We start from the raw sequence: 984,023 nt of genomic DNA on the forward strand, positions 1-984,023 counted from the left end.
AAAGCATAAAAATCAATTCATTTTTCAAAGGAAAAACCTATGTCATCATTGTTTTTATATTAAATTTCTTAGAAGTAGATATTTTGGGGGGGGAACACGGTGGCGCAGTGGTTAGCACTGCTGCCTCATGGCACTGAGGACCCGGGTTCGATTCCGGCCCCAGGTCACTGTCCTTGCGTAGTTTTCCCGTGTCTGCGTAGGTCTCACTCCCAAAGATGTGCAGGCTAGGTGGATTGGCCACGCTAAATTGCCCCTTAATTGGAAAATAAATAATTGGGTATTCTAAATTTATTTTAAACATTAAAAAAAAAAAGAAGTAGGTATTTGAGGGTCTATAAAATAGAATAGTACAGCACAGAATGAGGCCATTTGGCCCTTCAAACCTATGTGACAACACTGTGCCCTTTGCTAGTGTTAATCCATGCAGCTTCTCAGCATGTGGTGATATTGCAGGAATAGCTGTTAGCTCACCTTGTATCGCTCTAGAAACCCCTTCCTCTGATCCACCTTGCACCTCTCCAATTCCAATCATCCCTTTTGAATAAAGTATCTTTTCAACCTGGCTTTTGGCTGCCGCTACTGAATTTAACATTTATAATTAACGCTTTCACCTGGTAGAATAGAAATTATTTGCAAAAGAGTGAAACTATTGATACGATAACAAGTTAATGGAGTTATTTGGAAAAATAATTCCAAGTAAGGAAAGTTAATGTTATTGGTCAGAGCCAAGCTCATTAAAAATTTAATACTACCTTTGTGTAGTCAAACAATTCAGAAACATTTGAATTCAGGAGTATAAGGAAGCGTAATGTGGTTGCAGGAATGGATCTGTAGGTCCGACCAACCTGTAGACAGGGCTCAGAGCTGTGACACGCTCGAGTCTTTCAGTGAACCCACCAGCTCCAGTGTAAGCTCTGTCTTAAATGTTTGTTACTTCTATTTTATGTTATTGTCGTTTCACTTCCTGCACCTAATGGTTCACAGGAAGACTTTCATCTGATTCCACGGCGAGTTTTAGCTGGAACAGGTCACTAGTCTGTTGCCAGAGGTTAAAAGAAGCACTTCACGCGAGGCACTGTTGGCCAGGAGTCTCCCCCAATCTTACTGCGTGGATTTTGAAGGTTTCTATTTGATCTGTTTGATCGCGTTATGAACACACCTTCCTTGATCAAGGCCTGGGATAGGGCATCTGGCTCGCCGTCAGGGATGCTCACCACAAGATCTCCATCTAGTTTATGTACTGTTGACTGAATAAATCTGTTGCACTTGCTGTTCAATGTAATGAGAATCTTTCTGCTCTGAAGGGTAAGTTATGAATATGAACACGTTGCTAACAGTACAGCTCCATGTACCAAAATGTGAAATCAACTATTTTTGTAATAAAAATATGGAAAGAAAACTTGACTCCCATGGGGTAAGATTATAAATCTTTAATTCTGTATCTAGATCAAGGAGATAATGTTGAGCTTGTACAAGTTTTGTGCATTCCTTTTACAGGAAGAATATCAATTCAATTGAAAAGTTGCATCCTAAACTCACTGTGATGTTAGCGCGGGGAGCGATTTTACCATTATGATGAGACACTTGAGTAGTTGCAGCTTTTCTTTTAAATTAGAGCTTAGGTTAAAGGGTGACATGTTGCAATATCTGATCGTGAAAGTTCTCAAAAGGAAATATTTTTCCACTGGATAGGGAGGCACTAACAAGAGGCCTCACGTGTAAGATTATCTCACACAATTCAAAAGGAGAACAAAGGGTGGCGCAGTGGTTAGCACTGCAGCCTCAGGGCGCCGAGGACCCGGGTTCGAATCCTGGCTCTGGGTCACTGTCCGTGTGGAGTTTGCACATTCTCCCCGTGTCTGCGTGGGTCTCACCCCCACAACCCAAAGATGTGCAGGCTAGGTGGATTGGCCACGCTAAATTGCCCCTTAATTGGAAAAAATGAATTGGGTATTCTAAATTTTTTTTAATAGGGAGAACAGGACTATTTCTTTACACAGGGAGTGATGACAATGCAGAATTCACTGCCATGAATAAGTCTATAGATTATTATAAAGAGGAACTATGTAACTGCTTGGGGAAAATGGGTTATTAACTGTTACAATGAGCAACAAGTAGGATGGATTTGGATTTGATGATCCAGACATAATGGGCTGGATGCTTTGTTTCTGTGCTCTGTGCTGGAACAGTCTATGAACAGACAGACACAATCCCAGTTTAACACCTCCCAGTCCCGCAGTGACCGAGTACATTTGGATGTTGAGTTGAAAGCCACTTTCCCCTGAATGAGGAGAGAGCTGTCTGAACCTGTTCCTGTCACGATTAGATGGCCGAGGAAATGCTCAGATTGCATAGTTGAGGGGAATATGAGCCTGTCCAAAACACTGGGCCTGAAAATCCAATCCTCAATCGAGATGTGCCAACATAGAACATAGAAGAGTACAGCACAGAACAGGCCCTTCAGCCCTCGATGTTGTGCCGACCTTTGTCCGAAACCAAGATCAAGCTATCCCACTCCCTGTCATTCTGGTGTGCTCCATGTGCCTATCCAATAACCGCTTGAAAGTTCCTAAAGTGTCCGACTCCACTATCACAGCAGGCAGTCCATTCCACACCCTAACCACTCTCTGAGTAAAGAACCTACCTCGGACATCCCTCCTATATCTCCCACCCTGAACCTTATAGTTATGCCCCCTTGTAACAGCTACATCCACCCGAGGAAATAGTCTCTGAACATCCACTCTATCTATCCCCCTCATCATTTATAAACCTCTATTAAATCGCCTCTCATCCTCCTTCGCTCCAATGAGAAAAGCCCTAGCTCCCTCAACCTTTCCTCATAAGACCTACCCTCCAATCCAGGCAGCATCCTGGTAAATCTCCTTTGCACCCTTTCCAATGCTTCCACACCCTTCCTATAATGAGGTGACCAGAACTGCACACAATACTCCAAATGTGGTCTCACCAGGGTCCTGTACAGTTGCAGCATAACCCCGCGGCTCGGAAACTCAAGCATGCAGCTCAAAATGGCCCCGGCCCCTTGCGTTCAGAGGACAAATTGCGAAGCAGGTGCAGTGTGAGTTACAAATGAAGGGATCAGTGTCATTGAGGCTTTTGAACGAGTAAGAGAAAGTGATTTGGAAGAAAATGTGGCAGGGAGGGAGAGAAGTCTAATGTTAAACTCCCGAGCTGGCTCCATGGTTTCTTTCCTGTAAAGAGGAATGGATTGAACCATTTTTGTAGAAAAATCATGGTAGATGAGGAATGAAATGGTCAGCGGCGATGAGTTCCCACTGAGGGCTCATCAGACGTCCCTTACATCGACACAGAGAAGTTTAAAAAAAAATCGAACCTGGGACCTCAGGGTCATGAGGCAGCAGTGCTAACCACTGCGCCACCGCGCTGCCCGACATAGAGACGTTGGTGCCCCTGAGAGCAACAGAGAACCAGGGAGGATTCCAAAGGCCATGGTGCAGGTGTCCTCTGGTTGGGGTGAACTCTGCTGTTCCCCTCCTTCCTCTGCAATGCGGCAGTGCTTCGGCGGGGTGTCAACACCTGGCAGGCCCCTGATTGAGCTTGGTCACGCTCATCCCCCTGATGCTGGGATATGAGAGTGTCCAGAGGGGTGGCCAGGATGGGCTCCCAGGCGACCAGAAGCTCTCTGAACATTCACAGGACACAGACAGCTCTCAGCAGCTTGAACAGCCGGAGCCTGTAAGGAGCACCAAAGGGGTGGGTTTAAAATACGGACAGCAGCAATGGCGATCGGAGCTAGGCCAGCCCCACCCCGAGGGGGACACTCCAAGTCCACAGATTTAGCACCAAGTCACTACCCAGTACTGCTCCCAGCCCAGACCGCCACACCCCAGCAAGCCCATCAGTTTTCAATGGTTTCTCAGTGATTTCTTAGCCTCCTCCACTCCCCCTCTCCAGCCCCGGCACCCAATTCACATCTGTAAACACTTGTTGTAATTCCCCCCCCCCCCCAAGACATCCGCCTGAGTGGAGACGACGGAGTGTCCAACCCGCTAATCACATTTAAATGAATGTAAATGCCAGTTTCCCATGCTGCCGGGGGGCAGAGCACAGACCCCGTTACTTCCAACAGCGAGGCACCAGAACCAGTGTCCGAATCCATCGGGCACGGACCTCGATTTTGGCCGGACGCCCGATCGCAGTGTCGTGAGACGGAGAAATTTGCCCATTGTTTTTGTTCATTGACGTGATGGATGCTGCCGTTCAATGACTATTCTTTACTGTCTTTGAGAAACGCACGCCGAGCCACCTACTTGTACATTTAAGTGGTTTGTTAAGAGTCAATCACATTGCTGGGGAGCTGGTAACACATGTAAGATACAAAAACAGGAAATACTGGACAATCTCAGCAGGTCTGACAGCATCTGTGAAGAGAGAAGGGAGCGGACGTTTTGAATCTGGATGACTCTTTGATAGGTTGGGTAGGGGCAGCAGAATTTCCCCCCTCCCCCAAAAGGGCATGAATGAATTGGATGGCTTTGAATGACAATCTGATATTTTCATGGTTGCCAATACTAATACTAGCTTTTTATTCCAGATTAATTGCATTTAAATTCCCTCTGCTGCCAGGTTCGGTTTGAACTCAATCCTACCTCCGGATTATAGTACAGAAACATAACCACTATGCTACCATACTCAATGTAATTCCATGTGCGTCTGCTGCTTGAAGCTCCATGGGGAATGGTGAGGACACAGCAGTGATTGTACATTGAGCTCTGAGCAGAATGTGATTCTTGAAAAGCAATAAGAGCCGACTATAGTTATAACCACTTCAGGCCCCAGACCCCCTCACTGCCTCTCTCAGCCCAGTCAGCGACAGCTTTGCATTGAGAGACTACCTGCTTGTGTTTCCCTGCCTGTCTGACTGAACACACTGTAGCTTCGAGGGAGCATGAAGACCAGGATTGTTTTGTAGCAAATTGAACTCTCAAAGCAGCAGTAAACTTTTCTTTTACCTTTGACTTGATCATAATGACAGAAAATGCAGTGAGAGAAAATATGAGCTAAGGCAAATTTTATAATGAAAATAATTTTTTTAGCCAAACATATTAGCCAGAGAAAGCTCTGGGTGATGTGTGAATGTGGGAGCTGCCCACCTGGATATCATTGCACTGTTCATTCTGAGAACAACATCCACCCAATAAACAAAAGCAAATTTATTTCTGGAAAGAACCATTCCTGTTTCTGCAATATCCCCAGTAACTCCAAATTAAACTATATCAGAATGAAAATCTGGATTATGTTGTAGATCGTCCATGGTCTCATTCTGGTGAAGTGTGTCACAACACTCTTGGATCTGAAGGCTGTTGTTTTGAGACCCACTACAGAATTTAAGGCTGACGTTTCAGTATGGTATGAGGGAATGCTGCACTGTCGGAAATGCCCCTTCCAGATGAGATGGTATCTGCCCTTTTATAGCATTCTCCAAGGCGACAATGCAGAATCGCTGAGCAGAAACTGCTAGCACACATGAGTGCGGCGTCAACCGGGACCTGGAATTCATGTCGCATTACATTCATCCCCCACCATCTGGCCTGAGCTTGCGAAACCCTACCAACTGTCCTGGTTTTAGACAATTCACACCTCTTTAACCTGCGATTATCCCTCTCTCCAGTCACTCCGTTTGTAAAGACTTAATTACCCGCAAAGACTCACATTCAAGTATCATCTTGCATCATTAAATTTGTCCATATAGGTGTTTCTGGAACCCACCTCTTCATTCACCTGAGGAAGGAGCAGTGCTCCGAAAGCTAGTGATTCAAAACAAACCTGTTGGACTTTAACCTGGTGTTGTCAGACTTCTTACTGTCCCCTCAAAAAGTGTAAGAACTGTTAAGCTTGAGTCTACTTATTTATTGGAGGAAACAGGAAGCTGATTTGGGAATTCCATTATTTAATCTATTTGCTACTGTGGATGGTCCACGCATTTCCAAACTCCTGAATTATCCCGTCGTCTCATTCCTATTGCTTCCACCCCTCACATTTAGATGCTGTTGGGTGACACATTACAAAGGAATGAAACCATGCGGACCACCCGGCAATGACCGAGTCACTGGAAATGACAACAGCCAAACCAGCCCCGTCGAGCCTGCAAAGCCTCCTGACTAACATCCGGGCCAGCACGCCGAACCTGGAGAGCTGTCTCGGAGACTGGTCGAGCAACAGCCTGACAAAGTCACACTCACAGGATAATACCTTTCAAAGGGGGAGGGGGTTTCAGTGACCCACCCCCCCGCACTCCCCGCCCCCCCCCCGAACTCCCACCCCCTGCACTCCCCCCGCATCCCCCCCCCCCCCCCCCCCCCCACTGGCGGCAACAGCTGGAAAATCCCCCTCAATGTCCCTGGCACCACCATCGCCGTCCCTGCACAGAGACAGCACAATGACAGCACAATGACAGCACAGTGTCAGCACAGTGACAGCACAGAGACAGCACAGTGACAGCACAGAGACAGCACAGTGACAGCACAGTGACAGCACAGAGACAGCACAGAGACAGCACAGTGACAGCACAGTGACAGCACAGAGACAGCACAGTGTCAGCACAGTGACAGCACAGAGACAGCACAGTGACAGCACAGAGACAGCACAGTGACAGCACAGTGACAGCACAGAGACAGCACAGAGACAGCACAGTGAGAGCACAGAGACAGCACAGGGACAGCACAGAGACAGCACAGTGTCAGCACAGTGACAGCACAGAGACAGCACAGTGTCAGCACAGTGACAGCACAGAGACAGCACAGTGACAGCACAGCGACAGCACAGAGACAGCACAGAGACAGCACAGTGACAGCACAGAGACAGCACAGGGACAGCACAGAGACAGCACAGGGACAGCACAGAGACAGCACAGTGACAGCACAGAGACAGCACAGTGACAGCACAGAGACAGCACAGTGACAGCACAGAGACAGCACAGAGACAGCACAGAGATAGCACAGTGACAGCACAGAGACAGCACAGAGACAGCACAGTGGCAGCACAGTGACAGCACAGAGACAGCACAGAGATAGCACAGTGACAGCACAGAGACAGCACAGAGACAGCACAGTGGCAGCACAGTGACAGCACATGGACAGCACAGTGACAGCACAGAGACAGCACAGAGACAGCACAGAGACAGCACAGTGACAGCACAGAGACAGCACAGTGACAGCACAGAGACAGCACAGTGGCAGCACAGTGACAGCACAGAGACAGCGCAGAGATAGCACAGAGACAGCACAGTGACAGCAAAGTGGCAGCACAGTGACAGCACAGAGACAGCACAGAGACAGCACAGAGACAGAACAGTGACAGCACAGAGACAGCACAGTGACAGCACAGAGACAGCACAGTGACAGCACAGAGACAGCACAGTGGCAGCACAGTGACAGCACAGTGACAGCACAGAGACAGCACAGAGACAGCACAGTGACAGCACAGTGGCAGCACAGTGACAGCACAGAGACAGCACAGAGACAGCACAGTGACAGCCAAGAGACAGCACAGAGACAGCACAGAGACAGCACAGTGACAGCACAGAGACAGCACAGTGACAGCACAGAGACAGCACAGTGACAGCACAGTGACAGCACAGAGACAGCACAGAGACAGCACAGTGACAGCACAGAGACAGCACAGCGACAGCACAGAGACAGCACAGTGACAGCACAGAGACAGCACAGTGACAGCACAGAGACAGCACAGTGACAGCACAGAGACAGCACAGTGGCAGCACAGTGACAGCACAGAGACAGCACAGAGACAGCACAGTGACAGCACAGGGACAGCACGGAGACAGCACGGAGACAGCACAGTGACAGCACAGTGACAGCACAGAGACAGCACAGTGACAGCACAGAGACAGCACAGTGACAGCACAGTGACAGCACAGAGACAGCACAGTGACAGCACAGAGACAGCACAGAGATAGCACAGAGACAGCACAGTGATCGCACAGAGACAGCACAGTGGCAGCACAGAGACAGCACAGTGACAGCACAGTGACAGCACAGAGACAGCACAGTGACAGCACAGTGACAGCACAGAGACAGCACAGAGACAGCACAGTGACAGCACAGTGGCAGCACAGAGACAGCACAGTGACAGCACAGAGACAGCACAGTGAGAGCACAGAGACAGCACAGTGACAGCACAGAGAAAGCACAGTGGCAGCACAGTGACAGCACATTGACAGCACAGTGACAGCACAGTGACAGCACAGAGACAGCACAGTGACAGCACAGTGACAGCACAGAGATAGCACAGTGACAGCACAGAGACAGCACAGAGACAGCACAGTGACAGCACGGAGACAGCACGGAGACAGCACAGAGACAGCACAGTGACAGCACGGAGACAGCACGGAGACAGCACACTGGCAGCACAGTGGCAGGACAGTGACAGCACAGTGACAGCACGGAGACAGCACGGAGAAAGCACAGTGACAGCACAGAGACAGCACAGTGACAGCACGGAGACAGCACGGAGACAGCACAGTGAGAGCACAGAGACAGCACAGTGGCAGCACAGAGACAGCACAGAGACAGCACAGTGACAGCACAGTGACAGCACAGGGACAGCACGGAGACAGCACGGAGACAGCACAGTGAGAGCACAGAGACAGCACAGTGACAGCACAGAGACAGCACAGTGGCAGCACAGAGACAGCACAGAGACAGCACAGTGACAGCACAGTGACAGCACAGAGACAGCACAGTGACAGCACAGTGACAGCACAGAGACAGCACAGAGACAACACAGTGACAGCACAGTGACAGCACAGTGGCAGCACAGTGACAGCACAGAGACAGCACAGTGACAGCACAGTGACAGCACAGAGACAGCACAGTGACAGCACAGTGACAGCACAGAGACAGCACAGTGGCAGCACAGAGACAGCACAGAGACAGCACAGTGGCAGCACAGTGACAGCACAGAGACAGCACAGAGACAGCACAGTGACAGCACGGAGACAGCACGGAGACAGCACGGAGACAGCACGGAGACAGCACAGTGACAGCACAGTGACAGCACGGAGACAGCACAGTGACAGCACAGTGACAGCACGGAGACAGCACAGAGACAGCACAGAGCCAGCACAGAGACAGCACAGAGACAGCACAGTGACAGCACAGAGACAGCACAGTGGCAGCACAGTGACAGCACAGAGACAGCACAGAGACAGCACAGAGACAGCACAGTGAAAGCACAGAGACAGCACAGAGACAACACAGTGACAGCACAGTGACAGCACAGTGACAGCACGGAGACAGCACAGAGACAGCACAGAGCCAGCACAGAGACAGCACAGTGACAGCACAGTGACAGCACAGTGACAGCACGGAGACAGCACAGAGACAGCAAAGAGCCAGCACAGAGACAGCACAGTGACAGCACAGAGCCAGCACAGAGACAGCACAGAGACAGCACAGTGACAGCACAGAGACAGCACAGCGACAGCACAGAGACAGCACAGTGACAGCACAGAGACAGCACAGTGACAGCACAGAGACAGCACAGTGACAGCACAGAGACAGCACAGTGGCAGCACAGTGACAGCACAGAGACAGCACAGAGACAGCACAGTGACAGCACAGGGACAGCACGGAGACAGCACGGAGACAGCACAGTGACAGCACAGTGACAGCACAGAGACAGCACAGTGACAGCACAGAGACAGCACAGTGACAGCACAGTGACAGCACAGAGACAGCACAGTGACAGCACAGAGACAGCACAGAGATAGCACAGAGACAGCACAGTGATCGCACAGAGACAGCACAGTGGCAGCACAGAGACAGCACAGTGACAGCACAGTGACAGCACAGAGACAGCACAGTGACAGCACAGTGACAGCACAGAGACAGCACAGAGACAGCACAGTGACAGCACAGTGGCAGCACAGAGACAGCACAGTGACAGCACAGAGACAGCACAGTGAGAGCACAGAGACAGCACAGTGACAGCACAGAGAAAGCACAGTGGCAGCACAGTGACAGCACATTGACAGCACAGTGACAGCACAGTGACAGCACAGAGACAGCACAGTGACAGCACAGTGACAGCACAGAGATAGCACAGTGACAGCACAGAGACAGCACAGAGACAGCACAGTGACAGCACGGAGACAGCACGGAGACAGCACAGAGACAGCACAGTGACAGCACGGAGACAGCACGGAGACAGCACACTGGCAGCACAGTGGCAGGACAGTGACAGCACAGTGACAGCACGGAGACAGCACGGAGAAAGCACAGTGACAGCACAGAGACAGCACAGTGACAGCACGGAGACAGCACGGAGACAGCACAGTGAGAGCACAGAGACAGCACAGTGGCAGCACAGAGACAGCACAGAGACAGCACAGTGACAGCACAGTGACAGCACAGGGACAGCACGGAGACAGCACGGAGACAGCACAGTGAGAGCACAGAGACAGCACAGTGACAGCACAGAGACAGCACAGTGGCAGCACAGAGACAGCACAGAGACAGCACAGTGACAGCACAGTGACAGCACAGAGACAGCACAGTGACAGCACAGTGACAGCACAGAGACAGCACAGAGACAACACAGTGACAGCACAGTGACAGCACAGTGGCAGCACAGTGACAGCACAGAGACAGCACAGTGACAGCACAGTGACAGCACAGAGACAGCACAGTGACAGCACAGTGACAGCACAGAGACAGCACAGTGGCAGCACAGAGACAGCACAGAGACAGCACAGTGGCAGCACAGTGACAGCACAGAGACAGCACAGAGACAGCACAGTGACAGCACGGAGACAGCACGGAGACAGCACGGAGACAGCACGGAGACAGCACAGTGACAGCACAGTGACAGCACGGAGACAGCACAGTGACAGCACAGTGACAGCACGGAGACAGCACAGAGACAGCACAGAGCCAGCACAGAGACAGCACAGAGACAGCACAGTGACAGCACAGAGACAGCACAGTGGCAGCACAGTGACAGCACAGAGACAGCACAGAGACAGCACAGAGACAGCACAGTGAAAGCACAGAGACAGCACAGAGACAACACAGTGACAGCACAGTGACAGCACAGTGACAGCACGGAGACAGCACAGAGACAGCACAGAGCCAGCACAGAGACAGCACAGTGACAGCACAGTGACAGCACAGTGACAGCACGGAGACAGCACAGAGACAGCAAAGAGCCAGCACAGAGACAGCACAGTGACAGCACAGAGCCAGCACAGAGACAGCACAGAGACAGCACAGTGTCAGCACAGTGACAGCACAGTGACAGCACAGAGACAGAACAGAGACAGCACAGAGACAGCACAGAGACAGCACAGTGACAGAACAGAGACAGCACAGAGACAGCACAGTGGCAGCACAGTGACAGCACAGAGACAGCACAGAGACAGCACAGTGACAGCACAGAGACAGCACAGAGACAGCACAGTGACAGCACAGTGGCAGCACAGTGACAGCACAGAGACAGCACAGAGACAGCACAGTGGCAGCACAGTGACAGCACAGAGACAGCACAGTGACAGCACAGAGACAGCACAGAGACAGCACAGTGACAGCACAGTGACAGCACAGAGACAGCACAGAGACAGCACAGTGGCAGCACAGTGACAGCACAGTGACAGCACAGAGACAGCACAGTGGCAGCACAGTGGCAGCACAGTGACAGCACAGAGACAGCACAGAGACAGCACAGTGACAGCACAGTGGCAGCACAGTGACAGCACAGAGACAGCACAGAGACAGCACAGTGGCAGCACAGAGACAGCACAGAGACAGCACAGAGACAGCACAGTGACAGCACAGAGACAGCACAGTGGCAGCACAGTGGCAGCACAGTGACAGCACAGAGACAGCACAGAGACAGCACAGAGACAGCACAGTGACAGCACAGTGACAGCACAGTGACAGCACAGAGACAGAACAGAGACAGCACAGAGACAGCACAGAGACAGCACAGTGACAGCACAGAGACAGCACAGTGACAGCACAGAGACAGAACAGAGACAGCACAGAGACAGCACAGTGACAGCACAGTGACAGCACAGTGACAGCACAGACACAGCACAGTGACAGCACAGAGACAGCACAGAGACAGCACAGTGACAGCACAGAGACAGCACAGTGACAGCACGGAGACAGCACAGTGACAGCACAGAGACAGAACAGAGACAGCACAGAGACAGCACAGTGACAGCACGGTGACAGCACAGTGACAGCACAGACACAGCACAGTGACAGCACAGAGACAGCACAGAGACAGCACAGTGACAGCACAGAGACAGCACAGTGGCAGCACAGAGACAGCACAGTGACAGCACAGCGACAGCACAGCGACAGCACAGACACAGCACAGACACAGCACAGTGACAGCACAGTGACAGCACAGTGACAGCACAGAGACAGCACAGTGACAGCACAGAGACAGCACAGTGACAGCACAGAGACAGCCCAGTGACAGCACAGAGACAGCACAGTGACAGCACAGTGACAGCACAGTGACAGCACAGAGACAGCACAGAGACAGCACAGTGACAGCACAGTGACAGCACAGTGACAGCACAGTGACAGCACAGACACAGCACAGTGACAGCACAGAGACAGCACAGAGACAGCACAGTGACAGCACAGAGACAGCCCAGTGACAGCACAGAGACAGCACAGTGACAGCACAGTGACAGCACAGTGACAGCACAGTGACAGCACAGTGACAGCACAGAGACAGCACAGAGACAGCACAGTGACAGCACAGTGACAGCACAGAGACAGCACAGAGACAGCACAGTGACAGCACAGTGACAGCACAGTGACAGCACAGACACAGCACAGTGACAGCACAGAGACAGCACGGCGACAGCACATTGACAGCACAGCGACAGAACAGAGACAGCACATTGACAGCACAGAGACAGCACAGAGACAGCACGGCGACAGCACATTGACAGCACAGAGACAGCACAGTGACAGCACAGAGACAGCACGGCGACAGCACATTGACAGCACAGAGACAGCACGGCGACAGCACATTGACAGCACAGAGACAGCACAGTGACAGCACAGAGACAGCACAGTGACAGCACAGAGACAACACAGTGACAGCACAGTGACAGCACGGAGACAGCACATTGACAGCACAGAGACAGCACAGTGACAGCACAGAGACAGCACAGTGACAGCACAGAGACAGCACAGTGGCAGCACAGAGGCAGCACAGCGACAGAACAGAGACAGAACAGAGACAGCACAGAGACAGCACAGAGACAGCACAGTGACAGCACAGTGACAGCACAGAGACAGCACAGAGACAGCACAGTGAGAGCACAGTGACAGAACAGAGACAGCACAGTGACAGCACAGAGACAGCACGCAGACAGCACATTGACAGCACAGAGACAGCACAGAGGCAGCACAGCGACAGAACAGAGACAGCACAGTGACAGCACAGTGAGAGCACAGTGACAGAACAGAGACAGCACAGTGACAGCACAGAGACAGCACAGAGACAGCACAGAGACAGCACAGTGACAGCACAGAGACAGCACAGTGACAGCACAGTGAGAGCACAGTGACAGAACAGAGACAGCACAGTGACAGCACAGAGACAGCACGCAGACAGCACATTGACAGCACAGAGACAGCACAGAGGCAGCACAGCGACAGAACAGAGACAGCACAGTGACAGCACAGAGACAGCACAGAGACAGCACAGTGACAGCACAGAGACAGCACAGTGACAGAACAGAGACAGCACAGAGACAGCACAGTGGCAGCACAGTGACAGCACAGAGACAGCACAGAGACAGCACAGTGACAGCACAGAGACAGCACAGAGACAGCACAGTGACAGCACAGTGGCAGCACAGTGACAGCACAGAGACAGCACAGAGACAGCACAGTGGCAGCACAGTGACAGCACAGAGACAGCACAGTGACAGCACAGAGACAGCACAGAGACAGCACAGTGACAGCACAGAGACAGCACAGTGACAGCACAGAGACAGCACAGAGACAGCACAGTGGCAGCACAGTGACAGCACAGTGACAGCACAGAGACAGCACAGTGGCAGCACAGTGGCAGCACAGTGACAGCACAGAGACAGAACAGTGACAGCACAGAGACAGCACAGTGACAGCACAGAGACAGCACAGTGACAGCACAGAGACAGCACAGTGGCAGCACAGTGACAGCACAGTGACAGCACAGAGACAGCACAGAGACAGCACAGTGACAGCACAGTGGCAGCACAGTGACAGCACAGAGACAGCACAGTGACAGCACAGAGACAGCACAGAGACAGCACAGAGACAGCACAGTGACAGCACAGAGACAGCACAGTGACAGCACAGAGACAGCACAGTGACAGCACAGTGACAGCACAGAGACAGCACAGAGACAGCACAGTGACAGCACAGAGACAGCACAGCGACAGCACAGAGACAGCACAGTGACAGCACAGAGACAGCACAGTGACAGCACAGAGACAGCACAGTGACAGCACAGAGACAGCACAGTGGCAGCACAGTGACAGCACAGAGACAGCACAGAGACAGCACAGGGACAGCACGGAGACAGCACGGAGACAGCACAGTGACAGCACAGTGACAGCACAGAGACAGCACAGTGACAGCACAGTGACAGCACAGAGACAGCACAGAGACAGCACAGTGACAGCACAGAGACAGCACAGAGATAGCACAGAGACAGCACAGTGATCGCACAGAGACAGCACAGTGGCAGCACAGAGACAGCACAGTGACAGCACAGTGACAGCACAGAGACAGCACAGTGACAGCACAGTGACAGCACAGAGACAGCACAGTGACAGCACAGAGACAGCACAGTGACAGCACAGTGGCAGCACAGAGACAGCACAGTGACAGCACAGAGACAGCACAGTGAGAGCACAGAGACAGCACAGTGACAGCACAGAGAAAGCACAGTGGCAGCACAGTGACAGCACATTGACAGCACAGTGACAGCACAGTGACAGCACAGAGACAGCACAGTGACAGCACAGTGACAGCACAGAGATAGCACAGTGACAGCACAGAGACAGCACAGAGACAGCACAGTGACAGCACGGAGACAGCACGGAGACAGCACAGAGACAGCACAGTGACAGCACGGAGACAGCACGGAGACAGCACACTGGCAGCACAGTGGCAGGACAGTGACAGCACAGTGACAGCACGGAGACAGCACGGAGAAAGCACAGTGACAGCACAGAGACAGCACAGTGACAGCACGGAGACAGCACGGAGACAGCACAGTGAGAGCACAGAGACAGCACAGTGGCAGCACAGAGACAGCACAGAGACAGCACAGTGACAGCACAGTGACAGCACAGGGACAGCACGGAGACAGCACGGAGACAGCACAGTGAGAGCACAGAGACAGCACAGTGACAGCACAGAGACAGCACAGTGGCAGCACAGAGACAGCACAGAGACAGCACAGTGACAGCACAGTGACAGCACAGAGACAGCACAGTGACAGCACAGTGACAGCACAGAGACAGCACAGAGACAACACAGTGACAGCACAGTGACAGCACAGAGACAGCACAGAGACAGCACAGAGACAGCACAGTGAAAGCACAGAGACAGCACAGAGACAACACAGTGACAGCACAGTGACAGCACAGTGACAGCACGGAGACAGCACAGAGACAGCACAGAGCCAGCACAGAGACAGCACAGTGACAGCACAGTGACAGCACAGTGACAGCACGGAGACAGCACAGAGACAGCAAAGAGCCAGCACAGAGACAGCACAGTGACAGCACAGAGCCAGCACAGAGACAGCACAGTGTCAGCACAGTGACAGCACAGTGACAGCACAGAGACAGAACAGAGACAGCACAGAGACAGCACAGAGACAGCACAGTGACAGAACAGAGACAGCACAGAGACAGCACAGTGGCAGCACAGTGACAGCACAGAGACAGCACAGAGACAGCACAGTGACAGCACAGAGACAGCACAGAGACAGCACAGTGACAGCACAGTGGCAGCACAGTGACAGCACAGAGACAGCACAGAGACAGCACAGTGGCAGCACAGTGACAGCACAGAGACAGCACAGTGACAGCACAGAGACAGCACAGAGACAGCACAGTGACAGCACAGTGACAGCACAGAGACAGCACAGAGACAGCACAGTGGCAGCACAGTGACAGCACAGTGACAGCACAGAGACAGCACAGTGGCAGCACAGTGGCAGCACAGTGACAGCACAGAGACAGCACAGAGACAGCACAGTGACAGCACAGTGGCAGCACAGTGACAGCACAGAGACAGCACAGAGACAGCACAGTGGCAGCACAGAGACAGCACAGAGACAGCACAGAGACAGCACAGTGACAGCACAGAGACAGCACAGTGGCAGCACAGTGGCAGCACAGTGACAGCACAGAGACAGCACAGAGACAGCACAGAGACAGCACAGTGACAGCACAGTGACAGCACAGTGACAGCACAGAGACAGAACAGAGACAGCACAGAGACAGCACAGAGACAGCACAGTGACAGCACAGAGACAGCACAGTGACAGCACAGAGACAGAACAGAGACAGCACAGAGACAGCACAGTGACAGCACAGTGACAGCACAGTGACAGCACAGACACAGCACAGTGACAGCACAGAGACAGCACAGAGACAGCACAGTGACAGCACAGAGACAGCACAGTGACAGCACGGAGACAGCACAGTGACAGCACAGAGACAGAACAGAGACAGCACAGAGACAGCACAGTGACAGCACGGTGACAGCACAGTGACAGCACAGACACAGCACAGTGACAGCACAGAGACAGCACAGAGACAGCACAGTGACAGCACAGAGACAGCACAGTGGCAGCACAGAGACAGCACAGTGACAGCACAGCGACAGCACAGCGACAGCACAGACACAGCACAGACACAGCACAGTGACAGCACAGTGACAGCACAGTGACAGCACAGAGACAGCACAGTGACAGCACAGAGACAGCACAGTGACAGCACAGAGACAGCCCAGTGACAGCACAGAGACAGCACAGTGACAGCACAGTGACAGCACAGTGACAGCACAGAGACAGCACAGAGACAGCACAGTGACAGCACAGTGACAGCACAGTGACAGCACAGTGACAGCACAGACACAGCACAGTGACAGCACAGAGACAGCACAGAGACAGCACAGTGACAGCACAGAGACAGCCCAGTGACAGCACAGAGACAGCACAGTGACAGCACAGTGACAGCACAGTGACAGCACAGTGACAGCACAGTGACAGCACAGAGACAGCACAGAGACAGCACAGTGACAGCACAGTGACAGCACAGAGACAGCACAGAGACAGCACAGTGACAGCACAGTGACAGCACAGTGACAGCACAGACACAGCACAGTGACAGCACAGAGACAGCACGGCGACAGCACATTGACAGCACAGCGACAGAACAGAGACAGCACATTGACAGCACAGAGACAGCACAGAGACAGCACGGCGACAGCACATTGACAGCACAGAGACAGCACAGTGACAGCACAGAGACAGCACGGCGACAGCACATTGACAGCACAGAGACAGCACGGCGACAGCACATTGACAGCACAGAGACAGCACAGTGACAGCACAGAGACAGCACAGTGACAGCACAGAGACAACACAGTGACAGCACAGTGACAGCACGGAGACAGCACATTGACAGCACAGAGACAGCACAGTGACAGCACAGAGACAGCACAGTGACAGCACAGAGACAGCACAGTGGCAGCACAGAGGCAGCACAGCGACAGAACAGAGACAGAACAGAGACAGCACAGAGACAGCACAGAGACAGCACAGTGACAGCACAGTGACAGCACAGAGACAGCACAGAGACAGCACAGTGAGAGCACAGTGACAGAACAGAGACAGCACAGTGACAGCACAGAGACAGCACGCAGACAGCACATTGACAGCACAGAGACAGCACAGAGGCAGCACAGCGACAGAACAGAGACAGCACAGTGACAGCACAGTGAGAGCACAGTGACAGAACAGAGACAGCACAGTGACAGCACAGAGACAGCACAGAGACAGCACAGAGACAGCACAGTGACAGCACAGAGACAGCACAGTGACAGCACAGTGAGAGCACAGTGACAGAACAGAGACAGCACAGTGACAGCACAGAGACAGCACGCAGACAGCACATTGACAGCACAGAGACAGCACAGAGGCAGCACAGCGACAGAACAGAGACAGCACAGTGACAGCACAGAGACAGCACAGAGACAGCACAGTGACAGCACAGAGACAGCACAGTGACAGAACAGAGACAGCACAGAGACAGCACAGTGGCAGCACAGTGACAGCACAGAGACAGCACAGAGACAGCACAGTGACAGCACAGAGACAGCACAGAGACAGCACAGTGACAGCACAGTGGCAGCACAGTGACAGCACAGAGACAGCACAGAGACAGCACAGTGGCAGCACAGTGACAGCACAGAGACAGCACAGTGACAGCACAGAGACAGCACAGAGACAGCACAGTGACAGCACAGAGACAGCACAGTGACAGCACAGAGACAGCACAGAGACAGCACAGTGGCAGCACAGTGACAGCACAGTGACAGCACAGAGACAGCACAGTGGCAGCACAGTGGCAGCACAGTGACAGCACAGAGACAGAACAGTGACAGCACAGAGACAGCACAGTGACAGCACAGAGACAGCACAGTGACAGCACAGAGACAGCACAGTGGCAGCACAGTGACAGCACAGTGACAGCACAGAGACAGCACAGAGACAGCACAGTGACAGCACAGTGGCAGCACAGTGACAGCACAGAGACAGCACAGTGACAGCACAGAGACAGCACAGAGACAGCACAGAGACAGCACAGTGACAGCACAGAGACAGCACAGTGACAGCACAGAGACAGCACAGTGACAGCACAGAGACAGCACAGAGACAGCACAGTGACAGCACAGAGACAGCACAGCGACAGCACAGAGACAGCACAGTGACAGCACAGAGACAGCACAGTGACAGCACAGAGACAGCACAGTGACAGCACAGAGACAGCACAGTGGCAGCACAGTGACAGCACAGAGACAGCACAGAGACAGCACAGGGACAGCACGGAGACAGCACGGAGACAGCACAGTGACAGCACAGTGACAGCACAGAGACAGCACAGTGACAGCACAGTGACAGCACAGAGACAGCACAGAGACAGCACAGTGACAGCACAGAGACAGCACAGAGATAGCACAGAGACAGCACAGTGATCGCACAGAGACAGCACAGTGGCAGCACAGAGACAGCACAGTGACAGCACAGTGACAGCACAGAGACAGCACAGTGACAGCACAGTGACAGCACAGAGACAGCACAGTGACAGCACAGAGACAGCACAGTGACAGCACAGTGGCAGCACAGAGACAGCACAGTGACAGCACAGAGACAGCACAGTGAGAGCACAGAGACAGCACAGTGACAGCACAGAGAAAGCACAGTGGCAGCACAGTGACAGCACATTGACAGCACAGTGACAGCACAGTGACAGCACAGAGACAGCACAGTGACAGCACAGTGACAGCACAGAGATAGCACAGTGACAGCACAGAGACAGCACAGAGACAGCACAGTGACAGCACGGAGACAGCACGGAGACAGCACAGAGACAGCACAGTGACAGCACGGAGACAGCACGGAGACAGCACACTGGCAGCACAGTGGCAGGACAGTGACAGCACAGTGACAGCACGGAGACAGCACGGAGAAAGCACAGTGACAGCACAGAGACAGCACAGTGACAGCACGGAGACAGCACGGAGACAGCACAGTGAGAGCACAGAGACAGCACAGTGGCAGCACAGAGACAGCACAGAGACAGCACAGTGACAGCACAGTGACAGCACAGGGACAGCACGGAGACAGCACGGAGACAGCACAGTGAGAGCACAGAGACAGCACAGTGACAGCACAGAGACAGCACAGTGGCAGCACAGAGACAGCACAGAGACAGCACAGTGACAGCACAGTGACAGCACAGAGACAGCACAGTGACAGCACAGTGACAGCACAGAGACAGCACAGAGACAACACAGTGACAGCACAGTGACAGCACAGTGGCAGCACAGTGACAGCACAGAGACAGCACAGTGACAGCACAGTGACAGCACAGAGACAGCACAGTGACAGCACAGTGACAGCACGGAGACAGCACAGTGACAGCACAGTGACAGCACAGAGACAGCACAGTGGCAGCACAGAGACAGCACAGAGACAGCACAGTGGCAGCACAGTGACAGCACAGAGACAGCACAGAGACAGCACAGAGACAGCACAGTGACAGCACAGTGACAGCACGGAGACAGCACGGAGACAGCACGGAGACAGCACAGTGACAGCACAGTGACAGCACGGAGACAGCACAGTGACAGCACAGTGACAGCACGGAGACAGCACAGAGACAGCACAGAGCCAGCACAGAGACAGCACAGTGACAGCACAGAGACAGCACAGTGGCAGCACAGTGACAGCACAGAGACAGCACAGAGACAGCACAGTGAAAGCACAGAGACAGCACAGAGACAACACAGTGACAGCACAGAGACAGCACAGTGACAGCACGGAGACAGCACAGAGACAGCACAGAGCCAGCACAGAGACAGCACAGTGACAGCACAGTGACAGCACGGAGACAGCACAGAGACAGCAAAGAGCCAGCACAGAGACAGCACAGTGACAGCACAGAGCCAGCACAGAGACAGCACAGAGACAGCACAGTGTCAGCACAGTGACAGCACAGTGACAGCACAGAGACAGAACAGAGACAGCACAGAGACAGCACAGAGACAGCACAGTGACAGAACAGAGACAGCACAGAGACAGCACAGTGGCAGCACAGTGACAGCACAGAGACAGCACAGAGACAGCACAGTGACAGCACAGAGACAGCACAGAGACAGCACAGTGACAGCACAGTGGCAGCACAGTGACAGCACAGAGACAGCACAGAGACAGCACAGTGGCAGCACAGTGACAGCACAGAGACAGCCCAGTGACAGCACAGAGACAGCACAGAGACAGCACAGTGACAGCACAGAGACAGCACAGTGACAGCACAGAGACAGCACAGAGACAGCACAGTGGCAGCACAGTGACAGCACAGTGACAGCACAGAGACAGCACAGTGGCAGCACAGTGGCAGCACAGTGACAGCACAGAGACAGCACAGAGACAGCACAGAGACAGCACAGTGACAGCACAGTGGCAGCACAGTGACAGCACAGAGACAGCACAGAGACAGCACAGTGGCAGCACAGAGACAGCACAGAGACAGCACAGAGACAGCACAGTGACAGCACAGAGACAGCACAGTGACAGCACAGTGGCAGCACAGTGACAGCACAGAGACAGCACAGAGACAGCACAGAGACAGCACAGTGACAGCACAGTGACAGCACAGTGACAGCACAGAGACAGAACAGAGACAGCACAGAGACAGCACAGTGACAGCACAGAGACAGCACAGTGACAGCACAGAGACAGAACAGAGACAGCACAGAGACAGCACAGTGACAGCACAGTGACAGCACAGTGACAGCACAGACACAGCACAGTGACAGCACAGAGACAGCACAGAGACAGCACAGTGACAGCACAGAGACAGCACAGTGACAGCACGGAGACAGCACAGTGACAGCACAGAGACAGAACAGAGACAGCACAGAGACAGCACAGTGACAGCACGGTGACAGCACAGTGACAGCACAGACACAGCACAGTGACAGCACAGAGACAGCACAGAGACAGCACAGTGACAGCACAGAGACAGCACAGTGGCAGCACAGAGACAGCACAGTGACAGCACAGCGACAGCACAGCGACAGCACAGACACAGCACAGACACAGCACAGTGACAGCACAGTGACAGCACAGTGACAGCACAGAGACAGCACAGTGACAGCACAGAGACAGCACAGTGACAGCACAGAGACAGCCCAGTGACAGCACAGAGACAGCACAGTGACAGCACAGTGACAGCACAGTGACAGCACAGAGACAGCACAGAGACAGCACAGTGACAGCACAGTGACAGCACAGTGACAGCACAGTGACAGCACAGACACAGCACAGTGACAGCACAGAGACAGCACAGAGACAGCACAGTGACAGCACAGAGACAGCCCAGTGACAGCACAGAGACAGCACAGTGACAGCACAGTGACAGCACAGTGACAGCACAGTGACAGCACAGTGACAGCACAGAGACAGCACAGAGACAGCACAGTGACAGCACAGTGACAGCACAGAGACAGCACAGAGACAGCACAGTGACAGCACAGTGACAGCACAGACACAGCACAGTGACAGCACAGAGACAGCACAGAGACAGCACGGCGACAGCACATTGACAGCACAGCGACAGAACAGAGACAGCACATTGACAGCACAGAGACAGCACAGAGACAGCACGGCGACAGCACATTGACAGCACAGAGACAGCACAGTGACAGCACAGAGACAGCACGGCGACAGCACATTGACAGCACAGAGACAGCACGGCGACAGCACATTGACAGCACAGAGACAGCACAGTGACAGCACAGAGACAGCACAGTGACAGCACAGAGACAGCACAGTGACAGCACAGAGACAGCACAGTGACAGCACAGAGACAGCACAGTGGCAGCACAGAGGCAGCACAGCGACAGAACAGAGACAGAACAGAGACAGCACAGAGACAGCACAGAGACAGCACAGTGACAGCACAGAGACAGCACAGAGACAGCACAGTGAGAGCACAGTGACAGAACAGAGACAGCACAGTGACAGCACAGAGACAGCACGCAGACAGCACATTGACAGCACAGAGACAGCACAGAGGCAGCACAGCGACAGAACAGAGACAGCACAGTGACAGCACAGTGAGAGCACAGTGACAGAACAGAGACAGCACAGTGACAGCACAGAGACAGCACAGTGACAGCACAGAGACAGCACAGTGACAGCACAGTGAGAGCACAGTGACAGAACAGAGACAGCACAGTGACAGCACAGAGACAGCACGCAGACAGCACATTGACAGCACAGAGACAGCACAGAGGCAGCACAGCGACAGAACAGAGACAGCACAGTGACAGCACAGAGACAGCACAGTGACAGCACAGAGACAGCACAGAGACAGCACAGTGACAGCACAGAGACAGCACAGTGGCAGCACAGAGACAGCACAGAGACAGCACAGTGACAGCACAGAGACAGCACAGAGACAGCACAGTGACAGCACAGTGGCAGCACAGTGGCAGCACAGAGACAGCACAGTGACAGCACAGAGACAGCACAGTGACAGCACAGAGACAGCACAGTGACAGCACAGAGACAGCACAGTGACAGCACAGAGACAGCCCAGTGACAGCACAGAGACAGCACAGTGACAGCACAGTGGCAGCACAGAGACAGCACAGTGACAGCACAGAGACAGCACAGTGACAGCACAGAGGCAGCACAGAGACAGCACAGTGACAGCACAGAGACAGCACAGAGACAGCACAGTGACAGCACAGAGACAGCACAGTGACAGCACAGAGACAGCACAGAGACAGCACAGTGACAGCACAGAGACAGCACAGAGACAGCACAGTGACAGCACAGTGACAGCACAGAGACAGCACAGAGACAGCACAGTGACAGCACAGAGACAGCACAGTGACAGCACAGAGACAGCACAGAGACAGCACAGTGGCAGCACAGTGACAGCACAGTGACAGCACAGAGACAGCACAGTGACAGCACAGTGACAGCACAGTGGCAGCACAGAGACAGCACAGAGACAGCACAGTGACAGCACAGAGACAGCACAGAGATAGCACAGTGACAGCACAGTGACAGCACAGTGACAGCACAGAGACAGCACAGTGGCAGCACAGAGACAGCACAGTGACAGCACAGAGACAGCACAGAGACAGCACAGTGACAGCACAGTGACAGCACAGAGACAGCACAGAGACAGCACAGTGACAGCAGAGACAGCACACTGGCAGCACAGAGACAGCACAGTGACAGCACAGTGGCAGCACAGAGACAGCACAGTGACAGCACAGAGACAGCACAGAGACAGCACAGAGATAGCACAGCGACAGCACAGAGACAGCACAGTGACAGCACAGAGACAGCACAGAGACAGCGCAGAGACAGCGCAGTGGCAGCACAGTGACAGCACAGAGACAGCACAGAGACAGCACAGTGGCAGCACAGTGACAGCACAGAGACAGCACAGTGACAGCACAGAGACAGCACAGAGACAGCACAGTGACAGCACAGAGACAGCACAGTGGCAGCACAGTGACTGCACAGAGACAGCAGAGAGACAGCACAGTGACAGCACAGAGACAGCACAGTGACAGCACAGAGACAGCACATTGACAGCACAGTGACAGCACAGTGACAGCACAGAGACAGCACAGTGACAGCACAGAGACAGCACAGTGACAGCACAGTGACAGCACAGTGACAGCAAAGAGCCAGCACAGTGGCAGCACAGTGACTGCACAGAGACAGCAGAGAGACAGCACAGTGACAGCACAGAGACAGCACATTGACAGCACAGTGACAGCACAGAGACAGCACAGTGACAGCACAGTGACAGCACAGAGACAGCACAGAGACAGCACAGTGACAACACAGTGACAGCACAGAGACAGCACAGTGACAGCACAGTGACAGCACAGAGACAGCACAGTGACAGCACAGTGACAGCACAGAGACAGCACAGAGACAGCACAGTGACAGCACAGAGACAGCACAGTGACAGCACAGAGACAGCACAGTGGCAGCACAGTGACAGCACAGAGACAGCAGAGAGACAGCACAGTGACAGCACAGTGACAGCACAGAGACAGCACAGAGACAGCACAGTGGCAGCACAGTGACAGCACAGTGACAGCACAGAGACAGCACAGAGACAGCACAGTGTCAGCACAGAGACAGCACAGTGGCAGCACAGAGACAGCACAGTGACAGCACAGTGACAGCACAGTGACAGCACAGAGACAGCACAGTGACAGCACAGTGGCAGCACAGTGACAGCACAGTGACAGCACGGAGACCGCACATTGACAGCACAGAGACAGCACAGTGACAGCACAGAGGCAGCACAGCGACAGAACAGAGACAGCACAGTGACAGCACAGAGAAAGCACAGTGACAGCACAGAGACAGCACAGAGACAGCACAGTGACAGCACAGTGACAGCACAGTGACAGCACAGTGACAGCACGGAGACAGCACATTGACAGCACAGAGACAGCAAAGTGACAGCACAGTGACAGCACAGTGACAGCACAGGGGCAGCACAGCGACAGAACAGAGACAGCACAGAGACAGCACAGTGGCAGCACAGTGACAGCACAGAGACAGCACAGAGACAGCACAGTGACAGCACAGAGACAGCACAGAGACAGCACAGTGACAGCACAGTGGCAGCACAGTGACAGCACAGTGACAGCACAGTGACAGCACAGAGACAGCACAGAGACAGCACAGTGGCAGGACAGTGGCAGCACAGAGACAGCACAGTGACAGCACAGTGACAGCACAGAGACAGCACAGAGACAGCACAGTGACAGCACAGAGACAGCACAGTGACAGCACAGAGACAGCACAGTGACAGCACAGAGACAGCCCAGTGACAGCACAGAGACAGCACAGTGACAGCACAGAGACAGCACAGTGACAGCACAGAGACAGCACGGTGACAGCACAGAGACAGCACAGTGACAGCACAGAGACAGCACAGAGACAGCACAGTGACAGCACAGAGACAGCACAGAGACAGCACAGAGACAGCACGGTGACAGCACAGAGACAGCACAGTGACAGCACAGAGACAGCACAGTGACAGCACAGAGACAGCACAGTGACAGCACAGAGACAGCACAGTGACAGCACAGTGGCAGCACAGTGACAGCACAGAGACAGCACAGTGACAGCACAGTGGCAGCACAGAGACAGCACAGAGACAGCACAGTGACAGCACAGAGACAGCACAGAGATAGCACAGTGACAGCACAGTGACAGCACAGAGACAGCACAGTGGCAGCACAGAGACAGCACAGTGACAGCACAGAGACAGCACAGTGACAGCACAGAGAAAGCACAGTGACAGCACAGTGGCAGCACAGTGACAGCACAGAGACAGCACAGAGACAGCACAGTGGCAGCACAGTGACAGCACAGAGACAGCACAGTGACAGCACAGAGACAGCACAGAGACAGCACAGTGACAGCACAGAGACAGCACAGTGACAGCACAGAGACAGCACAGAGACAGCACAGTGGCAGCACAGTGACAGCACAGTGACAGCACAGAGACAGCACAGTGGCAGCACAGTGGCAGCACAGTGACAGCACAGAGACAGCACAGAGACAGCACAGTGACAGCACAGTGGCAGCACAGTGACAGCACAGAGACAGCACAGAGACAGCACAGAGACAGCACAGTGACAGCACAGAGACAGCACAGTGACAGCACAGTGGCAGCACAGTGACAGCACAGAGACAGCACAGAGACAGCACAGTGACAGCACAGAGACAGCACAGTGACAGCACAGAGACAGCACAGTGGCAGCACAGAGACAGCACAGAGACAGCACAGTGACAGCACAGTGACAGAGACAGCACAGTGACAGCACAGTGGCAGCACAGTGGCAGCACAGAGACAGCACAGTGACAGCACAGTGACAGCACAGAGACAGCACAGTGACAGCACAGTGACAGCACAGTGACAGCACAGAGACAGCACAGTGACAGCACAGAGACAGCACAGTGACAGCACAGAGACAGCCCAGTGACAGCACAGAGACAGCACAGTGGCAGCACAGTGGCAGCACAGAGACAGCACAGTGACAGCACAGAGACAGCACAGTGACAGCACAGAGACAGCACAGAGACAGCACAGTGACAGCACAGAGACAGCACAGAGACAGCACAGTGACAGCACAGAGACAGCACAGTGACAGCACAGAGACAGCACAGAGACAGCACAGTGACAGCACAGAGACAGCACAGAGACAGCACAGTGACAGCACAGTGACAGCACAGAGACAGCACAGAGACAGCACAGTGACAGCACAGAGACAGCACAGTGACAGCACAGAGACAGCACAGAGACAGCACAGTGACAGCACAGTGGCAGCACAGTGACAGCACAGTGACAGCACAGAGACAGCACAGTGACAGCACAGTGGCAGCACAGAGACAGCACAGAGACAGCACAGAGATAGCACAGTGACAGCACAGTGACAGCACAGTGGCAGCACAGAGACAGCACAGTGACAGCACAGAGACAGCACAGAGACAGCACAGTGACAGCACAGTGACAGCACAGAGACAGCACAGAGACAGCACAGTGACAGCAGAGACAGCACACTGGCAGCACAGAGACAGCACAGTGACAGCACAGTGGCAGCACAGAGACAGCACAGTGACAGCACAGAGACAGCACAGAGACAGCACAGAGATAGCACAGCGACAGCACAGAGACAGCACAGTGACAGCACAGAGACAGCACAGAGACAGCGCAGAGACAGCGCAGTGGCAGCACAGTGACAGCACAGAGACAGCACAGAGACAGCACAGTGGCAGCACAGTGACAGCACAGAGACAGCACAGTGACAGCACAGAGACAGCACAGAGACAGCACAGTGACAGCACAGAGACAGCACAGTGGCAGCACAGTGACTGCACAGAGACAGCAGAGAGACAGCACAGTGACAGCACAGAGACAGCACAGTGACAGCACAGAGACAGCACATTGACAGCACAGTGACAGCACAGAGACAGCACAGTGACAGCACAGAGACAGCACAGTGACAGCACAGTGACAGCACAGTGACAGCACAGAGACAGCACAGTGGCAGCACAGTGACTGCACAGAGACAGCAGAGAGACAGCACAGTGACAGCACAGAGACAGCACATTGACAGCACAGTGACAGCACAGAGACAGCACAGTGACAGCACAGTGACAGCACAGAGACAGCACAGAGACAGCACAGTGACAACACAGTGACAGCACAGAGACAGCACAGTGACAGCACAGTGACAGCACAGAGACAGCACAGTGACAGCACAGTGACAGCACAGAGACAGCACAGTGACAGCACAGTGACAGCACAGAGACAGCACAGAGACAGCACAGTGACAGCACAGAGACAGCACAGTGACAGCACAGAGACAGCACAGTGGCAGCACAGTGACAGCACAGAGACAGCAGAGAGACAGCACAGTGACAGCACAGTGACAGCACAGAGACAGCACAGAGACAGCACAGTGGCAGCACAGTGACAGCACAGTGACAGCACAGAGACAGCACAGAGACAGCACAGTGTCAGCACAGAGACAGCACAGTGGCAGCACAGTGACAGCACAGTGACAGCACAGTGACAGCACAGAGACAGCACAGTGACAGCACAGTGGCAGCACAGTGACAGCACAGAGACAGCACAGTGACAGCACGGAGACCGCACATTGACAGCACAGAGACAGCACAGTGACAGCACAGAGGCAGCACAGCGACAGAACAGAGACAGCACAGTGACAGCACAGTGACAGCACGGAGACAGCACATTGACAGCACAGAGACAGCAAAGTGACAGCACAGTGACAGCACAGTGACAGCACAGGGGCAGCACAGCGACAGAACAGAGACAGCACAGAGACAGCACAGTGGCAGCACAGTGACAGCACAGAGACAGCACAGAGACAGCACAGTGACAGCACAGAGACAGCACAGTGACAGCACAGTGGCAGCACAGTGACAGCACAGTGACAGCACAGTGACAGCACAGAGAGAGCACAGTGGCAGCACAGTGGCAGCACAGAGACAGCACAGTGACAGCACAGTGACAGCACAGAGACAGCACAGAGACAGCACAGTGACAGCACAGTGACAGCACAGAGACAGCACAGTGACAGCACAGTGACAGCACAGAGACAGCACAGTGACAGCACAGAGACAGCACAGTGACAGCACAGAGACAGCCCAGTGACAGCACAGAGACAGCACAGTGACAGCACAGAGACAGCACAGTGACAGCACAGAGACAGCACAGTGACAGCACAGAGACAGCACAGAGACAGCACAGTGACAGCACAGAGACAGCACAGTGACAGCACAGAGACAGCACAGAGACAGCACAGTGACAGCACAGTGACAGCACAGAGACAGCACAGAGACAGCACAGAGACAGCACAGTGACAGCACAGAGACAGCACAGTGACAGCACAGAGACAGCACAGTGACAGCACAGTGGCAGCACAGTGACAGCACAGTGACAGCACAGAGACAGCACAGAGACAGCACAGTGACAGCACAGTGGCAGCACAGAGACAGCACAGAGACAGCACAGTGACAGCACAGAGACAGCACAGAGATAGCACAGTGACAGCACAGTGACAGCACAGAGACAGCACAGTGGCAGCACAGAGACAGCACAGTGACAGCACAGAGACAGCACAGTGACAGCACAGTGACAGCACAGTGACAGCACAGAGACAGCACAGAGACAGCACAGTGACAGCACAGAGACAGCACACCGGCAGCACAGAGACAGCACAGTGACAGCACAGTGGCAGCACAGAGACAGCACAGAGACAGCACAGTGACAGCACAGAGACAGCACAGAGACAGCACAGAGATAGCACAGCGACAGCACAGAGACAGCACAGAGACAGCGCAGAGACAGCGCAGTGGCAGCACAGTGACAGCACAGAGACAGCACAGTGGCAGCACAGAGACAGCACAGAGACAGCACAGTGACAGCACAGAGACAGCACAGAGATAGCACAGTGACAGCACAGTGACAGCACAGTGACAGCACAGAGACAGCACAGTGGCAGCACAGAGACAGCACAGTGACAGCACAGAGACAGCACAGTGGCAGCACAGTGACAGCACAGTGACAGCACAGAGACAGCACAGAGACAGCACAGTGACAGCACAGAGACAGCACACCGGCAGCACAGAGACAGCACAGTGACAGCACAGTGGCAGCACAGAGACAGCACAGAGACATCACAGTGACAGCACAGAGACAGCACAGAGATAGCACAGCGACAGCACAGAGACAGCACAGAGACAGCACAGTGACAGCACAGAGACAGCACAGAGACAGCGCAGAGACAGCGCAGTGGCAGCACAGTGACAGCACAGAGACAGCACAGAGACAGCACAGTGGCAGCACAGTGACAGCACAGAGACAGCACAGTGACAGCACAGAGACAGCACAGAGACAGCACAGTGACAGCACAGAGACAGCACAGTGGCAGCACAGTGACTGCACAGAGACAGCAGAGAGACAGCACAGTGACAGCACAGAGACAGCACATTGACAGCACAGTGACAGCACAGAGACAGCACAGAGACAGCACAGTGACAGCACAGTGACAGAACAGAGACAGCACAGTGACAGCACAGTGACAGCACAGAGACAGCACAGTGACAGCACAGTGACAGCACAGAGACAGCACAGTGACAGCACAGTGACAGCACAGAGACAGCACAGTGACAGCACAGTGACAGCACAGTGACAGCACAGAGACAGCAGAGAGACAGCACAGTGACAGCACAGAGACAGCACAGTGACAGCACAGTGACAGCACAGAGACAGCACAGAGACAGCACAGTGACAGCACAGTGACAGCACAGAGACAGCACAGTGACAGCACAGAGACAGCACAGTGACAGCACAGAGACAGCACAGTGACAGCACAGAGACAGCACAGTGACAGCACAGTGACAGCACAGAGACAGCACAGTGACAGCACAGTGACAGCACAGTGACAGCACAGAGACAGCAGAGAGACAGCACAGTGACAGCACAGAGACAGCACACCGGCAGCACAGAGACAGCACAGAGACAGCACAGTGACAGCACAGTGACAGCACAGAGACAGCAGAGAGACAGCACAGTGACAGCACAGAGACAGCACACCGGCAGCACAGAGACAGCACAGTGACAGCACAGAGACAGCACAGTGACAGCACAGTGACAGCACAGAGACAGCACAGAGACAGCACAGTGACAGCACAGTGACAGCACAGTGACAGCACAGTGACAGCACAGAGACAGCACAGTGACAGCACAGAGACAGCACAGAGACAGCACAGTGACAGCACAGTGACAGCACAGAGACAGCACAGTGACAGCACAGTGACAGCACAGAGACAGCACAGTGACAGCACAGTGACAGCACAGAGACAGCACAGAGACAGCGCAGTGACAGCACAGAGACAGCACAGTGGCAGCACAGAGACAGCACAGAGACAGCACACCGGCAGCACAGAGACAGCACAGTGACAGCACAGTGGCAGCACAGAGGCAGCACAGAGACAGCACAGTGACAGCACAGAGACAGCACAGAGGCAGCACAGAGACAGCACAGTGACAGCACAGAGACAGCACAGAGACAGCACAGTGGCAGCACAGTGACAGCACAGTGACAGCACAGAGGCAGCACAGAGACAGCACAGTGACAGCACAGTGACAGCACAGAGACAGCACAGTGACAGCACAGTGACAGCACAGTGACAGCACAGAGACAGCACAGTGACAGCACAGAGACAGCACAGTGACAGCACAGTGACAGCACAGTGGCAGCACAGAGGCAGCACAGTGACAGCACAGAGACAGCACAGTGGCAGCACAGTGGCAGCACAGTGACAGCACAGAGAAAGCACGGTGGCAGCACAGTGGCAGCACAGTGACAGCACAGAGACAGCACAGAGGCAGCACAGAGACAGCACAGCGACAGCACAGTGACAGCACAGAGAAAGCACAGTGACAGCACAGTGGCAGCACAGTGGCAGCACAGTGACAGCACAGAGATAGCACAGAGACAGCACAGTGACAGCACAGTGACAGCACAGAGGTAGCACAGAGACAGCACAGAGGCAGCACAGAGACAGCACAGTGGCAGCACAGAGCCAGCACACTGGCAGCACAGAGACAGCACAGTGACAGCACAGAGGTAGCACAGAGACAGCACAGAGGCAGCACAGAGACAGCACAGTGGCAGCACAGAGCCAGCACACTGGCAGCACAGAGACAGCACAGAGACAGCACAGTGACAGCACAGAGACAGCACAGTGACAGCACAGTGACAGCACAGAGACAGCACAGAGGCAGCACAGAGACAGCACAGAGACAGCACAGTGACAGCACAGAGACAGCACAGTGGCAGCACAGAGCCAGCAGACTGGCAGCACAGAGACAGCACAGAGACAGCACAGTGACAGCACAGAGACAGCACAGCGACAGCACAGAGACAGCACAGAGACAGCACAGTGGCAGCACAGAGACAGCACAGTGACAGCACAGTGACAGCACAGTGGTATACAGTGGCAGCACAGAGACAGCACAGAGACAGCACAGTGACAGCACAGAGACAGCACAGTGACAGCACAGAGACAGCACAGAGACAGCACAGAGACAGCACAGCGACAGCACAGAGACAGCACAGAGACAGCACAGTGGCAGCACAGTGGCAGCACAGTGGCAGCACAGGGGTATACAGTGGCAGCACAGTGGTATACAGTGGCAGAACACAGATATACAGTGACAGGGCAGTGATTTCCAGTGGCAGCACAGTGGCAGCACAGTAGCAGCACAGTGGTATACAGTGGCAGCACAGTGGTATACAGTGGCAGCACAGTGGCAGCACAGTGACAGCACAGTGGTATACAGTGACAGCACAGTGGCAGCACAGTGACAGCACAGAGACAGCACAGTGACAGCACAGAGACAGCACAGTGACAGCACAGTGACAGCACAGTGGCAGCACAGAGACAGCACAGTGACAGCACAGAGACAGCACAGTGACAGCACAGAGACAGCACAGTGGCAGCACAGAGACAGCACAGTGACAGCACAGTGAGAGCACAGACAGCACAGTGGCAGCACAGAGACAGCACAGTGACAGCACAGTGATAGCACAGTGACAGCACAGAGATAGCACAGTGACAGCACAGAGACAGCACAGTGGCAGCACAGAGACAGCACAGTGGCAGCACAGAGACAGCACAGAGGCAGCACAGTGACTGCACAGTGGCAGCACAGTGACTGCACAGTGACAGCACATTGACAGCACAGAGACAGCACAGAGACAGCACAGTGACAGCACAGAGACAGCACAGTGGCAGCACAGAGACAGCACAGTGACAGCACAGTGACAGCACAGAGACAGCACAGTGACAGCACAGTGACTGCACAGTGACAGCACAGAGACAGCACAGTGACAGCACAGAGACAGCACAGAGGCAGCACAGTGACTGCACAGTGACAGCACAGTGACAGCACAGAGGCAGCACAGAGACAGCACAGTGACAGCACAGTGGCAGCACAGAGACAGCACAGTGGCAGCACAGAGACAGCACAGAGACAGCACAATGACAGCACAGAGACAGCACAGTGACAGCACAGAGACAGCACAGTGACAGCACAGTGGCAGCACAGAGACAGCACAGACGCAGCACAGTGACAGCACAGAGACAGCACAGTGACAGCACAGAGACAGCACAGTGGCAGCACAGAGACAGCACAGAGGCAGCACAGTGACTGCACAGTGACAGCACAGTGACAGCACAGAGGCAGCACAGAGACAGCACTGTGACAGCACAGTGGCAGCACAGAGACAGCACAGTGGCAGCACAGAGACAGCACAGTGACAGCACAGTGGCAGCACAGAGACAGCACAGAGACAGCACAGTGACAGCACAGTGACAGCACATTGACAGCACAGAGAGAGCACAGAGACAGCACAGTGACAGCACAGAGACAGCACAGTGGCAGCACAGAGACAGCACAGTGACAGCACAGAGACAGCACAGTGACAGCGCAGTGGCAGCGCAGTGACAGCACAGAGGCAGCACAGTGACAGCACAGTGACAGCACAGTGACAGCACAGTGACAGCGCAGTGGCAGCGCAGTGACAGCACAGAGGCAGCACAGTGAGAGCACAGTGACAGCACAGACAGCACAGTGGCAGCACAGAGACAGCACAGTGGCAGCACAGTGACAGCACAGAGACAGCACAGTGACTGCACAGTGACAGCACTGTGACAGCACAGTGGCAGCACAGAGACAGCACAGTGGCAGCACAGTGACTGCACAGTGACAGCACTGTGAAAGCACAGTGGCAGCACAGCGACAGCACAGAGACAGCACAGAGACAGCACAGTGACAGCACAGTGACAGCACAGAGGCAGCACAGTGACAGCACAGTGACAGCAAAGTGACAGCACAGTGACAGCGCAGTGGCAGCGCAGTGACAGCACAGTGACAGCACAGAGACAGCACAGTGACAGCACAGAGACAGCACAGTGACAGCACAGAGGCAGCACAGTGAGAGCACAGTGACAGCACAGACAGCACAGTGGCAGCACAGAGACAGCACAGAGACAGCACAGTGACAGCACAGAGACAGCACAGTGGCAGCACAGTGACAGCACAGAGACAGCACAGTGACTGCACAGTGACAGCACTGTGACAGCACAGTGGCAGCACAGAGACAGCACAGTGGCAGCACAGAGACAGCACAGTGACAGCACAGAGACAGCACAGTGGCAGCACAGAGACAGCACAGTGACAGCACAGAGACAGCACAGAGACAGCACAGTGACAGCACAGAGACAGCACAGAGACAGCACAGTGGGAGAACAGTGGCAGCACAGTGACAGCACAGTGACAGCACAGAGACAGCACAGTGACAGCACAGTGGCAGCACAGAGACAGCACAGTGACAGCACAGAGACAGCACAGTGACAGCACAGAGACAGCACAGTGACAGCACAGTGACAGCACAGAGACAGCACAGTGACAGCACAGTGACAGCACAGAGACAGCACAGTGACAGCACAGAGACAGCACAGTGAGAGCACAGTGACAGCACAGTGACAGCACAGAGACAGCACAGTGACAGCACAGAGACAGCACAGTGACAGCACAGAGACAGCACAGAGACAGCACAGTGACAGCACAGAGACAGCACAGTGACAGCACAGTGACAGCACAGAGACAGCACAGTGACAGCAAAGAGACAGCACATTGACAGCACAGAGACAGCACAGAGACAGCACAGTGACAGCACAGAGACAGCACAGTGACAGCACAGTGACAGCACACTGACAGCACAGTGACAGCACAGTGACAGCACAGACACAGCACAGAGACAGCACAGTGGCAGCACAGTGACAGCACAGTCACAGCACAGAGACAGCACAGTGACAGCACAGTGACAGCACAGAGACAGCACAGTGACAGCACAGAGACAACACACTGACAGCACAGAGACAGCACAGAGACAGCACAGAGACAGCACACTGACAGCACAGTGACAGCACAGAGACAGCACTTAGACAGCACAGTGACAGCACAGAGACAGCACAGTGGCAGCACAGAGACAGCACAGAGGCAGCACAGTGACAGCACAGTGACAGCACAGAGACAGCACAGTGACAGCACAGTGACAGCACAGAGACAGCACAGTGACAGCACAGAGACAGCACAGTGACAGCACAGAGACAGCACAGTGACAGCACAGTGACAGCACAGAGACAGCACAGTGGCAGCACAGAGACAGCACAGAGACAGCACAGTTACAGCACAGTGACAGCACAGAGACAGTACAGTGACAGCACAGAGACAGCACAGTGACAGCACAGAGACAGCACAGTGGCAGCACAGAGACAGCACAGAGGCAGCACAGTGACTGCACAGTGACAGCACAGTGACAGCACAGAGACAGCACAGAGACAGCACAGTGACAGCACAGTGACAGCACAGAGGCAGCACAGTGACTGCACAGTGACAGCACAGAGGCAGCACAGTGACAGCACAGAGACAGCACAGAGGCAGCACAGTGACTGCACAGTGGCAGCACAGTGACTGCACAGTGACAGCACATTGACAGCACAGAGACAGCACAGAGACAGCACAGTGACAGCACAGAGACAGCACAGTGGCAGCACAGAGACAGCACAGTGACAGCACAGTGACAGCACAGAGACAGCACAGTGACAGCACAGTGACTGCACAGTGACAGCACAGAGACAGCACAGTGACAGCACAGAGACAGCACAGAGGCAGCACAGTGACTGCACAGTGACAGCACAGAGACAGCACAGAGGCAGCACAGAGACAGCACAGTGACAGCACAGTGGCAGCACAGAGACAGCACAGTGGCAGCACAGAGACAGCACAGAGACAGCACAATGACAGCACAGAGACAGCACAGTGACAGCACAGAGACAGCACAGTGACAGCACAGTGGCAGCACAGAGACAGCACAGACGCAGCACAGTGACAGCACAGAGACAGCACAGTGACAGCACAGAGACAGCACAGTGGCAGCACAGAGACAGCACAGAGACAGCACAGTGACAGCACATTGACAGCACAGAGAGAGCACAATGACAGCACAGAGACAGCACAGTGACAGCACAGAGACAGCACAGTGACAGCACAGTGGCAGCACAGAGACAGCACAGACGCAGCACAGTGACAGCACAGTGACAGCACAGTGGCAGCACAGAGACAGCACAGAGACAGCACAGTGACAGCACAGAGACAGCACAGTGACAGCACATTGACAGCACAGAGAGAGCACAGAGACAGCACAGTGACAGCACAGAGACAGCACAGTGGCAGCACAGAGACAGCACAGTGACAGCACAGAGACAGCACAGTGACAGCGCAGTGGCAGCGCAGTGACAGCACAGAGGCAGCACAGTGACAGCACAGTGACAGCACAGTGACAGCACAGTGACAGCGCAGTGGCAGCACAGTGACAGCACAGAGACAGCACAGTGACAGCACAGAGACAGCACAGAGACAGCACAGTGACAGCACAGAGACAGCACAGTGGCAGCACAGTGACTGCACAGAGACAGCAGAGAGACAGCACAGTGACAGCACAGAGACAGCACATTGACAGCACAGTGACAGCACAGAGACAGCACAGAGACAGCACAGTGACAGCACAGTGACAGAACAGAGACAGCACAGTGACAGCACAGTGACAGCACAGAGACAGCACAGTGACAGCACAGTGACAGCACAGAGACAGCACAGTGACAGCACAGTGACAGCACAGAGACAGCACAGTGACAGCACAGTGACAGCACAGTGACAGCACAGAGACAGCAGAGAGACAGCACAGTGACAGCACAGAGACAGCACACCGGCAGCACAGAGACAGCACAGTGACAGCACAGAGACAGCACAGTGACAGCACAGTGACAGCACAGAGACAGCACAGAGACAGCACAGTGACAGCACCGTTGACAGCACAGTGACAGCACAGTGACAGCACAGAGACAGCACAGTGACAGCACAGAGACAGCACAGAGACAGCACAGTGACAGCACAGTGACAGCACAGTGACAGCACAGAGACAGCACAGTGACAGCACAGTGACAGCACAGAGACAGCACAGAGACAGCACAGTGACAGCACAGTGACAGCACAGAGACAGCACAGTGACAGCACAGAGACAGCACAGTGACAGCACAGAGACAGCACAGTGACAGCACAGTGACAGCACAGAGACAGCACAGTGACAGCACAGTGACAGCACAGTGACAGCACAGTGACAGCACAGAGACAGCAGAGAGACAGCACAGTGACAGCACAGAGACAGCACACCGGCAGCACAGAGACAGCACAGTGACAGCACAGAGACAGCACAGTGACAGCACAGTGAGAGAACAGTGGCAGCACAGTGACAGCACAGTGACAGCACAGAGACAGCACAGTGACAGCACAGTGGCAGCACAGAGACAGCACAGTGACAGCACAGAGACAGCACAGTGACAGCACAGAGACAGCACAGTGACAGCACAGTGACAGCACAGAGACAGCACAGTGACAGCACAGTGACAGCACAGAGACAGCACAGTGACAGCACAGAGACAGCACAGTGAGAGCACAGTGACAGCACAGTGACAGCACAGAGACAGCACAGTGACAGCACAGAGACAGCACAGTGACAGCACAGAGACAGCACAGAGACAGCACAGTGACAGCACAGAGACAGCACAGTGACAGCACAGTGACAGCACAGAGACAGCACAGTGACAGCACAGAGACAGCACATTGACAGCACAGAGACAGCACAGAGACAGCACAGTGACAGCACAGAGACAGCACAGAGACAGCACAGTGACAGCACAGTGACAGCACACTGACAGCACAGTGACAGCACAGTGACAGCACAGACACAGCACAGAGACAGCACAGTGGCAGCACAGTGACAGCACAGTCACAGCACAGAGACAGCACAGTGACAGCACAGTGACAGCACAGAGACAGCACAGTGACAGCACAGAGACAACACACTGACAGCACAGAGACAGCACAGAGACAGCACAGAGACAGCACACTGACAGCACAGTGACAGCACAGAGACAGCACTTAGACAGCACAGTGACAGCACAGAGACAGCACAGTGGCAGCACAGAGACAGCACAGAGGCAGCACAGTGACAGCACAGTGACAGCACAGAGACAGCACAGTTACAGCACAGTGACAGCACAGAGACAGTACAGTGACAGCACAGAGACAGCACAGTGACAGCACAGTGACAGCACAGTGACAGCACAGAGACAGCACAGTGACAGCACAGAGACAGCACAGAGACAGCACAGTGACAGCACAGAGACAGCACAGTGGCAGCACAGTGACAGCACAGAGACAGCACAGTGACAGCACAGTGACAGCACAGAGACAGCACAGTGACAGCACAGAGACAGCACAGAGACAGCACAGTTACAGCACAGTGACAGCACAGAGACAGTACAGTGACAGCACAGAGACAGCACAGTGACAGCACAGAGACAGCACAGTGGCAGCACAGAGACAGCACAGAGGCAGCACAGTGACTGCACAGTGACAGCACAGTGACAGCACAGAGACAGCACAGAGACAGCACAGTGACAGCACAGTGACAGCACAGAGGCAGCACAGTGACTGCACAGTGACAGCACAGAGGCAGCACAGTGACAGCACAGAGACAGCACAGAGGCAGCACAGTGACTGCACAGTGGCAGCACAGTGACTGCACAGTGACAGCACATTGACAGCACAGAGACAGCACAGAGACAGCACAGTGACAGCACAGAGACAGCACAGTGGCAGCACAGAGACAGCACAGTGACAGCACAGTGACAGCACAGAGACAGCACAGTGACAGCACAGTGACTGCACAGTGACAGCACAGAGACAGCACAGTGACAGCACAGAGACAGCACAGAGGCAGCACAGTGACTGCACAGTGACAGCACAGAGGCAGCACAGAGACAGCACAGTGACAGCACAGTGGCAGCACAGAGACAGCACAGTGGCAGCAGAGAGACAGCACAGAGACAGCACAATGACAGCACAGAGACAGCACAGTGACAGCACAGAGACAGCACAGTGACAGCACAGTGGCAGCACAGAGACAGCACAGACGCAGCACAGTGACAGCACAGAGACAGCACAGTGACAGCACAGAGACAGCACAGTGGCAGCACAGAGACAGCACAGAGACAGCACAGTGACAGCACATTGACAGCACAGAGAGAGCACAATGACAGCACAGAGACAGCACAGTGACAGCACAGAGACAGCACAGTGACAGCACAGTGGCAGCACAGAGACAGCACAGACGCAGCACAGTGACAGCACAGTGACAGCACAGTGGCAGCACAGAGACAGCACAGAGACAGCACAGTGACAGCACAGAGACAGCACAGTGACAGCACATTGACAGCACAGAGAGAGCACAGAGACAGCACAGTGACAGCACAGAGACAGCACAGTGGCAGCACAGAGACAGCACAGTGACAGCACAGAGACAGCACAGTGACAGCGCAGTGGCAGCGCAGTGACAGCACAGAGGCAGCACAGTGACAGCACAGTGACAGCACAGTGACAGCACAGTGACAGCGCAGTGGCAGCACAGTGACAGCACAGAGACAGCACAGTGACAGCACAGAGACAGCACAGAGACAGCACAGTGACAGCACAGAGACAGCACAGTGGCAGCACAGTGACTGCACAGAGACAGCAGAGAGACAGCACAGTGACAGCACAGAGACAGCACATTGACAGCACAGTGACAGCACAGAGACAGCACAGAGACAGCACAGTGACAGCACAGTGACAGAACAGAGACAGCACAGTGACAGCACAGTGACAGCACAGAGACAGCACAGTGACAGCACAGTGACAGCACAGAGACAGCACAGTGACAGCACAGTGACAGCACAGAGACAGCACAGTGACAGCACAGTGACAGCACAGTGACAGCACAGAGACAGCAGAGAGACAGCACAGTGACAGCACAGAGACAGCACACCGGCAGCACAGAGACAGCACAGTGACAGCACAGAGACAGCACAGTGACAGCACAGTGACAGCACAGAGACAGCACAGAGACAGCACAGTGACAGCACAGTGACAGCACAGTGACAGCACAGTGACAGCACAGAGACAGCACAGTGACAGCACAGAGACAGCACAGAGACAGCACAGTGACAGCACAGTGACAGCACAGTGACAGCACAGAGACAGCACAGTGACAGCACAGTGACAGCACAGAGACAGCACAGAGACAGCACAGTGACAGCACAGTGACAGCACAGAGACAGCACAGTGACAGCACAGAGACAGCACAGTGACAGCACAGAGACAGCACAGAGACAGCACAGTGACAGCACAGTGACAGCACAGTGACAGCACAGAGACAGCAGAGAGACAGCACAGTGACAGCACAGAGACAGCACACCGGCAGCACAGAGACAGCACAGTGACAGCACAGAGACAGCACAGTGACAGCACAGTGACAGCACAGAGACAGCACAGAGACAGCACAGTGACAGCACAGTGACAGCACAGTGACAGCACAGTGACAGCACAGAGACAGCACAGTGACAGCACAGTGACAGCACAGAGACAGCACAGAGACAGCACAGTGACAGCACAGAGACAGCACAGTGACAGCACAGAGACAGCACAGTGACAGCACAGAGACAGCACAGTGGCAGCACAGAGACAGCACAGAGACAGCACAGTGACAGCACAGAGACAGCACAGTGACAGCACAGAGACAGCACAGTGAGAGCACAGTGACAGCACAGTGACAGCACAGAGACAGCACAGTGACAGCACAGAGACAGCACAGTGACAGCACAGAGACAGCACAGAGACAGCACAGTGACAGCACAGAGACAGCACAGTGACAGCACAGTGACAGCACAGAGACAGCACAGTGACAGCACAGAGACAGCACATTGACAGCACAGAGACAGCACAGAGACAGCACAGTGACAGCACAGAGACAGCACAGAGACAGCACAGTGACAGCACAGTGACAGCACACTGACAGCACAGTGACAGCACAGTGACAGCACAGACACAGCACAGAGACAGCACAGTGGCAGCACAGTGACAGCACAGTCACAGCACAGAGACAGCACAGTGACAGCACAGTGACAGCACAGAGACAGCACAGTGACAGCACAGAGACAACACACTGACAGCACAGAGACAGCACAGAGACAGCACACTGACAGCACAGTGACAGCACAGAGACAGCACTTAGACAGCACAGTGACAGCACAGAGACAGCACAGTGGCAGCACAGAGACAGCACAGAGGCAGCACAGTGACAGCACAGTGACAGCACAGAGACAGCACAGTGACAGCACAGTGACAGCACAGAGACAGCACAGTGACAGCACAGAGACAGCACAGTGACAGCACAGAGACAGCACAGTGACAGCACAGTGACAGCACAGAGACAGCACAGTGACAGCACAGAGACAGCACAGAGACAGCACAGTTACAGCACAGTGACAGCACAGAGACAGTACAGTGACAGCACAGATACAGCACAGTGACAGCACAGAGACAGCACAGTGGCAGCACAGAGACAGCACAGAGGCAGCACAGTGACTGCACAGTGACAGCACAGTGACAGCACAGAGACAGCACAGAGACAGCACAGTGACAGCACAGTGACAGCACAGAGGCAGCACAGTGACTGCACAGTGACAGCACAGAGGCAGCACAGTGACAGCACAGAGACAGCACAGAGGCAGCACAGTGACTGCACAGTGGCAGCACAGTGACTGCACAGTGACAGCACATTGACAGCACAGAGACAGCACAGAGACAGCACAGTGACAGCACAGAGACAGCACAGTGGCAGCACAGAGACAGCACAGTGACAGCACAGTGACAGCACAGAGACAGCACAGTGACAGCACAGTGACTGCACAGTGACAGCACAGAGACAGCACAGTGACAGCACAGAGACAGCACAGAGGCAGCACAGTGACTGCACAGTGACAGCACAGTGACAGCACAGAGGCAGCACAGAGACAGCACAGTGACAGCACAGTGGCAGCACAGAGACAGCACAGTGGCAGCACAGAGACAGCACAGAGACAGCACAATGACAGCACAGAGACAGCACAGTGACAGCACAGAGACAGCACAGTGACAGCACAGTGGCAGCACAGAGACAGCACAGACGCAGCACAGTGACAGCACAGAGACAGCACAGTGACAGCACAGAGACAGCACAGTGGCAGCACAGAGACAGCACAGAGACAGCACAGTGACAGCACATTGACAGCACAGAGAGAGCACAATGACAGCACAGAGACAGCACAGTGACAGCACAGAGACAGCACAGTGACAGCACAGTGGCAGCACAGAGACAGCACAGACGCAGCACAGTGACAGCACAGTGACAGCACAGTGGCAGCACAGAGACAGCACAGAGACAGCACAGTGACAGCACAGAGACAGCACAGTGACAGCACATTGACAGCACAGAGAGAGCACAGAGACAGCACAGTGACAGCACAGAGACAGCACAGTGGCAGCACAGAGACAGCACAGTGACAGCACAGAGACAGCACAGTGACAGCGCAGTGGCAGCGCAGTGACAGCACAGAGGCAGCACAGTGACAGCACAGTGACAGCACAGTGACAGCACAGTGACAGCGCAGTGGCAGCACAGTGACAGCACAGAGACAGCACAGTGACAGCACAGAGACAGCACAGTGACAGCACAGAGAAAGCACAGTGGCAGCACAGTGACTGCACAGAGACAGCAGAGAGACAGCACAGTGACAGCACAGAGACAGCACATTGACAGCACAGTGACAGCACAGAGACAGCACAGAGACAGCACAGTGACAGCACAGTGACAGCACAGTGACAGCACAGAGACAGCACAGTGACAGCACAGTGACAGCACAGAGACAGCACAGTGACAGCACAGTGACAGCACAGTGACAGCACAGAGACAGCAGAGAGACAGCACAGTGACAGCACAGTGACAGCACAGAGACAGCACAGTGACAGCACAGTGACAGCACAGAGACAGCACAGTGACAGCACAGTGACAGCACAGTGACAGCACAGAGACAGCAGAGAGACAGCACAGTGACAGCACAGAGACAGCACACCGGCAGCACAGAGACAGCACAGTGACAGCACAGAGACAGCACAGTGACAGCACAGTGACAGCACAGAGACAGCACAGAGACAGCACAGTGACAGCACAGTGACAGCACAGTGACAGCACAGTGACAGTACAGTGACAGCACAGAGACAGCACAGTGACAGCACAGAGACAGCACAGTGACAGCACAGTGACAGCACAGTGACAGCACAGAGACAGCACAGTGACAGCACAGTGACAGCACAGAGACAGCACAGAGACAGCACAGTGACAGCACAGTGACAGCACAGAGACAGCACAGTGACAGCACAGAGACAGCACAGTGACAGCACAGAGACAGCACAGTGACAGCACAGTGACAGCACAGAGACAGCACAGTGACAGCACAGTGACAGCACAGTGACAGCACAGAGACAGCAGAGAGACAGCACAGTGACAGCACAGAGACAGCACACCGGCAGCACAGAGACAGCACAGTGACAGCACAGAGACAGCACAGTGACAGCACAGTGACAGCACAGAGACAGCACAGAGACAGCACAGTGACAGCACAGTGACAGCACAGTGACAGCACAGTGACAGCACAGAGACAGCACAGTGACAGCACAGTGACAGCACAGAGACAGCACAGAGACAGCACAGTGACAGCACAGTGACAGCACAGAGACAGCACAGTGACAGCACAGAGACAGCACAGTGACAGCACAGAGACAGCACAGTGGCAGCACAGAGACAGCACAGAGACAGCACAGTGACAGCACAGTGACAGCACAGTGACAGCACAGAGACAGCACAGTGACAGCACAGAGACAGCACAGTGACAGCGCAGTGGCAGCGCAGTGACAGCACAGAGGCAGCACAGTGACAGCACAGTGACAGCACAGTGACAGCACGTTGACAGCGCAGTGGCAGCGCAGTGACAGCACAGAGGCAGCACAGTGAGAGCACAGTGACAGCACAGACAGCACAGTGGCAGCACAGAGACAGCACAGAGACAGCACAGTGACAGCACAGAGACAGCACAGTGGCAGCACAGTGACAGCACAGAGACTGCACAGTGACTGCACAGTGACAGCACTGTGACAGCACAGTGGCAGCACAGAGACAGCACAGTGGCAGCACAGAGACAGCACAGTGGCAGCACAGTGACAGCACAGAGACAGCACAGTGGCAGCACAGAGACAGCACAGTGACAGCACAGAGACAGCACAGAGACAGCACAGTGACAGCACAGAGACAGCACAGAGACAGCACAGTGAGAGAACAGTGGCAACACAGTGACAGCACTGTGACAGCACAGAGACAGCACAGTGACAGCACAGTGGCAGCACAGAGACAGCACAGTGACAGCACAGAGACAGCACAGTGACAGCACAGAGACAGCACAGTGACAGCACAGTGACAGCACAGAGACAGCACAGTGACAGCACAGTGACAGCACAGAGACAGCACAGTGACAGCACAGAGACAGCACAGTGAGAGCACAGTGACAGCACAGTGACAGCACAGAGACAGCACAGTGACAGCACAGAGACAACACAGTGACAGCACAGAGACAGCACAGAGACAGCACAGTGACAGCACAGAGACAGCACAGTGACAGCACAGTGACAGCACAGAGACAGCACAGTGACAGCACAGAGACAGCACATTGACAGCACAGAGACAGCACAGAGACAGCACAGTGACAGCACAGAGACAGCACAGAGACAGCACAGTGACAGCACAGTGACAGCACACTGACAGCACAGTGACAGCACAGTGACAGCACAGAGACAGCACAGTGGCAGCACAGTGACAGCACAGTGACAGCACAGAGACAGCACAGTGACAGCACAGAGACAGAACAGTGACAGCACAGATACAACACACTGACAGCACAGAGACAGCACACTGACAGCACAGAGACAGCACAGTGACAGCACAGAGACAGCACAGTGACAGCACAGTGACAGCACAGTGACAGCACAGAGACAGCACACTGACAGCACAGAGACAGCACAGTGACAGCACAGAGACAGCACAGTGGCAGCACAGAGACAGCACAGAGACAGCACAGTGACAGCACAGTGACAGCACAGAGACAGCACAGTGACAGCACAGAGACAGCACAGTGACAGCACAGAGACAGCACACTGACAGCACAGAGACAGCACAGTGACAGCACAGAGACAGCACAGAGACAGCACAGTGACAGCACAGAGACAGCACAGAGACAGCACAGTGACAGCACAGAGACAGCACAGTGACAGCACAGAGACAGCACACTGACAGCACAGAGACAGCACAGTGACAGCACAGAGACAGCACAGTGACAGCACGGAGACAGCACGGAGACAGCACAGTGACAGCACAGAGACAGCACAGAGACAGCACACTGGCAGCACAGTGACAGCACAGAGACAGCACAGTGACAGCACAGTGACAGCACAGAGACAGCACAGAGACAGCACAGTGACAGCACAGAGAGAGCACAGAGACAGCACAGTGACAGCACAGAGACAGCACAGTGACAGCACAGAGACAGCACAGAGACAGCACAGTGACAGCACAGAGACAGCACACTGACAGCACAGAGATAGCACAGAGACAGCACAGTGACAGCACAGAGACAGCACAGTGACAGCACAGTGACAGCACAGAGACAGCACAGAGACAGCACAGTGGCAGCACATTGACAGCACAGAGACAGCACAGAGACAGCACAGTGACAGCACAGAGACAGCACAGAGATAGCACAGAGACAGCACAGTGGCAGCACAGTGACAGCACAGTGACAGCACAGAGACAGCACAGAGACAGCACAGAGACAGCACAGTGACAGCACAGTGACAGCACAGAGACAGCACAGTGACAGCACAGTGACAGCACAGAGACAGCACAGAGACAGCACAGTGACAGCACAGTGACAGCACAGAGACAGCACAGAGACAGCACAGTGACAGCACAGAGACAGCACAGTGACAGAACAGAGACAGCACAGAGACAGCTCAGTGACAGCACAGTGACAGCACAGAGACAGCACAGTGACAGCACAGAGACAGCACAGTGACAGCACAGAGACAGCACAATGACAGCACAGAGACAGCACAGTGACAGCACAGAGACAGCACAGTGACAGCACAGAGACAGCACAGTGACAGCACAGAGACAGCACAGAGACAGCACAGTGACAGCACAGAGACAGCACAGAGACAGCACAGTGACAGCACAGAGACAGCACAGTGACAGCACAGAGACAGCACAGTGACAGCACAGAGACAGCACAGTGACAGCACAGAGACAGCACAGTGACAGCACAGAGACAGCACCGTGACAGCACAGTGGCAGCACAGTGACAGCACAGAGACAGCACAGTGACAGCGCAGAGACAGCACAGTGACAGCACAGAGACAGCACAGTGACAGCACAGAGACAGCACAGTGACAGCACAGAGACAGCACAGTGACAGCACAGAGACAGCACAGTGACAGCACAGTGACAGCACAGAGACAGCACCGTGACAGCACAGAGACAGCACACTGGCAGCACAGTGACAGCACAGAGACAGCACAGTTACAGCACAGAGACAGCACAGTGACAGCACAGAGGCAGCACAGAGACAGCACAGAGACAGCACAGTGACAGCACAGAGACAGCACAGTGACAGCACAGAGACAGCACAGTGACAGCACAGAGACAGCACACTGGCAGCACAGTGACAGCACAGAGACAGCACAGTGACAGCACAGTGACAGCACAGAGACAGCACAGTGACAGCACAGAGACAGCACAGTGACAGCACAGAGACAGCACAGTGACAGCACAGAGACAGCACACTGGCAGCACAGTGACAGCACAGAGACAGCACAGTGACAGCACAGTGACAGCACAGAGACAGCACAGTGACAGCACAGAGACAGCACACTGGCAGCACAGTGACAGCACAGAGAGAGCACAGAGACAGCACAGTGACAGCACAGTGACAGCACAGAGACAGCACAGTGACAGCACAGAGACAGCACAGAGACAGCACAGTGACAGCACAGAGACAGCACAGAGACAGCACAGTGACAGCACAGTGACAGCACAGAGACAGCACAGTGACAGCACAGAGACAGCACAGTGACAGCACAGTGGCAGCACAGTGGCAGCACAGAGACAGCACAGTGACAGCACAGTGACAGCACAGAGACAGCACAGAGACAGCACAGTGACAGCACAGTGACAGCACAGAGACAGCACAGTGACAGCACAGAGACAGCACAGTGACAGCACAGAGACAGCACAGTGACAGCACAGAGACAGCACAGAGACAGCACAGTGACAGCACAGAGACAGCACAGAGACAGCACAGTGACAGCACAGTGACAGCAGAGAGACAGCACAGTGACAGCACAGTGATAGCACAGAGAGAGCACAGTGGCAGCACAGTGACAGCACAGTGACAGCACAGAGACAGCACAGTGACAGCACAGTGACAGCACAGAGACAGCACAGTGACAGCACAGTGATAGCACAGAGAGAGCACAGTGGCAGCACAGTGACAGCACAGTGACAGCACAGAGACAGCACAGTGATAGCACAGAGAGAGCACAGTGGCAGCACAGTGATAGCACAGAGAGAGCACAGTGGCAGCACAGTGACAGCATAGTGACAGCACAGAGACAGCACAGTGACAGCACACTGGCAGCACAGTGACAGCACAGTGATATACAGTGTCAGCACAGTTGCAGCACACTGGCAGCACAGTGGCAGCACACTGGCAGCACAGTGACAGCACACTGGCAGCACAGTAACAGCACACTGGCAGCACAGTGACAGCACACTGGCAGCACACTGGCAGCACAGAGACAGCACAGTGGCAGCACACTGGCAGCACAGTGACTGCACACTGGCAGCACAGTGACAGCACACTGGCAGCACAGTGGTATACAGTAACAGCACAGAGACAGCACAGTGGTATACAGTAACAGCACACTGGCAGCACAGTGACAGCACACTGGCAGCACACTGGCAGCACAGTGACAGCACAGTGATATACAGTGTCAGCACAGTGGCAGCACACTCGCAGCACAGTGACAGCACACTGGCAGCACACTGGCAGCACAGTGACAGCACAGTGATATACAGTGTCAGCACAGTGACAGCACACTGGCAGCACAGTGGCAGCACAGTGGTATACAGTGACAGCACACTGGCAGCACAGTGGCAGCACATTGGTATACAGTGGCAGCACAGTGGCAGTAGTGGTATACAGTGGCAGCATTGGGGTATACAGTGACAGCACAGTGGTATACAGTGGCAGCACACTGATATACAGTGACAGGACAGTGATTTCCAGTGACAGCACAGTGGTATACAGTGGCAGCAGTGGCAGCACAGTGGCAGCACAGTGACAGCACACTGGCAGCACACTGGCAGCACAGAGACAGCACAGTGATATACAGTGACAGCACACTGGCAGCACACTGGCAGCACAGTGGCAGCACAGTGGTATTGAGTAACAGCACACTGGCAGCACAGTGACAGCACAGTGATATACAGTGTCAGCACAGTGACAGAACAGTGGCAGCACAGTGGTATACAGTGACAGCACAGTGGTATACAGTGGCAGCACAGTGGTATACAGTGACAGCACGGTGGTATACTGTGACAGCACAGTGGCAGCACAGTGGTATACAGTGACAGCACAGTGGTATACTGTGGCAGCACACTGGCAGCACAGTGGCAGCACAGTGGTATACAGTGACAGCACAGTGGTATACAGTGACAGCACACTGGCAGCACAGTGGAAGCACAGTGGTATACAGTGGCAGCACAGTGGCAGTAGTGGTATACAGTGGCAGCACAGGGGTATACAGTGGCAGCACAGTGATATACAGTGACAGGACAGTGGCAGCACAGTGGCGGCACAGTGGCAGCACAGTGGTATACAGTTGCAGCACAGTGATATACAGTGACAGCACAGTGGCAGCACACTGGCAGCACAGTGGTATACAGTGGCAGCACAGTGGTATACAGTGACAGCACAGTGGTACACAGTGGCAGCACAGTGGTATACAGTGGCAGCACAGTGGCAGCACAGTGGTATACAGTGACATCACAGTGGTATACAGTGACAGCACAGTGGTATACAGTGACATCACAGTGGTATACAGTGGCAGCACAGTGATATACAGTGACAGCACAGTGGTATACAGTGACATCACAGTGGCAGCACAGTGGTATACAGTGGCAGCACAGTGATATACAGTGACATCACAGTGATATACAGTGACAGCACAGTGGTATACAGTGACATCACAGTGGTATACAGTGACATCACAGTGGTATACATTGACTGCACAGTGGTATACAGTGACATCACAGTGGTATACAGTGACAGCACAGTGGCAGCACACTGGCAGCACAGTGGCAGCACAGTGGTATACAGTGGCAGCACAGTGGTATACAGTGACAGCACAGTGGTACACAGTGGCAGCACAGTGGTATACAGTGGCAGCACAGTGGCAGCACAGTGGTATACAGTGGCAGCACAGTGATATACAGTGACAGCACAGTGGTATACAGTGACATCACAGTGGTATACAGTGACAGCACAGTGGTATACAGTGACATCACAGTGGTATACAGTGGCAGCACAGTGATATACAGTGACAGGACAGTGGCAGCACAGTGGTATACAGTGACAGCACAGTGGTATACAGTGACAGCACAGTGGTATACAGTGACATCACAGTGGTATACAGTGGCAGCACAGTGGCAGCACAGTGGTATACAGTTGCCCTGGCTTTACAGCTTTATAAACAAGAATGAAGTAAATGATCATATAATCTATGGGCCTTGACAATATTCCGTCAATACCCCTGAAGACTTCCGCTCCAGAACTTTCTGCACCCCTTGCCAAGCTGTTCCAGTACAGCTGCAACACTGGCATCTTGTCCAGGTGTGTCCTGTACACAAAATCCAACCTGACCAACTAAAGCCCCATCAGTCTACTTTCCATCATCAGCAAAGTGATGGAAGGAGTCATCAACAGTGCTCTCAAGCGGCACTTACTCAGCAATAACCTGCTCACGGACACTCAGTTTGGGTTCCGCCAGGGTCACTCAGCTCCTGACCTCATTGCAGTTTTGGTTCAAAGAGCTGAATGCCAGAGGTGAGGTGTGAGTGACTACCCTCGACATCAAGGCAGCATTTGACCGAGTGTGGCATCAAGGAGCCCAAGCTAAACTGGAGTCAATGGGAATCAGGGGGGAAACTCTCCACTGGTTGGAGTCATGGTTGGCACAGAGGCATTTGTTTGTGGCGACTGGAGGTCAAAGAGACCAGCTCCAGGACATCACCACAGGAGTTCCTCAGGGTAGTGTCCTAGGCCCAACCATCTCCAGTTGCTTCGTCAATAACCTTCCTTCCATCATAAGGTCAGAATTGGGGATGTTTGCGGAGGCCTGCACAATGTTCTGTTGCTAATTTGTTGCTCTCTTTGGTTGGCTCTGAATATGGCGGTCAATATGGTCGCCTTCCTTAATTCTAATCACGTTTTGCTCTAGAATCGCCAGGTATCTCTCGATACCGCCACAAGGTTCAAACCGAATACTGATCAAAGATCCGATACACCAGTTAGTTAATTCAAAGTCAATGCTTATTTATTTACACACACAGCAAAATCTACTCATGAACAAACTCTACAGACTAAACTATCACTACTGCTAAAGCCTAAGCTTAGCTTCGGGCGCCCATTCAGTCAGAGGAACAATGGCCGTTGTTCGGTTCTGAGGTTGCTGGGTTCGAAGTGGTGAAGGGGAACAGCTAAGGTCGTCTGTCTGGTAGCGAGCGTTGACCTTGGACTTACTTGTTTCTGGTGCAGCTGGTGGACGAGTCTCTCCTCGGTGAGAGCCGGAGCCAAGAGAACGATTCTCTCTTGGGGGATCCTTCTTATACCCAAAAGGGGCTTCAAGTAATTGGCTGTTTCTCAATCGTTCCTATCGATTTCCTCCAATAAAGGGGTGGGTGCCCTGATGGCTGGGCGTGTCCTAGGTGGCCGTTGGCCTGCTTTGTTCCGGTCTCCTCTGGCTCCGGGGTGTCTGCCTTAATATCGGTTACTCAAATGTTACTCTTTTGCCCCCGGAGATGGGCCATTAGTATGGTAATGGGTTTGCAGTTTCAGTCTTGTCTGGGAGCTGCGGCTCCAATCAACAGACAAACCCTGAACCTGCTTGCTTTCTCAGTATTGTCCATTTTCCCTCCAATCTTTGCAAAGTGTCCATTTTGTAATCGGGAAGTGGCCATCCCAGATGGCTACATGCCGTCCTTGTGATCCTCAACTCTACGGGGCGCTATGACATTCAGGCATGCATTACAAAATAAAGAAAACTGGAATCTCTAACTATAAACTATCCTCACTCAAACAGGCAACAATAATCTACAACCATTTAAAATGTACAAATAGCAGCAACACAAGTTTCTGTGGCTTGGCAGTCACTCACAGAGGTGTAGAACAAAGAACAAAGAAAATTACAGCACAGGAACAGGCCCTTCGGCCCTCCCAGTCTGCGCCGATCCAGATCCTTTATCTAAACCTGTCACCTATTTTCCAAGGATCTACTTCCCTCTGTTCCCCGCCCGTTCATATATCTGTCTAGATGCATCTTAAATGATGCTATCGTGCCTGCCTCTACCACCTCCGCTGGCAAAGCGTTCCAGGCACCCACCACCCTCTGCGTAAAAAACTTTCCACGCACATCTCCCTTAACCTTTCCCCCTCTCACCTTGAAATCGCGACCCCTTGTAATTGACACCCCCATTCTTGGAAAAAGCTTGTTGCTATCCACCCTGTCCATACCTCTCATAATTTTGTAGACCCCAATCAGGTCCCCCCTCAACCTCCGTCTTTCCAATGAAAATAATCCTAATCTACTGAACCTTTCTTCATAACTAGCACCCTCCATTCAGGCAACATCCTGGTGAACCTCCTCTGCACCCTCTCTAAAGCATCCACATCCTTCTGGTAATGTGGCGACCAGAACTGCACGCGGTATTCCAAATGTGGCCTAACCAAAGTCCTATACAACTGTAACATGACCTGCCGACTCTTGTACTCAATACCCCGCCCAATGAAGGCAAGCATGCTGTATGCCTTCTTGACCACTCTATCGACCTGCGTTGCCACCTTCAGGGTACAATGGACCTGAACTCCCAGATCTCTCTGTACATCAATTTTCCCCAGGACTCTTCCATTGACCGTATAGTCCGCTCTTGAATTAAATCTTCCAAAATGCATCACCTCGCATTTGCCTGGATTGAACTCCATCTGCCATTTCTCTGCCCAACTCTCCAATCTATTTATATTTTGCTGTATTCTCTGACAGTCCGCTATCTGCAACTCCACCAATCTTAGTATCATCTGCAAACTTGCTGATCAGACCTTCGTCCCGATCATTTATGTATATCACAAACAACAGTGGTCCGAGCACGGATCCCTGTGGAACACCACTAGTCACCTTTCTCCATTTTGAGACGCTCCCTTCCACCACTACTCTCTGTCTCCTGTTGCCCAGCCAGTTCTTTATCCATCTAGCTAGTACACCCTGAACCCCATACAAATTCACTTTTTCCATCAACCTGCCATGGGAAACTTTATCAAATGCCTTACTGAAGTCCATGTATATGACATCTACAGCCCTTTCCTCATCAATTAACTTTGTCACTTCCTCAAAGAATTCTATTAGGTTTGTAAGACATGACCTTCCCTGCACAAAACCATGCTGCCTATCACTGATAAGTCTATTTTCTTCCAAATGTGAATAGATCCTATCCCTCAGTATCTTCTCCAACAGTTTGCCTACCACTGATGTCAAGCTCACAGGTCTATAATTCCCTGGATTATCCCTGCTACCCTTCTTAAACAAAGGGACAACATTAGCAATTCGCCAGTCCTCCGGGACCACACCCGTGCTCAAGGATGCTGCAAAGATATCTGTTAAGGCCCCAGCTGTTTCGTCCCTCGCTTCCCTCAGAAACCTGGGATAGATCCCATCCGGACCTGGGGAGTTGTCCACCTTAATGCCTTTTAGAATACCCAAAACTTCCCCCTTCCTTATGCCGACTTGACATAGCGTATTTAAACATCCATCCCTAGCCTCAATATCCGTCATGTCCCTCTGCTTGGTGAATACCGATGCAAAGTACTCATTAAGAATCTCACCCATTTCCGCTGACTCCACGCATAAATTCCCTCTTTTGTCTTTGAGTGGGCCAATCCTTTCTCGAGTTACCCTCTTGCTCCTTATATACGAATAAAAGGCTTTGGGATTTTCCTTAACCCTGTTAGCCAAAGATATTTCATGACCCCTTTTAGCCCTCTTTATTGCGCGTTTGAGATTTGTCCTACTTTCCCACTATTCCTCCAAAGCTTCATCAGTTTTAAGTCGCCTAGATCTTGGGCGAGATTCTCCGACCCCCCGCCGGGTCGGAGAATCGCCGGGGGCTGGCGTGAATCCCGCCCCCGCCGGTTGCCGAAGTCTACGGCACCGGATATTCGGCGGAGACGGGAATCGCACCGCGCCGGTTGGCGGGTCCCCCCGCGCGATTCTCCGGCCCGGATGGGCTGAAGTCCCGCCGCTAAAATGCCTGTCCCGCCGGCGTAGATTAAACCACCTACCTTACCGGCGGGACAAGGCGGCGCGGGCAGGCTCCGGGGTCCTGGGGGGGCGCGGGCGATCTGGCCCCGGGGGGTGCCCCCACGGTGGCCTGGCCCGTGATCGGGGCCCACCGATCCGCGGGCGGGCCTGTGCTGTGGGGGCGCTCTTTCCCTTCCGCCTCCGCCACGGTCTCCACCATGGTGGAGGCAGAAGAGACTCCCTCCACCGCGCATGCGCGGGGATGCCGTCAGCGGCCGCTAACGCTCCCGCGCATGCGCCGCCCGGAGATGTCATTTCCGCACCAGCTGGCGGGGCACCAAAGGCCTTTTCCGCCAGCTGGCGGGGCGGAAATTCATCCGGCGCCGACCTAGCCCCTTAAGGTTGGGGCTCGGCCCCCAAAGATGCGGAGCATTCCGCACCTTTGGGGCGGCGCGATGCCCGACTGATTTGCGCCGTTTTGGGCGCCAGTCGGCGGACATCGCGCCGTTTCCGGAGAATTTCGCCCCTGATGTATGCTTCCTTTTTCATCTTAGCTAGTCTCACAATTCCATCCGTCATCCATGGTTCCCTAATCTTGCCATTTCTATCCCTCATTTTCACAGGGACATGTCTGTCCTGCACTCTAATCAACCTTTCCTTCAAAGACTCCCACATTTCAAATGTGGATTTGCCCTTAAACAGCTGCCCCCAATCCACATTCCCTAGCTCCTGCCGAATTTTGTTATACTTGTCCTTTCCCCAATTTAACACTCTTCCTTTAGGACCACTCTCTTTGTCCATGAGTATTCTAAAACTTACGGAATTGTGATCGCTATTCCCAAAGTAATCACCGACTGAAACTTCAACCACCTGGCCGGGATCATTCCCCAATACCAGGTCCAGTATGGCCCCTTCCCGAGTTGGACTATTTACATACTGCTCTAAAAAACTCTCCTGGATGCTCCTTAGAAATTCTGCTCCATCTATGCCTCCAACACTACATGAGTCCCATTCAATGTTGGGGAAGTTAAAATCTCCCATCACGACCACCCTATTGCTCCTACATTTTTCTATAATCTGTCTACATATTTGTAACTACTTCACGCTCGCTTTTCGGAGGCCTGTAGTAAAGTCCCAACAATGTTACTGCACCCTTCCTATTTCTTAGCTCTACCCATATTGCCTCAGTGTTCGAATCCTCTATTGTGCCCTCCTTAATCACAGCTGTGATATCATCTCTGACCAGTAATGCAACTCCTCCACCCCTTTTACCTCCCTCTCTACCCCTCCTGAAGCATTTATACCCTGGGATATTTAGTTGCCAGTCTTGCCCTTCCCTCAACCAAGTCTCAGTAATACCAATAACATCATATTCCCAGGTACTAATCCAAGCCCTAAAGTCATCTGCCTTACCTGCTACACTTCTCGCATTGAAACAAATGCACCTCAGACCACCTGTCCCTTTGCGTTCATCATCTCTTCCCTGTCTACTCTTCCCCTTAGTCACAATGAGTTTATTATCTAGTACCTTACTGGCTTTAGTTGCTGCCTCTTTACTGACTTCTAACTTCCTAATCTGGTTCCCATCCCCCTGCCACATTAGTTTAAAATCTCCCCAACAGTGTTAGCAAAAGCACCCCCAGGACATTGGTTCCTGTCCTGCCCAGGTGTAGATCATCCGATTTGTAATGGTCCCACTGCCCCCAGAACCGGTTCCAATGTCCCAAAAATCTGAACCCCTCCCTCCTGCACCATCTCTCAAGCCACGTATTCATTCTGACTATTCTTGAGTTTCTACTCTGACTGTCTCGTGGCACTGGTAGCAATCCTGAGATTACTATCTTTGAGGTCCTACTTTTTAACTTATCTCCCAACTCCCTAAATTCTGATTGTAGGACCTCATCCCGTTTTTTACCTATATCGTTGGTGCCTATATGCACCATGACAACTGGCTGTTCACCCTCCCCCTTCAGTATGTCCTGCAGCCGATCTGAGACATCCCTGACCCGTGCACCCGGGAGGCAACATACCATTTGGGAGTCTCGTTTTCGACCACAGAAACGCCTGTCTACTCCCCTTACGATTGAATCCCCTATGACTATAGCCCTGCCAGTCTTTTTCCCGCCCTTCTGTGCAGCAGAGCCAGCCACGGTGCCATGAGCCTGGCTACTACTGCCTTCCCCTGGTGAGTCATCTCCCCCAACAGTGTCCAAAACGGTATACCTGTTTTGGAGGGAGATGACCGCAGGGGACACCTGCACTGCCTTCCTGCTCTTTCTCTGCCTGTTGGTCACCCATTCCCTGTCTCCCTCACCAATCCTAATCTGTGGTGTGACCAACTCACTGAACGTGCTATCCACGACCTCCTCAGCATCGCGGATGCTCCAAAGTGAGTCCATCCGCAGCTCCAGAGCCATCATGCGGTCTAACAGGAACTGCAGCTGGACACACTTCCCGCACATGAAGGAGTCAGTGGCATCGGCCGCGTCCCTGAACTCCCACATTGAGCACGAGGAGCATAACACGGGTCTGGGATCTCCTGCCATTTTTACACTTTACCTTAACTGATTACAAATATATCAAATAATGAAGATGTGAAAGGAATAAAGATTTTACTTACCAATCACAATAGTTACCAACACACGAAGAGTTAAATTTCTCCCAGCTACTGCTAATTGGAGCACTTTCCTTACCAGCCAATCAGGTCACTGCTTTGCTGTGATGTCACTCTTCAAGGTAAGTTTTTAAAGAGGAAAACCTACCTTCCCGACAGACCCCTGGCCACTGCCCCCGCCGAAAATCTGAAGGCCGCTTCTCCGGCAGCTGTGTCCCCGCTGCTCTCCTCGCGCTCTTTTATCCTGTGTCCCTGCCGCTCTCCTCGCGCTCTTTTATCCTGTGTCCCCGCCGCTCTCCTCGCGCTCTTTCACTGAGTCTCCTCCGCTCTCCTCGCGCTCTTTCACTGAGTCTCCGCCGCTCTCCTCGCGCTCTTTCACTGTGTCCCCGCCGCTCTCCTCGCGCTCTTTCACTGAGTCTCCGCCGCTCTCCTCGCGCTCTTTCACTGTGTCCCCGCCGCTCTCCTCGGTCTCTTTCACAGTGTCCCTGCCGCTCTCCTCGCGCTCTTTCACTGTGTCCCCGCCGCTCTCCTCGCGCTCTTTCACTGAGTCTCCTCCGCTCTCCTCGCGCTCTTTCACTGAGTCTCCGCCGCTCTCCTCGCACTCTTTCACTGTGTCTCCGCCGCTCTCCTCGCGCTCTTTCATTGAGTCTCCTCCGCTCTCCTCACGCTCTTTCACTGTGTCCCCGCCGCTCTCCTCGCGCTCTGTCACTGAGTCCCCGCCGCTCTCCTCGTGCTCTTTCACTGTGTCTCTGCCGCTCTCCTCGCGCTCTTTCACTGAGTCTCCGCCGCTCTCCTCGCGCTCTTTCACTGTGTCCCCGCCGCTCTCCTCGCGCTCTTTCACTGTGTCCCCGCCGCTCTCCTCGCGCTCTTTCACTGTGTCCCCGCCGCTCTCCTCGCGCTCTGTCACTGAGTCCCCGCCGCTCTCCTCGTGCTCTTTCACTGTGTCCATGCCGCTCTCCTTGCGCTCTTTCACTGTGTCTCCGACCCTCTCCTCGCGCTCTTTCACTGTGTCTCCGCCGCTCTCCTCGCGCTCTTTCACTGTGTCCACGCCGCTCTCCTCACGCTCTTTTATCCTGTGTCCCCGCCGCTCTCCTCACGCTCTTTTATCCTGTGTCCCCGCCGCTCTCCTCGCGCTCTTTCACTGAGTCTCCACCGCTCTCCTCGCGCTCTTTCATCCTGTGTCCCCGCCGCTCTCCTCGCACTCTTTCACTGAGTCTCCACCGCTCTCCTCGCGCTCTTTCACTGTGTCCCCGCCGCTCTCCTCGCACTCTTTCACTGAGTCTCCACCGCTCTCCTCGCGCTCTTTCACTGAGTCTCCGCCGCTCTCCTCGCGCTCTTTCACTGTGTCTCCGCCGCTCTCCTCGCGCTCTTTCACTGTGCCCCCGCCGCTCTCCTCGCGCTCTTTCACTGAGTCTCCGCCGCTCTCCTCGCGCTCTTTCACTGTGTCTCCGCCGCTCTCCTCGCGCTCTTTCACTGAGTCCCCGCCGCTCTCCTCGTGCACTTTCACTGTGTCCCCGCCGCTCTCCTCGCGCTCTTTCACTGAGTCTCCGCCGCTCTCCTCGCGCTCTTTCACTGTGTCCCCGCCGCTCTCCTCGCGCTCTTTCACTGAGTCTCTGCCACTCTCCTCGCGCTCTTTCACTGTGTCTCCGCCGCTCTCCTCGCGCTCTTTCACTGTGTCTCCGCTGCTCCCCTCGCGCTCTTTCACTGTGCCCCCGGCGCTCTCCTCGCGCTCTTTCACTGAGTCTCCGCCGCTCTCCTCGCACTCTTTCACTGTGTCTCCGCCGCTCTCCTCGCGCTCTTTCACTGAGTCTCCGCCACTCTCCTCGCGCTCTTTCACTGAGTCTCCGCCGCTCTCCTCGCGCTCTTTCACTGTGTCTCCGCCGCCCTCCTCGCGCTCTTTCACTGTGTCTCCGCCGCTCTCCTCGCGCTCTTTCACTGAGTCTCCGCCGCTCTCGCGCTCTTTCACTGAGTCTCCACCGCTCTCCTCGCGCTCTTTCATTGTGTCTCCGCCGCTCTCCTCGCGCTCTTTCATTGTGTCTCCGCCGCTCTCCTCGCGCTCTTTCACTGAGTCTCCACCGCTCTCCTCACGCTCTTTCACTGTGTCCCCGCCGCTCTCCTCGCGCTCTTTCACTGAGTCTCCGCCGCTCTCCTCGCACTCTTTCACTGAGTCTCCACCGCTCTCCTCGCGCTCTTTCACTGAGTCTCCGCCGCTCTCCTCGCGCTCTTTCACTGTGTCTCCGCCGCTCTCCTCGCGCTCTTTCACTGAGTCTCCGCCGCTCTCCTCGCGCTTTTTCACTGTGTCCCCGCCGCTCTCCTCGCACTCTTTCACTGAGTCTCCACCGCTCTCCTCGCGCTCTTTCACTGAGTCTCCTCCGCTCTCCTCGCGCTCTTTCACTGTGTCCCCGCCGCTCTCCTCGCGCTCTTTCACTGTGCCCCCGCCGCTCTCCTCGCGCTCTTTCACTGAGTCTCCGCCGCTCTCCTCGCGCTCTTTCACTGTGTCTCCGCCGCTCTCCTCGCGCTCTTTCACTGAGTCCCCGCCGCTCTCCTCGTGCACTTTCACTGTGTCCCCGCCGCTCTCCTCGCGCTCTTTCACTGAGTCTCCGCCGCTCTCCTCGCGCTCTTTCACTGTGTCCCCGCCGCTCTCCTCGCGCTCTTTCACTGAGTCTCCGCCACTCTCCTCGCGCTCTTTCACTGTGTCTCCGCCGCTCTCCTCGCGCTCTTCACTGTGTCTCCGCTGCTCCCCTCGCGCTCTTTCACTGTGCCCCCGGCGCTCTCCTCGCACTCTTTCACTGAGTCTCCGCCGCTCTCCTCGCACTCTTTCACTGTGTCTCCGCCGCTCTCCTCGCGCTCTTTCACTGAGTCTCCGCCACTCTCCTCGCGCTCTTTCACTGAGTCTCCGCCGCTCTCCTCGCGCTCTTTCACTGTGTCTCCGCCACTCTCCTCGCGCTCTTTCACTGTGTCTCCGCCGCTCTCCTCGCACTCTTTCACTGTGTCTCCGTCGCTCTCCTCGCGCTCTTTCACTGTATCTCCGCTGCCCTCCTCGCGCTCTTTCACTGTGTCTCCGCCGCTCTCCTCGCGCTCTTTCACTGAGTCTCCGCCGCTCTCGCGCTCTTTCACTGAGTCTCCACCGCTCTCCTCGCGCTCTTTCATTGTGTCTCCGCCGCTCTCCTCGCGCTCTTTCACTGAGTCTCCACCGCTCTCCTCACGCTCTTTCACTGTTTCCCCGCCGCTCTCCTCGCGCTCTTTCACTGAGTCTCCGCCGCTCTCCTCACGCTCTTTCACTGAGTCTACGCCGCTCTCCTCGCGCTCTTTCACTGTGTCTCCGCCGCTCTCCTCTCGCTCTTTTATCCTGTGTCCCCGCCGCTCTCCATACGCTCTTTTATCCTGTGTCCCCGCCGCTCTCCTCACGATCTTTCATCCTGTGTCCCCGCCGCTCTCCTCGCGCTCTTTCACTGAGTCTCCGCCGCTCTCCTCGCGCTCTTTTATCCTGTGTCCCCGCAGCTCTCCTCACGCTCTTTCACTGAGTCTCCGCCGCTCTCCTCGCACTCTTTTATCCTGTGTCCCCGCCGCTCTCCTCACTCTCTTTTATCCTGTGTCCCCGCCGCTCTCCTCACGCTCTTTTATCCTGTGTCCCCGCCGCTCTCCTCACGCTCTTTCACTGAGTCTCCGCCGCTCTCCTCGCGCTCTTTTATCCTGTGTCCCCGCCGCTCTCCTCGCGCTCTTTCACTGAGTCTCCGCCGCTCTCCTCGCGCTCTTTTATCCTGTGTCCCCGCCGCTCTCCTCGCGCTCTTTCATTGTGTCCCCGCCGCTCTCCTCGTGCTCTTTCACTGTGTCTCCGCCGCTCTCCTCACGCTCTTTTATCCTGTGTCCCCGCCGCTCTCCTCACGCTCTTTCACTGTGTCCCCGCCGCTCTCCTCGCGCTCTTTCACTGAGTCTCCGTCGCTCTCCTCGCACTCTTTCACTGTGTCTCCGCCGCTCTCCTCGCGCTCTTTCACTGAGTCTCCGCCACTCTCCTCGCGCTCTTTCACTGAGTCTCCGCCGCTCTCCTCGCGCTCTTTCACTGTGTCTCCGCCACTCTCCTCGCGCTCTTTCACTGTGTCTCCGCCGCTCTCCTCGCACTCTTTCACTGTGTCTCCGTCGCTCTCCTCGCGCTCTTTCACTGTGTCTCCGCCGCCCTCCTCGCGTTCTTTCACTGTGTCTCCGCCACTCCTCGCGCTCTTTCACTGAGTCTCCGCCGCTCTCGCGCTCTTTCACTGAGTCTCCACCGCTCTCCTCGCGCTCTTTCACAGTGTCCCCGCCGCTCTCCTCACGCTCTTTCACTGAGTCTCCGCCGCTCTCCTCACGCTCTTTCACTGATTCTACGCCGCTCTCCTCGCGCTCTTTCACTGTGTCTCCGCCGCTCTCCTCTCGCTCTTTTATCCTGTGTCCCCGCCGCTCTCCATACGCTCTTTTATCCTGTGTCCCTGCCGCTCTCCTCACGCTCTTTCATCCTGTGTCCCCGCCGCTCTCCTCGCGCTCTTTCACTGAGTCTCCGCCGCTCTCCTCGCGCTCTTTTATCCTGTGTCCCCGCAGCTCTCCTCACGCTCTTTCACTGAGTCTCCGCCGCTCTCCTCGCACTCTTTTATCCTGTGTCCCCGCCGCTCTCCTCACTCTCTTTTATCCTGTGTCCCCGCCGCTCTCCTCACGCTCTTTTATCCTGTGTCCCCGCCGCTCTCCTCACGCTCTTTCACTGAGTCTCCGCCGCTCTCCTCGCGCTCTTTTATCCTGTGTCCCCGCCGCTCTCCTCGCGCTCTTTCACTGAGTCTCCGCCGCTCTCCTCGCGCTCTTTTATCCTGTGTCCCCGCCGCTCTCCTCGCGCTCTTTCATTGTGTCCCCGCCGCTCTCCTCGTGCTCTTTCACTGTGTCCCCGCCGCTCTCCTCACGCTCTTTTATCCTGTGTCCCCGCCGCTCTCCTCACGCTCTTTCACTGTGTCCCCGCCGCTCTCCTCGTGCTCTTTCACTGTGTCCCCGCCGCTCTCCTCACGCTCTTTTATCCTGTGTCCCCGCCGCTCTCCTCACGCTCTTTCACTGTGTCCCCGCCGCTCTCCTCGCGCTCTCTTATCCTGTGTCCCCGCCGCTCTCCTCGCGCTCTTTTATCCTGTGTCCCCGCCGCTCTCCTCGCGCTCTTTCACTGAGTCTCCACCGCTCTCCTTGCGCTCGTTCACTGTGTCCCCGCCGCTCTCCTCGCACTCTTTCACTGAGTCTCCACCGCTCTCCTCGCGCTCTTTCATCCTGTGTCCCCGCCGCTCTGCTCGCGCTCTTTCACTGAGTCTCCACCGCTCTCCTCGCGCTCTTTCACTGAGTCTCCGCCGCTCTCCTCGCGCTCTTTCACTGTGTCCCCGCCGCTCTCCTCGCGCTCTTTCACTGAGTCTCCGCCGCTCTCCTCGCGCTCTTTCACTGAGTCTCCGCCGCTCTCCTCACGCTCTTTTATCCTGTGTCCCCGCCGCTCTCCTCACGCTCTTTCACTGTGTCCCCGCCGCTCTCCTCGCGCTCTCTTATCCTGTGTCCCCGCCGCTCTCCTCGCGCTCTTTTATCCTGTGTCCCCGCCGCTCTCCTCGCGCTCTTTCACTGAGTCTCCACCGCTCTCCTCGCGCTCTTTCACTGTGTCCCCGCCGCTCTCCTCGCACTCTTTCACTGAGTCTCCACCGCTCTCCTCGCGCTCTTTCATCCTGTGTCCCCGCCGCTCTCCTCACGCTCTTTCACTGAGTCCCCGCCGCTCTCCTCGCGCTCTTTCACTGAGTCTCCACCACTCTCCTCGCGCTCTTTCACTGAGTCTCCGCCGCTCTCCTCGCGCTCTTTCACTGTGTCCCCGCCGCTCTCCTCGCGCTCTGTCACTGAGTCTCCGCCGCTCTCCTCGCACTCTTTTATCCTGTGTCCCCGCCGCTCTCCTCGCACTCTTTTATCCTGTGTCCCCGCCGCTCTCCTCTCGCTCTTTTATCCTGTGTCCCCGCCGCTCTCCTCGCGCTCTTTCACTGAGTCTCCGCCGCTCTCCTCGCGCTCTTTCACTGAGTCTCTGCCGCTCTCCTCACGCTCTTTCACTGTGTCCCCGCCATTCTCCTCGCGCTCTTTCACTGTGTCTCCTCCGCTCTCCTCGCGCTCTTTTATCCTGTGTCCCCGCCGCTCTCCTCACGCTCTTTTACTGAGTCTCCGCCGCTCTCCTCGCACTCTTTCACTGAGTCTCTGCCGCTCTCCTCGCACTCTTTCACTGAGTCTCTGCCGCTCTCCTCGCACTCTTTCACTGAGTCTCTGCCGCTCTCCTCACGCTCTTTCACTGTGTCCCCGCCGCTCTCCTCACGCTCTTTCACTGAGTCTCCGCCACTCTCCTCGCGCTCTTTCACTGTGTCTCCGCCGCTCTCCTCGCGCTCTTTCACTGTGTCTCCGCCACTCTCCTCGTGCTCTTTCACTGTGTCTCCGCCGCTCTCCTCGCACTCTTTCACTGTGTCTCCGTCGCTCTCCTCGCGCTCTTTCACTGTGTCTCCGCCGCCCTCCTCGCGCTCTTTCACTGTGTCTCCGCCGCTCTCCTCGCGCACTTTCACTGAGTCTCCACCGCTCTCCTCGCGCTCTTTCACTGTGTCCCCGCCGCTCTCCTCGCGCTCTTTCACTGAGTCTCCGCCGCTCTCCTCGCGCTCTTTCACTGAGTCTCCGCCGCTCTCCTCACGCTCTTTTATCCTGTGTCCCCGCCGCTCTCCTCACGCTCTTTCACTGTGTCCCCGCCGCTCTCCTCGCGCTCTCTTATCCTGTGTCCCCGCCGCTCTCCTCGCGCTCTTTTATCCTGTGTCCCCGCCGCTCTCCTCGCGCTCTTTCACTGAGTCTCCACCGCTCTCCTCGCGCTCTTTCACTGTGTCCCCGCCGCTCTCCTCGCACTCTTTCACTGAGTCTCCACCGCTCTCCTCGCGCTCTTTCATCCTGTGTCCCCGCCGCTCTCCTCACGCTCTTTCACTGAGTCTCCACCGCTCTCCTCGCGCTCTTTCATCCTGTGTCCCCGCCGCTCTCCTCACGCTCTTTCACTGAGTCCCCGCCGCTCTCCTCGCGCTCTTTCACTGAGTCTCCACCGCTCTCCTCGCGCTCTTTCACTGAGTCTCCGCCGCTCTCCTCGCGCTCTTTCACTGTGTCCCCGCCGCTCTCCTCGCGCTCTGTCACTGAGTCTCCGCCGCTCTCCTCGCACTCTTTTATCCTGTGTCCCCGCCGCTCTCCTCGCAGTCTTTTATCCTGTGTCCCCGCCGCTCTCCTCTCGCTCTTTTATCCTGTGTCCCCGCCGCTCTCCTCGCGCTCTTTCACTGAGTCTCCGCCGCTCTCCTCGCGCTCTTTCACTGAGTCTCTGCCGCTCTCCTCACGCTCTTTCACTGTGTCCCCGCCATTCTCCTCGCGCTCTTTCACTGTGTCTCCTCCGCTCTCCTCGCGCTCTTTTATCCTGTGTCCCCGCCGCTCTCCTCACGCTCTTTTACTGAGTCTCCGCCGCTCTCCTCGCACTCTTTCACTGAGTCTCTGCCGCTCTCCTCGCACTCTTTCACTGAGTCTCTGCCGCTCTCCTCGCACTCTTTCACTGAGTCTCTGCCGCTCTCCTCACGCTCTTTCACTGTGTCCCCGCCGCTCTCCTCACGCTCTTTCACTGAGTCTCCGCCACTCTCCTCGCGCTCTTTCACTGTGTCTCCGCCGCTCTCCTCGCGCTCTTTCACTGTGTCTCCGCCACTCTCCTCGTGCTCTTTCACTGTGTCTCCGCCGCTCTCCTCGCACTCTTTCACTGTGTCTCCGTCGCTCTCCTCGCGCTCTTTCACTGTGTCTCCGCCGCCCTCCTCGCGCTCTTTCACTGTGTCTCCGCCGCTCTCCTCGCGCACTTTCACTGAGTCTCCGCCGCTCTCCTCGCGCTCTTTCACTGTGTCCCCGCCGCTCTCCTCGCGCTCTTTCACTGAGTCTCCGCCGCTCTCCTCGCGCTCTTTCACTGAGTCTCCGCCGCTCTCCTCACGCTCTTTTATCCTGTGTCCCCGCCGCTCTCCTCACGCTCTTTCACTGTGTCCCCGCCGCTCTCCTCGCGCTCTCTTATCCTGTGTCCCCGCCGCTCTCCTCGCGCTCTTTTATCCTGTGTCCCCGCCGCTCTCCTCGCGCTCTTTCACCGAGTCTCCACCGCTCTCCTCGCGCTCTTTCACTGTGTCCCCGCCGCTCTCCTCGCACTCTTTCACTGAGTCTCCACCGCTCTCCTCGCGCTCTTTCATCCTGTGTCCCCGCCGCTCTCCTCACGCTCTTTCACTGAGTCTCCACCGCTCTCCTCGCGCTCTTTCATCCTGTGTCCCCGCCGCTCTCCTCACGCTCTTTCACTGAGTCCCCGCCGCTCTCCTCGCGCTCTTTCACTGAGTCTCCACCGCTCTCCTCGCGCTCTTTCACTGAGTCTCCGCCGCTCTCCTCGCGCTCTTTCACTGTGTCCCCGCCGCTCTCCTCGCGCTCTGTCACTGAGTCTCCGCCGCTCTCCTCGCACTCTTTTATCCTGTGTCCCCGCCGCTCTCCTCGCAGTCTTTTATCCTGTGTCCCCGCCGCTCTCCTCTCGCTCTTTTATCCTGTGTCCCCGCCGCTCTCCTCGCGCTCTTTCACTGAGTCTCCGCCGCTCTCCTCGCGCTCTTTCACTGAGTCTCTGCCGCTCTCCTCACGCTCTTTCACTGTGTCCCCGCCGTTCTCCTCGCGCTCTTTCACTGTGTCTCCTCCGCTCTCCTCGCGCTCTTTTATCCTGTGTCCCCGCCGCTCTCCTCACGCTCTTTTACTGAGTCTCCGCCGCTCTCCTCGCACTCTTTCACTGAGTCTCTGCCGCTCTCCTCGCACTCTTTCACTGAGTCTCTGCCGCTCTCCTCGCACTCTTTCACTGAGTCTCTGCCGCTCTCCTCACGCTCTTTCACTGTGTCCCCGCCGCTCTCCTCACGCTCTTTCACTGAGTCTCTGCCACTCTCCTCGCGCTCTTTCACTGTGTCTCCGCCGCTCTCCTCGCGCTCTTTCACTGTGTCTCCGCCACTCTCCTCGTGCTCTTTCACTGTGTCTCCGCCGCTCTCCTCGCACTCTTTCACTGTGTCTCCGTCGCTCTCCTCGCGCTCTTTCACTGTGTCTCCGCCGCTCTCCTCGCGCTCTCTTATCCTGTGTCCCCGCCGCTCTCCTCGCGCTCTTTTACTGAGTCTCCGCCGCTCTCCTCGCGCTCTCTTATCCTGTGTCCCCGCCGCTCTCCTCACGCTCTTTCACTGAGTCTCTGCCGCTCTCCTCACGCTCTTTCACTGTGTCTCCTCCGCTCTCCTCGTGCTCTTTTATCCTGTGTCTCCGCCGCTCTCCTCGCGCTCTTTTACTGAGTCCCCGCCACTCTCCTCACGCTTTTTTATCCTGTGTCCCCGCCGCTCTCCTCTCGCTCTTTTATCCTGTGACCCCGCCGCTCTCCTCACGCTCTTTCACTGAGTCTCCGCCGCTCTCCTCGCGCTCTTTTACTGAGTCTCCGCCGCTCTCCTTGCGCTCTCTTATCCTGTGTCCCCGCCACTCTCCTCACGCTCTTTTATCCTGTGTCCCCGCCGCTCTCCTCTCGCTCTTTTATCCTGTGTCCCCACCGCTCTCCTCGCGCTCTTTCACTGAGTCTCCGCCGCTCTCCTCGCGCTCTTTCACTGTGTCCCCGCCACTCTCCTTGCGCTCTTTCACTGAGTCTCCGCCGCTCTCCTCGCACTCTTTCACTGTGTCCCCGCCGCTCTCCTTGCACTCTTTCACTGTGTCCCCGCCACTCTCCTTGCGCTCTTTCACTGAGTCTCCGCCGCTCTCCTCGCACTCTTTCACTGTGTCCCCGCCGCTCTCCTTGCACTCTTTCACTGTGTCCCCGCCGCTCTCCTTGCGCTCTTTCACTGAGTCTCCGCCGCTCTCCTCGCGCTCTTTCACTGAGTCTCCGCCGATCTCCTCGCACTCTTTCACTGTGTCCCCGCCGCACTCCTTGCGCTCTTTCACTGAGTCTCCGCCGCTCTCCTCGCGCTCTTTCACTGTGTCCCCGCCGCTCTCCTTGTGCTCTTTCACTGAGTCCCCGCCACTCTCCTCGCGCTCTTTCACTGTGTCCCCGTCGCTCTCCTCGCGCTCTTTCACTGAGTCTCCGTCGCTCTCCTCGCGCTCTTTCACTGTATCTCCGCCGCTCTCCTAGCGCTCTTTCACTGAGTCTCCGCCGCTCTCCTCGCGCTCTTTCACTGAGTCTCCGCCGCTCTCCTCGCGCTCTTTCACTGAGTCTCCGCCGCTCTCCTCGCACTCTTTCACTGTGTCCCCGCCGCTCTCCTTGCGCTCTTTCACTGAGTCTCCGCCGCTCTCCTCGCGCTCTTTCACTGAGTCTCCGCCGATCTCCTCGCACTCTTTCACTGTGTCCCCGCCGCACTCCTTGCGCTCTTTCACTGAGTCTCCGCCGCTCTCCTCGCGCTCTTTCACTGTGTCCCCGCCGCTCTCCTTGTGCTCTTTCACTGAGTCCCCGCCACTCTCCTCGCGCTCTTTCACTGTGTCCCCGTCGCTCTCCTCGCGCTCTTTCACTGAGTCTCCGCCGCTCTCCTCGCGCTCTTTCACTGAGTCTCCGCCGCTCTCCTCGCGCTCTTTCACTGAGTCTCCGCCGCTCTCCTCGCACTCTTTCACTGTGTCCCCGCCGCTCTCCTTGCGCTCTTTCACTGAGTCTCCGCCGCTCTCCTCGCGCTCTTTCACTGAGTCTCCGCCGATCTCCTCGCACTCTTTCACTGTGTCCCCGCCGCACTCCTTGCGCTCTTTCACTGAGTCTCCGCCGCTCTCCTCGCGCTCTTTCACTGTGTCCCCGCCGCTCTCCTTGTGCTCTTTCACTGAGTCCCCGCCACTCTCCTCGCGCTCTTTCACTGTGTCCCCGTCGCTCTCCTCGCGCTCTTTCACTGAGTCTCCGTCGCTCTCCTCGCGCTCTTTCACTGTATCTCCGCCGCTCTCCTAGCGCTCTTTCACTGAGTCTCCGCCGCTCTCCTCGCGCTCTTTCACTGAGTCTCCGCCGCTCTCCTCGCGCTCTTTCACTGAGTCTCCGCCGCTCTCCTCGCACTCTTTCACTGTGTCCCCGCCGCTCTCCTTGCGCTCTTTCACTGAGTCTCCGCCGCTCTCCTCGCACTCTTTCACTGTGTCCCCGCCGCTCTCCTCGCGCTCTTTCACTGAGTCCCCGCCACTCTCCTCGCGCTCTTTCACTGAGTCTCCGTCGCTCTCCTCGCGCTCTTTCACTGTGTCTCCGCCGCTCTCCTCGCGCTCTTTCACTGAGTCTCCGCCGCTCTCCTCGCGCTCTTTCACTGAGTCTCCGCCGCTCTCCTCGTGCTCTTTCACTGAGTCTCTGCCGCTCTCCTCGCACTCTTTCACTGTGTCCCCGCCGCTCTCCTAGCGCTCTTTCACAGCTGCTGCGAGCTGGCCTGCCTTTATGTTCTCAATAAGCTGCTGTACAGCATTTTCACTGAGTCTCCGTCGCTCTCCTCGCGCTCTTTCACTGTATCTCCGCCGCTCTCCTAGCGCTCTTTCACTGAGTCTCCGCCGCTCTCCTCGCGCTCTTTCACTGAGTCTCCGCCGCTCTCCTCGCGCTCTTTCACTGAGTCTCCGCCGCTCTCCTCGCACTCTTTCACTGTGTCCCCGCCGCTCTCCTTGCGCTCTTTCACTGAGTCTCCGCCGCTCTCCTCGCACTCTTTCACTGTGTCCCCGCCGCTCTCCTCGCGCTCTTTCACTGAGTCCCCGCCACTCTCCTCGCGCTCTTTCACTGAGTCTCCGTCGCTCTCCTTGCGCTCTTTCACTGCGGGCTGTGACGTCCATCACGGTTCAACTTCTTTCTACTTCTACCTGCCCTCGAGTCTCCTTCTTGATCTTTACTCGGCTGGGATCCTTACAGAGCTTGTCTTTTTTATTTGCTTAAAGGAGGAGGTAGGGAGGGAAACACTGAAGAAGTGTTTTGGGTTTAACTGTCACTTGACAACAGCTCCTCCACAGACCACCTTCAAGATACGGTGACCGCAATGCACTGATTCAAATTTTCCCCGCAACAGCAAATCAGCAGCTCTGCTCTACTGCCCTCTGCTGGATGCTTGCCTTGATTTGGACACCTAGGGTGTCTTGCTCAGGTACACTTTCTGGATGCAGTGACTGCAAGGCACTTATGCAAATTTATAAACTTGTCACACCAGATCGGGGTGTCGGTAACTGTCTCGGGGGTAACTATCTCAGGGTACAGTGTATGGCAGGGGTGGGAATCATTCACGGCCTGTGTGGTAGGGGTCAGGGGGGTAGCGTCCGTGCGCAACTGAAGGGATCCCGCTAAGATCCAGGTGAAAAACGTGAAGGTTGTCTTCATCTTTCCTTTTGTCGGTCTTCTTCTTTTTCTTCCTCTGGGGTTCCTGAGGTTCCGGAGTTCTATGAACACAAGCATAATATCTGTTATTATCTTGCTTAAGATCTCGTATGCCTGTCTGTCTGTCCTTTATTGCCAATTACCCATTATAACTGCTCACCATCTGTGACTCCCTCATTTTTTTTTTAAACCACATATTTGGGACAAGACATCCGAGAAAAATACTGACACAGCGCGAGCCATCTCACAACTTGTGCAATCTACCATCCCAGTGTTTGAGGATGTAAATAGCATATGGAAGCAACCTAAGGGTTGCCAAAAACAAACATAAGAATTTCGGACTGAAAGTGCCAGAATGGGGTGTGTATGGGCCGCGGCGGGTAAGAAATGGGTGGAATCCCCGGGTAGGACGGTGATCAGTGCCATTTGTGCTCTACCCGAGTGTAGCTGACCAGAAGGGGATCCTCAGGCAGGGTGGGGACCAGTGCCGTTTCTCCACTGCCTAAGCGACCGGCAAGAATGGGTAAGAATGTGGTCGTCGTGGGGGGCTGCCTCTCGTGATCAAATCATGAGAGTAGCTATGAGTGGTGTCTGCCGACAAACTAGTTCCTCTGAACGGTTGTCTGTGGACAAACTTCTTCCATTAACAGCCATTGGGCATCACAGGGGTGGTGGCGTGGGGCCATGAAAATCTTTCAAATTCACAAACAACAGATGTGTACATTAAACGAGCAAACATACAACAAACATGGTGCAGGTTCCATCAGAAAGGACACCGTATCTCTCCATTGGTTCCTTTTTTCCATCATGTGGATACCTCATTGCTCAGTAGCGAACAGAGTCGCAAAGGGATTAGTTTGGTGGGAGTCAGACTCTATGTCATCATCTTCTCCCGGCTGCCATACTTTTGACTGGAGTAGTTTGGCTAAAGCTGCTTGGGGCGAATTGGGGTCCATCTCATCATTCCGGATGAGCCTGAACGAATTGTCTCGGTGCCAGAATTGTGTGTCGAGGTTGGAGCTACTGTGCTTCAATCCGTAATCGTCGGGCGGTGGGTCTGGGTCAGGGGCTTTGATGTGTGTGATTTTGAAGGGGTCACTGGAATCATGATTGGATTCGCTGGGAGTGGGGCCTGGTGCAGGGGTATAATAACGGGTGTGCTGTGGCTGGCGTCATTGCTATCGCTATCACTGTCGCTGTCGCTGCTGGTTGAAGGAAGGGAGAGTCATGCCTCTGGGGGTGGAGTTGAAGATGTGTCTGAGGACAGACTGGACAGGCTGGGGGAGGGCAGGAATACATCATCTGTGGGCGGGGCGTGCTCGTCTGTTGCCGCGAGCGAGATGTGGTGCTCATGGTTGTTCTGCGAGCCATAAGCCTTGAGCTGGTTTATGTGAAACCCGCAGACTTGCCATTGGGATATGTGATCTTGTATACAGAGGGGCTGACTTTGTCCGAAATGGAGTATGATCCGGAGAATTTGGGGGAAAGGAATGAACTGGGGTTGTATAGGGAAAGCATCACTTGCTGCCCTACTACAAACTCGGTGGCGTGTACCTTTTTATCGAAACGAGCCTTGCTTTGTTTCCTCCTGGTCCCAAGTCTCACAGCTGCTGCGAGCTGGCCTGCCTTTATGTTCTCAATAAGCTGCTGTACAGCATTTTCACGCGTGAGGGCGGTGACTGCGGGGCTGGCCAAATCCAGTCCTAATAAATACTCTGTCCCGGGGCGTCCGGTCATGAGGGTGTGGGGGGTGTATCCTGTGGACGTGGATACCGTGTTTCATAAGAACATTAAAGCAAATGGGAGAACTGAATCCCAGGTGCTGTTGTTCTGTTGCACCATTTTCCTGAGAGTGGCTTTTAAAGTCCTATTCATCCTCGCTACACTGCCGCTTGACTGGGGGTGGTAGGCTATGTGAAACTTCTGCCTAATTCCGAAAATTGTGAGGACGTTCTTCATTACTCGTCCTGTAAAATGGGAGCCTTGATCGGACTCTATACTGCGTGAGAGGCCCCATCTTGTAAAGATGTGCTGTGTTAGGATTTTAGCTGTTGTCTTGGCCGTATTCGTTCTCGATGGAAAAGCTTCCACCCATTTTGTGAAGGTGTCAATGACCACCAACACATACTTATAACCATTTCTGCAGGGGGGTAGGGGTCCTATGTAATCTATCTGCAAATTCGTCCAGGGGCCATTAACGGGGCGGGTGTGACTAAGCTGAGCCTTTCTTGCATATCTGTCTGGATTGTTCTGGGCACAGATTAAGCAATTTTCGATGTAGTGCGTAACATCGGCTTTTAAATCAGGCCATCAGCAGAGAGGTCTGAGGTGGGTTAGGGTGGGTTCAATGCCTTGGTGTTCATGATTGTCATGGAACTGACAAATAATCTGGTTCCTGTTCTGGCTGGGAACTACATAAATGCCGTCTTTCAAAATCACACCGTCATGTGTGGTGATTGTGTTCTTAAACTTGTCGTACGGGGCTGGGAAGGTGCCTTTTAAAACTTCCCTGAGTTTTTCATCTTCCTTCTGGGCCTTTGCTAGATCCTGAATGTTGGTCTGTGAGACCTGAACCACGTGTACTGGGGTGCTCTCGGGGGGGTTCCAAAAGTAACCATGCCTGGAACCTGCCTTCGCTAGGGCGTCTGCTTTAACGTTACCGGGGGGGGAAGAACGGTGATGACTGCGAACCTTAATTATGCCGTATTTCCTGTCTTTAGCTGTCTCGAGGATATGTCGGAGTAATGGGGCTGAGGGTAGGGGCTTTCCATCTGCGGAAACAAATCCTCTACTTTCCCACAGGGGTAGGAATTCCGTTAAACTATTACAGACACATAAACTGTCCGAATAGATGACTGCTGGGGTCGGAAACGGGTCAGGGTGGTCGACAATGTACGCTCTGGCTGCCAGTTCTGCTGCCTGCGAGCCTAGATGTCCTGGCAACTTTAGTGAAATCTCATCCAGGGCGCGTCCCTGCATGTCCTCTATGTAAATGCCGCAACCGGTGATTCTCTTTGCGTTCAAAACTGTGGAGGAGCCATCCACATAAATCTTCAGGGGTGCGCACGTGTCTGTGGGCTGGGATCTCTGGGGTGTAGTACCTGCTTTCCTGGGAGCTGACTTCAGTATAAATGGGCCTGTGTTGTGTTTTGTGGTGATGACCTCACACTCATGTGGGTACCTGCATATTGCAAATTACCGGCTAGGAAAGTATGGGTGTTGGTTCTTTTAACTGTAATGTCCCATCCCTGTAAAAGAAGGGTCCAACGGGCTGCGCGGATGTGGCTGACTGTGCCATCTTTAAGTCGACGGTCTAACAATAGCTGTGTCGGGGTGTGTTCGGTGAGAATGGTGATGGGGTTGAGCCCTGTAATGTAGGCGAAGTACTGTACTGCCCAAAAAACTGCGAGCAGGTGCCTTTCGCAGGCAGAAAATCCTTGCTCGACAGGATCTAACACACGTGAGGCGTACGCCACGGGGCGCAATTGGTCATGGCGTTCCTGGAGGAGTACGGCCGAAAGGGTTCGGTCGGTGCTTGCTACTTCGATTGCGTACGGGGAAAGTGGATCTGGGACCTGTAATGCGGGGGCTGTGCTGAGGGCTCTTTTTAAAGCATCCACGGCATCCGTGTGCTGTGGAAGCCATTCCCAAGGTGCCTGCTTCTTGAGAAGGTCGGATAGGGGCTGCTTTTGTGGCGAAATCGTCAATATGGTTTCTGGAGTAGCCAACCAGTCCTAGAAATGACCGGAGGGCTGAGACATTATGGGGAAGGGGCAATTTGACGATCGAGTCAATTCTCTTTTGCTCGATCTCACGTTTACCATGAGTGATTACTGTACCCAAGTAAATCACTTTTTCCTGCAAAATCTGGGCCTTCTTGGGGTTGACTTTACATCCAATCTGTTTTCAGAGTCCTTGGAGTTCGGCGAGAAGCAAAATGTGCTCTCCCTTTGTGTCTGTCTGTAGTAGCAAGTCGTCTACATACTGGACCAGCCAATCAGGTCGGGAAAATTTTGCTAGTCCGTTTGCCAGCTGTCGGTGGAAAATGGAGGGGGAGTTGTGGAAGCCTTGTGGAAGGCACAACCACGTATATTGTTGTCCCTGGAATGTAAAGGCGAATTTATATTGGCACCCTTTATCCAATGGAATGGACCAAATGCCGTTGCTAATGTCCAAAACGGAATTTTTTTTTGACTGTAGTCCCTGTTTGAGCATGGTCTGGGGACTCGTGGCTATGGTGGGGGCTGCTACTGGGGTCACTTTGTTCTGTTCCCGATAATCAATGGTCAGTCGCCATGATCCATCCGGTTTCCTGACGGGCCAAATCGGTGCGTTGTTTGTGGAGGCAACTGATCTGAGTACGCCTTGATCAAGCAAACTCTCTATTACTTTGGAGATTTCTCCCTCTGCTTCCTGGGGAAAACCATCCTGCTTTTGGGGTCTGGGGTCGGGACCTGTAATGTTTACCAAGCCAGCTATTTTGCCACAGTCGTGCTTGTGCTGTGCAAGTGCTGCTTTGTGTTGCTGCAGGACTTCCCTAACCTGTCTGTCCTGACTAATGGCTAGAGGGTCGAACCAGAAATCTCCTACTGTGCTAATCCTGTTTTCATAGTCTCCAACTGTGAGCGTGGCTCGTGCTGCCTTTGCCATTCTCCAAACACATTTATTCACTGGATCAAAAGAGAGGTTGTGGGAACTCATAAAATCGATTCTTAGGATGTGTTCAGCTGTCTGGGGTAGATCGACTAAAACTACGGGGTGTTTAGTCGTAATGTTCCCTATTTGTATCGTTACAGGGGCTGTGATGTGTCCCTGTTGTAACTGCCCTGTAAAACCGCTGAGTGTGATGGTGTCTGTTGTGGGCCACGTGTCTCGCTGAAACATCGTGGAGAAATTGAGTGGTGCGGGACCCTCCTGTGTCCCAAAGAAATTCTACGGGGTGTCCCCAGACTTTGCCTGCTACGACCGGTCTGCTGGACTTGTCCCAAAGGGTGTCGCAGACCCAAGTTGGGGAGTCCGAACACCATCAGTCGGTGCCGTTCATGTCTGTGTTCTCTGAACGGGTGCTAACACTATGGATTGGCTTTGCCCTATTCTTATTTAGGGTGCCTGTCCTAATTGTCCTCAGTTGTAGCATTCCTGGGATTTGGGTTGCGGTGGGCTGTTCCTGCCCTCATTTACCCATGCGGGGTTCTGGTGCATCCTAACTGGATGCATGTCTGCCTGCTCTTCCTCGGGTTTTGCAAATGTGGTTTTGCCTTGGACGGATTGTTCCCAAGCGCGGGACAATCTCTTCAAAACCCATTTCTCGTTGTGGGCCTCGTCTGAGGGGTCATAATTTGCGCAAGTTCTCTGTCCTGCCTCTGTCGCATGAGAGACTAGGATTCGAGTCCATTTGGCCATATTATCCGCGGACAAATGGGCGCGGCTAATTCTCCGAAAACTGCTGTAAACTGTATCCACAAGCGTCCAGCAAACGCTGTGGGGTGCTCTGTTTTCTTTTGTTTACACTTGTTAGGCCTTCTACGGGGTCTCCTCTGTTGTAGCCGATCGCATCTAGGATCGCTGTGTGCATCTCTTGGAGTGTGCCTCCTCCTACATTCTGTGGGTCGGGAAGGGCTGCCACGACTGAAGGGTCGAGGCTTAAAACTGTGAGTGTCACTTGCTCCTTTTTGTCCAGGCCGTACATGGTCGCCTGCTGTTTAACTCTAGCGAAAAACTGGTGGGGATAATATGGGAAGGAACGGTGTAATTTTTCCACACGCGTCCCGTAATTGGGTCACGGTTAACGGGTTGTATATAGGAAATCTGCGTTTCCTTCTGCTGCGGCCCTGCGGTGTGTGGTTACAGGGTTCATAGGGGTGTGTTCTGCCTGTTCAGTCGGGGGTTGGGGTGCTTTCCTCTTTTGGGGTTTTTCCTGGGTACATGTCCCATGTACGTATCTGTGGGCAGTCTCATTTAACTCCTGCCAATCGGGGCCGTTTTCCTGGTCTAATTGGGGTCCAAACGTACTTTGAAACCCATTCTGGACAGAAAGCAGAGATTGTAATTCTGCAATTTGCTTCTGGCACTTTGCGTGATCTACCGAGCTCTGCCTTTGTTCCGTCGTGGAAGTGTGGAGTGCTCGTAGGGCTGCTTTCAAATCATTGCACTGTTTCTGCAATTTCTCTACCTGTTGCTCGGTTTCTTGTCTTACCAAGACTGCACATTGCGTGTCCTGGTAGGCCTTATCATACTGGGTCTGAAAACTACTCAAATGGGCGAGACAGGACTGGTGTGCCCTCTTGGCATCATTCACCTCTCTGTCCCTCGCAGCTAACTGTTCTCTCAAATCCTATTCTCCTTTTCAAACTCGCTCACATCTTCCTCACTATTTCTGTCTCTCTCCTCTATCTCTCTACGGAGCATCCTAACGACCTCCTCTGTGCCTCGCAATTGTGCCAAGCTGGACACGATTGCCATCGGCTTGCGAGCTTTCCCTAAGTTCTTCTTGTGTATCTCTGACAGGTTCTCCCACCAAGTATGTCCTATACTCCCAGGACTTGTTTCGTCATTCGCGCAGAATTCGCTCCAAAGGGGCCATCCTGTCCCATTGAGGTATTTTCTGATCTCTTCTTCTATACAGGACACTGTCCTACTCTACTGGTCGCTGCGACCTCAAATTCATGAGGCGTTCATAAGGCGTTCCATTGCCTTCATTGCCATTTTCTCTATCTCTGGGTTCTCTACTGAATTTGGAACAGGGGGTGATAAAGTGGTGATGTAAACACAGGTACGGCTTACGCTAATTTCCGGCCGACAAAACCCCCGACAGTTTTACGCAACAAAATCTCTCAGGTTTACCTTATAACCCTGTTAGTACGCATGCATTAACACACTTCCGAATCTTGGAGGTTTGATCAGTATCGTTCTTACACTTGTGGTTTTCCTGTTTCCAATTGGATTCCAATTCAAATTTGGGTTCTCTCGGAGTGACTAGGCCACTTCTAGGTCGAGTCCCACCAGAGTTCGCCAGTAAATGTTGCTAATTTGTTGTTCTCTTTATTTGGCTCTGAATATGGCGGTCAATATGGTCGCCTTCCTTAATTCTAATCACGTTTTGCTCAAGAATCGCCAGGTATCTTTCGATACCGCCACAAGGTTCAAACCGAATATCGATCAAAGATCCAATACACCAGTTAGTTAGTTCAAAGTCAATGCTTATTTATTTACACACACAGTTAAATATAATAATGCACAAACTCTACAGACTAAACTATCACTACTGCTAAAGTCTATACTTCGCTTCGGGCGCCCACTCAGTCAGAGGAACAATGGCCGTTGTTCGGTTCTGAGGCTGCTGGGGTGGAACTGGTACGGGATAACAACTAAGGACGTCTGTCTGGTAGCGTGTGTTGACCTTGGACTTACTTGTTCTGGTGCAGCTGTTGGGCAGGTCTCTCCTCAGTGAGAGCCGGAGCTAAGAGCACAATTGCTTCACAGCTCCAGGGTCCCAGGTTCGATTCCGGCTTGGGTCACTGTCTGTGCGGAGTCTGCACATCCTCCCCATGTGTGCGTGGGTTTCCTCCGGGTGCTCCGGTTTCCTCCCACAGTCCAAAGATGTGCAGGTTAGGTGGATTGGCCATGATAAATTGCCCTTAGTGTCCAAAAATTGCCCTTAGTATTGGGTACGGTTACTGGGTTATGGGGATAGGGTGGAGGTGTTGACCTTGAGTAGGATGCTCTTTCTAAGAGCCGGTGCAGACTCGATGGGCTGAATGGCCTCCTTCTGCACTGCAAATCCTATGATAAGAGAGCGATTCTCTCTTGGGGGATCCTTCTTATACCCAAAGGGGCTTCGCACGCTTTTGGGCGGGCCTTGAACTTGGCCCCAATTAATTGGGCCGTTTCTCAATCGTTCCTATCGATTTCCTCCAATAAAGGGGTGGGTGCCCTGATGGCTGGGCGTGTCCTAGGTGGCCGTTGGCCTGCTTTGTTTCGGTCTCCTCTGGCGCCGGGGTGTCTGCCTTAATATCGGTTACTCAAATGTTACTCTTTTGTCCCTAGAGATGGGCCATTAGTATGGTAATGGCTTTGCAGTTTCAGTCTTGTCTGGGAGCTGCGGCTCCAATATGCAGACAAACTCTGAACCTGCTTGCTTTCTCAGTATTGTCCATTTTCCCTGCAATCTTTGCAAAGTGTTCATTTTGTAATCAGGAAGTGACCGTCCCAGATGGCTACAGTTCAGCACTATTCGTAACTCCTCAGATACTGAAGCAGCCCATGTCCCAATGTGGGCATTATCTGGGCTTGGGTTGGCAAGTGGCAAGTATCATTCATACAACACAAGTGCCAGGCAATGACCATATCCAACAAGACAGAATCTAATCATCGTCCCTTGTATTCAATGGCATTACTTTCACTTAATCCCCACTATCAATATCCTGAGGGTTACTGTTGACCAGAAGCTGAACTGGACTAGCCATATAAATACCATGGCTGGAAGGTGTGGAGCTGGGTCAGAGGGGTTGACTCCCAATGGGTTAGAATGGAGAAGAGTTTAGGTAGGGGGGGCGGGATGCAAGGCGCTAGCGACAGTGCCGCTCCCAAAGGCCCCGGGGAGATACTCAGGGAGTCCGGTAGTAATAGCTTAACATCTGGGAACTTGGAAGGTAGAGAAGTTTTTAAGTTTTAAATTAGCTAATTTGATTGTAGTTGGAGATACATAGTGAGAGAATACAACTCTCACAGCTCTGCTAGAAGCAGTTGGTTTTAGAAGGCTAAAGAGGGAACATTTCTCTCAGTCTTGCTAGACGAAAAGCCATGCTATTAAGTAATGGTTAAGAAAAGAGATGCCAGAAATCTAAGGTCCAGTTAGTTAAGAAAACTAGAGAAATGAAGAGAAGTTTCCAAGAAGTTTGTATTTAACAGAACAGAGGAAACTGGGAATCAGAACATTTTACTGTTCAATAAAGTCACAAAGAGTTGAAATGATATTGGACTGTGAGAGGCCAGAAAGATATCTACGATAGTGCTAAGATTTGTGAGAAATAACTACAGTTTGGGCGACAGTAGTTGAAATAATTGTGGAAATCGGTGGCTGGCCTGAGAGTTTTTATGAAAGCCTTTAAGAAACAAGATACCTGAAGGGAGAGGGTGTTAAACCTGATGGAAGCAGCGGAGGGAAAGCATAATTTAAAAGAAGATTTGAAAGCATGACTTTTAAAAGCTTAGTTTGCAATTATTTGTGTGGAAGGAGGAATTCAGTGAGATAGGTTGGCTTACAGTAAGAGAAGCATCTGGGGGACTTTCAGGTGAAATCCACAGACATTCACTTGGGTTCAGAGAGGAGTGCATTTACCACAGTCATCCTGTGTGCTTAAAAGGGACTTGGTGTGTTAATGAGACCATTGTACCTTAAAATGTATTTTGCAATCTGTGCTAATCCTAAAACCTATGTGTAATTGTTAAACCAAAGGGGCAGTAAAGGAGTATTGTATTATAGTCCAATCTTTTCAGTTTTAATAAGTGTTTTTTTCTTGTTGTTAAACCCAATTGGCAGTCATGTTGAGCAAGGGATCCAATTTGGGATCTTCCTGTCCAGTTATAGCATCAACTGGGATCGTAACAATACCACCACCTGGCGGTTCCCCTCCAAATCACTCACCATCCTGACTTGGAAATATATCACTGAACTTCCTCCCTCAGGGCACTGTGGATGTACCAACACCTCCTGGGCTGTAGCGGCTCAAGATGGCAGCTCACCCCCACCTTCTGAAGGGCAATTAGGGAAGGGCAATAAATGCTGGCCTAACCAGCGACGCCCACATCCCTTAAATCAATAAGAAAAAATATTTCTTGCCCTCCTACACTGCAAATTGTGGAGAGTAGGTCTGGCAACCCATCGGGCTGCCTTTACAGGGACCAACCAGGAACATCAATTAATTTTTTTAAATAATAAATTTAGAGTACCCAATTCATTTTTTCCAATTAAGGGGCAATTTATCGTGGCCAATCCACCTACCCTGCACATCTTTGGGTTGTGGGGGCGAAACCCACGCAAACACGGGGAGAATGTGCAAACTCCACACGGACAGTGACCCAGAGCCGGGATTGAACCTGGCACCTCGGCGCCGTGAGGCAACAGGGCTAACCCACTGCGCCACCGTGCTGCCCCAGGTACATCAATTAATTGGGACTTTCAGCCAACATCATCACTCAGGTGAAACAGACGTCCCTTCCCTTACCCTCCTGCTCCCACTGCCTGTCTAGTATATGGCACGTATGAAAACCACTCCCAACATTTCAACCTCAATGTTTATTGAAAACAAACTTAATTGTTTCATCCATCTATCCTATTGATTTCCTGACTGGTAGGGTGACCATTCTAAGATATATCTTAGAATGGTTTCCCTAACACAGAAAAAAATATACATATAAATTCCTTGGAATCTAATTCAAGCCATTTTTGTTTTTGAACTTTTCTGCCTTGCTGTGTCTTTTGTCGTCTCTATCATTTAACCTGTAAACAAATGGGCCAAATAGCTTTAGCCTGTAGTCATTGGTCCTGCAGTGTAGACTTTTCCCTTTCTTAGGGAGGAATTGGAAAATTTGGTTCGTGCCCCCAGTGACTGGGGATCTATTGTTAATCCTGAACACACTAATCTATACCGAGTTTGTGTAAAGAAGCATAAAAGCAGAAAATGCTGGAAATATTGAACGGTTATTTTTAGAATTATTTGACTCGAAATGTTAACTCTCTCCACAAAGAGTCTGCTGAATATTTCAAGAATTTTCAGTTTTTTTATACCAGATTTGGATTTGTTTATTGTCATGTGTACTGAGGTACTGTGAAACGTATTTCTCTTGCGTGCAGCTTAAACAGATCATTTAGTACATGAAAAGAAAATATGTAATAGGGCAACACAAGGTACACAATATAAATGCATAGACCAAAAGAGAAAATGCTGGAAAATCTCAGCAGGTCTGGCAGCATCTGTAAGGTGAGAAAAGAGCTAACGTTTCGACTCCAGATGACCCTTTGTCAAAGCTAAAAGACATAGAATGTGAGAGATATTTATACTGTGGGGTGAGGGAATGAAAGATGTGTCATAGCCACAGAAACCAAGGGCAAAGAGTGCTAATGACTGTCCCCAGGGAGAATAAAAGGCCAAACAGCAGAGAAACTAAAATCAAAGGGTAAGCAGTGACAGATGTAGATGTGGGGGGAGGGGGGACATGGGTAGAAGGGAGAAGCAAAAGGGAGAAAATGTAAGGGAAAGGGGGATGAGATGGGGGGGGGAAATATATGTATATGTAGATCTGAGGCGTTCAAGGCAGACGACCCTGACCTATACAAGAAATCCAGGTACGATCTCCGCAAAGCCATCAGAGATGCCAAGAGAGAATATCAAACCAAGCTTGAGTCACAGACAGACTCTCGGCAGTTGTGCCAAGGACTAAACAACATAACGTGCTACAAAGCAAAGCCGAACAGTATCTCTGGCAGCAGCGCACCCCGATGAACTCAATGCATTCTATGCTCGGTTCGAGCAGGTAACCAACAATCCGCTGGCGAGTGCCCCAGCTGCCCATAATTCACCCATACCCACCATCACAGCTTCCGAAGTCAGATTGGCCTTCCTGAAAGTGAACCCTCGGAAGGCGACGGGCCCGGACGGGATCCCTGGACGTGCACTCAGAGCCTGCGCGGACCAGCTGGCAGAGGTATTCGCGGACATCTTTAACCTGTCCCTACTCCACTCCGAGGTCCCCACCTGCTTCAAGAAGACCACCATCATACCGGTACCAAAGACGAACCAGGCAACGTGCCTCAATGACTACCGACCAGTGGTCCTGACTTCAGTCGTAATGAAGTGCTTCGAGAGGTTGATCATGAAGCGCATCACCACCATACTCCCAGAACGCCTTGATCAACTGCAATTCGCATACCGCTGCAACCGGTCCACATCAGACACTATTTCCCTGGCGCTACACTCATCCCTAGAGCATCTCGAAAACAAGGACTCCTACATCAGACTCCTATTTATTGACTACAGCTCCGCCTTCAACACCATAATTCCAGCCAAGCTCATATCAAAGCTCCAAAACCTAGGACTTGGCTCCCCACTCTGCAACTGGATCCTCGATTTTCTGACCAACAGACCACAATCAGTAAGAATGAACAACAACACCTCCTCCACAATAGTCCTCAACACCGGTGCCCCGCAAGGCTGCGTACTTAGCCCCCTACTCTACACCCTGTACACACACGACTGCGTGGCAAAACTTGGTTCCAACTCCATCTACAAGTTTGCTGACGATACGACCATAGTGGGCCGGATCTCGAATAACGACGATTCCGAATACAGGAGGGAGATAGAGAATCTCCCTCAATGCCAGCAAAACGAAAGAGCTGGTAATTGACTTCAGGAAGCAAAGTACTGTACACACTCCTATCAGCATCAACGGGGCCGAGGTGGAGATGGTTAGCAGTTTCAAATTCCTAGGGGTGCACATCTCCAAAAATCTGTCCTGGTCCACCCACGTCAACGCTACCACCAAGAAAGCACAACAGCGCCTATACTTCCTCAGGAAACTAAGGAAACTCGGCATGTCCACATTAACCCTTGCCAACTTTTACAGATGCACCATAGAAAGCATCCTATTGGACTACATTACAGCCCTCTGCTCGGCCCAGGACCGCAAGAAACTTCAGAGTCGTGAACACCGCCCAGTCCATCACACAAACCTGCCTCCCATCCATTGACTCCATCTACACCTCCCGCTGCCTGGGGAAAGCGGGCAGCATAATCAAAGATCCCTCCCACCCGGCTTACTCACTCTTCCAACTTCTTCCATCGGGCAGGAGATACAGAAGTCTGAGAACACGCACGAACAGACTCAAAAACAGCTTCTTCCCCACTGTCACCAGACTCCTAAATGACCCTCTTATGGACTGACCTCGTTAACACTACACCCTGTATGCTTCATCCGATGCCAGTGCTTATGTAGTTACATTGTATATGTTGTGTTGCCCTATTATGTATACTTTTCAAAAATATTTGGATCCTCGCTGTCTTCAGGGGATGTCCCGGAGGACTGGAGAATAGCAAATGTTGTTCCTCTGTTTAAGAAGGGTAGCAAGGATAATCCCGGGAACTACAGGCCGGTGAGCCTTACTTCAGTGGTAGGGAAATTACTGGAGAGAATTCTTCGAGACAGGATCTACTCCCATTTGGAAGCAAATGGACGTATTAGTGAGAGGCAGCACGGTTTTGTGAAGGGGAGGTCGTGTCTCACTAACTTGATAGAGTTTTTCGAGGAGGTCACTAAGATGATTGATGCAGGTAGGGCAGTAGATGTTGTCTATATGGACTTCAGTAAGGCCTTTGACAAGGTCCCTCATGGTAGACTAGTACAAAAGGTGAAGTCACACGGGATCAGGGGTGAACTGGCAAGGTGGATACAGAACTGGCTAGGCCATAGAAGGCAGAGGGTAGCAATGGAGGGATGCTTTTCTAATTGGAGGGCTGTGACCAGTGGTGTTCCACAGGGATCAGTGCTGGGACCTTTGCTCTTTGTAGTATATATAAATGATTTGGAGGAAAATGTAACTGGTCTGATTAGTAAGTTTGCAGACGACACAAAGGTTGGTGGAATTGCGGATAGCGATGAGGACTGTCTGAGGATACAGCAGGATTTAGGTTGTCTGGAGACTTGGGCGGAGAGATGGCAGATGGAGTTTAATCCGGACAAATGTGAGGTAATGCATTTTGGAAGGGCTAATGCAGGTAGGGAATATACAGTGAATGGTAGAACCCTCAAGAGTATTGAAAGTCAAAGAGATCTAGGAGTACAGGTCCACAGGTCATTGAAAGGGGCAACACAGGTGGAGAAGGTAGTCAAGAAGGCATACGGCATGCTTGCCTTCATTGGCCGGGGCATTGAGTATAAGAATTGGCAAGTCATGTTGCAGCTGTATAGAACCTTAGTTAGGCCACACTTGGAGTATAGTGTTCAATTCTGGTCGCCACACTACCAGAAGGATGTGGAGGCTTTAGAGAGGGTGCAGAAGAGATTTACCAGAATGTTGCCTGGTATGGAGGGCATAAGCTATGAGGAGCGATTGAATAAACTCGGTTTGTTCTCACTGGAACGAAGGAGGTTGAGGGGCGACCTGATAGAGGTATACAAAATTATGAGGGGCATAGACAGAGTGGATAGTCAGAGGCTTTTCCCCAGGGTAGAGGGGTCAATTACTAGGGGGCATAGGTTTAAGGTGAGAGGGGCAAGGTTTAGAGTAGATGTACGAGGCAAGTTTTTTACGCAGAGGGTAGTGGGTGCCTGGAACTCACTACCGGAGGAGGTAGTGGAAGCAGGGACGGTAGTGACATTTAAGGGGCATCTTGACAAATATATGAATAGGATGGGAATAGAAGGATACGGACCCAGGAAGTGTAGAAGATTGTAGTTTAGTCGGGCAGTATGGTCGGCACGGGCTTGGAGGGCCGAAGGGCCTGTTCCTGTGCTGTACATTTCTTTGTTCTTTGTTCTTTTCACTGTACCTCGGTACACGTGACAATAAACAAATCCAATCCAATGTAAAGAAAGGCAATAAATAAATAAATGGTAAACGACAGTTAAAATGAAATGGAATAAAAACAAATGGGTCGGGGTGGGGTAGAGCTAATTATCTGAAGTTGTTGAATTCGATGTTGAGACCGGAAGGCTGTAGCGTGCCTAACCGGAAGATGAGATGTTGTTCCTCCAGTTTGCGTTGAGCTTCACTGGAACATTGCAGCAGGCCAAGGACAGACATGTGGCCATGGGAGCAGGGTCTCACTTGATGAAGGAGCTGCGCTCCAAAAGCTAGTGATTTGAAACAAACCCGTTGGACTTTAACTTGGTGTTGTAAGACTTCTTATTGTGTTAAAATGGCAAGAAACGGGAAGGTCAGGGTCCTGAATGCGCACAGACCGAAGGTGCTCAGCAAAGTGATCACCCAGTCTGCGTTTGGTCTCTCCGATAGAGAGGAGACCACATTGGGATCAGCGAATGTAATAGACCAATTGAAAGAGGTGCAAGTGAAACGCTGTTTAACCTGGAATGAGTGTTTTGGGCCTGGGATGTTAAGCATGGAAGAGGTAAAGGGGCAGGTGTTACACCTTCTGCGATTGCATGGGAAGGTGCCATGGGTGATTTCCAAGATCCGTTATATTTTACTCTATAAAGAGACTCAGTTTACTATAGAGATTGCTCGTCGGTCTGTGAACACAGGTAAAGTGTTGCGAATAGAGGTTCACATTCGAACAAGACATTAGATTGTCTTTTTGCTGGTGGTGTTTTTGTTTTATTGGGATGACAATAGGAGCAGCTGCAATAGCTCCAGGATTTTGAGATTGTTGCAGCATTTTAACTCGGAATGAACAGAAATGCAATTGTTCTGAAAGAGCAAATCTATTTTTGTATTTTGACAGATCTGATTTAGTTGATTATCCCAAATTCACAAACCTGATTCATGTATTTGTATTCCCCTGGGTTTGGTTTGTTTAATTTTGTTTATGTCCCTCCAGGTGATTTATTTCCTGTAGTATATACTCATATCTGTAATTGTGCCTTACAAAAACTTTATTCCTTTATATCGGTGAACACTATCTTTCCCACTGAATGAATGTTTAAATTTCAACCAAGCCTCTGATTGGGCTTCCTAAATATTATTTTAATCTACAGAATTGTGGCGCTACCTCTAACCTGATCTCTCCTGTTCTCACAAAACTCTTACTTAGGGAACGGCTCCTGCAACCATTCTTCATTTTCGGGGAGAATGTGTAGCTTGATTCTAACCAGTGTCACAATCATGATTCAGGAAATTGAGGTGATGAATCTCTGAATCTGCAAACACCATGAAGCTGTCACCAGAGATCTGGTTGTCTAGGGGGCCCAACAAAGCCGATGGTTACAGCAAGTGGAGTCTCGGTGTTTGTTCTAAACCCAGCTCCTCTGCATTATTGAAGCCCCTTCTGTCAGTTATCCAGATACTTTGCAGCGAAAAACATACCTGAAATTTTGGAATGGCCGTAACTCAGAAACAACAGATTAATTACAGCACAGGAAGCAGCCATTCGACCCATCAACATAATACTACAATAGAATATTTTTTGAAATGTTTTCATACATATTTCTATTTAAAACAGTCAAGATCCTCCACTCGCAAATAAATTATAAATGAGGCAGATCTTTCTACCTCATCTTAATTCATCCCAAAAGTTCAAGATGGAAAGCTAGGCAACTAGCGACGCCTTTGGTTAACTTTCAACAGCAAATGTTGGGAGTTTCCATCTTTAATTATATCTCAACTAAAGAAACAGATAATACAAAAACACGAGGCATTTTAGTTTCATACAGTGAAAGAGATCTCACTAGACCAGCACTAAATGTACAGTATAACTGGGTATGTGTCTGGAGATTATCCTAATCACTTTCATTAACTTTGAAAACAAGGAAAATGTATGATCTATTTACTGCCTTTAAAATAAATAGCCTTCTTTCCACACTTAATATTTTAGTTAAACGTAAGAAATGATTACTGCCTTTAAAATAAATAGCCTTCTTTCCACACTTAATATTTTAGTTAAACGTAAGAAATGAGCGATCGAAATCCTGAACAGGGTTGTACACAGAATCATTTTAATTTCTCCACTTCAAGTTGAAATCTAGCCCACCACTCACTTTCCTGTAGAACAGAAGAGTATTAACTCCTTGCTTTGAAAATACAAGGGTCTTTTATAGAAAAGTAGATCATGTTTTCAGTTGATGGTATACATAAGTTAATGCAAAAGAAAAATCTTGCTTCAGTTAATGTGAACTTAATATAGAACAAATTCCAAATAAGATATATTTCTCTTTTCCAAAGAGTCTACATAACAAATGTGAAGAAAAGTTCAGTGTGCTAAATTATTTGGCAAGTCAATACTTGGTATTGAACTTGAGATGCAGTCTTCTGAGCACAGAATGAGTCGGTGACTGATTTAGGTGCTCTTGGACCCTCATTTCTGGCCACAGTTATTGAAGGAATGTTACTTTTCTGCCTTCGGGTATTGTGGTAACACCACTCTCTACACAGTGTAAATCTCCAAGGTGGGTGGCCCATTCCAAATCACTGATTCATTGCTTCTTTGGGAAATCCATTACAACTATCCAGGTGAATTCTAAGTTATGATTTGGAATTTTGGAAGCTGCCTATTTCCAGTTGGGATCATATGAGTATATCCCATGGCACTTGTCTATCGCCAATGTCATAGAAATTAAACTGCCCAGTAACACACAATCCTAGAAGTTGAGAAGCTTGCCTTCTAACCTCAGGAATGGAATTGACAGGGGCAGCATGTGGTGCAGTGGTTAGCACTGGGACTACAGCGCTGAGGACCCGGGTTCGACTCCCGGCCCTGGGTCACTCCACGTGGAGTTTGCACATTCTTCCCATGTCTGCGTGGGTTTCACCCCCACAACCCAAAGATGTGCAGGGTAGGTGGATTGGCCACGCTAAATTGCCCCTTAATTGGAAAAAATGAATTGGGTACTCTAAATCTATTTTTTAAAAAGGAATGGAATTGACACTGGTCTTATTCAGACTCTCGGCTGGAACCTGTCCTTTCTCAGTTCACCTGAACACAGGATAGTTCCCCAGGAACTCTCAGGCCTTTGCACAGGTTTTCTGACAATACAAAGACATTTCTTCTCCTGAAAGATTCCCTGAAAAAACTGTTCCCTCTCTCCCATTGAGATGCTGACTTACCTGCTGTGTATTGAGTTCTTTAGAATGCTTTACTTTCCTTACATTTCCAATATTGGCCACATGCACAACACCCCTCATTCAACCTTGATACATGTTATCACTTTCCTGCCAATTGTTATCAACCTACTGTCTCGGCAAATCTTACATCACCAAGCAAATGACATTTTTGTCTCCTAAGAAGGAAGAGCCGCAAAAGATAAAGAGTTAATTATCAGCACTACATCCCGCAGCCCACAATTCCTTTCCTGGATTAAGTACTGAAGGGCTAACAGTGACCTAGAGGTGGACAGTGGAGTTTGGGGTGATTGGCGAGTGAAAGGAGAGAGGGGAAGGTCTCCTATTCTGGCCTGAGAATTCTGTCCAAGTTCTACATGATAAATGCGCTAAATTAATTCAAGTTATTGTTAGGTCACAGAAAATGAGTGTCCAGCGAATTGAGTAATCCCACTATGGAGGAGGCAGCAGGAAATCATGAAGAGGAAATCATGAAATAGACAATTTGCCAATCTTGGGATAAGCTTTGACAAAGGGTCATCGGACTCGAAACGTTAGCTATTTTCTCTCCCTACAGATGCTGCCAGACCTGCTCAGATTTTCCAGCATTTTCTCTTTGGCTTGGGATAAGGAATGTCTGCAACAGAAAGACGTGTTGCTTGATGAGGTTAAACTTGAGGAAGAGCGGTAGTGATTGGTCCAACATATCTTGAAGAGGTATTGAAGTGGAAGAACTGCCCAATCAGCTGAATATCACGACTCAGGGATAGGAGAACATGAGTTTGAAGGTAGAAAGGGTGAGAGAGGATTCAGGAATAAGATCTGGTTAGGGCAGCATGGTGGTACAGTGGTTAGCACTGCTGCCTCATGGCGCCGAGGTCTCAGGTTCAATCTCGGCTCTGGGTCATTGTCCGTGTGGAGTCTTATTGTGTCTGCGTGGGTTTCGCCCCCACAGCCCAAAGATGTGCCGTGTAGAATAAAGAACAAAAAACAAAGAAAATTACAGAATAGGAACAGGCCCTTCGGCCCTCCCAGCCTGCGCCGATCCAGATCCTTTACCTAAACCTGTCGCCTATTTTCCAAGGATCTACTTCCCTCTGTTCCCCGCCTGTTCATATATCTGTCTGGATGCATCTTAAATGATGCTATTGTGCCCGCCTCTACCACCTCCGCTGGCAAAGCGTTCCAGGCACCCACCACCCTCTGCGTAAAAAACTTTCCACGCACATCTCCCTTAAACTTTCCCCCTCTCACCTTGAAATCGTGACCCCTTGTAATTGACGCCCCCACTCTTGGAAAAAGCTTGTTGCTATCCACCCTGACAATACCTCTCATAATTTTGTAGACCTCAATCAGGTCCCCACTCAACCTCTGTCTTTCCAATGAAAACAATCCTAATCTACTGAACCTTTCTTCATAGCTAACACCCTCCATACCAGGCAACATCCTGGTGAACCTCCTCTACACCCTCTCTAAAGCATCCACATCTTTCTGGTAATGTGGTGATCAGAACTGCACGCAGTATTCCAAATGTGGCCTAACCAAAGTCCTATACAACTGTAACATGACCTGCTGACTCTTGTACTCAATACCCCGTCCGATGAAGGCAAGCATGCTGTATGCCTTCTTGACCACTCTATCGACCTGCGTTGCCGCCTTCAGAATACAATGGACCTGAACTCCCAGATCTCTCTGTGCACCAATTTTCCCCAGGACTCTTCCATTGACCGTATAGTCCGCTCTTGAATTGGATCTTCCAATCTGCCATTTCTCTCCCGAACTCTCCAATCTATTTATATTTTGCTGTATTCTCTGACAGTCCCCCTCACTATCTGCAACTCCACCAATCTTAGTATCATCTGCAAACTTGCTAATCAGACCACCCATACCTTCGTCCAGATCATTTATGTATATCACAAACAACAGTGGTCCCAGCACGGATCCCTGTGGAACACCACTAGTCACCTTTCTCCATTTTGAGACACTCCTTTCCACCACTACTCTCTGGCTCCTGTTGCCCAGCCAGTTCTTTATCCATCTAGCTAGTACACCCTGAACCCCATACAACTTCACTTTTTCCATCAACCTGCCATGGGAAACTTTATCAAACGCCTTACTGAAGTCCATGTATATGACATCTACAGCCCTTCCCTCGTCAATTAACTTTGTCACTTCCTCAAAGAATTCTATTAGGTTTGTAAAACATGACCTTCCCTGCACAAAACCATGCTGCCTATCACTGATAAGTCTATTTTCTTCCAAATGTGAATAGATCCTATCCCTCAGTATCTTCTCCAACAGTTTGCCTACCACTGACGTCAAGCTCACAGGTCTATAATTCCCTGGATTAACCCTGTTACCCTTCTTAAACAAAGGGACAACATTAGCAATTCTCCAGTCCTCAAGGATGCTGCAAAGATATCTGTTAAGGCCCCAGCTATTTCGTCCCTCGCTTCCCTCAGCAACCTGGGATAGATCCCATCCGGACCTGGGAACTTGTCCACCTTAATGCTTTTTAGAATACCCAAAACCTCCCCCTTCCTTATGCCGACTTGACCTAGAGTATTTAAACATCCATCCCTAACCTCAACATCCGTCATGTCCCTCTCCTTGGTGAATATCGATGCAAAGTACTCATTAAGAATCTCACCCATTTCCTCTGACTCCACGCATAAATTCCCTCTTTGTCTTTGAGTGGGCCAATCCTTTCTCTAGTTACCCTGTTGCTCCTCATATACGAATAAAAGGCTTTGGGATTTTCCTTAACCCTGTTAGCCAAAGATATTTCATGGCCCCTTTTAGCCCTCTTTATTGCGCGTTTGAGATTTGTCCTACTTTCCTGATATTCCTCCAAAGCTTCATCAGTTTTAAGTAGCCTAGATCTTATGTATGCTTCCTTTTTCATCTTAGCTAGTCTCTCAATTCCACCCGTCAACCATGGTTCCCTAATCTTGCCATTTCTATCCCTCATTTTCACAGGGACATGTTTGTCCTGCACTCTAATCAACCTTTCCTTAAAAGACTCCCAGATTTCCCAGGGTCCCAGGTTCGATTCCCGACTTGGGTCACTGTCTGTGCGGAGTCTGCACATTCTCCCCGTGCCTGCGTGGGTTTCCTCCGGGTGCTCCGGTTTCCTCCCACAGTCCAAAGATGTGCGGGTTAGGTGGATTGACCGTGCTAAATTGCCCTTAGTGTCCAAAAGATGTTAGGTGTGGGTTGCGGGAATAAGGTGGATACGTGGGTTTCAGTGGGGTGCTCTTTGTAGGGGCCGGTTCAGACTCGATGGGACAGGTGGCCTCCTTCTGCGCTGTAAATTCTATGACTGGTGAAAATGTCGTACGAGGAGCGTTTGAGGACTCTGGGTCTGTACTCGTTGGAGTTTAGAAGGTTGAGGGGGGATCTTATTGAAACTTACAGGATACTGCGAGGCCTGGATAGAGTGGATGTCGAGAGGATGTTTCCACTTGTAGGAAAAACTAGAACTCGAGGACACCATCTCAGACTAAAGGGACGATCCTTTAAAACTGAGATGAGGAGGAATTTCTTCAGCCAGAGGGTAGTGAATCTGTGGAACTCTTTGCCGCAGAAGGCTGTGGAGGCCAATTCACTGAGTATCCTTAAGACAGAGATAGATAGGTTCTTGATTAATAAGGGGATCAGGGGTTATGGGGAGAAGGCAGGAGAATGGGGATGAGAAAATATCAGCCATGATTGAATGGCGGAGCAGACGCGATGGGCCGAGTGGCCTAATTCTGCTCCTATGTCTTATGGTCTAAAACTGGGATGTTGGAAAATTCATACTCAGTATAGGTCAGGATATGGGCAACTAATGTTTGGACACATTATAGTCTATCGAAGGTAGAGAAGGTGAATACCGTGTGGTTGACCTTAAAGGTGAAAAAAGGTGGATAAGACTTTTACTGGAGTTTTGAGGCAGCAAGATGGAAGAGGGCGATGTGATAGGAGGTCAGCAGTTTTGGTGCAAGATGTTGGGTCTGAAATAGATACTGGTGAATATGCACTGGATCTGACTTGATGGGCAAGAGTGGAACTACCTATAGAGAGCTGAACAACAGAGGAGAGAGACCAGAGGAATGGGGTGGGTCCACAATGTTTGAACTGTACAGAGAAGTCTAGATAAATAACGCACAATGACTGCAATCAGCGAGGATGCCGTCTCAGCTTCAGCCAAGCGTTCTCCGTGCTGGGAGAAGGGAAGAAACTGGACTTGAGGGGATTTCACTCAATTGTTTGGGGAGGTGTTGGAATGGAGTAGTGAGGTGATGATGATGAAAGGCAGCTTCAAGACAGGGCAGGGAGTTGGACAGATCAAAGTGATTTCTCCACCACCTTGAGTCTTGTGTATGGTTCCAGGTATTGAAATATAGGGAGGAGAGGGTCCAGGTCTTGAAATGAGTGGAAGGAAGGGCAACCGAGTTTGTAAATGTGATTCAGCATTTGTGATTCAAGGGGAAATGTACAAGCACGTGGGATTCTGCATAAAGGATTGAGAGTTTATTTTTCCTGTAGGGGAAGTGATTAACTGGATATGACAAACATGTATATTTATACAAATTGTAGAACAAATGGACATAGATTCAGTTTAGGCAAAACATAGAGTTTAGATAAAACTTAGTCACAGGCAGGATGATAAATATACATTTATATTTATATAAATATTTAAAAATCCAGCAGTGGAATTTGGGATTAGAATAGGTAGGTTCTTCATAGCTAGCACAGACATGATGGATCATAGGTCCTAATTTTGTGCAGTAAAGTTTTATGGAAATGGAGCAAGTTTTACATGGCAAGAGTGATCATTTTTGTCAGACAGTTATTGAAAGACAAAAGTGGAGCTTTGGGATCAGCCTAAAGTGTGAAAAAATGGGATGTCCTTGTCCTCTTAGCCCTTTCACATTAACTGGCACTGGGTAGCTGATTGGTTGAAGAGTATTACACTGAACACTGGGGTATTCGTTTATTGGATTCATGTGCGCAGATTATTCAAATCATGAAGCTTGAAAGTGCGAATTTCAATTGGTTTGGCTTCTTCTGACAATGACTAAGTGTGAATATTGGCTCACTCTGGAGGTGGAGCTGAAACTGAATATCCACCATGAACGAATTGAATAAATGGGACAGATTTGATGGGTTGTTTCCTTTCCTCCTGCTCCTATTGCTTATGTCGTTATGCTCCACTAGTGGCAGGAATGAGGATGGGTGGATGGTGGGTTTGGAGCTGTTTCTACCAGATGAAGATTAGAGGAAATCCAGGCTTCTTTATTGCTGCATGATGTCATCACAAGGAGACACTTCAGATCATCAGACTGAGGAACTCCTGAATCAAGTGTTTATCAGAACAAAACATGACTTCATGTGAAAGTAATCCAGTACATACACGCAGAAGCAAGGCTTCCAATCATATCAATAATGCCATATTTAATATAACCTGTGAGTGTTTATCTCAGCTGAAATATTCTGTCAATAAGATCACCCACACATGCCCTTTACACAAAATAGTTTTCTCCGGATAGTATCCATTGGTCACTTACACATCTATGTGACAGACATCTCACATTCAATCAGCGGAAATAATTAACATGACTCCAGTATTAAATCACCCCATAGCCCTGTCTCAGTCCCAAACTAATCGCAGTCCCAAAAAACTGCCCCACACTCTCCCCAGGGTCCTAACCCTATCTACTTCAATTATTTATCCATTTTTATTTTTAATATGCAATGATATCTCCTTCAACCACTCCCCACTGCAACGCACATTCCCTGCTTCATCGACCCTCTGTGTAAAGAGTTTTTGGGGGGTAATCATGTTTTTCAATGTTTAGTGATGAGAAGCCGTGAATATAAAATTCTCACTAACACTCCAACTAGGGGAAACAGTCATTCTCTCTAATTTATATGTCGGTCCTTGCTCAGTCGGTAGCTCTCCTGCTTCTGAATCAAAAGATTCTAGGGTCAAGTACCGCTCCAGGGTTGAGCACGAAAATTGAATTGAACAGCCCAGTGCAATGCTGAAGGGGCACTGCACTGTCGGAGATGCTGTCCGTCAGCTGAGACATTAAACTGAGACTCTGTCTGCTCAGGAGGGTGTAAAAGACCCCTTGGCACTGTTGTGAAACATAACAGGGGAGTTATTCTCCTGTGTCCTGGTCAATGTTTATCCCTCAATCGACATCACAAAAACAGATTATCATTGCTCCTTGCTGGATCTTGCTCTGCACATATTGGCTGCTGTGTTTCCCACATCCCAACAGGTCAAACGTGCATCAATAGCTGGAAAGTCATTTGCGTGTCCGGTGGTCGTGAAAAGTGCAAAGTCTTTCCTCATTTTAAAAAAAACCTCAATGAAAGATTTTCCGTGTCAATGAAACAGTTCACGATGTTCAGCCTCTGCATCGTTAGCTTCTCGCCTCCGGCACCATCCTGGAGAATCGACATCCTCATTGGCTTCAATATCCTTTGTGCCTCATGTACACTGTCTCCAACTGCCTCCGAACAAATACTTTGTACAATATAGCATTATTGCTTTACTCTTAATGTCCCAGCATTTTTAAAACCCCAAAATATTGTTTCAGAATCTTTAGCTGCCTCCACTCTGCTTCAAGACATTTGACCAACAGAGATCTCTCTGCTTCTGTCCTCTGTGTTTTCTCACTGAGATCACATCTTCACTGTCACAGTTTTAGTGAGGAGCTGGTTTACGGAGCTGGTTTTCTGGGAAGATTTTCCTGTCTCTGCCGTCAGTGCCGATCACTTGTCTCCGACCAGATTATCCTTCTTTCTCCCAGTATTGGGTTTTAATATTTGATAGCATCAGCGTGATAGTGCAACACTTTTAGCTGGGTCAGAACCACGCTTGGCCAAATGGTCTGACCTTCTCTGTGGAATTAGCAGCCAGGGAGGTGGTGGGGTAGTGGTGTTTTCATTGACCGAGTAATCCAGAGACCGAGAGTACTCTGCGGTCCCAGGGTCAAATCCTGCAGATGGTGAAATTTGAATTCAATAAAAATCTGGAATTAAAAATCTAGTGATGACCATTGCTGATTGTCATTAAAACCCAGCTGGTTCACTCATGTCCTTTAACGAAGGAAATATGTCGTCCTTACCTGGTTGACTATTAACTGCTCCCTCAAGGGAAATTAAGGATAGGCATTTTGCAGGCACAGCCTGCAATGCCCACACCCCGTGAATGAATAAAAAATATATAATAGACTGGCAGAAAGACCAACAGTACCAAAGCTGTCAAGACATTGGCAGAATGGCTTGGACTATGGTCACAGAGAATTTGTATTTCTGTAGCGCCTTTCATGACCTCAGCATTGTCCCCAAGGCTGCCCAGCCAATGAAGTACTTTAGAAGTGCAGTCACATTGGTTCCAGGGGACCCGAGAGAACAGGACGGATTCGGTGTCAGTATAATTACAGTTGGTCGCTGCATACAAATGATAGCAATTTGGAGAGACACCAGAGGCTCACTGTTCACGTCGCATTGATGGATCAGACACACAGGGACAGCGTTTACCCAGTACACAGGAACAGTGTGTACCCAGTACACTGGGACGGTGTGCACCCAGTACACCGGGACAGTGGGACAGTGTGTACCCAGTACACAGGAACAGCGTGTACCCAGTACACTGGGACAGTGTGTATCCAGTATACGGGGAAAGTGTGTACCCAGTACATGGGATAGTGTGCACCCAGTGCACTGGGACAGTGTGTACCCAGTACACGGGAACAGTGTGTTCAGAGATAGTCTGTACACAGTACACAGCGTGTACCCAGTACACGGGGACAGTGTGTACCCACTACACGGGATAGTGAGCACCCAGTACACTGGGACAGTGTGTCCCCAGTACATGGGGCAGTCTGTACCCAGTACACTGGGACAGTGTGTACCCAGTACATGGGACAATCTGTACCCAGTACACTGGGACAGTGTGTACCCAGTACACGGGACAGTCTGTACCCAGTGCAGTGGGACAGTGTGTACCCAGTACACAGGAAAAGTGTGTACCCAGTACACTGGGACAGTGTGTACCCAATACACTGGGACATTGTGTACCAAGTACCCGGGGACAGTGTGTACCCAGTACACATGAACAGTGTGTACCCGGTACACGGGGACAGTCTGTACCCAGTACACGGGGACAATGTGTACCCAGTACATGGGATCGTGTGCACCCAGTACACTGGGACAGTGTGTACCCAGTACATGGGACAGTCTGTACACAGTGCACTGGGACAGTGTGTACCCAGTACACGGGGACAATGTGTACCCAGTACACGGTACAGTGTGCACCCAGTACACTGGGACAGTGTGTACCCAGTACACGGGACAGTCTGTACCCAGTGCAGTGGGACAGTGTGTACCCAGTACACAGGAACAGTGTGCACCCAGTACACTGGGACAGTGTGTACCCAATACACTGGGACATTGTGTACCAAGTACCCGGGGACAGTGTGTACCCAGTATACATGAACAGTGTGTACCCGGTACACGGGGACAGTCTGTACCCAGTACACGGAGACAATGTGTACCCAGTACATGGGATAGTGTGCACCCAGTACACTGGGACAGTGTGTACCCAGTACATGGGACAGTCTGTACACAGTGCACTGGGACAGTGTGTACCCAGTACATGGGACAGTCTGTACACAGTGCACTGGGACAGTGTGTAACCAGTACACGGGGACAATGTGTACCCAGTACACGGTACAGTGTGCACTCAGTACACTGGGACAGTGTGTACCCAGTACACGGGACCGTCTGTACCCAGTGCCCTGTGACAGTGGGACAGTGTGTCACCAGTACACAGGAACAGTATGTACCCAGTACACTGGGACAGTGTGTACCCAGTACGCTGGGACATTGTGTACCCAGTACCTGGGGACAGTGTGTACCCAGTACACATGAACAGTGTGTACCCGGTACACGGGGACAGTCTGTACCCAGTACACTGGGACAGTTTGTAGCCAGTACACAGGGACAGTGTGTACCCAGTACAGAGGGACAGTGTGTACCCAGTACACGGGGACAGTATGTATCCAGTGCACAGGGCAGTGTGTACCCAGTATGCAGGTTAGTGTGTACCCAGTACACAGGGACAGTGTGCATCCAGTAGACGGGGGCAGTATGTATCCAGTGCACAGGGCAGTGTGTACCAAGTATGCAGGTTAGTGTGTACCCAGTACACAGGGACAGTGTGCATCCAGTACACGGGGACACTCTGCACCCAGTGGTCAGTATAATTACAGTTGGTCGCTGCATACAAATGATAGCAATTTGGAGAGACACCAGAGGCTCACTGTTCACGTCGCATTGATGGATCAGACACACAGGGACAGCGTTTACCCAGTACACAGGAACAGTGTGTACCCAGTACACTGGGACGGTGTGCACCCAGTACACCGGGACAGTGGGACAGTGTGTACCCAGTACACAGGAACAGCGTGTACCCAGTACACTGGGACAGTGTGTATCCAGTATACGGGGAAAGTGTGTACCCAGTACATGGGATAGTGTGCACCCAGTGCACTGGGACAGTGTGTACCCAGTACACGGGAACAGTGTGTTCAGAGATAGTCTGTACACAGTACACAGCGTGTACCCAGTACACGGGGACAGTGTGTACCCACTACACGGGATAGTGAGCACCCAGTACACTGGGACAGTGTGTCCCCAGTACATGGGGCAGTCTGTACCCAGTACACGGGACAGTCTGTACCCAGTGCAGTGGGACAGTGTGTACCCAGTACACAGGAACAGTGTGTACCCAGTACACTGGGACAGTGTGTACCCAATACACTGGGACATTGTGTACCAAGTACCCGGGGAAAGTGTGTACCCAATACACAGGGACAGTGTGTACCCTGTACAGAGGGACAGTGTGTACCCCGTACAAGGGGACAGTGTGCATCCAGTACATGGGGGCAGTCTGTACCCAGTACATGGGGACAGTGTGTACCCAGTACACGGGGACAGTGTGCACCCAGTACACCGGGACAGTGTGTTCCCAGTACACGGGGACAATCTGTACCCAGTACACAGAGACAGTGTGCATCCAGTACACAGGGACAGTGTGCATCCAGTACACGGGGGCAGTCTGTACCCAGTACATGGGGACAGTGTGCACCCAGTACACGGGGACAGTGTGTACCCAGTACACCGGGACAGTGTGTTCCCAGTACATGGGGACAGCCTGTACCTAGTACACGGGGACAGTGTGTACCCAGTACACGGGGACAGTGTGTTCCCAGTACACGGGACAGCATGTACCCAGTGGAAATACCAATACTGTACTACATTATTGAGCAATTTTACATCGGTGTAACTTTTCTTCAATTGATTTGTGGACAGTTATCTCCAGTCGGTTGATGGCAGCACAATCTCTGTTGCTTCACTTCTTATGAAGGAGATGTCATTAATCCGAAGCTCCAGAGTTGTCCTTTGTGAGAGGAGTTCCTATCTGTTCCCAATTGTTGATAACACGCGGCCTGGTCCATCAGTCTGGAGCTTTTTGGCTTCCCCCTGATAATGGCGCCTCACAAAAGCAGCAACAACAGTGAACTGCTGTCAAAATGGGATTGAAGAGTAAGTTTTGCAGGAACAAACTGGGCCAGTTTGTCCTGACCATTTCTGACCTCACAAAGCTCACTTTATGCTCTGAGAGCCATAAATAATAACGGTGGATGTTTTCAGAAACCCACTTACTTATGAATGGATTTAAATATAGTCAGCGAGGGGAGTGCTGGCCAGGGGAATACTGAAATGGGGATTCTTGTTTTTAATGTATTTATTTATTAGAATCCATTGGATTGATAGTAAAACGCTGCGAACTCTCTTGGTGGGAAGTCTGGTGATGTCTTGGTCAGGTGGGGGTGTGGAGCAGAGAGGGGACAGCTCCACACTCTGAAAGGCGCTATATGAATGCAGGCTCGTGTCTCTGGAAGAGACTTTGTGCAGTTTGGTGAACATTTTGCCCAGTTCTGAATCCCGAGCCTGAACGGGAACTTTTCGATTTGGGAATCCGGGTGGTGAAGCCCGGGGGAAACCCTCCAGAATCAAAGGGAAATGAACTGACTTTGGGAATAATTAGGGTTCGGATTCCCAACGCTGCCTGGTCCTGACTCTGCTCAGGAAGCGGTGTTCCAAGTTTGGGAATATTTTCCTGCCCAGGTCCAGAGCAGCGGCGCCTGTTTATTGTCGGAATGTTGTGAATTTTCACATCGCTCCACAATCTCCCCTCCCAGCACAATGTGGCCATAAAACCCCCCCAGCAAACCCACTGCCTCCAGTCCCTGCCCTACCCTGCCTGAGGGGCCGGAGCTGTGTGTGTGCTGTGTGTCCTGCTCCCTGCCGGTGTGTCCGGAGCTCTGTCCCCTGCTGTGTGTGGGTGTGTGTCCGGAGCTCTGTCCCCTGCTGTGTGTGGGGGTGTGTCCGGAGCTCTGTCCCCTGCTGTGTGTGGGTGTGTGTCCTCCCCGGTCTGTCTCTGCCTCTCTCCGGGATGGCCCCTCGCTCTCACCCACACCTCCTCCTGCTCAGGGCGGCTGCCCTGCTTCTCCTCGGTGTCCAGGTTCCGGCTCACGGTCAGTCCTCACTCAGCCTGTCTCAGTCATTGCAAACTGTTTCTCCGCGGGATTTGTGTCAATTTAAATTGTTTTCCAAAGTGTTTTTCTGAGAAGTTGCACAGACGGATGCAGATTGGTGGCCGGTAATCTTGCTGCATTCTTCATGGATGGGGAAACTGTTTTCTTTTGAAGTATTTATCCAATTCATGTTTTTAAATTATTCTGCAATCTGCTTTCAGATTAACTCACAGCTAAAATCAATTGTGCTCATTCTCTCCTCTGGCCCTCTCGCCTGGTTAGCGACCCTCCCGCCACTGGAAACAGCTCCTCACTCTTTCAAAACTCTACATAGTTTTAATGGACCAAATCTTCCCTGATCTCTCTCTGCTGCAAGGGAATAATCCCAGTTTCTCCAGACTCCGCATTAACTCAGTCTCTCAACCCTGGGTCATTCTGGATGTCTCCAAGCTCTGTATTTATTTTTTACCAACCTAATCTATGAAATGGTAGAGATTATTTGAACAGGAGGAAGCTATTCACCCACCAGCCTGTTCTGCAGCCATTCAACTCGATCCTGGCTGTGTGCACCTGCCTCCATTAATACTCTAACTGAACAAAAATCTATCCATCATTTTTTAAAATAGAATTTGCAGTGCAAAAGGAGGCCATTCGGCCCATCGAGTATGCACCAGCTCTTGGAAAGAGCACCCTACCCAAGCCCACACACTATCCCTGTAACCCAGTAACCCGCCCCAACACTAAGGGCAATTTTGGACTCGAAGGGCAATTTATCACGGCCAATCCACCTAACCTGCACATCTTTGGACTGTGGGAGGAAACCGGAGCACCCGGAGGAAACCCACGCACACACGGGGAGGACGTGCAGACTCCGCACAGACAGTGACCCAAGCCGGAATCGAACCTGGGACCCTGGAGCTGTGAAGCAATTGTGCTAACCACTGTGCTACCGTGCTGCCCAATCTATTTTGAAATTTTCAATTGGTCCCCCAACATCAACACATTTTTGGGAAAGGGATTTCTATTATCCTTTGTGGAGAGGTGCTTCCTGGGACCGGAATAGTGGCTCTAAATTTAAGGTAATGCCCCCTCGTTCTGGACTCAACCCATCAGAGGAAAGAGTTTTCTCTCGAGCCCAGTTTATACAACCTGTCCTCATAAATTACTCCTTTTTAACCCAGTTGTGCAAAACCATCTTTCTGAAGAAATTTATATTGTCATAAATTTGCTGTACTTTAATGTAATTTTAAAATTTATTTTAGTTACTAAGTACAAGTACATCCTCTGATCAGAACCAAATCATGTTGTACAAAGTCCCAAGTTTTTATTGCTTTCTGGAAGTTTGAGGTCAAAATCTGTTATCCTGGAAAGTGTGAAGGTGACTCTGGGAGGAGTAACAAAGCTAGGATGTGCTCAATGAATGGCAAGAAACTGGGAAGCCCAGAGGAGCAGTGGGATCTTGGGCTACTTGTCCACAGATCCCTGAAGGCAGCATGGCAGGTTAACAGGGTAGTTAAGCAGGCATATAGGACACTTGCCCCTATCTGTTGTGGCATAGGTTTTAAGAGTGGGGAGGTTATGTTGGAGTTGTGCAAGACTTTGGTTAGGCCACGGCTGGAGCACTGTGTTCAGTTCTGGTTGCCGCACTACAGGAAGGATGTGATTACATTGGAGAAGGTGTAGAGGAGATTCACCAGGATATGCTGGGGATGGAGCATTTGAGCAATGTAGAGAGGCTGGATAAGCTCAGGTTGTTATTGTTGGAGCAGAGAAGGTTGAGGGGGATCTGATTGAGGTGTAAAAGATTATGAGGGACATGGGCTGGGCGAATAGGAAGCAGCTGTTCCCCTTAGTTGAAGAGTCAATAACGAGGGGGCATAATTTTAAGGTGAGGGGCAGGAGGTTTTGAGGAGATTTGAGGAGAGATTTTTTCACCCAGTCTGGTGGGAGTGTGGAACTCACTGCCTGGGAGTCGGGAAACCTCACAACATTTAAAAAGTACCAGGATGAGCACTTTGCTCATCATAACATTCAAGGCTATGGGCCAGGTGCTGGAAAGTGGGCTCTGGGTCACTGTCCCTGTGGAGTTTGCACCATCTCCCCATGTCTGCGTGGGTCTCACCCCCACAACACAAAGATGTGCAGGGTAGGTGGATTGGCCGAGCTAAATTGCTCCTTAAGTGGAAAAAGAAATAATTGGATACTCTAAATGTATTTAAAAATGAATAATTATCATTAATAGTGACAGATAAAGGATCATCAAAAGGGAGTAATTCAAAGAAGCAACCCCATAACGGCTAAGAGTGATGGAATTAGTTCAATCGTTATAAAAATAGAGACTTTACACCAGAAACTGAGAAGGGTTGAAAATAAATCGAAAGTCAATGCTTCTCAGGTTGACTGAAGAGCTGGACACCTAATTTGAGGAGTTTATTGTCTGACTGATCAGCTAAAGCACTCAGGGATTTAAGACAATGCTTTGCGTTAATTATCTGATGGATAGTCTGTGAGATTTTAGTCTGTTGCATTTTAAGAAGCACTCTTACTGGATTCTTTATTAGAACTAAAATTATATTTTCCATCACTTTATAATCTTTAAAGTTTTAATGTCCTTATTCACCTAAAAAGGTGTATTGAATGTCATGGTTCTTTAATTAACTTGTAAATAATTTAGTAAAATATAACATCTTAAATAGTATTCTGTATGCAACTTTAAGGAGCCCCTCTCTTTTATAGCTCTAAAGAGAGGATATACATTCTTTGAAGATAGACCTCCAGACCCTTATAATATCTGGGTATTTATAAGCTAATTTAAAAAAAAAAAATTTAGAATACCCAATTCTTTTTTTCCAATTAAGGGGCAATTTAGCGTGGCCAACCCACCTATCCTGTACATCCTTGGGTTGTGGGGGTGAAACCCACGCAGACACAGGGAGAGTGTGCAAACTCCACACAGACAGTGACCCAGAGCCGGGATCGAACCTGGGTCCTCGGCGCCTTGAGGCAGCTGTGCTAACCACTGTGCCACCGTGCCACCCCAGTTATTAACTAATTGATAATTATTTTAAAAGACTACCTGGAAGAATGTAACATTGGTTATCTTCCTTGGGGGACAGATGGCTCACTTGCTCAGGCCCAAGATCGGTGTCTGCAGGAAGTGACTATTCTAAACTCAGGCCAGGTGATTCTCAAGGGAGTGCCCCTGATCTGAATGACTCCAAAAGAGATTAGGGATACAATTAATGTCCTAAAACACTTTACAACCAGTGAAATGTTTAAATGTTTTTATTGATGTGTTGTCACTGTTCTAATGTAGAACAGCAGAAGCCAAATGGAAATCTCCCACAATCAACATAGTGATAATGATCAGGAAGACAATCTGTTTTAATTATCTTGGTTGAGGGATACATAATGGTGGGAACACTGGCAGGAAACCCCTGCTCCTTTTTGTGTAATATCCTGGGATCTTTTAGATCTATCTGACAGGTCAGAGTCAGTCTCCATTTAAGATCACATCAGAAAGATAGCACCTCTGACAGTGCAGCACTCCCTCGCTACTGCACTGGAATCTCAGCCTGGTCTTGTCCAGGGACTGTGTCTTATTGCATTGCCTTGTCCAGGGGCTGTGTCTTATTGCACTGTCTTGTCCAGGGACTGTGTCTTATTGCACTGCCTTGTCCAGGGGCTGTGTCTTATTGCAATGTCTTGTCCAGGGACTGTGTCTTATTGCATTGCCTTGTCCAGGGGCTGTGTCTTATTGCAATGTCTTGTCCAGGGACTGTGTCTTATTGCATTGTCTTGTCCAGGGGCTGTGTCTTTTTGCATTGTCTTGTACAGGGGCTGTGTCTTATTACAATGTCCTGTCCAGGGACTGTGTCTTTTTGCATTGATTTGTCCAGGGACTGTGTCTTATTGCAATGTTTTGTCCAGGGGCTGTGTCTTATTGCAATGTCTTGTCCAGGGACTGTGTCTTTTTGCATTGTCTTGTCCAGGGACTGTGTCTTATTGCATTGCCTTGTCCAGGGGCTGTGTCTTTTTGCAATGTCTTGTCCAGGGACTGTGTCTTATTGCACTGTCTTGTCCAGGGGCTGTGTCTTATTGCAATGTCTTGTCCAGGGGCTGTGTCTTATTGCAATGTCTTGTACAGGGACTGTGTCTTATTGCAATGTCTTGTCCAGGGACTGTGTCTTATTGCAATGTCTTGCCCAGGGGCTGTGTCTTATTGCAATGTCTTGTACAGGGACTGTGTCTTATTGCAATGTCTTGTCCAGGGACTGTGTCTTATTGCAATGTCTTGTCCAGGGACTGTGTCTTATTGCAATGTCCTGTCCAGGGACTGTGTCTTATTGCAATGTCTTGTCCAGGGACTGTGTCTTTTTGCATTGTCTTGTCCAGGGGCTGTGTCTTATTGCATTGTCTTGTCCAGGGGCTGTGTCTTATTGCATTGCCTTGTCCAGGGGCTGTGTCTTATTGCAATGTCTTGTACAGGGACTGTGTCTTATTGCAATGTCTTGTCCAGGGGCTGTGTCTTATTGCAATGTCTTGTCCAGTGACTGTGTCTTATTGCAATGTCTTGTCCAGTGACTGTGTCTTATTGCAATGTCCTGTCCAGGGACTGTGTCTTATTGCAATGTCTTGTCCAGGGGCTGTGTCTTATTGCAATGTCTTGTCCAGTGACTGTGTCTTATTGCAATGTCCTGTCCAGGGACTGTGTCTTATTGCATTGTCCTGTCCAGGGGCTGTGTCTTATTGCATTGTCTTGTCCAGGGACTGTGTCTTTTTGCATTGTCCTGTCCAGGGGCTGTGTCTTATTGCATTGTCCTGTCCAGGGACTGTGTCTTATTGCATTGTCTTGTCCAGGAACTGTGGGCGGGATTCTCCGAAATGGAGACAGAGTGTTCGCGCCGTCGTGAACACTGTCGAGGCTCACGACGGCACGAAACGGCAAATATCCCAACCAATTAAGGGCCCGATAATGGGCTAGGAGCGGTGCCGCGTCATTTACACGCACCAGGCCTTGGTGCTGCGTAAAGGCGGTGCCGCATAGATGACGCGGCCGGCGCCGCATAACTGGCGTCACCCGCGCATGCGTGGTTGCCGTCCTCTCTGAGTCCGCCCCGCAAGAAGATGTCAGACGGATCTTGTGGGGCTGCGGGAGAAAGGAGGTCCTCCTTCAGAGAGGACTGCCCGACGATCGGTGGATACCGATTGCGGGCCACACCGCGGGCATCATTCTCCGACCACCCAGAGGGTCGGAGAATGCCCGTTGGCCGCCGTGAATCCCGCCCCCGCCGGTTGCCGAAGTCTCCGAAGGGAGAAAAGTCGGCGGGGCGTTAATGGCGCCGCTGCCGCGGAGAATGTCACGGGTCTGCGCAAGGCAGCCGATTTTCGGCCTGCCGATATTCTCCCTTCCGGATGGGCCGAAGTCCCGTCGACGTGATGACCGTTCACGTCGACGTGAATCAAACCTCCTTTTCATCGGCGTGACCCGGTGCTCCAGGCTCACGCCGACCAGCGAGGAGGTGAGTGACGGCCTGGAGGGTTGGCTCTGGGCAGGCGATGGCGTGGCCGCAGTCTGAATGCGTGAGGAGAGGTGTGTCTCGGGTTGTGTGTGTGTGTGCGGCGGGGGCGGGGGGGGGGGGGGGTTAGAATAGGCTGGGCTCCGGGGGAGTGCCGGGAGGGGGTCCGTGCCGGGGAGGGGGATGGGGGGGGGTCCGTGCCAGGGTGGAGGTTGGGGGGGGGTCCGTGCCGGGGTGGAGGTTGGGGGGGGGGTCCGTGCCGGGGTGGAGGTTGGGGGTGGGTCTGTGCCGGGGAGGGGGATGGGGGGTCCGTGCCGGGGTGGAGGTTGGGGGGGGGGGTCCGTGCCGGGGTGGAGGTTGGGGGTGGGTCCGTGCCGGGGAGGGGGATGGGGGGTCCGTGCCGGGGTGGAGGTTGGGGGGGGGGGTCCGTGCCGGGGGTGGAGGTTGGGGGGGGGGGTCCGTGCCGGGGGTGGAGTTTGGGGGGATCCGTGCCAGGGAGGGGGATGGGGGGTCCGTGCCGGGGTGGAGGTTGGGGGGGGTCCGTGCTGGGGTGGAGGTTGGGGGGGGTCCGTGCCGGGGAGGGGGATGGGGGGAGTCCATGCCGAGGTGGAGGTTGGGGGGGGGTCCGTGCCGGGGTGGAGGTGGGGTGGGGGGTCCGTGCCGGGGAGGGGGATGGGGTGTCCGTGCCGGGGTGGAGGTTGGGGGGGGGTCCGTGCCGGGGTGGAGGTTGGGGGTGGGTCCGTGCCGGGTAGGGGGATGGGGGGGGGGTCCGAGACGGGGTGGAGGTTGGGGGGGGGGTCCGTGCCGGGAAGGAGGTTGGGGGGGGGGGGTCCGTGCCGGGGAGGGAGATGGGGGGGCCCGTGCCGGGGTGGAGGTTGTGTGGGGGGTCCGTGCCGGGGTGGAGGTTAGGGGGGGGTCCGTGCCGGGGAGGGGGATGGGGGTTCCGTGCTGGGGTGGAGGTTGGGGGGGGTCCGTGCCGGGGTGGAGGTTGGGGGGGGATCCGTGCCGGGGAGGGTGATGGGGGGTCCGTGCCAGGGTGGAGGATGGGGGGGGGGGGGGTCTGTGCCATGGAGGGGGATGGGGGGGTCCGTGCCGGGGTGGAGGTTGGGGGGGTCCGTGCCGGGGTGGTGGTTGGAGGGGGGTCCGTGCCGGGGAGGGGGATGGGGGGTCCGTGCCGGGGTGGAGGTTGGGGGGGGGTCCGTGCCGGGGTGGAGGTTAGGGGGGGGTCCGTGCCGGGGAGGGGGATGGGGGTTCCGTGCTGGGGTGGAGGTTGGGGGGGGGGTCCGTGCCGGGGTGGAGGTTGGGGGGGATCCGTGCCGGGGAGGGGGATGGGGATCCGTGGCGGGATGGAGGTTGGGGTGGGGTCCGTGCCGGGGAGGGGGATGGGGGGGGTCCGTGCCAGGGTGGAGGTTGGGGGGGTTCCGTGCCGGGAGGGGGATGGGGGGTCCGTGCCGGGGAGGGGGGTGGGGGGTCCGTGCCGGGGAGGGGGATGGGGGGTCCGTGCCGGGGAGGGGGATGCGAGGGCAAGTGAGTTGGTCCACCTGGCCAGGTGCCAGCCTCCAACAGTTGGACCCATGCGGTCCATGCCACCTGGCTGGGGGGAGGAGGGGATATGGGCAATGATGACATGTCGTCGTTCCCCTCCCCCCCACCAGGCCGTCATGTTTTCCGATCATCCAGCGATGTTGGCCGCCGTGGCGGCAGCCGCTCATGTCTATGTTGCCCTGGATGAGGAGGAGGAGGAGGACGAGGAGGAGGAGCGTGCCAGAGAGGCGGCGCAGGCTGCCGCAGAGGGACAGGCGGCAGCCGCCCAGGCTGGAGGGACACCTGACCGACAGGACGAGGAGGGGGAGGAGGACGTCGCGGCCCCACGGCAACGGAGGCACCCGAGGGCGCCCCGTGTGTACCGGCCCCGGCAGTCATACCAGGACCTCACGGACCGGGAATGCAGGAGGAGACTCCGGATGAGCCGGGAAACCGTGGCACACATCTGCCACCTGCTGGCACACCTGTCACCGCGTGGCACTGGCGGGGGACACCCTCTCCCCGTGTCCGTCAAGGTTACGGTGGCCCTGAACTTTTATGCAACGGGGTCATTCCAGGCACTGAGTGGGGACCTGTCCGGCATATCGCAGACATCAGTGCATCGGTGCATCCGGGCAGTGACAGATGCCCTATATGCCATGGCGCACCGCTACATCCGCTTCCCCGTGGACCGGGCCAGCCAAGGTGCCCGGGCCGTGGGCTTCTCTGCCGTGGCCGGGTTCCCCATGGTCCAGGGCGCGATCGATGGGATGCACGTCGCCGTGCGGCCACCTGCAGATAACAGGGCCGTGTTCACCAATAGGAAGGGGACCTATTCGATGAACATACAGGTGGTCTGCGACCACCGCATGATGATCCTGCACGTCTGCGCCCGTTACCCAGGCAGTGTACACGACTCATACGTGTTGTCGCGGTCATCCATCCCCGGCATGTACGAGGGACGCCATCCCCGGCTGAGGGGCTGGTTGCTGGGCGACAGGGGCTACCCATTGTGATCGTGGCTGATGACGCCTATACGGAGGCCACGCAATGAGGCAGAGAACCGCTACAATGATGCCCATGTAGCGACAAGGGGAGTGATCGAGAGGTGCTTTGGCGTGCTGAAGATGCGTTTCAGGTGCCTGGACCTCTCTGGGGGCGCCCTCCAGTATCGGTCAGATAGGGTCGGCCGCATCATTGTGGTGTGCTGCGTCCTGCACAACATAGCCCAGCAGAGGGGCGATGTGCCGCAGGCAGAGGAGGGCAGAGTGGAGGAGCAGCAGGAAGAGGCACAGTCCTCCCCAGATGAGGGGGATGGGGGTAATGGTCAGGGCAGACGGGGTAGACACAGACGGGTGGCTGTCCACCGTTACCGGCTGGCCCAGTGGGCACGGGACAGACTGATAGACGCCCGCTTCACTGACTAGATGGGCGTGGGAATCGGGTAGTATGGCCACAGGCCGCACACCATGGCAACAGCCGACCACCCACACCCCCCACCCATCCACCCACCCAGCACCCTCACCCCCCTCCCCAACTCCACCCACCCCACCCGCATGCACACCACACACCCCCATTGCCGATCCACCTGCGGCACAACGGGCCGGGCTCACACAGTTGCTGGTGGACGCGTGTCTATCGCAGGCCATGGAGGATGATGACAACCCGCCCTGCGGTGAGCTCCTGGCTCTACATCGTTGGACTATGTCTGACCCATGGCCACAGTACCACCATCCACCCGGACCATCCCTGCATGCGGCTGTGACACTGCAGCGCACGGTCCCCGTCCTCTGCCCGGTGGATGTGATGGCGGCCCAGGGGGAAGGGGGCAGACTCACCTGGGGCTGAGGTAAGACCACCCCTCACACACACCCTTGCGCTCAACGTACATGACACCCCCGCACGCTTTGGACAGAGCACAAAGGCACCTTCTGTCGGTGTAACATTGACTTTAATAACCAAAGGAGTTCATGCACGTGCCCTAGCCCCTAAAACTCATCTGTGCCTGCACCCGTGCCAACTTACTCAGTGTCTAATTGTTTGGCCTTACGGGCCCTTTGACTACGTCTACGTTGGTTCCCCAGACGGTACAGCAGAACTGGAGGTGGACTCCTGTGATTCCTGCCCTCTGACACTGGATCCCTTTGGCGGCCGTTTCCTGGGGCGTCCTGGCCTAGATGGGCCAGGCTGCGGCCCGGGCGACTGGGATGGTGAGCTGCCAGCCTGTCCTGCCCGTTGCCCACCCGATGCACCTGGGACGGAAGGGGGGGAGTCCGAGGTGTCGCGGTGTACCGGGACCTCCCCTACAGGGGTAGCCGGGACGGACCACACCACCTCCTTCTCCCCTGGGTGCCCGATGGCCCCCAGGCCTCTATATGGGTGGGGGATGCGAACGGACTGGCCATCCGACACCCCCCCGACATCTGGCGCTGCCCAGTCCTGGAGGCCCGTGCTGGTATCGACAGGGGTCTGCAGGTTTGCAGCCATGGAGCCCCGGGGGTTGGCAAACCCTGTCTGTGACTGTGCGACGCCGGCTCGCACATGGCCACTGGCGCCGATGCCCTCAGCGATGGCCTGCAGAGACTGGGCCATGGCCTGCTGAGACTGGGCCATGGCGTTGAGCGCCTCTGCCATCTGGCGCTGGCACTGGCTCATGGCCTCCTGTGAGAGGGCAGCCATTTCCTGGGCCACAGACGCCGCCTGCACGGAAAGCCCCAGGCCTCGCAAACCGTTCCCCATGTCTAACACCGTCGCACCCATTGCCTCCACCGCGGACGCTACCCGTGCGGTGTCAGCTTGGGTGGCACGCAGGACCGGCACCACTCCCAGCTCCTGGACGCGGGTGGACTCCTCCACCTGCGACTGCAGCCGCCGCAAGCCACCCGTCACCCTCTTCGCTCGTCTCCGGGTCGGTGGGTTGCATCGGATCTATGTGTGGGGTGTGGTAACTCCAGGAACCCGGGATCCATCTGGGCGGCAGATGTTCGCTTGGGCTGGGCTGCCCTCCGACCGGCCCGGTCCCTCTGCTGCTCCTACCTCCACCTGCTGTACCGGGACGGCTGTGTTGTGCGCACCAGTGAGTGTACGAGACGCCTCATCACTAAAGTGCCCAACCGTGGTGAGTGTTTCTGCGATGGTGGAGGGTGTTGGTGACAGCAGTGGCGTTGTGTCGTGCTCTTCGTCCCACTCTGAGTCCATGGCACTTTGGGGTGGGGGTTCGTCTCCACCCATCCACTCTGAGTCACTGATCGGTATTTCGTCTTCCTGGGTAGTGCTGTCCCGGGGTAGTGGTGTCCCGGGGTAGTGGTGTCCCGGGTAGTGGTGTCCCGGGTAGTGCTGTCCCGGGTAGTGCTGTCCCGGGTAGTGCTGTCCGGGTAGTGGTGTCCCGGGTAGTGCTGTCCCGGGTAGTGCTGTCCCGGGTAGTGCTGTCCGGGGAGTGCTGTCCCGGGTAGTGCTGTCCCGGGTAGTGCTGTCCTGGGTAGTGGTGTCCTGGGTAGTGGTGTCCTGGGTAGTGGTGTCCTGGGTAGTGGTGTCCTGGGTAGTGCTGTCCCGGGTAGGGGTGTGTCCCGGGTAGTGGCGTCCCGGGTAGTGGCGTCCTGGGTAGTGGCGTCCTGGGTAGTGGTGTCCTGGGTAGTGGTGTCCTGGCTCGGATGTGACGGGGGCCTGTGGCTGCCCCCCTCGTCGCTGGGTGGTCGCTCCCTCACGTGACGGGGGTGTCGTCTCCCTGTTGCTCCAGGTCTCTCCGTCTCCCGTGGTGTGCGAGGGGCATCCTGCGGGCGTCGCATGCTGGAGGGTGCGGGTCTCTCCGTCTCCCGTGGTGTGCGAGGGGCATCCTGCGGGCGTCGCATGCTGGGGGGTCCGGGTCTCTCCGTCTCCCGTGACCTCCGAGGGGCATCCTGCGGGCGGTCTGCATCTGCGGGGATGGGTGCCTGGACGTTTGTCCTGCGATACACAATGAAGCATGCATGGTTAGACATCAGGCAGTGATCAGGTGATATGGGGGAGGGGGATATAGGGGAGGGGGATATGGGGACGGGCTGTCGGTGGCTCACTTGCTACTACGCCCCCGACCTCTGCATCAGCAACCTCCCCGGGTCCTCAGGTCCGCCAGCCAGTTCCAGGGCCCTTTCCTCGTGTTTCGGTCAGTGGCCTCTCATCAGCGGGGCCTCCTCCAGTCCTCACATGCTCCTATTGTTGTGTGCGCGTTTCTCCGGTGGGGGGGGGGGGCAGGGGTAAAAGGCAACAGTGTTAGGCAGGTATATGAATGCACGCCATCGGTTGCGCGTGCATTGCAGAGGTTAAGGTTAGGGCTGGATTCACTTGGAGATATGGGGGATATGGGGAGGGGGGATATGGGGGGAGGGGGGGATATGGGGAGGGGGGATATGGGGGGGATAGTGGGGGAGGGGGGATATGGGGAGGGGGAATATGGGGGAGGGGGGATGTGGGGGATATGGGGGAGGGGGGACATGGGGGAGGGGGGACATGGGGGAGGGGGGACATGGGGGAGGGGGGACATGGGGGAGGGGGACATGGGGGGAGGGGGACATGGGGGAGGGGGGATATAGGGAGGGGGGATATGGGGGAGGGGGGATATGGGGGATATGGGGGAGGGGGGGGATATGGGGGAGGGGGGATATGGGGGAGGGGGGATATGGGGGAGGGGAGGATATGGGGGAGGGGGATATGGGGAGGGGGATATGGGGGAGGGGGGATATGGGGGAGGGGGGATATGGGGGAGGGGGGGATAGGGGGGATATGGGGAGGGGGGATATGGGGGAGGGGGGATATGGGGGATATGGGGAGGGGGGATATGGGGGAGGAGGGGATATGGGGAGGCCTCACTCCCTGCCTGCTCTGACGAGGTCGTTCACCTTCTTGTGGCACTTGGGTGCCTGTCCGTGGTGTTAGGGCCACAGCGGTGACGGCCTCTGCCAGCTCCCTCCAACAGACGCCGGCTGTGGCGTGGGGCAACTCTGCGGCCGTGCCCGGGATACAGGGCGTCCCTCCTCTGCTCCACCGCGTCCCAGGAGCGCCTCCACATCGCGTGACTCGAACCTCGGGGCTGAGCGACGGCCAGCCATCCAGTCGGGTGTTGCGGTCGGGTGTTCCGGTTGGGTGGGGGGGGAGCAGCGCGGCCTTATGAGCCGTCACGCAGTGCGGCGGGTATGACAGCGTGAACCACTGCTCAAGCGCGGATCCCGTTACGTCGCTGCTAGCCCATTTCGGGCCGGAGACTTTTGACCCATTTTTCCGACGTGACGCAAGTCGGATTTGCGCCGTTTTTTGCGCCCGCCGATAACGGAGAATTGCGCCCCGCGTTCGCGGTCCCCCGGTGCAGGTTCCCCCCCCCCCCCCCGCAGGCCCGCCCCCCCCCCCCCCCCCCGCGTTCACGCGCTGTTCCCGCCGGCAGCGACCAGGTGTGGACGGCGCTGGGGGGGAACCCACCATTTTGAGCTGGCCGCTCGGCCATCCGGGCCTGAGAACAGCAGGGGTGCTGGAGAATCGCCATTTTGGGTGTCTCGGCGATTCTCCGGCCTGCGCCACGCGGAACTCGACGGGGCCGTTTGCTTGGGTGAATCGCAGGAGGGCGTCGGACTGGCGTCGCGGGAAAATTTGGCGACACAGGCGATTCTCCCGACCGGCGCGGGGAGCGGAGAATCGCGCCCCGTGTCTTGGTCCATTGTCTTGTCCAGAGACTGTCTTATTGCATTGTCTTGCCCAGGAACTGTGTCTTGTTGCATTGTCTTATCCCGGGGACTGTGTCTCAGTTGGCGCACCAGCCTTCCTGGTGGACAGTCGGTCGAAGCTCGCCTGTAGTTCCTTCCTCTTTTTCCAGCTTCGCTAGGTCCCCATCCTCTGCGTACCTCCTATCTACCTCCAACATCTCATCTATTACCCTCTGCCGCTCCAACCTCTCCTCCTTATCCACCCTGGCCTTAAACAAAATTACCTCACCCCTCACCACCCGCCTTTAGAGCCTCCCAGACGACTGCCTTCGACACCTCACCCGTACAATTGAAACCTACACATTCTTTAATTACCTTTTCAATTTTCTCACAGAACACTTGGTTCCCCAAAAGCCCCACATCCAGTTTCCACCCCGGCCTCTGCGCTAACCCTTCTCCAACACCATATCCACCCAATGTGGAGCGTGATCTGACACTGCAATTGCAGAGTGTTCCGACCCCTTGACTCCAGCCAGCAAAGCCTTTCCCACCACAAAAAAAGTTGATCCGCGAGTATACCTTATGGACCGCTGAGAAAAACGAGTACTCCCGTTCCCCTTGGGTGCAGGAACCTCCAAGTGTCCACCCCTCCCATTTCCACCATTAGCCCAGCCAGCGCCTTCGCCCCCCCCCCCCCCGATGGGACCAGCGAGCGCGGCTGTGATCTGTCCAACCTTGGCTCCTGCACCAAGTTCCAGTCCCCCCCCCACAATCAGCTCATGCGTGTCCAAGTCGGGAATGGCCCCAAACACCTTCCTCGTGAATCCCACATCGTCCCAATTGGGACCGTAGACACTTAACAGCGCCACTAATCCCCCCCCCCCATTGCCCCTGTCACAATCACATATCTACCCCCCTGATCTGCCACCACCTTCTCCATCTGGAAGCATACCCTTTTGCTGACCAGCACCGCTACCCCGCCTCGAGCCCTTCCATCAAATCCGGAATGGAAACACTTGGCTCAACCCAGCCCTTTTTAAGTCTCACCTGGTCCTTCACCCCTCAAGTGAGTCTCCTGCAGCATTGCTACATCGGCTTTCAAACTTTTAAGATGTGCAAGCACCCTTGACCTCTTGACCGGACCTCCTAGCCCTCTCACGTTCCACGTGATTATCCTAACTGGGGGTCTCTCACCCCCCCGCACCTTTCATATCCACCATCACCATACCACCGGGCCCCTGCCCCATAAGCCTGACCCGCCTCTGTCCATTGTTAACATCGAACCCCTTCCCCCACTCTCCCAAGAACCCTTTCCCCCCCCCCGCTCTCGCTCGCCTCGTAGGCCCATTGAAGCCTGCTATCCAGGCTCCAACATCCGCAGTCCTCCTCTCACCTCTCACCCCCGTTCACTAACTGACTCTGGTTAGCTAGCGCGGGTGGCTCCCCCCGCGAAGCCCTCTCGCCCCCTTCCGCCCAGTCCCAGAGAAAGAAACAACAAAACAAACCACCAATCCAACCCCTACAATTCACTAACATAACATTTAACCGTCGCAACACAGAACGCCAATCAACCCAACCATTAACGTGAACTCTGTAACAATGCAAAGAGAAGTAAATTACAATACAAATCAGTAAAAAGAAAGTTATAACATTTATACATTTTCCAGCGCTCAAACAGTCCACATCTCTCTTCCAGTTCCGCTCTTCACGTCTGTCCCAAGACTTCTGCCCTCACGAATGCCTCAGCCGCCTCCGCTGTCTCAAAATAAAGGTCTTTGGCTTTATATGTTACTCTCAACTTCGCCGGGTACACCACACCAAATCGCACCCCCTTCTTGTACAAAGCCGCCTTCACTCGCCCAAACGCCGCTCGTCTTTTTGCCAACTCCACCGTCCAGTCCTGGTAGATCCGAACCGCAGTACCATCCCCACAGCACCTCACACTCCTGCTTCGCCCAGCTTAATACTTTCTCCTTCATGCAAAACTTATGGAAGCAGATAATTACTGCCCTTGGCGGCTCGTTCACTTTGGGCTTCGGCCTTAATGACCGATGAGCTCGGTCTAGCTCGTACAGGGTGGGGCTCTCCCCCTCCCCCATCAGCTCCGCCAACTTCTCAGCGAAGTATTCTGTTGGCCTTGGGCCCTCTGTCCCTTCGGGCAAGCCCACAATTCTCAAATTGTGCCGCCTTGAGCGGTTTTCCAAGTCTTCCAGCTTTGCTCGGAGCCCTCTGTCAACCTCCACCACGCTCCACAGCTCGTTCCCCCATCGAGGTGACCTGGTCGCTGTGTCGTGTCACGGCCTCCTCCACCTCCTTCATCTTCTCGCCCTGCTCTCTCACCTCGGCCGATGCCTTTGCCACCTCCACCCCCATCGGGCAGATTGCCTCCTCCAACAATGACCTCACCACGACCGCCGTCTCCTTCCACAAGGCCTCTATGTGCCTCACAAACTGTTTTTCCAGCTCCACCGCAGCCACCTTCTCCACGGTGAGTAGTGCGGCCCCGCCTCGCAGCTCGGCTTCCGCCATCCTGTCAACACTTTTGCTCGTCTTCTCCTTCGGCGGCGAACCCGCGTTTCCTCCTTTCTTCGACGCTGCTCTTCGCATCCTTTAGCGTCTTATTGTTTTTTATCTTCTTTCTTTTCTCCTCTCTCCCCCTTCACATCCTGTCGTTCATCAATCTTATTCTTCTTCTTTTGAAAAAAAAGGGGGAGAGAAAAAAACAACTTTCTTTCGTTCTCCTCTGCATTCACCCAGAGATCCCCTGGGACCAGGCTTCTGCCTTCTTTCTTCCTCCTAGGTGGGAGCCATCCGACGTGGAGCACCCTCCCTACATAGTGCCCTGGCCTCAGGCCTGCCGCCTCGGCCTCCTCGTAGCTCCGCCCCGCTGCTCTGACCTCGACGCCGCGCTGGGCCCAGCGCCTCAGCCCCCGCCGCCCGACACCCGCGCGGGGTTCTTCGCCGGTTTTTAAACAGGCCCCGCTGGCTGCTCATGACGGCCCCAAAGGCCGACGATAGTCGGGGGGTACGTGACGACTCGGGGATTTCCCCGAAATCGCCGTGAATCGTGGCCACCGGCGGGAGCTCTTGTTGCAGCGGCCGCCCTGCTCGCCCACGCCAACGGAAGTCCAGGGACTGTGTCTTATTGCATTGTCTTGTCCAGGGACGGTGTCTTATTGCATTGTCCTGTCCAGGGACTGTGTCTTATTGCATTGTCTTGTCCAGGGGCTGTGTCTTATTGCACTGACTTGTCCAGGGGCTGTGTCTTATTGCAATGATGTGTCCAGGGACTGTGTCTTATTGCATTGTCTTGTCCAGGGGCTGTGTCTTATTGCACTGCCTTGTCCAGGGACTGTGTCTTATTGCAATGACTTGTCCAGGAACTGTGTCTTATTGCACTGCCTTGTCCAGGGACTGTGTCTTATTGCATTGTCCTGTCCAGGGATTGTGTCTTATTGCACTGTCTTGTCCAGGGACTGTGTCTTATTGCAATGATGTGTCCAGGGACTGTGTCTTATTGCACTGCCTTGTCCAGGGACTGTGTCTTATTGCAATGACTTGTCCAGGGACTGTGTCTTATTGCACTGCCTTGTCCAGGGACTGTGTCTTATTGCATTGTCCTGTCCAGGGATTGTGTCTTATTGCACTGACTTGTACAGGGACTGTGTCTTATTGCATTGTCTTGTCCAGGGACTGTGTCTTATTGCACTGACTTGTCCAGGGACTGTGTCTTATTGCATTGTCTTGTCCAGGGACTGTGTCTTTTTGCACTGTCTTGTCCAGGGACTGTGTCTTATTGCATTGTCTTGTCCAGGGACTGTGTCTTTTTGCATTGCCTTGTCCAGGGACTGTGTCTTATTGCACTGTCTTGTCCAGGGGCTGTGTCTCATTGCATTGTCTTGTCCAGGGGCTGTGTCTTTTTTTAAAAACGCATTTTATTCAAACTTGTGTCAAAGTAGGTTACAGCAAATAAACACCCCGGGAAACATTCTTCCCAACAATCAACTATACAGTTTGTACAGATTTTCCTCCTTTTTCATCCCCCCCCTCCCCATCAAACCGCCCCCCCCTCACCCCCCGCGACGAACAGCTCCTCAAACACCGGTCATAAACATCCCCCCACCTTTTCTCAAACTCTCCTGCTGAGCCCCTGAGCTCATACTTTATCTTCTCTAACCGCAGGAAGTCGCACAGGTCACCCAGTCCAGGAACTGTGTCTTATTGCATTGTCTTCCCAGGGGCTGTGTCTTATTGCAATGTCTTGTCCAGGGGCTGTGTCTTATTGCAATGATGTGTCCAGGGACTGTGTCTTATTGCATTGTCTTGTCCAGGGACTGTGTCTTATTGCAATGATGTGTCCAGGGACTGTGTCTTATTGCACTGCCTTGTCCAGGGACTGTGTCTTATTGCAATGACTTGTCCAGGGACTGTGTCTTATTGCACTGCCTTGTCCAGGGACTGTGTCTTATTGCATTGTCCTGTCCAGGGATTGTGTCTTATTGCACTGACTTGTACAGGGACTGTGTCTTATTGCATTGTCTTGTCCAGGGACTGTGTCTTATTGCACTGACTTGTCCAGGGACTGTGTCTTATTGCATTGTCTTGTCCAGGGACTGTGCCTTTTTGCACTGTCTTGTCCAGGGACTGTGTCTTATTGCATTGTCTTGTCCAGGGACTGTGTCTTTTTGCATTGCCTTGTCCAGGGACTGTGTCTTATTGCACTGTCTTGTCCAGGGGCTGTGTCTCATTGCATTGTCTTGTCCAGGGGCTGTGTCTTTTTTTAAAAACGCATTTTATTCAAACTTGTGTCAAAGTAGGTTACAGCAAATAAACACCCCGGGAAACATTCTTCCCAACAATCAACTATACAGTTTGTACAGATTTTCCTCCTTATTCATCCCCCCCCTCCCCATCAAACCGCCCCCCCCTCACCCCCCGCGACGAACAGCTCCTCAAACACCGGTCATAAACATCCCCCCACCTTTTCTCAAACTCTCCTGCTGAGCCCCTGAGCTCATACTTTATCTTCTCTAACCGCAGGAAGTCGCACAGGTCACCCAGTCCAGGAACTGTGTCTTATTGCATTGTCTTCCCAGGGGCTGTGTCTTATTGCAATGTCTTGTCCAGGGGCTGTGTCTTATTGCAATGATGTGTCCAGGGACTGTGTCTTATTGCATTGTCTTGTCCAGGGACTGTGTCTTATTGCATTGTCTTGTCCAGGGACTGTGTCTTATTGCACTGTCTTGTCCAGGGACTGTGTCTCATTGCATTGTCTTGTCCAGGGACTGTGTCTTATTGCACTGTCTTGTCCAGGGACTGTGTCTTATAGCATTGTCTTGTCCAGCGGCTGTGTCTTATTGCACTGTCTTGTCCAGGGACTGTGTCTTATTGCATTGTCTTGTCCAGGGACTGTGTCTTATTGCACTGTCTTGTCCAGGGACTGTGTCTTATTGCAATGTCTTGTCCAGGGACTGTGTCTTATTGCACTGTCTTGTCCAGGGACTGTGTCTTATTGCACTGTCTTGTCCAGGGGCTGTGTCTTTTTTTAAAAACGCATTTTATTCAAACTTGTGTCATAGTAGGTTACAGCAAATAAACACCCCTGGAAACATTCTTCCCAACAATCAACGATACAGTTTGTACAGATTTTCCTCCTTTTTCATCCCCCCCTCCCCATCAAACCGCCCCCCCCCCCCCCCCACCCCTCACTCCCCCGCGACGAACAGCTCCTCAAACACCGGTCATAAACATCCCCCCACCTTTTCTCAAACTCTCCTGCTGAGCCCCTGAGCTCATACTTTATCTTCTCTAACCGCAGGAAGTCGCACAGTTCACCCAGTCCAGGAACTGTGTCTTATTGCATTGTCTTCCCAGGGGCTGTGTCTTATTGCAATGATGTGTCCAGGGACTGTGTCTTATTGCAATGTCTTGTCCAGGGGCTGTGTCTTATTGCAATGATGTGTCCAGGGACTGTGTCTTATTGCATTGTCTTGTCCAGGGACTGTGTCTTATTGCAATGTCTTGTCCAGGGACTGTCTTATTGCATTGTCTTGTCCAGGGACTGTGTCTTATTGCAATGTCTTGTCCAGGGACTGTCTTATTGCACTGTCTTGTCCAGGGGCTGTGTCTTATTGCACTGTCTTGTCCAGGGGCTGTGTCTTATTGCACTGTCTTGTCCAGGGACTGTGTCTTATTGCATTGTCTTGTCCAGGGACTGTGTCTTTTTGCATTGCCTTGTCCAGGGACTGTGTCTTATTGCATTGTCTTGTCCAGGGACTGTGTCTTATTGCACTGCCTTGTCCAGGGACTGTGTCTTTTTGCATTGCCTTGTCCAGGGATTGTGTCTTATTGCACTGTCTTGTCCAGTGACTGTGTCTTATTGCATTGTCTTGTCCAGGGACTGTGTCTTATTGCATTGTCTTGTCCAGGGACTGTGTCTTATTGCACTGATGTGTCCAGGGACTGTGTCTTATTACAATGTCTTGTCCAGGGACTGTGTCTTTTTGCATTGCCTTGTCCAGGGACTGTGTCTTATTGCAATTATGTGTCCAGGGACTGTGTCTTATTGCACTGTCTTGTCCAGGGGCTGTGTCTTATTGCACTGTCTTGTCCAGGGGCTGTGTCTTATTGCACTGTCTTGTCCAGGGACTGTGTCTTATTGCATTGTCTTGTCCAGGGACTGTGTCTTTTTGCATTGCCTTGTCCAGGGACTGTGTCTTATTGCATTGTCTTGTCCAGGGACTGTGTCTTATTGCACTGATGTGTCCAGGGGCTGTGTCTTATTGCAATGATGTGTCCAGGGACTGTGTCTTATTGCATTGTCTTGTCCAGGGGCTGCGTCTTATTGCATTGTCTTGTCCAGGGACTGTGTCTTATTGCAATGTCTTGTCCAGGGACTGTGTCTTATTGCAATGTCTTGTCCAGGGACTGTGTCTTATTACAATGTCTTGTCCAGGGACTGTGTCTTAATGCAATGTCTTGTCCAGGGACTGTGTCTTATTGCATTGTCTTGTCCAGGGACTGTGCCTTATTGCATTGCCTTGTCCAGGGACTGTGTCTTATTGCACTGTCTTGTCCAGGGACTGTGTCTTATTGCACTGTCTTGTCCAGGGACTGTGTCTTATTGCAATGTCTTGTCCAGGGACTGTGTCTTATTGCATTGTCTTGTCCAGGGACTGTGTCTTATTGCATTGTCTTGTCCAGGGACTGTGTCTTATTGCATTGTCTTGTCCAGGGACTGTGTCTTATTGCAATGTCTTGTCCAGGGACTGTGTCTTATTGCATTGTCTTGTCCAGGGACTGTGTCTTATTGCAATGTCTTGTCCAGGGACTGTGTCTTATTGCAATGTCTTGTCCAGGGACTGTGTCTTATTGCAATGTCCTGTCCAGGGACTGTGTCTTATTGCATTGTCCTGTCCAGGGGCTGTGTCGTATTGCATTGTCCTGTCCAGGGACTGTGTCTTATTGCAATGTCTTGTACAGGGGCTGTGTCTTATTGCATTGTCTTGTCCCAGGGAAGATGTTCGTGCTGCGGACAGAGAATGGGACCGCGCAAAGGGACCTGCCTGCGGCACTGTGCAGAGAGCAGGGAGCGCGCCTGGCCACGGCGGGAGAGCTCAGGCGAGCGGTGGAGGAGTGCGCTGTCTTGATCAGGGGCTGTATCTTATTGCATTGTCTTGTCCAGGGGCTGTGTCTTATTGCACTGTCTTGTCCAGGGACTGTGTCTTATTGCACTGACTTGTCCAGGGGCTGTGTCTTATTGCACTGTCTTGTCCAGGGGCTGTGTCTTATTGCACTGTCTTGTCCAGGGACTGTGTCTTATTGCATTGTCTTGTCCAGGGACTGTGTCTTATTGCACTGATGTGTCCAGGGGCTGTGTCTTATTGCATTGTCTTGTCCAGGGACTGTGTCTTATTGCATTGTCTTGTCCAGGGACTGTGTCTTATTGCAATGTCTTGTCCAGGGACTGTGTCTTATTGCAATGTCTTGTCCAGGGACTGTGTCTTATTACAATGTCTTGTCCAGGGACTGTGTCTTATTGCAATGTCTTGTCCAGGGACTGTGTCTTATTGCATTGTCTTGTCCAGGGACTGTGCCTTATTGCATTGCCTTGTCCAGGGACTGTGTCTTATTGCACTGTCTTGTCCAGGGACTGTGTCTTATTGCACTCTCTTGTCCAGGGAGTGTGTCTTATTGCAATGTCTTGTCCAAGGACTGTGTCTTATTGCATTGTCTTGTCCAGGGACTGTGTCTTATTGCATTGTCTTGTCCAGGGACTGTGTCTTATTGCATTGTCTTGTCCAGGGACTGTGTCTTATTGCAATGCCTTGTCCAGGGACTGTGTCTTATTGCATTGTCTTGTCCAGGGACTGTGTCTTATTGCAATGTCTTGTCCAGGGACTGTGTCTTATTGCAATGTCTTGTCCAGGGACTGTGTCTTATTGCAATGTCCTGTCCAGGGACTGTGTCTTATTGCATTGTCCTGTCCAGGGGCTGTGTCGTATTGCATTGTCCTGTCCAGGGACTGTGTCTTATTGCAATGTCTTGTACAGGGGCTGTGTCTTATTGCATTGTCTTGTCCCAGGGAAGATGTTCGTGCTGCGGACAGAGAATGGGACCGCGCAAAGGGACCTGCCTGCGGCACTGTGCAGAGAGCAGGGAGCACGCCTGGCCACGGCGGGAGAGCTCAGGCGAGCGGTGGAGGAGTGCGCTGTCTTGATCAGGGGCTGTATCTTATTGCATTGTCTTGTCCAGGGGCTGTGTCTTATTGCACTGACTTGTACAGGGACTGTGTCTTATTGCACTGTCTTGTCCAGGGGCTGTGTCTTATTGCACTGTCTTGTCCAGGGGCTGTGTCTTATTGCACTGTCTTGTCCAGGGACTGTGTCTTATTGCAATGTCTTGTCCAGGGGCTGTGTCTTATTGCACTGTCTTGTACAGGGGCTGTGTCTTTTTGCACTGTCTTGTCCAGGGACTGTGTCTTATTGCATTGTCTTGTCCAGGGACTGTGTCTTTTTGCACTGTCTTGTCCAGGGGCTGTGTCTTATTGCATTGTCTTGTCCAGGGGCTGTGTCTTATTGCACTGATGTGTCCAGGGGCTGTGTCTTATTGCAATGATGTGTCCAGGGACTGTGTCTTATTGCAATGTCTTGTCCAGGGACTGTGTCTTTTTGCACTGTCTTGTCCAGGGACTGTGTCTTATTGCAATGTCTTGTCCAGGGACTGTGTCTTATTGCATTGTCTTGTCCAGGGACTGTGTCTTATTGCATTGTCTTGTCCAGGGGCTGTGTCTTATTGCAATGTCCTGTCCAGGGACTGTGTCTTATTGCACTGACTTGTCGAGGGGCTGTGTCTTATTGCACTGTCTTGTCCAGGGACTGTGTCTTATTGCACTGTCTTGTCCAGGGGCTGTGTCTTATTGCACTGTCTTGTCCAGGGACTGTGTCTTATTGCAATGTCTTGTCCAGGGACTGTGTCTTATTGCACTGTCTTGTCCAGGGGCTGTGTCTTATTGCACTGTCTTGTCCAGGGGCTGTGTCTTATTGCACTGTCTTGTACAGGGGCTGTGTCTTATTGCACTGTCTTGTCCAGGGGCTGTGTCTTATTGCACTGTCTTGTCCAGGGGCTGTGTCTTATTGCACTGTCTTGTACAGGGGCTGTGTCTTATTGCAATGTCTTGTACAAGGGCTGTGTCTTTTTGCATTGTCTTGTCCAGGGGCTGTGTCTTATTGCACTGTCTTGTCCAGGGGCTGTGTCTTATTGCACTGTCTTGTCCAGGGGCTGTGTCTTATTGCACTGTCTTGTCCAGGGGCTGTGTCTTATTGCACTGTCTTGTCCAGGGGCTGTGTCTTATTGCACTGTCTTGTCCAGGGGCTGTGTCTTATTGCACTGTCTTGTACAGGGGCTGTGTCTTATTGCACTGTCTTGTCCAGGGGCTGTGTCTTATTGCACTGTCTTGTCCAGGGGCTGTGTCTTATTGCACTGTCTTGTACAGGGGCTGTGTCTTATTGCACTGTCTTGTACAGGGGCTGTGTCTTATTGCAATGTCTTGTACAAGGGCTGTGTCTTTTTGCATTGTCTTGTCCAGGGGCTGTGTCTTATTGCACTGTCTTGTCCAGGGACTGTCTTTTTGCACTGTCTTGTCCAGGGACTGTGTCTTATTGCAGTGTCTTGTCCAGGGGCTGTGTCTTATTGCACTGACTTGTCGAGGGGCTGTGTCTTATTGCACTGTCTTGTCCAGGGGCTGTGTCTTTTTGCATTGTCTTGTCCAGGGGCTGTGTCTTATTGCACTGACTTGTCCAGGGGCTACATAGAACATAGAACATAGAACATAGAAAATGCAGCACAGAACATGCCCTTCGGCCCACGATGTTGTGCCGAACCTTTGTCCTAGATTAATCATAGCTTATCATTGAATTTACAGTGCAGAAGGAGGCCATTCGGCCCTTTGAGTCTGCACCGGCTCTTGGAAAGAGCACCATACCCAAACTCAACACCTCCACCCAACACCAAGGGCAATTTGGACATTAAGGGCAATTTATCATTGGCCAATTCACCTAACCCGCACATCTTTGGACTGTGGGAGGAAACCGGAGCACCCGGAGAAAACCCACGCAGACACGGGGAGGACGTGCAGACTCCGCACAGACAATGACCCAAGCCGGAATCGAACCTGGGACCATGGAGCTGTGAAGCAATTGCGCTATCCACAATGCTACCATGCTGCCCTTAAGAACAAATAAATCTACACTATATCATTTTACCGTCATCCATGTACCTGTCCAATAGCTGCTTGGAGGTCCCTAATGTTTCCGACTCAACTACTTCCACAGGCAGTGCATTCCATGCCCCCACTACTCTCTGGGTAAAGAACCTACCTCTGATATCCCTCCTATATCTTCCACCTTTCACCTTAAATTTATGTCCCCTTGTAATGGTGTGTTCCACCCGGGGAAAAAGTCTCTGACTGTCTATCTATTCCCCTGATCATCTTATAAACCTCTATCAAGTCGCCCCTCATCCTTCTCCGCTCTGATGAGAAAAGGCCTAGCACCCTCAACCTTTCCTCGTAAGACCTACTCTCCATTCCAGGCAACATTCTGGTAAATTTTCTTTGCACCTTTTCCAGAGCTTCCACATCCTTCCTAAAATGAGGCGACCAGAACTGTACACAGTACTCCAAATGTGGCCTTACCAAAGTTTTGTACAGCTGCATCATCACCTCACAGCTCTTAAATTCAATCCCTCTGTTAATGAACGCGAGCACACCATAGGCCTTCTTCACAGCTCTATCCACTTGAGTGGCAACTTTCAAAGATGTATGAACATAGACCCCAAGATCTCTCTGCTCCTCCACATTGCCAAGAACTCTACCGTTAACCCTGTATTCCGCATTCATATTTGTCCTTCCAAAATGGACAACCTCACACTTTTCAGGGTAAACTCCATCTGCCACTTCTCAGCCCAGCTCTGCATCCTATCTATGTCTCTTTGCAGCCGACAACAGCCCTCCTTACTATCCACAACTCCACCAATCTTCGTATCGTCTGCAAATTTACTGACCCACCCTTCAACTCCCTCATCCAAGTCATTAATGAAAATCACAAACAGCAGAGGACCCAGAACTGATCCCTGCGGTACGCCACTGGTAACTGGGATCCAGGCTGAATATTTGCCATCCACCACCACTCTCTGACTTCTATCGGTTAGCCAGTTCATTATCCAACTGGCCAAATTTCCCACTATCCCATGCCTCCTTACTTTCTGCATAAGCCTACCATGGGGAACTTTATCAAATGCCTTACTAAAATCCATGTACACTACATCCACTGCTTTACCTTCATCCACATGCTTGGTCACCTCCTCAAAGAATTCAATAAGATTTGTAAGGCAAGACCTACCCCTCACAAATCCGTGCTGACTATCCCTAATCAAGCAGTGTCTTTCCAGATGCTCAGAAATCCTATCCTTCAGTACCCTTTCCATTACTTTGCCTACCACCGAAGTAAGACTAACTGGCCTGTAATTCCCAGGGTTATCCCTAGTGCCTTTTTTGAACAGGGGCACGACATTCGCCACTCTCCAATCCCCTGGTACCACCCCTGTTGACAGTGAGGACGAAAAGATCATTGCCAGCGGCTCTGCAATTTCATCTCTTGCTTCCCATAGAATCCTTGGATATATCCCGTCAGGCCCGGGGGACTTGTCTATCCTCAAGTTTTTCAAAATGCCCAACACATCTTCCTTCCTGACAAGTATTTCCTCGAGCTTACCAATCTGTTTCACACTGTCCTCTCCAACAATATCGCCCCTCTCATTTGTAAATACAGAAGAAAAATACTCATTCAAGACCTCTCCTATCTCTTCAGACTCCATACACAATCTCCCGCTACTGTCCTTGATCGGACCTACCCTCGCTCTAGTCATTCTCATATTTCTCACATATGTGTAAAAGGCCTTGGGGTTTTCCTTGATCCTACCCGCCAAAGATTGTTCATGCCCTCTCTTAGCTCTCCTAATCCCTTTCTTCAGTTCCCTCCTGGCTATCTTGTATCCCTCCAATGCCCTGTCTGAACCTTGTTTCCTCAGCCTTACATAAGTCACCTTTTTCCTCTTAACAAGACATTCAACCTCTCTTGTCAACCATGGTTCCCTCACTCGACCATCTCTTCCCTGCCTGACAGGGACATACATACCAAGGACACGTAGCACCTGTTCCTTGAACAAGTTCCACATTTCACTTGTGTCCTTCCCTGCCAGCCTATGTTCCCAACTGTCCAGGGGCTGTGTCTTATTGCACTGTCTTGTCCAGGGACTGTCTTGTCCAGGGGCTGTGTCTTATTGCACTGTCTTGTCCAGGGGCTGTGTCTTATTGCATTGTCTTGTACAGGGGCTGTGTCTTCTTGCACTGTCTTGTACAGGGGCTGGTACTTATTGCACTGTCTTGTACATGGGGCTGTGTCTTATTGCACTGTCTTGTACAGGGGCTGTGTCTTATTGCACTGACTTGTCCAGGGTCTGTGTCTTATTGCATTGTCTTGTCCAGGGGCTGTGTCTTATTGCACAGTCTTGTACAGGGACTGTGTCTTATTGCACTGTCTTGTCCTGGGGCTGTGTCTTATTGCACTGTCTTGTCCAGGGGCTGTGTCTTATTGCACTGTCTTGTCCAGGGGCTGTGTCTTATTGCATTGTCTTGTACAGGGGCTGTGTCTTCTTGCACTGTCTTGTACAGGGGCTGGTACTTATTGCACTGTCTTGTACATGGGGCTGTGTCTTATTGCACTGTCTTGTACAGGGGCTGTGTCTTATTGCACTGACTTGTCCAGGGTCTGTGTCTTATTGCATTGTCTTGTCCAGGGGCTGTGTCTTATTGCACAGTCTTGTACAGGGACTGTGTCTTATTGCACTGTCTTGTCCTGGGGCTGTGTCTTATTGCACTGTCTTGTCCAGGGGCTGTGTCTTATTGCACTGTCTTGTCCAGGGGCTGTGTCTTATTGCAGTGTCTTGTACAGGGGCTGTGTCTTATTGCAATGTCTTGTCCAGGGGCTGTGTCTTATTGCAATGTCTTGTCCAGGGGCTGTGTCTTATTGCAATGGCTTGTCCAGGGGCTGTGTCTTATTACAATGTCTTGTACAGGGGCTGTGTCTTATTGCAATGTCTTGTCCAGGGGCTGTGTCTTATTGCAATGTCTTGTCCAGGGGCTGTGTCTTATTGCAATGTCTTGTCCAGGGACTGTGTCTTATTGCATTGTCTTGTCCCAGGGAAGATGTTCGTGCTGCGGACAGAGAATGGGACCGCGCAAAGGGACCTGCCTGCGGCACTGTGCAGAGAGCAGGGAGCGCGCCTGGCCACGGCGGAAGAGCTAAGGCGAGCGGTGGAGGAGTGCGCGTTCACGGAGTGCACCACTGGCTGGATCACAGGCAGCCGGATAGGGTAAGCCCCCCCCCCCCCCCGGGTTGACCGGTATTGCCCAGCAGACACCCAGACCTCAAGGGCCCAGATAGGAGGTGAATGTGGAGCCCATCCCGGATCTGGTCAGATTGTCAAAGATCCGGAACAGACTCAGGAACTGGGAACTCTTAAATGTTTCTTACCCCCTGCTTCTCAAACCCCTACTGCCACCCCAAACCCCCACTGCCACCCCAAACCCCCACTGCCACCCCAAACCCCCACTGCCACCCCCAAACCCCCACTGCCACTCCCAAACCCCCACTGCCACTCCCAAACCCCCACTGCCACTCCCAAACCCCTACTGCCACCCCAAACCCCCACTGCCACCCCAAACCCCCACTGCCACCCCCAAACCCCCACTGCCACCCCCAAACCCCCACTGCCACTCCCAAACCCCCACTGCCACTCCCAAACCCCCACTGCCACTCCCAAGCCCCCACTGCCACCCCCAAACCCCCACTGCCACCCCCAAACCCCCACTGCCACTCCCAAACCCCCACTGCCATCCCAAACCCCCACTGCCACTCCCAAACCCCCACTGCCACTCCCAAACCCCCACTGCCACTCCCAAACCCCCACTGCCACTCCCAAACCCCCACTGCCAGTCCCATACCCCCACTGCCACTCCCAAACCCCCACTGCCACTCCCAAACCCCCACTGCCACTCCCAAACCCCCACTGCCACTCCCAAACCCCCACTGCCACTCCCAAACCCCCACTGCCACTCCCAAACCCCCACTGCCACTCCCAAACCCCCACTGCCACTCCCAAACCCCTACTGCCACCCCAAACCCCCACTGCCGCCCCCAAACCCCCACTGCCACTCCCAAACCCCTACTGCCACTCCCAAACCCCTACTGCCACTCCCAAACCCCCACTGCCACTCCCAAACCCCAACTGCCACCCCAAACCCCCACTGCCACCCCCAAACCCCCACTGCCACCCCCAAACCCCCACTGCCACCCCCAAACCCCCACTGCCACTCCCAAACCCCCACTGCCACTCCCAAACCCCCACTGCCACTCCCAAACCCCCACTGCCACTCCCAAACCCCTACTGCCAGCCCAAACCCCCACTGCCACCCCCAAACCCCCACTGCCACTCCCAAACCCCTACTGCCACCCCAAACCCCACTGCCACCCCCAAACCCCCACTGCCACTCCCAAACCCCCACTGCCACTCCCAAACCCCCACTGCCACTCCCAACCCCCACTGCCACTCCCAAACCCCCACTGCCACTCCCAAACCCCCACTGCCACTCCCAAACCCCTACTGCCACCCCCAAACCCCCACTGCCACCCCCAAACCCCCACTGCCACCCCCAAACCCCCACTGCCACTCCCAAACCCGCTCTGCCACTCCCAAACCCCTACTGCCACCCCAAACCCCCACTGCCACTCCCAAACCCCCACTGCCACCCCAAACCCCCACTGCCACTCCCAAACCCCCACTGCCACTCCCAAACCCGCACTGCCACTCCCAAACCCCCACTGCCACTACCAAACCCCCACTGCCACTCCCAAACCCCCACTGCCACTCCCAAACCCCTACTGCCACCCCAAACCCCCACTGCCACTCTCAAACCCCCACTGCCACCCCCAAACCCCCACTGCCACCCCCAAACCCCCACTGCCACCCCCAAACCCCCACTGCCACTCCCAAACCCCCACTGCCACTCTCAAACCCCCACTGCCATCCCAAACCCCCACTGCCACTCCCAATAGAATTGAGTGAAACCGCAATCGGAAAAAAACCCATTACCTCCTGGAAAGATTTGGTTTTCCACAGGGCTAAATAAGTGGATTGATTCCCTCTCCCAGTGCCTGGGACCTCGGCCCAATATCAAAACCTTCTCCAAGTCAATATCTATCCATATTAAACTGTTTAATAACCTTGTCTACACACCAATTCAAAGGCATCTTTCAACTTTCCTCAAGGTCTGACCTTTATTCCTGGGTTTTCCCACATCGCCTTCTATTCAACACTTGTATCCCCGGAGTTTTCAATTTGTCTGTCAGTTTCTGATGCTCACATTCTGATCTTTGAGTCTCTCTCACTCTCACCTTGTGGTAGATTCAGCAATTGTATCTTCACATTTTCAACACAACCTGCCTATTTACCAGAATGGTCCTAGCCACCAGAGATTTTGTTAGAAGATTAGGTTCGAGAAGTAGGGCTTGTTTAAGGAATCTGAGTGGAGATTTGATAGAGGTTTACAACATTATGACAGATTTAGAAAAACAGTTTCCATTTGATGATATCACCGGGACTGGGGGATGCAGATTAAGGTTGGGCGAGAGGCACAGGGCGGAGGGGGGACTGAGGAAAAACTTTCTACACAGCAAATGCTAACGACCTCTGCCAGCGAGGACTGCAAGTGGAGACATTGAATGATTTCAAAAGGGAATTTGAATCTTGAGGGGATAAGCTTCCAGCACTTTGGGGAAAGAGAGGACGAGTGGAACTGATTGGAACGCACAACTGAGAGTCACCATGGATTAGACGGGTCGAATGGCTTCCTTTTGTGACTATATATCACCGTCAAATAACTCCTGTGCAGCCTCCAGTCTTTACACGTTTTCACTCACACGCACTTTTCACTTGCTCCAGATTGCAGTTACTAATTCCTGGATGTTACATTTTGCCATTATTAATTTGCTCAAAACAATCTAACATCAGAGTGTGTGAAATCTCAGTGAGATGACACAGATCAGTATCCGTCACTGATGATACCCTTCAAAAGTACTGAAGTGCAGCGAGACTGCAGACGCATCCTGCTGATTGTTGGACCCAGCAATCCGTGCACGCAACATGGATTATACACGGGCTCCAATCTCCCATTCACAGTGAGACAGACTCCAATCTCCCATTCACAGTGAGATACAGACTCCAATCTCCCATTCACAGTGAGAGAGACTCCAATCTCCCATTCACAGTGAGAGAGAGACTCCAATCCCCCATTCACAGAGAGAGAGACTCCAATCTCCCATTCACAGAGACTCCAATCTCCCATTCACAGAGAGAGAGACTCCAATCTCCCATTCACAGTGAGACAGACTCCAATCTCCCATTCACAGAGAGACAGACTCCAATCTCCCATTCACAGTGAGAGAGACTCCAATCTCCCATTCACAGAGAGAGAGAGACTCCAATCTCCCATTCACAGTGAGAGAGACTCCAATCTCCCATTCACAGAGAGAGAGACTCCAATCTCCCATTCACAGTGAGAGAGACTCCAATCTCCCATTCACAGTGAGAGAGACAGACTCCAATCTCCCATTCACAGAGAGAGACAGACTCCAATCCCCCATTCACAGTGAGAGACAGACCCCAATCTCCCATTCACAGTGAGAGACAGACCCCAATCTCCCATTCACAGTGAGACAGACTCCAATCTCCCATTCACAGTGAGAGACAGACTCCAATCTCCCATTCACAGTGAGAGACAGACTCCAATCTCCCATTCACAGTGAGAGAGACTCCAATCTCCCATTCACAGTGAGAGAGAGACTCCAATCTCCCATTCACAGTGAGAGACAGACCCCAATCTCCCATTCACAGTGAGAGAGACTCCAATCTCCCATTCACAGAGAGAGACAGACTCCAATCTCCCATTCACAGTGAGAGACAGACTCCAATCTCCCATTCACAGTGAGAGAGAGTCCAATCTCCCATTCACAGAGAGAGAGAGACTCCAATCTCCCATTCACAGTGAGAGAGACTCCAATCTCCCATTCACAGAGAGAGAGAGACTCCAATCCCCCATTCACAGTGAGAGACAGACCCCAATCTCCCATTCACAGTGAGAGAGACTCCAATCTCCCATTCACAGTGAGAGACAGACCCCAATCTCCCATTCACAGTGAGAGACAGACTCCAATCTCCCATTCACAGTGAGAGAGACTCCAATCTCCCATTCACAGAGAGAGACTCCAATCTCCCATTCACAGTGCGACAGACTCCAATCTCCCATTCACAGTGAGAGACAGACTCCAATCTCCCATTCACAGAGAGAGACTCCAATCTCCCATTCACAGAGAGAGACTCCAATCTCCCATTCACAGAGAGAGACTCCAATCTCCCATTCACAGTGAGAGAATGACTCCAATCTCCCATTCACAGTGAGAGACAGACTCCAATCCCCCATTCACAGAGAGACAGACTCCAATCTCCCATTCACAGAGAGAGACTCCAATCTCCCATTCACAGTGAGAGACAGACTCCAATCTCCCATTCACAGTGAGAGAGACTCCAATCTCCCATTCACAGTGAGAGAGAGACTCCAATCTCCCATTCACAGTGAGAGAGACTCCAATCTCCCATTCACAGTGAGAGACAGACTCCAATCTCCCATTCACAGTGAGAGACAGACTCCAATCTCCCATTCACAGAGAGAGACTCCAATCTCCCATTCACAGTGAGAGAGACTCCAATCTCCCATTCACAGTGAGAGACAGACTCCAATCTCCCATTCACAGTGAGAGACAGACTCCAATCTCCCATTCACAGTGAGAGAGACTCCAATCTCCCATTCACAGTGAGAGAGACTCCAATCTCCCATTCACAGTGAGAGACAGACTCCAATCTCCCATTCACAGAGAGAGACAGACTCCAATCTCCCATTCACAGTGAGAGAGACTCCAATCTCCCATTCACAGAGAGAGAGACTCCAATCTCCCATTCACAGTGAGAGACAGACTCCAATCTCCCATTCACAGTGAGAGAGACTCCAATCTCCCATTCACAGTGAGAGAGAGACTCCAATCTCCCATTCACAGTGAGAGACAGACTCCAATCTCCCATTCACAGTGAGAGAGACTCCAATCTCCCATTCACAGTGAGAGACAGACCCCAATCTCCCATTCACAGTGAGAGACAGACCCCAATCTCCCATTCACAGTGAGAGAGACTCCAATCTCCCATTCACAGAGAGAGACAGACTCCAATCTCCCATTCACAGTGAGAGACAGACTCCAATCTCCCATTCACAGTGAGAGAGACTCCAATCTCCCATTCACAGAGAGAGAGAGACTCCAATCTCCCATTCACAGTGAGAGATACTCCAATCTCCCATTCACAGAGAGAGAGAGACTCAAATCCCCCATTCACAGTGAGAGACAGACCCCAATCTCCCATTCACAGTGAGAGAGACTCCAATCTCCCATTCACAGTGAGAGACAGACCCCAATCTCCCATTCACAGTGAGAGACAGACTCCAATCTCCCATTCACAGTGAGAGAGACTCCAATCTCCCATTCACAGAGAGAGACTCCAATCTCCCATTCACAGAGAGAGACTCCAATCTCCCATTCACAGTGAGAGAGACTCCAATCTCCCATTCACAGTGAGAGACAGACTCCAATCTCCCATTCACAGAGAGAGGCAGACTCCAATCTCCCATTCACAGTGAGAGAGACTCCAATCTCCCATTCACAGAGAGAGAGACTCCAATCTCCCATTCACAGTGAGAGACAGACTCCAATCTCCCATTCACAGTGAGAGAGACTCCAATCTCCCATTCACAGTGAGAGAGAGACTCCAATCTCCCATTCACAGTGAGAGACAGACTCCAATCTCCCATTCACAGTGAGAGAGACTCCAATCTCCCATTCACAGTGAGAGACAGACTCCAATCTCCCATTCACAGTGAGAGACAGACTCCAATCTCCCATTCACAGAGAGAGACTCCAATCTCCCATTCACAGTGAGAGAGACTCCAATCTCCCATTCACAGTGAGAGAGACTCCAATCTCCCATTCACAGTGAGAGACAGACTCCAATCTCCCATTCACAGTGAGAGAGACTCCAATCTCCCATTCACAGAGAGAGAGACTCCAATCTCCCATTCACAGAGAGAGAGACTCCAATCTCCCATTCACAGAGAGAGACTCCAATCTCCCATTCACAGTGAGAGAGACTCCAATCTCCCATTCACAGTGAGAGAGACTCCAATCTCCCATTCACAGTAAGAGACAGACTCCAATCTCCCATTCACAGTGGGAGACAGACTCCAATCTCCCATTCACAGTGAGAGACAGACTCCAATCTCCCATTCACAGAGAGAGAGACTCCAATCTCCCATTCACAGAGAGAGAGAGACTCCAATCTCCCATTCACAGTGAGAGAGACTCCAATCTCCCATTCACAGTGAGAGACAGACTCCAATCTCCCATTCACAGTGAGAGAGACTCCAATCTATCATTCACAGTGAGAGACAGACTCCAATCTCCCATTCACAGTGGGAGACAGACTCCAATCTCCCATTCACAGAGAGAGAGAGATTCCAATCTCCCATTCACAGTGAGAGAGACTCCAATCTCCCATTCACAGTGAGAGAGAGACTCCAATCCCCCATTCACAGAGAGAGAGAGACTCCAATCTCCCATTCACAGTGAGAGAGACTCCAATCTCCCATTCACAGTGAGAGAGAGACTCCAATCCCCCATTCACAGTGAGAGACAGACCCCAATCTCCCATTCACAGTGAGAGAGACTCCAATCTCCCATTCACAGTGAGAGACAGACTCCAATCTCCCATTCACAGTGAGAGAGACTCCAATCTCCCATTCACAGAGAGACAGACTCCAATCTCCCATTCACAGTGAGAGAGACTCCAATCCCCCATTCACAGAGAGACAGACTCCAATCTCCCATTCACAGTGAGAGACAGACTCCAATCTCCCATTCACAGAGAGAGAGACTCCAATCTCCCATTCACAGTGAGAGACAGACTCCAATCTCCCATTCACAGTGAGAGAGAGACTCCAATCTCCCATTCACAGAGAGACAGACTCCAATCTCCCATTCACAGAGAGAGACAGACTCCAATCTCCCATTCACAGAGAGAGACAGACTCCAATCTCCCATTCACAGAGAGAGACAGACTCCAATCTCCCATTCACAGAGAGAGACAGACTCCAATCTCCCATTCACAGTGAGAGAGACTCCAATCTCCCATTCACAGAGAGACAGACCCCAATCTCCCATTCACAGAGAGAGACAGACTCCAATCTCCCATTCACAGTGAGAGCAAAAATAGCAGCTTTTAGGTACTGGATTGAAAAACTAAGTTATCTTGAAATAAGCCTGAAATTAAGTTTAATTACTGCTCCCCCCTTAAAACCTGTCCCTCAAACCCCTTGTTTTCACCCAACTCCAAAAGCACTCTTGTTTCCCCATCGCAGCAGTGAGAGTGCCAGTCGAGATGCTTATGTGCTGTTAACATTTTTCTGTGGTGGAAATGAATCTCATGAATGGAGGGGAAACAGTTTCACTATTCATATTGCCTCAGATGTCTGTGGACAAAACTGGTTGACGAGAGAAAGTTGAGTTTAGCAATGGAGAGACCTGTATTATTTAGTATTCAGCACATTGACTGGTGCAGCATGATTCACTCTTTACAATACACAGTGAATATCAGAAAAGTGTCAATGTCGTAATCAGTAATTAGAACTATCTGAAGATGTTCTCTGAGAACAGCATTAAACATCATTGACATTTTTATCACCCCGAGTGTGTCTGTTACAATGAATCATCAACATTGCATGCTGCAGTCAATTCAATCTCTTACTGTATTGTGTCACTCCATCACCGGTTAGGTAAACAGCCCAGGAATGTTCTTTAAATAGTGAGAAATTAACCCACTTTAGATTTCTACCCTAGCCGGACGACACAGACTGACATCATGTTTAACAGTTCTGCTCTTCCAAGTCACAGGTTCAGTTTAAAATGGAATAAATTCCATGAGAGACCATAAATTTAGTCTGAAATATTTTTTGCCAACTGTGAGCACATCTGAAATGGGCAAGTCTTGTTTTGGCAATAACAGTTCTGCATTCCTGTTAGCTTCTGTGCAATGGTCCATCTTTAGCTTAACAACAAAAATGTTACTTAATTTAATTTACAAAGATTGAATACACGGTTCAGGAATCAAACATTGTCCCGTTTTCCTTTTGCTTGTTCCACTGAACATCAAGTAATCCCAGGATATCTGAGTAAAGGAATTTCTTCTTCATTCCCAATCACTCAAAGGCATCGCATCCAGTTTTCACTCACACATCTGACATTTCTTTTTTAAAATAATTTTAGAGTACCCAATTATTTTTTTCCAATTAAGGGACAATTTAGCGTGACCAGTCCACCTAACCTGCACATCTTTGGGTTGTGGGGGTGAAACCCATGCAGGCACGGGGAGAATGGGCAAACTCCACACGGACTGTGACCCATGGCCGGGATTCGAACCTGGATCCTCAGCGCTGTAGGCAGCAGTGCTAACCACTGTGCCACATGCCGCCCTAGACATCTGACATTTCAAATACCTTCTGGATCATTGCTGGTGCCCACGTGCCAGAATGTGAGCAGTTTTGTACTGCATGCCCAGTCTGATCCAAGCTCTGATCACTCAAACACATCACACTGAATCCTTTACAAACTGCAGGAAGAGACTTCCATCTCAGGAATCTGACTCAGGCAACCTGCTCATCTCTGTTCTGGTTCTTTTGCTTAAATCTGTGCCCTCTAGCTACTGTTCCTCCTACCAATGGAAACAACTTCTCCTTATTTACCCCATCAAAGCCGTTCAAAATTCTGATTGGGTTGAACAAAGTTAAGATATTACAGAATTAATATCTTATTTGGAGAACTAAGTGTCACAATGACTTAACTCCGTGTCCCTTCACTTCTGACTATCAGTCTAGCTGTAAAGTGAGTTCTGTGAAAAATCAGTGAACGAAAAACATTTATCTACTCAAACTTTATCAACTTGTGTTTGACCAAGTTTCCCATGGCAGGTTGATGGAAAAAGTGAAGTTGTATGGGGTTCAGGGTGTACTAGCTAGATGGATAAAGAACTGGCTGGGCAACAGGAGACAGAGAGTAGTGGTGGAAGGGAGTGTCTCAAAATGGAGAAAGGTGACTAGTGGTGTTCCACAGGGATCCGTGCTCGGACCACTGTTGTTTGTGATATACATAAATGATCTGGTCGAAGGTATAGGTGGTCTGATTAGCAAGTTTGCAGATGATACTAAGATTGGTGGAGTTGCAGATCGCGAGGAGGACTGTCAGAGAATACAGCAAAATATAGATAGATTGGAGAGTTGGGCAGAGAAGTGGCAGATGGAGTTCAATCCAGGCAAATGCGAGGTGATGCATTTTGGAAGATCTAATTCAAGAGCGGACTATACGGTCAATGGAAGAGTCCTGGGGAGAATTGATGTACAGAGAGATCTGGGAGTTCAGGTCCATTGTACCCTGAAGGTGGCAACGCAGGTCGATAGAGTGGTCAAGAAGGCATACAGCATGCTTGCCTTCATTGGACGGGGTATTGAGTACAAGAGTCGGCAGGTCATGTTACAGTTGTATAGGACTTTGGTTAGGCCACATTTGGAATACTGCGTGCAGTTCTGGTCGCCAGATTACCAGAAGAATGTGGATGCTTCAGAGAGGGTGCAGAGGAGGTTCACCAGGATGTTGCCTGGTATGGAGGGTGCTAGCTATGAAGAAAGGTTGAGTAGATTAGGATTGTTTTCGTTGGAAAGACAGAAGTTGAGGGGGGACCTGATTGAGGTCTACAAAATTATGAGAGGTATGGACAGGGTGGATAGCAACAAGCTTTTTCCAAGAGTGGGGGTGTCAATTACAAGGGGTCACGATTTCAAGGTGAGAGGGGGAAAGTTTAAGGGAGATGTGCGTGGAAAGTTTTTTACGCAGAGGGTGGTGGGTGCCTGGAACGCTTTGCCAGCGGAGGTGGTAGAGGCGGGCACAATAGCATCATTTAAGATGCATCTAGACAGACATATGAACGGGCGGGGAACAGAGGGAAGTAAATCCTTGGAAAATAGGTGACAGGTTTAGATAAAGGATCTGGATCGGCGCAGGCTGGGAGGGCCGAAGGGCCTGTTCCTGTGCTGTAATTTTCTTTGTTCTTTGTTCAAATTTGAGTATTGGTATTCCTACTCTGAGAGGGCAAATAATTGGTTCAGCCCTCTCTGTTTCTCTGAGCCTGCCACAGAGGACATGGAGAAGTAGTTTTGCCCCCGTTGCACAGAAACATGAAAAACAATTCAAAAGATGATTTGCACTTCTACAGCCAGCTCCATCTTTAGAAAACACTTTACAGCAATGTAGGAAATTCACATACATGACACTGTTCTGCTATTCAATTAGATTTTGGCCAAACTGTGTCTCAAATTCCATCCATTTGCCTTGGTTCTACAAACTATAATCCCCATACCCAATAAAACCCAAAATGTCAGTTTTGAAACTTCCAATTAACCCCTCACCTCAATAGCTTTTTAAGGGAGAGAGTTATAGATTTACACCACCCTCTGTATGATTAAATGATTCCTAATTTTGCCCCTGCGTGGCCTGGCTCTTCATTTTAAGTTTATGCCTCCTTGTTTTGGACTCATCTATCAGAGGAAATGTGGATAGTTTCTCTCTATCTTTCCTATCAACCCCTATAGTTATCTTCAAACATGAGCTACAAATGATCCAAAACTGACTCTCTTCAGTTTCCGCACAAACTTTTTCTCATAAATTGCAGCAATGACATGGATAGAATTTCTCCAGGGTTCCCCTGACTTCATTCTGCACTGCAGCGGGAGACCAGGAAACTTCTCCCAGCTCCACTGATATGCTGCAATAAACTCTGGTGGGAAAATCATGCTATGCCTCAGGAAAGCGAGAGTTGCCAATCCTGAGACTACCCAGGAACCTTCAGGAATCAAAGGATAATCTCTTGGGTCGTGCTGTGAACAACCTGGAGACATATTATACAGGAGTTGCAAAAAGGCATTGAGTTGGCTGTTTAGCTTAAATGCTAACAGCATGGCGTTGATAATGCCAACATTATGGGGATGGTCCCTGTAGACCAGAGTGTCTGCTCTAACCAGAATTCCACCAAATTTTCATGCCAAATTAGTTTGAAGGAGTAAAGTGGCTATAAGTGGTAATGTCACAAGACGAGTAACCCAGGGATACGACAGCTGGTGGAATTTGAATTCAATTAATGATTCTGGAATAAAGCCAGACTCAGCAATAGTGATCATGACACTATCACTGATTATTGCAAAGGTTCATCTGGTTCACTAATGTACTTTTCGGGAAAGAAATCTGTCAACCTTACCCAGTCTGGCCTCCATGTGTGTGACTCCAGATCCACAACAATGTGATTGACTCTTAACTGCCCTCTGAAGTGGTCGAACAAGCCATTCAGCCCAAGGGCAATTGGGGATCGGTACCAAATGCTGGCCTTCGCAACGGCAACCACATCCCATGAAAGAATAAGGAAAGAAAATGTATTTTTCCATGTTTGAACAATTGTGTTCATTAGTTCGAATCCCGGCCCTGGGTCACTGTCCGTGTGGAGTTTGCACATTCTCCTCGTGTCTGTGTGGGTTTCACCCCCACAACCCAAACATGTGCAGGTTAGGTGGATTGGCCACGCTAAATTATTATTGGGAAAAAATAATAATTGGGTACTCTAAATTTTTTTAAAAACGAATCATGCAATCAGATAGCAAAGCACCTGTTCATGGGTGACCAATGGCAGGCAAAAAGGAGCAGGGATGGCTGAATGTGAGAGGTCATGTGATGAAATTTCCCACAATATGTCCACCAATATGTTGGTGTCAGTAACTGGAACGCTGATCCTCATTTACGGATTCTCACACTAATAATAATCTTTATTGTCACAAGTCTCCTTACATTAACACTGCAATGAAGTTGCTGTGAAAAGCCCCCAGTCGCCACATTCGGTGCCTGTTCGGATGTGGTAATAAGAACAGGTTTGTTCTTATTTCTTGCCACAACGTAGACTTTAGCGGTTCCCCCCAGAAAACAATTTACACTATTTCTCCAGGAATGTTGTCAATCTCCAACTGGCCAATCACCACCAGAATCCCCAAACATCAGCAAGGTCTTTGCCCATATCAACGTGTCGGCAATTGCAGAGTCCCCACAAGTACAATAGCTGAGTAAGGAATGCACGTGGTAATCCTGGAACAGTTGATATGCTTGAGTTCTGGGTCTGAAATGGTGCAGAATGAAGATTTGGAGCCTCCTTAAAGACGGGTTAAAATAAGAGTGAAACAGCATGTGCGAGAAATTGAATGTAAATTAACAAACGGTTCCCAACACAGAATATAACTGATAAAATGTGTTTCTGTTTACATACAGGATAACGATGTGTAATAACATAGGCTTTGGCCAACAGGACCATCAAACAGTCCGTGTAAAAATTAAAGCAGCTTCTTCAACTGGTCACTATGATTCTTTCTGCATTAAAGATCAAGGTTAGTGCGTAAGTCAACACAGTCAACATGCTAACCCTATATAATAGTAACAATATCTGTGTGTACACCCACAGTGCTGTTAGGGCGGGAGTTCCAGGATTTTGACCCAGTGACAGTGAAGGAACGGCCGATATATTTCCAAGTCAGGTTAGTGTGTGGCTTGGGGGGCAAACTTCCCAGTGGTGGTGTTCCTGGGTAGCTGCTGTCCTTGTCCTTTGAGGTGGTACTGGTAGCGGGTTTTGAATGTGTTGTTGAAAGAGCCTTGGTGAGTTGTTATCAAGGAAGGCAAATAAATTCTGAGGTGAAATTGCATAAACTTGTCTTGTATTCCTTTGGATTTAGAAAGTTGAGGAATGACCTGATTAGGGTGTTTAAAATGTTAAAAAGATTTGATAGGTTAGATACGGAAAAACTATTTTCTCTGGTGAAGAAATCAAAAAACTAGGGAACTCGATCTTAAAATTAGAGCCTGATTCGAAAGAGTCAAAATCAAGAAGCACTATTTTATACCAGGTGTGGGTATCGGGAATCTCTCCCACAAAGACCATCATTGCTGAGGGTTAATTGGAGCTTTCAAGTTGAGATTGAAAGATTTTTGTTGGGTTAAGGAACCAAAGGTTATGGTACAAAGTTGTGTAAATGTGGTTGGGTTGTGGATCTAATTGGATGGTGGAGCAGATTGATGGGCTGAATGACTTCCTCCTGTTCCGACAAGTTTATAATTGGTTGTTGTGGAGATTCCCTTCAGATCTTAGTCTGGATCACAACCCCCACATTCCTCACTGCACATCAGTGGTACCATCAATCCCCTTAAAGGGGGAAGTGGGTTTTGTTACTTAAGTTGAGAGTAAATTGGAAACTCAAGGCTGAAGCAAAGAAAACAATAAATGTTATCTGTGATTTCTCCCTTCGATGATATCCCTTCTGTTCCACCCGGTTGTGTTTGAATACTCAAACACAATTCCATGGGTGTCAGACATTTGTCTCAGTGTGATCCTAGATATGGTTCAGTAAGTATCACAGTCCAATCAGGTGTCCTCACTCACCTGAACCATTTGGGGATGATTCTCAGGCTGATGGCCAGGAGTGGGTAGCATTGCCAATATTTCTCCCCCTAATCTAAGGATTCTTCATGAACTGGAGAACACGTGGTACAGTATTGTCCTGGACGAGAAAGGTTAATGCAGTACAGATCAGGATTATAAATTGTAACCCTCTTTGTCTTTGTGGTTCAATATTATGGACATTTTCTTTTTCCACTGATTCATTGTAGGATAGTTGCTAATTCTGTGTACTTGCCTGGGAGAGACAGTGGGCGAGATTCTCCACTCCCGCGCCGAAGTGCCCACGCCGTCGTGAACACCGTCGATGTTCACGACGGCGCGAAACGGCCCCGATCCTGACCGATTCAGGCCCCGACAATGGGCCAGGATCGGGGCCGCGTCATCTACACGCGCCAGGCCTTGTCGCCGTGTAAAGGCGGCGCCGCATAGATGACGCGGCCGGCGCCGCATAACTGGCGTCACCCGCGCATGCGTGGCTGCCGTCCTCTCTGAGTCCGCCCCGCAAGAGGATGGTGAACGGATCTTGCGGGGCCGCGGAAGGAAGGAGGTCCTCCTTCAGAGAGGACGGCCCGACGATCGGTGGGCACCGATCGCGGGCCATGCCACATTTGAGGTACCCCCCAGTGCAGGATCCCCCCCCCCCCCCCAGCGTTCCTGCGCTGTTCCCGATGGCAGCGACCAGGTGTGGACGGTGCCGGGGGGAACCCGCCATTTTGGCCTGGCCGCTCGGCCCATCCGGGCCTGAGAACAGCGGGGGTGCCGGAGAATCGCCATTATGGGTGTCTCGGGCGATTCTCCGGCCTGCGGAACTCGACGGGGCCATTCCTGTCGCTTGGGAGAATCGCGGGAGGGCGTCGGACCGGCGTCCCGGGAAATTTTGGCGGCCCAGGCGATTCTCCCAACCGGCGTGGGAGTGGAGAATCTCGCCCAGTGTCTTTTAATGACTAAATCTTAATATTCAAAGTATTATTCCTGCTGGTAAAGGACAGTCTGTGTAAATCTTTGAATATGGATAATAGTTTAATAGGTAATTGAGTGCGTGGCCACGGTTGCATAGGTCCAGCTTCATATTTAAAAGGCACTGGAATACCATTCCAAAACTGTTACATGTCTCTTGTCCAGCCCCATCTGTCCCTTTTTTTCCAATTAAGGGGCAATTTAGCATGGCCAATCCACCTGCCCTGCACATCTTTGGGCTGTGGGGGCGAAACCCAGACAGACATGGGGAGAATGTGCAAACTCCACACGGACAGTGACCCAGAGCGGGAATCGAACCTGGGACCTCGGCGCCATGAGGCAGCAGTGCTAACCCACGGCGCCACAGTGCTGCCCTGTCCTTTCTTTTAATCACTCCACCATTGACGGCTGTGCCTTCCTGGACCCTAAGTTCTGGAATTTCCTGATGCACTATCAATTACGACGAGGCGAGATTAGAAAGTAACCAAGGCTTTATTAAGCAGAGATGTGTGGCCTCCTGCAGCTGCTACCAGAATGGGAGCAGCTCGATGTGCACACTGGGCGGAGCCAGCAGGCACGGATGTACCCCCATACCTGTAGTACGCCTTACCGTATGGCGCCGGGGCAATCGGGGGGGGCGTGGGTGTGGATCCAGCTGACGCCCTGTTTCCTTCTGACATCTCTCCACCTCATTTATCTTCCTTAAGATGCTCCTGAATAACTACCTCCGTGAACCAGCTTTTCATCATTCGTCATAATATTGCTATATGTAGCTTGATGTGTACTTTTGATTGATTTATTTTTTATAAATTTAGAGTATCCAATTATTTTTTTTCCAATTAAGCGGCAATTTAGCGTGGCCAATCCACCTACCCTGTACATGTTTGGATTGTGGGGGTGAGACCCACGCAGACACGGGGAGAATGTGCAAACTCCACACAGACAGTGACCCAGAGCCGGGATCGAACCCGAGTCCTCGGCGTACTTTTGATGTATAACGCTGTTGTGAAGGGCCTTGAGACATTTTGTTATCTATCAATTATTCTGAAAACCGGTTTTATATTCTCTGTTATTACTTTCTTTTGTGGAGACTTGGTCTGGTGGTCAGCTGTGAATAGTTTGGGATTAATATTTAACTCCTCTCTGGTTGATCGTGTAGCCATTTAACGGAAAACCCAGTAAACAATGTCATCCCAAACACCAATTAACTGGTTAATCCTTTGTCCGTTCCAAATGGTTTGTTTAATACAATTCATGTAGCAAACTTATTTCACTTAATTCCATACTTTTCCAAGCTAAATGCTTGTTCCAGTGGTTAGTCAGCTCAACTGTGACTTTGTCGTTTATTTTGAGGGGATGATTGAATGTTAAAACAATAAAATTCAATTGAATTTAATGGAAAAAATTACCATTTATAACTCATCTTGTTTTTCCTATATTGAATTGTAGTCAGTCAGTCAGTCAGTCTGTACATCAGATCACGGCACCATTTAACCTGGGACACGATTCTGTTCCTTTATCGAGGAAAGTTATTAAAACACAGCTGTGCAATAATCTTTAAAAACTGATTTCCAGCTCCATTTAATAGTTATTGGCAGTTACCCCTGGTGTGTTTTTAGTAATGTTGGTGCCATACGACGATAAGGCTGAGAGTTGTGAATTACAGAGGTGTTGTCAGGACATCCTAAGGTGAACGTTTCTGACAGATGTTCAGCGTCTCCCTCTACATCTGTCCTGGGACTCCTCTCCTGACTGTGTGAGGGGTCCACTCCCCTGAGAATCGTCCACCATTCTCTGAATAGCTGAGGTAGCTGAGCAGAGCGGGATTCAGCAGCTCTCACTGTCTGGCTCCTGCTTCTGGCTAAAGAAAAAACTATCATCCAAACAGAGAACAGACAAAGCTTTCTGTCCCTGACTGGGCTCACTGTTTACCATGAAGCTGGTATTCTGATTGTTAATGAATGAATGATGAAGGATTCTCAGCATGACGCCAGTGTAGATAATGATGAGTCTCCACAGCGCAGTGAGGCTCTGCACAAAATCCTGGGTTGTAATGAAATAAAGTTCACAGGCTAGGGACTGTAATGAAATATAGATTACAGGTTCGAGATTGTAATGGGGCTGTAATTAAATAAAGATCTCCATCAGACATCGGAGCAGGATTAGGCCACTCGGCCCATCGAGTCTGCTCCGGCATTCAATCATGGCTGATATTTTCTCATCCCCATTCTCCTGCCTTCTCCCCATAACCCCTGATCCCTTATTAATCAAGAACCTATCCATCTCTGTCTTAAAGACACTCAGTGATTTGGCCTCCACAGCCTTCTGCGGCAAAGAGTTCCACAGATTCACCTCCCTCTGGCTGAAGAAATTCCTTCTCATCTCTGTTTTAAAGGATCATCCCTTTAGTCTGAGATTGTGTCCTCTGCTTCTAGTTTTTCCTACAAGTGGAAACATTCTCTCCAATTCCACTCTATCCAGGCCTCGCAGTATCCTGTAAGTTTCAATAAGATCCGCCCTCATCCTTCTAAACTCCAACGAGTACAGACCCAGAGTCCTCAACCGTTCCTCATACGGCAAGTTCTTCATTCCACGGATCATTCTTGTGAACCTCCTCTGGACCCTTTCCAAGGCCAGCACATCCTTCCTTAGATACGGGGCCCAAAACTGCTTACAATACTCCAAATGGGGTCTGACCAGAGCCTTATACAGCCTCAGAAGTACATCCTGGGCCTTGTATTCTAGCCCTCTCGACATGAATGCTAACATTGCATTTGCCTTCCTAACTGCCGACCGAACCTGCACATTAACCTTAAGAGAATCTTGAACAAAGTCCCTTTGTGCTTCTGATTTCCTGAGCATTTCCCCATTTAGAAAATAGTCTATGCCTCCATTTCTCCTTCCAAAGTGCATAACCTCACACTTTTCCACATTGTATCCCATCTGCCACTTCTTTGCCCACTCTCCTAGCCTGTCCAAGTCCTTCTGCAGCCTGCCTACTTCCTCAATACTCCCTGTCCCTCTACAGACCTTTGTATCATCTGCAAACTTAGCAACAGTGCCTTCAGTTCCTTCTTCCAGATCATTAATGTATATTGTGAAAAGTTGTGGTCCCAGCACAGACCCCTGAGGTACACCACTAGTCACCGGCTGCCATCCTGAAAAGGACCCCTTTATCCCCACTCTCTGCCTTCGGCCAGTCAGCCAATCCTCTATCCATGCCAGGATCTTACCCTGAACACCATGGGCTCTTAACTTATTTAACAGTCTCCTATGCGGCACTTTGTCAAAGGCCTTCTGGAAATCCAAATAAATCAGGTCCACTGGTTCTCCTTTGTCTAACTTCCTTGTTACTTCCTCAAAGAACTTGGAGATTCTTGGAGGGGCAGCACGGTAGCACAGTGGTTAGCACAATTGCTTCACAGCTCCAGGGTCGCAGGTTCAATTCCGGCTTGGGTCACTGTCTGTGCGGAGTCTGCACGTTCTCCCCGTGTCTGCGTGGGTTTCCTCCGGGTGCTCCGGTTTCCTCCCACAGTCCAAAGATGTGCAGGTTAGGTGGATTGGCTGTGATAAATTGCCCTTAGTGTCCAAAATTGCCCTTAGTGTTGGGTGGGGTTACTGGGTTATGGGGATAGGGTGGAGGTGTTCACCTTGGGTAGGGTGCTCTTTCCAAGAGCCGGTGCAGACTCGATGGGCCGAATGGCCTCCTTCTGCACTGTAAATTCTATGAAATCTATGAGATGGTTATGGGCTCTAATTAAACAAAGTTTACAGGCTAGAATGTAATGGGCTGTAATGAAATAATGTTCACAGACTAGAGATTGTATTGGGATGTAATGAAATAATATTTCACAGTCTAGAGTCTGTAATGGGCTATAACAAAATAAAGTCCACAGGCGAGAGACTGTAATGGGCCTGTAATTAAATAAGAATAGCAGGTTAGAGATTGTAATGGGATTGAAATGGAATAAAGATCACAGGCTAGAACATACAGTGCAGAAGGAGGCCATTCGGCCCATCGAGTCTGCACCACCCCACTTAAACCCTCACTTCCACCCTATCCCCATAAGTCAGTAACCCCACTTAACCATTTTGGACACTAAGGGCAATTTATCACGGCCAATCCACCTAACCTGCACATCTTTGGACTGTGGGAGGAAACCGGAGCACCCGGAGGAAACCCACGCACACACGGGGAGAACTTGCGGATTCCGCACAGACAGTGACCCAGCGGGGAATCGAACCTGGGACCCAGGAGCTGTGAAGCCACAGTGCTATCCACTTGTGCAACCGTGCTGCCCAGCATGGTAGAGACTGTAATAGGTCTGTAATGAAATAAAGATCACAGGTTAGAGACTGGACACTATTTTTTCATCCTGGATCCTGGGGTTGGATTGAGAGCTCATCGTCACCCTTGGTGTCAGTTGTACAAATCTCGGGATTTGACTGTGACCAGGAATCAAAGTGCTTTGTGGGGTGGATTAAATGAATTAATTCTGTGTTGTGTGAGAACTGAGTGAACCGTGTTTAACTCTGCCATTGGGAATGTAGGTCTCTGAGAGAACATTTCTTCTAAAGTGCTGCCCTCCGCACAGAACCCACACCAACAAACAAATAACCAAACAAACAAAGTTGCCAATTCTAAACATTTCTACTTGTTTCTAGTGCTCACCAATTTGAGCCGTTACTTTAATCATGGAATAAACACTAAAAATATTCTGGGTTCACATTCTACTCCACACACTTCAACACATTTAGGCTGATGCTTCCCATGCAGTACTGACCGAGTGCTGCACTGTCAGAGGGTCAGTACTGAGGGAGTGCTGCACTGTCAGAGGGTCAGTACTGAGGGAGTGCTGCGCTGTCAGAGGGTCAGTACTGAGGGAGTGCCGCACTGTCAGAGGGTCAGTACTGACCGAGTGCTGCACTGTCAGAGGGTCAGTACTGAGGGAGTGCTGCACTGTCAGAAGGTCAGTACTGAGGGAGTGCTGCACTGTCAGAGGGTCAGTACTGAGGGAGTGCTGCACTGTCAGAGGGTCAGTACTGAGGGAGTGCTGCACTGTCAGAGGGTCAGTACTGAGGGAGTGCTGCACTGTCAGAGGGTCAGTACTGAGGCAGTGCTGCACTGTCAGAGGGTCAGTACTGAGGGAGTGCTGCACTGTCAGATGGTCAGTACTGAGGGAGTGCTGCACTGTCAGAGGGTCAGTACTGAGGCAGTGCTGCACTGTCAGAGGGTCAGTACTGAGGGAGTGCTGCACTGTCAGGGGGTCAGTACTGAGGGAGTGCTGCACTGTCAGAGGGTCAGTACTGAGGGAGTGCTGCACTGTCAGAGGGTCAGTACTGAGGGAGTGCTGCACTGTCAGCGGTGATACATTTTTGGACATTAAACTGAGGCCCATGTCTCCACACAAGTGGATGGAAAAGATCCCATGTCACTATTTGAAACAAGAGCAGGGGAATTATCCCCAGCGTCATGGACAATATTTACCCCCAAATCAACATCATAATCAGATTATCTGGACATTTTCACATTGTTATTATGGGAGCTTGCTGTGTTTCCGGTAACAGTGGCAATACTTCAAGAGTACTCAAGTGGCTTCGCAGTATTTTGGGACATCCGAATGTCATAAAAGGTGCTATATAAATGTAGATTTCCGATTAGGTACGTTGTAACTCTCGGGATTCGACATTAAGTTCAACAACGTTGGACTCTGACCTTTCCCCTCCATCTTGACCTCTTTTATCCAAAAAGGCTTCTGTCCCAACACAAATGACCCCCCACCCCCACCCCCACACACACAAACCGGGCCATCTGTCACTTGTTTTTCAGTTGTGTTTTCACTGAGCACTGACCTTTTTTGTCCGATTAACACATTCTGCTCACTTACCTTTATGCCACTATTAGCACCTTCTATAGCCCTTCATACTGCCTTTGACAATCTCTCCTATCACCCAAAAATCACTGCCCTTCTATAATCCTTCACATTTCTCCCTCGCCTTAGCCCTGAAGAGTCATATTGACTCGAAAAGTTAACTCTGTTTCTCTCTGCACAGACGCTGCCAGACCTGCTGAGTGTATCCAGCACTTTCTGTTTTTATTTCCGATTTCCAGTATCTGCAGCATTTTGCTTTTATCCCATATAAATGCCAGTCTTTTTCTGTTTAAGATGGTTTTCTATCTTGTGTTTCAGCTTTATTATATATGTACAGCATCTTACAAATATATATCCTTTCATAGAGAATAAGCTTCCTTAGGGCAGCCTCTAATACAGTAAGCCTCTGATCTAAATTATAATCGAATAAATCTGTCACTCACTCACAGTGAAATATCTCCAACCTCTTCAGTAATGACAGAAATCTGCATTGCCAGAGACAACCTCACACAGAGGGTAAAATCTACAGAGGGAATGCTTGAGTGACTGTTTGAGAAATTGGTGTAGCTTTCAGTATCTCTTTCCTTTTTTGTTGTTGCAGGAAAGCCTTGTGGAGACCCGCCCTCCTTCCCCAACACCATTCTCCAGGGTCACACCGGAACCGAAATGGGGGATGAGCTGCTTTATATCTGTGCCCAAGGTTATGTCATGGCCAACGGGGAGAATGCCTTCAGCCTGTTGTGTGATAGCTGTGGAGAGTGGTATGGATTTGTCCAGGCCTGTGTAAAAGGTGAGAGAAAATGCACAATCTTAACATCCAATAGGATCAGTGTTCAGAAGCATTGAAATATGGACTTTGGGATTATCATAGAATTTACAGTGCAGAAGGAGGCCTTTCGGCCCATCGAGTTTGCACCAGCTCTTGAAAAGAGCACCCTATGTTCTATGTTGACTACGTAGTCCTAAAGTCATCTTGAAAGATTACAGATTGACTTGTAAAATAAATGTATTTGCTTCCCTCACATCGGTTTCTGTCTGAGTGAGGTAGGGCTGTTGTGTCCTTTCAGTGATGCTGGGCAACATCATCAGAACACCTTAACTTCAGAGAGCGTGTGCTCAGGGAATGAAACATTTTGTGTATCTTATGGCCCTGCTATCAGCTCCATGCATTCCTTGGGTGGGTGCTACATTGAGAAACTCTCCCCCTAACTGAAACTCCCATCAATTCAGGGTCTTCCAGGAACTGGGTTGCGATGGTTTTAATTTTAGAAACCAACGGATGTTTATTTTAACCCACGATCTGCTTGGATTTGAGCTCTGATCTGGGAAGGTGAAGGCGGGTGTGCAAACTCATTCCCACCCTCAATCATGTTAAAGGTTCCCACCCTGCTTGAACCTAATTCTTATTCTATCCCATGTGATCAAAACTAGTCATCGGGGAAAGTGGTTCGTTACCAATGATTTTAGTGCCCTTAATTCAGAGTGGTTATTTATCTGAGACCCCTGTTCAATTAGACTATAGGACAATTTACCTAACAGCGAGAGATCAGTCTCTAGTGGGTTTATGATTCACCTGTCCCTGTATAGTTATATGAATTTGTTAAGAGCTTATGGCTAACTGTACGTGACTATGAAAGGAAACTGAGGGATTATGAAATAGCGCTCGCAGCCATGTGTGTTTATTTACCAGGATATGAACCAACTCAAGATACCCAAAAATAAAATTGTGGGTCTCCCACAGACTTTAAATATAGGAACAGGCGCCTGCCAACTCAACATTCTGCGCAGTGGTGCCACACTTCAATTTGCACAGTAGATAAATCACATGAATTGTAACAATTTGATTTAACAGTGACCCAAATTCATCTTCTGTGACTAATTCACCGCTAAGATGTCCCTGTGCAATAATGATTATTTACCGAGACAAACACAGATTTAAACAGATAGTTATAAGTATACAGACCGACCTCGCAAATTAACAAAACTTGATGCAGGCCTAGAAAATCGTTACTTCTGATGAAGAGTCTTGAGTAGAAACTTTATGACACATTTTAGAATAAGGGGCTGCACTGTAAGTGTAGAAGGAATGGAAGGGTAATAGGTTAATCTTCAGATGGGCCCAGATGTTGTTCGCCTTTATAGGAGATTGACCAAAGCACATCTGGGGAGTTGGTGGATTCAGAGGGATGTGAACCCTGACAGCAGGATGCTTGTTTTCAAGAGGCTCCCTCCCCTCAGTAGGTTTTAATTTTGATAATTTTGTTACAGATGTTTTAAATATGGAAATAAAAGTATTTGTCATGGACTTCAATCCAACTTCAAAATAAATTAAAACAAGTGCGGCTAACAGCAAGATGGGGGTCAAGTTTCACATTTCTCCAGTGCTATCACCAGAGCTAACTGATGACCTTGTGTCACTCTTTAAAAAAAATATTTATTTCTCTTCTATATATCAAAAAATACTCACTAATGGGCAGCACGGTGGCGCAGTGGTTAGCACTGGGACTACGGCGCCGAGGTCCCAGGTTCGAATCCCGGCTCTGGGTCACTGTCCGTGTGGAGTTTGCACATTCTCCCCGTGTCTGCGTGGGTCTCACCCCCACAACCCAAAGATGTGCAGGGCAGGTGGATTGGCCACACTAAATTGCCCCTGAATTGGAAAAAAATAATTGGGTGCTCTAAATTTAAAAAAAAAAAATTAAAAGAAAATACTCACTAATTCTGGGAAGTCACCTTGTTGTGCAATTTTAAGAGCACGTGAGGAACTGATTTGTGCTTCGAGATGAATCTGACTGACTGTCCCCAGGCTGAGGGTATAGAATCATTATAGTGCAAAGGAAGCCATTCAGCCCATTGAGTCTGCACCGATCCCCTGAAAGGGGATCCCCACTCCATGTCCTTAACCCAGTAACCCCTTCTAAACTAGCATTATGGACACTAAGGGGCAGTTGATCATATCCAATCCACCTAACCTACACATCTTTGGACTATAGGAGGAAACCGGAGCACCCGGAGGAAACCCACGCAGACACGGAGAGAAAGTTAAAACTCCACACAGACAGTGACCCGAGGCCAGAATTGAACCCGAGTCCCTGGATCTGTGAGGCAGCAGTGCTAACCACTCTGCCACTGTGTTGCCCATCACTCTGTTGTTATCTGACTATTAATGACCTAGATCTTGTGGTCAGCGGTGGAGCAGAACATGAAGAAAACCGTTCACAAAGATCTAGTGATCCCTGAGGTGGGATTTCTCCTTTTCTGTCTTCTAGTCACATTGGAGCATTCTTGTACAAACCAGCAAGTTAAAACAACTTATTATCCTTAACTTTTCATAAACATTTTCAGATAACAACATAATGATTATGGTTTGATTAAAATATAACCTAAAATTAAAATAAACTTCAAATTCTGGATTTTTTTTGTGGTGAAATTTGACATTCTCCAAATATAAATCTAGTTTTCAACATCAGGGAGGGTGGTTATTAGTGATTATGAAGTTCATACACAATTCAAAACTGAGTCACACCTCATTCAACAAGGTGTAACTTTTCTTTTTAAAAAAATATTTTATTCAGGTATTTTCATAAAAAACAAACTGAAGAAGCAGCAAAATTGTACAACATTATAAATAACCAACACCCACTCCCCCCCGCTCCTACTCCCGCCCCCCTCCTCCCATCCTGCCTTCCCCATTTTAACCCCCTTACCCCCCTCCCCCTCTGCTGACACCTCAATCCTCCTTAAAGAAGTCAATGAACGGCTTCCACCTCCGATCGAACCCATCAACCCACCCCCTCAGGACGAACTTGACTTTCTCCAGCCTCAGGAATTCCGTCAAGTCACTCACCCACACCCCCGCTTTTCAACAGTTAATTAACAGTTAACTGCCAAGTTTTGGTTTAATTTCAAACCAGGCAGGTTGACTCTGATTGATCAAGATATTGCCCTGGGAAATGAACAGAGAATGGCTGTCACCTATTTTGTTTGCTGTTCGCAATGGGAAGGGCACCAAATGTCCACTTGCTGAACAATCCTGAGTTTGAGAATTACACTGAAGATTATCAGTGGCTCACTTACAAGTGCTAGAAGCCACATAGTTTAATACACAAGGCTCTGTTCTTTTCAGACAGAAAGAACATGTACACACACTGCACCTGTTTCAACTGAACAAAACAGACCATTCTCTAGTTAATTCGGCAGGGAAATGTCTTGATCAATCAGAATCAACCTTCCTCGATTGAATTTAAACAAAACTTGGTAGTTAACTGGTGCATTCTCAATGGCAACATCTCTACCAATCACAGTCCCCTTGTCAACCAATCAGCATTTTCTTCCCATGAAGTACAAATGTTTCCTTTACATTTGGTATTCTTGCGAGTTGTCCTGAGAGGGCAAGACCAAAGGCTACAACAACATGCCTTTGTTCAACAATATTCAAGTTCTGCACTACCAAATGATTATTTGTATACAAATTAGCCCAACAACAACTCTATCAGATTATGTCATAAACGTGAAGTAATAGGAGGTAATGAGAACACAAAGACAAAGATCAATACAGCACATGAACAGGCCCTTCAGCCCTCCAAGCCTTTACCGGTCATGATATCACCCTTGGCCAAAACCCTCAGCACTTCCTTGTGCCATATCCCTCTATACCCATCCTATCCATGTGTTTGTCAAGATGCCTTTTGAACGCCGTTAATGTATCTGCTTCCACAACCTCCCCTGGCAACGCGTTCCAGGCACTCACCACCCTCTGTGTAAAAAACCTGCCTCGCACATCTCCTGCAAAACAGTTCACCACAGTTGAACCATGAAGTGAGGTTAGTGTTGAGGAGACATGAGATCATGCTTTCTTTCATAGAATTTACAGTGCAGAAGGAGGCCATTCGGCCCATCGAGTCTGCACCGGTTCTTGATAAGAGCACCTACCCAAGATCCACACCTCCACCCTATCCCTATAACCCAGTAACCCCACCCAACACTAAGGGCAATTTTGGACACTAGGGACAATTTATCAGGGCCAATCCACCTAACCTGCACATCTTTGGGCTGTGGGAGGAAACGGGAGCACCCGGAGGAAAACCACGCACACACGGGGAGGACGTGCAGACTCCGCACAGACAGTGACCCAAGCCGGAATCGAACCTGGGACCCTGGAGCTGTGAAGCAATTGTGCTATCCACCATGCTACCGTGCTGCTATTGCCGATCCTTATTCTCACACATATCCTCTGGCATTTTGATGGAGACATACACAGGAAGATAGAGGCAGAGGGAGAGTGAGACGGACGGAGAGGCAGGCACAGGGAGAGACAACCAGGGTGACAAAGGTCGCTGGAGGATTTTGTGTTTTTCTTCTGTGCAGTTTTCTGCACTGATTTTGAAACAGGGAGTTTGTCTCTAAATCCCTGTAGGTTGGTTTGATGATGATGCCTGTTCAGAACAGAAACTGTTTTTTTTTTTAAAAACCAAGAACATTACACATGCTTGATTACTTAAGGTGGAGTTGAATTCTGTCCAATTTCACATTCATGCAATTAAAAATAATTCAGACAGTGGTAGCAGTGGAAATGAAATACCTTTCATTTGAAGCATTTGCAGCTGCTAAATATAACCAGCATCACATTTCCTCGCTAAACGCCAACACTGGGGCTGGGTCACTTTCTACAAAGGTAACCTCAAGCCAGACAGAAATTATTACCCAATATTGAACACACCCATTAGTGTCATTCTGGGAAAGGAAACGTGAACCTCAGGATAGGGGAAACAGAGTTTGTTTTCTTTGATGTTAGAATGATGAATAGAAGCCTCTATACCCTTGGTATCTCACTGGGTTGCCTGTGCCAGAACTAACTTTCTGCAGTTGGACTGGTTCAAGTGAGGAAAATAAATCCTTTCCCATTTATTCCAAAGGGGAAGCAGCGTTTCATTTAGATAATTTGATAACTACATTCATGTTAATCTCATCAATTAGCTAAAAATGACTTTGTGTTGTGAAGTCCCAACCTGTTGAATATGTGAGAACTCTACCTTTACATTTCTGCAGGACAAGAATTAAAATGTTTATTTTTTCTGTTAATTAAAAAGCAAAATCATTTTTACGGATTGTAAGCTTTGCTGGCTAGGCCAGCATTTAGTGCCCATCCCTAATGGTCCTTGACAAGCTGGTAGTGAGCTGCCTTCTTGAACTGTTGCCATCCATGTGGTGTTAGGGCGGGAGTTCCAGGATTCTGACCTAGCGCCAGTGAAGGAATGGTGATATATTTCCAAATCAGCACGGTAAGTGACTTGGAGAGGAATTTCCAGGTGGTGGGGTTCCCAGGTATCTGCTGTCCTTGATCTGCTAGACGGTAGGGGGCGTGGTTTTGGAAGGTGCTGCCTAAGCAATCTTGGTGAGTTCCTGCAGTGCATCTTGTAGATGGTACACACGGCTGTCACTGTGTGCCAGTGGAGAAGGGAATGTTTGTGGAAGGGGTGCCAATCAAGTGGACTGCCTTGTACTAGATAGTGTTGAGCTTCTTGAGTGTTGTTGGAGCTGCACTCATCCAGGAAAGTGGGGAGTATTCCATCACACTCCTGACATCATCTGTCAGGTGGCTTTGGGGAGTCGAGAAGTGAGTTACTCACCACAGGATTCCCAGCCTCTGACCTGCTCATGTGGGTAGACCAGTTGAGTTTCTGGCCAATGGTAACTCCCAGGATGCTGATAGTGGGAGATTCAGCAATGGTAATGCCATTCAATGTCCAGGGACGATGGTTAGATTCTCTCTTATTGGAGATGGTCATTGCCTGGCACCTGGTGGCACGAATGTAATTTGCCACTTGTCAGCCCGAGCCTGGATATTGTCCGGGTCTTGCTGCATTTGGACATGGACTGCTTCATTATCTGACAAGTCTCAAACGGCGCTGAATATTGTTCAGTCATCTGCAAACATCCCCAATTCTGACCTTATGATGGAAGGGAGGTCATTGATGAAGCAGCTGAAGATGGTTGGGCCGAGGTCACTACCCTGAGGAACTCCTGCAGTGATGTCCTGGAGCTGAGAGGATTGACCTCCAACCACCACAACCATCTTCCTTTGTGCCAGGTATGCCTCCCAAAAAGTGGAGAATTTTCCCCCTGATTCCTATTGACTCCAGTTTAGCTAGGACTCCTTGATCAAATGCTGCCTTGACGTCAAGCGCAGTCACTCTCACCTCAGGCATTCAGCTCTTTGGACCATGTTTGAACCAAGGCTGTAATGAGGTCAGGAGCTGGGTGACCCTGGCGGAACCCAAACTGAGCGTCCGTGAGCAGGTTATTGCTGAATAAGTGCCACTTGTGTTGATGACCCTTTCCATCGCTTTGCTGATGATTGAGAGTAGTCTGATAGAGCTTTGACAAAGAGTCATCCAGACTCGAAACATCAGCTCCCTTCTCTCTCCACAGAGGCTGTCACACCTGCTGCGATTGTCCGGTATTTTCTGATTTTATTTCAGATTCCAGCATCTGCAGTAATTCGCTTTTATCTGATAAGGTGGTAATTGGCCAGGTTGGATTTGTCCAGGACACACCTGGGCAATTTTCCACATTGCCGGGTAGATGCCAGTGTTGTAGCTAATTTGGAACAGCCTAGCCAAGTTCTGGAGCACAAGTCTTCTGGACGATTGCCGGAATATTGTCAGAACCCATACCCTTTGCAGTATCCAGTGCCTTCAACCATTTCTTGATATCATGTGGAGTAAATCAAATTGGCTGAAAACTGGCATCTGTGATGCTGGGACCTCCGGAGGCGACCGCGATGGATCATCCACTCGGCACTTCTGGCTGAAGATTGTTGCGAATGACTCAGCCTTGTCTTGTGCACATATGTGCTGGGTTCCATCATTGAGCTTGGGGATATTTGTGGAGCCTCCCCCAGTGAGTTGTTTAATTGTCCACCACCATTCACAGCTGGATGTGGCAGGACTACAGAGCTTAGATCTGATGCATTGGTTGTGGAATCACTTAACTTTGTCCATTACTCGTTGCTTATGCTGTTTGGCAAACAAGTAGTCCTGTGTTGTAGCTTCACCAGGTTGCCACCTCATTTTTCGGTCTGCCTGATGTTGCTCCTGGCTCCTGGCTCTCCTGCTCTCTTCATTGAACCAGGGTTGATCATTGCCAGGCCATGAGGTTGCAGATTGTGGTTGATTTCAGAGAGCATTTTCCCACATTCCTGTGGCTCTGGAGTCACATGTAGGCCAGACTAGGTAAGGATGGCAGATTTCCTTCCCTTAAGGACATCAGTGAACCAGATGGTTTTTTTACATCAATCGATTCAAGGTCATCATTAGATTTTTAATTCCAGATATTTATTGGATTCAATGGGCGGCACGATAGCACAGTGGTTAGCACTGTTGCTTCACAGCGCCAGGGTCCCGGATTCGATTCCCGGCTTGGGTCACTGTCTGTGCGGAGTCTGCATGGGTTTCCTCCGGGTGCTCCAGTTTCCTCCCACGAGTCCCGAAAGACGTGCTTGTTAGGTGAATTGGACATTCTGAATTCTCCCTCTGTGTACCCGAACAGGCGCCTGAATGTGGCGACTAGGACATTTTCACAGTAACTTCATTGCAGTGTTAATGTAAGCCTACTTGTGACAATAAAGATGATTATTATTATTTCCACCGCCTGCTGTGGCAGAAATCGAACCCGGTCCCTGGGTGTGTGGATCACCAGTCCAGTGACAATACCATTACATCATCACCTCCCCAATATCCAGTGGAGCATCGATATGAAACTGACTGGACTAGCCCTTGCATTTGGTGTTTTCTGGTGTAATATTAAGATATGTAACAGAGTCAGTGCTGTAAACACACTCAACTGAAGCAAGCCTTGTGCCGTATCTCCAAAACAGCAGGAACGTCCCATATGTTAATTTTGTGACAGATTGGGAATTAGTAAATAGTCATTGGTTATGTAATCTCAATAATTACAGGGTGAATTCTAACCTCTTCACCCGTGTTGGTAAAGTGTTAAGACCAGGAGCAGAGTCGGTCAGTGCGTTTTGAGCCAGTGATTTACTTCTTTGGTTGCGAATAGTTGCTGATGCTTGTTCAATAAATATAAACCTGTGTAGATCAGTTGGAGACTGGCAAATGGAGCTTAATCCGGACAAATGTGAGGCAAGGCATTTTGGAAGATCTAATACAGGTGGGAATTAAACAGTAAATGGCAGAACCCTTACGGGTATTGACAGAGGGATCTGGGTGTACAAGTCCACAGGTCACTGGCAACGCAGATGGAGAAGGCAATCAAGAAGGCATATGGCCTGCTTGCCTTCATCAGCCGGGTCATTGAGTATAAAAATTGGCAAGCTGCAGCTGTATAGAACCTTAATTTGGCCTCATTTGGAATATAGTGTTCAATTCTAGTCGTCACACCACCGGAAGGATGTGGAGGCTTTGGAGAGAGTACAGAAGAGGTTTACCAGGATGTTGCCTGGCATGGAGGGCATTAACTATGAGGAGAGGTTGAATAAACTCAGTATGTTCTCATTGGAATGATGATGCTTGAGGAGCAACCTGATAGAAGTCTATAAAATTATGAGGTGCATGGATAGAGTGGATAGTCATTAGCTTTTTCCCAGGGTGGAAGAGTCAATTACTAGGGGATATAGGTTTAAGGTGAGAGGGGCAAAGTTTGGAGATGCGCAGGGGCGATCCTTTACACAGAGGGCAGTGGGTGCCTGGAAATCGCTTCTGGAGGGTGTTAGTGGAAGCAGGGACGATAGTGACATTTCAGGGGCATCGTGACAAATGCATGAATAGAATGGGAATAGAGGGATACGGACCCAGGAAGTGTAGAATGTTTTAGGTTAGACGGCAGCATGGTCGGCGCAGGCTTGGAGGGCCGAAAGGCCTGTTCCTGTGTTGTTCTTTATTTGATTTATTGTCACATGTGCCAAAGTAGTGAAAAGTATTTTTCCTGCAGCCGAGGGAACGTGCACAGTACGTACAAAGTAGACAAAAAGAATAATCAACAGAGAACATTGGCAAATGGTGTAATTATATAAGAGGAAAATAGTATTAGTCAGTCAGAACGCTGATAGGAGATAAAAGAAAAGGGACAAGGGGAGAGAGCTCGCAGAGTCGCCATGCTCCTGCGCCATATTGAATAATATTTCTCTTTGTAAACTGAACACAATGGGCTGGATTCTTCGCAGCACCGCGCAAAAATTGTGCATCTTGGTCCACGGTCTGAGTCCGCCATCAAGAGGCCACCACTGTGCACATGTGCGGACTCGGAACCGGAAGTACGGGACCCCATATCCGCAGCCAAAGCTGCGTGAAGCTCCCTGGGTCCCTGCTAGCCCCCAGAAAGTAAGTGAATCGATCTTTATTTTTTGCAGGAAACTGGAGAATCTTTACGCCGGCGTGGGGGACATAGCCCCATTTTTGGAGAATCCAGCCCAATGTCTCTGCTTAATTACTCTGCAGAGAACCCTCTTAATCTAAATAAAAGTCCATTAGCCCAAACTTTTATGATGCTTTAATTGGACCAGACTCCAAAAAACCTAGCTGTCTTGAAAACTAGGATTTAAAAAAACACAACCGCAGCAGTCACACACACAACCCAGGATTATAACCCTTACTGCACCAAAGACATATAATACAATATACCCCTCCATTCATCAGAGGCAAGCTGGGAGATTCTAGCCTAAGCTACTGAGCTCCGGGAGTTCTAATTATTTTACTCTGCTAGTGTAAACATATGTTTAGATCTTGCCCCTTCCCACTGGCAAGGAATGGACTCGGTGACTGGGGAGGAAAAGGCCAGCTTATCCTCCCAGTACATTTGGTGCCCGTCAAATTTTACCCACTCCCTATGTCCCAGCAATGTAAACGTTTCTTGTATTCTAATGGATTGGAATGGGGTTGATATGATTTGAGGGAGAAGGGGTTGAGAAGTTGTGTGTGGGGCTTCAACAAAGGGCAGGAAGCCTAGCCTTCTCCTGTCGATAGAGGGATAGAACACTGCACTTCAGCAGAGCGAGAGCTGAATCCAAAGTTGCAAATGAACCCTCACCTCATTCGGCCACTCCTGATAAATATATTTCAGCGACTACCAGCTTGAAAATACTAACACATTGCTACCCATAAGTATGAGAAAATACCTTGATTTTCACACGTCTAAAATTGTAGAATTAGTACTTTTAATGCAGTCTTCTTTATTGCATGAAAATCCCACCTGGATTAATACTGAATCCAAGATAATTCAGTCAGACGCTTGTTTATTTTTTTTAGATGAAACGGAGGGACATGTTGACTACGAAGACAAGTTCCCTGATGAAGAATCAATGTCATTTTCAGATGCCAACGAGCAAGGCAGAGTCACTGTGTTTGAGGATGGTAGGAAAGGCGTGGATGATGACAATGGTTCAATAGGAGAGGACAGCCGAGAAACTCTCAAGCCAACTGAATCTCCAGTTTCGTTACTCAGCCAGAAACATCTATTTTGGTTCCCCTCAGAGGCATTTCCCAACACCAACCAGCCTGATACCAAGGAACCAGACATGGAATCTGAAATCCAAATTACTTCAAGTGATAATCAAATTGGAGTGAAGACTGATGCTACCAAAGGGATCCAAACAGCTGAAGACTTGCCTGAACCATCCATTGTGCACAATGAAACTAAAGTTACCAAGGCAACAGTTGCCAGTACAAATGAATCATGGGTAGATGGGTATCCCATTGTACCAGAAACCGAAGAGGAAGGCAAGAAGGTTGATGGATCAATGGAAATAGAGGATGAAACAACTGTCACCTCAGATCATTCCAACCATATTGAGATTAGCAGGCCGGACACTCCAGGCACAACCTCTGTCACGCACTACACACAGATTATAAGTGTACCAACTGAACTGCCTGACCAAGGAGTTAAACAGGTGGACCTAGGTCTAACACCAACTACAGATCCTGAAACCGTCAGTGCCAGTAAAGCAATTGAAGATGACAATTTCTACATAACTACCATCTCAAATATAGGCACTGATGGATCCTGGAAATCCTCGGATGAAATTACTGAACCTTCACCATCCCCAACGAGCACTGTAGAAACTGTAAGTGAAGGTTTATATCCTGTAGATCATGTCCCAATACCCACAAAAACAGATGAGATTTCAACCCATCATACTTTGACTTTAGGCACACTTGAAGCAAGTACTGGGACTTTGATAGATTTTACAGAAATAGACATGTATGATGGCTTCACTGAAAGGGAGAATTTCAGGGACGGCACGGAGGCCAAACTGCTCCCCACCATTGAAAGCTGCAGAGGGGAGGGGTGCACACACTCGAGCAAAGGCCCAATAATTGCTGTCATCGTCACGGTGATTGGTCTGCTGGTACTGGCAGTGATACTCGCTGTGTGGTGCTACAGACGCAGACATCAGAAAACATCTGTGTACCAGATGAATGGAAGGGGGCAGGTGAGGTGCAGTGAGCACATCGAGATGCAACATAAAGTGTAAGTGAAAAATCTGCTTAGTGAGGGAGGCTCCAAAATCAAGATGGGGCCATCAGAACTGACCCTCTTAAAAATGGGAAGCATTGCAATACAGCACGAGGTATCTTAATTCTACTATGCTTTAAAATAATCATTGTTACAGTTTCAAATAGCTGGAATAAGCAGAATGAACAATGAGTCTGTTCAGTCAGTTAAGTACACACACACCACGGATTGGGAGTAAAATTCTTTTCGATTAGAATTATTGAAGTACAATTGACCTTCTTGGTAGAGAGACAGCCTCACTGCATTTGTGATATTGTCAATTCACCTGGACAACCACACCAGAATCTTGCAAAATGGAGGGTGGGAACTTTAATTGGCTCCTGTCAGAAAAATGTAAAGATTTGTAAATAATTTCTATTTAGTTTCTGTGTCAGTTTGCATGTATTTAACTAATATAATCCATATTGTAATTCATTGAACTTTATTTCTAGACAATATGCAATGTATTTATTCTCCTCGTGTATTTATTCCATTTTTATATGCACCTACCTTTTGCTACATGACCACACTGCTTTGGAAAATAGCCGAGAGCGAATGTTATCTGCCATAAAATGGGGCGGGTTTATGTGGAGGTACTGAACAAAATATCAATGTAGTCTCTCCAGAAAAGGGTAAAAAGATTTTTAATAGTTTAAGGCACCCAGTCAGTTGTACAGATTCTTATCCTTTTTTTTAAAAAAAAACATTTGAACACAATGGCTGTAGTGTATAAAGAAAGATTAATACTGTTACATTAATATGATTCACGAAACAAAAACATGATTACCGCAAAAATGTTGCAGTTCACAGTCCAGACAGGGCGAGCAGAGACACAGGAAGACTTAGTACCGTATCATGGGGAGGGAAGGGGTTCGGGGGAGGGTTACTATGCGGGGGATGGAGGGTGGGCGATCAGTGAGTAATTGACTGTCCGATTCATACTGTCTGACAATTTGCTTTAAATAATCAAAAATAAATCTTTAAGTTAAATATATTTGGTGTTATTTCTTTTCTGTTTGTTTAAGGAATTTGCATTATACATAAAAAGATAGCTTGTGACCCCAGGTAAACATGGAAAGAATTTAAGGGCAAGCTTTGAGGGTTATTTTTTTGAGACGGCTGCAAATGACCAACAAAGATTTGCATTATGCAATTCTCAGTAATGCACACCACCCTGCAATTTAAAATGCCCACCAATTTACTTTCTTCTTAAAAACACTTTGGGCCCCACAAAGATTGCAGATTATTCAGGTTATCAAAGCAGCAGTTGTTTTGGGAGAATCTCTAATTGTACAGTGAATTTACACTATGTTATTCAATCCACCAGTGGCTGTGGAAAAGGGGTTTGCTGTTTAAAGCATGGCTCACAACCAAATGTCCAGGCACAGGGCAGCTGCACTGAAGGATTACTTGTGGGTTTTTCACACTGACTCGCTAAGAACAGCATCAAGGGTCTATGTTCAAACATTAATAAATGAGTCAATGTTTTCTCTGGCATCGAGGCAGTGGAACTAGTGGAGGCCTGAGGCAAAGTACGAAACAAATTTGGTTTCAGTTTTCGCAGTGGAATTATAATCAGCACACTGAATTTCCCATCTTTATAATTCTTAGTTGCATATTTAAATAAAAATTATACCCTAAACTTTGCTCAACACTTTACAGAAAAATATTCTTCCTATTGGTGGTTATGAATCACACAAGATCCCATTCTGAACATGGGTATTTCCCCAATATTATTGCACGAGGTTTCTGCCAATCAGCATCTCCATGGTTTCCGCTGCCTCAACATTGGCAACTGGTAATGCAGACAGATGTGAAGGATAATTAAACATGAACAGCAATCGCTGACTGATGCCTCTATTCAGTGTGAACTCAGACAGCAGATTTGTCCGATTGATTCCACACCCAAAAAAGGTTCCCCCCCCCATTGCCAAGCGCAACGTAATCTTGGGACTGATTCAGGACAACATTCAACCGTCAAACCAACCAAGTTGGTACAGAAACAGAATGTTAGTTAAAGCGATTACATACAGTCCGTGTGCCAAATGTATTTAAACATCATTTTAGGTTTTGTAGGAAAGAAAGTAAACATCCTTTTAAGGAAAGACTCTACATTCTACCATTACAAACACAGGCACAATACTCCAATCATGGCAGGATAGCAACCGAGAAGAACTACGAAGTAGACAGAGGTAGTTATGAGGTAATAGGTTTCAGCCAGAGAGACTATTTCTGATGCCGTTCGGAGAAGAATGAAAATAAGCAGAGTGGAATTCAAATGTAAAATTGGACAAAAGCTCAAAGCTGAAGGGTTTCTATTAAATAATAAGAGGCAGATCTGAGAAAGACCGTTTACAGGGCTGCCACTCGGAAACATCGACAAACTACACACAGGCCAGTTTTTTAAAAATCCAAGACTTTAAGCAGCTATGGGAAGAGTTCCGGGTTTGGGGAAATTGTCCTGAGCTGAGGCAGCTGGAAATGGAATCATTTTGGGGTTTTCACCATTTTTAATCAAATGTTCAGAATGGAGTTCAGTTACAAGTGGAGTACCACAAGGATCTGTTCTGGGGCCGTTGCTGTTTGTCATTTTTATCAATGACCTAGAGGAAGGCGCAGAAGGGTGGGTAAGTAAATTTGCAGACGATACTAAAGTCGGTGGTGTTGTCGATAGTGTGGAAGGATGTAGCAGGTTACAGAGGGATATAGATAAGCTGCAGAGCTGGGCTGAGAGGTGGCAAATGGAGTTTAATGTAGAGAAGTGTGAGGTGATTCACTTTGGAAGGAATAACAGGAATGCGGAATATTTGGCTAATGGTAAAGTTCTTGGAAGTGTGGATGAGCAGAGGGATCTAGGTGTCCATGTACATAGATCCCTGAAAGTTGCCACCCAGGTTGATAGGGTTGTGAAGAAGGCCTATGGAGTGTTGGCCTTTATTGGTAGAGGGATTGAGTTCCGGAGTCAGGAGGTCATGTTGCAGCTGTACAGAACTCTGGTACGGCCGCATTTGGAGTATTGCGTACAGTTCTGGTCACCGCATTATAGGAAGGACGTGGAGGCTTTGGAGAGGGTGCACAGGAGATTTGCCAGGATGTTGCCTGGTATGGAGGGAAAATCTTATGAGGAAAGGCTGATGGACTTGAGGTTGTTTTCGTTGGAGAGAAGAAGGTTAAGAGGAGACTTAATAGAGGCATACAAAATGATCAGGGGGTTAGATAGGGTGGACAGTGAGAGCCTTCTCCCGCAGATGGAAATGGCTGGCACGAGGGGACATAGCTTTAAACTGAGGGGTAATAGATATAGGACAGAGGTCAGAGGTAGGTTCTTTACGTAAAGAGTAGTGAGGCCGTGGAATGCCCTACCTGCTACAGTAGTGAACCCGCCAACATTGAGGGCATTTAAAAGTTTACTGGATAAACATATGGATGATAATGGCATAGTGTAGGTTAGATGGCTTTTGTTTTGGTGCAACATCGTGGGCCGAAGGGCCTGTACTGCGCTGTATCGTTCTATGTTCTATCTCTTGCACAGACTTTGTTCTCGCGCTGAGATTAACTGTCCGCTTTTTCCAGTAGATCGTCACTATATTCCAGTACTTCACCCTGCACAGGAAGAACAAAGATCAGTTCTCAGGCCACAACCGGATTTACTCTATAACTTTAGGCTCACTCACTGTTAGCACTATTGTAAAACGACACGTGCGCGCGCAGCCACACACGCCCGCACAGACACACGTACACAGACGAGTGTGCACACACACTAAAGCGAGCAGACACACGCAAGCACAGACACACGCAAGTGCACAGACACACAAACACTGACAAGATGCGTGTGCACGTGTGTACACACACACACACACACACACACACACACAGAGGCGCGCACACAAACAGATTTGTTCTTCCTGTGAAATAATTGCTTTGGTTTTAAAATAAATCATTACAAACTCTAACAATAAAACATATTTCTTATATTTAATCTTAGTGACATTTATTTGTAATGAATACAGACTCTAGTCACTTACAGGACTGAACAAGCACCAGGTTGGCGCACAGTTCAAGTGCTGAGTCTCGTCACTTCCCACTGAAAGCAATTTGTTACAACTTACACCCTCCATCCCAACAATTATAAAGGATTGTAGTTTACAAGTGATGTTTTAATTTTAGATCACACGGGCGTGCAGGTCCACAGATCCTTCAAAGTGGCAGCACAGGTGGAAATGGTGGTAAAGAAAGCATACGGCATGCTTGCCTTCATAGGACGGGGCATTGAGTATAAAAGCTCAAAAATTATGTTACAATTATATAGAATGTTGATTAGGCCACATTTGGAATACTGTGTCCAATTCTGGTCACCACACTACCAGAAGGACGAGGAGGCTTTGGAGAGAGTACAGAAAATATTTACCAGGATGTTGCCTGGTATGGAGGGTATTAGCTTTGAGGAAAGATTGAATAAATTGGGATTGTTCTCCCTAGAGAGGCGGAGGCTGAGGGGCGACCTGATAGAAGTTTATAAAATTATTAGGGGTATAGATAGGGTGAACAGTTGGAGGCTTTTTCCCAGGGCGGAAATGACAATTACAAGGGGGCACAAGTTCAAGCTGGGGGGAGGAACGGTTCAGTGGAGATGTGCGGGGAAGTTTTTTTACACAGAGAGTGGTGGTGGCCTGGAATGCACGGCCCAGTGAGGTGGTTGAGGCAGATAAGTTAGCGACCTTTAAAACTTATCTGGATAGGCACATGACCAGACGGGGTATAGGATACAGGCGGTTGGTCTAGACACGACACGTGATCGGCGCAGGCTTGGAGGGCCGAAGGGCCTGTTCCTGTGCTGTATCGTTCTTTGTTCTTATGGTTTAACCACATGCCTTAGAACCCAACTATCAAAACAATTGAAATATTGAATTAAAATTTACATTCTGTAATTATATATTATATGCTGTCTGAAGATTGTGTGGTTGGATTGATTTGTCTACATCATTAACACAAATTAGGACAGCTGAGAGAGATTAAACACAAAATAGCAACAACTGCACCGAGCCGACACAAGGCACGTGAGAACTTCAGATATTGTGTTTCTGCATACAAAACACACAACACCTATATTTATCAATGACACGGATCATCAATACAGGTATTAAATAAAGGTCATAGTATATTAAAAATAAACAAATATAAAAAGGATAATGCGATTACAATCCAATTTTCTACGTCATTCATTAAATGATGAAAGTGATCAAATTTGAAATTTGTTGATGTTCTAGTGGAAGGTGACCCACTGCTCTGTCCCAGAGCTCTAGACCCACACGGCTCTGTCCCAGAGCTCCCGACCCATATTGCTCTGTCCCAGAGCTCTTGATCCACACTGCTCTGTCCCAGAGCTCTAGACCAACACTGCTCTGTCCCAGAGCTCTCGACCCACACTGCTCTGTCCCAGAGCTCTGGACTCACACTGCTCTGTCCCAGATCTCTCGACACACACTGCTGTGTCCCAGAGCTCCAGACACACACTGCTCTGTTCCACGACCCACACTGCTCTGTCCCAGTACTCTCGACCCACACTGCTCTGTCCCAGAGCTCTAGACCCACACTGCTCTGTCCCAGAGCTCTAGACCCACACTGCTCTGCCCCAGAGCTCTCGACCCACACTGCTCTGTTCCAGAGCTCTGGACTCACACTGCTCTGTCCCAGAGCTCTCGACACACACTGCTGTGTCCCAGAGCTCCAGACACACACTGCTCTGTTCCACGACCCACACTGCTCTGTCCCAGTACTCTCGACCCACACTGCTCTGTCCCAGAGCTCTAGACCCACACTGCTCTGTACCAGAGCTCTAGACCCACACTGCTCTGTCCCAGAGCTCTAGACCCACACTGCTCTGTCCCAGGGCTCTAGACCCACACTGCTCTGTCTGAGCTCTCGACCCACATTGTTCTGTCCCAGAGCTTTAGCCCCACACGGCTCTAATCCAGAGCTCTCGCCCCACAACTCCAGACCCACACTGCTCTGTCCCAGAGCTCTCGACCCATTGTTCTGTCCCAGAGCTCTCGACCCACACTGCTCTGTCCCAGAACTCTCGACTCACACTGCTCTGTCTGAGCTCTCGACCCACATTGTTCTGTCCCAGAGCTTTAGACCCACACGGCTCTAATCCAGAGCTCTCGCCCCACACTGCTCTGTCTGAGCTCTCGGCCCACATTGTTCTGTCCCAGAGCTTTAGACCCACGTTGCTCTGTTCCAGAGCTCTCGACCCACACTGCTCTGTCCCAGAACTCTCGACCCACACTGCTCTGTCTGAGCTCTCGACCGACATTGTTCTGTCCCAGAGCTTTAGACCCACACGGCTCTAATCCAGAGCTCTCGCCCCACACTGCTCTGTCCCATAACTCCAGACCCACACTGCTCTGTCCCTGAGCTCTCGACCCATTGTTCTGTCCCAGAGCTCTCGACCCACACTGCTCTGTCCCAGAACTCTCGACCCACATTGTTCTGTTCCAGAGCTCTAGACCCACGTTGCTCTGTTCCAGAGCTCTAGACCCACACTGCTCTGTCCCAGAGCTCCAGACCTAAAATCTGAGTCGACACAAGTGAGAAGTGGAAAGTGTTTTTGCACCAACATTAAACCTCAAGTTTAACTGTATGTGCAACAGGTTGTGCAATGCCACACAGACATGATGTTGATTTAGCCTGATACAAAGTGATTTCAGCTTCACATCATAGCTTCAACTTGTGCAGTGCAAATCAGGTACAATGAGGCTCAAACTGGCTGAAGCAAAGCAAATTAGTCTCCATCTTGAAAGAGCCTCAGTCCGGTTGGCTCTGAATTCAGGCTGCAGTCAGTGTACCTAGCAAGCAGCAAACCACTCTTTATGATGCTAGTTTGAACAGAGCCTACATTGATGATCTTCCACTTTACATTCAGATTAAATTGCAGGTCCTGCTCAGTAACAAATACCCTCCCACTGGTCACCAGTTAAATCCATGAGCAGTTACTCCAAAATATTCCAATTAAATCCAAGACTGTACCTTTTTTAAAAGCAGAAATATGTCATATAGAACATATCCTGGGACCCACCTGAATATGGTCCACTCTCCACTGATGTTTTCTCTTAGTTTAAGATGGTAATTGTATACTCTACGTTTAGAGTTTATATTGGTAGCTTCATGTTACTGTTAAAAGTTCAGTTCTTCTTGCAAGCAAACAGGGATATCTTCACACACACGAGAAATATGTGCTCAATATACCTGCTGTGGGTTAGATGTTTTAAGTACATTTTGTCATGCTATTATTAGACACATTTACCACACCAGCTGAAGTGGAAGGTTTCTCATTTTAGCAAACTACATAAAGATATTAAATGTTGCACCTCTATACTCTGTGGCAACATTACTTTTAAACATGGATGAGATACAAATCCCTGGATTACAACAAACTGAATCTCTGAAAAGTTCCTGACACCTTCAATCTGAACTCATTTGTGCTCAGTAACCATCCAGGGAATTGCAACAAATACCAGTGTTCTCTTTCACTGAGAAATCAATCTCATGTATACCACTGTTTAACTTGGAAATTAACCTTATATCCAACAGCACGAAACTCAGGAAATTGTACATCATGTCCATTTGGGGCACTAATCCATGCTCTCGCTGAGAAATTTCTGTCACAAAATAATTTCCAGGCAAACAAAAAAGGGTCAAGGGCTGCAGATACATGGGAACACCTCCACCTGCAAGTTCCGCTCCAAGGGGGGGAAATTTGCTAATGCACTTCGGGAGGGTTTAAACTAGTTCAGCAGGGGCTTGGGAACCTGAATTGTAGCTCCAGTATACAGGAGGTTGAGAGTAGTGAGGTCATGAGTAGGGTTTCAAAGTTGCAGGAATGTACCGGCAGGCAGGAAGGTGGTTTAAAGTGGGTCTTCTTCAATGCCAGGAGCATCCGGAATAAGGTGGGTGAACTTGCGGCATGGGTTGGTACCTGGGACTTCGATGTGGTGGCCATTTTGGAGACATGGATAGAGCAGGGACAGGAATGGTTGTTGCAGGTGCCAGGATTTAGATATTTCAGTAAGCTCAGGGAAGGTGGTAAAAGAGGGGGAGGGGTGGCATTGTTAGTCAAGGACAGTATTACGGTGGCAGAAAGGACGTTTGATGAGGACTCATCTACTGAGGTAGTATAGGCTGAGGTTAGAAACAGGAAAGGAGAGGTCACCCTGTTAGGGGTTTTCTATAGGCCTCTGAAAAGTTCCAGAGATGTAGAGGAAAGGATTGCAAAGACGATTCTGGATAGGAGCGAAAGCAACAGGGTAGTTGTCATGGGGGATTTTAACTTTCCAAATATTGACTGGAAACGCTATAGTTCGAGTACATTAGATGGGTCCGTTTTTGTCCAATGTGTGCAGGAGGGTTTCCTGACACGGTATGTAGATAGGCCAACGAGAGGCGAGGCCATATTGGATTTGGTACTGGGTAATGAACCAGGACAGGTGTTAGATTTGGAGGTAGGTGAGCACTTTGGTGATGGTGACCACAATTCCATTACGTTTACTTTAGTGATGGAAAGGGATAGGTATATACCGCAGGGCAAGAGTTATATCTGGGGGAACGGCAATTATGATGCGATGAGGCAAGACCTAGGATGCATCGGATGGAGAGGAAAACTGCAGGGGATGGGCACAATGGAAATGTGGAGCTTGTTCAAGGAACAGCTACTGCATGTCCTTGATAAGTATGTACCTGTCAGGCAGGGAGGAAGTGGTCGAGTGAGGGAACCGTGGTTTACTAAGGCAGTCGAAACACTTGTCAAGAGGAAGAAGGAGGCTTATGTAAAGTTGAGACATGAAGGTTCAGTTAGAGTGCTCGAGAGTTACAAGTTAGCTAGGAAGGACCTAAAGAGAGAGCTAAGAAGAGCCAGGAGGGGACATGAGAAGTCTTTGGCAGGTAGGATCAAGGATAACCCTAAAGCTTTCTATAGATATGTCAGGAATAAAAGAATGACTAGGGTAAGAGTAGGGCCAGTCAAGGACAGTAGTGGGAAGTTGTGCTTGGAGTCCAAGGAGATAGGAGAGGTGCTAAATGAATATTTTTCGTCAGTATTCACACAGGAAAAAGACAATGTTGTCGAGGAGAGTACTGAGATTCAGGCTACTAGACTAGAAGGGCTTGAGGTTCATAAGGAGGAGATGTTAGCAATTCTGGAAAGTGTGAAAATAGATAAGTCACCTGGGCCGGATGGGATTATCCTAGGATTCTCTGGGAAGCTAGGGAGGAGATTGCTGAGCCTTTGGCCTTGATCTTGAAGTCATCTTTGTCTACAGGAATAGTGCCAGAAGACTGGAGGATAGCAAATGTTGTTCCCTTGTTCAAGAAGGGGAGTAGAGATAACGCCGGTAACTATAGACCAGTGAGCCTTACATTTGTTGTGGGAAAAATCTTGGAAAGGTTTATAAGAGATAGGATGTATAATCATCTGGAAAGGAATAATTTGATTAGAGATAGTCAACACGGTTTTGTGAAGGGTAGGTCGTGCCTCACAAACCTTACATAGAGTTCTTTGAGAAGGTGACCAAACAGGTGGATGAGGGTAAAGCAGTTGATGTGGTGTATATGGATTTCAGTAAAGCGTTTGCTAAGGTTCCCCATGGTAGGCTACTGCAGAAAATACGGAGGCATGGGATTCAGGGTGATTTAGCAGTTTGGATCAGAAATTGGCTAGCTGGAAGAAGACAAAGGGTGGTGGTTGATGGGAAATGTTCAGACTGGAGTCCAGTTACTAGTGGTGTACCACAAGGATCTGTTTTGGGGCCACTGCTGTTTGTCATTTTTATAAATGACCTGGAGGGCGTAGAAGGATGGGTGAGTAAATTTGCAGATGACACTAAAGTCGGTGGAGTTGTGGACAGTGCAGAAGGATGTTACAAGTCACAGAGGGACATAGATAAGCTGCAGCGCTGGGCTGAGAGGTGGCAAATGGAGTTTAATGCAGAAAAGTGTGAGGTGATTCATTTTGGAAGGAATAACAGGAAGACTGAGTACTGGGCTAATGGTAAGATTGTTGGCAGTGTGGATGAGCAGAGAGATCTCAGTGTCCACGTACATAGATCCCTGAAAGTTGTCACCCAGGTTGAGAGGGTTGTTAAGAAGGCGTATGGTGTGTTAGCTTTTATTGGTAGAGGGATTGAGTTTTGGAGCCATGAGGTCATGTTGCAGCTATACAACACTCTGGTGCGGCCGCATTTGGGAGTATTGCGTGCAATTCTGGTCGCCGCATTATAGGAAGGGTGTGGAAGCATTGGAAAGGGTGCAGAGGAGATTTCCCAGAATGTTGCCTGGTTTGGAGGGAAGATCTTATGAGGAAAGGCTGAGGGACTTGAGGCTGTTTTCGTTAGAGAGAAGAAGGTTAAGAGGTGACTTAATTGAGGCATACAAGATGATCAGAGGATTGGATAGGGTGGACAGGGAGAGCCTTTTTCCTCGGATGGTGATGTCTAGCACGAGGGGACATAGCTTTAAATTGAGGGGAGATAGATATAGGACAGATGTCAGAGGTAGGTTCTTTACTCAGAGAGTAGTAAGGGTGTGGAATGCCCTGCCTGCAACAGTAGTGGACTCGCCAACACTCAGGGTATTCAAATGGTCATTGGATAGACATATAGACGATAAGGGAATAGTGTAGATGGGCTTTAGAGTGGTTTCACAGGTCGGCGCAACATCGAGGGCTGAAGGGCCTGTACTGCGCTGTAATGTTCTATGTTCTAAGTCACACGCCATCCTGACCAGGAACGATGTCGCCATTCTTTCACTGTCACTGGGTCAAGAATCGGCAACTCCCTCCCGAACATCACTGTGGGTGTACCTACACCGCATGGACTGCAGCGGTTCAAGACAGCAGCTCACCATCACCTTCTCAAGGGCAACTGAGATGCACAATAACTGCTGGCCTAGCCAATGAAGCCCACATTGTGAAAAATGAATGAGATATTCTAATTCACAGCCTGAATTATTCTTCCAAAGCACAAAGCTCAGAATTTCTATAAATAACTACAATTTATACACTGTACTGTTCATTATTTATTGCATGGTAGTCCTTTGGTATGGATTGCTCCCACCTTGATAGGAAAGTTTACAGCACCAGAAAACACACTTAGAATTCCTCCAATGGATTGGTTACTCCTGTAGTTTGACTAACCAAGAAATGTATATGGAGGGCGCAGGAAAGTGAGATTAGACTGGGTGGGATATTAATGGGTAAACGGAGTGAGCAGGACAATGGGGTGAGACTGGGAGCCCAAATTGGGGGGAAATAACAGCATAGAGCTGATGGGCTGAACAGCTCCTTACTGTGTTGTAACAACTTTTGATTCAGTGATTTACTTTTGAATCAGTTTTTAAATTATTACTAATTAATAGAAACCGTTTGTATTCTCTTTATAAAGCAGCATGCATATGACCAGATTAAAAAATATATATCTGGAGGTTAAGTCTGACATTGTGTGCAATAAATGGTATCCAAACTGCAAATCCTATTTTTAAAAGACAGTTTAAATTTATTTATTGATGATTCACTGGGAATTTAATATAACTAAAGATCAATAATATCATTTTTGTCATAGATACCAGCGAGATGAGATAGCAGTGCTGTAATATTCCAAATTTATATTTGGGGAATATTTGCAGTCCCATTAAATTTCTGGATTGAGAGATTAAAACTGGCAGAGAAACTGTTGCAGAATCAGATGGCTCAGCCTCATGCGAGGACAGCCCAGCCTCAACATATCTGAACAAACGTGGAGCAGCAAACTCAGTCCAAGAACTTGCATCAAACACGTCCTTCAATATCGACACAGGTTTTCACAAACAGGCAATTCTAAGGGTTCTCTGCATAATACTTAAAGCGCCTCATTATCACAGGGTCCTATACATATAGCCCAGCGTGCGAGGGAAGAGGGTTAACAAAGTACTGCCTGCTCATCTTGCCCTCATTAATCTGTGATTCCTTATTTACTGTAGCAGCAATGAGGTGTCAAAGGAATGTCTGCCATTTCTCTACACTTTTGAGATCTTCTTCTGTTGCTTACAAGAAATTCCTATTTTCTTTTTCAATGAACAATGTGACCAGGGAAAGAATAGATGAGCTGGTATCCCAGTACCTTCCTTGTGTTTAAATGAAACACAAATGCTCGTTCCCAAAAATCCACCACCTGGAGTCAGCTCTTGTCCCCCAGGTTCTCGGCTCGCCCTGCTATATTGTGTTTAAAGTGGTATCTGAACTGTGAAATCTACAGACTTCATTCAGAATGGCCTTCCAAGCCCAATCATTTCTCTGAGCAGTGTTTTCAAAATGGAAGCAGCACCAACAGATGAAGAATGTTGTCTGAAACCTTTGTAAATTAAGTCTCACTTGGTTAAGCCAAAGTGCAGTGTTTGCCACCACCTGGTGGTGATGTTGTGTAAATGACCTGCTGGAGTCCGACAGAAATCACAGAGTGATCAGGACGCAAAGTTTGAAAAACATCTAGGAGTAATAAAATTGTAAATAATATTCACTTTTACTGGTATTTACTGTTAGGAGTAAAAACTCAGAAAACATTCACATTTTTATTTATTCCTTCTTGGGATGTGGGCGTCGCTGGGCTGGGCCAGCATTTGTTGCCCATCCCGAGTCACCCTTGAACGGAGTGGTTTGGTGGCCGTTTCAGTGGGGGACAGTTAAGAGTCAGCCGCATCGCTGTGTGGGTCTGGAGTCGCATGTAGGCCAGACTGGGTAAGGTCAGCAGATTTCCTTCCCTGAAGGACATTAGTGAACCAGGTGGGTTTCACGGTCTCATTGGAGTTTTAATTCCAGATTCTTGTATTGAATTCAAATTTCACCATTTGCCGTGGTGAGATTTGAACCCAGGGCCCCAGAAAACTACCCTGGGTATCTGTATTTCCAGTGACAATACCGCTAACTCCACTGCTTCCCAATATAGATTGATTAATTTGTCTCGGGGATTGTGTGAATAACAGTCAGAGACTTTCCCCCCGGGTGGAACAAACCATTACAAGGGGACATAAATTTAAGGTGAATGGTGGAAGATATACGGGGGGGATGTCAGAGGTAGGTTCTTTACCCAGAGAGTAGTGGGGGCATGGAATGCACTGCCTGTGGAAGTAGTTGAGTCGGAAACATTAGTGACCTTCAAGCAGCTGTTGGATAGGTACATGGATTACGGTAGAATGATATAGTGGAGATTTATTTGTTCTTAAGGGCAGCAAGGTAGCATTGTGGATAGCACAATTGCTTCACAGCTCCAGGATCCCAGGTTTGATTCCGGCTTGGGTCTCTGTCTGTGCGGAGTCTGCACGTCTTCCCCATGTGTGCGTGGGTTTCCTCCGGGTGCTCTGGTTTCCTCCCACGGTCCGGGGATGTGCAGGTTGGGTGGATTGCTCTGGGACAAAGGTTCGGCACAATATCGTGGGCTGAAGTGCCTGTTTTGTGCTGTATTTTTCTATGTAACGTTGTCCGCGTTCAGATACCTTTAGCAAGTAAACTTTCACCAGTGTAAATTGAAGTCTACCTGGATAAATCTGGCCCATTTCTTACACATTCTTCCTGTTAGTCTGTGAGATAATGGCTTCCTCAGCCTCATACAGAGTGAATGCGCAGTGCACACTCCTGAGAGCAGACAGGTGGTGAACAGGAAGAGATTTTCAATCAGAAAGCACCAAATTCTATTCCTCTCCCTTCTCAAGACGCACAATTTGACAGGTAGGAACTTTCAACTGTAAACAGTCACTGGCACGCTGGGATACAAGCCTGTCAAACTGCCACAAATAGTGAGCACCTTCTGAAACGTTCCTTTGATTTGATTGATAATGTAGATAGGAAGCAACAACCCGTGGTGAAGTCTGTAACACACCATTCCCTGCACAGGGACCACGTGACACTTCTCTCATGGAGGGGGCTGGAGAAGATCTTGGGCGGGATCTCGCTCACGGGACTAAGTGCCCGCGCCGTCGTGAACGCCGTCGCGTTTCACAAGGGCGCGAACAGGGCCCGGACACGACCTATTCTGGCCCCCACGGGGGGGGGGGGGGGGGGGGGTTCACGTCGCTCCAGCCTCCTTACCCGTTGCCAAATGGGCAATGTGCCAACCCGCGCATGCGCAGTTGGGGCAGCTCATTCCTGTGCATGCGCGGGGAACTTCTTACGCGCGCCGGCCCCTCACCAACATGGCGCCGGGGTTCTGGGGCCAGCCGCGGAAGGAAGTAGGCCGGGGGGGGGGGGGGGGGGGGGGCCAGCCCGCCAATTGGTGGGCCCCGATCGCGGGCCAGACCCCATCGGAGGCACCCCCTCCCCCCCACACAGCCCGCCCCCCCCCCACCGTTCCCGCACAGTTCCCGCCGGCAGCGACCAGGGGTGAACGGCACTGGTGGGACTGTCATTTTTTTTGCCGGCCGCTCGGCCCATCCGGGCCGGAGAATCGCCGCTCGCCGTTTGCGGCGATTCTCGCGCCGCTGGTTTTTTTTGGGGGGGGGGGGATCGCGTGCGGGTGTCAGGGCAGTGGCGCGACTCACGCGGCGCCCCGGCGATTCTCCCACCCGACGGAGGGGGGGAAATACCGCCCCTTGTATGGAGCAATATCAGGGGTGGTTGTGTAGCTGCTGCCCCCTCACTGAAACATTGCATCAAATCCACACATTGTTTCCCATCAAAGCTCATCTAGTTGATCAAAAATTCTTACAATGGTTCTGATTACTTACTTCATCGTCAGCTTGTAGATGCTGTTTAGCAAATTCATACATCTGCAACTGAAACGTGGTCTGGTTGTAATATCGCAAAGCTTCCTGAAATTAAAAACGGAATCAGAGAACACTCACATTTAACAGCATTGCCCAGTGATTAAATTGTGTAATCACAAATCTGGCCAACAAAATGACAGTGCGCTCCAGAAGTTAATTCAGTGCATGGTGTGCTTTGAGAAGTTTTAATAACACCATTAAACATTAGATTTGCAAATGTTTGATATTTTCTTGGCCTCCTAGCTTATCTCTTAACTCAAGGGGATACAAGAAATCATTGCCCTATTAAAAGCCCATGAACAACATTCAGTGCAGGTTATCTGCACATTAATAACATACTGGTCTGGGCAGGAAATCTTCCTCTGTCAGGCCCCATTTCTCTTTATGGTATTGGTAATACACCAAATTCTGCTTCATCACAGAATCTTCAGGATCAAACAGCAAGTAGGTCACTACACATGGAGCTGCATTCTTCATATTGTCAACTGCAAAACATAGACACAGTATGGTCAAAAACAACAGTAGCAGGTTTACTGAGTGAGTATTCAATGTTGCAGTGTCACATCAAGTCTCAACTCAATTTCCATTCGGCATAATAGCGGCGCTCACAAAAATGAGCGTCTGGTCAACATGCCTCCTTCAACTGACAATGCTACAATCAGAGCATTGCCTTGCTGTGTGGGATCTTACCATGCAAAATGTCTGCTGAACTGCAGGAGGGGCAGTATCGAGGGAGTCCCCCTCAGCGCTGCCTCCCCCAGCATCACGGCACCCCTCCCAGCACTGCCCCCCACGCCCCGGCATCACTCCAATACTGCCCCTCCGGCAGCACGGCGCCCCTTCAGTACTGCCCCTCCAGGATCCCCCCCCTCAGCACTGCCCCTCCGGCAACACCCCCCCCCCCCCCCCCCCCCTCAGTACTGCACCTCCTGCATCACGGCACCCCCCTTAGTACTGCCCCTCTGGCATCAACCCCCCCCCCCCCCAGCAGCACAGCGCCCCTCTCAGCACTGCCCCCTACGCCCCGGCATCACTCCAATACTGCCCCTCCGGCAGCACGGCATCCCTTCAGTACTGCCCCTCCAGCATCCCCCCCCCCCCCCCCCCGCCTCAGTACTGCACCTCCTGCATCACGGCACCCTCTCAGCGCTGCCCCTCCGGCATCAGCCCCCGCCAGTACTGCCCCTCCGGAATCACGGCGCCCCCTCAGTGCTGCCCTCTTCCCCCCCCCCCCCCACCACAATACCATAGTGATACATCAATTTGGACTATGTGGATTGAACCATGACCTTATGAGGTCAGAGAGCCAAGCCTGATATAGAGGGTGGCTCCTTTTTGATGTGCAAAACCCTGTAATTGAATGCCTTCATTCACTTTGAGATTCACTGGTCTCAATATATTGAGTCCCACACGAGGGACTGCAGACGTGGAGTTAGATACACGGGTACAACCTCAGTCTCTGTTCTGTGAACTTTACAGTGTCAACTTCACCATCAACCAGAGAAGCAACTGATCAGCTGACACGTCCACGTTCACTTGTATGAATGTTGCTGACAATTCTGTTTGTTTAATGATTTTAAACTCCTCCATTCCTCAAGCATGGTTTATTAGTTACAAATTACTCACGTTTATAATAAGCGAACTGCAAATAGTGGTACATTGTAGCTACAAATTTCTCCACAAAAAACCCTCCAATGACTGGAGTTAATTCCGATTCACACTTCACTTTGCATTGCAGAACTTCAGCGTAATGTTCTGAAAATTAAAAGAACATTGTTTGTAATTCAGACACAAACTGACATCAGGCAGTTCCATTCACCAGGCTCTCATTGCAAAACAGCAACAAACAGAAAAACCAAAGAGAGCACAATAATTCACCTGGCTTTAAAATAAATTGTGTTTGTGATGAAAATCACATTTCTATTATCGGTAAGTAACTACACCGTGAAGTTGAGAGATTTATCCTGCCCCAACTGGGGCAGAGTGTGTGGGGGCAGTAAGGAGATAGACGGGGTGGGGATTAGACACAGGGGAAAGCAGAAGGATTTCAGCTAAAGTGTAGTTCACATCTGGAGTATCTGCACCAACCTGCTATTGAAGGATAGAAATCTTTAAACTCCTTCACCTCTCGTGAACCCTCACAGGCAGCAATGCACTCATCGTATGTTTTGAGGTATTCAGGGATTGCTAGCTCCATGTCTGTGATAGATGTCGGGTAGTTCTCACCATTGTAAGCTTTCACAGCTCGGATAAATAGATTCTAAAATCCAACAACATTCAGGTTAGCAATGACTGTGGCTGGTGCGTGCCCTGCATGTTATGATGGGCATCGAGTTTATAATCACAACCTCCTAATGTGCTGGGACCCCAGTCACTATCAGCTGACCCCAGTCACTATCAGCTGACCCCAGTCACTATCAGCTGACCCCAGTCACTATCAGCTGACCCCAGTCACTATCAGCTGACCCCAGTCACTATCAGCTGAGGATGCAAAACTGTGCCTCCCGATGCCATAATCTGACAAGAGTTTTAAAAGAAGTAACTTTACTCAACCACCCTAACACTGCAATAGACCAACCGCGAGTCAGAAAAGGTCCGGGGGTTGTCTAACCTTTGAACTTCTTATTCTTCAATTAAACAAAATATGCCATTCAAATAAAGATCTATAGCAGAGGATGAGAATGAAAATCTTCTCTTTAACAATTTAATGTTTGTCCTGACAGCAGCACTAAGCTGGGACTGAGTTATGTTCTGTTAATTAAACGCTACCATTAAGAATGCTTCTGGACAATTCCCAATTAATCCCAAATTCAGGCTCTTCAGTCCCACAACGACCTTCATCGTCTACCCCAGCGAGCTACAAACGCTCAGTTATAGAGCACATTCAAGACTGAGATGGTTAGATTTTTGGACACTATGGGAATGAAGGGACAGGGGAATATTGTTGAAGTTCAGCTGGGAGGTTGATGGAGGAGTAGGATTGAAAGGTGAAATAATGGGCTCCTGCTATCCCATTGCCTAGCCACTGTTTGAGGCGGAACAGGATTAATTTTACTCAATATTCTCTCCAACACCAATACCAACTATTCCATAAATCATCCAACTTCACTGCTGCCTTAGCACAAGTCCTGCTGAAATCCTCACCTGTATCTTTGTTATCTTCAGATTTGACTATTTCAATAAATCTCTGGATAGATTCTCATCCTCCAAACTGGAGCACATCCAAATTCTGTCAGCACCTGGCCTCACACCAAGTCCCGGAGTTACTCACGGCAGGATTCCCAGCACCTGGCCTCACACCAAGTCCCGGAGTTACTCACGGCAGGATTCCCAGCACCCGACCTCACACCAAGTCCCAGTTACTCACGGCAGGATTCCCAGCACCTGGCCTCACACCAAGTCCCGGAGTTACTCACGGCAGGATTCCCAGCACCTGGCCTCACACCAAGTCCCGGAGTTACTCACGGCAGGATTCCCAGCACCTGGCCTCACACCAAGTCCCGGAGTTACTCACGGCAGGATTCCCAGCACCTGACCTCACACCAAGTCCCGGAGTTACTCACGGCAGGATTCCCAGCACCTGACCTCACACCAAGTCCCAGTTACTCACGGCAGGATTCCCAGCACCCGACCTCACACCAAGTCCCGGAGTTACTCACGGCAGGATTCCCAGCACCTGAACTCACACCAAGTCCCAGAGTTACTCACGGCAGGATTCCCAGCACCTGACCTCACACCAAGTCCCGGAGTTACTCACGGCAGGATTCCCAGCACCCGACCTCACACCAAGTCCCGGAGTTACTCACGGCAGGATTCCCAGCACCTGAACTCACACCAAGTCCTGGAGTTACACACGGCAGGATTCCCAGCACCTGACCTCACACCAAGTCCCGGAGTTACTCACGGCAGGATTCCCAGCCTCTGACCTCACACCAAGTCCCGGAGTTACTCACGGCAGGATTCCCAGCACCTGACCTCACACCAAGTCCCGGAGTTACACACGGCAGGATTCCCAGCACCTGAACTCACACCAAGTCCCGGAGTTACACACGGCAGGATTCCCAGCACCTGACCTCACACCAAGTCCCGGAGTTACTCACGGCAGGATTCCCAGCACCCGACCTCACACCAAGTCCCGGAGTTACTCACAGCAGGATTCCCAGCACCTGACCTCACACCAAGTCCCGGAGTTACTCACGGCAGGATTCCCAGCACCTGAACTCACACCAAGTCCCGGAGTTACTCACGGCAGGATTCCCAGCACCTGACCTCACACCAAGTCCCGGAGTTACTCACGGCAGGATTCCCAGCACCTGAACTCACACCAAGTCCCGGAGTTACTCACGGCAGGATTCCCAGCACCCGACCTCACACCAAGTCCCGGAGTTACTCACGGCAGGATTCCCAGCACCTGACCTCACACCAAGTCCCGGAGTTACTCACGGCAGGATTCCCAGCACCCGACCTCACACCAAGTCCCAGTTACTCACGGCAGGATTCCCAGCACCTGACCTCACACCAAGTCCCAGTTACTCACGGCAGGATTCCCAGCACCTGACCTCACACCAAGTCCCGGAGTTACACACGGCAGGATTCCCAGCCTCTGACCTCACACCAAGTCCCGGAGTTACTCACGGCAGGATTCCCAGCACCCGACCTCACACCAAGTCCCAGTTACTCACGGCAGGATTCCCAGCACCTGACCTCACACCAAGTCCCGGAGTTACACACGGCAGGATTCCCAGCCTCTGACCTCACACCAAGTCCCAGTTACTCACGGCAGGATTCCCAGCACCTGACCTCACACCAAGTCCCGGGGTTACTCACGGCAGGATTCCCAGCACCTGACCTCACACCAAGTCCCGGAGTTACACACGGCAGGATTCCCAGCACCTGACCTCACACCAAGTCCCAGTTACTCACGGCAGGATTCCCAGCACCTGACCTCACACCAAGTCCCGGAGTTACTCACGGCAGGATTCCCAGCACCTGACCTCACACCAAGTCCCAGTTACTCACGGCAGGATTCCCAGCACCCGACCTCACACCAAGTCCCAGTTACTCACGGCAGGATTCCCAGCACCCGACCTCACACCAAGTCCCAGTTACTCACGGCAGGATTCCCAGCACCTGACCTCACACCAAGTCCCGGAGTTACTCACGGCAGGATTCCCAGCACCCGACCTCACACCAAGTCCCAGTTACTCACGGCAGGATTCCCAGCACCCGACCTCACACAAAGTCCCAGTTACTCACGGCAGGATTCCCAGCACCCGACCTCACACCAAGTCCCAGTTACTCACGGCAGGACTCCCAGCACCCGACCTCACACCAAGTCCCAGTTACTCAAGGCAGGATTCCCAGCACCCGACCTCACACCAAGTCCCAGTTACTCACGGCAGGACTCCCAGCACCCGACCTCACACCAAGTCCCAGTTACTCACGGCAGGATTCCCAGCACCCGACCTCACACCAAGTCCCAGTTACTCACGGCAGGATTCCCAGCACCTGACCTGCTCTTGTAGCCACACTGTTAATGTGGATAGTCCAGTTCGGTTTTTGATCAATAGCAACCTCCAGGATGTTGGGGGATTCAGTGAGGGTAATGTCACTGAATGTCAAGACGAGGTGGTCAGATGGTCATTGGCACTTGTGCTGCTTTTGCTGCATTTGGACATGGACTGCTTCAGTGTCTGAGAAATCGCAAATGGTGCTGAAGTCATCCGCAAACATCACCACTTCTCACCTTCTGGAGGGAGGGAAGGTTATTGATGAAGCTGCTAAAAATGGGTCCAGGACACTACCCTGAAGAACTCCTGCAGTGATGTTCTGGAGCTGAGATGATTGACTTTCAACCACCACAACCATTTTCCTTGTGCCGGGAATGACTCCAATCAGCGGACGGTTTTTCTCCAGATTCCCATTGACTCAGGTTTTGCTAAGGATTCTTGATGCCACACTCGATCAAATGGTGCCTTGATGTCAAGGAAGTCACGCTTACCTCACCTCAGGAGTTCAGCTCAGTTGGTAGCACAGTGGTTAGCAGGGGCCCAGGTTTAATTCCCAGCTTGGATCACTGTCTGCACGTTCTCCCTGTGTCTGCGTGGGTTTCCTCCGGGTGCTCCGGTTTCCACCCACAAGTCATGAAAGACGTGCTGTTAGATGAATTGGACATTCTGAATTCTTCCTCCGTGTACCCGAATAGGTGCCAGAATGTGGCGACTAGGAGTTTTTCACAGTAATTTCATTGCAGTGTTAATGTGAGCCTACTTGTGACAATAAAGATTATTAAACTATTATTGCAAAAGGACTGGAGTATAAAAGTAGAGAGATGTTGTTGCAATTGTATAGGGTGTTGGTGAGACCACATCTGGCGTATTGTGTCCAGTTTTGGTCTCCTTCTTTGAGGAAGGATGTGGTGGCATTGGAGACAGTTCAGAGGAGATTCACCAGATTGATTCCGGGGATGAAAGGGTTGAGGTATGAGGAGAGATTGAACAGTTTGGGCTTCTACTCACTGGAGTTTAGAAGGATGAGGGGGGATCTGATCGAGATATATAAAATACTAAATGGGATTGATAAAGTAAACATAGACCAAATGTTCCCCCTTGTGGGGCAATCTAGAACGAGAGGTCACAGATGTAGGTTGAGAGGCGATAGATTTAGAACTGAGATGAGGAGGAACTACTCGCAGAGGGTGGTGAATTTGTGGAACTCGCTGCTCCATAGTGCGGTGAAATCTGAGTCACTAAATGGTTTCAAGAGGGAGATAGATATATTTCCGATTTAAGAAACAGGTTAAATGGGATAAGGGGAAGAGGTGGGCTAGAAGGGCTGAATTGCCGACTTCTGCTCGTAATTCCTGTGTTCCTGTATGTTTCAGTCAATGTTGTAATGAAGTCAGGCGATGAATGAACCTGGTGGAACCCAAACGGAGCATCAGTGGACAGGTTATTGCTGAATAAGTGCCGTTTGAAAGCACCGTCAATGACAGCTTCCATTGCTTTGTTAATGATTAGGAGCAGACTGATGGGGCAGTATTGGCTGGGTTGGGTTTATCCTGTTTTGCAAGTAAAGGACATACCTGGGCAATTTCCACACGTCTGGTTAGAAGCTGATATTGTTGCTGTGCTGGAGGTCGAAATGGATTATTCATTTGGCATTGCTGGCTAAAGTTGGTTTCAATAAATTTCTGGCTGGCCTCGTCTGTTGCACTGATGGGCTGGGCTCCCCATTCATTGAGGATAGGGAGATTTGTGGAGCCTCCTCCTACAGCGAGTTGCTTCATTGTCCACCACCATTCATGACTGGGTGTGGCAGGACTGCAGAGCTTAGATCTGATCCGTTGATTGTGGGATTGTTTCCTTCCCCATGTTTGACCTGATGCAAGAGACTTCACGTGGACACGAGTCAAGGTTGGGGACTCCCAGGGAAACTCCCTTCCCATTGTATACCAATGTGCCACCATCTCTGCGGACTCTGTCCTGCCGGTGGCACAGGACGCATCAGCAATAGTGATGCCTGGGACATTGTCTGTAAGGTGTGATTCCATGGGCATAACTATGTCAGGCTGTTGCCTGAATAGTCTGAGAGACAACTCTCCCAATTTTGGCACAGGCGCTCAGATGTTACTGAGGAGGACTTTGCAGTGTTGACAGGGCTGGGTTTACCGTTGTTGTTTCTCATTCCTAGGTAGATGCTGGGTGTTCCATCTCATTTCATCCCTTATTGACTTTTCAATAGTGATTTGATATAATGGAGTGGATTGGTAGACCGTTGTGGAGGTCATTTAAGAATCAACCATACTGTTGTGGGTCTGGAGTCACACGTAGGCCAGACCAGGTCAGCATGGCAGATTTCCTTCCTTAAAGGACATGGGTGAAGCAAATCGGTCTTAAAAAAATTAGTTGACAATGGTTTCAACCGACTAGATTTGAACCCTTGTCCGCAGAACATTAGCCTGGGCCTCTGGATTACTAATCCAGAGACATTACCATTGCGTTTTCTACTCATTTCACCAACTTTAATGACCTTTGTATCTGCACACAAAACTCGCTGTTCCTCTTAGTAAAACTAAATTAAAACTACACCATGACAACAGCAGAAGAAATACAAATGGAAGTGCTTCAACAAACAACAACCAATTTTCACCCAATCATTAGCCCATTTCTGACTGCAGCACCAATAGATTTAAACAAGGCTGGGAATGTCTGCTAGCTCAGAATAAACCCCTGTTCAATTACTACTTTCTGCACCCACCAAAGGACCAAGAATAACTCGACTCTGTCAATTTCCAAAGTCTGCAAATAATTGCATCTACTTGCCTCGTAATGTTTCATCTCCAGGTCATTCATGAACTCATCAGAATCCGGCAGAGACTTGTAGTAAGCCATGTTCTGCTGCATCATCGCATCATCAGGATGCCTCTGAAGGAAGGTATGAGCTGCTGATATGGCTTTAGGGACATTCTGGACCTAAGTGCAAAAGAATAGAAACTTGTGGGGAATAGAATATTATTACAAACTACCACATTTGCAAATGAGAAAACATGCATTTACGCCCCAAGTTTTAGACACAAATACAAAAACTAAATACGACAGATGCTGAAAATCTGGAATAAAAACAGAAAATACTGGACATACTCAACAGGTCTGACAGTATCTGTGGAGAGAAACAGAGTTTTGGGGTTAAATTTCCTGGTCATGGGAATGGTTGCGATGGGACGGAAGATTTGACGGGCCGTTGGCCTCAGGAGGGGCCGGAAACTCCACCCAATGTTTCAGCTGTGATAACCCTTTTTCTGTTTGAGTACGTTAACCACGTCAGCTTGGGGCATACAAAACTTTCCAAATCGGATCCTTCAGTGGCGAGCACCAGGTTGTCTGCTCCCGTACTTTAAATATGTCAGCGCAACCATTGAAAAACACTGGAGACAGGCATGGCTGGAATGAGACTGAAGGCTGCAGAAAGAGCACTGGATAAAAGTCCTTCGGGACACAATGAATGAAAATGAAATGAAAATCGCTTGTCACAAGTAGGCTTCAAATGAAGTTACTGTGAAAAGCCCCTAGTCGCCACATTCCGGCGCCTGTTCGGGGAGGCGGTTACGGGAAGGCAGTTCCATCACTATGGAGCCATCACTGGAGGATAGCAAGCAATTTAAATGGGCAGAGTGGCCTTCCTCTTCTGTAACCATCTTATCTTCTGGTTTTCATATTTTGCCTAATTACCGTTGGAGTGTCAGAAGGAACTATTTCAGAACGTCCCTGCAGGAGATTAATAAGGGAGATTATACAAATATCCATTATGGGTTCAGAGGTCGAAAACCTTTCACATTCCAAGCTCTAAATGCTCGATTTTTATTCTGGAGTTTTTTTTTTTAAAAAACAGGCTGATTCCACTCAGTGATCAGTTACAGTGTGTGAGCGCGTACAGTGAGCTTGGCAGGCTGTTAGACAGTGTCAAGTATCACAGACAAACCGGTCTCAATCTGCACACATTCCAGCACAAAAAGGAGTTGCTGAGCACAGTACGGAGTCGACATTTAACCAGTTGCACATTACTCGGGCTCAGGTTTTACAATGGAAAATTACAGAGGACGAATTAAAGCTCCTACTGAAGCAGATGAAAGACCAAAAATAAATGGGTGGTGAACTTGTCTGAGAGACACTGCTAAAATAGCCTTAGAATAACTACAAAAACCGACATCTAGTGGAGCTCTTGCCAAAACACTAATGTACAAACTGGATGTCTGAAAGTTTCTGCAATGTGATTTGCCTTATAATTATTCAAAGTTCAGCTGCTCCTCTTCCTCCTATCGGATGTCTGCCCATGAACGACAATGAAGATGGAAAACAGCGATGATGATTTGCCAAAAACACCCACTCAAATAGTCTGGCTGCATAACTCTGGAGTCTGAGGAATGAGCAATTGACAGTGGAGACCGGAGGGGGGACACTGTAGCTTAATGCTTATAATACAAAATCCATCACCCCAGAGCTTGAGAGTTCAAAATCCACCATTGCAAAATAGGGTATTATCTCAATAAATTAACCTATAGGGAAAAAAAATTGCTGCTGGATTGTAATGAAAAACTCAACTGGTTCACAAACATCCTTCAGGTAAGGGGGCGGCATGGCGGTTAGCACTGCTGCCTCACGGTGTCAGGACCCGGATTCCATACTGGCCCCGGGTCACTGTCCGTGTGGAGTTTGCACATTCTCACTGTGTCTGCGTGGGTTTCACCCCCACAACCGAACAAGATGTGCCGGGTAGGTGGATTGGCCACGCTAAATTGCTCCTTAATTGGGGGAAAAAAAGAATTGGGTACTCTAAATTTATAACAAAAAAAGATAAGGTACCAATTCTGCCTAGATCCCAGTCTCCCTATACTGTGTGGTCGACTAATGCCCTTCAAGATCCTCAGGGATAGGCAATAAATCCAAATATATAAACACAAAGAAATGGTTTAACACCAGTATTTTGGGCCAATTGCTACATTAACCTGCAACGAGCGTTTGCCTTAAAAACTTTTATTAGCTTCCTTATCGCACATCACACAGCTTCCTAGTCTCAAGTTTATCATGATTCAGGTCATCCTAGCTCTCATTTGATGGCAACATGTGAAGCTGATTTTTGAGGTGGAGGTAAATGGTGGAGAAGGCTGGATGGCCTCCTTCTGTTCCTGTGACAAACACAACGGAATTGAAACAGCAATCCTTACCACACATGGAAGTCTCCACCTCTTCAAATTTACCATTAGTCATGGCACAAATCACTCAATCAAGGGTTAGAATTAAAGTAACCTCAATTTTCTTTGTTCCACTCTAAATATTGAAAGCTCCTCATATTAAAGCACATCTCAAAAGCTGTAACAGGTTGTTGCGATTGGAGAAAAATAGTGAACTAGAATGAGATGAATTCATGAAAGTATTTGAAACGGAGGACATGAATCTTGACATTAAAAGTTGGGCACAGGAGCTAATCCAGCTCAGGCAGGTTGACAGCGACAATTGCGCACGGTTGTGCACGCATATACAGAAGACGTTATGATCGCAGTTGATCTTATAACTGGAGGGGAAGATCCCAGAATGGAACCCTGGCTCAAACTTTTATTATCAAACGCAGTGCAACAGAGTCACAGGACCCCCAATTAGTTATAACAAAAAAGATTTATTAGACATGAAAAACTTGGATGATACAATACACCTTTACTTCCCCCCCCCAGATTTAAATATTTTCATGGATTACAAAGTACAACTTAAGCTGCAATGGTCTCATCAGCACATAAAGTCCCTCTTAAACACAGAGGATGACTGTGGTCAAATACATACTGCTCTGAATTAATGTTAGTGTCTGTGGTTTTCTCCTCAGAATCCCCCCCAGATGATCATCACGAGAGTTTCCAAACTCCACCCCAAAAAACATGTTTTAAATTCTTCTCTCATCATAATGCTTTCCTTTGGCGGTTTGCATTCTGAAATCCAGTCCAGGTTTTACAAATGATCACTTTCAAACAAAGCTTCTGCTCTAATTTTAACAGCGAAACCAGCCCAGAATTTCACACCAATCCCGTTAGGATTTCATTGTTTTGACTGCTGTGTAAACTGCTCACAATGCTTTAACATTTGATTTCACCCTTCTAGGCACAGAAGAAACTCAGCAACTCGTGACAACTACAACATGTCTGGCTTCTTCAGCGCAACTAAAGCCATCTACGACCAGAGTATCCGGAGACACACTCCACTGAGAGCCAAAAACAGAAGTGCTCACCAAAGACAGAGAGGCAGTCAGGCTTGCTGGACAGAGCATTGAGGACCTCCTCAACCATGCAGCCCTCGATGCCACCCTGTATCACACTACCCAGCACCATCTCTGCACCACCCCAGCTCACCGCGAGGTTGGAAAAGCCATCAGTTGAAAAACAACAAGGTCGCCAGCACAGATGGAATCCCCGCTGAAGTACTAAAATATGGCAGAGAAGCGCTCGAATACACAACCTCATCACCCTTGCCTGGAAGGAAGAGAGCATGCCGGAAGATCTCAGAGATGCCGTAATTGTGTCCATCTTCAAGAAAGGAGACAGGTCCGACTGCGGAAATTACAGAGGAAACTCCCTACTCTCCGCCACGGGAAATAATCTTTCTCCAGCACCTCCTTTCATGGGCTGGAGAGCTGCTCCCAGAGCCTCCAAGGATTGTGGAACATCTTCCTCAGATTCGGCTGCCCGCAGAAATTCAACACCATTCTCTGCCTGATCCACGATGGCATGCAAGCAAAGATCCTCACCATCAAAACTACCACAGACCCAATAAGAGTGCAAACGAGGGTCAAGCAGCGCTGCGTCATTGCACCGACGCTCTTCTCATCTTCCTCATAACAACACTCAACCCCATCGCCATGAAGCTCCCTGCTGGAAACTGTTGAACTTCCAATGTCACTAGGCCAGAAACCACCACCCCAACTTCTGACATCAAGCTGCACAATGCAGGTGACACCTGCTTCTACGCATGCTCAGAGGCTGAGCTACAATCCATCATTGGCACATTCACTGTGGCGTATGGGAGAATGGGCCGAAGACTAAACATCCAGAAAACAAAGGTTCTCTACCAGCCAGCTACAGCCACACAACACTGCCGCTGACCATCAAGATCCTGGCTTGTTCATGGACAATGTGGACCATTGCCCATACCGCAGGAACCTCCTCGTGGTGTGATCAGACATCGACAATGAAATCTAACAACGACTCCAATGCGCCACAAATCCCTGGAGATATCACCAATGTTTTCTCCGCAAAATCCTGTAAATCTACTGGCATTATGGCGTACCAATGAGTGTGTCCTCTCCCAGGCCAATTTCCCCAGTATCGAGGCACTGGTCACGCTCAACCTGCTGCGATGGGCGGGTCACATTGTCAGAATTCCCGACACAAGACTCCCAAAACAAGTGCTCTACTCCAAGCTCCGCAATGGCAAGCGATCACCAGGAGGGCAGAGGAAACACGACAAGGACACTCCAAAAGCCTTGTTAAATAAAAACAACAACACCATTGACACGAGAATAGTTTGCCCTAGAACACCCAAATTGAAGAAACATCTGCAAAAGCATCAGTCATCTCGAGTATCACTGAAGGGAACTCGCAAAGGACAAGCATAAATAGTGGAATGGGCACCCAGAATCCAAAGCTTCCCACCCACTGGCTTCATCGATCACCACCTGCCCACCTGTGGCAGAGTCTGCGGCTCCAGGATTGGTCTATTCAGCCACAGCAGAACCCCCTCCCCAAAAGAGTGGAAGCGAGTCATCCTCGAACCTGAGGGACTGCCAAAGAAGAAGGCAATTTGTATTGTCCAGGCCTCACTACTATAGAGGAGTGCACTCTGGATGCAGGCTTGGTAGACGCAGTTAGGGTGCTGTCATTCCATTCTCTCTTACTCAGATTGGACATAACAGCTGCAGCTTTTGTGATCTGTATGTTTTCAACATTAAGTGAGATTGCTGGTGACTTTTGAGCCTAGATATAGAACATTACAGCGCAGTACAGGCCCTTCGGCCCTCGATGTTGCGCCAACCTGTGAAACCACTCTATGTGAAGTTATTAACAACCTACAGTGCCACACTGTGAATTTTGGAAGGGGAGGTCATCACTAATTGCAATAAACAGTTGGAGGGATAGGTGGAACTACCATCAGCTGTACTAATGAAGAACAATGCCAGCAGCGCGGGTTCAATTCCCGTACCGGCCTCCCCGAACAGGCACCGGAATGTGGCAACTAGGGTTTTTTTTCACAGTAACTTAATTGAAGCCTACTTGCGACAATAAGCGATTATTATTATAGGGAGAATATTGTCGCCAAGTCAGCTCTGTACACCACAGAAATCCTGCCCGTCATGACAGAGCTGGATATCAAACTCAGAGTGGAGGAGCTCAGCAAAGTTATTGACTTGCTTGCCATGAGCAAAGCTCCAGGTTCTGATGCTATACCACTCAACTCATCAAGCACTCCTTCGGCATCTGCATGAACCTTTCTGTCTATGCTGGTGGGAGGGGGCACCGCCCCAGGATGTGTGTGATACAAAGATCGAGATCCCGTATACAAACTAGCTTGACCCCAGCAAAATTGCAACAATTATAATAATCTTTATTGTCACAAGTAGACTTCCACTAATACCGCAGTGAAGTTACTGTGAAAATCCCCTAGTCGCCACATTCCGGCACCTGTTCGGGTGCACAGAGGGAGAATTCAGAATGTCCAATCCACCCAACAGCACGTCTTTCGGGACTTGTGGGAGGAAACCGGAGCACCCGGAGGAAACCCACACAGACATGGTGAGAACGTGTCACACCCCACACAGACAGTGACCCAAGCCGGGAATCGAACCTGGGACCTTAGAGCTGTGAGGCAAGTGCTAACCACTGTGCTACCATGGCTCCCGTAGAGTGGGCCGGTGGGAAACGCCAGTGTTGACCTGGTCAGACCGCAAATCCTGGACCATCTTCTCAACCCAGCAGCTGTGAGTGAAAAGGGCGACCACAGTAAGAAGTCTTACAACACCAGGTTAAAGTCCAACAGGTTTGTTTCAAACACTAGCTTTTGGAGCACAGCTCCTTCCTCAGGTGAATGGTTCAGGTTGATGGGATCAGAGTTAGGAGCAGGAGCTGGGCATTCGGCCCCTCAGCCCTACTACCCCATTCAATAACCCCAAGGCTGGGGATTGTGATCCCTGCCCCCCCCCGGCCATTCGGCCCCTCAGCCCTACTACCCCATTCAATAACCCCAAGGCTGGGGATTGTGATCCCTGCCCCCCCCCCCGGCCATTCGGCCCCTCAGCCCTACTACCCCATTCAATAACCCGAAGGCTGGGGATTGTGATCCCTGCCCGCCCCGGCCATTCGGCCCCTCAGCCCTACTACCCCATTCAATAACCCCAAGGCTGGGGATTGTGATACTTGCGCCCCCACCCCCCCCCCCCCCGGCCGGCCATTCGGCCCCTCAGCCCTACTACCCTATTCAATAACCCCAAGGCTGGTGATTGTGATCCCTGCCCCCCCCGGTCATTCGGCCCCTCAGCCCTACTACCCCATTCAATAACCCCAAGGCTGGTGATTGTGATCCCTGCCCCCCCCGGCCATTCGGCCCCTCAGCCCTACTTCCCTATTCAATAACCCCAAGACTGGTGATTGTGATCCCTGCCCACCCCGGCCATTCGGCCCCTCAGCCCTACTACCCTATTCAATAACCCCAAGGCTGGGGATTGTGATCCCTGCCCCTCCCGGCCATTCGGCCCCTCAGCCCTACTACCCCATTCAATAACCCCAAGGCTGGGGATTGTGATACTTGCGCCCCCCCCCCCCGGCCATTCGGCCCCTCAGCCCTACTACCCCATTCAATAACCCCAAGGCTGGGGATTGTGATCCCTGCCCCCCCGGCCATCCGGCCCCTCAGCCCTACTACCCCATTCAATAACCCCAAGGCTGGGGATGGTGATCCCTGCCCCCCACCCGGCCATTCGGCCCCTCAGCCCTACTACCCCATTCAATAACCCCAAGGCTGGGGATTATGATCCTTGCGCCCCCACCCCACCCCCCCCCGGCCATTCGGCCCCTCAGCCCTACTACCCCATTCAATAACCCCAAGGCTGGGGATTGTGATCCCTGCCCCCCCCCTGGCTATTCGGCCCCTCAGCCCTACTACCCCATTCAATAACCCCAAGGCTGGGGATTGTGATCCCTGCCCCCCCCCGGCCATTCGGCCCCTCAGCCCTACTACCCCATTCAATAACCCCAAGGCTGGGGATTATGATCCCTGCCCCCCCCGGCCATTCGGCCCCTCAGCCCTACTACCCCATTCAATAACCCCAAGGCTGGGGATTGTGATCCCTGCCCCCCCCGGCCATTCGGCCCCTCAGCCCTACTACCCTATTCAATAACCCCAAGGCTGGTGATTGTGATCCCTGCCCCCCCGGCCATTCGGCCCCTCAGCCCTACTACCCTATTCAATAACCCCAAGGCTGGGGATTGTGATCCCTGCCCCCCCCCCGGCCATTCGGCCCCTCAGCCCTACTACCCCATTCAATAAGCCCAAGGCTGGGGATTGTGATCCCTGCCCCCCCCGGCCATTCGGCCCCTCAGCCCTACTACCCCATTCAATAACCCCAAGGCTGGGGATGGTGATCCCTGCCCCCCACCCGGCCATTCGGCCCCTCAGCCCTACTACCCCATTCAATAACCCCAAGGCTGGGGATTATGATCCTTGCGCCCCCACCCCACCCCCCCCCCCCCGGCCATTCGGCCCCTCAGCCCTACTACCCCATTCAATAACCCCAAGGCTGGGGATTGTGATCCCTGCCCCCCCCCCTGGCTATTCGGCCCCTCAGCCCTACTACCCCATTCAATAACCCCAAGGCTGGGGATTGTGATCCCTGCCCCCCCCCGGCCATTCGGCCCCTCAGCCCTACTACCCCATTCAATAACCCCAAGGCTGGGGATTGTGATCCCTGCCCCCCCCCGGCCCACAATCGCGGCTGTTTGATGCTCTCACCTTGAAGTAGGCGAACTGCAGGTAGCGGTACACCTCCCTGGTCTCGAAGTCGTGCAGCACCTGCCGGCTGGCCTGTGCCTGGCGGAAGGCGGGCAGGCCCTGCTTACAGCGGCGCAGGCAGCGGGCCCTCTGCAGGATGCTGCTGAAGAGCTGGAGCTCGGGGAAGGCAGCGAAGCGGCGGGCGGGCTGGGGCGGCAGCGTGCTGCAGTTCAGGTTGCAGAAGGCCTCGCTGTCCCGGAGCAGGCGGTGCAGCCGGAGGCTCATCTCCAGGTAGTCCACACTCTCCTGCCACTTCTCCGCCGTGTACTGGTCCAGCGCGAAGCGGTAGGCCGACTCCAGCGGCATCAGCTCATCCCGGGGGAAGCTGCGGAAACTGTACCTCTCATACTGGGCCCGGCCCGGCCCGCAGCACAGCAGCAGCACCGAGAGGCCGGCCAGGCCCCGCGCTGCCGCCAGACTCCGCGCCCCGGCCCCGCTCCGATCCCGGCTCTCCCACATCGCGCTCCGCCACCTCAGCGCCGCCGCTCCTACTGCGCAGCCGCCATTCCCGGCTGCCTGACGGGTGATTGACACTGACACCGGCCAATCGCAGCGGGGAGCCTCTTTTCCCATTCAATATTGTGTCCAATGGCGAAGCGGTGTCGCCATGCCCACCCGTTAGCCCCGCCCACCCGTTCGCCCCTCCCAACATTCGCCCCTCCCCAGTGAACCTCGCCCCGCCCCCACAATCATCACTGGCGCACCGCCCGATCGCCCCGCCCACACCCCACCCACAGAGCCGGGGCTCCGCCCACAACCCGCACAGATACTTGACCCCGCCGAAGCCGACCTCCATACTCAGGACCCACGACCCGCCCACAGATTACTGACCCCGCCCTCTGTCCCCGCCCCCAAATCAAGCCCCGCACCGGGCCCCGCTCCCAGCACCCCGGCCACGTCCCAGGTCCCAAGCCCCGCCCCTGCCCCGCCCCCAGGCCCCAGCCCCGCCCCTGGTCCCGGCCCCGCCCCAGGTCCCCTGCCCCGCCCCTGCCCCGCCCCCAGGTCCCCAGCCCCGGCCCCGGCCCCGCCCCAGGCCCCCAGCCCCGCCCCTGGTCCCTCCCCCAGCCCCGCCCCTGCCCCGCCCCCAGGTCCCCAGCCCCGCCCCTGGTCCCGCCCCCGGCCCCGCCCCAGGTCCCCAACCCCGCCCCTGGTCCCGCCCCAGGTCCCCAGCCCCGCCCCCAGGTCCCCAGCCCCGCCCCCGCCCCAGGTCCCGCCCCCGGCCCCGCCCCCGGCCAGTTGGCGGTTTGGAGCGGAGCAGACGCAATGCCTTTCTCGCTGTCCCGTCTGGTTGTCGCTGTCGTGCTGGCGGCCGTGGTGAGGGGCAACCCGCCGCCTGTGGCCTTGGACGATGTTGCGGTGGAGACCAAGTTCATGCCCAAGGAGTGTGTGCGGGCGGCCCAACCCGGGGACTTCATCCGCTATCACTATGTGGGCAGCTTCCCCGGGGGAGAGCGCTTCGACTCCAGGTAGAGGTGGCGGGGTGCAGGGGGGAGGGGTGCAGGGGGGAGGGGTGCAGGGGGGAGGGGTGGGAGGGGGAGGGGGGAGGGGTGCAGGGGGGAGGGGTGCAGGGGGGAGGGGGAGGGGTGCAGGGGGTGGGGGAGGGGGGGAGGGGTGGGAGGGGGAGGGGTGCAGGGGGTGGGGGAGCGGGGGAGGGGTCTGAGGGATGGGTCTGTGGGTGGGGGGTCTGGGTGGGGGATGGGTCTGGGGGTGGGGGGGAGGGGTCTGTGTGTGGGGGATGGGTCAGTGTGTGGGGGTGCGGGGTCTGTGGGGGAGGGGTCTGTGGGGGAGGGGTCTGTGTGGGGGGGCGGGGTCTGTGGGGGAGGGGTCTGTGTGGGGGGGCGGGGTCTGTGGGTGAGGGGTCTGGGTGGGGGAGTTTGGGGTGTGAGGGAGTGTTGGGGAAGGATGTCTGGATGCACAAACGTCCATCTTCACCAACTCTAGCACCAAATGTACCAAGGAGCCACCACAGACTCAGCTCCTCGGATATCAGATCCATCAACATCCATGTAGGAGCCAAGCATGGAGTTTATAAACTCACCCTTGTAAAAGCAAAGATAATAGGCGAAAACTCCATTCTGTGGGATGTTACCACACAACACAACTTCACCCCAAACTAAGGACCAGTGCAGAACCAACGTCATTCTATATTATTACGCACAGAGAACCGGCAGCCATGTGTTCGGATTATGATTAAACCTTTCGAGGCACCCAAAAAAGGAAGAAAAAGCTAAAACTACCACAACTAACCCACAGGATAACAAGGGATCAACACCCATCCCAGGTTCCCTATTTCCCTGGCACACACTGAACAGCCAACAGTGAAGAGGAGAACAGGTCAATCAATCCACCAGAAAGGCTCCCTCCCAGGGCTGGGCAACAGGATGTCCATCAAGCATACGGCTTGGCTCATCCCCATGAAGAAGTAAAACCCTAACTTCCTGGATGCCCCCCCCCTCCAACAGTCACCCTTGAGAAGGGACATTCCAAGCCCTTTTAGGGGTGATAGCCACAGTGCTGCATCTGCCATAGCCCAACACATCCTGACACACAGGAAGCTGTCTCCCCAGGTCCCCCAGCACATGCACAAATCTGCACCTCAGCCAAACCCATGCCTCTGCCATCCCATCTGGGGCAGTACACCATCCCACTTATACTAAGAAGATGGGACCCTAACCCAAGAAGAAGAACCTCTCAAGACACAACAATTGGATATCCTCGGACATCCTCGTGCTCAAATCACGGACTACCTTGTAGGAGAATGGACAATGATAAAAAATCAACAACATAATCATGAGGGACTAACGTCCAGGATTATAGAAGAATTGCAGGATAAAGACACCATCCAAATTGCATGAGGAGGTAAAGGATAAGCCAGTGAGTACGTTTCAAGATCTCTCAAGGATTCCCACCATGGAAGCATGCAGCACCATCACTAGGCCCTGGCCGGGGGTGGGGGGCCGGCTCAACCCGTGCAACCACCTCCAACCCCACATGGCATCGAGAATAGGACAATATAGGACCAGTCATCCACGGCCTCGAAGATCGGATTTGTTGTGCTTTATTGAATCTGATGCACCCAGCCTCCAAACCAAGGTTACCGAAACATGGGAGCCAATTCTCAACCTCAATTCGGAACGCTCCTCTCACCAGGGTCTGGACCCACGGCCGCACCTGCCCGGGCCCTACCTCCTGATCACGTCAGGATAAACGACACACCATACAGCAGAATCTTGGCACCACGAAGGCGGGCCCTCAGCAGGGAAAGTGCTCTTTCGAGTGCAAGAACCCTCATGCGCTTCCACCATTCTCCTAAAAGTACCCCACAGTTCTTCAAAGTGAGCTGTAACGACCTGCACTGCAGCTACAAGGTCTTCAACCAAGACAACATTTTCAATGGCGGCCATCATCTGGATATATACAGCACTGCCGAAACGAGAGCCTGATCAGCAACGCCACTGCGAGCTGGGCCCCACCCCAGATCCCTCCGACCGCCCAACAAACGAGGATTTTTACTATTTATCTCAGCTCCACAATGAACTCAATGCATTCTATGCTCGGTTCGAGCAGGTAACCAACAATCCCCAGTCGAGTGCCCCAGCAGCCCATAATTCACTCATACCCACCATCACAGCTTCCAAAGTCAGATTGGCCTTCCTGAAAATGAACCCTCGGAAGGCGCGGACCAGCTGGCAGAGGTATTCGCGGACATCTTTAACCTGTCCCTACTCCACTCCAAGGTCCCCACCTGCTTCAAGAAGACCACCATCATACCGGTACAAAGAAGAACCAGGCAACGTGCCTCAATGACTACCGACCAGTGGTCCTGACTTCAGTCATAATGAAGTGCTTTGAGAGGTTGATCATGAAGCGCATCACCTCCATACTCCCAGAATGCCTTGATCCACTGCAATTCGCATACCGCTGCAACCTGTCCACATCAGACACCATTTCCCTGGCCCTACACTCATCCCGAGAGCATCTCGAAAACAAGGACTCCTACATTAGACTCCTATTTATTGACTACAGCTCCGCCTTCAACACCATAATTCCAGCCAAGCTCGTATCAAAGCTCCAAAATTTAGGACTTGGTTCCCCACTCTGCAACTGGATCCTCGATTTTCTGACCAACAGACCACAATCAGTAAGAATGAACAACAGCACCTCCTCCACAATAGTCCTCAACACCGGCGCCCCGCAAGGCAGCGTACTTAGCCCCCTACTCTACTCCCTGTACACACACGACTGCGTGGCAAAACTTGGTTCCAACTCCATCTACAAGTTTGCTGACGATACAACCATAGTGGGCCGGATCTCGAATAACGACGAGTCCGAATACAGGAGGGAGATAGAGAACCTGGTGGAGTGGTGTAGCGACAACGATCTCTCCCTCAATGCCAGCAAAACGAAAGAGCTGGTAATTGACTTCAGGAAGCAAAGTACTGTACACACCCCTGTCAGCATCAACGGGGCCGAGGTGGAGATGATTAGCAGTTTCAAATTCCTAGGGGTGCACATCTCCAAAAATCTGTCCTGGTCCACCCACGTCAACGCTACCACCAAGAAAGCACAACAGCGCCTATACTTCCTCAGGAAACTAAGGAAACTCGGCATGTCCACATTAACCCTTGCCAACTTTTACAGATGCACCATAGAAAACATCCTATCGGGCTGCATCACTGCCTGGTATGGCAACTGCTCGGCCCAGGACCGCAAGAAACTTCAGAGTCGTGAACACCGCCCAGTCCATCACACAAACCTGCCTCCCATCCATTGACTCCATCTACACCTCCCGCTGCCTGGGGAAAGTGGGCAGCATAATCAAAGATCCCTCCCACCCGGCTTACTCACTCTTCCAACTTCTTCCATTGGGCAGGAGATACAGAAGTCTGAGAACACGCACAAACAGACTCAATAACAGCTTCCCCACTGTCACCAGACTCCTAAATGATCCTCTTATGGACTGACCTCATTAACACTACACCCTGTATGCTTCATCCGATGCCAGTGCTTTTGTAGTTGCATTGTATATGTTGTGTTGCCCTATTATGTCTTTTCTTTTATTCCCTTCTCATGTACTTAATGATCTGTTGAGCTGCTCGCAGAAAAATACTTTTCACTGTACCTCGGTACACGTGACAATAAACAAATCCAATCCAATCTTCTTCACAAAACACCAATCTAGAACCCCCACGTAACCCAAGAGAAAACAAATATGAAATGTACATCCGGATAAAATAAAGGGTTAGACCGCTTCTGTGCTGACAGAATGACCCCCTCCCCCCCCCAGTTTTTAGTCACAGTGCATCTTTACTCCAGTGTTTAATCTCTGTAATTGTGTCGGGTTGTATAACATTTTGAAATCTGTTGTTACAATTGAGGTGTTTCACTGACTCTATCACTCTCTTTCAGCTATGATCGTGGCTCCACTTACAATGTGTTTGTGGGTAAAGGGCGACTGATTGCTGGGATGGATAAAGCTCTGATTGGGATGTGTGTGAATGAAAGACGTTTTATAAAAGTGCCACCTCACCTGGCCTATGGCGAAGAAGGAATGTGTAAGAAAGATTCTGGCTGATGTCCTTATCTTTGTCTTTATTTAGTAATTGAAGTAGTCCTTGTTTTGATTCTTAAAGAAATCTACCTCCTTTAGAACAGGAGACCAGTCAGCCCCTCAAATTTGTTCCGCCATTCAACAAAATCATGGCTGAGCTGTACTTCACCACCTTTAGTCCACTTCCCCTGATTGATGCTTGAGAGCTCCAATTGGCCCCAGTTTGTGGCTTTTTGCTGGAGTGCATTTCAGGTTTTGATTACCCTTTGTGTGACACTGTGCTTCCCTGAATAACCTGGCTCTCACTTTAAAATGAATATCCCCTTCGTTCTGGACTCACCACCCAGGGGAACTAGCTCCTTCGTATCTGCCCTCACAAATTCTTCGGACATTGTATACACCTTGATCAGATAACCCTTCAGGTTCCTATACTCAAGGGAATACAAGCCCAGCATATGCAACATGTTCTTGTAATTTACCCCTTTATATCCTAGTATCATCCTGGTGAATCTGTACTCTACCCTCTTAAGGGTATTTTATCCTTACAGAGTTTAGTGCCCAGAATTGAATGTAATACTCCACATGATTTCTGATATTTTTAATGTACAGCTGATATAATCCCACCTGGTGCCACCTTGTTTTTTGACGTATTGATGCTCGATATCTGGAACCCTGAAGATAAAGTGAAAATCGATGTTCACTCTAAACCTGGAAACTGCAGTCGCACAGTGCAGGTATCTGATTTTGTCCGTTACCACTACAATGGCACTCTCCTGGACGGTACCCTCTTTGACTCCAGGTATGAGAATTTCATTTCATTTTTCACTTGCTCTCCATGCATTGTTATTTGATTATTAATCTTTCCAGTGTTGATTTGCGAAAGCTGTCGTTTGAACAGCCCCTTGCTCACTGCTATTTGTCATGTCCTTACAGCCACACTCAGCAGCAAACCTATGACACCTATATTGGAATTGGCTGGTTGATCGCAGGCATGGATGAGGGGCTGCTGGGTATGTGCATGGGAGAGAAGAGGACGATCACTATGCCACCATTCCTGGGCTATGGAGACAAAGGAGATGGTAAGACTACCAGTAAAATTGTAGCTCGGTTGACCGACTGATTGAAATATGTTGCATATCAGCTCGGGGCAGAATCTGTCTGAATTCCTACCCATGGTTTAGTTGGTGAGCCTGTTACTCATCAAAGTTAATTGTGGGGGCGGCAGTGCCATAGCGTATTGTCACTGGACTAGTAATCTAGAGACCCAGGGCAGAATCTGGGCACCCAGGTCCAAATCCCACCACGGCAAATGGTGAAATTTGAAACCATTGTCATAAAAATCCACTTGGTTCTCCGTTTCTGATTAAATCTGCTGTAGGATTAGGTGCTCTACTACATTGAAGCATACTAATTTCAGGGATATTGGCCGGTAGTTTGATGGTAATTTTGATTCTTTGCCTGGTTCTGGGAAGCTGTTGATTTTAGACATGTGCCAAGGTTTTGGCAGTTTTTCCCCTCATTTGATCCTTGAAAAGAATTGGGTCAACCAGCAGCAGGCCTGAGGGCCAAGGTGATTTAGGAACTCGGGGAGGATATTGTCATAACCAGCAGCAGTGCCCAGCTTGACGGTTTGTCGAACTTTGTCCAACTCGGGAGTGGTGCTGGGTTTCCGATCGGGAGTTGTGCTGCCTGTGGAAGAGTTTTCACTCTCTCTGGGTTTGCTTCTTCACTTTTTTCCAGCAGTGATTTTCCCCATGTGAAGGCGAAAACTTGCTACCCGATTGGTATTTGCAGATGGGTGGCTTGGCGTTAATGGCTGCAGGGCTGCTTTGAGTTGGTGAAGGATTCTCCAACATTTCTGACTAGAGTGTGAAGTTCCGGTTTGTCATCTCTTCCAATCTGGCCTGGAGGACACTGTCCAGGCATTCAGTCAGTTGGTCTGTCACATCTGGGTCACTGGAGGACTGATATTGTTGGAGTGGGAAGGCAGACTTCTCTTCCAGGCAAGTATATACACAGCACGGTATCCCCTTGGGAAAATTCTGGTGGCTGCTTGACAGGTGACTGTCATGGTGTACCACAGGGATCTGTGTTGGGCCCTCAATTATTCATTAATGAGTTGGACTAAGGCATAGCAAGTCATATATCCAAATTTGCAAGTGATACAAAGTTAGGTGTCATTGTAGGCAGCCTAGATGATAGCAAAAATTGCAAGGAGATATTGACAGACTAGGTGAAGGGGAAGAATTGTGGCAGATGGAATTTAATGTAAGCGAGTGTGAAGTTATCCATGTTGGAACAGAAAAAGGAAAAAGCAGAATACTATCTATAAATGGAAATAGGTTAGGTGCAGTGGATGTCCAAAGAGACTTGGGGGTTCAGGTGCATGGATCCTGAAAATTCTAGGAAGTGCAGAAAATGATCAAAAAGGCTAATGGAATGCCAGCCTTTATATCTAGACGATTGGAATTTAAAGACACAGGAATTATGCTGCAGCTGTACAAAGCTCTGGTTAGACCCCACTTGGAGTCACTGTGAGCCGTTCTTGGCACCACACCCAAGGAAGGATATTTTGGCCTTGGAGGGAGGGCGACGTAGGTTTACAAAAATGATACCTGGATTACAGGGGTTGAGTTACGAGGAGAGATTACTCAAATTCAACCTGGTTTCGCTAGAATTTAGACGGTTAAGGGGTAATCTGTTTGAAGTATTCAAGATATTAACAGGGAGAGACAGGGTAGATAAAGATGAACTATTTTCATTGGTTGGAGATTCTAAAACTAGGGGGACATAGTCTAAAAATTAGGGCTAAGCCATTCGGGAGAGATGTTAGCAAGAACGTCTTCACTGAAAGGGTGGTAGAGATTTGGAACTCTCCCACAAACAGCAGTTGAAGCTAGAACAGTTCATTTTGAATCTGAGATAGATAGATTTTTATTAAGCAAAGATATTAAGGGATATGGGCAGGAATATAGAGTCAGGTCACAGATCAGCCGTGATATCATTTATGACGGGACAGGCTTGAGGGATTGAATGGCCTACTCCTGTTCCAATGCTGCTATGAATGTGTGGCGATATTTTAACATAGTATCATAGAATTTCATAGAATTTACAGTGCAGAAGGAGGCCATTCGGCCCATCGAGTCTGCACCGGCTCTTGGAAAGAGCACCCTACCCAAACCCACACCACCCTATCCCCATAACCCAGTAACCCCACTCAACCAACACTAAGGGCAATTTTGGACACTAAGGGCAATTTAGCATGGCCAATCCACCTAACCTGCACATCTTTGGACTGTGGGAGGAAACCGGACCACCCGGAGGAAACCCACGCACACACGGGGAGAACGTGCAGACTCCGCACAGACAGTGACCCAGCCGGGAATCGAACCTGGGACCCTGGAGCTGTGAAGCAATTGCACTAACCGCTATGCTACCGTGCTGCCCAAAATTTAGAATACCCAATTCATTTTTTTCCAATTAAGGGGCAATTTAGTGTGGCCAATCCACCTACCCTGCACATCTTTGGGTTGTGGGGGCGAAACCCACGCAAACACAGGGAGAATGTGCAAACTCCACACGGACAGTGACCCAGAGCCAGGATCGAACCTGGTACCTCAGCGCCGTGAGGCAGCAATGCTAACCTACTGCGCCACCGTGCTGCCCCATTTCATTATAACACTTTGTTCCAATATCTTGCTGTATTTCTCCCAATTGCTGAGTGTTTTGGCAAAGATTGGTATCATGACCAGTATAGGCTTGGAGGGCCGAAGAGCCTGTTCCTGTGCTGCATTCTTCTTTGTTCTTTGGCTTTTTGTGTGTTGCAAACCATTGCCGCTTTACGTTAATGAAGATCAGGAGTCAAATATGGAGCAGGGAGGGTCTATGCTGGATGTGTGAGACGTTGCGCAGGATTTGAGATGATGGAGGAAGTGGATTATTGTTGTGGAGCGAAGGTCCCTAACCAGGAGTGTCCTGGCTGCAGATAGCCCCTCAGCATTGAGTTGCAGGATGTAAAGTGCGGGTCCAATGGGATGGGAGCCACAGGTTTTCATACTGCTGGCGGTTTCTTGATTCAGTGATACCAGTGCAAACTTGTTGAATTTGCTTTGTGAGGAGGATCATTGGGTTCCCTAGCTAAAGGCCTGATACTGATGGGTGCCGCATTGAGAACGCTGATCCATTGCCACCTAATGAACAAATGAAAATACAACTCCTGGTTTAATAGAATAGCATTGGTGGATTAAAGTGGGGGAGGCAAGAGCTTCTGGGGAAGGAATGAACTCTGCTTTCTCCTTGCCCTGTGAACATACTTTACTGAAGAATTGTTGGAAACTGCTTTACTTTGTAAAGTTTCTGTGCATTAGCAACAGATGAAGTAACCAACACTGGTGTAAAATACAGGAAATTTGGGATGGGAGCTTTACTAACTGAGTGTACGCCTTGCAAATGATTTGAAGAACAGTGCAAGTAGGTGTTGCTAGATGTTGTTGTTTGTCCTTAGCTAACTTGTGTTTTCTCCTTTAATATTACAGGGAAGGATGTTGCCTCACAAGCCACTTTAGTCTTTCATGTAACTTTGGTGGATTTCCACAATCCTAAAGACAGCATTGCCATTGAACGGGAATTTGTTCCTGATCCCTGTTCCCGGAAAACAAAAGTGGGAGATTTTGTGAGATATCATTACAATGGCACTCTAATGGACGGCACTTTGTTTGACTCAAGGTATCTTTAAGCTTCATTCTCATTGATGTTGACTTCCAGTTATCTCACAGCTTTGTGGCCTTTATTGTCATTAGTTCTGCGGCTGTGCATAGACATGGCTGCGTCTGTACTGCCATGAGAAGGTGATCGTGGGTCTTCTCCTTAAACTTTATGGTGATGGTCCACACCATGACAAGGACTAGGAAACTCCCAGGATATTGCCTCTGACGAATACCTGAACCAGGTTCATGTGTCACATGGAGGGGAATCTGAACATGTTTGGGTTTCCTCTGTGTGGCGTGTTACCCTATTCTAGTTCACAGAAGTGTTACGGTGCAGAAGGAGGTGATTGGCTCATTGCGTCTGCATTAGCTCTCCAAATGAGCGTCATGACTTCGTGCCATTCCCTTGCCTTTTCCCTGTACCCTGCGCATTATTTCTATCCAAATAATCATCGAATGCCCTCTTTAAAGCCTTGATTGAACCTCCCTTCACCACACTTCCAGCTGTATTCCAGACCCCAAATACACAGTGAAAGTTTTTTTCTCACATTGCACTTGCTTCCTTTACAAATCACTTTAAACCTGTGCCCTCTCGTTCTTAATCCTTCTACGAGTGGGAACAGTTTCACCATATCTATTCTGTCCAGCCCCCTCATGATTTTAAACATCTCTATCAAATCTCCTCATAGTCTTCTCTCCAAGGAGAGCATTCCTAACTTCTTCAATCTATCCTCACAACTGAAGTAGCTCACCCCTGGAACCATTTTTGTAAACCTCTTTCTGCATTCTCTTGAATGCATTCACATCCTTACTACAATGTGGCACCCAAACTGTACACACTACTCCAGCTGAGGTTGAATTAGTGTGCTGTACAGGATCAGCATAACCTTGCTCTTGTGCTCTGTGTGGTGATATACATCACTGTGTACACAAAGGGTTAATGTACATACACTATACCTAGCTAGACACTAGAGGGAACACCAGAGACATGACACACAGTCAACCAATAGGTCGGTAAGATAGGACACGATCAATGGGCATTCACGAGACACACAGAGGTGACACTACCACAGGAGGGCATTACACCAACCCATATATAAGGACACATCGCACATGCTCAGGCTCTTTCCAGTGGAGACACTCAGTGAGTACAGACACAGGGTTGATTGAATATCACTCCCAGCACGTGGATTGTAGCAGACTGGTTCGTCAGTCTGAGTAGCTATAGCAGGATTAACAGTAGCGTCAAATCCAAGTAGGAGAATTGTTCATAGTTTAATAAACGTGTTAAAGTTATCTCCAAGTCTGAACCTTCCTTTGTCAGAGTGCACATCAAGGAAGCAGCTTATGCTACGACAAGAGCAGAACAAAACATGGTTCCAGGAGTGAACTGTTTCAATCCATATAGTTAAAACTCAGCAAACAGTGACAACCAGCAACAGCAGCCAGGCAAAATGATGTTCGAGATTCCGGTTCCACAGCAGCTGATGTACGAAGGCAATCTCTGTGAAAACTGGTGTTGGTTCAGGCAGAGATTCGAGATCTACCTGGTCGCGTCCGACCTAGATGGCTTGGCGGATGCAGAGAAAATAAAGCTTCTACTTACCATCGCGGGTCCAGAAGCAGCTGAAATCTTCCAGACCTTCAAATACTCAAAGGGGCAAAACAAGAGTGATTTCCAGGCAGTCCTGGACAAATTTCAACAATTCTGCGAGGAACATACAAGAAGAAAAGGTAAAAGAGGCGCCAAAACTCACCGCGAGGTAGGCTTGCAGCAACGAATGGCAGTTTTGAATTGCAGCCATCTTGGAAAAGGTGCTGCACGTGCGCAGTTGCGCGAAGAGCGCACAGAACGGGAAGGTCCATTTACGCATGCGCGAGAAGCCGCACATACGCAATTGCGAAAAAGGCCCCAAGTAAAGGAACAGCGATCTGCACATTCGCAATCGCTTCCTACGCACTACGACACACGCGTCGTGAAATCAGAGGCCCGGACCACGCCCACTTAAAGGAGAAATGTCCCAAAACACGGGGGGGAAAATTAACGCCTCAAAACCAGACTCTTTCACCTGGAACGACAGCAGTGCCTGAAATTCGACCAGTAGCTGAAAGTAACCTCCGCAGAACCCTGCAACAAGCAGTAAGCACCGCCCAAAGAGATGGTACAGTCCTTGAAGACTATGACTCAGACCTTGAATTCTTCTTTGGACATCGCGAGCCCAACGCCAGCTCCGACACAAAACGTGATATGGTCTTGGAAGACAACGACTCAGACGAAGCTTTCACCTTGGGAGGTGGCTACCCCAGTGCCAAATCCGAACCGCAACTAGACCTGTTGTACATTGACGACCCCGACGACGAGTTCTTCGGATTTGAGGATATTCAGCCCAGCAGATATGACATCCCGACTCGGGAGTGCAGGATTATGCTGCGGCCTGACACCAAGAGACAGAGAGTGGTACAAGCCCACAGAGAGCGGCCTGCTGCCTCACAGAGAGTGGTCCACGCACCGTGAAGGGTCTCCGACTCCACACAGAGAGTGGGCCATGCACTGCGAAGGGTCCCAGCCTCCACACAGAAAGCGATGAAAGCCTCCACAGCAAGCTCGTGGACAGACTCCACGATAGAAGCAACGCAAGGCTCCAGAGCGCAGTCCGTGCATGAACAAGAAGTGATGACAGTTTCCACAGAGAGACCAATGCACGATTCCACACAAGGAACGCTGCAAGAATCCACAGAGGAAGTGACACAAGCCTCCACAGCGAGCTCGTGGACAGCCTCCACGATAGAAGCAATGCAAGACTCCAAAGTGCAGTCCTTGCATGAACAAGACCATGAAGGTCTAGCAACCTCCTCTGAGCAACTAGCAGCAGACAATGCAAGTCTGCCACGCTCAAGTGAACAACAGAAAGACTATGACAGTCTGCCATGCTCAAGTGTACAGCAAGCAGACTATGACAGTCTACCACCCTCCAGTGAACAAGAAGAAGACTCTGACAGTCTACCCAGCTCAAGTGAAGGACAAGAACACACTGAGGCTCTACCCAATGTATGTGAGACAGGTGACGACGGCATCCCTCTTCCCCTACCAGATATGCAACGTGACAGACCTAAGCTAGAATGTACCGAGGCACTCGACAATCACAGTGAGACTGCTGGTGACTCCGGTGACACCACGTTACTTCAAACCTCATTCGCTCGAGCCTCTCCACAAGCATATGCATTCCTGAATGTTTTGACTCCGGATTGGGAGCACAACGAAACTTCAGAAGATTCAAGTGACCCTGAAATCACTCCGGATGGGGAGCATCAAGAAACCTCAGCTGACTCAAGTGAACCTGCAATGACTCCAGACGGGGAGCATCGACAAGCCAAAACTGACGCAGGTGAAACAGACCAGACTCCAGACGGGGAGCATCCACAAGCCAAAACTGACTCAGGAGAAACAGACCAGACTCCAGATGGGGAGCATCCACAAGCCAAAACTGACGCAGGTGAAACAGACCAGACTCCAGATGGGGAGCATCCACAAGCCAAAACTGACTCAGGAGAAACAGACCAGACTCCAGATGGGGAGCATCCACAAGCTAAAAAGTAAGCCGGACATGACTCCAGACGGGGAGCATCCACAAGCCAAAACTGACTCTGGTGAAACAGACCAGACTCCAGACGGGGAGCATCGACAAGCCAAAGCTGATTCAACACGGCACGCTCAAGGAGACAGCAGATGCCACAAATCACGCTGACACGAGTAACTGTGTGAAGGACTCGTATTATCACAGAGTGTGGTCCTTGAGCGCAGCAAACACGGCAACAAAACCAACCACCACAACAACATCAAAGACAATAGCAAGAAGCGTACCAAAGGCAACAACGTCGACAACGAGCGCGACAAAAACAACACCAATGGAATTACGACTGGAACAACATGGTACAACTGCAAATGAGGGACACTGTTACTGCTCAGCTCAGTACAATGACATGCCATGGCAGGACGATGCATCTTACCAATTCACGTTTGCTGCACTACCAACCGGCAACCTGGCTTTCAGGACAGATGCCATCAAGAATTACCACCACAAGCAACGCAAGAAAAAAAGAGTCCAAATCCGACAACGAAGTGGTTTGACCACTTCTTGGTTCCTTCAGCACAGAGACACTGATGGCGTTTACAATGCAATGCCACCATCAACATCACCAACTCACCAACCAAACAAGAAAGCCACTCAACCATAATAATTCATGAACTTTGGACTCATGCATATGATTTGGACTCATTGTTTAATGATCGCTTGTACAGAGTATCACTCATCTACCTAGTTTGTTCAATTTTCTTTAACACTGTACAGAAAATATGTAACATGAAAAAATGGGGGATGTGGTGATCTACATCACTAAGTACACAAAGGGTTAATGTACATACACTACACCTAGCTAGACACTAGAGGGAACACCAGAGACAATACACACAGACAGTCAACCAATAGGTCAGTAAGAAAGGACACGACCAATGGGCAGTCACGATACACACACAGGTGACACTATCACAGGAGGGCATTACACCAACCCATATAAAAGGACACATCACTCATGCTCAGGCTCTTTCTAGTGGAGACACTCAGTGAGTACAGACACAGGGTTGATTGAACATCTCTCCCACCACGTGGATTGTAGCAGACTGGTTCGTCAGTCTGAGTAGCTATAGCAGGATTAACAGTAGCGTTGAATCCAAGTCAGAGAATTGTTAATAGTTTAATAAACGTGTTAAAGCTATCTCCAAGTCTGAACCTTTCTTTGTCAGAGTGCACATCAAGGAAGCAGCTTATGTTACGACAAGAGCATAACAAAACAGTGCCCCTATTAATAAAACCCAGAATACTGTATAGCGGGATCAGGGTATTGAACGCGACGATCATAATGAATGGCGGAGCAATGACGAAGGCCCTCCTGCTATTTTCAATGTTGTTCTCTTTTCTTTGGAGAAGTCTGAAACGAGAAAATTGCCATGTCCTCAAATGTTTGATTTCTTTTTCAGCTATTCCCGGAATCACACTTACAACACATACATAGGGAAGGGCTATGTTATTGCAGGGATGGAGGAAGGATTACTGGGCGTGTGTGTTGGCGAGAAAAGAACAATTATGATCCCACCTCACCTGGGATATGGTGAAGAAGGGATAAGTAAGTTGGTGTCTGTGTAATTGTATTACTCCTTCTGAATTTCTGATTTTAAATTGAGGAAATGTAATAGTGAAATAAAGGGGCAACACGGTGGCACAGTGGTTAGAACATACAGTGCAGAAGGAGGCCATTCGGCCCATCGAGTCTGCGCCAACCCACTTCAGCCCTCACTTCCACCCCATCCCTGGAACCCAATAACTCCTCCTAATCTTTTTTGGACACTATGGGTAATTTAGCATGGCCAATCCACCTAACCTGCACATCTTTGGACTGTGGGAGGAAACCGGAGCACCCGGAGAAAACCCACGCAGGCACGGGGACCCTGGCTCTGTGAAGCCACAGTGCTATCCGCTTGTGCTACCGTGCTGCGGCATCACAGCTCCAGGGACCTCGATTCAATTCCAGCCTTGGGAGACTCTGTGTGGAGTTTGCATTTTCTCCCCGTGTCTGTGTGGGTTTCCTCGGGTGTTCCGCTTTCCTCCTACAGCCCAAAGATGTGCAGGTTAGGGTGGATTGGCCATGCTAAATTGCCCCTTCGTGACCAAAGGTTAAGTGGGTGAAGTAAATGGCAAAGGGGAGTCCAAGGAGTTCCTAAGAAAGACATTTATTTAGCACGGGGGCAGCAGGTTAGCACAGTCGTTAGTACTGTTGCTTCACAGTGCCAGGGTTCAATTCCCGCTTGGGTCACTGCGTAGAGTCTGCACGTTCTCCCCTCGTCTGTGTGGTTTTTTTTTCCCTGAGTGCTCCCACACACACAAATATACATATAAATATCTATATCTTGAGAAGTGATTGTGACCAGCAATCATATCCACGATTAAGGAATTTGAAGCATTTACCTTGTTTCAAATTACACTTTTAATCCAACTCAGCTACCATTTGATTTTAAACTCTGTATTCAAACTACTATTGCAAAGTCATAAAATCTGGAAAATAAAACATTAAAGCTAGCAGCACAACAAAGAAAATCCACACAAATGCATTATTAAACACACACTCATTCATTGGAGCTTCTCCACAACATTTTGCTCTCATTCAATATTAATAATTAGAACTGATTTAGAATATTCAGAGAAAACAAATGAAATGGATTAAGACAGTCTTCTTTATTTGAAAACTAATTAAAATTCAACGGTAAATTCTCAAGAATTATACATAAAGGTAAGTTTAATAATCTTTTCACAGCCGCAGATAGCTTTTGAAACAACCCATTTTATTGCCCCAGAATTCCCACTCTCCCACCAGAACAAAGCAATTGCTTTAACAACTCCTCTATCATTTTATCACAGCTTATTCTTCTCACTTGATCAAATTCAAAATACAACTACAGAACACAATAAACAAACAATTTTAAACCACAGAGGGTAAACTCAATCACACAGGCACTAGATACAAACTCACAGAGAAGGAAAATCACACCGACACTAACACACAGGAAAAACAAAGCTTTCCTTTTCTACTGAGCTGCCAGCAGTTCTGAATGAGTTAATCAAAGCCTGAAAAATACCTTTAACCTTGTATGCAATAAAACCAATCATTTCCCAGAATCGGACGTCTTGTTTCAAATGTGCTTTCAGAATGCAGTGATTCAAACTGTTTCAAATTGTTAATTTAGCTTTTTGGAAAAACCCATGTGTCACATTTCCCCGATCTTTATTTCCATCATCCTCATTCATCTCCCGGTACCCAAAAGCGCACATCATTCCCCTTTGGACTGAGAGTAGAGACTTTAACTTGTCCATCTCCCTCCAACACTTCTGTTCATTTAAGGCACACCCGGGGCACCAATACCCACACTGCCTTCTTGTAAAACCCATAACACACACCAACACCCGTGTCTTTCTTTTCCCCGGGAATGATCCTTGACTATCCCAATATCACCTGCTCAATTTCAACAATCTCTCACATATCGTAACCCGCTTTGACACAAAAGGGTCCTTCCAGCAGCCATTTGTCACTGGGCACCTTCCACAAGGTAGTTCAAATTGCCTTTCCCTACTTGTTTTCTTTCTTCTTTGGGTCCGTGACCCCTGCTTAGGCACTCCCAAAGTATTAAAATCGACATCCGGAGCGCTTTATGGCTCAGCCCGGTCTAAGTATCACTTAGTCAACCTTGTTGATTGCCAAATGTTGCATCTCCGAACCCTGCTGTTTATGTTGCTTATGCTGATACAGGGTGAGCCTTTTTAACCATCAGGCAATGCTGGTATCTTCAATTTACTGGTGTCGTTACGAATACCCATCAGATGGCACAGTTGTTAGCATTGCTGCACCACAGCGCCAGGGACACGGGTTCGATTCCCACCTTGGGTGACTGTGTGGAGTTTGCACGTTCTCCCCATGTCTGCATGGGTTTCCTCTGGGTGGTCCGGTTTCCTCCCACAGTCCAAAGATGTGCAGGTTAGGTGGGTTGGGCATGCTATATTGACCCTGAGGGTGAGGTTATACGGCCTAGGACGAATGGTCTTTCAAAGAGTTATAGCTGGGGGAAGGGCAATTATGATGCCATTAAACATGACTTGGGAGGGGTAGGTTGGAGAAGTAGGCTGCAAGTGTTGGGCACACTGGATATGTGGAGCTTGTTCAAGGAACAGCTACTGCGTGTTCTTGATAAGTACGTACCGGTCAGGCAGGGAGGAAGGCGTTGAGCGAGGGAACCGTGGTTTACCAAAGAAGTGGAATCTCTTTGTGAAGAGGAAGAAGGAGGCCTATGTGAAGGTGAGGTGTGAAGTTTCAGTTGGGGCGCTTGATAGTTACAAGGTAGCGAGGAAGGATCTAAAGAGAGAGCTAAGACGAGCAAGGAGGGGACATGAGAAGTATTTGGTAGGTAGGATCAAGGAAAACCCAAAAGCTTTCTATAGGTATGTCAGGAATAAAAGAATGACTAGGGTAAGAGTAGGGCCAGTCAAGGACAGGGATGGGAAGTTGTGTGTGGAGTCTGAAGAGATGGGCGAGATACTAAATGAATATTTTTCGTCAGTATTCACTCAGGAAAAAGATAATGTTGTGGAGGAGAATGCTGAGACCCAGGCTATTAGAATAGATGGCATTGAGGTACGTAGGGAAGAGGTGTTGGCAATTCTGGACAGGCTGAAAATAGATAAGTCCCCGGGACCTGATGGGATTTATCCTAGGATTCTCTGGGAAGCCAGGGAAGAGATTGCTGAGCCTTTGGCTTTGATTTTTATGTCATCATTGGCTACAGGAATAGTGCCAGAGGACTGGAGGATAGCAAATGTGGTCCCTTTGTTCAAGAAGGGGAGTAGAGACAACCCCGGCAACTATAGACTGGTGAGCCTCACGTCTGTTGTGGGTAAAGTCTTGGAGGGGATTATAAGAGACAAGATTTATAATCATCTAGATAGGAATAATATGATTAGGGCTAGTCAGCATGGCTTTGTGAAGGGTAGGTCATGCCTCACAAACCTTATCGAGTTCTTTGAGAAGGTGACTGAACAGGTAGACTAGGGTAGAGCAGTTGATGTGTATATGGATTTCAGTAAAGCGTTTGATAAGGTTCCCCACGGTAGGCTATTGCAGAAAATACGGAGGCTGGGATTGAGGGTTATTTAGAGATGTGGATCAGAAATTGGCTAGCTGAAAGAAGACAGAGGGTGGTGGTTGATGGGAAATGTTCAGAATGGAGTTCAGTTACAAGTGGCGTACCACAAGGATCTGTTCTGGGGCCGTTGCTGTTGGTCATTTTTATAAATGACCTAGAGGAGGGCGCAGAAGGGTGGGTGAGTAAATTTGCAGACGACACTAAAGTCGGTGGTGTTGTCGACAGTGCGGAAGGATGTTGCAGGTTACAGAGGGATATAGATAAGCTGCAGAGCTGGGCTGAGAGGTGGCAAATGGAGTTTAATGTAGAGAAGTGTGAGGTGATTCACTTTGGAAGGAATAACAGGAATGCGGAATATTTGGCTAATGGTAAAATTCTTGGAAGTGTGGATGAGCAGAGGGATCTCGGTGTCCATGTACATAGATCCCTGAAAGTTGCCACCCAGGTTGATAGGGTTGTGAAGAAGGCCTATGGTTTGTTGGCCTTTATTGGTAGAGGGATTGAGTTCCGGAGTCATGAGGTCATGTTGCAGCTGTACAAAACTCTGGTACGGCCGCATTTGGAGTATTGCGTACAGTTCTGGTCACCTCATTATAGGAAGGACGTGGAAGCTTTGGAACGGGTGTAGAGGAGATTTACCAGGATGTTGCCTGGTATGGAGGGAAAATCTTATGAGGAAAGGCTGATGGACTTGAGGTTGTTTTCGTTGGAGAGAAGAAGGTTAAGAGGAGACTTAATAGAGGCATACAAAATGATCAGAGGGTTAGATGGGGTGGACAGCGAGAGCCTTCTCCCGCAGATGGAAATGGCTAGCACGAGGGGACATAGCCTTTAGCTGAGGGGTAATAGATATAGGACAGAGGTCAGAGGGGTAGGTTCTTTATGCAAAGAGTGGTGAGGCCGTGGAATGCCCTACCTGCAATAGTAGTGAACTCGCCAACATTGAGGGCATTTAAAAGTTTATTGGATAAGTATATGGATGATAATGGCATAGTGTAGGTTAGATGGCTTTTGTTTTTTGACTTCCCATGTCGGTGCAACATCGTGGGCCGAAGGGCCTGTACTGCGCTGTATCGTTCTATGTTCTAAAAGGAAGGTGCAGACTTGATGGGCCGAATGGTCTCTTTCTTTACTGTCGAGATTCTATTCTGTTTTACACTGGGCTTAGAACATAGAACAGTACAACACAGTTCAGGCCCTTCAGCCCACGATGTTGTGCCGACCATTTATCCTAATCTAAGATCAACCTAACCTACACCCCTTCAATTTACTGCTGTCCATGTGTCTGTCTAAGAGTCGCTTAAATGTCCCAAATGACTGACTCCACCACCTCTGTTGGCAGTGCATTCCACACACCCACCACTCTTCTTGTGTAGTGTCCTGATGAGTGCAAGATAAAAAGTTTCAACATGTCTCTTTTTTTCAGTAATGAATTTTAGTTAAAGATATAAACTTCTTTCTTGGAGACCCTTGAATTAGATTCCTTACTTTGCGAATGCAATCTTGTTAAAGTGAAAAATCAATGTCATTTGCATCTGTAATTATATAAGTGTGCACTTTACATAATCCATAAACTGGTAAAAGTATAATTGCTCCAGCTTTTTGTGCTGAGTTCCCGTCTCTTTGACGTATGCACTTTCACCACTTTGAATCGATAATCTGTTATTTTTAAAGAGGTGATTCGATTCTTGACCTGAATTTGCAGACGCCCAGAATTTTGTGCTGAGTTGATTTTCTCCCAGACATTAACCAGTGTTGCTCTGACCTGCCTTTTCATATTTGACATAGGTGGAACCATCCCAGGCTCTGCTGTCCTAGTTTTCCATATCCAAATGATAGATGTCCACAACCCATCCGATGAAATTGAGATCAAGACCTACCACAAACCCAGTAACTGCACCATCCGGAGCAAGAAAGGAGACTATGTTAAATATCACTACAATGCAACACTGATGGACGGAACAAAGTTAGATTCCACGTAAGTTTTGCTGTTGAGCTATGCTTCTGATGATACTGGTGTGGACTGAATACCTCTACCATAGTTCAGATAAAATGAGCTGTTGCTAATTCTCAACAGTATTATGGAGGTAGAATGGCTTTTGTACTACTTATTCTGGTTGAGCAAGCATTTATTTCCCAGCGGGGAGCTGGCAGGCAAAGTCACTGAATTACTGTTAGACTATGGGGAATGGGACTTGAGACCATAAGAAATAGGAACAGGACATTCGGCCCCTCGAGCCTGCTCTGTCATTCAGCAGGATCATGGCTGATCCGACATTTTACCATCTCGCCTTCTATCGCCACCAGCAGCATTCCCCCCCCCTTCTAGGCACCATCTCCCCCGCACTGCCCTTTCCCCCTATTCACCGCCGCCCCTTCTACCATCCAGCGCTGCTCCTCCCCCACCTGACACCAATGAGCCTTGATGCTCAATGTTGACTGGTTATTCAACTGCAGAGGCATCATTGTGGCTATTGCCTGCTTCCGGATCAGGGATCTGTTTGAGAGTGGCAGATCTTCCTTTCTTCAAATGAAGGATGCTGGTGGCCCTGCGAAGTGTCAACCAGTTGAAAAAGACTTTCAGCATCTTTGTTTCTGAATGTTAATGATGTTGGGTTTTAAAGCTTTGCGTAAGAAATCATTCTGTTGATGGTTTATTGATGGTTAACAGTTGACGACAAGCTGGGCGAGTGCACCCATATTGGAGGTTGATTCTTATCAATTAGCTATCTTGAACCAAATACAGACACACACACCGGCGGCTCCTCTGTGACTTGCGTCTGAAGAGTAAGGCCCTAGTAAACCAGGCACCATTGAGGGAATTACAATGTGGCTAAAGAATGCCCTGTGACTAATTCTGTCCTGTCTGGAAGATGCAGAGAATTGGTTGTCTGGCTGGCTGGGGTATATTTCGGGGGGGGAAAGAGGATGTGGGGGGGGAGGGGCGCTGACTTGTATACGTGGTAATTTACAGCTGAGTCTGGTTAGAAGTGAGAATTTTAGAGTGGGGGTTGGGGAGAAATTTTTGTTGTTCACAATTATAAACGTACAGCATAAAATTCCTGCCTCTTTCACGAGCTAGTCTTTCAAAACCAATATCCCTACAGCTTCCTTATCTAGTGTTCAAAAGAAAAGATGAGATTCTTTGGGAAGAGGGGAGAAAGATTTAAGCTCCCTTTTTGTTAACAATATTTTTCCTGTTTAACAGGCAACTCTGTATTATTCCCTGAATGAGAATCAAGCTAAGTACAGCTTGTTGAGTCAGCTGTGACTCACTGAGTAGCACTCTCGCCTCAGAGTCAAAAGGTTGTGGGTTCAAGCCTCACTCTAAAGACCTGAGCACAAATTCTAGGCTGGTAACACCTTCACGAGGTGTTAAAAATTAAAAATGGAAACAAATGCTGGCTTAGCCAGTGAAACCCACATCCTGTGGAAAAAAAATCTTAATTCATTGCAGAACTGAAGAGTGCAGGGTGTCCTCTTTCAACAGAGATGTTCAACCGAGACCGTGCCTGCTCACTCAGATTGCCTGCTCACTCAGATTGCCTGCTCACTCAGATTGCCTGCTCACTCAGATTGCCTGCTCACTCAGATTGCCTGCTCACTCAGATTGCCTGCTCACTCAGATTGCCTGCTCACTCAGATTGCCTGCTCACTCAGATTGCCTGCTCACTCATATGGATGTAAAAGGAAAGCCAAGAGGCTGTTTCTACAAAGAGCAAGAGGATTGCTCTCTGGTGTCCACAGGCCAATCTTTATCCTGCAATCAAGCCCTAAAATAGATTATTTTGTAATTTCTGGGAGCTTGCTGTGCACAAATGGGTTACCGTGTTTCCAAAAACGCTACCGTTGAAAAATAATGGAATTTCCTGAGTTCTCTTTTCCCAAGCTGGAAATATCCGGTCAAGTACAAGTTGTGTTTTCTGTGAGTTTCCTGTTGTGTGGCAATCAATTTCCTTCCCTCTCCTGGCTGTCAATCATACTTTCTCAATGTAATTTTAAAATAAATGACCAACAGGGCAGCACGCTGGCGCAGTGGGTAGCACTGCAGTCTCACGGCGCCGAGATCCCAGGTTCGATCCCGGCTCTGGGTCACTGTCCGAGTGGAGTTTGCAAATTCTCCCCGTGTTTGCGTGGGTTTCGCCCCCACAACCCAAAGATGTGCAAGGTAGGTGGAATCAACACGCTAAATTGCCCCTTAATTGGAAAAAATTAATTGGGTACTCTAAATTTTTAAAAAAGAAGAAAAAAAATAGATGACCAACAAGGTGTAAACTTGACATGATGCTGGGCCCCTTAACTGCAGATCCCAATAACCTGTCTCTGGGACAGAGGGAGGATCCAGGGTCTGTGCTCATGGGTCCATCAGGAATTAATGCTGGCTCCCATTCTTTCTCCAACTCTAGTTTTGTTTTACAGTCACATAAACCTGTGTTCTGGACAGGACCAAATGAATGCGTTCTCCTTTCACCATCAGTGCCAGAATCAACTAAAGCCTCGGGCTGTGTGTCCAGTCACCGACTGCTGTAAGCAAGGCACAGAAGGGCACATGGTGGCTTGAAAGTCTAAGATCTATATAGGCGCACATTCCGACTTCATTAATTTAGTTTGGGGAAAAACTTTTAAATGCCAATGCAGGTTCTAACTGAGGTTTTCTTTCCCACTGCTGCTGTTGATAAGCCATTCCTGTTGGGAGTACTGAGTTGTGTTTGACTTTGTTGTATTCTTCTGCCAAGTATCATAAATGAGAGGTTGAATAAACTCGGTTTGTTCTCACTGGAACGACTGAGGTTGAGGGGCGACCTGATAGAGGTCTACAAAATTATGAGGGGCATAGACACAGTGGATAGTCAGAGGCTTTTTCCCAGGGCAGAGGGGTCATAGATTTACGGTGTGAGGGGCAAGGTTGAGAGGACATGTACGAGGCAAGTTTTTTACACAGAGGGTAGTGGGTGCCTGGAACTCGCTGCCGGAGGAGGTGGTGGAAGCAGGGACGATAGTGAGATTTAAAGGGCATCTTGACAAATACATGAATAGGATGGGAATAGAGGGATACGGACCCTGGAAGTGCAGAAGATTTTAGTTTAGACGGGCAGCATGGTCGGCACAGGCTTGGAGGGCGGAAGAGCCTGTTCCTGTGCTGTACTTTTCTTTGTTCTTTGAATCCAGGTGAAGTGGGGTTAATAAGTGGCGTTCAATCCGAAGCAAGGATCTTTAATCTAAACAAAGGAAACTACAAAGAACAAAGATACGAGGGGCAGTTTGGCTGGAGAACCACATTAAATGGTACGATGGTAGGCGGGAAATGGTTAGCTTTCAATGAATAGGGTTGTGCAGTGCCCAGCACTGCTGCTTCACAGCGCCAGGAACCCAGGTTCAATTCCGACCTTGGGTGACTGTCTGTTTGGAGTTTGCAGTTTCTCCCCGTGTCTAAGTGGGTTTCCTCCGGATCCTCCGGTTTCCTTCCACAGTCCAAAGATGTGGAGGTTGGGTGGATTGGCCATGCTAAATTGCCCTCCAAAGGTTAAATAGGGTTGCAGGGTTAGGGCAGGGGAGAGGGCCTAGGTAGGGTGCTCTTTCAAATTGGCGGTGCGGTCTAGGTGGGCCGAGCAGCCTCCTGCACTGTAGGGAGTCTATGATTCTAATTAATACACGGTTTGCAACAAATTTACATTTCTTTAAGACACACATAGCCAGCAGGAAATGTGATGCATGGCTAACAAGAGAAGTTAAGGATTCTAACAGATTAAAGGAAGAGGTTTATAAAGTTAGCAAAAGGGTGGAAACCTGAGGGAATCAGTTGATGTGATTTATTTGGATTTGCAGAGGGCTTTCGATAAGTCACGTGCAAGAGCTGAGTAAACAAAATGAGTACACATGGGATTAGGGGAAATATATTGGCATGGATTGAGGATTAGTTAACGGACAGAAAATAGGGAGTAGGAATAAATGGATCATTCTCATATTAGCAAGTTGTGATCGGTGGGGCAACATTAGGAGCAGTGCTTGAGACCCCAGCTGTTCACCATCTATGTCAATGATTTGGATGTAGCAACCAAATGTAATATTTTCAAATGTGCTGCTAACAGAACAAGGTGGAAGGTGAGTTGTGAGGACTGTGCAAAGAGGTTTCATGGAGATTTAGACAGCCCAGTGAATGGGCAAGAACATGATGCAATGTAATGTGGATAAACGGGAGGTTATTCTCTTTGGTCGAAAAAACGGAAATGCAGGAAGAGTACTTCTTAAATGAGGAGAGAATTAGGTGACCTTGTTCATAAGTCACTGAAAACTAACATGCATGTTCAGCAAGCAATTAGGAAGGCAAATGATATGTTAGCCTTTATTGCAGAGGATTTGAGTAAAGGAGTTTTGCTGCATTTGTGGAACCTTGGTGAGACCGCACCTGGGGTATTGTGGGCTGTTTTGGTTTCTTTAAATAAGGAAGGATAGAAAATAGGAGCAGAAAGTAGGCCATTCAGCCCTTCAGGCCTGCTCTGCCATTCATTATGATCATGGCTGATCATCCACGTCCCACTGCTCCCCCCCCCCCCCCCCCCCCCCCCCCCCCCAATATTCTTTGATCACTTTTGCCACAAGAGATAAATCTAACTCTTTGGAAACATACAATGTTTTGGCCTGAACTGCTTTCCTGTTTTTGCTACCAAAGTGAATAAACTCACATTTATCCACAGTATGCTACATCTGCCATTCATTTGCCAACTCGCTCAACTTGTCCAAATCACACTGAAGTATCTCTGCATCCTCCTCACAGCTCACTCTCCCACCCAACTTTGAGTCATCTGCAAATTTGGAGAAATTGAATTTAGTTCCCTCATCTAAATCATTAATATATATATTGTGAATAGTTGGGTCCCAGCATGCTTGCCTTATCCCTCTAGTCGCCTCCTGTCATTTGGAAAAAGGCCTGTTTATTCCTACTCTCTATTTCCTGCCAACCAGTTCTCTACCAATCTCAATACAATCCCCCCAATTCCAAGTGCTTTAATTTTACATGCTAATCTCTTATGTGGGATATTGTCAAAAGTCTTCTAAAAGTTCAAATAAACCACATCCACTTGGTCCCCCTCATCAACTCTACTAGTCAAATCCTTGAAGAATTGCAGTAGAGTTGTCTACAGTTTATACTGGCCATAAAAGGAGTACAACGAACATTCACCATTTTTTTAATTCTTCCATGGGAGTGGATGTTGCTGGCAAGGCTAGAATTTGTTACATTAATGTCCTTGAGGGTGAACATAGAACATAGAACATAGAACAATACAGCGCAGTACAGGCCCTTCGGCCCACGATGTTGCACCGAAACAAAAGCCATCTAACCTACACTATGCCATTATCATCCATATGTTTATCCAATAAACTTTTAAATGCCCTCAATGTTGGCGAGTTCACTACTGTAGCAGGTAGGGCATTCCACGGCCTCACTACTCTTTGCGTAAAGAACCTACCTCTGACCTCTGTCCTATATCTATTACCCCTCAGTTTAAAGCTATGTCCCCTCGTGCCAGCCATTTCCATCCGCGGGAGAAGGCTCTCACTGTCCACCCTATCCAACCCCCTGATCATTTTGTATGCCTCTATTAAGTCTCCTCTTAACCTTCTTCTCCAACGAAAACAACCTCAAGTCCGTCAGCCTTTCCTCATAAGATTTTCCCTCCATACCAGGCAACATCCTGGTAAATCTCCTCTGCACCCGCTCCAAAGCCTCCACGTCCTTCCTATAATGCGGTGACCAGAACTGTACGCAATACTCCAAATGCGGCCGGACCAGAGTTCTGTACAGCTGCAACATGACCTCCCGACTCCGGAACTCAATCCCTCTACCAATAAAGGCCAACACTCCATAGGCCTTCTTCACAACCCTATCAACCTGGGTGGCAACTTTCAGGGATCTATGTACATGGACACCTAGATCCCTCTGCTCATCCACACTTCCAAGAACTTTACCATTAGCCAAATATTCCGCATTCCTGTTATTCCTTCCAAAGTGAATCACCTCACACTTCTCTACATTAAACTCCATTTGCCACCTCTCAGCCCAGCTCTGCAGCTTATCTATATCCCTCTGTAACCTGCTACATCCTTCCACACTATCGACAACACCACCGACTTTAGTATCGTCTGCAAATTTACTCACCCACCCTTCTGCGCCTTCCTCTAGGTCATTGATAAAAATGACAAACAGCAACGGCCCCAGAACAGATCCTTGTGGTACTCCACTTGTGACTGTACTCCATTCTGAACATTTCCCATCAACCACCACCCTCTGTCTTCTTTCAGCTAGCCAATTTCTGATCCACATCTCTAAATCACCCTCAATCCCCAGCCTCCGTATTTTTTGCAATAGCCTACCGTGGGGAACCTTATCAAACGCTTTGCTGAAATCCATATACACCACATCAACTGCTCTACCCTCGTCTACCTGTTCAGTCACCTTCTCAAAGAACTCAATAAGGTTTGTGAGGCATGACCTACCCTTCACAAAGCCATGCTGACTATCCCTGATCATATTATTCCTATCTAGATGATTATAAATCTTGTCCCTTATAATCCCCTCCAAGACTTTACCCACTACAGACGTGAGGCTCACCGGTCTATAGTTGCCGGGGTTGTCTCTGCTCCCCTTTTAGAACAAAGGGACCACATTTGCTGACCTCCAGTCCTCTGGCACTATTCCTGTAGCCAATGATGACATAAAAATCAAAGCCAAAGGTCCAGCAATCTCTTCCCTGGCCTCCCATAGAATCCTAGGATAAATCCCATCAGGTCCCGGGGACTTATCTATTTTGATCTGCCACCCTTACCTGGTCTGGCCTACATGTGACTCCAGATCCACAGCAATGTGGTTGACTTTTCACTGCCCTCTAAAATGGCAATTTATATCAGGACAATTTGGGATGGGTAACAAATTCTGGCCTTACCAGCAACAACCACATCCCATGGATGAACTAAGAAATGTATAGACACTTCGGTATGTATGTATATATATATATATATATATATATATAATATACACACACACACAACCACACACACAAAGTTAACATACAAGTACAGCAAGCAATTAGGAAAGCAAAAGGCATGTTGGTCTTTATTGAGCACCAATAATAAAAGTCTTGCTACAGTCGTTTGATGAGATCACACCTGAAATACTATGCATTTTTGGTCTCCATATTTAAGGAATGATATACTTGCATTGATGGCAATACAGTGAAAGTTCATTAGATTGGTCCCTGGGCTGAGACGGTTGTCCTATGATGAGATGCTGAGTAATTTGGGTCTATGTTCTCTGGAGTTTATAAGAATGTGATCTCACTGAAGATTATGAAGATACTTGATAGGTTAGATGCTGAGAGATTGTTTCTGCTGGTTGGGGAATCTAGATTACAGGGGGCCCAGTCTCAGGATGGGGTGGTGGGGGGCTGTTATTTAGGACTGAGTTGAGGAGAAATGTCTTTACTCAAAATGTTGTGAATCTTTGGAATCCTTTACCCCCCAGGTGGTTATGGCTGTGACATCATTGAATATACTTAACGCTGGGAAAGATAGAATTTGGTGTCTTGGGAGAATGAATGGATCTGGGGAGTTGGCGGGAAAATGGATTGAAGCCAAGATCAGCCTTGATTGTATTACATTGTGGAGCAACATTGATGAGCTTATGGACTTCTCTCACTCCCATTTCTTGTATTCTTAAATCACCCTGGACTCTCATCTGTTATAATGAGTTCAACCCCAATTCATGTTTGTTATATTTATATAACCTCAGTAAGCAACGGTCCAATGATTTGCACTCTATCCAACTAATCACCTCCGCGTGCTCCCTGTAGTTTGGAGGAGTCTAAAGTGCTTTAATTCTGAACTTGGTGAAGGTTTTTAATAGGATTAGCATCACATCTCCACTTTTCGTCAATGCATCTTACTATAAAATGAATATAAAGCGATATGGGAAGAGGTGGGTATATGTGATTATGGATACTGCCTATGTGGAGAGTGAAGACCAGCACGGACTGGTTGTGGGGAGTGAAGACCAGCACGGGGCTGGTTGTGGGAAGTGAACCCCAGCACGGACTGGTTGTGGGAAGTGAACCCCAGCACGGACTGGTTGTGGAGAGTGAAGACCAGCACGGGGCTGGTTGTGGAGAGTGAAGACCAGCACGGGCTGGTTGTGGAGAGTGAAGACCAGCACGGGCTGGTTGTGGGGAGTGAAGACCAGCACGGGCTGGTTGTGGAGAGTGAAGACCAGCACGGACTGGTTGTGGGGAGTGAAGACCAGCACGGACTGGTTGTGGAGAGTGAAGACCAGCACGGACTGGTTGTGGGGAGTGAACCCCAGCACGGACTGGTTGAGGAGAGTGAAGACCAGCACGGACTGGTTGTGGAGAGTGAAGACCAGCACGGACTGGTTGAGGAGAGTGAAGACCAGCACGGACTGGTTGTGGAGAGTGAAGACCAGCACGGACTGGTTGTGGAGAGTGAAGACCAGCACGGACTGGTTTGTGGGGAGTGAAGACCAGCACTGACTGGTTGTGGAGAGTGAAGACCAGCACGGACTGGTTGAGGAGAGTGAAGACCAGCACGGGGCTGGTTGTGGAGAGTGAAGACCAGCACGGACTGGTTGTGGAGAGTGAAGACCAGCACGGACTGGTTGTGGAGAGTGAAGACCAGCACGGGCTGGTTGTGGGGAGTGAAGACCAGCACGGGGCTGGTTGTGGAGAGTGAAGACCAGCGGCTGGTTGTGGAGAGTGAAGACCAGCACGGACTGGTTGTGGGGAGTGAAGACCAGCACGGACTGGTTGTGGAGAGTGAAGACCAGCGGCTGGTTGTGGAGAGTGAAGACCAGCACGGACTGGTTGTGGGGAGTGAAGACCAGCACGGGCTGGTTGTGGAGAGTGAAGACCAGCACGGGCTGGTTGTGGGGAGTGAAGACCAGCACGGGCTGGTTGTGGAGAGTGAAGACCAGCACGGGCTGGTTGTGGGGAGTGAAGACCAGCACGGGGCTGGTTGTGGAGAGTGAACCCCAGCACGGACTGGTTGTGGGGAGTGAAGACCAGCACGGACTGGTTGTGGAGAGTGAAGACCAGCACGGACTGGCTGTGGAGAGTGAAGACCAGCACGGGCTGGTTGTGGAGAGTGAAGACCAGCACGGACTGGTTGTGGAGAGTGAAGACCAGCACGGACTGGTTGTGGAGAGTGAAGACCAGCACGGACTGGTTGTGGAGAGTGAAGACCAGCAGGGGCTGGTTGTGGGGAGTGAAGACCAGCACGGACTGGTTGTGGAGAGTGAAGACCAGCACGGACTGGTTGTGGGGAGTGAAGACCAGCACGGGGCTGGTTGTGGGAAGTGAAGACCAGCACGGGGCTGGTTGTGGAGAGTGAAGACCAGCACGGACTGGTTGTGGGGAGTGAAGATCAGCACGGACTGGTTGTGGAGAGTGAAGACCAGCGGCTGGTTGTGGAGAGTGAAGACCAGCACGGACTGGTTGTGGAGAGTGAACCCAGCACGGGGCTGGTTGTGGAGAGTGAAGACCAGCACGGACTGGTTGTGGGGAGTGAAGATCAGCACGGACTGGTTGTGCTGAGTAGCTTGTTTCCATGTTGTAATTCTTGATACTGCTATTTTCTCCGGGAGACTGGCTGTAAATTATTCAGATTCTCTGTTGATCCTTTGCATTTTTGAAACTAGTGCACACTTGCTGTGACTGAATCACTGTTTAGATAAAGAGTAAAAACGTCACAGGCAGGAGTTTCTGTTCCAACACATTCCCCTTGGCGAACAGCTTCATGTTAATGTGGTATCTGCTGATGTGGACAGGGCGGCAGTGAATGGAAGTCTTAATGTCATTTAAAAAACAGATGTTCTCAAAAAGAATCCGGAATGTCAGCATTTGAGCACTTTACAATCTGGATTAAAATTTTGTTTAACCCTGTGTTGGCTTTTCTTGTGAAATTTCTAACAGTGATTTCATCTCTTGAATAGAGGCATTTCCTCCCTCTCACCCTCTGTAGCACCCCCTGCCTCCATCCACTCTCAGATTAGAAGACCACTGATGACATAAGAACTAGGAGCAGGAGTAGGCCATCTGGCCCCTCGAGCCTGCTCCGCCATTCAATGAGATCATGGCTGATCTTTGTGGACTCAGCTCCACTCTCCGGCCCGTACACCATATCCCCGAATCCCTTTATTCGTTAGAAAGGTATCTATCTTTTTCTTAAAAACGTTTAAAGAAGGAGCCTCAACTGCTTCACTGGGCAAGGAATTCCAGAGATTCACAATCCTTTGGGTGAAGAAGTTCCTCCTACACTCTGTCCTAAATCTGCTTCCCCTTATTTTGAGGCTATGCCCCCTAGTTCTGCTTTCCCTGAGCAGTGGAAACAACCTGCCTGCATCTATCCTATCTATTCCCTTCATAATTTTATATGTTTCAATAAGATCCCCCCGCATCCTTCTAAACTCCAATGAGTACAGTCCCAGTCTACTCAACCTCTCGTCATAATCTAATCCCCTCAACTCTGGGATCAACCTAATGAATCTCCTCTGCACTCCCTCCAGTGCCAATATGTCCTTTCTCAGGTAAGGAGACCAAAACTGAACACAATACTCCAGATGCGGCCTCACCAACACCCTATACAATTGCAGCATAACCTCACTAGTCTTGAACTCCAGCCCTCTAGCAATGAAAGACAAAACTCGTTTAGCCTTCTTAATCACCTGTTGCACCTGCACACCAACTTTTTGCGACTTGTGCACCAGCACACCCAGGTCCCTCTGCACAGCAGCATGTTTTAACATCTTACCGTTTAAATAATAATCCATTCTGCTGTTATTCCTCCCAAAATGGACAGCCTCACACTTGGCAACATTGAATTCCATCTGCCAGACCCTAGCCCATTCACCTAACCTATCCAAATCCTTCTGCAGACTTCCGGTATCCTCTGCACTTTTTGCTTTACCACTCATCTTAGTGTCGTCTGCAAACTTTGACACATTGCACTTGGTCCCCAACTCCAAATCGTCTATGTAAATTGTGAACAACTGCGGGCCCAACACTGATCCTTGAGCGACCCCACTAGTTACAGGTTGCCAACCAGAGAAACACCCATTTATCCCCACTCTCTGCTTTCTGTTAGTTAACCAATCCTCTACCCATGCTACCACTTTACCCTCAATGCCATGCATCTTTAGTTTATGCAGCAACCTTTTGTGTGGCACGTTGTCAAAAGCTTTCTGGAAATCCAGATATACCACATCTATTGGCTCCCCGTTATCTACTGCACTGGTAACGTCCTCAAAAAATTCTACCAAATTAGTCAGACACAACCTACCCTTTGTGAACCCATGCTGCGTCTGCCCAATGGGACAATTTCCCTCCAGGTGCCCCGCTATTTCCTCCTTAATGATAGATTCCAGCATTTTTCCTACAACCGAAGTTAAGCTCACCGGCCTATAATTACCCGCTTTCTGCCGACCTCCTTTTTTAAACCGTGGTGTCACGTTTGCTACTTTCCAATCCTCTGGGACCACCCCAGAGTCTAGTGAATTTTGATAAATTATCACTAGTGCGTTTACAATTTCCCTAGCCACCTCTTTTAACACTCTGGGATGCATCCCATCAGGGCCAGGAGACTCGTCTACTTTTAGCCCCATTAGCTTGCCCAATACGGCAACCTTAGTGATTACAATCATCTGAAGGTCCTCACCTATCATATCTTTATTTCCATCAGTCACTGGCATGTTATTTGTGTCTTCCACTGTGAAGACTGACCCAAAAAACCTGTTCAGCTCCTCAGCCATTTCCCCGTCTCCTATTATTAAATCTCCCTTCTCATCTTCCAAAGGACCAATATTTACCTTAGCCACTCTTTTTTGTCTTATATATTTGTAGAAGCTTTTACTATCTGCTTTTATGTTCTGAGCCAGTTTACTTTCATAGTCTACCTTACTCTTCTTTATAGCTTTTTTAGTAGCTTTCTGTTGTCCCCTAAAGACTTCCCAGTCCTCCAGTCTCCCACTACTTTTTGCCACTTTGTATGTTTTTTCCTTCAATTTGATACTCTCCCTCACCTCCTTAGATATCCACGGTCGATTTTCCCCCTTTCTACTGTCTTTCTTTTTTGTCGGTATGAACCTTTCCTGAACACAGTGGAAGATCGCTCGGAAGGTTCTCCACTGTTCCTCAACTGCTTCACCATGAAGTCTTTGCTCCCAGTCTACCTTAGCTAGTTCTTCCCTCATCCCATTGTAATCGCCTTTGCTTAAGCACAAAACACTAGTGTTTGATTTTACCTTGTCATCCTCCAACTGTATTTTAAATTCCACCATGTTGTGGTCGCTCCTTCCAAGAGGATCCTGAACTATGAGATCATTAATCTATCCTGCCTCGTTACACAGTACCAGATCTAGGACCGCTTGTTCACTTGTAGGTTCCATTACATACTGTTCCAGGAAATTATCCCGGGCACATTCTATAAACTCCTCCTCAAGGCTGCCTTTACCAACCTGGTTAAACCAATCGATATGCAGATTAAAATCTCCCATGATAACCGCTGTACCATTTCTACATGCATCCGTTATTTCTTTGCTTATTGCCTGCCCTACCATCCTGTTACTATTTGGTGGCCTAAAGACTACTCCTATCAGTGACCTTTTCGCCTTACTATTCCTGATTTCCACCCAAATTGATTCAACCTTGTCCTCCATAGCACCAATATCATCCCTTACTCTTGCCCGGATGCCATCCTTAAACAAAGCTACACCACCGCCCTTACTGTCCATTCTATCCTTTCGTATGGTCTGATACCCTAGGATATTTAACTCCCAGTCGTGACCACCTTTTAACCATGTTTCAGTAATGGCCACTAAATCATAGTCATTCACGATGATTTGCACCATCAACTCATTTACCTTATTTCGTATACTACGAGCATTCAGGTAAAGTACACTTATGCTGTTTTTTATGTCTTTGTTATGAATCCTAACACCTTGATCAGTAACTTCTCGCAATTTATTTTTCCTCTTACCCTTTCTCCAAATTTTCCGTGTCTTTGAACCCATATCTCTACATAATAACCTGTCACGTAACCTGCTGCCTTGATCTCCATTAACCATTATACTGTCCATAGCTTTACACTTCCCTTCCCCCCCCCCCCAACTTGCTAGTTTAAAGTCCTTGTGAACAACCTATTTATCCTATTCGCTAGAACACTGGTCCCAGAATGGTTCAGGTGAAGACCGTCCCAACGGTACAGGTCCCTCCTGCCCCAGTACTGATGCCAATGCCCCATGAAATGGAATCCCTCTTTCCCGCACCACTCCTTTAGCCACGTGTTAACTTCCCTAATTTTCTCGACCCTATGCCAATTGGCACGTGGCTCGGGTAGTAATCCTGTACCACGGTGCAGTGGTCAGTCAACGCATCCTCCTTACAACCCTCTTCCTCATCCACACAGGGAGCAAGTACCTCATACCTGTTGGACAAGGTCAAGGGCTGAGGCTCCTCCACTCCTAAACTCAGGATCCCCCTACCTGCCTCCCTTGCAGTCACACCACTCTGTCCCTGACCACTGTCCGAATTAACAGTACTTATTCTACCGGGTGTGACTGCCTCCTGAAACAAAGCGTCCAGGTAATTTTCCCCCTCCCTGATGTGCCGCAGTGTGTGCAGCTCGGTCTCCAGCTCATCAATTCTGAGCCGAAGTTCCTCGAGCAGCCAACACTTGCTGCAGATGTGGTCACTGACGGTCTCAATGGGATCCACCAGTTCCATCATCATACAGCAACAGCACATCACCTGTCCAGCCATATTCAATTATTTTCATTTTTTATTTTTAAATTTTTTTTAATAGAACCTCAAAAATAAACCCGAACACCAACAAAAACACAGCCCTCTCTCGCCACTCGCCCGAACTCAGTCACTCACCTAAACTCAGATGCACTCTGTTCCAATCAGCACTCCGTGACTAAAGGCACTCCTGCCACACCTTTTGTGCACTCACCTCTCCCAGCACTGACCCGGCTCTCTCTCTTTCCGCGCTTTTTAAATCTCCCGGCTCTCTCCTCCCGCGCTGTTTTCGCTGTCCCGGCTCTCTCCTCCCGCGCTGTTTTCGCTGTCCCGGCTCTCTCTCCTCTTGCGCTGTTTTCGCTGTCCCGGCTCTCTCTCCGCCTCAACTTTTAAAATCTCCCGGCTCTCTCCTCCCGCGCTGTTTTCGCTGTCCCAGCTCTCTCTCCTCCCGCGCTGTTTTCGCTGTCCCGGCTCGCTCTCCTCTCGCGCTGTTTTCGCTGTCCCAGCTCTCTCTCCTCTCGCGCTATTTTCGCTGTCCCGGCTCTCTCTCCTCCCGCGCTTTTAAAATCCCCCGGCTCTCCTCCCGCGCTGTTTTCGCTGTCCCGGCTCCCTCTCCTCTCGCGCTGTTTTCGCTGTCCCGGCTCTCCTCCCGCGTTTTTAAAATCTCCCGGCTCTCTCCTCCAGCGCTGTTTTCGCTGTCCCGGCTCTCTCTCCTCTCGCGCTGTTTTCGCTGTCCCGGCTCTCTCTCTCCTCCGCTTTTTAAAACTCCCGGCTCTCTCCTCCCGCGCTGTTTTCGCTCTCCCGGCTCTCTCCTCCCGCGCTGTTTTCGCTGTCCCGGCTCTCTCTCCTCTCGCGCTGTTTTCGCTGACATTTGAGAGCAGGTTATTTGTCCCACCTCAGCTAAGGAATAGTGCGCGCTACACAGGTACACGGGATAAATATCTTGGCAGCTAGCAACATAACCAGATTCAGCTTTGTCATTGCTTTAATCTGTTTAGCTGCTATTTGTCCTTGGATATTAAACACGGGCAGTACGCATGGGTGACTGTTTATATGAACAAAATTGGAAAGTTACATATTTCTTTCAGTCACAACTATGGAAAAACATACAACATCGTCCTGGGTTCTGGTCAAGTGGTCATAGGGATGGACATGGGCCTCACTAATATGTGCGTTGAAGAGAAACGAACCATCATTATCCCACCTCACCTGGGCTATGGAGAGAGCGGAGTTGGTATGTAACAACCTACTGCTATTCTTGGGTTTAGAAACTTGAAGTATAAATAAGAACAGGAGTCATGGATTTTACCTGTTATTTTGGATGAAGAAAGAGTGAACTCAATTAAAACTCCCAGCTGTAACTGACTTTATTTGTGGGTCTGTGCTGTCACTCCCAGTACTGTGAGCAAACTGGGAGAATTGGGATAACAACTGTGATGGTCATTTTCAGATGAACAAAACTGAGTTATGATTTGTGGATAAGTTGTATGGACACACGTTGAGTGCTAGTTTTCTCCGATAGTATGACCACATCAAAATTAAAATCTTACTGACAAATTAGAGAACAGTGATGATTGGCATACTCCCATACAGAATTGCCCATTTCTGATATTTTCCTTTCCCCATTACTACTGCATTAACACTCCTTCCTAAAATAGCAAAAAACGCTGGACTGCATGTGTCTCTGTCTTGCGTTTCCCAGTGAATCCTACCGTGGCTACAGGTTGAAGCAGCTGTTTTCTGGCCAACATGAAGTGGTGTTCGGACTTAAATGATACTTTGGAGAATGAAGTGTAAAGAATGGTAATGCTTGTTGGTGACACTGCTGGATTAAACATTGTGATTCTATCTTTCAGTGGGAGAGGTACCAGGCAGCGCTGTGCTTATTTTTGACGTTGAGATGGTAGAAGTTGTCACAGGTCTCCCAGAGGGTTATATGTTCGTTTGGACTTCTGAGGTATCATCGCCTGATCTCTTCCAAGAGATTGACAAGGACGAAAACAAGGAAGTCAGCCCAGAGGAGGTAAAACTAATGAATTTTAATAGTGAAACACCATCGACTCGAGGAGTGTGTGTGCGCATTCAGGGACAAGAGGAAAGTGTTAGGGGAAGGCGGGCAGAGTACGTCTGTGGGTGGAGGATGGATTTGGGAGGGGGTGTGGGTGAGGGGTTGTGATGGTATGGCTGGTAAAACTTTCACAATCAGTGGAAACCAAGAAGAAATATGTAAATTAATTTTGGTCAATTGATGTCAAGGATTTGTTATGTTTGCTACAAAGAATCTTTGTTACCGAAGTTACCCATAGAAGGGGCGGCACGGTGGCGCAGTGGTTAGCATTGCTGCCTCACATCACCGAGGACCCGGGTTCAATCCCGGCTCTGGGTCACTGTCCGTGTGGAGTTTGCACATTCTCCCCATTTCTGCGTGGGTCTCACCCCCATAATCCAAAGATGTGCAGGGTAGGTGGATTGGCCGCGCTAAATTACCCCTTAATTGGGGGGAAAAATTAATTGGATACTCTTAATCTATTTTTTTTTAAAGAAATTACCCAGAGCACGATATTGGCGTTAAAATGATGGAAGACATGGGTTGTCTGAGTAGTTACAATTGATGGTTATACTGTCTTTGTGCTTATTCACTGAAACTCAGTTAATGATATTGGCAAATGTTAATGCAATCTTGCCAAAGATGATACGTGGCAGGATGCGGCGAATCTAACTTTTATTCAACTGAAAACAAACCATCCTCTCAACTGAGACACCGAAAAGGAAAATTCCAGTGGGAGTGTTTTAAATTCCTGGTTTTTCTCTTTCCATTTGTTTCTTTTATTGTTTATTAAGGAGAGACTGTAACGTTTAAAAGTGGAACACACTATGTTGATGCTCAGTGTTGGCATTGGGCATTCCTGGGCCTGATAGAGCAACATTACATATTAAGTAAATTGTGAGAGGGGGAACAAGATTAGACACCCTGTGCCCTTTATCATGGGCTCAGCATAGTAAACCAATGAATAATTTACTATACTGATCAGAAAGAGGTTAGGTTATTAATATTCTGAGCTGAGTTGAGTGATGGGGTAACAGTACAGAAAGAAGTTGCATTAATATGGAGCCATTCACAAACTCAGGAAATCCCAAAGTGCTTTAGAACCAGTCATTGAATCCTACAGCATTGCTTGTACCAGTCCTTTGAAAGAGCTCCACTTCCCTTCTTTCCCCATAGCTCGGCATTTTTTATTCCCTCTTTCAAGTATTTAAAACCGATTAGAAAATGAAAATATTAGAGAGGCATAAAGTGCAGCATTTGAGCACCTTCTTTATCTCGTGTTTCCTTCACCAAATACACATTTTCAGAATTTATTAACCAACGTGACCCTAAAATATTATTGACTCATCCGCTGTGCTTCTCTTTTTTTAAATCCTCGATAAATTGAAATTTCCTTCAGCTAAATATTGGGAAGACTGAAGCCATTGGCCAGGATTTCACTGGCACCAGGGGGCAGGCTGGGAGGCATGGGGGCCGTTAAAATTGGGGTTGGGGAGCTGTGTTGTATCAGCTATCTAATGCAATATGGGATGCAAGAGGCTGCATTCAGCAAGGAGGCCAGCAGCTGATTTATGTATGTAATTGTCCTATCAATGGTCATTTTACGTTGTCGGCATTTGGCCAGGGGCAGGGTGATCCCCACCAGCTCAATGGAGGCAGATTACCAGCAGCAGCCCAAGGGGATAAATCACACGGACCAAAGAAGGAACTGTGGACAGGGAAGGCAACACGTATGGCTTCCCAGACACCTCCCTAACAGGGTTTCCACCCAACACTAGGCACAATGATTTATATATTTTTAACTTGCATATGATTAGGGCCGATGGTCAAAAGCTTGATCAAAGACATGTGGTTTAAAGAGCATCTTAAAGGAAAAGAAGGAAGACAATTTTAGGGAGGTAATTTCAAGCTTAAAGGCAGTTGTCGGAAAAGCCACTAATGGAGCGATTGCAATCTGGTCTAACTACCATGGTTTCCTGTGTTCCTCAAGCAACAGCAAGTACCCCAAATTCCATCTGTTCCTCTGAGCTTCGTAGTGTCCTGCCATTCATTGGATTGGATTGGAATTTTTTATTGTCACGTGTACCGAGGTACATGAAAAGTATGGTTCTGCATACAGTCCAGACTGATCGTTCCGTACATTTAAAAAAAACATAGGACATACATAAATACACAATGTGAATACATAGACACAGACATTGGGTGAAGCATATAGGAGTGTAGCACTGCTCAGTGGAGAAGATGTGTGAAAAGATCAGTTCAGTCCATAAGAGGGTTAGTCAGGAGTCATTCAGGTCTTAATTACATACTCCTTTGTCCTGTTTCTTCTTCCAAAGTGTACCACCTCAAACTTATCAGGGTTAAATACCATCTGCCACTGCTCTGACCAACCCAACATAAAAGAGCTTGCATTCCTTATTGCCTGAATGATGTGAGAAACAGCTCTGGTCAGCTCTTTTTCGAGTTTCAAACTTGTTTAAAACTATTTTCCTTCTTACAGTTTTCCAAATACATCCTGGCCCAAGTGGAAAGTGGTCAGGGGAGACTAGCCCCTGGTTTTTCTCCCGATAAAATCATCGAGAACATGTTCTCCAATCAGGATCGGAATGGAGATGGCAAGATTAGTGCTGAAGAGTTCAGGCTGAAGAATGAGGAGAAGACCAGCCATGATGAACTATAAGGCTACGGTCGACATCAGTTCTGTTATTGAGTGGAAAAGTAAAGAGTTAACCTGTGGGTTGTTGATTGGGAGCTGGGTCTTATCCATGTTTCTATTCTACAGCTTTGGTATAAAACATATCACTGACATTGGAAACCTGGATGCTCAGACAGAATTAGGAATCATGTTCATTTGCTGCTGAGCACGGTTGATTCACAAAATTATTTTATAGTGTTTTTTACATTTGAATTTTAGTTTTTATTAAGAGGGAGAGTAATCCTTTCCCCAGCCCCAGGCTATACGCTCCAAATTAGTTTTACTTTGAGTCCAATTTTACATGCAGTTAAATATCATCAAGTCACAGCTCTTGTGCCAAAAAATGTAAATATTTCATTGATATTTGAAAGCATATCTTGCAACTTATTATCTTCTACTTTTTTTTGTTGGTCAATCTTTTATTCAATGAGAAGCAGTCAGATTTCTGTTTGAATTCATATTTTGGGTGACTAGGACTGATTGCCAGTATGCAACACTAGAATAGAAAGTAGAGGTTCAATGTCTTGTCACCCTACGTGTTACTGACGAGGATCTACGCAGCATCCATGAATAAAGTGAAACGGGGAGGAAATGAATTGAACCAGTTGCTATGGATCTTGTTCTCTGTGAGACATTTTCTCCTAAATAGGGTATGCGCTTATACTCAATTTTCTAATATTGCTAGTTTGTTAATGGATATCTAAATTATGGTTCACACTTCCTCTGGATAACCCCCACTGCCTGTTGTAATGTACAACTGTCACCTAAAGATCAACCAGGCCAGTGACAGCATTGAGGAGACTGTTGCTCAGGTTGTAATTAAAACTATTTGTAAGGCTCCAAAGTCATGGAGAATTTTACATTCTCTGCACAGACTCTGGACTGTGATCCCTCACTGCAGTCCGATGCAACCTGATTACAAAAAGAGTGGAATGATTCAATGATACTTGCTTTGAATAATATGAACACTAATAATTTCCTAATTTTGTATAAGAAGGAGATTGATGTGAAATGCATGGTTGTGGAAAACTCGTCACTGGTGCCCTGGCTTGGCTGATGGAACGTACTTGTGAATTGGATGTTATTGCTACAGGAGAAGTGATAGGGAGTAGGGCCGATGGCATAGCTGTTTGAAAGAACCAGTATAGCTGCAAAGGGGCTGAATGGTCCCCTGTCCCATAAGATTCCATTTTTCATAAACCACATTTACTTGTCACGTTAATATTATTTTTCACTTTCCTGGGCTACTTTGAAATAAATGCACAAATTAAACTGACACTGAACTCTTAGCGTGCTGTAGTGTAACCATGGTAATGGTTAATCACACCCAATTGTAGCTGACCATGACATCACTGGGAGCCAAGAGTTTGAAGGAGCTGGATTGAGAAAGCTTGGCTGTCACTTATACAAAGTTGACATCATCTTTGGTAATAAAAACCAAGAGCTGGAAAAGCTCAGGTCTGGCAGTATCTGTGGCGAGAGTAGCAGGTAGGACTGTTGTTTATGTACCAGGGTCTACCCTTCCCAATAAGCAAAGACCTGGCCAAATTGTCAGTGCAGCAATATTGGTGCAGCCCTTAAACCAGGCCAGAGAGGAGCTGCTCCGATGCACCTGAATATTCATTATCAACCTGAGATAGCCACATAGCTTTGCCTGACTGTGGTACACACTACACAATTGTCTGAACAATGCCTCTTGTATGCAGGAGTCCAAATACACCACTTACTGGACCAGAAGTATTCGACTACAAGTCTTGCTACCAGAATGTTACACACACACTACACCCTCTAGATTCTGTGAACAAGGCCTCCTCAATTGATGCTCTGATCCTGTAAATAAAATGATAGGGATGATGGCTGTTAAGCCTCTCGGGCCTGCTGCATCGTTCAGTTAGTTCATGGCTGATTTGCTCTGTAAATCCTAGAAATCATTACCTGAAAGCCCAATGCCCACAGCCTTTTGAAGAAGAAACTTGCATAGTTCCACTAACTTGTGTGTGAAGCGCCTGCCGATTCTACCTGAGCTGCCTTGTTCTACTTCTTGAGAGTTCCACCAGAGCAAATAGTTTCTCGATCTACCCGAACAATTTCTATCATTTGATCAACCCTGAATCTTCTAAACTTGGCAGGGCAAGATTAGACAATCTGTCATCATACTTGAACCAGGTTGTTATTATTCTGGTGTAAGATTTGGTATCTTTCTGATGGAGTGTTCAGTTGCTTCCACAGTCGAGGTAAGCTTCCTGAAGTGAGCTACCCAAAATTGAACACAATTATTCCAGATGGAATCTAACCGAGGCTCTGCACAACTTAAGTATTACTTCTTCCCCTTTGAATTCAAAGCTGCCTTTGGGGCAAACGCCAACATTTTTCATAGCTTTCTGACTTCAAAGCATTCCGAAGGCTCTCCCAAGTGTGGAGGAATCAGGATTTACGACCTTCAGTAAGGGTAATTGCTGATCCTTGTGTTTTGCAGTGGGAAAATGCCCACAGTCCTCTGTAATTAGCACTACACCTCCAAAGCTCATTGATGGAGAATCAGGCTTGTATTTGAAAATAACTTTTTCTTGGTCTATCACTAAACAATTTCACTTTGAAACGATTTACTTTCAATAAAAGAGCTTGTATTTTGACAACAAAGTGTGTGGAAATCTCATCTTTAAACAGAGAACATTTTCATACAATTTATATATTTGGGCTGAATTATTGCCTTTGTGTATTAGTTTTTGCAGCGACATTTATACGTCTTGGAATCTTTTCGTGAATACGGTAGTATTTAATTTGCTTGAAAGATACCAAGATCAGCTCAATCCTTAAATTCTGAAAAATCCAGTAAATTACTCCATGTAGTAGTGTGTACACATGTTGCAGTGAATAAATGGAACCCATGTGGATAATTTTTATGCATTTTGGTGTTTAGGATCTACTGCATTTACACTTATTTCTGACTGGCATGGCATATATTCCATTTCTAAAAAAACACACAGAGCATTAAGTTCACAATGGGTGTACCTACACCTCAGGGATTGCAATGGTTCAAGAAGGCAACTCCCAACACCTGACGGGCAACTAGTGATGGGCAGTGAATGCTGGTCTAACCAGCGACAGCCACATCCTGTAAATGATTTTTTACAAAATACCAAGCTTACCTTTGGATAACAAGGAGCTGAATGCATACTTGCTGATAGAAATGTACTATCAAGGCACAATAAAAATGCCTTGCCTTCCTCAGCCTGTTTCTGATACAGTAAGTGGGTAATGTCCTTTGAATAGATATACAGCTCAGTGAATGAGCTGTTTTACTCTGTACATGACCAAATTATCATTATGTAACCTGCAAAACACCAATTTCAAGAAAAACCACTCCACACACAGAATGTAAGAGAACTTTATTGTTATTTCTCTTCCATTTCCACCACCCTTCCCCTGTTCTTTGTGTGGAGAGTGGGCGAGTTGTTTGGGGGTGGGGGCGCAGGTGGTGTGTGTTAGGAATCAGACAATACGGACAGCCAGTATATAATTTGGCCTATTTAATTATAATTACTTGTGTTTAAACTTATAATTACTTGTGTTTAAACTTGCACAAACCTGGTGACTGATCAGTTTAACACACGTATTAATATAAAATCTAATTTCACCTGTGCTGCAACTTGGGTCAAGTGGGGCTGGAATTGACCGCACACGAGGCCAGGGTGTCGAGACACAAGTAAGTGAGGATCAATGGAACGCTCCGAATTTAAGGAAGCTGCTGGAAGCAGATCTGCAACAAAGTGGGTTTGCGAGAAGTGGAGATGGCCAAAGGTTGGTGACTCCTTACTATGGGCCTGTGAAGTAGTGGCATGATTGAATACCTGAGAGTGTGTTGATTGTTGTTTTTCTGCAGCTTCAAAAGGCATTTGATAAAGTGCCACATCGGAGGTGTAATTTTTTTATTTTTAATTTAGAGTACCCAATTCATTTTTTCCAATTAAGGTGGCCAATCCACCTAGCTTGCATATTTTTGGGTTGTGGGGGTGAAACCCACGCAAACATGGGGAGAATGTGCAAACTCCACACGGACAGTGACCCAGAGCCGGGATCGAACCTGGGACCTCAGTGCCGTGAGGCTGCAGTGCTAACCACTGCGCCGCCATGCTGCCACTCGGAGGTGTAGTAAAATTAAGGGTTACAGTATTAAAGGGAGAGGGTATCACAGATAGAGTAGTAGTTAATTGATGGTTTTCTGACTGGAAAGATAGAAGTAGTGCCCCTTGCAGGGAATATTGGCTCATATTTTCACATTTATTATTGGAGTGTGAGCATTTCTGGAAAGGCTAGCATTTACTGCTCACCAGAATGCCCTTGAGAAGGTGCTGGTGAGTTACCTCCTTGAGCCACTGCAGTCCATCTGGTGGAGGGACACTCGGAGCTGCTAGGAAGAGAGTTCCAGATTTTGATCGAGCAACAGTCTAAGAAGAGTGATACTGTGCTTGCTTAGACAGCACATATACTAAAAAGAATGATATTACTCCAAGTCAGAGTGGTATGTTGTGTGTGTGTGTGGGGGGGGGGGGGGGGGGGACTTGCAGGTCATGACGTTTCCAAGTGCCTGCTGCCTTGTTCTAGGCGGTAGAGGTGCTGTTGAAGAAACCTTGGTGAGTTGCTGCAGTTGAGCAGCGGAGTTTTAAATGAGCCCAACCTTATGGTTGGAAGATGGGAGAGAAAACTTGAATAATTAAATATAAAGGGAACCAAGACAGGTTGTGGGTTCAAGCCCTAATCCAGAACAGCACTAACAGTGATGCCATCTTCAGATGATGTTAAACTGAGACTCCAAGCACCTTCTGAGGTGGACACAAAAGTAGCTCATGCCAATATTTCTACAACTGGGGAGTTGTACAATTGGACTTGCATAAGAACGTAACAAATAGGAGCAGTTGGCCATTGGGGCTCTCGGGCCTGCTCTGCCATTCAATAAATCATCATAATAATAATCGTTGTCATAGGTAGGCTTACATTAACACTGCAATGAAGTTAATGTGAAAAGCCCCTAGTCGCCACACTCCGGCGCCTGTTCAGATACACTGAGGGAGAATTCAGAATGTCCAATTCATCTAACAAGCACATTTTTTGGAACTTGTGGGAGGAACCCGGAGGAAACCCACACAGACACGGGGAGAACATGCAGACTCCGCACAGACAGTGACCCAAGCCAGGAATCGAACCCGGGTCCCTGACACTGAAGCAACTGTGCTAACCACTGTGCTACCGTGCGTTGTTCTGATTCCTGTTTGGCCCCATAACCCTCGACTCTAAAAATCTGTCTGATTCTGCTCTGAGTAGATTCAATGACACAACCTCCATCCACTATTCTCCCGAGAAGAAAATGTCAAATATTAACCCTCAGCGAGGAAATTCTTCCTCATCTCTGTTGAAGTGGAAGACCCCTTACTTTGAAACTATGCCTCCCAGCACTAGATCATCCTTTCAACGTCTACCCTGTCAAGCTCCTTCGAATCTAATGCTCCAATAAGATCACCTCATTCTTCTTAAACTCCAATGAGTACAGGTCCAACCTTTCCTCAAGACAACCCCTCAACCCAGGAATCGGCCTCATGAACTTTCTCTGAACTGCTTCCAATGCAAGTCTATCCCACCTTAAGGTGACCAAATCTGCAGACAATATTTTTGGTGTGGTTTCACAATGTTCTGTATCGTCGGAGAAAAATATCCCTACTTTTATATTCCACACCCCTAGCAATAAAAGCCAGCATTCGATGTTCCTTTTTAATTACTTGCTGTCTCTGCAAGCTTACATTTTGTGTACAAGGACACCCACATCCCTCTGTTGAAAAACCTATTGTCTGTCCTGTGTGTCCCTTTTTATCCCCATCCTACTGCCTGCTTTGATCTACAAGCCTCTTTAAATAATATTGTATTTTTCTATTCCTACCAATCCCACGTGTTCCAATTTTTTGCTCACCCACTAAACCGTTGAAGATTCTGTATCCTCCTCACAACTTGCTTTCCTTCCTACCTTCAGCAAATTTGGCTGCAATACAGTTGGCCCCTTCACTAATATACATAATTAATGCCCTAGCACTGATCCAAGCATCACTCCACTAACTAGTTTGCTATCCTAAAAACAATTGCTCCAGCTCTGTTTCCTGTTAATGAGCCAGTCCTGTACCCATACTAATATATTGCCCCAAAGATCTTGCCTTCTGCAGTAACCTTTGATGTGGCACCTTACCAAATGCCTTTGGTAATCCAAATACACCACATCTACTTGTTCCCCTTCATCCACCCTGTTTGATAATGCCTCAAAAAATTAATACATTTGTCAAAGATTCCCTTTCACAAAACTATGTTGACTCTGCCTGATTGCATTATAATTTTCTAAATTTCCATCTACTATCTCCAATAATGGATTCTAGCATTGTCCCAATGACAGGCTATAATTACCTGCTTTCTATCTTCCTCCTTTATTGAACAGGGATGACATTGCAGTTTTCCAATCTGCTAGGACCTTCCCAAAATCTAAGGAATTTTGGAAGATTATAACCAATGCATCCACAATCTCTGCAGCCACCTTTTAAGACCCATCGATAAAGGCCAAATCCCATGAGTATTCCATCAATTTTTCCTCTAGTGATGGTGACAATTTTAAGTTTCTCTTTCCATTTTGCCTCTTGGTTTCAGTTCTTGGGATGCTTTTTAACCTCATCAATTGTGAAGAATGATACAAAATACTTACTCAAAGCTTCTGCCATTCCCTCATTTGTAATTCCATAGTCTCACTTCCTGGGGACCAATATACTTGAAGCATTTGCTGTTTATTCCTCTTGCTAATTTTCTCTCATCCTCCCCTCTTTTTTTTCATCCTTTGATTTCTAAAACTTTCCTAATCATCTGCCCTATCACTGATCTTTGCAGCATTGTAAATCTTTTCTTTCAATTTAATACAATTTAATTTCCTTAGTTAGCCACAGAGGGTTCATCCTCCTTTCCTCAATATGAAATATCTCCTTACATTGCTTCTTACTGTTTAAGCACAAGATCACTTTTAGAATCTAAATGCAGCACAAGATCTACACTTTTAAAATAACTTTACTAAAACCCCCCAAAATGTATGCGAGCATAACACTCACCTATTCTTAATGTGACACCTGTGCTTGCACATTATCTGTGAATGTTGCAAAGTCTGGGTCGACGGTTGAGATGAAGAGGCTGTTGGGATATTGGTGAAAAACCTATTGTCTGTCCTGTGTGTCCCTTTTTATGCCCATCCTACTGCCTGCTTTGATCTACAGTCTTCTGGTTAGCTGCTACATTATTACTGCACCCTTTGGGATTTCTGTTGAAATTACAGTTTTTGGACACTGGAACACCCATGTCCTGTTGGACCAGGCCAAGATATCCCCTCTAAGTTCTGTGATGTTAGTCACAGACTAACATGATGTTGATTTGATAGACTTGGCAAGCAGCCAATCATTGTATGTAGCATTCACAGCCAGCTCCCATTGTTGCCTATGATTTGTGGAGCCAGTCAGAAACTTACCGAAAAGGTAGCAGGTTTTCTGCAGAGTTCCATCTTTTGTTCAGTTCTGAGGTTTCTGACAGCTGGAAGGCACCCTCTCTCTCTCTGCTGCTCTTTCTCCCTTTGGGCCAGGCGACATCTAAAAACCTCCAAGTCAGTTCTGCAAAGCCTCTGTTAGTGAGCAGGTAGACAAGCGGAAGGCTTCTGGAGTAAGAATACAAGCAGTCACTCACCAGGTCTGTAACCTTTTAATCCTCTCTCTGAAAGGCTGGGAAGAGCTCGAACTGGGAGCATTCTTTAAAATACTGCTGGCATTTGTGCACAGAAATCATGCAAATGAAAGACCTCAAAACTCTCAAATTTAAAGCCCAGTAATGTCTCAAGGAGGCAGGAGCTCCACCTGGTGGGAGAAGGGCAGTGGCGCAGCAACCTGAATCCTGTGTAAAGCTCCAACTGGTGGTGGAAGGGTGGAATTGCGCCAACCTGGAACTCTTGGGTAAAACATCACCTGGTGGTCAGAGGACGGAATTGTGCCAACCTGAGCCTCGAGCAAATCCATTCCCCAGAGGCTACAGCAGCAAGGAATCATCTCAAACCTTCCCTGTTAATCCACATTTTAAAAATACTCTCTTACCCTTACAGTGTGTCTGTCTTGTGTGGGTCTGGCTGGAGGGTGGGACGGGGATTTGGGAATAGATAATGAATTGAAATGAAAATCGCTTATTGTCACAAGTAGGCTTTAATGAAGTTACTGTGAAAAGCCCTTAGTCGCCACATTCCGGCGCTGTTCGGGGAGGCTGGTACAGGAATTGAACCATGCTCCAGGCCTGCCTTGGTCTGCTTTAAAAGCCAGCGATTTAGCCCAGTGTGCTTAACCAGTACAAAGAACAATCGAGCACAGGAACAGGCCCTTCGGCCCTCCAAGCTACCGGTCATGATATCACCCTTGGCCAAAACCCTCAGCACTTCCTGGTGCCGTATCCCTCTATACCCATCCTATCCATGTATTTGTCAAGATGCCTTTTCAACGCCGTTAATGTACCTGCTTCCACAACCTCCCCTGGCAACGCATTGAAGGCACTCATCACCCTCTGTGTAAAAAAAACCTGCCTCGCACGTCTCCTCTAAACTTTGCCCCACGGGCCTTAAACCTATGCTCCCTGGTGACTGACCCCTCCACCCTGGAAAAGAGTGCCTGCCCATCCACTCTATCCATGCCCCTCATAATCTTGTAGACCTCTATCAGGTCGCCCCTCAACCTCCGTCTTTCTAATGAAAACAGTCCGAGTCTATTCAGCCTCTCCACATAGCTAACGCCCTCCGGACCAGGCAACATCCCCGGTAAACCTCCTCTGCACCCTCTCCAAAACCTCCACATCCTTCTGGTAGTGTGGCGACCAGAATTGTGCGCAATATTCCAAGTGCGGCCGTGCCAAGGTTCTATACAAGGTTCCATAGGTAGATTGCTACTGGTTTGGATTGGATTGGGTTTGTTTCTTGTCACGTGTACCGAGGTACATTGAAAAGTGTTATTCTGCGTGCGGCTCAGACAGATCATTCCATACATGAAAAGAAAATACATAATAGGGCAAACATAAAATCCACAATGTAAATACATAGGCACTGGCATCGGGTGAAGCATAACGGAGTGTAGTACTACACAGTGGAGAAAATGTGTGAAGGGATCAGATCAGTCCATAAGAGGGTCATTCAGGAGTCAGGTAACTGGGGATAAAACTGTTTCTGAATCTGTTGGTACGTTCTCAGACATTTGTATCTCCTGCCCGATGGAAGAAGTTGGAAGAGTGAGTAACCCGGGTGGGAGGGGTCTTTGATTATGCTGCCCACTTTCCCCAGGCAGCGGGAGGTATAGACAGAGTCAATGGATGGGAGGTGGGTTTGTGTGATGGACTGGGCTGTGTTCACGACTCTGTAGTTTCTTACGGTCCTGGGCCGAGCAGTTGCCATACCAGGCTGTGAGGCAGCCCGATAGGATGCTTTCTATGGTGCATCTGTAAAAGTTGGTCAGAGTCAATGTGGACATGCCACATTTCCTTAGTTTCTTGAGAAAGTATAGGCGCTGTTGTGTTTTCTTGGTAGTGGAGTTAATGTAGGTGGACCAGGACAGGTTTTTGGAGATGTGTACCCCTAGGAATTTGAAGCTGTCAAACATCTCCACCTCGGTTCCATTGATGCTGACAGGGGTGTGTACTGTGGTTCAGAAGATTGAGATGTAGAATACTTTGCTTCCTGAGGTCGATGACCAGTTCTTTAGTTTTGCAGAGATTGAGGGAGAGATTGTTTCGTTACACCACTCCACTAGGTTCTCTGTCTCCCTACTGTGTTCTGACTCATCGTTGCTCGGGATCTGACCCACTACGGTCATGTCATCAGCAAACGTTTAGATGGAGTTGGAACCAAATTCTGCCACACAGTCTTGTGTATAGGGAGTATAGTCGGTGGCTAAGTACGCAGCCTTGTGGGGCCCCAGTATTGAGGACTATCGTGGAGGAGATGGTGTTGTTTATCCTCACTAATTGTGGTCTACGGGTCAGAAAGTCGAGGATCCAGTTGCAGAGCGAGGAGCCAAGTCCTAGGTTTTGGAGCTTGGAGTCTGCACGTTCTCCCTGTGTCTGGGTGGGTTTCCTCCGGGTGCTCCGGTTTCCTCCCACAAGTCCCGGAAGACGTGCTGTCAGGTGAACTGGACATTCTGAATTCTCCCTCGGTGTACCCGAACAGGCGCCGGAATGTGGCGACAAGGGGATTTTCACAGTAACTTCATTGCAGTGTTAATGTAAGCTTACTTGTGACAATAAAGAATATCATTATATGAGCTTGGCTGGGATTATGGTGTTGAAGGCGGAGCTGTAGTCAATAAATAGGAGTATGATGTAGGAATCCTTGTTGTCGAGATGCTCCAGGGATGAGTGTAGTGCCAGGGAGATGGCATCTGCTGTGGGCCGGTTGTTGTGGTATGCAAATTGTAGTGGATCTAGGCATTCTGGGAGTATGGAGTTGATGTACCTCATGACCAACCTCTCGAAGCACTTCATAATGATAGATGCCAAAGCCACCAGACGATAGTCATTGAGGCACGTTGCCTGGCTCTTCTTTGGCACTGGTATGATAGAGGTCTTCTTGAAACAGGTGGAGACCTCGGAACAGAGTAGGGACTGGTTGAAGACGTCTGCGAACACATCTGCCAGCTGGTCTGTGCAGGATCTGAGTGCACAACCAGGGACCCCTGTCAGGATCTGTCATCTTCCGAGGGTTCACTTTCAAGAAGAACGATCTGACTTTGGAAGCTGTGACAGTGGGTATGGATGTGTCCGGGGCTGCTGGGGCAGTTTGATGGTTTTCCGCTGTTATTTTTTTATATATATATTCATCTTTTCCTCTTATTATTAATAAACAGTTTGTTAATGTTTTACTTAGAAATCCGGTGTTTGTAGCTCAATGGAGCAGCCGAGAGTTAAAGCTCTCAGGAAAATACAAATTATTGGTTAATTCACTTATGTTGGGACTCTGGGGTCTGTGGGGCTGAAATTGACCATGCCGCGCCCATGGTGTCGTTACAAGGCTCATACAGTTCATCAGATGGGCATCTGTGAGACAAGTGCGATACTTGGACTTGACAATTTCCGTCTGGGGGAAACCATTTCACAGAGGTATGTGGAACGAAAATAGCTGTTCACCATGAGCCTGCAGGATGTCAGAAGAGAAAACCTCTGTCTAATAGTCCTTAAACGCCTTTGTCCCTTGACCTAGCTTCTGCTGTCATTTTGCATGGTGATGGTTTCCACTGCTTTTTTCAAACACCTGCTGAAATTGTGCTTTCAGTTCTCCAATGTCCACTTGAAGAAAATAATTTGAAGCAGAGAATGATTTCTTCCATCTTGTCTACCTCCTGAAATCATCCGTTGAATTCTTTTTCCAATTAGTTCAGAATTTGTTTTGATGGGGCCCTTTCTGCATGACCTGTTGTTGGAATTTCTCCAGACTTGGGTGAGTGCAGTGAGTGCGTTTCAACTTGAACGCATTCACTGTACTGATCGTGACTGATTATGACCGGAATTCTCCTGTTGTTGGCAGAACAACCCCACCAGTGGGTTTTGCAGTGGCGTGGGGTGGTTTCAATGGGAAATACCATTGACAAGTGGCGGGAAGATAGAATCCCATTGACAAGTGAACAGCTCGCTGCCGAGAAACATGCGGCTGGGGGACTGGAGAAACTCGCCCCATGTGTGACAAGTCTCACTCCCTCCCTTGCAGTTCACTATTCAGCTTGTTCAAGTTTGCACTTATGTCCGTAAGAAACTCCAAGTCTAGCAACCACGCATTATCCGACAGCTCGCAGTACATCTCAGTTCTTGATTTAAGATAGCTGATAATTTCAAGGAGCAGATCTAAAAATCTTTGGAGGACTTTTCCGCCTCGCATCTACATGATGGTAGGTGGCATCAAGCTCAACTAATAACGATTGGAACAAGCAATGTTGCAGAGCTCTGGCACAAATTGAGTTGACTATGTTGACAACAAATGTTATTACATGAGAAAAGTCAATAACCTTGCTGGCTGGCTCTTGTTGGTGGATGAGACAGTGGTAATTGACAAAGGAGGGGAATTCAGCATAATCTCTGCAAAATGCAACAAAACCTGCATTGACACCCAGCGCTGACGGTGCATCATCGGTTGTGATTGAAGACAGTTTCTTGATTGGAATGTTTTTCTCAATCACATCCTATTTGAATTCGTTCTTGACATCTCACCTCTTGTCTTCTCTTTGAGTAGCAGAGTGAGAATGTCCTTTGTTTTTGCATGGCGTTCAAAGACTCAAAAACAATCAGCTGATCGTATCTGTCATATCTACTGAACTCCAGTGAATAACATTCATTGCCTGATACGTCTTGGTGTATTTACTGAGACATCCTCGGACAACAATTCCACCCTCTGGTTACTGCTAAAGCACCATTCTCTTGATAGCTGTCATAATTTCATCCTTGTTTTACCAAGTCTTTGAACAAGGAGTCTACAGCAACTCATTGCCTCCTTGATAAGAAACCATTCACCAATGGAGGTTATGTTTGCCAGCAGATGGCTAAAACACCTCTTTGCTCACCTTGCCTTGAGCCATGGGTGTTGAAGAGTGACTGCTGAGCTTTCAAAATTCCCTTTAATTCCCCAACTTTCTGGCAAATCGTGCCATTTCAGATTTTCTGGGGGCAGCACGGAGGCACAGTGGTTAGCACTGCTGCCTCACGACGCCGAGGTCCCAGGTTCGATCCCGGCTCTGGGTCACTGTCCGTGTGGAACTTGCACATTCTCCCTGTGTTTGCGTGGGTTTCGCCCCCATAATCCAAAGATGTGCAGTCGGTGGATTGGCCACACTAAATTGCCCCTTAGTTGGAAAAAATTTATTGGGTACTCTAAATTTAAAAAAATATATAAATTTCAGATTTTCTTGAAATTTTGCATGCATTGTCTTGTGATCTCGTTCCAAATTAACTCTTTTACTCAAGTTTACACTGTTGACAAATGGTCTTGCCGTTGACATTCATAAAAATAAATTTGTTTTCGTATTCCTGATGGAAATGGTAGGTTTTTGCGGTCTTGGAGATCCCTGGCTCCTCGTTCGTCATTTGGTCTTCAATTATGCTATTTTTATCTCCACCCAAACTGATTCTGCATCTCGATCTTCTGAACCAAGACCATTTCTCACAAATATAGTGATCTTATCCTTTCTTAACAGAGTTCCCCATCTTATTTTCCTTTCCTTCTATAATGTCAAATACCCTTGAATATTAAGGTCCCAGCCTTGATCACCTTGCAACCATGGTCATGTCATACTCATTAATTTCTATTTGTGGTAGCAATTAATTTATCGTTACAAATGCTGCAGGCATTCAGATAGTCTTTAGGTTTATTCTTTTTACCTACTCTGACCTTATTTACTGATGCACTCATGTTTGTACACTCCCTTCCTGTCACATTGTTTATTATCCTGCATTATTGCCTTGTCCTTTCCCAAACTTTCCAAATCTTCCCTCTTGTGAACCTGCTTACACTCCCCCCACAATCATTTAGTTCAGAGCCCACTCTCCAGCCCTAGTTTTATAATACACCAGGACACTGGTGCCGGATAGATTCAGGTGAAGGCCACCCAAACGGTAGTTTTTAAAATTAAAAAAATAAATTTAGAGTACCCAATTCATTTTTCCAATTAAGGGGCAATTTTAGTGTGGCCAATACACCTCGCCTGCACATCTTTGGGTTGTGGGGGCGAAACCCACGCAAACACGGGGAGAATGTGGAAACTCAACACGGGACAGTGACCCAGAGCCGAGATAGAACCTGCTACCTCGGCGCCGTGCTAAACATTGCGCCACTGTGCTGCCCTAAACGGTACAGATCCCTCTTTGTACTAGCACCAGTGCTCCATGAATCAAAACCTATTTCTCCCACACCAATCTTTGAGCCACAGTCAACTGTAGGATGGGAATAGAGGGATACGGACCCAGGAAGTGTAGAAGATTGTAGTTTAGTCGGGCAGCATGGTCGGCACGGGCTTGGAGGGCCGAAGGGCCTGTTCCTGTGCTGTACATTTCTTTGTAACTCTTTGATTTTATGGCTCAGGTAGTAATCCAGAGAATATCACCTTTGTGGTTTGCTTTATAATTTAGCCCATAGCTACTCATACTCCCTTAGCAGAACTTTTCTTAATCACACCCACGTTGTTGGATCACATCAACTGGATCCTTCCCCTCCAGCCCCCAGATGTCCTTAACCCTGGTATCAGGCAGGCAGTACTTGCTCTCTGCTCGAGAAATGTATTTATCTCAAGTATAATGTCCTTACTACTACATTCCTATTAAGTACCCCTCCTTGAATGACCCCCAACACCACAATATTGTCAGTTTGCTCATTCTCCCCCCAGTTCCAGTTCTCTACATGGACTGCAAGAACCTCAAAGCTGTTGGACAATTAATTGCAAGGGCTGAGACTCCTCAGTGCTGCCACATGGATTCTCATGCCTGCCTCACTCACAGTTACACCTTCCCGTCGATGATCATTGACCAAATACAAGGTACCTAGCTTAAAGGGCATAACTGCCTACTGAAACAAAGCGTCAATGTAACTTTCCCCTTCCTTGATTCATCGGTGCCCAAAATTGACTCCAGCTCAACTGAACCAATGTTCAAGTTACAAACACTTATCGTAGGTATAGTTGTTGTGGATCAGAATAAAAGGCAGGGCTGAGACGAGGAGGAATTTAGTCATTCAGCAGGTAGGAAATCTTCGGAATACTCTACTCCAGTGGACTGTGGAGTCTGTCATTGAGTATATTCAAGGCAGTGACTGATACATTTCCAGATATCAAGGGATATTAGGACAGTGAGAAAATGTTGGAGGTAGATGATCAACCATGATCTAGGTGAATGGCAGAGCAGGCTCAATGAGTCAAGTGACCTATGCCCTGCTCCTTTTTCCTGTCCCTATGAGCACACATATGCACCAGTGCCAATATGCTACAGCTGCAACATCTGCCCTGCTATCATTACTGGTTTATGTCAATTAGGTTTAGAAATAATATTGATATCTGCAGTTAGATCAAATGGTTGGACTAATTGAGCTATAAATTTCATGCAATATTTGAATCTCCCCATCATTACCAGTTTAACCTACTGCTCTCCCATTTATAGCGAGAAAAATAACACTGACCTGCTCAGCTAATTAATGCTTCTAAGCTTCAGCTCGAACGTTCCACTGCTAGTCTCTGGTTCCCTTTCTCAGACCATTTCATTTTGTAAAAAAAACAGAAACTCCTTGCTGGGAAAGTTATAGAACAGAGATCTAGGAGTACAGGTTCATAACTCCTTGAAAGTGGAGTCACAGGTGGTGAAGAAGGCATTTGTCATGCTTGGTTTTATTGGTCAGAATATTGAATACAGGAGTTAGGACGTCTTGTTGAAGTTGTACAAGACATTGGTAAGGCCACATTTGGAATACTATGTACAGTTCAGGTCACCCTATTATAGAAAGGATATTGTTAAACTGGAAAGAGTGCAGAAACGATTTACGAGGATGATACCAGGACTTGATGGTTTGAGTTATAAGGAGAGGCTGGATAGACTGGGACTTTTTCCCTGGAGCGCAGGTTAGGGGCGATCTTATAGAGGTCTATAAAATAATGAGGGGTGTAGACAGTCAACATTGTTTCCCAAAGGTAGGGGAGTCTAAAACGAGAGGGCATAGGTTAAAGGTGAGAGATACAAAAGAGACCAGAGGGGCAATTTTTTTCCACGGAGTGGTGAGTGTCTGGAACGAGCTGCCAGTTGCAGAGGGGGGTACAGTTTTGTCTTTTAAAAAACATTTAGACAGTTAAATGGGTATAGAGGGATATGGGCCAAACGTGGGCAATTGGGACTTAGTGTTAAAAACTGGGCAGCATGGACAAGTTGGGCCAAAGGGCCTGTTTCCATGCTGCAAATATCTAGGAGTCTAAGACACTGAACCAAATTCTAAAGCTGTCTCACGTTGCACTCTGCCATGTGCTTCTCCCTTTGTGATTGCTTGATGTGCTCAGTGTGACTGCCTTATGGCAGGGTCAGGGGGAGGTGGTGACAGTAATAATGTCACTGTATTAGTAATCCAGAGGCCCAGGGTGATGCGCTGGAGATAAGAGTCAGAGTCGTACAGTGCAGAAAAGGCCCATTGTGTCTGCGCCGGTCAAAAACAACCACCTATTCTAATCCCATTTGCTCGCACATGGCCCAGGGCCTCGTCTGCCCCGGGGTCATGTGTGCACACCTAAATACCTATTAAATGTTATGAGGGTCTTTGCCTCCCCCACCCTTTCAGCAGCGAGTTCCAGATTCCCACCCCTCTCTGGGTGAAAAGGTTTCTCCTCACATCCCCTCCGAACCTCCTGAGGATCTAGAATTGAATCCCACCAGGGTAGAGAGTGAAATTTGAATTCAATAAAAATCTGGAATTACAAGCCTAATGATGACCATGAAACAATCGTAGATTGTTGCAAAAATCTATCTGGATCACTAATGTCCTTCAGGGAAGGAAATCTGCCATCCTTAATTGGTCTGGCCAACAAGTGACTCCAGACCCACAGCAATGTGGTTGACTTTAAAATGCCCTCTGTAATGCCTCTTCGTTCAAGGGCAATTAGGGATGGACAATAAATGCTGGGCCAGCCAGCAATGATTTTTTAAAAGCTGAATTCTACAGAGCTCAGTCAGGCACCGGTGGCTACAGAAGCCAGTTCTCACGAGCTACCGCAGCTGGCCCGTCACAAGGAACTTAGTTCAGGCCTAAAACTGAAATAAACTTACATTTTAACAGACTGTAGTTAAATGCAAACAAAATTTTAGAAAGTGACCAAACTTGAACTCTGTCTCAAATTGCACTGAAGAGGGGCTCCATCTGCCTTGAGATGAGAAACTTTAGAAGGTCGTTCCCATTCAAGAGATCGAGGATATTTTGTTCTGAAGTTCAAAGCAAATCGTTTCACTGTTAGATCAAATGGCTGACAGATAATTAAATTTGTGATACCTTCATAAATGAGTTCTCATAAATTGATTGGATCAGGTGAACTGCACTGAGCCCTGCTCACAAACGTTTTTTTTTAAATAAAATAATAATTTTGCTAATTGTATTGATGAATACGGCCTCATCTGATTACCTTATTTCAAACAGACCGAAGATTATGTAGGCAATATCAAATGTATCGCTGAATAGTTTCAGCAAGATTAATCTGGTCCAACAATATTGAAGCGTCGGAAACAAAGAGCATGAGAATAAAGTTCTCATTAAATAGAGTGGGAGAGTTTATTGCGGTAAATTGAGGGCTTTAAGACCCAATGTTAAAAAACTCTCCACCAATTTAATGCACTGTTCAACTATTTCTTTCATGTACATTATTCATTTTAAAATATACAGATGACAATGTTCAACAGGCAACACAAGCTGTATCCAGATACACCAAAAGTATCCTCAGAATTATCCATAACCACAGAAGGTTTGCGAAAGATTAAAATTCTGCCTCAGTGCTCATTTCTCGGATAGAACTGGTTATATATTGGCAATCTGCCCACTCAACACACCAAGCGTACAATATTCAAAATCCTATTAAACAGCATATACGGCACCAACACACATGGAAACGCTTTGAAACTTTAAAGCCAGAATTTAAACTATTACATCTAGAGGTAGTTTAAATCTAGTTATCTAACTGCCTATTTTCATAAAGAACCAGCAACGTTTCCGTTATTCACTGAGGACACATCATTGTTACTTTTGTGCAAGTTTTAAGAATACATATTTTCTTCAGCATCAGGTATTGAAGAATGTGCAGTATTTTCAATAAATGGAGTTGTTCATTTACACAAGAGGGTAGAAGAGTATTTCAGCTTCAAGCTTCCACAGGCCTGGACGTCTTCAGTTTCTCATCACAGAATCTTCTGGAGAATAGCATTGGTCAGATCTAATGTCTCTTCTTTCACCAATACTATATCATAGGAGTCAATGTACTTTTCCAAACATTCTTCCACCTAATGCACATTAAAAACAGATACTGAAGTTTAGAATGATGTACATTTGATTCTGGGATGGTAGATGTGATGTAGCACACAGTGAATAGAGTTAATCTTGAGAAAAAACATAGCTTTGTTTGCCATGTAATTACAACATTATAATTCAGGCTCTAGTACAATGCACCTTAGACAGACTGTAGTGTGTTGCTGGATAATTAATTAATTGACGGTGACACAGTGGTTGGCACGGCTGCATCACAGCACCAGGGATCCGGCTTCAAATCCAATTTTGGGTCACTGTCTGTGTGGAGTTTGCACGTCCTCCCAGTGTGTGTGTGGATTTCCTCCGGGTGCTCTGGTTTCCTCCCACAGTCCAAAGACATGCAGGTTAGGTGGATTGGCCATGATCAATTGCCTCTTAGTGTCTAACGGTCAGGTGGGGTTACGGGGATAGGGCAGGGAGTTGGGCCTACGTAGAGTGCTCTTTCGGAGGATTGGTGCAGACTCGATGGGCTGAATGGCCTCCTTCAGCAATGTAAGGATTCTATGAAATACCCAGCAACAAAATAGAGAATGGCTGACAAACAGAAATCTGAAACTTATGTACATTAATCTTAATTTTCAATAAAGCACACCAATGAAATACATGCAATTCTTCAAGTTTGTAATTCTCTTGCTGCAGATTGCCCTGCATATTGAACTAATGTCAGATTGTATCAGCACAACTTCACACTGGCCATATTTAGAACAAGCCACCCAAACAGTATTGGCTAGTAGGTTAAAATAGTTCTGTGGCCAAAGTAAACAGTGCGGCGTACAGCCACTGAATAATGCTGATGCACAACTGAATGTTACATTAAATCATGCCTAGCATTGCCACTTCAACATTACTAAAATACTGCAGAATAAACCAAGAGGTTCAATCTCAAGACGGAAATGTTGATAAATGTGATGGTTCAGAGGCTCTGCTGGTTTATTCCGATTGGGAATGCTCCTGTCTGCTTACTTAATGAAAATAACACGAGCACAGAATGCTCCATGGACCCTAGTTAGAATTGAAAACTTAATGACCAGTCATAAAATTTCTTACTTTATCATTTAAGAATCCAATCTTGAGAATATTGTCGACATTTTGAACGTCATGTGCCATATTCAAATCTCCCAACGAATCACCCAGAAGAATGATGTTACAATTCTCCTTCAGTTGGTTGAAGTACTCAGAGCTCCTTAAGGCTCCATCATGTTTATTGTAAACATGGATGAGTTCACCTTTAAAGCCTTTTAGAACACCCTGAAATAAAAAAATTACATTAATTACTTTGATCATAAACTGTTTTTCACCTAATAAAAATAACTGACTGTTTAAAAACCTGGACCAAAGATCAAAGTTGGACATCTTTCACAGGGGCTATATAAAAAAAGATATTTTTAAGTGTAGTCACAGTGTAATACAATAATCTACAAGAAATTACAGTTCTTTTATGGTCCTTGGCCAAACCCTTGTTGGCAAGATCCAGTTAGGGATTGATAATGGTTTGGTTACAGCAGGCAAAATTGAGATTTAAGACTTGCTCAGTGACCAAAGGCACAAGATTCTATGGATTATGAACTAATAAAAATTTTAACAGTTCTGAAAGATAAAAACAATTTACAATATCTATCTTATGCACGAACATTCAGGGTTAATATGATATATCGTGAATTAACAAGCAAACTCTGGTCAAACACACCAGACTACACAATAAATGGCAGATGCGACCAAGACAGAGTCCATGGATTTCTCAACAACCCATGCACTTGAGCTCCCTTTCTCATGAGGGATTCCATTCTCTTCACCCTGGAAGATCTTTCCTGGGAATTCTCTTCAAAAGTCACTCCAACTTGGGACTGTACCAAGAATGGCCCGGGGATGCTTGCAGGAATTCAATCTCACCCCCCGAGAGTCTGTTCTCCTGGATTCCCGAGTCCACATTCAATCACCAACTCACAAACACAACGTCTGCTCTTTAGTTGTGCCAAGCAGAATACTACTGCTTCAAAAGGGGTACCTTTGCCTCAACAGCCCACAGCATCTAGTCACCAACCTTCTGCTGCCTTCTTGGATCTTAAGGGCTTCTTCAGAACCCTTGACTAGGAAAGTGGCAACAACGGCCAAACTTGCAGTGTTTCAATTTTATCTCTTGAGATTCTTTCCCCCTGGATTCCACAGTGCGCATTTAGACACCAACTCAGCAGCACAACTTCAGATCTTTGGCCGCACTGAGATTGTTGCTCCAGAGGGGAACCTTTGTCCCAATGGCCCAAAATACAATACCTAATGGAAGCCTCTTTCTCTTGCTCCACTATTTTATTAATACTGAACTGGGACCTTTTCCTGTCCTTGTCCCCTCACTGGGACTCTTCTTTTGGGATCTTCCTAACCCCTGCCTGAGACACTAGTCTTCGAACGGTACTCCACTCCGTCACATGACCCAATTTCCATGCCATTTTTCTTCTTGCAAGGCACACTGTGCCCAAAGAACAAAATAAATGAAGAGCTGTGCATGCACAGAAGTTCCAAAATCCGTCGGGAGTTGAAGATCCCAACTTTTGCTCTCACCGATAAGGCAAGTTTGACTTTCATGGCCATTCCTAATGTTGCAAATAATTCTACAACACACAGAATTAAACATCAAGGCAGTTAACTCACCTTCTCATCAAAATCCATGAAGTTGGAAACTACTTTCACATTCGAGTGAAATACACCGGCCTGAGAAATAATCTCCTCCAGTACGTCACCAATCCCAGCAGAGAATATGAATACTGGGATGTTGTGTTCATTCAGCTTATCGAAGAACAGCTCATAGCCATCTCTGGAGTTGGACAACACATTTCAAGTTACAAAATTCAACTAAATTTGGATTATTTTCCCCCGCCAGAAACCACAGTATCGTAACTAACCACGATTTTCACACAACCTCTGAAAGTAATTATGCGCTGAGTTCTGGTTTCTCTCATTAATAATCACGCAAATACTTTTCACGCAGCCTCTTTCCTCCGTATCTGGGCATAACTTTCTTTTTACCATTCTGCTTTTCATATAAGATCATGAACTTGGGCTATCTGGAGGTCTATTTGATTAAACACTGAACCTAGGTTCGACAATGGATGATAACGAGCAGCACAACACTGCAGTAACATTCCAATCAAATCCAGTAGCTGGTATATACGAATAGCTTCAACTGAAGGTCACTACCCAATTATACAGAATGGAGATAAATATTCCAAATTTAATATTTAAGTAATCTTAAAAGAGTATTGGGTGAGGTAACAAACTCTAAATGCAGGCATAGGAAATACTCTTACAAATGTGTGAATATAAAGTGCTGACACTGTCACACCAGCTGACGCACCTGAACTGTTCAAGTATGCATGTTTCTAAGTTATAAGCTCGCTTCACACATTTCTATACACAAATCTCAAGAATACCTGTACGGAATATCTAAAAGAACATAATGCTGCAGAGCTCTGCTGAGTATTAATGTATTTGTTATTGTATAATAAAACATTAAGATGTAAATGTTTGAATTAATTGCTCATGCAGTTCTATATTTCTGTGGCGATCGTGGACTGCACCCTGCCCCTCATCTGAAACGCGGCAGTTACTGGACGGCACGGTAGCACAGTGGTCAGCACGGCTGCTTCACAGCGCCAGGGACCCGGGTTCGATTCCCAGCTTGGGTCACTGTCTGTGCGGAGTCTGAACATTCTCCCAGTGTCTGTGTGGGTTTCTTCCGGGTGCTCCGGTTTCCTCGCACAAGTCCCGAAAGACGTGCTTGTTAGGCGAATTGGACATTCTCCCTCAGTGTATCCAACAGGCGCTGGAATGTGGCGACTAGGGGATTTTCACAGTAACTTCATTGCAGTGTTAATGCAAGCCTGCTTGTGACACTAAGATCATTATTAATCATTACAAAGTAATCATTATTAGTAGTAGTACCTCAGCATCACGTCAGATTCCCTCACCGCCTCGGCCAATTTCCCTTTCTCAATACCTTGTTCAATCAGTAAATTGTGAGCTTTTGTCCACCTGTACAAGAGAATTTTTATCTTGAAAGTTGTTGGTGCAAATACGGAGAACTTAGGAGGAATTATTTTGATCTCATGGTCAAGAAAGTTATCAAAAACTGAATTATTAAATAATGAAACAGTTGGCTGGCTCGTCTTGAAAACCAGTATTAAAAAAATGTTCTTTATAATTGGACTTCACCCTTCATTCCATAAAGAGTTGTTCAAGGAACTTGCAATGTCATTGATTTGGAGAATACAAGTTATAGGTCCAATGACAAGGGTACATCGACAACATAGATTTCAAATCAGGATGTATCATGGAGGTTCTCAGAGTTAAAGGGCACAAGAATATCTATAAACAGAACGGAAGGGATTTCCATCCCTAACAAAATCAAAATAAACCATTTAGGTTTTAAACAAATTATAAAGCTTCAGTACAGAAAAAGGCCGGCACGGAAAAAGGCCGATTCACCCAGCGTGAAAAATGAGCTACCCAACCAATTGACACTTGCCCGCCCCATTCTCACGCCCCCCCCCCCATCTACCCCGGACTGATCCGCCCTCTATATAAAAACTCTATATTTCTGGTTCTCTCGTACTCCAATGTTTCCCTTCTTATTAATCTTTAAGTCATCCTTTGCTGTGGCTTATATTTTGTCCAATCTTCTGAGTTGCCACCTCTGTCTTTATACAATTGTGTGCTTTATCTTTGTCTTTGATACTATCTTTTACCTTTCCAGTTAGCCACAAATGTTGTGTCCATCCTTTGGACTTTTTCTTACTCCTTACTCCTTTTTCTTACTTCACAATGAACTCAACTAGGCCTTCCTTGCCCAGCTGATTTTTCCAGTCTATTTGTAGATTAAAATCGCCGATGATTATCACCGTGCCTTTCTGACAAGCTCCAATGATTTCTTCCTTTGTGCCCCACCCTATCGTATGATTACTGGTAGGGAGTCTGTACATGACTCCCATAAATGACTTCTTGCCGTTACCATTTCTCAACTCCACCCAAATCACTTCCGCATCCTGGTTTCAATAATTTTGGTCACCTCTCTCTATTGTGCTAATACTATCTTTAATTAACAGAACTCCTTTCTGCATGTTTCCCTCGCTTCCTGCCCTTCCTAAACAACCTGTAGCCTTCAATATTCAGGTCCCAATCCATGTCCTTCTGCAGCCATGATTCTACAACTGCTATCAAATCGTACTTATTTGTTTATATGCATGCTCTCATCCTTGTGCAGGGCACCTACAGGTGAACACATTTTTCAGATTCAACATTTATCTAAAAGGATAAGTTAAGGACTTACCATTCAACCATGAAGGGGTACTTCTCCTCAGCACTAATGGCTGGATCAATTTCAATTGGATAATACTTATTCCTAATCTGGAACAACTATAAGAAAGAAAAATACAAATGAAAATTGAAAACATGACACTAAAGAAAATAAATGTTTACTGTTGAAACAAATACCTTTTTCCTACAGTCCTCAGAGATTAACTTGCAGTTGTCAATGATATCTGTCAAAATAAAAAGGAATAAAATTAATGTTCAAGCATATATGTACCGGAAATCAATTGTGTAGTTTTAGTCCAGTTGTTTGGTTTAGCTGTATTGGATTAATGCTTCCAAAGAAGTCACATTGGACTTGAAACGTTAACTGTTTCTCTCTCTCCACAGATGCTGCCAGACCTGCCGAGGTTTTGTTTTTATTTGCAGCAGCCAGTATTGTGCTTTCATTTAAGGGTTGATGCTTGTTTAGTGATATTCTATTCTGCATACATGGTTAGGAAAATCAGTTACCAGTGCTTGCAGGCAACCAATATTGTTGTAACCTTATACATATAAATCATATCAATATGCCCAGTCATTCAGGCCAAGAAGCTTTGTGACAACTTGTGTTCAGTTTGCTGGTCTTGGCAGAATCGTAGGACCACTACAACAGGCAAACTCAGAATGAACAATTATAGGAAGGTGCTAAATCTGCCCAACAATGCCGTCAGTCATAAACTGTCACACAGACAGCAAAATCTCATTCAAAGCAAAATGGGATAAACATCAAGTGGAAACTCAATGTCGAACATTTGCAGAGAAGGATGAAAAAGGACCATCAATCTGATGAGTTAAATCGATGGTCAAACCCTCCTGATGCACAACAGCTAACTGACAACTGTTAAACTGCAGCTTACTTTGCAGGTTGGCCCCATGATGGCATAGCCAATCCACGCAGCAACTTAAAAATCCCAATGAAACCAGGGTACCAGTAAACACATTTTGAAAATGAAACAAACATTTGGCAGGAATGAACAAAACAGTTTCGTAAAGTTCAGAATTTATGTGACAGGTTTTAGCTTTATGGGCACAAATCTTCTGTTTCTCAGCAATGTGAAGGCACAGTTCATTGGATCACAGTGTTGGCGTTCCAAAATACCTACTGTGACAGGTGGGACATCTTTTCCCATTGTGGAAGAACTTGCTTAGTGTCATATCAAAATCTGTGATTATCTGCCAAACATGAAGAGCATAAGCCAATTAGTACTGGAAATTACTGCAAACATACATTTTTCAAATCAAAGCACAGTCACAAAGCGTTAAAAACAGGTTACAACTTATGACAAGTTATTGATTTTCCAATTGGTCACATTACAAAAAAAGTATAGCACTTTTCATGATACTATCAATGTGTCAAAGTGCCTTATAGCCAATGAAGCACATTTTGAAGTATAGAAACTTTTGTAATCTAAAATGTACTGGATATTGGGCGGCACGGTAGCGCAGTGGTTAGCACTGTTGCTTCACAGCTCCAGGGTCCCAGATTCAATTCCCGGCTTGGGTCACTGTCTGTGTGGCGTCTGCACGCTCTCCCCGTGTCTGCGTGGGTTTCCTCCGGGTGCTCCGGTTTCCTCCAAGTCCTGAAAGACGTGCTGTTGGGTGAATTGGACATTCTGAATTCTCCCTCGGTGTACCCGAACAGGCGCCAGAGTGCGGTGACTAGGGGATTTTCACAGTAACTTCATTGCAGTGTTAATGTAAGCCTACTTGTGACAATAAAGATTATTATAATATTCTAATGTATTAGATCACGGTGTTCAAATGACACTGTCCTAGGCCTTTGACTATTTCTTCATGGGATGTGGGTGTTGCTGGCTAGAACAGCATTTATTACCCATCCCGAATTGCCCTCGAGAAGGTGGTGGGGAGCTGCCTTCTTTGAACCACTGCAGTTCATGTGGTGCAGGTACACACGCAGTGCTGTTAGGGAGGGAGTGCAGACCGAGCTACAGCGAAGGACTTGAACCCAAGTACTTCAGTTTTATTTCAGTATCTTTATGTTTTAAGATACTCAACTGGAGGAAGAGTTGCTCTTCGCAGTTTTGTCTCATTGGCTAAACTGTGAATCAGAACACCAGAATCAACAGCTTGTTTTATCTGTAAATGAATCACTAATTGGTTATTTATATCTGGTCCCCATATGAACTTAAATGGCATAAAGACAAAAAGGAGGAATGTGTCCACACAAAATACATGTGCTGTAATTCTGCAAATGTTTTCGGGAAACCAAATATATAATTAAAACTCTAGCAGGCTACAGAACACCAAAATATACATTTAGAAACAAAGTGTACTTTGGTAAGTGGTGCTTCTATAATCTAATTTAATAAATATGTATTTGTAACACACACAGACATTTGGTCCATTGTACAGTTGCCAGCTTTTCTCTTATCGCCCTCTAAATTTCTTATTTTCAAGTATTAACAAATTCACGTTTAAAGTTACGACTGAAGCTGCTTCCACTGCCCTTTTAGGCAGTGCATTCCAGATCATGGCTCAATAAATTCTCATTTACCCTCTGGCTATTTTACCAATTATGTTAAGTCTGTGTTCTCTGCTGATCAACCTTCCAGCCAGAGTGATGTTTGTCTGTATTAAAGTCCCACAGCCTTCTCCAGCTGGCTCCAATCTACTCCCTTTGATCTCTCTCTGCTGCTGGTCTCTTCCAGAAACTGCTCCCCTTCACTCCACTACCGGTTACAGAATCTTACTCACCTTGGTCACACTCCCTGAAACTTCTTCCTCACCCCCAACTTCTTCAGCCATCCCCCCCCCCCTCCCCCCCCCAAAAAATCCCTCTTTCTCACACGTCTGTTTGATTATAGAACATAGAAAATACAGCACAGAACAGGCCCTTCGGCCCACGATGTTGTGCCGAACCTTTGTCCTAGATTAATCATAGATTATCATTGAATTTACAGTGCAGAAGGAGGCCATTCGGCCCTCTGAGTCTGCACCGGCTCCTGGAAAGAGCACCCCACCCAAACTCAACACCTCCACCCAACACCAAGGGCAATTCGGACACCAAGGGCAATTCATCATTGGCCAATTCACCCAACCCGCACATCCCTGGACTGTGGGAGGAAACCGGAGCACCCGGAGGAAACCCACGCAGACACGGGGAGGACGTGCAGACTCCGCACACACAGCGACCCAAGCCGGAATCGAACCTGGGACCCTGGAGCTGTGAAGCAACTGTGCTATCCACAATGCTACCGTGCTGCCCTTAAGAACAAATAAATCTACACTATATCATTTTACCGTAATCCATGTACCTATCCAATAGCTGCTTGAAGGTCCCTAATGTTTCCGACTCAACTATTTCCACAGGCAGTATGTTCCTAATTCTCTTAATACTCAACATCTGATCCATGTCTGTGAGTACCAAGGGGTGTATTGTACATGAAAGTGTCCACGTGAATGCACATTGTTGTATTGAACCCGTCACTAACACTTTACCCACTGAAGTCTTACAACACCAGGTTAAAGTGCGACACGTTTGTTTCAAACACTAGCTTTCGGAGCACTGCTCCTTCCTCAGGTCACTGAAGCAGGGTTGATCCTCTGCTTGGTGGTAATGGTGGAGTGGGGATTATGTCGGGCCAAGACATTGTGGCTAAGTACAATTCTACTGCTGCTGACAGCCTATAGCGCCTCATGGATGTCCAGTCTTGAGTTGCTGGATCTGTTTGAACTTGATCCCATTTAACACAGTGGCAGTGCCACAAACACTGGAGGATATCCTCAAAGTGAAGGCGGGACTTTATCTCCATTAGGACCATGCGGTGGTCACTCCTGGTAAATATCGCCATGGACTGATACCTCGACAACAGGTAGATTGGTGAGGACGAGGCCAAGTAGGTTTGTCCCTCTAATCAAAAATAAATGCTCAAAAACTCAGCATGTTTGGCAGCATCAGTGTAGAGAGAAAGTTCCAGATCATATAACTCTTCTTCAGCACTCGGTTTGCCGTTGTTGCTTCCTGTGCCTCAGAAACGGAGACATTTGGCCCTTCAAACCTGCTCTGCCATTCAGCATGACAATGTCTGATTCTCTATCTCCCCATTTGCTTCTTAAATGTATTCAGTGATTTGGCCTCCAGTCTTCTGTGGAAGGGAATTCCACAGGTTCACCACCCTCAGCAAAGAAATGCACCTCATCGCAGTCCAAAATGGCCTAACCCGTATTGTAGTACTGTGATCCCACTTACAACTATACCTTATTTCTAATGTTTACCAATAGAAATGTAAAGCCCTTACAATGACCTTGTTTTCCTAACACTGGGGATTTATGGGCTTTCAGTCCCATTAATTTCTTCAGCATTATTTTTTGGGTAATACCAATTTCCTTCAATTCCTCCTTCCCACCCCTTGATTCCTTCGCATTTCTGGAAGTTATTGGTGTCTTCCTCCATGAAGACAGAAGTAATACTTGTTTAATTGTTCAGCCACTTCCTTGTTCTCCATTATAAATTCTCCAGTTTCAGACGGTAAAGGACTTGCATTTGTTATCACTAATCTACACACACACACACACACACACACACATATGCACGCAGCACAGCACGCACAGGTTTGAATCCAACCAAGGCAGATGATGGAATGCTACTTCATAAAAATCTGCAATTAAAAGTCCAATATGACTAAGAAACCATTGTCATTACAGTCCATGTGGTTCACTAATGTTTTGAGGTATTTAGGGACATTTCCTTCCTTTAGGAAAGGAAATCTGCCACCTTCACATTTTGGCAGACAGACGACTCTCGATCTGCAGTAACATGGTTGACTCTTAAATTCCCTCTGACATTCCCGTACCAGGCGCCGGAATGTGGCGACTAAGGGCTTTTCACAGTAACTTAATTTGAAGCCTACTTGTGACAATAAGCGATTTTCATTCATTTCATTTCACGTGTCCGAGCAAAGCGCTCAGTTGTATCAAACCATTTTAAAAAATCAAAAAGGATTGAAACTGGCCAGACCACCTGGCATTGACCTAGGCACTGGAAACAACAACAAACCCAGTCTGTCAACCTCCTTGCTATCATCTGGGAGCCTGTGCCAAAATTGGGAGAGCTTTCTCTCAGACTAGTCAAGCAACAGCTCGCCAGCCATATTCTCAAGAATCATACCTTACCGGTAATGTTCCAGACACCATCATCATCCCTGGGTATGTCCTGCCCCACTGGCACAGGTGGCAGGCGGCACAGTGGTATACAGTCAGGAGAGGGATTCGCCGTCCCCAGGAAGTCTTATGGCATCCAGTCAAACATGGACAAGAAACCTCCTGCTGATCACCACATACCACCGCCCCCCCCCTCTCCGCTGCTGAATCTGCCCTCCTCCATGTTGTACGCCACTTGGAGGAAGCATGGCAAGAATGCATCACAGGACGAGCAGGTCAAGTCCTGAAGGACGTAGCTGCTAGACTGAGTCTGTGGCAGGTGCTGAGGGAACCAAAATAGGGAAAAACATACTTGGCCTCATCCTCACCAACCTGTCTGCTGCAGTCGCATTTGTTCATGACAGGATCGGTGGGAGTGACCACAGCAGTCCTCGTAGAAAAGAGGCCCCATCTTTATATTGAGGATACCCTCCATAGTGTTGTGTGGCACTACCACTGTGAAAAACGGGAGATTTTTAAGATTTAGCAACTAGAGGCCAGTCATCCAGGAGGTGCTATGGGCCATTAGCAGCAGCAGAATCGTACTTAACCACAATCTGTAACCTCATGGCTCAACATATCCCCCACTCTACCACTACTATCAAATCAGGGGATCAACCGTGGTTCAATGGAGAGTGCAGGAAAGCGTGCCAGGAGCAGCATCAGGCAGACTGCAAAATGAGCTATCAACCTGGTGAAGCTTCGACACAGGACTACGTGTGCCAAACAGCATAAGCAGCAAGTAATAGGCAGAGCTAAGCGATTCCACAACCAACGGATCAGATCTAAGCTCTGCAGTCCTGCTGCATTCAGCCCTGAATGGTGGTTGCCAATTAAACAATTCATTTGAGAAGGAGGTTCCACAAATGTCCCCATTCTCAATGATGGAGGAACCCAGCACATAGGTGCAAAAGGTAAAGCTGAGGCATTCGCAACAATCTTCATCCTGAAGTGCCGAGTGGATGATCCATCGCCCCCTCCTCCAGAGGTCCTCAGCATCACAGATGTCTCCTCAACCAATTCGAATCACTCCGCGGGATATCAAGAAATGGCTGAAGGTACTGGAGACTGCAATGTCAATAGGCCCTGACAATATTCCTGCAGACTACTGAAGGCTTGTTCCAGAACCTGCTGCGCCCCGAGACAAGCTGTTCCAGTACAGCTACAACACTGACGTCTACACAGCATGTGGAAAATTGCCCATGTATATCCTGTACACAAAAAGACAAATCCAACCCAGCCAATTGCTGCTCCATTAGTTCACTCTTGATCGTTAGCAAAGTGATGGAAAGGGCATCAATAGTGCTATCATCGGGCAGCTAGGTGGCGCAGTGGGTAGCACTGCAGTCTCAGGGCGCTGGGGTCCCAGGTTCGATTCCGGCTCTGGGTCACTGTCCGTGTGGAGTTCGCACATTCTCCCCGTGTCTGCGTGGGTTTCGCCCCCACAACCCAAAGATGTGCAGGGTAGATGAATTGGACACGCTAAATTGCCCCTTAATTGGAAAAATTGAATTGGATACTCTAATTTATATATTTTTTAAAGTGCTATCATTACAGCCTTGGTTCTAACATGGACAAAAGAGCTGAAATCTAGTGGTGAGGTGAGAGTGACTGCCTGGGACATCAAGGCAGCATTTGACCAAGTGTGGAAACAAGGAGACTTAGCAAAACTGGCGTCAGAGAATCAGGTGGAAAACTCTCTACTGGTTGGAGTCCCACCTCGTACAAAGGAAAGTGGCTGTTGGAGATCAATCGTCTCCTTTCAGGGCATCCCTGCAGAAGATCCTCAGGATCCTGTCCTAGGCCCAGTCATCTTCAGCTGCTTTATTAATGATCTTCCTTCCATCATAAAGGTCAGAAATGGGATGTTCACTGATGGTTGTACAATGTTCAGCACCATTCATGGCTTCTCAGATGCTGAAGCAGTCCAGTCCCAATAGGCGAGGTGAATAGGCCATGCTAAATTGCCCCTTAGTGACCAACGGTTAGGAGGGTTGGGCCACGGTAGGGTGCTCTTTCGGAGGGTCGTGCAGACTCGATGGGCCGAATGGCCTCCTTCTGCACTGCAGGAATTCTATGATTCTAATCTGCACATCTTTAAACTGTGGGAGGAAACTGGAGCACCTGGAGAAAACGTACGCAGACATGGAGGGAACGTACTAACTCCACAGTCACCAACGGTCAGAATTGTTCCTGGCGCTGCGAGGCAGCAGTACTAACCACTGTTTCCTGTGCCACCCTAGGAGTTGGCATTACCCTAGCTGAACCCCCACTATTAACCTCTGCAGGTTACAAATGATCAGAAACTGAACTGGGCTCACTATATAAATATTGTGGTTACAAGAACAGGTCAGAGGCTAGGAATCCTGTAGCAATAACCAATTTCCTGATTCCCCAAAGCCTGTTCATCATCTATACAGCATAAGTCAGAAATGTGATGGAATACTCTCCATTTGCCTGGATGAGTACAGCTCTAACAACATTCAAGAAGCTCGACACCATCCAAAACAGCCCGCTTGATTGGTACCACTTCCACAATCATTCGCCCCCTCCAACACTGACAGACTGGCAGCCGTGTGTACCATCTACAAGATGAACAGCAACTCACCAAGGCTCCTTAGGCAGCACCTTCCAAATCCTTGACCACTACCATCTAGAAGGACAAAGGGCAGCAGATACCTGGGAACATCGACGTTGGGAGTTTTCCTCCAAGTCACTCATCATCCTGACTTGGAAATAGATTGCTGTTCCGTCACTGTCGCTGGGTCAAAATCCTGGAACTCCCTCCCTAATAGCACTGTAGGTATACCTACAGCACAGTGAGTGCAGGAACTAAAGGAGGTTTCTCACCACTGGGCAATGAATGCTGGTCTAGTCAGCAACACCCACATCCTGTAAATTAATCAAGGAAAGTTGAAATCTTTACAGTGTACATCAGTGTTCTTCACCCCCCCCCCACACCGAGGACCCATTTTTACCAACTGGCCAACCTTCGGGACCCAACCCGGCTGACCCTCGTGACCCACGCCGGCCGACCTTTGCGACCCACCATTTTTTCTTACCGTTAATGCGTGAGGTGAGCCTGCTTGGTCCTCACGATCTCACTTCAATCAGGTTCACAGGAAGAGAGGGCCATGTGCGTATCAGGTGAAGGATTCAGCCGGTTCCTTTGTGGCGTCTTCATCTTTGTGACAACGGAAAATCCAACCTCACATGTAGGTCGTTGTGAAGGGCAAGAGCAACAAAATGCTTGTTTTACTCAGCTCCGGATACTCCTCAGAGGTGCTACTCCAGAATGCTGACGGCCTCATTGACTTGTGCCGTGTTTTTAATATGCTGTCACAGCTGAGACACATAAGCTCCATTTCTTCTTTTGGAGTCAGCTGCAAGTTAAGAACTGATTCTGGGGTCTCAAACTCAAAAGGGATTTTTCACTCACCTCCTCTCTCTCAATCTTAAACTTCTCCTCTGGAAAGTAGCGACCAAAATTGTCGATCAGAGCAGCCAGATGCAACTCAATAAGGCTTGCCAATCCATTTACAGTTTCCTTGCTAATGCTGTTTTCTTCAATGTGTCGTAGCAGTGTGGGAAACATGTAGTCGTTTTGGCTTCACACTCGCAATTGCCAAACTTTCAATATCTTTTGGAAAGCTTCGATTTTTTCAGAGTGCCGAAAACAATCATCATCCTTCCCTTGCAATTGGAGGTTCAGTTCATTTAGAATTGAAAAGATGTCTGCAAGGTAAGGCATTGCTCGCATCCAAGGTTCATCAGCAAACTAATCAGCCAGAGGGGACAATTTCTCGAGGAGGAAAGCGTGGATTTCATACCTCAGTTCGTAAACTCGGAGTAGCACCCGACCCCTTGACAGCCAACGTACTTCTGTGTGGAACAATAAATGTGTGCGCTCAGCCCCCATATCGGAACAGTGTCAAAAAGTCTGGTATTGAGTGGGCCGCGTTTTGTGAAATTCACAACTTTCACTATTCCTTTCAACACCACTTCAAGATTGGATGGAATTCTTTTCAATGCCAGTGCCTCACGGTGAATGATTCCAAACAATGTCCTGACCAGCTGCCTCCTTAATCCTTACGATAACTCCGCTGTTTTTCCCAGTCATGTTGGCTGCTCCATCACTTGTGATTCCTCTGCAATTACCCCAGTCGAGGCCGCACTTTCCAACCACAAAACTATTCAAAACTTCACAAATTTCTGCGCCAGTCGTGTGGGTTGCTAAAGTCAGGTAGCACAGCAAATCTTCAACAAATTCATTGTGCCAAACATACCTAACGTATACTAGCAAGGTTGCACAATCTGAAATGTCTGTACTTTCATCCAGTTGTATTGAGAATGCCTGCGCTGATTTTAAATGAGAAATAAGCTGGGCTTCTAAATTCTCAGCAATATCGGAAATTCGGCAAGCCACTGTGCTGTCACTAAGTGGGATGCATTTCACTTTTTCAACGAACCTCTCAACTATGACCGTACGAACTATATCTAATGCTGCAGGGAGAATTATCTCTCTGCTATAGTGTGGGGCATTTTCTCTTTAGCCACACGGTAAGCATCATGTAAGAGGCTAATTGTACTTTGTCGTTCAATGTAACATTTCTGCTGAGGACTTCAGCCGACGATTTAAGTTCTCGTTGCTTCCTTTGAAAAAAATCAAGAGGTTTGTCCTCGAACTCGCCATGCTTAGTCTTCAAATGCCTTTGAAGTTTTGAGGCTTTAAAACTTTCATTTGCCAGCACTTCCCTGCATATAACACACATGGGCCTTGCATCCTGATTTGCATTGGCACAATTCATAAATCCATACCTTAAAAAATCGTCTTTATACTGCTTTGTGCCTGATTTCAGTTTCTTCTTAATGGGCTGTTCACCAGAGGCCCTGGAGCTCACACCAACACTGCTTTGTCCTGGTGTGGACCCTCCTGAACAGCTCACACCAACACTGCTTTGTCCTGGTGTGGACCCTCCTGAACAGCTCACACCAACACTGCTTTGTCCTGGTGTGGACCCTCCTGAACAGCTCACACCAACACTGCTTTGTCCTGGTGTGGACCCTCCTGAACAGCTCACACCAACACTGCTTTGTCCTGGTGTGGACCCTCCTGAACAGCTCACACCAACACTGCTTTGTCCTGGTGTGGACCCTCCTGAACAGCTCACACCAACACTGCTTTGTCCTGGTGTGGACCCTCCTGAACAGCTCACACCAACACTGCTTTGTCCTGGTGTGGACCCTCCTGAACAGCTCACACCAACACTGCTTTGTCCTGGTGTGGACCCTCCTGAACAGCTCACACCAACACTGCTTTGTCCTGGTGTGGACCCTCCTGAACAGCTCACACCAACACTGCTTTGTCCTGGTGTGGACCCTCTTGAACAGCTCACACCAACACTGCTTTGTCCTGGTGTGGACCCTCCTGGAGCTCACACCAGCACTGCTTTGTCCTGTTGTTGACTCTCCTGAACAGCTCACACCAACACTGCTTTGTCCTGGTGTGGACCCTCCTGAACAGCTCACACCAACACTGCTTTGTCCTGGTGTGGACCCTCCTGAACAGCTCACACCAACACTGCTTTGTCCTGGTGTGGACCCTCCTGAACAGCTCACACCAACACTGCTTTGTCCTGGTGTGGACCCTCCTGAACAGCTCACACCAACACTGCTTTGTCCTGGTGTGGACCCTCCTGAACAGCTCACACCCCCACTGCTTTGTCCTGGTGTGGACCCTCTTGAACAGCTCACACCAACACTGCTTTGTCCTGGTGTGGACCCTCCTGGAGCTCACACCACCACTGCTTTGTCCTGGTGTGGACCCTCCTGGAGCTCACACCCCCACTGCTTTGTCCTGCTGTGGATCGTCCTGAGCCACTCTCTCCAGCAGGTTTAGTTGTGAGATCCTGTCCTGTTTGTGTCTCTGGACCTCTCTTCCTTATAACAAAATGATCTATTTTAAATGTTACTGTCCTGTTACTAGTTTGCTAACAAAATCACAATCGCGCCCAAAGCACGTGACGGCGACGTTCAGGGGGCGTGACCTGCCCTCTGCCTCCCTTTAGGCAGAAATATTAGATAGATTAGGTAAAAAAAATCTTGTGTCTCTGCAGCAGCCGGCTTTTAATAACGCCGGCTGCAAGCGGCCTTCAAAATGGCCGCGAACACTAAAAAATGTTTTTTAAAAATATAAATCGGCCGCATTGCGCATGCGTGCCCGATCATTGGTGCACATACGCAAAACGATATAGTTTTGCACATGCGCACCAATGATCGGACCCACATGCGCAATGTGGCCGATTAAAAAAAATATGCTCGCGGCCATTTTGAAGGCCGCTTGCAGCCGGCGTTATTAAAAGCCGGCTGCTGTGACTGATTCGCGCGATCGGGAGCGCCGCGAAGGACGGCTCCGTGACCCTCCCGACACCCGCCCGCAGGTCGAGTCCCCGAGTTTGAAGAACACTGGTGTACATGATAGATGAGGAAATCTGGAAGCAGGGTGAGGCGTGATTAAGATAAACTTTCTTGTGTTGAGGTCTGACGAGCACTAGCAGGACCAATTAAAAGGAAAGACTTGCATTAAGATATGTATTTATAGTATTTCATGACCACCAAACACCTCAAAGCATTTTACAGCCACTTAAGCAGTTTAAGTGTGGTCAGTATTGTAATGTGGGAAACACAGCTGTCAATTTGTGCACAGCAAACTCCCATAAACAGCAGAATGATAATGTGCAGGTAATTTATATGTAACACGTGTAGGGAACAGCCACTCAAGAGACAATCCAAAGGCAACTGGGTCAAGGGCAGGTACAATGCTTGACCAACAGATATACGAAAGGGTTTCCGAGGTATCCAGCTGCTTGATATGCTCGTCTTTGTGTAGGATATGACTCTCTCCACGTGGCACTAATACTTATTCAAAATGTACTAAAATCTGAAAAATACCACTCAAATTTAATTTCCAGTCTGAAAAGAGAGATTGAACTTTGCAGATTTCCCTTCAAACTCTTTCGATATCACCCGATATTGTAGACGGTGCCTACCTGAAGTTTGGAAGCTCCTCCTTTGATAAGACCACATATGATTTCTTCCACTCTCTCAGGGTCCTTAATGTGGACATTTTTTTTCTGGAATTCTGGCATCTGTGAGATAGAGGAATATTTATCATGAGTACTGTGATCACTCAACAGAACACAGCTTATGCAAATACCACAGACAACTTCATTCTTTGTATACAGTAAACCTTTAGAATCCATTCATTTCAGGTTAAGGAGCAATGAAATGAGGCAGCAGCAGTGGGAAGTCAACGTTAGTTATTCAGGAACACGGCTTATAAAGCAGATGTGACAATTTACAGCAGCAGACCCACTTTGAATGCACAGCAATCAAAATGAATCGATTCATGTGGTTAAATATCAGTCGTAGTTGACTCAGTTCCATAAACACAGAAATTTGGCATGCTAACCAATATTGAAATTTACTTGTATCTTTTACTTTCAGCTCACTTGGCTAGACAGCTGGTTTGTGATGCAAAGCGAGGCCATCAGCACGGGTTCAATTCACGTACTGACTGAGGTTATTCATGAAGGCCCTACCTTCTCAATCTTTCCCCTTGTCCGAGGTGTGCTGACCCTTGGGTTAAATCACCAACAGTCAGTTCTCCCCCTCTAAAGGGATCTGGGAGTATGGCGACTTTACTTCATTTGAAATTCATTACACTGCACATCCGACTAGCATTCACTCAGGTTGCTGAGCACGTTCAAAATTGATTCCAGCCCCTTCTAATGCAGGGAAACAGTTTTGTTAAGATCCCACCCAACAGAGTAAATTACCATTGCCAAACTCCTGAAGGTAAAAGCAGATTATAGTGTATTTCCCATCTAGGTTTAAAATGAAGATTTGACAAATTAAAGATTCTGCAAGGCGAGGCTGGGAATTATAATCTATTTCCTGCCATATTTCCATACCTAAATCGCCTCCCAAGTCACATTAATTAATTCTAGGTTTAAACGTAGAGACAATTTGGTTACATTACAAATTCCCCATCACAGTATGTTTCCACAGAGTGGAGTACAGGACACCATCTGTTTTGCGTTCCCAAGTGTGCTCACATTTTCCTGTCACCAGATGCTCTGTTAAAATTATTTGCAGGAGCTACAGGGAAGAACTTGATATTTAGTACTGGAGGCCAGTCTACTTCAGTTAGTAGCATCTTGCCTGTGGCAGCTGATCATGGGTTCAATCCCCTCTGGGACCTCGAGTGGTGTGTGCCACAGGGATCAGTGCTGGGGTTTCAGCTGTTTACAATTTATGTCAATGATTGGATGAATGGATTGAAGATATGGTGGCTATATTTGCTGATAACACAAAGAAAAGTAGAATACTAAAATGGGAGGAAGACACAAGGAGGCTAAAAGGGAAATAGACAGGTTAAAAGGGCAGCATGGCAGCACAGTGGTTAGCACTGTTGCTTCACAGCTCCAGGGTCCCAGGTTCGATTCCCGGCTTGGGTCACTGTCTGTGTGGAGTCCGCACGTTCCCCCCGTGTGTGCGTGGGTTTCCTCCGGGTGCTCCGGTTTCCTCCCACAGCCCAAAGATATGCAGGTTAGGTGGATTGGCTTTGCTAAATTGCCCTGAAGTTTCCAAAAAGGTTAGGTGGGGTTACTGGGATAGGGTGGAGGTGCGGGCTTAAGTAGGGTGCTCTTTCCAAGGGCCGATGGGCCAAATGGCCTCCTTCTTCGCTGTAAATTCTATGATTCTATGAATGGGCAAAGATCTGGTAATTGGAATATAATGTGGGAAAGTGGGAAATTGTCCATTTTGGCAAGAAAACTTTTAAAAAGGAGATTATCTAACCGACTGCAGAGGTCCGAGACGTGGAGGGATTTGGGTGTCCTTGTGCATGAATCGCAAAAGGTTAGTATACAAGTACTGCAAGTTAATAGAATGTTACCATTTATTGCGAGAGGACATGAATACACAAGTAGGAAGATTATGTTTCAGTGATACATGGCATTGGTGAGGCCACACTTGGAGAGCGCACAATATTGGTTACCTTATTTAAGAAGATTGTAAATACATTGGAAGAAGTGCAGAGAAGGTTTGCTGAACTAATACCTGGATTGGACGGTTGTGTTATGAAAGAAAGTTGGAGAAGCTAGGCTTGCATCACCTGGAGTTTAGAAGAGTAAGAGGTGACTTAATTGAAACATACAAGATCCTGAGGGATCTTGACAGGGTCGATGTGAAGAGGATGTTTCCTCTTGTGGGAGAATCCAGAACTAGGGCCTACTTAAGAGGGAGCCCATTTAGGACAGAGATGAGGACGATTTTTCTTCTGAGGGTTGAGGGTTTTTGAAACTCTTCCTCAAAAGGCAGTGGAAGCAGAGCAGCGGGATATTTTCAAGGCAGAGGTGGATGGACTCTTGGATAAGCAAGGGGCTGAAAGGTTATCAGGGTAGGCAGGAATGTGGAGTTGCAGTTACAATCAGATCGACCACAAACTTATTGAATGATGGAGCAGGGTTAATGAGCCAAGTGGCCTAACTCTTGCTTGTAATTCGTGTGTGCATGTTAAGCACAAAATCTAGGCTGACCTTGTTACATTGAAAGAGTTTTACATTGCTGAAATGCCATCTTTCTTACGAGATGATAACTGAGGCGCCTACCAGCTGTTCAACATGTTAATGTTTCATAGTACTATGAGAAGCTGCAAGTTTCCCCTCTGCTTTCGCTGACACTGCTCTCTCAATTAACATCTAAAAAGCCTCAATTAGCTCACTTATCTCACTGCTGTTTTGGAACATCACTCTTTCCATTTACTGCACACGATACCCCAGACTGCGTGTGATATTACAAAGCAATTCACTGGTGGTGACCCAAGTCTTGCAATCAAACTGAGATACGGACGACTGGGCTCGATTTAAGCCACTGTTTTATCTCCTGCACAGGTCATATTACAAAGCAACTGACAAACCATGGCACATAAAGTATAAAGAGAACTGGAATCCGACAACTTTAACCAACGGTACAGTGGTTAGCACTACTGCCTCACAGCGTCGAGGGCTTGGGTTCGATCCCGGCCCCGGCCCCGTGAGGAGTTTGCACATTCTGCCCGTGTCTGCATGGGTCTCACCCCCACAACCCAAAGATGTGCAGGGTAGGTGGATTGGCCACGCTAAATTGCTCAATTGTAAAACAAAAAGAATCGGGGACTCTAAATTTATTTTTAAAAAAGAAACACAAACAACATTAACCACATCGGTGAGTGGAAGTCTTCCTAGTTACATTCTAGATATCTGCTATATAATAAAGGAAACAGAAAAAAATATGGAAGCAATTGACAATCAGAATTTGCAGAGAAAACAGACAGCGGATATTTCAGAGTGGTGTCTTCAGAACAGAAAAAAAGCAAAAAACCAGATAAGGGGAGAAAGGAGAGGCAGAAACAAAAGAATTGAACAAATAGTAGAAACAATAAATAAAACAGAGTCAAACAATGTGTGAAAAGCAAAGACAACAGGAAACAGAAGAGAGATGACACCACGCAAGCGATGGAAACATGGGGACCAGGTCCAAAACCATAGCAGAGCTGGAGAAATACAGAGGATCCCCCGCTCCGAAATCAGAGGGGGCAAGGACACGGAATGCAGCCTTGCCTGCTGGCACCGTGTTTTGATGATGGGCCTCTCTTCACCCAACAATCCTATTTCCAGACACTAGCAGATCCACACTGCTGCAATGGAATTGGAGGATATTCACCAAATCCTCAAATCAATGTTTAGACGGCAGACCTGCAGATAATGAGATATTGCCCACAAAGCACACAATAGATTATATCCAAATATATGTTTCATTTCTACCAGACATCACTTATTTTTTAAGTTATATCCTTGTGGAGAAGTTTAATATACTTGTTGCAAACATTCTAAAATTATATCTATTTCTGGGTAACAGTAACAATTACAACAGCAATTCCACTGTAAGCCGACACCAACAGGGCAGGTTTTTCCACTGCCACCATTTCGCTTTGTCAATATTTCTAAAACAGCTTTCATACATTTCAGATACGGAAGGAAAACCGTTCATCTCAGCTCATCATTGTGACCACAGGTTTTAGAACTGGGTTACGGATTTTCATAAAATGGTGCGGAGTAGTTACTTTTATAGGAAAATGTGCAACTTGAAAAGCTAATTATCTATTTGCAACTAAATTAGTTAACCGACAGGTCGAATAATCTCTGCATGTTAATACAACACTCGAGACAGTGTGTGACTGGTTGCATTTTTTCAGACAGTTATTCAAGCTGAAATTTCCAGAAAGCATAGCTCTAACATCTGCAAACTGTTTATCCGTCTACTGTGCTCTGGGATGGGAAGCCAAGGGCAGTAAGATGATCCATGTTGAGCACAGGGATCTTTCGTAATGTCTGTACTATTCAGCTGCTCAGGTAGTTATGGGTGTCTGTCAACCCACAACCGAGTACAAGAAGGTACCACAAAAAGATAATATAAACATCTTTTAGAAAACTGACTTCGTACCATATTCTCACAAAAGGTGTTTTTAGACATTACTGAAGGACTGCTGCACGTAAGCAGAGGCAGCCCTGCGCGGTGAATATGGATTTTGCTCTGTTTTGTAGATACCTGTGTGTGCAGTGCAGTACAGCTTCTCCTCATCAACCTTTGATTCGGTCCTGCAGTCACGGCAGCCGTGCCCAGAAACATCCAGAGCCACAGTACTTGCATACAATAGCTAGCAAAGAAACAGCCTATTAAACTACTTTTTAAAAACCTTCCAGGTCTGAGCTCAAATTTCAGAAATCTCACATTGTGCGCAAAAACCCCATAGACCTGCAATTGATTCACCTGCAGATGGTTTGCAACACAAGCTGAGCGCAGGTTTCTATCAGGCCATCCTTGCTGCAATCTGAAGCAGTGATAGGAAAAATGTCGCAGATCATCATAAAGACACAGCCCAAAATAGCTGGAACGCAGTGCCTGATACAACAAATAGCAGTGCAAAGGCCAGCAAGAATTCCAGTCTATCAGTTTGGGTCTGGATAAAACTTGTGGCCTTTTAGGTGCATAAAACGGAGTGAACTGGGATAGACAAAATTCAAAACATTCGATAATAAAACATGTTATGTTTGTGTATAACGTGGAAGTGTTGCATAAACTGCAAAGATATAAACAGCACCTAGTAAAGCTGCTCGTATCTTGTGCAATCAATACAGCACCAGTCGCATTTTACATGGAACTAAAATAAAGTTTGTTTTGTTTTTCTACACCTCTCTTTCAGAAAGCTATTTTCTCACGGTTGGAAAATTTCAGAAGATTCTAACATTTTGTGTTGAGTATTTGATTCAATCTTGCTGCTCTGGCGATTCTGGTCATTTTAATTGCAATCAAAAACTAAATGAATGCATAAGTTAATTGATTAATGCTTATTATTAAACTCCAAACCTTTGTATCAGTGCTAAAGATATTGAGAATATAAAAAGACAAATTTTATTTCGACCGTTTGTGATGATTTCTAAAAATGACCTGAGTCACATGCAAATTGGCATAGCATACATAAAATAAGAGAGATGAATTCATGGCTCAAAGGCTGGCGTGGGAAAAGTGGCTTCTGGTTTGTGGGGCACCAGAACTGGGGTAATATAATAATAATAATAATAATAATAATAATTGCTTATTGTCACAAGTAGGCTTCAATGAAGTTACTGTGAAAAGCCCCTGGTCGCGACATTCCGGCGCCTGTTCGGGGAGACCGGTACGGGAATCGAACCGTGCTACCGGTCTTGTTCTGCGTTACAAGCCAGCTGTTTTAGCCCACTGTGTTAAACCAAAAGTGGAGACTATACTGTCGGGGTGGTCTACACCTCAATCCCCTGGGACCAGTGTTCTTGCGAATCGCATTAACTAGGGCAGGTTTAAAACTAAATAGTGGGGCAAGGGGTCAAATCTCCATAGATGTGACGCATCATAGAGTAGAGATAAGGCAAGAGGGGAAAATAGTAATGTTGGAAACGAAGGTCAGAGAAAAGGACAGAGAAAAAATACTCCAAGAATCAATTGATTGATATTTGTCACATGTACCGAAGTACAGTGAAAAGTATTTTTCTGCGGGCCAAGGGAACGTTCACAGTAAGTACATAGTAGACAAAAGAATAATAGACAGAGTACATTGACAGTGGTGCATCAACAAATAGTGATTGTTTACAGTGCGGAACAAGGCCAAACAAGAGCAGCATAGGGCGTCGTGAATAGTGTTCTTACAGGGAACAGATCACTCCGAGGGAGGAGTCATTGAGGGGTAACTGTGGGGAAGAAGCTGTTCCTATGTCTGGATGTGCGGGTCTTCAGACTTCTGTACCTTCTGCCTGATGGAAGAGTCTGGAAGAAGGCAAAGCCTGGGTGGGAGGGGTCTCTGATAATGCTGTCTGCCTTCCTGAGGCAGCGGGAGGTGTAGACAGAATCAATGTGCGGGTGGCAATCTTGTGTGATGCGTTGGGCTGAGTTCACCACTCTGCAGTTTCTTGCGATCTTGGACTGAGCAGTTTCCATACCAGGCAGTGATGCAGCCGGATTGGATGCTCTCTATGGCACATCTATAGAAGTTTCTGAGTCGATGTAGACATGCCAAATTTCTTTAGCTTCCGTAGGAAGTAGAGACGTTGTTGGGCTTTCTTGACTGTTGCATCAACGCGAGTGGACCAGGACAGACTGTTGGTGATGGTGACCCCCAGGAACTTAAAGCTATCGACCATCTCCACTTCGGAGCCATTGATGCAAGGCGGGGGGGGGTCGTCCTGCGCTTCCTGAAGTGAATGATCAGTTCTTTGGTCTTTCCAGCATTTAGAGAGAGGTTGTTTTCGGTACACCATGCAACCAAGTGATCTATCTCCCTTTTGTAGTCTGATTCGTTGTTGTTTGAGATACGACCCACCACAGTCGTATCGTCCACAAACATATAGATTGAGTTGGAGTTCAATCTTGCCACACAGTCATGGGTGTATAGGGAGTACAGTAGAGGACTGAGCACACATCCTTGCGAGGCCCCGGTGTTGAGGATTATTGTAGAAGAGGTGCTGTTGCCTATCCTGACAGATTGCGGTCTGTTGGTGAGGAAGTCGAGGATCCAGCTGCACAGGGAGGGGTCAAGTCCAAGGTTGCGGAGTTTGGTTATTAGTCTTGTTGGATCAAGACAAAATGTTACAAACATCACAAAAAGACAAAACTAAAGGCCCTGTATCTGAATGTGAACATTCAGAACAAAATAAACCAATTGATGGTGCACACCGAAGTAAATAAATCTGATCATTATGGACACGTAGCTGCAGGAAGACAACGGTTAGGTCCTGAATATCGAGGGGTATATGACATTCAAAAACAATAGGAAGCTAGATAAAGGTGGCGGGGGGGGGGGGGGGGTTCTCAGGGTGTAGAACTGGTTTGGGAGGAGATGAGGAATAGAAGGGGAAAGAAGTCATTGGTTGGAGTGGTCTCAGGGGTTATGGGGAGAAGGCAGGAGAATGGGGATGAGAAAAATATCAGCCATGATTGAATGGCGGAGCAGACTCGATGGGCCGAGTGGCCTAATTCTGCTCCTATGTCTTATGGTCTGCTGGCCCTCAACAGTAACTATAATGTAGGACAAAGTATACAAGGAGGAAAACATTGGGTGCTTGTGATAAAGGGGCAGCAATAATCATGGGAGATTTTAACCTACATATAAACTAGAGAAATCAGATTAGCAGCAGTAGCCTGGATGAGTTTAGCGAATGCTTTTGAGGTAGTTTGTCAGAGTAGCACATTCTGGCACCAACCATAGAACAGATGTTAGATTTGGCATTATGGAATGTGACCGGATTAATTAATGACCCCAGAGTAAAGGCACCCCAGGTAGCAGCAACCACATGATATAATTTAATATCCAGTCTGAAAGGAAGACTGGGTCTAAGACTAATATTTTGAACTTAAATAAGGGCAACTGTGTGGGCATGAAAGCGGAGGTGGCTGAAGTGAACTGGGATACTGGGCTAGTGGATAGATCAACAGAGAAGCAGTTGCTGACATTTATGGGGATACTTCAGAATAAGTATATTGCTCCGACACAGAAACTTTTATAGGGAGGATCCACCATCTGTGATTAACAAAAGAAGTTGAGGAACGCATCAAACATGAGGAAAAGGCATATAATGAATAATAACTTTTAACCAAAGAGACCACTGCTCTTCCTGAGCTATATTAAGGATCTATCCTTAGGTGTACAATAATAATAATCTTTATTATTGTCACAAGTAGGCTTACATTAACACTGCAATAAAGTTACTGTGAAAAGCCCGTAGTTGCCAGACTCAGGCGCCTATTCGGGTACAGAGGGAGAATTCAAAATGTCCAATTCACCTAACAAGCACGTCTTTCAGGACTGTGGGAGGAAACCCACGCACACACAGGGAGAACGTGCAGACTCCACACAGACAGTGACCCAAGCGGGAATCGAACACGGGTCCCTGAGACTGTAAAGCAAGTGCTAACCACTGTGCTACCATGTCACCGGGGTATAAGGAGAAGCGCACGAAAAATGAAAACACAGATAGAGTTTCTACAGATATTTGAAAAAAAGTAAAATGAGCGTTGGTCCTCCAGAGTGAGAATGAGGAATTAATGGTAGATAATAAGGAAATGCAGAATAAAGGAACAAATATTTGGCCGGTCCTCAGAGTCACAGAGGAAAAGTCAGCATGGTTGCGAAAGGGAAATAGCGTTCAACCAATTTATTGGAGATTTTTGAAGGAATCAAATATACTGTAGACAAAGGGGAGCCAGAAGTCGTTCCGTATTTGGGTTTTCCAGAAGGCACTTGATAAGATGAACCATCAAAGGTGATTTTGGAAATTAAACTCATGGCGTAAGGGGCAACATATTGGCATCAAAGATGATTGGCTGGTTGGCAGAAAACAGTTTAATAAAAATTTATTTACAGGATGTGGGCATTGCTGGCTAGGTCAGCATTTATTTCCTATCCCTAGTTGTCCTCCAGAAGATGGCGGTGAGCTGCCTTCTGGAACCTCTGCAGTTCCTGAGGTGTAGGTACACCCACTATGCTGTTAGGAAGATATTCCAGGATTTTGAACCAGCGCAAGTGAAGGAACGGCGATATTTTTCCAAGTCAGGGTGTTGAGTGACTTGGAGGGGAACCTCCAGGTAGTCGTGTTCCCAGGTATCTGCTGCACCCGTCCTTCTAGATGGTACTGGCCGTGGGTATGGAAGGTGCAGCCTAAGGAACCTTGGTAATTTCCTGCAGTGCATCTTGATGGTACAATGCTGCCACTGTTCCGTCAGTGGTGGAGGGATTGAATGCGGAAGGTGGACCAAAATGGGCTGCTTTGTCCCGGATGGTGTTGAGCTTCTTAAGTGTTGTTGGAGCTGCACTCATCCAGGCAAGTGGAGAGTATTCCATTACACTCCTGATTTCTGCTGAGTGGATGCTGGGCAGGCTTTGGGGGAACATAAGACGAGTTCCTCGCTGTAGGCTTCCTAGCCTTTGACCTGCCCTGGTAGCCACAGTATTAATATGGCTAGTCCAGTTCAGTTTCTGATCAATGGTAACCCTCCTCAGGATGTTGATTGTGGGGGATTCAGCGATGGTAATGCCATTGAAGGTCAAGGGGCAATGTTTAGATCCTCTTGTGTATGGGGATAGTCATTGCCTGGCACTTACGAGACATGAAAGTAACTTGCCACTTGTCAGCCCGAGCCTGGATATTGTCCAGGTCTTGCTGCATTTGGACATGGACTGCTTCATTATCTGAGGAGTGCAAATGGTGCTGAACATTGTGCAGTCATCCGCAAACATCCCCACTTCTGACCTTATGATGGAAGGCAGGTCATTGATGAAGCAGCTGAAGATGGTTGGGGCCGAGGACACGACCCTGAGGAACTCCTGCAGTGATGTCCTGGAGCTGAGAGGATTGACCTCCAACCACCATAACTATCTTCTTTTGTGCCAGGTACGACTCCAACCAGCGGAGAGTTTTCCCCCTGATTCCCATCAACTCCAGGTTTAGCTAGGACTCCTTGATCAAATGCTGCCTTGACGGCAAGGGCAGTCACTCTCACCTCAGGCATTCAGCTCTTTTGTCCACGTTTGAACCGAGGCTGTAATGAGGTCAGGAGCTGAGTGACCCTGGACGGAACCCAAACTGAGCATCTGTGAGCAGGTTATTGCTGAGTAAGTGCCGCTTGATAGCACTGTTGATGACATCTTCCATCAGTTTGCTGTTGACGGAGAGCAGACTGATAAGGCGGGAACTGGCTGGGTTGGATTTCTCTTGTTTCTCATGTACAGGACACACCTGGGCAATTTTCCACATTGCTGGGGATGCCAGTGTTGTAGCTGTATTGGAACAGCTTGGCTAGGGGTGCGACAAGTCTGGAGCACAAGTCTTCAGTACTACTGCCAGAATATTGTCAGAACCTATAGCTGTTGCAGTATCCAGTGTCTTCAGCCATTTCTTGATATCACATGGAGTGAATTGTATTGGCTGAGGACCTCGCATCTGTGTCCGGAGATCATGATCGATCATTCACCCAGCACTCTGGCTGATGATTGTTGTGAATACTTCAGCCTCATCTTTTGCACATAGTCAGAATACAGGAGGGAGATAGAGAACCAGTGGAGTGGCGCAGCAACAACAATCTATCCCTCAATGCCAGCAAAACTAAAGAACTAGTCATTGACTTCAGGAAGCAAAGTACTGTAACACACACCTGTCTGCATCAACAGATTGACAGCTTCAAATTCCTAGATGCACACGTCACAAAAATTTGTCCTGGTCCACCCACGTCGCGCTACAACCAAGAAAGCACAACAGCGCCTATACTTCCTCAGGAAACTAAGGAAATACGGCATGTATTAATAATAATAATAATAATAATAATAATAATAATAATAATAATAATAATAATAATAATCGCTTGTTGTCACAAGTAGGCTTCAATAAAGTTACTGTGAAAAGCCCTTAGTCGCCACAATCAGGCACCTGTTCGGGGAGGCCGGTACGGGAATTGAACCCGCGCTTCTGGCATTGCTCTGCATTACAAGCCAGTTGTTTAGCTCACTGTGCTAAACCAGCCCCCTGTCCACACGGACTCTGACCAACTTTTACAGGTGCACCATAGAAAGCATCCTATCAGGCTGCATCACAGCCTGGTATGGCAACTGCTCGGCCCAAGGCCGCAAGAAACTTCAGAGAGTCGTGAACACCACCCAGTCCATCACACAAACCTGCCTCCCAGCCACTAACTCTATCTACACCACCCGCTGCCTGGGGAAAGCGGGCAGCGTAATAAAGATCCCTCCCACCCGTCTTTCTCACTCTTCCATCGGGCAGAAGATACAAAAGTCTGAGAACACGCACAAACAGATTCAAAAGCAGCTTCTTCCCCATTGTTACCTGACTCCTAAACGACCCGCTTATGGACTGACCTGATTAATACTATACTCCTGTATGCTTCACCCGATGCCTATGCATCTACATTGTGTATCTCATGTTGCCCTATTATATATTTTCTTTTTATTTACTTTTCATGTACTTAATGATCCGTTGAGCTGCCCACAGAAAAATACTTTTCACTGTACTTCGGTACATGTGACAATAAACAAAAATTCAAATCCATATCTGCTGGGCTCCTCTATCATTGAGGATGGGGATATTTGTGGAGCAACTTCCTCCAGCGAGTTGTTTAATTGTCCACCACCATTGATGGGTGGATGTGGCAGGGCTTCAGAGCTTCGATCTGGTGCGTTTGTTGTGGAATCGCTTAGCTCTGTCTATTGCTTGCTGATTATGCGGTTTGGCACACGGGTAGTCCTGTGTTGTAGCTTCACAGGTTGACACTGCCTTTTTAGATATGTTTGGTGTTGCTCCTGGCATGCTTTCCTGCAGACTTCATTGAACCAGGGTTGATCCCCTGGCTGGGTGGTAATGATAAAGTGGGGGATATGCCGGGCCATGAGGTTGCAGATTGTGGTTGAGTACAATTCTGCTGCTGCTGATGGTACACAGCACCTCATGGCTGCCCAGTCTTGCGATGCTACATCTGTTGAAAGTCTATTCCACTTCGCACGGGGTAATGCCATACAACACGCTGGAGGGTATACTCAATGTGAAGACAGGACTTCCTTTCCACAATGATAGTGAGCACTTCTACTGATACAAGACCACAGGAGAATAATTACGCCATTTGGCCCATCGAGTCTGCTTCGCCATTTAATCATGGCTGATACGTTTCTCAACCCCTTTCTCCTGCCTTCGCCCCATAACCCCAAATTCCCTTATTAATCAACAACCTCTCTACCTCTGTCTTAAAGACGCTCAGTGACTTGGCCTGGGTGAAGAAATTCCTCCTCCTCAATTTTAAAGGATTGTCCTTTCAGTCGGAGGCTGTGCCTTCAGGTTCTAGTTTTTCCTACAAGTGGAAATATCCTCTCTACGTCCACTCTATCCAAGCCTCGCAGTATCCTTTAAGTTTCAATACGATCCCCCCTCATCCTTCTAAACTCTATCGAGGACAGACAGACCCAGAGTCCTCAACCACTTCTCATACCACAAGCTCTTCATTCCCGGGATCATTCTCGTGAACCTCCTCTGGACCGTTTCCAAGGCCACCACATCCTTCCTTAGATACAGAGCCCAAAACTGTTCACAATACTCCAAATGGGGTCTGACTAGAGCCTTATATTGCCTCCGCAATACACCTCTGTTCCTGTATTCTAGCCCTCTCGACATGAATGCTAACATTGCATTTGCTTCCTAACTGCCGACTGAACCTGCACATTAACCTCAAGAGAATCTTGAACTAGAACTCTGAAATCCCTTTGCGCTTCTGATTTCCTAAGCGTTTTCCCATTTAGAAAATAGTCTCCGCCTCCATTCTTCCTACCAAAATGCACAACCATCCACATGTATTCCATCTGCCACTACTTTGCCCACTCTCCTAGCCTGTCCAAGCCCTTCTGCAGACCTCTGCTTCCTCAATACTACCCGTTACTCTGCATATCTTTGTATTATCTGCAAATTTACAACAGTGCCTTCAAGTCCTTCCTTCCTGTTATGGGCAGATGCAACTGCAGCAGACAGGTTGTTGAGGATGAGTTCAAGTTGTTTTTCTCTCTTCTCTGCATAAATGGGTCTTTTTTGGATTGGCAAGATGTGATGTGTGGTGCCCTGCAGGGATCTGTGCTCAGGTCTCAACATTTTACAATTCATGAATTAGATAAGGGGAGTGAAGGCAGGGTAGCTAAATTTGCAGACATAGAACATAACAGCGCAGTACAAGCCCTTCGGCCCTCGATGTTGTGCCGACCTGTGAAACAACTCTAAAGCCCATCTACACTATTCCCTTATCAGCCAAATGTTTATCCAATGACCATTCGGCATAAAGATAGGTAGGAAAGTATGTTGCGAAGACATAGGAGGTTGCAGACAAGTATAGATAGGTTGAATGATTGAAACAGTGGGTAAAGATCTGACAGATGGAGTCTAACGTAGGAAAGTATAAAGTTGTTCACTTGGACAGGAAGATTTTTAAAAAGTATCACTTAAACAGAGAACAACTGCAGAATGCTGAGGTGCAGAGGGGTCTATGTGTTCTAGCATGAGTCACAAAAAATTAGTACGCATATCCGGCACATAATCAAGGCAGCGGCTAATGGAAAGCTATCCTTTATTCTGAGAGGAATTGAACATAAAAGTAAGGGCACTATGATTATGTTATACAGAGCATTGGTGAGACCACGTCTCAAATACTGTGTGCAGTTTTGGTCTCCTTATTTAAGGAAGAATGTAAATGTGTTGCAGGCGGTTCAAAGGGTTACTCGATCGATTCCTGGAATAAACAGATTTTCTTATAAGGAAAGGTTTGACAGGCTGAGCTTGTTTCCACTGGAGTTTACAAGAGTCGGGGCTGACTTGATCGAAGTGTAGAAGATTTTGAATGTTCTGGACAAGGTGGGACATGGAAAGGACATTTCCTCCTGTGGGCAAGTCCAGAACGAGGGATCACTCTTACAGGACAGAGAATTTTTTTCTCCGGGGTTTGTGCGACTTTGGAAGTTTGCCTCAGAAGACGGTGGCAGCAGGGTCACTGAATATTTTTAAGGCAGAGGTAGATTGATTCCTGTGCCTAACAGGAATTAGAAATCAGGGATAGAGGGGCGGATGTGGTGCAGTGGATAGCACGAGGACTGCGGCGCTGAGGGCCCACGTTCGAATCCCGGCCCTGGGTCACTGTCCGTGTGGAGTTTGCATTCTCCCCATGTCTGCGTGGGATTCACCCCCACAGCCTAAAGATGTGCAGGTTAGGTGGATTGGCCACGCTAAATTGCCCCTTAATTGGAAAAAATTAAATAATTGGGTACTCTAAATTAAAAAAAACAAATCAGGGATAGATGGCAATGTGGAACTTGAAACATAAACAGATCAGCCATGATCTTATTGAATGATGGAGCAGGCTCGAGGGGCTGAATGGCCTACTCTTGCTCCTGTTTCATATGTCTCTGTTCTGCTTTTATTGAAAAAGTACAACAGAAGTTGCATTAAACCATAATTCTCAAACAAGGTTAGGAATTCAATTCATGGTATTGGGGATGATGCACAATCAATTACTCTCGAGTCAAGGTGAGTCATAACTAATAGGCTTTAATCAGCTAGAACTGTACCCAGCAGCTTCTTATACCCCGCCTCTCAGGGCAGAGCTATGTACGTTAACCAATGGTAGACTCCTATGTCTAGCCAATGGTCATCCACCTCTCAGGTACTGCAATACCTGGTATTACCACAGGGGACAAAAGCATCCGCTTTGAAACAGATAGTATTTGCATACTCGGTGAAGATTAACAGCCAATATCTTGGTGAGCTGCTCCTACAAAGCAGCCAACTGCTCTGGAGTATTTCACTGCTAGGACTTTGGAAAACAACAGCACATTGAGCATTCTTTGCCTCGGATGAGTTTTGCAATGTCACGATAGGCACGAATTGGAGAACATAGGTGATGCAAAGGGCAAAGATCAAACCTCCCAAATTACAACACCTATGTTTCATCAATCACTTTTTAAAAGCATGTGTCATCTTTCAAAAATCTACACAGCAATAAAATTGTAATTTAAAACTTGTTTAAAAGAAACAAACTTTGTCATAAACTGCAGCTTATTTCATTCTCAACGTCACAACCACAATTAGGAAATGCAACACCCTCAGAGAGAACGTTTCATCCCCAAAGAATAAACATCAGACAGGTGGGGGCAGCTCAAACGTTCATTGATATAGCATCTTTCCTGACCTCAGGGTGTGCTAAAATTCTTCACAAAGCTTATATGCAGCAAGATTCCACAAAAGTTGTAACACGAACTATAAAATAATCTGCTTTTATTACACTGATGGAGGAATAAATATCAGCCAAAACAAAGGGGAGAAGTCCCCAGCTCTTCCAATATTGCCTCGAGATCTTTTACCCGAGAAGGAAGACAGGGCCTTGGTTTTACATCCCACCTGAAAGACAGCACATTTGACAATGCGGCACTCCAATAGTGCACTGGAGCCCAACTCTAATCTCACGAGTGGAACTTGAGCCCACAAGTTACTGACTCAAGATGCAAGAGTGCTGCCCACTGAGATAAGGCTGACACCCAATTATCCACAAATTGAAATAACTAAATATGTAGAATTAAAGTCTCCACAATACAATATTGAATGCAAGAGATCATAAAAATGAGGCATTTAGAGCCACAGTGAAGTGACCATACTGTTTGCATTAGGCAACTGACAATGATGCAGAATAGATAACTATTATTGGCAAGGTGGTTCAAAGGCTGACGCTGGTTTGAAACAAAGTATTTACAGAGTCACAGAGGCTTACAGCATGGAAACAGGCCCTTCGGCCCAACTTGGCCATGCCGCCCAGTTTTTACCACTAAGCTCGTCCCAATTGCTTGCATTTGACCCATATCCCGTACCGACCTCCCCGAACAGGCGCCGGAATGTGACGACTAGGGGCTTTTCACAGTAACTTCATTGAAGCCTACTTGTGACAATAAGTGATTATTATCCGGCTATACCCATCGTTAACATAAATGCTTTTTAAAAGACAAAACTGTACCTGCCCATGTTTTATACCGGAAAACAAACATTGGTAGCTAGGCGCTCCTAGCTACCAATCTGTACCAACTTCGAATCCCGTAGGCTCAGAACCCGAACGAAAGGCCATTTGTTTCCCTGACCTGGTGGGCCAGTTCCAAGTTAAGTATAGGCCTATTAGTTATAGAAGTAGCTTAGACGTAGAATCTGTGCATGAGTAGCGCTTACTGTGTATAATAAATGTGCTTTGATTTAAACCTTACTAATCGGTGTATTGGATTATTGATCATTATTCGGATTTGAACCTCATGGCGGTATCATAAAGATACCTGGCGACTCAAGAGCAAAGGTAATAAAACAAAGCAATTGAACTAAGTTAGCAACACATGGAAGAATGGGGGCAAGGCAAGATATCTGCAGGGATGATAGTGACATTTAAGGGGCATCTTGGCAAATACATGAATAGGATGGGAATAGAGGGATACGGACCCCGGAAGTGTAGAAGATTTTAGTTTAGATGGGCAGCATGGTCGGCTCAGGCTTGGAGGGCCTATTCCTGTGCTGTACTTTTCTTTGTTCTAAATCTGTGACCGTGTAGAAATCGGGTGACTCAAGTTTCTTTACAAACCAAATGTGTCCGGAGTGATTGGGAACACTCTGTGTGATTGAAAAATGAGGAACTCGGGTGGCATGCAGGATCCAACAGAGATTTCTTCAGAAGACATATTTCAGATCCATTCAACCTGACTGAGACCTTATCTATGAGCGAGAGATACACTCATATAGGTTGATAGATTTTTTGGCTCCTCAATGAATGATCTTGATTGGTCTCTCATGCTCATTATAACCAAGAACAAATGCAAGCTGAGAAAATCATACACCAATACAACTTGAGCATCTATCACCATGCTCCATTGTTGTTGGAACTCCCTACCCCACAACATTGTAGAAGTACTTTCACACTGGGACTACAGCAGTTCACCACCATCTTCTCAAAGGGTAACAAGGGATGGGTAACAAATACCAGCATTGCCCACATCCCGAGAATTAGATGTTTTGAAAGTGACTTTCTGTAAAGCTATTGCAAACTTCCTGAAGTCGTTTTTCCAGACGTGAACTACCTTTCAAAATTACACAACCTGTATTTTAACTCTCACATGATTGAGAGTTCAATGCCATTACACTGTGACAGCTGCTTCCACTATTAATATTGCCATGTTACTCTCTTTTTGCTAAGGTTGCATAATTGATCATTCTTTTTCATCAAAATATGTACTTTTCAGGTGAGAATACAAATCGACAAGTGGAATAGTTGGAATTCATTCACTGCAAGATACAAAATATTACGAGACATCAATTTACAAAACATTTTCATACTTCAGAAGGTACAAACACATGTTTGAATTACTCAAGTTATAATTCAGGGGGCCAGTTCCTCAACATTGGGTTATCACAGGACACACCTCACGTTAACACCCGAGGAGGGCGGCATGGTGGCGCAGTGGTTAGCACTGCTGCCTCACGGCAACAAGGACCTGGGTTTGATTGCCGCCCCGGGTCACTGTCCATGTGGAGTTTGCACATTCTCCCCATGTCTGCTTGGGTCTCACCTCCACAACCCGAAGATGCGCAGGGTAGGTGGATTGGCCACACTAAATTGTCCCTTAACTGGAATTTTTTTTTAAATGTAAACACCTGAGGTACCGATTTTTGTCCCAAACTATTTGCTCCACCAGAATTAGCGGCATCCAAACTTAGTGACCTGTAATGTCCTCAAACCCCAACCCGACTCACTTCGACAACCAAGCTGAGCCAAAGTGTGTTGGTGAATACCATAATTGTGGTAATATATTTTATCAGATAGTAAAAAGATGAATTTGTGGGCAATTATTCAATTTGTAGCAAAATTATATTCTGCACCACTCAAGAGTTGAACTCCTTGTACCAGACATGACAACCCACAGATCTCTGAATAGTTGACTAATGGATGTTAAAACGTTGATACTGCCCAAATAAACTGAAAGGCAAAGTACAACAGAAAACCAACCTTCATTAAAGATGAACAAAGATTAAAGTTCCAAAGCAAATGAGTTACTCAAGACTCTAAGAATTTACTCAACTGAATTGCTTTTCTCTGAAAATAATGTGCCTCAGATGACATACAAAATGCAGTTACGATGGGAAAGCAATGGGACGTGAATTTGTCATGTCTTATTTAAACTGTGGGCGTTCAATCCATTGTACTGTCGGGGGCCCCAGCGGGATCCGTGAAGGGCGCAAATGTGCATTTTTTTGCTGCACTGGTGTAATTACGTTGTTTAAATTTTGGGGTAATGTCCCTTTCCCAGGGATTCAGTTGATTTTCCAGTGCTTTGAAATCCACATCAATTTGGCATTGAGGAGACAGAAAAGGAGCTTGACTACTTTATCAAGCGGAGTGTTCAACATTGCTGAGTATCACTGGAGACACAGGCATGTTTTTATGTCCCCCTACATGGAAAGACCCAGGACTGCTGCAGGCATTACTGTTAATAGCAATCCACCCCTGGGCATGCACATTGACTTGTTCAGTGCATACACATGTGAATAACACTGCATCAGGGGGGCAGATTTCAGAAGCCCCAAAAAGAGCTGCTTTTCGACTGGGCGCACAACCAAGGGCTGACAATGCTGACTGCAGGCGGCATGATGCCGCAGTTTGCACATTCTCTCCATGTCTGCGTGGGTCTACCCCTACAACCCAAAAATATGCCCGATAGGTGGATTGGCCACGTTAATTTGCCCCAAGTGGAATTTTTAAAAAAAGAAATAGCTTCCCTTCCTTTCAGTCTTCACTACACCATACATCTCCGGGCCAAAATCATTTCTTTAAGAGATGAGAGTGGAGGGGAGAAAAGAGATGCGGGGGGGGGGGGGGGGGAAAGAAAAGAGATCCGGGTGAGGGGAGAGGAGAAGAGCTCCGGGGCGGCAGTGGGGGGGAAAGAGATTGTGGGGGGGGGGAAGGAAAGAGATCGGGGGGGAAGAGAGATCGGGGGGGAAGAGATCGGGGGGGGGAAAGAGATCGGGGGGGGAAAGAGATCAGGGGGGGGAAAGAGATCAGGGGGGGGAAAGAGATCGGGGGGGGGAAAGAGATCGGGGGGGGAAGAGATCGGGGGGGGAAAGAGATCGGGGGGGGAAAGAGATCGGGGGGGGAAAGAGATCGGGGGGGGAAAGAGATCGGGGGGGGAAAGAGATCGGGGGGGGAAAGAGATCGGGGGGGGAAAGAGATCGGGGGGGGGGAAAAGAGATCGGGGGGGGGGAAAGAGATCGGGGGGGGGGGGGGAGAAAGAGATCGGGGGGGGGAAAGAGATCGGGGGGGGAAAGAGATCGGGGGGGGAAAGAGATCGGGGGGGGAAAGAGATCGGGGGGGGAAAGAGATCGGGGGGGGAAAGAGATCGGGGGGGGAAAGAGATCGGGGGGGGAAAGAGATCGGGGGGGGAAAGAGATCGGGGGGAAAAGAGATTGGGGGGAAAAGAGATTGGGGGGAAAAGAGATTGGGGGGAAAAGAGATTGGGGGGAAAAGAGATTGGGGGGAAAAGAGATTGGGGGGAAAAGAGATTGGGGGGAAAAGAGATCGGGGGAAAAGAGATCGGGGGGGAAAGAGATCGGGGGGGAAAGAGATCGGGGGGGAAAGAGATCGGGGGGGGAAAGAGATCGGGGGGGGAAAGAGATCGGGGGGGGAAAGAGATCGGGGGGGGGAAAGAGATCGGGGGGGGGAAAGAGATCGGGGGGGGGGAAAGAGATCGGGGGGGGGGAAAGAGATCGGGGGGGGAAAGAGATCGGGGGGGGGGAAAGAGATCGGGGGGGGGGAAAGAGATCGGGGGGGGGGAAAGAGATCGGGGGGGGGGAAAGAGATCGGGGGGGGGGAAAGAGATCGGGGGGGGGGAAGAGATCGGGGGGGGGGAAGAGATCGGGGGGGGGGGAAAGAGATCGGGGGGGGGGAAAGAGATCGGGGGGGGGAAAGAGATCGGGGGGGGGAAGAGATCGGGGGGGGGAAGAGATCGGGGGGGGGGGGGAAGAGATCGGGGGGGGGGAAGAGATCGGGGGGGGGAGAAGAGATCGGGGGGGGGAAGAGATCGGGGGGGGGAAGAGATCGGGGGGGGGAAGAGATCGGGGGGGGGAAGAGATCGGGGGGGGGAAGAGATCGGGGGGGGGAAGAGATCGGGGGGGGGAAGAGATCGGGGGGGGGAAGAGATCGGGGGGGGAAGAGATCGGGGGGGGGAAGAGATCGGGGGGGGGAAGAGATCGGGGGGGGGAAGAGATCGGGGGGGGGAAGAGATCGGGGGGGGGAAGAGATCGGGGGGGGGAAGAGATCGGGGGGGGGAAGAGATCGGGGGGGGGGAAGAGATCGGGGGGGGGGAAGAGATCGGGGGGGGGGAAGAGATCGGGGGGGGAAAGAGATCGGGGGGGGAAAGAGATGGGGGGGGAAGAGATGGGGGGGGGAAGAGATGGGGGGGGGGAAGAGATGGGGGGGGGAAGAGATGGGGGGGGAAGAGATGGGGGGGGGAAGAGATGGGGGGGGGGGAAGAGATCGGGGGGGGGGAAAGAGATCGGGGGGGGAAGAGATGGGGGGGGGAAGAGATGGGGGGGGGAAAGAGATCGGGGGGAAAGTGATCGGGAGGGAAAGAGATTGGGGGGGAAAGAGATGGGGGGAAGAAGAGATCGGGGGGGCGGGGGGGGAAGAAGATTGGGGGGGGGAAAGAGATGGGGGGAAGGGTATCGGGGGGGGGAAGGGTATCGGGGGGGGGGAGAAGGGTGCCGGGGGGGGGGAAGGGTGCCGGGGGGGGGGGAAGGGTGCCGGGGGGGGGGGAGAAGGGTGCCGGGGGGGGGGAGAAGGGTGCCGGGGGGGGGGGGAGAAGGGTGCCGGGGGGGGGGGAGAAGGGTGCCGGGGGGGGGGGAAGGGTGCCGGGGGGGGAAGGGTGCCGGGGGGGGGGGGAAGGGTGCCGGGGGGGGGGGGGGGAAGGGTGCCGGGGGGGGGGGGGGGGAAGGGTGCCGGGGGGGGGGGGGAAGGGTGCCGGGGGGGGGGGGGGAAGGGTGCCGGGGGGGGGGGGGGGGAGGGAAGGGTGCCGGGGGGGGGAGGGAAGGGTGCCGGGGGGGGGGGAGGGAAGGGTGCCGGGGGGGGGGGGGGGGGGAAAAGAGTTCGGGGGGGGGGGAAAGGGTGCCGGGGGGGGGGGGGAAAGAGAGAGCCGGGCCCGGGGTGGGGGGGTCTCTCACCTGCTTCATCCCGGCCGCGGGCATCTGGGCGGTTTGTGCCGGTCTCCGGTGGGCGGCAATTGTGAGGCGGCTCAGCCCCAACACCAGCACCTTTGTGACCGCCCGGGACCCCCGTCCGGGCCTCACCCCCCACCGGGGACCCCCCTAGCCCGGGGGGGGGGCGCAACCCCGGGTAAACCCCCCGCCCGGCCGCGGCCGCCCGCTCACCATTTCGATGATCTTGGTCTTGCGGCCCGCTTTTTTCTTCATGGTGAATATGTACTGCGCTAGCACGGCGCCCCCGAACAGCACACAGACCCCGGCCCCGGCCACCGCGCCCAACTTCACCACCGCCCCCCGCTCCATCCGCCCGCCACTCACACCGCGCCTGCGCAGAGAGCGCTGGGCACCGCCACCTGCCGGCCCGCGCCTGCGCAGAGCGCGCTGGGCACCGCCACCTGCCGGCCCGCGCCTGCGCAGAGCGCGCTGGGCACCGCCACCTGCCGGCCCGCGCCTGCGCAGAGCGCGCTGGGCACCGCCACCTGCCGGCCCGCGCCTGCGCAGGGCGCGCTGGGCACCGCCACCTGCCGGCCCACGCCTGCGCAGAGCGCGCTGGGCGCCGCCACCTGCCGGCCCGCGCCTGCGCAGAGAACGCCGGATACCGGCCGCTCGCGCTTGCGCAGCGCCGGGCGCCGGCCGTGCCGGGCGGACGACTTTGCTGGGCGCGTTCTGCGCACGCGCAGAATCGACGTTATGTCAGATTGAGGAAGGAGGCCATTCGCCCCGTCCGGCCCCGTCCTTTGGAACAGCAACAGGCTCGTCCTATTCACTCACCTGTTCCATACTCCTGCAAATATTTTCGCTTGAATCCAGTTTCCTTACGACTGATAAAACGGAAATACTCTGGATGTGGGAAATGAGAAATATAAACACATTGGTGCAAAAACTCAACAGGTGCAACAGCACCTCTGAAAAGAGAAAGAGTTAACGTTTCGAGCCCAATATGACTCTTGATCAGAGTCCTTTTGATCGTAGAAGCCTCCATCAAATTCTAAGGCAGTACATTCCAAATCATTGCATAAAAAAGTTTTTCCTCATGTCACATTTTGCTATCTTGTCATTAATCTTAAATTGTCGCCCTTTGCTTCTCAACCCGTCTACCAAAGGGAAAAGTTATCTATCGAGATCCCACATGAATTTGAACACATCTATCAAACCTTTTCCAAAACTTCTGTAAGAAGAACATGCTTTTTCTTCATGGTGATGAAGAAATGGGGGGGAGAAAAGAGAGCCTTCTCCAATCTATCATAGAATTTACAGAGCAGAAGGAGGCCATCCGGCCCATCGAGTCTGCACCGGCCTCTGGAAAGAGCACCCTACCCAAGCCCACACCCCCACCCTATCCCCATAACCCAGTAACCCCACCCAACACTAAGGCAATTTGTCATGGCCAATCCACCTAACCTGCACATCTTTGGACTGGGAGGAAACCGGAGCACCCGGAGGAAACCCACGCAGAGACGGGGAGAACGTGCAGACTCCGCACAGACAGTGACCCAAGTTGATCCACATAGTCGAAGTTCCTGATCCCTGAAGCCATTCTTGTGTATCTTTTCTGCACTCACTCTAATGTGTGGTGGCCACAGTTGGACACAATACTCCAGTTGAGGCCAATCCAATTTCCTTGTGTTTGTACTATAGCCTCTTGTGTATAACCCCGAAGATCCTGTATATTTTATTAACTGCTCCTAACTCTAATGGTGAAACAGTGGCATGGTGGTTGGCACTGCCTCACAGCGCCAACGACCTGTGTTCGAATCATACCTCGTGTGACTGTGTAGAGTTTGCACATTCTCCCTGTGTCTGCGTGGGTTTCCTCCGGGTGCTACGGTTTTGTCCCAAAGTCCAAAGATGTGCAGGCTAGGTGGATTTGCCATGATAAATTGTCTCCAAGTGTCCAAAGTATTTGGGCAGCACGGTAGCACAAGCGTAGCACTGTGGCTTCACAGCACCAGCATCCCAGGTTCGATTCCCGGCTTGGGTCACTGTCTGTGTGGAGTCTGCACGTTCTCCCCGTGTCTGCGTGGGTTTCCTCCGGGTGCTCCGGTTTCCTCCCACAGTCCAAAGACGTGCAGGTTAGGTGGATTGGCCACGCTAAATTGCCCTTAGTGTCCAAAAAGGTTAGGAGGGGTTATTGGGTTACGGGGATAGGGTGGAAGTGAGGACTGAAGTGGGTCGGTGCAGACTCGATGGGCCGAATGGCCTCCTTCTGCACTGTATGTTCTATGTAAAGGTTAAGTGGGGTTATGAGGATCGGGTGGGGATTGGGTCTGTGTATGGTGGTCTTTCCAATGGTCGGTGCAGGCTTGATGGGCCGAATGGTCTCCTTTAGCACTGTAGGGGTTCTATGATTCTAAAGGCCTCCTATGCTATCATGATTCTATAATTTTAAATGTTATTATGTTCTACTTGGTTTTATGAAATTTGACCTTTGAAAGTAATTGATATTTAACTATAATAAAAGGTGCTAATGTAACAACAAATAATAATTTCTCTAAATTTTTTCTCTGCACGCTCCCACTTATCATATTGACTGATGTGCAGGTTAGGTGGATTCACCATGCTAAATTGCCTCTTCGTGTCCAAAGATGTGTAGGTTAAGTTATGGGGTTATGGGGATAGGGTGGGGGAGTGGGCCTAGGCAGAGTGCTCTTTCGAAGGGTCAGTGTCGTCTGAATGGCCTTCTTCTGCACTGTACAGATACTATGGAATAGACTGGGCCCCAAACACTAAATATGAAACCCATTTTTCCTCTATTGACCCTATATCCCCATGAATCACAAAAAGCTAGCAGGCAGGTTCAACAAGTAGTTAAGAAGTGAAACAGCATTATGACCTTTATTGCAAAGGGGCTGGAGTTTAAAAATAGGGAGATTTTGTTGTAAGTGTACAGGGTGTTGGTGAGGCCTCACTTGGAATACTGCATACAGTTTTGGTCCCTTACATAAAAAAAGCATACAGTAACATTGGAGACAGTCCAAAGGAGATTCACCAGGCTAATTTCTGGGATGAAAAGATTATCCTACCAAGAGAGACTAAATAGTCTGGGTCGGTATTCATTGGAGTTTAGAAGATTGGGAGGGGGGAACACGGTGGTGCAGTGGTTAGCACTGCTGCCTCACGGCGCTGAGGACCCGGGTTCAATCAATGTGCAGAGTTACGGGGATAGATCGGGGCTGTGAGTCTGGGTAGGGTGCTGTTTCAGAGGGTCAGTACCGACTCAATGGGCCTCATGGCCTCCTTCAAGCACCATAGGGATTTCATGTTCTGCTCCCTGTCCATGATTTAATTTGCTGGTTTAGCACAGTGGCCTAAACAGCTGGCTTGTAATGCAGAACACGGCCAGCAGCGCGGGTTCAATTCCCGTACCGGCCTCGGAACGTGGTGACCAGGGGCTTTTCACAGTAACTTCATTGAAACTTACTTGTGACAATAAATTATATTATTGTTATTATTATTGAGTCCCAGACATCTGGAGAACAATGAACTACAACTCCCGTCACACACTGCGGGCAGGCGCCAATCATTTCCGGTCCTGCGCAGTATCAGAGCGTCGCTCTCGGTGGCGCCATGACAACGGGGGAGCGGGCGGCGGGTGAGTGACTGACCCCAGGCCCCCCGGGTTGCTCGCCCCATGCCCGGGGAGGTGTTGTCGGTGCTGTGATGCTGAGCCGGGTTTAGTTCTGCTGAGGGGAGGGTCCACCCGCGGGCAGGGCCGGGGTCCCCAGGCTCGGGTCCGGCTGCTCCCTCCACTGTCCCCCCCCACCCCAACGGGGATCACCCTGAGCGGGGCCGGGCCTGCTCTCTGCAGCGGGGCCGGGCCTGCTCTCTGCAGCGGGGCCGGGCCTGCTCTCTGCAGCGGGCTGCAAAGCCGACTAGGCTGCACAAATCCTGCGAATATCCCAGGGTTAAGCCCAGCTGCTGTGCTATTTCCCACATTCACAACCATTCGGTAACCGCCTCCCTGGGGGGGGGGGGGGGGTAGTAATCATCTTAATTAGTGTCACAAGTAGGCTTACATTAACACCGCAATGAAGTTACTGTGAAAAGCCCCTAGTCGCCACATTCCGGCACCTGTTCGTGTACACAGAGGGAGAATACAGAATGATCAATTCACCTAACGGCGCGTCTTTTGGGACTTGTGGGAGGAAACCGGAGCACCCGGAGAAAACCCACGCAGACACGGGGAGAACGTGCAGACTCTGCACAGACAGCGACCCAAGCCAATCGAACCTGGGACCCTGGCGCTGTGAAGCCACAGTGCTAACCACTTGTGCTACCGTGCCGCCGGTTCAGTTAACGGAAAAAAGTCAAGTTAAAAGCGAAGGTAGAAGTGCAGGTTAATCATCAGGACTTCAAACTATTGAAAGGGGCTGAGGCTCAGGAGTTGTTAGTACAATTTCCAGAACACATAATAGAACGGAGAGTGTGGAAACCGTCAGGAATCTAACTTCAGGTAGAGCAATAAAGGTGACAAGTATGAGAATGGAGGTGGTCAATGCAGGACTGAAGGTGTTGTACCCAAATGCATGCAGTATACAAAACAAGATAAATGAGCTTGTTGCGCACATTGAAATTGGGCGATGCGATGTTGTGGGCATCACGAGACGTGGCTGCAAAGGGGAACAGGGCTGGGATCTAAATATCCAAGGATACGTGTCCCGTCGAAAGGACAGGCAGATGGGCAAAGGGTGCAAGGTTGCATTGTTAGAAAGAAATGAAATTCAATTGATAGCAAGAAGCAATATAGGGTCGGAAGGTGTAGAATCTCTGTGGGTAGAGTTGAGCAATCGGCAAGGTAAATAGACCCTGATGGGAGTTATGTACAGGCCCCCTAGCCGTAGTCTGAATGTGGAGCAGAAAATAAATCAGGTGATAGATAAGGCATGTAAAAAGCCAATATTGCAAAAATCATGGGAGACTTCAATATGCAGGTGGACTGGGAAAATCAGGTTGGTAGATCCCGAAAATTAATTTGTGGAATATCTTTGTGATAGTCTTGTTGAGCAGCATGTTGCAGAGTCAACTAGGGAACAGGCAATTCTGGACTTGGTGATGTGAAATGAGGCAGACTTGATTCGGGAACTTAATAATAATAATCTTTCTTGTTACAAGTAGGCTTACAACACTGCAATGAAGTTACTGGAAAAATCCCCTAGTCGCCACACTCCAGCGCCTCTGCGGGTACACAGAGGGAGAATTCAGAATGTCCACTTCACCCAACAAGTACGTCTTTGGGACTTGTGGGAGGAAATTGGAGCACCTGGAGGAAACCCACGGAGACACGGGGAGAACGTGCAGACGAGGGGATTTTCATGGCATACCAGAACATAGGGCAGCACGGCAGCATAATGGTTAGCAAGGGCAGTACGGTGGCATAGTGGTTAGTAAGGCAGCATTCTAGCATAGTGGTTAGCACAATTGCTTCAGGGTCCCAGGCTCGATTCCCGGCTTGGGTCACCATCTATGCAGAGTCTGCACATTCTCCCTGTGTCTGCGTGGGTTTCCTCCGGGTGCTTTGGTTTCCTCCCAGTCCAAAGATTTGCAGATTAGGTGGATTGGTCATGCTAAATTGCCCTTGGTGTCCAAAATTGCCCTTATTGTTGGATGGGGTTACTGGGTTATAGGGATAGGATGGAGGTGTGGGCTTGGGTAAGGTGCTCTTTCCAAGAGCTGGTGCAGACTCGATGGGCCGAATGGCCTCCTTCTGCACTGTAAATTCTGTGATTCTATGAACTTCAAGAGTCAGAGGGCAGAGGTGAATGTAGTGGCCATCACTAAGGAGAAGTTGGTGGGGAAACTGAAAGGTCAGAAGGTGGATAAATCACCTGGACCGGATGGACAACACGCCAGGATTCTAAAGGAGGTAGCTGAGGAGATTGTGGATGTACTGGTGGTGATCTTTCAGGAATCACTGGAGTCAGGGAGGGTCCCAGAGGACTGGAAAATGGTTAAATGTTACACCCCTATTTAAGAAGGGAGTGAGGCAGAAGACGTGAAATTATAGGCTGGTTAGCCTGACTTTGGTCGTTGGCAAGACTTTAGAGTCCGTTATCAAGGATGAGATTGCAGAGTACTTGGAAGTGCGTGGTAAAATAGGACTGAGTCGGAGGGACAGGTTGTGTTGAGGAAGCGGGGAGGCTGCAGAAGGATTTGAACAGGCTAGGAAGTGGCAGATGGAATACAATGTGGAAAAGTGAGGTTATGTACTTTGGGAGGAAGAATACAGGCATAGACTATTTTCTAAATGGAGAAAGACTTCGGAAATCTGAAGCACAAAGGGACTTAGGAGTCCGAGTTTAGGATTCTCTTCAGGTTAACATGCAGTAACATTCATTTGGCAGTTAGGAAGGCAAATGCAATGTTAGCATTCATTTCAAGAGGACTAGAATACAAGAGCAGGGAGGTGCTGCTGAGGCTGTATAAGGCTCTGGTCAGACCCTATTTGGAATATTGTGAGCAATTTTGGGCCCTGTAACTAAGGAAGGATGTGCTGGCCTTGGAGGAGTTTCACCAGAATGATCCCTGGAATGAAGGCCTTGTACTATGAGGAGCGGTTGAGGACTCTGGGCCTGTACTCAATGGAGTTTAGAAGGATGAGAGAGACGGGCAGCACGGTAGCATTGTGGATAGCACAATTGCTTCACAGCTCCAGGGTCCCAGGTTCGATTCCGGCTTGGGTCACTGTCTGTGCGGAGTCTGCACATCCTCCCCGTGTCTGCATGAGTTTCCTCCGGGAGCTTCGGTTTCCTCCCACAGTCCAAAGATGTGCAGGTTAGGTGGATTGGCCATGCTAAATTGCCCTTAGTGTCCAAAATTGCCCTTGGTATTGGGTTGGGTTATGGGGATAGGGTGGAGGTGTTGACCTTGGGTAGGGTGCTCTTTCCAAGAGCCGGTGCAGACTCGATGGGCCGAATGGCCTCCTTCTGCACTGTAAATTCTATGATCTTATTGAAACTTACAGAATATTCAGAGGCCTAGATAGAGTGGACATGGAGAGGATGTTTCCACTAGTAGGAGAAATGAGAACTCGAGGGCACAGCCTCCGACTGAATGGAAGACGTTTTAAAACCGAGATGAGGAGGAATTTCTTCAGCCAGTGGGTGGTGAATCTGTGGAACACGTTGCCGCAGAAGGCTGCGGAGGCCAAATCTTGCCGAATGGCCTAATTCTACTATATTTGCTTAGATTGGATTGGTTTAGTGTCATGTGGTACATTGAAAAGTATTTTTCTGCGAGCAGCTCAACAGATCATTAAGTTACATGAAAATAAAATAAAATAAAACAAAATACATAATGGGCAACATAAGCTACTCAGTGTAACTACATAAACACTGGCATTGGGTGAAGCATACAGGGTGTAGTGTGAATCAGGTCAGTCCATAAGAGGGTCATTTAGGAGTCTGGTAACAGCGGGGAAGAAGCTGTTTTTGAGTCTGTTCATGCGTGTTCTCAGACTTCTGTATCTCCTGCCCGATGGAAGAAGTTGGAAGAGTGAGTGTGGGAGGGGTCTTTGATTATACTGCCCGCTTTCCCCAGGCAGCGGGAGGTGTAGATGGAGTCAATGGATGGGAGGCAGGTTTGTGTGATGGACTGGGCTGTGTTCACGTCTCTCTGAAGTTTCTTGCGGTCTTGGGCTGAGCAGTTGCCATACCAGGCTGTGATGTAGCCCGATAGGATGCTTTCTATGGTGCATCTGTAAAAGTTGGTAAGGGTTAATGTGGACATGCCGAATTTCCTTAGTTTCCTGAGGAAGTATAGGCGCTGTTGTGCTTTCTTGGTGGTAGCGTCGATGTGGGTGGATCAGGACAGATTTTTGGAGATGTGCACCCCTAGGTATTTGAAGCTGCTAACCATCTCCACCTCGGCCCCGTTGATGCTGACAGGGGTGTGTACAGTACTTTGCTTCCTGAAGTCAATGACCAGCTCTTTAGTTTTGCTGGCATTGAGGGAGAGATCGTTGTCGCTACACCACTCCACCAGGTTCTCTATCTCTCTCCTGTATTCGGACTCGTCGTTATTCGAGGTCCGGCCCACTATGGTCGTATCGTCAGCAATCTAGTAGATGGAGTTGGAACTAAATTTTGCCACGCAGTCGTGTGTGTCCAGGGAGTAGAGTAGGGGGCTAAGTACACAGCCTTGCGGGGCGCCGGTGTTGAGGACTATTGTGGAGGAGGTGTTGTTGTTCATTCTTACTGATTGTGGTCTGTGGGTCAGAAAGTCGAGGATCCAGTTGCATGGTGAGGAGCCAAATCCTAGGTTTTGGAGTTTTTGATTTGAGCTTGGCTGGGATTATGGTGTTGAAGGCGGAGCTGTAATCTGATGTAGGAGTCCTTGTTGTTGAGGTGCTCCAGGAATAAGTGAAGGGCAAGGGAGTTAGCGTCTGCTGTGGACCGGTTGCGGCGGTATGTAAAATTGTAGCACATTGCTAGTCTGTGAGTCTAGCTTGGTCTGATATTCTCTCTTGGCATCTCGGATGGCTTTGCAGGGGTCGTACCTGGATTTCTGGTTTAGCTGGCTTAGCTCAGTGGGCTAGACATATGGTTTGTGATGCAGAACAAGGCCAGCAGTGCAGGTTCAATTCCCGTACCAGCTGAGAATTCTGAATTCTCCCTCAGTGTACCTGAACAGGCGCCGGAATGAGGCGACCCGGAGCTTTTAACAGTAACTTCATTGCAGTGTTAATGTAAGCCTACTTGTGACAATAAAAAAAAAGAAAAAGATTATTTCTTGTATAGGTCAGGGTCGCCTGACTTGAACGCCTCAGACCTCTCCTTCAGTAGGGAGTCAATCTCGGGATTGAGCTATGGTTTCCGGTTGGGGAATGTACGTACTGCTTTCTTTGACACGCAGTCGTCTGCACATTTGCTGATGAAGTCTGTGACGGTGGTGGCATACTCATTTAAGTTGGTTGTTGAGTTCTTAAATATGGAGCAGTCCATTGTCTGTAAACAGTCACGTAGGAGCTCTTCTGTTTCATCGGAAGCACTGCACGACCTTCTTAGTTGGATTCTCCCGCTAGAGTTTCTGCTTATATATGGTCTAACTCACCCACTGATTTGGACACATATTTATTGAGTGTAAGAAACATTTATATTACCTGTGTCATTTTTTAAACTTGTGTTAATGAGTTTAAAACTGTTCAGGTAGCCTTTGTTTGGAATTATTGGAGCTAAATGTATCCCGCTGATCATGGAAAAAATGGGACTTGATCAACTGGCCCCGACTCATCCTGGCACAAGTGGGAAAAGTGGCACAAAGCTAATTCTAGCAGGGAATGTTGCACAACATTGTTTTCACGCACAAATTCCCTTAGAAAATAATACGGAATATTGGAAGGTTTGCAGACATGTTGCTAACTTTTGGTTGGCTCTTAATTTGGCTCTATTTAATCACATTTGCTCTAGAGTCGCCAGGTATCTTTCGACACCGCCACAAGGTTCAGAACCGAATACTGATCAATGACTCGATACACCAGTTAGTTAGTTCAAAAGCAATGCTCATTTATTTACACAGTCAAATCTACTCATGCATAAACTCTACAAACTAAACTACCACGATTACAAAGCCTATACTTAGCTTTAGGCACCCACTCAGTCAGAGGAAGAATGGCCGTTGCTCGGTTCTGAGGCTGCTGGGTTGGGCTGTTTACAGGGTGGCAACTAGGAGCGTCTATCTCGTAGCGTGCGTTGACTTGGAACTTACTTGGTCTGCTGGAGCTGCTCGGCTGGTCTTTCTCTTCGGTGAGAGCCAAAGCCAAAGGAGGGCGTTCTCCCTTGGAGGATACCTTTTTTACTCAAAAGGGCTTCGCACTCTTTTGGGCGGGCCTTGAACTTGGCCTCAACTAATTGGGTCTTTCCCAATCATCGGTATCGATTTTCCTCCAATAGAGGGGTGGTTCCCTGATCGCTGGGCGTGTCCTGGTGACTGTCAGTCTGCTTTGCCTAAGCTTCTTCTGGCGCCGGGGAGTCTGTCCTAACATTGTGTATCTAAATGTTTCCCTTTTGTCCCCCGGAGATGGCTCATTAGTATGTAAATCGTTTGGCAGTTTCTGGCCTGTCTGAGCGTTTAAGGTTCTAATCAACAGACAGGGCTTGCACCTGCTTGTTCCTTAGCATTGTCCAATTTTCCCTGCAGTCTTTGCAAGTGTCCATTTTGTAATCAGGACGTGGCCATCCCAGATGACTATAGCCACGTCCTGGAGTGGAACTTGAACATGAATCAGTGGCACAGGTGCTATTCACTGAGCCGTACCGTGCAGAGGATATTCAATTAGGTGAAAGTCATTTCTTCCAGTATATATAAAAAAGGGAATTTTTATGGTAGTCAATTATTGGCTGCTGATAATGTGTCGGTCATCGTTACTGTTGGCTGACCCTCAATTTCAGGATGATGTCTTTTCAGGGTTACAGGTTTCTGCCACAGGTCTTCAAGCTCTGTTGGTTCCCTGCCCCCCACCCCCCCCGCTCTGTCTCCCACCCCGCTCTATCCATTCCACCTCCACCCGCATCTGCCCCCCTCCGCCCGCCCTGCACCCCCCCCCCCCCCCCCCCAGCTCACCCTCCTCAACTTTAATGCACCAATTTGACCTGTGTCTGTGCTTGTGCCAAGTTTGTGAAATGATGTTGAGAAGTCTGTGATTTCCTGCTCCCTCCGAAGTCGATTGCCTTTTGAACGGCTTGTCGCGTTTTACCGCCCTGCCATGCTGTGACGGTGTGGTAAAACCCTGCCCCTTTTCTATTTTCAAACTCTTGAAAGGTTGTTGCTGAATTATTTAGTCAGAATATGCACTCTGAGGGTAAGAAAAGACACATTTCCATATAAAGGTTATCGCATATGGGCAGCAAGAAAGCAAATACATTCTCTCCGAGATAGTAAAATCTGCAGCCTTCCTGTGAGTTTAAAGAATATTTTCTATCGTTCTGTAGTCTGACCATTTCACTGCCTTGGTCATTTCAGGTTGAAGGAAGATGTCTTTGTTTAAAGCTCGAGACTGGTGGGCCACAGTTGTGGGAGAGCAAGAGGAATTTGACCAAGGCTGCTTATGTATTGCTGATGTTGACAACAGTGGAAATGGTAAGTGTAGTTGATACCCTGGCTTAGAAGAATGTTTTGTGTCCTCAGGTGGAATGAAGTAATTGTGTTTGGCTGCTTAAAGTAAATCCATTCCTTAATGTGACATTTGCCAGTTGTAGGATTTATTCTCGCTTAATATAAGCCAGTACAAACACATACTTTACAAAAAGCTTTTAAGCTGTGCACGAGTCCAGCTATTGCCCTCGCATGCTTCCTACTCCTTTCGGAGCGCAGCTCCTTCCTCAGGTGAATCATTCACCCGAGGAAGGAGCAGTGCTCCGAAAGCCAGGGATTCGAAACAAACCTGTTGGACTTTAACCTGATGTTGTAAAACTTCTTGCTGTGCGCACCCCTGTCCAACGCTGGCACCTCCTCATCATGGCTACTTCTGAAACGGAGTCTACCAGCCTCTGCTGGTCTAATTTCCTCAGCTTTAGTACATGTGCGCTGTAAGAAACAATTTCCCTCCCTCAGGATGGGGCTTTAAGAGACTTCCACAGTGTGGAAGGGGATATGGAATTGGACCTATTTACTTTAATGTAATCATCAATAGAGGTGGACAGGCGCTCGCAACACTTTTTATCGGTCAGCATAGTAGCCAAACTCGGGTGGACGTTGGGAGGGGCCAGATTCCAGCAACAGATCAACAAAGTATGGGGAGTGGCCAGAGATTAGAATTGCTGAGTACTTGGCCACCGATGGGAGGAGAGCCCTGGCTGAATGAAAAATCAATGCGCGTGTACACATGGTGAACATGGGAGAAAAAAGGAGAAATCCCTGTCATTCGGATGCAAAAAGCACCAGGGGTCTACTCCTCCCACCTGAGCCATGAAGGAAGACTAAGACCTGGACACCCCGATGGGGCAAAAAATTTGAGTTTTGATCGATCCAATTTTGGGTCAGGAACACAGTTCAACTCGTCTCCTAAAATAAGATGGAGTGTATTGAGGTTGGGAAAGGAAGACAACAAAGAATTGATGAAATTCTTATAACCCCAATGAGGGCGACATTGACCAGAACTACTGGGGTTCAATAGGGAGCCGCATATGATTATATATCGACCGTTTGGGTCAACGACAATCTGGGATGGGGAGACTGGGACTCTAATGTTGATTAAAATCGCTGTGTCCCTGGCCCTGCTATTAAAACTAGATTGAAAACATGCCCAACCCATCCTGGTCTGATCTTTAACCCGTAAATGGGTTTCTTGGAAAAAAACAGTATCAGAATTTAGGCTCTTAGGATGCGGAAATGCTCTTGATTGTTTGACAGGGCCATTCAAACCCCAAACGTTCCAGGTAATCCGTCGGATTGGAGTCTCCCGCCATCCTGCAAACCGGAGTCAGTCATTGCCAAGGAGGGATGTTAAACAAGGGGCGCTGAGAACAAAAGCAAGAAGATCAATTTGAGATGGCCACCTAGTCAAGTCAGGAGACTCGACAAAGAGAGACCAGCAGACACCGTCAGCAAACTAAAAACCCCCCAACCCGAACGTGCCATCGCAGTTGAGCATAACAGCAAAAAGCAAATGGAACGGTGGCAAACAACTTCACCTAAAACCTGCAAATAACAGAACACAACTCAACACAAACTCTCTAAAATCATTTTTAAAAATGTTATGAGTTGCAGAAAACCCTTTGTTATCGCTCCTGTTAACTAATACACCTTGTTAGCAGGGAGACTCCCAACTGGGCAGTAAAAACCTACTTAACTTCGAGCACCACGGGAGCAACTGAAAGTCACACCAAATAGTAATAATGGAAAGAAAGAAAATAGGTTATTGTAAGGTACGAACAGTCGAAATCCCTCAGGTACAACTACGGTCATCATGAATACACCCAAACAACAGGCATGAAAAGAACCCATACAACAAGCCATAGATCAGATTAAGCAGAGCACAAATTGTGATTTTGGATGACAGCGTCTGTATCTCTTGGCGAGTCAGGAAAAGTCCTTTCCATTGACTGTTACATGAAGGCGCACTGGATAAATCATCCCAAAAGTTTTTTAAAATAAATTTAGTGTACCCAATTCTTTTTTTTTTCCAATTAAGGCGCAATTTGATGTGGCCAATCCACCTATCATGCACATCTTTGGGTTGTGGGTGTGAGACTCACGCAGACATGTTCAAACACGGACAGTGACCCGGGTCTGGGATCAAACCCGGGTCTTCGGCAGTGTGAGGCAGCAGTGTTAACCACTGCACCACCGTGCCACCCCCTAGTCACCCCAAGGTTTACTCCATTCTTATATAGGTGACATTTCATTTTGTTAAAGGCGGCCCTTTTCTTGGTCTGCACTCATGTCCTCGAATAATCTGATAGAGTGGCCTTCCCACGTAAAATCATGGTGCTCTCTTGCCCATCGAAGCACCAACTCCTCCTGAAAGCTGTGAAACCTTGTGATTACCGCATGAGGAGGATCTCCAGAGAGAGGCTTGGTTCAAATCGAACGGTGGGCATGGTGTAATTCTGGGGGCGATGGAAGTACGTTCGCACCCACCATTTTGTGGAACAGGTCTGAGAAATACCGCGTGGGGTGTGGCTTTTGACCTCCAGTAACCCCACAACATGTACATTTTGCCTTCTGGATCTGCTCTGCAGGTCGTCCAGCTTGGATGTTAATGCCATGTTATCTTTGATCGCAACGGCAAGGTCAGAGTCCAAGCAGGTGATCCTATCACTATGGTCAGACAATGCAGTCTCCATGTGGCTCCTTGTGCTGACGGTCTGGTTGGTGATCTTGAGAACTGAACGAATAAGGGCCAAGGCCTCCTTTATTGATCTTTTAAGATCCAAAGTCAAGCATTGTCGATATGTTTTGAGCTCAACCGCCAAAATGTTGCTGAGTGCTTCACCGTTAGTGGAGTGGCTGGGAAGAAGCTACCATTGCCATCTTACCCTCAGTTGATCCTTGGGGGCTTCAGGATCTGAGGTGCCGTTGAAATTCAGGGTGACTCTTTTCAGGCTTTGCTTTACCTGGGCACCACAGAGATGAGGAAACTCCATTCAGATAATTTCAGGGTTTTCTCGAGACATTTACGACCTGCGGTGCCGGGAAAAAGGGTAGAAAGGCCAGGTTTCCAGCGGGAGCCACCTCGTGAGCATCTTCCCCTCGCGTCGCATGACCAGATGTCCTGGGTTTTAGTTTCAGTTCAAACTGCCTGTGTTGTGCTTAGAGTTCACAATATGAAAAGTAAACACAAGGTTGGAGAAAGAATGAGCTGTTGCTTAGCAAATAGGAGATAATATTTAGGTTAGAAGATTTTTTGAGTTTAGTTTTAAACTGAATCTACAGCAGTTGGAGCTAGGAAGCTGGAGAGAGAACATCTTTCTCAGCTCTGCTACAATAATAGCCATACCATAGAGTAATGGGCAAGAAAGAAGCTAATGGACAGTTAGTTCTAAAAACCAAAGAATGATGGGAAGTTTCCAGGAAGATTGAAGTAAAAAGGAACAAGGTGGAACTGCCATTGGAACAGTTACAGTTTAAAGTCCGAGCTGAGAAATGCAGACCTGGTGAAGTTAGCCAGTGAAAAGCCAGAAGTGTGAAGCACTCCTAAGGTTGGTGATATCTCACTACAGCCTATGAAGTAAAAGATTGAAGCAACTGTGAAGAAATTGGTGGCTAGATCTTGAGAGACTGCAAAAGTTTGAAAGCCCCTGTCTACTCAAGACAAAGGAATACTGACAGGAGAGTTGGAAAACCTGGAGGCAGATGTGGAAAGGATGCTTCCAGTTGTGGAAGAGACTAGAACTAGGGAAACACAGTTTAATAATAAGGGGCCTCCCATTTAAGATGGAAATGAGAAGAAATTTTGTCACTCAGCGGGTGGTGAATGTTTGGAACTCTCTTCCCCAGAGAGCGGAACATCTCTCTCAGATTGAATATTTTTATCGCAGAGTAGATAGATTCTTGATTTTACAAGAAGAGTCAAAGGTAAAGCCACAATCAGATCTGCCATTCCTTTTTGAATGGCAAGGCTGGCTTGAGGGGCCCAATGACCTACCTCTGCTCCTAATACATATGTTTATATTCCTGGTGCCATGGAGAAAAGCTCGCTGAAGAAAGCTCCTGTCTAAGCTACATCCCTTTTGGATTCTGGCCCTTTCCTAAGAAACCTAAGGAAAACATTTGAAATGACCACAAGGGCTTAAAGCCCTGACCACCAGCTGATTGGAGGAGCTGTACACACAGACTAGGTTATTGCTGTATGTTAAACAGGATCTGAAATCCTCTGTAGGATTTCACTTCATCATTTGAATCCATGGGATGCCCTGTGAATTCATGTACCCTCACCTCGAATAAATTGTACTTTCTAGGCCCCAAGGTACAACGATTCACACTGATTTTACAAATTAATATTTGTTCTGATTGTATAATTACTTGATGTGTATTAGTTAACTGCTTTGACTGTTTATGCTTCATGGTGTATTCAAGTGAGCAATGTCATCATTTTTTCTTTTGCTATTTTCAGATAAAATTATTGTTGGCAGTTATAAGGGAATTCTACGTATCTATTCCCCACAGCCTGCCAAACCTGGGGCAGCGCTTCATCCAGAGGAGCTAATCCTCGAGCTTCAACTACAGGATCCTATATTGCAAGTGGAAGTTGGCAAATTTGTCTCGTAAGTTGATAAAAGAAAGAATGGAGAAATGCATTGTGGAGAAACGGAAAAGGTTAAATTAACAACTGAATAGCAACTAGTTAAATATTTGTGTTTAGAAACTGCTCATGAGTATGGGAGCGGGTTGGAATGGAGGTATTTTGCATTTTTATGCTGACGTGCTTGGTAACTGCACTATCTTGTGTCCTAAACTTTGGTGGGCAGTAAGCGGCCTGAACTAGAGGAGGGAAAACTGTTGGGTTTCCATTACCTAATTGCAATTTCAATGAGCAGTCCCGGAACATGGGATTATACAGCACAAAGGGCGCCTGGAATGACTCATTTGTATAGATCCAATTAATCTCACCTCTTCCCCACAGCTCTCTGACTTTTCCCTAATTCCCTTTTGAAAGTTGTTGTTGAATCTGTTTTCACCACCCTTTCACCTTGTGCGTTCTTGATCACAACCCGCTGCGTAATTTTCTTTCTGACGTTGATTCTGTGTGTGTCTTTTGGTTGTTCCTCCTTCTGTCACTCAGAACAGTTTCTTCCTGAGCGTGTGCAGTTGGGGACTGGATTGTGATCAGTGTGGCATCTTATGGATCAGTCGGGTGCTCAATATTACTGTGTCGGTGTACGTGGCAAATGGTCACGGGAAGGGTGAATTATACTCCGATGTAAGTCAGTGCACTCCAGAAAGGAATGATCCTGTGGAATTCACGACCACAGAAAGTAGTTGAGGCCAAAACATTGTGTGTTTCTTGAAGGAATTAGGTCTAGCTCTTGGGTCTAAAGGGATATGGAGGGGGAAGGCGGGATCAGGGTATTGAACTTGATGATCAGCAATGATCATAATGAATGGTGGCGCAGTCTCGAAGGGCCGAATGGCCTCCTGCTTCTATTTCCTAGTATGTAAGTTCGGGAGGGAAAGAACTCATTGTCACTGAGATGAAAAGTTTCTCTGTACTGCAAGCCTGGGCTTTGAAAGGTTTCTGTTAAGCTGTTGAAACATGGTTCAAAATTAATGCAAAATGTGAGAGATTTTGTAATGAGGAACAGATTTGTGCCTGCTCCCCTTATTTAATACCAGTTCAGGTCTTGAGAACCTTGCATCACATCGCCATCTATTGGCCAGTACTCACAACTACATCACTACAGATGACTGCTCATTCACAGGGTGGTTTCAATCCTAAATGTTTCAAAGTTTAAAGATTTATTCTGTAACCAATGAGTAAAATCACAGCATTTTGTTTTCATTTGTCTTTTTTTGTGAGGTTGGAAGAATTAAAAAAAAAAAAATTTAGATTTAAAGTACCCAATTATTTTTTTCCAATGAAGGGGCAATTTAGCGTGGCCAATCCACCTAACCTGCACATCTTTGGTTGTGGGGATGAGACCCACGTCGACACGGGGAGAATGTGGAAACTCCACACGGACAGTGACCCTGGGCCAGTGTTATAACCTGCCTACTTACCATTGGCGGGGGACTAATGACAATCCCACAATCCTGTGGCAGTATGAGCTTCCCCAATGAGGGGGGGGCGGAAAAACCATTAGTAAACTCCTAGTTTAAATAAAGCTGGCCAGTTTAGGAACCAGCAGGAAGGAGTGTGCAGCAAGGGACGTTGCTGCTGCTGTTATATATATATATATATGTTATTGTAAATAAATGTTATTACTTTGTATCCTTAAACTCGTGCTGGATTCTTCGTGGCCCTCACAGCCAGGATCGAACCCGGGTCCTGGGCGCCGTGAGGCAGCAGTGCTAGAGGTTGGAACAAATACCCGGTGTCAGGAACATTGGGCCACTTCCTATTGATCATAAATTCCTTTCGATATAGATTGTTCAGTAAGACTACAAACCCAATTTCGCGGAAATGAGAGCAACTTAATCAATTGCTCCTATCTGCATGCCACAATTAAAAGCTTATCCTCAGCATGCAACAGATAGCAAGGCTGATAAATCCAACCATCTCCCATTCAGTAACATTCCCAGTGTTAAATCCCCTGCCACCCACATCCTGAGCGTTACCATCAACCAGAAAGGAGTGTGATGGAATACTCTCCACTTGCCTGGATGAGTGCAGCCACAGCAACTTGATTGGCATCCCATCCCCCACGTTCAACATCCACCCTCTCTCTCCACGACTGATGCACAGTGGCAGCCGTGTGTACCATCTATAAGATGCACTGCAGTAACTCAACAAGGCTAGTTTTCAGTACTTTCCAAAACCCATGACCTCGACGACTTCGAAGGTCAAGGGCAGCAGATGAAAGAGAAGACACCTCTTCCGCGGGTCACACAGCACCCTGACTTTGAAATATATCCCCGTTTCTTCACTGCTGCTGGCACAAAATCCTGGAACTCCCTTCCTAACGGCACTGTGAGTGTGCGTACCTACACACCATGGATTTCAGCTGTTCAGGAATGTGGCTCACCACCACCATCTCAAGGGCACTTGGGGATGGGCAATAACTGCCGGCCGAGCCAGCAACGCCATATCCCGTGAAAATGTTTTGAAACATCACAAATGCATGAAAGTTGAGTCTTGTCTAGGAGAGTAATCTATGATGCCAGGCGCTAAAAGCTTTGAATGAAGAACAAAGGAATGGGAGGAGGCCAGTCAACCACAGGAGCCTATACCATCACTCGTTTAGGTGCTGCTTGAGTACCCTGGCCGGCGCTCCGGGGCGCAGAGTCTTCCCGGCCGGCACTCCGGGGCGCAGAGTCCCTCCCTGCCGGCACTCCGGGGCGCAGAGTCGTCCCCCCCCCGCCGGCACTCCGGGGGGCAGAGTCCCCCCCGGCCGGCACTCCGGGGCGCAGAGTCTCCCCCCCCGGCCGGCACTCCGGGGGGCAGAGTCCCCCCCGCCGGCACTCCGGGGGGCAGAGTCCCCCCCGCCGGCACTCCGGGGCGCAGAGTCTCCCCCCCCGGCCGGCACTCCGGGGGGCAGAGTCCCCCCCGCCGGCACTCCGGGGGGCAGAGTCCCCCCCGCCGGCACTCCGGGGGGCAGAGTCCCCCCCGCCGGCACTCCGGGGGGCAGAGTCCCCCCCCGGCCGGCACTCCGGGGGGCAGAGTCCCCCCCGCCGGCACTCCGGGGCGCAGAGTCTCCCCCCCCCCCGGCCGGCACTCCGGGGGGCAGAGTCTCCCCCCCCCCCCCCCCAGCCGGCACTCCGGGGGGCAGAGTCCACCCCCCCCCAGCCGGCACTCCGGGGGGCAGAGTCCCCCCCCCCCCCGGCCGGCACTCCGGGGGGCAGAGTCCCTCCCGGCCGGCACTCCGGGGGGCAGAGTCTCCCCCCCCCCCACCGGCGCTCCTGGGCGCAGAGTCCCCCCCCGGCCGGCGCTCCGGGGCGCAGAGTCTCCCCCCCCTGACCGGCACTCCGGGGGGCAGAGTCCCCCCCTGACCGGCACTCCGGGGGGCAGAGTCCCCCCCTGACCGGCACTCCGGGGGGCAGAGTCCCCCCCTGACCGGCACTCCGGGGGGCAGAGTCCCCCCCTGACCGGCACTCCGGGGGGGCAGAGTCCCCCCCTGACCGGCACTCCGGGGGGCAGAGTCCCCCCCTGACCGGCACTCCGGGGGGCAGAGTCCCCCCCTGACCGGCACTCCGGGGGGCAGAGTCCCCCCCTGACCGGCACTCCGGGGGGCAGAGTCCCCCCCTGACCGGCACTCCGGGGCGCAGAGTCCCTCCCTGCCGGCACTCCGGGGCGCAGAGTCCCCCCCGGCCGGCACTCCGGGGCGCAGAGTCTCCCCCCCCGGCCGGCGCTCCGGGGCGCAGAGTCGTCCCCCCCACGGCCGGCGCTCCGGGGCGCAGAGTCCCTCCCGGCCGGCACTCCGGGGGGCAGAGTCCCCCCCCCCCCCGGCCGGCGCTCCGGGGCGCAGAGTCGTCCCCCCCACGGCCGGCGCTCCGGGGGGCAGAGTCCCTCCCGGCCGGCACTCCGGGGGGCAGAGTCCCCCCCCCCCCGGCCGGCACTCCGGGGGGCAGAGTCCCTCCCGGCCGGCACTCCGGGGGGCAGAGTCCCTCCCTGCCGGCACTCCGGGGCGCAGAGTCCCCCCCGGCCGGCACTCCGGGGCGCAGAGTCCCTCCCTGCCGGCACTCCGGGGGGCAGAGTCCCTCCCGGCCGGCACTCCGGGGCGCAGAGTCCCTGGGAACATGAATGACACTTGCAGGTATTTTCTTTGGCAGTTCCCATAAAACCTGGGCCTCTTCTGTCAGAGGCCTCCCTATTCTCCATGTTTCATTTATTTATTGGCCAAAGACCATGATCTATGTGGAAGAGTCAGTGATGTTTCAAATATACATAATACCAGCTGTTGAAATTGTGTCCACATTCCCATGGGAATATCTCCCAGTGGGAAAATCTTTATTTTTTCCCATACCAAGTCCCAGGACTGAAGTGGCGATTGAGTTGACGAGGGATGCAGCCCCTCTTATCCATTATTGAGATAGTAATCTTGCTCTCTGCACTCTGACCCCAACAAGCCATGTAACTTTGACTGTGCCCACTTGGCATATGCAGTAATTTCTGTATTTCATGGCAGTGGACACTTAGTGAGCTGTGAACCAACCATGTGTATTCGGGGTGGCATGGTGACGCAGTGGTTAGCACTGCTGCCTCACGGCGCCGGGACCGGGGTTCAATCCTGGCCCCGGGTCACTGTGTGTGTGGAGTTTGCTCATTCTCCCCGTGTCTGCTTGGGTCTCACGCCCCCAGCCTAAAGATGTGCAGGTGGATTGGTAACGCTAAATTGCCCCTTAATTGGAAAAATTAAGAAAACATTTTTCAACCTGTGGGAGATTATAATGCTGTTTTGAACAATCTGGACTTTTGTGTTGGTCATGTTAGGGAATGAGGTGCTGTGAAACTTATCTATTAAGATAAATAATTCAGTGAAATTAACAGCATGCCTTTGATCAACAGAGGGAGCCATTCTACTGTGAATTAACAGAGTAAATTTACTGTTGAAATTCTCAATTCTGGCACTCAGTGTCTCCTACATCCAAGTCTCCAATTGGTTCAAAGTTTAAAATAAATTGTCAAAGTTTACCCACCAGATAATATCAACAATGCATAGATTAGCTCAGGTCCCGCAGAGGGCTGCCATTTTACCTGATGATGCTGGCGGGTTTAATTTTACCAAGTAGTTCTCTGGTCCACCTTTACCTCTGACTCAGCTGAATGTATGGCTGTACAAGGGCTTTCAAAAATAATGGGAATAAAATTGAAATAACCCATAAAAATGGTCACTTCTGTATTAGAAATAATACAAGTGGTCTCGGGCATGAATACATGATCCTACCGGAGGTTTAATTCTGGCACAATTCCCAGCAGGAGATTTAACCAGGTGCGCAAGTGTCAATTCAGGAACCTCCACCAGAGCCACGCAGCCATGTTGGTCTGAAACATTGTAAAGTGCTCATGGTCCTTTGCTACCATAAATGGCCATAACTAGCTGGACCTATTTGGCTTTGAAAAACCTTTGCTTTAATTGATAGATACTTAATATACACCACCATTAGCAGCTTTAATATCGATAAACATTCCAAGGCGCTTTGCAGAAACGTACACAGCCAAAGCTGGAGGTTAAGCCAAAGGCGGAGATGTTATGAGGGGTGTCTAAAAGCTTGATTACAGAGGTGGGTCTTAAAGAGGAGGATGGAGAGGCAGAGAGGGAATTCCAAGTTTGGGCTTTAGGCATAAGCTGAGTGACCCTGGCTGAATCCAAACTGAGTGTCCGTGAGCAGGTTATTGGTGAGTAAGTGCCGCTTGATAGCACTGTTGATGTCTCCTTCCATCACTTTGCTGATGAGGGAGAGTAGACTGATAGGGTGGGAATTGGCTGGGTTGGATTTGTCCTGTTTCTTATGTACAGGACACACCTGGGCAATTTTCCACATTGCCAGGTAGATGCCAGTGTTGTAGCTGTACTGGAACAGCTTGGCTAGGGGTGCGGCAAGTTCTGGAGCACAAGTCTTCAGTACTATTGCCGGGATATTGTCAGGCTTTGCAGTATCCAGTGTCTTCAGCCGTTTCTTGATATCACGTGGAGTGAATCGTATTGGCTGAAGACTGAAATCTGTGATGCTGGGGACCTCCGGAGGAGATCGAGACGGATCATCCACTCGGCACTTCCGGCTGAAGATTGTTGCGAATGCCTCAGCCTTGACTTTTTGCACAAACGTGCTGGGTTCCTCCATCATTGAAGATGGGGATATTTATGGAGCCTTCGCCTCCACTGAGTTCAATTCTCCACCACCATTCACAGCTGGATGTGGCAGGACTACAGAGCTCAGATCTGATGTGCTCATTGTGGAATCGCTTAGCTCTGTCTATTACTTGCTGCTTATGCTGTTTGGCACACAAGGAGTCTTGTGATGTAGCTTCACCAGGTTGACACCTCATTTTTCGGTTTGCCTGGCATGCTCTCCTGCACTTTTCATTGAACCAAGGATGATCCGCTGGCTTGCTGGTAACGGCAGAGTGGGGGATATGCTGGGCCATGATTATGGTTGAATAGAAATTTGCTGCTGCTAATGGCCCACAGCGCCTCATGGATGCCCAGTCTGGAGTTGCTAGATCTGTTTGAAGTCTATCCCATTTAGTACGGTGGTAGCGCCACACAACATGATAGAGGGTATCCTCAATGTGAAGATGGGTCTTTGTCTCCACAAGGACTCTGCAGTGGTCACTTCTACCGATACTGTCATGGACATCTGCACTGCAGCAGGCAGATTGATGAGATGAGGTCAAGTATATTTTTCCCTCTTGTTGGTTCCCTCACCAGCTGCTGCAGTCCCAGTTTAGAAGCTATGTCCTATGGTTGTGACCCATGGGTGTGTCATGGGTGGGTCCCGGAGCTGGAGCCATGTGTTGTGGCGTTCCCGATCGCAGGAAGTAGTGCTCGACTGCGCAACCAGCTTTTGAGAATGCCGGCTGCAACCGGCTTTCAGAATGATGGCCGTTCTGCACACGCGTGCCCCTTCAGCAGTGTGAAGGCCCGGAGCCCAGCGACGCAGAATGACTCACCCTGATGTCACCGCACGGACCTAGGAGAAGGTTTTTTTTAAAAATTAAATCACTGAAATCTTTCTCCCTGGAGTGGCGACAGAGAGCAGGTCACGCGTGCTGCACGCTGATGTCATGTGTTCTGGCCGCGAGAGAGATCGCTCCATTTTGCAGCTGCCCGCAGTGCTGGTGGGAGCTCCAGGGCAGCTGGTGGGAGCTCTGGTGAACAACCTATGAAGAAGAAACTGAGAACAGGAGCAAAGCAGCATCAAGATGATTACTTGAGGTGTGGGTTATTAATTGTGCCTCTGCAAATCAGGATTCAACGTTCATGTGTGTCATATGCAGGGAAGCATTGGCAAATAAAAGTTGAAAACCCTCAAATCTTCAAAGATATTTGAAAACTAAACATGGTGAGTTCGAAGACATCAGCTGAAGTCATTATCACAAATGTAACATTAAATAACAAAGCAAGTGAGATCGTGAGGACCGGGCAGGCTCACCTGTCACATTAAAGGTAAGTGAAAATGGTGGGCCGCGAAGGTCGGCCGGCTCGGGCCGCGAAGGTCGGCCGGCTCGGGCCGCGAAGGTCGGCCGGCTCGGGCCGCGAAGGTCGGCCGGCTGGTAAAAATGGGTCCCATGCAAAAAACTTTGAAAAACATTGCTTTAGGACCCGGCCAGCTCGGTCTGTGGTGATACTACCCAGCCACTCTCGGTGATGGACATTGAAGTCCCCCCACCCAGAGCATATTCTTTGCCTTTGCCACCCTCAGTGCTTCCTCCAAGTGGTGTTCAACATGGAGGAGTACTGATTCATCAGCTGATGGTGGCCGGTACGTGGTAATCAGCAGGAGGTTTCTTGCCCATGTCTAACCTGAAGCTGTGAGACTTCATGTGGTCCAGAGTCAATGTTGAGGACTCCCAGGGCACCTCCCTCCCGACTGTATCCCACTGTGCCACCACCTCTGCTGGGCCTGTCCTGCCGGTGAGACAGGACGTACGCAGGAATGGTGATAGTGGTGTCTGGGACATTGTCTGTAAGGTATGATTCTGTGAGTATGACTATGTCAGGCTGTTGCTTCACTCGTTTGTGATACTACTCTCCTGATTTTGGCACAAGCCCCCAGATGTCAGTAAGGACTTTGCAGGGTTGACAGGGCTGGGTATGCCGTTGTTGTTTCCGGTGGCTGGTTCGATACCAGGCGGTCTGTCTGGTTTTATTCCTTTTTTGTGTTTTTGTAGCGGTTGAAAACAACTGAGAGGCTTGTTAGGGCCATTTCAGAGTCAACCACATTGCTGTGGATCTGGAGTCACATGTAGGCCAGACCAGGTAAGGATGGCAGATTTACATTAAAGGACAGTGAACCAGATGGGATTTTATGACAATTGATACTTTTAATTCCAAATATTTCACTGAATTTAAATTCCACCACCTGCTGTGGAATTGGAAGCTGGGTCAGCAGATCATTATCCTGAGTCTCTGGATTACTAGTCCAGTGGCAATACCACTATGCCACCACCTCCTCAAGTAGCGCATGAGCCCAGAAATGTTGAATAATTGAGACAGTGTGGGATAAGTTAGATAGAAAGAGTTTTGGAAGGCCTCCCACCCACCCTATCTCTGTGAACTGCCCAAATCTTAAATTGCTCTTCCCCCAAGTTTCCAAATATTCACCTCTGGCCTCTTGTGCATTCCCTCTGTTTTCCCCTGATGAGTATATATATATTTTTTGTAGCCTTGAGATCTTTTGTAGTTAAATAAGTTTGTTTATTCTTTCAGAGGTACAGAACTACTCCACTTGGCTGTTTTGCATCCAAGAAAGCTGTCTGTCTATGCTTTCTCAGGTAGTACACACCTTTTTACATTTTACCTTGCTTGCATGAGAACTTCTATCTTTTATCTTACAATTATATGTTATTGATTTTCTTTGAGTTGTCATGTAGTCACATTGTTCTTCGATTGACTGTGCTCCTTGTAGATCTGTTCAGAAACCCGGAAATTGGTAGATTTAATTCCGAAGTTTGAATTTTGAGAACAGACTGCATTATGGTCCCATGAAGCACAATCTGCTTTCTCAGTAAAGTCAGACAACAAATTCATTGTAATTTCTCAGGCTCTTGAATAACCTAAACATACTTGACCTCTGATCCACATTTAGATTGCATTGTCGTTCATTAACCAAAAAATAAGGGCAGATCTCAGTGTGGAGTAATCACAATAAAGCATGAGAATAATGAATTGATTTCTTGGTACACCTAAAATATTAGAATATTACGTTTGTTTCGGGGCAGAGTAAATGCAGGGGATAGGCATGTACAGTTCTTTAGCCAAGGGTGGAGCCATTTTCATGAACCAAGATGTGATTGAATGCAGGGTTTTTTTGATGTAACAAGAAAATGAAATTTGGGTGTTACATTATTGCATCAAAAACATTTCAATCCGAGTTTTCTCAATAGTTTACTCTGGGTTTTTGCTTCATGCTCCGATCATACATGTCTCTGGGCACAAATACACAAGAACTTCCACCCCAGCATCTTCCGGTGTATAGAAAGTCAAAACCTAAAGCCTTCTAATATGGTATAGAAGGTGTGATTGAATAACAATACTTTGTGATAAAGATTCACTTACCATCCTAATTAGTTTTATTTGTGTAATTTGAAGTGCTTCATGAATCTGCTATGAAAATAACTGAATATCCAGCCTCCAATCAGGTCTTGTAACCTGGTAGTGCGATTGTACGGTGAAGGGATGTGAATAAAAGTTTTACATAGTTAATAAAAAATAACTATACTTATTGAACTGTAGAAATGGAGCATAGTTCACTTCAGTGCAGATATTTCATTACATCAGGAAGACCTGTTCAACATAAACGTGAGCTGAAAATCAAAAGTAAGCTCAATATATACGACAATGTTCCCGTTGTTGTTTCTTTAGGACTATGATACCTGGACAATCTGAAGATATTATGTCAAAGACCATGCGACCTTCCACTCTCTATCATCAGGAACAGTAGATTGCAATGCTATATCCAAGGTCCTGGCTGTTGCAGGTCAAGGGTCAGCTGAGATGATCTGTAATGTGTTGGGGATTTTTGCAGGGCTGCCCAAAACTGTAGCTGAAAAAGAACAAAAACTTTAAACGTGTTCAAGGACTCGCTGAAAAGGAAACTAAAGAATAGTCAGATCAAGGTGTATTCCTCTTGAAAAGTGTATGTGCGTTGAAGCAGCTCAGAAGGAAAGGGAAGAAAGCTAAGAAAAGATCGAACAAAAATGTTAATTGAGCTACAGTAACATTCTGATGAATTTTACTGATTGTGATGAAATTTGGCTCATACATATTGAGTCCATGTGCAATATAAGAGCTCATGAAAGTATACCAACCTCGTGCCACAAGCCATCATCTGATCACAATCCCATTATTAATCAAAAGCCAATCAACTGGGGTGTTGGTGGGAAGGGTGGAAGTGACTCTTGCTTATGTAGAGATTGCTGACTTGGGCCTGCTATCATTTGCATTGTGCCTGTTTTTTTAGTCAATGGCCTGTTGCTTAAAGCCTTCCTTTTGCCTTTTTATTTTTGTTGACAGGAACTATGGGTACAGTTGAACATGGAAATCAGTACCAGCTCAAACTAATGTATGAGCACAATCTTCAACGTACAGCTTGCAACCTAACGTTTGGAGGTTTTGGAGGAGTAAAAGGTAAGGATCCTTCCTGCCGTAGGAAACTGTTTTCCACGTTTTCTGGATGGCTGTGAAAGTTGCACAATAATCAAAGGAATGAAAACCAGGCACTTTGTATAACAGGCTGTTTATCTCCAATTTCAGATTTCTGCATGGTATGGCAAATGGAAATATGTCCCTCTATGTCCATAATATGAAATAAGCTGAAAAATGCATTTTGTTGAAGCTTTTTGTCTTGCACTGATCAGGACGATCAGAAGAATGCCAATGTCAGGGGAAATAACTGTGAGTAGGGGCAGGGCTGGAGGCCATTTTGGAGGGCAATGGGCCTACAAAATTGGCGGGTGGGGCAGATATGCCCCGTGGGGCGGTCTTGGCTGACAGGAGGGGGAAGGGGTTTGGAGACCCTCAGTCCAAATGGTAACGTGGAAAGTGCAGGGGTTGGGCAGGCCGGTGAAGAGGGCGAGCTGATGATGTGCTGCTGAGGGTGAAGGACTACGTTAGGCTTTGGAAATGTTGGGTGAGTCAGGTGTTTCACTTGGGCTTTGATAGCAGGGCCCGGGGGTGGGTGGATAGTAGTAGTGGTGCAGTTGGATAAGAGAGTTAGGTTTCAGATGGTGAAGGTGGTGGCAGATCAAGGGGGGTAGCTACGTTATAGTAACGGGTGCTTTGGAGGGGAGGTTGGTGGTGTTGGTTAGTGTGTATGCCCCGAATTGGGATGATGTCCGGTGAATGAAGAGGATGTTGGCGGCTATCCTGAGCCTGGATACGCATCAGTTAATTTTAGGTGGGGACTTAAACAGTGTTGCACCCGAGGGTAGATTGATTTAAACCGCGCTTGTTGACCCCTGTGGGAGGAGCGAGGGTGTTGGCAGCGTTCATGAAGGAGCTTTTGTATCCAGGCGGGAGGGAATATTCCTCCTTTTTGCCAGAGCTTAATGTGTACTCGAGGATTGATTTCTTTATTATGCAGAGGTCGTCGTTGTCGGGGTGAGGGAAGCGGAATACTCAGCGATCGTTATTTCAGGTCATGCTCCGCACCTGGTGGATGTGGTCTTGGAGAAGGGGCCCTCACAGAGGCTGGCGTGGAGGATGGATGTGGGGCTGCTTGTGGATCCGAGTTTTTGTGTGAGGATGGCAAAGGAGATTGAAGATTATGTGGGGTTCAATAAGAATGGGGAGGACTCGCCGTTGGTGGCATGGGAGGGCCGAAGGCTGTGGTAAGGTGTGAGATCATCTCATATAAGGCGCAAATGGCTAGGGAGGCAAGAGAGGAGAGGCAGCAGCTGGTAGACAAAATGTTGGAAATGGATGAAAAGTATGTGGAAGATCCCACTCTGGATCTTTTGGCCAGTACAAAGGAACTGCAGGCGCGCTTTGACCTTTTGTCCACAGGGAAAGCATGGTACACCAGTCGAGGTGGGCAATGAGTGTGGTGTACAAAAGGGTAAGCAGTTATCCTCGAATGTGCGGTGCTTGTTAAATGTGGTGTTCTCCCCATCAGAAGGGAGGGAGCAGGTGGTGGTGGTGGCGTTGGATGCAGAGGAGGCGTTTGAGCCAGTAGAGTGGGATTATTTGTTTGCGGTGTTGGAATGGTTTGTGGCGTCAGTCAAGTTGTTACGTAAGGAACCAAAGGCGAGTGTTCGTATGAATGAGGTGAACCCGGGATATTTTCACCTATGTCCCGTCCCCCCCCCCTCCCTTTTGTTTGTGCTGACGATTTTGGTCTTGGCCATTGCGTTGAGGAGCTTGGATAAGTGGTGGGGGATAGTGAGTGGGGCTGGTGTTGGAGCATAGAGTCCTTGCATGCTTATGATCTTTTATTGTACATTTCCAACCGGTTCCTACGGTGGGGGATATAATGGGGCTGCTTAATCGATTTGGGGCTTTCTTGGGTATAAATTGAATTTGGAGAAGAGCGAGTGTCATTTGGTCTCCCAGCCGGGGATGGGGGCTGAGTCAGGGGGGGTTGCCATTTCCTGCGGCAATTACTCCGGGTAAGGGGGGTGCAGGTGGCTCAGGGTTAGGCCTGGCTCCGTAAATTGAGTTTTAAAAGCCTGGTGGGTATGGTCAAGACGGATTTGTTGAGGTTGGTCAGGCTCCCCCATCATTGGGAGGCTGAGTGCAGGCGGTAAACCGCGGTTTCGCTTTGTCGCCCCGCTCCCCGGCACAGTATTTTACTGGTGGTCTTGCCGGAAGCGTTTTTATGGGGGTGGAATGGTTGATTTTGTCGTTTGTCTGGGCAGGGAAGGTGGCGAGAATTCGGAAGACGTTGCTTCATGAAAGGGCGACACTCAGGGGATTTGCTGCTGCATTGTTAATGGGTGGCGTTGGGATGGGTGATATTATTCTTCGGGTTATAGTGGGGCTGGTTGGTGAGGGGGGGGGGTGGTCTTTTGTCATTCTTTTCATTGGGGGTGTTTTGTTTTATGTATAAAATGTTAACAGCAGAATAAAAAAATATCTTTTTTTAAAAGAGTGCTGATTGGTTGGCAAGTGGACTCTGGTAAAAGTGTTGCGATGGAAAATTGTAATCTTAAGATTGTCAGTTGGGTTTGCAGTGTGGCATATTTGCCTGTACTGTCAACTTCATATATTAATACATAGGGCCCTGTTCTAATACAGGTCTAATACAGGTCGGGAATATACAGTGAATGGTAGAACCCTCAAGAGTATCGACAGTCAGAGAGATCTAGTTGTACAGGTCCACAGGTCACTGAAAGGGGCAACTCAGGTGGAGAAGGTAGTCAAGAAGGCATACGGCATGCTTGCCTTCATTGGCCGGGGCATTGAGTATAAGAATTGGCAAGTCATGTTGCAGCTGTATAGAACCTTAGTTAGGCCACACTTGGGGTATAGTGTTCAATTCTGGTCGCCACACTACCAGAAGGATGTGGAGGCTTTAGAGAGGGTGCAGAAGAGATTTATCAGGATGTTGCCTGGTATGGAGGGCATTAGCTATGAGGAGAGGTTGAATAAACTCGGTTTGTTCTCACTGGAACAACGGAGGTTGAGGGGCGACCTGATAGAGGTCTACAAAATTATGAGGGGCATAGACAGAGTGGATGGTCAGAGACTTTTTCCCAGGGTAGAGGGGTCAATTACTAGGGGGCATAGGTTTAAGGTGCGAGGGGCAAGCTTTAGAGGAGATGTACGAGGCAGGTGTTTTACACAGAGGGTAGTGGGTGCCTGGAACCCGCTGCCGGAGGAGATGGTGGAAGCGGGGACGATAGTGACGTTTAAGGGGCATCTTGACAAATACATGAATAGGATGGGAATCGAGGGATACGGATCCCGGAAGTGTAGAAGATTTTCGTTTGGACGGGCAGCATGGTCGGCGCAGGCTTGGAGGGCCAAAGGGCCTGTTCCTGTGCTGTACTTTTCTTTCTTCTTTATTTGTTCTTTGTTTACGGACTGAAGGAACATCTACGAACATCATGCCTATTTCAGCTGAACAAAATAATTGATTTTTAAAATAAATTTCTTTTTTTTCAATTAAGGGGCAATTTAATGTGGCTATCCCCCCTACCCTGCACAACGTTTTGGGTTGTGGGAGTGAGACCCACGCAGATACTGTGAGGATGTGCAAACTCCACACAGGAAAGAATCATTGGGTACTCTAAATTTATGAAAAAAAGAGTTGAGTTGAAAGAATGCAACCTAGAAATAGGGAGCGTTTCACAGAAACTGGTGGAACAGGAACATGATTTAAATTTAGATTTATTTTCACGTGTACCGAGGTACAGTTAAAAATATTATTCTGCGCACAGTCCTGGACGATCGTTCCTTTTGTGGATGGAGGCAAAGACGCCACGAGAGGAGGGCAGCACAGTGGTTAGCACTATGGCTTCACAGCGGCAGGGTCCCAGGTTCGATTCCCCGCTGGGTCACTGTCTGTGCGGAGTCTGCACGTTCTCCCCATGTCTGCGTGGGTTTCCTCCGGGTGCTCCGGTCTCCTCCCACAATGTAAATACATAGACACAGGCATCGGGTGAAGCATACGGAGTGTATGTAGTACTACACAGTAGAGAAGATGCATGCAGAGATCAGTTCAGTCCATAAGAGGGTCATTCAGGAGTTTGATAACAGCGGGGAAGAAGTTGTTTTTGAATCCGTTATTACGTGTTGTCAGACTTCTGTTTCTTCGGCCCGATGGATAACCCGGGTGGGAGGGATCTTTGCTTATGTTGCCCGCTTTCCCACTGTAGCGGGAGGTGTAGACCGAGTCAATGGATGGGATGCGGGTTCACGCGATGGACTGGACTGTGTTCACGACTCTCTGTAGTTTCTTACAGTCTTGGGACGAGCAGTTGCCATACCAGGCTGTGATGCAGCCAGATAGGATGTATCTGTAAAAATTGGTGAGAGTGATTGTAGATATGCTGAATTTCCTTGGTTTCCTGAGGAAGTATAGGTGCTGTTGTGCTTTCCTGGTCGTAACGTTGATGTAGGTCTACCAGGACAGATTGTTGGTGATGCGCACACCCAGGAATTTGAAACTGTCAACCATCTCAGTCAGGGGTGTGTACGACCTGAAGTCAATGACCAGCACCTTAGTTTGGCTGACGTTGAGGGAGAGATTGTTGTTGTTACACCACCCCACTCGGTTCCCTTCTCTTCCTCCTGTGCTCTGACTCATCATTGTTTGAGATCCAACCCACTACGGTCGTGTCATCGAAGGGAGATTACAGGAATGGGTCCCAAATGAAAACACAGAAAAATGCGAAAACCAGGGAGTGGGACTGAAGCAAGTTCCAAGAGCTTCTAGTCAAAGGAAGCAAACAATCTGGAAAAGGTCTTGTTAAATGAAGTTAAGAGTGAGGAGCAGAGAGAGATCCCAAAAAGACAAAGCTGCAAAAAGCAGACGGAAAACGGAATAGGATTGAAAGAATCCAGAAATCCAAGATCGTTACTCTTTCCTACGGGATTGTGGGACCGTGGTGTTCTGTTGGCACGGCTGGGTACCTTAGAGAATGCATGTGACAATCCAGGGCAGAGGAATACCGGAAGGAGAGGTTGAAAATCTGGAGGTTAATCTCCCGGGTGCCATCATGAAAATATTGTTGGGATGAAGTGTATTCTAATTAATCTTTTCTTGTTTAATAAATGTTTTATTCTTTTGTTAAAAGTTATCATGTCTTTTGACAGGGTGGAGTGGAGGTACCTGTTCGAAGTTCTGGAGAGGTTCGGTCTTGGGCCAAAATTGTTTTCATGGGACGAAAGAGAAAATGCTGGAAAATCTCAGCAGGTCTGGCAGCACCTGTAGGGAGAGAAAAGAGCTAACGTTTCGAGTCCAGTGACTCTTTGTCAAAGCTCTGATGTACAAACTCGAATTGTTAGCTCTTTTCTCTCCCTACAGACACTGCCAGACTTGCTGAGACAAGTAGGCTTCAAATGAAGTTACTGTGAAAAGCCCCTAGTCACCACATTCCGGCACCTGTTCGGGGAGGCTGGTACGGGAATTGAAGCGTGCTGCTGGCCTGCCTTGGTCTGCTTTAAAAGCCAGTGATTTAGCCCAGTGCTAAACCAGCCCCTAGGGGGTCCCTGCTTCACAAATTGAATTTCACAAGTTTGGTGGAAGAGGTTAAATCCGATCTGTAATAATGGGGCAACCTTCCTCTGTGCCTGGATAGAGTTCAATCTATCCAAATGAATATTCTTACAAGGTTTTTTTTTCTTTCATTGTCTTCCTATTTTCCTCTGTGAAGCTATTTTTGGAAGGGTCAATAGTTGATTTCATCTTTTATGTGGAGCGGGCAAGACTCTGAGGATCTGTAGGGATAGGCAGTTTGGGGGGCCCCAGCATTGCCAAATTTGCTTTATTGTTATTGGACGGCCAACGCTAAGAAGGTCCTGGGATGGTCCAGTCACCCACATTCCGAATGGGGTCATGTAGGGGGTCTAGCCTCGGTGTGCTGGTGACAGCATCACTTCCGTTTTCTCCTAGGTACTCCTCGAATCCGGTGGTCGTATCTACTTTGAGGATATGGAGACAATCCAGGCAGCATTTTAAGCTTGGAGCCGTGTCAAGACTGACCCCCATCTGCCAATCATTTATTTAGCTGTCGAGACTGGACGCAACGTTTGGGGTGTGGGAAGGGAAGGGGTTGGAGAGATTCTGGGATCTTTGATTTGATTTGATTTATTATTGTCACGTGTAATAGTATGCAGTGAAAAGTGTTGTTGCTTGCATGCTATACAGACATCACATACTGTACATAGGGAGGGAAGGAGAGACTACAGAATGTAATGTTACAGTCATAACTGGGATGTAGAGAAAAGATCAACTTAATACGAGGTAGGTCCATTCAAAAGTCTGATGGCAGTAGGGAAGAAGCTGTTCTTGAGTCGGTTGGTACGTGACCTCAAACTTTTGTATCTGTTTCCTGACAGAAGAAGGTGGAAGAGTGTTTGTCCAGGGTGTGTGGGATCCTTAATTATGCTGGTTACCTTTCCAAGGCAGCGGGAATTATAGATAGAGTCAATGGATGGGAGGCTGGTTTGCGTGATGGACTGGGCTACATTCACCAGATAAGGAATTTTATGTGGGTGGATTTCCCAACATTTCCTGAGGCACTACGGGTGTCTCTGTTGGAAAGGATACTTTCGCTGGTGTGGTCGGAAGAGAGCAGCACGTCTGGTATTTATGGGCGAATTGTGTCTGAGGACTCAGATTTGCCGGATGGTGTGAAGCTGAAGTAGAAGAGGGAGCTGGGGCCCATAGTGGGTGATGAGGTGTGGAGTGAGGCCCTTTGCAGGGTGAACTCCACATCTTCATGTGCGGCGCTGATTCTAATCCAGTTTAAGGCAGTGCACAGGGTGCACCCTCACCAAAACTAAGATGAGGTTATTTCCAGAGGTAGAAGATGGTGCGAGCGGTGTTCTGGGGGGCTGGCCAATTGCACACACATGTCTGGTCTTACCCCAAGATGGTAAACATTTGTGTCTCCTTCTTCAACACCGTGTCGATGATTCCGAATGTCGAGCTGGAGCTTTGTCCTCTGCTGGCTATTTCTGGGGTGTCGGACTTGCCGGAGGGAAGTGAAGGCAGATATCCTTGCCTTCGCCTTGCTGATTGCCCGGAGGAGATTTCTGGAATGGAGGTCGTCTCTGCCCATCGCCTAGGTGTGGTTGGGGGACCTAATGGACCCTTGTACCTGGAGGAAGTCAAGTTCACCGTCGGGGTGGGATGGAGGGTTTTACCGGAGATGGTAGCCATTCATTACCTACTTTAAGGAATCAATCACCGGCAGTTGCTGGGGAGTTTGGGGGGGGGGGGAGGGGGGGGGGGGGGGGGAGGTGGTCTGGGGCTGTTATGTAAATGGAGAGAGTGTTCATTTGAAGGGTCAGTGCAGACTCGATGGGCTGAATGGACTCCTGCACTGTAGGGATTTTACAATTTTCTAATTTGCATGTCATACTTTTGCAGTGAAATGTCCTTCTTAAGGCTATTGCACACAGTAACTGCTTTTATATTTGTGTGAAGTGACTTTGCCATCTTCATATTTCAAAATTTATAGCAGTTTCAAGGGCTTGTGAAAATATGACATCTGCTATTCTCATTAGGTGAACTAAGAGAAAACATCTGGACAGATGCTTGAAAAGACTGTAGCTTGTCAAGCGTACATTTCCATGTGGAATTGACTTGACGTTGTGTATATTAGAATCAAAATGCAGGAAATATCACTAACTTGCATTTCCATGCCCTGAATATCATGCTGCAATATTAAATGATTGTGGCAGGTATATATTTGGTTTATAACTTAGATAAACATTACTGTGGTACTGTGGCCCCTTTAAGGGGATGGGCTGCACAGACCACGTGTCGACCTGGGGCCAATCGCGTGGGGAATTTGCGCAGGACCTTGGGCAGGGAGCTGCAGTGTTAATACCTGTAGTATAGTGTCCTGTGCCTGTCATCTAACTGCCTTTGCCTTTCATCAATAAACCTCTTTGTTATCGATTGGAAGCCGCCGGTGTCCGTCTCGAGCTACCATACTGGCGACGAGGTCAAAGTTTTCAATCGCAGCCGAAAGTTGTCATGAATTGCGGGGAGAAGGAAAGAACAGCTGAGAACATAGAGAAGCTCCAGGAAGAGTCGGAATCATTTAAACTGAGAGTGAAAATGTCTATCAACGTAAAACTAGACCTATTGGACCAAGGGGTTAAGTCATGGAGTCAGTACATCGAACGACTCCTGTTCTTCTTTACCGCAAACGAGTTCACAAGTGAGGACAAGCAAGAGGTGATAGTTTTGACAGTTTATGGGCCCCAAAAGTATAATTTGATTTGGAACCTCACATCCCCGGAGGCACCCGACTCGAAGATCGTTGATCAGATAGTGGAATTGGTGAAAGAGCTTTATAAGCCAAGGCACTTGATTATCCTCCAATGTTATAAGTTTAACTCTGCAGTGAGGGACCTTGAAGAGTCTGTCTCCGCTTCACAGCCAGGCTTCACCAGCTTGCTGAGGGAAATGGGGCTGCACTTAGTGACATGTTGCGTGACTGGCTGGTTTGTGGGATCCATAACCTTAGTATCCAGAAGAAGCTTCTTCTGGCAGTGACGACCGTTATGTTGGAAAAGGCGATCGAGATAGCTCAGGCAATGGAGTGCGCCAATAAAGGCTCCACGGATCAACAAAGCATGGCTGTAGGGAAGCTGAACCTGAACCAAGTATGGGGTGGTCTGGTCACTAGGTCAGTGGCAGGATCAACAAGCATAGCTCAGAGCCAGGCACGGTCTTCGATACAGGACCGGAACCCGAGGAGGGGGAAGGAATCGAAGCGTCAAAGTGAATTCAAGGTGGACCGATGTTGCGGGAGGGGCCATCCCCAGGACACATGCAACGAGTAGGAATTAGGGCAGCACGGTAGCACAGTGGTTAGCACAGTTCCTTCAGAGCTTCAGGGTCCCAGATTCGATTCCCGACTTGGGTCAGTGTCTGTGCGGGATCTGCATGTTCTCCCCGTGTTTGCGTGGGTTTCCTCCAGGTGCTCCGCTTTCCACCCACTGTCCAAAGATGTGCAGGTTAGGTGGCGGTGTGGGCTTAGGTAGGGTGCTCTTTCGGGGCGGCACGTGGCGCAGTGGTTAGTACCAAGACTAGGTGCTGAGGACCCGGGTTCGAATCCCGGCCCTGGGTCACTGTCTGTGTGGAGTTTGCACATTCTGTGTCTCCCTGTGTCTGCGTGGGTTTAACCCCCACAACCCAAAGATGTGCTGGATAGGTGGATTGGCCACGCTAAATTGCCCCTGAATTGGAAAAAAAACCTAAAAATAATTGTGTACTCTAAATTTAGAAAAAAAAGGTAGGGTGCAGACTCGATGGGCCAAATGGCCTCTTTCTGCACTTTAAATTCTATGATTATCTGTGAATGGGTCCTTTTCAAATTGGCAGGCAGTAACTAGTGGGGTACCACAGGGATCGGTGCTGGGACCCCAGCTATTCACAATATATATTAATGATTTGAATGAGGGAATAAAATGTAGCATCTCAAAGTTTGCAGATTATACCAACTTGGGTGGGAGGGTGAACTGTGATGAGGATGCAGGGATCCTACAGCATAATCTGGACAGGTTGGGCGAGTGGGCAAACCAATGGCAGATGCAGTATAATTTGTATAAGTGTGAGGTTATTCACTTTGGAAGCAAAAACAGGAAAGCAGATTACTACCTGAATGGTTGTAAATTGGGAGAGGGGAGTGTGCAGTGGGACCTGGGTGTCCTTGCGCACCAGTCGCTGAAGGTAAACATGGAGGTGCAGCAGGCGGTAAAGAAGGCTAATGGTATGTTGGCCTTCATTGCGAGAGGTTTCGGGTATAGAAGCAGGGATGTGTTGCTGCAATTATACAGGGCCTTGGTGAGGCCACACCTGGAATATTGTGTGACTGTTTTGGTCTCCTTCTCTGAGGGAGGATGTTCTTCATCTCGAGGGAGTGCAGCAAAGGTTTACCAGACTAATTCCAGGGATGGCGGGACTGTCATATGAGGAGAGATCGACTCGGTTGGGATTGTTCTCGCTGGTGTTCAGAATGAGGGGGGATCTCATAGAGACTTACAAAATTCTAACAGGACGAGACAGGGTCGATTCAGGGGAGATGTTGCCAATGGTCGGTGTGTTTGTCTTTTAATTAAATGAAAGACAAAATAAACCTCTGTACAATAAAGTAAATTAATACGGATAAGAAAAATGTGATGTGTATATACAATTGTTTATAAATATGAGAATGCCAATAAAAAGATTTTTTTAAAATGTCACAGCTCTAATAATATAGTTATGACTTTTTTTAAAACTCTACTGTTCTTTTTAACTGTTATCCGTAACCTCCCCAATAAGTATGTGGAGCATCATATTCTCTTCAGAAGTTCTATCTAGCCTCTTTGTTTGCTCCGGTCCAGCAATCTATGCCAGTAAGTGTGCCTCTGAAACAGTAATTTGAATTTTGCATTTAATTAATTCTGAATTTTAAGAAATAGGTTACAAATTAGGTATATTTCTGACAAATTGCAAAGCATTTTTATATCTGAATTGAATGGCTTGATTCCTCCCTCAAACAAAGTCAGCTAAATGTTACAACAGCCTATCAAGTTAAACTGAGGCATAATTTCTGTGAATAATACAGGTTTTTAATTCAAGCATTGCGATACTGCCCTGGTAAGTCTTTTGTTTAGGGTCATAGACAAACGTAGCTTCAGCCATTTTCAGTGGTCATTGTCCAGTTATTAAAATTTTAGAAATTGGCCATGAGGTGATATAGATATTATATTATAGTGTTGAGGTCTTTGCTACTGACACGCTTTTTCAGTGTAATGCATAGGCTCTCTTCTTAGGCTCGTTTCCTATTGAAGAGCAAGACAGTGGGCCAGTGACATCGATTGCAGAGACCTAGCTCGTAATGCAGGTTACGACTGGTGCCGAACATTGAGTGCATCAGTTACACCACCAGACATTTGTTTATCTTTTATGCTAATCTGTGGTTTATGTTGTAAAAATGTCTTTTAAACAAAAAAGCAAACTTGTACTGAGCACAGTAGACATGGAATGATGTTGATTACAGGGCAGCAAAGAGGAGGTTGGAGTTGGACCACAGAGAGAGAGTGTAATCATCATCTGTCTAACTGTTGTATTATGGCTGGGCTTGCCAGCTTCTAATTCATACACTGGGAAAACGTGACTTTCCATTTCCAACTCCTACAATTCAGTTACAAGCCTCAACTATTTTTTTTTAACTTCCACATCGCCACATCATATTTTTTTTAATAAATCAGTTTTGTCTTCATCTTTTCTATTTCTGACTCTCACTCTCCCTCTTTGTCTTTGACATCTCTCTTTCTCTTTTTTTCCCCCTCTCTCACTCTCTTTCTCACACTCACTGCTTATCCTTAATTCTCTGCAGGTCTTTATGATCTGAAGCTGTCTTCAATGATTTACATTCTGCAGTCTGTAAATGCCTTCCAACCTTCCTTCCTCTCTCCCTCCCTCCCTCCCTCCGTCCCTCGGGAAGACATATTCAACATGACAGTAAAAACACTGGCTATTGTGTTGTGAAATATTATTCCAATGCATTTCTTTTAAACTTAGGTCGAGACTTAATTTGCATTCAGTCTATGGATGGGATGCTGACATTTTTTGAGCAGGAAAGCTTCGCTTTTGGCCGTTTCCTGCCCGGTTGTCTCTTGCCGGGCCCGCTAAAATACAGCTCGAGGACAGACTCCTTCATCACCGTGTCCTCAAGTCGGCAAGTTGAAAACTATAAGTGAGTCCGATATACTTCTTGCCTTTGGTGTAGACAATACATTGAAGAGAGAAATGATCAATTAACCCCAAATGGATTTTCTTTCTACTTTAATGCATAATTAATAATTAATGCATGCAATATGTTTAGGAAAGAATAATGAAGAAAGCGAATCTCCCAGTGTGTGTAACTGTTGTGGTTTGGCCTGGTCTAACTGCAAACATACTTTAGGAAGCTTGCGGTATTGAGAGTAAATTGATTTGGTTATTTTCTTTGTCAGCAGACATAAATTACAACATGAATATTTAATTTTATTAATAATTCTCAATGCATACACTGCCCAAACTCTCCAGTGGTCATACCATTATGGACATATTTCCTTCTCAAAGTCATTTATGTTATGACAATAAAAATATTTGTGAATTTTCTGCCCCTTCAGTCACGTTGTTTCTAAGGGCCAACATGTTATTACCTCCGAACCTCTACTCTAGGTTGAAGGAAATAAAGCCAAACATAAAGAAAGTAGAACAAGTCATTAAAAGAATACCTTATATTTTTTGTGTCTTTCATGTAGAAGATTAGCTTAAAGGGCTATAAATAAAGGGGCTGGTTTAGCACCGTGGGCTAAATAGCTGGCTTGCAATGCCGAACAATGCCAGCAGCGTGGGTTCAATTCCCGTACCGGCCTCCCCGAACAGGCGTCGGAATGTGGCGATTAGGGGCTTTTCACAGTAACTTCATTGAAACCTACTTGTGACAATAAGCGGTTATTATTATATTATTATTGTTAAATACCTGTTGAAATATGAAGTAATTAAATATGAAATGATTTTGCTTTTAGTTCTCACTAAACAGTGTGCTGGGCATCAGAGGAAATAGCCTTTCTGCATCCACTCTATCATATCATTTCAAAACCTCAATTATATCCCTCAACCTTCTCAGCACAGAATACAAGCCACAATTATGCAACGTGGCCTTCTAATTTAATCCTTTAAACACTGGTATAATTCTGGGAAATTGTGTGCAGCACCCTCTCTGAGGTCAGCAATATCCTTCCAGAGGTGTGATGCATTGACCCAAATACAGTGCTCCCCAAGTGTAGTTTGACCAAATGAAGCATCGCTTCCTTCATATTTAAACCCCATTGAGCTAAAATTCAACATTCCATTAACCTTTCTGATTACGCGCTGGGGAACAACAGTTGTCCCATTTCCCAATCCGAGTAAATTCCCTTCATCTGGCCTGCTTCCTACCTCCCAGTGGCCCATGTCATAAAGTTACCTTCTCTTCTATGAGCCAGTAACCTCTTGTGTGTTGCCATATCACAGGAGATTTAACAGAGTGAAATTAGGAGACATTTCTTGATGCCAGGGTTGGGGGTGGTGGGGGTGATTTTGCTGCACAAAGTGTTGCAGGTGGTTGAGATACATAGACATAGAATTTGTAGTGCAGAAGGAGGCCATTCGGCCCATATTGAGTCTGCACCGGCCCTTACAAAGAGCACCCACTCAAGCCCACGTATCTACCCTATCCCCGTAACCCAGCAACCCCCACTTAACCTTTTTGGACACTAAGGGCAATTTATCATGGCCAATCCACCTAACCGCACATCTTTGGACTGTGGGAGGAAACCGGAGCAACCGGAGGAAACCCACGCAGACACGGGGAGAACGTGCAGACTCCGCACAGACAGTGACCCAAGCCAGGAATCGAACCTGGAACCCTGGAACTGTGAAGCAATAGTGCTACTGTGCTGCCCTTACAAACCATTGTATCCTTTAGGGCAAAATTGGATAAATATTTAAAGCCAAGGAAGGATGCTGGGTAATGGGGTCCATTTTAATTGTTCGCTAAGAATTGGCACAGATGTAATCTGTCGCATTTCTGCTTTTTGTGCAGCAGAAGCCTCTGGTTTTCAATTTCGATCTTTAAACATGAATACATGGTGTATAGTGCATTTACTGTTACTGAAAATAGTTCTAAGTCTGTGCCCCACCCCGCGACCAACCCCCTCCAACAACAAGAAATTGCTTTTGAATAGCACCTTGAACCTTAAAAGATACGACAAAACACTTTGGAGGCATAATCAGTAAATTGTTTGTGTGGAGGTTTTTGCTACACTGATTGGAAATAGACATTTATTTGGTCACCCTTATCAGATACCAGGTGCTAGCTGTTGCCACAGATGCCGAAACCAGACAAGATTCTGAGCAGCAGAAGTTAGGATCTGGGAAGAGATTAACGGTAAGGCTTGTGTTTTTAGTTTTATTGCTTTTTGAAAAATCTCAGTGAAGTATCAGGGACTGGTACATGAAGGGTTAATATGGAATTGAGACCAGTGCTGCCCATCAGTAATTTAAAAAAAATATATATATATTTTATTGAAAATTTTTCGATCACAATTTTTTCCCCTTACACATCAAACATAACAAAAAAAGAAAATTTAACAGTGAACAAATGGCTAATCAACATGGTAAACTAATCATTTAACATAAACTAAAACTTTCCACCCTCCCCCCTGGGTTGCTGCTGCTGGTCATCTGTCTTCCCTCTAACGTTCCCCTAGGTAGTCGAGGAATGGCTGCCACCGCCTGGTGAACCCTTGAGCCGATCCTCTCAGGGCAAACTTCATCTGCTCCAGTTTTTTGAACCCCGCCATATCATTTATCCAGGCCTCCAGTCCGGGGGATTTCGCTTCCTTCCACATGAGTAAAATCCTACGCCGGGCTACTAGGGACGCAAAGGCCACAACGTCGGCCTCTTTCGCCTCCTGCACTCCCGGCTCATCCGCAACTCCAAATAAAGCTAGCCCCCAGCCTGGTTTGACCCGGACCTTCACCACCTTCGAAATCACTCCCGTCACTCCCTTCCAATACCCCTCCAGTGCCGGGCACGCCCAAAACATATGTGCGTGGTTTGCCGGGCTTCCGCCGCACCTCCCACATTTGTCCTCCACTCCGAAGACCCTGCTCAACCTTGCTCCCGTTATGTGTGCTCTATGTAGCACCTTGAATTGAATCAGGCTAAGCCTGGCGCACGAGGAAGAGGAATTTACCCTGCTTAGGGCATCAGCCCACATACCCTCCTCTATCTCCTCCCCTAGCTCTTCTTCCCACTTTCCTTTTAATTCGCCCACCAGCTCCTCCCCCTCTTCCCTCATCTCTCGGTATATCTCTGACACCTTGCCCTCCCCGACCCACACCCCCGAAAGCACTCTGTCCTGGATCCCCTGTGCCGGGAGCAGCGGAAATTCCCTCATCTGTTGTCTTGTGAATGCCCTCACCTGCATATATCTAAGGAAGTTTCTCCGGGGCAACTTATACTTTTCCTCCAATGCTCCCAAGCTCGCAAACGTCCCATCTATAAATAAATCTCCCACCCTCCTAATTCCCAACTGGTGCCAGCTCTGAAATCCTCCATCCATCCTTCCTGGGGCAAACCTGTGGTTGTTCCTGATTGGGGACCCCACCAGGGCTCCCCGCGCACCTCTCTGTCGCCTCCATTGTCCCCAGATATTTAATGTTGCTGCCACCACTGGGTTCGTGGTAAACTTTTTTGGTGAGAGCGGTAGCGGCGCCGTCACCAGCGCCTCTAGGCTCGTCCCTTTACAGGACTTTCTCTCCAGTCTTTTCCACGCCGCTCCCTCTCCCTCCAGCATCCATTTACGAATCATTGCCACATTGGGGGCCCAATAGTAGTCGCCCAAATTCGGTAGCGCCAATCCTCCTCTGTCTCTGCTACGTTGTAGGAACCCCCTCCTTACCCTCGGGACTTTCCCTGCCCATACGAAGCTCGTGATGCTCCTGTCTATTTTTTTAAAAAAGGTCTTAGTGATTAGTATAGGGAGACATTGAAATACAAATAAGAACCTCGGGAGGACCATCATCTTAATTGCCTGCACTCTGCCCGCCAACGACAGAGGCTGCATGTCCCACCTCTTGAAGTCCTCCTCCATTTGTTCTACCAATCGTGTCAGATTAAGTCTGTGTAGGGTTCTCCAGCTCCTAGCGATCTGAATCCCCAGGTATCGGAAGTTTCTTTCCACTTTCCTTAGAGGCAGGCCTTCTATCTCTCTACTCTGGTCCCCAGGGTGTATCACAAATAGTTCACTCTTCCCCATGTTAAGCCTATATCCCGAGAAATCTCTGAACTCCCTCAATATCTGCATGACCTCTGTCATCCCCCCACTGGGTCCGTCACATACAGCAGTAGGTCATCTGCGTATAGCGACACTCGGTGTTCTTCTCCCCCTCTAATCACCCCTCTCCATTTCCTGGAGTCTCTCAACGCCATGGCCAGAGGTTCAATTGCCAACGCGAACAACAATGGAGATGGCGGGCATCCCTGTCTTGTTCCCCTATATAGTCGGAAATACTCCGATCTTTGCCGACCCGTGACCACACTTGCCGTTGGGGCCCCATAAAGGAGTTTGACCCAGCTAATAAACCCGTTCCCGAACCCAAACCTCCTTAACACCTCCCATAAGTACTCCCACTCCACCCTATCAAATGCCTTCTCTGCATCCATTGCCGCCACTATCTCCGCCTCCCCCTCCACTGGGGGCATCATTATCACCCCTAATAGTCGTCGCACGTTGACATTCAGTTGTCTCCCCTTTACGAACCCTGTCTGGTCTTCGGGCACCACCCCCGGGACACAGTCCTCTATCCTCGATGCCAGTACCTTTGCCAGCAATTTGGCGTCCACATTCAATAATGAAATAGGTCTATAGGACCCGCACTGCAACGGATCTTTATCCCGCTTCAGAATTAGCGATATCGTCGCCTCCGACATTGTCGGGGGTAAGTCCCTCCTTCCCTGGCCTCATTAAACGTCCTCACCAACAGCAGGGCCAACAAGTCCACGTATTTTCTATAAAATTCACCGGGAACCCGTCTGGTCCCGGAGCCTTCCCTGCTTGCATATTCCCCAGCCCCTTAACAACCTCGTCCACCCCAATCGGTGCCCCCAGGCCTTCCACCTCCTGCTCCTCCACCCTCGGGAACCTCAATTGATCCAGGAACTGCCGCATCCCCTCCTCTCCCTCCGGGGGTTGGGACCTATACAGTCCTTCATAAAAGGTCTTAAACACCTCGTTTATCTTCCCTGCTCTCCGCACCGTAGCTCCCTTTTCGTCTCTAATTCCCCCTATCTCCCTCGCCACTGTCCTCTTTCGCAGCTGATGGGCCAGCATATCTTCCTCCGCTATCTGCTACACTGCTCCTTGCTTCAAATGCTACCCGTTTCCCCACCAAAATGGCCACCCCTCTATTCTTTGCATCTAGCCCTGAGTGGAACACCTGTCCCACCCATCCTTTCCTTAACCTAACTTGGTCCGCCACCTTCAGGTGCGTCTCCTGGAGCATAGCCATGTCTGCCCTTAGTCCTTTCAAGTGCGCGAGCACTCCGGCCCTTTTAATCAGTCCATTCAGGCCTCTCACGTTCCACGTGATCAGCCTCACTAGGGGGCTACATGCCCCCTTCCCGTGTCGACTAGCCATCACCTTCTCTAGGCCAGTCCCGTGTCCTGCCTCCATGCTCCCACTCGCTCCCCAGGCGTCGCATTCCATCCCCGTCCACCCACTCTTTAGCCATTTCCTCTTTGATTTCCGCAGCAGCAACCCAGCTATTCCGCCCCCCCCCCCCCCCCCGCTAGATCCCCTTCTAGCGTGATTGCTCCCCCCATATTACTTCCGCAAGTCAGCTGACTTCAACTGACCCCGGCTACTCCTGCTCCCTCCTTGACCCCCCCGTGTGGGGAACTCCCATCTGCCTTGCGCCTGTCTTCCCGCCATTATCTTTCTGGCGCGGGAACATCCCTATATCTGACCCGCCTCTTGTGGCGCAGCTCCCTTTCCCCTCCCACTCCCATTCCTCATTCTCCGCCTATGTCCCTTCTTTCCCCCCTCACCGGTGCCCACATTTCTTAGTGTCTCCCACCTTCCCAATTTACTTCTCTATTTACTTCTCTATTTACATCGACAATAACATTCCCTACAGTATCAGTCCCTCAGTTCCGATCCAATTTCTCCTCTTTAATAAAGGTCCATGCTTCTTCCGCCGTTTCGAAATAGTGATGTCTCTCCTGGTACGTGACCCATAGTCGTGCCGGCTGCAGCATCCCGAACTTCACCTTTTTGTGTAACACCTCCTTGGCTCGGTTAAAACTCGCCCTCCTTCTCGCCACCTCCGCACTCCAATCCTGGTACACCCGTACCACTGCATTCTCCCATCTGCTACTCCGTACGTTTTTAGCCCATCTCAGGACAGCACGGTAGCATAGCGGTTTATGGGCAGCACGGTAGCATAGCGGTTAGCGCAATTGCTTCACAGCTCCAGGGTCCCAGGTTCGATTCCCGGCTGGGTCACTGTCTGTGCGGAGTCTGCACGTTCTCCCCGTGTGTGCGTGGGTTTCCTCCGGGTGCTCCGGTTTCCTCCCACAGTCCAAAGATGTGCAGGTTAGGTGGATTGGCCATGTTAAATTGCCCTTAGTGTCCAAAATTGCCCTTAGTGTTGGTTGAGTGGGGTTACTGGTTTACTGGGTTATGGGGATAGGGTGGTGTGGGCTTGGGTAGGGTGCTCTTTCCAAGAGCCGGTGCAGACTCGATGGGCCGAATGGCCTCCTTCTGCACTGTAAAATTCTATGAATTACTATGAATCTATGAATTACCTCTTCTCTATCTTTAAGGCGGTGAAATCGCACGATTGTCGCCCTAGGTGGTTCTCCCGCTTTTGGTCTTCTCGCCGGGATCCGATGGGCCCCCTCCACCTCTAAGGGGCCCGCAGGGGCCTCAGCTCCCATCAACGAGCTTAGCATCGTGCTTACATAAGCCCCGCAATCCGCTCCTTCCACTCCCTCAGGGAGACCCAGTATCCGAAGGTTCTTCCTTCGCGCTCTGTTTTCTAGGGCCTCAATCCTTTCAATGCACTTTTTGTGGAGCGCCTCGTGCGTCTGTGTTTTGACCGCCAGACCCAGGATCTCGTCCTCATTATCCGTCACCTTCTGCTCCACCACGCGGAGCTCTGTCTCCTGGGTCCTTTGTGCCTCCTTGAGCCCCTCAATTGCCTGTAGCATCGGGGTCAGCACCTCCCTCTTTAGTAGCTCCACACACCGTCTCAAGAATTCGTCTTGCTCGGGCCCCCATGTCGTCTGGGCTTTCTCCGCCGCCATCTTGTGTCTTCTCCCTTTCTGTCCCTATCGTCGAGGATTCCTCGCGCTGCAGCCGCCGCCGCCGATATTTTCCTCTTTCGTTGGGGGGGGACTCCCTACTCACTCACCCCACACACAGGTTTCGTCGCGCGAAAATTTCCCGTTGGGGCTCTTAAAAGAGCCCGAAGGTCCGTTGGAGCTGGAGCCGCCGAAACGTGCGGCTTAGCTAGTCATCGCCGCAACCGGAAGTCCCTGCCCACACAGTAATGTAAGTGAACACATAACCCCATACCTAGGGGTCAGTATAGTGTTAAACCGAGCCATGTGTAGAAGCAAGCATGAAGACAGATCCTAAGTTAAACCTTTACCTATGTATATAACTTCGAGTAGTTAATAAATACTGACTGTTGAACTATATAAGGCCACAAATATAAGAATAAGACATACTGAACTACGCTCAATACCTTACAACATGGCGGGAGCGAATGAAACAACTCAAAACCCCACAGAGACTGCAGATGAAATTCAAATCATGGAAAATGAAAGGGAAAATCAAAGAAGCATTCGGTCAGAAATTGCTATTTAAATTGCAGTCTGAGAAACTCGATTCCCGAGTCCACGCTCCGGGGACGGCCAAACTCGCTCCAAACAAAGAAAAAATAATAATTCATTAAAAATTAATTGTGACTGAGTAGGCAGCTTGCAAAAGCCAAGATTCGAAGCCAAGACTGCGAGCGTTTCACTAAAGCGGGAAGAACTCTAACCAGTTGATCCAGGCAACCATTGTGGAACAAATGTAACCAAGGAGATTGTAAACATCATGTGGAGATGCTGCCATTGGACTGGGGTGAGCGCAGTAAGAAGTCTTACAAGACCAGGTTAAAGTCCAACAGGTTTGTTTTGAATCACTAGCTGTCGGAGCACAGCTCCTTAGGTCAATTCAAAGTGAGAGGAGCAGCGGGGCGGTTAGCAGCGAGAGGCCAGTGTACCCTCCTGCTGCCACTTCATTTTATGTATCCCAGGAGGAGAGGTCCTGTGGAAATGAGCAAGGAGGTCAGTAGGGGTATGTGTGCTGGGCATCTGAGGCCCATAAAGCAGGGCCTGGTCTCCAGTCCGCTTGGCCCCCTTGCCACTGGACCAAGGCCTTTCTCCGCCAATCCTGTGTGGCAGCTGGTGTGCAATGCCCACCCCATTTCAAAAGAACTCACACACAGACATCTTCCGCCCTTAAAATGAAAAATCACATCAACAGCAAAAAGAGTATGGCACCCCTCCCACCCGCACCTCCAACCGCTCTCTATCCACCTGTGACGGAGACTGTAGGTCCCACATTGGATTCTCAGTCACCTGAGACCTGGTTTTGTGGAAGCAAGTCATCCTTGCCCCTGAGGGCCTGGCTCAGAAGGGAACAACAACCACAAGCCGTGAGTTGTGCTGGGTGGGAGGATTAGTCACAGTCACGTTGGATCTCATTTGTATCTTTAAGAACCATTTTGGTTCTGTGGCAGGCTGGGAACCTGATTGTAGAGATTCAAAAAATGGAGCTCTGGGGAAGATGGGTTTGGATTTGTGAAGGACTTTGAACAAGGTGATTACTGAAAATTTAAAGGAAAGGGGACGTCATCTGAAGAGAGAGAACCATTAACAATATCAGCTAACATGGGAACCATGAGGGGAGCGAATGAAACAACTCAAAATCCCACAGAGACTGCAGATTAAATTAAAATCATGGAAAATGAAAGGACAAATCAAAGAAGCATTGGGTCAAAAATTGCTGTTTAAATTGCAGTCTGAGAAACTCGATTCCCGAGTCCACGCTCCGGGGACGGCCAAACTCGCTCCAAACAAAGAAAAAATAATTCATTAAAAATTAATTGTGACTGAGTAGGCAGCTTGCAAAAGCCAAGATTCGATGCTTCCAAGACTGCGAGCGTTTCACTAAAGCGGGAAAAACTCTAACCAGCAGCTTAATGGGTATGGACACGAGGTGGTCTCATGGAGACTTTGAGCAGTAGGGAGATAAGAGAGAAACTAGAGAAATATGCGAGTTCAGGGCTAGGGCAGGCAGAATTTATGAGGGCGATAGCATCCCGAAGAAGGTTACAAGAATGCTAAATCACTTCAGAAATAGTGTGTGTCGGCAAACGTGGCAGCGATGTGTATAGAGCAAGGTTCCCTGAACAGCAAAGGAATAACTAGATCATATTGTACAGCCAAGCCTCAAGAGTACTCCACTGCCCTTCAAAGAGTGCAAAGACACGTTTTCCATTCACCTCAACAGGCTGACGGCTTTTTTCTTAACCCCCAAAGTGGCACCTGCAGCATTGCAGCACTCGCCCAGTGCAGAAATATCAACCTGCATTCGTAGCAGAGACTTTCATTTTCTTTAATCATATATTTCGTTAATTAATTAATCTGTACTGTGTGTTGCAATCTCTTCACAGTTGCAGTCTCTTCACAGTTAAAGTTGAGCCCTAAGATTGGTTTCCAGATAGTTTGATCAGTGTTGTAAGGCACCCTTTCATTCTGGTAGCTGTTGCCTTTATTATTGTTGTAGAACTTTGTACTTTGGTGAAATTTGGCTTTTATGTGTTGTGTCTATAATGTCTGCTTTCTCTGATGTTGCAGACAGTACTGATATCTATTCCTGTATTTGGAACATTTCCCCATGAAGTATTAAAGCCTATATTTAAGTGCTGTTTGCCATTTGTTTATAGGCATAGGTTTACGTGGCCGTGTTTCTGTTGGGTCATTTAGAGTTATTTCTGTGTGAAAGCCCATAACCCTCGTTAACTGTTTTCAATTCAAGCTGTTGAGAAATTTGCGCCAATTTCTGTTTGCCTAAAATGCTCTGCGTTAATCTAAGCCATGTGTTAGCATGTGTCATGAAGAATGAATTCATAATCTGCACACATTGTCAGCCTTGGCTCTGTGGCAGCGCACTCTGAGTCACATGACTCCAGGCTCAGGTTCCATTCCAGGGCTTGAGCACAACAATCCAGGCTGATGTTTCAGTGCCGTGCTCGGGTGTACAACACTGTTGGAGGTGCTGCCTTTCAGATATTAAACTGAGTTACCCGAACAGGTAGTTGTAAACAATCCATGGAACTATTTTGAAGAAGCGCAGGGTTGTTCTCCCTGGTATTCCTGGCCAATATTTATCCCTCAATCAACATCACAAAACAGATTATCTGGCTATTATCACATTACTCGTTGTTGGGTTTTGCCGTCTTCCCTATTACACTGTGACTGCAGTTTAAAAGTACTTCATCAGCTGTCAAGGTCAAAGATGTGCAGGTTAGGTGGATTGGCCATGCTAAATTGCCCCTTAGTGTCCAAAGATTGGGTGGGGTTGCTGGGTTGTGGGGCTGGGTGGAGGTGTGGGCTTAAGTAGAGTGCTCTTTCAGGGCCGGTGCAGACTCAATGGGCCGAATGGTCACCTCCTGCACTGTAAATGCTATGATTCTATGAAAGTGCTTTGAGACGTCTGGTGGTCAGAAGAACACAAGAACTAGGAGCAGGAGTAGGCCATCTGGCCCCTCGAGCCTGCTCCGCCATTCAATGAGATCATGGCTGATCTTTTGTGGACTCAGCTCCACTTTCCGGCCCGAACACCATAACCCTTTATTCTTCAAAATACTATCTATCTTTATCTTGAAAACATTTAAAGAAGGAGCCTCAACTGCTTCACTGGGTAAGGAATTCCATAGATTCACAACCCTTTGGGTGAAGAAGTTCCTCCTAAGCTCAGTCATGAAAGACACTAATCAATGGAAGTGTTTTTGCTTCAACTACAGTATTACACAACGAGTGGTTATGAGTTGGAATTCATTGCTTGAAAGGTTACTAGAAACAAATTCACTTGTGACTTTCAGAAGGGAATTAGCTAGGTATTTGAAAGGAACAAAAGATGGAGGGCTACTGGGCACAAGACAGGGGAATGGGACTATCTGGTTGCTGTGACATAGAACTAGCGTGATCTCATCTGGCTGAATGGCCACCTTGTGTGAAGTAACCAGTCTACGATTCTAAGCTTTTTAAAAATAATTTTTCACCAGGTGTTCTGAATTTGCTACTGAATAAAAAGAAAGACTTGCATTTACATTGTGCTTTTCACGAACACTGGACAGCTGAAAGTGCCTTACAACCAATGAAGTACTTCTGAAGTGTAGTCACTGTTGTGACATGGGAATGTGGCAGCCAATTTGGGCACAGCAAGCTCCCACAAACAGCACTGATCATGACCAGATAATTTTTTACGATGTTGATTGAGGGGTAAATATTAGTCAGGACACTGGGGGATAACTCCCCTGATTTTCATCAAAATAATGCCAGGGATCGTTTACATCCACTCTCTCAGTACTGCACCAGGAGCGTCAGCTTTGATCTTTGTAGTCAAACAGTGGATTGGGACTTGAACTTGGAAGCTTGTGACTGAGAGGCGAGTGTGCTATTTGAGCTAAGGTGACATGTGCAATGTATGTCTGTAATTTCCTCCTTACTGTAACCTTTAATCCTAACTATTCTGTGATGCCCTTTGCAAAGCTGTTGATTTGTAGAATGCCCTATTCTACACCAATCATTGTGGGCGCAAGTTCAGCCGAACAGCACATGCTTACCTGACCACCAAACTTGCACCTTTTGTTGTCTCAAGTCTTGGAGTTTCTTTAATAGTTTTGTGAGGGGCCTGTAATATGGCCAAGGGGTAGTTTGCAACATGTTCCATTTGTGAATATCCCAGTACAGTGTTAGTCAGTTGTTTATTGTGACCGGCCATTTCCATTGGTTTACACAGTTAGCATGGCCCCGGGTCACTGTCCGTGTGCAGTTTGCACTTCTCCCTGTTTCTGTGTGGGTCTCACCCCCACAACCCAAAGATGTGCAGGGTAAGTGGATTGGTCACGCTAAACTGCCCCTTAATTAGAAAAAAAAGAATTGGGTACTTTAAATTTAAAGAAAGAACAAAAAACATGGGATACACAGTTAGGTTGCTAAAATTTCTAACCTGTAGCGACTGTAGACTGCAAAGAATGAGTTGTTAATACGCCTTTCAGTATAGAATGTCATAAAAAACAGTTAATGTATTTTAAGGCTGGTTTAATTTTGACACTGATGACCATTTGCCTTAGTCATAGTCATAGAGCATACAGTGCAGAAGGAGGCCATTCGGCCCATCGAGTATCAAGTCTGCACCGACTCACTTAAACCCTCACTTCCACCCTATCTCTGTAACCCAATTAGCCCTCCTAACCTTTTTGGTCACTAAGGGCAATTTACCATGGCCAGTCCACCTAACCTGCTCGTCTTTGGGCTGTGGGAGGAAACTGGAGCACCCGGAGGAAACCCACGCAGACACTGGGAGAACGTGCAGACTCCGCACAGACAGTGACCCAGCGGGGAATCGAACCTGGGACCCTGGTGCTGTGAAGCCACAGTGCTATCCACTTGTGCTACCGTGCTGCCTTCTGATATATATAAAGTTAATAAGGTGTCATTTGCCATTACCTTCATGGATATTTGGTTAAGTATATAGGTATGGAGAAGAGAGACTATTGCTATAATGTTCTGCGTACAACATGACAAGAATAAACATAGCCAAGACCTGCGAGGGCTTGTGTAACAATCCTGAGCTGTATTGAGATGAGTTGAAAGAGAATCAGTAAACATGGAGACAGTACCATCTTGCTGCAATAGTTTTGATCTATGATGCATCTTATTGTTTGCAGAGGGACTGGACGGTGAGCATTGGTGAACAAGCATTAGACATTTGCATCGTATCATTTAATCAAACTGCGTCTTCCATATTAGTACTTGGTGAGAGGAACCTCTTCTGCTTTAAGGAAAATGGACAACTTCGCTTCATGAAAAAGCTGGAATACAATCCAAGCTGTTTCTTACCTTACACCTCAGGTATGAAAAACAATTACAGTTCATAGATAAGTATAGAAAAATTCACAATTCCATAGAATTATTCAAAGAATATTTTAAGTAACACGAGTCTGTCTGAGTTCCCACCCATCCAGTCTGCATTCAACTGTTGAAATAATTTCTGCCTCAACTACTAACCCTACAAGTGAATTCCACAGCCTCCCAACTCTGTGGAAAAAAAAAAAATACCCTCGCCCTATGGTTCAAATCTCTTCCATTTAATCTTCTATCTATGACTCCTCGTTCTTCATTCCTCAACTACTGGAACCGGTCTGGTTCTACCTCCCTGCTCCCATCCCTTCATAACTGTAAACACTCATATCAGCCTATAATATGTGTCGCTTAATGAAAAGTGATCCAATTTTTCAAGTGTTTTTTGATGCTGTATTTGTCTTTCCCCATACTAAGGTGCATTCTTGTGAGTTTATGTAAGTGAGTGCAGTTTATAGATATGATACCTTATTCCAACAAAAACAAGTGATTATTGTCTCTCTCGCTCTCTCTCTTCCCCTCCTCCAAGTTGAAGTACTGATCTAATCCATGGTACTTGGAGGACATTTTTGTCAAAGAATAAGGAGAACTACACTAAACATTGGAATTAAAAGCTATATAGTGCATTCTGTCAACTGCAAAACACTCTGTGCTCCAATCATTAAATGTACAAAGATAGAATATTTTGAGTACTGGCTGTATTGCAGTCCATGACTGTTAAATGTATTTAGAAGTTTTAAAATACATGCTTGTTTGTCCTACAAAATGTTCTTCCTCCTGCCATGCACATTTACATACAAATAGAGTTGTTTCCACTAACTGAGGCACAAATGACCATGATTGTCTCTATAGGTGTTGTTTATTCTTTGGTCATTCTGACCTGTTATTGACACCATCCTTGGCAAGAAAAAGCTCTATTTTTCAATGTTTATTGGCTGCTAACTGAATTGCATGGAGTTGAGAGAAATTATCTGCAGTCTTTAGAATCTTGGAATGGTTACAGCAAGAAGCCCATTCAGCCCATTGTGTCTTTGCCAGCTCCCTGCAAGAGCAACTCGACTAGTCCGAGGACCTCGCTCTTTTCCATAACCCTGGAGTTTTTCCCCTTCTGGTACTTATCCAATTCCCTTTTGAAAGCCACATTTGTATCTGCTTCTACCACAGCGCATTTAAGATCCTAACCTTTCACTGTATTAGAAAAAAATCATACTTCTTCATGTTATCATTGATTCTTTTACAAAACTCTTTGAATCAGTGTCCTCTGGTTCCCTTTTGCTAGTGGAAACATTTTTCTCGACCTTTCCTGAATGAGACTCCTCATGATTGTGAACACCTCTGTCGAATCTCCTCTTCTCTAAGGAGCTTCCCCAATCTATCCACGGAATCTATCCCTGGAACCATTCTCATAAAAATCTTTCTTGCACTCTCTCTAATGTCTTCACGTTATTCTTAAAGTGTGGCACCGCAATTGGACACACTACTCCAGTTGTTGCTGCACCAGAGTTTTATTAAGGTTAATCATAACATCCTTACTTTTGTACTCTTATCTATTGAAAAGCCCAGAATGCCCTTTTAAGTAATTTTATAGTGATTTATTTGAAAGATTTTCTTTAACTTATGGGAGCAGGAATGTGAAAGTGCAGAGACAGATCCTCATACAGGCGCCACCAATTTATGACATGGAGGGTTCTTTGCTTCCTTCCATCCCTGCATATTTGAGGATAAGCAAAGGACTTTCACATTCAGAGGACAAAGCATCTGAAGTAATGTTCCGAGTGGTGATGCAAAGGAAGATTGCCCATTGGGGCTGCAAGGTGCACCATGATTTGTAGTTCTGAGAAGCCATGGCCATAAATATATCTTAGCAAACCCAAGTGAGGCTCGGGCCTTCGAGGCATGTGATCTTCCTGAATCTGCAGTGCTGCTCCAGCGGAGAACCCCAGGTGATTCATTCATAATAATCCCCACTTTCCAAAGCATCTTCACAGGAGTGGAAGTTTTACCTGAATATTGATTGTCTTTCCTGGACCTCTTAAGAACTTTTGCTGCAAATATATCTTCCATATCACAATTGTTTGCCTATGTTGAACTCCGTGTTGAGTGCAGAATGTTGTAAAGTGCCTAATTGAAAGATGAGGTGCTGTTCCTCCAGCTTCTGTTGAACTTTGCAGGAGCATTAAGGGGGAAGATGAAATGAGAGATCTCGGTGTACAAGTACACAGGTCCCTAAAGGCAGCTGTTCAAGCAGACAAGGTTGTAAAGAAAGCATATGGAACGCTGTCCTTCATTGGCAGGGGTGTAGAATATAAAAGTAAGGATATAGTGATGGGACTGTATAAAACACTGGTGCGGCCACAACTGGAATACTGTGTGCAATTCTGGTCACCACATTACAGGAAGGATGTTATTGCTCTGGAGAGAGTGCAGAGGACGTTTACAGGAATGTTGCCACAGCTAGAAAAGTGTAGTTACGAGGAGAGATCGGATAGGTTGGGGTTATTTTCCTTGGAACAAAGAAGGCTGAGGGGTGACTTAATTGAGGTGGACAAAATTATGAGGGGAAGAGATAGTGAACTGGATAAAATTGTTTCCCTTGGTGGAGAATTCCAGAACCAGGGGACAGAGATTCAAGATAAGTGGCAGAAGGTGTAGAGGGGACAGGAGGAAGAACTTTTTTATGCAGAGGGTAGTGGGAGTCTGGAATTCGCTGCCCGAGATGGTAATGGAGGAGGAGACCCTAAACTCTTTTAAAAAGCACTTGGCTCTGCACCTTGAGTGCTGTAAAATACAGGGGTATGGATCAGGGGCAGGAAGGTGGGATTAGAAAAGGAACCTGGGTGTCCTTGGGCTGGCATGGACAAGATGGGCCGAATGGCCTTCATTCTGTGCTGTAACTTTACTATGATTCTAATGAGGGATCTCTTTAAGCTGGAGAAAACGTGAATTTTATTCTCAGAGGTTGTTAGTCTGCGGAATCCTTTCCCCCAGAGAGTAACGGAGACTGGATCATTGAATGTTTTTGAGGCTTAGTTGGATTCTAAGCTGCCGAGAGAGTCAAAGAGGAAAGTAGATGCAACAATCAGATCAACCATGTAACAAAGGGCAGAGCAGGCTCGAGGAGCGGGGTGGTCTACTCCTGTTCCTAATTTGTATGTTTGTATGCACGTAGCACAAACTGAAAGAAGAGCATGCAACTTCAAAAATCCGTTTTTGTTTAAACCCTGGTTTTCGAACAATGTTGAACTCAAAACAAGTCCAGGTCCGAAATAAAGGCAGAAGTAAGCTAAATGACAACCCACAATTATTACACAGTTCAGACATTACTTTGTGAGCCTCAGTGACATTTCCAAAAATTCTGGCAAATGTAATCTGTACTCCTGCTTTTAGTTTGCACTCATTTCAGTCACAGGACTCACTGAGCCTATAATCTGTTAGGTTCTGTCATCTCTTAAACGCTGCCTCTAATTATAGTGCAGGTAACTGTGACTTCAGATTGTTTACAAAGTATTTGCTGAATTGAGTCTATTTTTGGAATCAGATGTTTGTGGGATTATATTGTTTCCTTGCAACTGTATGTTTACATGTCGCCTTACAGGTCAGAACTACTTTGGTTTAGATAATGTAGCAATGATAGAATGGGCAGCTTTTGCATTCACCAGAGCAAGTTATCAACGTGTAAAAACTTGTTTGTTACAGGAAAAAAATGATATCTGACAGCCTAAATATAGGCTTGAGAAAACGGGTATAATTTGCAAAAACGTTCATTTTTTTTCATAAATGATTAACTTCATATCTTGCCACTTCAGTCTGAGGGTGGGGTTGAAGGCAGGAGAAAAGCAGTTCAAATAAATTTAACCTGCAAAATTGAACAGTTACCACCGTTATATTGTGTACGGTTCATATGAAGTTGATGGGCATGAAACTGCTCAATGTGCAGTTTAACCAAAGCCATCAAAATTAAAATGAAAATATGGGATGGAGGGATTCTGTAAGAACATGTGAGAAAATACGAGACAATCTCAAACAAGCAACAAAATAGAAACAATGGTGCGGAGATTATGGTTTGGAATTGTTGAACTCGAAGTTGAGACCTGAAGGCTGTAAAGTGCCGAATTGAAAGATGAGATGCTGTTCTGCAAACCTATGTTGAACTTTGCAGGAGCAATAGGCCAAAAACAGATGTCGGCATGAAAGCAAGGTGGAGAATTAAAGTGACAGGCTGCCGGAGGTTTGGGGTCATGCTTGCGGATTGGATGGAGGTGTTCCACAAAGTGGTCTCCCCGATATGGAAGTGTCCACATAGTAAGCAGCAAGTAGACCAGGGTATCACTGAGGGAACAAATCGTTTTCTGCCACTTCCAGCGTGATGCCACCACCAAACATGTGTTTCCCTCCTCTTCCCTGTCAGCATTCTGAAGGGGCTGCTCTTTCAGCGATACCCTGGTCAACTCCTCAGTTACTGCCAACACCCCGTCTCTCTCGTCCCATGGCACCTTTCCATCCATATGAAGGAGATGTAATATCTGCCCTTTTGTCTCCTCTCTCCTCATTGTCCAAGATTGTCAATCATTCCTTCCAGGTGAAAGATAAATGACATAGCTGCTTGACTGGGATTGTGAGGGAACCAACAAGAAGGGTAAACATACTTGACCTCAGCATCATCAACCTGCCTGCCACAAATGCATCTGTCCATGACAGTATCGGTAGGAGAGACCACCACACAATCCTTATGGAGACAAAGTCTCGTCTTCACATTGAAGATACCCTCCATCGTGTTGTATGGCACTACCATCATGCTAAATGAGATAGATTCAAAACAGATCTAGAAACTCGAGACTGGGCATCCATGAGGTGCTGTGGGCCATCAGCAGCAGCAGAATTGTTTTCAACTACAATCTGCAACCTTATGCCCCGGCATATCCCCGACTCTACCATTACCACTAAGCCAGGGTATCAACTGTGGTTCAATAAGAGTGCCGGAATGCCATGAGTAACTCCAAGCATACCTAAAAATAAGGTGCCAACCTGGTGACGCTACAACACAGGATGATCCACCTCAGCCTCCTCCAGAGATCCCCAGCATCACAGACGTCAACCTTCAATTAATTCTATTCTCCGCATGTGATACCAAGTAATGTCTGAAGATGGTGGATGCTCCAAATGGCCTTGACAATATTCTGGCAATAGTACTAAAGACTTGTGTTCGAGAACTTGCAAACTGTTACAGTAGAACAACACTGCATCTACCCTGAAATTTGGAAAACTGCCCAGGTGTGTCCTGTACACAAGAAACAGGTCAAATCCAAAGCGGCCAATTACCGCCCCATCAATGTACTCTCAATCTTCAGTAAAGTGATGGATGGGGTCATCAGCTGCGCTATCAAGTGGCACTTACTCAGCAATAACCTGCTCCTGAACACTCCGATTGGGTTCTGCCAGGGTCACACCGCTCCTGACCTCATTACAGCCCTGGGTCAAATGTGGACAAAGGAGCTGAATGCCAGAGATGAGAGTGATTGGCCTCGACATCAAGGCAGCATTTTATCAAGCATGGCATCAAGCAGCCCTAGTTAAACTGGAGTCAATGGAACTCAGCGGGAAAACTCTCCATGTATGGAGTCATACCTGGCACAAAGGTTAGATGTTGTGTTGGTTGGAGGTAAGTCATCTCAGCTCCAGGATATCTTTGCAGGAGTATCCTGGAGGTTACCTTTGACCAGAAACTGAACTTAACCAGCCATATAAATACCGTAGCTACCAAAACAGGTCAAAGTTTAGTAACTCCCCTCCTGACTCCCCAAAGCCTGCCCACCCCCTACAAGGCACAAATCAGGATGTTAATGGAATACTCACCACTAGCCTGGATGAGTGCAACTTTCAGATTTTCAGCATTTGCAGTATTTTCCTGTTCGTGAAGGAGCAGGAATACTGGTTGTAACATTTTGGTTACATTTCCTTTGTTGCTGAAGCACTTTGTTTTTGCTGAATTAAGCCTTAAAGTGCTTGCCTTTAGAATATGCAGGTTTGTTTTAACTCCTACAAAGTGCAGGGTTATTGTTTTTCCCTTATTTTCACATTCTGCCTGTGTGCCATTCATTATTGAGTAAAAGAGCAAACTTAAATATTGCATTAAAATTTTCTCAGGTTTTTTAGCTGGTTAATTTATATTCCATTGAACTTGAAGGAAAGTATTTTATATATTCAGAGATTTACATGTATCCCTGAGTCTATGGAAATTCTGGCAGAATTTCCAGCTGGAGAATGTTCCAACTCTCGATGCAAAGTTTATTCTTAGTTTGGGGGATTCACTCATTTGGACGATTACTTTTTGTCATCTTTTGTTTTCTAGTTGTAAGCTATATTGTGGAAATATTCTGAATAAACAAATATATGTTGTATAATTGGAAAAGTCTCGACTAATCCCAGTCAGATAAGACAAATATTTCCTGAAGGATCTGCCAGTTGTATATGATAACTTGGAAACAAGTTCTAGGAGTTGCTAATAAATGTACTGAACATGCCAAGGTTTAAAAACCATGCAATAGTTTTTCCAGTCATAATTCCAGCTTTTCCAAATAAAAATACATCTTTAAACTCTAACCCTAGTCACTTGCAAGTGCACCAGGCGTTGCTGGCACTGGACATGGAGAAATATGTTTAAAGTTTATTTTGTGAAGTGCTTTGTTTTAACAAACCAAAATATCGTAACCACCATATCGCCTTATGTAAATTGTTATGATCCCCAGTGAGTTCAATCAGGAAAGACAAATGTGCATGTAGATGTGAAATACTACACAGTGCATGGTGTTTATTTTGTTGGGGAAATGAGTAATTTATTTCTTCCGTTGTATACTTTGTAGTGTTGGAAGGAACAATAAATACTCTCGTTGGGAACCACAATAACAAGCTGCTCGTATACCAAGATGTTACTCTGAAATGGGTTGCCCAGCTTCCCCATTTGCCTGTGTCTGTACACGTGGCCAACTTCCAGTGAGTATCCCAGTGTTTCCAAAATCTATCACTGTCACTGCAGTACAACAGGATATAACTTTGTCTGCACTCGATAATGGCTCTGTTTCCTGGTTACTTGTGTGATATTATAGTGCAGAGACTTTACCTGGTTTACTTTGATGTGTTAATCAAAGTATGGAAGGAGCGTGTGGCAAAATATGACTAATTTCCAAAATTAAATGTGTATTCTGTATTGAAATCAAATGGGATAATCTGTTATGGATGCATATCATAGAATCAGAATCCTACAATCATAGAATCCCTGCAGTGCACAAAGAGGCCATTAGGCCCATCAAGTCTGCATCAACCCTCTGAAAGAGGACCCTACCTAGAGCCAGGCCCCCATCCTATCCCCGTAACCCTGCCCAACCTTTTGAGCACTAAGGGGTAATTTAGCTGGCTCATCCACCTAACCTGCACATCTTTGGACTGTGGGAGGAAACCGGAGCACCTGGAGGAAACCCACGCACACACAGGGAGAATGTGCAAATCCATACAGTCACAGCGTTAGTCACCCGAGGCTGGAATTGAACACGGGTGACTGACGCTGTGAGGCAACAGTGCTATCCGCTGTGCCACTGTGCTGCCCTGGTGCTGTGAGGCAGCAGTACTAACTGATGTGCCACCACGCTGCCCTGGCGCTATGAGGCAGCAGTGATAACCGCTGTGCTACCATGCCATCCTGGCGCTGTGAGGCAGCAGTGCTTGTCACCGTGCTGCCCTGGCTCTCTGAGACAGCACTGCTTGCCACTGTGTCACCGTGTCGGCCTTGCGATGTGAGGCAGCAGTGCTTGTCACCGTGCTGCCCTGGCTCTCTGAGGCAGCACTGCTTGCCACTGTGTCACCGTGTCGGCCTTGCGATGTGAGGCAGCAGTGCTTGCCACTGTGTCACCGTGCTGCCCTGGCTCTCTGAGGCAGCACTGCTTGCCACTGTGTCACCGTGTCGGCCTTGCGATGTGAGGCAGCAGTGCTTGTCACCGTGCTGCCCTGGCTCTGTGAGGCAGCACTGCTTGCCACCGTGCCACATATCTAAAAGATAAGGCAATTTCATAATTCATTCTCGGAATGGTACACAATTCTTTCTGAAAAATGTTAAAAACGACCTTTCATTATCAACTCAAGAAATACCAACTTCTTTCCTTCCATAATGGAAATATAAACAAGATTAAAATAAACAGAGTTCTTGCTGTTTTGATTTATTGGTGTTTTAATCTTCAAATATAAATACAATAACTTGCATGCAATAAAGACTTTTATCTAATTACTTGTTAGGATATTTCAGTAATAAATAAACTCTAAAATCAATTTCAATAATGAAGAATTTCTCTCTAAATTTCACAATGACCACATTTTTGAATTCTTGATGTTGACTCCAATTCTTTGCTGTTCCCCTGCACAGAAAATATAAAGACTCTGAAATACTACCACCATTGGCACAAGGCTCTTTCTTGCCTTCTATTTTCCACCTACAATTTCAGGAGCTTTCTATCAATTCCTGCTTTAATTTCTTGCTGAGTAGCCAGTCTCTGTTTAAGGTGCCAATGAGTCATGCACTCAGAAATTTAACTGAGCAAATGTCTTTCCTCTGCTAATTCCAACATTCTTTTTAATATTGTATTTCCCCCGCATGGCGCTGGATTACATTCTACTCATGTGATGTCGAAGCCACTTCTTCCATGGACCCCTTCAAACCATGGGATTGTTCCCATTCCTGAGTATAAAAGGGCTTGCCTCATTTTGGAATATCTATTTATTTTTGTGGCAGCAGGTGCATATTTGACTCTCTTGAAGAAACTCCATCAAATTTCATTGCAGTATCAAAGTCTGCACAATATGCTATATAAATGCAAGTTGTTATTTATAATGGGACACAATCTGGCAATGGATCCTCTTCATTGCTGGATTAATACGTTTAACTACCCAGTTTTGGCTCCCTTGTTTTAGAAAATATGTCAAATCAAAATGTGGAAGAGATTTCCTAAGAAGATGTAAAACATTAGAGGCTTTAGTTGTCAGAACATGCTAGAGAAACTGAAACTTAAAAAAATTGGAACCAGGCAGATTAAGAGAAGACCTAATGGAAGTGTACAGAAATTTGAAGGTTTTGATGCAGGAAAAAAAACTGGTTGGTGAATTGGTTTATCGACGACACGGCTGTGGTTGGTGAGTTGGTTATAGACGACACGGCTATTTCAGTGAGTTGGCACAGGCGTGGTAGTACAAATTATAACCATTGAATTTTCATTCAGACCAATCACAAAAATTGTTTTGAATTTCAGCTCAAATTGCTCAATGATCTTTTTTCTTCTGTCGTGCTTTCCATTTTCTTCCCATTCCGATGTCCCGATTTATTGTTTTGTTTAGTAAGTGGCTAGGAAGTGGTAAGTACTCTTGCGTTTTATAGAAAATTGTAAATTGCACAATTGAATTTATGGACAGCATTATTTAATTAGTGATATGAATGTAGGACTAACCTTCATCAATTACCGAAAGTTCACTGCTAATTGAGAACATGATACGTATAAATACACACGTGAATCTAAAAGGAGCTCTCTGGTAATCAAAGCTAGAGAGGAGTTTGGACTAACAAGCTTTCTTTGCATTGTTATCTGTCACAGATGAATTGATTCTTTTCCACTTCATTACTTATTTTGCTTACCAGATGTCTCCCACATTAAAGAGACAATCTGTCAACAGTGGTTAAATGAGTTATCCCATGTTCTACAATCTCTTTGAATAGTCTACAAGCACAGTCTACAAGATCCTGTGCAAACCTTTGCTCAAACATTGAAGAGGCCATTCTGATCCTGTTAGCATTCAGTTGCTCCTCGTAATATCAAATTTAGTGTTTTCTGTGAAAATCTAGTGGTGTAGCTTAACACCAACTAGTATATTGATACAGCTTTATATTGCATTGAGTATGCTGCAATTATTTTTGTCAGAATGGTGCCCAGTAAAACTGGTGCCATGGTGGATGACGTTTCCTGAGAAATATTTGGTAATGTCAACACACAGAGAGAATTCTTTTATCACAGTTTGGAGAGTTGGGTTAAGAGATCCAAAGTTGTTTGAAGTCTGTTGGCTTTCTTTTATTTTTATCAGACTGTATCTCCACTTTCACTGCTCTTAATGCACAGCCCTTTCAGTCACCAACCTCCTAAGCTCAGAGTGATGATAAACTGAAATTTGATGCGACCAGAGGTTTTTTTTAACCTCCTTCTCGGTAAGGTAGCATTAGTTTTCAGTTCTCACTGGAGCCTGCCAATTTGAAAAAATATTTTTAACAAAAATAATTTATTTCCAACTTGGAAAATCCTGAGCTAAAATAAATAATTGGAGAAAACAATTGTGCTGAGTTAACGTTTGCAACTTCTACAAAACAATCTAGAATTGTTTCCGATAAATAACGTAAACGCGGTGGCCTTGGATAATGTGTATTGTTTCATATTTTTTATATTATAAACTGTCAGGTTGTGAAACATGAGCCTGCCATTCAACTTGGCAATGTCACACTTTTACTGCATATCCATGGTGAAGAAAATTGCATCGTTAAATTCGAAAGAACTATCATGAGAAAGCATAATTCAAAGGATGTCCAGTAAACTGGAGACACATTTAGGAACATTATACTAAATAATCTTTACCCAGTTGTCATACACAAAGGAATGGATTAGCCCAAATGACCATTGTGAGTAATCGCAGGGTTATGATTTCTTTACAACATTTGAATGCTGCAATTTAGCAAGTATCTCATGTTCCCTGCCCTGTTTCAGTGCCATAGATGGCTGTGCTCGGACCACTCCTCGTTTTCTTTGGAAGTACATGCTTCTCCCTCCTATACTCGGAGGTCCATTGAACACTGGTGTTGATTGCACTCTGTGTGAGGATGAACTTCATGACATTGGTCTATAATTTGCCTCTTAGCAGATTCATCTAGTGCCTCTACGTGCAGAAAGAGCCCATCGAGTCCGCACCGACCCTCTGAAAGGGCGCCCCGCTCAGGCCCACTCACCCGCCGCATCCCCGTAACCCCACCTAACCTTTGGACACTGATCATCGCCAATCCACCTAACCTGTACGTCTTTGGCCTGTGGTAGGAAACGAGCACCCGGAGGAAACCCACGCAGACACGGGAGAATGTACAAACTCCAGACACACAGTCACCCAAGGTCAGAATTGAACCTGGGTCCCTGGCGCTGAGGCAGCAGTGCTAACCACTGTGCCGCCTCACAAAGTAGTACTGATTTAGCTGAAGTTAGTCAAATATATAGGCAGAAAAGAGCATTGATGAATACAGTTCTCAAGTTGAAGAAAACCAGGATTAAAGAGCACGGTAAGGGGATGATCTGGCACCATCCCCAGGGGATGGCGCTGGGGAAAATGGGTTCTGTACCATTGGGATGGTCTACACCTGAACCGTGCTGAGGCTGATGTTCTAGCGAGTTGCATAACTCCGGAAATAAAGAGAGGTTTAAACTGAATAGTGGGGCAAGGGATCAAATTTGGGAAGATGTGATGAACTAAGGAGTAGAGACCAGGCAAGGTACCATTATGGGAAAACAGATTGTGACAGGAAGGGACAGAGTGTACAAGACTAAGAGTAAATCAGCAGACAAAATAATAAAAGACTGAAAGGCTCTGTATCTAAACGCACATAACATTTGGAACAAAACAGATGAACCGATGGTGCAAATAGAAATGAAGAAGTAAGAACATTACAGAGACATGGCTGCAGGATGGCATCATTGGAATCTGACTCTTGAAGGGTGTGATGTTTAGGAGCGGTTTGAGTTAAGATGAGAAATGATAAAGGCAAGAAGTAACTTGTGGGAGTGGTGAACAGGCCCTCTAATTGTAAGTACACAGTGGGACAAAGTATAAAAGAAGATATCTTGGGAAAATGTCAGAAAGGTACGGTGATAATCACGGGGGATTATAATCCACATACAGATGGATAAAGTTAGTATTGATGAGGAGTTCATAGAATGTTTTGGGATAGTTTCTTAGAATAGCACATTCAGGGACCAACCAGAGGGTAGGCTATAGTAGACCTGTTATTGTGTAATGAGATAGGATTAACCTCAGAGTGAAGGCACCTGTAGGTAACAGTGATCATAACATGATTGAATGTTGCATTCAGTTTAGGGAAAGAAGTGTGTGTACAAGACTAGTATTTTGGGAACTTTCAATGGTGGCATGTAGGAGAAGGTTGCACATTAAGGTAGCTCCCCCCCCGGGCCCTTGATTTTTGCTCCTTTTTTCCCAATTCCCAGGGGAAATTGGCAGACAAACCCGGGCCATCTAATTGTATTTGACGAAAGGATGTCGAAAGCTGCGAAAAAGACTGTTGGAAAGAAGAGTACGAGTGGTAGTCCTTCGCCGGAGCCAGAGAGGGTGCACAGTTCGTTGGGAAGGAAGATGGCGGAGGCGACATCAGTGGGTGTGGCCGCTCCTATCACAGTGGCAATGCTGAATGGGTGTAAATTGAGAGGTGGATACTCAACAAGACTTTGGTGTCCTCGTGCATCAGTCGCTGAAAGTAAGCGTGCAGGTACAGGAGGCAGTGAAGAAGATAGATACATAGATGATAGGTGCAGGAGGAGGCCTTTTGGCCCATTGAGCCTGCTCCGCCATTTATCACGATCATAGCTGATCATCCAACTCAATAGTCTAATCCTGCTTTCTCCCCATAGCCTTTGACTCCATTTGCCCCGTGCCAAATCTAGCCTACTCTTGAATATATTCAATGTTTTAGCATCAACTACTTCCTGTGGTAATGAATTCCACAGGCTCACCACTCTTTGGGTATGTTGACCTTCATAGCGAGAGGATTTGAGTACAGGAATAGAGATGTTTTGCTGCAATTGTATAGGGCATTGGTGAGGCCACACCTGGAGTATTGTGGGCAGTTTTGGTCTCCTTCTCTGAGGAAGGATGTTCTTGCTATGGAGGGAGTGCAGCGAAGGTTTACCAGACTGATTCCTGGGATGGTGGGACTAAGTCAGTTAGGATTATATTCATTGGCGTTTAGAAGAATGAGAGGTGATCTCATAGAAACGTATAAAATTCTAACAGGATTGGACAGAGTAGAATGTTCCCAATGGTGGGGGAGTCCAGAACGAGGGGTCATAGATTGAGGATAAGGGGTAAACCTTTTAGGATTCATGTGAAGATTAATTTCTTCACCCAGAAAGTGGTGAATCATAGAATTATAGATTGATAGAATCATAGAAAAGTTACAACACAGAAGGTTGGGCAGCACGGTAGCATTGTGGATAGCACAATTGCTTCACAGCTCCAGGGTCCCAGGTTCGATTCCGGCTTGGGTCATTGTTTGTGCAGAGTCTGCACGTTCTCCCCGTGTGTGCGTGGGTTTCCTCCGGGTACTCCGGTTTCCTCCCACAGTCTAAAGATGTGCAGGTTAGGTGGATTGGCCATGATAAATTGCCCTTAGTGTCCAAAATTGCCCGTAGTGTTGGGTGGGGTTACTGGGTTATGGGGATAGGGTGGAGATGTTAACCATGGGTTGGGTGCTCTTTCCAAGAGCTGATGCAGACTCGATGGGCCGAATGGCCTCCTTCTGCACTGTAAATTCTATGATTCTAAGAGGCCATTTGGCCCATCTTGTCCAATCCAACCCGAGGACACCCAGGTGCCCTTTCTAATCCCACCTTCCTGCACTTGGCCCAGAGCCCTGTAGCTTAGAGCACTTAAGGTGCAGATCCAGGTTCTTCTTAAAAGAGTTTAAGGTCTCTGCCTCCACCACCAACTCGGGCAGCGAATTCCACACTCCCACTACCCTCTGCATAAAAAAGTTCTTCCTCATGCCCCTCTACACCTTCTGCCACTTATCTTGAATATTTGTCCCCTGGTTCTAGAATTCTCCACCAAGGGAAACTATTTTATCCTGTCCACTATCTCCTCCCCTCATAATTTTGTGCACCTCAATTAAGTCACCTCTCATCCTTCTTTGTTGCAAGGAAAATATCCCCAACCTATCCAATCTCTCCTCGTATCCACACTTTTCCAGCCCTGGCAACATTCTTGTGAACCTCTTATGCACCCTCTCCAGAGCAGTAACATCCTTCCTGTAATGTGGTGACCAGAACTGCACACAGTATTCCAGTTGTGGCCTCACCAGTGTTTTATACAATTCCAACATTATATCCTTATTTTTATATTCTATACCTCTGCCAATGAAGGAGAGCATTCCATATGTTTCCTTAACAACCTTGTCTATTTGAACTGCTGCCTTTAGGGACCTGTGTACCTGTACGCCAAGATCTCTCACTTCATCCACCCATCTTAGTATATTCCCATTTATTGTGTACTCCCTATAACTGTTTGACCTCCCCAAATGCATGACCTCACACTTCTCCGTGTTAAATTCCAACTGCCACTTTATCGCCCACTCCACCAATCCATCTATATCATTTTGGAGATTTTAGCTGTTCTCCACAGTGTCCACCACTCAGCCAATCTTTGTGTCGTCTGCAAATTTCCCAATCGCGTCCCCAAGTTCACGTCCAAATCGTTAATGTATATCACAAACAATAAGGGACCCAACACCGAGTCCTGTGGGGTACCACTTGAAACAACTTTCTATTTGCAAAGCCAGCCATCGATCATTACCCTTTGCTTCCTGTCACTAAGCCAACTTTTTGTCCGGTTTGCCACATTGCCCTGTATCCCATGAGCTTTCACTTTCTAATCATAGAATCATAGAATTTACAGTGCAGAAGGAGTCTGCCCATCGAGTCTGCACCGGCCCTTACAAAGAGCACCCTACCGAAGCCCACATATCTACCCTTTCCCTGTAACCTAGTAACCCCCACTTAACATTTTTTGGACATTAAGGGCAATTTAGCATGGCTAATCCATGTAACCTGCACATCTAGACTTGACCAATCTGCCATGTGGGACTTTGTCAAATGTCTTGCTAAAATCCATGTACACCACATCCACTGCACTACCTACATAAACCCTTCTCGTCACTTCCTCAAAGAATTCAATCAAATTTGTGAGGCAAGACCTTCCTTTAACATAGAATCATAGAATCCCTGCAGTGCAGAAGGAGGCCATTCGGCCCATCATGTCTGCACCGACCCTCTGAAAGAGCACCCTAACCTAGGCCCAATCCCCCACCATATCCTTGTAACCGCACCAAGGGACAATTTAGATACCCAATCCACCTAACTTGCGCATCTTTGAACTCTGGGTGTAGATTGGAGCACCCGGAGGAAACCCACAAATCCCTGGGAAGAATGTGCAAACTTTACACAGACAGTAAGGTCGGAATTGAACCCGGGCCCTGGCACTGAGAGACAGGAGTGCTAACCACAGTGCCACCGTGCTGCCTGAGGAATCGATGCAATTCGCTACCACAGAAAGTAGTTGAGACCAAAAAGTAATTTCAAGAAGGAATTAGATATAGCTCTTGGGGCTAAAGGGATCAAGGGACATGGGGGAAGGGCGGGATCAGGGTATTGAACTTGATGATCAGCCATGATCATAATGAATGGCGGAGCAGGCTCGAAGGGCCGAATGGCCTCCTGCTTCTATTTTTTATATATGTTTCTATGTATGTAATGGCACTCAAATTTGAAAAGCAATTTGGTAAACACTTCGAAAGACAAGGAAGGGAGATGGTGGAGACCCTCAAAATGTCTATTGAGGAGGTGCTGGGCCCGATAAGAGAGAAATTGGGAAGAACTTCAGAGGCCATCAGAGGGTGGTCTCCAGGAGGGCGCGGCGGGGGACGCGGCAAGGGGGTGAGGGGCGCGATGGGGCGGACGGGGGATGCCATAGGTAGTGAAGGGCGAGAGAGTGAGCGATTTGTTCCTGGAGAGGCGGTTTGCTAGTCGAGAGGAATTGATGGAAAGGTTTGGGTTCAGTTCATTCAGATATCTTCCAAGTTCGCAACTTTGCAAAATGGATTTTCCCAACATTCCCCATGACACTACCAACATCTTGAATGGAGAGGGTTCTTTCGCAGGGTTGGAGAAGGGGAGGTCTTCCGGTATTTATGGACGGATTATATTGGAGGATTCAGTGTCGGTGGAGGGGGTTAAGGCTAGGTAGGAAGAGGGGGGGTTAAGGCCTATTTTGGATGATGAGGTGTGGAGCGAGGCCCTTGTGTAGGGTGAACTCCTCTTCCTCGAGCACGAGGCTTGGTTTGACCCAACTGAAGGTAGTTTTTACGGTGCACCTGACTGAGTCCAGAATGAGCCATTTCTTTGCAGGGTTGGAGGACAGGTGTGAACACGGTTCAAGATGTCCAGCTAACCACGTGCACATGTTCTGGCCTTGTCCCAGGTCTGAGGGTTTTTGGGTCGTTTTTGGCATCATGCCGCTGATTCTGAAGATTGAGGTGGGGCCCTGTCCTTTAGTGGCCATATTTAGGGTGTCAGACAGGCCGGAGCTGCAGGCGGGGGCCGGTGTCCTGGCCTTCGCCTCGCTGATTGCCCGGAGGTGAGTGCTGCTGGGGTGGAGGTCAGCTTCTCCACCCAGTGCCTCGGTGTGGCTGGGAGACCTGATGGGGTTCCTCTACCTCGGGAAAGTTGAGTACACTGTCCGGGGAGCAATCGAGAGATTCTATCCGAGAGGCAGCCTTTTATTGTGTATTTCAAGGAATTGGTCACTGTTCGTTGTTAAAGTGTGGGGGGGGGACTATTTTAGGTTTTTATTTTTATGCATGTAACTTTACCCTTTTTTGTTATTTTGTATTGTGCAAAGTTAAAAATGTCATTTAAAATATTTTTCAAACAAACATGCAATTATGAGGCATGAAAGTGGAGCTAGCTGGTGAGCTGGTAAATGTGCTAATGGGATCGGTCAATAGCGTTTCGGTGGAAGATATTTAATACGATATTTCAGAATACACAATTGACACATTCCGGTGAGAAAGAAAAAATTCCAAGGGTTCAACTAAAAAAGTTAAAGACAGTATCAAGCTTAAAGAAAAAGCATGTAATTGTGCAAAAACTGCTTGGCAAGAATAGAGAATAGCTAAGAATGACAAAAAGATTGATAACAAAGAACAAAGAAAAGTACAGCACAGGAACAAGCCCTTTGGCCCTCCAAGCCTGTGCCGACCATGCTGCCCGTCTAAACTACAATCTTCTACACTTCCTGGGTCCGCATCCCTCCATTCCCATCCTATTCATGTATTTGTCAAGATGCCCCTTAAATGTCACTATCGTCCCTGCTTCCACCACCTCCTCCGGCAGCGAGTTCCAGGCACCCACTACCCTCTATGTAAAAAAACTTGCCTCGTACATCTCCTCGAAACCTTGCCCCTCGCATCTTAAACTGTTCCCCTCCTTAAACCATAAGGAGGGAAAAAAATAAGGAGGCAGTACGAGAGAAAGCTAGCTAGTAATATTAAGAAATATCGTAAGAGTTTCTATAAATATTTTAAAAAGTGAGCATTGGTCCAATAGAGAGTGCGTCTGGAGAATTGATAATGTAATGTAGGGAGATGGTGGAAGAGTTAGACAGGTATTTTGCATCAGCCTTCACTATAGAGGACACACATAACATCCCAGAAATAGCTGTAAATCAGGAAATGGGCTGGGGGAACTCAGAAAAATTACAATTACCAGGGAAGTGATACTGAGCAAATTGTTGGGGCTGCAGCTGACAATTCCCAGAGCTTCACTCAAAAGTCTAGCACAGGGGTAGTGCCACACAACGCGATATGTTGTCTCCACAAGGACTGTCAGGTGGTCACTTCTACCGATACTGTCATGGATTGGTGAGGATGAGATCAAGTATGTTTTTCCCTCTTGTTGGTTCCCTCACTATCTGCTGCAGTCCGAGTCTAGCGTCTGGTTCCTCCGGTTTTGTTCCTTTTTTGTGTTTTTGTAGTCGTTGAATACAACTGAGTGGCTTGTGAGGGCATTTCAGAGTCAACCACATTGCTGTAGGTCTGGAGTCACTTGTCGGCCAGACCGGGTAAGGATGGCAGATTTCCTTCCCTGAAGGACATTAGTGAACCAGATGGGTTTTTATAACAATTGGCACTGGATTCAGTTATCATTAATGATAATGGTTATCATTAGACTTAATTCCAGATATTTTTATTGAGTTTAAATTCCACCACCTGCCGTGGTGGGATTTAATCCGGGTCCTCAGATCATTATCCTGGGCCTCTGCTAACATTGCATTGCCTTCCTAACTGCCGACTGAGCCTGTACGTTAACCTGAAGAGAATCCTGAACTAGGACTCTGAAGTCCCTTTGAGCTTCTGATTTTCTGGAGCGTTTCCGAGTTAGAAAATAGTCTATGCCTCCATTCTTCCTACCAAAGTGCCTGACCTCACACTTTTCCACATTGTATTCCATCTGCTACTTCTTTGCCTACTCTCCTAGCATGTCCAAGTCCTCCTGCAGGCCCCCTACTTCCTCAATACTACCTGCCCCTCTTAAGGCAGATCTAGATAGATTGTTGATTAACAAGGGGGTGAAAGGTTGGCAGGGGTAGGCAGGAATGTGGGGTTGAGATTTTAATCAGATCAGCCAGGATCCACTTGAATGACAGAGCAGGCTCGAGGGGCCGAGTGGCCCACTCCGCCTAATTTATACGTGCATATGTTGTTATCTGGAATAGCTCCTTGCTTGATGGCAGTGGAGATGTGGCTTTGACAGTCAGCTCAAGGTCGAGGAGAATATTTAAAGTTCCACAGCGGCACATTTAACCTGGGAAAACAACTGGGAACATTTATGGAGTTAGAACGAAAACATAGCAATGTTGGTGAGAACTCGAAAGGACAAATAAAATAACAATAGTGCTTGATGGACTAAATGGTCTTTCCTACCCACATGTAACCTTGAATTTCATAGTGGCTGGCAGGTAGAGTCAGGAGATACTGGGGAAAAGAATCAGTATTGAAATCAACAGATGCTGAGAAGAAGATTGATCATTGAGATGTGGCTGACCAAGGGGGTCTCTCCTGGTGCTGTGAACCTCAGATTTTGAGGAGTTCACACAAGGGGTGGTGATAGTGGTGCGTATGTAGTTTGGGAGTGATAATGGCTGGGAATTTCTCCCCCGCTGTTCCTGCTTGGGTGCTGTAACTTTGCTGAACTCACAGCAGAAACCTCAGTTATGTCACTATGCAGGAACAGTGCGAGGAAATTCAGAGCCAGTGACTTCAGGACCTGAAGAGAAATGTTAAAGATATGGTGGCAGTTACAAAGTGGAGGGGTTGAGGTTTGCCTGTTTAAGCTGTGTTGACAGCAAACGTGAATTGGCTGCGGCTCTCCTCCTGCATGGGGAATAGTTGACAATGGCAGCAGGAGTAGTGCATTAAAGGCAAGATGATTGATCCATTGGTGAATTAGAGTCTGGAAGGCCATTATTAAACTGAGTGAGGAACCAGCATTCTCCCCATTTCTCGATCCTAATCACACGATAATTTACTTTTAAAAATTCTACTCTCCACTGCCCTGGTCCTCGTTCTCAAATTTCAGCTTGCGCTATTAAATATATTCATGGAGAAAAGAAATTTAGCATGTGTGTCTCAGTTTTTAACAATAGTGCAATGATGCTGACAGTGATACAGACATGGGAACAAATCTGAAAATATATATATTTTAAATCAGGTCAGCTATGTTTTCTGTGTATGGTGGTGTTAAACTTGTAAATGTTTTAATCTCTTTCCTGTGCAGGGACTTGAAGGGAGTAGTGGTGACTTTAAGTGACAGTGGCCATTTACAGTGTTCATACTTGGGCACGGACCCTTCCTTCTTCCAAGCTCCAAAGGTGGAATCAAGAGAATTGGATTATGAGGAAATGGACACAGAAATGAAAGAACTTCACAAGGTCATCAGGGAAGCTACAAAAACACAAGGTGCACAAATGATCAAAAGTGTTGAGACCATCAGTCTGAAAAATGTCCCTTTGCTTAAATGTGTGTGATCTGTAATCTTCTAATAACATATAGTTCTGAAAGCTTCATGTTCTACGCAACATTAACACCCATTGATTATAATGGTTCACAGATAATAGCCAAGATTTTTCAGTAGTAATGACATTCATTGTTATTACTCCTCTGAAACTGACAGCTACTTCTCAAGTCTGCGCGTGTGCAGTTAAACACAGAAATCCAGAAGATGCTGTTAGTGATTATGTGTGTCTCTGTGGAATGTATTGGTGAAATCCCTACAAACTGCAATTAGAAGTCATTGAACCGACAGGAACAATCACAGAACTTGTCCTTTACAGTATGAGTTTCACTGTAAAAAAACCTGAATTTTTAACTGGGCACTAATTCGCAACTACTTCTAAAAAAAACTCTCTGACCCAGAAAAACTAATTTCATATTTGAATGTCAATTTCCCCTCATGATTAAGCTTCACGGGGCAGCACGGTGGCGCAGTGGTTAGTGCTGCTGCCTCACGGCGCCGAGGTCCCAGGTTCGATCCCGGCCCTGGGTCACTATCCGTGTGGAGTTTGCACATTCTCCCCAAATTTGAGTGGGTTTAACCCCCACAACCCAAAGATGTGCAGGGTAGGTGAATTGGCCACGCTAAATTGCCCCTGAATTGGAAAAAATGAATTGGGTATTCTTAAATTTATTTATTTTTTAAATTATTAAGTTTCACACTTTTGATTTTGTTTTCAATGTTTATATTTAAGTTTCTCTCTTAATCCCACATGTATGTCTCAATCTTTATTTCACTCTCTAAAAATAATAAAGAGCAAAGGATAAAACTTGCAGGAACATTGGGATCAAGCTGATGAGTAGAAACCAAAGAGAAAATGCTGGAAAATCTCAGCAGGTCCGGCAGCATCTGCAGGATTGCCTGGATTGCTCCGTGGAGAGTTGGCATAGACTCAATAACCGAATGGCCTCTGCCTCTGCTCTTAATGATTCTAATCAATGTGTGTAATTCCCTTGTTTGTTATTTATGAGAATACTTCCATGTGATTGGCTGCTTACCCTGCTTGATGACATCACTGTTGGGTCCGGAGACTTGGCGTCAGATTCAAATTAATGAGGGAATTCACCCCAAGAGTACCCTTCAAGGACCGAGGCAAGCACTGTCGCTTTTGCTGCTGACTTCAAAATCCACATCGACCAATTAGAAATTGCTTCACCATATGTTTTTTCCCTTATTTTAACAGCAGGTAGAACCTTGGATTGAAGATGTAAAATGTGAATCTACTTCCTGTAGCATAAGATGTCCCTTATGTTAAACAATTAAATACACAAACTAAATAATACAGTTTTACAGATTTTGAAATTAGTTGCACTTAACCAAAAAGATGTGAATCTGGAGCAAAAACTGAACACTTGATTAGCACTGCGGCCTCACGGCGCTGAGGGCCTGGGTTCCATCCCGGCTCTGGGTCACTGTCCGTGTGGAGTTTGCACATTCCCCGTGTCTCTGTGGGTCTCATCCCCACAAACCAAAGATGTGCTGGGTAGGTGGATTTGCCACACTTAATTGGAAAAAATGGAATTGGGTACTCTAAACTTATTTTTTAAAAACTGAACGGTAAATGTCATGTCTGACGAGCAGAGATGCGTTAACTTTGAGGTCTGGAACTTTCAGGTTGTTACAGATGAGTAGCATTAAAAAGAAGAGGTAAAAACCTACAACTTGTGCACAGCAGAACGATCGGCAAAGAGCTTGTGGAAAGCAGGAAACAGGATATGAAGAATAGATCCCCTTTACTTTGTGAAATTGTGGAGAACTATCTGTGCTTTGTTCACTCTGCTGCAGGGTTTTACTCAAAACGCAAATCTGTTTTTCTCTTTCAGATGCTGACTGGCACACTTTGCATTTTTAATATTTTTGTTTTGTCTTTAATCTAATTTGTGATTGTGTCAACTTCCATCTACCCCGTCAACTCAACCAAAACTGCACCTTTACTAATGTTGAGCTACATGAGTTTCCTTTGAAATATGTGGACACAGTAGGTTGTTGGCTTCACTCTTGTTTGATCAAAATCTGTTTGGAGCCTTCTCCTCACTATTCCTTCCGTTCACTTATTATGATATTTTGGTGGTTTTTGATGGTAACAGAAATGAGAAATGTTACTTTGCTAGGAATCGGAATACTTTTCATTTTGGAGCAGAGCATCCTCTGGTGTAATATTTGCCAAGTTCTCACATCAGCCATCCTGTGCACTTGTTGCGAAAATTGCCAATTAATAATCTTTATTAGTGTCACAAGTAGGCTTACATTAACACTGCAATGAAGTTACTGTGAAAATCCCCTAGTCTCCAAATTCCGGCGCTTGTTCGGGTACAGGGAGAATTCAGAATGTCCAATTCATTATCAAGTACTTCCTTGGGACTTGTGAGAGGAAACCAGAGCACCCGGAGGAAACCCTCGCAGACACTGGGGGGAACAGACAGTGACCCAAGCAGGAATCGAACTTGGATCCCTGGCGCTGTGAAACAACAGTGCTAACCACTGTGCTACCGTGCACAGTGCATGTGTCCGTGAAGAGGTGTGCCTCAAATCAGTCTGGCTTAGATTTGAGCCCAGGTTCCAGAGGTGAAGAGGCAGTACATATTCTTCTACACAACTCTATTTCCCCTTCTCCTATCTGCTTGGATCATTCATCGTACACTCGTGTCTGAACTGAAAATCTAGTGTCCTCAAATTGCAATACTTTCATATGCGGATTCTTACAGTGAAATTACTGCATCACAATATTTATACCTGATTACAATTCACCAGCTATGAATTAGTTCCTTTATTTTATTCAGTAGTAAAAACAGAAAACTCAGGAAATTCTTTGTGGGTCTGGCAGCATCTGTGGAGAGAGAAACAATTAACGTTTCAGGTTGATAACCTTTATTAAGAACTGAAAGTTCAGCTCTGTTTCTCCGCAAATGCTGCCAGATTTCTGACATCTGCAGTATTTCGCTTTTATCCTTATTTAGTAGTGCTGAATTAAAATACAGTGGCATTCTGAGGTTTACCCGAGTTCAGACAGAAAAGTAAAACAGGAAAGTGACCTGATTAATGACCATCAGCATAATGCTGTGAAAACTCGGCCTACATCTCGGGAAAACAGCTGATAACACTAATCACAACACTTGCTGATTTACTATTGGTAGGAAATGTTCAATGTTTCTCCAGGAGCCAAGAATGATGGCTAAGTGGACATTAACGAGAGGAAATAAGGGAAATGAGAAAAATGGAACAAGAAATAATCAATCTTGAGATAGTTGGTTTAAACAACACAAACATTTTTGGAACGTGGCCATTACTTTGATAACCCCTCACCCCCACTAGCTAAATTCTGCAACTTCACATTGATTGATTTATAGCTTGAAATGTCCCAATTAGTTAAGTTGAAACATTTAATTCGTACTTTGTTTTACCTAGTAAGAGTAATAAACAAATCAGCATCTGGGAAGTACTGTTCTGGAGTTAGTTTCAGGTATGCAGTGCTTCAACTTCCCATTTTCGACATCAGTGATCATCCCAATCCCTATTTTCTGGCCGAATGTTATGTTATGGTCTCTCCAGAACTGCAAAAGGCATATATTTGAATTGTCTGCTGGGAAATGACATGATTGATCAAATTGATTAGGCCTTTGATACATTGTTGATGACAGAAGGTTAATTTTTATTTCAAATCTGGTAATGTTATTAAAAGATGTAACGTATTGAAGATAATTACATCGTTTCTGTTGCATTTTTGTCCCCTTTTCTTTCAGATATTTTGCCCAAGTCTGAAAGCGACGATGATTTGAAAGTGAATGTTACTGTCTCCCCCAGCCTGGATGCAGTTTCCGTATGTGAAGCCAAATAAGTATTTACGGCATTTTTTGTTTTGCTTTTTTGAAAACGAACTGGCAGTGTAATCTGAGGGGGAGATGAAGGAAAGCAGTAACTGAATGCACAAACTGCAATTTCCCATGGACAATGTAAAGTGCTTTATGCTTCAGTTTCTGTGATAAACAATGGAAATAGTTCAGACAGGGCTGAAAGTCTTGAGTACTTGATAAGAAAGTAAATATATCCTACCTATCTCATTCCACATTCAATGGCCATATCTTGAAAGTAATATTAAAAATTAAGCAAAATAAAAGTCTGAGCTGCCTTTGAAAATTGTAGTCACATAAAGGACTTTTGTTTGTATAGAAAAGATGTAATATCACAGTGACAGCATATCATTTAACAAGCAACCCAGGAAGAGAAATGAAGGTCTGTCATGTAATGCACCAAGAGTTTGCAAAATCAGATCCCCTTGATCCAATAAGAATGAGCCTTTAATTTGAGGGGTGGAAAATTGAAGACTCAAAGTATTAAATGGACAAAATGATTGGTGTTTTATTGTGAGTTTACTGTTTCTGCTCGTTAAAGAACTGTATGTTGATACCGAAAGAAGCCCGGCGTCTAAATTAATTAGCACTCAATGATGGAAGCAATTTGTTTTTTTTGACAGCAAGCAGTTGATAACACAGTAGATGTGGCAGTTCCTTCCATCTCGCTGAAGGTATGGTACCAATATTTTCATTCACATAGTGAGGTGCAATTATCAATGTCAGTTACTTAATATAACATGAGAAATGTACAAGAGAATAAATAAGTTATTAATTATTATAATCTTTATTGTCACAAGTAGGCTTACATTAACACTGCAGTGAAGTTACTGTGAAAAGCCCCTAGTCGCCACATTCCGGCACCTGTTCGGGTACACGGGGAGAATTCAGAATGTCCAAGTCACCTAACAGAACATCTTTCGGGACTTGTGGGAGGAAACCGGAGCACCCGGAGGAAACCCACGCAGACACGGGGAGAATGTGCAGACTCCGCACAGACAGTGACCCAAGCCAGGAATCGAACCTGGGACCCTGGAGCTGTGAAGCAACAGTGCTAACCACTATGCTACCGTGCTGTCACTTTCCCATCAAAGCTCATCCCAAAAGTATTAAGGATGCATTCATTTGGTGTCAATGCGAAGTGAAATCCCAGAGTCAGGATTCAAGCTAAGCTTCGTCCTAACTAGCAGTGTTGAACATCGATTTGTCTGTGTTTTCAAGCTTCAGTTTCTCTCCACTGGTAGGGATCTAGCTAAGCTTGCTTTGATGTTTTAAAGAAAAACCTTCTGCTCCGGAATTGAATACCCATTGGAAAGGAATCTAACCCTATTCCAGAGTACTGTAGAATGATTTGTGTTTCATCAACTCTTATTTAAATAGCATCTTTAGTGCAATAAGATGCTCCAGGGCATTTCGCAGGAGGTTTATTTCATACTGGGCCACATAGGCGATATGGTAGATGGCCAAAAACTTAGTCAAATGGGTAGGTTTAACGTGGCATATTAAAGGAGGAATGAAAAATGGAGAGGTGGAGAAATATAGGGAGGGAATTTCAGAGCTTAGGGTTTCGGCATCTGAAGGCACATCTACCAATAGTGCAGCAGTTAAAACTGAGGATAATCAAGGAGCCAGAATTAGGTGAGCACAGATATCACGGGCTGGAAGGATGGGAGTTTGTTGTGGGGCTGGAGGAGATTACAGAGACAGGGAGGGATTTGAAAAGAAGAATGAGAATTTTAAAATTGATGTGTTGCTTGAACAGGATGCAGAGTAAGTCTACAGGAGCCAGCACAGGACAGTGGGTGAATGGGGCTTGGTTTGAGTAAGTACTTTGGCAGTAGATTATTGGATGACATCCAAGTCACAGAGAGTAGAAGGTGGGAGGCTGACCGGGAGAGTGTTAGAATGGTCAGCTCTGGAGGTAACAAATGAGTGGATGAGGTTTTCAGCTGCCAATGAGCTGAGGAAGGGCGGAGTCAGGCAATGTTGTGGAGGTGGGAGTCGGCAATCTTGGTGATGATGTGGGCATGTGGTTGGAGCTCATCCCAAGGTCAGAAATGATACCAAGGTTGTGAAGTCTGTTCAGCCTCCGACAGTTGCCAGGAAGAGGAATGGAGTCAGGCCGGGGAACAAAGTTTATGGTGGGGCCTGAAGGCATTTTTTTTTCTATTTTAACAGATTGTAGATGTCGCTGGCTAGGTCAGCATTTTGTTGCTTATATCTAATTGCCATTGAGAAGGTGGTGATGAGCCATCTTGAACCATTGCAGTCGGTGTGCTGTAGGTGCACCCACGGTGCCTGAGGCAGTTGTAGGTTTTTGGCACAGCAATATAATTGCAAGTCAGTGTGGTGTGTAACTTGGTTGGGAACTTGCAAGTGGTGGTGTTCCCATGCATCTGCTATCCTTGTCTTTCCATGGTGGAGGTTGCAGGTTTGGAAGGTGCGATCAAAGGCTTGGTGAGTTGCTGCAGTGCACCTTGTATATGGTACAGACTGCTGCCACTGTGCACTGGTGCATCGGATGCCGATTTAGCGGGCTGCTTTGTCCTGGATGGTATGGTGCTTCTTGAGTGTTGTTGGAGTTGCACACATCTAGTGGAGAGTATTCTATCACATTCCTGCCTTGTAGGTGGTGGGCAGGTTTTTGTGAGTTATTTGCTTCAGCCTCTGACCTGCTCTTGCAGTCACATAATTTAATTGGCTGGTCGGTGGTAACCCCAGCATATTGACAGTGGGGGATTCAGTGATGGTAATTTCATTGAATGTCATGGGGCGATGGTTAGATCATCATCATTTTCTTCAGCCCCCAAATTCTTTGCCATGTGCTACTTTGAGAACCCTGCTTTTCTGCTTTGGGCGACTCATTTCATTAAAAAAAAAAGAATTTAGAGTATCCAATTTATTTTTTTTCCAATTAAGGGGCAATTTAGTTTGGCCAATTCACCCACACTGCACATCTTTTGGGTTGTGGGGGCAAAACCCACACAAACATGGGGAGAATGTGCAAACTCCACATGGACAGTGACCCAGAGCCGGGATCGAACCTGGGACCTCGGCGCCATGAGGCAACTGTGCTAACCACTTGCGCCACCGTGCTGCCCTGACTCATTTCGTAATATTTTGAGTCACACCTGAAATACCTGTAATGTTCCCGGGTATTCCTGGAGTTCATTTTCCTATTATTGCTGCTTCAGTCCTGCCATCTGCTGCGGAATGCAGATCTGCTAAGAGTGCTTTCCACCTCCTGCTACTGAGTCCTTCATCCTCCATCCTTCATCCTTCATTCTTCGAACATCACGGCAAATGTTCCATTTGTGCCACCAAGGCTGCTGGAAATGACGACTTCCCCAGGAACGTTTTCAAGGCGGCAGACATTTGCTCCAAAATGGAATCTCCTTTCTGAGAACCAAACGCCAGTTATGGCCAGGAGCTGATATAAGCCACCTTAGCACAATCCAACAATTAAATGTGAGCACTGAATATGAATCTTCAGATTTAATGGATGTGATCTACCGGCCGCGTGCACCCAAAAGGCAGCATGGCACTGCAGTAAACACTGGGAGATCCCTCTGCCGGGATCCACCCGGCCCTCTGCCGGGATCCACCCGGCCCTCTGCCGGGATCCACCCGGCCCTCTGCCGGGATCCACCCGGCCCTCTGCCGGGATCCACCCGGCCCTCTGCCGGGATCCACCCGGCCCTCTGCCGGGATCCACCCGGCCCGTTGCGCCTCCCGAGATCTAACGTCATCTCGCAAGATCTCGCGATCTGAATCCCGCCCATTGTGGGCAGGATCACTATTTTGCAAATCTGCATATTAGAGTGAGAAAGCTGGTCTCCTGATCTACCCGAGGCGTTGGGATCTAACTCCTTCGCCTCGGAGATCTCGGCCGAGCAATGTTCAGTGCTGGTTTCCACAAACAGGGACCAGACGGGACAGTGCTTGCTGGAGTCTCCCAGGAGATTGGAGGCCCCCAGGTGCTTGCCCTCTGGGCAGGGTTGCAGCCTGGCACTGCTGGTAACCACTCTGGCACTGCCAAGGTGCCCAGGTGGCAGTGCCAGTTGGCAGGGGCACTGCCAGGGTGCCAGGCTGGCAATACAAAGGTGCCAAGCTGGCATTTTTCCAAGCCAGAGATTAGGCCCGGGGGTGCCATGTGCGGTGGGGTGTAGGAGAGCCCTCAGCACCCCCATGTGGGTGAGTTGGGGCTTTGGAAGGGTTCGGAGGTCGTGTCAGGGAGCCAAGCTCCTCAGTGCAGGAAAGGGGACTATGAATTGCCACGTCGGGAGTTCCCCGCGGAGGCCCTGAATTGAACCAGAGTCACGGTGTTTCTCGGCGCTGTGAGCACGGGGAATACCCGGCTAAATGCGCTCGTCAGGGACTCTGCTCCAATTTGGTTAAATCGCTCCCAATGTCTGCAATATTTTATACATTTTGTTAAAGATCATGATATATTCCTCAATAGAACCACTGTCTTTCAAAATCTTTCAAAGTCAGACCGTGCCTTGTAGGCAGTCAATAAATCACCTTTCTGGTAAATTTCATCAGGAAACCTGATAGAAGAGCCAAATCTTTCTCTGTGTCCAACTGACAGGCATCCAGCTCTTCAAATACTTTGCTTCTGATTTTACTTTTGTGAGGGACAGGCAATGCCAAAGCCAAGCCTCTTGCTGGAGACTTAACATAACCCATGTCCACATAGCCACTTTATTCTTCCACTGGTCTGAAGGTCCAGACTGTTGTCATATTTTGACTTAAAAGAATAAGTTTGAACCTTTGCCTTCAGGCAACCATTCTCTGCTGCCATGTTAAACATTAGACAGCCATTTGGTGAAGGAGACGCAAAGTCAAGCTTTACTCTGCTTGGGTTTATTCACAAGTAGTAGCTCCTCCCCCTATTCACCAATCCAGTGTCTGTTTACAGGGCAGCGCGGTGGTGCAGTGGTTAGCATTGCTGCCTCACGGCGCCGAGGTCTCCGGTTCGATCCTGGCTCTGGGTCACGGTCCGTGTGGAGTTTGCATATTCTCCCTGTGTTTGCGTGAGTTTCGCCCCCACAACCCAAAAAGATGTGCAGGGTAGGTGGATTGGCCGCGCTAAATTGCCCCTTAATTGGAAAGAAATGAATTGGGTATTCTAAAAAATTTTTTACGTGTCTCGTTACATGTGCTAAAATAATGAATGCCCCCCACCTGTTTATCCTTACCCTTAATAGAATTAACAAAGGGGGGGGGGGGGGGGGGTGACTGCCACTCAGCCCAACAGGTCTGTACTGGTGATTAAGCTCCATATGAGCCTCCACCTACTTTACCTAATCTCAACCTATATCCCAACCTTCTGTCAGGAATTAACTTGGTTATATTTCCATCGTACAAATTTAATCATTCAGGCTGAAACTCTGATCTTGGTATGAGCCCTTCATAAAGTGTAAGAAGATACCTCACATGGACATAAACACTTTTGTCACAAATAGTCAAAATAATCTGAAAAGATTGCCTAAGTTGCATTTATTTTTAAAACTAGGTCACAATTTGGAGCCGACATTCTGTTCAGGATGTGAAACTATTGGTTTGTGTGCAGTCTCCACTGGCAGTAACAGAAGATCAACTGAGCTTTGCTGTCATAGGTAAGTACATTTGCTGAAGTGGCCCAATCAGTCCCGACACCCGTGCCTTGGTTCGCTTGTGATTTATGTATTCTGAAAAATACTAGAAATTAATACATTCAAGTAGTGCCACCTTGGCAATATTGGGCTGGTAGCTGTTTGGGTCAAGCTTTCACTACACCTTCACCTGTTGCGTTAAAATTAATTCCATAAAGATCATCTTGATCACTTTGTACAATGAAATGGTTCCATTGTTACATCCCTGTATCATGATTTCATATGACTAGATGACCATAAATAACTATAATTTTCTGATTGTAAGTTGCACAGAGACCACTTATCGGAGGAAATCTGAGATGATATTTCGAGACAGCTTGAAATTTTAAGTGCTTGCATTCAAATGGAATGCTAAATTAACATTGTTACGCTCTCTCTCTCTCTTCCTAAATTAGTTTGTTCTGGCAAGTATTCAAAATCCAGATTAATAGGGATATTGTTTTTTAAACAGTTGCTTTATAAGTTCTCTGCAGTTTTTAAAGTTTCTTTGCAGCATTTTAAATATCAATGTTGTCTACCTTTATAGAACCTGGAACATCAAGGAGTGTCACCTTGTCTGTATTCCTGAAAGACAGCTTCCCACCTGCCGATCTGGGAGGAGATGCTGCGGTTTCCTATCGTACACCAACAGGTAACCATGCTTTCTGTTAGTTTGGAGCCAAAGGGGATTTAATCGAGCCCTAGTAATTCAACTCCTAAATGCCAGTCTTGAACTGCTGATTAACACTGATTCGTTAATGATTGCCTACTTGAAAAGTAAATTTGGATCAGAACGAAATGACAGCACCTGTAATGATATAAATACTAATTATTGTAATCTGTCATACTTGATTTCCTAAAGTGCAGAAATTGTTAAATCCTATAAACTCTTTTGAGTCTTTTTTTAATTGAACATATAAAAGGTAATTTGCTGTAATTTGGAATTTATTAAATGAGTGACAGACCTATAATCCATGAGGCCCAGAGTGAATGAAGAAATTTGGCCTCTTTGCTTTTACAGTGTCAGTTGCTGCTCCTAAATCCAAATCCACTCCAATAGAGATGCTGTCGGCGGGGAAGCTGACTTCGTATTCTGCAGGGGTGGATTGGCTATTTGCCTACTTTCCATGTTGTCGCATCATCTGTATACTTCCGTGGATGTTTCCCCACCTTAGAAGCAAGTAGATTTGAAATAACTGAACACATTTGAAAGCAGATAAAGCTAACAGTTGGAGATCTTAATGATCCAATCTGTCCCATCATTATTTGTGCTTAGTGAGTCCTTGTCTAGAAATATTGAACAATAGAACTATTAAATAAAAAGGAATAGAGACAGTGAGTAGTCTGGATGTGGTGATGATCTGGTATAAAGTTGACATTTCTCTCCTAGCCCCAAAAGATACAATATAGTTGACTACCTCAACCAGAAGAGTGGTTGCTTCACGAGAACTGAGCAAATTTAATCAAATCTCTAAAATGAAGTTCCCATAGGTGCTTTTGCCTTAGCAGGACGCACTGAAAACTGTTCCTGCTTGATGGACAGCAAAGCAATGACTAGTCTATGCACTGAGACAGATTGTTGCCACTCTTCGTTTTTTTCTGAAAAACCAAGGGTCTGGAGTATTTCTCACAATTTTGATAGTTGGCTTTTCTTTCCTGCTTCAGGGTGGGGAATCTTCTCAAGGGTGATGCTACTCTGCTGCTATAGCATCTTCAGAAAGCCTATTTCCTGTGTAAATGTTGTGTCTGTTGCAATTCCCCCAAAGCTGAGCAGCTCTGAGGAAGTTCCCATCCCAGTATCTTTGCTGTAACTAACTGTTGAGAGTTGTGGAAGAGCAGCTTGGATTGGATTGCATTGCCTTCCTTCCAAAGAAGATTACTTGGAAGCTGCAGTGATGCTACATTCTGTCATTTCTAATCTGTTTTCCCCCCATTTACTCCCAAGCTGTCTTGGTGCTTGTCCAGGAGATAGCTGAGTAAAAGCAATGAATAGAAAAGACGGTTTTCTCACTGGAACTAGAAATGCCAATGACAGAAGTGGCAGGTTGATAAGGACACCAGAGTTAACGAAATTAACCCTTAAACATATCTATCTAATATATTAAATTGTAGGTATTTTTCAAACTGTTATCTCGGGCGAAATTCTCCGGAAACGGCGCGATGTCCGCCGACTGGCGCCCAAAACGGCGCAAATCAGACGGGCATCGCGCCGCCCCAAAGGTGCGGAATGCTCCGCATCTTTGGGGGCCGAGCCCCAACCTTAAGGGGCTAGGTCGGCGCCGGACGAATTTCCGCCCTGCCAGCTGGCGGAAACGGCCTTTGTTGCCCCGCCAGCTGGCACGGAAATGACATCTCCGGGCGGCGCATGCGCGGGAGCGTCCAGCGGCCGCTGACAGCTTCCCACACATGCGCAGTGGAGGGAGTCTCTTCTGCCTCCGCCATGGTAGAGACCGTGGCAGAGGCGGAAGGGAAAGAGAGCCCCCACGGCACAGGCCCGCCCGCGGATCGGTGGGCCCCGGTCGCGGGCCAGGCCACCGTGGGGGCACCCCCCGGGGTCAGATCGCCCCGCGCCCCCCCCAGGACCCCGGAGCCCGCCCGCGCCGCCTTGTCCCGCTGGTAAGGTAGGTGGTTTAATTTACGCCGGCGGGACAGGCATTTTAGCGGTGGGACTTCGGCCCATCTGGGCCGGAGAATCGCGCGGGGGGGGCCGCCAACCGGCGCGGCGCGATTCCCGCCCCCACCGAATATCCGGTGCCGGAGACTTCGGCAACGGGCGGGGGCGGGATTCACGCCAGCCCCCGGCGATTCTCCGACCTGGCGGGGGGTCGGAGAATCTCGCCCCTGATCTTTATAAACCTGAGCAACTGGTAGAGGTTTGTCCTTTAATGCTGGCTCTGTTCTGTGTCGTTCTGAGTGTAGACTCGTTTTCTGCTGCCTCTGGAAGCTAGTTGTTGGTGGACTGAATTTTGAACGAAACCAGTTTGTTCTTGGAATATTGCTTATTCCTCTGATCCCGCACATCACTTCCTATGCAATTAATTACTTGTTGCTGGGATTCATTAACTATTGTTATGAACACGAGCATGACAGATGTTTTGTGTACAAAACAATCCCACAATAAATGACCAGCTAATTGATTTGTCAGATGTTATCTCAGGTAGAAACATTGGTCAGTACACAATTCCCTTGATTGAAATGTATTTACTTGCACGAGCACACACCCATGTGTTCAGGCACGTTCAGCGCGGTGGACAAGGGGAAGCGGTGGATCTGGTGTATCTGGATTTTCAGAAGGCATTCAATAAGGTGCAGCACAAAAGGCTGCTGCATAAGATAAAGGTGCACAGCATTACGGGTAATGTATTAGCATGGACAGAGGTTTGGTTAACTGACAGAAAGCAAAGAGTGGGGATAAATAGGTGTTTTTCTGGTTGACGATCAGTGGCTAGTGGTGTCCCTCAGGGATCAGTGTTGGGACCGCAATTGTTTACAATTTACACAGATGATTTGGAGTTGGGGACCAAGTGTAATGTGTCAAAGTTTGCAGATGACACTAAGAAAAGTGGTGTAGCCAAGTGTGCAGAGGACACTGAAAGTCTGCAGGGGGATATAGATAGTTTAAGTGAGTGGACAAGGGTCTGGCAGATGGTATACAATGTTGGTAAATGTGAGGGCGTCCATTTTGGTAGGAACAACAGCAAAATGGACTATTATTTAAATGGTGAAAAATTGTAGCTTACTGCTGTGCAGAGGGACCTGGGTGTCCTTGTGCATGAATTGCAAAAAGTTGTTTTGCAGGTGCAGCAGGTAATTAAGAACGCAAATTGAATGCTGCCCTTCATTGCTAAAGGGATGGCAATGAAGGTTATGTTGCAGCTGTATAGGGTGCTGGTGAGGCCACGCCTGGAGTACTGTGTACAGTTTTGGCTTCCTTGAGAAAGGATGTACTGGCACTGGAGGGTGTGCAGAGGAGATTCACTAGATTGACTCTGGAGTTGAGAGGATTGGCTTATGAGGAGAGACTGAGTAGACTGGGACTATACTCATTGGAATTTAGAAGAATGAGGAGGGAATCTTATGGAAACATATAAAATTATGAAGGGAATAGATAGGATAGAAGGTTGTTTCCACTGGTGGGTGAACCTAGATTTAGGACTGAGTTGAGGAATGTCTTCACCCAAAGGGTTGTGAATCTGGAATTCCCTGCCCAGTGAAGCAGTTGAGGCTACCAAGATGAATGTTTTTAAGAAAAAGATAGATAGATTTTTGAACAGTAAAGGGATTAAGGGTTATGGTGAGCAGGCGGGTAAGTGGAGCTGAGTACAGAAAAAGATCAGCCATGATCTCATTGAATGGCGGAGCAGGCTCGAGGGGCCAGATGGCCTACCCCTGCTCCTAGTTCTTATGTTCTTATGATTCATACGTTCAGTCAGGGGTGTGTTTTGTTGGAAGGGAGAGAGAGAAGCAAGTTTGTGGGCTGCAAAGTGTGTTGGTGAGGTGTACGACATCCACAGCCATGCTTTGATTCTGAAGCACAGTAACTATTGAGCTTTGTTGACTGTTATAACCACATAAACAATACTACAGGATACGCTAATGGGCAAATAATATTTCAACTAAATTATGTGTTCTGTGTTTTATAAAGAATTTACTGATAAATCAGCCGTGCCAAAGTAATTCTACATTTCTGAAGCGAGTCCTATTTGACTCCAAAGATTAACTCTGTCTCCTTCCCCAAAGATGCTGCCAGAGTTGCTGAATATTCCCAGCACTTGTTTAATTCCACAGATGTAAACATTTAAGACAATGCAGATATTAAGAAGGAATGGGCAGACACTCTTTCCCAGGGTGGAGGGGTCAGTCTCCAGGGGGCATAGGTTTAAGATCTATGGGGCAAAGTTTAGAGGAGATGTGCGAGGCAGGTTTTTTTACACAGAGGGTGGTGAGTGCCTGGAACGCGTTGCCAGGGGAGGTTGTGGAAGCAGATACAATAACGGCATTCAAAAGACATCTTGACAAATACATGGATAGGATGGGTATAGAGGGATATGGCACTAGGAAGTGCTGAGGGTTTTGGCCAAGGTTGGTATCATGACCAGTACAGGTTTGGAGGGCTGTATTGTTCTTTGAATGAACAAATTTGACATAGATAATTCAAAATAACAATATCCTTTGAAATACATTTGCTGTATTTAACTTGCAATCAATTCAGCCAGCATTTTGCAAAAAGGTTTTTACACTAAATATGTCAATGTCATAATATGACCTTCCTACAGAGGGCAGCAGATACTGGCTGAAATAAATCTGTAATGGATTTTAATAGGCAACGTGGACTAAATTGTATTCTGCATTTTGTCAGTACTGCAAGATAAGGAAATTAAAAAATATTATTCGAAGGGAAGAAAATTTGGACCATAGACTTATCTGCCTAATGGGTGATCTCGCTATGTGTGACTTCACAGGTGAAATATTTGGCTTATTTGATCGACTCTTATTTTGTTCTCTGTGCTGCAAATTGTCATTCAACATTTAAATAATATTTTAGATATTTTTATTAATTATCACACTACACTTCCTTCCATTTCTGTACTCTGGTCAGCACACCTCCTTCAAACAATCCCATGCAAAAACCAGTTCACTGGTCATTGGTCTCGATCTATAGTGAGGCCATTCATTTTCCTGTTTGCCTCTGGAACCAGAGTGACTGTGTTTCACAGATATACCATTAGCTTTCAGACATCCAGAACATTTGATAAGATGCTATGTACCTGTAAATCCTTCCAGATCATCTTCCATTCTCTACTTTGACTATCTGTTTACTGGATAATTGAGTGAAAATAATAATATCCAGTTTGTACAGGATTAATTGTACCATTTGTCTTTGATTCTTACCCCCTTGAGTAAAATAAATGATTGTGAAAACTTGCCACACTAAACAGCAGCAGCCCAGAACTTCAATCAAGGCTATGAAAAACAGTTCAAACATCTCGGGCCTCCATTGCATTGAATTTAATGTTAATTCAGTGGCACAAAGCTCTTGCTGCAGCTACACTCCGGCCCTTTCTCCACTCTGCCAGTTGGCACAATTTCCAAATTTGCAGATGGCGCAAAAGTTGGAAGAGTTGTTAACAGCAAGGAAGATAGTAAATAGGGGAACATCGGCTATTGCACTCGACAGACGCGTTCAGAAGAAATTCAATGCAGAAAAGTGAAGTGACACATTTTGATGGAAAGAATGAGGAGACGCGATACGTGCTGAGCGGTGCAATTTTAAACTGAGTGCAAGAACAGAGAGCCCTGAGAATGTGCACAAATCTCTGCAATTGGCAGACATGTTGACAAATGGGATACTGAGTTTACAAGTTGAGGCATGAATTGCAAAATCAGGCAGTATGCCGAACCTTGATAAAACACTAGTTTGGCCTGAGCTGGACTACTGTCCAATTCTGAGCATCACACTTTCGGAAGGTTGTGAACGAACACACGACTTGGGAACACGATTGTGTCACTTGGCGCTTCGAGCTTACTCTGCCATTCAGTAAAATTATGGCTGAGCTGGTTGTGGTGTCGATTTCCTGTCTACTCTCCCTGACCCTTGATTCCTTGTCTATCAAAAATCTGTCTAACTTTACCCAGCCTCCACTGCTCTCTGAGAAGAGAATTCCACAGACTAACAACCCTCAGAGAAAAAAATCTCATCCCTTGTTCTTCACCTGTGCCCCCTAATTCTCGTGTCTTCCACAAGAGGAACTGTCCTCCCAGTGTCTACCCTTTCAAACCCCCGAAGAATCTTTTATGTTTCAAGAAGGTCACCAATGAACTTTCACTGAACAGCTTCGAACACAATTTTGTCCTTTTCTTAAATAAGGAGACCAAAACCGTACACCATTTTCCAGATGTGATCTCATCAATGCCGTGTATAGCTTCAGTAAAGCGTCCCTATTTTTATATCCCATTCCCCTTGCATTAACATCAACATTCCATTTGTCTTCCTCATCACTCGCTGTATCTGCAGACTAACCTTTCTGTGATTCATGTACCAGAACACTCAAATTCTTCCATACCACCGACTTCTGTAATCTCTCTCGATTTAAATTAAATGCTGGTTTTCCATCCTTCCAGCCAAAGTGGACAAGTTTGCATTTTCCCACATTATATTCCAGCTGCCAATTTTTTCCCACTCACTTATCCCTTTATCCCTTTGCAGAATCCGTATGTCCTCTTGACAGCTTGCTTTCCCACCTATCCTAGAATCCACAGATTCCCTCCTGTGCAGAAGGAGGCCGTTTGGCCCATTGAGTCTGCACCGACTCTCTGAAAACAGCACCCTACCTCGTCTCATCCCAACCCCATCTAACCTGCACATCGTTGGACACCTTGGTGTTATCTGCAAATTTGCAACCACCTATTCAGTTTCTTTTTAAAAATAAATTTAGAGTACCCAATTATTTTTTTCCAATTAAGTGGCAATTTAGCGTGGCCAATCCACCTACCCTGCACATCTTAAGGTTGTGGGGGCGAAACCCACGCAGACACTGGGAGAATGTGCAAACTTCTCACAAACAGTGACCCAGGGCCGGGATTGAACCCGGGTCCTCAGCGCCGTAGGCAGCAGTGCTAACCACTGCACCACCGTGTCACCCACATGTTTGGATTGTAAATAGTTGTGGCCCAACACTGATCCCTGTGGCACTCCACTTACAACAGCTTGCCAACTCAAAAAAGAGTTGGATTTATCACTACTCTCTGCTTCTTGCTAGCTAACCAATCCTTTATCCATTCTAATATGCCACCCTTTACACAGTATCTTGTATAGCAATTTTTGATGTAGCACCGTATCAGATTCCTTTTGTAAATCTGAGTATACCAGTACTACATGTTCCCCTTTATCCACGTTGCTTGTTACTTCAAAAAACTCTAATAAATTAGTTAACTGTGACTTCCCTTTCCTTTTCGTAAGCCCATGTTAGGGTAGCACGGTGGCACAGTGGTTAGCACTGCTGCCTCACAGCGACAGGGACCCGGGTTCAATTCCAACCTTGGGTCACTGTCTGTGTGGAGTTTGCACGTTATCCCCGTGTCTGCGTGGGTTTCCTCCGGGTGCTCCGGTTTTCCCCCACAGTTCGAAGATGTGCAGGTTAGGGGGATTGGACATGATAAATTGTCTCTTCATGTGCAAAGGTTAGGTTGGGTTATCGGATTGCAGGGGAGTGGGCATAGGTGGAGTACTCTTTCAGAGGGTCGGTGTGGACTCGATGGGCTAAATGGCCTCCTTCTGCACTTTAGGGATTCTGCACATTGTTCCAGGGATGAGGGATTACAGTGAATCAGAGAGACTGGAGAAGCTGGGGAGACTTCAAAATTGTGAAGAGTTTAGAGCGTAAATGAAGAGAAACTGTTTCAAACGGCTGAGGGGTCAGTAACAAGTGGACACAGGTTCAGAATAATTTGGAAAAGAAGCAGGCCCACCAGGAGGAAAAACCTTGGTGCAACAAGCAGTCAGAATTTTCAATTCAATGCCTGATAATGTGGTCGAAACAGAGTCAGAAGTGGTCTTTGTGAGTAGTTCGATAAATAAACTGCAGGGACACGGAGTGGGGGGAATGGCACTGACGGGATTGCTCTTCGAAAGAGCCAACACTGACTCTGGGCTGAATGGCCTCCTGTGCTGTTCTATTCTATCATTTGTTCCAGATGAGATGGACAATGCTGGTCATCACCTCTTTGGCCTTTTGGTAGGAATACCAGCGCTCCATCGTTTAATAAAATGGTGAGAATTTGTGGCACAACCTGGCAATGGACAAGAGACGAGCTGCGAGAAATGAAGTTGACTATTCGTGTTTGTGGAGTGATACTGGCCATAGAACATTACAGCGCAGTACAGGCCCTTCGGCCCTCGATGTTGCGCCGACCTGTGACAAAGGTTTACAAAAACTTCTTATTTCAGTGCCCCTGACGGTGGTATTGGGACCGTAATGTTAGGAATTTACATCAGAACTTTAGTTAAACTCTCTTAAATTCATATTTACAAATGCTGCAGAATGGAGGAAGCTCTTCCAGTTGATTTGATGAGGCAGGTGAGGAACAACACAATTGATGACTAAAATCAAACTGGTCAGAAGACTGCCAGGTGAACTGAGGAATAACTTAACAGAAGAAAAGTTACATGACATAAATAGTCTATTAACAGTATCGAGCTAGCTTCAGAGTAAAGTTGAAGGCATAGGACGAAATTCTCCCCCAACGGTGCGATGTCAGCCGACTGGCGCCCAAAACGGTGCCAATCAGACGGGCATCGCGCCGCCCCAAAGGTGCGGAATGCTCCGCATCTTTGGGGGCCGAGCCCCAACATTGAGGGGCTAGGCCGACGCCGGAGGGATTTCCGCCCCGCCAGCTGGCGGAAATGGCGTTTGTTGCCCCGCCAGCTGGCGCGGAAATGCGGCGCATGCGCGGGAGCGTCAGAGGCCGCCGACAGTTTCCCGCGCATGCGCAGTGGGGAGAGTCACTTCCTCCTCCGCCATGGTGGAGGCCGTGGCGGAGGCGGAAGGGCAAGAGTGCCCCCACGGCACAGGCCCGCCCGCGGATCGGTGGGCCCCGATCACGGGCCAGGCCACCGTGGGGGCACCCCCTGGGGTCAGATCGCCCCGTGCCCCCCCCCCCCAGGACCCCGGAGCCCGCCCACGCCGTCTGGTCCCACCGGTAAATACCAGGTTTAATTTACACCGGCGGGCCAGGCAATTTCTGGGCGGGTCTTCGGCCCATCCGGGCCGGAGAATTGAGCGGGGGGTCCCGCCAACCGGCGCGGCCCGATTCCCGCCCCCGCCCAATCTCCGGTACCGGAGACTTCGGCGGGGGCGGGGGCAGGATTCACGGCGGTCAACGGCCATTCTCCGACCCGGCGGGGGGTCGGAGAATGACACCCCTAGTTTTAGATAAATATATTAGATAGATACATTTAGATTTATTGTCACGTGTACCGCGGTACAGTGAAAAGTATTGTCCTGCGTACGGTTCAGACAGATCGTTCCATCAATGAAAAACTTAGCACATACGATAAATACACAATGTAAATACATGGGCATAGACATCGGGTGAAGCATACTGAGTGTAGTGTTACAACAGTGGAGAAGATGCGTAGAGCGATCAGTTCAGTCCATAGGAAGGTCATTCAGGAGTCTGGTATCGGCGGGAAGAAGCTGGTTTTGAATCTCAGTGCGGGTTTATCTTCTGACCGATGGAAGAGGGTGGGAGGGGTCTTTGATTCTGCTGCCTGCTTTCCCGCCTGCAGACATTGTCATAATGTAAGAGATGTGATAGCCGGGCTATGTACAGAAAGATCCCATAAACAGTAAAAAGACCATGGGCAGGATTCTTCAGCGCACAACCGGAAATTCCTGCCTGAGGTCAACGGATCTTTACACGGTCTCGTCCAGTCCATGGCGATCTTGGCAACAGGGGTGGCCGAAGAATCCAGCCTCATCTGTGGTTTTGCTGATGAAATAAAAGCAAAATAATTATCTTTATTATTGTCACGAGTAGGCTTACATTAACACTGCAATGAAGTTACTGTGAAAAGCCCCATGTTGCCTAATGATCTGGAAGAAGGAACTGAAGGCACTGTTGCTAAGTTTGCAGATGATACAAAGATCTGTAGAGGGACGGGTAGTATTGAGGAAGCGAGGGGGCTGCAGAAGGACTTGGACAGACTAGGAGAGTGGGCAAAGAAGTGGCAGATGGAATACAATATGCACAAGTGTACGGTTTAGCACTTTGGAAGGAGAAATGGAGACATAGACCATTTTCTATTAAAAAACAAGTTCTGTAAACTCAGCCATTCTATTGGAAAAGATGGAGAGAGAAACTGAGTTGTGTGTGGAATCCCCCCGCCCCTCCCCGGGCCAAACACCCAGTTATCCGCAATGCTGGCAGAGAAACACCCGGAGTGAAACACGTCTGGAACAAGGTGTCCAAACTCATCTGAACAATACCTGGGGCTGCCCCCAACCCTGGGCCCTGGAACACCACAGCAGTGGATGGGGGAGCATTTACAGGTGGACCTTCCAGATCAAGTGTCTTGGTGGAGGTCCATTTTCCAGCCTCAGAATGTTGCTGGAGATCCATCTCCATTCTCAACGCTCCCAGAAATCTATCTTCATTTTCAGGAGTGCGAACTTCTCTCTTTAGTCGTGGGTCAGTGATGCCGGACGTCTTTTCAATATGTCACCTGGACATGACAGCAGACTAACAGCCATCCAGGCCTGCCCTGCCACTGAATATGGTGTGAAAGTCCCAGGTACATAATTAATGAGGTCAGAGCTGGAAGATTGGGCATGTTTTCGTGCCGGACTGGGAAACATTCCACATTCCTGCACCCACCACAACCTTAGTCTCAAAATGGGAGAATTCCGCCCAATGTTTTGAGTCCATTATGACACTTTGGATATTTGTTTCTTGCTCCACAGATGCTGTCAGACCCCTTGAGCTTCTCCAACACTTTTTTAAATTTGTGGTTTTAATGATACTGACTCTTCAAGTAATCCTAACTATATCTTTTTTCATCTACTTGAGAGGGCAGACAGGATCTCGGTCCATAGTCTCATTCAAAAGATGGGCAGGTAGTGGTAATTTCACAGAACTAGTAATTCAGAGACCCAGGTTAAAGCTCTATGGACAAGGGTGCAAATCCCACCACAGCTGCAGGAAGGATTTGAATTCAGTTAATAAATCTGGAATATAAAGCTAGTCTCCGTGATGGTGAGCAGGAAACTATCGTGGGTCGTTGTGAAACACCCATCAGGTTCACTAATGTCCGACAGGGAAGGAAATCTGTCGTCCTTACCCAGACTGGCCAACATGTGACTGACTCTCAACTCCTTCTGAAATGGCCCAGCAAGCTATTCCGTTCAAGGGCAAGTTTGGTGGGGTAACAAATGCTGCCCTTGCCAGTGACGCCCGTATTCCTTGAAAGAAAAAACAGAAAGATCCAGGGTAGTGCAGCCGGTCCATCGGGCATCAGTGTATGCCCAAGTCTGATGGATCCACAAGCTTCTGAGTCACCGCCAACGCGGTGTCCACGACTTGTAGACAGAACTCTGGTTGCCACTCTAGTGCAGCATCAAGTGAATGCTGCACCACTGGAGGTGCCAACCCCTGGATGAGAAATCAATCTAAGAGAAAATCTAATCATGGAAATTATCGTTTTGGGTGGGCCATCAGTTGAATGTATTTAAGACTGGGTCAGATGGATGTTTGGTTTCTCAGGCAATGGGGGTATATGAGGAGCGGGCAGGGAAATGAAGTTGAAACCCAAGATCAACCATGATCATATTGAATAGCAGAGCAGGCTCAGTGGGCAGAATGGATTTTCCCTGTTCCTGTATCTTTCGGTTTATGTTACCTGAATATGTGTTGTGCCGTGTTTGTGCTGTGGTTCTTTGACCATAATGCTCACTGCAGTTTGATCAATCTAGTGCAGCACAATAACTGTCTGCCAGTGGGCTGGTTTAGCACACTGGGCTAAATCGCTGGCTTTTAAAGACGATGAGGGCAGGCCAGCATCACGGTTCAATTCCCGTACCAGCCTCCCCGAACAGGCGCCGGAATGTGGCGACTAGGGACTTTTCATAGTAACTTCATTGAAGCCTACTTGTGACAATAAGCAATTTTCATTTCATTTAATTTCATTTCAAGTTGGGTTGGCTTTTTATCTAATGCAAAGTGACTTGTTGACAATAAATTGCAATATTGTTCTGCTTCAATACAAGTCCACTGAACCTTTACAGCAACAAATTGTTAGGGAACTCTATAAACTGTCAGGCTGTTGGCTGGCCCAAAGTAAACATCAATTTTGGATATTGTCTTTCACGTATGATTTAGGAGCACAAGTAGGCCATTTGGCCCCTTGAGCCTGCTCCACCATTTCACAGAATTTAAGAGGAGCTTCCTCTGATACTCTAATTTCTTTCTCCTGATTAATTTTTTCATCATTCTGTGCCATTGTTTATATTCTGACCAATCATCTGACTTATCTTTGCACAGTAATATGCTTTTCCTTACGTTTGATGCTGTCACAGAATGTAGGTCCTCCCCTTTGAATTTTTCTTTATAGTAGTTATGGACATATTTTGAGTATTCTGAGATATCCCCTTAAATGTCTGCCAGTGCTTCTCTATTGATCTGTCACCTAGACTATTATCCCAGTTCACTTCAACTAGCTCAACTTTCATGGATGTATTGGCCATGATCAATGCGCGAGGTTCAGGGGGTAGGGCGGGGGAGTGGGCAACAGTCGAGTGCTCTTTCGGAGGGTCAATGCAAAGCCGATGGGCCGAATGGCCTCCTTCTGCACTGTAGGGATTCTGAGGAGTCATTCCCACATAGTTGCCTTTATTTAAATTTTAATTACTCGTCTTAGACCCACTCTTCTCCCTTTCAAACTGGATGTAAAATGTAATCATATTGTGGTCACTGCTACCTGGGAGTGCCTATACTCTGAGGTCATTAACTAATCCTGTCACATCACACAAGTCTAATATAACCTGCTCTCTGGTTGGTTCCAGAACTCTGAGAAACTGCTGCTGTAAGAAACTATCTGGACAGCATTCTATGAACTCTTCGTCCTGGCTATTATTACCAATCTGATTTTTCCAGTTTATATGTAGTTTAGTCACCAATGGTTATTTCCGTCCGCTTATCACAAGCACTGCACTTGTCTATGTTGTCCTGTATTGTGGTTACTGTTAGGAGCCTCTAGACCACTCCAACTAGTGATTTCTTTCCCCTATTATTCCTCATCTCCACCCAAACTAATTCTACATACTGAGCTCCTGAACCAAGGTCATCTCTAATAATTGCACCAATGCCATCTCTGATTAACAATGCTGCCCCTCCATTTTTATCTAGCTTCCTATTGTTTTGGAGTGTCATATACCCCCTCAATATTCAGGACCTAATGCTTGCCTTTCTGCAGCCACGTTTACATAATGGTGATCAAATCATATTTATTTATTTTGGTGTGCGCTATCAATTGGTTTATTTATGAATGCTTCACGCGGACTGCTGCCTCACGGCGCCGAGGACCCGGGTTCGATCCCGGCCCTGGGTCACTGTCTGTGTGGAGTTTGCACATTCACCCCGTGTCTGCGTGGGTTTCACCCCCACAACTCACGGTAGCACAGTTATTTGCACTGTTGCTTCACAGCTCCAGGGTCCCAAGTTCGATTCCCGGCTGGGTCACTGTCTGTGCAGAGTCTGCACGTTCTCCCCAGGTCTGCGTGGGTTTCCTCCGGGTGCTCCGGTTTCCTCCCACAGTCCCAAAACGTGCTGAATTCTCCCTCTGTGTACCCGAACAGGCACCGGAGTGTGGCGATTAGGGACTTTTCACAGTAACTTAATTGAAGAGTTAATGTAAGCCTACTTGTGACACTAAAAAATATTATTATTATTATAAGCCAAAAATGTGTAGGGTTGATGGATTGGCAATGCTAAATTGCCCTTTAATTGGAATTTTATTTTTAACTGAATGTTACGCACGAAAGACTGGGTGTGACACTGAGCCGAAGTGGTGCGCTGAGGGCTAGCCGGACAGTGCAGACATTAAGCAGCATGGAGGGTGCTGAACTCTCTGAGGAATCCGGTTATCTTTCCCATATTGGCTAGGGGTCTGACACAGAGGAGCAGGTCATCACATAGAGTGAAATTCTTTGCTGTCTTCCCCTTATTCGGATGCACGTCCACCAATCCGTCAATCTAAGGGCAACACACAGTGGCTCAAATGGTAATGCGAACAAGGGTGGGGATAGCGGACACCCCTGCCTCGTTCCCCTGTGCAGCTGAAAGTATCGGAGCTGGTGGCATTTGTCCGCACGCTCGCATTAGGCGTGCTGTACAGGTGCTTCATCCACTTGATGAATCCCTCTCCGAATCCAAACTGTTCAAGCACCTCCATTTTGCTTGATCAAAGGCTTTCTCAGCGTCCTGGGAGACGATCACCTCTGGTGTCCTGCCCCCGGATGGGGGTCATTATTACATTTAGCAGGGCTGTGATGTTCGCTGTTACTTGTTTTCCTTTAAGAAACCCGGTCTGATCTTTCACGATCACATCTGGCCGGCAGCTCTCCAGTCACCTTGCCAGAGCTTTCACGTCAGTGTTTAGGAGAGAGATGAGTCTGTATGACCCGCACTCTGTCAAGTCCTTGTCTTTCTTGGGGATGAGCGAGATCGAGGCCTGTGCCAGCGTTGACGGCAGAGCCACGTTAGACGGTGAGTCATGAAAATGAAATGAAATGAAAATCGCTTATTGTCACAAGTAGGCTTCAAATGAAGTTACTGTGAAAAGCCCCGAGTCGCCACATTCCGGTGCCTGTTCGGGGAGGCTGGTACGGGAATCGAACCGTGCTGCTGGCCTGCCTTGGTCTGCTTTCAAAGCCAGCGATTTAGCCCTGTGCTGAACAGCCCCATGAACATTGAACATCTCCCACAGGTGTGGGGCCAGCGCTGCTGAGAATGTTTTGTAAAAGTCTATTGGGAACCCATCCGGCCCCGGTGCTTCCCCTGATTGTATGGAGATGATGCAGTCCACGATTTTGCCCAGTCCTAGTGGTGCTTCCAGTCCTTGTTTCTTGTCCTCCCTCAACACCGGTATATCCAGTCTGTTGAGGAACTGTTCCATCCCCGAGACCCCCTTCTCGGTAAAAATTCGTAAAGGCCTTATTGATATTGTTTGGGTCTGCTACTGTCCTTGAACTGAGCTAACTATTTTGCGGCCGCCTGTTTTCTTAGCTGGTGAGCCAGCATGCGGCTGGCATTGTCTCCATGTTTGTAAAAGGCCCCCATACCTGGTGGAGCTGGTGGACTGACTGCATTCCGTGTGGAGAGCAGGTCAAATTCCATCTGCAGCTTTTTCCTCTCCACCAGCTGTTCCGCGGTTGGGGCTGTGGCGTATCCAGTGCGGAGTCGATCAGCCGCTGCCTGGTTTCGCTTTCCTTCCTGTCCCTAATGGCCCTATAAGCTATAATTTCCCCCCTGATCAGCGCCTCCCAGAACGTGGAGGGTGAGACCTCCCCATTCTGGTTGCAGGATACAGAATCGTTGCTAGCTTGAGCTATTTTAGTGTTGAATTCTTATCGACGAGGAGAGCTACATCCAGCCTCAATGGGGGGCGTTGGGCCCTCGCGTCAATGTAATGAGGCGCGTGGTCGTAGATTACAATCGCGGAGTATTCTGCCTTTGTTACCCCTGGAAGCACCATTTTCCCAACCACAAAAAAGTCTATCCATCAGTAGGCTTTATGCATGTGGGAGAAGAAGGAGAACTCTTTTCCCCCAAATTCTTTCCCCCCCGAATATCCCCCCCCCCCCCCCCGAAAGGCATTCAATTTTCAGGCCATGTCTGACACGTTGTCTGTCTTGGGGTTTGATCTGTCTAATGTCAGGTCTTGTGCACAGTTAAAGTCACCCCCCCCTTGTTGGGTGTCCAGGTCCCGGATTTTGGCCATCGTTTTATTGACGACCTCTGTGTTGTCCCAGTTCGGGGCATTTGCCAAAACTATCCGGGCTACTTACAGGGTCCCGCTAACCATAACAAATCCCCCCCCCCCCCCCCCCCCCCCCGGGTCCATCACTGTGCCCGTCGCTGATGGCTATCCTCCTAACTAATATGGCCACCCCTTCGTCCTGGTATTAAACCACGAGTGAAATGTTTGTCCCACCCAGGCTTCCTTACCCTCTGTCGGTCCCCCTCTCTCATGTGTGTTTCCTGTATGAAGTCTACGTCCGCCCTCAGACTCTTAAGGTGGGCTTCAACTCTGGACCTCTTCACCGGCCCGTTGAGGCTCCTCATGTTCCATGTGTCCCCCCTCGCCCTCTCAGCATCTCTGCTCACATTCGTTCCTATGTTTCTTTCTCTTGGCCTTCATATACCACTTTTCGCCCACACGCGCTGTTACTGTCTGCCTAAGTTGTTGGTCTTGGACACATTTTTGGGCTATCTCATGGGTGTCCAAATATTACTCCTATGCCCAGTAGGGTAGAGCATGCCGAACCGCACCTTGCTCTTGTGGAGGGCAATTTTGGCGCTGTTAAATTCTGCAGGGCGCTTGGCTTGGGTCCACCCTAATGTCCTGGTGCAAGCAGATAGGATATCCCTCCCACTTGCACCCTTTCGCACTTTTTGCCCATCTCAGGATCCGTTCCTTATCTTGGTATTTGTGGAACTTCACAATCATCGCCCGTGGAGATTCCCCGGCTCTGGGCTGCTGTCGAAGCGACCTGTGGGCGTGGTCCACCTCTGGGGGCTTGTACATGGCCCTAACCGCCAGTGTCCCCTTGTTCTGTCTCCACCATTTGAAGGAGGCATCCATTGTTGCTGGAGTGAACCTGTGATTTTTGCAGATGGTGGGAATATTGGGAGAACTGACGGACAAGTTGCAACTCCCGAGAGGGAATGACCCAAGGTATGTGGACATCTCGGTTAGTCCGGAGTGCCGTCTTATTTGTTTCCATGACCTGAGTGTTGCCACTGGATTGGAATTCGATTGTGGCCAGCTGTGAACAGGAAGAGGGGCGGGATTCTCCGACCCCCCGCCGGGTCGGAGAATCGCCGGGGGTCGGCGTGAATCCCGTCCCCGCCGTCCTCCGAATTCTCCGGCCCCTCAAAAATCGCCCCGGTGTGAATCACGCCGCCCGCCTCGGAGAATGACGGGGACTGGCACGACTCAATGGGCCCCGGGGCCGCCCGAATTCTCCGGCCCGCGATGGGCCGAAGTCCCGCCCATTTTTTGCCAGTCCCGCCGGCGTAAATTGGAGTAGGTCCTTACCGGTGGGACCTGGCGGCACGGGCGTCCTCTGGGGTACGGGGGGGGGGGGGGGGGGGTGGATCTGGCTCCGGGAGGTGACCCCACGGTGGCCTGGCCCGCAATTGGGGCCCACCGATCCGCGGGCGGGCCTGTGCCGTGGGGGCACTCTATTCTTCTGCACGGGCGGTTGTAGCGGTCCGCCATTGCCGGTGCAGAAACGAAGACCTCTGCGAATGCGCGGGGATGACGCCAGCACACGCTGGCCCTCGCGCGCATGCGCCAACTCGCGCCAGCCAGCGGAGGCCCTTCGGCACCGGTTGGCATGGCGCAAACCACTCCGGGGAGGGCTTTGCCCCTGAAGGTGCGGAGGATTCTGCATCTTTGGGGCGGCCCGATGCCGGATGTTCACGCCACTCCTCGCTGCCAGGACCCCCCGCCTCGTCGGGTAGGGGAGAATCCTGCCCGAGGAACCTGGGCATCTTGGAGTTTTCAGTCCTGTAGATGATTATGACAAATTTGAAACATTCCTGATGGGAATGCGAGCAGCTCATTTGCTGAATGTGCCTGATTATAATAAACAGAGGTTAACCTCCGATATCTGCTAAGATTGATGTCATTTCTTGGTCATATTACTGTTCAGCCGTAGCAAATTGTGCAACTGTCTTTTGAAGCTGCTGAGCTTCACGTGTCATTACTATTGAGTGACCACCAGTATCTTTCCACAGTCCAGGAACGTATTCAGGGACCAGAGAAGACGGGCACCATGTGGTCTTCAGACTCAATCTGTTCCATTAATAATCTGTGTCATTGGTTAGGATTTACATCTTTCAATGTGGTAGTCTTACTGTAAATTTGGGGGGGGGGGGGGACACTCCCCTGCCCTACCTCTTCATTCACCTGAGGAAGGAGCAGCGCTCCGAAAGCTAGTGACATCGAAACAAACCTGTTGGACTTTAACCTGGTGTTGTAAGACTTCTTACTATTATTATATATGACGGGGATGTTTTTGAATTACGAACCTACCTGCAATTAGAGTGAGTACATTGCGTTTAAAAATCGAGTATTTCACCCGTTCTGAGGCAAGCCATTGTGATGAGGTTTTAGCGCCAAAAATAGTAGCATAAAATCGGGTTGGCACAATTGCCTTTAGTCATTTCATAAACCTCTGTTAGCACTCAGGCTCAAATCTAACTTCTTCTCAGCAGAAGATACCTGGCTGTATTTAACAGGACATTGGCAAATATTCCGTCATTCAGGTAAAACCTTGGTGAAAATACATGAAGCATGATGTCAAAATACAATACTGGAATGCCAAGGTATAAGTGGCAAAATCTAACAACAAACTACGGAAATAAAATTGCTCGTGTATAATAATCTATCTTATTGGCACAAGTAGGCTTACATTAACACTCTGCTGCCCGAGCATTAATTTGACCCTTCAGGTTTTGTTAATGTGACTGTAATAAACATTAATCATATGGGAGTATTAAAGGTTGGATGAGGATAAATGGGTCAAATCTAAAGTTTCTTTTTTCCATCTTAACTCATTTTGTGACACTGAAAAAGCCAAAAGGAAGGAATGAGGGAGTAGGAGGTGAGAACAGAGACAGTTCTGGGAGGAGGTTAATTTCTGCTTTAGTCTCGGTCGCTGGCATGTTGCTCATTTTGTTCTATTTTCCTTTGTGCTTTCTTTGGGAACCAGAACGAAACCCTGAAGGTAGGCTAACACTTTATGGCATTTGTTGTTTTGAGAACTGTACACAATATTTTGAACACAAAATAGTTTTTAGTAACATTAATCATGAGTTGAAAATCACTTGGATTTGTTTACAGGGTTACATTTCCACACATCTGAACCTACAGTATTCTCTAATACTCGCCTCCCTCCACCACCAGTTTATAACAACATTTATCCACTGTGCTGATGGTGTAATTAATGCTAAAATGAAGGTAATTAACAAATAAATACTGGACAGTATTCTCTCTCCATGACGTTTTGCACCCTAGATATTGCTATATTGAGCTGGACGGTTTTGAAAGTGTAATGAACTTGCAAAACCATACCTTAATTTAAACAAAAACTTCCCCTGCATTTTAATGGAATAGCATTCATTTATTTGTTAGTTTTAAAGCGAAATGTAGTCACAATGATTTGTTGCAACATGCGTGACATTCATAACTAAGCCCGGTATTATCCCAGTAATGATGAGATGCTTAATTCTCTTTGAGCTCTCGAGGGGCTGCAATTTTGGACTGCTCACTGGGAGACACACTCTCATTGGATGTTTGTACCCAGGCTTTTCCTGGTTTGTGAATTCCACTGGTCATCATTGGGTATTCCGTAGGAAAGTTAAATGGGGACAGTCATTTGTCACATTGCTCAATTTTGCTGGTGTCAGAAGGCAGTAAGATTAGTGACATTCTTCTTTTTACAATACAATAACTCGGTTTAGTTTTACTGAGTATTCCCCATTGTGAGCCATACATAAAAGTGGGGAGTCTTTCTGGGTTGATCCTAATTGGCTGCTTTGTGGTCCCTGCCTTCCTACCAACAGCTGCACTTTCCGACCTGAAGCCTGAATAATGCCGGGTGCAAGAGTTGACCTCCTGTTTGAGCATCTTCTGATCAATGCGCTATCTAAAACAATGCTTTCTTGCTTCCAAACAACTGCTCTGCTTGTCCTGCTCTCTACACTACTGTGTAATAGCACTAACGATCACCTCACTATAAACTGTTCAGTAACATTTCTTGCTCAGATGATTTATCTAGTCTGTTTGCATAAAGGATGGCAAAATTTAATTTAATTTTCAACAGATGTGACTACTTTTGTCAAAAAGTGTGCTTTACGACTTCCGGTGGCGACATAAAGGTAGAAGTTGCACGTTGGGTGGCTCCTGCTAGAGACTCTGGTTTTTGGACTTTTATGCCCGGTTTCAGGGGTAGTTTGTGAATGAGTTGGTGTGGGAAGTTATAAGGAAGGTGGGGGACGTCGAAGACCCAGAAGAAGGGTGCTGGAAAGAAGGGGGCGAGTGAAAGTCCCTCGTCGAGTGAGTTGTGAGTCCGGTAGGAAGAAAGAATGCGGGGCCTGGGCCTCTGGGTGGGGCTGCTCCCCTCACAGTGAAAACTCTGACTGAGGTGATGTTAGGGGAGTTAAACAGGCAGTTCACCAACCACATGGAGGTGCTGCGGAGGGAGATAATGACTGCGATGAAGGAATGGGTGGTGGAGGCGATTGCCCCGGTAAAGGCGGCAGTGTTAAAGACGTTGGTCGAGGTGCGGGAGCAAGGAGAGAAGCTGAAGGGGTGGAGGAAGTTCTGTCGCAACACAGCAACCAGTTCACCTCGATAGGCGAAGAGCTGCAGAGGGTGGCAGAGGGCAAGAAAGGCTCAGACCTGGAGAACAGGTCAAGGAGGCAAAATCTGCGAATCGTGGGCTTGCCTGAGGGGGTGGAGGGCCTGAGGCGGACTGAGTACTTTGCAAAGATGTTTGCGGAGTTTATGGGGGAGGGGGAAGAATCCTCCGGCTCTGTGTTGGGACAGGGCACATCGGTTACTCAGGCCGAAGCCTGAAGTGAATGAGCCACCAAGAGCGGTTACAGTCTGCTTTCCCAGTTACCACATGAAGGAGAAGATTTTGAGCTGGGCGAGATGTGAAGTGGGAAGACGTGTTATACGAATATACCAAGACCTGATGGCGGAGCTGGTGAGGCGGGCATACCTTTGGACGGGTGACGGCAGGATTGTGTGCCAGCGGAGTGAGATTTGGCGTGGTCCTCCCTGCGCAGTTGGGAGTGACTCACAACTCGAGAAATTGGAAGCAGCGGAGGCGTTCGTGAAGATTGAAGACCTGGGAATTGAACTTGGTTGTGGGACGGGGATGGTGTTTTTTCTTAATGGAGGGTTTTCTATTTGATTGGGATTTTGGTTTTCTGACTCTCCAATGGGGGGGGGGGGGGGGGGGGGGGGGGTTCACATGTGTATTGGGTTTTGGTTTTATTCCTTTTTTGTATGGGCGTGGTTTTGTATTGTTCTTTAATACGTGAGAGGTGGCGGATTGTTGGGGTCTGTGGGGCCGGGTTACTGAGGAGGGGGGATGGGAGGAGGGGAGGCCGCTGGTAGAGGCCACCATGAATGGCAGTGTGTTGGGGGAGGGGCTGTGGTCATTGGACCCTGGTTGAACAGGTTTCAATGGACCTGGGAGATGTGAAAGGTGGGGAGAGGGGATCGATACTGGGTGAGGTGTTTGCAAGAGGAAGTGGATGGGGGGATTTGGGGGGGGGGGTTCAAAGGTAACAAAAGGTTGGGCCGGGCCTGGCCGGAGGGGCAGAACCTGGGGTAATCGTGATGGTGCAAAGTAGGGGGGGGTAAGACAAAGAGACCCCCGGTCAGAATAGTGACGTGGAATGTGAGGGAGTTAGGGGGGCCGGTGAAGATATCAAGAGTTTTAGCATACTTGAAGAGTTTAAAAGCTGATGTGGTGATGCTGCAGGAGACCCATTTGAGGGTGAAGGATGAAGTGAGGCTTAGGAAAGGGTGGATGAATGTGATGTTTCACTTGGAGTTTCACAGGGCTCGGGGTGGGGGGGGTAAGCGGTATTGGTGGGCAAGAGGGTGAAGTTCAGCATGGAGAAGGTGGTGGCTGATCAGGGGGTCAGGTATGTGATAGTGACGGGCGCGTTGGAGCGGAGGTTGTTGGGACTGACAAGCGTATATGCCCCCAATTGGGCCGATATTGGGTTTGTGAAGAGAGCGTTGGGTGCCATCTCGGAGGGGGGGGGGACTGGAACCGAGCACTGGAACCAAAGGTGGACAGGTCCCAGCCATGCTCACTGACCCAGTTGGGGACGAAGGCGTTAGCTGGGTTCATGAGGGAGATGGGAGGAGAGGACCCGTGGAGGTTTTTTACCCAAGGGACCGAGAGTATTCGTTTTTTTCTCTGGTGCACAAGGTGTATTCGAGGATTGACTTTTTTGTGGTGGGAAAGGCGCTGTTGGCTGGGGTTAAGAGGTCAGAGTATTTGCCAATTGTGACCTTGGATCAAGCTCCGCATTGAATTGATGTGGCTTTGGAGAAGAGGACAGCCCAGAGACTGGGTTGGAGAATGAATGTGGGGTTACTGATGGACAGGAGCTTCTCTGTCAGTATAGGGAAGGTGATTGAGGAGTATGTGGGGTATAATTGCACGAAGGAGGTCTCAGGTTTGGTGGTCTGGGAGGCTTTCAAGGCAGTGGGGAGGGGGAGGTGATTTTCTTTTGGGTTAAGTGGAAAGGGAGGAGAGGGAGGAACGGCAACTACTGATGGAAGAGATTTTGGAGATGGATGGGAGGTACTCTGGTCTCCTGGAAAAGAGGAAGGAGTTGCAGGTGAGGTTTGACCAATTGTCCACGGGGAAAGCGGTGAGTAAGCTGAGAAGGGCGCGGGGGAGCTGTCTAGGAATATGGGGAGAAGGCCGTGGCGAGGAAGATAGTTCGGGTACGGGATAAGGCGGGGGAGTTGTGGTGACTCCGGAACAGTATTAGTGTTTGAGAACTTTAAATGGACCTGTATAGTTCGGAGCCTATATAGGCTGGAGTGTCCGGGGTTGGGAGAAGAGACAGGGTTGGAGGAGCCGGTGTGGGAGCAGGAAGTGAACGTGCCAATCGCAGGGTGCAGGCAGGGAAGCATGCGGGGCCCGATAGATTTATGGTTGAACTTTATAAAAGATTTAAGGACAAGTTGGCGCCATTGATGGTGGGGATGTTTGAGGATGCGATGATTAGGGGTGTCTTGTCACAAATTATGCGACAGGCTTCCATCTCGCTGTTGAAGGACGAGGTTCCGGTAGAGTGGGTCGTATCGGCCCATATCTCTGCTGAATGTAGATGCCACGATGTTGGCATTAATGTGGAAGGGTGTCACCCAAAGGTGATTGGGGAAGATCAGACAGGGTTCTTAAATGGAAGACAGTTGTCCTTGAATGTGAGGAGGTTGCTGAATGTGATGCTTTCTCCGGCTGAGGGGAGGGAGACGGAGGTGGTGGTAGGCTTTGGATGCAGCGAAGGCGTTCGATCGGGTGGAGTGGAGTTATTTGATGGCCGTAGTGGAGAAATTTGAGATTGGGCGAGAGTTTGAGGGGTGGGTGCAGCTGCTATATAAGGAGTCGATGGCGAGCGTGCGCACAAACAGTATGAACTCAGGACATTTTGCATTGCACCGGGGTACGAGGCAGGGATGGCCCACATTTCCCCCCCCCCCTTCTGTTTGCATTGGCTATAGAGCCCTTGGCTATTGCACTGAGGAGCTCGGGGTTGTGGAAGGGGATAGTGAGGGGCCGGGTGCAACATAAGCTGTCCTTGTATTTAGAGTACAAACTGAATTTGGGGAAAATTAGTATTTTGTGGTTTCCCCTCCCGTCTCATTTGAGGTATTTGGGGGTGCAGGTGGCCTGGGATTGGGTAGGGCTTTAGAAGTTTAACTTCACTAGCTTGGTGGGGAGGGTGAAGGCTGTTTGCTGAGGTGGGACAATCTCCTGCTGTCGTTGGCAGGCCGGGTGCAGGCAGTAAAGATGAATGTTTTGCCGCGATTCCTGTTCTTGTATCAATATCTGGTCCTTTTGCCCAAGGCGTTTTTCAGGGGGGTGGACATGCTGATCTCATTTGTTTGGGCAGAGAAGGTGACCAGGTTTAGGAGGGTGCAGGCTTCTCAAATCTGTTGTATTATTATTGGGTGGAGAAAGTGCGGGGTTGGAGCAGGGCGCAGGGGGGATGGGGCTGCTTTGTGGGTGAGGATGGAGGCGACTCTCGCAGGGGGTCGAGGTTCGGGGCGTTGGCAACGGCGCCATTCCTGTTGGCTCCAGGGAAGTGTTGGTGGCCACGTTTTAGGTGGTGGTGGCCACGTTGAAGATTTGGGGGCAGTTTAGACAGCACTTTACGGTGGGGGGCGGGTCAGGGGGGGAATGCTAATTAGTGGGAAGTATGGGTTGAAGCCGGGGGGGGGCGGATTAAAGAAATGAAGGATCTGTTCCTGGGAGGGCGATCTGCAAGTTTGGGGGAGCTGAGTGAGAGGTTTCTCCTGGCGCGGGGGGGAAAGTTTCAGGTATATGCAAGTGTGGGACTTTGTGAGGAAGGTCTTTCCGATGTTACCGTTAGCGCCTGCCTCCCCATTGTTGGAGGCGGCGCTGTAGAGGGAGAGTTGGAGAGGGGGGTCATCTCGGCAGTTTATGGGAGGATTTTGGAGGACTGGGTGTTGTGGGGGGGGGGGGGGGGGGGTAACGGGAGGATTTTGGAGGAGGATGGGGTGTCCTGGTTGGGGGGGGGGAGTTGTTAAGGCGAAGTGGGAGAAAGAGTTGGGGGTAGTGCTGGAGGGCGGTCTGTGCTGCGAGTGCGGAAGGGAAATGGTTTGATTTTGTGTGCGACGCTGGGGCTGATACAGCTGAAGGTAGTGTACAGGACGCACCTCACAAAGTCTAGGATGAACTGGCTGTTCGAGTGGGTGGAGGACGTTTGTGAGCGGTGTGGGAGGGGCCCTGTGAACCATGTGCATATGTTTTGGTCCTGCCCAAAGCTGGAAAGGTTTTGGAGGACAGTGTTCAGCACCATTTCGGGGGTTTTACATGTGGATGTGGAGCCCTGTCCCCTAGAAGCCATATTCAGGGTGTCGGACCGGCCAGAGCTGCAGGCGAGTGCGGGGGCAGATGTTTTAGCCGTCGCCTCGCTGATCACTCGTAGGCGGGTCTTGTTGGGGTGGAGGTCAGCTTCTCCACCCTGTGTCTCGGTGTGGCGGGGGGGGGGGGGGGGGGGATGCTGGAGTTTCTGACCTTCGAGAAGGTGAAGTTTGCGCTGAGGAGGGCGAGTGATGGGTTCTACAATTGGTGGGGTTGTTCATCATTTGGAGGCTGTTGAGGGAGGGGGGTTTTGGGGGGGGGGGCTGGTGGGCTTTTATGGAGTTGTTTTGTGTTGTAAAATTCTTGAAAATTTGCTGAATAAAAATACTTTCAAAAAGTATGCTTTATAAAAAAGGATTGTACTCATTATTGTTCAAGTAGATTGCATTGTGTTGTCATAGAAAATGAAGAGTTGATGACTTTGATGTCTAGAATCGATATTTTTCCTGAGTTGGAGGCTATCTGTCTCATGCTCAGTGTTGCAATGTAGCAGACTAGTGCTGATGAACTCATCTGTGTAATAATTCTATCAGACTTTCAGAAAACACTTATCTGAAATCTGCTCTCTTTGTCAGCATGCTTTTATCAATAGATCCCTTTTTTTTCAAATTCTGGTAAAATGTATGCTACCTAAAAATGCTTTCCTTTTCCCCGAGAGTTTAATAATATTCTAATATTCAGTCCATGAAGAATTTGAAAGAGAAGCTTTATGTTATTCCATGCAGCAGTGTTTTCCTGTGATTGCCTGGACGTTTAGCAGCACGGACTAAGTGAAAGAACACAGTGAATCAAGTAGGAGTGCCCCACCAGACAAAACAGGAAAGGATCCAGGAAGTGCTGCCCACCAGCTTTCTGCAGTTGGTCTTAACCCATATTTTAAATCTCTTTTAAAGAATTGACTCCTGCTGCAGGAGAATGTATAAAGTGCAGTGATTAGTAATTTCTTGCCATTCTAACAACCACTTGCACTTCTGCAGCGTTTTTAATATTAGCAAAGGTTTTGAAGCACTGACAGGGCGAACATTCGGGGCGATAACCAAACGCATGCCTGAAAAAATGTTGTGAGGCTTGTAAAGGAAGAGAGTAGAAAGTTGATGGTGATCCTGTTGCCCATGTTGAAGTTGGGAGAGGGAGGGGGTGAGGGTTAGATGGATCAGAGACTATGCATTGGGGTGGTGGGTGGACAAAGCAGTTGTGCAATTGTAAATAAAAATGAGTATTTTGAACTCGGCGTGTTGGTTGACCAGGAGCGAGAGGATGTGAAGTGATAAGGAGGTGGGTCCTTTGATGCAGGCTGCAGGGTTTTGAGGGAGTCCAGAAGATTGGCAAGAAGAGCATTTGAGAAATCACGTCTGGGGCAACTGTATTGGAACATTCATAAGCATGGATGAATTCACTTTTGAATATCGCTGATGGCAAAATTGGCATTAATATTTATTTCAAAGAATAGTGTTTGAAAGCACTTTCAAAAGCCCAAATAGAAGTATAGGAATATGTGTTTTTAAAAATTTGTTTGGGGGATATGAGTATTTATTACTCATTTCTTTTTTTTTTAATAAATATTTTATTGAAAATTTCTGGTCAACCAACACAGTACATTGTGCATCCTTTACACAACATTATAACAATACAGATAATAATGACCTTTTTTTATATAAACAAAAAACAACAAATAAATAAATATTAAATAACAAAAATGAAAGCTAGCCCTAATTGGCAACTGCCTTGTCACAGGCTATACCCCCCCCCCCCCCCCCCCACCCCCACCCCAAGTCCTGGGCTGCTGCTGCTGCCTTTTTTCCCCCATCTATCTTTCCGCAAAATATTCGACGAACGGTTGCCACCGCCTGGTGAACCCTTGAGCCGACCCCCTTAGGACGAACTTAATCCGCTCTAACTTTATGAACCCCGCCATATCATTTATCCAGGTCTCCACCCCCGGGGGCTTGGCTTCTTTCCACATTAGCAATATCCTGCGCCGGGCTACTAGGGACGCAAAGGCCAAAACATCGGCCTCTCTCGCCTCCTGCACTCCCGGCTCTTGTGCAACCCCAAATATAGCCAACCCCCAGCTTGGTTCGACCCGGACTCCTACTACTTTCGAAAGCACCTTTGTCACCCCCATCCAAAACCCCTGTAGTGCCGGGCATGACCAGAACATATGGGTATGATTCGCTGGGCTTCTCGAGCACCTCGCACACCTATCCTCCACCCCAAAAAATTTACTGAGCCGTGTTCCAGTCATATGTGCCCTGTGTAATACCTTAAACTGAATCAGGCTTAGCCTGGCGCACGAGGACGAAGAGTTTACCCTGTTTAGGGCATCTGCCCACAGCCCCTCCTCAATCTCCTCCCCTAGCTCTTCTTCCCATTTCCCTTTTAGTTCGTCCACCATAGTCTCCCCTTCATCCCTCATTTCCCTATATATATCCGACACCTTACCATCCCCCACCCATTTCTTTGAGATGACTCTGTCCTGCACCTCTTGTGTCGGGAGCTGCGGGAATTCCCTCACCTGTTGCCTCGCAAAAGCCCTCAATTGCATGTACCTAAATGCATTCCCTTGGGGCAACCCATATTTCTCCGTCAGCGCTCCCAGACTCGCAAACTTCCCATCCACAAATAGATCTTTCAATTGCGTTATTCCTGCTCTTTGCCACATTCCATATCCCCCATCCATTCCCCCCGGGGCAAACCTATGGTTGTTTCTTATCGGGGACCCCCCCAATGCTCCAGTCTTTCCCCTATGTCGTCTCCACTGTCCCCAAATCTTCAGTGTAGCTACCACCACCGGACTCGTGGTATAGTTCCTTGGTGAGAACGGCAATGGGGCTGTCACCATAGCCTGCAGGCTGGTCCCCCTACAGGACGCCCTCTCTAATCTCTTCCACGCCGCTCCTTCCTCCTCTCCCATCCACTTACTCACCATTGAAATATTAGCGGCCCAATAATACTCACTGCGGCTTGGTAGTGCCAGCCCCCCCCTATCCCTACTACGCTGTAAGAATCCCTTCCTCACTCTCGGAGTCTTCCCGGCCCAAACAAAACCCATGATACTCTTTTCTATCCTTTTGAAAAAAGCCTTCGTGATCACCACCGGGAGGCACTGAAACACAAAGAGGAATCTCGGGAGGACCACCATCTTAACCGCCTGCACCCTCCCTGCCATTGACAATGCTACCATATCCCATCTCTTGAAATCTTCCTCCATCTGTTCCACCAACCGCGTCAAATTTAGCCTGTGCAATGTGCCCCAATTCTTAGCTATCTGGATCCCCAAGTAACGAAAGTCTCTTGTTACCTTCCTCAACGGTAGGTCTTCTATTTCTCTACTCTGCTCCCCTGGATGCACCACAAACAGCTCACTCTTCCCCATATTCAATTTATACCCTGAAAAATCCCCAAACTCCCCAAGTATCCGCATTATTTCTGGCATCCCCTCCGCTGGATCCGCCACATATAGTAGCAGATCATCCGCATATAAAGATACCCGGTGTTCTTCTCCTCCCCTAAGTATTCCCCTCCATCTCCTGGAACCTCTCAGCGCTATCGCCAGGGGCTCAATCGCCAGTGCAAACAGTAATGGGGACAGAGGACATCCCTGCCTTGTCCCTCTATGGAGCCGAAAATATGCCGATCCCCGTCCATTCGTGACCACACTCGCCACTGGGGCCCTATACAACAGCTGCACCCATCTAACATACCCCTCTCCAAACCCGAATCTCCTCAACACCTCCCACAGATAATCCCATTCCACTCTATCAAATGCTTTCTCGGCATCCATCGCCACTACTATCTCCGTTTCACCCTCTGGTGGGGCCATCATCATTACCCCTAACAGCCTCCGTATATTCGTGTTCAGCTGTCTCCCCTTCACAAACCCAGTTTGGTCCTCATGAACCACCCCCGGGACACATTCCTCTATTCTCATTGCCATTACCTTGGTCAGGACCTTGGCATCCACATTTAGGAGGGAAATTGGTCTGTAGGACCCGCATTGTAGCGGATCCTTTTCCTTCTTTAAGAGAAGCGATATCGTTGCTTCTGACATAGTCGGGGGCAGTTGTCCCCTTTCCTTTGCCTCGTTAAAGGTCCTCGTCAGTAGCGGGGCGAGCAAGTCCAAATATTTCCTGTAAAATTCAACTGGGAATCCGTCCGGTCCCGGGGCCTTTCCCGTCTGCATGTTCCTAATTCCTTTCACCACTTCTTCTACCGTGATCTGTGCTCCCAGTCCCGCCCTTTCCTGCTCTTCCACCTTGGGAATTTCCAGCCGATCCAAAAAATCCATCATTCTCTCCCTCCCATCCGGGGGTTGAGCTTCATACAATTTTTTATAAAATGTCTTGAACACTTCATTCACTCTCTCCGCTCCCCGCTCCACCTCTCCTTCCTCGTCCCTCACCCCCCCTATTTCCCTCGCTGCTCCCCTTTTCCTCAATTGGTGTGCCAGCAATCTGCTCGCCTTCTCTCCATATTCATACTGTACACCCTGCGCCTTCCTCCATTGTGCCTCTGCGGTGCCTGTAGTCAGCAAGTCAAATTCCACATGCAGCCTTTGCCTTTCCCTGTACAGTCCCTCCTCCGGTGCTTCCGCATATTGTCTGTCCACCCTTAAAAGTTCTTGCAGCAACCGCTCCCGTTCCTTACTCTCCTGCTTCCCTTTATGTGTCCTTATTGATATCAGCTCCCCCCTCACCACCGCCTTCAACGCCTCCCAGACCACTCCCACCTGAACCTCCCCATTGTCATTGAGTTCCAAGTACTTTTCAATGCATCCCCCCACCCTTAGACACACCCCCTCATCTGCCATTAGTCCCATGTCCATTCTCCAGGGTGGGCGCCCTCTTGTTTCCTCCCCTATCTCCAAGTCTACCCAGTGTGGGGCATGATCCGAAATGGCTATAGCCGTATATTCCGTTCCCCTCACCCTCGGGATCAATGCCCTACCCAACACAAAAAAGTCTATGCGTGAATAGACTTTATGGACATAGGAGAAAAACGAGAACTCCTTACTCCTAGGTCTACTGAATCTCCACGGGTCCACCCCTCCCATCTGCTCCATAAAATCCTTAAGCACCTTGGCTGCTGCCGGCCTCCTACCAGTCCTGGACTTCGACCTATCCAGCCTTGGTTCCAACACCGTGTTAAAATCTCCCCCCATTATCAGCTTTCCCGTCTCTAGGTCCGGGATGCGTCCTAGCATTCGCCTCATAAAGTTGGCATTGTCCCAGTTCGGGGCATACACATTTACCAAAACCACCATCTCTCCCTGTAATTTGCCACTCACCATCACGTATCTGCCCCCGTTATCCGCCACTATAGTCTTTGCCTCGAACATTACCCGCTTCCCCACTAATATAGCCACCCCCCTGTTTTTCGCATCCAGCCCCGAATGGAACACCTGCCCCACCCATCCTTTGCGCAACCTAACCTGGTCTATCAGTTTCAGGTGCGTTTCCTGTAACATAACCACATCTGCTTTAAGTTTCTTAAGGTGTGCGAGTACTCGTGCCCTCTTTATCGGCCCGTTAAGCCCCCTCACGTTCCACGTGATCAGCCGAGTTGGGGGGCTTCCCACCCCCCCCCCCCCCTTGCCGGTTAGCCATCATCTTTTTCCAGCTTCTCACCCAGTTCCCACGCAGCTGTATCTCTCCCAGACGGTGCCCCCCCGCCCATCCTTTCCTGTACCCACTCCCCCCTTTCCCCAGCAGCAGCAACCCAGTAATTCCCCCCTCTTCCCCCCCCCCCCCCCCCCCCCCGCTAGACCCCCCGCTAGCGTAATTACTCCCCCCATGTTGCTCCCAGAAGTCAGCAAACTCTGGCTGACCTCGGCTTCCCCCCGTGATCACGGCTCGCACCGTGCGACGCCCCCTCCTTCCTGCTTCTCTATTCCCGCCATAGTTATCATAGCGCGGGAACCAAGCCCGCGCCTCTCCCTCGGCCCCGCCTCCCATGGCCAACGCCCCATCTCCTCTCCCTCCCCACCTCCCCCCATCACCACCTGGGGGAGAGAGAAAAGTTACCATACCGCAGGATTAAAACATAAAACCCCTCTTCGCCCCCCCCCATTCGCCCCACCACTTTGTCCAAACGTTCATTTTCATAGTCCACTCATTCCAATTTTTCTTCTACAATAAAAGTCCACGCTTCATCCGCCGTCTCAAAGTAGTGGTGCCTCCCTTGATATGTGACCCACAGTCTTGCCGGTTGCAGCATTCCAAATTTTATCTTCTTTTTGTGAAGTACCGCTTTGGCCCGATTAAAGCTCGCCCTCCTTCTCGCCACCTCCGCACTCCAGTCTTGATAAACGCGGATCACCGCGTTCTCCCATTTACTACACCGAGTTTTCTTCGCCCATCTAAGGACCATTTCTCTATCCTTAAAACGGAGGAATCTCACCACTGTGGCTCTGGGAGTTTCTCCTGCTCTCGATCCTCGCACCATAACTCGGTATGCTCCCTCCACCTCCAACGGACCCGTCGGGGCCTCCGCTCCCATTAACGAGTGCAGCATCGTGCTCACATATGCCCCGACGTCCGCCCCCTCCACACCTTCAGGAAGGCCAAGAATCCTCAAGTTGTTCCTCCTTGCGTTATTTTCCAGTGCCTCCAACCTCTCCACAGATCGTTTCTGGTGTGCCTCCTGTATCTCCGACTTCACCACCAGGCCCTGTATATCGTTCTCATTCTCTGCTGCTTTCGCCTTCACGACCCGAAGCTCCTGCTCCTGGGTCTTTTGTTCCTCTTTCAGCCCTTCAATCGCCTGTAATATCGGGGCCAACAACTCTTTCTTCATTTCCTTTTTTATCTCCTCCACGCAGCGTTTCAAGAACTCTTGTTGTTCAGGGCCCCATATGAGACTGCCACCTTCCGCCGCCATCTTGGTTTCTGCTTGCCTTCCTTGCCGCTGTTCCAAAGGATCCGCTGCAATCCGGCCACTTTCCTCTCCTTTTTCCATCCGTGTCCAGGGGGAACACCCTCCTGGTTTACCGCACGGTGTTTTTAGCCGTTAAAATTGCCGTTGGGGCTCCTATCAAGAGCCCTAAAGTCCGTTCCACCGGGAGCTGCCGAAACGTGCGACTTAGCTGGTCATCGCCGCACCCGGAAGCCTTATTATTACTCATTTCTAATTACTCCTTAAAATGGTCAAAGTAAACCCTGATCTTTACCTGATGCAGTAAATCTGGTGAATTTTCCAATAAAATCTGCAGATAATCAAACCATTTGAAATGCAAAAGCAAAGTTGATTTTATACATCATTTTAAGTCTAGGTGCGATTATATACGGTGAACCCAGTACTGGGTAATGGGCCTTCAGACTGCATCTTTAGACAGGGTAAACGTGTAGACAGGGTAAACGCTGGGAGAGGGTAGACAGGGTAAACGCTGGGAGAGGGTAGACAGGGTAAACGCTGGGAGAGGGTAGACCGGGTAAACGCTGGGAGAGGGTAGACAGGGTAAACATGTAGACAATGTAGACAGGGTAAACGCTGGGATAGGGTAGACAGCGTAAACGCTGGGAGAGTGTAGACAGCGTAAACGCTGGGAGAGTGTAGACAGGGTAAACGCTGGGAGAGGGTAGACAGGGTAAACGCTGGGAGAGTGTAGACAGGGTAAACGCTGGGAGAGTGTAGACAGGGTAAACGCTGGGAGAGGGTAGACAGGGTAAACGTGTAGACAGGGTAAACGCTGGGAGAGTGTAGACAGGGTAAACGCTGGGAGAGTGTAGACAGGGTAAACGCTGGGAGAGGGTAGACAGGGTAAACACTGGGAGAGTGTAGACAGGGTAAACGCTGGGAGAGTGTAGACAGGGTAAACGCTGGGAGAGGGTAGACAGGGTAAACGCTGGGAGAGTGTCGACAGGGTAAATGTTGGGAGAGGGTAGACAGGGTAAACGCTGGGAGAGGGTAGACAGGGTAAACGCTGGGAGAGTGTAAACAGGGTAAATGCTGGGAGAGGGTAGACAGGGTAAACGCTGGGAGAGTGTAGACAGGGTAAACGCTGGGAGAGTGTAGACAGGGTAAACGCTGGGAGAGTGTAAACAGGGTAAACGCTGGGAGAGGGTAGACAGGGTAAACGCTGGGAGAGGGTAGACAGGGTAAACGCTGGGAGAGTGTAAACAGGGTAAACGCTGGGAGAGGGTAGACAGGGTAAACGCTGGGAGAGTGTCGACAGGGTAAACGCTGGGAAAGGGTAGACAGGGTAAACGCTGGGAGAGAGTAGACAGGGTAAACGCTGGGAGAGGGTAGACGGGGTAAACGCTGGGAGAGTGTAGACAGGGTAAACGCTGGGAGAGGGTAGACAGGGTAAACGCTGGGAGAGGGTAGACTGGGTAAACGCTGGAAGAGTGGTAGACAGGGTAAACGCTGGGAGAGTGTAGACAGGGTAAACGCTGGGAGAGTGTAGACAGGGTAATCGCTGGGAGAGTGTAGACAGGGTAAACGCTGGGAGAGGGTAGACAGGGTAAACGCTGGGAGAAGGTAGACAGGGTAAACGCTGGGAGACGGTAGACAGGGTAAACGCTGGGAGAGGGTAGACAGGGTAAACGCTGGGAGAGGGTAGACAGGGTAAACGCTGGGAGAGGGTAGACAGGGTAAACGCTGGGAGAGGGTAGACAGGGAAAACGTGTAGACAGTGTAGACAGGGTAAACGCTGGGAGAGTGTAGACAGGGTAAACGCTGGGAGAGGGTAGACAGGGTAAACGCTGGGAGAGTGTAGACGGGGTAAAGGCTGGGAGAGTGTAGAATGGGTAAACGCTGGGAGAGGGTAGACAGGGTAAACGCTGGGAGAGGGTAGACAGGGTAAACGCTGGGAGAGTGTAGACAGGGTAAACGCTGGGAGAGTGTAGACAGGGTAAACACTGGGAGAGGGTAGACAGGGTAAACGCTGGGAGAGTGTAGACAGGGTAAACGCTGGGAGAGTGTAGACAGGGTAAACGCTGGGAGAGTGTAAACAGGGTAAACGCTGGGAGAGGGTAGACAGGGTAAACGCTGGGAGAGTGTAGACAGGGTAAACGCTGGGAGAGTGTAAACAGGGTAAACGCTGGGAGAGGGTAGACAGGGTAAACGCTGGGAGAGGGTAGACAGGGTAAACGCTGGGAGAGTGTAAACAGGGTAAATGCTGGGAGAGGGTAGACAGGGTAAACGCTGGGAGAGTGTAGACAGGGTAAACGCTGGGAGAGGGTAGACAGGGTAAACGCTGGGAGAGGGTAGACAGGGTAAACGCTGGGAGAGTGTAGACAGGGTAAACGCTGGGAGAGTGTAAACAGGGTAAACGCTGGGAGAGGGTAGACAGGGTAAACGCTGGGAGAGTGTAGACAGGGTAAACGCTGGGAGAGGGTAGACAGGGTAAACGCTGGGAGAGTGTAGACAGGGTAAACGCTGGGAGAGGGTAGACAGGGTAAACGCTGGGAGAGGGTAGACAGGGTAAACGCTGGGAGAGTGTAGACAGGGTAAACGCTGGGAGAGTGTAAACAGGGTAAACGCTGGGAGAGGGTAGACAGGGTAAACGCTGGGAGAGGGTAGACAGGGTAAACGCTGGGAGAGTGTAAACAGGGTAAATGCTGGGAGAGGGTAGACAGGGTAAACGCTGGGAGAGTGTAGACAGGGTAAACGCTGGGAGAGTGTAAACAGGGTAAACGCTGGGAGAGGGTAGACAGGGTAAACGCTGGGAGAGGGTAGACAGGGTAAACGCTGGGAGAGTGTAAACAGGGTAAACGCTGGGAGAGGGTAGACAGGGTAAACGCTGGGAGAGTGTCGACAGGGTAAACGCTGGGAAAGGGTAGACAGGGTAAACGCTGGGAGAGGGTAGACAGGGTAAACGCTGGGAGAAGGTAGACAGGGTAAACGCTGGGAGAGGGTAGACAGGGTAAACGCTGGGAGACGGTAGACAGGGTAAACGCTGGGAGAGGGTAGACAGGGTAAACGCTGGGAGAGGGTAGACAGGGTAAACGCTGGGAGAGGGTAGACAGGGTAAACGCTGGGAGAGTGTAGACAGGGTAAACGCTGGGAGAGTGTAGACAGGGTAATCGCTGGGAGAGTGTAGACAGGGTAAACGCTGGGAGAGTGTAGACAGGGTAAATGCTGGGAGAGGGTAGACGGTAAACGCTGGGAGAGGGTAGACAGGGTAAACGCTGGGAGAGGGTAGACAGGGTAAACGCTGGGAGAGGGTAGACTGGGTAAACGCTGGAAGAGTGGTAGACAGGGTAAACGCTGGGAGAGTGTAGACAGGGTAAACGCTGGGAGAGGGTAAACAGGGTAAACGCTGGGAGAGGGTAGACGGTAAACGCTGGGAGAGAGTAGACAGGGTAAACGCTGGGAGAGGGTAGACGGGGTAAACGCTGGGAGAGTGTAGACAGGGTAAACGCTGGGAGAGGGTAGACAGGGTAAACGCTGGGAGAGGGTAGACAGGGTAAATGCAGGGAGAGGGTAGACAGGGTAAACGCTGGGAGAGGGTAGACAGGGAAAACGTGGAGACAGTGTAGACAGGGTAAACGCTGGGAGAGTGTAAACAGGGTAAACGCTGGGAGAGTGTAGACAGGGTAAACGCTGGGAGAGTGTAGACAGGGTAAACGCTGGGAGAGGGTAGACAGGGTAAACGCTGGGAGAGTGTAGACAGGGTAAAGGCTGGGAGAGTGTAGAATGGGTAAACGCTGGGAGAGGGTAGACAGGGTAAACGCTGGGAGAGGGTAGACAGGGTAAACGCTGGGAGAGTGTAGACAGGGTAAACGCTGGGAGAGTGTAAACAGGGTAAACGCTGGGAGAGTGTAGACAGGGTAAACGCTGGGAGAGGGTAGACAGGGTAAACGCTGGGAGAGTGTAGACAGGGTAAACGCTGGGAGAGGGTAGACAGGGTAAACGCTGGGAGAGGGTAGACAGGGTAAACGCTGGGAGAGGGTAGACAGGGTAAACGCTGGGAGAGGGTAGACAGGGTAAACGCTGGGAGAGGGTAGACAGGGTAAACGCTGGGAGAGGGTAGACAGGGTAAACGCTGGGAGAGGGTAGACAGGGTAAACGCTGGGAGTGGGTAGACAGGGTAAACGCTGGGAGAGTGTAGACAGGGTAAACGCTGGGAGAGGGTAGACAGGGTAAACGCTGGGAGAGTGTAGACAGGGTAAACGCTGGGAGAGGGTAGACAGGGTAAACGCTGGGAGAGGGTAGACAGGGTAAACGCTGGGAGAGGGTAGACAGGGTAAACGCTGGGAGAGGGTAGACAGGGTAAACGCTGGGAGAGGGTAGACAGGGTAAACGCTGGGAGAGGGTAGACAGGGTAAACGCTGGGAGAGGGTAGACAGGGTAAACGCTGGGAGAGGGTAGACAGGGTAAACGCTGGGAGAGGGTAGACAGGGTAAACGCTGGGAGAGGGTAGACAGGGTAAACGCTGGGAGAGTGTAGACAGGGTAAACGCTGGGAGAGGGTAGACAGGGTAAACGCTGGGAGAGGGTAGACAGGGTAAACGCTGGGAGAGGGTAGACAGGGTAAACACTGGGAGAGGGTAGACAGGGTAAACGCTGGGAGAGTGTAGACAGGGTAAACGCTGGGAGAGGGTAGACAGGGTAAACGCTGGGAGAGGGTAGACAGGGTAAACGCTGGGAGAGGGCAGGACCAGAGGGCAGCGTTGCAGATTAAAGGGATGCTCAATGAAGATGGATTTTAGGAAGAATTTCTTCTCTCAATGAGTGGTAAATCTGAGGGATTCTTTACCCCGGAAGCTGTGGAGCCAGAGTCCTTGAATATTTCCCAGGCTGAGATCGATAGGTTTTTAATCAGTGGGAAGATTAAGGGTTATGGAGAGAAGGCAGGAAAATGTTAGATCAGCCATGGTCTTATTAAATGATGGTACATGCTCAAAGGGATGAATGGCTTCTCGTGTTACTATTTCTTATGGCCTTATTCAAACGTTTAACTTATTGAGATAGATGATATAGAACTGTGATATTAACTAATATGCATGTGGTACTGGTATGAAGGGAATTTATACTTTGAAGGCAGGGTGAGCATTGAATGGTCCATTGTTCAAGATCCAGATGTTATTTCTTGCTGCAGTATTTTGCACACACTGGCCTACCTGATGACCAGGTTTAGCTGCCTGAAAATGGCAATTGCCACATTCACACATGCCACATACCACACACACACCACATACTGCACACCCACACCACACACACCACAAACACACACACCACAAACCGCAAACACACACACACACACACACACACCACATACCGCAAACACACCACAAACACACATATGACATACCGCAAACTCACACACACCACATACCGCACACACACAGCACATACTGCACACACACACCACATACCGTAAACACACACACACATACCGTGCACACACCACCCCCCCCCCCCCCACACACACACACACACCACATACCGCAAACACACACACCACATACTGCAAACACACACCACATACCGCAAACACACACACACACAACACACCGCAAACACACGCCACATACCGCAAACACACAGCACATACCGCACACACCGCACATACTGCACACACACCACATACCGCAAACACATACGCACGCACACACACACCACATACCGCACACACACCACATACTGCACACACACACCACATACCACACACACCACATACCACACACACCACATACCGCACACACCACATACCGCACACACCACACACACACCACATACCGCACACACCACATCCCGCGCACACACCACATACCGCACACACCACATACCGCACACACCACATACCGCACACACACACCACACACCGCAAACTCACACACACCACATACTGCGCACACACACACACTCCACATACCGCAAACACACACACAGCACATACTGCACGCACACACCACATACCGCAAACACACACACCGCACGCACACACACCACATACTGCAAACCCACTTACACCACATACCACAAACCGCAAACACACACACACCTCATATTTTGGGCTTGTGGTTTGAGTGGACTTGGGCAGGTTCTTAGGTGAAGTGTCTCACTAATATGTAGATTTTTAATATCATATATTTATATATACATATATATATATGGGTATACAAGGGAAGGCCTCATTTCCTGATATTTATGCTATTTCAAGATATTTGAATCTGTGTTGAATGTTCAATTGCATAATACCCAGATGTTGAACAAAGAACAAAGAAATGTACAGCACAGGAACAGGCCCTTCGGCCCTCCAAGCCCGTGCCGACCATGCTGCCCGACTAAACTACAATCTTCTACACTTCCTGGGTCCGTATCCCTCTATTCCCATCCTATTATTGTATTTGTCAAGGTGCCCCTTAAATGTCACTATCGTCCCTGCTTCCACCACCTCCTCCGGTAGCGAGTTCCAGGCACCCACTACCCTCTGCGTAAAAAACTTGCCTCGTACATCTACTCTAAACCTTGCCCCTCTCACCTTAAACCTATGCCCCCTAGTAATTGACCCCTCTACCATGGGGAAAAGCCTCTGACTATCCACTCTGTCTATGCCCCTCATAATTTTGTAGACCTCTATCAGGTCTCCCCTCAACCTCCTTCGTTCCAGTGAGAACAAACCGGGTTTATTCAACCGCTCCTCATAGCTAATGCCCTCCATACCAGGCAACATTCTGGTAAATCTCTTCTGCACCCTCTCTAAAGCCTCCACATCCTTCTGGTAGTGTGGCGACCAGAATTGAACACTATACTTCAAGTGTGGCCTAACTAAGGTTCTATACAGCTGCAACATGACTTGCCAATTCTTATACTCAATGCCCCGGCCAATGAAGGCAAGCATGCCGTACGCCTTCTTGACTACCTTCTCAACCTGTGTTGCCCCTTTCAATGACCTGTGGACCTGTACTCCTAGATCTCTTTGACTTTCAATACTCTTGAGGGTTCTACCATTCACTGTATATTCCCTACCTGCATTAGACCTTCCAAAATGCATTACCTCACATTTGTCCGGATTAAACTCCATCTGCCATCTCTCCGCCCAAGTCTCCAAACAATCTAAATCCTGCTGTATCCTCTGACAGTCTCATCGCTATCCGCAATTCCACCAACCTTTGTGTCGTCTGCAAACTTACTAATCAGACCAGTTACATTTTCCTCCAAATCATTTATATATACTACAAAGAGCAAAGGTCCCAGCACTGATCCCTGTGGAACACCACTGGTCACAGCCCTCCAATTAGAAAAGCATCCTTCCATTGCTACTCTCTGCCTTCTATGACCTAGCCAGCTCTGTATCCACCTTGCCAGCTCACCCCTGATCCCGTGTGACTTCACCTTTTGTACTAGTCTACCATGAGGGACCTTGTCAAAGGCCTTACTGAAGTCCAGATAGACAACATCCACTGCCCTACCTGCATCAATCATCTTAGTGACCTCCTCGAAAAACTCTATCAAGTTAGTGAGACACGACCTCCCCTTCACAAAACCATGCTGCCTCTCACTAATACGTCCATTTGCTTCCAAATGGGAGTAGATCCTGTCTCGAAGAATTCTCTCCAGTAATTTCCCTACCACTGAAGTAAGGCTCACCGGCCTGTAGTTCCCTGGTTTATCCTTGCTACCCTTCTTAAACAGAGGAACAACATTGGCTATTCTCCAGTCCTCCAGGACAGTGAGGATCCAAAGATTTCTGTCAAGGCCTCAGCAATTTCCTCTCCAGCCTCCTTCAGTATTCTGGGGTAGATCCCATCAGGCCCTGGGGACTTATCTCCCTTAATATTTTTTAAGACACCCAACACCTCGTCTTTTTGGATCTCAATGTGACCCAGGCTATCTACACACCCTTCTCCAGACTCAACATCTACCAATTTCTTCTCTTTGGTGAATACTGATGCAAAGTATTCATTTAGTACCTCGCCCATTTCCTCTGGCTCCACACATAGATTCCCTTGCCTATCCTTCAGTGGGCCAACCCTTTCCCTGGCTACCCTCTTGCTTTTTATGTACGTGTAAAAAGCCTTGGGATTTTCCTTAACCCTATTTGCCAATGACTTTTCGTGGCCCCTTCTAGCCCTCCTGACTCCTTGCTTAAGTTCCTTCCTACTTTCCTTATATTCCACGCAGGCTTCGTCTGTTCCCAGCCTTTTAGCCCTGACAAATGCCTCCTTTTTCTTTTTGACGAGGCCTACAATATCTCTCGTTATCCAAGGTTCCCGAAAATTGCCGTATTTATCCTTCTTCCTCACAGGAACATGCCTGTCCTGAATTCCTTTCAACTGACACTTGAAAGCCTCCCACATGTCAGATGTTGATTTGCCCTCAAACATCCGCCCCCAATCTATGTTCTTCAGTTCCCGCCTAATATTGTTATAATTAGCCTTCCCCCAATTTAGCACATTCATCCTAGGACCACTCTTATCCTTGTCCACCAGTACTTCAAAACTTACTGAATTGTGGTCACTGTTACCGAAATGCTCCCCTACTGAAACATCTACCACCTGGCCGGGCTCATTCCCCAATACCAGGTCCAGTACCGCCCCTTCCCTAGTTGGACTGTCTACATATTGTTTTAAGAAGCCCTCCTGGATGCTCCTTACAAACTCTGCCCCGTCTAAGCCCCTGGCACTAAGTGAGTCCCAGTCAATATTGGGGAAGTTGAAGTCTCCCATCACCACAACCCTGTTGTTTTTACTCTTTTCCAAAATCTGTCTACCTATCTGCTCCTCTATCTCCCGCTGGCTGTTGGGAGGCCTGTAGTAAACCCCCAACATTGTGACTGCACCCTTCTTATTCCTGATCTCTACCCATATAGCCTTAATGCCCTCTGTGGTGTCCTCCCCCAGTACAGCTGTGATATTCTCCCGAACCAGTAGCGCAACTCCGCTTCCCCTTTTACATCCCCCTCTATCCCGCCTGAAACATCTAAATCCTGGAACGTTTAGCTGCCAATCCTGCCCTTCCCTCAACCAAGTCTCTGTAATGGCAACAACATCATAGTTCCAAGTACTAATCCAAGCTCTAAGTTCATCTGCCTTACCCGTAATACTTCTTGCATTAAAACATATGCACTTCGGGCCACCAGACCCGCTGTGTTCAGCAACTTCTCCCTGTCTGCTCTGCCTCAGAGCCCCACTGTCCCTATTCCCTAGTTCTCCCTCAATGCTCTCACCTTCTGACCTATTGCTCCCATGTCCACCCCCCTGCCATACTAGTTTAAACCCTCCCGTGTGACACTAGCAAACCTCGCGGCCAGGATATTTATGCCTCTCCGGTTTAGATGCAACCCGTCCTTCTTATATAGGTCACACCTGCCCCGGAAGAGCTCCCAGTGGTCCAGATAACGGAAACCCTCCCTCCTACACCAGCTGTTTAGCCACGTGTTTAGCTGCTCTATCTTCCTATTTCTAGCCTCACTGGCACGTGGCACAGGGAGCAATCCCGAGATTACAACCCTAGAGGTCCTGTCTTTTAACTTTCTGCCTAGCTCCCTGAACTCCTGCTGCAGGACCTCATGCCCCTTCCTGCCTATGTCGTTAGTACCAATATGTACAACGACCTCTGCCTGTTTGCCCTCCCCCTTCAGGATGCCCTCTACCCGTTCGGAGACATCCTGGACCCTGGCACCAGGGAGGCAACATACCATCCTGGAGTCTCTTTCACGTCCACAGAAGCGCCTATCTGTGCCCCTGACTATAGAGTCCCCTATTACTATTGCTCTTCTGCGCTTTGACCCTCCCTTCTGAACATCAGAGCCAGCCGTGGTGCCACTGCTCTGGCTGCTGCTGTTTTCCCCTGATAGGCTATCCCCCCCAATAGTATCCAAAGGGGTATACCTGTTCGAGAGGGGGACAGCCACAGGGGATTCCTGCACTGACTGCGTGCCCTTTCTGGTGGTCACCCATTTCTCTGCCTGCACCTTGGGTGTGACCACATTTACATAACTGCGATCTATGACGCTTTCCGCCACCTGCATGCTCCTAAGTGCATCCAATTGCTGCTCCAACCGAACCATGCGGTCTGTGAGGAGCTCCAGTTGGGTGCACTTTCTGCAGATGAAGCCATGAAGCCATCCGGGATGCTGGAAGCCTCCCGGACCTGCCACATCTCAGTCAGAGCACTGCACCCCTCTAACTGACATTGCGTCAATTAATTAAAATTTAAATTAAAAAAATTTAAAAAAAAAAAAAATATATATATTTTTTTTTTTAAATTTCAAAGTTACTGTTAACTATCTGTTTCCTAGCACTAGATTTCTAATAGAAATGCGAAAGCTAAATATAGTACTCTCCGATCTCTGGCTTAGATACCCCTCTAAATTATAATTCAGTAATTATGTTTAATTAGTTACCAATGCTTAATTTTTTTAATTTAGTGTAGATTCCCAACCAGCCACTCAGGTCACAGCTTCTCTGTGATGTCACTTCAGTTTCCCCCCGACACACACAATTTGAAAAAGGTATAAAAGTAAAAATGAGTAAAAATCACTTACTTACCTTCTTACCCTCTGAGTGTCTTAGATGTTCTCAGGTTCTCTCCCTGACAGAGACTGCTCCTCCTCCTCCGAACATTGCTTCTGTTCCATTTTTCGCAGGTGCTGTGAGACCTACTGTTTCCAGCATTTTCCGGTTTGATGGCAGATTTGAAGCATTCACAATATTTTACCCTTGCTCAAGTAAGAGGAAATTGATCATGATTATGACAGACTTGCCGTTTGTGTTCAATCACCTAAAATCATCACATAAAGAACAAACAAAGAACAAAGAAATGTACAGCACAGGAACAGGCCCTTCGGCCCTCCAAGCCCGTGCCGACCATACTGCCCGACTAAACTACAATCTTCTACACTTCCTGGGTCCGTATCCTTCTATTCCCATCCTATTCATATATTTGTCAAGATGCCCCTTAAATGTCCCTATCGTCCCTGCCTCCACTACCTCCTCCGGTAGTGAGTTCCAGGCACCCACTACCCTCTGCGTAAAAAACTTGCCTCGTACATCTACTCTAAACTTTGCCCCTCTCACCTTAAACCTATGCCCCCTAGTAATTGACCCCTCTACCCTGGGGAAAAGCCTCTGACTATCCACTCTGTCTATGCCCCTCATAATTTTGTATACCTCTATCAGGTCGCCCCTCAACCTCCTTCGTTCCAGTGAGAACAAACCGAGTTTATTCAATCGCTCCTCATAGCTTATGCCCTCCATACCAGGCAACATTCTGGTAAATCTCTTCTGCACCCTCTCTAAAGCCTCCACATCCTTCTGGTAGTGTGGCGACCAGAATTGAACACTATACTCCAAGTGTGGCCTAACTAAGGTTCTATACAGCTGCAACATGACTTGCCAATTCTTATACTCAATGCCCCGGCCAATGAAGGCAAGCATGCCGTATGCCTTCTTGACTACCTTCTCCACCTGTGTGGCCCCTTTCAGTGATCTGTGGACCTGTACTCCTAGATCTCTTTGACTTTCAATACTCTTGAGGGTTCTACCATTCACTGTATATTCCCTACCTGCATTAGCCCTTCCAAAATGCATTACCTCACATTTGTCCAGGTTAAACTCCATCTGCCATCTCTCCGCCCAAGTCTCCAGACAATCTAAATCCTGCTGTATCCTCAGACAGTCCTCATCGCTATCCGCAATTCCACCAACCTTTGTGTCGTCTGCAAACTTACTAATCAGACCAGTTACATTTTCCTCCAAATCATTTATATATACTACAAAGAGCAAAGGTCCCAGCACTGATCCCTGTGGAACACCACTGGTCACAGCCCTCCAATTAGAAAAGCATCCCTCCATTGCTACCCTCTGCCTTCTATGGCCTAGCCAGTTCTGTATCCACCTTGCCAGTTCACCCCTGATCCCGTGTGACTTCACCTTTTGTACTAGTCTACCATGAGGGACCTTGTCAAAGGCCTTACTGAAGTCCATATAGACAACATCTACTGCCCTACCTGCATCAATCATCTTAGTGACCTCCTCGAAAAACTCTATCAAGTTAGTGAGACACGACCTCCCCTTCACAAAACCGTGCTGCCTCTCACTAATACGTCCATTTGCTTCCAAATGGGAGTAGATCCTGTCTCGAAGAATTCTCTCCAGTAATTTCCCTACCACTGAAGTAAGGCTCACCGGCCTGTAGTTCCCGGGGTTATCCCTGCCACCCTTCTTAAACAGAGGAACAACATTGGCTATTCTCCAGTCCTCCGGGACATCCCCTGAAGACAGCGAGGATCCAAAGATTTCTGTCAAGGCCTCAGCAATTTCCTCTCCAGCCTCCTTCAGTATTCTGGGGTAGATCCCATCCGGCCCTGGGGACTTATCTACCTTAATATTTTTTAAGACACCCAACACCTCGTCTTTTTGGATCACAATGTGACCCAGGCTATCTACACCCCCTTCTCCAGACTCAACATCTACCAATTCCTTCTCTTTGGTGAATACTGATGCAAAGTATTCATTTAGTACCTCGCCCATTTCCTCTGGCTCCACACATAGATTCCCTTGCCTATCCTTCAGTGGGCCAACCCTTTCCCTGGCTACCCTCTTGCTTTTTATGTACGTGTAAAAAGCCTTGGGATTTTCCTTAACCCTATTTGCCAATGACTTTTCATGACCCCTTCTAGCCCTCCTGGCTCCTTGCTTAAGTTCCTTCCTACTTTCCTTATATGCCACACAGGCTTCGTCTGTTCCCAGCCTTTTAGCCCTGACAAATGCCTCCTTTTTCTTTTTGACGAGGCCTACAATATCACTCGTCATCCAAGGTTCCCGAAAATTGCCGTATTTATCTTTCTTCCTCACAGGAACATGCCTGTCCTGTATTCCTTTCAACTGACACTTGAAAGCCTCCCACATGTCAGATGTTGATTTGCCCTCAAACATCCGCCCCCAATCTATGTTCTTCAGTTCCCGCCTAATATTGTTATAATTAGCCTTCCCCCAATTTAGCACATTCATCCTCGGACCACTCTTATCCTTGTCCACCAGTACTTTAAAACTTACTGAATTGTGGTCACTGTTACCGAAATGCTCCCCTACTGAAACATCTACCACCTGGCCGGGCTCATTCCCCAATACCAGGTCCAGTACCGCCCCTTCCCTAGTTGGACTGTTTACATATTGTTTTAAGAAGCCCTCCTGGATGCTCCTTACAAACTCTGCCCCGTCTAAGCCCCTGGCACTAAGTGAGTCCCAGTCAATATTGGGGAAGTTGAAGTCTCCCATCACCACAACCCTGTTGTTTTTACTCTTTTCCAAAATCTGTCTACCTATCTGCTCCTCTATCTCCCGCTGGCTGTTGGGAGGCCTGTAGTATACCCCCAACATTGTGACTGCACCCTTCTTATTCCTGATCTCTACCCATATAGCCTCACTGCCCTCTGAGGTGTCCTCTCGCTGTATAGCTGTGATACTTTCCTGAACAAGTAGCGCAACTCCGCCTCCCCTTTTACATCCCCCTCTATCCCGCCTGAAACATCTAAATCCTGGAACGTTTAGCTGCCAATCCTGCCCTTCCCTCAACCAGGTCTCTGTAATGGCAACAACATCATAGTTCCAAGTAGTAATCCAAGCTCTAAGTTCATCTGCCTTACCCGTAATGCTCCTTGCATTAAAACATATGCACTTCAGGCCACCAGACCCGCTGTGTTCAGCAACTTCTCCCCGTCTGCGCTGCCTCAGAGCCACACTGTCCCTATTCCCTAGTTCTCCCTCAATGCTCTCACCTTCTGACCTATTGCTCCCGTGCCCACCCCCCTGCCATACTAGTTTAAACCCTCCCGTGTGACACTAGCAAACCTCGCGGCCACATAGCACTTGGAAAATTATCTTGTCGAAAGTTATTATCCGTTACTTGAGTATTTGATCGCTGTCTTGTTACAGCAGGCAATTGTTAATACTTACTAAATTTGTTAAATGGTTTGTAAAGCTTATTGATTATAGAATCCCTATAGCGCAGAAGGAGGCCATTCAGTCCATCGAACTCTGTAAGAGCACCCACCCAGGCCCACTCCCCTGCCCCATCCCTGTAACCCCACGGAACCTGCACATCTCTGGACACGAAGGGGAAATTTATCATGGCCAATCCACCTAACCTGCACATCTTTGGACTGTGGGAGGAAACTGGAGCACCCGGAGAAAACCCACGCACACACGGGGAGAAAGTGCAGACTCCACACAGACCGTGATCTGAGGCCGGAATCAAATCCGGATCCTGGCGTTGTGAGGCTGTGATAATCAGATCCATGATTGCTCCTCCTCCTATAGTTGCAATCATTCCGCCTGTGTGATCGCAGCAAAACTAGTTTTTATGTCATGATTGAAACAAACCTTCTTAACACATAACCTGGGTACTTCATCCTGCAAAGCATTGAGGAATATTTTGTGCTTTCATTTTATTGACATCTTAATTAACCTATTAAATGTGCAGAGCAGTTCTGAATTAACTTGCGTACTCCAATATTGCTGATGCTTTGGTTTGAGGTCACTTTGGTCGCAATGTTGGTAGATTTGACTTAGCAATGAATATTGGGAATTAAATGGTTTTATTAAAAATACTTGCAAATTCACCAAAACCATACCATGAAATATATATTATGTAAAATGCATTATTGCTTCTATGAATGTCGAAGATGACTTGGCCCTTCAAATGGTTCAATGCCTGAGATTCCGTCTGTTTTGGGGAAAAGCTTTGGTCCCAAGAATGGAGCTGAGATGAGGTTGTTGGCTGGATCAGTGAAAAGTTTGCCGACTTTTGGGAAAATCATACCTACCAAAACGATATTGTCCTTTTAAAATCTGGAAAGAAATGTCATCATCTGGACACTTGGATGCTGACCTGGAGTTTTTTCTGAAGAAGGATCACAAGTTCACCTTTTGTCCAAGAAATCACTTGACCAACATGATATTTGAGGGGGAATGAGCTGTTTGTTCATTTTCCTGCAATCACTTTAATTAATAGGGAAAAAACTGGCAAATGCCAGATTTACTGGAAATCACATGATAGACAAGCTTTTCACCTGTTGATTTGAGATCAGTGTATTTTGGGGAATAAGCTGAGAAGTATGGCTCTCTTTCTGTGCCTTGCTTGAAATTTCATGTGTGATTATCAACCTGTTCCCAGAGAATCCTCAACTGAGTATAATGTGTCTGCATTTGGAAAACTGAAAAGCTGAGACAAGAAGAATTGATCCTGCTCTATATTCTCTTAAACACCATTGGTGAGAACCTCCAGACATCTACCGGATCCAGCGGCCTGTCTTCACACGAGGGAGCTCCAGATCAACAGCATCGAAACCCTGCAAACATGATCATTTATGTTATAAAGCTTATCCTCCAAAACTCATCTCTGCAGAGTCTCTTTCTGTATGTATGTATATGCATGTGTGTGTGTGCTGGGGTAGTTTGAAAAAAGGGATAGATAGTTACACTTACAGAGTACATGTGTACCAGTTCTTGCAACTTGTTTATTTTAAAAATAATTTTGTTTTATAATAAATCAATTATTCTGAGTTTATTGAAAAAAGCCTGGTTAAAATCTCTTTTATTCTGGGTCTAACAGTAGGGAAGATAAATAATTGGCCATTTGGCGAGTAAATTAAACTTTTAAACTAATGGCGCGACCTGTGGAGTAGTGGGGCGAGAGAAACTGCCACCCCTCTCCTGTCCCGAGTAGCGGGGGCGAGAGAAACTGCCACCCCTCTCCTGTCCCGAGTAGTGGGGGGAGAGAAACTGCCACCCCTCTCCTGTCCCGAGTAGTGGGGGGAGAGAAACTGCCACCCCTCCCCTCCTGTCCCGAGTAGTGGGGGGAGAGAAACTGCCACCCCTCCCCTCCTGTCCCGAGTAGCGGGGCGAGAGAAACTGCCACCCCTCCCATCCCGAGTAGTGGGGGGAGAGAAACTGCCACCCCTCCCATCCCGAGTAGTGGGGCGAGAGAAACTGCCACCCCTCCCATCCCAAGTAGTGGGGGGAGAGAAACTGCCACCCCTCCCATCCCGAGTAGTGGGGCGAGAGAAACTGCGCATCCCTCCCATCCCGAGTAGTGGGGGGAGAGAAACTGCGCACCCCTCCCATCCCGAGTAGTGGGGGGAGAGAAACTGCCACCCCTCCCCTCCTGTCCCGAGTAGCGGGGGTGAGAGAAACTGCCACCCCTCTCCTGTCCCGAGTAGTGGGGGGAGAGAAACTGCCACCCCTCTCCTGTCCCGTTTGATAAGGTTCCCCACGGTAGGCTATTGCAAAAAATACGGAGGCTGGGGATTGAGGGTGATTTAGAGATGTGGATCAGAAATTGGCTAGCTGAAAGAAGGCAGAGGGTGGCGGTTGATGGGAAATGTTCAGAATGGAGTACAGTCACAAGTGGAGTACCACAAGGATCTGTTCTGGGGCCATTGCTGTTTGTCATTTTTATCAATGACCTAGAGGAAGGCGCAGAAGGGTGGGTGAGTAAATTTGCAGACGATACTAAAGTCGGTGGTGTTGTCGATAGTGTGGAAGGATGTAGCAGGTTACAGAGGGATATAGATAAGCTGCAGAGCTGGGCTGAGAGATGGCAAATGGAGTTTAATGTAGAGAAGTGTGAGGTGATTCACTTTGGAAGGAATAACAGGAATGCGGAATATTTGGCTAATGGTAAAGTTCTTGAAAGTGTGGAGGAGCAGAGGGATCTAGGTGTCCATGTACATAGATCCCTGAAAGTTGCCACCCAGGTTGATAGGGTTGTGAAGAAGGCCTATGGAGTGTTGGCCTTTATTGGTAGAGGGATTGTGTTCCGGAGTCGGGAGGTCATGTTGCAGCTGTACAGAACTCTGGTCCGGCCGCATTTGGAGTATTGCGTACAGTTCTGGTCACCGCATTATAGGAAGGACGTGGAGGCTTTGGAGCGGGTGCAGAGGAGATTTACCAGGATGTTGCCTGGTATGGAGGGAAAATCTTATGAGGAAAGGCTGATGGACTTGAGGTTGTTTTCGTTGGAGAGAAGAAGGTTAAGAGGAGACTTAATAGAGGCATACAAAATGATCAGGGGGTTGGATAGGGTGGACAGTGAGAGCCTTCTCCCGCGGATGGATATGGCTGGCACGAGGGGACATAACTTTAAACTGAGGGGTAATAGATATAGGACAGAGGTCAGAGGTAGGTTCTTTACGCAAAGAGTAGTGAGGCCGTGGAATGCCCTACCTGCTACAGTAGTGAACTCGCCAACATTGAGGGCATTTAAAAGTTTATTGGATAAACATATGGATGATAATGGCATAGTGTAGGTTAGATGGCTTTTGTTTCGGTGCAACATCGTGGGCCGAAGGGCCTGTACTGCGCTGTATTGTTCTATGTTCTATGTTCTATGTCCCGAGTAGTGGGGCGAGAGAAACTGCCACCCCTCTCCTGTCCCGAGTAGTGGAGGGAGAGAAACTGCCACCCCTCCCCTCCTGTCCCGAGTAGTGGGGGGAGAGAAACTGCCACCCCTCCCCTCCCATCCGAGTAGTGGGGGGAGAGAAACTGCCACCCCTCCCCTCCTGTCCCGAGTAGCGGGGCGAGAGAAACTGCCACCCCTCCCATCCCGAGTAGTGGGAGGAGAGAAACTGCGCACCCCTCCCATCCCGAGTAGTGGGGGGAGAGAAACTGCGCACCCCTCCCATCCCGAGTAGTGGGGCGAGAGAAACTGCGCACCCCTCCCATCCCGAGTAGCGGGGCGAGAGAAACTGTGCAGCCCTCCCCTCCCATCCTGGTCGTAACCCTCTGTTTTTCAGCTGAGCAACTTTTCATCACTTACTGCTGATGAATTAACAATCGTTATTACTTAATTTTGGAAAATCAGCAAACGTTTAAGAATTTCAAAAAGATTTGTGGTGAAATGATTCTGAATATCAATAACTTATTGGGTGTATTTGTATGCTTAACACATACGTGCAACAAGCACATTGATGCAAAGGTCAGAAATGAGCTGTTTTCAGTAATACAGTGGGTGTCTTAATTACCCTTCAGTCAACACGCAGATTGAAACCTTATTCCTGACATTTGTTTACACGGAATTTATACAGAAATAATGATTTATTTTCCCACATAAAGGAAATAGGAAACAATCCATGGATTTAATTCCAGACAGTGATCCATTTGAGAGGAAGCTGGAGAAAATCAAATTGACCTAAACTGACCACAGATCAGTATTTAGTTCATTAGTCTAAGAGAGGCTTGCAGTATTACCCGAACCCATTACAGCTTCCCATGCTATTCATATATTGGGTCTTGCACTTGCTTTATTTTAAGCTCATCATATTTCATGCCAATTGTTTAGGTATTTACATGAATTGCATTTTAACACTTAATTCATAATATTGAGAAGAATGGCGCATAGGAAGACCCACAGACAGTCAGCATCGGTTACAAGAGCGGGCCCAGTCTGTGCCCCCAGAACAATGGCTTCTGACAGAAAGCAAAGTGTCACATCACAGGGAAGCAGCTCAGTGGTTGGTTGGTGGATTGTTTATCTTTAAAACTCATTCTTTGATTCACCTCCGTGGAGCAGATATAAGTGGGCCTGTGGGAGACGCCTCTATGCACGAGCACATAGGAGAAGGGGGAGGCTCAGGACTTTCAGGGAGCAGAGAGAATCAGACCTGACCTATTCGGGAGCAGGCTGAGTTTCAAAAACAAATCAGAGTGACAGTACAGGAACACCATAAATTCATTGGTTGATGAGAAACTGCTGTTAGAGTGTGTCTTTAAAGCTACGGACCGGGTACTAGAAGGTGGGATTAGAACGGGTGACTAGCTTTTTAGTTTTTTTTCAGCCAGCAGAGACATGATGGGCTGAATGGCCCCTTTCTGAGCCGTGACCTTTCGATGGTTCTATGGAGTCTGACCAACCAAAACCCTTCACAGCAACAAATCTTTCAAATAAAGCATTTAAGCTGCATGGCCAGTCTGTCTACATTAAGTTGTCCTTTTTGTTTCTCATCATTGGTTGGTATTAAATCTGCATTTCATTCCTTTCTGATGACTATTTTCTACTTTCTTCATTCCTAATCTCACTTCTACCAATGTCATCTTTCTAATATACATTATACCCAAAAGATTAGTTGAGGAAGGAGCATACTGAAGGTTGCCAAGAGGATGGGGAAGAGTAATACATTACACTCCGTGAAAGGGAAGGTTGTGGTGACTTGGCTCTTGTCTCATTTCAGTGCTGATTAACTTGATTTTGGAGTCATTCAAACTAGGAATTTGGGGAAAGGTGGGGAACTGAAATTGGAGGCAGCAAAAGGCAGGTTATCTTTGATTCCCAGTGTAAGCCTGGTATGATTGAGTGTTTGGTCAGGGGCAGTTATGCTTGATGTCGTCTAGCTAAATCTGGTTTTAGATGGCAATGCCAATTATGTGACAGATATACTTAAGTTTTTGTCCCTTTGCTAATGGAGTGAATGTGGAGGCTTTCTCAACAAACATGACCAGGGGAGCGACAATAGAGAGTATTCCAACACACTCCTGACTTGTGCCTTGTAGGTGGCAGACAGGCTTTGGGGTGTCCGGATATGAATTACTCGCAGCGGAATCCCCAACCTCTGACTTGCTGTTGTAGCCACTGTATTTACATGGCTGGTCCAACTCAGTTTCTGGTCAATGGTAGCCCTCAGGGTGTTGTTGTGGAGGATTCAGCAACGATAATGCTATTGGATGTCATGTGCAGCTTGTGGTGAAATTTGAGAGTTTGGGCGAAAGGACTCAGAAGGAATTGTAGTTGGAAGGGGTAAGGAGATTAGGTGGTAAAATATATCAGGAAATGCTCTGAGAGAGAGCCTGGTATTTATTGAAAATCTGGGGAAGGTTTTAAGACAAGAGAGGTTTAATGAGGACAGGAGGTTCTGAATTAAGAGGAGAGAGGATAAGGGATTTGTACTCTAAATTCTTTATACTGAGTTTCTAAATTCAAACATTTCTAAAATGATCTTGAGTTTATTTTACTTCATGTATACAAGTTAATATCAGAAATTTGTTTCTGATAATTGCTATGACCAATTATGACCAACTGAACTGGAAGAGGTCTTTTTCATTTTTGGAATTCCCCCTCTTGTAAAACATACCTGAAATACAAACAAAGTGCTGTAAATACTCGCCTGGTAACATCTGTGATGAGGGAAACCAAGTTAATGATTCAAATCTAATATAACTCCTCTTTGGAACTCCCCTTAAAACCTATCCCTTTGACCAAGCGTTTGGACACCTATCCTAATCCCACTTTATACAGCTCGGTATTAAATGTTGGTTTATCGTGCTTCTGTAAGTGAGTTGGGGAGTTTTATTACATTAAGAATGGTGTATGAATACAAGTTGTTGGTGTGACACTGGATAACATGCAACTGTGTCAAACCATTACAAGTAAAGCTGACATTTAATTCCACTCAGGCACATGGCTGTTCATAATGAAAGGTGTGATATCATTGTTATCACAATGTGGCAAAAGTAGTTAACGGACAAAGGCAGACCATTTTAAGCAGGGTACTTGGATAGTCTGATGGCCCCAGGATAGAATCAGAACCCCAGTAACAACATTTGATTTCCACCCTCATCTGATGACCTTCCATGAGTAATTTATTTCTTGATACAAAAGCGAAATGTTGGAAATCTGAAGTAAAAACAGAAAATGTAGCAGGTCAGGCAGCGTCTGTAAAGAGAAAGCAAGTTAATATTGCAGCTTTGTGATCCTTCATCGGAATGGAGGAGAGAGGTAAATTTTTCTAGTTGGATTTAACAAAAACATTTCCCCTTGCAAAAGGGGAGAAAGTTCCGACCCTGAGTCACAAAAAAGTCACCCTGCTTGGAGCACAATTCAGGGGAACTGTAGAGAAACCAGGAACAAAATCACCTTGCTACATGATCAAAATGTTTGACAATATAAATATCGCAAGACTTAATTGATTGTGTTAAGATTACAGGAGCATGTTTTTACTTGAAGTAAGCTTTAAAATACATAAAATGCAGAATATAAATCTTTGTACAAGTTCTTGTTCCAAAGTTTAAAAGCAACCTTGCTTGCAGGTGTTCCTCGGATTGTACAGTGTGCATTTAGCTTGCCACTGAACTTAATTTGCCAACCAATTCAACCATCTAAGAATGCTGCTCACAAAATAACAATTGACACAAACAAACCACCCGCAAATCTCTCGGCTCTGTTTCCAGGTAAGTGCTCTACAACCAGTAATAGCATCTATAAATGCATGAGCCATTGCTATCACTAACTGGGTAATTATGGAGGAATTACAAGACAAATTGACCGTAACCAGCAAATAACATAAAATATATTTCTGTAGCACTTAATTCTCTACTCAAAGAATTAACCTCCACCTTATTCCAGCATGCCACCTTGTCGGTGTGATTTAATAGGTTCTGATATGAATTTTCATGTATGACTGGCCTGTGAGTGTACTGGAATATGTTATGACTGGGCATCACAGCCCAGCCTTGTCAAACTTCAGCTTGCATGTATGTAGTGTTATGATCTCTGTAGAGACCACTACCATTTTTTAGTTTTCTTTTAATAATAACAAAAACCAAGGGCAGCCTGTGGCGCAGTGGTTAGCACTGGGACTGCGGCGCTGAGGACCCGGGTTCGAATCCCGGCCCTGGGTCACTGTCCATGTGGAATTTACACATTCTCCCCGTGTCTGCGTGGGTTTCACCCCCACAAACCAAAGATGTGCAGATTAGGTGGATTGGCCACGCTAAATTGCCCCGTAATTGGAAAAACAAAATAATTGGCTACTCTAAATTTTTTTTGAAAAATAAATAATACAAAAAACAAAGTATTTACAAAAAGAATTAAACCACAAGATTCACTATTTAAACAAAATAATTTTATTACAAAAAAGCCAAAGTATAAAAACTGTAACAACTTCACTATCTGAAATAGTCAGTTACATTAAAGATAATTTCAATAATGGACACAATTACAAAAACGCTAAAATTGAATGCCTTAGCCATACTTCAATTCTACACTTGCACTCCAAAACTCTCAAATGAAATAATTATCAAGATGTGGATGACTAGCCACATACATGGTCTGGGTACTGTATCAATGATTTGGGCTGATATTTCTTGGACCTTCAGTTTATTGATGGCAGGGTTGGGGCCCTTAAAATCTCCCCCAGACGTCCTAAGGTTGAAAGCTCCCAGTTCAATAGAGACACCTCAAGCGCAGCCACCACAGCTGAGAACTCTCCTGGTTCTAATATTCTTTAATTCTAGATTATGGAATTAAAAATACTTTCTCTGTCCTCAGCTTAGCTACACTAGAGACTCTGTTAGCTGTTGGTAAAGTCCTTAAGTTAAGAATTTTAACTTGTACTACCCTTTCAGAGAGTGAGTTCTAGATTCCTATAACTTCTAATCTTTCTACCAATCATTTAAATTATATTCCTCCTCATCACTGACCACCCTGCTAAAGTAAATAGACCCTTCCCATCCACTCTATCCAAGCCATTCACAATTTTGTACATCTGAATCAAATGGCCCCTCAGTGTCCTCTGTAACAAGGAGCACAACCCCACCCTGTCCAATCTTTCATCACAGCTGCCATTTCCCAGTCCTGGCAACATCCTCTTCAATCTCCCCTGTACCCTCTCCAGTAATTACATCCTTTCTGTGATGAGGTGACCAGAATGTCACACAATACTCAAACTGTGGCCTAACTAATGATTTAAATTGCTCCAACATAACCACCCCGCTCTTATATTCTATGCCTTGGCTAATAAACAAAAGGATTCCGTATGCCTTCTTAACCACCTGATTGACCAGTCCTGTCCTGCGACCTTCAGAGATCTGTGACCATTCACTCCAAGGTCTCACTTTCTCTCCTCCCATTCCTTGTGGAACCCTTTGCCTTGCCAAATGCATCACCTCACACCTGTCTGGGTTGAGTTTGTTTTGCCACTTGTCTGCCCACCTGACCAGTCCATTGATATCTTCCTGCAGTCAACAGCAATTCTCACTAACTACCTCGCAGCCAATTTTTGTGTTGTTTGCAAACTTATTGATCATTCCCCCTGCAGTTACATCCAAATCATTAATGTACATTACAAGAAGAAGGGGACCTATTCATGGAGAACACTTCATCCAGCCTTGCTAATTTATTCACTTTCAAGGATGCTAATCCCCTTAATACTTCCTTTCCTCTTGTGCTGATCATACCCAATATTCCACACTCCTCCTCAACAACAATGTCTGTATTGTCCCCCTCTTTTGTGAAGGGAGACAAAAAGTATTCATTAAGAACCATACCCACATCCTCTGCCTCCATATACAGGTTGCATTTTTGGTCTTTTATGGGTCCTACTCTTTCCTTGTTGTCCTAAAGATAACCAGGAGAGATAACAGAGAGAAAGATAGTGAGGCAGTGGATTCAGGGAAGGAATTTCAGAGCTTTAGATTTAAGTAGCTAAAGGTGCGCCTACCATTGGTGGAACTATTAAAATCAGGGGTGCTCACAAAGCCAGCACAGATATTTCGGAGGGTTGTTGGGCTGAAGAAGATTAAGGTAGGGGCTGGACCATGGAAGTATTTGAAAGCAAGGATGAGAATTTTAAAATTGGGCCCATTATTAATCTCGGAGCCAGTAACCAGCGAGCACACGAGTGACAGACTTGGTGTGAACTGCAACATTGACATAGAGTTTTGGATGACCTAAAGCTTACGAGCGTATTCAGCAAAGTTTACTATATTTTATTCAGCTGGGCACTGAGCCCAACTGCTGAGGCTAGTCAACTCAGCAGAGAATCAAACCTGAGGGTTTCCAGGGCAAATGACTCTGCTACGTGGCAGTTCGAGCTTCTCTGTTTGGAGCATGCAAGAAGCTCAGTGAACATCATATAATTAGAATTCATCGAAACCCTACAGTGCAGAAGGAGGCCATTCAGCCCATTTAGTTTGCACCGACCCACTGAAAGAGCATCTTACCTTGGCCCAACCCCCGCCCTATCCCCGTAACACCATAACTCATGTATCTTTGGACACTAAGGGGCAATTTAGCATGGCTAATCTTCCTAACCTGCACATCTATGGACATGTGGGAGGAAACCGGAGCACCCGGAGGAAACCCATGCAGACACGGGGAGAACGTGCAGATTCTGCACAGACAGTGACCTGAGGCTGGAATTGAACCTGGGACCCTGGAACTGTGAGGCAGCAGTGCTAATTGTGTATAATTGCAGCGTTAACCATGTGTATAAAATACAGAATTGTGTTTTATACCCCATTGGCAATGCTTTTATAATTTGTTCTGAAATGTTTTCTTAAATTGTGCAAGATCAGATCTTTAGGGTTGTAGCAGAATATTGTTAACTCTTGAACTTCAATCCTTAAATAATGTTCGTCAGTTTAATTAGCCATCAAATAATGAGAAAATGTGAAACTTTTAACATCTTTGCAAAGCCTAGTTTGAGCAGTAATTCCATGTTGAACTTGGTTTGTGGCTCTGACTATTTTCAGTTATGTTTACAATTAGATTCATTTTTCCTTTTATGAAAACAGATTTTCTTGGACAGTCAGATGATGAACAGATAAACATTTTGGGATTTAAATTACTCTCGGGGGCAACAATTACACTTCTAGCCTCAAAGACGTCAAGTGAGTGCGATCTTCTGTGATTATCCCCATGAACTAACTACAACTACGCATGGCATGAGACATATTAATAAAGAGGGAGTTTATCTAATTGAAGTATTTAGGTATTTCTTTGAATCTACTTCCCGTATTATGCTTCTCCTCCTTGCCTCTTTGAACAGACACATGCATTGCCATACTGCAAGAGTCGGCTGTAATGTAATATTGGCTCTCAATACGTCCTATTGTAACCATTTTTGTTCATGGTTATCTGATGGGCACAGTTTTACCAAGAAAAAAGTTGTCTGGTTTTAATTGTAGATACTTTGTTAAAATTCAGTTTAACTTCTTTCTTTGAGTCAGAAGGTATTGAGATCTTCTGGGGATGCTTACAGACCTTTTGCCAATGCCTCTGGCAATCAGAAAAGAATTGCAGGGTATCAGAGGATAGCTCAGTTCTGCCTGAACTTTCTCTTTCGAGGTTGGGTAAATGACTGACCCATGGTGTGTGAAGCATACTTTCAAAAATGAGTGACATTATACATGGGGCTGAATTCTCCGCCGTCGGCAATTCCCTCCCTCGCTTCCCTCAGCAGCCTGGGATGCAGTTCATCCGGGCCTGAAGATTTGTCTATTTTTAAGCCCATCAAAGCCTCTAATCCCTCCTCACTCCCTTTGTCAAACTACTCAAGGTCCTCACATTTCCTACATCCACAGGACCTACATCCTCCTCCTCCTGAGTGAAGACCGATGAGAATATTCATTTAACACCTGAGCAATATCCTGCGACTTCACACACACATTGCCCCCTTGGTCTCTAATGGACCCTACTCTTTCCCTGATTAATCTCTTCCCCTTAATGCATTTATTGAACATCTTCGGTTTCTCCCTAATCTTATTTGTAAGTACTTTTCCATGTCCTCTTTTTGCTCTTCTAATTACTTTCTTAAGTTCCCTCTCGCACTTCCTATATTCCTGGAGGGCTGCAGTTGAATTTCTCCCTTTGAACTTGCTAAAAGCCTTTCTCTTCCTCCTCATCCAGTCCTGGACTCTCCTAGACATCCACGGTTCTCTGAACTTATTCTCCTTATTTCCCCCTATAGGGAACATGTTGGATCTGTACTCTTCCCATTTCCATTTTGAATGCCCTCCACCACTCCGCTGTAGATTTTCCCACAAGAAACTGTTCCCAGTCAACTTTGGCCAGATTCTGTCTTATTTTAGTAAAATCTGCCTTGCCCCATTCCAAAACTACCTTTTACAGGTCATCTTTTTCCTTGTCCATAACATACTTGAACCACACTGCATTGTGCTCGCTATCACTAAAATGCTCTCCCACTGTCACATTAAACCAGAACCAGGTCCAGCACTGCTCCACCTCTTGTTGGGCCTTCTACATATTGATACAAAAAACTCCCCTGAACACATTTCAAGAAATTTGCCTCCTAAACCCTTTACACTATGACTATCCCAATTTATGTTGGGGAAGTTGAAATCTCTTCGTATAGTTATCTGATTACTATTCTTATATACCTCAGTAAATTGTCTTCATATCTGCTCCTCTATTTCCACTGACTCTTTGAGGCCTATAAATACACTCCCAGTAATGTATTCCTAAGTTCTACCTATAAAGCCTAGTTTGAATACCATTCTGAGATATCTTCTCTCTCCTCATTGCAGTAATTGAAACCTTAATCAATAGTGCAACGCCACCTCTCGTTTTACACCCTCCTATCTTGTCTAAAGATCCAATTCCTCGGAGTGTTAAGTTGCCAGTCCTGCCATTTCCCTCAACCATGCCCCTGTGATGGCAACAATGTCACAATTTCTTGTGTTAATCCTTGCCCTTAACTCGTCAGTCTTACTTTAATGCTAGGTGTAATAAGTAAAGACCATGCAGCCATGTCTTACTCTCTTGACATTCAGTATAGCTGAACTCACTCTGACATGCATCCTTTACTATAGTATGATGTGTCTCTATTTTACTAATACTCTGTATCCTCTCTCCCTGCCAAACTAGTTTAAACTCGTCAGATACAACCTTCCCTTAACAAATTCATGCTGACTGTCCTTGTTAATCCATGCCTTTTTAAAAATAAATTTAAAGTACCTAATTCTTTTTTTCCAATTAAGGGGCAATTTAGCGTGGCCAATCCACCTACCCTGCACATCTTTGGGTTATGGGGCTCAGACCCACGGAGACACGGGGAGGATTTGCAAACTCCACATGGACAGTGACCCAGAGCCGGGATCGAACCCGGGTCCTCAGCGCCATCAGGCAGCAGTGCTATCCCACTGCGCCACCTTGCCGCCCTCATCCATGCCTTTTTAAATGATATTGTCTCTCTCTGAATAGATTCCAATAATTGTCCACTACCAAGACCAGACTGACTGGCCTGGAATTATTCGGTCTATCCCTCACTTCCTTTGTTACAATGTTAGCAGACCTCCAAGCCTCCGACACCTCTTCTGCACCCAGTGAGGATTGGAAAATGATGGTACTGTATTCACTAGAGTTTAGAAGGATGAGAGGAGATCTAATTGAAACATATAAAATTTTGGCAGGACTGGAATATTGTGCAGTTTTGGGCTCTGTATCTAAGGAAGGATGTGCTGGCCTTGGAGGGGCTCCACAGGAGGTTCACAAGAATGATTCTGGGAATGAAGGGCTTGTCATATGAGGAATGGTTGAGGACTCTCGGTCTGTGCTCGGCGGAGTTTAGAAGGATGAGGGGGGGGGATCTCATTGATACTTACAGAGTACTGAGAGGCCTAGATAGGGTGGTAGGAGAAACTAGAACCCAAGGGCTCAGCCTCCAGAGTGAAGGGGTGATCCTGTAAAGCAGAGATGAGGAGGAATTTTTTCAGCCAGAGGGTGGTGAATCTGTGGAACTCTTGCCGCAGAAGGCTATGGAGGCCAAATCACTGAGTGTCTTTAAGGCAGAGATAAATAGGTTCTTGATTAATAAAGGGATCAGGGGCTATGGGGAGAATGGGGATGAGAAACTTTATCAGCCATGATCGAATGGCAGAGCAGACTCGATGGATTGAATGGCCTAATTCTGCTCCCATATCTTATGGACAGACTAGATTCAGGGAGGATATTTTGCCTGTTTTAGGAATCTAGAACCAGGGACACAGTCTCAGGATATGAGGTTGACATTGAGAACTGTGAAGAGGAAACATTTCTCCACTCAAAGGATAGTGAACCTGTGGAATTCTCTGCCACAGAAAGCTGTGGAGACCAAGTCACGGAATGTTTTCAAGAAAATGTAAATCTTTTAGATTTTAATGGCATCAACGGGTCGGGGGAGAAAGCAGGAATATGGCATTAAGATCGAGGATCAGCCATGATCAGATTGAATGGCATAGCAGGCTCGATGGGCAGAATGGCCTCCTGCTCCTTGTTTCTATGTTTAGACCCTCCCCAATATCCTCCTTGACTTATTTTAACAGCGTGGGGTATATTTCATCTGGTCCTGATGATTTAACCACTTTTAAGAATGCCAATCCCCTAAATACTTCCCCTCTTTTTTGTTTATCACATCAATAGTTCACACTCCTCCTTAACTACAATGTATGCATTTTTGTGAAGGTAGACGCAAAGTATTCATTCAGATCCAAATCCATATCCTCTACCTCCAACACAGTTGACCGTTTTGGTCTTTTATGGGCCCTACTCTTTCCTTACTTTCACCACTCCTCTTGCTACGCTCCTGTTGGCTTTCTGTAGTATCCCTTGATTTTTTTTAGTATGCAGAAATGTATAAATTTCAGTCATGGATTTTCTCGATTGACCCTCCACAACATATGCCCCAAATTGGGACGAAATGGATATCCTGAGGTAAGTTTTAGCAAAAGTTAGGTGGGTTGGGCCCAGACAGTAACGATTACGGTGTTATCTAAATTTTTGTTTTGTGTTCAAAAACCTCCTGATCTTTGTGCCCAAGTCCATTTTGAGGAAGGTTAATGGGATGATCTTGAAGTTTGAGTGGGTGGAGAAGGCTCTGCAGTTTAGGAGGGTGTTTTTAGAGAGGGATCGACGTGGTGAGAGTAGCACTGCTGAGCTTGTCGAACTGCGACTGGGCAGCTTGTATTGCAATGGTTAGGAAATGGGCGATGGAGGGGGCGGTCGGTTTGGGAGCGGATGAAGGCAGCCTCGTGTAAGGGGACCAGTCGGAGGGCACTGTTGTTGGTCCCCCCTTCCGCTCTTGCTGGTCAGGTACTCCACGAGCCCAGTGGTGGTATCAGCACTGAGGGTTTGGAACCAGTGTCAACAGCACTTTGGATTGGGAGGCCTGTCGCTGTGGGGGCCGATTGGCGATAAACATCGGTTTGCTCCAGCGGGGTTCGATGCGAGGTTCCGGGGGCAGCGGCAGAATATTACTGGGGGTGGGGATATAATATTTTAGGGACTTGTTTGTGGGAGGGAAGTTTGCAGGCTTGGAGTAGTTGGAGGGGGCATATCAGTTGCCGCAGGAGAATATCTGCAGGTTAGGGACTTCATGAGGAAGGAGATGCCGTCGTTACCAATACTGCCGCCCCGGTGCTGCAGGATAAGCATCTATCCGAGGATGAGATTGGGGAGGGCAAGGTTGAGGATATGTATGGGGGGGGGGGGGAGGAGGTTAGGTGTAAGTGGGAGGAGGAGTTGGGGGCGCGTTGGGGGCCAGAGTGTGGAGGGAAGCTCTGCGGAGGGTGAATACATCCTCGTCGTGTGCAAGATTAGGCCTTATCCAATTTAAGGTGCTGCACAGGGCCCACATGACGGTGTCCAGGATGAGTCGGTTCTTTCCCGGAGTGGAGGATAAGTTTTCCGGGGGGGGGGGGGGGGGGGGGGAAATCATTTACATTTGCATTGGGGGTTTCCGATGGTCAGGGGTTTTCGAAGGGATTTTTGGAAGAAATGTCAAAAATGTTGGGGGGTAGAGGTTGCTCTGAGTCCAGAGGTGGCCATATTTGGAGCGTCGGAGGATCTGCGAGTCCAGGTGAGAGAGAGGCCAACATGTTGGCCTTTGCCTCCCTGATAGCTCGGAGACGGATTTTGTTGTGCTGGCGGGATTCGGAGCTGCCGAAGCCAGGGGTGTGGGTGAGTGATTTGGCAGAGTTCCTGCATTTGGAGAAGACCAAGTTCACCATTCGAGGGGTGGAGGAGGGGTTCACCTCGAGGTGGAAGCTGTTCATCGACTTCTGAAGGAGTATTGAGTCGTGGGGGGACGGGCAATTTTGTTTCATTTTTCTGCCTGGGTGGGGGTGGCAGAGGGGCGAGTAGGGGATGTTTTCATAGAATTTACAGTGCAGAAGGAGGCCATTCGGCCCATCGAGTCTGCACCGGCTCTTGGAAAGAGCACCCTACCCAAGGTCCACACCTCCACCTTATCCCCATAACCCAGTAACCCCACCCAACACTAAGGGCAATTTTGAACACTATGGGCAGTTTAGCATGGCCAATCCACCTAACCTGCACATCTTTGGACTGTGGGAGGAAACCGGAGCACCCGGAGGAAACCCACGCACACACGGGGGGGATGTGCAGACTCCGCACAGACAGTGACCCAAGCCGGAATCGAACCTGGGACCCTGGCGCTGTGAAGCGTTTGTGCTATCCACAATGCTACCATGCTGCCCTGGACCTCCCACTCTACTCTGCTTTCCAAAAATAACTGGGGAAGATGCATGGAGGGGGGGTGGGGGGGGGATTGTTTCCTGGGTATAGATGTTTCAATAAGATTAGGGAGGGTGGTAAAAGAGGTGGGGGGGTGGCATTGTTAATTAGAGATAGTATAACAGCTGCAGAAAGGCAGTTCGAGGAGTATCACCCTATTGAGGTAGTATGGGTTGAAGTCAGAAATAGGAAAGGAGCAGTCACCTTGTTGGGAGTTTTCTATAGGCCCCCCAATAGTAGCAGAGATGTGGAGGAACAGATTGGGAAACAGATTTTGGAAAGGTGCAGAAGTCATAGGGTAGTAGTCATGGGCGACTTTAACTTCCCAAATATTGAGTGGAAACTCTTTAGATCAAATAGTTTGGATGGGGTGGTGTTTGTGCAGTGTGTCCAGGAAGCTTTTCTAACACAGTATGTAGATTGTCCGACCAGAGGAGGGGCAATATTGGATTTAGTACTGGGTAATGAACCAGGGCAAGTGATAGATTTGTTAGTGGGGGAGCATTTTGGAGATAGTGACCACAATTCTGTGACTTTCACTTTAGTAATGGAGAGGGATAGGTACATGCAACAGGGCAAGGTTTACAATTGGGGGAAGGGTAAATACGATGTTGTCAGACAAGAATTGAAGTGCATAAGTTGGGAACATAGGCTGGCAGGGAAGGACACAAGTGAAATGTGGAACTTGTTCAAGGAACAGGTGCTACGTGTCCTTGACATGTATGTCCTGTCAGGCAGGGAAGAGATGGTCGAGTGAGGGAACCATGGTTGACAAGAGAGGTTGAATGTCTTGTTAAGAGGAAAAAGGTGACTTATGTAAGGCTGAGGAAACAAGGTTCAGACAGGGCATTGGAGGGATACAAGATAGCCAGGAGGGAACTGAAGAAAGGGATTAGGAGAGCTAAGAGAGGGCATGAACAATCTTTGGCGGGTAGGATCAAGGAAAACCCCAAGGCCTTTTACACATATGTGAGAAATATGAGAATGACTAGAGCGAGGGTAGGTCCGATCAAGGACAGTAGCGGGAGATTGTGTATTGAGTCTGAAGAGATAGGAGAGGTCTTGAACGAGTACTTTTCTTCTGTATTTACAAAAGAGAGGGGCGATATTGTTGGAGAGGACCGTGTGAAACAGATTGGTAAGCTCGAGGAAATACTTGTTAGGAAGGAAGATGTGTTGGGCATTTTGAAAAACTTGAGGATAGACAAGTCCCCCGGGCCTGACGGGATATATCCAAGGATTCTATGGGAAGCAAGAGATGAAATTGCAGAGCCGTTGGCAATGATCTTTTCGTCCTCACTGTCAACAGGGGTGGCACCAGGGGATTGGAGAGTGGCGAATGTCGTGCCCCTGTTCAAAAAAGGGACTAGGGCTAACCCTGGGAATTACAGGCCAGTTAGTCTTACTTCGGTGGTAGGCAAAGTAATGGAAAGGGTACTGAAGGATAGGATTTCTGAGCATCTGGAAAGACACTGCTTGATTAGGGATAGTCAGCACGGATTTGTGAGGGGTAGGTCTTGCCTTACAAATCTTATTGAATTCTTTGAGGAGGTGACCAAGCATGTGGATGAAGGTAAATCAGTGGATGTAGTGTACATGGATTTTAGTAAGGCATTTGATAAAGTTCCCCATGGTAGGCTTATGAAGAAAGTAAGGAGGCATGGGATAGTGGGAAATTTGGCCAGTTGGATAACAAACTGGCTAACCGATAGAAGTCAGAGAGTGATGGTGGATGGCAAATATTCAGCCTGGATCCCAGTTACCAGTGGCGCACCGCAGGGATCAGTTCTGGGTCCTCTGCTGTTTGTGATTTTCATTAATGACTTGGATGAGGGAGTTGAAGGGTGGGTCAGTAAATTTGCAGACGATACGAAGATTGGTGGAGTTGTGGATAGTAAGGAGGGCTGTTGTCGGCTGCAAAGAGACCATAGGATGCAGAGCTGGGCTGAGAAGTGGCAGATGGAGTTTAACCCTGAAAAGTGTGAGGTTGTCCATTTTGGAAGGACAAATATGAATGTGGAATACAGGGTTAACGGTAGAGTTCTTGGCAATGTGGAGGAGCAGAGAGATCTTTGGTTCTATGTTCATACATCTTTGAAAGTTGCCACTCAAGTGGATAGAACTGTGAAGAAGGCCTATGGTGTGCTCGCGTTCATTAACAGAGGGATTGAATTTAAGAGCCGTGAGGTGATGATGCAGCTGTACAAAACTTTGGTAAGGCCACATTTGGAGTACTGTGTACAGTTCTGGTCGCCTCATTTTAGGAAGGATGTGGAAGCTTTGGAAAAGGTGCAAAGAAGATTTACCAGGATGTTGCCTGGAATGGAGAGTAGGTCTTACGAGGAAAGGTTGAGGGTGCTAGGCCTTTTCTCATTAGAACGGAGAAGGATGAGGGGCGACTTGATGGAGGTTTATAAGATGATCAGGGGAATAGATAGAGTAGACAGTCAGAGACTTTTTCCCCGGGTGGAACAAACCATTACAAGGGGACATAAATTTAAGGTGAAAGGTGGAAGATATAGGATGGATATCAGAGGTAGGTTCTTTACCCAGAGAGTAGTGGGGGCATGGAATGCACTGCCTGTGGAAGTAGTTGAGTCGGAAACATTAGGGACCTTCAAGCAGCTATTGGATAGGTACATGGATTACGGTAAAATGATATAGTGTAGATTTATTTGTTCTCAAGGGCAGCACGGTAGCATTGTGGATAGCACAATTGCTTCACAGCTCCAGGGTCCCAGGTTCGATTCCGGCTTGGGTCACTGTCTGTGCGGAGTCTGCACGTCCTCCCCGTGTCTGCGTGGGTTTCCTCCGGGTGCTCCGGTTTCCTCCCACAGTCCAAAGATGTGCAGGGTAGGTGGATTGGCCATGATAAATTGCCCTTAGTGTCCAAAATTGCCCTTGGTGTTGGGTGGAGGTGTTAAGTTTGGGTAGGGTGCTCTTTCCAAGAGCCGGTGCAGACTCAAAGGGCCGAATGGCCTCCTTCTGCACTGTAAATTCAATGATAATCTATGATTAATCTAGGACAAAGGTTCGGCACAACATCGTGGGCCGAAGGGCCTGTTCTGTGCTGTATTTTCTATGTTCTATGTTTCTGTGGTTGGGTTGTGTATTTCTTGGTTATAATAAAATATTTTTTTTTAAAAAGAAAAATATTAAAAATGGATCATTGAGGAATAAACAAGTCACCTTTTGGAATAATGTTTTCGAAATTTTGGAACTTTTAACCTGATGAATGTGTAAGAAAGTGTTGCTTTTCGAAACGATGAAGCAGGGAGGAACTCCAAGGAAAATAATGTCTGATAAGTGGCAAATGAAAATTGAACAGTAATATAATAAAAGTGACTCCTAAAACTGTTGCAATTCTCCTTCCTTTCAAATAAGCTTGCAGGAAAACATTTTTGTGTATTTTCATTGAATTTTTTAGGTCGCTACAGAGTTCAATGTGACCAGTTTGAAGACCTCTGGCTAATAACAAAAGAACTTATTCAGCGTTTAGGAGATAGTTTTGTGAGGGACGGAGCCAAAGACTTTAGGTGTATGTTTTCTGGACCTCTCCCTTTGCAGGACTACTTTCAACTCGTCGATCACCATTTTGAGGTCTGTCATCCTAAATCAATATTAATTATGTTGCTGTCATAGTACTGATGTACATAGTAATGATGTACATTAGTATATGAGAATTAATTTTGTGTTCTGAGTGAATGTACTCTTGTCAAACAGCAGTTTAAAATGTTATTTTTGGAAAGCAGAGTAGAGTGTGAGGTCCTATCTCTTTTTATAGATGCGACTAAATGCTGAGAAATATAAGGAGCTTCTTTCAGAAAGGGCTGTTCAGTACAGAGCTATCCAACGACGACTTTTAACACATTTCAAAGACAAAACTCCGACACCACTACGCAACCTGGATACTTTGCTGGATGGAACATATCGCCAGGTTAGTATGTTAAAAAAATTACCTAAAACCTTTCCAATATGTTACACAAAGATTGCTTTTCACATATGGAATCATTGTTCTATTGATTGTCTAGTGTGAGGAAAAATGCAAGTTGATGTCATTACTGTTACTGTATATATGAGAGTTGTGGTAAATGGTTGTTTATTTGGTCTGGAGGAAGGTTTATAGTGGAGTTCCCCAGGAGTTGTGCTCAACCTGTTTAAAATGCTGGTTTGGCTTCAACTGAATTATTGCACTCAATTCTGGGCACCACACCTCTGGAATAACTTGAAGGCTTTAGACGTAGGCGCAGAAATGATTTGTAAGAATTGATGTGTTGGGTGCTCTGGATCCGTGGAACACAAACAGGCCACCAACACTTAAAATAGTGCAACACTATTTTATTAAGTTAGAAACTGTTGAACATACTTTCACTGTGGGTTAACACGATGTTAGATTAAACTAAAGACCTATGCCTGTCCAAACCAGTCTATGCACTCAGCACATGGTGAGGATCTGTGCTGTAAGCTCTGTCCTTGTAGGAGGCTGCATCCCGAATGAGCGGGAACTCTGATGCCCCCTGTCTTTATAGTGCGTGTGCTCTAACTGGTGATTGGCTGCGGTGTTGTGTGTGTTGATTGGTCTTGCTGTGTGTCCATCAGTGTGTGTGTGTCTGCACCATGATATACTGGTGTATATTATGACAAGAATGACTCCAATGATGAGGAAATTCAGTTATGTGGATATATTGGAGAGACCGGGCCTTTATTGGAGAAGAGAAGGTTGAGTGGAGACTTGTTGGGGGTATTGAAAATCATTAGGGGTGTGGACAGAACAGATGGGGAGGAACTATTCCCATTGGGAGAACCAACGGAGTGATCATTGATTTTAATGTAATTGGCAAAATAAACAATGGCAATGTGGGGAAAAACTATTTTGCGCGGAGAATGGTTAAGATCAGGAATGCAATGCTGAGAGTGTGGCAGAGGCAAATTCAGTTGTGGCTTTCAAAACAGAATTGGATAATTATCTGAAGAGCAGATTTGTAGGGCTTCAGGGAGAGCGTAGGGGAGTGGGACTAGGTGAATTGCTCCTGCAGAAGGCCAGCACCGACACAACTGGCCTGATGGCTGTTTTCTGAGCTGTAACCATTCTATGATTCTGTTCAATGTAACTGATGTGGAAAGAATGGGCAGTGTCACTATTGTCTTGTGTAGTTGAGACTTTTATGCTGTGCTTGTTAATTGCCTAAGCTCCCCTCCATTACCCTCCATTTTAGCTCCCCTCCATTTTAACAGCCCTCCATTTTAGCTCCCTCTATTGTTGCTGCACGAGCTCAGTTGAAGCCGGTTATATATGGAATCACCTCTTGTATTTGATATCCGATGTCAGGATCCTGCTAGGTGCAGTGCTCGTATCCCTGATAACCGTGAACAATAGGAAAGCAATCAGATTTTAGAATACCCAAGGATAGATAGTTTAATTTCTTAGTCCTCATGGGTACTATGATACATAAAGCTCTGAATCCAAAAGCCTTTCAAATGAATAATCATGTGCCCAAGGTACACTATTCATAAATCTACATTATTTTATATATTCTCAGACAGGAGAACGCAAATGTGACTCTCAACAAATATATAGTTCTAATGTACAGTGTTGACAGTTTTATTCATTCCTGTAGTGTGCAGTATTGCCAGTCCTAGCCATGTTGTGAAGGTAAAGAGGCTGGGAAGGGCAGAGGCATCTGGAACAGATTTTAAGGAGCAATGAAAATGTCACCTGGTTTACCTTGAATTAAACTTTGGGCATTAAAGATACATTTCTTGTATTCATTTTTCTTTTAAACTGGAATGAAAACTTGGAGGGTAATCTACATACATAGAAAATACAGCACAGAACAGGCCCTTCGGCCCACGATGTTGTGCCGAACCTTTGTCCTAGATTAATCATAGATTATCATTGAATTTACAGTGCAGAAGGAGGCCATTCGGCCCTTTGAGTCTGCACCGGCTCTTGGAAAGAGCACCCTACCCAAACTCAACACCTCCACCTCCACCCAACACCAAGGGCAATTTGGATATTAAGGGCAATTTATCATTGGCCAATTCACCTAACCCTGCACATCTTTGGACAGTGGGAGGAAACCGGAGCACCCGGAGGAAACCCACGCAGACACGGGGAGGACGTGCAGACTCCGCACAGACAGTGACCCAAGCCGGAATCGAACCTGGGACCCTGGAGCTGTGAAGCAATTGTGCTATCCACAATGCTACCGTGCTGCCCTTGAGAACAAATAAATCTACACTATATCATTTTACCGTAATCCATGTACCTATCCAATAGCTGCTTGAAGGTCCCTAATGTTTCCGACTCAACTACTTCCACAGGCAGTGCATTCCATGCCCCCAATACTCTCTGGGTAAAGAACCTACCTGTGATATCCATCCTATATATTCCACCTTTCACCTTAAATTTATGTCCCCTTGTAATGGTTTGTTCCACCCGGGGAAAAAGTCTCTGACTGTCTACTCTATCTATTCCCCTGATCATCTTATAAACCTCCATCAAGTTGCCCCTCATCCTTCTCCGTTCTAATGAGAAAAGGCCTAGCACCCTCAACCTTTCCTCGTAAGACCTACTCTCCATTCCAGGCAACATCCTGGTAAATCTTCTTTGCACCTTTTCCAAAGCTTCCACATCCTTCCTAAAATGAGGGGACCAGAACTGTACACAGTACTCCAAATGTGGCCTTACCAAAGTTTTGTACAGCTGCATCATCACCTCACGGCTCTTAAATTCAATCCCTCTGTTAATGAACGCGAGCACACCATAGGCCTTCTTCACAGTTCTATCCACTTGAGTGGCAACTTTCAAAGATGTATGAACATAGACCCAAAGATCTCTCTGCTCCTCCACATTGCCAAGAACTCTACCGTTAACCCTGCATTCCGCATTCATATTTGTCCTTCCAAAATGGACAACCTCACACTTTTCAGGGTTAAACTCCATCTGCCACTTCTCAGCCCAGCTCTGCATCCTATCTATGTCTCTTTGCAGCCGACAACAGCCCTCCTTACTATCCACAACTCCACCAATCTTAGTATCGTTTGCAAATTTACTGACCCACCCTTCAACTCCCTCATCCAAGTCATTAATGAAAATCACAAACAGCAGAGGACCCAGAACTGATCCCTGCGGTACGCCACTGGTAACTGTGATCCAGGTTGAATATTTGCCATCCACCACCACTCTCTGACTTCTATCGGTTAGCCAGTTCGTTATCCAACTGGCCAAATTTCCCACTATCCCATGCCTCCTTACTTTCTGCATAAGCCTACCATGGGGAACTTTATCAAATGCCTTACTAAAATCCATGTACACTACATCCACTGCTTTACCTTCATCCACATGCTTGGTCACCTCCTCAAAGAATTCAATAAGATTTGTAAGGCAAGACCTACCCCTCACAAATCCGTGCTGACTATCCCTAATCAAGCAGTGTCTTTCCAGATGCTCAGAAATCCTGTCCTTCAGTACCCTTTCCATTACTTTGCCTACCACCGAAGTAAGACTAACTGGCCTGTAATTCCCAGGGTTATCCCTCGTCCCTTTTTTGAACAGGGGCACAACATTCGCCACTCTCCAATCCCCTGGTACCACCCCTGTTAACAGTGAGGACGAAAAGATCATTGCCAACGGCTCTGCAATTTCATCTCTTGCTTCCCATAGAATCCTTGGATATATCCCGTCAGGCCCGGGGTACTTGTCTATCCTCAAGTTTTTCAAAATGCCCAACACATCTTCCTTCCTAACAAGTATTTCCTCGAGCTTACCAATCTGTTTCACACTGTCCTCTCCAACAATATCGCCCCTCTCATTTGTAAATACAGAAGAAAAGTACTCGTTCAAGACCTCTCCTATCTCTTCAGACTCAATACACAATCTCCAGCTACTGTCCTTGATCGGACCTACCCTCGCTCTAGTCATTCTCATATTTCTCACATATGTGTAAAAGGCCTTGGGGTTTCCCTTGATCCTACCCGCCAAAGATTGTTCATGCCCTCTCTTAGCTCTCCTAATCCCTTTCTTCAGTTCCCTCCTGGCTATCTTGTATCCCTCCAATGCCCTGTCTGAACCTTGTTTCCTCAGCCTTACATAAGTCACCTTTTTCCTCTTAACAAGACATTCAACCTCTCTTGTCAACCATGGTTCCCTCACTCGACCATCTCTTCCCTGCCTGACAGGGACATACATATCAAGGACACGTAGCACCTGTTCCTTGAACAAGTTCCACATTTCACTTGTGTCCTTCCCTGCCAGCCTATGTTCCCAACTTATGCACTTCAATTCTTGTCTGACAACATCGTATTTACCCTTCCCCCAATTGTAAACCTTGCCCTGTTGCACGTACCTATCCCTCTCCATTACTAAAGTGAAAGTCACAGAATTGTGGTCACTATCTCCAAAATGCTCCCCCACTAACAAATCTATCACTTGCCCTGGCTCATTACCCAGTACTAAATCCAATATTGCCCCTCCTCTGGTCGGACAATCTACATACTGTGTTAGAAAAGCTTCCTGGACACACTGCACAAACACCACCCCATCCAAACTATTTGATCTAAAGAGTTTCCACTCAATATTTGGGAAGTTAAAGTCGCCCATGACTACTACCCTATGACTTCTGCACCTTTCCAAAATCTGTTTCCCAATCTGTTCCTCCACATCTCTGCTACTATTGGGGGGCCTATAGAAAACTCCTAACACGGTGACTGCTCCTTTCCTATTTCTGACTTCAACCCATACTACCTCAATAGGGTGATACTCCTCGAACTGCCTTTCTGCAGCTGTTATACTATCTCTAATTAATAATGCCACCCCCCCCACCTCTTTTACCACCCTCCCTAATCTTATTGAAACATCTATAACCAGGGACCTCCAACAACCATTTCTGCCCCTCTTCTATCCAAGTTTCCGTGATGGCCACCACATCGTAGTCCCAAGTACCGATCCATGCCTTAAGTTCACCCACCTTATTCCTGATGCTTCTTGCGTTGAAATTAAAATTGTAATTAAAATCAGCCAGTTGAGATCTAATGACCAAATCACTCTCGATGTGAGGTGACCGTTTCCGTAGAGCTTGAAAGAGCCACTGACAGAGCACTGTTGCAATGTACAGGAAAAGCCTTCGGATGATACCAGTATGGACTAGACTCTCGCGAGCAGTAGGACTGGAGGCTGGCAGTTTTCCAAAATGGAAGAAACTTGTGTTAGTGATGGAATTAATTTGGCAAGGAAGTGAATCTCCGGAATCTCCGGATCAAAAAAATGTGTTCAAACGCCATAAAACTGTATTTCGGTAAAGGCAACTCTTGGGAAAGGTAATGGAATTCACTGCCCCTTTGTGGCAAAGGAAATGATCAAAATGGCTTCATTGGGTTTTTAACTGTCCAAGGGAAAGTTTTGTTTTGATCCAGTTTATAACGATCTGTTTTAATTACTCTCTGTTTGAAATATTTATTTTCTAAATCACGCTTTGCCTTTTTACTGTTCACTATTTCATGCCCTGGTGTTTGTGACATCATTTCTCTCTGCCTGGCTCTTGATTACACACACGCATATTTGTCTTTATCGACACCTTTCATCAGGCATTAACCAATACCTGACTGCCAGCATGGCGTCTGCTGTTGTTGTGGACTGTTGCGATCTCCTCGCCTTCACTGAGTCCTTTCTCCCACAGGTTGTACAGTTCTGCACGTTATTACGATCCCAGACCAGACCAACAGTGACTAGGATGCAGTTTATTTTGTAAGGCTGTGCGGAAAGAATGGTTTCATGAGGAAATTGGGATTTGGTATTTTCTTAAAACAAAACTTTATTATGAATATGATATTAAACTCATTAACTTCACACCCGAAAAGAACAACTTACAATTACCCCTTAAACACTACTACTCAATTCCCCATTAAACAACAAGAAAAAAAACATACAGTTTTCAATCCATCTTAAAATCATACAACACCAGGTTAAAGTCCAACAGGTTTGTTTCAAACACTAGCTTTCGGAGCACTGCTCCTTCCTCAGGTGAATGAAGAGGTATCGCCTGAGGAAGGAGCAGTGCTCCGAAAGCTAGTGTTTGAAACAAACCTGTTAGACTTTAACCTGGTGTTGTAAGACTTCTTACTGTGCTCACCCCAGTCCAACGCCGGCATCTCCACATCATCTTAAAATCAGCATGGCATAGAGTAATACTTGCTTTACAGAACAGATTTTTGGCTCCTGTTAAAACCCTTTCAGACTCTGGCTGAATATCTTCAAATAGCTGTTTCAACTGGGTTGTGTCAGCCTCTTGCTTTCAGATAAGACTGCTCTGCTTTAATTATTATGATCTATTTTTAACTTATCCGACTGGGAGAGAAAGCTGCCTTTACTTGTGACCAAAATGCAGATTGTCAGATCAGACTTCAACTATTCTCCAAAAGCTTCCTCAAAATGTCTCTTCGAATCTCTTAGCTCCACCAAGCAACGACATTGTCTCCCCAAGCTGAAAAATAAATGAACTCTCCAGGGACTTTCCCAGTAAAGTATTAGCCCAGATTGAAAAACACATTGCTCTGGTAAATTTCATCTTCTGGCTCCTAAAAACTCCCAGGCTCTGCAAAACAGGACTCTTTAAAAGCATGCCCATTGCAGTCAAACACACTCTAATCCCCAGCTTTTAACTCTTAAATTGCCCAATACTTGGGTATCAGTCATCACAAGGTTGAGAAGAATTACATTGATTTCTGCACCCACCAATGTGATACCAGGAAAAGGGAGGGTACTCTGTTAGGTAATACATAACTTGCTCAAGAGGCAAATGGATTGTTGCGTTTTTAATATATGACATATTATGGGTAAGGGCCAGGCTTAGAGCCATAACAGGTGGGGAGGTGGTGGGGTAGTGGTATTGTTGCTGTACTAGTCATCCAGAGACCCAGGGGACTGGCACTGGGGACCTGGGTTCCAATCACGGTAGATGGTGGAATTTGAAATTAAGAGAAACTCTGGAATTAAAAGGGCAGCACGGTGGTGCAGTGGGTTAGCCCTGCTGCCTCACGGCGCCGATGTCCCAGGTTTGATCCCGGCTCTGGGTCATTGTCCGTGTGGAGTTTGCACATTCTCCCCGTGTTCGCATGGGTTTCACCCCCACAACCCAAAGATGTGCAGGGTAGGTGGATTGGCCACGCTAAATTGCCCCTTAATTGGAAAAAATGAATTGGGTATTCTAAATTTATGTTTTAAAAACTCTGGAATTAAAGGTCTAATGACCATGATTGATTGTTATAAAAAGCCAACAGGTTCCATAATGCCCTTACTGGTCTGGCCTATATGTGACTCCAGACCCACAGCAATGTGGTTGCCTCTGAAATACCCTGTGAAATGGGGCAGCACGGTGGCGCAGTGGGTTAGCATTGCTGCCTCACGGCGCTGAGGTACCAGGTTCGATCCTGGCTCTGGGTCACTGTCCGTGTGGAGTTTGCACATTCTCCCCGTGTTTGCGTGGGTTTCGCCCCCACAACCCAAAGATGTGCAGGGTAGGTGGATTGGCCACACTAAATTGCCCCTTAATTGGAAAAAAATGAATTGGGTATTCTAAATTTTTTTTTTTTTTTAAACCCTGTGAAATGGCCTGGCCTAGCCAGTCAATTGTGCCAACCGCTACAAAAAGGGATGAAACCGCATGGACTACCGGTATCAACCGAGGCACCGGAAACGACAACTGCAACCCCAGACCTGTTGAGTCTGCAAAGTCCTCTTTGCTAACGTCTGGGGGCATGTGGCAAAATTGGGAGACTCGTTAAGCAACAGCCTGACATAGTTATACTCACCCTACAGATAATGTCCCAGACATTGACAGGACAGACCAGGCAGAGGTGGCGGGGGCGCAGTGGTACGCAGTCAGGAGGGAGTTGCCCTGGGAGTCCTCAACATCAACTCAAGGACCAGGTCGGGCAGCACGGTGGTGCTGTGGTTAGCACTGCTGCATTGTGACACCGAGGACCCAGGTTTGATCCCGGCCTCGGGTCATTGTCCGTGTGGAGTTTGCATATTCTCCCTGTGTCTGCGTTGGTCTCACCTCCACAACCCAAAAAGATGTGCAGGGTAGGTGGATTGGCCACGCTAAGTTTCCCCGTAATTGGGAAAAATAGAATTGGGTACTCAACATTTATTTTTAAAACACTCAGGGCCCAGGTCAAACATGGGCCAAGGATTAACAAATACCGCCCTGCCCCCTCTCAGCTGATGAATCAGTACTCCTCCATGTTGAACACCACTTGGAATCATAGAATTTACAGTGCAGAAGGAGACCATTCGGCCCATCGAGTCTGCACCGGCTCTTGGAAAGAGCACCCTACCCAAGCCCACACCTCCACCCTATCCCCATAACCCAGTAACCCCACCCACCACTAAGGGCAATTTTGGACATTAAGGACAGTTTATCATGGCCAATCCACCTAACCTGCACATCTTTAGACTGTGGGAGGAAACCGGAGCACCCGGAGGAAACCCACGCACACACGGGGAGGATGTGCAGACTCCGCACAGACAGTGACCCAAGCCGGGTATCGAACCTGGGACCCTGGAGCTGTGAAGCAATTGTGCTAACCACTATGCTACCGTGCTGCTCAGTGGAGGAACCACTGAGAGTGGCAAAGGCACAGAATAATCTCGAGGTGGGGAACTTCAATGTCCATCACCAAGAGTGGCTCAGTAGTACCACCACAGACCGAGCTGGCCGGGGCCTGAAGGACAGAGCTGCTAGACTGGGACTGCAGCAGGTGGTGAGGGAACCAACAAGAGGGAAAAACATACTTGACCTCATCCTCACAAACCTGCCTGCTGCAGGTGCATCTGTCCCTGACAGTATCGGTCGGAGTGACCGCCGCACAGTCCTTGTGGAGGCAAAGTCCCGTCTTCACATTGAGGATACCCTCCATCGTGTTGCGTGGCACCGTGATAAATGAGATAGATTTTGAACAGATCTAGCAACTTAAGATTGAGCAGCCATGAGGCGCTGTGGGTCATCATCAGCAGCAGAATTGTATTCGACCACAGTCTGCAACCACATGGCCGGCATAACCCCCACTCTACAATTATCACCAAGTCAGGGGATCAACCCTGGTTCAATGAAGAGTGAAGGAGAACATGCCAGGAGCAACACCAGTCATACTTAAAAATGACGTGTCAACCTGGTGAAGCTGCAACACAGGACTTGCGTGTGAAACAACATAAGCAGCAAATAAGGGGGCTCACCATCACCTTCTCAAGGGCAGGTAGGGCTGGGCAATGAATGCCGGCCGAGCCAGAAAAGCCCACATGGCATGAATTAATTTTGAAAAGATGAGACCCCGACGGCAAAAAATAAAAACTTGCCAATAATGGAGATTATGCTGCTGATTTGTTTTTCTGACGTCTAATATGCCTGCGAGCATACCGACAAAGAACAGCAGTAGGCCATATCGCCGCTCCAGCCTGCTCCGCCATTTAATAAGATCATCGCTGGTTTTATAGTAACCTCAAATTTCACCCCATTGCTTACCAAGAAATAAATTTGCCTGCTCTCCGTTTTAAATGGGTGACCCTTATTTGTAAACCGTGACCTCCAGTTCTAAATTTTCCCATCGGAGGAAACATCCCCTCCACACCCACCCTCAGCACGTTATGTTTCAATCAAATCTTCTCTTGCTTTCTAAGTGGATGCAAGCCTAGCCTGTCCAACCTTTCCTCATGAGACAACCCACCCATTCTAGGCATTAGTCTGTTAAACCTTCTCTGAACTGCTTCCAATGTATTTACATCCTTCATTAAATAAGGAGACCAATACTGTATACAGTACTCCAAATGTGGTCTTACTGAAGCATAACCTCTACTTTTATATTCAACTCCCCTCCCAATAAATGATAGTATTCTACTGGCCTTCCTAATTACTTGCTGTACCTACATACTCGCCTTTTGCGAATCATGCACTTAGATATCCAGATCCCTCTGCGTATCTGATCTCTGCAATCTCTCACAATTTGGATAATATGCTTTTATTCTTCCTGCCAAAATGGGCAATTTCACCTTGTCCACATTATACTCCTTGCCAGATCGATGCCGACTCACTTAACCTATCTATATCCTTTTGTACCCTCCTAGTGTCCTCCCAACAACTTACTTTCCTAGTATTGTTATGTCAATTGGCAACCATCCTTTCATCCAAGTCATTTATAGAAATTGTAAACTGTTGAGGTCCCAGTGTTGATTGCTGTGGCACACCGCTCATTACATCTAGCTAGCCAAAAAAAGACATATTTATGCCTATTCTCTGATTCCTGTCAACCAGACAATCGCTAGCCTAAAAAATAATTATTTATGCCCACTCTTTGATTCCTGTCAGCCAGCCAATCTTTTATAAATGCCAATATGTTTTCCCCTAATACCATGAGCTTTTATTTTCAGTAATATCCTTTGCTGTGATGCATTGTCAAAAGCCTTCTAGAAACCTGAGTGTAGAACATCCAACAGGTCTCCTTTATCAACAGCACATGTATCTCAAAGTTGATTAAACATGATTTCTCTTTCACAAAACCATGTTTTATGCTGTTTCCCTTCAACTCATCCGAGTGCCCTGCTATAACTTCTTTAATAATAGCTTCTCAGATTTTCCCTGTGACTGATGTTAAGACCTGTACATTCCCACTTTGTTGTTCGGAAAGTTCCCCAGTACCTAAGTTGAAACTGTTGGAACCATTAATTGTTTAATGGATTGCACTTATTGTTTAATAGACTGCACCAATATATAAAGGGGATACAGGTGGCACTGTTTTGTTGTTGAAGTGTTTACTGATCACAAACTTGGCGTCAAAGAAGTCAAGACTTGCTACCTAGTTATTATTATAGTGTTACCATCGGTGCTTAACATCTGTCTCCCTCCCATTTTCAATTAACGAGTTACATTTGTTGTTTTACAATGTAATGGGATCTTCCTTGAATCTAGGGGGTTTTGGAAAATTAAAACTAATGCATCAACTGCCTCACTAGCCACTTCTTTTATGACCCTAGGATGAAGTCCATCGGGACCTGGGAATTTGACAGCCCACATCTCCAACAATTTGCCCAGTACCACTTCCTGGGTGATTGTCATTTTCTTGGAGTTCCTTCCTCCCTTCCATTTCCTGGTTTATAGCTGCGCTTGGGGTGTTAGTTGTATCCTCCATAGTGGAGACTGATGCAAAAATAGTGTTGAGATAAACTCCCGTCTCCTTGTTTTCCATTCTCAACTCTCCAGACTCGCTCTCTATAGGACTCTCTCTCTCTCTCGCTCTCTCTCCCCCCCCCCCCCTCCCCCCCCCTCCACCCCCCATCCCAGATAAAATAATTCTTGGAGAAATCTACAGCCAAATAGCCCTCTGTAAATGAACAATTTCTCCTGTCCTTTTTCCTAAATCTCTTCGCACTCAATCTGGTATCTATTGTGCTTTTTTCTTGGTGCCCACAGTGTTGCTCCTTTTAACCTTAGTCTATTTGCTCTGTTTACGTCACCTTTGCTCATGAGTCGCTAGGTATCTTTATGATACCGCCATGTGGTTCAAGTTCAGGTTATGATTAATAATACAGCACACCGCTTAGTAAGGATTAAAACAACGGTCATTTATTATATACAACAAGCAATATTAATACCCTAATACTACTTTCTATATAACAAACCTATCACTACTGGCCAATACTTAACTTAGGAAGAGCCCACCAGGTCAGTGAAACGAATGGCTTGTCCAATCAAATCTGGCCCGCGGGATTCAAAAGGCTGCTACAGGTCGGTGGCTAGGTGTCTCTACCGGATAGCGATCGTTGGATTCAAACTTACAGTTGCCGGTGGCTGGTCTTGCGAAGGTCTCGAGCAGGCGAAGAGGAGAGAGAGAGCGATCTGAACTTGGACCTTCACTTTTATAGGGCCCAGGGGCTTCCCGCCTCCCGGGGCGGCCCTTGACCCTGAGTCCCAAGTGATTGGATTCTGTCCCCAATCTCTGGGGTCGATATGTCCAATGGTGAGGCGATTCCTCGATCGGGGGGTGGTCGCTCACCTGTCTTTGTTTCGGCCACTGCAGGCGCCGACAGGTCTGGCCCGGTATTCAATTGCTAATATGTTGCAATTGTTCCCGGGGATAGCCGATTTAACTGTGGATGTCTGAATAGATTGGCTGCAAACAGTCCTGAATGCAACTGCGAATACCTGGGTTGATGGGCTGTTGATAGCCCTGAGTATCGATCTGGGCTACCTTCCCAGAGCCGAATATGCAAAACTGTCTGCAGCTGCCTGCTTGTGTCTTCTTGGCTGCTTTTCCCAACAGTCTTTCGGGTTAGCCGTTTTAAACTGGATTTTGGCCAGATTAATCGGAACGCAGCCATTTTACATGGCTACAACAGACATTGGAAACACTATCCTATCTGCCTTGTGCAATCTTATTTAACAATTTTAAACACCTTTGTTAAATCACCCCTTAATCTCACAGAAAAGCCCCAGTTTTTACAAGTCATCTTGATTTTGTATTTCCTCACATAGGCATCATCCTGTTGAATCTGTGCTCTGCTCTTCATTGTCTCAATATTCTTCCTTAAACTGTGCACAATGCTGCAACTGTGGCGATTGGGATTGAATCGGCAATTCACAGGGGTAAGCTACCTGACTTAGAGAGCACATATCTGAACTTTGAGGTTCAAGGTTTTTTGCTACGTTCATGTTTTTTGGGAAAATATGCATTCTAAAAACAAAACATTGAAAATGTTATTTCTTTGTGGGGTATGTTAACTTTTAGAAATAACTCTGCCCTCCTAAAAGCTGCCCTCCTAAAATCAGTGCTATAGTTTTTCAATGGGACCATGGCTGATCTGTGCCTCCGTTCCAGTTTTTAAATGCGATGAAACTTGGTGATACAGGTGGGTGATACTGGCTCATGACCATCTGTGTTGCCCATCCATAGTTAATCTGAACAGGTGCTGGTAAGTTTTCTTCCTGAACCACTGCAGCCTTTAGAGTGATGCTGCTTCCACAATAGTATTTGGCAGGGATCTTAATTTCTGAGAAACTGTGAACAGTAAAATAAATTATGCAATGTTGTTAAACTTTTGCTTAAGTTGCCTGGTTTACGGCCTTCCAGATGTAATTCCTTCCGGACATGCATAGAATTTACATAACTGTTTTGACAGATAGCTCTAAATGCTGGGAACTTATGGATAAGTATAATGTTGATAATTATCCACAAGTACAAAAACACCATTTACTTGGATCATTGGAAGGAAATGATAGTCTTATCTCCGTGTCTCGGTGATGATAGGAAAAATATCAATTTGCTTTATGTTCCCTGAAAGTTTGAAAGGTTCTCTTGGTAGCATTACCAGTCTTCCTGTTTAATCTTGTCCAGGATAATTATTTCTTTTATGTTGGCCTTTATGCACGAGGTTTCGAATACTTGTGATTGAACACTGGTAATTGTAACGGCTATATGTGACAACCCATTCTGTTATTTTTTAAAAAGCCATTAACACTGATTTGTTATACAATCGTCTACCACAACAAAGGGGGGGAAATCATTCTCTCAGGGGGCTACCATGAAAGTACCAGGTAATTATACTCCTTACAATGGAAGGATTTGAATGCTAGTAAATTCCACTGTCTAGATACTTTTGAAAGTACAGAGCCAACAAAATGTAATTCTAGCTTCCTTTATGAAAGAGCCTTTGGTGCCTTTTAAGATAATAAGAATGAAAGCGTGGGAGTAAGGAGCAACTCTCGAGGCATTTTTATTATTCACTGGACATTTGTCATTTTGAAATATGACCAACTGATACTGAATACAATATCAGTGCTGAATACAAAGTCAATAATTCTATCCTCAAAGAACTATGAACTGGGAAGTAAATTTAAAAAATTCTTCACTATGCCAAAAGGAAGAAATGATTTTACCACAGGCGACCTATATTAACACGCCACACAGTGGGATCCTGATATGGTCAGTAGGTCAGCCAGGTATGCAGAATATATCATTAAGCGAGGAACAAATAGTGACCTAAGACGGGCAGACAAATTCCTAACCTTTGAAAGCACTTGATAAGTGGGATCTCAGGCTTCATAAATAGAGGTTTTGAATACAAATTATGCCGGACCTTTATTTAGCCCTGGTTAGGCCACAAATAGGAGTGTGGCCTATTGCCCTCCAGATGTGGTCTCACCAATGCCCTACATAACTGAAATATAATCTCTCTACTTTTGTATGCAGTTCTCCTCACAATAAATGCTAACATTCTATTGGCTTTCCTAATTACTCGCTGTACCTGCACACTAAGCTTTTGTGATTCATGCACTAGGACACTCAGATCCCTCTGCACATCAGAGCTCTGCCATCTCTCACCATTTAGATAATATGCCTCTTTTTAAAAATCTTTTTTTTAAGTAGGTCTTCTCTTTTGTTTATCATCTTGATTGCCACAAGCCCTGACTGGCAGCCATGTCCTTGGTGTCCATATACACAAATTCTGAAAGATGGCAGGACATATTGATGAGGAGGTTAAAAAAATTACATGGGTTACTTGGTTTATAAATAGGGAGGAGAATATAAAGTAAAGCGATGACAATGAAACATTAGGAATCACTGGTTAAGCCTCATCTAGCTGTTGTGGACAATTCTGGAAGAATGCAAAGGCATTTGGAAGGATACAGAAAGGTTTATCAGGATGTTGCCAGGGATAATGGGAGGTTGGAAATGTTAAGCCTTCGAACAGACAAGGTTAAGTGATAATCTAATCGAGGTTTACAGGATGAGAGGTTTTGATAAGGTAGATAGAGGAAACCAGAGGTTATAGATCCAAGACAGACTATTGCCCACACGCTGAACCTCTGACCCGAGAGATCCATTCCTGCTGGCGTTGCAACCATTCACGTTAAGTTCAACTTTGAAATAAAACTGCTTCAATACAGAATCACTACTGAATCAATACAGTGCAGGAGGCCAATATGAGTAAAACATTTTAACATTGGATTTCCGGTGGTGACCATGAGCTGAGTGGTTGAATGAAAGGTGGCTCTTGCCCAGGAACTTCAGATTCGACCTTTCAACCCTGACAAACCGGCCCCAAAAGGACAAAAGGTTCCCCAAAGTAACCCCCATCCATTGCTGTCTCAACCAGGGTGCCAGTGAGCCAGCAGTCGGGCCACAAAGGCAGTAAGAACAGGGAGAGGAAAACCTCGACCTCTGAACAGGAAGACCAGCGTGGCGGCCCAGAACCCACCATGGCGGACCCAGCGGATTCGCCAACGCCCACCCAGGCGATGATGGAGAAGCTGATGGAGTTCATCACAATGGAACTAAGTGGGGAGAACCACCACGGGCGATGTTAGTGAGGCTCCACAGATACCAGGATAAAGAGCGGATCCTGAGGTGGGCAAAAAGCATGCTGTCATGTAAGTGGGAAGGACACACCATCTGCTTGTACCAGGATATTGGAGCGAACCTGGCCAAGCACCAGGCAGAATCTAATGGCGCCAAACCTGTTCTGTTCAAGAGTAAGGTGCGGTTTGGTATGCTGTACCCCACCAGACTATGGGTCACAAATCGGGGCAAGGAATATTACTTTAACTCCCTGGCGGAGCCTAACGAGTTCATTCGGAAAAACGAGCTCTGGAAACAACAATGAATGACAACAAACTAAACTTAGACTTTCACGATCCGCGGGACGGTGGTGAGGGGAGGGGGAGATGCTGTACTTGGGGATGTGGAAAGGGGGGTGCACAGTGGAGAACCAGGGAAGGTTAGAATGGAAATTTGATCCTCAGAGCTGCCAAGGTTCCTCTTCTTATTCAGATCGCTCCCGATCCACATCCCCAAATCCTTCATCACCAGGGTTGACAAACTAATCATGGCCTTTGTGCGGGAAAGAATCCTCGGATACGGAAAACAGTCGTACAAAGAGGGCGACACATGGGAGGCCTGGCTCTGTCGAACCTCCTACTCTACCACTGGGCGGCAAACACAGAGAGAGTGCGGGGGTGGCGGGAGAGCCGGAGGGGGAATGGATCCAGGTAGATGAGGCCTTTGGGCACTGACCACCGCCTCACGCCCAGTCCCCCAACCATATACTTGAGGAATCAGGTGGTAGGAGCCATATTTAGCACCTGGAACCAGTTCAGGCACCACTTCAAACTCAGTGGCATGTCTGTCACGGCCCCCATCTACCGGCAAAAATTGGTGCTACTTTCACAACGAGGAGAGAGGACCGAGGGGTACTGATGGTGATGGACAAGCATGTGGACGGTAGAGTAGCCACCCTGGGGGATCTAACGGAGATGCTCCAACTCCTGAAACGGAACGAGCTTCGATACTTGCATTTGCAAGATTTTCTCCACAAAGAAACCAAAACGTTCCCCAGATACCCGGACACACCCTACTGGGCAGACTGCTTGCACCATACCTGCTGGGGAGAGGGAAATGTGGCCACAGGTTCAGTCAGCAGTTAGGAAGGCAAATGCAATATTAGCATTCATGTCGAGAGGGCTAGAATACAAGAGCAGGGATGTACTTCTGAGGCTGTATAAGGCTCTGGTCAGACCCCATTTGGAGTATTGTGAGCAGTTTTGGGCCCCGTATCTAAGGAAGGATGTGCTGCCCTTGGAAAGGATCCAGAGGAGGTTCATAAGAATGATCCCTGGAATGAAGAGCTTGTCATATGAGGAACGGTTGAGGACTCTAGGTCTGTACTCTTTGGAGTTTAGAAGGATGAGAGGGGATCTTATTGAAACTTACAGGATACTGCGTGGCCTGGGTAGAGTGGACGTGGAGAGGATCATAGAATTTACAGTGCAGAAGGAGGTCATTCGGCCCATCGAGTCTGCACCGGCTCTTGGAAAGAGCACCCTACCCAAGGTCCACACCTCCACCCTATCCCCATAACCCAGTAACCCCACCCAACATTAAGGGCAATTTTGAACACTATGGGCAGTTTAGCATGGCCAATCCACCTAACCTGCACATCTTTGGACTGTGGGAGGAAACCGGAGCACCCGGAGGAAACCCACGCAGACACGGGGAGAACGTGCAGACTCCGCACAGACAGCGACCCAAGCCGGGAATCGAACCTGGGACCCTGGTGCTGTGAAGCAATTGTGCTATCCACTGTGCTACCGTGCTGCCCATCAGGATGTTTCCACTTGTCGGAAAAACTAGAAGCAGAGGACACAATCTCAGACTAAAGGGATGATACTTTAAAACAGAGATGAGGAGGAATTTCTTCAGCCAGAGGGTGGTGAATCTGTGGAACTCGTTGCCGCAGAAGGCTGTGGAGGCCAAATCACTGAGTGTCTTTAAGACAGAGATAGATCGGTGTTTTGTTTAATAAATTTAGAGTACCCAATTCATTTTTTCCAATTAAGGGGCAATTTAACGTGGCCAATCCACCTAGCCTGCACATCTTTGGGTTGTGGGGGCGAAACCCACGCAAACACGGGGAGAATGTGCAAACTCCACACAGACAGTGACCCAGAGCCAGGATCGAACCTGGGGCCTCGGCGCCGTGAGGCAACAGGGCTAACCCACTGCGCCACCTTGCTGCCCGATAGATAGGTTTTTGATCAATAAGGCGATCAGGGGTTATGGGAGAAGGCAGGAGAATGATGATGAGAAAATATCAGCCATGATTGAATGGCGGAGCAGACTCGATGGGCCGAGTGGCCTAATTCTGCTCCTATGTCTTATGGTCTTACACACGGATGACTGTTGGAAGAGGACGAGACGTGACACCTCAAGCGCAGGTTGAGCCTAACACAGCTAAAGGTGGTGCACAGAACGCACCTAACCAGAGCATGCATGAGCGGAGGTGGAGGGTAAGTGCGACTGGTGCAGAGGGGTCCTGCCAACCACACCCACATGTACATGTTCTGGTCGTGTCCCAGACTCAACGGGTATGGATCACCTTCTTTGAGGACATGCCCAGAGTGGTGAGTGTAAAGATGGAGCCATGCCCATTGGTGGCGGTCTTCGTGGTATTGGAGCATCCAGAACTCTTTATGGGGAGAAAGGCCGACTCCCTGACCACCGGCGGAGACTTCTGCTCGGCTGGAGGTCGGCAGCACCACCCAGAGCCTCAGACTGGCTCTCTGACCTAGCGGAGCTCCTAAAATTAGAAAAACTAAAATATGTAATTCGGGGATCAGATGGAGGATTACACCATACGTGGAAACAATTCACCAGCCTCTTTGAAGACCTATTTGTGACCAGCAACTAGGGGGGAGTGGAGGGTGGGGGGGGGTGAGGAACAACTAGAGAAGGATGGGGAGGAGAGAACACCCACACCACAGGGAGGAAATGGGGAAATAGGCCCCACATGCTGGTGCCCACACACAGAAGACCCAGAGAAAATATAAATTGTGGGTGGGCCCAAGAAACACCAGGAAATGAAAGCGGGCTCTGAGAATAAAGAAAATTGTCTACATTTGCACAAAAGCCAATCAATGCAAAATTAACACACCATTGGTTACTTTTCGCTGTCGTGTTTGTATCGGTTTGTGCACTAGCTTGCCAGCTCACTTCTACATTTTCTGTTATTTATTGTCATTATGGTGTTTTTGCTGTGTTTTTCTTTATTTTTTTGTGTTACTTCATTACTATGTTGTTTCCCATTATTTTCTGTATGCATTAATGTAAAAAATGAAGCATCTATTAAAAAAATTTAAAAACGGTTTCAACATAATTGGAAAAGATTTAGAGGGACGTTTTCTTTGACTGAGTAGTCAGGATCTGGCATGCTCCACCCAAATAGGTGGTGGAGCTGATTCCTACAATAATTTGAAGTGGGTTGAATAGCTGCTGGGGGATGAGGAATGAAAGGGTATGAACAGAAAGCAGGCTGCGAGAGTAAGCATGACCCCTCTTTCTAAGAACTAACTCGAACCGCAGGGCTGAACTTGTCACAGCAACAAGATACCACCCCAGATGTGTAAAACGGGTGGGTAATATGCTGTGAGATTGATCATGGCTTTCCCGGCCTCCCCTTCCATACCATACATTGTCTATAATTCTATTCTAGGATTCAACAGCTTGAGCCACCCTTGGTGATGGACGTGGATGTCTCTCAGCCAGAGTATGTTCTGTGCCCTGGTTATACTCCATGCTTCTTCCAAATGGAATTTAAATGGAAGAGCTGATTCATCAGCTTTGATAGGTGGTAATCAGCTGGTTTCCTTGTCCATGTTTGACTTGATGCCATGAGACTTCATGTGGCCTGGAGTCGATATTCATTTTACAAGAGGTAACTTGGTAGTTTTCCATTTGTGCTCCATGGTATTTAAGGAATGAGCAATTTTCAATTTAATGACCGTAAAGTTTCTATGAATAAGGGAAAATACCTGAAATTAGTACAGTTATCAGGATAAACATGATGGACTGTGTTCAAATAATTTCAGTTTGTTATTCTTTGAAGATGATCAATTGCATTTGACTAATCATTGATGTGTCAGAAATTTATGCACAAAGCAATAACTTTGTAAAGTTTTACTGAGTGGTGTTGAGGAAGTTGCAGATGTGGTGAAGATCCTTCTCTCGTTGTGACTATGAAAGGGATCATCTGAGGACAGCACATTCAAGAAAGTTAGGCCAGGAAATTTGCACACCCGCCATCGATCCCACAGTGTATTTCCCATGCATTTTACACATTTTGTGACCTTCGAACCACCCACCATCACTCTTGGTTAACTGTCAGTCAGCCTAGAGTGGCTCCCTGTCTTTGCGCCGGTGACGCAGGATCTGCATCCCTCCCCCGTCACTCTTGACCTGTCCACCATCAAATTCAACCCTCCCTCTAATGACCCTTGACCTTCCCTCGGTTCCCCTTGACCCTCCCAGCCTCAATATTGACTTCCCTCAATCACCCTTGACTGCCTCCCAATCAAGCTTATACAGCTGCAGGCAGAGTTAACTTTCCTTCTTTCATCCAGCTTGCTCCCTCCCCCTGTACCTCATGAACCTTAGGGCTGTCCTGACCTACCCTCCCTCCCATGGCCAGCCTTTTCCTGACCTCCCTGACTGTCCGCCACCTCTTCTCTCTGCAGCAGCTCAACTTCCTCTCCCCTGCCCCAACAAAGTTGCCCATCAAGAAAAGCAGCTCCTTCTTGTTATAAATCCACCTTGCCTGCTGCACCCCATCTTTAACCAGCCGAGAAGGCACATGTTTCTCATTTTCTGCTGACTTAATTGCAAAGGTACAACTTAATCTGGTGCCCATGTGTTTTAATGAGCGTGCACAACATGCAAATGCATTCGAAATAGGTTCCTGCTGCTTGCGACCAGGAACCCAAGATCCGCCTTTAATCTGCCGCCAACTTGTTTCCCAACATTCATTCCACTGTTGGGAATCTGATGTTCATCCTCCCGGATATTTAAGTTCCCTGCCCACCTTGGTTCCCACTCCCAGGAGTTTCAGTAGGTCCTGCCAATATCCGGCACACAGTCGATCCACTGCACAAGTAGATTCGGAGGACAGGACAGACAGGCACAGCACTGTTACAGCACGTGTAGAGGCACGTGGAGACAATCACTCGGGTTCTGAGATATAAACTTTAAAGAGCAATAGTTGTGACTCAAAATTTTGTCCAAGGTGACAGTAAAAATTATAATCCATTCAAAATTTATTTAATTCCATTTTGAATGCAATATCTGAATTTTATTGTTGCATACCATTCTGATTTACTTGCAAGTATTGTTGAGCACTTCTGCAGCATGTCCCTCATCGCATCTAACATTCTTGCAGCTTTGAAGGTTTGACATGAAACCATCTGGCAACTTTGCTCAGCGATGGGCTGTGCTTACCTCTGTCTCATGGGAATCAGCAAAAGTCTGACTTTAGTAAAATAACAGATGAGAATTGGAAAATCCAGCAGTTATGTGGGTTAGTAGCTGGAAAAAATAATTTGTATCTCTTTTATATAGCTGTGTTTTCTTTGTATTGTTTTATTGGACCCTTGCACAGCCATTTTGCTGTACATTTTGGCGACTGCTTCTCCCGCCTGACCCTCTGAGCTGCTGATCCAATGGTAAATGTCACTTTGCATAGATCAAGATCTGAACTGGGATAGGTGGTGAATGATCCTTATGTATGGGGTCAGAAAATAGCATAAGCCAAGAAAAGTGTGATTGAGAAAGTCGAGCACGTATGAATGCAGCCAGCTTGTCAGCTGCAGAAAAAGGTTTTGGGACATGATTGAAGCAGCTAAATGAGAAAGCTACTTCGGCAAGAAGTTTTAAAAAATCGATGCTCAAACTGATCACCGTATTTTCTTAATAAAATGAACCCCACTTTAATTCCACTTCAATGCATGATTTTGGCCCACTCCCCCCCCCTTTCCCCTGAGCCCACTCTCCTGAGCCCACTCCCCCGGCCCACTCCCCGGTCCACTCCCCTGAGCCCACTCCCCCACCCTTTCACCGGCCCTCTCCCCCGGTCCACTCCCCCACCCTTTTCCCGGCCCACTCCTCCGGCCCACTCCCCTGAGCCCACTCCCCCGGTCCACTCCCCTGAGCCCACTCCCCCACCCATTCCCCGGCCCTCTCCCCGGTCCACTCCCCCATCCTTTTCCCGGCCCACTCCTCCGGCCCACTCCCCTGAGCCCACTCCCCCGGTCCACTCCCCTGAGCCCACTCCCCCACCCTTTCACCGGCCCTCGTTGCCTCATTGGCAAATAGGGTTAAGGAAAATCCCAAGGCTTTTTACACGTACATAAAAAGCAAGAGGGTAGCCAGGGAAAGGGTTGGCCCACTGAAGGATAGGCAAGGGAATCTATGTGTGGAGCCAGAGGAAATGGGCGAGGTACTAAATGAATACTTTGCATCAGTATTCACCAAAGAGAAGGAATTGGTAGATGTTGAGTCTGGAGAAGGGGGTGTAGATAGCCTGGGTCACATTGTGATCCAAAAAGACGAGGTGTTGGGTGTCTTAAAAAATATTAAGGTAGATAAGTCCCCAGGGCCGGATGGGATCTACCCCAGAATACTGAAGGAGGCTGGAGAGGAAATTGCTGAGGCCTTGACAGAAATCTTTGGATCCTCGCTGTCTTCAGGGGATGTCCCGGAGGACTGGAGAATAGCCAATGTTGTTCCTCTGTTTAAGAAGGGTAGCAAGGATAATCCCGGGAACTACAGGCCGGTGAGCCTTACTTCAGTGGTAGGGAAATTACTGGAGAGAATTCTTCGAGACAGGATCTACTCCCATTTGGAAGCAAATGGACGTATTAGTGAGAGGCAGCACGGTTTTGTGAAGGGAAGGTCGTGTCTCACTAACTTGATAGAGTTTTTCGAGGAGGTCACTAAGATGATTGATGCAGGTAGGGCAGTAGATGTTGTCTATATGGACTTCAGTAAGGCCTTTGACAAGGTCCCTCATGGTAGACTAGTACAAAAGGTGAAGTCACACGGGATCAGGGGTGAACTGGCAAGGTGGATACAGAACTGGCTAGGCCATAGAAGGCAGAGGGTAGCAATGGAGGGATGCTTTTCTCATTGGAGGGCTGTGACCAGTGGCGTTCCACAGGGATCAGTGCTGGGACCTTTGCTCTTTGTAGTATATATAAATGATTTGGAGGAAAATGTAACTGGTCTGATTAGTAAGTTTGCAGACGACACAAAGGTTGGTGGAATTGCGGATAGCGATGAGGACTGTCTGAGGATACAGCAGGATTTAGATTGTCTGGAGACTTGGGCGGAGAGATGGCAGATGGAGTTTAATCCGGACAAATGTGAGGTAATGCATTTTGGAAGGGCTAATGCAGGTAGGGAATATACAGTGAATGGTAGAACCCTCAAGAGTATTGAAAGTCAGAGAAATCTAGGGGTACAGGTCCACAGGTCATTGAAAGGGGCAACACAGGTGGAGAAGGTAGTCAAGAAGGCATACGGCATGCTTGCCTTCATTGGCCGGGGCATTGAGTATAAGAATTGGCAAGTCATGTTGCAGCTGTATAGAACCTTAGTTAGGCCACACTTGGAGTATAGTGTTCAATTCTGGTCGCCACACTACCAGAAGGATGTGGAGGCTTTAGAGAGGGTGCAGAAGAGATTTACCAGAATGTTGCCTGGTATGGAGGGCATAAGCTATGAGGAGCGATTGAATAAACTCGGTTTGTTCTCACTGGAACGAAGGAGGTTGAGGGGAGACCTGATAGAGGTATACAAAACTATGAGGGGCATAGACAGAGTGGATAGTCAGAGGCTTTTCCCCAGGGTAGAGGGGTCAATTACTAGGGGGCATAGGTTTAAGGTGAGAGGGGCAAAGTTTAGAGTAGATGTACGAGGCAAGTTTTTTACGCAGAGGGTAGTGGGTGCCTGGAACTCACTACCGGAGGAGGTAGTGGAAGCAGGGACGATAGGGACATTTAAGGGGCATCTTGACAAACATATGAATAGGATGGGAATAGAAGGATACGGACCCAGGAAGTGTAGAAGATTGTAGTTTAGTCGGGCAGTATGGTCGGCACGGGCTTGGAGGGCCGAAGGGCCTGTTCCTGTGCTGTACATTTCTTTGTTCTTTGTTCTTTTCCCGGTCCACTCCCCACCCTTTTCCCGGCCCACTCCTCCGGCCCACTCCCGTGAGCCCACTCCCCCAGTACACTCCCCTGAGCCCAATCCCCTGAGCCCACTCCCCCACCCTTTCCCCGGCCCTCTCCCCCGGTCCACTCCCCCATCCTTTTCCCGGTCCACTCCCCCACCCTTTTCCCGGCCTACTCCCCCGGTCCACTCCCCTGAGCCCACTCCCCCACCCTTTTCCCGGACCACTCCTCCGGCCCACTCCCCTGAGCCCACTCCCCCGGTCCACTCCCCTGAGCCCACTCCCCCACCCTTTTCCCGGCCCACTCCTCTAGCCCACTCCCCTGAGCCCACTCCCCTGAGCCCACTCCCCTGAGCCCACTCCCCCGGTCCACTCCCCTGAGCCCACTCCCCTGAGCCCACTCCCCTGAGCCCACTCCCCCACCTTTTCCTGGCCCACTCCTCCGGTCCACTCCCCTAAGCCCACTCCCCCACCCTTTTCCTGTCCCACTCCTCCGGTCCACTCCCCTGAGCCCACTCTCCCGGCCCACTCCTCCGGCCCACTCCCCTGAGCCCACTCCCCCACCCTTTTCCCGGCCCACTCCTCCGGTCCACTCGCCTGAGCCCACTCCCCTGAGCCCACTCCCCCACCCTTTTCCCGGCCCACTCCTCCGGTCCACTCGCCTGAGCCCACTCCCCTGAGCCCACTCCCCCACCCTTTTCCCGGCCCACTCCTCTGGCCCACTCCTCTGGCCCACTTCCCTGAGCCCACTCCCCCGGTCCACTCCCCTGAACCCACTCCCCTGAGCCCACTCCCCCACCCTTTTCTTGGCCCACTCCTCCGGTCCACTCCCCTGAGCCCACTCCCCCACTCTTTTCCTGGCCCACTCCTCCGGTCCACTCCCCTGAGCCCACTCTCCCGGCCCACTCCTCCGGCCCACTCCCCTGAGCCCACTTCCCCACCCTTTCCCTTGAGCCCTGCAAATATTTTCCCTTCAGGTTCTTCTCCGATTCCCTTTTGAAATCCATGATTGAATCTACCTCCACCACACACACAGCCAGTGCATTCGAGATCCTAACCGCTTGCTGTGTGAGAGAAAAATGTTCTTTCTCATCTGGTTGTTGAATCTTTTCCCAGTCACCTTAAGTCAGTGCCTTCTGGTTCTCGATCCTACCGCAGCGAGCATTTTCTCCCTATCGAAGCGGTCTCTACTCTCGTGACTTTGAACACTTGTATCAAATCTCCTCACAACCTGCTGTTCTGTACTTTCAAGTTTTGTGTAATCTCAAATTTTAACTTGTGCACTGTGGCAGTGGGAGGCAGTGGTGTAGTGACTAGTAATCCAGAGACCCAGGGTAATGCTTCAGGGACCCGGGTTCCCTCTGGTCATCGCTACTCTGTTTCCTGTTGCTCATCCAAGACCTGCAACTTTTTTTTGAAAACATTTTAATTATAATTTTTATACAAAGCATACAATAACACCGAATAGCAACTGAGCAATAAGACCTCCCACACTTCCCCTTACAGCACTATAACCTCACCACTAAACTCCCCACCTACTCTATCTCCCCCGCCCCCAAGAGCTAACAGTGACCAGCTCTTTAAAGTACATTATAAACAGCCGCCATCTACGGTAAAACCTTCCACCGACCCTCTCACGGTAAACTTGACCTTGAGATGCAGACGCCCATCAAGTCACCCAGCTTGCTCCCCTCAAAGACTGTGCTTCCACCCGGACCCACAGTTCCTCGTAATCCCCGCACTGCTCTACCACGTTTTCAGCATTGGCCCAATAGTAATATTGAAAATTGGACAAGGCCAAGCCCCCTGGTTGTGTCTCACTGACCCAGTCGCAAGCCGGCCAATCTCTGAATTGGACTGGATTGGATTGGATTTGTTTATTGTCACGTGTACCGAGGTACAGTGAAAAGTATTTTTCTGGAGCAGCTCAACAGATCATAAAGTACATGGGAAGAAAAGGGAATAAAAGAAAATACATAAAAGGGCAACACAACATATACAATGTAACTACATAAGCACTGGCATCGGATGAAGCATACAGGGTGTAGTGTTCATGAGGTCAGTCCATAAGAGGGTCATTTAGGAGTCTGGTAACAGTGGGGAAGAAGCTGTTTTTGAGTCTGTTCGTGCGTGTTCTCAGACTTCTGTATCTCCTGCCCGATGGAAGAAGTTGGAAGAGTGAGTAAGCTGGGTGGGAGGGGTCTTTGATTATGCTGCCCGCTTTCCCCAGGCAGCGGGAGGTGTAGATGGAGTCAATGGATGGGAGGCAGGTTCGTGTGATGGACTGGGCGCTGTTCACGACTCTCTGAAGTTTCTTGCGGTCCTGGGCCGAGCAGTTGCCATACCAGGCTGTGATGCAGCCAGATAGGATGCTTTCTATGGTGCATCTGTAAAAGTTGGTAAGAGTTTTGGACAAGGCAGTTGCCATTCAGTTTTGTTTTTGTTGATATATTATTTATTTACTTGTTTAAAACTGGCCACTGTTATTTATATTGCTTTATTGTTGTGTAAAAGAAACACTACGTACTGTTATGTTTGGCCAAAAATCTTGAATAAAATATATATTTTTTTTAAAAGCTGGTAAGAGTCAATGTGAACATGCCGAATTTCCTCAGTTTCCTGAGGAAGTATAGGCGCTGTTGTGCTTTCTTGGTGGTAGCGTCGACGTGGGTGGACCAGGACAGATTTTTGGAGATGTGCACCCCTAGGAATTTGAAGCTGTCAACCATCTCCACCTCGGCCCCGTTGATGCTGACAGGGGTGTGTACAGTACTTTGCTTCCTGAAGTCAATTACCAGCTCTTTAGTTTTGCTGGCATTGAGGGAGAGATTGTTGTCGCTACACCACTCCACTAGGTTCTCTATCTCCCTCCTGTATTCTGACTCATCGTTATTCGAGATCCGGCCCACTATGGTCGAATTTTATGATACCGCCACAAGGTTCAAGTTCAAGTACTGATCAATAACTCGACACACCAATTAGTAAGATTCAAATCAAGTTTTGCCACGCAGTCGTGTGTGTACAGAGAGTAGAGTAGGGGGCTAAGTACACAGCCTTGCGGGGCCCCGGAGTTGAGGACTATTGTGGAGGAGGTGTTGTTGTTCATTCTTACTGATTGTGGTCTGTTGGTCAGAAAATCGAGGATCCAGTTGCAGAGTGGGGAGCCAAGTCCTAGGTTTTGGAGCTTTGATATGAGCTTGGCTGGGATTATGGTGTTGAAGGCGGAGCTGTAGTCAATAAATAGGAGTCTAATGTAGGAGTCCTTGTTTTCGAGATGCTCTTGGGATGAGTGTAGGGCCAGGGAAATGGTGTCTGATGTGGACAGGTTGCAGCGGTATGCGAATTGCAGTGGATCAAGGCGTTCTGGGAGTATGGAGGTGATGCGCTTCATGATCAACCTCTCAAAGCACTTCATTACGACTGAAGTCAGGGCCACTGGTCGGTAGTCATTGAGGCACGTTGCCTGGTTCTTCTTTGGTACCGGTATGATGGTGGTCTTCTTGAAGCAGGTGGAGACCTCGGAGTGGAGTAGGGACAGGTTAAAAATGTCCGTGAATACCTCTGCCAGCTGGTCCCCAAGAACGCCTTGGGCAGGAACACCGGTAGGCACGGAAATAAAAATCTCGGCAACACATTCATTTTAACTGATTGCACTCGGCCTGACAAGGCTAGTGGGAGACCATCCCACATTTGCAGGTCTGCCTTAACCTTCCCTACCATACTGGTGTAATTCAACCTCTGGAGTTTCCTACAGTCCCTTGCTATCTGGACCCCCAAATACCGAACGGCAACCCACCCTCTCCGCCCCGATCCAACCACCTGTAGCCACCTGGGTTGGCCACTTCCCGACTTAAAATGGAGGTCCGCAAAGACTACAGGGAAATTCAGCCAACACAGGCAAAAACTAGCAAGTGCAAAAATCCTGTGTATTGGAACTTGCAAAAGCCCAGACAGCCCTGAAACTCACAGCCATCTGCATACTGATGAGCGATCCCCAGGTACAATGGAAACATTTAAGGTGAATAAGGCCAAGCCAGACTCCTCGGCGCCAGCAGGAGCCAAGACAAAGGAAGGCCAACGGATACTCAGGGACCGCCCACCGATCAGGGAACGGCTCCAGTATTGGAGAAATCGATCCAAGTGACCGGAACGTAGTCCAATCACTTGGAACCAGATACGGGGTCCGCCCAAAGGGCGGGAAGCCCTTGGGGACTATAAAGTAGAGTCCCCAAGTTCAATTTGTTGTTCTTGGCAGGGTCACTCAACAACGCGAATCAACCCCTGAGAGTGAACTGCCTAAGGTGCCGCACCAACCAAGTAAGTCTCTAGTCAACGCTCGCTACGAGATAGGCGCTCCTAGCTACCAGTCCATACCAGCTTTTGAATCCTGCAGACTCAGGACCTGAACAAAAGGCCATTTGTTCCCCTGACCTGGTGGGCCAATTCCGAAGCTACGTATAGGCCTTTTAGTGATAGGAATAGTCTAGAAAGTAGAGTTTATGCATGAGTAGTGATTTACTGTGTATAATAAATGTGTTTTGATTTGAATCTTACTAATTGGTGTGTCGAGTTATTGATCAGTACTTGAACTTGAACCTTGTGGCGGTATCATAAAGATACCTGGCGACTCTAGAGCAAAGGTTAAACACACAGAGCAAATTATGAATTAAGAGCCAACCAAAAGTTAGCAACACACCAAGTATTCGCTCTTTCCTATATTTAGCTTAGAGCCAGAAAAGGCCCCAAAGGGCTGTAAAATCTCCATAATGTTTCCCACTGACATCTCCGGATCACAAACGTGTAACAGCAAATTGTCAGCGTATAGCGAGATCCTATCCTCCACCTCTCCAGGAACTGCAACTTTGGATATGTTCTATTTCAAACTCTAATCCTTGCATTTGAACCTCTCCGTGGCCTTGTCGCTCCCTATTGGTTCTGCTCTCCTCCTGCCGCCCACCACCCCGACAAACACTCCATTCATCCAACTCTAACCTCTCACAATCGTCCTCCCCTTTTGCCTCCAATGTTAGCATTCATTACGAGAGGGCTAGAATACAAGAACAGGGATGTACTTCTGAGGCTGTATAAGGCTCTGGTCAGACACCATTTGGAGTATTGTGAGCAGTTTTGGGCCCCGTATCTAAGGAAGGATGTGCTGGCCTTGGAAAGGGTCCAGAGGAGGTTCACAAGAATGATCCCTGGAATGAAGAACTTGTTGTATGAGGAATGGTTGCGGATTCTGGGTCTGTACTCGTTGGAATTTAGAAGGATGAGGGGGGGATCTTATTGAAACTTAACAGGATACTGCAAGGTCTGGATAGAGTGGACATGGAGAGGATGTTTCCACTTGTAGGAAAAACTAGAAGCAGAGGACACAATCTCAAACTAAAGGGACGATCCTATAAAACAGAGATGAGGAGGAATTTCTTCAGCCAGAGGGAGGTGAATCTGTGGAACTCTTTGCCACAGAAGGCTGTGGAGGCCAAATCACTGAGTGTCTTTAAGACAGAGACAGATAGGTTCTTGATCAATAAGGGGATCAGGGGTTATGGGGAGAAGGCAGGAGAATGGGGATGAGAAAAATATCCGCCATGATTGAATGGCGGAGCAGACTCGATGGGCCGAGTGGTCTAATTGTGCTCCTATGTCTTATGGTTAGCTGTGCTTTTACCTATCTTGACCTCATGCCACGGAATCTTCTCCAGATCCCTCTCCTCCTTTGAAATCCTCCTTGCAATCCACCTCTTAGATTCATCTTTTGACCACCCTATTAATGTTTCCTCCTTTCCCTGGCACCCTGTTTTGTGATCACGCCGTGTGATTTTTAAACGTACTTTCTAAATGCAGTCCCAATCGTAGAATCCCTGCAGTGCAGAAGGAGCCATTAGGCCCATCGAGTCTGCACCGCCTCGCCCAAAGAGCATCCTACCTAGACCCACCCCCTACCCTATTCCTGTAACTCTCTAACCTGAACATCTTTGGGCACTAAAGGGCAATTGATCATGGCCAATCCATCTAACCAGCACATCTGTGGACTGTGGGAGGAAACCGGAGCAGCCGGAGGAAGCCCACGCAGATACGGGGAGAACGTGCAGACTCCGCACAGACAGTGACTCGAGGCTGGAATTGAATCCGGGTCCCTGGAGCTGTGAAGCAACAGTGCTAACCACTGTGCCACTGTGCCGACTCACCCCCCAACAGAGTTGTTGCTGTTTGAGTCTTGGTTTCTTTTTTGATAATTAGCATTTTGATCAGTCTGAGATGCAGTTTTTTATGTTGTGATTTGCAAAGTTCATTTTTACAGTGTGAAGAAAATTACAAATTGTATTTGTCACCACTGAACAGGGTTATTCGAGGTGCAATGCTATCGCTTTTGATTGGATTATTTAAATTCAGGTGCTCGAATAATATATTTATATGAATGGAATGCAAAGATGTTGAGCTATTTCAATTTTTATCTGACTTCTTTATGCTGACTTGTGCTAGTATTTACTTCCCAAATGTAAACAATCGTGGCACTTCCTGTTGCTGCCCTGCCAGCTCCACCAGATATAGAACATAGAACGATACAGCGCAGTACAGGCCCTTCGGCCCACGATGTTGCACCGAAACAAAAGCCATCTAACCTACACTGTGCCATTATCATCCATATGTTTATCCAATAAACTCTTAAATGCCCTCAATGTTGGCGAGTTCACTACTGTTGCAGCTAGGGCATTCCACGGCCTCACTACTCTTTGCGTAAAGAACCTACCTCTGACCTCTGTCCTATATCTATTACCCCTCAGTTTAAAGCTATGTCCCCTCGTGCCAGCCATTTCCATCCGCGGGAGAAGGCTCTCACTGTCCACCCTATCTAACCCCCTGATCATTTTGTATGCCTCTATTAAGTCTCCTCTTAACTTTCTTCTCTCCAACGAAAACAACCTCAAGTCCATCAGCCTTTCCTCATAAGATTTTCCCTCCATACCAGGCAACATCCTGGTAAATCTCCTCTGCACCCGCTCCAAAGCGTCCTTCCTATAATGCGGTGACCAGAACTGTACGCAATACTCCAAATGCGGCCGTACCAGAGTTCTGTACAGCTGCAACATGACCTCCTGACTCCGGAACTCGGTCCCTCTACCAATAAAGGCCAACACTCCATAGGCCTTCTTCACAACCCTATCAACCTGGGTGGCAACTTTCAGGGATCTATGTACATGGACACCTAGATCCCACTGCTCATCCACACTTCCAAGAACTTTACCATTAGCCAAATATTCCGCATTCCTGTTATTCCTTCCAAAGTGAATCACCTCACACTTCTCTACATTAAACTCCATTTGCCACCTCTCAGCCCAGCTCTGCAGCTTATCTATATCCCTCTGTAACCTGCTACATCCTTCCACACTGTCGACAACACCACCGACTTTAGTGTCGTCTGCAAATTTACTCACCCACCCTTCTGCGCCTTCCTCTAGGTCATTGATAAAAATGACAAACAGCAACGGCCCCAGAACAGATCCTTGTGGTACTCCACTTGTGACTGTACTCCATTCTGAGCATTTCCCATCAACCACCACCCTCTGTCTTCTTTCAGCTAGCCAATTTCTGATCCACATCTCTAAATCACCCTCAATCCCCAGCCTCCATATTTTCTGCAATAGCCTACCGTGGGGAACCTTATCAAACGCTTTGCTGAAATCCATATACACCACATCAACTGCTCTACCCTCGTCTACCTGTTCAGTCACCTTCTCAAAGAACTCGATAAGGTTTGTGAGGCATGACCTACCCTTCACAAAGCCATGCTGACTATCCCTGATCATATTATTCCTATCTAGATGATTATAAATCTTGTCTCTTATAATCCCCTCCAAGACTTTACCCACTACAGACGTGAGGCTCACTGGTCTATAGTTGCCGGGGTTGTCTCTGCTCCCCTTTTTGAACAAAGGGACCACATTTGCTATCCTCCAGTCCTCTGGCACTATTCCTGTAGCCAATGATGACATAAAGATCAAAGCCAAAGGTCCAGCAATCTCTTCCCTGGCCTCCCAGTGAATCCTAGGATAAATCCCATCAGGTCCCGGGGACTGATCTATTTTCAGCCTGTCCAGAATTGCCAACACCTCTTCCCTACGTACCTCAATGCCATCTATTCTAATAGCCTGGGTCTCAGCATTCTCCTCCACAACATTATCTTTTTCCTGAGTGAATACTGACGAAAAATATTCATTTAGTATCTCACCTATCTCTTCAGACTCCACACGCAACTTCCCATCCCTGTCCTTGACTGGTCCTACTCTTTCCCTAGTCATTCGCTTATTCCTGACATACCTATAGAAAGCTTTTGGGTTTTCCTTGATCCTACCTGCCAAATACTTCTCATGTCCCCTCCTTGCTCGTCTTAGCTCTCTCTTTAGATCCTTCCTCGCTACCTTGTAACTATCCATCGCCCCAACTGAAACTTCACACCTCATCTTCACATAGGCCTCCTTCTTCCTCTTAACAAGAGATTCCACTTCTTTGGTAAACCACGGTTCTCTCGCTCTACGCCTTCCTCCCTGCCTGACCGGTACATACTTATCAAGAACACGCAGTAGCTGATCCTTGAACAAACTCCACTTATCCAGTGTGCCCAACACTTGCAGCCTACTTCTCCACCCTACCCCCCCCAAGTCACGTCTAATGGCATCATAATTGCCCTTCCCCCAGCTATAACTCTTGCCCTGCGGTGTATACTTATCCCTTTCCATCGTTAACGTAAACGTCACCGAATTGTGGTCACTGTCCCCAAAGTGCTCTCCTACCTCCAAATCCAACACCTGGCCTGGTTCATTACCCAAAACCAAATCCAACGTGGCCTCGCCTCTTGTTGGCCTGTCAACATATTGTTTCAGGAAACCCTCCTGCGCACACTGTACAAAAAATGACCCATCTAATGTACTTGAACTATATCTTTTCCAGTCAATATTTGGAAAGTTAAAGTCTCCCATAATAACTACCCTGTTACTTTCTCCAGGATCATCCTTGCCATCCTTTCCTCTACATCCCTAGAACTATTTGGAGGCCTATAGAAAACTCCCAACAGGGTGACCTCTCCTTTCCTGTTTCTAACCTCAGCCCATACTACCTCGGAAGATGAGTCCCCATCTACAAAGAACAAAGAACAAAGAAATGTACAGCACAGGAACAGGCCCTTCGGCCCTCCAAGCCCGTGCCGACCATACTGCCCGACTAAACTACAATCTTCTACACTTCCTGGGTCCGTATCCTTCTATTCCCATCCTATTCATATATTTGTCAAGATGCCCCTTAAATGTCCCTATCGTCCCTGCCTCCACTACCTCCTCCGGTAGTGAGTTCCAGGCACCCACTACCCTCTGCGTAAAAAACTTGCCTCGTACATCTACTCTAAACTTTGCCCCTCTCACCTTAAACCTATGCCCCCTAGTAATTGACCCCTCTACCCTGGGGAAAAGCCTCTGACTATCCACTCTGTCTATGCCCCTCATAATTTTGTATACCTCTATCAGGTCGCCCCTCAACCTCCTTCGTTCCAGTGAGAACAAACCGAGTTTATTCAATCGCTCCTCATAGCTTATGCCCTCCATACCAGGCAACATTCTGGTAAATCTCTTCTGCACCCTCTCTAAAGCCTCCACATCCTTCGGGTAGTGTGGCGACCAGAATTGAACACTATACTCCAAGTGTGGCCTAACTAAGGTTCTATACAGCTGCAACATGACTTGCCAATTCTTATACTCAATGCCCCGGCCAATGAAGGCAAGCATGCCGTATGCCTTCTTGACTACCTTCTCTACCTGTGTAGCCCCTTTCAGTGATCTGTGGACCTGTACTCCTAGATCTCTTTGACTTTCAATACTCTTGAGGGTTCTACCATTCACTGTATATTCCCTACCTGCATTAGCCCTTCCAAAATGCATTACCTCACATTTGTCCAGGTTAAACTCCATCTGCCATCTCTCCGCCCAAGTCTCCAGACAATCTAAATCCTGCTGTATCCTCAGACAGTCCTCATCGCTATCCGCAATTCCACCAACCTTTGTGTCGTCTGCAAACTTACTAATCAGACCAGTTACATTTTCCTCCAAATCATTTATATATACTACAAAGAGCAAAGGTCCCAGCACTGATCCCTGTGGAACACCACTGGTCACAGCCCTCCAATTAGAAAAGCATCCCTCCATTGCTACCCTCTGCCTTCTATGGCCTAGCCAGTTCTGTATCCACCTTGCCAGTTCACCCCTGATCCCGTGTGACTTCACCTTTTGTACTAGTCTACCATGAGGGACCTTGTCAAAGGCCTTACTGAAGTCCATATAGACAACATCTACTGCCCTACCTGCATCAATCATCTTAGTGACCTCCTCGAAAAACTCTATCAAGTTAGTGAGACACGACCTCCCCTTCACAAAACCGTGCTGCCTCTCACTAATACGTCCATTTGCTTCCAAATGGGAGTAGATCCTGTCTCGAAGAATTCTCTCCAGTAATTTCCCTACCACTGAAGTAAGGCTCACCGGCCTGTAGTTCCCGGGATTATCCCTGCCACCCTTCTTAAACAGAGGAACAACATTGGCTATTCTCCAGTCCTCCGGGACATCCCCTGAAGACAGCGAGGATCCAAAGATTTCTGTCAAGGCCTCAGCAATTTCCTCTCCAGCCTCCTTCAGTATTCTGGGGTAGATCCCATCCGGCCCTGGGGACTTATCTACCTTAATATTTTTTAAGACACCCAACACCTCGTCTTTTTGGATCACAATGTGACCCAGGCTATCTACACCTCCTATCTAGCATCCTCTCCGCCACCGTAATACTGCTCTTGACTAGCAGCGCCACACCTCCCCCTCTTTTGCCTCCTTCTCTGAGCTTACTAAAACACCTAAACCCCGGAACCTGCAACATCCATTCCTGTCCCTGCTCTATCCATGTCTCCGAAATGGCCACAACATCGAAGTCCCAGGTACCAACCCATGCTGCCAGTTCCCCTACCTTATTTCGTATACTCCTGGCATTGAAGTAGACACACTTCAAACCACCTACCTGAACACTGGCCCCCTCCTGTGACGTCAAATCTGTGCTCCTGACCTCTATACTCTCATTCTCCCTTACCCTAAAACTACAATCCAGGTTTCCATGCCCCTGCTGCATTAGTTTAAACCCCCCCAAAGAGCACTAACAAATCGCTCCCCCCCACCCCCCCAGGATATTTGTGCCCCTCAGGTTCAGATGTAGACCATCCTGTCTGTAGAGGTCCCACCTCCCCCAGAAAGAGCCCCAGTTATCCAGAAATCTGAATCCCTCCCGCCTGCACCATCCCTGTAGCCACGTGTTTAATTGCTCTCTCTCCCTATTCCTCATCTCACTATCACTTGACACGGGCAACAACCCAGAGATAACAACTCTGTTTGTTCTAGTTCTGAGCTTCCATCCTAGCTCCCTGAAAGCCTGCCTGACATCCTTGTCCCCTTTCCTACCTATGTCGTTAGTGCCAATGTGGACCACGACTTGGGGCTGCTCCCCCTCCCCCTTAAGGACCCGGAAAACACAATCCGAGACATCACGTACCCTTGCACCTGGGAGGCAACATACCAAACGTGAGTCTCTCACGCTCCCACAAAATCTCCTATCCGTGCCCCTGACTATCGAGTCCCCAATTACTAATGCTCTGCTCATCTCCCCCCTTCCCTTCTGAGCAACAGGGACAGGCTCCGTGCCAGAGGCCCGTACCCCATGGCTTACCCCTGGTAAGTCCCCCCCCCACAAGTATCCAAAGCGGTATACTTGTTTCTCAGGGGAACGACCGCAGGGGATCCCTGCACTGACTGCTTCTTCCCAGTCCCTCTTACAGTTACCCATCTATCTCCAATCTTTGGTGTAACTAATTCCCTAAAGCTGCTATCTATGACCCCTCCTGCCTCCCGAATGATCCAAAGTTCTTCCAACTCCAGCTCCAGTTCCCTAACTCGGTCTTGGAGGAGCTGGAGATGGCAGCACTTCCTGCAGGTAAAATCAGCAGGGACACTAACGGCATCCCTCACCTCAAACATCCTGCAGGAGGAACATTGCACTCCCTTCCCTGCCATTCCTCTAACTTTCTACCAAGATCTGGCTAACAACTAAATTAAATTTTTTTTAAAATAATAATAATAATACAATATGGTACTTACCTCACACCAATGGGTTTTATTAGGTTAGAGGAGGAGGGCGGGTGGGAGACACTACATGTGTAGTGTCTCGGGTTTCCTCTCCACCAGAATTTATTGGTGAGGGACTTCCCAGAAGTCCGCGGGTCGAACTTCCTGTTCCCGCCTTAAATAATAAAATTTAAAAAAAACAACAGCAAAGAGGGACCGAAAACGGGACCAGGTAAGTGTTTACTTAAATACTCACCCACCAGCGGCCTCTGCTCTCCGCTCCCGCTGAAACTCCAAGATCTGCTCCTGTAAGGTAAGTTACTTTAAAATTTCAGTACTCACCCACCAGCAGCCTCTGCACTCCGCTCCCGCTGAAACTCCAACTGATTTCCCCTGCATGGTAAGTTCTTTTAAACCTAAATACTTACCGGCAACCCCTGCACTCCACTTCCCAGAAGTCCGCGGGTCGAACTTCCTGTTCCCGCCTTAAACAATAAAATTTAAAAAAAACAACAGCAAAGAGGGACCGAAAACGGGACCAGGTAAGTGTTTACTTAAATACTCACCCACCAGCAGCCTCTGCGCTCCGCTCCCGCTGAAACTCCAACTATGAGGATGGTGGAATCGGAAATCCAATGTGATACATTCACTTCATGTCGGTGGAATGCAAAACATTTTGGAAGAGAAACCTATTTTAAATCTGGGAGATGGCGATCACAGATTAGTGTTTGGAGATCCAGTTTCTTGGTATAATAATCTTTAGTGTCACAAGTAGGCTTACATTAACACTGCAATGAAGTTACTGTGAAAACCCCTAGTCACCACATTCCGGCGCCTGTTTGGGAGAATTCAGAATGTCCAATTCACCCAACAGCACGTCTTTCGGAGCTCGTGGGGGGAAACCGGAGCACCCGGAGGAAACCCACGCAGACATGGGGAGAATGTGCAGACTTCACACAGACAGTGACCCAGCCAGGAATCGAACCTGGGACCCTGGAGCTGTGAAACAACAATGCTAACCACTGTGCTACCGTGCTGCCCACCTATAAGGTCCAGGGTCAGAGACAATCACTGTTTTTACTAATTATTCTGCTGCCTGTTGTACCAAAACCAAAGTCAGGCTGATGCTGGTATTTGAATGTGTTCAAGATTTTCTGTACTCTCCTCCATCATTTACCTGAGTTATGGTGCTGGAATCTAATGTGAGAAACTGGGTGAAGGGATAGTTAAGGAGTGAAATATAGTGAGGGTCTGGGTGATAGATCTGTTGACCTCTGGAAAACAATGGGTTGTAGGTGTGTGCCGTCTTGAAAGTATGATACGAGAGTTGTATGCAGCAAAGAAAAGCTTCTTATTGAATATTTTAAAATGATCAAGACTTAAACAAATGGCAGACTTTTCAGTTATTGGGAACGGAACAATTAGCAAAATCAAGATTAAAACATGTAAAATCAGCAGATACAAGAGGCTTAGAGAGGAAATTGGTCGTTAAAGGCACTACATGGATACAAACTGAGTGCCACAGTATTTCACAGCCAATGAAGTACTTTATTTTTAAAAATAAATTTAGAGTGCCCAATTAATTTTTTCCAATTAAGGGGCAATTTAGCGTGGCCAATCCACCTAACCTGCACATCTTTGGGTTGTGGGGGTGAAACCCCCGCAGACACGGGGAGAATGCGCAAACTCCACACGGACAGTGACCCAGGGCCGGGATTCGAACCCGGGTGGTCAGCGCCGTAGTCCCAGTGCTAACCCTTGTGTCATGTGCCGCCCCTCAATGAAGTACTTTAGAGTTACCATCACAGGTGCAATGTTGAGAAATGCAACAGCCAATTTGAGCACAAGATCCCACTAACAGTAATGAAATAAATGACCAGATTTGAGGTAAATGACCAGCTAATCTATTTTAGTAATGCTGGCTGGGGATGAATGTGGGCCAAGACAATTCCCCAGGTCATCTTTGAAAAGTGCTCTCTGATCTTTCATGCCTACCAACAGTCAGGGCCTGGGTTTAATCTTAAAGAATCAGGCACCCCTGATGATGCAGCCGTCTATTAGGACTGCATTAAAATGTCAGTTTAGACCAGGCATTGACAAATTTGGGGGCTCGACCCGCGGGTGGGTGTCGTGAGGGTCGTGGAGCCGTCCGTCGCGGCGCTCCCCATCTCGTAAATCCGCGCGCAACAGCCGCAGCAGCCGGCTTTTAATAATGCCGGCTGCGAGCGGCCTTCAAAATGGCCAGGAAACGATTTTAAAAATTTGGCCGCACCGCGCATGCGCACTGAAGATCGGGCACGCATGCGCAGTGCGGCCGCATTTTAAAAATATTGTCGCAGTCTTCTTTGTTCGAAGTTCGGGAGGTCAAAGGGACCATGAGGGCCAAAGGGACCCAAAACCATTTTCTCCATTTTTGTCAGCAACAAACAAGGTAGGAGAAAATGGTGGGTCGCGCAGGTTGGCCGGTATGGGTTGCGAAGGTCGGCCGGGGTGGGTCGCGAAGGTCGGCCGGGGTGGGTCGCGAAGGTCGGCCGGGGTGGGTTGCGAAGGTCGGCCGGGGTGGGTCGCGAAGGTCGGCCGGGGTGGGTCGCGAAGGTCGGCCGGGGTGGGTCGCGAGGGTCGGCCGGGGTGGGTCGCGAGGGTCGGCCGGGGTGGGTTGCGAGGGTCGGCCGGGGTGGGTTGCGAGGGTCGGCCGGGGTGGGTTGCGAGGGTCGGCCGGGGTGGGTCGCGAGGGTCGGCCGGGGTGGGTCGCGAGGGTCGGCCGGGGTGGGTTGCGAGGGTCGGCCGGGGTGGGTTGCGAGGGTCGGCCGGGGTGGGTTGCGAGGGTCGGCCGGGGTGGGTTGCGAGGGTCGGCCGGGGTGGGTTGCGAGGGTCGGCCGGGTTGGGTCCCGAAGGTAAAAATGGGTCCTCGGAAAAAAAGTTTGAAAAACACTGGCTTAGACTGTGTTCTCAATTGTTTGGAATGGGTTGAATCCAGAGCTTTCTGACTGAGAAGTGAAAGAGCTACCATTAAAACATCATTGAATGAGGAAACAAATTAAATTGAAGGGACTGGGTTGCACTGTTTCACCTCAGTTTGAAGGCAACCCGGATAAAAGAAATGGGCATCTTCATCCTTTGGTTGCTTTGTGCTTTCATTAGCAAAATGGCACTAAATTTGTCCAGGATCTAATTCTGTAATTAAAAACTAAGTGCGAGAGATACTGTAGCCATCTGGGATGGCCACTTCCAGAATACAAAATGGATGTTTGCAAAGATTGCAGGGAACTATGGACAATGCTAAGAAAGCAGGCACAGAGCCTGTACCTGTATTGAAACCGCAGCTCCCAGACGAGACTGAAACTGTCGGCCCATTAGCATATTGATGGCCCATCTCCGGGAACAAAGGGGAGATGCTCAAGTAACCGATCTGGCTCCAGACCTCGCGGCACCAGTTCCCCAAACCGAAAACACAAACAAAGCCAGGCCAACGGCCACCTAGGACACGCCCGGCCATCAGGGCACCCACCCCTTTATTGGTCAGGATCAATACGTGATCAAGATACGACCCAATTGATTGGGGCCAAGTTCAAGGCCCGCCCAAAAGCGCGCGAAGCCCCTGCGGGTATTAGAAGAAGGACCCGAGAGAGAATCGTTCTCTTGGAATCGGCTCTCAAAGCGGAGAGACCCTTCCACCAGCTGCACCAGAAGCAAGTAAGTCCAAGGTCAACGCTGTCTACCATACGGACCACCTTAGCTGTTCCCCTTCACCACTTTGACCCCAACAGCCTCAGATCTGAACAACGGCCATTGTTCCTCTGACTGAGTGGGCGCCCGAAGCTAAGTATAGGCTTTAGCAGTAGTGATAGCTTAGTCTGTAGTATTTCATGCATGAGTAGATATTGCTGTGTAAATAAATAGTTTTGACTTTGAACTAACTAACTGGTGTATCGGCTCTTTGATCGGTATTCGGGTTTGAACCTTGTGGCGGTATCGAAAGATACCTGGCAACTCTAAAGCAAACGTAATTAGAATTAAGGAAGGCGATCATATTGACCGCCATATTTAGAAACAACCAAAAAGAGCGACAATCTGGCAGAATCTAGAGAGACAGAGTTAACACTTTGAGTTGAATATGACTCTTATTCAGAACTGAAGGAGGATAAGTAAACATGTGGTGGATTTTATGCCATAATATGATCGGGGCTGCGTGGTGGCACAGCAGCAGGGGCCCAGGTTCGAGTCTGTACGTTCTCACCGTGTCTGTGTGGGTTTCCTCCGGGTGCTTCCAAAGATGTGCAGGTTAGATGGATTGGCCATGCTAAATTGCCTCTTAATGTTTAAAGGTTAGATGGGGTTACGGGGATAGGGCAGGGGAATGGGCCTAGGTAGGGTACGCTTTCAGAGGGTCGGTGCTGAATGGCCTTCTGCACTGTCGGGATTCTATGAAAAGTGTAAAATGGGAGGAAGAATAAATTGGAGGGTCGGTTGTGGTGGGAGAGATTAAAGGGCAATAAATGCTTGTTTAGCCAGTGACAACCAGATCCCTTGACTGAATAAAAAAACATGACAAATGAGTCCTGGAACAAAGACAAAGGGAGTGGCATTGGTTGTGATAAGGAGACAAAGCAATTGGCCAGAGTGAGTGTAAATGACAGAGTAATGGACAGCTCTGCCTCAAAGCAAAAACATGAAAAACAAGATTCAAACCAGAACATGGCAAAAAAAAGATTCAAAATGGGGACCAGAACTCATGGTCTGAAATCGTTGAACTCAAATAGGTAACATAAAGGGTTAGTATTAAATATGTAAATAGATAGTCTACATCACCAGTGATAAGATGACATGACAACAGAGCATTCTGAGAGATTGTTCTATGTTGAGCCTCGTGCCAAGCCTTGTACTGTACATAGTATAATGTTCAACGTAAGTTAAAGTTTACCAACAAACATGGATCTGGATTGGATTTGGATTTGTTTATTGTCATGTGTACCGAGGTACAGTGAAATGTACTTTTCTGCGAGCAGCTCAACAGATCATTTAGTACATGAAAATAAAATAAAATAAAAAGAAAATACATAATACGGCAACACAAGGTACACAATTGAAATAGATAGACACCGACATCGGGTGTAGCATACTGGGGTGTAGTATTAATCAGGTCAGTCCATAAGAGGGTCGTTTAGGAGCCTGGTAACAGCAGGGCAGAAGCTGTTTTTGAATCTGTTCATGTATGTTCCCAGACTTTTGTATCTCCTACCCGATGGATGAAGTTGGAAGAGTGAGTAAGCCGGGTGGGAGGGGTCTTTGATATGCTGCCCGCTTTCCCCAGGCAGCGGAAGGTGTAGATGGATGGGAGGCAGGTTCATGTGATGGACTGGGCTATGTTCAAGACTCTCTGAAGTTTCTTGCGGTCCTGGGCCGAGCAGTTACCATACCAGGCTGTGATACAGCCTGATAGGATGCTTTCTATGGTGCATCTGCAAAAGTTGGTAAGAGTTGATGTGGACATGCTGAATTTCCTTAGTTTCCTGAGGAATTTCCTTGGTTTCCTGAGGCCTCCAGCAATATCTGTAAATCCAACTAAGGACATCATTTATGATGATAACAATGGAAAACGTGATGGACAAGAGCCCAGTGACTGGAAGAAGCAGCGAGAGAAATGATTGCAGGATAAGGTCAGCATGGGAAAGTCACCAACCAACTCCAGAAAGGTGACAGTGAAGAGAAACAATGAGGAAACTCCTACCTTTGTCAGAGCGCTTCAACCCGTGGAAGGCCCGGATCAAGCCGAGAAGTGGCAGAACTGCCGTTATATGTTTACCAGATACAGAACAATTTCAGGACCAGCAGAGCAGACAAACAAGGAAAAGGCCAATCCCCTTCTCTGCACCGCGGCAGTAGTGCAGACCATGTAATGGTTAGACAGGGCATAAAGAAAGGAAGGGTGACATATGTGGAGGTTATCACAAAGTTTGACACCTATGTTGCCGTTATAGAGAGGGGTGAAGTTCAACAGATGTACCCAAAGTCCAGGAGAGTGTGTAGATTCCTTTGCTATCAAGTTATATCGACTAGTTGAGAATTGTGAAAATGGGGCCCTGAAAGACAAATTAATTTCGCATCTCAGTATTATAGGGACCTCCGAGGAGACTTTATCAGACTTTCTGCAATTGAGGGAAGATTTGACCCTATTGAAGGCTGTCCCGTTAACCAGGCAGGCAGCAGTGAGAAAGCAAGATCAGAAAATTATTCGAGGTGACAGAAAGATCTTATGGAGAAGGACAGCTGATACAGTGCAGTTTGTAGGACACCCAATTAGCAGAAGAGGGTTGGTAGATGCTATTATCCAATGTTCTCGCTGTGTGGGAGGCACGGTGGTGCAGTGGTTAGCACTGCTGCCTACGGCGCTGAGGACTCCGGTTTGATCCCTTCCCCAGATCACTATCCGCATGGAGTTTGCACATTCTCCCCGTGTCTGCGTGGGTTTCATCCCCACAACCCTAAGATGTGCAGGGTAGGTGGATTGGCCATGCTAAATTGCCCCTTAATTGGGAAAAAAAAAATTGGGTATTCTAAATTATATTTTAAAAAATTTGAGTGTTCTCGCTGTGGTGGGAAAAGGCTTCGATGCACGAAGAATGCCCCACCAAAAATGCAGAGTGCCATTCATGTAAGAGGAGAGGACATCTTAAATCAGTTTGCTGCAGCAAAATCCTCTGAAAGCAAGAGGCAAAACAACTTCAATCAAATAGCATTCAAGAGGTTGAAGATGAAAACTTATGAAGTGACATTCTTGGGAGAATTTACAGGATCAAATGGAAGCTGTTGAAACACGGGCATTATGGGCACCAGATATAAACTTCAAATTAAACACAGGAGTTTCAGTTCTTTCAGACATAGAGCAGTGGCTAAAGGTGGACTTCCTCCGCTATCGAGCATACAACTCCGTGGAGCAGGAGGCATTCAACTAAAGGCCAAGGGACTGTTGATTGCTGAACTTCAGTACAAAGGAAGAGAAATCTCAAAAACTTTGTACATGAGTGTTCACTGTTCTGTCGAAAAGCTTGCACAGATCTACAACACATCTATGAAGTAGAATTAGGGACAGAATTTCCAAAATTATTCTGGGTTCCTGAGAAGACTGAATTAAGCACTATGAAGTGGACCTAATGGAACCATTAGAAAAGCTCAAGAAAACCAGGCAGAAGATTTCCCTTGATCAGGAGGTGAAGGAACTGCAGGTTCATTACCGGGAAGAGCAGCTTGCATCGAGCAAGAAACTGATGGACAAAGGTGTCCAAGAAAAACTACAAACAACATCAACAAACATCGTTGTTACGCATTCTTGTTGAAAAGCCTGAACAGGACAATATTGTTGAAGATGTAAAGTCATAAACCTCATTGACCATAAATCTCCGATCAGCAACTACACCAAGGCAAAAATGAAATTCGAAAGACACAAAAAGATGAATGTGCCAAAACCTGGGACAACTGCAAAACTGGATGGCCAAAGTACATTCCAAATAATCTCATCCCAAAACAATACTTCGAGCAATGAAGCTACCTTTGTGAAATGGATGACTTGCTGATTTATGATGAGAGGTTGATCATCATCTTGATCATCAAGAGTCCTCAGACTCATGTGCAATTCATTGCCAGGAGCAAAGAGGACCATTGATGTTATCCTCCTTTCGATCCAGACTGTTGGAATGTCTCGGAATGTACCTTTTTCAGCTCAAGGGGAAGACATTCCGCATGGATTACTCAAGATGGATTGAGGTTGAATGGCTTCACAGTTCAATCTCAGCAGCAGTCATTAAATGATTGAAATACATTTTTGTCACATATAGGGTAGGGTGCTCTTTCCAAGGGCTGGTGCAGACTCGATGGGCCGAATGGCCTCCTTCTGCACTGTAGGAATTCTATGATTCTTCTTTGATTCTGTAGTTATGTCATCAATGTTGTAAGATCACATGACAAAGTGTGCTGAGAGATAATTCTATGTAGAGTTTCATGCTAAGCGTTGTACAATATATTGTATAATGTTCAATAAAAGGTCAAGTTTTCCAACATCCTCGCCTGCAGTAATATCGGTAAATCCTAAACAAGGACAACCTCCGACCCAAAATGATGATAGAAAATGTGGAGTCCAGAAGGCTGTAAAGTCTGTAATTGGAAGATGAGATGTTCTTCCCTGAACTTGCATTGAGCTTCACTGGAACACAATCAGCTTGGGACAGAAATGTGAGCAGGAGAGTAAGGTAGTGAATTAAAATGACAAGCGATCCAAAGCTGAGGGCCACGCTTTGGACTTAGCGGAGGTGTCCGCAAAGTGGTCACCCAATCTATGTTTAGTCTTCCAAGTATAAAGGTGACCGCATGGTGAGCAGTGAATCTTCCAAGTATAAAGGTGACCGCATGGTGAGCAGTGAATAGAGTAATATTAAATTGCAGCATCATCTGGAATTCTAATTCAAGTCTTCGGGAACGCTGTTGAAATAGCTCCTCTGTACTAATTGTGTTTGTAGCTGTGCATATCTGACTGTGTGCATGGGTGTGTTTACATTTTCAGCTTCAGTTTGAATCCAGCCCCAATTTGACCACAGCACCTAGAAAACGTCAAGAACAGATATTCACAAGTTCCTGAGGGAGGAGGATATTGGATTTGAAAGTGTTAAACTTGTATAGTGATGCATTACCATGAGAGCTATGGTCTCTTGATTGTCACTTGATGCATTACCATGAGAGCTATGGTCTCTTGATTGTCACTTGGAGCAGCAGAGGAATTTCTTAATTTAACTTCAAATTAGTTTGAGGTTTTTTTGCCTCCCAGCATTGAGCATTATTTGTAGTTAGGAGTGGCTTTGCATGGGTTGAACTGAAGGGACTGAAGCGCATTGACGATCATTTTATAAATTCATAAAACTTCTGTTTTCTGGGGATTACTTAAATCATCTGGTGGGGTCCCAAACACCCCTGAAGTGTTAATGGCTTTGAATGTGCTGTAATTCTAAAGCTTTGCATTGTACCCTTTTCATCTAGACTCCATTATGACACTGCAATTACTATCACACAAAGCAATAGGGAAAAGGCATTGTCTGTCATCACTGGAGCAATTTGGTAGTAAATTGACCGGAACCAAAACAGTGGCAAACATGCCAACTTTTAGGTGCTGTCTCTTTACTTTCAATGCATCAAGTGGTTTTAAGAGTGCAAGATCATAAGCACACACATTAAAGGAGCTCAAGGCAGTTTTCTTTGTTTGGTCATTAGAGCAATGAACTAAGTGAAGAATTGTAGGAGTCTTAAGATTTAAAAGCTACGTTAACCTGAATGTACAACAAGTTAGGATTTGAGGACGGCACGGTGGCGCAGTGGTTAGCACTGCTGCCTCACGACACTGAGAACCAGGTTCGATCCCAGCCCCGGGACACTGTCCGTGTGGAGTTTGCACATTCTCCCCGTGTCTGCGTGGGTCTCACCCCCACAACCCAAAGATGTGCAGGATAGGTGGATTGGCCACGCTAAATTGCCCCTTAATTGGGAAAAAAGAATTGGACATTCATTATCTGTTTTTTTTTAAAATGAATGCATGAATGAATAACTCTCTGCTTTCCCTCACATGAGAATATACGATCAAGTGTTATCTTAGGGCGAAGGAGGGGTTCTCAGACTCAAGAGTATTTGAAATGCCTCTGTTGCCTTATTGCATTTAATATTCTCAAGTGTACAGGCAATTTCAAGTGCATGGCCCCTTTCAATTATTTTTCTTGGCTCCACAGGCTCTATAATTTAAGGGGCTGACTTGGGTGTGGCCTGCACTTGGGTCTTTGGGGTTACTGCACAGCCACAAAGCTTGGAGAGAACATCGTCCTTTGGTACAGGCTGAGGATGTGGGAGGTGTTATAGCATCACTATTGGACAGAGGGTGTAATTACAGCATGATGAGTTTACATAGGAGTTCTGCTAAGTGTTTTTGGATAAGATCTTTCCTGTTTATTTTCAGTGTTTTAAAACTCAACTTTGATTTTGTTATTCCTGGCGCCCCATCACTATTTCCTGGCGCATGTCCCAGGTCTAGCCCCATAATCTGATACCATACTTTCCTTCATCTGGCACAGCCGCTGCAGCCTACGGCCTTTTGGGTTGATCACTAACACAGATACTTTTTGGACATCCCTACAACAGCTGCTTGTGACTCTACGAATAACTCAGTGCTATTTCACACAGATTTCTAAAAAAATCATTTAACTGTTGAACATGAGTGTAAATTAGTTCCAACGCAGATATCTTCTCAAGCCAGTTTTCACTTTATGTACTTGTCTTTTGAAACTGCTGTGAATACAGTGACATGTCGCCAAACAAACATCGGAAATCCTGCTTTATAAGGGTATGTGTGTGTGGTCACGAGTGCCAAGAGTTGTGCTTTATTCCACCCTGCATCTCAAAAGCATGCTGTAAACAAAATGAGAGGGAAGCAGGATGTTGGAAGTGTTAAATCATGTGTACAGAAAGTCCCTTTCAGGTCTCTTGTCATGGTAGGTTCTTCATACACTCAGAACAGTGGCCAGAGAAATTGACTTGACGGGTGTATCGGTCTCAACTTGGGGCATTTTTACATTTTAATTTGGAGCATTTCTGAAGATTAATTTCTCAAAACCTTGTGTGTGCCGTAATCGTATTAACAAAATAATGATGAAATTAAATTAAATTCAAATGCTTTTATATTTACATTTTTGTGTGCCAAGTAAAGAGTACAATGCATTGTGAATGTTGTTGTTGAACATGTAAAGAATTGCCATGTTCCCACAATCAATAAATGTAGCTTTTTGTGGCCTTTAAAGATATTTCAGTCGCATCAATAGATGTGATTGACAGAATGTTCTACACAAAAATGTTTTCCATTATTGGAAACAGCGGGTAGAATTCTCCCATGGCCCTACCGGCAGGTTTAAAGGTGGGTGGGCGAATTCAGCAGGACACCCAAAAAATTGGTTTTATGCTGGCGTGAATTTCCTGAGATCAGTTGCTTGTGCCTGCCATGGCAGATTAGGAATCCCGCTGCACTCGGGATGCCTCTAATGGGATGTAAATGAAGTCCCCAACTCTTCCCCCTTGCCCCACCTAACACTTGATTAGGAAAACAGCCAAACCAGAATACATCTGGACCACTGTGGCGTGCAAAAGTCCAGGCTTACCTTTAGGGCCTTGCTCACATCACGGACATCCCGAGGAGAAGGCGATGCTGGAGGCCTGCATCGACCAGACTCTGGAGGAACACATGATGCCTCGAATGGCGGATGGGTATTTACGTCAGTGACGCCACTTCTCTTGTAAAGTGGGAGGTCTCCACGCAGCAGCTTCACTGATGTCAGACTAGCTTTGAAATGTCAGGATGTGCAAAGAGGGCGGGGGTGAGGAAGGTTGGATATGAGCGGGAGAAGAAGGTTTTGGGACAGGGATGGCGGGTGAATCAGACGGGCTTGACGGTGTCTGGTGAGGGCAAGGGATAATGGGGGGAAGGATGCAGGTGGGGAGGTAGGTGTTACGGGATTGGAAGGAAGAAGGCTGGGGTTCGAAGGGGTGACGGTGTGTGGGGGCAGGAAGGGGTAAGTGGGAATGAATGTCCGAGGGAGGGAATTCGGAGGGGTGAAGGAGTAAGGGGGGGGGGGGGGAGAGGAGGGAATGTCCATGTGAATGTGCAAGGGAGGGCATTGTGGAGTCAATGACAGTGAGTTATTGTCACTCTCCAAGAGGCAGAGAGTGGGTGTGGAAGAAAGGAATCATGTGTGAGAGGGGACAGATGGAGCCAGTATGGTGGGAGGGTGAGGATGCATCTGTGTACCGGTAAAAGGGGCGGCGAGGGTGCCTGGTGAGGACTCCGAGACAGACACGGTCCCCAGGGAAGGAGGATGTCTGAGAGGGCATGATGGATGAGGGCGGGGTGTTCAGAGAAGTAGGAAACATCACCTGGACATTGTTGACGGAGAAGGGTTGGGGCTGAAGGGTTACGGATGAGAGGTCGAAGGGGTGGAATAATGGTGATGAAGGAATGGACACGGGCGACGGGGAGGGAGGAGGAGGTGGGAGCTGAGAATAAAAGGGATGAGGATGTTGGTGGGTGGATGTGGATGGGAGATGTCGGTTGTGGTGGGGGATGGCAGAGTGAGGGAATGTGAGTTATTGGATTGAGGTTAGGTGGGAATCCTAGCGAAGTCTATTTAATGTCTCTGAAAGACAACACTAGGCATTTTACTTGGTGATAGTGTAAATATATTTACATATAATACAGTTACAATGTTCACCGGTGCAAACACTTGTAATCAGAATTTCTTCGTTTATCTTGGCCTACTTCACCAGAATACTGCCAGGACATCTGCAGCAGGGATGCAGGCAGCATATGACGTTGTTGGCCCTGTTACCCTTGGCGACTTGCATGGCTTTCCTCTGGAGAGTGGAGGCCTGAGGGGCCCCAGCTGGCCTTGTCTTTTCACCGCTGGACCAGCTGCTTCCTCTGTGGTGACAGATGATGAGGCTGAAGTTGTCACACGCCAAGCAGATTCGGAGGGAGCGGATAATCTCGGAGAGTCCTGACTGGATGACCCAGGGGTGTCCAACTGCTGCTGCTCCTCCATTTGGGTGCCTGAGGACCCAGGCCTGACTCCTTGAGGGGAGCGACGTCGGAGTGAGAAAGGAGAGTGCGTGCAAGTGGCAGCATCAGCTGCCTCCAAGATGGGGACACATTTGCTTCTCAGATTTGCATTGAATGGATCAATCCTAGGTGGTCGGCCGAGGTCAGGCTCTCCAGCGTTGATGGCTCTTTCGCCCTCGACACCTGCGATCTCTGAAGCTCTCTCCTCAAACTCCGTGAGAGCCCTTGGGTGTGGTTGCCCCCTTCCCCCTCTTGTCTTCTCCCATTCTTCAGCAGGGTGTTGAATCTTCCCCTAAGCAAAGAAGATAACACTTGTGAGGAGTTGCAGGTTATTTTGGTTAGAGCATTGGGTTTTGGATTATTCCTCCCCTCGTGAGATAGCCCACGTGTGGCAGGTCATCACTGCTACAATTTGGGCAGAAGGCCTGTAGACCAGCTCCCTCCAGAGCGCTGAGCACAGCCACACTCAAGGGCAAGGTTTAGACATGCATGTAATGTGGAGGCTGCTAGTTCCCTCTGCGCCTAGCTGCCCCCCCCCCCCCCCCCACACACACCTACCCCCACTCCATGCAGTGTCCCATACATGGTGAAGGGGGAAAAGTGTTCACTCCACCGCAGCGTGGCTGCAATGAAGTGGGTGTGTGAGGCTAAACATGCGGCTGACACTGACCCTTAGACTTTGACATGTTGGAGTCTTTGTGGACTGTGTGACTATGGGCAAGTTTTCCCCTGGCGGAGCGAATAAGATCATCCACTTGTGGCATTGTGTTGCTGACCTCCTGTGCACCCCCGGGGCACTTATGGCACCAGCCACCTGTGCCCATGCCAGGTTGGCTTACCTGCTGGGCCTCCTGCCATCAGCCAGGTAGAGAATATCCCTCCTGACCGCAACCTGGTCGAGGAGGATGCACAGGGAAGCTCATTAAAATTGGGCTCTGGCCATTCCCCTCCCCTTCCTGACACCTCTGAAAAAGAAATGTGCGGACAGTAAGGATTCAGGGCACCTTTTAAATGTGGTGGTGGGTTTACACGATCAGGCCCACCCGCCACAGAAGAGACGCAAAACATCCGCTGCGTAATTAATTTGGCCAGGGCCGGATGATTATGGTGTTGATTCCTATCAGCCTCTGCAGCGGGAAACACACTCCATTCTCACCACACGGCTTAGTTCCAGACGCGAGAATTGTGCCAAGTGGTCACCCGGTCTGCGTTTACACTCCCCATTGTGGAGGAGACTACAATGGGATAAAATACAGTAGACCGGATTGAAGGAGGTGCAAGTGAAATGTTGCTTCTCCTGATGGAGCGTTTGGGGCCTTGAATGGTGAGGAACAAGGAGGTTTTAGGACATATGCTGTTCCTAATGCAGTCCCCTCTACATTGGGAAGACTAAATGTAGACAGGGTGACCGGAACACTTTCACTCAGCCCTCAAGCATGACCCAACCTTTTTGTCGCTTGCCATTTTAATTCAGTATCTTGCTCCCATGCCCACATGTCCGTCCTTGGCCTGCTGCAATGTTCCAGTGAAGCCCAATTCAAACTGGAGGAACAGCATCCCATCTTCCAGTTCGTCATGTTATGGCCCACCATAATAATCTTTTAGTCATCCTTTAATTTTTGAAAATATTCTATCCAATCTTCTGCCAGAGAGTAATGTGAGCAGTTCTGGGCCCCGTATCTGCGGAAGAATGTGCTGGCCCTGGAAAGGGTCCAGAGGAGGTTCGCAGGAATGATCCCTGGAATGAAGAGCTTGTCGTATGAGGAACGGTTGAGGACTCTGGGTCTGTACTCGTTGGAGTTTCGAAGGATGAGGGGGGATCTTATTGAAACTTAGAGGATACTGTGAGGCCTGGATAGAGTGGACGTGGCGAGGATGTTTCCAGTTGTAGGAAAAACTAGAACCAGAGGACATTCAGACTAAAGGGACGATCCTTTAAAACTACCTCGCTGCTTCATGTGGATGCCAAAATTTTGTCTAATGAATTAGCAGCAAGGCTGGAGACCTGTCTCCCCGAGGTGATTGTGGAGCATCAGGCAGGCTTTGACAAGGACTGGCAATTATCAGCCAATATCTGGGGGGCTGGCCAATCGCACACACATGTTCTGGTCTTGCTCCAAGATGGTAAACATTTCGGTTTCCTTCTTCAACACCCTGTTGATGATTCTGAATATCGAGCTGGAGTTTTGTCCTCTGGTGGCCATTTTTGGTGTGTCGGACTTGCTGGGGCAGCAAAGGGGAGTGAAGGCATCCTTGCCTTCGCTTTGCTGATTGCCTGGAGGAGATTGTTGGGGGTTTTGTAATGTGGGTTTTGTGTTTCACCTACTGTGGGTTTTGTTGTAAAATTTATTGTAAAATGGAAAATCTAAAAAATATATATTTTTAAAGTTGTAAAGTCTCTCAGTCTGAGGCTGTTCATTATATGCTGAATGGTGAGATTGAAAGCAGCCTATACAGAGCTTGAAGTCTTACACCAGGTTAAAGTCCAACAGGTTTGTTTCAAATCACTAGCTTTCGGAGGGCAGCTCCTTCCTCAGGTGACCCTATTCACCCATGGAAGAGCCACCCGCCTGGTCCAAGTTAGTGGGAATCAGTGCCACGGGGAGGTCTCCAAGGCAAGGCCATTCGTTCCCGTACGTTGGGTAACTCTGGCGCAGACAAATGGGGCTGTTTAGCACAGGGCTAAATCGCTGGCTTTGAAAGCGGACCAAGGCAGGCCAGCAGCATGGTTCAAATCCCGTTACCAGCCTCCCCGAACAGGCGCCGGAATGTGGCGACTAGGGGCTATTCACAGTAACTTCATTTGAAGCCTACTTGTGACAAAAAGCAATTTTCATGTCATTTCATTTCATTCATTAACTGCTTACTTGAATATGCAAATTTGGATCACGTCCATTGAGGGCAAGATCCAGATTTTGTTAGATCCCGTGAGGCGTAACGAGCGTCGTAAATCTCGCAAGAGGCCTCTCACGAGACTTACCGGCCTCATTGCGTCCCGAGTCTGGAGAGACGAGGCTGTTAGAGCAAGCAGAACATCTTCAAATCCTAACACTTCGGACAATCTGGTGCATTACAGATTTCTTACCCAGTGTATTCTCTGTTCATTTATAATGACTTGGATTTACTTGCGATTTTCCCCCTCTCCTTCTGACTTTAGCTCTCTCTCCCTCATCTACATTTATAATTTCAAACAATGATTAATTCACTGTTGTGAATGTCATCGGAACAGAAAACTGGATCCAGTACTACTATAAATACCTCATTCAACTTAAACTTACATTTTTTTATGATAACAACAGTTTTATTGCACTTTGGCTCCAATGGTAACGTATACATTTTGTGTGTAGAAGATGAATTGCTTATCTTTTGTCTGTTGCTTAACTTTTATGGATTTATCCATCATTTATTCACCAACTTGGTGCGATCAGTTGCTAGGGATTTGTTTCTTTCTACCTTCCTGGATTGGACATATATCACTGCACCATCATTTATCACTGAGCTATAATCCTGGAATTTCCTCCCTTAACGCCGTTGTGTGAGCACCATCAGTGCAAGGGCTGGAGCAGTTCAAGCAGGAGGCCCGATGCACTTGCAAATAAAAAGATACAAGTGAAGTACTCTTTCACACTATAAATTAAATTTACTTGTTGCTTTGTTCTGCATTCCATCAAAACTGGACTTTCCCCCTTCTCTCAGAGGATCATGAGATCATAGCCAAACTACTATTTAACCAGACCGATGAGATGGTATCTGTAACTTTAACATTTCTCCATTCTTGTCTTGTATGGCATTTTAAATGTTGAAATCTGTGACGAGGAGCCTATTCTATTTTCTCTTCAGAATGTCCAGTGGTTACAGAGCTGCATTGAAAATATGCAAAACCTAGTATTGGAAGTGATTCGCATGGATCATATAAAAACATCTGTGTGCATTGTGGTGCAAAATAAACTATCTACCTTGTGCACACTTGAGATATTTTTCTGCGATTTTGCGCACAGATGAATGCTCAGAATACCAGAGTCTCATTATATTTATCAGATTACGATAGCTCAATGTCTGTTAAAATTTGCTTTCAGTAACTGTCTGAGACGTTTACAGAAAGATGTGCAAACAAAAGACCTTCTGTCCATTTTGTTTAGGATTGGTAACTAAATACCTGACCAGTTGTTAGTCTGTTTGCTATGTTTCTTTTTCTGTCAGTCAAATATCTGGTGCCTTTGTATTGATTTACCTCTTTGGTGTAAATTTGGTACAGGTATTAGCTGTTTTAGTATTTTGGTGCATTTAATTTCTGTAGACATGCATTCTTGTAGTTTTAATTTATAATTGTGTTGCAACTATTCCTCAATATTCTTACTTCCATTCTTGTATCCATCCATGTAGCATTTAAAACTTCTTATGTATTAATTGATGCTTTGTGGTGCTTAGCAATGTAGTTCATAGATCATAGAATTTACAGTGCCGAAGGAGGCCGTTCGGCCCATCGAGTCTGCACTGGCCCTTGGAAAGAGCACCCTATCTAAGCCCATAACCCAGTAACCCCACCTAATCTTTTTGGGCACTAAGGGCAATTTAGCATGGCCAATCCACCTAACCTGCACATCTTTGGACTGTGAGAGGAAATCGGAGCGCCCGGAGGAAACCCACGCACACACGGGGAGGACGTGCAGACTCCGCACAGACAGTGACCCAAGCTGGGAATCGAACCCGGGACCCTGGAGCTGTTAAGCAACTGTGCTAACTACTGTGCTGCCCATGGTATAATTATAATTCAGTTCTCAGTGAAAAACGTATGCAGATAATAAAAACTGTAATATCTGGGGCTGCTTTATCAACATTTTATAAACATATGAATCTGAACAGTTTAGTTGAGTTTGATTCTGTTGTGTCTGTACTTTAAATAGCTTTCCATTCCATTCTTGCCATTGGGTTTGGTATTTTTTGCAAACGGTCCTGCTTTAAGGCGCTCCTAAAAACCTACCACTTTCGTCAAACCTTTGGCATTGACACCTCATGTCAATGCAGTGTCAGATTTAGTTTGAAAGTATCCCGGCGAAATGCCTCGGGAGGGTTTACTACAACAAAAAAAATTACAGTTCTATACTGTAGCGCATTTACCTCAGTAAATTGTCCCTAAGAGCATTATCAGACAAAATTTGATACCAAACCAAGAGATGATTAGGAGAGGTGACAAAATATTTGATCAAAGAAGTAAGTTTTCAGGAGGGTCTCAAAGGAGGAGAGAGTGGGCTTCGGGAAGGAATTCCGCACCTTTGAGCGCAGGCAACTGAAGGCACAGTCTCCAATCGTGCAGCGGTTAATATTGAGAATGCACAGAGGCTAGAATTAGAACATAGAACATAGAACAATACAGCGCAGTACAGGCCCTTCGGCCCACGATGTTGCACCGAAACAAAAGCCATCTAACCTACACTATGACATTATCATCCATATGTTTATCCAATAAACTTTTAAATGCCCTCAATGTTGGCGAGTTCACTACTGTTGCAGGTAGGGCATTCCACGGCCTCACCACTCTTTGCGTAAAGAACCTACCTCTCACCTCTGTCCTATATCTATTACCCCTCAGTTTAAAGTTATGTCCCCTCGTGCCAGCCATTTCCATCCGCGGGAGAAGGCTCTCACTGTCCACCCTATCTAACCCCCTGATCATTTTGTATGCCTCTATTAAGTCTCCTCTTAACCTTCTTCTCTCCAACGAAAACAACCTCAAGTCCATCAGCCTTTCCTCATAAGATTTTCCCTCCATACCAGGCAACATCCTGGTAAATCTCCTCTGCACCCGCTCCAAAGCGTCCACGTCCTTCCTATAATGCGGTGACCAGAACTGTGCGCAATACTCCAAATGCGGCCGTACCAGAGTTCTGTACAGCTGCAACATGACCTCCTGACTCCGGAACTCAATCCCTCTACCAATAAAGGCCAACACTCCATAGGCCTTCTTCACAACCCTATCAACCTGGGTGGCAACTTTCAGGGATCTATGTACATGGACACCTAGATCCCTCTGCTCATCCACACTTCCAAGAACGTTACCATTAGCCAAATATTCCGCATTCCTGTTATTTCTTCCAAAGTGAATCACCTCACACTTCTCTACATTAAACTCCATTTGCCACCTCTCAGCCCAGCTCTGCAGCTTATCTATATCCCTCTGTAACCTGCTACATCCTTCCACACTATCGACAACACCACCGACTTTAGTATCGTCTGCAAATTTACTCACCCACCCTTCTGCGCCTTCCTCTAGGTCATTGATAAAAATGACAAACAGCAACGGCCCCAGAACAGATCTTTGTGGTACGCCACTTGTAACTGAACTCCATTCTGAACATTTCCCATCAACCACCACCCTCTGTCTTCTTTCAGCTAGCCAATTTCTGATCCACATCTCTAAATCACCCTCAATCCCCAGCCTCCGTATTTTCTGCAATAGCCTACCGTGGGGAACCTTATCAAATGCTTTGCTGAAATCCATGTACACCACATCAACTGCTCTACCCTTGTCTACCTGTTCAGTCACCTTCTCAAAGAACTCGATAAGGTTTGTGAGCATGACCTACCCTTCATAAAGCCATGCTGACTATCCCTGATCATATTATTCCTACCTAGATGATTATAAATCTTGTCTCTTATCCCCTCCAAGACTTTACCCACTACAGACGTGAGGCTCACCAGTCTATAGTTGCCGGGGTTGTCTCTGCTCCCCTTTTTGAACAAAGGGACCACATTTGCTATCCTCCAGTCCTCTGGCACTATTCCTGTAGCCAATGATGACATAAAAATCAAAGCCAAAGGTCCAGCAATCTCTTCCCTGGCCTCCCAGAGAATCCTAGGATAAATCCCATCAGGTCCCGGGGACTTATCTATTTTCAGCCTGTCCAGAATTGCCAACACCTCTTCCCTACGTACCTCGATGTCATCTATTCTATTAGCCTGGGGCTCAGCATTCTCCTCCACAACATTATCTTTTTCCTGAGTGAATACTGACGAAAAATATTCATTTAGTATCTCGCCTATCTCTTCAGACTCCACACACAACTTCCCATCCCTGTCCTTGACTGGTCCTACTCTTTCCCTAGTCATTCGTTTATTCCTGACATACCTATAGAAAGCTTTTGGGTTTTCCTTGATCCTACCTGCCAAATACTTCTCATTGGAGAGAGCACACAGATTTTGGAGGGTTGTGGGGCTGGAGGAGGTTACAAAGATGAAAAAGAGCAAGGCTATGGAAAGATTTGAAAAGAAGGATGAGAATTTTATAATTCAGGCATGGTTGGAAGGGATCTTGTACTTTCATCATTTCCTAATTCCATATTTTGATCAGAGCAGAATGCTTCCTATTCTTACTTATTGTAGTGCTTCGATACAGCTGAGTGTCCTATTCAGCGGCTGAGGACAGGAGAATCAATCGGATTCCCTCTGGGAAAACTGTGGTAATGTGATTGGAACAGAGGCCCAGGGTAAAAGCAAATTGCTGCGGATTCTGGAATCTGAAACCAAAGAGAAAATGCTGGAAAATCTCAGCAGGTCTGGCAGCATCTGTAGGGAGAGAAAAGAGCTAACGTTTCGAGTCCAGGTGACCCTTTGTCAAAGCTAAAGACAGAGAAAGTAGGAAATATTTATACTGTGGAGTGAGAATGAAATTATTTTTGAAGTCATAGCCACAGAAACCCAGGGAAACGGGGTGCTAATAGCCACAGAAACCCAGGGAAACGGGGTGCTAATAGCACACTACAGCCTTCCAGTCTCAACATTGAATTCAACAACTTCAGATGATTAGCTCTACCCCACCTCAACAGGTTTGTTTTCACCCACACTAGGTTAAATCGCTGGCTTTTAAAGCAGACCAAGGCAGGCCAGCAGCACGGTTCAATTCCCGTACCAGCCTCCCCGAACAGGTGCCGCAATGTGGCAACTAGGGGCTTTTCACACTAACTTCATTGAAGCCTACTTGTGACAAAAAGCGATTTTCATTTTCATTCATTTCATTTCATTTTAACTCATTTATCATTTCTTTCTCTCTTGTCTTTCTTTATATATATTTAACCCCCTCCCATCTTCCCACCTTTCCTTACCCTTTCTCCCTTTCCTTCCCCTCTTCCACTCCCCCCCCACATCTACATCTGTCACAGATTACCCTCTGATGATAGTTTCTCTGCTGTTTGGCATTTCACACCTTTTGTTCTCTCTGGGGACTGCCATTCGCACTCTTTCCCCGTGGTTTCTGTGGCTATTAGCACCCCCTTTCCCCGTGGTTTCTGTGGCTATTAGCACCCCCTTTCCCCATGGTTTCTGTGGCTATTAGCACCCCGTTTTAAAATCTGCCTGGTTCAAGGGCAATTAAACCTTGTGAGCAATGTCCACACCCCATGAAAGGATAAATCAAAAATAATTCCTCTAATAATAATACTGAAGCCATTGTAGTCTCCACTCCAAACTCTGCTTTATAACTGTCAATTCCATTCCCCATCCCTGTAAACAGTTTGAGGATAAGCCAGTCTGTTCACCGCTTATCTGCTACTGAAACCCTCATTCTTGCCTCCATTCCCTCCCGTTCCACTATCACGACTGTGCTTGACCCACATTGGCTCCCAGTCACACAATGTCTTGATTTTAAAATCCTCACCCTGGTTTTTAAACCCTTCCATGACCTCGTCCCCATCTCTGTAATCTCCTCCAGGCCCAGAACTTCTCTAACCCTGGCCTCTTGGACATACCTGATTTTAATCGCTCCGACATTGGTGGCCGTGCTTTGTTGCCCAGGCCATAAACACTGGAATTCCCTCCATAAACCGTACCGTCTGTCTATCTTCTTTTCCTCCTTAAAGACTCTTTTACAAACCCCGCTCTTTAACTAAGCTTTTGGTCATCTGACTCCGTATCTCCTTATGTGGCCTGGTTCATACTCGCACCATGGGAGTTTCAGTCCATTAAAGGCGCTGTATGAATAGAAGTTGGTGTTGGAGAGAAGTCACCTACAGGGCACACCTGGTAGGGACACCAGGTCTCCTTCGCTGATGGACATTAAAGAAATAGTTGGGAATACTTTTTTAAAACAACCAACTACCATGTATTTGCAATCTAATCTGATTAGATGGATCCCTGTCATTTCTTTTTTCTGTTCTGATGTCCACTAACATGTAATGTAGACCAGTGACATGATCAGTAATAAGTTTAATTCACATCCTTTACTTATTTAAACATTACATCAGATCCTTGTCAAACTGTTTTTTTGGGTTTGATTAATTGGCATAATAGTTATGGTTTGCGACAGTGCATAAAGCTGCAAAAATGACACCAAGAACCAAAAGACCTTGGACCGAAAGCATTCTTAGTAAACACTGTCAAGATGAGACAACCTTGGGTGTTATTAGGTAGGAAGAACAGCATTCAGTGTTACAGTACTTAATTGACACTATTCTAAATGGGCCAAGGTTTATTTACTGTTGAGCATTATTAAACTCAGCGACTGAATTACTCATTGTTCCGGCAAAGCTGCTTTTTAAAAAATCCACCGTTGCCTCTCTACCGTTTTTGAACATTGGAATGCATGGTGTGCTGAACTCTGACCTTCCAGGTCATGAGAAAATGAGCTTTATAGAAGTTAATTAAAATTTCTGGCTCAACTATTGGTTGATACCTTCTAAAGGTGTTTCAATAATATTCCTGTCATGAAATTTTGATTTTTGTCTTAACTTTTACATTTTATTTGCCATCGCAGCTGGATTTTGTTTGTCCGTTATACTGTCTATTGTACCTGAAACTAAAGAGTCAGAGTTGCTAAATCCATTCCATGACCACTTACCGACTTAATTTTGTAGAGAATGCCATGAAAGGCAGTGCTGGTCTTGACCCCTGGTATTTGTAAACAGCAGACAGTGTCCAGGAAATAAATGCTGTGCCATCACTTGGTGGGAACTGCAACCACAGGATAGCTTTTTAAACATGATCTCCTATTCAGATACCAAAGTAAGACTCGCTTTTTAAAAGAAATAAAGAACCAATTAAAGCAAATGAGTTGGGAATGAAACAGAACAGATTTTAAAGAATAACGTAGAGCACACAGGATGAGTACATGGTTAAGATCAGCAGGATCAGACTAAACAAATGTATAACCTAAGTGGACCAACAGGAAAATTAGAAATCAAGGATAAAAAGCAACAGTGCAGGTACTTGTTGGAGGAGTCACGTTAGTATGGGTAAGGGCAGCATGGTGGCGCAGTGGTTAGCACTGCTGCCTCACGGCGCCGAGGTCCCAGGTTCGATCCCGGCTCTGGGTCACTGTCCGTGTGGAGTTTCACATTCTCCACGTGTTTACGTGGGTTTCGCCCCCACAACACAAAGATGTGCAGGATAGGTGGATTGGCCACGCTAAATTGCCCCTTAATTGGAAAAAAATCAATTGAGTACTCTAATTTTTTATTATTTTTTAAATGTTAGTATGGGTAGGGTAAGTAATGAGTGGAGGTCCTGGTACCATGTTGGTATCACTACTGCTTCACATTTACACTGACAACTTGGTTTCAGAAAGTGGGCTTGTGCTGGGGCCAGCTAAGTTTTTTTGAAATTTGTTCATGGGATGTGGGATTTGAACCAAGATTCCCAGAGCATTACCCTGGGCCTCTGGATTACCAGTCTAGTGACAATACCACTAGGCCACCGCCTCCCTTAAGTGACATGAAAAATGCTGAGGAAGGTAGAAATGTTGTGTTTCTAGATGAGTATAGATATTACCTGGAAGCCAGTAAGTTCTCTAAGATTTCAAAAGCCCCAAAATGTGTTTGACTGTGTATATACTGCCTGACTTTGTGACAAAATAGTAATTGAGAGCATGATCTTTGCTGTACTTTGAAAGCCCGATCCAAACCTTGCTCCTGTGTGTTCCATCTTGACCATGGTACAATTTCCTCATCTCCTCCAACCTCTCCTTTTCTCTGCCTTTGATCTGCAAAGATCCTTGTGCACCCTGAACATTTTCAGGATTGATGTTTCCTCTCCATGCCTCTAGTTATGCACTATCTTCCTTTGGAATTGGAAAACGTAGAGTTAGATGTGGCTGTACAGGAGACCTCGATCAACCTGATCTCTCTTTCATAGTGGCAGGCACCGTTCATGTGACTGAGAGGGCATGAGAGGTATGGAGATGAGCCATATCTCTACCATTCCTATTGGAGTTCATGAAGCGCAGTGCCTTTACGTAACTTAATCACCCTTGAGGCCACTTAACCTCTCAATAAAATTAATAATAAAATCTCTCAAGGTGTCTCACAGGAGCCTTATCAAACAGAATTTGACACTTCACCACTTGAGAATAGATGAACAAAAGTTTGGAAAAAGAGCCAGGTTTTGAGGAACATCTTAAAGGACAAAAGTGAGTTGAGAAGCTTAGAAATGAAATGAAATGAAAATCGCTTATTGTCACAAGTAGGCTTCAAATGAAGTTACTGTGAAAAGCCCCTAGTCGCCACATTCCGGTGCCTGTTCGGGGAGGCTGATACGGGATAGGGAGTGAATTCCAGAACTTGGGGCCGAGGCAGCTGAAGATAGAGCCTGTCATGGTGGAGTGATTAAAATTGGGGTGAGCAAGGACCAAAATTGGAGGAGGGGAGATCTTCAAAGATTTTAGGGCCGGAAGAGATTACAGAGTTACGGGGGAATACCCTGGAGGAATTAGAAAACAAGGATGAGAACTTTAAAATCAGGGCGTCGCTTAACCAGGAGCAATGGGCTGCCTTTAAAGAGGCTTCCCATGAGGCAGCGAGCTAAGCAGATTCTGAACTCCCAGAATGATGAAAAAAATGAAGTCGAAACAAAGTGCATATGACAGATGTCAGGTTGATAATAAAAGTGAAAGCCAGTCTGACGATAGAAACATTCGCACAACACAAGTGCCAGGTAATGACCACTTCCAACAAGAGAGAATCTAACCATCTCCCCATGACATTCAAATGGCATTACCGTCGCTAACTCCCCCATGATCAACATCCTTGAGGTTACCATTTACCAGAAACTGATCTGGGCCTGCCATATAAATACAGCAAGTGCACAAGCAGGTCAGAGACTGGGAATTTTGCAGGCGATAACTCACTTCTTGACTCCCTAAAAGGGGCAAATTGGTCACTATCAACATTCGATTGCAAGACCTGGTGATCCTCCAGGTCATTTTTTTCTATAAAATGTCATGTCTTTATTCAAAATTCTGAATGAAAAAAAATTCAAATAAAAAACTGTTCTAACCAGTGTGACAGTGTGAAGTTTGTATGGTTGATAATGTGAATTGACAGAAACACGTGGTCGTCGTAATGCACTGTCTTGGTTAGGTGTGTATACCTGTGGCTCACCTGTCAAAGAGGTCACTAGCTGCCCTGGCCTTCTCATCTGTACGTAACTTGCACTTTCTGTGTCCAATGTTTTCCCCAAAAGACACCTTGGTTCAAGTTTTGCACAGAACCTCTTGGTTTGGCTTTTAAAAATAAATGTGGAAAGGGACTGGACACCCCCTCCTCTGCCATTAAAGAAACCCTGCCCTCTATGGAGTTTGCCTGTGCAACGTGCTGAAACCGTTTGGCAATTTCACAAAAATGCAAAGGCTGCCATTGGTGGGAACATCATACTGGAAGTGTGTGAATGTTAATATACTGGGCTACTTTATAGATGTTGCTTTTAAAAGTTTAAAATTTCTAACCTGTCAGTTCTTTATAACCAGCCAGGGACCAATAATCATTTCTCCATCATTACACATGCATGGAGTTGACCCTTCCCCATTTACCAGTGATATAAGCAGACAGTATATATAGCCCTGTTGTTAAAAATGAAGCTAATGACTTTTCCTGATGGCTCAGTAAGTTATCCAATGGTTCAATTCTTGCTCTGAACTCAGCTGTTTAAATATTGAATTCACAGCCAGAAAGTTCTGGGAATCAGAGCGAGATGTCCCAAACCTTTCATCCTTCTGAACTGAGTTACCACATCATACTCTGTGAGGAGCGAGCAGGAGGCTGCCTCCTTGTTAAACTATGAACACGTCTCTTCATTCACCAATTGAATTGGGGCTCAAACTACCCGTGTGTCTAATGGAGAACATCCTCCAGAACATCGTGTTTTGTCTTTTTCATCTTGTCTCTGTGCTGAGTTAGAAATCTGTGTCAGCAAGAATACTACATATGGTTTGAATGCCCTGGTTTAGAGGAGGAAATTGATTGGGTTTCGGGCTCCAGTTTGCATATGTCGATGTTGGATGAAAATATGACCAGCTTTAGCTCCAATTTCATTGTTCAATTGCCTGTATGGTCACTTTGTTGAAGTACCAAAGAGTGACTTGTGCCAGTGGACCTGGATTACAACAAGATGCCAATGCTTTAGGAGGAGAGAGAATTGTATAGAATTTATAGCACAGAAACCGGCCATTGGGCCCAATTGGGGTAAGCTAGTGTTTATGCTCTGCACAAGCCTCCTCCCACCCTGTAACTGGGACATGTGCTGATGGGAATTTGTGTTCCTGATTGCATTCAGTGAACTTTGTACAACTTCAGTGGACTGCCTGCTTAACCAGAATATTGCTGGATTATACAGGTAGCACAGTGATTAGCACTGTTGCTTCACAGCTCCAGCGTCCCAGGTTTGTTTCCCGGCTTGGGTCACTGTCTGTGTGGAGTCTGCACGTTCTCCCCGTGGGTTTCCTCCAAGTGCTCCGGTTTCCTCCCACAAGTCCCAAAAGACATGCTGTTAGGTGAATTGGACATTCTGAATTCTCCTCCTGCGCTGGAGTATGGTGACTAGCAGTTTTTCACAGTAACTTCATTGCAGTGGTAATGTAAGCCTGCTTGTCACAATAAAAATTATTAGATTAAATGGCTTTGTTCCTTCTGCACCTCACTTTTCCTTCTTCTTAGGGGGTCCCATGGCATCGAGGATGACTTGCTTCCACTCTGCCTTGATGGGTTCTGACATGGCTGATAAGTCCAATAAGTGATCTGTCGACTCTGTCACATGCAGGACAGGTGGTGCTTGAAAGGTTGGGTGGATGGGTTGTTTGGAGGTGCGTGCACTCCTTCCGATGCCTCAACTTTACCTCTGCACCTTCCCAGTGAAGTCTCTTGATGTGTGTGGGCCCTCCCCAAATGAGCCGCCTCCAGTTGGTCGTTCATAAGCTAGGGTTTCCCAAGAGTCAGAGGTATGTTTGACTTCTTCAGCGATGCTTTGAGGACATCCCTGAAGTGTTTCCGCTGTCCTGGAAGCCTCCTGCCCAACCAGTTTTGAGTGGAGCAGTTGTTTTTGAAGTCTAGTGTCAGGTATATGAATGACATATCCTGCCCAGTGCCGCTGATTTTAAGTGACCGATGCCTCGGTGCTGGACACAGCTGGCTTGGGAGAGGATGCTGCTGTTGGACGCCGTATTTGCCTCTGGATTTGGAGGATTTTGCGAAGACAGAGCTGATGCTACTTCTCTTGTGCTCGCACTCGTACTTTCCTGGTCATCCTTCCACATATCCCCCGATAAAGTTGAGGTAATCAAAAACCCTGATTCCCAGATAGCAAATTCCGTTCTCCATTTGTCTCTCTGCTTGCTGACTCACATCAACACCTCAAATTTTTTTTAAATTTAGAGTGCCCAATTATTTTTTGCAATTAAGGGCCAATTTAGCGTGGTCAATCCACCTACCTTGCAAACCTTTGGGTTGTGGGGGTGAGACCCACGCAGACCCAGGGAGAAAGTGCAAACTCCACATGGAGAGTGACCCGGGGCTGGGATCGAACATGGATCCTCAGTGCTATGAGGCAACTGTGCTAACCACTGTGCCACCGTGCCTTCCTCCGATGATACTTTTAAGCAACTCAAACCTCTCTCTTGGGCTTTGTAATATCTTTTTGAAATCCTGCATTAGATTACAGTTTTATCACCGTTAGGTGATCATCAGGCTTCTTATTTAGAATTCTAGCAAAGGAGATTTTTCAGCATGTTGTGGATCTGGAAGTACCTCATTTCCCTCCATTTACACCCATCTAAATTTTGTCTATTTTTGTAATCGTACATTCCATTTTGAAAAACTATAATGGATTCTGCTTCCACCATAATTCCTGTTTGTTTATTCCATATCCTAACAATGCTCAGTAGGTAAACTGCTTTTGTTCTTTTTGATGCACTTTAGTTACTGGCTCACTGACTAGTGGAAATAGTTTTTCTCTGCTTACCTGCTCAGAATATCATTTGGAACTCCAAAGCATGGATCTGTGATGTGACATTGGCAGTATTTTGGAAGTTGTGGTTGTTGCCATTCCAGAGACGCAGCATGCTCGATCAAGCACAACAAGACAGTTGTGTGGTTTATTTGCAGTGGTTTAGAATTAGAAAGGCGAATTTTACACCAAAAAACTTGAAAGATTGCCAAATAGGCAAAATGCCCATTGGCTTAATCATTAGGATTGGCTAAAGTGTTGGTATGTGATAAGTAACATGCCAACACTGGTATTTCCATAGTAAAGAGCAGTAAGACATTAAACAAGGTCCATTGTTCTTCCTAATTACAGGTACTGGAATCTAAACAATGTTTATCCAGTGGCAACTTCAGTTGCTTCTAATAATGCAGCCCAGTTACACACTGTTAAGAAATGTTAATGGTTAATTAGCATTTAACTCCTTTAAACGGTCATTATCTGAAAATTCTAAGCTGGACTCCTCTCTCTCATCTCTATTGTGTTGTGAGATGCAACATTTCTTCTGTAAGTCATGACTCTCTCAATCTTATTATTCTATTGAATAAAGTCATTCAAGGTCGATAAAGGGGCTTTTGTTTGGATTCAGTTATTGAATTAAAAATACTCCTATTTAAAGTTTCCAAACTGACCTTTTACATAGATATTTTAACAGGTCTACACAAATATTATGGAGATATATATATATACGGTTTAAATAAATATTTAAACAGGTATTTTAAATTTGGAGAATTATAGATTTTAGGTTTAAATTTCATAATATTTCAAAGGTACACATTTTACATGGTTTGGATTTTTTTGTGTGACATTTTCCAGGGTACAAGCTAAACTTGGAAAAAAGTGAGTGTTTAATAATAATAATTAATATGTTTTATTATTGTCACAAGTAGGCTTACATTAACACTGCAATGAAGTTACTATGAAAATCCCCTAGTCGCCACATTCCGGCGCCTGTTCGGGTACACAGAGGGAGAATTCAGAATATCCAATTCACCTAACAACGCATCTTTGGGGATTTCTGGGAGGAAACCGGAGCACCCGGAGGAAACTCACACAGACACGGGGAGAACGTGCAGCCTCCGCACAGACAGTGACTCAAGCTGGGAATCGAACCTGGGATCTTGGGGTTGTGAAGCAACAGTGCTAACCACATACATGGGAAGCTCAACACCATATTTAAGAGCCTCTGAGCCAAGCAATTTGGCAATCCACCTGGGAGGAGCTGGCCACAGTTGATTGGAAGGGGAGCCCAGCAGGGAAGACAGTTGAACAGCAATGGCAGGAGTTTCATCTCAAGGAGGAGAAAACAAGCTAAGGGGAGGACAAGCCATCCATGGCCGATGAGGGACGCTAAGGACAGTATAAAAGCAAAGGAAAAAGCATACAAAGTGGCGAGAATTAGTGGGAAGCCTTTAAAAGCAAGCAGAGGACAACTAAAAAAGCAATAATGGAAGTGAAGATGAAATATGAGTATAAGCTAGCTAGTAATATTAAAGAAGATTACAAGAGTTTTTTCTGTATACAAAAGGTAAGAGAGAAGCAAGAATGGACATTGGACCACTGGAAAATGGGGCTGGAGAATGAGTAATAGGGAACAAAGAAATGGCAGAGGAACTGAATAGGTACTTTGCATCAGTCTTCACAGTGGAAGACACCAGTGGCATACCAGAACTTCAAGAAAGTCAGGAGCAGCCATGAGTGAAGGAGAAGGTGCTGAGGAAACTGAAAGATCTGAAGGTGGATAAATCACCTGGACCGAATGGACTACACTCCAGGGTTCTGAAAGAGATAGCTGAGGAGATTGTGGAGGCATTGGTGGTGATCTTTCAGGAATCACTGGAGACATGGAGGGTCCCAGAGGATTGGAAAGTGGCTAATGTAACACCACTGTTTACGAAGGGAGGGAGGCAGAAGACGGGAAATTATAGGCCAGTTAGCCTGACTTTGGTCGTTGGTAAGATTTTAGAGTCTATTATTAAGGATGATATTGCGAGTACTTAGAAGTGCATGATAAAATAGGACTGAGTCAGCACGGCTTCGTCAAGGGTAAGTCATGCCTGACAAATCTGTTACAATTATTTGAGGAGGTAATGAGGAAGTTGGACAAAGGAGAACCAGTGGATGTGATATATTTGGATTTCCAGAAGGCCTTTGACAAGATGCCATACAGGAGGCTGCTAAATAAGATAAGAACCCATGGTGTTAGGAAAAAGGTGCAGGCATGGATAGAGGAGTGGCTGACTGGCAGAAGGCAGAGAGTGGGGATAAAGGGGTCCTTTTCAAGATGGCAGCCGGTGACTCGTGGTGTTCCGCAGGGGTCATTGTTGGGACCACAGCTATTCACGATATATATTAACGATCTGGAAGAAAGGAATTGAGGCATTGTTGCTAAGTTTGCAGATGACGGCCGAGGTCCCAGGTTCGATTCTGGCTCTGGGTCACTGTCCATGTGGAGTTTGCACGTTCTTCCCGTGTTTGCGTGGGTTTCGCCCCCGCTACCCAAAGATGTGCAGGCTAGGTGGATTGGCCGCGCTAAATTGCCCCTTAATTGGAAAAAATGAATTGGGTACACTAAATTTTTTTTTTTAAGTTTGCAGATAACACAAAGATATGCAGAGGGACAGGTTATGTTGAGGACGCAGAGAGGCTGGCACCAGAGCGTGGCGATTCTCTGCGAGCTCTCTCACACATCCTCATCTTATATCTCCTATCTTTTCATATGTGGAATGATCTGTCTGAGCTGCACGCTATAACAATACTTTTCACTGACAATAAACAAATCCAATCCAAGCCAAGGCTGCAGAAGGATCTGGACAGGCGGGGAGAGTGGGCAAAGAAGTGGCAGATGTAGAAAAGAGTGAGGTCACTCACTTTGGTAGAAAGAATGGAGGCATAGACTATTTTCTAAATGGAAAAAGGCTTCAGAAATCAGAAGCACACAGAGACTTGGGAGTCCGAGTTCAAGATTCTCTTAAGGTTAACGTGCAGGTTCAGTCGGCAGTTAGGAAGGCAAATGCAATGTTGGCATTCATGTCGAGAGGGCTAGAATACAAACTAGGGATTTACTTCTGAGGCTATTTAAGGCTCTGGTAAGACCCCATTTGGAATATTGTGAGCAGTTTTGGGCCCCGAATCTAAGGAAGGATGTGCTGGCCTTGGAAAGGGTCCAGAGGAGATTCACAAGAATGGTCCCTGGAATGAAGAGCTTGTCACATGAGGAACGGTTGAGGACTCTGGGTCTGTACTCGTTGGAGTTTAGAAGGATGAGGGGGGATCTTATTGAAACTTACAGGATACTGCGAGGCCTGGATAGAGTGGACGTGGAGAGGATGTTTCCACTTGTAGGAAAAACTAGAACCAGAGGACACCATCTCAGACTGAAGGGATGATCCTTTAAAACAGAGATGAGGAGGAATGTCTTCAGCCAGAGGGTGGTGAATCTGTGGAACTCTTTGCCGCAGAAGGCTGTGAAGGCCAAATCATTGAGTGTCTTTAAGACCGAGATAGATAGGTTCTTGATTAATAAGGGGATCAGGGGTTATGGGGAGAAGGCAGGAGAATGGGGATGAGAAAATATCAGCCATGATTGAATGGCGGAGCAGACTCGATGGGCCGAATGGCCTAATTCGCCTCCTTTGTTTTCTGGTCTTATTCGCTCCCTGTAAAGATTCAACATGTTTTGCCGACATCCAGAAAGGTGCATGTTGACACATCTGCAACCAGTTCACGTTGGCCTCGGGACATCATAAATCACAGCAGGAGTGAGGTTGTGTTCTTTAGGAACTGTGCCAAATGATTCGCTGTCCTTTCCATTGTCAGATTAGATTACCCGAAGATGCAAGGAATATAATTTGGAGTTGCCAGAGCGTGCGTCAAAACTGGGCGGAGGAGCATAGCGGCCAAACACAAACTAGGCATGTTGGAGCAATGGTCCCTTTTCATTGCAGATAGGAACCATGTCACTAGGTTGAGGAGCTCTTGGTGTTTGGGTGCATGGCACAGGCCTGGTCTGCACCTTGCTGCTGTGCCATGGCGATCACTTGAGCTTTGTCCAACTTTATTTGGAGATTGTGAATGGGCTGTGTCTGGAGGAACATGGGGAAAGGTATCCAATGTCACCTTCACCCTGATGGCCACCTTTGTGTCCAACTGCATCACATTGTGTAAAAATCTTCAGTGCACAAGGTAACTGTCACAACGTGCTGACCTTATCAGTGTGTTAAAGGGTGGGTCTGGACGTATTGATGTGGAAAGCTCCACTGAGCTGGACCACCTGTTCCTTGCAGAAAAATTTAGACATAGATATAGAATTTACAGTGCAGAAAGAGGCCATTTGGCCCATTGAGTCTGCACCGGCCCATGGAAAAATCACCCTCCCTAAGCCCACACCTCTACCCTATCCCCGTAACCCCATCTAACCTTTTTTGGACACAAAGGGCAATTTAGCAATCCACCTAACCTGCACGTCTTTGGACTGTGGGAGGGAACCGGAGCACCCGGAGGAAACACACGCACACACGGGGAGGACGTGCAGACTCCGCACAGACAGTGACCCAAGCCGGAATCGAACCTGGGACCCTGGAGCTGTGAAGCAATTGTGCTATCCACTGTGCTGCCCTTTGTGTAGAAAAATAACATTGACCATAATCTTATCAGGCTGTGACCCACACGTAACGTTCTTGAAGCCCTGCGGGAAAACGATGGTGGATCTTGTCAGATGGCTCCCTGAGCAGACTGTCAGTCATTTGGCAGAATGCCTAATGCAGGACTATGTGCTGAGGGATGCACTAAAGTGTGAGACAGCTGCCACGATGGCTCAATGCGGCAATTCTGAGGCCCTCCTGTCATGCTGCACAAAGAAATTGCACAGTGGTTAGCACTACTGCCTCACAGCTCCAGTGTCCCAGGTTGAATTCCAGCCTCAGGTCACTGTCTGTGTGGAGTTTGCACGTTCTCCCCGTGTCCGCGTGGGTTTCCTCCGGGTGCTCCGATTTCCTCCCACAGTCCAAAGATGGGCAGGTTTAGTGGATTGGCCATGATAAATTGCCCTTAAATGTCCAAAAGGTTAGGTGGGATTACGGGGATAGGGTCGGGGGGTGGGCCTGGGTAGGGTGCTCTTTCAGGGGGTCAATGCAGACTCGATGGGCCGAATGGCCTCCTTCTGCACTGCAGAAATTCGAAGCTGGAACTTGTGGAAAACCTCTCAGGCTGTGTAGCAGAAGAATGTTGGACATGAAATGTATATTGTAAATATAATTTGTATATGTAGTGAGGTGCCTCAGGACGCCAGGTACCGTATTGAAAGAAGTTGGAATAAGATTATACTTTGTGATGTCAATTTTGGATAGATTTGTAATATACCTTTGCAAATTTTATGAATAAAGTATATTGGGGAGAAAGTAAATCCCTGGTTTACGGACCCAGTGGCGTGTGTGCAGATTACTCATCAGGCCTCACCAAACAGAAATGTCAAGCCAGCAACTCTGACTGCTGACCATTTTCCTGCTGCTTGGCTAGAGAATTGTTTAGCACAGTGGGCGAAACAGCTGGCTTGTAACACAGAACAAGACCAGCAGCACGGTTCAATTCCCGTACCGGCCTCCCCGAACAGGCGCCGGAATGTGGCGACTAGGGGCTTTTCTCAGTAACTTCATGAAATGAAAATCACTTATTGTCACAAGTAGGCTTCAAATGAAGTTACTGTGAAAAGCCCCGAGTCGCCACATTCCGGCGCCTGTTCGGGGAGGCTGGTATGGGAATTGAACCGTGCTGCTGGCCTGCCTTGGTCTGCTTTCAAAGCCAGAAATTTGGCCCTGTGCTAAACAGCCCCTTCATTGAAGCCTACTTGTGACAAAAAGCGATTATTATTATTATTATTATTATTATTATTATTATTATTCGGGTCCACCCTCACTGCCGAGTTTGCAAATACGATTTAACAGATTCATAACGTGGCACATTTTGTTTCCAGTCCAGCAATGCAGAATTAAAATATGTGAAATTAGTCAAACTTGAGTTCAAATTCATGACAGCTCATTATCTGCTGATCCATTGCTACTTCGGTTTTCTGCGAAGTCTTTAAGATTTAAATCATTGTAGTTACTTTTCATGTAGAACACAATAGTTTTTAAAAATAAATTTAGAGTACCCAATTCATTTTTTCCAATTAAGGGGCAATTTAGCGTGACCAATCCACCTACCCTGCACATCTTTGGGTTGTGCGCGGTTGCCGTCCTCCCCAAGGCCACCCCACAAGAAGATCTCAGATGGATCTTGCGGGGCGGCGGAACAAAGGAGGTCCTCCTTCAGAGAGGCCGGCCCGCCGATCGGTGGGCACCGATCGCGGGCCAGACCCCATTTGAGGCCCCCCCGGTGCAGGAACCCCCCCCCCCCCCACAAGCCGTCCCCCCCCAGTGTTCCCGCATAACGCCTCACCCGGCGTAACGGCGAGGCCTCACCCGGCGTAACAGCGAGGCCTCACCCGGCGTAACGGCGAGGCCTCACCCGGCGTAACGGGGTGGCCTCACCCGGCACTGATTCGTACTGGTTTCCACAGGTGGAGACCAGGTGTGATGGCCATGCCGGGAATGCTCGAAGGGCATTGGAACCGCCAGGGTGATAGGGAAAAGGGTAAGACACTTCCACCGGCACACGACTGCCCTGGAAGTGCCAGGTTGGCAGTGCCTGGGCGCCAGGTTGGTGCACTCAAGGGGCGGGGGGACTCAAGGGGGCCATGCCCTGAAAAGTGGGCGCTCTAAGGGTGGGATGAGTCCTCAGTTACCCCATAGTGGGGTATACTGACTTGGGGGGGGTGTTGATGCCCACCAGGATGGATGGGTGTGCAGCAGGGTCACACTAACTTTTAGCAATAGGGGGTCAGGTTCCCCCTTTGAGGGTCAGGGGTTGGAGGTGTTGACCGTGCCTGCGGAGGGTCACTTTGTCCATGGGTGGGGGTCCCTCAACCTTATTTTGAGATGGAGCATCTTTTCAAGCTGGCGCCCCGAACTCTGCGAAGCCGGACTTGCCGGCGAGTTTAGTTCCCCACTGCAGAAAAAAATTCAAGTGTGGAATTTACCAGTGAGAAACTCCCCAAGCCTCCGAAGAACAACTAAGTGCGGGTGAATACCGGCCTGACTCCCACCAAAAAGCGAGGAAAATGACACTTTGAGCGCGACTCTCCCAAAAGGGAATACAGTCCCCTCGCGAGCGGGTTCAGCCACCTGTTTCCCGGCACCCTCAGTGCTTAGAAACACATGACTATTCGACGTAACTTGCCTTGAATACGGTGCCTGAATGGGGAACGTGCGGCCGAGGCCACACATAACCCCGTTTTGTACAGTGGGGAGCTCCGATCGTCGGAGATCGGGCGTCCCAATCTCCGAGGCCCCCAAAATGATCCCCGACCTCCCCCTCAGCCTGAACGCAATATGGGAGGTCCCCCCACCCCGGGCAACCCTGGCCCAATTACACGTGTGCAAAAAAATGCCAGTTTGGCACCTTAGAAGTGCCAGGATGCCATCCTGCCCAAAGGGCATGCAGCTGGGAGCCTCCGATCCCCTGGGAGGCCCCCACGACTGCCGGTCCATCTGGTCCCCGTTTGTGCGCTGACCCGAGTTCTCCGAGGCGAAGGGGTTGAATCCCAAAACCTCAGCTACCTGGGGAATCTGCACATTAGAGTGAGACTAGCTGCCTCGCTCCTATATGCAGCTTTGTTAAAAGGGGGCAGGATTCACATTACACAGTCTCGTGAGATCACATTGGATTAGATCCCCGGGGGGCGGGGGGGTTCTCCTGGCTTTATCCGGCCACACTGCGCTGCGGTGAGCTGCTTTCCTGGCGCAGCCTGGCCGGTGGATTGCACCGTTAGTTATTTTTTGGGTGAATTGTGCCCACTATGTCTTTGGGCAAGTTTTCAATATTTCCTGCTTGGTTGTAATGACGTTTTTTTTGATTCTACAAGTACCTGAAGCCCTCTAGTATCTCACAGAAATGAACATCAGTGTTCTAGGCATGTCCTAAACTTGCTGGGTTTTGGACTGCCTTCTCCGAGGCAATGTCCAAGGTTGTGGGGGTGAGGGTGAAGCCATGCCCAAATGTGACAGTCTTCGGAGTATCGGAGCAGCCAGAGCTACACATGGGGAAGAGGGCCGAAGCCCTCGCTTTCCCTTCCCTAATCGCACGCCAGAGAATCCTGCTCGGCTGGCGATCGGCAGCACCACCCACAGCTGCAGACTGGCTCGCTGACCTCTCGGAATGTCTCCACCTGGAGAAGATTAAGTACGCCACCCGAGGGTCGGAGGAAGGCTTCCTCAACGCATAGGGGCAAATTGTCGACCTGTTCCAGAACCTGTTCGAGGTAGCAACAACAAATAAGATGGGGAAACGGGAAAGTTAGAAAGAAAAGGGAGAGGAAAAATAAAAATAAAGATGGGTGGGGGGGGGGGGGGGGGGGGGGGGGGGACCATAGGAGGGGTGGGATGGGTGGGGGGACCACACGTTAAGCCAGAGGGCGGCAGAATGTAAATAGGGTAAATGAAGGGAAGGACAAGATAAACCTTTCTGTATAATACATTCAATAAACACGGCCAATGTACATAACTTTATAAATTTTGAAAATGCCAATAAAAAGATTTTTTTGAAATGAAATGGCCACCTGGACGAGTATTTTTCCAACAAGGTTCAGGAGGTATTCTGTTTAGCAGCTGTGACATGTTTTGCCTCATTCTAAAACCAAGTGCTAAAAAGTCCCGTTGTGTTAACATATCAAGAAAATGCCACCAGGCTCATATTTCCTCAACCCTGTCGTTCATCCCTCCTAATTTCCGGGAGAAGTCATAAAAATCAGAGTCTATAACTGAATTGTGAGAGAGCCCACTGTACTTGTGGGATGTCACGCAAGAAGCAGTTTGGTCACATCAATGGGTGCAAAACCTCAGACCGAGTACTTGACATAAACCGGCTGCTGTGTGAGGCTGAGGCTGCAAACATTCCAGCATTGGTTCTTCGCCATCTCTGTTACCATTGAGCCAGACATATTCACTTAAAAAAGGCACATTCTTTTTAGTGCCTGACTTTGCGTAGTGGAAAACATCAGAGTGCAGGAGTGTGTGAAATCCTCCATCGGGTGGTCTCAACAGAACTTGAAGTGAGAGCGTTCAGAGTTGATATGTGTTGACTGCTTTTCAGATTACACCAGCCCACATTGGAAAGAATTAACCAGCACACAATTAACCAGAGCCGGTCTTTAGACATGCCGGCCTGCTCAACAGCACCACCTGATTCTCAATAATGAACAAGTGAAAACCAGTTTCTGGTGGAGTCACCTGAACTGCAAATCACCTGGAGAGGAAGGAATAACTTTACAACATTTAACTTTGTACATTTTTTCTAGTTAATCATATTCTCAGTTAAAGATGCAACAATCTACAGTACATACTGTGTCGTATTGTAGTCCACCAGTACCACACTTTTTTATTCTAAAATCTGTTGCTCAAATTCCTCCTTAATTTGTACTTTGAAACGTCTAAATATAGGGATTAAGTTTATAACGACCAGGATATTTAATAAACAGGCACTCATAAAATGAGTGACTGTGACACACTGGATTTCAGAGCATAATTGCAGGCAGGGGACCATGGAAATGCTGTCATCTTTCCATGTGTGGGAATGATTTTGAGTTCCATCTGCTTTTCATAGGAGCTAGTTATGAAAAGTATCACAACCAATCTTTATTCTTCATTATATTTGTGTGACTTTAAATGCAAGCACGCTCACGATGTTGTTTGCCTGAGAACAGACTGTCCAGTTAAAGAAAATGTTGAAACATGCACTGGGAGAGGTTTTGGGGCACATCCTTTGTGTCGTGCAATGTGTGTTCTTGCATTTTGCTGATTGACATTTTGTTGAATGAAATATATAAACAGAAACTTTCATCCCTTAATCCAAATTCTCTTCTTTCTTTCCTGTGTCCACCTGATTGAAAACAGGATGAAAAGTGATGAATGGGAGCTGATAACTGCATTGGCAGCATCTTCTCGTTATGTTTAGGCTGCAGGATCTATGCCACATTTAAACACAGTGGTGAAAACATTGTCCTATTCCTTGCACATTGGGGGTTAAAAATCAACCAATGGCGAGATGCGTAATGAATGCTTGTGCGCGGTTCTGTTTAAGCAGTCTATTTTTAATCTGGCCAATAAAAAAGCTAGTACAGTTCAAATGTACACGGCTTTGGCGGAGGATGTGGATTAGAGTATTGCTCAGATCACGTGAAGGGATTTTAACACAGGAGCAAGGATCTTGAAACAAATATGTTGATGAACAAAATTTAGGGCACTGACTGTCAGAATTTGCGCAAGAGACGGTATAGACCACAGAGTTTTGAATTGACCATTTATGGAGGAGCATGGGCATAGAAATGATCTTTGAGACACTATAAAGGTTTTGGTAGCAAGAGGTGGGACGTAACACATGGGGCATTGTGTACATGAAACATTTCAAAAGTAGTTATTGAATTTAGGGTTGTCCAGAGTTGGGCAGAATGGCGGTGTTGTAAAGCATTCTTCTAGAGATGCGTGAATTGGCTACTGCATTTCTGCATTTCCGACATCATAACAATGACTCCAGCTCAGAAGTAATTAATTAACAGTAAAGCACGTTGGGATGTCCCACGATGGTGAAAGGTTTTTTTTTAACTCGTTGATTTGATGTGGGCGTCACTGGCAAGGCCAGCATTTGTTCCCTATCCCGAATTGCCCTTGAGACGGTTGTGATGAGCTGAGAACCACATTGTGTAGGTACATCCATAGTGCTGTAAACAAGGACGGTTCACGTTTTCCCGATGCCGTATTAATGCAATTTCTTTATTTCTTGAAATCCTGTACCTTTTAAGGGGATGTCAATTTTGATTTGACATTGATTTTATAAAGGATCACCCAGCACATTAATATGGGATTCAAGATAAGAAGGCCAGTTACTATATTCCCAGTTTGCCCCTGAGTCAAGTTTCATTGTATGCTGCTTTTGAAAGTCCTCCAACACATGCCTGCATAGTGATAGTATTTTCTTCGAGGCAAAGGTATGCGTTCCAGTGTACCAACTGAGATTCCTCCCCAACTTGCGTTCTTGCACCACCTTGGATCATGTCTCTCTTCCTATGAACACCCGTACACCCCACCCGCGCTTCAACCAGGCCCTGAGGAACCTCTGTGCTGCTTAACTGCACAATAAATACATCAATTGATCACAGATGTAAAAACGATGACCACAGTTAATTTCTATATAGCTGAGGTTGTGTATTGCTGCAGTAAGCACAACAGAGAATAGCAGTCAGTTATCTATCAAACATCCATTTTGTGTATTATTTTCACTTGATTATGGAAATATTTTCTAAACTAAAACTGATCGAAGACCCCATTTTCACCTAGCATTCAGGAAAGAGTGTTTCCAATCTCTTATCGTAGAAAATATAGCTGTATAATGTACATTATTGTCTTCAAATTTCATAGCATAAACCTAAATTTCATAGTATAAACAGCCTGCAGCAAGAAACACCAGTGAATGATAGAGAGAAAACCTGCTATATATTTATTACAAATTAATTAACTTAAATATCTTTGGACAAGAGTAGATGAATGTATCCCATGAGTGGTCATCACCTGATTGTGTAATTAAAGTTGATTCCATCATTGAGACTTGCCTTATTTTCGTCTGTGCTGTTCAGGGTGAGGGTGTTTGTACAAGGGAATGGCACTCCATCACCCGTTAAAGCATTTAGTGCTTCCAAATGCAGAGAACGTTCCTGCACTCTACCCCAACAATCCACTTCATCCTCTACTTCAGCAGGATATTTTCTTTCTGACACCAGATCGCTGTAACCTCTGAGTCAGACTGCCAATTAGGAGCAAATGAAGGGCAGTGGAATGTATCGCTCGCCACCAACTTCATTCGACAGCAACCGGCTTTATCCATCTCCCTGTAACTGAGCCTGAACCAGACTGTTTGCTGGGGTCATATTGGGCCCAAAGATGAGCTTCCGAAATCATTGGGTGGGATTTACCGACCCCACTGTTGTCAATGGAATTTCCCGGTGACAACAGCCCTCGTCACCGGGAAAATCGTGCAGTGGTGTGGGACCGGAATTTCCCGCCAACGTGAAGAGACGTTCTAACACAGCCCTGTCTGACTGCCCACATTCTACCCTTTGTAAACGTAAGGTCATCCAAAACTTACCCTTACTCGCACCAATTCTTATAACCTATCACCCTTTGGCTCCTGATTTTAAAATTCTCATCCTCGTTTCCAAATCTCTTCCTATTTTCATAATCTCCTACAGCCCAGTGAGATATCTGCACTCCTTTAATTCTTGCTTCTTGTGCAGCCCTGATTTTAATTGCTCCATCACTGACTTTCAAGCTGCGTTGGCCATGAACATACTATACAGCTGACAGAGACATAGAACTTATTCACTCCTGATGCTGTTGGGGCTGCAGTCTTGCACGCCTGACAGCAATAATGAAGGAAGTTGTGCACATCTGAATACGTTTCTCATCTTAATTCATATGGCAACTCTTGTATTTGAGAACTAAGCACAGCGTTGATAAACATTCCTGGTGTTTCTGTGTGACATCAGGTACAGAACAGTAATGTGAAGGAGTCAGATGTCTTTCCTAATGCAATTTCCTTCAACACATTGTTCTGTGATTCTTTTAATGTTGCCTTTTGATCAGCGCTGAGAGCCATATCTAACTGTAAAGAGACAGGAAGGAACAAGATGTATAAGGTTCTGGTGAACTGAGATTAAACCTCTGATCGTCAGTACTCGATGGTGTGCTGGTCTTAATTAGTGCTGCCTGAATGTTGGTCAGCAAGTATCTGGAGCTTTTTAGCATGGCTTGCCTTCTTGATGCCCTCCAGGCATCTGATAGCACAATAAGAGTGTTGTAGGAAATTCAGTAACTCACTTACAGTAGCTGTGGGGCCCTACCGTCCAAGCAGATAAGACATGAAAGGGCATGACATTTACAATGTACTGCTATTATCTTAGCGTGTATCTGCAAGTTAAACCTGTAAATGTCAGCAATGGACTACTGCTGGTGCATGTCAAGGCTTCCTTATTTTAAGCCTTTGTTTTTTTTAAATGCAGATTGCAGTGAGCAAATACAATTCCCATGGGCCAGACACAGCTAAATGACTCCGCCACTGGAAAAGGATGGTCAGTGGCTAAAGGTTACAATTAATTTTCCAGAGTTTAACTTGAAAGGTGGATCCAAGTAGGCATGCAGTGCCCAAATGAACTAAACTCACTCAGGCAAATGTAAAGCGTGACAGAAGCCAGGGTAGCATGTAATGACTTGCCACTGATTCAGGGACAGGTGTGTGCCCCAGGGGAGCTCCCACAATGTAACTTAGGGAGCGTTGATTTGGTGGAACATTAAATTGTTAAATGTTTTCAGCCACATTATCCCCTTGCTTTTAACACTGACTGAGTTTGAGGCACCTAACATTCCTTGAGGAGTTTGTTTCTTCCAAGAACTGTAGTTAGACAGTGCATTAAGCTAAAATAATAGATAACGTTAGCTTCTGATTGACAGCCTTGATCTTTTTAATTAAGAAAAACTGTTACACTTATATCATCACTGTAGGACATTCTCTTTGTTTAACTTCCTGACTTAATTGTATATTTCCATCACCCTGTGGGGAGTGTTGTGGACGTTAAGGGCACAATGTGAAAGAAAGTTAATGGTTTGGAATTTGTGTTTGTAATGATGACAAAACTGTCAGCACCGGCCTTCATTAAGGTGCAAAACTGGCAGCAACAACTTCTGCTGCTGCACATGTGCAGTTAAGCGCGGAAATCCGTTAGTTACTGTCACTGAAAGCCTTCTCCTCCACATGATGCACTCTTACAATCAACACAGAATCGCTGATCTGACGGGAACTTCAGCCACTTGTGCATTAATCTCGCTGCAGAAACCAACAAAAATGTTGAGCCTTGTTAAATGAAGTGTAACAGAGTTTTTAATGGTGTACTAAATTGTACACCATTTAGTGCTGCCGAGGAACCACTCTGGCCCTGGAAATTAATTTGAAAGTGTGGAATTCCATTCCTCCATATTTCATCTTGTACCTTAGTTACGCAGTTCTGATCCTTTCTACTTTTGTTCTTGCGATGTGAGTTACACGGACCAAGCTGTATTGATCATCTGTCGCTTATTCCCTTCAGAGAGCAGGCCGAGGTGCGGGGCACAAAGGTTTAAGTTCTAGATTTTGTTTAGCCGAATGAGACCCCCAGCACTGTTCCGGTGTAGGGCTTCCTGCTCCAATAAGTGATGATAGGCAAGTGTATAAGACATTGACACACAAAGTGAAAAGAGCTGCTGTCTTGGTCAACGTTCCTTTTGTGCCACAGGATTCAAGGCTGCTTTTAAAAGCGCCAGACAAAGCCCGGTAGAATATAACCGCCTTCTGAGAGTTACAGAGGAGTTTCTGACCAAGGTGGACACATGTCGGAAGCTGCAGCTGTATTTTATATTCCTGTTTCAGCAAGGTGTTCAATATGTTTGGATGTTCGCTAACCCTTCATATTGCAGCATAATAAAACCTTGTTTCTCAACGATGATGCTTTATAACTCAACAATAGAACCTTGCATTTAGGTCGCGCTTTTAGCATAGTAAAACATCCCAAGGTACTTCACGAGCATTAAGAAATAAAATTCGAAGGCAAGGCCACTGATAATGAAAAGAGGTGACCAGAATTGGAGGAGGGTTGTCGGGCTGGAGAAGATTACAGAAATTGCGAGGGATGGGGCCATGGAGAGATTTGTAAACAAGGATGTGAATTTGAAAGTCGAGGTGCTGCTGGATCAGAGCCGCTGTCGGTCAGTGAGCAGAGGTGGTGGTAATAGGTAAAGAGAATTTGGTGCAAGTTAGAAGATGGTCAGCAGAGTTTGGATGAGCTCAAGTTTTAATTAGACTCATAGTGACCACAGAAAAAGTGAAAAAATATAGTTTTACTTAAATACAACATAATTGTTTAAGTAGTGACAATGAATGTATTGTACACCAGTGATTTAGTCTTGGCATTCTGTTGTGTTTTAAAGTACCTGAGTTCCATTCTCACAGTTTACGGACGTAACTATTTGAATTACTGTCATCTAACTTACTATCCACCATCTGCTTCTTGTTTCCTATTCCTCCTTGCGGGATGCTTAGCTGTGTCTGGGAGTGTCATTTCATGATGCTTGCAGCCCCTCCAATCCATTGTCCGAGTGGTCATTCTTTATTGTGTCCTAGCAGGGCTATGTAACTGTGTAGCTCATCAGTCCAATTCTCTCATCTGTACAAATAAACTTTCCAGCAAATCCCACTGATGGGCAAGTCTGAAGCAAGAATCCTCACTGATTAGTCATCTGTCTAACCCAGGTTCACTGAGACAAGTCAAATAAATCTCACTCCTTCGATCAGCATAAACTAGGAATCAAACCTCAGATTTTCTGGCTTAGTTTGTCTTCATTTATTGGCCTTTAGGGGAGTATTGATTGATTGTTCACGCTGTTCTGGTGACAATAGCCCCAGGGTGAGGAGGGGAATGGGGTAATGGAAAAGGTTAAAAGAAAATGAAAACTTTTGAAATACATTTTAATCAACACTAAATGAAACCACCTCTTTGGAGGTATGTTGTTCAAATCCTTTGTGCTGGTATATGCCGGTGAAAGTTGATAACCCTTCAACTTGACATTAAAAACTCTGTGCTGCTTTGTTTAACTTCAATGAATTCACTTACTTTAAGTATGATCAGGTGTGTGATACGGATTTCCTGAAAAACAGGGCCCTGATGCTGGTTGATTATGGATGCCACTGAACAATATAAACCACATGGACCAGCTGTGATCTAAAATGGATCACTCCAAATTGGTATTTCTAAACATTGGGCAGGATTTTCTGGCCGATCATGCTGGCGGGATCTTACAGCACATTCCCGCCGTGGGTTTCACAGTGACAAGCGGTTCAACAGGATACAGCAGATCCTGCTGCGGGCCAACGGCGAGGGACCCTCTTGCCCCTGCAGAACGCACCGCGGAGGGGGGTGGAATCCTGCCCTTTATCTTTGCTGTGTTTTGTTTCAAATATATTTTTGATTAAAACACTTTATATGAAGAAGCCAATCAATAAAAAGCAGATACAAATTACCACTGCTGTTTACAATACAGAAGGAGGCCTTTGATCCATTGTGTATCTGCTGGGTCTTTGAAGCTATCAAAATCTAATCCCTTTGCTCAGTGCTCTCCCCATAGCACTCTATCTTCCTCTTTTTAAATATTTATCTCACATTCCCCTGAAAGATACACTGCTCTTTGCCTTAGCTACTTCCTGTGATAACACATTTGGAGCTTCAGCAATCCCCTGTGCAATGGATTCTCCTGGACTGTCTCTCCACCGAGGTCATTTTAAATCATTGAACCTCATTCCTAACTCCCCACCAGAGTCTTCCTATTATCTCTGTCAAAACTCTTCTATATTTAATAAAAAATTTCTTTCTGCTCCTTCGGTTCCAGTGGAATAGGTCCAGCATCTGAAATCTCTCCTCATAAATGAATGCTGTACATCACAGATTTAATGTCCTTTCTATAATTAAAAAAAATAAATTTAGAGTACCCAATTCATTTTTTCAATTAACCGGCAATTTAGCGTGGCCAATCCACCTGCCCTGCCCATCTTTGTGTTGTGGGGAGAAACCCACGCAGACACGGGGAGAATGTGCAAACTCCACACGGACAGTGACCCAGAGACGGGATCGAACCTGGGACCTCGGTGCCGTGAGGCAGCAGGGCTAACCACTGTGCTGCCATCTCCTTTCTATAATGTGTGCCCACAACTGCACAGTCACCCACTACGGCCTCTACGGCATTTGTATAAATGTATTATTTCTTTACTTTCATGCCGTACATTTCTGTTTCTAAAACCCTAAATTCTATTGCCCTTCTTACGGCTTTATTTACCTCTAATCACACCTTGGTGAAATTATGATTTGAACCACGTGCCTTCTCATTAAGTTTAAATCGCAGCTCCTTTTCCTCCCAAGATATATTAACTCACATTTATGCACCTTCTATTCCAGTAACCTACCTGTGTGTCTTCCTGACGTCTGTCTCAGTTCCCTCACTGCTCAACTTCCTACTTTTGTGTCAGGAAATCCTGATCTGTTTAGCTCTCTATAGCCAAATTCAAGTCATCTGTTTACATAAAAAACTGAGGCAAAACTGTACCCAGCACTGGGCCCTGGGGAACAACACTTTCAACCTTTCAACAACCTAAACCCCCATTTACCTAACCCATTGTTTCTGGTCTGTCAACCAAATTGACAAGCCTACTTGTGACAATAAGCAATTTTCATTTCATTTCAAATTTATACTGGTGTCCCTCAGTTGCTGTCGTTCCAGATGCATGTTCACCTAATGAGCCTTTTATTAAACAACCTATTGAACATTTTGACAGGCAGAGGGATCTGGGTGTACAGGTCCACAGGGTCACTGAAAGTGGCAATGCAGGTGGAGCAGGTTGCCAAGAAGGCAAACGGCAAAAGTCATGCTGTAGCTGTATAGAACCTTAGTTAGACCACACTTGGAATATAAGTGTTCAATTTGGGTTGCCTCCCTTCCAGAAGGAAGTGGAGGCTTTAGAGAGGGTGCAGAAGAGGTTTACCAGGATGTTGCCGGGAATGGAGGGCATTATCTATGAGGAGAATTTGGATAAACTCTGTTTGTTCTCACTGGAACAACGCAAGTTGAGGGGCGACCTGATAGAGGTCTACAAAATTATGAGGGGCATGGACAGAGTGGATAGTCAGAAGCTTTTTCCCATGGAAGAGTCAATTACTAGGGGACATAGGTTAAGGTGTGAGGGGCAAAGTTTAGAGAAGGTGTGCAAGGGACGTATTTGAAATGAAATGAAAATCGCTTATTGTCACAAGTAGGCTTCAATGAAGTTACTGTGAAAAGCCCCTAGTCGCCACATTCCGGCGCCTGTTCGGGGAGGCTGGTACGGGAATTGAACCGTGCTGCTGGCCTGCCTTGGTCTGCTTTAAAAGCCAGCGATTTAGCCCAGTGTTCTAAACCAGCCCCACAGAGCCCCATTTTACACAGAGGGTAGTGGGTGTCTGGAACTCGCTGCCGGAGGAGGTGGTGGATGCAGGGACTTTAGTGACGTTTAAGAGACATCTTGATGAATACTTGAATAGGATGGGAATAGAGGGATACGGACCCCGGAAGTGTAGAAGATTGTAGTTTAGTCTGGCAGCATGGTCGGCACGGGCTTGGAGGGCCGAAGGGCCTGTTCCTGTGCTGTACTTTTCTTTGTTCTTAATTGTTGCAGGCTCAAAGGGCCGATTGGCCTACTCCTCCTCTTTTCTATGTTGCTACCTGTTCAATATCCCCTAAGAGGATCTTATAATAAAAAAAGAGGCTGTTATACTGGACTCCCAATATCCATCCAGATCTTCAAAACTTCTCAGTTTGTCAAGCACGGCTTGCCAACGCTGCTCTCCTTGATTAATCTACGTGCTTCTAAATGCTTACCAATTTTATCTGATAGTTATGGATTTTAAGAGTTTACTTATAATGGTAAGCAAATAAATATTTTAATAATAATTGGTCTGGGGTGAAGCAAGTTTCTGTTTAAATTGAACTTACACTGAAATTTGCACTGATGTTGTTGTGATGTACATTCTCAACAGAGTATTTACAGGAGAGCACATTCGTGCTGTATTCCTTTATGCTTCAGGTTCAGAGAGAATATGGTTTAGAGGAGTAAATTTGCAGAAGTGCTTGGAGGGCTTATCTCATCAGTATTGGGGGTGCCCGAGGCAGCACGGTGGCGCAGTGGGTTCCTTTTGAAAGAGATGTGCTGTTTATATGTCGGACCTTGATTGTTTATCGTTTATTTTGATGTGCTGCAGTGTTTTGTATAAGAGCTGGTGGTGAACTGGTTGCCATAATTCATCATCTTCAATGACGATTTACCAGTTGCAGTTTAATGTTCCTCTGGAACAATTTAAGTACAGCAGAAATCAAAATAATTGTCAATCAAGGAGTGTTTTTACTACAGCTAATAAAATTTGACACCTGTACGATATTTAATGAAACTTAAGCCTAGGAAGCACATTATTTGTTTTCAGCTTGTTACCAGAGGTGGTAAACTGTTTTTCAATAACCTTTACAGCAGTCAACATTTACAGCTCCTGTGAGATCATTTCAACAGAAAGCTTTTAACAATGCAGACTTTACAATGGGGAGGACAATACAGACATGTAATTGTGCGTCCTTCATATACAAGTGTGAAAGTTTCTTAAAAGCTTCATGTGGTAACTGCCAATTGATAATCTACATCTGCCAGGGTGACATTCAGAATTTCTCTCACAACCTCTGCCAATTAACTGGAGTATTTATTTTCAGAATTAATTCTTTTTGTCTAATTTGTGATTCAAGTTTGTTCTGAGTGTGCGACGATATAGTCCCCCAGAATTTACAAGATTTTTTATTGGTTGCATTTTTATTTTTAACTGAGCTTTGAGATCTTTTCTCTTTCTCATTACACACGCTCTCGTCAAACTCAGAGTAAAAGGCCATGTGCGTGATTCTCCAATAATGGAGATAATGGGCGGCATTCTCCGACCCCCCGCCGGGTCACAGAATCACTGGGGGGACGGCGTGAATCCCGCCCCCGCCGGCCGCCGAATTCTCCTGCACCGAAAATTCGGCGGGTGCGGGAATCCCCCGCTGCTGTCATGCCGGCGTGAATCAAACCACCTACCTTACCAGCGGAACTGGCGGCGCGGGCAGGCGGGCGATCTGGCCCCGGGGGGTGCCCCCATGGTGGCCTGGCCCGCGATCGGGGTCCACCGATCCGCGGGCGGGCCAGTGCCATGGGGGCACTCGTTTCCTTCCGCCTTGGCCATAGCCTCCGCGATGGCTGATGCAGAAGTGACACCCCTCCTCTGCGCATGCGCGGGGATGACGTCAGCAGCCACTGACGCTCCCGCGCATGCGCAGCCCCGCCGGGTAGGTGAGAATCCCAGCCAATAAGCGTGAAAACCGGCGGCAACCTCTCCGGCGTCAAATTCCCCCGAAAGTGAGGAATTCTCAACTTTCTAGGGGGCTGGGTTGATGCCGGAGTGGTTTCCGCCGCTCCAGCCGCGCCGAAGGGCCAGCGCGAGTTCGCACATGCGCGGAACAGGCGGCGTATTTCCACGCATGCACAGAATGGCCGGCGTATTTCCCGGGGGGAGCCGGGAATCCCTCCAACGCCTGAAAAACGGTGCCGGAGAATAGGGAAGCCGGTGTCGGACTGGTTCGCGCCTCCCCCCGGGGATTCTCCGGCCCGGCGCAGGGTCGAAGATTCCCAGCCCATTTGTCTGCATCTATTGACATTAAGGTTCCCCATTAGTACCCTGCCATGGATTGGTGCTGCTCTCAGTATTATGGTGTTTTCGGCTGTGAACTCCGTGCTATTACTGCTTGTCATTGCCCACTTCACCTGTTTGCTTCAATCTCAGTCTCTGTGGAAGCATCTCAGATTCTCCTCGCCGCAATTAAAACTAGTTAATCTTGCTGCACCTAACTGCAGCGTTAGATGGAAGATATTCAGCATCCAATACTTTTCATTAAATTAGTAACTTGTGTTGTCTCTGATGACCTTTTGCAGCTTCAGGGCCATTGTAACTACTTTGAAAACCAATTCTTTTCACTCGCTTTTGGGTTCTACCCAACACTGACAAGGCAGCTTTTATTGTCATTCTTGAGAGCATTAATCAGCCACATAATGTTGAACTGGAGTTTCCTGTAGGCAGACAGGGTACAGGTGGCAGGGTTGCATTAGACCCAAAAGACGTGCTGTTAGGTGGATTGGGCATTCTGAATTCTCCCTCTGTGTACACAAACAGGCGCCGGAATGTGGTGACTAGCGGATTTTCATAGTAACCTCATTGCAGTGTTAATGCAAGCCTATTTGTGACACTAATAAAGATTATCATTGATTATTATTATTAGTTGAAGCAATTGGATGTTTACAACAATCTGACAGCTTTTGGATGGCCTACAAATGAACAATTCTATTGAATTCCATCCACAACTTTCACGGTGGGATTTGCATTCATGACCATAAGACATGAGAAAAGATGTAGGCCATGCAGCCCATCGAGTCTGCTCTGCCATCTAATGAGATTATGACTGATCTGGTGTGTTAATCCTCAACTCCATTACCCTCGATTCCCTCACTGATTAAAAATCTGTCTCTCTCAGCCTTGAACATTCTTAACGACCCAGCCTCTACAGCTCTCTGCGGTAAAGAATTCCACAGATTCACTCTCCCCTCTGAGAGAAGAAATTCCTCCTCATCTCTGTCTGAAATGGGTGAGCCTTTACTCCGAGATGCTGCCCTCTGGTCCTAGACTCTCCCACAAGTGGAAACATCCTCTCAGTATCGACCCTGTCAGCCCCTGTGAGAATCCGATATGTCTCAATAATGTCACCTCTCATTCTTCTAAACTCCAGTGAGTTCAGCATAGTTGCTTCACAGCGAGAGGGTCCCAGGTTCGATTCCTGGCGTGGGTCACTGTCTGTCAGGAGTCTGCACGTCCTCCCCGTGTGTGCGTGGGTTTCCTCCGGGTGTTCCGGTTTCCTCCCACAGTCGAAAGAGGATTGGCCATGATAAATTGCCCTTAGTGTCCAAAAAGGTTAGGTTGGGTTACTGGGTTACGGGGATAGGATGGAGTGTGGGCTTCAGTGGGATGCTCTTTCCAGGGGCTGGTGCAGACTTGATGGGCCGAATGGCCTCCTTCTGCACTGTAAATTCTATGAAACCATCAAACCGCTGTACTCTGGCCGAAGTGTTTCAGATTTTTTAGTGTCTTCCACCAATGTTCTGATCACTAAGCATTTATTTTAATTTTTATTGTTGCATTATTCCCGAGATTAATACAAAGGAAGCTGAAAGGCAGGCAGAGAGGTTGGACATCAACCTTTAATGCTTCCAGTTTACACGTGTGAAATGTGTAAGAGCGGTGATTTATATGATAATGCATCACTTCATGTGATGGCATACAAATTAGCACAAACATATATTCAAATTAATATCATTAACATACTACCAAATACTCTCACAACGGATAACTTGATAGGTTTTATGGAAATTCCATTTTCTTACAACCACAAATTGGATTTTCTTTCTTGGCTTATAGTTTTTGACTTGCAGCGGGCCCAACAGTTCTCACATCCAGCGGTAACATATGGTATTTATTTTCTAATCTTTCTTCCAGTCATCGAAGGAGCAAGATGCTTTTCTGAGCTTGACAAACCCAGCAATAGTCCGTCTTCCCATCTTCCTGCATCAGAGCTGGAGCCCACTGCAGAACATCACTGTTGTACACAGAGTGTCAATTTCCATGCCACTTGTTATTATCTTAATCTGTCATCTAGTTGCTGTTGGCCTGCTGGAGGGACTTTGGAAAGAAAATCTCATATTTGTCCCCTGCACAATACCATTCAAGAAAACACATGCTGGAAAGCAGTCTGATCTCTCTTGCTGAATCGGTTAAATCAATGGTTCAGCCTGTGAGAGAATTCTTTGCTGCTTTAACTGTTTGGATTCTCCTAACCAATGAATTAACTAATTCAAGCTGACTTCAAAAAGAAAAGAAAGTCTTGCATTTATCTACTACCTTTCATGACCATCACACTTCTCAAAGCATTTTGCAGCCAGTGAAATAGTTTTTGAATTGCAGTAAACGTTGGAATGTAAGAAACATAGGGTGCGATTTAGCCAAAAAGTTTCTAAGTGTGGTAGTGAGCGGGAACTGCCGCGAGCTTCGCGATGCTCGGCCCGGTGAGGCCGTCACTTCTATAAAACGTTAATTGGTCCATGTAGCGCACACAGTCCACTTAACGAGGTCCCACAGGCTTCACGCCGCAAATGATGGTCCCGCCGGCTGATTTTCCAGGACCGCACCCGCCAGCCACCCGCTAACGGGCGGACAGCTCTGAAACCGATCCTGCACAGTCAACCCCACACAGCTGACAGCCAGGCCAGCGAGGAGACCAGCCCCACGATTCGGAGATACCGACCTGGCCAGACTGTTGGACGCGGTCGAAACCAGACACCATGCCCTGTTCCCCCGAGAGTCGGGAGCTCAGACACAGGGCAACCAGTGCCACCTGGGAGCAGCGGCTGTCAGCACGGGGACTGTCACCAGGAGGACTGGAACCCAGTGCCGCAAGTAGGCCAATGATCTCCACCGGTGGGTTGCCACTGGCACTGCCGTATGGCACAGCGGTGAGCTTCCTCCGGCCACCACCCAGATGACCTGTCACGCGTGAGTTGTTAATGCCACTCACGCCGCCACAAAAGATGTGCAGGGTAGGTGGATTGGCCACAGTGCCGACGGTGCCGGCCCATCCGGGATGGTTCCCCACTCCCTCTGCCCATGAGAACACATCAGAGGAAACCACAGTATTCACAACACAGCTTTCATCTCCACGCTCCACCAGCGCAGAGACACGCACCTCGGTGGACGACAATAGTGGACAGGCTTCTGGGCACATTCTGGTGAGCACCTCACAGTTCCTGCTCCAGATCAGGTGGAGGCAGGAATGCCCAGGTCAGAGGTCTGGGTTCCCAGGACCCAGCTGGGTCCCAGTCAGATGCTGAGCCACTGGACCAGGTTTACCCAGAGCTGATGCAGATGCAAGGGTACAGCCAGGACTTCCAGAGGGAATATCAGCGACACTCCAACAGGTCCATAACAGATTGAAGGAGTCACAGAGGCTACGGGCACAGGAGATGTTGCCGGCAATTCATGGCACTGAGGCCAACACTGCTAGGGTGGATCCGCAGTGGAGAGCCTGCTGCACAATGTCGGCAGCATGAGTGGAGGTGTCCGAGACGTGGCTCAGTCAGTGACATCGAGAGCTGAGCGCCTCGACAGTATGTCCCAGTCACTGGGGGATGTGTCCCACTCACTGGGGGAGCACGCGGAGCATGTCCCAGCCTCAGGGGTGGATTGCTGCAGTCGTCCTGCGACTGTCCTGGCTGCTGGGGGAGGTGTGACCCAGTCACAGGTAGGCATTGCCGGGCACTGTGGGGCATGTCCTAGTCACAGGTAGGCATTGCAGGGGCGCTGTGGGGCATGTCCCAGTCACAGGTAGGCATTGCAGGGGCGCTGTGGGGCATGTCCCAGTCACAGGTAGGCATTGCCGGGCACTGCGGGGCATGTCCCAATCACAGATAGGCATTGCCGGGGCGCTGTGGGGCATGTCCCAGTCACAGGTAGGCATTGCCGGGGCGCTGTGGGGCATGTCCCAATCACAGATAGGCATTGCCGGGGCGCTGTGGGGCATGTCCCAGTCACAGGTGAGCATTGCCGGGGCGCTGTGGGGCATGTCCCAGTCACAGGTGAGCATTGCCGGGGCGCTGTGGGGCATGTCCCAGTCACAGGTAGGCATTGCCGGGGCGCTGTGGGGCATGTCCCAGTCACAGGTGAGCATTGCCGGGGCGCTGTGGGGCATGTCCCAGTCACAGGTAGGCATTGCCGGGGCGCTGTGGGGCATGTCCCAATCACAGGTGAGCATTGCCGGGGCGCTGTGGGGCATGTCCCAGTCACAGGTGAGCATTGCCGGGGCGCTGTGGGGCATGTCTCAATCACAGGTGAGCATTGCCGGGGCGCTGTGGGGCATGTCCCAGTCACAGGTGAGCATTGCCGGGGCGCTGTGGGCCATGTTCCAGTCACAGGTAGGCATTGCCGGGGCGCTGTGGGGCATGTCCCAGTCACAGGTGAGTATTGCCGGGGCGCTGTGGGGCATGTCCCAGTCACATGTGAGCATTGCCGGGGCGCTGTGGGGCATGGCCCAGTCACAGGTAGGCATTGCCGGGGTGCTGTGGGGCATGTCCCAGTCACAGGTAGGCATTGCCGGGGTGCTGTGGGGCATGTCCCAGTCACAGGTAAGCATTGCCGGGGCACTGTGGGGCATGTCCTAATCACAGGTAAGCATTGCCGGGGCGCTGTGGGGCATGTCCCAGTCACAGGTAGGCATTGCCGGGGCGCTGTGGGGCATGTCCCAATCACAGGTGAGCATTGCCGGGGTGCTGTGGGGCATGTCCCAGTCACAGGTAAGCATTGCCGGGGCGCTGTGGGGCATGCCCCAGTCACAGGTAAGCATTGCCGGGGCGCTGTGGGGCATGCCCCAGTCACAGGTAAGCATTGCCGGGGCGCTGTGGGGCATGTCCCAATCACAGGTAAGCATTGCCGGGGCGCTGTGGGGCATGTCCCAGTCACAGGTAGGCATTGCCGGGGCGCTGTGGGGCACGTCCCAGTCACAGGTAGGCATTGCCGGGGCGCTGTGGGGCATGTCCCAATCACAGGTAAGCATTGCCGGGGCGCTGTGGGGCATGTCCCAGTCACAGGTAGGCATTGCCGGGGCGCTGTGGGGCATGTCCCAGTCACAGGTAGGCATTGCCGGGGCACTGTGGGGCATGTCCCAGTCACAGGTAGGCATTGCCGGGGCGCTGTGGGGCATGTCCCAGTCACAGGTAGGCATTGCCGGGGCACTGTGGGGCATGTCCCAGTCACAGGTAGGCATTGCCGGGGCGCTGTGGGGCATGTCCCAGTCACCGAGGAGCAATGCCGAGGGTGTCAGCACCATGCTGCAGACATTGTGGAGCTGCCAGGACCGACAGAGCCAGATGGCTCAGGGGCAGTTGGGGCACGATCCAGCTGCCCCTCCCTCCCAAGGTGACCCCCTGGCCCTTTGGGCTCCAACTGGGAGGAGGGGGTGCTGGGTGCCAACCCGACGCCACCCTTCAGAGCGGCGACGGCGGCCACCAGCTCCCCCAGGACCTACCCCTGGGCAACGGCACATCTTGGAGTCATGGTGGCATATGTGAGGGTGACATGGTGAGGCATGTGTGAGGGTGGCATGGTGAGGCATGTGTGAGGGTGGCATGGTGAGGCATATGTGAGGGTGGCATGGTGAGGCATGTGTGAGGGTGGCATGGTGAGGCATGTGCCTCCAGCAAGTAGGCTGGGGCCCTTCAGCCCAAGGGCGCCCCAGAGGATGCCCACCATGGGACGCGGTAGACTGCAGGCTGCCTCCTGCCTCTGATATGCATCCTGGGGACACAAGTAGGCGCAGCGGAAGGCTAAGCAATTCGAGGATCATTGAGAGGGTATGGAGAGGGAGAGGGGTTTAGAGGTAAGGGGGGAGAGTGCAATGAGTGGGAGGGGTGGAGGGAGGGGTGGGGAAGGTGGGGCGGCAGATGTACAGCATTAAAAAATGTTCCACTCGAGAAATATGACGCCTCTGGCACTTTCTTCCGGGATCTGGGCCAAGGACCAATCCCCGGGCCCAGCTCCTCCCCCGGCCCCAGCCCCCCGGCCCCAGCTCCCCGGCCCCAGCTCCCCGGCCCCAGCTCCCCGGCCCCAGCTCCCCGGCACCAGCTCCCCGGCACCAGCTCCCCGGCACCAGCTCCCCGGCCCCAGCTCCCCGGCACCAGCTCCCCGGCACCAGCTCCCCGGGCCCAGCTCCCCGGGCCCAGCTCCTCCCCCGGGCCCAGCTCCCCGGCCCCAGCTCCCCGGCCCCAGCTCCCCGGCACCAGCTCCCCGGCACCAGCTCCCCGGCCCCAGCTCCCCGGCACCAGCTCCCCGGGCCCAGCTCCTCCCCCGGGCCCAGCTCCCCGGCCCCAGCTCCCCGGCACCAGCTCCCCGGCCCCAGCTCCCCGGCACCAGCTCCCCGGCACCAGCTCCTCCCCGGCCCCAGCTCCCCGGGCCCAGCTCCCCGGCCCCAGCTCCCCGGCCCCAGCTCCCCGGCCCCAGCTCCTCCCCGGGCCCAGCTCCCCGGGCCCAGCTCCCCAGCCCCAGCTCCCCGGCACCAGCTCCCCGGCACCAGCTCCCCGGCCCCAGCTCCCCGGGCCCAGCTCCCCGGCCCCAGCTCCCCGGGCCCAGGTCCCCGGCACCAGCACCCCGGCACCAGCTCCCCGGCCCCAGCTCCCCGGCACCAGCTCCTCCCCGGCCCCAGCTCCCCGGGCCCAGCTCCCCGGGCCCAGCTCCCCGGCCCCAGTTCCCCGGGCCCTGCTCCCCGGGCCCAGCTCCCCAGCTCCCCGGCACCAGCTCCTCCCCGGCCCCAGCTCCCCGGGCCCTGCTCCCCGGGCCCAGCTCCCCAGCTCCCCGGCACCAGCTCCCCGGCACCAGCTCCTCCCCGGCCCCAGCTCCCCGGGCCCAGCTCCCCGGGCCCAGCTCCGCGGCCCCGGCCCCAGCTCCCCGGGCCCAGCTCCCCGGCCCCAGCCCCCCGGCCCCAGCTCCCCGGGCCCAGCTCCCCGGGCCCAGCTCCCCGGCCCCAGCTCCCCGGCACCAGCTCCCCGGCCCCAGCTCCCCGGGCCCAGCTCCCCGGCCCAGCTCCCCGGCCCCAGGTCCCCGGCACCAGCACCCCGGGCCCAGCTCCCCGGGCCCAGCTCCCCGGCCCCAGCTCCCCGGCCCCAGCTCCCCGGCCCCAGCTCCCCGGCCCCAGCTCCCCGGCACCAGCTCCTCCCCGGCCCCAGCTCCCCGGGCCCTGCTCCCCGGGCCCAGCTCCCCAGCTCCCCGGCACCAGCTCCCCGGCACCAGCTCCTCCCCGGCCCCAGCTCCCCGGGCCCAGCTCCCCGGGCCCAGCTCCGCGGCCCCGGCCCCAGCTCCCCGGGCCCAGCTCCCCGGCCCCAGCTCCCCGGCCCCAGCTCCCCGGGCCCTGCTCCCCGGGCCCAGCTCCCCAGCTCCCCGGCACCAGCTCCCCGGCACCAGCTCCTCCCCGGCCCCAGCTCCCCGGGCCCAGCTCCCCGGGCCCAGCTCCGCGGCCCCGACCCCAGCTCCCCGGGCCCAGCTCCCCGGCACCAGCTCCTCCCCGGCCCCAGCTCCCCGGGCCCAGCTCCCCGGCCCCAGCTCCCCGGCCCCAGCTCCCCGGCACCAGCTCCCCGGCACCAGCTCCTCCCCGGCCCCAGCTCCCCGGGCCTAGCTCCCCGGCCCCAGCTCCCCGGCCCCAGCTCCCCAGCTCCCCGGCACCAGCTCCCCGGCACCAGCTCCTCCCCGGCCCCAGCTCCCCGGGCCCAGCTCCCCGGCCCCAGCTCCCCGGCCCCAGCCCCAGCTCCCCGGGCCCAGCTCCCCGGCACCAGCTCCTCCCCGGCACCAGCTCCCCGGCCCCAGCTCCCCGGCCCCAGTTCCCCGGGCCCAGCTCCCCGGCCCCAGCTCCCCGGGCCCAGCTCACCGGCCCCAGCTCCCCGTCCCCGGCCCCAGCTCCCCGGGCCCAGCTCCCCGGGCCCAGCTCCCCGGGCCCAGCTCACCGGCCCCAGCTCCCCGGCCCCAGCTCCCCAGCACCAGCTCCTCCCCCGGCCCCAGCTCCCCGGCCCCAGCTCCCCAGCACCAGCTCCTCCCCCGGCCCCAGCTCCCCGGCCACAGCTCCCCAGCACCAGCTCCTCCCCCGGCCCCAGCTCCCCGGGCATGGAGGTTCTGGTTGTCCCTTTGTCTCTCTCTCTCTTCCCCCCCCCCCCCTCGCCCCCACCGTCTCTCCTCCAGACACACCTCAAGCAGTCGATGGGTGTGAGTGAGCCCTCAGCTCTCAGTGTTTTAACATTACCCCCCTGTCCTCTACAGTGACCCGCTGACAGCGCCGACAGAGTCCCATCGCCCTGGAGTGATGTTGCACAGTCCCTGGGAGGGGGAAGGGGAAGGGGGATGTCTGAGGGATGGGGGGTGGGAAGAGGGGAAGTGGGGAGAGGAGGGAAATGACGGACGTGGTCAGATCCTACTTAAAGCAGGCGAGGATGAGGCCCCCCTGGCCCTCCGGGCTTGCTGGACACTCGCTGCTGCCACCTGTCCTCCATTCTCCGGCAGGTTCTTCCTGGGCCCGTCCTCCAGCCCTCCCTGGTCCGGGGCCTCCTCATCCTTCTCCCTCGGAGGTCACCACATGTTCCTCTCCCTCCATCTCCAGCATATCGCCCGCTGCTGCACCAGATTGTGGAGGGCACAGCAGACCACCACAAAGACCACCTCTGGGCATGTTCTGCAGGGCACCACCAGAACGGTCGATGCATCGGAACCGCATTGACCGCCTGAGTGGCCGCATGGGCCTCGTTACCCTGGTTCTCTGCATCAGTTACCAGCCTCCATACTGGCGTCATCAGCCTGGTCTCAGCGGGTGCCCTTTACCCCCAAGAGCCAGCTGCCCATCCTGGGGTGGTCCTCAAAGACACTGGGGATGTCCGACTGCCCCAGCATGCAGCTGTCGTGCACACTCCCTGGGAAGTGGGTACACCCGTGCATGATTTTCAGGTGGTGGGTGCACAGGACCTGGATATTCAGGGAGTGGAACCCCTTCCTGTTGATGTTGGGCACTCCCAGACGGCATGGTGAGCGCAAGGTGGCATACGTGCCATCTATTACCTCCTGGACCTGGGGCATCCCGGCGATGGTGGAGAATCCTGCTGCCCGTGCATCTTGTTGGACCAGGTCCATGTCAAAGTTTATATAGTCAGCTGCCCGGGCAACAGGGCATCCGGGACCTCATAGATGCACTTGTGGGCTGGAGCTTGTGAGATGCCACACAGGTCCCCGCTCGAGCCCTGGAATGATCCTGAGGCGTAGGCGTTCAGGGCTGCGGTGACCTTGACGGCCACCAGGAACGGGTATCCTCCTCCTTCAGGTGGTACCAAGTCTGCTAGGACATGGCAGGTGCTGCACTGTCCCCTTGTTGAGGCGAGCCTGCTGCAGCACAAACTGTTCGTCATCAGTTCAAAAGACCAGCGATGTCTCTCCACCCTGGGCCGTTGCCGGCCTCCCTCTCTCGGTTCCTCTCTGGCCTTATGGGCGGCCGGGTCCTCGATGTGTGGCGGGGCCCTACACATGGGCAGCCGCCTCGAGCCTCTGTTGGCGCTGCTGCCGCTGCTTCCTCGGGGGTCCAAGATATTATCCATTCCCCTTATAATATCTGTGAGGGATTGGACAGGGCGTTTCCACCCCGGACCCTCCGTACCCCCATTGCTCTTTCTCCCCCTCTCCTCCCACACCCACTACCATCCGCCACGACCTGCCCACGCACCTGGCTGCAGCGGGGGTCCCTGGTCACCAGACCCCAGATCCTGCACACTAGAAACCCGCACGTAACGTTACCTGTACCGAGCGCTGGTCCCCACCCTCTGGTCACCTAAATGTTCCTGATGCTGGGGAGCAGCCCCTGGGTGTTCGGATGTTGGCCGCTGCGTCTGTGGTGGTGCTTTCTGCAGTATTCAAGCATCACCAGCTGTTTGCGGTGCTTGCCAATATCTCCCACATGGCACACCTACCCACGGGAATTCACTTGGGAGCTGTGAAATGCTCCCTTATTGACGATTGCCAATTCCCAATTAGCAATAGCCTTCAGCCACGTAACCCGAGGCCTCTGGGGTCAGTGGGAGTCATTGTTGGTCGGTGGGGCAGATAGGCAGGGGCTGGGGTTGTCCCGGAACGGAAACACACAATCCAGGGGGTGGCATGGTGGACCCGCATGGTGCTGAGACAGTCATCTCCTCTCGCACCCCCCCCCCACCCTGGCCATGGGTGGTCACCCCACCCACCACCGTTAGCGGGTCATGCTGACCGAGACCCCCCCCCCCCCCCATCCCCGGGCATCTGGGCAGCAACTCTAGTACCTGGGCCTATTGCCCAGGAGTGAAGCTGGCTGCGAACCTGCTCGGATCCCCACAGCAGCCCACCCGTCAGGTGCACATTTTTAAAAGGAGTACGAATCGGAACTCGCCTGACCACTGCGGAGGAGGCGGTGAGATCACGGGAGACCGTTGATAGGGGGTTGCTCCCGTTAATTGCCTGGAGATTGATCGTAAGTTATTGATTTCTCGACACACCTCGGTGAGTTCCTGATTTCGCCAACGGGAGCGGGCCGGTTAGATCGCAAACCGATTGGCGCCCAGCACGGTTTTGGCCTCTCCCACGATCGAACGGCCTCGTCGCGCTCTCACCTCAGAGCAGATGATTTTTTTTTACCCTGTGGATTGAGGGATAAATAATGACCAGGACACTGAAGAATCACTCACTTGCTCTGCTTTGAAATAGTGCTGTGGGCTCACTCACACCCACTCGAGCAGGCACATTGGGCCTCAAATGTTTCATCTGAAAGCAGGGCAGCTCTGACAGTGCAGCTCCCTCAGTACTACAGGAGAGTCAGCCTTGAATTTTATGCTGAAGTCCTGGAGCGTGAACCCGGAGCCGTGATTCAGAGGCAAGTGTATTTCCAATTGAGCCATGACTGACACACAAGATCATGGGCGGCATTCTGCGTCTTTCTGGCACGGCGCACCCCCGCTGGCAGCGGGATCCTCCATCCCGGCAGCTGGCCAATGGGGTTTCCCATTGTGGCCACCCACACGCCGTCGGGATGTCCGCGGGCGTGAGTGCGCTGCCGGCGAAGCGGAGAATCCCGCTGACGGAGAATCCCGCTGACAGAGAATCCCGCTGACGGAGAATCCAGCCGACGGAGAGTCCCGCCCTCTATGTTCCATAATGACACAGGAACTGCTGGACTGATCGATGTCTGGGGATGTGTGCCTTGTGAGGGGGGTTTAGTGGAAGATGTCCCTCCGTTCATGCTGCTCGTCTTTCTTGATGAAGTTAATTTGGTGAGGTGTTGCAGTTTATCCTTTAGAAGGCGCACACTGCAGTCACGGCTGGAGGTTGAGTCTGATGGCAGAGGTACTAATTGAGTGGACTGCTGGGATCTGGATGGTAATTTCAAATTATCGGAAGAAATTAAAAGTTAACAAATTATAAATTTGGGAACTTGCATTTTTCTCTTTAATGTAACATTTGGTCATTTACTCCCCTTGGTCTTTACAGACTTTGGGGTGGTCTTTGCTTCAGCTGCAGTTCCATCTGGCTCTTGGCTGAGAAAGGGATAACAATCAGTCATGGTTGTTTCCTCCAGATGTCTATCCAGTAACCTTTGTGGAAAAATGGGAATTTGTGGATGTGAACTGAGCACAAGGTAGCTCTCTCCCTGGTCAAACAGACTGGCCACCACTGACAAGCTTACACAGAAAGCCAGCCACTTGGGGAAATTGTCAGCTATTTTGGGAGAAGATGCTGTGGTTTGTTACAGAAGTCCCAACTTCCAGATGAGAGAAAACCCAGCCAGACAGAACTGTTCTTTATGCTGAGTACTTTTTTTAAAAATCCCTCGACTGCTCTTCAAAAAACCTAATACAGATTAAAGTCATTCTGAATACTCCTTCCTGAGAACAGATGTTTTCTTCTGCAAATCTTGCCTCAAAGAGAACACATTTGACAGGTAGAATGATGAGCTCAAATGATAACCTCTGCCTGGAAACCACTGACTGGGTTCAGGACCAATAAGCTCTGGATTGGAAAAGCTTTTGTAGCCCCCTGTCAGCTGGGAATAATTTGAATACTTTTACATTTCTCCCCGAGTGCATGATAGGGTATTCAGCACAGCGAATGTTAATGTGACACTGGAGAACAGTACCACCCACAGTATGATGTTGTTGAGAGACACATGACAGTATGAGAGAGTCAGTATGAAGTTAGCTCCGAGTTTGGACTATACTTTGTTGATACGTAAATTATTATGTGTTACCAATAAACACTGCTGTTCAACTGTATAAGCTTCTGAACCTTGTAAGGAGACCTACTGAGCAAATCCTTATAACACTCTTGAAGCTCACCCCCCCCCCCCCCAAAAAAAAATCACCTCTTAAAGTATTGCTCCAGACATTAAATTATCAAACTCAATTGAACATGAATTGGCAGCAATCATGCCGACTCCAGTAATTCTCCCATACTGCTAGTTTTTCTGTATGTCACTAAAAGGATTAGTTTTTAAGGACATAATGTGCTTTGTCTCCATTGACCGCTACATCAGACTCAGCAGATATAGTATGCTGGCATGTTGCATTTGCATCTGTTGTTTCTGGACAACAAATTACGTGGTAGTGGGGATTGATCTGGTAGCCACACTGAGCAATTTTCAGATTAAGCAGTATGGATCTGTTCTAACAATGTCCCCTTTTCAGTAGCCTCAAGGTTCTGTGTGGCCAACTGATTATGATGGTTCCTGTAGTGATCTGAAGCCTCGGCCCTGTCTGTTTGACAGGCACGATGGCCTCCTGTCATTTTGGCATGTCTTACAATCAGGGTGCTCCATTCTTGATTCAAATAATGTTGGCAGAAGGGGGTTGTAAAAAAAACTAAAAGGAATAAAGTATCAGAAGCAAAGAGGGATTCACATTTCCATGACAGTCCAAAGTCCACATACAGAACCTGTTAATCAAAGGAAATGTTGTTCATAAGGAGCCTCACTAATGCACTTTGTAAAATGTAGTAAATTAATAACTGCAAACCCAAAGTAACAGTGGATTGCTGTGATCTGGAAGGTGCTGCCTGAGTGGCAACAGCTTCAAAAATAACTTTCAAAAAGGGAGAGAGGATAAATAGTTAATCATAGAATTTACAGTGTAGAAGGAGGCCATTCGGCCCATTGGGTCTGCACCGGCCCTTGGAAAGAGCACCCTACTTAAGCCATCGCTTCCACCCGATCCCCGTAACCCAGTAATCTGACCTAACCTTTTGGACACTGAGGGACAATTTAGCATGGCCACCTCGGGATGTTAACTCTCCCAGCCTGGGACCTGGGGATGTTAACTCTCCCAGCCTGGGACCTGGGGATGTTAACTCTCCCAACCTGGGACCTCGGGATGTTAACTCTCCCAACCTGGGACCTGGGGATGTTAACTCCCCCAGCCTGGGACCTCGGGATGTTAACTCTCCCAACCTGGGACCTCGGGATGTTAACTCTCCCAACCTGGGACCTGGGGATGTTAACCCTACCACCCTGGTACCTGGGGATGTTAACTCTCCCAACCTGGGACCTCGGGATGTTAACCCTACCAACCTGGGACCTGGGGATGTTAACTCTCCCAACCTGGGACCTGGGGATGTTAACTCTCCCAACCTGGGACCTCAGGATGTTAACTCTCCCAGCCTGGGACCTCGGGATGTTAACTCTCCCAGCCTGGGACCTGGGGATGTTAACTCTCCCAACCTGGGACCTGGGGATGTTAACCCTACCAACCTGGGGATGTTAACTCTCCCAACCTGGGACCTGGGGATGTTAACCCTACCAACCTGGGGATGTTAACTCTCCCAACCTGGGACCTCGGGATGTTAACCCTACCAACCTGGGACCTGGGGATGTTAACTCTCCCAACCTGGGACCTGGGGATGTTAACTCTCCCAACCTGGGACCTGGGGATGTTAACTCTCCCAACCTGGGACCTCAGGATGTTAACTCTCCCAGCCTGGGACCTCAGGATGTTAACTCTCCCAGCCTGGGACCTCGGGATGTTAACTCTCCCAGCCTGGGACCTCGGGATGTTAACTCTTCCAGCCTGGGACCTGGGGATGCTAACTCTCCCAACCTGAGACCTGGGGATGTTAACTCTGCCACCTTAACCATTGTTTAAGGATGCAGCATTTCAGCGACATTCAGCTGGCCATGTGGTTAAAATATTGACATTTTGAATTTATTTCCGATATGTTTGGTTTATCTGAGGGAACTCCACAGCAGGTTCTTGTTACTCAGCTGGCAGTTGTTTGCCGCACTTCCTCTTCCTTTTCTCTCTGGCTTCCAGTTGGTGACATGGCTCACTTTGAACTTTAGAGCGACCAGCGGCTCTCTGAGGGACTTGGGCTAATGCTGAGGTCCTGGGAGTTTCTGCTGCTCACCACAGTAAGGTTGAGACACACACACACTAATGCTCCCTGCCATATCTGTGCAGCCACTCCTGGGATAGATGAGGACTGCATGCAATTAATTATTAATATCTCTTCAGTGCAGATGTTAAATAAAATTATATAGAACATAGAACATAAACATACAGTGCAGAAGGAGGCCATTCGGCCCATCGAGTCTGCACCGAACCACTTAAGCCTATCCACCCTATCCCCGTAACCCAATATCCCCTCTTAACCTTTTTGGACACTAAGGGCATTTTATCATGGCCAATCCACCTAACCTGCACGTCTTTGGACTGTGGGAGGAAACCGGAGCACCAGGAGGAAACCCACGCACCCACAGGGAGAACGTGCAGACTCCGCACAGACAGTGACCCAAGCCGTGAATCGAACCCGGGACCCTGGCGCTATGAAGCTACAGTGCTATCCATATGTGTGCAAAGGAAATACTATAAAGAAGGGCGGCACGGTGGCACAGTGGTTAGCACTGCTGCCTCACGCCGCTAAGGACCCGTGTTAATCCCGGCCCCGGGTCACTGTCCGTGTGGAGTTTGCACATTCTTTCCCCCCCACCCCAACCCAAAACAAAATAGATGTGCATGGTAGGTGGATTGGCCATGCTAAATTGCCTCTTAATTGGAAAGAAAAAGAATAGGGTACTCTAAATTTATTTTTTAAAATATTACAAAGAAATGAGCCAATGAGCGGGAGATGGTGCTGCTTCTGGAATGCTGTGCACAGAGGTCAGAAACACTGTCGGAGACTGGAGGCTGATGGTCACAAATTCTGCAGTGCTGCATTCCTATAAACTCAACTGACTATTCCTTACATGCAGCAGATTGTTGTTTTAGGGATTCTGGACTCTAAATGTTGACGTTTCACTGGTTGAAACCATGTAATGTTTTTACTAACAGATGTCTTTGGGAGACCATACATAAAAGCAAGCTACAAAATGCACTGGACAAATTACATGTGTCAAGAAAAAGATTACGATTAGAGGATATCTTCTTATAGTTCACGCTGGTAACCTAATCTGGGTTCATTTTCAAATCTTTGTTATAGATACAGCTTTCAGAACTGAGAAGAAAGACCTTGATGTCACTTAGCATTGCTTAGCTTAACTCCCACCACTTTCGAAAGTGAACATCTACATCTTTGACTTGACTGCATTAAGCTACCAAGTTTGATGATTAATTGGAAAGATAAGAGGAAAGCAACAACTAGACAGTGGAGTGCAATAAAGGCCTTGAGGATGGGGGCTGAGGAGTGATGGCAATGAAAGAAGTGTCATGCTTCATGCCCTTTGCCCTCCCGATGATCCAAACTGATAACAGGTGACTCTTCATTAACTCCCAAACATGATTCACTTTTTAACACACAACTCGGATCTTGCCTTTTCCTTGGCAGGTATCAGAGGTGTGAGCGGGCAGGGCGGTCCACACAAAGCACAGCTGTTCCACACTCTTCTATTCATAGTTTTATCTGTTTTTCTTGCTTTAATTTAATCACTTATAGTGGTAGGAGGAAAGGACAAGGAATAGGAAGTACCAGGCTCTGTTTAGGGGTTACTGGGAATAATGGCTTTCCATTGCCTTTGAGAGACACTCTGAGTTGGAGATAAAGACAAGTTAATGAAGCATTGCAAGTAGACATTCTTCGCACAGCTGGGAATCGCTGTTAATTTTTCACTTTTCCTGAAGAAAAGGACTTGCCTCACACTGTTCAAAGCAAATTTATTGCAGTAAGATGTGATCCATGGCAACATTTCAACAAGCAAACTGCCCCCCCCCCCCCCTCACACACACACACACACACACACACAACGTATTTGATGTTTCAGGTTCAGGGTACAAAACTAAAATACACACAGATGTTTAGAGATCAGGGGCTGGATTCTCCCAAAATGAGTTTCCAGTAAAAAAGATTAGTCGATTCACTCACCTGCAGGGGTCTAGCAGGGACCCAGAATGGTTCACGCAGCTTTGGCTGCGAATACGGGCCCCCGCACTTCCCGTCTGGAGTCCGCACAAGCATACGTCGACGGCCTCCAGCGGCCACGCCGAGTGCCACGGCGGACTTGGACCGCGGAGGCAGCTGCAGAATGTAGGCCCCCCCCTCAGCCGGGCACCCGAAGATCCGACCGGCTCGATCTGTCCCCCGGCCGCCCATAAGCCCCCCACCCGGTGTCTGATCCCCCCGCCCCGCCACCAGGGCGGCCGCAGACTGAGTCCGCAGCCGCCACTCGAGCTTCCCGAATGGCAATAGATGGTTAAAACCACGCCGTCGGGAACTCGGCCGGTTGGGAGCAGGGGATCGCTGGGCGGGCCCCTGGCAATGGCCTCCAGCAGTGCGGAGTACTCTGCGAACATGCCGATTCTCGGATCCCGGAGAATCGCCGGACCGGCGTCGGGCCTGATTTTGGCGTGAAAGTTGATTCTCCGCCCCTGCACCAAACGAGATTTTGGCGTGGGGCTGCGGAGAACCCAGCCCCAGATTGCTACTTTTTATGTACAAGTAGATGTACCAATGAAGAATGATTGGATAGACCTATTCATTGAGATTTCAGATGTAATGGCGTGTTCATGTAACCACCCTTTCTTCCATTGTGCTGCGTCCTATGGTCCCCTCATTGCCTTTTAGTTCTTGCATTGTAAGCTATTGTGAATAGTTACTTAAAATTCCTTTTAAGTGTTGACTTAGCTGCTATTCATTATGCACTGAAGTTTCCACTGGTCACTTTATCCTCTAGTGTAATAATCTTCCCCATTTGGTATCTGCAGCATCCTGTGATTTATTTAACCCCATGTTACCACTTCCAGATTCCTCAGGGGTCTCGTTTCCCCACACCTGTGCAATTTTCCACACTTTCTCAGCCCCTGCCACCACCTGGCAGCCCACCTTCCCCCTCATCAGGCCCTCATGTCTGCCTTCACCTCTCTCCATTCTACCATCTATCATCAGTGGCACAACTTGCAGCCTCTTTAGTCATATTCTCCAGAATGATTGCTCTCAATTATTTTCTCCATCCCAAGTTTTCTGAAAGGCCATCTCTCCAACCAAGTCACTGCTCTTAGCTCTCCTCATAGATTGACCAGCCTCCCCGAACAGGCGCCGGAATGTGGCGACTAGGGGCTTTTCACAGTAACTTCATTTGAAGCCTACTTGTGACAATAAGCGATTTTTAAATCGCACATGTGTCCCTTCATCAAAGCTGCTTTATCAATGCAACTTGCTGTGGAACCAGAAACCTTCCTGTTCTGATGGTTCGGCTATCCACTGAATACATTCTCTCAGCATTACATGTTAATAGAAAATCTGTTATGCTGCAAGGCTTTCAGCTGCTACAGGATTGCAAGTTCACATTAAAATAAAACAGCAGCAATTGATCAGCATCTATAAGAAACAATTGGTTCATATTTTGGTTCAAACCTGACATTGTGTTCTCTGAGTGGCAAACTAACTGAATCCATGTGAGTGGAGTACTGCACAGGTAAGAAGGAACAGAACCTTTAAATCACTGTCAGCTTTTTTCAATTCACGTAATTGTGGTAAAACAACAAATGTAATGTTTGTTATTTCTCTTGCTGAGATTAATGAGGTGTAACCGGAACTCATTACATTGACTTGTCAGCGCTTCACTTTGGATACTGTAAATGCTGCTTACAAGATTTAAGACGGTCAGCAAGTTGGGTTTCAGAAACGTCTGCTGTTGTAAATGTGAAAAGGCGCTGAACTTTCTGTTGCAGAGGAGGCTCCGTGGGGGAATTAATTTTTTTAACTTTTTTTTTCCAATTAAGGGGCAACTTGGCGTGGCCAATCCACCGACCATGCACATTTTTGGGTTTGTGGGTGTTGTAGTGATATCATGCGGGAAACTTCTGAAAAAAGGCGGGAAAGTTCCTCAGCTCCTCGCGCACAAACAGGTTAAAAATCAGGATGACGTATTTCTGTATAAAATGTTTGGTCAAAGGCACAAATTAAGGCTGTGTCCAGCGTTTGGCAAGTTTTGTTTCAGATGCAAAGGAAAAGATCACTTTGCTCAGAATTGTTACTCTAAGCTCAACCCCAGATCCGTCAGCACAGGGGAAGACACCGTCTCCAGTGATGAAACATCATTGTTTGTTGGAGTAATAACGGAGACAAACAATTTTTTGGAGGCATCAGAAAATTCTCCAGCACTTCAAAAAATGTAAACTGATTATCCCTTTAAAATAAATGAGGACAAATGGCTGCTACCATTTGAAGTGAACGGTACAGTGGTCCAATTGAAGTTAGACACTGGTGCCAAAGCCAATTTAATCAGCATGACTGATTTAAAAAAATCTAAAAGTTCAGCCGATTAGAAGAAATCACAAAATATCTTAGAGATTAGAATGGTTCAAGCATTAAATGTTATGGTGCTTGTGACTTGGGTGTGGTGATGAAGAACACAGTTTATGCCTTCACATTCTGTACTGTATCAGAGGACTTGGATTCATTATCAGGTGATCAGTCCTGTGAAGAATTAAGTCGAGTGCAGTTGGTGTATAGCATCCTCAACGGATTGGATCAACAGTCCAATGATTCTGAGAACATTATCAGCAAATTCAGCGATGTGTTCACTGATTTTAGTGTACTACCATTCACCAACGAGATACATTTTGAAGCTGCATTATATAATGCACCGATACAAACTATTAGTAGTGAAATTGCTGAAGATGTAGATCTGCATGTCAATCTCATTTCTACCCTTTCACCTGTATCAGATACAAAACCACAATTATTAAGAAGATAGAAGAACCTACCAATGGGGTAAATTTCATGGTATGTGTGAAACAAAAAAATGGTGATGCTCGAATAGGCATGGATCCCAAAGATCTTAACGATTTACAGAAACATTTACAGAAAGAGATGGACAGCCAATCTGATCCATATCTCGCGAAATCACATTACAAAGCGTTACCATTTTCACATGGTAGATCGCCAGCAGAGTTACTCATGAATAGAAGGTTGCGTACCACACTTCCATACTTGGCAAAGAAGGAGGAGAATGCAGTGGTACTGCAGGAAATGCAAAACATTAAAGCATTAAACTCGATGATAGAGTGTCGAGAACTTTACCCCCTCTGAGCAGTGATGGCATTGTGAGAATAGAAGATTCAGACAATTGGGCGAGAAAAGCCATTGTATTTGAAGAAGTAGCACCTCGTTCCTATAATGCACAGACAGAGGATGGGTTGGTTTTAAGAAGAAATCGTCATGCACTTTAGGGCAGCACGGTAGCATGGTGGATAGCACAATTGCTTCACAGCTCCAGGGTCCCAGGTTCGATACTGGCTTGGGTCACTGTCTGTGCGGAGTCTGCACGTCCTCCCCGTGTCTGCGTGGGTTTCCTCCGGGTGCTCCGGTTTCCTCCCACAGTCCAAAGATGTGCAGGTTAGGGGGATTGGCCATGATAAATTGCCCTTGGTGTCCAAAATTACCATTAGTGTTGGGTGGGGTTATGGGGATAGGGTGGAGGTGTTGACCTTGGGTAGGGTGCTCTTTCCAAGAGCCGGTGCAGACTCGATGGGCCGAATGGCCTCCTTCTGCACTGTAAATTCTATGATAATCTATGAAACCAGAGAAGACTTTCACAACAACGTGCTGGATGACGAATCTACGTCAGCTGCAGTGTCAGATAGTTCAGCAGTTCCTGAGCATGAGAATGTCATGGAGAACATTGAATCTACAAGTTCTGAGCAGAAAGGTCAAACTTTGAGACGATTAACCAGAGTCAGAAGAAAACCTGATTTACTCAATTTGTAGATTTGGACTATTTGGCTGGGATCGACCCAGGTCCTCGGCGCCATGAGGCAGCAGCGCTAACCACTGCACCACTGTACTGCCTGCTCCGTGGGAGAATAAGAGTAACTTACATATCACAGCGTGGCATGGCGACGCAGTGGTTAGCACTGCTGCCTCACAGCGCTGAGGTCACAGGTTTGATCCCGGCTCCGGGTCACTGTCCGTGTGGAGTTTGCACATTCTCCGCGAGTCTGCTTGGGTTTCGCTCCCACAACCCAAAGATCTGCAGGGCAGGTGGATTGGCAACGTTAAATTGCCCCTTAATTGAAAAACAATTTGCACATCACATAAAAAGATTGGTGTTTATTTTGGAATTAAATTGTCTGACAAATGGTAAGAGAGATTTAAAGTTCAAAAAGAAAGGAGAAAAGTTGGATATCAGCACTTCTTCACAGTGACACCAGATAACCATCACATCCACATTCTTTAGGCTGTTGAGCTTGACCCAGAGTTTGGCACCAAGCTGCTGTTGTTTAACCTTAGTAAAGAACGTGGGTTGCTTAGAATGTTCTGCTTATTTCTAACTGGACTTCTCAATTCAACAAAAGGGAGTTTAACTAGGTACTAATCTGTTTGTGTAGTTTTCAATTGATGCAACCCAAATTAAGAGTGATTTGTTTTTGTTGAGTTTATTCCATCACTGAAAATACACAAACATTGGTACTTTTTATAAAACAAATTTAGCTTGGTCACTATTTTGGTTGTTGTTTTAAAAAATGGTAAACTGAACTTAAAGGTTGTGAATGAATTTGTATAATCACTCTTGATTATATATTACAGAGTCTACCATTTTAAACATTCACCATTCTCTGCAAGAAATCTAAATCATCTTTCTACTTTCCCTTTACTAAGTTGGAAGCATGGTCCTCATGTCTTTGCTACAACTGTGTTCAATATAAGGGTGGCACGGTGGCACAGTGGTTAGCACTGCTGCCTCACGGTGCCCAGGCCCTGTTTGGAGTTTGCACATTGTCCCCGTGTCTGCGTGGGTTTCACCTCACAACCCAAAGATGTGCAGGATAGGTGGATTGGCCACGCTAAATTGCCCCTTAATTGGATTTTTTTTAAAAACCGTGTTCAATATATTTATCTCTACCTTGTTTACCCTTTAGGATGTTCTGCAGCTTCACTGTGAGTCTTCTCCCGTGCAAGCATTTTCAATTTCTCTCACCTCTTCTCGTAACTTGGGTGCCCGATCTCAGCTGTTGATGTAGTTGCAATTTGCTGTGCACATTCCAAAGTCTGGATGCCTTTCCCATAATATGATGAGCAGAGTTGTGCAAGGTGCTTTGAATAGGGCTCGATCAGCACTGTCTACAAACGTGACAGATCCTATTCCTCTAGGTGTAGCACCCAAGGACCCCTGTGCCACTACTGCACACTATCCCAATGACATTTCAGTGATCTGGACATGAGTATTCCCGATGTCTCTGCCGCATCATGTTCTGCACAGTTACATTATTTAGCTTATGTTGTGACTGTTTAATGTCCTTTGCAAACCTTGACATTTGGCCACATTTAATCACCTCTGTCACTTGATAGCCCAACTCCCAAATTTATCCAGGACCTCCGTATGGAATCAGCCTGTTCCAGTTTGGTATGAACTGCAAGCTTGGAGAGTTTTATTTCTGTCCTCACTTCCTAGTCATTGTGTAATTGCAAACAGCAGTGGGCCCCCAGCCCCGACACCATATCATAGCCAGAGCTACGTGTGTGGATGGCTTACTGGATGGTTGAAAAGCTAACAAAGTCCAGAACATCTTAATTGTGCAAAACTCCACCTTGCAAGACGCTGTGAAAAATCTGACTTGCCCATCAGTTCAATCCTCACTGACACACATTGGCTCCCCTTCCCTCAACATAATAAATTACAAGGGCAGCACGGTGGTGCAGTGGGTTAGCACTGCTGCCTCACGGCGCCGAGGTCCCAGATTCGATCTCGGATCTGGGTCACTGTCCGTGTGGAGTTTGCACATTCTCCCCGTGTTTGCGTGGGTTTCGCCCCCACAACCCAAAACGATGTGCAGGCTAGGTGGATTGGCCACGCTAAATTACCCCTTAATTGGAAAAAATGAATTAGGTACTCTAAATTTATTTTTAAAAAACATAATAAATTAAAATCCTCACTTGCCTTTTCTCCAGACCCTTCGCTGCCATCCCCAACTTTATATTCCCTCGAAACATTCTGTCCGTGTCCTTGATAAGTATGTACCTCTCAGGCAGGGAGGTAGTGGTCGAGCAAGGGAACCGTGGTTTACTAAAGCAGTCGAAACACTTGTCAAGAGGAAGAAGGAGACTTATGTAAAGATGAGACGTGAAGGTTCAGTTCGGGCGCTCGAGAGTTACAAGTTAGCTAGGAAGGACCTAAAGAGAGAGCTAAGAAGAGCCAGGAGGGGACATGAGAAGTCTATGGCAGGTAGGATCAAGGAAAACCCAAAAGCTTTCTATAAATATGTCAGGAATAAACAAATGACTAGGGTAAGAGTCAAGGACAGTAGTGGGAAGTTGTGCTTGGAGTCCGGGAGATAGGAGAGTTGCTAAAGGAATATTTTTCGTCAGTATTCACACAGGAAAAAGACAATGTTGTCGAGGAGAATGCTGAGATTCAGGCTACTAGACTAGAAGGGCTTGAGGTTCATAAGGAGGAGGTGTTAGCAATTCTGGAAAGTGTGAAAATAGATAAGTCCCCTGGGCCGGATGGGATTTATCCTAGGATTCTCTGGGAAGCTAGGGAGGAGATTGCTGAGCCTTTGGCTTTGACCTTTAAGTCATCTTTGTCTACAGGAATAGTGCCAGAAGACTGGAGGATAGCAAATGTTGTCCCTTTGTTCAAGAAGGGGAGTAGAGACAACCCTGGTAACTATAGACCAGTGAGCCTTACTTCTGTTGTGGGCAAAATCTAGGAAAGGTTTATTAGAGATAGGATGTATAATCATCTGGAAAGGAATAATTTGATTAGAGATAGTCAACACGGTTTTGTGAAGGGTAGATCGTGCCTCACAAACCTTATTGAGTTCTTTGCGAAGGAGGGCGTAGAAGGATGGGTGAGTAAATTTGCAGATGACACTAAAGTCGGTGGAGTTGTGGACAGTGCGGAAGGATGTTACAAGTTACAGAGGGACATAGATAAGCTGCAGCGCTGGGCTGAGAGATGGCAAATGGAGTTTAATGCAGAAAAGTGTGAGTTGATTCATTTTGGAAGAAATAACAGGAAGACAGAGTACTGGGCTAATGGTAAGATTCTTGGCGGTGTGGATGAGCAGAGAGATCTCGGTGTCCATGTACATAGATCCCTGAAAGTTGCCATCCAGGTTGAGAGGGTTGTTAAGAAGGCGTACGGTGTGTTAGCTTTTATTGGTAGAGGGATTGAGTTTCGGAGCCATGAGGTCATGTTGCAGCTGTACAAAACTCTGGTGCGGCCGCATTTGGAGTATTGCGTGCAATTCTGGTCGCCACATTATAGGAAGGATGTGGAAGCATTGGAAAGGGTGCAGAGGAGATTTACCAGAATGTTGCCTGGTATGGAGGGAAGATCTTATGAGGAAAGGCTGAGGGACTTGAGGCTGTTTTCGTTAGAGAGCAGAAGGTTAAGAGGTGACTTAATTGAGGCATACAAGATGATCAGAGGATTGGGCAGGGTGGACAGTGAGAGCCTTTTTCCTCGGATGGTGATGTCTAGCACGAGGGGACATAGCTTTAAATTGAGGGGAGATAGATATAAGACAGACGTCAGAGGTAGGTTCTTTACTCAGAGAGTAGTAAGGGTGTGGAATGCCCTGCCTGCAACAGTATGGACTCGCCAACACTAAGGGCATTCAAATGGTCATTGGACAGACATATGGACGATAAGGGAATAGTGTAGATGGGCTTTAGAGTGGTTTCACAGGTCGGCGCAACATCGAGGGCCGAAGGGCCTGTACTGCGCTATAATGTTCTATGTTCTGTCCCTGGACTTGTGTGCACCCTTGGTTATCCCATGTTCCACCATTGGTAACAGATACTTTTTTTTCCTTCCTAAACTTCAAAGGTCCCAAACTAAACGTCTCTGTAGCTTTCACCCCAGCTTTTAAAAGGCTCTTTAATTCCAATCTCTTGGCCCAGCTTTACAGTTTCCACACAACCCACCCCTTTCCTGCTTTGCTATCCATTTCTGTTGCATCGATTTGTGAAGTGCTTTAAGACAATTCTTCACATCAGAGTTCCAAAATAAATGTAAGTATTCAGAATACTTTGGATCTAAATAATAATAATAATCTTTATTGTCACAAGTAGGCTTACATTAACACTGCAATGAAGTTACTGTGAAAAGCCCCTAGTCGCCACATTCCAGCGCCTGTTCGGGTACACTGAGGGAGAATTCAGAATGTCCAATTCACCTAACAAGCACGTCTTTCGGGACTTGTGGAAGAACGGTACCGGAGCACCTGGAGGAAGCCCACGCAGACACAGGGAGAACGTGCAGTCTCCGCACAGACAGTGACCCAAGCCGGGAATCGAACCCGAGTCCCTGGCGCTGTGAAGTAATTGTGCTACCGTCTGGCCAAAATACATATCTGATTGCATTTAGGAGTATTCGTTTATTTCTGGCTATCAGTTATTTAACCAGTAAGTTAAAATAAGACAACTAATTCAGCAATAATAGTTATGATTTTAAAGTACATCAGCCATAATTTAATTAGTTTGGGAATCCTTTCATAAGCATTGCATTAATGTGGGAATCGCTGGCCTCATTTATATTGCCCATCCCTAATTGCCCTTGAGAAGATGGTGGTGAACTGCTGTCTTGAACTGCCACAGTTCATGAAGTGTGGGCACATCACAGTGCTGTTAGAGAGGGAATTCTAGAATTTTGGCCCAGCAACAGTGAAGGATCGGCAATATATTTCCACGTCAGGATGATGTGTGTCTTGGAGGGTAATTAGCAGGTGGTGGGGTTCCCAGGTATCTGCTGACCTTGTCCTTCTAGATGGTAGTGGTCGTGGGTTTGGAAGGTGCTGTTGAAGGAACCTTAGTGAGTTGCTGAGTTGCTGCAGTACATCTTGTAGATGGTACACACGGCTGCCACTGTGTGTCGGTGGTGGAGGGAGTGAATGTTTGTGGAATGAATGCCAATCAAGTGTGCTGCTTTGTCCTGGATAGTGGGCTCCTAAGTGTTGGAGCTGCACTCATCCAGGCAAGTGGAAAGTATTCCATCACACTGTAGATAATGGACAGGCTTTGAGGGGTCAGGAGGAGAGTTACTCACCGCAGGATTTGCAGTCTCTGACCTGCTCTGGTTGCCACAGTATTTATATGGCTAGTCCAGTTTCTAGTCTATGGTAACCCCCAGATTGCTGGTCATACTCACTGCTAATCCATTTTCAAATTCATCTTCAGCCTTCCATCAGACAAAACCTGAAAATAAAACATTTTCACATAAAAAAAAGTTATTATGCATCAAATATTTACAGAAATGATGGTTTCAGAACCTTGGGGTTCAATTTGCAGCATGAGGATGCTGCTACCCTTTAGTATTAGCACAGGGCTAAACCGCTGGCTTTGAAAGCAGACCAAGGCAGGCCAGCAGCACGGTTCAATTCCCGTACCAGCCTCCCCGAACAGGCGCCGGAATGTGGCGACTAGGGGCTTTTCACAGTAACTTCATTGAAGCCTACTTGTGACAGTAAGCGATTTTCATTTTCATTTTTTCTTTAAAAAAAAAATAGATTTATTAAAGTTTTTTAACACAATTTTTCTCCCTTACAAACAATAACCCCCCCCCCCCCCTCGTAACAAAAAAAAAACGAGAAATCGCGCAGAGCAAGATATATACATGGCAAAATGATATATTTACACAGCTTTGTACACTGGCCCTCTCCCGTACGTGCCAGTTTCCCCAACCCTTCATGTTATCTCTTGCTCAACCACCCTCCCAGGCAGTCCCCGTTTTCTCCCCCCCCCCCCCCTCCCAGGACGTGTCCCCCCCCCGGGTTGCTGCTGCTGCTGACCAACTTTCCCCTAACGCTCTGCGAGATAGTCTAGGAACGGTTGCCACCGCCTGTAGAACCCCTGCGCAGACCCTCTCAAGGCGAACTTGATCCTCTCCAACTTTATGAACCCAGCCATATCATTTATCCAGGCCTCCACGGGGGGGGGGCTTCGCCTCCTTCCACATTCGCAAGATCCTTCGCCGGGCTATTAGGGACGCAAAGGCCAGAATGCCGGCCTCTTTCGCCTCCTGCACTCCCGGTTCGTCCACTACTCCAAATATTGCTAGCCCCCAGCTTGGCTTGACCCGGACTTTCACCACCTGAATTATTGCTCCCGCCACTCCTCTCCAGAACCCCTCCAGTGCCGGGCATGACCAAAACATATGGACATGGTTCGCCCGGCTCCCTGAGCACCTTCCACATCTGTCCTCCACCCCAAAGAACCTACTCAACCTCGCCCCCGTCAAGTGCGCTCTGTGGACCACCTTAATTGTATCAGGCTGAGCCTGGCATACGAGGAGGAGGAATTAACCCTACCTAGGGCATCAGCCCACAGACCTTCCTCGATCTCCTCCCCCAGCTCCTCCTCCCATTTACCCTTCAACTCTTCTACCAGCGCTTCCCCCTCTTCTTTCAACTCCTGGTGTATTTCCGACACCTTGCTCTCCCCGACCCATACACCCGAGATCACCCTATCTTGAACTTCTTGTGCCGGGAGCAACAGGAATTCCCTCACATGTCGCCTCACAAAAGCCCTCATCTGCATATATCTAAAGGCATTTCCCGGGGGTAACTCAAACTTCTCCTCCAGTGCCCCTAGGCTTGCAAACATCCCGTCGATGAACAGGTCCCCATTCTTCCAATCCCCGCCCGATGCCAGCTCTGGAACCCCCCGTCCGTCTTCCCCGGGACAAACCAGTGGTTACCCCTGATCGGGGACCACACCGATGCTCCCATTGCACCCCGGTGCCGTCTCCACTGGCCCCAGATCCTTAGCGTTGCCGCCACCACCGGGCTCGTGGTATACTTTGTCGGCGAGAGCGGGAGCGGTGCCGTCACCAATGCCCCCAGGCTCGTTCCTTTACAGGACGCCATCTCCATCATCTTCCATGCCGCCCCCTCTCCCTCCATAACCCACTTGCGGATCATCGCCATATTTGCTGCCCAGTAGTAGCTCCCCAGGTTTGGCAGCGCCAACCCTTCTCGGTCCCTACTGCGTTCCAGGAACCCTCTCCTTACTCTCGGGGTCTTATTCACCCACACAAACCCCATATTACTCCTGCCTATTCTCTTAAAAAAGGCCTTAGTGATCACGATGGGAAGGCACTGAAACACAAACAGAAACATCGGAAGGACCACCATTTTGACCGACTGCACTCTACCCGCCAGCGAGAGCGGTAGCATGTCCCATCTTTTGAAATCCTCCTCCATTTGCTCCACCAACCTCGTCAGATTCAGTTTATGTAGGGTCCCCCAACTCCTGGCTATCTGTATCCCCAGATACCGAAAGCTCCCCTCCGCCCTCCTCAGCGGTAGGTCCCCTATCCCTCTTTCTTGGTCCCCCGCCTGTAATACAAAGGGCTCACTCTTCCCTACATTGAGCTTATAGCCCGAAAACTCCCCAAACTCCCTTTGAGTCTGCATGACCTCCACCATCCCCTCCATTGGATCCGCCACGTACAGCAACAGGTCATCCGCATATAGCGACACCCGATGCTCTGCTCCCCCTCGGCCCACCCCCCCTCCATTTATTAGACTCCCTCAATGACATGGCCAATGGTTCGATCGCCAATGCGAACAACCCTGCCTCGTCCCTCGATACAGTCGAAAGTACTCCGACCTCCGCCGGTTCGTCACTACACTCGCCATCGGGGCTCTGTAAAGGAGCTTAACCAACTGATATACCCTCCCCCGAACCCAAACCTACGTAGCACCTCCCAGAGGTACTCCCACTCTACTCGGTCAAAGGCCTTCTCCGCGTCCATAGCTGCCACTATCTCCGCCTCTCCCTCCCCCGATGGCATCATTATCACGTTTAAGAGCCGCCGCACATTGGTGTTTAGTTGCCTGCCCTTTACAAATCCCGTCTGGTCCTCGTGGATTACCCCCGGGACACAGTCCTCGATCCTCGTGGCCAGCACTTTTGCCAGCAACTTTGCATCCACATTGAGGAGCGAGATCGGCCTGTACAATCCACATTGCAATGGGTCCTTGTCCCGCTTTAGGATCAAAGAAATTGTCGCTTCCGACATTGTAGGGGGCAGGGTCCCCTCCTCTCTTGCCTCATAAAGGTCCTCACCAGTAGCGGGGCCAACAGGTCTACGTACTTCCTGTAGAACTCCACCGGGAATCCGTCCGGTCCCGGGGGCTCCCCGCCTGCATGCTCCCCAAACCCTTGCTCAGCTCCTCCAACCCAATTGGTGCCCCCAAACCAGCCACCTCTTGCTCCTCCACCCTCGGGAATCTCAGTTGATCTAGAAATCGTCTCATCCCCTCTTCACCCGCTGGGGGCTGGGATCTGTACAGCTCTTCATAAAAGGCCTTAAATACCTCGTTTATTTTCGTCGCACTCCGAACCGTGGCTCCCCTTCCATCTTTGACTCCCCCTATTTCCCTCGCTGCCATCCTCTTACGGAGCTGGTGTGCCAGCATCCGACTAGCCTTTTCCCCATACTCGTAGGTCGCCCCCTGCGCTTTCCTCCACTGTGCCTCCGCCTTCCCTGTGGTCAACAGGTCAAACTCCGTCTGGAGCCGTCATCTTTCCCCAAGTAATCTTTCCTCCGGGGCCTCTGCGTATCTCCTGTCCACTCTCAAAATCTCCCCCACTAACCTCTCCCTTTCCATACCCTCTGTCTTCTCCCTATGAGCCCTACCACCCCCACCTGCACCTCCCCGTTATCGTTGGCCTCCAAGTACCTTTCGATACACCCCCTCACCTACCCACACACCACCTCGTCCGCCAGCAGTCCCACATCCAGCCGCCACAACGGGCGTTGGTCCCTCTCCTCTCCCAGCTCCAGTTCCACCCAGTGCGGGGCATGGTCCGAAACGGCTATGGCCGAATACTCCGTCCACTCCACCCTCGGGATGAGCGCCCTACCCAGAACAAAGAAATCTATCCGGGAGTAGGCTTCGTGTACATGGGAGAAGAAAGAAAATTCCCTGGCCTGCGGCCTTGCAAACCGCCATGGGTCCACTCCCCCCATCTGATCCATAAACCTCCTAAGTACCTTGGCCACCGCCGGCCTCTTTCCAGTCCTTGATTTGGAGCGGTCCAGTGCTGGATTCAACACTGTACTGAAGTCCCCTCCCATCAGGCCTCCTATCTCCAGGTCCGGAATGCGCCCCAACATGCGCTTCATGAATCCGGCATCATCCCAGTTCGGGGCGTATACGTTTACCAACACCACCCACATCCCTTGCAGCCTACCGCTCACCATTACATATCGCCCTCCATTGTCCGCTACAATAGTCTTGGCCTCAAATGACACCCGCTTTCCCACCAATATTGCCACCCCTCTATTCTTCGCATCCAGTCCCAAGTGGAATACCTGTCCTACCCATCCCTTTCTTAACCTGACCTGGTCCGCCACCTTCAGGTGTGTCTCTTGGAGCATGACCACGTCCGCCTTCAGTCACTTTAAGTGCGCGAACACTCGAGCCCTCTTCACCGGCCCATTCAGGCCCCTCACATTCCACGTTATCAGCCGGATTGGAGGGGCTCTCTCACCATTCCCCATTCCCCCCCCCCCCGGCCCCCTCCCCCCGCTAGACCCCTGTCTAGCTTTTTTGCTCCCCCCATGTCACTCCCGTAAATCAGCTGACGCCTGCTGACCCCGGCTTCCCCCGCCGTCCCATTGACCTCCCCGTGTGGGAGTCTCCCAATCAATATACATTCCTTCGTTCCCCTTCCCGCCTTTCTTCCCGCGCACGGGAAAAAAACCCACGCTTTCCAAAGCCCGCTCCGCCCCCTCTGGCGGAGCTCCTGTCGCGGCCTTGTCTCTCTCCCCCAGCCCATGTAACATTTCCTGCGCGTGATTGACCCCCTATATACAACAACCATCACACATCAAACCTCAAACATCCCCCCCACCCTCACAAACCCTCAGTTAGAGTCCAACTTTTCGGCTTGTACAAAGGTCCACGCCTCTTCAGGCATTTCAAAGTAATAGTGTTGGCCCTTGTATGTGACCCACAGTCGCGCTGGCTGCAGCATTCCGAATTTCACTTCTTTCCGGTACAACGCCACTTTGGCCCGGTTGAAACCCGCTCTCCGCTTTGCAACTTCCGTGCTCCAGTCCGGGTATATTCGGATCTCTGCATTGTCCCACTTACTGCTCCGCTCCTTCTTGGCCCATCGTAGGACCCACTCTCTGTCCGTGAACCGGTGAAATCTCACCACCATCGCCCTTGGCGGCTCATTTGCCTGGGGCTTCCTCGCCAGCACCCGATGTGCCCCGTCCAACTCCAGCGTCCTCGAAGGGGCCTTCATGCCCATCATCGCCTCGAGCATCGTGCTCACGTATGCCCCGGCATCAGCCCCCTCCACTCCCTCAGGGAGACCCAGGATTCGCAGATTCTTTCTCCTCGACCTGTTCTCCAGGTCTTCGAGTCTTCCCGCCCACCTCTTGTGTAGCGCCTCGTTCTGCTCCACTCTCACTGCCAGGCCCACGAGCTCGTCCTCGTTCTGACTGACTCTTTTCTGTACCTCCTGGATCTTAACTTCGTGGGCCTTCTGGGTGATCCCGAGTCCTTCAATTGCCGAAAGCATAGGCGCCAACATCTCCTTGCGCATCTCCTCGCGCTGCTCCTTGAAGCAGCACTTGATGAACTCCTGCAGCTCCCCTCTGTCCCTGGCCGCCACCATTTTGTTTTCTTTCCCTCGCTTCTCCTGTTGCTCCAGTGCCGGTCCTTTGGCTGTTACACTTCTGGTCCGTTTCATAGAAGTTGGAGGGGGGCCTCTCTCTTCCCTTCCCCATGGGTTGCGTCAAAAAAAAGTTCCGTTGGGGCTCCTCGAAAGAGCCCGAAAGTCCGTGGTGGCGGGAGCTGCCAAATCGTGCGGCTTAGCTCCGCATAGCCGCAACCGGAAGTCCATTTTCATTTTTTCAATATACACAATCCAGCAGATCAAGAAAGGGAAATGATTACCAAAGTCAGTGATGGTATAATGCACAAAATATTTTATTGAACATAAGATAAACCCAATAGCTTTGAAGCATGGCTCTGGACATCACAACATGAATAAATGAACACTTTGGTGTCTCCAAACCCAAAGTGAACATGAGATAAATGACTCCAAGTTTGATGGATGGAGTGCACAGGGGCTGTGAGATTTTTGTGGTTTCCACAGGATTTGTTCCAAATTTGAATTGTGTAGAAGCATTGTTTCATTTTTTTGGCATATCTGTTTAAGTCAACATGGTTTTAAATGTCATAAGCATTTTATCTATTTCCAGCAAAATCCAATTAAATGGTGTTTCGGAAACTTAATTAGTATATTTGTTTATGTCTAGTAGAAAATGTAAAGTTTTTACAAATGAACTTCAACTTGTGGTGACATTGAGGAACAAGTATGGAGATCATCTGAGCAGTGGTGTGTCATCAAAGCTAATCATTGGCATTGCTCAGTAAGGAAGGGGTGGGTTAGCTTGGTTTTGTATGTACATACAAACACATGTATGGAACACTACTTGCTGATTTCTAATTGCAATGATTTTCTGTTGACCAGATGATAGCATTTAAATGTTGGTGAACAAGGTTTTTCTTTTAAACAAGGCGCGTGTTGCACTGGCACAGTAACACAGCTACTGATATGAAGCAAACCAATGTGCAGCCAATCTTTCAGGAAGTCTGTAGTCATTTATAGCCATCACAACTAGGCCATTGCCATTGGCAAGTCAAAGATTTCCGTAGCAAAGCCAGGTTTAACACATACTCACGCCAGCTTGGGATATGGAAAACTGAAATAGTATGAAATGAATGAATGAAATGAAAATTGCTTATTGTCACAAGTAGGCTTCAAATGAAGTTCCTGTGAAAAGCCCCGAGTCGCCACATTCCGGCGCCTGTTCGGGGAGGCCGGTACGGGAATTGGACCGTGCTGCTGGCATTGTTCTGCTTTGCAAGCCAGCTATTTAACCCACTGCGCTCCGAAAGCTGGTGTTTGAAACAAACCTGTTGGACTTTAACCTGGTGTAAGACTTCGTACTGTGCCCACCCCAGTCCAACGCCGCCATCTCCACATTAAAGAAATTTAGTTATTGGTGATCCTAACAGTCAAGGAACTTGAAAAATGAATGGCAAGTGAGAGTCATTTTACTGACACAAAAATCAGTCATAACATTAATGGTACTTGTGATTTGTATCTTTCATAAACATGAGCACTAACTTCCCATTGCCATTAAGATGCCTATCAGTGTAGAAGAATTAGTGTATTTCCTTGGGGAATAGAGAAATCACCACATTCTGTACACCTATTGCCTTCAGTTTATCAAAGGACAAGAAGATATCCATCAGTAAGCAATGTGAAGGAAGGTTTTGTAAAGTGTTATTTATAATTGTCTTAACCACTGCAGAACAACAAGAAATCTTGACTAAAAAACATTTGACTAAGGATTAGGATCCTCTTTCCCATCTCTCTGCAAGCTGCTTTCTCACAGGGGCCTAATTCTGCTGGCAGAGTTTGAATATTTTTTTTTAAGCACTCAGGATCTTTTACTTACAAATTTTGACTTCTCTGGCATTGTGGACATTGATCTGTGTATGAGGCTAACCTGGCACCAGTCAGCATTGCCACTGACAACTCAAAATTGGAGTTATGCCTAAAACCTGAAACATGAGGGTATAATGGTGGTGTCACAAGTTTCGTACCTACACTTGATTTAGTTTGATGGTACTAATGTTTAATCAATTTAATACCAGGATTTGCGGATGCATTTCCCTTAATTTGAATCAAAGCTAGCCTTTTTCACAAACAGATCTCGTGGAATAAAGATTCAATGGTTAGGCAGGCAGCTGAAATGTCCGTAAACCTTCCTCAATGTCTGTGTAACTGATTCTTAATCCTGGAGAACAATACAGGTCTCAGAGACAATGTGCTCAACGAATCTTAGGGGGTGGCTTTGCACTCAGTTTGACCCTACTAATATTTTTGGTACAGAGGTTTAGGCTACAAAGTACATACAGAACAATGGGCGAGTCAAAGAGATTTACACAGTGGTAATGAGATCAGTAGATGCTTAAAAAACAAGAGAAAAGCTCAACTGATGTGAGCTTATTATCTAAATAGGGGGATTGTGTTGGGCCTTCAACTTCCCCTACCTGTTATTATGTATTTTCAATAATGTTATGCAGGTTGTAAAATCCTGGTAGCTTATCAGTAGTTTCAAACTGTCTCAGATCCTACTGCGGTGAGCTCAATGTGTGAATGTTGTAAATCTGTTGAAAAATGATGCGTGTATGTTATGTATACTGTTTTTGCAACGAGTCGCGTAAACCCTTGTCCTGCTCACGTTCTGAAAGTTCAGAGCTCTTGGCCTTCATGATGCAGCGTGTTGGTGCAAACTTCTGTGTCTCAATGCATCTTCTTCTGAGCCTGCCCCTCAGGATCGAGGATGACTTGCTTCAACTCTGAGATGGCAGATATAACCAATGCACCTTCTGCAGACTCTGCCACTTGCGGGTGATGCTTGAAGGCTTGGGTAGATGAGTTGTTTGGAGGTTTGTCAACCCTCTCCGATGCCTCACCTTTGCCTCTGCAAGTTCCTGATAAAATCTCTTGGTGTGTTCAGTGCCTTCCCGGATGAATCTTCTTCATTTTGGTCTGTCAAAAGCCAGCGACCGGGTTCAGAGTAGAGCAGTTACTTTGGGAGTATAATGACAGACATATGAATGACTTGTCCTACCCTGCGGAGCTGGTTCTGAGTGATTAGCATCTCGATGCTGGGCACATTGGTTCAGGAGACTATGTCTACTGTTGAACTGGATTTGCAGGATCTTGCGAAGGCACTGCTGGTGATATTTCTGCAGTGATTTAAGGTGCATAATGTAGGTTGTGTATATCTCTGAAGCATATAGGAATGTGGAATTACTGCTGTGTGTGAAACAATGACCTTAGTTAGTCTCTGATGATCCAGGTCCTCAAACAATCTTTTCCTCGGTTGGCCGAAGACTGAGCTGGCACATTGTTGGTGATGATGAACATAGAACATGGAACATTACAGCGCAGTACAGGCCCTTCGGCCCTTGATGTTGCGCCGACCTGTGAAACCACTCTAAAGCCCATCTACACTATTCCCTTATCGTCCATATGTCTATCCAATGACCATTTGAATACCCTTAGTGTTGGCGAGTCCACTACTGTTGCAGGCAGGGCATTCCACGCCCTTACTACTCTCTGAGTAAAGAACCTACCTCTGACATCTGTCTTATATCTATCTCCCCTCAATTTAAAGCTATGTCCCCTCGTGCTAGACATCACCATCCGAGGAAAAAGGCTCTCACTGTCCTCCCTATCCAATCCTCTGATCATCTTGTATGCCTCAATTAAGTCACCTCTTAGCCTTCTCTCTAATGAAAACAGCCTCAAGTCCCTCAGCCTTTCCTCATAAGATCTTCCCTCCATACCAGGCAACATTCTGGTAAATCTCCTCTGCACCCTTTCCAATGCTTCCACATCCTTCCTATAATGCGGCGACCAGAATTGCACGCAATACTCCAAATGCGGCCGCACCAGAGTTTTGTACAGCTGCAACATGACCTCATGGCTCCGAAACTCAATCCCTCTACCAATAAAAGCTAACACATCGTGCGCCTTCTTAACAACCCTCTCAACCTGAGTGGCAACTTTCAGGGATCTATGTACATGGACACCGAGATCTCTCTGCTCATCCACACGGCCAAGAATCTTACCATTAGCCCAGTACTCTGTCTTCCTGTTATTCCTTCCAAAATGAATCAACTCACACTTTTCTGCATTAAACTCCATTTGCCACCTCTCAGCCCAGCACTGCAGCTTATCTATGTCCCTCTGTAACTTGTAACATCCTTCCGCACTGTCCACAACTCCACCGACTTTAGTGTCATCTGCAAATTTACTCACCCATCCTTCTACGCCCTCCTCCAGGTCATTTATAAAAATGACAACAGCAGTGGCCCCAAAACAGATCCTTGTGGTACACCACTAGTAACTGGACTCCAGTCTGAACACCTCCCATCAACCACCACCCTTTGTCTTCTTCCAGGTAGCCAATTTCTGATCCAAACTGCGAAATCTCCCTGAATCCCATGAATTTTATCATCGGTATCTGCCGTCGATGAGAGGAGGTTCCCAAGAAATGATCCATATTTTCCAGGAAATCGCCATTGAACTTGATCACCGGGGAAAGGTGTTTTGCTGTGGGAGCTGTAGGTGTTTAGTGATAGCCCATTTTCTCTTTGAAGAAGTTGACAATGAGCTTGTCTGAGGTCTTAGCAACTCCCCTTGTGGGATAAGAGAGTATCTCACGACTACCTGGCTCATACTCATGACGAATTTGCCTTCTACTATCATCAGAACATTTGCTGTTACATTTGAGGCAATAGGCAAGACCAAGTAGGGGTTCTGCATCAACCTTGAGCAAACGCTAGCCCAAGTCTCAGGGAGATAGGAACTTATCCTCCTTGGAAATGTCATCGGCAGAGTCGGAAAGGACTGGAAGAGTGTGATTAGCAAGAAAGGAGCAGGGAAAACTAACTCCCAACACAGTCCTCTCCTCTTGAGAAAATATCATAACCAACATCCTGTTTGGCTAGCAAGATAAACACAAACTCTTGTTGCAACACTCACGATCCAAATATTGGCAATTGCTCAACTATATTACCGTTTCAGCAAGGAACCTCAGAGTTACATCATCCACACCAGGATATCTCAATGAGGTATCTCATTGAAACATAGAAACCTCTGACAGGGTTCGACAGAGTGCCTCCCCTGGCTGGGAGGTCTAGAACCAGGGACACAGTCTTCAGAATAAGCGGTGGGCCATTTACGACTGAAATGAGGAGGAATCTTTTCGGTTAGAGGGTGGTGAATCTTCGGGATTCTCTATCCCAGAGTCTCTGGAGGCTCAGTCATTGAGTATGTTCAAAACAACAAGCAATAGATTTCTATATATTAAAGATATCAAGGGATATGAGGATAGTGCGGGAAGTGACATTGAGGTTGAAGATCAGTCATGATCTAGTTGAATGGCAGAGCAGGTTCGAGGGGCCAAATAACCTACTCCTGCTTCTATTTCCCATGTTTCAATGACAGGTACTGATGACCGATTCCACCTTATCTGACTTGCCACCTTCAATCTGGCCTCTAAACAACAATTTCCAAAGTTGCATTATAGATTCACCTGTATGGAAAGAACTTAGAAACACCAACAACCAATCTGGCTTTTTCTTTAGACCGTCTTGTAGCAGGTGACCAGATGATTTTCATTTCTGTCTTCTTATTGGCACTAGATTTGCAAGCCAGTGTTCTTTGTTGACTCCAGAATCTGCGATTTCTCCAATAAACACTTGGGTAGTTGCCTCATCCCCGGTGCTAGGTGACAGTCCGTCCCAAATGCTACCAAGTGTTCCTTTCACCAGGTGTGATATAAGACCTTTAGGGAAGGAAACCTTCCATTCTGATCTGGTCTGGCCTGTGTCTCACTCCAGACGCACAGATATGTGCTTGACTCTGAGATGGCCTCGCAAGCCACTCAGTTGTAACAAACCACGGCAAAGTCTACAAAACGGAATGAAACCAGACGGGTCACCCAGCATTGACGGGTCATCGGCAGCAGCAACGGCAGCCTGGTCAACCTGCAAAGCCCTCCTCTCAAGAAAACAAGAAATTGGAATACTTTTATTTTGGATAATAACACTCACATTCTCTCAGTACGTACTGAGAGAAAGGCTGTTGAGGTGGTGTGCATGGTAACTGGAGTAAGAGACACGGTAGATGTAAGAATCTAAACCAGCAGTAAGACGTGGCTCGATATGTTAATGAAACAAGAGGAACTTCTTTTATTTAAATATTTTTATTCTCTATTTTCACATTTTCTTGAGAATTTACCCCACCACCCATCCTCCCACCACTCCCCAAACAACGGCCCATCTGACAATATAAGCATCAAATAAAACTAAACCTCCCAAGGAGGGGAAAAAGGAAAAAAGAAAGAGGAATCAGGAATCGCCCCTGGTCACCGTTGACATATACAGTCCACCCACCCCCGCCCCCGGACCCTAATATTCAATGCCATCCAATCCCCGAAAAAGTACTGTGAATGACACCCATGAATTGTAGACACCCCACCACCCCCTCCTCCCAGACCCCTCCCCTCCACTTCCTCTTGTAAACTGCTCCCCCCAAGCTCGGTTCCTTCCCCCAACTTTTCACCCCGGCTAGATTCACCGAAAGCTGTTCTACCAGGCACCGATGGCTGCAGACCCTCCCCCCCCACCTCACTCCCGTTCACAGGCCGGCTTAAACCGGTCAGCGTGGAGGCTCCCGCCCGGGTCTCCTTCCTCCTTGCCCGGTTCCAGGAAAACCAAGAAACCCCCTTTAGCACACAATCCCAGCATACCCCACCCAAGCCCCAAAGAACCATCATTGCAAATGAAAGTCCCAACTCTTCCCTTGTCCAAATATACAGCGTCAACTCATTTAGTACAGACACCAACACGCAGTGAAAAAATAAAGTTACACGAGGCTACATCGGTACCAGACCCTCTCATGGTCCCAATTCTCAGTTCTGCCACAGTCCTTCTACCTTCGCAAACTCCTCCGCCGCTTCTGCCGTCCCAAAATAAAAGTCCTTGGATTTGTAGGTCACCCTCAGCTTCGCTGGATATACTATGCCGCACTGCACCGTACTGATGTACAGTGCCTTCTTCACCCGGCTGAAGGCAGCCCGCCTCCTCGTCAGCTCCACCGTAAAGTCCTGGTACATGCTTATACCAGCTCCAGCCCACTGCACCACCCCCTCTGCTTTGCCCAGCACAGGACTTTCTCCTTCACGCTATTCCTACGGAAACACACAGTTACTACTCTTGGCGGCTCACTCGCCTTTGGTATAGGCCTCCACGACCGATGAGCCCGATCCAGTTTGTATTGGGAGGGATCGTCCCCCTCCCCCAATAGCTTTGCCAACATCGTGGCAAAATACTCCGTCGGCCTCGGGCCTTCCACCCCTGTCTATAGCAGTATTGGTGGGAGTTACAGCACACAGTCCTTGCGGAGACAAAGCCCTGTCTTCACATTGAGGATACTCTGTATTGTGCTTAACACTCTCATCATGCTAAATGGAATAGATTTTGAACCAATCTCAACACAAAACCGTGAATTCATGAGATGCTGTGGGCCAACTTGGTGAAGAGACAACAAGGACTACTTGCATGCCAAACGGCGAAAGCAGATAATCCATCTTGGCCACCTCCGTGAGGTCCCCAGCATCACAGATACCAGTCTCCAGCCAATTCCATTCACTCCATGTGAACATAGAACATAGAACATAGAAAATACAGCACAGAACAGGCCCTTCGGCCCACGATGTTGTGCCGAACCTTTGTCCTAGATTAATCATAGATTATCATTGAATTTACAGTGCAGAAGGAGGCCATTCGGCCCTTTGAGTCTGCACCAGCTCTTGGAAAGAGCACCCTACCCAAACTCAACACCTCCACCCAACACCAAGGGCAATTTGGACATTAAGGGCAATTTATCATTGGCCAATTCACCTAACCCGCACATCTTTGGACTGTGGGAGGAAACCGGAGCACCCGGAGGAAACCCACGCAGACACGGGGAGGACGTGCAGACTCCGCACAGACAATGACCCAAGCTGGAATCGAACCTGGGACCATGGATCTGTGAAGCAATTGTGCTATCCACAATGCTACCGTGCTGCCCTTAAGAACAAATAAATCTACACTATATCATTTTCCCGTAATCCATGTACCTATCCAACAGCTGCTTGAAGGTCCCTAATGTTTCCCACTCAACTACTTCCACAGGCAGTGCATTCCATGCCCCCACTACTCTCTGGGTAAAGAACCTACCTCTGATATCCCTCCTATATCTTCCACCTTTCACCTTAAATTTATGTCCCCTTGTAATGGTGTGTTCCACCTGGGGAAAAAGTCTCTGACTGTCTACTCTATCTATTCCCCTGATCATCTTATAAACCTCTATCAAGTCGCCCCTCATCCTTCTCCGCTCTAATGAGAAAAGGCCTAGCACCCTCAACCTTTCCTCGTAAGACCTACTCTCCATTCCAGGCAACATCCTGGTAAATCTTCTTTGCACCTTTTCCAGAGCTTCCACATCCTTCCTAAAATGAGGCGACCAGAACTGTACACAGTACTCCAAATGTGGCCTTACCAAAGTTTTGTACAGCTGCATCATTACCTCATGGCTCTTAAATTCAATCCCTCTGTTAATGAACGCGAGCACACCATAGGCCTTCTTCACAGCTCTATCCACTTGAGTGGCAACTTTCAAAGATGTATGAACATAGACCCCAAGGTCTCTCTGCTCCTCCACAATGCCAAGAACTCTACCGTTAACCCTGTATTCCGCATTCATATTTGTCCTTCCAAAATGGACAACCTCACACTTTTCAGGGTTAAACTCCACCTGCCACTTCTCAGCCCAGCTCTGCATCCTATCTATGTCTCTTTGCAGCCGACAACAGCCCTCCTTACTATCCACAACTCCACCAATCTTCGTATCGTCTGCAAATTTACTGACCCACCCTTCAACTCCCTCATCCAAGTCATTAATGAAAATCACAAACAGCAGAGGACCCAGAACTGATCCCTGCGGTACACCACTGGTAACTGGGATCCAGGCTGAATATTTGCCATCCACCACCACTCTCTGACTTCTATCGGTTAGCCAGTTCGTTATCCAACTGGCCAAATTTCCCACTATGCCATGCCTCCTTACTTTGTGCAGAAGCCTACCATGGGGAACTTTATCAAATGCCTTACTAAAATCCATGTACACTACATCCACTGCTTTACCTTCATCCACATGCTTGGTCACCTCCTCAAAGAATTCAATAAGATTTGTAAGGCAAGACCTACCCCTCACAAATCCGTGCTGACTATCCCTAATCAAGCAGTGTCTTTCCAGATGCTCAGAAATCCTATCCTTCAGTACCCTTTCCATTACTTTGCCTACCACCGAAGTAAGACTAACTGGCCTGTAATTCCCAGGGTTATCCCTAGTTCCTTTTTTGAACAGGGGCACGACATTCGCCACTCTCCAATCCCCTGGTACCACCCCTGTTGACAGTGAGGACGAAAAGATAATTGCCACCGGCTCTGCAATTTCATCTCTTGCTTCCCATAGAATCCTTGGATATATCCCGTCAGGCCCGGGGGACTTGTCTATCCTCAAGTTTTTCAAAATGCCCAACACATCTTCCTTCCTAACAAGTATTTCCTCGAGCTTACCAATCTGTTTCACACTGTCCTCTCCAACAATATCGCCCCTCTCATTTGTAAATACAGAAGAAAAGTACTCATTCAAGACCTCTCCTATCTCTTCAGACTCAATACACAATCTCCCGCTACTGTCCTTGATCGGACCTACCCTCGCTCTAGTCATTCTCATATTTCTCACATATGTGTAAAAGGCCTTGGGGTTTTCCTTGATCCTACCCGCCAAAGATTGTTCATGCCCTCTCTTAGCTCTCCTAATCCCTTTCTTCAGTTCCCTCCTGGCTATCTTGTATCCCTCCAATGCCCTGTCTGAACCTTGTTTCCTCAGCCTTACATAAGTCACCTTTTTCCTCTTAACAAGACATTCAACCTCTCTTGTCAACCATGGTTCCCTCACTCGACCATCTCTTCCCTGCCTGACAGGGACATACATATCAAGGACACGTAGCACCTGTTCCTTGAACAAGTTCCACATTTCACTTGTGTCCTTCCCTGCCAGCCTATGTTCCCAACTTATGCACTTCAATTCTTGTCTGACAACATCGTATTTACCCTTCCCCCAATTGTAAACTTTGCCCTGTTGCATGTACCTATCCCTCTCCATTACTAAAGTGAAAGTCACAGAATTGTGGTCACTATCTCCAAAATGCTCCCCCACTACCAAATCTATCACTTGCCCTGGTTCATTACCCAGTACTAAATCCAATATTGCCCCTCCTCTGGTTGGACAATCTACATACTGTGTTAGAAAAGCTTCCTGGACACACTGCACAAACACCACCCCATCCAAACTATTTGATCTAAAGAGTTTCCACTCAATATTTGGGAAGTTAAAGTCGCCCATGACTACTACCCTGTGACTTCTGCACCTTTCCAAAATCTGTTTCCCAATCTGTTCCTCCACATCTCTGCTACTATTGGGGGGCCTATAGAAAACTCCTAACAAGGTGACTGCTCCTTTCCTATTTCTGACTTCAACCCATACTACCTCAATAGGGTGATACTCCTCAAACTGCCCTTCTGCAGCTGTTATACTATCTCTAATTAATAATGCCACCCCCCACCTCTTTTACCACCCTCCCTGATATCGAGAAACGCCAAAGGCACTATATACTGCAACAGCTATGGGCTCTGACAATACTCCAGCATATGGTACTGAAGACTGTGCTGCAGAACTAGCCAGGCCCCTAGCCAGGCTGTTCCAGGAAAATGACAACATCTGCATATCCCTGGAAATGTGGAAATTGTCCAGGTGTATCCTGTTCACAAAAAGCAGGACAAATCCAACCTGGACAATTATTGCCCCATCAGTCTCCTTTCAATCCTCAAACGTGATTGACCGGGACTTTCGGTGACGGGGATGCGCAGAGTGACGGGGATGCGCGGAGTGACGCGGACGCGCGGAGTGACGGGGACGCGCGGAGTGACGCGGACGCGCGGAGTGACGGGGACGCGCGGAGTGACGGGGACGCGCGGAGTGACGGGGACGCGCGGAGTGACGGGGACGCGCGGAGTGACGGGGACGCGCGGAGTGACGGGGACGCGCGGAGTGACGGGGACGCGCGGAGTGACGCGGACGCGCGGAGTGACGGGGACGCGCGGAGTGACGCGGACGCGCGGAGTGACGGGGACGCGCGGAGTGACGGGGACGCGCGGAGTGACGCGGACGCGCGGAGTGACGGGGACGCGCGGAGTGACGGGGACGCGCGGAGTGACGGGGACGCGCGGAGTGACGGGGACGCGCGGAGTGAGCACTGTTTTACAGCCCCTGCAGAAGGGGACGAGTTTGTCCGAAAGAACGGGCTGGGAAAGCTGCAGTAGAAACAGAGGTGAAGCCATCACCCTGAAAGACACTTTGCGCGGGACTATACCTCCTCGTTCTGATGGCACAGAAAGGAGGGGGCGAGGGCACCGGGCCGCAGTAACAGGGGAGAAAGAGGAAGAGGGAAGAAAAACAGTGGGCATAGAAAATACTCAGAGTGACCCCGGGAGGGAAGGTGCAGAACCATATGGGAAACAAAGGGACGGGAGGGGGAAAGGGCTCTAGGCTGGCTACAGCAGGCCACACATGGCAAGAGGGAACAAGATGTTGCCACAAGCAGCCACTTTGGAGGGTTCCGAAACAAAAGGGGAAACAAAGCTCAACCATGAAGCGTACACATAGTTGGCGGCCATGTTGGGTGGCCCGTGGACAAAGGGAAAGCAGAGTGCAGGGGAGCATCCTCCACGTAAGTATGGTTGATCCGGGGGGTGGGGGGGGGATATAACTGAAACCCCCATCAGAATCGTCACCAGGAACGTCATGGGACTTAACGGCCCAGTGAAAAGAGGGGGCGAACTTTAACTGTGTACAGGACCCGTGGATGGACGTGTCAAACCCCAAAACAGGGAAGACCTCCAACATGGCGAAAGAACTCAGTACATTTATGGAGCAGATGGGGGCAGTGGACCCATGGAGATTTATGAACCCATGGGAGAAGGAGTTCTCCTTCTTCTCCCTGGACATAAGGTACATGCACGGATTTACTTTTTTGTAGTGGGGAAGACGGTGCTTCCAGTGATATTAAGAGCGGAATATTCTGCGATCGTAATCTCCGACCACGCTCCACACTACATGGACTTGAGGTTGGCGATGGGCCGGGCCCAACGCCCCCCATGGAGGTTGGACACAAGGTCTTCTGCCAGAAAATATCATGGACTATAGACCAGCATGTTACTAACAACCGGAACGAGGAGGTGTCACCCTCCACGTTCTGGGAGGCACTGAAGGCTGTGATCAGGGGTAAGATCATTGCCTATAAAGCACAAAGAGACAGGGAAAAGAGGGCGGCTAGGCAACAGCTGGCTGACTCCATACTGGGGATAGACTGACGATACCCTGTGGCCCTGACCATAGAGCTTCTAGCGGAGAGGACGAAGGTACACATGGAATCTGACCTGCTCTCCACGAGGAGGGTCTTGAGGATGAAGCAGTTGCTCGATGGACTGGACATGCCAGTCATGGGGAGAATAGAAAGTGGGGGCTAGAAGCACCATTAAAACTGGTTAGCACAGTGGTTAGCACAGTTGCTTCACAGCTCCAGGGTCCCAGGTTCGATTCCAGCCTCAGGTCACTGTCCTTTGCACCCCACACGTAGTTAGGAACATTCTCACCATACATTGGTGAGCACGGTAGCATGGTGGAAGCCTTGCAGATCAAAGGATCTGAGGTGGTTTAAAGCCTTGTGATTTGGATTTGTCTTTCTATTAAGTTGCAGCTACTGTTTTCTAGATGTCTGTCTGAGGCAGCAGGCGTAAGACACAGGTGAGGGAAGTAGCAGTGATTTTTTTTCACTGTCTGCCTGGATTGCTTGTTAGCTTCCAGGTGGGGAAGGGTGGATTCTTTGCTATAGGTGGTTCCCTGTTTTGGGAGGTTAACTGTTATGGGGGTGTCTCTGGTGGAGGGGGGTCTGATAGAGGTCTGCTGGTCTCTGGTGGGGGGGGGGGTCGATGGCAGGGGGGGGGGGGTTGGGTCATCCTCATTTGTGTGTTCTGTTGGGGGGGGGTGACCCACCAATTCCTGTGGGGAGGATTCCCTTCTTGAAACTCCCTCCCTAGCAGCACTGTGGGTGTACCTATACCACATGGGCTGCAGCGGTTCAAGACAGCAGCTCAGCACCATTTAGCGAAGGCAATCAGACATGGACAACAAGTGCTGGCCTCGCCAGCGATGTTCACATTTCGTGAAAAACATTTTTTTAAGTGGGTATGGTGTCTAAGGTGATAGAAGGTAGATCTGAGCTGCATTTATTTGTTGTTCAGTCTAAAAACGTTTAGCTCCGTGTAGGCTTTCGATGTGAAACACCTATAGATGTCCTGGAGAGAACCTGTTTTTTTGGAATGTGATCAAAGCATTTAAGGATCAGCCAAGCGGATTGGGCTGCAGTTAGCTGTTGGTAGGACTGGATGGAGTGGCGTGTCGCCTTCCCTCAGCTGAAGGGTATTGGGAAACTAGTTGATTTTTTGGAACAAACAACAATTTCAAAGATTACTAGTCTAGTATTGGATTCAATTTCATAACTTTTGCTGTGTTGCAATTTGAGCTTGTGACCTCTCGGCTACTGATCCAATTCTTTGTTCCATTATGGGCGGCACAGTGGCACAGTGGTTAGCACTGCTGCCTCACAGTGACGGGGACCCCGGTTCATTTCTGGCCTTGGGTGACTGTGTGGAGTTTGCATGTTCCCCCCGTGTCTGCGTGGGTTTCCTCCGGGTGCTCCGGTTTCCTCTCTCAGTCCAAAGATGTGCAGGTTAGGTGGATTGGGCATGATAAATTGCCCTTAGTGTTCAGGAATATGCAGGTCAGGTTATGGGTTGCGGGGTAGGGTGGGGTGGATGGGAGAGTGGATATGAGTAGATGCTCTTTCCAAGGGTCGGTCGTTGCAGATTCGATGGGCTGAATGGCCTCCTTCTGCAGTGTCGGGATTCTATAATTCTGTTGAAACTTTACTGTATGTAAAGCTAAAAGCAAACACAAAATAAATAGTTTGAAAGTTCAATGGCATGCCATTTATATGGTGAAGCACATTGAGCCATAATGTACCAAATCCAGGTGGAAACATTCACCATTCAGCTGGATCATGGCTGATTTTCAACCTCAGCTGCACTTTGCTGCCTGATACTGATTTCCTTTCTATAATCTTACAATAATCTTTATTGTCACAAGTAGGCTTATATTAACACTGCAATGAAGTTACTGTGAAAAGCCCACGGGCATTATTGCCCCATGACACAGAGTCTGATATCTCTTAAGAGTCCAGAAATGGACCGGTTTAAATGAGCAATATCCAACAAAATTCATCATTCGCATAAAACAAACTAATGCATACCACATCTAAGATTATGAATATGTTCACAAAACTATTTTTCATATAACTTGTGCCTCCTTTAATGTTTCTGATGGCATGGCCTTTATTTTTGTTCATCCAATGGGATTTGAGCAAAATTCGCAAGGCCAGTGATTATTGCTCTTTCCTATTTGCCTGGGTGGAGGGGGGGCAGCATTTGCTGTCATATTGACTAATTTCTCAGAAACAATGGCCTTGCGAGGGCTGTACTAAAATAACCTGATTCTATGAGTGGGCAGTTGCCTGGCTCCTCTCATGAAGATGGTTCCATTAAAAGCCAGATTGAAAGGTGCAGACTGAGGAAGAGGTGAGAAGCGGTCAGGAGATTTCTCACTAACACTTCAGGAAATTGGCTGGAGGATCCGGACTGTGAGAGAACCATTGAAATGTTCCAGGTCAGCAGCTTGCCAGTTGTGACATGGATTTTGCTCTAAATTTATAATCTTTGTTCATTGAAAGAGTATTTTACAACCAGTATGGTATCATGTCATGCATTCTTTTAATTGACATCATTAAAAGTTTAATTTCCTTTCCCTTTTCCATGTATTGTTGCCAGTATTTTTAATGGGACCCTTGTGACTAGCAGCGTATTTTTTTTCAAATGGCTCCTTTTGGAAATGTAAGGTTTGTTATTTGAATAAATATGATATAATTATTGTTGCATTTGTTTCAGCTTACAGCTCTTGCTGATGCTGCGGAAGAGAATCAGGCCAATTTGTACCAAGCTTTCACAAGGCTGAAGAGTGGCACCCAGCTGTTGGTCCAGTTGATTGGCCTGTGGCAAGATTTGAGCAATGATCAGATGACCATACTGAAGGCTACCTTTCTACCACTGATGCAGGATAGCCAGGAATTAGTAAGTGCCCTGTAAGGTTGTAGAATATATGTTCTCCCTGCAGAGATGTTCATTCATGAACAGTTTTGCTTACGATTTGATGTTGTAGTTCTTCGCTGGCGAGCTGTTTCTAAACATGGTTTTCCTTAAGTAGGGATTCTTAGGGTATCACCACCCAGACTTGCGGGAGAGAGAGACAGCCCTCTCAGTGGCCTGTTGTAGAAGTTTAGTTCGATCTTTTCTGGAGAGAGTTAGTTAGATCCCTCCATCCAAAATGGAACCTTGTAACTCCAGTGAGATCAGATCCAATCACCACCTGTTACCGGGCAGAGCACAGCCTTTTGGGCCAATTCATTGGCCGCCAGCCAAATCAATCAAACCGAGCACTGATGCCAGCCAATCTTCAATCTCCAGCTCAAAACAGCACAGCCTTCTAGATCTTTCTGTTTGAATTAAAGGTACAGCTGCTTTGCGTAAAAGTCACAGGTCCATTAAACATCCATTAAAGTCACAGGTCCATTAAACATCCATGGATCAACAATGTAATGGCAAAAGATTTCAAAAGGGGAACAAGGGAGTAACCAAGAACAGACAGGAAGCACCCTTACATAGTACACAGAGCTATTATTCGCTCAGCAACACAACTACATGTGCATTCAAGTCTGTGCAGTCTACTTGCTACACTTCCCACACTGCCTCCTCCAGGTATGTTGTAATGAGGAAACTAGGTAACATGTTTTATTTGAGGGATTGAAGTCAGTGTCTTAGATCATAGCCAGTGCTGTCAAGCCTCAAGCCCTCTTCAAATACTCCATGCTCAACCAAAGAAGCTAAAGTTACCCTAGCCTCTCTTGTCCATCGCCAATCCTCTATAATCCCCTCTCCCCTGCCCTTTGTATCCTTGTTTCCAACAACTAGAGTGATGACCTCATGCACTTTTGCTCAATCAGGTTGAGATCAGCCATGCGGCTGCTTCTGTTGCTTACAATCTCTCCCCCTCCCAACCCACCCTCCCCCCATCCACCCACCCTCCCCTCCCCCCAACCATCCTCCCCTCCCCCCAACCACCCTCCCCTCCCCCCAACCACACTCCCCTCCCTCCCCTCCCCACAACCACACTCCCCTCTCTCCTCCCATCCACCCTCCCCCCTCCTCCCCCCACCCTCCCCTCCCCCCAACCACCCTCTCCTCCCCCCAACCACCCTCCCCTCCCACCCACCCACTCTCCCCTCCCCTTCCCCTCCCCTCCCCCTCCTCCCACCCACCCGCCCCTCCCGTTTTTCACTCCAACGTCGGGACTTAGTCTCCCGATGGGAGAATTGCGCCCCTTGTTTCTGTTTACTGCTCTTTGTCTTTCATTGAGAGATATGTGCCAATCAATTGACTGAAACACTTGAGCAGGAAGCCAGGTTAATGCGAAGGGAGTTCTCCATTGTAGGAGAAGGTGTTTTCCAAATGGACCCTGTCTGTCTGTTCTAGTCGTTGTAAAAGAATTTGTGGCATATTTAACAAAGAGTAGGACGTTCTCCCAGGGTTGTCCCTCGACAAATCTTTGGTTTTCCTGTGATCTTGGCCTGTACGAACTAGCTGTCATGCTTCATTATATTAGCAATAACAGCATTTTGAAATAATTCATTGGCTGTGAGGCACTATTCTGTAAAGAATTTCTCATACGGGCGGCAGGGTAGCACAGTGGTTAGCATTGTCGCTTCACAACTCCTCCCACTAACCAAATCTTCCCTCCTCCCACTAACCAAACCTCCGCCATCTTCAGGTTCATTAAATACAACAATCCGAACATCGTATCATCCCACATTCCCCACTTCAGCATCTCCAAAGTTCAATGTCCTCACACAGCTCCCAGTCCATGGTCTCTCATAAATTCATTGCCTCCTCCGATGTGTCAAAACCAAACTCTTGATTCTGGTACGCAACCCACAGACGAGCAGAATGCAACACTCTAAACCTCACTCCTTCCTTGTAGAGGGCCGCTGTGATCCAATTATAACCGGCCTTCCGCTTGGTCAAATCCACACCCAGGTCCTGATAGATTCCCAGTACGTTCCCTTCTCAGGAGCACTTTCTCAGTTCCTTCGCCCATCTCAGTATCTTCTCCATGTTGAGAAAACGAAGCAGCCGCACCACCATCACTCTCGGCGGCTCCCCTGTCTTCAGATCCTCCTGCCTGATTTCTTTGTTTTAGACAAGGTGTTGTTGGCAGGGATGGTAGGATCGGAGTATTCGGTGATCGTGGTGCAGGTGGAGGCTCAGTGACCACAGTGGAGGTTGGATATGGGGTTACCGGCGGCCAAGGGGATCTGTGAGAGGGTGAGGGTGGCCACCCGAAATGATGTGGAGTTGAATAATACGGGGGAGGTTTCTGCCTCCACGGGGTGGGAGGTGCTGAAAGTGGAGGTGAGGGGGGAATTTATATCGATTGGGGGGGCTCAGGGAGTGAGTGGAGTGGGCTGAGAGGCTGAGATTGGTGGAGGACATTCTGAGGGTGGACCGGAAATATTTGGTGGCGTGTGAGGTGTTACTAAAGGAGATGCAGAGGTGCTGGCATCGCGGATAGAGGATTACGTGCCAGAGGTGATAGGAGAGGGCTAGGTGGGGTATGTGAAGAGACGGCAGTTGTCAGCGAATGTACAGATGCTGCTTAATGTCATTATCATGCCCTCGGAGGGCCGGGAAGTGAAAGTGGTGGTGGCAATGGACGTGGAGAAGGCGGCGTTCGATCGGATTGAATGGCCGTATTTGTTTGCGATATTGGAACGGTTCGGGTTTGGGCAGTGGATTGGGTTTGTGGATTGGGTTCGGCTGCTGTACAAGGTGCCTAAGTGTTCGGATGAACAAGGTTTGTTCAGGTTACTTTGGGTTACACCGGATGACAAGCAACTGTCCCTGCTGCTCTTTGCCCTAGCGTTAGAGCTGCTGCCAATTGCACTTAAGGGTTGAAGAGGTGGAGCGGAATTGAACGGGGAGAGGTTGCGCACCGAGTTTCTTTTTCCACAGATGTTCTCCTGTTGTATATTGCAGACCCAGTTGGGCGTTCGATAGGATTGTGGGGATTCTGGGTGAGTTTGGCCGCTTTTCGGGATACATGCTGAATATGGGGAAAAGCAAGGATTTCCAATTAATGCGTGGGGAAAGTTGAGGAGGCTGGGGAACTGCCGTTTCGATTGTTGGGGGCGGGTTTTCGCTACCTTGGGATACAGGAGTTGGGCCCGGCGGAGTTGGATGCGAGGTTCTGGGGGTGGTGGCAGGTGGGGAATAGAGTACTTCAGGGATTTGTTGCCGGGGGGTGGGGGAGGTTCGCAGAGCTGGAGGGAGCGTCCCAGTTACCAACGGCGAGTATGTTCAGGGCGGCACGGTAGCACAGTGGTTAGCACTGTTGCTTCACAGCACCAGGGTCCTAGGTTCGATTCCCGGCTTGGGTCACTGTCTGTGCCGAGTCCGTACGTTCTCCCCGTGTCTGCGTGGGTTTCCTCCGGGTGCTCCAGTTTCCTCCCACAAGTCCTGAAAGACGTGCTGTTAGGTGAATTGGCGGGTAACCGGGGTGGCAGTGAGATGGGTGGGGGCTTGGCGGGTAACCGGGGTGGCAGTGAGATGGGTGGGGGCTTGGCGGGTAACCGGGGTGGCAGTGAGATGGGTGGGGGCTGTTGTTCGGAGGGATGAGGGGGGGGGGGGTTGTTACATGTTGCTGCGGTTCGCTTTTGTATTTTTGTGAATATGTATATATTTTAAATGCGTTTAATAAAATCTTTTTTTTAAAGTGAATCCACATTTAATTGATCCATAAAAATGACCCTGACAGCTTTGCACCAATGCAGAACTGTATTGTAAAGAAAATAGTTGGTGGCTGCCCTATAGTTCATGAAGAGCCAACAGGCAGCCTTATAAAAACCCTCTGGAGCCCTTCCAAAAGACACCATCAAAAGTTTGTCTGCAATGAAAATGTGTTGTCTTTATAATATTTCACTGCTGTACACAGCTCAAAATAAAGACGCAATAAATAGTCCTGTTGCAACATTCAAATATGCTTTAGTTTTCGCACATTCGTTTGGCAGGCTTAACGTGTTCCTTTGGGTACAGACAAGTACTCTTAATAATAATGAGACAGAAAGGGTGTAGCATTGTCCCATTGGTGTGTCTTTCATTCTGAAAGTTTGATAATGCTAATCTAATGGATAAACAACTTCACAGGTTCTTGGAGAATAGGCCTAATGCCAGAGACTTGAGAAGGAATTGTCTTCTCTGTTCTTGTTCTTTATGCAGACTTTCAGGAGTCATATTCAGCTCGGAAGCACAAACAAAACAAGTGTGTGTTTGTATTATTTTTAAAATTCTCTGTATTGGTGAAATAAGAGGGCTCCAGAACAATGGGGCTTTCTGTGAGCGCGTAAACCATTAAACCGTTTGTCTTCATTTCTGATTTTTTTATCCCTTTCTGAAATGTCAAGATGCTGTAATCCCCAGTGTGAATAGTTCATTCCCTGACTTGGCAGAGTGTTTATTTGTTTTTCTAGTTGGATTAGTTTCTGTTTTACAGTGCATTCCCGCCTGGCACATTCCTTCCTGGCTACAAACAGAAATATAAGTGACCAGTATTAATTAATGTTTGCCTCAGTACAGAAGTCATCAGTATTTGCGAAAAAGATTATTGAAAAGTGTGGATGATTGCAGACTCTGATTCTGGGAGGGTGCTCTGTACTGATACTCTGACTCTGGGAGGATTCCTGTACTGATACTCTGACTCTGGGAGGATTCCTGTACTGATACTCTGACTCTGGGAGGATTCCTGTACTGATACTCTGATTCTGGGAGGATTCCCTGTACTGATACTCTGACTCTGGGAGGATTCCTGTACTGATACTCTGACTCTGGGAGGATTCCTGTACTGATACTCTGACTCTGGGAGGATTCCCTTTTGTGATACTCTGATTCTGGGAGGATTCCCTGTACTGATACTCTGATTCTGGGAGGATTCCCTGTACTGATACTCTGATTCTGGGAGGGTGCCCTGTTCTGATACTCTGATTCGGGGAGGGTGCCCTGTTCTGATACTCTGATTCGGGGAGGGTTTCCTGTGTTAAGTAATGGGTTAAGAGACATTGCAATTAGTTGTCTCATTTATGTTAAGTATCCGTTAATTGACACTGATATGTAAAGGGGCTTCAAGTGGCCTCTGTCAGGTGATGTATAGTGAGAGATTTGTGCAAAGGCTGTTGGAAGGAAATAAATGTGTGTTTGTGAAAAAGGAACAGAACTTTAGACTCTTCATATCACAGCAACTAAAACGTCTAACAATTGGTAGCAGAGGATGGTTGCTGTGTAAATGTGAAGGGTTGAAAGTTACAACTTTTCCAGATCAAACCAAGGAGTGAGTGAGAAAAAAAAAAAGATACATGGCTGAACCCAGGATAAAGATGGCTGGATATGACTATCCTCCCGTATTTTCTGAAAGGGAATCGTACGGCCAATGGAGAAGTGCAGTAGTTATGTGGGCTAAAGTAACTGCTTTGGGAAAGAGAAAACAAGGTATGGCATTGGCTCTTTCTCTACCATATGACAGTAAAATCCGAAACAAAGAGCTTTCTGAGCTGGAATTGGAAGAGTTAGACTCAGAAGGAGGTCTGGAGACTTTATTACATTATATGGATAAGATTTATAAGAAAGATGACTTGTTCAGTGCATATGAAGCATGGTCGGATTTTGATAAGTTCCGGAAAATGGAGGATATCTCCATGGAAGACTATATAATGGAATTTGGCAGACTATATAAAAGCTGCAGAAACACAACCTGGAATTTCCACAGTCTGTGTTGGCCTTTAAATTACTTGACTGTGCTAGAGTGAGCAACATGGATAGGCTGCTGGTTTTGACAGGAGTTCAGTTTACTGATAAGGATACCTTATTCGAACAGATGACAAAGGTTTCTGGGGAAACATTCGATTCCGATGGCTCTGATGACCCAAATAGGTCAGCCTGCAATAAGGCAGAATATGGAAAATACACTACTAACAGGATGGCAAAATCGTATGGCTATGAACAGGGCTCAAGACTATAGGAGGAGACCGAGACAAGGAAATTATGAAGACAGAAACCCAGTTAGAACCTACAATAGGAAGATGAACCCCAGAAATGCACGGGGCATGATAAATCGATGTTTTTGATGTGACTCTCAATACCATTATGCTTTCAACTGTCCAACTCGTTATGATAGAGTGTTTGAAGCGACACATGACACGGAAGAGTCAGAAGAGGAAAAAGATAGTGACCAGAAAGAAGGCATTGTCCTATTGACAAGCAGTTTTACGCCAGTAATGAGGGTGTTGGTTGCAGAATCCTTCAACTGTGCTGTATTGGACAGTGGCTGCACATCTACTGTGTGGAATTGACTGGTTAAAATGTTACCTGGACTCTTTGAATGCTGAAAATCGTAACAAGGTTAAGGAATTTGAAAGTTCCACAAGTTTCAGGTTTGGGGATGATAATACTCTGAAGTCGCTGAAAAGAGTGGTGATCCCTTGCAATATTGCCGGAGTGAATCATTTCATTAGCACGGATGTTGTATCAAGTGAGATACCTTTGATTCTGAGCAGACCGTCGATGAAGAAAGCACACATGAAACTGGATATGGAACAGGATAAAGCAACAATTTTTGGAAAGACGGTGGATTTACAATTTACACAGTCGGGACACTATTGTCTTCAATTACTGATAAATAATTTTTCAAGTAGAGTGGTTAAGGATGTGTTAATGGCAGTTGAAAATGGGACTTTAGCTGATAAAAAGCTTGTGGTATTAAAACTGCATAGGCAATTTGCACATCCGTCTCCTCGGAGGCTGAAACATTTATTAAAGGATGCAGGGGTAAGGGATGATGACTATACTAAACTGATAGAACAGGTTAGTGACCGCTGTGAAGTTTGTAGGAAGTACAGAAGGACACCAGCACGACCGATAGTAACCCTACCTTTGGCCTGGGAGTTTAATGACATTGTGGCCATGGACCTTAAGATCTGGGATAAAGCAAATAATATATTTATTTTGCATTTTGTAGATTTAGCAACCATATTTAGTCAATCAACGATTGTACGAAGTAAAGAAAAGAGAGTAATTCTGGATCAAATCGTGGAAAAATGGATAGGGACAGGAATGGGTCCACCGGCAAAATTCCTTACGGACAATGGGGGAGAATTTTCTAATGATGAGTTTAGGGATATGTGTTAAAACGTGAATATCAGAGTTATGAATACGGTTGCAGAAAGCCCATTTAGTAATGGTGTCTGTGAAAGAAATCATGCTGTCATCGATGACATGCTTTGGAAAATTTTGGCAGATCGACCAAATTGCAGGCTAAATTCAGCTTTAGCATGGCAGTACATGCAAAAAATTCATTGCAGATGGTTGGAGGCTATAGTCCTTATCAATTAGTGTTTGGTAGAAATCCTAAATTCCGTCCATTTTGGATGACCAGCCTCCAGCTTGGGAGGGGACTACAATTAGCTCTGGTTTTGCTGAACATTTAAATGCATTACATCGCAGTAGAAAAGCTTTTTTGGAAGCAGAAGTCTCTGAAAGAATTCGCAGAGCTTTAAGACATAACGTACGGCCATCAGATGCCGTTTTTCAGCAAGGAGGCATGATATACTATAAGAGAGACAATTCTAATGAATGGAAAGGCCCAGGGAAGATCATAGGCATAGATGGCAAAACAATTATTTTGCAACATGGTAATCAAACTGTTAGGGTACATTCATCAAGGATAATGCGTACAGATTACAAATTTTCAAACTTAGACAGAGCAGACAGATATGACGAGGAACCAGAGTCATCTGGTACGCATGTGTTACAGAACTATGAGGACCAATTAACTGATATAGACAGGGTTTCTGTGGAGGAACACAACACGTCTGATGAATTAGAACAGGCCATTTTTCCGAAAGGGCAACTGCCAAAAGTTGGTACAAAAATACTTGCTGAAGGGTCTAGTCAATGGAAGGATGCAACTGTTATTAGTAGAGCAGGGAAGGCCACTGGAAAGTATAAACATTGGTTGAATGTACAGCATTCAGGGGAAGGAGTCAAGACAATGGATTGGGAAAACAAATTTCAAAAATGGAGGGCACAGAAACGCAGTGCCAGTTCAGATAGTACATCGGATAGGGAACAGGTCCGCAGGAAAAGGGCGAGAACTATTGAAAGGACATCCCACAGCAGAAGGGAAAGTCTAGCAGTACAGAACGAGATACCAGGCGGGAGAGGGGACATAGTTTATCAAGATCTTGGAACATGAGTAAGACTACGAATACTAAGAGGAGTAGAAGCCCACATGCACGTGAGATTTTGGTGGCTTCAAATAAATTAGATGAAAAAGTTATCAAAGAAGCTAAACAGCAAGAATTGCATAGTTGGAGTGAATTTGGGGTATTCACGGAAGTACCGGATAGGGGACAAAGAGCTCTATCCCATAGATGGATTTGCACGGAAAAGGTTCTTCCGGATGCAACTTATAAGGCAAAGGCCAGGCTCGTGGCAAGGGGATTTGAAGAAAACTTAGAAGATCAGGATTTAAGGGTAGATTCACCTACAGCAGGAAAGGTTATTTTAAAGATCTTCTTGGCTCTATTAGCCACAAAGGCATGGGAATGCAAATCTATAGATATAAAAGCTGCCTTTTTGCAGGGGCATCAGCTCCAGAGAGACATTTTTCCCCGTCCTCCTAAAGAAGCAGCTAACACAGAAGGGGCACTCTGGAAGTTGAACAAATGTGTATATGGATTAAATGATGCATCTAGAGTCTGGTATTTTTCAGTAAGGTCAGTTTTGTTAAAGTTAGGCTGTTGCCAGTTGAAAGCAGATCCTGCAATGTTTTACTGGCACTATAAAGGAAATCTTTCTGGCATTTTTATGATGCTTGTCGATGATTTTTTGTGGGGTGGGACTAGTGATTTTGAAGGTATTGTAATCTCTGGTTTGAGGAAAGAATTCAGGGTTGGAAGTCAGGCTTCCGGTGCATTTATACATATTGGACTGGAAATTGGACAGACTAAGTTAGGGGCAACTTTACGTCAGCAATCTTATTTGGAAAGCATCAGCCCAATAGCAATTAGTCGTGGCAGAGTTTCACAAAAAGACGCAATGGTTTCAAAGATAGAAAAAGAGCAACTGTGAAGTTTAATTGGGCAACTGAACTGGTTAGGTAGACAGACCAGACCGGACGCGGGTTTTGATGTCTCAGAGTTGAGTACAAAAATGAATGATCCCAAAGTGGAAGACATAATAAGAGCAAATAAAGCGTTGGCCAAACTAAAAATGCAGGAGTGTGTTTTGAAGTTCCCGGTTTTAGGTGATCTTAGGCACTTGAAACTCATAGTTTATAGTGATGCATCCTACGCAAATTTATGTGATGGGGTTTCAAGCGCAGGAGGTTTTATAATTTTCCTTTTGGGGAACAATGGTAAATGTTGCCCGCTTGTGTGGGAAACAAAGAAAATAAGGAGAGTGGTAAAAAGCACTTTGGCTGCTGAGACGTTAAGCCTTGTAGAGGCGGTGGATATAACCTTTTATATAAGTATGATATTGACAGAAATTTTGGGATTAGGGGATTTGGGTAATATTTGACTGTCACATTGACAATAAATCCCTGTGGGAAAATGTGCACTCTACAAAAAGTGTCAATGAAAAGAGGTTACGGATAGACATCGCAAGTTTGAAGCAGATGTTGGACAGAGGGGAAATAACAAAAATTAAATGGGTCGACAGGAGCTATCAACTGTTAGACTGTTTTACGAAAAGAGGGGCGAGTTCACAGAAACCTTTGGATATTGTTAATGAAGGGCGCTTGTTTCTGTGACTGTTTTTTTTTCTTTCTCGTCCAAACAAACAAAAAAAAGGGGGTAAATCATGTGTGTGTTTTTGAGTTTCTTGAAATTTTGTTTTCACCTAATTTTTTTTTTCTCCAAGGAAGGGGAGACTGTAAAGTAATGGGTTAAGAGACATTGCAATTAGTTGTCTCATTTATGTTAAGTATCCATTTATTGACATTGATATGTAAAGGGGCTTCAGGTGGCCTCTGTGAGAGTTTTGTGCAAAGTCTGTTGGAAGGAAATAAATGTGCGTTTGTGAAAAAGGGACAGAACTAGACTCTTCATATCACAGCGCCTAAAATGTCTAATATCCTGTACTGATACTCTGATTCTGGGAGGATTCCCTGTACTGATGCTCTTATTCTGGGAGGGTTTCCTGTACTGATACTCTGATTCTGGGAGGATTCCCTGTACTGATGCTCTGATTCTGGGAGGATTCCTGTACTGATACTCTGATTCTGGGAGGGTTTCCTGTACTGATACTCTGATTCTGGGAGGGTTTCCTGAACTGATGCTCTGATTCTGGGAGGATTCCTGTACTGATACTCTGATTCTGGGAGGGTTTCCTGAACTGATGCTCTGATTCTGGGAGGATTCCTGTACTGATACTCTGATTCTGGGAGGGTTTCCTGTACTGATACTCTGATTCTGGGAGGATTCCTGTACTGATACTCTGATTCTGGGAGGGTTTCCTGAACTGATACTCTGATTCTGGGAGGGTTTCCTGTACTGATACTCTGATTCTGGGAGGATTCCTGTACTGACACTCTGATTCTGGGAGGGTTTCCTGAACTAATACTCTGATTCTGGGAGGATTCCTGTACTGATACTCTGATTCTGGGAGGGTTTCCTGAACTAATACTCTGATTCTGGGAGGATTCCTGTACTGATACTCTGATTCTGGGAGGGTTTCCTGAACTAATACTCTGATTCTGGGAGGATTCCTGTACTGATACTCTGATTCTGGGAGGGTTTCCTGAACTGATACTCTGATTCTGGGCGGGTGGATCATTTGTGGTTGATGGCGGTTTGTGTGATGAGCGGTTTTCTCCTCGCTCAGTAACATCATCTGAGGGGAACACCTTTAACAAAGAAAGTATTTGAATTCATATGGGTCCCTTCACAACTTCAGGACATCGTTTTTTTGATAAATAATCTTATTCTCCTCCTTTTTCACTTTTTCATCCAAATTTACACCCACCAACAAACAATCTACGGTAACAAATACAATGTCAATCCCCTGGCCAACAATTCCTCCCTCCAACTCCCAAACCACCCTCAACATTTTAAATACAAACATCAAAGAAAAGGATTCAGGAATCCACCATCCACCCCAATACATAATCATCAACAACATACACAGTGCAACATCTATTCCGCACCTGAACAATTACTTTCACCGCCGCCTCCCTCTGACGTTGACCTGAACCTCAGGACTTTAACGCACTTTAGAATCATAGAGTCGTACAGCACCGAAAAGGCTCTTCTGCCCATCGTGTCTGCGCCGGTCAAAAACAACCACCTAACTATTCTAATCCCATTTCCCAGCACGTGTGCCTTGACATCACAAGTGAACATCTAAATACTTGGTAAATGTTATGAGGCCGCCACCAGGTTCAAGTTCGAGTAATGACCAATAACTCAATACACCGATTATTAAGATTCAAATCAAAGCACATTTATTATACACAGTAATCGCTACTCATGCACAAATTCTACGTCTAAGCTACTTCTATAACTAACAGGCCTATACTTAACTTGGAACTGGCCCACCAGGTCAGGGAAACAAATGGCCTTTCGTTCGGGTTCTGAGTCTGCGGGATTCGAAGTTGGTATGGATTGAAAGCTAGGAGCGCGTATCTCGTAGCGAGCGTTGATTTAAGACTAACGATCTCTCGGCGGCCACTGGACCGGTCACGGTCAATGTTGGTTCGCGTTGCTGGGTGACCCGGTCAGGAAGAAGAGAGGCGATTTGAACTTGGGTCTTAACTCTTATAGTCCCCAGGGGCTTCCCGCCTTTCGGGGCGGACCCTGTACCTGGTTCTCGGTGATTGGACTTCGTTCCAATTGTTGGTTCGATTTCTCCAATACTGGAGCGGTTCCCTGATCGATGGGCGGTCTTGAGGTGTCCGGTAACCTCTTTTGTGTTGGCTCCTGCTGGCGCCGGGGAGTCTGGCTTAGTTTTGTTTGTCCCAAATGTTGCTATTGTTCCCGGGGATTGCTTATTAGTATGTAGATGGTTGCTACATTATTATGCAGGTGGCTGCTAGTATCGATGCTGTCTGGGCCTTTGCAGAGTTAAATACACAGCAAACTTGCACCTGCTGGTTTCTGGCTGTGTTGGCTGAATTTCCCTTCAGCCTTTGCTGTTCTCCATTTTATATCGGGAGTTGGCCAACTTAGGTGGCTACATCCTCACATCCCCTCGAAACCTCCTGCCCCTCACCTTAAATCTCTGCCCCCTGGTCACTGATCCCTCCACCAAGCGGAAATGTTCCTTCCTGTCTACTCTATCTATACCCCTCATAATTTTATACATATTGGATTTGTAGCCAATGAAGTAATTTTGAGATGTAGTCACTGTTATATTTTCGGAAATACAGCAGCCAAATTACGTGTATTCAGGATCCCTGCAAACATAATGAGATAAATAACCATATTAGTGATGTTAACTGAGGAATAAATATTGGCCAATAAAGTGGGAGAACTGTCCTGCTTCTCATTGAAATCGTCTCAGGAGATATTCTGGGCTGGATTCTCCTGTCCCCCCAGCTGCGTGCCGTCCGCTGGCGGTGAGATTCTCCGGTCCCCCCAGCCGCGTGCCGTCCGCTGGCGGTGAGATTCTTCGGTCCCCCAGCCGCGTGCCGTCCGCTGGCGGTGAGATTCTCCTGTCCCCCCAGCTGCGTGCCATCTGCTGGCGGTGAGATTCTCCTATCCCCCCCAGCCGCGTGCCGTCCGCTGGCGGTGAGATTCTCCAGCCCCCCCAGCCGCGTGCCGTCCGCTGGCGGTGAGATTCTCCGGTCCCCCCAGCCGCGTGCCTTCCGCTGGCGGTGAGATTCTCCGGTCCCCCCAGCCGCGTGCCGTCCGCTGACGGTGCAATTCTTCGGTCCCCCAGCTCGTGTTTCTCGGTGGCGTGACGTTCGCTGGCGGTGCGAAGTCTTCGGTTCACCAGCTCGTGTTTCTCGGTGGCGTGATGTTTGCTGGCGGTGCGATTTTCCGGTCCACCAGCCGCGTACCGTTCGCTGGCGATAGGATTCACCGGCCCCCCAGCTCGTGTTGCTCGGTGGCGTGACGTTCGCTGATGGTGGGATTCTCCGACCTCCCAGCCGGGTGTTTCTCGGTGGCGATGGGATTCTCCGGTCTCCCAGCCGGGTGTTTCTCGGTGGCGATGGGATTCTCCGGCCCCCCAGCCGGGTGTTTCTCGGTGGCGATGGGATTCTCCGGCCCCCCAGCCGGGTGTTTCTCGGTGGCGATGGGATTCTCCGGTCTCCCAGCCGGGTGTTTCTCGGTGGCGATGGGATTCTCCGGTCTCCCAGCCGGGTGTTTCTTGGTGGCGATGGGATTCTCCGGTCCCCCAGCCGGGTGTTTCTCGGTGGCGATGGGATTCTCCGGTCTCCCAGCCGGGTGTTTCTCGGTGGCGATGGGATTCTCCGGTCTCCCAGCCGGGTGTTTCTCGCTGGCGATGGGATTCTCCGGTCCCCCAGCCGGGTGTTTCTCGGTGGCGATGGGATTCTCCGGTCTCCCAGCCGGGTGTTTCTCGGTGGCGATGGGATTCTCCGGTCTCCCAGCCGGGTGTTTCTCGGTGGCGATGGGTTTCTCCGGTCTCCCAGCCGGGTGTTTCTTGGTGGCGATGGGATTCTCCGGTCTCCCAGCCGGGTGTTTCTCGCTGGCGATGGGATTCTCCGGTCCCCCAGCCGGGTGTTTCTCGGTGGCGATGGGATTCTCCGGTCCCCCAGCCGGGTGTTTCTCGGTGGCGATGGGATTCTCCGGTCTCCCAGCCGGGTGTTTCTCGGTGGCGATGGGATTCTCCGGTCCCCCAGCCGGGTGTTTCTCGGTGGCGATGGGATTCTCCGGTCTCCCAGCCGGGTGTTTCTCGGTGGCGATGGGATTCTCCGGTCTCCCAGCCGGGTGTTTCTTGGTGGCGATGGGATTCTCCGGTCCCCCAGCCGGGTGTTTCTCGGTGGCGATGGGATTCTCCGGTCTCCCAGCCGGGTGTTTCTCGCTGGCGATGGGATTCTCCGGTCCCCCAGCCGGGTGTTTCTCGGTGGCGATGGGATTCTCCGGTCTCCCAGCCGGGTGTTTCTCGGTGGCGATGGGATTCTCCGGTCTCCCAGCCGGGTGTTTCTCGGTGGCGATGGGTTTCTCCGGTCTCCCAGCCGGGTGTTTCTTGGTGGCGATGGGATTCTCCGGTCTCCCAGCCGGGTGTTTCTCGCTGGCGATGGGATTCTCCGGTCCCCCAGCCGGGTGTTTCTTGGTGGCGTGCCGTTCGCTGATGGTGGGATTCTGCACTTCCACCGTGTGTCAATGGGATTTCCTACTGAAACCGCTCCACACCGCTGGAAAACCCACGGGCAGGAGTGCACTGACGGCGGGTACAGAAAATTCCACCGGCTGGAGAATTCTGGCCCTTGTTTCCATCTGAGAGGGCAGGTGTTTTAACATGTCACTCAAAACACTTCAAAGAGAGGAAACCAGTCAGCCTTGTTAATGAGTGAACTGTAACCATGAAAATGACCATGCTAGAATGATGCAAAGATTCAAAATGTTCCCTTGTCCAACAATCTATGGCAGTGGATGGAGTACCACAGATAGACAGGGCCTGTACCAGAATAGATTTCTTCCACTTGTGGGCAATCTTCAACCAAGCACAATAAGAAATTTAATGTTATACTTTTAGTAAGGAACAATGAGGGGCTGATTAAATTGGGTCTACACCCTCTGGCATTTCGAAGAATGAGTGGTGATCGCAAGGCTGACGATGAGAGATTGTTTCCCTGGCCGGGGTAACTCTAGAACACGGGCACAGTCTCAGGATAAAGGCTCAATAACTTAGGACTCAGTATCAAGAGAAATTTCTTCACGCAAAGATTTGTGAATCTTTAGAATGCTAGGCATCAGTCAGTTGTGAATCATCCAGCACTGAATACATTTAAGGCTGAGGTAGACAAATATTTGGCCGTTCAAAGAATCCAAGGATATGGGGAGCAGGCAGAAAAGTTGGTGTTAAGGCCAATGATCAGTCATGGTCATACTGGATAGTGGAGCACGCTCAAGGAGTTGTTTGGTTTACTCCGGCTCCTAGTTGTTATATTCTTAACCTCATGAGGTTACTTTAACCTCTGCAGTCCTGCCACATCCAGTCGTCAATGGTGGTGGACAATTAAACAACTCACTGGAGGAGGAGGCTCCACAAATATGGAGGACCCAGCACATATATGCAAAAGACAAGGCTGAAGCATTTCACAATAATCTTCAGCCAGAAGTGCCGAGTGGATGATCCATCTCTGTCTCCTCCGGAATTCCCCAGCATCACAGATGTCAGTCTTCAGCCAGTACGATTCACTCCGCGTGATATCAAGAAACGGCTGAAGGCACTGGACACTGCAAAGGCTGTGGGCCCTGACAGTATTCCGGCAATAGTGCTCCAGAACTGCTGCACCCCTAGCCAAGCTGCTCCAGTACAGCTACAACACTGGCATCTACCCGGCAATGAGAAAAATTGCCCAGGTGTTTCCTGTATACAAGAAACAGGACGAATCCAACCCAGCCAATTACAGCCTTACCAATCTATTCTCGATAATCAGTAAAGTAACAGAAGGGGTAATCAAAAGTGCTTTCATGTGACACTTGCTCAACAATAACCTGCTCACTGATGCAGTTTGGGTTTCGCCAGGGTCACTCAGCTCCTGACCTTATGACAGCCTTGGTTCCAACATGGACAAAAGAGCTGAATGCCAGAGGTGAGAGTGACTGCCCTCGACATCAAGGCAGCATTTTAAAAAAAAATTTAGAGCACCCAATTCATTTTTTCCAATTAAGGGGCAGTTTAGCGTGGCCAATCCACCTAGCTTGCATATTTTTGGGTTATGGGGGGGCGAAACCCACGCAAACACGGGGAGAATGTGCAAACTCCACACGGACAGACATCAAGGCAGCATTTGACCGAGTGTGGCATCAAAGAACCCGAGCAAAACTGGAGCCAATGGGAATCAGGGGGAAACTCTCCGCTGGTTAGAGTCACAAAGGAAGATGGTTGTGGTGGTCGGAGGTCAATCCTGTCAACTCCAAGACATCACTGCAGGAGTTCCTCAGGGTAGTGTCCTCGGCCCCAACCATCGTCAGCTACTTCACTACTGACCTTCCTTCCATCATAAGGTCAGAAGTGAGGATGTTCGTAGATAATTGCACAATGTTCAGCACCATTCGTGACTCCTCAGATATTGAAGCAGTCCTTGTCCGACTGCAGCAAGACCTGGACAATATCCAGGCTCGGGCTGACTCGTAGCAGGTAACAATCACACCAGTGCCAGGTAATGACCACCTCCAACAAAAGAGAATTCAGACATCTCTCCTTGACATTCAATGGCATGGCCATTGCTGAATCCCCCCCGTCAACATCCTGGGGGTTACCATTGATCAGAAACTGAACTGAACTAGCCATATAAAGAGCATAAGAAATCAGAACAGGAGTAGGCCACTCGGCCCCTAGCGCCCACCCCACTATTCAATAGGATAAATATAAATAAATAAAATTAATATTCGCTTATTGTCACAAGTAGGTTTCAATGAAGTTACTGTGAAAAGCCCCTAGTCGCCACATTCCGACGCCTGTTCGGGAAGGCCGGTACGGGAATAGAACCGTGCTGCTGGTCTTGTTCTGCATTACAAGCCAGATGTTTAGCCCACTGTGCTAAACCGGCCCCTAAACCGGATCACGGCTGATCCAGCATTCCTCAATTCCACTTTCCTGCCCTTTCCCCATAATCCTTGATTCCCTTTCTGATCAAGAATCTATCTCAGCCTTAAATATATACAGGAACTCTGTCCCCACAGCTCTCTGTGACGGGGAGTTCCAAAGATTCACAACCCTCTGAGGGAAGAAATTCCTCCTCATCTCAGTCTGAAATTGGCTCGCCTTTATTCTGAGACTGCCCTCTGGTCCCAGACTCTCCCATGAGGGGTAATATCCTCTCAGCATTTACCCTGTCAAACCCCATAGGAGTCCTGTGTGTTTCAATGAGATCACCTTTCATTCTACTAGTTTCCAACCTGTTTAACCTTTGCCCATAAGACAATCCCTCCATGCCGGGTTCATCCCAGTGAACCTTCTCTGAATCCCTCCAATGAAATAATTTCTTTCCTCAAATAAGAGGACCGAAACAGCTCACAGCGTTCCACATGTGGCAGCAAGACTTTCCCACTCTTATACTCCAACCCCCTTGAAATGAGGGCCAACATTCTATCCACCCTGCTTGAGACTTCCTCGAAAAACTCTAATAAATTGGTCAGACACAATTTCCTTTCCATGAAGCCATGCTGACTTTGCTTGATTCGACTTTGATTTTCAAAATGTGCTGCTATTACGTACTTAATAATTGATTCTGACAGTTTTCCAACAATAAGTGTTAGGCTGATTTGCTTATAGTTACCTGTTTTTTGCTTTCCTCCCTTTTTAAATGTGGTTGTCACATTAGCAGTTTTCCAATACTCCGGAACTTCTCCAGAATCCAAGGATATTTGGAAAATTGTCCAATGCATCCTTTATCTCCGTAGCTACTTCTTTTAGGACCCGAGGATGCAAGTCATCAGGGCCAGGGGACCTATCTGCCTTTAGTCCCATTAGTTTGTCTAATACTCCTTCTCTAGTGATGGTGGTGGTATTTAATTCCTCATCCGCATTCTTTAACATTAATAGGATGTTCGAAGTATCTTCCACCTTAAGGACTGATGTAAAATATCTGTTCAACTCCTCTGCCATTTCTTTGTTCCCATAACTATCTCCCAAGATTCATTTTCTAAGGACCTATGTTCACTTTGACTTCTCTTCCTTTTTATATATTTAAATATTGTCAGTGTTTATATTCCTTCCTAGTCACCCCTCGTAGAGTTGGGAAATAAATGCTGGCCCTAGTCACCCACATCCCATTGACCCACAGCCAGTACACTGAGCATAGATCGTGTGGTCCTTCAATGGCCTCATGCATCCCAATAATGTCACTTACTTTGAATTTAATGTCAATCCATTCGGCAGTAATATGCTGAAAAATGGAAATGAGAAGTTTCCCCCTGTTTATTGATGTGGAACTAGTACGGGAATTTGAAGTTTCATAGATTAGCATAGAATTTACAGTGCAGAAGGAGGCCATTCGGCCCATCGAGTCTGCACCGGCTCTTGGAAAGAGCACCCTACCCAAGGTCAACACCTCCACCCTATCCCCATAACCCAGTAACCCCACCCAACACTAAGGGCAATTTTGGACACTAAGGGCAATTTATCATGGCCAATCCACCTAACCTGCACATCTTTGGACTGTGGGAGGAAACCGGAGCACCCAGAGGAAACCCACGCACACACGGGGAGGATGTGCAGACTCCGCACAGACAGTGACCCAAGCCGGAATCGAACCTGGGACCTTGGAGCTGTGAAGCAATTGTGCTATCCACAAGGCTACCGTACTGCCCCTAAGTTGTCAGGAGCTGGATATTGCTGCACAATCTTCCATTACATTTTATAAGTTTGAAAACTCTTTGGTTATCTGAGCCTACAGTCCAGATATGTTTCATATAAATCATCTAATAATTGTACCTCTTTACTGTATTTAACTCCATTCATCTCTCGGATCATCTTGGCCTTATTAATACGTTAATTTTAGAAAATTCCTCTTAAGAGTTCTGCCCCCTATTTTTCTCTGTGAATTTTGCATTATTTTTATTGTCTTTATAGTTGACATGGTCGTCCATTCCAGCTCCGGTTTATTTTTCTTGGGCCACCACATTTTCCATTTAGAAATCAGAAAGGTCTAATAAATGCTGTTAATGCAACTGAATTGAATTGGAATACTAAATCAAACAGACTATCCAGTCCTGAAAGCTACTGCTTATTTTGGTAATACAGCTTTCAAAACAAATATTCTGCTCTTTACAAAACAAGTCACTTGATTCCTTATTGTCAAATAAATAATTCTCATTTAATTAATTTCACCATTATAATTGGTGTTAAAACATCAAAAGAGAACAAAAATATGGTTAAATTGCAGTTAAGTTGTACATTTAAACATTTAAAAGCAATTGTCAAATATTTAGCTGAATAGGTTGTTATTAGTGTGACATCTGAGCATATACTTTAGCAAATACAGAATTATCTTATTAATAATAATAATAATAATCTTTATTGTCACAAGTAGGCTTACATTAACACTACAACAAAGTTACTGTGAAAAGCTCCCAGTCGCCACATTCCGGCGCCTGTTCGGGTACACTGAGGGAGAATTCAGAATGTCCAAATCCCCTAACAGCACGTCTTTCGGGACTTGTGGGAGGAAACCGGAGCACCCGGAGGAAACCCACGCAGACATGGGGAGAACATGTAGACTCCGCACAGACAGTGACCCAAGCCGGGAATCAAACCTGGGACACTGGGATCTTAAAAACCTGGGATCCTAAATGGCTTGAAGAACCCTGATGGCTTTCTTGATGGTATAACCTACCCTGATCAAGTTTCTGTTGCTATCAGTTTGGAAAGTGTGAATAAGGAAAGAATTTCATAGTCTTTATGAAACATTTGAACAATATTTAGGTCCCTTCTCTTTGTGCTGTTTAGTTTTAAAAAACCAAGCATTCAAAATGAGCACGAAAGGGACAGAATCGTTCACTTTAACAGCACGTAAACAATTCTACAGAACAGCACACCTGTCCAATATTCAAACATGTCCCTGTTAAATTAAGTAAGAGGTATTGTAATTGTAGGGTTTATAGTCCGTCTCGATTATCATCATTACCAGCCTGATTACCCTTTCTAAGTGTTTCCTTTGGGGTTTCTCACTGTGGAGCAGCTATGGAAAGGCCTGTAGTCGAAACACCTGCAGGCCTGTTCAGAGCTTTCTGAGCAGACCATCATTATAGAAGCTCAACTCTGTTGTGGGTCTCTGTTCACTGCCTGTTATGGCCCATGCAGTGCTTTAGAGTCAGGGTTTAATTGGAGGTTAAACATGATTCATTCACATTTCTGTCTTTACTACTTGCGATGGGTAAATAAAGAAAATCACAAGGTACCCGTGTTGATCATTGCTGCAAAACAACCGCTGCAATTTAAAGAGTGTCAACCACTCTTAGCTTCATTACAGGAACCTAGGTAAAAGAAAATTGGGATTTCAAATTTAGTCATGTGAAATTGAAATGTTACTTTCTGCTATAGCATCAAAAATGCATACAGGAAGTGAAAACGTATAATACTGACCAGATTATTTAGGGTGATGTAGGTTATACACAAAACACAGTCCATTCAGCCTAAACAATCCATACTGCTGTTTATGTTCCACTTGTACAGTTTACTCACCAAAATCTATCACTGTAACCCTCTATTACCTTCTCCCTCATAAGCTTATCTAGCTCCCCCTGAAATGTATCTGTACGATTCAAGTGTACTCTGGGGATAGACTCTGATTAATGTTAGGGAGAGCACACCGCCATTTTGCCACGTTGCTCTGCAGCCATTTTCTTTCTGTAAGGTCATTAATTGGCTCAGGATGAGACCTCTACTCCCATCTGGGGAAAAGTCCCACGTTGGAGAGCTGTCAACCAATCAGATGGGAGTGGTGGCCACTGCTAGGTTTCCAGGCAGTCCCCAACGTCAAGTAGGAGCAGGATACCACGGTAATGGGGGAGCCTCCATTGGACACAGGATATCCTGAACAGGAGGGTCCCCGGTGAGCTTGCAGAAATGAAATGAAATGAAAATGAAAATCGCTTATTGTCACAAGTAGGCTTCAAATGAAGTTACTGTGAAAAGCCCCGAGTCGCCACATTCCGGCGCCTGTGCAACAGGAGTGGACTCGCCAACACTAAGGGCATTCAAATGGTCATTGGATAGATATATGGACGATAAGGGAATAGTGTAGATGGGCTTTAATGTGGTTTCACAGGTCGGCGCAACATCGAGGGCCGAAGGGCCTGTACTGCGCTGTAATGTTCTATATTCTATGTTCGGGGAGGCTGGGACGGGAATTGAACCGTGCTGCTGGACTGCCTTGGTCTGCTTTAAAACTCAGCGATTTAGCCCTGTGCTGAACCAGCCCCTAAGGGCGTCAATATCTTCTGCTATTTGTAAAATACCAGTGGTGGCAGGAGGCCCATAAGTGAGTGGCGAGTAATTGGCCATTTAAGGATCTCAGTCAGTCCAAGGTCAGGTGGGCTTCCTTTTTAAAATACATTTAGAATACCCAATTCATTTTTTCCAATTAAGGGGCAATTTAGCCTGGCCAATCCACCTAGCCTGCACATCTTTGGGTTGTGGGGGCGAAACCCACGCAGACACGGGGAGAATGTGCAAACTCCACACGGACAGTGACCCAGAGCCGGGATCTAACCTGGGACCTCGGCGCCGTGAGGCTGCAGGGCTAACCACTGCGCCACCGTGCTGCCCCAGGTGGGCTTCCTGAAGTCTCCCCCCTACTGAGGGCAAAATACCTGGGAAGCAGTTAGGTGGCAGGCACCATGTCACTGTCATGGCACTATCTCACTGGCTGCAGACATCCACCCTCAACATTAAACAGGAGCGACACCGTATCTACGACAACTTTAAACAGTAACAACACCGTATCTACTGCATCTTTAAACAGAACCGACACCACAGGTGGGATTCTCCCTTCTGGGGACTGTCCCCACCCCGGCGGGAAAACCGACATCAACCACTCCAGTGTCAACAGCCCCCGAAAGTGAGGAATTCTCCAAATTTTCAGGGGCTCGGTTGACACCAGAGTGGTTGGTGCCGCTCCAGCTGGCGCCGAAGGGCCGGCGTTAGTTCGCGCATGCGCGGAACGGCCAGCGTGAACTCGCGCACGCGCAAACCGGCCGGCGTATTTCCGCACATGCGCAGACCGGCCGGCGTATTTCCGCACATGCGCAGAACGGCCGGCGTATTTCCGCACATGCGCAGACCGGCCGGCGTATTTCCGCACATGCGCAGAACGGCCGGTGTATTTCCGCAAATGCGCAGACCGGCCGGTGTATTTCCGCACATGCGCAGACCGGCTGGCGTATTTCCGCGCATGTGCGCGGGGTTCTCTTCTCCGCGCCGGCCCCCAGGCAATATGGCAGAGCCCTACAGGGGACCGGTGCAGAGGAAAGAAGGCCCCCACGGACACAGCCCGCCCGCAGGACCCGTAGGTCCCGATCGCGGGCCAGGCCACCGTGGGGGGGGGGGGCGGAGAATCCCGGCCCATATCTATCGCATCTTTCAACAGGAACAACACCGTGGGCGGGATTCTCCCGAATTGGCGTGATGGCCCGACAACGGCATTAAAACGGCGCGAACCACTCCAGCGTCGGGCCGACCGGAATTTGCAGAATTTACCGCACTTCCCGGGGCTAGGCCGGCGCCGGAGGGGTTGGCGCGGCGTCAGCCGGCGCCGAAGGGACTGCACGAGTTAGCGCATGCGGAGACTGGCCTGCGTATTCTGGTGCATGCGCAGGGGGGTGTCATCTCCGCGCCGGCCATGGGGGAGCCCTACAGGGGCCGACGCGGAAGGAAGAAGTGCCCCCATGGCACAGGCTCACCTGCAGATCGGTGGGCCCCGATTGCGGGCCAGGCCACCGTACCACCCCCCCCCCCACCCCCCACCACCCAGGCCCAGGGTCGGATCCCCCCGCACCCCCCCGAGGACTGCACCAACCAACTTACCTGCCAGGTCCCGCCGTGTGGGACCAGGTCCAATCCACGCCGGCGGGACTGGCCAGAAACCGATGGCCGCTTGGCCCATCGCGGCCCGGAGAATTGCTGGTGGGGGGGGGGTGCCGCTGCCGACGGCCCACGATTGGCGTGGCGTGATCACTGCCCCCGCCCGAAAACCGGCACCGGAGAATACGGCAGCCGGCGTCGGAGCGGCAGGGACGGAATTCACGCCACGCCCCCGGGGATTCTCCGACCCAGCGGGGGTCGGAGAATCCCGCCCTGTATCTACGGCAGTTTTAAACAGGAACCACACCGTATCTGCGGCATCTTTAAACAGTAACGACACCGTATCTGCGGCATCTTTAAACAGTAACAACACCGTATCTACGGCATCTTTAAACAGTAACAACACCGTATCTACGGCATCTTTAAACAGGAACCACACCGTATCTGCGGCATCTTTAAACAGTAACGACACCGTATCTGCGGCATCTTTAAACAATAACAACACTGTATCTACGGCATCTTTAAACAGTAACGACACCGTATCTGCGGCATCTTTAAACAGTAACAACACCGTATCTGCGGCATCTTTAAACAGTAACGACACCGTATCTACGGCATCTTTAAACAGGAACCACACCGTATCTGCGGCATCTTTAAACAGTAACGACACCGTATCTACGGCATCTTTAAACAGGAACCACACCGTATCTGCGGCATCTTTAAACAGTAACGACACCGTATCTACGGCATCTTTAAACAGGAACCACACCGTATCTGCGGCATCTTTAAACAGTAACAACACCGTATCTACGGCATCTTTAAACAGGAACCACACCGTATCTGCGGCATCTTTAAACAGTAACGACACCGTATCTACGGCATCTTTAAACAGGAACCACACCGTATCTGCGGCATCTTTAAACAGTAACGACACCGTATCTACGGCATCTTTAAACAGGAACGACACCGTATCTACGGCATCTTTAAACAGTAACGACACCGTATCTGCGGCATCTTTAAACAGTAACAACACTGTGGGCGAGATTCTCCGACCCCCCGCCGGGTCGGAGAATTGCCGGGGGCTGGCGTGAGTCCCGCCCCCACCGGTTGCCGAATTCTCCGGCACCGGATATTCGGCGGGGGCGGGAATCGCGCCGCGCCGGTTGGCGGCCCCCCCGGCGATTCTCCAGCCTAAATGGGCCGCAGTCCCGCTGCTAGAATGCCTGTCCAGCAGGCGTGGATTAAACCACCTCTCTTACTGGCGGGACAAGACGGCGCGGGCGAGCTCCGGGGTTCTGGGGGGGCCGCGGGGCGATCTGGCCACGGGGGGTGCCCCCACTGTGGCCTGGCCCGCGATCGGGGCCCACCGATCCGCGGGCGGGCCTGTGCCGTGGGGGCACTCTTTTCCTTCCGCCTTCGCCATGGTCTCCACTATGGCGGAGGCGGAAGAGACCCCCTCCACTGCACATGAGCGGGGATGCCGTGAGCGGTGCTGACGCTCCCGCGCATGCGCCGCCCGGCAAGGTCAGTTTCGCGCCAGCTGGCGGGGCACCAAAGGCCTTTCCCACCAGCTGGCGGGGCGGAAATCAGTCCGGCGCGGGCCTAGCCCCTCAAGGTTAGGGCTCGGCCGCTCAAGATGCAGAGGATTCCGCACCTTTGGGGCGGCGCGATGCCGGACTGATTTGTGCCGATTTGGCACCGGTTGGCGGACATCGCGCCGATTACAAAGAATTTTGCCCCGTATCTGTGGCATCTTTAAACAGTAATGACACCGTATCTGCAGCATCTTTAAACAGTAGCGACACCGTATCTGCGGCATCTTTAAACAGTAACAACACCGTATCTACGGCATCTTTAAACAGTAACAACACCGTATCTGCGGCATCTTTAAACAGTAACGACACCGTATCTGCAGCATCTTTAAACAGTAACGACACCGTATCTGCAGCATCTTTAAACAGTAATGACACCGTATCTGCAGCATCTTTAAACAGTAACGACACCGTTTCTGCGGCATCTTTAAACAGGAACGACACCGTATCTGCGGCATCTTTAAACAGTAACGACACCGTATCTGCAGCATCTTTAAACAGTAACGACACCGTTTCTGCGGCATCTTTAAACAGTAACGACACCGTTTCTGCGGCATCTTTAAACAGGAACCACACCGTATCTGCGGCATCTTTAAACAGTAACGACACCGTATCTGTGGCATCTTTAAACAGTAACAACACCGTATCTGCGGCATCTTTAAACAGGAACCACACCGTATCTGCGGCATCTTTAAACAGGAACCACACCGTATCTGCGGCGTTTTTAAACAGTAACAACACCGTATCTACGGCATCTTTAAACAGGAATAACACCGTATCTACGGCATCTTTAAACAGTAACAACACCGTATCTGCGGCATCTTTAAACAGTAACAACACCGTATCTACGGCATCTTTAAACAGGAACCACACCGTATCTGCGGCATCTTTAAACAGTAATGACACCGTATCTGCAGCATCTTTAAACAGTAACGACACCGTTTCTGCGGCATCTTTAAACAGGAACGACACCGTTTCTGCGGCATCTTTAAACAGGAACGACACCGTATCTGCGGCATCTTTAAACAGTAACGACACCGTATCTGCAGCATCTTTAAACAGTAACGACACCGTTTCTGCGGCATCTTTAAACAGTAACGACACCGTTTCTGCGGCATCTTTAAACAGGAACCACACCGTATCTGCGGCATCTTTAAACAGTAACAACACCGTATCTGCGGCATCTTTAAACAGGAACCACACCGTATCTGCGGCATCTTTAAACAGGAACCACACCGTATCTGCGGCGTTTTTAAACAGTAACAACACCGTATCTACGGCATCTTTAAACAGGAATAACACCGTATCTACGGCATCTTTAAACAGTAACAACACCGTATCTGCGGCATCTTTAAACAGTAACAACACCGTATCTACGGCATCTTTAAACAGGAACCACACCGTATCTGCGGCATCTTTAAACAGTAACAACACCGTATCTACGGCATCTTTAAACAGGAACCACACCGTATCTGCGGCATCTTTAAACAGTAACAACACCGTATCTACGGCATCTTTAAACAGGAATAACACCGTATCTACGGCATCTTTAAACAGTAACAACACCGTATCTGCGGCATCTTTAAACAGTAACAACACCGTATCTACGGCATCTTTAAACAGGAACCACACCGTATCTACGGCATCTTTAAACAGTAACAACACCGTATCTGCGGCATCTTTAAACAGTAACAACACCGTATCTACGGCATCTTTAAACAGTAACGACACCGTATCTATGGCATCTTTAAACAGTAACAACACCGTATCTGCGGCATCTTTAAACAGTAACGACACCGTATCTACGGCATCTTTAAACAGTAACAACACCGTATCTGCGGCATCTTTAAACAGGAATGACACCGTATCTGCGGCAGCTTTAAACAGGAACCTCACCGTATGTGCGGCATCTTTAAACAGTAACAACACCGTATCTACGGCATCTTTAAACAGGATCCACACCGTATCTGCGGCATCTTTAAACAGTAACGACACCGTATCTGCGGCATCTTTAAACAGGAACGACACCGTATCTGCGGCATCTTTAAACAGGAACCACACCGTATCTGCGGCATCTTTAAACAGTAACAACACCGTATCTGCGGCATCTTTAAACAGGAACGACACCGTATCTGCGGCATCTTTAAACAGGAACCACACCGTATCTGCGGCATCTTTAAACAGTAACAACACCATATCTGCGGCATCTTTAAGCAGGAACGACACCGTACCTGCGGGATCGAGCTAGGGAATCTCGGTTTGGATTTTGTTGTATTAATTACATTTGAACAATAAATGTAAAAGGTCCAAAAAGCACAGAACTCATTAGCAGCAGGTGGGAGGGGTAGGACAGAAGGCAAAGGTTTGTGGACAAGAAGCGATTAGATGGTGCTGAACTATAAAATAAATTGTGGTGCAGAGCAGTGCAGAATTCCATAGGCTGTGAAATGAATAAACTGCAACTACTGTTGAGTTACAGAGGCTGCAAACAAATTGCTTTCCAAATGCATAAAAGCAAATTACTGCGGATGCTGGAATCTGAAACGATAAACAAAGGATAAACATATGGATGATAATGGCATAGTGTAGGTTAGATGGCTTTTGTTTCGGTGCAACATCGTGGGCCGAAGGGCCTGTACTGCGCTGTATTGTTCTATGTTCTATGAAAGAGAAAATGGTGGACAACCTCAGCAGGTCTGGCAGCATTTGTAGGGAGAGAAAAGAGCGAACGTTTCGAGTCCAATGACTCTTTGTCAAAGCAAACCTGCTTTGACAAAGGGTCATCTGGACTGGAAACGTTAGCTCTTTTCTCTCCCCACAGATGCTGCCAAACCTGCTGACGTTTTCCAGCATTTTCTCGTTCGTTGCTTTCCAAATGTGTGCAGCTAGTTTCTAAGGCAAGGGCTGGTTTGTTTTGAACTGTCATCAACTAAAACAGAGGGTGGATGGGTTCTATTCAGATTAATGCCCAATCAAAATTCAGCTTAAACTGAAGATGCCTGTGTAAACGGAGCCCTGATGCAGCGGACAAATGGAATTGGAGATTGATATGATTCCAAGATCATCACCATAGTTGGATGTGTTCATGTGAAATTCCTCTTTCTGCAATCCCAGCCAAGGTACTAATTATTTAATTTGAACAGTTTAAAATCTTTGCTAAGTTATTGGAGAGGAAATTCGGACAACCACTATATGTGGTTGTATGCTGTTGCTTCATGGGCAAATTTCAATCCAAAGTTCTTGGTATATAGCAGATGTTAAAGACTAGAAAATGTTTGGTTGGGGTAGCACATGGTTAGCACTGTTGCTTCACAGCGCCAGAGTCCCAGGTTCGATTCCGGCTTGGGTCAATGTCTGTGCGGAGTCTGCACGTTCTCCCCGTGTCTGCGTGGGTTTCCTCCGGGTGCTCCGGTTTCCTCCCACAAGTCCCGAAAGACGTGCTGTTAGGTGAACTGGACATTCTGAATTCTCCCTGTACCCGAACAAGCGCCGGAATTTGGAGACTAGGGGATTTTCACAGTAACTTCATTGCAGTGTTAATGTAAGCCTACTTGTGATACTAATAAAAATTATTCTTATTCTAAAGTGAGAGCACCTGGGTTTTATGTACGCAGTAATCATTGTATTCACAAAATCATGATAAACACATTTTCTTCTAAATTTTTGAAGATGTGGACAAATAATTGATTGGCTTCTCTTATTCAGTGTTAAGCGATATATTTTTGTGTTGTACAATATTAAATTCAATTTCAAATAGGCCAACAAAAAGAAAAGCCTGGTCATACTTTTGAAGCAACAAAAAAGTTGCAAAAATTTACAATTAATTCTACATTCCATTTGTTAATCTTGTTAAATTTTTTGTCGAGGGGAGATAGCAGCTTGTGCTGTGATATAATCAAGAACAGTGAGAGGGTATTGAACCTGACTGCATGAAGGTGAACTGATATACGCTAACAGATACACAAGGACATTGAACTGATAACTGTATCTTGGCTGTCAACTCATCCACCTCACACTGTCCAGCACAGCTCTTCGTGCTGCAATAATCTGGTCTGTCCCTGGGTTCTGCTTGAACTGCCAGTCACTCAGTTGCCAAGAGTTCTCGGGCAGGAATTTCCACCTCCCCATGTGGTGTGCTATGCAGAGGTGACCCGCCATTGGCCGGCTGCAGGATCCTCTGGCCCTGCCGATGTGAACGGGGGTTATAGAACATGGAACAGTACAGCGCAGTACAGGCCCTTCAGCCCACGATGTTGTGCCGACCATTTATCCTAATCTAAGATCAACCTAACCTACACCCCTTCAATTTACTGCTGTCCATGTGCCTGTCTAAGAGTCGCTTAAATGTCCCGAATGACTCTGACTCCACCCCCTCCGCTGGCAGTGATTCCACACACCCACCACTCTCTGTGTAAAGAACCTCTGACATCTCCCCTATACCTTCCTCCAATCACCTTAAAATTATGCCCCTCGTGACAGCCATTTCCACCCTGGGGAAAAGTCTCTGGCTATCCACTCTATCCATGCCTCCCATCACCTTGTACACCTCTATCAAGTCACCTCTCTGCCTTCTTGGCTCCAGTGAGAAAAGCCCTAGCTCCCTCAACCTTTCTCCATAAGACATGTCCTCCAGTCCAGGCAGCATCCTGGTAAATCTCCTCTGTACCCTCTCCAGAGCATCCGCATCCTTCCTATAATGAGACACAATATTCCAAGTGTGGTCTAACGAGGGTTTTATAAAGCTGCAGCAAAACCTCGTGGCTCTTAAACCGAAAGACGCGTGTCTCAAACCCTCCATCGCCGCAGGGGGTCACTCTGCCACTGAGAAGCCTCGTCCTGCAGTAGTGAGGGAGCACTGAATAGTCATAGAATCCCCACAGTGCAGAAGGAGGCCATTCGGCTCATCTAGTGTGCACCAACTCTCTGAAAGATCACCCTACCTAGGCGTACCCCCTCGCCCTATCCCTATAACCCCACCTAACCTGCACATCTTTGGACTGTGGGAGGAAACCGGAGCACCCGGAGGAAACCCATATGGACACGGGGAGAAAGTGAAATCTCCACACAGACAGTCACCTGAGGCGGGAATTGAACCCGAGTCTCTGGTGCAGTGCTAACCACTGTGTCACATAGTTGGAGCTACTGACCTTCACCTGAAATGTTAGATCACAGACAATTAAATACTTCTGAAGTGTCATTACTGTTGAAAATATTGGTTAAAGTAGTGACTACTTTGCATAAAACAAGGTTCCATGAAAGACTTCCCAGTTAATCAGTTTTAGTGATGTTGGTTGTGGGATGAAGACTGGCTTGGAGAATTCACTTGCCTTTCTTTGAATGGCGCCATGGGAATTTTTCTTTGGTAATCAGAGAGGGAAGAGGCCTTGGTTTAATGTCATCAGTAAAAGATGGCAATACGTCAATCATGTAGCCTCGTGAATTATGTGCTCAAATTCTACAGCGGGGATTGAACCCACAACTCTCTGACGCAGTGGAGAGTGTTATCGCAAGGCTTACCTCCATTGCCATTATTCCTTCTTAAATCAACAGCACCAAATCTAACTGATCATTCATCTCATTGCTGCCTGTGGAGCTCGTGCTCAGAAGAAAGCTGTTGATTTACTGACATAATGATGGTGCCTGCACTTCAAGAAGCAAAGTGATTTATTCACTCTCAAGTACATTGAAGCCTTGTGGTGCTACATTGATGTAAATTAATGTTTTCTTGAGATTGGCACCATTTAGGAATAGTGCATATGGGGAGTACGTGGTCATAGTGAATTAAAGCATGGAAATGGTTGCAACTGAGGCAGAGCTTCACCTATGCATCCATCGAAGAGTTTTGCTGAGCGGTTTACTGGACTGCCAAAGTGTAGACCACTCACTCACACGGTCAACAATACATTGGCTGGTCGCTGACTCACGTTTGAGTCAGAACGAGCTGGGAGTGAAACTCACTCCAGGACTTGAGCACAAATCGAGGGAGGGAGTGCTGGCGGTGCCAACTTTGGATAAGTTGATAAACCGAACCCCGCCTATTTTGGAGCTTGTAAAAGGCAGCACTTCAAAGAGGAGCAGCGAGTTCTCCCTGATTTCATGGCCAATATTTGTCGCTCAATCAATATATGGTCATTATCACATTGCTGTTTGTGAGATCTTACTGTACACAAATTGGCTGCCATGTTTCCTACATTACAACTTCCAAATTACTTAATTAGCTGTAAAACATCCTATGGCTTTGAAAGGTGCTTTATAAATGCAACTATTCACCATGAAAAGCTGAGCAGAGAGATGACTCTTTAAACAACTTGCATCTATAGATAGAGCTTTTAATATGGTAAAACATCTCAAGGGCTTGACAGAAAGGTCATGAGAAAATAAATTGACACCAAGTAATCTGCATAACACTTGGACAGGTGACCAAAAGAAGTGCGTTTTAAGGAGCATTTTAGAGATAAAGAGAAAGGATAAAGGAGTAAATTCCAGTACCCAGACAGCTGACAGCACAACCTTTATTGAAGAGAAAGTAAAAATGTAACCTCTTGCGCTGTTACACTTCAGCTACATCATCAGACTCACAAAACACATAGCAAAATAAACACACGACTATAAATACAAGTTCACAATCCATTCATTTCAAATGGTTGAGTGAGTGGATTGGAAAAACGCTCTCCTAGCCTGAAGTTCAATGTAACTTCCCTAATGTTTAATTTCACAGTCCTCAGCAAGTCGTTGCAGTGGTAATAAATATTTCACCTGACATCTTTCGGCTAGTCGCTACTAGCAGTTTAGAAATTTGCAGCAGATTTTCTTGTGCTAAACTGTTTTTAATATGTGGAAATGAATGTCCCAATTCCTTGCCAGGAGGATTTTTTTTTGATCACCTTAAAAGGTCGCCTAATGATGCGGCTTGCAGTGGATCGCTGTCACGGGAGCTGCACTTGGAGTCCAATGCTTCTGCTAAAGATAAGAAACTAAAATAAAAGGCTCCTCTAGTTTGAAGAAGTCAGATTTTAAGTTGTTATCCTTGCCTATTAATTTCCAATATTATCAATCATTATTTTAAATAGATTCCATCTCTTGACTCTGGCAGGGATGGGAGGAGTGCGTGGATGCAGCAGTTGCTCATTTACTAAGGACCTGTCTGTCAAAAAGCTCCAGGGACCAGACATTAAGCTCAACAAGCCAACTCAGTATGCCGAAAGATACCTGCAGATTAAAGAAACATATTACGCTCCTGTGTGACAGGCTGAGCAAAGGAGGTCGGCTGTCTTTAACTGCAGACAGCACACAGCAGGCAGCCACCGTCTCAGGTAAACTTGACATGGACGAAGAGCAGTGTTTATCAGCTGCTAAACCATAATGAGAGCTATTGTTTTATGTGGTCATGTATTTCACTCTGAAAGTCACAGTAGTAGACAGTAAATGTTTATAGTGTAAACACACAAGCTCTTATCTATTCCATTAGAAGTCACATTGTGTCCGAGGAATAATGGGTTTACACAAAGCAAACTACATAAAAGATAGCGCACTTTTGTTTGCAAGGACAGATTTAGTGAATTATTATTACAGTGAAAGATAAGCAGCCACAAAATTAAAAAGCTATATATTGTGGAAAGGACCCGCTTCAGATAAGCGCCATGGATTGTTGGTTGTTTTGCCATTTGTAAGCATTTGACTGTCTCCAATTTTCTTTATGCATCAATCAAATATTTGGACTGGCTTTACATAAATTATTTATTTTACCTTACATCAATGGACAGCCAGATTTTATCGGTAATCCGCAACTGGTTAACTCTGTGAAGGGTGATTGTTTTTATAAATCTCTGAAATACACATTTTATTACAGTCTTTAAGGTTGCTGTGACAGACAGATCTTATTTAATCCAACCAGTAGAGTGTCAATGAGACCTGACTCACACTAATGGGACATATTCTGGGAATTTCAAACTGGGTTAAACTCCTGTCTCTAATTCAATGTGTCTCCCGCTGACTGATATATGGAAAGAAAGACTTGGGTTTATATTCTCTCCTTCTTTCTTCCTTTATCTGTGCAAATTGTGACTGCAGAGAGTGTTGTTGGTATTGACTTTTCAGTGTCAAATTAATTTTTCGTCACTTGTGCGCAATTATAGATAGAGAGCTTTGACAAAAGGTCATCTGGACTCGAAACGTTAGCTCTTTTCTCTCCCTACAGATGCTGCCAGACCTGCTGAGATTTTCCAGCATTTTCTCTTTTGGTTATAGATATTTAAATACTATGCTGTTTGTTCGTGCGTGCACTGCCACTCATTTCATTTTCAACGCTGTTGAGATAGTGCTTCATTATTTTAAATACTCCTACTTCTTTCGATAACATGACACAGCACCAGTCAATATCTTAATCCTTTTCACTCATTGTTCGAGAGCAAAGTTGTCTGATACGTTGCTCACTGGCCGTATGCGGTGAACTGGGAAATCAGAAGTGGCTAATTGTTTTTCTGATGTGTAAATAGCAAATGAGTAACCACCACTACATTGGTTATGATCTCAATATTTATTCTCATAGTGTGTGCATGTGAACTTTAACTTTTTTGAGTGTTTGTTGGTAAAATGATGAGGGGAAAATATAAAAGCAAATTACTGCGGATGCTGGAATCTGAAACCAAAAAGAAGATGCTGGAAAATCTCAGCAGGTCTTGTAGTCATCTGGGATGGCCACTTACAAAGGATCCCGGGAAATATGGCCACCTGCAAAGGACCATGGGAAATATGGTCAACCCAGGACTCAGACGCTCAGAGCTTATGTATATTGGCAACTCAGATAACTAGACGCTATCGAAACCCCAGCTACTTTGCATTCTAATGGCCCATTTCCCCAGAACCAAAGACCTGCACTCAGGTAACAGATACAGAAACAGACTCATCCCCAGAACCAAAGACCTGCACTCAGGTAACAGATACAGAAACAGACTCATCGGCGCCACTCCCTTTACTCAGGGTGCCCAAAAAGCCAAGGTCAATGACCGCTCAGGACACGCCCCGCCATCAAGGCACCCGCCCCTTTATTGGCCAAAATCGAAGGCAGCATTTGAAGCCTGCCGAATTATTGGGTCCAAAGCTAAGTACAGCCCAAAAGAGTGCAAAACCCCGGAGGGATAAAGACAGACACTGCCATGTGTTCAGTCTCTCTTGGCCCCGGCGCTCGGTCCCTCTTGGCCCCGACCCAAGTGTAGCATTACGACCAGAAGACGTTCAAGACCAACCAGATGGATGAGCCCAGCTGAAATGAAGCCACTTCTACCCAGCCACGCAAGATCCAAACAAAGGCCTTGTTCATCTGCAAAGAGCCGGTTGCCCTGAAGTTAAGTGTAGGTTATTGTAGTTGTTATGTGTAGTTTAACTTGTTGTGTTTTATGTTGCATGTCGAAGTAATCCTTGGTTATAAATAAACTATCTTTGAACTTGAACTGACTAACTGGTTGTTTGGTCTTTGATCGATATCCGGTAAAGCCTTGTGGTGGTATCATTTGATACCTGGAGACTCTGAAAAGCAATATCATCATTAATAACTGCCATATCTAGTTAATTTGGCAACATTATTGGTGCCAAAAGAGCAACAGTCTGGCAGCATCTTCAGGGAGAGAAAAGAGCTCTCCTACAGGGGAATATAAATACACGAGGATACTATAAAGGTGTGTGCGGTGTTTTTCATTGGAAGTTCTTTATCGCCATGCTTACTGAGTAGGTGTAGATATTTGTAAAGAAATATACACATTTACCTGTATTGTGCAAAAGGCATTTCCAACTGTAAGCAGGGTATGTGGGTAAAACAGTGTAACTGCACCTCGCTGCTTTCTGCGGGACAGCACCATACCAGCCATGTGAATGTCAATGGCAAGCCATTATTGTCCATACCTAGGGGATTGTTCACAAGGCTCAGTTATAAAGTGATTCTACATTAAAGAATAAAGATGCTACATAAATGCGAGCTGTTTTGAGCACCACGAGGTGTGGGATTGGGAGGATGCACAGACCACAACAGGCAAGGAATAGAAGATTCACCAGACATTCCGTTCAGTTTTTGTGGTCACTTTTGTAACCTGCAAATGATTGTTTTCAGAACTTGCCATGGTGGGATTTTAACTTGGGACCTCTGGGACTCAATCCAGTCAGTACCTTCACCACTACAATACAGTCCTTGATCTGTAAACCCCTTTTCAAATCAGTGATTCAGGAAGGAGCTGTAGCTGTATCCCTGTTGTTAGTAGGAAGGCTGCTTCCTGTCACTGGGAACATTTATTTATATTTTTGTTAACATTCAAAGTGAATTTTCCCAGTCTAGTGCTGACGGGTCTGGAGGAAGCTGGGACCAGCAGAATAGGGGGGAGCCATGTTTCGACATCTGCTCAATGCATTCCGGCTGCTAGAAACCTTTACCGAGGCAGACAGGGCCTCAGATTGGGAGCCCACACTTAAGAGACGAGCAAAAACAGCTCCAGTGGTTGAGCTCTAGTCTGGCCTCTCCAGAGATGGTGACTGACCTGCTGTCACCATCCACCAAAGGATCATTCAGTAAAATTGGTTCTTGTGAATATAATGGGCGGGATTCTCTGTCCCGCTGCACCTGTTTTCCTGCCGGCAGCAGAACCCTCCGACCCGGCAGCCGACCAATGGGGTTTCCCATTGTGGCCACCCGCAAGCAGTCAGGAAATCCGCAGGCGTGAGTGCGCTGCCGGCGAAGCGGAGGATCCCGCTCACAGAGAATCCCACTCACAGAATCCCGCTGACGGAGAATCCCGCTGCCGGCGAAACGGAGGATCCCACTCACAGAGAATCCCACTCACAGAATCCCGCTGACAGAGAATCCTGCTGACAGAGAATCCTGCTGACAGAGAATCCTGCTGACAGAGAATCCTGCTGATGGAGAATCCCGCTGACAGAGAATCCTGCTGATGGAGAATCCCGCTGACAGAGAATCCCACTGACAGAGAATCCCGCTGACAGAGAATCCCACTGATGGAGAATCCCACTCACAGAGAATCCCGCTGACAGAGAATCCCGCTGACGGAGAATCCCACTCACAGAGAATCCCACTGACGGAGAATCCTGCTGACAGAGAATCCCACTCACAGAGAATACCACTGACGGAGAATCCCACTGATGGAGAATCCCACTCACAGAGACTCCCGCTGACGGAGAATCCCACTCACAGAGAATCCCGCTGACGGAGAATCCCGCTGACGGAGAATCCCACTGATGGAGAATCCCACTCACAGAGAATCCCGCTGACGGAGAATCCCACTCACAGAGAATCCCGCTGACGGAGAATCCCACTGATGGAGAATCTCGCTGACAGAGAATCCCACTCACAGAGAATCCTGCTGACGGAGAATCCCGCTGACAGAGAATCCCGCTGACGGAGAATCCCGCCGATGGAGAATCCCGCTGACAGAGAATCCCGCTGACGGAGAATCCCACTCACAGAGAATCCCGCTGACGGAGAATCCCACTCACAGAGAATCCCGCTGATGGAGAATCCCACTCACAGAGAATCCCGCTGATGGAGAATCCCACTCACAGAGAATCCTGCTGACGGAGAATCCCGCTGACAGAGAATCCTGCTGACGGAGAATCCCGCTGACGGAGAATCCCGCTGACAGAGAATCCCGCTGACGGAGAATCCCGCTGACAGAGAATCCCGCTGACGGAGAATCCCGCTGACGGAGAATCCCGCTGACAGAGAATCCCGCTGACAGAGAATCCTGCTGACGGAGAATCCCGCTGACGGAGAATCCCGCTGACAGAGAATCCCGCTGACGGAGAATCCCGCTGACGGAGAATCCCACTCACAGAGAATCCTGCTGACGGAGAATCCCACTCACAGAGAATCCCACTGACAGAGAATCCCGCTGACGGAGAATCCCGCTGACGGAGAATCCCGCTGACGGAGAATCCCGCTGACAGAGAATCCCGCTGACAGAGAATCCCGCTGACAGAGAATCCCGCTGACGGAGAATCCCGCTGACGGAGAATCCCACTCACAGAGAATCCCACTGACAGAGAATCCCACTCACAGAGAATCCTGCTGACGGAGAATCCCGCTGACGGAGATTCCCGTTGACGGAGAATCCCACTGACGGAGAATCCCGCTGACGGAGAATCCCACTCACAGAGAATCCCACTGACAGAGAATCCCACTCACAGAGAATCCCGCTGACGGAGAATCCCGCTGACGGAGAATCCCGCTGACAGAGAATCCCGCTGACGGAGAATCCCGCTGACGGAGAATCCCACTCACAGAGAATCCCACTGACAGAGAATCCCACTGACAGAGAATCCCACTGACAGAGAATCCCACTGACGGAGAATCCCACTCACAGAGAATCCTGCTGACGGAGAATCCCACTGACAGAGAATCCCACTGACAGAGAATCCCACTGACGGAGAATCCCGCTGACAGAGAATCCCGCTGACGGAGAATCCCGCTGACGGAGAATCCCACTCACAGAGAATCCCACTGACAGAGAATCCCACTCACAGAGAATCCCGTTGACGGAGAATCCCGCTGACGGAGAATCCCCATCTCGGTGAGGATGCCAGCACGTGGGATGTTCATGCCTTATGGGTGCCCGCGCCTCAACCTTCACCACCCGCCCCTCGCTTCCTACTTGGCAGATGCCCAATACCTAGCCCAATCCATCCTTCACACCCGTCAGACAGGTTAGAGGCAGATGGGTCTGGTGGTGCAAAAGTGTTTCATGGTGACTATATACAATGGTGTGCCCTCACCCATAACTATCTTCTATCTACTACACCCGCGGTAACTTAGGTTTCATCTATCTTCCATATCTTACATGGCCTCCCTCTCCTTCTGTTTTTCCCAGACAGCACATCGGAAGTGGAGGCGGCCTGCTACTTGTCTTGTCCTCTGCTCTGCAATGCGCTTGCCGGCCGTCTTCTGGGGGGCCTGGGCCTGGGTGGGCCTGGCTGACATTCGGGTGTCAAAGGTGACGATGTGCCACCCTGCTCTGCGCACTGTGGATGAGATGTGCCAGTGTCAGGTGGGGTGGGGTTCTAAAGGCTGGGTGTTCCAGCACCTTCCCTGCAGGATGCACCGGCATGGGCCCCATCACTTCCTGCTCCCTCGGGGTGCTCACTGGCCCCCGGGCTACTCCAGCGAGTGAGGCACGTCCCTCAGCGAGTGAGACACGTCCCTCAGCGAGTGAGGCACGTCCCTCAGCGAGTGAGACACGTCCCTCAGCGAGTGAGACACGTCCCTCAGCGAGTGAGACTCGTCCCTCAGCGAGTGAGACCTGTCCCTCAGCGAGTGAGACACGTCCCTCAGCGAGTGAGACACGTCCCTCAGCGAGTGAGACATGTCCCTCAGCGAGTGAGACACGTCCCTCAGCGAGTGAGACACGTCCCTCAGCGAGTGAGACATGTCCCTCAGCGAGTGAGACACGTCCCTCAGCGAGTGAGACACGTCCCTCAGCGAGTGAGACACGTCCCTCAGCGACTGAGACACGTCCCTCAGCGAGTGAGACACGTCCCTCAGCGAGTGAGGCACGTCCCTCAGCGAGTGAGGCACGTCCCTCAGCGAGTGAGGCACGTCCCTCAGCGAGTGAGGCACGTCCCTCAGCGAGTGAGACGTGTCCCTCAGCGAGTGAGGCACGTCCCTCAGCGAGTGAGACGTGTCCCTCAGCGAGTGAGACACGTCCCTCAGCGAGTGAGGCACGTCCCTCAGCGAGTGAGACGTGTCCCTCAGCGAGTGAGACACGTCCCTCAGCGAGTGAGGCACGTCCCTCAGCGAGTGAGACACGTCCCTCAGCGAGTGAGACACGTCCCTCAGCGAGTGAGACTCGTCCCTCAGCGAGTGAGACCTGTCCCTCAGCGAGTGAGACACGTCCCTCAGCGAGTGAGACACGTCCCTCAGCGAGTGAGACACGTCCCTCAGCGAGTGAGACACGTCCCTCAGCGAGTGAGACACGTCCCTCAGCGAGTGAGGCACGTCCCTCAGCGAGTGAGGCACGTCCCTCAGCGAGTGAGGCACGTCCCTCAGCGAGTGAGACACGTCCCTCAGCGAGTGAGGCGTGTCCCTCAGCGAGTGAGGCACGTCCCTCAGCGAGTGAGACACGTCCCTCAGCGAGTGAGCCGTGTCCCTCAGCGAGTGAGACACGTCCCTCAGCGAGTGAGACGTGTCCCTCAGCGAGTGAGACGAGTCCCTCAGCGAGTGAGACTCGTCCCTCAGCGAGTGAGACATGTCCCTCAGCGAGTGAGACATGTCCCTCAGCGAGTGAGACACGTCCCTCAGCGAGTGAGACACGTCCCTCAGCGAGTGAGACACGTCCCTCAGCGAGTGAGACGTGTCCCTCAGCGAGTGAGACGTGTCCCTCAGCGAGTGAGACTCGTCCCTCAGCGACTGAGACACGTCCCTCAGCGAGTGAGACACGTCCCTCAGCGACTGAGACACGTCCCTCAGCGAGTGAGGCACGTCCCTCAGCGAGTGAGGCACGTCCCTCAGCGAGTGAGGCACGTCCCTCAGCGAGTGAGGCACGTCCCTCAGCGAGTGAGGCACGTCCCTCAGCGAGTGAGACGTGTCCCTCAGCGAGTGAGGCACGTCCCTCAGCGAGTGAGACGTGTCCCTCAGCGAGTGAGGCACGTCCCTCAGCGAGTGAGACACGTCCCTCAGCGAGTGAGACACGTCCCTCAGCGAGTGAGACTCGTCCCTCAGCGAGTGAGACCTGTCCCTCAGCGAGTGAGACACGTCCCTCAGCGAGTGAGACACGTCCCTCAGCGAGTGAGACACGTCCCTCAGCGAGTGAGACACGTCCCTCAGCGAGTGAGACACGTCCCTCAGCGAGTGAGACACGTCCCTCAGCGAGTGAGGCACGTCCCTCAGCGAGTGAGACACGTCCCTCAGCGAGTGAGGCACGTCCCTCAGCGAGTGAGGCACGTCCCTCAGCGAGTGAGGCACGTCCCTCAGCGAGTGAGACACGTCCCTCAGCGAGTGAGGCGTGTCCCTCAGCGAGTGAGGCACGTCCCTCAGCGAGTGAGACACGTCCCTCAGCGAGTGAGCCGTGTCCCTCAGCGAGTGAGACACGTCCCTCAGCGAGTGAGACGTGTCCCTCAGCGAGTGAGACAAGTCCCTCAGCGAGTGAGACTCGTCCCTCAGCGAGTGAGACATGTCCCTCAGCGAGTGAGACATGTCCCTCAGCGAGTGAGACACGTCCCTCAGCGAGTGAGACACGTCCCTCAGCGAGTGAGACACGTCCCTCAGCGAGTGAGACGTGGCCCTCAGCGAGTGAGACACGTCCCTCAGCGACTGAGACACGTCCCTCAGCGAGTGAGGCACGTCCCTCAGCGAGTGAGGCGTGTCCCTCAGCGAGTGAGGCGTGTCCCTCAGCGAGTGAGACTCGTCCCTCAGCGAGTGAGACGTGTCCCTCAGCGAGTCAGGCACGTCCCTCAGCGAGTGAGGCACGTCCCTCAGCGAGTGAGGCACGTCCCTCAGCGAGTGAGACGTGTCCCTCAGCGAGTGAGACACGTCCCTCAGCGAGTGAAGCACGTCCCTCAGCGAGTGAGACACGTCCCTCAGCGAGTGAGGCACGTCCCTCAGCGAGTGAGGCACGTCCCTCAGCGAGTGAGACACGTCCCTCAGCGAGTGAGGCACGTCCCTCAGCGAGTGAGACACGTCCCTCAGCGAGTGAGACACGTCCCTCAGCGAGTGAGGCACGTCCCTCAGCGAGTGAGACTCGTCCCTCAGCGAGTGAGGCACGTCCCTCAGCGAGTGAGGCACGTCCCTCAGCGAGTGAGACACGTCCCTCAGCGAGTGAGGCACGTCCCTCAGCGAGTGAGACTCGTCCCTCAGCGAGTGAGGCACGTCCCTCAGCGAGTGAGACACGTCCCTCAGCGAGTGAGGCACGTCCCTCAGCGAGTGAGACGCGTCCCTCAGCGAGTGAGGCGTGTCCCTCAGCGAGTGAGACGTGTCCCTCAGCGAGTGAGACACGTCCCTCAGCGAGTGAGGCACGTCCCTCAGCGAGTGAGACTCGTCCCTCAGCGAGTGAGGCACGTCCCTCAGCGAGTGAGACACGTCCCTCAGCGAGTGAGTCACGTCCCTCAGCGAGTGAGACACGTCCCTCAGCGAGTGAGACACGTCCCTCAGCGAGTGAGGCGTGTCCCTCAGCGAGTGAGGCACGTCCCTCAGCGAGTGAGACACGTCCCTCAGCGAGTGAGGCGTGTCCCTCAGCGAGTGAGACGTGTCCCTCAGCGAGTGAGACGTGTCCCTCAGCGAGTGAGACGTGTCCCTCAGCGAGTGAGACTCGTCCCTCAGCGAGTGAGGCACGTCCCTCAGCGAGTGAGACACGTCCCTCAGCGAGTGAGTCACGTCCCTCAGCGAGTGAGACACGTCCCTCAGCGAGTGAGACACGTCCCTCAGCGAGTGAGGCGTGTCCCTCAGCGAGTGAGGCACGTCCCTCAGCGAGTGAGACACGTCCCTCAGCGAGTGAGCCGTGTCCCTCAGCGAGTGAGACACGTCCCTCAGCGAGTGAGACGTGTCCCTCAGCGAGTGAGACACGTCCCTCAGCGAGTGAGACTCGTCCCTCAGCGAGTGAGACATGTCCCTCAGCGAGTGAGGCACGTCCCTCAGCGAGTGAGACACGTCCCTCAGCGAGTGAGACGTGTCCCTCAGCGAGTGAGACAAGTCCCTCAGCGAGTGAGACGTGTCCCTCAGCGAGTGAGACATGTCCCTCAGCGAGTGAGACTCGTCCCTCAGCGAGTGAGACACGTCCCTCAGCGAGTGAGACACGTCCCTCAGCGAGTGAGACGTGTCCCTCAGCGAGTGAGACGTGTCCCTCAGCGAGTGAGACTCGTCCCTCAGCGACTGAGACACGTCCCTCAGCGAGTGAGACACGTCCCTCAGCGACTGAGACACGTCCCTCAGCGAGTGAGGCACGTCCCTCAGCGAGTGAGGCACGTCCCTCAGCGAGTGAGGCACGTCCCTCAGCGAGTGAGGCACGTCCCTCAGCGAGTGAGGCACGTCCCTCAGCGAGTGAGGCACGTCCCTCAGCGAGTGAGACGTGTCCCTCAGCGAGTGAGGCACGTCCCTCAGCGAGTGAGACGTGTCCCTCAGCGAGTGAGACGTGTCCCTCAGCGAGTGAGACTCGTCCCTCAGCGACTGAGACACGTCCCTCAGCGAGTGAGACACGTCCCTCAGCGACTGAGACACGTCCCTCAGCGAGTGAGGCACGTCCCTCAGCGAGTGAGGCACGTCCCTCAGCGAGTGAGGCACGTCCCTCAGCGAGTGAGGCACGTCCCTCAGCGAGTGAGGCACGTCCCTCAGCGAGTGAGACACGTCCCTCAGCGAGTGAGGCGTGTCCCTCAGCGAGTGAGGCACGTCCCTCAGCGAGTGAGACACGTCCCTCAGCGAGTGAGCCGTGTCCCTCAGCGAGTGAGACACGTCCCTCAGCGAGTGAGACGTGTCCCTCAGCGAGTGAGACGAGTCCCTCAGCGAGTGAGACTCGTCCCTCAGCGAGTGAGACATGTCCCTCAGCGAGTGAGACATGTCCCTCAGCGAGTGAGACACGTCCCTCAGCGAGTGAGACACGTCCCTCAGCGAGTGAGACACGTCCCTCAGCGAGTGAGACGTGTCCCTCAGCGAGTGAGACGTGTCCCTCAGCGAGTGAGACTCGTCCCTCAGCGACTGAGACACGTCCCTCAGCGAGTGAGACACGTCCCTCAGCGACTGAGACACGTCCCTCAGCGAGTGAGGCACGTCCCTCAGCGAGTGAGGCACGTCCCTCAGCGAGTGAGGCACGTCCCTCAGCGAGTGAGGCACGTCCCTCAGCGAGTGAGGCACGTCCCTCAGCGAGTGAGACGTGTCCCTCAGCGAGTGAGGCACGTCCCTCAGCGAGTGAGACGTGTCCCTCAGCGAGTGAGGCACGTCCCTCAGCGAGTGAGACACGTCCCTCAGCGAGTGAGACACGTCCCTCAGCGAGTGAGACTCGTCCCTCAGCGAGTGAGACCTGTCCCTCAGCGAGTGAGACACGTCCCTCAGCGAGTGAGACACGTCCCTCAGCGAGTGAGACACGTCCCTCAGCGAGTGAGACACGTCCCTCAGCGAGTGAGACACGTCCCTCAGCGAGTGAGACACGTCCCTCAGCGAGTGAGGCACGTCCCTCAGCGAGTGAGACACGTCCCTCAGCGAGTGAGGCACGTCCCTCAGCGAGTGAGGCACGTCCCTCAGCGAGTGAGGCACGTCCCTCAGCGAGTGAGACACGTCCCTCAGCGAGTGAGGCGTGTCCCTCAGCGAGTGAGGCACGTCCCTCAGCGAGTGAGACACGTCCCTCAGCGAGTGAGCCGTGTCCCTCAGCGAGTGAGACACGTCCCTCAGCGAGTGAGACGTGTCCCTCAGCGAGTGAGACAAGTCCCTCAGCGAGTGAGACTCGTCCCTCAGCGAGTGAGACATGTCCCTCAGCGAGTGAGACATGTCCCTCAGCGAGTGAGACACGTCCCTCAGCGAGTGAGACACGTCCCTCAGCGAGTGAGACACGTCCCTCAGCGAGTGAGACGTGGCCCTCAGCGAGTGAGACACGTCCCTCAGCGACTGAGACACGTCCCTCAGCGAGTGAGGCACGTCCCTCAGCGAGTGAGGCGTGTCCCTCAGCGAGTGAGGCGTGTCCCTCAGCGAGTGAGACTCGTCCCTCAGCGAGTGAGACGTGTCCCTCAGCGAGTCAGGCACGTCCCTCAGCGAGTGAGGCACGTCCCTCAGCGAGTGAGGCACGTCCCTCAGCGAGTGAGACGTGTCCCTCAGCGAGTGAGACACGTCCCTCAGCGAGTGAAGCACGTCCCTCAGCGAGTGAGACACGTCCCTCAGCGAGTGAGGCACGTCCCTCAGCGAGTGAGGCACGTCCCTCAGCGAGTGAGACACGTCCCTCAGCGAGTGAGGCACGTCCCTCAGCGAGTGAGACACGTCCCTCAGCGAGTGAGACACGTCCCTCAGCGAGTGAGGCACGTCCCTCAGCGAGTGAGACTCGTCCCTCAGCGAGTGAGGCACGTCCCTCAGCGAGTGAGGCACGTCCCTCAGCGAGTGAGACACGTCCCTCAGCGAGTGAGGCACGTCCCTCAGCGAGTGAGGCACGTCCCTCAGCGAGTGAGGCACGTCCCTCAGCGAGTGAGACACGTCCCTCAGCGAGTGAGGCACGTCCCTCAGCGAGTGAGACGCGTCCCTCAGCGAGTGAGGCGTGTCCCTCAGCGAGTGAGACGTGTCCCTCAGCGAGTGAGACACGTCCCTCAGCGAGTGAGGCACGTCCCTCAGCGAGTGAGACTCGTCCCTCAGCGAGTGAGGCACGTCCCTCAGCGAGTGAGACACGTCCCTCAGCGAGTGAGTCACGTCCCTCAGCGAGTGAGACACGTCCCTCAGCGAGTGAGACACGTCCCTCAGCGAGTGAGGCGTGTCCCTCAGCGAGTGAGGCACGTCCCTCAGCGAGTGAGACACGTCCCTCAGCGAGTGAGGCGTGTCCCTCAGCGAGTGAGACGTGTCCCTCAGCGAGTGAGACGTGTCCCTCAGCGAGTGAGACGTGTCCCTCAGCGAGTGAGACTCGTCCCTCAGCGAGTGAGGCACGTCCCTCAGCGAGTGAGACACGTCCCTCAGCGAGTGAGTCACGTCCCTCAGCGAGTGAGACACGTCCCTCAGCGAGTGAGACACGTCCCTCAGCGAGTGAGGCGTGTCCCTCAGCGAGTGAGGCACGTCCCTCAGCGAGTGAGACACGTCCCTCAGCGAGTGAGCCGTGTCCCTCAGCGAGTGAGACACGTCCCTCAGCGAGTGAGACGTGTCCCTCAGCGAGTGAGACACGTCCCTCAGCGAGTGAGACTCGTCCCTCAGCGAGTGAGACATGTCCCTCAGCGAGTGAGGCACGTCCCTCAGCGAGTGAGACACGTCCCTCAGCGAGTGAGACGTGTCCCTCAGCGAGTGAGACAAGTCCCTCAGCGAGTGAGACGTGTCCCTCAGCGAGTGAGACATGTCCCTCAGCGAGTGAGACTCGTCCCTCAGCGAGTGAGACACGTCCCTCAGCGAGTGAGACACGTCCCTCAGCGAGTGAGACGTGTCCCTCAGCGAGTGAGACGTGTCCCTCAGCGAGTGAGACTCGTCCCTCAGCGACTGAGACACGTCCCTCAGCGAGTGAGACACGTCCCTCAGCGACTGAGACACGTCCCTCAGCGAGTGAGGCACGTCCCTCAGCGAGTGAGGCACGTCCCTCAGCGAGTGAGGCACGTCCCTCAGCGAGTGAGGCACGTCCCTCAGCGAGTGAGGCACGTCCCTCAGCGAGTGAGGCACGTCCCTCAGCGAGTGAGACGTGTCCCTCAGCGAGTGAGGCACGTCCCTCAGCGAGTGAGACGTGTCCCTCAGCGAGTGAGACGTGTCCCTCAGCGAGTGAGACTCGTCCCTCAGCGACTGAGACACGTCCCTCAGCGAGTGAGACACGTCCCTCAGCGACTGAGACACGTCCCTCAGCGAGTGAGGCACGTCCCTCAGCGAGTGAGGCACGTCCCTCAGCGAGTGAGGCACGTCCCTCAGCGAGTGAGGCACGTCCCTCAGCGAGTGAGGCACGTCCCTCAGCGAGTGAGACGTGTCCCTCAGCGAGTGAGGCACGTCCCTCAGCGAGTGAGACGTGTCCCTCAGCGAGTGAGGCACGTCCCTCAGCGAGTGAGACACGTCCCTCAGCGAGTGAGACACGTCCCTCAGCGAGTGAGACTCGTCCCTCAGCGAGTGAGACCTGTCCCTCAGCGAGTGAGACACGTCCCTCAGCGAGTGAGACACGTCCCTCAGCGAGTGAGACACGTCCCTCAGCGAGTGAGACACGTCCCTCAGCGAGTGAGACACGTCCCTCAGCGAGTGAGACACGTCCCTCAGCGAGTGAGGCACGTCCCTCAGCGAGTGAGACACGTCCCTCAGCGAGTGAGGCACGTCCCTCAGCGAGTGAGGCACGTCCCTCAGCGAGTGAGGCACGTCCCTCAGCGAGTGAGACACGTCCCTCAGCGAGTGAGGCGTGTCCCTCAGCGAGTGAGGCACGTCCCTCAGCGAGTGAGACACGTCCCTCAGCGAGTGAGCCGTGTCCCTCAGCGAGTGAGACACGTCCCTCAGCGAGTGAGACGTGTCCCTCAGCGAGTGAGACAAGTCCCTCAGCGAGTGAGACTCGTCCCTCAGCGAGTGAGACATGTCCCTCAGCGAGTGAGACATGTCCCTCAGCGAGTGAGACACGTCCCTCAGCGAGTGAGACACGTCCCTCAGCGAGTGAGACACGTCCCTCAGCGAGTGAGACGTGGCCCTCAGCGAGTGAGACACGTCCCTCAGCGACTGAGACACGTCCCTCAGCGAGTGAGACACGTCCCTCAGCGAGTGAGTCACGTCCCTCAGCGAGTGAGACACGTCCCTCAGCGAGTGAGACACGTCCCTCAGCGAGTGAGGCGTGTCCCTCAGCGAGTGAGGCACGTCCCTCAGCGAGTGAGACACGTCCCTCAGCGAGTGAGGCGTGTCCCTCAGCGAGTGAGACGTGTCCCTCAGCGAGTGAGACGTGTCCCTCAGCGAGTGAGACGTGTCCCTCAGCGAGTGAGACTCGTCCCTCAGCGAGTGAGGCACGTCCCTCAGCGAGTGAGACACGTCCCTCAGCGAGTGAGTCACGTCCCTCAGCGAGTGAGACACGTCCCTCAGCGAGTGAGACACGTCCCTCAGCGAGTGAGGCGTGTCCCTCAGCGAGTGAGGCACGTCCCTCAGCGAGTGAGACACGTCCCTCAGCGAGTGAGCCGTGTCCCTCAGCGAGTGAGACACGTCCCTCAGCGAGTGAGACGTGTCCCTCAGCGAGTGAGACACGTCCCTCAGCGAGTGAGACTCGTCCCTCAGCGAGTGAGACATGTCCCTCAGCGAGTGAGGCACGTCCCTCAGCGAGTGAGACACGTCCCTCAGCGAGTGAGACGTGTCCCTCAGCGAGTGAGACAAGTCCCTCAGCGAGTGAGACGTGTCCCTCAGCGAGTGAGACATGTCCCTCAGCGAGTGAGACTCGTCCCTCAGCGAGTGAGACACGTCCCTCAGCGAGTGAGACACGTCCCTCAGCGAGTGAGACGTGTCCCTCAGCGAGTGAGACGTGTCCCTCAGCGAGTGAGACTCGTCCCTCAGCGACTGAGACACGTCCCTCAGCGAGTGAGACACGTCCCTCAGCGACTGAGACACGTCCCTCAGCGAGTGAGGCACGTCCCTCAGCGAGTGAGGCACGTCCCTCAGCGAGTGAGGCACGTCCCTCAGCGAGTGAGGCACGTCCCTCAGCGAGTGAGGCACGTCCCTCAGCGAGTGAGACGTGTCCCTCAGCGAGTGAGGCACGTCCCTCAGCGAGTGAGACGTGTCCCTCAGCGAGTGAGGCACGTCCCTCAGCGAGTGAGACACGTCCCTCAGCGAGTGAGACACGTCCCTCAGCGAGTGAGACTCGTCCCTCAGCGAGTGAGACCTGTCCCTCAGCGAGTGAGACACGTCCCTCAGCGAGTGAGACACGTCCCTCAGCGAGTGAGACACGTCCCTCAGCGAGTGAGACACGTCCCTCAGCGAGTGAGACACGTCCCTCAGCGAGTGAGACACGTCCCTCAGCGAGTGAGACACGTCCCTCAGCGAGTGAGACACGTCCCTCAGCGAGTGAGGCACGTCCCTCAGCGACTGAGACACGTCCCTCAGCGACTGAGACACGTCCCTCAGCGAGTGAGGCACGTCCCTCAGCGAGTGAGGCACGTCCCTCAGCGAGTGAGACACGTCCCTCAGCGAGTGAGACACGTCCCTCAGCGAGTGAGACACGTCCCTCAGCGACTGAGACACGTCCCTCAGCGAGTGAGGCACGTCCCTCAGCGAGTGAGGCGTGTCCCTCAGCGAGTGAGGCGTGTCCCTCAGCGAGTGAGACTCGTCCCTCAGCGAGTGAGACGTGTCCCTCAGCGAGTCAGGCACGTCCCTCAGCGAGTGAGGCACGTCCCTCAGCGAGTGAGGCACGTCCCTCAGCGAGTGAGACGTGTCCCTCAGCGAGTGAGACACGTCCCTCAGCGAGTGAAGCACGTCCCTCAGCGAGTGAGACACGTCCCTCAGCGAGTGAGGCACGTCCCTCAGCGAGTGAGACACGTCCCTCAGCGAGTGAGACACGTCCCTCAGCGAGTGAGGCACGTCCCTCAGCGAGTGAGACTCGTCCCTCAGCGAGTGAGACACGTCCTCAGCGAGTGAGGCGTGTCCCTCAGCGAGTGAGGCACGTCCCTCAGCGAGTGAGACACGTCCCTCAGCGAGTGAGCCGTGTCCCTCAGCGAGTGAGACACGTCCCTCAGCGAGTGAGACGTGTCCCTCAGCGAGTGAGACAAGTCCCTCAGCGAGTGAGACTCGTCCCTCAGCGAGTGAGACATGTCCCTCAGCGAGTGAGACACGTCCCTCAGCGAGTGAGACACGTCCCTCAGCGAGTGAGACACGTCCCTCAGCGAGTGAGACACGTCCCTCAGCGAGTGAGACGTGTCCCTCAGCGAGTGAGACGTGTCCCTCAGCGAGTGAGACTCGTCCCTCAGCGACTGAGACACGTCCCTCAGCGAGTGAGACACGTCCCTCAGCGACTGAGACACGTCCCTCAGCGAGTGAGGCACGTCCCTCAGCGAGTGAGGCGTGTCCCTCAGCGAGTGAGGCGTGTCCCTCAGCGAGTGAGACTCGTCCCTCAGCGAGTGAGACGTGTCCCTCAGCGAGTGAGGCACGTCCCTCAGCGAGTGAGGCACGTCCCTCAGCGAGTGAGGCACGTCCCTCAGCGAGTGAGACGTGTCCCTCAGCGAGTGAGACACGTCCCTCAGCGAGTGAAGCACGTCCCTCAGCGAGTGAGACACGTCCCTCAGCGAGTGAGGCACGTCCCTCAGCGAGTGAGCCACGTCCCTCAGCGAGTGAGACACGTCCCTCAGCGAGTGAGGCACGTCCCTCAGCGAGTGAGACTCGTCCCTCAGCGAGTGAGGCACGTCCCTCAGCGAGTGAGGCACGTCCCTCAGCGAGTGAGACACGTCCCTCAGCGAGTGAGACGTGTCCCTCAGCGAGTGAGACTCGTCCCTCAGCGAGTGAGGCACGTCCCTCAGCGAGTGAGACACGTCCCTCAGCGAGTGAGGCACGTCCCTCAGCGAGTGAGACACGTCCCTCAGCGAGTGAGGCGTGTCCCTCAGCGAGTGAGACGTGTCCCTCAGCGAGTGAGACGTGTCCCTCAGCGAGTGAGACGTGTCCCTCAGCGAGTGAGACTCGTCCCTCAGCGAGTGAGGCACGTCCCTCAGCGAGTGAGACACGTCCCTCAGCGAGTGAGTCACGTCCCTCAGCGAGTGAGACACGTCCCTCAGCGAGTGAGACACGTCCCTCAGCGAGTGAGGCGTGTCCCTCAGCGAGTGAGGCACGTCCCTCAGCGAGTGAGACACGTCCCTCAGCGAGTGAGCCGTGTCCCTCAGCGAGTGAGACACGTCCCTCAGCGAGTGAGACGTGTCCCTCAGCGAGTGAGACACGTCCCTCAGCGAGTGAGACTCGTCCCTCAGCGAGTGAGACATGTCCCTCAGCGAGTGAGGCACGTCCCTCAGCGAGTGAGACACGTCCCTCAGCGAGTGAGACGTGTCCCTCAGCGAGTGAGACAAGTCCCTCAGCGAGTGAGACGTGTCCCTCAGCGAGTGAGACATGTCCCTCAGCGAGTGAGACTCGTCCCTCAGCGAGTGAGACACGTCCCTCAGCGAGTGAGACACGTCCCTCAGCGAGTGAGACGTGTCCCTCAGCGAGTGAGACGTGTCCCTCAGCGAGTGAGACTCGTCCCTCAGCGACTGAGACACGTCCCTCAGCGAGTGAGACACGTCCCTCAGCGACTGAGACACGTCCCTCAGCGAGTGAGGCACGTCCCTCAGCGAGTGAGGCACGTCCCTCAGCGAGTGAGGCACGTCCCTCAGCGAGTGAGGCACGTCCCTCAGCGAGTGAGGCACGTCCCTCAGCGAGTGAGGCACGTCCCTCAGCGAGTGAGACGTGTCCCTCAGCGAGTGAGGCACGTCCCTCAGCGAGTGAGACGTGTCCCTCAGCGAGTGAGGCACGTCCCTCAGCGAGTGAGACACGTCCCTCAGCGAGTGAGACACGTCCCTCAGCGAGTGAGACTCGTCCCTCAGCGAGTGAGAACTGTCCCTCAGCGAGTGAGACACGTCCCTCAGCGAGTGAGACACGTCCCTCAGCGAGTGAGACACGTCCCTCAGCGAGTGAGACACGTCCCTCAGCGAGTGAGACACGTCCCTCAGCGAGTGAGACACGTCCCTCAGCGAGTGAGACACGTCCCTCAGCGAGTGAGACACGTCCCTCAGCGAGTGAGACACGTCCCTCAGCGAGTGAGACACGTCCCTCAGCGAGTGAGGCACGTCCCTCAGCGACTGAGACACGTCCCTCAGCGACTGAGACACGTCCCTCAGCGAGTGAGGCACGTCCCTCAGCGAGTGAGGCACGTCCCTCAGCGAGTGAGACACGTCCCTCAGCGAGTGAGACACGTCCCTCAGCGAGTGAGACACGTCCCTCAGCGACTGAGACACGTCCCTCAGCGAGTGAGGCACGTCCCTCAGCGAGTGAGGCGTGTCCCTCAGCGAGTGAGGCGTGTCCCTCAGCGAGTGAGACTCGTCCCTCAGCGAGTGAGACGTGTCCCTCAGCGAGTCAGGCACGTCCCTCAGCGAGTGAGGCACGTCCCTCAGCGAGTGAGGCACGTCCCTCAGCGAGTGAGACGTGTCCCTCAGCGAGTGAGACACGTCCCTCAGCGAGTGAAGCACGTCCCTCAGCGAGTGAGACACGTCCCTCAGCGAGTGAGGCACGTCCCTCAGCGAGTGAGACACGTCCCTCAGCGAGTGAGACACGTCCCTCAGCGAGTGAGGCACGTCCCTCAGCGAGTGAGACTCGTCCCTCAGCGAGTGAGGCACGTCCCTCAGCGAGTGAGGCACGTCCCTCAGCGAGTGAGACACGTCCCTCAGCGAGTGAGACGTGTCCCTCAGCGAGTGAGACTCGTCCCTCAGCGAGTGAGGCACGTCCCTCAGCGAGTGAGACACGTCCCTCAGCGAGTGAGGCACGTCCCTCAGCGAGTGAGACACGTCCCTCAGCGAGTGAGACGTGTCCCTCAGCGAGTGAGACACGTCCCTCAGCGAGTGAGACTCGTCCCTCAGCGAGTGAGACACGTCCCTCAGCGAGTGAGACACGTCCCTCAGCGAGTGAGGCACGTCCCTCAGCGAGTGAGACGTGTCCCTCAGCGAGTGAGACGTGTCCCTCAGCGAGTGAGACACGTCCCTCAGCGAGTGAGGCACGTCCCTCAGCGAGTGAGACACGTCCCTCAGCGAGTGAGGCACGTCCCTCAGCGAGTGAGACACGTCCCTCAGCGAGTGAGACACGTCCCTCAGCGAGTGAGGCACGTCCCTCAGCGAGTGAGACGTGTCCCTCAGCGAGTGAGACGTGTCCCTCAGCGAGTGAGACTCGTCCCTCAGCGACTGAGACACGTCCCTCAGCGAGTGAGGCACGTCCCTCAGCGAGTGAGGCGTGTCCCTCAGCGAGTGAGACACGTCCCTCAGCGAGTGAGACACGTCCCTCAGCGAGTGAGACGTGTCCCTCAGCGAGTGAGGCACGTCCCTCAGCGAGTGAGGCACGTCCCTCAGCGAGTGAGACGTGTCCCTCAGCGAGTGAGACACGTCCCTCAGCGAGTGAGGCACGTCCCTCAGCGAGTGAGACACGTCCCTCAGCGAGTGAGGCACGTCCCTCAGCGAGTGAGACACGTCCCTCAGCGAGTGAGACACGTCCCTCAGCGAGTGAGGCACGTCCCTCAGCGAGTGAGACTCGTCCCTCAGCGAGTGAGACGTGTCCCTCAGCGAGTGAGACACGTCCCTCAGCGAGTGAGACCTGTCCCTCAGCGAGTGAGACACGTCCCTCAGCGAGTGAGACACGTCCCTCAGCGAGTGAGACACGTCCCTCAGCGAGTGAGGCACGTCCCTCAGCGAGTGAGACACGTCCCTCAGCGAGTGAGACGTGTCCCTCAGCGAGTGAGACACGTCCCTCAGCGAGTGAGGCACGTCCCTCAGCGAGTGAGACACGTCCCTCAGCGAGTGAGACACGTCCCTCAGCGAGTGAGACACGTCCCTCAGCGAGTGAGACCTGTCCCTCAGCGAGTGAGACACGTCCCTCAGCGAGTGAGACACGTCCCTCAGCGAGTGAGACACGTCCCTCAGCGAGTGAGACACGTCCCTCAGCGAGTGAGACATGTCCCTCAGCGAGTGAGACACGTCCCTCAGCGAGTGAGACACGTCCCTCAGCGAGTGAGACACGTCCCTCAGCGAGTGAGGCACGTCCCTCAGCGAGTGAGGCACGTCCCTCAGCGAGTGAGACACGTCCCTCAGCGAGTGAGGCGTGTCCCTCAGCGAGTGAGGCACGTCCCTCAGCGAGTGAGACACGTCCCTCAGCGAGTGAGCCGTGTCCCTCAGCGAGTGAGACACGTCCCTCAGCGAGTGAGACGTGTCCCTCAGCGAGTGAGACAAGTCCCTCAGCGAGTGAGACTCGTCCCTCAGCGAGTGAGACATGTCCCTCAGCGAGTGAGACACGTCCCTCAGCGAGTGAGACACGTCCCTCAGCGAGTGAGACACGTCCCTCAGCGAGTGAGACACGTCCCTCAGCGAGTGAGACACGTCCCTCAGCGAGTGAGACTCGTCCCTCAGCGACTGAGACACGTCCCTCAGCGAGTGAGACGTGTCCCTCAGCGAGTGAGACACGTCCCTCAGCGAGTGAAGCACGTCCCTCAGCGAGTGAGGCACGTCCCTCAGCGAGTGAGGCACGTCCCTCAGCGAGTGAGACACGTCCCTCAGCGAGTGAGACACGTCCCTCAGCGAGTGAGACACGTCCCTCAGCGAGTGAGGCACGTCCCTCAGCGAGTGAGACGTGTCCCTCAGCGAGTGAGACTCGTCCCTCAGCGAGTGAGGCACGTCCCTCAGCGAGTGAGACACGTCCCTCAGCGAGTGAGACACGTCCCTCAGCGAGTGAGACACGTCCCTCAGCGAGTGAGACCTGTCCCTCAGCGAGTGAGACACGTCCCTCAGCGAGTGAGACACGTCCCTCAGCGAGTGAGACACGTCCCTCAGCGAGTGAGACGTGTACCTCAGCGAGTGAGACATGTCCCTCAGCGAGTGAGGCAGGTCCTTCATTGCCTCGGTCGTGTCTCTCTGTACCTGTGATATGTCGCTCTGTGATTGGCGACGGTCAGCCAGCGCCCGGCCAGTGCTCTCGATGCCCTCAGCCATGACTCTTTGGGACTGGGCCAAGCTCTGGAGCACTGCAGCCATGTCTATGTGGGCCCGGGACATGTCCGTCTGTGACTGGGCTCCCATGTCCAGTACCCCAGCCGTGGACAGCACAGTGTGCCCCAAGTCTTGGATGTCCTGAACATGGCTCTAACATCTTGCCCCCAGTCCCGCCACCGGGGACACCACCCTTTCAGTGTTGACCTGGGTGCCACGCAGTTCCGGCACCATCTCCTTCGCCTGAATGTGGATGGACTCAACCAGCTGCCGCTGAGGTGGTGGAAAGTTCCAAACCGCCCCCCCCGCCCCCTCTGTAAATTCTAGCTCTGCTTCTCCATCTGCACGAGTGACTGAATCATCTTTTCCTGAAACGCAACATCTGCCTGGATGGCAGCTGTTCCCTGGCATCAGGCAGCCCTCCGCCTGTTCGCTCCCTCGGGAGTTCCTGCCTCCACCTGATGTGCTGCAGCGTGTGTGGGGCATTCCCCAGAGGGTGACCCAGGAGCCTGATCAGAGGTGATACTTTCTGCGATAGTGGTTGGTGCAGGTGAAAGCAGTGCCGAAACATCGGTCCCTTCCCCAGAGTGCTGCTCCAGGGTATTCCGTGGCTCTGGATGGGGGAGGGGAGGTAGCGATCCCGGACGGCCAGGGGAGAGAAGGCACAGACTCCACACGGACAGTGACCCAGGGCTGGGATTGAACCCGGGTCCTCGGCGCTGTGTTCAAACAAAATATTATTTTGTTTTAATTTGATGACTAAATATAACAGCCAAATGATTTTGAATCTTGCTGGTATATTAGACATGGAATGCTGGGAGAGCCTACAACATTTGACAAGTCCCTCGCTGCTCCATGGCGTATGGTTATTCCTGAGTCTTCAACTTGTTTGGTGATGTCTCTATTTTTAATCTATTGATTAGCTGTAGTTTGGAGTGCATGCTATACTCCAACCTGAGTCACTCCATCAGGAGAGAAAAAATGGTGGAAGAGAGAAACTGTGATCATTGATATACAGCACTGTGCATTGGAAATGAAATGTATTAAAACCTGGAAATGGAGGGGCTGAACAAGGAGTAAAATGGGTTACAAAATAAGAACATTTTGTGCAATGTTTACATGGCAATAAATCAAGGGATGGATGCTTTCATGTCGAATTTTTAGTCTAAATAAGAAAGAGAGTGTTTTAACAATGCTGTAGCTACTGTTTGAACCAAAGACAAAAGGCATTGAGACTGTTGTAATGTTGCCTTCTCCCATTTTAAGTAAGTTGAGTAAATAGAACATGTGCCACTGCCCTCAGCATTGTAATTCCCACACAGGCAATCATAAGAAGGATCATTAGGCCAAAACAAAAGCCTTCAGGTTTGTTGGCCTTGTATAACCTGATTGTCATCACCCTGAATCAGGGTCCAGGAAAGCATGGAGCCAGCCACTGGAACCATTTTAATCTTTACAATCACAGCATTGCTTCCGAAAAGCTAATTACCTTTCATCTTCCCATAAAAGTCACGGTAATGGAGTGTTTGTTACAATTCTTCAGTAATAAACTCATTCAGATTAATTAGACTCTGAACAATTCATACTGTCTACATTTAGTAAAATGGCTTCGGGTGACTTTCCCCCATTACTCTGTCCGAAGCCGCAGTCCCAGTATGTGTCTTTTTGTTTTCCATATCACACAAAGTTCATTTTCACTATTTCTCAATGTCTTGTTGGCTAGCTTGTCAGATCATCTCTGCTTGTGGAGTAGTTTGTGGTTATTCCACTTGAGGAAATGCCACAATATTTGCAGAGGTTACATTTTATGCTTGTGATGTTGAATTTTAGAGTATTTCATTTGATGTTGAATATGAAAGTTATTTTTTAACCGATGCCTTATGAGTTGAATGCTGCTGCTTCATTGGCTGTGTCGCTGGTCTTATCTCGGTGGACACTATGGTCAGTGAATCGTCGCCAGTGTTAGACCTTCATGACAGCTGTTGCTGCCATCTGGCACGGTTTTAGGACATTGCAGTAGATAACGGACCTCGACATGCCTGACACAACATCTGTGTTGTTGAAGAAAGGCAATGCTCCTTGTGTGTCAGCAGAGAGAAACCTTGAGGTCCAGCAGGAAAGTCAAGCAGGTAATTGGATGTGAAAATGGAACATTTACAAAATCATTCCCCAAAAACTGATTTTGTAATCAGTTTGACTGGGCTGCATGGCCAAGGAGAAGGATACGGGCTCCCAAACACTCTTGCAGCATTCATCACACAACCACCTCATCTAAGATTTGAGCTGTACATTCCATTGCTCACCTGTGACCTTGAAGCAGACTGTGGTCATTACCTTGGCTCTAACATGAGCTCCTGGTTGGGTGTGATATGCCCCTTCTGCACCAATTGTCAAAGATCTTTCTAGTGAATTCCTGAAAGGAGACTTAGTGCTGTGTTTTCAACAATTGAATTCCTTTCCGAGCACATGGCCAGCTGTGTTAGAGCCCACGGCCACCTGTGTTAGAGCACACGGCCAGCTGTGTTAGAGCACATGGCCAGCTTTGTTAGAGCACACGGCCAGCTGTGTTAGAGCACACGGCCAGCGGTGTTAGAGCACACGGCCAGCTGTGTTAGAGCACACGGCCAGTTGTGTTAGAGCACACGGCCAGCTGTGTTAGAGCACATGGCCAGCTGTGTTAGAGCCCATGGCCACCTGTGTTAGAGCACACGGCCAGCTTTGTGAGAGCACACGGCCAGCTGTGTCAGAGCACACGGCCAGCGGTGTTAGAGCACCCAACCAGCTGTGTCAGTGCACACGGCCAGCTGTGTCAGAGCACACGGCCAGCTGTGTTAGAGCACACGGACAGCTGTGTTCGAGCAAATGGCTGTGTTAGAGCACACGGCCAGCTGTGTTAGAGCACACGGCCAGCTGTGTTAGAGCACACGGCCAGCTGTGTTAGAGCACACGGCCAGGTGTGTTAGAGCACACGGCCAGCTGTGTTAGAGCACACGGCCAGCTGTGTCAGAGCACATGGCCAGCTGTGTCAGAGCACATGGCCAGCTGTGTCAGAGCACACGGCCAGTTTTGTTAGAGCACACGGCCAGCTGTGTTAGAGCACCCAACCAGCTGTGTTAGAGCACATGGCCAGCTGTGTTAGAGCACATGGCCAGCTGTGTTAGAGCACATGGTCAGCTGTGTTAGAACACATGGCCAGCTGTGTTAGAGCACATGGCCAGCTGTGTTAGACACACGGCCACCTGTGTTAGAGCACACGACCAGCTGTGTTAGAGCACATGGCCAGCTGTGTTAGAGCACATGGCCAGCTGTGTTAGAGCACATGGCCAGCTGTATCAGAGCACACGGCCAGCTGTTTTAGAGCACATGGCCAGCTGTAATAGAGCACATGGCCAGCTGTGTTACAGCACACGGCCAGCTGTGTTAGAGAACATGGCCAGTTGTGTTCAAGCGCATGGCCAGCTGTGTTCGAGCCCACGGCGAGCTGTGTTAGAGCATAGCCAGCTGTGTTAGAGCACATGGCCAGCTGTGTTAGAGCAGATGGCGGTGTTACAGCACATGGCCAGCTGTTTTAGAGCACACGGCCAGCTGTGTTAGAGCACATGGTCAGCTGTGTTAGAGCACATGGCCAGCTGTATCAGAGCACACGGCCAGCTGTGTTAGAGCACACGGCCAGCAGTGTTAGAGCACATGGCCAGCTGTGTTAGAGCACATGGCCAGCTGTGTTAGAGCACATGGCCAGCTGTGTTAGAGCACATGGCCAGCTGTATCAGAGCACACGGCCAGCTGTGTTAGAGCAGACGGCCAGCTGTGTTAGAGCACATGGCCAGCTGTTTTAGAGCACACGGCCAGCTGTGTTAGAGCACATGGCCAGCTGTGTTAGAGCACATGGCCAGCTGTATCAGAGCACACGGCCAGCTGTATCAGAGCACACGGCCAGCTGTGTTAGAGCACATGGCCAGCTGTATCAGAGCACACGGCCAGCTGTGTTAGAGCAGACGGCCAGCTGTGTTAGAGCACATGGCCAGCTGTGTTAGAGCACATGGCCAGCTGTGTTAGAGCACATGGCCAGCTGTGTTAGAGCACACGGCCAGCTGTGTTCGAGCAAATGGCTGTGTTAGAGCACACGGCCAGCTGTGTTAGAGCTCACGGCCAGCTGTGTTAGAGCGCACGGCCAGCTGTGTTAGAGCGCACGGCCAGCTGTGTCAGAGCACACGGCCAGCTCTGTTAGAGCACACGGCCAGCTGTGTCAGAGCACACGGCCAGCTGTGTTAGAACACATGGCCAGCTGTGTTGGAGCACACGGCAAGCTGTGTCAGAGCACACGGCCAGCTGTGTTAGAGCAAATGGCTGTGTTAGAGCACACGGCCAGCTGTGTCAGAGCACATGGCCAGATGTGTTAGAACACATGGCCTGCTGTGTTAGAACACCTGGCCAGCTGTGTTAGAGCACACGGACAGCTGTGTTAGAGCACACGGCCAGCTGTGTTAGAACACATGGCCAGCTGTGTTAGAGCACACGGCCAGCTGTGTCAGAGCACACGGCCAGCTGTGTTAGAGCAAATGACTGTGTTAGAGCACACGGCCAGCTGTGTCAGAGCACATGGCCAGCTGTGTCAGAGCACATGGCCAGCTGTGTCAAAGCACACGGCCAGCTGTGTTAGAGCACACGGCCAGCGGTGTTAGAGCACACGGCCAGCTGTGTTAGAGCACACGGCCAGCTGTGTTAGAGCACACGGCCAGCAGTGTTAGAGCACACGGCCAGCTGTGTTAAAGCACACGGCGAGCTGTGTTAGAGCACACGGCCAGCTGTGTTAGAGCACACGGCCAGCTGTGTTAGAGCAAATGACTGTGTTAGAGCACACGGCCAGCTGTGTCAGAGCACATGGCCAGCTGTGTCAGAGCACATGGCCAGCTGTGTCAAAGCACACGGCCAGCTGTGTCAGAGCACACGGCCAGCTGTTTTAGAGCACATGGCCAGCTGTAATAGAGCACATGGCCAGCTGTGTTACAGCACACGGCCAGCTGTGTTAGAGAACATGGCCAGTTGTGTTAGAGCACACGGCCAGCTGTGTTAGAGCACACGGCCAGCTGTGTTAGAGCACACGGCCAGCAGTGTTAGAGAACACGGCCAGCTGTGTTAGAGCACACGGCCAGCTGTATTAGAGCACACGGCCAGCAGTGTTAGAGCACACGGCCAGCTGTGTTAGAGCACACGGCCAGCTGTGTTAGAGCACACGGCCAGCTGTGTTAGAGGAAATGGCCAGCTTGTTAGAGCACACGGCCAGCTGTGTTAGAGCACATGGCCAGCTGTGTTAGAGCAAATGGCTGTGTTAGAGCACACTGCCAGCTGTGTTAGAGCACATGGCCTGCTGTGTTAGAGCACATGGCCAGCTGCGTTCGAGCAAATGGCTGTGTTAGAGCACACGGCCAGCTGTGTTAGAGCACACGGCCAGCTGTGTTAGAGCACACGGCCAGCTGTGTTAGAGCACATGGCCAGCTGTGTTAGAGCACACGGCCAGCTGTGTTAGAGCACATGGCCAGCTGTGTTAGAGCAAATGGCTGTGTTAGAGCACACGGCCAGCTGAGTTAGAGCACATGGCCTGCTGTGTTAGAGCACATGGCCAGCTGTGTTCGAGCAAATGGCTGTGTTAGAGCACACGGCAAGCTGTGTTAGAGCACACGGCCAGCTGTGTTACAGCACATGGCTAGCTGTGTTCGAGCAAATGGCTGTGTTAGAGCACACGGCCAGCTGTGTTAGAGCACATGGCCTGCTGTGTTAGAGCACATGGCCAGCTGTGTTCGAGCAAATGGCTGTGTTAGAGCACACGGCAAGCTGTGTTAGAGCACATGGCTGTGTTAGAGCACACGGCCAACTGTGTTAGAGCACATGGCCAGCTGTGATAGAGCACACGGCCAGCTGTGTTCGAGCAAATGGCTGTGTTAGAGCACACGGCCAGCTGTGATAGAGCACACGGCTAGCTGCGTTAGAGCACACGGCCAGCTGTGTTTGAGCAAATGGCTGTGTTAGAGCACACGGCTAGCTGTGATAGAGCACACGGCCAGCTGTGTTAGAGCACACGGACAGCTGTGTTCGAGCAAATGGCTGTGTTAGAGTACACCGCCAGCTGCGTTAGAGCACACAGCCAGCTGTGTTAGAGCACACGGCCAGCTGTGTTAGAGCACACGGCCAGCTGTGTCAGAGCACACGGCCAGCTGTGTTAGAGCGCACGGCCAGCTGTGTTAGAGCGCACGGCCAGCTGTGTTTGAGCGCACGGCCAGCTGTGTATGAGCGCACGGCCAGCTGTGTCAGAGCGCACGGCCAGCTGTGTCAGAGCGCACGGCCAGCTGTGTCAGAGCGCACGGCCAGCTGTGTTAGAGCGCACGGCCAGCTGTGTTAGAGCACACGTCAGCTGTGTCAGAGCACACGGCCAGCAGTGTTAGAGCAAATGGCTGTGTTTGAGCACATGGCCAGCTGTGTTAGAGCACATGGCCAGCTGTGTTAGAGCACATGTCCAGCTGTGTCAGAGCACATGGCCAGATGTGTTAGAGCACATGGCCAGATGTGTTAGAGCAAATGGCTGTGTTAGAGCACATGGCCAGCTGTGATAGAGCACACGGCCAGCTGTGTGAGAGCACACGGCCAGCTGTGTCAGAGCACATGGCCAGATGTGTTAGAGCACATGGCCAGCTGTGTCATAGCACACGGCCAGCTGTGTCAGAGCACAAGGCCAGCTGTGTCAGAGCACACGGCCAGCCGTGTCAGAGCACACGGCCAGCTGTGTCAGAGCACACGGCCAGCTGTGTCAGAGCACACGGCCAGCTGTGTCATAGCACACGGCCAGCTGTGTCAGAGCACACGGCCAGCTGTGTCAGAGCACATGGCCAGCTGTGTTAGAGCACACGGCCAGCTGTGTTAGAGCACACGGCCAGCTGTGTTCAAGCACACGGCCAGCTGTGTCAGAGCACACGGCCAGCTGTGTTAGAGCACACGGCCAGCTGTGTCAGAGCACACGGCCAGCTGTGTCAGAGCACACGGCCAGCTGTGTCAGAGCACACGGCCAGCTGTGTCCGAGCACACGGCCAGCTGTGTTAGAGCACATGGCCAGCTGTGTTAGAGCACATGGCCAGCTGTGTTAGAGCACACGGCCAGCTGTGTTAGAGCACATGGCTAGCTGTGTTAGAGCAAATGGCTGTGTTAGAGCACACGGCCAGCTGAGTTAGAGCACATGGCCAGCTGTGTTAGAGCACATGGCCAGCTGTGTTAGAGCACATGGCTGTGTTAGAGCACACGGCCAGCTGTGTTAGAGCACACGGCCAGCTGTGTTAGAGCACATGGCCAGCTGTGTTAGAGCACACGGCCAGCTGTGTTCGAGCAAATGGCTGTGTTAGAGCACACGGCCAGCTGTGTTAGAGCACACGGCCAGCTGTGTTCGAGCAAATGGCTGTGTTAGAGCACACGGCCAGCTGTGTTAGAGCACACGGCCAGCTGTGTTAGAGCACATGGCCAGCTGTGTTAGAGCACACGGCCAGCTGTGTTCGAGCAAATGGCTGTGTTAGAGCACACGGCCAGCTGTGTTAGAGCACACGGCCAGCTGTGTTCGAGCAAATGGCTGTGTTAGAGCACACGGCCAGCTGTGTTAGAGCACACGGCCAGCTGTGTTAGAGCACATGGCCAGCTGTGTTAGAGCAAATGGCTGTGTTAGAGCACACGGCCAGCTGTGTTAGAGCACATGGCCTGCTGTGTTAGAGCACATGGCCAGCTGTGTTCGAGCAAATGGCTGTGTTAGAGCACACGGCAAGCTGTGTTAGAGCACATGGCTGTGTTAGAGCACACGGCCAGCTGTGTTAGAGCACATGGCCAATTGTGATAGAGCACACGGCCAGCTGTGTTCGAGCAAATGGCTGTGTTAGAGCACACGGCCAGCTGTGATAGAGCACACGGCCAGCTGCGTTAGAGCACACGGCCAGCTGTGTTTGAGCAAATGGCTGTGTTAGAGCACACGGCTAGCTGTGATAGAGCACACGGCCAGCTGTGTTAGAGCACACGGCTAGCTGTGATAGAGCACACGGACAGCTGTGTTCGAGCAAATGGCTGTGTTAGAGTACACCGCAAGCTGCGTTAGAGCACACAGCCAGCTGTGTTAGAGCACACGGCCAGCTGTGTTAGAGCACACGGCCAGCTGTGTTAGAGCACACGGCCAGCTGTGTTAGGACGCACGGCCAGCTGTGTTTGAGCGCACGGCCAGCTGTGTCAGAGCTCACGGCCAGCTGTGTCAGAGCGCACGGCCAGCTGTGTTAGAGCGCACGGCCAGCTGTGTTAGAGCACACGTCAGCTGTGTCAGAGCACACGGCCAGCAGTGTTAGAGCAAATGGCTGTGTTTGAGCACATGGCCAGCTGTGTAAGAGCACATGGCCAGCTGTGTTAAAGTACACGGCCAGCTGTGTCAGAGCACACGGCCGGCTGTGTCAGAGCGCACGGCCAGCTGTGTCAGAGAGCACGGCCATCTGTGTTAGAGCACACGTCAGCTGTGTCAGAGCACACGGCCAGCAGTGTTAGAGCAAATGGCTGTGTTTGAGCACATGGCCAGCTGTGTTAGAGCACATGGCCAGCTGTGTTAGAGCACATGTCCAGCTGTGTCAGAGCACATGGCCAGATGTGTTAGAGCACATGGCCAGATGTGTTAGAGCAAATGGCTGTGTTAGAGCACATGGCCAGCTGTGATAGAGCACACGGCCAGCTGTGTGAGACCACACGGCCAGCTGTGCCAGAGCACACGGCCAGCTGTGTCAGAGCACACGGCCAGCTGTGTCAGAGCGCACGGCCAGCTGTGTTAGAGCGCACGGCCAGCTGTGTTAGAGCACACGTCAGCTGTGTCAGAGCACACGGCCAGCAGTGTTAGAGCAAATGGCTGTGTTTGAGCACATGGCCAGCAGTGTAAGAGCACATGGCCAGCTGTGTTAGAGCACACGGCCAGCTGTGTCAGAGCACACGGCCAGCTGTGTCAGAGCACACGGCCAGCTGTGTCAGAGCACACGGCCAGCTGTGTCAAAGCGCACGGCCAGCTGTGTTAGAGCACACGTCAGCTGTGTCAGAGCACACGGCCAGCAGTGCTAGAGCAAATGGCTGTGTTTGAGCACATGGCCAGCTGTGTTAGAGCACATGGCCAGCTGTGTTAGAGCACATGTTCAGCTGTGTCAGAGCACATCCCAGATGTGTTAGAGCACACGGCCAGCTGTGTTAGAGCACATGGCCAGCTGTGTTAGAGCACATGGCCAGCTGTATCAGAGCACACGGCCAGCTGTTTTAGAGCACATGGCCAGCTGTGATAGAGCACATGGCCAGCTGCGTTCGAGCAAATGGCTGTGTTAGAGCACACGGCCAGCTGTGTTAGAGCACATGGCCAGCTGTGTTAGAGCAAATGGCTGTGTTAGAGCACACGGCCAGCTGAGTTAGAGCACATGGCCTGCTGTGTTAGAGCACACGGCCAGCTGTGTTAGAGCACATGGCCAGCTGTTAGAGCACATGGCCAGCTGTATCAGAGCACACGGCCAGCTGTTTTAGAGCACATGGCCAGCTGTGATAGAGCACATGGCCAGCTGCGTTCGAGCAAATGGCTGTGTTAGAGCACACGGCCAGCTGTGTTAGAGCACATGGCCAGCTGTGTTAGAGCAAATGGCTGTGTTAGAGCACACGGCCAGCTGAGTTAGAGCACATGGCTGTGTTAGAGCACACGGCCAGCTGTGTTAGAGCACATGGCCTGCTGTGTTAGAGCACATGGCCAGCTGTGTTCGAGCAAATGGCTGTGTTAGAGCACACGGCCAGCTGTGTTAGAGCACACGGCCAGCTGTGTTAGAGCACACGGCCAGCTGTGTTAGAGCACATGGCCAGCTGTGTTAGAGCAAGTGGCTGTGTTAGAGCACACGGCCAGCTGTGTTAGAGCACATGGCCTGCTGTGTTAGAGCACATGGCCAGCTGTGTTCGAGCAAATGGCTGTGTTAGAGCACACGGCAAGCTGTGTTAGAGCACATGGCTGTGTTAGAGCACACGGCCAGCTGTGTCAGAGCGCACGGCCAGCTGTGTTAGAGCACACGTCAGCTGTGTCAGAGCACACGGCCAGCAGTGTTAGAGCAAATGGCTGTGTTTGAGCACATGGCCAGCTGTGTTAGAGCACATGGCCAGCTGTGTTAGAGCACATGTCCAGCTGTGTCAGAGCACATGGCCAGATGTGTTAGAGCACATGGCCAGATGTGTTAGAGCAAATGGCTGTGTTAGAGCACATGGCCAGCTGTGATAGAGCACACGGCCAGCTGTGTGAGACCACACGGCCAGCTGTGCCAGAGCACACGGCCAGCTGTGTCAGAGCACACGGCCAGCTGTGTCAGAGCGCACGGCCAGCTGTGTTAGAGCGCACGGCCAGCTGTGTTAGAGCACACGTCAGCTGTGTCAGAGCACACGGCCAGCAGTGTTAGAGCAAATGGCTGTGTTTGAGCACATGGCCAGCAGTGTAAGAGCGCATGGCCAGCTGTGTTAGAGCACACGGCCAGCTGTGTCAGAGCACACGGCCAGCTGTGTCAGAGCACACGGCCAGCTGTGTCAGAGCACACGGCCAGCTGTGTCAGAGCGCACGGCCAGCTGTGTTAGAGCACACGTCAGCTGTGTCAGAGCACATGGCCAGCAGTGTTAGAGCAAATGGCTGTGTTTGAGCACATGGCCAGCTGTGTTAGAGCACATGGCCAGCTGTGTTAGAGCACATGTTCAGCTGTGTCAGAGCACATCCCAGATGTGTTAGAGCACACGGCCAGCTATGTTAGAGCACATGGCCAGCTGTGTTAGAGCACATGGCCAGCTGTATCAGAGCACACGGCCAGCTGTTTTAGAGCACATGGCCAGCTGTGATAGAGCACATGGCCAGCTGCGTTCGAGCAAATGGCTGTGTTAGAGTACACGGCCAGCTGTGTTAGAGCACATGGCCAGCTGTGTTAGAGCAAATGGCTGTGTTAGAGCACACGGCCAGCTGAGTTAGAGCACATGGCCTGCTGTGTTAGAGCACACGGCCAGCTGTGTTAGAGCACATGGCCAGCTGTGTTAGAGCACATGGCCAGCTGTATCAGAGCACACGGCCAGCTGTTTTAGAGCACATGGCCAGCTGTGATAGAGCACATGGCCAGCTGCGTTCGAGCAAATGGGTTAGAGCACATGGCCAGCTGTGTTAGAGCAAATGGCTGTGTTAGAGCACACGGCCAGCTGAGTTAGAGCACATGGCCTGCTGTGTTAGAGCACACGGCCAGCTGTGTTAGAGCACATGGCCAGCTGTGTTAGAGCACATGGCCAGCTGTATCAGAGCACACGGCCAGCTGTTTTAGAGCACATGGCCAGCTGTGATAGAGCACATGGCCAGCTGCGTTCGAGCAAATGGCTGTGTTAGAGCACACGGTCAGCTGTGTTAGAGCACATGGCCAGCTGTGTTAGAGCAAATGGCTGTGTTAGAGCACACGGCCAGCTGAGTTAGAGCACATGGCCTGCTGTGTTAGAGCACATGGCCAGCTGTGTTCGAGCAAATGGCTGTGTTAGAGCACACGGCCAGCTGTGTTAGAGCACACGGCCAGCTGTGTTAGAGCACACGGCCAGCTGTGTTAGAGCACATGGCCAGCTGTGTTAGAGCAAGTGGCTGTGTTAGAGCACACGGCCAGCTGTGTTAGAGCACATGGCCTGCTGTGTTAGAGCACATGGCCAGCTGTGTTCGAGCAAATGGCTGTGTTAGAGCACACGGCAAGCTGTGTTAGAGCACATGGCTGTGTTAGAGCACACGGCCAGCTGTGTTAGAGCACATGGCCAGCTGTGTTAGAGCAAGTGGCTGTGTTAGAGCACACGGCCAGCTGTGTTAGAGCACATGGCCTGCTGTGTTAGAGCACATGGCCAGCTGTGTTCGAGCAAATGGCTGTGTTAGAGCACACGGCAAGCTGTGTTAGAGCACATGGCTGTGTTAGAGCACACAGCCAGCTGTGTTCGAGCAAATGGCTGTGTTAGAGCACACGGCAAGCTGTGATAGAGCACACGGCCAGCTGCGTTAGAGCACACGGCCAGCTGTGTTCGAGCAAATGGCTGTGTTAGAGCACACGGCTAGCTGTGATAGAGCACACGGCCAGCTGTGTTAGAGCACACGGACAGCTGTGTTCGAGCAAATGGCTGTGTTAGAGTACACCGCCAGCTGCGTTAGAGCACACAGCCAGCTGTGTTAGAGCACACGGCCAGCTGTGTTAGAGCACACGGCCAGCTGTTTTAGAGCACACGGCCAGCTGTGTTAGAGCGCACGGCCAGCTGTGTCAGAGCACACGGCCAGCTGTGTCAGAGCGCACGGCCAGCTGTGTCAGAGCACACGGCCAGCTGTGTCAGAGCGCACGGCCAGCTGTGTTAGAGCACACGTCAGCTGTGTCAGAGCACACGGCCAGCAGTGTTAGAGCAAATGGCTGTGTTTGAGCACTTGGCCAGCTGTGTTAGAGCACATGGCCAGCTGTGTTAGAGCACATGGCCAGCTGTGTCAGAGCAGATGGCCAGATGTGTTAGAGCACATGGTCAGATGTGTTAGAGCAAATGGCTGTGTTAGAGCACACGACCAGCTGTGTTAGAGCAGACGGCCAGCTGTGTTAGAACACACGGCCAGCTGTGTTAGAGCACATGGCCAGCTGTGTTAGAACAAATGGCTGTGTTAGAGCACATGGCCAGCTGTGTTAGAGCACATGGCCAGCTGTGTTAGAGCACATGGCCAGCTGTGTTAGAGCACATGGCCAGATGTGTTAGAACACACGGCCAGCTGTGTCATAGCACACGGCCAGCTGTGTCAGAGCACACGGCCAGCTGTGTCAGAGCACCTGGCCAGCTGTGTCAGAGCACACGGCCAGCTGTGTTAGAGCACACGGCCAGCAGTGTTAGAGCACACGGCCAGCTGTGTCAGAGCACACGGCCAGCTGTGTTAGAGCACACGGCCAGCAGTGTTAGAGCACACGGCCAGCTGTGTTAAAACACCCCTTCCCTTGCTGGAAACTGGCAATAAAATCAAAACAGTAAAAGATGCAAAGAATTAACCAACTTAACTGAGATGTAATCAGACAAACAATAGACCCTGAACAAAGTGAAATTAGAAGAGCATTTGATGAGGAGACATCGGTGGCGATGATTAGGAAATAAATTGTACGGTTGAAAGAGACTTGTATACAGAGCTAGGCGAGGTGTGAAGCCATGCAAAGATTAAAGCTGATGATGAAAGTATTAAATTTGAGACATGGGGATCAGGAGCCAATGTTGGTTAATGTTCCTGTTTCCACCCTGTGGTAGTACCAGGTATTGCGGTACCTCAGAGGTGGATGACCATTGGTTAGACCCAGGAGTCTACCATTGGCTGTTGTACATAGCTCCGCCCTGAGAGGCGGAGTATAAGAACCGGTGCCGTCCCAGCAGCCTTCACTTTCTGTATCAAAGCTGCTGGGGAAGAGTTCTAGCAGATTAAAGCCTTCAGTTATGGAATCACTTTGTCTTGAGTGTAATTGATTGCGCATCAATTTAATCTGCTACAACTTCAGTTGGAAGGATGGATCTCCGCATCAAACCGGAGTGCCTCCAGCTCAGCCCCCACGCGGATAACTCTGCTGCTATTTTTAAACACTGGCTGGCGTGCTTTAAGGGCTACCTCGACACGGCCGTAGGCACCCCCACGGAAGGACAGAAGATGCATCTCCTGCGCTCCCGGGTCAGCCCCAGGATCTACCCCCTTATCGAGGAGGCGGAGAACTATGCCGCCGCTATCGAACTGCTGGAAGGACATTACATCCGCCCGGTAAACCAGGTCTACGCTGGCGACTAGGCGGCAAAGCCCCGAGGAAACGTTGGAAGATCTCTACCGGGCGCTACTGGTGCTGGGCCGAAACTGTGGCTGCCCGCAAGTTTCGGGGAGCGAGCACACGGACCTTTTGATCAGGGATGCTTTTGTGGCAGGTATAACCTCCCCCGATATCCGCCGAAGGCTCCTAGAAAGGGACACTCTGGGACTTACAGAGGTACGGGCCCTGGCAGGGTCCATGGACGTTGCCTATAAAAACGCGATGACCTTTGCACCGCCGGGCCCCGCTGTTTCTTCTGCGGGCAGGCGAATCAGCCCCGCCCGCGCTGCCCGGCCCTCACTGCCACCTGCAAAGGGTGCGGCAAGAAGGGCCACTTTGTGGGGGTCTGCCAGGCCCGCGCCATGTCCGCGGTCTCCAGCGACTCCGGACAGCCGCGGCAACCCTCCCTTCAGGCCCCGACCGGCCAGCGCTCACCGCCCCCCCCCCTATCTAAACGGGTGCGGCCATTTTGCCCCCCGGACGCCACGCTGGACGGGTGGGTGCCGCCATTTTGTCCATCGCTGACGCCATCTTCATCCTCGGACACCATGTGCGACCCATGGGTGACGCCATCTTGGATGGGGCCCCAGGCCCCCAGCTCGGTCGACTACGCGCTGCCCGATCAGAACTCTCCACTGCTTCATCTGGCCTCGGTAACACTAGCCGACCTTGGACACTCGCAACGGCAACAACGACGGTCCTCATCAACGGCCAGGAGACATCGTGCCTGATTGACTCTGGGAGCACGGAAAGCTTTGTTCACCCCGACACGGTAAGGCGCTGTTCACTTGTTACCCACCCTGTAAATCAAAGGATCTCCCTGGCCTCCGGGTCACACTCGGTGGAGATAAAGGGGTTCTGCCTAGCGAACCTCACTGTCCAAGGTAGGAAATTCAACAATTTCCGCCTGTACGTCCTGCCGCACCTCTCCGCGGCCACCCGCCTAGGGCTGGATTTCCAATGCCATTTGCAAAGCCTGACTTTTAAATTCGACGGCCCTATACCTCCCCTTACTGTCTGCGGCCTCGCGACCCTTAAGGTCGACCCGCCTTCCCTGTTTGCGAACCTCACCCCGGATTGCAAACCCGTCGCCACCAGGAGCAGACGGTACAGCGTCCAGGACAGGACCTTCATCAGGTCAGAGGTCCAGCGGCTGCTGAGGGAAGGGGTCATCGAAGCGAGTAACAGTCCCTGGAGAGCTCAGGTAATGGTGGTAAAGACCGGGGAGAAGCATAGGATGGCCATCGACTACAGTCAGACCATCAACAGGTTTACGCAGCTCGATGCGTACCCTCTCCCCCGTATAGCCGACCTGGTAAACAGGATCGCACAATACAAGGTTTTCTCCACGGTGTACCTCAAGTCCACCTACCACCAGCTACCCCTCCGCACTAGTGACCGCAAGTACAGTGCCTTCGAAGCAGATGGGCAGCTCTATCAATTTTTAAGAGTTCCCTTTGGTGTTACTAATGGGGTCTCGGTCTTCCAGCGAGAGATGGACCGAATGGTTGACCGGTACGGCTTATGCGTAACCTTCCCGTATCTGGATAACGTCACCATCTGCGGCCATGACCAGCAGGACCACGACACCAACTTCCGCAAATTCCACCAGACCGCGAAAATCCTTAATCTGACCTACAATAAGGATAAATGCGTGTTTAGCACCGACCGTCTAGCCATTCTAGGCTACGTAGAGCGAAGTGGAGTAATAGGCCCCGACCCTGAGCGCATGCGCCCCCTCATGGAGTTCCCCCTCCCTCACTGCCCCAAGGCCCTGAAGCGCTGCCTCGGGTTCGTCAGCTATTAAGCACAGTGGGTCCCCAATTACGCAGACAAAGCCCGACCCCTGATCCAGTCCACAACCTTCCCCCTGTCGGCGGAGGCCCGCCAGGCCTTCAGCCACATCAAGGCAGACTTTGCTAAGGCCACGATGCGCGCCATCGACGAGTCCCTCCCCTTCCAGGTCGAGAGCGATGCGTCCGACGTAGCTCTGGCGGCCACTCTCAACCAAGTGGGCAGGCCCATGGCCTTCTCCCGTACTCTCCATGCTTCCGAAATTCGCCATTCCTCGGTCGAAAAGGAGGCCCAGGCCATAGTAGAAGCTGTGCGACACTGGAGGCATTATCTGGCCGGCAGGAGATTCACTCTCCTCACTGACCAACGGTCGGTTGCCTTCATGTTCAATAATGCACAGCGGGGCAAGATTAAGAACAACAAGATCTTGCGGTGGTGGATAGAACTCTCCACCTTCAACTACGAGATCTTGTACCGTCCAGGGAAGCTAAACGAGCCTCCTGACGCCCTGTCCCGCGGCACATGTGCCACCGCACAAGTGGACCGCCTCCGATCCCTCCACGAGGACCTCTGCCACCCGGGGGTCACTCGTTACTTCCACTTCACCAAGACCCACAACCTGTCCTACTCCATCGAGGAGGTCAGGACAGTCACCAGGGACTGCCAAATCTGCGCGGAGTGCAAACCGCACTTCTACCGGCCAGAGAGGGCGCACCAGATAAAGGCTTCCCGTCCCTTTGAACGCCTCAGCATGGACTTCAAAGGCCCCCTCCCCTCCACCGACCGCAACACGTACTTCCTTAACGTGATTGACGAATACTCCAATTCAAATCTGTAATCATGGATTGTCTGTCAAAGTTATTCTTATGTCAAAATAGTTGTATAAAGGATTCATTTGTGTGAATTCATGATGAGTGTAGCTAATGTCCAGGTGGTTGACAGTTATTCGTTATTCCAGATCAGGAAGCCACTATTATTGCAAAATATTGTGGCGGTGAAAATTGCCAGGATTCTAAAGAACATGAAGTTTTATGAAACAGCAGAATTTTGGGGTATTAATTGAATTTGAAATTTAATGATATGCTGTTGTCATTGTAACAATATGCAACGGTGTTGTGCTGCATAATTCAAAAGGTATTTAATCAGCTCACAAATTTACTGTTTTGAGATCAAAGTCCAGACCTGATGCTTCGAGATGACCAGGATGAGTAGAAAGCTGATAGTCGCCCAGATACTGAAAAACAATTCGGAATCCATTAACGTGTGCCAGTAAATACAATTCATAACTAAATACAGCTTTGCATGTGTTTAGCTATGGTAACCCTCAAATGTATATAGTAAAACTGGGCTTTCCAAATAGTAGGCTTGTATTTAAATTCTAATTTACATCAAAGAACAAGAACAAAGAAATGTACAGCACAGGAACAGGCCCTTCGGCCCTCCAAGCCCGCGCCAACCATGCTACCCGTCTAAACTACAATCTTCTACACTTCCGGGGTCCGTATCCCTCTATTCCCATCCTATTCATGTATTTGTCAAGATGCCCCTTAAACATCACTATTGTCCCTGCTTCCACCACCTCCTCCGGTAGCGAGTTCCAGGCACCCACTACCCTCTGTGTAAAAAACTTGCCTCGTACATCTCCTCTAAACCTTGCCCCTCGCACCTTAAACCTATGCTCCATAGTAATTGACCCCTCTACCCTGGGAAAAATCTCTTGACTATCCACTCTGTCTATGCCCCTCATAATTTTGTATACCTCCTTCAGGTCGCCCCTCAACCTCCGTCGTTCCAGTGAGTACAAACCAGGTTTATTCAGCCTCTCTTCATAGCTGATGCCCTCCATACCAGGCAACATCCTGGTAAATCTCTTCTGCACCCTCTCTAAAGCCTCCACATCCTTCTGGTAGTGTGGCGACCAGAATTGAACACTATACTCCAAGTGTGGCCTAACTAAGGTTCTATACAGCTGCAACATGACTTGCCAATTTGTATACTCAATGCCCCGGCCAATGAAGGCAAGCATGCCGTATGCCTTCTTGATGACCTTCTCCATCTGTGTTGCCCCTTTCAGTGACCTGTGGACCTGTACACCTAGATCTCTCTGACTGTCAATACTCTTGAGGGTTCTACCATTCACTGTATATTCCCGACCTGCATTAGACCTTCCAAAATGCATCTTTAGCAGTGACTTGATATATGACTCATTCGATTGAAATCTTGGAATTCAAAATTGTCAAAGCAAACACCACCTCACCCACCCCCCTCTCCCTCCGCTAAATATTGAAAGAATTCTAATGCATCAGATATACCTGTGGAAGATCAATTTAAATTAATTGCAGATTTCATCCCCTATTTCATTGGTTATCTGGTTAAATGAAACAGACAACCAGAATGAATATGAGGGGCTGAATGGCCACCTTCTGTGTTGCAATCATTCTACGACTCATGTCTGATTCTTCCCTGTCGGGAGTGCATATCAATTCCATAGTGAAGCAGAGCAGATCTTCCAACCAATTATCATAGTTGCGGTGAAGCCAGTGCCCCAAACCCTGATATTGGTGCCCCGGTGGGCAGGACATTATGGCAGGAGCAGGGGTTGGTGCGGGAGCAGGGGTTGGTGTGGGAGCAGGGGTTGGGGCGGGAGCAGTGGTTGGTGCGGGAGCAGGGGTTGGTGCGGGAGCAGGGGTTGGTGTGGGAGCAGGGGTTGGGGCGGGAGCAGTGGTTGGTGCGGGAGCAGGGGTTGGTGCGGGAGCAGGGGTTGGGGCGGGAGCAGTGGTTGGTGCGGGAGCAGGGGTTGGTGCGGGAGCAGGGGTTGGGGCGGGAGCAGTGGTTGGTGCGGGAGCAGGGGTTGGTGTGGGAGCAGGGGTTGGGGCGGGAGCAGTGGTTGGTGCGGGAGCAGGGGTTGGTGCGGGAGCAGGGGTTGGGGCGGGAGCAGTGGTTGGTGTGGGAGCAGGGGTTGGTGTAGGGGCAGGGGTTGAACCCGCTGCCACAGGGAGTATTGGAATGTTGAACCCGCTCCCACACGGAGTATCGGAATGTTGAACCCGCTCCCACACGGAGTATCGGAATGTTGAACCCGCTGCCACAGGGAGTATCGGAATGTTGAACCCGCTACCACAGGGAATATCGGAATGAACCCGCTCCCACAGGGATTATCGGAATGTTGAACCCGCTGCCACAGGGAGTATTGGAATGTTAAACCCGCTGCCACAGGGAGTATCGGAATGTTGAACCCGCTGCCACAGGGAGTATCAGAATGAACCCGCTCCCACGCGGAGTATCGGAATGTTGAACCCGCTCCCACAGGGAATATCGGAATGTTGAACCCGCTGCCACAGGGAATATCGGAATGTTGAACCCGCTGCCACTGGGAGTATCAGAATGTTGAACCCGCTGCCACAGGGAGTATCGGAATGTTGAACCCGCTCCCACAGGGAGTATCGGAATGTTGAACCCGCTGCCACAGGGAGTATTGGAATGTTGAACCCACTGCCACAGGGAGTATTGGAATGTTGAACCCGCGGCCACAGGGAGTATTGGAATGTTGAACCTGCTCCCACACGGAGTATCGGAATGTTGAACCCGCTGCCAGGGAGTATCAGAATGAACCCGCTGCCACTGGGAGTATCGGAATGTTGAACCCGCTGCCAGAGGGAGTATCGGAATGTTGAACCCGCTACCACTGGGAGTATCGGAATGTTGAACCTGCACACACAGAGAGTATCGGAATGAACCCGCTCCCACAGGGAGTATCGGAATGTTGAACCCGCTGCCACAGGGAGTATCGGAATGTTGAACCCGCTGCCACAGGGAATATCGGAATGTTGAACCCGCTGCCACTGGGAGTATCGGAATGTTGAACCCGCTGCCACAGGGAATATCGGAATGTTGAACCCGCTGCCACTGGGAGTATCGGAATGTTGAACCCGCAGCCACAGGGAGTATCGGAATGTTGAACCCGCTGCCACATGGAATATCGGAATGTTGAACCCGCTGCCACAGGGAGTATCGGAATGTTGAACCCGCTGCCACATGGAATATCGGAATGTTGAACCCGCTGCCACTGGGAGTATCGGAATGTTGAACCCGCTCCCACAGGGAGTATCGGAATGTTGAACCCGCTGCCACTGGGAGTATCGGAATGTTGAACCCGCTGCCACAGGGAATATCGGAATGTTGAACCCGCTCCCACAGGGAGTATCGGAATGTTGAACCCACTCCCACAGGGAGTATCGGAATGTTGAACCCGCTGCCACAGGGAGTATCGGAATGTTGAACCCACTCCCACAGGGAGTATCGGAATGTTGAACCCACTCCCACAGGGAGTATCGGAATGTTGAACCCGCTGCCACAGGGAATATCGGAATGTTGAACCCACTCCCACAGGGAGTATCGGAATGTTGAACCCTCTCCCACAGGGAGTATCGGAATGAACCTGCTGCCACAGGGAGTATCGGAATGTTGAACCCGCTCCCACGGAGTATCGGAATGTTGAACCCGCTGCCACAGGGAGTATCGGAATGTTGAACCCGCTCCCACACGGAGTATCGGAATGTTGAAACCGCTCCCACGGAGTATCGGAACGTTGAACCCGCAGCCACAGGGAGTATTGAAATGTTGAACCCGCTGCCACAGGTAGTATCGGAATGTTGAACCCGCTCCCACAGGGAGTATCGGAATGTTGAACTCGCTCCCACAGGGTGTATCGGAATGCTGAACCCGCTCCCACAGGGAGTCGCGGAATGTTGAACCCGCTGCCACAGGGAGTCGCGGAATGTTGAACCTGCTCCCACAGGGAGTATCGGAATGTTGAACCCGCTGCCACGGAGTATCGGAATGTTGAACCCGCTCCCACACGGAGTATCGGAATGTTGAACCCGCTGTCACGGTATATCGGAATGTTGAACCCACTCCCACACGGAGTATCGGAATGTTGAACCCGCTGCCACAGGGAGTATCGGAATGTTGAACCCGCTGCCACATGGAGTATCGGAATGTTGAACCCGCTGCCACGAAGTATCGGAATGTTGAACCCGCTGCCACAGGGAGTATCGGAATGTTGAACCCGCTACCACAGGGAGTATCGGAATGTTGAACCCGCTCACACAGGGAGTATTGGAATGTTGAAACCGCTGTCACAGAGTATCGGAATGTTGAACCTGCTCCCACAGGGAGTATCGGAATGTTGAACTTGCTGTCACAGAGTATCGGAATGTTGAACCCGCTGCCACAGGTAGTATCGGAATGTTGAACCCGCTCCCACAGGGAGTATCGGAATGTTGAACTCGCTCCCACAGGGTGTATCGGAATGCTGAACCCGCTCCCACAGGGAGTCGCGGAATGTTGAACCCGCTGCCACAGGGAGTCGCGGAATGTTGAACCTGCTCCCACAGGGAGTATCGGAATGTTGAACCCGCTCCCACAGGGAGTCGCGAATGTTGAACCCGCTCCCACAGGGAGTCGCGGAATGTTGAACCTGCTCCCACAGGGAGTCGCGGAATGTTGAACCCGCTGCCACAGGGAGTATCGGACTGTTGAACCCGCTGCCACAGGGAGTATCGGAATGTTGAACCCGCTCCCACACGGAGTATCGGAATGTTGAAACCGCTCCCACGGAGTATCGTAATGTTGAACCCGCTGACACAGGGAGTATTGAAATGTTGAACCCGCTCCCACATGGAGTATCGGAATGTTGAACCTGCTCCCACAGGGAGTATCGGAATGTTGAACCCGCTGCCACAGGGAGTACCGGAATGTTGAACCCGCTCCCACAGGGAGTATCGGAATGTTTAACCCGCTCCCACAGGGAGTCGTGGAATGTTGAACCCGTTCCCACAGGGAGTCACGGAATGTTTAACCCGCTCCCACAGGGAGTCGTGGAATGTTGAACCCGTTCCCACAGGGAGTCGCGGAATGTTGAACCCGCTCCCACAGGGAGTGGCGGAATGTTGAACCCGTTCCCACAGGGAGTGGCGGAATGTTGAACCCGTTCCCACAGGGAGTCACGGAATGTTTAACCCGCTCCCACAGGGAGTCGTGGAATGTTGAACCCGTTCCCACAGGGAGTGGCGGAATGTTGAACCTGCTCCCACAGGGAGTCGCGGAATGTTGAACCCGCTGCCACAGGGAGTATCGGAATGTTGAACCTGCTCCCACAGGGAGTAGCGGAATGTTGAACCTGCTCCCACAGGGTGTAGCGGAAGTAGAAATGTATTTCTGGGAGAAGCTCGGAAAGCAGACGAGGGAGAAAGGAATAAATGGTTCTGATGGTCAATTTGGATGAGGAAAGTTGAGCGAAGGCTGAAGTGGAGTTGGACTGAATGGCCTGTTTCTTATATCCTACATGTAACTGCATTCTGTCTGAAAGAGCAAAAACTGTGGTTGAGACTTGATCTTCTTGATACAGCTATGGAACTGCATGAGTTTAGACATCTTAAAACTTGGAGCTCCTTCAAAAACTTAAGGCCCTTTTCAAATATTTTAACAATTTAGAGGTTCTTGATCATTGTTTTTACAGTAATGTTAATGAGTATTAAAACACAGAAGAAATACTCTATTTCATATGTACACTTGACAAAACTCTCATTTAAACCTCACACCAGTAGGGAATTTATGTGAAGGTCCCAGTCTATAGTGGACTTTATCTTGCTTTCAATGAAAAATCAGTCAACCTTTTCATTTACACAGAACATGATAGAATGCTTATGGAGGAATTGAAAAGATATTAACTTTTTAACGTGGTTTACAAAAACTTTCATCAGATTTGATTTTAAGTGGGCTCTGTTGTATTTACTAATACTTGGATATTTCTTCATAATGTTTGCAAGTTTTGATTCCCTTTCATTGACTTGAACGAACCTAAGATTCTCAGATGGATGTGCTTTGTCTCAATGCAAAATGCTAGTGTTTAGAGTTTAAGGAATTGCAATATGGCAATCATATTCTGCAAAGAAAATATCTGATTTTGTTTTACTTTGTAAATATAATTTTATTCTCTGTACAGTTTGACTCCTTTTATACTTCAGTATGTTACTTTAAAAATCAGAAACATTGGTGTATCCTAGGAGTTGTAAAGTACTCCACTACTGATGCTTGATCGATTTCCTTTTGTGAATCTGTTTGTGTTCAAGGGCAGCACAGTAGCACAAGCGTAGCACTGTGGCTTCACAGCGCCAGGGTCCCAGGTTCGATTCCCCGCTGGGACACTGTCTATGCGGAGTCTGCACGTTCTTCCCGTGTCTGCGTGGGTTTCCGCCGGGTTTCCTCCCACAGTCCAAAGACATGCAGGTTAGGTGGATTGGCCATGATAAATTGCCCTTAGTGTCCAAAAAAAAGATTTGATGGGGTTATTGGGTTAAGGAATAGTGTAGATGGGCTTTAGAGTGGTTTCACAGGTCGGTGCAACATCGAGGGCCGAAGGGCCTGTACTGCGCTGTTATGTTCTAAGGGGATAGAGAGGAAGTGAGGGCTTAAGTGGGTCGGTGCAGACTCGATGGGCTGAATGGCCACCTTCTGCACTGTATGTTCTATGATTGCCCTTGTAATCTTTGTTGCATAATGACCAGTGTAGAGATGATACCCGAGAAAGAAAACCTGGTGGAGACAGCACGGTGCCGCAGTGGTTAGTGCTGCTGCCTCACGGCGCCAATGTCTCAGGTTCGGTCCCGGCTCTGGGTCACTGGCTGTGTGGAGTTTGCACATTCTCCCCGTGTTTGCGTGGGTTTTGCCCCACAACCCAAAGATTGGGCAGGGTAGGTGGATTGGCCACACTAAATTGCCCCTTAATTGGAAAAAATGAATTGGGTATTCTAAATTTAAAAAAAAGAAAACCTTGTGGAATCTGAATACAAGGGTATAAAGAAGCACAAAAGAGCGGAAATTTATATAGTGGGGCATTTTCCATGTCTTCAGCAGCATTCCGGCAGCCTGCCCTTCACTGGCAGCTGAATCTTCTGACCCTGCCACTCTCAATGTGATTTCCCACTGAATCCCCCCCCCCCCCACCCCCGGCCCCATCGGGAAACCGGGTTGGGGGTTTATCGTCGGCAGGACCGAGACATCCCACTGGCGAGAAAAGTTGGAAACTCCCTCCATAGTACCTGCCACACCTTGACGATGTTCCATAATATTTTGCTGCCAATCAATTACTTGGGAAGTATAGTCATTGTAATGAAAGCAAGGCAGTTAATTTTCATACAACAATGTAATTAATGACTAGGTAATTGCTTTGATGCTGTTGGCTGAGGATTACATGATGGCCAGATCATTAGGGAAATTCCCAGCTTCTCTTCAGAATAGCGCCATATCAGCTGACCAAACCAAGGGTCGACATACCTCCCTGATTTTGAACATCTTAATCAAATCGCCTTTCCTGCTGTAAGGAGAACAACCGTAGCTTCTCCAGTCCCTCCATGTATTGGTAATCCCTGAGCTCTGCAGCCATTCCAGGACATCCATCTGTACCTTCTCCAAAGCCTTCAGATCCTTCCAAAAGTGCAGTTCCCAAAACTGGACAAAATACTCCATTTCCAACAGGTCCCATTTTTGCTGGGGTGGGGAGTAACTCACACAGGCTGAAAACCTAAACGCAGCAAAGCCATTTGAACTTCGCACTGAGTTCAAACATATCGTACTTTTCCAGGAGTCTTGTGGGAACCTACACAGTATTGGAATCCCAAATTGATGCAGGAGTAGTGAAGGTCTGTGTCATAGTATTCCCATAGTGCAGGAGGCCATTCGGCCCATCGAGTCTACCCCGACCCTTCAAAGGACCACCCTACCTAGGCCCACTCCCTCACCCTATCCCTGTAACCCCACCCAACCTTTGGGCACTTGGGGGCAATTTAGCATGGCCAATCCACCTAACCTGCACATCTTTGGACTGTGGAAGGAAACCGGAGCACCCGGAGGAAACCCACGCAGACACGGGGAGAACGTGCAGACTCCGCACAGACAGTGACCCAGAGCCGGAATTGGACCTGGGACCCTGGAGCTATGAGACAGTAGTGCTAACCACTGTGCCACCGTGCCGCCTAATATTTAAGTGTCGTGATCTGAAATTTTAAATCTCCCGCTCTTTAAACATGAAAAAACACAGGCTGAAGCTGTCAGTGAGAGTTTTTATAAACCCTCTGCTGGACTGTCGATTATCAGGCCATCTGGCGTAGATTAGAAAAACAAAATCTGATAAACTGAGACTGAGCTTTAATTAGAGAGGACTTCCCCATCCTGCCCGGCACTTTTGCCGAGTCAAGGGAATGGGATACGGATTTGTGGAAATTATAAAGTTATATACTGAGTTACTGCTCAGAAATGTACGATATTGGCAAATCATGTTGCAGCTGTATAGAACCTTAGTTAGGCCACACTTGGAGTATAGTGTTCAATTCTGGTCGCCACACTACCAGAAGGATGTGGAGGCTTTAGAGAGGGTGCAGAAGAGATTTACCAGGATGTTGCCTGGTATGGAGGGCATTAGCTATGAGGAGCGGTTGAATAAACTCGGTTTGTTCTCACTGGAACGACGGAGGTTGAGGGGCGACCTGATAGAGGTCTACAAAATTATGAGGGGCATAGACAGAGTGGATAGTCAGAGGCTTTTCCCCAGGGTAGAGGGGTCAATTACTAGGGGGCATAGGTTCAAGGTGCGAGGGGCAAGGTTTAGAGGAGATGTACGAGGCACGTTTTTTACACAGAGGGTAGTGGGTGCCTGGAACTCGCTGCCGGAGGAGGTGGTGGAAGCAGGGACGATAGGGCCATTTAAGGGGCGTTTTGACAAATGCATGAATAGGATGGGAATAGAGGGATACGGACCCAGGAAGTGTAGAAGGTTTTAGTTTAGTCGGGCAGCATGGTCGGCACGGGCTTGGAGGGCCGAAGGGCCTGTTCCTGTGCTGTACATTTCTTTGTTCTTTGTTATCTGTTCTGTGACCAGTTGAAGGAATTACACGTAGAATAACAGCTGATTTGTGGGAAGCCTCCAGCTCTAACAGAATTGAAGGGTTTAGACCTCAGAAATTCTATAAATGGTTTATAAAGTCATCTGAACCTTGAGATTGTGTTTCAAACCTGCAAAAGATGAATGAAATCAGCTGTTCATCATTAGAATGTTTGCAATTTTTTTCCATGCAAGTTGAAATGATAGCTGAGCTGTGGCCAGAGAGAGTGGAGGAGGCTTCCTGATTTAAGTGTTACTGTGGGACAACATTGTGTACCCAGAAGAGAAACTAAAACATACCTCTTCCCACAATATGCTACCAGTAAAATGAATGCGAGTGATGGTGTCACCAAAATTAGCTTGTGTGATAACACAGACCAAAGCAGCTAAACAAAGGGCAACTCAAATCACTCATATTGTCATGTGAGTAACTCAGAAATTTTTAAGAAGTGCTCAGATACATAGATAGAGCGGCAGCACAGTGGTTAGCACTGTTGCTTCACAGCTCCAGGGTCCCAGGTTCGATTCCCTCTTTTCATTTCATAGAATTTACAGTGCAGAAGGAGGCCATTCGGCCCATCGAGTCTGCACCGGTTCTTGGAAAGAGCACCCTACCCAAGGTCCACACCTCCACCCTATCCCCATAACCCAGTAACCCTACCCAACACTAAGGGCAATTTTGGATACTAAGGGCAATTTTGGATACTCAGGGCAATTTATCATGGCCAATCCACCTAACCTGCACATCTTTGGACTGTTGGAGGAAACCGGAGCACCCGGAGGAAACCCACGCACACACAGGGAGAATGTGCAGACTCCGCACAGACAGTGACCCAAGCCGGGAATCGAACCTGGGACCCTGGAGCTGTGAAGCAATTGTGCTATCCACAATGCTACCATGCAGGGAGGAAGGCGAGGAAGGCGTAGAGCGAGGGAACCGTGGTTTACCAAAGAAGTGGAATCTCTTGTTAAGAGGAAGAAGGAGGCCTATGTGAAGATGAGGTGTGAAGTTTCAGTTGGGGCGATGGATAGTTACAAGGTAGCGAGGAAGGATCTAAAGAGAGAGCTAAGACGAGCAAGGAAGGGACATGAGAAGTATTTGGCTTGTAGGATCAAGGAAAACCCAAAAGCTTTCTATAGGTATGTCAGGAATAAGCGAATGACTCGGGTAAGAGTAGGACCAGTCAAGGACAGGGATGGGAAGTTGTGTGTGGAGTCTGAAGAGATAGGCGAGATACTAAATGAATATTTTCCGTGAGTATTCACTCAGGAAAAAGATAATGTTGTGGAGGAGAATGCTGAGACCCAGGCTATTAGAATAGATGGCATTGAGTACGTAGGGAAGCGGTGTTGGCAATTCTGGACAGGCTGAAAATAGATAAGTCCCTGGGGCCTGATGGGATTTATCCTAGGATTCTCTGGGAAGCCAGGGAAGAGATTGCTGGACCTTTGGCTTTGATTTTTATGTCATCATTGGCTACAGGAATAGTGCCAGAGGACTGGAGGATAGCAAATGTGGTCCCTTTGTTCAAAAAGGGGAGCAGAGACAACCCCGGCAGCTATAGACCAGTGAGCCTCACGTCTGTAGTGGGTAAAGTCTTGGAGGGGATTATAAGAGACAAGATTTATAATCATCTAGATAGGAATAATATGATCAGGGACAGTCAGCATGGCTTTGTGAAGGGTAGGTAATGCCTCACAAACCTTATTGAGTTCTTTGAGAAGGTGACTGAACAGGTAGACGAGGGTAGAGCAGTTGATGTGGTGTATATGGATTTCAGTAAAGCGTTTGATAAGGTTCCCCACGGTAGGCTATTGCAGAAAATACGGAGGCTGGGGATTGAGGGTGATTTAGAGATGTGGATCAGAAATTGGCTAGCTGAAAGAAGAGGGTGGTGGTTGATGGGAAATGTTCAGAATGGAGTTCAGTTACAAGTGGCGTACCACAAGGATCTGTTCTGGGGCCGTTGCTGTTTGTCATTTTTATCAATGACCTAGAGGAAGGCGCAGAAGGGTGGGTGAGTAAATTTGCAGACGACACTAAAGTCGGTGGTGTTGTCGACAGTGTGGAAGGATGTAGCAGGTTACAGAGGGACATAGATAAGCTGCAGAGCTGGGCTGAGAGGCGGCAAATGGAGTTTAATGTAGAGAAGTGTGAGGTGATTCACTTTGGAAGGAATAACAGGAATGCAGAATATTTGGCTAATGGTAAAGTTCTTGGACGTGTGGATGAGCAGAGGGATCTAGGTGTCCATGTACATAGATCCCTGAAAGTTGCCACCCAGGTTGATAGGGTTGTGAAGAAGGCCTATGGAGTGTTGGCCTTTATTGGTAGAGGGATTGAGTTCCGCAGTCAGGAGGTCATGTTGCAGCTGGTCAAAACTCTGGTACGGCCGCATTTGGAGTATTGCGTACAGTTCTGGTCACCGCATTATAGGAAGGACGTGGAGGCTTTGGAGCGGGTGCAGAGGAGATTTACCAGGATGTTGCCTGGTATGGAGGGAAAATCTTATGAGGAAAGGCTGATGGACTTGAGGTTGTTTTCGTTGGAGAGAAGAAGGTTAAGAGGAGACTTAATAGAGGCATACAAAATGATCAGGGGGTTAGATAGGGTGGACAGTGAGAGCCTTCTCCCGCGGATGGAAATGGCTGGCACGAGGGGACATAGCTTTAAACTGAGGGGTAATAGATATAGGACAGAGGTCAGAGGTAGGTTCTTTACGCAAAGAGTGGTGAGGCTGTGGAATGCCCTACCTGCAAAAGTCGTGAACTCGCCAACATTGAGGGCATTTAAAAGTTTATTGGATAAACATATGGATGATAATGGCATAGTGTAGGTTAGATGGCTTTTGTTTTGGTGCAACATCGTGGGCCGAAGGGCCTGTACTGCGCTGTATCATTCTATGTTCTATGCTGCCCCCTAAAAAGTCAATTTTCCCTGCAATCTTTGTAAAGTGTCCATTTTGTAATCGGGAAGTGGTCATCCCAGATGGCTACAGCCCCTCCTTGTGATCCTCAACGCGAAACGTGAAGGATCACATTACTGCGTCATCTTCGTTCTCTGACCAAGTGGGGCACCCATAAGCAGTTCACGGGCTCTACACTGCCCTATCCTATGAAACGCAATTTTTTGCCTAAAATCATTTTACTTACATACATCGGTATAAACCTCTACGGGGCGCTATGACATTCAGTGACTCTTGGGTCACTGTCTGTGCGGAGTCTGCACGTTCTCCCCGTGTCTGCGTGGGTTTCCTCCGGGTGCTCTGGTTTCCTCCTACAAGTCCCGAAAGACGTGCTGTTAGGCGAATTGGACATTCTGAATTCTCCCTCTGTGTACCCGAACAGGTGTGTGGTGACTAGCGGATTTTCACAGTAACTTCATTGCAGTGTTAATGTAATATAACATATATTATTAAAATAATAAATATCAGCAACAAATATTGTGATTATGTTCCTTGTCTCAAGTCCAAACCATTTGTACATACTGAAGGGGAAAGCACAGAGAATGGCACAAGGTGGAGTTCTCATTTGGAGAGCCAGTGCACAATGGGTGCTGTAACAATTCAGTGTAATCTGTGAATCCTGAGATGGCCTGTTGCCACTGCCTTCCAACATTTTGTCACTTTTGAGATTTATCAGCAATATTCTGAGCACAGTGTTTTTATGTAAAACTGCTATCTGATGTAATTCCGGGATGTTACCCCAGATGCAGTGTCTGCCGTTATAGTTCTATAGTTATAGTGCCGGGATAACTCTGATCAGTTGTTAGAAGCTGTTCATGCTCGGAATCCAGCCACAATGATCCAATGCAATTTGATTTATTTATGCTGGGAAATGTGATCCAATATGGTTAATTGCCTGAATCTCAATAAAACATCAGTAGAAGTCGCACATAGTTTATACTGTGGAGTGGATAAGCCAAATTTTCTACTTGCTGCTTTTCTGATTGAAGGAATTTGAGTTTGGCTATAAAGTGCAGTCTTATAATATTTTGATAAATTAAAACTGTATTTAACAGTTGCAACTGAACTACTCAATTCAAGTTTAAAAGAATCAGTACTTCCCGTGTAGAGTTTGCACATTCTCCCCGTGTCTACGTGGGTTTCACCCCACAACCCAAAGATGTGCCAGGTAGATGGATTGGCCACGCTAAATTGCCCCTTAATTGGAAAAAACGAATTGGGTATTCTAAATTTATTTAAAAAAATGAATCAGTACTTTCTCCCTGCGCTCGAACGTTTGTGTGTCAGGTAAAGTCTGTCTTTTCCACCTCTTCTCTTCTGCACTACTGATCCACTTGTTGAAAAGTGAAAGGTTATTGGCAGCATGAATGTATTTACAATCCCTGAACCCATATAGTCCATAACCAAAGGAGGGCTGCCAGCATACAATGACTATTTTAAGGGTCTTCTCATATATTTTGAACAACCTGTACATTTTGTGATATCACCATGTGGAATTATCAGTTATGGAGTTACATGAGCTCGCTGATAATTTGTGGAATAAAAATTGTTTCTTTCCACATTGATCCTCGGGAAATCACACAAAGCATTAGTTTTCCAATTTAACCATTTAATTATGATGTCACAAATCCAGTTCTGTTTTAGATTCATTTCCTGGATTTAGTGTTATCAGTGACTCCCAGAAGTAATCATGGGAGTTGACACATTGCCTGACACTCACTTGTACCATAGTGGGATGCAAGACCTAAAGGTAGTACCCGATGTGATCTGAACGGGGCACTTGTGCCGTTTGTAAGGGTGATTCAGTCTCTCCGAAGACCAATTGATGTTTTGTACAACGAGGCCAACTGTGAATCAATTAACTTCTTTATTTCATAAAAAGGTGAAGATGCAGAACACCTGCCACTACACTCAGAAACTGAAATTGTACAACTTAACACCGTCATAATAAGACTTCGTACTGACCCACATTAGTAAATGGTCTTCCTTGACTTATACATAATAGTTTCCATGTGCCCTACACCACTTTTTAAAAATGTTTTATTCCATCCTCCAAGTTACAAAGCCAATGCGCAAAGTGGACAGTGCAAGCCCTTAATCCATCTCATTGCTTGTTCCAAAAACCAATTCAAATTGAAGCCAGTTCATGGTCTCCACAAGAGAGACATACAAGATCCAAGCTGACAAGAACAGGCATCGCACCTCATCTTGGGCTCAATCTGACGTTTGATCAGAGCCAAAAGGCTGATAAATGCTTCAATCAAGGGAAGCTCTCATTGCTTTCCCTTGAACAAATCCGATTTCCCTCAAAGCCGTACTGTTTTAAAGAGCCTTTGTCTCTCCCTCTATCTCTGTTTATCTTTATCTTCCACTTTGCAGACGTATAGGGATCAGTGAACTTCCAATACAATAGGTACAAAACATCTTTCGATTACTCAGACAAGCTAAAGAAGTGTTTATTGTTCGTCTCCAGTGGGTGGGGAGGAACAATGATTAGCATATTAACCACCTTTAATCCAGTTGTTTTTCTAAAAAAAACTTGCGTGCCCGCATTAATGGAAATTTAGTTTTCAAATCTTCTCCACAAATTTGCTCAGACGAACCTTCAATGTGACAACCGCATATTGCTCCAAGTCTGTCCCAGTGTATTTTAGTTTTGGTGCACTCATGCAATGATTATTGGACAGTTTCTTACCAAGTAAAAATGATTTTAGGTTGAAGAGCAAGACTTACAGTGCAGAAGGAGGCCATTTGGCCCATCGAGTCTGCACCGGCTCTTGGAAAGAGCACCCTACACAAGGTCAACACCACCACCCTATCCCCAGTAACCCAGTAACCCCACCCAACACTAAGGGCAATTTTGGACACTAAGGGCAATTTTTCATGGCCAATCCACCTAACCTGCACATCTTTGGACTGTGGGAGGAAACCGGAGCACCCGGAGGAAACCCACGCACACACGGGGAGGATGTGCAGACTCCGCACAGACAGTGACCCAAGCCAGAATCGAGCCTGGGACCCTGGAGCTGTGAAGCAATTGTGCTATCCACAATGCTACCGTGCTGCCACAGAGGGCTGGATTCTTCCGCCCCGCCCGCCGCAAGAATGCCACTGGTGAGGCACGGACAATGGAGACGCCCATTGACCTCGGGTGAGACTCTACGGTCACTGGGCGGGCACGGCCGGAGAATCCCACCCAAAATGGGGGCAAATCAAGTTTGTCTTAATTTCAAGCAGTTAGATCATAATTAAGTTAATTAAACTTTAGACTGGAATCATGAAATGGCTAAATGCTTGTATATCACATCAATCAGATGGTGCTGCTGACAGTGGCAGCCCATGAGTGAATGCCTGATACATTAGTACATCCCGATTACCATATGACAATGGTATGACGTGGAAACAAGATGGTCCAGACAAATCAGCAGTCAGACTATCCTGACTGACCTCCTGGTGGAAATGTAGCCAACATGTATGTGCACTTCTTGTCACACCTATCTGGTGGGGGAATGCTTTCACAAGCGGTGGGTCGTTGGAGATGGCGGGTGATGCTGCTAGGATGGGCACAGTGAGCATACAGGAAAGGACAGCCAGTGACTGGGCCACTCACTTGCTCCTTGATTGGCACTGGTTGCCTCGACTTGCTTCTCAAATGCTTTACTGGGTGTGACGCGCTGGAGAGATGTATGTGGCTGCACCATCTCTTGCCTAAACACTGATACCCGCACCATTTGGTCTCTGCTCCCAGGCCTCTTTCTGCTGATCGTTTTTTAAATATAAATTTAGAATATCCAATTCATTTTTTCCAATTAAGGGGCAATTTAGCGTGGCCAATCCACCTACCCTGCACATCTTTGGGTTGTGGGGGCGAAACCCACACAGACACGGAGAGAATGTGCAAACTCCCCATGGACAGTGACCCAGAGCCGGGATTCGAACCAGGGACCTCGGCGCCGTGAGGCAGCTGTGCTAACCACTTGCGCCACCGTGCTGCCCCTGCCGATCATTTATTGATCTCTTCCCTTTCAGTCTAAGACCAGAAGACATAGAAGCAGAATTAGGCCACTCGGCCCATCGAGTCTGCTCCGCCATTCAATCATGGCTGATATTTTCTCATCCCCATTCTCCTGCCTTCTCCCCACAACCCCTGATCCCCTTATTAATCAAGAACCTATCTTTCTCTGTCTTAAAGACACTCAGTGATTTGGCCTCCACAGCCTTCTGCGGCAAAGAGTTTCACAGATTCACCACCCTCTGGCTGAAGGCATTCCTCCTCATCTCTGTTTTAAAGGATCGTCCCTTTAGTCTGAGGCTGTGCCCTCGGGTTCTAGTTTCTCCTGCTAGAGGAAACATGCTCTCCGCATCTACTCTATCTAGGCCTCTCAGTATCATGAGTACCAAGAGCCCTCAACCGTTCCTCATATGACAAGTCCTTCATTCCCGGGATTATTCTTCCCGGGATTATTCTTTTAAAAAAAATTTTTTTTTATTGAAGCATTTGTAATTTTCACAATTTAAAATATTGACATTTCTAAAACAATCGCGCGAGTCGATGCACAAAATGTCCCCTAAAATAACAACACACAATAAACCACGTACCCCACTTCTCCCACCCTATCCCCAATTACCCATATAGTAAATTCCATGTCCTTATTTAACATTACCATGCCTCCTATTTTCCTCCCCCACCCTTTCCCTTTTCCCCCTTACTGCTGACGTTCAGTTTTTGTTAAAGAAATCGATGAACGGCCGCCACCTCCGGGTGAATCCCTGTATTGATCCTCTCAGAGCGAACTTGATTTTCTCCAGACTGAGAAACTCCACCATATCGCTGACCCACACTCCTGATTCCGGGGGCTCCGAGTCCGTCCATCTCAGCAAGATCCGTCTCCGCCCACCAGGGAGGAGAAGGCCAGAATATCGGCCGCCCTCCTCCTCCCACTTTGCCCCCAGATCTTTCGACAAATATTGCTAAGTCTGGACTCGGAGTTACCCTACCTTCCAGGACTTCCGACATAACACCTGCAAATCCCTGCCAGAATTCCCTCAGTTTCGGACATGCCCAAAACATATGAACATGGTTGGTCGGGCTACCCCCACACCGCCCACATCTGTCCTCCACCTCCTCGAAGAACCTACTCATCCGGGCTACCGCCATGTGGGCCCTGTGGACTACCTTGAACTGAATCAAGCTGAGTCTAGCACAGGACGAGGATGCATTTACCCTTTTTCCCACAGTTCAGTTTCCAGCTCCCCTCCCAACTCCTCTTCCCACTTCCTCTTCACCTCTCTGATAGGGGCCCCTTCCCGCTCTAACAATTCCCGGGATCATTCTTGTGAACCTCCTCTGCACCCTTTCCAAGGTCAGCACATCCTTCCTTAGATACGGGGCCCAAAACTGCTCAGAATACTCCAAATGGGGTCTGACCAGAGCCTTATACAGCCTCAGAAGTACATCCCAGGCCTTGTATTCTAGCCCTCTCGACATGAATGCTAACATTGCATTTGCCTTCCTAACTGCCGACTGAACCTGCACATTAACCTTAAGAGAATCGTGAACAAGGTCTCCCAAGTCCCTTTGTGTTTCTGATTTTCTAAGCATTTTCCTATTTACAAAATAGTCTTTGCCTCTATTCTTCCTACCAAAGTGGATAACCTCACACTTCTCCACATTGTATTTCATTTGCCACTTCCTTGCCCACTGTCCTAGACTGTCCAAATCCTCCTGAAGCCCCCCTGCTTCCTCGATACTACCTGCCCCTCTACATTTACGCTGAAATTCCTTCTGTACGAAGTCTATAACGATTTCTATTCCACACTCAGGTACTTATTTTTAATCGTATGCACCTCTGTTAAACTCACCACCTAATGTTTCCAGTTCCATGACTAGTTGCTCCTCGAACACATGCAAATGCACCTGGAGCTGGTTTTTAATCAGAACTGTGAGAGGAGCATGGAAACCTGGGTGCAAACCGCACACTTTGGGTGGAATTTTCCATGAGTGAGACTAAAGTGGGAGTGGCGGGTGGTTTCGGTGACACCCACCCACCCCACTGGTCAGAATGGCACGATCCCGTGCCTGGGGTGGTTTCGGTGACACCCACCCACCCCGCTGGTCAGAATGGCACGACCTCGTGCCTGATTCCACGCTTGGAAGCTCGTTAATTATGTACAGGCAACTGTTGGGCCAAATCACCTTGTGGGTTGGGAGCTAATTTGACCGCCTGCTGTCAGCTGGCGGGGTCGAAGGCCATGGCACCATATTTAAAAGCCAGCATATCACGTGCATCTCACTCTCTCCAGTCCAGCTGTCTTCAGGAGCCCGTCACAGATGTCCAGCAACCAGAAGAACAAGGCTTGCAGCCTCAAGAAGAAGGCAGCCCCCTGCTTCACTCCCCAGGCCCTGGAGGCCTTGGTCAGAGGAGTGCGGGGACACAGACATCTCCTGTATCCCAGGGATGGCTCCAGGACGCAAACCAGCCTCACGTCTCCAGCCTGGGAGGCCATCACAGAGCCGCTCAACACAGCTGGCAACCTCGCCCGAAACACCATCGAGTGCAGGAAGAGGATGAATGAGCTCACCCACTCCACCCGGGTAAATCAACCTTCAACTCCCTCCAATATCAAACTCACACCATGGCACCACACGCTCACACAGTGACTCACTTCAGCGATCTCAAACATCCAGTAGCGGGGCGCACATATCAACACTCATTCTCTCACCCAGACTTTAACATCACCAACATCCCATCCGTCAGGCTGTTCACACTTCATCCTCTGGACCATCTCACCCAAACTCTGCTCCATCTCTGATCAGATACCTTCCTTTCGTCTTCAGATGGGCCAAGCTGGCACACAACGGGCAGGAAAGATCACAGACGGGGGAGGAGATGCCAACATCATTGCCCTCACTGAGGAGGCTGCAGCCAACCTGGCTGGGGAGGGCAGAAATCATTCCTGTGTGGACGGGGAGATTGGTTTCACCTCCTAACCTACAACGGATCACAGCTCCATCACTTCATCAAATCCTGACAATCGCAGTGAGTCACTTGCAGCCTATATAACTCGTGATGATGAACTGAAACTCTGCTCTGTTTTCTAGGCACCAGCAGGTCGAGGCCCAGAAGGTCACTGAGCACCCAGACCACGGGCGGAATTCTCCTCAATCGGCACGATGTCCGCCGACCGGCGCCCAAAACGGCGCGAATCAGACCGGCATCGCGCCGCCCCAAAGGTGCGGAAGTCTCCGCATCTAGAGCGGCCGAGCCCTCACCTTGAGGGGCTAGGCCCGCGCCGGACTGATTTCCGCCCCGCCAGCTGGCGGGAAAGGCCTTTGGTGCCCCGCCAGCTGGCGCGGAAATGACATTGCCGGGCGGCGCATGCGCGGGAGCGTTAGTGGCCGCTGACGGCATCCCCGCGCATGCGCATGTTGGAGACCATGGCGAAGGCGGAAGGGAAAGAGTGCCCCCACGGCACAGGCCCGCCCACGGATCGGTGGGCCCCGATCGCGGGCCAGGCCACTGTGGGGGCTCCCCCCGGGGTCAGATCGCCCCACGCCCCCCCCCCCCAGGACCCCGGAGCCCGCCCGCGCCGCCTTGTCCCGCCAGGACGAGAGGTGGTTTAATCCACGCCGGCGGGACAGGCATTCCAGCAGCAGGACTTCGGTCCATCCGGGCCGGAGAATCGCGGGGGGGGGGGGGCGCCAACAGGCGCGGCGCTATTCCCGCCCCCGCCGAATCTCCAGTGCCGGAGAATTCGGCAACCGGCGGGGGCGGGATTCACGCTAGCCCCCGGCGATTCTCTGACCCGGCGGAGGGGGTCGGAGAATTCCGCCCCACAACCGGAGAGGAAGCTCTGGAGGAACCAGCACACCGCTCACCCTCCACCAGTGCCCCGGGCACCCGGACCACCTCCAGAGAGCAGGAAACATCACACCGCTCACCCACACCCTCTGCCAGTGCCCCGAGCACTCAGACACCTCCAGAGAGCAGGAAACATCACACCGCTCACCCACACCCTCTGCCAGTGCCCCGGGCACCCGGACCACCTCCAGAGAGCAGGAAACATCACACCGCTCACCCACACCCTCCACCAGTGCCCCGGGCACCCGGACCACCTCCAGAGAGCAGGAAACATCACACCGCTCACCCTCCACCAGTGCCCCGGGCACCCGGACCACCTCCAGAGAGCAGGAAACATCACACCGCTCACCCACACCCTCTGCCAGTGCCCCGGGCACCCGGACCACCTCCAGAGAGCAGGAAACATCACACCGCTCACCCACACCCTCTGCCAGTGCCCCGGGCACCCGGACCACCTCCAGAGAGCAGGAAACATCACACCGCTCACCCTGCACCAGTGCCCCGAGCACCCGGACCACCACCGGAGAGGAAGCTCTGGAGGAACCAGCACAGTCCTCACCGACACCCTCCGCCAGAGCACAGGCACACACCTTGGTGGGGTACAGCTTGTCATCATATACACATCAGTATATGATGGTGCAGAGACACACACTGACTGACACACTGCAAGACCAATCAACACACACAACACACAGCCAATCACCAGTTAGGGCACGGTCACTATAAAGACAGAGGGCACTAGTTTTCCCGCTCATTCGGGATGCAGCCTCTGAGGCAGACAGAGCCCGCAGTCAGTCACACAAACATCCACCATGTGCCAGCAGTATAGGCTGGTCAGGTTAGGCATAGGTCTTCAGTCAATCTAACATTGTGTTAACCCACAGTGAAAGTATGTTCAACAGTTTCTAGCTTAATAAAATAGAGTTGTACTATTACAAGAGTTGGTAGCCTGTCTATGTTACTGCTAAGGTAAACGCAGTCTCCACAGATCCAGAGTACCCAACACATCATGGTAGCAGTATGTGATATTAGAGTTTAGTACACCTACCTTCAAGTGATCTGCCTTCGACCAGCAATCAGCCATCCGGTAGTATGGACAGCGTCCGCCCTCCCCCGCCGCTCCGCATCACCGGCAACCTCGGTGCGAACTGGAAAATCTTTAAACAACAATTCCAGCTGAACCTCGAAGCTACAGACCTGGAAGCTGCTTCAGACGCCAGGAAGATTGCTCTCTTCCTTTCCACGGCCGGGGACCACGCCATCCATATCTTCAACTCTCTCACTTTCGCTGAAGGTGGAGACAATGCAAGTTCAAGACAGTCCTGCTCAAATTCGACAGTCACTGTGACATCGAGGTAAATGAAAGTTTTGAGCGCTATGTCTTTCAACCGTGTCTGCAGGGTAAGGATGAACCTTTTCAATCTTTCCTCACTCACCTTCGCATCCTCGCGCAGTCCTGCAATTACAGCTCCACCTCCGACTCGATGATCCGTGACCAGATCGTTTTCAGTGTGCAATCGGACCCCCTACGCCAGCAGCTCCTCAAGGTTAAACAGCTCACCCTTGCGATAGCCATCGAGACCTGCGTTCTGCATGGACACGCCACTAACCGATACTCGCACATTTAAGCGGCTGAAACGACGCGGCAAGGTCCCCACGAGGCAGAGCGGGTGCAAGCCATTAAACAACTCCAGGGCCTAAGCGTGGATGAGGGCGGCCATTGCGCGCGCTTTTCGCAGGCTCCCACGCATGCGCTCACTGACTGAGGGGACAGCGAGGCCGAAGACCGCACTGCGCATGCGCGGTGGCGTACCGAACGTTCTGATGTCACGACGTGTGGCAACTGTGGCTCCGCCCACTTAAAGCGGCAATGTCCTGCAAAATCCCGACGCTGACTCCAATGTGGCAAGCTTGGCCACTATGCAGCCCTATGCAGGTCTGCTCAACCTACTACCTCTCATCGCTCCACCCAGCCATGCAGGGATGTCCGAACCATCCAGCCACCGGTCATCGATTCCGACTCCGACTTGATTCCGGACCTTGACACCGAGGACCCTAAAGCACCATTTCGGGTGGGCATCATCACCAAACACAAGGTGCTCCAGAAGACAAAAGGCAAGTCTCTCCCAATATTCAGCATTAATCCGGATGACGAGTGGTGTGCCACCGTCACGGTCAACCGATCCCGCATCCGATTCCGCCTGGACACCGGCGCTTCAACCAACCTCATTGCGCGGTCTGACCTCAAAAGCCTCCATGTCAAGCCTACCATCCTGCCATCCGCCTGCCAGTTTCTGGACTATAATGGTAATGCCATTGCTGCCAGTGGCTCTTGCCAGCTTGAAGTGTCGTACCGGTCATTAAAGGCTAACCTGCCATTCGGAATAGTGGGATCCACTAAAGCCTCCCTGCTTGGTGCTCAGGCGTGCAAACTTCTAAACCTTGTCCAAAGGGTTCACTCCCTGTCACCCGCTGACGCTTCCGCATCTCAGGACGCTGACTTTCGGACTCAGCTGAACGCCATCATCACCCGATACCACGGTGTATTCGAGGGCATGGGCACACTCCCATACACTTATAAAATCTTGTTAAAACCAAATGCCACGCCTGTGGTGCACGCACCTCGCAGGGTACCAGCACCCCTCAAGGACCGCCTCAAGCAGCAGCTGCAGGACCTCCAGGACCAGGGTGTAATTTCGTAAGTTACAGAACCGACCGACTGGGTCAGCTCTATGGTGTGCGTGAAAAAAACATCCGGCGAATTACGCAAATGTATTGATCCCAAGGACGTCAACCGCAATATTATGAGAGAACACCATCCCATTCCAAAGCGCAAAGAACTCACCTGCGAGATGGCTCGTGCCAAATTTTTCACCAAGCTAGACGCATCCAAGGGGTTCTGGCAGATCCAACTCGACGCATCCAGTCGGAAGCTCTGCACCTTTAACACCCCATTTGGCCGGTATTGCTACAACCGGATGCCGTTTGGCATCATCTCTGCATCGGAAGTGTTCCACAGAATAATGGATCAGATGATGGAAGATATCGAAGGGGTTCGTGTATATGTGGACGACATCATCGTCTGGTCTACCACCCCGTAGGAGCACATTGATCGACTCCAACGCGTCTTCCGACGAATCCATGAGCATGGCCTCCGCCTCAACAGGACCAAATGCTCCTTTGGTCAAACAGAACTTAAATTCCTCGGAGACCACATTTCACAGTTTGGCGTGCAGCCGGATGCTGACAAGGTATCTGCCATTAAGGCCATGAAGACACCGGAGGACAAGAAGGCGGTCCTCCGCTTCCTGGGCATGGTCAATTTCCTGGGGAAATTCATCCCTAACCTCGCCTCTCAGGAACGGCTCTCAGGAACCTGGTTAAGAAGACGACCGAGTTCCAATGGCTCCCCGCCCACGAACAAGAATGGCGGGAACTCAGGGCGAAGCTGACCAAGGCCCCGGTGTTGGTATTTTTCGATCCGGCCAAAGAAACAAAGATCTCCACGGATGCCAGTCAGTCCGGCATTGGAGCAGCGCTCCTTCAACGTGACGACACCTCCTCATGGGCTCCTGTCGCATACGCGTCACGTGCAATGACGCCCACCGCACAGCACTATGCGCAAATTGAAAAAGAGTGCCTGGGCCTTGTTACCGGAGTCGCCAAATTCCATGACTATGTCTATGGACTCCCAAGGTTCACAGTCGAGACAGACCACAGGCCACTAGTCAATATAATTCAAAAAGACCTTAACGACATGACGCCGCGCCTGCAGCGCATTCTCCTTAAACTCAGGCAGTACGACTTCAAACTCGTCTACACGCCGGGTAAGGAGCTCATCATCGCCGATGCACTCTCCCGATCTGTAACCACACCCTGCGACCCAGCGGGCTTCGTGTGCCAAATTGGTGCTCAGATGGCATTCGCCGCATCCAATCTGCCTGCCATGGACGAACGACTCATCCAGATTCGGCGTGAGACGGCCGACGATCCCCTGCTCCAACGTGTCATGCGCCACCTGACAGACGGGTGGCTCAGGGGCCAATGCCCTCAATTCTATAACATTAAAAATGACCTGGCGGTGGTAGACGGAATTCTACTAAAGCTGGACAGGATCGTCATTCCGCACAGCATGCGGAACCTCGTCCTTGAGCAGCTCCATGAGGGCCACCTGGGAGTGGAGAAATGCCGCCGACGGGCCCGTGAGGCAGTGTACTGGCCTGGAATCAACGAGGACATTGCCAATGCCGTTCTTAACTGCCCATCATACCAGCGTTTCCAGCCTGCTCAGCCAAGGGAGACCTTGCAACCCCATGAGTTGGTCACGTCCCCCTGGACCAAAGTGGGTATCGACCTGTTCCATGCACTTGGCCGGGACTACGTCCCGGGTTAGGTGGATTGGCCATGATAAATTGCCCTTAGTGTCCAAAATTGCCCTTCGTGTTGGGGGGGTCACTGGGTTATGGGAATAGGGTGGAGGTGTGGGCTTGGGTAGGGCGCTCTTTCCAAGAGCCGGTGCTGACTCGATGGGCCAAATGGCCTCCTTCTGCACTGTAAATTCTATGATTTTAAAAAAATCTATGATACGTCCTCATAGTGGACTATTTCTCAAACTACCCGGAGGTAGTTAGGCTACACAACCTCACCTCTACTGCGGTCATCCGTGCGTGCAAGGAAACCTTCGCTCGCCATGGCATCCCGCTCACGGTCATGTCCGACAATGGCCCGTGTTTTGCCAGTCAGGAGTGGTCCAATTTTGCCAAACGAAACAACTTCACACATGTCACGTCCGGTCCCCATTACCCCCAATCCAATGGCAAAGCTGAAAAGGGGGTGCACATTGTGAAACTAATCCTGTGCAAGGCGACCGATGCAGGATCCGATTTTTACCTCGCCCTGCTTGCTTACAGATCAGCTCCATTGTCCACCGGCCTGTCACCGGCTCAATTGTTGATGAATCGCACGCTGCGGACGACGGTGCCGGCCATTCATGTCCTTTGTCGAATGCCGTTGTCTCGGGCCCAACACAAATCGGCGTACGACGCCCGCGCCACGGATCTCCCTGATCTGGCTCCTGATGACGAGGTCAGTGTCCATCTTCCCGATGGTGGTTGGTCCGCCACTGCTGTGGTGCTCAGACAAGTGGCCCCCAGGTCATTTTTGGTTTGTCTACAAGACGGCTCTCTTCTTTGCCGAAATAGGTGGGCACTACGACTCCTTCCTCGCTCGCCACCAGATCATCATGTCCTGCCTCGCCGTCACGACAAACCCGTCACGGAATTTGCAGATCTCCCTTTTGCTCTGCCACCCTCTGAGTCTGACACAGTCCCGCCCATTCCAGAACAGGTGGCCCCTGACCCACCCTTGAGGTGGTCAACCAGAATTTATCGACCACCTCAGAGACTGAATTTATGAACTGCCTGAATTCATGGACTCTTTGAACTCATGAACTGATTGTTTTGTTACCCTGTTTGATTAACTCACTGGTTTGTACATACTGTTGTTCTAGCTATACACCTTCCAATGTAAATATCTTAGAGTTTCTGTACATAGTCCTGTAAATATGCTCGCATGTGCCACACATAGTTAGGAACATTCGCATACAACATTATTTATTGCCACAAACACATATTTTTTTAGAAAAGGGGGGATGCCTTATACACATCAGTATATGATGGTGCAGAGATACACACTGACTGACACACTGCAAGACCAATCAACACACACAACCACAGCAGCCAATCACCAGTTAGGGCACAGTCACTATAAAGACAGAGGGCACTAGTTTTCCCGCTCATTCGGGGCGCAGCCTCTGAGACAGACAGAGCCCGCAGTCAGTAGCACAAACATCCACCATGTGCTGGCAGTATAGGCTGGTCAGGTTAGGCATAGGTCTTCAGTCAATTTAACATAGTGTCGACTCACAGTGCAAGTATGTTTAACAGCTCTTAGTTAAATAAAATAGAGTTGTACTATTATAAGTGTTGGTAGCCTGTCTGTGTAATGCTAAGGTAAACGCAGTCTCCACAGATCCAGAGTACCCAACACATCACAGCTCACTTTCTGGAGAGTGTCTCACTGACATGTCCCGGCAGCTGTTCTCCTCTCGGGACACTCCCAGGGTGTGCAGCCGCTCGAAGCCCCCTCCCCCGACCACATCCACTCCAGCTGCTCTGGCCACCGAGGGCGTTCTGCCCCTGAGCAGGAGACCCTTCTCAGGCCGGACTCTCCAGACATCAGGACGTGGCAGTCAGCAGGCTGCCTCCATATCTGTGTGGAGCTGTAGGGTTGGGAAAGGTGAGAAACGTTGATGTCATTTGAGGCCGACGGGTGTGCTCTCACTGTGATGCATCTTAGTGAATACGTTTGGTGGTTACGTGAATGCTTTGGTCAACATTGTGAATTTGTAAATTGGAATCCTCTTGTGCCGAGTTTCAGTGATAGTGTCCCACTGTAAGATTCACATTGCGTGTGAACCTCAGCTGAGCGAGTCTTCGCAGCATTGTGTGATTTCAGGGAGATGTAAGTATTTCGAAGCCTTCTACATCAAGAAACACCATTTAGTGAGGGCAGCTCATCGACAGTGATATCGGTATCTGAGTCTCCCCAGTGATGGTGGCAGAACACAAGACATGTGTGAGAGGAGGAGACGCCTTGGCATGTCCCCATCTCAGTGCAGCAGCATTATCTGGCGGCGAAAGCTTCAAGTCTTCTCTCGCATCGCTCTTATTCCTCAGTGGACTCTCAGTTCCCGGATGGAACCGCAGACCGAGGCAATTCATGAGGCCAGGACGTGGAAGTCTGAATTCAGGATTTGAGAGCTAGGAGAGATGTGGCCAAATGTCCTCACTTCACGTTACTCTTCCTGGAAACTGTCAGCAATTAACATGTCAGGGACAACTCTCCCATGTCTTCCTTCCTCCGTGGCATCATCGCGCTCATACTGACCCTCAGCAGTCTCCTGAGGTTCCAGGGCCTCCAGATTCTCATCCTCCGATAAGCTCTCATCCACGTCCAGTTCATCCTCTGATAAGGGAGCACCTCTTTGTATTGGCAGATTGTGACACACTGCGATGAAGCGGGAAGCTCTTTCAGAAGTACCTTGCAGTGAGCCATCTGAGAGCTCCAAACATCTGAAGTGCATCTTCCAAAGTCCTATGGCCTACTCAATAAGGGAATATGTGGAGTTGTGAGCAGCTTCTCCTCGGATTAACTGAGGGTGATGCACCGGAGTCATCAGCCAGAGTTTCACTGGGTACTACTTATCCCCTGTAAAGGGCGTTTGTTACTTCCTTCATACATCGCTGTGTTGTAGACTGAGACGCGCCACCACAGGTTCCTAGTTGGTCCCTGGAAAGACCCAGAGGCAAAGTAATTGAGTGCTGCTGTCAGTTTCGAAGCCACTGGCAGGGGATAGGCTCCAACCCTCCATGGCATCAGATCTTCCCCAGGAATGTGGAACGTGATGTACTGAGTCTCGGGACAAATGCAGATGCGCTCGGCATTGTCTCTCAGTCGTTAGTAAATGGGAGACTCTTCTACGTTAAACCTTAGGTTTAGCGAGTCACCTCTGTTGTCTGGTCCCTCTTCCTGACCCTCCTGCTCATTTTCTGGCTCCTCTTGACCATGTCTCTCAGGAGAGGCCTCCCGCTGGAGCTGCATGTGGGGTCGCCTCTCCCTCCTTCACCTCCTCCATTTCATTCAGACTCTGACAATGGCAGCATTGAGCACTGGGTCCATTTGTCCTTTTGCCTTCTCTCTGAATTGGACCATTGAAGATAAGAATGATTAAAGGATGGAGGAAGTGAAGCTCTTGTAAGGACCCTTCCTGTTGATTTCCTTATTTCCCCTTTACTTTTGCTGTTATCATTTTGATCCATGGATGATTAATGGACATATAACTTTGAGCAGGATAAGGGAGAAACTCAAAAGTTACAAAAGAGAATACTGGGCTAGCCTTCGGGCAGCAGAATTCAGACTTGACAACGCGGTGATGCAGTGGTTAGCACTGCTACCTCACGGCGCCGAGATTCCAGGTTCGATCCCGGCTCTGGGTCACTGTCCGTGTGGAGTTTGTACATTCTCCCCGTGTCTGCGTGGGTTTCACCCCACAACCCAAAGATGTGCAGGCTCGGTGGATTGGCAACGCTAAATTGCCCCTTAATTGGAAAAAATGAATTGGGTACTCTAAATTTCTTTTAAAAAATAACTCAGATTTTTTGGCACCCGAGAGATCGGTGGGACACGGTTTGATTGGTTGGCTGGTGGCCAAAGAATTGGCCAGAAGGCCATATTCTGCCTGGTAACCGGCAGTGATTGGATCCTGCTGAGTGGGATGATTTTTCAGAGAACCAAGGAAGGACAGTTGCAATCCTGGACACTCGGAGGAAAGAAGCTGTTCTCTCTTTCTCTCTTGTTTTTCTCCAAAACCAAAAAAGCTGCACAGCTGTACAGAGACCTGAATGAATCTACAGTGAAAACCATTATAGACTGGAAACGGAAACCTTGAACAGTAAGCTTGGACTGAAGAAAGGTATGCTAGAAAACAACCATCTGAAATAAAAGCTTTTATCCTTTTAGCATTATTTTGCACCCCTCTTTTCCCATCTGTGTTTGTCTGTCCTGCGTGTGTGTCGAGGGTGGGGCACGTTTAAGTGTTGAGGGGAGAGGGTTAAGAATTAGATAATAGTTAATCTGTTATTTCTGCTGTACATTTAATCATAGTTCTTGTATTTAATAAAGTTAATTGTGTTTAAATTTTGAACACTTGGTCACTGTAGTTCCTGGGCAACCAAGGGCAACGACTTTGGGTGTTTTTCTATGAATTATTTATTAATTTAAATTGTGTTGCGACTGTGGGTCAAATGGGGCTGGAATTGACCTTGCACTAGCCCAGGGTGTCATAACACTCTGAATATGAAGTTGATGGGCGATGTAAGGGTTCACAGCTTTTTCTGCCCGATCTGCATGGTGGCTGATGCAGCTTTGTCCCTGAGACGCTAATGCACAATGAGATGGCCAAGGAGACATCCCAGAAATCTGACATCAGGAGCCCTGCGTGGGATGATAAGGCGTCAATGAGATGACTGACTCAGACTAGCTCCAATCACTGATGTGGCATTCTCATGATCAATCAATTGTTCAGCACTAAACAGCTGGCTTGTAAAGCAGACCCAGGCCAGTAGCACGGGTTCAATTCCCGTACCAGCCTCCCCGAACAGGTGCCGGAATGTGGCGACTAGGGGCTTTTCATAGTAACTTCATTAAAGCCTACTTGCGACAATAAGCAGTTTTCATTTCATTCAAGTGGATGCCCTTTGGCCTGTTTCGAATGTCAATTCTGTTAAACACGTGACCGGCTCTCAGTGATGGACTGCCGTATGCAATGCAGCTGTGCCTCCTTCACTACTGCCGTACGCAATGCAGCTGTGCCTCCTTCACTACTGCCGTACGCAATGCAGCTGTGCCTCCTTCACTACTGCCGTACGCAATGCAGCTGTGCCTCCTTCACTACTGCCGTACGCAATGCAGCTGTGCCTCCTTCACTACTGCCGTACGCAATGCAGCTGTGCCTCCTTCACTACTGCCGTACGCAATGCAGCTGTGCCTCCTTCACTACTGCCGTACGCAATGCAGCTGTGCCTCCTTCACTACTGCCGTACGCAATGCAGCTGTGCCTCCTTCACTACTGCCGTACGCAATGCAGCTGTGCCTCCTTCACTACTGCCGTACGCAATGCAGCTGTGCCTCCTTCACTACTGCCGTACGCAATGCAGCTGTGCCTCCTTCACTACTGCCGTACGCAATGCAGCTGTGCCTCCTTCACTACTGCCGTACACAATGCAGCTGTGCCTCCTTCACTACTGCCTGCAGTCACTAAGTCTACATTCCTCGTGTAACTCGGGATTCAGCGACTATGATGTGAAGCCACTGAGATCTGACTATCTCTTTGACAGCGTTAATGGAGGCATTGGTTTTGAATAGCTTTATTCCCAAGGAGAACTTCCTCCTTTCTAACTAAGCTGACTCCTGTTCACTGCTCTGGCAACAACAAGGCACCTTCAACCGACGTTATACACCAGATACATCGATGACATTTTTTTCCTTTGGACCCACGGCGAAGAATCACGAAAACGGCTACACAATGACACCAATAAGTTCCACCCCACCATCAGACTCACCATGGACTACTCTCCAAAATCGGTTACATTCTTGGACACCCTCATCTCCACCAAGGACGGTCACCTCAGCACTTCGCTTTACCACAAGCCCACGAGTAACCTCAGCATGTTCCACTTCTCCAGCTTCCACCCAAAACACATTCAAGAAGCCATCCCCTATGGACAAGCTCTCTATACACAGGATCTGCTCAGACGAGGAGGAGCGTAACAGACATCTACAGACGCTGAAAGATGCCCTCGTACGAACGGGATATGACGCTCGACTCATCGATCGACAGTTCCAACGCGCCACAGCGAAAAACCGCACCGACCTCCTCAGAAGACAAACACGGGACACAACCGACAGAATACCCTTCGTCGTCCAGTACTTTCCCGGAGCGGAGAAACTACGACATCTTCTTCGCAGCCTTCAACATGTCATCGATGAAGATGAACATCTTCATGCCTTCAAACAACCGCGCAACCTCAAACAAACCATTGTTTGCAGCAAACTACCCAGCCTTCAGAACAGCGACCACGACACCACACAACCCTGCCATGGCAATCTCTGCAAGACGTGCCAGATCATCGACATGGGTACCACCATTACACGTGAGAATACCACCCACCAGGTACGCGGTACATACTCGTGCGACTTGGCCAATGTTGTCTACATCATACGCTGCAGGAAAGGATGTCCCGAAGCGCAGTACATTGGCGAGACAATGCAGACGCTGCGACAACGGATGAATGGACATCGTGTGCGACAATCGCCAGGCAGGAATGTTCCCTTCCAGTTGGGGAACACTTCAGCAGTCAAGGGCATTCAGCCTCTGATCTCCGGGTAAGCGTTCTCCAAGGTGGCAACAACGCAAAATCGCCAAGCAGAAACTTATAGCCAAGTTCCGCACACATGAGTACGGCCTCAACCTGGACCTTGGATTCATGTCGCATTACATTCATCCCCCACCATCTGGCCTGGGCTTGCGAAATCCTACCAACTGTCCTGGCTTGACACAATTCACACCTCTTTAACCTGGGGTTACCCCATCTCTGGATCTGTAAAGACTTAATTACCTGCAAATGCTCGCATTCCAAGCATTGTCTTGCACCTTTGACTTTGTCTATATATATGTTTCTGGAACCCACCTCTTCATTCACCTGAGGAAGGAGCAGTGCTCCGAAAGCTAGTGATTTGAAACAAACCTGTTAAACTTTAACCTGGCGTTGTAAGACTTCTTGAAATGAAAATCGCTTATTGTCACAAGTAGGCTTCAAATGAAGTTACTGTGAAAAGCCCCTAGTCGCCACATTCCGACGCCTGTTCGGGGAGGCTGGTACGGGAATTGAACCGTGCTGCTGGCCTGCCTTGGTCTGCTTTCAAAGACAGCGATTTAGCCCTGTGCTAAACCAGCCCCTTAATGTGGCAACAACAAGTTAGAGGTCGCTCGCAGGAGGGGCCTCATCCCATGCTGCCTCAGACCCTCCTGATCAGTTACTTAGATTTGGAGTCAGCACCATTACTTAGTGGCCAAGTGGCACCGCAAGATGGCGGCTCTTCACCGCTATTTCCAAATGGAATTCAACGTTCCCTCTCACTGTCATTGTGCCTGATATATACCTCCAACCACACGGTGGTTCCCATAGCTTTTTAAAATAAATTTAAAGTACCCAATTATTTTTTTTCCAATTAAGAGGCAATTTAACGTGGCCAGTCTACCGACTCGGCACATCTTTGGGTTGTGGAGGCGAAACCCACACAGGCACGGGGAGAATGTGCAAACTCCACACGGACAGTGACCCAGAGCCGGGATCGAACCTGGAACCTCGGTGCCGTGGTGATTCCCATCATTAGGGTGATGGACAGTCCCACCTTACCACCTCCCCCCCGCCCCTCCTCAAGACCATCATCTGGCTCATATCCCATGTGGATTTCTACCCACCCCTCTAGAATCACAGTCCCGAAGGAGACCATTCGGCCCATCGAGTCTGTACCAACCCTCTGAAAGAGCCCACTCGGCCCACTCCCCCGACCTATCTCTGTAACTCCACCTAACCTTTGGACACTGAGGGGAAATTTAGCATGGCCAATCCACCTAACCTGCACATCTTTGAACTGCGGGAAGAAACCGGAGCACCCAGAAAAAACCCACTGAGGCACAAGGAGAATGTGCAAACTCCATACAGATAGATACCCATGGTCGGAATCAAACCTGGGTCCGTGGCACTGAGGCAGCAGTGCTAACTGTGCTAGAGGCTGTATGCATGGTCACCTACTGAGGTCAACTTAACCCTCCCCGCCACTCCTGCAGAGCTTCCCTTGGCCGTGGACTGCCTGTAATGCGTGACTCCTCTCCACATCACCACAGGAGTGTCTGTGCCTCCCGACAACAAACTCCATTGCCATGAAGACTAAGGACGACACTGTCCCCTCCTAAACCACACCCCATCTTCTGAATCTCTGTGCAACCCATCCCTCAGATACTAACAACTTCCTCCACCTCCTGTTCGGAAGTCTGCGTGCATCCCCATACAATCAAAAATGTGGTATCCCTTTGACCCCGTTGTTTTTCAGAGTTTCGTGCATCCTTGTCGGGCTCGAATTTCCCTCCCTCCATCTACCCTCTGCCTTCAATTGTTCCTCATCCTCCTCCATCCCCTTGACTCTCTGCCTTCTATCAAGACCCTTAAACCACCATCTCCCCCCCGGCAACCCTTGCACAGCCCTCTTTCCTCATTGCCCCCTTGTGCTCGTCATCCCCTCCCCTCACACCCCACTCTGGTAGAAATGTTTGTTTGTGAAAGTGGACCCCTGTCTGAGTAATGTAGCACAGTGGTGTCCTTGTGGACAATGGTGTCAGCCACTGGGGCAGAGGACCCCTTAACCCCCCCAACCCCATAGTACTGGTCAGTGTCTGAAAGTGGAGGCTGTATGATTGCCGCAGCACAGTGGTGTCCTTGTGGACAATGTCGGCAAAGATCAGGAGCAGACCATCCCCACAGGCCCGGCAGTGTGACATTCATCGCAAGAAGAGGGCACCACTAGTGGAATGGCAGGGAGCCCATGTATGTCGCAGTCACCTCGAAGTCACTGGCGATCTGAGCTCTGACTTGCAGACAAGACTCACTTCCAAATGGGTTTGAGACCGAGGTACGTTCCCACTGGCATGAGGAAAGATTGGGAGGCGTGAGGAGATTCTGGTGAAAAGCTGGTCCAATGAGCATTTATGAGATGTTAACAAATGCAAATGGTGTTCACGTCACCAGCCAGCGGGATAGCTGCCCCACCATTAACCAGCCAGCGGGATAGCTGCCCCACCATTAACCAGCCAGCGGGATAGCTGCCCCACCATTAACCAGCCAGCGGGAGAGCTGCCCCACCATTAACCAGCCAGCGGGATAGCTGCCCCACCATTAACCAGCCAGCGGGATAGCTGCCCCACCATTAACCAGCCAGCGGGATAGCTGCCCCACCATTAACCAGCCAGCGGGGTAGCTGCCCCACCATTAACCAGCCAGCAGGAGAGCTGCCCCACCATTAACCAGCCAGCGGGAGAGCTGCCCCACCATTAACCAGCCAGCGGGAGAGCTGCCCCACCATTAACCAGCCAGCAGGAGAGCTGCCCCACCATTAACCAGCCAGCGGGAGAGCTGCCCCACCATTAACCAGCCAGCGGGAGAGCTGCCCCACCATTAACCAGCCAGCGGGATAGCTGCCCCACCATTAACCAGCCAGCGGGATAGCTGCCCCACCATTAACCAGCCAGCGGGATAGCTGCCCCACCATTAACCAGCCAGCAGGATAGCTGACCCACCATTAACCAGCCAGCGGGATAGCTGACCCACCATTAACCAGCCAGCGGGAGAGCTGACCCACCATTAACCAGCCAGCGGGATAGCTGACCCAACATTAACCAGCCAGCGTGATAGCTGCCCCACCATCAACCAGCCAGCGGGATAGCTGCCCCACCATTAACCAGCCAGCGGGATAGCTGACCCACCATTAACCAGCCAGCGTGATAGCTGCCCCACCATTAACCAGCCAGCGGGATAGCTGCCCCACCATTAACCAGCCAGCGGGGTAGCTGACCCACCATTAACCAGCCAGCGGGATAGCTGCCCCACCATTAACCAGCCAGCGGGATAGCTGCCCCACCATTAACCAGCCAGCGTGATAGCTGCCCCACCATTAACCAGCCAGCGGGAGAGCTGCCCCACCATTAACCAGCCAGCGTGATAGCTGCCCCACCATTAACCAGCCAGCGGGAGAGCTGACCCACCATTAACCAGCCAGCGTGATAGCTGCCCCACCATTAACCAGCCAGCGGGAGAGCTGACCCACCATTAACCAGCCAGCGGGAGAGCTGCCCCACCATTAACCAGCCAGCGGGATAGCTGACCCACCATTAACCAGCCAGCGTGATAGCTGCCCCACCATTAACCAGCCAGCGGGAGAGCTGACCCACCATTAACCAGCCAGCGGGGTAGCTGCCCCACCATTAACCAGCCAGCGGGAGAGCTGACCCACCATTAACCAGCCAGCGGGATAGCTGCCCCACCATTAACCAGCCAGCGGGATACCTGTCCCACCATTAACCAGCCAGCGGGAGAGCTGACCCACCATTAACCAGCCAGCGGGATAGCTGCCCCACCATTAACCAGCCAGCAGGAGAGCTGACCCACCATTAACCAGCCAGCGGGAGAGCTGACCCACCATTAACCAGCCAGCGGGATAGCTGACCCACCATTAACCAGCCAGCGGGAGAGCTGACCCACCATTAACCAGCCAGCGTGATAGCTGCCCCACCATTAACCAGCCAGCGGGAGAGCTGACCCACCATTAACCAGCCAGCGTGATAGCTGCCCCACCATTAACCAGCCAGCAGAAGAGCTGACCCACCATTAACCAGCCAGCGGGAGAGCTGACCCACCATTAACCAGCCAGCGGGAGAGCTGACCCACCATTAACCAGCCAGCGGGAGAGCTGACCCACCATTAACCAGCCAGCGGGAGAGCTGACCCACCATTAACCAGCCAGCGGGATAGCTGACCCACCATTAACCAGCCAGCGGGAGAGCTGACCCACCATTAACCAGCCAGCGGGATAACTGACCCACCATTAACCAGCCAGCGGGAGAGCTGACCCACCATTAACCAGCCAGCGGGATAGCTGACCCACCATTAACCAGCCAGCGGGAGAGCTGACCCACCATTAACCAGCCAGCGGGAGAGCTGACCCACCATTAACCAGCCAGCGGGATAGCTGACCCACCATTAACCAGCCAGCGGGAGAGCTGACCCACCATTAACCAGCCAGCGGGAGAGCTGACCCACCATTAACCAGCCAGCGGGAGAGCTGACCCACCATTAACCAGCCAGCGGGAGAATTGCACATTGTTTTAACGCTGGCGGATTTCTGACATTGTGCCTGCTGCTCGATTGGGCAGGATGGGAGAATTCCACTCTTTGAATCTGATATAAAATCAGAAGATGCTCAGGCAGCATCTGTGCAGAAAGACATCAAAGGTCATCAACCTGAATTGTTAACATTTTGGGTTGGCATAACATCAAACTCTCACCAGTAATGATGTGGAGGATCACCTGAGGAAGGAGCAGTGCTCCGAAAGCTAGTGACATCGAAGCAAACCTGTTGGACTTTAACCTGGTGTTGTAAGATTTCGTACTGTGCTCACCAGTAAGGTATAAAGTGACTCACGTCAGAAACTCTAGTATTTGGGACAACGGGAGTAAGTTTCATTTGAAAGCTGTATCTCTAGCTTGCTCTCCAGTGCATGTTTGTCCATTTACTTTTGAAATCTGTGTTTGGCCACCAGTCACATTAATGTTAGTCTCATTTTGTGACCTATGTGCTTTCCCCAGTGTTTGTATTGATGATGAAATGCTGTTGCTGAGTTTAAAGCAGTGCGAGGGAAGCTCCACGTGCGCTGAGAGACTGATTCACTGCTGCAATAAAACCAAATACAGCAAACATTTTTAAAAAGCTGCTACTCTCAAGAGGGATTAAGAACACAATACAGCTTCTGTAAGGAGAAGCAAGCTGCCACTGCTAAAAATCTAAAATAACAACACAATAGAGTGGAAATATAACAGAACCATCAGCGCCTGCAATGAAAGGGCAGATTAATGTCTCAAATGCAAGGGTTCTGAGGAAGGGGTTTTACACCTGTTTTGGGTGTAGTGAAAATAGGAGATTGGTTCACTCTCATGGACACATCTGTTTCCACTGGAATGGTTTATTTAACTGGGGTTTTGGCTACAGTTCAACCTTTCAACATAGATAGTAAGTGTTGGCAGAATGTGTTGTAAGGTGGTGGGACAATGCAGGGGTTGTGATAAACCACAGGAGTGAGTATGAAGCAGCCTACACAGTCATCTCGACCACAAGTGTATGTTGTTGCCTTATAATGGTTATTTTCTGTTAATTATCGCTCACTCCTGCAATGATTGCATTAGAGGGTTAGTAATCCTCCTCGGTGCTTTCCTCACACCTCAGCCACATAGAGCATGCAGCCTGTGCTGTTGTCTGCCCACAAAGGAAAGCTTTCGCCGCTCTGCCGTGGCTGCTTTTACACTAACGCTGTTCAGTTCAAATTCTTTGAGCTGTGACTCAGCCACAAAAATCTGACATAGCAGCACTGCGGCCAACCCACATTAAAGCTGAGATACAGGAGTAAATGTCGAGGGCTAGGTCAACACACAGCCAATCCTCCAAAGCCTGTGCTCGCCAAGCATTTACATAAACACCGGGAATGATGAAAAATAGTTAATGCACGGCAGTGATTTCTACACACAGACCTCATTACAGGACATTGTTCAGACTACAGTTATAAACTGATTATTGTAATGATTATATATTCTGGGAGTGGCTGAAATTACAGTTTAGTAATCGCCGCTGGGTGTCAGTTAGAATCCTGAGTGATTCTTCCTCCACTGAGTTTGGTTTTCATTATGTACAATGTGACATTATTCACCACCAGAGGTAGTGTCTTCTATTTACAACTGCACTTGTTTAACAATCATCCCCAATCAAAATCAGAGCACAATCAGGTCAGCTGACAGCAAGTGAAGGGAATAGCAATTCTAGATAGGTTAGAGTAACGCATTTTATTCATTTAAGTATTTTGCTTTGCATTTCTTTGTTCGTTTATTTTTTATTATTCTTAATGTTTATGTAGTGCAAGTCTTTAAACTCTATAATAAAACTGGAAAATTAAACTGCCAGCACTTAATGCTGTGCTGTGTGTTTTATCCCCTTTTTGTTCCTGAACATGTCACTCAAAAGTTCATTTGATTCACAGCGAAATACATCTTAGCAAGGCAAAGGAGAAGAAAAATAAACGTGGCAAAGTCTAATTTCCTTTATTTCATTCAGGAAAAATATTTAAATATTTTTCTTAATTTTTGGCTGTTAATTTCTATTTCCATCCAAACCTGCTAACTGAGGTTCAGCTTCTTTTGAACTGATTTGCCACGATTGATAAGCTCCACAGTGTTACACAGCTCTGATTCAACAGCACACGAATTGTATAGGTCACACTGCACAGGCACATTGTGCTGCCAAAAGTCAATGGACAGGCTGTCTCTTCTTTAACACTGTTTATTAGCTAACATCTGGAATAGCTGCTTGCTCTGGCTGTATTCCAGTCTGAAGGGGGAGGGAGGGTGTGTATTTTTTCAGCATAAAGGCTTTCTACACCCTGTCCCTTTTCTGGTGGTCGACACAAGCTGCCCTTCAGAACGACCAGAGTCAGGTGGGACTCGGTTTTTACCATTTGTGTGACCTGTAACCTCAGAAGTACAAAAATTAATTCTATAGCCAGTTTAAGAATCACCACAGGCACAGATCTAGCCACACTTCCTCTTTTGGATTCCCTTCTGCATTCCACCAGAAATGTGACCCTTTCAGATCCTGACAGACCAGCTGTGAATTAGCATTTTCTACTCTGCGCCTGATATTCAGCATTTGCAATTTAAAAGCATTTCTACTTTCACTTTTCCCCCCATTTTAGTTATCATTACTAAGGGGCGGCACAGAGGCATAGTGGTTCGCACTGCTGCCTCACGGTGCCAAGGACCCAAGTTCGATCCCGGCCCAGGTCGCTGTCCGCGTTGGGTTTGCACATTCTCCCCGTGTCTGTGTAGGTCTGACCCCCACAATCCAAAGGTGAAGCAGTCCATGTCCAAATGCAGCAAGACCTGGGCAATATCCAGGCTTGGGCTGACAAGTGGCAAGTCACATAAGTGCCCGGCAATGACCATCTCCTACAAGAGAGGATCTAACCATCGCCACTTGACGTTCAATAGCATTACAATCGCTGAATCCCCCACAGTCAATATCCTGGGGGTTACCATTGATCAGAAACTGAACTGGACCCAGCCACATTAATACTGTGGCTACCAAGGGCGGCATGCAGTGAATAGCACTGCTGCCCCCTCAAAAACAAAGCCTGTCCACCACTTACAAGACACAAGTCAGGAGTGTGATGGAATGCTCTCCACTTGCCTGGATGAGCGCAGCTCCAACAATCGACACCATCCAGGACAAAGCAGTCCCCTTTCCCATTGTAACCACCCCACCCCATACATTTTCTGTGGCAACCAGAGGGAAATGAAAGGTTGCCTGTCGGGGGGGAAGCCGGGTACCACGCCCCCCACCACCCCCACGTCAGACACATTCATCCACTGGCAGCAGGAAAAGTGAATAGTAACGCCCAGAGAATTTCAGCCGGTATCTTGTTAAAACACTTCGCAAAGAATTACAGATGTTGTGCCCCAGTATATGACTCTGTGGAGAGTTTTGGCTCTAGGTAAATCCGTCAAAACTCCACATTCTGAGCCCCTGTCAATGGAAAAAAACTAAACGAACGGAGAAAACATGCAGCTCAAAATGAGCTCTGAACATCGGTCTGTTTCCTGTAAAAACTGATGATGAGATTGCCAATGCAGTGGGATGTTGGTCTATAGAAACATAGAAAATAGGAACTGGAAGATGCCATCCGGCCCTTCGAGCCTGCTCCGCCATTCATTATGATCGTGGCTGATCATCACGTTCAATACCCTGATCCCACCTTCCCCCCATATCCTTCGATCCCTTTAGCCCCAAGAGCTGTATCTGATTCCTTCTTGAAATTACACAATGATTTGGCCTCAACTACTTTCTGTGGAGTGAATGCCACAGATTCACCGCTCTCTGGGTGAAGACATTTCTCTTCACCTCAGCCCTTATCCTCAAACTATGACCCCTAGTTCTGGACTCCCCCACCATCGGGAACATTCTTTCTGAATCTTCCCTGTCTAGAACATAGAATATACAGTGCAGAAGGAGGCCATTCGGCCCATCGAGTCTGCACCCACCCACTTAAGCCCTCACTTCCACCCTATCCCCATAACCCAATAACTGCTCCTAACCTTTTTTTTTAGACATTACGGGCAATTTATCATGGCCAAACCACCTAACCTGCACGTCTTTGGACTGTGAGAGGAAACCGGAGCACCCGGAGGAAACCCACGCAGACACGGGGAGAACGTGTAGACTCCGCACAGATAGTGACCCAGTGGGGAATCCAACCTGGGACCCTGGCATTGTGAAGCCACAGTGCTATCCACTTGTGCTACCATGCTGACCTGTCTAACCCTGTTAGAATTTTATAAGTTTCTATAAGATTCCCTCTCATTCTTTTAAACTCCAATGAATATAATCTTAACCGACTTAGCCTCTCCTCATATGACAGTCCCGCCATCCCAGGAATCAGCCTGGTAAACCTTCGCTGCACTCCCTCCATAGCAAGAACATCCTTCCTCAGATAAGGACACCAAAACTGCCCACAATACTCCAGGTGTGGCCTCACCAATGCCCTACACAATTGCAGTAAAACATCCCTATTCTATAGTCAAATCCAAGGCCAATGTACCATTTGCCTTCTTTACTGCCTGCTGTACCTGCGCACTATTCAGCGACTGATGCACGAGGACACCAAGATCTCGCTGAGTATCCGCCTCTCTCAATTTACACCCATTCAAATAATAATCTGCCTTCCTATTTTTACTACCAAAGTGGATAATCTCATATTTATCTACGTTACACTGCATCTGCCGTGCATGTGCCCACTCACTCAGCCTGTCCAAATCCCGCTGAAGCATCTCTGCATCCTCCTCACAGCTCACCCTCCCACCCAACTTTGTATCATCTGCAAATTTGGAGCTAATACATTTAGTTCCCTCGCCCAAAACATATTATGTGAACAGTTGGGGTCCTAGCGCAGATCCCTGCCGTACCCCACTCGTCACTGCCTGCCAATCAGAAAAAACCCTATTTATTCCAAGTTTTTGTTTCCTGTCTGCTAACCAGCTGTCTATCCATCTCAAGCGACTACCCGGAATCCCATGCGCTTTTACTTTGCATATTAATCTGCCATGTGAGACCTTGTCAAAAGCCTTCTGAAAGTCTAAATAAATCACATGCACCGGTTCGCCCTGGTTAACTCTACTAGTTACATCTTCAAAGAATTCCAGTAGATTTGTCAAGCATGATTCCCTTTTCATAAATCCATGCTGACTTTGTCTGATTGCACCACTGCTTTCCAAATGCTGTGCTATGAAATCCTTATCCTATGAAATCCCTACAACCGATGTTAAGCTCACTGGTCTATAGTTCCCTATTTTCTCTCCACAGAGCTTCAGTAACTATGGTTCTTTGTTTTCAGGCTGTCAAACTATTCCAGAGTCAGACCTAGAAGAGATACTGGCAGACCCTGCAGTGGCTGGAATGTCCCCGAAGCATTCATATGTAACGCAGACACAACCACAACCTGGTAGGTACAACTTGCAAAATACCCTAGCATTGCAACTTGGGAATGATCCTGTCCTTGGATTTTTTCCATAATTTAAATTTTTCCCAGAAATTTGCCAGCTGGAAGCATATTCTAGAAGTCGATGCCCTCAGCTGGGATCTGGGAGTTCTGGGTTGCAGATTTCTCTCCTGTGAGTGACAGGTGGTGTTACAATGCATGATGTGGTGTATGATGTTGGTCCATCGCAGTGGTGTGAATCAGGCTTGGAATAAAACAGCAGATTTTTATAAGGTCACGAAGGAGTCCACACAGAGTAGTTCAAAGAAACTTAGTTTATTTACAATAACTATTATATACATCGCATGGTAGATGCCAACTGGGTCAGCCTTGCTGGTACCTCACTGGCTTGCTTTATATACCTTATAACTAGACATTCTTTAGAGGCCCCCCGCTCCCCTTAAAGGGGGGAGCTCGTATTGTGCAAGGCTCACGGGGAAGTTAATTGTTCCCACCCCATCAGGTACTTGTGGAATATCACATCCCTTCACCCCCCCCCCCCCAAATTCCGACGAATCCTCCGATGCCCGTGGGGAAGGAGGGCTCCGGACTCTCTTTGTGCCTGGTTGGACGTCGTGCACCTGGGCGCCGGATTGGGTGGCGTGAATCTGGAAGGCGTGAACCTGGAAGGCCAATGTTGCTTCTACTTTAAACCTTGCGGTGATTGATCTGCTGGTGGCTCCTGAACTATTGACTCCCCGTCGGAGATTTCCGATGCTTGAGTTTCCATCTATGAATTGGTGTCTACGACCTCGGGCTTGACCCCCTTGGGGTCCCGTCACGGGCTGCTTCAGTAACAGAGGCAGCTGGATGAGGACGTTGTGTTCACGAGGAAGCTGCCGAAGAATTGGTCGCCTGGACCGAATATGATCAAGGTGCTTTCGCATGATCCGACCTTGAGGGTTCTCATTGTGACAACTCAGTATTTGGCCAACAGGTTGGACCTTTACAGCGCTCAGGGCAGAGCAGGGTAACCATCTGGAAGGGATCCCATGCCAGGAGGGGCACACCCAAGGTGTTTACCTTCATACCTTGTATTTCCTACACCCCTCGCTCTGCGCCTTCCCGGGACAGTGAAATGTGTATGGCTTGTTGTAGATTCAGGGAAGGTTCAGCCAATAGTTTATTTTGGATGGCGGCTTGTTAACGCCACATACTAAAGTCTCGCAGCTTCGTGCAGGGCAGTGCCGTATTCGCAAAATTCTGCCATCTTTCACAACCATAACAAATATTTGGCGATGGACTCACCCGGGATCTGCTCCGCGTTATTAAAACAATCCCGCTGTACGATAGCGGATGGCATTGCGTTAAAGTGCTGTCCCAGTAGAGTTACGAGTTGGTCGAAGGTTTGCGTGTCAGGCGCCGCTGAGTAGATAAAGCTTCGTATCTCTCTGAACATACGTGTGCCACAGGCAGTCAACAAGATGACTGTCTGGCGGTCATTCTCCATGAAACTGTTGGCTCTGATTTGAGCACACTGATTCCAGTCTTCCAATCCGGCGTCAAAGACATCTAACCGTCCGAACAGAGGCATAATGAAAAGAGAAATACAACCTTTATTCAACAATGACCATAAGACAAGGAACAGAATTAGGCCACTCGGCCCATCGAGTCTGCTCCGCCATTCAATCATGGCTGATATTTTTCTCATCCCCATTCCCCTGCCTTCTCCCCATAACCCCTAATCCCCTTATTGATCAAGAACCTATTTATGTCTGTCGTAAAGACACTCAGTGAATTGGCCTCCACAGCCTTCTGCGGCAAAGAGTTCCACAGATTCACCACCCTCTGGCTGAAGAAATTCCTCCTCATCTCTGTTTTAAAGGATCGTCCCTTCAGTCTGAGATGGTGTCCTCTGGTTCTAGTTTTTCCCACAAATGGAAACATCCTCTCCACATCCACTCTATCCAGGCCTCACAGTATCCTGTAAGTTTCTATAAGATCCCCCCTCATCCTTCTAAACTCCAACGAGTACAGACCCAGAGACCTCAACCGTTCCTCATGTGACAAGCTCTTCATTCCAGGGACCATTCTTGTGAACCTCCTCTGGACCCTTTCCAAGGCCAGCACATTCTTTCTTAAATACGGGGCCCAAAACTGCTCACAATACTCCAAATGGGGTCTGACCAGAGTCTCATACAACCTCAGAGGTACATCCCTGGTCTTGTATTCCAGCCTTCGCGACATGAATGCTAACATTGTATTTGCCTTCTTAACTGCCGACTGAACTGCGTGTTAACCTTAAGAGAATCTTGAACAAGACCTCCGAAGTCCCTTTGTGTTTCTGATTTCCTAAGCATTTCCCCATTTAGAAAATAGTCTATGCCTAAATTCCTCTTTCCAAAGTGCATAACCTCACACTTTTCCACATTGTATTTCATTTGCCACTTCATTGCCCACTCTCCTAGCTTCTGCAGCCCCCCTGCTTCCTCAATACTACCTGTCCCTCTACAGATCTTTGTATCATCTGCAAACTTAGCAACAGTGCCTTCAGTTCCTTCTTCCGGATCATGACTGGGAGGTGGCTTACCTGGCAGGTGTTAGTTATGCAGTTTGACCCTCGTCGCCAGTTTTATAAGGTCACAAAGGAGTCCACACCGAGTAGTCCAAAGAAACTTAGCTTATTTACAATCACTACGATAAACTATTATATACATCACACGGTGGATTCCAACTGGGTCTGTCTTGCCAGTGCCTAACTGGCCGGCTTTATCTCTCATCCAACTATATGTTGTTTAGAGGTCCCCCGCCCCCTTAACAGGGAAGCTCGTTTTCTGCAAGGTTCACGGGGACGTTATTGTTCCCATCCTGTAAGATACTTGCGGGTTATAACGAGACAGTAATGGAAAAGAAAATGGCGGAGAAAGACGAGCTCCCCATCTCCTGCACATTCTTGAGCTCCACAGGGTGAGATTTTGTCTGCTGGGTGGTAGGCATTCCCTCTCTGACCAATACAGCTCTGGGATTTGAGCCTCCTCCAATCTGTTTAACAGACTGAATGGGCTAAGAAAAAATAAAAACTTGTCCAATCAGATTTTTTCATCTTTCCCAAACCCTTCCATTTCTGATTGAGAGTACAGGAAGGATTCTGAAGATGATTAATCAATGAAATGTGCATTTATTGTTTGACCTGATTAGAAAGCTGCTGCTTTCGAAAGCTCACTTCAACAAGTTTGCAATCTCCGAGGTGTTTATTATTTGATGATCACAACAAAGTGAGAATTATACCTGATTACAGAGTAATTCTCAGCCGAGTTTAACCATTACTTCCATTTGGTTAGCTGTTCACTTTAAGCAGCAGATTATGGTGCCTCTGCTAAATACTCTGGAAACAATCAGGCCAAATGAAAGACCTCTTCAGAAGGGTTGATGTTGTAAATCATGACTTTTATATCGGCAATTGTATTACAATTACCCATTTTTATAACTTATGCCATCCATGACCTTTAATAAAACATATTTGGGGTCTGACGTTAATGTCAATTATTCTTTTGAACAGTTTTTGTGTGGCTCCCGATGTTGTAACTATTAAAGGTGATTCTTATTGTGTGTTAACTGAAAAACTTCCACTGCCTTACTCATATATCACAGCAATAACAATGTCATAGAACGATCACGAGTAATTCATCTTCAGTGTGAAATCTCAGTGCATTATGGCAACTTGATGGAGTGGCATGTGGTGCAGTGATTAGCACTGGGACTGCGGCGCTGAGGACCCGGGTTCGATCCCAGCTCTGGGTCACTGTCCGTGTGGAGTTTGCACATTCTCCCCATGTCTGTGTGGGTTTCACCCCCACAACCCAAAGATGTGCAGGGTAGGTAGATTGGCCACGTTAAATTGACCCTTAATTGGCAAAAATAATTGGGGACTCTAAATTTATAAAAACAAAACAAAACAAAAAAAAATCAGATTGCAACTTGATTCCACAGTAACATGACAGTAAGTTTCCTCTATCTGTATTTTAGAATAATCTTTATTGGAACAAGTAGGCTTACATTAAAACTGCAATGAAGTTACTGTGGAAATCCCCTAGTCGCCAAGTTCCGGTGCCTGTTCGGGTAAAATCAGAATGTCCAATTCATCTGACAAGCACGTCTTTTGGGACTTGTGGGAGGAAACTGGAGCATCCGGAGGAAACCCACGCAGACATGGGGAGAATGTGCAGACTCCGCACAGACAGTGACCCAAGCCGGAAATCGAACCTGGGACCCTGGCGCTGTGAAGCCATAGTGCTAACCACTGTGCTACCGTGCTGCCCAAGCAAGACATCAAGTGTTTTATTTGAAGTTTGTGTCTTTAACGTGCTGGATGGAGGAGATTTTTGACGGGTTCTGAGGTTCCGTCCAGGGTAGTTCACCCACTCATTTCAGAGATTGAAGCAGGTGGAATCATAGCATCAAATTACTAATCTCATTAATTTACCTTCTGCCGTTGAACAAAATAAACTATTATTAACAAAGCTGAGTTACATTATTGGTGCTATTATCTAAAACACCCGTGCACCCTCATCATTATCAGCTAAATGAGCAGACTGTCATTGTCAGAATCTAATTGGCTTTCTCCTGACCAAATCTCAAACTGGAAGCTTTACTGTCCTATGTAAAGCATCAGAAAGACTCATTTAACAAGAAAGAAAGAAAAACATTTTAAAAGATTTTCTCATCATTGAAATGATCCGAGCATTTCACTGGGACCAGAAGATCTGAGCCAATAATTTATTGTTGCTCCAATGTTACTGGATTTACTCAGAGCAAATATTAGGGAGTTTGGATACAAAATGGGTTGTTCTGGTTTTCATTCATTGCATATCTGACAAGGTGGTTCAGCGATCACTGTCTGGTGCTTGGAGTTGGGAATTGGTAACACATTTCTCCAGCGCCACCTACCCCGCACCCCCCCAACCCACAACCACCCCCCTCCTCCCACCACCTCTGAACTACATGGAGCTGGGAACTGGGGGCAGATCATCCCCTGAACTACACGGAGCTGGGAACTGGGGAAGATCATCCCCTGAACTACATGGAGCTGGGAACTGGGGCAGATCATCCCCTGAACTACACGGAGCTGGGAACTGGGGAAGATCATCCCCTGAACGACACGGAGCTCGGAACTGGGGAAGATCATCCCCTGAACTACACGGAGCTGGGAACTGGGGCAGATCATCCCCTGAACTACACGGAGCTGGGAACTGGGGAAGATCATCCCCTGAACTACATGGAGCTGGGAACTGGGGAAGATCATCCCCTGAACTACACGGAGCTGGGAACTGGGGCAGATCATCCCCTGAACTACACAGAGCTGGGAACTGAGAGCAGATCATTCCCTGAACTACACGGAGCTGGGAACTGGGGGCAGATCACCCCCTGAACTACACGGAGCTGGGAACTGGGGGCAGATCATCCCCTGAACTACACAGAGCTGGGAACTGAGGCAGATCATCCCCTGAACTACACAGAGCTGGGAACTGAGAGCAGATCATTCCCTGAACTACATGGAGCTGGGAACTGGGAGCAGTTCATCCCCTGAACTCCATGGAGCTGGGAACTGGGTCAGATCATTCCCTTTTTCTTTTCTTTTTTTCATCTAGAGGTGATGGCAGGGAAGGTAGTGCAATGTTCCTCCTGCAGGATGTTTGAGGTGAGGGACGCCAACAGTGTCCCTGCTGATTTCATCTGTAGCAAGTGCACCCATCTCCAGCTCCTCAGAAACCGTGTTCGGGAACTGGAGCTGGAGCTGGATGAACTTCGGATCATTCGGGAGGCAGAGGAGGTCATAGATAGAAGCTTCAGGGATGTAGTTACTCCAAAGAATAAAGATAGATGGGTAATGATGAGAGGGGCTGGGAGGAAGCAGTCAGTACAGGGATCATCTGTGGCCGTTCCCCTTAGTAACAAGTATACCGCTTTGGATACTGTTGGGGGGGGGGGACCTACCAGGGGTAAGCCATGGGGTGCAGGTCTCTGGCACAGAGTCTGTCCCTGTTGCTTAGAAGGGCAGGGGGGAGAGGAGTAGAGCATTAGTCACTGGAGACTCCATAGTTAGGGGAATAGATAGGAGATTCTGTGGGAACGAGAGAGACTCGCGGTTGGTGTGTTGCCTCCCAGGTGCCAAGGTGTGTGATGTCTCGGATCGTGTTTTTGGGATCCTTAAGGGGGAGCGGGAGCAGCCCCAAGTCGTCGTCCACATAGGTACCAACGACATAGGTAGGAATAGGGATGTAAGGCAGGAATTCAGGGAGCTAGGATGGAAACTTAGATCTAGGACAAACAGAGTTATTATCTCTGGGTTGTTACCCGTGCCACGTGATAGCGAGACGAGGAATAGGGAAAGAGAGGAGTTGAACGCGTGGCTACAGGGATGGTGCAGGAGGGAGGGTTTCAGACTTCTGGATAATTGGGGCTCATTCTGGGGTCGGTGGGACCTCTACAAACGGGATGGTCTGCATCTGGACCAGAGGGGCACCAATATCCTGGGGGAGAAATTTGCGAATGCTCTTCGGGAGGGTTTAAACTAGTTCAGCAGGGGCTTGGGAACCTGAATTGTAGCTCCAGTATACAGGAGGTTGAGAGTAGTGAGGTCATGAGTAAGGTTTTAAAGTTGCAGGAGTGTACCGGCAGGCAGGAAGGTAGTTTAAAGTGTGTCTTCTTCAATGCCAGGAGCATCTGGAATAAGGTGGGTGAACTTGCGGCATGGGTTGGTACCTGGGACTTCGATGTTGTGGCCATTTCGGAGACATGGATAGAGCAGGGACAGGAATGGTTGTTGCAGGTGCCGGGGTTTAGATAGTTCAGTAAGCTCAGGGAAGGTGGTAAAAGAGGGGGAGGGGTGGCATTGTTAGTCGAGGACAGTATTACGGTGGCAGAAAGGACGTTTGATGAGGACTCGTCAATTGAGGTAGTATGGACTGAGGTTAGAAACAGGAAAGGAGAGGTCACCCTGTTAGGGGTTTTCCATAGGCCTCCGAAAAGTTCCAGAGATGTAGAGGAAAGGATTGCAAAGATGATTCTGGATAGGAGCGAAAGCAACAGGGTGGTTGTTATGGGGGACTTTAACTTTCCAAATATTGACTGGAAACGCTATAGTTCGAGTACTTTAGATGGGTCCGTTTTTGTCCAATGTGTGCAGGAGGGTTTCCTGACACAGTATGTAGATAGGCCAACGAGAAGCGAGGCCGTATTGGATTTGGTACTGGGTAATGAACCAGGACAGGTGTTAGATTTGGAGGTAGGTGAGCACTTTGGTGATAGAGACCACAATTCGATTACGTTTACTTTAGTGATGGAAAGGGATAGGTATATACCGCAGGGCAAGAGTTATATCTGGGGGAAAGGCAATTATGATGCGATAAGGCAAGACTTAGGATGCATCGGATGGAGAGGAAAACTGCAGGGGATGGGCACAATGGAAATGTGGAGCTTGTTCAAGGAACAGCTACTGCGTGTTCTTGATAAGTATGTACCTGTCAGGCAGGGAAGAAGTGGTCGAGCAAGGGAACCGTGGTTTACTAAAGCAGTCGAAACACTTGTCAAGAGGAAGAAGGAGGCTTATGTAAAGGTGAGACATGAAGGTTCAGTAAGGGCGCTCGAGACTTACAAGTTAGCTAGGATGGACCTAAAGAGAGAGCTAAGAAGAGCCAGGAGGGGACATGAGAAGTCTTTGGCAGGTAGGATCAAAGATAACCCTAAAGCTTTCTACAGATATGTCAGGAATAAAAGAATGACTAAGGTAAGAGTAGGGCCAGTCAAGGACAGGGATGGGAAATTGTGCTTGGAGTCCGAGGAGATAGGAGAGGTGCTAAATGAATATTTTTTGTCAGTATTCACACAGGAAAAAGACAATGTTGTTGAGGAGAATACTGAGATTCAGGCAACTAGACTAGAAGGACTTGAGGTACATAAGGAGGAGGTGTTAACAATTCTGGAAAGGGTGAAAAAAGATAAGTCCCGTGGGCTGGATGGGATTTATCCTCGGATTCTCTGGGAAGCTATGGAGGAGATTGCTGAGCCTTTGGCTTTGATCTTTAAGTCATCTTTGTCAACAGGAATAGTGCCAGAAGACTGGAGGATAGCAAATGTTGTCCCCTTGTTCAAGAAGGGGAGTAGAGACAACCCCGGTAACTATAGACCAGTGAGCCTTACTTCTGTTGTGGGCAAAATCTTGGAAAGGTTTATAAGAGATAGGTTGTATAATCATCTGGAAAGGAATAATTTGATTAGAGATAGTCAACACAGTTTCGTGAAAGGTAGGTCGTGCCTCACAAACCTTATTGAGTTCTTTGAGAAGGTGACCAAACAGGTGGATGAGGGTAAAGCAGTTGATGTGGTGTATATGGATTTCAGTAAAGCGTTTGATAAGGTTCCCCACGGTAGGCTACTGCAGATAATACGGAAGCATGGGATTCAGGGAGATTTAGTAGTTTGGATCAGAAATTGGCTAGTTGGAAGAAGAGAAAGGGTGGTGGTTGATGGGAAGTGTTCAGACTGGAGTCCAGTTACTAGTGGTGTACCACAAGGATCTGTTTTGGGGCCACTGCTGTTTGTCATTTTTATAAATGACCTGGAGGAGGGCGTAGAAGGATGGGTGAGTAAATTTGCAGATGACACTAAAGTCGGTGGAGGTGTGGACAGTGCGGAAGGATGTTACAAGTTACAGAGGGACATAGATAAGCTGCAGCACTGGGCTGAGAGGTGGCAAATGGAGTTTAATGCAGAAAAGTGTGAGGTGATTCATTTTGGAAGGAATAACAGGAAGACTGAGTACTGGGCTAATGGTAAGATTCTTGGCAGTGTGGATGAGCAGAGAGATCTCGGTGTCCATGTACATAGATCCCTGAAAGTTGCCACTCAGGTTGAGAGGGTTGTTAAGAAGGCGTACGGTGTGTTAGCTTTTATTGGTAGAGGGATTGAGTTTCGGAGCCATGAGGTCATGTTGCAGCTGTACAAAACTCTGGTGCGGCCGCATTTGGAGTATTGCGTGCAATTCTGGTCATCGCATTATAGGAAGGATGTTGAAGCATTGGAAAGGGTGCAGAGGAGATTTACCAGAATGTTGCCTGGTATGGAGGGAAGATCGTATGAGGAAAGGCTGAGGGACTTGAGGCTGTTTTCGCTAGAGAGAAGAAGGTTAAGAGGTGACTTAATTGAGGCACACAAGATGATCAGAGGATTGGATAGGGTGGACAGTGAGAGCCTTTTTCCTTGGATGGTGATGTCTAGCATGAGGGGATATAGCTTTAAATTGAAGGGAGATAGATATAACACAGATGTCAGAGGTAGGTTCTTTACTCAGAGAGTAGTAAGGGTGTGGAATGCCCTGCCTGCAACAGTAGTGGACTCGCCAACACTAAGGGTATTCAAATGGTCATTGGATAGACATCTGGACGATAAGGGAATAGTGTAGATGGGCTTTAGAGTGGTTTCACAGGTCGGCGCAACATCGAGGGCCGAAGGGCCTGTACTGCGCTGTAATGTTCTATGTTCTATGAACTACACGGAGCTGGGAACTGGGGAAGATCATCCCCTGAACTACACGGAGCTGGGAACTGGGGCAGATCATCCCCTGAACTACATAGAGCTGGGAACTGGGGCAGATCATCCCCTGAACTACACGGAGCTGGGAACTGGGGCAGATCATCGCCTGAGCTGGGAACTGGGGCAGATCATCCCCTGAACTACACGGAGCTGGGAACTGGGACAGATCATCCCCTGAACTACACGGAGCTGGGAACTGGGGGCAGATCATCCCATGAGCTGGGAACTGGGACAGATCATCCCCTGAACTACACGGAGCTGGGAACTGGGGGCAGATCATCCCCTGAACTACACGGAGCTGGGAACTGGGGCAGATCATCGCCTGAGCTGGGAACTGGGACAGATCATCCCCTGAACTACACGGAGCTGGGAACTGGGACAGATCATCGCCTGAACTACACGGAGCTGGGAACTGGGGCAGATCATCCCCTGAACTACACGGAGCTGGCAACTGGGGCAGATCATCCCCTGAACTACACGGAGCTGGCAACTGGGGCAGATCATCCCCTGAACTACATGGAGCTGGCAACTGGGGGCAGATCATCCCCTGAACTACACGGGGCTGGGAACTGGGGGCAGATCATCCCCTGAACTACACGGAGCTGGGAACTGGGACAGATCATCGCCTGAACTACACGGAGCTGGCAACTGGGGCAGATCATCCCCTGAACTACACGGAGCTGGCAACTGGGGCAGATCATCCCCTGAACTACACGGAGCTGAGAACTGGGGCAGATCATTCCCTGAACTACACGGAGCTGGGAACTGAGAGCAGATCATTCCCTGAACTACACGGAGCTGGGAACTGGGGCAGATCATCCCCTGAACATGGAGCTGGGAACTAGGGCAGATCATCCCCTGAGCTGGGAACTGGGGCAGATCATCCCCTGAACTACACGGAGCTGGGAACTGGGGAAGATCATTCCCTGAACTACACGGAGCTGGGAACTGGGAAAGATCATCCCCTGAATTCCCTGAGCTGGGAACTGGGGGCAGATCATTCCCTGAACTACACGGAGCTGGGAACTGGGGCAGATCATCCCCTGAACATGGAGCTGGGAACTAGGGCAGATCATCCCCTGAGCTGGGAACTGGGGCAGATCACCCCCTGAACTACACGGAGCTGGGAACTGGGGAAGATCATCCCCTGAATTCCCTGAGCTGGGAACTGGGGGCACAGTCCCAGAGGCAAGTGTCTTAAGATCCTAAATCCTATGATTCAAGCAGCTTACACGACTGGCCCAGCTGTCTGTGCAGTTGTCTCGGTGCTCCTGTAAACATCCCAATCCCGAGTCTGGGTGCACATACGCTCTTTTTTTTGTAATTTATTTTTAAAAATAAATTTAGAGTACCCAATTCTTTTCCAATGAAGGGGCAATTTAGCGTGGCCAATCCACCTGCCCTGCACATCTTTGGGTTGTGAGGGTGAGACCCACGCAGACACGGGGAGAATGTGCAAACCCCACACAGACAGTGACCCAGGGCCAGGATCGAACCCGGGTCCTCAGCAGCACATCATGCTCTTTAAAGAGAGCCAAGCATTCAAAGGTCCTCCTACACCCCCAGTAATCCTAATCTCTCTCGAAATGGTAAACTTCATCAGGTGCCAGAGCAGACTGACCGGGATATGTCTCTCCCTGCTGCCCTGCTGGAACACCAGCCTTTCTTTCTGCTGTGATTGGTCTGAAATGAGTCTGTGCCACTTTGCTGTATGTCCAGTGGTTCCCTCTGCAGGAGGTTGCTGGCCCAGTGCTGGGAACTGACTGAGTGTAAGTGCAGCTCACGGTGGAGCATGCGTGTGAGTGGCGTGTGTGTCTGAGCGTGAGGAAGAGGGCATGTTCGCGTGTAATCAGATGGGCCCTGTTGAAGCAGTCAGTCCCAGCAGCTGCTCAGCTTGGCCCAGCTCCAAATCATTGGCTTCTGTAATTCCATTTATCAAGGAGCTGCTTCGAGGACTGGCTTAATGGAATTAAGAGCACGACCTTGAAACACAACAGCCAAGTCTTTAGTTCCAGTGAAGTATGAGCTTTTCCTTCAGAAAGTGATTACTGGAGCAATATTAATTCCACTGACATTTCACTGAAGTCACTGCCTGATGAGACAACACTGCTGCGCACAGAAACCACACAGGAAAACCCTGGAACCATTTTCAGCTGCAACCTTTGAAATTAATTCTTCTCTCAGTGAATGCATTTTACTCTAAAATCCAGTTAAAGTGCCTGTATTGTCTCAGAGGGGAGGCGAGGAAGCAGTGTGATTATAGTAATGGCTCAGACCCTCCTGGGTCATTGACTGTAGTGATACAATAGCTTGATACAATGAAAGATAGAAGCACGTGAGTGACTCCATCACTGCCTATGTTAGAAAAAGATTTCTGATGTGATTTGAAAGTCCATTTTTATTTTAAAATCTCTTTTGGAATCCTGGAAACCAACGATTAAAAACAAAATTCTTAAACATCTTCCCACTGCGTCTCCCAATTGTAGCCTCTTATCCCTCACCTGCTCGGTTTCCCTCATGCCGTAGATCAGCTGCAGGGACCTTAAGCCTCACCTCTGGTCAGTTAGGGCTGCCCCATCACACACAGCAGCCTTGGGCCAGGCCAGGTGAAACAGCAGCAAAGCTTCCTGTTGCTGATCTCTATTCAGTGACCTCGTGATGGTTTACACATGGATATCAACTGAGGAGAAGAGAGAGTTCGACTTGGCCATAATCTCTTGGAGAGAGTGTGTAATAATAAATAACGAGGGCGGGATTCTCCGTTGGCCGACACCGGAATCGCGAAACACGATTGGGCGGAGAATCGGTTTTGATGCCGAAACTGCAGCAAACGCCAGGTTCACGCCAAATCGCAATTCTCCAACAGCAGTGTGAATGCGTTCCATTCCGCATGTACAGTAAACTCCGTTTGCATATCATTAGTGGGCCTGACCCGGTATTCTCCGCGGTTCTGCAGCCGCTGGGGGCGGGGGGGAGTTCCCGAAGGCGAGGTCCACGTGCGCTTTCACAAATTGTGAAGCAGGCGCTGTGATGGGGGAGAGAGAGGGTGTATGGAAAGTGTCCAACATTGCCGTGCTTTTGCTGTCAGTATTACCGCTGGCCAGGGCAGTACCAGGGATGGCCAGAAGGTGGGCTGTGGGGTCGGTGTGGACGGGCGCAATCACCATTGCTGCAGGCAGCCATGCGGCTGCGCACGCCGCTGACTGGCCACTGTGAACCGAGCGCCACGGGCCCCCCCCCCCCCCAGGCCACTCCCCTAGGTACACTCTGGGACCAGCCGACCCAGCAACGGGATGGGCATGCAGCACCGCAACCAGTGCCATCGTGTTGGCTGGGTGAGTGTGTGTGGGGAGGGGAGTTGGCTGGGTGAGTGTGTGGGGAGGGGAGTTGGCTGGGTGAGTGTGTGGGGAGGGGAGTTGGCTGGGTGAGTGTGTGTGGGAGGGGAGTTGGCTGGGTGAGTGTGTGGGGAGTGGGGAGTTGGCTGGGTGAGTGTGTGGGGAGGGGAGTTGGCTGGGTGAGTGTGTGTGGGAGGGGAGTTGGCTGGGTGAGTGTGTGGGGAGGGGAGTTGGCTGGGTGAGTGTGTGGGGAGGGGAGTTGGCTGGGTGAGTGTGTGTGGGGAGGGGAGTTGGCTGGGTGAGTGTGTGTGGGGAGGGGAGTTGGCTGGGTGAGTGTGTGGGGAGGGGAGTTGGCTGGGTGAGTGTGTGGGGAGGGGAGTTGGCTGGGTGAGTGTGTGTGGGGATTTGAGTTGGCTGGGTGAGTGTGTGGGGAGGGGAGTTGGCTGGGTGAGTGTGTGGGGAGGGGAGTTGGCTGGGTGAGTGTGTGGGGAGGGGAGTTGGCTGGGTGAGTGTGTGGGGAGGGGGGTTGGCTGGGTGAGTGTGTGGGGAGGGGAGTTGGCTGGGTGTGTGTGTGGGGAGGGGAGTTGGCTGGGTGAGTGTGTGGGGAGGGGAGTTGGCTGGGTGAGTGTGTGTGGGGAGGGGAGTTGGCTGGGTGAGTGTGTGGGGAGGGGAGTTGGCTGGGTGAGTGTGTGGGGAGGGGAGTTGGCTGGGTGAGTGTGTGTGGGGAGGGGAGTTGGCTGGGTGAGTGTGTGTGGGGAGGGGAGTTGGCTGGGTGAGTGTGTGGGGAGGGGAGTTGGCTGGGTGAGTGTGTGGGAGGGGAGTTGGCTGGGTGAGTGTGTTTGGGGAGTGGAGTTGGCTGGGTGAGTGTGTGGGGAGGGGAGTTGGCTGGGTGAGTGTGTGTGGGGAGGGGAGTTGGCTGGGTGAGTGTGTGTGGGGAGGGGAGTTGGCTGGGTGAGTGTGTGGGGAGGGGAGTTGGCTGGGTGAGTGTGTGGGGAGGGGAGTTGGCTGGGTGAGTGTGTGTGGGGAGGGGAGTTGGCTGGGTGAGTGTGTGTGGGGAGGGGAGTTGGCTGGGTGAGTGTGTGTGGGGATTTGAGTTGGCTGGGTGAGTGTGTGGGGAGGGGAGTTGGCTGGGTGAGTGTGTGGGGAGGGGAGTTGGCTGGGTGAGTGTGTGGGGAGGGGAGTTGGCTGGGTGAGTGTGTGGGGAGGGGGGTTGGCTGGGTGAGTGTGTGGGGAGGGGAGTTGGCTGGGTGTGTGTGTGGGGAGGGGAGTTGGCTGGGTGAGTGTGTGGGGAGGGGAGTTGGCTGGGTGAGTGTGTGTGGGGAGGGGAGTTGGCTGGGTGAGTGTGTGGGGAGGGGAGTTGGCTGGGTGAGTGTGTGGGGAGGGGAGTTGGCTGGGTGAGTGTGTGTGGGGAGGGGAGTTGGCTGGGTGAGTGTGTGGGGAGGGGAGTTGGCTGGGTGTGTGTGTGGGGAGGGGAGTTGGCTGGGTGAGTGTGTGGGGAGGGGAGTTGGCTGGGTGAGTGTGTGTGGGGAGGGGAGTTGGCTGGGTGAGTGTGTGGGGAGGGGAGTTGGCTGGGTGAGTGTGTGGGGAGGGGAGTTGGCTGGGTGAGTGTGTGTGGGGAGGGGAGTTGGCTGGGTGAGTGTGTGTGGGGAGGGGAGTTGGCTGGGTGAGTGTGTGGGGAGGGGAGTTGGCTGGGTGAGTGTGTGGGAGGGGAGTTGGCTGGGTGAGTGTGTTTGGGGAGTGGAGTTGGCTGGGTGAGTGTGTGGGGAGGGGAGTTGGCTGGGTGAGTGTGTGTGGGGAGGGGAGTTGGCTGGGTGAGTGTGTGTGGGGAGGGGAGTTGGCTGGGTGAGTGTGTGGGGAGGGGAGTTGGCTGGGTGAGTGTGTGGGGAGGGGAGTTGGCTGGGTGAGTGTGTGTGGAGAGGGGAGTTGGCTGGGTGAGTGTGTGTGGGGAGGGGAGTTGGCTGGGTGAGTGTGTGTGGGGATTTGAGTTGGCTGGGTGAGTGTGTGGGGAGGGGAGTTGGCTGGGTGAGTGTGTGGGGAGGGGAGTTGGCTGGGTGAGTGTGTGGGGAGGGGAGTTGGCTGGGTGAGTGTGTGGGGAGGGGGGTTGGCTGGGTGAGTGTGTGGGGAGGGGAGTTGGCTGGGTGTGTGTGTGGGGAGGGGAGTTGGCTGGGTGAGTGTGTGGGGAGGGGAGTTGGCTGGGTGAGTGTGTGTGGGGAGGGGAGTTGGCTGGGTGAGTGTGTGGGGAGGGGAGTTGGCTGGGTGAGTGTGTGGGGAGGGGAGTTGGCTGGGTGAGTGTGTGTGGGGAGGGGAGTTGGCTGGGTGAGTGTATGTGGGGAGGGGAGTTGGCTGGGTGAGTGTGTGGGGAGGGGAGTTGGCTGGGTGAGTGTGTGTGGGGAGGGGAGTTGGCTGGGTGAGTGTGTGTGGGGAGGGGAGTTGGCTGGGTGAGTGTGTGGGGAGGGGAGTTGGCTGGGTGAGTGTGTGGGGAGGGGAGTTGGCTGGGTGAGTGTGTGGGGAGGGGAGTTGGCTGGGTGAGTGTGTGGGGAGGGGAGTTGGCTGGGTGCGTGTGTGTGGGGAGGGGAGTTGGCTGGGTGAGTGTGTGGGGAGTGGGGAGTTGGCTGGGTGAGTGTGGGGAGGGGAGTTGGCTGGGTGAGTGTGTTGGGAGTGGGGAGTTGGCTGGGTGAGTGTGTGGGGAGGGGAGTGACTGGGTGAGTGTGTGTGGGGAGGGGAGTTGGCTGGGTGAGTGTGTGGGGAGGGGAGTTGGCTGGGTGAGTGTGTGGGGAGGGGAGTTGGCTGGGTGAGTGTGTGGGGAGGGGAGTTGGCTGGGTGAGTGTGTGTGGGGAGGGGAGTTGGCTGGGTGAGTGTGTGTGGGGAGGGGAGTTGGCTGGGTGAGTGTGTGTGGGGAGGGGAGTTGGCTGGGTGAGTGTGTGGGGAGGGGAGTTGGCTGGGTGAGTGTGTGGGGAGCGAGTTGTCTGGGTGAGTGTGTGGGGAGGGGAGTTGGCTGGTTGAGTGTGTGGGGAGGGGTGTTGGCTGGGTGAGTGTGTGTGGGGATGGGAGTTGGCTGGGTGAGTGTGTGGGGAGGGGAGTTGGCTGGGTGAGTGTGTGGGGAGGGGAGTTGGCTGGGTGAGTGTGTGGGGAGGGGAGTTGGCTGGGTGAGTGTGTGTGGGGAGTGGGGTTGGCTGGGTGAGTGTGTGTGGGGATTTGAGTTGGCTGGGTGAGTGTGTGGGGAGGGGAGTTGGCTGGGTGAGTGTGTGGGGAGGGGAGTTGGCTGGGTGAGTGTGTGGGGAGGGGAGTTGGCTGGGTGAGTGTGTGTGGGGAGGGGAGTTGGCTGGGTGAGTGTGTGTGGGGAGGGGAGTTGGCTGGGTGAGTGTGTGGGAAGGGGAGTTGGCTGGGTGAGTGTGTGTGGGGAGGGGAGTTGGCTGGGTGAGTGTGTGTGGGGAGGGGAGTTGGCTGGGTGAGTGTGTGGGGAGGGGAGTTGGCTGGGTGAGTGTGTGGGGAGGGGAGTTGGCTGGGTGAGTGTGTGGGGAGGGGAGTTGGCTGGGTGAGTGTGTGGGGAGGGGAGTTGGCTGGGTGCGTGTGTGTGTGGGGAGGGGAGTTGGCTGGGTGTGTGTGTGGGGAGTGGGGAGTTGGCTGGGTGAGTGTGTGTGGGGAGGGGGGTTGGCTGGGTGAGTGTGTGGGGAGGGGAGTTGGCTGGGTGAGTGTGTGGGGAGGGGAGTTGGCTGGGTGAGTGTGTGGGGAGGGGAGTTGGCTGGGTGAGTGTGTGGGGAGGGGAGTTGGCTGGGTGAGTGTGTGGGGAGGGGAGTTGGCTGGGTGAGTGTGTGGGGAGGGGAGTTGGCTGGGTGCGTGTGTGTGGGGAGGGGAGTTGGCTGGGTGAGTGTGTGGGGAGGGGAGTTGGCTGGGTGAGTGTGTGGGGAGTGGGGAGTTGGCTGGGTGAGTGTGTGGGGAGGGGAGTTGGCTGGGTGAGTGTGTGGGGAGGGGAGTTGGCTGGGTGAGTGTGTGGGGAGGGGAGTTGGCTGGGTGCGTGTGTGTGGGGAGGGGAGTTGGCTGGGTGAGTGTGTGGGGAGGGGAGTTGGCTGGGTGAGTGTGTGTGGGGAGGGGAGTTGGCTGGGTGAGTGTGTGGGGAGGGGAGTTGGCTGGGTGAGTGTGTGTGGAGGGGAGTTGGCTGGGTGAGTGTGTGGGGAGTGGGGAGTTGGCTGGGTGAGTGTGTGGGGAGGGGAGTTGGCTGGGTGAGTGTGTGGGGAGGGGATTGGCTGGGTGAGTGTGTGGGGAGGGGAGTTGGCTGGGTGCGTGTGTGTGGGGAGGGGAGTTGGCTGGGTGAGTGTGTGGGGAGGGGAGTTGGCTGGGTGAGTGTGTGTGGGGAGGGGAGTTGGCTGGGTGAGTGTGTGGGGAGTGGGGAGTTGGCTGGGTGAGTGTGTGGGGAGGGGAGTTGGCTGGGTGAGTGTGTGGGGAGGGGAGTTGGCTGGGTGAGTGTGTGGGGAGGGGAGTTGGCTGGGTGCGTGTGTGTGGGGAGGGGAGTTGGCTGGGTGAGTGTGTGGGGAGGGGAGTTGGCTGGGTGAGTGTGTGGGGAGGGGAGTTGGCTGGGTGAGTGTGTGGGGAGGGGAGTTGGCTGGGTGAGTGTGTGGGGAGGGGAGTTGGCTGGGTGAGTGTGTGGGGAGTGGGTTGCTAATATGCAGCTGCAGCTTGTCAGCCTCTCGAGTGTCAAACCCGACACGGCGAATCCAGCACTGTTTTCCATTGGGATTGATCGTATTCCACGCTGTTAGCGCCGGTGTTACCCTCACAACGGTCAGTGAATTGGTTCAGGTGCGGAGCCAGTTTTGCTGTTGTACAATTCTTCAAATCCTGCCGCAGCATCAACATTTTGGGTGCAATACTCCGGCCGTGGGCTTCCCAGGGAGCCTGCTGCCGCCGATCAGTTCTGGTCCACACAAACGTGGACCAAGCGGAATGCACCCAGGGTGGGAAGGAGGGTCCCGAGCCATCGGAGACCCCTGGGTTGTCAGGGTCAGTGCAGGATTGTCCCCTGACCCACCCCCTGGAACGTGGGCACCTCGGCACTGCCCAGCTGGCACCCTGGCACTGCTAAATGAACTTGGAATATGTTTGGGAGAATCACACCCTTAGTCTCACGAACGGAGAATCTGATCATCTGTATTTTTAATTTCGCAAAGTTCTTGCTGCTGAAAGTATTTAAACTGGGAAATTCGTTCTGAAGGGCAGGACACACCCACCCCACACATACAGTGTGACAGGCAGTAAGGAAACACGTCAGTTCTGTCTGTCACACCAACATTTATCCCCAAACCAGCTCCACTAAAACAGATTGGCCGAACTCTCCGGCCGTTGGGATTCTCTTGTCCCGCTGGCAGTGCACCACCGCCCGCGGGATTCCCGGTGGCATGGGATGGCTTGGATGGAAAATTCCATTGTCAAGTGGCGGGAAGGGAGAATCTCACAAGAAACACGTGACTTGGGGACCGTAGAATCCCAGCATTATCAAATCAATATTCCATCAATGTTAGTGGGAACTCGCTATGTGCAGATTGGCTGCTATCTGACTTCCCAAAGTGACTAAACGTGAAAAGTACTTAATTGGCTGTAAAGCACTTTGTGATATCTATTTTTTAATATAAATTTAGAGTACCTGATTCATTTTGTCCAATTAAGTTGCAATTTAGCGTGGCCAATCCACCTGCCCTGCACATCTTTGTGTTGTGGGGGCGAAACCCACGCAGACACGGGGAGAATGTGCAAACTCCACTTGGACAGTGACCCAGAGCCGGGATCAAACCCGTGTCCTCGGTGCTGTGAGGCAGCGGTGCTAACCACTATGCCACCGTGCTACCCTTACTTTGGGTCATCTTAACGTGATGACTGGTGCTATACAAATCAGATTTTGATATTTCATGGTGCCAGATGTAGTCTCTGTTGTGTGTCATACCCTTTGGTCTGTGTTAGTACCTGTCTGCCAAAACAGGATCTAATTATTAATATGAACTACTTTGTTTTCCTGAGTTCTTTGATTAAAGTTGAAAGCATACCAGAAGTACTTCTAAATAGCATATCTTCAAATATTTTCTTCTGAATTCCTAATAAGTGAATACAATTTTCTGATAATTGAGCTATTTATTTAATGAGACATTGCAAATACCATAGTCCTCGTAGTGCATCTTCTGCCTTCAGTTCTTTTTGTTGGCTGTTTTCCTATAGATTACCAAGGCAGTATTACTCGTTAGTGCCTGAGCCCACTGCTCAGATCTTCAGCAACACCACCTGCTCCAGTGCTCCTGGGACCGGAGATTGCTGTGGAAATGATTTCTAGTGCTGCCTCGTTTATAATGAATGAGTAATTGTCCATATGTTTGGTTCATTTTGATGAATGAGCGAGGCACTTCTATTTTGTTAGTGATATTTTTCTGTATCCTTGTTTCAAGAGCAGGGCAGAAAAGGCTACAGGCATTTGGATTGCAGTATGATAAGAGGGTCGTGGGTGACTTTAATCTTCAGTAGATTGGGAAAATCAAATTGGCAGAGATAGCCATGAGGAAGAATTCATCGAGTGTATTTGAGACAGTTTCCTACAATAATATATTGTGGATTAAACCAGGGATCAGGCTATTTTGGATTTGGTAATATGTATGGAGGCAGGTTTAATAAGCAACCTCAGGGTAAAAGATCCCCACAGGAAGCACTACCACAACATATAGAGTTTAGCATTCAATTTGAGAGTGAGAAATTTGGGTCAGAAACAACTGTGATAGAATTTAATAAGGGTAATTATAAAGGAATGAGGGCAGAGTTGGCTGGAGGGGACAGGGAAAGGGATTTAGCAGGAAAGATAGTTGATCACCAATGGCAAACGTTTCTGAAAATAGTTCATGATTCACAGCAAAGTTATATCCCAGTCAGAAAGGATTCTAGGAAGAGGATAAATAAACCATGGTTAACCAAAGCATTGAAGGATAGTATCAAATTAAATTGAAAGAAAAAACATGATGTAGCAAAGATTAGTGGTAAACCAGAGGATTGGTAAAGTTTTTTAAAAAACAATAAAAGATGACCAAAAAAATAATGAAGGGGAGAAGATAAACTGAGGGTAGACTAGCAAGTAATATAAAAAAGGACAGCAAGAGTTTCTTTAAATATATAAAATGGAAGAGAGAGGCCAAAGTGAACATAGGCCCTTTGGAGAATGAGACTGGGGAAATAATAATGGGGAAACATGAAATGGCAGAGGAGTTGAACAAATACTTTGCATCAGTCTTCACGGTGGAAAGCACTAATAACATTCCAACAATAAATAATCAAGGGACAGAAGTGGGGGAGGAAATAAATACAACAATGATCTCTCGGGAACAAATACTGGGAAAACTAATGGGACTAAAGGCCGATAAGTCCCCTGGACCTGGTATGTTGCATCCCAGGATATTAAAGGAAATAGCTACAGAGAGAGTGGATGCTGCTAGTAATCTTCCAAGACTCCTTAAATTCTGGAAAAGTCCCAGAGGATTGGAAAACTGCGAATGAAACACCTTTATTCAAAAAAAGGAGAGAGACAAAAATCAGGTAACTATAGGTCAATTAGCTTTACTTCGATCATTAGGAAAATGTAAGAGTCCATTATAAAGGATGTAATAGCAGAGCACTTAGAAATACATAATATAATCAAGCAGAGTCAGCATGGCTTCATGACGTGGGAATCATACCTGACAAATTTATTAGAACTCTTTGAGGTGGTAATGAGTAGGATAGATAAAGGGGAACAAGTAGGTGTAATATACTTGGATTTCCAAAAAACGTTTGATAAGGTACCACACAAAAGGCTACTTAATAAGACCACAGCCCATGATGTTGTGGGTAGTTTATTAGCATAGACAGAAGATTGGCTAACTGAGTGAAGGTAGAGTTGAGATAAGAGGGGCATTTTCAGGGTGGCAACCTGTACTAGTGGAGTAACACAGGGATCAGTGCTGGGGCCACAATTATTCACAATATATATTAATTACCTGGACGAGGGAAGTAAATGCACTACTGACAAGTTTGTGGATGCCACAACAATAGGTGGGAAGGCAAATGGTGAGGATGACACAAAGAGTCAACAGAGAGATATAGACAGGTTAGATGTGTGGGGAAAAACCTGGCAGATGGAATATAATGTAGGAAAATGTGAAGTTCTGCACTTTGGTAGGAAGAATAAAGGAGCTGAATATTATTTAAATGGAGAGAGACTGCAGAAAGCTGCAGCACAGAGGAATCTGGGGGTCCTCGTGCATAAATCACACAAAGCCAGAATGCAAGTTCAGCAGGTAATTGGGAAATGGAATGTTGGCCTTTATTTCAAAGGGAATGGAGTATAAAAATAGCAAAGTCCTGCTAAAATGATACAAGGGTCTCGTTCGACCACACCTGGAATACAATGAACAGTTTTGGTCTCCTTATCTAAGTGAAGATATACTGTCATTAGAGACTGTCCAGAGAAGGTTCACTAGGTTGATCCCGAGTGTGGAGAGATTTTCTTATGAGGAGAGGTTGAGTAGGTTGGGTTTGTACTCATTGAAGTTTAGAAGAATGAGAGGTGACCTGATTGAGACATATCGGATTCTCAGGGGGTTTGACAGGGTCGATGCTGAGAGATTGTTTCCTCTTGTGGGAGAGTCTAGGACCAGAGGGCAGCATCTCAGAGTAAAGACTTCACCCATTTAAGACAGAGATGAGGTGGAATTACTTCTCTCAGAGGGTAGTGAATCGATGGAATTCTTTACCACAGAGAGCTGTAGAGGCTGGGTCGTTAAGTATGTTCAAGGCTGATATAGACAGATTTTTAATCAGTGAGGGAACCGAGGGTTATGTGGATAAGACAGGAAAGTGTAGTTGAGGATTATGACATCAGCCATGATCTCATTGAATGGCAGAGCAGACTTGATGGGCCGAATGGCCTACTTCTGCTCCTCCATCTTATGGTCTTATGAGTTGATTATTACGTCAATTATATATTTTAAACAACAGGACATTCAGATTATGTTAAAACACATTAGTTTTCCTTAATGTTTGTGTATTGTATTTGGGGGTGGATGCTGAGCACTGCAGTACTAAAGGATGAACAGTATTAATGCTGCTGTAACTGCCACTATATCAGTGGGGAGATATAAGGAGCTGCCCTGTCCTCACACACATGGCTGTAGACCCCTTCATAACCATGGATTCTGCTTCACCTGTGAGGAAGACGAGGAAAGGATCATCTGGAGCAGGGCTTTTATCCTCGGAGTAGCTTCATTCATCCAGAAAGGGTCTGATTAGGGGGCTGTTTTCAACTATTTCGCTGAGCATTATTTCTCAACTGCAAACGTGCCATAGGATGTGCAAGAATGTTACCATGGCAACTCCTGGCACTTTTGATGTGATGCTGTTTACCATACTCCATATGAAGCAAAGATAATTGGCAAAAATTACTTGGGTTTTCCTTGCAAAATGTTTCTAAATGCACAAGGATACCTGATGAAGGACAGATGTTGCTGTTCAAGCACCTGACCAGAATGCTCACACATATGAAAGCTGCTGACACAAGCTCTCCCGGCCATTTTCATTTCCGCTTCCCAGGCAGCCTGGATAAATCTGATGTGTGGCCCGGATTCTTCTGTCCCGCCCACCACAAGATCGCCACGGGCAGGGCGCGGACCATGTAACGGTCCGTTGACCTCGGGCAGGAATTTCCGGTCGCCAGGCGGGCATGGCCGGGGAATCTCACCCACATAGAGTGGAGGAGCAACTCACCATCGGCATTCTAAATTGGCCGTCTTGTACTTGAGAGTCCACTGCTCGAATATTGAAGCTGCCACACTTCCCTGAATTAAAGTCTTGTTCAATGGTACTCGATGTGCCGTGCTATACAGTGACTGGAACAAACTGCACAATTGGCTTGGTGACATTTCAGGAATGAAAATGTTCTGCTCCCAAGCTAATGCTCGAAACTGCTTTTACAAGACAGTAACATAAAGTAACCTCGAAACATATAAAATAGGAGCAGCAGGAGGCCATTCGGCCCTCCGAGCCTGCTCCGTCATGCGTTGCAATCATGGCTGATCACCAGGTTCAATACCCTGATCCCGCCTTCCCCCCATATCGTCTGGTCCCCTTCGCTCCAAGAGCTATTAACTCTTTGAAAACATATAATGTTTTGGCTCAAATGCTTCCTGTGGGAGTGAATTCCACAGGCTTATAACTCTCTTGGTGAGAAATTTATCCTCATCTCAGACCTAAAAGGTTTATCCTGTACCCTTAGACTCTGACCCCTGCTGCTAGACTCTCCCACCATTTGGAACATTCTACCCGTATCTACCCTGTTTAGTCCTGTTACAGTTTTTTATGTTTCTATGCAATTCCTCCTCATTCAGCATGATAGCACCACAGTGGTTGGCACTATGGCTTCACTGCGCTAGGGACTCGGGTTCAATTCCCGGCTTGGGTCACTGTCTGTGCGGAGTCTGCACGTTCTCCCCGTGTCTGTGTGGGTTTCCTCCGGGTGCTTCGGTTTCCTCCCTCAAGTCCCGAAAGACGTGCTGTTAGGTGAATTGGACATTCTGAATTCTCCCTCTGTGTACCCGAACAGGCGCCGGAATGTGGCGACTAGGGGCTTTTCACAGTAACTTCATTGCAGTGTTAATATAATGTTAATGTAAACCTACTTGTGACAATAAAGAATATTTTTTTTTTAAATTCTTCTGAACTCCAGTGAATGTAATCCTAACCGATTCAAAGACTCCTCGTGCGTCAGTCCTGCCATCCCAGGAATCAGTCTGGTAAATCTTTGCTGCACTTACTTGATAGCTAGAACATCCTTTCTTAGATAAATAGACCAAAACTGCTCACAATATTCCAGGTGTGGCCTCACCAAGGCCCTGTATAATTCCAGCAGAATATCCCTGCTCCTGTACTCTAATCCTCTCGCTACGAAGACCAACATACCATTTGCCTTCTTTCCCGCCTGCTGCACCTGCGCGCTTACCTTCAGTGTCTGCTGTACGAGGACACCCAGGTCTCATTGCACATTCCCCTCTCCTAATTTATAGCCATTTAAATAATAAGTTGCCTTTTCATTTATCCACATTATGCTGCTTCTGCCATGCATGTGCCCACTCACTCAGCCTGTCCAAATCCCAATGAAACATCTCTGCATCCTCCTCACAGCTCACCCTCCCACCCAACTTTGTATCATCTGAAAATTTGGAGATGATGCATTTAGTTCCCTCATCTTCTTCATTATTCATTTTCCAACTGTATTATCAGCACATTTGGGAACTCCCTTCATCCAAGTCATTTATATAAATGTCGAACAGTTGAGGTCCCAGCACTGATCCCTGTGGCACACCATGCGTCACATCCTGCCAACCAGAAAAATACTTATTCATGCCAACTCTTTGTTTCCTATTGGCTAACCAGTCTTCTATCATATGAGGGCTGGTTTAGATCAGTGGGCTAGACAGCTGGTTTGTGATGCAGAACAAGGCCAGCAGCGCGTTCAATTCCCATACCAGCTGAGAATTCTGAATTCTCCCTGTGTACCTGAACAGACGCTGGAATGTGGCGACGAGGGGCTTTTCACAGTAACTTCATACTTGTGACAATAAAAGGTTATTATCTATGCTAATATGTTGCACCTACACCGTGCAAAAAACTTTGATGTGGCACCTTATCAAATGTCTTCCGGAAATTTAAGTACAGCGCACCCACCAGTTCCCCATTATCCACAGCACATGTAACTCCTCCAAAGAACTCCAATAAATTGGTTAAACATGATTTCCTTTTCACAAACCATGTTGACTCTGCCTAATTGCTTTGAGTTTTGCAAATGCTCTGCTATAATATCTTTTATAGTGATTTCTAACATGTTCCCAATAACAGATGCTTGCCTGTAATTTCCTTTTTGTTTCTCCTCCCCTTTTTAAATCAAGGAAGTTACATTTGCTATTTTCCAATCTAATGGGACCTTCCCCAAACCTAGTGAATTTTGGGTGCTGTAAGTCTGAAATAAAACAATAAATGCTGGAAATACTTATCAGACCAGGTAGCGTGTGTGGAAAGAGAAATAGAGTTAATGTTTCATGTCAATAATCTTTCAGCAGAACAGGGAAAGGTTAGAAATGTAATAGATTTTAAGCAGTTTGAATGGGAGAGGGTAGAAAAAGAACTGCTTCAGTATCTGAGGAATCGCGAATGGTGCTGAAATTGTACAATCATCAATGAACGCCCCCCACTTCTGAGCTTTGGATAGTGGAGAGGTCATTGAAGTAGCTGAAGATGATTTGGAGCTCGGACATTACTTTGAGGAACTTCTGCAGTGATGAGGTGGGACTGAGATGATTGGCCTCTAAAGGCCACAACCACCTTCCTTCATGTCAGGTGTGACTATCCAGTGCAAGGTTTTCTGCTGATTCCCATAGACTTTAGTTCTGTTGAAGCTTCCTGATTCCCATAGACTTTAGTTCTGTTAAAGCTCAATCAACTACTGCCTTGATTTCAAGCTTAGTCACTCTCACCTCACCTCTTAAATTAAGGGATTTTTTTGCCTATGAACCTGAGTCAGTTATCCCAATAAGGTACCTCCTGAGATGCTACAAATAGCATCAGGGAGTGGAAACCTAGCCAGGGATCCTGTGTAAAAGTAGGATATATGCTCTTTTGTGACCAATGGATGAGGACGGGACCGGGCTCAGCTGGGGTGATCCACTGCTAACATTCACTGTCAAAGCTCATTCTTAAAGAACATCTCTTAGTGGCAAGTACCCAACAAGAAGCCAGTGCTTTTGTGATTAATCGTGTTGCCATGCGCTTCCATATGCTCAGACCTTGCGACATGGCCACATATCAGTGTTGTTGATGAACTATTTACTCGTTTAGGACAACATTGTTAGTAGTCTTTAGAAAGGGATGCTTGGATTTCCCTGGGGACTGTGAAGCCAGTGGGTTCAGCTGGCATTGACTAACACAGCAGCGAGCAAGTCCCTGATCAAATCTGTGATCCCCTGGTCGTGTGATTCAGTACCATACCATGCAATACATTTGCTCATTGAACTACCATAACTTGTCGTGGTGTGATGTTGTCCAATTTTGGATAAAAAGTATGTAGGTAAATGCACCCAATAAATGTGTCGATAAAAGTTCTTCTCTCCTGTTTTGCTTCATGTTAATAGAAAGCAAGAAATGCAGGGTTATCCACAGTCAATAACGCACCTTGTTACCTGGAGCTTTGTACTTACAAGAATTATCTTTTTTAAAGTTTTACTATAGGTGGCTTTTAGTTGGTTAATCAACCATTTACAATTTGGATTAGGCTGAATCGAGCTTAAAAGGAAAATTGGGATCACTAGGTTACTCTTAAATGAATGAAAGCCACTTGAAGGAAAGACGATTTAAATTCTTCAATAACCCACTTATTTGCTCTGTGTCTGCACAAATCAATGAGATTAAACATTCCTGATCCTCCTGCATTGTTCATTCCACTTGAATGAAACATGTAACAGTATAGTCACCTCACCTGAAACCATAATAGTTCCAGGCTAATTGTTCCATTTGAAAAGTGCTTGCTGTTGTTTTTATAACACTTGTAAGATTTCAGATTCTACTCAGTACATTGAAAATGTTTTTCCCCATCATTTTGACTCCACAACACTATCAGTGAGTATACTGAAAATACTTTCAACACTGTAAGAATGAACTGTTTGGGGTGATTATTTACTCCAGAACAGCAATGTTGCAATAGATTAACAATACACCAACAAGTTAATATGTGATACACACTGTATCAAACTTGAACCAACATCAGCTTCATTAAAATTCACGGTGGTCACTGCCAAATTGGATGGGGAACATATATCAGTAGAGGGAATGAGATTTGCAAGAGCCATATTCACAGGTTTTGAAAGTTAAGTGTCAACACCAGCTCTGCACTCAGCATTCGGCTGGCTCCAGTAAAGCAGTTCTGAATATATCCTAAATATTCAAGGTTTTTTCAGAGTAATTGTAAACTTTAGCTTTAAATACGCAAATTAATCCTCCATTACTCTAATGACCGCATCCAGACACATAGGTAAAACCACCTATATAGTCATGTTGTTGCTGATGTTGGTGAATACTGTTTCAGTCTCCAACATCCTGTGTGGGGGAGCGGGGGAGCAACTGAGTGTGTATTTGATATGACATCAAAAACATTTAAAATAGCACAATTTTCCTTTCCATTCTTAAAACATGGAATCGTGAAGAAACACTTTCTGAATTGAATTGAATTTCCCCTTTCAGTTTTAAAATTATGAGACACTATTTAGTCAGCTGTGATTATGTTGAAAGTTCCAAGCTAAATTGAAGTGCCTTTAATGATCAATGGCTTTGCTCAGGGGCAGTCCTCGCGTTTGATTCACAAGATTGTGGCTTCAAGCCCTACTTCCAGATACGTAACCGAGCCTGACACTTCAGGGAGTTTTGAGGAGGTTTTGTAATTGAAGGTGATGTCTTCTGGTTATCCCAGTGACCCATATGCTTTCTCGGATGCATGTAACCGATCCCGCAGAGCGATTGGAAGAAGAGTAGGGACATTCTCCCAAATTTCCTAGCCAATATTTACCCCTCAACGACCATCATTAAAAGGTATCATTGCTGTTTGAAGGATGGTGGGTGCAAATTGGCAACTATGCTCCCTTCATTGCAACAGTGACTACATTTCAGTAGAGTACTTCATGGGCTATGAAACACTTTGGAACATACAGAGATTGTGAAAGGTGCTATCAAATTATTTCTTTGTATTTTTAGAGGTTTTATTAATCAGTTGTATAATGTCATGTTAATACTATTTTTAAAAGTGGGACCTTGTTGATAGAAAAGCAAAATACTGCAGATGCTGGAAATCCCGTACCAGCCTCCCCGAACAGGCGCCGGAATGTGGCGACTAGGGGCTTTTCACAGTAACTTCATTGAAGCCTACTCGTGACAATAAGTGATTTTCATTTCATTCATTTTCAAATCTGAAATAAAATCAGAAATGCTGGAACAACGCAGCAGGTCTGGCAGCGTCTGTGGAGAGAGAAACATAATTAACATTTTGAATCCATAAGACACATCTTCAGAGCTTGTTATTAATACCACTTACAAAACCTAAAAGAACAAAAGCTGGAATTTCCTGGCCCTTCGTGCAGCCAGGATTTGCAGTCTCACCCACGGCACACGCCCAGCGTGGATTTCCTGGCGGTGGAGGGTGCATTCAATGGGAAACCTCATTGACAATGGCAGGACCAGAAGGTCCTCCCGCCGGCCAATGGCGGGCCACTTTGACCACCGCAAAACACACGGCGAGTTGTGCGAAAGATCCCGGCAAAATAAATTTTACCCAGCATCTTCCTTGTTGTCCTGTGGTTGTCACTTTCCCCTCTGATGTTATTGTTTGAATACTGCTGCTGAATAGTAGCGATGTAGGGCTGGGTTATGTGCTGAGAGTGGGCTCCATGTACCCCAGAGTAAGTTTCGGGTTAGAGTCCATCTCAGCTTGGCTAGCTAGCCCCACTTTAATCTTTCAGGTGACCTCTCCAGTAGGACATCCTGACTTGAAGGACCTCCAACCAGTTGGAGGCCAGCAGCTTTGGGCCACACCAGGATTGTGGGCCACTGGCAGTATTGCAGGTGGTCGGGGAAGTAGAGGAATAATGGATGCCCACAAACACAGGTAAGTTCAGCATTTCGGCTGGGCTCGGCTAAGAGGCGGTAGGGGTGGAAACACTTCGACAGGGCAGGTGGGAGGGTGGGCATAGGGATGTAAAACTGTGTGCGATTGTCACAGGGGGGAACAGCAGCAGTCCACAGTGGGCTGCACATTGGGCATTAGTTGCCCACTTAAGGGCCTCAGTTGGGCCATGGATAGAAAACCCACCTCACACGTCTCCCCGCTGCCCGTAAAATCAACGCAAGGCGGACTGGGTGCCTTCATTTCCGGGTCGACCTGCCTGTTTTCCCACTCTGGATGGCTCATAAAATTCAACCCATGGAGTCAGTGGGATGAAAGGGACTCCGTAACTTACCCAAGCAAGCGTCCTCAAGTGATATCAACAGTCAACTACAATTTGCATTTTTGTAGCTCCTTTACCGTAGAGAGACTTTACAGAAATGTTATCAGAAGTTAATGGAGCCAAAGAAGGAAATAGTAGGCGTGAAAAAAATTGGTCGATGCAGTGAGTTAAGAGAAAATGTTCTGACCAAGTAAGGGGTGAACTGACTTCTCTCTATTCAACCTCCTATGTTGGTCACAACAAAGGGTGAAATTTATTTTTCGCAATGATATAACTTTTTCAAATCAGAAAGTATTTAACTGTTTAAGCTGTGAGCAATAGGGAGCCAATCAAACAAGGTTTTTTTGAGTTAAAGAAAGAACAAATTTATAAACCACTAAACCCAAGAAAAATAATATAAATGCGATGCCAAGCGGCTTCATATGGTCATCGGGGCAAGCACATACATGTATCAGAAATAAGGGGAAGTAGTCCAATAAAAAGAGTAAAATAGCATACAGTTCACACACAGTTAGGTGGGGCTGCAGAAGGATTTGGACAGGCTTGGAGAGTGGCAGATGGAATACAATGTGGAAAAGTGTGAGGTTATGTTCTTTGGAAGGAAAAATGGAGGCACAGACTATTTTCTAAATGGGGAAATGCTTCGGAAATCAGAAGCACAAAGGGACTTGGGAGTCCTTGTTCAAGATTTTCTTAAGGTTACCGTGCAGGTTCAGTTAGCAGTTAGGAAGGCAAATGCAATGTTCGCATTCATGTCGAGAGGCCTAGAATACAAGACATGGGATGTACTTCTGAGGCTGTATAAGGCTCTGGTCAGACACCATTTGGAGTATTGTGAGCAGTTTTGGGCCCCGTATCAAAGGAAGGATGTGCTGGCCTTGGATAGGGTCCAGAGGAGGTTCACAAGAATGATTCCTGGAATGAAGAGCTTGTCATATGAGGAACAGTTGAGGACTCTGGGTCTGTACTCGTTGGAGTTTAGAAGGATGAGGGGGGGATCTTATTGAAACTTACAAGATACTGCGAGGCCTGGATAGAGTGGATGTGGAGAGGATGTTTCCAGTGGTAGGAAAAACTAGAAGCAGAGGACACCATCTCAGACTGAAGGGACGATCCTTTAAAACAGAGAAGAGGAGGAATTTCTTCAGCCAGAGGGTGGTGAATCTGTGGAACTCTTTGCCGCAGAAGGCTGTGGAGGCCAAATCACTGAGTGTCTTTAAGACCGAGATGGATAGGTTCTTGATCAATAAGGGGATCAGGGGTTATGGGGAGAAGGCAGGAAAATGGGGATGAGAAAATATCAGCCATGATTGAATGGCGGAGCAGACTCGATGGGCCGAGTGGCCTAATTCTGCTCCTATGTTTTATGGTCTTATTTGTTCAATTGTGTTTGAAGCGTTGATTTTAAACATTTTGGCTGATGTGGATTAGCTCTGGTCGATGTAGATATGTTGTAATTATTACAAGATCTCTGTTTGCTGCTAGGTTCCTGGTTGAGTTGACCTCTCGAACCAGGCCACAAGCGTATTTCAAAAGAAAGAGAAGGAGAGAGAGTAGCCTTTAGCCTGTTTCTCTGCTGAAGTCTTTCTTGACACCGCCAATGTTTGTGGGCGGCATGGTGGCACAGTGGTTAGCACTGCTGCCTCACAGCGTCAGGTTAGCACAGTGATTAGCACTGCTGCCTCACAGCGTCAGGGTAGCACAGTGGTTAGCACTGCTGCCTCACAGCGTCAGGGACCAGGGTTCAATCCCGGCCTTGGGTCACTGTCTGTGCGGAGTCTGCACGTTCTCCCCGTGCCTGCGTGGGTTTCCTCCGGGTGCTCCGGTTTCCTCCCACAGTCCAAAGATGTGCAGGTTAGGTGGATTGGCCATGCTAAATTGCTGCTTAGGTCCAGGTATGTGCAGGTTAGGTTACGGGGATTGGGCTGGCTGGGTGAGGAGTGGACCGAGGTGGAGTGCTCTTTCGGAGGGTCGGTGCAGACTCAATGGGCTGAATGGCGTCCTCCCTGCACTGTGGGGATTCTATGATTTTATGAGTCCATGAATGTCACTTGCAATCTCTCTCTCTTGTCTTAAAGTACTTCACCACTTGTGTATTTCTTTTTTTTTCTTTTTATTATAAATTTAGAGTACCCAATTCATTTTTCCAATTAAGAGGCAATTTAGCGTGGCCAATCTACCTACCCTGCACATCTTTGATTTGTGGGGGTGAAACCCACGCAGACACGGGGAGAATGTGCAAACTCCACTCGGACAGTGACCCAGAGCTGGGATCGAACCTGGGACCTCGGCGCCGTGAGGCAGCAGTGCTAACCCACTGCCCCACAGCATTGCCCCACTTGTGTATTTCTAACAGGCTTTGTGGAAGCGATTGTTTCAATATCCAGTACTTTGCATTTTTGATATCTCTCCCTTAGACAGTTAGGTGATTTGATGGGTTTTAGGAAATGTCGCTCTCTTCACACTCTTGTCAGGCTGAGTTGTTTGTTTCTCACTTTCATCCTGGAATGTGGCCTTGCATTTTTCAGCAGTTCAAATCTCCAGTCGCAAGTTAAAAATAAAGGGGCTTAGCCTTGTGACAAAAGTTATTATTAGAAGGAAAGGGTGTTGGAGAGATAAGAGTTTAGGGAGGTAATTCCATAGTGAAGCTGCTCTGACTGGTGATGAGGTGAAGGGTGTATATATGCTGTAAACCAGAGCAGGAATAGATAACTTTGGGAAGGGTTGTACGGTTGGATGAGATTACAGAGATAGAGAGGGGCAAGGCGATTTAAATTCAAGACTTAGAATTTGACACTGGTAGCATTAGGAGGCCTAAACTAACATGAGTCAGCAAGGACAGATGTGATGACTGAGCAGAACTTGGTGTGAGTTAGGATACAGGCAGCAGGATTTTGAATATGCTGAACTTTCCCAACATTGGCCAAGGGAACATTGACGAGGGTGAGACTGTGAGCTCTGGAGAAGAGCCATATGGACTCAAAACGTTAACTTTGTTTCTCTCTCCACACACGCTGCCAGACCTGCTGAGTTTTCCCAGCATTTTCCGTTTCTATTTCAGATTCCCAGGATCCACAGGAGTTTGCTTTTGTTGGAATAGTCGAGCCTGTAGGTGAGAAAAGCATGGATGTGGTTTCCTGCTGCAGATTAGTGGAGGGACAGAGACCGGTGGTGTTACTGAGCTGGAAGAAGGCAGCCTTGGTGCTGACTGGATATTAAGGTCAAGAGCTCAGGTTGGGGCCAAATGTGAGACTGAGTTTGTGAACACTGTTTATAAGTATGTTAGAAAGAAAGGATAGTCAGCTGGCCATGAAAGCAAATTACTGCGGATGCTGGAATCTGAAACAAAAACAGGAAATGCTGGAAAATCTCAGCAGGTCTGACAACATCTGTGGAGAGAGAAGAGAGCTAACCTTTCCCGTCTGGATAACTCTTTGTCAGAGTTAGAGAGAACTGGAAATAGGATGAGATTTATAATGTTGTTAGGGAGTGGTGGAGCAGTGGGGCTGGATAGAGGACTAGCGATAGGTGGGGAGAGATTGACAGAGATGTCATGGACAAAAAGACAAAGGGAATGTAAACTGATCGTGGCTAAGACGTGTGCTGATAAAGACACATTAAGAGTACAGAATGTGTTAATGGCAGAACAAAGGTAAGCATTGTGTCAAATGACAACCTGGTCATAACTACAATCAAGCTGATCATAGTTTGCACAAGTGGTGTGATTTATTTTAAGATATTAAGGTTACGCGTTCTTTTCAGCAAAGCCTCAAGGGGAAAGTTTCCTCAGTTTATATTTGTAGTGAAAACATTAATCCGAATATAAAGAGTAGCAAACAGGAAATCTCCCGCTCCATTTCCTGGCCACAGTTTCTTTCAATATTTCCATGATTCCTCAAAAAAAGGTTTTGCTTCATCTGTCACTGCTGCGATCTGTACATGAAAATAAAGTTTGCTACATTCTCATTGGTGTTTTGGCTTTTCTCTGAGTGGCTTTAACAGGAGGGGAACGTTACTTCTCTCTCTGCCGGAGTGAGTTGGCAGTTCAAATGGAGGGACTCCGATCCCACAGCTTTAGGCGGGGAATTGAAATCCCGTAGGGGCCAGCTGGATGTTTTGTGTATCCATGTAACCCTGGGCCCCAGGATGACTGCAGGACCTCAGTGGCATTTTAAGTGTGGTCTGGGTGGGGAAGGTGCTTTGATTTCACTGCCAGGGCAGACATAGCTCTCCAAAACAGGAGGTTCTTCAGGTGAGTGTATATCATTCCTTTGTGGGAAACACGAGGAGCAGGACAACCTCTTACAGACTCCAGACAAAAATCCCTGGTCTACACTGAGCCAGACTACCTTGCCCTTTTGCAAATAATAATAATCTATTATTGTCACAGGTAGGCTTACATTAACACTGCAATGAAGTTATTGTGAAAAGCCCCTAGTCGCCACACTCCGGCGCCTGTTCGGGTACACAGAGGGAGAATTCGGAATGTCCAATTCACCTAACAGGACGTCTTTCGGGACTTGTGGGAGGAAACCGGAGCACCCGGAGGAGACCCACACAGACACGGGGAGAACGTGCAGACTCCACACAGAGAGTGACCCAGCCCGGGAATCGAACCTGGGACCCTGGCACTGTGAAGCAACAGTGCTAACCACTGTGCTACTGTGCTGCCCTATATACCTCCCCAAATGTTCACCCTACCAATTAACAGGTAGCTTTCGGGCAAAGCTCAAAGATAGTTGTGTGTGTAGATGTGATATTGCACACTCTGTCAAACAGGATCACAGTTTTCTATATTTACACTACAATTTATTCACAAGTTAGCTACGAAATTGTACAGGACAGATACCAGTCCAGTGTCTGGGAGTCATGCCTGTCATATTTTAAACCCCTGTTATTTAGAGATTAGTATTCCTGACCAAAGATAGAAGTAGAAGGATATGGAGGCTTTGGAAAGGGTGCCGAGGGGGTTTACCAGGATGTTGCCTGGTGTAGAGGGTGTTTTCATTAGAATGATGGAGGTTGAGGGGTGACCTGTTAGAGGTCTGAAAGATTATGAGTGGTATGGATAGAGGGGATGGGCAGGCACTCTTTCCCAGGGTGGAGGGGTCAGTCACCAGGGAGCATAGGTTTAAGGTCCGTGGGGCAAAGTTTAGAGGAGATGTGCGAGGCAGGTTTTTTACGCAGAGGGTGGTGAGTGCCTGGAACGTGTTGCCAGGGGAGGTTGTGGAAGCAGATACATTAACGGTGTTCAAAAGGCATCTTGAGAAACACATGGATAGGACGGGTATAGGGGGATACGGCACAAGGAAGTGCTGAGGGTTTTGGTCAAGGGTGGTATCATGGCCGGTACAGGCTTGTAGGGCCGAAGGGCCTGTTCCTGTCTGTGTTGCGCTTTGATCTTAGAAACCCCAATTTTTCAATCTCAGCACGGTTTGAGGGGAATGGTTTTCGACCGAGGCTGCACTTACCCACGTTCCACTGATGTGGTTCTGTCCACCTTTATAATGTTAACTCATTGGAATAATTGGCAAAGGCTCCACCACAAGCAAAGCACAACGAAGGATGTGTAACATCTAACTTGCAATTAAGGCATAGATCTTTCGGTTAATGGCACAGCCAGCCAGGTTCCTTGTGCCTCAAAGAAACTGCCAATTTCCAGCCGGGACGTCCGATGCCAGCTGAAGCAGAAATGGGCCAACACGGACCCTCCAGAGTAAGTGCAGCAAACACAGGAGAACTGAAGGAAGGAGAGGACATGCCCCCTTTTTACAGCACTTGCTGCCTTATTCAGGTAAACTTTTAAACGTCTCAAGTCTTTTAATGATTGAGTGTGGATTAGTGAGTGGATGAGTGAGTGGGTATTCGGGTCTGGTAAGGGATGTGGGAGGGAGAGAGTCGGGTTGGGGGGAGGGGGTGATTTGGGGTCAATTGTGGTGATCTGTTCAGTTATGCAGGTTAACTCTGAGTTAGACCAAATATTAAACAGCATAACTGTAATCCCCCCATGAAGCACACGGGACAGGTTTGACGATAGTCCCCATGTGGCTCGAGGAGTATGCACTCCATCGTTAACTACGGGGTTGTTGTATAAGAGGTCAGCTTAGCTAGAAGAGGCCTCCAGAGAAAGAAAGGCCCAGTGAAACCTAACCGGGTCCTGGGTCTATATATGTTTCTGTTGTGAATAAACCAGGACTTTATTTTTACTCAACTGACTCCATTGCCTTTACTGAAGTGGAGACGAGGATCAACTGGAAGCTGTCTCCGCCACCTCAGCCGTCTCCGCCACCTCAGCCGTCTCCGCCACCTCAGCCGTCTCCGCCACCTCAGCCGTCTGTTGCTGTTTTGCTCGCTTGAGATTGGGGTGAAATGAAATGAAATGAAAATCGCTTAGTGTCACAAGTAGGCTTCAAATGAAGTTACTGTGAAAAGCCCCTAATCGCCACATTCCGGTGCCTGTTCAGGGAGGCTGGTACGGGAATTGAACCGTGCTGCTGGCCTGCCTTGGTCTGCTTTCAAAGCCAGCGATTTAGCCCTGTGCTAAACCAGCCCGAGGTGCACCCTCCTCGCCCACTGTGCCTCTGTTTGGAAGGTGACACACTTTTGATCCTACGATACCTTCCTGGCCCTAGCACGCAGAACGTTTCCGCGATTCCTTCAGGGCAAATAATATTACTGAAAATGAACGGCAGGTGGTAATTCTGCTGATAGCCTGCGGCACACATACTTTCAGAATTATTCAGGGCCTTACATTTCCGGCGGCATCGGATACCATTGCATTTGACCAATTAATTACGCTGGTGGGGAGCCACCTTCAATCTGAATCCCTCTATCATCGTCAGAGTACAGATTTAATATGGTGGTGCGAGTAGATGGAGAGTCAGTCACCAAGTATATCTCCTGGCTACGTATAATTGCTGAGTACTGCGATTATGGTGCCATGTTAGCTGATATGCTGAGGGACCGTTTAGTCTGCGGTATTAATGACCCTGATATTCAGATACATCGGCTTGGTGAAGCTTCTCTGACTTTCCAACAGGCATTACAAATTTCTCTCTCACAGGAAATCACAGCTCAGAGTGTACAAGAGCTGGAGGGAATGGAAGTCAATGTCCGCAAACACCGCCCCCTACGCCACCCCATGCCACCACGGGCAGACGGCGGGATGGTGACCTCGTGATCAGAAGCACTGTGGCACGCCCTCTCCAGACTCCGGAGCTGATTGTGCCCTCTGTACCAAGCGTGGCCACCGCAACTGTCTGCTGCGGCACCCCCGTGATAGATGCTGCCCTGCCTGCACAGGCCATGCCGCTCACCATGTGCTCACGCCCACCATGTTGATAACCTTGAAGAGGCTGACGCAGATTCTGAAATGCGCCAACATGCTGCCCTACTGAGTGGCGATTATAAGCTCACTGTCAATATGGCATCTCATCTTGATCGTTACCTACTCCCGTATTGAGGACATCTCGATCATGTTGGTGGGAGGTTCTACATTTACTAAACTGGACATGAGCAACGCAGATCTAGCTCCACGAAGCCTCCAGAAATTTTGTCCCGATCAATACCCACAAATGCTTGTGTGAATATAGTCAAGCGGGTATACTCACACACCAACCACTCAGCATGCAGTCACGGGAGAGGCCCCGGCAGAGTTGTTGATGGGTCATCGTCTTCGCACTCAATTGGGCCAATCCGCCTACCCTGCACATCTTTGGGTCATGGGGGTGAAACCCACACAAACGCGGGGAGAATGTGCAAGCTCCACGTGCCCAGTGACCTGGGCCGGGATCAAATCCGGGTCCTTGGTGCCATGAAGTAGCAGTGCTAACCACTGTGTCGCCCTTAGTGTGGGTCCTTGCTGGCTTCCAGGGGTCATCGTTTGACAGACTGGTCCCGTCTCATATCAGGTCCACGTGTGCAGCCAACTAATCAAGAGGCACCTTGATCTCATTTGTGCCCATTCGCCCACTGTTCCGCTGCCCACTGTTCCGCTGCCCACTGTTCCGCTGCCCACTGTTCCGCTGTCAACTGTTCCGCTGTCCACTGTTCCGCTGCCCACTGTTCCGCTGCCCACTGTTCCGCTGCCCACTGTTCCGCTGTCCACTGTTCCGCTGCCCACTGTTCCGCTGCCCACTGTTCCGCTGTCCACTGTCCACTGTTCCGCTGCCCACTGTTCCGCTGCCCACTGTTCCGCTGCCCACTGTTCCGCTGCCCACTGTTCCGCTGCCCACTGTTCCGCTGCCCACTGTTCCGCTGCCCACTGTTCCGCTGTCCACTGTTCCGCTGCCCACTGTTCCGCTGCCCACTGTTCCGCTGTCCACTGTTCCGCTGCCCACTGTTCCGCTGTCCACTGTCCACTGTTCCGCTGCCCACTGTTCCGCTGCCCACTGTTCCGCTGCCCACTGTTCCGCTGCCCACTGTTCCGCTGCCCACTGTTCCGCTGTCCACTGTTCCGCTGTCCACTGTTCCGCTGTCCACTGTTCCGCTGCCCACTGTTCCGCTGCCCACTGTTCCGCTGTCCACTGTTCCGCTGCCCACTGTTCCGCTGCCCACTGTTCCGCTGTCCACTGTTCCGCTGCCCACTGTTCCGCTGCCCACTGTTCCGCTGTCCACTGTTCCGCTGCCCACTGTTCCGCTGCCCACTGTTCCGCTGCCCACTGTTCCGCTGTCCACTGTTGCGCCGTTCCCACGGCAGTGCCCTCCTGCGGTCTGACAGACCACCGGGACCCCTCCTCATGAATGATCTACAACACTATTGCCAACTCCATCGCCTCCGCTGCGTGCTCTGCCAAGGCCATCATCTTCTCCTTGGGATATTGAAATGCCAGATGTGTGGTCCACGGATTCCAATATGGATCCGCAGACCTCGGAGGTTTCCATCCACCCCGGCGTTCCAGCCAAATGCGTCAATCCCAGGCTCACTAAACTCCGGCTACTCCAGTTCCGCCACGGGGCTGTGAAGTGCCTCAGCTGAAGGGTCTGTGCCACCAACAGCTGCTGGGCAAAAGCTCGATCCTTCTGTTCCTTCCTCATCACAGTCTACCTGACTTAATCTCGTCTTCTCATCGTCTTTATCGTCCCTCTTCCCCTCAGGGGCTCTTCGGACTTGAGGGGAGAGGAGGGGGTGTAGTATCTCGCACGGGGCACACGGGACAGGGTTGAGCCTCGAGGGGTATACAGTCCCCCGGTAACTACGGGGTGGGCGCTGTTGCATATAAGGTCAGCTTGACTAGAACAGGTCTTCAGAGAGAAAGGACCAGTGAACCCTAACTGATGTTGTGTTGGGTGTTCTGGATCCGTGGAACACATACAGGCCACCAACACTTAAAATAGTGCGACACTATTTTATTAAGTTAGAAACTGTTGAACATACTTTCACTGTGGGTTAACATGATGTTAGATTAAACTAAAGACCTATGCCTGTCCAAACCAGTCTATGCACTCAGCACATGGTGTAGATCTGTGCTGTAAGCTGTAAGCTCTGTCCTTCGAGGAGGCTGCATCCCGAATGAGCGGGAACTCTGATGCCCCCTGTCTTTATAGTGCGTGTGCTCTAACTGGTGATTGGCTGCGGTGTTGTGTGTGTTGATTGGTCCCACTGTGTGTCCATCAGTGTGTGTCTGCACCATGATATACTGGTGTATATTATGACATCCCCCTTTTATAAAAGAATGTATGTGTGTGGCAATAAATAATGTTATCATCATAGAATTTACAGTGCAGAAGGAGGCCATTCGGCCCATCGAGTCTGCACCGGCTCTTTGAAAGAGCACCCTACCCAAGCCCACATCTCCACCCTATCCCCATAACCCAGTAATCCCACCCAACACTAAGGGCAATTTGGAACACTAAGGGCAATTTAGCATGTCCAATCCACCTAACCTGCACATCTTTGGACTGTGGGAGGAAACCAGAGCACCCGGAGGAAACCCACGCAGACACGGGGAGAACGTGCAGACTCCGCACAGACAGTGACCCAAGCCAGGAATCGAACCTGGGACCCTGGAGCTGTGAAGCAATTGTGCTAACCACCATGCTACCGTGCTCACAAATGTATGGTGAGAATGTTCCTAACTACGTGTGGGGTGCAAAGACATATTTACAGGATTACGTACATGAGAACTAAGCTATTTACATGGGAAGGTGCCTGGTGCACAGAAGCAGTATGCAACAAGAGTAACGAAATCAACACTATATACAAACCAGGGAAACGATCAAACAAAGCAACGAAACAATTCAGAGAGTCTATAAGTCCGCAAAGTTCATAAATTAAGTCTCTGAGGTGGGCGACAAATTCTGGTTGACCGCCTCAAGGGTGGGTCGAGAGCCGGCGGTTCAGGAGCGGGCTGGACAGGGGGATGCTGCGTCAGAGTCAGGGGGATGCAGAGTGACAGGGAGCTCGGCATAGTCCGTGGCAGGGACAGCAGGAGGGCGAGGCGACACTGGAGGTTCACGTGGCGAGCGTGGAACGAGCCGTTGATTGCGGCGCAGAATAGAGCCATCCGGTAGACGAACCAGGAACGAGCGGGGGGCCACCTGCCGAAGGACAACAGCGGTTGCAGTCCAGCCACCATCCGGAAGATGGATGCGGACGTTGTCACCTGGAGCCAGAGCAGGGAGATCAGCTGCACGGGAGTCATGAGTCATCTTGTGCTCTGCACGAGGCAGCTGCATCCGGCGAAGGACCGGAACGTGGTCGGGGTCTGGAACATGGATGGACGGCACCGTCGTCCTCAGGGTACGACTCATGAGTAACTGGGCTGGCGACAGGTCAGTGGACAGTGGGGCGGAGCGATAGGCCAGCAAGGCAAGGTAGAAATCGGACCCAGCATCGGCAGCCTTGCATAGGAGCCGTTTGACGATATGTACTCCCTTCTCCGCTTTGCCGTTAGATTGGGGGTACAGGGGACTGGACGTCACATGGGCAAAATTGTACCGCCTGGCAAAGTTGGACCATTCCTGGCTGGCGAAGCAGGGGCCATTGTCCGACATAACCATGTTCCTCCTGCAGGATGTTTGAGGTGAGGGATGCCGTTTGTGTCCCTGCTGATTTTACCTGCAGGAAGTGCTGCCATCTCCAGCTCCTCCAAGACCGAATTAGGGAACTGGAGCTGGAGTTGGAAGAACTTCGGATCATTCGGGAGGCAGAGGGGGTCATAGATAGCAGCTTCAGGGAATTAGTTACACCAAAGATTGGAGATAGATGGGTAACTGTAAGAGGGACTGGGAAAAAGCAGTCAGTGCAGGGATCCCCTGCGGTCGTTCCCCTGAGAAACAAGTATACCGCTTTGGATACTTGTGGGGGGGGACTTAGCAGGGGTAAGCCATGGGGTACGGGCCTCTGGCACGGAGTCTGTCCCTGTTGCTCAGAAGGGAAGGGGGGAGAGGAGCAGAGCATTAGTAATTGGGGACTCGATAGTCAGGGGCACAGATAGGAGATTTTGTGGGAGCGTGAGAGACTCACGTTTGGTATGTTGCCTCCCAGGTGCAAGGGTACATGATGTCTCGGATTGTGTTTTCCGGGTCCTTAAGGGGGAGGGGGAGCAGCCCCAAGTCGTGGTCCACATTGGCACTAACGACATAGGTAGGAAAGGGGATAAGGATGTCAGGCAGGCTTTCAGGGAGCTAGGGTGGAAGCTCAGAACTAGAACAAACAGAGTTGTTATCTCTGGGTTGTTACCCGTGCCACGTGATAGTGCGATGAGCAATAGGGAGAGAGAGCAATTAAACACGTGGCTACAGGGATGGTGCAGGCGGGAGGGATTCAGCTTTCTGGATAACTGGGGCTCTTTCTGGGGAAGGTGGGACCTCTACAGACAGGATGGTCTACATCTGAACCTGAGGGGCACAAATATGCTGGGGGGGAGATTTGTTAGTGCTCTTTGGGGGGGTTTAAACTAATGCAGCAGGGGCATGGGAACCTGGATTGTAGTTTTAGGGTAAGGGAGAATGAGAGTATAGAGGTCAGGAGCACAGATTTGACGTCGCAGGAGGGGGCCAGTGTTCAGGTAGGTGGTTTGAAGTGTGTCTACTTCAATGCCAGGAGTATACGAAATAAGGTAGGGGAACTGGCAGCATGGGTTGGTACCTGGGACTTGATGTTGTGGCCATTTCGGAGACATGGATAGAGCAGGGACAGGAATGGATGTTGCAGGTTCCGGGGTTTAGGTGTTTTAGTAAGCTCAGAGAAGGAGGCAAAAGAGGGGGAGGTGTGGCGCTGCTAGTCAAGAGCAGTATTACGGTGGCGGAGAGGATGCTAGATGGGGACTCCCCTTCCGAGGTAGTATGGGCTGAGGTTAGAAATATGAAAGGAGAGGTCACACTGTTGGGAGTCTTCTATAGGCCTCCAAATAGTTCTAGGGATGGAGAGGAAAGGATGGTGAGGATGATCCTGGATAAGAGCGAAAGTAACAGGGTAGTTATTATGGGAGACTTTAACTTTCCAAATATTGACTGGAAAAGATGTAGTTAGAGTACATTAGATGGGTCGTTTTTTGTACAGTGTGTGCAGGAGGGTTTCCTGACACAATATGTTGACAGGCCAACAAGAGGCGAGGCCACGTTGGATTTGGTTTTGGGTAATGAACCAGGCCAGGTGTTGGATTTGGAGGTAGGAGAGCACTTTGGAGACAGTGACCACAATTCGGTGACGTTTACGTTAATGATGAAAAGGGATAAGTATACACCGCAGGGCAAGAGTTATAGCTGGGGGAAGGGCAATTATGATGCCATTAGACGTGACTTGGGGGGATAAGGTGGAGAAGTAGGCTGCAAGTGTTGGGCACACTGGATAAGTGGAGCTTGTTCAAGGATCAGCTACTGCGTGTTCTTGATAAGTATGTACCGGTCAGGCAGGGAGGAAGGCGTCGAGCGAGGGAACCGTGGTTTACCAAAGAAGTGGAATCTCTTGTTAAGAGGAAGAAGGAGGCCTATGTGAAGATGAGGTGTGAAGTTTCAGTTGGGGCGATGGATAGTTACAAGGTAGCGAGGAAGGATCTAAAGAGAGAGCTAAGACGAGCAAGGAGGGGACATGAGAAGTATTTGGCAGGAAGGATCAAGGAAAACCCAAAAGCTTTCTCTCGGTATGCCAGGAATAAGCAAATGACTAGGGAAAGAGTAGGACCAGTCAAGGACAGGGATGGGAAGTTGTGTGTGGAGTCTGAAGGGATAGGCGAGATACTAAATGAATATTTTTCGTCAGTATTCACTCAGGAAAAAGATAATGTTGTGGAGGAGAATGCTGAGCCCCAGGCTAATAGATTAGGCATTGAGGTACGTAGGGAAGAGGTGTTGGCAATTCTGGACAGGCTAAAAATAGATAAGTCCCCGGGACCTGATGGGATTTATCCTAGGTTTCTCTGGGAGGCCAGGGAAGAGATTGCTGGACCTTTGGCTTTGATTTTTATGTCATCATTGGCTACAGGAATAGTGCCAGAGGACTGGAGGATAGCAAATGTGGTCCCTTTGTTCAAAAAGGGGAGCAGAGACAACCCCGGCAACTATAGACCGGTGAGCCTCACGTCTGTAGTGGGTAAAGTCTTGGAGGGGATTATAAGAGACAAGATTTATAATCATCTAGATAGGAATAATATGATCAGGGATAGTCAGCATGGCTTTGTGAAGGGTAGGTCATGCCTCACAAACCTTATCGAGTTCTTTGAGAAGGTGACTGAACAGGTAGACGAGGGTAGAGCAGTTGATGTGGTGTATATGGATTTCAGCAAAGCGTTTGATAAGGTTCCCCACGGTAGGCTATTGCAGAAAATATGGAGGCTGGGGATTGAGGGTGATTTAGAGATGTGGATCAGAAATTGGCTTGCTGAAAGAAGACAGAGGGTGGTGGTTGATGGGAAATGTTCAGAATTGAGTTCAGTCACAAGTGGAGTACCACAAGGATATGTTCTGGGGCCGTTGCGGTTTGTCATTTTTATCAATGACCTAGAGAAAGGCGCAGAAGGGTGGGTGAGTAAATTTGCAGACGATACTAAAGTCGGTGGTGTTGTCGATAGTGTGGAAGGATGTAGCAGGTTACAGAGGGATATAGATAAGCTGCAGAGCTGGGCTGAGAGGTGGCAAATGGAGTTTAATGTAGAGTAGTGTGAGGTGATTCACTTTGGAAGGAATAACAGGAATGCGGAATATTTGGCTAATGGTAAAGTTCTTGAAAGTGTGGATGAGCAGAGGGATCTAGGTGTCCATGTACATAGATCCCTGAAAGTTGCCACCCAGGTTGATAGGGTTGTGAAGAAGGCCTATGGAGTGTTGGCCTTTATTGGTAGAGGGATTGAGTTCCGGAGTCAGGAGGTCATGTTGCAGCTGTACAGAACTCTGGTACGGCCGCATTTGGAGTATTGCGTACAGTTCTGGTCACCGCATTATAGGAAGGACGTGGAGGCTTTGGAGCGGGTGCAGAGGAGATTTACCAGGATGTTGCCTGGTATGGAGGGAAAATCTTATGAGGAAAGGCTGATGGACTTGAGGTTGTTTTCGTTGGAGAGAAGAAGGTTAAGAGGAGACTTAATAGAGGCATACAAAATGATCAGGGGGTTGGATAGGGTGGACAGTGAGAGCCTTCTCCCGCGGATGGAAATGGCTGGCACGAGGGGACATAGCTTTAAACTGAGGGGTAATAGATATAGCACAGAGGTCAGAGGTAGGTTCTTTACGCAAAGAGTAGTGAGGCCGTGGAATGCCCTACCTGCTCCAGTAGTGAACTCGCCAACATTGAGGGCATTTAAAAGTTTATTGGATAAACGTATGGATGATAATGGCATAGTGTAGGTTAGATGGCTTTTGTTTTGGTGCAACATCGTGGGCCGAAGGACCTGTACTGCACTGTATTGTTCTATGTTCTATGTTCTATAACCCTGAGTGGGATGGCGTGTCGAGCAAAGGTTTCTTTACATGCACGAATGACTGCAGACGAGGTGAGGTTGTGCAACCGTATTACTTCCGGGTAATTCAAAAAGTAGTCCACGATCAGGACATAGTCTCTACCCAGCACGTGGAACAGGTTAATGCCCACCTTGGTCCATGGTGATGTGACCAAATCACGGGGCTGCAGGGTCTCACGTGGTTGGGCCGGCTGGAAGCGCTGACAAGTGGGGCAGTTGAGCACTGTGTTGGCTATGTCCTCATTAATGCCGGGCCAGTACACTGCCTCTCGTGCCCGTCAGCGGCACTTTTCCACGCCAAGGTGGCCCTCGTGTAGTTGTTCCAGGACAAGCTGGCGCATGCTATGCGGGATGACAATGCGGTCCAGTTTTAGAAGAACCCCGTCTACTACCGCCAGATCATCTCTGACATTATAGAACTGAGGGCATTGGCCCTTGAGCCACCCGTCCGTTAGGTGGCGCATGACACGCTGTAGCAAGGGGTCAGCCGCCGTCTTGCGGTGAATTTGGACGAGGCGTTCATCCGAGGCAGGTAGATTGGAGGCCGCGAATGCCACATGGGCGTCAACCTGGCAGACAAATCCCGCTAGGTCACATTGAGTGTTGACTGACCTGGAGAGAGCGCCAGCAATGATGAGGTCCTTGCCTGGGGTGTATAGCAGCTGGAAGGCGTATTGCCAGAGCTTGAGAAGAATACGCTGGAGGCGAGGCGTCATGTCGTTCAAGTCTTTCTGTATTATATTGACCAGCGGCCGATGGTCGGTCTCGACGGTGAATTGAGGAAGTCCGTAGACATAATCGTGAAACTTAACCACACCGGTCAGAAGGCCCAGGCACTCCTTTTCTACCTGCGCATAGCGCTGCTCCATGGGGGTCATCGCACGTGATGCATATGCAATGGGGGCCCATGATGAGGCCTCATCACGTTGAAGGAGCACTGCCCCAATGCCGGATTGACTGGCATCGGTCGAAATTTTGGTCTCCTTTGCTGGATCAAAGAAGGCTAAGACCGGGGCTGTGGTCAGTTTGGTTTTGAGTTCCCTCCATTCGCGCTCATGGGCAGGGAGCCATTGGAAGTCTGTCGTCTTCCTGACCAGGTTCCTGAGAGCCATGGTATGAGAGGCGAGGTTAGGGATAAATTTCCCTAGAAAATTGACCATGCCCAGAAATCGGAGGACCGCCTTCTTGTCCTCTGGTGTTTTCATAGCTGTGATGGCAGCTACCTTGTCCGCATCCGGCTGCACACCCAATTGAGAGATGTGGTCCCCGAGGAACTTGAGTTCCGCGCCAAGCAGGGAGGCTTTCAAGGAGCCCATGATTTCAAAGGGAAGGATGGCTTTGCGTGACCTGTGCGTCACTTCAAGTTGGCACGAGCTGCTGGCAGCAATGGCATTGCCATTATAATCTAATAGCTGGCAGGCTGATGGGAGGATGGCTGGTTTGACACAAAGGCTTTGGAGGTCAGACCACGCAACAAGATTGGCTGAGGCACCAGTGTCCAGGCGGAATCGTATTTGGGACCGGTTGACCGTCAGGGTGGCACACCACTCATCGTCTGGATTGATGCTGTATACCGATAGAGGCTGGATTCTTTGTTTCGGGGACACCCTGTTTTCTGTAACGATACCGACTCGAAAAGGCGCCTTCGGGTCCTCGGTGTCAAGATCGGGTAGCAGGTCCGAATCGGACTCGGTGACCGTGGGTTGAATGGCCCGGACATTCCTGCGAGGCTGGCTGGAGCGATATGATTTGGCAGGATGAGCTGATCTGCACAAAGCAGCATAGTGGCTAAGTTTGCCACATCTTAGGCATCGTCGGGATTTGGCAGGGCATTGCCGCTTTAAATGGGCGGAGCCACAGTTGCCACATGTTGTAGCGTCAGTACGTTCGCTGCGCCACCGCACATGTGCGGTGCGACCGTACGTGGTGCGTGCCTGCACAGTACATTCATCGACGTCGCTGTCCCCTCGCGGGAGTCCGAAAAGCACACAAAATGGCCGCCCTCATCCAGGCTGAGGCCCTGGAGTTGCTTGATTGCTTGGACCCATTCTGCCTCGTGGGGACCTTGCCGCGCTGTTTCAGTCGCTTGGATGTGGGAATACCAACTAGTGGTGTGTTCGTGTAGCACGCAGGTCTCGATGGCGGTCGCTAGGGTGAGCTGCTTTATGAAATGAAATGAAAATTGCTTATTGTCACGAGTAGGCTTCAAATGAAGTTACTGTGAAAAGCCCCTAGTCGCCACATTCCGGCGCCTATTCGGGTAGGCTGGTACGGGAAGGATTTACCGTGAGGAGCTGCTGGCGTAGGGGGTCCGACTGAACACCGAAAACGATCTGGTCGTGTATCATGGAGTCGGAGGTGGGCCCATAATTACAGGACTGCGCAAGGATGCGGAGTGAGAAAGGACTGGAAAGGTTCATCCTTACCCTGCAAACGCTGTTGGAATACATAGCGCTCGAAACTTTCATTCACCTCTATGCTGCAGTGAGTATCAAACTTGAGGAGGACCGTCTTGAATTTTGATTCATCTTCATCATCCGCAAAGGTGAGAGAATTGAAAATGTGGATGGCATGGTCCCCGGCCGTGGATAGGAAGAGAGCGATCTTCCTGGTGTCTGAGGCAGCTACCCGGTCTGTGGCTTCAAGGTAGAGCTGGAAGCGTTGTTTGAATATCTTCCAGTTGGCCCCCAGGTTACCGGTGATGCGGAGCGGCGGCGGCGGGCGGACGCTGTCCATTTTGCAGGATGACTGTATGCTGGTGGAAGGCAGATCACTTGCAGGTAGGTCTAAGAAGTTCTAATATCCCTCAGCTCCTGGTATCATGATGTGTTGGGTTCTCTGGATCCGTGGAACACATACAGGCCACCAACACTTAAAATAGTGCAACACTATTTTATTAAGTTAGAAACTGTTGAACATACTTTCACTGTGGGTTAACACGATGTTAGATTAAACTAAAGACCTATGCCTGTCCTAACCAGTCTATGCACTCAGCACATGGTGAGGATCTGTGCTGTAAGCTGTAAGCTCTGTCCTTCTAGGAGGCTGCATCCCGAATGAACGTGAACTCTGATGCCCTCTGTCTTTATAGTGCGTGTGCTCTAACTGGTGATTGGCTGCGGTGTTGTGTGTGTTGATTGGTCTTGCTGTGTGTCCATCAGTGTGTGTGTCTGCACCATGATATACTGGTGTATATTATGACAATGACTCCTGTTGTGTGTAGTTTCATAGAATTTACAGTGCAGAAGGAGGCCATTCGGCCCATCGAGTCTGCACCGGCTCTTGGAAAGAGCGCCCTACCCAAGCCCACACCTCCACCCTATCCCCATAACCCAGTAACCCCACCCAACACTAAGGGCAATTTTGGACACTAAGGGCAATTTAGCATGGCCAATCCACCTAACCTGCACATCTTTGGACTGTGGGAGGAAACCGGAGCACCCGGAGGAAACCCTCGCACACACAGGGAGGACGTGCAGACTCCGCACAGACAGTGACCCAAGCCGGAATCGAACCTGGGACCCTGCAGCTGTGAAGCAATTGTGCTATCCACAATGCTACCGTGCTGCCTTCAGTTGTGAATGAACCAGGACTTTATTTTTACTTGACTGATTCCGTTGCTTTTACTAAAGTAACATTTCCGGGTACGAATCCAGGAAAATTCCACTTAGCTGACCGAAATCTCGAACTGAACTCAATGTTGAAGTCATTGATGGGGTGTCCTGGGCAATGAAAATCAGCCTGTTGGATATCCCAGGGTCCCGATGAGTAACACAGACTTCGGTGCAGGTTTTGCTGCTCTGGACATTTGAACCCAAATGATGTGCTCGCAGTGTGGTCCGAGCATCGAAAACTCTGCACCACAACTGTGAATTCAACAAATTACTCCAGCAATTCGTTGAGCTTGAAGCATGTTGGTGTTACATTTCTGTTACTTTGGAATTATTTATTAAGAGACATGCTTTACTGGGAGCTCTTTCAGTTCAATAGATCAATACACACTGTGTCAATTTCTTTCAGCTATTATCCTTCTGTGTACATCTGGTTCCTTTTTCAAGGTACCATTCCATAACCTGCTGAACAGTTTATCCTGTGGGCTGAATGATTTGAAACATAGTGTTTGGAAATGGCACTCACTGCTGCACTCAATTTTCTGATAAAGCTGAGTTGTTGTCATGGAAATGACATCTTGTTGCACTTATATCTCCTTTCACTTCACTCAATTATTTTTGTTATCAGAAACAAAAGGTTAGTTGTTGCAGACACTTGTTGGCTGTGAAAAGTACAGCCCTTGGAACACACGGAGCCTTGATTGGTAGCGAGACAATGTTGGCTTACATTTACTGTAAAAAGGAATTTAATTTTGCAGTTCAAATACAATTGCACAAACTGGATTTTCAGGGTTTGGCAGTGTTGTGTGGACAAGACTTTGAACACGGATCAAGCATTTCCACTGGAGATGTTCTTTTCTCAAATTAGAACTTTCCCCTAGTCCCAATGTAATTGGGCTCACCTATTACTGTCGCAAGCGAGGTTGAAATGTGCAGTTAATGAAAGTAATCCCCAAATGAGAGCATCGTCCAACCGGTAAAAGGAGCAGTCGGTTGAATATTGCCCAGTGCATGCTGCAGAACTAATAATCCTGCCCAAAGGTTGTAGGGACCACTTCCATTGATCTCAATAATCTCCACAAGAAACCAGCATCTTCAACAAAGATCATGACCAGAGTAAGAACAACATAGGAATGGCTAATGCAGCAAACATTCTGTTCATGTTCAATTTGGTTTATTATATGAAGCTTCCTTGCTTTCAGTTTTCAAACTTGCCCATGAGCAGCGTTATATTTTCTCTAACTTTCTGTATTCCCAACATCCTATAAACATTTCACTTGAAATCAAAGTCTGTCTTTGCAGACCCGCCAGTATTTCCTACTTCAGTGCCACGTTCCCTGAACCCTGCCAGGATTGTGCAGTCACAGTGAAACATTGTTGGTTGCTGAATAAATTGAATGAGAATGACCACAAATTGTTGACCTGTTTGTGTAGGAAGGAGGCGAGGAAATCCTATTGGGGGTTTCTACCAAGGCATCCGAATTCAGCTGTGATCCCTTGCTGTCTTGTGGGAAGGGGAAATACATTTGTGTTATTAATGCAAGTTCTCTCTTCAGTCAGTCAAGGCAGACTTACACAACTGCCTGGTTTATCAGTCTGCAGCTCCACAAATACTTTCACTGAAATCAGGAGCAAGGCAGGAGGAGAAACATTTGTCCGATTCATTTCTCCACCTCACTGTTCAGCTTTCAATCTCTCACCAGAAAGGTTTGATGACCCACCTCATCTGTTTGAGTCTCTGGGAGGGGGGGGGCGGTGAAGCTGTTCTTGGAAACCCTTTACTGTACACCCATGTTTTCCATAGTGGAGTCTTCAGATTGTTCTCCAATCTCTGGTGGCAACCTCACTCATTGCCAATGCTTTGTTACAGATTTATGCTGCACACAATACCCTCTCCACGGTGCTATATTTGAGCTTGAAACTCATTTTTATTTTTAGTACTAACAGCATGACGTTCTCTTTCGCACAGTAAAACAGAGAGACATAGTTCAGGAGATGATTGGGTTTAAGAAGATATGCTTTGATTCCCCACTCATGATTTGATTGAGATAGTCTATGAGCGATGTCGCTTAGTCTGCGAACTGAGAGATAAGGTGGGTGCAGCCAAACTGGATAAGCATTCCTCCGATAAAATCTCCCTCTTACCCATCAGTCCTTAATCATTTCCCTTTTAGAATGATCTCTCTGGTGCCTTGCACGCTAAACAATGCCTCTGGAGTAGATTACATTATTTATTTTTTTGTTCTCAGGATGTGGGCATTGTTGGCAAGCCTGGCATTTATTGCCCATCCCTATAAACAAAATTGATGATTTGGCACTTGGCTGAGTGGTTTGCATTCTCAAAGCTCATGGGTGTGGTGTTTTTAACGGATAGGCTTGCAGACCACGAAGGTACAAACAAGCAAGAGCTTTATTGGAAAGGTGTTTACTCTGCAAGCTGTTAGGATAGACTGCCCATTTACCCACACAAACAACTGATGACATCATCAATATGGCAAGTGATCAGATTTTTAAAGTGACCTTGTTCCAACGAGGAACAAACATAAACACACGTTCCTCCCCCTTTACATCAGAGATTTCTGCAATGAAACACAAAAAGTTGGACATTTCGGAGGACGTTGATTTCTGTGTGGTTCTCCGCAAACCTCAGACATATGCATTTTCGTGTTGACTACAATCTCTGGTGTTTTTGGGTTTCGTTTGGACGTTGTCCATAGTTGTCTCAATCCGAGTCGGAGGTAGACTTTGTGTAGTGTTCAGAGGTTGACTCGGTGTTGAAAGGTCCACAACTGGAGTTCTGTCTTCCACAGTTGTTTCTGGTATTGTCAGTTTCTCAGGAATGTCTATGTCTTCACTGGCCACAGCCCGTTGTAGACTCTCGGCTGACTCTGTCTCTGGAAAACTAGTTCTAGTTGCTAAACGTTGATCAGCGTGTCTCCTCCACACTCCATCGTCCCGAGTTTGAATGGTGTAGGAGACCGGTCCTGTCTGTGCTAAGACGATGGAAGGTATCCACTTCTCACTGGCGGCATAGTTCCTTGCTAATTCTTCCTGACCTTTCTGAAAAACACGGTGTTTAGCCCTGTTCTCAAACTTGTCTTTGCTGTTTCTTCTGAACAATTTCTCTTGTCTTGGGCGGCTTCAGCAAACACTGGGTGTAATTAACGTTTTGCCATGAGTAATGCAGGAGAACTTTTGGTTGGCGAATGTGTTGTGTTCTTGTATGTCATCAGGAATTGGCTTCGTCCATAAGACATAGGAGCAGAATTAGGCCACTCGGCCCATCGAGTCTGCTCCGCAATTCAATCATGGCTGATATTTTTCTCATCCCCATTCTCCTGCCTTCTCCCCATAACCCCTGATCCCCTTATTAATCACACCTCCTGCGGCAAAGAGTTGTTTAGACAACGATCCTTGCTCACGAGTTATCTTCATTGAATGCTTCATTGTCTGAACAATCCTTGTCTGAACAATCCTATCAACCAGCCTATTTGTGGCAGGATGATAAGGAGCGGATCGGATGGGTTGGATTCCGTTCTCCTTTAGATAATTTGGGAATTCTTGCAAAACAAACTGTGGCCCATTGTCACTAACAATTGTTCAGGATAACCGAATCTTGCAAAAAATCTCCCCAGGTCTTTCTATTGTTCTCTCCGAGGATGTAGTCTTTCTCATGGTGACTTCAGGCCATTTCAAATGCATGTCTATTGCAATGAAAAACATTTGTCCTTCGAATGGTCTGGCATTACCTATATGAACTCTTTGCCATGGCCCTTCTGGCCATTCCCATGGATGTACTGGCACTAGTGGTGACAAGTTTCAAACCTTTCTACCAGCTGAACACACGCCCACCATCTCCTTGATTTTACTATCGAGCCCTAGCCACCAAAAACAGCTTCTGCTATCTCCTTCATCCTTCCTATCCCACATTGACCCTCATGACATTGGTTTAGGACACGTTTCCTTAACAAAGGTGGAATAATGATCCTCATTCCCCAGAGGAGAGAACCATCCTGTCCGGATAGTCTGAGTCTTCGGGTAACAGACGGCTTCAACTCTGGGTTTGCCCCCGTGGTCTTGTACCATGTCCATAGCTTCCGACAATAGTGGATTGTTTTTGTTACACTTTTTAATTGACAACTTGACAACTTGTCAGGTAAAGATAATCTAGAGAGTCCATCAGCATTCCCATGGAGATTTGGGGTGCGATCTACCAGCTGCATCGCGCCAAACCAGGACCATCATCTGGCCAGTAAATACCCACTTAAGATTACTTTGTGCTGTTCAGTACGAACAACGTTTTGAGGTGCAGGTGCCTCAGTTATGGCTTTTATTTTTGATGGTGATTCGTTCAGTCCCTTTGTATCTGTGACATGTCCCAGATATTCAATTTAAGATTTGAAGAATTCACATTTATCCTTCTGTACTTATAGTCCGCAATCTTCTAGTCTCTGGAGTTTAGTATCTAAATTTTGAAGATGCTCTTCTTCATTCTTTCCAGTAACTAAGCTACCGTCTACATAGCTCTGGACTCCTTCTAGTCTGCTTAGAATTTGATCCATGGCACAACGCACGTGTGGACAGGATGCAAATGGAAGTCTTTTAGATCTGAATAGCTCTGTGTGTGTCACAATTGGCAAATATTGTTGTGAATCAGGATCCGCACTTACCTGGAGTTAAGCTTGGCTAAGGTCAATATTACTGAAATGCTGACCTCCAGCCAACCCAACAAATAACTCATCAGTTAAAGGCAGAAGGTAGAGTACCGTGATCGACAGTGACTTTAAAATCACCACATATTCACACCAAACCATCATCGCGGGTATTATCGGTGTGGCGCAATCACTTACATTAACAGGTTCGAGGACCCCCACCCTGACCAGCCTCTCTCATTCTGCCTCGACCTTAGGCCTGATGGTGTACAGCACTGACCGAGCCTTTAAGCATCTTGCTTGGCTTTCATTCTTAATTATTAGCTTGACTGAGGTCACTTTCATGCTTCCCGGCTCTACATTACAGAAAGGGTACGTTTCTTGGAATTTCCGGTAGACCTGCTTCGGACTCCGAGACGAGATTCACCTCGGCCCAGTTTAACTTGATTTTTTCCAGCCAGGTTCTCCCCATTAGGGTTGGATAGTTACCTTTAACGGTATGCAGGGAACAAGTCTGTGGCCTGTCCATTTAGCTGCACATTTACATCGATACGGCCCCTCAACAGAACCACTTCCCCAGTATAGGTTTTTAGTGTTACCTTCGAAAGTTTTAAGGTGATATGTCGTAGTTTTTCTTTGTAAACAGTTTCTGGTACCAATGAAACTGCTGCTCCAGTGTCCACCTCCATTTTCACCGGTTGTCTGTCCAGTAAAGGCTCAAGGGACGGTTTGTTGCGCCTGCAATGGCCAGTACGTTCGTTATCTGACTGTGACTCTGGTACTTTTTGGCTCCCTTATTATACTGTAGCCATGTAAAATGGCTGCGTTCCGATTAATCTGGCCAAAACCCAGTTTAATACGGCTAACCCGAAAGACTGCTGGGAAAAGCAGCCAAGAAGACACAAGCAGGCAGCTGCAGACAGGTTCGCATATTCAGCTCTGGGAACGTAGCCCAGATCGATACTCAGGGCTATCAACAGCCCATCAACCCAGGTATCCGCAGTTTCATTCAGGACTGTTTGCAGCCAATCTATTCAGACATCCACAGTTAAATCGGCTATCCCCGGGAACAATTGCAACATATTAGCAATTGAATACCGGGCCAGACCTGTCGGCGCCTGCAGTGGCCGAAACAAAGACAGGTGAGCGACCACCCCCCGATCGAGGAATCGCCTCACCATTGGACACATCGACCCCAGAGACTGGGGACAGAATCCAATCACTTGGGACTCAGGGTCAAGGGCCGCCCCGGGAGGCGGGAAGCCCCTGGGCCCTATAAAAGTAAAGGTCCAAGTTCAGAGCTCTCTCTCTCTTATCTTCGCCTGCTCGAGACCTTCGCAAGACCAGCCACCGGCAAGTGTAAGTTTGAATCCAACGATCGCTATCCGGTAGAGACACCTAGCCACCGACCTGTATCAGCCTTTTGAATCCCGCGGGCCAGATTTGATTGGACAAGCCATTCGTTTCCCTGACCTGGTGGGCTCTTCCTAAGTTAAGTATTGGCCAGTAGTGATAGGTTTGTTATATAGAAAGTAGTATTAGGGTATTAATATTGCTTGTTGTATATAATAAATGACCGTTGTTTTAATCCTTACTAAGCGGTGTGCTGTATTGTTAATCATAACCTGAACTTGAACCACATGGCGGTATCATAAAGATACCTGGCGACTCATGAGCAAAGGTGACCTAAACAGAGCAAATAGACTAAGGTTAAAAAGAGCAACAATACCACGTGGATCTTTCGCTCTATTTGGTTTTCCATTTGATACACTAGATTCTTGCTTTATATAGTTCTTGTTTGGAATTTGTTGTTTCTTTCTCCAACACGTATGTACAATGTGCCCCTTTTTACCACACTTCCTGCATTTTGCATCTTTGCACCAAGAGTTTGCTGCTATGTACCCAGTTTTTGCACATCGGTGGCAATTTCAAACATCTGTCTGTGTTCAGGTCTCAGCTGACATTTTATTGGTTCTAGTGCTCGAACCTAATTATTGGGCTTCCTTAGCTGCTAATTCCATAGAGATTGCCACTTCTAAAGCCTTCTTTAGGTTTAAGTTGCTTTCTACTAACTGCCTTTTTTGGATAGATTTGTGTCTTAACCCACACTAGTCTGTCTCTAATGGTGTCATTCAAGATGTCTCCATATTCACAGTATTCAGCTAATTTCTTCAAAGTAGTCCTGAAATGTGTGATTGATTTATCTTCTTGTTGGTTACGTTTATGGAACCTGAGCCTCTCAGCTCTGCCCAAAGGTTCAGGTGAGAAATGGCGCTGCAATGTCTCCACAATCTCATCATAGGTTTTCAAGCCTGGTTTTTCTGACTGCATCAGAATTTGCAGAAGGTTGAATGTTCCCCCCCTACCTCCATTGTACTCAGGAAATTTGGGACTACAATATCTGCCGCAATTTTATTTGCTTGGACAAAATAATCAAATCTTTCAGTTTATGAGCTCCACTGCTCGGTGTTCTCATCATACCGTCCCAGGCGCCACAAATTCTCACATTTTCACGATGGAGAGGGCTTGTGTAAGTACGATGTTCCATTAAGTTTTTCGCAATACCTAGCTTCTTTTTGACACAAGATACCCCTGAGCTCAGCCTGTTTCTTTCCGACTTTTGTAACACCCTGAGCTCTAAACTATTATGTGGGGATGCCGGCGTTGGACTGGGTGAATGAAGAGGTATCGCCTGAGGAAGGAGCAGTGCTCCGAAAGCTAGTGTTTGAAACAAACCTGTTGGACTTTAACCTGGTGTTGTAAGTCTTCCTACTGTGCTCTAAACTATTGTGTAGGGTATACTTGCTACTCACAGTGCTGATCATTGTGGATCTAACATGGTCCTGCCGGTCGGGATACTAGTGTGGCAGCTGCGGGCTGATTGGAGGGCAGGGGGTCCTTCTACAGGACGGAGCAATTTCTGGGCGGGCAGTCTGGGTCGGGCAGGCGGCCGATAGGGGGCACTATGTTTAAGGTCCAGCTCCGTGGTCTGAGTCCGCCGTGCGCATGTGTGGCCTCTGACCCGGAAATGTGGGGGCCCATATCTGCAGCAAAAGCTGCTAGTTTTACGCTGGGTCACTGCTAGCCCCCAACAGGGCTATGAATATGTGGCCCTTTCACGGCAGTTTTTCTGGCGTGAAAGGCCGCAGTTTTTACGACAGCGTGGGGACGTAGTCCCAAAAACAGAGAAGCCAGCCCCCGTTTTGGTGTAGCAAAGTGTTTAGCTTCTGAATCGTTTTTGGATGTCTATTCACAGGTCGACGATTTTTCTACTTTTTTTCACTTCTCAGGGAGCCTGCCAGTTTGGTTCCAACGGGCAGCAGAGTAGCACAAGTGGCTAGCACTGTGGCCGGAGTCCCAGGTTCGATTCCCCGCTGGGTCACTGTGTGCGGAGTCTGCACGTTCTCCCCGTGTCTGCGTGGGTTTCCTCCGGGTGCTCCGGTTTCCTCCCACAGCCCAAAGACATGCAGGTTAGGCGGATTGGCCATGATAAATTGCCCTTAGTGACCAAAAAAGGCTATGAGGGGTTATTGGGTAGGGGGATAGGTGGAAGTGAGGGCTTAAGTGGGTCGGTGCAGACTCGATGGGCTGAATGGCCTCCTACACTGTATGTTCTATGACCTCCTCGTCACCAGTTTGCTTTGTGATTTTTTTAAAGGATAGGATTGCAGGCTGCGAAGGTACAAACAAACAAGAGCTTTATCGGAAAGGTGTTAACTCTACAGGCTGTTAGGATAAATTACCCGTTTGCCCGTCCAAACAGTTGATGATGTCATCAATACGTCAAGTGATTGGACTCTTAAAGTGACCTTGTTCTAACTAGGAACAAACATGAATACACATCAAAACATGAGCCCATAATCTAGGCTGGCACTCTGAGTGCAGTACTGAGGGAGGATGGGAATGTCAGAACTGCTGCTTTACGAAAGTGTGCCACTCTCTCCACTCTCAGCTGGGCACGAAAGATTCCTTGCAGCCCTTGACGAAGAGCTGGTGAGCCCTTCCCAGTGTCCTGTCCACTTACTGCTCAACAACAGGACCAAGAGCAAATCATCTGGCCATTTACCTCTGAGCTGTTTGCAGGACCTTGCTGTGAACCATCTGGCTCCCACATTGGATGATATAACAGCACTGTCTATACTTCAAAAGCAATTGATTGGGTGTGAGGCCTTCTGGGATAGCCCACAAAAAAGTTTAACTTGCATGGTCCAAGCTAGAAGTATTTTCTCCCCAATTAGTTTTGCAGTCCATGTTGATATTTAGCCGTACTCACAGAAGACCGAGGGGCGTCCTGCCCGTGTTAATGCATTGGGTATGGAAGATGGGCATGACAACATAGCGGTGACTCACTAAAATTATGATTAAAAACCTGAAACAAATGACTCCTCAAATCTTTGTTGCTCTCACAACAAATGCGGTGTGTCCCAGTGTTGTCTGTTTTTCATGGAATATGTGACGTAATAGCTAATGCTACAAATCACATGCAGCTGATAGCCATTTGGTTCCTGCCATAAAGACCGAGATAAATCTGTCCTTTCAGAAAGGAGGATTAATTGATTGAATGTGCCATGGAATAAACAGAAGGGAAAGTACTCCGTCAAACAATCTGCTTTAAATTAGGGCTTTTCTTTAGGTCAGTTGTGCCAAATAAAAAGTGACAGCCTCTCTAATTACTGTTGGAATAGTTACCCTTAAATGATTAAAATAGGCACTTGAATCACTCAATCTGGTTATGGCAAACACTGCATATCTTGTCTGCGTTCTCTCCGAGGTGGTCAGTTTCCCTTTGGCCAAACACTTATTATCAAGTTACACTTATTGAACAAGTCTTACTGTTTTATAGAATCCGAGTTTTGAACTCTTGTGCCTGGGGAGGTTCATCTTGCATTTCCTTCACACTCGGCAGGATAGGGAAAGTTTGTAATATAAAGGGAAATTCCCCTCTCAGTTCTTGCCTCCAGTCTCTCTCTCCTTTGTCACTGCACCCTATTTTATTGATATTTCTCTGGTTAATGTTCCCCACCTATTTTTATTTGTAAGTTCCAAATATACAGCCTTCATGCTTTTCCTGATTCCTGCATTATTCATTATATGTTGAGAACAAAACTTCTCATATCTTCCATTCTACCTCCAACACAAAAACAGATCATGCTGCAAACACAACGCTCATCCGTCAGAATGCTCCAATAATTCAGCCTTGCCCGATCTCTCCACAGATACTGATCACTGATTGTCAATCTCTGAATGAAGCATTTAAAACCTATTTCCATCTCAAATCATTAAGAAAACTTGATATAAGATGGATTGGCCATGATAAATTGCCCTTGGTGACCAAAAAGGTTAGATGGGGTTATTGGGTTACGGGGATAGGGTGGAAGTGAGGCTTAAGTGGGTTGGTGCAGACTCGATGGGCCGAATGGCCTCCGGCTGCACTGTATGTTCTATATTAAATTGTAAAGCAAAATATTTACGTTTGAAGTTGAAAACCAAAGTGTGATGATACGCATAAGGCAAGTTTGTACATAATGTTATGCATGACCTCCGACCACTAGGTGGCATTGTAAAGCCATCACGTGACCCTGTGGTCTGGGAGTTGGGAGTAGGTTGTGCTGGTGGATAGACGTATTTGCAGTCGTTCCACAACAGTTGATTAGTGTACGTGTTTATAATTTTATTTACCCTGGTTACCTTGTCATGCAGTTGTTCTACAAAGAACAAACAAAGAACAAAGAAATGTACAGCACAGGAACAGGCCCTTCGGCCCTCCAAGCCCGTGCCGACCATACTGCCCAACTAAACTACAATCTTCTACACTTCCTGGGTCCGTATCCTTCTATTCCCATCCTATTCATATATTTGTCAAGATGCCCCTTAAATGTCCCTATCGTCCCTGCTTCCACTACCTCCTCCGGTAGCGAGTTCCAGGTACCCACTACCCTCTGCGTAAAAAACTTGCCTCGTACATCTACTCTAAACCTTGCCCCTCTCACCTTAAACCTATGCCCCCTAGTAATTGACCCCTCTACCCTGGGGAAAAGCCTCTGACTATCCACTCTGTCTATGCCCCTCATAATTTTGTATACCTCTATCAGGTCGCCCCTCAACCTCCTTCGTTCCAGTGAGAACAAACCGAGTTTATTCAACCGCTCCTCATAGCTTATGCCCTCCATACCAGGCAACATTCTGGTAAATCTCTTCTGCACCCTCTCTAAAGCCTCCACATCCTTCTGGTAGTGTGGCGACCAGAATTGAACACTATACTCCAAGTGTGGCCTAACTAAGGTTCTATACAGCTGCAACATGACTTGCCAATTCTTATACTCAATGCCCCGGCCAATGAAGGCAAGCATGCCGTATGCCTTCTTGACTACCTTCTCCACCTGTGTTGCCCCTTTCAATGACCTGTGGACCTGTACTCCTAGATCTCTTTGACTTTCAATACTCTTGAGGGTTCTACCATTCACTGTATATTCCCTACCTGCATTAGACCTTCCAAAATGCATTACCTCACATTTGTCCGGATTAAACTCCATCTGCCATCTCTCCGCCCAAGTCTCCAGACAATCTAAATCCTGCTGTATCCTCAGACAGTCCTCATCGCTATCCGCAATTCCACCAACCTTTGTGTCGTCTGCAAACTTACTAATCAGACCAGTTACATTTTCCTCCAAATCATTTATATATACTACAAAGAGCAAAGGTCCCAGCACTGATCCCTGTGGAACACCACTGGTCACAGCCCTCCAATTAGAAAAGCATCCCTCCATTGCTACCCTCTGCCTTCTATGGCCTAGCCAGTTCTGTATCCACCTTGCCAGTTCACCCCTGATCCCATGTGACTTCACCTTTTGTACTAGTCTACCATGAGGGACCTTGTCAAAGGCCTTACTGAAGTCCATATAGACAACATCTACTGCCCTACCTGCATCAATCATCTTAGTGACCTCCTCGAAAAACTCTATCAAGTTAGTGAGACACGACCTCCCCTTCACAAAACCGTGCTGCCTCTCACTAATACGTCCATTTGCTTCCAAATGGGAGTAGATCCTGTCTCTAAGAATTCTCTCCAGTAATTTCCCTACCACTGACGTAAGGCTCACCGGCCTGTAGTTCCCGGGATTATCCTTGCTACCCTTCTTAAACAGAGGAACAACATTGGCTATTCTCCAGTCCTCCGGGACATCCCCTGAAGACAGCGAGGATCCAAAGATTTCTGTCAAGGCCTTAGCAATTTCCTCTCCAGCCTCCTTCAGTATTCTGGGGTAGATCCCATCAGGCCCTGGGGACTTATCTACCTTAATATTTTTTAAGACACCCAACACCTCGTCTTTTTGGATCACAATGTGACCCAGGCTATCTACACCCCCTTCTCCAGACTCAACATCTACCAATTCCTTCTCTTTGGTGAATACTGATGCAAAGTATTCATTTAGTACCTCGCCCATTTCCTCTGGTTCCACACATAGATTCCCTTGCCTATCCTTCAGTGGGCCAACCCTTTCCCTGGCTACCCTCTTGCTTTTTATGTACGTGTAAAAAGCCTTGGGATTTTCCTTAACCCTATTTGCTAATGACTTTTTGTGACCCCTTCTAGCCCTCCTGACTCCTTGCTTAAGTTCCTTCCTACTTTCCTTATATGCCACACAGGCTTCGTCTGTTCCCAGCCTTTTAGCCCTGACAAATGCCTCCTTTTTCTTTTTGACGAGGCCTACAATATCACTCGTCATCCAAGGTTCCCGGAAATTGCCGTATTTATCTTTCTTCCTCACAGGAACATGCCGGTCCTGTATTCCTTTCAACTGACACTTGAAAGCCTCCCACATGTCAGATGTTGCTTTGCCCTCAAACATCCGCCCCCAATCTATGTTCTTCAGTTCCCGCCTAATATTGTTATAATTAGCCTTCCCCCAATTTAGCACATTCATCCTCGGACCACTCTTATCCTTGTCCACCAGTACTTTAAAACTTACTGAATTGTGGTCACTGTTACCGAAATGCTCCCCTACTGAAACATCTACCACCTGGCCGGGCTCATTCCCCAATACCAGGTCCAGTACCGCCCCTTCCCTAGTTGGACTGTTTACATATTGTTTTAAGAAGCCCTCCTGGATGCTCCTTACAAACTCCACCCCGTCTAAGCCCCTGGCACTAAGTGAGTCCCAGTCAATATTGGGGAAGTTGAAGTCTCCCATCACCACAACCCTGTTGTTTTTACTCTTTTCCAAAATCTGTCTACCTATCTGCTCCTCTATCTCCCGCTGGCTGTTGGGAGGCCTGTAGTATACCCCCAACATTATGACTGCACCCTTCTTATTCCTGATCTCTACCCATATAGCCTCACTGCCCTCTGAGGTGTCCTCTCGCAGTATAGCTGTGATATTCTCCCGAACAAGTAGCGCAACTCCACCTCCCCTTTTACATCCCCCTCTATCCCGCCTGAAACATCTAAATCCTGGAACGTTTAGCTGCCAATCCTGCCCTTCCCTCAACCAGGTCTCTGTAATGGCAACAACATCATAGTTCCAAGTACTAATCCAAGCTCTAAGTTCATCTGCCTGACCCGTAATGCTCCTTGCATTAAAACATATGCACTTCAGGCCACCAGACCCGCTGTGTTCAGCAACTTCTCCCCGTCTGCTCTGCCTCAGAGCCACACTGTCCCTATTCCCTAGTTCTCCCTCAATGCTCTCACCTACTGACCTATTGCTCCCGTGCCCACCCCCCTGCCATACTAGTTTAAACCCTCCCGTGTTACACTAGCAAACCTCGCGGCCAGGATATTTATGCCTCTCCGGTTTAGATGCAATAAGTTATTCTACAATAACTTATCTAAACTACATGTTCTGTGGTTCATCATTTACTTCGGTCAGACTACAGAACACGACAAAAAGTGCATGTTAAAGCAAAGAGGCAAAATGTAGCTCCCCTGCTTCTGGAATATAGCAAAAGGACGAGGCAATTCAGCCCCTCGAGCCTGTTCCACCGTTCAATTAGGTCGTGGCTGCCTTGTGCCTCGGCCTTTGCTCCATCTTCCTTGATACTTTTACCCAACAAAAATCTAAATTGGTCTTAAAGGTTTCCACTGATCCACACCAGCCGCAGCCTTTTTGGGGGAGGGAATTCCAAATTTCCATCACCCTTGATGTGAAAATGTGTGGCCTGATTAAATCCCAAATGGCATCACTCTAATTTTAAAGTTATGTTCCTTCATTTTCATTGCCTCACCAGAGAAAACAGTTTCTCTCTTTCTGCCCCATGAAAGTCTTTTCACATTTTCAGTACCTTTTAAAATATGTTAATTTTAAAAACTCCACAATAAACAAAACCACCCGGAACAATTATAACACTCGAAAAGGAAAAAAACACACCTTAACTTCAACACAAAAAACTAAACTAAACCCCAAACAGCTGATGGCAACTAACTCCTTAAAAAAAGGAATTTATTGGCTGCCTTCTTAGGTCAGACCCTCCACTGACCCCCTGATGGTATATTTGATCTTCTCCAAATGTAGATACGATATGAGGTCACCCGACCAAACTGAGGCACTGGGCAGAGTAGGGGGACCTCCACCCAAGCAGAACCCGTCTCCGGGCTACCAACAAGGCAAAGACAAGGATATCCTCCTTCATCCCAGACTGAAGCACTGCCAAGTCTGATACCCCAAATATGGCCACCAGCGGACATGGATCCAAATCTATCGGGAGTATATCCGACGTGGTGTTAAAGAAAGAGGCCCAAAAACCTCACACTTATCCGCTCATCCTAGCTCTGGTCAAGTGTAAAACCTTGAATTGAATCAAACATGGCCAAGCACATGAAGACGTGGAGTTGATACTGGAAGGGCTCCAGACCTCACCATTAAGAATGGGACCCGGGGACTTCCGGTGGCGGCCATGGTGTGAGTGGTCGCACATTTGGTGGCTCCCACTCGTGGTGGAATCTTCGGACCTTTTCCCCGGCTAACGGGTGGATTGTGTGATTGAAAGCGGTGCAGGAGGGGTGGAGGGAGAGAATGTCCCCACCGGTGCATGGATTCATTGACCAGAAGTAGCCGGAAAAGAAGGGAACAGTCGGTGAAAGTACCTGGGAGGGCAGTGAGCTACAGGTGTATCAGGACCTGGGTACGGAGCTGGCCAAGAGGAGAGCGTGTTTCAATAAGGTGAAGGCGGCCTTCTTTAAGAAGGGGGCGAAATTTGGAATGCTGTACCCTGCGTGCCTGTGGGTGACCTATCAAGGTTGGGAGCTGTATTTTGGGATGCCGGAGATGGCGATGCATTTTGTCAGAGACAATGAACTGGCAGGAGAAGGAGGACATTGAACTTTAGGAGATGTTCCCGTTCTCTTCCTTTGGGGTTTGTTTGGGTTATTTTTGCACGGTGTTTGGGGCCATTGTTTTGTTTTGAGTTTGTTTTGATTTCTTGATGGGGGATGGTGGGCTCTTTTCTTTGTGTTTGGTGGGGGTTGTTATGTTTGCACTGGGAGGATATTTGAACGGGGCGGAGAGAGGAATCATTGGGGGGTAAGATGCTAGGCGCTAAGATGCTAGGCGCCATGTGCGGAGGTACCAGGCTAGCTGGGTGGGCTAGTTCACAGCAGCATAGTGGGGGGTGAGCAGGTGGTTATGGTTAGAGTGAGGGGGTTAGGGTTGGGCATTGATGGGAGGGACTGCTGACAGGGGAGGGGTGTCTAAAAGGTGGTATGGTGAGGATTGTTGACGGTGGGTGCCCGAGGGCGGGCCTGAAGAGGTGCGGAAGCGGGCTGGTGGCTGACCCAGGAGGGGCTATGGTTGATCGTGGGTGGTGGGGGGAGGGGGGCTCAGACCAGGCTGGTCACATGGAATGTGAGAGGGTTGAATGGGCCTATCATGAGGGCCCGTGTGTTCACACATTTGAAAAGCTTGAAGGCGGACGTGGCCCTGCTACAGGAGACACACCTGAAGGTGGGGGATCAGATTAGACTGAGGAAAGGGTGGGGAGGGCAGGTATTTCCACCTCCATCATTACCCACAGAGCACCCCCCCCCCCCCCCCAATCCCGGCCCACCCGCCTGCTCCAGTCCCGCACCTTCTCTGCATTCGCCGCCCAGTAATAATACAGTAAGTTCGGGAGGCCAACCCCTCCCCCCCGCAACCTGTCATCCTCTGCACAACCACCCTCATACTCCTGGCCACCCCCCCCAACTGAATGGGGAGATCAACTTGTCCACCCACCTGAAGAAGGACTTGGGTAAAAAGATCGGCATACATTGGAACAACAACAGGAGTCACAGCCAAAGGTTAATCTTTACTGCCTATACCCGGCCCTCCAGCGATGGAGGGAGATTGTCCCACCTTGACAAATTGGCCTTCACCCTCCCCACCAAGTCTTGGTATATTCTAATACCAATGCCTTCCCACTTCACCTCCCGCCTCTGCTTCGCCCAACTCAGGCCCTTCTCTTCAACGTGAAACTTATGGTAGCAGATTATAACTGCCCTTGGCGGCTCATTTGCTTTCAGCTTAGGCCTGAGCGAGCGATGTGCCCTGTCCAACCCGTACCGGGAGCATTCTTTCCCTCCCCCAACAGCTCTGCCAACATCCTGCAAAGTTCTCAGTCGGCCTCGGGCCCTCCACCCCCTCAGGCAGGCCCACGATCTGTAGATTTTGCCGCCTCGACCTTTTCTCCAGGTCCTCCCCCTCAGCTCTGAGCCCTTTGTTAGCCTCCGCCGCCCTCTGCAGCCCCTCACCCATCGAGGTGAACTGGTCACCGTGCCTGGACACAACCTCCTCCACCTCCTTCAGCTTCTCTCCTTGCACCTTGACCGACGTCTTCAACACTGCCGCCCTCAGCAGGGCAATCGCCTCCTCCACCCACTCTTTCATCGCAGCCATCATCTCCCTCCGCAGCACCTCCATGTGCTTGGTGAACTGCCTCTAACTCCCCTGACATCACCTCGGTCAGTTTCCACTGTGAGGGGAGCAGCCCCACCCAGCGATCCAATCTCCGCAATCTTTCTTCCCGCTGGACTCACCCACTCACTCGACAGCGGACTTCCGCTTGCCCCCTTCTTTCCAGTGGCCTTCTTCTGGGTCTTTGACATCTCCCACCTTCCTTATACCTTCCTGCACCAACTCGTTCACAAACTACCCCTGAAAGCGGGCATTAAAGTACAAAAACCAGAGTCTCGAGCAGGAACCACCCAAAGTGCCACCTCCACCTACCTGCCATCACCGGAAGTTCAGAATAGCTACTTGTTGATGTATGCGAGAGCTGTCAACACCAATAGAATTATTCCCTCACACAGAGGTCCAACTTCACAGCTGAGAGTATAAAACAAACTCCAGCAGCTCTCCCTACCACAGAATTGACAAGAGCTGATTCTTTCAGTAATTTAAAAAGCCTCACCAGCACTCACAAGATAAAAGCTTTGCATTATAAGTCTGTGAGGCTTTGGTGCATTAATATAAATGTGATATTTAAGAAGATTGGATGACTCCTCAGGCTCCATGTTTAAGAATTTCCTGCAGAATTTTATAGATTCACTAACAAAATGTTAAACCAGCTGTTTCATTCGTACAAAACCTGTAGTGATGTAATTTCTGTCTGGAACTGATTGTTTTTATTGTCATTTAAATTCTTGTTGCAATGTCTAAACCATGGGGTGGATTCTCTGTTTCCCACTGCTGGTAGCGGAGAATTGAGTATCGGCAGAAAAACGTGATTGTCGCCCGATTGGAAGCCTGATTTTAAAGCCCGCAGTGAGGTGTGAATTGATGCAGGTATTTTCAATCATGGCCCTATCATGTTGAACCTCGTGGTAGCTCAAGGGGGCCAGTGCATAACGGAGGTGCCCCTAAGGTCCATTCGGAGGCCCCCTCCCCCCTACAACCTAAATCCTGCCCCCCCACCTGACTGCCCTCCGGTACCCTATCAGCACCTCCACATCATACCCTTCCCCACTAAAGACCCCTCCGGGTGCTCCGGTTTCCTCTCACAGTCCAAAGACGTGCAGGTTAGGTGGTTTGGCCATGCTAAATTGCTCTTGGTGTCCAAAAAAAAGGTTAGCAGGGGTTATTGGGTTACGGGGATAGGGTGGAAGTGAGGGCTTAAGTGGGTCGGTGCAGACTCGATGGGCCGAATGGCCTCCTTCTGCACTGTATGTTCTATGTAATCTATGTAATAAGACTGCTCCCCCATCAGAGGCCCATGTCTGAAAGCTGAAGTGCAGTCCAGGCAGTAGTGTGAAAAATCATTGCATTTTCACTTACCCTTTCCTAATATCTGCTGCCTCAGCAGTTGTTACAAGTGTTGGAGGCTTCTTCAAAAGCCAAGTACAGGCTTGAAATCCCTTGACAGGCTTTGAATTGCAAATTTTCCATTCAATTTCATGCAGCAATACATTGTATTAGCCAGTGATTTACAGTTTTATTACTCCAGAGAAAGCTGCTTGGTGGATTGTTGATCTATCTTTCCCTTCACACTTGAATGCATCTCCATTACTCTGCTTTGATGCTAACCACAATGTTTATAAACGCTCTTGCTATGATTGACAGTTCTTGACCACATCAAAAGCAGCTAAACGCTTTGACTTCCGCTTTTTCACGGCAGAAAGCACTAATCGGAAATCCCTGTTGGGGGTCTCTGTTGGGGACCTGATGTTGGGATGGGAGGGGTGTCTCTTGGGGGTCACTGATGGGGATCGCAGTTGGCGGTCTGATGGGACCATGCGTGCTGTGGGGGTGACCGTATTCCCATGGCGGTTATGGGGGGATGTCCCTACTTGTTAGTGGAAGGGGTGGGGAAGGATTTGTGTGTTTGGGGCGGGGAGGGGGTGGGGTGGGGGGCAGCCGCCTGACCTCAGTGTAAGTCGTCCGATCAAGATGGAGGCCCGACACCGAGATTCCAACAGAATCCCGGGTGCTCTCCTCCATGTATAAATGTGCATGGAAAAGGAGAGGGAATCACGGCCTCCCCGAACAGGTGCCGGAATGTGGTGACTAGGGGCTTTTCACAGTAGCTTCATCGAAGCCTACTTGTGACAATAAGCGATTGTTATTATTATTATTATTACCTGGGCACCACTTTAGCTCCAGCGGGGACCAGGAACGAGTCTCCCCTGGTGGGTGCATTTAGTTTCCTGAAGAGAGAATCCAGCCCTATGGATTCGCTTTCTAGATCAACCATTCAGTCGCTTTCTTCTCTCTTTAATTTCATAGCCATACAACTGATCTAGAACTCAGAGCTGACATTATTTTTTTGCAGTATGTAAATTGTGATCCCTGACAATGGTTCAATAATTCAATGTCGAGTCCATTGAGGAATGTGGACCAGAAAGATTCCTGGAGTCAGCCCAGGGCAGTGTGTCCAGCTCTCCAGGAATGTCTGCAGAAATTAAAGACTAACATTTCGGACATTGCTGGAGAAAAATTAGGAGAAAACTCGTCAAGGCATTAATAAATAGTCAACAGTTTTTTTGTCAATTATAAACATGATGCACTTGGGGAAATAAAGACTGTTTGACTGACTTAAGAATCGTCCAATCACGGCAGCACGGTAGCACGAGTGGCTAGCACTTTGGCTTCACAGCGCCAGGGTCCCAGGTTCGATTCCCCACTGGGTCACTGTCTGTGCGGAGTCTGCATGTTCACCCTGTGTCTGCGTGGGTTTCCTCCGGGTGCTCCGGTTTCCACCCACAGTCCAATGATGTGCAGGTTAGGTGGTTTGGCCATGCTAAATTGCCCTTAGTGTCCAAAAAAAAGGTTAGATGGGGTTATTGGGTTATGGGGATAGGGTGGAAGTGAGGGCTTAAGTGGGTCGGTGCAGACTCGTTGGGCCGAGTGGCCTCCTTCTGCACTGTATGTTCTATGTTCTAATGAAGAGCCTGTCGCTTTACAATTGGCTGGGAAAGTGTGGATGAATGTATCGGGTGACTAACGTGGTGGCGTTGGATCTGGAGGTGAGTGGCAGTCTGGAATACCTGGAATGCCGGGTATCTAATTGCCGATACTTCTCGACACTCTACCCATCTCGCTGCAGTAGATGAGCCAAAGACTGAGGAAGATGAACGTACCAGCATCATGCAACAGTCTCTTGCTCAATGACTTTCTGCTGACCTTGACTTTGTCAAAGCAGATCGCTCTCTCTCCATAGCCAGACTTGTTTGACTAGACAATAAAACATGGCTCTCTGCTGCTGCTGGAGTTAGTTTCTAAAGAGATCCACACTCATTTCAATTGAGCCAGAATTTGTTTCGTAAGAAAAAATCAATCTTTCTTTCATTTAATAAGGCACTTTGTACTTGTCTCTACATAATCTAATGTAGCACATGGCAATTGGAGGAATGTGTTTTGTTACCCTTGGACTCGTTGATTGTGATTTATTTTTAAATCTTCTTTGTTGAAAGGCTGTGGCCTTATTAAAGCACAGGCTCTCTGTAATGAAACTAAACCATTCACACATTCTCAAAGTATTTAAACCACTTGCACATTCACAGTGGCTGACTCATGGGATGAACTTCATGTTCTTTAAGATTTAATATTGTTGCCCCCCTTGGATTCTCACCTTGAAAGATCTTTCAATAAAAAAGTTACAAAGGATCTCCAGGATGTTTGCTGAATCTCTGAAGCCGCAACAATGAACTTGAATATTGCTGTTGAATGCGATGTGAGAGCTACTGTCCAATACCATAATCCCCTCGCATTGAGGAGGGTACATCCTGATTTCCCATTGTGCTTTAATTTTACACAGAGAATGCTGAGGAACAAATTCAAAGCAAAACCTGTGTTACAAAGGTGCTGCATTTCATTGGCGCAGCAGGAGGGATCTTTCCCCACACTCACAAGACTCTTTATAACCAGCAAAGGGGTGGCTCGACCTCTCTCAAACAACCCATTTCACTCGAGGACATCTTCATGGACAGAAGTTATTCATTAGAGTGCTCTTTACAGGTCCCATTAATGAACCTCTAAATTCTTCCCCTTGCAGTTGTGATTTTTTTAAAGCTTGGGATCTTTGAGTTTTTACCATTTTACACATCATTAAAATGAACAGGAATTTTCTTTTTGGCTACTAGGCCTTCACTAGTCTGATGTCCTATTACATTCCATTGATACGAGACTGGTGGGCTGAAGGTTGTTGGTAGGTTGAAGTGCTCCATCAGACTGGTGGATGGAAGGCCTCGCAATTAAATAACGTAGAAGGGTTGCTATAATCCTAAATCAGCACGTCTTTGGCCCCTCTTCCCCTAGGACTGGATGCTCTTTGGAGATAGTTTGTACGCATTTCTGTAAATCCTGTCTGTGGTACAGAGATATTATTGAAAATTAAACTCTGAGCATCTTCAGGCAGTTGCAGTGTGTTTCAGTGGGCTAGTTTAAATTGCCTGTGTGTGGGTATAGGTGTGGCCATGGGTTCAAACACTTTTTCAGATCTGGGATCAGTCCAACCTAATGGACTGAAAATGGCCTGTTAATATCCTGAGTGGATTAGTGCAGTTGCTGGTATGTCCACATATGTCCACTGCTTAAAAACCTCCCCAAAATTCAGCACCAACTGGCAACGTAAACGGACTGGGAGTACAAATGGAAAATGCACATAGGTGCAATAAAGCTTGCTCTTCCTAAGGCTGCAATGAGGAATATAGTTTGGGCAGAGCAGAAAGTGGAGCAAAAAGGATATACCAGGCCCCCAGTGTATTTGGCACTGGATGTACATAACCTTGAGTAGGAAGATGTACCATTCACCAGCCCCAGTGTTCCTTAGCTTTCAGATGATGCACTAAACTGGGGTTAAAAAAAAATCTTTAGTGTCACAAGTCGGCTTAAGTTAACGCTGCAATGAAGTTACTGTGAAAAGCCCCTAGCCGCCACATTCCGGCGCCTGTTCGGGTACACAGAGGGAGAATTCAGAATGTCCAAATTATCTAATAGCACATCTTTGGACTGTGGGAGGAAACCGGAGCACCCGGAGGAAACCCACGAAGACACGAGGATCTGCAGACTCTGCACAGACAGTGACCCAGCCAGGAATAGAAGCCGGGACCCTGGCACTGTGAAGCAACAGTGCTAACCACTGTGCTACCCTGCCGCACCATCTGTCAGACCTCCCAAAAGCGAGCGTGAAGTAGAGGTACAAATATGTAGACAGATTATAGAAAAATGTAGGAGCAATAGGGTGGTCGTGATGGGAGATTTTAACTTCCCCAACATTGAATGGGACTCATGTAGTGTTGGAGGCGTAGATGGAGCAGAATTTGTAAGGAGCATCCAGGAGAGTTTTTTAGAGCAGTATGTAAATAGTCCAACTCGGGAAGAGGCAATACTGGACCTGGTATTGGGGAATGATCCCGGCCAGGTGGTTGAAGTTTCATAGAACATAGAACATAGAACAATACAGCGCAGTACAGGCCCTTCGGCCCACGATGTTGCACCGAAACAAAAGCCATCTAACCTACACTATGCCATTATCATCCATATGTTTATCCAATAAACTTTTAAATGCCCTCAATGTTGGCGAGTTCACTACTGTAGCAGGTAGGGCATTCCACGGCCTCACTACTCTTTGCGTAAAGAACCTACCTCTGACCTCTGTCCTATATCTATTACCCCTCAGTTTAAAGTTATGTCCCCTCGTGCCCGCCATATCCATCCGCGGGAGAAGGCTCTCACTGTCCACCCTATCCAACCCCCTGATCATTTTGTATGCCTCTATTAAGTCTCCTCTTAACCTTCTTCTCTCCAACGAAAACAACCTCAAGTCCATCAGCCTTTCCTCATAAGATTTTCCCTCCATACCAGGCAACATCCTGGTAAATCTCCTCTGCACCCGCTCCAAAGCCTCCACGTCCTTCCTATAATGCGGTGACCAGAACTGTACGCAATACTCCAAATGCGGCCGTACCAGAGTTCTGTACAGCTGCAACATGACCTCCCGACTCCGGAACTCAATCCCTCTACCAATAAAGGCCAACACTCCATAGGCCTTCTTCACAACCCTATCAACCTGGGTGGCAACTTTCAGGGATCTATGTACATGGACACCTAGATCCCTCTGCTCATCCACACTTTCAAGAACTTTACCATTAGCCAAATATTCCGCATTCCTGTTATTCCTTCCAAAGTGAATCACCTCACACTTCTCTACATTAAACTCCATTTGCCACCTCTCAGCCCAGCTCTGCAGCTTATCTATATCCCTCTGTAACCTGCTACATCCTTCTACACTATCGACAACACCACCGACTTTAGTATCATCTGCAAATTTACTCACCCATCCTTCTGCGCCTTCCTCTAGGTCATTGATAAAAATGACAAACCGCAACGGCCCCAGAACAGATCCTTGTGGTACTCCACTTGTGACTGAACTCCATTCTGAACATTTCCCATCAACCACCACCCTCTGTCTTCTTTCAGCTAGCCAATTTCTGATCCACATCTCTAAATCACCCTCAATCCCCAGCCTCCGTATTTTTTGCAATAGCCTACCGTGGGGAACCTTATCAAACGCTTTGCTGAAATCCATATACACCACATCAACTGCTCTACCCTCGTCTACCTGTTCAGTCACCTTCTCAAAGAACTCAATAAGGTTTGTGAGGCATGACCTACCCTTCACAAAGCCATGCTGACTATCCCTGATCATATTATTCCTATCTAGATGATTATAAATCTTGTCTCTTATAATCCCCTCCAAGACTTTACCCACTATAGACGTGAGGCTCACCGGTCTATAGTTGCCGGGGTTGTCTCTGCTCCCCTTTTTGAACAAAGGGACCACATTTGCTGTCCTACAGTCCTCTGGCACTATTCCTGTAGCCAATGATGACATAAAAATCAAAGCCAAAGGTCCAGCAATCTCTTCCCTGGCCTCCCATAGAATCCTAGGATAAATCCCATCAGGTCCTGGGGATTTATCTATTTTCAGCCTGTCCAGAATTGCCAACACCTCTTCCCTACGTACCTCAATGCCATCTATTCTATTAGCCTGGGTCTCAGCATTCTCCTCCACAACATTATCTTTTTCCTGAGTGAATACTGACGAAAAATATTCATTTAGTATCTCGCCTATCTCTTCAGACTCCACACACAATTTCCCATCCCTGTCCTTGACTGGTCCTACTCTTTCCCTAGTCATTCGCTTATTCCTGACATACCTATAGAAAGCTTTTGGGTTTTCCTTGATCCTTCCTGCCAAATACTTCTCATGTCCCCTCCTTGCTCGTCTTAGCTCTCTCTTTAGATCCTTCCTCGCTACCTTGTAACTATCCATCGCCCCAACCGAAACTTCACACTTCATCTTCACATAGGCCTCCTTCTTCCTCTTAACAAGAGATTCCACTTCCTTGGTAAACCACGGTTCCCTCGCTCGACGCCTTCCTCCCTGTCTGACCGGTACATACTTATCAAGAACACGCAGTAGCTGATCCTTGAACAAGCCCCACTTATCCAGTGTGCCCAACACTTGCAGCCTACTTCTCCACCTTATCCCCCCCAAGTCACGTCTAATGGCATCATAATTGCCCTTCCCCCAGCTATAACTCTTGCCCTGCGGTGTATACTTATCCCTTTCCATCATTAACGTAAACGTCACTGAATTGTGGTCACTGTCCCCAAAGTGCTCTCCTACCTCCAAATCCAACACCTGGCCTGGTTCATTACCCAAAACCAAATCCAACGTGGCCTCGCTTCTTGTTGGCCTGTCAACATATTGTTTCAGGAAACCCTCCTGCACACACTGTACAAAAAACGACCCATCTATTGTACTCGAACTATATCTTTTCCAGTCAATATTTGGAAAGTTAAAGTCTCCCATAATAACTACCCTGTTACTTTCGCTCATATCCAGAATCATCTTCGCCATCCTTTCCTCTACATCCCTAGAACTATTAGGAGGCCTATAAAAAACTCCCAACAGGGTGACCTCTCCTTTCCTGTTTCTAACTTCAGCCCATACTACCTCGGAAGAAGAGTCCCCATCTAGCATCCTCTCCGCCACCGTAATACTGCTCTTGACTAGCAGCGCCACACCTCCCCCTCTTTTGCCTCCTTCTCTGAGCTTACTAAAACACCTAAACCCCGGAACCTGCAACATCTATTCCTGTCCCTGCTCTATCCATGTCTCCGAAATGGCCACAACATCGAAGTCCCAGGTACCAACCCACGCTGCCAGTTCCCCTACCTTGTTTCGTATACTCCTGGCATTGAAGTAGACACACTTCAAACCACCTACCTGAACACTGGCCCCCTCCTGCGACGTCAAATCTGTGCTCCTGACCTCTATACTCTCATTCTCCCTTACCCTAAAACTACAATCCAGGTTCCCATGCCCCTGCTGCATTAGTTTAAACCCCCCCAAAGAGCACTAACAAATTTCAGTCGGTGATTACTTTGGGAATAGCGATCACAATTCCGTAAGTTTTAGAATTCTTATGGACAAGGACGAGAGTGGTCCTAAAGAAAGAGTGCTAAATTGGGGAAAGGCCAAGTACAACAAAATTCAGCAGGAGCTAGGGAATGTGGATTGGAGGCAGCTGTTTAAGGGTAAATCCACATTTGAAATGTGGGAGTCTTTGAAGGAAAGGTTGATTAGAGTGCAGGACAGACATGTCCCTGTGAAAATGAGGGATAGAAATGGCAAGATTAGGGAACCATGGATGATGGGTGGAATTGTGAGACTAGCTAAGATGAAAAAGGAAACATACATAAGATCTAGGCGACTTAAATCTGATGAAGCTTTGGAGGAATATCGGGATAGTAGGACAAATCACAAACGCAATAAAGAGGGCTAAAAGGGGTCATGAAATATCTTTGGCTAACAGGGATAAGGAAAATCCCAAAGCCTTTTATTCGTATATAAGGAGCAAGAGGGTAACTAGAGAAAGGATTGGCCCACTCAAAGACAAAAGAGGGAATTTATGAGTGGAGTCAGAGGAAATGGGTGAGATTCTTAATGAGTACTTTGCATCGGTATTCACCAAGGAGAGGGACATGACGGATATTGAGGCTAGGGATGGATGTTTAAATACTCTAGGTCAAGTCGGCATAAGGAAGGGGGAAGTTTTGGGAATTCTAAAAGGCATTAAGTTGGACAGGTCCCCAGGTCCGGATGGGATCTATCTCAGGTTACTGAGGGAAGTGAGGGACGAAATAGCTGGGGCCTTAACAGATATCTTTGCAGCATCCCTGAGCACGGTTGAGGTGCCGGAGGACTGGAGAATTGCTAATGTTGTCCCTTTGTTTAAGAAGGGTAGCAGGGATAATCCAGGGAATTATAGACCTGTGAGCTTGACATCAGTGGTAGGCAAACTGTTGGAGAAGATACTGAGGGATAGGATCTATTCACATTTGGAAGAAAATAGACTTATCAGTGATAGGCAGCATAGTTTTATGCAGGGAAGGTCGTGTCTTACAAACCTAATAGAATTCTTTGTGGAAGTGACAAAGTTAATTGATGAGGGAAGGGCTGTAGATGTCATATGCATGGACTTCAGTAAGGCGTTTGATAAAGTTTCCCATGGCAGGTTGATGGAAAAAGTGAAGTCGTATGGGGTTCAGGGTGTACTAGCTAGATGGATAAAGAACTGGCTGGGCAACAGGAGACAGAGTAGTGGTGGAAGGGAGTGTCTCAAAATGGAGAAAGGTGACTAGCGGTGTTCCACAGGGATCCGTGCTCGGACCACTGTTGTTTGTGATATACATAAATGATCTGGACGAAGGTCTGATTAGCAAGTTTGCAGATGATACTAAGATTGGTGGAGTTGCAGATAGCGAGGAGGACTGTCAGAGAATACAGCAAAATATAGATAGATTGGAGAGTTGGACAGAGAAATGGCAGATGGAGTTCAATCCAGGCAAATGCGAGGTGATGCATTTTGGAAGATCTAATTCAAGAGCGGACTATACGGTCAATGGAAGAGTCCTGGGGAAAATTGATGTACAGAGAGATCTGGGAGCTCAGGTCCATTGTACCCTGAAGGTGGCAACGCAGGTCGATAGAGTGGTCAAGAAGGCATACAGCATGCTTGCCTTCATCGGACGGGATATTGAGTACAAGAGTCGGCAGGTCATGTTACAGTTGTATAGGACTTTGGTTAGGCCACATTTGGAATACTGCGTGCAGTTCTGGTTGCCACATTACCAGAAGGATATGGATGCTTCAGAGAGGGTGCAGAGGAGGTTCACCAGGATGTTGCCTGGTATGGAGGGTGCTAGCTATGAAGAAAGGTTGAGTAGATTAGGATTGTTTTCGTAGGAAAGACGGAGGTTGAGGGGGGACCTGATTGAGGTCTACAAAATTATGAGAGGTATGGACAGGGTGGATAGCAACAAGCTTTTTCCAAGAGTGGGGGTGTCAATTACAAGCGGTCACGATTTCAAGGTGCGAGGGGGAAAGTTTAAGGGAGATGTGCGTGGAAAGTTTTTTACGCAGAGGGTGATGGGTGCCTGGAATGCTTTGCCAGCGGAGGTGGTAGAGGCGGGCACGATAGCATCATTTAAGATGCATCTAGACAGATATATGAACGGGCGGGGAACAGAGGGAAGTAGATCCTTGGAAAATAGGCGACAGGTTTTGATAGAGGATCTGGATCGGCGCAGGCCGGGAGGGCCGAAGGGCCTGTTCCTGGGCTGTAATTTTCTTTGTTCTTTGTTCCCAGCTGGAGGTTTGTGTTGAATTCTGGGCACAGCGCCAGGGAGGATATCAAGGCATTAGAGACGGTGCAGAGGAGGATTACAGAACTAGAACAGCAGCAGGGTCGAGGGGTTTCAGCTCAGTGGAGAGACTGCAGAGGTTGGCATTGTTCCCCTTCGAGCAGACAGGGTTCAGCCTAAACGTATCGAGGTGTTCAAAATTGTGAGGGTTTTGAGAGAGTAAATACGGAGAAACTGATTCCACTGGCAGCTGGGTTGATAACCAACCACACAGATAATTAGCAAAAGAACCAGTGAGTAAATGAATCATGTATTGGGACATGGGAACCTGTTTTTTAGATTGTAAGTTATGATTTGGAATATACCGCCTGAAAGGAAAGTGGAAGCAAATTCAGTTGTCGCTTTTTAAAAATTCACTTATAGGATGTGGCATGGCTGCTGGGCCTGCATTTATGGGATGTGGCATGGCTGGCTGGGCCTGCATTTATGGGATGTGGCATGGCTGGCTGGGCCTGCATTTATGGGATGTGGCATGGCTGGCTGGGCCTGCATTTATGGGATGTGGCATGGCTACTAGGTCTGCATTTATGGGATGTGGCATGGCTGGCTGGGCCTGCATTTATGGGATGTGGCATGGCTGCTAGGCCTGCATTTATGGGATGTGGCATGGCTGGCTGGGCCTGCATTTATGGGATGTGGCATGGCTGGCTGGGCCTGCATTTATGGGATGTGGCATGGCTGCTGGGCCTGCATTTATGGGATGTGGCATGGCTGGCTGGGCCTGCATTTATGGGATGTGGCATGGCTGCTGGGCCTGCATTTATGGGATGTGGCATGGCTGGCTGGGCCTGCATTTATGGGATGTGGCATGGCTGCTGGGTCTGCATTTATGGGATGTGGCATGGCTGCTAGGCCTGCATTTATTGCCCATTCACAATTGCCCCTGGGAAGGTGGTGTTGATCGGCCTTCCTTTATGAAGGAAATTAGATAAATTCCTGAAGGGGATAAATTGGCAGACCCATGGAGAGAAAGGAGAGTGGGATGAATGGGATAGATTTTTCAAAGACCTGGAACAGGCACAAGGGATTGAATGGTCTCCTCCTTTGACCATATGATGTAGGAGCAGAGGTAGGCCATTCGGCCCATCGTGTCTGCTCTGCCATTCACTTAGATCATGGCTGATCTGATCTGAGAATCCTCATCTCCACTTTCCCACATTATGCCCATAACCCTTGATTCCCTCACTGATTAAAAATCTGTCTCTCTCAGCCTTGAACATACTTAACGCCCCAGCCTCTACAGCTCTCTGCGGTAAAGAATTCCACAGATTCACTCCCCTCTGAGAGAAGAAATTCCTCCTCATCTCTGTCTGAAATGGGGACCCCTTTATTCTGAGATTCTGCCCTCTGGTCCTAGACTCTCCCACAAGAGGAAACAACCTCTCAGCATCGACCCTGTCAAGCCCCCTGAGAAACCTGTATGTCCCAAAAGGCCAAGATTCTCCGTTGTAAGTCCGCTCCGCGACCACTGCTAGTGAAGATGGAGACTTTGGCGCTCAGCTAAATCTCCCATTCATTGCATCGGGATCAGAGAATCGCACTGCGGTGAACAGGAGAATCCCTTCCCATCTCCCATTCTTCTAAACTCCATTGAGTACAGGATCTACTCAACCTCCTCATAACAAAATCCTGCCATACCCGAGATCAACCTAGTGAACCGTTACAACCTTATCTCCCTGTACTGCTACCTTTAGGGACCTGTGCACTTGCACGCCGAGATCTCTCACTTCATCAGAATCCTATTTTCTATGGTGTCAACGTTTTTGTTAAGATTATCCAAAGAAGGGATTTCACCTCACTTCCTAAATGGCAGGCAATGCATTTTCAAAGAGAGCTGAAGTAAATTGTTTATTAAGGGAGTGCTGCACTGTTGGAGTGCTTTGGCAGGATTTCTGATCTCTGTGACTGCTGAGCGTTTGCCTGCATTACAACAATGACAGCTTCGAAAAGTGATCCATTAACGTGAAGCGCTCTGGAATATCCTGAGGCCGTGATAAGGTGTAACTTAAATGCAAGCTCCAATTTTACTGAGAAAAGTAACCTGAGATTTAAATGGAAACTCTCCGCTTCCTCTATAACAGACCAAAAGATGCTGATCTACAGATACTGGCAAGCTGCTTTGACTATTATTTCATAGCACACGTATAGAGTTCAGAGTAAGTTTGTTTTGAAGAAGTCATTAAGTGTACATCACACACGGCAGAAGATTTTTACAGTACATCTATCTGTCCATTTGTTTTCCACCAACGTCCTTTGAAACCCAGTTTGATACATTTGCAGTAATAGTATTTGATTACACCACAGATGATTCCTTTGACCTAACTCCAGTGTTTAATGCTGCTGGAAGTGATGATCCAATATGAGGACATGATGAAGTCTTTACGTACTTTCAAGATAAGTTGTTCCACTGAAATTGGAGCTAATGAGGCAACTTTTCTGGCACCAATTGAAAGGCGATTCTGAGAAGTTACATAAGCATTTTAGTAATATTTTTATAAAAGAAAAATCGCTTGGGTTGGCTGACTTCTCAAAATTCCTCCGGTATGATTATAGTAAACAAAATTCCTATTTTTAAGCTAAAAGCAATATTTGAAGTTGCACGAGATGTGCAGGTGGAAACAGATACATTGCTTCAAGGCAATTGTGTGGGTCTGAGTTGCTATGTCATCCTCACTGTTATGAACGGAATAGCTACACTTATCCATCAATTCTGTCTGTTTAATCATTCAAAGCTACGACACAGAGGCTGCCTAGGAGCAAACGTGTGTAGGGAAGAGTTTCTGTCTTTCTGTTGCAGTGAGTAGGGAATCATTTGCAGAAAATATCGAGCAATCTGAGGCAATATTGCAGAAACACTTAATTCTGTAAATTGACAGAGGCGGATACTCAGCGAGACCTTGCTGTCCTCGTGCATCAGTCGCTGAATAGCGCGCAGGCAGTAAAGAAGGCAAATGGTATGTTGGCCTTCATAGCGAGAAGAATTGAGTACAGGAATGAAGATGTTTTATTACAATTGTATAGGGAGTTGGTGAGGCCACACTTGGCGGAAGGATGTTCTTGCTATGGAGGGAGTGCAGCGAAGGTTTACCAGGCTGATTCCTGGGATGGTGGGACTGTCCTATGAGGGGAGACGAAACCGGTTAGGATTATATTCATTGGAGTTTAGAAGATTGAGAGGGGATTTCATAGAAACGTACAAAATCCCATCAGGATTAGACAGGGTGGATTCAGAAAGAATGTTCCCGATGGTGGGAGAGTCCAGAACTAGGGGTCATAGTTTGAGGATAAGGGCTGAAATGAGGAGAAATTCCTTCACCCAGAGAGCGGTGAATCTGTGGAATTTGCGACCACAGAAAGTAGTTGAGGCCAAAACATTGTGTAATTTCAAGAAGGAATTAGATATAGCTCTTGGGGCTAAAGGGATCGAGGGATAAGGGGGGAAGGTGGGATCAGGGTATTGAACGTGATGATCAGCTATGATCATAATGAATGGAGAGCAGGCTCGAAGGGCCGAATGGCCTCTTCCTGCTTCTATTTTCTATGTATGTGATGGTCGAGGGGTGTTTTCGGACTGGAAGCCTGTGTCCAGTGGGGAACCGAATGGATCAGTGTTGGTTCCCTTGCTGTTTGTGGTTTGTATAAACGATTGAGACGTAAATGTAAGAGGGTTGATCAGTAAATTTGCGAATTATACGAAAATTGGTGGGGTGGTAAATAATGAGAAGGATAGCCTTCGATTACAGGAGGATATAGACGGGCTGGTCAGATGGGCTGATCAGTGGCAAATGGAATTCAATCCGGATAAGTGTGAGGTGATGCACTTGGGCAGGACAAACAAGGCAAAGGGAATACAGGATAAACGGCAGGACCCTGGGAAGCACCGAGGATCAGAGAGACCTTGGTGTGCATGTACACCCGTCCCTTAAGGTAGCAGGGCAGGTGGATACAGAGGTTAAGAAGGCATATGGTGAGTTTTGGGGAGTTAGTGGAGAAGTACAGGCTCACACAGTCGGAGGCGTTCAGGTACGTGCAAGTCTGGAATTTTGGGAGGAAGGTTTATTCGAGTTTTCCGGTTGTGCCGCCAACGTTGTTGGTGGGGAGGGTGCTGTTGCTGGCCGGGTTGGAGCGGGGTAAAACTTCAGGTATTTATAGGAGGCTGTTGGCGGAGGGCAGGGCCATCCTGGAGGGGCTTACAGCGAAATGGGAGGAGATATTGGGCATTGAAGTGGAGGAGGGGGTGAGGGTGAAGCCACCTCGTCATGTGCGAGGCTCGGGCTCATTCGGCTGAAGGTGGTGCATCGGGCGCACTTAACGAGGGCAAGGATGAGTCAGGTGTTTGAGGGGGTAGAAGATAAGTGCGAGCGGTGTGGGAGGGTCCCAGCAAATCACGTACACGTTCTTGGCATGTCCTAAGCTGGCAAACCTTTAGGGCTTTTTCTTCAGCGCCGTGTCACGATCTTAGGCAGGGAGCTTCAGCTCCCCTGTAGGCCATATTCGGGGTGTCAGAGCTGCCGGAGTTGCAGGTGGGAGTGGGGGCAGATGTTTTAGTCTTCGCCTTGTTGATTGCTCCCACAATGTGTATAGGGAATATAGTAGGGAGTGAAGGAGGGGGCTTTGTGTTATGTTTTCATACTTGTATATAAATTTAAAAATGTTCAATAAATATATTTACAAAAAAAAGAAGACAGGTATGCTTGCCTTTATTAGCCGAGGCGTAGAGTTTAAGAGCAGGGAGGTTATGCTGGAACTGTGTAAAACGTTGGTTAGGCCACAGCTAGAGTATTGTGTGCAGTTCTGGAATCCACATTGTCGGAGGGATGTGATAGCCACTGGAAAGAGTGCAGAGGAGATTTACCCGGATGGTGCTGGGCTGGAGAGTTTCCGTTATGAAGAGAGATTGGATAGACTGGGGCTGTTTTCCTTGGAGCAGAGGAGACTGAGCAGAGGACATGATTGAGATGTATAAAATTATGACGGGCATAGATAGAGTAGACAGGAACAAATCTTTCCCCTTGGTGGAGGGATCAGTGACCAGGGGTCAGAGATTTAAGGTGAGGGGCAGGAGGTTTAGGGGGGATGTGAGGTGAGGGTGGTGGGAGTCTGGAACTCGCTGCCTGAAAGGGTGGTGGAGGCAGAGACCCTCATTACATTTAAGAAGTATTTAGATGTGTACGTGCAATGCAAAGGCAGACACGGCTATGGGTCCAGTGCTGGGAAATGGGATTAGAATGGTTAGGTGATTGTTTTTGACTGCCGCAGACGAGGTGGGCTGAAGGGCCTTTTCTGTGCTGTCGGACTCTGTGACTAAAGGAAATAAACAGGAAGGACTCTTACAACAGTACCATGTGCAGTTTGATGCCTTACCCATGGGAGGATATATTTGCCTCGGGGATGGGGGCGGGGGTACAATAAAGCCTTTCTAGACCGGTGGTTTTCAAAGTGGGGGTCGCAAGTGAAGGGTCACAGCTGTTGTAAAATGGGTCCCCAAAAATGGTCCCCAAAGATCACCTGGATTTTTTTTCCATTTTTTCTCTGGGTAAATGTTTGCTGCCCTAAACTGATCCTGTTCAAAGAAAAGCGGCACATTCACAAGGTTAAATTTAATACCGAGCCAATACACAAGTACACTGTTTCATTATGAAATCTAATATTTGGAATTACTGTGGGATCAACACTGGTGTAACGTTACATACAGGTCTGGTTCTGTTCTATTATTAGCGCACATTTTGTATAAAGCAATGAGGACCTCTCAGACAATGACATAACCAGCATGATGTGGAGGAAAAGCTGAGGACTTCCTCATATAATTCAAGTTATGTGCACTTTATGAAAAGCAGCGGTAAGAATTGGGAGAGAGGTGTATTTTTAAATGTTCAGTGAATCCCGGTCAGATTGCAACTGTATCAGTTTGTCTGATCAGTGGATTCTGCCCAAGTCTCAAATTTCCCACTGTGAAGGCAGGCAGTGACTTCAGAGTTTGATGAGTACCGTCACTATCTCACAAAACAACTCATTATTTTTTCCCATGTGCATTGAAATATTTTGCTGTAGAATCAATTTAAAATGAGATGACGTTGAAAAACGTGGATGGTTGATACATAGGTACATAGATGCATAGAAGATAGGAGCAGGAGGAGGCCTTTTGGCCCTTCGAGCCTGCTCCACCATTCATCACCATCATGGCTGATTAAACAGCGTTTTGCTACTTGGAGCCAGAGTTAAATCTCGGCTTCGAGTTGGAAACATCTGATTGGACAAAACCAGCGATTTCAGTGTCTGCGATGTAAAACTGTTTCTTCGTGAGTGATGTTTACGATGTGGAGATGCCGGCGTTGGACTGGGGTGAGCACAGTAAGAAGTCTCACAACACCAGGTTAAAGTCCAACGGGTTTGTTTGGAATCACTAGCTTTCGGCGCACAGCTCCTTCAGCAGGTGATTTCTTACTGTGATATTTACAATATTCAAGGTGGAATTATTTAACATCTTGGTTTTAAGTATGCAGAACTAAATGCAACTTATAGGCACCAGCCAGGAAGAGGGGATTCTGGGTCTGTATTTGTTGGAATTTAGAAGGATGGGGGGGATCTTATTGCGTGGGGGGGTGGGGATGGGCGAGGGGTGGGGGGGAAGGGATTTGGGGAGAGTGGGGCAGCACCGTCGGGAGAGTGATGCAGTGGTGTACACTTGTCCGAGACACAATATAAAACCCTCACCACAACCAGTGTGACGCCTCCAGCTCTTTGTTCCGCGATGTGGGTCGACCATCAATCCCATGCCCCATCCCCCCAGACATGGGGCCCTGACCACCCCCCCCCCCCCCCCTTGCATCCCAACCCCACCCGGCATGCCCTGCCGACGCACACCCGGCGGAGGAGGGGGCCAGCTCACCGGACCACACACCCTGCACCCCAGACACCTGGACAGAACCTCGCCAGACCCCAGCCATGGACAAGCCCAGTGCTCCCGGGCTCATCGCCTGTGAGTGAAGATGGCGGCTCACCTCCGCGGCCCCCCGCAGCAGCCCATCCACCGATTCACGTTTTTCACAGGGAATATTAATCGGCACCAGTGGAGCCACTGGCTGGGGAGGCGGCTGCATCACGGAAGGCCGTTGTATAAGGGGTCGCTCCCGTTAATTGTAAGGAAATAGGGCGTAAGCGGTGATTATTGGTTTCTCACCACACTACGGGCAGATCCCGATTTTGCCAACGGGAGCGGGCCGTTTGCATCGCAAACTGTTTGGCGCCCAGCGCAGTTCCTGGGTTTGACCTCTCCCGCTATTCACCGGCCTCGTTGTGCTTGAGCGAGAGCAGAATGAGGCCACTGAATCCCGCCCGTAGGTTTGTTTGGGTGAACTGGGTAAAATTGTGTCCAGCTTTTTTATGAAGTGTGAATAAGTTCCAGGGCAAACTGCTGGATACTCTGCTGCTATTATACAGTGGGGAGTGTTTGCATGTTGCGGTGATGGAGTTTTTATTTATGATGGCTGCATTTAGGGACAGATTGTTTTAAAAATGTGATGGCTGCCACTGCTCAGGAGTGATCGGTAAAGAGTTAGAGAACTTTCCACATCTGGAAGAGCAAAGCGCAGATGTACAACAGGCAAGTACCCCCATTGCACCAGTGAGAATGTTTCCTTTGCCACATCAGTGATAATTATAGATCAAGAGCACGATCTAATGGAAAAGTTTCTCAGTGTCATTTGTGGCGGTTTTTGTTGGGAGTTTTCCCCACCGCTACCCAATGACATTTAGTCACTTTTGCTGGCTCCTGGGGAGTTTCTCACCGTTTTAGCCCACACTGTTTCATCACTGGGAGGTGGGGAGTGAACTCTATGGCCAGACCGGTGAAAGGTGAGCTTCAAGGTCCCCCGCACCCGCACCCACGGGCAATGTCACCCCCCCCCCCCCCCACACACACACATGGGCATTATTCCACACACCCCCAAGTGAGGACACACCGCTATGGGGTCGCTGTGGGCATCTACCAGCCGCACCAAACTCCCAAATCTTTTTGCGTCTTGTTCTGAAAGCACTGACCAACTCTGGGAGGGCAGCATGGAGTTTAGGAGTAACTTGTTGGTGGATCTACAGTTAACACTAACAACTCTGACTGATGGTTTGGTTAACGTTGAGTGCAAGGTCTACTAACGAGTATGATATGATCAGGGTGTAGACACTTTGACAATGGGCCATTCCAGTGCCAGTATTTGCCAGCTTTGAAAGAGCCAGCCCCTGGAGCAGAGCAGAGAGCAGTGTAATTAAAATATTTGTCAGGAAATTCGAGCTGATGAGATTTTTACAGCAAATAGCATCTTGACACTGCTGCACATGGTGCTGTCTGCAGCCAACCACTCTGAATTACACTGATTACAGAGCTAAAATTAAGTCAACATGCACAATGAGATCGGTGGGGACAAGGGGATGATGGAAATGGGAATGATGTAGGTAGCATCTGTTCTTGGGATCCAGACATGGTCAATTCCAATGATCTCTCCAGACCGGAGAAGAGCAAGTTGGGTTCATTCAGAATTTTCATTATTTGTTGTCTGCATCTGACAACAGCAAACACTCCGTCCTGACCCTGTGTACCTACACAGGCAGCAGAGATCAACATTTCCTGAACTGAAAGCATTTTCACATTATTTAAGATGCTTGAGTAGGTTTCAGAGAGCCCAGATTCACCAGCTCACAGCAACATACACAATACCCCCAACACCCCAACACTAATACCCCAACACTCCAACACTAATACCCCAACACCCCAACACTAATACCCCAACACTCCAACACTAATACCCCAACACTCCAACACTAATACCCCAACACTCCAACACTAATACCCCAACACCCCAACACTAATACCCCAACACTCCAACACTAATACCCCCAACACCCCAACACTAATACCCCAACACTCCAACACTAATACCCCAACACCCCAACACTAATACCCCAACACTCCAACACTAATACCCCAACACTCCAACACTAATACCCCAACACCCCAACACTAATACCCCAACACCCCAACACTAATACCCCAACACCCCAACACTAATACCCCAACACTCCAACACTAATAACCCAACACCCCAACACTAATACCCCAACACCCCAACACTAATACCCCAACACTCCAACACTAATACCCCAACACCCCAACACTAATACCCCAACACCCCAACACTAATACCCCAACACTCCAACACTAATACCCCAACACTCCAACACTAATACCCCAACACCCCAACACTAATACCCCAACACCCCAACACTAATACCCCAACACCCCAACACTAATACCCCAACACTCCAACACTAATAACCCAACACCCCAACACTAATACCCCAACACTCCAACACTAAAACCCCAACACCCCAACACTAATACCCCCAAACCCCAACACTAATACCCCAAACACTATACCCCCAACACCCCAACACTAATACCCCCAAACCCCAACACTAATACCCCAAACACTATACCCCCAACACCCCAACACTAATACCCCCAAACCCCAACACTAATACCCCAAACACTATACCCCCAACACCCCAACACTAATACTCCTATCACTAATACCCCAACACCCCAACACTAATACCCCAACACTAATACCCCAACACCCCAACACTAATACCCCCAAACCCCAACAATAATACCCCAAACACTATCCCCCCAGCACCCCAACACTAATACACCCATCACTAATACCCCAACACACCAACACTAATACCCCAACACTCCAACACTAATACCCCAACACCCCAACACTAATACCCAAACACCCCAACACTAATACCCCAACACCCCAACACTAATACCCCCAAACCCCAACACTAATACCCCAAACACTATACCCCCAACACCCCAACACTAATACTCCCATCACTAATACCCCAACACCCCAACACTAATACCCCAACACCCCAACACTAATACCCCCAAACCCCAACAATAATACCCCAAACACTATACCCCCAACACCCCAACACTAATACTCCCATCACTAATACCCCCAACACCCCAACACTAATACCCCAACACCCCAACACTAATACCCCAACACTAATACCCCAACACCCAAACACTAATACTCCAACACCCCAACACTAATACCCCAACACCCCAACACTAATACTCCCAACACCTCAACACTAATACCCCAACACCCCAACACTAATACCCCCAACACCCCAACACTAATACCCCAAACACTATACCCCCAACACCCCAACACTAATACCCCCAACACCCCAACACTAATATCCCCAACACTAATACCCCCAACACTAATACCCCAACACCCCAACACTAATACCCCCAACACCCCAATACTAATACCCCCAACACTAATATCCCAAAGACTAATATCCCAAACACCCCAACACTAATACCCCAAGACTAATACCCCCAACACTAATACCCCAAACACCCAAACACTAATACCCCAAACACTATACCCCCAACACTAATACCTCAACACCCCAACACTAATACCCCCAACACTAATACCCCCAACACCCCAACACTAATACCCCCAACACTAATACCCCCAACACTAATACCCCCAACACCCCAACACTAATACCCCCAACACTAATACCCCCAACACCCCAACACTAATACCCCCAACACCCCAACACTAATACCCCAAACACCCAAACACTAATAGCCCCAACACTAATACCCCCAACAGCCCAACACTAATACCCCAAAACCCCAACACTAATACCCCCAACACTAATACCCCCAACACCCCAACACTAATACCCCCAACACTAATACCCCAACACCGCAACATTAATACCCCAACACCCCAACACTAATACCCCAACACCCCAACACTAATACCCCAACACCCGAACACTAATACCCCCAACACCGCAACATTAATACCCCAACACAACAACACTAATACCCCCAACACAAATACCCCCAACACTAATACCCCCAACACTAATACCCTAACACCGCAACATTAATACCCCAACACCCCAACTCTAATACCCCAACACCCCAACACTAATACCCCCAACACCCAAACACTAATACCCCCAACACCCCAACACTAATACCCCAACACCCCAACACTAATACCCCAACACTAATAACCCCAACGCCCCAACACTAATACCCCCAACACCTCAACACTAATACCCCAACACCGCAACACTAATACCCCAACACCGCACCACTAATCCCCAACAACCCCAACACTAATACCCCCAACACCCCAACACTAATACCCCAAACACTATACCCCCAACACCCCAAGACTAATACCCCAACATCCCAACACTAATACCCCCAACACCCCAACACTAATACCCCCAAAACCCCAACACTAATACCCCCAACACCCCAATACTAATACCCCCAACACTAATATCCCAAACACTAATATCCCAAACACCCCAACACTAATACCCCAACACTAATACCACCAACACCCCAACACTAATACCCCAAACACCCAAACACTAATACCCCCAACACCCCAACACTAATACTCCCAACACCCCAACACTAATACTCCCAACACTAATACCCCCTACACTAATACCTCACCACCCCAACACTAATACCCCCAACACTAATACCCCCAACACTAATACCCCAATACTAATACCCCCAACACCCCAATACTAATACCCCCAAACACCCAAACACTAATAGCCCAAACACTATACCCCCAACACCCCAACACTAATACCCCAAAACCCCAACACTAATACCCCAACACCACAACATTAATACACCAACACACCAACACTAATACCCCCAACACTAATACCCCCAACACCCCAACACTAATACCCCCAACACTAATACCCCAACACCGCAACACTAATACCCCAACACTATACCCCCAACACCCGAACACTAATACCCCCAACACCCCAACACTAATACACCAACACCCCAACACTAATACCCCAACACCCCAACACTAATACCCCAAACACCCCAACACTAATACCCCAAACACTATACCCCCAACACCCGAACACTAATACCCCAACACCCCAACACTAATACCCCAACACTAATACCCCCAAACCCCAACACTAATACCCCCAAACCCCAACACTAATACTCCCATCACTAATACCCCAACACCCCAACACTAATACCCCCAACACCCCAACACTAATACCCCCAACACTAATGCCCCCAACACCCCAACACTAATACCCCCAACACCCCAACACTAATACCCCCAACACTAATATCCCAAACAATAATATCCCAAACACCCCAACACTAATACCCCCAACACTAATACCCCCAGAACCCCAACACTAATACCCCCAACACCGCAACACTAATAACCCAACACGCCAACACTAATACCCCAACACCCAACACTAATACCCCCAACACCGCAACACTAATAACCCAACACGCCAACACTAATACCTCGGAGCGGTTGAATAAACTCGGTTTGTTCTCACTGGAGCGAAGGAGGTTGAGGGACGGCCTGATAGAGGTCTACAAAATTATGAGGGGCATAGACAGAGTGGATAGTCAGAGGCTTTTCCCCGGGGTAGAGGGGTCAATTACTAGGGGGCATAGGTTTAAGGTGAGAGGGGCAAGGTTTAGAGTTGATGTACGAGGCAAGTTTTTTACGCAGAGGGCAGCGGAAGCCTGGAACTCGCTACCGGAGGAGGTGGTGGAAGCAGGGACGATAGTGACATTTAAGGGGCAGCTTGACAAATACATGAATAGGATGGGAATAGAGGGATACGGACCCAGGAAGTGTAGAAGATTGTAGTTTAGACGGGCAGCATGGTCGGCACAGGCTTGGAGGGCCGAAGGGCCTGTTCCTGTTCTGTACATTTCTTTGTTCTTTGTTCTTTGTTCTCCAACACCCCAACATTAGTTCCCCAACACCTCAACACTAATACCCCCAACACCCCAACATTAATACCCCCAACATCCCAACACTAATACTCCCAACATCCTAATACTAAGACCCCCAACACCCCAACACTAATACCCCCAACATCCCAACACTAAGACCCCCAACACCCCAACACTAATACCCCAAGACCCCGACAGTAATACCCCCAACATCCTAACATTACTACCTCAACACACCAACACTAATACCCCAACAGCCCAACACTAATACCCCCAAGACCCCGACACTAATACCCCCAAGACCGCGACACTAATACCCCCAACACCCCGACACTAATACCCCCAAGACCCCGACACTAATACCCCCAAGACCCCGACACTAATACCCCCAACACCCCAACACTAATACCCCAACACCAATACCCCCAACATCCCAACACTAATACCCCCAACACCCCAACACTAATACCCCAACACCAATACCCCCAACATCCTAATACTAAGACCCCCAACATCCCAACACTAATACCCCCAACACCCCAACACTAATACCCCAAGACCCCGACACTAATACCCCCAACATCCTAATACTAAGACCCCCAACACCCCAACACTAATACCCCCAAGACCCCGACACTAATACCCCCAACATCCCAACACTAATACCCCCAACATCCCAACACTAATACCCTCAACACCCCAACACTAATACCCCCAACACCCCAACACTAATACCCCCAACACCCCAACACTAATACCCCCAACACCCCAACACTAATACCCCCAACATCCCAACACGAATACCCCCAACACCCCAACACTAATACCCCCAACATCCCAACACGAATACCCCCAACACCCCAACACTAATACCCCCGACACCCCAAAACTAATACCCCTAACACCCCAACACTAAGACCCCCAACTCCCTAATTCTAATACCCCCAACACCCGAGCATTAATACCCCAACACTAATACCCCCAACACCCCAACACTAATACCCCCAACACCCGAACACTAATACCCCCAACACCCCAACACTAATACCCCCAACACCTAAGCACTAACACCCCAACACTAATACCCCCAACACCCGGACACTAATACCCCCAACATCCCAACAATAAGACCCCCAACACCCCAACACTAATACCCCCAACACTAATACCCAGAACACTAATACCCCAACACCTGAACACTAATACCCTCAACACTAATACCCCCAACACCAATACCACAACACCCCTACACTAATATCCAACACCCGAACACTAATACCCCCAACACCCCAACACTAATACCCCCAACACCGCAACATTAATACCCCCAACAGCCCAACACTAATACCCCCAACACCCCAACACTAATACCCCCAGCATCCCAACACTAATACCCCCAACACCCCAACTCTAATACCCCCAACACCCCAACTCTAATACCCCCAACACCGCAACACTAATACCCCCAACACGCAACACTAATACCCCCAACACCCCAACCCTAATACCCCCAACACCGCAACACTAATACCCCCAACACGCAACACTAATACCCCCAACACCCAACACTAATACCCACAACACCCCAACACTAATACCCCCAACACCCCAACACTAATACCCCCAACACCCCAACACTAATACCCCCAACACGCAACACTAATACCCCCAAACCCCAACACTAATACCCCAACACTAATACCCCCAACACCCAACACTAATACCCCCAACACCCCAACACTAATACCACAACACACTAACACGAATACCCCAATACTAATACCCCCAACACCTCATCTCTAATACCCCCAACACCGCAACACTAATACCCCCAACACGCAACACTAATACCCCCAAACCCCAACACTAATACCCCAACACTAATACCCCCAACACCCAACACTAATACCCCCAACACCCCAACACTAATACCACAACACACGAACACGAATACCCCAATACTAATACCCCCAACACCTCATCTCTAATACCCCCAACACCCAACACTAATACCCCCAACACCCCAACACTAATACCCCCAACACCCGAACACTAATACTCCAACACCCCAATACTAATACCCCAACACTAATACCCCAACACCCAACACTAATTCCTCCAACACCCCAACACTAATACCCCCAACACGCAACACTAATACCCCAACATCCCAACACTAATACCCCCAACACCCCAACACTAATACCCCCAACACCCCAACACTAATACCCCCAACACCCCAACACTAATACCCCCAACATCCCAACACTAATACCCCCAACATCCCAACTCTAATACCCCCATCATCCCAACACAATACCCCCAACACCGCAACACTAATACCCCCACGCCCCAACACTAATACCCCCAACACTAATACCCCCAACACCCGAACACTAATACTCCAACACCCCAATACTAATACCCCAACACTAATACCCCAAACACCCCAACACTAATAAACCCCAACATGCCAACACTAATACCCCCAACACCGCAACACTAATGCCCCCAACACCCAACGCTAATACCCCCAACACTAATACCCCCAACACCCCAACACTAATGCCCCCAACACCCATCGCTAATACCCCCAACACCCCAACACTAATACCCCCAACACCCCAACACTAATGCCCCCAACACCCAACGCTAATACCCCCAACACCCCAACACTAATACCCCCAACACCCCAACACTAATACCCCCAACACCCCAACACTAATACCCCCAACACCCCAACACTAATACCCCAACACTAATAACCCCGACACCCCAACACTAATACCCCCGACACCCCAACACTAATACCCCCAACACCCCAACACTAATACCCCCAACACCCCAACACTAATACCCCCGACACCCAAACACTAATACTCCAATACCCCGACACTAATACCCCCAACACCCCAACACTAATACCCCCAACACCCCAACATTAATACCCCCAACACTAATACCCCCAACACCCCAACACTAATACCCCCAACACCCCAACACTAATACCCCAACACCCCAACACTAATACCCCAACACTAATACCCCCAACATCCCAACACTAATACCCCCAACATCCCAACACTAATATCCCCAACACTAATACCCCCAACACCCCAACACTAATACCCCCAACACCCCAACATCCCAACACTAATACCCCAACACTAATACCCCCAACACCCCAACATTAATACCCCCAATACCCTATTTATATACCCGACTCCTGATTCCCCAAACCTGTTCACGTTCACACCTTCCCTGTAGAGCTTTAATGTTTGCCAAACCGCATACACACAGACACTCAACCACTAAGTTGCATGGTTTAAAAGATCATGAATGGTTTTAGTGTTTAGAAAATTAGCCCAAATTGAAATTTTTGTTCAACATTCATCTTTAATGCTCGATTTGATCTGTCACATAAGCAGTTTAAAGGTTTTAATTATCCTCTCTTGAAGCTGCGATAGTCTCCCACCTTATTCTACCTATTCTGGTCTGTGAAATGTCACTATTTCGTGTTTGGTATGGAGTGTCATCTGCAACAAGAGCTTTAAACATCCATTTAAAATGACAAGGTTCTCCCCAATGGAACAATTTTTAGCGATCCAGTGAGTGTGAGAATGTTTCTCATTCTAGATTCTACTTCCTTAGAAGGAATCTATAGGCTCTGCTACGTGAATTAATTGAGTGGTTGCAACTGTAAAATAACTCTAAAGATGTTACGGCACCCCTAATTGCTTTGATATGTGGCTTTTAATTACTGCCGCAGCCCCTCTGACTACACTGCCCTTTTATGGTGTAATTTGGCCATCAAAGCTGCTGTGTGTCTGTGGTAGATTGGCATCTGAGAGGCCGCATGTCCTCTGGCCTCTTGCTGGAAGCAATAAAGAAACTAGAGTAAAATGTGAAGGATGTCTGTTCCTGGCGACTTCATGTTGGGAGTATTTGGGGATTCTCGACATGGTTGAAGTCTGCATGAGCATGATGGGACTGGGCAATGATAACATATTTCAGGCAGATGTTGATGGGACTGGGCAATGATACCATATTTCAGGCAGATGTTTTTGTGTGTGGGATATTTTACATTGAAAGCCTGAATATAAAGCATGGCCCAAAGTGTAAAACAGCAACAAGATTTAAAAGTGCAGGAGCAATGATGAGATAAATCAGAAAGCGGTGGGTTGGTGATATTAGCCTTTAAGAAAGGGTTACCAGAGGTTTGAAAGTTGCAACAGTGAAGCTGGAAACATTCCACCTGTAATGGAGGTCTACAGGAAAGGTAGCTACAATTCTGAGGAGGCTTGAAGCTCTTATTTTATTCTGGTAGCATTTTAAGATGAGTAGGTTCTAAACATAAGCTGAATAGCTGAATGGAGCAGGTGTTTTGCAGTGACTGGCAAAATGAAGGGACTGAGTATTAAACAATAGTACAATAAGATCAATGCAGCAAAACTGCAAACACATTTAGTACATTTGTATTCTAACCAATAATCTTTATATGACTCATGTTTTTAGCAAATTGGAATTTGATTTAGTGAGAAAACTAAACCATGGCCTGGAGATGTCTGTTGGGGATAACTGTGGACAAACGCTTTGTGTAACTATACCGATCCTTTACAACAAGCAGGTTAGTTCCTGATTTGAAATTGGGAGCACAATAATGTCTTAAAAATGCATTCAGTGTTTGTCCACTAATATTTCTGGGGGCGGCACAGTGGTGCAGTGGTTAGCACTGCTGCCTCACGCCGCTGAGGACCCGGGTTCGATCCCAGCCCCGGGTCACTGTCCGTGTGGAGTTTATACATTCTCCCCATGTCTGCATGGGTCTTACCTCTGTGTTGTTGGGTGCTTTTAGGTACAGACGAACCAATACGGTTGCGATTGGTACAACGCAGTTTTATTCCAACTAGTTATTTACACATCTGTCTTGGTACTCAGCACGTGGTGACTGTGTGAGTGTCTTGTTAATGAGGTCCTGGCCTTGTCCTGTCTCCAGATGGACTGGCCACCAGGTGTCGTGTTTCTTGTCTTATACTGTGTCTGCTCTTGTCTGTGATTGGCTGTCGTGTTATGTGTGCTAATTGGTCCGTTGGTCTGACTATCATGATGTGTGTGTTGTGATGTGTGTTTGAATATCATGACAACCCCCACAACCCTAAGATGTCTAGTGTAGGTGGTTTGGCCATGCTAAATTGCCTGTTAGTTGGAAAAAAGAGAATTGGGGATATTTTCAAAAATGTTTCAATGTTTCCAGCAAGGATTTCTAGGCTCCTGTTTTCCATTACTCTGGAATCTTCTGCATTTCTTTTGGCTATTTGCTGTGATGAACTCTGACCTTCATGGGCAATATTTCAGAACAATGGCTGAAAGTCACTTGGTAGCAGAGAACACAAATAACAGATATCTTTGCAGCATCCTTGACCCCGGGCGAGGTCCCGGAGGACTGGAGAATTGCTCATGTTGTCCCTTTGTTTAAGAAGGGTAGCAGGGATAATCCAGGGAATTATAGACCTGTGAGCTTGACATCAGCAGTAGGCAAACTGTTGGAGAAGATACTGAGGGATAGGATCTATTCACATTTGGAAGAAAATAGACTTATCAGTGATAGGCAGCATGGTTTTGTGCAGGGAAGGTCATGTTTTACAAACCTAATAGAATTCTTTGAGGAAGTGACAAAGTTAATTGATGAGGGAAGGGCTGTAGATGTCATATACATGGACTTCAGTAAGGCGTTTGATAAAGTTTCCCATGGCAGGTTGATGGAAAAAGTGAAGTTGTATGGGGTTCAGGGTGTACTAGCTAGATGGATAAAGAACTGGCTGGGCAACAGGAGACAGAGAGTAGTGGTGGAAGGGAGTGTCTCAAAATGGAGAAAGGTGACTAGCGGTGTTCCACATGGATCCGTGCTGGGACCACTGTTGTTTGTGATATACAGCAAATGATCTGGACGAAGGTATAGGTGGTCTGATTAGCAAATTTGCAAATGATACTAAGATTGGTGTAGTTGCAGATAGCGAGGAGGACTGTCAGAGAATACAGCAACATATAGATAGATTGGAGAGATGGGTAGAGAAATGGCAGATGGAGTTCAATCCAGGCAATGCGAGGTGATGCATTTTGGAAGATCTAATTCAAGAGCGGACTATACGGTCAATGGAAGAGTCCTGGGGAAAATTGATGTACAGAGAGATCTGGGAGCTCAGGTCCATTGTACCCTGAAGGTGGCAACGCAGGTCGATTAAGTGGTCAAGAAGGCATGCAGCATGCTTGCCTTCATCGGACGGGGTATTGAGTACAAGAGTCGGCAGGTCATGTTACAGTTGTATAGGACTTTGGTTAGGCCATATTTGGAATACTGCGTGCAGTTCTGGTCGCCACATTACCAGAAGGATGTGGATGCTTTAGAGAGGGTGCAGAGGAGGTTCACCAGGATGTTGCCTGGTACGGAGGGTGCTAGCTATGAAGAGAGGTTGAGTAGATTAGGATTGTTTTCGTTGGAAAGACGGAGGTTGAAGGGGGACCTGATTGAGGTCTACAAAATTATGAGAGGTATGGACAGGGTGGATAGCAACAAGCTTTTTCCAAGAGTGGGGGTGTCAATTTCAAGGGGTCACGATTTCAAGGTGAGAGGGGGAAAGTTTAAGGGAGATGTGCGTGGAAAGTTTTTTACGCAGAGGGCGGTTGATGCCTGGAACGCTTTGCCAGCGGAGGTGGTAGAGGCGGGCACGATAGCATCATTTAAGATGCATCTAGACAGATATATGAACTGTTCCTAACTTTTGGTTGGCTCTTAAATGTTGCCCGTTGTATCTTTACTTAATTTGCACTGTTCCTATAACCTTTGCTCTAGAGTCGCCAGGTATCTTTATGATACCGTCACGAGGTTCAAGTTCAAGTACTGATCAATAACTCAACACACCAATTAGTAAGATTCAAATCAAAACACATTTATTATACACAGTCAATCACTACTCATGCATAAAACACTACTTACTAGGCTATCTCTATCACTAAAAGGCCTATACTTAGCTTTGGAACTGGCCCACCAGGTCAGGGGAACAAATGGCCTTTCGTTCAGGTCCTGAGTCTGCAGGTTTCAAAAGCTGGTATGGACTTGTAGCTAGGAGCGCCTATCTCGTAGCGAGCGTTGACTGGAGACTTACTTGGTTGGTGCGGCACCTTAGGCAGTTCACTGTCAAGGGTTGCTTCGCGCTGCTAAATGACCCTGCCAAGAAGAACTATTTGAACTTGGGGGCTCTACTTTGTAGTCCCCAGGGGCTTCCCGCCCTTCGGGGTGGACCCCGTATCTGGTTCCAAGTGATTGGACTACGTTCCGATCACTTGGATCGATTTCTCCAATACTGGAGTTGTTGCCTGATCGCTGGGCGGTCCCTGAGTGTCCGTTGGCCTATCTTTGTCTCGGCTCCTGCTGGCGCCGAGGAGTCTGGCTTGGCCTTATTCACCTTAAATGTTCAATTGTTCCCGGGGATCGCTCATCAGTATGCAGATGCCTGTGAGTTTCAGTGCTGTCTGAGCTTTTGCAAGTTCTAATACACAGGATTTCTGCACTTGCTAGGTTTTGCCTGTGTTGGCTGAATTTCCCTGTAGTCTTTGCGGACCTCCATTTTAAGTCGGGAAGTGGCCAACCCAGGTGGCTACAGAACGGGCGGGGAACAGAGGGAATTAGATTCTTGGAAAATAGAAGGCAGGTTTAGATAAAGGATCTGGATCGGTGCAGGCTGGTGGCACTGTTCCTGTGCTGTAATTTTCTTTGTTCTTTGTTCTTTTGTTCTATTGTTGAAAGGAGAGACATCTCAGCTGTTCATCGTGCACTCACATGGACAAACACAAGAATACCAAATTTCAAACCATCACAAGAATTTATATTTAGACAAGAATAAATGGTGCTGATTGGTTGGAAAGTTGGCTCTGGCTAGGGCATTGCCATGGTGATGCCTCTGCTTTGGATGGTGGCTCTGGACAATGGGTGGTGGCTCTGGACAGTGGCTGGTGGTTCTGGACAGTGGATGGTGGTTGTGGACAGTGGATGGTGGTTGTGGACAGTGGCTGGTGGTTCTGGACAGTGGATGGTGCTTCTGGACAGTGGATGGTGGTTCTGGACAGTGGATGGTGCTTCTGGACAGTGGCTGGTTTCTCTGGACAGTGGATGGTGGCTCTGGACAGTGGATGGTGGTTCTGGACAGTGGATGGTGGTTGTGGACAGTGGCTGGTGGTTCTGGACAGTGGATGGTGGTTCTGGACAGTGGGTGGTGGTTCTGGACAGTGCATGGTGGTTGTGGACAGTGGATGGTGGTTCTGGACAGTGGATGGTGGTTGTGGACAGTGGCTGGTGGTTCTGGACAGTGGATGGTGGTTCTGGACAGTGGGTGGTGGTTCTGGACAGTGGGTGGTGGCTCTGGACAGTGGATGGTGGTTCTGGACGGTGGATGGTGGTTGTGGACAGTGGCTGGTGGTTCTGGACAGTGGATGGTGGCTCTGGACAGTGGATGGTGGTTCTGGACGGTGGATGGTGGTTGTGGACAGTGGCTGGTGGTTCTGGACAGTGGATGGTGGTTCTGGACAGTGGGTGGTGGTTCTGGACAGTGGGTGGTGGCTCTGGACAGTGGATGGTGGTTCTGGACGGTGGATGGTGGTTGTGGACAGTGGCTGGTGGTTCTGGACAGTGGATGGTGGTTGTGGACAGTGGCTGGTGGTTCTGGACAGTGGATGGTGGTTCTGGACAGTGGATGGTGGTTCTGGACAGTGGATGGTGGTTGTGGACAGTGGCTGGTGGTTCTGGACAGTGGATGGTGGTTCTGGACAGTGGGTGGTGGTTCTGGACAGTGGATGGTGGTTCTGGACAGTGCATGGTGGTTCTGGACAGTGCATGGTGGTTGTGGACAGTGGATGGTGGTTCTGGACAGTGGATGGTGGTTCTGGACAGTGCATGGTGGTTGTGGACATTGGATGGTGGCTCTGGACAGTGGCTGGTTGTTCTGGACAGTGGATGATGGTTGTGGACAGTGGATGGTGGTTGTGGACAGTGGATGATGGTTCTGGACAGTGGATGATGGTTGTGGACAGTGGATGGTGGTTCTGGACAGTGGATGGTGGTTGTGGACAGTGGATGGTGGCTCTGGACTCCCTCAGTACAGACCCTCTGACACTGCGGCACTCCCTCAGTACTGACCCTCTGACAGTGCGGGGTTCCCTTAGCACTGACCCTCTGACAGTGCGGCATTCCCTCAGTACTGACCCTCTGACAGCGCGGGGTTCCCTTAGCACTGACCCTCTGACAGTGCGGGGTTCCCTCAGCACTGACCCTCTGACAGTGCGGCACTCCCTCAGTACTGAACCTCTGACAGTGCAGCACTCCCTCAGTACTGACCCTCTGACAGTGCAGCACTCCCTCAGTACTGACACTCTGACAGTGCAGCACTCCCTCAGTGCTGACCCTCTGACAGCGCGGGGTTCCCTTAGCACTGACCCTCTGACAGTGCGGGGTTCCCTCAGCACTGACCCTCTGACAGTGCGGCACTCCCTCAGTACTGAACCTCTGACAGTGCAGCACTCCCTCAGTACTGACCCTCTGACAGTGCAGCACTCCCTCAGTACTGACACTCTGACAGTGCAGCACTCCCTCAGTACTGACCCTCTGACAGTGCGGCACTCCCTCAGTACTGACCCTCTGACAGTGCGGCACTCCCTCAGTACTGACCCTCTGACAGTGCGGCACTCCCTCAGTACTGACCCTCTGACAGTGCGGCACTCCCTCAGTACTGACCCTCTGACAGTGCAGCACTCCCTCAGTACTGACCCTCTGACAATGCAGCTCTCCCTCAGTACTGACCCTCTGACAGTGCGGCACTCCCTCAGTACTGACCCTCTGACAGTGCGGCACTCCCTCAGTACTGACCCTCTGACAGTGCAGCTCTCCCTCAGTACTGACCCTCTGACAGTGCAGCACTCCCTCAGTACTGACCCTCTGACAGTGCGGGGCTCCCTCAGTACTGACCCTCTGACAGTGCAGCACTCCCTCAGTACTGACCCTCTGACAGTGCGGCACTCCCTCAGTACTGACCCTCTGACAGTGCAGCACTCCCTCAGTACTGACCCTCTGACAGTGCGGGACTCCCTCAGTACTGACCCTCTGACAGTGCGGCACTCCCTCAGTACTGACCCTCTGACAGTGCAGCACTCCCTCAGTACTGACCCTCTGACAGTGCAGCACTCCCTCAGTACTGACCCTCTGACAGTGCGGCACTCCCTCAGTACTGACCCTCTGACAGTGCCGCGCTCCCTCAGTACTGACCCTCTGACAGTGCGGCACTCCCTCAGTACTGACCCTCTGACAGTGCAGCACTCCCTCAGTACTGACCCTCTGACAGTGCGGGACTCCCTCAGTACTGACCCTCTGACAGTGCAGCACTCCCTCAGTACTGACCCTCTGACAGTGCGGCACTCCCTCAGTACTGACCCTCTGACAGTGCCGCGCTCCCTCAGTACTGACCCTCTGACAGTGCGGCACTCCCTCAGTACTGACCCTCTGACAGTGCAGCACTCCCTCAGTACTGACCCTCTCACAGTGCCGCGCTCCCTTAGTACTGACCCTCTAACAGTGCGGCACTCCCTCAGTACTGACCCTCTGACAGTGCAGCACTCCCTCAGGACTGACCCTCTAACAGTGCAGCACTCCCTCAGTACTGACCCTCTGACAGTGCAGCACTCCCTCAGTACTGACCCTCTAACAGTGCAGCACTCCCTCAGTACTGACCCTCTAACAGTGCAGCACTCCCTCAGTACTGACCCTCTGACAGTGCAGCACTCCCTCAGTACTGACCCTCTGACAGTGCGGCACTCCCTCAGTACTGACCCTCTGACAGTGCAGCACTCCCTCAGTACTGACCCTCTGACAGTGCGGCACTCCCTCAGTACTGACCCTCTGACAGTGCAGCACTCCCTCAGTACTGACCCTCTGACAGTGCAGCACTCCCTCAGTACTGACCCTCTGACAGTGCAGCACTCCCTCAGTACTGACCCTCTGACAGTGCAGCACTCCCTCAGTACAGACCCTCTGACAGTGCGGCACTCCCTCAGTACTGACCCTCTGACAGTGCAGCACTCCCTCAGTACTGACCCTCTGACAGTGCGGCACTCCCTCAGTACTGACCCTCTGACAGTGCAGCACTCCCTCAGTACTGACCCTCTGACAGTGCAGCACTCCCTCAGTACTGACCCTCTGACAGTGCGGCACTCACTCAGTACTGACCCTCTGACAGTGCAGCACTCCCTCAGTACTGACCCTCTGACAGTGCAGCACTCCCTCAGTACTGACCCTCTGACATTGCAGCACTCCCTCAGTACTGACCCTCTGACAGTGCGGCACTCCCTCAGTACTGACCCTCTGACAGTGCAGCACTCCCTCAGTACTGACCCTCTGACAGTGCAGCACTCACTCAGTACGCACCCTCTGACAGTGTAGCACTCCCTCAGTACTGACACTCTGACAGTGCAGCACTCCCTCAGTACTGACCCTCTGACAGTGCAGCAATCACTCAGTACTGACCCTCTGACAGTGCGGCACTCCCTCAGTACTGACCCTCTGACAGTGCAGCACTCCCTCAGTACTGACCCTCTGACAGTGCGGCACTCCCTCAGTACTGACCCTCTGACAGTGCAGCACTCCCTCAGTACTGACCCTCTGACAGTGCGGCACTCCCTCAGTACTGACCCTCTGACAGTGCGGCACGCCCTCAGTACTGACCCTCTAACAGTGCGGCACTCCCTCAGTACTGACCCTCTGACAGTGCCGCACTCCCTCAGTACTGACCCTCTGACAGTGCGGCACTCCCTCAGTACTGACCCTCTGACAGTGCGGCACTCTCTCAGTACTGACCCTCTGACAGTGCAGCACTCCCTCAGTACTGACCCTCTGACAGTGCAGCACTCCCTCAGTACTGACCCTCTGACAGTGCGGCACTCCCTCAGTACTGACCCTCTGACAGTGCAGCACTCCCTCAGTACTGACCCTCTGACAGTGCGGCACTCCCTCAGTACTGACCCTCTGACAGTGCAGCACTCCCTCAGTACTGACCCTCTGACAGTGCAGCACTCCCTCAGTACTGACCCTCTGACAGTGCAGCACTCCCTCAGTACTGACCATCTGACAGTGCGGCCCTCCCTCAGTACTGACCCTTTGACAGTGCGGCACTCCCTCAGTACTGACCCTCTGACAGTGCTGCACTCCCTCAGTACTGACCCTCTGACAGTGCGGCACTCCCTCAGTACTGACCCTCTGACAGTGCAGCACTTCCTCAGTACTGACCCTCTGACAGTGCGGCACTCCCCCAGTACTGACCCTCTGACAGTGCGGCACTCCCTCAGTACTGACCCTCTGACAGTGCGGCACTCCCTCAGTACTGACCCTCTGACAGTGCGGCACTCCCTCAGTACTGACCCTCTGACAGTGCGGCACTCCCTCAGTACTGACCCTCTGACAGTGCGGCACTCCCTCAGTACTCACCCTCTGACAGTGCGGCACTCCCTCAGTACTGACCATCTGACAGTGCAGCACTCCCTCAGTACTGACCCTCTGACAGTGCGGCACTCCCTCAGTACTGACCCTCTGACAATGCAGCACTCCCTCAGTACTGACCCTCTGACAGTGCGGCACTCCCTCAGTACTGACCCACTGACAATGCAGCACTCCCTCAGTACTGACCCACTGACAATGCAGCACTCCCTCAGTACTGACCCTCTGACAGTGCGGCACTCCCTCAGTACTGACCCTCTGACAGTGCAGCACTCCCTCAGTACTGACCCTCTGACAATGCAGCACTCCCTCAGTACTGACCCTCTGACAGTGCAGCACTCCCTCAGTACTGACCATCTGACAGTGCGGCACTCCCTCAGTACTGACCCTCTGACAGTGCAGCACTCCCTCAGTACTGACCCTTTGACAGTGCGGCACTCCCTCAGTACTGACCCTCTGACAGTGCTGCACTCCCTCAGTACTGACCCTCTGACAGTGCGGCACTCCCTCAGTACTGACCCTCTGACAGTGCGGCACTCCCTCAGTACTGACCCACTGACAATGCAGCACTCCCTCAGTACTGACCCTCTGACAGTGCGGCACTCCCTCAGTACTGACCCTCTGACAGTGCAGCACTCCCTCAGTACTGACCCTCTGACAGTGCGGCACTCCCTCAGTACTGACCCTCTGACAGTGCAGCACTCCCTCAGTACTGACCCTCTGACAGTGCAGCACTCCCTCAGTACTGACCATCTGACAGTGCGGCCCTCCCTCAGTACTGACCCTTTGACAGTGCGGCACTCCCTCAGTACTGACCCTCTGACAGTGCTGCACTCCCTCAGTACTGACCCTCTGACAGTGCGGCACTCCCTCAGTACTGACCCACTGACAATGCAGCACTCCCTCAGTACTGACCCTCTGACAGTGCGGCACTCCCTCAGTACTGACCCTCTGACAGTGCAGCACTCCCTCAGTACTGACCCTCTGACAGTGCAGCACTCCCTCAGTACTGACCCTCTGACAGTGCAGCACTTCCTCAGTACTGACCCTCTGACAGTGCAGCACTCCCTCAGTGCTGACCCTCTGACAGTGCAGCACTCCCTCAGTACTGACCATCTGACAGTGCAGCACTCCCTCAGTACTGACCCTCTGACAGTGCGGCACTCCCTCAGTACTGACCCTCTGACAGTGCAACTCTCTCGCTTGCAGCAGTCTGGTTTTTACCACATGGATTCTAATGGTTAACAAGTTGTGTCTCCACCAGTTTTCCAGGGTAAGTGGGAATGAGTAACAAATGTTTATCTTGCCAGTGGCGCTCACATCCCAACGACAAATCAAAAAAACAATGTTACATCCCCAACCGTGTCCTGAAGTCGGGACCTAAATTCTGCTGCAAGTCTTGACTCAATGATGGGACTCTGGGCTCTATGTCAAGACCATTTACCTCCCATTCCAAAACCTGAGCACTTGACACTTCAGTGTCACCGGAAATCCCGGGCCGAATTCTCTGATAATGGGGCTCTGTCCCCACGCCAGCCAGAACACAGGCGCGAATTGCTCTGGACTTTCCTGGAGAAAAAGGGGCCTAGCAGGGTCCCGGAGTAGTCCTCGTGGCTACGGCTGCCAATACCGGGGCCTGCACGTCCGGCCGCGGATCCGTACACGCGCGCGGCGGCCCCGCGTGACATGGCCGACCCACACCGCGGAGCGGCCCCGACAATGTAGGTCCCCCCGAGATCGCGCGCGCGTGCCGATTGGTGGCCCACGATCACGAGCCTGGCCGTCCTGGAGGCCTCACCGGTGATGGCCTCTGTCAATTGTCCCCAACCGGCGTCGCGTCGACCGCACTAGTGCGCGATTGACGGGGAATCGCGGTAGCGGCGTCAGACCCGATCGCGACTCTTACGCCCATTCTCTGCCCCCGCGCCGAGTGTGATTGCGGCGCGGAGAGTTGGAGAATCGCGGCCACAGTTTTTGGATGAAATGTTCAACTAAATCTACTCTCTATTTGAATAGGAGCAAGGGGCGTTCATCCTGATGTGCTGCTTTATCCTTCAACCAATAAAAGAGATTATTTGTTCATTATCACATTGTTGGTTGAGGAGTTTACAGAGTGTAAATTGGTTGCTGCATTTCCTATGTTATAAGATGATTACACTATTGTAAAGTATAATAGGTATAATAGATTACACTATTGTAAAGGTGATTACACTATTGTGAAATGAATGAATGAAATGAAAATCGCTTATTGTCACAAGTAGGCTTCAAATGAAGTTACTGTGAATAGCCCCTAGTCGCCACATTCCGGCGCCTGTTCGGGGAGGCTGGTATGGGAATTGAACCATGCTGCTGGCCTGCCTTGGTCTGCTTTCAAAGCCAGCGATTTAGCCCTGTGCTAAACCAGCCCCTGCAAAGGTGATTGTAAAGGTGATTAAGGTGATTACACTATTGTAAGGGTGAAGGGCCAAAGAGTTTGGGTATTTTTCTAAGAATTATTGGTTAACTTGATTATGTTGCGATTCTGGATCAAGAGGGACTGGAATTTACCGCGTCCTGGTCCAAGGTGTTGTAATGCTATAAATGCACTTCCTTCACCTGAAAAGCTTTAGAGCGTCCTGGGGATGTAACATGTGCCATATCATGGGCAGGATTCTCCGACCCCCCGCCGGGTCGGAGAATCCCCGGGAGGGGGGGGGGGGGTTGGGGTGAATCCCGCCCCTCCACTCTGACGCCGGCTGTCGTATTCTGCAGCGCCGGTTTTCGGGCGGATCGGGGATCACACCACGCCGGTCGGGGGCCGTTGGCAGCGCCACCCCCCCCGGCAATTCTCCGGGCCGCGATGGGACGAGCGGCCGTCGGGTTCTGGCCAGTTCTGCCGGCATGAATTGGGCATGGTCCCAAACGGCGGGACCTGGCAGGAAAGTTGGCTGGTGCGGTCCACGTGAGGGCACCGGGGGGGGGGGGGGGTCCGACCCTGGGGGGGGGACCACAGTGGCCTGGCCTGCGATCGGGGCCCACCGATCTGCGGGCAGGCCTGTGCTGTGGGGGCACTTCTTCCTTCCGCGTCGGCCCCTGTCGGGCTCCGCCATGGCCGGCGCGGAGATGACACTTCCCTGCGCATGCACTGAAACACGACAGCGGTTCTACACTAGCGCTAACTCGGGCAGTCCCTTCGGCGCCAGCTAGCGCTGCGCCAACCTGTGTGCCGCCAGCCTAGCCCCTGGAAGAGCAGAGAATTCCGCAACTTCCGGTCGGCCCGATGCCGGAGTGGTTCGCGCCGTTTCTTACTCCGGCGTCGAGCTACCTCGCTGATCCGGGAGAATCCCGCCTCTTGGCTTTCTCTATCGGGTGTGATTGCACAGGGCTATAACCAGGGCCAGTTTCTGCTGAGTAAATATCACTGCCCACAGTTAATATTTCACCGTTGCAAATATTTTACTTCATCATTCTTGTTCATGGACTGAGATTTTTCAGTCAACTTTTTTATAGCCTGACCTACTTCCTACAATTTAAGATAGGAAAACATATCTTTGGGGGCTGCCTGTTTTGCTTCAGTAGCAACTGTGGTGCTGGCACGGTACTGAAGAATTCACAAGGGCTCCTGTGTATCAGCGAAGGCAAGCGCCAGATGTTGGAAGTGATAAACATCGAATGCACTCCTGCAGCAAAGTTTGGCAGCAGCCAGGAGCTTCTTTCCAAACCACGACTGAGGTACATCCAGACTTGGGAACCGAGGTGCAGGTGGGCAGGGTCATGGTCATGTTTTTCGGATCCACCCCACAAGTAAAGAGGCAGAATTGGCCAGTAAATGTTGTTAACTTTAAATTTCTGTACAAAAACCACAGCAAATATTAACATTCATATTTGGTGTGTGCACCTCAACAAGATTGTTTGTTGTAAAGCCCATGCTCAACAATTACCATTTGCAATGAATCGAGGTGCTTCCAGGAGCATTATCACACACATTTTGACAGAGGTATTGGAATAGGTCACTAAAAGCTTAGTCAAAGAGGTAGGTTTGAAGTAAGGAGAAGGGGCAGAGGTCCCAGACCTTCCATGGTCCCTCACGCCGGCAGATATATTCAAATGGAATGGAAAGCAGCATCTGGTCCTAGTTGACTCACTATCAGCTGGTCTGCCCAATGTGAAGAGCACCCCACAGTTACAGGAAAACTGAAGAGACACTTTGCTACACTTGGCATTCCCCAGGGGATGATGACGGACAACAGCTGGCAGTTTCACATGTGAAACTTTGGACACGTTACAAGCAGCCCTGTCTACCCACAATCTAATGGTTGAGCAAAGCGGGCAGTACACTCAGCAAAGCACCTTGTCACAAAATGTCTCCATGTCAACACAGATTTCTAAGTCACGCTGCTCAATTTGTGAAATTTGTCCAGACAGGGCTTGCCCTCATCAGCACGGGGATTGTTCTTCAGATGCACCAGAACCTTGATCCCTGTCATCAAGGCCCTTCTGCAACCCAAGTGGAAACAAATGTGGGTGGAGCTCTCCTGAAATGGCGACAATGAAGGGGTGCAGATGCCACAATGTCTGCAAACTCTGCATTCTAGAGCCGGGCCAAACAGTCAGAATGTAGACCACACGTGGCCATGACAAACAGGCAGTGGTCCACAGCCATGTTCCCCCCCAACCAAACAGCTATGTGTCTGCCTCAGGTGGTGCTTTCTATGTCAGGAACCAGCGTCATTTGTTGCAGGTCCCTGAAACAACATCGGCAACTGCCAGTGGGCTCGACACATCAATGCCACAATCTGCACCCCCTGCACTGGTGGAGATGGAGGCCCCTCCAGACACCAACACAACAGGCCCTGCAGCCACTGGGCACCTCCCAGGCATGCCCGTGCCTTGGACAACAACCCGGATGCATTCCCAGCACAGTCAACTGGTACAGTTACACACACTGGATACTTGAGCAGACCAAACTCCAGGCTTAAGGACTATGTACTGACTTGGTGTATATTATGGGCTGTTTCTTTTTAAAAGGAGGGTGAAGAAACACGTTGGGCTTTGTGCCAGGTTTGGTGGCCCAGGTTTGTGCTCTGTACATTATAAATTGTTAATGTTCTGTTACCACCAACCAACATTGTTATATGTATCCGTGTACAGATCGTCCCAACTAAAATGGGAAAGGTGTAGGCTGTCTGTTCATGTGTATATTGCGATGGGCTGTACACAAGAAGTGGCGTGTCGGTAGCATTGGAATTCTCCCCGGCATGGCCCCACACTCAGCATGTATGAGATGCTGGAGAACTCCAAGCAAACTGTTGAACTTGGTCGCCCTTTGTCATCATTTCCATTATCCCAGCAACTTTACAGGAAGTGGCTTGAGCTAATCTAACTCATGGTGTGGTGAGCTGTGTTCAGGGTGGCAGTAAAAACTTAGTACCATCGAGTCGTAGAGGTTTACAGCATGGAAACAGGCCCTTCAGCCCAACTTGTCCATGACGCCCAGTTTTTACCACTAAGCTCGTCCCAACCGCCCGCATTTGGCCCATTTCCCTCTACAGTGTGACTGGATAGAAGCAAAATCAAACTTAAAAAGAAGGCACTTTATTTGTAACATGCTGCCCAACATCTGTTGTTCTCTATGTGACTTTCCAAAACTGAATCCTGTGCCATTTGGCACAGTAAGATTACATTTTGATCTCCAGTCCCCGTGTCTGCGTGGGTCTCACCCCCACAACCCAGAGATGTGCAGGGTAGGTGGATTGACCACGCTAAATTGCCCCTTAATTGGAAAAGTTTTTTAAAAAGAAAAAAAAGAGTTAAGATCACAGATAGAGGAATGTATTTTCAAGTTCATCGGGTTGGGTTGGAATCCAATCATCGTGAACTTTATTGTTGGATATGTTTCAGAAATTAACATAATTTGTGCGGAAGTAGAGAAGTTGTAAGATTTTTGATTGTGTTTGTACGGCGAGTAATGAGATGAACAGTGAGCTGAATTTGTTTTCTAAAATTATCTGATTTTAAACCGTTTAAGACTCTGGTTTGAGTACTTGACAAATTTGGATCATTTATGATTCAGCTCAACCTATCCTTTTTTTTAGAAATTCCACATTGTAATAGGTAACATCTGGCAACAGTGAAAGGGGCCACACAGGAGTTGTATTTCTTCCTTGGGCTCATCTGCAGTGATCTGAGTATGTCCTGTAATGGGATGGAGAGCGAAACACAGCCCATAACCTTCAGCAATACATCCAGGGCTCCAGCACCTCAGTCATGTTTTGGAGTCAGTAAAGACTCCACCTTTCCCCTTTGAGGGGGAGAGCTGACTGATGGTGATTAAACCTGAGGATCACCACACCTCAGGCGCGGGCAAGGATGAGAAGGCAGGGCCTGGGCTGCACGGTGACACAGTGGGTTAGCACTGCTGCGTCACAACACCGTGGTCCCAGGTTCGATCCTGGCCCTGGGTCACTGTCTGTGGAGTATGCACATTCTCCCCGTGTCTGCGTGGGTCTCAGCGTGGATTGGCCACGCTAAATTGCTCCTTCATGGAAATTTAGAATACTCTAAATTTATTTTTAAAAAGAGAAGGCAGGCCTTCATGGACAACCTCAGCTAGTACTGAGATTTTGGGGAAACCTTCATTACACAGACTGTTCAAGAGGCAGCTCCCCACCACCTTTCTGGATAAATGCCAGCCTTGCCAATGCTGCCCACATTCCAAGAATGAAATTTAAAATCTTGTACTTCTTACTCACTAGTTTGTCTTGTTTGAATCATGTGTGCTGAGATGTTTGATGATCTTAGTGCTACTTCATTGGTGCATGAATCCTTAATTGGAACATCAAAATCTGTTAGCACCAGCAACTTGCAATATTTGACATTTAATAGAGTTGAAGCATCCCCCACGGACTGCAATATATCTGGAGACTCAGAAAGACAAAAGATTTAGCTGCTCACATCCAAAGGCAATTACATAACAAGGGAGTCTATTTCTAAGACGTTATCTATCTGTACCCACCTCGACCATCAATGTGACAACGTACCCAAATTCAGCTAACAAAGTGGGAAGCAGTTTGGGGAATGGGGAATGGTTTGTTAGGTTTGGGAGGGGCCTATTATTTAAGGACAGAGCAATGGGAGAGCAGTTTGTGTGGTAACATGTGAGTTATGCTGCTGCTTGAACTGGCCTTCCCAACGATTATGTTTCAACCATTACATCAATCGTGACTGATGTGAATGACAGAAAGGGTTGATGAGATGGCAGTAATCTGGACAGATTGTGAATCTGAATCCGTTCTTCTTTCTAATTTAACGAATGCCATGTTTTGTCCAAGACATTTCAGAGAGCCTTGATAAGCAGCGCGGTAGCACAGTGGTTAGTACAGTTGCTTCACAGCGCCAGGGTCCCAGGTTGGATTCCCGGTTTGGGTCACTGTCTGTGCAGAGTCTGCACGTTCTCCCCGTTTGTGCGTGGGTTTCCTCCGGGTGCTCCGGTTTCCTCCCACAGTCCAAAGATGTGCGGTTAGGTGGATTGGCCATGGTAAATTGCCCTTAGTGTCCAAAAAATGTTAAGTGGGGGTAACTGGGTTACGGGGATAGGGTAGATACGTGGGCTTGAGTAGGGTGCTCTTTGTAAGGGTCGGTGCAGACTTGATGGGACGAATGGCCTCCTTCTGCACTGTAAATTCTATTGAAAAAATAAGGGAAGCCTATTGTAAAGGGCTGATTTTTGTTTTGTTTATCTCTAGTCGAACCAGGAAGGAATGCTGCTTAACAGTTGCACATCTATACAAACACCGTGTAGATTACAAAAGGGCGCGTCAATATTTTTCCAAGTAGTAAATGTGCTTGTTAAAACAATGTCTACTCCTGATAATGTTGTCTTGCAAAGGAAGTGGGAGATATCAGCATCATAAGCCGATAGGAGTGGAGGGTTGTGCCATCCTGTTTTGATCTTTCATGGATGTTGTGCCGTTGTCAGTGAAGTTTTGGAGTTTGAAGGGGAATCCTTCTGCTCTGGTTCTGTTGCTAGCATTCCTAACTTTAAATGGGTTCTTACAAATTATTTCAACAGAAAGGTCAGATCAGAATTGTGAGATGAGAGTTTGTGCTGCTGACAAGTGATTGGGCAGCACGGTCGCACAAGTGATTATTAGCACTGTTGCTTCACAGCGCCAGGGTCCCAGGTTCGATTCCCCGCTGGGTCACTATCTGTGCGGAGACTGCACGCTCTCCCCGTGTCTGCGTGGGTTTCCTCCGGATGCTCCGGTTTCCTCCCACAGTCCAAAGATGTGCAGGTTAGGTGGATTGGCCATGATAAATTGCTCTTAGTGTCCAAAACAGTTGGAAGGGGTTATTGGGTTACGGGGATAGGGTGGAAGTGAGGGCTTAAGTGGGACGGTGCAGACTCGATGGGTCAAATGGCCTCCTTCTGCACTGTATGGTTTATGTTCTATTCTATTCCATGGGTGACAAGCACCTCCAACAATTGGTGCCAGTGGAATTGCAGAGACCCCCAAACTTTTTTTTCATCTCCACCATCGCTCGTTCTCATGTCTGCATGTGTCCTGAATTATTCTGATTTGTGCTTTGAAAGAATTTCACTTAAATTCCTGGAGCTCCCTCTTTAACGTAGCAAGCCTTTGTTTGCTGACTATGAAACTGTTGTGACTGATTCCTGAGGGTGAGGTACTCGAACTATATCAACTATCATACCACAAGAAAATTAATTGCACTTGAGCAACGTTTCAATAGAAACCATTTTTCCAGTTTCTCTTCAAGTCAGATCTTTTCATGATCATACTGGAGTAAAGTTTGAAAAGAAACTTGCTAGTTCATTCCTTACCTATGTGTACAGGCACACTGGGCGGCACGGCTGCGTCGTGGTTAGCACTGCTGCCTCAGAATGCCGAGGACCCGGGTTCGATCCCGGCTCTACCCGTGTGGAGTTTGCACATTCTCCCCTGTCTGCGTTGGTCTTACCCACACAGCTAAGGATGTGCAGGGTAGGTGGATTGGCCACGCTAAATTGCCCCGTAGTTGGGAAAAAAATGAATTGGGCACTGTGTTGATATCATGGTTGTGTTGTAATTCACTGACTGACCACTAGGAGTCTCATTAGCATATAAGTGAATATTAGAGTTTGGTGACCTCAGACTGACTAGGGAGCTGGGAGAGAGAGGTTGATTGTGCATGTTAATACTGTTATTCATCTGTTGTTTTGTATATATTTGACCCACAGCTAATGTTAATAAATTGTTTATAGCTTTAGCTACAAGTGTTCTTGTAAAATAAATCAGGCCATCCGACAAGAACATAACAGGTACTTTAAATATATTTTTAAAAAATGAGTAGAGGCACAGGTTACTACGAACAAAGTCTGATCCGGGATTGTGCTGATAGGTCCTAGCGCCTTTCACAACCGGAGAATCAGCAGCCAATTGAGTTGGGAGCTGGGACAAAACTGCCAGAGATCTGCTTCCTGATTCTAACCCGTGACTCCTGTTGGAAGGAGCATGTTTGTTGAGGACAGGGTTATCTCAGATGTTAAAGTTTGTGTAAAACAGTTTAGCACTATAGACTGTTTAGGCCACGATCTACCCATCATAACAATAATAATCTTTATTAGTGTCACAAGTAGGCTTACATTAACACTGCAATGAAGTTATTGTGAAAAGCCCCTATTCGCTACATTCAGGCGCCTGTTCAGGTACACAGAGGGAGAATTCAGAATGTCCAATTCACCTAACAAGCACGTCTTTCGGGACTTGTGGGAGGAAACCGGAGCACCCGGAGGAAACCCACGCAGACACGGGGAGAACGTGCAGACTCCGCACGAACAGTGACTCAAGCAGTGATCGAATCTGGGACCCTGGTGCTGTGAAGCAACAGTGCTAACCACTGCATTAACGTTCCACCCATCAGTGGTTCCATTGATTTACCCTTACATCCTGATGTCCGGATTGAGGATTTATCCATCATTTCAACAACTGCCCTTCCCAAACCTTCAGATCTGAAAAGTTCAAACAAATCCGGAGAAAGAAAAATAAAGAACCTGCATTTCCTTAGCGCATTTATTGATGTCAAAAGTGCATCACAGCCATTCACTTGCTTTTCACAGAATCAGAGAATTTACAGTGCAGAAGGAGACCATTCGGCTCATCGAGTCTGCACCAGCCCTTGGAAAGAACACCATACCTAAACACACACATCTTTGGACTGTGGGAGGAAACCGGAGCACCCGGAGGAAACCCACGCAGACACGGGGAGGACGTGCAGACTCCGCACAGACAGTGACCCAAGCCGAGAATCGAACCTGGGACCCTGCCGCTGTGAAGCAACAGTGCTATTGTGTTTGACCAAGCGTTGTCATGGTTATAATGTCAGAATTTTGCACAACCAATTTGCACAAAGTCAGCTCACACAAGCAATGAAATAAATGAGCAGATAATCTGTTTCCGGAGTTCACTGAAAGATGAATATTGGCGAAGACACGTGGTGAACGACAGAGGGTTAGGGTTAGGGTGAGTGATGGCTCTCCCATTGGCCGAGGATACAAGGACAGCCTGAATGAGGGAAGCGGAGCATTAGGAAGAGATTGTGGGTCTGCTGGAGGATATTGAAATGGGATGGGAAAAGGCTGGGGTAGGATGGGGAAATGACAGAAAGGTTTCTGGACAAAGAGAAAGTAGTTGAACTATAAATTGTAGAAGGATGGGGAGTCAATGAAACTTCCTGGAATATAGGGTGATGGACAAGGTCTGAGTTCAGGGGAAGAGGCAGGAGACTGGCAAGGACGGTGTTGGAGGGGTTGTGCCCGGATATAACAATGAGAAGTTTCAAACAGCATAGGGCTAGGGGCCAAAGCGAGTGACCTTCAGGATGGACAGGACGTGGGAATGAATGGTTAGCTCAGCAACATGTATTACACCGAGATCACGACTGATTATTCCAAGAGGATTCTTTAATCCCTATCCAGCAAGATATCCAGCCAAGAGTTTTCCCCGATGGTATATGCAACTTTGATTAAAAATATATCCATCTATAATAAATATATATATATCTTATAGGTTTGATTTTTCTACAGGTGGGCTGGTTATTGCTAATTACATGCCGACAAAGTAAAAATATTAAACACAGGTTGAATTCTCAAACTGTCTGCTGTTCTGTACCTCAGCTCTGCATGAGGCTGAAGTTTTGATCCTTGCTGTTATGAAGCAGAGCAGTGTGAGTGCTTCGGCACATGTTTTGTGGCCACATTTTTCAAATACAGGCTGTGCAGAATATTTAATATGTAACAGTCTGTAGGAATGTGAAACTTAGGACAGGGCGTAAACACCATCAACTTTCCTCCGCAGCCCACTCTTACTAACTCAGAATGTGCTCAGAATACAGCAGCTCATTTTTCTTGCTGTCCTCAGCATGTTGTGTCCAGAAGGTCATTATTATGGTTATTTTGTTAGGATTCAGTGGTAAAGGGTGTTGTAGAAGGGTGCTCATTGTAAAAAAAGATTGTATTGGGATCTTTCTCTGTGTTTGAAGACCATTTAATACCAGCACCATATATTGTGCCCTCATGCTTCAGCTCACACTAGGAATCAGGATATTCACACTGAATCAAGGTGACATGCTCCTATATGCCCCAGAGATTTGGACAACCAGGCACCTCTGGGGAAGTGCCATTGGTGGCACCTTCGCAAGGTCATCCAAATCTGGTACAAGAAAGATGGTGCGCTGCAGTGTCCTCTCCCAGGCTAACGTGCCTTCAACAAGGTGCTCTGCTGGGCAGGAAGTGTGGTCCTCATGTCTAACACCAGGCTCTCGAAACAACTCCTCTACTCTAAAATTGGTCACAACAACAGACTCACAAGAGAATACCAGAAGCACTTTTGGGGTGTCCGCAAAACATCCCTGAAGAGGTCAAACATTCACGCCTACTCATGTGACCGATCAAAATACATTTGGGAAGTCACCGAACACACTAAGAGACCTCAGCAGCAGCACACATGGGCAAAGTCGAGGGAGAGAGGGATCGCACGAACCTCCAAACAACCCATCTACCCAATCCTTCAAGTACCACCTGCCCTGCAGGTGACAGAGTTGACAGATCACCCATTGGGAGAGCAGCCAGTCTACCTGAGGAGAAGCAAGGCATCCACGACCCTGAGGCACCTCAGAGGAAATTGAAATGGACGTTTCTATTAGACATCTTTTCTACTTCAGATGTTACACATCAAATGTCTCAAAAGTGCAAATTGAAGTCTGAAATAAATGAACATTTTCCAATTAAATTCTGATCGCCTCTCCCTGCATTCAATTCACAAGTCAAACTTTGTGGCTTTAAAATAGACCCAATCTGTTACCTTGTGTATCACACTGTAACACGGTGTGTTGTCCTGTATATCACACTGTAACACTTTGTGTTGTCCTGTATATCACACTGTAACACTGTGTGTTGTCCTGTGTATCACACTGTGTAACACTGTGTATTGTCCTGTGTATCACACTGTAACACTGTGTGTTGTCCTGTATATCACACTGTAACACTGTGTGTTGTCCTGTATATCACACTGTAACACTGTGTGTTGTCCTGTGTATCACACTGTGTAACACTGTGTATTGTCCTGTGTATCACACTGTAACACTTTGTGTTGTCCTGTATATCACACTGTGTAACACTGTGTATTGTCCTGTGTATCACACTGTAACACTTTGTGTTGTCCTGTATATCACACTGTGTAACACTGTGTATTGTCCTGTGTATCACACTGTAACACTTTGTGTTGTCCTGTATATCACACTGTGTAACACTGTGTATTGTCCTGTGTATCACACTGTAACACTGTGTGTTGTCCTGTATATCACACTGTAACACTTTGTGTTGTCCTGTATATCACACTGTAACACTGTGTGTTGTCCTGTGTATCACACTGTGTAACACTGTGTATTGTCCTGTGTATCACACTGTAACACTGTGTGTTGTCCTGTATATCACACTGTAACACTGTGTGTTGTCCTGTGTATCACACTGTGTAACACTGTGTATTGTCCTGTGTATCACACTGTAACATTTTGTGTTGTCCTGTATATCACACTGTGTAACACTGTGTATTGTCCTGTGTATCACACTATAACACTGTGTGTTGTCCTGTATATCACACTGTAACACTTTGTGTTGTCCTGTATATCACACTGTGTAACACTGTGTATTGTCCTGTGTATCACACTGTAACACTGTGTGTTGTCCTGTATATCACACTGTAACACTTTGTGTTGTCCTGTATATCACACTGTAACACTGTGTGTTGTCCTGTGTATCACACTGTGTAACACTGTGTATTGTCCTGTGTATCACACTGTAACACTGTGTGTTGTCCTGTATATCACACTGTAACACTGTGTGTTGTCCTGTGTATCACACTGTGTAACACTGTGTGTTGTCCTGTATATCACACTGTAACACTTTGTGTTGTCCTGTATATCACACTGTGTAACACTGTGTATTGTCCTGTGTATCACACTGTAACACTTTGTGTTGTCCTGTATATCACACTGTGTAACACTGTGTATTGTCCTGTATATCACACTGTGTAACACTGTATTGTCCTGTGTATCACACTGTAACACTGTGTGTTGGCCTGTGTATCACACTGTAACACGGTGTGTTGTCCTGTATATCACACTGTAACACTTTGTGTTGTCCTGTATATCACACTGTGTAACACTGTGTATTGTCCTGTGTATCACACTGTAACACTGTGTTGTCCTGTGTATCACACTGTAACACGGTGTGTTGTCCTGTGTATCACACTGTAACACTTTGTGTTGTCCTGTAAATCACACTGTGTAACACTGTGTATTGTCCTGTGTATCACACTGTAACACTTTGTGTTGTCCTGTATATCACACTGTGTAACACTGTGTATTGTCCTGTGTATCACACTGTAACACTGTGTGTTGTCCTGTATATCACACTGTAACACTTTGTGTTGTCCTGTATATCACACTGTAACACTGTGTGTTGTCCTGTGTATCACACTGTGTAACACTGTGTATTGTCCTGTGTATCACACTGTAACACTGTGTGTTGTCCTGTATATCACACTGTAACACTGTGTGTTGTCCTGTGTATCACACTGTGTAACACTGTGTATTGTCCTGTGTATCACACTGTAACACTTTGTGTTGTCCTGTATATCACACTGTGTAACACTGTGTATTGTCCTGTGTATCACACTATAACACTGTGTGTTGTCCTGTATATCACACTGTAACACTTTGTGTTGTCCTGTATATCACACTGTGTAACACTGTGTATTGTCCTGTGTATCACACTGTGTAACACTATTGTCCTGTGTATCACACTGTAACACTGTGTGTTGGCCTGTGTATCACACTGTAACACGGTGTGTTGTCCTGTATATCACACTGTAACACTTTGTGTTGTCCTGTATATCACAGTGTGTAACACTGTGTATTGTCCTGTGTATCACACTGTAACACTTTGTGTTGTCCTGTGTATCACACTGTAACACTGTGTGTTGTCCTGTATATCACACTGTAACACTGTGTGTTGTCCTGTGTATCACACTGTGTAACACTGTATTGTCCTGTGTATCACACTGTAACACTGTGTGTTGGCCTGTGTATCACACTGTAACACTGTGTGTTGTCCTGTATATCACACTGTGTAACACTGTGTATTGTCCTGTGTATCACACTGTAACACTGTGTGTTGTCCTGTATATCACACTGTAACACCTTGTGTTGTCCTGTATATCACACTGTGTAACACTGTGTATTGTCCTGTGTATCACACTGTAACACTGTGTGTTGTCCTGTATATCACACTGTAACACTGTGTGTTGTCCTGTGTATCACACTGTGTAACACTGTATTGTCCTGTGTATCACACTGTAACACTGTGTGTTGGCCTGTGTATCACACTGTAACACTGTGTGTTGTCCTGTATATCACACTGTGTAACACTGTGTATTGTCCTGTGTATCACACTGTAACACTGTGTGTTGTCCTGTATATCACACTGTAACACTTTGTGTTGTCCTGTATATCACACTGTGTAACACTGTGTATTGTCCTGTGTATCACACTGTAACACTTTGTGTTGTCCTGTATATCACACTGTGTAACGCTGTGTATTGTCCTGTGTATCACACTGTAACACTGTGTGTTGTCCTGTATATCACACTGTAACACTTTGTGTTGTCCTGTATATCACACTGTAACACTGTGTGTTGTCCTGTGTATCACACTGTGTAACACTGTGTATTGTCCTGTGTATCACACTGTAACACTGTGTGTTGTCCTGTATATCACACTGTAACACTGTGTGTTGTCCTGTGTATCACACTGTGTAACACTGTGTATTGTCCTGTGTATCACACTGTAACACTTTGTGTTGTCCTGTATATCACACTGTGTAACACTGTGTATTGTCCTGTGTATCACACTATAACACTGTGTGTTGTCCTGTATATCACACTGTAACACTTTGTGTTGTCCTGTATATCACACTGTGTAACACTGTGTATTGTCCTGTGTATCACACTGTGTAACACTATTGTCCTGTGTATCACACTGTAACACTGTGTGTTGGCCTGTGTATCACACTGTAACACGGTGTGTTGTCCTGTATATCACACTGTAACACTTTGTGTTGTCCTGTATATCACACTGTGTAACACTGTGTATTGTCCTGTGTATCACACTGTAACACTTTGTGTTGTCCTGTATATCACACTGTGTAACGCTGTGTATTGTCCTGTGTATCACACTGTAACACTGTGTGTTGTCCTGTATATCACACTGTAACACTTTGTGTTGTCCTGTATATCACACTGTAACACTGTGTGTTGTCCTGTGTATCACACTGTGTAACACTGTGTATTGTCCTGTGTATCACACTGTAACACTGTGTGTTGTCCTGTATATCACACTGTAACACTGTGTGTTGTCCTGTGTATCACACTGTGTAACACTGTGTATTGTCCTGTGTATCACACTGTAACACTTTGTGTTGTCCTGTATATCACACTGTGTAACACTGTGTATTGTCCTGTGTATCACACTATAACACTGTGTGTTGTCCTGTATATCACACTGTAACACTTTGTGTTGTCCTGTATATCACACTGTGTAACACTGTGTATTGTCCTGTGTATCACACTGTGTAACACTATTGTCCTGTGTATCACACTGTAACACTGTGTGTTGGCCTGTGTATCACACTGTAACACGGTGTGTTGTCCTGTATATCACACTGTAACACTTTGTGTTGTCCTGTATATCACACTGTGTAACACTGTGTATTGTCCTGTGTATCACACTGTAACACTTTGTGTTGTCCTGTGTATCACACTGTAACACTTTGTGTTGTCCTGTATATCACACTGTGTAACACTGTGTATTGTCCTGTGTATCACACTGTAACACTGTGTGTTGTCCTGTATATCACACTGTAACACTGTGTGTTGTCCTGTGTATCACACTGTGTAACACTGTATTGTCCTGTGTATCACACTGTAACACTGTGTGTTGGCCTGTGTATCACACTGTAACACTGTGTTGTCCTGTATATCACACTGTGTAACACTGTGTATTGTCCTGTGTATCACACTGTAACACTGTGTGTTGTCCTGTATATCACACTGTAACACTTTGTGTTGTCCTGTGTATCGCACTGTGTAACATTGTGTTGTCCTGTATATCACACTGTGTAACACTGTTGTCCTGTGTATCACACTGTGTAACACTGTGTTGTCCTGTGCATCACACTGTGTAACACTGTGTTGTCCTGTGTATCACACTGTGTAACACTGTGTATTGTCCTGTGTATCACACTGTAACACTGTGTGTTGTCCTGTATATCACACTGTGTAACACTGTGTATTGTCCTGTGTATCACACTGTGTAACACTGTGTGTTGGCCTGTGTATCACACTGTGTAATACTGTGTATGGTCCTGTGTATCTTTTGTGAGGGCCACGAAGAATCCAGCACGAGTTTCAAGGATACAAAGAAATAACATTTATTTACAATAACATATATATACACAACAGCAGCAACCTCACTTGCTGCTTACCCATTCCTGCTGGTTCCAAACTGGCCAGCTTTATTTATACAGGGAGTCTGCTAATGATTTCTCGGCCCCCCCCTCATTGGGAAAGCTCATACTCCCACAGGATTGTGGGATTGTCATTAGTCCCCAGCCAATGGTAAGCAGGCAGGTTATAACCGTATCACACTGTAACACCGTGTGTTGGCCTGTGTAACACTGTGTGTTGGCCTGTGTATCACACTGTGTAACACTGTGTATTGTCCTGTGTCTCACACTGTAACACTGTGTGTTGGCCTGTGTATCACACTATAACACTGTGTGTTGTCCTGTATATCACACTGTAACACTTTGTGTAGTCCTGTATATCACACTGTGTAACACTGTGTATTGTCCTGTGTATCACACTGTGTAACACTATTGTCCTGTGTATCACACTGTAACACTGTGTGTTGGCCTGTGTATCACACTGTAACACGGTGTGTTGTCCTGTATATCACACTGTAACACTTTGTGTTGTCCTGTATATCACACTGTGTAACACTGTGTATTGTCCTGTGTATCACACTGTAACACTTTGTGTTGTCCTGTGTATCACACTGTAGCACTTTGTGTTGTCCTGTATATCACACTGTGTAACACTGTGTATTGTCCTGTGTATCACACTGTAACACTGTGTGTTGTCCTGTATATCACACTGTAACACTTTGTGTTGTCCTGTGTATCACACTGTGTAACACTGTATTGTCCTGTTTATCACACTGTAACACTGTGTGTTGGCCTGTGTATCACACTGTAACACTGTGTGTTGTCCTGTATATCACACTGTGTAACACTGTGTATTGTCCTGTGTATCACACTGTAACACTGTGTGTTGTCCTGTATATCACACTGTAACACTTTGTGTTGTCCTGTGTATCGCACTGTGTAACATTGTGTTGTCCTGTATATCACACTGTGTAACACTGTTGTCCTGTGTATCACACTGTGTAACACTGTGTTGTCCTGTGCATCACACTGTGTAACACTGTGTTGTCCTGTGTATCACACTGTGTAACACTGTGTATTGTCCTGTGTATCACACTGTAACACTGTGTGTTGTCCTGTATATCACACTGTGTAACACTGTGTATTGTCCTGTGTATCACACTGTGTAACACTGTGTGTTGGCCTGTGTATCACACTGTGTAATACTGTGTATGGTCCTGTGTATCTTTTGTGAGGGCCACGAAGAATCCAGCACGAGTTTCAAGGATACAAAGAAATAACATTTATTTACAATAACATATATATACACAACAGCAGCAACCTCACTTGCTGCTTACCCATTCCTGCTGGTTGCAAACTGGCCAGCTTTATTTATACAGGGAGTCTGCTAATGATTTCAACGCCCCCCCCTCATTGGGAAAGCTCATACTCCCACAGGATTGTGGGATTGTCATTAGTCCCCAGCCAATGGTAAGCAGGCAGGTTATAACCGTATCACACTGTAACACCGTGTGTTGGCCTGTGTAACACTGTGTGTTGGCCTGTGTATCACACTGTGTAACACTGTGTATTGTCCTGTGTATCACACTGTAACACTGTGTGTTGGCCTGTGTATCACACTGTGTAACACTGTGTATTGTCCTGTGTATCACACTGTGTAACACTGTTGTCCTGTGTATCACACTGTAACACTGTGTGTTGGCCTGTGTACCACACTGTGTAACATTGTGTTGTCCTGTGTATCACACTGTGTAACACTGTGTTGTCCTGTGTATCACACTGTATAACACTGTGTTGTCCTGTGTATCACACTGTGTAACACTGTGTTGTCCTGTGTATCACACTGTGTAACACTGCATTGTCCTGTGTATCACACTGTGTAACACTGTGTTGTCCTGTGTATCACACTGTGTAACACTGTTGTCCTGTGCACCACACTGTGTAACACTGTGTTGTCCTGTGTATCACACTGTGTAACACTGTGTATTGTCCTGTGTATCACACTGTAACACTGTGTATTGTCCTGTGTATCACACTGTAACACTGTGTGTTGGCCTGTGTATCGCACTGTGTAACACTGTGTATTGTCCTGTGTATCACACTGTGTAACACTGTTGTCCTGTGTATCACACTGTGTAACACTGTGTTGTCCTGTGTATCACACTGTGTAACACTGTGTTGTCCTGTGCATCACACTGTGTAACACTGTGTTGTCCTGTGTATCACACTGTGTAACACTGTGTATTGTCCTGTGTATCACCCTGTAACACTGTGTGTTGGCCTGTGTATCACACTGTGTAACACTGTGTATGGTCCTGTGTATCTTTTCTGAGGGCCACGAAGAATCCAGCACGAGTTTCAAGGATACAAAGAAATAACATTTATTTACAATAACATATATACACACAACAGCAGCAACCTCACTTGCTGCTTACTCCTTCCTGCTGGTTCCAAACTGGCCAGCTTTATTTATGCAGGGAGTCTGCTCATGATTTCTCCGCCCCCCCCCCTCATTGGGAAAGCTCATACTCCCACAGGATTGTGGGATTGTCATTAGTCCCCAGCCAATGGTAAGCAGGCAGGTTATAACCGTATCACACTGTAACACTGTGTGTTGGCCTGTGTAACACTGTGTGTTGGCCTGTGTACCACACTGTGTAACACTTTGTGTTGTCCTGTATATCACACTGTGTAACACTGTGTGTTGGCCTGTATATCACACTGTGTTGTCCTGTGTATTGTCCTGTGTATCACACTGTAACACTGTGTGTTGGCCTGTGTATCACACTGTGTAACACTGTGTATTGTCCTGTGTATCACACTGTGTAACACTGTTGTCCTGTGTATCACACTGTAACACTGTGTGTTGGCCTGTGTATCACACTGTGTAACATTGTGTTGTCCTGTGTATCACACTGTGTAACACTGTGTTGTCCTGTGTATCACACTGTGTAACACTGTGTTGTCCTGTGTATCACACTGTGTAACACTGTGTTGTCCTGTGTATCACACTGTGTAACACTGTGTATTGTCCTGTGTATCACACTGTAACACTGTGTGTTGGCCTGTGTATCACACTGTGTAACACTGTGTATTGTCCTGTGTATCACACTGTAACACTGTGTGTTGGCCTGTGTATCACACTGTGTAACACTGTGTATTGTCCTGTGTATCACACTGTGTAACACTGTTGTCCTGTGTATCACACTGTGTAACACTGTGTATTGTCCTGTGTATCACACTGTGTAACACTGTGTTGTCCTGTATATCACACTGTGTAACACTGTGTTGTCCTGTGTATCACACTGTGTAACACTGTGTTGTCCTGTGTATCACACTGTGTAACACTGTGTTGTCCTGTGTATCACGCTGTGTAACACTGTGTTGTCCTGTATATCACACTGTGTAACACTGTATTGTCCTGTGTATCACACTGTGTAACACTGTGTTGTCCTGTGCATCACACTGTGTAACACTGTATTGTCCTGTGTATCACACTGTGTAACACTGTGTTGTCCTGTATATCACACTGTGTAACACTGTGTTGTCCTGTGTATCACACTGTGTAACACTGTGTTGTCCTGTGTATCACACTGTGTAACACTGTTGTCCTGTGTATCACACTGTGTAACACTGTGTATTGTCCTGTGTATCACACTGTAACACTGTGTGTTGGCCTGTGTATCACACTGTGTAACATTGTGTTGTCCTGTGTATCACACTGTGTAACACTGTGTTGTCCTGTGTATCACACTGTGTAACACTGTTGTCCTGTGTATCACACTGTGTAACACTGTGTATTTTCCTGTGTATCACACTGTAACACTGTGTGTTGGCCTGTGTATCACACTGTGTAACATTGTGTTGTCCTGTGTATCACACTGTGTAACACTGTGTTGTCCTGTGTATCACACTGTGTAACACTGTGTTGTCCTGTGTATCACACTGTGTAACACTGTGTTGTCCTGTGTATCACACTGTGTAACACTGCGTTGTCCTGTGTATCACACTGTGTACCACTGTGTTGTCCTGTGTATCACACTGTGTAACACTGTTGTCCTGTGTATCACACGGTGTAACACTGTGTTGTCCTGTGCATCACACTGTGTAACACTGTTCTGTGTATCACACTGTGTAACACTGTGTTGTCCTGTGCATCACACTGTGTAACACTGTGTTGTCCTGTGTATCACACTGTGTAACACTGTGTATTGTCCTGTGTATCACACTGTAACACTGTGTGTTGGCCTGTGTATCACACTGTGTAACACTGTGTATTGTCCTGTGTATCACACTGTAACACTGTGTGTTGGCCTGTGTATCACACTGTGTAACACTGTGTATTGTCCTGTGTATCACACTGTGTAACACTGTTGTCCTGTGTATCACACTGTGTAACACTGTGTATTGTCCTGTGTATCACACTGTGTAACACTGTGTTGTCCTGTATATCACACTGTGTAACACTGTGTTGTCCTGTGTATCACACTGTGTAACACTGTGTTGTCCTGTGTATCACGCTGTGTAACACTGTGTTGTCCTGTATATCACACTGTGTAACACTGTATTGTCCTGTGTATCACACTGTGTAACACTGTGTTGTCCTGTGCATCACACTGTGTAACACTGTATTGTCCTGTGTATCACACTGTGTAACACTGTGTTGTCCTGTATATCACACTGTGTAACACTGTGTTGTCCTGTGTATCACACTGTGTAACACTGTGTTGTCCTGTGTATCACACTGTGTAACACTGTTGTCCTGTGTATCACACTGTAACACTGTGTGTTGGCCTGTGTATCACACGGTGTAACATTGTGTTGTCCTGTGTATCACACTGCGTAACACTGTTGTCCTGTGTATCACACTGTGTAACACTGTTGTCCTGTGTATCACACTGTGTAACACTGCGTTGTCCTGTGTATCACACTGTGTAACACTGCGTTGTCCTGTGTATCACACTGTGTAACACTGCATTGTCCTGTGTATCACACTGTGTAACACTGCGTTGTCCTGTGTATCACACTGTGTAACACTGCGTTGTCCTGTGTATCACACTGTGTAACACTGCGTTGTCCTGTGTATCACACTGTGTAACACTGTGTTGTCCTGTGTATCACACTGTGTAACACTGCGTTGTCCTGTGTATCACACTGTGTAACACTGCGTTGTCCTGTGTATCACACTGTGTAACACTGCATTGTCCTGTGTATCACACTGTGTAACACTGCGTTGTCCTGTGTATCACACTGTGTAACACTGCGTTGTCCTGTGTATCACACTGTGTAACACTGTTGTCCTGTGTATCACACTGTAACACTGTGTGTTGGCCTGTGTATCACACTGTGTAACATTGTGTTGTCCTGTGTATCACACTGCGTAACACTGTTGTCCTGTGTATCACACTGTGTAACACTGTTGTCCTGTGTATCACACTGTGTAACACTGCGTTGTCCTGTGTATCACACTGTGTAACACTGCGTTGTCCTGTGTATCACACTGTGTAACACGGCATTGTCCTGTGTATCACACTGTGTAACACTGCGTTGTCCTGTGTATCACACTGTGTAACACTGCGTTGTCCTGTGTATCACACTGTGTAACACTGCGTTGTCCTGTGTATCACACTGCGTTGTGAGGGGCAGAGTTTCCTTTATTTCTGAGTGTACAGGCTATTTATTTAAGTGTGTGGCCTTGCAAACACAGCAGTTTATAGGGGCTGACTTGATGGTGTCCTGCTTGGTTGCTGCGCGACCACACCGCTCAAAAGGAACATTGATCAGCTGTAATCTCCCTCAGAACCAAATGTCAAAGACCACAGCAAGAGAAATGTCTCTTTGGAAGGAACACAATTTTGGATCCTTGATCCCACACTATCACTGCCGTGCTGAGCAATTTGACATTCTCAGCCCCAACCCACCAACTCCTTCTGTGCATTCAGAGTCATCATCTGGGTTCCCAGGTCGACAAAAGTGACGGCGATGTTTCAAAGGTGAATGGCATGTTTGCAATCACAGATAATAAATGGGAAAAGGCCTTCTCCATTATGGAGGTGAAGAATTGGAAGATACTTTGAGACAATTACACCTGAACAAACGATCACGACTCAGCCAAAGCTACATTAATTAACTATTTCCCATTCAAAAATAATACAATATACAAAACAATTGGCACCCGACTCACTAAGCAAGAAGCAAACAAGACAATTGGCCAATATTGAACACAATAGAGGCAACACGTTGATAGGAAGGCAACACACAAATACTCAAAGGTTGCCTCAAGTACGCTGAAAAGCACAAAGTTTTCAGAGCTGCTGGAGTTAGCAAGGTCACTGCCGCTTTCACACTCTGGAGCTACTGAAGTGAAGGCTACAATTGTAACTTTCACAGTCCAATTCCGCTCCTGTGAACACTGTTCATCCCCCAAGTGGCTGGAAACCATCTGCAAAGCAGCCACATCATTCTCGCAGACAGAGTTGCGGCTTGTCCAAAGTATGTTTCCACAGTGGCTGTGCTGATCCACATCAGAGTGCTGCTATAGGTAAACAGTGTCAAGCTTGTGGAGAACTCAACCACTTTGCTTGTGTTTGTCAGCTAATGTGACCAATAGCACCAGAAGGTGCTATGGGCACGCAGCACGGCAAGTGAGCGACAGAATGTAGCCAACGCAGAAGCAGCTGACTCTGAATGTACCTTTGTGCTCTCTTTCAACACAGCAAGCAACCACGTGTGACAGTGACATTGCTCATGTGTAGATGCTCTCACAGATACATGGAGCGCCCGTCAATGTTGAGGGAGGAAAATCATTGAACAAACTTCAGGACTGCACCATTCTCTGCAAACCAGGGAATTATTTTTAAAATCCCTTACAACAGTGGCAAACCACTGTAATTCACAGTCCTCTTCAAACACCAATCCCATTCAAAGCCACTAGAACCAATGCTGTATTTTGTGCCATACCTGGAGAGTTTTCACACACAAACAGTCAAATATACAGCCCCTCTGCACACAATAATATCCTTGGATTGTATGGTGACCACGTCATTGGTATTGGCGAGCTGAAAGTTATTGCCTGCGAGCTGCGTGTGGACCCTAATCTGCCCCCAGTCACACATCTATGGCACTGAATACCATTTCACGCCAGAAGGCAAACAGTGAAGGCATTTCAGTGCCGACTTGACCGAGACATTATTGAGAAAGTTGAGGTTGGACCTCTCCCTTGGGTCTCACCTAGACTGGACGTCAGGAAAGCCAAGTGAAAGAGGCAGATTCAAATCTATGTTGCTGTGCGATCCCAAACAAAACCACACAACGGGGAAAACAGTGAACTTTGAGAATCAGTGGTATCATAGAAAAAGTGAATGGTGTTAAACTCGACCTCGAGGCAGGATGCCTTCAAATCGGCCTTGCAGAAGAACTGAGTTATCTTGTAATATTCTCCACTCTCCTTGGAGTTTTTCAATGTACAAGGCTCAACTTTGTAGCTAACTCAGCAGCTGAAGTATTTCACGCCTTCCTGAGCTTCCACGCGGAGCTAATGATCAACATGCACACGAACGCTACTGAGAACACCAGGCTTAGACCACTAAACCAGGAGATAAGCTGCTAGTGAAGCATGATGGTCATGTTGGAAAGCAAGCAGCCCCTTATGACATCCAACACAAAAAGATTAAGAAATTTCTGAGAAAACCGCTAAGTGCAGTTGGCAAATCATCGCACAAAACGAGTCATTCTTCAAAGCACAGGAAACGCCCATCAAGACCCTCAAATCCAATTCCGACATCAACATCTCAGATTGTTAATCTATATCTTTATTGTCACAAGTAGGCTTACATTAACACTGCAATGAAGTCACTGTGAAAATCCCCTAGTCGCCACATTCCGGCGCCTGTTCGGATACACCGAGGGAGAATTCAGAATGTCCAAATTACCTAACACCTCAGATGAAGAACATGGGTTAAATGAGACCGCACCTGATGTCAGACGACATCCTACTTCTGAGAGAAAATGTGTATCGTGCTTAAGTGATGAAAAAAAAAATTTGGAGTATCCAATTATTTTTGTTCCAATTAAAGGGCAATTTAGCGTGGCCAATCCACCTACCCTGCACATCTTTGGGTTGTGGGGGTGAGACCCACACAGTCACGGGGAGAATGTGCAAACTCCACACGGACAGTGACCCGGGGCCGGGATCAACTCCAGGTCCTTGGCACGGTGAGGCAGCAGTGCTAACCACTGTGTCACTGTGCCGCCCTCTGCTTAAGTGATTATGTTACAGAGTGAACTATTTTCAGTTGGGGAACAAATCTTTCATCTCATTGTATATGACTGAACATTCGCGTATGTAATGTTACTGGTGAAATTGAATGTTCAAATTATACTTAACTTTATTGTTTACACATTTGGAAACAAACCATTGAAAAATGCTGGACCTCTCATTTACTGATAAGGGGAAGGATATGGTACATTTTGATGGCATAAGACTACCATATACCTGTACCAGCAAAGGGACTCCAGAGGTGAACTAAGGAATATATGGCCTGGGGCGGCATGGTGGCTCAGTGGTTAGCACTCCTGCCTCACGGCGCCGAGGACCCGGATTCGATCCCGACCCGGGTCACTGTCCGTGTGGAGTTTGCACATTCTCCCCGTGTCTGCGTGGGTTTCACCCCCACAACCCAAAGATACGCAGGGTAGGTGAATTGGCCACGCTAAATTGCCCCTTAATTGGGAAAAAAAGAATCGGATGCTGTAAATTTATTTTAGAAAAGGAATACATGGCCTGCTTTTTCGTATGGCGGGATCTTCCAGCCATTCGGAGAGTTGGCAGGGAACACATTGCTGCCGACTCTGACTCCTCGCAGCCAGTTTACATCCAATCAGCATTGATTAGCTGCAGGTGGCACGCTCGCCCCAGTCAGTGAGCTGCCCTGAACAGAAGAGGAATTTCAAGAAGATGTTGAAAACTAAGGAAATGGACCAGGTGTACCAATCCCCCTGATGTACACACTGAGCTCACACAGACAGTGTGTACCAATCCCCCTGATGTACACACTGAGCTCACACAGACAGTGTGTACCAATCCCCCTGATGTACACACTGAGCTCACACAGACAGTGTGTACCAATCCCCCTGATGTACACACTGAGCTCACACAGACAGTGTGTACCAATCCCCCTGATGTACACACTGAGCTCACACAGACAGTGTGTACCAATCCCCCTGATGTACACACTGAGCTCACACAGACAATGTGTACCAATCCCCCTGATGTACACACTGAGCTCACACAGAAAGTGTGTACCAATCCCCCTGATGTACACTCTGGGCTCACACAGACAGTGTACACCAATCTCCCTGATGCACACACTGAGCTCACACAGACAGTGTACACCAATCTCTCTGATGCACACACTGAGCTCACACAGACAGTGTGTACCAATCCCCCTGATGTACACACTGAGCTCACACAGACAGTGTACACCAATCCCCCTGATGTACACTCTGGGCTCACACAGACAGTGTGTACCAATCCCCCTGATGTACACACTGAGCTCACACAGACAGTGTACACCAATCCCCCTGATGCACACACTGAGCTCACACAGACAGTGTACACCAATCCCCCTGATGTACACTCTGGGCTCACACAGACAGTGTACACCAATCTCTCTGATGCACACACTGAGCTCACACAGACAGTGTTGTAGCGTCTTGTCCCCTCATAATTTTGCTGTTAAATCCTGGTTCGTAGTTTTTTGCTTTTTTCTGCTCCCTCTGTATTGATGTTGTATTGTGGGCAGTTTTAGGTCTTCACTGGCCAAACCTCAAAGCCACTCACTAATTCAGTGTGTTTGATCTTTCACAAATAACTGGGGTTACACAGATGGAGCAACACCCTAACATTACATCACACAGTTATTTCCATCTACATCGAGTGAGCCTCTGGCCAGAATCACTACTTTTCTCTCTCTGAGGCAATCGGAATATTCCAAAGTAAATACAGTTTCCTTACATGACATAGTGTGTGTCAAATATAATACCTATATCACTCAATAAATTTGCTTTGATCCATTCACATTTCTATTTCCCTTTTAGCTAAATTATCTTTCCAGGTAAAAAGTCATTCTTCACACGAGACTCAATAGGTGGTTTGTTTATGGAGCCGCCAGAATCCACAGGGCTGGTATTAAAGGGCAGCACTTTTATGCATAAAATAAACCAGAGAGTGATGTCAGATTATTTAAATTGCAAACCGGAAGGCTAAATTTAAACTCAGAATTTGCACCACCTTGTCTAAGTCTGCTCTGGGCTGGGTTGTTGGTTTAAGTGGCAACACGCATTTGTTAGGAACATACGAGGCAGTGAACAGTCCATTCGTAGAGTAAATAGACCCCAATTTGAAGGCAGGGATATTCCGACTCTGCTGTGGCGGGTCACTGATGCAGCACTTCAGCCAAATGTCCACTGACTTGCGGTGATCCGGACTATCCTGGTGGCAGACAGGGCAAACCGGCCCAAACTCTTTCATCTGCCTCTGTGCTTTGATTATTACCAGAGAATCAATGTCAAAGACCATGGACATGGGAGCAGAATTAGGCCGCTCGGCGCATCGAGTCTGCTCCGCCATTCAATCATGGCTGATATTTTCTCATCCCCATTTTCCTGCCTTCTCCCCACAACCCCTGATCCCCTTATTAATCAAGAACCTGTCTATCTCTGTCGTAAAGACACTCAGTGATTTGGCCTCCACAGCCTTCTGCGGCAAAGAGTTCCACAGATTCACCACCCTCTGGCTGAATAAATTCCTCCTCATCTCTGCTTGACAGGATTATCCCTGCAGTTTGAGGCTGTGCCCTCGGGTTGTAGTTTCTCCTACGAGTGGAAACATCCTCTCCACGTCCACCCTTATCCGGGCCTCTCTGGGGCTTTTCTCAGTTGTTAGTGTCAGGCAATCATGATTCCTGTTCCAGAGCAGAGTTTTTCAAACAGTGGGTCATGACCCCCAGGTGAGTTGTGTGCGGATATCAGGAGGGGCGTCCAGTGATCCGTCGCGGTATTCCCGATTGCGGAGACGCGCCCAACAGCCGTGACCAGCTTTAATTGAGAATGCTGGCCCCGACCAGCTTTTAAATAGAACAATGAAGTCTTCCGGCCAGAAGCGGCGGCAGAGAGCAGGTCACGTGCCCAGCATCACGTGTCCTGTACGTCCATGCTTTTGGCGCAAAATCACGGAGAAGAGATTTCTCCATTTTCTAGCTGCAGGCAACAGGACTGGTTGAACAACTGAAGGTGGATTGCTTTGAACAAAAAAAACCTGAAATCGAGACAAAGCAGTGTGGAGATGATATTTTTAAGGTAAGGCTTTGTTAATTGTGCCAATGCAAATCAGGATGCAAAGCCCATGTGTGCCACATGCAGGAAAGTACCGACAAATGAGAGTTTAAAACCCAAAAAACGTCAAAGGCATCTGAAGACTAAGCCTGGCGAGGACAAACCTCTCGATTTTTTTCAAAGGATGCGACGATAACTTATAGTCCTGACAAAGCAAGTGAGATCATGAGGACCGAGCAGGCTGACACATTAAAGGTAAGGGCAAATGGTGTGTGGTGAAGATCGGCACGCGTGGGCCAAGAAGGTCGGCACGCGTGGGCCAAGAAGGTCGGCACGCGTGGGCCAAGAAGGTCGGCACGCGTGGGCCAAGAAGGTTGGCAGGTGTGGGCCGCGATGGTCAGCCAGTTGTTAAGACGGGGTCCTGGGAAAAATGTTTGAAACACACATCTAGAGAAGTCACTTGCCACTGTGCCAAATATTGTATTAGGCTCCAGGCAATTCTTGTTAAAGTGATAACACTCTGCAGCATAAGGTGGAAAACATTTGAATCACTGCAAAAAAGCAGGAAGAGCTCATTCAGCCATATTCAGTTCTGAATGTTGATACGTGATGGTTTATCTGGGGAGTGTAACCGGAGCTGAATCCGTGGCACCACGGGTGGTTCAGCTGTACAGGTGGGCACAAAGAAAACTGGGCTCGCAATAGCGATTGGAGATTCCATAGTTTGGGAATTGACAGGTTGCAGCTGTGATCGTGGCTGCGATTCTTTCCTGGTGCACATTAATGAGCGAGACCTCGGTGTATAGGGCACAATTTAAAAATAGGCCGATGATACAAAACCTGGAGACATGGTGAATTGTGAGGAGGGCGCGATTCAGCCACCGCATTGCGCCCGGCGCGAAGCTGATACCCAGACACCACTTTCACCCACCACCTGGGACTCAACAGCCTCGCCTGCGAGACCTCACCAGGGCGCTCCTCAGTGCTGGTTTCCACAAACGTGGCCCAGGCGTGACGGCACCTCGGGGCTCTCACAGGCCATTAGAGACTCCCGGGTGGTCAGGGATAGGGCAGGGTAGTACCCTGGCACTCTCCCTGGCATGCAAGCACTGCCAACCTGGCACCATGGCAATGCTACTCGGCAGCCCTAGCAGTTCCACCCTTGCGGTGGCAGGGGCAATGCCAGGGTACCAGGATAACAGTGCCAAGGTACCTGGGTGCCAGATTGGCACTGCCAGTAGTCGGACCAGGGGAGTCCTTGCCCATTAGACTGGGGTGAGGGGGATTCCAGGGGCCTCAAGAGGTTGGAGGGGGTAAAGGAGGGTCAATAAACCGGGGGGCCAAGATGGTGCCCCGATCTGCAAGGAGTATTTCCTCAGCAGGAAATCGACTGAAGTGTGTCCTCGGAGAGGAAAGTCTCCCGAGGCCCAAAGCATTCACTGGTAGTGGGGTGAATCCCGGCACTGCAGTCACACACAAACACCCGGTAAACGTGCCTGAAACAGCACTTAGAATCCCGCCCGGATAGTGTGGAACTTCAAAAAGACATAGACAAGTTTGTGGAGTGGACGGGTAATACGAACTCCCTAGGTAGGGGGCGGATGCCAATCACCAGGGGCTCATTATGGCAGGGGATAAAAGTAGGCCCAACTCAGGGCCTGGTCAGAGGGCCTCTCTCAGCATGGAATTGTAAATACATCAATAACTCATCTTTGTTAATAACAGCTCCTTTATGAATTATTAAATTGGTGAGGAGGATTTATGGAAGCTCCAGATTCGCCTATCTGCCGGAACTTCGTATTGAGTGCAGTACGTCGTATTGTTTCAAATACCGTTGTCCGGAGGCCTTGGATGCGAGGCTGGTGGATTCGAATCAGATACTTTATACTTCCAACAAATGGTATAATGGGGAATGACCGACAAAATCTGATCATGTGCGGGGCCCAGACATTTGGATTCATCAAAGGTTTGACCTACTGGATTCCAGGTCGTTCAATGAACTCGTGGCAATGGTTTTGGACCAATACAACCCCAAACCATCTGTGATTATGCAGAGACAGCGGTTTAACATGGCAATACGCTCCCTGGTGAGTCAGTTTCTGACTTTTGAACTCGTTTGCGGCACTTGGCTGAGCACTGCGAGTTCGAGCCGTCCCGCGCACAAATGTACAGGAGAGACTTGTCTGTGGCAGCAATAATTCGGTGACTCAACAGAAACTGTTCGGGGAAAATATACTGGCTTTGCGTTTTGATGGACGGTATATCCTGATGATGTTGTGTATGTTTGGAATAAAATATCTTTTAAAAAGAATTGTGGGGACCTCCATGACACTGGTGGTACATGGGCAGCAGGCGGGCCACCTGCCCCTAATGGTTGTACATGGTCTGTCTCCGAATTTGCTGGTAAGAGACTGGTTGAGGGTCCTTCGATTCGATTGGCAGCAAATCTTTCAGATGGACTCCGGCAATCTTTACGACATGTTGAACAAATAGCCGGAGATTTTTCAGGAAAGTCTGGGCAGGAGTAATGGTGCCAAGGCCCACACCTATGTCAATCCGACTGCTCAGCCCCAGTACTTTCAGGCGAGGCCGGTTCCGTACACGCTACTTGCTAAGATGGACGCAGAACTGCAACAGTTGCAAGATCTAAGAGCATCCGACCCGCACAGTTTGCGGAATGGGCTGCACTGGTGGTCAGTGATGAAACCTGCTAAAACTGTCCAGCTGTGCGGGGACTTCAAGCTCACTGTTAACAGAGGTTCGCAATTGGACCACTACCCGATGCCCCTGGGCAAAGATTTAAATGTTCGGCTGACTGGGAGTTATACGTTTACAAAGCTGAATGTGAGCCACGCGTACCTACAAGTGGAGCTCGACCCGGAGTCCCGACAGTTTGCCACAATAAATACACATCGAAGATTGTTTGAATACAGCCGCCATCCATTTGGAGTTTCTTCGGCCCCCACGATATTTCAGGGAGTGATGGAGAACGTCTGATTGGGCTTGCCAAATTGGGCGTCTACTTAGATGACGTTCTTATCACCAGTTCCATGGAGGAGGAGCACAAGGAGGATCTCCTGAAGGTACTCCGCCACCTTGCCCATGTGGCCGCCCGATTAAAATGAAGTAAATATGTTTCTGTGCCAAGGCAGTGACCTGCCTCAGATACCGAGCGGATAGTGATGGGCTGCACCCAGTGAGGTAAAGTCCAGCCTATGAAGGAGGCTCCCACACAGTGGAATGGTACTGAACTCTGGTCCTTTTTGGACCTCGTTAATTATTTTGGCAAGTTTATTGCAAACCTGGCCTCCCTATTGGCCCCGTTGTTTGTGCTGATACGGAAAGGTCAGAAATGGTGCTGGGGCTTGTCTCAGGTCGAGACATCCACGCCCACCTTCTAAACAACTCTTGACACTCTGTGACCCAACGGGACCTCTCGTTTTAATGTGCGATGCTTTCCCTTATGGCATTGGGGCTGTGCTTGTCCATATGTGGAGTGAAGACACGGAGCGCCCGTTGCGTTTGTCTCCAGAACCTTGGCAAAGGCCGAGTGCCGATACGCACAAATTGAGAAGGAAGGTCAGACGGTTATCTTTGGAATGTGTGAATGGGCGGCATTTCACCATCATAACGGACCACAAGTCGTTGCCCTACTTATTCTGGAAGGACACGAGCATCCCACCAATTCTGTCAGCCAGAATCCAGTGGTGGCACTCCTGCTTGCCGAGTACATTTCAGCACCGTTCGGGTACCTGGATCGCCCTCAGTCTGTTGCCGTTGGACGCGAGCGCCCTGTCCCTATCTGTGGCGGATGAGGGGATTATTGCCTTCTGTTACTTGACAGCGGTAAGAAGGAGCCTTTTCCACCATCTCTGCGACCCTTCGCTCAGAGGCTCTCCGAGCTGAGCTTGGAGGATGGAAGTTGATAAATTCTTGATTTCTCGAGGAATTAAGGGCTATGGAGAGAGAGCAGGTAAATGGAATTGAAATCAGCCATGATTGAATGGTGGAGTGGACTCGATGGGCCGAATGGCCTTACTTCCACTCCTATGTCTTATGGTCTAACCATGTGTCAGTAGACCCGGTCGACAACTTTTTCAATCTTTGTTTAAAAGTTTGGAGCACCCTCTCTGCCAGTCCATTAGATAAAGGATGATATGGTGCAGTGCGGATGTGCCGAATGCCATTGTGCCGCATAAAAACAGCAAACTGCTCACAGGCGAATGGAGCCCCGATGTCCGTTACCAGCACCCCCAGACGTCTGTGGGTACAAGCAGATCCCCCGAGCTTCTCAATTGTGGCTCTGGACATAGTCAAACACATCCTGCAAACTTCCGGCCAATTGGAATGGGCGTCTACAATTATTAAAAACATGCAGCCCAAATTCCTCGTGGAGGCAAATCCATGGACGACCCGGCATTCGCGCAGGCAGATCACTGCCTCCTAAGTGCTCCCTTACTTTAAGATCTTTAATCAAGTCTGGCTCATTACATAACACTAAGTCCAGAATGGCCTGTCCCCTCGTGGGCTCCATCACAAGCTGTTCCAAAAAGCCCTCCTGTAAACATTCAATGAATTCCCTTTCCTTGGGTCCACTGGCAGCATTATTTACCCAGTCCACCTGCATATTGAAGTCCCCCATGATCACTGTGACCTTGCCTTTCTGACATGCACTTTCTATTTTGTGGTGCATCTTGTGCCCCTGGTCCTGACCACTGTTAGGAGGCCTGTACATAACTCCCATTATGGTTTTTTTGCCTTTGTGGTTCCTCAACTCTACCCACACAGACTCCACATCATCCGACCCCATGTCGTTTAGTGCTATTGATTTAATTTCATTCCTAATTAACAAGGCAACCCCGCCCCCTCTGCCCACCTCTCTGTCTTTTCGATAGGTTGTGAATCCCTGGATGTTTAAATGCCAGTCCTGAACCCCCTGCAACCATGTCTCTGTGATGCCTACCACATCATACCTGCCAGTCACAATCTGGGCCACAAGCTCATCTACCTGGTTCCGTACACTGCGCGCATTTAAATATAGCACCTTTAATTCTCTATTGACCGTCCCTTTTTGTTTTCTTAGTGTGGTGGACCTTGGTTTACTGAGCCTTTCCATACACTGTGTCATATTTTGTGGGATGGGGACTATCGTAACCTCTCCTGAGTTCTGTCTTTTCGTGCTTTTTTGTATTCCTAAGCAGCTACGCTTCCCACTGATTACTTCACCTCTTGGTTCCCTGACTTTCCCTTCCCCCCCCCAATCTTTTGGCGCACTTCTTATTCAATCACCGTACAACACCACGTGACCACCGGAATTGCTCCAGCAGAACCTTTGATGGGACGATGACTTTGGACTTGGTGAGTCTTACTCTTCCAAACCTTGGGGCAAAGGTCACGCGGCATCAGGAGTCGCAGAAGAATCACCGCAGTTCCGGAACGTCGGGGCTGACAATCTGCGTACAGGGTCTGCGTCCAAGGAAAGACCCTTAAGAAGCACGTTGACCATTTGGCCAGGCGTGCGGTCGCCTGTCGTGCCGCTTTTGCCGCAGTATGAGCCGCCCCTCGGGTTGAGGGCGGAGGTGTCCGTGCCGGCAGACGGTGTAGCCGACACCGAGGCCCCTGCGGTTCCCCTTCGCCGGTCAGCCAGGAAGCGGCTTTCAGCGACCCGTTACACTCCACCCAACCGCAAATGGATGCTCAACCGCAGGCTAAACGGCGCAGAAGCCTCCGGCAGTGCAGCTAAGGACCCTGGAGGGGATGTGGTGTTATAACCTCCATGAGGACTATGGGAAAACAATCACTGATCTCCCTGTGGGATTCCTGGAATATGAGCTCCCCAGTTAGGGGGTGAGGGCTGGTTAAGGCCGGGGATAAAAGAAGGCCCAACACGGGGCCTGGTTAGATCTACCACCCAGCACGGTCTGCACTGGGAGGGAGATGCTGCACTGAACCTGTAATTGTAAATAAATTCACCCTCATTGGGACAGCTTCTTTATGAGTTATTACAATGTGGAATCCATGAGAATGGTTCATTGAAGGTGTCGTGTTGATAAAGATACACTCCACACTTTACTGGGTGCAGTGTATGATCATCAGTTTGAAAGCTTTGACAGTCAATTCAAACAGAGAGTAGCCCCACACACACTCAGAGAAAAATGCGTTTGAACTCTTCAAAGGAAACCGGGAAAGTGAATGTGAACAGGTGAAAGGTGTTGCAGAAAGAAGCTTTGCTGCAGAATATTAATGGTATTCAATCGGGGGGGAAATAAAGCAGCAGAAAAGGTGCAAGCTTCAATTTACAGAGCTGATGAGAAAACAATGAATTTGCATAAACAATGAACAGAAATCCCTGGTTGGAAATCTCAGCAAAGCTTCATATTTTGATAAAAGTGTAAAAGCTGTGAGTGTTTTAATGCAGGATGGGGGATATTACATCTTAGTTGATTTTATTTGGCAGCACATTTTAGCATTGTTTAAAAAAAATCGGAAGGATATAATTCCCAGACATCCAAATGATCAGTGAGCCATACAACAACAGCAGCCTGCATTTCTATAGCATCCGGAACACAGCAAAATATTCCAAGAAGCCTCAGCAGTGAATAATAAGACAATATTCAACACTGATTCACTCTGGATATACTACGGCAGGTGGTCAAAAGCTTGTTGAAAAGGGGTGTGGGTCGGAGAGGGCAAGGTGTCAGAGATTTACCGAGAGATGAGGGAAGAGGGGGAGGAGTCGGTGGGCGAACTAAAAGGAAAGTGGGAAGAAGAACTAGGGGAGGAGATAGAGGAGGGTATGTGGGCTGATGCCCTAAGCAGGGTAAATTCCTCTTCCTCATGCGCCAGGCTTAGCCTGATTCAATTTAAGGTGCTACATAGAGCACACATAACGGGAGCAAGATTGAGCAGGTTCTTTGGAGTGGAGGACAAATGTGGGAGGTGTGGCGGGAGCCCGGCAAACCACGCACATATGTTTTGGGCATGCCCGGCACTGGAAGGGTATTGGAAGGGAGTGACGGGAGTGATTTCGCGGGTGGTGAAGGCCCGGGTCAAACCAGGCTGGGGGTTAGCTCTATTTGGAGTTGCGGAAGAGCCGGGAGTGCAGGAGGCGAAAGAGGCCGACGTTGTGGCCTTTGCGTCCCTAGTAGCCCGGCGCAGGATCCTACTCATGTGGAAGGAGGCGAAACCCCCCGGACTGGAGGCCTGGGTAAATGATATGGCGGGGTTCATTAAACTGGAGCAGATAAAGTTTGCCCTGAGAGGATCGGCTCAAGGGTTCACCAGGCGGTGGCAGCCATTTCTCGACTACCTAGGGGAACGTTAGAGGGAAGACAGATGACCAGCAGCAGCAACCCAGGGGGAGGGGGGGTGGGGGGGGGAGGGGGGGGGGGGTTAGTTTAGGTCAAAGATAAAGGGGTTTTGTTACTTGTGTATTGTTTAAAATTTCTGTATTGTTATTGTTGCGTTTGCTTTGTAAGAGGGGAAAAATTGTTGTTTGGGAAAAAATTTTCAATAAAACATTTATAAAAAAAAAAAAAAAGCTTGTTGAAAGAGGCAGTTTTTAAGGAGCACCTTATGGAGGGAGAGATGTTTAGGAAGCTGATGCTCAGGCAACAGAAGGCAGGACCGCCAGTGGTTGAACAATTAAAATCTGATGTGGAGTTGCCGGCGTTGGACTGGGGTGAGCACAGTAAGAAGTCGTTTGTTTCAAACACTAGCTTTCGGAGCACAGCTCCTTCCTCGCGATTCACCTGAGGAAGGAGCTGCGCTCCGAAAGCTAGTGATTCGAAACACACCTGTTGGACTTTAACCTGGTACATAGAACATAGAACATAGAACAATACAGCGTAGTACAGGCCCTTCGGCCCACGATGTTGCACCGAAACAAAAGCCATCTAACCTACACTATGCCATTATCATCCATATATTTATCCAATAAACTTTTAAATGCCCTCAATGTTGGCGAGTTAAAGACTTGGTGTTGTAAGACTTCTTACTGAATTAAAATCTGGGTTCTCAAGAGCCCAGAGTAAGAGATTTTGAGCAAGATGGACTTCAACGGACCCAGGACTATCCACGTTGAGTTTGCTGGCTTTGGCTGGGACAGGCATGGTAAGTGCCCTCCATGTCGATCCTGGGTTTGAAAATAGTGGCAGCATTTCGGGTGCTGGTGGTAAAGGGTAATCTTTATAATCTTTAATAATCTTTATTAATAATTTTTGTTTTAAATTTAGAGTACCCAATTCATTTTTCCCAATTAAGGGGAAATTTAGCATGGCCAATCCACCTACCCTGCACATCTTTGGATTATGGGGGCGAAACCCACGCAAACATGGGGAGAATGTGCAAACACCACACGGACGTGACCCAGATCTGGGATCGAACCTGGGACCTCGGCGCCGTGAGGCTGCAGTGCTAACCACTGCGCCACCGTGCTGCCATTTTATTAATAATAATCTTTATTATTGTCACAAGTAGGCTTACATTAACTCTGCAATGAAGTTACTGTGAAAAGCCCCAAGTTGCCACACTCCGGCGCCTGTTCGGGTGCACAGAGGGAGAATTCAGAATGTCCAATTCACCTAATAGCACGTCTTTCGGGACTTGTAGGAGGAAACCGGAGCACCCGGAGAAAACCCACACAGACACAGGGAGAATGTGCAGACTCCACACAGACAGTGACCCAAGGCAGGAATCGAACCTGGGACTCTGGTATTGTGAAGCAACAGTGCTAACCACCGTGTCATTGTGCCCTGCTGTAAGTGCAGCTTTGGAGTGAGGGAGCCAGCTGAAGACAGAATCTGGTTGTGATTCCTATCCACAGTGCGTACGATCACACTGAGAAAATGATCACTTGCAAGAGGCAACATGAATGAACAGCTATTCCCAGGCACCGAGAGACAACGATACAATCGGGAGGATAATCTTCTCAGTTCCCTTCAGCACCAAGTTAGAGGCAATATATTTTCATATGAAAGTTTTGACAATCTAGGTACGGTAAATTTAAAATTTGTGTTGGTGACTTTCTGAAAAAGGTTTCTATTTCGGGAGGGGACAGCAAAGATTCCTGTAACGTCCTTACATCATTTTAGATGATGGTTTACGCCATAGAGGACAACTGTGTTGGCCATTCCCCAGTTCTGCTGTATTTGCTGTCGAGGATGAGGGTCTCGAGAAGGTGTGTGTTTCACAGGCCTCCGTTTCCTCTGACCATTCTTCCCAGCTAGCTGAGCTTTCTGTTTCTGCTCACCCCTACCAACAGCCCCCTCCAAACAGCCCCCTCCAAACAGTCCCTCCAAACAGCCCCCTCCAAACAGCCCCCTCCAAACAGTCCCTCCAAACAGCCCCCTCCAAACAGCCCCCTCCAAACAGCCCCCTCCAAACAGCCCCCTCCAAACAGTCCCTCCAAACAGTCCCCTCCAAACAGCCCCCTCCAAACAGCCCCCTCCAAACAGTCCCTCCAAACAGCCCCCTCCAAACAGCCCCCTCCAAACAGACCCCTACCAACAGCCCCCTCCAAACAGCCCCCTCCAAACAGTCCCTCCAAGCAGCCCCCTCCAAACAGCCCCCTCCAAACAGTCCCTCCAAACAGCCCCCTCCAAACAGCCCCCTCCAAACAGCCCCTCCAAACAGCCCCCTCCAAACAGACCCCTCCAAACAGTCCCTCCAAACAGCCCCCTCCAAACAGCCCCCTCCAAACAGTCCCTCCAAAGAGCCCCCTCCAAACAGACCCCTCCCAACAGCGCCCTCCAAACAGCCCCCTCCAAACAGCCCCCTCCAAACAGTCCCTCCAAACAGACCCCTCCAAACAGCCCCCACCAAACAGCCCCCTCCAAACAGTCCCTCCAAACAGCCCCCTCCAAACAGTCCCTCCAAACAGGCCCTCCAAACAGCCCCCTCCAAACAGCCCCCTCCAAACAGCCCCCTCCAAACAGCCCCCTCCAAACAGCCCCCTCCAAACAGCCCCCTCCAAACAGTCCCCTCCAAACAGCCCCCTCCAAACAGACCCCTCCAAACAGCCCCCTCCAAACAGCCCCCTCCAAACAGCCCCCTCCAAAGAGTCCCTCCAAACAGCCCCCTCCAAACAGCCCCCTCCAAACAGTCCCTCCAAACAGCCCCCTCCAAACAGCCCCCTCCAAACAGTCCCTCCAAACAGACCCCTCCAAACAGCCCCCTCCAAACAGCCCCCTCCAAACAGCCCCCTCCAAACAGACCCCTCCAAACAGCCCCCTCCAAACAGTCACTCCAAACAGTCCCCTCCAAACAGACCCCTCCAAACAGCCCCCTCCAAAGAGTCCCTCCAAACAGACCCCTCCAAACAGCCCCCTCCAAAGAGTCCCTCCAAACAGCCCCCTCCAAACAGCCCCCTCCAAACAGACCCCTCCAAACAGTCCCTCCAAACAGCTCCCTCCAAACAGTCCCCTCCAAACAGTCCCCTCCAAACAGCCCCCTCCAAACAGCTCCCTCCAAACAGCCCCCTCCAAACAGCCCCCTCCAAACAGCCCCCTCCAAACAGCCCCCTCCAAACAGCCCCCTCAAAACAGTCCCCTCCAAACAGCCCCCTCCAAACAGACCCCTCCAATCAGCCCCCTCCAAACAGCCCCCACCAAACAGCCCCCTCCAAACAGTCCCCTCCAAACAGCCCCCTCCAAACAGCCCCCTCCAAACAGACCCCTCCAATCAGCCCCCTCCAAACAGCCCCCACCAAACAGCCCCCTCCAAACAGCCCCCTCCAAACAGCCCCCTCCAAACAGCCCCCTCCAAACAGGCCCCTCCAAACAGTCCCTCCAAACAGCCCCCTCCAAACAGCCCCCTCCAAACAGTCCCTCCAAACAGCCCCCTCCAAACAGCCCCCTCCAAACAGACCCCTCCAAACAGCCCCCTCCAAACAGTCACTCCAAACAGTCCCCTCTAAACAGACCCCTCCAAACAGCCCCCTCCAAAGAGTCCCTCCAAACAGCCCCCTCCAAACAGCCCCCTCCAAACAGCCCCCTCCAAACAGCCCCCTCCAAACAGCCCCCTCCAAACAGCCCCCTCCAAACAGCCCCCTCCAAACAGCCCCCTCCAAACAGTCCCTCCAAACAGCCCCCTCCAAACAGTCCCTCCAAACAGCCCCCTCCAAAAAGTCAGCCTCCAATCAGCCCCTCCAAACAGCCCCCTCCAAACAGCCCCCTCCAAACAGTCAGCCTCCAAACAGCCCCCTCCAAACAGTCCCTCCAAACAGCCCCCTCCAAAAAGTCAGCCTCCAATCAGCCCCTCCAAACAGCCCCCTCCAAACAGCCCCCTCCAATCAATCCCCTCCAAACAGTCCCTCCAAACAGCCCCCTCCAAACAGCCCCCTCCAATCAATCCCCTCCAAACAGTCCCTCCAAACAGCCCCCTCCCAACAGCCCCCTCCAAACAGCCCCCTCCAAACAGTCCCCTCCAAACAGCCCCCTCCAAACAATCCCCTCCAAACAGTCCCCTCCCAACAGCCCCCTCCAAATAGCCCCCTCCAAACAGTCCCCTCCAAACAGTCCCCTCCAAACAGCCCCCTCCAAACAATCCCCTCCAAACAGTCCCCTCCCAACAGCCCCCTCCAAACAGCCCCCTCCAAACAGTCCCCTCCAAACAGCCCCCTCCAAACAATCCCCTCCAAACAGTCCCCTTCCAACAGCCCCCTCCCAACAGCCCCCTCCAAACAGTCAGCCTCCAAACAGCCCCCTCCAAACAGTCAGCCTCCAAACAGCCCCCTCCAAACAGCCCCCTCCAAACAGTGCCCTCCAAACAGCCCCCCTCCAAACAGTCCCCTCCAAACAGTCCCCTCCAAACAGCCCCCTCCAAACAGTCCCCTCCAAACAGCCCCCTCCAAACAATCCCCTCCAAACAGCCCCCTCCAAACAGTCCCCTCCAAACAGCTCCCTCCAAACAGCCCCCTCCCAACAGCCCACTCCCAACAGCCCCCTCCAAACAGCCCCCTCCAAACAGTCAGCCTCCAAACAGCCCCCTCCAAACAATCCCCTCCAAACAGTCCCCTCCCAACAGCCCCCTCCAAACAGTCCCCTCCAAACAGCCCCCTCCAAACAGTCCCCTCCAAACAGCCCCCTCCAAACAGCCCCCTCCAAACAGTCCCTCCAAACAGCCCCCTCCAAACAGTCCCCTCCAAACAGTCCCCTCCCAACAGCCCCCTCCAAACAGTCCCCTCCAAACAGTCCCCTCCAAACAGCCCCCTCCAAACAATCCCCTCCAAACAGCCCCCTCCAAACAATCCCCTCCAAACAGTCCCCTCCCAACAGCCCCCTCCCAACAGCCCCCTCCAAACAGCCCCCTCCAAACAGTCAGCCTCCAAACAGCTCCCTCCAAACAGCCCCCTCCAAACAGCTCCCTCCAAACAGCCCCCTCCAAACAATCCCCTCCAAACAGCTCCCTCCAAACAGCCCCCTCCAAACAATCCCCTCCAAACAGCCCCCTCCAAACAGCCCCCTCCAAACAGCCCCCCTCCAAACAGCTCCCTCCAAACAGCCCCCCTCCAAACAGCTCCCTCCAAACAGCCCCCCTCCAAACAGCTCCCTCCAAACAGCCCCCTCCAAACAATCCCCTCCAAACAGCTCCCTCCAAACAGCCCCCTCCAAACAATCCCCTCCAAACAGCCCCCTCCAAACAGCCCCCCTCCAAACAGCTCCCTCCAAACAGCCCCCTCCAAACAGCTCCCTCCAAACAGCCCCCCTCCAAACAGCTCCCTCCAAACAGCCCCCTCCAAACAGCCCCCTCCAAACAGCTCCCTCCAAACAGCCCCCTCCCAACAGCCCCCTCCAAACAGCCCCCTCCCAACAGCCCCCTCCCAACAGCCCCCTCCCAACAGCCCCCTCCCAACAGCCCCTCCAAACAGCCCCCTCCAAACAGCCCCATCCAAACAGCTCGCTCCAAACAGCCCCCTCCAAACAGCCCCCTCCAAACAGCCCCCTCCAAACAGCCCCCTCCAAACAGCCCCCTCCAAACAGCCCCCTCCAAACAGCCCCCTCCAAACAGCCCCCTCCAAACAGCCCCCTCCAAACAGCCCCCTCCAAACAGTCAACCTCGAAACAGCCCCCTCCAAACAGTCCCCTCCAAACAGCCCCCTCCAAACAGCCCCCTCCAAACAGCCCCCTCCAAACAGCCCCCTCCAAACAGTCCCCTCCAAACAGACCCCTCCAAACAGCCCCCTCCAAACAGTCCCCTCCAAACAGTCCCTCCAAACAGCCCCCTCCAAACAGTCAACCTCGAAACAGCCCCCTCCAAACAGCCCCCTCCCAACAGCCCCCACCAAACAGCCCCCTCCAAACAGCCCCCTCCAAACAGACCCCTCCAAACAGCCCCCTCCAAACATTCCCCTCCAAACAGCCCCCTCCAAACAGCCCCCTCCAAACAGCCCCCTCCAAACAGCTCCCTCCAAACAGCCCCCTCCAAACAGCCCCCTCCAAACAGCCCCCTCCAAACAGCCCCCTCCAAACAGCCCCCTCCCAACAGCCCCCTCCCAACAGCGCCCTCCAAACAGCCCCCTCCCAACAGCCCCCACCAAACAGCCCCCACCAAACAGCCCCCTCCAAACAGCCCCCTCCAAACAATCCCTCCAAACAGCCCCCTCCCAACAGCCCCCACCAAACAGCCCCCACCAAACAGCCCCCTCCAAACAGCCCCCTCCAAACAATCCCTCCAAACAATCCCTCCAAACAGCCCCCTCCAAACAGCCCCCACCAAACAGCCCCCACCAAACAGCCCCCTCCAAACAGCCCCCTCCAAACAATCCCTCCAAACAGCCCCCTCCCAACAGCCCCCACCAAACAGCCCCCACCAAACAGCCCCCTCCAAACAGCCCCCTCCAAACAATCCCTCCAAACAATCCCTCCAAACAGCCCCCTCCAAACAGTCCCCTCCAAACAGACCCCTCCAAACAGACCCCTCCAAACAGCCCCCTCCAAACAGTCAGCCTCCAAACAGCCCCCTCCAAACAATCCCCTCCAAACAGACCCCTCCAAACATTCCCTCCAAACAGTCAGCCTCCAAACAGCCCCCTCCAAACAGTCCCCTCCAAACAGACCCCTCCAAACATTCCCCTCCAAACAGCCCCCTCCAAACAATCCCCTCCAAACAGTCCCCTCCAAACAGACCCCTCCAAACATTCCCTCCAAACAGTCAGCCTCCAAACAGCCCCCTCCAAACAATCCCCTCCAAACAGACCCCTCCAAACATTCCCTCCAAACAGTCAGCCTCCAAACAGCCCCCTCCAAACAGCCCCCTCCAAACAGACCCCTCCAAACATTCCCTCCAAACAGTCAGCCTCCAAACAGCCCCCTCCAAACAGCCCCCTCCAAACTGCCCCCTCCAAACAGCCCCCTCCAAACAGTCCCCACCAAACAGCCCCCTCCCAACAGCGCCCTCCAAACAGCCCCCACCAAACAGCCCCCACCAAACAGCCCCCACCAAACAGCCCCCTCCCAACAGACCCCTCCCAACAGCCCCCTCCAAACAGCCCCCTCCCAACAGCCCCCACCAAACAGCCCCCACCAAACAGCCCCCTCCCAACAGACCCCTCCCAACAGCCCCCTCCAAACAGCCCCCTCCCAACAGCCCCCACCAAACAGCCCCCACCAAACATCCCCCTCCCAACAGCCTCCAAACAGTCCCTCCAAACAGCCCCCTCTAAACAGCCCCCTCCAAACAATCCCTCCAATCAATCCCCTCCAAACAGCCCCCTCCAAACAGCCTCCAAACAGTCCCCTCCAAACAGCCCCCTCCAAACAGCCCCCTCCAAACAGACCCCTCCAAACAGACCCCTCCAAACAGTCCCCTCCAAACTGTCAGCCTCCAAACAGTCCCTCCAAACAGCCCCTCCAAACAGCCTCCTCCAAACAGACCCCTCCAAACAGTCCCCTCCAAACTGTCAGCCTCCAAACAGCCCCCTCCAAACAGCCCCCTCCAAACAGACCCCTCCAAACAGTCCCCTCCAAACTGTTAGCCTCCAAACAGCCCCCTCCAATCAGCCCCATCCAAACCGCTCCCTCCAAACAGCCCCCTCCAAACTGCCCCCTCCAAACAGCCCCCTCCAAACAGTCCCCTCCAAATAGCCCCCTCCAAACACCCCCCTCGAAGCAGTCCCCTCCAAACAGCCCCCTCCAAACAGCCCCCTCCAAACAGTCCCTCCAAACAGCCCCCTCCAAACAGCCCCCTCCAAACAGCCCCCTCCAAACAGCCCCCTCCAAACAGTCCCCTCCAAACAGCCCCCTCCAAACAGTCCCCTCCAAATAGTCCCCTCCAAACAGTCCTCCTCCGAACAGTCATCCTCCAAACAGCCCCCTCCAAACAGTCCCCTCCAAACAGCCCCCTCCAAACAGTCCCCTCCAAACAGTCAGCCTCCAAACAGCCCCCTCCAAACAGTCCCCTCCAAACAGCCCCCTCCAAACAGTCCCTCCAAACAGTCAGCCTCCAAACAGTCCCCTCCAAACAGCCCCCTCCAAACTGTGAGCCTCCAAACAGCCCCCTCCAAACTGTCAGCCTCCAAACAGCCCCCTCCAAACAGTCCCCTCCAAACAGCCCCCTCCAAACAATCCCCTCCAAACAGCCCCCTCCAAACAGCTCCCTCCAAACAGCCCCCTCCAAACAGTCCCTCCAAACAGTCCCTCCCAACAGCCCCCTCCAAACAGTCCCTCCAAACAGTCAGCCTCCAAACAGCCCCCTCCAAACAGTCCCTCCAAACAGCCCCCTCCAAACAGTCAGCCTCGAAACAGCCCCCTCCAAACAGTCCCCTCCAAACAGTCAGCCTCCAAACAGTCCCTCCAAACAGTCAGCCTCCAAACAGCCCCCTCCAAACAGTCCCCTCCAAACAGCCCCCTCCAAACAGTCCCTCCAAACAGTCAGCCTCCAAACAGTCCCCTCCAAACAGCCCCCTCCAAACTGTGAGCCTCCAAACAGCCCCCTCCAAACTGTCAGCCTCCAAACAGCCCCCTCCAAACAGCCCCCTCCAAACAGCCCCCTCCAAACAATCCCCTCCAAACAGACCCCTCCAAACAGTCCCCTGCAAACAGCCCCCTCCAAACATTCCCTCCAAACAGTCAGCCTCCAAACAGCCCCCTCCAAACAGCCCCCTCCAAACAGCCCCCTCCCAACAGCGCCCTCCAAACAGCCCCCTCCAAACAGCCCCCTCCAAACAGCCCCCTCCAAACAGTCCCCTCCAAACAGCCCCCTCCCAACAGCCCCCACCAAACAGCCCCCACCAAACAGCCCCCTCCCAACAGCGCCCTCCAAACAGCCCCCTCCAAACAGCCCCCTCCAAACAGCCCCCTCCCAACAGCGCCCTCCAAACAGCCCCCTCCCAACAGCCTCCACCAAACAGCCCCCACCAAACAGCCCCCTCCCAACAGCGCCCTCCAAACAGCCCCCTCCAAACAGTCCCCACCAAACAGCCCCCTCCGAACAGCGCCCTCCAAACAGCCCCCTCCAAACAGCCCCCTCCAAACAGCCCCTCCAAACAATCCCTCCAAACAATCCCTCCAAACAATCCCCTCCAAACAGTCCCCTCCAAACAGACCCCTCCCAACAGCCCCCTCCAAACAATCCCTCCAAACAATCCCCTCCAAACAGCCCCCTCCAAACAGCCCCCTCCAAACAATCCCTCCAAACAATCCCCTCCAAACAGCCCCCTCCAAACAGCCCCCTCCAAACAGTCCCCTCCAAAAGCCCCCTCCCAACAGCGCCCTCCAAACAGCCCCCACCAAACAGCCCCCTCCCAACAGCGCCCTCCAAACAGCCCCCTCCCAACAGCCCCCACCAAACAGCCCCCACCAAACAGCCCCCTCCCAACAGACCCCTCCCAACAGCCCCCTCCAAACAGCCCCCTCCAAACAGTCCCTCCAAACAGCCCCCTCCAAACAGCCCCCTCCCAACAGCCCCCACCAAACAGCCCCCACCAAACAGCCCCCTCCAAACAATCCCTCCAAACAATCCCCTCCAAACAGCCCCCTCCAAACAGACCCCTCCCAACAGCCCCCTCCAAACAATCCCTCCAAACAATCCCTCCAAACAATCCCCTCCAAACAGCCCCCTCCAAACAGCCCCCTCCAAACAATCCCTCCAAACAATCCCCTCCAAACAGCCCCCTCCAAACAGCCCCCTCCAAACAGTCCCTCCAAACAGCCCCCTCCAAACAGTCCCTCCAAACAGCCCCCTCCAAACAGTCCCTCCAAACAGTCCCCTCCAAACAGCCCCCTCCAAACAGACCCCTCCAAACAGCCCCCTCCAAACAGCCCCCTCCAAACAGCCCCCTCCAAACAGCCCCCTCCAAACAGCCCCCTCCAAACAGTCCCTCCAAACAGCCCCCTCCAAACAGTCCCTCCAAACAGTCCCCTCCAAACAGCCCCCTCCAAACAGACCCCTCCAAACAGTCCCCACCAAACAGCCCCCTCCGAACAGCGCCCTCCAAACAGCCCCCTCCAAACAGCCCCCTCCAAACAGCCCCTCCAAACAATCCCTCCAAACAATCCCTCCAAACAATCCCCTCCAAACAGTCCCCTCCAAACAGACCCCTCCCAACAGCCCCCTCCAAACAATCCCTCCAAACAATCCCCTCCAAACAGCCCCCTCCAAACAGCCCCCTCCAAACAATCCCTCCAAACAATCCCCTCCAAACAGCCCCCTCCAAACAGCCCCCTCCAAACAGTCCCCTCCAAAAGCCCCCTCCCAACAGCGCCCTCCAAACAGCCCCCACCAAACAGCCCCCTCCCAACAGCGCCCTCCAAACAGCCCCCTCCCAACAGCCCCCACCAAACAGCCCCCACCAAACAGCCCCCTCCCAACAGACCCCTCCCAACAGCCCCCTCCAAACAGCCCCCTCCAAACAGTCCCTCCAAACAGCCCCCTCCAAACAGCCCCCTCCCAACAGCCCCCACCAAACAGCCCCCACCAAACAGCCCCCTCCAAACAATCCCTCCAAACAATCCCCTCCAAACAGCCCCCTCCAAACAGACCCCTCCCAACAGCCCCCTCCAAACAATCCCTCCAAACAATCCCTCCAAACAATCCCCTCCAAACAGCCCCCTCCAAACAGCCCCCTCCAAACAATCCCTCCAAACAATCCCCTCCAAACAGCCCCCTCCAAACAGCCCCCTCCAAACAGTCCCTCCAAACAGCCCCCTCCAAACAGCCCCCTCCAAACAGTCCCTCCAAACAGTCCCCTCCAAACAGCCCCCTCCAAACAGACCCCTCCAAACAGCCCCCTCCAAACAGCCCCCTCCAAACAGCCCCCTCCAAACAGCCCCCTCCAAACAGCCCCCTCCAAACAGTCCCTCCAAACAGCCCCCTCCAAACAGTCCCTCCAAACAGTCCCCTCCAAACAGCCCCCTCCAAACAGACCCCTCCAAACAGCCCCCTCCAAACAGCCCCCTCCAAACAGCCCCCTCCAAACAGCCCCCTCCAAACAGTCCCCTCCAAACAGCCCCCTCCAAACAGCCCCCTCCAAACTGTCCCCTCCAAACAGCCCCCTCCAAACAGCCCCCTCCAAACAATCCCTCCAAACAATCCCCTCCAAACAGACCCCTCCCAACAGCCCCCTCCAAACAGCCCCCTCCAAACAGCCCCCTCCAAACAGTCCCCACCAAACAGCCCCCTCCAAACAGCCCCCTCCAAACAGCCCCCTCCAAACAGACCCCTCCCAACAGCCCCCTCCAAACAGCCCCCTCCAAACAGCCCCCTCCAAACAATCCCTCCAAACAATCCCCTCCAAACAGCCCCCTCCCAACAGCCCCCTCCAAACAGCCCCCTCCAAACTGTCCCCTCCAAACAGCCCCCTCCAAACAGCCCCCTCCCAACAGCCCCCTCCCAACAGCCCCCTCCAAACATCCCCCTCCAAACAGCCCCCTCCAAACAGCCCCCTCCAAACTGTCCCCTCCAAACAGCCCCCTCCAAACAGTCCCTCCAAACAGCCCCCTCCAAACAGCCCCCCACGAACAGCCCCCTCCAAACAGCCCCCTCCAAACAGCCCCCTCCAAACAATCCCTCCAAACAGACCCCTCCCAACAGCCCCCTCCAAACAGTCCCTCCAAACAGCCCCCTCCAAACTGTCCCCTCCAAACTGTCCCCTCCAAACAGCCCCCTCCAAACAGCCCCCTCCAAACAGTCCCTCCAAACAGCCCCCCACGAACAGCCCCCTCCAAACAGCCCCCTCCAAACAATCCCTCCAAACAATCCCCTCCAAACAGCCCCCTCCAAACAATCCCTCCAAACAGCCCCCTCCCAACAGCCCCCTCCAAACAGCCCCCTCCAAACAATCCCTCCAAACAATCCCCTCCAATCAATCCCCTCCAAACAGTCCCCTCCAAACTGTCAGCCTCCAAACAGCCCCCTCCAAACAGCCCCCTCCAAACAGCCCCCTCCCAGCAGCCCCCTCCAAACAGCCCCCTCCAAACAGCCCCCTCCAAACAGCCCCCTCCAAACAATCCCTCCAAACAATCCCTCCAAACAGACCCCTCCAAACAGTCCCCTCCAAACTGTCAGCCTCCAAACAGCCCCCTCCAAACAGCCCCCTCCAAACAGCCCCCTCCAAACAGCCCCCTCCAAACTGCCCCCTCCAAACAGCCCCCTCCAAACTGCCCCCTCCAAACAGCCCCCTCCAAACAGCCCCCTCCAAACAGCCCCCTCCCAACAGCCTCCAAACAGCCCCCTCCAAACAGCCCCTCCAAACAATCCCCTCCAAACAGCCCCCCAAACAGACCCCTTCCAACAGCCCCCTCCAAACAGCTCCCTCCAAACAGCCCCCTCCAAACAGCCCCCTCCAAACAGCCCCCTCCCAACAGCCTCCAAACTGCCCCCTCCAAACAGCCCCCTCCAAACAATCCCCTCCAAACAGCCCCCTCCAAACAGACCCCTCCCAACAGCCCCCTCCAAACAGCCCCCTCCAAACAGCCCCCTCCAAACAGCCCCCTCCCAACAGCCTCCAAACAGCCCCCTCCAAACAGCCCCCTCCAAACAATCCCCTCCAAACAGCCCCCTCCAAACAGACCCCTCCCAACAGCCCCCTGCAAACAGCCCCCTCCAAACAGCCCCCTCCAAACTGTCCCCTCCAAACAGCCCCCTCCAAACTGTCCCCTCCAAACAGCTCCCTCCAAACAATCCCTCCAAACAATCCCCTCCAAACAGTCCCCTCCAAACAGCCCCCTCCAAACAGTCCCCTCCAAACAGTCCCTCCAAACAGCCCCCTCCAAACAGCCCCCCACGAACAGCCCCCTCCAAACAGTCCCCTCCAAACAGCCCCCTCCAAACAGACCCCTCCAAACAGCCCCCTCCAAACAGCCCCCTCCAAACAGTCCCCTCCAAACAGTCCCCTCCAAACAGCCCCCTCCAAACAGCCCCCTCCAAACAGTCCCCTCCAAACAGCCCCCTCCAAACAGCCCCCTCCCAACAGCCCCCTCCAAACAGCCCCCTCCAAACAGTCCCCTCCAAACAGCCCCCTCCAAACAGTCCCCTCCAAACAGCCCCCTCCAAACAGCCCCCTCCAAACAGCCCCCTCCAAACAGCCCCCTCCAAACAGCCCCCTCCAAACAGTCCCTCCAAACAGCCCCCTCCAAACAGCCCCCCACGAACAGCCCCCTCCAAACAGTCCCTCCAAATAGCCCCCTCCAAACAGACCCCTCCAAACAGTGCCTCCAAACAGCCCCCTCCAAACAGCCCCCTCCAAACAGCCCCCTCCAAACAGCCCCCTCCCAACAGCCCCCTCCAAACAGCCCCCTCCAAACAATCCCTCCAAACAATCCCCTCCAAACAGACGCCTCCAAACAGCCCCCTCCAAACAGTCCCTCCAAACAGCCCCCTCCAAACAGCCCCCCACGAACAGCCCCCTCCAAACAGTCCCTCCAAATAGCCCCCTCCAAACAGACCCCTCCAAACAGTGCCTCCAAACAGCCCCCTCCAAACAGCCCCCTCCAAACAGCCCCCTCCAAACAGCCCCCTCCCAACAGCCCCCTCCAAACAGCTCCCTCCAAACAGACCCCTCCAAACAGCCCCCCACGAACAGCCCCCTCCAAACAGTCCCCTCCAAACAGTCCCCTCCAAACAGTGCCTCCAAACAGCCCCCTCCAAACAGCCCCCTCCAAACAGCCCCCTCCAAACAGCCCCCTCCCAACAGCCCCCTCCAAACAGCCCCCACCAAACAATCCCTCCAAACAATCCCCTCCAAACAGACGCCTCCAAACAGCCCCCTCCAAACAGCCCCCTCCAAACAGTCCCTCCAAACAATCCCCTCCAAACAGCTCCCTCCAAACAGACCCCTCCAAACCGCTCCCTCCAAACAGCCCCCTCCAAACTGCCCCCTCCAAACAGCCCCCTCCAAACAGCCCCCTCCCAACAGTCCCCTCCAAACAGCCCCCTCCAAACACCCCCCTCCAAACAGTCCCTCCAAACAGCCCCCTCCAAACAGCCCCCTCCAAACAGTCCCTCCAAACAGCCCCCTCCAAACAGCCCCCTCCAAACAGCCCCCTCCAAACAGCCCCCTCCAAACAGTCAGCCTCCAAACACCCCCCATCAAACAGTCCCTCCAAACAGCCCCCTCCAAACAGCCCCCTCCAAACAGTCAGCCTCCAAACAGCCCCCTCCAAACAGTCAGCCTCCAAACAGCCCCCTCCAAACAGTCCCCTCCAAACAGCCCCCTCCAAACAGTCCCCTCCCAACAGCCCCCTCCCAACAGCCCCCTCCAAACAGCCCCCTCCAAACAGTCAGCCTCCAAACAGTCCCCTCCAAACAGCCCCCTCCAAACAATCCCCTCCAAACAGTCCCCTCCCAACAGCCCCCTCCCAACAGCCCCCTCCAAACAGCCCCCTCCAAACAGTCCCCTCCAAACAGCCCCCTCCAAACAATCCCCTCCCAACAGCCCCCTCCCAACAGCCCCCTCCAAACAGCCCCCTCCAAACAGCCCCCTCCAAACAGTCCCCTCCAAACAGCCCCCTCCCAACAGCCCCCTCCAAACAGCCCCCTCCAAACTGTCAGCCTCCAAACAGCTCCCTCCAAACAGCCCCCTCCAAACAGCCCCCTCCAAACAGTCCCTCCAAACAGCCCCCTCCAAACAGTCCCTCCAAACAATCCCCTCCAAACAGCCCCCTCCAAACAGTCCCTCCAAACAGCCCCCTCCAAACAATCCCCTCCCAACAGCCCCCTCCAAACAGCCCCCTCCAAACAGCCCCCTCCAAACAGTCCCCTCCAAACAGTCCCCTCCAAACAGTCCCCTCCAAACAGCCCCCTCCAAACAATCCCCTCCAAACAGTCCCCTCCCAACAGCCCCCTCCCAACAGCCCCCTCCAAACAGCCCCCTCCAAACAATCCCCTCCAAACAGTCCCCTCCAAACAATCCCCTCCAAACAGTCCCCTCCAAACAGTCCCCTCCAAACAATCCCCTCCAAACAATCCCCTCCAAACAGCCCCCTCCAAACAGTCCCCTCCAAACAATCCCCTCCAAACAGTCCCTCCAAACAGTCCCCTCCAAACAGCCCCCTCCAAACAGTCCCTCCAAACAGTCCCCTCCCAACAGCTCCCTCCAAACAGCCCCCTCCAAACAGCCCCCTCCAAACAATCCCCTCCAAACAGTCCCCTCCCAACAGCTCCCTCCAAACAGCCCCCTCCAAACAGCCCCCTCCAAACAGCCCCCTCCAAACAATCCCCTCCAAACAGTCCCCTCCCAACAGCTCCCTCCAAACAGCCCCCTCCAAACAGCCCCCTCCAAACAGCCCCCTCCAAACAATCAGCCTCCAAACAGTCCCCTCCAAACAGTCCCCTCCAAACAGTCCCCTCCAAACAGCCCCCTCCAAACAGCCCCCTCCAAACAGCCCCCTCCAAACAGTCCCTCCAAACAGCCCCCTCCAAACAGCCCCCTCCAAACAGCCCCTCCAAACAGCCCCCTCCCAACAGCCCCCTCCAAACAGTCCCCTCCAAACAGTCAGCCTCCAAACAGCCCCCTCCAAACAGTCCCCTCCAAACAGTCCCCTCCCAACAGCCCCCTCCCAACAGCCCCCTCCAAACAGCCCCCTCCAAACAGTCCCCTCCAAACAGCCCCCTCCAAACAATCCCCTCCAAACAGTCCCTCCAAACAGCCCCCTCCAAACAGCCCCCTCCAAACAGCCCCCTCCAAACAGTCCCTCCAAACAGCCCCCTCCAAACAGTCCCCTCCAAACAATCCCCTCCAAACAGTCCCCTCCAAACAGCCCCCTCCAAACAGTCCCTCCAAACAGCCCCCTCCAAACAGTCCCCTCCAAACAGCCCCCTCCAAACAGTCCCTCCAAACAGCCCCCTCCAAACAGTCCCCTCCAAACAATCCCCTCCAAACAGCCCCCTCCAAACAGCCCCCTCCAAACAGCCCCCTCCAAACAGTCCCTCCAAACAGCCCCCTCCAAACAGTCCCTCCAAACAGCCCCCTCCAAACAGCCCCCTCCAAACAATCCCCTCCAAACAGCCCCCTCCAAACAGCCCCTCCAAACAGTCCCTCCAAACAGCCCCCTCCAAACAGCCCCCTCCAAACAGCCCCCTCCAAACAGCCCCCTCCAAACAGCCCCCTCCAAACAGTCCCTCCAAACAATCCCCTCCAAACAGCCCCCTCCAAACAGCCCCCTCCAAACAGCCCCCTCCAAACAGCCCCCTCCAAACAGTCCCTCCAAACAGCCCCCTCCAAACAGTCCCTCCAAACAGCCCCCTCCAAACAATCCCCTCCAAACAGCCCCCTCCAAACAGCCCCCTCCAAACAGCTCCCTCCAAACAGTCAGCCTCCAAACAGCCCCCTCCAAACAGCCCCCTCCAAACAGCCCCCTCCAAACAGCCCCCTCCAAACAGCCCCCTCCAAACAATCCCCTCCAAACAGCCCCCCTCCAAACAGCCCCCCTCCAAACAGCCCCCTCCAAACAGTCCCCTCCAAACAGCTCCCTCCAAACAGTCCCTCCAAACAATCCCCTCCAAACAGCTCCCTCCAAACAGTCCCCTCCCAACAGCCCCCTCCCAACAGCCCCCTCCCAACAGCCCCTCCAAACAGCCCCCTCCAAACAGCCCCCTCCAATCAGCCCCCTCCAAACAGCCCCCTCCAAACAGCCCCCTCCAAACAGCTCCCTCCAAACAGCCCCCTCCAAACAGCCCCCTCCAATCAGCCCCCTCCAAACAGCTCCCTCCAAACAGTCCCCTCCCAACAGTCCCCTCCCAACAGCCCCCTCCCAACAGCCCCTCCAAACAGCCCCCTCCAAACAGCCCCCTCCAATCAGCCCCATCCAAACAGCCCCCTCCAAACAGCCCCCTCCAAACAGCCCCCTCCAATCAGCCCCATCCAAACAGCCCCCTCCAAACAGCCCCCTCCAAACAGCCCCCTCCAAACAGTCAGCCTCCAGAGGTTCTGCTTGTCAGCGACTCGCTCCCTATTGTCCGCACCAATGTATGTCGTCTTCATATCTCAAAAGACCAGATAAATAATCTTGTCTGAAGCCGCTGCATGTTAAATTATTCCTGAATGCTCGGCTGCCTCCAGTAGCTTTCCAACAATAATCACACCATGGCTCTTTTGAAGAACAATGGCAATTTTATTTGTAGATTCCTATCAGACAGGTGTTGCAGAATGTGAATTTACACACACTGATTTCTCTGCAGGCTGAGCCATTCGATAGAGCCTTTGTTTGTACGTGCAGGACTGCTATATGTTGGGCTGTATTCTCCGCAGCCCCACGCGAAATCGCGTTTGCAGGCGGGTGGAGAATCAACTTTCACGCCGAAATTGAGCCCAACGCCAGTCCGGCGATTCTCCAGGACCCGAGAATCGGCGTGATCGCGGAGTACTCCACACGGCTGGGGGTCCATTGCCAGAGACCCGCTCAGCGATCCTCCGCTGCCGACTGGCCGAGTTCCTGATGGCATGGTTTTAACCACCTATTGTCGGTGAAGACTCTCACGTAGCGGCTGCTGACTCAGGCCACGGCCGCCCTGGTGGGGGCCGGGGGATCGGACACCGGGGGGTGGAGTCCTTATCGGCAGCAGGGGAGTGCCTGTGCGCGGTCGGATGCAAGGGCGCAAGGTCGATTGGGGAGGGTCTACATTTTGAATCTGCCTCCACGGTCCGAGTCTGCCATGGCGCTCGGCCGCTGCCGGGCGCATGCGATGACTCAAAACCGGAAGTGTGGCGGCCCGTATCCGCAGCTAATGCTGCGTGAATTACTCTGGGTCACTGCTAGCCCCCTGCAGGGCACTGAATTGGCTGATCTTTTCTGTAGGAAACCCCAGAGTAAAACCCCAGTGTTTTTATGCCAGCGTGGGGAAATAGCCCCATTCTGGGAGAATGCAGCCCATTGTGTTCACACCAGCGATTCTTACGCAAGGCAAGCTCTATAGATTGCAGCTATCGCTAACTAATATGTTCACGACCTGGACTGATTGACACATCCGTGACCAGGAGTCTCCCAACTATGTTGAGAACTTGCAAGATTTGGAGCACACCTTTCCCTTTCCGATTGCGGTTTGGGGGTGGAACTCCATGGCACTGCACATTGATGTTTCAGCCTGAGTTAGAGGACTCTGGAAAAGGAATTATCCCAAAACATTATTAATTTAGCCTGAGGAGTGAGTTGCCCCCCCCTTTCCAGTCCACTAGGTTGGTCACAACAAAGGGTTCAGATTTTTATTTTCCCTGTAATCCAAATGTTCTTGTTTGTTAATTTTAAAAAAGCCAATCAAACCTAGTTTTTTGGAGTCAAAGAAAGAGTCAATTTATTAGTTACTAAACCAAAGAAAATAATAATAAAACTCGACAACACACATCTCTAAGGTAAGACAGGGAGTTCAATAAAAGTTTAAAGAATATAGCCCTTTGCTTGCCTTTGAGGCGTAGATTGTTGAATGTTGCAGTTGTTTGAAGTGAGGTGGTTTCCTGTAGAATTCTGGAGTTGACTTTCTACACTCTGTTGAAGACGTGCTTTTGCCTTGCAGAAAGAGAAATTGTTCCTGCTCTCCCAGCTCCGCTGCTCCCTCTCGGGGTTAACCGGGAAGATGTTGCTCTTTCCCAGGTTGCATTTGTAACCTGAGAAGGCGCCACACTCCCTAAAGAGTACGGTTACCTTTCCCATACTGGCGAGGAGGTTTGACATGTAGAGGAGCAGATCATCCGCCTAGAGCGAGACACTGTGCTCTCTGCCCCCTGTCCGAATGCCCATCCACCAACCCGCTGTTCTAAGGGCGATAGCCAGCGGCTCAATTGTCAGTGCGAACAGGAGCGGGGATAGCAGGCACCCCTGCCTTGTTCCCCTGTGCAACTGGAGCTACTTGGAGCTGGTTGCGTTTGTCCGTACGTTCGCCATAAGAGCGCTGCACAGGAGCTTCACTCACGTGGCGAACCCTGCTCCAAAACCAAACCGTTCAAGCACCTCCATCAGGTACCTCCATTCTACTCGATCAAAGGCTTTCTCAGTGTCCAGGGAGAGGATCACCTCGTGTCCTGTCCCCAAATGGGGTCATTATTACATTCAGCAGGTGTCTGATGACAGTTGTCTGCCTTTAACAAACCCAGTCTGATCTTCCACCATCACTTCTGGCAGGCAAATCACCAGTCGCCTTGCCAGTGCTTTCACTACGACCTTTGCATCAGTATTTAAGAGTGAAATGGGTCTGTATGATGCACACTTTGTTGGGTCTTTGACCTTTTTGGGGATCAGCGAGATCGAGGCCTGTGCCAGCGTTGACGGCAGGTCCTCCTTAGACAGTGAGTCATTGAACATCCCCCATAGGTGCGGGGCCAGCGCTGCTGAGAATGTTTTGTAAAAGTCTATTGGGAACCCATCCGGCCCCGGTGCTTTCCCTGATTGTATGGAGATGATGCAGTCCACGATTTCACCCAGTCCTAGCAGTCTGTTTTTGTTCTCCCTCACCACCGGTATGTCCAGCCTGTCGAGGAACTGTTCCATTCCCAAGACCCCCTCCGGGGACTGGGAAGTGTATAGCTCTCGGTAAAAATTCATGAAGGCCTTATTGATCTCATTTGTGTCCGCTACCAACCAGCCGTTGCTGTCCTTGAACTGAGCTAACTATTTTACGGCCGCCTGTTTTCTTATCTGGTGAGCCAGCATGCGGCTGGCCTTGTCTCCATGTTTGTAAAAGGCCCCCATACCTGGTGGAGCTGGTGGACTGACTGCATTCCGTGTGGAGAGCAGGTCAAATTCCATCTGCAGCTTTTTCCTCTCCACCAGCTGTTCCGCGGTTGGGGCTGTGGCGTATCCAGTGCGGAGTCGATCAGCCGCTGCCTGGTTTCCCTTCCCTTCCTGGTTGCAGGATACAGAATCGTTGCTAGCTTGAGCTATTTTAGTGTTGAATTCCTTATCGACGAGGAGAACTGCATCCAGCCTCCATGGGGGGCGTTGGGCCCTCCCGTCTATATAGTTTGGTGCATAATGGGAGATTACGATCGCCGAGTATTCTGCCTTTGTTACCCCTGGAAGCACTGTCTTCCCGACCACAAAGAAGTCTATCCGTGACTTGGCTTTATGCATGTGGGAGAAGAAGGAGAATTATTTTTCTCTCGGGCAGTGAAACTCCACGGGTCTACTACCACCCCCATCTGCTCCATAAAGGTCCTCAATCCTTGTGCAATGCCTGACACGTTACCTGTTCTGGGGTTGTATCTGCTCATTGTCGGGCCCTGAACACAGTTAAAGTCCGTCCCCATGATCAGTCGGTGGGTGTCTAAGTTGGGGATTTCAGCCATTGTTTTCTTGATGAACTGCGTCATCCCAGTTCGGGCCGAATATATTTACCAGAACATCCAGGGCCCTTCCAGGGTCCCGCTGACCATTCGATAACCCCCGCCGGATCCATCACAGTGCCTGTCACTGTGAATTAAACTGTCTTGTTGATTAGTCGTCCCTTGTCCTAGTGTCGGAACATGAATGAAACGTCTGTCCCACCCATCACTTCCTTACCCACTGTTGGCCCCTCTGTGTTTCGGCTAGGAAGGCTACTTCCAACCTCAGACTCTTGAGATGGGCGAGGACTCGGGATCTCTTCACCGGCCCGTTAAGGCCCCTCGCGTTACTATCTGGATGTGGGGTTAACCATACTCACCTTGTGGGCCTGTCTGGCCAGGCCCGCCCTCGCTCACGAGCTGTTCAAAATGGCCGGCAACTGCTTCCTCTTTTTCACCCTCTCCACGTGTTATCTGTTGCAACCAGCGTTCTCCCCTTCCCTCCTCCCCTTTCCCCTCCCCCCTCTGTTTCTCCTCCTTTCTCCCCAACCCCTAGTTGGCGGTCCCTCCCAGGAGCTCCCTCCTTCCGAGGAGGTGCGTAGTGGCCTCCTCTTTTGCTGTACTCCCGTACACCAGCTTACTCTAGTGTAGCGGCTCTCCTATTGATCAGGTTCCCCTATTTAACCCCCATCTGACCCCCCTCCCCACCCGCCCAGCCTTCTCCATACCTTTGCCCGTGTTCGTCCCTGCCCTCTCGACCTTCACAGCCCGCGTTCTGCCCATTGCATTTTATCCCAGTTTGCCAAGACCGTTCTTTTAAAAAAACCTGTTAGCTTCCTCCAGGGTGTTGAAGTAGTATTCCTTCCCCCGGTGTGTAACCCACAGCTTGGACGGGTACAGCTGCCAAACCTCACCATACCCTTATCCAGGGCAGATTTGGCACAGTTGAATGCAGCTAGGCGCTTGACCACGTCGGCCCCAATGACCTGGTACAAGCAGATGGAATGTCCTTCCCACTTACACCCTCTCATGCCTTTCACCCGCCTCAGGATCCACTCTTTGTCCTGGTACTGATGAAACTTTACCATTATCGCCCATGGAGGTCCCCCGGCTCTAGGCCACTGCTGAAGTGCCCTGTGGGCACGGTCCACCTCCGGGGGCTTGGCAAAGCCCTCCTCGCCAACCCTTTCCAAGCAACACCACCATGTATTCAGTGGGGTTCCTCCCCTCCATACCTTGTGGAAGCCCCACAAATAAGTTCTGGAATCACGACCTGATCTCCTGGTCGTTGACCTTTTCCTTCAGGCCCTTCTGGGTCTTGATCAGGGTCGCCACCTCGGCCTCAAGCGCTGCGATTCGGTCCCCTTGGTCCGTGGCGGCCTTCTCGTGGTCTCCTGCTGCATCACTTGATTGTTCCTACAATTTTTCAAGCACCACGATGAACCAGAGGGTAGCTGCTCGGTGACAAGGGCGAGCCACTTGGTGTCTGGTTCACGATTCCCTTCTAGCACTCGGCCACACATGGACAGTGCTCATACGATGTGAGCCATACTGTGACAGGGAACATTGTGGAGCAAGGCATCAGTGCTTCAAAACAGTCATTATGCTGCCTGAGCCACTTGTGGGAGAGTCCCCAACTACCACCTGCGCCATCCCTCCATCCCCCAACCCCGCAAATACCTCCCAATTCACGGTATATTGCGGATTCTTTGCATATTGGCAGCATGGTAGCACAGTGGTTAGCACAATTGCTTCACAGCTCCAGGGTCCCAGGTTTGATTCCCGGCTTGGGTCACTGTCTGTGCGGAGTCTGCACATCCTCCCCGTGTGTGCGTGGGTTTCCTCCGGGTGCTCCGGTTTCCTCCCACAGTCCAAAGATTAGGTGGATTGACCATACTAAATTGCCATTGTGTCCAAAAAGATTGGATGGAGTTACTGGGTTACGGGAATAGGTTGGAAGTGTGGGGGTGCTCTTTCCAAGGGCCGGTGCAGGCTCGATGGGCCGAATGGCCGCCTTCTGCACTGTAAAATTTAGGATTCTATGCCGTTGTGTCCTAGGCCTCCAGCCTGCGCTCCCTCTCGGCCATTGCTTCCGTCACGGGGCCGCCGCTGCCTCCACTGCTGTCTAGACGGCTGCCAAGAGGCCTCTGTTCAGCTCCTCGCTGTGTCATAGAATTTACAGTGCAGAAGGAGGCCATTCGGCCCATCGAGTCTGCATCGGCTCTTGGAAAGAGCACCCTACCCAAGGTCAACACCTCCACCCTATCCCCATAACCCAGTAAACCCCACCCAACACTAAGGGCAATTTATCATGGCCAATCCACCTAACCTGCACATCTTTGGACTGTGGGAGGAAACCGGAGCACCCGGAGGAAACCCACGCACACACGGGGAGGATGTGCAGACTCCGCACAGACAGAGATCCAAGTCGGAATCGAACCTGGGACCCTGGCGCTGTGAAGCAATTGTGCTATCCACAATGATACCATGCTGCCCTGTCTTTGGAGCTCGAAGGTGATGAAGCTCGTGAGGTTGTCCATAAGTGCCTGGGTCTGTGCTGAGAACTCTGTGGATCAACCCTTCTCGGTTCCATGTCACCTGGTGAGGCTGCCGTCTCCGAGGCTGAGGTTTCCTCCCCTGGTCTTTGCTGGCCCTTGTCGGGGTTTAGCCGGGGGTTCGGCTGGGTGATTGGAGATATTTTTGGTGCCTGTTTTCTGGAGTTAAAAGGTCAGAATCGAGGATTTCATGCGAGAGTCACCGTTCAGCTCATGGCCGTGCGAGGCGAGTATAAGGAGAGTACAGGGTTCCCCGAAATTCGATATAAATTGCTTGTGAAGGCACTTTTGGATCTGACTCCTCGATATACCGGAATCCCATTAGTGAGAAGCTGAGAGACCTCAGAATTGTTTCTCTCCTTGAAGGAGAAGCATTTTGCCAAAAAATCAGTGTTGTATCAATAAAGCACCCGGATTCCTGCTCCCATCACCAATAATGCTGTGTTTTGTATGAGTTTAGTCCAGACTCTGAGGATTCTTTGCACAATTCAATAACAAAACATAAAATTGAATGAGTTCAATTAAATGGATCAAACAATTTTCGGGTTATTAGGTTGATATTACAGTGAGCTGATGAAATGAACCCATCCTCCCACTCATGTCTGCAGTTAGAGGTGGTGGCTTCTTGGTGGTTATGTTGCTATTACTGTTAAGCAACCAGCCTGACTGCCTCAGTTACATCCCCCAGTCTTTCTGCAGGTCACCACCTATTTTCAGTAGACACAGAAATATATTTGATAGTAAACTGGAGTGGTGAGAGAGTTGTTAGTGATTGAATTTTCTTTGTTAGTGATTGAATTTTAAAAGCATTTCTAACCCAGACTGCTAGTGAGACATGGGTGGAGTTTCTCCATCTCCTGTGGCAGGGGCTGGAAAGTGGAGTGGTTACTACTGCGGGAAAACACACTGAATCTTCCGGCCCTGTCCTCATTAATTATGTACCCGGGTGTTTTTTTTAAATATTCCGTGGCAGCACAGGCCTAATGGCACATTGACCACTACCCATGTCGCGAGGGCTAGAATACAAGACCAGGGATGTACTTCTGAGGCTGTATAAGGCTCTGGTCAGACCCCATTTGGAGTATTGGGAACAGTTTTGGGCCCCATATCTAAGGAAGGATGTGCTGGCCTTGGAAAGGGTCCAGAGGAGGTTCACAAGAATGATCCCTGGAATGAAGAGCTTGTCGTATGAGGAACGGTTGAGGACTCTGGGTCTGTACTCGTTGGAGTTTAGAAGGATGAGGGGGGATCTTATTGAAACTTACAGGATACTGCGAGGCCTGGATAGAGTGGACGTGGAGAGGATGTTTCCACTTGTAGGAACATCTAGATCCAGACGACACCATCTCAGACTCAAGGGTCGATCTTTAAAAACAGAGATGAGGAGGAATTTCTTCAGCCAGAGGGCGGTGAATCTGTGGAACTCTTTGCCACAGAAAGCTGTGGAGGTCAAATCACTGAGTGTCTTTAAGACAGAGAAAGATAGGTTCTTGATTAATAAGGGGATCGGGGTTATGGGGAGAAGGCAGGAGAATGGGGATGAGAAAAATATCAGCCATGATTGAATGGTGGAGCAGACTCGATGGGCCGAGTGGCCTAATTCTGCTCCTGTCTTATGGTCTTATGGACTAATACCCACGTGGGTGCCAAACTGAAAAGGTACCCACCATCCTTGACTCACTATTGAAGAAAGAAGACGGATCTCTGAAAATGAAGATGGATCTCCAAGACCTGGGGCTGGAGGAAGAGGATGGATTTCCAGGAACATTCTAAAGCAGGGAGATGGACCCTCTCCAGGTCATTGAATTTGGAATGCCCACCTGTCGATGCTCCCTTGCCCAACTGCTGTGGCGTTCCAGGTCCAGGATTACTGGTGGGCTCCATCATGGACTCCGGAGGCAGCTCCGAGCATTGTTCAGATGCACTCCACGTTGCTGCAGATGTGTTTGGCACCGGCATGTCTTTCTGCTGGCACTGTGGAGAATCGGGCGTGGGGAGTTGGGTCTTCACCTGCGTCCCATTTACAGAATTAAAATGAGTTTCATGGCGGCCTCCAGCGGGTTTTCCGATCGTCATGGCTCTGGAAGATCCTGCTGTAAATTCATGCAGGAATAAAACCGATTTGAGAGCCTCCCCCTCCCCTCTTGCCAGCAATTGTTTGGGAGAATTCTGCCCATGTATGAAATATAATCACAAAACTACCTCCTGAAAACATACCCCCACCTACTCTCTCATTCCATGGCTCCACATGTATTCCCATCTACGAATTTCTTTGGGTGCAAAGAAGTTGCAGTAAGACAAGTTATTGTGAATTTATCTTCTTCTTTCCTTGGGCAGTCCCTCAGCGTAGACGATGACTTGCTTCCACACCGGGCCTGTGGGTTCTGCGGTGGGTGAATAGTCCCATCCTGGGTCCGCAGACTCTGCCACAGGTCTGGCAGGTGGTATTTGATGAAGTGGGTGAGAGGCTCTGGATTCTGCGCTCTCCTTCCTTTGTTTACACTTGGCCTCCGCGTGCTCCACCCTGTGACGCTCGAGGTGATTGACGCCTTCGTGAATGCCCCTTCTCCAGGTTGTGCGTTCGAAGGAGGCGATTCCCACATGTCGATGGGGATGTTGCATTTATTTAGGGAGGCATCCAGAGTATCCTTGCGGCGTTTTTTCTGCTCTCCTAGTGATCGTTTGCCATTGCGGAGCTCGGGCATATGGGCAATATGCCCGTCAATCACAGCTGGTCGAGCCTCGATACTGGGGATATTGGCCTACGGGAACAGAGAATCTCGCTGCCGGTGAGGGCGCGCCACGCAGGAAAACGGGGTTGGCGGGACGGAGAATCCCGCCCCGTGTCTTTCAGATGCAATATTAAATCAAGGCCCTGTCTGTACTGCTGAATTGGATGTAGAAGCCATTTTTTTTAACCTGATGCTGTACAGACATAATGGGGAGTTGGGGGGGGGGGGGGGGGGGGTCGCGGGAGGTTTACAGAGAGCTGTTAGCTCCACAGGATACGTACCCCTCATGTTTGTTTTACAGGTGCCTCTTTCAGTACGTTTATACCTTCCCCAACTAGAATCAGGGCCTGCAGCGGGCAACACTTGTCCAGACGTCTGGAGATAGTCCCCATTTACTATTACAAGGACTTTGCGTTCTGTAAACACAGGCTTTCACACACATACATTTTGTAACTTCTCTTCAAAGATCCAAAAGAGCGACATGCTGAATGGGGAAATGAGGGCCCTGTTTGAGGGTTTGTGAGAGCTCGGAGACCCCGAGGTGAGACCACATGCAGTGTAAGGATCTTCATCGACATCATACTGCAAGGCTGCGAGAGTGGACTTCAACATTATTGCCCAGCTTTCTGAGGAAAAGGTCACTGGTGCCAGAAACAACAGCTCCTTGTACAGCCCAGCAATCCACACAATCCCTCGTAGCAATGTATGAAATGATGTTTCCTCAAAATAGGAAACTCAGCCTCCTTCAGCATAAAGATCCGAAATTAGATGTTGCACCAGTTCATCAACCTTTAGGACAAGAGGCATCGACTTAGATCCCATTGATTTTACTCAAAAGCATCGACTGCCTGCCAAGGAGAGACTTTCCTCTCTGCAATAAAATGGTCAATTGTTTCTTTTCAAACAGATATGCAAATGTGCTTGCTTTTACATCACACAAGACCAATGTTGCTCCTCAACACATGCCAAAGGTACCTCCAATTCACCAAGGAGACACATGTGCCACGAACTAGAAATCTTGTTGGATGCTGGCCAGACCAATCTTCAATTGTAGCTGGCTACACGAGAGCCAAAGTCTTACTTTGTAGAGAGAGCCCTCTGTTATAATAAAGGACATTGCAGAAATCACTCTCATCCTCAGGAAGAATTTCACATTAAGTGTAGGACAAATATTTCTCCATTTATTAAATTTGGTAACCAAATATTGACCCAGCTTGAGGTATGATTGTATCAGATATTATCTGGGGTTAATTCCATCCAGTACCTGGTAGTTTCAGTGTGTGATTGTATCCATATCACTGGTCACCTGGAAAGGTTTTACCCACCTCCTGGCATCACACTGCTCACCAGAATTTACCAAAGTCACATCCCCTGTACTCTGTTCATGAAGAACATGTAGCGACAGGAACAGGGAGATGAGGCTTTATTCCAGCAACAAAAATACATTTAATTGAGTCCTTCTCATAAAACATTATTTTTATTCAAGTGAACTTGCCGACTGAAACCACAATGGGACTGTGTGTATAAAAGACCTGACCTCACCTTGTTAATGGATACCCGAAGATCACCGTTTTACATTGCCATTGAACCCAAATGCACACACACGAGTGAACTTTTCCCTTTGTCCCCATTGGCAAAATCATTTGATGAAAATTACACCCACAGAATAGAGTTGCTGCCCTGATTTGGAAAGTTTCAGTTGAACATATGTACAGTTGGCATTTTTGTTAAGAGATTTTGATGAAGATTAGGTGGGGCTACGGGGATACGGTGGAGGCGTGGGCTTAGGTAGGGTGGTCTTTCCAAGGGCCGGCGCAGGCTCGATGGTCCGAATGGCCTCGTTCTGCACTGTAAATTCTCTGAAGTTTACAGAGCAGGAAGCCTGACAGAGTGCACTGAATTGTCTTTGTGTGTGAGATAAAAGTGGGATCATGCCGCTGATTGCAATGCTCAGAGAGCCAGACAGTCTGAAGGAGTAAATAGGAGACAAACCTATCTGTGGACAAGTTCTGGCTGAATTTGGGGAATGAAAATTGATGACTGGTGAGAGAGGAAAAGTGTCTGAGGTTAGAGCTGAGATTACAGTTCTGTGATATTGCTTTGGATGGTAGGAATGTGCTCCGAAGCAGCAAGAACCAAGGAATTGAACAAATATTGATTTGTTGTAAGAACATCTGCATTTTGTATCTTTGTGATGCTGGTTTCTAACAAACCATCTGAGCCAGAAATATTTATAGAACCATAACCAACATTTGCACAATTAGTCTCCCGTACCTCATCACTTATGATCGAGAATAATATAGACTGAAGACTGTATAGGGGCATTTCCCATGTATACACACATATTTAAATGCACACACACCCATGTATACACACGTATGCACACAGACTCAGACACATGATCTTGCGCAGACATGTACAGACGCACATCCTTTCACACACGTACAGGTGCTCAGACCAAATTTCCATAAAATGTGAGAAACTTTGCCCAGTCTCACACTCTGCACATCAGTCTCTTAAACTCCCCGCCCCGCCCTGTCCACCCCCCACCAGAGTTACACGCGCGTGCACGCCCAAACAGGGTGCCTCTCCAAGGTGCGGTGGATATCGTGCCGTAACCTCCCTGGAGATGTGTGGCACAATAGCACAGTGGTTAGCACTGTTGCTTCACTGCGCCAGGGTCCCGGGTTCGATTCCCCGCTGGGTCACTGTCTGTGTGGAGTCTGCACGTTCTCCCTGTGTGTGCGTGGGTTTCCTCCGGGTGCTCCGGTTTCCTCCCACAAGTCCCGAAAGATGTACAGGTTAGGTGAATTGGACATTCTGTATTCTCCCTCAGTATTCCCGAACAGGCGCCAGAATGTGGCGACTAGGGGATTGAAATGGGATTTCCCGTTGATGCTACCCCACGCCGCCGGGAAACCCGTGGGTGGGGGTGCCCTGCCAGCGGTATCAGACAATCCCAGTGGAAAGCTGAGCTTATTAACAGGTTTCAGAATTGGTAAGGAAGTTGCTGATAGTCCCAGTTTTAAATCCACTCGCTGTAGTGACAATGGGTCAAAGTTCCCCGGAGCAACAGTCAGCGTCGGATTGTCATTCCGTAACCATTTACTTGGGCTAAAACCTTTCAGTGCCTGTCTTGCCGACCTTCCTGACTCAGGCCGGGTGAGATTCAGTCAGCGCAGCAGGTCCCTGGGTCCAGCAACGGAGTCTTAAAGAAATGGAGCAAAGGAGGACACAACCCCTTTCTTAAGGATCAGGGGTGGCATTGGGGGGTCAGGCCAGGTCAGGATGGGAGTGGGGGTCGGGTCACCTTGGGTAAGTTGAGGGTGGGGAGGGGTCCAGCTGGGTTGGCTGGGGGGTCAGGTTGGGAAATCCCGTGTGGGTTGGGGGGGGAGGGGGGGAGTCAGTTGTGGGAAAGACAGTGGGGGGGGGGGGGGGGGGGTGCTCAGTGGGGTTGGGGGGGTTGGAGTTCCCTGGGGATCAGAGGCATGTGAGTGTCCCATGTTATCCTTTTATTTCCTCTAATCCTTTCAGAGTAGCTATTAGTGGAACATTTTTGTTAAAAAATGTAAATAAATTTAGAGTACCCAATTCTTTTTTTTTCCAATTAAGGGGGAGTTTAGCGTGACCAATCCACCTACCCTGCACATGTTTGGATTGTGGGAGTGAAACCCACGCAGACACGGGGAGAATGTGCAAACTCCACACGGACAGTGACCCGGGGCCGGGATCGAACCCGGGTCCTCAGCGCCTTGAGGCAGCAGTGCTAACCACTGAGCCACCATGCCACCCCGGGTCCTCGGCGCCGTGTGGCAGCAGTGCTAACCACTGCGCCACTGTGCTGCCCCTGCTATCAGTGTAACATTGGCAGAGCATTCCGAAGTTAGTAATTTAAATCACTGCTGGCTGATTTTCAGCCCAATACAATTGCACTGGGGAAGTTAGTGCTTGGAGACAGTTGTCTCATCAACCCTTATCTGGGAAGGTCCGAGGGGGATTCCTCAGGACATCTTTGGGGAACCCCCTAAACCTGTGCTGGGGAGCCTGGCAGTTATGGGCCTGTATTCTATTGGAGCAACAATGAATCTAATTTCTTGGGACCATTTGCGAGACATATGTGCTTCACCAATTTGTTTCAACGCCATAAATTTCTGTTAAAGCCACGAAAAGGCCACATCACCCCAAGCACCATACAATCGTACCCTTGATGCCCCAGAAAGGTGCCTTGTTCTCCGATGGTCAAAGCAGAGTTTTGGTATTTCCGGTGCTTCCTGCTTATCATAGAATTTACAGTGTAGATGGAGGCCATTCGGCCCATCGAGTCTGCACCGGCTCTTGCAAAGAGCACCCTACCCAAGGTCAACACCTCCACCCTATCCCCATAACCCAGTAACCCCACCCAACACTAAGGGCAATTTTGGCCACTAAGGGCAATTTACCATGGCCAATCCACCTAACCTGCACATCTTTGGACCGTGGGAGGAAACCGGAGCACCCGGAGGAAACCCACGCACACACGGGGAGGATGTGCAGACTCCGCACAGACAGTGACCCAAGCCGGAATCGAACCTGGGACCCTGGAGCTGTGAAGCAATTGTGCTATCCACAATGCTACCGTGCTGCCCAATCACCGGCAGCATGCCAAAGCAAACCTTTAAATCTTTCAACCAAACTAAGATAACTTTAAAGGAGCTTTTTTGAAAAATAAGTTCCTCTTCAAACAGATCTGCAAGGCTGAGAATATTGTATCTGATAGATTGGAACACAGTAACCAGTGGCAAAATATGCACAACAGATTTCATCTGGATAAAGAAAGACTTGTCAAAACTTGGGTCAACTGAATGCTGGAAAGAACCTCTTCTGATTCGAAAGTCTGATACAGGAAAAGCATAAGCACAAGCCAGGGACTCCGCTAAATCTTTGTGTTGAGCTTGCTATTTTCGTGAAAAGGAATCTCTCCTACGAGGCAATAATCCACCAGCTAACCAGCTGCTCTAAAAAACAAACTCTCTACTGGAAGTGACATTTATATTTTTAATTAGTGACTGTGCCTCAGAAGGTGATGATTTTGGGTCACGGGGCACCTGGAGGTATTCTGACTCCCTCACTGAGAACGATTGACTGTGACTGGGGACTGCAGGAGGTCCCACACATCGGTAACTGGGTCGACCACTGCAGCTAATCAGGATGCTCCCAAACCACAAAAATCCAGAACTGACCTGGTGTCAATAACTACAACTAACATTTATATCGCAACTTTAGCATAATAAAGCTTTCCAAAGCACTTCACAGGATTAATCCCAGACAAACAAATTACACCGAGTCATAGGAGATATTCTGGCAGGCAGTTAATAGTTTGGTCAGATATAGGTTTTAAGGAGCATCTTAAAGTGTGGGGGGTGGGTGGGAGGAGTGAGGCAGGGAGGTTTAGGGAGGGAATTCAGCAGCTGCTGACCTGGTTGCCAATGGCGGAGTGATCAGAATCAGTGATGTTCAAGAGGCTGGAATTAAAGGAGTTCCGACAACTGAGGTTTGAAGAGAAGATCAAGAATTTAAATGTCTTTCCAATCAAAGGATAATGTGGAGCTGATGCTGAACTATATTTGAATGCCTGCCAGACATGATCCACTGTGGCAATCTGCTGGATCTCTGGTAGAGACACTCATTAACTCTCCTTTCTCTGCAAGCTACTTTCCTGCTATTGGTGGAGATTCATAACAAACAGATTGCACAAAGTAATAGGTGAAGATTAAAATACATATATCTCCCACTTAATGGAAAGTCTTGTTTTTTAAAAATAATCTTTATTGTCACAAGATGGCTTACATTAACACTGCAATTAAGTTACTGTGAAAAGCCCCTAGTTGCCACATTCTGGCGCCTGTTCGGGTACTGTGGTATTATCAGGTATTGCTGTACCTAAGAGGCTGATGACCATTGGTTAAACCTAGGAGTTTACCATTGGCTGTACGTAGCTCCGCCCTGACAGGCGGAGTATAAGAACTGGTGCCGTCCCAGCAGCCTTCACTTTCTGCACCGAAGCTGCTGGGGAACAAGTTCTAGTCGATTAAAGCCTTCAGTTATGAAATCACTTCGTCTTGAGTGTAATTGACCGTGCATCAATTTAATCGACTAGACTTAAGCTGGAAGGATGGATCTCCGAATCAAACCGGAGTGCCTACAACTCAGCCCCCACGCGGAGAACTCGGCTGCAATATTTAAACACTGGCTGGCATGCTTTAAATGCTACCTCGAGACGGCCGGAGGCACCCCGTCAGGAGAACAGAAAATGCATCTCCTGCACTCAAGGGTCAGCCCTGGGATCTACACTCTTATCGAGGAGGCGGAGGTCTATGATGCCGCGATCGAACTGTTAAAAGGACATTATATCCGCCCTGCAAATCAGGTCTACGCACGTCACCTGCTTGCAACTAGACAGCAAAGCCCCGGGGAATCGTTGGAGGATTTCTACCGGGCGCTACTGGTGCTGTGCCGAAACTGTGGCTGCCCGCATGTTTCAGGGAACAAGCACACGGAACTTTTAATTAGGGATGCCTTTGTAGCAGGTATGAGCTCCTCAGAGATCCGCCAAAGACTCCTAGAAAAGGACACCCTGGGACTTAGAGAGGCACGGGCCCTGGCAGGGTCCATGGACGTAGCCTCCCAAAACGGGCAGTCCTATGCGCCCGACCGCGCGGCGGCCCCCTGGGCTGCGTGGCACCCCGCAGCGGCAGCCCCACAGACCTGACCCCGCAGGCCTGTGCTGCAAAACGGCCCGCGAACGCCGCCGGGCCCCGCTGTTTCTTCTGCGGGCAGGCGAATCATCCCCGCCAGCGCTGCCCGGCCCGCACCGCCACCTGCAAAGGGTGCGGCAAGAAGGGCCACTTTGTGGGGGTCTGCCAGGCCCACGCCGTGGCCGCGGTCTCCAGCGACTCCGGACCGCCACAGCAACCCCCCTTCAGGCCCCGACCGGCCAGTGCTCACCGCCACCCCCCTATCCTAGGGCCACGAGCGACCCACGGGCACGACCATCTTGCCCCCCGGACACCACGCTGGACGGGTGGGCGCCGCCATTTTGTCCATCCCCGCCGCCATCTTGTCCATCCCCGGCCACCATGTGCGACCCATGGGAGACGCCATCTTGGATGGAGCCCCAAGCCCCCAGCACGGCCGACTACACGCTGCCCAATCAGAACTCGCAACTGCTTCATCTGGCCTCGGTGACACTGGACCAAAGTCGACCTCGGACACTCGCAACGGCAACAACGACGGTCTTCATCAACGGCCAGGAGACGTCTTGCCTGATTGACTCTGGGAGCACGGAAAGCTTTGTTCACCCCGACACGGTAAGGCGCTGTTCACTTGTTACCCACCCTGTAAACCAAAGGAACTCCCTGGCCTCCGGGTCACACCATCGGTGGAGATAAAGGGGTTCTGCCGAGCGAAGGCAGAGGCAAGAGATTCAACAAGTTCCGCCTGTATGTCCTGCCGCACCTCTGCGCGGCTACACTCCTGGGGCTGGACTTCCAGTGTAACTTGCAAAGCCTGACCTTTAAATTCGGCGGCCCTATAGCCCCCCTTACTGTCTGCGGCATCGCAACCCTTAAGGTCGACCCGCCTTCCCTGTTTGCGAACCTCACCCCAGATTGCAAACCCGTCGCCACCAGGAGCAGACGGTACAGTGCCCAGGACCGGACCTTCATCAGGTCAGAGGTCCAAAGGCTGCTGGGGGAAGGGGTCATCGAAGCGAGCAACAGTCCCTGGAGAGCTCAAGTAGTGGTGGTAAAGACCGGGGAGAAACATAGGATGGTCATTGACTACAGTCAGACCATCAACAGGTTTACACAGCTGGACGCGTACCCTCTCCCCCGTATAGCCGACCTGGTAAACAGGATCGCGCAATACAAGGTCTTCTCCACTGTGGATATCAAGTCCGCCTGCCATCAGCTACCCCTCCGTAATAGTGATCGCAAGTACACTGCTATCGAAACAGATGAGCGGCTCTATATCAATATTTAAGAGTTCCCTTTGGTGTCACTAATGAGGTCTCGGTCTTCCAGCGAGAGATGGACCGAATGGTTGACCGGTACGGCTTACGCGCAACGTTCCCGTATCTGGATAACATCACCATCTGCAGCCATGACAGCAGGACCACGACACCAACCTCCGCAAATTTCTCCAGACCGCGAAAATCCTTAACTTAACGTACAATAAGGATAAATGTGTATTTAGCACCGACCGTCTAGCCATTCTAGGCTACGTAGTGCGAAATGGAGTTATAGGCCCTGACCCTGAGCGCATGCGTCCTCTTATGGAGTTCCCCCTCCCTCACTGCTCCAAGGCCCTGAAGCGCTGCCTAAAGTTTTTCAGTTACTACGCCCAGTGGGTCCCGAACTACGCAGACAAAGCCCGACCCCTAATCCAGTCAATAACCTTCCCCCTGTCGACGGAGGCCTGCCAGGCCTTCAGCCGCATCAAAGCAGACATTGCAAAGGCCACGATGCGCGCCATCGACGAGTCCCTCCCCTTCCAGGTCGAGAGCGATGCGTCCGACGTAGCTCTGGTGGCCCCCCTCAACCAAGTGGGCAGGCCCATGGCCTTCTCCCGTACTCTCCATGCTTCCGAAATTCGCCATTCCTCGGTCGAAAAGGAGGCCCAGGCCATAGTTGAAGCTGTGAGACACTGGAGGCATTATCTGGCCGGCAGGAGATTCACTCTCCTCACGGACCAACGGTCGGTTGCTTTCATGTTGGACAATGCACAGCGGGGCAAGATTAAAAACGACAAGATCTTGCGGTGGAGGATAGAACTCTCCACCTTCAACTACGAGATCTTGTACCGTCCAGGGAAGCTAAACGGGCCTCCTGATGCCCTGTCCCGCGGCACTTGTGCCACCGCACAAGTGGACCGCCTCCGAGCCCTCCACGAGGACCTCTGCCACCCGGGGGTCACACGCTTCTTCCACTTTATCAAGACCCGCAACCTGCCCTACTCCATCGAGGAGGTCAGGACAGCCACCAGAGACTGCCAAATCTGCACGGAGTACAAACCGCACTTCTACCGGCCAGAGAGGGCGCACCTGATAAAGGCTACCCGTCCCTTTGAACGCCTCAGCATGGATTTCAAAGGCCCCCTCCCCTCCACCGACCGCAACACGTATTTCCTGAACGTGATTGACGAGTACTCCCGGTTCCCATTCGCCATCCCCTGCCCAGACATGACCACAACCACCGTCATCAAGGCCCTCCAGGGTATCTTTACACTGTTCAGTTTTCCCGCGTACATACACAGTGATAGGGGGTCCTCCCTTATGAGCGACGAACTGCGTCAATTCCTGCTCAGCAAGGGCATTGTCTCAAGCAGGACGACCAGTTACAACCCCCAGGGAAACGGACAGGTGGAGAGGGAGAACGGAACAGTCTGGAAGACTGTTCTACTGGCCCTACGGCCCAGGAATCTCCCAGTCTCCCGCTGGCAAGAAACCCTCCCGGTGGCCCTCCACGCCATCCGGTCGCAGCTCTGTACAACTACCAATCAGACACCTCATGAACGTCTCCTTGTTTTCCCCAGGAAGTCCTCCTCCGGGACCTCGCTCCCAACCTGGCTAGCGACACCCGGACCCATCCTGCTTCGGAAGCACGCGCGGGCGCACAAGTCGGACCCGTTGGTCGAGAGGGTCCACCTGCTGCATGCTAACCCCCAGTACGCCTACGTGGCGATCCCTGACGGCAGGCAAGATGCAGTCTACCTCCGGGACCTGGCGCCCGCCGGAACCCCACGCGCACCCGAACCATTTCCCCCAGCCCCACCCCCACAGCACCTCACTGGAGGGTCAGTACTCCTGCCGCTCCTGCCTAGGCCCGCCCACCCACCGACGCCCCCCCCCCCCGTGTCAACCGTTTGCCCCAACAGCGCCGCCGGGGGGTGACGAAGCTGCCAGGGAGGCCGAAACCACGCTCCCGGAGTCGCAACCGCCTGGACCCCCACCAGAATCACCACCGAGGCCCAGACGCTCCAGAAGGACGACCAGGCCACCCGATCAACTGATTGCTTCGCTGTGACTTTAACCGTGAACGAACACTTTGTAAATATTCTCGACAGCCCTGTAAGGAGGTATCACGGTACCTCCATAGCTGATCATACTGATCTCCATAGCTGGTCATACCATGTTAAAGGCGACTGTTACCACTGGCCACCACCCCTGCCGGACTCTTTTTTAACAGAGGGTGAATGTGGTATTATCAGGTATTGCTGTACCTAAGAGGCTGATGACCATTGGTTAAACCTAGGAGTTTACCATTGGCTGTTGATACGTAGCTCCGCCCTGACAGGCGGAGTATAAGAACTGGTGCTGTCCCAGCAGCCTTCACTTTCTGTACCGAAGCTGCTGGGGAACAAGTTCTAGTCGATTAAAACCTTCAGTTATGAAATCACTTCGTCTTGAGTGTAATTGATCGCGCATCAGGTACACAGAGGGAGAATTTAGAATGTCCAAATTCCCTAACAGCATGTCTTTCGGGACTTGTGGGAGGAAACCGGAGCACCCGGAGGAAACGCAGACACGGGGAGAACGAGCGGTCTCCACACAGTGACCCAAGCCGGGAATCAAACCCGGGTCTTCCGACTTTTCCTCTTTCCTGTGTACCTAGTTGAGAAATGAAGCATACTTCTGATTAAAAATAATTCCCTGCCAGTAATGTTCCCCTTTTGTAGTGAGAAGCATTTTCATGTTCCTGTTGATAGGACCAGGGAGCTGTAAACAGCATTTCTGATCACATTGTGGCCCAGTTTTGCCAGGGGAAGAGGGCGTTTCGCTTCATTGTTTCTTTAACTAACTTTTCTCTAACAGCTGCTAAGAGTTTCTAAGATTTAAGGATGAAGCTGTCCACGTTTGCAGATGTATCTGTTCTGAAGGTAAATCACCTTTCCAAACTGTGAGAAGTCTCTTCTATATAAATATATTCGCAGCAGGAAGCTCAGGATAATAGCCAGGGTCTCGAACAAGCTCTCAGCATCCACAGCGCTCAGAGTCAGTGGTAGAAAGTTGATGTGTGTTGGACGGAGAGGATGCTGAGATATGCCCCTTGTCCGAGTTGAATCCCGTCAGTACTGCAAACCATTATGTCCAGTCGCAGAGATCGCTTGGCCGAAGATTCTCCGTTACTTCGGTGAACTGTCTAATACTGAATAACAAATGGATTTAGGCAGAGCTAACTGTAGTCCCAGATTGACACATCATTGAAAAATGATTAGAAACTAAACAAACCACAGGGTTATTTGCGCTGATAAATATATAACTAGCTTAACAAACAACAGAGACAGTATTTGTCCAGAGATTGATCGAACAGCAGCTGAGTGATTCTAGTTTTGGTCTATTAACCCAAAGCTCTTGAGTTGAAATTCACCATGGCAACGAGTGAGAATAAATTCTATAAATCTCATAATTTGAGGGCTGATATAAATAATGAAATCGCCAAGAACACTACTGGACTATGGTCACTAATGTCCTTTGGGAAGGGAATCTGACACCCCGCTCAGTCTGGACTGGAGGACTCCATCTGACTATGTGGCCTTGTCCGTGCTACTCACAGCCCTGAGCTGGCTGTGAATCGTGCATTATAATTTGGAACACTTTAATGGGATAAAAGTCATTTTCAGTCAAACTCTGTCCTGCGGCTCATTTTGGTCCAGGTGATTTAATGGCATTGGTAGACTATTTCTGCAGTTTGATATAATTGAGTCATAAAGCATTCTAAATAGATCCTCACAATTTGACTGAAAAATAATATACAGCTGAAATCTTACGCAAGAGATTTTTTTGAAAGTTGTATTTGTAGTGTGGAAATGTAGTGGTTGGGGCCGGCACGATCACACTGCAGTTAGCACTGTTGCTTCAGAGCTCCAGGGTCCCGGGTTCGATTCCCGGCTTGGGTCACTGTCTGTGCGGAGTCGGCACGTTCTCCCCGTGACTGCGTGGGTTTCCTCCGGGTGCTCCGGTTTCCTCCCACAAGTCCCTAAAGACGTGCTGTTAGGTAATTTGGACATTCTGAATCCTCTGTGTACCCGAACAGGCGCCGGAGTGTGGCGACTAGGGGCTTTTCACAGTAACTTCACTGCAGTGTTAATGTAAGCCTACTTGTGACAATAAAGTTTATTATTATTATCTTGTTCCTGCACTTTCCCATTTCCCTTTGGATATTTTTGTGCTTTAATTGTGGCAATGCAGACTTTTCTTATGTAGCTGTCAGGTTATTTAAATCCTTCTGGTGTTTGTGCTGCCATTTATTTGGATTAAAAGAATGCCAACAACATTATTGGTCTGTGTGCTTTGGATCCCTGAGTATGATGTGAGAGTGACTGCCTTGTGAATATTTAATCATTCTTTCCATAGCCGAATCTGTGTGAAAATACTACACACAACATCCACCATTCCACAAACAAAATATGGAATAAATAGAGTACGAGACAGCCCAATCTCCTACTTTATAAAATTCATAAACATTATGTAAACAATTGGGAATTGAATGAATTCAACCTGACAATATAAGAACTTTAATAGAAAATGCAGAGTGGCGAAGATTTTTCATTTCTATTCTGTGAATTAAGGAGATCTGCATTTTGCAACTGTTGTAATTATTTGGATGCCGAAATGGTGTTGGAATCCCTACAGTGCAGGCAGAGGCCATTCGGTCCATCGAGTCTGCACTAACCCTTCGAAAGAGCACCCTTCCTGGGCCCATGATTTCACCCTATTCCCATAACCCCACCTAACCTTTGGACACTAAGGGGCAATTTATCACGGCCGATCCAGCTAACCTGCACATCTTTGGATTGTGGGAGGAAACCGGAGCACCCGGAGGAAACCGGCAGACACGGGGAGGATGTGCAGACTCCGCACAGTCACCCAAGGCCGGAATTGAACCCGGGTCCCTGGAGCTGTGAGGCAGCAGTGCATAATTTTCCACTCCTTTTATTATTTTAATGATTGTTCATAATTATGTCATGAATTATTATGTTTTATTTGTATTGTCATTATGAGTCAACTTTTGCTGCCACAATAATTTTTCAGTGAACCTGAAAATCTAACTATGCTGATGTAAAATGTGAATCAATAGTGGGCAATCTTGCTTGACAGTACAAATGGGGAGTGATGGCTATGTTTAGTTGTAAAGTGAAACAATATTAGAAGCAGGTGAGCGATTTTCAGCCACATTAACAGTCAGGAACGCAAAATACAGCGAGAAGCGAGAAACATTTCCAATTTTCCAAACCCCCTTGCAGTGACGTAAAAACCTCATTTAAATACATTAGCATCTGATTAGCGAGCCCTCTCGCCAGGACATCCCCCCCCCTGACTGAAGCCACACCCTCGCGGTTTACAACAGCTGTATGAAAACAAGAACCTGGCAGCCTTGCTTCCGAAGGGGATATCGGAGCTGAGTGCTCAGATCGCCATAACCCTCCAGGGTGTCATTGGCAGAGGGGGCACAGCGGGGGGCAGAGGGGATCCAGATACATTCAACTCAGGGTGGAGGAGGATGGAGGTTCAGTCTTGACATCTCGGGGGCTGGGGTCGCTCACACACCTTAGCGGCCCTTCCTGGCAGTGAGCCTCGAAGTTTAAAGGGGTCTGGTGGCTGGTTTGCAGACAGCGCTTCTTGTGTTCCCCTTGTTGAGCTTGTGCGATATCACCGCCGTGGGATTGCTCTCCCAGAGTGACAGCTGGAAAGTGGGTGGGAGCAAGTGAGTCCACAGGGTCATCTCAAGGGGTGACTGTGAGGTCCATGGGTGGGGTCCTGTGAGATGCCAGGCTGCATGGGCAGAGTGGGAGATTCTGACAAGGGGTGATTTCCATGAGGGCTTGAAGACCCTAATATAGTGAGGAGGATGAATGCAGTCAGAACGAACCCGCACACTCAGTCTGCACTCTGAAGCCAGACAGTGTGAGATGTTCAAGACCACTGGTTATGGAGGCCCGGCTGTCAGAGAGTAGTGTCTGGGTGGCTGGCTGTTCAAGTTCGAAGGCTCTTTTAATCCACAGCCCATGGGGGCTGGGGAAATGAAGGTGCCATCGAAGGAAGAAGTTGACTGAAAATTGCAATCTTCACATGCCTTGCCTGTCATAGGGGGATGCCAGTTGCCTTATCAGTCCCCTGACCCTTCCTTGATGAATCAATTGTGCCAATTTAGTCAACATTGCAATGCATCAGTGTGCCATTGATTGACACCCAATTGTTAACCCATACATCCCCTCTTCTCCGCCCCCCTCCTCCTCCCTGCCTACCGTTTGGTTTTGGTGACTCACAGGGTAGGGGTTTTGAAAGTATCGCCTCTTCACCAGAGGAAAGAGGGAAAAGAAGCAGCGGCAAAAGAGAGGGAGGAGAAATAAACAAGGAGAGGGAGGAGAAATAAACAAGGAGAGGGAGGAGAAATAAACAAGGAGAGGAAGTAGGAATATTATTCTGTGGTCCCCCCACCGCATGGTTCTCGGGAGCATGCCGGCAACTGTGCAGCTTTACCGCAGTGTCGGTGTAGGAGGTGGGAGGGACCTGCCGCTATCACTCTCACACTGCACAGGGATGAAGCGTCGAGTTTGCATGGGGCTTTGTGGAGTGTGATGCCGTGACATTGAGGATCTGTATGGTTGAATAATGTGATTTTTAATACAGGTGCGCTATTCCAATGATGGCTTATCTCTACTAGTGTCTTTGTTAACCCGCGCCCACTGGCTGCCTATCGTATTCTTCCTCACCCTCCCGTTGCCTCTACGTGTATGCCTAGGATCCACAGCTGAGGTTGAGGCAGCCTGCTAACTTCCACGTCCTGTTGTCTGAGATGACCTTAACTTCCGTCCCCTGGGAGCCTTGAACCTCAGGCTCTGGACTTACTTTCAGGGTGCATGGATGTTGCTGTGCTTCCCTCCTCGATGTGCAGGGCTGAAGGTCTGTCTCTCACCGGTTGGGAGTGGGTGGGTGGGTGGGGGGGTGATCAGATGGGCCAGACATCCCCAGGGCTCCTGGGTGGAAGGCCCCAGGCTGCTCTCGTGCTGATCCTCTTCCTTCAGTTGCGCAGGGGCCCCTGGACTCCTCCATGGGAAGAGGGGCATAAGACCGAAGACATCGGAACAGAATTAGGCCGTTCAGCCCATTGAGTCTGCTCCGCCATTCAGTCGTGGTTTCTCACCCCCATTCTCCTGTCTTCTCTCCATAACCACTAATGTGCATCTGGTGGGAGATCCAGAAGCCCCGCCACCCTCTGGCGCTGACACGCATGGATTCCCGCAATTGCTGCACCGTAGAGTTGAAGCTCCGCACCATGGAGCTCATGCCCTCAGCCATGGAAGTCAAGAGCTGAAGTATGGAGCGTTTCCCCGCCATGGAGGGCACGTCCTGCACCAAGGTCTCCGCTGCGGACACCACCCTTGCAGTGTTGGCAACGCTGCATTGGAGTGATAGCACCACCTCCTCAGACAGTACGTACTCCTCCAGTCGGATTTGCAATCTGAGGAGGGATGCTGTCATCCCTTCGTGATGCTCAAGACTCTGCTTTTGTAACTCCAGCAGCTCTGGGATGAGCAGTCCCAGGGGCACGTCATTGGCTCTGGAGTCCTGGGCTCCGGCATCCCTCTGAATGCCGGATTCCTGGCATGTTCCTGCTCTGCCTACTGTGGATGTTCAGCTGTGAGGTGCCTGCCACTGAGTGAGGCAGACGCCTGCCGACTAGTTAATCCCACTGAGGTTTGAGTATCTGCGCTGCTGGAGGGTGGGGATGACAGATGTGATGCTTCTTCAGTGCTGGTCTCCGATTTGCCTCGCTCGAAGCTGCTCAGGTCAATGGTCTCCAGAGGGCGTGAGGATGATCCGAGCTGGTCGCTGGATTGACCTGCAAGGGAAGCAAGATCGCATCACTGCATCACCGAGCCAGACTGGTGGAAGAATGTTACCTCACGTGAGGCTTGCTGTTCAGGGTTCTCACTTTGGTCTGATGCCCGCACCTCACCCTCTGCACAGATGCGGTCCTGCTCCTCGCTGGCCAGTTCAAAGGCACTGTCCTCAAAGCTACTGTCCTCAAAGGCACTGTCCTCAAAGGCACTGTCCTCAAAGGCACCCTCCTCAAAGGCACTGTCCTCAAAGGCACTCTTCTCAAAGGCACTCTCCTCAAAGGCACTGTCCTCAAAGGCACTGTCCTCAAAGGCACCCTCCTCAAAGGCACTGTCCTCAAAGGCACTCTCCTCAAAGGCACTGTCCTCAAAGGCACCCTCCTCAAAGGCACTGTCCTCAAAGGCACCCTCCTCAAAGGCACTGTCCTCAAAGGCACCCTCCTCAAAGGCACCCTCCTCACAGGCACTGTCCTCAAAGGCACTGTCCTCAAAGGTACTGTCCTCAAAGGCACTGTCCTCAAAGGCACTCTCCTCAAAGGCACTGTCCTCAAAGGCACTCTCCTCAAAGGCACTCTCCTCAAAGGCACTCTCCTCAAAGGCACTGTCCTCAAAGGCACTCTCCTCAAAGGCACTCTCCTCAAAGGCACTCTTCTCAAATGCACTCTCCTCAAACGCACTCTCCTCAAACGCACTGTGCTTTGTGCCAGATCAGATGGTGATGAAGTCTGGCAGGCATGGGAGCTGCGTGGGAGTAGGGAATTGAGGAGAAGATTATCCACTGGAGGGAACGATGGGGAGTGGAGGGGTGGGAGATCGGCATGTTAAGTGTCCAGGAGGTTGTTGGGTGAGAGATCACCGTGGAGGTCTGGTGGGTGTGTGAAGGGTTACAGCGGAAGACATTAGGAGGCAGACTCGCCCTGGCTGCACGAAGAATATCATTCTTCATCTAGCGACACTGTTGCCCTGTCCATGCGACACTGTTGCCCTGTCCATGCAGCACTGTTGCCCTGTCCATGCGACACTGTTGCCCTGTCCATGCAGCACTGTTGCCCTGTCCATGCGGCACTGTTGCCCTGTCCATAGACATAGGAGCAGAATTTGGCCATTCTGCCTCTTGTGGAGCGAGCTGGCACTCACTGTCGCGGCCACTGCCTCCCAGGCGAGGTTGGTGACCTTTCTTGCTGGGCGTCTGGCCGATCGTGGGTTGAGGATGTCACAGCTATGCTTGGTGAGGGCTCCCCTGTGAAACTTCCAGGCAGTCCCCCCCCCCCCCCCCCCACCCCGACTGGACTCCAGACAAGTGCTGGGGAGGCGATTAAAAGGAGCCCCACTGGTTACAGAGATTTTCCTGGGGCGAGCGAGCCAGAGGAATACGGCGTGAATCATGTGGGAATAAACTCTGTTTAAGGTGCTGAATATCTGGTGAGTTTTCCCGGTGCTGGTGGGATTCTTGTCGGGACCGACACTTTGAAAAAATATGGGAAAACTTCACCTAAGGAACTTAATTGCAGGATCACTCTCAGACTTAATTCAGCCGCTACTTTAAAATCGTACATTTTTCATTATAAATTCCACATTTATAACGAGAACTCCCCATATCGGCGTGCCATGCTGCAATTACATCTTCCTGCCAGTGAAGGCTGTACTGCACCTTCACCACGGTGAGTGTCATTTCCCAGTGACATGGACAGTTCCCATTGGAAATACGGCCATAAGATGTGGGAGCAGAATAGGCCATACAGCCCATCGAGTCTGGTCCGCCATTCAATGAGATTGTGACTGATCTAATGTGATAATCCTCACCTTCACTTTCCCGTCTTCTCCCCATAGCCCTCGATTCCCTCACTGTTTAAAAATCTATCTCAGCCTTGAACATACTTAACAATCTCGCGGCATTTACCTTATATTAACCTGGTGTTTACGTAGATGTAAAGTTTTTAGTAAATAGATGTTGCCAAGAGGGTGTTACTGTAGGAAATAACACTGATAGTCTCACTTTACCAATAAACTCGATGACAAAAAATATGATCCTAAGCTGGCACATTCCCACATGGCAATGGTGTTTGAGTTCAGCAGGTAAGAACGATTGCTGTGAATGATCAAACATCAGAGCAGCACAGTCTATCCAGGTCCTGCTCTCGTTTAACATCCACTGATTCAGTCTGATTAGGCTAACTTTTCTCCAACTCCCATTTGACGCCTGTTGTATTGTCCCACTGCCAACCTGGTTAAGATAAGTTTAATCAATACAGAGCAGAAATCAGACTGGCTCCTTCCTGGTCTGTAGAAAGCGCATAAGCAACTGGTGAATGGAATCAGTGAGTCATTAGGAAGCTTCAGTGTTAGACGACTAACAACTGTTGCATTCAGAAGGTGAAACAAAGTTCCGGATTGTACGTTGGTTTTGATAAATTTAAATTTGTGCATTTTGAAATACTGTATCTGCATCAGAAACGGTAATTGCAGCTAGTGTAGTGATTGGAATTGTGTGCTGGGATTAGCTTCATGTTGAGCCTGGGTTGGGATTCGGGTTGTGACTAAAGTGCAATGAGAAAATTAATATTCTTTGGTCCAGAGCCAAATTTCAAAGCACAAAAATAGTGAGCTGGAAAATCTGTTTTTCCAAGCTGGAAATATCAAACAAACTGCCTCTGGCACCTTGGGGCACAAGTTATGTTCAGGGTGGAGCCTGCAAAGTGCTTCATAAGATGAAATCAGTGCGTGTGCCAACAAAACGAAATGTGGCTGTGACAGAAAGAGAGTGCATCTTATTAATATCTATCACTGGAAGAAAGCAGAGTTTTAAAAAATTAAACCTCTGTAGCATTTACATATCTTACAATTTCTTTAAAGGTTCTTCATTAATTGGCTACTTCCCCTCTATCAAAGTCTGAGCAATCCCTTTCTAACGTTTCAGGGTTAGACATAAGACTTAAGGGCAGAAATAAATGTGCTGCTTAAAGAACGTGGAATTGTGTAATGTTACAGCACAACAGGCCCATTGACCCATCTGTACAGGTTGTCTTGTCTCCTGCCCTCTCCCTGTGGTGGACTTTCCTAGCACTTCGATGGGTGAGTGCTCAGCAATTTCTAAAAAAAAACTGGTTTACCCTCTAGGTTGCTGCTTCATGTGTAACAAATCCTGATAACTGATCGCAAATACATAGAAACATAGATAGAAAATAGAAGCAGGAGGAGGCCATTCGGCCCTTCGAGCCTGCTCTCCATTCATTATGATCATGGCTGATCATCAAGTTCAATACCCTGATCCCACCTTCCCCCCATATCCCTCGATCCCGTTAGCCCCAAGAGCTATATCTAATTCCTTCTTGAAATCCCTTGAAGGCTCTGGAGATTTATCCACCTTCAATCCTTAATTTACACAACACTATTCCTCTACTAATACTGATTTCCTTCAGCTCCTCATTAAAACTTGTGTTTCACAGAACTTCCGCTACATTATTCATGTCTTCCTTTGCGAAGACAGAAGCAAAATATGAATTTAGTTCCTCAGCCATTTCTTTGTTCCCCATTATAAATTACCCGTTTCTGACTGTAAGGAGCCTACATTCTTTTTTGTCAGCCTTTTTCTCTTTCCATACCTATAGAAACTTTTACAGTCAGTTTTTATGTTCCCCTCTAGTTTACTTTCAAATTGTATTGTATCCTTCTTCATCAATCCCTTGGTCCGCCTTTGCTGAACTTTAAACTGTTCCCAATCCTCAGGTCTATTGCTTTTTCTTGCTAATTTGTGTGCCTCTTTGAATCTAACACTATCTCTAATTTCCCCTGTAAGACATGGTTTGGCCACAGAACCCTTTCTACTCTTGCGCCAAATAGGAATAAACAACTTTTGAAGTTCACCTCTTCGTTCTTTGAAAGGCTGCGTGTGAAGTCAGGATTGGAGGGTGGACGGTGACTTTGACTTTATGCCAGACGCACTTTTCCTTGACTCTGTTCTCTTCAAATGTTGAAGTTGCTGGGTGACAGAGACTTCTCCGCTGGGATCCGTCCAACGTTGATTTTCCGATGTATCGGAATCCAGTTTGCAAGCTCTGAGGTTGCCATCCAGATTGTCTTTATATCTGAGTTTAGGACGTCCTGCCGTGCCGGCTGTGCTCAGCTGGCTGTAGAGTCTGCGGGAATCCTCCATGTAACTGACCCAGTGAAGCTGAGCTCCTAATACCAGCTATGCAGCACTTTGCAAGAATTCACGGGCTGGATTCTCTATTCTAGTGACAAAGTGCACCTCTCCTGCTGGAGTGGAATCACTCCTGGTCTCTGCTGGTCCTAGGAGTGACCCCAGGAGCGATTCCCTCTGCTTTTCTATGCAAATTTATGCAAGGAGGGGGCTCACGGGATTCTGTTGGAATCTGTATTGGGCGCCATTTTGAGCGGGTGGCCTGATACCAAGGTCCGGCGGCTGCCCCCCCCCCCCCCGCCCCAAATCCCCCACACACAATGCGAATCCTGCCCCTCCCCATCACTACCACAGGAATTAGGGTCACTACCTGCACAGCACATATTCATGGGGGTGACCTCACCAACCCCCCCCCCCCCCAAGCTAAGTGCTTCCTGCTGTGAGAAAGAGGAAGTCAAAGCACTGAGCTGCTTTTGATGCAGCAAGGAGCTGTCAATCATAGCAAGAGTGGTTAGCATCAAATCAGGGTAATGGGGATGCATTCAAGTGTGAAAGGAAAGATTGATGAACACTCCACCAAGAAGCTGTCCCTGAAGTAATAAAACTGTCAATCACCGGCTAATACTGTATTGCTGTGTGAAATTGGATGGAAGATTTGTAGTACAAAAGCTGTAAAGGGATCTAGGTCCAGGAAGCCTCTGTCACTTGCTTTAAACACGTTTAAATCATGTTAAGCATTTAAACACAGGTAGCAGATGTTAGGAAAGGGTAAGTGATTTTTCAACCTACTGCCTGGACTGCTCTTCAGCTTTCAGGCAGTGGTCGCTGATGGGGGTCTGCTGGAGAGCAGTTGGTCAGGGGGCAGGATTTGCATTGTAGGTGGGAGGGGCCTTCTAATGGACATTGGAGGGCACCTCGGTTACGCCGTGATCCCCTTGACCCACCGCAGGGTCCACCATACTCGGGCCACACTTGAAAATACCTGCACCGAACCACGCCCATGTGAATCCAGCTGAGAGGCCTGGAGAATCACAGAGGCCTGGAGTATCACAGGGGGCTGGAGAATCACAGGGGCCTGGAGTATCACAGGGGCCTCGAGTATCACAGAGGCCTGGAGTATCACAGAGGCCTGGAGTATCACAGGGACCTGGAGTATCATAGAGGCCTGGGGTATCACAGAGGCCTGGAGCATCACAGAGGCCTGGGGTATAACAGGGACCTGGCGTATCACAGAGGCCTGGAGTATCAGACGGGCCCGGAGTATCACAGAGGCCTGGAGTATCAGAGGGACCTGGAGTATCACAGGGGCCTCGAGTATCACAGGGGCCTGGAGTATCACAGTGGCCTGGAGTATCACAGAGACCTGGAGTAAAGCAGGGGCCTGGAGAATTACAGAGACCTGGAGTATCACAAGGACCTGGAGTATCACAGAGGCCTGGGGTATCACAGGGACCTGGAGTATCACAGAGGCCTGGAGTATCACAGAGGCCTGGAGTATCCCAGAGGCCTGGAGTATCCCAGAGGCCTGGAGAATCACAGAGGCGTGGACCATCACAGAGGCCTGGAGTATTACAGAGGCCTGGAGAATCACAGAGGCGTGGACCATCACAGAGGCCAGGAGTATAACAGAGGCCTGGAGTATCACAGGGGCCTGGAGTATCACAGAGGCCTGGAATATCACAGGGGCCTGGAGTATCACAGAGGCCTGGAGTATCACAGAGGCCTGGAGTATCACAGGGGCCTGGAGAATCACAGAGGCGTGGACCATCACAGAAGCCTGGAGTATTACAGAGGCCTGGAGAATCACAGAGGCGTGGACCATCACAGAGGCCTGGAGTATAACAGAGGCCTGGAGTATCACAGAGGCCTGGAGTATCACAGGGGCCTGGAGTATCACAGAGGCCTGGAGTATCACAGAGGCCTGGAGTATCACAGGGGCCTGGAGAATTACAGAGGCCTGGAGTATCACAGAGGCCTGGAGAATCATAGGGGCCTGGAGTATCAGAGGGGCCCGGAGTATCACAGAGGCCTGGAGTATCACAGGGGCCTGGAGAATCGGGCCTCCAGCTGGTTAATTGGATGCAAATGAGTGCAAATGGCCATCTTCCCGCCAGCACGCATGTAGCTGACTACTGCCCCCGGTGGGGGACCAGAGCATCGGAACTGAGCCAATCCTGTTTTTAACCCTATGCACGATTCCCTGCAGGATCGTGACCCCTGCTTCCGGCATAGGGCAGCGGAGTATCCACTCCCATGTGTCTTTTATCCTGCTCGATCCACGCATCCTTCACTTTTAAAATGACTTCTGGGCTTTGCTTGAATCTGAGGTCATGTCATTTATGTTTAATGATAGAATGTTCTAATTGGTAAAGTAAAGCCGTGGGGGCAGCATTCCACACTTGCCAACATTCCATTAGCCGAAGGGAGGGGCAGCGATACAGATCCTCAGTGGGAATTGTCAATAAGCAGTGAGGGATAATGACATCACTGACATCATTTGGAGCACGTCAGACATTTTGATTTAAGCTCCAAGTTAGTCAGAATCTGGGACATCGGCAGCATTTGATCAATACTATGTTTCACCATGGTCAACCTGCTGAATCTTCAGTAGAGTGCTGTGATTTGAATGTGAGAAGACGCGAGTGGACTGTGATCGATTGCGTGTGTGCGAGTGTTGTCGGCTGTACTGTCAGTGGAATCTGTGAAGTCCGGTTGAAGATCCAAACTGTACCTTTCCCTCATTTCCCCAGAGCAGCAGAGGCATTTCCCATCTCAGCGAATGTACAACGGCCCATTTTACTCCTGCTTGGCTGATGCTTAAATGTCATTAAGGATTTTAAAAGGTGGGGAGAAATTGCAAACCAGATTAAAGAGCAAATTTAAAAAACCAACTTGATTTGCCTTGTGAGGAGAGTTCCTGTAAAGGTTTAACAAAAGATGACAAAAGAACCTTTATGTCTCGCTTTGTTTTGTCTCTGAGAGATACCATCTCTTCAAACAGTCCATCAGAGGTAAGGATGAGCTGCCGAGATCTGCTCCGAGGACCCCCACCCCAGCTCGCTCCATATTCACATGGTAAATTATTCATTCTGCTGGTATCTAGGACATGGCAGAGTGCTGGAAATCCCAGTAATGGATGGATAGTGATGTGTGTGTAACCAGCTCCTGTAATCATGACAGTAACTATAACATTCCCCTCATTCCTCCGCCAAATAGGCTTTTCTCTGTGTGGCTCAGCGTCTATTGTTTCTGCATAATCACCAATTCAGCCCAACCTTCTCGCCCCTTGCAATATTCGAGTTTGAAAACTAACTTGATGAAGACCACAGATTTATTCTGCAGCATCGGGAGAAGACCGTCTCTCCCATTACAGACTCTCACTCCTGCCTTACTCTACTGTGTATCTTGAGAAGAATCTAAGCAGAGGTATTTTTGGAATTTAAGAGAACAGAGTGAGGGTATTTCAGTACACTCACTGAGCCCTGTTCCCAATGATCAGCAGCTTTGTGGTGGCTGATGTTTTGTTCATAGAACTCAGCACATGAAACCACTTTCTGTTGTCGGCAATTTGATGCTGCAGAAGTGAAAGCAGATCCCTCGATTCACACGGTTAAAATAATTTGCAATTTGTATTAAATAATCTTTATTTGTTGCAGTAACCGTTTCACAAACTTAAATGTAAACATTGTCATAATCGCACCACCTTATTCACTGTTATGTATTTATTCTTCCATGGGATGTAGACATTGATGTTAAGATCAGCATTTGTATTGTCCTTGAGAAGGTAGGGAGGAGCTTCCTTCCTGATGCTGCGATCTGTGCGGTGTAGGTACACCCACTCAGCTGTTAGGGAGTTCCAGGACCCAGCAACAGTGAAGGAGTAGCGATATATTCCCAAGTGAGGATGGTGATTGACTTGCCAGAGGGTGGTGTTCCCATGCACCTGCTGCCCTTGACCTTCTCATAGATTATCATAGAATTTACAGTGCAGAAGGAGGCCATCCGGCCCATCGAGTCTGCACCGGCTCTTGGAAAGAGCACCCTACCCAAGGCCAACACCTCCACACTATCCCCATAACCCAGTAACCCCACCCAATTTTGGACACTAAGGGCAATTTATCATGGCCAATCCACCTAACCTGCACATCTTTGGACTGTGGGAGGAAACCGGAACACCCGGAGGAAACCCACGCACACACGGGGAGGATGTGCAGACTCCGCACAGACAGTGACCCAAGCCGGAATCGAACCTGGGACCCTGGAGCTGTGAAGCAATTGTGCTATCCACAATGCTACCGTGCTGCCCTAGGTGGTAGAGGTCATGGTTTGGAAGGGACTGGTGAAGGAGCCTTGGGAAGTTACAACAGTGAGTCTTGTAGATGCTACACATGCTGCTACTGTGTGTCGATGCTGGACGGGCGAATGTTTAAGGTGGTGGGTGGGGGTTGCTGGTCAAATTGTCCTAGATGGTGTTGAGCTTCTTGAATGCTGTTGGAGCCCACTCATCCAGGCAAGTGGAGAGCATTCCATTACATTTCTGACTTGTGTCTTGTAGGTGGCGAACTGGTTTTGGGGAGTCAAGAAGTGAGTTACTTACCACAGAATTCCCATTCTCCAGCCTCCTCTTATTTCACAGTAATTATATAACTGATCCAGTTCTTTGCTGGTCAATGGTAACCTCCAGGATGTTGATAGTGGGGGACTCAGCGATGGTAATGTTATAAAATGTCAAGGGGCGATGGTTAGATGCCCTCTTGTTGGAGATGGTCATTGCCTGGCATTTGTGTGGAGTCAATGCTACTTATCCTGTGTCAACCAAATGCTGAATGTTGTTCAGATCTTGCTGTACACAGACATGGACTGCCTCAGTATTCCATAGAACCACAGAGTAGAACCACAGAATTCCATCAGTGCAGGAGGCCATTTGGCCCATCTAGTCGGCACCGACCCTCTGAAAGAGCGCCCGAACTAGGCCCAGTCCCCCGCCTTATCCCCATGACCCCACATCTTTGGACACTATGGGGCAATTTTATCATGGCCAATCTCCCGAACCTGCACATCTTTGAACTGTAGGAGGAAACCGGAGCACCCGGATAAATTGATGGGTGTGAATACAAAAAGTACAAACTTGCATTGATATAGTGCCTTTCACATCCCCAGGACATCCCAAAGTCCTTCACGGTTGATGAATTACCTCCAAACTATAACCCGGATTACAATGTAGACTCACAGGGCAGCCACACTATGCACAACAAGTTCTGAGAAACAGCAGAAGGGAAATGATCTGTTAATCAGTTGCCCGGGACACGAGGAGAACTTCCCAGCTCATCTTCAATAATGCTGTAGAGTCTTTTACAGCCACCTTACAGGCCGACAAGACCTTGGATTAAAAGATGCAACTTCTATTAATTGTACAGAACTCCCTCAGCACCACACAAAGTGTCAGCCTAGAGGGTGGCACGGTAGCACAGTGATTAGCACTGTTGCTTCACAGCTCCAGGGTCCCAGGTTTGATTCCCGGCTTGGGTCACTGTCTGTGCGGAGTCTGCACGTTCTCCCCGTGTTTGCGTGGGTTTCCTCCGGGTGCTCCGGTTTCCTCCCACAAGTCCTGAAAGACGTGCTGTTAGGTGAATTTTACATTCTGAATTCTCCCTCTGTATCTGAACAGGCGCCGGAGTGTGGCAACTAGGGGATTTTCACAGTAACTTCACTGCAGTGTTAATGTAAGCCTACTTGTGACAATAAAGATTATTTATTATTAGATTTTGCGCTCAAGTATTTTGCTGGAGTGTGTCTTGAACTGACACCCTGTTCCACAGTGAGACGACTACCCACTGAGCCATGACCAACAGATTATTGCAGCCCCTAATAACATCCCGCTATTCAATGGCACTTTTCCCTATTATTTGGCCTTTGGGAGATTCTGTCCACCAAGGCCGCACTTTGAGAGATTTCTTGCTGCTCGCCATTTTGGAAAGCTGCCCCAATCATTTCCCCCCCTTTCATGCACCCCCATTTCTGACCCTTCCCTCACCCACCAACCTTGGGGAGGCTCCCACCCTGGCCCGATCCCTGGCAGTGCCAACTTGGCACCTGGGCACCCTGACACTGTCAGCCTGGCAGTACCCTGCCAGCCACACAGTGCCACCCTCACAGGATGGCACTGCTAGAGTGCCCTGGTGGTGTTGCCAGGGTGCCGAGCTGGCAGTGCCAAGGCACCAATTACCAGGAGAGCCAGGATGCCACCCTGCCCTGTGCCCGACCATCTCCAATGTGGACCAGTACTAAAAGGCACCCTGGCGAGGTATCTCAGGCTAATTTAAATATGTTGGTCTGGATCATGCCCAGTGAGGGTGAGGACGTCTCGGTGATATTTTGTTGAATCATGCGAGACGTTTCAAAGCCAAGTTGGGTTTGACGAGGTAGCTGAATCACACCCATAGAGTCATAGAGCTCTACAGCACAGAAAGGGTCCCTCGGCCCATCGCCTCTGCACTGGTCAAAAACAACCACCTAAATTCTAATCCCATTTCCTATCACTTGGCCCATCGCCTTGTGTGCCTTGGCATCGCAAGTGCGCATCTAAATACTTAAATACTCAGCCAAGCTTAAAATCAATATTCCAATAAAATTTAACTTTACTCCGACATTTTGATCACTTCAGAGGGCAAACCCTCCTCCCTTTGGCCAGACCCAGTCCTTTATGTCCATGTGTTAACTTTGATATTTTTAGCATTAGGAAATCCTTAACCAGTGTGGTTTATTTTGTTGCTTTCTACCTCCTACAGTTTTGATTTCCCTTAATGCATATAGCCCAAAAGATTATGCTTTTCCAAACTTTCCCAATATATTGGGTTATGCCACCTCAATCTAAATCCACTCTTTCTATATAATCTGTATCCTGAATATTGTATTGTTTCCATCTTCAAGGTTTAATCATGTTGCTGATATTCCCTCGACATTTGGATTCCCTGCTGCACCCCAGCCTGCCATTGTATTTTGAATTCATCTCCCGTTAATCTAGACTCCTCTTATTTGCTTCCCCTCGTGTGTTGCCAGTATCTCTGGGTATCTCTGGCTGTTTACACCGACCTGTTGACTGCCTCCAGGACCCTGTCCCCCACTCCCCTCTACCTCTGAAAACCAGTCTCTGTTGCTGCCTCAATATTCCCACAGTAACCCTCAATCCTGTTCCTTACCAGAGATTTCTGCAGCTTTTTTTTTAACAAACGGGGAAGCATTGAGTATGTTTTCTGGGAATCAATTTCTCATATCTACACATGTATACATCTATATTTGTGATCAAAGGATTGTACTTTTATCATCGTGTTTTGGGCTTTTGACACTTAATCCAAGTTACAGTTTGTTGCAACCACATAAACTGCTCCTCAACCTTACTCAGTCTATTCTTCTCCTCATCAATGTTAATAATAATAATCACTTATTGTCACAAGTAGGCTTCAATGAAGTTACTGTGAAAAGCCCCTAGTCGCCACATTCCGGCGCCTGTTCGGGGAGGCCGGTACGGGAATTGAACCCGCGCTGCTGGCATTGTTCTGCATTACAAGCCAGCTGTTTAGCCCACTGTGCAAAACCAGCCCCTCAATGTTGTGAGTTATTTGTTAAAATCTGAAATGCTAACTCTGAGAACCATTCTTATTGCATTCCTCCTCAAGGAGCCCTTGACCGCAAAGCGATCGATAGGTTAGAACAACTTGTTTTTACTTATCGTCAGCTTCTAATCAAATGCCCTTGATATTTAGTGTAACTTTATTAACCTTGGGCTAACAGTTTTTTTTCCCAAGGAATGTTCTTGTTTTTGAAGGTGAGAGTTGTTAGTTTGTGTCACCTGATCTCAGTCAGATGCAGATTGAAGCTTTCTTTACACAACTCCACCTTCCACACCCACTATACCAGTAAATGACTTCTATCTGCCACACCCAATACCTGTGACTGCTCTGAGTGAGATTGCCAATTGATGGGAAGTTGAGGCACTATGGATTCATCCTATTTCATATAGTATCCGTGCATCTCCTAGAGAGAGGAACCAACATTGTTTTCAAATCCATGTCTGAGAAGCAAATGACAGAAAAAATAATTTGCGATCGTATAGTGTAATTCACATCCCACAAAAGAATAGCATGTCTATTCCTCAGCAGCAATTTCTGTGGAAATTCTCTTGATCTCTCACTGTAACATCTCTGTTAAAATCAAGAACCCTCTCAGAAACGCTCTCTCACTATGTCATCAAGTTTTCCATTGATACTTTTACATTAACTCTAAATTTTTTATTGAATGGTCAGTGATCACATCCTGGTCCTCTTGCACATTTGCTAGCTAATATGCCTGCATGTTTCAATTTGACAATGAGTGCTCCGAGATAGTCTTGGCAGTTGACGGAAGAGTAAATTGTGCAGATGTCTCAGGAGGAGGTCAGTTGGTTGATAATGTACAACAGGTTTGTTTCAAACACTAGCTTTCGGAGCGCTGCTCCTTCCTCAGGTGAATGAAGAGGTATGTCCCCGAAACATATATATAGACAAATTCAAAGATGCCAGACGATGCTAACCACTGTGCTACCATGCTGCCCATTCCCCTCAGTCTGGGTAGCATCCTCTTCCTTTGTAAAGACAGGTGAAAAGTACTCATTTAATACCTCTGCTATTTCCCCTGCTTCCGTGTGCAAGCCCACTTTTTATCCCTAAAAAGTATTGTTTCAAAATTATGCCAACCATTTTTATGATTTAGGAGGTCCTTCGCACTCATCCACCATGTTGGGGAATCTCGGAAAACCTCCGAACAATTGGTATGGTGGCAGTTTTGTGCTTCGTGTCTGAGATTTAGTTTGGGGATAGGGATATCATGGCACACTCTGCCAAGAAAACGTTGATTTATTTGGTTAATTTGGTGCATTTTTGAGTTGGCTTATCCCCCTTTGCTTCCCTGTGGCTGTGCTCACCAGACAGGACCAAGTGGGAAAACTCTCACTTTGGCATTTCAGGATCAGCTGGAAACAATGCATTCCTTCTCACTGTGGCTGAGACATCGGAACCGTGACCATTTGCTGATCCAGGACTTTGAGATGTGCCAAGCTGGTAGAGTGGACAGGGCTGGAGCCCATCAATGATTGCTTCATGGATTTGACGAGCTGCCAGTGTGAATGGGCTGCAGTTTCTGATCTGGCCTGAGATTTACAGAGCTTAACTACTGGGTCCTTTTCAATGCCTCAGGATTGAAAGCTGACAGAGACTATTCCAATGTTAAAACAGCAGCTGAGGTTCATTTATTAAAGAACACACACTTTTTTATTCTTATTCTTCCTGCATTTTGCAGAAAGGAAAGGGGAACAAAACTCTAATGCAACCCATCCAGAACATTTTGTCCTTTAAGCTTTTTATACCATAGGAAACCTGTGCTTATAGCACTAGCTTCTCAAACCTGGGTCACATACAGCTGGCTACAACATCAAAATCAGCTGCCAAGAGGCCCCTGAGTGGAGACTCAAAGGTATTGTATTTATCATATAAAAGCAGCCTTTGATGGTGTGATCGCACCAATTTAATCATTCTTTGGCCCTGATTTAATTTCTGTGGCATTTTTTCCGATTGCACATATGCAAAGTTTAAATAATAAATGAAAGACACCAACAACCACTTTCCAGCTCCCTGCTCACAACGTAAGAAAGGTATTCTAAAGAGACACTCGCAATACTCGAGTGACATTCATGGTGAACCATCTTAGCTCGAGGCAGCATATCTAACTGGAAGGATGTGGTGATGAGGTGAGATGGAGAAGGGTGTGAGGGGCTCAAAGGATCTGTTTGATTGAATGGTCTGATTCTGTGCTGTAAATGCTCTGCAATTGGATGCACAGCAGACACACTTCATAACCACTTGTTCATTCACAGAAATCAAGAACTAGTGACACATGCAGTAGATTATAGGGGCTGGTTTAGCACAGTGGGTGTGGTAAACCACTGTTAGTGTATTATGTATTGTGGTAAACTGCTACTGTACTACATGTATTGTGGTAAACCACTGCCTGATGGCTCCGCCTCCCCTCGGGCTCGGTATAAAGGTGGCTGACCTCCGACCCTGCCCCAGTTCGGGATCGGTGGCCAGGAGGCTTTCTGTTTAGCTTATTAAAGCCACAGTTTCGTTCACTACTCGTCTTGTGTCAATTGATGGCACATCAGTGGGCTAAACAGCTGGCTTGTAATGCAGAACCAGGCCAGCAGCGCGGGTTCAATACCCGTACCGGCCTCCCCGAACAGGCGCCGGAATGTGGCGACTAGGGGCTTTTCACAGTAACTTCATTGAAGCCTACTTGTGACAATAAGCGATTATTATTATTATGACCATTTCTCCCTGAACGCAGCTCAAAGTGAGATTACCGGGAACGCAGGAGCAGCCAGTTAACGCACCGAATTTTGTAAAGTTTCTCGGAAGACGAATAAATTTACCAGCACAATCCTGGTGTGTCCTTTCAAATGTCATTCCAGCTCCACGCTTTGTGATAGGAGACCGGAGAGCGTGATGCATTTTAAAAGAGTGGATAAGGATTATATGCTCAGCGACTGACCTTGAGCACGGGCTAATTGTTGTGCTCTGCCCTTCTGTGTCAGTCAATTTTCCAGCGTTATTACCAAAGTGAGATCTGCCAATGATCAGTAAATTCCCCCAACCCCGTCAACATTCCCCCAGCCCCGTCAACATTCCCCCCAGCCCCGTCAACATTCCCCCCAGCCCCGTCAACATTCCCCCAGCCCCGTCAACATTCCCCCCAGCCCCGTCAACATTCCCCCCAGCCCCGTCAACATTCACCCAGCCCCGTCAACATTCCCCCCAGCCCCGTCAACATTCCCCCCAGCCCCGTCAACATTCCCCCCAGCCCCGTCAACATTCCCCCCAGCCCCGTCAACATTCCCCCCAGCCCCGTCAACATTCCCCCAGCCCCGTCAACATTCCCCCAGCCCCGTCAACATTCCCCCAGCCCCGTCAACATTCCCCCCCAGCCGCGTCAACATTCCCCCGGCCCCGTCAACATTCCCCCAGCCCCGTCAACATTCCCCCAGCCCCGTCAACATTCCCCCAGCCCCATCAACATTCCCCCAGCCCCGTCAACATTCCCCCAGCCCCGTCAACATTCCCCCAGCCCCGTCAACATTCCCCCCCAGCCGCGTCAACATTCCCCCGGCCCCGTCAACATTCCCCCAGCCCCGTCAACATCTCCCCAGCCCCGTCAACATCTCCCCCAGCCCCGTCAACATGCCCCCAGCCCCGTCAACATTCCCCCAGCCCCGTCAACATTCCCCCAGCCCCGTCAACATTCCCCCAGCCCCGTCAACATCTCCCCAGCCCCGTCAACATGCCCCCAGCCCCGTCAACATCCCCCCCAGCCCCGTCAACATCTCCCCAGCCCCGTCAACATTCCCCCAGCCCCGTCAACATTCCCCCCAGCCCCGTCAACATTCCCCCCAGCCCCGTCAACATCTCCCCAGCCCCGTCAACATCTCCCCAGCCCCGTCAACATTCCCCCCAGCCCCGTCAACATTCCCCCCAGCCCCGTCAACATTCCCCCAGCCCCGTCAACATTCCCCCTGCCCCGTCAACATTCCCCCAGCCCCGTCAACATTCCCCCCAGCCCCGTCAACATTCCCCCAGCCCCGTCAACATTCCCCCAGCCCCGTCAACATCTCCCCAGCCCCGTCAACATTCCCCCAGCCCCGTCAACATTCCCCCAGCCCCGTCAACATTCCCCCAGCCCCGTCAACATTCCCCCCAGCCCCGTCAACATTCCCCCCAGCCCCGTCAACATTCCCCCCAGCCCCGTCAACATTCCCCCAGCCCCGTCAACATTCCCCCCAGCCCCGTCAACATTCCCCCACCCCGTCAACATTCCCCCAGCCCCGTCAACATTCCCCCAGCCCCGTCAACATTCCCCCAGCCCCGTCAACATTCCCCCAGCCCCGTCAACATTCCCCCAGCCCCGTCAACATTCCCCCAGCCCCGTCAACATTCCCCCCAGCCGCGTCAACATCCCCCCAGCCCCGTCAACATTCCCCCAGCCCCGTCAACATTCCCCCCAGCCCCGTCAACATTCCCCCAGCCCCGTCAACATTCCCCCAGCCCCGTCAACATTCCCCCAGCCCCGTCAACATTCCCCCAGCCCCGTCAACATTCCCCCAGCCCCGTCAACATTCCCCCAGCCCCGTCAACATTCCCCCAGCCCCGTCAACATTCCCCCAGCCCCGTCAACATTCCCCCAGCCCCGTCAACATTCCCCCAGCCCCGTCAACATTCCACCAGCCCCGTCAACATTCCCCCAGCCCCGTCAACATTCCCCCAGCCCCGTCAACATCTCCCCAGCCCCGTCAACATTCCCCCAGCCCCGTCAACATTTGCAAATGTTGTTTTCCAGGCTGAGGCATTTTGTACTGACTCACTCCAGACTCGTCAAGATCTTGCTCGATGCTTTTATGAAGCCACAGAAAATGGTGTCATAGAGTCAGACGGCAGGACTTTACTCTTCCTCCACAGCAGTTTCGCGACGGCAGAGGGTGGCAGATTTTCTAGTCCCTCCCCCGCTTTCAGTAGGGGATTCCCGTTGAATGCACCCCTCGCCCCTGTGAAACCCGACCAGAAAATCCCACCCACGGAGTTTTCCAGCACGGAAAGAGGCCCATCGGCCCATCGTGCCCGTGCTGACCATCAAGCACCTGTCTATTCTAATCCCATTTACCAGCACTCGGTCTGTAACCTTGTGCACTTTGACGTTTCAAATGCTCATCTCAATATTTCTGAAATGTCAGGATTCCAGCCTCTACCACTCATTGAGGCAGCAAAGTTCCAGATTCCCACCACCCTCTGGGTAAAAATCTTTTCCTCAAATCCCCTCGACACCTCCTGCTCCTTACCTTAAATCTATGCCCCCTGATTGCTGACCGTAAGGGGAACGTTCCTTCCTATCTACTTTATCTACACCCTCATTATTTTGTCCACCTTGATCGGGTCCCCTCTCAGCCTCGTCTTCTTGAAGGAACTGACCCCAGCAAGGAGGTATGTGGAAATTTCTGCAGACACCCAAAGTTTTAACAATTTCTTTCATAGAATATGGGCGTCGCTGGCTCAGCGAGCATTTGTTGCTCATCCCAAATTCTCCCTGAGGAAGTACTGGTCAGCTGCCTACTTGAACCGTGCAGTCCGTCTGATGTTTTTGTAACAGTTTGGTACAACTGAATAGACTGTTAAGACCATAAGACATAGGAGCGGAAGTAAGGCCATTCGGCCCATCGAGTCCACTCCACCATTCAATCATGGCTGATTGCAACTCCATTTACCCACTCCTTCTCCATAGCCCTTAATTCCTCGAGAAATCAAGAATTTATCAACTTCTGTCTTAAAGACACTCAACGTCCCGGCCTCCACCGCCCTCTGTGGCAATGAATTCCACAGACCCACCACTCTCTGGCTGAAGAAATTTCTCCTCATCTCTGTTCTAAAGTGACTCCCTTTTAGTCTAAGGCTGTGCCCCCGGGTCCTAGTCTCCCCTGCTAATGGAAACAACTTCCCTACGTCCACCCTATCTAAGCCATTTATTATCTTGTAAGTTTCTATTAGATCTCCCCTCAACCTCCTAAACTCCAATGAATATAATCCCAGGATCCTCAGACGTTCATCGTATGTTAGGCCTACCATTCCTGGGATCATCCGTGTGAATCTCCGCTGGACCCGCTCCAGTGCCAGTATGTCCTTCCTGAGGTGTGGGGCCCAAAATTGCTCACAGTATTCTAAATGGGGCCTAACTAATGCTTTATAAAGCTTCAGAAGTACATCCCTACTTTTATATTCCAAGCCTCTTGAGATAAATGACAACATTGCATTTGCTTTCTTAATTACGGACTCAACCTGCAAGTTTACCTTTAGAGAATCCTGGACTAGGACTCCCAAGTCCCTTTGCACTTCAGCATTATGAATTTTGTCACCGTTTAGAAAATAGTCCATGCCTCTATTCTTTTTTCCAAAGTGCAAAACCTCGTACTTGCCCATGTTGAATTTCATCAGCCATTTCTTGGACCATTCTCCTAAACTGTCTAAATCTTTCTGCAGCCTCCCCACCTCCTCCATACTACCTGCCCCTCCACCTATCTTTGTATCATCGGCAAACTTAGCCAGAATGCCCCCAGTCCCATCATCTAGATCGTTAATAGAACATAGAACATAGAACAATACAGCGCAGTACAGGCCCTTCGGCCCACGATGTTGCACCGAAACAAAAGCCATCTAACCTACACTATGCCATTATCATCCATATGTTTATCCAATAAACTTTTAAATGCCCTCAATGTTGGCGAGTTCACTACTGTAGCAGGTAGGACATTCCACGGCCTCACTACTCTTTGCGTAAAGAACCTACCTCTGACCTCTGTCCTATATCTATTACCCCTCAGTTTAAAGTTATGTCCCCTCGTGCCAGCCATTTCCATCCGCGGGAGAAGGCTCTCACTGTCCACCCTATCCAACCCCCTGATCATTTTGTATGCCTCTATTAAGTCTCCTCTTAACCTTCTTCTCTCCAACGAAAACAACCTCAAGTCCATCAGCCTTTCCTCATAAGATTTTCCCTCCATACCAGGCAACATCCTGGTAAATCTCTTCTGCACCCGCTCCAAAGCCTCCACGTCCTTCCTATAATGCGGTGACCAGAACTGTACGCAATACTCCAAATGCGGCCGTACCAGAGTTCTGTACAGCTGCAACATGACCTCCCGACTCCGGAACTCAATCCCTCTACCAATAAAGGCCAACACTCCATAGGCCTTCTTCACAACCCTATCAACCTGGGTGGCAACTTTCAGGGATCTATGTACATGGACACCTAGATCCCTCTGCTCATCCACACTTTCAAGAACTTTACCATTAGCCAAATATTCCGCATTCCTGTTATTCCTTCCAAAGTGAATCACCTCACACTTCTCTACATTAAACTCCATTTGCCACCTCTCAGCCCAGCTCTGCAGCTTATCTATATCCCTCTGTAACCTGCTACATCCTTCCACACTATCGACAACACCACCGACTTTAGTATCGTCTGCAAATTTACTCACCCACCCTTCCGCGTCTTCCTCTAGGTCATTGATAAAAATGACAAATAGCAACGGCCCCAGAACAGATCCCTGTGGTAGTCCACTTGTGACTGTACTCCATTCTGAACATTTCCCATCAACCACCACCCTCTGTCTTCTTTCAGCTAGCCAATTTCTGACCCACATCTCTAAATCACCCTCAATCCCCAGCCTCCGTATTTTCTGCAATAGCCTACAGTGGGGAACCTTATCAAACGCTTTGCTGAAATCCATATACACCACATCAACTGCTCTACCCTCATCTACCTGTTCAGTCACCTTCTCAAAGAACTCAATCAGGTTTGTGAGGCATGACCTACCCTTCACAAAGCCATGCTGACAATCCCTGATCATATTATTCCTATCTAGATGATTATAAATCTTGTCTCTTATAATCCTCTCCAAGACTTTACCCACTACAGACGTGAGGCTCACCGGTCTATAGTTGCCGGGGTTGTCTCTGCTCCCCTTTTTGAACAAAGGGACCACATTTGCTGTTCTCCAGTCCTCTGGCACTATTCCTGTAGCCAATGATGACATAAAAATCAAAGCCAAAGGTCCAGCAATCTCTTCCCTGGCCTCCCAGAGAATCCTAGGATAAATCCCATCAGGTCCCGGGGACTTATCTATTTTAAGCCTGTCCAGAATTGCCAACACCTCTTCCCTACGTACCTCAATGCAATCTATTCTATTAGCCTGGGGCTCAGCATTCTCCTCCACAACATTATCTTTTTCCTGAGTGAATACTGACGAAAAATATTAATTTAGTATCTCGCCTATCTCTTCAGACTCCACACACAATTTCCCATCCCTGTCCTTGACTGGTCCTACTCTTTCCCTAGTCATTCCCTTATTCCTGACATACCTATAGAAAGCTTTTGGGTTTTCCTTGATCCTTCCTGCCAAATACTTCTCATGTCCCCTCCTTGCTCGTCTTAGCTCTCTCTTTAGATCCTTCCTCGCTACCTTGTAACTATCCATCGCCCCAACTGAAACTTCACACCTCATCTTCACATAGGCCTCCTTCTTCCTCTTAACAAGAGATTCCACTTCCTTGGTAAACCACGGTTCCCTCGCTCGACGCCTTCCTCCCTGCCTGACCGGTACATACTTATCAAGAACACGCAGTAGCTGATCCTTGAACAAGCCCCACTTATCCAGTGTGCCCAACACTTGCAGCCTACTTCTCCACCTTATCCCCCCCAAGTCACGTCTAATGGCATCATAATTGCCCTTCCCCCAGCTATAACTCTTGCCCTGCGGTGTATACTTATCCCTTTCCATCATTAACGCAAACGTCACCGAATTGTGGTCACTGTCCCCAAAGTGCTCTCCTACCTCCAAATCCAACACCTGGCCTGGTTCATTACCCAAAACCAAATCCAACGTGGCCTCGCCTCTTGTTGGCCTGTCAACATATTGTTTTAGGAAACCCTCCTGCACACACTGTACAAAAAATGACCCATCTATTGTACTCGAACTATATCTTTTCCAGTCAATATTTGGAAAGTTAAAGTCTCCCATAATAACTACCCTGTTACTTTCGCTCTTATCCAGAATCATCTTCGCCATCCTTTCCTCTACATCCCTAGAACTGTTAGGAGGCCTATAGAAAACTCCCAACAGGGTGACCTCTCCTTTCCTGTTTCTAACTTCAGCCCATACTACCTCGGAAGAAGAGTCCCCATCTAGCATCCTCTCCGCCACTGTAATACTGCTCTTGACTAGCAGCGCCACACCTCCCCCTCTTTTGCCTCCTTCTCTGAGCTTACTAAAACACCTAAACTTCGGAACCTGCAACATCCATTCCTGTCCCTGCTCTAACCATGTCTCCGAAATGGCCACAACATCGAAGTCCCAGGTACCAACCCATGCTGCCAGTTCCCCTACCTTGTTTCGTATACTTAATATATAAAGAGAACAGCTGTGGCCCCAACACTGAACCCTGCGGGACACCACTCGTCACCGGTTGCCATTCCGAAAAAGAACCTTTTATCCCAACTCTCTGCCTTCTGCCTGACAGCCAATCGTCAATCCATGTTAGTACCTTGCCTCGAATACCATGGGCCCTTATTTTACTCAGCAGTCTCCAGTGAGGCACCTTATCAAAGGCCTTTTGGAAGTCAAGATAGATAACATCCATTGGCTCTCCTTGGTCTAACCTATTTGTTATCTCTTCAAAGAACTCTAACAGGTTTGTCAGGCACGACCTCCCCTTACTAAATCCATGCGGACTTGTCCTAATCCGACCCTGCACTTCCAAGAATTTAGAAATCTCATCCTTAACAATGGATTCTAGAATCTTGCCAACAACCGAGGTCAGGCTAATTGGCCTATAATTTTCCATCTTTTTCCTTGTTCCCTTCTTGAACAGGGGGGTTACAACAGCGATATTCCAATCCTCTGGGACTTTCCCTGACTCCAGTGACTTTTGAAAGATCATAACTAACGCCTCCACTATTTGTTCAGCTATCTCCTTTAGAACTCTAGGATGTAGCCCATCTGGGCCCGGAGATTTATCAATTTTTAGACCTCTTCGTTTCTCTAGCACTTTCTCCTTTGTGATGGCTACCATATTCAACTCTGCCCCCTGACTCTCCTGAATTGTTGGGATATTACTCATGTCTTCTACTGTGAAGACTGACGCAAAGTACTTATTTAGTTCCTCAGCTATTTCCTTGTCTCCCATCACTAGATTACCATTTTGGAGCGGCCCAATGTCTACTTTTGCCTCCCGTTTGTTTTTAATGTATTTAAAGAAACTTTTACTATCATTCCTAATGTTACTGGCTAGCCTACCTTCATAATTGATCCTCTCTTTCCTTATTTCTCTCTTTGGTATCCTCTGTTTGTTTTTGTAGCCTTCCCAATCTTCTGACTTCCCACTACTCTTTGCCACATTATAGGCTTTCTCTTTTGCTTTAATGCATTCCCTAACTTCCTTTGTCAGCCATGGCTGCCTCATCCCCCCTCTGATAACCTTTCTTTTCTATGGGGTTAACCTCTGTACTGTGTCCTCAATTACTCCCAGAAACTCCTGCCATTGCTGTTGCTGTTAGACTATTTCAGAGGGAATTTAAGAATAAACCACATTGCTGTGGGTCTGGAGTCACATGTAGAGGCCAGACCAGGGCTCCAGGGCGTCACAGTGGTTAGCACTGCTGCCTCACAGCTCCAGGGCGTCACAGTGGTTAGCACTGCTGCCTCACAGCTCCAGGGCGTCACAGTGGTTAGCACTGCTGCCTCACAGCGCCAGGGTGTCACAGTGGTTAGCACTGCTGCCTCACAGCACCAGGGCATCACAGTGGTTAGCACTGCTGCCTCACAGAACCAGGGTGGCACAGTGGTTAGCACTGCTGCCTCAGAGCACCAGGGCGTCACAGTGGTTAGCACTGCTGCCTCAGAGCACCAGGGTGTCACAGTGGTTAGCACTGCTGCCTCACAGCACCAGGGTGATACAGTGGTTAGCACTGCTGCCTCACAGTGCCAGGGTGTCACAGTGGTTAGCACTGCTGCCTCACAGTGCCAGGGCATCACAGTGGTTAGCACTGCTGCCTCACAGCGCCAGGGTGTCACAGTGGCTAGCACTGCTGCCTCACAGTGCCAGGGTGTTACAGTGGCTAGCACTGCTGCCACACAGCACCAGGGTGTCACAGTGGTTAGCACTACTGCCTCACAGTGCCAGGGTGTCACAGTGGTTAGCACTGCTGCCTCACAGTGCCAGGGTGTCACAGTGGTTAGCACTGCTGCCTCACAGTGCCAGGGCGTCACAGTGGTTAGCACTGCTGCCTCACAGTGCCAGGGCGTCACAGTGCTTAGCACTGCTGCCTCACAGTGCCAGGGTCCCTGGTTCAATTCCGACCTCGGGCCATTGTCCATGTTAAGTTTGCACATTCTCCCCGTGTTTGCGGGGGTTTCCTCCGGGTGCTCCGGTTTTCTCCCACAGTCCAAAGGTGTGCAGGTTAGATGGATTGGCCATGCTAAATTGCCCCTTTATGTCCAAAGATGTGCAGGTTAGGTGAGGTTATGGGGATAGGGCAGGGGCCTGGGAAGGGAAGGGAGATTTTTCAGAGAGCGAGTGCCGACTCGATGGGCCGACTGGCCTCCTTCTGCCCTATAAGGATTCTGTCTCGACAATAAGGACTCCTATGTCAGACTCATATTCATTGACTACAGCTCCGCCTTCAACTCCATAATCCCAGCCAAGCTCATATCAAAACTCCAAAACCTAGGACTTGGCTCCTCACTCTGCAACTGGATCTCGGCTTTTTTGACCCATAGACCACAATCAGTCAGGATAAACAACAACACCTCCTCCACGATAGTCCTCAATAGCGGGGCTCCGCAAGGCTGTGTACTTAGCCCCCTACTCTACTCCCTACACACACACGACTGTGGCAAAATTTGGTTCCAACTCCATCTACAAGTTTTCTGATGACACAACCGCAGTGGGTCAGATCTCGAAGATTGATTAGTCAGAGTACAGGAGGGAGATAGAGAACCTAGTGGAGTGGTGTAATGACAACAATCTCTCCCTGAACGTCAGCAAAACTAAAGAGCAGGGCCGGGATTCTCCCCTACCCGGCGGAGCGGGGGAATCTGGCGGGATGGAGTGGCGGGAGCCACTCCGGCGTCGCGCGCACTATCCCACTTGGAAACGTTTCCATTAAATCGTGCCCATTGGATCCTTGTCCCATTCATTATGTGGGTTTTCAAAAGAAAATATCTCTGAAACAGAGAGAAAAGTGTAAAAAGTGCAGTTCTCTAGTGGGAGCTCCCTTGTGCATGTCTCCCCTACGTTACGTTACCAGTGGTCCCTTTTAGTCTGCGGTTAATCTGTTTTATTTACTTCTCCCAGGAGACCACATTGTTTCGGGTAGCTTGCTGAGCGTATATATTGTGATACACAAGATACTTTTCACTGTACCTCGGTACACGTGACAATAAAAAAATCCAATCCAATCCAATCCAATATTGTAACTGTTGGAGAGGCTGAATGGATCGGAGGAGAGGCTGAATGGATCGGAGGGTCTGTCCATCATTGTTTTTCAGTTACTGCCTGGCCTCCTCTCTGTGGGAAGAGTTGATGCTTTTGCTGAACCTCACCCAACATTCAGACGTGCAGCTGATTCAGGCCAAGACACTAGCTGGCGATCAGCAGTGGAAACCTTGGTTGATGTTTTCCACTCCTCGCTAGCAGAAGTAGATCGAGCCCAGTCCATGCACTGTTGTCACCCTGACTGGGTTCAACAACATTCGCCCACGCTGGGACTGGGGCTGGCTCAGCAGCTGATAATGAATTCCCACTGAGATCTCAGGACACTCACAATGTGACATATATCATTCCGAGTAAATATGAACTGACAGCTGGAATAGAAAGAGGCTGAAACTCACCAGATTCAACCTCATTGTTTTGATCAAAAGAGTGATGCTTCTGCAGAGCGATTGACGAAAATCAGTTTCTTGTGTTTGGGTTGAAGTTTGATTTTCAAACATTACAATGTTGTACCGTTCTTTAAAAGATCTCAATTTAGTGTCCAAATCCCACATTCCCAAACCATTCAATCTGCCGGAACTGATTACTACCCAATTGATTCAGACGGCCCAGATCACTGGAATGCCTGCGAGTTAGTCGCACGGCCTGTCTTAAACGCAAAACACCAAGGCAAGGACTGGAAGAAAATTGAGGGATTTACACCTGGAAAACGTATATGTTGTGAAAATGTATATGTCAGATCAGTTACCACAAAACCAAAGAGGCTAACTTGTAATTTCTTGCCTATTTTATGAGGTCTTTAACTTTTCAGATCAAATGTCCATGTTCTTACCCAGCACCCTTCCCACACTGTACAACTGAAAATACATCCGAAACTGTGGAACTAATGTAATCAGAATGTATTATTTCCAATATCACAAAGCTGACAGTGGGATTTGAGCTGTAATTTACTTTCCATGTTCTTTAGACATTGATAAACCGCTCCTGTTCCAATCCCAGAATTTATCACATCAGCAAAACTCCCATTAAGTTACATTCTTGTTCCTCCATCCAATTATCTTTCTGTCTAATCCCATTAATCTAACTACATCCTGGGACTGTTGTCTACAATAGATTCCATCACAGCACAGTAGCAGAGCCAAGTGTTATTTTCAAAAATATCCAGAACTTTTCCTCATCCCACTCAGGATTAAACACCACAGGGTAGGAACGTCCCTGAGGAGAGCACTGTATCTCTGACTCTGAGACAGCTCTCTGTGAGTACGGTTCTCCCAGAGGGAGCTGCATTGTAAGATCGACCTCACTGGGTGACCCCTTTGGGTGAGGAAAAGAGAGAGGAAGCTGGCTGTCGAAGGCCAGGGAGCGACACAGCCAATAGATCACTGTGTTGCCAGTTTCAGAACTAAATGAGAGGCCGTGAAAATGTGGATCGTGGTCACCCAGAACTGGTGTCTCCAGGGGCAAAATACTGGTTCACAAGAATGCCTGGAAGTAAGTTACATGGTCAGTCAGCTGTGGATCTTTGCGAAGCCAGCTGTGGATCCTGGAAGAAGGGGAATAGCTGAAGGCAGTCCCTGCCAGGTTATATAATGTGGAGGCTGTGGACTGCAGTATAGGGCATTCTGTAGCTCAACTGAAGGCTTTCCAGGGATGAGCCAGCGAACAAGGTTCCTTGATCATGTGTAAAGAAGTTTGAGAATCATGTCAGCCCGAATTGGAATGATTTTCCAGGCTGAAGTACAGTACTTACAGGGTATAGGATGGGAACAATTTTTACTGTTTATTCCTTTGTGGGATGTGGGCGTTGCTGGTTGGACCAGCATTCATTGTCTATCACTAATTGCCCTTGAGAAAGTAACTATGAGCTGCCTTCTTGAACTGCTGCAGTCTATATGTTGGAGGAACACTCACTGTGTTGTTAGGAAGGTAGTTCCAGGATTTTGACCCAGCGGCAGTGAAGGAATGGTTTGTGACTTGGTGGGGAATCTGGAGAAGGTAGTGTTCCTATGTGTCTGCTGCCCTTGTCCGATCAGATGGTAGTGGTCATGTATTTTATACAGTGTTGTTGAAGGAACCTTGGTGAGTTACTGCAGTGCATCTTGTAGATGGTACACACGGCTGCTACTGTGCGCGGTGGGGGAGGGAGTGAATGTTTGTGGAAGGGGAGCAATCAAGCGGGGCTGCTTTGTCCTGGATGGTGTTGAGCTTCTTGAGTGTTGTTGGAGCTGCGCTCATCCAGGCAAGTGGAGAGTATTCCATTACACTCCTGACTTGTGCCTGGTAGATAGTGGACAGGTTTTGGGGAGTCAGGAGGTGAATTATCATTTTCAGAATCCCAGCTTTTGACCTGTTCCTGTAGCCACAGTTTTAACGTGGCTGGGTCCAGTTCAGTTTCTGGTCAATGGTAGCCCCCAGGATGTTGATTGTGGAGGATTCAGCGATGGTAATGCCATTGAATGTCGAGGGGCGGTGGTTAGATCCTCTTGTAGGAGATGGTCATTGCCTCGCACTTGTGTGGTGTGAATGTAACTTGCCATTGTCAGCCTGAGCCTGGAGATTGTCCCAGTCTGTGAATCTGTACAGTTCAGTGAAATATCTAATTGGCGTATAGAAACTTCCTCACGTGTGTTTATATTCAGTTCCAGTTACTAACTCACAGAACCGGTTCCAATGCACTGGATTGTGACTCCCAGAAAACGGACCCTTTTCAAGTTTTTCCTCAGTGTTTTCTGAAAATACAATTGCTGTCATTTGGGAGGGGATGTAGACAGTCTGGGGACATTGTAGGTTATCACTCAATCTCAGCCTTGGGTTTGAATAACTGCAGGTGTTTACAACAATCGGAGCTGCCCGCTGTTGTAGCAATCTCTGCTAATCACTGTTTCCCTGCTGTGAAATGTTGTAAACCGCCTGCTCGTTTATCATGATAAAGCTCCAGGAAAAATTATATCGCCTCTGGCTGACTGAGAATAGGGGGCAACTGACAAACAGCTCCCCGCCTGAGGGGCAGCATCTCTGGCAGCACGCTGGACTGAGTTTGCATTGAGCCCAATCTCCTGTCATGAGGCTTCAGCAAGCTTCTGACTCCAGAACAAGAGGCTAAATTGGAGGCTCACCTGAAAGAGGTCTCCAAAACTTCCAATCTCTCTGCCTGATACGGAATATTTTATACAGATGAGCATCATCTTTACATCTCGAGATGAACAAATCGTTTCTGCTTCTTCAAATGGCCATTTCTATGACGGTGGCGGAAGAGCAGAGAATGGATCAAACTAACCAGGACTGGAACTTTACCCAAATCCAGTCTCTGACTTGCTGCTTTATCACTGCTGTCTGAAAACCTGCATTTATATAGCACCTTTAATGCACCAAACCATCCGGAGGTGCTTGACAGAGACATTAAAGTTTGACACTGAGCCACATTGTGGTGTGTCACAGAATTAGCGTCGTCCCTCAGCTGTTTACAATGGGTAGAAATGATTCGGATGAAGGCGTCGTTGCTAAATTTGCTGACGACACAAAGATAGGTAAGAAAGTAAATTATGAAGAGGGCATTAAAAGGCTACAAAATATAAATCGGTGAAGGGAGTGGCAAAGATCTGATAAATGGAGTATAATGTGAGAAAATATGAAAATGAAGCTTATTATCTAACTGGCGAGAGGTTGCAGAGCTCTGCGCTGCAGAGGGATCTGGGTGTCCTAGTGCATGAATCACAAAAGGCTGGTATGCAGGTACAGCGAGTAATTAGGAAAGCTAATGGAATGTTATAGTTATTGCGAGGGGAATTGATGACAAAAATAGGGAGGCTATTCTTCAGTGAAGGGCACTGGCGAGAGAGACCACGGGCGGGATTCTCTGACCCCCGCCGGGTCGGCGAATCGCCGGTGGGCGACGTGAATCCCGCCCCGCCGTTCCGACACTGGCTGCCGAATTCTCCGGCGCTGGTTTTCGGGCGGCGGCGGGGATCACGCTGCGCCGGTCGGGGACCGTTGGCAGCGGCCGCCTCGGCAATTCTCCGGGCCCCGATGGGCCTAGCGGCTGCCTGTTTTCGGCCAGTCCCGCCGGCGTGAAATGGACATGGTCCATCCTGGCGGGACCCGGCTTGGAGGGCGGCTAGCGGAGTCCTCGGGCGGGGGCTAGGGAACCAAGCTTGTGGTGATGTCGCAAAAAAATGGTTTCAAGGTTTCCAATACTTTCCAAGGAAATTTCTGCTCATCCACCTCATGGGCAGCACGGTAGCACAGGGGTTAGCACTGTGGCTTCACAGCACCAGGGTCCCAGGTTCGATTCCCCGCTGGGTCACTGTCTGTGCGGAGTCTGCACGTTCTCCCCGTGTCTGCGTGGGTTTCCTCCAGGTGCTCCGGTTTCCTCCCACAGTCCAAAGATGTGCAGGTTAGGTGGATTGGCCATGCTAAATTGCCCTTAGTGTCCAAAAAAGGTTGGAGGGGTTATTGGGTTACGGGGATAGGGTGGAAGTGAGGACTTAAGTGGGTTGGTGCAGTCTCGATGGGCTGAATGGCCTCCTTCTGCACTGTATGTTCTATGTTCACTGCTGTACTTCAGAGAAGCAGTGTGATAATTTAGTAAAAGTGGAAGAATCAAAACAGAGCTGGGGTCGCCAGTACACTAATGCTGTGCTTTCTGATGATGTGGAGATGGCGGCGTTGGACTGGGGTGAGCACAGTAAGAAGTCTTACAACAGGTTAAAGTCCAACAGAAACGAGCCTGTGCTTTCTGATGGCATTGCTGAGGAGCATCATGTAGATGAGGGCCAGATTCTCCGATTGGGAGTCGAGGGGAGCTGACGTCGGGACAGAATCAGTAATGTTTTACGGCCACAGACATGATCCAACTATGTGTTACCTGGATCACCTGGCGACGAGGCGGGTCCTTATGGTGTCCCCTTCCCCCCGGCCACAACCCCAGAACGCATCCAGCAAGGAGGCGGCAAAAGACAGTGACGTGAGCCCCCAAACTCCAGCCTGCGTCACCCCGAAGCAAGTCCGGGAATGCCACTGACCTCTCGTGATAGCTGTCTCCAACATCCACCACCGTCCCAGAGACACTCGCCTCGGTTGGACATGTTCGTGAAGAGGCCCCTGGGACACTATCTGACGTGCACCATACAAGTGCGGCGATAGGTGGGGTGGATGTTGGGGAGAGCTGGGACGGGAGGTCAATGGCGTTCCCGGACTTGCTCCGGGGTGTTGCAGGTTGGGTTTGGGGGCTTGCCGCCTCCTCGCTGGATGGACGGTCAGAGGGCAGCTCAGTCCCAGGGTCTGGAATCCGTCTAAAAGGGTCTCAGTCCCGTCGATGCTGGAGATGCAGAAACAGAGCGACGGACTACGTGAGGGGTTGTCAGCACCCAAAGGTGCAGTTGTAGGAGCCCAAACGCTTGCAGGGACATAAGGCAATGCCGGCCTTGTGAGCCACCCAGGCCAATACCGCACGGGTGGCAACCATGGTGGAGGCCTTGGGGGTGACGGTCTCGGCCATGGGGAAAGATGTTCAAGGCCCGGGCGACACAATGGTGCTGTGGTTAGCACTGCTGCCTCACCGTGCTGAGGACCCGGGTTCGATCCCGGCTCTGGGTCACTGTCCGTGTGGAGTTTGCACATTCTCCCCGTGTTTGCGTGGGCCTCACCTCCACAACCCAGAGATGTGCAGGGTAGGTGGATTGTCCACGCTAAATTGGCCCTTAATTGGAAAAAAAGAATTGGGTACACTAAATTTATTGAAAAAAAGATGTCCAGGGCCTGGGGAACTCTGTACGGATGGTGGCTGAGGCACAGGACAGGGCAGCTGTGTCACAGGCAGCTACGTACCAGGGCCACCTGGTCATTACAGAGGCGCTCCAGAACTTGGCCCAGTCACAATGGTTGGCGCAAGGATCGGCCGGCGTGGGTCGCGAAGGTCGGCCGGCGTGGGTCGCGAAGGTCGGCCGGCGTGGGTCGCGAAGGTCGGCCGGCGTGGGTCGCGAATGTCGGCTTGCGTGGGTCGCGAAGGTCGGCCGGCGTGGGTTACGAGAATCGGACGGCGTGGGTCGCGAAGATCGGCTGGCGTGGGTCACAAAGATTAGCCGGCGTGGGTCGCGAAGGTCGGCCGGCGTGGGTCGCGAAGGTCGGCCGGAGTGGGTTACGAGAATCGGCCGGCGTGGGTCGCGAAGATCGGCTGGCGTGGGTCACAAAGATTAGCCGGCGTGGGTCGCGAAGGTCGGCCGGCGTGGGTCGCGAAGGTCGGCCGGCGTGGGTCGCGAAGATCGGCCGGCGTGGGTCGCGAAGGTCGGCCGGCGTGGGTCCCGAAGGTCGGCCGGCGTGGGTCGCGAAGATCGGCCGGCGTGGGTCGCGAAGGTCGGCCGGCGTGGGTCGCGAAGGTCGGCCGGCGTGGGTCGCGAAGGTCGGCCGGCGTGGGTCGCGAAGGTCGGCCGGCGTGGGTCGCGAAGGTCGGCCGGCGTGGGTCGCGAAGATCGGCCGGCGTGGGTCGCGAAGGTCGGCCGGCGTGGGTCGCGAAGGTCGGCCGGCGTGGGTCCCGAAGGTCGGCCGGCGTGGGTCGCGAAGGTCGGCTTGCGGGGTCGCGAAGGTCTGCCGGCGTGGGTCGCGAAGGTCGGCCGGCGTGGGTCGCGAAGGTCGGCCGGCGTGCTCCCGAAGGTCGGCCGGCGTGGGTCGCGAAGGTCGGCCATCGTGGGTCGCGAAGGTCGGCCGGCATGGGTCGCGAAGGTCGGCCGGCGTGGGTCGCGAAGGTCGGCTGGCGTGGGTCGCGAAGGTCGGCCGGCGTGGGTCGCGAAGGTCGGCCGGCGTGGGTCGCGAAGGTCGGCCGGCGTGGGTCGCGAAGGTCGGCCGGCGTGGGTCGCGAAGGTCGGCCGGCGTGGGTCGCGAAGGTCGGCCGGCGTGGGTCGCGAAGGTCGGCCGGCGTGGGTCGTGAAGGTCGGCCGGCGTGGGTCGCGAAGGTCGGCCGGCGTGGGTCGCGAAGATCGGCCGGCGTGGGTCGCGAAGGTCGGCCGGCGTGGGTCGCGAAGATCGGCCGGCGTGGGTCGCGAAGGTCGGCGGGCGTGGGTCGCGAAGGTCGGCCGGCGTGGGTCGCGAAGGTCGGCCGGCGTGGGTCGCGAAGGTCGGCCGGCGTGGGTCGCGAAGGTCGGCCGGCGTGGGTCGCGAAGGTCGGCCGGCGTGGGTCGCGAAGGTCGGCCGGCGTGGGTCGCGAAGGTCGGCCGACGTGGGTCGCGAAGGTCGGCCGGCGTGGGTCGCGAAGGTCGGCCGGCGTGGGTCGCGAAGGTCGGCCGCCGTGGGTCGCGAAGGTCGGCCGGCGTGGGTCACGAAGGTCGGCCGGCGTGGGTCGCGAATGTCGGCTTGCGTGGGTCACAAAGATTAGCCGGCGTGGGTCGCGAAGGTCGGCCGGCGTGGGTCGCGAAGGTCGGCTGGCGTGGGTCGCGAAGGTCGGCCGGCGTGGGTCGCGAAGGTCGGCTGGCGTGGGTCACAAAGATTAGCCGGCGTGGGTCGCGAAGGTCGGCCGGCGTGGGTCGCGAAGGTCGGCCGGCGTGGGTCGCGAAGGTCGGCTGGCGTGGGTCACGAAGGTCGGCTGGCGTGGGTCGCGAAGGTCGGCTGGCGTGGGTCGCGAAGGATGGCTGGTTGGTAAAGATGGGTCCTGGGCAAAAAAGTTGGAAAACACTGAGCTAGACGTAGCGCTATGGCCTGTAAAGCCAGAACGTTAGACACCAGTTAAGTTGGCATGGGTGTAACACACGGCATAGCGTTAGGGGCTGGGGCACAAACTTTTTCACAGTGACTTCACTGCAGTGTTAATGTAAGACGACTTGTGACAATAAAGATTATTATAATTAAATTAGATACCTGTTCACAAACGTTTCAACCTGCCTCGGTACTCTGTCAAAAAGGTGTTTGGGATGGGCTGCACTGGGCTGGCAGCAGAGGGGGTAATAATCCTGAACACTCTCGGAGGGGGTAATAATCCTGGACACTCTTGGAGGGGGTAATAATCCTGGACACTCGGAGGGGGTAATAATCCTGGACACTCTCGGAGGGGGTAATAATCCTGGACACTCAGAGGGGGTAATAATCCTGACCACTCTCGGAGGGGGTAATAATCCTGAACACTCTCAGAGGGGGTAATAATCCTGAACACTCTCAGAGGGGGTAATAATCCTGACCACTCTCGGAGGGGGTAATAACCCTGAACTCAAGAGGAGGAAGTAATAATCCTGAACTCTATTGGAGGGGGTAATAATCCTGGACACTCTCGGAGGGGGTAATAATCCTGGACACTCTCGGAGGGGGTAATAATCCTGGACACTCTCGGAGGGGGTAATAATCCTGGACACTCGGAGGGGGTAATAATCCTGGACACTCTCGGAGGGGGTAATAATCCTGGACACTCGGAGGGGGTAATAATCCTGACCACTCTCGGAGGGGGTAATAATCCTGACCACTCTCGGAGGGGGTAATAATCCTGAACACTCTCAGAGGGGGTAATAATCCTGAACAATCTCGGAGGGGGTAATAATCCTGAACAATCTCGGAGGGGGTAATAATCCTGACCACTCTCGGAGGGGGTAATAACCCTGAACTCAAGAGGAGGGAGTAATAATCCTGAACTCTATTGGAGGGGGTAATAATCCTGAACACTACAAGAAGAGGTAATAATCCTGAACACTCTCAGAGGGGGTAATAATCCTGAACTCTATTGGAAGGGGTAATAATCCGGAACACTCTCGGAGGGGGGTAATAACCCTGAACTCAAGAGGAGGAAGTAATAATCCTGAACTCTATAGGAGAGAGTAATAATCCTGAACACTCTCAGAGGGGGTAATAATCCTGAACTCTCTCAGAGGCGTAATAATCCTGAGCTCTACAGGAGGGAGTAATAATCCTGAATTCTATAGGAAGGAGTAATAATCCTGAACTCTATAGGAGGTGGTAATAATCCTGAACTCTGTAGGACGTGGTAATAATCCTGAACTGTCTCAGAGGGCTAATAATCCTGTACTCTATAGGAGGGGGTAATAATCTTGAACTCTATAGGAGGTGGTAATAATCCTGTACTCTATAGTAGAGTGTAATAATCCTGAACTCTATAGGAAGGATAATAATCCTGTACTTTATAGGAGGAAGTAATAATCCTGAACTCTATAGGAGGGGGTAATAATCTTGAACTCTATAGGAAAGAGTAATAATCCTGAACTCTCTCGGAGGGGGTAATAATCCTGAACTCTATAGGAAAGAGTAATAATCCTGAACTCTCTCGGAGGGGGTAATAATCCTGAACTCTATAGGAGGTGGCAATAATCCTGAACTCTATAGGAGGTGGTAATAATCCTGAACTCTCTAGGAGGGGGTAATAATCCTGAACTCTCTCGCAGGGGGTAATAATCCTGAACTCTATAGGAGGTGGTAATAATCCTGAACTCTCTCAGAAGGGGTAATAATCCTGATCTCCCTCGGAGGTGGTAATAATCCTGAACTCTATAGGAGGGGGTAATAATCCTGAACTCTATAGGAGGTGGTAATAATCCTGAACTCTCTCAGAAGGGGTAATAATCCTGATCTCCCTCGGAGGTGGTAATAATCCTGAACTCTATAGGAGGGGGTAATAATCCTGAACTCTATAGGAGGGGGTAATAATCCTGAACTCTCTCGCAGGGGGTAATAATCCTGAACTCTCTCGGAGGTGGTAATAATCCTGAACTCTATAGGAGGTGGTAATAACCCTGAACTCTAAAGGAGGTGGTAATAATCCTGAACTCTCTCAGAAGGGGTAATAATCCTGAACTCTCTCAGAGTGGGTAATAATCCTGAACTCTATAGGAGGTGGTAATAATCCTGAACTCTCTCAGAAGGGGTAATAATCCTGATCTCCCTCGGAGGGGGTAATAATCCTGAACTCTATAGGAGGTGGTAATAATCCTGAACTCTCTCAGAAGGGGTAATAATCCTGATCTCCCTCGGAGGGGGTAATAATCCTGAACTCTATAGGAGGTGGTAATAATCCTGAACTCTCTCAGAGTGGGTAATAATCCTGAACTCTATAGGAGGTGGTAATAATCCTGAACTCTATAGGAGGTGGTAATAATCCTGAACTCTATAGGAGGTGGTAATAATCCTGAACTCTATAGGAGGTGGTAATAATCCTGAACTCTATAGGAGGTGGTAATAATCCTGAACTCTATAGGAGGTGGTAATAACCCTGAACTCTATAGGTGGAGCAACATTGGGATGTTTTACTAATTAAGGGCCACATTGTAGCTGTTTAAAGGTTTCTTGGTGGTGATTTATTTTACATTGATTTCAACAGTAAGATCCATCACCTTTCCCAGCCGGTTAATTTGTTGTGCTCACTTTGAATACTGTTGCGTGTCCCCTTTTCCAACACTTACCCAGAGAATTGGGTGCTCTCTGCAAATGTTTATTGTTATTGCAAAATGTATATTCCTCCAGATTCAGCGAACAGCAAGGCACCTGAGCAGGCACACTGAAAGGATCATTCCGCAGAACCGTGTGTCTTAGTTAAGCTTCTACTGCCTGTACCATGATGCCTAATTTCCTCTTCATTCCACAGTATTCTTTAAATTAAATACTACCATATGGAACTAGCATGTCTAAAATTGAAGTCTGTCATCTTAATTTGAAATTCCCTTGCGATTGAGAACAATCTTAACAAATAAAATAAAAATTGGATTGGATTGGACTGGATTGGATTGGATTTGTTTATTGTCACGTGTACCGAGGTACAGTGAAAAGTATTTTTCTGCGAGCAGCTCAACAGATCATTAAGTATATGAGAAGAAAAGGGAATAAAAGAAAATACATAATAGGGCAACACAACATATACAATGTAACTACATAAGCACTGGCATCGGATGAAGCATACAGGGTGTAGTGTTAATGAGGTCAGTCCATAAGACTGACCTTTAGTCTTATGGACTAAAGGTCATTTAGGAGTCTGGTGACAGTGGGGAAGAAGCTGTTTTTGAGTCTGTTCGTGCGTGTTCTCAGACTTCTGTATCTCCTGCCCAATGGAAGAATTTGGAAGAGTGAGTAAGCCAGGTGGGAGTGATCTTTGACTATGCTGCCCGCTTTTCCCAGGCAGCGGGAGGTGTAAATGGAGTCAATGGATGGGAGGCAGGTTTGTGTGATGGACTGGGCGGTGTTCACGACTCTCTGAAGTTTCTTGCGGTCCTGGGCCGAGCAGTTGCCATACCAGGCTGTGATGCAGCCCGATAGGATGCTTTCTATGGTGCATCTGTAAAAGTTGGCAAGGGTTAATGTGGACATGCCGAGTTTCCTTAGTTTCCTGAGCAAGTATAGGCGCTGTTGTGCTTTCTTGGAAAATTAAACAAGTTTAACTAAAAATCAGACTATTTAAACCTGATGTATTTAAGTTTGTTTGATTCCCTGTCACTTAAATTCATGTTTTTCAAGATTGTTCCCAGGATGGTGCAGAGGAAAACCCTGTGATTCCCGAAGATGGATAGAAGTGGACCAGCAGCTGGGCTCTGCTTTTCCACAGCCAGTGATGTGCAGACTCCAGAAGCTGCTGTGGGGCCAAATCAGTCTGTGCGTGTATGATCTTCACAATAGCAACTCTGTAATGTCCCTTAGCTTGGACCGTCAGCCAAAATGCAGCTTGTTTAAGAGCTGCATGGATTGTGAGAACTTCCTGTGAGTAGTATTTCATGTTCCTATTTTCAAAGTGTTTCTGCTGGCCAAAGGTTTCATTACGCTGACTGAACGCAAGCGGAGTAGACATTGATCCTTTTCAGTACACGCACAGAAATTATTGCGTTTATAGTCAAATATATTTTGCTGGGAAGAGCGTTTGTCATTTCCACATACCCGGCACTCAGCTTTAGTGTTCCTATTTCCCTTACATTGTGCACAGCATCATTACTATATTCTTGTCAATATTATACTTTATTTGTTATATGAACTAATGAGCGGTAGATTTACTAGCTGTTAATTAATATTAACTGGATTCTCAGGCATTTTTAGAAACTGCAAACCCATGCGACAAATTTCAATTTGTTCCTGTTTTCAGATACGTATAGCGAGTAAATGAAGGAAGACACCGTTTTCTATCTATCTTCCTAAATGTAAAGTTGCTTGTTAAATAAATTAAAAGGTTTATCATGAATCCTGGTGTTAAATCACTTGTCCTTGGCATTCTTCCATCTATGTCTGATGATGAATAAGCAGCGAATCTGTTGGGGATTGGCTGGATTCGGGTCACTTTTTCTGATGATTGAAGAGTCCAATCCGTGAGAAGCAGGTTCTGCCACAAATGGCTTTTGAAGAGTGGCTCTGGGTTCTTTGCGGTGTCACCGTCTGTTGCCAAACCCTCTGGCCACTGATCATCACGGTGGCACACATCAGCCCTGGGCTCATGTCACCATTTACCTGAACCAGGTGGCCATCAGGCTCCGGCTCCCTCACCAGAATATCCTTATGTATGCAATCCAAATCACTCATCACTGGGGACTCATTTGCAAATATCAGCACATCTCAATTCTTTATTATTTCCCAGTGCACACATTTTCCATACTGCTTCACCAATCAATGCTGTACTTTAGACCAACCACTTTGCTAAATCCATGACCTCATTGATTTTGGTGGGTTAGGCTGAGCTGATCCTGCATGTGCAGGCAACAAGGAGTAGATCTTAAACCTTGTATAATGGTGTAAAATGTATGAGAGCAAGTTGGCTGCTTATTCTACATCTCCCCTCATTGTTATTCACATTGAAGTTTTTTTCTTTTTTCATTAGTGTTGTAGTGTGTTATTATATTGCATATAGCACAGTGGTTAGCACAGTTGCTTCACAGCTCCAGGGTCCCAGGTTCGATTCCCAGCTTGGGTCACTGTCTGTGCGGAGTCTGCACATCCTCCCCGTGTCTGCGTGGGTTTCCTCCGGGTGCTCCCATTTCCTCCCACAGTCCAAAGCCGTGCAGGTTAGGTGGATTGGCCATGATAAATTGCCCATAGTGTCCAAAAATGGTTCGGTGGGGTTACGGGGATAGGGTGGAGGTGTGGGGATAGGATGGAGGTATGGGCTTGGGTAGCGTGGTCTTTCCAAGGGCCGGTGCAGACGTGATGGGCTGAATGGCCTCCTGTGCTGTGAATTCTACGATTCTTATTTAAATCCATTGCTGATGTCATCAGTAAATGCTGTGATATTATTCGTCGTTGTTACCTGTATATATTCTGTTACTGTTATTCCAATGTTTAACTTACTGCTCCCGTTTTTGTGTCATTGCTGGATTTAAACTTTGTTATTTTTATATATAAAAGATTAACTTTATTGACAACGCATTTCAACTACCTGTTTGTGGTCAAGTTAGCACAATTGGGTATTCGTCGATAACAAAACTCCATCTTGTTCGAAACTCATATAATCTTTAACTGTAATCTTATCTACATTACTGAGCCAAGTTCTGGTGTACAATATTCTAACCTGTACTTTCTTGGCAATATCACCAGGTGCTTAAATAACAAACCAGAATAAATGTCAACGGCTATTTCGAAGTCTTTGATCTGCCCGAGGGACTGCTGGGAACCCCAGGCCTGTCTTTCAGGTTCCATCTTACCTCTGGGTACAGGACCGAGTGCAGCATTTCACCACAAAATCGAGGCTGCCATCTCTGAGGGAGTGCTGCACTGTCAGAGGGTCAGTACTGAGGGAGTGCTGCACTGTCAGAGGGTCAGTACTGAGGGAGTGCTGCACTGTCAGAGGGTCAGTACTGAGTGAGTGCCGCACTGTCAGAGGGTCAGTACTGAGGGAATGCCTCACTGTCAGAGGATCAGCACTGAGGGAGTGCCGCACTGTCAGAGGGTCAGTACTGAGGGAGTGCCGCACTGTCAGAGGGTCAGTACTGAGGGAGTGCCGCACTGTCAGAGGGTCAGTACTGAGTGAGTGCCGCACTGTCAGAGGGTCAGTACTGAGGGAGTGCCGCACTGTCAGAGGGTCAGTACTGAGGGAGAGCCGCACTGTCAGAGGGTCAGTACTGAGGGAGTGCCGCACTGTCAGAGGGTCAGTACTGAGGGAGTGCCGCACTGTCAGAGGGTCAGCACTGAGGGAGTGGCACACTGTCAGAGGGTCAGTACTGAGGGAGTGCTGCACTGTCAGAGGGTCAGTACTGAGGGAGTGCCGCACTGTCAGAGGGTCAGTACTGAGGGAGTGCTGCACTGTCAGAGGGTCAGTACTGAGGGAGTGCCGCACTGTCAGAGGGTCAGTACTGAGGGAGTGCTGCACTGTCAGAGGGTCAGTACTGAGGGAGTGCCGCACTGTCAGAGGGTCAGTACTGAGGGAGTGCCGCACTGTCAGAGGGTCAGTACTGAGGGAGTGCCGCACTGTCAGAGGGTCAGCACTGAGGGAGTGGCACACTGTCAGAGGGTCAGTACTGAGGGAGTGCTGCACTGTCAGAGGGTCAGTACTGAGGGAGTGCCGCACTGTCAGAGGGTCAGTACTGAGGGAGTGCTGCACTGTCAGAGGGTCAGTACTGAGGGAGTGCCGCACTGTCAGAGGGTCAGTACTGAGGGAGTGCTGCACTGTCAGAGGGTCAGTACTGAGGGAGTGCTGCACTGTCAGAGGGTCAGTACTGAGGGAGTGCCGCACTGTCAGAGGGTCAGTACTGAGGGAGTGCTGCACTGTCAGAGGGTCAGTACTGAGGGAGTGCCGCACTGTCAGAGGGTCAGTACTGAGGGAGTGCCGCACTGTCAGAGGGTCAGTACTGAGGGAGTGCCGCACTGTCAGAGGGTCAGTACTGAGGGAGTGCCGCACTGTCAGAGGGTCAGTACTGAGGGAGTGCCGCACTGTCAGAGGGTCAGTACTGAGGGAGTGCCGCACTGTCAGAGGGTCAGTACTGAGTGAGTGCTGCACTGTCAGAGGGTCAGTACTGAGGGAGTGCTGCACTGTCAGAGGGTCAGTACTGAGGGAGTGCTGCACTGTCAGAGGGTCAGTACTGAGGGAGTGCTGCACTGTCAGAGGGTCAGTACTGAGGGAGTGCTGCACTGTCAGAGGGTCAGTACTGAGGGAGTGCCGCATTGTCATAGGGTCAGTACTGAGGGAGTGCTGCACTGTCAGAGGGTCAGTACTGAGGGAGTGCTGCACTGTCAGAGGGTCAGTACTGAGGGAGTGCCGCACTGTCAGAGGGTCAGTACTGAGGGAGTGCCGCACTGTCAGAGGGTCAGTACTGAGGGAGTGCTGCACTGTCAGAGGGTCTGTACTGAGGGAGTGCTGCACTGTCAGAGGGTCAGTACTGAGAGAGTGCTGCACTGTCAGAGGTTCAGTACTGAGGGAGTGCTGCACTGTCAGAGGGTCAGTGCTGAGGGAACCCCGCCCTGTCAGAGGGTCAGTGCTAAGGGAACCCCGCGCTGTCAGTGGGTCAGTACTGAGGGAGTGCCGCACTGTCAGAGGGTCAGTACTGAGGGAGTGCCGCACTGTCAGAGGGTCAGTACTGAGGAAGTGCTGCACTGTCAAAGGGTCAGTACTGAGGGAATGCTGCACTGTCAGAGGGTCAGTACTGAGGGAGTGCTGCACTGTTAGAGGGTCAGTCCTGAGGGAGTGCCGCACTGTCAGAGGGTCAGTCCTGAGGGAGTGCCGCACTGTCAGAGGGTCAGTACTGAGGGCGTGCTGCACTGTCAGAGGGTCAGTACTGAGGGAGTGCCACACTGTTAGAGGGTCAGTACTGAGGGAGTGCCACACTGTCAGAGGGTCAGTCCTGAGGGAGTGCCACACTGTTAGAGGGTCAGTACTGAGGGAGTGCCGCACTGTCAGAGGGTCAGTCCTGAGGGAGTGCCGCACTGTCAGAGGGTCAGTACTGAGGGAGTGCCACACTGTCAGAGGGTCAGTCCTGAGGGAGTGCCACACTGTTAGAGGTGCCATCTTTTAGGTCAGGCTTTAATCCAAAATCCTGAGTGAACTCTCAGGTGAACTTTAAAGCCCCAATGGCCACTTATTCAACATTGAATTTGGGAGTTCTCCTGGATGACCCTGGGCCAATATTGATCCCCTAACCAAAAATAAATGATTGATCATTTAACAAATCGCTTTTTGTGGTATCTTCCTGTGCACATATTGCTTCTGTGATAACATCAATGTTTTTGGTTCCTTTCGCACAGTAGCCCGTATAATCTGTGGTGATGGTCGAGGCTGCAGTCCTAACACAGACAGCTCAGATTGTGGTCAGCAGCTAACCTCTATAGAAAAGTCACACCGACTCAAAACGTTAACTCTGTATCTCTCTCCACAGATCCTGACGGATATGCTGTGTTTATCCAGCATTTCCTGATTTGATTTTAGTTACGTTTCTGGGTTGGCATTGCTTGCCATCCATGCCAAGAAAGGCTGGGTGTTCCGCCCCCCCATAAGACCATCAGACATAGGAGCAGAATTAGGCCACTCGGCCCATCGAGTCTGCTCCGCCATTCAATCATGGCTGATATTTTCTCATCCCCATTCTCCTGCCTTCTCCCATAACCCCTGATCCCCTTATTAATCAAGAACCTATCTATCTCTGTCTTAAAGATACTCAGTGAATTGGCCTCCACAGCCTTCTGCGGCAAAGAGTTCCACAGATTCATCACCCTCTAGCTGAAGAAATTCCTCCTCATCTCAGTTTTAAAGGATCGTCCCTTTAGTCTGAGATGGTGTCCTCTGCTTCTAGTTTTTCCTACAAGTGGAAACATCCTCTCCACGTCCACTCTATCCAGGCCTCGCAGTATCCTGTAAGTTTCAATAAGATCCCCCCTCATCCTTCTAAACTCCAAAGAGTACAGACCCAGAGTCCTCCACAGTTCCTCATACAACAAGCTCTTCATTCCAGGGACCCTCCTTGCGAATCTCCTCTGGACCCTTTCCAAGGCCAGCACATCCTTCCTTAGATGCGGGGCCCAAAACTGCTTACAATACTCCAAATGGGGTCTGACCAGAAGCTTATACAGCCTCAGAAATACATCCCTGGTCTTGTATTCTAGCCCTCTCGACATGAATGCTAACATTGCATTTGCCTTCCTAACTGCCGGCTGAACCTGCACATTAACCTTAAGAGAATCCTGAACAAGGACTCCCAAGTCCCTTTGTGCTTCTGATTTCCGAAGCATTTCCCCATTTAGAAAATCAGCCCACTGGAGTCAATGGGTCGTCCCAGGGAGGCACACTTGGTGGGGGAGGGGGGAGGTGAACCCAGGGCAGCAGAACCCTCAAATTTATAATCAGACCCTGTGGCTTGTGAACATCATAAGGCATCACCGCTTTGTTATCTAAATAGGGGGGGTCTGCATTGAACAGTCATGTTTTGAGATGTTGTCTGTGTTTAGGAGTTTCTTGGTATAAAACGAGGGCGTAGATTACCAGTTGCGGTGATCAATTTTAAACTGATGTTGGCATCCAGCTCTGGGATAAAACTAAATGTCACTGATGAGATAATAAAAAAGCTATCTCACAGTCGCCAGTGGCAATCCCACCACCCACTGGGCTGTTACAGCACCTGAGTAAAATTCCAAACGTCTTGTTTGAGATGTATGAAATAACACATGATAGTTGACTGGAGAATGTGTTAACAATCTGTTTGAAGTTTTCAGCAGCCAGGTTGAGCACAGCACCCTTCAAGCCCGCAATACTTGAGTTCTAGGTGTGTCAGAGTCGTAAAGGAGCCAGCCCCTGTGTCTGCAATTATCATGTATTCTTCAAAGTTTGGAGTTTCCTTTTAATCTGATTTTATACATTGTCTGTTTATTTGAAACACTTTTGAACTGATCAATGAAACATCACATTGTCCTGATTTAAATGGACTGTCCAATCTGTTATTTCTTGCATTACGACTTTAGAAATATATTTAATTGTCTATGAAACACTTTGGAATGTTCTGTGGTGGTGAGTTGCACTGTAGAAATGTACTTCTTTACCTTTTCTGTCCTTTTCTGTGCCATCGTGTTTTCTGGTGTCCGTATTCCAGTGACTTTCCAGTTAATTATCTTTGATCCACTCAATATTCTGCTGTGGTTTGGATTTATATCATGGAGCAGTTACAGCTTGTGTACCGTGAATTACTATCTGCTTATATTAGAGAACAGTAAACTACAGGGTGTGGAGCTTATTACCTGCGCTGGTTGGAACTGATTGACATACTTTTGCCAGTATCTATTTCCCATTGATGTGTATATAACCGGCAGCAAAGCTGTAGCATTTGGGAAAGGAAGGTAGAAGGTGTGAAGGTTGTGGATGGGGCCTCTCATTTGATATACAACAACTTTCACCTTTAACATAAGTAAATATCCCAAAGGGTTCCGAAGGAACATTTCCAATCAAACCTTACAGGGAGATATTAGGAAAGGTTGTCAAAAGCTTGGTCAGAAAGATAAGGGGCTGGATTTTCCATTTCCTGACGCCGAAATCGGGAACGGCGATCGGGCAGGGAATAGCTCCCGACGGCAAATTCACAGCAGCGCTGGTTTGTCACTAAATCGCGATGCTCCGGCCCATCGAAATTGGCATCATTGCGACGCACGGCGCGCGTAGTTCCAACCGCGTTCGCATCTCATTAGCGGGTCAACCCACGATGCTCCGCCTCCGATGGGCCGAGTTCCCGACGGCGCGGTCCACGTGTGCTCGCAACAATCGTGAACCTGGCATGGTGTCTGCGGAGAGAAAGGGAGGGCGTACGGACAGTGTCCAGCACCACCATACTTCACCGACAGTCGTGCCGCTGGCCGGGGGGGCTTCTGCCAGGGCTGGGGGGAGTAGTGGGGGGTGGCTGTGTGGGCAGAGTGGACGGGGGCGCAGTCCAGCACAACCGCCGCTATCTTTTCGGGCGTGGTCGGTGCATGTGTGGGGAGGGGGTGTAAGTGTATGTGCGATTGCAGCTTGTCAGCCCTACAAGTGTCCATCACGAACCCGGCGATTCCCACACAGTTTTTTGTGTGTTTGGCGGGTGTTCCACGCGATGCCAGCGCTAGCCCCTCACCGGTAGCGGAATCGGTGCGGTTGTGGCGCTGATTTTCCTGACATGGAGCTCCCCCGATCCTCCGTTAGATTCAGCACTTAGACCCAGGGACGGAGAATCTAGCCCAGGGTTTGAGACAATGGGAGGAGTCTTTGGCCACACCCCACTGACCGGAAATTCCTGGCCGAGATCAACGGACCCTCACATGGTCCGCATCCCGTCCTTGGCTATCTTGTAGCGGGCGGGGCGGAACAATCCAGCCCAATGTCTTAAAGAGCTGAGGGGTAGAGAGGTTCAGAGAGGACATTTGAGAGCTTAGGGCCCAGGCAGCTGAAGCTATGGCAGCCAATGGTGGAATGATTAAAATTGAGGTGCTTGAGACGCCAGAATTGGAGGTTAATCGGGCTGGAAGAGATTACAGGGATAGAGAGGGGTGAGGGAAATTTAAAAATGATGGAAAATGGTATAAAATCGAGGCATTGCTGTATCGGGAGTCAGGGTAGGTAAATGAGCAAAGAGGTGATGATGGACGGGACTTGATGTGAATTTGGATGTGACCAACAAAGGTTTTCTGATGATCTGCCTGTGCGTATTTGCATTCTGACCCCATAATTTCAGGGTGCAATCAGGACTAAAGAGGGAGTGACCTGAGAAGAGAATGTTCCGGTAAATTTTGCTCACAGCCCGATGTGTTGCTGCAATTATACAGGGCCTTGGTGAGGCCACACCTGGAGTATTGTGGGCAGTTTTGGTCTCCTTCTGTGAGGAAGGATGTTCTTGCTCTCGAGGGAGAGCAGCGAAGGTTTACCAGGCTGATTCCAGGGATGGCGGGACTGTCATATGAGGAGAGATTGACTCGGTTGGGATTGTTCTCGCTGGAGTTCAGAAGAATGAGGGGGGATCTCATAGAGACTTATAAAATTCTAACAGGACTAGATGCAGGGAAGATGTTACCAATGATGGGTCACAGTCTGAGGATTCAGGGCAAACCATTTCGGACAGAGATAAGGAGACATTTCTTCACCCAGAGAGTGGTGAGCCTGTGGAATTCATTCCCACCGGAAGTAGTTGATGCTAAAACATTGAATATATTCAAGAGGCGGCTGGATATAGCACTTGGGGCGAATGGGATCAAAGGCTATGGGGAGAAATCAGGATTAGGCTATTGAGTTGGATGATTGGCCATGGTCGTGATGAATGGCAGAGCAGGCTCGAAGGGCCAAAAGACCTCCTCCTGCTCCCATCTTCGATGTATCTATTCAATCCCAGGAGGCATGCAGCAGTGAATCCCACCCCTCACCCTCCCCACGGATGACCTTTCCGCTGATTTGTCTTGTGCGTAGCTCAGATATTCCAGACACCATACAGTGCGGCCATGTCCGGAATGATCACATTTAAAGACCTCTTCACTGGACATGAGGTAAACAGGAGAGTCTGTTTGTGTCAAATTATTGGGCATTTTTGCTGAGCTGCTCTTTGAAAGGGCCACTACTGACTCAGTGAGGAATTCTATACTTTGGCTTCATTCAGGAACAACTGCTGAGAACCTCTTTAAATGCATGCTACAGTTTTTAGCACAGTGGTTTAGCACAGTGGGCTAAGCAGCTGTCTTCTAATGCAAAACAAGGCTTCAGCGCGGATTCAATTGCCGTACCGGCCTCCCCGACCAGGCGCCGGAATGTGGCGACCTGGGGCTTTTCACAGTAACTTAATTGAAGCCTACTTGTGACAATAAGCAATTATTATTATTATTATTATTATTATTATTAATAATAACTATTGTGACTCTCTCTGTCCACACACTGCAGGGGTTGCTAAGTCTGATGCAGCACAAGATTCTTAGTTTTTTAACTCATTTTTCCACTGGTTATGAAGAATTTTATCTTACTAACAATTATCCTTTAGTTGGTATTCAGGTTAAATCGATACAATAGCTAACACACAGCTCCATACAATGATTGATCAGTTGGGCAGATGGTATCAGATGAGACTGAACTTTTAGTGCATTTGTCAAATCTTTCTTATTGATTAGCTCAACATTGTACTCTGCAGATGTCCTTGTATATATGAATCAATTTATATATTTGAAACAATACTGTCAAACCCTTGTGTGTCACTGTTTATAATTTTACAATTATGTTTATGCTCATGACACATGGCACAATGGTTAGCACTGCTGCCTCACTGCTCCAGGGACCCGAGTTCAATTCCAGCCTCGGCTGACTGTGCGGAGTCTGCACACCCTCCCCGTGTCTGCGTGGGTTTCCTCCGGGTGCTCCAGTTTCCTCCCGCAGTCCAAAGATGTGTAGGTTAGGTGGATTGGCCGTGCTAAAATGCTCCTTTGTGTCCAACAGTTAGGCGGGGTTACGGGGATAGGGCTGGGGAGTAGGCCTGGGTAGGGTGCTCTTTCGGAGTGTTGGTGCAGACTCGATGGGCTGAATGGCCTCCTTCTGCACTGTAGGGATTCTATGATTCTGCAAGGTCATGTCAAAAACTCAAAATTTCTAGTTATAAAACCAGCCACTGACCTTAGTAGACAAATATTTTATTTTCCTCATTAAAACAATTTTGTTCCCCCCCCACCCCTGCATTTAAATTAATGGGGGGGGGGGGGTCAGGAGTGAATTACTCGCCGTAAAATTCCCAGCCTCTGACCTGCTCTTGTAGCCACAGTATTAATGTGTCTGGGTCCAGTTCAGTTTCTGATCAATGGTAACCCCCAGGATGTTGATTGTGGGGGATTCTGTAATGGTAATGCCATTGAATGTCAAGGGGCGATGATTAGATGCTCTCATTTTGGAGTTGGTCATTGCCAAGTGTGCGGTGAGTCTGTTACTTGCTGCTTCGCAGCCCGAGCCTGGATATTGTCCAGGTCTTGCTGCATTTGGACATGGGCTGCTTCAGTATCTGAGGAGTCGCAAATGGTGCTGAACATTGTGCAGTCATCCGCAAACACCCCCACTTCTAATGAAGCAACTGGAGATGGTTGGGCCTGGGATATAAGTAAACGCAGAGATATAACTATGGTGAACTGTCTGTTATATTTATTAATTTCAATCACTTTTAAATTACTGCAAAAATACGCGTGGAACTACACTCAGCCTCTCTGCCTCTCCAATTCCATCTTCTCCTTAAAGCCCAACTATTTCACCAAGCTTTTGTTACCCCTCCTGAAATCTCCTTTTGTGCCGGGCCCATTTTTTGTCTGATTGCAGCTTTGAACATTTATCTATTTTTAGTACTCCATAAAATGATGCAAGTTGCTGCACACTGTGAAAGTTGAAAACTGTGCCAGGGTTAAACCCTCTAGCTCCATGCCCTGAAGCAAAGAAATAGACCACTTGTGCAATAGACATTTTTGGGGACGAGTAAGAATGAAGAAACAAATGCACACCTAACTTGTGAATGACACACCCAGCTGGATATGCCAATATGCTACTTTGTACCATTGAGGTTCCTGAGCAGGTTACGTGTTGGGGTTTTCAAGTCAATTGCTATGCTGACACAATGACTGTGTAAATGCTGGCAACCACAAAGACTATTCCCATTTCAAGGTTTTTTTAAAAATATAAATTTAAATTGTCCAATTCTTTTTTTCCAATTAAGGGGCAATTTGTGACAATAAGCAATTATTATTATTATTAAGCGTGGTCAATCCACCTAGCCTGCACATCTTTGGGTTGTGGGGGGTGAAACCCACGCAGACATGGGGAGAATATGCAAACTCCACATGGACAGTGACCCAGAGCCGGGATCGAACCTGGGTCCTCGGCGCAGTGAGGCAGCTGTGCTAACCACTGTGTCACCGTGCCACCCTTACTTCAAGGTATCTGAACCAAAGTTCAATCCTGTTCTTCCAAAGCGAGGTGGCTATTTTATGATATTTCCAGGACAACAATCTATTTTGTTGTCTGGAGGATTTTCTCACAATCTTGGGTGTTTGTGAATTCCTTAAAAAGGATATGTTCAAAATGTCAAATAGTTAATTCAGGAAGTAATCGTGTCAGACTAAAGACATAAAAGCAAAGTGGGAAAGTTACAGGAAATTCTCTGGGTTCTGAGCAGAAGGCACCTGTTATCCCGACCCTCTTGCACTGATATTAGCTCAGAGCTCTCACCAGCTGTACCTGGAGATGACCCATCTATGCCCGTGTAGGTCAACAGAAAATAATGTTGACAACTAGATGGTAAGTGCATTCTTCACAGGGAACATTTGGACACTTCTTCATTAATCAGCATGTTTATCCGCGCACGTGTTGGGGTTTCTGTGAAACCCAAAGGAATCCCAGGTGCAACTCACCCATGCTGTCCGAGTTCTGGGTTGTACATTTCCTGGAAATGTACAGCTAGATAGTATATTTTAGAAACAGAACATTAACCAGAATGCCATCCGAGCTGCTGTACCTACTTTTAAAATGTTCTTTGCACATTTTAATTTGCAACATTGGGTGGGTAGAGATTTTTAATCAGCATTTTCACTGATGTGTTGGGTTTTTTTTGTTTTCTAATCCCACATGCTAGTCACTCCTTCAAATTCTGTCAAACAGCCGTTTTGTGGACTGATCAACCAAAAATAGTCTTTGTTCATGTATAAACTATCGAGATATAGCAGAAGAGGAAATTCCATCAGGGAAAAGAGATGCCTTCCTGAAGGGTTTGAGCTGACAATAACCCAAACACTATATAATTTCAATATTATTTTTACTATGCTCAGGTGTTGAAAACATGTCTGGAAGGTGAATGATTTGGGGAAGATTGTTCCATTGTAAGGATCAACAGTTGAAATCTGGCTACTTCCCCAATATGTCTGTCAGCAAGAAGTGGAATTAATGTCACAAAGTGAGATTTATCAGCAAATATTGATTAAAAAATCATTCACCTGTTGAGGTGATTAAAGGTTTTGATGGGGTCGATTGAGAAAAAACAGATTCTCGTGGCGGGGGGTGTTCAGAAGAAGATGATTTAACCTTGAAATCAGAGCCAGGCCATTCAAAGTTGATGTCAGGAATATTAGCACAGAGGGGAGGGGAAATCTGGACGTCTCTCCCCAAAGTGCTACAGAGCAGCGGGAAGTTGCAAAAGTAAGATTGATAAGTCTCTGTTAGGAAATGGTATTCAGGATTACAGAACCAAAGTAGATAGATGGAGCTGTGATATAGATCATCCATGATCGTGCTGAATTCTCCGAGGGCTGAGGGAACTACTCCTGTTCAGCATTCCAATTCATCATCTTCAGAGCTGCACTTGAGCTTTTGGAGCAATAAGAATTATTGAACATAGGAAGAATAAATTCACTGAATGACTGCAATGCTTGTGATAGCCACTGTGTGAGGAGAACAACAACAGTAATGTCTAGGGCTCTAAATGTCCCTAGAATCGCCTCACTGGAGCCTAGTCAGTAATCGCAAACAAGCTGCTGCTTCACCTGTTCCAGAAATGACAACATGGACTCTCTTCCCTGGACAACCTTCCCTCCAGCCAACAAGACAAGAAGATTTCAGTCAGCAACCAAAGACTGTTTTGTATAATTTCCTGGAAAGCTTTGGTGTGCATATTGCCTGGGGAGGAGAAGGTATAATTCGTAATGAAGGCATTGTTCTGCATCGACATTAATTCAATGTCGATGGGTTGGTGAGGGAACATGCATTTACATTTGATAAGCCAGTTAGAACTCAAGCTTTCTCTTTTTAACTTGAGGGTCACCAGACTCGAGAAAGTAATTGGCTGAGGTAATGAGCATTGTTTCACTGCTGTGGTTCAAAAGGGAGCCGACTACGTGAGCCCCTATCAGTGGCTAATAGTGGAGGTGGGAATGTTTTGTGCAGTGTCAGCAGACTTCATTGTCACTGCTCTCCTGCAACTTGGTTTAATCAGCTTCCAGGTCCAAGAGGAGTAACCCAGATTTTTTAACCTTCAATTTTTTAGCAATCTCTTTGTTTTTATTTTTCCCTCTTGAACAATGATGGTTGGAGGAGGTTGACTCGGGGTCCTGGTGCTCTGTCCCATCAGGACTATAAGGAGCAGGCTCCATGGCCCAAATGTTCTTTATCCATCTGCTATGTCAGTCACTCTTATTTCTTGTAATATTAGATTTTGGGTGCTTACAGAATCGCGAGATATAGCGGGAAAGCAGAGTTAGAATAGGAGGTCAGCCCTGATCTTATTGAATGGGGAACAGAGGCTGGTTTGGCCGATTCCTGCTCCTGTTCCTTACACCCCCACGTCTGAGTGGTTTCCTGGGCCATTCCCTACATTCGGAGCTTGGATATACAGGTTGTTTGGTTACTACTTTGTCAGGCCAGGAGTTATACTGTTGTTGTATTGATCTGCATTGTAAAAAAATCAATTCAGTCTGACTGCCATTTTCATTTAGTTGATTCACAAACCATCATTGAAGATTCTGAATATGTTCTACCACAGGAGCAGTAATTCTGCAGCCAACTGTAACGTGGACAGATTTTCAAAAAACTCAATGGAAAAAGTTTACAGAAGGGGCATTCTAAGCAGGATGTTAAAACGTTGTGGGTATCATACATTGATATAACATTAACACTCTCAGAACAATGTCACAGGAACAAAACAATTTGTCCTGTGGCTGGCTCAACAATGGCAGGAGAAGCCAGTTATGTGTGTATGTGTTGGTCAACTAATAATTGAACTGGGTGCACAGATATAATTCTGTCTTTGTTATGATGCCTTTGGTGTGATTTTATGATAAACACCAATAAACGTCCTACGTAGTTACACCTTCAGATGTCCAAAATAAAATCAAAGTGTTGGAAAAGCTGAGCAGGGCCTGGCAGCAAATATGGAGCGAGAAACAGAGTTAACATTTCTCCTCCAATATGATTCAGCTGCAATTCTTCACATGTCCCAAGGAACTCAGTGGGCTGGAGGGTTGTGGATTCAAATTCTGCTCTCGAGATTTGAGTATCTAGGTTGATGCTCCAGTGGAGGACTGAGGGTGTGCGGGAGGACCATCTTGAAACTGAGGCCGCTCCCTGCGCCTGAGGAAGGTGCTCCCTGCGCCTGAGGAAGGAGCAGTGCTCCAAAAGCTAGTGTTTGAAACAAACCTGTTGGACTTTAACCTGGTGTTGTAAGAATTCTTACTGTGCCAGGCTTGTCACTGGCCTTGGGACACCCTCAGACTGTGAGAGGCCCTATAGCTCTGCCGCCAGTGGTGATGGAATGCCTCTGCTGGTGGAAGATAGTATTACTGTGTGACATGTTTACATAAACAATTACCATTGCAAATGCTGATGTTTGTGTGTTGTACAGCAGACAGTGTGTGTGTGCAGCACAACCTGGATAGGTTTGTTTTAGCGATTGGAGGTGTTTTGCCTGAAGCCCCTGGTTTCACACAGGGACAGGAGCCCCATTCAGACCAGACCGGCTCACTGAGCACAAACTGGGATGTGAACATTTCACTGTGAATGTGGCAGTCATTCTGGATCCTCTGGCTGGGGTGAGGCGGGGCCACTCTGGTCACCTCTGAGCGGAGTGGAAGTGAATATTTGGCCACCTCTCTCTCCCTCTCTCTGCCAGCACAGGTAGCACCGGCTCCCAGCTTGTGGTTAGCAATCGCGTCCCATTCATGAATAGCACCATAGATTACCTCCCAACAGGCGCCAAAACACTCGACCCACAAAAGATCCTTGTTAAACCCATCGGAGGCTGTCTGTTCCCGAATCGTGCAGCAGTTGTTCAATCCCTGTCCCTGTTCTGAGTATTTGAGCAACTTTACAGACCGTCCAGAGGTTCCGGTTCTCCATTGTGTCTGAGAAAGCTGGCCCATTATTCCTGTACTACCCGATGCAATTTAAACAAATTATTAAATGTGTGTCTATTGGCTTCTCATATGAACTAAAATAAAAATAAAATCCAACTAGCAACTGGGCAGGAAGTCCTAAAACCAGCTGCAGGTAGGTCAGAATCTGAGCGTCTGGGTTAGAATCAGAGTCTCTGGGTTAGAATCGTGCTGGCTGACGCTGAGCAGGGAGGAGGTGAGCGGACTGTAGCACAGCGCCCGGAGACCGGGTCGGCTTCCCCGGGAAGGCTGCAGCCAAAGGGGGTGTGTGGGAGCGTGTGCAGGTGGGGGGTGGGAGAGGGTGCAGGTGGGGGGGGGGGGGGAGAGGGTGCATGGGGGAGGGGGAGAGTGTGCAGGTGGGAAGGGTGCGGGAGAGTGTGCAGGTGGGGGGGGTTGCGGGAGAGTGCAGGTGGGGGGTGTGGGAGAGTGTGCAGGTGGGGGGGTGGGAGAGTGTGCAGGTGGGGGGGGTGCAGGAGAGTGTGCAGGTGGGGGGGTGGGAGAGGGTGCAGGTGGGAGGGGGGTGGGAGAGGGTGCAGGTGGGGGGGGTGCAGGAGAGTGTGCAGGTGGGGGGGTGGGAGAGGGTGCAGGTGGGAGGGGGGGTGGGAGAGGGTGCAGGTGGGAGGGGGGTGTGGGAGAGGGTGCAGGTGGGAGGGGGGTGAGGGAGAGGGTGCAGGTGGGAGGGGGGGTGTGGGAGAGGGTGCAGGTGGGTGAGGGACATGGTGCAGGTGGGAGGGGGGTGAGGGAGAGGGTGCAGGTGGGAGGGGGGTGAGGGACAGGGTGCAGGTGGGAGGGTGTGAGGGAGAGTGTGCAGGTGGGGGTGTGTGGGAGAGTGTGCAGGTGGGGGGGGTGGGAGAGTGTGCAGGTGGGGGGGGTGCAGGAGAGTGTGCAGGTGGGGGGGGTGGGAGAGGGTGCAGGTGGGAGGGGGGGTGGGAGAGGGTGCAGGTGGGAGGGGGGTGAGGGAGAGGGTGCAGGTGGGGGGGGGTGTGGGAGAGGGTGCAGGTGGGGGGGGTGAGGGACAGGGTGCAGGTGGGAGGGGGGTGAGGGAGAGGGTGCAGGTGGGAGGGGGGTGAGGGACAGGGTGCAGGTGGGAGGATGTGAGGGAGAGTGTGCAGGTGGGGGGGGTGTGAGAGCGTGCAGGTGGGGGGGGGAGAGTGTGCAGGTGGGGGGGTGCGAGAGAGTGTGCAGGTGGGGGGGGTGGGAGAGGGTGCAGGTGGGGGGGGAGAGGGTGCAGGTGGGAGGGGGTGGGAGAGTGTGCAGGTGGGGGGGAGAGTGTGCAGGTGGGGGGGTGGGTGAGTGTGCAGGTGGGGGGGGTGCGGGAGAGTGTGCAGGTGGGGGGGTGGGAGAGGGTGCAGGTGGGGGGGGAGAGGGTGCAGGTGGGAGGGGGGTAGGAGAGGGTGCAGGTGGGAGGGTGTGAGGGAGAGTGTGCAGGTGGGAGGGGAGTGTGCAGGTGGGGTGGGTGGGAGAGGGTGCAGGTGGGAGAGGGGGAGTAGGGAGAGTGTGCAGGTGGGAGGGGGTGAGGGAGAGTGTGCAGGTGGGAGGGGTGAGGGAGAGTGTGCAGGTGGGAGGGGGGGTGGGAGAGCGTGCAGGTGGGGGGGTGAGGGAGAGTGTGCAGGTGGGGGGTGGGAGAGGGTGCAGGTGGGAGGGGGGTGGGAGAGCGTGCAGGTGGGGGGGTGAGGGAGAGTGTGCAGGTGGGAGGGGTGAGGGAGAGTGTGCAGGTGGGGGGTTGGGAGAGGGTGCAGGTGGGAGGGGGGTACAGGAGAGTGTGCAGTTGGGAGGGGGGGTGGGAGAGTGTGCAGGTGGGGGGGGTGAAGGAGAGTGTGCAGGTGGGAGGGGGGGTGAGGGAGAGTGTGCAGGTGGGAGGGGGGTGAGGAAGAGTGTCCAGGTGGGAGGGGGGGGGTGAGGGAGAGTGTGCAGGTGGGAGGGGGGGGTGAGGGAGAGTGTGCAGGTGGGAGGGGGGATGAGGGAGAGTGTGCAGGTGGGGGGGGTGAGGGAGAGTGTGCAGGTTGGAGGGGATGAGGGAGAGTGTGCAGGTGGGGGGGGTGAGGGAGAGGGTGCAGGTGGGAGGGGGTAAGGGAGAGTGTGCAGGTGGGAGGGGGGTGAGGGAGAGTGTGGAGGTGGGAGGGGGGTGAGGGAGAGTGTGGAGGTGGGAGGGGGGTGGGAGAGTGTGGAGGTGGGAGGGGGGTGAAGGAGAGTGTGGAGGTGGGAGGGGGGGTGGGAGAGTGTGCAGGTGGGAGGGGGGGCGGGAGAGTGTGGAGGTGGGAGGGGGGTGAGGGAGCGGAGTGCAGGTGGGGGGGGGGGTGAGGGAGAGTGTGCAGGTGGGAGGGGGGGGCGGGAGAGTGTGGAGGTGGGAGGGGGGTGAGGGAGAGTGTGGAGGAGGGGGGTGAGGGAGAGTGTGCAGGTGGGAGGGGGTGAGGGAGAGTGTGCAGGTGGGAGGGGGGTGAGGGAGAGTGTGGAGGAGGGGGGTGAGGGAGAGTGTGCAGGTGGGAGGGGGGTGAGGGAGAGTGGAGGTGGGAGGGGGGTGAGGGAGAGTGTGGAGGTGGGAGGGGGGTGAGGGAGAGTGTGGAGGAGGGGGGTGAGGGAGAGTGTGCAGGTGGGAGGGGGTGAGAGAGTGTGCAGGTGGGAGGGGGGTGAGGGAGAGTGTGCAGGTGGGAGGGGGGTGAGGGAGAGTGTGCAGGTGGGAGGGGGGTGAGGGAGAGTGTGCAGGTGGGAGGGGGGTGAGGGAGAGTGTGCAGGTGGGAGGGGGTGAGAGAGTGTGCAGGTGGGAGGGGGGTGAGGGAGAGTGTGCAGGTGGGAGGGGGGTGAGGGAGAGTGTGCAGGTGGGAGGGGGGTGAGGGAGAGTGTGCAGGTGGGAGGGGGGTGAGGGAGAGTGTGGATGGTATCGTCCATCCGCGGATGCCACATATCAGCCGCCCTGATATGGCAGGACGGTGACGAGGACACGGCCGCAGGGTGCGTGTGGCTGATGGGCACAGGCGAGGGGCAGACTGGTGAGGAGGACGGTGTGAACTGACCGTTGGGCGCAGACAGTGACCAGGGGTTAGGCTGGCTGCGTGTCTGCAGGGCGACCAGGCCACCGGGGCACACAGGGATCCCATGCAGCCCGGCTGGCGAGGTGTGGAGGAACCTCCGTGTAACATGTCGTTTCTCTGCCCCCCACCACCCTCCTGCAGGTCACCATGTATGCCAACCAGACAGCGATGTTCACCGCCGTGGTTGGAGCCGCAGTTCTGGAGTTTGCCATCCGGCAGCGTAGAGTCGGACGGCCCACAGTGGCTGCAGATGCAGCGGTTGCCGGTGCAGCAGAGGGGATGGCCGCGGAGTGGCCCGTCGTCGCCGCGCAGGCCGCAGGCGCTCAGGACCCGAATGTACAGGGGGATGCCGAGGGGAACATTGACCGCCAGACGGCGAGGAATGCAGAGGAAGTGCTTGGGGGGGAGCAGGAGGAGGAGGAGGAGGAGCAGGTGGAGCACGAGGATCCACTGATGGTGGTGCCAGGGCGCCACAGGCGTCCAGCAAGGCCGAGGGTGTACCGTGACAGAATGTCGTTCGAGGCCCTAACGGACATCACATGCAGGAGGTGACTACGGTTCAGCAGGGAGACGGTCGCACATATGTGCCAGCTCATGGCGCACCTCGCACCACGTGGAATGGGATCTATGAGATCCCCTCATTCTTCTGAACTCCAGCGAGAACAATCCCAACCGAGTCAATCTCTCCTCATATGACAGTCCCGCCATCCCTGGAATCAGTCTGGTAAACCTTCGCTGCTCTCCCTCGAGAGCAAGAACATCCTTCCTCAGAGAAGGAGACCGAAACTGCCCACAATACTCCAGGTGTGGCCTCACCAAGTCCCTGTATAATTGCAGCAACACATCGGGCTGTGGGCAAAATTTACCGGAACCTTCTCTCCTCAGGTCACTCCCTCTTTAGTCCTGATTGCACCCTGAAATTATGGGGTCAGAATGCAAATACGCACAGGCAGATCATCAGAAAACCTTTGTTGGTCACATCCAAATTCACATCAAGTCCCGTCCATCATCACCTCTTTGCTCATTTCCCTACCCTGACTCCCGATACAGCAATGCCTCGATTTTATACCATTTTCCATCATTTTTAAATTTCCCTCACCCCTCTCTATCCCTGTAATCTCTTCCAGCCCGATTAACCTCCAATTCTGGCGTCTCAAGCACCTCAATTTTAATCATTCCACCATTGGTTGCCATAGCTTCAGCTGCCTGGGCCCTAAGCTCTCAAATGTCCTCTCTGAACCTCTCTACCCCTCAGCTCTTTAAGACATTGGGCTGGATTGTTCCGCCCCGCCCGCTACAAGATAGCCAAGGACGGGATGCGGACCATGTGAGGGTCCGTTGATCTCGGCCAGGAATTTCCGGTCAGTGGGGTGTGGCCAAAGACTCCTCCCATTGTCTAAAACCCTGGGCGAGATTCTACGTCCCTGGGTCTAAGTGCTGAATCCAACGGAGGATCGGGGGAGCTCCACGTCAGGAAAATCAGCGCCACAACCGCACCGATTCCGCTACCGGTGAGGGGCCTTCGCGGAACGCCCCCCCGAGGTTCTCGCGGCCCCGATCCTAGCCCTTTTTCGGGCCCTGAATCGGTCGGGATCGGGGCCCTTCTGCGCCATTGTGAACCTCGACGGCATTCACGACGGCGCGGCCACTTCGGCGTGGGAGTGGAGAATCGCGCCCAGAGTCTCTGGGTTAGAATCAGAGTGTCTGGGTTAGAATCAGAAAGTCTCTGGGTCAGAATCAGAGGGTCTCTGGGTCAGAATCAGAGAGTCTTTGGGTTAGAATCAGAGAGTCTCTGGGTTAGTATCAGAGTCTCTGGGTTAGAATCAGAGAGTCTGGGTTAGAATCAGAGAGTCTCTGGGTTAGTATCAGAGTCTCTGGGTTAGAATCAGAGAGTCTGGGTTAGAATCAGAAAGTCTCTGGGTCAGAATCAGAGGTCTCTGGGTCAGAATCAGAGAGTCTTTGGGTTAGAATCAGAGAGTCTCTGGGTTAGTATCAGAGTCTCTGGGTTAGAATCAGAGAGTCTGGGTTAGAATCAGAGAGTCTCTGGGTTAGAATCAGAGAGTCTCTGGGTTAGAATCAGAGCCTCTGGGTTAGAATCAGAGTCTCTGGGTTAGAATCAGAGAGTCTGGGTTAGAATCAGAGTCCCTGCGTTAGAATCAGAGAGTCTGGGTTAGAATCAGAGAGTCTGGGTTAGAATCAGAGTCTCTGGGTCAGAATCAGAGAGTCTCTGGTTTAGAATCAGAGCCTCTGGATTAGAATCAGAGGGTATCTGGGTCAGAATCAGAGAGTCTCTAAGTTAGATTCAGAGTCTCTGGGTTAGAATCAGAGAGTCTGGGTTTGATTCAGAGTCTCTGAGTTAGAATTAGCGAATCTCTGGGTTAGAATCAGAGTCACTGGGTTAGAATCAGAAAGTTTCTGGGTTAGATTCAGAGTCTCTGGGTTAGAATCAGAGGGTCTCTGGGTCAGAATCAGAGAGTCTCTGGGTTAGATTCAGAGTCTCTGGGTTAGAATCAGAGTCTCTGGGTTAGAATCAGAGGGTCTCTGGGTCAGAATCAGAGAGTCTCTGGGTCAGAATCAGAGAGTCTCTGGGTTAGAATCAGCGAGTCTCTGGGTTAGAATCAGTGTCTCTCGGTTAGAATCAGAGTCTCTGGGTTAGAATCAGAGAGTCTCTGGGTTAGAATCAGAGAGACTCTGGGTTAGAATCAGAGAGTCTCTGGGTTAGAATCAGAGAGTCTCCGGGTTAGAATCAGAGAGTCTCTGGGTTAGAATCAGTGTCTCTCGGTTAGAATCAGAGTCTCTGGGTTAGAATCAGAGAGTCTCAGGGTTAGAATCAGAGTCTCTGGGTTAGAATCAGAGCCTCAGGGTTAGAATCAGAGTCTCTGGGTCAGAATCAGAGAGTCCCTGCGTTAGAATCAGAGAGTCTCTGGGTTAGAATCAGAGAGTCTCTGGGTTAGAATCAGAGGGTCTCTGGGTTAGAATCAGAGAGTCTCTGGGTTAGAATCAGAGAGTCTCTGGGTTAGAATCAGAGAGTCTCTGGGTTAGAATCAGTGTTTCTGGGTTAGAATCAGAGAGTCTCTTGGTTAGAATCAGAGTCTCTGGGTTCGAATCAGAGTGTCTGGGTCAGAATCAGAGTCTCTGGGTTAGAATCAGAGAGTCTCTGGGTTAGAATCAGTGTCTCTGGGTTAGAATCAGAGAGTCTCTGGTTAGAATCAGAGAGTCTCTGGGTTAGAATCAGAGTCTCTGGGTTAGAATCAGAGAGTCTCCGGGTTAGAATCAGAGAGTCTCTGGGTTAGAATCAGTCTCTCTGGGTTAGAATCAGAGTCTCTGGGTTAGAATCAGTGAGTCTCTGGGTTAGAATCAGAGTCTCTGGGTTAGAATCAGAGCCTCTGGGTTAGAATCAGAGAGTCTCTGGGTTAGAATCAGAGAGTCTCTGGGTTAGAATCAGAGAGTCTCTGGGTTAGAATCAGAGAGTCTCTGGGTTAGAATCAGAGGATCTCTGGGTTAGAATCAGAGAGTCTCTGGTTAGAATCAGAGAGTCTCTGGTTAGAATCAGAGAGTCTCTGGGTTAGAATCAGAGTCTCTGGGTTAGAATCAGAGTGTCAGGGTTAGAATCAGAAAGTCTCTGGGTCAGAATCAGAGGGTCTCTGGTTTAGAATCAGAGTCTCTGGGTTAGAATCAGAGGGTCTCTGGGTCAGAATCAGAGAGTCTCTGGGTTAGATTCAGAGTCTCTGGGTTAGAATCAGAGTCTCTGGGTTAGAATCAGAGGGTCTCTGGGTCAGAATCAGAGAGTCTCTGGGTCAGAATCAGAGAGTCTCTGGGTTAGAATCAGCGAGTCTCTGGGTTAGAATCAGTGTCTCTCGGTTAGAATCAGAGTCTCTGGGTTAGAATCAGAGAGTCTCTGGGTTAGAATCAGAGAGACTCTGGGTTAGAATCAGAGAGTCTCTGGGTTAGAATCAGAGAGTCTCCGGGTTAGAATCAGAGAGTCTCTGGGTTAGAATCAGTGTCTCTCGGTTAGAATCAGAGTCTCTGGGTTAGAATCAGAGAGTCTCAGGGTTAGAATCAGAGTCTCTGGGTTAGAATCAGAGCCTCAGGGTTAGAATCAGAGTCTCTGGGTCAGAATCAGAGAGTCCCTGCGTTAGAATCAGAGAGTCTCTGGGTTAGAATCAGAGAGTCTCTGGGTTAGAATCAGAGGGTCTCTGGGTTAGAATCAGAGAGTCTCTGGGTTAGAATCAGAGAGTCTCTGGGTTAGAATCAGAGAGTCTCTGGGTTAGAATCAGTGTTTCTGGGTTAGAATCAGAGAGTCTCTTGGTTAGAATCAGAGTCTCTGGGTTCGAATCAGAGTGTCTGGGTCAGAATCAGAGTCTCTGGGTTAGAATCAGAGAGTCTCTGGGTTAGAATCAGTGTCTCTGGGTTAGAATCAGAGAGTCTCTGGTTAGAATCAGAGAGTCTCTGGGTTAGAATCAGAGTCTCTGGGTTAGAATCAGAGAGTCTCCGGGTTAGAATCAGAGAGTCTCTGGGTTAGAATCAGTCTCTCTGGGTTAGAATCAGAGTCTCTGGGTTAGAATCAGTGAGTCTCTGGGTTAGAATCAGAGTCTCTGGGTTAGAATCAGAGCCTCTGGGTTAGAATCAGAGAGTCTCTGGGTTAGAATCAGAGAGTCTCTGGGTTAGAATCAGAGAGTCTCTGGGTTAGAATCAGAGAGTCTCTGGGTTAGAATCAGAGGATCTCTGGGTTAGAATCAGAGAGTCTCTGGTTAGAATCAGAGAGTCTCTGGTTAGAATCAGAGAGTCTCTGGGTTAGAATCAGAGTCTCTGGGTTAGAATCAGAGTGTCAGGGTTAGAATCAGAAAGTCTCTGGGTCAGAATCAGAGGGTCTCTGGGTTAGAATCAGTGTCTCTGGGTTAGAATCCGAGAGTCTCTTGGTTAGAATCAGAGTCTCTGGGTTCGAATCAGAGTGTCTGGGTCAGAATCAGAGTCTCTGGGTTAGAATCAGAGAGTCTCTGGGTTAGAATCAGTGTCTCTGGGTTAGAATCAGAGAGTCTCTGGTTAGAATCAGAGAGTCTCTGGGTTAGAATCAGTCTCTCTGGGTTAGAATCAGAGTCTCTGGGTTAGAATCAGTGAGTCTCTGGGTTAGAATCAGAGTCTCTGGGTTAGAATCAGAGCCTCTGGGTTAGAATCAGAGAGTCTCTGGGTTAGAATCAGAGAGTCTCTGGGTTAGAATCAGAGAGTCTCTGGGTTAGAATCAGAGAGTCTCTGGGTTAGAATCAGAGGATCTCTGGGTTAGAATCAGAGAGTCTCTGGTTAGAATCAGAGAGTCTCTGGTTAGAATCAGAGAGTCTCTGGGTTAGAATCAGAGTCTCTGGGTTAGAATCAGAGTGTCAGGGTTAGAATCAGAAAGTCTCTGGGTCAGAATCAGAGGGTCTCTGGGTTAGAATCAGTCTCTCTGGGTTAGAATCAGAGTCTCTGGGTTAGAATCAGTGAGTCTCTGGGTTAGAATCAGAGTCTCTGGGTTAGAATCAGAGCCTCTGGGTTAGAATCAGAGAGTCTCTGGGTTAGAATCAGAGAGTCTCTGGGTTAGAATCAGAGAGTCTCTGGGTTAGAATCAGAGAGTCTCTGGGTTAGAATCAGAGGATCTCTGGGTTAGAATCAGAGAGTCTCTGGTTAGAATCAGAGAGTCTCTGGTTAGAATCAGAGAGTCTCTGGGTTAGAATCAGTGTCTCTGGGTTAGAATCAGGGAGTCTCTGGTTAGAATCAGAGAGTCTCTGGGTTAGAATCAGAGTCTCTGGGTTAGAATCAGAGTGTCAGGGTTAGAATCAGAAAGTCTCTGGGTCAGAATCAGAGGGTCTCTGGGTCAGAATCAGAGAGTCTCTGGGTTAGAATCAGAGAGTCTCTGGGTTAGTATCAGAGTCTCTGGGTTAGAATCAGAGAGTCTGGGTTAAAATCAGAGAGTCTCTGGGTTAGAATCAGAGAGTCTCTGGGTTAAAATCAGAGTCTCTGGGTTAGAATCAGAGTCTCTGGGTTAGAATCAGAGAGTCTGGGTTAGAATCAGAGTCCCTGCGTTAGAATCAGAGAGTCTGGGTTAGAATCAGAGCCTCTGGGTTAGAATCAGAGAGTCTGCGTTAGAATCAGAGAGTCTGGGTTAGAATCAGAGTCTCCGGGTCAGAATCAGAGAATCTCTGGTTTAGAATCAGAGCCTCTGGATTAGAATCAGAGGGTATCTGGGTCAGAATTAGAGAGTCTCTAAGTTAGATTCAGAGTCTCTGGGTTAGAATCAGAGAGTCTGGGTTAGAGTCAGAGTCTCTGGGTTAGAATCAGAGAGTCTGGGTTAGAATCAGAGAGTCTCTGGGTTAGAATCAGAGAGTCTCTGGGTTAGAATCAGTCTCTCTGGGTTAGAATCAGAGTCTCTGGGTCAGAATCAGAGAGTCTCTGGGTTAGAATCAGAGAGTCTCTGGGTTAGAATCAGAGAGTCTCTGGGTTAGAATCAGAGCCTCTGGGTTAGAATCAGAGTCTCTGGGTTAGAATCAGAGAGTCTGTGTTAGAATCAGAGTCCCTGCGTTAGAATCAGAGAGTCTGGGTTAGAATCAGAGCCTCTGGGTTAGAATCAGAGAGTCTGGGTTAGAATCAGAGAGTCTGGGTTAGAATCAGAGTCTCTGGGTCAGAATCAGAGAGTCTCTGGTTTAGAATCAGAGCCTCTGGATTAGAATCACAGGGTATCTGGGTCAGAATCAGAGAGTCTCTAAGTTAGATTCAGAGTCTCTGGGTTAGAATCAGAGAGTCTGGGTTAGATTCAGAGTCTCTGAGTTAGAATTAGCGAATCTCTGGGTTAGAATCAGAGTCACTGGGTTAGAATCAGAAAGTTTCTGGGTTAGATTCAGAGTCTCTGGGTTAGAATCAGAGGGTCTCTGGGTCAGAATCAGAGAGTCTCTGGGTTAGATTCAGAGTCTCTGGGTTAGAATCAGAGTCTCTGGGTTAGAATCAGAGGGTCTCTGGGTCAGAATCAGAGAGTCTCTGGGTCAGAATCAGAGAGTCTCTGGGTTAGAATCAGCGAGTCTGGGTTAGAATCAGAGAGACTCTGGGTTAGAATCAGAGAGTCTCTGGGTTAGAATCAGAGAGTCTCCGGGTTAGAATCAGAGAGTCTCTGGGTTAGAATCAGTGTCTCTCGGTTAGAATCAGAGTCTCTGGGTTAGAATCAGAGAGTCTCTGGGTTAGAATCAGAGTCTCTGGGTTAGAATCAGAGCCTCAGGGTTAGAATCAGAGTCTCTGGGTCAGAATCAGAGAGTCCCTGCGTTAGAATCAGAGAGTCTCTGGGTTAGAATCAGAGAGTCTCTGGGTTAGAATCAGAGGGTCTCTGGGTTAGAATCAGAGAGTCTCTGGGTTAGAATCAGAGAGTCTCTGGGTTAGAATCAGAGAGTCTCTGGGTTAGAATCAGTGTCTCTGGGTTAGAATCAGAGAGTCTCTTGGTTAGAATCAGAGTCTCTGGGTTCGAATCAGAGTGTCTGGGTCAGAATCAGAGTCTCTGGGTTAGAATCAGAGAGTCTCTGGGTTAGAATCAGAGGATCTCTGGGTTAGAATCAGAGAGTCTCTGGTTAGAATCAGAGAGTCTCTGGTTAGAATCAGAGAGTCTCTGGGTTAGAATCAGTGTCTCTGGGTTAGAATCAGGGAGTCTCTGGTTAAAATCAGAGAGTCTCTGGGTTAGAATCAGAGTCTCTGGGTTAGAATCAGAGTGTCAGGGTTAGAATCAGAAAGTCTCTGGGTCAGAATCAGAGGGTCTCTGGGTTAGAATCAGTCTCTCTGGGTTAGAATCAGAGTCTCTGAGTTAGAATCAGTGAGTCTCTGGGTTAGAATCAGAGTCTCTGGGTTAGAATCAGAGCCTCTGGGTTAGAATCAGAGAGTCTCTGGGTTAGAATCAGAGAGTCTCTGGGTTAGAATCAGACAGTCTCTGGGTTAGAATCAGAGAGTCTCTGGGTTAGAATCAGAGGATCTCTGGGTTAGAATCAGAGAGTCTCTGGTTAGAATCAGAGAGTCTCTGGTTAGAATCAGAGAGTCTCTGGGTTAGAATCAGTGTCTCTGGGTTAGAATCAGGGAGTCTCTGGTTAGAATCAGAGAGTCTCTGGGTTAGAATCAGAGTCTCTGGGTTAGAATCAGAGTGTCAGGGTTAGAATCAGAAAGTCTCTGGGTCAGAATCAGAGGGTCTCTGGGTCAGACTCAGAGAGTCTCTGGGTTAGAATCAGAGAGTCTCTGGGTTAGTATCAGAGTCTCTGGGTTAGAATCAGAGAGTCTGGGTTAAAATCAGAGAGTCTCTGGGTTAGAATCAGAGAGTCTCTGGGTTAAAATCAGAGTCTCTGGGTTAGAATCAGAGTCTCTGGGTTAGAATCAGAGAGTCTGGGTTAGAATCAGAGTCCCTGCGTTAGAATCAGAGAGTCTGGGTTAGAATCAGAGCCTCTGGGTTAGAATCAGAGAGTCTGGGTTAGAATCAGAGAGTCTGGGTTAGAATCAGAGTCTCTGGGTCAGAATCAGAGAATCTCTGGTTTAGAATCAGAGCCTCTGGATTAGAATCAGAGGGTATCTGGGTCAGAATTAGAGAGTCTCTAAGTTAGATTCAGAGTCTCTGGGTTAGAATCAGAGACTCTGGGTTAGAGTCAGAGTCTCTGAGTTAGAATTAGAGAGTCTCTAAGTTAGATTCAGAGTCTCTGGGTTAGAATCAGAGAGTCTGGGTTAGAGTCAGAGTCTCTGGGTTAGAATCAGAGAGTCTGGGTTAGAATCAGAGAGTCTCTGGGTTAGAATCAGAGAGTCTCTGGGTTAGAATCAGTCTCTCTGGGTTAGAATCAGAGTCTCTGGGTCAGAATCAGAGAGTCTCTGGGTTAGAATCAGAGAGTCTCTGGGTTAGAATCAGAGAGTCTCTGGGTTAGAATCAGAGCCTCTGGGTTAGAATCAGAGTCTCTGGGTTAGAATCAGAGAGTCTGTGTTAGAATCAGAGTCCCTGCGTTAGAATCAGAGAGTCTGGGTTAGAATCAGAGCCTCTGGGTTAGAATCAGAGAGTCTGGGTTAGAATCAGAGAGTCTGGGTTAGAATCAGAGTCTCTGGGTCAGAATCAGAGAGTCTCTGGTTTAGAATCAGAGCCTCTGGATTAGAATCACAGGGTATCTGGGTCAGAATCAGAGAGTCTCTAAGTTAGATTCAGAGTCTCTGGGTTAGAATCAGAGAGTCTGGGTTAGATTCAGAGTCTCTGAGTTAGAATTAGCGAATCTCTGGGTTAGAATCAGAGTCACTGGGTTAGAATCAGAAAGTTTCTGGGTTAGATTCAGAGTCTCTGGGTTAGAATCAGAGGGTCTCTGGGTCAGAATCAGAGAGTCTCTGGGTTAGATTCAGAGTCTCTGGGTTAGAATCAGAGTCTCTGGGTTAGAATCAGAGGGTCTCTGGGTCAGAATCAGAGAGTCTCTGGGTCAGAATCAGAGAGTCTCTGGGTTAGAATCAGCGAGTCTGGGTTAGAATCAGAGAGACTCTGGGTTAGAATCAGAGAGTCTCTGGGTTAGAATCAGAGAGTCTCCGGGTTAGAATCAGAGAGTCTCTGGGTTAGAATCAGTGTCTCTCGGTTAGAATCAGAGTCTCTGGGTTAGAATCAGAGAGTCTCTGGGTTAGAATCAGAGTCTCTGGGTTAGAATCAGAGCCTCAGGGTTAGAATCAGAGTCTCTGGGTCAGAATCAGAGAGTCCCTGCGTTAGAATCAGAGAGTCTCTGGGTTAGAATCAGAGAGTCTCTGGGTTAGAATCAGAGGGTCTCTGGGTTAGAATCAGAGAGTCTCTGGGTTAGAATCAGAGAGTCTCTGGGTTAGAATCAGAGAGTCTCTGGGTTAGAATCAGTGTCTCTGGGTTAGAATCAGAGAGTCTCTTGGTTAGAATCAGAGTCTCTGGGTTCGAATCAGAGTGTCTGGGTCAGAATCAGAGTCTCTGGGTTAGAATCAGAGAGTCTCTGGGTTAGAATCAGAGGATCTCTGGGTTAGAATCAGAGAGTCTCTGGTTAGAATCAGAGAGTCTCTGGTTAGAATCAGAGAGTCTCTGGGTTAGAATCAGTGTCTCTGGGTTAGAATCAGGGAGTCTCTGGTTAAAATCAGAGAGTCTCTGGGTTAGAATCAGAGTCTCTGGGTTAGAATCAGAGTGTCAGGGTTAGAATCAGAAAGTCTCTGGGTCAGAATCAGAGGGTCTCTGGGTTAGAATCAGTCTCTCTGGGTTAGAATCAGAGTCTCTGAGTTAGAATCAGTGAGTCTCTGGGTTAGAATCAGAGTCTCTGGGTTAGAATCAGAGCCTCTGGGTTAGAATCAGAGAGTCTCTGGGTTAGAATCAGAGAGTCTCTGGGTTAGAATCAGACAGTCTCTGGGTTAGAATCAGAGAGTCTCTGGGTTAGAATCAGAGGATCTCTGGGTTAGAATCAGAGAGTCTCTGGTTAGAATCAGAGAGTCTCTGGTTAGAATCAGAGAGTCTCTGGGTTAGAATCAGTGTCTCTGGGTTAGAATCAGGGAGTCTCTGGTTAGAATCAGAGAGTCTCTGGGTTAGAATCAGAGTCTCTGGGTTAGAATCAGAGTGTCAGGGTTAGAATCAGAAAGTCTCTGGGTCAGAATCAGAGGGTCTCTGGGTCAGACTCAGAGAGTCTCTGGGTTAGAATCAGAGAGTCTCTGGGTTAGTATCAGAGTCTCTGGGTTAGAATCAGAGAGTCTGGGTTAAAATCAGAGAGTCTCTGGGTTAGAATCAGAGAGTCTCTGGGTTAAAATCAGAGTCTCTGGGTTAGAATCAGAGTCTCTGGGTTAGAATCAGAGAGTCTGGGTTAGAATCAGAGTCCCTGCGTTAGAATCAGAGAGTCTGGGTTAGAATCAGAGCCTCTGGGTTAGAATCAGAGAGTCTGGGTTAGAATCAGAGAGTCTGGGTTAGAATCAGAGTCTCTGGGTCAGAATCAGAGAATCTCTGGTTTAGAATCAGAGCCTCTGGATTAGAATCAGAGGGTATCTGGGTCAGAATTAGAGAGTCTCTAAGTTAGATTCAGAGTCTCTGGGTTAGAATCAGAGACTCTGGGTTAGAGTCAGAGTCTCTGAGTTAGAATTAGAGAATCTCTGGTTTAGAATCAGAGTCACTGGGTTAGAATCAGAGAGTTTCTGGGTTAGATTCAGAATCTCTGGGTTAGAATCAGAGTCTCTGGGTTAGAATCAGAGGGTCTCTGGGTCAGAATCAGAGAGTCTCTGGGTTAGAATCAGAGAGTCTCTGGGTTAGAATCAGAGAGTCTCTGGGTTAGAATCAGAGAGACTCTGGGTTAGAATCAGTGTCTCTGGGTTAGAATCAGAGTCTCTGGGTTAGAATCAGAGAGTCTCCGGGTTAGAATCAGAGAGTCTCTGGGTTAGAATCAGTCTCTCTCGGTTAGAATCAGAGTCTCTGGGTTAGAATCAGAGAGTCTCTGGGTTAGAAACAGAGTCTCTGGGTTAGAATCAGAGCCTCTGGGTTAGAATCAGAGAGGCTCTGGGTTAGAATCAGAGGGTCTCTGGGTTAGAATCAGAGAGTCTCTGGGTTAGAATCAGAGAGTCTCTGGTTAGAATCAGAGAGTCTCTGGGTTAGAATCAGTGTCTCTGGGTTAGAATCAGGGAGTCTCTGGTTAGATTCAGAGAGTTTCTGGGTTAGAATCAGAGTCTCTGGGTTAGAATCAGCGTCTCTGGGTTAGAATCAGAGTGTCTGGGTTAGAATCAGAAAGTCTCTGGGTCAGAATCAGAGAGTCTCTGGGTTAGAATCAGAGTTTCTGGGTGAGAATCAGAGAGTTTCTGGGTTAGAATCAGTGTCTCTGGGTTGGAATCAGAAAGTCTGGGTTAGAATCAGAGAGTCTCCGGGTTAGAATCAGAGAGTCTCTGGGTTAGAATCAGTCTCTCTCGGTTCGAATCAGAGTCTCTGCGTTAGAATCAGAGAGTCTCTGGGTTAGAATCAGAGTCTCTGGGTTAGAATCAGAGAGTTTCTTGGTTAGAATCAGAGTCTCTGGGTTAGAATCAGAGTGTCTGGGTCAGAATCAGAGAGTCTCTGGGTTAGAATCAGAGGGTCTCTAGGTTAGAATCAGAGAGTCTCTGGGTCAGAATCAGAGAGTCCCTGCGTTAGAATCAGAGAGTCTCTGGGTTAGAATCAGAGAGTCTCTGGGTTAGAATCAGAGGGTCTCTGGGTTAGAATCAGAGAGTCTCTGGGTTAGAATCAGAGAGTCTCTGGGTTAGAATCAGAGAGTCTCTGGGTTAGAATCAGTGTCTCTGGGTTAGAATCAGAGAGTCTCTTGGTTAGAATCAGAGTCTCTGGGTTCGAATCAGAGTGTCTGGGTCAGAATCAGAGTCTCTGGGTTAGAATCAGAGAGCCTCTGGGTTAGAATCAGTGTCTCTGGGTTAGAATCAGAGAGTCTCTGGTTAGAATCAGAGAGTCTCTGGTTAGTATCAGAGAGTCTATGGGTTAGAATCAGTGTCTCTGGGTTAGAATCAGGGAGTCTCTGGTTAGAATCAGAGAGTTTCTGGGTTAGAATCAGAGTCTCTGGGTTAGAATCAGCGTCTCTGGGTTAGAATCAGAGTGTCTGGGTTAGAATCAGAAAGTCTCTGGGTCAGAATCAGAGAGTCTCTGGGATAGAATCAGAGTTTCTGGGTGAGAATCAGAGAGTCTCTGGGTTAGAATCAGTGTCTCTGGGTTGGAATCAGAAAGTCTGGGTTAGAATCAGAGAGTCTCCGGGTTAGAATCAGAGAGTCTCTGGGTTAGAATCAGTCTCTCTCGGTTCGAATCAGAGTCTCTGGGTTAGAATCAGAGAGTCTCTGGGTTAGAATCAGAGTCTCTGGGTTAGAATCAGAGAGTTTCTTGGTTAGAATCAGAGTCTCTGGGTTAGAATCAGAGTGTCTGGGTCAGAATCAGAGAGTCTCTGGGTTAGAATCAGAGGGTCTCTGGGTTAGAATCAGAGAGTCTCTGGGTCAGAATCAGAGAGTCCCTGCGTTAGAATCAGAGAGTCTCTGGGTTAGAATCAGAGAGTCTCTGGGTTAGAATCAGAGGGTCTCTGGGTTAGAATCAGAGAGTCTCTGGGTTAGAATCAGAGAGTCTCTGGGTTAGAATCAGAGAGTCTCTGGGTTAGAATCAGTGTCTCTGGGTTAGAATCAGAGAGTCTCTTGGTTAGAATCAGAGTCTCTGGGTTCGAATCAGAGTGTCTGGGTCAGAATCAGAGTCTCTGGGTTAGAATCAGAGAGTCTCTGGGTTAGAATCAGTGTCTCTGGGTTAGAATCAGAGAGTCTCTGGTTAGAATCAGAGAGTCTCTGGGTTAGAATCAGAGTCTCTGGGTTAGAATCAGAGAGACTCTGGGTTAGAATCAGAGCCTCTGGGTTAGAATCAGAGGGTCTCTGGGTTAGAATCAGAGAGTCTCTGGGTTAGAATCAGAGAGTCTCTGGGTTACAATCAGATAGTCTCTGGTTAGAATCAGAGAGTCTCTGGTTAGAATCAGAGAGTCTCTGGGTTAGAATCAGTGTCTCTGGGTTAGAATCAGGGAGTCTCTGGTTTGAATCAGAGAGTCTCTGGGTTAGAATCAGAGTCTCTGGGTTAGAATCAGAGTGTCAGGGTTAGAATCAGAAAGTCTCTGGGTCAGAATCAGAGGGTCTCTGGGTTAGAATCAGTCTCTCTGGGTTAGAATCAGAGTCTCTGGGTTAGAATCAGTGAGTCTCTGGGTTAGAATCAGAGTCTCTGGGTTAGAATCAGAGCCTCTGGGTTAGAAACAGAGAGTCTCTGGGTTAGAATCAGAGAGTCTCTGGGTTAGAATCAGAGAGTCTCTGGGTTAGAATCAGAGAGTCTCTGGGTTAGAATCAGAGGATCTCTGGGTTAGAATCAGAGAGTCTCTGGTTAGAATCAGAGAGTCTCTGGTTAGAATCAGAGAGTCTCTGGGTTAGAATCAGTGTCTCTGGGTTAGAATCAGGGAGTCTCTGGTTAGAATCAGAGAGTCTCTGGGTTAGAATCAGAGTCTCTGGGTTAGAATCAGAGTGTCAGGGTTAGAATCAGAAAGTCTCTGGGTCAGAATCAGAGGGTCTCTGGGTCAGAATCAGAGAGTCTCTGGGTTAGAATCAGAGAGTCTCTGGGTTAGTATCAGAGTCTCTGGGTTAGAATCAGAGAGTCTGGGTTAAAATCAGAGAGTCTCTGGGTTAGAATCAGAGAGTCTCTGGGTTAAAATCAGAGTCTCTGGGTTAGAATCAGAGTCTCTGGGTTAGAATCAGAGAGTCTGGGTTAGAATCAGAGTCCCTGCGTTAGAATCAGAGAGTCTGGGTTAGAATCAGAGCCTCTGGGTTAGAATCAGAGAGTCTGGGTTAGAATCAGAGAGTCTGGGTTAGAATCAGAGTCTCTGGGTCAGAATCAGAGAATCTCTGGTTTAGAATCAGAGCCTCTGGATTAGAATCAGAGGGTATCTGGGTCAGAATTAGAGAGTCTCTAAGTTAGATTCAGAGTCTCTGGGTTAGAATCAGAGAGTCTGGGTTAGATTCAGAGTCTCTGAGTTAGAATTAGAGAATCTCTGGGTTAGAATCAGAGTCACTGGGTTAGAATCAGAGAGTTTCTGGGTTAGATTCAGAGTCTCTGGGTTAGAATCAGAGTCTCTGGGTTAGAATCAGAGGGTCTCTGGGTCAGAATCAGAGAGTCTCTGGGTTAGAATCAGAGAGTCTCTGGGTTAGAATCAGAGAGTCTCTGGGTTAGAATCAGAGAGACTCTGGGTTAGAATCAGTGTCTCTGGGTTAGAATCAGAGTCTCTGGGTTAGAATCAGAGAGTCTCCGGGTTAGAATCAGAGAGTCTCTGGGTTAGAATCAGTCTCTCTCGGTTAGAATCAGAGTCTCTGGGTTAGAATCAGAGAGTCTCTGGGTTAGAATCAGAGTCTCTGGGTTAGAATCAGAGCCTCTGGGTTAGAATCAGAGAGGCTCTGGGTTAGAATCAGAGGGTCTCTGGGTTAGAATCTGAGAGTCTCTGGGTTAGAATCAGAGAGTCTCTGGTTAGAATCAGAGAGTCTCTGGGTTAGAATCAGTGTCTCTGGGTTAGAATCAGGGAGTCTCTGGTTAGAATCAGAGAGTTTCTGGGTTAGAATCAGAGTCTCTGGGTTAGAATCAGCGTCTCTGGGTTAGAATCAGAGTGTCTGGGTTAGAATCAGAAAGTCTCTGGTTCAGAATCAGAGAGTCTCTGGGTTAGAATCAGAGTTTCTGGGTGAGAATCAGAGAGTCTCTGGGTTAGAATCAGTGTCTCTGGGTTGGAATCAGAAAGTCTGGGTTAGAATCAGAGAGTCTCCGGGTTAGAATCAGAGAGTCTCTGGGTTAGAATCAGAGAGTCTCTGGGTTAGAATCAGAGTCTCTGGGTTAGAATCAGAGAGTTTCTTGGTTAGAATCAGAGTCTCTGGGTTAGAATCAGAGTGTCTGGTCAGAATCAGAGAGTCTCTGGGTTAGAATCAGAGGGTCTCTGGGTTAGAATCAGAGAGTCTCTGGGTTAGAATCAGAGAGTCTCTGGGTTAGAATCAGAGAGTCTCTGGGTTAGAATCAGTGTCTCTGGGTTAGAATCAGAGAGTCTCTTGGTTCGAATCAGAGTCTCTGGGTTAGAATCAGAGTGTCTAGGTCAGAATCAGAGTCTCTGGGTTAGAATCAGAAAGTCTCTGGGTTAGAATCAGAGAGTCTCTGGGTCAGAATCAGAGAGTCTCTGGGTTAGAATCAGCGAGTCTGGGTTAGAATGAGAGAGTCTCTGGGTTAGAATGAGAGAGTCTCTGGGTTAGAATCTGAGAGTCTGGGTTAGAATCAGAGTCCCTGCGTTAGAATGAGAGAGTCTGGGTTAGAATCAGAGTCTCTGGGTTAGAATCAGAGAATCTGGGTTAGAATCAGAGTCCCTGCGTCAGAATCAGAGAGTCTCTGCGTTAGAATCAGAGTCTCTGGGTTAGAATCAGAGTCACTGGGTTAGAATCAGAGAGTCTGGGTTAGAATCAGAGAGTCTGGGTTAGAATCAGAGTCTCTGGGTCAGAATGAGAGAGTCTCTGGTTTAGAATCAGAGCCTCTGGATTAGAATCAGAGGGTATCTGGGTCAGAATCAGAGAGTCTCTAAGTTAGATTCAGAGTCTCTGGGTTAGAATCAGAGAGTCTGGGTTAGATTCAGAGTCTCTGAGTTAGAATTAGAGAATCTCTCGGTTAGAATCAGAGTCACTGGGTTAGAATCAGAGAGTGTCTGGGTCAGAATCAGAGTCTCTGGGTTAGAATCAGAGAGTCTCTGGGTTAGAATCAGTGTCTCTGGGTTGGAATCAGAGAGTCTCTGGTTAGAATCAGAGAGTCTCTGGGTTAGAATCAGAGTCTCTGGGTTAGAATCAGAGAGTCTCTGGGTTAGAATCAGAGAGTCTCTGGGTTAGAATCAGAGAGTCTCTGGGTTAGAATCAGTCTCTCTCGGTTAGAATCAGAGTCTCTGGGTTAGAATCAGAGAGTCTCTGGATTAGAATCAGAGTCTCTGGGTTAGAATCAGAGCCTCTGGGTTAGAATCAGAGAGTCTCTGGGTTAGAATCAGAGGGTCTCTGGGTTAGAATCAGAGAGTCTCTGGGTTAGAATCAGAGAGTCTCTGGGTTAGAATCAGAGAGTCTCTGGGTTAGAATCAGAGTGTCTGGGTCAGAATCAGAGTCTCTGGGTTAGAATCAGCGAGTCTGGGTTAGAATCAGAGAGTCTCTGGGTTAGAATCAGAGGATCTCTGGGTTAGAATCAGAGAGTCTCTGGGTTAGAATCAGAGAGTCTCTGGTTAGAATCAGAGAGTCTCTGGGTTAGAATCAGTGTCTCTGGGTTAGAATCAGGGAGTCTCTGGTTAGAATCAGAGAGTCTCTGGGTTACAATCAGAGTCTCTGGGTTAGAATCAGAGTGTCTGGGTTAGAATCAGAAAGTCTCTGGGTCAGAATCAGAGGGTCTCTGGGTCAGAATCAGAGAGTCTCTGGGTTAGAATCAGAGAGTCTCTGGGTTAGTATCAGAGTCTCTGGGTTAGAATCAGAGAGTCTGGGTTAGAATCAGAGAGTCTCTGGGTTAGAATCAGAGAGTCTCTGGGTTAAAATCAGAGCCTCTGGGTTAAAATCAGAGCCTCTGGGTTAGAATCAGAGTCTCTAAGTTAGATTCAGAGTCTCTGGGTTAGAATCCGAGAGTCTGGGTTAGATTCAGAGTCTCTGAGTTAGAATTAGAGAATCTCTGGGTTAGAATCAGAGTCACTGGGTTAGAATCAGAGAGTTTCTGGGTTAGATTCAGAGTCTCTGGGTTAGAATCAGAGTCTCTGGGTTAGAATCAGAGGGTCTCTGGGTCAGAATCAGAGAGTCTCTGGGTTAGATTCAGAGTCTCTGGGTTAGAATCAGAGAGGCTCTGGGTTAGAATCAGAGGGTCTCTGGGTTAGGATCAGAGAGTCTCTGGGTTAGAATCAGAGAGTCTCTGGTTAGAATCAGAGTCTCTGGGTTAGAATCAGAGAGTCTGGGTTAGAGTCAGAGTCTCTGAGTTGGAATTAGAGAATCTCTGGGTTAGAATCAGAGTCACTGGGTTAGAATCAGAGAGTTTCTGGGTTAGATTCAGAATCTCTGGGATAGAATCAGAGTCTCTGGGTTAGAATCAGAGGGTCTCTGGGTCAGAATCAGAGAGTCTCTGGGTTAGAATCAGAGAGTCTCTGGGTTAGAATCAGAGAGTCTCTGGGTTACAATCAGAGAGACTCTGGGTTAGAATCAGTGTCTCTGGGTTAGAATCAGAGTCTCTGGGTTAGAATCAGAGGGTCTCTGGGTCAGAATCAGAGAGTCTCTGGGTTAGAATCAGAGAGTCTCTGGGTTAGAATCAGAGAGTCTCTGGGTTAGAATCAGAGAGACTCTGGGTTAGAATCAGTGTCTCTGGGTTAGAATCAGAGTCTCTGGGTTAGAATCAGAGAGTCTCCGGGTTAGAATCAGAGAGTCTCTGGGTTAGAATCAGTCTCTCTCGGTTAGAATCAGAGTCTCTGGGTTAGAATCAGAGAGTCTCTGGGTTAGAATCAGAGTCTCTGGGTTAGAATCAGAGCCTCTGGGTTAGAATCAGAGAGGCTCTGGGTTAGAATCAGAGGGTCTCTGGGTTAGAATCTGAGAGTCTCTGGGTTAGAATCAGAGAGTCTCTGGTTAGAATCAGAGAGTCTCTGGGTTAGAATCAGTGTCTCTGGGTTAGAATCAGGGAGTCTCTGGTTAGAATCAGAGAGTTTCTGGGTTAGAATCAGAGTCTCTGGGTTAGAATCAGCGTCTCTGGGTTAGAATCAGAGTGTCTGGGTTAGAATCAGAAAGTCTCTGGTTCAGAATCAGAGAGTCTCTGGGTTAGAATCAGAGTTTCTGGGTGAGAATCAGAGAGTCTCTGGGTTAGAATCAGTGTCTCTGGGTTGGAATCAGAAAGTCTGGGTTAGAATCAGAGAGTCTCCGGGTTAGAATCAGAGAGTCTCTGGGTTAGAATCAGAGAGTCTCTGGGTTAGAATCAGAGTCTCTGGGTTAGAATCAGAGAGTTTCTTGGTTAGAATCAGAGTCTCTGGGTTAGAATCAGAGTGTCTGGTCAGAATCAGAGAGTCTCTGGGTTAGAATCAGAGGGTCTCTGGGTTAGAATCAGAGAGTCTCTGGGTTAGAATCAGAGAGTCTCTGGGTTAGAATCAGAGAGTCTCTGGGTTAGAATCAGTGTCTCTGGGTTAGAATCAGAGAGTCTCTTGGTTCGAATCAGAGTCTCTGGGTTAGAATCAGAGTGTCTAGGTCAGAATCAGAGTCTCTGGGTTAGAATCAGAAAGTCTCTGGGTTAGAATCAGAGAGTCTCTGGGTCAGAATCAGAGAGTCTCTGGGTTAGAATCAGCGAGTCTGGGTTAGAATGAGAGAGTCTCTGGGTTAGAATGAGAGAGTCTCTGGGTTAGAATCTGAGAGTCTGGGTTAGAATCAGAGTCCCTGCGTTAGAATGAGAGAGTCTGGGTTAGAATCAGAGTCTCTGGGTTAGAATCAGAGAATCTGGGTTAGAATCAGAGTCCCTGCGTCAGAATCAGAGAGTCTCTGCGTTAGAATCAGAGTCTCTGGGTTAGAATCAGAGTCACTGGGTTAGAATCAGAGAGTCTGGGTTAGAATCAGAGAGTCTGGGTTAGAATCAGAGTCTCTGGGTCAGAATGAGAGAGTCTCTGGTTTAGAATCAGAGCCTCTGGATTAGAATCAGAGGGTATCTGGGTCAGAATCAGAGAGTCTCTAAGTTAGATTCAGAGTCTCTGGGTTAGAATCAGAGAGTCTGGGTTAGATTCAGAGTCTCTGAGTTAGAATTAGAGAATCTCTCGGTTAGAATCAGAGTCACTGGGTTAGAATCAGAGAGTGTCTGGGTCAGAATCAGAGTCTCTGGGTTAGAATCAGAGAGTCTCTGGGTTAGAATCAGTGTCTCTGGGTTGGAATCAGAGAGTCTCTGGTTAGAATCAGAGAGTCTCTGGGTTAGAATCAGAGTCTCTGGGTTAGAATCAGAGAGTCTCTGGGTTAGAATCAGAGAGTCTCTGGGTTAGAATCAGAGAGTCTCTGGGTTAGAATCAGTCTCTCTCGGTTAGAATCAGAGTCTCTGGGTTAGAATCAGAGAGTCTCTGGATTAGAATCAGAGTCTCTGGGTTAGAATCAGAGCCTCTGGGTTAGAATCAGAGAGTCTCTGGGTTAGAATCAGAGGGTCTCTGGGTTAGAATCAGAGAGTCTCTGGGTTAGAATCAGAGAGTCTCTGGGTTAGAATCAGAGAGTCTCTGGGTTAGAATCAGAGTGTCTGGGTCAGAATCAGAGTCTCTGGGTTAGAATCAGCGAGTCTGGGTTAGAATCAGAGAGTCTCTGGGTTAGAATCAGAGGATCTCTGGGTTAGAATCAGAGAGTCTCTGGGTTAGAATCAGAGAGTCTCTGGTTAGAATCAGAGAGTCTCTGGGTTAGAATCAGTGTCTCTGGGTTAGAATCAGGGAGTCTCTGGTTAGAATCAGAGAGTCTCTGGGTTACAATCAGAGTCTCTGGGTTAGAATCAGAGTGTCTGGGTTAGAATCAGAAAGTCTCTGGGTCAGAATCAGAGGGTCTCTGGGTCAGAATCAGAGAGTCTCTGGGTTAGAATCAGAGAGTCTCTGGGTTAGTATCAGAGTCTCTGGGTTAGAATCAGAGAGTCTGGGTTAGAATCAGAGAGTCTCTGGGTTAGAATCAGAGAGTCTCTGGGTTAAAATCAGAGCCTCTGGGTTAGAATCAGAGTCTCTAAGTTAGATTCAGAGTCTCTGGGTTAGAATCCGAGAGTCTGGGTTAGATTCAGAGTCTCTGAGTTAGAATTAGAGAATCTCTGGGTTAGAATCAGAGTCACTGGGTTAGAATCAGAGAGTTTCTGGGTTAGATTCAGAGTCTCTGGGTTAGAATCAGAGTCTCTGGGTTAGAATCAGAGGGTCTCTGGGTCAGAATCAGAGAGTCTCTGGGTTAGATTCAGAGTCTCTGGGTTAGAATCAGAGAGGCTCTGGGTTAGAATCAGAGGGTCTCTGGGTTAGAATCAGAGAGTCTCTGGGTTAGAATCAGAGAGTCTCTGGTTAGAATCAGAGTCTCTGGGTTAGAATCAGAGAGTCTGGGTTAGAGTCAGAGTCTCTGAGTTGGAATTAGAGAATCTCTGGGTTAGAATCAGAGTCACTGGGTTAGAATCAGAGAGTTTCTGGGTTAGATTCAGAATCTCTGGGATAGAATCAGAGTCTCTGGGTTAGAATCAGAGGGTCTCTGGGTCAGAATCAGAGAGTCTCTGGGTTAGAATCAGAGAGTCTCTGGGTTAGAATCAGAGAGTCTCTGGGTTACAATCAGAGAGACTCTGGGTTAGAATCAGTGTCTCTGGGTTAGAATCAGAGTCTCTGGGTTAGAATCAGAGAGTCTCCGGGTTAGAATCAGAGAGTCTCTGGGTTAGAATCAGTCTCTCTCGGTTAGAATCAGAGTCTCTGGGTTAGAATCAGAGAGTCTCTGGGTTAGAATCAGAGTCTCTGGGTTAGAATCAGAGCCTCTGGGTTAGAATCAGAGAGGCTCTGGGTTAGAATCAGAGAGTCTCTGGGTTAGAATCAGTGTCTCTGGGTTAGAATCAGGGAGTCTCTGGTTAGAATCAGAGAGTTTCTGGGTTAGAATCAGAGTCTCTGGGTTAGAATCAGCGTCTCTGGGTTAGAATCAGAGTGTCTGGGTTAGAATCAGAAAGTCTCTGGGTCAGAATCAGCGAGTCTCTGGGTTAGAATCAGAGTTTCTGGGTGAGAATCAGAGAGTTTCTGGGTTAGATTCAGAATCTCTGGGTTATAATCAGAGTCTCTGGGTTAGAATCAGAGGGTCTCTGGGTCAGAATCAGAGTCTCTGGGTTAGAATCAGAGAGTTTCTTGGTTAGAATCAGAGAGTCTCTGGGTTAGAATCAGAGAGTCTCTGGGTTAGAATCAGAAAGTCTCTGGGTTAGAATCAGAGAGTCTCTGGGTCAGAATCAGAGAGTCTCTGGGTTAGAATCAGCGAGTCTGGGTTAGAATGAGAGAGTCTCTGGGTTAGAATCTGAGAGTCTGGGTTAGAATCAGAGTCCCTGCGTTAGAATGAGAGAGTCTGGGTTAGAATCAGAGTCTCTGGGTTAGAATCAGAGAGTCTGGGTTAGAATCAGAGTCCCTGCATCAGAATCAGAGAGTCTCTGGGTTAGAATCAGAGTCACTGGGTTAGAATCAGAGAGTCTGGGTTAGAATCAGAGAGTCTGGGTTAGAATCAGAGTCTCTGGGTCAGAATGAGAGAGTCTCTGGTTTAGAATCAGAGCCTCTGGATTAGAATCAGAGGGTATCAAGGTCAGAATCAGAGAGTCTCTAAGTTAGATTCAGAGTCTCTGGGTTAGAATCAGAGAGTCTGGGTTAGATTCAGAGTCTCTGAGTTAGAATTAGAGAATCTCTCGGTTAGAATCAGAGTCACTGGGTTAGAATCAGAGAGTGAGTGGGTCAGAATCAGAGTCTCTGGGTTAGAATCAGAGAGTCTCTGGGTTAGAATCAGTGTCTCTGGGTTGGAATCAGAGAGTCTCTGGTTAGAATCAGAGAGTCTCTGGGTTAGAATCAGAGTCTCTGGGTTAGAATCAGAGAGTCTCTGGGTTAGAATCAGAGAGTCTCCGGGTTAGAATCAGAGAGTCTCTGGGTTAGAATCAGTCTCTCTCGGTTAGAATCAGAGTCTCTGGGTTAGAATCAGAGAGTCTCTGGATTAGAATCAGAGTCTCTGGGTTAGAATCAGAGCCTCTGGGTTAGAATCAGAGAGTCTCTGGGTTAGAATCAGAGGGTCTCTGGGTTAGAATCAGAGAGTCTCTGGGTTAGAATCAGAGAGTCTCTGGGTTAGAATCAGAGAGTCTCTGGGTTAGAATCAGAGTGTCTGGGTCAGAATCAGAGTCTCTGGGTTAGAATCAGCGAGTCTGGGTTAGAATCAGAGAGTCTCTGGGTTAGAATGAGAGGATCTCTGGGTTAGAATCAGAGAGTCTCTGGGTTAGAATCAGAGAGTCTCTGGTTAGAATCAGAGAGTCTCTGGGTTAGAATCAGTGTCTCTGGGTTAGAATCAGGGAGTCTCTGGTTAGAATCAGAGAGTCTCTGGGTTACAATCAGAGTCTCTGGGTTAGAATCAGAGTGTCTGGGTTAGAATCAGAAAGTCTCTGGGTCAGAATCAGAGGGTCTCTGGGTCAGAATCAGAGAGTCTCTGGGTTAGAATCAGAGAGTCTCTGGGTTAGTATCAGAGTCTCTGGGTTAGAATCAGAGAGTCTGGGTTAGAATCAGAGAGTCTCTGGGTTAGAATCAGAGAGTCTCTGGGTTAAAATCAGAGCCTCTGGGTTAGAATCAGAGTCTCTGGGTTAGAATCAGAGAGTCTGGGTTAGAATCAGAGTCCCTGCGTTAGAATCAGAGAGTCTGGGTTAGAATCAGAGCCTCTGGGTTAGGATCAGAGAGTCTGGGTTAGAATCAGAGAGTCTGGGTTAGAATCAGAGTCTCTGGGTCACAATCAGAGAATCTCTGGTTTAGAATCAGAGCCTCTGGATTAGAATCAGAGGGTATCTGGGTCAGAATCAGAGTCTCTGAGTTAGAATTAGAGAATCTCTGGGTTAGAATCAGAGTCACTGGGTTAGAATCAGAGAGTTTCTGGGTTAGATTCAGAGTCTCTGGGTTAGAATCAGAGTCTCTGGGTTAGAATCAGAGGGTCTCTGGGTCAGAATCAGAGAGTCTCTGGGTTAGATTCAGAGTCTCTGGGTTAGAATCAGAGAGGCTCTGGGTTAGAATCAGAGGGTCTCTGGGTTAGAATCAGAGAGTCTCTGGGTTAGAATCAGAGAGTCTCTGGTTAGAATCAGAGTCTCTGGGTTAGAATCAGAGAGTTTGGGTTAGAGTCAGAGTCTCTGAGTTAGAATTAGAGAATCTCTGGGTTAGAATCAGAGTCACTGGGTTAGAATCAGAGAGTTTCTGGGTTAGATTCAGAATCTCTGGGTTAGAATCAGAGTCTCTGGGTTAGAATCAGAGGGTCTCTGGGTCAGAATCAGAGAGTCTCTGGGTTAGAATCAGAGAGTCTCTGGGTTAGAATCAGAGAGTCTCTGGGTTAGAATCAGAGAGACTCTGGGTTAGAATCAGTGTCTCTGGGTTAGAATCAGAGTCTCTGGGTTAGAATCAGAGAGTCTCCGGGTTAGAATCAGAGAGTCTCTGGGTTAGAATCAGTCTCTCTCGGTTAGAATCAGAGTCTCTGGGTTAGAATCAGAGAGTCTCTGGGTTAGAATCAGAGTCTCTGGGTTAGAATCAGAGCCTCTGGGTTAGAATCAGAGAGGCTCTGGGTTAGAATCAGAGAGTCTCTGGGTTAGAATCAGTGTCTCTGGGTTAGAATCAGGGAGTCTCTGGTTAGAATCAGAGAGTTTCTGGGTTAGAATCAGAGTCTCTGGGTTAGAATCAGCGTCTCTGGGTTAGAATCAGAGTGTCTGGGTTAGAATCAGAAAGTCTCTGGGTCAGAATCAGAGAGTCTCTGGGTTAGAATCAGAGTTTCTGGGTGAGAATCAGAGAGTTTCTGGGTTAGATTCAGAATCTCTGGGTGATAATCAGAGTCTCTGGGTTAGAATCAGAGGGTCTCTGGGTCAGAATCAGAGTCTCTGGGTTAGAATCAGAGAGTTTCTTGGTTAGAATCAGAGTCTCTGGGTTAGAATCAGAGTGTCTGGTCAGAATCAGAGAGTCTCTGGGTTAGAATCAGAGGGTCTCTGGGTTAGAATCAGAGAGTCTCTGGGTTAGAATCAGAGAGTCTCTGGGTTAGAATCAGAGAGTCTCTGGGTTAGAATCAGTGTCTCTGGGTTAGAATCAGAGAGTCTCTTGGTTAGAATCAGAGTCTCTGGGTTAGAATCAGAGTGTCTAGGTCAGAATCAGAGTCTCTGGGTTAGAATCAGAGAGTCTCTGGGTTAGAATCAGAGAGTCTCTGGGTCAGAATCAGAGAGTCTCTGGGTTAGAATCAGCGAGTCTGGGTTAGAATGAGAGAGTCTCTGGGTTAGAATCTGAGAGTCTGGGTTAGAATCAGAGTCCCTGCGTTAGAATGAGAGAGTCTGGGTTAGAATCAGAGTCTCTGGGTTAGAATCAGAGAGTCTGGGTTAGAATCAGAGTCTCTGGGTTAGAATCAGAGTCACTGGGTTAGAATCAGAGAGTCTGGGTTAGATTCAGAGTGCCTGCGTTAGAATCAGAGAGTCTCTGGGTTAGAATCAGAGTCTCTGGGTTAGAATCAGAGAGTCTGGGTTAGAATCAGAGAGTCTGGGTTAGAATCAGAGTCTCTGGGTCAGAATGAGAGAGTCTCTGGTTTAGAATCAGAGCCTCTGGATTAGAATCAGAGGGTATCTGGGTCAGAATCAGAGAGTCTCTAAGTTAGATTCAGAGTCTCTGGGTTAGAATCAGAGAGTCTGGGTTAGATTCAGAGTCTCTGAGTTAGAATTAGAGAATCTCTCGGTTAGAATCAGAGTCACTGGGTTAGAATCAGAGAGTGTCTGGGTCAGAATCAGAGTCTCTGGGTTAGAATCAGAGAGTCTCTGGGTTAGAATCAGTGTCTCTGGGTTGGAATCAGAGAGTCTCTGGTTAGAATCAGAGAGTCTCTGGGTTAGAATCAGAGTCTCTGGGTTAGAATCAGAGAGTCTCTGGGTTAGAATCAGAGAGTCTCCGGGTTAGAATCAGAGAGTCTCTGGGTTAGAATCAGTCTCTCTCGGTTAGAATCAGAGTCTCTGGGTTAGAATCAGAGAGTCTCTGGATTAGAATCAGAGTCTCTGGGTTAGAATCAGAGCCTCTGGGTTAGAATCAGAGAGTCTCTGGGTTAGAATCAGAGGGTCTCTGGGTTAGAATCAGAGAGTCTCTGGGTTAGAATCAGAGAGTCTCTGGGTTAGAATCAGAGAGTCTCTGGGTTAGAATCAGAGTGTCTGGGTCAGAATCAGAGTCTCTGGGTTAGAATCAGCGAGTCTGGGTTAGAATCAGAGAGTCTCTGGGTTAGAATCAGAGGATCTCTGGGTTAGAATCAGAGAGTCTCTGGGTTAGAATCAGAGAGTCTCTGGTTAGAATCAGAGAGTCTCTGGGTTAGAATCAGTGTCTCTGGGTTAGAATCAGGGAGTCTCTGGTTAGAATCAGAGAGTCTCTGGGTTATAATCAGAGTCTCTGGGTTAGAATCAGAGTGTCTGGGTTAGAATCAGAAAGTCTCTGGGTCAGAATCAGAGGGTCTCTGGGTCAGAATCAGAGAGTCTCTGGGTTAGAATCAGAGAGTCTCTGGGTTAGTAACAGAGTCTCTGGGTTAGAATCAGAGAGTCTGGGTTAGAATCAGAGAGTCTCTGGGTTAGAATCAGAGAGTCTCTGGGTTAAAATCAGAGCCTCTGGGTTAGAATCAGAGTCTCTGGGTTAGAATCAGAGAGTCTGGGTTAGAATCAGAGTCCCTGCGTTAGAATCAGAGAGTCTGGGTTAGAATCAGAGCCTCTGGGTTAGGATCAGAGAGTCTGGGTTAGAATCAGAGAGTCTGGGTTAGAATCAGAGTCTCTGGGTCACAATCAGAGAATCTCTGGTTTAGAATCAGAGCCTCTGGATTAGAATCAGAGGGTATCTGGGTCAGAATCAGAGAGTCTCTAAGTTAGATTCAGAGTCTCTGGGTTAGAATCAGAGAGTCTGGGTTAGATTCAGAGTCTCTGAGTTAGAATTAGAGAATCTCTGGGTTAGAATCAGAGTCACTGGGTTAGAATCAGAGAGTTTCTGGGTTAGATTCAGAGTCTCTGGGTTAGAATCAGAGTCTCTGGGTTAGAATCAGAGGGTCTCTGGGTCAGAATCAGAGAGTCTCTGGGTTAGATTCAGAGTCTCTGGGTTAGAATCAGAGTCTCTGGGTTAGAATCAGAGGGTCTCTGGGTCAGAATCAGAGAGTCTCTGGGTCAGAATCAGAGAGTCTCTGGGTTAGAATCAGCGAGTCTGGGTTAGAATCAGAGAGTCTCTGGGTTAGAATCAGAGAGTCTCTGGGTTAGAATCAGAGAGTCTCCGGTTTAGAATCAGAGAGTCTCTGGGTTAGAATCAGTCTCTCTCGGTTAGAATCAGAGTCTCTGGGTTAGAATCAGAGTGTCTGGGTCAGAATCAGAGTCTCTGGATTAGAATCAGAGAGTCTCTGGGTTAGAATCAGTGTCTCTGGGTTAGAATCAGAGAGACTCTGGTTAGAATCAGAGAGACTCTGGGTTAGAATCAGAGTCTCTGGGTTAGAATCAGAGAGTCTCCGGGTTAGAATCAGAGAGTCTCTGGGTTAGAATCAGTCTCTCTCGGTTAGAATCAGAGTCTCTGGGTTAGAATCAGAGAGTCTCTGGGTTAGAATCAGAGCCTCTGGGTTAGAATCAGAGAGTCTCTGGGTTAGAATCAGAGGGTCTCTGGGTTAGAATCAGAGAGTCTCTGGGTTAGAATCAGAGAGTCTCTGGTTAGAATCAGAGAGTCTCTGGGTTAGAATCAGTGTCTCTGGGTTAGAATCAGGGCGTCTCTGGTTAGAATCAGAGAGTTTCTGGGTTAGAATCAGAGTCTCTGGGTTAGAATCAGCGTCTCTGGGTTAGAATCAGAGTGTCTGGGTTAGAATCAGAAAGTCTCTGGGTCAGAATCAGAGAGTCTCTGGGTTAGAATCAGAGTTTCTGGGTGAGAATCAGAGAGTCTCTGGGTTAGAATCAGTGTCTCTGGGTTGGAATCAGAGAGTCTGGGTTAGACTCAGAGAGTCTCCGGGTTAGAATCAGAGAGTCTCTGGGTTAGAATCAGTCTCTCTCGGTTAGAATCAGAGTCTCTGGGTTAGAATCAGAGGGTCTCTGGGTCAGAATCAGAGAGTCTCTGGGTTAGATTCAGAGTCTCTGGGTTAGAATCAGAGAGGCTCTGGGTTAGAATCAGAGGGTCTCTGGGTTAGAATCAGAGAGTCTCTGGGTTAGAATCAGAGAGTCTCTGGTTAGAATCAGAGTCTCTGGGTTAGAATCAGAGAGTCTGGGTTAGAGTCAGAGTCTCTGAGTTAGAATTAGAGAATCTCTGGGTTAGAATCAGAGTCACTGGGTTAGAATCAGAGAGTTTCTGGGTTAGATTCAGAATCTCTGGGTTAGAATCAGAGTCTCTGGGTTAGAATCAGAGGGTCTCTGGGTCAGAATCAGAGAGTCTCTGGGTTAGAATCAGAGAGTCTCTGGGTTAGAATCAGAGAGTCTCTGGGTTAGAATCAGAGAGACTCTGGGTTAGAATCAGTGTCTCTGGGTTAGAATCAGAGTCTCTGGGTTAGAATCAGAGAGTCTCCGGGTTAGAATCAGAGAGTCTCTGGGTTAGAATCAGTCTCTCTCGGTTAGAATCAGAGTCTCTGGGTTAGAATCAGAGAGTCTCTGGGTTAGAATCAGAGTCTCTGGGTTAGAATCAGGGCCTCTGGGTTAGAATCAGAGAGGCTCTGGGTTAGAATCAGAGAGTCTCTGGGTTAGAATCAGTGTCTCTGGGTTAGAATCAGGGAGTCTCTGGTTAGAATCAGAGAGTTTCTGGGTTAGAATCAGAGTCTCTGGGTTAGAATCAGCGTCTCTGGGTTAGAATCAGAGTGTCTGGGTTAGAATCAGAGAGTCTCTGGGTTAGAATCAGAGAGTCTCTGGGTTAGAATCAGAGAGTCTCTGGGTTAGAATCAGAGAGTCTCTGGGTTAGAATCAGAGTCTCTGGGTTAGAATCAGAGGGTCTCTGGGTCAGAATCAGAGTCTCTGGGTTAGAATCAGAGAGTTTCTTGGTTAGAATCAGAGTCTCTGGGTTAGAATCAGAGTGTCTGGTCAGAATCAGAGAGTCTCTGGGTTAGAATCAGAGGGTCTCTGGGTTAGAATCAGAGAGTCTCTGGGTTAGAATCAGAGAGTCTCTGGGTTAGAATCAGAGAGTCTCTGGGTTAGAATCAGTGTCTCTGGGTTAGAATCAGAGAGTCTCTTGGTTAGAATCAGAGTCTCTGGGTTAGAATCAGAGTGTCTAGGTCAGAATCAGAGTCTCTGGGTTAGAATCAGAGAGTCTCTGGGTTAGAATCAGAGAGTCTCTGGGTCAGAATCAGAGAGTCTCTGGGTTAGAATCAGCGAGTCTGGGTTAGAATGAGAGAGTCTCTGGGTTAGAATCTGAGAGTCTGGGTTAGAATCAGAGTCCCTGCGTTAGAATGAGAGAGTCTGGGTTAAAATCAGAGTCTCTGGGTTAGAATCAGAGAGTCTGGGTTAGAATCAGAGTCCCTGCGTTAGAATCAGAGAGTCTCTGCGTTAGAATCAGAGTCTCTGGGTTAGAATCAGAGTCACTGGGTTAGAATCAGAGAGTCTGGGTTAGATTCAGAGTGCCTGCGTTAGAATCAGAGAGTCTCTGGGTTAGAATCAGAGTCTCTGGGTTAGAATCAGAGAGTCTGGGTTAGAATCAGAGAGTCTGGGTTAGAATCAGAGTCTCTGGGTCAGAATGAGAGAGTCTCTGGTTTAGAATCAGAGCCTCTGGATTAGAATCAGAGGGTATCTGGGTCAGAATCAGAGAGTCTCTAAGTTAGATTCAGAGTCTCTGGGTTAGAATCAGAGAGTCTGGGTTAGATTCAGAGTCTCTGAGTTAGAATTAGAGAATCTCTCGGTTAGAATCAGAGTCAGTGGGTTAGAATCAGAGAGTGTCTGGGTCAGAATCAGAGTCTCTGGGTTAGAATCAGAGAGTCTCTGGGTTAGAATCAGTGTCTCTGGGTTGGAATCAGAGAGTCTCTGGTTAGAATCAGAGAGTCTCTGGGTTAGAATCAGAGTCTCTGGGTTAGAATCAGAGAGTCTCTGGGTTAGAATCAGAGAGTCTCCGGGTTAGAATCAGAGAGTCTCTGGGTTAGAATCAGTCTCTCTCGGTTAGAATCAGAGTCTCTGGGTTAGAATCAGAGAGTCTCTGGATTAGAATCAGAGTCTCTGGGTTAGAATCAGAGCCTCTGGGTTAGAATCAGAGAGTCTCTGGGTTAGAATCAGAGGGTCTCTGGGTTAGAATCAGAGAGTCTCTGGGTTAGAATCAGAGAGTCTCTGGGTTAGAATCAGAGAGTCTCTGGGTTAGAATCAGAGTGTCTGGGTCAGAATCAGAGTCTCTGGGTTAGAATCAGCGAGTCTGGGTTAGAATCAGAGAGTCGCTGGGTTAGAATCAGAGGATCTCTGGGTTAGAATCAGAGAGTCTCTGGGTTAGAATCAGAGAGTCTCTGGTTAGAATCAGAGAGTCTCTGGGTTAGAATCAGTGTCTCTGGGTTAGAATCAGGGAGTCTCTGGTTAGAATCAGAGAGTCTCTGGGTTACAATCAGAGTCTCTGGGTTAGAATCAGAGTGTCTGGGTTAGAATCAGAAAGTCTCTGGGTCAGAATCAGAGGGTCTCTGGGTCAGAATCAGAGAGTCTCTGGGTTAGAATCAGAGAGTCTCTGGGTTAGTATCAGAGTCTCTGGGTTAGAATCAGAGAGTCTGGGTTAGAATCAGAGAGTCTCTGGGTTAGAATCAGAGAGTCTCTGGGTTAAAATCAGAGTGTCTAGGTCAGAATCAGAGTCTCTGGGTTAGAATCAGAGAGTCTCTGGGTTAGAATCAGAGAGTCTCTGGGTCAGAATCAGAGAGTCTCTGGGTTAGAATCAGCGAGTCTGGGTTAGAATGAGAGAGTCTCTGGGTTAGAATCTGAGAGTCTGGGTTAGAATCAGAGTCCCTGCATTAGAATGAGAGAGTCTGGGTTAGAATCAGAGTCTCTGGGTTAGAATCAGAGAGTCTGGGTTAGAATCAGAGTCCCTGCGTTAGAATCAGAGAGTCTCTGCGTTAGAATCAGAGTCTCTGGGTTAGATTCAGAGTGCCTGCGTTAGAATCAGAGAGTCTCTGGGTTAGAATCAGAGTCTCTGGGTTAGAATCAGAGAGTCTGGGTTAGAATCAGAGAGTCTGGGTTAGAATCAGAGTCTCTGGGTCAGAATGAGAGAGTCTCTGGTTTAGAATCAGAGCCTCTGGATTAGAATCAGAGGGTATCTGGGTCAGAATCAGAGAGTCTCTAAGTTAGATTCAGAGTCTCTGGGTTAGAATCAGAGAGTCTGGGTTAGATTCAGAGTCTCTGAGTTAGAATTAGAGAATCTCTCGGTTAGAATCAGAGTCACTGGGTTAGAATCAGAGAGTGTCTGGGTCAGAATCAGAGTCTCTGGGTTAGAATCAGAGAGTCTCTGGGTTAGAATCAGTGTCTCTGGGTTGGAATCAGAGAGTCTCTGGTTAGAATCAGAGAGTCTCTGGGTTAGAATCAGAGTCTCTGGGTTAGAATCAGAGAGTCTCTGGGTTAGAATCAGAGAGTCTCCGGGTTAGAATCAGAGAGTCTCTGGGTTAGAATCAGTCTCTCTCGGTTAGAATCAGAGTCTCTGTGTTAGAATCAGAGAGTCTCTGGATTAGAATCAGAGTCTCTGGGTTAGAATCAGAGCCTCTGGGTTAGAATCAGAGAGTCTCTGGGTTAGAATCAGAGGGTCTCTGGGTTAGAATCAGAGAGTCTCTGGGTTAGAATCAGAGAGTCTCTGGGTTAGAATCAGAGAGTCTCTGGGTTAGAATCAGAGTGTCTGGGTCAGAATCAGAGTCTCTGGGTTAGAATCAGCGAGTCTGGGTTAGAATCAGAGAGTCTCTGGGTTAGAATCAGAGGATCTCTGGGTTAGAATCAGAGAGTCTCTGGGTTAGAATCAGAGAGTCTCTGGTTAGAATCAGAGAGTCTCTGGGTTAGAATCAGTGTCTCTGGGTTAGAATCAGGGAGTCTCTGGTTAGAATCAGAGAGTCTCTGGGTTACAATCAGAGTCTCTGGGTTAGAATCAGAGTGTCTGGGTTAGAATCAGAAAGTCTCTGGGTCAGAATCAGAGGGTCTCTGGGTCAGAATCAGAGAGTCTCTGGGTTAGAATCAGAGAGTCTCTGGGTTAGTATCAGAGTCTCTGGGTTAGAATCAGAGAGTCTGGGTTAGAATCAGAGAGTCTCTGGGTTAGAATCAGAGAGTCTCTGGGTTAAAATCAGAGCCTCTGGGTTAGAATCAGAGTCTCTGGGTTAGAATCAGAGAGTCTGGGTTAGAATCAGAGTCCCTGCGTTAGAATCAGAGAGTCTGGGTTAGAATCAGAGCCTCTGGGTTAGGATCAGAGAGTCTGGGTTAGAATCAGAGAGTCTGGGTTAGAATCAGAGTCTCTGGGTCACAATCAGAGAATCTCTGGTTTAGAATCAGAGCCTCTGGATTAGAATCAGAGGGTATCTGGGTCAGAATCAGAGAGTCTCTAAGTTAGATTCAGAGTCTCTGGGTTAGAATCAGAGAGTCTGGGTTAGATTCAGAGTCTCTGAGTTAGAATTAGAGAATCTCTGGGTTAGAATCAGAGTCACTGGGTTAGAATCAGAGAGTTTCTGGGTTAGATTCAGAGTCTCTGGGTTAGAATCAGAGTCTCTGGGTTAGAATCAGAGGGTCTCTGGGTCAGAATCAGAGAGTCTCTGGGTTAGATTCAGAGTCTCTGGGTTAGAATCAGAGTCTCTGGGTTAGAATCAGAGGGTCTCTGGGTCAGAATCAGAGAGTCTCTGGGTCAGAATCAGAGAGTCTCTGGGTTAGAATCAGAGTCCCTGCGTTAGAATCAGAGAGTCTCTGCGTTAGAATCAGAGTCTCTGGGTTAGATTCAGAGTGCCTGCGTTAGAATCAGAGAGTCTCTGGGTTAGAATCAGAGTCTCTGGGTTAGAATCAGAGAGTCTGGGTTAGAATCAGAGAGTCTGGGTTAGAATCAGAGTCTCTGGGTCAGAATGAGAGAGTCTCTGGTTTAGAATCAGAGCCTCTGGATTAGAATCAGAGGGTATCTGGGTCAGAATCAGAGAGTCTCTAAGTTAGATTCAGAGTCTCTGGGTTAGAATCAGAGAGTCTGGGTTAGATTCAGAGTCTCTGAGTTAGAATTAGAGAATCTCTCGGTTAGAATCAGAGTCACTGGGTTAGAATCAGAGAGTGTCTGGGTCAGAATCAGAGTCTCTGGGTTAGAATCAGAGAGTCTCTGGGTTAGAATCAGTGTCTCTGGGTTGGAATCAGAGAGTCTCTGGTTAGAATCAGAGAGTCTCTGGGTTAGAATCAGAGTCTCTGGGTTAGAATCAGAGAGTCTCTGGGTTAGAATCAGAGAGTCTCCGGGTTAGAATCAGAGAGTCTCTGGGTTAGAATCAGTCTCTCTCGGTTAGAATCAGAGTCTCTGTGTTAGAATCAGAGAGTCTCTGGATTAGAATCAGAGTCTCTGGGTTAGAATCAGAGCCTCTGGGTTAGAATCAGAGAGTCTCTGGGTTAGAATCAGAGGGTCTCTGGGTTAGAATCAGAGAGTCTCTGGGTTAGAATCAGAGAGTCTCTGGGTTAGAATCAGAGAGTCTCTGGGTTAGAATCAGAGTGTCTGGGTCAGAATCAGAGTCTCTGGGTTAGAATCAGCGAGTCTGGGTTAGAATCAGAGAGTCTCTGGGTTAGAATCAGAGGATCTCTGGGTTAGAATCAGAGAGTCTCTGGGTTAGAATCAGAGAGTCTCTGGTTAGAATCAGAGAGTCTCTGGGTTACAATCAGAGTCTCTGGGTTAGAATCAGAGTGTCTGGGTTAGAATCAGAAAGTCTCTGGGTCAGAATCAGAGGGTCTCTGGGTCAGAATCAGAGAGTCTCTGGGTTAGAATCAGAGAGTCTCTGGGTTAGTATCAGAGTCTCTGGGTTAGAATCAGAGAGTCTGGGTTAGAATCAGAGAGTCTCTGGGTTAGAATCAGAGAGTCTCTGGGTTAAAATCAGAGCCTCTGGGTTAGAATCAGAGTCTCTGGGTTAGAATCAGAGAGTCTGGGTTAGAATCAGAGTCCCTGCGTTAGAATCAGAGAGTCTGGGTTAGAATCAGAGCCTCTGGGTTAGGATCAGAGAGTCTGGGTTAGAATCAGAGAGTCTGGGTTAGAATCAGAGTCTCTGGGTCACAATCAGAGAATCTCTGGTTTAGAATCAGAGCCTCTGGATTAGAATCAGAGGGTATCTGGGTCAGAATCAGAGAGTCTCTAAGTTAGATTCAGAGTCTCTGGGTTAGAATCAGAGAGTCTGGGTTAGATTCAGAGTCTCTGAGTTAGAATTAGAGAATCTCTGGGTTAGAATCAGAGTCACTGGGTTAGAATCAGAGAGTTTCTGGGTTAGATTCAGAGTCTCTGGGTTAGAATCAGAGTCTCTGGGTTAGAATCAGAGGGTCTCTGGGTCAGAATCAGAGAGTCTCTGGGTTAGATTCAGAGTCTCTGGGTTAGAATCAGAGTCTCTGGGTTAGAATCAGAGGGTCTCTGGGTCAGAATCAGAGAGTCTCTGGGTCAGAATCAGAGAGTCTCTGGGTTAGAATCAGAGTCCCTGCGTTAGAATCAGAGAGTCTCTGCGTTAGAATCAGAGTCTCTGGGTTAGATTCAGAGTGCCTGCGTTAGAATCAGAGAGTCTCTGGGTTAGAATCAGAGTCTCTGGGTTAGAATCAGAGAGTCTGGGTTAGAATCAGAGAGTCTGGGTTAGAATCAGAGTCTCTGGGTCAGAATGAGAGAGTCTCTGGTTTAGAATCAGAGCCTCTGGATTAGAATCAGAGGGTATCTGGGTCAGAATCAGAGAGTCTCTAAGTTAGATTCAGAGTCTCTGGGTTAGAATCAGAGAGTCTGGGTTAGATTCAGAGTCTCTGAGTTAGAATTAGAGAATCTCTCGGTTAGAATCAGAGTCACTGGGTTAGAATCAGAGAGTGTCTGGGTCAGAATCAGAGTCTCTGGGTTAGAATCAGAGAGTCTCTGGGTTAGAATCAGTGTCTCTGGGTTGGAATCAGAGAGTCTCTGGTTAGAATCAGAGAGTCTCTGGGTTAGAATCAGAGTCTCTGGGTTAGAATCAGAGAGTCTCTGGGTTAGAATCAGAGAGTCTCCGGGTTAGAATCAGAGAGTCTCTGGGTTAGAATCAGTCTCTCTCGGTTAGAATCAGAGTCTCTGTGTTAGAATCAGAGAGTCTCTGGATTAGAATCAGAGTCTCTGGGTTAGAATCAGAGTCTCTGGGTTAGAATCAGAGAGTCTCTGGGTTAGAATCAGAGGGTCTCTGGGTTAGAATCAGAGAGTCTCTGGGTTAGAATCAGAGAGTCTCTGGGTTAGAATCAGAGAGTCTCTGGGTTAGAATCAGAGTGTCTGGGTCAGAATCAGAGTCTCTGGGTTAGAATCAGCGAGTCTGGGTTAGAATCAGAGAGTCTCTGGGTTAGAATCAGAGGATCTCTGGGTTAGAATCAGAGAGTCTCTGGGTTAGAATCAGAGAGTCTCTGGTTAGAATCAGAGAGTCTCTGGGTTAGAATCAGTGTCTCTGGGTTAGAATCAGGGAGTCTCTGGTTAGAATCAGAGAGTCTCTGGGTTACAATCAGAGTCTCTGGGTTAGAATCAGAGTGTCTGGGTTAGAATCAGAAAGTCTCTGGGTCAGAATCAGAGGGTCTCTGGGTCAGAATCAGAGAGTCTCTGGGTTAGAATCAGAGAGTCTCTGGGTTAGTATCAGAGTCTCTGGGTTAGAATCAGAGAGTCTGGGTTAGAATCAGAGAGTCTCTGGGTTAGAATCAGAGAGTCTCTGGGTTAAAATCAGAGCCTCTGGGTTAGAATCAGAGTCTCTGGGTTAGAATCAGAGAGTCTGGGTTAGAATCAGAGTCCCTGCGTTAGAATCAGAGAGTCTGGGTTAGAATCAGAGCCTCTGGGTTAGGATCAGAGAGTCTGGGTTAGAATCAGAGAGTCTGGGTTAGAATCAGAGTCTCTGGGTCACAATCAGAGAATCTCTGGTTTAGAATCAGAGCCTCTGGATTAGAATCAGAGGGTATCTGGGTCAGAATCAGAGAGTCTCTAAGTTAGATTCAGAGTCTCTGGGTTAGAATCAGAGAGTCTGGGTTAGATTCAGAGTCTCTGAGTTAGAATTAGAGAATCTCTGGGTTAGAATCAGAGTCACTGGGTTAGAATCAGAGAGTTTCTGGGTTAGATTCAGAGTCTCTGGGTTAGAATCAGAGTCTCTGGGTTAGAATCAGAGGGTCTCTGGGTCAGAATCAGAGAGTCTCTGGGTTAGATTCAGAGTCTCTGGGTTAGAATCAGAGTCTCTGGGTTAGAATCAGAGGGTCTCTGGGTCAGATTCAGAGAGTCTCTGGGTCAGAATCAGAGAGTCTCTGGGTTAGAATCAGCGAGTCTGGGTTAGAATCAGAGAGTCTCTGGGTTAGAATCAGAGAGTCTCTGGGTTAGAATCAGAGAGTCTCTGGGTTAGAATCAGAGAGTCTCCGGTTTAGAATCAGAGAGTCTCTGGGTTAGAATCAGTCTCTCTCGGTTAGAATCAGAGTCTCTGGGTTAGAATCAGAGTGTCTGGGTCAGAATCAGAGTCTCTGGATTAGAATCAGAGAGTCTCTGGGTTAGAATCAGTGTCTCTGGGTTAGAATCAGAGAGACTCTGGTTAGAATCAGAGAGTCTCTGGGTTAGAATCAGAGTCTCTGGGTTAGAATCAGAGAGTCTCCGGGTTAGAATCAGAGAGTCTCTGGGTTAGAATCAGTCTCTCTCGGTTAGAATCAGAGTCTCTGGGTTAGAATCAGAGAGTCTCTGGGTTAGAATCAGAGCCTCTGGGTTAGAATCAGAGAGTCTCTGGGTTAGAATCAGAGGGTCTCTGGGTTAGAATCAGAGAGTCTCTGGGTTAGAATCAGAGAGTCTCTGGTTAGAATCAGAGAGTCTCTGGGTTAGAATCAGTGTCTCTGGGTTAGAATCAGGGCGTCTCTGGTTAGAATCAGAGAGTTTCTGGGTTAGAATCAGAGTCTCTGGGTTAGAATCAGCGTCTCTGGGTTAGAATCAGAGTGTCTGGGTTAGAATCAGAAAGTCTCTGGGTCAGAATCAGAGAGTCTCTGGGTTAGAATCAGAGTTTCTGGGTGAGAATCAGAGAGTCTCTGGGTTAGAATCAGTGTCTCTGGGTTGGAATCAGAGAGTCTGGGTTAGACTCAGAGAGTCTCCGGGTTAGAATCAGAGAGTCTCTGGGTTAGAATCAGTCTCTCTCGGTTAGAATCAGAGTCTCTGGGTTAGAATCAGAGGGTCTCTGGGTCAGAATCAGAGAGTCTCTGGGTTAGATTCAGAGTCTCTGGGTTAGAATGAGAGAGGCTCTGGGTTAGAATCAGAGGGTCTCTGGGTTAGAATCAGAGAGTCTCTGGGTTAGAATCAGAGAGTCTCTGGTTAGAATCAGAGTCTCTGGGTTAGAATCAGAGAGTCTGGGTTAGAGTCAGAGTCTCTGAGTTAGAATTAGAGAATCTCTGGGTTAGAATCAGAGTCACTGGGTTAGAATCAGAGAGTTTCTGGGTTAGATTCAGAATCTCTGGGTTAGAATCAGAGTCTCTGGGTTAGAATCAAAGGGTCTCTGGGTCAGAATCAGAGAGTCTCTGGGTTAGAATCAGAGAGTCTCTGGGTTAGAATCAGAGTGTCTGGGTCAGAATCAGAGTCTCTGGATTAGAATCAGAGAGTCTCTGGGTTAGAATCAGTGTCTCTGGGTTAGAATCAGAGAGACTCTGGTTAGAATCAGAGAGTCTCTGGGTTAGAATCAGAGTCTCTGTGTTAGAATCAGAGAGTCTCCGGGTTAGAATCAGAGAGTCTCTGGGTTAGAATCAGTCTCTCTCGGTTAGAATCAGAGTCTCTGGGTTAGAATCAGAGAGTCTCTGGGTTAGAATCAGAGCCTCTGGGTTAGAATCAGAGAGTCTCTGGGTTAGAATCAGAGGGTCTCTGGGTTAGAATCAGAGAGTCTCTGGGTTAGAATCAGAGAGTCTCTGGTTAGAATCAGAGAGTCTCTGGGTTAGAATCAGTGTCTCTGGGTTAGAATCAGGGCGTCTCTGGTTAGAATCAGAGAGTTTCTGGGTTAGAATCAGAGTCTCTGGGTTAGAATCAGCGTCTCTGGGTTAGAATCAGAGTGTCTGGGTTAGAATCAGAAAGTCTCTGGGTCAGAATCAGAGAGTCTCTGGGTTAGAATCAGAGTTTCTGGGTGAGAATCAGAGAGTCTCTGGGTTAGAATCAGTGTCTCTGGGTTGGAATCAGAGAGTCTGGGTTAGACTCAGAGAGTCTCCGGGTTAGAATCAGAGAGTCTCTGGGTTAGAATCAGTCTCTCTCGGTTAGAATCAGAGTCTCTGGGTTAGAATCAGAGGGTCTCTGGGTCAGAATCAGAGAGTCTCTGGGTTAGATTCAGAGTCTCTGGGTTAGAATCAGAGAGGCTCTGGGTTAGAATCAGAGGGTCTCTGGGTTAGAATCAGGGAGTCTCTGGGTTAGAATCAGAGAGTCTCTGGTTAGAATCAGAGTCTCTGGGTTAGAATCAGAGAGTCTGGGTTAGAGTCAGAGTCTCTGAGTTAGACTTAGAGAATCTCTGGGTTAGAATCAGAGTCACTGGGTTAGAATCAGAGAGTTTCTGGGTTAGATTCAGAATCTCTGGGTTAGAATCAGAGTCTCTGGGTTAGAATCAGAGGGTCTCTGGGTCAGAATCAGAGAGTCTCTGGGTTAGAATCAGAGAGTCTCTGGGTTAGAATCAGAGAGTCTCTGGGTTAGAATCAGAGAGACTCTGGGTTAGAATCAGTGTCTCTGGGTTAGAATCAGAGTCTCTGGGTTAGAATCAGAGAGTCTCCGGGTTAGAATCAGAGAGTCTCTGGGTTAGAATCAGTCTCTCTCGGTTAGAATCAGAGTCTCTGGGTTAGAATCAGAGAGTCTCTGGGTTAGAATCAGAGTCTCTGGGTTAGAATCAGGGCCTCTGGGTTAGAATCAGAGAGGCTCTGGGTTAGAATCAGAGAGTCTCTGGGTTAGAATCAGTGTCTCTGGGTTAGAATCAGGGAGTCTCTGGTTAGAATCAGAGAGTTTCTGGGTTAGAATCAGAGTCTCTGGGTTAGAATCAGCGTCTCTGGGTTAGAATCAGAGTGTCTGGGTTAGAATCAGGAAGTCTCTGGGTCAGAATCAGAGAGTCTCTGGGTTAGAATCAGAGTTTCTGGGTGAGAATCAGAGAGTTTCTGGGTTAGATTCAGAATCTCTGGGTTAGAATCAGAGTCTCTGGGTTAGAATCAGAGGGTCTCTGGGTCAGAATCAGAGTCTCTGGGTTAGAATCAGAGAGTTTCTTGGTTAGAATCAGAGTCTCTGGGTTAGAATCAGAGTGTCTGGTCAGAATCAGAGAGTCTCTGGGTTAGAATCAGAGGGTCTCTGGGTTAGAATCAGAGAGTCTCTGGGTTAGAATCAGAGAGTCTCTGGGTTAGAATCAGAGAGTCTCTGGGTTAGAATCAGTGTCTCTGGGTTAGAATCAGAGAGTCTCTTGGTTAGAATCAGAGTCTCTGGGTTAGAATCAGAGTGTCTAGGTCAGAATCAGAGTCTCTGGGTTAGAATCAGAGAGTCTCTGGGTTAGAATCAGAGAGTCTCTGGGTCAGAATCAGAGAGTCTCTGGGTTAGAATCAGCGAGTCTGGGTTAGAATGAGAGAGTCTCTGGGTTAGAATCTGAGAGTCTGGGTTAGAATCAGAGTCCCTGCGTTAGAATGAGAGAGTCTGGGTTAGAATCAGAGTCTCTGGGTTAGAATCAGAGAGTCTGGGTTAGAATCAGAGTCCCTGCGTTAGAATCAGAGAGTCTCTGCGTTAGAATCAGAGTCTCTGGGTTAGAATCAGAGTCACTGGGTTAGAATCAGAGAGTCTGGGTTAGATTCAGAGTGCCTGCGTTAGAATCAGAGAGTCTCTGGGTTAGAATCAGAGTCTCTGGGTTAGAATCAGAGAGTCTGGGTTAGAATCAGAGAGTCTGGGTTAGAATCAGAGTCTCTGGGTCAGAATGAGAGAGTCTCTGGTTTAGAATCAGAGCCTCTGGATTAGAATCAGAGGGTATCTGGGTCAGAATCAGAGAGTCTCTAAGTTAGATTCAGAGTCTCTGGGTTAGAATCAGAGAGTCTGGGTTAGATTCAGAGTCTCTGAGTTAGAATTAGAGAATCTCTCGGTTAGAATCAGAGTCACTGGGTTAGAATCAGTGAGTGTCTGGGTCAGAATCAGAGTCTCTGGGTTAGAATCAGAGAGTCTCTGGGTTAGAATCAGTGTCTCTGGGTTGGAATCAGAGAGTCTCTGGTTAGAATCAGAGAGTCTCTGGGTTAGAATCAGAGTCTCTGGGTTAGAATCAGAGAGTCTCTGGGTTAGAATCAGAGAGTCTCCGGGTTAGAATCAGAGAGTCTCTGGGTTAGAATCAGTCTCTCTCGGTTAGAATCAGAGTCTCTGGGTTAGAATCAGAGAGTCTCTGGATTAGAATCAGAGTCTCTGGGTTAGAATCAGAGCCTCTGGGTTAGAATCAGAGAGTCTCTGGGTTAGAATCAGAGGGTCTCTGGGTTAGAATCAGAGAGTCTCTGGGTTAGAATCAGAGAGTCTCTGGGTTAGAATCAGAGAGTCTCTGGGTTAGAATCAGAGTGTCTGGGTCAGAATCAGAGTCTCTGGGTTAGAATCAGCGAGTCTGGGTTAGAATCAGAGAGTCTCTGGGTTAGAATCAGAGGATCTCTGGGTTAGAATCAGAGAGTCTCTGGGTTAGAATCAGAGAGTCTCTGGTTAGAATCAGAGAGTCTCTGGGTTAGAATCAGTGTCTCTGGGTTAGAATCAGGGAGTCTCTGGTTAGAATCAGAGAGTCTCTGGGTTAGAATCAGAGTCTCTGGGTTAGAATCAGAGTGTCTGGGTTAGAATCAGAAAGTCTCTGGGTCAGAATCAGAGAGTCTCTGGGTCAGAATCAGAGAGTCTCTGGGTTAGAATCAGAGAGTCTCTGGGTTAGTATCAGAGTCTCTGGGTTAGAATCAGAGAGTCTGGGTTAGAATCAGAGAGTCTCTGGGTTAGAATCAGAGAGTCTCTGGGTTAAAATCAGAGCCTCTGGGTTAGAATCAGAGTCTCTGGGTTAGAATCAGAGAGTCTGGGTTAGAATCAGAGTGCCTGCGTTAGAATCAGAGAGTCTCTGGGTTAGAATCAGAGTCTCTGGGTTAGAATCAGAGAGTCTGGGTTAGAATCAGAGAGTCTCTGGGTTAGAATCAGAGAGTCTCTGGGTTAGTATCAGAGTCTCTGGGTTAGAATCAGAGAGTCTGGGTTAGAATCAGAGAGTCTCTGGGTTAGAATCAGAGAGTCTCTGGGTTAAAATCAGAGCCTCTGGGTTAGAATCAGAGTCTCTGGGTTAGAATCAGAGAGTCTGGGTTAGAATCAGAGTCCCTGCGTTAGAATCAGAGAGTCTGGGTTAGAATCAGAGCCTCTGGGTTAGGATCAGAGAGTCTGGGTTAGAATCAGAGAGTCTGGGTTAGAATCAGAGTCTCTGGGTCACAATCAGAGAATCTCTGGTTTAGAATCAGAGCCTCTGGATTAGAATCAGAGGGTATCTGGGTCAGAATCAGAGAGTCTCTAAGTTAGATTCAGAGTCTCTGGGTTAGAATCAGAGAGTCTGGGTTAGATTCAGAGTCTCTGAGTTAGAATTAGAGAATCTCTGGGTTAGAATCAGAGTCACTGGGTTAGAATCAGAGAGTTTCTGGGTTAGATTCAGAGTCTCTGGGTTAGAATCAGAGTCTCTGGGTTAGAATCAGAGGGTCTCTGGGTCAGAATCAGAGAGTCTCTGGGTTAGATTCAGAGTCTCTGGGTTAGAATCAGAGTCTCTGGGTTAGAATCAGAGGGTCTCTGGGTCAGAATCAGAGAGTCTCTGGGTCAGAATCAGAGAGTCTCTGGGTTAGAATCAGCGAGTCTGGGTTAGAATCAGAGAGTCTCTGGGTTAGAATCAGAGAGTCTCTGGGTTAGAATCAGAGAGTCTCCGGTTTAGAATCAGAGAGTCTCTGGGTTAGAATCAGTCTCTCTCGGTTAGAATCAGAGTCTCTGGGTTAGAATCAGAGTGTCTGGGTCAGAATCAGAGTCTCTGGATTAGAATCAGAGAGTCTCTGGGTTAGAATCAGTGTCTCTGGGTTAGAATCAGAGAGTCTCTGGTTAGAATCAGAGAGTCTCTGGGTTAGAATCAGAGTCTCTGGGTTAGAATCAGAGAGTCTCCGGGTTAGAATCAGAGAGTCTCTGGGTTAGAATCAGTCTCTCTCGGTTAGAATCAGAGTCTCTGGGTTAGAATCAGAGAGTCTCTGGGTTAGAATCAGAGCCTCTGGGTTAGAATCAGAGAGTCTCTGGGTTAGAATCAGAGGGTCTCTGGGTTAGAATCAGAGAGTCTCTGGGTTAGAATCAGAGAGTCTCTGGTTAGAATCAGAGAGTCTCTGGGTTAGAATCAGAGAGTCTCTGGGTTAGAATCAGTGTCTCTGGGTTAGAATCAGGGCGTCTCTGGTTAGAATCAGAGAGTTTCTGGGTTAGAATCAGAGTCTCTGGGTTAGAATCAGCGTCTCTGGGTTAGAATCAGAGTGTCTGGGTTAGAATCAGAAAGTCTCTGGGTCAGAATCAGAGAGTCTCTGGGTTAGAATCAGAGTTTCTGGGTGAGAATCAGAGAGTCTCTGGGTTAGAATCAGTGTCTCTGGGTTGGAATCAGAGAGTCTGGGTTAGACTCAGAGAGTCTCCGGGTTAGAATCAGTGAGTCTCTGGGTTAGAATCAGAGAGTCTCTGCGTTAGAATCAGAGTCTCTGGGTTAGAATCAGAGTCACTGGGTTAGAATCAGAGAGTCTGGGTTAGATTCAGAGTGCCTGCGTTAGAATCAGAGAGTCTCTGGGTTAGAATCAGAGTCTCTGGGTTAGAATCAGAGAGTCTGGGTTAGAATCAGAGAGTCTGGGTTAGAATCAGAGTCTCTGGGTCAGAATGAGAGAGTCTCTGGTTTAGAATCAGAGCCTCTGGATTAGAATCAGAGGGTATCTGGGTCAGAATCAGAGAGTCTCTAAGTTAGATTCAGAGTCTCTGGGTTAGAATCAGAGAGTCTGGGTTAGATTCAGAGTCTCTGAGTTAGAATTAGAGAATCTCTCGGTTAGAATCAGAGTCACTGGGTTAGAATCAGAGAGTGTCTGGGTCAGAATCAGAGTCTCTGGGTTAGAATCAGAGAGTCTCTGGGTTAGAATCAGTGTCTCTGGGTTGGAATCAGAGAGTCTCTGGTTAGAATCAGAGAGTCTCTGGGTTAGAATCAGAGTCTCTGGGTTAGAATCAGAGAGTCTCTGGGTTAGAATCAGAGAGTCTCCGGGTTAGAATCAGAGAGTCTCTGGGTTAGAATCAGTCTCTCTCGGTTAGAATCAGAGTCTCTGGGTTAGAATCAGAGAGTCTCTGGATTAGAATCAGAGTCTCTGGGTTAGAATCAGAGCCTCTGGGTTAGAATCAGAGAGTCTCTGGGTTAGAATCAGAGGGTCTCTGGGTTAGAATCAGAGAGTCTCTGGGTTAGAATCAGAGAGTCTCTGGGTTAGAATCAGAGAGTCTCTGGGTTAGAATCAGAGTGTCTGGGTCAGAATCAGAGTCTCTGGGTTAGAATCAGCGAGTCTGGGTTAGAATCAGAGAGTCGCTGGGTTAGAATCAGAGGATCTCTGGGTTAGAATCAGAGAGTCTCTGGGTTAGAATCAGAGAGTCTCTGGTTAGAATCAGAGAGTCTCTGGGTTAGAATCAGTGTCTCTGGGTTAGAATCAGGGAGTCTCTGGTTAGAATCAGAGAGTCTCTGGGTTAGAATCAGAGTCTCTGGGTTAGAATCAGAGTGTCTGGGTTAGAATCAGAAAGTCTCTGGGTCAGAATCAGAGGGTCTCTGGGTCAGAATCAGAGAGTCTCTGGGTTAGAATCAGAGAGTCTCTGGGTTAGTATCAGAGTCTCTGGGTTAGAATCAGAGAGTCTGGGTTAGAATCAGAGAGTCTCTGGGTTAGAATCAGAGAGTCTCTGGGTTAAAATCAGAGCCTCTGGGTTAGAATCAGAGTCTCTGGGTTAGAATCAGAGAGTCTGGGTTAGAATCAGAGTCCCTGCGTTAGAATCAGAGAGTCTGGGTTAGAATCAGAGCCTCTGGGTTAGGATCAGAGAGTCTGGGTTAGAATCAGAGAGTCTGGGTTAGAATCAGAGTCTCTGGGTCACAATCAGAGAATCTCTGGTTTAGAATCAGAGCCTCTGGATTAGAATCAGAGGGTATCTGGGTCAGAATCAGAGAGTCTCTAAGTTAGATTCAGAGTCTCTGGGTTAGAATCAGAGAGTCTGGGTTAGATTCAGAGTCTCTGAGTTAGAATTAGAGAATCTCTGGGTTAGAATCAGAGTCACTGGGTTAGAATCAGAGAGTTTCTGGGTTAGATTCAGAGTCTCTGGGTTAGAATCAGAGTCTCTGGGTTAGAATCAGAGGGTCTCTGGGTCAGAATCAGAGAGTCTCTGGGTTAGATTCAGAGTCTCTGGGTTAGAATCAGAGTCTCTGGGTTAGAATCAGAGGGTCTCTGGGTCAGAATCAGAGAGTCTCTGGGTCAGAATCAGAGAGTCTCTGGGTTAGAATCAGCGAGTCTGGGTTAGAATCAGAGAGTCTCTGGGTTAGAATCAGAGAGTCTCTGGGTTAGAATCAGAGAGTCTCCGGTTTAGAATCAGAGAGTCTCTGGGTTAGAATCAGTCTCTCTCGGTTAGAATCAGAGTCTCTGGGTTAGAATCAGAGTGTCTGGGTCAGAATCAGAGTCTCTGGATTAGAATCAGAGAGTCTCTGGGTTAGAATCAGTGTCTCTGGGTTAGAATCAGAGAGTCTCTGGTTAGAATCAGAGAGTCTCTGGGTTAGAATCAGAGTCTCTGGGTTAGAATCAGAGAGTCTCCGGGTTAGAATCAGAGAGTCTCTGGGTTAGAATCAGTCTCTCTCGGTTAGAATCAGAGTCTCTGGGTTAGAATCAGAGAGTCTCTGGGTTAGAATCAGAGCCTCTGGGTTAGAATCAGAGAGTCTCTGGGTTAGAATCAGAGGGTCTCTGGGTTAGAATCAGAGAGTCTCTGGGTTAGAATCAGAGAGTCTCTGGTTAGAATCAGAGAGTCTCTGGGTTAGAATCAGAGAGTCTCTGGGTTAGAATCAGTGTCTCTGGGTTAGAATCAGGGCGTCTCTGGTTAGAATCAGAGAGTTTCTGGGTTAGAATCAGAGTCTCTGGGTTAGAATCAGCGTCTCTGGGTTAGAATCAGAGTGTCTGGGTTAGAATCAGAAAGTCTCTGGGTCAGAATCAGAGAGTCTCTGGGTTAGAATCAGAGTTTCTGGGTGAGAATCAGAGAGTCTCTGGGTTAGAATCAGTGTCTCTGGGTTGGAATCAGAGAGTCTGGGTTAGACTCAGAGAGTCTCCGGGTTAGAATCAGTGAGTCTCTGGGTTAGAATCAGTCTCTCTCGGTTAGAATCAGAGTCTCTGGGTTAGAATCAGAGAGTCTCTGGATTAGAATCAGAGTCTCTGGGTTAGAATCAGAGCCTCTGGGTTAGAATCAGAGAGTCTCTGGGTTAGAATCAGAGGGTCTCTGGGTTAGAATCAGAGAGTCTCTGGGTTACAATCAGAGAGTCTCTGGGTTAGAATCAGAGAGTCTCTGGGTTAGAATCAGTGTCTCTGGGTTAGAATCAGAGAGTCTCTTGGTTAGAATCAGAGTCTCTGGGTTAGAATCAGAGTGTCTGGGTCAGAATCAGAGTCTCTGGGTTAGAATTAGAGAGTCTCTGGGTTAGAATCAGTGTCTCTGGGTTAGAATCAGAGAGTCTCTGGTTAGAATCAGAGAGTCTCTGGGTTAGAATCAGAGTCTCTGGGTTAGAATCAGAGAGTCTCCGGGTTAGAATCAGAGAGTCTCTGGGTTAGAATCAGAGAGTCTCTGGGTTAGAATCAGAGAGTCTCTGGGTTAGAATCAGAGAGTCTCTGGGTTAGAATCAGTGTCTCTGGGTTAGAATCAGAGAGTCTCTGGTTAGAATCAGAGAGTCTCTGGGTTAGAATCAGAGGGTCTCTGGGTTAGAATCAGAGAGTCTCTGGGTTAGAATCAGAGAGTCTCTGGGTTAGAATCAGAGTCTCTGGGTTAGAATCAGAGTGTCTGGGTCAGAATCAGAGTCTCTGGGTTAGAATCAGAGAGTCTCTGGGTTAGATTCAGTCTCTCTCGGTTAGAATCAGAGTCTCTGGGTTAGAATCAGAGAGTCTCTGGGTTAGAATCAGAGAGTCTCCGGGTTAGAATCAGAGAGTCTCTGGGTTAGAATCAGTCTCTCTCGGTTAGAATCAGAGTCTCTGGGTTAGAATCAGAGAGTCTCTGGGTTAGAATCAGAGCCTCTGGGTTAGAATCAGAGAGTCTCTGGGTTAGAATCAGAGAGTCTCTGGGTTAGAATCAGAGGGTCTCTGGGTTAGAATCAAAGTCTCTGGGTTAGAATCAGAGAGTCTTTGGGTTAGTATCAGAGTCTCTGGGTTAGAATCAGAGCCTCTGGGTTAGAATCAGAGGGTCTCTGGGTCAGAATCAGAGGGTATCTGGGTCAGAATCAGAGAGTCTCTAAGTTAGATTCAGAGTCTCTGGGTTAGAATCAGAGAGTCTGGGTTAGATTCAGAGACTCTGAGTTAGAATTAGAGAATCTCTCGGTTAGAATCAGAGTCACTGGGTTAGAATCAGAGAGTGTCTGGGTCAGAATCAGAGTCTCTGGGTTAGAATCAGAGAGTCTCTGGGTTAGAATCAGTGTCTCTGGGTTGGAGTCAGAGAGTCTCTGGTTAGAATCAGAGAGTCTCTGGGTTAGAATCAGAGTCTCTGGGTTAGAATCAGAGAGTCTCTGGGTTAGAATCAGAGAGTCTCCGGGTTAGAATCAGAGAGTCTCTGGGTTAGAATCAGTCTCTCTCGGTTAGAATCAGAGTCTCTGGGTTAGAATCAGAGAGTCTCTGGATTAGAATCAGAGTCTCTGGGTTAGAATCAGAGCCTCTGGGTTAGAATCAGAGAGTCTCTGGGTTAGAATCAGAGGGTCTCTGGGTTAGAATCAGAGAGTCTCTGGGTTAGAATCAGAGAGTCTCTGGGTTAGAATCAGAGAGTCTCTGGGTTAGAATCAGAGTGTCTGGGTCAGAATCAGAGTCTCTGGGTTAGAATCAGCGAGTCTGGGTTAGAATCAGAGAGTCGCTGGGTTAGAATCAGAGGATCTCTGGGTTAGAATCAGAGAGTCTCTGGGTTAGAATCAGAGAGTCTCTGGTTAGAATCAGAGAGTCTCTGGGTTAGAATCAGTGTCTCTGGGTTAGAATCAGGGAGTCTCTGGTTAGAATCAGAGAGTCTCTGGGTTAGAATCAGAGTCTCTGGGTTAGAATCAGAGTGTCTGGGTTAGAATCAGAAAGTCTCTGGGTCAGAATCAGAGGGTCTCTGGGTCAGAATCAGAGAGTCTCTGGGTTAGAATCAGAGAGTCTCTGGGTTAGTATCAGAGTCTCTGGGTTAGAATCAGAGAGTCTGGGTTAGAATCAGAGAGTCTCTGGGTTAGAATCAGAGAGTCTCTGGGTTAAAATCAGAGCCTCTGGGTTAGAATCAGAGTCTCTGGGTTAGAATCAGAGAGCCTGGGTTAGAATCAGAGTCCCTGCGTTAGAATCAGAGAGTCTGGGTTAGAATCAGAGCCTCTGGGTTAGGATCAGAGAGTCTGGGTTAGAATCAGAGAGTCTGGGTTAGAATCAGAGTCTCTGGGTCACAATCAGAGAATCTCTGGTTTAGAATCAGAGCCTCTGGATTAGAATCAGAGGGTATCTGGGTCAGAATCAGAGAGTCTCTAAGTTAGATTCAGAGTCTCTGGGTTAGAATCAGAGAGTCTGGGTTAGATTCAGAGTCTCTGAGTTAGAATTAGAGAATCTCTGGGTTAGAATCAGAGTCACTGGGTTAGAATCAGAGAGTTTCTGGGTTAGATTCAGAGTCTCTGGGTTAGAATCAGAGTCTCTGGGTTAGAATCAGAGGGTCTCTGGGTCAGAATCAGAGAGTCTCTGGGTTAGATTCAGAGTCTCTGGGTTAGAATCAGAGGGTCTCTGGGTCAGAATCAGAGAGTCTCTGGGTCAGAATCAGAGAGTCTCTGGGTTAGAATCAGCGAGTCTGGGTTAGAATCAGAGAGTCTCTGGGTTAGAATCAGAGAGTCTCTGGGTTAGAATCAGAGAGTCTCCGGTTTAGAATCAGAGAGTCTCTGGGTTAGAATCAGTCTCTCTCGGTTAGAATCAGAGTCTCTGGGTTAGAATCAGAGTGTCTGGGTCAGAATCAGAGTCTCTGGATTAGAATCAGAGAGTCTCTGGGTTAGAATCAGTGTCTCTGGGTTAGAATCAGAGAGTCTCTGGTTAGAATCAGAGAGTCTCTGGGTTAGAATCAGAGTCTCTGGGTTAGAATCAGAGAGTCTCCGGGTTAGAATCAGAGAGTCTCTGGGTTAGAATCAGTCTCTCTCGGTTAGAATCAGAGTCTCTGGGTTAGAATCAGAGAGTCTCTGGGTTAGAATCAGAGCCTCTGGGTTAGAATCAGAGAGTCTCTGGGTTAGAATCAGAGGGTCTCTGGGTTAGAATCAGAGAGTCTCTGGGTTAGAATCAGAGAGTCTCTGGTTAGAATCAGAGAGTCTCTGGGTTAGAATCAGAGAGTCTCTGGGTTAGAATCAGTGTCTCTGGGTTAGAATCAGGGCGTCTCTGGTTAGAATCAGAGAGTTTCTGGGTTAGTATCAGAGTCTCTGGGTTAGAATCAGCGTCTCTGGGTTAGAATCAGAGTGTCTGGGTTAGAATCAGAAAGTCTCTGGGTCAGAATCAGAGAGTCTCTGGGTTAGAATCAGAGTTTCTGGGTGAGAATCAGAGAGTCTCTGGGTTAGAATCAGTGTCTCTGGGTTGGAATCAGAGAGTCTGGGTTAGACTCAGAGAGTCTCCGGGTTAGAATCAGTGAGTCTCTGGGTTAGAATCAGTCTCTCTCGGTTAGAATCAGAGTCTCTGGGTTAGAATCAGAGAGTCTCTGGATTAGAATCAGAGTCTCTGGGTTAGAATCAGAGCCTCTGGGTTAGAATCAGAGAGTCTCTGGGTTAGAATCAGAGGGTCTCTGGGTTAGAATCAGAGAGTCTCTGGGTTACAATCAGAGAGTCTCTGGGTTAGAATCAGAGAGTCTCTGGGTTAGAATCAGTGTCTCTGGGTTAGAATCAGAGAGTCTCTTGGTTAGAATCAGAGTCTCTGGGTTAGAATCAGAGTGTCTGGGTCAGAATCAGAGTCTCTGGGTTAGAATTAGAGAGTCTCTGGGTTAGAATCAGTGTCTCTGGGTTAGAATCAGAGAGTCTCTGGTTAGAATCAGAGAGTCTCTGGGTTAGAATCAGAGTCTCTGGGTTAGAATCAGAGAGTCTCCGGGTTAGAATCAGAGAGTCTCTGGGTTAGAATCAGAGAGTCTCTGGGTTAGAATCAGAGAGTCTCTGGGTTAGAATCAGAGAGTCTCTGGGTTAGAATCAGTGTCTCTGGGTTAGAATCAGAGAGTCTCTGGTTAGAATCAGAGAGTCTCTGGGTTAGAATCAGAGGGTCTCGGGGTTAGAATCAGAGGGTCTCTGGGTTAGAATCAGAGAGTCTCTGGGTTAGAATCAGAGAGTCTCTGGGTTAGAATCAGAGTCTCTGGGTTAGAATCAGAGTGTCTGGGTCAGAATCAGAGTCTCTGGGTTAGAATCAGAGAGTCTCTGGGTTAGATTCAGTCTCTCTCGGTTAGAATCAGAGTCTCTGGGTTAGAATCAGAGAGTCTCTGGGTTACAATCAGAGAGTCTCCGGGTTAGAATCAGAGAGTCTCTGGGTTAGAATCAGTCTCTCTCGGTTAGAATCAGAGTCTCTGGGTTAGAATCAGAGAGTCTCTGGGTTAGAATCAGAGTCTCTGGGTTAGAATCAGAGCCTCTGGGTTAGAATCAGAGAGTCTCTGGGTTAGAATCAGAGAGTCTCTGGGTTAGAATCAGAGGGTCTCTGGGTTAGAATCAAAGTCTCTGGGTTAGAATCAGAGAGTCTCTGGGTTAGTATCAGAGTCTCTGGGTTAGAATCAGAGCCTCTGGGTTAGAATCAGAGGGTCTCTGGGTCAGAATCAGAGAGTCTCTGGGTCAGAATCAGAGAGTCTCTGGGTTAGAATCAGAGTCTCTGGGTTAGAATCAGAGTCTCTGGGTTAGAATCAGAGAGTCTGGGTTCGATTCAGAGTCTCTGAGTTAGAATTAGAGAGTCTCTGGGTTAGAATCAGAGAGTCTCTGGGTTAGATTCAGAGAGTCTCTGGGTTAGAATCAGAGAGTCTCTGGGTTAGAATCAGAGTCTCTGGGTTAGAATCAGAGTGTCTGGGTCAGAATCAGAGTCTCTGGGTTAGAATCAGAGAGTCTCTGGGTTAGATTCAGTCTCTCTCGGTTAGAATCAGAGTCTCTGGGTTAGAATCAGAGAGTCTCTGGGTTAGAATCAGAGAGTCTCCGGGTTAGAATCAGAGAGTCTCTGGGTTAGAATCAGTCTCTCTCGGTTAGAATCAGAGTCTCTGGGTTAGAATCAGAGAGTCTCTGGGTTAGAATCAGAGTCTCTGGGTTAGAATCAGAGCCTCTGGGTTAGAATCAGAGAGTCTCTGGGTTAGAATCAGAGAGTCTCTGGGTTAGAATCAGAGGGTCTCTGGGTTAGAATCAAAGTCTCTGGGTTAGAATCAGAGAGTCTCTGGGTTAGTATCAGAGTCTCTGGGTTAGAATCAGAGCCTCTGGGTTAGAATCAGAGGGTCTCTGGGTCAGAATCAGAGAGTCTCTGGGTCAGAATCAGAGAGTCTCTGGGTTAGAATCAGAGTCTCTGGGTTAGAATCAGAGTCTCTGGGTTAGAATCAGAGAGTCTGGGTTCGATTCAGAGTCTCTGAGTTAGAATTAGAGAGTCTCTGGGTTAGAATCAGAGAGTCTCTGGGTTAGATTCAGAGTCTCTGGGTTAGAATCAGAGTCTCTGGGTTAGTATCAGAGTCTCTGGGTTAGAATCAGAGCCTCTGGGTTAGAATCAGATGGTCTCTGGGTCAGAATCAGAGAGTCTCTGGGTCAGAATCAGTGGGTCTCTGGGTCAGAATCAGAGAGTCTCTGGGTTAGATTCAGAGTCTCTGGGTTAGAATCAGAGTCTCTGGGTTAGATTCAGTGTCTCTGGGTTAGAATCAGAGAGTCTGGGTTAGATTCAGGGTCTCTGAGTTAGAATCAGAGAGTGTCTGGGTTAGAATCAGAGAGTCTCTGGGTTAGAATCAGAGTCACTGTGTTAGAATCAGAGAGTCTCTTGGTTAGAATCAGAGTGTCTGGGTCAGAATAAGAGTCTCTGGGTTAGAATCAGAGAGTCTCTGGTTTAGAATCAGTGTCTCTGGGTTAGAATCAGTGAGTCTCTGGTTAGAATCAGAGAGTCTCTGGGTTAGAATCAGAGTCTCTGGGTTAGAATCAGAGAGTCTCCGGGTTAGAATCAGAGAGTCTCTGGGTTACCATCAGTCTCTCTCGGTTAGAATCAGAGTCCCTGGGTTAGAATCAGAGAGTCTCTGGGTTAGAATCAGTCTCTGGGTTAGAATCAGAGCCTCTGGGTTAGAATCAGAGAGTCTCTGGGTTAGAATCCGAGGGTCTCTGGGTTAGAATCAGAGAGTCTCTGGGTTAGAATCAGAGAGCCTCTGGGTTAGTATCAGAGAGTCTCTGGGTTAGAATCAGTGTCTCTGGGTTAGAATCAGAGAGTCTCTTGGTTAGAATCAGAGTCTCTGGGTTAGAATCAGAGTGTCTGGGTCAGAATCAGAGTCTCTGGGTTAGAATCAGAGAGTCTCTGGGTTAGAATCAGTGTCTCTGGGTTGGAATCAGAGAGTCTCTGGTTAGAATCAGAGAGTCTCTGGGTTAGAATCAGAGTCTCTGTGTTAGAATCAGAGATTCTCCGGGTTAGAATCAGAGAGTCTCTGGGTTAGAATCAGTCTCTCTCGGTTAGAATCAGAGTCTCTGGGTTAGAATCAGAGTGTCTGGGTCAGAATCAGAGTCTCAGGATTAGAATCAGAGAGTCTCTGGGTTAGAATCAGTGTCTCTGGGTTAGAATCAGAGAGTCTCTGGTTAGAATCAGAGAGTCTCTGGGTTAGAATCAGAGTCTCTGGGTTAGAATCAGAGAGTCTCCGGGTTAGAATCAGAGAGTCTCTGGGTTAGAATCAGTCTCTCTCGGTTAGAATCAGAGTCTCTGGGTTAGAATCAGAGAGTCTCTGGGTTAGAATCAGAGCCTCTGGGTTAGAATCAGAGAGTCTCTGGGTTAGAATCAGAGGGTCTCTGGGTTAGAATCAGAGAGTCTCTGGGTTAGAATCAGAGAGTCTCTGGTTAGAATCAGAGAGTCTCTGGGTTAGAATCAGAGAGTCTCTGGGTTAGAATCAGTGTCTCTGGGTTAGAATCAGGGCGTCTCTGGTTAGAATCAGAGAGTTTCTGGGTTAGAATCAGAGTCTCTGGGTTAGAATCAGCGTCTCTGGGTTAGAATCAGAGTGTCTGGGTTAGAATCAGAAAGTCTCTGGGTCAGAATCAGAGAGTCTCTGGGTTACAATCAGAGTTTCTGGGTGAGAATCAGAGAGTCTCTGGGTTAGAATCAGTGTCTCTGGGTTGGAATCAGAGAGTCTGGGTTAGACTCAGAGAGTCTCCGGGTTAGAATCAGTGAGTCTCTGGGTTAGAATCAGTCTCTCTCGGTTAGAATCAGAGTCTCTGGGTTAGAATCAGAGAATCTCTGGATTAGAATCAGAGTCTCTGGGTTAGAATCAGAGCCTCTGGGTTAGAATCAGAGAGTCTCTGGGTTAGAATCAGAGGGTCTCTGGGTTAGAATCAGAGAGTCTCTGGGTTACAATCAGAGAGTCTCTGGGTTAGAATCAGAGAGTCTCTGGGTTAGAATCAGTGTCTCTGGGTTAGAATCAGAGAGTCTCTTGGTTAGAATCAGAGTCTCTGGGTTAGAATCAGAGTGTCTGGGTCAGAATCAGAGTCTCTGGGTTAGAATTAGAGAGTCTCTGGGTTAGAATCAGTGTCTCTGGGTTAGAATCAGAGAGTATCTGGTTAGAATCAGAGAGTCTCTGGGTTAGAATCAGAGTCTCTGGGTTAGAATCAGAGAGTCTCCGGGTTAGAATCAGAGAGTCTCTGGGTTAGAATCAGAGAGTCTCTGGGTTAGAATCAGAGAGTCTCTGGGTTAGAATCAGAGAGTCTCTGGGTTAGAATCAGTGTCTCTGGGTTAGAATCAGAGAGTCTCTGGTTAGAATCAGAGAGTCTCTGGGTTAGAATCAGAGGGTCTCTGGGTTAGAATCAGAGGGTCTCTGGGTTAGAATCAGAGAGTCTCTGGGTTAGAATCAGAGAGTCTCTGGGTTAGAATCAGAGTCTCTGGGTTAGAATCAGAGTGTCTGGGTCAGAATCAGAGTCTCTGGGTTAGAATCAGAGAGTCTCTGGGTTAGATTCAGTCTCTCTCGGTTAGAATCAGAGTCTCTGGGTTAGAATCAGAGAGTCTCTGGGTTAGAATCAGAGAGTCTCCGGGTTAGAATCAGAGAGTCTCTGGGTTAGAATCAGTCTCTCTCGGTTAGAATCAGAGTCTCTGGGTTAGAATCAGAGAGTCTCTGGGTTAGAATCAGAGTCTCTGGGTTAGAATCAGAGCCTCTGGGTTAGAATCAGAGAGTCTCTGGGTTAGAATCAGAGAGTCTCTGGGTTAGAATCAGAGGGTCTCTGGGTTAGAATCAAAGTCTCTGGGTTACAATCAGAGAGTCTCTGGGTTAGTATCAGAGTCTCTGGGTTAGAATCAGAGCCTCTGGGTTAGAATCAGAGGGTCTCTGGGTCAGAATCAGAGAGCCTCTGGGTTAGAATCAGAGTCTCTGGGTTAGAATCAGAGTCTCTGGGTTAGAATCAGAGAGTCTGGGTTCGATTCAGAGTCTCTGAGTTAGAATTAGAGAGTCTCTGGGTTAGAATCAGAGAGTCTCTGGGTTAGATTCAGAGAGTCTCTGGGTTAGAATCAGAGAGTCTCTGGGTTAGAATCAGAGTCTCTGGGTTAGAATCAGAGTGTCTGGGTCAGAATCAGAGTCTCTGGGTTAGAATCAGAGAGTCTCTGGGTTAGATTCAGTCTCTCTCGGTTAGAATCAGAGTCTCTGGGTTAGAATCAGAGAGTCTCTGGGTTAGAATCAGAGAGTCTCCGGGTTAGAATCAGAGAGTCTCTGGGTTAGAATCAGTCTCTCTCGGTTAGAATCAGAGTCTCTGGGTTAGAATCAGAGAGTCTCTGGGTTAGAATCAGAGTCTCTGGGTTAGAATCAGAGCCTCTGGGTTAGAATCAGAGAGTCTCTGGGTTAGAATCAGAGGGTCTCTGGGTTAGAATCAAAGTCTCTGGGTTAGAATCAGAGAGTCTCTGGGTTAGTATCAGAGTCTCTGGGTTAGAATCAGAGCCTCTGGGTTAGAATCAGAGGGTCTCTGGGTCAGAATCAGAGAGTCTCTGGGTCAGAATCAGAGAGTCTCTGGGTTAGAATCAGAGTCTCTGGGTTAGAATCAGAGTCTCTGGGTTAGAATCAGAGAGTCTGGGTTCGATTCAGAGTCTCTGAGTTAGAATTAGAGAGTCTCTGGGTTAGAATCAGAGAGTCTCTGGGTTAGATTCAGAGTCTCTGGGTTAGAATCAGAGTCTCTGGGTTAGTATCAGAGTCTCTGGGTTAGAATCAGAGCCTCTGGGTTAGAATCAGAGGGTCTCTGGGTCAGAATCAGAGAGTCTCTGGGTCAGAATCAGTGGGTCTCTGGGTCAGAATCAGAGAGTCTCTGGGTTAGATTCAGAGTCTCTGGGTTAGAATCAGAGTCTCTGGGTTAGATTCAGTGTCTCTGGGTTAGAATCAGAGAGTCTGGGTTAGATTCAGGGTCTCTGAGTTAGAATCAGAGAGTCTCTGGGTTAGAATCAGAGAGTCTCTGGGTTAGAATCAGAGTCACTGTGTTAGAATCAGAGAGTCTCTTGGTTAGAATCAGAGTCTCTGGGTTAGAATCAGAGTGTCTGGGTCAGAATAAGAGTCTCTGGGTTAGAATCAGAGAGTCTCTGGTTTAGAATCAGTGTCTCTGGGTTAGAATCAGTGAGTCTCTGGTTAGAATCAGAGAGTCTCTGGGTTAGAATCAGAGTCTCTGGGTTAGAATCAGAGAGTCCCTAGGTTAGAATCAGAGAGTCTCTGGGTTAGAATCAGTCTCTGGGTTAGAATCAGAGCCTCTGTGTTAGAATCAGAGAGTCTCTGGGTTAGAATCAGAGGGTCTCTGGGTTAGAATCAGAGAGTCTCTGGGTTAGAATCAGAGAGCCTCTGGGTTAGTATCAGAGAGACTCTGGGTTAGAATCAGTGTCTCTGGGTTAGAATCAGAGAGTCTCTTGGTTAGAATCAGAGTCTCTGGGTTAGAATCAGAGTGTCTGGGTCAGAATCAGAGTCTCTGGGTTAGAATCAGAGAGTCTCTGGGTTAGAATCAGTGTCTCTGGGTTGGAATCAGAGAGTCTCTGGTTAGAATCAGAGAGTCTCTGGGTTAGAATCAGAGTCTCTGTGTTAGAATCAGAGATTCTCCGGGTTAGAATCAGAGAGTCTCTGGGTTAGAATCAGTCTCTCTCGGTTAGAATCAGAGTCTCTGGGTTAGAATCAGAGAGTCTCTGGGTTAGAATCAGAGAGTTTCTGGGTTAGATTCAGAGTCTCCGGGTTAGAAACAGAGAGTCTCTGGGTTAGAATCAGAGAGTCTCTGGGTTAGAATCAGAGAGTCTCTGGGTTAGAATCAGAGAGTCTCTGGGTTAGAATCAGTGTCTCTGGGTTAGAATCAGAGAGTCTCTGGTTAGCATCAGAGAGTCTCTGGGTTAGAATCAGAGGGTCTCTGGGTTAGAATCAGAGAGTCTCTGGGTTAGAATCAGAGAGTCTCTGGGTTAGAATCAGAGAGTCTCTGGGTTAGAATCAGCGTCTCTGGGTTAGAATCAGAGAGTCTCTTGGTTAGAATCAGAGTCTCTGGGTTAGAATCAGAGTGTCTGGGTCAGAATCAGAGTCTCTGGGTTAGAATCAGAGAGTCTCTGGGTTAGATTCAGTCTCTCTCGGTTAGAATCAGAGTCTCTGGGTTAGAATCAGAGAGTCTCTGGGTTAGAATCAGAGAGTCTCCGGGTTAGAATCAGAGAGTCTCTGGGTTAGAATCAGTCTCTCTCGGTTAGAATCAGAGTCTCTGGGTTAGAATCAGAGAGTTTCTGGGTTAGAATCAGAGTCTCTGGGTTAGAATCAGAGCCTCTGGGTTAGAATCAGAGAGTCTCTGGGTTAGAATCAGAGAGTCTCTGGGTTAGAATCAGAGGGTCTCTGGGTTAGAATCAAAGTCTCTGGGTTAGAATCAGAGAGTCTCTGGGTTAGTATCAGAGTCTCTGGGTTAGAATCAGAGCCTCTGGGTTAGAATCAGAGGGTCTCTGGGTCAGAATCAGAGAGTCTCTGGGTCAGAATCAGAGAGTCTCTGGGTTAGAATCAGAGAGTCTGGGTTCGATTCAGAGTCTCTGAGTTAGAATTAGAGAGTCTCTGGGTTAGAATCAGAGAGTCTCTGGGTTAGATTCAGAGTCTCTGGGTTAGAATCAGAGTCTCTGGGTTAGTATCAGAGTCTCTGGGTTAGAATCAGAGCCTCTGGGTTAGAATCAGAGGGTCTCTGGGTCAGAATCAGAGAGTCTCTGGGTCAGAATCAGTGGGTCTCTGGGTCAGAATCAGAGAGTCTCTGGGTTAGATTCAGAGTCTCTGGGTTAGAATCAGAGAGTCTGGGTTAGATTCAGGGTCTCTGAGTTAGAATCAGAGAGTCTCTGGATTAGAATCAGAGAGTCTCTGGGTTAGAATCAGAGTCACTGTGTTAGAATCAGAGAGTCTCTTGGTTAGAATCAGAGTCTCTGGGTTAGAATCAGAGTGTCTGGGTCAGAATAAGAGTCTCTGGGTTAGAATCAGAGAGTCTCTGGTTTAGAATCAGTGTCTCTGGGTTAGAATCAGTGAGTCTCTGGTTAGAATCAGAGAGTCTCTGGGTTAGAATCAGAGTCTCTGGGTTAGAATCAGAGAGTCTCCGGGTTAGAATCAGAGAGTCTCTGGGTTAGAATCAGTCTCTCTCGGTTAGAATCAGAGTCCCTGGGTTAGAATCAGAGAGTCTCTGGGTTAGAATCAGTCTCTGGGTTAGAATCAGAGCCTCTGGGTTAGAATCAGAGAGTCTCTGGGTTAGAATCAGAGGGTCTCTGGGTTAGAATCAGAGAGTCTCTGGGTTAGAATCAGAGAGCCTCTGGGTTAGTATCAGAGAGTCTCTGGGTTAGAATCAGTGTCTCTGGGTTAGAATCAGAGAGTCTCTTGGTTAGAATCAGAGTCTCTGGGTTAGAATCAGAGTGTCTGGGTCAGAATCAGAGTCTCTGGGTTAGAATCAGAGAGTCTCTGGGTTAGAATCAGTGTCTCTGGGTTGGAATCAGAGAGTCTCTGGTTGGAATCAGAGAGTCTCTGGGTTAGAATCAGAGTCTCTGTGTTAGAATCAGAGATTCTCCGGGTTAGAATCAGAGAGTCTCTGGGTTAGAATCAGTCTCTCTCGGTTAGAATCAGAGTCTCTGGGTTAGAATCAGAGAGTCTCTGGGTTAGAATCAGAGTCTCTGGGTTAGAATCAGGGACTCTCTGGTTAGAATCAGAGAGTCTCTGGGTTAGAATCAGAGTCTCTGGGTTAGAATCAGAGAGTCTACGGGTTAGAATCAGAGAGTCTCTGGGTCAGAATCAGAGTGTCTGGGTTAGAATCATAAAGTCTCTGGGTCAGAATCAGAGAGTCTCTGGGTTAGAATCAGAGTCTCTGGGTGAGAATCAGAGAGTATCTGGGTTAGAATCGGAGGGTCTCTGGGTTAGAATCAAAGTCTCTGGGTTAGAATCAGAGAGTCTCTGGGTTAGTATCAGAATCTCTGGGTTAGAATCAGAGCCTCTGGGTTAGAATCAGAGGGTCTCTGGGTCAGAATCAGAGAGTCTCTGGGTCAGAATCAGAGAGTCTCTGGGTTAGAATCAGAGTCTCTGGGTCAGAATCAGAGTCTCTGGGTTAGAATCAGAGAGTCTGGGTTCGATTCAGAGTCTCTGAGTTAGAATTAGAGAGTCTCTGGGTTAGAATCAGAGAGTCTCTGGGTTAGAATCAGAGTCTCTGGGTGAGAATCAGAGAGTCTCTGTGTTAGAATCAGAGGGTCTCTGGGTTAGAATCAAAGTCTCTGGGTTAGAATCAGAGAGTCTCTGGGTTAGTATCAGCGTCTCTGGGTTAGAATCAGAGCCTCTGGGTTAGAATCAGAGGGTCTCTGGGTCAGAATCAGAGAGTCTCTGGGTCAGAATCAGAGAGTCTCTGGGTTAGAATCAGAGTCTCTGGGTTAGAATCAGAGTCTCTGGGTTAGAATCAGAGAGTCTGGGTTCGATTCAGAGTCTCTGAGTTAGAATTAGAGAGTCTCTGGGTTAGAATTAGAGAGTCTTTGGGTTAGATTCAGAGTCTCTGGGTTAGAATCAGAGTCTCTGGGTTAGATTCAGAGTCTCTGGGTTAGAATCAGAGAGTCTGGGACTTCCGGGTGCGGCGATGACCAGCTGAGTCGCACGTTTCGGCAGCTCCCGGTGGAACGGACTTTTGGGCTCTTGATAGGAGCCCCAACGGCAATTTTAACGGCTAAAAACACCGTGCGGTAAACCAGAAGGGGGTTCCCCCTGGACACGGATGGAAAAAGGAGAGGAAAGTGGCCGGATTGCAGCGGATCCTTTGGAACAACGGCAAGGAAGGCAAGCAGAAACCAAGATGGCGTCGGAAGGTGGCAGTTTCATATGGGGCCCTGAACAACAAGAGTTCTTGAAACGCTGCGTGGAGGAGATAAAAAAGGAAATGAAGAAAGAGTTGTTGGCCCCGATATTACAGGCGATTGAAGGGCTGAAAGAGGAACAAAAGACCCAGGAGCAGGAGCTTCGGGTCGTGAAGGCGAAAGCAGCAGAGAATGAGAACGATATACAGGGCCTGGTGGTGAAGTCGGAGATACAGGAGGCACACCAGAAACGATCTGTGGAGAGGTTGGAGGCACTGGAAAACAACGCAAGGAGGAACAACTTGAGGATTCTTGGCCTTCCTGAAGGTGTGGAGGGGGCGGACGTCGGGGCATATGTGAGCACGATGCTGCACTCGTTAATGGGAGCGGAGGCCCCGACGGGTCCGTTGGAGGTGGAGGGAGCATACCGAGTTATGGTGCGAGGATCGAGAGCAGGAGAAACTCCCAGAGCCATAGTGGTGAGATTCCTCCGTTTTAAGGATAGAGAAATGGTCCTTAGATGGGCGAAGAAAACTCGGTGTAGTAAATGGGAGAACGCGGTGATCCGCGTTTATCAAGATTGGAGTGTGGAGGTGGCGAGAAGGAGGGCGAGCTTTAATCGGGCCAAAGCGGTACTTCACAAAAAGAAGATAAAATTTGGAATGCTGCAACCGGCAAGACTGTGGGTCACATATCAAGGGAGGCACAACTACTTTGAAACGGCGGATGAAGCGTGGACTTTTATTGTAGAAGAAAAATTGGAATGATTGGATTATGAAAATGAACGTTTGGACAAAGTGGTGGGGCGAATGGGGGGGGGGCGAAGAGGGGTTTTATGTTTTAATCCTGCGGTATGGTAACTTTTCTTTCTCCCACAGGTGGTGATGGGGGGAGGTGGGGAGGGAGAGGAGATGGGGCGTTGGCCATGGGAGGCGGGGCCGAGGGAGAGGCGCGGGCTTGGTTCCCGCGCTATGATAATTATGGCGGGAATAGAGAAGCAGGAAGGAGGGGGCGTCGCACGGTGCGAGCCGTGATCACGGGGGGAAGCCGAGGTCAGCCAGAGTTTGCTGACTTCTGGGAGCAACATGGGGGGAGTAATTACGCTAGCGGGGGGTCTAGCAGGGGGGGGGGGGAGGGGGGAATTACTGGGTTGCTGCTGCTGGGGAAAGGGGGGAGTGGGTACGGGAAAGGATGGGCGGGGGGGCACCGTCTGGGAGAGATACAGCTGCGTGGGAACTGGGTGAGAAGCTGGAAAAAGATGATGGCTAACCGGCAAGGGGGGGGGTGGGAAGCCCCCCAACTCGGCTGATCACGTGGAACGTGAGGGGGCTTAACGGGCCGATAAAGAGGGCACGAGTACTCGCACACCTTAAGAAACTTAAAGCAGATGTGGTTATGCTACAGGAAACGCACCTGAAACTGATAGACCAGGTTAGGTTGCGCAAAGGATGGGTGGGGCAGGTGTTCCATTCGGGGCTGGATGCGAAAAACAGGGGGGTGGCTATATTAGTGGGGAAGCGGGTAATGTTCGAGGCGAAGACTATAGTGGCGGATAACGGGGGCAGATACGTGATGGTGAGTGGCAAATTACAGGGAGAGATGGTGGTTTTGGTAAACGTGTATGCCCCGAACTGGGACGATGCCAACTTTATGAGGCGAATGCTAGGACGCATCCCAGACCTAGAGACCGGAAAGCTGATAATGGGGGGAGACTTTAACACGGTGTTGGAACCAAGGCTGGATAGGTCGAAGTCCAGGACTGGTAGGAGGCCGGCAGCAGCCAAGGTGCTTAAGGATTTTATGGAGCAGATGGGAGGGGTGGACCCGTGGAGATTCAGTAGACCTAGGAGTAAGGAGTTCTCGTTTTTCTCCTATGTCCATAAAGTCTATTCACGCATAGACTTTTTTGTGTTGGGTAGGGCATTGATCCCGAGGGTGAGGGGAACGGAATATACGGCTATAGCCATTTCGGATCATGCCCCACACTGGGTAGACTTGGAGATAGGGGAGGAACAAGAGGGCGCCCACCCTGGAGAATGGACATGGGACTAATGGCGGATGAGGGGGTGTGCCTAAGGGTGAGGGGATGCATTGAAAAGTACTTGGAACTCAATGACAATGGGGAGGTTCAGGTGGGAGTGGTCTGGGAGGCGTTGAAGGCGGTGGTTAGGGGGGAGCTGATATCAATAAGGACACATAAAGGGAAGCAGGAGAGTAAGGAACGGGAGCGGTTGCTGCAAGAACTTTTGAGGGTGGACAGACAATATGCGGAAGCACCGGAGGAGGGACTGTACAGGGAAAGGCAAAGGCTGCATGTGGAATTTGACTTGCTGACTACAGGCACTGCAGAGGCACAATGGAGGAAGGCGCAGGGTGTACAGTATGAATATGGAGAGAAGGCGAGCAGATTGCTGGCACACCAATTGAGGAAAAGGGGAGCAGCGAGGGAAATAGGGGGGGTGAGGGACGAGGAAGGAGAGACGGAGCGGGGAGCGGAGAGAGTGAACGAAGTGTTCAAGACATTTTATAAAAAATTGTATGAAGCTCAACCCCCGGATGGGAGGGAGAGAATGATGGATTTTTTGGATCGGCTGGAAATTCCCAAGGTGGAAGAGCAGGAAAGGGTGGGACTGGGAGCACAGATCACGGTAGAAGAAGTGGTGAAAGGAATTAGGAACATGCAGACGGGAAAGGCCCCGGGACCGGACGGATTCCCAGTTGAATTTTACAGAAAATATTTGGACTTGCTCGCCCCGCTACTGACGAGGACCTTTAACGAGGCAAAGGAAAGGGGACAACTGCCCCCGACTATGTCAGAAGCAACGATATCGCTTCTCTTAAAGAAGGAAAAGGATCCGCTACAATGCGGGTCCTACAGACCAATTTCCCTCCTCAATGTGGATGCCAAGGTCCTGGCCAAGGTAATGGCAATGAGAATAGAGGAATGTGTCCCGGGGGTGGTTCATGAGGACCAAACTGGGTTTGTGAAGGGGAGACAGCTGAACACGAATATACGGAGGCTGTTAGGGGTAATGATGATGGCCCCACCAGAGGGTGAAACGGAGATAGTAGTGGCGATGGATGCCGAGAAAGCATTTGATAGAGTGGAATGGGATTATCTGTGGGAGGTGTTGAGGAGATTTGGGTTTGGAGAGGGGTATGTTAGATGGGTGCAGCTGTTGTATAGGGCCCCAGTGGCGAGTGTGGTCACGAATGGACGGGGATCGGCATATTTTCGGCTCCATAGAGGGACAAGGCAGGGATGCCCTCTGTCCCCATTACTGTTTGCACTGGCGATTGAGCCCCTGGCGATAGCGCTGAGAGGTTCCAAGAGATGGAGGGGAATACTTAGGGGAGGAGAAGAACACCGGGTATCTTTATATGCGGATGATCTGCTACTATATGTGGCGGATCCAGCGGAGGGGATGCCAGAAATAATGCGGATACTTGGGGAGTTTGGGGATTTTTCAGGGTATAAATTGAACATGGGGAAGAGTGAGCTGTTTGTGGTGCATCCAGGGGAGCAGAGTAGAGAAATAGAAGACCTACCGTTGAGGAAGGTAACAAGAGACTTTCGTTACCTGGGGATCCAGATAGCTAAGAATTGGGGCACATTGCACAGGCTAAATTTGACGCGGTTGGTGGAACAGATGGAGGAAGATTTCAAGAGATGGGATATGGTAGCATTGTCAATGGCAGGGAGGGTGCAGGCGGTTAAGATGGTGGTCCTCCCGAGATTCCTCTTTGTGTTTCAGTGCCTCCCGGTGGTGATCACGAAGGCTTTTTTCAAAAGGATAGAAAAGAGTATCATGGGTTTTGTTTGGGCCGGGAAGACTCCGAGAGTGAGGAAGGGATTCTTACAGCGTAGTAGGGATAGAGGGGGGCTGGCACTACCGAGCCTAAGTGAGTATTATTGGGCCGCTAATATTTCAATGGTGAGTAAGTGGATGGGAGAGGAGGAAGGAGCGGCGTGGAAGAGATTAGAGAGGGCGTCCTGTAGGGGGACCAGCCTGCAGGCTATGGTGACAGCCCCATTGCCGTTCTCACCAAGGAACTATACCACGAGTCCGGTGGTGGTAGCTACACTGAAGATTTGGGGACAGTGGAGACGACATAGGGGAAAGACCGGAGCATTGGGGGGGGTCCCCGATAAGAAACAACCATAGGTTTGCCCCGGGGGGAATGGATGGGGGATATGGAATGTGGCAAAGAGCAGGTATAACGCAATTGAAAGATCTATTTGTGGATGGGAAGTTCGCGAGTCTGGGAGCGCTGACTGAGAAATATGGGTTGCCCCAAGGGAATGCATTCAGGTACATGCAATTGAGGGCTTTTGCGAGGCAACAGGTGAGGGAATTCCCGCAGCTCCCGACACAAGAGGTGCAGGACAGAGTCATCTCGAAGAAATGGGTGGGGGACGGTAAGGTGTCGGATATATATAGGGAAATGAGGGATGAAGGGGAGACTATGGTGGACGAACTAAAAGGGAAATGGGAAGAAGAGCTAGGGGAGATCGAGGAGGGGCTGTGGGCAGATGCCCTAAACAGGGTAAACTCGTCGTCCTCGTGCGCCAGGCTAAGCCTGATTCAGTTTAAGGTATTACACAGGGCACATATGACTGGAACACGGCTCAGTAAATTTTTTGGGGTGGAGGATAAGTGTGCGAGGTGCTCGAGAAGCCCAGCGAATCATACCCATATGTTTTGGTCATGCCCGGCACTACAGGGGTTTTGGATGGGGGTGACAAAGGTGCTTTCGAAAGTAGTAGGAGTCCGGGTCGAACCAAGCTGGGGGTTGGCTATATTTGGGGTTGCACAAGAGCCGGGAGTGCAGGAGGCGAGAGAGGCCGATGTTTTGGCCTTTGCGTCCCTAGTAGCCCGGCGCAGGATATTGCTAATGTGGAAAGAAGCCAAGCCCCCGGGGGTGGAGACCTGGATAAATGATATGGCGGGGTTCATAAAGTTAGAGCGGATTAAGTTCGTCCTAAGGGGGTCGGCTCAAGGGTTTACCAGGCGGTGGCAACCGTTCGTCAAATATCTTGCGGAAAGATAGATGGGGGAAAAAAGAAGGCAGCAGCAGCAGCCCAGGACTTGGGGGGGTGGGGGGGGTGGCCTGAGACAAGGCAGTTGCCAATTAGGGCTAGTTTTTATTTTTGTTATTTAATATTTATTTATTTGTTGTTGTTTTCTTTTGTTCTTGTTTAAATAAAAAAGGTCATTATTATCTGTATTGTTATAATGTTGTGTAAAGGATGCACAATGTACTGTGTTGGTTGACCAAAAATTTTCAATAAAATATTATTAAAAAAAAAAAAAGAATCAGAGAGTCTGGGTTAGATTCAGGGTCTCTGAGTTAGAATCAGAGAGTCTCTGGGTTAGAATCAGAGAGTCTCTGGGTTAGAATCAGAGTCACTGTGTTAGAATCAGAGAGTCTCTTGGTTAGAATCAGAGTCTCTGGGTTAGAATCAGAGTGTCTGGGTCAGAATAAGAGTCTCTGGGTTAGAATCAGAGAGTCTCTGGTTTAGAATCAGTGTCTCTGGGTTAGAATCAGAGAGTCTCTGGGTTAGAATCAGAGTCTCTGGGTTAGAATCAGAGAGTCTCCGGGTTAGAATCACAGAGTCTCTGGGTTAGAATCAGTCTCTCTCGGTTAGAATCAGAGTCCCTGGGTTAGAATCAGAGAGTCTCTGGGTTAGAATCAGTCTCTGGGTTAGAATCAGAGCCTCTGGGTTAGAATCAGAGAGTCTCTGGGTTAGAATCAGAGGGTCTCTGGGTTAGAATCAGAGAGTCTTTGGGTTAGAATCAGAGAGCCTCTGGGTTAGAATCAGAGAATCTCTGGGTTAGAATCAGTGTCTCTGGGTTAGAATCAGAGAGTCTCTTGGTTAGAATCAGAGTCTCTGGGTTAGAATCAGAGTGTCTGGGTCAGAATCAGAGTCTCTGGGTTAGAATCAGAGAGTCTCTGGTTTAGAATCAGTGTCTCTGGGTTGGAATCAGAGAGTCTCTGGTTAGAATCAGAGAGTCTCTGGGTTAGAATCAGAGAGTCTCTGGGTTAGAATCAGTCTCTCTCGGTTAGAATCAGAGTCTCTGGGTTAGAATCAGAGAGTCTCTGGGTTAGATTCAGAGTCTCTGGGTTAGAATCAGAGAGTCTCTGTGTTAGAATCAGCGAGTCTCTGGGTTAGAATCAGAGATTCTCTGGGTCAGAATCAGAGAGTCTCTGGGTTAGAATCAGAGTCTCTGGGTTAGAATCAGAGGGTCTCTGGGTTAGAATCAGTGTCTCTGGGTTAGAATCAGGGAGTCTCTGGTTAGAATCAGAGAGTCTCTGGGTTAGAATCAGAGTCTCTGGGTGAGAATCAGAGAGTCTCTGGGTTAGAATCAGAGGGTCTCTGGGTTAGAATCAGAGAGTCTCTGGGTTAGAATCAGAGAGTCTCTGGGTTAGTATCAGCGTCTCTGGGTTAGAATCAGAGCCTCTGGGTTAGAATCAGACGGTCTCTGGGTCAGAATCAGAGAGTCTCTGGGTCAGAATCAGAGAGTCTCTGGGTCAGAATCAGAGAGTCTCTGGGTTAGAATCAGAGTCTCTGGGTTAGAATCAGAGTCTCTGGGTTAGAATCAGAGCCTCTGGGTTAGAATCAGAGAGTCTCTGGGTTAGAATCAGAGAGTCTCTGGGTTAGATTCAGAGTCTCTGGGTTAGAAACAGAGTCTCTGGGTTAGAATCAGAGGGTCTCTGGGTCTGAATCAGAGAGTCTCTGGGTTAGATTCAGAGTCTCTGTGTTAGAATCAGAGTCTCTGGGTTAGAATCAGAGTCACTGTGTTAGAATCAGAGTCACTGTGTTAGAATCAGAGTCTCTGGGTTAGATTCAGAGTCTCTGGGTTAGAATCAGAGAGTCTCTGGGTTAGAATCAGAGTCACTGTGTTCGAATCAGAGTCACTGTGTTAGAATCAGAGTCTCTGGGTCAGAATCAGAGAGTCTCTGGGTTAGAATCAGAGAGTCTCTGGGTTAGAATCAGAGAGTCTCTGGGTTAGAATCAGAGAGCCTCTGGGTTAGAATCAGAGAATCTCTGGGTTAGAATCAGAGAATCTCTGGGTTAGAATCAGTGTCTCTGGGTTAGAATCAGAGAGTCTCTTGGTTAGAATCAGAGTCTCTGGGTTAGAATCAGAGTGTCTGGGTCAGAATCAGAGTCTCTGGGTTAGAAACAGAGAGTCTCTGGGTTAGAATCAGTGTCTCTGGGTTGGAATCAGTCTCTGGTTAGAATCAGAGAGTCTCTGGGTTAGAATCAGTGAGTCTCTGGGTTAGAATCAGTCTCTCTCGGTTAGAATCAGAGTCTCTGGGTTAGAATCAGAGAGTCTCTGGGTTAGAATCAGAGTCTCTGTGTTAGAATCAGAGAGTCTCTGGGTTAGATTCAGAGTCTCTGGGTTAGAATCAGAGAGTCTCTGCGTTAGAATCAGCGAGTCTCTGGGTTAGAATCAGAGATTCTCTGGGTCAGAATCAGAGAGTCTCTGGGTATGAATCAGAGTCTCTGGGTTAGAATCAGAGGGTCTCTGGGTTAGAATCAGTGTCTCTGGGTTAGAATCAGGGAGTCTCTGGTTAGAATCAGAGAGTCTCTGGGTTAGAATCAGAGTCTCTGGGTGAGAATCAGAGAGTCTCTGGGTTAGAATCAGAGGGTCTCTGGGTCAGAATCAGAGAGTCTCTGTGTCAGAATCAGAGAGTCTCTGGGTTAGATTCAGAGTCTCTGGGTTAGAATCAGAGTCTCTGGGTTAGAATCAGAGAGTCTCTGGGTCAGAATCAGAGAGTCTCTGGGTTAGAATCAGAGTCTCTGGGTTAGAATCAGAGAGTCTCTGGGTCAGAATCAGAGAGTCTCTGGGTCAGAATCAGAGAGTCTCTGGGTCAGAATCAGAGAGTCTCTGGGTCAGAATCAGAGAGTCTCTGGGTTAGAATCAGAGTCTCTGGGTTAGAATCAGAGTCTCTGGGTTAGAATCAGAGCCTCTGGGTTAGAATCAGAGAGTCTCTGGGTTAGAATCTGAGAGTCTCTGGGTTAGAATCAGAGAGTCTCTGGGTTAGATTCAGAGTCTCTGGGTTAGAAACAGAGTCTCTGGGTTAGAATCAGAGAGTCTCTGGGTCAGAATCAGAGAGTCTCTGGGTCAGAATCAGAGAGTCTCTGGGTTAGAATCAGAGTCTCTGGGTTAGAATCAGAGGGTCTCTGGGTCAGAATCAGAGAGTCTCTGGGTTAGAATCAGAGAGTCTCTGGGTCAGAATCAGAGAGTCTCTGGGTCAGAATCAGAGAGTCTCTGGGTCAGAATCAGAGAGTCTCTGGGTTAGAATCAGAGTCTCTGGGTTAGAATCAGAGTCTCTGGGTTAGAATCAGAGCCTCTGGGTTAGAATCAGAGAGTCTCTGGGTTAGAATCAGAGAGTCTCTGGGTTAGATTCAGAGTCTCTGGGTTAGAAACAGAGTCTCTGGGTTAGAATCAGAGGGTCTCTGGGTCTGAATCAGAGAGTCTCTGGGTTAGATTCAGAGTCTCTGTGTTAGAATCAGAGTCTCTGGGTTAGATTCAGAGTCTCTGTGTTAGAATCAGAGTCACTGTGTTAGAATCAGAGAGTCTCTGGGTTAGATTCAGAGTCTCTGGGTTAGAATCAGAGACTCTCTGGGTTAGAATCAGAGTCACTGTGTTAGAATCAGAGTCTCTGGGTTAGATTCAGAGTCTCTGGGTTAGAATCAGAGAGTCTCTGTGTTAGAATCAGAGTCACTGTGTTAGAATCAGAGTCTCTGGGTTAGATTCAGAGTCTCTGGGTTAGAATCAGAGAGTCTCTGGGTTAGAATCAGAGTCACTGTGTTCGAATCAGAGTCACTGTGTTAGAATCAGAGTCTCTGGGTCAGAATCAGAGAGTCTCTGGGTTAGAATCAGAGAGTCTCTGGGTTAGAATCAGAGAGTCTCTGGGTTAGAATCAGAGAGCCTCTGGGTTAGAATCAGAGAATCTCTGGGTTAGAATCAGAGAATCTCTGGGTTAGAATCAGTGTCTCTGGGTTAGAATCAGAGAGTCTCTTGGTTAGAATCAGAGTCTCTGGGTTAGAATCAGAGTGTCTGGGTCAGAATCAGAGTCTCTGGGTTAGAAACAGAGAGTCTCTGGGTTAGAATCAGAGAGTCTCTGGGTTAGATTCAGAGTCTCTGGGTTAGAATCAGAGAGTCTCTGCGTTAGAATCAGCGAGTCTCTGGGTTAGAATCAGAGATTCTCTGGGTCAGAATCAGAGAGTCTCTGGGTTAGAATCAGAGTCTCTGGGTTAGAATCAGAGGGTCTCTGGGTTAGAATCAGTGTCTCTGGGTTAGAATCAGGGAGTCTCTGGTTAGAATCAGAGAGTCTCTGGGTTAGAATCAGAGTCTCTGGGTGAGAATCAGAGAGTCTCTGGGTTAGAATCAGAGGGTCTCTGGGTCAGAATCAGAGAGTCTCTGTGTCAGAATCAGAGAGTCCCTGGGTTAGATTCAGAGTCTCTGGGTTAGAATCAGAGTCTCTGGGTTAGAATCAGAGAGTCTCTGGGTCAGAATCAGAGAGTCTCTGGGTTAGAATCAGAGTCTCTGGGTTAGAATCAGAGAGTCTCTGGGTCAGAATCAGAGAGTCTCTGGGTCAGAATCAGAGAGTCTCTGGGTCAGAATCAGAGAGTCTCTGGGTCAGAATCAGAGAGTCTCTGGGTTAGAATCAGAGTCTCTGGGTTAGAATCAGAGTCTCTGGGTTAGAATCAGAGCCTCTGGGTTAGAATCAGAGAGTCTCTGGGTTAGAATCTGAGAGTCTCTGGGTTAGAATCAGAGAGTCTCTGGGTTAGATTCAGAGTCTCTGGGTTAGAAACAGAGTCTCTGGGTTAGAATCAGAGAGTCTCTGGGTCAGAATCAGAGAGTCTCTGGGTCAGAATCAGAGAGTCTCTGGGTTAGAATCAGAGTCTCTGGGTTAGAATCAGAGGGTCTCTGGGTCAGAATCAGAGAGTCTCTGGGTTAGAATCAGAGAGTCTCTGGGTCAGAATCAGAGAGTCTCTGGGTCAAAATCAGAGAGTCTCTGGGTCAGAATCAGAGAGTCTCTGGGTTAGAATCAGAGTCTCTGGGTTAGAATCAGAGTCTCTGGGTTAGAATCAGAGCCTCTGGGTTAGAATCAGAGAGTCTCTGGGTTAGAATCAGAGAGTCTCTGGGTTAGATTCAGAGTCTATGGGTTAGAAACAGAGTCTCTGGGTTAGAATCAGAGGGTCTCTGGGTCTGAATCAGAGAGTCTCTGGGTTAGATTCAGAGTCTCTGTGTTAGAATCAGAGTCTCTGGGTTAGATTCAGAGTCTCTGTGTTAGAATCAGAGTCACTGTGTTAGAATCAGAGAGTCTCTGGGTTAGATTCAGAGTCTCTGGGTTAGAATCAGAGAGTCTCTGGGTTAGAATCAGAGTCACTGTGTTAGAATCAGAGTCTCTGGGTTAGATTCAGAGTCTCTGGGTTAGAATCAGAGAGTCTCTGTGTTAGAATCAGAGTCACTGTGTTAGAATCAGAGTCTCTGGGTCAGAATCAGAGAGTCTCTGGGTTAGAATCAGAGAGTCTCTGGGTTAGAATCAGAGAGTCCTCTGGGTTAGAATCAGAGAGTCTCTGGGTTAGAATCAGAGAGTCTCTGGGTTAGAATCAGAGTCACTGTGTTAGAATCAGAGAGTCTCTGGGTTAGATTCAGAGTCTCTGTGTTAGAATCAGAGTCTCTGGGTTAGAATCAGAGTCACTGTGTTAGAATCAGAGTCACTGTGTTAGAATCAGAGTCTCTGGGTTAGATTCAGAGTCTCTGGGTTAGAATCAGAGAGTCTCTGGGTTAGAATCAGAGTCACTGTGTTAGAATCAGAGTCACTGTGTTAGAATCAGAGTCTCTGGGTCAGAATCAGAGAGTCTCTGGGTTAGAATCAGAGAGTCTCTGGGTTAGAATCAGAGAGTCTCTGGGTTAGAATCAGAGAGCCTCTGGGTTAGAATCAGAGAATCTCTGGGTTAGAATCAGAGAATCTCTGGGTTAGAATCAGAGTCTCTGGGTTAGAATCAGAGTGTCTGGGTCAGAATCAGAGTCTCTGGGTTAGAATCAGAGAGTCTCTGTGTCAGAATCAGAGAGTCCCTGGGTTAGATTCAGAGTCTCTGGGTTAGAATCAGAGTCTCTGGGTTAGAATCAGAGAGTCTCTGGGTCAGAATCAGAGAGTCTCTGGGTTAGAATCAGAGTCTCTGGGTTAGAATCAGAGAGTCTCTGGGTCAGAATCAGAGAGTCTCTGGGTCAGAATCAGAGAGTCTCTGGGTCAGAATCAGAGAGTCTCTGGGTCAGAATCAGAGAGTCTCTGGGTTAGAATCAGAGTCTCTGGGTTAGAATCAGAGTCTCTGGGTTAGAATCCAGAGCCTCTGGGTTAGAATCAGAGAGTCTCTGGGTTAGAATCTGAGAGTCTCTGGGTTAGAATCAGAGAGTCTCTGGGTTAGATTCAGAGTCTCTGGGTTAGAAACAGAGTCTCTGGGTTAGAATCAGAGAGTCTCTGGGTCAGAATCAGAGAGTCCTCTGGGTCAGAATCAGAGAGTCTCTGGGTTAGAATCAGAGTCTCTGGGTTAGAATCAGAGGGTCTCTGGGTCAGAATCAGAGAGTCTCTGGGTTAGAATCAGAGAGTCTCTGGGTCAGAATCAGAGAGTCTCTGGGTCAAAAATCAGAGAGTCTCTGGGTCAGAATCAGAGAGTCTCTGGGTTAGAATCAGAGTCTCTGGGTTAGAATCAGAGTCTCTGGGTTAGAATCAGAGCCTCTGGGTTAGAATCAGAGAGTCTCTGGGTTAGAATCAGAGAGTCTCTGGGTTAGATTCAGAGTCTCTGGGTTAGAAACAGAGTCTCTGGTTAGAATCAGAGGGTCTCTGGGTCTGAATCAGAGAGTCTCTGGGTTAGATTCAGAGTCTCTGTGTTAGAATCAGAGTCTCTGGGTTAGATTCAGAGTCTCTGTGTTAGAATCAGAGTCACTGTGTTAGAATCAGAGAGTCTCTGGGTTAGATTCAGAGTCTCTGGTTAGAATCAGAGAGTCTCTGGGTTAGAATCAGAGTCACTGTGTTAGAATCAGAGTCTCTGGGTTAGATTCAGAGTCTCTGGGTTAGAATCAGAGAGTCTCTGTGTTAGAATCAGAGTCACTGTGTTAGAATCAGAGTCTCTGGGTCAGAATCAGAGAGTCTCTGGGTTAGAATCAGAGAGTCTCTGGGTTAGAATCAGAGAGGTCTCTGGGTTAGAATCAGAGAGTCTCTGGGTTAGAATCAGAGAGTCTCTGGGTTAGAATCAGAGTCACTGTGTTAGAATCAGAGAGTCTCTGGGTTAGATTCAGAGTCTCTGTGTTAGAATCAGAGTCTCTGGGTTAGAATCAGAGTCACTGTGTTAGAATCAGAGTCACTGTGTTAGAATCAGAGTCTCTGGTTAGATTCAGAGTCTCTGGGTTAGAATCAGAGAGTCTCTGGGTTAGAATCAGAGTCACTGTGTTAGAATCAGAGTCACTGTGTTAGAATCAGAGTCTCTGGGTCAGAATCAGAGAGTCTCTGGGTTAGAATCAGAGAGTCTCTGGGTTAGAATCAGAGAGTCTCTGGGTTAGAATCAGAGAGCCTCTGGGTTAGAATCAGAGAATCTCTGGGTTAGAATCAGAGAATCTCTGGGTTAGAATCAGAGTCTCTGGGTTAGAATCAGAGTGTCTGGGTCAGAATCAGAGTCTCTGGGTTAGAATCAGAGAGTCTCTGGTTAGAATCAGTGTCTCTGGGTTGGAATCAGAGAGTCTCTGGTTAGAATCAGAGAGTCTCTGGGTTAGAATCAGTGAGTCTCTGGGTTAGAATCAGTCTCTCTCGGTTAGAATCAGAGTCTCTGGTTAGAATCAGAGAGTCTCTGGGTTAGAATCAGAGTCTCTGGGTTAGAATCAGAGAGTCTCTGGGTTAGATTCAGAGTCTCTGGGTTAGAATCAGAGAGTCTCTGCGTTAGAATCAGCGAGTCTCTGGGTGAGAATCAGAGATTCTCTGGGTCAGAATCAGAGAGTCTCTGGGTTAGAATCAGAGTCTCTGGGTTAGAATCAGAGGGTCTCTGGGTTAGAATCAGTGTCTCTGGGTTAGAATCAGGGAGTCTCTGGTTAGAATCAGAGAGTCTCTGGGTAGAATCAGAGTCTCTGGGTGAGAATCAGAGAGTCTCTGGGTTAGAATCAGAGGGTCTCTGGTCAGAATCAGAGAGTCTCTGGGTCAGAATCAGAGAGTCTCTGGGTTAGAATCAGTGTCTCTGGGTTGGAATCAGAGAGTCTCTGGTTAGAATCAGAGAGTCTCTGGGTTAGAATCAGTGAGTCTCTGGGTTAGAATCAGTCTCTCTCGGTTAGAATCAGAGTCTCTGGGTTAGAATCAGAGAGTCTCTGGGTTAGAATCAGAGTCTCTGGGTTAGAATCAGAGAGTCTCTGGGTTAGATTCAGAGTCTCTGGGTTAGAATCAGAGAGTCTCTGCGTTAGAATCAGCGAGTCTCTGGGTGAGAATCAGAGATTCTCTGGGTCAGAATCAGAGAGTCTCTGGGTTAGAATCAGAGTCTCTGGGTTAGAATCAGAGGGTCTCTGGGTTAGAATCAGTGTCTCTGGGTTAGAATCAGGGAGTCTCTGGTTAGAATCAGAGAGTCTCTGGGTTAGAATCAGAGTCTCTGGGTGAGAATCAGAGAGTCTCTGGGTTAGAATCAGAGGGTCTCTGGGTCAGAATCAGAGGAGTCTCTGGGTCAGAATCAGAGAGTCTCTGGGTTAGATTCAGAGTCTCTGGGTTAGAATCAGAGTCTCTGGGTTAGAATCAGAGAGTCTCTGGGTCAGAATCAGAGAGTCTCTGGGTTAGAATCAGAGTCTCTGGGTTAGAATCAGAGAGTCTCCTGGGTCAGAATCAGAGAGTCTCTGGGTCAGAATCAGAGAGTCTCTGGGTCAGAATCAGAGAGTCTCTGGGTCAGAATCAGAGAGTCTCTGGGTTAGAATCAGAGTCTCTGGGTTAGAATCCCACTTGCGTCACGTCATAAAAATGGGCCGATAGTCTGCGGCCCGAAATGGGCTAGCAGCGACGTAACGGGATCCGCGCTTGCGCAGTGGTTCACGCCGTGCAGCGTCATACGCGCTGCACGGCGTGACGGCTCATAAGGCCGCGCAGCTCCCCCCCCACCCGACCGGAACAGCCGACCGCAACACCCGACTTGATGGCTGGCCGTCGCTCAGCCCCGAGGTTCGAGTCACGCGATGTGGAGGCGCTCCTGGATGCGGTGGAGCAGAGGAGGGACGTCCTGTATCCCGGGCACGGCCGCAGAGTTGCCCCACGCCACAGCCGGCGTCTGTGGAGGGAGGTGGCAGAGGCCGTCACCGCTGTGGCCCTAACACCACGGACAGGCACCCAGTGCCACAAGAAGATGAACGACCTTGTCAGAGCAGGCAGGGTGAGCCTCCACCATATCCCCCATATCCCCTCTCCCCCAAATCCCCCCCTCCCCCATATCCCCCCCTCCCCCATATACTCCCTCCCCATATCCCCCCTCCCCCATATCCCCCCCTCCCCCATATCCCCCATACTCCCCCCTCCCCCATATCCCCCCACCCCCATATCCCCCCTCCCCCATATTCCCCCCTCCCCCATATCCCCCCTCCCCCATATCCCCCACCCCCATATCCCCCATACTCCCCCCTCCCTCATATCCCCCCACCCCCATATCCCCCATATCCCCCATATTCCCCCCTCCCCCATATCCCCCCTCCCCCATATCCCCCATATCCCCCCCTCCCCCATATCCCCCATACTCCCCCTCCCCCATATCCCCCCACCCCCATATCCCCCCTCCCCCATATCCCCCTCCCCCATATCCCCCCACCCCCATATCCCCCATACTCCCCCCTCCCCCATATCCCCCCACCCCCATATCCCCCCTCCCCCATATCCCCCATATTCCCCCCTCCCCCATATCACCCTCCCCCATATCCCCCCTCCCCCATATCCCCCCCTCCCCCATATCCTCCCTCCCCCATATCCCCCCTCCCCCATATCCCCCTCCCCCATATTCCCCCTCCCCATATCCCCCCTCCCCCATATCCCCCCACCCCCATATCCCCCATACTCCCCCCTCCCCCATATCCCCCCACCCCCATATCCCCCCTCCCCCATATTCCCCCCTCCCCATCCCCCATATCCCCCCTCCCCCATATCCCCCCTCCCCATCTCCCCCCTCCCCCATATCCCCCCTCCCACATATCCCCCATATCCCCCCTCCCCCATATCCCCCCCTCCCCCATATCCCCCCTCCCCCATATCCCCCCTCCACCATATCCCCCATATTCCCCCCTCCCCCATATCTCCCCTCCCCCATATCCCCCATATCCCCCCCTCCCCCATATCCCCCCTCCCCCATATCCCCCATATCCCCAACTGAATCCAGCCCTAACCTTAACCTCTGCAATGCACGCGCAACCGATGACGTGCATTCATATACCTGCCTAACACTGTTGCCTTTTACCCTGCCACCACCCCCCCCCCCCCCCACAGGAGAAGCGCGCACACAATACCAGGGAGCATGTGAGGACTGGAGGAGGGCCCGCTGATGAGAGGCCACTGACCGTACACGAGGAAAGGGCCCTGGAACTGGCTGGCGGACCTGAGGACCGGGAGGTTGCTGATGCAGAGGTCGGGGCCCCACGAGCAAGTGAGCCACCAACAGCCCGTCCCCATATCCCCCCTCCCCTATATCCCCCTCTCCCGTATCACCTGATCACTGCCTGATGTCTAACCATGCATGCTTCATTGTGTATCGCAGGACCAAACGTCCAGGCACCCATCCCCGCAGATGCAGACCGCCCGCAGGATGCCCCTCGGAGACCACGGGAGACGGAGAGACCCGCACCCTCCAGCATGCGACGCCCGCAGGATGCCCCTCGGAGACCACGGGAGACGGAGAGACCCGCACCCTCCAGCATGCGACGCCCGCAGGATGCCCCTCGGAGACCACGGGAGACGGAGAGACCCGGACCCTCCAGCATGCGACGCCCGCAGGATGCCTCTCGCACACCACGGGAGACGGAGAGACCCGGACCCTCCAGCATGCGACGCCCGCAGGAAGCCCCTCGGAGACCACGGGAGACGGAGAGACCCGGACCCTCCAGCATGCGACGCCCGCAGGATGCCCCTCGCACACCACGGGAGACAGAGAGACCCGGACCCTCCAGCATGCGACACCCGCAGGATGCCCCTCGGAGACCACGGGAGACGGAGAGACCCGGACCCTCCAGCATGCGACGCCCGCAGGATGCCTCTCGCACACCACGGGAGACGGAGAGACCCGGACCCTCCAGCATGCGACGCCCGCAGGATGCCCCTCGGATACCACGGGAGACGGAGAGACCCGGACCCTCCAGCATGCGACGCCCGCAGGATGCCCCTCGCACACCACGGGAGACGGAGAGACCTGGAGCAACAGGGAGACGACACCCCCGTCACGTGCGGGAGCGACCACCCAGCGATGAGGGGGGCAGCCACAGGCCCCCGTCACATCCGAGCCAGGACACCACTACCCAGGACACCACTATCCAGGACACCCCTACCCGGGACACCACTACCCAGGACACCCCTACCCGGGACACCACTACCCGGGACAGCACTATCCAGGACACCCCTACCCGGGAAGACGAAATACCGGACAGTGACTCAGAGTGGATGGGTGGAGACGAACCCCCACCCCAAAGTGCCATGGACTCAGAGTGGGACGAAGAGCACGACACAACGCCACTGCTGTCACCAACACCCTCCACCATCGCAGAAACACTCACCACGGTTGGGCACTTTAGTGATGAGGCGTCTGGTACACTCACTGGTGCGCACAACACAGCCGTCCCGGTACAGCAGGTGGAGGTAGGAGCAGCAGAGGGACCGGGCGGTCGGAGGGCAGCCCAGGCCAAGCGAACATCTGCCGCCCAGATGGATCCCGGGTTCCTGCAGTTACCACACCCACACATAGATCCGATGCAACCACCGACACGGAGACGAGCGAATAGGGTGACGGGTGGCTTGCGGCGGCTGCGGTCGCAGGTGGAGGAGTTCACCCGCGTCCAGGAGCTGGGAGTGGTCCCGGTCATGCGTGCCACCCAGGCTGACACCGCACGGGTGGCGTCCGCGGTGGAGGCAATGGGTGCGACGGTGTCAGACATGGGGAACGGTTTGCGAGGCCTGGGGCCTTCCGTGCAGGCGGCGTCTGTGGCCCAGGAAATGGCTGCCCTCTCACAGGAGGCCATGAGCCAGTGCCAGCGCCAGATGGCAGAGGCGCTCAACGCCATAGCCCAGTCTCAGCAGGCCATGGCCCAGTCTCAGCAGGCCATGGCCCAGTCTCAGCAGGCCATAGCCCAGTCTCTGCAGGCCATGGCCCAGTCTCTGCAGGCCATGGCCCAGTCTCAGCAGGCCATCGCTGAGGGCATCGGCGCCAGTGGCCATGTGCGAGCTGGCGTCGCACTGTCGCAGACAGGGTTCGACAACCCCCTGGGCTCCATGGCTGCAAACCTGCAGACCCCTGTCGATACCAGCACGGGCCTCCAGGACTGGCAGCGCCAGATGTCGGGGGCGCGTTGGATGGCCAGTCCGTTCGCATCCCCCACCCATGTAGAGGCCTGGGGGCCATCGGGCACCCCGAGGGAGGAGGAGGTGGTGTGGTCCGTCCCGGCTCCCTCTGTAGGGGAGGTCCCGGTACACCGCGACACCTCGGACTCCCCCCCTTCCGTCCCAGGTGCATCGGGTGGGCAACGGGCAGGACAGGCTGGCATCTCGCCATCCCAGTCGCCCGGGCCGCAGCCTGGCCCATCTAGGCCAGGACGCCCCAGGAAACGGCCGCCAAAGGGATCCAGTGTCAGAGGGCAGGAATCACAGGAGTCCACCTCCAGTTCTGCTGTACCGTCTGGGGAACCACGTAGACGTAGTCAAAGGGCCCGTAAGGCCAAACAATTAGACACTGAGTAAGTTGGCACGGGTGCAGGGCACAGATGAGTTTTAGGCGCTAGGGCACGTGCATGAACTCCTTTGGTTATTAAAGTCAATGTTACACCTACCGAAGCTGCCTTTGTGCTCTGTCCAAAGTGTGCGGGGGTGTCATGTACGTTGAGCGCAAGTGTGTGTATGAGGGGTGGTCTTACCTCAGCCCCAGGTGAGTCTGCCCCCTTCCCCCTGGGCCGCCATCAACATCCCCCGGGCAGAGGACGGGACCGTGCGCTGCAGTGTCACAGCCGCATGCAGGGATGGTCCGGGTGGATGGTGGTACTGTGGCCATGGGTCAGACATAGTCCAACGATGTAGAGCCAGGAGCTCATCGGAGGCGGGTTGTCATCATTCTCCATGGCCTGCGATAGACACGCGTCCACCCGCAACTGGGTGAGCCCGGCCCGTTGTGCCGCCGGTGGATCGGCAATTGGGGGTGGGGGGGTGGTGTGCATGCGGGTGGGGTGTGTGGGGTTGGGGAGGGGGGTGAGGGTGCTGGGTGGGTGGATGGGTGGGGGGTGTGGGTGGTCGGCTGTTGTCATGGTGTGCGGTCTGTGGCCATACTACCCGATTCCCACGCCCATCTAGTCAGTGAAGCGGGCGTCTATCAGTCTGTCCCGTGCCCGCTGGGCCAGCCGGTAACGGTGGACAGCCACCCGTCTGTGTCTACCCGGTCTGCCCTGACCATTGCCCCCATCCCCCTCATCTGGGGAGGACTGGGCCTCTTCCTGCTGCTCCTCCACTCCGCCCTCCTCTGCCTGCGGCACATCGCCCCTCTGCTGGGCTATGTTGTGCAGGACGCAGCACACCACAATGATGCGGCCGACCCTATCTGACCGATACTGGAGGGCGCCCCCAGAGAGGTCCAGGCACCTGAAACGCATCTTCAGCACGCCAAAGCACCTTTCGATCACTCCCCTTGTCGCTACATGGGCATTATTGTAGCGGTTCTCCGCCTCATTGCGTGGCCTCCGTATAGGCGTCATCAGCCACGATCGCAATGGGTAGCCCCTGTCGCCCAGCAACCAGCCCCTCAGCCGGGGATGTCGTCCCTCGTACATGCCGGGGATGGATGACCGCGACAACACGAATGAGTCGTGTACACTGCCTGGGTGACGGGCGCAGACGTGCAGGATCATCATGCGGTGGTCACAGACCACCTGTACGTTCATCGAATAGGTCCCCTTCCTATTAGTGAACACGGCCCTGTTATCTGCAGGTGGCTGCACGGCGACGTGCATCCCATCGATCGCGCCCTGGACCATGGGGAACCCGGCAATGGCAGAGAAGCCCACGGCCCGGGCATCTTGGCTGGCCCGGTCCACGGGGAAGCGGATGTAGCGGTGCGCCATGGCATAAAGGGCATCTGTCACTCCCCGGATGCACCGATGCACCGATGTCTGCGATATGCCGGACAGGTCCCCACTCGGTGCCTGGAATGACCCCGTTGCATAAAAGTTCAGGGCCACCGTAACCTTGACGGACACGGGGAGAGGGTGTCCCCCGCCAGTGCCACGCGGTGACAGGTGTGCCAGCAGGTGGCAGATGTGTGCCACGGTTTCCCGGCTCATCCGGAGTCTCCTCCTGCATTCCCGGTCCGTGAGGTCCTGGTATGACTGCCGGGGCCGGTACACACGGGGGCGCCCTCGGGTGCCTCCGTTGCCGTGGGGCCGCGACATCCTCCTCCCCCTCCTCGTCCTGTCGGTCAGGTGTCCCTCCAGCCTGGGCGTCTGCCGCCTGCCCCTCTGCGGCAGCCTGCGCCGCCTCTCTGGCACGCTCCTCCTCCTCCTCCTCCTCCTCCTCATCCAGGGCAACATAGACATGAGCGGCTGCCACCACGGCGGCCAACATCGCTGGATGGTCTGAAAACATGACGGCCTGGTGGGGGGGAGGGGAACGACGACATGTCATCATTGCCCATATCCCCTCCTCCCCCCAGCCAGGTGGCATGGACCGCATGGGTCCAACTGTTGGAGGCTGGCACCTGGCCAGGTGGACCAACTCATTTGCCCTCCCATCACCCACCCCGGCACGGCCCCCTCCCCAACCTCCACCCCAGCACGGACCCCCCCCCCCCCAACCTCCACCCCGACACGGACCCCCTCTCCAACCTCCACCCCAGCACGGACCCCCCCAACCTCCACCCCAGCACGGCCCCCTCCCCAACCCCCAACCTCCACCCCAGCACGGACCCCCCCCAACCTCCACCCCGGCACGGACCCCCTCCACAACCCCCAACCTCCACCCCAGCACGGACCCCCCCCCAACCTCCACCCCGGCACGGACCCCCTCCCCAACCCCCAACCTCCACCCCAGCACGGACCCCCCCAACCTCCACCCCGGCACGGACCCCCCCCCAACCTCCACCCCGGCATGGACCCCCCTCCCCAACCCCCAACCTCCACCCCAGCACGGACCCCCCCAACCTCCACCCCGGCACGGACCCCCCCCTCAACCTCCACCCCGGCACGGACCCCCTCCCCAACCCCCAACCTCCACCCCAGCATGGACCCCCCCAACCTCCACCCCGGCACGGACCCCCCCCCCCCAACCTCCACCCCGGCACGGATCCCCTCCCCAACACCCAACCTCCACCCCAGCACGGACCCCCCCCAACCTCCACCCCGGCACGGACCCCCCCCCAACCTCCACCCCGGCACGGACCCCCTCCCCAACCTCCACCCCAGCACGGACCCCCCCAACCTCCACCCCGGCACGGCCCCCTCCCCAACCCCCAACCTCCACCCCAGCACGGACCCCCCCCAACCTCCACCCCGGCACGGACCCCCTCCACAACCCCCAACCTCCACCCCAGCACGGACCCCCCCCAACCTCCACCCCGGCACAGACCACCCCCCAACCTCCACCCCCGGCACGGGACCCCCTCCCCAACCTCCACACCGGCACGGACCCCCCCCCCCAACCTCCACCCCGGCACGGACCCCCTCCACAACCCCCAACCTCCACCCCGGCACGGACCCCCTTCCGGCACTCCCCCGGAGCCCAGCCTACTCTAACCACCCCCCCCCCCCCGCCGCACACACACACAAGCCGAGACACACCTCTCCTCAGGCAATCAGTCTGCGGCCACGCCATTCCTGCCCAGAGCCAACCCCCCAGGCCGTCACT

At 48.9% G+C, this 984,023-nt stretch overlaps 5 protein-coding genes across 10 annotated transcripts; 3 read left to right on the forward strand and 2 right to left on the reverse strand.

Moving 5' to 3' along the window:
- Nucleotides 1-98,075: 98,075 nt before the first annotated feature.
- On the forward strand, nt 98,076-159,069 carry LOC140385055 (sushi domain-containing protein 5-like). Of its 2 annotated transcripts, none has more exons than XM_072466847.1 (4): nt 98,076-98,472; nt 137,311-137,426; nt 145,922-146,110; nt 156,588-159,069. In XM_072466847.1, exons 2-4 carry the CDS (start codon nt 137,318-137,320, stop codon nt 157,811-157,813), a joined length of 1,524 nt encoding a protein of 507 aa, XP_072322948.1. In that variant the 5' UTR covers nt 98,076-98,472; nt 137,311-137,317; the 3' UTR covers nt 157,814-159,069. The 2 variants fall into 2 exon arrangements, with proteins under 2 accessions (XP_072322948.1, XP_072322947.1); XM_072466846.1 differs by lacking the exon at nt 98,076-98,472 and adding an exon at nt 124,928-125,116.
- On the reverse strand, nt 158,460-189,706 carry crtap (cartilage associated protein). 2 transcript variants are annotated; one of them, XR_011933281.1, is made up of 8 exons: nt 189,159-189,706; nt 180,942-181,091; nt 174,706-174,877; nt 174,244-174,372; nt 172,957-173,102; nt 172,579-172,662; nt 164,912-165,084; nt 158,460-161,436 (listed from the first exon to the last, which is right to left on the reverse strand). XR_011933281.1 is itself a non-coding variant. In XM_072466849.1 (7 exons), the coding sequence occupies exons 1-7, from the start codon at nt 189,654-189,656 to the stop codon at nt 161,386-161,388; spliced, it is 1,230 nt and encodes a 409-aa protein (XP_072322950.1). In that variant the 5' UTR covers nt 189,657-189,704; the 3' UTR covers nt 158,460-161,385. The 2 variants fall into 2 exon arrangements, 1 of the variants encoding a protein (XP_072322950.1); XM_072466849.1 differs by lacking the exon at nt 164,912-165,084 and having other exon boundaries at nt 189,159-189,704.
- A 722-nt stretch (nt 189,707-190,428) lies between these two features.
- On the forward strand, nt 190,429-231,379 carry fkbp9 (FKBP prolyl isomerase 9). Its single transcript, XM_072466848.1, has 10 exons — nt 190,429-190,663; nt 194,607-194,752; nt 195,358-195,547; nt 195,682-195,827; nt 199,284-199,473; nt 204,490-204,635; nt 209,986-210,175; nt 225,086-225,231; nt 225,854-226,020; nt 228,545-231,379. The coding sequence occupies exons 1-10, from the start codon at nt 190,461-190,463 to the stop codon at nt 228,722-228,724; spliced, it is 1,704 nt and encodes a 567-aa protein (XP_072322949.1). The 5' UTR covers nt 190,429-190,460; the 3' UTR covers nt 228,725-231,379.
- Nucleotides 231,380-246,073: 14,694 nt separating this feature from the next.
- Nucleotides 246,074-286,101, reverse strand: nt5c3a (5'-nucleotidase, cytosolic IIIA). 3 transcript variants are annotated; one of them, XM_072466850.1, is made up of 9 exons: nt 285,959-286,101; nt 264,398-264,496; nt 253,292-253,361; nt 252,330-252,376; nt 252,166-252,251; nt 250,782-250,871; nt 249,492-249,654; nt 247,893-248,093; nt 246,074-246,820 (listed from the first exon to the last, which is right to left on the reverse strand). In XM_072466850.1, the coding sequence occupies exons 1-9, from the start codon at nt 286,094-286,096 to the stop codon at nt 246,719-246,721; spliced, it is 996 nt and encodes a 331-aa protein (XP_072322951.1). In that variant the 5' UTR covers nt 286,097-286,101; the 3' UTR covers nt 246,074-246,718. The 3 variants fall into 3 exon arrangements, with proteins under 3 accessions (XP_072322951.1, XP_072322953.1, XP_072322952.1); XM_072466852.1 differs by lacking the exon at nt 285,959-286,101 and adding an exon at nt 285,752-285,774; XM_072466851.1 differs by lacking the exon at nt 285,959-286,101 and adding an exon at nt 269,001-269,115.
- A 3,216-nt stretch (nt 286,102-289,317) lies between these two features.
- Nucleotides 289,318-887,280, forward strand: bbs9 (Bardet-Biedl syndrome 9). Of its 2 annotated transcripts, XM_072466853.1 has the most exons (23): nt 289,318-289,385; nt 296,750-296,866; nt 301,344-301,494; nt 310,258-310,322; nt 312,064-312,177; nt 323,741-323,915; nt 326,054-326,138; nt 336,771-336,954; nt 343,824-343,953; nt 356,646-356,827; nt 360,662-360,738; nt 361,393-361,443; nt 366,288-366,390; nt 366,953-367,057; nt 385,902-385,916; nt 419,815-419,955; nt 423,301-423,396; nt 432,465-432,637; nt 432,822-432,974; nt 563,223-563,405; nt 594,840-595,059; nt 673,354-673,461; nt 886,569-887,280. In XM_072466853.1, the coding sequence occupies exons 2-23, from the start codon at nt 296,761-296,763 to the stop codon at nt 886,619-886,621; spliced, it is 2,670 nt and encodes an 889-aa protein (XP_072322954.1). In that variant the 5' UTR covers nt 289,318-289,385; nt 296,750-296,760; the 3' UTR covers nt 886,622-887,280. The 2 variants fall into 2 exon arrangements, with proteins under 2 accessions (XP_072322954.1, XP_072322955.1); XM_072466854.1 differs by lacking the exon at nt 385,902-385,916.
- The last annotated feature ends 96,743 nt before the right edge of the window (nt 887,281-984,023 follow it).

The sequence above is a fragment of the Scyliorhinus torazame genome, chromosome 11, assembly GCF_047496885.1.
Source record: "Scyliorhinus torazame isolate Kashiwa2021f chromosome 11, sScyTor2.1, whole genome shotgun sequence".
NCBI classification, from domain to species: domain Eukaryota; kingdom Metazoa; phylum Chordata; class Chondrichthyes; order Carcharhiniformes; family Scyliorhinidae; genus Scyliorhinus; species Scyliorhinus torazame.

Bases quoted from the DNA above. Each gene is read 5' to 3' on its own strand.
- LOC140385055 (XM_072466846.1), top strand. From the start codon at position 124,950: ATGTTCGTGCTGCGGACAGAGAATGGGACCGCGCAAAGGGACCTGCCT. The intron at 125,117-137,310 runs GTAAGCCCCCCC...GTTTACATACAG, and splicing joins ATCACAGGCAGCCGGATAGG to GATAACGATGTGTAATAACA. The intron at 146,111-156,587 runs GTGAGAGAAAAT...TATTTTTTTTAG, and splicing joins TGTCCAGGCCTGTGTAAAAG to ATGAAACGGAGGGACATGTT.
- crtap (XM_072466849.1), bottom strand. From the start codon at position 189,656: ATGTGGGAGAGCCGGGATCGGAGCGGGGCCGGGGCGCGGAGTCTGGCG. The intron at 172,663-172,956 runs GTATGTTATTAA...TTTTAATTTCAG, and splicing joins AAGATTTCCTGCCCAGACCA to GAAGCTTTGCGATATTACAA. The intron at 161,437-172,578 runs GTAAGTAATCAG...CTTCCTGTGCAG, and splicing joins ATCTACAAGCTGACGATGAA to GGTGAAGTACTGGAATATAG.
- fkbp9 (XM_072466848.1), top strand. From the start codon at position 190,461: ATGCCTTTCTCGCTGTCCCGTCTGGTTGTCGCTGTCGTGCTGGCGGCC. The intron at 195,828-199,283 runs GTAAGACTACCA...TTAATATTACAG, and splicing joins CTATGGAGACAAAGGAGATG to GGAAGGATGTTGCCTCACAA. The intron at 225,232-225,853 runs GTATGTAACAAC...TCTATCTTTCAG, and splicing joins CTATGGAGAGAGCGGAGTTG to TGGGAGAGGTACCAGGCAGC.
- nt5c3a (XM_072466850.1), bottom strand. From the start codon at position 286,096: ATGGAGCGGGGGGCGGTGGTGAAGTTGGGCGCGGTGGCCGGGGCCGGG. The intron at 252,377-253,291 runs GTAGGTATTTTG...TTATTTTGACAG, and splicing joins AAGATGTCCCACCTGTCACA to ATATCATTGACAACTGCAAG. The intron at 249,655-250,781 runs GTACTACTACTA...GTCCAACTCCAG, and splicing joins GAATCTGACGTGATGCTGAG to AGATGGCTATGAGCTGTTCT.
- bbs9 (XM_072466853.1), top strand. From the start codon at position 296,761: ATGTCTTTGTTTAAAGCTCGAGACTGGTGGGCCACAGTTGTGGGAGAG. The intron at 296,867-301,343 runs GTAAGTGTAGTT...TGCTATTTTCAG, and splicing joins TGTTGACAACAGTGGAAATG to ATAAAATTATTGTTGGCAGT. The intron at 301,495-310,257 runs GTAAGTTGATAA...TTATTCTTTCAG, and splicing joins GAAGTTGGCAAATTTGTCTC to AGGTACAGAACTACTCCACT.